The sequence below is a fragment of the Struthio camelus genome, chromosome 13 (assembly GCF_040807025.1).
Source record: "Struthio camelus isolate bStrCam1 chromosome 13, bStrCam1.hap1, whole genome shotgun sequence".
Taxonomy (NCBI): domain Eukaryota; kingdom Metazoa; phylum Chordata; class Aves; order Struthioniformes; family Struthionidae; genus Struthio; species Struthio camelus.
The window spans coordinates 18,196,115-19,318,960 of NC_090954.1; the positions used below are offsets into that span (position 1 = coordinate 18,196,115).

Below are 1,122,846 nucleotides of genomic sequence, written 5' to 3' on the forward strand. Positions count from 1 at the left end.
ATACCGTTAGTCACAAATATCAAGGTGGTTAAAGCAGCCTGTATCCCTCTTGCACCCTGCCATAGTCCTGAGCTACAATTAACAAGGTGCAGGTCACTTCTTCCCCCATTAAGAACAAGAGTATTCAACCAAGATTTTAGGATTAACCATGTAAGGCAGAAAAAAACCCCAGTACTACGTTAAAGAGCTGAGACGAACATAGTGTTATAATTCTGCTTTCTGAGCAAAGCAGCTATCACGTCCAAGGACTGCCTTTACAGAGGAACTAAATAAGCAGTTACATTTAGTTAAACTAGTCTGAAACAGCCACAGGAAAACTTGGGTGAGAATGGAAAGCTTATTGCACTGAAATTAGCAAATGTCATCTGGGCACGTGTCTCATCCCTTGTGCCGCTGATGAAGAAAATGTTTAGAGATCACTCGGTGAGAGGGTAACGGCTTCTCTCTCACAAGCCTGCCACAAAGCAGGACCCTGAGCCTCCAAAACGGGGCCGCCTGCACAAAGGCCGGCGCCGAGGGAGCACGGGTGGTTGTCTGTCCTGCTGCGGCCCTTCTCCGTCCTGCTGCGGCAGAGGCAATGCGTACCCAGCTTCAGCCAAGGCGGCTGTCAGTGCGTTACCGCACCGCAGAGCAGTGCTGAGGGAGGAAAACTCGTTTTTGTAAACTATGCAATTTCGAGGCCTTGAGCTACGATTGTGCAAGGCTGCAATACCACACTTCGAGCAAAGAAGCCATTTGCACGTGGCCAAATGCCAGTGTTTACTCCATCCGTGCACCCTGGGGAGCCCAAAGGCAAGGGCTCAGATAGCAGAACGAGGGTCAGCCAGAGAGTTTGGGGGTTTAATTCAAGAAGAAAAAACTTCTTGACAACAGTAGCATTTTGCCAACCCGTTTTTCAGAGGAAATCAAAAGCTTGATGGAACGGATCAGCGAGCAAGAACTTCCTTCAAATAGCTGGCAGCTCTATACGAGCAAATGCAGATACTGGTTTAACAGAAAGAAAAGTAAATAATTCAATTAACATCTCTAGAAGAAAATATATTTATACAATCATTGGGCTTTCTGTGTTATCAGAACTTGAGACTCTGATTTGGTAAGCTAAAAGCTACTTAACAAAGAACGGCTTTCTTAAAATAACCTACCAGCAAAAGGAAGCAACAGCCCATCACTCAAAAGGAACTATTTCATCCAAAGTGAGCAAGTGCTGGAAGAAAGATACCATCTGGATGAACATCAGCAGATTTCAACTAAAATCTTAAAGAAAGGATCCAAGGATTAGTCATCCTTTTTCACACACTGAATAGAAGAGCCCATGTACTTGGCTTCTAATGAAAAGCAGCTATTGTATGTAGGTATTCATTTGACTGTAGACGAATTGAGTGCTGGGTCATCCATAGACCCATGGAGTTAGAGCCCTAATTTAAACGAGAACCTCAAAGCCAGCACACAGTAGGGGACAAGACACGCTCATCTTCATTAAGGACAACGCAATTGAACTTGCGACTAGGCGACTGAAGTGTCAATTTAGAAGCTTCAGACTGGTTTAACTCGTCTAAAGAGACATCTACCACGCATACGTTGAGCAGTCCTGCCATACGTGTGCTGACCATACTCTAAGTCAAATGCACCACAAGACTAGACTCAGTATGCAAGCTATGGAAAGGAGAAAAAAAAAAAAAAATCACTCCTGATAAAATTGTACTTCCAGAAATCCTTACCTCAATTTCTCCTTCATTTTTCTAGACATACGCAGATGTCCAGAAGGAGCTCCACAGAGGAACTGTCATAGCATCAGCCTAAGTTCTGTTTCCAGGATTCAACACGGGTTCCCGGGGAAAGACAAGAGAAAGTAGCAGCATTTCCCTGCCTTAATTATTTGGTCCATTTCTCTGTACAAAGGCTAATGAATACTTAGAAGACTACAATACTAAGACTACCCCTTTTAATTTAACAGATCTTCTATGACTTCAGTGCATCAAGAAAAGAAAATAAATGCACTAAGAATCCCCACAGCAAGTGGGGATGAATGAACCAATTTCATGATATGTTACTGCGAAAGAAAGCATCAGTCTAAAGCCCTAGTTAAATCACATCTCTGGAGATGGTACAAAGATGGCATTTGAGATCAGCTGCAGTTATGTCAATAGGATCATGTTGCTTTAGGTGTTGTGCCTTTTTTTCTTTCTGTTTAACCTCCGGCTTTTGAGATGCAAAACCACTTCTTTCATTTTGCAATGCTCCAAGTCCAGAACTCAGGATTACAAGAAGGACCCTCAGCTTAATTGGCATCAGTCTGATTTCCCTGTTCTTTATTTTGGTAGCCTTCATTCTCTTAGATAATACTTGGCGTTTTGTCCAGCAGATAACAAGGCACTTTCGACAGCTAGGCACGCTGTTAGCCACCTAGGAGCTGGCTGGTGATCAAATTTTGGCATAGACTATGCTGAACACGATTCAGATGACCCTCAGAAAGAGAAGGAAATGAGCGTTCAAGGTTTTTGCTGATATTAATCAAAGCCGCATAGAAAATGTACGTTTATTCTACTGAGTATCTTCAAATAAACTAAGTTCCAGCCAGATTTCAGTCTTTTATAATAGAAAACAGTCCTGAGCACAACGAGAGCAAGTTAAGGACTCCTAATCTGCAAGTAAAAACACAGTCTAGCGGCTTTAATTAATTGCAGTAACCAACAGCAGGTATGGCTCTGACAGCTACTGTTCTTAAGGGGCTTATTTCAGGCTGTTTCATGGAACGGGGGTATTCAGTAGCTCTCTCCAGCAATTCGGACTTCCCTACACATGAGCTAGTGCCATTTTTATGAAAAATTAATCCTAAAGATACACTCACTCCTGTTATTTGACAGGGTTATTTAATAATTATTTGGATTCATACCTGTGTCCAGGAGTGAGCTTTCTGACAGGGATTTACTGGGGTATGTTACGGTCCAGCTATGTCTCGTCATGGAGGGAGCACGAAACAACAAGGCTCTGTGTTTGACAGCTGGCTGGCTGTGCAGCCAAGCCTGAAATGTTGTCTTCTAGCAGGTGGAGGCAATTGCAGCTACTACACTTCAGGTGCTCCTTCTAGCATGACAGAGGCCAGAGTCTCTTAAATTCAGATACTTTAATATACAGGAGGGAAGGACATTGCAAATCAAGCCACCATGTGGATAACAGTCCTATGCAACATTTCAGCTTCTGGGATATAGATGTTCTATCCTGTTTGGACAAAGGGAATTTTTCCAGACAGAATACCATTGTGTTTAATTTGCCTGAGCATCTTTACACTGCACCTTTTCTTTCCTTTTCTTTCTTTCTTTCTTTCTTTTTTCTTTTTTTCTTTTCTTTTCTTTTCTTTTTTTTTTGAGTCCAGAAGAGGCCAAATCTACCTAGGCTTCTTCGTTTGTCCATTTGGGGTTTAGCTTATTATGGTAGTCCAGGTTCACTGTTTCAGAGTGGAAACAGAAGACTAAAAGACTCCCAGACAAGACACACTCTTGCTTTGGCTGCTCAGAGGCTCCCATGGCAGCAGACGGTGCAGATTGCTCTAGTTTGTGCAAATGATCAGAAACAAGCAAAGGTGAACCAACAGCCTTGTGGCCAGCCGCTGCCAGAAGGCAGCTGTCTGACTTACAGATGAAATAAGAGTTACATGAAGCCTTTAAGAATGAAGCTCAGAGAGGAAAACTCATACCACTTCTGGACACCCTGACATCTGACCAAGAGTTTGTAATGGGCTGGAAGACTAAAAATCATGTGGTGTCTGATGAAGATGCACTCAAGATACTTCCAGTGCAGCGACCGGGGGACACAGGTAAGAGAAGCAGCCTGCATGTACCAGAAACCCTGTGAACTACAATCCTGATGTGGCTGCGGGGCAGGGCAGTACCACTCGGGCGTCCTCCTTGCGCTTTTATGGGAAACACCTGCAGCAGCCGTAGGTCTGGACTGCTGCACTCTCAAGGATTGCAGAAGCAGAGAAGCTGTTTTCGACGCGTGTTCGGCCTCAGGGGGAGAGAGCAGCGACACAGACGTTTCCCTCGGGGCAGGAGCTCAGAGCTGCGAGGTGAGCTCCTTCCCTCCAGCCACAAGTCCCAGGTTGGGGGCGGGGGAAGGCAGATGCACAAGCCATTTTCTACTCTTGGGGGCTGCAGTCCGCTCTCACATCTCTAGCTTTGACCTTCGCTTCCCTCCCTCTCCTGCAAGACCTTGGGTTTATAACTGCTGGACTTTGATTTGTGGCATCCACAAGGTTTTAAGAGAGAAATGAGCTTTATACCAACTGCAAAATTGAGTTCCTGGTCAGTTCCACTCCAGCCCCAGGAGCACTGAAGCTCTTGTCTTGGTACGCTCCCACCGCGTCGTGCACCTGCAAACATCCACAGCTCACGCTCACAGTCGAGGAAGCACGTAGGTTTTGCCGATGCACACGTGCTTCTCCATGCTCCTCACGCAGCTGGGATGGGTTATCCTCCCTCGACCGCTCAGCAGCTGACTCCCTAGGTGATGCTTGTAAGAGACCACGTTCATCAAGACTAATCTTCCCCGTCTACCAGCAATCAGAGAGATCTCTCAAAAATGAGAGAAGTAGGGGACAGGGCACAATATGCTCCATTTCTTCTCAGTACCCTCTAAAAGGCTCAGGACTACTTATCCTTCTCTTCGTTCTGCCATTTTCACGTAAAAGCAGCTAGAGATTAAACGCTTGAGTTTGGGGGAGAAAGTCATGAATTTTTACAACATCTCATTGATTAAGTCTGTTGGAAACAGGCTGTCAAGTTTGACTGGAACACGCTATAAATTATCTTTAGCAAACAGTGAATTGTGGAAAGTTAGCAGATTATCTGTTAATATATGCCATATGGTGTAACAAAATGGCCTATCCCTCTGTCAGGGCATATGGCTTCTTTGCATCTTGCTCCACTTGTAATTTCAGAAGGCAGGAGGGGTGCAAAAAGGAAAAAAAAAAAAAAAAAGAAAAACAGATACCAGATATCATGGTAGTGTTCTCAAATTAGCATAGTCTGTACCTATAACAATTCTGAAAATTTTAGAAGGGAGATCTTGGGAAAAAAACCATCAATAAAACAATGCTTTTTAAGTTCTAGTCTACTGATAAGCATAGCGTCAGCCTTTTCTTCCTTTAAGGTTTATAAAAGTCTTTTTAAGCATCTTGCTGCACAGTCTTTTCGGGAGGAGTGTTTTGAATCCTGGGGCTTGCTCCAGGCTCCACAAGACGTGCTGCTGCTTAGTGAGCTCACGTCTGCTACAGGTACTGTTATAATATGCAGTTTTGCAGCGGGAGATCCAAAACCAAGTCTCGTGATCGCCAAAGACATTTGCATTTACTTCTATTCATTGCAAAGGTCATCGCACCAGCTCTAGCAGTTGCACCAACAGTCTGGAAGAAGTTATACTAGTCTGAATTAAGTCTTCCTCTCCCAAGAAGAGGAAGGTTTCCCACCTACTGGAAAACAAAAAGCATTTCCTGTACTTGAACTATGGTAAGAAACAACTTCATTTTGATCTAAGTAAGTCCAATACAAAATAAGCTTGGCTATATTGCCTTGATTAAAAGAGAGGAACATGAAGACACTTGACCGCTGAAGGAGTCTGATGCCTCGCACCTGGGGGAGGATGTTGCTCATTCACACCCTCCAGGAACCATCCATTCCTCCTCCTCATCCCAAGCAGTAAACGCAACCCAGCTCCAGCAAGGCATGCTGCAGATAAAATCCACTGTTCCAGCTCCAAACCCAGGCTCTTACCAACAATCACTGGTTTCATCCCACAGGCATGCTATTCTCAAGGTATTTCTGTTGAAGGATTTATTCATTTGCACAGAGTATTGGAAGACGAAAAGCCAAATACAGCGAAAGTGCTGGGGATCATTTTGGCTCCTGCTGGCAAAAGCAGGGCTGTTGAACATCTTTCAGCATCTAGCCCTGACTCCTCAGAAGCCAGGCACATTATGTATTAGAATATTAATTTTTAAATTATTAAAATATCCAACTCAAACCAAGGCTAACAGACTTGAAGGACTCTTCCCACAGATCAGTACTTCCTTCAGGAAGACACTCCACACTTCAGAATTGCTCATTAAACCATGAGGTTACATTACCTCCACGTATCTGCACACAATGCGAGCCATTATAGCTGTGCAACAAGGACATGCCCACCGAAGGGCAAGGCAAGAACTTAAGATTCAGGTGAAGCTGCTGGTTATATGAATCAAACAATATTTAGAATTTTAATGAATATTAATACAATGGAAATGTGGTCTCCTTAAGGGTGAAGGGGTGGGAGGTTCAGGCAAATCGCAGGAGTTTCCAAAACACTACAAGAGCCTTAACATTTCTTCTGATCAAGAACAAACCCAGTGAAGTCCCACCCCATAACGTGCTGCAGAACACGCGTTTTTCAGAAAGTCCACCGGCAAAGATGAACATACATAAAATGTTACCAGAGTACATGAGAGAAGCAACCAAACACATTTTACAGGTCTCACTAAGAGACAAACCACATCAGATAGTTTTCAGAACTGCTAACCCAGATATTAAATATAGGTCAGAAGTATTTTATTTCACCCTTCTTCTGGCAGCTGGAGAACAAAGGTACAAACATCTGGCACATTTCAAAGGAGAGTTCATCAATTAACAGAATATCAGATAAGAGCTCTTAGGAATAGGTCCCCACACAGGTCTGAGGATTTTGCCTCTGGCCCTGGTACACAGTTTTATCACATTCATTCCTTCTATACGCACCTCTGCCACCAGACCGGTTCCGGGAATGACATTGATTACTATTTAGGAGCCCAAGCCCTCAAGTGGCCGCCAGCACTTGTGTATGAGGAGTCTTGTTTCCAGAGACCGTGTGTTCTGCGTAACATCAGAAATCCCTGCCATTCAAAGATACATTCAGAAGGACTTCACGCCTCAGTCTTACCCGCTTCAGGATTTTCTTTTCTCCCAAAGACAGAAGTGGACATAGGGAATCGGAATCACCTAGTCAGACTTGGCAAAAAGATGTGAGGCTAGATATAAAAAGGTATCCACAGTGGTCCCAGTTTACAGAACCTGGCAACAGCTTGCAAGTCTTACTTGTTATTTATGCAGAGAAAATTTCATTAATACCTTTGTGAAAAGCTGTAGCAATCAATCAGTGGAATTAGATGAGCTCACTGAAGCCAAGTTAATCCCTTGATGGATAGCTGGTCACTCATCAATTCTTATTTTTTAAAAAACATGTTATTTTGACACGCTCAAGTTACAGATTTTTTTTTAAACAGTAGCTGTCACATAGGGTTGGTTATTTAAGATCATACTTTACCATAATGGGCCTGCTGAACATATGAAAATTTTACACCAGGAGAATAGCAGACAGCCTTCCAGTAAGACTGAAAGCCTATGCCAGCAAAGGGATTTTTCATGCTATTTTAAGCATGTACAAGTTGTCTCAACCCTTAAATGATAAAAACATCAAGTAGTGAGAGTGCACTGAACTCTGTATTTTGCTGTTCAGCTAGCCTAGTGGGAACATGATAGTGCAAATATTTAAATATAAGCAGCAGATGGAGGCATTTCCTTCAGCTGTTACCACAGGGTATTAACTGGATGTTAGCTAGAACCACTGTATTTATATTAATACAAGACTGACGAGACGCTGCCCTAGAAGGAAAGGTATTAGCGACGGACGGGGTGTCTTTATGGTGAAGGAACACAGATCAGATCTAATAAGAGCAATGAGACTGAAGGTGACAACGGATGACCTAAAACCACCGACAGCATGTTTTTTTGGACACAAATTAGAAGCTCTAAAAAGATTTTATTAAGCTTAAAACCTTAAAGAAAAATTGTTCTAGCCGTTTCCCTTGAAGCACTTTTGCAGCCAACCACTGCACCCTAATGCTAATACTCTACAGAAGAAAGTGAGACTTAGCCAGACGTTACTGATTAACTCTCTGTTGCCCAAAGGCAGTGTAGGACAAGACCCCAAAATAGGAAATGTGTGCTTTACTGTAGTTTGCTCATTAGGCTGCAGATGCTATTCTTTAGTATTCCCACCCTGAGATGGGAATTCAGCCCTTCTTCGGGTAGGGTTAAACCCAGCCCTGCCCTAACCTGGCATCTAGTATTTAAGGGACTCCCCTTTAACATCACCCAGCCAAGGACAGGGCCAGCGAGGAGAGAAATGTGTATTGCCCAGCATTACCAAAGAGACCATCGTACGTCTGTAACGATTCCCTGCTTCTCTGTCAGCCTCTTCGCACGAATCGCATCAGGCTCACAAGCGCTTTTACTGACGCTGGGGGACAATATATCATTTGATGTGACCCTCAGAAACACAGACAGACCAAGCACGGGGGCAGAGGGCGTTTAGCTGCTACATTAACTGAAGTTTAGTCCCTTCATCTCAACCCTGGAGCTACTTAGCCCAGGCTGACACGCTCCTGGCCCTGCTGGTGAGCCGCCGCTGGGCGAGACCAGAAACCCGGCCAACGCTTCGGGCCTGAACAGAGCCGGTCCTGGCCGTGGCCTGCAGGGACTGAGGGGAAATCTCAGTCCTTTGGGCGCTGAAGGGCGAGGGACTTGGGCGCGTGCCTGATGACAGCCATGAAATAGCAGCCCGGATACCATCGCACCGGCCAGGTGACGTCACGTGGCAGCAGAAGGAGATGATGCCCCACTGCGCAGCGTTGCGCTGGCAGCGCGACAGACGCGTTTTACGATTAATTTCATAGTGCTCTGCAGTACGAGCGTCCACAACCAGTTACAAACGCTGTCTTAACCAGGGTGGAGCTTTTTCCATGCTCTTATGATGAATTTGGAGCATGCAACACCAAAAAATCTATGTCCCAGTCTTTCTGTCCCAGCAATGGGGTCTGCCTCCACTTCTACCAAAACTGGTCGGGGTCACTGAAAACAGGTGAATATTTTTAAAAGGGTGGAGGAAAGCTGAGTATTTTGGTTCTGATAGTCCTAGAAAAATTCCTAAAAACACCATTTTTGTGGAAAGTACCTGGTCTCGAGAAAGCGTTACCTCCACTGAACTGTTTTGACAGTGAAATAAGAGAGAGCTGAGCTGTACAAGTCACATCCCTCAAATATCCATTACCCTTGGTAACATCAGTAATCACAGTTACAAAACCAGCCATGCAAGAACAGACCCGACTTCCCAAAACAGCATCATGAAACAGGTTCCAGAGCCCTTTACTTACTCCACATGTGAGGAACAAAATTCAGAATTTTCAATTAATTATGAGTTTCGTGGATTTGTGTGAAGTTAACCTTAGTGAAAGCCGAGAGACTACATAGACCAGGTTGGCATAATGAGTCTCGACATAAAAAGAAACAAACAAACAAAAACACCAAGAAAAAAATGCCTGGATAGGCACTCTGGTAGACCAGCGCATTTCTGATCTGAAGAATAAAGCCTGCCATTCTTCTAAATTCAGTTGCTAGCAGGCTTTTGATTTAATTACAGGGAAAAAGTCCTATTCAACTCCGAAGTCACACAGATGTCTAGGAGAGCTTATCAGTAGCACCCATACACAATCCAGGATACAGCTGCTGAGAGAGTTTCGGCTCTTTCTGGTGTAGCAGCTACTCAGAGAAGCTGGGTTAAACCTACGTGGATCCAGGTTAGCATTGTTACAGTCACATTTTCAAAGGCTGCATGTAAAGACCAAATTGCACCCAAGCACAAACTAGCTTCTCAGCTGAAAAACAAGACAAACCAAAAAAACCCTAAATACAGTGGTTAAAAAAGAAATTGCTAGAGGTTAGGCAGCCCTCCAAGACTAGAGAGCTTGGGATGCCAGCCTGCGGTTCCCACGTTTGGACCGACTTCTCTTCTGCTGCAACACAAGGTGTGATGGATGTTTTCATGGTGACTAAAGTTAACACCGGGAAAATTTCCTTATAAGATTTCCCCAAATATGTCAAAGGCAAACAGAACCAAGCCCAGCTAGAGCCGGTAATTCTAACAACTGCATTCATTTATACATTTCTCACCATTTACGTTTCCTGTGGACAGAAGAGCCACTTTTTTGCATTAGGGCCATAATTTTAAAACCAGAAGGAAATTGCTACGGAGTTTTCTGCTTGTTTGCTGTTTCTCTTAAGGGCAGAAAGCAACAAGAACAAAGCCACAGTGTCATAGAGGAGAAACAACCAGCTGGGACGGTGTTCCCCACATCCTACTTCCCAGAGGCAGGTTGATGGGGTATGATCCTTTAAGAAGTTAATCGGTCCTATGGAAATCAAGGTGAGGGTGCTGATGGGTATAAGTCCCAACAACAGCCAGCCAGCTGGAGAAAGCAGAGATGCATTGCTCATCACGTCCCTGCTGCAGCTTGTGCTTATATTTGAGAGTGCCTTTATGGCAAGGGGCCTGATCTTTAGAGAGTCTGTCTCGTCGTCCCAAAGTCATCAACACCCATTGTCGCCAGCTGAAGAGAAGCCTTCTCACCACTTATCGTTCTTGAGAGAGTCTCCGTTTTGGAGATGTGCTGGAGGAGCAGGCTGGCGTTAGGCACGGCAACTGCTTGTTCTAACCAGTGTTCACGGAGGCGAGAAAGGACAGGGTTTTTCAGGAACTTCTCACCTCCTGGCTCATTCTCAACAAAACTCAGCAGGGATGAGAGCCAGAGACCTCCAGGCAGCCCTGCTGGAAAGCCCTGACGAAACACATTTTGGATACGGCAACGTTCGGTAAGATCAACCAGAAGAAAACTTAAGCTGCACAGGACAAGGAAACTCCCGATGCTGCCGGAGACGTCGGTGACAGCAGGGGCCTGCTGGGAATGGGCTGGGCAAGAGGGTGGCTGCGCGACAGCACAAGGGCCTCCACATAAGGACCTCTGGACTTATAAACACTTCTGGGTTATTTCCGGCAGCGTCTTCTTTCTATGCTTTTACCAAACAGGTGAGAGGAAACATTTCTGGCTCTGGCATTCACACAGTGAGAAGTAATGCCAGAAAGATATTCAACATGCAGTGGGATTTTACTTCACTGGCATCTCATAGTCCTCGATGCGTTCGCACCATCCCAAGCTGCCCTTGAAGGCCAAGACACTGCACGGGTTTTACCGTTGGCGTTCTCAGCCTGTTTCTCTTCAGAGGGTAGTGAGATAAGGCCCAGCGTAATGCTCAGGGCACGGTTTCAGCAGCCTGCCGGGTGCCCTAGCAATCACCGCGTGGGAACGGCACGCTGACTCAGCCGGGGAATTAACTGCCAGCAGCACCAGCTCGCTCCCTGCATTACTGCACGGCTCGCCTTGAAACGAGGGACAGAAACACGCAGCTGGAAGCTGGAGAAAGGAGACGTGGCTGTAGCGTAGGCCACGGCTTCAGCTGATGGTGAAACCACATCTTGAGACACCTTAACACTTCCCTAGTTTATGCTTGGCAGCCAGACTGCATGGCCAAGAGATACAATTTTTAAAGGGGGTGAAGTAGGACTAGAAATGGGAGAGGCTCTTTTCCCTTGGCAGGCTTTCAGAAGCATCTACAGGCAGAGGTACAAAACTAGGCTATATTTGGTGCTCACCTGACCCAAAGCAGCAATTCCTGCATTCCTAGGAATGAACAGCAGCACCCTGGGGCAGGGCTGGGGGCGCAGACACAGTTACAGCACGAGGGGTGTGTGGGAGAAGAGGAGTCTCCAAAGGCTGACATGGGAAAACGGGAGCAGATACAGCAGGGACTCCTCAGCTGTGCTATTGTGGGCCCCCAGCTCAGCCCTAGCTTGCTGGAGAGTTTATATTAAAATAAAAGACACACGCTTTTCTCCAAAGCGTCTCAACGCGCTTTGTGTGCGGAGATCTTCAAACGACACCTCAAAAGCAGTGAAATGAACATCACAGACAGGCCGTCATCTCACAAAAGGCTACAGAGCAGACAGTAGAAGACGGGCCTGTAAGTCACCTAGAGTCACAGCAGAAAATGCATACACATGCCATTTGTAAGGCTACAACCTGCACATTAGCTCGGGTAATAGTCTGGAGCAGTGATCGCCCACAGCGCTTGTGGGATGGGCGCCAGCGCGTGCAGCTGCGCCGCAGGGCGGCGGGGGCCGACCCTGCAACACAGACTCTTACGGATCCCTGTGTCCCGAAGGAGGAAGCTTACTTCCATACAAAAAGTTTTCGGCTTCCTTATGCACTGCCTTCACTTGAGTGGAGGTGACTTGATTAAACAGAAAATTAAAAAAAAAAAGGAGGGAAACCTTTTTTCAAAATAGGGATTGGAAAAATAACACTTAAAAATTGAATCGTTTTCCAGCAATTTGCCCAAAGATTGTTGCTAGCCAAGCAGCCGGGAAAGCACAGATTCCAAAGCTGAAGCACTGATATATATATATATATATTTTTTAAACAAGATGACCTGTTTCCCATGACTTGAAAGAATGAGGCCGTTACTGTGCCAAAAAATAGCTTTAGTTTCCATAGTCACAGAGTGACATATTTATAAGCTCATACCAGGCTAAAGAATTACAGCTCCAGAGAACCAGCACACCTCTAAAGACAGTAAACGAAGAGCCAAGAAGTTGTTAGAGCTTGAAAAAGATACTCCCTTCAAGTACAGTACTGCTGTTATAGGCGTGGGGTAGGACAGGGTAGGGCAGCAGTCTCGTATTTCTTCAGAACAACGAAATATGAACAAAGTCATGAATGATGCTATAAACCAGAATCATGTTTCAAATAAACATTTCAGGTGACAAGTGTTCTTTCAGCGTGGCCAGTTTCATACCTATTGAAAGAGCTATTAAGTCTGAGAGTTAAAGTGCTGGATTTTTTTCACTCCGGGAGCACTTTTAATCAGAATGAGCTGGAGCGAGAGGGGCAGAAGACTTTCCAGCTCTGTTTCCGTTTTAGTACGTTGTTGACATCCTCTGGTTCGGAAGAGTCTGCTCCGATTCCTACAATCTAGTAACTAAAGCTGCCAGAGAACAGCGATATATGAAGCAGACATTGCCAGGAGTGACTGAAAGCTCTTTCTGCCATCAAATCACATCCTAACACAACAAGTTTTCTGACATTAAGTGGCATGTCCTAAACACGCCCATGAACTTTGAAACACCACTTCACCATCAACATCATGTCTATTTGTAAAAGGTAATCTCTGCTCTCACGTTTCACCTTCTCAGAAATCAAGACTTGATCTTTCTTCTAGAAGAGCCCCATCAGTTTATAATTTGGTCTTGCAGCATTTGCTGAGAGCACCAACATTAATGTAAGCTGGCTCTTACTTACAAGTCCCACAGCAACTCCACAGGCCCGCAGGACACTAAATAAAAATAAAAATACGTTTCTCTAAGTCAAGTCTGGTTTCAGATCATATCGCCAAGCGCAGATTCATTAATGAGCATTTGCTGTTGCCAGCTTTAATTCATCTCCATGTGATGGTGACAGGAGTCGCACATCAGCTCAGCAGTGCAGGCACACCTGAGCCCAACCTGTGGTGACCCGCCAGCGCAGGAAGGTGCACACAAAAGAAACCCCAAACCAGGGCTTGTGCTGAAGTGCAGCAGGCTCCCGACAGCTCCGTCTAGGCTGCATAAACTATAGTTTAACAACATTTAGCAAATATGTTTGGAAGTAAGCTTAGAACTAAGGTGTCCCAAAGGCGACCACCTGGAATCACCTCTCAGTTTTGGAAGTTGCACTACATCTACCCTAGTGTTAAAAGAAAGAGTCGCAGAAGCCAACGTAACAGGCAACCATATGGAAAGATCAACAGAGGTTTGGATTTCCTTGCTCTGGAAGAGCAAGATCAAGCTCTCTGCAAATATGTATGAAAGACATGCACGTTTTCAGGGAGAAGCGCTAAGGCTGGGGTTATGGCTGTTATCGCTGTTGCAAGTATATTGCTTGGCAGTAAAAAAAAAAAAAAAAAAAAAAGGAAAGAAAAAACACTTGCCCATCAATAAACTCATATCTAAGGACTCTTTCTGTACAAGACATATAATAACTTTCAGAGAGCATTATTAAATACAGTTGCCAAGACGACTGAGACACACAAACCCTGCGTGATCCAGATACAAATTCATATGCAAATGGGACCCAGCACTGACCCAACCTTGGTTCTGAATTTCCATTCCAGAATCTTGTGGTTCTAACCTCACACACCAGGATAAGAACAAGCCTCCGCCTTCAAGCGTGCTGAACAAAAACGCTGCAGAACAGTCCGTGGAACTTAAATCAGGCAACGTATGCTAAAACACACTGAGCTCGCGACCGGGCATTCCCGTTTCTATGGCCGTGTCTGGAAGGCCCTGCAAGGCACCAGGGCTATACCTTCTTTTAAACTAGCAAACTAGCACCGCAAGTTTTGCGTAAAGCATTGTCCAGGTTTCATGACAGAGGTGATCACTATTTTACTAAGGCTATATTTCTAGGACCCAGTTCTAAACTAACTTTATTGCTGGGACTGCAAAAACAGCTTCTGCAGATTTTCTGTCAGAAGCTAATATATCAGGAAATAGGCATGCTCTACAAGAAAGAGAGACTACGCAGATTTCGTAATGGTTAACTCATTTTCTACAATAGCTAAGCTGCTCAAGTGGGATGACTTTCTCTAGAAGCATGTATTGGAACTATTCTAAGATATATATGTTTACTGAGCTAGTTAAAAAACACAGTTTTATGTGAAAGTTTGCTTTCAAAAATGTAGTTTGGTCAAAATTTGAATGCCTCTGCTTATTAGCATATAAATTGGAGATGATGCTCTGTGAGGAAATTCAGACTTGAAATAAGGTGCAAAATTTTGATGATTAGGGCAATTTAGGTCTCATTTAAATTTTCAAGGGCTATAATAAATCACTGGATTTTGAATATTAAGATTGGATTCCTTTTGAAAAAGCATTATAGGCAGCTAAATTAGAAATTAATTTAGGGAAATCTTATTGCTGCTCTTATGCAGAGGTTCACGTTATATCACCACAACAGCTTCTGCTAGCTGCACCACCAAGCACTCCTCGAAAGCTCCCCGCAGCTTCAGCACAGCGCATGTTCCACTAGATAAAAATCATTAACGCATCAAGATTGTTAAATGCCTGTGACATCTTTATCACACCATAAAAATCTTTTTCACCACTGAGGGCATGATTCACTTATACACAGATTAACATTTCTGTATCCTTTGGCAACAGGAGCTAATCCATCAAGGACAAGGACGATTATGGGCAAACAGAGGGCTTCTCTTTTTCTCAAATATCCAACTCTCTCTCACCTAGTCTTTCCATTACTTCACAGTAACAAACACAATATACGTCTTACCTCTTTCTCACGTACTGGATCCATTGTTTGACAGAAATAGGTGGACAAATAAAAATGAATGATGGCTATTCATTACTTCCATATACCTTATTTAACATAAAGCACCCTGCAGAGGATGCAATACTCAGAGACTGAGTACCTTCAAAGAGACTGAAAGTTTTCTTTCTCTCAGGCCCCTCCACTGCTCTTCCTGCTGGTGGCTGGTCTGACCGCAGTGATCCACAGCTGGCAGCAGAGAGGCTACTCAAAACGCCAGCGCAGCATGTATTTTCCCTGCCTCTTCATCTCGCAGGTGCACAAGCTCTGTTCAGACCAACTCAAACAAGAGCTTAACTGGTGTGCGCTGTTTCACTCTGTTAAAGAATTCCACTACAAACCTACCTGTGTTAGGTCCAAGCTCTGTATCCTACAAGATAAACTTTACACACATACACATCGATATAGGATATACGCTTTAAATCATATGTAAGCTCAGCTCTGATCAGCTCAGCTCTTTGGTACTCTGTTAGTACCAAAACAGTTCTGAAATTGCTTTTACACATGTGATATCCAGTCCTGATGCTGCATAACGTCCACTTATACGGAAGTAGCGTATCATGGAGTCGGAATTAAGATCTGTCCCTACCAGTGAAAGTTTGAAAAAATTTGTTAGAGAAGATTTAGAAACTTACTAGCAAACTTTTTTTTTCCCCTCCCCTATCCAAACTGCTGCCAGGTCTGGAGAACTGGAAACCTATGTTTCCACCAGGAAATATAGACTAAGAATATGGGGAAAATCCAGTGGAAGAGATTTCATTTCCAGGTTTCACAAGAGTTAAGTTAAAGGAAAAAAATGATACAAGAAACGGTGAATATTGTTTGTGGGCAAGAAGGAACTGGCATCCATCCTCCAAAGTCTGATAGGTCTTATTCAGCTATAGCTAGGGGAAATCACTGTACTTAAATCAGCCATTACTTTTGCTTCCAGACTGACTTTTGTATTGTTAGTTGACACAGAAGAAATGGAAACACGGTCAAAGAGCAAGCATAGCTAGTGAATGCTGTCTCCAAACAGCCTGAAATTAACGCTGCAGCCTTTTCCCAAGCTGGAACATGATGTGGAGCGTTTCGCAACCGTATCCATGTGCTAAGAGAGCCTCCCGCACGCTACAGCATTTGCCTAAAACCCCTCTCTCCGCCTGGCAGCAGAAGTGTTTGAATTGGCAACCCTCCTGGCTGCTTGTGCCAGTTCCCAGCAGGCAGGAGGAGAGCAGCCCGAAGTGGAGAACCTGGAAGTGTCACATACCTTTTATTAGGTCTCCAGATGTACAGTCCTCACATCAAAGAGTACCAATATTTGTGAAGGATACTTCTAACCGGTATAATACAGTTCTGCCTAGAACTTGTTTTTAAAACTGACCATAGCAGAATTTAGGTCTTGTGTGGTTTGAAGGCATTCGCGCTTCGTTGTTCTCCATGTCATCAGCTTTCACATGGTATCAGAATCCATGAAACCCTAATCCTCAAAGGACTTGAGAACTGCCTGACTTAAGCGTTTTCCTGCCTCTTGGGGTTCTCAGTCTGAGCTGACAAACAAATATCCTTAAGATGTCAGGGAGAGCTGGAGTGTTAACTTAGATATAAGTTAATTTAGAAAAGCTGAAATAGCTAGAGCCTCCAGCTATCGGCTTTACACCTCATGCAAACGACTGCTAAGGAGGCTGGACGGTTTTTGATTCCAATTACAAGCAATAGGACTCACTGTTGAAATTTCCCTTTCCCTGTAGATCACAATCTGATGCTTAGCCTCAGCAGCACAGGCTCTCTGGCCAAAAGGCTCTGCCTGTAAGGCACTTGCACCGATACTTTTGCGAGCAGGAATTTTGGAAAGGAGGAAAGAAGGAAAAACATAGGCATCCATGACTAGGTTTGTGCTGCCGAGGAACAGTTAGTTATGTCTGAAGTCCTTGTGCTCCCTTCAAAACAGCAATTCAGTATTCTCCATACCCAGCATGCAACTGCTCCAATTGTGACCCAAAGTCTTTCTTAGCGAGTCAACATCATCAGTAACGGCTTTTCCTCTTAAGAGTAAATTACTGATGTAAACAGTTGTACACACATGATCCTGGGAAATCTTCTCGCCTAATACCAACAAACAACAATTTGTCCACAGATAGTAACAAACAGTAAAAAGCTTGCAATATGAAAAGGGATTGTCAGAGATAACTGCATCATTCGCATATCCAAAACACACATCCAGAGTATAAAAGGCTATCCCTCTTCCATATATCTAATACAGCCCCTTCAGAAAAAGGAGAAAAACACTGTTGTTACTCACAGATGGCAGGCTGATCGCCAGGCTAATAAATAGCCATAAAACTGTAGATCTTGGAGAGGATTTAAATCAGATGCTCCCAACGTAGAGTGTTCCTTAAGTGAAACGTAACTCCACGAACATTAAATCTCTCTCTTACATCTCTAATGCCACTGATTTTGGGATCAACTGTTTGCATTTGCTGTCTGAGGCTCCTTTCCTTTCGTTTCCTTGCTAACAGCATCTGCTCCCTGGCTGCCTCCAGCCTCGCGTTCTTCTGCTGCCACCAATCTGATAACCAACTCCTAGCTGAAGCTCAGCGCATCTGCCTGGACACCGCTCACCCTGACACACCTGTTTCCTTCAAATGAACCACCCTGGTTTGTTTGTCAAATCCTGTGATCCCTAGTGACAAAAGACATGGAAAAAGCTGAAGCCCCCAGTACCTGCTTTGCCTCAGTTTTCGCAGGTAAGGTCGGTCTCCTGTCGGGCCTTCTGGGTTCCTCAGCATACAAGCAGAATCTGCAGAAGGGAGGCCTTACCCGCTGAAGAGGAAAGTAATTAGCATTGAAGCCAACCGGATGTGGACCGGCGCTGACTGACAAGCCAGTGGGACCAGGCAGGCTTTATGTGGCCAGTTGTCATTATGAGGTCACTGTGACCACGGGTGGTTCCTGATGACTTAAGAAAAGCCCATGGCACTGCCTTCAAAAAGGCAGAGCTGGGAAGCCACAGGCTGGGCAGCCTCACCCAAGTCCCTAGGATGGGGGTGGAGAAAGTCCTCCTGGAAGACACATCCAGGCATATGAAGGACGCGGTTGCAATGAGGAATAGCATGGCTTTACCAAGGGCAAATTGTGCCTGACCAAGTCGATAGTTTTCTTTAAAGACTGGCTCTGCAGATAAAGGGAGATCATCAGACATTGCTTATCTTGACTTCAGCAAGGCCTTTGACATGATCTCTCATGGTTTTGTCATAATAAAAATGATGAAATATGAACCAGATAACTGTGCAATCGGGCAGATGGAAAACTGGCTTAACTACCAGCCTCGGGGTTGCGAATAGCAGTAACAAGAAACCAGTTGCCTTTTGTACTAGTGGAGCTCCTTGGGGGTGAATACTAGGGCCAATACTGTTCAATATCTTTACGAACAAGCTGGATGACTATGAGTTTGAAGGTGACACCAAACTGGGCGAAGAGGTTGATATGCTGGAGAGTAAGGCTGCTATTCAGAGGTACCTCAACAGGCTGGATACACAGGCTGATAGAAACCTCACGAAATTCAAAGGGAAATGCAAAATCCTGCCTGCACCTTGGATGGGGTAACCTCATGCAACAGTTCAGGCTGGGTGCCAACTGGCTACAAAGCAGCCTCACAAAAGAGAGCCTCGGAGTCCTGGTGGACAAGATTCACATGAGTCAGCAGCGTGTCCTTGTGGCACAGACAGCCAACAGTATAGTGGACTGTGTGACCAGAAGCGTGGTTGAAAGACTTCAGGGAGGAGATTCATCCTCTGTATTCAGCACTTGTGCATACTGTCTGGTTTTGAGCTTCCCAGCAGAGTTAAGAGAGAGAGCAGGGCCACCAAGACGGTCGGGATGCCGGAACACGTGACAGAGGAGAAGCTGAGAGCTCGTCTCATTTGGTTTCAGGAAGAGAAGGTTAAGGGAGCATCTAACTGCTGTCTACAGCTAACAGGAGGGTACACAGAGAATGGAGTCAGGCTCTTTCAGACACAAGAGACAACCAACACAAATGACAGAAACCAAAGTTCCAATTAGATATCAGGAAAAGTTCCATTTTAACAGGTGAGATCTATGCAGGCAGTAATGAATGTCTCATCACACACACAGAGTAGCGTGCAGTTAAAAACCAATAGGACCGCAAACATAGGAAAAAATTTTGCAAAATCACCACCCCATCAGGCCTATTTAAAGCAGAACGGACTGATGCTATAGTCGCACGCCTCAACTCTGAGGTGTTTGCTACATCACTTCATCATGGTGAAGTGATGGCAGGTTGAAAATCCAGATGTCCCACTTGCATAGCCCCAGGTTTGTCAAAGTACTGCAGTGCAAAGTCTAAAGATTAAAGTATCTAGATATCTAAAGTCCTTTGACAATCACATTAAGCACTTATTTCAGTACCTAAACAGGTACCTAAACACCTTAGCTTTTCCTTTTTCTTATTTCTAGAAGCATGCACAGCTGAGTGAAACAATGACAAAACTATTCAAAATTTAATGTGCAAATGCAGCTCCTCTTAAGTGCTTACTTCACCTTTATATCATATGGGCTGCAGGTCATTTACCTTTTAGTACTTGCAGAGTCTAGAGTTTGACTACGAATCTTCACCTTAATACTTTCTCTTCAGTTTATGGAATTTATTTCAGCATCTACTTGGGGGGGGGAGGGGCGGACAACAACCCATGAACAAACCTGTTGGTCACTTTGGATCATCTTCCATTTGGGTCTCATCATGCAAGAATTGGCTAGAACACTTCCTCTAGTCATAGCTCAATGTGTAAGCTGTTTTAGGTGAGAAAAATAATTATGCAAGTCTTTATAACTATGTAAAGGAAAACAACACAGAACGCTCATCAGCTACCCCTGCTCTTCATCTGCAATAAATCACTGCCAAAAGCTTCTCTCTCTCAATCAATACTGCTCAGCCAGAATCTAAAGGGTTGAGAGCATAAAACGTTCATCAGCCACAAAGGTGGCTGTCTCAAGGCGTGTTAAAATCTTGCTGAGCAATATTACATCAAAGTTGCGAGCAGTTGTGGAAGAAACAACATGTATACTCACATCATTTCACTTCCTGTGTCCAGCTTCAAGCGCCCAAATTAGGCGTCTGGGCCAGCCACAGAACTCCCGCAGCCTCCTGAAGGCAATTTGTCCTGAGGCTCTGTAAGGCTACAAAAGAAGCTAGGATTTCTAAACTATCTCACCTACATACTTACAGATGGCATAAATACTCCCTCTCCCCCACAACCTAGTCCATGCAGCACTAGTTGTTTGGTAGACCTAAAGATTTATCTTCGCATTTATTACACTATATTTAGTATACAGAACAGATGGAATACGTTTCCATTTTATAAAGAAACCAGGGCACCTCCTCAGTTACTGTTTTCACACAAACAGTTTAAAAGCAAGATGACAAAACGGCAGAAAGCAGTCTGGCGTGCAACCCAGTCTCACATCATTTTGCTTCTTGGGACACCTTCATTTCCTTCTGTACCATGGCATTCAATGAATGAAATGTCTGGATAATGGCAGCAGCTGTGGCATGCAGCCCCCCCCCCCCCCACTACCGCTTATCATAAGCCTGCCTCACATCTTCGTAAACAAATACACTTTCCGTAAAACCGACATCTTTCTGCACAGAATTCAACAGAAACTGTGGTCTGTCTGCTCCCTCTGCTGGCTTCGTGATGGAAACTGGAGAACAGGCTGACAAACATACCAAGAGAAGTGTTTTTTATCTGTCTATGGATAAGTTAAAATTAAATACTGCTCACACCACCTCTGTGTCCTGTGTTCACACACAGGCTGAACCACTAAGGAATTAAGGACCCCAAGCAAAATAGCTTCCGCAAAAGACTACAGCACATATAAAGAAATAGATATTTCTGCATTAAAAAATAACGGCCATCCAAACTAATCAACATCTCTATAACTTGTAAAGGAACTCATACTTTCTTTCTCCCTAAGTAAAAAGACACGAGGGGTGCAGAGTTCCTGTTTGCCACAATTGTCAGAACAACTTCAAGAGAAAATAAACTGGAGTTTATGAATACACAATATATTTCACTGAACAGGAAAATGTCCTTCTGAGTAAACTGTGTGCACGAATCGGTATTTGTTCCCAAGTTAATTTGGAAGGCAAAAGCCAAAAGCTTACATGGCAATCACCGCAATCACATTTGTGGAATGTTTTCTACTTCAAAGGTATGAAGTTATTCATGACGTACATTTTTAAAAATAGGAGCTGAATCTAAGAACGGTAAAGTACATAGTTTGATTAAATTAAAGGAGGGGAAGAGAAGAGCAAAAAACCATACCAGTCGTGTTTCTGTACCGTCAAATATTATGCAATAACATCCAGTATGAATTATCATAGCAATTCATGGTGCTAAGGGGGGGGGGGGGGGAAACAAACAAACAAAAAAAAACCAAAAAACCCCACAATAATTCACAAACACAAACAAACAATGAACAATCTCAAATTATTTATTAGGAAAAGTAAGACAAAAGTACTGTTTCAACATTCATACAGAACAAACAGTAACAAAACCAGGAAAATAAACTGTAAAAGTAGGCCCAGCACAGAGGAGTTGGCTTATGACACAGTAAATCAAATCCAAACTTCATTCATGCAAACAAGCAGTGAAGAATTATTATCTACAGTTTTGATGAGATGAATTACAGTGTTGGCCACATTTCGACCACAGTGTAATTACTCAGTGAAATATGAAAGGGACCCAATCTGTACATTCAATAATGGGAATCTATAAAAGAAAAAAATAATTTAAACAATTTACAAGAGCTGTATTACAGATGGCATAAAGGTTTCATTTACAAGAGCTGTATTAACAGGTGACACAAAGGTATCAATCAGTAATTTATGAATAAAAATTTGTAGCATATATTTTTACATCGCATCTTCAGTGTCAGAACAGTAAACAAGAAAGTGGAGACATAACATGAGTGCAATGTAATAGAATAAGGCAAGTTAACCAAATGGCTCTTAGGAGAACTTCCATCCTACATGGGCTTGCAGTTCATAAATTTGCCTGTCCGTCTGCTAAGTAACTAAAACACTCTGAAGACAGGAATTGGTCATTAGAAGGCCTGCACATGACAAGATAATAATACATGGAAATTTAAAATACTTGCTTGTTAAAAATGCCAAAAACTTACGAGTGTAAAAAAAAAAAAAAAAAAAGCACAGATTTTCAAAAGCTCTCCATTTCCTCTAACATCAATGCACTAATTTTCATGTTCTAGATGCTGTAATTTAATATTTCTCAAAATACTAATTCACTACAGTCTTATAATTAAATTATCTTTCATAATGCACAATCTGAAACAAGTATCTCCTCCTGAAGGTTGTATTTACAGTGTTCTTAAATTGATGCTAGAAGAATTGTGAAATGCTAGCAACTGATACCTAGCAAAGATTAGCAAATCGTATACCATATTCCTGTTTGTTTTAAAGACAAGACATGTCACTTAATTTTAAATAGGGCTTTTTTTTTGCATTTCTCAAAAACTTCCCCAAATGCTTACCGTAATGGCTGAATTTCTTGAAGTTTTAGCAAAGAGCTTACGCTGATCATCTTCTATTTAATACTATCTGTTTAAACAGCTACAATGACAAGACAAGCCTATGGGTAACACTGAACTCTGGCAATGGCGAGCGATCCGTATCATAACGCACAACTGGAATGTTACAGGCCTTACAGAAAGCAGCACAAAAGCCAAACCTGTCAGCAACTTGCCGTGTTAACAACCACAGTCCACATAGTCTTAAAAACAAAGAAATAAACACAAAAACACCCCCCAGCCCCCCCCCCAACTTGAAATAAGGCCAAAAAATTTGCAAATGATAAATTTTAAGTCTGTCAAAAGGACCAGGCCACAAATAGTTTATTTACAGTTTCTATTTAGAAGCTTTATTTCCAACAAATAGATTTAGCACCAGCAGGAATATGCCAAGTAGCATTACCGTGTTCCCCAGTCAGAAGGCCTCGAGGCCAAATCTTGCTCATTAGTTTAAAATAATCCTCTTTTAAGAGAGTTGTCTACTTGAGTTACTAAAGTGAGCAGGATTTGGCACTCAGTTATCCTAACCTAGACTGCTCATATTCCATTAGCACATTAATAGTTATGAATATATTACAGCATCTTTTGAGATGTTTCCAGAAAGTGTGGTTTTAAGAATGTTTAATACACTTAATATGTGTGAAAAAGTAAACAAAATGTAAAAAATAGGCTTGTTTGCACGCTTTTTTTTTTTTTTTTTTAACTTAAGGAATTAGTACTACTTTATCACAGAAAACAGAACACTGGCAATGTTCTTTGAAATAAATTAGTAAAACTCAAAGCACGTAAGTGAGGAATTATCCCTCTATATGGTGTGATAAGGCTTTTTTTTTTTTTTTAATCTCCCACATCTGTTGCATATCAAACAAAATCCTGGTTATGTCTGAGGAATTAAAGTAATTCACTCATTTTATCTGCAATGATCTTTCTATGCCTTAAACAGAAATGGGAAAACTAATAAAACCAAAACATTACCTGTATGTGTCAAGGAAGTTTTGTAGCTCTGCACTGTAATCTACAGGTCTCGGTCAAATACGTTATGACCTGACCCACAACATTTCTGTTCTCTTCCTAACCTAAGCAAAGCTCTTCTAAACACTGCATGGCTTTTAAACCCATGCAATCCAAAAAGCGATCTGGAAACCCCTGTTATTAGGAAAACACTGACAAGGGAAGAGCTAACTTCATTACACGTGCATGAACAGAACTGCGTTGATCTTGAATTCCGTTCTGAACTTAACTAACCTGTTTCCTCAGGATTACAGCCATCCAGTTTCCAGAGCGCGAATAACGAAGGTGATGTTTAAAAAACAGTTTGAATGTAAATTTAAGCATTAATATAAGTTATGCACTGAATTCATAAGACACTGCCTCGTCTTTAAGGAGCACAGATTTGCTCTAAAGAAAAAAAACCCCTTGAATTAGTTACAAATGTTAAAATACCACTGTTATTCTGAAACATTTAAGAATGAGACGTTACTGTAGATTATTTCCTGAAGACCTACACTGGATAGAGACAAAGAGCTAGTATTACAGTCCTTAAAGGCAATAAAACCACCTTGCGAGTACGCTACCAACAACACATATGCAAACAAAAATCTCACAGTACTACTGAAGGAATATTTAATGATTAGAAGCCAAAACTGAACTTTTGTTTTTAATATATGAGTAAACAGGCGGAGAGTAAACAGGACTGCGTTACTTTTATTCTTTTCACATCGTAACTCTCAAATTACAAAGGAGGTAATCTCTGAGGTGTCGGTAGAATCACATAGGTGCATGCTGGCAAAACACACTACCGAAAGAAGGTAAAGTTCTTCAAAAGGTAGGCTCAAGATCTGAACACCCTGTGAAAGCCTGGATCAAACTTTCAGTAAGACAAAAATAAATATCAGTGTTACTTCTCTTTGAATTGTTAAATTTAATGAGGCTTTAATAAAAGGAATGGAAAAAAACTTTATACTTGAGCCTCTGCCAGCTTCAGTAAAAAAGACTGAAGATGTACGTTCATTCCAGCTTGCTAAATATTCAAAATGTATTGTAGAAAAAGCTCCCTTCTTGTTCAAACTGCAGTTAGCTTAGGTAAAACTAGAAAGGTGGAAGTGGTTAAATTTAATAGCCATGCCAACTTGGGACAGAGCTTGATATAAAATTAATTTCTTTGTTCAGAAATAATATGTATTTTTCTGACTAAAAACCTAGTATGATTCTTAGGCAGATACTGATACAATAAAATTGTGCGTAGTGCTTAAAAAGCTCAAGCTGGAGGGACGAGAGGAAGAAACGCAAATATAAGGGCTATGGGGATGGGAAGCAAGAAACCTGATGCTGTTTTCCTGGATTCTCTTAATACACTGGATTGAAGGGATCACTTGCATGACCAATAAAACTGCCGTTTCTCTGGTAAGTAATATGAGCCAGGAAGCCTCATGGAACAAGACCCAGGACCAGCAAAATTGGCATTATATGAAAAATTAAAAGGCACTCACATGGCTGATTGAGCTGAAAGCAATTACACATTCAAAATGAGCTTTATGTTTTACTTTAGAAGAAGAAATATCACACAACTTTTCCTTAAGGAAGTGGTCCCACTTGAGAAGACATCAGTAGCCCTGAGAAAACCCAAATTTCCTCCACTATAGTACACGACACTGAATCGGTTCACTCTCAACTCACTTCAACCAGTTAGCTTTGAGGAAAGGAAATGGCAAGTGTGAAAAAATCAGGGAAAAGTCAGTCTACCTCAGTGAGTCAATATAAAAGACAAGCTTTTTCAACCTATTTAGAGGAGAATTTGGATTAAAAGACTTGAAAGCTAACCTTACAAGTATTTGTGATGCTTAGCATTTCTACTCATGGTAGAGTCATGCTTTGGAGATTCTAGTAACTGAATCTAGTTCTAGTAGCTGAGAGGGAATAATGAGACAAAACCCGAAGATGTAGCTTGAATACAGCACCCTCGGACTTTTCAGCAGGGCTTGAAAACTTCTCTGGTGGCTCTTGTAATAAGTAACGGTTGTGCTGATAAAAACTTACAGAAAAGCAGCCAATTCTTACAAAACGCAGGGGAAGAAAAAGAGGTAGGACATACTTTTTAATTCTCACAGTAGTTTCAATACAGTACGACTATTTAAGAATTACTTCAGAAATTTATTCCATAACTCTGTACAGTTTACCTTAAAAATGTCGTATCTTAGGTCACATCAGTTTCAAAGGGTTTAAATTAGCCATGATCATTAGGTAACCATCTCCTACATGTGCTTCTGGTTAAACGCACAAGTTGTTCCCAACAACCGCTTCAAGAACAGCTCTGTGCTTCAGTAACACAAACATGAGAAGTGAAGTAGCAATAAATATCGACTAAAGGAACTGCTTCTAATCAAGTGATGGTACACGTATCAAAGTATTTTACTTTGCAAAAAAACCATGCAGTCAATACGCAAAGTCTTCAGGAGGCTGTCAAAACATTCAGAAAATTAAATGTTCATGAACTTTTACAACCAAGCTTGCTTTCTATAGTGATCATAACTTGAAGAAACAGTAACAGCATTTATAAAGACATTCTATAGTAGCCATATTCATCTATTTTCTGAAGTTCTCTGATTAGCATTAGATCAGCTGAACTGTGGGTGTAATTCTTTTTTTTCTTTTTAATTTTATGTCTAGACTGAAACACTATCAAAGCAAGAAGAATGGAAATGTAATGCGAGTACCAGAAAAACTAACAACAGGCCAAACCGTATTTGAGATTGGCACTGCGCTTCATGAAGCGATTACAGTAAGCTAGTGCGCTCTTGAAGGACTACAAGTTTTTTTCTTTTTTAAATGACATTAATATGGAGCTTTGAATTTAAAGAAAAGACAAATGGCTGACAATAGCACACAGAACTTTCTTACACACGAGGCGAAGAGGTGATGTGGCTGTAAATACAACGTAGCCATGCTGTGGAATACTCCAGCAATCAGTTTAAGAAACACGTTAAAACCCAACACGGATGTGTTCTTGTCCGGTTGCTCCTCATGCACTTAAGAGGAAACATTTAACATTAAAATCATATAATAAAAGTAGGTATTTCTCCAGTCCACAAAGAATTATATAGTTAATGACTGTATAGAGATCTTAAAGTAGTAAGAGCATAGGTCCTGGCTTCAAGACTAGACTTATTACAATAATCACAATTGTAAATTTTAAAAGCATACAGGAAAAAAAAAAAAAAAAAAAAACAGTTCCAGGGTATGAATTTTACCCCAAGGCCACAGTTTTGACGAACAGTTCCATAATGCAAGGGCACTAAAGATTGGTCCTTTTGGTGCTGCAATACAAACTCTGATGCTGTCCTCAACCTTCAAAAATAAGCTTCCAAACACGAGCTAAAGCTCTTTCATTCTCAATCTCACATTAGATACTGATCAACCCATAAAACAGAAGAGAAATCACATTTTCAAATTAGTAGGATGAGGGAGTTTTTTAAACCTCCACTGAAATAACGAGTCAAACTATCAGAATTACAAGCTCTCATTTTTAGTCTATTTTATGAGGATATCTTCAACTCTCACAGGCTTTGTGGTGCCTTTCCAAGTAATGATGTCAGAATTTCACTCATAAAAGAGACCAAAACCAGAAGAAAGCCAAGAAATTTTGGAAGCCATACCCATTCCAGAGAACTCCTTGTGCTTTGATTCCTTACCCTAATCCAAACAAAGACAGAAGGGATCTTCTAAAAATACAAGTTGTATCTTCAAAAAAGCGAGGAGGGTAATTGCCTATCTTCACAAAACCATCAAAACATCAACTACTTACTCCTTTGCTTTGGCTGATCTTTTTCCTTTTATTTTTCCCCCACTGAAAAGCAAAGCATTAGTATTTTTTTCCATCAAAATAGAATGATTATTAAAACATCAAATGCTGTTAACACCTTGCTATTCTTACTGTGAAAAACAATTGCATGCAGTTTCCCCATCTTGTTGACAGTACTTTACTGCAGTTTTTCAAGTTGTTTATTCTGTAAGTACACAAGGGAAATTCTGCTCTTAATACAGTATAACTAATGAAAATAATTGGTCATTCATCAATTATATTCAGAACAGATGGGCTTAAAGCCTTAGGAGTAAGCTCACAACATATAAGTGCTGGACACTTAAGTGACTGGCCTTCCTTCTTCTGGAAGCTTGTTTTCAGAGGATGTATTGCATATTAAAAGTTCAGTACTGGCTACATGTACCAAAGAACATAAATGAGATCCCTAATATTTCACTTTTCAATGCCCAACAGAGTAAAAACTCCTTCCTTTCAATGGCAATATTCAGTAGCTTATCACTTCTTAAATTTAAAAAACTACAGCAAATTTGCTGTTTTCATCTCCCCTCCCCAGATTTAGTTTCCATTGCCATAAACAAGTGCCATCCAGGTGGAAAATAGTTCAGTGTAGTGACATCTGGTATCTCAACTGAAATTTGGCAACCCAAGAAGAGCACCAACAGCTCCAAAGTATCCCTGTTCAAAACAAACAAATAAATATTTCAGCTTCAACTAGGATATTAAATTCAGCATTTATCACACACTTCAATGACAACAAAGCATCCAGAGGGTCAACAACAGATATAAAGAACATACACTTTTAAAGCATCATCTTTCATATTCACTTTTTTAAGCTTTACAAAACAAACCTTTTATCCTTATTAGCTAGCTTAACTCTAGGAGATTTCCCCCCCAAGCCTGCACACACACTTTAGTCTTTCCAAGACACATATCAGTGACTGCTAAGCACATAAGTCTTTCCCCCTCCCTTAGACAAGCTGCATATTTTGATTGCCAAAGGATATTCAACGAGCGTAGCAAATCTATCCATTCTGAGGTGCAAGTCTAAGATTTCTTAAACAAACTGCACCTTATGTTTTTTAAGAAAGCCTCTCCAGGCTTCAGTGCCATTTTCTGAACTGCTCGCTTAGGCTGCATAGCGAGATTCATGTTCTTCTGCTGGATTACTTTTCCCTGTGCGGAAGCAATATTTTCTCCCACCCCACAATTATGTAACATAGAATTGTTTCACAGCACTCTTTGGGATCTACACTCAACCAAATGCAAGAATTTAAAACGCATCCAAGAAAAATCTGAAGGGGTAGAACTAATAAGGAACCATGGCGCTATTACTAGCGCCAAGACAGAGTAGTGTCAGTGTCAGTATAGGCAATAAAGGAAAAAACGTCGTTAGAATTGACTAAAGGGAAGGAGACCTAATACTGTAGTAACTGCAGACTGACAGTTTGAGGACATCAAATATTTCCAATCCCTTGCCAAGAAGCTACAAGTCTCCTAGCTGTTTGGCCAGTCATTAATACCGATTGCGTTTTAACCAGAACAGGCCATCTCTCAGCACTACATACTAATCCAGTTTGCACAAGCTGTCCAAGAGTATAAAGTTACTTTACAAAAAGCGTAAGATATATCTGTGGAAGTATGAAAGCAGTCTTGGTCAAAGGCAGTGTCGACTTTCAGGATGTTGCTCGAGCTCTACTGAGAACGATATACATATTTCAAAGGCTCATGCTGTCGGCCCCACTCTAATCTTTTGAAATGCAATACTTACCATTGTTTCTACCTACAGACAAGGAGAAATAGGTTAATCGTAGTACAAAGCTTAACATTTCTCGTCCCTTTGCAAAAAGGTATGGCATGAACAGATACTCCAAACTGACTAAAATCCTTTCCTGTCTGAGAGAGCTGTTCCCAGAGAGCCGATACAGCATGAGAAACTTGTCTTATTTTCAACTTCACTGAGTACTCAGTATCTCCAGCTATCGCACTTGAGAGACATTCACTATGTGCATTTTTAATTAACGGTAAAACAATACATAAACATAAACGAACCATAGCATACCTCATGTTCTAGGAACAAGGCCTTCAGTTGGCCTTTTGACCAGTAATCCAGTGCATATGCAAGAAGCTTCATTGACAAAGTATTCACACGTAAAAAATTGCCAACAAAGACAACTCTGTTTATTTTCTAAAAGGAACAAAAACATAGCAAAGGAATTAAGTCTTCTCACTATTTAACATAGCTGTGAAAAATTAAGTTATGAAAAAAGACTGTCGAGAAAAAAAAAAAAAAAAATCACCCAAGTAGAACATGGTTCCAATATTTAAACATAGCATACCTGTGAAGAGGAACAGTCCCCTCAAATTAAAGCTTTTATTATACAGACAAGTAGCATTTGTTTTTCAAATTAACTGAGTGAGCATTTGCAGTAACTAAGCCAAAGCTTAGCTAAAAGTAAAATTAAAGTCACAGTACTTATATATGGTAGAGAAGACTCAATGCCTTCATAGCCCTGTACAATGCTGCTTGATCCATATGCAACAAGGCAGCACTGTAAAGAAGCCGAAGACAGTAAGACATAACAGACGTCCATCTCATCTTCAGATCTCAATATACCTAAGTATAAAACTAGACTAAGACTTAAGTACGTACTAAGAGCTAGCTATGAATTTCATTAAGTTTAAATGATTTTCATTTTTTCATTTATTTTCCCCATTCACAGAAATCAAACTGACATTAAATGGAAGCATCATTAAACACTGACTTAATGGTATGAGATCAAGAATCAAAGAAAATTTATCTGTGTTAGGGCTTAACGTGGCACTTAACTAAGCACTTACAAATGATAAATGAATAGTCCTATCCAAGTTGTTAGTAAGACCAGTATGAGAACTTGACACGCAATCAAAGGACTTTTGCATGTATTTGCTTTTCACTACCTTGATTAGTTCAAAGTTAAGACAAAATATACACACTGTTAAGGCACCCACACATAATTCTGCTCCATACTGGGAAGTGGAAAAAGTGAAACCCATTTTGCCTTTATACATCAGTTCAAGATATTAGTTTGTCTATCTGTATTAACTGTATCTTATGATTTGTAGCTCTGTGATACAGCTGCAGTGCATCAAGAAAAACCTTGCCTAGACCTGATTTGTATGTTCCTGCATACAATCTGGGATTGTATGATTTGGGATCTATATTAATATACCCCAGCCCTTATATGCAAATTGTATACATTTGACTTTGCAATAATGACAACATTCCTACAACACACTTGACTCTTACATTGCTGGTATGTACAGCTTCACTCTCGTTTTAAAACTTTTTGCTTCCAAGCCTTGCCATACAGGGGAAAAAAAAAAAAAAAAAAAAAAAAAGCACTCGCTACCACAAAAATGAACCTTCTACTCCAAGAAAGGCATATGAAAGAAAAACTGAGGGAGAACTTGCAATGGTATTAAAAACAGAATAATGAGTCCAGCTCTTCGGCAAAAAAAAGGGTTAGAGCAACTAACAAGGTTGCTGAGATTTCTAAGAGTATCACTGCCATAGACATCTCTAGTAGAGAGCTCTTAATACAGTAGCCTTTAGCTTAGAAAGCTGTTACTAAATCTCACTTCATCCAAAGTTTGCTGATGATTAGCGGTGCTCAGGCACCACAGATATATTCTACGCTAATTTAAGTGTACTGAATTTATACCGTTATTCCAAAGGTTCTTGGCTGTCATACTAATTATATTGAAATTGGATGCATATTGGTCTGGTTTAGCAAAGCTTTGAGAAATAGAAGATGGCAGAAAATTTTCTCTGCACCTCCCAGTAAGAACACAGGTGTCAAACCAAGTTGGTTTTAATATTTTTTTTAACTCCTGAAACTTCAACATTGATCTGGAAGCAAGGCTTTAGCCGTAGAATACATTCAGCTAGAAGAGACTGGTCTAACTTCAAAGTTCAGGTTGCTCAGGGCCCTGTTCAAGCACGTTTTGAAGGTCTACAAGGACACAGCCTCCACAATCTCTCTGAGACCACGTTTGGAGCTTAACCACTTCTCATTTTAAGCACCCTTCTTCCTTATACCTAGTCAGAATTCCCTGTGCTGCAAGCTATGTTCGTTGCCTCCTGTTCTTCGGCTGTGCATCGCTGACTTATGAGTCTGGCTCCGTCCTTCCTGTAATCCCGAACAGGTTGTTGAAGAAAACCGCCACAGCCTGGGCTTAACCCAGACCCCTCAGTGTCTGCTTGTCAGGGACTCCACGCCCCTTTCTTGGTAGCGCTCTGCTTCAATATACTTGCTCCACCTTGTCAATCCTTCTCCCTTGTGGGGTGGTGGCGAGAAGTAGGGGGATTTACAAAGCATCACCTCCCCTGACCTGCTCTTGTTAATAGACCTCAGAATGAGGTCAGCCTTCACTGCTGCAAGGGTGCACGGCTGACTCACGTTCAGTTCAACTTGTTGTCTGCCAGCAGCCTCCTCTTTTCTGCAAAGCTACTCCCTAGCCGCTCTGTACCCCCCCCACCTTGTACTTGTGCTTTGATGATGTTACCCTGGATGATCCATTAGCTATTCTGGGCACCGTTTCCATTCAGGGAAGCCTCCCACAGGATCCCGTTTCCTAAATCCCTGAAAAAACTGACTCCTGTTCTACTTGAGTCCAAATAGACTCTTCGCTCTGATATCTGCCTTCACTTTCCTCAGCATCTTAAACTCTATGATAATCTCAAGGCTGCCACTGACACCCCTGATCAGTTCTTCCTCACTCCTAAACAACAGGTCCAGCACAGCATTTCCCCTAGTCAGCCTGCCAAGCACTTGTGTTAAAAAGTTGTCCCCGACACACTCCAGAAGTTTGGATTGCTTGTGTCCTGCCATGCTACCCTTCCAGGAGAGGCTAGAGTAATTCCTCATGAGAGCTAAGGCCTGCAACCATGATGCTTCTTCCAGCATCAGAGGATTTTGTCTTTGTTCCTCAAAGAGTGTTCATAGCTTAAAGAAGCCAAAGCCCTACTGGTGACACCAGCCACGTGGCCAGGTGCTGATTCACGGGATGCATTTACTCCTCTCCCAGCCTTCTCCCTAGATGTCAAGGTTGAGGCGAACATCATCTGGGTGCCCAACCCCTTTAACTTATCTCTCAGAATCCTGCAGTCACCCTTGATCCTTTAAGATGTAAAAGCTTTTTACTTGCCACTAAATTTCAGTTCTCAAGTCAAATAAGCCCTCTCAAGAGACACTCAAAATATTCAGAGCCAGTTCCTAGTTCTATTAATACCACATGAGTTTGTTTCATTTGAGAAGGTACTAAAAGGTTTGAAATGATATATCATTTTAGTAGTCCTTTAACCTAAAACCACAAAATAGGCTTATGGATTGTTTGATTCCTCTCCAGAAGCGTTTACCTCATTTACTGCACACATCCGGGCAATAGACCCAATGTTATTGGTGATGGTGACCAATATGGCTCTTGCCAGGTCTTCTTTACTCACAGACTCTCTCTTCTCTTTGTAGATCATATTCCCAAAACTAGAACAGCAAAAATTTCCGTTAAATACAAAGTGAATCAGGGGGATCAGAGGATTTTGTAGGAATTTGAAGTAATTTCAGAGTGTAACTTTTATGCTAGAGTAGAACCTAAGTCTCATGCTTATTCTTAAGCAACTCCCTTTTCAAGTCCCTATTAAATACAGCAATTTGACTCCCAACAAATTCTTTTCATTTATATTGCTGATTTTCATGAAGAAGCTCCTAAAAAAAAAAAATTGCATTATTTTTAGGCAAGATTATGTTGTAAGCCTAGACACTGCAAATGAAGTCAATGCCTAAGTCTAATGGTGGATTCTAAAACTCCTCATGCTTGCTTCCTCATTAAAACATCTATCCAACCACCTGAAAGTAGCAGAAGCAAAACAGAGATGAGTTGAACGGTTCTGTCCCATCATAAAACCTTTAAAAACAGAAAATACACAGCTGGCAAACTGCTAGGTCATTGACCAGTAACCTGAGACTCAGGTTGTACAAATCCAGACTTCTGGAGTAGAAAGACATTTTCATTACTATCCACAGTATGCCACTTCCTACAAATAAAAAGTTCAAGACAAGACTCCATAGCTCTGCATGATATTTTACCGCTAAGGACTACATGCCATACCCAAGTCAGTTCAAAGACCCAGAATCCTGAGTATTCCAAAACTCAAATAGCCATAAAAGTTTCTAAGGATCTTAAAAAGTAAACGATAACAGAAGTAACTATCCACAGAGTGAGTTAAGACGAATCAACTAAAAGTATAAAATTGTACACATTAAAATTTCTCTGCAGGTAATCTGTTTCTGAAGAAGATTGGACTCAGCTGGCTGGAAAGGGAGAAGAATCAAGTCACTGTGAATTAAAACCTCTTTACTACCAAGTAAGAGCAAAGGTTTGAAGAACTCTGTTAAGTGTACGTTAGTTTCACTCTGACAGTTTATTCTTCTTGTATTTCTTAAAGGTAGAAAAGCCATAACATCACCAGAAATCTTCCCCACGGGAAATAAAAACAGCAGCTATTACAAAAATCCTCTGTAATGGTAGTCAAGTATATTAATTCCCATGGTGCAAACTGTTTATGTTCAAGAGCCTTCACAAATGAGTAGTTAAAATATTATGCCAGATGCCTGTATTGACCTCCGAACATCAAAAAAGCAGTCATTCCAGAAACGAAGAGATGCTACTAAAAGAAGAACTAAAATGCCTTCTTCCTCTTTCACGTCACTCGCAGCTGGAGAAGAGCCCTACTGAAAGATTCTAGGAAGTCAACAAGTAATTGCCATTACTTTTCGTCCTACGCTTTGCCCTTGTCACTCCTGCGATCAGCTCATGTTCTTTCTGACTCACGTAAAAGAAGAATCCTCAGCTGTATATGACTTATCACATGAAATTTTTTCAACATCTAGCTTGCCGTCACATGCTACCATGTGGCTTTAAATCTTCAGGAAACTTAAGTATAGGTATTTCTAGGGCAAAAACATCACTTGACTACAACAGAACTTTGCAAAAAGAAGTCTTCTCTATATTAACATCTTAAGTCTTGCTTTTGAAACTTTAGCATCTTAGTTGTATTGGGGAGGGGAAAAAACAAGAGAGAGAGTGAGAGCGCGCACGTGCATGAGAGAACAACAAAAGGGCTCTTGCTTACCTGGATGCTACTGCCCATCCTGGCAAGCCAAATCTTTCATAGTCTCCTCCGTAAATATCTCGAACCAGCTTGTCAGCATGTGTGCTGTCTCCTCTAGATGCCATTTCCAGAGCTTCTTCAAAACTTTCACAGCCCGTCAACAAACTGCATAAACCAAGAAAGGTCCCTCCACCTAGACTAATAAGAACAAAAGAAATTTTGCTTTTAAATAGTATTTCCTCATGTTAGAGATTCTCACGCTACAACCAAAACAAATAAACCCCTCCAACTTAGCTACCCAGTTGTCTACTTTATTGCTCATTAAACAGCTGTTAATCAAGTTAACATTTATATAAGCGATTTGCACAAAGTTAACTTCTTGCAAAAGTAACAAATAGGTATAAGCTATCAAATTGTCAGCTGGAAGATGTAATCAGACTTAAAATGCCCTGAAATACCCACATCTTACCACTCTCTCTGATCCTTGATTATTTTCTTTAAAATACATGTGGACATACTTAATTCATGCAGGGGAAAAGAAACATAGGTATACCGGACATGTTATCAAAACTTACGACAAACCGCAAAAAACTCTCATTACAAAGTCCTTCTAGCACGCACCAACTGACAAAGAAAATACTAACTAAACCTCCTCAGTAACAGAGCTATGGAGATGGGCTTCAACTACGCACCTGTAAACTAAAGACGAAATAGTTTTCTGTACTGCAAGGAAAAGGGAGGGGATAGATGGGGGGACTCAGGATGAGGAAACACTTTGAAAACAGAAGGCTCATTCTTCCATACAGTAACAGCATCAACTTAGGTTTTTAAGTTATTACCTTGTTCCAGTTACTCTTTTATAGTTGTCTTTGGAATGGACTGATAAAATACTGACTCCTGAACCAATGTTAACTACCAGCAGTGGATACGGGTCATCCAGGTTAAAAGGCATCTTCTGGCATCTCTCAGGTTCCGAGGCGTTTTCAAAGTAATAGCACTCTGCCTGGCCATTGAAGCTGACAGAGTCAATATACAATAAGCCTTTGACAAGGCAGTCAAGCTCATCCAGTTTGTGCAGCTGGAGGTTTCCAATCTGTGTTTAAAAAAAAAAAAAAGTCAGCATACCCTAACATTACTTACACAAGCTACAAATTACTGAGTATATATGTACTGCCTAACTTTAGGCAGCTATCTCAGATGACTAATTCATAAACTTCAATCCAACTATAGAGCCAACAAAGCATTCAGAGGTAAATTCTGAGTGTCTAAATTAGCAAACTTCTTTGACTACTGATGTGAATCTTAGGTTCCTAGCAAGCAACAGATAGGCAGTACACACATCCGTTTCAGTAAGTTCAGCAAAGAAAACTTCTGAGATACTCGGACATGAATTAGCATCATTTTTCATCAATCTAAATCAAAAATGATTAGCAAATACTCTAAGCCTCATCTAACGTTAGGATGGTCAGACTGACACATCTGCACACCATTTCAATGTTTCACCACCGCTCCCATCTTAAAAATCCGTCATTTCTAAGATGTTAGAAATGAAAAACCTAAATAGCATCCTACTAGCTTTTACGGAACCCTTATTAGCACTCCAAGATCATAAGAATACCAGAAGTTATAAATTCTGTGTGTCTTTCGGTTTTGCATATGACTTTTAGGCTGTCATTCTCTCATAAAACAGCAAGACAATTTGAAAGTTTCTATGGATTCCAAGAGGGCCATAATTTCACCCTACACTTAATCCAGTTTAACTACGGACTTCCACAAAAAGAGTGATCACACTCCATCGTCACTCTTCTCCCTCACCTGCAGTAGGGTGTCCTAACAGTTAACACGGGGAGTCCAACCAATCAGCTGATCCGTAAACGCCGGAACATGACTCTGAACCAGATCAGTTCACCTTCAGAAAGCAGCCTGTTGTTAGGTCACGAAGCTGCATAATGAGGCTGGGTTGCACACTACTGAACCTGATGCCAATACCAGCTCACAACACTGCCAGTCTTCTCTTTCCCCAGCGTATTGTGGCTCTTTGTGCCATAGCACAACAGCTTGCGAAGCTTCACAGTTAAGTAGATCAGGGAACTTGTGAGTCACAGAATAGCTGGGGTTGGAAGGGACCTCTGGAGATAATCTGGCCCAACCACCGTAAAATATTTTTGTGGGGTTTTAGAAACTTAAGTAGCTCTGCTGTACAAATTGTGACCCTTCCCACAAACAGTCGTGCTGGGCCAACACAGGACTGGCACGAGAATGGAAATACAAGCAGATTTTGAAACAACGCATTTGGTATCATCAAAAGTCTTCTTGCCTTTAGAACCTCAAGAGGACTGTGGCCATTTTCAAACAAAGACATGGGCATACCATATACTGTGACACATTCCCAGCTAGTAATAACACTGCAGTAATAACGTCAGATAGAAACTCTACCTGAACAAATGATCAATTTTAATCATCAAGAGGAGTCGAAACACCTCAGAAAAATCCCAAAACCTCTTTGCTGTTGAAAAGACTGCCTTATAGATATTCACTCAGTCACAAATCTATAAACAACATACTGGGCTAATTTCATCAGAATAATCAGGCCCACACCTCTATATAAAATATCCTTCATAAAAGCAAGGCTGGAGAAAACTATCAAAGATTGCATAGGAAAGAAAATCCAAAGTGAAGTAAGCACCACAGCAGTTTAAGTACACTTCCCATCAGAGAAAAACACAGATGAGAAAATGGTTATCTTCCAGAAAGGTGTCCTGCATTTCACTGCATTAACAGAAGTTTTACTTAGCTGTCAGCCTCAGATCAACATCTCAGCAGTCCCCTCCCAGCCCTTCTTCACGTCTATTATGACAACAGCAGGAAGCGTATTTCTAGATTAACATACTTAGTAGACTAAAAACCAAGTGAATAGTTAATAATCTCCAAGCATTCCACAGTTCCTCAAAACACTGGTTGTAGCAATGCTTTTTAGCGCAACTTCAATATGAGGAAAGATAGGCTACCTACTGTGCGAAAGTCTTCTTCAAACTTATAAGCGCCACCTCCGGTGGCGCAAAGCACCGTATGTAGTGTTGAAAAGTTTTTATTTCTTCCCATTTGGATAAAAGTGGGCAAATCATGAGTTGGAAATCGAATAAAGTGCAAGTTTCCTCTTCGACCAAAAATCGTTAAGTCTTTCAGTTCAAGGTGGACATCTCGAATGCCAGTGGATCCATAGGCTACATTAGAAGTCAGATATTTGCGGATACTCTTCAAGCTTTCAACTTCTTCCTGCTCCTCCTCTGCAGTGATATCAATAGGTTCAAAATATGCAAGTTTCACCAAAGTTCCCCCAATGTCCATGCCAAACCATGGAAAAGCTGTGGAGATACAATCATCGATCCATTAGCTTTGTAAAAAAAAAAAAAAAAAAAAAGCCAAAGCAATACATTCAATTTAAGACTAAACCAACACTATGCTTTTCAACAAGGAAGATATTAAGAAAAATCCCTGTACAGAAAACTAGCCAAAAAAAAGTTTGAAGCAGACAGGAACAAAAATGTAGTCCTCATTTCCATTAAATGACCTTATATACCTAGCTGGTGAAAGGTAAAATGGAACAATGAGCAACTCTCCTTTTTATATACACAATGCTGTGTGACATGAGCTCAGAACATCCAACTCAACACTCCAAAAACAGTACTCAATTTAATCACACTTTTTTTAAAAGGATAAAGTTTTAAAATAACCTTCATTCCTAAAACTGAATTTTAGGCATGTTTTAGCACAAAAACTGCAATGCACATTTGTGAGAAAACAGATTATTCCTTATAGGTGACAGCAGTGACAGGACAGCTATTCATCCTCCAATAGTTATTTTCTCCTGACCACATAACACATTAAACATGTATTTGGGAAGGAAACACTAATTTCTTTGCAAGTTTTTTAAAAATGGACACAGTTAAGATGATCAATTTCTGAAAGTGAACTGCTCATATAACCCTTCGAATTACAAAGGGCTAGCGACAAATATTAAGTACGTGAAAGACAGAAAATTAACAACAAAATATCTAGGTACTACTTTCCTTTTTCTTATCTTGGATAAGAAGGAAGAATTTCTGTACCATAAAAAACCAATAACACCAAAATACCAGTATTTTGACTTTATTTTCTGTTTCCTGCCATGACTGCAAAAAGATTCTCTTAACAGGGATTCTATCATTTATGCTATCTTGAACTGTCATTTGACTATGCCTGTATCAATAAACCTTTGTAACTGTGAGGTGAAAGAGCATCTCAGCAACTCTACAGCAAACAAAATACCTTTATCTTAGTGTTTCCTCCCACGTGACAGCTCCCAGAAACAGTTTCAGAAACTTAATTTGTAACTTTAAGAACAATCCTGAACATCCAGCTAGGAATACTGTATTTTCTTTTCCTAATCGACACAATCTAGTGTTTTCAAAAAAATTCTGTAGAGTTCTTGTATTTCTTCAGATGCAATTAATATATTATAGAAGCACGAAACTCATGAACAAAAACAACAAAAAAGTGAGCATGTTCATCAAGAACAAGATTTAGTTTAACTCATGTTGGATTTACATTACCAGTAGGGATTTATCATTGGGAAGAAAGGCCTACCAAAATATTTTAACATATGTAGTCAAGGCTGGCTGCAAGCCATATCATTTATAACATGAGTGCAAAAGTTAAAAGAAAAAAAACTTAAAAGTTGCCTCAACTTTCAGGAATGGATATTCAGAGAATATTGCCAGACACGAACAAAACCCGACCAAGTCAGTAACTTCACTGATTTCATAAAACAGATGTATTTAAAAACAAGAATGATTTGAGTAAGATTTAACTCCAAGGGGGAATAAAGATATTCTAAACCCAGCAAAAATGAGAAGACGAGAGATAAAGGCACATTTCAGGAGTTCTTTATTTGATCCTTTAACAGATGGGTTTTAATTCTGTTTTTAAGCCTCAGTACTACCTGAGGGAATTTTAGTACTAAGCTATTTCTGCAGCGTTAACATGTCAGAAGAGATAGCAAGGACAGCTGTTGCCATGGTGTGAACCTAAGAACATGAGTGCTACTAAAATTTAGATTAATAATATTCTAGATTAAACAAAACAAAAAGGGACTTATTTAGTAAAAATGTAAATGACTTCATAATTGAGGCCCTCCTTCCTCCATGAACCATTCAGCTCAGTTACAAGACAACAGCTGAGATTAAGCATATAACTAAGCAGAATGTAAAAAAGGTATTCCCTTAAAAACTTGATGCTTGACTTGTTTGCACTGAGACTCTGGACATAAAAAAAATTGTTTTCTCGTTCGATCACAATTAATTGATGATTTATTAAGCAATTTCACTAAGTTTCAGTTGTAAATAACGTCACAAGGTCACAAACGCAGATGGGACGTTTTATTCACCCAGCAGACCAGAAAGGGGTTTGCAGGAGTCAATCTAATTCATTCAGTATTTATCTAGGACTCGGTTAGCTAAGTATTACCTAAAGTACTCAGGATCGTTCCCAGTCAGTGGGCCTACTGGATAACTAAAACATAGTCTTCCACAATACGAAGAAAGAAGGGAAAGTACATGCTACAAGTCTAGGGAACATGTGGTCCAACTCATGTATGTTTACAAGAAGATCCACAGCATCCCACCTGAAATGAGCCAAAGGCTTTCCCAAATATATCATTAGTCTGAGTTCTAAAGATCTTACGGCTTGTGAATCTTGCGCACCAAATAAAAAAAGATCAGGGAGAATACTTAACGATCAGGAAGTTTATTCCATAAATAGAACGATCCCATTTTTCAGCATAAAATATGTTCCTATGCCATTCAAAATCAGTTTTCTGGGTTAACTGGGTGGTCTTAACAACAATTTAATAATTTTGAGACTGAAGAAAAGGGTCAGTTTTCACTTCTGCTACAAAACCAAAGCAGCTGTACATTCTTCTATTAAAAATTTGTCAAGATTTGCTTCGTTCAAGTTCTGTTTGCCAGGTGAGGAGGCAGTTCTGACAGGCAACGAAGCCCAGGGGCCATTACCTTAGTATTCACAGCATTCATACCAGCAACCTGGATGCAGACATTGCAGCTCACATTCTTGCATACGTAAGCCATAGTCATTGGATTTAAATATAGGCCTGTCCAGGAAAATTAATGCGCTTTCTCTTTCCAGCCTTAAAAGGGGCTATATGTATATATATTTTACATATGTATTTTTTTTATATATATATATATATATATATATATATATATATTATATATATAAGAGTATACAATGAGCTGAACACCATCTGCAATTTTGGGACTGTGAGGTTGTATGATTATCCATATTTGAGCTACCTTTTTTCAAATATTAGAAATCCATTGATCCTACAGAGAGTTAGAACATAGCTGTGTGTATGTATGGACACAATTTGGAACCTCGGGACCTCTCCCTCCCTCCCCCCGCCCGTCCGCCAAACCTTTTCCTGTAGCCTTCAAATCAGTAAAGTTTGCTTTGGGTAAAGTACAGCTGAGAATCTTTCCTATATGGATGTGGGGGATGGAGAAAAAGAAACCCATGTAAATATACCAGTTCCTCTTCCAAATACTGAAAAATGTGGTTTCATTTGCAGGGTTAAAATCAGGCCACAGAGAGACTCAGTATGAAGGACTAGCCAGAAAACTACAGACATCACGCTCAAGTTTCCTACAGCACTTCCGCTCCACAAAACCGTCAAGCTAGTTGTGGCAATGACTACAGAAGATGACACATCTACTTTTATATCATCCCACACAAGGAATCTGTGTATTACTTTACACTACATACATTGACCACTCTGCCTAAGATGCTGTTGCTACTATTTGGGACATGTTCAAAGCACAACATCTTTCACTCTTACATATGGATAGCTGCAGCACAATTGCTGGTACAGTCTCATCAATTCCATGAAACACTCTATTCTGAGATAGATAGTTTTGTCTTTGAAAGCTGCCTCTGAACCAAAATAGCACAGAGCACATCTTGGGCTGAGGATACATAAATGATTTTATAAAAAGTATTTTCATATTAATATCTGTAGGTCATGCTTTCTTCTGAGCGAAAGATCTAGAAGCAGAATGACAGCAGCGCAATCTTAGGAAACAAACAGCAACAACAACAAAATAGACATTAGGTTGATCCTCACTGCTGTGCTAGTTAAAGAAATGTGTCTGTCTCAAGCTTACAGCTCTGCAGATACCAGGTTTTTAGGACTCCCGTAACTGTATCCATCATTCTGCAGCTTCAATTCTTAAGGAGTACCAATGCACCTACAGTAAAACTGGGCTTTTTCTGCAGCTCTATGGGTATTTGATCACGGAAAGAGTTTTCTCAGCTCTTCCTCTTCAGAATTGTTCTACTTTCTTGGAAGACTCTAAAAAAGTGAGGTAGAGCTCAGAAATTTTCCTTGTGGAGAATTAAATCATTATTCACAGAATAAATCCATTGCCTTGTCTTTTCAAAGTTTTTATCTTTGTGGAGGTCAATTGCATTTTGAATACTGAACAGAAAAGTAGAAGCTGAACTTTTTACTGAACAAGCTTAACTGCATAAAACTGCTTCAGAAAAATGTTTTCTATTTCTAGGAAGTCAAACCAAGCTCTATTTAAGGGACGTACATATTTTTAACCATCGGAGAAAGACAAAATATCCACAGCAGAACACAAACTTGGACAGGCAAAAAACATACTGCTTAGTGTGCTACTTCACACCAAATTAAACCGTCTTCAACAGGACAGCAAAAGGAGCATCACAATACCCAGCCTTCTCAATTCCAAATCCAGATTTTATTTCACTCCCCGGCTCTGCCAGGAACCACTGTGGGGCCTATATTGCAACAGCAACCAGGAACCTTTGCTATAAAGCAACTACTTGTTCTGTATGTGTTATAAAGCTGGCTTTCAGAGGCAAGCTGCTCATAATTAAGAAACTAAGAGTATTTCCTAGAACTGCCTCCTGCAATTTAGAGAAGCACATCCCATGCAGGAAGAGTGCTATCACAAATACGCTGTGTTCAAGTAACAATGTAACAGTTCTACTGAATAAGAAAATCCAATTTGATGGGGTTTTATTATTATTATTATTTAGAGCTATGCAGATAATCCTCATTCTGTTGTGTTTGCACTTCTCAAGTTTTTGGTGTATAAGTTTTTTGGTGTATATATTTTTTGGCAGCAATCCTAAGATTACTTATGTCTTATCATACCAGGTCTTCAAATGCTAACAGAAAATAATTATGATAAAAATCTTTCTCAGCCCGCTATAAGCATGAAGTCTGATACATTTTCCTTTCTTATGCATTCTGCTTCATCAGAGCAGAGGGCCTTCCAAGTTCTCTTCTCAAATCATGTAGTAGTATTTTGATTTCACATGCCCACTTTGGATCCAAAGCTGTATTTTCACAACTGTAGGAAGCGTACACTCGAACACTTAACTATTTCCCCCTTCTTTGGTCAAGAATAAGATTTTTCCAGTTTAACATTATATTTGTATTTAGCCAATTAGATTTTAAAGACGAGAAACAAATTCTTGTCCCTGATAAGTTCTTTCCTATGAATGTAACAATGCAGATTTGCAACATAACTACCTCTAAAATGCTTTCTTCTCCTCACTGGAGCATAAGAGTCTGTTCCAGTCCTATATTAAATTAACAAGGAATTAGCCTTTGAAGAGGAGAACTACTTCCTAACTTACTGGGAAGGAATTGTCTACTGTGAGAAACTTTTACAGCTCTCTGTAAGCGATAGCACAAAACAGGCTACCAGATTTTATGCCAGCTTTGTAAGGTGGCTTGTATTTTCCACACAAACCACGCATGGATCAAAACCTTTGGCTCATTTCTTGTGGCTCAGACAACGCCTAGGGACAATGTTGGGTTGTTTTATTTTAAAAACTGACAGCAACTGATAGTGCCAATGACACAAACTTCCACAGCTTATATTAGTACGCTTGGTTTTTCTGTGTTTCTACTGGCCCAGAAATGAGAATGGCAAAACCTGATAAAAGACAGAATCTCCATTTTACCTTCCCTAAATAACTCTAATGCCTTATGTGGAGTGATGTTCCAAACTTTTTTCCCCAGGGAGGAGGTAAGACTGTTGGACCACTTCAAAAACAACTGTGAATTTCAGAACAAATGCCAAATATTAAGTATACTGCAAGTCACAATTCCATACTGGCTGAAAATGTAAGAAAGGAAGATTTTCATGTAACTGCAAGAAAACTTGTTTTTGCCAGCACTGTAACAGTTTTTTTGTGAAAGCAAGCAATATGATCAGTTTTTATGCATAAAATATATCTTCTAATCTTGCTCAGTATGGCCTTTGGTAACAAAACTTTGAATCTGCTCTTAGCCATTAACTGTCAAGAAAAAATAAGTTCACTATGCAGAACTCGTTATACTGTACTATTGCGCAGTTTGTGTTAAACAATAGGCACTTAAACTAAATGTATTTTGCCATTTTTCTATTAAAATTTTCCTCTATATACATGTACATATTCTTATGCCTTTGGTATTTGCCCAAAATATAATCTGCATACAACCGAATAAAATTAATGGGAAACTGTAATACCTAAGTCAGAAGTCTGAAGAGACCAGCATGTCTAATGGGACAAGTTAGGAGAAAGCATACCTAGGATCTTTGACCTGCTAAATCAAGACAGTTCAACATTAAGGCTAGAAAGCAAGCTTCCTTTGTTGTACCAATGTCACGCAGATGTGTAAACATGAGCATTTAGAGAACAAAGTACGTACCAAAGTACGTACCTTGTACGTACGTTAAGCGTTCTCAGCCCTTAAGATACCCGAGTGTTTCTCCGCTTAGCCACTTTTGTGACAAGTTTTTGCTTTAAATATCCCAAGTCCCTCACATACTAGATTTGGGCTGGGTAAAAGTCAACATTCCTTACAGAAGATTCAACCTTCCTCTCCAACCGAATGCTGAAAACTCAGTATCTCATTTCAGATTTTAAGACGAACATACACAAAGAGCAACTCAATGGCAAGAAAAGCAGTCACCTCAAATTTGCATATAATTTCTCTACAAAACATCGCTTCAAAAATTAATCCAGTTCAACAAAGTACTTTAACCCTGTAAAACAAATGACAGACTCAGTACTTGGCTAGTTGTAGTCTTTTTACATAACATATTACGCTGTGGTAGTAGATCATATTGAATATGTAATCATCAAACCACAAACAAGGATGTGCATAACAGAGTAAAAATGCAATTGTTATTCTAGGATCACATGTCAAGAGTTTGTGTACAAAACAAAGGTAATTACTCCACTCTCCTAGGCTATGGGGCAGTTTCAACTAGATTACCACTGCCAGATTACTGCTTCCTACATTGGAAAGACGCTTTAAAAAAAAAAAAAAAAGGCTCCAGGAGAGAAAACAAAATTAAGAGATCTAGCATCACCAAGAAGATTTGTCAAAGCATCTCATTTTGTTTTCTGAGAAACAGATGTTTCTCAAACTACATGTCGTATTTCTTTTCCTTCTCTTCACTTTCACTCTGCAATACATTTGGAAACACTCCCCATGTGTAAGCCCATAATGGCCTGGCATTTCACACCCAACATCCCTGTCTAGTCTGGCAGAGCTTGCCCGGTCCAAGAAGCAAAGAAGCACTCAGCTACGGCCTTTCACTTGGAGATGGTGTTTGTCTCCAGTTACCAGAAGCTCCCCAGCAGCATAATTGAAACTGCTGGACTAGGAAGTAAATGACTGGGTAGGGGGGAATGGGTAACCAAATAAAAGTTTTAGACTGATCAAATCTTGGACACATTCCCTAGTGGGAAGGCAAATAGCAATTAAACCCCCCCCCCCCAAGTCATTTATTGACAATTTAAAATCTGAGTATCCAGTAATGACAGCATTTCTTGGTACAGGAAGTAATATCTGCAGTAAAACATATCTGACATGCACTGTTACATTCTTCTACAAAGATTTCCCATTCCTCTCATTTACTCTACTGGAAAACTTCTCCATCAAATTCTGCAAACTCAACATGCTTTTCGGTGAAGGCGTCTCTAACACGCTATAGAAAAGCCACATTTATAGGTGGGACTGCAGGTGGTCATCTGCAATTACTGCAACTGTTCTTCATTAGGTTTATCCCATCTACAAACAGATACCACGTAAAGCTAGACAAGACAAAATACTGCTACCTTTATCTTCTCCCTCCTTGTTTAACTGTTAATTTTATTGACATTTCAGCAGAAATCTCTTGGGAGAGAAGTATTTTTATTATAGTGAGATATGCTATGCAGACACATAATCTTAGACTTATAGATAAACACAGTATAAACTGTGCCTGACAGTATTATTATTAGAATTACATTTTTAAACTGCAGCAGAATTCGAGCCTGTAACATCAGATTACGGCTAATATCAGCTTTCAAAGATTTAATAAAAAATAACAACATGTTACAACTAAGCAGTAAGATCTATGAATAGAAAAATCTATTTAAAGAAATCCTCCAGCAACTTAAATGGATTTTTCCTCAATTCCACTACACAAATTCTCCATGGAATCACCATGCACATGATGACTATGTGTGTCTGTAGAACCAGATTAGATAAGATTTTAATCTCTCTTTTCTATTAACACAGCGTTTTGCAAATTTCTACTGTGTACCTTTTTATACCTTAGTAAGTCTGTATTCCCTTTAAGGGAGACATAGGCATTTGTTCTTAAATTTTATTTTTATGAACTATTCATAAACACGCTGTAAATAAGTAACATGTACTATGCACTAAACATCAGAAGTCTTGGCATTTCCTTCAGTTTATTACATTTTAGAGCCAAGGTCAAGAACCCAACCTCACCTGAGGAGCACAGTGTTCTGGGCCTTTCCTTCTCTCTCACTCCCATCTTCCCTTAAGATGTATCTCATGGGATAGCAGCTCTGCAAGATGCTTTGCTCTCATATGTATCACCTTCACCCCAAATAACCTCTGGAAGTTCCTTCCACAAGAACCAGCCATTCTTTCTCATCTGGATTTCCCCAGAAGAGTTAACGTACAAACGTTCGTTGGAAGGGACCTCAGGAGGTCTTCTAGTCCATCTTCTCATTCAAATGATTAGGGCTATTAACAAACACGAGATGAGGTGAACCACAGCTTTGCCTAGCCAAGTCATGAAAACCTCCAAAGTTTTCCAAGAAACCTTCAAAGATGGAGATTCCACAGCCTCTATCGTTTCCAATATTATACTAACTTCTTACTAAAAGTTTTTCCTAATGTCCAATCCGAACCGCTGCTATCCTCCTTCAGAAATGCCTGTCACTTCCCATCATGTGCAAAGGAAATTTAAAAGTTTCTTTACTAGACTCTTCCAGGAGTCTCAATACCGGAAGCCATGTTTCACAAATTCAGCTACACTTCTCACAAACTGTTTTTATTACTACAAAAGTAGGAACAGCACTAGCCAGCTGAAGATTTTTAAATGGAGGATCACGCAAACATGCCTAGGCATTGTATCCGCATCAGATACTTACATTCAGCAAGCACCGCCATTTTACTGTCCCCACTTTTACTACAACCACAGCATCTAGTCATTGCAACCATGTTTTCTTTCATAAGGCTAAATGTTGCTTTAGCCTATCTATACTTGTATCTGTAATCTTCTCAATTCTACTTTGTAGGCACTTATCAACAGATAAACAACCTCAGTTTAAGCAACAGTCAACCATTCCCCCTGCCCCACCCCATATCAAATTTGGCTCCAGCAGAGATGATTAAATACTCACATCCTCCAAGAAACATATACTGACTCAACAATGGTACCGAAAAACGTCCAGAAGTGTCTTATACTGTCTGGTTATTAATTACTTGACTAAAAGTGCTTTTCTGAGCCTGGCTCAGCTTTTAGGTACTGTCAAATCCATGGCAGTATTTGGGCACCAAACGTCACGTGTATCGTGTAATTTTCAATCTTAAGTCCTTTTGTGGATCTGCTCTTTTTCAAACATCCAGCTTTTCTCCCACTTTAGTCAGTTTGACTAACTACTTTGCTTCTAATCAGAGGCAAAGGTTTGCAAAATGAGTCTAAAGTTCACTAGGAAACTAAGTGCAGTTACCTTTTAAAAAAGCCACCAGCTTAAACAGCTTTAAAATATGTAATGTTAACAAGACAAGATGAAACAAACTCAGTTTGACATTGTATTCTCTCCTTCCATTGGTTAGAAGCTGTGAAGATATAAATTTTCAATCTCCTTCTTATGCATCATGTAAAACCAACATAAAAGTTCAGGTTCAAGAACTGGAAGCCTGCAACTACAAATGTTGTATATTTAAACAGCTAAATCCCATGTTTAAATAACAATGCCAGATGTCACCAACAAGTTTTAAGTCTACCACTACAGAAAAGAAGTCAGGGAGGCCCAGCTGCGATGCTCCTGAAATGAACGGTATTCTGTTAGAAGCAACCACACTCTCACTATTTGAAATTACCAAACCACTGTAAAGTTTTATGGCCAATTATTGCTTCAGAGTCATGATATCACTCCTTAAATATCATAGCGGGGGGGGGGGGGGGGAAGTTGTCTGAGCTGTATTTCTCCTAAACACAATCAGAGACAACTCAGAAATTTCAACACACTGGCATTAGTAACAGGTGACAGCTAATTGGATGGATATTTAGGGCTTCCCTTGACAGACCAAAAAGAATATTAAATATTTTCACAGTCTCACTCAATTCCATATTTACAGATATGTCCAGATCCATGCTAGCACTTCCTGTATTACATATCTGTTCAGTGATTTGTTTTTGTTGGGCTGCTCAAGCAACATCTTGGAATATATACTTCCTATATAAGTTTTCAGTTACATACTTTCCATTACATAGGAATGAAAATAACAGCAGGTCTAGGTCTTCAGGACTAGCTTTTTTCTTTTTTTAATCCTTTCAGGAACTCACTCTGAAAATAGTCTTTAAAGTATGATAAAAAGAAAAAAACTACTTTAAGTCAGCAGAGTGATACCTACGTCCCTTTCAGCTAAGGCACGCCTTCCGTGCAACTTTGACGGATCTACCTCTTCTGCATATACCTGTGACTTGTACAGCTGACCAGTTGTTAACCAGGGAAAAGAATCCTCACCTATATGCTACTTTATCAAAATCAAATTCCCTCTTCCCACAAAAAGGGTAGCCTTAGACTGGTAGCCTTAGACATTTTGTTTGCATTCACCTGAGCCCGAACCCTGTTTCTGCCCTTCAAAAGAAATGGGATATTTCAAAATAATAAACAGTAAGCGATATTATTAAGATTACTGCTACTAAAGGAAAGCATTGATCATACTTCAGGATAACTTCAGGATAACTGTAGCCAGGTTTTAAGACTATATTGCTCTCGCTAAAAATCAGAAGTCTATAAGCCCTTAAAAAGCAAAATTTTAGCACTTGCAGGCACATGACGTGCAGCGTTGAGTAACACTGATGAAACGCCCACTTCAAAAACATGACGGTACGCTCTCAAAAACCTCCTCGGGTCACTTTCTATTCAAAAAGCAGGAGTCCTTCTACTGCTGACACCCGACTTCAGCCGCCAGACCCGTAGCACCACCCAAACGAAACCTTACTGAAAAGGGACAGAGAGGAGGGGGGCAGGCAGCTCCCAAGCTCGTCAGCCACGACCACCTGAAAGACGAGCTCCAGCTCCCCGAAACCCCCTCCCCATCGCGTTCACCGACGCAGCTCCCTGCTGGCCGGGGCAGGAGAGGCCAGGCGCGGGCACCGCGGCTCCCAGGCTTACATGGCTTCTTGGCATCCTTGATCTTCATGGCGCAGCAGCGGCGGCCGGGCTGTGCGGCGGCGGGCGGGAGCGGCGGCGGTGACGGCGGCGGGCGGGCCGCCCTGCCCTCGCCTGACGGGGCGGGCGCGCCGGCGGCGGCGGCTCAGCGCTGCCGCTCCGTCTCCTGACCGGGGCCGGCGGCCAGTGGGCGTCGGGCTGGTCAGAGCGGCGCCGACGAGCTACGCCAGGGAGGCGGGCAGCGCGGGCGGCTCCCGCCCGAGCGGAGACATCGGAAAGGAAAACGCGGTGGCGGCTGGGGGGGAGAAGGGGGGGGGAGCAGAAAGCAACGGCGGCGGCCGTCACTGGCTCTCTAGGCGGGGCACGGCATCAGTTCCGGGCCGCCGCCACCGCCGGCGAAGCCCGTCCCTGGGCGCGGAGCGGGGCAGGGCGGCGCCCGGCCTGCGCAGCCCCGCGGCGCGGGGGCGCCGGCCCGGCGCAGCCCGGCTCCGGCGCGTCAGGGGCTGCCCGCCGCCGCGGCCCCTCGAGGCGGGAGGGCGGCCGCCGGACGAGGCCCCCGCCGAGGCGGACGCTGCGGCAGCGGCGGCCCGGCGCGCAAGATGGCGGCCGGCACCGGGAGCCGCCGCGGCGCCACACAATAGGGCGGAGGCAGCGCAGCGGCTCCCTGCCCCGCGCGCCGCCCGCTCCGCCCGCCCGCCCGCTCCGCCGCTGCCGCAGCGCTGCCCTCCGCCCCGTCACGGGGCCGCGCAAGGCGCGCCGGGAGCCGCAGTCCGCCCGGCCCGAGCCGCCGTGCTCTGCCTACACCTCCCAGCGGCCCGCGCGCCGCTACCACCGCCTACCGCTCCCGGCGTGCAACGCGAGCGCGGGCTCCCGCCTTCCTTCCCCCCCCCCCCAACACCACCCCCGACCCAGAGCGGCCCCAGTCACCCCACGGGCCGGCGGCCAATCAGGAGGCGCGACCTCCCCGCGCGAGGGCTCGCGGGGGCGGGGCTGCCCGCCGCCAGGGGGCGGGGCGAGACGGGCCGCGCCCCTCGCGCCACCCGGCGGCCTCGCGCGGCGCTGTGTGGAGAGGGGGCGGGCGCGCTGCGCGCCCCTCACGGTCCGCGGTGGAGTCTCGCCCGGGGGGGGGGGGGAGCTCGCTCCCCCCGCGCCAGCCGCCTTCCCTGCGGGGAAGAGCGGGACCGCCTGCCGCATGTGTCAGACGACCGGCCACCCCTCACCCGCCCGCCCCGGGCCGTTTCTGAACGGGGCTGTTCCGAGATCTCACAATGACGTCGTTACCGAAGCAGCCTTTTAAACCGCTTCTGAGCGGTAACTACTGCTGCGACTGCCCTCACAGCAGCGCGTCAGTGGATGAAGTCAAGAGAGCTTCAACGTTACTTTCCACTGAAGGTCCAAATTGTGTGTGCTACAAAATAGCGTGGAGGAAGCAGCTTGGAAAAATTGCCCCTTTTATTTGCTGGTGACTGGATTCCAGTAAGGACATGAGCAACTCCTGGCCTTCAGGAAGCGTTCCCTCAGTTAGTGCAAGGATAGGCTGACGTTTAATGCCCCGTGCCGAGAGGCTCCCCAGAGCCTCTGCTCGTGCTGGGACGCTGGCGGGGAGCGAGCCGTGGCGGGGCGCGCCAGGGCGCTCACCTCACTCACAACCTCACGCACGTTTTGCAACGCGAAGCCACAATGGAGCAGAGACCCATCTTTCTTTTTTTTTCCTCCTTTGTGATGAAATGCCAGTTACTTTGATCTAGAATGGGTCTAAAAGTTTTGGTCCAGAAGAAGGATTCGGGCATCAACGGCATCTTCTTTCTTGGAATTTGAAGTTTGTCGACGTCTTTGGAGTTTTGATCCTGCAGAAGTCTTGGCTGAAGTCACCCTTCCCGCGCTGAGGAAGACTCAGTCTCCAAGTTCCTGGACAAGTTGCTTTACTCTCTAAACTATTGTACCGAAACAGGAGCCACCACCTCTGCTATCCCCTCCCCAAACATACTCTAACACCTCCCGCACAAAACCAAACAACCTTTGCTTAGTCTTGGTTACAAGCACCTAACTTCAGGAAAGGCTTGGGGTGTTCGATCCCAGCAGAGGACAGTGGTCACGTACAACCCCAGGAAGGACAAAGGTTTCAGATATAGGCTTGTCCTTGGTCCCTGCACATTAGGCATAGGCAGATCTCACCTTTGCTTGTGCCCTACAAGGGAGCCCAAATGCCTCACTAAGCGGTCTGCAATCTGTGTTGAACACCCGGTGCTTCAGTGGGTCTCATTCTAAAACCTGGCATAAAAGGCTCTTTATGTATTTTTCCATCCTTTTTACATATCTTTCTTTCATCCCGAATTGTGCAGAAAAGAAAATAATTGTACAGAAAAGAAAGCTGCCATGTGGATACCATCTCTCCTATTTATCATGTTTCCTTTCTGAAATGTCTGTATTTGGAGAACTTACCCTGAAGTCTTAACATTTACTTCTTGCCCTTTAAAGGAAGTTAACAGTCTATTAACAAAGCGGTGTGATTTGTTCTCTCTTCCTGTAAGTCACATGTAATTGTGGGAATTCCCACAAGTTTTTCTTAAAGAGAGGAAATTTTGGTGTGGTTTTTTTTTGCGGTTTTTTCACTGTAATGTAACTTGCTAAAAACATAAAATGACATTGAAATTTTAAACACAAGCATTTACATATTAGGAAATACAAGAATTTAGCTGCTACCTGGAAATTAAATTGTGCCTTTTCATAAATATACAGGTGTGGTTATTAGATACAGTCTTTAATTTCCTGCCTGTCTCCAGAATATGCAGTGTGGAACGTTTTATGTAAAATGATCTATCATCAGAATATAAGGAAAAACAAATCAAGCTGGAATCCCACCTATCTCCAATCTATTCTGAACTAGAGGTTTAGCTCAAACTAGGAGTTTTAACATTGAAGTCTTGTGACAGGCTAAGAACATTCATTAATTTGCAGATCGAGTTGATTATAGGGTATAAGCACATTTAGATGGGGGGTATTTGTACTTCAGCCACCAGGCTGCTTTGGTTATCCCATTAGTAGAAATACAGGCATATGAAGGTGAATTTATGATCAGCCAGAAGTACAAGAAATGTAGTTCAAAACATGGCTGTGACTCTATGCGGGTGGCTCTGAATGGACACCTGTTTCAGAAACCCGACCTCAGAGGTGGATTATAAAGTGCAGTTTCAAGTACTGATCTAGGAATAATAACAAGATCACGACTTTCCTGTCATAGTTCATCCTGACTAAATTCAGCTCAAACACTCTGCTGTCCCACTGAACTAACCTTACTGGCTCGGACAATGGCACATGTTCATATTTAGTAGTCTCGTCTGCTTCAGAAGTTAAATTATGTATGTTCTGGCAAACCTTGCACTGAGTCTTTTAAAATGCTTTTAATTCCCTTCTTATGTAGTTAAACTGTCTGTGTGTAATATAGGTGTAGTGGAGCGAGCCAACAATGATAGCCGTTTCCATGTGCCTATTGTTACAACTATGCTAAAATAGCGTAAAGTGGCCCTGTGGGATGAAACCACATGAGTGGATTCTATATGAAAGCTATACCTGAAGGCAAGAACATATATATTTTTTACATGCATTATTTTCACAGATGTTTTAAGGACAGACCAAAATTATTGTATTGCTGCATCAGAATCTCATTTAGTTACTAGTATGACCAGCTTGCTACATCTGGATGTTAGTGCCTCAGAACCATGTTTTGGTATTTGTCTCAATGTAGTTAAATAAATAAGCAAAAATTCTACAATTCAATGAGTGCTTCACCTGCAAGAAAGGAGAGCAGTTTAAGAGATAAAGATATGCTGGGGAATAATTAAGAGGGTGTAAGCTTATAGTAAGTCCTTGCTGTTCATACTCTTACCACATGTGAAAATGAAAATAGGACAAGCAGCTACTGTGCTACAAAGTCCCAGTGTAGATTATCTTGCGGTATTTTGTTCCCGTAGGCCGGCCTTGCCAAGTATCTGAGGCAGGGCTGAGTAATTTGCCTGTCATTAACACTTCTCAGTGGAGGAACCTGGTCTCAGTTGCTTAGCATGTCACAAAATTTCAGTTGCTTGATTGAAAGTTTCATGTTTGTTGTTTGCCCTCTGATAGTTCCTCTTCAATCTATTTTTTTTAAGCTTCATATCAAACTATTTCCAAGGATGAGGCTAGGGGAAAATAACCCTGCCCTGGAGCAGGGACTTGAAATGTTGCCAGGGTGGTAAAACTTATACCTAAGCTCTGCTTCTTCTCTCTTTGCAGAATTTCATCCACTCAGCTAGCACAGGACCGGCTGGAGCTGGGTCTCAGCACTGGAGACAAGGTGAAGGGGAAGGATGGAGGTGCCAGGTTTGACGCGGGAGGGGGAGCCAGATGTGGCCTGTCCTCCACCAGTGAGGCATGGCAGGAGGACAGAGGTGGAGTGGCTTGGTAAAAGGCTGCCCCTAAGTGATAGGGTAGCTGAAAGTCTAGGGGCCATTGAAAATGTAAAGACTGACTCCCCATGGGTTTTGAGCTATTCCCCTGAACACAAAGCTGTTGGGAGATCCTCTGAGACACGTTTAACCTTTCTCCCATCCTGTCATCTCTGAAGTAGGAGTTGTACTATTCCCCCCAGGTAAGACCTAACATTTGTAAAAGGTTATTCTTTCAGAAAAGGACTGATCCTTGTGCCATGGGGACAACAGTCATAGTAGGAAGAGGCAGCATGTCAGCCACAGACTACCTTGTGGCTCACTTAACTCTGCAAGCGCAAAAGCCCTGGGAAAGGAAAAGGTCGAGAGATCATGTAGGAACAAGATGCAAAGCTATGCAAGTCTGGAAGCAAATTCTGTTCCTCTTGCCTACGGGAATATACAACGTCCCTGTGTGTAATGGTATAGTGTATAAGCATCCTTACACTATTAAGTATTGTTTGTTTAGTACGTGTGCTCACAACTGTGTGCCTCAGGAGTTTGTGCCTGCCCAAAAGGCTTTCCGAGGGCTGAAGGTGCCTCAGTGAACCCCTGGGCTTTCCTGCAGAAGCCAAGCGTAGGCTGCCAGTATGTATCACGGTTGGATAATAAACACTAAAAGCACGCAGTGATTACACCTCAACGTGTGTGAGCAAATAACAAAAGAATTAGAGTAGAAATAGCAGAACTGGCTGTTTTCCTATGAAGTACTAGCACATAAGGAATGGTGACACCGTCATCATCGTGACACTGCCCTGAGGCCATGGTGCTACTTAGGCACCAGCTGCCCAGCAGGTCTGTGCAGACATCCTTCATCCTGCTACAGCGCTGCTGGTGCCAAAGGAGCACCAGGAGACAGTGCTGGCCACCCTTGGGGCTCCTCCACCCTCCCAGGGCTCCTCCCCACACGAGGGCTTGGCAGGTTCGTCCTCGCACCGCTGGGCACCTCAGGTGAAGAGCGATCTGGTGAGTACAGCACCTCTACGACACGTTCTTGTTCAAGGGACTGGCAGAGGCTTCTTGCTTCACGAGACCGATATGAACAACACTAGGAAGTTCACAGCAGAAGACCAAAAAACTGGAGAAATTATTATTTAAAACACCCCAGAAAAATGCATCTATCACATATAAAGATGTTAAGACGTCTAATGAAGACTTAAAAGAGCATAGCGTTATTTGTCGAAGGAAAACGTTCGCAAGAGAGAGAAGTCCATCCTGTACTGTCAGCTAAAAGCTTTCTCTAAAACTACCTACATTATCATCTTATCGTACCATTTCAAAACACGGCCTCTCCGCAAGCCTGCGCCCCCAAGACTTTGCTCGCTCCTCGCTGCGCAGGGGTTAACGCTGGCTCTGGTGCAGCGGTGGCGGCGCCCTCGGTGCCGGGAGGCCTCTCGCCCTGCGAAGCGAACCGCTCACGGATGGGATATTGTTTGAAGGCAATAACTGCCGTTTAGGGTCAGCCTAAGCCTGAAGGGAACCGCTGTACGCGATGCAGCGTTTTTAATTCTTGTCCCACCCGTTCCCGACGGGCGCGCGGCTGCCGCCCCGAGCGCTTCGCCCTGCTTCCTCCGCTGGCGGGGCCCCGGAGCGATCCCTCAGCGACGCCCCAGGCTCGCCAAAACCCAGGCGGTCCCCGCCGGCGCGGCCTGCTTGCCCGCTAAAGAGCGGGTCGCGGGCCCCGCAGGCGACCAAGGCAGACCCGCGTGGCGACCGCCTGCCCGGCCCCCCCGCCAGCGAGGGCTGCCACACGCAGACAGGATGGAGCGTTTCTGCAAGGCACCAAGGTGATCTCCGGCGGCCCGGCAAGCGGGAGGAGAAACGAGCGTGTTTTATCCCGAGTCCAGAGGGCTCGCCCCTCCGCTGAGGAGCCTCCTCGCCCGCCGCGAAGCCGTAAGCGAGACCAGACAACTGTCGTGCCAACCAGTGGCTTTGGCCCATACCTGGAAACGTTTGAAGAGCTCCTGCTAGCGTTTTTATTGGGCTCAGCTGGGTTTGCTTTAGGTGGAACTATGACCGTTTGCTACAATTACCTAATTAACCTTCCTAGTCCAGGCTTAATGATGCTCAATAAGCTCAAGTATTTTTTTTATGGGCTGAATGCTGTCACCAGTCTTGCACATAACGGCAGAGCAAACCCTAACAGCTGTAGTTTGAGGCATACTTGGCAATCTGTGTGAGCGTTATGTAGGGACACAGGCAAAGGAAGGCCGAGCACTGGTGGCGGTTTAGTTTGTTTTTGCTGTTTTCATTCGGTGCTGAGGGTGGAACATCGTGAGCAGACGTGGTCTGTTACCGCTGGGTCACTAACAGTAACCAGCCAGAGCAGCAGCTGCGAATCTGACCTAACCCCTGTGTCAGGACATCACGAGATCCCTGCTGGCTGGATGACTCCTGCTTTCCCACTTAGTATCCTTTTCAGGCCCCGAATTCCCAATATTCCTTCATTTAGGCTACCGTTCAGTTAATGAGGGTATTTTTGCTGCAGGCCTTTTTCAAACAGCTACAAAGAGAGCGTTTACTTGAAGGAAATGCCCACGCTCAAAAACTATGTGGCTTAATTCATGTGTGCCTATAAGGCTGCTAAAAAATGAAGCTGGGATGCCATCAAATTCTGTTATCACTGTTAATACTGTTTTTTGAGTTTAACTACAGCTGTTCTCTGACTGGAGTTGTCCGAGAGGAACGTGTGTTGCCTCTATCACTTCCTGCGTGCCACCTGGCTGCTGTAAAACTCACGTAGTCTGAACGGTCACAGTCAACACCGCAAATACACGTAGCGAGAAATAATCTGCATCACAACACAGGGTATCTTACAATCTTCCATAACCCAACGATTTATTTAAACTTACATCACAACGAGAATCTATTAATAAAATACATCAGTTCACACCAGTCTGCATTGCCTTTTTTTTTTTTTGAGGGTTAGCATCTTTCTTCACTTTATATTAAAACTTTATAGAGGTAAGAACTACTGTATTGTACTGGCAGTAGTTGAAATCTGTTGTAAGTTTAGGTAGGTTACAGAGGAACTTTCAGAGCTAATTAACACTCAGTTGACCTCACATTTTTGGCACATCTGAATGCTTTTTTTTTTTCTTCTTAACATAAAATAATTCTATAGCAAGTCATAGAATTGTTGACATAAAGCATCACTAGCCAAGGGCAAGTGCTGCCTAAAAGCATACAAAAATTGCATCATTTGGTTACAGAATAGATACTCTCTTTTCTTTGTCCCAAGGCTTAGCATTGAAATAAATGCCTTGACAGAAAAGGGCCAGGAACAGGGCCAGCCTTGCTGAGCTGTTGCTGGTCACTTTGCTGCAAGGCTTCGGTTAAATAAATCCCAGAGTGACGTGTTAACAAGATGTTGATGGCTTTTTCCCTTGCCAGTCAAAGTCATTCCTTTTAAAGCACCCTCAAGCAGGTCTGGTGAGGCCAAGAGTGAACGTTACCTCCTTTCTCGGATGTGCTGCTGCTCAAGGGACAAAGCGAACGCAGTTTTGGTTACCGTTCGAGAAGGGCAGTTCAGTGGCTGCAAACTGTGCGGTGCAGCACACGGAGGGCTTGGCAGCTGCTGCTCGGTCTGGAGGTCGTCTACCTGGCGTAACGGCAGCCGCCTCTTTGGAAATTAAAATGTATTAAGCAGAAATATAACATTAATGGTAGTGTTGCGCCAGGCTCATCTTTACACAAGCATTTGCAGTTACTTGCACATATTTTTAAAATCTGTAGGTTGTGGGCTTGGGTGATTTTTGTTGTACATTATAAACTCCAGCTGCTTTAAGCATCTAACATTATATTCAAAATGAAAAGAAGATCATTGTACTTTACAACTAGGGTTATTTTTTTCCCCTGGCTCTTGAACTGTACTGTTTCAATCAGATTTTGGCACATCAGCTCGGGATTGTTCTTTGTTTCACTGACTGCAGGCTCTACATACCGGTATTTATTTTGAAAGACGGCTATTGTATTGATTATGTCCCTTCTGCTCAACTTGCTCTGGAAGTAACAAAAACACATGAATGAACTGCTGTGGTTAAGCAAAGATTTAAAGAGCAGAAGAACGCTATGCACGTTAGGGCTTTTTGGTTGTACGACGGCTACACAGTCACTATCTTTAACGGGAAATAAACATTTGTACTTTTCATGGCAGGATTTCATTTGTGCCCCTTTCCAAAGCCTCAGACAGACACAAGCACTAGTTACTTGATTCAGCTTTCCTACTCATCCTTGCTGCTAAAGCCCCTGATGTAAAATTTTTATGGTGAGACCAGTGACCATTCCCAAAAGGGGCTTAGGTCTTCTGGAAATAAGCTGTGACTTTACCCCTCTTACAGAAGAAGACACTGAAGAAAGGACCATAATATTTGCTGTACTTGTAAAAGAAAGAAATTACACTGATAACTGCACTGATTTGAACAGCTACTAATAGGGACACGCTTGAAGGTTACAGTAGGAGAAACCTCAAGGTACTCTGCACCTGCCAAAAACCCTCCAAAAATCAAACTCACTCCCAAAGAGTCAGTTTTTGCCTCACGTTCACAGTGAGAATTTATCCCTGCATTGACTTCTGCTTCGTGTTCAGCATTCGCTCCATACACACTGCTGAAGTTAACGGGAGTACTTTGGGAGAAACAAGTGCAGGACGTGCAATAGGACGGAAAAGCTTTGGCTGCATTGGTCAATCCGCACCAAATGTGAGAACAGAACTGGACGTAGCTGTAAAGTCTCTCCCCATGCAAAGAGGAGAGGTGCTGCTGCGATGGACGAGTAGCGGATGAAGAACATCAGTCACCTGGATATAGTGCAACTTCTGCTCATTTAAAAGGCTGTGGAAAAGCAGCCATCTGCTCGGTACAAGAGTCTTGACGAACAGGCAGCTACAGACCAGATTACATCTTGGCTGAAGTGACAGAGTTAAACGCGTTACGCAGTAGGTAAATCTGGCACCTGTAATGTTTTCATGCTCTCTGTGACCTTTGCCAGCTAAAGTGTCAAGGCGTCAAGGCGACAAGCAGTGCATTCCTTATATTTCATATACAAAAAAGGGCTCAAGGCTGGGAGCAAGAAGGCACAAACCTGGGAAATAACATAGGTGAGGAGTTAACACAAAATTAGTATGTCATTTATTAGGCATTACTTAGCACTATTTCACATTTTGCCCCCAATTTCCCCAAAGCAACATATATTCCCCACTTCCTTTCCCTTTGGCCCCCTCTTTTGGATAAAGCTGCCTGTGCTCTATAGATACAGTTGCTGAAGAATATATTGTGAACACAGATAAATACAAACATACACAGCAAAAATGTATTATAGTATTACAATATTCAAATAATGAAGTTAGCCTTAAGCTATGGCAGTGCCTACGTGCTATGGGGAACCGATTCAAGAATATCAAGCTGAGCCACTGTACAGGAACAAAACAGCATCAGCAGTGGTAGGCAGGGCTAGGGACCGAGAGGGAGGCTTTTTCAGGTGCCTGAATAAGCGAGATGGCTGTCAGTTATGGGGATCCACTTTCTTAGGAGACCTACCCAGAAACTCGGAGATTTCTTCAGCCTGGATCAATTCTGCGGCAGGTCCTTGGAACACCTTTACACTTGTCCATTGTGCATACATATAAAGTCACCCCCACGTTTTTCCTGTTAGGCTATGTTTTCTTTATATATTTTTTTTAATTTTAGCTTTTTTTTTTCTTACAACTGTTAAAAAAGTTTCATGGTAAAAATAACTCACTATATGATACATATACCCAAAGTGGTGCGATACTTTATATAATAAAAGATGAAAATAGTCACTTTCCATAATAAAAATAAGTTCTATTTTTTGTTTATTTTACAATATACTTAATAATTCTTTTCTTCTTCTTCACTCTGAAAGTAAATAGGTCCCGTTTGGATAGCGCTTCTGAGTCGATTAAAGTGGCAAAGACTGGAGAATGGCTTATAAGCATTTTGAGCAGCCGCACTCCACATGTCTCTCCAGCTCTTCCATGAAGGTGGAGCCATCGGCACACTGGAAGATGTATTTCCGCCTTTTGCTGCGCAGAGGGACGCAGCAGTGCCCGTGGCTGCAGCTGCCGCGGCACTCCATGCGGGGCACCTTGGAGGCGCTGACGCACGACGTGTAGCCCTGCTGCTTACGGATGACTTCTCGAATGATCTCGCCTTGGCAGAGATTCTCTGGTAAGGTAACAGAGAGGTAAAGGAAAGATGTGACAACAGTTCTGCCAGCTATTCCCCTCAAATCAGGAAACAGCCTTGTGCATCTAACAGTGTTCAAGGCAAACAGATGGCATGAGCGAGACCTTAATCTTTTACTGCTTTGCACCTGCCATCAAAACAGAGCTTGTGTTACACAAATGTGTAATATCCGGCCCACGGCAGAGGCCAAGCAGGCCTGCTGGCTTTGATCAGCAGTTCTGGAAGTGCTTTAATGAATGCTGAGTGTTGGATCCTGCAACACTCCTGCAAAAGATGAATTAGTTTTACAGTGTCGGCTTCTCAGGATCAAAGGTCAGTCTGCTGCGCACAACATGAGCAATCTGGGATACCTGGAAATGCCTATGGTGTTGTGCAGTCAGCTTTGCAGCAGCCAAATATGTTTCAGACAGGCTGTACATGTCTATAATTTGGAAAGTCTGTGGTTCATCCACAGAAAAGGCATAACCTAAGTAAAAATAATACAAGCCAGCTCCTTTCTGGACAAATAAGGGCAAAAGCGATGAAGTCAGAACTCGCTGAATTTGCAGTGAGGCTCCTCAGGTCAGGGCAGAGGAGGTGGGCCCAGTCCACAGATGGACTTGCCCCCACGGGAGAGCCCAGGGTGCTCTAGGATGTGCCAGGAAACCTGCCCAGCTGTGTCAGAGGGAGTAAGCAGGGAATCCTTGCTGCCACTTCAGATGAGCAGTGCCTCCTGCCTTCCAGCTCCTACTCTTCTCATGTGCAAAACCCCTTGGTATGCAGGGGTAAAAGCCAGCACTGCCAATTAGCAGGTCATTGTTTGCTGAGGGTAAACCTCACAACAGCCTCCCCTATAAACATCTCACCAAAATCCTGGGAGCAGCACACCCTGAGGTTTCAGGGGGAGAACAAAACCATTTACTACAAATGTCCCCCTTTCCATATGTTTGTGGACTGTAGCTAGCTAGGTCTTGCGCGGCTTGCTTCTCCTCCCTGCGTTGCTCTGCAGAGGAGAATTAGCCTTATTTTTCTACTGTTTGCCAGTAAGAGTTACATGGGAGAGAGTATATATGGAAGAGAGTACGGGAGAGAGGTGAAAACAAAGATATGAGACACAAATGCAGCAGACGAGCATCCTGGGCCCTGGGGCCAAGCGTACCTCTGTCACAATGTTCTCCGCTATAGTTAGGATCGCATTCGCAGTAGGGTTCCCCGTGCTCGGAAAGTTTACACTGCCCGTGGTTGCATTTCAAAATCCTGCAGGGGTTTGAGGAATTGTTCTTCTTGTCACAGTACATGCCCGTGTAGCCCTCCATGCACTTACAGGTGTAAGCAACATTGGCCGCCATGCACTTACCATGCAGACACCTGGAGAAAGAGAAGCATTTAGAGCTGGCCTGTGTTAGATGTGAACCTTCCTTTTCCCAGGGTTGTTTGCTTTTGGCATTTCTGCCCATTTAATTCCAGGACAGTAATCCAAGAAACAGCTGTTCAGTGTCAAACACACTGAAGAAGCTGTAAGTCTGCAATGAATACTGGATAATGCTCAGAGAATACATTCAGAATTTGCGATCGCAAACAACCTCTTGGGAAAGCACGAGGCTCCTCTATGAGCACGGACCAACGCTTGGCATCCACACAAGACAGCTCAGGTTTACAGCATCAGCACACGGAACGAAATGCCAACAATCAAGCTGCATGCCAAGGCCTCCTTAGCAAAATTACTCTACAAATAATATCAGGTGATGAAAAAAAGTGTGATAAATTACAGTCCTTGTGGAAAAGCTATGCACAGAATTATTCACACTCAGTTCTAGCTGGAAGGTTTCCTGGCTCATGTGGTTTGCACTGAGCTTTGGTATTTCTGAGGAGTATCAGAGGAGAGGTGTTGATCCCTAGCAGGCTCTGTGACACCATCCCCAGACTTGGAAGGGGCTGAGAAGAGGAAAGAGGACAACACTGGCCAGCCAAGAGAAAATTGCTTCGTCTCTATAAACCTTTTCTATATGAGGGCTCACCTGACATAAACCTGTATCCTTCTTTCTTTCTTTTCTATTTAATTCTTAGTACTTCAAGACTGTTTCCTGCTTATGTTGAACCCGTGTACATTTCATTTCTAATCTATGCAACTAAAAAGCATAAATCACAAAAGCAATAGCAGTCAGGTCAAGACATGCAAAATAGTATAATTAAGGGATTCACAGTCTTTAAAGCCGTATTTTCTACTCCACTAACGGAAGGTGTGCTTGGATAGTAGCCCTCGTTATTGAATCAACTGCCTGTTCACTACATTTGCATTTCTTCATTCAGGTAAATCTGTGAGTGTGGGAGCAGATGCCTGTCTGCATGGTACCACACTCCCTTGGACACAAAGGGCTTGTCTGTAAGGCGACAACTCCAAAAGGCTAAGGTGCTTTAATGGAAGGTGGGACATTAAAGGAGTAATAAAAACAGACAGAGCTACTTTCCTTAGAATGGGGGTACATTCAGTGTTGTGTAACTCTCCTTGGATTATGGGGAAACAATTCCTCATCTTTTAAACCTCTTGAACTCCCTCACTTTTCTCTTTGTCCAGCCATGACAGCTGGATGTTGAGGTTGGAAATTCAAGGAAAGATTTGGACCTTTGAGTATTTCTTTACTTGAGCCTTCCTCACTTTGGTCCGTAATCTGTCAGGTGCTTATCAACACCTTCCAGAGTGCAGTGCCTTGCAGAATTAGACCCAGAAGAAAGTTTAAAATGGTGTCTTTGCCAGCTTAAACTTCTGCCCTGACTAAGCAGCCATAATAGCGATTGCTCAGCAGCTCAACTCTAGCTGTCAAAAGCATACACTTGTGAAAAGCCCCTTTTCCACAGATACCGCAACCAAATTAGCTTCTAAACTGACGCTACTTCCATCTGCTTATGAAATAGCACTGGACTATACAGACTGCTGATCTGTGTTGGACTGTTACCTTCTGTACCTGCCATAAGTAAGCTCTTCATCCAGTGTGTCTGACGGAGAGGTGGTTATTGAGTCTTTGAACTGTGAACAGTTTTCCGTCATCCCCACTTTGCATGCAACTCCATGCTATCCCTTAGACATACTCTAAAGGGGTGTTTCAGTGTGTAATAGTTAAGTCAGCTATTCTGTCCTCCTCCAGGACAAAGAGCTCATTTGGAGCAGGAGATCTGTCAAACAGCATCAAAACAAGAAGTGGAAATTGAGAGTTGCCAAGGATGCTGACTCACAACTGTCAATAATTTTATGTGGGAACCTAGCTCCTCCAGAAACAGGCAGATACGGTTTTGGAAGACAAAACGTGGAATACACATTAGCTGTGAAGCTTCTCCCCTCCCATCAACACTCATTTCAGCTTACTTGTGGTTAAGACATGGGTCTCCAATTTCCTGGTCACAAAGGGGGCCTGTCCAGCCTGGGTGACATTCACAAATCACACTTGTTTTCTCTAGGGACCGGCAAATGCCATGCTTGCAGATGTTACAGGATTTGCAACCAGGAAAGACTCCTAGTGACTGCTGTGGTAAATCCTTGAAATCCTGCAGCTCGTTATTGATGCGGACATCATGAATACATCCATGAAAACCATTTGGCGTCTTATCTGCACCCTGGCGCAGTGAAGATAATCCAGTAGAGGTTGGGATCCCTTCAGATAAAAACGAAAAGGGAAGGCTTACTCACAGGTACAGCGATAGTATATAAACTATAATTACTAACATTTCTTTTGCCATGGCCCCCGCCTTGTAATCTTTAAATAATTAATTTTCATGAGACCTTTGTAAGGTAGCTCAGTGTTACTCTCCTCATTCTGGAGATGGAAAGGTGGAAAAATAAAAACACTTCTCCACGCTTACGTAAGAAGTATGTGACAGAAAAAGCAAGCAAGGAAATAAACAAACAAAAAAGCCCAGTTTTCCTGGGCTAACAGCAATGTGCTCTTGCCCTTACATAATGCCCCTTCTGTCTTTCGTTTACTAGTAATTACCCTTCTGAAAGGTTTAAGAATGTCTTTACTTGCCAGCAAGCAGCTACCACCTCTGGGACCCAGCAAGGTAGTTAGCATTACTCAATCACACAGTTAAGGCAGGGAGCGACAAGACTGATCCCATCGAAACTAGCACAGGGGGATCTTGAGGCAGAGACCAGCACCTCCGGAGGCAGGCTGAGACTCTGGGGCTGGACCCTCCGCCTGGCTCAAGGGCTTCGGAAGGCTCCGCAGGCCCAGAAGGCCAACAGATTTGTTTGGGAGTGGTGTTACGCTCTCCCTATTGACACTCCTTTGAGCTGTATAGCTCCATTAGCACAGTCAAGTGCTTCCGTGTTCAACTGTGTAAGGCCTCTGAATTTTGCTTTCCATTAGTAACTCCATTTTCAAAGTCAGTTTTAAAACCAAAATTTACGGGACTATGATTTAGGGGGAGGGTCGTTAGACCAGGGCACGTAGTTGGAGAGACGGACAAGATTCTGGGCACATGAAGCCTCAGGTGAGTCTTAGATGGGGTGAACAAAGGTTAATGAAGGTTAGGAAAAATTGCTCTGGGGATAATGTTATTAATTATTGTAATTAAGCAGTCTGAAGGGGAAGGGCAGCTGGCATCCATGGGAATGCTAGATGTAGAGATGTGGCACCTGCAGCAGGTTTAGCAAGAATTAAAAAAAAAACTGTAGTGGGCAATAAAAAGTCTCCACTGAGCCCACAGCTATCGGTATCCAATACAGCTCTTCAGCTCAGGTCTCCGATTTGTCCTATGAAGGCATTTTGGTAGATTTCTTTTGAGAACTAGTATTGCTCCACGATACTCATCCATTACTAAAACATTTCCCACTGGATTACTTCCCAAGTTTCCTGTATATAAATGGTCATGGTGCTGGTATCTTTTATCTTGAACCAGAGGGAGAAGTTGTCATACCCTCAACACCAGATTATTTTCAATGCAAAATGCTTTTTAAATAATCTGTGACATTCTTAAGAGGAGCCAATTATAAAAGTTCAACTCTGTCCAAAGCAAATTAGCCAGTTTTCTGGTTTACAAGGGCAATAGGGTTCTTTTGGCAAAGGGTTATTAAAAGCAATTTTTTACAAAAGGCTTGACCAGCACCAAGTGAAGTTGATAAGTGTTTCTACTATTGGCTTCAACAGTCTGGGGCTAGAAAAAGCCCAAAGACTTTCTTATTATAGATCTGCTGACTTTTGTATTTAGAATAGGCTGAGTAGAAAAACAAGAGCTCCATGTCACAGAAAACATGCAACATTCAGTCCAGACCGGAACTAGGGGATTGGGGGGTTCTGGGAAAAATCAGTCAATCATGCACAGCACAGACTTCAGCCTGTCTCTCTCATACCCGGACACCTCATCAGGGGGATACTCGTTATTCTGGGCATCTGCTCCCCACCCCACTTGGCCCCTCCTTTCCTAGAAATTCAGTCCTCACGCTGCCGTGCCAAGGAGGTGCTAGGGGAATAGGAAGCAGAGAGCAGAACAGCGGAGCGGTTTCTCTGCTCAAGGAAGCAACCTCTGGCAGAAGGGAAAGGCCAGCTGCTTGGCTGGCAATATCTTGAGCTGACACAGAAAGCTTCTGTCGAGCTTTCATTTCCCCCTCACCCAGAAGCCTTTCCATAGGATGGAAGATGATTTGCTTCTGCAAGGACGAGTTAAAATCTCAACCAAAGTCAAGAGCAACTGGCTGTACCTCCAATGTAGAGGGGTGTGTTGAGGCTGACAGAAGATTGTTTCTGGAGTTTTCCTAGACTCTTGGGAGTCCCCTTGTCCACCACCAGGTTCAGAGTTTGATTCAGCATCACCAGCTCCACGCTATGAAACTGCCCATCATTTACTGTTTCCACACTAAAAATAAAAGGGAAGAAAGAGAGAATTAGAAGATGACAGTAACCATGATCTGCCTGCTTCCGTGACATCTCGTCTCCTACTATTACACTCTGAAAGCAGCACCTCACATGCCACACTCCTTTATGAACACTGTTTTCTCAACGTTTCTCCAAGAGAGTCTCCAAGGTACAAATTCAAACACTGCTGACTCCTATGCAGGCGTTACCTGGCAAAATTACTTCATGAAAGATCTCCTGTTCTCTGCCCTCAGTCGCAGCCTCCTGTCCTTCTGTCACACTGCTTGGTGCCCATGCTGCAGGTCACATCACTGACATGATTTCTTTTTGGATGTCTAGTTTAAACGCTAACCATTTCACAGACGCAGCTTGGGACTGCAGTGTGGGGCAAGAGAAAGCAGGGTCTTCTGAAACCAGCTTTTCCTCAGAATCAAAGTATCTCGTAACCAACCACATGCTGGGGCACCCGGACAGGCAGACTGGCTGAGCTATGTAAAGCCAAAGGAGGAATTCAGAACTCATTGGCTCGGAAATGATGGGGAACAGCTAATCATCTCAGCAGACAATATTAAAGGCACCATGCATTTATTGCTCAGGTATTTTGAATAGTGCTTTTCAAATGCATTAGGCCGGCAGTCACTCGGGTGACTCAACAGCTGTTTGCCAGTCTGTACCATGTACAGTCTGCACCTTCAGTTCAATCACCCAGAAATTAAGTGGTGCACTGGCAAAATTCAGTTTGGATCAGTCTATCAAATTTTATTTTCAGGGCAGCTTCAGCTCTCAAGCCTTTATGCTGCATGCTGAAATTCTCTAAAACAACGTGGTATCTTCGTTGTACCTAAAGCAGGAAGAGACTGAAGACAGAGGCAAGGGATATACATGGGATTACCTGCTCGAGCAAAGAGAGTTTCAAATTAAGCTTGTAGTTATAGAAGTGATAGGACTTTCCCATTGCTGTAAACGTAATGAAATGTTACAGCCTCTATTCTACACACATGCAAACACTAACACATAATGAGACTAACACATAATGAGCCGTCGTGGTTACAGCAGAAATTAAACTGTGGGCTATGTAAACTGCCCACATGCACAGTGTTGCCAACACAGTATAAGCTTGGCTTGCATGCACCCTTTTCCAAATTCCTCCCAGCGGGCTTGCGAGCTGTGTGGTGGTCCTGTTACGTAAGGATACAGACAAAAACCACCAATTGTGGGATTTAGACATTGTGAGACACTGCTTAGCTGAAAATCTGGCTTTGGGATTTGCTGCACAAGTGGTAAATACCAATGAGATACATTAAAATATAAAATGTTAGTTTCACAAATGGGTTTTTGCTCATTCACGTGGTCCACACACTCAGCACCATTTCTCAGTAAGTTAGGAGATCACAGGTCAGATTCATTCCAGGTATTTTGGAAATTTGCAGTGCAGATGTCTACATCTGAGCTGTTTGCCTAGATTTTCTTTACTACCAGTGGAGAGAAACAGGCATACTTTAGGAGTGGCTCACCTCTAAAGATGAACCTCCTCTTACATGTATCTGGGTCTCAGTGTAGATGACATGCCACCCATCCTTAATGTCTAGTCTTGCCTCACTGATACATAAGGGAGTTGTGCCACTGAAATAGGGCCCCAACTTTAGACATAAGTTAGACAAGGAGGAAAGTACCAGAATTTAGTGGATCCTGGCATAACTTTAGTTTTTACACAGTGTATTTACAGTGGGTCTGACATAACCAATTAAACATGAGCAATGTCAGACAGCAAGTCATCACTACAGCGATTTCTGAGGACCAACACAGTTAAGAAGAGATCACTGCTGTTTCGGTATATGGCAACCTGAAGAACTGGGCTAATGTCCCACTACAGTGCTACTGTCCCTGCAGGTTTTTGGGATGAATGACAAACACATGCCACTAAAAGCTTACAAAATTCTTAATGGATTATAAGATGACAGCAGTATGCGAGCACCTGTACTGAGTGAGTTTACATAAAAATAAGGTAAGTTAGTTCTGCCCCAGAACAATTCCCCGGAAAGTTTTGCCGACTGAGCTGCTTGCCCTTGACCTGCCAGGACATCAGTTTTTGCTGCCTGTTCTTAGGATGGCAAGAGAGCCTGGTCTCAAGAGCCCAGAGCTGATGGTCCTACTTGAAGTGTTTTTTAGGGGGGGCGGGGGAAAGGCTGAACGCTGTACAAAAACTCCAGAACCAGTTGGTACAGCAGACAGCCTGGCTCAAAATACAGTTGTATCGGTGCCACTGAAAGGGCAGTGAATTGCAGCACAAGGGCAGGAATAAGTGGCTAAGAGCTTACACTAGTCTTATTGCCAAAGATGGTCTAGCGTGTAGCTCTCAGAAAAGCAAACCTATCACCGCTGTACGTGAATTTTCTGTAGTAGGGCCCACATCTCTGCCAGAGAAATTTTAGGATTCCCAACTCAAGGCTGCAAACAGCTGGTCGAAACTTTCTGTTTCAATATTCTTGAATTCTGCTAAGTATCTGCCACATTATGGGAAACAGCTGTGTTACAGCAATGGGCAGACTGGATCATCATGTACTCCCTGCCTATCTAACTGTGGTGTTGTAACGCTTAATTCATATGTATCAAGCACTCAGATTTTCAGCTGAAAGGTGCTAGATAAATGGAAATGCATATTTGTTTTTGTTAGTCTATGCAGAAGTGCCAATGAAAGGAAGAAGAACAGCCAAAACCCATCGGCTCTGACAGCTGTGCATTGAGGAGCTGGGAGGAATAGCTGTACGACAAGGAGCCCTTCCCACTAGTGGGATCAGTATCTGAAGCTAACGCACAAAACTACATCCTTATCTGAAGGAGGCCAAGCTATGACCATTTGTCAGAGGACAACATTATCGCATTTGGCAGTGCTAGCTCTTCCTTGGGCCAGGATTTCACAGGCATTAATCACCTACTCCTCCACACCATGTGCTTTTTCCAGATTATGCAGAAGAGCCTTGACTAACAGGCAAACAAAAGTCTGTGTGTCCTGGCAATGCAACCAGCCACCCCACGCAGTGCTCACACTTTTTGGCATACCCAGAGCTAGTGTTTTCACTGGAAAAGGAGGAAGGTGTGCCCATCCATAGGTACCGGCGGGTGAATATTATTCAGTTGTGACTCTTACACTTTTTAACTCAAAAGAGAAATAAAATACTGTATGCCTATAGACTGAGAAACAGAAGGTAGCTTCAGCCATCATCCAACACTGCAGTTTTCTAAAGCAGATAAAGGCAAAACAGGCAAAGCACTCATTTGCTTTTAGAGAAGACACTAACATATGATGGAAGAGCTGAATGTGGACAGCCAGGATGGCAGAAAATCCCTAGCCAGTATTAAATCATTTATTGTTGTTGCTGACAGAAAGACTTTAAGAAGTCTTTGGACTTTGAGAGAGACTGAGACTGGGGGAGAAGCCAGGGGTGAGGGAAACGCTACACGAACTCTCCTCGGAGCCTCTTATGTAGCTGGGCCCTTAGGAGACTCAGCAATCGTCTGAGACAGTTGGAGACAGTGGCTTGGCCAGAGATGAAGGGAGGAAAGCCACAGACGCTGAACAGTGCATCACCACGCAGCTCGGAGCACAAACTTGCTGCGCTCGGCTTTTTTTCAAGGGGCCTCTTCCTGACCCAGCTCTCTGCAAGGGTTTTATTAAAATGTTAATTGAATTCTTATTGGGGATCAGGTGGTCTTACAGAGCTCATCCTCCTGCCGCAGCCTGCGGTATGTAAATACCTGCCCCAGAGTCAGGGATTTACTGTGTTTCATCGGCAGCCTCGCTTGACCGCGCTACCGTGTGCGATGCCGGGGGCACAGGTGTGGGAGCTTTTAAGCCTGCTCTATGGACACTGGCAATGATGTGGTGAACGTGAGCTGTAGGATTAAGACAGGAACAGCAACGTGTAAACACTTTATGGCTCTGCAAAACCCCAAGGCAAGGAGTCCAAAATTGGTGCTGCGGTAGCCGCAGTGCATAACCAAATCAGCATCTGACCACGAGAGGGAGATGGAGTATCACAGAAAGGACCAAAGCGCTTTGGAAAATCAGCAAGGCTTTTGCATTCCTCCCCTTTGTGCCCCGAACCTGGGCTTTTTACAGCTTCATTCACAAATGAATATTGCACTCTGGTACTCACTCAGGAGAGAGGCAGGAGAACTTTAACAAGCTGATGCTGCAGGTTTATTTTGGCTCGCTGCTTAGATTTACTGAAGCAGATCTTGTACCGTCACACACCTGCCAGCTGACTTGATCTTACTCAACTCCTTCCTTTCTGCACAGGTTTTCATGCTTCATGATTAAATCAAAATAATATGTCTGAGCAAAGCAAGGGAGAGGGGAAAGGAACTGAAGGAAGAAGCCAAATGGCTGCTGGATTTGCGCCAACTTCTTTTTCAGAGGCACTGACAAAACCAAGTTCTGGTTTTTGAGATGTTCCAATCTATTAAAAAAAGAGAGTCATGAGTTTTTAGCCAACTTACAACTGCACTATTGTGGGCCACTACCATTGAATATTATATAGTTTCCAATATAGTCTTGTTAAATAAAGGAGGGAAATATGTTTAAGTGTAAACATTTGAAGCGTAAGCAAGGATTTCCAGGAATTTAATTTAATAATGCAGTTTGCTGAACAATAAACAGTAAAAGGAGCCAAAAGACCAGTTTTATGTAAAATGGAAATATTCTTCGGGAACGGGAACTGCTTCACCTACTGCAATAAACAGTTTGCTGAGGGCCCATCTCATCACACACATTTCATAGACTGTTCTCACAGTTTCTACAGGACCATCACTTGAGGCTTGTAACAAACTTGACACTGAGAAACCATTTCAGTTACCATCCAAGTGAAATCACTGCTGGTGCCTTAGAAATAGATACCTTGAGCAACAGGAAGTAATGGATGGCCAAATCCTGATGGTCAGCAGGAGGATCAGCTGTACCAGCGGTGCATGCCTGCTCTGCATTGCAGGACTGAGCAACTCCGGGAGGCTCTCACTTAGGGAACGTGCTGCTCCACGACCAGCAGCATTGCTCACCTCTCTTTCCTCCATCACCCTCATCTTCTCATAGCCCAGGTCACATATCTCACACAATCCATTATTTTCCATTCCTTAAAGTTATCCTAGCCTCTCATTATCCTAGACAGCTGAGAGCTGGCCATCTGATCAAATTTGGCAAAAACATGCAGGAAAATACTAAAATGCTGACTAGATCAGATTGTTACTCTTGCCAAAAATACCACAGAAGCAGCAGCAGTACACTCAGGAATGAGTTTTACTTTTGTAAATCTTCAAGCCATGCAGCATCCCTTCACGTTGCACTAAAGCCTACACAACAGAAATAACACAAAGAAAATAGTAGCACCTATTAATCGTCAGAACTGAACCTCAAATAAGAAATTACGGGAAGGTATCGCCTTCATCTGCTCATTGATCCAGGTAGCTTAACTTGTAAGTTAATTGAAATCATAGCTTTAGCAGTAACGGGCTCAGGCTATAGGTTATGACGTCTCCTTCTGATCTGTGGGTTGCCTATTATTGTCTTTGAGGATTCCCTCATTTCCTCTTTTTCTCAGGGCACCTCATGACCTACTTTAATTCTCTGTGAACTGTGGACTTTTATTGCCCAGAATTCTAGGTATGTCTTCAGGTCTAGATAAACACTGTGCAGGTTCCCGTCCCTAGTCAGTAGAGGAAGCTAAGCACGTCCAAAAGCTTCTGAAAATAGATTCAGATGGTCTAAATACCATGCTGAGAATCACTGAGAAAAAGGCTACAGGAGAAAAGAGATGCAAGGACCTGGGTGAAATCTCAGCCATCTGGATATTGCTCTTAGTTTCTGCAAGCTGGGTGAGATTCCTGCAAACAATTTACAAATTAGACAACCTGCCTGAGGAACACAGCTAAGCGTATATGTGGAGAAAGCACAACTCCCAAACCTCATGAGAACACCAGTGGGACCAGCCCCTTACGTCCCTCTGCGCTGACCTGGGAAGCTTGGAGCTGCTCTCACAGGGAGCGGAGCCCGGCAGAGAAGGGTCTATGAAAGAGCCATTAAAACATCATATTGCAGGGAGGTGGCCTCCTCCATCAGAGCAATTCCAGAGAGATGGGCAAAAGGATCCCTTGTGCTGGGCCCTCCACAGGTACACGCAATGGACACCGTTTCTGCCAGGGGCTCAGACTCCACAGCACAAAGGGAGGAAGGGAAGGGATGAGTATTAAACATTAAAAACACAGTTCACTCACTTTTGGTCTATTTCTCTTTTCCCTCCTATATTTTCTTTCCCTTTCACTTCAGCCCTGAACACACACTGCTGTTATAAACACCGATTCCCCTTGCTCTAATACCCACCAGAGATTTAGAGCTGAGCCACTGCAAATACGGCAGTGAACAGAAATGCACTAAAGGATTAAACCATTTCGTTTGAACTTGTAAAACTTGGGCTTTGGGGTGGTTGTTTGTCACTGATGTGTAACATACCTTTAGTATAGACAGCAGGGAACAGCAGGGCAGAGAAGTCAAAAGCAAAAATAGCTTTAAGTATCGCAGCACACCTTGTCACTGAGGAAATGTATATCCATCAATTATGCAAATGAGGACATCAATTCATTAACTATGATCTCCAGATTTTCCTGACCTCTGTCTTAATGGAGACATGCCTCATTTGAAGCGCACAACAAAGCAAACATGAAGATGGGAAGTGAGTGAGGAGTGAAGGCCACGGAGAACACTGAAGTTAAGCCATGTTTGAAAAAACTCAGAGTACAAGGGAATAACCAGAGATCCGGTCCAAAACCTAATCAGCTTACGTCTCACGAGAAAGGCAGGTGTGGGAGAAGAGGTACCAAAATCAAGAAAGGCACAGTTACAGCTGCAAAGAAATGCGTTAAGGTGTTAGTGATCTGGGAGTGGTGAAAGTCCTTCTGCGCTGGGCTGACTTCAGGAACCAGTGGCGGCAATGGCTTTTCATCTCTCCAAGTCAGAGTCACCTCACCATCCTTAGTTACAGTTATAATCCATCCCCAGGCTAAAACAGATTTAAACTTCTCCATGGCAACAAAGGCAAAATCATAATTGGAGCAGTGTTTGTGCTGTTTCTACAATAACCCATCACTTCAAGCACTATCATCTTCAGAAGCCAAATAAAAAACACATGTTGAGAAAAAGCATGAAAAAACTAAGGAAGTAAGGGGTGAAAAAGATACATTAAAGCACTCGAGTTCACTTTCAAAGTCAAAAGTAAGTCGGAACTTACTCTCTTTTGTTATGATCAAACCTGTTTTACATGACTCCAATGTTCAGTGCTCTCAGCCTGCGAGACCTGACGTTAAGATTTTGGTTCCTTGATACTTCCATTCTCATTTGCTTGGTTTTATTCCTTTTCTTGTACTTATTACTTGGTAGACCACCCATCTTTCTCTTCTCGGTGTTTACAGCCCCTAAACACTGGCAGCTGATTACCGTATCTCCCTTAATGATCATTTGGCCAGGCTATGCATATCTAATTTCCACTCATAATTCAATTCCTGCAGCACCCCTGCCAACAGTGAAAGCTATTGTATTACAGACCTTCTAAGGGAAAAACAAGGACCTTTTTTATACCACCGCTACATGCAATTCACACAATCCTGACCCCTTTCCCCAGATTATTCCTAAAAGGGTCAGATTCATGGCGAGGGTAAACAGTCCTTGTTTGCAGTAAATTCTCATAGCTTCCCCGGCATGGGCAGAAGGTCTGAGAACCCCCTCCAGCCACACAAAGCCTCCTGCACTATCAAGATGTCTCTGCAGAGCTGAATGCTTCCTTCTGCTAACTGAAAATTTGTTAAAAGCAAGTGCAATGGCAGTAAATATAGCTTGAACGAATTTTTCAAGTCAGGGGCCTCTACTGCACAGCAGATCACAATGCTGCTGCCTTCCCGTCTCGCTCCCCAAGAACAAGCTGGCACATCCCAGCAGTCAGTGGCGCAACGAGCAATCGCTTCTTCATGTCTTTTCTGTAACATGCATCATATAAAACACATAACAAACCAAATAAATACAGAATGTGAAAATGAGCATATATAGTCTCCGCAATGCTATTAGGACTCATTAAATCAGTTATGCTGGAAAAAAAAAAATTGGACTGCAAACATCACAGAGAAGGAGAGAACGCCTCTCACAGCAGCAGCCAGTCCCAGCACTGAAATGCCACATGCTCGGCGGCGGCGGAGAGGCTTCCCTGCCCACGGACACTGCCGCGGGGCACACACCAGGGCCTGCTGCGGGACAGCCTGACCTGCTCCGCCAGGACTCAGAACAAAACATGGCGCTTGGGTTTACTTTCGAGTGCTATTATCAAACACCATTGAAAACAACTATGCCATTCAGCTGGATATCAAATCTCAGGTTGTTTCTGCTGAGCAGGTTTATCAGGTGTCTTCACAGGGTCATTTTACCAGAGGGAATACTCTGCACAAGCTGTCCTCTTTTCATCTCGTGAAAATGCCAAGGTATTGGCTATTTGGTCGCAGTGACCAGGGCCATTACAGAATATAATTAAAAACGCTTCCAAACTGAATGACAGACAGAGAATGAAGTTTCCTAGTTGAAATGGGAGGCTAACCCCTAAGAAAGAAAACTGTGTCTACATAGAAAACTGATACATGGTCAGGAAATGAAATTGTTTCCACCTCATCTGTGGCAACATACCTACAGTTGTATGACTAGAAAAAAATAAGTAAAGTTTAGATAAAAACAAACAAAGTCTCTTACTATGTGGAAGGCATGAGAACAGCAGTTTTCTCACCCACCTTTTCCAGAGGCATTGGGGCATCCTGGCAGATGCAGAACAGTGGGTCTCATTTTCACACGGGGAAGGAGCACTGAAATAACTGTGCGCAGAATCAGCAGCACCTCCGTGACAATCACGAATGCCAGTTCTGCATGCGTTTTTTCTAATAGAGACTGTTAGCTACTGAGTCCAGAACTTGGGGGTTTGCATAAATGCTATATACATCTATCACACGTGGTACACATCTGTATTTTGTGTTAGTCATCATGCTTACAAGAAATTTATAAGCAGAAGAAATAAACATGTTACATTAGCTTGCTACATTTTTTTTTTTTTTTTGGTAAGAGAAAAAACCCTCATGATTCAAGACATAAGCCAGGCATTGGTGGATAGGAAGTTTATAAAGTTAGTTTGGCTATGATTAGGTTTATCCCACCACCATCTATTATGGGGATTCTTCAATCCTCCTCTGAAGCCATAGGTATTGCCTAACTTTGGCACTGCGCTACTGGACTAGTGACCTATGGCGTATTAAGAAAACACCTTTCAAAATACTTTTACACAGTTCTCTCCCGGTTACTCACTGGACACAGAGCTCAGCACAAGGCCATGTTTCCAACATGCAGAAACAAAACCGGCTCCTCAGAAGCTGGTCTAACACCAGCAATCGTTTACAAAGCTCCTGAGCTGCCAGGACCAGTGCCGTAGTCCGACTGATGCTCTCACTGCAGGAGAGAGCGAGGCCGTGTTATGGAGAGACCAGTCGCTACAACAAGTTATCTGCTGGGGCGGAAGAAATGGTTCTCATTTCACAGCTACTTTTGGTTTGGCTAGGCAGTTTTAAGGCTCAAACTGAACTGGCTAAAACTCAACCCAACTGCCTACTTTTATAAACGGGAAATGCTTCCTTTATAACGGGGGTAGGCAGGGTGTCTGCATTTTCAGCAGCAATTTTATTTTGATGATACTACTTTTAGTTATAGTCAAATATCACTGTAGAGAACAACTTTTGGCTTCAGCATTCAATTTTGCAACAAACCCAGGACTAGTTCTGACATGAAAACCAACAAGTACCTCCAAGGTGCAGGGCTGCTCCTGGAGCACAGCATGCTTTCCAGAACAAACATCTTCCTTTTTTATGCTCTTGAAAATACTTTAAAATGGTTAGCCCTCTCCTACAGCTAAGTAAAATATGATAGCTAGGAAGGATTTGCTTTCCCTCTTCAGGCCTGATCCCCAGAAATGTCCATTACAGTCATGAGGGCAAGGCACTGCATGGGATCAGTATGCCATAGAAGTAGACTCTAGTAACTAGAGTCTCAGCTCGGACTGTTTCAACACATTGATTCCTTTGCGTTTTCCCCCCCCAACACTTTTTGCTTATTTATGAACTAACTCTATCTCCTCACCTCTTGTTTCTTCTTTGGATTAATACTGTCATCTTGCTGACTTAACCTTAACGTTTTTACTATTATTCTGTGCTGAAAACACAAACAGCAATGTTCGGATGTTGTCTTAAAAACAGTGATCAAGGTGTTAGCGATGGCATAGATGGCTCCATTCCTAATCAAAAGGATACAAATACCATCTCTGTTTTGACGTCAAGTGGCTGTAATATGAGTTAATTCAAATAATTAGTTAAAAAGGCATGAAAGCCTATGTGGGAGGGGAGCATCTACTGTGTTTATTGCCTTCACAAACTGTGGCTGAAGTTCTCCAAACTTCACTCGAGTGCTGAGGGGAAGACACAAATAAGCTTGCCTCCCTCACGTTTCTTCTGGCAAATTAGAAGCCTACGTACCCTGGCAGCACTTGCATTACTGGTGTTCAGTCTGCAGCTTGGCGTCTGTTGACTTCTGAGTGTAACTTTGGGGTGACAGCCAGAAGGCTTGGGCTGAACATGCCCTGAACCTCAGAGACCTTCGTTTCTTTTTCTGCCACTACCACAGGTCAAGTGGCATTAGGCCAGCTATTCCTCAGTTCCCGTATCTGCTAAATAGACATGCTAACCTGGACTCGCTTTGTGAAAGGCTTGCATATTTCTGACGAAACACCCAACACATAGGTATAAGGTCAACGGTAGTACAACAAATGAGGTAGGAATAAAGCTGTAGGTCAGGAGCACAGCGATTCTGGATCCATACTGAAGAGATTTACAAAGAGAAATTAATTCAGCTTAACAAAATTTTGCCTGCTAAGGCCTACGGCAGCCTGAAGGACAAAACTTTACCCTTGTCTAAGCTGCAGCTCATCAGAAGAACGTTTCTGAATTTTGTGAAAGCAAATATTTGATTCGTAACATAATGATAAAAATCAGATGATGTTAAGGTTTTGGCCTTACATTTTCACTGTTCTACTACACAAAAATGCAAGGAAAACTAGGGAAATAAATACTATGTTTGTAGTTCGACAAGAACTCAAACACTTGTCTTTTTTGTTCCGTTCAAACACACTAGAGCCCTTTATAAAAGCAAGAAATAATTCATCTGTCCTTTGCCTTGGCTCATGCAAGATGTATAAGTACATTCAAATTTTACAACGTTTACTGTGCAGGTCAGAGATTAACGCCGGATGCTTTCATTATATTTGATGCAAATTCCCTAAGGAGTACCTGAAAAAAAAACGAGAGCGTAGTAGAGAGAATAAAATGAATTGCAAATATGCAGAACTGTTAAGGGCTCACTGATGTCTCATAGAAATCTCTGAAAAACAGTCTATTTAGAGACCATCCAGGAGTATCAAATAGGAATCCCACCAGGGACGGGCACAGCACAAGCTGCAGGCTATGAAGGTACTATGAAGAAAAGGACAAGTCACGCAGCGAGCTCTGCAGAGAGACTTCTGGCAAATACTGGGTTTGATGAGCCCTAATACTGATTCTAAGAGTAGGCAACGCTTTCCCTCCTCCAGCACATTCCTCCCTAAAACCCAGTGTATTAATGATGTAAGCTCCTAGGCTCCTTCACAGGTAAGCATCTGCAACTACCGAGAGACGATTACAGAAAAATCCCATCTTCCTGATCTTCAGTAGATGCAGAAGTTTTTCCTTCACCCAAGTAGCTCTTACACCTGAATACCAGAAGGGTGGAGGTGAAGTCTTAGATATGTGAATGTAGGGGCCAAAGTCCTTGAATATTACCCAGTTCAGTTCTCTGATTGCCTAAGCAGGTATCTGTTGCGAGACAACTGCGTAGCGGTAGCCACGCTGGCTGGTCCAGCACTGCTCCACTGCCCAGAGGAGAGGGGAGGACAACCTTGCCTCCTGGAGACCCCTAGCACCTTCCCCAAACACCTTCAGTGGGCACAGAGACCTGGATTTAATGTGTCATGCCACAGTCATCAAAGATGAGGCAGAAACGGTGTGAATTTGAACTCCCTGGACTTGAGGCCTTCCTTGTGCCTTATCCACAAGAACATCCATTTGGTCTCTGTAAGAATTAGCCAGACCACTAGAACTGCACAATGCAATCTGCAACAAACGTTTTTAATGAGGTAGCATTTTTGAAAATGGATTACAGAAGAACTCTTTTATAAAGAACTATAATATAGTTCGGTGCGTAGCCTTCTGCCGAAAGACAAACACAATTAATTCTTGTATTTTTCTGACTGCCTCCTGTTTCACAACTGTCAGGAAGCATGCATGGGAACATAGGATTTACATCAATAACATCTGCATCATGCTTTTTACCAGATATGACAGTTTGTGTGCAGCATGGCAATCTGGGTACTCAGGAGGGAATTACATCATCAGTTTAAATGTCAAATTTCTCTTTTCCATTTCTGTTAATGAAGGATTGATCTAGCATTCAAATCAGTATCACTGTATAGTGGCATAAAACCTATCATAAAAAAGAAATTACAAGCAAGGCCTTATCTCTGGTTGAAGAACAAGATGTAGGAAAGGAGACTGGAAAATACAAAGCTCTCCCTATAGAAGACAGCTAAACAGCTATCTGTTTCAATGACTGACAGCCCAAACTAGAAAGTTGAATGCTTTTTGCTAATTCAAAGTAAAAGCAGTGATTCAAATAAAAGCAGTAATTCAAATAAAAGCAGTGCCTTCATCATCACGTCGTACCTTAAATTAAGGTAGGATATCTACCTGAGAGATTTACTTTATTCCAACAACCCATTGTTGGCTCAGTACTAAGTACTGTCGTGGTATGGAAGAGTAACTCTCACCAGTGCAGAAATCAGGAGGTCAATAAAGCACACACAAACAGAATTCTCTTCTCCTTTATACATCTACAGAGTAGCTACATAGAATAAAAGAAACAATGAACAGGAATACTACCTTACAAAACAGGTCTTCTGTAAGATGTTCGCTATAAAGTTCAGAAAGCCTTTATTGCACATCTTACAAGTGAAGAGTTCCCATGACAGATCGGTAAGGTTTTCTTTTAAAAAGAAAATGGTTTCAACCAAACCATTATGTGTGCATTAACTTGTTATTTCCCTCTCATTCGCTGAAAAAGGACAATATATTTTACGGCATGGCTTCCACTGGACATTTGCTAACTTTTATCTGACTAGAATGCAAAAAAATTCCAACTTCAATTTTAACCTTTCTATCCAAGCCATACTACAGGAATGGATACACGTCAAGCAAATCTGAACCTACAGCAAATTAAGCTTGGGCTTTTCCGGACTAACTTTGCACTGTAGCTGTACTTAAACAAATCTGCTCAAAGAAGCAAACGACATACAGGAACAGGTAGGTCTGCTCCCACAGCCAGAGACAATATGCGCTCACAGAGTAGATAAAATAAACTGCTCTTTCCTGGCTATTATGCCATATCCCTGTCCTCAGACAATCCCCTAGAATAATTTTTCAAAGTGAGGCCATCTGCAGAATACATTACAGCAGGTAAAGTTCAGAGTAGACACACAATTTGTCTGGCACGTACATCAACCCTGGCAATATAACTACGAGATGGGGAAGAATTTTGCAATGTGACCCACTGCGTATTTCATCCTCCTGGCACCCTCAGCTGAATACTACCGAAAACTGCCAGCAAGTACACCTTACTTGATGCTAGCTTCCAAACCTGCCTGATGACAGGCATTATCCCTAAACGTACTACGTATATTAGCCAGGTAGTTTGCTAATTTTATTGCTCTTAAGTATCATTAATAAATCTCATCATGGAAATGCCTGTGACTCCCCATATCCCATCATGGGGGTCCCAGAAATAGACAGTAAAACGTCCCAGTTAGTTACAGTACAGGAACCAGGTCAATGATAGATTTCCTGGTACAGGTCCCAGCAGGCAATATTTTAAGACCTCCTCCTCTTTTGGCAGACACTTCTGAAGAAAAGCAAGAGCCAAAGCACCGCTCATCCCTTTGGAGGAGCAGACCCCTTTGGAGGTCCGCAGCTCCGGATATTGCCAGTGATAATGACTCTAACAGTCTTTCAGCAGAGCTACTCAAACAATTCACTTTTGCTGAGGATGAGAGTTAAATGAGGCATCTAAATGAGGGAATAAGGAGTAGGCAAGTGGTTTTACCAATAGTGAGACTGAGCTCTGAATGTTGCGTGTTCTCCTAGTATCCTTATTTCCAATGCAAAATGAAAAATTGTAGAAGCTGCAGAAGAGAGTCCTTAAAATGCTTAAGGTTTGCATGAAATGCTTCATTCTGACTCAGCTGTTCACTTCAACAAAACGTGAGGTAGGAGGCAATACAAGTACAGGTAAACTCATGGGAGCCAGCACCAGGTATAACACAACTTTCAGTTCCCTGGAGAAAGCCTCTCAAATATCCATAAGGTATTAGGAAAACTCAAATTAGAGATTTTGGCCAATGCCTGAACAATGGGATTGACTGACCATTGTCCAAGCTACTGAAGGAAATGGGAGATTTTCCATCACTTGGGTGTTTCCCTGTCAAAACTGGGCGCCTAGCTGGAAGTCAGGCGTCAGCCAAGCACAGCTTGTGCCCTAGCTAAAAGTCAAACAGGATATACAGGGAAGTCAAACTGGATCCACTCACACCTTCTAGCCTTAAATCCTATGATTGTAAGGAGAGAAGCAGGTTTCCTCCCCCTTCCTCAGCCCTTAAGGAAAACAAGTCTTTTAATCTATTTAGAGGCCCTTTCTGACATTCTTTAGCTGCAGTTTTTCTCAATCAACCTAATCTTTTCCCATCAAGCTCCATGCTAATCCCATTTTGCTCCACTCCTTAAACTAATAAAAGATTAGAGTGACATTTCAGAAAGGGCATCGTATTAAGCAGCTACTTTCCCATCTCCACAGATGACACAGTACAAAATGTAGTGAACAGGCCATTAGTCTTATGGTAATGAGGTGTCAGTCTGCATGGAGGCCTCTTCCTTGATCAATATGAAGGGCAGAGGAATAATGAGGACACTGATGCTCACCAGCTCTGGCACCTTTGCCAGAAGGCAGCAGATCCAGAGCGCGTTGCGATGGCGGAAATGCCAGCACGTCAGCACGCCGCTCTGCCCTGACGACGGAGAGCGAGCATCCACCCCGATCTGCTGCCCACCCATGATGAGCCTTTCCCTATGTTCTAATTAGGGGCATAAAACTGTTTGACACCTTCAGCTTTGCTCTAACATGAAATCCAATAGGATTACCGGCCACACACAGAGAAATGTTTCACACCTATCCTACTGGTGAAAACCACTAACAAACCACTTTCGTCATTCCTACAGCGGACAAGTCATTGCTCTTCCTGGCAATATCCCCGCTTTGGCATATCCTGCTTTTATACAGTAAGAATAAAAATTAATGTTCTCATTTTCTTACAAATATCACATTGCTGAGAAAACCTTCCAAAAAAAAGTACAAGGCGCATCCTGGTTGGTGATATTTAGTGGCATCCTTATACTTGCTCTAATAGGCTGCTCTCCTGAGAAAGGCATCTCTTCTGCACAGGCGATGCCATGGAGCTGCACTGAACCCCCAAAACCCCCATGTGGACACAAGAAACCAGCTGGAACATCAGGGCTTAAAAATTATCAGAAGGCAGCTAAGCTGGGCGGAGAGAATGGTGAAAGGAACAAAGGAAGACACGAGCAGTACGCCCTTCCTTTCTAAGGAAGCCCTTTTGCATACGGGTTTTGCTTTTACATTTGTTTTTTTTTGGGGGGGGGGGGGGGGGGGGGACTAACGAATAGAAACTGTGTTGTTTGGTATCCCAAAAGGTCAAGCTGCTGGGGGTCAGATTGCCCTACAATTTACTGCCGTAATTTGTGCTTTGCAATAGCTTGTGTCCTTATTTCTGATACAGGTGAAAGTTCTACACGTCTTCACCCGTAGAGGAATTCATCCCTTCTCCTACTTTGATACAGTCTAATCCTGCACTTGTGCAGCCACTGTTGCATCTTGGTGCAGTAAGTCAATCCTAAACATCAACATCAGAGAAACTGATTCCTTGGGATTATTTCAAGGACAACATTTACCAAAATGTCTCTACAATATTTGAGAAATCACAACATTTTTCTGCAATCAGGTATCCCTGGTGCTAAGAGTAAATTACAATTTTTAACTATCCAGCCCCTAGCTTAGGCTTTATTCTGATTTTCTCAACTAATTGCATAGATAAAAGAGATGCAGTAAGTAAAACAAAAGGTTCTTCTCCAGCACACATTTCTGGAAATCCCTACCTCTCCATTTTTTGGGGGAATCAACGCTATCTTGATATAGCTTAGGCCTTTACCTGTATACTGTGGTAGGTGGAGAATTGAGCGTGTCGTAGATGAGCCTCACATGTCCTTGGTACAACTCCAAAGCCAAAGGATCATTGTCTCCTTTGTACAATAAGATGCCGTTGTCCTTGTCTGTTGCCACCTGTGACAAATTAATAGCCAAGTAAGCTTGAGTAAGAGCGATTAAAATAGACACAACAAACATATTAAAATAATATAGAAACCATATATGCAATTTACATATGATTTAATTAATCATATATATGACTAACAAAGACAAGAAGAAACATGAGATCCAAAAAGCCCTTGGTGACCTTGGGTGGGCCCATGCACCAACGGTTCGGCCTCCTGCGGCAGGAGGGCTCCCTTGCTTCAAAGGGGAACCTGGTCCCTGATCCCTGTCCCTAGACCGTGGCTGTATTTTTGGCAACATATGAATTCATTTCTGAGTTATTACCCCAGCTTGAACTGGTGTACGGCAGTACTCCTCTGGGAGTAGGGGGAGTTTATCACAGTTACAAGCACACGCCTTTCAGAAGGCACTCATCTGTTCACAAACTTTCTACAAACACAAAGAAGGAAAGAAGGACCTGTCCCCACATCTAGTATGAGCTATTCACTCAGCTTGAGTTATGAGCAAGTCACGCTGAGGTCAAACGGGAAATTTAGAGAGCCACAACAGACTCCAGTAGCCTTCGTCCCTATGGCTTTAAGGCACATCAGGAAAAGAAAATCCTGAAGACTGAATCAAAATCCAAAGACTTCCCTTCTACTATCCCTGTCTACACTATCTCTACAGTACAGAAGGAAAAAAAGAGACATAATGGGGATTCTGGATACAACCTGCCTCCATTATTTCCACAGTTTATGTTTCTTGAGGCTATTTGGTTATTTGTTTAGAATGGCAGTTAAATGCCAAAACTAAACAGCAAATTTCTTTTTTGCACTGACATGTTACTTAAATACTATGCTTTTGCCCTTAAAAGATTAGTTCGATTTTCTTTAACACTTTCAATAAGTTTTCTTCTATCTGGTTTTAATAATCAGTGTTGCATTCTAATTTTCCCTGGCAATTAATTACTGGATGCAAAAATAATATTCAGCCTGCGAAACAAGAAGGGAGAACATCATCTGCATGTACTTGCTGTAACAACCAGTTTTATTCCTCAAGCTAAGGCTGATGTAATGCATGTTTTGCAGCCTTTCCTTAAGAAGGCAACGCCCAAATTTCAGCTTTGAGGTTGAGAAACGGCGCCGTGGAACCTTCGGGAATGCACACGTTTTAGAACATTTTAGAATCCTTTGTAGGATATCGAATAAAAGGGAATTTGGAAAAATAACTACAAGTGTCAAATATACATGAATGAGCTTCATTTTTCATATAGACCTTATATTCAAGTTGTTAAAGAAAAGATAAAACATTAAGTATGTAGTTTGCTCATTAGAATAAATTTTGCAGGAGCCACCCAAATAAGCTTTTAAAAATCTACTCCTTTATAGAAATTTGGTTCCTTTTCCCCTGTCTTGACATTGGTGTTTTATTTACAGTCAAGCTCCAAGAAGTAAGCCCAGAATATGATTTCCAACTGTGGAATACAGTCTCTTCGAATTGAGAAAATAAATACAATAAAATAAATACACAGGGATGATCTTCTCACAACTTTTGAAATGTTATGCTCCCTTTGCAGGGTGAGTCCAGCATGGAAATAATCCAGATTAACACACAGTGGCCTAAGACACAGATGCTTTCTGTCTTGTGTGTTCCACCCATCTCTTTATTAGAAAAAAAAATAAAAAGCTAAAGAATATTCCTTCATTTACTTCGGGCTACATCAACTTAACGCCTATTAAATTACAAGTACAAATAACTTCCAAATCGTTTAAACATGATACTGGATCGAGTATCCAAAATACCTTTGATCCAAAAAACACAAACACCACAGTAGAAACATGGTAACTATGATATCTAATTTCCATTGCCTTTTGAACCTTAGACCCCAAACCAAATTTAAGCGCAACAATAGCCCTGCAACAAAATCTGAGGCCTTTCATCTTGTGAACATGCACAGTAAACGAGTAAGCAAAATAATGTCTGGAAAGGCCATTTAGAGCAGGCTCTTTTAATAAGTCTCTTAATATTGAGCACTAATTTCTGTAGGATGAAAGATCGTGCTACGCTGTAAATCAGCAAGAAGGCAAGGAAGTTTGCTGATATCATCTCCAGTTATGTTGCCAGTCTTGGGAATAAAAGAGTGGTGAGATTATGGAGGCAGGATATGCGTCCAAATGGGTGAGGCGATGTCTGTGTTGCTCCTTAACAACAATTTCAGAGCAGCCGGCTGGCTCACAAGTTGGCTCTGACTCTGTCGGCACCTTGGCCAACAAATCCTCTGCCTTCAGGAGGAAAACAATTAAAAATATTACTTAGAAGAACACTGGGCTAGCAACCGATGCCCTGCCTGGCCTACCTGGAGGGAGATGTTTGCCTGAGGGCGAATTTTGGCCGATGGCAGCTCCACGTAGGAATCCTTCCCCACAAAGTTGACCGTGATGAGCTTCTCGCACTTCTGCCCGGCGAAGCCCGCCAGGCACCGGCAGACGGGCTCGTGGTGCACCACGATGCACTGCGCGCCGTTCTGGCACTCGTAGTTGTCACACGGACTCGTCTGCAGCAGAACCATCGGCGGAGGGTTTTCGCAGAACAGTCCGCTTTAGAAGGCCAAGGAAAGAGAGAGCAGCCTCAGTTATCGCCATCTTTTTGAGAAAGCAAACATCTGCAGGTGCTGATGTTACAATACTGCTGTTGTATAGTGACTCTGAGATTCAAGCAGCACGTGTCAGATTGTATACATAAAAGCTACACAGCACCCTGCTGTACAGAGATCCCCAAGCTAGGTCTGAATGAGCCAATTCAAACACCGAAAGCCGTGAGTGCTATGCTCTGCACTGGTTATTTAGCTCTGCAAGGTACATTAGTCTGGCTAAAAGAGCGTTTGAATGCGTAAAATTGCTTCGATCCTACACTGTGTCGTGCAGACATCCCAGCAAAAACTGGGAGCCACTTCAGCCCCAAGCTGAGGTTTCACTGCCTGCTCTCCCTGCCTTCCAGCATCGCCAGCCAAAAATCGCAGTTTGAGGCTTTGTTACCTAAGCCTGCCTCTGCTGTTCTAGCAGGGGCAAGCAAGGGGAATAGCTTCTGGTTTTCGTGTTTCTTGCAGTCTCCTCGCTTGCTTCACGGTATATCAGAGAACGCAGAATCAACCGATGGGCAACCGCTAGAAACGATCCCGGTCAACGCACTGATACCATGCTGCCTGCTGGGCAACTTCCCTGTGCTCGTTTCTAACAGCAGCGGGCTCAGCGACTTTATTTTAGCTGAGTTTCTGGCTGGTTGTGTCATAGGTCAGAAAAACGCCAAGGAAAGTAAGATCTCCTGGAGCGAGAGGTAGCTGCAAACCAAGCGCCAGGTCTGAGTACTAGGGAAGGCAAATCACGTTCAGATCTGGAGGAGAGCTCTGCGGTTCACTCTTCGCTGTATGAGGGGCTCAACAAAACCCAGGTGGCTGAGCTCGCACGCTCTGAGGCTGGGGCACATCTCCTAGCAGGAGCTGCGGTTCCCTCCCGAGCCCGGGATGCCTGCACGCTCGGCAGGTTATCTGCTCTCTGCAGCAGCCTCGAGTGACTCTGCCGAAATAGCAGAGGCAGCCCGGGAGGAGCAGGGGAAAGGGAGAAAGCGCACAAAGCTGCAGGCATCTTTCACAGCGATGTCGCGCGCCCAACTCACCTGCAGAAAACAAACGGAAAATCAGGGAGCTGCAAAGGTGCCAGACCCAACGCCCGACCCGGAGGGCTGCCCAGCCCTGCGGCATACCCCCGTTTCCGATTACAGCAGCTGCCCAAACCCGACAAATCCTTTATGCATTGAAAAGAGCATAAACTCTTTGCATCAAGGGCTGCGACTGGCTGGAAGGAGGCAGATAGGGAAACGATGAAAAATCTGCAGCTGGCGAGCAGGGAGCGCAGGCACGGCGGTGCCGCGGGGCGCGCGCGGGCAGAGCTGCGGGACGGCGGGCGCGGGCCCGCTCGCGCACGGCCCCTCGCGCACGCTCGGGGTCCACCTCTGCGGAAACCTCTTTGAGGCACGCCAAAAAGATGGAGACGCACAAAAAAATACGGATGGGCTGAACCCTGAACGCACCCAAACCTCGCCTCTCAGCCCGGTTCGGGATGAACTGCCTTCTAACGCTTTTCTAATCGCGTTCCCCCAAACCACCTTGTTGCGCCGCCTGAGCCGGGCAGGGGTTCACAGCCCGGCCCCGCACGCCTCCGCCACGCCGCTGTGGGCAGCGGGACCCCCGAGTCGCCGCCGGTGGGCACGGCGACAGGCTGCTCACGGTTACAGCAACAGCTGGGGGATAAAACAACCGGTCCCCGTCAGCAGGCGGGAAACATCCTCCACCAGAAGAGCACAATCTTCCAGAGGGACCAGCCAATCGCATCATTTAAACAGACGTATCTCGAAAGCGCAATCTGGCAGGCAGGGCTGCTGGCAAGCGGTGAACGCCGCTGCCTCGCTCCAAGGACTGTTCGGGGGAGGCGCGGGGGGTCGGCGCCGCGTTCAGCACCCTGCCGGCAGCAGCGGGACCGGGACGGTGCGGGGCAGCCGGTTCGGGGGGTGACTGCGTATGGGACGTGCTTCTCTCCGCTCAGTCCGATGCGTTGCCCGAGGTGAGTTTGTCCTCGCTGATTTGTGAACGCACCTAAACCACAGACCAGTTACAGCCTAGGTGACTGCCCCGTCCCGAGCGGGAGCGTTTGCTCCGGCGGGCTGGCGCGAGTCCTGCCAGGGCCCCACACTGGCAGGACAGGACAGCCCCATGGGTCACAGCACCACTCAGCAAGAGACAGGTGGGAATCCTCTTTGTAAGAAAACAAGGGAATATCAAAAAACAGCAACCGTTTCACCAGCAGTTAGATGCGCAGGAAGCAATTCTTGCCAGCGAAAGGTAGCTCCTGCCGTAGCTCAGAGCCCCAGATGGCGAGCCTTGGCCGACTCTTGGCACGGGAGCCAGACGTGGCCGGAGCGGAGGAGAGCTGGGGGGCTCACCAACGCCGGGCCCACAGCTGCTAGCCAGCACTAACGTGGACTTCCCAACTCGGGTGGTTCCCTGCCCAAAGACCGCTTTTGTTCAGCGCCCGATCTCTGTCTCCAGCGCCGCGCGGGGGGCCGGCGAACACGCCAGGTGAGCCAGCAGTGGGAAAAACCTGGGGTCAACCCCGCGAACGGCTGCCACCCCTGGCCGCATGTCAGGTGTCATTTGTCTTCTGGAGATAACTAGCAGAAAAGGACCACTGCTAACCCAGCCCAATAGTTCTGCCCCATCTAATGCCAACCATCCGGTTTGGTCTGTGAGGGACAGCTAGAAAGCAGAAGAAAAGTCTGCATGCATAATCTAATTTCATGGGGGTTAAAAATCATAATAATAATCATAAAAAAAACATGCACTCTGCAGCAGCCTCTACTAACAGAAAGCAAATGTTGCAAGAAGCCGGCGCGTCTGTGCTTGGTGCTGCTCTAACGATTCCTCGAGCTCTCAGGACACCTCCTCTGCAGCCTCTCCTCGCCATGAAACCCTTGCAATCGTGGCTTCACAAGGTGCTGCTGTTAGCAACTGGCATCTAAAAGTTACATTAACAACAAGTGTCTGTCAAGGCCTTAAAAAAAAACCCCAAACACTAATACTATTTCTTTGCATAGCTTGGCCACGTCCACAGGACTGGATTCTGCATGGCACAATCTCATTTATTTAAATAATCACTGTTGAGTTGCTTGCAAACTATCCCAAATTATCACAAACTATCCCAGTGGAGAAGTCTGAAACATCCACGCAACGGAGGAATAATGCTTTATATCAAGATCAGCAGTTTTAGAATGTGCATCCCCATTAGAGCAACATTTATCACGACAACGCTACTGTGAGGCAGATTGCAAAAGGGAAGGTTTGGTAAATTAGGTTTTATTCAATGGGGTTCACAAATTCTAGGAAATATGTTCACCTACAGCGGGTAAACAGATTTTATTTTGGGTAGAAAACACACAGAAAGCATTTCAGGAAAAAAGCGTATCAGGTGACTGCAAAAAGGCGCTGAGTGATCAGCTAAAATGCTGCAAGGGGCACAACTACAAAAGAGCCGCTAGGAGCAAATGCCAAAAAGGAAAAACAGGTGTGTGCTATCACTTTTGGGGGGCTGCAATCCCCCATTGCATTTGCCTGTGGGGCCCTTCGTTGCTAAGAATTAACAGAGACGGCCATTTGTTCAACCACGCTTCACGCGTGTAAAGACCTAAGTTTTAACCTCTTTATTACCGCGTGATTCCAAGCAGCCTTGATATACTGCATAGTGAAAACCATAAAGCTGTTAGAAAACTATGCATTTATTACAACACCACAAACTCCAGATAACTGGGAGGTCACTCTGCAAACTCACTGTTGGGCAAAGATTCCTGATATTTAGCCAAAAAGCTGTATTGATCTTAGTCTTAAGTCTCCTTGTTATCTTTGTTAGATCATGCTTTGTGTTCTCTCCTTATCAACGCTTGCATCCTTCAAATACTTGCAAAGTTACCGCTTTGCCTCACAGCACAGTGCCTGGGGCAGACTTCGTGAATAATTGAGTCTACAGGCCTGTATATCACAAGCCTGAACTCTGTCAATCACCACAGTTGCAACTGCAATCTTAAGAGGAAAAAATATCAGAAACCTCTTGAGAGCAGTAGGCCTTTAAATTACAAAAGGCTGAAGTCATGAAAAGAATAATTAGGAGATCATAACTTGTTAGAAGAATTTTAATCTGGAAATCAAACAAGACCAGATCCTGCTCTGCATGGAGAGCCACGAGTCTTCAGCTTCCTCTCAGCCTTGGCAGAAGGGGCCTGCTAGTGCCCACTGTGATTTTTCTTTCCTGCAAGACACTTGCTCATGTGGCTCTTGAGCTGGGAGTTAAGGCCGGGTGGCATGGACCGCGAGATTACATTGCTCTCCCAAATCTACCTTGGGCTATAAAGTGCTGTCTAAGCTAGTAGTAGGACTTTGGAGCTTTGTGGAGAAAGATGTTTCTTCTTCTCGGAGGACTTCGAGTGCAATGAAAACCCCTTGTCTGAGAAGGGGAGCAAGGCTGGCTGCTCCAGGTCCTGATCTTAAAGTCTCTGGTTGGAGAACAGCCGCCTGGAGCATGGCACTAACTGCCCCAGGAGCTGCCCAGGACACAGGAGGGAACCAGACCAATCTCCCATCTAACCCTGGCAATCCAGCTCATCTGTATCACAGTTTGAAAAATCTCTGCCAAACACTAGGATCCTGACTTACTGCAAAAACCTCACATTTTTCACTGCCCAGTATTGACATTCCTTAAAACACAGAGCACCTGCAGGAGAGGTCTCATAGTCCCTACCTGTGGACAACAGGCTTGAGTTACCCGTGACTCTTGATATGGCTTTGCAGCCCCAGCTCCCAACTCTTTACCAATTAGATGACACCAAACATTTACAGTTCCTCTGTGGGATAGACACTTCCCATCCTTTCCATACACCAATTTCAGGGATGCCTAAGGCCATCAAAAGGATTGAAGCAGAGAATGAAACATGGTGAGTGGGGTACAAATTTGAAATTCAGAGGATATCTGATATCCTGTAAATAACAAGTCTGATTCTGTGAAACCACAGGCTGACATCGTGTTATGTATCAATGCCTATTCAGGGAAGTCTGTCTGCTTTGCAATAAAAATGTGTGTTGGGAGTTAAAAAAAAAAAAAAAGGGGGGGGTAAGGATGAAAGCAAGAAGAATGAAAACAGTTGCAGATACAAGGCAGAGAAAAGGATTTATAGGAGTTCATGCAATTTCTGCTTTGTCAAGACTGATCTTTTCAGGTACTCCTCTTTGTCTCATGTGTGTATTTCAAATACAGAAAAGACTGGCTGGAGGGAAGCCAGTATCCAGCCTCAGGCACTGATTAGTGAATCCATTTGGAGAAGCACGCTTATCTTTGACAGACAGTGAGATTTCCAGGAGTCAGATCTATTGGCAGCTGTCAGAAGCAGAGACTGGATATTTACAGGCTAAATTGTGTCGAGCCCGTCCACCAACGGGCACAGAGATACGGGCACAAAACATTCACGGTCCTATTCTCTTGCAGCCAGGTCTCAGGGTACATATATGCAATTTTACTATCTTTCACTCGCTCTCACACACACAGGGCTTATCTCCGTGTAATTTATGTGTGTGCATTACCTAGAGTTTCAGCCGGAAAGGCTAGGGCAGGCAAACAGGCAAACTAACATGGCACTGCACAGATGACAAATTGCTGTTTTTCTTAAATCATCAACCCTGGGCTTTCTGTTCACCCCTTAGGACCTACGTCAGCTCCAGGACTCGCAGCACGGAGCCGTCCGTTCCCACAGCAATGTCGGATCAGCAGCACACCTAGAGGCCAGTTAGCTCTGAGGATGAAGGAGGTTCGAGAAAGCGCCCCGACGCTCCGCGCAGGAAGGAGGCAGGCGGCGCGAGCGAGGCGGGCGGCGCACGTACCTGAAGCCCTGAGGACAGACGCAGGTGTAGCCGTCGACCGCGTCCACGCAGACAGCACCGTGCCGACACTTATGGCCTGCACAGTCGTCGTCATCGACCTCGCAGTGTTTGCCGCTGTAGCCTGGCAAGCACTCGCATCTGGAATACAAGCGGATCGCTGTTAACGGATCGGTGCAACATTCGCAATAGCACCGCACGCAGGCGGCCGAGCACCCCACCGGATTTGAGAGGCAAAGGTGCTCCCAGTTACTCCTGGAACCGCCAAGCGCATTTCTCGCCATCAGAAATGCTCCCGTCCCTCCCATCAGGCTCCTGCAATCTGCTTAAATTTGAGCCTAGCAAAGCTAGGCTAGTTTTTCCCAGCCGGCTCTGCAGAGAAGGGCACTGGGTGATCAGACAGTTTTCTCCCTGTGATGCTGAAGACAACAGCGTCTTCCCTAACCTTACAGCAGCACTGCGGACTCAAAAGGCAATATGCTTTTTAGTGGCAGTTGCTCCGATGTCTCAGACCACAAGAAAGCGAAAAGGACTCTGCCTGTGCCTCTGCGCCGCTGGGTGTTTGAGGTCCACGGCGGGCAGCCATAGGGAATGCAGCAAGCTTCCACCTCCCAAACGGAAATAACGTGCAAGCAAACCACAGAACTCAGCAAATTTACAGAAAAAGATCGTCAGTTTTGAGCCCACCACCTGTTTGTCATTCACTTGCAAGGCACAGTAAACATCGCTGCAATTACTGAGCACTGTCTCCAAACTCGACCTTTTCCCACGAGAAGATCCAGGCAAGGCAGGCACCTGCAGCTGCGGGACAACGCCACGCTGAGCAGCAATGCAACGGGACACCCCCAAGCCTCCAAACGGTGGCTTTTTTTTTTTTTTTTTTAATAAAGTTATTAGGTCTGCTGTATGAAGATTGCACCAGCATTTCTATAACAAGCCTTGCAAAGTTTACAACCTGACCACAGAGAATATGTCCCAACGTCTCTGGCTAGGACCAGATCTTTTGGGATTGCTGAACAGCCTCTTTCTGAGTCTGTAGTTTAGACAAATGTTTAGTCACGAACACATTTTAGTCCATAAAATACATTTCACTCCTCCCAGCTGGATTTTACTGCACATCTGGAAAACAGAAAGTGCATCACTTAAACCAAAACAAGGGGAGAGCTACGATTATTTCCCCAATATATGAGAGAGGGGCCTGTGCCCTGGCTCAAGCTCCCTGCGTGGAACCAGCATGCTTGCACCGAGAGCTGGGAGAGGAGAGACATCACCCGCCGAGCCAAGGGAGGTGGCATCAGGGGAGAAAACCGCTGCTCCGCAGCTGGATTGCCTCTGCCCTCCTCCTCCCCCTCCTCCCCAGCCGGGGCCTGGCAGGGCTGGGGCACCACGAGGCAACTCGTGGAAAGCCTCTTTGGAGGAACTGGGTTACTGGAGAGAAGTGGAGGGAGAAAAGAGTGACTTCCCAGTCTGCACTTCAAAGCATGGCTCATAATGACCAGCTAAAAAAGAAGGAAACGCAGCAAAATCTATTAACTTGCAGGGTGTAGGATGGATGAAGCTATGCAGAAGCATATCCTCCCCCTGGAAGAGGCCCCACCAAGACCCTCCACAGCCACAGGACGGCTGATGTTCCAGCCCTGCATGTTTGAATTGCATTTTCACATCGTGGTGGCTCAGGGAAGTGTGATTAACATAATGGACACAACAAAACAGAGCAAAAAGCAGAAAGCGTGCCTTCCCCAAACCGTAAGGAGTGGGCAGCGTTTTTCGGCAAGATTTCCATCACACCTGCGAGCAAATACTGTCAATCAAAAGACTTTGTGGGGGGAATTGGCAGCATTTAATCCTGTTGCTTTTTATTGATCCCCACAGTCCTAATATAAAGTGATGTAATAATGAACGATGTGCAGCTCCTTATTCAGTGCTGCCATGCATCACTTTTATGATGTGTATTGGCTATCTCAGTAATGACAGAACCACCACTTTTCTCTGCAGGGCTGCATTAAATCAGCGTTTTAAGCTGTCAGGTAATAATTCCAAAGCTTTAGAATAATAAAGTATATTTATACCATGCTCCAACATCACTACAGTGAATGGAAAAACACGCTTCTTTCCTGAAGATATTTTTTTAGAAGTCATTTCATTGTGTTAAACGATTTTTTTTTTTTTTTTTTTTTTGGTCTGGCACAGAGAAAGCTACCTTTCGTTTAGAATAACAGCGCAGTAAAGATCTGGAGGTTGGAAGTGAGGAAAGCCACCTGCAATTTTAGCTTAGAAAGTAAAGAGCTCTGCACAGCCAAACACACACTGAAGCAGTTCAGTTTGCTTCCAAGCTTGGCTTTCCCTTTGCAATCATGGAATTCCTTTTCGGCCAGTCATTTCTGAGTTTATAGCGTGTCACATCTCGGCTGAAGCTACCAGAAATGCCTGCCTGGAGCATCGCAGGTGAGAAGCGCAGCCACGTGACTGCCGTGCCCAGCCTGCTTCCAGAAACCCAACATCTCGTTCCCCCGTACAAGACGCAGTTTGGCTCCATCTGTTGCCCACGTACTGCCACCAAGTGACTGTGGATCAGTACAAGTATCAAGCGGTAAGGAAGTAGGCAAACATGCTTTCATATTCAAGTCTTGCTAAAACAGTAGTCGATCAGATTAGCTGGGGTGGCTCATGTCCCCATGACCCATCTAACTTCAGCACGTTTGGGACGCTGCTTTCTGCTACAGCCTGGTAGCGACGGCAGCATTCCCACTAGCAGAGAGAGCCTAAAACATGTCCTTTGGTATTCAAAATGTTGCCCTGTACATAGGGATTTGCATCTGCATGCACTCAATATCTACTTCATTAAAGCTAAGATTCATGGCTTCTATGCCAAGACCAAAATGGATTTTCCCTCCCAATACTGATATATATTTCGGCTTTTTTTTTTTTTTCCCCCCCTCATTTCTTCATAATCTTTTTCCTCCCTCTGCAGATCTGGCACCTGACCGCAGCTGAAGGCAGGACAGAGGTTGACTGGTGCCCCTGCTGCTGTTACAGTCTTCACTGGTGTGTCCCGCTCGCGTGCACAGGGAACAAACCTGGCAAAGGGATGGTCAGCCAAAGCTTGGGAACAAGCCCCTGTCAAGTCATTCCTGACATTAATATCCCCCCAGCTCGGTAAGCAGAGCTGAGGACTGACGCAAGAGCCTAACTCATCCTGCACATGGCGTTACACTGCACCGTGCTAAACATAGGGCACATCATAGGCCAGAGGATCAAACTACTCAAGGGACTGATGACAGCACAAGACCAGAGCTTCTCATTCTTGAACAAGACCCAAGAGCCACCATGCAGCACTGCAAAAGCTGCTGAGTGGTTTCAGCTCATTTCTGAATTGTTGGGTGCAACCAACGTATGCAACACGGGGACAAATCTACTTTCAAGGGGAGGAAGGCTCCTTCACCCCACCAGTCTGGCCTGCTAGAAAGCAAAACAGCAGAGAACAAGTACAGAAATTTTGGATTTTTGTGTAGCAGTCTATGAATAATGGGAAGAATAACTCAGCAAACAGTGGTAGAAAATACTAGAGTTATACATAGAGAGAAAATATTTAGCTTCCCCCAAAGGTTAAGGGCCCCACTGTGAAGAGCACTGTTCAACACCACCTTGCTAGCGAGTACGCAAGCGTCTTATCTACTCAAAGTACTCAGGCGGCAGGTCTGAAAACACTTCCAGTAAGGGTAAAACTACTCAGGACCACGGCAGTCTCCATCTCTTCATTTATCTAGTGGCAACAGGCAATCCAAGTTACAAGCCTTTTCCTTGTAACCTGCTGTAACTACTGGATTAGCTGAATGATGGATTAGCTAAGAATGAAGGCTGGAAAGAACATCAGGGACTGTCCATGGAGCAGTGCACACCTCCTTTTCCACTGCCTGTGTATCACTCAGGAGCTGTCTTAATGATTTAACAGCTTTGTCTTCCTCAAGAGTTGGAAATACATCTGTCTGGAGTTTTTTCACCCGAAAGTAAAGCATGAGTTGTACAGACCGTCTAGCATAGATTCAGCCACCCTCTAGGTAGGCAGCATCACTAAAACCTTGTCTTGCTTCCTTTTAACTGCCACGAAATGTATTGTGTGTTTGTTTATACTGTTCTGACACGCTAGTTGCTTCACAGGACACAGTCTGACTCAAACTGCAAGTTACCAGAAGACCAAAGAGAGCATCTGTCTCTCACCAGCTACATGCTAGGTGCGCTGGGGAGGCTGTCATGTGCCAAAATCCCATGGAGGGAACCTGTGAGCCACTGGGAGAGCATGGTGGTTGCAAAATCACCTAAATTGCTGAAGCAATGAACGCCTAAATTGCTGAAGCAATGATGCACCTCCCAAAACACCCCTCACCCAAGGATCTCCAGATGTTTTATTACCATTTTAAACATGACATTCCCTTTGCCACTGTGAAACAATGTCATCCCCAATATGCCAATACAAATACAGGAGACAAAGCACAAAATCTAACAGTAGCCTAGCAAGACTCGCTTCTCTACAAACACAGGAGAAAGAAGGCTCCTGAGTCAGAGCATTTGGGTTTAGCTGTTCTCTTCTGCTGCCTGGGTGAGGGACCGTGGGGAGATGAGCCTGGCCGTGGCTAAGGCCAGGCTGTGAGACTGCACCCTCTGAAGTCAAGCCATCCAGGAAGATAAGAGCTGAAGTAGGAATACAACAGAAAACTCCTGACCCCTAGCATTACGCTCTGCCCACAAAAGTTCTTTTCCTCGTTCTCAGTAATTAGACTGGGGACTGGATTTTAAAGAGTGAGCCAGCACTGCAGGAAAACTGAGATACAGCTGTTGTATCTCCTTGCACTTAGGCTGCTTGAACTGACGGATGCCCAGAGGAATACATAAGGAAATTGCCCTCTGTGTTTGACGTAGGATAAGGTATTTTGCAGTCGCCGTTCCAGAAGTGCTCCTTCTGTCATGCTCTATTCCGGAATAATTACGCTGCTCTGGGGTACATCCATTACTTTCAAGTAAACCACGGAAAGCTGGAGAAGTACATATGGTTGCATTAATACGTAACATGGTCTGAAGTACAGTCATGCGTTATTTTCATTAATTTTGATGGTTTTTACTCATTACCCCAGACTCACTGCCAGTTCAACCCTAGCCAAGCCAATGGATGGATCTGCCCAGTGTGTGAAGACCTATAAGCACACACGCTTACCTGAATCCTTTGTCGAGGGGGAGACATTTGGACTCGTGTTGGCACGGATTTAGCTCAGGAACACAATGGTTGATCACCTCATCACATAGTTCACCTGAGGCCAAAGAAAAGCAAAAGGCTGTAACACAATGTTGGCTTGAATGCTATCAATCAACAATACCTATTTTTAATGAAGATTCACCCCCCAGAGCTATAACCACTCTACTATTTATATTATATGAATTTGAAAGGCTTGGCTGCAAAGTACTTAAATATATATATATATCTATCTATACTGCACTTGGCTATGGATAGCCTCCACAGACTATAGATTGAACAGACGTATCCAGACCCAACAGCTCCTATACGAAAGCAAGAAAGTGACACAAAATTGAAGCTACTCATTAGACCGTAACATTTTCACACCAAAAACATGTTTTATTCATAGCCAATAGTCTGCCATTGAAGTGGACTGGACATAATTCTGGAAAAAAACCCAACCCACAAACCCTCCCTCAAAACCTCTGCAACTCTCTCAATAATAGGAACCAGCTTTAGGACTGCACGTAATTATAAAACATTCACTATTTATAAGAAAAGTACTAGCTCTACTGTGCTCACAGGAGATGATGTCTTTTCAGAAAAAAAGAAATCAAATGTAAGCTCAGCTCAGATGTTTCAAGGTATTGTGTGCAACATGCCATGCACTTCCCTGGATTTGTTTAAGTTTTAATAATTGATAGCTCTAAAATGTTCAAAACCAGATAGTTTATTTAAACACCACCCTTCTCTGAGTCCTAAACTATTAGGTCACACTTCAGTACCCCAAGATTTGAGATCCAGCCAAAGACAGTTCAGCGATCTTTGTCATCTCCAAAAAAAACCAACAGAACACTATCCCAAAGCTCCCAAAACCATGCAGGAAAAGCAAAGGTCAAGTATTCTCAAAGTGGAAAGCCTCATAAGCTACAGTCCCAAAGTCCCCTTTGCAGCAGTATCAGCAGAGCACATCTACAGGTTTTCGAGGTTATGCATGTTGGTGGTGTGCGCCACACAGGATATACGTTACCATGTGAACAGCAAACCGCTGCCTGTAACAGTCAAACAGGAAAAACAGCGTGGGAGGCACTGGTGGGCCCACAACTTTTTAGCAGTGTTTGCTTGAAGCTGCAGCTCCACCTGACTAGGGAGAATCTCCGTGTTCAGAAAGAATTATATTCTAACGCTAGTGGCTACAGCAAAATACCTGAAAATACAACCCGACTGAACCACAAAGATCAAAATGCAGAAGGCAAATGCAAATCAGAACTGTCTGTGATCAGGCTTGTGATTTGGCAGGGAAAACGGAGAGCGCAATCAGGAGGCTGACTCCGGTGGTGACAGCTATGGGCTAAGCTGTTAACACCCCCTCGCTCTCTCCCTCAGGTTATTCCTCCCACAGCTCCTGCCTCACTGCAGTACAACCTACATAGCTCTTCATTTGACTCTTCACATTAGATTGGTAAAATAGCATTGTTTTGCAAGAATTTCTCGAAAAGGTTTTCTTCCAAACATGGAACATCTAATATATACCTGCTTTTGAGAGTCAAGCATAAATGGTCAAGCATAACTGAGAAAGGGAATTAAGAATACAAGACCTGGAGGCATGCCAGAGGGTACTACCAGCGTAAACGCTATATTCATGTACCATACCATCGTGACTTTTAATGGGTTGACTGTGGCAATACTGGTGAAGCCTGGCATGACAATCTACTGTGGACAGTTTCTTGTTTGTAAGAACAGCTGTAAGACAAACATTCCCATCTGGAGCCAGGTAATCCCATGAAACCACTGCTGTTAAAAACTACCCAGTATTTTTACAGCCTTGGAGAAATCTTGGACAAACGTAATGAACGTAGCCAGCTCAGGGAGGGGAGACATGCCAACAAAATAGATGGCTGCACATCCACGGGAACCAGAGAAACAGATCATCTGCTGGCCGTGGGGTTGGCTCGTGCACTTTGTTCATCAAAAGCAAGCAGGGACATTCAGGTCATATCAATATGAACACAGCTGTCACTGGGGACAGCCATTAACACATTTTTGAGGTGGCAGAACTGGAAATAGGTCTGCTTACTTAACCAATCCCCAAATCCACAGACCACCAGCCAGCCCAATACTAACAAGCAAAGTGACTACCCCTCGGTCCCCGTGCAGACATTACCACCAGCAGATCAGAACTCATCTCAAGCCCTGGCCAGTTGTCTGTCTTCTTCATACTCCACTTGCCAGTACAAAATAGCATACAAATCATATGTGAAAATATATATGACAAAAATGTAACTGGCTGGTGACATTAAAAGAACAAGATAATCTAAAGCTGGAAACATTTTCCTAAGATATCATTTAATAATTGAGTACAGCATGGATAGATGCCTCCAATTGTTTTGCAAAAAAAGGTCCAATACAGCCTTGTCAGGCTTCTTTTTATCTTTTTATTTTGAAGAAAAGGAAACAGGCTTTAAGAAAAAAATAAGAATAGTTTCTTAAACTCGCAAAGGAAATCATAATTCTTCTTAGAATATTCTTCTCATCAGTCTTGACAAGTGCTTAAGGATCCAGTGAAAAATCTCCCAAAATGTATACGCTTGTCAAATATTATGACTCACTGTGTCATACTGAAGGCTCCACTATCAAAATTTAGGAGAATTCCAGGCTTGGTACCAAACACAGCATCCAAAAATTTATCATTTTTCATGCAAAACTTGGAATGTTTAAGGATCCTTCCTGTTATTTTTCCTCATCTATCACTCGTTACAGAGCTCACTTGGGAACATCTTGCAACTTGAGCAGCCTCATCTCAGGGAAGAAAATTCTTCTTGATAAATTATTTCAGGCTCCACCAATGTTCACTGGATGTTGCAGAAAGCATGCCAGGGAAATAAAACACTTTCTGAAAAGCAAAACCCGAGGCCCTAGCTACACAAAGACTTTTTTGTATTTTATTCAGTCAGAAAACATTTCGGCCAAAAAATCTGCCCTCAGACCTGAGGGTGCTATATTCATCGCCCACTTTAACGTGAGTATCAGAGGAAAAATCTGATTCTCTCTCCTTTTCAGAGTGACACAAGGCTGCTTCTCTGTGCAGCAATTAAAGGTCTCTTCCAAGTTTCTCACTGGATAGCTATGTGAATCTGAACATGAACTCTACATTAATCTCAAGCCAACTTCTAGCAGCATTAATGCTCTTTGTGGAAGGTATTTGATCATGCCAAAACAACAGAAAATTTCAGTGTAATGCTCCCCATAACCTAGAAAACCATCCAACCTCCCCTTTTTCCTCTCCTATATATTCTCAGATCAGAGCTCCAATTTGGGTACACAAGGGTCTCTAAAATGCTTACATATAAGACAGGAAAACAGAATTAATATTTCTTCTCCAATAGGTTAAGCAAAACTTTTATCCTAAGTCATGGGTTTTGTTTCATGGAGGCACACCCACACTCATGAAAGCCTGGGGGAGTGGACAGCATCCACAACGCACCCCGTGAGGAAGAGGTTAGGGCTATGTCAGATGTACAAAAGGAAAGCCACTTATGCCATCAGATTTTACTTTTGATGGTAGCTGGAGGTATTAACTCAAGAAGGTTTGCAGTCCACAGAGCTGAGGCATGGTAAGAAGAGAGTATCTTTTTAAAGACGGGCACAACCTCAGCTGTGTGGGCACTGCATTTTGGGCTCCTTAAGGCCAGCAGTAACGTGCTGGTAAGTAGTGCCCGCTTAAGAAAAGCGGGCGTTAAATGGATGAAGAAAGCAACCTGCTCTGCTGCCACAAAAGTGTGACTTTCAGATTAGAAGCAAATTGTACTGACAGGGTACTAACAGGTGGACTGCTCATCACTGCTGTCTCATGCGTTTAAAAAAAAAAAAAAGAAACCCAGAAAAAAAAAAAAAAACAGGAAAGGGGACCTCTGTTCTCAAACCAATAGGAAAGGTATTCTGCCCCTTTGGAACTACGTCCCTTGTCCCCTTCACCAGCAATACTCATTTTTTCCAAAAAGCCACAACACAGTATTTATTATCTCCTGCAACATTTCCCTGCTCTTATTTCTTCAGCAAAATCCTGAATTTCATGGGGCTTTTCACATTGACTTTCCGCAGGGCTCGTTGCTTATGAGGAGCTGCCAAGAAACATGCTTAAGCTTTTCTGTAGCCTTCCACACAGCCAAAATGAAGCCAAAACAACAATAGAGCAATAAAGATGACTTTTGCACACAGTTCAATAATTTTTTCCCCATTCTATGTTGTCAAAAGAGCTATTTATTTCATGCCACATTAGACTTTTAAAACTAGGATCCAAGTTACACTATTTCTCCTTAATCAGTAAAAGAAGAGCTTGGAGGTACTGATATATTTTATTTATTTATCTGTAAGTAAAACCACGGTTCTGAATAGATCATAGAGCCCACCAATTTGCAACCAATGAGTTCTACGTTTTGGTTTCCTAAGCCACTTAGGCTATCCTTTGTTCTCTCATTCGTGGTATTCATGAAATAACTAATAAGGCAACATGGAAAATATTCTCACCCTCACATGAGGGGTGCTTTTGTAGGGCCTGGAAGACTAAGAGCAAAAATGCTGTCAAGAGTTTCACAATATTACTTGAGAAAAGGATGGAGACAGCTTGGCCTTCATCCACGGAGCAAACTTTTACAGGCTGCACAGGGAGAAGACAGATATTTGAGTGGTTAAATAGTATGTTGCAATTTTCCTAACTTTGCCAGGTAAGTCAGAATGGAACTTGTCCCTTTACTGGTAATAAAAAAATATTGTGCTGTTATTCTTCTAAGAGATTACTCAGTTGATAGCTAATATCTTGCATCCAAAGAAATGTTTTTTGCTCTTTACTTTCCCCTTCTCTCTTCTCAGTTATTAAAAAAAAGTGTGCTCCTGCTATTTCCAGTTGGCACTGACAGAACTTAAAAATGGTTGGGTGGACCAGACATAGGCTGTCCCTCCAATACACTAGTAGGGGTGTTGCCAAGAAAATAATTCAGTTAGGAATTTTGTTGATGTTCAATGAAAAAGATTTGAGGCTCATCTTAGGAAAAAAAATAGGTTTTTTCACTTCCAAACTACTTAAGTTTGCAATGGCGAAAAGAGAAAAGTCTCTTTCAGAATCCTTTAGTAGCAAATCTGCCTCAGCTGCCATGTTAGATACCAAGAAATCCTGCTAAACCCAAAAGCAATGTTTTTTGAAAACTACCTGGAAGGCACTGCAGCAGAATTCTGGTTCTGGATTATTAATGAAGTCTGCTCCTGCTTGACAAACAGTGCCCACGAGACTTAGCAGGCAGAGAAGTAAGAATTATTTTATGCTGTTTATTCCATGTTAACGCTTTAAAAACTCATATCTGAGTTTTCAAGCATCAGCTTTTGGCCTATGTTTTAAATAGGAGCTTTAAGTTAAAGTGCACACTGAAATTCCCAAGTGACTTGTTTTTCAGCACTAGGGAGCAAATACCTACTTCTAATCTTAAGGTTAAACAAAGAGATAACTGATTAAGTAGCAAGATCTAGATAGAGAAACAGATCATGTTAGGTAACTTGTCACTTCAGCTTTGTTTAGTTTCACTTGCACGTTGTTTTACAGTTTTTCACCCTCTTAAGTTTTCCTGTTTGTGGCTGGCAGGTCTAATCAGACTATCCTTAGGTTAGCCATTATTAAACTTACCAACTTGAGCAAAGATCAGTGTATTTAACTTTTTACAGCTGCCACCCAACAACAATGAAAGAAACCAGAGTTCTGCAAAAAGTTGTTACTGATACATACAAGTATACATATGTATGCGCATATATAAAGCAATAAATACAATCCAACAGCACAGAGCCCATTATTTCCCCACACAGGAAAGCAGAGAAAGTCAACTCTAAAGTGATGTGTCTAAAGCAATACACCATTTGACACACAAGTCAATACTTTGCCTACCACAGGCATTAAAACTCTCTAAGGACAAAATATCTCCTCATTTTACAGGCAAAAAAAAAAAAAAACCAACTAAAATGGACAATTTCTAACGCTCTTACAGGGTGGTCACCTGCCATCTAGCATTTTCCCTCAGAACCACATGCCTGGAATAGACAGGGATCAATTCAGTTATATACATCCAGGCATCTAGTGACATCTGAAATACCGTAGGGTTTCTGGGATGTCCTTTCAGGGCTGGTAGACATGGGACAGGACACTCTGTAGACCCATGCCCTTCTGAAATGGCCACTGGAGATCAAGCAGCACACTCCGGAGCATCTCAAATGGCATTAGACGCATAGGTTTAGGCAACTGACTTGAGCCTTTTGGGTCCAGGTTTTGCAAACGCATACGCAGAGCATACCAGGTCACAGTGAAACAGTTCGATGCCCTGATGTCAAAATGTTTTTTTTAAGACAGCCTGCCTTCTAAAGGTGACTTCCACTGTGGTCCTACAACTGGTGAGAGGGTGATCAAACGTTCAGCCCCATGGTGCTAGGAAACCAAGTGTAACAGGAACTTTGCATCCTTGCCATCATGATTTTCAGTGAACACCTAAAACATTCGACCAACCTCTGCTCTAACTAATAAGCTTAAGTTTCCGAGACATTCAAGTCACACTTCTTTGTTTGAAGTATCTAACCTAACTTCTGGTAGGCTTAACAAAAGGTAACAAACTATAGATGCTCCTTCAGAATACACGCTTTTACATATAAAGGTCTTTGAAGAATACTTTATATGCTTTATATACTTCATACTATTTCCTGCTGGCAATTCTAATATGTCCATCACTGAGTTACCCGAGTGCTGACTATGCTAACTGTCCATAGGTGCTCATCCCAGGATTGGTAATTATGCAGTATGCACTGCCCACAAGTAAGCAACTTGCTATATAATTAACGGCATTGTGGTCAACTTCTAATCTCCTGATGAATTTCTTCACAGACTGGATTTCATCAACCATGAATGATGTTTGCAGATGATATTTTCATCCATTCTTTAAGACAGTGGCAGCTGAGTACACGGGAGTACAGAACGATACTTGAGATTACATTTTCTTACGGATACACTGCGGTCGTGATGAACAAGGAGAAATATCTGGTTCCTAAAACATGACACATTAAATCTTACAAATGGGAATTTGACCAGAAGAAATCCTGGGCTGTCTGACGCTGCAAAGCTCCAGTGTGACACAACCCCTGTGCCGTGGCCTGCTGAGGAGCCCGGTCAGGCTGTAGCACTGCCAGGTGTTGTGCCATTTCCTTCAATCCCAGAGTGAGATAAGAGACTCCCACCCGACAGCAACAACCTGCGGTCCTCTCTTAATAAAACAGGATGGGATATGGGCTTAGGCTCTTGAACTAAGCTAAGCATTTCTAAGCAATTCCAACTCTTCTCATCCACTGGCTACACAAGTGGCAAACATAGGTGCCTCTTTCTTTTTTACACAGAAAGCAGACACACTTCACATTTGCCAAGTAACTAAAACTGAGAAACTTCCATGTAAGGCAGAACTCCTTTAGGTAGGAGGAGGAATATACACCAACCTTTGACCATAATTTGCTCTGTTTATCTCATGGAAATTATGGCTAAAATTCCAAATTTTTCAAAGGGTCTTACAGTTAAGTACTTGTTTAATGCCTTCTGTGTTTATTAGGCAGTCCAAACCCCTGTGGGACCACAAGGCTGAACCACACTATCTAAAAACTTCCTGCTTGTACGTTCAACACGTAGTTTAAAACACACAAGGCGGGGGGGAAAACCCCAAATCTTCAATGCAATGATTCACTTAAGCTTAATCCAGCTGCCACTGGTGTCCTTCCCAGGGGTTGTTTTGAATCAGCCTCCCAGTGGTTAGCTATGGGAAACAGGCTCGGGCGCTCCACAAACGCGTGTCAACCACAAGGCACCACACAACTTCTTCCTTCCACAGCCGTTTTGCTTGACTAAGTGCCTGGCTTTGGCCTCGCAACGTTACCACAATCAGATATGCCAGAAAAAGGGCCCATAATCACTAACAGTGAATAGCGTTCTGTCTAAAAGTAGCGTAACTGCAAAAATCTCAGATGCTATCTACCGCAGGACACCGCAAGGTCCCCTAAGGTAAAATACATCTTAGCCTTGTCTTTCAAGCACATAAAACCAGAAATAGTTTCTAGCTTTGTTTTTGAGAGCTTTTTTTCAGTGATATAAACTGCTTGCAGCTTTTTCCCAGAGAAAGAGACTATTTTAAAACTTTTAGGTTTTTCTTCCCCCCTCCTCCACGGGATGTCATGCATTTTAGAAAAGATCTATTTCCAGTATTACAAGCCACTTCAATTTTTTGTTAGGCTTCAGAACAAAGAGGTGTGGCTATTTGTGGAGGCTTGTCACAATCCTTAGCAAAAACTGAATTATTTCCCGATTTTTTTTTTTTTTTTTGGTGTAAAAGCTACCTATTTCTGCCTCTGGAGATAGGAGGAAGGAAAAGTCATAGCAAACATATAAACAAAACTAAATAAACTAGTAAGTAAAGCATAAAAACCACTCAAAGTGTATGATACATGTTTGGTAGAGACCCTTGGGTCCTTTTTGTATGCTTGGATACCTCTTTTAAGGAGAGTGCAAGGGCTAGGGAGGCTGAGGAGAGGATCTCTTCAGAGGTGCAAAATTCTGCCTTTGAATCTAGAATTATGAGCAAATTTGTTATGGTCCTCAAGAAGGTCTATGACAGAAGTCAATTGAAAAACGAATGGAAAGGAAAAATAGTATGGATTTTGTCCTAGATTTCTTAAAAACAAAGAGAGGGGGCGGGGGAGTGCTAAACAAATAACTAAATAGCTGGAGACAGGCTGTGTTAAAGCCACGGCATCAGAAACGGACACATTACAAAAATGAGGCTAAGAAATCAGTAGAATGATGAAAATGGACAAAAATCAGAAAAACGGATCCCTCAAAGAAAGAATGAACAAAGATATCGTGACTGATCTGATTCACAGCTTCCTCTTTTCCTGTTCCTAGCCACGTTTTGCTTTCAGGAGGAGTGAAGACCACAAAACTGGAAGGAGGAGCTGTAATCCATCAAGGGACCCAACAGGTTGTAAGCCAGTCCAGGGACTGCCGTAGCTGCAGAGCTGGCTGAACTTTGGATAGATGATTATCCTGGAAGAAGTACAATCTTTTAATTTAGCTCCAGGATTAAACTACACCACCAGGGAAAGGAAAAACGAGACACCAGCTGACAAGTAAAGGACTTCGGCATAAGGATTGTTTCAATTATTTAAATACAGGCAAGTAAAACTGAAAATGTTGACTTTAGGAATGGTGAGGAAACCTGGTGGTACATTAAGGGCTTGGCTAAGGAGAATCAAGCCTCCTATTTCTGCCACTGAATCTTTTTTATGGCAATCAACTAATTGCCTGCCCTCCCTCTATCTCAGTTTTGTTCTTTTTAACTAATGTTTATCTACTTCATAGAATCCATATGTATTTGCACATTGTTTTAAAACTACTAGATGGAAAGGCACTAGGAAGGAGGTTTTTGTGTGAATGTTTTTTTTTCTTTAATGAAAGTGAAATGGGACTGGAGTGTGGGAAATTCCTTCCCTCAGCAGTCACTTACCAAACTGGCCATTTTTCATCTGCAACCTAGTTTGAGTGGGGAAAAACTGTCAAAGAATTTTAAAGGAAAACACTGCAAAAAGTTATTAATTGAAGAAAGACTTCTGGCCTCCATTATTCCTACCAATGAACGCAAAATTTATACATAATCATTTGGGATATTTTTTCCTTAAAAGGGTATAGCAAGTCAAACTAGAAAGACAGAAAATAAAGCAGGAAAATATTAAGATACGGAAAAAAAACAGACCCTGGATACTGCAACTCTGTCAATAGTCAGCATTTCCAAGACACGCGCTTTTGATTTGTGTTTTACTGAGGAACTAAGATTTACTATCATGACTTAACCATTAGTCAACCAAACTTAGTGGGATCCTAATATTTCTTGCAAAACACCACATATACATGCTCATCCATTCTTCCTTCTTCTACTTAGACTATTATGTATATCACAAAATACATTTAATGCATACAGTTTTTACTGTAATACTGTTATGGTTTTACCAAGTACTAGGGCACCAAAGATCAGAGGACTGATGAGGGCTTCAGAGTACCTCCTATGGAGAGCTACCTGGCTCCCTCTACCACCAAGAAAGAAAAGAGCTTGTGATAGCTGAGCTGCTCATCTATAATAAACAACCTGAAAGCCACTGAAAACACCACAGAAAAGACTTGTGAATGTCTAGTGCAATCTCCAGTGTAACCCAGACCATTCCTGAATCATCAAATTGTGTTTTAACTAGAGTATCTACTGAGAAATTCAATTTGGATCTAGGACTGACAATTCTTGGCTGATAAAAATGTATGGTCTGGATTTGTTCAGCCTCAAAGTCCAGCCACTGAAATATTTTATGAAATTTCTATTCTCCACATAAGTGTTTGTAAAGTGTGAAAAACTCTCTCTCTCTCTCTCTACTTTTTTTTTTGTTGTGCCAAACAAGTTTTTTCTTGAGATCTTCACGGCCTGTTCTCAACCTCCCCAAAGATTTTTGCACTTCATCTGTAATCCTCTTTCTCATCTCTCAGCTTGTTCCTTGAATTCTGAACAACAGACTTAAATATAATATTTGGTCATAACACAAAGACAGATTTACCTGCCTGTTCCTGTCCTACTGGGTATACCCTGACGGATATCACTGCCCCTTTTGGCAAAGTATCAAATCAAGAGTTCACTGTCTCCCAAAGTACTTCCCAGAACAACTACTTCCCTGGCAAACATCCTGTCGGCCATTCTTTGTTCATATAAATATAGATACAACCCTTAGGCTTGGCTATTCTGCAACATGCAGTTTGCTGCCTCAACGGTTAGCATGCCCGGCACTTGTGAGGCAGGCGAGTATCTCAAAGCATAGTCCTGAGCATGGGCATAAGTGTTGCTGACTCTTCCAGGCATCTGCTTTCTCTTCGAAAGGCCAGCATTCGCTGTTCTTAGCACATACAACCACAGTGTTCAAGTTATCTGCACCTACTTCTTTTCAAATATACTGCCATAGTATATTCAGTATATTCAGCTATTGCTTCAGGACAAAACGGTTTAATTGGAATAAATGCAGAAATCCTCTGATGTCACAGGAGATTTCAGTCAAACTCTGTGGCCTCCCTTCTCTGGTCACACTTACAAATCCTCTTACAGTGCTTCTTCATGACTTTCCCATGTGCTTCCATGGCTTTACCTTCGGTGCTCTTCAGGCAGCCTCGGATGATGTCTAATTTCTTGGGTTCGGATTCAGCTCTTAGAGGACCTCCAAAACTGTGGCTCAGAGTCTGCTTGGCTGGCAGCTCACTCTTGTTTGGCTGATGGCTTCAGTTCTTCCAGTCATTTTAGGCTGTTCCCTGCATTTCTGCTCTGAGAGGCCCAGGTGTAACACCTAATGCTCTCTGTGGGGTACTTCAGCCTAGCCACCGCACCACGGGGAATCCTTCCAGGTGACTGACAGGGTTGGATGAACTATTGCCATCCAAAACAGAGGTGAAGTAGGTAAAGGCAATTCTTTTATCACAGTTCACTAAACTCTTCTTATTTTTTTTAGCAACACGAACTACTGTAACTCTTCACTTTTCTAAGTTAAGCCAGCTCCATTTTTGTAGCCTGTCTTCACATATGATCCGTATTATATTTTTCCAGAAGTAATTCCTGCTCTTCTTCAAAAATTCAGTCTATTTCAACTGCAGTCAAAGCTGTTGCCTGTACTCTGATAGCAATTGCTTGCTGTGTAGTATATACAATTGTGTGCATCCTACATGCAAGACCAGAATCTAGTAAGTGGCATTTAAACACCAAGTACTTGAAAAACTCCTGCTAATAAGCATAGAAACAGCACTGATAATATTCAGGTAAAAAAAATTAAGCTGGAAGATAACTAAAAGTATTTCAAAACTGCTTCAAAAACGTCATGTGAGATCTCTGGCCTCTATCCAGACTCCCATTTGAGAAGAAATCCCAGTCTAGCTCTTTCCTACTTTTTTTCTCTGCAAAAGCCCAAACAACCTGCAACAAGCCTCTGAAAAGCAAGGAGTATTTGCACACATGCTGGACTCAGTTCTTTAACTACGCATCCATTTTTTTGGCCATACAATATCTTTTCCCCTGTAAATGTAAACGCTCTGCCTCCGTGCATAAAGTTCTGTTTGAAACCACCCAAGAATAGCTCACACGAGTAGTGTGCAAGTAAGCACAATGGGCTCAACATGCTATAAGCAAAACTCTTTAGTCTGTAAGCTGAAGTTTTTCGGTTTTTGGCAGAAAGATCATTTCAGAACTCTAATAAATGTACATTCAAGTCATAAGGCTTTTCTCAGCTAAAGATTTACATGGGCCTCCTTCATATCGGCCACAAAAGTATTTTAAGAGTTTGGAAACTCTAGAAGCTTTCCCCCTGCCTTACTCAGCCACTCAAACTTGATCCTCATTAAATCCCTTGACATGTAATATATTCCAGCATACAAGAAGCCCTTCATTACTTCTCCATGCTTAGAAGGTAATAAACCCATTTCAAAGCATGGAAGTAGGAACTATTGCAGGTGTTTCCTTACTACTCCACGCCGTGCCAGGAAGCTCACCCTAACAGTCTGAACGAGCGAACCATACATGCCAGTAGTGACTTGAGAAGCATCATTTTTAGATTTCCATTAGGAGAGTTTCTCCCCTTGCAGAAGTTTTAGGAAGGAATTTAACTGGAGTGCAGGATAGGTGGCAGAGATGGTCATTTCATGTCTAACTCAGTTACCAACTTGTGTCATGGTGGACTGCACATCTGCAGAGCCACACACGTGCTCTTAAGACTACAACTGAGCCTACAGTGTCTTATTCACCTTGGCTCCTCCAGCTGCAAAATGGAGATAACTAATTTAAATGGCACGCTGTCAGGGTCAGTTCATTCAATATAAGCAGAGCACTGGGATCTCAGGTGGCAGCCATGCCTCCAAAGCTATTATCCTTCCATAATTTAAATAGGAATCATTTTTATTTTCCAAGATTCAGAACAGATGTATACAGTATACGAATAAACAGTTCATTCTCAGCTCTGTACTGGGAATATTTCTATGATACATTTAGAGAAAGACGAGTGTAGAAGTACAAATTCGTCTAACCAACACCCTGTTTGTTGTGGACTACCTGTTCTAAAGGGCACTCCTGAGCCTAAGACATTGCTGTAGAAGAAACTTTGCCAAGATGCTCCTTCTTTTCTTGACTCAGAAAAATGGCCAGGTTTGTGAGCATGTATGTATCGCAATATCAGTAGAACTATCATCTTTCCAGTAATTCATTAGTATGACATGCATGTTGCTTTAAAATGTGGCTAGATTCTTGGTAACTTATACACATATGGACAGAGCAAACTTGTCTTTGGGCCCTTCCCTTCAGGTGCTGGAGAAACTCTCCTGGGGTTCCTTTTATTCTCAGGATGTGGCCCTTTCTTACCTGTGTAATTAGGAGGGCAGAGACAGACATAGTTGTTGATCCCGTCCACGCACGTAGAGTTATTCTCACAGTCATTATCTTCACAGTCATCCGGGTTTATTTCACACCTCTCCCCCTCGTACCCAAGGAGGCAAGAACAGCTTTGGAGAAAGAAAAAAAAAAAAAAAATTAGCACAGTTCTGAAAGGGGTAGGAGGCTTTTAACTGAAATTAAAACATATAAAGTGAGTTGCTGGAGCCAAAATAACTGCTGTTGTGAAGCACGGAGCAGTTTAACTCCATGTGTTTGGTGAAGGATACAGTCTGACAGTTCATGAAGTCATGTAATTATTTATGTGAGATATACAACATCAGCAGGAGAAAGCCTCCGTCGTGTATCCCATTGCTTTCTTTGCAACGGGATAACGCTGGCCCTCAATTGCAGTAAGTAACTCTAGGGCAGAAGAGTAAACATTCATCACAATATTCAAATCCTTGGCTTCTCTGCTAACGATTTTGTGAGGATGTGGATACTTGCCTGTTGAGGACTGCACAATCGTAGGGCAACTTGGCAGTGTTTAGATTGTTAAGGAACAACAGCTTGAATTGAGTATGCAGACACGAATATTTTCTTCTTATTACCACTTTGTCACTTGTCCAAACAAGAAACGTTTGGGAATGATTGCTTTTATGACTGTAGTAAGATTTCAGTACTTCCACAGCTTCTGCAACATCCATGCGCAGAAGAGCTGAGGATGCCTAGATACTTTAACTAAAACTAAATGCAAACCAACAACAGCAGGGCTATTGATGGTTCTCTGAGGATGTGCACATGCCTGAGGAATACCTCCACTAAATACTTTGTCTCACAAATCATGACGCATGCTCCCTTCAGGGAGCCTAAGAAACTAAGGGATTGAAAAATGGCTTTAATTTTTTTCAATCTCACTTTCCTCTTTAGATCTAGAAGTTACGGTTGCTAAGAGAACCTTTATATTTTAAACTAACTGAAAGTGATGGAGAGGTAACGGCCACAGTTTCCTAAGAGAAAGCCTAAACATGTGTATTAAGTGCTCCAGTCATTTCAGTGGCTTCTGAGAAGCCAGCGATGATACTGGAAGCGTCAGTATCGCTGTTCACCAGTCACAGAAAGCACGTGTGTGGACGGGAAGGCTTGTCTGGAGTCCCAGTCCAAACTACACATTCACTCATCTGTTCATTTCCTTTCCCATGCTAGTTCTGGTGGCAGAAAAGGAGCTGAACAAATGTAAAACACTACTGATTGATGAGGATGAAAACCAGAAAGCAACAGAGCTGTCCGCCTAATTGCCAGCCGCTGCTTCCTGCAACCAGAATAGTTTCCAATGCAGAGATAGCTGGAGGGAACTTTTTTCAGCTGAGACAGAGAGAGTGGACGCAGGATGATTATCACGTAGATGTCACGGGGGTGAGGTGGAGAGCACCCGAGAGAAATAGGAAATCTGCAAAACCTGTGAAAGACCCCACAACTCTTTTGGGCTGGTTGCTCTCAGCATGACATTTGCTTCCCTTTCCCCTGTGGGCCACAAACGAGCAGAGCACAGGCCTCCGAAGCAGGAGGTTGTATACAGCTCGGCATCCACCTCCAGTACGCCCCGAGACTGGCCCCCAAGGAGCGAACAAATTCTTCATGACACGAGCAACCTCAGAAACTAAGGGAATAACAAAGAAGAAGGAAAAGGGCTAGGGAGCATGTTTTAGCTCAACAGAACAGGAAGAATTTCTAGGGGGGACCAGGGCAGGCACGTAAGGTCACATGCCAACAGGGACTTTCAATTCTGCAGTGACCATTCACAGGTCATGAGAGTTAGAAACTTTTCACCATGAATAACCAAAACCAAACTGCCCAGATCAGTCCAATTGAGGATACAATAAATCAATAAGAAATATTTTCTTTGCCTGTCTCTATCTCATTATTGCCAATAAAATATGTCCTCCTGCTGACCCTGCAATGATCCAGCAGCTCTCAGGAGGCAGATAAGAAAGAAGAGCTGGCACAGCATCTTTTGTGGCAACAAAAGCACAGGGGAGGGGGTAAAGGCATCTAATTAAATAAAGTGGCACATTCATCATGTCACCCTTTGAATTACAAAACCCCATTTTCAGAGGTTTATAACTCAGCCATAAAAATATGCTCCAGGCTGCAACTTGGCATCCAAGGTCTCAGTTTGGGAGCACAGATTTTTCTCTCCATTTAAAGAAAAGCAACAAGAGTGGCTTTGAGCTGGTTATTTTTGTGTGTATCTAACATGACTTTCTTGCCACAAAAGGACTGGAAAAGCTTGGGTGCTCACAATAAAGCTCAACAACTTTATTAAATACTATCACTGGAATGGTTCAAGTCAGTAGAGTTACCAATAGTAACAGTACATATGGGATTGTTAGCATACAATTGCTCAGTATTAAGACACATTTCATCCTGAAAGAAATGTCAGCATAATTAATGACATTTGGCTACTGGTCCCTATGTATCATAAGGAGTCTTTACATTATTACTTACATATCATTCTTTATTTTGATTTGTGTTCAAATGTGCCAAATATGAGGGCTGAAATTAAATGATAAAACATGCAGTTCGGGCCCTGGATTGAACCACATGTTGAAAGAACTGCAGTTTGGGACTGTTTGCATGTATTTTCCCAGAAAAAGCTCAGAAGAAAAATGAAGTTTGCAGAGTGACTGGAAGGTCATCAAACTCAGGTTCCAGCTGACCAAGAGAGAAAATTAGTTCCAGAGACAACGATGAAAAGCCTGTACTGACTAAATAGAGAGGCAGTGTGAGACAGCACTTCAAGGGGACCTTGGAAACAATGGATCTATGCAGGAAAGAAGCATTTTCTCAGCTACTGTAATCTAAACCGCATAGAAGTCCAAATTCCCTGTTCCTCCAGTTTGGGGATTTTGTGCAAGTGTTGCAATTTTCTAAAAATACAGAACTAAATAAAATCCCAATCATCATTATCGTCGTGAAGGCATAATGAAACACAGAACTTAATGACTATTTCTGGAGTAACCTTTTGGAGCTGAAGCGCACTAACAACATTCTAAGTTTACCATATTCAAAACTGGTTTTAGTTTCGTCTTTGGATATTAAAACAGGCACACATACATTAAATTATGTTTTTAAAAAAACCCAACTTTTAAATAGACATGATAAATTCTTTCAAGAATGTTACGTTTTTTTGGTAAAGGAACTGTCTACACCTACATGCCAACTGAGTGGCCTGCAAGTGCACCACTTCTCCTTGAACTAGGCAGAATTAACACCAGGGAGTTAATCGGTTCCAGGTTTTTACATTTATGAGGAAACCTGAAGTTTGTGGAAAGCCCTGAACAAAGGGCTCTAGACCAACGGAGTTCTTTTTGTATAGAGAAAAGTGAAAATAATGCAGAGCCTGGGTTTCCCAACAGCGTGCGCTACCAAAGACTGGCAGGTCTGCCGGTGACTCACTCTGAAGCAGAGCTGTCAGCTCTGCCTCCTTCACAAAGTCTCACCTAGGACATGCTAAATGACCAGGACACATCTGAGTGACCATCTTGTTTCATCAGCCTCGATCATCTCTGCCTTTTTTTGGCAGCCTTTTGTCATAGCAGACAAGATTAGATTAGAATGGGCAATATAAATGGGTGGTGGGAGGGGGGGAGAACTTCACGTTCCTAATCCGCTGAGCCACCCGATGCCACGGAACTATCGCTTAACATGGGAGACGTCCCTACTTCAAACAAGAGAGCGCGAAAGGGATTCAGAATAAACAAAATGCAAGAACGAAACGTGCCGAGAAGGATGGAAGCGCTCGAGGTGAACCCCTGCCCCGCGGCCGCCCCCAAGCCCTGCTGCGCCCGCGAACCCGGGGAGCTCCAGGCCTATCACGGGGCCCGGGCACGGCGGGGAGCACCACCTTGGGCTCTCCGTCACGGCGGGGAGCACCACCTTGGGCTCTCCGTCACGGCGGGGAGCACCACCTTGGGCTCTCCGTCACAGCCATGAATTTCCTGTCTTTGCCTGGGGAACATCACCACCTTAGCATTACTTAAAAGGTATTTTTCTTTTCGAAGGCTACAGAAATTTGAGAGTTAAAGTGCTTGGCATTTCACAGGGAGAAAGCTTTGGCTTAAGTTTCCTTTTTACAAGAGTAAAGATTTGACAAGTTTGGCAGCAGAGTTTGTGTATGAATATTTCCCTAGGGAAGAGAATATACAGAAGATATAATTTCTTTTACAGGCCACACAACAGAAAAACCCAAGGAGGCCTCTCATGAAAATGTTTTTGACATTCACTTCCTTGCAGCATATAATCTAAGGCAACGTTTTCCCATCTTGATGCACACAATTTATATGCACGTTAACTGTGACTGCTGCCATCCACTGGAGAGGAGATTTCCCTCAAAACAAAAACAATCTCAAAATGTTTCTTTATCTTCCTTCACAGCCTATTCCATCCCCAGTCCACATTTTCTATGTGTAAAGATATGCTAAAGCCACCTGCTGCTGTAGCATATGTTCTCCAGAGCAGCTGGGGCGAAGGACACCTTAGTGGGCTGACTATACTAGAAGAAAGGGGAGCAAGACGACTAGAGCACTGCACAGGATGAGCATTCAATTTTATGAAGCAAGATTTTGATGAGATATAGTTTTATGCTGCATCTTTTATTAGACCAACTGAAACTATGTAAATAACTATAAAAGCAGAAATCTTTCCTAAAAAGCCTCAAATGTTATTAAGCAACAAAACCACCAGTGAAGTTCTGTGAAGGATTTCAAAAACTAGGTTCATTCTGAACTGAAGCAAAGACCCTGAAAACGTAAATGTTTTCAAAAGAAAAATGCAGAAGTAGCTTTCATTTCAAGTCATTTAAAGCTTTTTTTTTTTTTTAAATATATATCACAGAACAAAACAAAAACACTGAAACAAAACCCTGATCCAAAGTACAAACTGAAGGTTGTCATTCCGGTATTATGGGCATAATCAAGTGTTTTAATAGCACATTTTTTAATATCAATAGATTTTGCAAGTGAGCACTGAGTGACAGAAAATACATATTCTACTATGGTAAGTTCAGTCAGTGCTTCTGCTGTTGACCAAGAAAAGGCCTATGTAATTCAACACAATATAGGCTAAAGCAGATAACATACTTTATATTGCAATTTGGCTTTGGCACAAGCCGGCCAGAGCAATCCAAACGGTATGACATGAGGGTGACCAAAGGGAACCCAACCTGAAAACCACTTCAGGCAAATATTTTTCTTGACCAAAAATGCTCTGTTGGGCCTGTCGAGACCCAAGTCAAGAAGAAGAATTTCTGATCACTGGTACATAGTAGCGCTGTGCCTAAAATCATGTACTAAAATCGAGCGGGCTGCCATCAAATACCACGAACACCTGCACTTGCTATGGCCTGCGGAGTGTCCTCCTTCCCTCCAACTGCAACGCACCAGCACGACCGATGCATCTGCGTCTTGGAGACCGACTGGGGCAGCTAAAAACAAGCCGCCACGCTTTTCTGGCAATACAACAAGTGTTCAAACTTTGGCAGGGGAGCAGGACAGGGGGCTCATCTCCTGCTGCACCTGAAGCCCTATCAAACACCCAAGCTTTCCCTTGGCACTTTCTAATTTAAAGAAATTCTATTTTCTGCCACAAATGGATGTGGGTTTGCTGACGTGGCTAGCAAACAGTTAACCTCAGCTGGAACGGTCTTAGTCACAGCTGAAACCAAACTGGAATTCAACTGAAAAAATGTACTGGTTTGCCTCCTGCTTACACCATTTATAAACCTTGCAATTCTGTGTCGCTCTCCAGCTGTCACTGATATGAAGCTATATATAGGAGGAGACAAAGCAGGCAGCATGAGTAATGTATAAATGCTTTCAGAAGTGAGGATTTCATAGATGCAGTTGAAACAACAGCAGGGAGTAATTTTGCACGTATTTTGTGCAAGAAATAGCACAAATACTGAGGTCCAAGTACATGCAAATTTCAGTAACTATTCTCAAAAAAAAAAAAAAAAGAAAACTTAGCAACTCTAATGATGTTATGTGGTCAAAGCTTCAGTCTTGTATTTTCTTACCTGAAAAGTAGTGCTTTCAGTGACACAAATTTCTCCAGTTACCTCATGAAAATTTCTGGACTTCTCTTGGAGTTGCCCCCTCTATGTTGCATCTTTCTTATACAGGAAAAGTGAAGACCATAATGTCCAGCTGTAAAGGTTATTCTCTTGCAGGCATTATGCCCAATATGTGGCAGTCTCTCCGTTTTTTTAATGATTTCTTTAAAGCCTGTTTGTCTACAAGATTCTTCAGTATGAAAACATTTTGCATCTGGTTGTCAAGCAACAGATGCTCTTTTACAAATACAAAAAAGAGTATATGTGATTTTGAGATGCCCCAAGGAAAATTAGCACACAGATAACACAAAGCAGATCAGGGAGACAGCTCAAAATAGCTCTGAGAGTACATCCCATTATGAGAAAATAAGGATGCCTGTTTCAGAGGAAACAGTATGTCACCAAAGAAACCAGATTAATGTTTTTTCTGGCAAATAGAATTGTCACATGCAGCAGCTTTTATAAAGTAGCCATTAGATTGCATTAATGCAAAGTAGAAACACACTTATTTTATCATCTTGTTTTAAATGAACTTTGTGTTACTACCTGAATCCATCTTTATTTGCCTCGGTGAGGTGGCAGGTCCCTCCATTCTGACATGGATTTTGAATGCAAGAATTAATGGGCACACTGCAGTCTCGACCCTATTTGGGAAAGTCAAAAGAAACAAGATTAGTAAGACTCCTGTCATCTGAATTAACATCTCTTGCTCGCTCAGCCCTGTGTGTGGCATCATTTACAGGAGGGTTGTGGTCTTCAGAGCCTTTACACCTCCCTTATGTTCTTCACTGACCAGTAGATACGTTCACTGTGGAATAAAGACGTAAAAGCCCGACAGTACTCAAGGGACTTGTGCAATCACAAAAAAGTTCGAGAGATCTCTTTACTCTTCCTATCAGGACCTAAAGGTCCTGTTAGCATGACCACCTGCCAGCTCATCTACTGGAAAGCTGATACACGACTGCAATTACAGATGAGAATATCTCAGGCGATATGTTAATTCAGTCAGGGTTGCTGGGATTTTTGGCTTCAATTTAAAAATGATTATTCATGTTATACTTCAGAAAAATAACAATGATATATCTATTTGTAATAATCTCTAAACAAAGAAGGTAGATGCCAGCCCATGACATCATTTCATAACAGCTGTAACTTTTGTGTGTTACTATTGAACAGTATTATGGTACCATACAGAGTCCCTAGAGCCCGAAGGTACTGGAACAGTCCCTGTTACCCTGCCACTGCCAGAGAGTTTTCCTTGCTTATGGCAGTCATGAGAAGGCATTCGTATCTCCACCAGGTTTGTACTGGCTCCCAGCCTTTGCAGATGTTAGATACCTGGTGTGATGCACTGGAGTGTGGGACGCTCAAATAAAAAAAATAAGTACAGAAATGTTTAAGATTGCCATGCTGTAGAAATGGAGTGTCTTTGTACTTCAGCCATATAGTCCACATGAGAGCATTATCTGTTAGCTGATCTTCTATCTAGCTGTTCTCACTTCAGATACAATATTACACTGGAATTAAGAATGGACTTCCAGAATCCTAATATCGTACTTGGAAGGTACCTGACAATGACCACCTTATCTCAAGGTGGATATAGTGGAGTTAGGAAAGGCACAGAGAAGGACAACCAAAACTTGCAAGGAGATGGAGAAACTACTTAGGAAGAAAATATTACAAACCCTGGGACTCTCTAGTTTGGAGAAAAGAAAGCTAATGGTGGGGAGGTATGATTGAGGTTTACAAAATCATGGAGTTGTCAAAAGCAGGACTGGTACTTACCAAATCCCTCAGTACCAGAACTAGGGGACACTCCTTGACATTATTAGGAGATTGGCTTAATATGGATAAAAGAAAGTACTTTTTCCAAGTGGGTAATGAGCTTCTGGGATTTGTTGCCACAAGAGATTATGAAATCAGATAGTATAAAGGCAATTGGACTAATTCATGGACAACAGGTCCAAACCAGAGATGAAAGGGAGTAGGCAAATATCAGCATCCCTGGTTGGATGACGGTGGGTGCTAGGAGAACCAGAGAGGACTGGCTGCCAGACTAGTGTACCCTCCCAAAACGCTGAGGTTTGCTGGTGCCACCATTAGAGACAGCGCTGAGGTAAAGGCACTATAGATGTGACCCGGGATGGCATTTCTCATGTTCTTATGTCAAAGCCATCTGAAAGGCTTATTTGGCTCCCAATGAGGAGCCATCTTTGTTTTAAAAGAACTTGGCTGCCCTCTGAACCGAGACTACACAGTTGTGTCCATTATAAGGGAACAGATCTCTCACGACGACCACACCACAGTAGGTGTGAGCAGTTTGGCTATGGCCGCATACCTGCTTGGAAAAATCTGCTGACCTGTCTCAGATAAGAACAAATCGGTTAGTCACATCTTTCTAACTCCTGGGCATCGTCCCCTATCTCTCTCTGTTACATCCTGCATTGATCAGAAAAAATTTATATGCTCAGCTCTTGCTAAAAGAGCTCTTTGCAGGTGGACATTTCCAACTACATGCCCAGCCTGAAGGTGGCAAGCCAGCAGGACAGGGACCGTGTTTCGTGTTCCTGTGCCTAGCTCAAGCGCCATTCATGCTTTGTGAACTATATAAATAATCACCTTAATTCGTCTCAAGAGCGCTCATCTTGAAATTGGTGCAGCCTCATTAAGCCTAATTAGGCATTAAAAAAAACAAAAAAAAACAGCTTGTGATTGTGAGCTGTTCTAGAGAGTTCGTTTCAACTAGTCTGTCCACCCATGGTGCTAGGCCCTCCCCTGCAGACGCCAGCGGGTTCAGTCCCCCAAATACTAACAAAATCTACTCCAGTACTGTGTCAGGTAGCCCCCGCTGCCATCGTCCCGGGAGGAGAGCAGAGACACAGTACCTATGCGTTGGTCCAACATCCCAGAGAGCGCAGGCGGCACGCTGCGGCTCTGCCCGAGACCTGGCATAGACAGTTTCTGCTTCATCCCTACTGCGTTTGCCAAACAGCCTGCCCTTCTCCATTTGAAATCCTGAGCCCCCAAATGTCTCAGGGAAGAGCTGGGAAGTGCAGAGGGAAGCTCATGCGGTTTTTATTTTGGCACCATGTGGTCCGCAGCCCTTCCCGGATGCGAGCCACGCAGTGTTAGCACTAATCTGCTGCCGCCCCTCCACAACGTTGCCTGTGCTTTGTCCATCTGTGTCACAAATCCTGTGTGCTTACCATGTTATCCTAGGGAAGCTGGAAGACGCCAATTTTTATATTTCTCAGATCGCAAATCCTGTATCCCTGAGAAATTGACTATTTTATAGATAAGTCACCAACATCAATCACTTCTTCTGTTTCGTACAAACTCTACAACCTCGTATCATTCAAACATTAAACCCTTCGTCACTAAGCACAGCAAGAAGCAAAGCAGAAACCGGAGTATGTTTTTTCTGAAGGTTTTTATCAGAGTGGAACAGCATGTAAAACAGTCCCATCACCTCCACTGTAATTATTCAGATTATCTTGAATGTTCTTGTAAAATGTTAATAAAGGGTAAAACGAGAGCAAGGCATTTTCAGTCCTGCCCATGGGCACATGAAATTCCTCACGACTTAGCCTCAGTTCTCATTCCTTTCCTGAACGTGCCTGAATTATTGGCTTCTCAAGGCCTCAGGCACCATGGAAACTGAACTGAATAGTACACGCTGCTGAATCAGACTGTTAATTATAACACTAAGTTGCTACGTGGCTTCAGGAAAATTAAAGCCGCTCTGACTCAGTTTACTCATTGTAATAGATGGGAAAACACCGCCTAACCCTTCTCGGAGTCGATTTTATCAGCAGCACACCGAGATCCCACAGAACAAGTGCTGTTTCTGGATCAGCAGAGACTATGAAAAACAAAGAGTGCTGAAAGAAGAGAAGCTGCTGAAGACACTGGTACTAATAAATCTCCAGCAAAGTAGGCTACTTTATTTCTGTACAGGACTGCCACTACACAGAAGAGCCTAACGACATTCTCGAAACATCTTTCAAATGAATAATGCAATTCTCTACTCTCAATATACAGTAAGGCTGTTCTTACTGGGAAAATAGAGTTACTTTAACTGTCAAGTACCAGTAAAATTAATTTCTAGGAGCTGGGAAAAACTCTTTGCTTTACATTCCCTGGAAATAACTACTCTTATGAAGGAGAACACCGTATATTTGCTTCAAGACTAAAGAGCCTTTCAGCAAAGTCAGAATCAGGAAAAGAGGCGCAGACTTTGTTCCAAGGACAGGCAAGCAGACGTGACCGTCTCAGCGATTCACAGAAAGAGGACGAAGGTGCCTCTGTGTGCAATATATTATTTTTAGAGGTTCTTAAAGCTGTAATAAATTCTTGTCTAGTCTGATAGGAAAGCATCAGATCCAAAACACTTTCATATAATTTCTCTCATTTTCTGTAGGAGAGGAAAGGATTAGGTGTTGAGACATAAAATTTCTGCAACTCATCAGAACACATGTATGTTCAGCCTCCAGCTGCCTTTTTAAATCTGAAGTACCTCAGCTGGTTCAGATTTTAGCTGAGCTGCTCAAATTTACTGTTTCAGTGAATGAGAACAAAGTCTAGGCCACCATGCTTAGAAAGTGTCAGTCCTTCGTTTCAGACTCAACACTAATTAACCATACTGTGCGTTAGTGTATATGCAAGCTGTTACTCACTGCTGCAGTGCCAAACGCTGGCCTCCGCGTGTATCCAGTACTGGAAAACATTACATCATGATTAGTAAAAAGCCCAAGAACAAATAGCAAAAACTAATAAGGACTTCAGGAGGAAGAGCAAAGGGTAATACGATTACAACACACACATTCACTTTGATACTACTTTGACCACTGAGATGATTTTTAATTAAATTTCATAAACAACAATTTGTCTGCGGACCCTGAAAGCTTCATCCAGGATCTCATGACAGAGGTTAACCTCCGTCCATCTGAACGTGATCCTGCACCTCCCTCTGAAAGCAGCAGCACAGATTACAACCTGCGGCACGTAGCTCTGCCACCGGCAGAGAACAGAAAGCCCGTGCTACAGAAAACCATCATCGCTGGCTGCAGCAGAAACATGATCTACCTAGCAATGAAGATACCTGCAGGCCAGCAGCAGCCTACCAGGCTTCAAGGGTGTGGGAACAGGGAGACCTCTTTCCAGCTAACTAGAGCCTTGTTCAATGACCAAAATGTTTTAAAGCACGCTGGAAAGTGAACTATAGAGGAAAAAACACCAAAGTTTATTCAAGTTGTTAACAATATACAACACGTTCATAATTGATTTTATTTAAATGGTATATGTAGAGAACAGATGGTGGCCATGTATTTAGTGAAAATACTAGACCAAGACAAATATAGTTGATAGAGACTTTAAATAAAGATCTAGGAATTTTTCATAAACTATTTAATTATCATGTTCTAAACACACCTGAAGCTTTTGTGGAAATCAGTGGACAAAATTACTAGCTGCAAAGATACCGTATTGCAAACCTAGTCCTTCATGTTCCTAGTAGTGAAAGTAATACATACATGCACAACTCTTAGTCTCACAAAAATCAGTATGCTTGTCCTATGGGCGTCCTGGACAGTGCATAATAAAAATAATCATTACTGTATGTACAGGAAAAGACTAAGTAAATCTTCTACTCCATGACAACCTTGAGGGAAAATTCACAAATGGATAAACCGCAAGGTACACTGTGTGCTACAAGTGTGCGCGTTCAGGAATGCTATGCAAATGTAAAATATCTGTCAGCTTTAATAATTTAGCCTTCTCATGCAGTGAAAATAAAAAAAAAAAAAGGACACTCATAGTCACTATCTATGTATAACTTTGCTCTGTTTCCACAGAGCTTGGGAAGACCCCACTTTTACTGTACACAGTTTTCTGAACTGTTGGGCTGCACGCCGATTGCTTGAGATGCATTCAGACCTGCAAAGGTCTAATAGCAGAGCGAGGGGCAAAATTCGGTGTGTAAACAAAACATGATTCCTGGTGCTCCAGGAAAAAATTCGAATGAGATGGGATGAGAGAAAAGGAGAAGAGAGGGGGAAAAGCATCCAGAAATAATAGAAGACAGGGACACTCCACACTGACAAGAGAATTCAGTTTAAGCTCTTGCATGGATTTTTGACTTGAGTTTTGCTTCTGTGAGGCTTAGTAAAGTGAGAACTACGATCAAAGGTTTTCCTGAAGTTATGGCATTCAGCTGTCGAAAAAAGGATTAACTGATTGCTAGTCTTTACCTAGTGGCAGCTTCAACAGCACCTTCTTCCTTCATTTGAAACCTTTACCTCCATCACAAATGCTCAAAATTGGACAGTAAATTCAAATATTCTCAGGGCAGGAAGGGAAAGAGATGTCTCACACAAACAAAGTTTGACCACATAAACCTCAATTTCACAAGAAAACTAAGCTAGAAAATTAGAATGAAGTATTCAGCAATTTCCCTATAACAAATACATTTACAAGCCATAAATACAAAGGAGAAACAAGAAGAATTTTCCATAGTTAACCAAGGAACCATGATGGCCTGAGTTCAGCTACGTAGCGAATACACTCAATTACAAGTTTGGTAGGAAAAATTCTCTCATTAAGTTTACTCATAATTTCATATTTCAGAGCTTTTTATTATAAAGAAAGATAAAAGATTTGCTATATCGAGATTGTTAAAAGGAAAAGTTTTAAATACACTGCAAATCTTAAAGCAATTTATAAAAGCGAACATGCCAGCTTGTTATCCTAATTACAACAAGGACTTTGATGGATAACTGAGGAAGCGATCACTGCAAACATAGTTACCCATCCGCATGAAGGGAAGAGATCAACTCCTGGAGATGTTCTGCACTCATGTTTGCAAAGCTGACTTTAAAATATAAAATCTATCTGAATTATTCTGCTGCAAGGGCTAAGAAATACAGCACGGAGAACTACTCTACTCTCATTTTACCAGCAGAACCATTTGAGACAGATCTCCTAACCGATCACGCTGATACTAAGACCTATGCAGTCAGCTCATACAGTGCATACAGTAGTCTGAGAACATTTTGTATAACTGAAGTCACTCGGCTCTACATTTCTTCCTCCACAGACCCAGGTGATACTATTTCCTTGTTTATGCTGTTTTTGGCCATGGAGGTAATGGCTAAGCCTCAATCTGGAAAAGATGCAGATGACGCTCATTGGCAAGGTCAAACAACTACCAGAGTTGGCAGGGTATATGCTAGATCCATCTGCTTAGGCATATATACAAATTATTTGGCAAGGCAAGGATAATATCCCAGCAATTTTGGATCAGATCGCTTTTATATTGCCAGGTGGAAGTAGACAGATTTCGATCATCTGTTGTTTGGAAAAGGCTGTGACTCCTCCTCCTGAAAGCAGACCTTGCTACGGGCACCCATGCCTTGGCTGCCTCTTGGTTAGGGTACTCACAGTGGTTATGAATTAACTACTTCTCTTTAGTCATCTGTCTCAGCGGGGTAATAAAATTGCACTGCCTGAGGATTTCTGTTTATGAACCAATTAATTTCACATGAAAAAACAATTCATTCTAGTCCATTTCTAGTTTTGAAAAAAGCTTTAAAAGTAATTTGCATTTGCCTGGACCACTCTGTTTTCTTCTTGTAGTTCAGTATTTTTGCTTATACAGCCATATTTACACTGACACAACAACAAAACAGAAGATCTGCCCACTACTGCTCACAAGCGCTCTGAGAAATGCTACTTGCTAAATAACACAGAAAGTAGATTATGAAAAGAAGATTTATTGATGTTTTTGTTGCCACCCCCATTTGACTCATTTAACTCTCTCTGAAAACTTTCATGGCATTAGTGTCTGAAATAAAAATACAGATATATCCCACCATCTTCACCACTGTATAGTTATCCTCCATGCCAGTCTAGCTTCATCTGGCACCTGATTAAACAATACTTGGGCATGGCAGCAGCACTTCTTAGTGACTTCCTTGTCCTTGTTAATAAATCACAATTGTCAATTTATAGTAAATTAGGCGAACTTTGCTCTCTTAAGCCTCATTTTATTTAAATCAGAAAGATTTATGATCCTCCAGGGTATAATACACCTTCCATTACCTCAGTAGCTAGTAATCAAGAATACGTCTGTCAAAGTGCAAGGATTCATCATATTATTTTTTAAAAACTCTGGTTCTACTCCTATCAGTACGAGATAGAATTCTCAGTGGACTTCTGAAGTTTACGTTGCAATTAAATTTATTACCATGTAAATCCTTATTGTCCTTCTAAAACTCTCCTTACATAAGCACTTTGGGCTTCAATAGTCTTTTGGGCTTTTAATCAGGGACAAAAGATATATCATTAATGGAGTTGATTCAGATACTGAGTAACTGAAAAGAAATCCAGAGGTGTAAAACCGGATGATGTGGCTGCTGTAGAGCTTCTGAAGTTACTGGATCAACTAGTAGATGCAGACCACTGTTAGCAGGCTGGGAGATGGACAAGAAAATTGAGTGAGCGAGCTGTGGACACCAAAATAGTTTATTTTGCCCAGGGTTGCCCCGTACATAAAATCCAACCAAGAAGTACATGATGTAGAAAAAGACATTAAATAGTTTATATTTGGTCTCACATTCAGCTAATATTCATGAATGAGAACAACATCTTCAGGACCCTCAAAACACTAAAGGATTTATTTCATTTTAGATACATGCTTCCATGACACAGAAAAACCTTCCTTCTCAGCCTATCAAAAGCTAGGGGCTCTTTTCTAACGTTAACATGGTAGAGATAGTTGTGAAGCCTGGACACCACTTGCACAGAAACCATATTTCCTATTAATAAGAAACAGCAAATGCAAGAAAACATAGTTGTTGTATTTTCAATTTATTACTCAAAGCAATTAACCTATGCCTAACACTTAAGTAACTAAATGTCGAGCCCTCATGAGAGAGAAGGGACACAGCACACACAGGAATCCAGTGACACCTAAAACAAGGGAGGCCTTATGTGATCAGAAAACCTCTCCAAAGCAATCATTAGATTTCTGAAACGGAGCTAGAGCTGCCAGAGACACACAGCCTGAGCCTGACGTGGACAGAGACTGTCCAAACGCCCAAGGGACACACGTGACGTAGGTACAACCTTACCCACAGAGCCCATGCCCTTACCTCTACCCAGGAGCCTACTCATTCCCAAGCTGGTCTGGCATTATGTAATTCCTGTTAGCAGGAGAGAGTTTTACCCTCACGTTATGAAGAAAGCTTTCTTTTCAGCTTAGCCTGCTTACAGCAGTTTCACCAATTTCATCATCCCCAAAAGACAGGGGAAGGAACAGCCGCAACACAGACCTCTGCTCATGTTCTCAGACAACAAAAGAAACCCAAAGGCCACATCCTCAAGGCCAGTCCGTGCCAAGGAAGCCTCAAGGATAACAGATGACAGACGATCACAAGAAAATTAACAATAAGGATTTTCAGCTGTGACCAACTACTGATTCGATTATGAAGAGCTGGTGGGATGTGGAAAATTAAGAGCTAGTTAAAGAGAACTTGATTAAGCAGACAAACAGCAACCAGCAATCACCTGAAAGACAGGCACACCACTGAGGAAGAACAACTACTAGTGTACTGGAACCAAGCAGACATAGGAACTACAGCCTGAAATTCAGATGGAAAGTCAATAAAAACTTTCCCTTTACCCTGGGAAAAGAAAGATGGGGAGCCCTGTCTCTTAAGGCATTTAGAACTAGACCAGAACAACAGTAGTAAAAACATAGAGGAGAAATAATCCACAGTGACCATCCCTGACTACCTGGGCCATGAGCCCTCCCATGGCTACGGCGTACTATTCACCTCAACTTCGCTGCTCCGCTCCGTCTCCTGATGCAGCACTGAACAATCAGAGCAAATGTCTCAAGCTGCTCAGCATCTGTTTCCTTGCTGCCCTAACGCAAATGGAAATACTTCTTTAGATTTGGCTTTCTTGTTAAGAGCCCTCATTAGGGCATGCCACAATACATTACTATGCTTTTTACAGGGCTTGCAGTGGGCGTATGCACGCCTCACCACCTTCAGCCAGCCACCGGGGCGGTAATCCCTCCTTAAGCCTTTCATTTTTATGCTCTTCTGGATGTAAATTTCCATTTCCTTTAAACCTACTGAAATAGAAAGGTCGAAAAGAAACACACACAAGGCTGACTGATGCACAATAAGTTTTAGGGACTATGCATACCCAGGAACATGCTACGCTATCTGCTGGTTTTTCTGCTCTAGGTGCATTATGCACATTACAAGCACCTAATGCTCACATTGGTCTTTGCCATAAAAATCCATACGTAACTGCAGGTCTTCTTGTTTTACACGGCCACCCATTATGTCTCATCCTTAAGAGCTTTTTGCGTTATTTAAATGAGAGTGGAAAAATGCTTCTTTCAACATTCATTAGTAAGTATTTTAAGTATGATCAAAACAAATAAAAAAATAAACCAGCCAAGACCACATAAACACATGTCCTAAGAGAAATTATCGCAACGAGCATTTAAGGCAGAGTCACCACACACGAGCAGTATTTTGCTATGCTGATTTCTTCATCCTGAAACTTGGCATTGAACTTGCATTCCACTGTCTGTCCTCCCTACCCTGATGCTGGAAAAAGAAAGAGGCCCAAACAGAGCAATATGGGAAGACAGAGATGTTTGAACCCTCATCTCACGTGGAGCAGGGCAGCCTGGATTTAAGAGCTCCTTCCAGTTTCTCCTCCTGCTGGAACTCCAGCTTGGGGATTTATTTGTGCACCACACGATGCATAAGGGGACTATGTGCATGCCTTATTAGATCCAAAGAAACAAAAGCAAGGAGTTGTATTTCCAAACAGTACTAGCCGAAAAAGCTAGAGCTGACGTACTCTCACACAGCTGGCATGCATCAGGAGCCAAACCCAACTCCCAGCTAAATTCATACAACCCCACCCAAACCAGCATAGCTAAATGAGAAGCTGGCTCATTGGAAAAAACGTGCACTATCCAGGCTTTGAGCTGTAAGAGCTGTCCAGAATATGTGTAGATGAGCAAAGACCATGACATTTTCCTTTTAAAATCCATTCTTTGTTGATTATTCCTAAGACAGCCATTATTCTAGGTCTCTGAGACATGATTCATGCAACACTGCAGAGCTACACCTACACTGCAAAGTGCAAATGCAATAAACTTGCTTTGTCCATGCCCCAAGCAAATGTATAGCACTCAGTCTATGCTAGTGGTGCAGGGCCTGTCCTAATACAACCTGCTCACCACCCCTGTGCTGAGCTGTCACAGCCTCTGCTTGGCTTGCATCTATCCGTGCAAGTGCTGGCACATCAACATGTGATATAGATGAATCCCATATAACCCAGAGACGCTTTTCCTCTGCGATTCTAAATTTCTAACCCTGGCTTCAGCAATGAAGCCCTGGGGGCAAGGGAGGGGATGAGCAAGAGCCAAATTCCTAGCAAAAGTTTGGAGCCAGCTTCCTCATTGAATCTTGTTGCAGCTTCGCTATAATGCCTTCCACCACAAGAGTCTGGCTGCAGAGGATATTGTCTCCCCATTGCCCGAGAGCTTTCCCCAGGATTTTTCCAATTGTATTTGTCATCCTGGAAGAAAATTCTGGTACATTTGCTTGAGATACTGCAGTGCTGCTACGCAGGACACTGGCTGAACTCAGCAGCAAAGGGAACAGAGATGGATAAAATTTACAGAGCAGCTCTTCCACAGACATACACCAGCATCTGTTGCCTAAAATGCAGGCTATGTGCTATACTAAATTTACCTATCTTCACTTTCCATTTCAGACAGCTGTTGGTAACAGCAGAAGCCAGAGGGGACATACATCTCCAAATCCCAACAGCTCAGGCTCCCGTTTATCCGAGTGACCAAGGAGGCTGTGGCAATGGCTGGGCAGTTAGTGCATTTCATATTCCAGCTTGGCAAAGCTCTTTCATATTCCATACTAGATAAAACACAGATGTATTTTCAACTCTCTTTCCCCAGTTCTACATATAGCTCTATTTGGAAGAAAGAAAATTATTCTCCTTCATTTGTTTCTCCCTCAGTTTTAAGAAAAAAAGTATGAAGGACACAAAAATCACCAACATGCCAAAAAGGAATTTTCAGATAAATTTCAGAATATAGCAAAGGCAAAACATATTGGGGGGGGGGAGGGTTGGTTTCCTCTTGCCTTAATTTTTTTACTATAGCTCTTCAGGTAAATCCTTTCTCAGTGACTTGTTGATTGCAAGCTTGATTATTCTGTTGAATTCTAACACCCACAGGCTTGATTGTACAGCATCAATGAGACTACGTGAAAGCCACACGCTCTGCAGCATGAACGAATTGGGACAGTACCATCATCTGTTTAACAAATAGCTGCCAGGCGCACGCACACACACATGCCCTCCAGGTGGCTAGCATCACTTAAAGCAGAAGGAAGCTCCATTTCTACACTTGTAATCATACTTTATAATCTAAACCACACATATTATTTAAATAATCTTTCAAAGAGTACTGTGGGGAAGGGAAAAAAATGTAGACGGATAATTCCACCTGTGTCTGTGTTTAATATGAAAGCATAGGTTTCATAATGTTACGAGATGTTTCGTGCTAAGGCCTGTGGCACCCTGGGGCTCTTGGGGGCAGCTTGGCGGGTCCCAGAGCCGACATCTCACACCAGCTTCCGCCCGCCCAAAGAAGAGCCCCCAAAGCACCGTTTCCAACATGCCTCATCTCCTGCAACTTTAAGAAACATTCCTCCACCAGCTTGAGGAAAGAGCAGCAGCAGCAAAGACAGCTATCAGCACTTAGCTTCCCCCCCCGCTCCCTAAGCGAGCAATCCATATTTCTGTCTCCACTACATACGACTGTGTAGCCCACCAGCCCCTCAGCTCGGACAGTCCGTGAGTTACCTCATTTTTAAGCTCACTCAAATCAGCATTATACATTGCTAAAAGCCCCATAATCTACGCATTTGATAGGAAAAAACATTTTGGGGACCATGAAAAATATGTCTTAGTACAGACTGGGCCACCTTCAGCGCGACAGGGAACAAGATGACGCTCGGCTTTTGCGAGCATGGCATCTAGAGCAGCTGGGAGAAATGCCTGTGCCATCAGGCACCAGTTTGCCAACTGGTCATGCAAGCAGCTCTCTTTTTCTGAAGGCTAGCAGGGGCACTGAAGCCCCACATAACCGTGTACCCCTCTTCAGGGAACGCTGTAAAGCCTTCAGCTCATTTGAATGAGCTTAGGTTGGAAAAAAGGGTGGTTTTTTCACTTTATAGATACGCTCCTCCACACAGGATTTTTTTTTCAAGATCTACATCAAACAAGGAAAAACAAATGCTGAGAGGGCAGATTTAGGGCAATTTATCAAGGTCTGGGAAATAGCTTCCAGATGGATAGAGTTGTTTGGTGCTGGCTGGTGAGAAGGAAGCAAGGTATTGTTATTGAATTAGCATGAACCTCTGGTGGAGGACGGCTTGCTCGAGATAGAGCGCTCCTTTCATATGGTTTGCATTTGGACCTGTCAAATTTCATTTTTACTCAAAAACCTGTGGTACAGGCACAGGGTTCTTTTTTGCTTATTAAATTTCCCCCAATTCTCCCCGTACTGTTAGGCAGTCAGTGCTTTTAAACTCCCTGCTTTGCTTTAAGTGCCCTGCTTGGGTTTGTTTGCTCTTTGCCGTGGCTGGACGACAGCTCGGTGCTTACAAGCATACAAGCGGTTTTGGATCAGACCGAGTTCACGCACCGATCGTCACCTGAGAACGTGTGCAAGAGAGGAGAAAAGCTAGATGCTCTGTGAGATGTTTAAACGGAGTCACTTCAAGGGTTTATCAAAAACATTTCTAAGTAAAACTGATGCACACTGAGGTCTAACGCACATTAGAAAGCATATTTGCTAATATAACTAGAGGATTATTCTCGATTACTATTAATAAATCCTCCCTTTGTAAACTTCTGCCGGTATAAATGCATCTGTAGGAGTGCATTTGCTAATACAGGAATACTGGAAAAAAGAAAAAAAAATAAGGGGAAACCCCCCCCCAATATATTTCTACTCTGAATAACCTCAGCATGTGCTCCATGACGCGTGCCTTTCAGAGTAAGACATACACAAAGAGCTATATATTTTCCTGCTAGTTTTGAAAGCTTTTACTTTGAAGTTATCCTAACAGTTACCCGGTCCCATCCGAAGAATTCAGCCTGGTTTACGTTATGCATCAAATTAAAATGGCTGCTCTTTGTTCGGCTAACCTGAGAAGACAAACAGCCATAGTTTTTGATTGACAAGATCCTAGCAAGGTTGCAGGTTGATATGCCAATGAGAAGAAGAAATTTTTAAAATAGGTGGAAATCACCACAGGTTTTTCCAAACATTTAAGGGAATTGCTACTATTCTTGGGTAATGGGCATGGGGGCCCTGAGGTGAAACAGAAGAAATGAGCTCTACATCTTTCATCTGCCAGTGTTTCAGGGATCCACCACAACTGCTCCGTCATCATCTGGGATGTATCCCAGGCAGAGAAGGGAAATGGTGGTACCATCACCTCCAATTAATTCCTAAATCCCACCTGGAATGTAAGACATGGTACTTGTGCTCACTTCCCATATGCATGTTTTTCCCTGTCCTTCTTTTTTTTCTTCTATAGTTCTTATTACTCTGTTTTTAACGAGCATGTGCTTTAACTGACCAAGACTCTGAAATAAATGTCCAGTGAGGCAAGTAAAATCCCAGTCTACAAGATGCAACCCCCTTTCTCTGGCCTTGCCATCCAAGCCTCGACCTGCAAACAGGTCATATGCATCATTTATTACTTCTCCCTCAGCTACCGACTACTGAACTAGGCTTCCAATAATACCAACTCCGAAACAAAATCTCAGTAGCCTTAAGCTCTCGTGGAAGTTATACATACAGCAGCACTAAAGAAATTGTATTACCCAGTGACAAGATTTTCCAGCCTGCTGCCTAGGAATGGACATTACCTGTTCACAACACTAGACATCTACAGAATTTCAGATGACTCTACAGACGTTAGCGCTCAGATGTCAGAGACAGCTGAATCTGTGGTACTGTGTCTGATCAATTATCATCTTTCCACTAATCAGTCTGTGCAAACGGATGTAAGCTAGCAGGCATCAGAACACGCTGCCGCCTTGGATTAAATTGGTCTTAAATTCTAGTCTGAACTGCCTTCCCTTTGGCCTGGCAGCCTATGAAACAGTTATTTTCATGTTCGTAAAAAAAAAAAAAAAGAAATGAAAAGGAAGAAAAAAATCACCCTGCCATTTCATAAGGATGTTTACATTACAGAACCACAGAACGGCTAAGGGTGGGAGGCACCTCTGGAGATCATCTCGTCCAACCCCCTGCTCAAAGCTAGAGAAGGTTGCTCAGGATGCATCTGTATAGTCATGGCTCAGAAAGAAAGAAATAACTTTCCTGTTACACAGGATAAAAATTTGTAGCTGAGTGCAGTTGAAAGGTCACGCACAATCTGCTCGAGTAAGAGATCTGTTGAGCTCAGTTGCCTGTAAAATTGACTTCTCGTGGTACAAAAATCAAGAAAACAGAAGGCATGGGGAATACTTTATTGCTTTTCATGTAGTTCAGCTGTAGTCTTACCTTGAAGCCAAAAGGGCAAGTGCACTGATAAAACTCCACTGGATCATTGTTGCACGTCCCATTGTTCTTACACGGGTTGGAGAGGCAAGGGTTACACTTGGACACAACACTGATGTCTACCGGCTCTGGAAAGGCAAAACATGGTATATTAATACAGAACCGGATTAGAACATTAATACTTGCTGGTACTTACCCATACAATTTTCTAGCGCAGTATTCACCCTACGCTGGCACAAACACATATGCTGCTGGTGGAACTTGATACAACAGCACTGGATTCCCAGGGATTAAAGAGATTTTAAGTAGTTAAATCAAGTGCTGGCCAACGCTCAATGATGCTTATATTCTCATCTGAACGTACAAACATCAGCTCTGAAAAAACATCCTGGAAATCTCCAGAGAATGGGCTTATATATATGGTTTTCAGCAATTTTTCCTTCTGCCAGTGCAGGAAATTCTGCAATAGCAACCCCTAGGGAACAATAATATAACATTTCTATGGCTGGTAACAAGAATGAAAGTGCAGATGCAACAGCAGAAATGAAAAACATGCGTAAGAAAGATTTAGTTAGAGGTTTATGGAAATGTATAGGTGCAAAGTGTTCTACCATCCCTAATTTGAACTGATTTTAAAACTTATTTCCCTTCAGTTCTGCCCAGAAGAAAGACAATGAACATTCACGTATTTGGGGAAGATGCAATAAAGATAAATATGCAAATATGTTAATTTGTGCAGGTAAATGTGTACATCCATATTTAAATCATTTAATAAACCACATTTTTGAACACACCTCTTCCAAAGACGAAGTGATGTTTGTGGGCCATTGGGAAACTGAACACAGACCAGAACAATACCAAGTGTATTTGGAGTACCAAAAAAGATCACTGTTATATTGCCGTGATGTTACAGAAAGCTAACTCAGACAGCTATATTTACAATTCAAAAAACATTGATTCTGAAGTGGCGAAGTTTCAAATATTAATGACCAAATGGCTTTTACCAGTCAAAAATCAAACCAAACACCTTACGAGGATTTAAATTGCATTTTAGGCAGTAAAGCCCTTAAAACAATTTTATTTCACTTTTAAGAAAATACATTTTAAAATATCTTGAAACTGGCCCTGCACTGATTAAACGTGGGCCCAGACTTTCCAACACTGAATGCTAATGATAAGCAGAAGGAGATTGTGAACCACCCTGGAAGTGAAGACGAGAAGCTTCTAGTGGACGTGAGAGAGAAGGTGGCACTGCAGAGGGTTACCAAACCCAGGGATGGCAAGATCCCTTGGAGTCAAGGATTTGCTTTTGGCGGTCCCATATGAACCATAAACCTTCATCATTAACTTTGAACATTTACACTGCACCAGTCGGGTGAGACTATCACAGAAATGAATACTGAGGAGTCTCTGCTGAAAAGAGCCTATGATCTAAAGGCCACATCCTGACCCCATGCTGAAGGCGGTGTCCTTAACAGTGCCACCACATACACCATGAAAAACAGGAAATAACAAGGAAAAATATACAAAAAGTAACAAAACTAAAAAACGGAAGGCTGCCATCCTCTGTCTTTGGGTTTTATCTCTAACTAAACGTCATGCATGTTTTAACATGTTAGGACAGCAAGAGGAAATAACACTCGAATTTCTGGCACCAGCGGGGGGTGGAGAGCAACACACCGGAGCTGCTTTTCTCTTGGTTCTCCCAGGATATAGATAGGTATGTTCTGCTGCTTGAGGAGCTCAAGAGACACAGACACGAGTGCAGCTCTTCTGCTGGATTTAGAGGTCACTATACCAGAATATGTTCTGTTATTTATTTATTTAATTATACACACACGTACCTTTTCCATTTATTCCTATGGCATAGATCACAGCTAATCAACGTGGGAGCTAATAAGAGCAGTGTTAGTTCCTAGCACTTAAGTAGTTCATTACTTTGCCCTTGGGGATTTGATTTATAAATCCATATAGCAAAATGCCCTCAGCCTAGCACATTCCTTTCCACTACTGCATAACTAGGAGGGCAATTTAATAAAAAGCAGAGCTGACTTTGCATGACTTGCACATTACATACTTCTATTTTCTTGGCTCTGCTGAAACTTAACCTTCTGCTCAGTCACAAGCCAAAAACATAATTTTAGCAAAAGAAGCTGAAGTCTTTTTTATTTTTTTTATTGTACAAGTTACCGGAGGTCACAGAGGATATTTGTGTGCTCCCTCTAGACAAGCTGGCAAGGTGCTGTTTGCAGCAGGGCATGGATGGCATGCAGCTCACTTCTGCACCGCGGACCCAGGCTTTTAGCAGGGTTTTCCAGCCCCTGCTGAGCTCTGTGCCAGCAGCACTTGGGCTACGATTAAATCTCCACAGGCTGAAGCACACACGTACCCTTAGCATCACCTTGCAGAGCACCACGCTGCTGCTGGCAGAGGGACGCCACCGCCGCAGCTGGGTGAGGAGGAGCCAGTGCCGCCCCTGCGCGGCACGAGGGCATCGTCGACCGTTCTGACAGTTTTGAGAGTGATGTTTCAGAATAATTAAATATAAGATGATCTGGACTAAAAATATATTTGAAAAGCCAGAAAATTCAGCTCGACCCTGGGAACTTGGGTTTTAAACCCATCTCAACACCATCTTCTGTTTGTTTAGCAGTGTAATCCCTGCCTCTACGAAATCATCCTGCCAAGCAGCATTTTACATGCGCATACCTGTATATTGTTATTGTAAAAGGAGTATTTTGGCGTAGGTAGAGGTCCAAAACCAACGTATTTGACCAAATAAATTAAAATGATGTCCTATACGCTAGCTTGCCATTACATAATACGGTGCCACCGACAGGAATAGTGACTCTTCTGAGGTTTGCTCTTTTCCCTTACAGCGGTGCAGTAAACTCCACTTTATAGCGGGAAAACTTGCAAATCTGACTCGAATGCAACCCGATGGCTCGGGAAACGAAAAGTTAAATCCATCTCCTCCCAAATCCCCTCGAAAACCAAGCAGCTGGCCGCGATACGAAGATCAGGCGTGGCGCGCCAGGGAAGCGAAGGCGCCGCGCAGCGCGGCTTCGCGCCCGTGCCTACCTTTGCACTGGAAGTGGTGAGTCGGCGTGGTGAGCAGCAGCCTGTCGGCCATGGGCTCCGGCCCGCTGCAGCGCGCGATCCCCGGCTCCTTGTAGCCCGCCTTCACCCACTCGGAGAGCCAGCGCAGGCTGCAGTCGCAGTGCAAAGGGTTGGTGCCCAGAGCCCTGCGGGGAGCAAACATTTAACAGCGGTTACTTCGCCTTGCGAGCAAAGGTAACGTCCCTCATCTTGTCGAGGCACGTTTTACCCTGCGCTCTCACAGGAATGCCTTGCTTCCAGACGTGGCAGAGAAACCCACTGAATGGTCAAGAAGCGCCTCAGAACGACTTCCTCCAGCGTTCCCCTTCCTTTCCCTTCTTCCCAACATCACCTGGGGACGCCGTATAAATATCTAACAGCAATCACGGTTTCCAGCAATTACGCTTGAGCAGGATCAAGAGCCTATCATGTTTTCATCACACGTATTGGACTGGTTCTTTAACTGCCCTTCGTGAGCATATTCCAACAGGGCATGTTGTGTAGGTTGGATCTGGTGACTCATGTTAAGGTCCCCTCGCTGGATGAATCATGCGCACAGAGGAGACCTCTGCTTTCAAGACTGAAACCTGGTGTCTGCTAAGTCTGTTTATTGGCTTTGAAAACACATTTGCCGGTTAACCCATCCCTTGAGTGAGGCCATATGGCTGCAATAGATGCATTTAAATAGCGTAATTATAATTCACATATCTTTGTCATTATTCACAGAGCTCTATCCAACAAGAAAACACTCGCCTATCTGCCTTAAATTTAGCTGCTGTCTTGACTCATTTAGACTCATTTTTCTGATAGGGAAAGTGTCTTTTGAGGCAATTAGTCACTTATGAAGTCCACACTTGAGAAAAGGCAGTTTACAAACAATTTTTGAAAGTGTGAAGAAATGCATGGTGGAAGTCTGCGCTTATTTTTCTGGAATTACGTAACCGTAAGGCTTCAGTTGTGCAACACTTGAATTGCAATGGGGAGAAAATTAACTAAATAGTTAAAAGATAAGAACAGGGACGAGACATTACAGAAAAACTAATCCAAATTGGGTTTTAGACTTCACTATCACTGCATATGTTAAAAACTATTTTTAGGATGGTATTTAAAACCCAAGCTTCTTTCAAGGAAAAATATCAGACAGGATATTAAGATAGAAAACTCACTAAATTTGTTGATACATTTCTATTGGAGTGACTAATGAAACCACTGTGCCCTCAACAGATTCATAATGAGAGTTCATAGGTTCATACCCTGTTCAGGGCTCATTCATCAAAATTAAATGTGTACTGCAGCACAGTATTAAAAAATATCCATCCATTCCTCCTGTAAATCCATTGCTTACAACGGAAAAAAAACCCCTACTGGGTTGACCTTGTGACCGTGTAACTGTGATCGACCGGCTCACTTGTCCCAGAGCAACCAAAATACAACAGCAAAAGCTGGACCCAGAAACTACCTTTAACATGGAGCAACTGCAATGTATAAGATGGGAGGGGGAGGACAAGGGAAGACGAGCTACCCGTGTTAGTTACTCTTTACAAAGTACACTGGAAATAAAGCTGCTCTGCAGAGGCTAGAAACGACTGGCAATAACGCTGTACAACTGCAGAAATTATCACATGTATCTTTATCCTCTTTCTGCTTTTAGGAACCACAGTGAATTCTTGTATTTCCATTCACATGTTCTGTCACACTCTCTATTTCTTTGTCCTTTATAGCAAAATATCTTCTGGAGGTAAAAAAAAAAAAAAAAAAAATCTCATGCTGTAACGAAATACCAGCACCAGCATTTCCAAAATGCGGTGCAGATATTTCCCTTCAGCCTTCAGACACTTTTCAATTTTTTTTTGGAGGCAACCTTTGGAGCAAGGTTAATTAAAACAACTCTACCCAACTCGATACCACGGAGATGTAAAGAGCTGGGGTGGGGGGGACAGCTTATTTTTATAGGCAACTAAACATAAGGTTGAGTATAGAAGAGATGATTCAACAGGATCAGGAATCTGAGCTATCTATTGAAAATACGCCTGAGCGAAATCCCTGCTGCACAGAGCATGCATTTCCCCGGGGGTCCCGGATAAGTCCCGGGCGCGCAGCGGGGTCGGTGTGCTAGGGCAGAGGCACAGGCAACGGCAGGGGGCTGAGGAGCTGCACGGACCACGGCGGGGACAGACCCCGGCGAGCTGGCGGGAGCGCTTCGTCGGCGCCCGCGCTGCATCCGCCCCAAACAACGTAGGGTGCTTTTCAAGTACTAATATATCTGATCCTTCAGCAGGGCTCACGTGTTTTTTGTCATTGACCGGGACTAAACAGGTTAGTAAAGACGGGGCCCAAACAGACAACTATGTTCCAAGTCAATAAAGCACTAAACAGTAAACAGAAAGGGTATGTGTCTATCACTTACAAGCCTTCATCTGTCTTCAGTGAAATATAGCTGTAAAACAGTTTGTTATAACAGTGAAATTAAGACAACATGATGTTTACAATGTAAAGGAAATTTGGAGAGCATTTTCTCCTGGGCTTTAAACAGCTCTGGAAAAAGTGATTAACGTATTTAGAGCTCAAGTTTTGTCCTTCCACTTACAAACCATTTTACAGCTATTTCAAAGACTCTGACTAAAAACAATAGTTTTGTCTATGCTGGAAAAATATTTCTTTGCAATTCGAACGGTTCATCTGACCGTTCATCTGAGCAGGCCGCTCACCCCGGTCAGCCCCCAGGCCCTCGGCATTCCCCAGCCACCGTCTCTGTCCTACCCTTCGCCACAGAGGTGGTAAACTCAACACACAGTTATGTTCCCTGCTATGTGTCTGATGAGTCACAACTTTTTGTATCATTTTCAAAATTACTCCAAGCCCATGCTTTCTCCCAGAAGATCCCTATCTCAGGAAGAGCTCAAAAGGAATTTATTTTCAATTATGTATGACTTCGTTTCAATAACCACAGCCTCCTCTGGCATGTAAAGAGCTTAGACACTAGCAAGATCATTGCGGTTGCTAAAAGTTTCAGCTGATCACATTGCATCCTCTTTAAAGAAACTGGAGAGCACAGTTGCGCTGTAAAATTCAATTGTTCAACTGTGCAAATTACACCCCAGACAGGTCTTATTTATTTTATGGATCCTATTTATTACTGTTCATTTGAGCTTTGTGTATTTTACATTTCTGGCAGCACATACATCTAAATAGATAGACTGCAGTGATTGTGTTGGGCCAAAGGGGTTTTTATCACTCCCTAAGGTGAACAGTTTACCCAGGAAAATCATGTCTGCACTTCATTTAAAGTAAACCCCGAGGAAAATCCAAACAAATGGGGCATGATATGTTTATCTCTGGGGCTCTAAAAATACCCTCAGAAGCCAGTTTCCCAATATGGAAGCGTCACTGCACTTCCCAGTGCAGGCACAGGGCTTCAATTCAGTCCGACTTTCACTCCAAAACAACATGCAAAATGAATTTACTGTACTAGGAGCACGACAAAGAAAGAAATTTTGTGCGAAACGTTTTGTCTGGCTTAGATATCAAGGTGCAAGCTTGCAACTGTGAGATGGTTATTTCTCATTTTAAAATTCACATAGGCAGAAGCTGAAATTTCCTCAGCTGGTCATATGATTTCTGTCCCTACCAATCTGAGCTATCTTTGTGTTTCATCGCCAAGGGCAAACTGAAGCAGAGAGGCGTTACAGACATCACAAGGACACTTACTAAAACATAACTGATCCTGAATGGCAGAAATATTCCATGAAATTCGTTGAATTTTATTATGTTCTAACCAGAAATGAAATGGAAATGTTGTAATCAAGAACTAGGGTCCGACACGCGGAAGTCAAGATAACAGCGTAAAGCGTTCCAGTTCTGGTATATAAGGGTGTGTTTAAGGCTGCAAAGAAAGAAACAGAGACATAAAACCTGTGTTAAATGTCCACGGGCACACACCTCTATTTGTGCACGTTCAGAAGTGCGCGCTACATCCACACAAACTCATGTGCGTGAGGGCAGCCTCGGAGCAGAAAATAATTTCTGCATCTGTCAGTCCCTATTGTCTTGTGAAACCAGTCACTTCACAAACTGAAGTTTGTGTTGTAACAGTTGCTATTCATCTTTACATGTCTTTCATCCACCCAACTGCATTTAAAAATACCCTGTTCCTCCATCAACAGAATAGTCATTTTGTGAAATACTTGCAACTTTTAAATTTTGTAAATTATGGAATGAAGTATTAATGCTTTGAAATGACCAATTTCCATATGATTAAATATGAATATGTCTGAGGCAGTGATTCATCTGCAAGTTCATATACCCACAACATTTCAGTACGCAAAACATATGACACTTATTAAGCACAGAATTCACATTTGCTGAATATTTGCTCTTTGTGGGAGGTTTCCTGTCTCCCTCTCGGACCATAACATGCCCTGCATTTCATGTAGACAAGGCTGAAAGAAAGCCTTGAACACAAAGTCCACAGAAAAGGAAACTGTCACATTTGCTCATTTGGTTTTCCTTAAGAAAACATTTTGGTAACTCATAACAACAGGTTCTAGTATTTATTTTACTTCCTTTGAACAGATGCTGTCTGAATAAGAAGGGCATAATATAGAAAGAGAGCAGGAGAAACGGGACAACTGCACAGTTTTAAATTTGTAGCAATTGGCGCTGTTTCAGAAATCTAAAACTGGCAATCAGGAGATGAATCCAGGATGAAGGACTTACAGGTGGGAGAGGGACACCAGGTCACCGAAGGAGCCTTCGGGCAGGGTGGCGATGGCATTCCCGTGCAGCGTCCTGAGCGGGGAGAAGCAGCACGTTACCGACATGCGGACCGACAGATGGACGGACGGATGGACGGCACTGCCCGTGCCTCCATGCTCTTCTACTTCTACATGCCGACGTTTAAAACGATGATAACACCTGAACTGCTGGCAACTAACGTTTTAAATTTAAAAGGTGACATACTATTTACGCTACTAAAAGCACATCGATGCCAGGCAGCCCCTCCCATGCAGACCTGTGTGCTTTGACATTAGCTAGAAACAAAAAGAAAACAGAAAAGGGAAAATAGGAAATGCGACAGTTAAATCAAATACTGAATTCAGAGAGGTCCTAGGAGAGAGCAGGGGTTCATGAGGGCAAACACTTCTAGGTACTCAGTTGGCTAAATATGGTTATAGAGCAGTGGCGTGAATTCAGGAGATGCAGATCTCTTCTCATAGAGCACAGGGCAACAAAATACTTGATTTCTTCGAAAAAAAAAATATATTCCTTTCCACATGTGATATCACTAACCTACTACACGGTACTCAGATGAGGAATTGAACTAAACGTCCATTTTTTTTAGTTAACTGTTCCCAAGCGCTGCGTTCTAGCCTGTTGTCTCACAACATTCGGTTACGACAGTCGCAAAGGGGATGCTCTTTTAGGAAACAACGATCTCGGTAAAGACTGCAATGTGACCACAAGTCTGGCCGAGCAATCAAGGGCCAGGGTTTGGCAAGGGCAAGCACCTACAACAAGCCCTGGAGGATGCCAGTCCCTGCAGACCCAAACACGACTCGGCTGTCAGAGCAAGCGGGGAGCTCACTGTGCCAACGCAGCAACGCTCGCAACAGCGGGGTCTTTCAAGAGATTTATTGGGAAACTAAAAGTAGTCATTCTGTGATGAAAAAAAAAAAACAGTTAGGTCATTTCAGGGCAACAGCCAACAACGAAAGAATATTGCAAAAGCTGGTTCCCGAGTTGTGTCAGAAGAGTGTTTGCCGTAGCTTTGCCGTCACAGGCAGTACCGCGTTTGGGTGAGCACTGTATTTCTGACCATTGTATCTCGTTGTATAAATGTGAGCTCCTGAACTGCGGTATAGATCCATTAATTTTCAGGAAAACCAAGAATATTTAATGTCAGTAGAATATTTTGTAGTTCATTTTATCAGTTTTTCATGAATATAATATGGACAATTGTCTAATGATCTGAAAGAATACTTCTATTTCTGGACTTTCTTTCTTAATTAAATCAGATCGAAATGTCAGAAGTTACAACATTTTCACACAATAAAAATAATCTTTAAAATAATCAATTCAGGCCAGCCAGGGAGTTATAACATCTATAATTGCTTTGTGTCTATTTCAGTTTTTCCAAACTCTATCTACATTTAGCTGCTCAAAAGACCAGTTTTGAATAAGAAAAGCACAGTTTTTCACTGCAATAATTTTGGTGGAAAAATCTACTGATAGCAACTTTTGCTCATTAAAAAAGATTCTGAAGACATTATGTTGATACAGCTCCCTGGACACTTCAGCTACCATTACAGGTAAGCCATGCTAAGATTAAAAGCTTAATTGTGTAAACCCTGATATATTATCAGGCTCAAACATAAACATGTCGACTCTGCCCTCTCCTCAATTGGGCTTCTGCTCACAGTGAGTTAAAATATGCAAGCGTGAGACACAGAGGGCAGAACCAGAGATGCATGCAATTACATCATCCAGTCATAGTTATTCTGATTTCAAATGTACATCTACTTTATTTACTGTAGAGGGACAAAAAACGCAGAAAACGGAAGGAACCTGGAAGATACAGAAGCAGGTATGAGAAGAATCTGTTACCTTCCAAGGCAAGCACAGCCAAAGGTAATGAGATCTCTATGTTCATTTTATTAAAAAAAATTGAAAATGTGGAAACTGTTTTGCTGATGTTTCTCTATTAAATTCTCCTGAGAATATGGATAATAAATAACTGACAATAACAGATTGCACACTGTCACTTGGAAGCCCATTTTTCCCCTGGAGAACTGATTTTTAATAACAACGTGGATGACATGTGGCGAAAGCTGTAGCTGATACGAGAGTTTTGTGGGCCATAATGAATGAAACCAATCTGGAGGCTTCCAAATGCATCGAGCAGAGACGGAGATCCCCGCTCAGGCTTCGTTTCACTTGTGCGGCTCTGCACAAGACAGGGAGGCCTTCTCCCTTGAAGGAGGAAGTTCTTTTCAAATTCGATTAGCAGATCATTTAAGAAAGCCCAAAAATAACAGTTGATACTTAAAATACTGCCTTTCGCTTCTGTCCATACACGGCCTGCAAGAGCAGAAGCGAAAAGAAAATTTTAACTGTGGAAAGAGTGAGATAGGGTTTCTCTACACTGTAACTCAGGGTAGAGATTCCCAAACTAGCTTTAATCAAGCGAGCATGCTTATCAGCAACAGGCCAGAAGAGAGCTCCACGTGGAACTCTCCAGAGTAAAGAAAGAGAGTAAATTCATCTGCAGCTGAATTTCAGGACTTATGTAACAGCTCTGATGTGACCATCCTAATGGGCTGGAAATCAAGAGTCCCAAGCTAAACTTAAATCAACACGTTCAAATCACTTATCTTTCTTGGTTTTAATAACAAAAATCGGGGCTTCAAAACTGTCCTATAAATTAGGAGGTTGAAACCTAGGTACCTATTTTACCGCTCAAACCACAGTGGAAGAGCTTGGCTGAACAGTATGTCTTATTGCTCTAAGGTGCTGGAAAGAAGATGCCTTTCAGAGGAGATTGTGAGCAAACTGTTCAACCCAGGTAGCTGCAGAAAGCAGCTACATGAGAAAGAAAGCCTGGAGAAAAGGATCTCCACAGACAGATACCACAGGTGGTCATCTGCGAGCATGCTCACATCTTTGTCACCGTACGGTGAAATTTCCTTCATTACTTAAAGAGCCTGCCTGGAGACGAGCATCTCAGCATCAGTGGTGCAAAGCCCCTGGCGTGACTAACTCGTTGTTCTAGTGTGGGGACTTCTAACTTGCTTCTATTCAGATTGCATTCTTCTTTTACGTACGCACCTACTTTGCCTGTAGATATCTTAGTAAATTGAAAATATTCTAAAAATGCACAACTTTACAGTGAAGATGCTCTTGCTGAAGCATCCAACGGAAAGTAAGACTCTAAAACATGATCTGTTTTTACAGACAAATATCCTTCCACATGGTGTACCCAAATACTGTTCAGGCAGAAGAGACAAACAGACTATACGCAGTCTCTTGGCGGCCTGTTTTCTGGATAGTTCTCGTCTCTGAACCATCAGAGGAAAGTCATTCATCCTGCAAGGATATAATTGCTTTTTTCCAAAGTTTAGCGTTCACCTGCTCTAGTCATTACCGGACATATTGCACCTAAGTACAAGTACATTGAAGCTAATTGTGTGAAAATATTTATGGCTACTGAATCAAGCGAAAGCCATCTGCTCATTAAAACCCTCCCTGCCATCAACAGCATTCTAATAAGCCGCAACGCGTTGACATGGCAGAGGTGGTACTTACAGCACGCGGAGAGACCTGAGCCCGTGGAACGCGTGGACCGGAATGCATCGAAGCCTGTTGTAACTCAGGATCCTACCACAACGAGACATGAAAGTCACAACGCTGTATTTTCTTTGAGTATTTCATTACTAACTCCACTGCGAAGCAGCATGAAAACCCATCAGCTTTTATCAGTAACAAGGTATATATCCATTGTTTAACACCTAAGATTGTAAACTGAAAAGCAACTAGGCTGATGTCAAAACTTGGGACTACTCACAGTGTTGACAGCTGAGTCATGTTGCTGAAGGTGTAATTGGCCAGTACGCTTATGCTGTTGTTGCTCAAATCACTGAAGAAATACACAGAGAAAATGTCAGTTACATGAGTGACGCGAGAAATAAATCATTTTTAAAAAGTAAATCACACCTGCAGAGCAAACTGCTTGAAGCAACTGAAATCAAGTGACATACTATTTTATAACCAACTTTGAACAAACACTAAAAGCAAAGCACATCAGAGTATTTTCTCAAAAAAAGCTTAAGACTTCTCAGGAAGGCATATTTCTAGCACACGGCACTCAAAAAAATCAGTGAATATGAGCAAAAGTTTCAGAGGAAGAGGATAAATTAATAGATGATACAATCATGGGTAAATATTTGCTGGAGCAGGGTCCTCTCTGCATTTTATTACAAGGATACCGTTTCCATAAACCTCGCATTCACAGCTACTGGTACAAAGCTGTGTAAAAAACGGTCTCTTTGCTATAAATTCACTGAACAAAACATGGGGAAAGCATTTGCTTTGGCTCAGCTAGAAGCAAAGGATACTTCATCTTTCAATTCAAAATAGTAATTTAAGCGCAAACAGAGCGCTTTGTTTTGTTGCTGTTTTTCCATGCAAAATAAAATCAGAGATGTTTCCAAATAAAATGCTGTTTTAAAATAGAGGATCCAGTCTGTTTTTTGCCTGAGGTTGTTCTGCCCACCGATTCCAACACCCAGCTGAAAACTCATGATAAATAGTTCAGCCAATAAATTTCACCGCTGTGTATTTTCGGGAGTAATTTACTGAACGGAGACTAGCTGTTTCTCTATCCGTGTGACTGCTCATAGAAGAAACAGCTATGCAAATTTTCATCATCTTAATATTATAAATACTGCTTCAATTAGAAGAAATTAATGCTGTCTCCTCTGTTAACGACCTTTACTCTAATAAAGCTGCAGAGGGAAGCGGTGGCAGCCCGCGTGACTAGCGGGTGCCCTTGCAGAGGCCAGGAGCTCCTGCAGGGGAGCCTCTCCGCTGCTCCTAATCCCTCGGGGTTGGGCTCCCCATGGGCAGCGCAGAGGAGCCGGCCTCCTGGTGCCGCTGAAATCACATGTGGGAAACGCTCTCCTCCCACTCCCAGGACGGGGCATCTTTATTTTCCACCTACGACATAGGGCATGAGGAGTCATCCTGATGCTAAAACCATGCGTTTCTTACATCAGAGTCAGGTGTCTGAACGCCGACAGCCCCTTAGGTACAGCAGTCAGATGGTTTCCTTCCAGGTATCTGCAAAAAGTCACATCTGAAAATTAGCCAGACAGGTTAACAAGAACTTCTGTCAGCTCAATATGCACCATGAATGAAGAAAAGAAAAACTGAAGTCAGTCACTAAGGAAATTGTCTTTGATACATTGCTTTGAAACTATAACAGTCTCCCCTTTATGAATGAATTATCCCACACGCAAAGCATGACAGCAGCTTACTGATGTTTTTGTTCAGGACTTAGCAGTGAAGAAAGGCTCTCTGACCTACAGCAAATATAAACCACCATTTGATTCTTCTGAGACAACACCTGAAGAAGCAATGGGAAGAAAAATGCTATGGTTTATGCCCTTGACTAAGAACAGGTTTAACTGAAGCTTTTACAAGGAGTCCAAGTGCTAACTAACCCCATCAGCAAAGCTGCTGCCGTACGAGTGCCAGGCCCTCGGCGGCTCCAGGCCTGGGACAGGAGCAGGGCCGTCAGGGCTTCATCTCGCAAGAAGTCGCATTTACTCCAAATCTCGCACTTACTCCAAATGTCAACGTGAACATCCGCTATGCTGATCCCACATCCGTTACAGCAGTTCCTAGCGAGGCACATCAGCCCTCCCTACCTTTCCTCTGCAACTTGTGCTGGTGAAGGAAGGAAACTTCCAAGACACAAACTGAAGGTCCAAGCTCTCTTGGATACACACATCTCCCACAAGCCCTAAGCATATTTAATAAAACAGCTAGTGTTTCCACGGTAAAATAGTTTGAAGCACCATTAAACAATAAGGAATCCCTAAACAGCAATATTGACTAATATAAATAAGAAATAGTGCCTATAACTATGTTAAAATATAATTTTGTAAATTTAAATTAACTCTGCAAATATTTCATCCGTGTGTTTATTAGAGCAAAATGTTATTATTTTTAATAATATGTTATTTGTTGACAAGTTTGGGGAGACTGGAAAGTCCTGTCCCTTCCCCATATTACAGGCTCTTGCTTTCACCTCCTTCACACCTCCATTTAGGATCCTTCGAGGGAAGGACGAAGGATCCCCCATACACCCCCAGCTGCCAAGTGAAGTGGAAGAGCAGCTTCCTACTCATAAAGACAGTTCAGCTGGGAAATAAAACTTCCCACTTTGCGCTAAAACTTCCCAGGGCGCGACTATGAAAGGTAGATCCTTTGCAGGAGTAACGGATCATGTTGAGACAACTTTTGTGTTTATAAGAAAACTGCAATTGAACACAAATGCAATTTTGAACTGTCATCACGCCAATGAAGATGTCCTTATCTACTAAGATGCCTTCTGCCCCAAATAGCCTGCAAAGCAGCTCTCAGACTACGCTGCTGCGACCGCTCGGCCCGGCGAAGGCTGCTGCGCAGGGCACGCGCTCCAACGCGTTCATCGGAGAGACGCGCTGAGCATCTTCTGTCGACTCACGACACGTTCACAGGACGGCTGATGCCTTTTAGGATTATTGTACGCCCTCCTTCTTCTGGAATACGGTACCTATGTTTTGCAGGCCTGTTCCACTGAAAACGTGCAAACATTCAGCGGCAAAGGGAAGAGCCCTGAGCAGATCAAAACCTTTTCACCAGCTTGCCCAAAAGACAACACAGGCACGCAAGACTCAACAGCTGACATGCAGTAGCATCAGGGCATTGGTCTTTTCCTGTTTATTACAAAACAACACAGGCAGAGCTGGAGTCATTTTCCTTGACCTTGGTTTGGGGGGGATTTGCCATAGCGACGTGGCTCCAAAGGATGGGGAGCGCCGCGGTGCCAGGCCGCTCGTCTGGGTGAGCCTCCGGGGACCTGCCCAAGGCCGTTTCTAACAGCGAACCAAACCCAATGCACCCAGACAGAACCGCGTGCCAGGAAAGGACTGGGGAGAAAAGAGGAAAAGGCATCTCCCTTCCTTACAAGACACTTTGGGGGAGTTTTGCGAAGGCAGACGTGGATCGCTGCAATCACTGCGGTGTCTCAAACGCTTATCGGCCATGGCCTGCGAATACGGCCCACAAAGCCCAACACACTTAATGGGCTGCCTCTGCTACTGAAGATACAATCCAATAATCACGTTAGAAGGTGTATCCCACCCAGAGTTCCCTTTTCTTTGGCGAGAGACCTCCTTACTCTGCACTGACTACAGCAAACAGCAATTATAACAGGTCAGCACTGTGCTGTACGCTCCCTCTCTGTATAAACTGTTACAACACAGGTTTTTGTGTAAACTAAATCCAAGAAAGTTTTCCCACAAACTGTATTTTTATTTTTACTTTATTTAAAAATAAAAACTATAAACACTACCAGGATTACTTACATGATATGTTTTTAAGTGCCACATTTTATTTCACTTTCCCCTCTTCTATTTCAACATAATGCCCTCTCATCATTTTGTGCTGCTTCAGCTCTTTCCTGCTGAACTACTCCAAGAAGAATTTCCCATAAGATACTAGGATGCTGGAGTCTAACAACAATAACATGGAAAATCTTCCCTCTGAAATGAGTAAAGAGGAAAGCTGCCTTTCCTCCCACCCCCAGCCTCCTGGGTACCCATCCGGCACGAGCAGGATCCTGCCAAGGCAGAGCTACATTAGAGCAGACGGTGGAGCTGACCCTGCTTCGGCTAGCATCAGGGTCGACAAGAGGGACTACAGGTTTTTTTCAATTTTTATCCAAAGGCAAAATCCTTCCTCAATGAAAACCTGTTGAGCAGATTAATCTCTCCATACACAGAAATCACGCATCAAGTGATGGTGTTATACAGTTAACAGTTAACCCTTGCAAGGCAGCGGTGGCCTCTCTGCTGACACAGGTTACCACAAGCTAGATTTACATGGATTTACACCTCATTTACACCCACGTTTACACCGCACGTGGATATTCAAATCCAGTAAATATAAAGTAACTTGCTCCCTTTTGACTAAATTTGGTATAAATCGTTTTGAACATGGAGTGACTTGATGTAGTGCAAATTCACACTCCAAATTTTCAGGTGGAGGATCCCCCAAATAAAATCTCATTTATTACTACTTGAACAGAGCAACTCAGGTCTCATTTCCACGGCAATGGTCCGTGATGGATGCAGCAAATTCCTGGGAGTCTGCTCCTTCCTTTCATCCCAGAAAGCCTGCAAAACCTAAACTCACGCGTGTGAGTAGGGTAATGTTCCAGCAATTACTTCAAATGTAAGGAAATGAAAAGCAGGTCATGTATTATACATCTGGAAGCTAGCCGTGATTTTCAGTTCAGAAAGGAGCCTCAGCTCCGGCAACGTGTTGAAATCTGCAGAAATAAATTTTCAGGGAATTTTCTTGTTGATCCCAATAGGAAACAGACTGCAATTTAAACAAACTGCTGTCGGCTAGCCAAGGGCTTTTTTTCCTTCTCTGCTCTCAGGTGCAATCAAAAGTTGCAAGTTTTACTCTAATGCTTCACTATTCAGAGCAACACGGACCTGCAGGCCCCCGCAGTGAAACTCCCACAGAAGTCCTGTTTGAGCAGCGTTAGCAATTATCCTGAAAACAATTTGATGGTTGTAGTAATGTGCTTGCAGAAAGTGACAATATTATACCAGCACTATATTTTCTGAACAAAACACAATTTTACACTGAAAAATTGCTGATTATGCACTTTTCATGGATGCTTAAGAACAATTCACTGCTGTTTAAGCCGCTACCACATTACACAAAGAACGGCAATGTTTTCTAAGAAAAGGCATTCATTTTTAAAGTGTATTTAACTGCAATTAATACGAAATAACCAGAGGCTCTGGCTGGGGGCTGCAGGACGGCAAAGGGGACGCAGCACAGATGCCACAGCAGTGGCTCCGCAGTGGCATGGCCTGAAGAAGCGCGGGGGGGGGGGGGGGTTAGCAAAGGGCTGCAAGCGGGACCCAGCAAAGGGTCCAGCAACGGGGAAGGGGCAGAGCCCAGTTACAAAACTGTGTGTGTGCATGCGTGTGTATATGTATATGTATGTATATACACGCATGCACACACACACAAAATACAGTGATCTAACTATGGCAAAAGCTATGGAGAAAACCCCCAAGAACAATGCAGAGGAAAGATTTTATTTTTAATTTTTCCTAACACTTCGCCAAAGAAAGATGATGTACACGGCATCTGGTCTGCGAAGAAACTGTGGTATGAATGAGAAAACACATTTCTAATTTTAATATCTCGAGTCAAGTTATTAATACACAGACAGTCAGAGTCAAGAGTGGGTGTCAGCCACCTTAGTATAGACAGGCTGACTACTATCCAAAACAACCTCCTTTGCTTCCTCCAAGTCTCTAGACTGTAGTTTAATATATCAGATTGGAAACTGTTCTTTACCCTATGAATGCTGCTGGGAATCCTGAGTGTCAACAAGGGCTCGTAACCATCACATAACTACCAGAGCAACAATAAAAAAAAGATAAATATGTGTTCATGTTCTCATAAAATGCCACCACCCACCTACGAGGAAAGGCATAAACCCCGAGGGAGCCTCGGCGGCAGCGGCCCCAGCACATCCCAGCGCCTTCTGCTGGCACCACCATCACGCTGGATGTGCAGAATGACACCTCGAAAGTGACAGCTGCCTTTCTCCCAGCTTGTTGATTTTTATACCAAAGCCGCTGGGAGCTGAGGCGATATCACCAGCAAAGAGGTGCCAAAGCACCATGTAAAAATTTGATTCCCTTGGAAGCTTTTCTTGTACTGAGGCGTCTATTTAGCCATAAAGTCAAGCTCACAGCAGCCATCAGTGTTAAGAGAAGAAACTGAAGGGAGAAATCAGTTTTCAGACATTAACTGAAATGGCAGAAAGCCCGTCCTTTAATTTCTTTAAATATTTCGTACAGAATGTTTAAGGAAAAAAAAGACGATACTTGCCAATTTTACGCAGCTCTAAAATCAAGTTATGCTCAAAACATTTCAATGCAGATATCCAGTACCCAGGAATTTTGAGGCAAGTTTAATTTCCTAATAAATGCCGTCTAGAAGAGAGTTGGATTGTGAAAGATAAAACATACCAGCAAAACAGGCATTTTAAGAGCTAATTTAGTTACAGTTTCTTGAGAAGATACAAAATTTGAGTATGGATCTATATACAAATCTGGATCTTGAACTTTCTTAAGTTTTGGCAAGTTTGGACTCGGGATTTTGCTGTGCTTGCATCTCAGACGACGACCTACAGCAGCGACACACGGAAACCTGACTGTGTTTGGGAGAGAAGCGAAGGCCCCGAAGTTAACATTCACCTTTAGTCTCTGCTAGCGCTGAAGTCAGCTTTCCGACAGGCCCTCAAACTTCACCAGCCACTCAAAACTCTACTTGATACCATTGACCTATTTCCCTTTTCCAAACTGTCAGATTTGAGGTGCAGATTTAACTCCTCTGTTTTAGCTGTAACTCAAATATCCCTCTACAGATGGATTCATTCCCCCAAACGGACGAGTTTTCCTGGTACAGTGAACTAACCAGGCTGTAAAGCCTTTTACGACACAGGACCGCCCAAGCCTAAGCTTTGAGCTAATTTGTTTCTCTCCTGTATTATCAAAGGCAAAGTCGCTGCAGCCTGTGTTCAGGGTTCACATGCAAAGCAGGGCTGATTTCCAGACGAGCAAAGGCATTTGCATCCTGAAGCAGATGATTTTTGTCGGGCTTCTCACTTCACCATTATCCCTTTGATCAACAGCAATGCAGGAACATGGAAAAATCGCACTAGACTGTTGAGGCAGTCTACACGCACCGTAGCTAACTTCACTGCAGCAATTTGTGTGGGCCAGGCACGAGGCACTATTTTTGCCACAAGGCACTAGAGCCTTGGACGCGGGAGGGGAGGGTCGCGCTTGGAGGTAAATGACCCCACGTAGATGAGGCAGCGAGCGCTCTGGAAGGCAGAAGCGATCGTCAAAATGATCTCAGCAACGGGAGGAGGCAGCAACAGGCAGCAACCGGGGTGGGGAAAGAAGAGCTGAACGGCAGCGGGACGGGATCCCTCTGCTGATCGGCAGCTCAGCCACTTGAAAACCAACCAGGTCTACCAACAGGTCGCGGAAGAGCTCAGAGGCGAAATGAACAAAACGGGAGCAAAAAACACCCCAGGGGAGGGGACAACGCACAGGTCAGGTGGGATACCCACGAGTGGAGACTGCCACTGGGAGAGAGAAGGTTTGTGAGGAGCAAAAGAGAAATGACAAAAGTAAATGAAAATATTTGCATATATTAATGCAAATGGAAAGCAAAATAATCACTAAAAATGACATATGGACACACGTTTTTCTAATAACTCCATCGCTGCTATCCTATAGCTCAGCGTCAGGACGTTTGGAGGCTAGAGGCAACATGATTAGCATATCTTTATTCTAAAATACACTACGCTCATTATGTTACAACTTATACACACACTGTCAACATAACTGCCTCCAACTTTTTCCCTAGTGAAAATCATTATTTGCTGTAGGTCCATAAAAACAGCTGGATGTTGCCAGATAAGACTTTATTAGAAATAAACCACAGTTTTGTGAAAAAAAAGAAAACGCTAGCACTCACACACTGAAGAAAGATGTTAAAATAAAAAGAGCATGGGAAACGTAGTCAAACAGATTTACAGAAAGAAGGAAAGTCTAGGACACTAAGCAGGAGTGAGGCTAAGCTGCTAACTAGCTTGTTGCAAGAGTATTTTACTTCTGTACATCTGGACTAGAAAACTGATTATGTTCAAAGAAGTGAGGCTTCTTGTCAGACCAACTAAAAAGTGGGAAAAAAACACAGGCAGAACGCAAATGCAGAGCAAAGGAATGTGCAAGAAACAACATAGTATTTCCCTCTTCCCAGGAAGCCGAAAGAAGGCTCGTCCATGGCACCAGGGTTTTGTGGAAGGATTGCTGCAAAATAGAAATTTCTTACATTATTATCCCTCTAAAAAGCCAGGATACTTAGTCATCTTTTCAACATTATTCTATACGGAAGCCTTCCCTGCCACGTAACGCCTCCTCCTGAAGGTTGTGCACACCAGACACGTTATGCTGCCTGTCATTCCCAGCTCTGAACATGAAGGAGATCATGGATTTCCAGTGTTTGTCTAAAAACACATGCAGAATAGAAACTCAGGAAGAAAGTTGGAAGGCATGAGCCTAAGCCTCCAGTCCACCATGCAATAAAACATTGCTGGTGACCTTTTTGCTGGACTTGGTTACAGTGAAACTCTACCCAATGGAGGGTAGCATTTTCCCTACATGCCTGCGCAAGAGGTGTGTTCGTTTTAGCACACTGCTGTTTAATACTTGTTGGCATGAAAGAATTCCCATTTTAAGGCTATTTCAAGATCTCTGAAAGACTTTAAAAGAACTTCTGAGAAGGCTATATTCAGCCTTCACAGATTGCTCTCTCTAGACACATGACAGTGCTTTTCCTTAAACTATGCTGTATTTTTGCAGAACTGTAGCTAATGTGCCTGGTAAATGAGCACTTCAATAACGGTAATTTATAAATGCCAGACTGCAGCATTCACAAAAATCCCACCAAACTGCTGCCCTGCATGGCCACTCCAGCCTCGCGCAGGGAGGGAGCCACGGTGATGAGGACAGAAGGATCTTTATACCCATGGCCCCTTTTCACCCCTCGGTGAAACCTCTGTCCTCTGATGCAACTGGGGACCTAGATGATAAGAGTCTTGTAGATTATGGGCAACATCTTCAACACAATCTGGAAGCAGAGGGAAGGCAGGTAAGACTGATTTTCTCTTTTTTATTTCAGTCTTGTCACAGTTTTCACAAACACATGAAAATTGTTGCTCTGGTACCTGAAGCTCATCTTCTGGAACAGATACAAATAAGGAGCTCAGTTTATGCTAGCGGAAAGACAGAAGACTGAGATCAGGACTGAATTTGAAGACAGCTGAGATAGATTCAAGGTTGCATTTCCAGAACATGAAAAACTTGGAGCCAGTCAGTCCATGGCTGACTGTGTTCAGCTGACACATTTCTGGATTCGAAGCAGAAAGCCCAACAAGAGGCTCGCACAGCCAAGTGGCTTCTACTGAAGGAGAGAGTCATGTAAATTCCTATGAACTCAAACTGCTCACTTCCAGTCTGCGGCCCCATTTGCCAAGAAAAAGCTTAAGAAATATAGCAGTTTTCAAGAGTGTGAGATTAACTGCACTCCTTTTGTGAAAGTTACGTCGTCAGGGTATCAGATAGCATCAGTAAACTGAACATGCGAAATTTAAACATAAATTGCTCCTTAGCGTGGCAAAATTAAAGTAACATCTGTGCTATTTTACTGTTGGCAAACCATATTCAAAAGCAACAATGAGACCTGAACAAGACCATGGCAGAAACAACCTCGTAGCGTCTTTATCATTCATGGTAATACAAAGGTAATACAGGCTGGAACTTGGCTTTTAATTCGAACCACTATTAACCATGCCCTAATTAACAGTGTTCCCAATGATGTATTCATTTATGCAAAATATCCACGTGAATCTGAGTTCCCACACATGCTTCAGTCCACTCCTCACTAAACAGCAAAGCCTTGCCTTTGACTGCAGCATGGGTAACAGCAGCGCAAAGCCCCTTCCGCTGTCAAGGGAGTGAAAGGAGGTGTATTTCTTTCGTCGAGTACCTCATGACTATTTAGAGTAACGCAGAAGCAGACTTTCATTCATCAGGAAATTCACTGAACACACCAACTCAACCAAGTAATACAAAAACGTCCATCAGATTGTAACAGCTTTCGGTAACAACTTTCCTGGGATAGGTTTGAACAAGGACATAAAGGGAAAAGCTCTGTATTTCTGTTGTCAACTGTTTAAGCCAAGCAGCTCCCTCACTGCATTTTCTTTCCATGGAAAGAATCAAAACCCAGTATAAATTCCCTCGCAAGCAACAGCAGAAAAGAAGACTAGGAAGATGATTCTCAACTCAAACAAGTTTACTTTACAATTTAATCTAATTATCTGTTATTTTAGCCATCTCATGAGGTTTGGAGAAAAGAATCCACTGTCTGTTTCCACCATTGGCTTTCTTTTTTTTCTCTTTTTTTCTGCTCCTCAGAGGATAATTAACTCACACATGTGTAAGTCAGGACTGTATTTTCATCACCCTTTCAAACCAGCCGCTGTGAACTCGGGCTGCTCAGCCCCACTAAAGGATCATTCAGTACTAATGTATGCATTTGTTGCCCATACGCAAACTTAATGGGTGCAAGGACTCTCTTGCCATTGCAGAGCAACGCATTCAATCAAAGGGAGGAAGAAGTATAAAGATCACAACAGGCAAGACACAGGGAGGGCACCCAGGCACCAGTCGCTGGAATTTTGCAAAACCTCCAGGGCCCTGCGAACCCTCCCTGCCATGTCACTTTATGAACTTTGCAGGAAAGAAGCTACGTAAAATCTCACTTACAGCTCGGTCACATCTTTGGGGATTCCTTTGGGCAAGACGCGCAGACCTTTGTTGCTGCAGCGCACCACCGAATCCACGCAGGTACACTGCGGGGGACAGGGTGGAGAAACCGAGCAGCTGCTCTCGTCGTTACCTGCAGAGGAGAGCACCTGAGGTTAGGGAAGGAAATCAGCTTTACAGCCCAGAGTGAGGCACTTCAGAGGTAATTGCTTACAAGGACCAAGCAGGGATATCCCCGAATCTATAGCAACCATTAGAGTATTTTAAATTAGCTCCCAATACTTCACATCTGCCTGATGATGCAGGTTCTTCAGGTAACAAGCAGCGTGTTGTACTTGGAGCACAAAAATTGGATAGCGATATTTTCAGAGAAATAATTTTATCCAAGTGGCATCTACTTCTGTATAATTTTACCAATGACAGTAAATCAGTTAGGTAAATCCCAAATCTCCACTCACCCTCCGGATGCACTAACTGAAATGGAGAACTTTACAGAATATTCCCCTTAAACCGACCTAGACAGACGACATTCACCATCTACTCTGCGCTACAAAGATTTTGTTTTAAATAAAGCTTTCGGCTGTTAATACTGTATTTTTAATGTCAGCCTGGCACTTCGCTTATCATTTGAATTGAAAAACTTCATTGTTTTTGAGGAGGATAACTAGGCAAACAACAAATTTCAAACTGCTGTTGATCCATCTGTGCACAGAGAAAAATATCAACAGTCTCCAAAAACGGATTCGCAGTTCCATGAACAGCAGATTAAATCCTGTAACCGAAGAACAATAGAGTTTGTGTGGAAGAAACCAAGTCCTTGAAGTTCAGAGCACTAAAGCATGGATTTTCCCCTAAAACAACAGGCTTTGCAACACATAAGGCAAATGTAGCATCAAGCTGCACGTGAAAGGAAAGCCTTAATGGTGCCTCCTCCGGGCGACGGTGCAAGGAAGCATGGCAATGCCTGTGGGTTCGGGCAGCCCCAGCAGCGAGGCACAGCATTGCCTCCAGGAGCACGCCACCACCCGTCCTCCATGGGCCCTCATTTTTTTTCAAACTGATGCAAGGACTAATTGAGACCGATCTGCTTCTTCCTCCTCTCTGCTGGATATACCCAAGAGCATTGGGATTAACAAAAAAGACTGGAACTCCTGCTACGAGAAAACAAAATCACCCATAAATGCACGGCTAGGGAACCATTTGTATTCAGAGTGATGAAGAAGCACAGGCAGCCTACAGAAGAACAGAGATGATTTTTTCCTTCTTCTGCCCAGCTGAACTTTACTACTGGAAACAAAATTCAAAGCCTTTCACAGACCTGCTGAAGAGGCAGGTTTCTCTAGCATATTTGATCTCCCCCTGTATTCTGTGTTGTACATCCTGCCACCAGCTACCTTTCATTCATTACGGCTGTCTGAGTGACTGTACAACACAGAAAGCTACTAAGTGTGGAATGTTATTTTGTTGACCAGGATCTTTTTTTTTTCATACTAAAAGCCAGTCATTTTTCAATGACTAAATGTGGGTCCCAAGAGCCCTGAGCCCGAGCCCCTGGGCCTGCTGCCAAGCTGCAGGCCTAGGACAGGATTTCTCTTCTGCGCTAAGTAGGAAGTTCTCACCGCTCTTACAGTCTCTTCAGAGGGACCACAACCTGCTGCAGCTCCAGCATATCGAGGCTTAACAGGCAACCGCAGCCTATGAGTCAGAGCAGCAGTGGATTCATCAGTTTTTCTTGTTACGATGATCTTCAAATTCAGCTTGATCACAAGAGAGAGGCACGGGTTTTGCACGGGTTTTGCCTGGAGAACGCAAGCCCTATCAAATGTTGCATCACTCATTCCTCAGGGTTTTCCGTCCTCCTTCCTAACGGATGAAATTTCTTTTGTTTGTTTGCTTTGTTGTTGCTGTTGTTTTTACTTCTATGGACATTGTAAAGAACTAAGCATTGCGTGTAGTATCTATTTTTTTTTTATTTCCCTATTTTTATCCCTGCTGTTGGTGAAATTGAGCAATTCCCAAAATCTAAAAGACTTTCCAAGCAAGAACCATTTCCGCTGGCTTCAAAGAATTTTAACTAGTGCTATGAATAAGAAAGTGGGAGGAAGGGCCAGGATTATACTAGGACTGTACAAAGCAGAGCATCTGTCTACCAGCATATATATAGGGCTAGGGACAGACTGGCAAAGTTGAAGGAAAAAAATTATTCTTATATTTAGGTGGAGATGGCAGAAATGCAGAAGCTGGAAATCACGAATGAAAATGAATTTCTGATAGGGAATGATGATCTTCAGCTCTGGATGGCTGTCTCCTTCGCCACTAAACTGAAATGTTCACTATGCAGCATTAATTGACAGGCAGAAAGGCCCTCACAGAGATGCCAACATTATCATAAATGCCAAATGTAATTGGATTTTCTTACCATCACAGGTGAAGTCCTGGGCATCCACATCTTGGATTGGAATATCCTTTAAGAAGAAAGGTTTCAAGCAGCGTGGATTTCCGCTGACAATTCTCTTCTTCCTCAGCCATTTTCCCAGCCAAGCCAAGTGGCAGTTACAGTTAAAGGAGTTAGCCAGCAAATTGCTGAAATGGAACAAGACATAATTGCATTGAACATGAACATACAGAAATATTTAAATAACTATGGAAAGACTCTGGGTTCCAAGCCCGGCCTCCTTCCTGCCATCTGTTTCAGTGAGATCCTGCTCTGTTCTACAGATTAGGCATTTTCTACACAGATTTTATATTGAGACTGGGGTTGTAATTATAATATACACACACACACACACACACATATATACACATACACGCATATGTATAAACCAAAGTACTTACTGCTCAAATTCCTTAATTAGACATAGCTATATCAGCACCAGGACTGTGTTTATGGTATATTTCCACTCAAGCTACAGTTCATACTCAAGTCTGAACTCACCTCACGCATACACCCAAATATGCATGACCTTAAGCGTGATTGCCTCAGGTAATGCCGTGGATAAAATTTAGTCCCGCTCTACCTGCGCACAGCCCGGCACATCCGGTTATATAAGTAAACCCACGCGTGGCCTCTGCCCAATGTCAGGGCCATATGAACCAGTGGTGGGTGGGAAGTTGCTCGATGCTTGAATTTGGGTTGTGTACAGAAATAGTAAGGATAGCACACTGTATGTGTATACAAATATACCTTCATATATATATATATATATATATATATATATATGTATATATTCTTTTGAAGCATGAGGCAGCACTTGAGCACTATGTAGGCTTCAGCCACTTCTCATCCCGCTTTCTAAGGTCAGTATATCCGCAGTGAAAAGCATACGACCTCCTGCCTGCCCTGTGAATATTGTGAAGCCTGCGTCAAATCTTGCTACAGCTCCGGAAATACCTTGCAAATGCAGCTGCAGCCTAGCTGCGGCACCGTGGGGTGCAGGACCCAAAGCAGCCATTCGCTAGCTTCCCTACGAGGGATGGATTCCTGGCCTAGCTTAGGCTAGCAGTTCTTAGAAAAGGAAAACCCTATTCAGCCTAGCATCAAACAGTGAAAACACAGAGGTTATAGCAATTTCTCAGTGGAACACCTGTAACACAGATAAAGTCACTACACAGAAAGTACTACTCATTTGTATTTCTTAATAGCTTATTATCCTTGGAATGAAGGGAGTGTAAGGTGACGTTTCTTGTAAGCAATCATCCTCCTAAGCTCACTAGAATTAGAGCTGACAGTCTTTGGGGAAAAAAAATGTGAATGGAGTCCTGCACCAAAGTGCCTACATATAATTGGTGTCTAAGATTTTCTTATGACTGAACTTCAGATGAAGGAAAGAGGCCGATGTTCCTGGTGAAAAGGAGACTGACTACCTTGTATATAAAGCCAGGAACAATCAATAGCCTCAGTCTTGGGTTGCCTCGTGGAAGAAAAACGAGCTGTCAGAGCCCTGCGTGTGGAAAATGAGGTATCCAAAGTAACGTTCATGGAATTCTCACATCATATGTGAATATGTCTGCGGGTTGTTTTTTTCTCTGGGAGAGAAAAAGGGATGATAATTAAATTCCTCTATAGTGCAGCATATCTTAAAGATGAAAACGTTTAAGGTCCTAAAAAAGCAGGTTCTGCTCACACGCACCTCAAGTGCAGGTGTTGTAGCTGAAGACCTTAGAAGTCTTCAATTGCAAGATACTTTTACAAACCTAAACCTGTACTCAAAAATCATGTTAGACTTTCAGCCAAGCAATTCCTTCAGAACGCAACTGCGCTGAAGACAAAAACATCTGGTGCAGCTGAGATGTGGCAGCAAGAAAACAAACCCAAACCAATTCCTAAATTCCACAGGTTCTAGGGCCAGCATCGCATACCCGCAATACGACTTACAGCTGCTCTCTGCATTGCAAAAAAGCACACCTCAATCACTGCAATAGCCTGGGGCTTCGGGTGTGTAATTACATGTGGGTCTAGCACAAACTATTGAACGTTACGTAGCTGCAAAATGCGGAGGGAGAAAACTCAGCATAATGTTTAATAATAGAAATAACTCAACCTGGTCATGTTGACTGGGATTGAATAGCAAGGCTAATTCACTGTGCAAAGGTCAGAAAATGGACAGGTTACAGAGGGGCTTTCACAGAACGTGCAGACAAGCTCTGAAAGCATCACTCCAAGTCTGGTTATATTCCTTCTGAATTGTTTTCCATTTCCTTTAATCCATAATGGGACCACATGCAGGATGCCTTGTATTTTCCATACTGACATACTTTGGCATGAATAGAGGGTTTAAATGAAGTGCTTAAACCTCCAAAGCTAAGTGAACCAACACTTCAAAGACCATTTGTTCCACTGACGGAAGAGAGTGAGATCTTATTCACAGAACAACTTCCATGACACAAACCCTTAGAACGAAATAAGCCACAACTGGACACAAACAGCAGGTGTATATAATCAGGTTTCTGAATAACCCACAGCTCCGAATGTAACATTTTGTGCATCCAGAGCATCTTATCAGGACATATCAAAAACCTTCAGAAACATTCATGTGTTCAAACTACAAAATGCTCCCATCAAAACAGAAATTACACCCATTCTACATAGGTTACTTTGACTTAATGCATTACTGCACATTAGCTGAGCACCAGCAACTATCCACAAACCCTCATTTATTTCTTGCCAAACACAGGCTAACATACAGCCTAAAATTTCCTAAATTCTTGCACTAGAACTTGGATTATGCTTCGCATGCAAAGTAAAGAAATACATTTCTACACACAAAATGAATAAGCAGAGAAACAAATCTATTGCTTTGAAATGAAAATAACTCTGGGAACAAAGGACAAATTTATCTTGCCACACACTACACGTACCCTCTTGTCACTTCAGCGCCACCTAAATTCTCTTTGTCCAGCTGCTTTGAGCAGCAATTTTTTGCTTTAATATAGTATGAAGCCAACACATCTGCCCACATACATGCTCTTTCCATGGCAGATTTTGATGGAACTCTTGGAAAAAAACATAGAGTCAAGGATGTCAAATGTGTCACACTGGGCAAGAGCTTCCCTAATTCACATGACAAGCAACTGAAAGTTTGGAGAGGCCAATGAGTTGCAAAAGCTTTATCTTTGAACGTAGCTATTCAAATAAAGTTCTCAAATCACAAACAGTAATGCTGGATAGTCAAAGTGCCATAAAAATTAGTAATTAGTAATCAGACTTCCTACACCTAAAATAATGATTTAACCCCCTTACAAAGAAACAGAGCAATCGAGCTTTTAGCAAAGATGTCTTAGTAACACTAAATTCATAAGTATTTCATCAAGGACATAGCAATATTTTAAAAATCAAGGATAAACAGAACTCTTGAGGAAAGAAATACACATATCCAACTACAAGTATCTCCTAAAATTTGCAAAGAAGCCATAGGATATTAAATATTTAAATGAATTCTGCTGACCTGTTAGACAAACATCCTGAAACGCATCTGGATATTGTAGAAATTAGGCTGGAAATATATCCTGGAATTTAAGTTAAGTTTATACTAGAATAGTTACATGTTTAATTCATGGAAAACCAGTTCTGCTTGCAAACATGCCCACCTTGCTGTGTAAGGACTGAAAGACATGACTGAACAATGTGCGTGCTGAAGTGCAAGTATACTCAAAACCAGTATGCCAAATATCTAATTTAACTAGTAACAAATAAAAAAAAAAAGCTATTTTTTGTAATACTTTACAAAATAGATGTTCTGCCCCTACTGAACTCTATTATTTAGCAGTGGATGTTGTCTGCCTGGACTTCAGCAAGGCTTTGGACACTGTCTCCCATCACATCCTCATAGGCAAGCTCAGGAAGTGCTGGCTGGGTGAGCGGACGGTGAGGTGGATTGAGAGCTGGCTGAATGGCAGGGCTCCGAGGGTTGCGGTCAGTGGCACAGAGTCTAGTTGGAGGCCTGTAGCTAGCGGTGTCCCCCAGGGGTCAGTACTGGGTCCGGTCTTGTTTAACTTATTCATCAGTGACTTGGATGAAGGGACAGAGTGCCCCCTCTGCAAGTCTGCTGATGATGCAAAGCTGGGAGGAGTGGCTGATACCCCAGAGGGCTGTGCTGCCATTCAGAGGGACCTCAACAGGCTGGAGAGATGGGCTGAGAGGAACCTCCTGAGGTTCAACTAAGGCAAGTGCAGGGTCCTGCACCGGGGGAAGAATAAGCCCAGGCACCAGGACACGCTGGGGGCTGACCTGCTGGAGAGAAGGACCTGGGAGTCCTGGGGGACAACAAGTTGACCATGAGCCAGCAACGTGCCCTGGCGGCCAAGAAGGCCAACGGTATCCTGGGGTGCGTTAGCTAGAGTGTTGCTAGGAGGTTGAGGGAGGTGATCCTCCCCCTCTACTCAGCCCTGGTGTGGCTGCATCTGGAGTACCGGGTCCAGTTCTGGGCTCCCCAGGACAAGAGAGACACGGAGCTCCTGGAGAGAGTCCAGCAAAGGGCTACTAAGACGATGGAGGGACTGGAGCATCTCTCGGACGAGGAGAGGCTGAGGGAGCGGGGCCTGTTCAGCCTGGGGAAGAGGAGGCTCAGGGGGAATCCGATCAATGTGGAGAAGTCTCTGAAGGGAGGGTGTGAAGAGGATGAGGCCAGTCTCTTCTCCGTGGTGCCCAGCAACAGGACGAGAGGCAACAGGCAGAAACTGCACCACAGGCAGTTCTGTCTGAACACGAGGAAAAACTTCTTTCCTGTGAGGGTGACAGAGCACTGGAGCAGGTTGCCCAGAGAGGTTGTGGAGTCTCCTTCCCCGGAGATACTCAAAAGCTGTCTGCACATGGTCCTGGGCAACGTGCTCTAGGTGACCCTGCTGGAGGAGGTGGGTTGGACAGGATGATCTCTAAAGGTCTCTTCCAACCTCAACCATTCTGTGATTCTGTGATTATAGTCTTGGCACTATTTTCAGAGCTGTCCATGCTTTGATAATACCAAGGAGGATGACTCTCAAAGAGCAATAATAAAAGGAGTAATATTTTCTAAAATTCTAAAAATATGCCAAGATAAAAATTGAAATAAATGTTAAACTTTGTATGAATATGTGGCTGATATTAATAGATGCAAAAATGAGTTATTACAAAAAACTGATGAACTCACAAAGTGTGGGTTGAACATGAAAAATGTACTATACCCTTTCAGTAGTGTCGTTGTTTCATATTACCACCTGCAATGGAGTGCTGTTAGGAAAATAATACTTCTGCATTTTGCATTTATATCTGAAATATCATTTTGGCCTTGAACCATGGTCTAAATAAGTCAATAGCACTCCTTTTCGTGACTTTATCGGATGCTGGATCAAACACAGTGAAAAAGTGTCAAAGGAGAAGTTTTCTCATCAGGGCACAGCTGGGAACCTGCCATGACCAACACGATTATAATAGTCAGTGCCAGAGCAATGCAGCCTAATTATCAGCAGCTTTAACTGCTACTGCTAGAAACTGTGATTTCCTTTATCTGCAGCTGAAGGGTATACAAGGAAGAAAATTGGCTGTCTTCTAACAAAACATAACAGACATTTCAGTGCAAACAGGGTAAGGACTTTAATGCAGAGAGTCACAGCAGCGGAGGGATCCATGGAAGGAAACACAGAGCCCACGGTGCAAGAAGCAGGCAGGCAGGCCCGCAGGCACGGCTTGCAACACAGGGAGGACGAGCTCTCGGCCAGTACCGCTTGATTTGACTTGTGACTTGAAAATGGTCAATAAAAATAATCTGCTTGTGTTTGTCTCTGTCCATAAGCTTCAAGGGCCTTTTGGGGCTAGGAAAAAGAAATGGAAGGACCCAGAATGGAAGTCTGGGTTCTTTATGCGGCACTGAGCTAATGCCAGAATAAGAACTGATTTGCTGCTGAAAAGTTATTAACAACAAAACAAAAGCAACAAAAGGAGCAACAACACAGCTGAGACTCGGCACTTCCATCTTCCTCAAAGCCTTTAAAAACGGACACCGCAAGTAAAACATGATGGACTCTACTTTCAAAACCAGAAATGCGATAGCACCAGAAGTTTGTTTAGATTGGACAATTAGGATGTGTTTTCAGGGCAGTGTGAATAGAATGAAGCCGACAGCTTCCATTAACAGCTCCATCAGGCTTCCCTTTCACAGCTGGAAACAAAGACCAGACTTTCTCTCCATATTTATCAGTCTCTACTTTATTAAAATAGACACACTATGGAAAATGAAAAATATTTTCAAAAAGCAAGGGAAATACTTCAGAGATATGTTGAGAAATAGAAGACAATTAGCAGAAAAGCTTAGGCTGGTATCTTCAAATTGATGTTCACTATGACTGGACTGCCTTGTTGTCTTTTTTTTTTTTTTAAATGGCTAGCAAACGTTATAGATTTCTTCTGATATTTAAATAATTTAAATGAAATCCAGGAAAGTTTTTCTGCCAAAACTAGACTCTAACTGAAACTAAGGCAGCTTCAGAGAGCTAAAATGCATGATTAGCTATGCATTTGTGAACCTGCAGAGGTTGTTTTATGTGAACTACTGCGCTTTGCACTGGGCTACGACAGAGTAAGCAGTCATCTTGCCTGAGGCTGGCAACGTCCGAGCTTTTTCAGTCGTTCCGTTCAAATGTTTTTCTGAATCACACCTTGAATCCTTCAAAACTGCAGTTTCAGTAGGATGGGTTCTTTCTTTCTCTGAGATGAATTTAGGTTTTCCACATATGAATAATTAAATATTTTGATTTTGAAACTCAAACACTGTTTTCTCAAAAGGAGAGCATGGAATAATGGTATCACGACACATTTGAACCACAGAAAGATAACTTACATCGTAGACAAAGAGACTAGTGTGCTGAAGGCTCCAGGGGTGATGGTGCTGATGTGGTTGTCATACAGAGAAAGCAGCCTCACTGAGCTCAGGCCTGCAAAGGTGTCGTTGTTTATACAGCTGAGAGAGTTGCTCCTTAGCATCCTGCAAGGATTAAAACAAGCAATTAAAAATTTTCAGGAGGGGATATAATTTCAAGAGAGGAGGTGCTGACTGCTGCTTCTAGGGCATCAACAGATGCTAGGCAAGCACTGGATTCTGTACTGACTGCTGAAGTACAACATGGCTAAAGGAAGACTAGACTCATGTAAACGTTGAATGAATTCACGAAATCATCAATTTAAAACCCATTTGTTCCACACAACATTAGAGGCCGATGGGAATTCTAGATGTGAAATTCGTATGTAAGCAAAATTACAACTAATGACAAACTTGTAGTAAACACTCAAGTGCTTTAACTTAGTAGGCATCTGAGAGCAACCTAAGTATTTCAGAGACCGTTTGATAGCGATTGCCAGAAATGTGTGACCATAACAATACTAATTGCATTACTTCTCTTCCTATCATGTATGTTTTTTGTAAACCACACTGCAATTGTAAGGAAGAAAACAGCATCCCTAGTAAAAGTCAAGGAATAGCTTAGGAAACATTTCCAAACCAAAAGCAAGCTCTGAAATCTCATTAAAATAATTAATTGACAAGAGAGAAAGCAGGAACCATCCTCTAAAACGCTCTTTGCTCAGTGCTTGTACCAGATGGATCAGCGCCGTGTTTTGGAAGATACATCTCTCCGAGTTGTTATGGTAACAATGAACTCGACGATAAAGCCTAAATAGTCTGTAAGACTACAGTATCTTGTTTCTCTTCACAGCAAAAAAGGCTCACGAGTCATTTGTTACACTTTCAGGCCAATCAACGTCTGGAGCTGTGAACATCACTACACAGTTGTGACATCCTACTTAAGCGAAATATTATTCAGTAATTAAAGCCTATCGCCAGAAGTCCACAAACTATCTAAAGCTCTTGCTGCTGTTGCAGTGAACTGATCCTCTAAACTGAGGAGGGTTAATTCCTTGGTATCAAACTCAGGCAGTGAACAATGAATTCAGACTCCTCTAGAAGTCTGGAGGAAACTCACTTTGTAATCACAGACACTTGTTGTTAAAGACCTGGATATAATGCTTTTTATACGTTAATGTTCTCTAAAACAGTTATCATGGCCACCACTGTCTCAGTAGTTCTGGTGTCATAACAGTGGTGGTGGCACCAGGTCAAAAAAGAATTGCAGGGCACAGACATAAACCTTACGCACAGGCACTAAGCTGGTGGAAAGCCAGGTCTAGACCACAAGCTCTAAAGGGCACAAGGTAGTAAATAAGGGAGGTAAGGCCCTTACCGGCTTTGGTCACTTTTGGAAATTCACAGACAGAAGCGGTAGGAAACGTTTTCTCAATTCCACGCGTAAAGTATTAGCCAGGAGCTCTGCAAGATGGGAAGACTGGATGCCAATCCATCTTTCACAGTGATTTATTACACCTCAGGAAACATCCAGTCTTTTAAAAATTGGACCGTGATACTGTCAATGTGACCTCTTTGTAAAAGGCCAGAATTTTTATGCTCAAAGGTGATTAATGGATAGAAATGCATGTCCCTCAAGCCGAAACCTTTGGATTTATACTGCAGTACACCATGCGCCGCGTGCCCTTCCTGAAGGAAAACTTATACTTTCGAATCCTCATTTCATGCTGCGTATATTTAGACTGCTTTATCAGCTAGGGGGAAATGTAGGTCAGGTCAGCAGGATAGCTTGAATGTTAAGTATCTTTTTACTAAAAAATGCTGAATTTTGTTTAGGAGCACTGCCACAGGCTGCTTTATGGCATGAAAATTAATTTAGTATCTACGGACAGTGTTTTAAATTCCCTTGTACAATGCATACATTAAATCAAAGAACAGATGGCTGTAACCACAGAAAAATAATGTGAAAGGAACAGCAAAAGAAAAGTTCTCTATTTTTCATTACAGGCCAAAGTCTTCCAAGCGAAGGTTGGATTTCATTTTGTACTCGAGTAAGGACTGAAAGAATTGTGCTATGATACTTTGCAACATAAGAAGCATTTGCTGCTAATGAATAAACGGAAGGTTTTAAATTGTCTTTGGCATCCTCGAGCCTATTTACTGAGAGCAGCCACCTAATCAAGTGCTTGCTTTCTACAGCAGCAAGACTGTGCAAGAGCAAATATTTTTCAGGCACAGACCATGCAGATCATCTGGCACGCGTCTTTGCTTCACCTGAAGCCCAGTCCCTGATTGCTCCTCAGGATGGGGCAGAGAGGGCTGGAATAAATGCCACCTTGAAATCCTGCCTGGCCTTATATTTCCATGCATTCGGGATACTTTGTGCCAAAGTAATTTTTTAAAAGGAAAAGAAGTTAGTGTTTTGTTCTTATCTGTTTATGTATGAGTGTTAGTTTTCAAAAGCAAATTACAAATTGGGCTAAGCGCAAACGAAATACCTAACTGATTTCTTACGCTTTTGTGCTCTGCGTCTCCTACGTGCTCTCTCCAACCCTAACCACAGTAATACTGCACGTAAGCATAATTTTATGGTACTCTCTATGGGCAAGGAGTGTGCTGTGGCTAGTCCAAAACCAGGCATGTGCTAACTGGCTGCTACATCTGTGCAGCCTGAGTGGCCTTTTGCCAGCAGGGACTGACTTGGTTTGGGTAAGCCCACCTTAAAGTGGCTTAGCTCTACCTGCCTTTTGGTGGCAGCAATACCTTGAGTCTTTCTTCTCTTCTAATTGCCAATTTCATATTGCTTGCAGGATCTCAAAAATCTTCTAGGCTCCTATCCTCCTCCAAGGTTTGGTTTAAGCAGGCCAATAATTTTAATTTGGGGAGGAAAGGGGAGTGTAGGGTTGGACTACTTAGACCGGCATACATCTTCCTACATGCCTGTTCTTCTATAGGAAATAATAAAATAATAAAAGCATTAAATGATTAAAACGATCTAAATTTGGCACATCAAGTTCACCATCAAGTTGCACCTGCAACTCTTGGAAATCTGTTTTTTCACAGAAATAGCAGGTAAATCTCAAACCTGCCCAGCACTATAAATATATGGATAGTGACACAAGACTCTGCCTTGGGGTCTAATAACAGAGATTTTAGCAGGCACTGCTGACCTTGAGCACTCCAGCTCAAGTTAGAGAGGACCAGAGAAAGGCAAGTCTTTGCACTTACAACGTCTTCAGCCCTGTGAGGCCTCTAAACATTCGTCCATGCACTGATTCCAGTTGATTCTCTGTCAAAATCAGTTCCTGCACTCCTGAAGCCCCATCAAATGTGCCTTCTCGGATCTCCTTGATCTTATTGTTGCTCAGATTTCTGGAAGGAGAAACCAGACATAACAAGAAAAGGATTACTGCCTTACTCCAAACACGCATCATCGCAATGGAAGGAGACAGTAAGGAAGGATACCTGCCTTTAAGGGATCATCTAGAGAGATGAGCGCTCAGCAAGGACAGCACACAGAGGCTCAAACGTAAACCTACTCAACTTCCAAACAGTTCCCCTTCACGCATCATCAGAAGCACACTTACACCACATATATCTGGAATATTCAGATTAGTGGAATTGCAGCCTCGTATACCTGGTCTCACCCTGGCTTACAAGAGCCTCAGGGCTCCCAGAACTGGAGTTTTATAACACCTGATCCACAGCCAGGAAGCTATAGACCCTGCCAGCAACTGGGTGCTCGTTTTGCAGCAAAAAATTACTTAATGGTCGCTACCATTGAAATATGGACCAGACACTGATATATGGACTGTGTTTATTTAGTGTACAAGGACCTTTACTGTTTTAAAACTCAGCACTGGAGTAACATACAAAGCTGTGTGGCATAGACCTGATGCAAATTATAACATGTGCACTCACAAACTCCCAGACACTTAGATTTAACCCCATCACTCAAAATGAAGTGAGTATCACTTAATTCTCAACCACATCTACAGCAACATACAGCCTCATTTTCCAAATATTTACTCTGCATACCTAGTCTCAAGATGTTTGCTTATAGATCAGCATCGGAGAATGGTGAAAAACCCAGTGAAGAGAAAACTTCTGAATGACAAAATGCGTAAAAATAAATGACTTTTAATTATTTAAAAAGTATACAGAAGGCCTAAAGTGCTTTAAAACCTTGGGTCTCAGCCCTTCAAGCATTTACCATGATGCCCTGCCTAGATTATAATGAATAATCCTATTTGCTTAGGCTTATGACAGGAAACACTATTTTTGTTTTATTATCTACATTAAAAAAGAGAAAGCAAAAGATATTCTCCTGCTCCAAAGACAACACCAAATTCCAACACTATTACTCATGCTGAATGGCACCTTATTCCAGAAATGATCCCACTACACATGCAGCATGAGCGATGGTTTCAAAATCCAACTCCAGGTGATATAAACCAAACGACAAAGAATCAGATTAGCGCCTGGGCTACTCTGCTTAGAAGAGCAGGCAATTTTGTTGGCATAGAAGTTGACAGAAGACATGGCAACAGGACAACCTGGCCTCAGACACACATGCTGTGGGCCTTGCTCTTTGCATAAGTCATCACTTAATAAAAAAAAACAAAGGTATGGAGGTATGTTTCATGTGGGAAACCTGAGTAGGCTGGTTTATGTCTGCTGAGCAACTGTCAGATACTGGCCATACGGCATGTGACCCATCACCTCTTGTGCATTCTGTGATCAGAAGGATGCCAGCAATCGGCCAAAAATGAAAGAAAAGCGTATATAAATACTTACACGCAGGTTTTGCCTTCCAGAAGTTTTGTGCTTTGTGCTAACACTCACGCGTAGAGTCTATGTTCAGTGTCAAAGCAAGCCTAGCAAGGATATTCTGACACATGTATTTAATTTTCTGGCTCAATTATTGTCTACTGGAAATGTTTATAGCTTAGCATCTCTTTTAAATCTTCACAAAAATAATTACTCCCAATGATTCCTTTCCTGGTAAAGATCATCCTGTGATGCATCTTTGAACAAAAATAAATGAATAAATAAGCAAACGTTTGTGATAGGAAGGAAAAATGAGTTACTACAATACACAAAGTCTTTGATCTTCAATTCACAGCTTGTAAACTGACCTATGCTTGCCGTTCAGAACTTTTGTTAGTTTTAACTATCTATCTGAAGGATATTTAGACACATATATTAAGAAATGGGTGCAATCTTAACGGACGATTAGAAATTCAAGATGGAAAAAGTGTCTAGTGGGGAGGAAGGCTGGCCACAAACTGCAGAGGAATTGACTCCTTTATATAGTCCAAACTCTCTGAATTTTCACTGAGGCCCAAGAACTTCTGTAGATAGGCAACTTCTTTCATTTCACTCAGTAACGCCTGATCATTTCAACAACATAACATTATCCAAAAATATGCTAATAGTTTCACAAGAACCCAATTACATATATTTTTTCCGTGAAAAAGATCTGAAAATCTGGTTTTAAATGTTATGGTGAAAACAAAATTGTAAGACAGAGAAAAGACAAGCTTCACAATAATAAATAAGCAAAGGAGACACTGCTCTGCAATCCCGGTAGGCTCATCAACAAAGCAGACGTTCTGCCAACCTGGATTTCTTTATTTGTCTTATAGAATCAAAGATTCCCTTATCAGAATACAACAAAAAATTGGTAGATGACAGCAGTTATTCACTCCAAAAATCTATCCTCCCTAAGCTCTGATCTACTAGAAAAGTAGACGTGAGAAATTATATACTTTCTGTCTAGTGTTGGAAAAGATCAGCTAGGGCTCTCTGAGTTGCAGAGCAAGCAAAAATTTCACTGGTTTTATTTTTCAAGGTTTTTATCAGCAGTAGAGTATTTTTGCCAGTAAATCTAAAGTGATATTTCATATATGACCATGGCACTTGACAAAGAAAATAATGTTCTTCTATCAGAAGAAATTTCTGACAGACTTCACAGCAAAATCCCACTATATAAAAGCCCCTTCCCCTAGCAATGCTAAGCTTCTGTCAGGAATTGCACTGGAGATAAAGGAAGACAGCGGAAAAGAAAATGAGCCTTGAGCATGTCTCAAGATACCTGAGTCCTCTGGCAGGACCCAAATGGGAACCTGCAGTCAACCTGGTCCCTGAAGAAGGCTTTTGTTTCCTTAAAGACTCCCTGATTTATCCTTGTGATAAAGATTAATCCTATTTCCAGACTAATATTTTGGGCAAGAGGTCAAAAGTAATCATCTGGAAAGCCTGGCTTTACTTTATGTGGGGCTCTCAATGGGAAATGAACAGATCTAGGAAGCTATCAAGGTGACACTGTTCGCAGAGCTCACTTTTCAGTCGGATTTATTTACTTTATGGCTAAAATTTATAATAATATTATTTCTGTTGATTTTATAACTTCCAACACAGCTATGCAAGACCGAGCTGGATTCTATTCAGACTTAATAAAAGCATTCGTCCTGTAGTAACTGCTGGGTCAATTTCTCTTGCTATGCATCGCTGCGTTATGGACACACCCTTCACACGACCACCAAAGCGCAGTCCAAAACTAAAGACTTGGTCTCAGCTTACGTTTTGTAGCTTTTGCATTTTAACAGCATGTTCTGAGTGGGGTTTTCCCTAGGGTATGTCACTGTTGGTGGTTTGTTGGGAGTTTTTAATTATATTTTTAGGAAGAAAAACCCAACACAATCGCAACCTTCTGGAGGAAAAGTGTTTGCTGAGAAGGTTTCACAGCTTCTACCAACAATCTGGCTGCCTTGGAAGGTACAGCCCTTCCCAAAACTTTACTGACAAATCCCCCCCCCCCCCCCCCAAAATGAAGTCTGTTGCTGTATAATATAACAAGTGAAAGATGACTGCAACCTCAATTGCTACGGCAGAATTTATGCACAGGGTTTGAAAGAATAGGAGGTAATAGCTACTTCCAAGGACAGAAACTATTTCCAATTCCTCAAGAAACCTGAGATTCTGTTTTTTTTTAAATGACTTCTAGTCTGCAAACTTTACCATGACTCAATTTCATTTTGCATGTAAAATGTGTTAAATCCTAGGCTGACACATCATACAATAAGATTCAGCCTAGGAGGAATATTTTCAAACTAATTAAATCCTAAAGGCAATTGCGCATTAGAGCTTGGGGTTGACAGTACTAGCTACTGTGAGGACGGTTCCATTACAAGACTCTATTTTATGTTCATTTTGTAACACTAAGATTTAACAGAATGGACTGTCAGATGTCCTTTTCAGGTTTTCAGGTAGAAATTTTTTTTTGCTTTTGTTTTTTTCTAACAAAAGTTCCTCCTTTTCACCTACTTCAGGAAATAAGCCTACCCAAAATATTATTTTCCTCACATCCAGTCATCTTTCCTCATAGCTAGTCACCTTTCCTTGAAAAGCCCCAAGCACTCCAATATATTGTGATTTCAACATTTTGAATTGGTGACCCTCATGCTGGTGTTTTACTCCAAGGATACATCTTCCCTGTGAAAATCTGTTAAGAGTTGGCTGACTAATAATTCTTTAACAAATAGCACAACAGAGATTTAAGAATCCCACCACAATTCAAGCAGATTGTAAGACATATTTTACAGAAAACTTGCATTTTTGCAGCCAACTCTCCAAAGATTTTTTCCTTAGGGATTCTTCTAGTTCAAGGCAGTGCAGGACACAGAGCGACCAACTACGCAAAGGTTGGGGCTGGGAACACTTCTCTACCCAAATATCCACTCTGGTAATCCACAGCAGTATACAGAAGTAACCTGCTTGGCCAGGTGGAGTGGGGACCCCAGAAAGACTGGCAGAGGCTACCGAAAACAGCTCCAGGTAGTGAGCTGGGGAGACCGAGCCTGGCGTAGCCAGAGCGTGAAGATGAGATGGGTTCCCCATTGTCACAAAAGGCTGAGGGTGGCGGGACGGGACACCGGCCTCACGTGGACACCCAGCATGGGGAGAAGAGAGGTGGCACTGAATCAGGGGACCAGGAATTTAGCAAAGGATTGGGACAAGAGTCCAGCTGACAATTATTCTGTGAGTATACAGCTCAAGACTACTCGAACACACATGCACTGGAGAATCATGCGTCATGTCAATGCCATGACACTGAGCACTTCCCTTTGGAATTTTACTAAAAAACTGGAGAAACTGCGCCATGCAACTATGAACATCCGGACATGGGCAACTGCCAGTGCTTGAGGGACAGAAGAACAAACATTGGCATAAATCTGGAACATGACCAAAATGCAGATCCTCCTTAGGGTCCAGTATTATGGACCAAATTAGAGTATGTGTGTATATTATGAACCAAAGCTACATTTCAACATAGTATAAGCTGAGGGGGCACCAAGATGAAACACCAGTCATGAGGAGCAAATGGCTAACGACTCTCTCTGGAATTATTTTGGAGCTTTACTAGCTACAGTGGAAGTGAGGTACTCTTAAAAAAAAAAACTTTCTTTGCAAATTTCCTTGGCACGTATCAGCCTTAAATTGAGGTGAAGGACAATCGTTCACATACCCATCCTTTCAACTCAGGCTGACCATAAAAAGGCAATTAAATTGGCTACCTCGACACTTTTCTTTCCAGAAAAAATGGAACTGCAGAGATTAAGGAAAAAAGTGTTGCACCTGTAACTCCTGTCAAAGGTGCTTTTTGCCAATGGCCTGCCAGGGCAAAGCTCTGAGCTCTTTCCTGCAGTCTAGGAAGAAACACAACTTCTGGACAGGTTCTTACACCTGCTGTTTTCCTTGAATCGACAAGGAATACGGTAAGACTATGTCTATACTGCCCGTCAAATGACAGTAGAAATTTGTGTCCCCTATGCACCTGGAAAAACGGGGGCTTGATCAATGTTTTTCCTCCTAAATTTAAAACAGCAGCAGTAAACAGCAAGGCTTAATGAAGAGCACCTCTCCCCCACTCCTGCCACCCGCACGGAGCTGCTGCACTGGCACTGTGAGCAGCTGCAGCTTCTTCCACCGTTATTTCGCTATACAGACACCAAACCCCTGTCTTGCAGGATGAAGAGAGGACTATTAATCAGCAGGAGGATACTCAGTGCATGCCAAATAACAACACACAGAGAAAGAGGGCGTTTGTTTGTTTCTTTGTTTTTCCTGGTAACCCAGCCCCTTCACAAATGGAACTAGGAAAATCAGAAAAAAGAAGTCTGATCCCAGCTTGTCAAGAATCAAGTCACTGAGTAAGGTTATGGTCGAAAGGTTACTGCCTTCTACACAGCAGCATCCTTTTGACAAAATTCCATTATTCAAATTGAGACAGTTCTTTATAACATCAGGGAGAAGCCCAGAAATGAGCTCAACTACTAAGGGGAGCTAAAGAGCTTCCTGCTTGGAGGCTGCCACTAAAAATTCATATGAGACAACACTTTTTTATGAAGCGTAGGGCACGGTTACTTCTCTTTGTCAGAAATCAGCCATATGAACTGCACCTGTACTCCTGGGTTCTCATCTCCTGCCAAGAATAGAGTGGAAAAATTTTTTTGTTTCACAGGAAACCAACTCTTAAAAATCTCATCATAACGGTTTCCTGCTGCATTTATGCATAACCATACAGCCTTGTCAAGGCGCCCCACACCTGAGTGACTGATGGAAACAGGAAGGAGAGCACCACAACCAGCTTACTGCCTACATCAAACGAAAGAAATGAATCCAACTATTACAGCTCACTGTTTTTCAAAACCTAAATCCTAAGGTCTGATGAGGACAAATGCTTTCCCCTTTGTGTATTCTTTTATAAACCATGAGTTTTTCATTGCCATTTACATTAGGCACCTATATATTCTGGACAAGAGGGTACTACAACGTCAACAACTCTTTCCAAGTGCACTGTAACAACAACTTATGGATCATTCATAAGATTCTAGGCTGATGTAGATGATTAATTCCTGGATCTGATGACCCATACTTGCACAAACACACCTTCCCACTTCCAACCTGCAGCACAGCTGCTGAAACTCCTGCAGAAATAAAACTGACATAAGAATCACACCATAGCTGTCTCTCAAGCCCCTGAGAAGCACAGCTTCAAACGCTTAGGAAGCTCCAGATGGCCAACACCATGTGAAGTGAACGCAGGACAGAAAGCCTAAATTACCCTGAATCTAGCAGAGGCAATAAAATGTTATTAAAAGGAAATAGTAGATAGGACATTATATGTCATATGACATAGCGTCATGGGGTTAACATTTTAAAAACCCGTTTAGAAAACCGATCAGGAGATGTCTAATCTATTATCCTCTTTCCAGAACACAACTCTTATTAAATATACACAGAAACATTGATCTCTGAAGTAGTTGCTTTACTCTCCCCTCTAAAACAATAACAATCTAAAGAAGCTACCATCATCTATTTCTGGTATCATTTTCACTTTGAATATTTGGCACAATCACCCTATTTGGAGTTCAACGTCAAATACAATGGTGGCCTCGATAGTTGCACAAGGTAACACATTCATAAGACAGAAACAGAATACTAAACTTGGTGGCCACCTCTAATAATAAGCATTAATCCAAATGGATGCCTGGACTGAATTCCCTTCAGTCTCCATGAGTCAGAGACTTTAGGAAACACAGCCTAAGGAATATCGGGGAACTCAGCCTGGTCATATTCCTTGGTCACTGTGGTGTAACTGGGCCTGTCCAACAGGAACTCATTCGGTTCCCTTAAACTCACGCTAAAAAGGTGAGTTCTGCAACTGTGGTACTAAACTATGAAAGCTTCATTCCTTCCTCCTTCCACACAGTACAGGGCAGCATGTACTCTATCAAATATACAGCTAACAAGCAAGTGACTCGAACTTACATTTTTCTGAGGTTGGGCAATTTCTTGAAGAGTCCAATAGCTTCCAAAACAGAAATATCATTGTCATTCAAACGTCTGGTAGGAAGAAACAAAGACATTTAATGCTTCACAGATCTCTCTAGATATCTCCTTGTGCCATACAAGACTGCCACACAGAGAATTATGACCTTTGTTAAACAAGATAGTGTCATCTGTTCCAGACTCCTAGAGTTGAACTTTGAAGGAAAGGGAACATATAAGACTATCTACAGTAAAAGCTCAGAATTGCTTTAAGAGCGTAATGCCAAAGGACAGTGCCAGAATGCCGCCTGCTTTCAATGTGCAGGACAAGGCATGATGAGAAATCCCACCCACACAAAGCCAGAGGACGTGTACTGGCGGGAGGTCTGTTTTGTGTAAACGGAGAGGATCTGATTTCAGGTCCTTTCCCATCTAAGGCTACTATTCTTCAAAAATACTGCAAAGATCACTGCCTTGGCAGGTTTGGGATGCAAAATGCTGTCTCTGATTACATATGGCTCAATTTTTCTGTGTAGATGCTTTGTTGTATTTCTGGAGGTCTCTCTCGTTTTTCTGTCTAAACTTCAGATCAACATTTTTGTGGCAGTTTTAAGAGAGTATCTTAATTATATAAAGAGAACAGAAACACAAAAAGAAAATTGTGAATCTCTTCAGATTGCAATCTCTCAGAATCTTAAGTTACTAAGTAATAAACTTGTTTTCTCATACTGTATTTAAAAGCATATTATGTTCATAATTCCTAAGAATCTCTAAAAGCAGATAAATTTCATAAGATCAATTGTAGCTTAACAACATACTAGTCACAGTGAGAGTCACTTCACCCAGGTAGCAGGCACTGCTGACATGGAATGAGTTCCTCATTATGAATTTTGGTCAAAAGAGTTAATCCATTTCTTAAATAAAAATGACCAGATGAAAGGCAAAGGACTCAAAGGTAGAAGGGAGAGGCACCATATAAATAACTCCAGCTTGGGCCACATGACAGGTCAACACTTCAAGAAGACGTACACAGGCAGCTGATGCACAGGGCCATGGCTCCTTTCTTAACATCTGACATGATGGTTAAGGAAATAAGAGACAAGCTGTGGCACTTCTTTGAATGAAAGTCAACTTCCCCTACTCCTTTTAGGGACTAGGGTGGAAGGTGCCTTGAAAGGGTTTGCATCTATAGCCTTTAAAAACCAGGAAAAATACATAAGAGTTCTTAGAAAACCACGATGCCCTACTGACCCCTTCTTGGTGAGCCAGCACTTACAGATCAGTAGTATATTCGGGAAGGTGACTGGGTAATCGGGTTAGCTTCTGGTTAGAGCAGTCTACAATAGTTCCCTCGCAGCGACACTTCTCAGGACAGACAAGGTCCATGAAGCACTTCCCGGTGAATTTGCTTCTGTAATCCTCCGACCCTGCAATAAAAGGAAAATATATTCCAGCAAAGAGCTCCCGATAACTGCAGCAATCAGAGATTTTGGAGAAATCTATTCTTAGCACTGTCTCCTGTCATCTCCCAGCTCCTGCACACATTTTTAATACTTGCCAAAGCTTTTCGTTCAGCTCTCTTTCAAATGACTCCCAAGACTAGTGTCTGTTTTTTCACTCTTCCCTTGGGAGATTAATTCCCTGTCTAAGAAGCCTACCTGTTTACCTGTTAAGGCATCTTTTTTAAAGCACATATAATTAGCTGTTGCGGTCTGATTCAAGGAGCTCCATCAAAGTCACTTTTTCCCATTTGGCACTTACTCCAGCAACAAGGAAAAGGGGTCTCATGAAAGTAAGAGCTACCTTGGAGCATTCAAATGACAAAGGAGTTTTAAAGAAAGCATTTCAAAAATAATTTTTTAACACTTCAGTTCTTAGAGTTATTTTTGAGAGCAATCTTCTATGAGAGAACCTTGTCACTTTTCCAACAGTTAGATACCTTTATTAACTATGTTAAGCAAACAGCAGAGGAAAGTAATAGCAGTTTAAATCATTTTCATTTTAATTAAGGAATGGGTAGACCATACTTAGTGAGAAGCACTCCCTAATGTACCATTATACTGTGATTGCCAGACCTTTTTGACTAGGTTCTTGACCCATTCTAATGAAATGCATTTCCAATTAGGCTCAGCGAACTAATCTGTCCTTTTCAGGTTTGTTTTTTCTCTTTTAATAATAGGAGGTTGGAAACCTGAGCTCTGTGCTTCAAGGAACCAGGAGTATTAATAAATGTGTATGTAATCAAAGCGTTGCCAAGACAGACCCAGCCATGCAATACCTGCCTGCTCACTTCGTATTTCATAATGGGATCACCAGAGTCGTCTCTGGAAACACGTGCAATGCCCGGTGAGCAGAACTACCAACGGGTATTTTTAACTTTTCCAGAGTCTTGAAAGTCGATTGCAATTGCAAAAGGTATTTGTCAAAGTCAAAAATACTCAGTTGAAAGTGCGAATTCAAACAGGCCAGGCTTCCTCAGGAACGATCTGAGCAAGTGCAGTTTTAAAAGAACCTGAGAACATCAATAAAAACTTAAACCGGAGCTGCAATTTCTTTTGAGAGAGTTGATGACATTCTTAGCCTGCTTCCCCTTTCCAGACTGATAAATACACCGCTGCTTGTTTTATGACCACATACTGTTTTCTGTAAGAAAAAAGAAATCACCTAAAGCCACTATTATTTGAATTTATGTTACGTATTACCTCCACAGGGTGAGGCAGTGAGAGCGAGCAACTCTGCAGACAATCTAGCATTTTGATTCCAAAGATACACTTGGCTTTAGTTTTGTAATCCCAAACTAGACTATGGGAAACAGATTACGCACAGCTTTGTACATTACCGCTTCTGTGGTGCTAAATACTTCACAGGTTATCATGCTTCTTGTAAATTAAACATCTAAAATGGGATCTGGCTATTGTTTTTCAGCTTGATGGCAGCGGACACAGACCGCAAGAATACTTGAAACTCGAATCAAAAGCCTTTGCGCTTCAAGACATTTTCATTAATTTGAGATCACTTAAAATGTTAGGACCACTGGGCATTTGAAAGTTTTTTAAAAGTACACATTAAGCATTTCCCCACACCCCCAATGTTTAATTTCCATCTTTTCAAAAGAGTCCTCTGACTCTCAGTCCTAAAAACTCCAGCCTTTGCAGTCAGGCTAAAATGTCAAGAGATGAACATATTATGGCTTGATTACAAGAATATACAGCTATTCTTTCTTAGGTCTATGAAAAACCAGCTTTGGTTGATTGTGATTCCTGGAAACAGTGCTAAAGCATACGATGAACAGCTATCAGGACCGGAATTTATTAAAACTACTATAATTACACTACACCTTGAAAAACTCATTAAAATTTCTCAGTGATCAGAAAGGGACGTGGAAATCCTGAAATTAACCCTTAAACAAGTGCTTCTACTTCTCATTGTCAAAACGTTCCTTGAAGGAATAATCACAAATGTCATGAAGTTACACAGGGCAAAATTTTATCAAGTATAATTTTCAGCCTACTTCTGGATACAAGGTTCGTCTTCCTACGGAAAAAGGATGGGAGAGTAGGTGAAAAGATCTGTGAAGGAGAAAATGGGATGTATAAAATTAGAGGGTGAAAATGGGCCTTTGGTTTTCTCTCAAGCTTTCTGGCAAAGCAAATACAGAATATTTACTGCAGGTGACTGAGCAGCCTGACTCTCGGAGCGTGGGCCACACTTCTGTCCCCACCGCACCAGACACGGGGAGCCGACGTCGCTGGGTGCCAGGCCCCTGCCACTGTGCTTCCGACAGCTCTGCTTAGCTGGGACGGAAGCAGCAAGCGACGCCTTCCTACTGTTCTTCCTTTCTTTCACCATCTCTTTTCTTTTTTAAGAATGGGTCTAAATAAGAATTACCCAGGGAAGCACAGAGTAAAACGTAATAAACTGCAGGTATATGCTCATCAAGTAGTCAGCCATCCATCAGACTGTGAGAAGGCAGGAATCATCTGCCAAAGACTAGATAAAATTTAGTATTTGACCTGAGCCTTGGACCTGAGATTGCTTGGACAGGTGGCTGCTCTGTTAAGTTATTCCCACCTGGGATACTAATGTGAAATCCAGCCATCCGCTTGCAGAACTAGTTAAGCGCATATATCCATTTCTCCGCTCCAGGCTTTATCAGCGGCCTACGGCGGGACTCTGAGTGGTGACGACAGGATCCAGGAAGCACAATTAAACATCACATGCCTGTATTACTTCTTGTGCTCTGGAAAATCAGCTGTGGAAAGCCATGGGGAAGAGACGCAGAAGAGGCACAAAAGAAGCACTTGACTTCATTTGACTATTCCAGACGAACCACTTGGCCATTTCATTACACCTGAAAGCGTGTGCACCCGATAGCTGAGAACTCCCGGAAGCTTGGTTGAATGTAAAACATTCAACCTGGGCATTTCTAATAATTCCCCAAATTAAAAAGAATTAAGCTTGCTGTAAAACGAGTAGCCAAGGCAACAGTTAAGGCCTGTGTTTAACTGACAGCAACTGTGTTTATCTGAATTACTAGTTACAGCGATAACGTTTTCACTTCACAGCCTATACAACAACGCCATCAGGTACCAGGGCATTTTAATACCTCAATATTATAAAGCAAACACACATGCCATACTGCAGAACAGGACATGGAGATAAAGAAATATCACATTTCCACACACTGAAAAATCTTAGGTGCCTTTCTAATACCCATACAGAGAAATTAAGTAGCTGAGACAAATACTTTTTTCCCCGTTTTTCTTTTTAAGCATTGCTTAGCAAACCTGGTTTCGGTTTTTAACACTCAGTAATTCCCAAAGGACTCAAAAGGACTCCTGGATGATCTGTGCTACAGGAGAAAAAAACCTCAGGCTATCTTGTCAGGGGCCTGAACACTGACTTGATGTATTCTTTCTAGAAAACTTGGATCCAGTGGTCTCGCCAGATTTGGCACACAAAATAAGATGACAGAGAAAACACTTGGTCACAAGTCTAATTAGCCAAAAAAAAATAGGAATCCAGACGCTTGCTTCTTCAACCACCAGATCAAAATTCTCATAGGTTTTCAGGTAAAAAACAGGTACATTCTTTGCCACATCTTCACATCAGCAGTATTAATTCTAATCAGTAGCTAGAGAGAAAAGTTAACAATTGCAGATGTCCTTCTGATGGCTCCACAACAGATAGGTAGCAACGCTGCATGAAGAGGCAGTATTTCCCTGTAAGAAAACTTCTGCATGAGGCTCTCAAAAGTGCTTTATAAATTCGGTGTAGTTATCTCTACTTCACACAGGGGGAAAGGGAGGCACTGTCCAATCCAGAAAGGACAACGCTGGGCTTTGTGTTAGGCAACTCCTGGATGATGTTGTGTTCATATAGGGCCACGTTACCCAGGTCGGTTCAAGAGGTACGAGACGACACCCTGTAGACCTTCCTGAAGTTCTTTTGTAGTATGCTTCTTCGCAATAAAAGGGCAGCACGTTAAAACTGCTTAGCTCAGTCCCCAGGTCATGTTCAGCAGCAAGCACCTCCTTACGCCAAACAGCATCCGAAGGGTACCCCGAGCAGAAGGGCTCGCACGACGGCTCAAAACAGAGAGACTCAGGTTACTTGAGTTACACAGAAGTGATTTTTCCACTCTGTAGGTATAGCTGGCGCTAACTTTAAAGCTGAGTTGAATTGATCAACTCAGCTGATGTCTAACTTGCTCATTCTAATAGCAATTAAACAGACTGACTATTTGGAAGTGGTTATTCTGCATGCAAGCCCCTTGGAAAGTCTCTTCCAAACACCACTATTCCCTGGGCTTCCCCTGCTGTCCCACAGGTGCCTGCGGGTCCCGTTAAGCAATACACATCACCTTTTCCTCTCTTCCTGTGAGAAAAGGGGAATCGCTCACCTTTTGATGCTTGTGAAAACAGCAGAAGTATCCCAGCATGCCATGCGGCAGGGAGTATAGTATGCAGCCTTCCATGGTGCTTGACAGAACCATGTTCCATTTGTATTGTTCTACCACATGGTTAGATCAAGCACAAAGGAAAACCCCACAAACAGCCAGAGTCAGAGTTAGGCAGCGCCAGAGAGAGAAGAGCGTTGAGAGGAAGCAGCATGGAGAAGCACAAGCTGAAGGTTTCACTGAGAGCTGCTCTCCACTCCACCCATGCAAAGAGGTGCTGGACACAGGAGGTCATCCTGTGTGCTACGGCCGCAGGAACACTGTAGCACAACTGGGGTTAGTGTACAGGAACAGAGCCCGGGTGACTGCTGAGACAGAGCTACTGTGACTACCAAAGGCCTGCGAAAAGCTCCCTCCACGAAGCATGTGCAACTTCCACCACATATGAAACACTTGACTGATGCTCCTCTTGACTAGCTACTTACTCTCTCCTGATGTCTCCTTTCAGTATAAATGCCATTTCGGTCTTCCCCATTCATTTAAAAGCCAGTCCTACAAATACCACAGCTCGTACTATTAATAGTGGAGTTTGAGCTGATGGCCAAGTTTCGGCCAATAAACGCTTCCCCAAAAGCCCAAGCAGCCTTTCACACTGGTGATCTATAATTACCATCATTTTTCTTTTTCTTTTTTCTTAATTGCACTTTAAAGCACCCACTGTAGAAAACACACGCTACTAAAGACATACTTCAGGCAAACAAGAATATTTTGTCATTGCTCTTTCTCGGTGCAATATCTGCTGGGTTTTGCACAGTACTTGCTGATGGAAGCATTCTCTCTCTCCTACAACCCAGATTACTTCACAAAGTTTTACTTCTTGTAATTTATTCCTACATCTTCGGCATACAAAATAGGGCATTCAGTTTCGGCTTGACTGCTCCCACTGAAATAAAACTCCCATTGATTTTAATATCTGCACAGCTAGGCCAGCGGGAGAGCGCTCTTGAAAGTCACATCTCCAACGTACTTGCAGGCGAGGTGAACGAGGGAGGAAGCTGACTGTCCTGCGAACCGATGTGAACATTTTGCTGGACTTCACTGAAGGTCAGTGCTTGTGCCTTAAAAAGACTCCACTTTCCTTAGTAAAGCGTTTGCATTGCCCAAAGAACAAAGTCAGCATCAGGCAGATTTTTCATTGCCCGTACAGAGAACAAGGGGAGCACCTGAACAGAGATGACATGTAACAGAGCAAGGGGCTCTGCTTTACCACCCTGTTATGAGTCAGTATCATTATGCAGAAAGTTAATGTGCAAAGTACTTAGGAAAGCCAGTAACCATGTACAGGGGTAACTTAGTTACTTCAAACTGCAGGTTGCATGCTTACAGCACCAAAATAAGACAATTTGAGTTACTTTCAATCTTCATATTCTCTAAGGAAGAAACTACAGCCTCATTTTAGGGGAGCTTAACATAATAAACCTTTTCCCTCACAAGCTGCCAAACGAGTCAGAGTCCTCACCGATACAAAAATTAGATTATTAATTTTCTTTCATGACTGATTCAAAGTATGCATGAATCTAGAATCCATACCTCACTTATTATACATATAACTAGCATTCCTGCCAATAGCTTAGTAACGCATCAGTTGTGGCCTTGGTTCTTGGAATATATTCCTCCACGGTACTCTGTTAAGCAATGAGATAGTTCATATCTTCCAAAGGTTTTTATAACATGCAGTGATTTTCAGTATTAAGTAGACTCTCTGTAATAAGCTCAGTAATTTCAGTGTCAATGAACTCTTTCAGTCTTACTAGAAACAAGTTTGGTCATAGCCCTGCAAACATCTTCCTGCGAAACCTCTGGAGATTATTTTGCACAAGTCTCTTTTCCTCTGCTGCACTAATTAAACACTGCTCTCAGTAACTGCCTAAGCTAATCATCAACCACAATGAACAAGAGGTACCAGTGCATAAAGAAAAGTCTGCCAAAACCCTAATTTATACTCCCGGAATACATGAGAGGTGAGATACTCCAAAGGCACATTTTGGCCTTTCTGCTTGTTGCAGACTACTGCAAAAACCATGAAGGAACATAGCTTCTTTTTTTTTCTTCGGCAGAGCAGAAAAAATAGGGAAGCAAAATATTCTGCTCTATGTAAGTTAATTACACTTCAAAAAAAATCATAAGCCTTTGGTTGTATATAAAGACCATTCTACATAAATATTTGCAAACAAATGCTGAAAAAGGAACATCGATATCCACAGGTATTTGCCAGCTCTGATTAAAAAAAAATCACTTTTAGATATATTCTACACCACACAAAATTGCATGATTTGGTGCTAATGTTGAATCAGTTCTGGTAATTGGAGATCTGTTTGTTTATCTGTCCTTGAATCTGTCATTGGCTAAGAATTTTTATATGGGCCCCTATGTTCCACTGTCCCATCAGACTGTAACACCTCAGGAGACTGCTTCAGTCTCAGATGAAAATTTATTGTCCAATTGCAACTCAAACATTCTTGCACTGGCTTTAGCTGACCAGCTCTCTTCATGCCAATGTCTCACCCATTATTTTCTTTATCCTATTCAAGTGACCTCTACACTCATCGTAAAGTGCTAAATTTGCATCTCTGGTGAGTGTTGCTCAGCTTAAGCTCAACACATGCAATGGCAATGCGATTTCATCCTTTCCCCTCCCAACTCAAACCCACTAGAAGGGACCACTTCAGAGAAAGAGGAGAGAGCTAACTTCATCCCACCTTATTTTTTGAGGTGCCCGAGTTAGGGGCATTTCTAGTGCTCAGCTTTCTTCCATAACTAACAAAGACACCTCCAGAGGACAACTCAGATCTCAAATGAGGAATCTATACTGCTCTTTACGCTGCCCTTTAGGGAACCTGGGACAACTACTTTGTCTAGATGCCGCAGTGACATGGATGCATCTGTGACTCAACATGCATGCTCCCTCTCTTCATTGCCCCTTTACCCGAACCGTGACTAAGGATGTTGGCCGGTAACAAAGCCGTTCAGCTGTTTAGTTTTTTGAGGACTACCTCAACTTTCAGACAAGATAAAAAACAGCCTTAAAATAAACTTTAATTTTCTTATTAGGAACTCTACTCTCTGCCAAACAGACCCACATAGCCTACATTAGGCTTATGCTTCCTTGAGTAAAATGGTTTCCATTCTGCTTTCATGCTCCCTACAGCAGCGCAGGAAACCTTCACGGTATGTTCATCACAAGCTAGTGAAGGGTTAGAACGACTGGTACAAGTAATCACATGAAGATCTGAGCAGCTATCAAAGATTGCCAAGAAACAAAGGCCTATAATCGGTACACAGGACAGCCAAATTACTTTTTCAACTGGAACATTTCTACAGTACAAGGGAATTTAGCTCTATTACTGTCAGTCCTACCAGTCATGTCGCATTAATGACTTTAACTTCAGAAAAAACTTCATGTAAATCAAAGCTCAAATATGCTCAGTTGCAGTGCACAGTGAAGACTTCAATTTCAAAACTATGAATTCAATCAAGGAGGTAATCTGCAAGCAACTTATTGCTGTTAAACAACCTCTCTCTCAACTACAATTATCTTTGTGCACAACAAAGGTATATCCTCAGTTTTGCTATATCCAAATAGCCTCTAAAGGAACTTCTGAGACTTTTCTCTTTCAGGAAATAAAAAAAGGCAGGACATACATGATTTAAATGGTTTAAAACACACTCCCGCACGCGCACACACACACACAGATCCCCATGCTGTTAATTTTCTGGTTGTCCACGTCACAGACAAGTGTTTTGCATTCCTTTCCCTTGCCCTGCTCAAGCAGAAGTCCTGGGGAGCAAACGTGGTGGCGCTTGGCCTGAGGCAGGATTTCCTGCACAAGTGACCCGGCCTCGAGCTCCCTGTGCTGTCCCTGCCGGCGGCAGCGGGCGAAGCCGGGGGGAGCTGGCCGGGCTCGGGGCCCCTCGCGGCCGGGCGCTGCGTGAGGCAGCCAGGGCAGGCTGAGCCGCAGGTCCCTGAGCTCTGCTACTGCCGCGCTGTAGCTAGGCAGACTGGAGCAGGGGGACAGCGTGTCATCAGACAGAAGATGCTACGGACAGCGATGTGAACGCCCAGGCTGGGAATGATGCCTTTGCTTACTAAAAAGGGGAGGAATTTGCAAAGCTGTCATCGGAGTGATTTGCAAATTATGGGAACAACTGTGATTTTTGTCAATCGGATAAATCATTTGTTCAAGAGAGGGATTAAATTCACTTCCTTTCATTTGTGCCTCTCATGGCTTTTAAACACCGGTCAAGGAGTAACAATACATTGCACCTGTCATTTTGAGAGCTCAGAGAACTTTTATTTAATTTTTGCCTGCCACTGACTGCAGGGAAGGGAATAACCTAGGGAGACCAGGCTGCAGGAAACATGTGAACTGCCTTAGTCCCTTTGCTATCACTGGAAACGCTCTGTCCATTGCAACTCTATAGTTCTAAGGCTGAAACAACATAAAAAAGAGAGGAGGAAATTTCAAGAGATCACAAGCAATAGGAACTCTGTTCCAAACTAGACAGTAACTGAGGAAGGGTGAACATGTATGAACGTAGAGACTGGAGAAGACCAATGAGAAATTAGTAGGAAAACTGCAATTTGTAAGAAGTTCTACCAATGCCTTTGGAAATTATGACTGAACATATAACAGCTGCATACTCTGCTGCACTGCTGTCTAAAAACAGGGGACAACACAAGAGCAATGACACTAGCCCCAAGCATGCAAGTTCTTCTGGATCTATTATATCCACATGTGTTACAGAGGCTGGCTTTGATTTGGGTTAACAAGAGGCAGTGTCCAAAAAGGACAGAATTGTGTAGGCAGATGGTTCATTGTTCTCTTGCTATTATTTGAGGTGCTTTGGGCTGTACAGCACTCTCTGGGACCACAGTAGCTAATTAAAATCAGTCAGATCAAATGTATGCCCCAATGCAAGAGGAAGCAGTAAGACAGGTTTACTTCTTAGGGCTTCAGATAGGAACCTAATCCTTATTTCTAAGAGCTAGAAGAGAAAAAGCTTTGGTGATGCAATACTCACAGATTTACATACACTTTGATCACTGTCAGAAACGGTCTGTGGACATACGGCAGGTGGATCTTTCATTGCTTTTCAAATACACAATATACTGAAAAATGCAAACATATCGCAGGGGGGAAAAAGGAATCCTGAATACAAGGACAGCTCTCTGTAAAAGCTATTTCATACAGTGCCGCACAGCAATCAAGGATCCTGCCAACTCTCAAAGTGACAATAAGCTACCACAGAGACAACACAATCTGCTCCTCGAGCCCTCTCCCTTCCTCCGAAAGCCCAGTGCTGCTTTAGAAAACAAAACTGCTGTGTAGTGGACTTAATCAAATGCTGCAGGGCAGAAGACTTTTGTTGTTCTTTTCCCCCTGTTCGTACTAAGAACGGGAGCCTCCAGTGACTTAACAGTGGCAAGTCCTGTTGGATCCTTGGTCACAGAGGGCAGATGCAGCCAAAAAAAAACCCATCATTAGGATGTTATTGTTGCTACCGAAAATGACAGTATTTCCATTCTGTAAACAGAAGAGAGAATTAGTCATAGCCCATTCCTCTGATTTCTCGTTCAAGAAAAGTCTTTTCTAGTCTCAGATTCGACAACCGGGGGGAAGGTTAAGCAAGGGGGGGCTTTATTATTTTGGTTCATCACATTAAATGGAAGGCACAAACTCGCAAGAAATTAGTATCCATTGCAATCTGAAGCTTAAACATAGCAGATAATATATTCAACTGCTTTGCCTCTCATAGCCCCAGGCAAAAACATGCCGCTTTCCCTGCTGTTCCTTCGTTTCACGGTAAAATGCTTCCGGTTCTCCTCTTAAAAGGAATTATGTGCATTATCTACCTATATCTACCATTATCTACCACTCATAACCCTTGCAGATGTTGCTTCATCACTCTCAGTAAAAGCTTGAGTCTCTGGGTTCAAAGAGGAAACAGGATCCAAGAGCAGTGCCTTGATGAATTTGAAAAAGAAGGAATGTTCTTGCTAAGGACTATCCCAAAGGATGGTGGGGAGTTCGGGATAAAAATCAAAAGAAACAATATGAAAAAAACAAGTTTTCTAGATGTTTGTTACAATGCTGCATAGTTTTGTCCTCCCAGTTTTATTTAATTAACTGAATACAGTTTTCCTTAGCCCGTCTGCATGTCTGAATGCATACTCTTGTCACTATGTTCTTGGTGTCCCTCTAACATATCAAATAGCCTGATAAAATTTCAAACATCTCCACTTTCCTTCCCCATTCCTGCTTACTGCTCCTCTCTCTTATCCTTCTACTAAAAGTGCTTACCTTTGTCTCTTAACCTACTCAATGATCACACTTTTTCTCATGCCAGGTCCTTTCTGAGAGCCTCCTTTATGATATTTTGCAGCATCCAATTGAACAAGGAAAACATATACATTACTTTAGGACAACCTAAGACAGGATTTTATGACTACAGAATTCTTCCTCTCCCTGACGTTGAAGTGTTAGGGTCACCTAAATGAAACAAGTCATGGGTGTGATCTTGCCACTGGCTGCGCGCCTCTTCTCCCACACATCTCAGATTTGCTTTGTATCCTCATCACTTCTCAGATGGCCAAAAATAAGTTCAGCATAAAACTCCTCATATTCGTTCTTTAACAAACCCCCCACCGTAGCGGGTTTTTCCCCACAAAACAAACTTTCTGACCTTTAAAATGTACTACATGTATTAAATAAACTACACGAAAATATCAGGATCCTGAAATGCAAACCCTCTGAGCAGAGGTGTACCTTTACAAAAGGATTTTCAATGAAATTATTTTATCATGCACTGAACAAAAGATATAGATAAGGAGAATCCCAAAGTCAGCAAAGACACTGTCAAGTGACTGAGCACTGTCACCACCATGCGATCACGTAGGCTTATCCCTGGCTAATGCAAAGCACCACCCAGGAGTCTCACTCCGAATGAGGAGGATTCGTACCTCATGGACTTCTCTGCACAGACATCTGCCGTGTTAAACCCTGGGATGAAACATATTCCTCAACATGAAAACTTGGAAAATTCCTCCTAAATGCCAAGTTTGAAACAGCCACGATTCAAAGGGACGACTTGAGCAGACAGAACAGGTGTCAAGGATGTCCGGTCTCTGCATTGATTTACAAACTAAGATTCTTCCAAGCCGTCAGAAGTTGCCCATTGCATGTGAGCAGACAATGAGTTGAGTTTGGTGTGTCTCACCACCATCTGGAAATTTTACAGGCAAGGATAGCTTCTCTGCTGAGCTTTTTGAATAGAATTAGTTTTCAGCCAGCTGAAATCTTTGTTCTGTAGCTGTACAATCCCCGCCCTCCGCCTTCATAAGTCAGGTTTATGCCTTTTCCATGGGGTTTTGATATACTCTTAGAACTAGAGAGCAAAGAAGAAACAGCCTAATGCCTTAAGGAAAGGACCCTCAAGATAAGAACTCACACCAAATATTATTCTCCACATCACCAGGTACAGTGCTCTGCACTGCTGCTCTTTTAGCTATGACCTTTCATAAAAGATATCCGGTGGTGTTTGCCTTATCCAAGAGGCTCTACCAGTAGCCTGTTCAAGACATACATATACACACATAACGCACCAATTTTTCTAACCTATTAATACATGCAGAAGAAATAACAATGGGCAAATAAACAGATTTATATCGATCTGTTTCTGCAGTGTACTTTCTTTTCTAAATTATATTTATGCATTTTCATTTCAAGTTTATTTAAATATGAATATCACTGACTAATTATCTTGTTACTATAATGGGCACAATCCAAAAACCTAGCTAAAAGTATGCCATAATTTCAATTTTGCTTAGAAATTCTGTGGCTTGAGTCACAAATGATTGAAGAGTTTAACAAGCATGCCCAAGACAACCTGACTGCAAATGAAGTTATCTTTATTTTATTTTCCTCACAAAGAGATGGTTTAGCTCAGCACATTGCTTGCAGAGACGCACAAAGCACAATGGCTTGTTTTGGGCTGCTGCCATTCAGTTTTGTGCTGCATCTCCATCTAGCGTCCTCCATCTTTTACCACCGGGAACACAAGTAATCATGGTATTTTTTTTCCTTTCAGAGGGAAAGGACAAAATCACAGTAATTTTTACAGAAAACACTGCAAGGTTCTCCATCAATAGCAGTCATTTTTCTTCTCAATACACGCTAATAGATTTTCTCACTGAAACCTGCTTGTCTTCTCAGCATACCTGAAAGGCAGTAATCTGAAGTACAACCAATAGAAAAAACACATGAAGAAGCAGTCTGCTCAGTTGTGCTGTATAAGAAAATAAATGTCCTTTTATTGACAGCTAGACCATAAATAAAGGGTTAGGGTTGAGAAAGAGGTGTTTATGCTACTTTGCACATTATTTTCAAGAAATGGTTCCATCTAGCTCACACCACAAACTCTTCTGACCAAACTATAATACACGTTCTGATTCAAAACTGAAGAGGAAAATCTCACTAACTTCAACAGCAGTTTCACTTGAATTTAATACACTTTAGTCACGGAGAGCAAAAATCTACCAAAGTAGAGGAATCTCCTTCATCCCCCCAGCCCCAGCTTGACCCATGTCCTAGCTCAGAAGTGCCCCTGCCAGCTGTATAGAAGTCCAGCCCAGACTGTCCTCAGCTTTTCAGGTCCGAGAACTTGCTGGAGCTCAGCTCTCATTCAGGTCGATGAGAGCTGTGCCAGAATCCAAATTGCATGAAGATCCACCCAGCTTCCACCCCTCCAAAATATGACATTTGCCACATGGATTCATACACATCTTCACTGTTTTCCTCAGACATTTTACCAGCTAGCAACTCTTTTAAAATTAAATGTCACAACATTTTCTCTTTCCTTTGTTTTTATTTTTTTAAGAGACAACACAGAAGAAAGACAGCTATAGACTGCCTCTTTTTTTTTTTTTTTTAATCCATAAGGTAATTGGTTTTTCTGGGGAACTAACTCAATTTTCCAAATTTAATTTTAAAAGATGCTCCATAATATCCATTATAGCAAACACTGTCCTGCAGATTCGATTAGCAAGGCTCTCTGGACCTGCTTATTTCTGAATTGAAAGTGCAGTACAGCCTGGATAAATGAATTACCTGAGCAGCGGAACTTCTTGCTCTTGATCTGGCTGATGCGTTTGTTGGCAAGGCGACGCGGACTGCTGCATCGAGCGCCGCTGGTTTCTATCGGATTATCCTGCAGGTAATCAGCCAGCCACTTCAAATGGCAGTCGCACACAAATGGATTCTGAGCTAAATGTCTGCGAGAAGGATGGGATGTTTAATCAGAAGTGACCTGTGACACTGTACTCCATCACTGTTTTTCACAAACGCAAACCTGAAGAGTCGAGTAATTGAATAAGTGTCCAAAAAGCCAGGCCTGGCGGAAACCACGCGGAGCTGCGCATGAATGGGAGAATTCTGCGAGCTATCACATTTCGTAGCTCATTAAGCCTGCTGCAAGTCCTTTCACGGAGGAAACAAAAAATTAATATAGCAAAGGCTGCTTTAAAGGACGCAGACCTCCTGTCTACAAAGACTGGTGTTTTCTCCTGAGAGCCTGAAATGATGCATTGTGAGAGAAATGCACCTGACCTGAGAGATCATTTTGTATCCTGGTTTAAAAGACGTTTTATTGGCAAGCTCAGTTTCCTAGGGACCAAACTGTGGATAAGTAAAGTGCCTTGGATCAGTGGGCAAAGTCAGAAATGATCCAGAGGTCTTCCCTCAAGAGTGAAATTTATGTTTGCATATACTCATCATGCCTATGCCTAGCAGAATTCCCCATAAACGTATTTCCTCCTGGACCAGAAATTTTTACTTTTCAAAGTAAACTACTCGTGCAAAGTAGAGCTTGATTCTATCCATCCCCCAGCATTTGCAGGACATATACCCACACAGTTGGAAAAACAGATTGTAGCAAAGTTTTTAACTGGATGTTTAGACTTTGTTGATAAAGTCCTCTAGAGTGTTTTTGAGAAAAACAACATTTCCCTGCTGTTGTTATGATTATTTCTGCTTGACAAAGTTGAGAACTGCAGCAGGAATCTGTCAGATCTCTCTCAGAAGCTGATTTTGATCTCAGCTAAGTGAATTTGCACCCATCCCTTTAGCTTCAGGGCCCTCCATGGGCCCTCCATTAACTGGGAAAAGTGGGAAAAGACAGAAGTTTCAATTTGATTTTGGACAGAGGGGTAAAGTTATATCCTCACAAGAGCTCTGCTCTGTTACTATTCATGCATTTTTCTCACCTGTATAAATCTCCTCTCCCATTTGCAGTTATATTTAAGAACTGTCACTTAACTGAATACGTATAAAACACAACAGGGCAAGGGCTGTCAGTCAAGGAGAGGGAAGCGAAAGCACGTATAGCAGAAAGCGCCGGAAGAAGCTAAAGAAGATCACTGCTGTAGCAGAGTAAAGCCGTTCCTGGAGGAAAAGGTCCACAGAACAAACAAAACACGCAGCATATGACGCAGGAGAGGGATTGGTTTTGTTGCTCTAGGAACAGGTAGAAAATGGCAATCACTTTGAGTATCAGAAATGGGAGAATGAATCAAAACATTTCAGCAGAAAGTGTCTCGGTGTGAAGCAACAAGTCTGAAGTCCTTTTTAAGTAATGGTCACCACTGCTGCCAATAAAATCCCATGGAAAACAAGAAGAAATTTTTATACCTTAAAGGGTGCTACCTGTCGCCTAACTTGACAAATCTTTTTATACCTTAAAGGGTGTTGCCTGTCGCCTAACTTGGCAAATCTTATGCACCTCTGTAAATGAATCTTCTCCCTTGCCTGTATATATATATATATATATAACTATGCACAGACATATATTGCTTGAAGAAGCTAAAGACTACTGTTACAGGAAAGCATAGATATGTGACAGAGGGAGGATACCTGCACACACACTTACAAAACAGAAGTGATTATTCCATTTCCTTAATGCTTTGCAGCAATAGATACTGGCCAGACACCTATGGAAAATTAAGGTTGTGCTTGGGGCATCCTCAGGGGGTAGCAGGTAGCATGTTGCTAGAAATCATCCCTACTAGTTCCTTTTTCAAAGATTAAACATTTTTTAAATTCATGTAGGCAGTGCATTTCCACTATTAAAATAAATATGTGTAGAGAGATATAAATATATTTGCATACTACATAAACAAATGCAAGAACATTCATATATAAATGCATACACACAAATACATATAAATACATGCACAAAACATCAGATGAAGGGATTGTTTCTTGTTTTGTTTGTATCAGGCTGCCAACTACAGCTTTGAACAACTACTATTATCTTATTATCTTCTCACAGCTTTAGGAGGAGACCTTGCTCTGTGAAGTATCACGTCATTTCTATACTTTTGCTTCCAATTTTGTTTCTGATCCCTCTTTTCCTACTCCTAATGCCTCCAATTCAAAGACTCTCAGAAAACGTTTAGTGGATTTTCGTAATGCATCAAATAATACAATGCATCATTTCCCCTAAGTGGAACGTCAGCCGAAATGTAGTTTCAGAAGTCATGAACTGTACAGCAGGACTCGGCCTAAGAGAGGAGGGATACTGACTCATCACCTCATTAAAAACTATTAGGCAATGTTTTAAACAGAGTCTGCTGTTCATATACTGCATAGAGTCAAATTCATGCATTATCTTCCTAACAAACAGTATGAATGAATTATTAGGGGAGTTTAATACACTTATGACATCTATATTTCTAAGGACAGAATGTAGCAATGTGCAGCTGTGATGAATTTATGCAATCCTTCTCTTTTCCTTGCTCCTTTCATTTCTGCCAGAAAAGGAGGGGCTACTGCCTTGCGATCCCTTCCAAATTGTCTTAATGTCAAGATGCTAAGCCTGTGCAAGGACAGGCAACATCTTCAGGGAAAAAGGGAGAGCTGTCATTTGTGATATGCCTGCATACTCACAGAGTCTGGATCGACCGGAGAGGTGCAAAGAGCCCCTTGCTGATGGTCTGCAGTTTGTTGTCATAAAGAGATAGCAGTTTGAGATTATGCAGACCTTGGAACGTGTTTACCCTCAGGCAGTTGATCTTATTGGCATTGAGAAGCCTGAAATCAGAGGAAAGGTTTATAATTCATTAATCTTGCAATAATCAAATATAGCCAGACGGAACTTTGGGGTTAAATCAAAAAAAATTAACCCAGTCAACCAAAGCTACCCCATTCATTTGCCTGCTACATTAAAAAAATGAGAATACCACAGTCAACATTGGTACTTTCATAGCCAGAATATACAGACATGTAACAGTGCTATCTTAGCTTAAAACATATAAAAGGAATTTTTTATGTACAACCTCCCAGATTTCTTCAAAATTCCAAACAGATTTTTAGAGAAGCCTTCAGATAATATGTTCTGCCCATTAAAGTCGAATATACATAGGAACGGTAAATACTCCCCGTCTCGCTACTCCGTACACACACACATGCACAAAGTCCATAATGAGAAGAACCTTCTTTCAACTTTCTCTATCAGCAGTTGTCTTAAGTCTAAATGAAACATCTGAAGTGTGACATCCTGCGCTACGCATGCAGGGTTAGTTCTACCAGGGAAGGACAGAAAATGTGGTTCTCTTGAGAGAACAGAAGAGAGGAGCATAGGATCTGGACTAAAACTTACTGAAAGGCAAGGTGGCAAGCAGTGGAACAAGCTGCCCGGAGAGGTTATGCAGTCTCCAGCCTTGGAGGTTTTTCAAGATAAGAGTGGGTAAAGCTCTCAGCAACCTGGTCAGACCTCATTGCTGGCCCTACTTTGAGCAAGAGCTCTCCAGGCACCCTGGCTAGCGAGCACCTGAGGTCCCTTCCAACCTCCCTTACCCAGCAATCCTACGAACCCACTTCATCCCAGTTATGCCAGAATCCTATGTAGCCATGGAAGAGCAGCACACAAAGGCATTTTAGCATCCTTTTTTTTTTTTTTATTTTGCACATCTACACAGTGACCAGTCAGTAAAATTTAATCAGCTGAGTCATAAAATCTTGGATAGTACTAGTGCAAGTTCTCTTATGTCATCCAGCCAGAGTCCTATCAACTGTGCCAAGTATATATAGTTCCAACAGCAACCTGGATCTCTCTCCGACACAATCAGGCAGGAGCACACAGAAATTTTCATTGTCATCTACATATGTGCTATTTACCACTCAGAAGGAAAATAGGTAGGAGATGACCTACAATGAGAGAAAGGGCTTAATATTGCAACAGTGTGGCTTGTCAGGTCCTCTGTGAGGTACCACACTAATAAAAAATCACCAGGGAAATGTTCTCACAGTTAGAAAGCAAAAGAGATCGTCCACTCCTCAGCAAGCCAATGTAAGATCTTAAACAGATCCCTAATAGCACAGGGAGCTTCCATTTTCAACAGCCTGCACACATAGCCCTACAGACAACAGGGAAACCTATCACGCAAGAAATGAGTGCTTGTTTGCTGCAGATGTTGCTGTTCTTTTGCTCCAAAAAAACCCCTTGAGGCAGTGCTTTCTCTGCATACTGTCCCACCATTCCTTTCCTGGAAACCTTTGCATCATTGTACGCTCATTACAGCTCTGCGTTCCACTTTCGTTTTGGAAGAGCCCCGTTACTGCGCTAAAAGGCTACAGTAATTGTGATATGCAAGAAACGGATGCATTGCTGGAGAGAGTTCTTTTCTCAAGGACACTGGGAATGCAGCTCTTTGGAATGAAACGGTGTCAGAACTGAACTCACCTGTGCAGCCACCAGAAATGTCATTATTAATTCACCTGAATTTTTTGATATATCATGGAAAAAGCAATTTGATGCCTTATTAAGAGAAGGTCCCATAGACGGCAGTGACAGACAAATGAGGTTATATTTCTTCATGAACTAATAGCTAAATAGCATAATAGCATAAACAGCACTAGTATGACCCCTCCGTAATTTACATTTTTGTGAATGGTAATTATGTGGCACCTAATCCATACTTTTGCTGACTCCACCAGAAGTTACAGGGTTATTTTCACAGTAAGATCTATGAACAGTTCCTCCAATGCATTAGACAGCTGAGATTTTGCTCCAACAGCAAACATCAGTGTCATCTTTTAGTACTTGCTTCTTATAGCCACTCATATGTCCAAGCCAAAGCAATATCCGTTCTCTCTCAGTTCTCATGCATTATGCATTTCTCTTTCAAGCCTGGGTCTTATCTTTCTATAAAGCACAGGTCGACCAGTCATTAGAAGGCAGCATCAACTACCGAGTTTTGAACAATATCCCCAGACATGCACTTAATGTTGCAAATCTTTCGGTTTCTACTCCTCGTCCTTGTGTACTAGTCCCACATTGTTTTTAAGTTATGCTTACTAAATTGCATGGGTTGCTTCATGATGGAGATTTGGTAACTGGCTAAGTTATCCAGGAAGGAAACTGAAATCAAAAAAGTGCTTTGATTTATTTTCCTAGGTGGTACTTTTGCTATAATTAAAATATTTATTAATGTTGCAAGCAGTACTTGTAAGAAAGCATAAAGCCAAAATGAAAATAATCTTCAGTAGTAAGAGAATCTATAACTGAACGACTGTCACCTTCATGCATGCAGACAACGGGCATGTCTTTTTGTGATGTTTAAAAAGCGTACACATAGCAAAGCCGTGCTGTGCAGATGCTGCTCAGCCCAGTGCAAAGAGCGGGCCTGAGGCCCGACCACCACTGACGGCAGTGAGTAAGTGCTCAGCCCAAAGCTGAGACCTGGGACTGCAGCGAACACTCAGGATTTGAATTCCTTCTCTGATCTGTTTCTACAAAATGCGAATAAACCCAACCCTGGGAACCAGAATTTGCAATAGCGCGAATTTTCCTAGCATAAATTTTATATGACTATTTCTAATCTATTTCTGTTCACGGCGATATCATCACCGACACTCCTCTAAGAGTTAAACTACAAAAACGAGAAGACAAACCCTATATACAGCCCCAGAGACACAGGCACCCTCTCTGCTTAAGCATAAGTAAATCGTAACAGGCAAGTGCTTGTGCAGGCGGTTTAGAAGCAGGAGTTCAGGTACTACACAGCTTTTCTGAGGTGATAACACCTATCCTGTACATCATCTACGTAACACCTGTGCAGTACCTAAATTTAAAGAGGATAGATGGCAAGTGAGCTCAAAAGTAATACAGATATGACCATACCGGGTGGGGACCATGAGATATTTTAATATCCTATTTCTGATCAGAATCAGTGAGACCAAAAAAAAAAAAAATTAAAATGAAAAGCTGTGTGAAAGCAGAATAAAACTACCCTCTAAGAAATCTTCCTACTCACCGCAAGTTAGAGGATGACCTTTGGCCAGAAGCATGAATGTCTATATCCCCTTCAAAACTCGGTTATTTTAGAATATCCGCTCTGGATATTGCATCCTATGTAAATTCTAGTTCTTTGTTAACCCTTCCTAACTGTTACAGACCCCTAATGGCAGATAATTAATTAGGTATATAAGGCTAGCCTCGCATACACTTAAAAGTGATGCTATGAAAATTGATCCAAACTAACACAAAGGCAGACGAAAAAAACCCAGATATGTTATAGTAATCTGAAATGCCGATCTCGCTTAAACACTGAGCTATGCTGTAAAACAGCCTAAAGGTTCATTCTCATTAGACTCACGCTGAAAGAAGGGACAACATTAAGTATTCAGTCTTATTTTAGTAAGTCCTACGTGGTGTTTCTTTTGCACCAATTTATGGTGAATGCTATTTCCACTAATTTTCCCTTCTTGTTATCAGCTTGATTGAGTGAGATTTATACACGGCTTCCAGATGTGGCGCAGCATTCAAAAGGCGGATGAAAATTCAAGCAGAAATAAAACCGCACGCTCCCCAGAGGGATGATGGATTATTAACTCAAGTCTCCATTTTCATCCCTCTGGATATGTTAAAACCATGGAGGAATCTCTTGCGAGTCAAAGACCACCACAGAGTACAGGAAAGCGGCTAAAGACGTTGCGGTTTACACGCCGTTGCGAGCAACGCGCAGAGCGGAGCCGTATTACGATTCCATGATCCCATTTCCCGAAAGAGCGAATTTGTCCACACACATTGAAATAACAACGTGCTTCAGCTAAGCCCTTTGAAAGAGTGTGTACTGAATTGGCACAGTAATCGTATCAGATGCTCGTAAGCACCATCTGCATAATTAAGATGGTCCCATAATTGAATTATATGCCCAAGCACAGTTTCAAGTGATTAACATTTAAATAATATTTTGAACTCCAAAAAGAAAATGATCAAAAAAATTGTTTTTTTAAGAGCAAATGGGGATGTTGATATGGCTTTTACCCTTAGCAGCGTTTGTATTTTCAGCTCAGTGAAGTCAAGCAATCAAACCACCTGCAAACAGCTACGTAACTCGGGGACTGAAACAGCAGCCTAGCAACCTTAGCGCACTCCAGAGACCGCAGGTTGATTTCTGTTGCTGTAGGACGGACCAGAAATCACCGTAGGTACGTTAACAAGCCGAAGGGAAGTGTCAGGGAGGAAAGCTGCCTAGAGACACTGGAAAACTCCTCTGTCCTTTTCACCAGCTCTGTCTCATGACGATGACGACAACACAAGGAGAATTAAAATGTCCAACAGCCCCTGAACCGACTGGCATATCCCACATCCCAGACTTCCCTGGGCAGAACGAAAACTGGCTAGAAGAAGTCAGACATAAAATACGTATGAGACGAGCCAGGAAGAGGGGAACTGAAATTATTTGCATGGGTAAGAGCAAAATTCAAATGGAATATACGTGACGTGACTTCTTTTGACTACCAATAGTCAAAGTCTTCACCTACATTCAAAGTCTTTATATGGGAGCAGAGAAAGGACTGTGTTGGCAGAAAACATTCCTTAGGATTTATGATACGTGTTATGAAAACTCAGCAAATTCCACATTTTTTTCAGCATCATCTCATGCAATTTGTAAGGAATCCAGAATCACCTTTTGACAACTGATTAATAGGACAGGAGCCGAAAAGCATCTCATCACATGCCACCTCCTGCAAAGGGCCACTTGGCAGCAGCGACGAGCCACGTCCAACGGCATAGCAGTGCGTGGCCCTGCTTGCTTATTGGCAAAACAACTATACTAGGGTCCAGGAACATCTCGCAATGCTCTGGAGGGAAGGGGAGCGATCTGACTGCCCCTCACTGTGTCAAGATATTTAGGCATCTCCTAAAATTTACATTTTCTAATGTGATGACTGACCACTGAAGAGTCTGTCAGCACGCCAGTAGATGACACCCAGTACGAACTCATCATCATGCTCGCTTGAACCAGCTTCAAGCGTTTTGCCGTGTTCAGGAAACTGGATGATGACGACGGCGATGACGAATTTAGTCAAACTAAATTAAAAAAGAAAACTCATGAGCTGAATGATGAGTCAAAAAGGAAGCACCAAGCACAGTCTGACAGTCCCATTTTGCAGAGATTTTAAAGGCCGCATCTCATTTTATCATCCAAAAAATTGCAACTCCAGTTGAACAACATCCACAAAATGCTCCTGTGATACCTGTGTTGCTACCTGGTGAGTTAGAAGCATGTGTTGTCATAGCATCTGGATTGCTCTTATTCAAATGTCGACGTTGTCCAACTTACGACTGCAGATAAGGTCACAGGTGGCTTTAGATAACCACATCATAATTTGGATACACAGGGGAATAAAAGCCTTTTTTTTTCCAATTTCCTGCACTATCAGACCCTGTTTCTTGTGCAATAACAACCAGGAGAGTTACTGCCAGGTGAGCCCAGTTTAGCACACTGGCGTCAGAAGAGCTAATGAACTACAGGCTGACGTACAAACTAGCGGTTGTTTTGGGAAGCAGCATGCAGACGGATTACAGGAGCGACACAGAAAAGGCAGACGCTGTTGCAGTCTTTCATTAGAGCTTGACTGTAATCGTATTTCTGCGTCTGGCAGATGCTGCTCCCTCACTTTAAGAGCAGTTATTGAGTTTAGGAATATTATCACAATAGCAGCCTAAATGCAGAAATCTGAAGGAAAAAAAGCTTGACGCGAACAGCTTGAAAATAATTCTAAAGCTATGAAACAGGTCTGTGCGTTCTGTCCTGCAACAGAGGGACCAGGGTCGCATGGTATCTCTGCTGCAGCCAGCAGTATTTTGAGTAATCATGGGAAAAGCTCCCAAATGTCATTTTGCTAAGAATTTAGAAACACAGGCTCACACAGGTTGGAAGGGACATCCTGGAGGTCATCTGGTCTGAACCCTGCTCAAAGCAGGAACATTTAGAGATATTTAATTCAGATATTTGCATATATATCTTATAGGCTCATAGGATAATTCAGGCTGGAAGGGAATTCAAGAGGTCCCTAGTCCTGCTGGACTGCCCAAAACAGGGTGAGCTCTGAGGTCAGACTAAGTTACTCAGGGCTTTACTGAGTCTAGCCTTGCAACCTTCAAGGATAGAGACTGCACAATCTGTCTGGGCAACCTGTTCCACCGCTTGACTGCTGTCATTCTGAAAAAGTTTCTGCTTACATCCAGTTGCAACCTCTCTTATTTTATGCCCATTGTCTCTTGTCCATGACAAAAATGAAAAATTCTATGGAACAAGATTTTATATATCACTTAAAGCTCAGAAGATCACTTTTGGGAGAGACTATTGTATTGTGGAGGGCTTGGAAATGGAAAACTGACACTTCTGTGTTCTGGTATTTATATGCCATTTTGTATCACTGTTTAATGCTAATATGTATATAATAGCGTTACGTATATAATACAAAAATACTGGAATTGATGTACGTTCTTTGGAGTCATTTTGTATGTCTTCCTTTTTTTAAATATTTTGTATGGCTTTGTGCTTCACTGGGTTTGCTTTGAGCTTTTAACAAGCTCTAAAAGTACACAATGAATATTTGGCAGGTACTATTTGAAGCCCTTAAGTAACGGAATTTGGCTTAGATTTACAAACGAGCGCAAGCACTTTAGACTTGACAAATCTGCCGCGGAACTATTTTCCAAACAACCTCCCTGGAAGAGATATGGAAGACCAAATATCTCGCTATGAACCAAAGCAGATTTAGTATAAAAAGGAGGTAAAAAGGAGAATTACTCAAAGCAAAATTTGACCAGTTGAGTTTTGGGAAGACTGATAATAGCACTGGTTTGCGAAGGCACACACACAGCTTGGCACTTCACACAATTCTATTTCAAATAAAGGTCAGTTGGAGTCGGACGGATTAGATCTAGTTCCAGTTCTAACCAAGGTTAGAAACTAATTGGCTCTGGAAGTTTAATTTTTCATCACTTTCGAAGTTATCTGTCAATATGTCATTATCTGGGCACAATTATGATTATTGGTCTTTTTCTCACTACAACGCACATGCTGACTTTTCCCTCATGATCAAAGGCTTTATATACCTAAGGAAAAGGAGAAAGCTGCAAGCTTTGGCTTAATTTTAAGAGGGAGAGGAATATAACATATCTCTGCTTGCAAATTACATGTACCCCAGGAGTATACCTACTTCTAGCAGCATCAAAACAGAGTCCACTCTATGGATTCCTCCTTGCTCTCAAAGCTTGCCCAGTTTACCATGGTGATCTCAATCACAAGACATAAGATCAGCAAGCCCAAGTACTTGTATGATTAGTAACTATGCTAAATAAATTTCCTCAAGGAAAAGGATTTATTTAAAACTGATACTTGCCAGACATTTGAAAAATGAGGTTATATCCCCCTATATTATTGTGCTGTATAATCTCTTTAAACATTAGAGATTTTATGATATCTTTGGGTTCCAGGAAACATAGCATTATAAAGCATACAATGTTTAACTGTAATAAAAAAAGCTCTCAGAATGTTTGCTTTAATATGGTGGCACAGAGGAAAGCGTATTACTTAGATATGAAAAATACTGGTGAACAAATGTGGTGGCCATTATCCACTGTTCACTGGCTTGAGCCCCTTGAATCTCTGTTTCACTGCAGGCTGGCTCTGCACATCAGCTCCCTTGGGAGTGAGCAGATCAACCACCAGGTTTATCTGTCACAGGGCGGCCGAAAAAGAAAGAGCTGAGCCAAGTTAAAACCTGCCCCCCAAAACGTCCACCTTAAACTGAAACACTTTCCATTCTTCGAATATTCAGATGCAAGCCGGATAAATAAGGAGAATTAAGCAACCGCTATTCGGCAGCTTGGAGGGATTGTTGTGGCAATGAAATGAAAGCTATAGTTTTCTGGAAAAAAAATCAGACTCCAGTTACCCCTTTCTGGAAAACAGAATAGCCCCCTATCATCCAAATCAGCTAAAATTCTCAGTAGATGCTAGATCCAGCCTGCTGAAAAGAAGAATGTGTGACTGCCCCATGCACAGGAGATGGCAAGGCTTCCTAGCATCCTCTCTCCTGAAAACTTCAGACCAGACAAGAAGGATGACGTGGTACAAGAAAAGCCTTTGTTGCACACAATAGATGTGCAGGTGGACTTGGGCAATGACCTTTGCTGCTGCGCTGGTTATAATTGCAGATTTAGGAAGAAGAAAGAAGATTTGTGAAACCACCAAATTAACCGAAATCCAATCATGTGGTTATTTGTGGGGAACCATATGCATTACGTGGGGAATGTTAGCTATTTAAGAGAGCTAATTATAATGAAGACTTCAGAAACTACATTTTAAATTCACCCCAATTGGGTTAAAATAATAAAAGGAAAAGGTTACTGTCTACGTCTGGTTACTTTCCTGCCTAATACATTTTTGACGTCCCCACCTCGGTGTTATCTGACAGCAATATGGCTTTCTGACACTGGCCAGGTGCTCTAAAACTTGTTCTGATTCTTCCTTTCCCAAACACCAGAGACAAACGGGACAGTTTAAGATGCTGTCATGCCTGAGCTAAATATTACTTCATTTTACCCAGCTACAGTGTTTCTGATGTTAGTGGTACTGTCTGCAGACGTAAGGCACTAACACAGAACAATTCTGCCTGAGCAAAGGTGGAATAATCGGGGCCTGTGTTATGACAAGATACTTAAACAGAAGGATGACTTCTGAGAAACGGGGGTGAGTCTTATCTAAAGCAGTAAATAATATTATCTGCTCTGCAATTCCCTAGTAATGTTTTTCTTCCTAAATAGAATCTTAGCAATTTTATTCAGGACCCACAACCACTCCTGTCTTTCTGACAGTCTGTACTGCTTTATCATAATACCAATATATTTTCAAAAATGCTTCAGCTCAAGTTTAGGAAATTACACTGGCTACCAGGATACTTTAATCAGAGCCTTCTTATCAGTGTGTCTCCAGACTAATAAGAAGAAATCCAATCTAGAGCCCACTGAACACTAAATTAGATCTAATCACAGGGCACTTTTCCAACTGTTCAACAGCAGGTCTAAAACCAACGAATGCCATTTGTTTTTTAGGTATCTATTAAAATACTACAAGCGATCCCATAATAGCTGCTTCAGAGCCACGATCAGAAAAGTGTGCAGACATTTGTTTGCATTTAAAGCATGATCACTCAGCGTTACCCTTGCCAAGAGCTTCCAAATACTTTCAAAAAGTCATTGACGCCTCCGGAGAAACCATGTCCCGGGAACTTCATAATGTGGCCACCTTTTAGTCTGAATGGTTTAAGTACAATACCTTCTAACTGTTCTCCACCATACAGATTTTGTCCCTTTAACAAAAGATGTCACTTTAGCTAATTCACACCGAAAAATTACTGCACCTGGGCTTAAATATGCAACTCATGGAGAACCTGCACTACATACACAGAAGGACTATAGTATAAAGGGGTGGAAACCTTTTTAACGCCTTATTCGAAAAAACCTCTAGGCACACATGTTTATAGGATGCTGCGTTAGCCATGTGTTAAGTGATCATTATTTTTCTACCGGGAAAGATCCCACACCTGTGAAGTGTCCTGGGTTAGCTAGAGTGACCGTGTATCACTTCGAACTTGTAACTGTAAAATATTTTGGGGGAAAAAAAAAAAGAGCTAAGATTTCTTTCATACAGTTTCTTTCTCAGAAGTCAAAGCCATGAGTTGAATTGTTGCTCTCTGTTTGGTTGCAGCTTCTTCGCTGAACTGAATGCAGCACGAGAGACTGCCAGTGACTAACGTACCACCTGTACCAACACGTACCAATTCCCAGCTTCTAAAAACTTTCAGTCTCATTATTCTCATGCATGGTAAACCAACTCCCCCCTAAAACTACTGCCTTCTCTTAGTGCACAGGCTGGGCTACAAAGCCACTGGAGTAGTAGCAAACTTGTGGGTATAGGACAGGAGAGAGGAAAGGAGCTGCCAGAAAAAGCATGTGCAAAAGGCCAAGGCAAAATAATTGGCTGTCTGCAGGAGGGGATGAACAGCTTGCCACTGTCTCAGCTCAAGGCTTGTCACAGCCAAACCATATGTGCTCTTGCTTGTCTTTCTCTAGAGAAGGGCAGCCCATGTTTGCAATTAAGATCTTATGGCTAAACTGCACAACTGAATAGTTCTCTGGCTTAACACGTAGAGTAACATCAACTATTTCATAATAATTTTAGTTCTTTGGCTCTGATCATAGAGTTATAATCTAAACCTACGTTTAATTTGTGCAGTGTATAAGGGTAGCAAGCTGCAGCAAAGACAGCAACCACAGAGCGGTTCATCACACACTGAATGGTAATCATGAACTTCTGGATTTTCAATTCTGCTTGTGTTAAGACGGTCAGAAAGACTTAAAATAACATGTCTAAAGGCTATATTTTTATTATATATTTTATATCATTTATTGCTTTGGGAGTTTTTTTGGTGTGCGATATAAGCCAATACAGATTAATTTCATATATTGTCTTCTCTTTCCAAGTGGATCACCAAACAGAACGTTAGGAATACAGATTAAACTCCCTTCACTTCTGCTCCCTCTACTGACTGGCTAAAATACTAGCTAATTTCCTTGTCATAAAAGGAGTTACTGCTTTCCAGTTTGATTATGGAGACAAAGAGTGAATGAAATTTGAAATTTCATATTTGGTTTAAGACACTTTTATACTACTTTAATAAATACTTAAGAGTACCTGAGTATATATCTTATCCCAGCTCTCAACTGTGTGTTAAGTCAATGTGATATAAAATACCTGAATGCACAAATATATTCTGAAATCATTTCTATTCCAACTAAGTCACATTTGGCACAATAAAAATTAGAACTAAGCGTGGCTGCTGACAGGAAGATCTTTAATATTGCCATTTTGCTTCCATGTGCAGGTACTTGCAACAGAGTAGCTCTGAAGGACTTAGATATTCAACCACACATGCTAAACCTGTAAAAACAATCAAATGGCGTCCGCACCCTTATATCAGCCAAATGTGACCAAATTTCCTTTCCTGGACTTCACTGAGTCTCCCGTTTCCTCCTTAAACTTCAGTCCTCTGTGTCTATTATCCGTCACAAGCATTGGGCTATAAAACCATTGGCACCTTCTTTTTTTCAGCCCTTGCCCCCCTGTTGCCTGACATAAAAGACCACGGACTAGCTTGCCCCAGAGAGTTTTCAGTGGAAGGGTGATTATATTAAAACCAGAAGCTAAAAAATCTGTAAATCTAGCTAGTCTGCAAAATAAAGAAGAAGAAGGGATCATACTCACAGCAGCTGTAGAGACACAAGATCATCAAAAAGGCCCTGGGGAATCTCTGTGATCTTGTTTCCATAGAGCACTCTGAAAGATACGGGAAGACAAAATAAATCTTAAGTAACAGACCAGTTTAGTGTCCTCCCACCTCTCTGCATTATCATCTTTATTGATCTTGTGCACCATGCCCAGGATCTGTGGGCATTTCATTTAACTACTGATCTCATTTTCTTTTCAGAGAGCACATGGTATTAAATGAGTCGTTATGATTCAGGCTTCGTCTGGTGTTGGAAAGCATTTTTAATGTAGAAACTGGACAACATCCAAAAACTGTATCTAAAATATTTTTCATTCTGTTGAGGGTTTTTTCCCCCCTCTTTAGAAATGTTTTAACCATTAAAAGGCACATTGCCTGATGCAAAAACCTAGAATTCTGCCCAGTGGTACTGAATTTAAAAGCTAGGGAGCACAAGCTCATCGTAGATAAAATTTCATATAACTGAACCTCTGAGGACATAATAATTGGCATGAAATGAGACACAGGCATCACTGGATAAAATATTACGGCTTCACCAGCTGCTATTACAGCTTGAACTAGCTAATACAAAGAAATTTAGCCTTAGACTGGAATTAGCCATATATTTCAGAAACTCAAAAATAATTTAGGTATAGTTCAGTTATAAAAATAAGTAAAGATTTAATAACACATACAGATAAGAGTCACTTTAGAAGCTTCCCTTTACTCAAGCACAAATCCCTACAGATAGCCATGATTCACTTTTAATATTAAAAGTATCTCCTTTTTTAAGGAGGCACATATATAGTATCATCAGAAACAGAACTAAAGGGAAAAACAGACAAAACTGCTGTTGTAGTAAGATTTGTTACCTAGGGACGAGAACCGAATCACACATGACAGCAATACTGCAATTCCAGTCATGGCTAAAGCATTTACTCATGACGCTTCTGTAAGCTGTTAAAACCTGTCAAAACCAGCAAGCCACCTCGGAGCTCACACGCGTCCTGGTAAAAGCGAAGGAGATTCGGCTCCTCTGAAAACAGAATCTACCCTAAGCATTTCAGTGGGCTTTGAACTAGGAAAAACAATATTTATGTGATTTCTGTGCTCTGCATAGTACGTGGTGAAAGGTTATAGACCAACTCACGCGAAAGCTGTGCTGCTCGTGTTAACGAACTAGTTCCTTCCCTAACTTTCTAATGTGGAATAAGATGCTAGCAATGAGTAAAAAGGCCACGTGAGGTCTGGGTGCTGGCTGAAATCCTAACTTACCCTATCCTTCAACGTTTAAAATGTTACGTCAAGTTGAACATACTGAAAAACAAACACTTAGTGTAACGGACCATTTACAATACCCTCTGGCCTTCCCAGAGTACGACCACTTTGGTTTCCTCTTCAGCAGTCGTAGGAAGTACCCCAGCTCTGCGGGAGAGTTCCCAGATCAGCTAGTCTCGGAGCCTAAATAAAATGATTCTAAATAAAGTAAGACCACTGGGATATGAACGCCTAAACTTGAAATTTCATTTTTTCATGTTTTTTTGTAGTACAGCAGAAACGGAACTGCTACCCAAGAAAGGATCATTTAGCATTACATTTTCTCTAGAGAAGTGTAACAAAATTTCTATTTCAGTATCTACTGCTGAGTTAGGAGGTTGGCTTTTAATGTGTTGTTACAAAGAGTGGCTTTTGTGAGTAATGAATGACAGTACCACTAATTTTTCCTAAAGTTTCCTCATTTAAGCTAAAGAAGATACATACCGGTGTGTCTACTTTACTCAGAGCCAGTACGCCAAGTGAATTTCATCTGAGATGCACAAATTTTTATACTTTATCCAAACCTAGGCAGAAACGATGGCTGGACTTTGAAAGGTCCAGAGGTTCCATTTAGATAACAGGTTCAAAACCAGAGATAATACTCAAGTCACTGGGATTTCACTGGGCTTTAAAACAGCATTCACATGGCCAACTTGCAGACTACTTCCCGCACACAAAGTAGCTGATGTGTAAGCCTGTAATGAGGAAGTAAGAGCAAAGCTATTGCAAATAAAATATTCATAAACTGGTAAAATATGAAGTTAATGCCTACAAGGTCCAGAATATTTCCTTTTCAGTTTCCACTTTTTCGGAACAGCGTCTCTTTAGCAAGCGCATCCCCTGCGTAAGAAGTCTGGATGATAAGCTTTGTGAGGACAGACGAGCATCCGCCTCGGTTTTGTGAAGAACCAGGATAATCAATGCTGATCAGTACCATCGTATTTAAGAAAGATTGCAGAAGCTAAGCCTTATAAATGCTTGAGGAAAGAATTAAAAAAATTCCCCACTCCAGACTAGGAGTTATTCTGGCTCTCTACAGCTGTAATCACTTATCTAAAAGGAAATCGTAGCAAAATCTCAGCCTTCACACCGTTAGTTATGGTAGTAACCATAATGCAAATATGGTACTACCAAATGCAAATACCAAACTATGACTGTGGTTAGAGTAATTATTCATCATTTACTTATTTAAGAGCAGGAAGGCCATAATGCAGTGTTCCACTGAATTTGAAACCTTGGATGTTTTTATACACCCTATCATTTTAAACAAAATAAAACTCTCTAAAATAGCTGCTAACACATAACAGCCTCAATTTTTAGAAGCCGTGAAAAGAAAATAAGCATTTCCAAACCTAATTGGGCTTATGTGCATGTGGCACATTAACATTCAAACAAATTAACAGCTAAACAAAAGTCAGTATGAGAGCTCAGGCACTTGTCTCTAATTCATATTCATGTTCAGCACCAGACAGAGCCAAATTAGCTACCGCCACCGTCTGCCTGCCGTGCCAGCGCTGAAGTCAAATGGCCCTACCGAAAGAAGCAAAGAGACACATATGCCACTGCCTCTTACTCCTTCAGTTCCTTATTTCCATTTATTTTAATAGAAAGCATGGGAACTTTTACTCTCCTCCAAGCTATTAATATGTCTATTTAAGACAGGAAAATGTACTCATACTAACAAATCTGAATATTGGTCAGGTTCCTGATCCGAGATGCTTTTGTACTGAATTTACCCCCTGTAGCACTCCTAATAGTACTGCGCTAAGAGTTAGCCTGCAGAAAAGCCTAGGCAGGACAGCTACACTCTGTCGTCGCAGCCAAACTTCCCTCCCTGTCGCATCGCTCTGTCCATCTCACAGGCACGCGCTGCAACGCTTCTGCAATAGCAGCTTTGGTAAACAAACAAGCAACGAGCCCAAATGGAAAAATAACTTCACAAGGCGTTATAATAGGTAACTCAGCCAATCGGCTCGAGAACTTTGCTTAACTCTCCAGTGTGTTTACCAACAGAGATAAATTTTAGGAGATTTTTCAGTGATATTAAGAGTTGTGAAAATGCACATTCACTTGCTTCCCTCACGTACGTTGGTTACGTTTTGCAGGACACGCAGGTGTCCGAGCTGCTCTGCAAGCCTGGCACAAGCACACAAGCCTCCTCCTATTCTCTGACATCTGCAATTCAGATCCCAAATGTTTTTCAATAAAAAACACCCTAACAGGCCAATATGTCTCCTGTTTTCTTACTACTCCTTTCCCTCTCCTCTCGCCACACATCATGGGAGTCTCCTTTACAAAGACAGAAACCAGTCTGGATGGAGAAAACACTCAGGAAGATGTGCAAACGCACCCGGCCTTCGAGACTTGCCAGCACATAAATAACATCCCCCTCTTTCCCACAAGGCAGGTTTCTAATACCAGAATGACTAGCGTGAAGGATCATTTGCTGTTATTTTTAAGTAAAGCAAACCTCTCAAATTTTTTGCAGGTGGCTTTCTAACACCAGCAAGTTGTAACGGCGTATGCGCAGCTCAGCCATCCGAGGGCTATATTCCCAGCCGCCTGGAGAGCCATCAGCATGCCAGTGCACAGCTAAACGCTTTCCGCAGGGCTGCAAACCACAAGCTGCAGCCCTCCAGAGCGCCTAGCAAATCGGTTCACAACTCGCAGCAGCGTTCAGGCTGCCATCGACCTTCCGAACATCGGGAAGGACACCGCCGAGAAAGCTCAGACCCGGCTGCGCTGCAAACGTTGCGGCAGGCGCCCGGAAGAAGCACTCTGTTCAGCTGAAAAGGAAGAGTGCTTGCTGCAAGACAGAAAATCCAGTTATACTCAGCTTTTTTAATAGAAAATACTCTAAAAATCAGACAATTTTTTCCCAGCTCAACTGCCTGCTTTCAAGTAAGAGAACTGGAAAAGGAATGGATTGTAAACCTTTCTTTTGACCCCCGTTATATTAAAAAGGGTACTTCTGTGTATAAGGTAAGTTACGAAGCGTGAGTTCCTATGCGGAAGCAGGAGTGCCCAGTCCTGCGTAGTTTTGCCCAAGAAGGACACAAGTACCTTTTCCTGCCCCTAACTGCCTACTCGGACAGAGCTCGGGGGAGTTTACGGCCTTTGAGGGCTCCCCCCGAGGCAGCTCTGGCTGCAGCTGGCCAAAGGGGGACAGCGAGAGGAGAGTGGGATTTGGCAGGCAGCTGTGACAGCAGATGCACTTTTCTTCGGAAAATTAAACTACATCATCTACTGCATTTAAAATAAGCAAACATGCCGTTCCATATAGTTGTTATGTATCTGCACATAATGTTAAATAAACACAAAGAAGTCATAAGGAGGCTTTATGCTAATTCAGCCTGATGCTGACCTCCTACTTTTATATTCCAAAATAAAATGTATCCAAGACACAATAAAATATGAAATGTGCACTTAAACGATGAATTACAAGTTACAATTAAACTTCAGGTTCTGCAGGTATACAAGATTAATTCAACTGATGTTCTAAGTAGTTAAAAATAATGATTAATCAGTGGAAATAGTTACTAATAAAAATGTGACTGCACAGACTCATCTAAAAGCTTGGGAAATATCAGGCAATGAAAGTGCTGGAAGCACTGCTGCACATGTAACAGCAATAAATTTGTTATCTTCTAGAGAATGTATTCAAGCCTGTAGCAATCTTCCAGCACTAAGGTCTTGGCACACAAAAGTCCTACTGAACCTTTAGAGTCTCTAGACATTACCAACCTCTTGAACAATTCTAAGCTTAGGGACTTCACAAAGACTGTACAAACACATGGCCTTCCACGTGCCCTGAAGTTTACCATACCTTCTTCTGTGCCCTGAAGTTTACCATACCTTCTTCTAAGGGTCTGAAACAATAATTGCTGAGTTCTCTTTATTCTCCAGTTCTTCTGCATGCAAAGGCAGCTGCAACTTAGCTGCTTGGTTAAGTCAGACCCCAGAATATAGAATTTTTTTCCCCTGGAAGTTGACTCAGAACTTTTTGGGGCAGAAAAGCCTAACACTGAGTCCCTCACTCCAGACCATATGTTTTCCAGCTAACCGTTCCTTTATTTTGGCTTGGCTGAAACATTCTTACTGAAGTGTCAAATTCTGACTTTATGCAATGGCTTTTTCAGTCCTCAAAATGCTTTTAACTTTCCTTCAGACTGTGAAAACAATTCTTGTTAGGAAGAATTATATTTCCCAAGCTGAATACAATGGCACAGGCTCAATAAGAATTTAAGTTTTCTAAAGAGGAGGAATGGATTGGGGTAAAAATAGCAATAAATTTCTAATATCTGAAAGAAACTTAGACATGCAATTTTGTTTTCCCTACACTATTTCATATTTCTTCCTAGCAAGTTAGGCTAAATAAATCACAGTAAAACTATCCAAAGCAATTTGTTACTTTAAAATAAGTTTGGCAGTTATTGCAGTAGACAGTATTTTATTGCAGATTTCAAATCACCAGGAATGACACCACATACATCACGAGCCAGGAGATGATGGGCTAAACGGCAACGCCGTGTCAGCATCTAAGCTGTCCGTTGTCTCTGTGCCCAAGCTGATCTAAGCTTTTAAATCGTTCACAAGCTTAATTCAGCATAGGAAGGAAAGTGAAGGAATTCTCCCTCTGCAGCGATTTGAACTTTATTCATTCACAGTTTAACAGACTAAAGGTGTCAACTATTTTGTCCTATCTCATAAAATGTCCCCAGAGAGTCTGGATAAGACCTTCTGAGCATACACATGTGAGAAGGTCACCGACCCCAAGAATAGCTGTTACCTTTGATAGTGTTAACAATAACCAAACACTAATCTCACGCAATCCCCTCACTGATAGTCAAGATTAATTTTCAGTTGATTAAACAAAAAATTAATCTACTTCAGAAAGCGCATATAGCAATTGTGAAACACGCAACTGTTCATAACTCAGCGCCCACGTTCTGCACTGTATGCTACCAAGTGCTCCAATGCAAGGCAAAGTTCAGTCCTGACTATTTAACTTGCAAATACAATATACTACTAGTAACAGAGCGGGGACCAAGCAGTTCTCAAAATTTTGCTTAAAGTTTACATAATAAATCCTGCAATCAACCAGTTCTGCCATGCTTCTTGCCACAAGCATACTATTTGCTCTCACGTTTGTACAAGGAGGAATATTAGCCGGCAAGACTTCCAACACGAATGCTGTGGCTACGTTACCGCAGCTCACTGACATCTGTGCTGCTTACTGTTTTTCAGATCCAAACCTTTCTAAGTACTTGCTTCTCATGCGTACATCCTCGTATCATCTTTCCGAGACAGGGAAATATGTCCTCATTTTATAGAGGGGGCTTTGGCACAGAGAGGTAGTTATTTGTCCGACAGCTATCACGGAAAGCATGCAACACAACTTTTTCCTCCCAAACCCACATTGGCATCTTTGAAACTAAACAGCCCTATTTCTCGTGCCTTGACATGTCCTTCCTCCAGCCCTTGGCGGCGGCTTCATGGCAAGTTCTCCACAGCTCCAGATTCCAGTAGAGGCTGGATCCTCTTACGTGGTCAGTTTTGTCCAGAAACAGCTTTGAAGCTGGCTTCATACTAAAAATACACTATGGATCTAAGCCTCACTGCCAAAATATTGAAAAGGAACGTCGGACACTGTAACAGAATTAAATCCGCAGAACACAGAGAGCCAGGACTCATCAGCGACTCCCAGGCGCAACCGTCATGTGGCAGGACAGAGGTGAGAAGGAAAAGCTAGAAAAAATCTGGGATGAAGAACAAATGTTCTTAAAGACGACAGCCCCTCTTCCTTAACTGTTGCCACAACCAGAAAACAAAACAAAACAAAACAAAACAAAACAAGCTCCCCCAACAGTGAATCAGAACTTCTGGTCAAATGTTTTTCATCATACCTAGTTTTGTTTACCTACTTTTTTCTTTTAGGAAGAAAAAAGGAATAGAAATTCCTTAATCCACACAGTCTTTATACACATTGGGAACAAAAAAATCACTGAGAAACGGCTAATTCTTTTTTCCTATGTGTGTTGGGAATGGGGAGATCCTGGGTCCTAACAAGAACAACCTTGCCTTTCTTTTACTAAGTGCAGAGAAAATCCAAGGCAGAAATGGCTTATTTAAAGTGTTAAGATTTTGTGACCTGTTTCACTCCCCTAGGTAAGAGATTTTTTGAGAAAAATGTATAGATTTAAAATAAAAACTTATGACCTGTTAGCACATGGATCACTTAACACTTTTAAAAGATTTAAGTTTTATACATTTTGTGGGATCTGCTGCTGTAATAAACATTACCCTGGGTTTTGAAAACTGTAATACACCATATTTTCCTTCATCTCTACGTACGTACAATAGGCAGAGTATTCTGACAAGCAGTTTTGCCTGGAAACACTAACTTAAGTTAACTTCAAAAGAAAGTAGAGTAGTAACCTACTATATATATAGGCCTCCATTAGCCAGCTAGGCTAACAATATTGGCTGTCTTCCAGATAAGCACTCTCACTCGCTTGGGACCCATAGGGAGCACTGCAGTTGCATGCAAGCAGGGGAGTCAAGGGAGGAGCCGAAAATGGGAATACGGCAGGAAAAGGAAAGCAAGGAATTTAAGCAGTGCTTCATTTTTAATGGAAACAAAGTTGCTTACTTTCATTTGTGCATTAATATTTCCCCCGCCCTTACCTTTGTTTTAAACTCAGCTAGCTGAAAAACCCAGCTGCTCTGTGCACAGATTAAACCTCACCAGTGTCTCATTAAAATGTACGCCGCCAATCGCATTGACTTACGCATAAGGAGAATAAAAGTTGCTCTCAGCTGAGCTGAGGCGTTGTATGCAAAGCAGGGCATTGCTCCGTAAAGATATTTAGGGCTACAAACTGAAACAAAGACAAAAGGGACTGGCAGGGAGGAACCTGCCCAAGGTCTGGGTGAACACAAGGCCATGAAGGATCAGGGAAGCAGCTCTTGCCCATCAGTTGGAGGGGAAAACCTCCTAAGACCTACCTGCAGCGAACAGCAAGAGTAAAATCTTTCAAAAGAAATTAAAAGCCCACGGCGAGCGCAATGGACAGCTGAACATACAGGAGGAGGCTGACGTTTTCCAGGTTGGGGTCGATCCTGTGCTAGAAACCAGTCTGCCAAAGAGAGGAGGAACAGACTGCGCATTGCAATGGCTTCGTCCAGCTGTGGCAGGAAGGAAACTGAGGCAGAGACTCAGACTGAACAAAACAGGCTGTTCAGAGGCAGCTCCCTTCCTTCAGTCCTCTCCTTGCCATATCTCACCTCTCTGCCCTCTCTCTTCCCCCTCATCACCTTCCAGCATTTCTTCGGCACTATTTTACCTACCTGAATTTAAACCAGTCTGGTCTCATTTAGTTAGAAGAAGTTTTGGAGGACTGAACAGAAAATGCAGTCATTTCACTTGCTCCTGCGTGCAAGTTCAAGCGCTAGAAATTTTCTGCCCAGTTTATATCCTAATTTCCTCTCCGTCCACCCCAATGTGTTCTGCTCCACTCCTGAGGCCCCCTGGGGGTATCTGTATTATTTGCAGCTAAACCTGAAAAACTTTGAGTTGGGAGGTCAATCCCAGCGGAAGCGCCTTGCCTCTCCAGCTTGCTCCTGGCCACCACCAGAAAGCTGTAGCGTTGCTGCATCAGCAGCAGTTTCACAATATGCCAAAACTGCAGCGTTCAGTAAATATCATTCTCTTATTGAATTGTTTCCAGACAGCGTTGAGGGATTTGACCGTTTTACACAGTAGGCTGAATAACACTGCTCTAGCTATTCAACAAAGGCTAGCAACACTTAATATATATTTTCTGGAGTACTACCAGCTGGATTCAGGGCACAGTGAAAGGCCCATCTTTCTGCATGCTGCCTCAGAAGTTTACTGCAGCATATAAGTTAAGCACTGAACAGCCTTCTAATATTAGCACTAGGCAACAAGTTATTAATATTACCTAGTATTCACAGAATAAAATGATGGCAGCTTTTAAAAATAAACTGTGCTTATATAAAACAAACTGTCTTCAACGAGTATTAATAAAAGTAAATGTTTTAAAACTGTATTTAAAATTAACGCAGGTAAAAATAATTCCAGTTGAGTTTAACCTCTTTTCCCAACCTAGAGCTCTTTCCAACAGTCTTGTTTCTAGTTCATTTTCCACATGCAGCTTCTGACCTTGTATTGCTCTCTTTTACCCATTATAAGCTTCACTGTTTTAATAGGGCTGTGAGTGGCTAGGCTGAAATGTAGCTGCATTTAAATTCAGCTTGGTGTTACAAACAGCTTCTAGAAGGAAAAAGTAATGGTTGTCAAGAGATCCTACCTTCCTCTTAGCTTACTTGTATAAAGTAGTATTTAATCCACTTACTAGCTTAATAAAGTAGTAATTACAGCTAAGAAATATAAACTTTCTCATTAGAGTTCTTCCCTAAGTAGCCTGCCAAAAAAAAAAAAAAAGTGCAACCTCAGTCCTGCACAATACAGAAAAAAATTTTGGTATGGGCGTATCTATCCCCAGCCCCGCTCTGATTAACTCCACCAACCAGTGCCTGAGCTATGAGGTGGTTTTTAGGTAGTATGAGCTGTTGGGGGCACAGACTAGCCTGCAGGTGCACGTGTACAACAGACACAGGGAACAAACTAATGCACAGGCTTTGAAGAAGCGAACGAGTAACCAACCTTCAGGGTGTTCATCTATAAAAGAACTTATTAGAGCTGTGTAAACTGTTCCTCCTTTTAGCCTTCATGACCAATTTTTCATGTACAAAAGATTAGATGCTTCACGCAAGCTGGCACTTGCACACAGAAACATAAGTTCTCCCAGACAGCATATTATCATTTTTCTTTTTCTTACATGCAAGCTCTCCCCAAACACCCATTCAGTTCTATATTCTACTTACAACGAAATGAGAGATTTCAAGCCTTTGAACGCATCAGGTGCAATGTCAGTTATTTGATTCTTGCTGATGTCTCTGGAAAAAGAATTAGGAGGAATTAAAAGAATATTCACAAACAGGAAATTGATGAAAATGCTGTATTTCATCTTAAAGTAATTATTTGTACTGCTGTAGGTTTTGGAAGAAGATGCTTTGTTATACAAAAGTAGAAATAAAAGATCATACTATCTCAGAGGAATTACAAACTGCATAAGGACACAGACAAACAAGCAAATTCCAGGAATAATCCAAAGGCATCAGTTAGTACGACAAGCGGTAGCCTCAACACATCAGAAGGCCACTGTTGATAAGGTCTTTCATTTTATGGCCGCTGAAACAAAGAAGAGTTTTATGAAAAGCTTTGAAGAACAACAGTGAGGTAGCCCACTGAATAAAACCCGTTGATAAAACCATCTTCAGAACTATCGATAATGAAGGGGGCTTTGTGACTGTGATGGGGGCCTCAAGCATGAGGGGCAGCCAATGACAAAGCACAAAGGTCACCTGAATATTTAAAAGCAGGCATGGAAGGATAATGTTACAGAACAGTATAGGAGTTCAGGTGTTGATAACAAATTAAACGATAGATAAGGTGAGGAGAGGTTCTGAGGTAGCTGGAAAGCACTGACAGGACACGCATTAAGGAATATGATGGGACTGAAAGAGAGGTGGCATGGCACACGGACCAGAGGAATGGCTTTTGAGGCAGCAGGACCGTGTTCGTCCAAGTTAGAGAAGAGACCTGGTGGTAAATGAGATGCAGTACGATCAAGGATTTTATCTTTCGAAACACCAGAAACATATGCTATAGTTAAATCAAACAAAATTCCCAACAAAACTCTACACAATTCCTTAAGGATTACTCTCAGCTTATATGAACCAATATTAATAATTCTTAGGATGATGTTTTGAGGTATGTTGGATAAAATTTTAATCAAGTCCTCTGTTTTCAAATCTAGCAACATAGAGCAGGATTTTCTTTGGTTCTCTTATAAGGCTCTTGAAAGCTGCTCTGGAACCTACTCAAGTCTTCTATTGCAGCGTCCTGCCTACAAGGACATGATTCAATGAAGGTTTGTGGTTTTTCAGCTCAACTCATAGCAGCTGCATTTGGGACAGTGAAAATACAAATATTTATTTTTATATCTTTAGTGAAACCTGTTAGTATTTGCTACCTTTGTCTAGTAATTCATATGTAAGCAGAAGTCTGGCATAAAGATTTTACTATCGATTTATTGAACAACAATTTAGAACCTATTACAGTGTCATGAAATCATGAGTTTGCTGAACAATGACAAGCATCTGAAAAGAGGCATTTAGTTTTGGAAGCAAACATTTCAGCACTATTTTACGGATTTGCCTCATTTCAACGTTTGCATCCTTTCTCTCCCCACGTCAGGATGCTAATGAGCGTATAACTAATGGTGCCTGAACTTGCATAAATGTCGTGCTGGCTGATGACACTCACCCTCTCCATGCAGCTGCACTACAATCAGCATTATAAGATAATTAGACCCATTATTTCCTTTCCATTAGAGCCTAAGCTCCATTGCTGTTGGATAAGGAGGCTCCATCTCCTTCTGACTTGACTGAGGCAAAAAGATTCAATTATGCCCTTGTACTTTTGTTCTCTTCCTACGGTCTGCTGCCCTCCGGTTCGATCACCCTATTCTGTGCTTGATTTGCATCAAGCCACATAGACACGTGTTTCTCTAACCTGCATGACTAAGCGGACTTCGGTCACACAAGGCTCCCGCTCCCTTCCATGGTTTAAGGCCCCACTAAGAATCACTCAGTGGAACTGCAGCTCTTTAGCCAGAAACGTAATAAACTTATCAGGATTCCACCCAGGCAGGGAACGCATGAGCCACCTCATGCTCCCGCCAGCGCGCTAGACATCTTCCTCTTTCGGAAGGCTGTTCAACACACCTTGGAGGGTGGCTGTGCTCAGTTACCGGTTAGGGACGTAAATTGTTGCTGACTTTGCAGGAGGGAAGAAAGGATACCCTCTGAGTCACTGGATCACATATGACTGTGCGGCAAACACACTGGCTGAAATATCTTTACTGTAAAAGGTTTTGAAACAAAACACATTTATTTTTAGATGCAGCCAAATGCAAAACTATTAATAACACTGGATGAATATTCTCCGTGTTGACTAGCACTATTAGAAACAGATTACTTGATTATCTCTAACATTTAAAAAGGACTATTCTCATCTGACAAGAGTACTCAGTAAAAACCCATGTCATACTAATGATTTAGTTTTTAGGGGCTGCTTAACAAAAGCAGCAGCACCACCGAGCTACTCAGAAGACTGTGAAATCTCAGTGTGTTTTCTGCTAAGATATGGTAAAATCAGTTCGACAGTATCAAGCACCAGAGCTAGAGAGCTACAACCACATCTTTCAAAGTGGCTCTGTGTACCTGGCTCTTAGTCTTGTGCTACAAACCTGCCTGCCAAAAGCCTCAGAAAAGCACAGATAAAATGGCCGGGAATGCCATACATTTTGCAACTGCTAAGCTAGGAGGTACAGAACTACAGCACAAGCTTAACTGGTGATATGTAAACGAATTCAAAATGGCCTGTCTGGGCAGGGTTACTTCATGCAATGATGACAACAGCTTCCAAGCCTTGGCTGACCAACCATCTTTCCCTTGAAGGAGATGGGATGCATCTCCTTCAAGCCCCCCAAACCTCTTCTAGAGCCCCTGGGTGATCTAGCAGAGCTGGAAGCTGTCACTGTCACAGTCCTTCAAAAACCTGGGGAACCACTGTCTCAGACTATACAATTCAACTGCATATTTGAATCCTACAGGTATCAAATCCTCCTTCTGAGACAGATACGTCTAGCTTGGTGTAATTCACCGTGCGAGACGACACGGGTAATGATGATGAAGTCCAGGACACACAAAAGATTTCAAATCCTTTGCCAAGAAACAATCACATACGTAACTCTTGCACCCTGGAAGCTACTGAAGAGCCATTCTAAATAAAAAAACCCAGCGGCATGCAAACTTAACACTGGAATTAATATTAATATATCTTCTGCTAATATTTCAGCCTACTCACATCAAGTCATATAAGGATCATCCGAACTAGTGGCTCTACCTTAAACACTAATCTCAGCTATCCAGTCATTTAAAAACAGGAGATTGCAGCATCTTGGTGGAAAAACTCAGTAAACAATCAAAAAACTGATGGTGCCATAAGCGAACAGTCTATTATCCTAACATTCTTGCATATGTATTCACCAGAAGTAGCAGAATACAATAATATGATTCACAATGTTATGCTAATATTATCCCTTGAGTTCTATCAAAACAATAACAATAATAACAATAACAGAATTCTTCATTTGTACCCTGGGTAGGGCATCAATTAATGAAATCAATAATCTTCATGCTATTGCACCACTGGTTGAAATCACAGTGAGTGAAATTAAGAAAAGCTGAAGGCTTCAATGATATCAAACATGTCTTGCTATTACCGATCTGGGAAAGAACGTATAAATCTCAAGAGGTAACTTTTTGATCAAGTATATTCTTGTGTCAATATCCCTGGACATCTCGCGCTCTGAAAAGGTGATGTCAATAATCTCTTCCAATAATGGAACAAATGCCGTCAGTTAAACTTTGTGTAAGAGTAACATCTGATTCAGGGCCACACGGTTCAGCAACAATAAAGCCTCGACAAGGAGACAGGTCAAAAATCAGGCAGGAAAATACCATATTTGTTATGGGACCTTCTGCAGCATAACTATCTATCCCGAGTTCTTCCACAAAACACTGCCACATTAATTAAGCTTCGATGCAGATCAGCTGGCATAATAACTTATTATTTAACTGTGAATTCAGATCTCCATGATGCTGCCAATAGTATTCCAGAAACCTGTTAACACAACTAACTCACTAATGGAATTCTGCAGTAAATTTTTAACATCAGTCATTTCACGTAAGTGTCACACTGGGCTGAGCAGCCAGTCAAGTTAAAGATCTTTTTTTGGTCAAGTCCCATAAAACTAGAGTTCACCAATCATGAAGACTGAAAGGACAGTAAAACATTGCCAAAATCTAAAATTAGTTACACCTCGGAAAGAATTGAAGTAGTGACTTTAATAATGAAAGAGTCCAAAGTTAGGTCACTGAAAAGGGATCTGTCATTACTCACTGAAATTACTGTCTTGCTATCTAATATAGTACGTCTTTAAAAATACATACAGCTATATTGAAAGTGAGACAGAAGAACAGAGACTCTACGAGATTGATGATTTGACCTGTTAAATATTAAGATCCATATTTACAGCTCTTCAGCTCTAGGAACTGGATGACTTTGGACTGGCAAACACAGTAATTTTACTCCTAAAGCCAATGGTACAGCTCAGCTTATTTCAGTTTCCAAAAGCATTAGCTCTCTCATGATCCCAAGGCTCCTGTGAAACGAGCTGACAGTTTCTTAATTCCAGTATTGTTCACATCAGAAAATAACTCTTCAGGCACCTTTATGAACAGCGTTAGCAATGAGCTACAAAGACTGAATTACTTCTCTCATTTCCGCAAGTTACTGGTCCAAAAGTACACATTTACATTTTGATAGGACAGTGAAGCAGGAGTAACTCATTTTACCATTATCTGTACGACAGTACTATTGTCACAACATCTCTCATATATCACTTAAAAATAAAAAACAGAAAGGAGGAAGATCAGAGGTTCTTCCTCTGGTCTGGTTCTTCTTCACCTAGGTTAACCTGGGTTATCTGCATGAGACCACAGGTGATTTTTTTTTTTTTTAATCCAGAGAAGCAATACAAGAAGTAGTAAGACAAGAATTGTCTAGGCATCTACTAGTTATTAAAACATGGAGGAAATGAGCTCCAGCAGCTTTCTCTGTTTTCCTGTAAACAATCAAACCACTTCAATGTCAGGACACTGAACGCACTACGAAAATCCAAACAACTCTGCAAGAACATGTATTCTTGCTGTTAACCGGTGCCAACCAAACTGAAGTGGTGCAAACAGACACCAGGATGAATAGGGGGGGGGGGAAGGGGGAACAGAACCTAAAATCTTTTCGGGGGAACTGGATTCAAAGCTTAGATGGAGTAACAACTAATTAGTTCACATTGTCTATAACAGTAAGTGCATCTGAGCATTATTAAGGGTTTCATGCACTGTTAAACCTCTTGGACCAAATTCCAGCGTGGCTTAAGCTTTGAAGAGATTATTTGTGCATTTCCCACTGATTTCAACATAGAAATGGCCAATATGTTTGTAAAACAAAGATAATGAACTTGAGGGTAAAAGATTCAAGACTGCTTGCATGTTGGTCTTGTTTTTAAAACTTACATTCTCTTAAGTTTCTTGTACTGGGTGAAAGCTCCAGGGGGGATGATTTTGATGAGGTTTTGTTCCAAACGTCTAAAAACAAACAAAGCAATAGACATGTTAACTACACAGTTGTAAGACAGCAATAACATCAAACACTCTAACAAATTTTTATACAAATATAAAACTATTTTATAGAGTTTATAGGTGAAATAGATTTTTCTTTTGAAAGCTGCTAACCTGAGAAGATAGCGAGAAAGTAATTTAATAATATGAGAAAAGAATAATTTAATAAATGAGAAAAGAAATTAATCTCATTGACTACATGAAATCTATATGGAAAAAAGCCATAAGCTGTAGAATTTGCATCTTTAAAGCTCATGGAATTAATAAAAAAAAAAATCTGAAGTATACTGTATTACTACTTAGTCAAAGCTAAGGTAGAAAATATAGGTAACTTCCCTGACTAGCTGTTGTAAACAGAAGGTAACGATCAACACTGAAGGCTGTGCTATGTTGTGGCAGCTTAATAAGCAGATTAATAATACTCCCAGAGTGACTCAGGAGTAATCATCTGTGGGCACATGCCAAAGTTGCCTCCCTACATGCACAACTGGCACTAACAAAGCTGTCGTGAAACAAAGTGGAATCCATTGCAACATGAGGTCAGATTTTTAATGCCCTTCAGGGGGAAAAAAATCTACATCAGAATAAAGGGTCAAAGACTGTATCTTCCAATTTTAACCAACAAGTAGTGAAGGGGTTCTAAAATATGATCCAGGCTGAACCAAAATGCTTTTGCTTTCACTGCTGAGAGCTGTTTTGAAAGAACTATCCTTTATAAACTAGCACAGGCGCATGTATCAGTAACATAAAACATAAATAGCTTTAAGATACAGAATACAGTAAACATTAAAATCCATTTATATTCCTTCACATAAGTATTTTCAAGTCTTTGTCAGCAAGTTCCTAAAAAACCCTGCTGAAAGGACTGTCTTCTCCTCACATGAACCCTAAATACTCCTCTCTATTAGAGGTGCAAAAGTGGACCCTCACGCAACAAATTCACGTGACCACGGCAGCCAGCATGCTACAGTCACGGCTAGAACTGAAAGCAAGACTGCATTTTACCTAGCTCTTACTTACTATTCAATGCTCGCGTATTTTTTTTTTTCCAAATTTTTCATAAAAAGAAGCAGTTCTAATTGCAAAATCCTCTGGTTAAAAATGGCACAGGGTTGACATATAAAAACATCAGAACACTGGAGTGACAGAACGAATCACCCGCGTCATTTAGAGCCGCTGCAACAGGGCGGAGGGGAGAAAGAACACTTTAAAACTGTGAACGGAGTTAAAATGAGAGGCTCTGAGGAGTCGGTCTTGTTTTTTAAATGATTTAGGAAGAACGGAGGGAAAATGCGTAAGGTCCATCAGCCCTCTATGGCACCGCATATCCTTCTGTTGATCTGCGCCTTCGGTAGGCAAAGGAAAAATCCCCGTGAAAGTAAGATATCCTGCCAGGTCAGTTACAGTCCAAGACGCTATTTAAACCATGAATATTCTGATGCTTGCACAGTCAATGCGTACAGTCTCTTGCTTCATTTCTCTAGCAGTCTATTTTAAAGGTTGTGATCAGAGTTAATTCTGTTCCTTGTTCTGCGATTTGAATTAGCGGCTGAAATTTCCCTTCCGCTTGGTCTGAATATAACGTGCCTCATTTCTGGCAAGCCCCCAGTGAAGCGCAAATTGCCGTAAGCTTCAGCGCACCAGTATTGTTGCGGGTTCGTCACCAGAATAAGCAATACACGTGCTCTTCCCAGAAGGGCTTTTTGTGAGCTTGCCAGGTTGCTGTTTCGCTCCTCCCAAGCTTTTCTGCGCGGACACTTCCACGGACAAAGGGCTTGCCTTACGGACACGACCTGGGGCGTCACACGCGGCGCCCAGCGATCCCTACAGGGCAGCTCAAATAAAGCCGCAGGGTGCAAACTTGGCCCCATTTCATAATTGCTCAAAATTGCACGGAAATTTCAGGCACGCGGCATTCGCAAACGCGTAGCAGCAGCAAGGGGCAGCGTCCTGCGCCAGGCTGCTCTCGGAGGGTCGGCTCTCAGGTACCTTCCGACGCCGGCCGCGGCCTGCTAAATAACGTGCAGCATTAAATAAACAGGTACTTCTTAAAAAGTCCAAAGTACTAACCTGACTACAGTTTTGCTACCCGTAAACGCATGTTATGGTTTGGCATGGGTAGGCTGAAAATCACACCGCAGCTACGCAATTAAGACAGTGAATACAAATTATTGAGATTAGCATTTTTTGCTGTTACCCAGTGCGACCTCATAAATGACACGCTAAAGCCAGCACAGCATTGGAAACCTCTCGGAAACACTGGGTTTTGCCAGAACAGGTGTCGGCATTTTCAAGGTGACGAAGGCTTAATTATAAACCAGTGTTATTCAGGATATAATGGGAAACGCTGCCGCTTTCAAATAAAGGGAAAATTTTTGTCCTAGTCTTGCCTTTTTTTTCTGCAGAAAGTGAAAGGCTAATCTGTATTTCAAAAAGAATTACGTTTATCTAGTTCATCCAGAACACGACCTCTGGAAAACTGCATTTTTCATGTTCTACCCTGCATGCTGGGAAGTGCTGTCAAACACTATAAACCAACTGCAAAGAAACATCGGCGAGCTGAATTTTTGTGTATCACAGGAATATACAGAAACTTAATTTTACAAAGCATTTAAGAACTTTGTACAAAATACAGTCCCCAAAGAGTAAATTTCCATTGAACTACTGTCCTCCACATCTTACATTTCTTATAACTCAATAAAATTCTCCTCGACCGTCCTCTGGTATTTCATAAGATCTGTTTAAAAGAGTCAACACGTCGAATTCAGAAGACTGATGAAACACATTGCCTGTGTTCAAGGCTCTCCGGGGCTCTTGCTCCTGCTTCCAGCCGCCCCGCCGCGTCCCTCGCTGCCGGCTGGGTCACTCGGACCCGTTCAAGCACCTCTCCCCTCCTCTGCTGGGGCACGTCTCCTGCCTCCGGGAGCCTCCTTGCAGAGGCTTCAACAACAGCATCAAAGGACAGGCACATTTTCCTTTCTCCTCTCTAACGTATCATCAGAGATCGGAAAGTCAGAGGGCCTGCTGGATTCGGATACGTTTTTCTCGCAAGAGCGCGACGATCTGCAGGATAAAGCCCTTCTCCTTCCCACTCTTTTCCAAATGGCTTTACAGCAACGAGAGCAAAGAATAAACACAGCAGAGAGAAAAACAAGGGAAAATGATCCAGTTAAATATGACAAACGATCGCAGAGCAAAGAAGGAGCACTCAAATTCCCATGCTAATCCATCTCAGGGGTCACCGAGGTGCAAATCTTGTCATCACCTCCCCGGCTGGCGCCTGTGCTGCTCACACCCCGGATGGCAAAACACAAAGGACGACACCTCCGCCCAACGCAGCTTTCCGAGAGCCAGGTCGCCCTCTTAGGAGGGGCGAAGCCATTTGTCTCGAAGAGCGATGCCCCGCGCAGAGCGAGGGAGACAGCCGTATTAATTTGGGCCTTAACTATCTCTCCTTCATCGAGGGAGAGAAAGAATTTGTTACTCGGGTCTCTAATGGAGCAGCTTGCTAGCAATTTTCCCCTTCCGAGCACCATCTCGGCTGCTAATGCGCAACGCTTTGTCAAGCTTACCTACCCGTAACATGGACAAATCGCTAGCTCGGGGAGAAAGAGAGCGGGAGCGAAGCATCAGCGCTGATAACTCTCGGCCGTCGCACGCAGCGAGCCCCCAAACGAGACGGCGAGCCCCGCTGCCGGCGGCGCGGAGCGGCCGCGCCGAAGCTCTCCCCCCATCGCCGCCTCGGCTGGCGGCAGCGCGCGGGGGCACCGGCAGCAGCCCGACCCACGGCTGGCGGCACCCGCGCAGCCCGCCCCAGGGATGCCGCCAAGGGCACCAGCCTCTCTTTTGCCCGGGGCGGTATCTCTGCCCCGTGCGCAGGGGTTTGCAGGGAGCAAGGCAAGGCCGGTTTGGGGGGATTAATCGGCGCGTCAGTGCCATGCGGCGACAAGGCCCTGGGTTGGGAAGGTTTATAATAGGAAGGAGAAAACTTGCAGAGCACCAAACAATCAGGAGAAGGACCCGTTCTGCCTGCCATGGAGCCAGGACAGGGTTATAGCAGCGACTTGGACCACTCTCTTACATTCATCTTAGGTTTTGCTTTTGGACTCTGATGAAGAAAGGTCCACAGGCATGTTTTCAGCCTTTAAAAGAAACGTTATCACACTTAAAATCTATTCTCCTTTCTACAACGATGGGCTAGAAGCGAACGCTCTGCTGCCTCTCCACCCGAAAGGCGAGCTTCGCTGCTGCTACGCGCAGGAGGCCCAGCCAGCTGCCCCGGAGGGCCTGCCCAGGGCCTGTCCTCCCGCTGAGGCCCTCCAGGGCCACCTGTTTGGCAGTGAAAAACGCAGAAGTCGTGCGGTCGCTGCCCGTGAGGCCCAGCCCGCAGGTCCCCGTCCGCACCAAGGTTCACAAAGCGCGAGGCCGAAAAACCCCAGTCCTGACACCTCTCAGCGCGCTTATGGGTCTGCGCTACCAAGGAACGGCCTTGCTGCGCCCCTCTCTCACCCCGCAGCTCTCTGCCAGCTAGATGACGGAGTGCTTTGGGATGCAAAGAGATTAAGCATTTTAAATACCTCACTGCTTACTGTTGCCGTTTTAATGAACAGCCAGTTAAAGCTTTCAAGGCTCCACAATTGCTATAAAAAACCCTAAATCCATGTGGCTCTCCAAGGCTTTTATACTGCTACCTTTATCACAGTGTCTGAATGACTTCCAAATAAAATTAGTAATATGTATTATTAATCACTCCCATTGAGTCTGCCTCTCCACCTTTGGACCTGGCGGGCTGAGAGCCCGTAAGCTGTCTGCCTAAACTCATACGAACTGCATTTCCCTTCATATTCCAAAGCCTGGTGTTCGTTTCCAGGACCTAGCTGTCTACCTCCCGCTCTAGTTTTAAAAAGCAAAGATTGCCTCTTAACTATTTACTTCACTAAGGGCAGGCAAAATCCCACTCAGGGGATCATTCACCAAGAACGAAGTAACTTCTCAAAACCGCCCGACCTAGGAACCTACGTAGATGGTTACCGCTCATCACAAGATGCTCCCTGACACCATGGTGCTCATTTAAGAGAAGCAATAGCGGTGCTGGGTTTTCTGGTGTAGCGGAGTTAATTCGGTTTAGGCTGATACGAGTCACTAGTGTAGAAGTCCCTCAGGTGTCTGCGGGAAAATGCCGAATCTGTCACGTCAGGCACAGTGTGAATACACCAGCTCTGTTGTGGTATGGTAATTTTGTGTCAAGTGCTGTAAGGACAAACAGGAAGACAGCAGAGAAATCTGTAGTCTGATGTTTTATGAAACAGTTGACGTAACACTGATGTCTCTCTACACAAAGAGCCAGTAACATACTGCCACATCCAAACAATGGCTTTTCCTCAAGGTTATCCCCTCTCTGTAGCACCACAATGGGCCACTTTCCCTAGGCTCGACCCTTTGTCCTTCTCATCACCCGTCATCGCTACTTTCTCCTGCCTCTCTAATTCAGTTATTTTTCCCATTTTGCCATGGAGCGAGGACAGCGGGCGCGCCGAAAGCATGCTACCCAGATGCACGAGCTCCCTCTCAGAGCAGGCAGACGCCCTCCCTGGCTCTTGGCCACCTGAAGGCTGTGCCCAGGGGCAGCCTCAGGGGCTGCAGGTGCGCACACCTACTTGAGGAGCCACCATCAGCAGATATAACCAGCCAAAGGTTAGACAGAAAAAGTTTTGGAGTAAAATATCAAATAATGTCCTCCTCCCGCTACTTCCCCCCATCTGATGTACTGAATCGCCTCTGTATACCACGAGGAGCTGAACCCAGATTAGACAGAGATGATTTCCCATCTCAGCAGACTTCGTGGGCTTACATGGGTCTGGGATCAGGGTCTGCAGGAAGAATTCCATCTCTACGGGAGATCTGCATAGGGAGATGTGGCTGCAAGTGCAAATCTGGGAAAGCAAGTGTCACTAGACTGGAGAGATTTGGCCATTTCCAACTCCCTACTGCTGAAATGCAGCATCATTGCACACTTCATTTGACCAGCGCGCACGCGTTCAGGTGCGTTTGCGTTTCCGAGATGTTTTGGCATAGGAAAGACAGCATAAACATGGGTCACGCTCCCAGATTCCTGTGACCCACAGGGATTTTGGGGCAGAGGTTCCTAGAGAGCCACCCGTGGAGGCTGAGCCTCTCGACCTGCTGCTTCCCAACAGCACAGCGTTCGCGCTAGCCCCCGGAGGCCTGCACACCCTCCTGGCTCTGCTGAGGACTTGCTCGTGCTGTTTTGTGACTTGTTTACAATATCACTCCATCTGCAGCTCAAAGGCTGTCCCTGAGAGACACGTGGTTTCTCCAGCACCTACTGGCAAGCAAGAGTTGGTCTATGGTTACATTTCACAAGTGTAAACAAGCAGTAATGGCTTTTAACATAACAGACTCATATTGTACAAGTGGCTTTGCTAAGACTGAGATTTTGTCTGTTAGGCCTCAGAAAGAGCAGCTCCTTAACGAGTCTCACAGCTGTCTGTTTCTCATTACTTTAGCAGGTTGATCCTGCCTATCTTCTATCTTCCAATTCCTTCAAAAATTTCCCGCCCAGGGCACGTCCCAAACAGCACAATCACCAGCTCGGCGGGTTGAGGATTTCTGCAAGTTGGGTTATATTATTTTGGTGAAGTTGTAACAGAAAATTATATTTTTAGACTTTAAGCGTAAACTGAAACAGTTACCTGACGAAAGAAAAAAGCCATCATTTAACGGATCATCTAATTTCTTGTCAATAGTCCCATACATTCTGTAACACCTATTTTTAGTATGCATTTACAAACGCTGACACAGAAAAGGTGAAAGACAAGAAATAAGTAGGAAAATTAAAGAGCTTTCTGGCGGTTGAAGTGCTGTCACCTGTAATATCAGGTCAACAAAACAGATTCTGCCACTGAATAGAAACATCCCTCAAATCCTTTGTCCTTCACCTCTTTCTTTAACAAAATAAACAGAAAAAAACATGTGTAAACTAATAGACCATTAGTATTTTCATGCAGTAACAAATCTGGTTAGTATATTTTATTTCAAAGTCATGATCTTATGCTCCATATTTTATTTTCTCTGATTTCTTCTACACTATCTTAATCAACTTCCAAGACATAGATGCTCATTATATGATAAAATCTCCTAACTTTGCTTAGCAAAACAGAAGGTTTTGAGTGACGTTTTTACTAGATAAAAAAGCTACATGGCTTGTTGTGGACCTGAATCTCCTAGTCTGTGTTAGGTGATACTCGGTTAACCGATCTGATTACTTGCTATTACTCTGTTATTGTCCTTGCTGGCCATACAATTTATTTTTATTAACAGGGCTAAATTTATGTTCCTTCTGGGCTGAAATGATGTCTCTGGGAAAAAAAAACCAAACCAAAACAAAAAACCAACATGAAACCTGTAAGATTGCTAACTCCTACACTCCCTGCCTGAGTAAAATTCATCTGCGCAGAATTTGTAGAAATGTCACAATTATAAAGAGGAAAGGATAAGCTAAGAAATTGATAGAGCTAAAAGAATAAAAATAATTATCAGTGTATAAAATCTAGATCTATCAAAACCAAAACACCTTCTTATATCTAGTGATGACACTAGTTACATTTAATTTTACAAATAAAAGTGAATACATAAGAAATTAATCCTGCCTTAATCTAACCACACTAACTCCTTGCAGTGATTACTTGTTTGCAATATTGTGAAACAGACTATCGTATTTTTCTTAACCCCTCTCAGTACACAAAACATCTTTATTCTTGACATTTGCAATGGCTTTATATTTTCTCTACTGACTCTCAATCTAAAATATTTCCTCTATTACTTTTGTGTTTTGCTCTCATTGAATAGAAGGTCTTATGCGTAATTTTGGCCTGACAATAGAAACCGCTTTTGGATACTGAGTGCAAGGAGCCAACGCTACAGCTTGCCTTGTGAGATCCAGAAAACAGTAGTCAAATTTGACATGTGACACTGTCCAGAGCCAATTTACAGCAGCGAATGAAAATCGTATTATATGATTCAACTACAGGAGCCAAACCGATTCCCTAGCCAGAGAACTTGCCACCAGAGGCAATTATGGAACTTCTATTAGAGTGTTCAAAAATACCGTGTTGGCTTAAGCAACAGTATTTACTGAAAGCCTGGGAAAATTATTATAATTTTCTTTTAGGAAGAGGAACAATATAAAAAAGCAGAATTGTCTTTCCTCTGTCCCCAAAGTTTAGAGGCTCTTCACGCTTATATTCTTAAAAAAAAGAAAAAAACTCACTTGCCTTTCTAAGCTGAGACCTTCAGGGCCAAATATAAATGCATACGAAATAGTTATGGTGCAGTTAATTTATAATTCATACAATAAATTTTTTAATTAGAATAAATAGAGGTGCTCAATCTTTTTATAATAGCTTTCTAGCTTTATTTTAATAGATAGAAAATTGATTTTGAATATGCCAGTTATTTATTTTTAAAGATGGCTCTAAGAATATTTTGCATTTCTGTAACACCTTCCTCACCATCACAAAAGATTCATCAAGATTCCTAACTTAAGTCACAGCTCTCCTATAATACACACTCATACACATAGTGAAGAGCAGAGAGAGTAATCTCTCTTCTTCCCAAGAGCATCCGGGAAGCAACAAGAGCAACAATCTCTCCCATCTCTCTGTGGCTCCATCTGCCATCCCTCAACTCTGCCCAGCTCTACTCAGCACAGCACTCAACGATGGCAATTCTCTAAAAATTAAATTTGTCAAAAAATCATTAAAGATAGGACAAGCAGAAAATTACATGTCAAAGTGGTTCTCTAACAGAAAAGTGAGTTTGTTTCCATTTTAACACAACCATAAGAAAACCAACAGTTAAGTGCATTAGATTTTTCCTTTATGCCCAGCGAACGCTAGCATTTTTCCTAAGAGTAGAATGCACCCAAATCAAGAGTTTTCCAGACTTACAAAAATAGTAGTCGTCAATTAAGCTATCAATAGTGAAGATGATAAATTAAACCAAGATAGAGCAAGTGATTCCAAACTGACCTTGCGCCAAACCTAGGTCCTGCAAGACGGGCAGCCCTCCTATTTCACTCTTTTCTGTGCTCAGTAGCCAGACTGGACTGCGGTTATTATCTGAGCAGATACGAGCGCCAAAGCGGGACTGTCCCTTGAGGGGCTGGCAGCCTCTTTGCTCGGTCTGGAACAATTACATCAGCTTTTAAACCAAAGGTCCTCATTTCTGATTTAGATGTAAATGCCGATTGGCATTTTCTAGTTTTTTAACTGTCTGGATTTGAATCTTTAAACATTTTAATATCATCCTTTACCTATTAATGTAGTGGGTCAAAAAACCAAAAGCTGAAATAACCAATTCCATCACGGGGCATCACAAGGAAACTCATACGTAACAAAGGTGCATCACCCAGATCTTCCTAAATGGAAGAAATAACCAACATTAAAATGGTTAACCTCTACGTAGACTGCCACTAGCGGGCAGGGACAAGGACACGCAGCCTGTTGTCGGGTTTCAGAAGCCCACGGTGGTGGGAGAGGAAGGCACGGGTGGACAGGCATGGTTTCTGGTGGGAAGAGACGCCCGCGCTCCCCCTGGCTGCCCAGGTCCGTCTCCCCATCCGTCCACCGCGCGCCGGGGCCCCTCGCAAGCGCCGTGCCCCGGCTCTAGACAGCCCTGCCGCCGGTCGTCAGCTCCAGGCGCTCCTCCCCACCGCAGGCTCCCTCCGCTGCCCCACCACCCCTTCCAGAACGAACACGCTGGCGGTCAGGGCTCTGTCCGTCTAGCCTGGCGCCCTCGCCCGCAACAGCCGCCGTGTGGGAAGCGCCCTGGTTCTGCCGGGCTGAGCCCGCGCTCGGTCTGACGGGGACGGGCTGCGATCGAGTCTGACCAGAAGCCTGGCTTTCACCCTTTCTAAGTACGCACAAGCTTCTCCTTTTATGATAGATGCTGTTTTAATATACTGAAACGACTATATCGTTCACTTATCAGCAAACCCTCAAGTTGTATTTCTGTTGCTATTTCTTTTTTGGTAAGTGCCTCCAGCTGCTTAACACCTGCTTTCCTATGACTCTATGCAGACACAACTTTTCCAGGCTTATTCTCACGTGTTTCTCTATAACATATGCTAGCCATTTTTCCTCTGAAAAACACTACAGAAGAACCACTTTGTAAGTCGAGATTAAGCAGTCCATATTCCTCAGCTCCAATATTTTGTAAGCCATTCTTCCTGAGTTGATAGGGCTGCTGCTGTCAGCTCCCCACCGAGCTAGCGGCTTTATAAAATAAAATGAATTACATTTCATACATTCCAGCTACCTGTTTTATGAAAAGGGAAGGCTGTGATACAGCTTTCTAGCTTTTTGGAATTCCTTTATTTAATAATAAGCCCGCTTGCAATGAGGGCCTTCGGGATAATGCGTTTTGGGGAAGAGGTGTAACAGATTATCGTAACAGACCTCCAAGTCACATATGGCAGAGGTCAGCAGCAAGTGAAAATTAGCATCATGTGATGGTTGTTTTGTGGCCTGCGGCGAGTGAGTTGCCTGTTTTGTGATAGGTTTTTATCAACAAAAACAAATTGAGGACTTGTTGGCAGCTTCACCAGAAAAGGTTCTGCCTGCCCATCTTAATGGAGGAAGGAAGGAAGAAGGCAGAACACTAAGATTTTCAATTAATACTGAAACACACGGTAAAATATAGGTCGCCTTTGATAACCATGCTAGAGTAAGAGCTGCACGTTTCATTTTTGTGGGACAGACTGTCAGTCAAGGGGTCCTACCCGATACAGTCTGGCGTACTGAGAAACACCGAGTTACAAGGAAACGCAAGAACTGAGACGCCATCAATGACTGCAACTAATCACCAAGCAAAGGAGCTTGGAAACGCCTCAGGTGCCAACAGGGAGCTGAGGAAAGTGCCGTATTTTAATACTAGCACATAAATATTACGAATGGGCTAGAGCCCATAGGGAGAAATGTATGTGGAGTGGGTATTTACAATGCCAGCTCAAAAGGGCTGACTGAAAAATACACCATCTCAAATAATAACCATCGGACTTTTTGTGCTGCCGTCCATCTAACAGCAATCCAGCACTGCCGTTTGCCAGTACTCCATATTCCTTAAAGGAGGTTAGCTCTCCAGAGGAAGATGAGGCTCAGACCGTAAGATCAGAGAGCCCAGGGAGAGGCGTTCGGGCAGCCCCCCGCCGCGGCCAGCGCTTAGACGCCAGGCCAGCCACGGGGGCTGCATCCCAGGGGAGAGAGCAGCAGCGTTGCTCTGCCAGGCAGGTTGCAGCATATACTGAGAATTTATTTGGCCCCATAGCTATCATGTTACAGGCCAGAGACTATTTTTCTGCCTATCATATCAAATCAAAAGACACTCATTATTCCATGTGTAGCTGGCACCAGGCCTGTGGATGGATTTTATATTGAATAAGCCCAGCGCAGCCTCAGACAAACCGAATTTCTGAGGGCAGGTATGACAGAGTTCTGCATAAAGCAGAATCGCTGTCTTGGGCAAAGGAACCGATGTAGGGATTTTTCCAGGAAAACACTGTGGCAGCTTCTTCTGTCTTTCCAGACACAGGTTTTTTTTCTGTGAAAATATTCTCTCCTCAAACTAGATGTGAGAACGTGTAATACTCTGCCCTTGGATTAAGGTTAATTGATTGCTTTTTTTCACTCCTACTTGTACAAAATGAAAACACCGTTCTACCAATAGGAAAAACTATGTGAGCAATGTCACTGGCTAAGACTCATTCTGATAGGACTACTTACATTTCTTAATATGTATTCCATAAAAATGAAATCTTTACAGGATTTATTCCAATAGAAAGTGAGCAATAAATGTTTTTATGAGGGTTAGCTCATGTTACAGTCTGAACATACTAGTCACAGATATTCTTTCTGCAGAACTATTCCCACCTGACACTCTTGGGAACTGCAAAGGATATGTGCAGGGTTAGAGTGATTTAAGAGCTTTATCTATGGTCAAAGACCAAAATAAGTACTGCCCAAAATGCAAGAAGTCTGACGCATCTGAATTGCTAAACCGTGTGCTAAGAGCTTTATTTGGCGATCTATGAAGCTATGAGGTTGATTACCTCCAGATTAAGAAAGTCTCCCAAAATGTTGCGTGTCTCTTGACTAGCAACCTCACCATCTCAATTTAAAGGCTTTCCAAGTCTTCCTTCACTTTCTGCTCTCCTAAGGAGCTCTTCTAATCTGCTTTTACTGCAAGTTACAGAGGTTAGGTTTGTGGGCTGCAGCAACCAAAAAAGAGACAGCTCTTGATATTGGATGCTATTGTGGCCACACAAAAGACAAATATTTTGACTTGCTTTCTCACACTGCCACCGGACACACCAACATCAGCACTCCTGCGGATACTGCTCTCCCTGTGACTTTCAGAGTCCTTGCATGGAGCCACAAAGATCTCCTGGTTTCTGCTAGCATTTTCAGCACTACCAAACAAAATTTTACAACTCCTCTCCTAGCCTCGCCTGAATTTGTGAGCGAGTCTGAACCAATCTCATCCTCTCTCTCTTATTACTGAACCATTCCAGCTGCTTCTGAAAAAGATATTTGTACCCTAATTGACAGTACTGAGAACACTAAATGTTTAATAGTCTTAGTATGCCAAACGCAATTTATACTTTCAGGATAATTTACACCCACCTTCAGGAGTAGAAACAGAAATATCACATGTACACTTTGCATGTAACAGAATATACTGGAAATCAACACAACCAATACCTTCTGAACCTTTTCCCCAAGGCAGACAAGTGAATGAACACTCAGAACAGCTTGTGTACAAGTTTATATTTCCTGCAAATATTTTCACATGCTCTAGATACCTTCCCAACAATGTTAATTTTAATATATTTATGCTTTGCATTAACTCTTTTTTTTCATTTTTTAATATCTCTTTTTTATCTAGGTGCAAAACCAAGCATAATAAACCACTTCTGGCTGTTATGATGAGATAGCAATCAAAACAGTTTTGAGGTGAATCTTAAATTGTAAGCGACTTGGAGGAATAGTGGTATAGAGCAGATCACCAGCAAACAGTATGGCACAGAACCTTAATTGGCCATAACCCTCACAGTCTTGGCAGTCAAATATTAAATCACAGTGGGCCAGGCTACATATGAGCAATTCAGCTACATTTTATCCCAGTGAATTTTGTGATATAGCAGTATTTCTACAGCAACCAGAAGGTGCACGAGTGCAGCGACTACACAAATAGTTGAATCCATTCTATTAAGATTGTAAAAGCTCATAGGAAGTGGGTGACCTCTGCATCACAAACACCTGAGCAGAAAAAGAATTGCTCTGCATTCCCTATGGACTAACCAAAAGCAATTTGGTTTCATGTAACATTATTTCATGACCGTGGTAGTATTAAGTCATAAAAAATAGATGATTACAATTGCTAAAGCTACAAAAGACAAGCAAGTCTGTAAAACCAGCATCTGATCTCACAACACAAAAAAAAAGTAAGTAAAATGTTTAAGAATTGGGAATAACGAATTGTGGAAGGCAGAAAATAGAAGTAAAATCAGCAAGGACAATTCATTCTGATGTCAGACTTCACTTCATTGCACGTGCATCCTGCCTAGCTCACAAGGAATCCTCCCATTTCTTGGAGAATTCATCAACTCAAAATGAAACATTCCCATTTGATAAAGACACACACACAAAGGTGCTATATATTTTCTTTTCCTGTGTTTAAGACCCTAATCGCAGATTTGTTAGATGAAAATACGATCTGAACTTCATATGCCAAAAAATTCATCATGTTTGGAGGTAGGGCAACGTCACACCATAACTTAATTTACATTAAAGGACTAAAAACGGAGTGATGCAGCAAAGAACGCTGAATCACATTGGCACTTACATTTCCCAAATGTCCTCTGGTAGGTTAGCTGGAATTTCTACTAAGCCCCGTCCTCGACAGTCCACTACGTTGTTGCTGCAGGTGCAGGCAGATGGGCAAGTGATGGAACTGGCACTGCACGATGGAGCTTCAGACTGGGAACCTGAGATGTAACAAAAACATTACACGTTAGTTCTGAAAAATGATCGCCTGGGACTTTACCAATAAAATACATCAGCCCCTGAGTTTTCCAGTTCCTTTACTATTTTAAGTAATAATTTATTTGGATTCAGTGAATATAATGTGCTATAAATCAACTGCAGAGAAAATGTACGGGACATTACGGTGTTCTTATTCTTCCATCACTTCCACTCTATCGTAACTTCCTTCTCTCATGGACACTTCTTTGGTCCATCAGCTGTGATCAGCCATATCAGTTCATTTGAAGCCAGATTTAGAAAATAAGCCTAAGGATCAAGGAATATTCCCCAAAGTTGCCTTTGCCTATGCGTTTCTATTACGCTAACACCCGTTAAGTATTTTTACGTACTGAGAGAAGACGGTCATCAGTAATAACTTATGGTTTTGATATGAGATAACCTGTTATGGTATAAAGACTGGAAATAAAAGCTAGCTTTTTACAAGATCAGACAATTCAGTTAATCGAATCACAAAAAAGAATTTATAAAGAATGTGATTTCAACCCTTCAAGTCATTTATCAATCTAATAATCCCACTGAAAGACAAGAAGCTACTTACAGGGCAAGGGTTTAGCATGAGGATGTTGCTCTATATACATTCTAATCAGCCCATTAGATACAAGTTCAATTTACTGTCATTAACTTTTTTTTAAAGCTGCAGCACTTACTTCAATTTTACTTCAATTTTACCAGTCTTTCGTAAAAGATTTTGGTCTACATGCACACACACATAAAATATTTTTGCCACATCGATTAAGGCTATCAAAATGAAGCAGTTATTGACCTCTTTACGGTGAGTCACATTTTCAAAGTACATTTAACACAAGCAGCTTCAAGTCCCTTTTTGAATTATGACCAGATACAGAGGGCTGAACGTTTGTACTGCAAAGAAGAGACAAAATACTAATAGAAACAGGAAAAACTGCTTCTTTTTGAGATTATAGCAGATTACAATCAGAAAATATATTCCGGTCCTTTGGTTGGAAAAATTAAAACACTTATTAAAACACTCTATATTTTGGCAGATCAGACCTCAGAACTCCAATTCAGGCATCTAGAAATGAGGTTTTCAGAGGTTTTAACACAGTATGCATATGCGAGCGTGGGTGTAATATAGTACAAGTTGTAGCTACTTGTATTTAAAGATGTAAGCTAAATGAGTTAAAAACGTACATGTACAAGAAGCAAGGCAAGCAGCTCTCTTGGGTCTGTCTTCTGGATAGAGAAGTGCAGGGCAGACACACCATCGTTGTGAATTAATAAGAGTCCCTTCAAAATGAATGGAGCTCTGCCAAACATCACCAACAGCTCTGCCAGCTCTGCCTTTCACTGAGTCTAAGATTTCTGTAAGATTTTAACTGTGTAAGTGTCCAAACGTACTTTCCATTGCCCTCAAATGGGCACAGGCCTCTCTTACCTTACATAAGAACAAAAGCTTTGTTCTCACAATACAATTACACAGGGTTTTGCTTTCTCTTTTCCTCTGACCACATGGGGTATGATATCCAAAACTGTACCAAGAATGAGGTTAAGTAAAAATCAGTGATTGCGAGTCTTTAGGGACAGGGAGAAATGCCTAGGATGTGCAGGAGCACCTTGGAGCAGCACTCGGTCTCCAGAAGGTACCAAGGATGCCTGCAGCAAGGTCAGATCTTCCACATAGGCTTTACTGTACAAGTCTGACGTGCTTTCTGAAGAGATTCTAGTAATATACTACCTTTTCATTAGGCTATAAGACCCAAAAAACCTGTCATGCATTGCAAGTTAAGTTTTAAGAGTCTGTAGCTGCTGGTACTGCATCTAAATCAACATCTGTAGAAGATTCAGTGGAGCAGAGCTCATCGCCCCATGTTTGGTGAGATGCAGTATTGCGGAGTGACCAAAACTAACGGTACTGTTTGAAAGGAGGTTGCGTCATCCACTCTGAAAAGCTGGAGAAAGGACAGATACAGCAACTTTGCGTGCGCAGAAAGCAAGCAGCAGCAATAACAAGGCGCTCATTAACACCGCACTACAGCTAGGTATCATGAAAAGTCCTAGCACGTTTTCAAGTGGAGAGACTGAAAGCTGTGTCAGAACTTTACTCATGCCGGCCAAGGAGACCTTCAGGTCCTCTCTGAACAAAGATCGAATAGATAGTTGACTGAAGCCAACAGGAACCCTTTCATCTACCTGGAATTTGGACCGAAAGACCTTTACCTGTGCATTTCCACTAGGAAAGTGGAGCTTGTACATGAACAGAACACTACTGATTTAAGGCTGGATAACGACTAAAAAAATCATCATTTAGATAACCACAGAGGTTCACGGAGACAAAACAGAGAAAGCAACCATTACATCTTTATTTTTAATGCACACGCAACAGAAATGGGATAAAAAACATCAAAGTTAGGTAATGATATGGAATCTAAGCTTAAAGTGAAGGAAAAAAAGCAAAGCAAAAAGCAAAGCAAAGAGGTTGTCTGTGTGTGGACTCTGTTTTCCATATATAATCAATGACTATATTTCTCATTTCAGTTAAAATACCCTGGAAACAGGAGTATTTCTGTAAACCTAATTTCTCATTATAAGCTTGAACTCTCTGAGTGGCCCAAAATATTAGGTAGTCCTGTCACTGTAGAATTATATACTGTGCTAGGAGTAAAAATACTTTTGGTTCCGTACTGAATGCAGCCCTTTATATTTGGTTAAATTATTTCCTTTTGATAGGCAAAATCAGATCTAGATTGTACATCTCTGCAAACTTTAGTTATATAAAATGACTTTATGCACAAATGGATGATCACTGTTATCAAATGGTTTTGCTTATGTTTTTCTTTTGCAAGAGACAAAATACTATATTACACATGAACACTCCACAGCCACTCAGTCCATATGTCATCAGCTTTTATATGAACAATCATCTGCTGAGCTAAAGATTACTTTAATCATGCTGTAAAAACAGAATTTGAAAACTGATTTACATTAAATTGCAATTAAATGAGGATGCATGCTTAGCTCCATGGCAAACCTGTAGAATTAAACCATCAAAAAAACCAAACAGAGTTTAATCAGATATTTGTATAGCTGTGGAGAGATGCTAAAGAAAGGACTGGTCAACAAAACAAGTCCAAGGAGACTATGGAAATTGAAGTTCTGGAAATTAAAATGTGGATATGATTTTCATATGTATACACAGGGTAAGAACAAAGAGAGACCAAGGGTCCAAAGGCAATACAGCCTCAAATTAAGGATACTTTAAATCTAAAAATTAATTTTCCTTTTGCTGGCAATACTTGCTGAAATGAAAAGACCCAAGAAAGGCATAAATATTTTAGTGTTCCTTTTTGTGTCCTTTACAAGCGTAGTAAAGTCCTTGTTATACGAACGCTACGAAAAGAAATGGCCGCAGAGAAGCCAGCGGCATGCACAGTATTTCTCTTCTGAAGTTCTCCTTACTATCTGTCATCTTGTCATTTCAGATTTTTTCTGTTACACAGCAGCACTAGTTCACCACGTTAATTATAGGTTTGTCTAACAGATGAAAATGATCAACCCAGTTATATATTTTATTATTAAAACCAACACTAAAAAAGTGGAAGGCAGGATAGGAGTCAAAATTAACAAAAAATGTTACAGTTTTTGTGCCTCATGTGGAAGGTAGGATAGGAATCAAAATTAACAAAAAATATTACAGTTTTCGTGCCTCTAATGTAACGGAATGATAGCCTCAATGATTACAGTATTTAATATCTGGCATGCCATCAGCCTGTACCACTTAATTTAACACTCTCAGACTGGTTAGAGAGAGAAAGGAGAGACTTAGGACCTAGCAGTTTACAGAGAAATTAAGTACTCTTTTCAAATAAGCATCTCATTGGCCTCTAGCCTTTCAAGAGCAGCAAACAGACTGAAATTATGATTAGAATAGAATGGTTATGGAGTTTAAAGGTCACAGGCATTTAAAATAAATTTTGCAGTGACTAAATAAACCAAATAATCTCATTTGCACTGGCGCCCAATTATGGCACACTAAGCAGTGTGCTTTATTATCTCCTCACCTATCCAAATGCCCTTACAGCAACTCTTCTCCACCAGCAAAACGCTAGTTATTTGTCAAAGTATTGATCGATTTTAATATCAATCTGACAGGATGTATTTACTAGTTAAAAATCTGTGGTGACTTTAAATCATTTTAAGTATGGCAGACAAGAAATTATTGATCAATAAACAAAACAGTACAAGCATTGCAGATCTGTGGATATGTTATGACCTTCTGCAGTTTAATAAAATGACCCACTGGAACTTTTTTACAAAGCAGGGACAGTCAGTCACTGGCATCTGAAATCAATTACTATTACATGAGCTCTAATACGGCTTTTACTAGAATCCCAGTAACATGACCTCAAGAAGATACCTAAAACAGATGTACCGCTCCTGACTAAGTGTGTGCATTCCCAGTATTAAAATACATTTGTGTGTGTGTATAGTACGGTGGAGAGATACGGGCAAACCAATCACAACTAACTATCCACAAATTTAACATTCCTTGTTGATGGCAAATATGCCACTGAGGGAGAAAAATTTGTACAAATGCGTTTGTTCCACAGGAACGTACAGCAAATGGTTTATGCAAATATTGCCATCTCTGGTCGTTCAACTGCTTTTCACCGCGCACAGCATTAAGTATTTATGACTAGTGGTTTGGACACCTGATTGATGATGAAAATACTTACCATCAAGTTCACGGTATGCCAAAATATACTTGTCACGAATATTCATTACTTGATTCAAGTTCACTATTTTGCTGAACGTTCCCAAACAGTAAATTTATTTGTTAAAAATTCATGGCACGTGAGCACGACTGTGCTGTAGGCACAGTTGACACAAATTGGTTTACAAACAAATACTTAAGAATAAATAGGAAATAACCAACAGCAGCAAAAGGAAAGGTCTGGCATAATGAAAAAAGTCTACATTGTTCAACAAAAATATACTTCATGTATTTCAAAACATACCAGTAAAGTAACACCTAATGAAAATCAGACATTACTTCACATTGTCTTACCCGAAAAACAATATTTTTTGTAACTATTTCATTAGTAACAATAGCCCAAAAATTGCATGGAGTTTTTCTAAATGAAATGAAAGACGGTAAAACAAAGGAACAGGCTAACCAGTAACAGCTGAGGTTTGGTAGGTAGGTTTGTTCTATTCAAGGATTAATAAAAACTGCAACGAAGTTGGGATTCACTTTCCTCAGACACCCTGAAGTATGAAGTGTGACACATCGAAGTTCCAGCCGTTGGTCTTTTGTAAGAGCACTTTGGTAAATTCAAGGTGTTTATGGTAAACGGAACTTAGAGAATAAAAGTCTTACGGACCTTCTGGCTTACATGCTTACGTTTGCTTGCAAACACAAGGAATGAATTCAATGAGCCAGGCAACCTCCTTCAGTTTGAAAGCAAAGATATAACATCACTAAATTTCATTATCAATAAAACAGAAATTCACATGTATCTGACACTGACTGTATGTAGCTCTGTATTTGCCACCTATTCCTTTATGGACTTTGGCACTTTCTTCATAAGTAGTTCTATGGCTTCTTTTTATTTAAGTATCCATACATGTGCTGCCAACTAGATACACACCTCAAACAGATACAGATAAAAATGAAGAAGTCCATAGATTTGATTCAAAAGTTTGGCCACATACTCAAATCCAACCCCGATCCTTCATATTTAACAGTACTACTCTCCCTGAACTATAGCTCAGAACAGGGCTGCGGTACCAATCTGCGGCACCATACAGTGCCATGAGGCTTTTTCTGTCGTGTATCAAAACGTTATGATCGTACTAGTAATAAAACAAATCACTATTTTTGTCTGCTAACATAAAAGCTAATCATATGATTATTCTTACAGCATCAGTTCAAAAGCCAAATGGCTGAATAATTATACCCCAATCTGCCATCATTAAACAAGCATTAAAGAACTACAGAGGGAAAGCGAATTCCACGCTACTTCAGGGAAAGAGAATTCCATCACAAGCGTAATTAGACTGAAAAGGTACGACATAATTTCCTAACAGTAAAACTAAATTTACTGTAATTTAAAGGCATTTTTCAGCTTTGGTCTTCAAAGAAATATTAAATGTCTGAATAAATATGTATGTATCCCTCAGATTTCTAGAATGGTCCTCAAAATAAAAAAAAAACTCTGTAAGTGTCATCTTACACGAGAAACGATCCAAGCGTATTCCTAGGTCATGAAACGACATAGTTGCAAATGCCACAGGAAATTTAAATTGGTAGTAAGAAACTCGAATTTTCACAGGTGTAAACAGGAACCTTCTTCCATTTAAGAAAATGGAAATAGAAAGTAAACTCGGGTAAACAGCAGTGAGTATTTCTGTGACCCTCTTACAGGATTTCATTTCAGGACCAGCTAACAAATGTGTGGTATTGAAATGTCTCCTTAGACTAGATCTCAATTTTAGTTTGGGGAAGCAAATTATAGCAGGAGGCAAAAATTCTTCAGAGTTCCACAAAAGCTTTCTAAGAACATATTCAAAACACAATTTTCTCAAAAGGCTTTAAAAGTCACATAACCCTGAAATCCTGCCCAGGCTCCACTGTAAGAGCACTCACTGGATCTTCTGCTGGTCTCAGAAAGTACGAAGCAACTTAAGAGTGACAAAAAGATATTCTTTGTCTAATATGACCCACAGGTCACTCGCTTGGGAAGAGGTCAAAGACCCACCAAATAGCCAAGCTCACTTCAGAAAACAGTGAAGTAGCTGTACATGGAGGATGTCAGCATGGCAGAAGACGACTGTTCAACATACACACAGAAAAAGGCTTCCCCTTCCCGCTCGGCTTATCCAGCTTCCGGTGACCATTAAAACAAAGGGCCATTAGCAGCCCTTCTCTGCGTGAACGGGGACGGGCCGGCATGCCAGAGACCGCTCCGTTCCCTCAGGGGTAATTGCTCAGCAATAGCAAAATCTGCAGCATTAGCAAAAATTCCTTCCCCTTTAGTTTGCAGGGAGCACCAATTTTCCGCGCTGGCAGTACCTCCGTGTCCCATGCTGAAAGGAGCAGACCTGCTGCTAGTTACACAGATATACTATCGCACAGAGTCTTTTAAACAGGAGCAGATGTGGGGGAGCTGCCCTCCCCGCACACTTTTCCTTTGGCATCTTTTGAACATTCTCATTAAGATAACAAGCTGGAGGAGCGTTATTTTATTAGTTACTCATTGTTGGTTTTCTCCTCAACGATATGCTACAAAGTTATTAAGAGAAAAATGGAGCAAGACAATCTACTGAGTTTTGTGGTCTGAGGCAGAGAGTAACAGCTATGTTTTAAGACTCTTTGACCTACCTTAAACAAATAAATCTGCTTCCTCATTAGCGCTACCAGTCTGCATTAAGCAGCAAGAAGCTAACATTTTTTCCTCTTAATTATACCTCAGCTGCAGTTTCACCTTATGAATCAGAAACTCTAGCTCTGAAATTGAGATTTGGATCAATCCAGTATTTTCTTAAAATCAGCATCAGTTTATTTAGCCAGAAATCACTAGACATTTGGTTCTGATCATGATTTCTCTCTGGCATCAGTTTCAGACTGATGTAACTCATAATGACCTTTAACCAATTTCCTCCACTATTATGCAACTTAATTTTCTTCAGGTTCTTGTAGCATCCCCTGAAGGGGAACTAAGGATCAGGAACCAGGAAAAAAGTCCAATTTCTAATGAAAAAGAGAATGATCTATGTAACTAAGTTCCTTCTCTGCAATTCTTGTTGCATTATTAAACTTCCTTAGAAAAACAGCTAAAAATTATGTATCTTAAAAGTACATCTTGCTAAATTTCCTACTTGCAATATATACGGAATTAATCAGCTCCAAATTAATTTCAAGATTTTACAAACTGATGAGAATTTGTGGCTTCTTAGGTGAGAAAAGCATATATTCATTAACTGCTGGAAATACACATCCCTGGTCTGTTCTAAGAAATCTCATCCAATCCTCATAGTCCATTTCAAATGACGCCCACTGTAAAACTTCTCAAGGCACTGGCAAGAACTGTCACAAGCCTGTCTCGGGCTGGACCTTCAGGGTCAGCACCAAGCTTCAGCGCACTGCCTGAGTCCTGGCAGCAACAGTATGGTAGAAAAATCAGTTTCATTCCCATATCCACTGAAATCCACCAAAGGCCTCTATCTGCCCACCTACTAGAAGGTCTCTTGCGCAAGCAGCCGCTGAGAAATGACGACATTCGAGCGAGCTGTTCTGACAGCATCTAGCTGAGGACAGCAGTGGTTGGAACATGCCACTCATCTCCAGTATGAGATACGACGCTCTGGAATCAGCCTGCTTTATTCTTAGACATTCAGTTCAGATGCATATTTATTTTTACTGAAAAGAGGAAGGCCCTGGCCTGCTGACTGTGCAACCTCATAAACCCACTGCCTCCATCCGCAAATGCAGGTGACAAGGCTTCGTGACTTGACATAACGGATCAGCATGTACACCAACCTCAGCTCCAACGAGTAAAGAGCAGGTAGAAGAAAAATCCAAGAGCCACAGTAAAACTTACATAAGAGAAGAAAATGAAATAGAATGACTATCCTGAGGGGAGAAAGACAGAAGGAAAGACAGGGAGGGACAGACAGAAAGAGGAGAGAAAGAGAAAACCCAATTCAGCAGTGAAACATCTGAACATGGCAAGGAAGCTGGTTTTGATCCGGGCAAAGACTGGAGGGCTCTAGCTGCTACCAAGCACCAGTCAGCAGCACCTCCAGATGCTTCTCTGCAAGCTCAAGGAATATAAAAATAAACAGTTCCCAGGCACCACAGCGAAGGCAGTATTTCAGCTGACACTACATCTCTGCTTTGTGTACTGTTCCTCTTGTGACTGCACTGGGGCAGTGAATGGCGAGGTTATGGTGGAGAGAGAAAGGAGTTTACTTGGAGCTTATCCACTGGGGCACGCACCCTACAGCTGTCACACACTACCCCTTCTCCAGCAGACTGTCCTAAATGAGAAGTGTATCGTGAAGCACTTCCCTGAGTTCAGCTGTGCAGAGGAAGGAGCATGCCTGGAGGTTTCTTGGGGAACAGATGGCTTTAAGGCAGAGCTCCAAGAAGGCTGCTCCGTCAGGGGTGGCTCTAGAGGAGAGACCCTCCTGCCAGGAGGAGGCAGCTTGCTTCAAAAGCCAGCCAGAAGGCTTGGGGTAGTGACGGGAGGGCTACCAGGACCTCAGCACAGCCCAGCGGTGAGGGGCCACCTGTCTCCAGTCCTCTGCCATCCCCACTAATGACTTTTCCCTGCCCACTCAGCAAAACAAAGCCGATCAAACATATTTGCAAACCTTTCTCCAGGCAACTGCACACTATTTAATACCTTTACCCTCAGCCTTGAGCCGGATGCTCAAGGGCATGGACCAGTAAAATCTAGAGTCGCTTTTCCACTGCTTACAATTTGCCTAGAAGTACCATTTGCATTAGCACTTTTATCACTTATGTGCACATGTTGATCAATATTTTTGAAAGACTGAACTCTCAATTGACACAGGTATTTCAGCACATAACTCTGATTTCAGCAACAGGATCTCGAGGGCTTTTGCACCTAATGCTTATACACAGTTACTCTACAGGACCAGTGGTGTGGTGCCCCAGAAGGAATTAAGCAACCTGGGCTCCAGTTATAGCATGCATCTGTCAGTGTTTTACCTCTTCCAATTTATGTTATACCTCAGTAGATAGATAGGATTTAAAATTTACTCCATAAGTAACATTTGTTGTAAAATTTTAAAAAATGCATTTTTGCATACCGCTCAAAACAACCAGAAATCATTTTTTTTCCAAGTATCCTTTTCTTCTTCTCCCAAATTATCCTCTGCATTTCATTCTCCTCTTCCTGGTTGAAGCTTGCAACAGCACAAGCTTTGAATGGCAATGCTCTGATGAAATTCCTTTTACTGTGCAGGAAAAGCTGAGTTTTCTTCTCCCGTGATAATATTCCCACTGCCATAAAAACAGAAGTGCTTGAAACTCTAAGCCTGTACTGAAACAGAGTAGCTCAGTACGTTGTATTTCAGCACTCCATAACTATGATGCAAAGGTGGCTTTCACTGCCGGCTGGAGGCTAGTTTCAGTGGTTCATTTAATCTTAAATGGTGTAAAATTCTTTTGCAGAGGGACAAGTTCAGTTCACTGCTCACGTCCTGTCCTAGTCTGACTTCATAGTCAAACACGACTAAATTATGCTGTAAAATCAGAAATAAAAATTGCAGTAAGGACCTGGGAAGGTTTATCTCCTCTTTAAAGTACCTACCTATGTAGGCCTTTGTGAAACTACCAGGTACGAAGTGGGCTTCTCTGCTAAATCTTCCCCTAAAATGAGCTCTTCAAATGCACTTCTTTTTCAGTATATTTATTTAATTTTCCAAATGTGAGATAAGGGATACAGTTGATGGATTGTCTCTCACTGGAAGTTTCTTTCCATTAATTTTTATTAATTTATTTTTTTAATAAAAAGCAGCGCAACCTTGACAGTTCTCGGAGAGGGGAGGGAAAAAAAATTTTAAGAAGACCATGTCTGTCTTTATGTTCTTGGTCTGAAAGCACTGTTTAACAACCTTTTCTCTTTTGGAAATCGTGATCTATACAGATAACTCCATCTGGATCAGTACTGTCCACTTGACATTTCTCATTTGACAGTTCATATTTCCCCTCCCGATTTAAACAATCCTTTTTTCTTTCATTTCATTCTATCATAAATCCCAATAGCTGAGCCCCATCTGAAACTTTTCATTTCATAAGAAAGAAATACTGCAGTTTCATCTTTGGTAAAATGAGATTTTGCTAATAGCTTAATTCATGTTTCCATTTATTTTTATCCTTCTCTCCCCAAGATTGTTATATCCTTAAACTTCTCTTTTGGTTCAGATTTTAATGTAATTTTTCAGACATTCTGGGCATCCTCAAATCTCCCAAACTGCATGTACGTTGCAGGTGCTCTTGAAAATCATGCCACAAAAATCACTGCTGCAGGACTTTTGTTTTCTACGTGCCTACTACACTTCTCGCGCTCCTCCGGGACTGGGAGTTAATTTATCATCCATGGTACAGTTAAGCTTGAGATCAAACCCTCATCCTTTAGGTACAGCCACTTCTCCATTGTTTATGGTCACATTGTCTATGGTCTGAAAGCACAGAAAAAAGGCATTCTTAAACACGTCTAGCACCAACACTCCTAGAGAACTGCCAACAGCTAACCCCGGTACCAAGGAGACAGCTCCAGAGAGTGGACACAGGGAAGGCAACAGACAAGTGAACAAAAACAAGCACACAGGAGATTAACAAATTCTTGAGAATCCTGTTACTTAGTTCTTGTATTTACTCCCTTTTGAAAGAGTTATGTGTTTACAAAAAATACCTAAAAAACAGCTAGGTCAAATCAGTTATTTTGGTAGGTGCTATACTGTAACATCAGGTATGGTGCATTACAGTACAACAAAACTCTCCCACAAACTAAATTTGTGCTTCTTTGACTCAGACTCTAAGATGACTCCAGGGACTTTCAGGCTTATTATGTGATATGCTAAGTGACTTCTATCTATTTATTTATTTTTCATTTGGCTAATCTGCTGTGAAATAATCTAAAATACTTATTGAACAAACTAAAAGGGATCTACAGACCCGGACGCAGTATTGGTGCTATTACGGCTGCTGGGTGCTCACCTGGTAGACCTGCATGCTCAGGTCCTGTCTGATCCAGGTCTGTGTTCCCAACTGCCGCCTTCTGTGAGAGAAGTGACCAGAACCGTACCTCTTTCTTCCCTCTTTCATGCTACTTCCATGCACTAGGCTCATTTTTTAAGCTCAAAGTCCTTGGCTAGCCTAACTGCGGACACCATCCAGAGTTATGGATGACATACAAAGGGTGGCTGTAACGTTTCTGTGTACCGGTCCATCCGCCTAACTTCTTACAGGCCTAGAGCCATGAAACAACACAGTATCCAAAGACTTGCAAGCTATCAAGATTAGGACTCATGCCATCTTCATAACAAGCTCCCTTCCCTTTTTACTTTTTTTCTCCCTCTTTTGCCTTTTACTTCTCTTTTTGCCCTGTAACTGTACGCAATATTCAATATATACAACCGCAAAAACTTGTGCCTGGTATCTTCCCTTCTTTTTTACAATATATTGCCATGCCTTTGCTCTCCAAATCTCTTCCTTTCAGCCAAATTCAGAGATTTCTTCTTCCAATTATAATTTCTTTTTTCTTTTTCAAAAGACAATGCATTTCTATCACAAAAGAGCCAAGTGCTGTTCAAGCGACTTGATGAACAGGCCCAATGTACAGCTACATGGTTCGTGGGTTGGCTTGGTGTCATCAGCATCTTTCACAAATGAGGAAAGTTAGAGAGGAATGAAATGCCGTGGCTCGCTAAGGACCCTTAGATCCTATCCTAGGGATAGGATCTGTACCTCTGGGTCCATAATCCAGTCTTTTATCAACAGATTCAGATTAGCGTTTGCTTCTTCCTTTCCTTTGTACTTCAGTCAGCTGTAGAGCTCTTCCCTTGAGAAATACCAAATTAGCCCCACTTCACTGATTTCTTTATGTTGATACTCTTGCCAATACTACAGCAGAAAAAATCATGTCAGAACAGAATCACTGACCAAAATACAGCAATGCATATAAAGCTGGAAAAAAAATTAACAATTTGATATGCTATCGCACAGTTGAGCAACAACGCAACCAAAACCGCCCTGCAACAGAGCGGCATTCAAATACAACTAATACAATAGTCTTCCATTCACTGTTTGCATGTGCATTTCAATATAAAAGTGTCAGACAATAGGCAAATGAAGAATTGGTATCATTACCAGAGCAGATAAAGTCCTTTTTCTGAACCTCGGCCACAAGGAAACCCCGGAGGCTTACAGGTGCCAGGCAGAAGGTGAACTGGCCGATGGTGCGCCTCTGCCGCAGCCAGTCGGAGAGCCAGGCCAGGTGGCAGTCGCAGTGCAGGAAATTGGAGTGAAGCCGCCTGCAACACACACAACCGCCCTGAAGTTACAAGTGGTGCTTCGACATAAGACATAAACCAGAGCAAACACACACAAGCCTGCCTGCCTCTTTTCTACAGCCTAAGTAGGATCACTGCAGGTTACCGGTTCCAGCTGAGTCCGGTGGTGACTGTCTGTGTTGCCATATCATATGCAAACAAACACACATTTGTAAATTAATGATTTAGAATGTCTTCGAAGGACAAAATTAAGTGAGTGTGAGATTATAACCTTTTAAGAAATACAATCACTTTTAATCGAACATAATCTGTAGTCTTGATCACCAGGATACAGATCCGTCATGAGTTGACCATTCTGGAGAAAAGAACAAGCAGAATTTAAAATGCCTAGAAGTATCATTTTGCACTACCTTTTGGGCTGTTCAGGTTTTGGGGCTGGCATGCTTGAGAAGGAGACCATTTAAATGGGCTGACAACCTTAACAGCTTGCCTACTAGAATATATTTCTGATAATCATATTAATGAATACAGTGAGAAACAAGACCTTTCACAGCAGTTGGAAAGCATGATACCGCAGTTCCCTGGGAACACGAAAAGCATTTTAGTGACTTAGTGCATTTCCAGTTTACCTTTAAAGAAAAAAATCTTTTAAAAAATAATGCAATTGTCTAGCTCAGCAGTCATTCGCGAGAGCAGAGACAAGAGGAGACCTACCATTAAACAAATAAGTATGGGGGCCATGCTTTAACATAAATAAAGCTGTTTCAAGTCAAGGAAAGCAGATCAATAAAAACTAATTCCTGTCACTTCCAATCAAGTCTAAAAGATCAATAAAACTTAACAACAGAAAAGATGGTTAAATAAAAAACGCTAGCACGGAAGAGCTGCTTTTTTAAAAGAACTCCTCTAGTGTTTCAAATCTTACTAGCGCCTTTTTTTTTTTTTCCTGAGGAGTCACGCTGAAGTCAAATATGTTCTTTATTTTTCCTTCTCTCTTCTTCTTCGATGAGCAAATTGTTTTGAGAGCCACGAAGGAAAAGCTATATAACCTCAGAGCTATCACAGTGCTGGCAGCTGCAGCGTAAGCCGCCCCAAACGCCCTGCGACAGGGGCTCCGCAGGGTCCGGGAGGGGGGACCCAGGAAAAACCGCTATCCACGCGGCCCCGGACCTCGACGCGCTGGGAACGAGGGCTTGTCCCTGCTTGGGGAACATTCACTCAAGGCGTCCTCTATAAAAGCTTCTAAAAAACATGAGCAGCTTTTTGAGAAGGTGGAAAACTGATTATCATTTTTAAAGAATACTGTATCGCCATCAAACTGTAATGAACATCAGTCCTGATCCACTTGGACTGAATCTGAATCAAGAACTAAGACGTTAAATATTATATCTTAGCCAACCATTATGCCTCACACTGCTCTCCCTTCCCATGTGAAGTTTCTTATTAATGCACGAGAAACAGGTTATCAAGTCAAATAAAGCTTGGGGAACTAGAGAAAATATTAGAATATTTCCACCAAAAAAATATATATATATTTATACAAATATTTTACGTAGAAAAATAAAGGCAAATCAGTTTTACGTTTGCTCAGACACATATTAGCTGCTAGGGCATTATTCCCTGTTTCAAAAAACCCTTGGCTAAACCCAAACAGGATTATCCTAAAATCTGAAGAGAAGACATTCAAAAAGTATTGAATATGTTCCTACCTATGTAATGTTGCTTTATGAATAATTAATAATTACCATTAATAAAATATTAATTGTGAGAAGTGATGGGATGACTTGGGGATAGAGGAAGAATTTTAACAAAGAAGGAGCAGCACAAAAAAATAAGAAATACTATTTGCTTCCTGTGTTTACCTTATATTAATTGCTATTTTGATGACTTTTATGCCTCTGATGAAACAGATGGAGGGAAGCAGAAAACTAAACCGTTGGACTATATTTCCGCTGGCCTGTCTAAGTTTTTTAACCTCTATATTGAACTGCTTCGAAGGGTACTGCATGTTATTTGGCAGTCTTTGGAGACTGAAACATCCCACTCGATACTGATGAAACCTCCTTTAGAAAACATAAGGTGAATGAATACAAATGCCAGTTTTTTAAAGGTGCCCTTTTAGCCACAGACCCTAAATTAAATTTCCAGCAAATCCTTTTAGAGTGGGTCAGCATTCATGTTCTATAAAATGTGGCTCTCAGAATTCAATATAAAAGCTTCCCTTTATAAATCCTATTTATGACTTCCTTCCCCCTTTTTTTTTTTTTTTCCCTTAATTACAGCAGAGGGGGATTAGTCAGTGCAAGTCTCCAGGGAGCTATATACAAAGCCATCTCCGAAATTAAACTAAAAGGAAAACGGCAGAAGGCATCGAGCCCTGGTACCAGACAAGACCGATCCGAAACAGGCAGGCAAATTTTCCGGCCGGCTGCGGTAGAGGGAGGCGAGGCCAAGCTGCAGGAGCCGTAACCCTACCCCTATCGCCTTGATCCCTTCTCGTCCAAAAGACAAACGCGCGCTTTCCATTTAATTACTTACACTAACATCTGTTAATGTCATCCTTTCAGGAAGGAAGTCAATGTAAATCAGAGGTTATCTCACACTGATTGACACGAGCAAGAGCCATTTTTCTTCAGTTCAGTTAACTTCCCTAGAAGAATTTTACAAATACATACGTAGCCTCCCTGACACGCTTTTTTTTTTTTTTTTTTGAGTAGCCTGAAAATTTTTCAGCCTGGCTACTACTGCCCTTTCTTTGCTGTTAGGACTAAACACATCTTGGTTTGTTTTACATTTTGGAGTAAAACCAAAGAAGCTTTCTTTAAACATAACTTTTCCTGAAGCTATATATTCCCTAAAGGAATTTAAAGGAATATTTTATTTAAAGAAAATGTTTTGGGTGGGCTATCGCTAAATTCCACAAATGTATACAGTCTAATTTCAATGTCTTTGTATTTTGCTCTACTAAAGCTGGTCAGAACTTTTCCAATAGAATAATATCCAGCTGTAGAAACAAAAAAGGGTTTGAGGTAAGAGAAGATTTTATGGAAAATGCGTCAGAATTAGTGAGGTTTTGTTTTGGAAAGGAAGTGAAAAGAAACTTTCTTTTTTTTCTTTCAAAACAATTTCTTCTTTCAGAAATTATTTTGAATTTGAAAAAAGAAAAAATAGGATTTAAACATAATGTATTGGAAACTTAAATAATTTGATCCATCCAAGTGTTTTTTTGCAACTCTGGCAATATTCTAGTTTGGAACAAATTCTGACATTACAGAATTTCCCACAGGAGAAAAGTGCCAGTTTCATAAAAATCAAAAGCTTGGTAAAACTGGATCTTACCTATAACCTGGGTAACGCTGGGATGAATCAGTGCAGGGCCTGGGGGTGCCGGGAGCCCTTGCGGCCCCTGCCCACGCCAGGGCCTCCCCTGCCCCGGGGCCCCGGCCCAGCCGCCCTGGGCAGCCCCACCACCCTGGCCCTCAGCCTCAGGCTTGTTGAGTCGTCATCTTCCACCAAACAGTTTAAACTGGGAAGAGACTGAAACAAAACTGCTACAAAAAGCCAAATATTCAAAGAGTTAGCTCACACCGTTGTTGTTATTTTCAAAGACGTTACTTACAGAGTCCTGATCTTCGGCATGTGATTGAAACTGGTAACAGGAATGCGGGTGATGTTGTTATTGTTGAGAGTACTGTTAGGATGGGAAAAAAAGAGAAGAGAATAACAGACTGATCAATTATTTACATGTCTTCGCCAACACTATTTACAGAAACAAGCTGCTTCAGCTCTTGGTAATAAATCTGCCTGGCTGCAAACAATAAGGCATGCTGACAAACACCTCCAAAACAATTTGTGACACGTCAAGAAAGATATTTTTAGGGCAAAATAGCCAATAACTGCATACAAATGGAAGAAGATTACCACTTCCCATGTCCTGCTCCGAGTAGCGAGAAGTATGGGAGATGAGTTTTTATCTGCTAAGGGAACGGGTTCAGGCTTCATTGGCTAACCTACCACTTTGTCTGAAAAACCGCTGCAACTTGACCGGAGGAACATCAAACTTATCCAGCACAACTTCAAAGCCTTGGACTTAACCTGTTCACTCGTCCACAAAAAGGGAGCTGTTGCCTCTCACAGGCTTGTTAACACAGCCGGCTTACAAGGACGGACAGCTCAGATTGCCCTCTGGAAAACGCACGGATGGATGGGACCTGTTTGCCTGGTTTCCTGATGAAAAAATATATGGCTAGTGGAACGGCCCATAATAAAACATTTCGTGCCCCAGGCGGGGAAGGATTGCAACTGCTCTAGCAAAGCAGAGCTGAAAGAGAAAACGATCTGAGCTGCTGGTCGGGACCCCCTTACCGCTTCTTTTGGTAAATGAACCGACTAGATCATCATCAACCGCGTGCACCGCTCTCATGTACGTAGCTCCTAATTATACCCCTGACTCTCTAGCAAATTAGAAGCTGTGAAGTTTGTCCAGACGGCACGGGAAACGCGAAGTGCTCCAACCGGGCCACTGCCACGCTCGGGGGCTCCAGCACTGCAAAGGCAGCGGCCCGGCTTGTCACGGGAACTGGTCCGGCGAGGCACCACCACCTACAGCAGCAGCAGGTTAAAGCTACGTTAGATGATACCGTAGTAAGATCGCCTTACTGGCAGCTAGGAAGACGCCTACGCGGCACTGCGCGGGGCAGGCACGCTCAGGGCAGGCGCGTGCAAGCCAGCTCTCGCGCAGGAAGCAGCATACTTGCCCGCGAGCCTAGCTGGGATTTCAGCCTAGCGCTCTACCAGATACACGCAAAATCAATCTGGAGCCAGCTTGGAGCTGACAGACCCATGTCAGCAAGCTGGGCTTTGCACCACCGCAGCAAATTACCCTCGCCTTCGGCAAGCAGCACGCCAGGTGAGCTCTGTCGGCGGCGGCAGGGTCTGCCAGCCGAGCCGGGATCTGCGGGAGCTGTCTGCTGCCAGACCCGGGGCGGCCACAAGTCGCACCAGGTCCCGCACCAGACATCTGATGAGGGTTGGAGGCCTTAGTGCATCACGGCCCGTGATGTGCAGCATCGATTCCAGACCCTTTGGAAAACTTGATCATGTCAAAAACAAGACAAGAAACACACAGCTAAGTTTTGGGAATCTAGAGATATATGAAACTAAGGACTAATGTATTTGATTTCACAATGTGAAAAGCCTCAAATACCGTATATGGCAAATTTACTACTGTCAACTTCTGAAGGAAACCTGAGGGGAAGCTCTTACAGGTACTGGCCACCTCATTTCGCAGTCCGTGCCCCAAAACCTCTACACGCCACTGCCACCGACTTACTGCCTGCAGCTTCAGCGCTGGAAAGGTCGTCTAGGATGGGAACCCAGTGAGTATCAGTGTACCTCTCCGGGGCCGCAAAGCTCTGTCTTTGAAGCTCTGTTAATGTCATAAGGACAACACGAATGCCCCTCTGTGCCAGCTTACAGGGTGTAAAATGAACTGCTCTTTCATACAGTTATTACTGCTTGATTACCTAATTTAGCCAACGAGGCAGGAGCGAAAGTCTTTTGTGGACAGCCAACCAAATCCAAGCACATGCAACAGAACTGCAAAAAGTGAACAAAACCTCTTATAAGGGTGCATACATGTACGCACCAACACAGACCCACACACCTCAATGTGTGTATTGATTTGCTATCTGTGGTTGTGTGTGCATGTTTACAAGTTCAAGCAGGACTCAAACTGAATTTCTAATTGCACCTGCTCTTCTTCTGTAAACATAAAAATACAATTCCTTCTCTGCCTCCGTTGCCTATTCCATAAAAATGAACCGTGCAGCTGGTCATAAGTTTTTAAGTACACATTGATAAATAACAGTCCCATGTAAAGTCAGCTCACAAAAATTAAATCACATCCATAACTGATGGCTGAATAGGTCACGTAGGGCACTACAGCATTCAAAAGAAGCCATAAGAATTCAAGGGAGACTTTCTATTGATTTCCAAAGGACAGGGATTGGATTCAGACAGAATAGAAAGTGACAGCAAGCGCTGGTAACTGCGGGCACAGGACGTATCCCTCTCTCCCAGTGCAATTCTTCATCCGGATGCTGAAAGGTCAGCGTTCACCGTCTCATTTGGCAATTCAAATATATTTTTAGGTTTTGGAAAATATTTCTGTTTAATAGACAAAGCATTATTCCAGTCACACCCAGTACTGCTACTCACAAAATACCAGATGAGAAGGGCCCGGGTTTGCCCCCAATAAACAAAGGTTTCCCGTAATTCATCAACAAATATACAGCCTCCCCCGCAAAGAATCCCAACTCAGTGCTGAATTAACATACTCCTTAAACACAAATTTCAGGGATTAACTCCAGCAGATAGCTACTGCACAGATGACTTACTAATATATTATTTCATTGGTATTTAAATGTTAACCATAATGAAAGCAATAAAGCATCTATGATAACAGCAATTATTTCAGGACAAAGAAGGCCAAACGCTGCAAGGGGCGCTAATTGACAGTGAACTGTCTGCATTACAGCAGCGTTGTAGCTAAAGGAATTTAACCCTGTTGTGCCGACTCTGCCGAGCACGCAGCTCTGGCGCAGTGAGAGCCTTTGGCATTTGCACGGGGATGGTCCAGCTGGACAGAGCAGGGCTCTAGAGGCATTTTGCAAAGCTTGCTTTCATGCACATGCAGCCTTCCCAGCAAGGATTTTTAAGAGCGTGAGTCCTGACAGGGAGAAACACACATTGCACTAGCATATTTAACATGCGATGGAAAAAAATAAATTCTGCTCCAGTTGTCTGTTAGCTGCTTCAAGGTCCCATTCTCACTTCTCTCCAACTAAGACTCAGGTCCATAGAAAAAGATGCGCAAACATCTGGAAGCTATGAGAAACAGATGACTTCCAGAATCTCTGCACTCCTCCAACATCACATGGGGAAACTTGTATTCTGGCAGGTTGTCCCCAGCCTTACACCTCCCACCTCCTCCAGAGCCCAGTATACCCATGTCCCTTGAAAATGCACCGTCCTCTCATTTAGAAGTCCTCTCCCTGTAAACTATTCGCATCTGAGATGCTGAATCAGCAAACTGAGCTTACAGACAATATTATTTATGCCAGTAAACCTCCCACCTTGGGATGTGATCTTTGTCAGATCTTGCAAGCTAAGCAGAAACACACTGCAGCCGTGCTAGAGATGATGCATAGCATGGGCCTAGCAAGCATACAGGTGGCACATCTGCCCCTGGTGTGGACTGTCACACTCCCTCTGACTTCAATTTACAACCCCAGAAGAACTGCTGGACTAACTCCCTTCTCTGCCAGGAGCCCAAACTGGTTAGAGGCACACATAGAGCTGCTTCCTTCCATGTGAGGAATAAAACTGATTTATTAATGACTACCCTTTTTTGTTTTTCTGTAAAAGAAAGAATATTAGCTCTGCAATCCTGCCACAATTTGCAGACGGTTACCTGCCTCCTTCCTCAAACTTCTAGTGCAAACGTGATTGCCTGCAGTTGCATTTACATCCTCTTCTGACATGCTCCAAATTCTTGTACATCACTGCAGTTCACTGACAAAGAGTTGCTAATTCTGCACTATGTGTACTTACATTAAAATCATTAGTCTGCAGAAATAATTGACCTTTTTTTAGTAATATTTGCACATTATTTTATACTCCTTTCTCCATCCTCCTGAATAGGAATAGGGGTGTTCAGGGCTAAATGAGAATCAGACAATTTCTACTCCTAGTGCTAGAAGAAATCACAGAAATTTTGCAGAAGAGACTTCGAACAAAAAGGGAAAGGATTTGAGTTTTGAATCTCACTAATAATAGAAGCATCGTATTTGAAAACCTTATGAAATCTAAGCCTACCTTCATACTCCTTGGACTAACTCAGAGAAGAGACGTCCCAGACTCTCAGCTCAATTGTCAAATCCTCTCAATTCTTTAACTTACAGAGTACACAGAGATTTTGTTTCTCTCACTTAAAAATAAACCAATGACATAATTAAGAGCATATAATGAATGCCAGAATGACTGGTGGCTTATTCATCTGGAATAATACTACTTTCATTGCAATACATCTACCCTCTCCAATCCAGGTAAGTACTAGATATGAACCAACAGGATCTGCCAGTGACATCAGGAAAAGTTAAATAACAGAATGATCTAAAATGTTGCTTTTTTAAGTTCTTCAATAAGTACAACATAAAACAGTAACAGTCAATGTCTTCCGGTCAAGTTTCAAGTGGGAAAATATATAGGAGGCTCTATTCTACTGTTACACACACAACTGATTGTTTGATGACAGTAATTAAATAATATCTGATACATCCCAGGTTAAAAAAAAATTAAAGTATCCTATGTTATCATTGGTAAAAGGAAAAAAATACTACACAAATATCTGTATTTCTAAATACGAGACATTTTCATAATGTGCATATAATCCTAGCTGTGTATCAATACAACACCCACAGTGATACTCTTGTTTTCTTACAATCTGAACGGATTAAAAGGAAAGGGGAAACAGAAAATACGCGCTGCCAGGCCAGAGCTGAAGACAGAGGCTGCTTGTCTTTCACATTCCTCTTCTGCAGCTGATTAGCACAAACAGCTAATCAAATTGAGAAATTATATGGTAGATTAAATTTTTGATTAACACTTTTCCCCAAGCCTCAATAAGCATCCACCGCAGTTACCAGAGGTCTGCGGCGTTGGCCTTTCAGCTTTTTGATGCACGCCAGGCTGCTTTTGTGTCACATCTGGCCGACGAGGGGACGTCGCAACATTTGCAAAATTCTCAGCTGCAAGAGGCGTTCAGGCCCGCAGACGCTCATACCCCTCGGAGCAAGAAATTCTGAATGCGCTCACACAAACATGAACGTACACAGAAACATGTTTAACACTGTGATATATACTGTCAAGTAGCGATGGGTAAATGGAGCAAGAGATCTGAAAAGGAGCCAGTTCACTTAGTGTATTTTTTCTTTTTGAACGTCTTCTGCCTTTAGGCACTAGAGATTCTTTACCGGCTCTGTAAAGCATGAGATGTGATAGCATGAACCCTGCAAACCACGCTCCTCGTTTGGTGTGACAGCATGAACCCTGCAAACCACGCTCCTCGTTTGGTGTGACAGCATGAACCCTGCAAACCACGCTCCTCGTTTGGCAGTGCCTACTTCCACGTGTGCAGGGGCTGCACTCTCCGTGACACAGGCTGCTTGTGGCTCCCTCCCAGCTCAAAGCTCTCTCGCCACGTTGCAGAAAGAACAAGGTGCTGAGTTATCCCGCTGTACGATAAACCTTGTCGGAAAGCGAGACTTTGAAATGTGGGAGTCGGGCCTGGAGCCGAAAAGCAGCCCGGCGAGGCTGGCGGGGAGCAGCGCATCAGCCGCTGCAGCGCTGGTAGCGCTAACAAGTCTAACATTTCCTTCTGTCTCCTTCAATTACCCCTCGGCTTCATCACCGTACGCTTGCCGGCTGTGCATGTAATCTGTGTGTTGTGTGTCCATAACACCATGTAATTGGGCCTAATGCAAGATGATTATCTATGTGCATGCAATGGAGAGCTACAAATGGGGTATCTGCGGGCCTGTAGCGTTCCCAGGAGCGAATTACTGTCAGCCTCCCCCATTACCGCTTCTCCCACAACTGCCAGGGTTTGCAGGCTTCCTATCCCCGGTGCAACTACACATTCAATAAATGAGACCAGAATGTTTATTAAGACTTAACCAAGGCAGCTCCAAGCATAATTAAAGCTCTCGCGTAAACAGTTTTCCTGAGAGCGTTATTTGCGTTCAGCGGTGGGTGAACTGATGCCGGAAGGACGGAGCAGCTCAGCCCAGCTCCCTGGCGGGGCCGGGAAGGGAACGCAACAGTCCAGCCCTGGCAGGGAAAGGAAAACAACCTCTCCGAGACGCCGAAACTTGGAGGAGCTTTTGGTAACTAAAAAAGAGTGAAAGGATCTTTTCATGGGGTACCTGTGCGCTGACACCGTCCAACCAACGCAAGGCTAGTTGGATGTCCCCATCGGTACTGACGTACATAAACAAGAGGATCTCAGGGTCTGTCTGAAACACTGGAGACCAAACATGTCTTTAGGTAACCGTCTTAACAGCAAAATACAGCGCTAACTGCGACTGACCCTGAGGTCTACACGTTAGCACTTGCGTACTGCTTGCTCTTAAACCTAACTGTCTCTAACCACATAAAGGCCCGTTGCAAAGGGAAAGGGAAAAGTCCGTTCCCCACACTCACAAGGGCTCAGCCAGGCAGTAATTCCTTAAATTTCAGAAAGGGAAATTTTACTTAGATATAGGGGAAATGTTTCTTACAATAAGAACAGGAAAATACAGCAAACAGCTGTTCACGGAGAGAGTGCAGCCATCAGTAACGGACACCTTTAATAACAGACCAAAGAAATCCCCGGCAGGAGAGACGCAGAACGAGATGGTCTCGCCTTGGGTGGGACAAGAGACAACTCCCAACCACTGCTAGCCCTTAGGCACCGCCTGATGTTGCTAGTGGCAGGGGCCCTTTAGCAATTCCCAAGCCAGAATCTAAATCTATTTTTAGTAGTTAAAACCAAGACTTGGCACTTGAATTTTATCCACTGCCACAATTAATATTTGTAATTTTAAGATGGTGGGGTGAAAGGAGCTATATTTCCATTAGTTGCAAAGTGCTATTTTTCACGCAGGTCGAAAGGAATTTGTATTACATGAAATATTTACGACTTCTCGAGGCCTTTGATGAAAAAGTAAGATGGCCTTGGCACTCGATCCCTCAGCACTGAGCAGCAGCCCTCCCCCTCGACTCTCAAGGCACCCAGAATAGCTCTTGTGAGGCAAGATCCAACACGCCACTGGCTCTCTTCTGATTTTGGGTCGGTTCGGACTGCCTCTTGTGCTCAGTCCCTTCATCTCCCCCCAGACTGCATAAATTAAAGCCCACAACCGCCACGTGGGCATATAATGAAAGCAACTGATGCTGCACTGATTAATCCATCACTCCCGACTGTTAGGAAACATAATGATCTCACACGGGGCCTTACTCACTGTCATGCAGCAGTTGAGCTCTGAGCTGACACCTCAAATTAGCAGCAAAAGCAACAGCAGCTGGGTTTTTGTCTCAATATTTGCACCCGACTCCAAAGTGAGTTGGCGCTACACAAGTGCTATTTTTAAACACAATGTTAGCCCAGACAAATCATGTTCTAAATAGTCTCCAGGTGTCACGTCAAATCAACAGAAATAAATGCAAATAACCGGTTGCCAATTTGTGGTTCCTATTCTACTGCTAAGACTTTCGCTGATGTGCTCACAAATGTTCTCATCGCAGCAACGCGAGAACCGCGGGCATCGTTACCTTGGGAAGCTGACGTTAGAAATGCAACTAGTCAAAGGGACACAGCGACAAGAAAATGTTCTTCTGAGAAATGTATGAAAACATAAAATAAATCAGGTTACTATGGAATTATGGACAAAACTGGCAGCAATGTTTCCTAACGCAATTGCCTGATTCTTCCCCTTCTATGGCTGATTTTAATTTGTGTATAATTTTCAGATTTTAACTGCTTAAGCTTATTATAAAGGCACAGATGACTGTGCCAGTTTGATTTTTTTTTAATTGAAGAAGTGAGATTAGTTTCAAAAATAGGAAGCTTTGGGGAAACTGTGTTGTTGTGAAAACAAATTCTGGTAATCTCCACTTTGAAAAAAAATACCTGTTGCATCCCAAAGCACTAAGCTTCCTTCTGTCACGGCTCAGCCTTTTGTCACCCTGTAAGAATCAGTCCGCTTTGCCTACGGTGATAGCCTCGGGGTGTACAGTCCTGCAACTACCGCGTTAAGCCCCCCCGGAGCGTGGCCCTGCCTTGGTCGGCGTGTGGGGACCGGCCAGGTGAGGGGCTGAGGCCAGGAGCCCAGGAGGGAGCCCAGGGCTGGAGCTGAGCAATTGGCCAGGTGAGGAGACTGGGACACGGAACCAGTGTAAAGGGGCAAAAGTCGCCACAAAAAACCCATACAGGACCGTACAATCAGAGACTGCATATAGGACACACAAGGGAGCAAAATTAAGGTTTCTGGGAACTGACGTCTAGTGGCTGATGGTGAAGCCTCTCTAGTGTTTTCTCAACCTCGGCATTTATGTGCTGTATGCACGCACATTTATCGCTGTGCCTGAATTGACTTACTTTTGCCAGCACACGAAGAAATAAAATAAGCTAAAACACGATAAACTAAGGTAAAATAGAATGAGATAAGATAAGGTACAATAAGATAAGAAAAAAGTTATACAGAGAAGGGTATGCAGTCAATTTAGGGTGGACTTTGCTAGGTGCAAAGTCAAAAAATAGAATTTATGTGGTCTTACATGAAATGTCTCCCCACTTCCCTTTAAGGAGGTCTCCTCCTTCTGTATATAGAAAGACATATCTATTTTCCCACACTAGCGCATCATCTCTATTAGTTGCCCCTAATACATGTTCCAGTTGCAACTCCCCATTCTTTCTCATGCCCATGCCCAGTGAGGACTGAAAAAGCTTTTTACAGAAATTTCACTCAGGTTTTCAACCTTTCACATGACATTCTAATGCTAGGCAAAAAATCTCAAATTCAAAATTCAGCCCAAACTAAAGAGAAATTTTAGTTTTTTTAAAAAGCATCAGTGCAAAGATAAATAAACACAGACTAAAATTATTTTGCTATTTTATTTTTAAATTAAGGATTGTCCAATGAATTGTTTTTCTAAACTCAAAAATGACAGCAGAAACACTGTCTTTACTTATTTTTGAATTAGGGATTTTTCTCAAATCTTTGCCCAAAAGCTACACATTTTTCAGTACGGTGTATTGGGAAAGGCAGCATTGCGGCTCTAAGCCCCATGTACATCCACAATGTTCTGTAAGTATTTGGACTCAGAGAAGAAAAAGCATTTCTGCAAAACTGAGCACATGTTTTATAACATCAGTGTGGTTTTGATGCTTCTCTTATTGTACCCAGCTACCAGGTTTGATATTATTTGCCTAGGACAACTGGGAACAAGTCCAACTATTGCAACGCCCAAACCACTGACCACTGAATTCAGTGCAAATCCTGTTGCTGATTCCAGCAGGCAGGGAACCTAGTCCTCACAGATTTTACAGAACAGAATTGTATTCAATTTCAACTCAATTTGAATATCTAAAATTTGTACATTCCTATAAAAATCCCTGCCTTGATGAGTTAATATAACTAAAATAATAAAGAGAAATATATTGCTTTACTTAATATAATTGTTAAACAGATATGCTATTTTTTTAGGTTATACAGAGATCATCGTTACTGAATATTGAGCTCTCTGTCTTAACCACTGCATGCCTGTCAGATATTGTAGTTTATGGATTCCATGCTACTCCTCTCAAAATTAATGGAAACTAGACTGGGTTCTCTATAGATGAAGAGGTCTGAAATCCTACCAGAGCATATTTATCAAAAAGATGAAAAAGTATCAACAAGACAGAGTCAGATCATACAAACCTTAATTTTGATGCATCAGCACTTCAGCAAAATAAAACGGATTCCCCGCTTCCTGCCTGAACGGTTCTTTCTGTTCAGTCCTTCCTGATGCAAAGACAGTCCTACAAACATAATCCAGTTCAAACTAACGCAGTCCACTCAATAATCTGAAAGGAGCAAGCAGCTTCTGCCATTTCTACAGCAAAAGGCTGAAGGCAATGAATGATGGATATCTCCATCACCAAGGTAGAAGGTTTTAGTCTGGAATCGCTGCACGCTGTAGTCTCTTTACAGGGTTCCACCAAGGGGACTTCTAAGGAAATTGATTACATTTGGATCAGAGAGCAAAAACAGCATTTCTCAAAACTATGTTTTAATTTACCCCATCCTGAGGACATTGCGATTTTAGTGCCATAATCTAATGGAAAAAGCATCTGTTTTGATAGACTTCCCTGCCATAATGAACATATCCTTTCCACGCTTTTTCAGTATAACATACCCAGTAACAGAAAAGCTAGTTCGAGCGGCAGACAGAGACTGGTTGTCTTTTCAGACATAGAGAAAGTGACAAAAGTGGACTTCTGCATCCACTGAAAAGGGTTACGTTACAGTATTAAATCTCACGGGGACTCGCGCCATGCCAACCTTTGGCCGCTCCATCAACTGCCGCAGTGCGGCACTGCCTGACGCGGCTGCGGCTCCCTGCACGCTCCACGTTGACCGCTAGGATCAAAGGAGGGACGAGTTGGTAAATCCCATGTATGCAGCACCCGGTGGCTCCAGAAGCAAAAATACAACAATGAACAGAAAGCGGCTGTCAGGTCGCCCCTTCCTAAGACGGTATCTACCATGCAGCCAGAGGGATATGCAGGCCCGTAAGCGTATCTCGCCGGGCTGGCTTTGGTACTGGCAGCGGTTTAGCCGCAGCGTTCAGGTGTCAGCGCAGAAGGCTTTACAAAAGCATCTCATGCAGCAAGTGCTTGGCATCCACGAAGAGCGTGCTGCCAGAACTCGCCTATTTCTACTGCCCTCCCGATGGTCAACCCACTGGGTCCTGCAGGCAAAATAACCCACCTCGCTCCCACTGCCAGGGCAGCCCCCGCCTGGGCTCTGCTGCCCCTTTGCTCCCGACACCATCAGCTTTCCCACCGCCAACGGGCAGCCCGAACAGGTCCCAGATAGCTCCCAGCAACGCGACGATGGACACGGTGCGGCAAGGAACCGCAAAGGAAATTCTCAACTTCTCCGAGCGGTCAGAGGGAGGGAAAGAAGCAAATCTTTTAAAGAAGGAATGCCCCCAGTGCTACCAAAAAACCCTCCCCAAAAGGCAAGAGAGGCAGACAGAGGCGTATTTGCGGAATAATTTCAGGTTATAACAATAGGTGATGCCCTCACGTTCAAACATACATGCTAGAAATAAAACTTAAAACACAGGCTAATATAAGTCCACGTGAATGAAATAGGAAATGTGTTACATTCACATTCTGCAAATTTAGACTGGCATGATTGAGCAGTCGCTCAGGAGAAGTTACCTTTATCCATGAAAGGGATGTGGCTGAAAGAGCAAAGCCAACACCTAGCTCCTAGACATGGGCGATTACATGTTTCTCGGTAAGCTGGAAAGGGAACTGCTTTCAGTCAGCACATAAACATTGCATTTTTCTTTCAGTAATGCATTAGACAGTGCTTGTGTGCATCATACAAGAAAAAGGTTAAGTATGTTTAAAATCACTTATCTTTTCAATTTTTAAATTTCTCCCAAATGCCACCTGCCCATGAGAAGCAGCAATACTTGTTTCTATGCATGCATGTATATGCAATACAGATAAGAAACCATAACAGTTTGAATATCAAATACTCACAGTGTTTCACTTGCCTTCAGTCCACAGAGTGAAAAAGTGCAAAATAAAAAAAAAAAAAAACAGATACAGAAAAGAATTTGAAGCCATCATGATCTGTTCAGGAATATTCTACGTGCACAAGAAGTAGCTAAATAAAAGGAGTCACTTGTTCTCCATATATACCTGTTTCCCTGTAACATCTGCACACGTACAAAATAAAATACAGCTGCCATTGTGGATGGTCTGTCCTGTTTCAGCCTAAAGAGGTCTGAGCTGAAGCGCCTCGCCCGATTTCTAAAGCCCTGGCCATGGAAGGCAAGAGAGGGTGTCTCGCAGACGAAGTGGACCCAACCCTTTTAAGACACCGCTGAAATTGCGCGAGGAGCCAGTCAGAAGCGTGGGGGCGCGCAGAGCGGAGGAGCCCCCCTCGCCAGAGCCCGCCCAGCCCGCGGTCTTCGAGAGGCGTCGCAGAGGTGCTGCATTGCGGCAGTTTATCGATTACCGTACTCAAGCCCAAAGCCGAAGCCCATGAACACAACCTGCCTTCCCAGCCTCCCCACGCTGCCACCAGGGAAGTACTTTTGGTGACTGCCGCTACCTAAGATTCTCATGGGACGCGATGCACCAGCAGCTCTGAATTACCTGCTGGGTGCGCAAACACCTTGCTCGGCAGACGCTACATCCTGTCACCAAAGCCACCTCAACTGTCTTCCACAACGTTCTGCTCCGTTTTACCCTTGAACACATCCCACTCTCAACCACGGTCTGGCAATTGCAAACCACAGGTATCTCACGCCAGTTAGCACTCTGAAAACCAGAGGGATGGGTGCATGTCTTAAAAATTACTGGCACTAGTAGTCTTTTTTCCCTACAGGGGCTTTGTTTGGCCATCTCATCTGATGCTCTTTCAACCGACCAAATCATTTTCTGAGATATCTTCACAATACTCAAGAGCAACATGGTATATACCACAATAAAAGTTTCTGGACGATCTTATGCTGTTTTAAAATTCATCATTTCTAGGGATCTGCAGACGTCCTGAGCATGGACATCCATCATTCATAAATACTGACCCAAGGCATACAGACTATTGCCTCCAAAACAGAACTCGGGAAACGAAATTCAGCCAGGATCCACCTAGTTAATAAGAAATCGCTTCATTTATGACAACAAAATTGACATAGGAATTGTGATTATTGGATTTCAGATGACTTTAAAGTTGTCTCATGCTTCCATCCTTAACACAGCTCTTTTGTTTTCTTAAGCACAGAACTGGAAAAGTAAAGTCTAATTTACATTAATCGTATGTCTTTTTAAAGTTTGCAAAAATTATTCTTCCTGTATTTAACCATAAAATACAGGTTTAATTAAATCTTATGTTCTTTCCATCGTATGTTATGCACGATACATACTTATATACACTTATATTATATGCCTACCCCTGTGAGCAGCAGAAATTAAAAACACACTATTTGATTTTAGATCAGGAGAAGCTTCTATATACGCAATTTCTCAGGTGCAAATGAAATCATCTATTTGATTTGCAGGCATAGTAGCTACGTACTACTGTTCTGATTTCCAATTTACTGCAGATACAATATTATTGTCCAAGCTAAACATTTTGGAAAAGGCTAATACCAAATAACGTATAGCACCTGTTCCCAGCAACGGCTGTTTAAGAATAATTTTTGACATGATGCTTGAAGTGGCAGACCAACAATTCTGGTGCACTGAGTTCCCTCTATACTGAAATTTTACTTTCTATTGCCAGAGGAACCAGGCTTTCAGGTCCTCTCTTGTACGACGATTGGGTCCGACTCTGTCTGCGCTACTCTACCAGCAGAGTGGAGCAGATGCACCCCAGAGCAAGCAGGAGTTCCCACATTTGTCACCACCCTGTGACTCCGAATGGTCTCAGGGGATAACTGAGGACGTCCCGCTGTATTTGATGCCGATATCGCGGAGTCCTAAGGCACGCGGGCATGCAGCCCCCTCCCTGGCCAAAGAGGCTTTGTAAATGCAGTGGGATAACACTCTGCAGCCGCAGCACGGTCATCCAGCTGCTCGGGCAAGTCACACAAACACCGAATTGCAGATTACAGCACAAAATGGCTAATTGTATGCACCGTACTTCTTATCTCCCCTCCCACTGTCATCACCTCAACCTCAGCCGCAAGGAGCGTTGCTCCCATCACAGGTACCAGCTCAGCTTTTGGTTAAGGTGCACAGCTGCATTTCCACATTCAATCTACAGTAGTGTGTCTGCAGGATTAGGATGCTCACGTTCATTTGACTTTCAACGGTTATATGCTTGTCCTACATCTTCTGTATTACTGACAAAAAACCTGTGTTAGTCAAAGGGGAGGGAGGGCAAGTCGCAAGATGAACAGAGCACACAAATGAAACAATCAAAACCCTGGGAGAGGTTTGCCAAAATCCCTGTGTCTCTTAGAGTTTTGACGCTGGAGTCTCTCAGAGCACTGAGTGCAGCACCAGTAAAGGGCTTATGCTATGCAAGCCATAAAACTAGGCTTCCTTAAAAAGCACATTGGTTAGTGATTCATGAAACTAATAACTCTAAACGGGCGCTGCTCTTATCTTGGTAAGGTCTGCAGCCTGGAGGGCTCCAGGCTACTCCTAAAGGGGAAAACCTACAACCCTGATGGGAGTAGGAAAGAAGAATTGAGCACAGTATTCAAATACTACATATGCTCTGGGGAGCAGGGGGGGATAATCCATCCTTTCTAAATAATATAATATAATTAGGCATCCATACTGGGGATGGACAGAAGTGTTCATCAATTTGCTGCGACATGCCTGGAATACTGCAGGATTAGCAAAGTTGCTGATCAATGAACTTATGCAAATATGCTCTCCCCATAAAAAAGAGTTACATTACATCTCTAACAGGCATCAGTGATTTTCACAGAGGCCCTCTCTTGCCCGCTCCTATTTTATCTCAGCTGGGCTTTGATATAAAGCCTGTCACCGTGGTGCCATCTGGAGAGTGTTCCTCTCACTCTGCTGTGCTTCAGCCTCATATTGTGTAATATGCTATAGAACAGAGGTTATCTCAGATTTCATTTCCATATCTTGAGCAATGATGCTACATCTCCCACTGACATGTATCAGCAAATAACACCACTCCCTTTCAAGCAACCATGTTCACATCCCATTTTCCCTCCATCTATTCTCCACGCTAATTATGCATCTCATTTCATCAGGGCCCGTGGGGTGCAGCAGCTTTCTAAAAGTTCTCCAGACAAAGGCAATTCTGCAGCCCATCTTATCTCCAATTGATTTATAAAATGGAAAACTTTCCCTATAATAGCAGCCAGGTTCTTCAGCAGCATCTCTCTTTCACTTAAAGACAAACTGGGAAAGAGGAGCAGGGCTTCTGCTTGGGCATGGGCAGGGCGTAAAGTGCTGGACCTTCCCATAATGCCTGCGGGTGCTCCAGAGAGGGGGAAATTATCACTTGCCCACTGATACCTCTGTGCTCTGGGAGCCCCATATCTTGGTTGCCAAGCCTTTATTCTTATAATAATTCGTATCTTTATTCTTCCTCTGGCATGTGTTGACTTTCTGTGACAAAAGCTCTACACAGAAAACTGAGGATACTCTTAGAAAAGCCAAACTCTTTGTTTTGTGTTTCAGGAATTTCACCTAAGAGAAAGAAACTTCAATTACTCATACCCTGCCCCTAGTTATTTGCTCTAGTTTTGTTTTTATATTATATATTATGCACATGCAGACTGATGAAATAATTAAGGGTTTTTAATTAATTTAGTTCATTTTCATTTATTTGAGCTAACGTACGCCTTTAGGTGCAAAAAAATCAACATCCATCATTCCACTTTTACTGTATACAAGTATGAATAAGTAAAACAGCTATGCACAGCATTTTTAATAAAAATCTAATTTGCATTATTGTATTTAGGTATCTTGGTGTTGGGTAGAAATGCAACTTACAGAGTTCAAATTTAATCCTGATTGCCTCAACCAATCATAATTTCCAGTAAAATAGAGAAGGAAATCACATTCCTGTGGCATTTTCAAGCTTTCATTAAGCAATGACATCTCATATATTTAGAATTATGTCATGACTTTAGCTCCCTGCCTCTCCAGGTTAGGAAAGCAAATAAAAATCTTTCCACCTAGTTAAGACATGCCCAGAATAGCATTCTGCAAATAAGTAAAACTGACGATATAACTAAGTATTCAGCATACAGAAGACAATCAAAGAAAAAATTAAATCTTGGCTGCAACACAAAATACTGATTCACATGCATAAAATTTCTTAGAAGTTTGCTAAGACAAAATATACTGTGCATTATAAGCATATTCATTCATGACATCTCTATCAAAAATTGCCTAGGTGACTGAAATTTTACGAAACGCAATCCTTTATAAGAGAAATGTATGGGAGTGAAAAATGAAAGCATAAATAACCCTATTCCACTTGTAAAATACTTACGGTCCATGCATGTTTTACACAATGTACAAAAGAACTATGAGACGCAAACTGGAACTGGCCTAGCAGGTTGCACCACGCTCTTCACCACGCAATGCCGGTTGAACGCAAGTTGCAAAGAAAATAGTGCAACACACTTGTAGCGGCGTGCTTCGGGGGCTTACCGTGGAGGCAGTGCAAAGCGCAAGGCACAAACGTTTGGTCAGAAAGGGATATATTCAATTACTGGTATAACAATTTTAATTTCTAATACTGCCATTACTGTTTTTCATGTTAAGATTTCAGGCATGGCAGTATGGTGTGCTTTCATTTACGTTTACATTTTACAACCTAAAAACCACTAAGGGTTTGAGTATTACTTGGCTTTTGGTTATTTTAAGTTCAGATATTTCGGGTTGATTTGGAATTGAACTTACAGCTCAGATTTGATGTGGATATTTGGGTCACTGTGCCGGTACTTCTTCGGCGTTAAATGGGAGCCTATTGTCACGTTTTTCCACACTAAAGGGGCCGGAGTTGCATGGTGGACTTCCATGCGCGGTTTGCTGCTGCAGACTCCTAACAACACACTCAGCCTTCATTCATTCATCTCGAAAAGCAGTGAACTCAGGAAAGAGGATTTTTAGGCTCTGTCCAGGATTTGAAAGCTTTGAAGCTTGGGACAGGAGAGACACTACATGAATGCAAGCCAAGATCTCCATTAACTAAGACGATTAACAACAAACTTGCATCTAAGCCGTTCGCTTAGACTAGCTCTGTACATTAAGAATTCATTTGCTGTTTTCTTTTTCTAATACAATACTAACAACAGTCCTTTTAGGATAAGCTCTTGCTAGGATAAACAGTTTTGGGGCGGTAAGTTTTTTCCGCAGAAAATCTGCAATGAACAAAAAGTGTTCAAGCGCCAACCCTTCTAGCTGAAGGGTGAGGAGAAACAGCTTTTACAAGACCAAACGAGGAAGACGCTCCAGAAAAGCTGCCAACAATGGCTCATAATGCTTCCTCGCCTGTCCACACGGCACCGCTGCCATGTTACCACGCTGTTTTCAAGCTGCTTCAGTGAGACAAAACAATAATAAGTAAATTAAAAGGGGTTGCTGCTAAATTGAGTTCTGTGTCTTACTGCAAAATGGATCCTAAAAATACTACTATTGTTCAGCACTTCCACACTAATGGCAATAGCATGACCGTCAGCGCGATATTAATAGTTTATCCAGTTCGCCTGGACACGTTGAGTCACTTTGGAATTAACTCCTTTTGCTCGAGTATCCTACGAGATCGATGGTGAAATTCTGAGCTCCGACAGAGTGTTAGCTCCTCTGCATCTCCATTCTGGACGTCTGACTGTCAAGCTACCGGCTAATACGTTTCTACTCTACAAAGGAGCAGAATGTCTTATCGCCACACCCCACTAGGAACACCGGACAATTATTTTGAAGAATTTTTGTTTTTTAATAATCTTAATTTACTTACAGCTACGCTAATAAATATTTTTCAGTAATACTGTTATTGTCAGATATTGCCACAGGACATAAATAACAATTAAGTGAAGCAGAGCAGAAAACCTTTTCCTACCAAAAATGACACTTCGGTCACTGGAAATTTCACATCAATTTTCCTTGAGTTTTCTGCACATTTCTATTTTGACAGGTCGTAATTTATTTAAAATTTTCTGTCAACTTCCACAAATCATGCCACTTCTACATTTTATTACTGTTTAAGTGGTTGCACACACCTTCTTTCTGTGTTCTGAAATGCAAGAACAAGCCTAACGAAATATGTTTTATTTTCTTACAGAAAGGGGAAAAGAAAGTATGCCAATGAAAAAATCCCTACCTTATCAACAGATAAAAATAAAACCTATGCAGGAAGCTGTACAGAAAATTTGATGCAAAATGCAAAAAAAAAAAAAAAAAAAAAAAAAACCAAACCTGCCTCAGTCCAAAACTACAAACAAATGAGGTTTGGGTAAGTATGTCTGTTCTGCATGTCATTTGTCAGACAGTGGGCAAAGATGATCAAGAGAAGGCACCAAAGCACTTTATTCTCAACATTTTCACAGGTCTGTTTATCCAAATCCTGCAGTCACTGGTAGTGCTGGGCACCTGCATTATGGTCTACACAGGGCAGAGCACAGGACCAGAGCCATCTTTCGGGACATCTGAAACACTGAAATTCATAAACGGAGAAGTGATCCAAAGACCGTGTCTGTACTGGGCATCACAGTCAGTCCCTGGCTCCGATCCAAGCTTCAGCTGGAGTTAGCAACTCGTTGCACTGCCCCCAGGGATTATGATGGTAGCACAAACCCATGTTAAAATACGTTTAGAGTACTGTAATTTGTTACAAATTTCAGTCTTGTTTTCATTTCTGGCTCTGCACTGTGTGTTGGTGTAGGAACTTATTCATATAACACTGAAAAAAGAAAATGAAAGTACAAGTGTGTATTTGACAACCAGAAATAAATAATAGGGACCGTGAAGTGCTCTTTAATTCTAAGGATAACTGCGTAACATCCTTCTGCTCCCACACCTACCAAAGCACCAAGCTCCTTCCTTACACTAATGGTTTCTGAGTTCAAGCTGAAAGAAAAATGCAATCCAGAGACAAGTGCTTTAAAAAAAAGTGTTGTTATTTCATTTTCTGGCTAACACTAAGCATTTTGTCTCTGCCCCAAGTAATCTACAGAATTTAGGATGTAAAGACACGGGTGTGGAGAGAAGCGATGCCGAAACGTAAATGTTTGGTATAAGAAGAGTCACAAGATTTCAGTGAGTCAGATAAAAAATACACTTTTTTGTACTCTTGCAAATTTCAAATAGATAACTTAGTTTTTGCTAGAACTATTATCTATTTGCTACATTTTACGTTATAAGTTAAAATATATTTGCATAAAATACACATAGCAAGCTGAGCTCTGAGATGTTATCTTGATGTCCTTTGGTTTCTCTTGTTAATACTCTTGATGGTTCAAAATGCTTTAGTTTTTTAACGATAACGACTGTTGTACAACTGAAGATATTACATCCTCTCGGGCATTAAGCAAACTTATTTTGCTTGAGAGAATTAAATGCTCAAACTTTCTTTGAAGAAAACCTTAGAAACAATTTCAAGTTAGGTTGGAAGTACACAGCTCAAATTTTGTGACCACAAAGAAAAATACCTTTAGAAACAGATAGTATCAGTCTATTTTCCCTTCTCTTCCAATTAAGAATTAAGATTGATTTTTCCTCTAGCAGCATGTCTGTGCTGCAAATTAAAAATGCATAAAAGAACTGATTATGATGTATTTTATCCTTTTCTTCTCCCACCCACAAATAACTGCTCTAGAACTAAGCAATTATAAGCGGAGAGGTAAGTAATTCAACATTTACTACGTTCGAGGGAGCAGAAACGCATTCCTAGCAATTTTCTCAGCGCCTAGAGATTCCAATATACTACAAGAAAGGTTCCCTTTATTTTCCAGCCTATCTTAGCGAAAGGTATAGCACAGTCTAGTGTCAGTGGAGGACTGATTCACTCTCTGCAGGTATGGGAAAACAGTCTGGCAAAAAAAAAAGGCCAACTTTATAGGAGGCCATGATGTTTTTGTTTCCTTCCTTTTCTTTCCATGCTGCTCTCAGTCTGACAGACAAGTAAAACTTCATAGTGGCAACTCACTACTTTTTCTAAAAAAGGCTGTTAATATAGAATTCAGAAAATACCCTTGATAAAATCAGTTCCTAGAGAAGAAACTCTTCAGATACCTCCTGTTAGCTCAACACGAGCAACGCACAACATCTGACCAACGTCCTAGCGCGAGGCAGAGAGAGACCAAAGGTGCACGAGACGATCGCATTCAGCAAACGAGCACAAAAAACCCTCAGAGGTCATTCAGAAAGCGGACCTTGCTCCTGCAGAAATTGATGGCAAAACCCCTTTTCGCCCAAGCTGGAGACGGCCCTGGGGGAAGCGGTCCCGCAGCAGCAGACGCGTGGTTGGGAAGGTCAGGTGAGCAGCATCGTTGCTCAGCCCAAGGGATGGGATGGGACAGGACGGGGCGAGCCCGGCGAGCCTCCCGGCGCCCGCGTCCCTCCGGCAGGGGCCTGCTTCGCCCACCTAGCGCTCGCTATTGCGTACCGCTTAACTTAACGGTGAGCTTCCCAGCAGCCCAAACGCGCCTGCTCTGCTGCCTTCAGCTGAATAGCACGTCACTACCAGACCAGTACTAACTTCACTTCAGTAGCTCAGGGGTTGAATTTAGGGGTGCTTTTTTTCCTCTCCATTTCCTTTCTTTGGCTTAGAAATGCGTGCTTTTGGAAGGATTAACGCTTTCAGGGTCGCAGAATAAACTTTCAGGTAACGGAGAAGCCTTTATCAGTTTGCACAGTCGAACCATATCCTAGCAAAGGTCTCTCTATGTGAATAAGTAACTGTCAGGAACAAGCAAATTATCTGCTTGGATACAGAGTCCTGTGCAATATCATCTTCTACATTACCATAAATCTGCTGTGCTTTTTGCCTGTTAAGAGTCAGGTTTTGCTGTCAAATCCTGTCCTTTTTCGGTCTGGGCTGCAGCTCTGCGAAGTTCGTGGTGCACGAAGCGCACGCCGTGGTGTCACTTAGCCCCCAGCGCAGGATCCTCCCCAAAACCAATGGCTGCACCGAGCGGGGCTGCCAAGCCCCCGTCTCTCCTCCCTCCGGCACACCAAACACCCTCCGCGCAGCTCTGCGCTGCGGTCCATCCGCAGACTCCTCGCGCTACGCTCGCCTACGAGGCTGGCGCCGGCGAGCCCGGAGCAGGTTGCCGGCCCCCCGCGCCCCCACGGCGGCCGACCTCCGCGGCACCGCGCCGGCCGCCTATTGTGGTTTAATGAGCCGAAACCCCGGCCGGGGGAGAAGGGCGCGACCGCGCGGTGCCGGCGACGCGGCCGGCCGGGGGGCGAGCAGCAGGCGCAGCAAGCCCCCGGGTTGCGCCCCCGGGACCCCCCCCGCCACCGCCACCGCCTCGGGGACCGGCCGGGTCCACTCACAGGATCTCCAGGTCGCGCAGGGCTCGGAAGGCGCCGTCCTCGATGCAGCTGATCTGGTTGTTGTCCAGTTGCCTGCAGGAAGGAAGGGAGAGGATGAGGGCTGGCCACCGCTGCCGGTCGCCGCCGCCGCCGCCGGGGTGTCCCCCACCCCCTGGCCCGTCCCCGTCTCCGGCCCCGGCCCCGGCCCCGGCGGAGCTCAGCCCGCCGCCGCTGTCTGCTGCCTGACGGAGCCGCGCCGCCCCGCGCACTGAAGCCTGTCAGGTCTCAGTAAATATTAATTGCGCCTTTTTTTTTTTTTTTAAAGGCAGAAGGGAGTAATTTCATTACATTAGGGCATCCAATCCATTATGAGCTTTTACCGTCATGTCACTGAAACAATTTCATTAAGCGAAAGGCCTGTAAATCAGGGGAGGTCACCGGGCCGCCCTCCGCGACCTCCCAGAATGCCTTTTTTCCCTTTTACTGGAAGTTGGAGTCCTCTGTCCTGACGGTACTAAATCTCCGGGCTTTATCTGCCCAAGAGCTGCGAGAGTGCGCCGGGAATACACCAATTCCAAATTAGACTCGACTAATCTAATTTTATAGTCTTTTTATTATTCTAAGCACCACATGTCTGTGGCGGTTCGATGCGGCTCCGCTTTGTCAGTGGCCCCATCTGGTAGCCCGCTCCCTCCGGAGAGGCTTCTGGCTAAGGCGGGCTCTCCCCAGCCGCGAGGGGGGAGCGCGCCAGCGGCGGCGAGCACGACGCGCGCGCGCACCAAAAAGGCTGCTTCGCCTTAAAATGGGTAATTTAATATCTGGAACGGGGAGGTCTCCCGTTTGTTGGCCTGCACATGTACAATTTGAACGCGTTTTACAACGTGAGTGGATGGAGCGGCGCGGCCGCATCTGTCCCTTTTGCCTAGAAAATTAAAGTTAAGAGCTGCAATTCAAAATTCAGGGATCGCATTTTCTGACACGCGATCCTTTAAATTTTACGCTTGAAGAAATAAAGCTATGTACCTACTTGCATATAATACAATGTCAAAAAAAAAAAAGATAGTTGCATCCTCCCGACTTATTAACCCCCCGCTTTGCATAGCGTACAGCGTAGATTTGCTGAGGCAGGACACATTTATACTGTGTGTGTAAAATGCCACCAATAAAGACACAAAGATTTCATTGGGAGCTTCTGGTTGCTGGTTTGGGGAATTTTCCGGCTGCACATAAAACAACATTTAAAATATACACGTGGATAGCAAATATATTACACCTGTGCAACAGGAAGTTTTGCCAACTTCTTTCCAATTATCCATTGTACATTATCTTCGCTCTAAGCAGACATTTGTCGCAACGACTTTCTCATGCCATAGTAATAAAGTATAGAGTAAGTACTATATTACAATTACTAAATAAAAATGAAGTATCTTTTGGTTAGAAAGCACATGGCAATACACAGGTTTTAAAGCAACAGCTGCAAACATGATCTTCATGTGCCCCTACGTGGATACGGTTTCATGTACTAACACTGAGCATCTTGAATACGTATATATTTGAAGATTATAGGAAACTTATCCCTGGTAACGCAGTCCAGTCTCTGTGGACGTCAGGCTTTTCATGATTTCAGCGCATGAGAAATCACAGAGACTGCAAGACCTACTAAAAACCTTAGCAAGCATAAAGCCAGCTAAGTTTTCTCATAGCTCTCATAACTTAGGAGAACATGCTGAATTTGGCAAAACTTCCAGCAACGTCTCTTAAACTGACAGGTACCGGGATGTAAAACCACCCAAAAGGGATTCTTCTGTAGCCTGAGAGTTCACGTATGCTTGGCATACACGCGTACGTAAGCATACACATACCCACTTACGTTCTCCCTGCCTCTTCCACCACCCCACAAAGCCGTTAAAGTCTCCGTATTTTTGGCTGCTGGGAGGATGAAGTGGCTGCCGAGTGGCTTCTTCTGGGATCTCTCTTTCATTGTGTGGGTTTTTAAAAATGTGTTGCTCAGATAGAAAGGACCGTGGATTTCAGGAGGAATAAACTTAAAATGGGGTTAAATATAACACAGGTTGCACAACTAAGTACTTTACACTTCAGCTGGCTTTATTAAATATAAAGCTGGCACATGACGAAGAAAAAACAGCAGCAACTTGAGAACCATCGCTTTCTTTTCTTCTGAAGTGAAGTACTACATGTTGCCTATTTTTGAGTTACTTTGTAATATTGATTTTTCTGCCAAACTTCCTAAAATAAGCCAAGCGCGCTAATCACTAAGCCTTCTTAGCCACGAACGCTTATTCATGAAGGCATGTGGCATATTGCTTTTTAAAAGAATATTATTCTCACAGGTTGTTTTTTGTTGAGAAAGTGTAACGACTAAATCTCAATCACATTTCTGTAGGTGCAGCCATGCTAACCCTAACGACCACGTTCAGTTCACGCGATTAACCCGCAGGACCACCGTAAGGGAAACCACCAGACACCCAGAAGACGTGTGCTTAGCAGGATGGTCACTAAATGGAGAAAAAATCACTAGGGATGTCCCTTTATACTCAATATACCCGGATTGTGTGTGCCCCATAAACTACATCCGTACAGTCTCTGGGAGGCATCCCCACGTTTAATGCTTCATGACGGGAGTCAGAGCTGGTAGCTCCTGACACCTACCACCCCCAAACATTAGGTCTGCGTTTAAGGCACGAGAACTCCTCCTCAAAAACCAGGGCAATTATTAGTTGTCCTAAAAGTAAGTATGTCTGACTGCATTTAAGAGCCTTCACCTCCCCATTTGCTTCTCAATACGTAAAAAACAGAAATGCTGTTTATTTGCATTTGTATAGCACCCTTGTGAGTGATTAAGCCGAGACTGGAGATCTGAGAGCTCAAGGGCTAAAGGACTGCCTTCCTTCCGAAACAACGTGTCATTTTAAACTCTGGAGAAAACCTGAGCTGTGGCCGTACAGAAAGTCCAAGGCAGGTGTCAGCACACACTTTTATACCCATGCAGAGAAAACAAGAAGCCCATGACATGGGCTAGCAGCCAGACAACATATGCCAAACGGGTATGCTGTTCAACGCGCACAGGAGACGGGCCCAGCTTCAGCTGAAACGAACACCTTATCGGAGTAAAACTAATCATACACGGTGAAAGTGAAAACAGAGAATTCTACTTTAAAAAGACTTATAAAACCAGTATCCAGGAACAGCTGGCACATGTATTTCCTCCAGGCGCTCACTACGCAACTCTTGTTTCCTCTGATCATCACAATGTGATCGGAGCTTCAACGCTCAACGCCACTGGCACACGTACCAGCTACTCCAGGCTCAAAGGTCATCTCAGTCAGTCAGCAGTAGCACTTATTCCGATTTAGATAGCGCTTCTGTTCATCAGTGTTCAGATCCCTCCTAGAACACCTTTTCCTCCTCATTACTACAAACAGGATGTTATGCATCAAATGGCAAAAAAAGTCAGAAGAGACAAGCTCAGATTTTAGACGCACTTCTGCAATGGACAAAGTCACGTCTTACGCCTCCGTTCACTCCTGCCTTTCGAAGGAATGCAACTCCAATCTCAGACTTTATCTAAACCTTCCAAGTGATTCAATTGCCTCTAAAGAAAATAAGTGCTCTCATGCTGAAAAAGCGAGCCACTGCACTCAAAAGACACTATGCCACGAATGAAACTCCAAAAGCTGAACTGCGTGAAGCAGTGACGTATTACAAAAGCTCCAAGCCAAGGTGTGAACGAGGAAACAGTACCACACTTTACCCTGAGCTTCCAGGTTCCTGCTAGATGAGATGCATATCTAACACGGGTGAAAGCACGCTTTGCGGCTTAAAAGCTAAACGCTGAGACACAAAGCGCAGGACTTTGGCTCCGTGACGTTGTCAGAAGTGTCGCTGGCTGGGATGCACGCCCGGGAAAGCCAGCAGCACGCGGGTGATTGCATTACCTCCTCCGACCTCGCCGCGGAGGCTCCCGGCGCTGAGTCCTGTGACAGGCAATTAGCAGCCAGGCAATACCGCGAGCTACAAAGAGCAACGCAAGACGCCCTCAGAGAACGCAGCAGAAAGCACTAGCTCGCGAGGAGAAAAAAAAAAAAGCAGATATTTGGGGTTTAGGTGAAGCGTGAAACAGACACCTGCTTGTAAAACAGTGATAGGAGGTGCGAAATTATTTGGGGAAGAAGGCACCCTTCATACAGTAGATATGATGCCATGTGTTGTTACAACCTTGGCTAGGTAATCTCAGTTTTATTAACAAGCAGTAAAATTAATTATGTGACCAAATTATATGCAACTGATTATCATTTTCTATCTCTAAAATTGACATTCTAAAGCAAGAAATTGAGACACATCACCATTCTATAAAATGAGAAATTATTCTGCATCCTAATAGCTTCATATCACAAGCTATGCTACGGTTATTTAACCAAGACGCCGCATTAACTGCTCAGCACACAATTCCCCTGACGGTGTATCACACTGCCTTATCCATTTGGATTTATACGCTATCTGTCACACTTGAGAGTTACATTTAAACAAAATTTGGAAAGAATAGGATTTTACACTGTTGATATTCTTTTGCCATTTAAAATAATCATTAAATAACAGTGGTCGAGAATCTTTGCTTACAACAACAAAGAACAGTTATTTAGTTTCTGAATGCATTCATGAGACAAAAATCCCCAGCAACAAAGTTAATGTAATTTTTATCATGATACTGGATTTAACGTTAAAAAAAAGCTGTCCTAGAATATTAAATAATTGAGTTCATTCAGGGTAAAAATTTCTCAAAATGAAATTATGTAATTTTTCCTGGCATTAAATGATAGCTAATGTTTCAAAATCTACTCTTACACTACTAGCCGTCTTTCTTCAAATAACACCATCTACTCTGATGCCACATATAATAATTTTCACTATTTTTTCTGCCATACTCATACACGTGAAGAAGAGGGCCTTTGCGTATCAAACATTGCACCATAATGAACTAAATGATCAGTGTTTTGCACTTTTTTTGTTTTACTGAGGGATTTATTTTTCATTTACAAACATTACTGAGACCACTGCAGAGCTCAAGTGTTAATCTGGTTTTTAATTATACTGTAACAGTAGTTTAATTAATATTTCCTCTTTACACATTATGTCCAGAATCTACTTAAATATTTAAATACCAGCCTGTATTAACATATATATAATAAACACTTTTCAATCATCTTTAATTCTTATATTTTAGAATTCTAGCACAAAGAGAAGTATTTTTAGGAAAACAGTTGCACGTTCAAGAAACGTCTACTGTTTTAAAAATAAAAACACAAAATTATATGAGAGCCACGTTATTTCCTATCTAATGAAAGACTATATCGCATATTTAACCGAAAGCATCTATATTAAAGGTATTGTCTTACTAAAATATTTTAAATAAAGGATTTTTCAACAGCTATTTTCACAGGGAGGTAAATCCACTGTATCTTATTCTTCAGAGAACTGTTGCTAGATAAAAATGGATTTTGTTAATCAAGTGTCTCAGCTTGCGCAACCTTTTCCCCCAATTCTAAAAGAAACTGCAGGCTATACGCATTTGCTTTCCTGTAAAGTTTACTGCCTATATACTGGGGCTTTTCAGTATTCCACAGGAATTAGAAAGACTCTCTGGAAAGACACACATCTATCGTCCAGCTTCAAAGCCAGTCTTTACAAAACTGTTCGGATGTTAGTAATTCAAAGAAATTGACCCCAAACATCTATGTAAAACTTCTCACATACAAAAACCAAAGGCCCTATCCTTAAATCAAATTGGTCAGAAAGCACCATAAATGGCAAAAGATGACACTTTAAGCTAAACTAAAGTCAATGAAATTGAAATAACATAAAAGTATTTCAATGCTGTTTTTAATACATTTTTCACTTTTATTTTTTAAGTTTACTGAAGCATTACTAAAACTCATTCTTCAGGGACTTGCTTGCATTAGAAAAGTTATAGAATTGATACATTAAATTAACATTGAAATAATTCTCCAGTGGAGTACGCTGGTGGTGTAAAGCACAGATGCCTGAGCTGCTGTGATCGAGCTGAAATCTCCCGCTGGGGTTTTTTCAAGGGTTCCAAAATTCCATTTTTTTAAAATGATGTGGTTTTGCCAAAAGCTAGGGATGAAGCATTATTTATTGGTAAATAAGGAGGGAGCGGGGACTGACTGGGAGGGGAAGAGCTGCTTATAAATAATTACTCTCCAAACAACAAACTATTCGAAAGTATTAAACATTTGCCCTAACTTTTTTTTTTTATTATTACTTTAACTCACAATTCAAAACGCTGCTGTCAAGAATAGACATCGCATCAGGTTCAGGCAAATGAACATGCAGAGCCCTCCTGCCCCTTCCGACACGAATAAACACACGCGCAAGCAACATCTCCTTTCAACATCAGGGGCTTGAGGACACGTCTTTTTTTTTTTTTAAACTCTCTCTGGTAGCTGATGTCACCAACAGCGCATACCAAGCACATAAATGGCTGTCGCCATAGCGATTGGGGCAGGTTTTGCAGTTTCCCTAGTTACTCTTGACTGATAACCATCTGTTGTTCCTCGCTGCCATAGCCCCAAAGGGGAAAAGGGGAAGGAATAAGGCAGATGAAATAGGTGTCAGAGAATATGAAAGTTACTTAGGATGCTGTTTTTTACGTTTTGGGAAGGTTTGCACTAACTTAGATATTTACTGTTTTATTTATTTTTTTAAATTGAATGCCATGTACAAAGAAAAGTTCTGATCCCCAATAAGGTCAACAGGAAAGTCATTGCCAGTCGCACACTTCATTCATAGGAAATCAACTCTAGATTAGGGATGATACTATGAAACTGTGGAAAATCTGAAACTAAGGTACTTGTAGAGAAAAGAATATAGAGAAATTTAATTAATATAATTTTTAATGTGAGAACCTGGGGACAGAGGAGGTGCAGGAGGCTGGAACCACCCGGACGTTGAGGATTGGAGGAGGATCACGCCAGAGCTGCTGCCTCCCGCCCCGACCTGCACACCTCTGTGGCCATCACTTACGGTCCAAACACGAAGAAGTCCATCCCCTCCCTTCAGCACGTCTGCGTGGTGCTATGAAACATAAAGGTCTAGCGTGCACGTAGGGACCAGGCGCTCCCCGCAAGCACCGCTCCTGCAGGAGGGCATCGCGAGCGTCGCTCCACCGCCAGCGCCGCCAGCCCGGCTGCCCCACGCACGCGTCCAAATGTGTATGAATCACACAACCGCTGTTCACATATTCCCCACGTACCAACACGGTATTACTTACATGGAACTAACAGCACATAAGTCACGCTCGTTTTGAAGAAAAAACAAATAAGCCTCCGCAGGCTAGCTATTAAGGCAGATCAATATAGCAGCACGCAGCTAGGGTTGGGGTTTTTTCCCGTGGTAATGATCCTATGCATATGTTCCATACAGTATCACACTCATTAGAGCACCAAAACTTCAAAAAATGAAGGACACAGACCGCGTCATCCCTTAATACTAAAACGTGTATACACTGACAGTCGTCGAAGGCACGCTAAACTTGCTCTGTGCTATCTGCATTTCTGAAACGTGCCTTCAGCAGGCCAGAGGGCTGCAAGAAATTCAAGCGAGTCGAACGAAGAGAGGGGGGGATGCTGCCCCGCGGTCCGGGAGAGGAGCTGTCGGAGAGGCGCGCCGGGTTACCAGCTGCCCGGGGAGCTCGGGCCGCCACCAGGAGCTGCCCGCAGGCTGCCCGCCGGCCCGGCTCATCGCCGCCAGAGCTCAGCAAACAGGCTGGGCGTGCGCAGCCACCGGGGATGGGGCTGGATGCCAACATACGCTGCCAGGATAAAGCAAAGTCATTTCACAGGGCTGCTTAGCAAAAAACCTGTTAATTCTGTGTCTCGTTGATTACGCTTTTTTATTTTAAAACATTTACCAAATGCAGGTCTGAGAGGAAAACTCGGGCTCTCATGCCCTAGCCTTTAAGAGGCTTAGATTTTTTTTCAGCAAATACGAAAATTACATGATGAGATAGAGGCTGTTGCAGAGCCAGCAAATGTGGCAGACCTTAGCAATTAAGAGAAGGTGAACTCGCTCCAGGGCCAGACACCCAGCAGCACCTCTTTTAACCAGTTAAGAGCATGACAGAGCAAAAAGAAATTTTGACATTTAGTCTGCAGACATCTATCCCCTTTAATATTACATACTACCTTATATTAATTCTATCGCCTGCAGTCAATCAGGGACTTGAGATATGTTTTCTAACTCCTAAAACAAAAATTAAGAGGGAAAAAAATACCAACTAAGGTAAATGTGAATCAAGTCACAGCAGCGAGTCAGCCTTGGTTACAAGGTTGTTCAAGCCCCTACTCCAGGGTGAGGCTGGGAGTGGGAGAGTCTGCTTCTGGCTTTCTTGATTTCGGGTTGTGGTTTTGTTTTTTCACCCCTTTTTTCTGCCTCAGTAGAAGACTGTTCTCTCTTACACCGATTCAGCAACAGCAGCTGTACCTTAGAGGCATAAGGTTAAAGTATTCTACATTTATCTGTTGTAGGCCACTGAACAATCAGAGAATGACAAATATGGGTTTTCGACGACATCAAGACAAGGAGCCATTTAGTTCAGCTACAGCTTTCTCTTCTTCATTGCCTACCTGTTTGGGCATTACCTAAGTCAAAGGTTTTGTTTTTAACATGTAAATGCTCGGAAACGGCTGGGGTCCACATGCCACAACTTCTGGCTCCTCACTCCGACTACATGCTACCCTACTTTCCCAGTGCAAGTGTATGCGACTTCTCACGCCTACTGAAATAAAGAATCAGACCCAAGTCACAATCCATAACTATACTCCTAAGGCTGCTGTCTGCCCATTGATACAAAAAGCTCAGGCAATAGATACCATAAAAACATTTGAGAACTGCTTTCCAGGGGTTGCTTCATCGTACACGCAGTGTCCTGCTCGTCTGGTTGTTTTAAACGTCTTCATATTTGTAATTTCTTAGCATTGCATCTCATTTTGGACACCATAACCGCGGCTGACTCTTAATCAACACTAGATAAGCATACGGGCAAGTTTAGGCGAGACGGTGCTAAGGGTAGCAGAGAGATGTTTGCATTCATCCTGAAGCATCCAAGCATTTCATGGCATTTGCATCAAACTTCGTTCTCACAACTCAAGGCAATGAACTTTAGTCCCTCATCCAAATTCCCACTGGAATTACTTCTTATGGTCACAGCTCTGACTCTGTTCTTCATTGCCCAAAATCTGCTTGTTCTCTTGTGCAATTTCAAAGAAATAACTTAACATACATGTGCTCTGGATCTTTGTATTAACCACTTAGGCTATAAAATCTCTGATTAAAGAGTGAGCTCTTGCTAGGTACACTTATATATTTATTTATATTTGCACTATGCTCACAAAAACAGTACTGTGCCCTTCCCTGGGCACTCTGTATGCTGTACAGGAGAAAGCAACTAACTCTCCTGGTATCCTGAGAAGACTAGTAAAGGATGTAAATAAAAAACATGCTACTTTGTTATTAAGTTAGGGCATAGTCTGCAAAAAAACCTTTCAACTGGAGGCTGTTCTGGACCATCCGAGTTGAACGTAGTCAGCCATTAACTGCTGAACTTTTGCCAAACAGCCTTCTCCAGCCTATTGATTCACTGAAGATGTGGGAGTGATCTTGTCCTGTCTTTCATATGGCGAGCTCAGAGGAGGAGCAAACTTCATTTCTCTCTGTGTTCACAGCCTCACAGAAGACTCCTGATCAGGGCAATCTAAACCCTGATGATTTCTCGTTTTTAGTCTTGCTGAGGGATACAAAGTCCACTCCCTGAAATGAAATGTTTGTTGGGAGGCTCCGTATGAACTGAAGACCCATCCATTTTCCCCCAGCAATTATCCAGCTTCAAGTTAATCATCCATGCCACATTTTATAAAGAAGGTGTCACACAAGTAATGCCTTTGTGACTTGTGTCCTCTCCTGTCATCCACTCCTCTCCACAAGTCTATACTAAATCGCAAACACCTGCTAAATTCACCTGCATTGTTAATAAAAGGCCTTTACCTGCACAAAACCAATCAAAGCCCAAAACGTTTCAGAGTATCTAAAGAACGTAAGGGGCTAAGAAAAAACAACTAAAAGAATTAAACATAAAAATGAGATAAAAGAAAACCTAGAAAAGATGATGGGGAAGGAATGAAAGAAAACAAATAAATGATCTAATGATCTGATCTGTCAAATGGGAATCAAAAATGATGTTGCTGTTGGTCATCTTTGGACCTAGTTAGGATAACAATTTTGAAAAGCTTTGAAGTGCTACGGAGATACATAGTAAATTGTACCACAGTTGACAAAAAGCAATTTTGTTTGATTGCTTTCAAGCCAGCCAAATTCATGTCATCTGTGAAATGTTTATCTCCAGGGCAAGGACAGCAATCTATCCTGTAGATTTATGTTTACAAGCATTTTGGAACAAATGTTCCTATTTGAACAACCATATGAACCATAAGCATCCAATATCCTTGGATCACTACATTCAGTTTTTGTTAGCAGATCTTTAACTGTCTGAGCAATAATCTTCTACCAAATCAATGTGGCACTACTATATATCCTGAAGGAACTGGGCAGAAAACATATGCGACAGCTCTTCCACATATTCACCAGGGACGGCTTCTTTCCACCTACATGAAACGGGAGGACTACTGCACTTAATTCACAGAAGCAAATGGTCTTCATCTATTTTTGGCATTTATATGATCGCTGTAGAATTCGAGTCCCTCACTCTTTAATAGATTTATACATCCGCCCTGCAGATGTACAGCTGTCAGCAACACACTGAGGTTTTATAAAACGTCAGGAACTGAATGCACCCCTTCCAGCTCCACTTACCTACATCATGTCTAAATTAAAATATGCTTCCCTAGCCTCAGGACACTTAAAGTACTAACCTAAAGCACAGATCATGGGAGAGCGTGTATCAAAAGTGCTGAAGATCACTCACTGCAATGGATAACTGCAATGGATAACTGGTGATGATGCTACCAGTGACGCACAGTACCTTTATAAAGACAAAAGGTAAAACAGGTACAATAGTGTTAAGGTTTTACTGAATTGCAGTATCTCTACTTAAAAGCGAAGACATTATCAAAAAGTCCTGTTGGTGCCTGATATCATCACGTAAGCCTAGTTCGTGTGTAGAACTTAAAAGCAGCCTAAGAGGTACTGAAGCATTTCTTCCAGCTTTCCTTCTGGATCACTATTAGCTTAGTGAGATTAACTGTTGGACAGGGAATAGCCTGACCCTGGATCTGACGCTTCACAGTTTAGAAACCCCAGTGTCAAGGGACAACTGTAACCTCCAAGACAACACGCACTGCCAAAACAGGACGATAGGTCTGCTCCAAAGAGCTTTGTTCCAGCTCACAGAAGATTCTAGTAAAATAACTTTAAAATCTATGTTCATCTATGGAATGCAAGACTTTTAATTAGCAGAAATTTGAAAGAATTTTTCCACTCACTACTGGTAAAAACAGCTTCATGAAATAACTGTATACCTATTTAGAAAAGAAAAAATACATATAGGTGGTTTATTACTAGAAATATGGCTAACGATTAACTAACTTTACACCTTACTACAACAGTGTTGCAGATGCTGGTTTGTTTATAAAATGTCCTATTACAGACTTCAATATTTTTCTGCGCAAATTGCTTTTTATTTTTTAAGAAAAATAATTCATTTTTAAAAGTAACAGCCTCATCCTTCAGGTCATCTTAGACATTGTAATTTCTTAAATATAAAGAGCTACATGTCTAAATTGATCATTCAATTGATATTTACTTATTAGCCATTCAGTAAGGATTCTCCAAGACTTAAAAAATTGGAGCCATTAGCAAAAAAGCAGCTTAAAAAGTTAGCTTAATCAATAAGACTTTGAAACTTTCCTGCTTGCTGGTAATTTTGTTTTAATCTTTCCTGTCATCAATCCATAAATATATTCACAGCAGAGACAGGCAGTTCCCTTGCCAGGACTGGCATAACAAAAAGGAAGTCTTGCACAAGAGAATTCCCATTCCTTAGGAAGCTTGGGTAGCAATTTTGGATCAAAATAGCATACCAGTTACCTTAACTGACCCTTTTGACAAACTCTCTGATGTCTAATTCATAACGACATGTGAAAGCACCTTAATAAAACAGGCCGAGAAGAGCCCTGTCCCAAAGTTTTCTTTCCTGCATTCAAAGCAACTAATCTTTTGTACGTACATAAAGAGGACACCTGCACAACCTTGCCGGGACACTATATTTCTCCCATCCTTCTCAGTCACGCTACTGAGACGGCCTGCTCACCTAACTCAGTGACAAGGACTTGCTGCTTAACCTCTCCACGCCCGAGCAGTAACTCTGAATTCAGCTTTGCAGCAGCTCCACAGGGGCAAGAGCCACACCTCTGAAAAGCAACACGTGTTCAAGGCAGAGCTTAAAAAATAAATTAGAACAGAACAGAACAGAACAGAACAGAAGAGCAAAAAACCCAAACCCAAGAACTAAACCCCAAAACATGCCCGTAACTGCTAGCCCACTGTTAATTCACTCAATCATTCCAGGACAATCACTTGACCTCCTTGCAGCAGTCATCTTCCTCGTAGGTTTTAAAAGCAGGGCCTAATCAATAGAAGATGTGACACATGAGCTGAGCTTAAGTGTATAAATTACACAGAAAATAAATGGAGGTGCAAGGGTGAAACTCATGGATGGGGCTACCAAGGGGTCATGAAAGAAGGTAGACGAGAGAAGAATCCAAACTCATGTCTGAAGCTAACTTTCACACAGAAAGATCCATTTCCCACTGCACGGCACGACAAGAATTTTTCAACTTGTTTTAAAAAGAGAAATGTTTTGCTGCACTGAGAGTTAGTCTGGTTATGGGGAGTTGTATGTCCAACACCCGGAAGTGTGGCAAGAAGCTTACAGGAATCTTGATGCAAACCATTTGCATTAAGAAATCTTGTGTACCATGTCTCACTTTTACATAAGCCTATCATTTTATCAGCTTAAACAAGTTAAATTATGACTTTTTCTTTTTCTTTCTTTTTTGAAAAAATAATTATATATTCCAGTATTACCATATCATGACTGCCTTGCAGTTAGCTTTGACTGACAGGATATTGAGGCAGAATTATATAGTGAAATATTCTTGATCGTTCTTGAAAGCTTCATGTTCTTGCAAAAGAACAATCAAGAAATCCTCACTTTCTCTAGTAAAATGAGAGAAAGGAAAAAGAATTGTAAGTGAGAAAACAGCACGCTGCACAAACTGCGTATGCATTATCATAACAGCGTTACTGCACTCTCGTTCAATGACTTGGAAAAATAACTTCAAAAAGAGCTTTAAAAAAATTAGAAAAGACTGAAGCAGAGGTTACTTCCACATGAAGACAGAATTATCTCATTTGTTTCTTTGACGTTTATGGGTCTACCAAAGGGTAAACAAAAGCAAAATTAGATCCCATGGGCTTTTGGTTAAAAAAAAAAAAGGAAAATGATATTCTGTAACAGAAATCAGCTGTACAAATGAGCTCATCATGGAACAGCCCTTTCTAAGGCTGCTACCTTGCACTCTCCCTGTGTCACCTGGTCTAAAATAACAGGATTTCTATCCTTGTCTCCCTCAAAGCTATTTTACCAAACCTGCTCTCAGATTTACACCCAGATAATCTACTTTCCACTGCTTCTATTCATCTCATAACTGATATTTGAGTGCCAGAGCGCCCTTGGTGCTTCACTTAAAGTTAGATCTGTATTTGGAAGGAAACATTAAAGACGCAAGCCCAAACGTTATTCCTCAAAACCCAACAAGACTCTCCACGCGATCCTCTTAATACCCACGCGTGACTTTCACGACCTGGGTTTCTTCTGTGGAGCTCTGCAAACGATGCCGCAAATTAGCTGCTTAAAAGGACGGGATAATATTCCTTGCTGCATAAGCATTGTGCGCATGTGTTTGTATAAACACAATTTATGATTAAAGGACTAAAACGCAACTGTGCCGTGGCAGTTCTGTTTTTTCCCCCTTAAAAAACCCTTTTCCTTTGGAGGCGTAATGATTTTGTACGGAATCGAACTGCAGGCGGCTGTGCTTTCCCGCGGCCGCGCTGCCTCGTGGCGCCAGCCCAGCGCAAGAGCGCGGCCAGAGCGCAGGCGGCGGGGCTCGAGGACGACCGAAATCGGTCCCTTCCTGCGCTGCCTCGGGCAAGAAACGGTCACGGGTTTGGGGTGAACGCCCAGCCCTGCTCGCCTGCGCCCGCCGCGGTGGGGTCGGGACGCCGGCAGGGCCGTCCAGTCCCCTGCCAGTCCCCGAAATTAACTGCCAATGACCGCCTTCTTGAGAAAACACAAATCCGCCTGCTTCCCTGGTTTGCGTCCAGCGTTTTCATCGCTTTTAGGCGATCAGATCGAGCACGATAATCACTGCGTTACCCCCAAAAGTTAATTTAGAGCCGAGGAAGCTCTGTTCACCCTAAAAGGTGCCAGAAACGCAGGAGCAGAGCGGCCCGCCCCCAAAATGAAATACCGCAACGTAATGCCGGTGCAACGGTGAGGCAGACAGACCGCCGAGCGGCGGGAGCCCGCAGGCAGCTCGTCTCTCGAGGGCTCCTTCGGAGCAGCACCTGGTTCGGGCCAGACCTGCTCCGGCCGCGCAGCACAGCCCCTCGCCGCCGCCCGGCCTCGCGCCACGAGACCCTTTTTCTCTCCAGGTAGAAGACACGGGTTGCTCTAAAGAGCCGAGGTGGAAACGCAGGAAAAACACGCACGGTTTTAACTTTGTCCAGCCGGAAGGGTCAAGGAGGAGAAGGCAAACTTGGCTGCGCTGGCGGGTCGGCGCTGAGCTGCTGCCGGTGGGCGGCCCGGGCCGGCGGGGGCGCGCGCCCCCGGCCCTCCACCCCCGGCGCAGCTCCCGCCGGGCGCCGCTCAACGCAGCGAGGCAAATCGCAACAGCAACAGGCCAGGAACGGTGCGGCTATCATAAAAACGACGTAAATTCTGAGTTTGCCGTGGCTATGAAGCTTTTTAGAATTATAATTAAAACCAGCGCTATTTTTTGTTGCCGGGGGAGGGGGGGGGGAATAAAAGCCGCTTTGACAACCAGGGACGAACGGCACAGGAAATTTTCAACAAAGGCATTCAAAATTCAGGAACGACCCAAAGGAGAAATTATCTAAAGACAAACTGCAGGCATAGGTTAGCCTAAAAAAAGGTACAAAACAAAGAAAATGCGATTTTCACGCTATTTCCACCGATGTCACGTTCCATTTTCATCAGGTCTGACATCAAGAGGCCGGTAAGCGCTGCACACAGGCTGTGTCGAAACCACGCTATTTGCTGGGGCTGGTTTCCCTCACAGGGGCTTTCGCCAGGCTGCGAAAACAGGAAAGGGCCAAACCTGCTGCCCCCGCGACTTCGACACCAAAGCAGGGCCGCCGCACAGGCGCCACCGCAACGGGCAACCCCGCTTCAGCGGGGTAGAGGAAGAGCGGGCCCCGAAAGCCCGGAGCAGAGCCCCGCGAGATAAGGAAGCGGATTAAGCCATCCCTGCAAATATCGGCACCACGCTGACTGCAGCGCGTTTCGGACACCAGACGCCGCGGGAGCTCAGAGAGGCGCTAAACTGCCGCTGCACCTCCCGCGCGCGCGGCTCCGAGCCGCCCCTGGGCGGCGGGAGAGCCCCGGGGGCCGCGCGAGGCTCCCCCCTTGCGACTTGGGCACAGGGAGCTCGGGGCCCCGTGCAAACGTTGACGCCAAGCGAGCTATATCCAAGCTAACCCACCAGACTCCCCAAACTGATTTTTCACCGATTTTTTTTTTTTTTGGGGGGGGGGGGGGGGGGGGGGCGCTGCTGAGCGGTGCAGGCCGTTCCCGCGCCGGGCTGCTTTCCGACGGGGGTCCCTGTCGCTCTTCAAGACCGCCACTCGACCAAGGAAAGCGCACCCTTTACAAGATGCGTGATGCACGTTTCAGGAGAAAAGGAAGGAAAAAAAAGGCATTTATGCTTGTCTTAAGCTTACAGGAAACACTAAAAAATTCATGGTTTGACTGAAAATGTGATATTGAAAACCGTACGTATAGCACTGGGTATACTGAATAAGAATCAAAACTAGGGATAGCCTCACTGTGGAGGTATTCAGCTCTGATTTTTACCAAAATGTTAAATATTTTAAAAATATTAAACGCCACCAACACATATAACCTAAACTAGTACATGCTGTTTGCTTATGTACTTTGGGTAGACCCTCTTAAGAGACATTTCAGCTCTTGTCCGACGTTTTACGCAGGGGAAGGGAACCGAGACTGCACCTTTGTTTTCTGGGGACGATGGTTTGGCTTTTAAGGAGCTGCTGGCGTCAAGCCCAGCACCGCGGGCGCCCTCAGACCAGAAACACTGCCTGCCCCGCGACCGGGCAGCAGGACCGAGGCGACAGCCGCCCTGGCGAGCGCAGCTTTTTCGTTAAAAAAAAAGAAAAACTCAGCGGCGCGTTTTCCATGCAAACGCAATGCCAGACCCCCCCGAACTTCATTCCTCAGAAGGCACACTGCAACAAAGCTACTCGTTGCGTTGTGGGAAGAGACGTAGGCGAAAGCGCCAGGAGTGTCGCGACACCTGACTGCGCGACGGTCGGGGCCGCGGGGCAGAGCGCGCGGCTGTCCGGACGGGAGGAGAGTCGCCTCCTCTCGCCAGGAGCGCTCTCGCCCTCCGTCACCCCGCGGGGCGCGGGACAGGGCAAGGTTTCAGCCTCTGAACTCCCCACAGGTTTGCTCTTGGCTGCTGGTTTCTACGGGACAGGGCTAGCAGTAGGGCGCCTTCAGCCTCAGGCACGAAAACGCCCTTCCTCCAGGTCTTCCTGCGCTTTCCTCCGAGTTTCACTGCCGGGTAGGACAGGAGAGGGCGTTTCGAAACATCGGGGCAGGTAGGGGCTGCAGCTCAGCGAGTCACAGCGGAGCAGACCAGAAGAAGAGAGGGGACAGCAGACGGCTGCTCTACGCCCCACCGCCCCGGGCGGAGACGCGAGAGGCAGCGCGGCAGGCAGCCCCTGCGAGGCTGCCTGCGGCTCCCAAGAGGCACGGCAGGCAAACCCGCTTCCCTAGCCCCGCTGGATCACAAAACGCCCGCTGCCGAGGCGCAGGCTCTCTCCCCCCTTGCCTGCTTCTGCCCGCCTGACCGTCAGCGCGCGCGCCCTGCCATCACTCATCTCTTCTTAATGAGGCAACTGCGAAACGCACGCTTTCTGCATTTATTGAAAGGGGTAGAACAGATGGCAAGAGCTCCGACCGATGCATTCATAAAATTAACTTACGCGGCAGGTGATGTTTCCCCACAGAAGGCGGTGCAGGTTGGTAACGCGTTATTTCAGCGTTATCGCCGCGCCGCATTACAACGCAATTTGTGGGGAAGCGAAGGCGACGGCCGCGGGGACGCCGCGCGCCTTCGTCACGGCCGCGCTCGCACCCAACGCCGAGCACGGGAGCAGGCAAGCAACGCCCTGCTGCAACGCCCTGAGCGCAGGTGCGACTTGGGCAAAGAGGAGGAGGGAAACTATTTACCACATGTTAAGCTTTCGGTGAGATGATCTTTTCAGCCCCTGCAGGGTGCAAGGGGCTTGTCTCTATTTGGACAAGCGCTGACTAGGCTTCCACGCCGCTGAACCCTTGTGCCACCTCCACAACCACTCTGAACTGTCAGCTGACATCAAAGCAGCCTGAGAGCTGCTCCATAATACAAATTTATCCTTTTTTAAATTCTCACACATTGATACTTAAAATAAACCGTGCCTTTTAAGCACGTCTTCAAATACAGACACATATCGTTCAGCCTGTTGAAAGATACGTAAGCAAATACACTAGCCAACACGCAAAAATCAATTCCCTCTCAGCTCTTTCATTACTCTTACTTGAGTCCAATCACCGACTACAGCAGACTTATCCCAGATTTTACACCAAACAAGTGGAAAATCAAGTCAATCTGCTGTCTCTCTCCTTTTGTTCTATCTTATTGAGAACTGCAATAATAAATCCGAAGACTATATACAAACGTCATGAAATTAAGGCCAGGAATTTCAAAGCGATCAAGGTAATGGTTTCCCTTGAGAACCCAGACAAAAGTAGTTAAGTTTTCTACTGCAACATTTCATTAAGATAGACTGCATACTTATGTTCAGCAAATAACTCACAATCGCTCGCTTTCTTTCCGCTAGTGAAATGGCTGCTCACAAATCAATCATTATTTCCTTGGGTTTATTCATTATTTTAATTAATTTGTCAAGTATGCTGAATTATTTTTATTCTGTCACTGACTGGCGAATATGACAAATACAATCTGCAGCGGTGGGTTACGACGGGTAGAAAAATGACATAGGAACATTTTTGTATTTTGTTGAGGTGAACGCAAAATACCTCTCCAAGCGAAGAGCAAATTCAGCTTTTTCCAAAACCTGAATGTGCAATCGGGATGTTTAATTTTTGTAAAAATCACACAGATCCGTGCTAATAGTAGACACACACAGGAAAAAGCAAGAGTATCTTCCAAGAAAAGCTGTGTAACAAATAAGAAACTGAAACCAATAGTCACAAAAGTATTTTACAGTACTTGCAAAGCTCCAATTTTTTTACATTGCATAGGTAACAAAACTGTTAGGAAAATACATAGACTCACAGAAGAGGTAAATGTTACACATGTGCTGACATCTTTCTACATTTTTCTTTTTAATTCTAAATGCTTAATTTCTTCCTCCAAAGGAACCTTTAGGGCTATAAAGCAGGAGATTACCCACAATTTCCCAAGTGGCCCCTGGATGAAGTAAAGCAGCTTGCAGGTCTGGTAATATGAAGTATTATCTTGTATGCAGCTGTGAAATATTTAGACACCAGTGCAACGAGCCCATATTATCATGACAGATGAACCCGTTAACTTGTGTTTTTCTGCATCCCAAGGCTGCAAAACTCTGCCGCCTGGGAAAAACGCCTAAACGGAGAAACGCCAAAAGCCGAATGCGCTCTGCCAGGAGACGGCAGGACGGCCCAGGGCAGCAGCGCGCTCGCAAGAGCGCCTCTTTGCCAGCGGGGACCGACCCCTGCCACGCACCGAGCCCCCCTCGCGCCAGCCGCCGAGAGCCAGGCCGCTGCGGCGCCGCTCGGCTCAGCCGGGCCCGCTCGGCTCCGCCGTCCTTCGGAGAGCGCGGCGGGAGCAACAGCTTGGGCGCGCGCCGCCAACAAGCGCGGGCAGCCCCCCGGCCGACCGGCGGCTGCTGGCACGCGGGCTGTCTTTACGTGAGTAAACCTCTGCGTGCTCCTGTCCTGGGAGGAGGAACTGAATCTCCGGAGTTAGGCTGGAAAGACCTAATTCAACAGAAATTGCAGGAGCGCCGCCCCAAAGACGCAGTCGGCGAGATGCCGAGGTGCGACACAAGCAGGGCGACCGCGCCGAGCTCCCCGCAGCGGCGCCATATACTTTTATGACGGAGGACCACGCCTGACCGTGCTGAGTTAGCCCAAAGCTCTACAAGACCCAAATCCATAGTCTTTAATTCTTGAAATAACTTACTCGGGGCCAGATTCCTGCAAGAAACATTTCCTGTGCTCTGAGTAATAAGTAACAGAAATTGAATACAGGTGTGCGCTGTACGCTGGCCCCCGCTTGCCCTTGCCTGCTCGACTCTTCATGAAAGGACCAGGGACGCACCTACTCTACAATACGATCAAAGTGTCACTTTGCTCCAAACGCCCACATAACTGCACTATCTGCAATTGCTAGTTCATGCTCACTACTCTTTCTAAAGGCAATGTAATTATTTCTATTTTTTAATTATAAACTTACTAATTTATTCTTTCTGTATGCAGATTCTTCCTTTGCGTTTTATGGTCAAACAGCAGAAAACACTACCTATGAAAATAATTCCTATAAATAAATTTCCCACACTTGGGAGTTTTAAAACCTCAGTTCTCCAGCCTCTGCTTTGGCTTTGTCTCATCCAAAAACGTTCCCCTCCCTGACATTTTAAAGCTCTTATTTAGCGTAACCCTGACATACCTCATTTGCCTGGGCCCACTGCTCCGCTAAGAGGGTGAGAAAAGGTGACAAGCTTTTACCATATAAAAAGAAGGGTCTGGTGGGAAAGAAAAAAACCAAAACCCACTACTTTCTGCAATACTTTCTTTTCTTTCCAATCCTCTTAACATTTATTTTTTTCAGTGTCTACAGTGATGTTGGTACCAAGCCAGTTCTGCAGTTCTGGTGCTAGAGGGACGCGGCTGAAGACTCCCTCTCATGCCTCAGTGCAGGCAGCAGCCCCTCTTATCTTAAAATCAGAAACCCCTTTTTTTCACACCAGTATGTCCCGTAGCTGCTATATACCTGGCCATAGCCTGCCAATCCGCTTACTGCTACTGCCATGCTGAGACAGGGTAGTTTTTGCCGGGTTTGCAAATAGCACCCACTCTAGCGTATATTATGCCCTGTACAGCGCAGCCCTGACGTTGCATATTTCAATGCCTGTATCCGAATGGCGTTCATGCCCCAGCTCAGCCTAACGCATTACTTTCCTGCAGGTTTTCCTGAGGGACACTTTCCAAGCTGCTGTTAGAGACAGTGTTAGTCAGGAGGCTTTAACGCAAGCTAGCAACTGCTGCGTCCCTATTATAGCGTCTACTGAGGTACTATTTTTTTCCATGACTTTTGGACACTTTATTTAGAAACCAAAAAAATTTAAGGCCATGTTAAATGTCAAGCCATAAAAGCAGAGACAACTCAATGCCAGCCTTCCCCTACATGACAAACTGGAAAGAGTTGGCCAGCGTGGGTGAATATCTAATCGTGTTTCTTATGCCTAAATGTCTCCGAGATCGCTCAAAAATTTGCTTCAAAAGGTGGAAGAACCCCAAGGCAGTACAATAAATCTGCAAAGTGATAACCATAGAAACGGCCAACCCTGCTGCTATCGTGTTAGCACATGGATGTCAGAGAGTCACCGGGAGATTAGCGGTGCAGGTGTTCAGGCAGCTGAATGGCACCGAAAGGCAAAGATTCATTCACTTCATCGAGGTGCTCCAACACTTGTGCTTGTTGGCATGGCCATTTCTCTGACACAGAAGGGGGCATTTTGGCTGCCAAACTGAGACGGTGAATGGGAATTGGCACGCTTAAGCTTCCTGCTTAAGGCTTGAAATATTAACTTTGCTCAACTTGCATCACACCCTAACAGTTATCACTGCAGAAATTTTAACAATTTCCCAGCAGCAAGTTGGCTCAGGATTTACTCACACTTTTCTCAGCAACTCCCAGGCCACTAGCCTGGGTCTGGAAGCAACAGTCACCCTCAGTAACGAACCGCAGTCATCCTCGCTAACGAACCACACTGGACGCACAATTCAAACACTAGCTATCAAGAGCAAGTGACTACAGACCGGAGTGAAAAGTCTGCTTCTCCAGCTTTCAGAGTCTTTTGCTACTTATCCAATCAACTGCAGTGACAGCTCCGATCAGCACATCTATTCACTGGCCCACCAAGCTGTGTGCTCTGGCCAAGCAGGAGGCGGGACGAGATGACCTCCTGAGCCCGCTTCCAACTGGAATTACCTTCTGATCTGGTGATAACATCACTATTCCTGAAAGATTGATATTCTGCAAAAAAAACACCATCTATTCTTCCTCTAGATTATAGAATGTAAGTAAAGTTCACATTAACACGACAACAGTGCCACATTTTTTGTCTAGATCGCCAAACTCCTTCCCACATCAACTCCATATTTTCCAGTGTTTTCCTTCTTTTTTTTCCTGTGTCTTAAAAACTAGACCTATTCACACAGGTCCCCTGATATTCTTCCACCTAAGAGGAACATTAAAGTCATGGCTTAAATGAGTTTGTCTTCCCCAAGATGTGCTTTCTCAGGCTGAACTTCAAGAAATAAGCTTTCATGCTGAAAAGCTAAAGTTACTGTTAAATACACAAGAGAGAAGTAGCAAACCATTGAATAATCACCAACTTAGTACGCTGAAGGACTCCAGAAATAGCTGTGTATGTTATGGGACATGTGAAAGTCGTCAGGTTCTCCCTACCCCGACCGAAATTTCACAAGGAAGCTTGTGCTGGACACGGAGACAGCAGGGAGAGTGCCCAGAGTGAGAAAAGCAAAAAGCAGCTCATAGGCGCCTTTGTGCCTCTGCTTACCAGTTTGGGGAGGGAAAGCCCTGCTTTCGTCTTCTGTAGTGCTGTCTCCATTGACATGATGTTCCCTGCAATATAGCACTACGAGAGAAAGCACAAGGATTGTGCTTTGCCTTTGGATGCAAACGCGGTCATGCTCTGACTCACTTCGACTGCCCTTTACAGTTTCCACGCTGCCTATAGAAAAATTTAGTCTGTACACTTAAGAGGTTTTCCACCAGGCAAACAAATAAAACAGAGCATAGGTATGCAAGAGTGTTCATCGAAAAGGGTTTTTTTGAGATCTCCTTCTGTTGATTTTTCTACTAAAGAAACTAAAAAAGTCCACACCATTAACCCAATGCCTACAGTATTTAACACAGTGGGGTCTCAGATACTAGCTGGGCTAGCTGTGCGGTAACACAGTGCTAATGCTAATGGCTTTAAATGGCTCAGTATATGCTTTTTCACAGTTTAAAAACAAATAAAAAGAACATCTTGCTTCCCTCTCTGAGAAGAGCTGAGAGTTTTCTCAGGGAACCCGGACTCTCTGCCAACTTGCTGCATGTCGCTTCCTTCTTTATGCGCTTTGTGTTGACCCTACTGATGTCAATGGTGTGTTTGTGTGCATCGGCACACAAGTGCACTTCTGGTACACAAGCAGCTTCTAACAGCTCCAGGAATACAGAACAGCAAGTCTGTATTTACACGTATTTGAAATTGTATGAGAAAAAGGCAATGTCTAAGCTAAATTCATTAGTGCCATCAGCAAAACCCCACTTTTTTCTTAACAATGACTTTTTAAAATTACTGAAATTTTCAAGAGAGACTGTCAAAGCAGGCACAGTTAATTTCTCATGCTTGCTAGGTTCACACATCTCATCTTTTGAAATTTGTGCTCAACTAGTGTGTCCGTGTGCCATGTTTTGACATACTTACTTCCCACCCAAGCTAGCGGGACAGAAAATCTCAGCTAAGCGAAGTCATTCAATTTCACACAAAAACTCTACCAGATCTTTTCTTAGGCATGTATTGCTTCAAGGTATGGACTATGATGACTAGCTTTTGCAGGGTAAGACCTCAGGGAGAGGTAAATTCTCTCTACATAAGTCTTTGCTCAAAAATTCCTAGGTGTGCTGGACAGTAGAGATCAACTGGATGAAGTGGACCAAAGTAACGTGTGAGGCCCTTGACAATGACCTGCTTCACACAGCAGGGTCTACAGTTCCCCTTGGTGCTGCGCAGAGGTGGACACATGGTAGCTAGATAACTAGTCACAGCCAGGTGTAACCTAGGGAGAACTTTCTTCACAAATATTAATGAAGTTGTCACTTACAAGTTCTTCACATCGATGATTCCTCGAAAGGCCTTCCTAGGGATTCCTTTTATCTGGTTTTCACTTAGGTCTCTGAATAAGGAAAGAGAGAAAAAAAAATGTATTACTAAAGAGGACATATTTCTCAAATCTCCAGGAGATAATGGAAAGGAACAGGCTTGGCAAAGTAGATGTTTCCAGATTTATTGCACCACATGACGATCTCAATATCCTTTATCCCCTCAAGAAGACCGCAGCAGGAGCCGGACGGGCTCTCCACCCAAAACCACCAGAATTTGCAATACAAATGCTAGAACTTCCAAAAAACATCACTCAAACGCAGTCACGACACTAGCACGTGATTGCCATGATTCACTGTCAGTGTATCTGCGGCTAAACCCTATGCGTTGGAACTGCAGCTCTGTACTGTACGGGCAAAGTTTTCTCACCAATCTCCTGTTAATTTACCATCTGTACAAATTTAAACTGTAAAAACACTGGGCTGCCTATATTCAGGTTGTAGCAACTTATCTGAAATAAACATGCAAGAAAAATATGACAATCATTCCCAATTATTTCGCAAAATTAGGACAAGTATGTTTATTCAATGCATAAAAATCCACTGCATTGTGCATCAGCGGGAACTACAGCATTTTAAACCTTGGTTAAAAAAAAAGGCAATTCAAGATGTCTTTATTGTACTTAAAAGTGCAACAAAATGTTTTCAGGGAATTCATTATACCTGGGCTACAAGTGCACATAAAGCCACGAGCAGTCCAGGTTACACTTTTTCTGTTACATAACCCTACAATCAGTTGCTTTTTACTTTGTTGCACTATAAATATTGACATTTTAAATTTTGCAACCACTATCAGCTAAAAGGGGGTGGGGATGGGGGAGGAAGGGACGGAAACAGAAACAAAATCAGGAAGTTGTGCTGTTCTCCCGCTAAGGAAAAGCGGCGCTTTCGAGGCTTTCCCGTGGGTGCCCTGCCAGTGTGGGAAAAGAGGGAGCAATCCCAGTCTAACCCAGGGTGCAAAGCCAGGGGGGCAGACAAGTGCAAGAAGAGGAAAGAAAAGCCAACGACAGGGAGAGAAAAATGGAAGAAATAAGCAATTGGAGGGAACGGAGGGCACAGTGTCGGACGAGGAAAGGGACAAAGGAAGGCGACAGCGAGGGCCAGGGCATTACCGAGCGCATCGTTCTGCACGATTGGGGCACTTGGTTACCCAAGCCCAAGGCTTTGCCCCATCTGCCAGCAGAAAGCCTGGCTTTCTAATGAAGATTAAGACTAAAAGGCACTCATCTGTCCCGGCCATCAGATCCTCTCTGTGCTGCAGCGAGCCTCCTTTCTCGTCTCCACCAAATTGGCTTTATGGCAAGAGAGGCCAGGAATCACAGCCTGTCACAAAAGCCACATTGACATTTCAGGTCACGCCCTGTCACACGGGGCTTTCTGCTCTTTCCCATCAGGCAGATAGAAAAAAAAGGGGACTATGTCCTTGTCAGGAGCCTAATTCAATTTCTACCAGTCATGCAGTCTACGCCAAACTCTCCAAGTGGCCGCAATTGTTCATTCAGGCCATCGCAAACAAAAATGTGCTGCTGGGTACAAGTCTCTTTTTCAAGCTAGATTAAAATTCTTCGCGACCTTCACAATTTGTTTAACACTGGTCTGCACCGTGACCCTTCCTTCACCTCCCCTTTCTTTTGCCAGTAACAAAATATTAGTCCTTTAAAGACAGACCTTCAACCCAGACAAACGATCAGGCAGCCCGAATGGAGAAAAGCAGAAAGGAAAGTGCTTTGCTGAGCCGCGAGAAGGAAGTCTCACGCCGCAGAGCGATTTCAGGACGAGGAGGAGAAACTTTGGCACGACAGCGAGGAATAGCAGAGCTCCAGCCAGTGGCAAAAGTGCAACAAAATGGCTTAGGAAGGCAAAAATTAGTAAAGTCTGAAAGCAAGAGATACGCTGACGGGAACAAAAAGGGCTTGAACAAAGTCAGACTGCGAGCTCAAATAAAATACACATCAAACCCTCAAGTTATATTTGTCCAATGTTTTATCACGTACTGCTTCAAACCATCTTTAAAAATCAGTTCAGGTTTCACGTATCTTTTTCTGGCGTTATAATAGTCTAAAAGGGCTAATTTACATCGTTGCTGTCTGCTTTGTCTTTGCGCTTGCATCTCCCCGCAGTCAGCCAAAACCAGGAGACCGCAGGAAATCCACCCATTTTCTACAACAATCTGCTTGTAAATTGTATTAAGCTTATTTTCCATTTAGGCACTCTCCTCTCGCTAACAACACTGCCTCTGTAAATCTCCAGGATCACGTTCTGATTTCATAAGGATCTCTAGTGGCCTGAACAACTGACAGCCAGCGTGATATCGGCGATGCCGCTGGGAGGAACGCTCAAACCTGCCTGCTTCGTTTTCGGTAACGACCTTTTCTCAATTGTAGGCATGCCTTTTTGATGCGGCTAGTAACAGCCTTCATCTCTGCTTCACAACGATGTGCCAAACTTTTGGTAAGCATCTTTCTTTAGCAAGCAAACCCCAGCCGGGCTCACCCTGTGCACTCACAAAATCCCTCCGGGGGAGCAGGAGGCTCTAGCTAGCCATTTGTCCCCATGGTTCATCCTCAAGTTTCAGCTTTTCACTCCTTACTTCTGTGTGTTTCACAGTAGACATAACGGGAAGCTCTCATTAACAGCATGTAAAATAAACATTATTTATAAATAGTAACTGCAGAAGAGCAGATAAACTAATGGGACACAAAAAAAACCCAAAGCAAAACAAAACAAAAATCTATTAAAAAGAAAGACAGAAAAGGATTGTAGTATTTAAGGAAAATAAACAATGAATCTGAAACTAAACCAATTATGATTCCTACCCCTTACACAATGGTTTCAAGTCACCTATTTCTGAGACCGAAACAGCGGATGAGTCTGGCTCCCTGATGCACGATGGATCCTTAGGAGGAAATACCTGAAAAACTCCAGCTTTGGAGAAACACAGGCTTCCAAAACTCCTTGCCCTGGGAGACAATGTTAACAGCCCACAGAAAGCGTTCATGCTAAGGCCAAACTGAAAGATGTGCCTTAGGTGACCAGGAGCCTCCTGTTTCATGGTTTACGCACAGAGGTCCCTCCTGTAGCACGGGCAGCAAGCCCCACATCTGGTGCTGCTTATGTGGGTAGCTGGGCCAAAAAGAAATAAAGGGGGGACAAAAAAGCTATTTAGATAATATAGGTCATTGTCCTTAGCTAAAAACTTGTCTGAGCACGCACAGTCTGCCAGAAAGTGAGACCCAGATGATCAGGCTATTTGGGAGAGGAAAACTGCTATTTGGGAGACGAAACCTGGGTTTTTCAAAAAGCCAGAGATCCCACCTTGGATATTGACATTTTCCTGCAGCTACAACAGAAATATCCTAGTTTACATCACGATAACTACAGACTTGTTGAGCTAAATGAACCTTTTCAGTTTTAATGCTGCTTCTTGATATTTTTAATAATTTCAGACAAGTTTTGTCCAGTTCAACCCTCTGCACAACTTTCAAGAAGCGCAAAGGGCAGGGAGATGCTGGACCCCAGGCGCTGGCTCAATGAACGACGATCTCTGACCTAAGTGTGCTCCCGCCCTTTCACGCAGGCGTCCCGTCTGGCGAAAACATGCTCAAAAGGGCCTAGGCAGGCCACCGGGGGCGAAATGGAGCCACAGAGACACTAAAGAGCCTTGGCTGAAGTTTGCATAAAATGAGAGAACACAGGAGCCAACAATATCCAGCAGCCAGGGCTCCCAGGTCCTCGCTGCACAGGAGACCACACATTACTCTAACCTGGACTCAAACAAGACTTGGCACAAGTCAATAATTTTTTAGGTTTTAATTTGACTAAAATGCTTTAGACATAGATGAACTCTCTCTGCAAGCATACCATTGCTCTGCTCATCTTCAAATGTGAATTGCTGAGCCTTACTGGTAAAAGGATTGGAAAGGAAAAACAAACAAACAAAAAAATCTGCTGACGTTTTCTAAGTGGCTCTGTAGCCTTTGCTACAATGCTGGGTTTTAGCTTCCTGCTTTGACACTGCTTATTGCATCCTAAGTGAAACTTCAACCCCTCTAACACAGCAGTAAAATGCATTAAGACTCTTTGTTTTTAATTTGCCAGTGACAGATCATAAATCAGTTCGTTGGAACATGGACCCTACGAACGTTCACAAAATAAGAGCCTGCACTTCAGCTATAGATCTAAATCATTAAAACAGTTACATTAATACAAGTTGCAGTAACACTGAAAAGAAGAAATATTATATGAAAATCAAAAATGATAGCATTCTGCTCTAGGTTGTCTCCCTTTTCAAAAACGGAACAAAACGAACCTATGCATGTTTACCAGTTATTTTCCAGATCTTTCTGGATTACAGACCATAAAATGTAAAAGGTTATTTTTTAAGCAAAGAACTGTCCAAAAGAAGGTTGACTGAGAAACCTTTACTCTGATGATCATCATTCAGTGCTATCCAGTAAAGAACTGGACTTGCCTTTAATATCAAAAAAGTTTAATGAGAAGACTTAAAGAACTACTCATCAAGAGCAAATGGTTCAGAGCCTAACATGCATCTTTCCTGATACATCACTGTCTGCTGATCCCATAATAAACCAGTAAACACTCACAGAGTTAACCATTAACACAAGGAACAAAAGTCCAGCTAAAATGAAGGGTAAGTGTGGATTAACTACCGTGATCCCTTCAAGTATTCTCTCCCTTATCCACAATTCAATTGCTTCTTCGGAATAAGAGAGCTGACACACAGCTCTCTTGTACGGGCTGATGTGATAACATAAGCTAAACGTGGCCTGATTCAAGCGCACATGGCTTCAGAGAGCAAAATAACTAATTCTTTCCTTTTTCCACAATCTCTTCCTGACACAGTAATATTAGAAACTTCATGTCACTTAATTTTATTTTGTAAAGCAAATGATGGAAAGGTATGGATGCTGATTTTCAGATAGTGTGTCGGCTCGCCACCAATGCTAAGAAATAAATACTTCACGCTCTCCAGTTAAAATATATGCAGTTGAGAAAAACGAGAATTATGCAGTATTGCTAGTTTGTTTACTTTCTTTTACGAATGAGGGTTTTTGAGTTAATAAACATTTCAGTCATACGTGTTTATCAAGTAAAAAAAAATAAAAAGCTCTTGAGTTTTGTGCACTATTAAAGGTTAGTGACTCTTCTTCAACCCAGTGCTTCCTTGCAAAGAGTCCAAAGACAGGCTGAATTACTTTGGAAAAGGTCACATACTTAACAGAGCCTGGTCACTGCAATTTGTCTCATTAGAGGTAGTTTTAATTTGTAAAGTATGTTATATATAAACTTAATCCTACAATGTTTTACTGAATTAAATACCACAATTATGGAGTTAAAGAGTAACAGATGGGGAAAAATCAGAGAGTATAATTCAAAGAGAATAGATATCTTTTCAAGTAACACATAATAACAGATGAGGAAGTCAGTGGAGTGGGCAATGATACAAGCTAGCTCTTTCAGACAGCCTCACGGTAAATGCTTGAAATGCAAGAAATGGATGCGACCTAGTCGTGTGGCAAACGTCTCTAGAGGGGTAAGTGCCGGTAAACATAGGCTCAAGGATGCAGATGTTGAAATCAGACCAAAACGGATTCTGTAAATATATTCAACCACACTTTTTAAAATGGCTTAGTATCCCATTAAGCTGGTATTTCATTTAGAGCAAAGATTTTTCCTGCTCCCCTAAAATTTTGTGACAACTTTTTAACAGTTAAAAATAATGTTTAGCACATCCAACAGTTAAATATTATTTTCCTCTATGGAGTTACTGTGCTACTATTCACATGGCTTTTCAGGACCTTTGCAGTATGAGGAGTTTCCCTGTTCTGTAGTTATGGGCTAACAAATGAGTTAGCTAGCTGTTCAGAGTAATTCAAGAACTTCCAACCTTGTAAATACACAAGATATACTTGGATATTTATCATCTTCCAGCTGGGAAAAGCATTGACCAAATCAACATGCCATAACAGTAATAAGAACAAGCTGTGGCAAGCCTGACGCTCGCATCAGCACCTCGATACCCACGAGGGGCTTTATGCATTCAGTGGAGCAATGAGTTTTCTATTACCAGAATTTCAGTGGAAAAGATGGTATTTGCCTGTCATAAAGCAGCAGTTATAACTCTGTCTACAAGGCAAACACGTACAAGCCTTGTTGCTGATGGGCTACAAGGCAAGGACTTAACCAACAATACTGTACAGCATTACTCTGAAGAAATTTACTGTTACTGCTGATTTTTTGAAAGGAAAAAAATATCTTTCTGCCACTATTGGAATGAAAGCTACTGCCAGCATCTCAGATCGGCAGAACAAGAGCAGGTCCTGCAGACGTTTTGCCCCCTGAGCAGCACAAGGTGATTGTTATTTTTGCTAAATATAATATAGCTGGCTATCAATTCCTACCGCAGGAAACTGTTGAGAAACCTCTTTAGGTTTGTGTTGTTTAAGAGAGGGGATTTTGCTCTAAAATTCCAGTCCAACCAGTCCGCAGTGCTTTCACACAGTCACGCACCATTGTGCAAGCAGGCCTGCTGAGCTTCGGGGAGAGAAAACACCTCCGTTTCTTGGTCGACGGTATTTTATTGGGAGGTGATAGATGGCGGCTCTATACTTGAACATCCGCTCAGAGCTGCACGCAGTATAATTAACCCCAGTCACATTCGACGCACCCTCCTTGTGACGAGCTGGCCACCGAATGCAGGCTGAGCTCAAAGCTTGGGGAGGGGGGTCAAGCAAGGGGAAGACAATCCCAGCAGTAGATACTTATTTTAGCATCATCTTCCCCCTACTCCAAGGCCAAATTAGAAACCATCTGTTTATAAAAACTCGTGGCTAGCTCAAATCTGCATGGACTTCGACAGGTTCACGACTTCGACAGGTTCACGACTCCTGCGCTGATGTGGTTAAGGGAATCACTAGGCACGCTGCAAAATCCTTCTGGACTTTACAAGAACAGAGATTATGCATTTGTGTTCACTTTGTAAGACGTTTTTGAAGTTTTTTATTCACTTCTAACATAGAAAGCACTTGGTTTCACTAAACTAGACACGAAGCTGCACCATTTGGCTGTTAATGCACCCAACACAAAAACAGAAAAGAAATTAAATCCATCAAAATATGCCCCACAAGGTTAGTAAATATTTTTATATTATTTTAATGAACTGTAGAAATAATCTACGTATCATCTCTCTGTTAAGGGCAACATTTGTCTTTATGACTTTTATAAGTCTTCTTCCTTCCTCCCATCACTTCCAAAATACCGAGCAAAAGCTGATCAGACAGTATGCAGGAGATTCTCGTTTTAAAATCACCCATCATGACATCGCTCAAAGTTTTGTTTCAGAAAATAGCTTCTGTTTAGGCTTCTGGAACATACACCCAGATGTAATATGTTACTCCAACGGCTCTGTGTTCAACACCGGATATGTCCAGGAGCAGGAATGGGCAACTCATTGACAGCGGACCCAGAGGAGCACTTGAAGAGGAGCAGCATTCCTCTAGAGATATGATAAAACTTCTGACTAAAAAATGACTATAACACCTTTTTATTAGTTGTATTTAATGTAGATCTTTAGTGCTAAGAGGTATCAGGATGACTAATCCTTCCTTTTTATAGAGGGGAAAAGGAGACCCAGAGATATTACGGGACTAGACCAAGGTAACTGAGTAAAGAGCAGGAAGAGACAGAAATAAGACCTGAAAGTCACATACATCAGGTACTCCAGCTTATGCAACTTGCATCCCAAGTTTTACGGCACACCGCAAGAGTAGCCCACCAGCAGAGAAACAGCACGCACAATTGTGACAATGTATTTAAGAGAGTCATTTTGATAGATAAATCTCTTTTTCTAGGGAATTTTCCAGCACTATATACATTTGCAGCTAGATCACTGACAAACCAAAATGAGCCCAATGCGATGCTGCTGTTATACAACACCAAATTCCACAAATGCATTTCTATTCTGCTGTCCTACGTCCAAGTGAGATTACAACACAGAGCCATGAAAACGATTTAGAAGGAACAACACACACCTCAAGGAGTTAGGAGCAAACTATTGACGTCAGTGGAAAGAAATGGGTCTCCCAGAGATTCTCTTTTTTTTTTTCAAATATCCAACTGCTGTTAAAACAGTGTGAATTCAAAAGATCTCTCACTGCTTTTTAATGTTAAGTCATTTTGAAATTAGATCTTCAGAAATACGGAGGCTTCCCTCTTTTTAAGATAATTTAATAAACAACCTTTATAGCGTAGAGCTGTTGTCTGTTTTACGCTGTCGTCTGTCGAGCTGCAGAAAAGAAAGCCTATGCGTTTGCAAACTCCGCATGAAAATCAGCATGCAATGTTACCCTCTTCTGATCGCCACAGACCAAAAAATCAAACCCTGCTTAAGTACAATATGATCACTGAGCAAAAAGGTATTTTTAGATTATTGGTCATGTCTTTTTTAAAATATGGTGAGTTTTGGTGAGTTTTAGTTAGTTTTAGGTGATAAAGATGAGAAATAAAGTATGAAACATATGAACTATTAAACTACACCATCACTGAATAACTGATCAACACTTGAAGCAAGGCTAGCCCTTTAATGACCTTTCTTGACCTAATTCTGCCTTTTGTTAATGATGAATATTTTTATAGTGAGGATATTTTTGAAATTTCCTGATGTCTTCTGAAAAATACCTCCTTGATCAGTTATATTCCGATGCATGTAAATGTCACACAGTAGAATAAAAATCATGGTTGCAATATTATTTATTGAACTGAGGATATACTCCTGTGCTGTAGAATAATTTCACAGGAGTAGGTAGCAATTGAATGTGTAAAGACCTTGGCTCTATTTTTTTTTATGATCTCCTCCAGAAAGAGGCCAATTATTTTATTTGTTTGCACAATCACCATAGGCATTTCTGCAGCTATATAAAAGTAATAAAAGTTATACTGAATCCATGGATAGCCAAGAAAAAATTACAGTGAAATTCCATTCATTCTGGTGAGGTAGAAATGAATTGCAAATTGTTTGAATGTACTGCAGTAAGAAAAACAACCTTCTGGTTATAGCTAAGCCCTAGTTATCAGGAGGCTATTATTCTGTGGTAGAAAGCGTACCGCTATAAAAAAGGGGCACTACAGTCCAATGCTATTACTCTAGATGTAATAGAGTTCTTAAAAAATAAATGATAATACTAGACCAGTAATATCTGTTGCAGAGATACTCAGCAGTCTCTGCTCCATTATCAGCTACTGAAGTCCTCCACAAAACAGTTTTATGCATCTTGCCTCTTTTTCTTTCACAATATTTTAGCTTCTATTTTTCCTCCATGACTCCTCCGTTATATCTTTCCCACTATGAATCAGTTAGTTGCCAAAAGCCTCTGTGAAATGCTGCAGATGTAAGAAGATACACTTCAGATTGGTTTCGTAGTCTTAATTCATTTTTCCATGCGGCTATGATATGTAGATTTATTAGACCAAAATGCATTACCACAAAGTGGTTAAATCTATCAGGGATACTCATGTAAGATGCAACTGTTTAAGTAAGACTTTCTCTTTTTTTATGGTTGACTACATGCACCCACAAGGTATTCAGTTATCTCAGAGCAGATCTGCCCTGACCTTTATAGCTGAATGAAACCTACAGACCTTCTTCCACTACTTTAGCCGTGAGATATGAGAAAAAATTAACTGAGGCTTAACCAAATGACTCCTTTTTCTGAAGGTCTACCTAGGTAGGCAAATCACCTTTAACAACTCCACCCTGTGCACAGAAAGTTTAACATTTGATACTGCTAGGCTTTAAAAAAAGACATCTAAACAGAAGAAAGAAGTTTAAACACACTAAATACAGATATACTAGTAAAATCAACACGCTAGCCAACATGAGATAGATCTGAACCCAAATCACCCTTCAGCAAAGGTACACACTTAAAATGATGAATTCCTCTAAAAAGAGAATCTGGAATATAAACTTCCTTGTAATCACATCAGCCTGCTGAGTGTTATTATTCCAATTCTTTGATAAACCTCCTAGCAAGGAGCTAAAACTGTAAGTGTAAGCTAAAATCAAGACAATTTGCAAAAATTAAGTCTTCCTAGAGCTAATTTCATTGCCACTTAGGAACAAACCCAGGCCACATAACATAACCATTATAAGCCGGGTAAGTTATGTGAATCCAAGCAAACGCTCCATTCGAAAAGCCTCAAGACTCCACTTTGAAAATAGATTTTTTACCCCCTACCCCCAATCATCTAAAATACTCATGAAGAGAAGAATGGGTAGGCATGTGCAAATTATTTTATTATTTAATTTCAAGCGTTCCTCCTGAAGAAGACAAGGAAACAGGGGCATGACTGATTCATCAAACGTCTTCCTTCAGCGATCCGCAAGAGCATTTATCCGCACAGAGCCACTTTCAAAAATGAACTCAGCTTTCCTCTGAGTCACTGTCAAGCACATTACTAAATTTCAGATTGACAATGTCAGCTCAGAAAATTACATCAAATGTAAAACGGAAAAAAAAAAAAAAGCTGATAGCTGAGGGGGGAGAGGGAGGAGGGCCTCCTGCACAACGGACCCCAAAGGAGGCAACCAAGCACCTACACATCCCCGTTTCATCGCTGAAGCACTCTCAAAGCACAGAATATCGAATTCCAGAGTGACCTGATTTCATCGTTGCCAGAAAGGTCGATGACTTTGTCTAAAGTCTACTAGGGCCATGCAAGTCTGCAGAAGAAAGTATGCCTGACCATGACGACGCTTGGCTTTCAACTATCCCAGACTTTAAGTCTCTTCAGTTCACAATACAGCCGTTAAAAGCCCACTTTAGAAAGCTTTCAAAAAAACGAATAGCTAAGCTCGAAAAAACGAATAGCTAAGCGGTGTCATGTACATATAGCAGTGAGCACAAAATGATTCACAGGAAAGCCTCTGACGGTAAAAATGGTTTGCTGTACTTCCAAAATACAGCTTGGTCCTTGGAAAAAGTTACTCTGAGCAAATGCTCACATGGAAAACTTACCTCTCCTGAGCAGTGGAAGCCTTACAGCTCACACTTACAGCTTTAGATTATGATTTACGTTCAAAGCCGTACTAAAAAACAAGAAATACCAGCGATATGGTGGCTCATGGCATTAGTTTTATTTCTAGCAGTGATATGACTCAGCTTCTGACCAGGAAAAAAAAAAAGGCCACCCATTATTTTTGCTTTTAATAAAATCAATGCACTGCCAAAGTGACAAAAAAATCATTGATTTCACAAGAAACACAGAAACTAAACAGCACAGCCACTGAACATGGAGGCACGTTATCTTGCAAGCTATGTTCGTTCTCTGCTGTGCTTTCACGTGCATTTCAAAGCCTTCACAATTTCTCCTTAAATCTTGTATTTGCCGCTATAAAATTGAAAGCCTTTTCATATGACACAAAATACTTCAATTTTATCAAAAGACAACTTCTATTATTGCAATTTCGTTACAGCGCTTGGAAAGTTTACATTCCGATATTTGTTATTCACATCATTACTTCCAGATGTGCAGACAGAAAACCAACAATCAAGAGACAGAAACTACAAGTCAGTCAAAAGATACAATTTCTGCACCACAGTTCAACAGAAAAATCTGTTGTTCGGGCCCAGGATGCCGTCCAGGGTGGACTCTGTTTTCATCCTAGCTCAGCTGCAATTGCTCATCCTTTCTTCGAATGCTGTGTTTCTCCCTAAATACTCGAGAACTATATCTAACCCAGAAAGCAGCTTTCTAACAAAGCCTATCCCACTCGGCTAAATTTATATGATTATGATATAGATTATATATAACTACAAAACATATGGTTCCAATGTTGTTCCTAGCTTGCACTCTTTATCCAGTCTTTCTGAATCACGTAGCATGAGAAGGACAGGAGAGAAGAAAGGTGAAACAACAGAACGGCGGCGTTGGGATGCGTCACCGACGCTTTACCAAAACCAGTAATACTGTAGAAGTACAGCATTACACCCGTTGAACACTTTGACCTTTCACGTGTAACATACATGCTGGGATTAGTAAAGTTACTTAAGAGCCAGAAACGTTTCTTTGGGCATGAAGTACAAGTGGAAGCACTAAACACACCAAACACGTGTCTTATTCAGAAGGTCCTGCGCTAGTAGCAAAACAGCAACAGATCCAAAGGCTTCCAGTAAACGCTGATATTAGTGACCGGGCACTCTAAGAGGAAAAAAACACTGTAAGAAAGAGGAGACGGTTCCTTCAGCTTCTGCCCCGCGCCTGGGAAGCGGAAATAGTTCAGCGAGGTGAAAACCACGCGGCACGAGCGTCGGTGCCGTTCCCCCGCGATACCCCAGAACCGCTCTCCCCGAGCGGCTCGGCAGGTTGCGCGTCCACGCGCTCCTTCCCCCTGGGGGGACGCGAGGCCGCGGTGGCGGCACCTTCAGAGAGGAGGCCCCAGAGCGGCCGCGCTGCCACCCTCCCCTCAGAGGCCGCCCCCGAGGCAGAGCCAGCACCTTCAGCGTCCCCACTTGCTCAGCAACCAGCTCCTTTCCGCTCCAGCTCGGCCACGTTTTTACAAAGGAGAAGGCCCGCAGGGCGCCCTGGGGACGCGGGGCGGCAGTGGCGGCGGGCACCAGGCCCCGAAACACGGCTGGCGTGCCCCGGGCACAGCGCTTTACCCAAGCCGCGCTGCCCCCGCTACATCCACGGCACAACGTTCACCCGGCCCAGGTTCAAACCCGATCGAAGAACCTATGGAGACTGCACTAAGATTTTTTGCGCCTCTCTCCTTTGGCTGTCAAATTTCGGCATCCTTTTAAAGCAGCAGCAATATTTACAAGCGTATTTTTAACTTTATTGTCCTAAACTGCAGCCTTAAAGCGCAGACAGACGGAAGGACGCAGTGGGCCTCAGCGCGCCGTAACGGCAGCAGAGGGAACGGGCTTCCTTCCAGGGCTACCTGCGCCTTACAGGAAAGGCATCGATGCCGCAAGGACGGGGAGCTCTTCCTTTCCGCCTGAGACTCACTCACGTAGAAAGAGGTGCCGCCGGGGGCTGCGCTGCCGCCCCCGCCGCCCGGCCGCAGCACCGCCACCTTTCCGGCTGCTACACGCGGCCCACCACAACCCCGCGGGCCCGCGAGCGGCCACCTGGCTTTAAAGGTCATTTCAGCTTTTAAATTTCTGCAGGGTATCTTCTTCCAAAACCAAACTGGGGGCTTACGCCCCTTCGCTAGCGCCGACGAACCTTTCCTGGGCGAGCTCCCTAGCGACGCGGCCGCCCCGGCAGGGCCTGGCACAGGGCGGGCAGCGGGGAAACACCGGCTTTACCGTCTCCTGTCCCCACCCAAACGAAAGGATTTTCCACGCGTTTGTAGGAAGGAAGACGGTAGTCACAGAAGCCAAAAAGGCCCAAGGGTTTGTTTTGTTTTTTTTTTGGGGGGGGGTATTTTCTCTAACTCGGGAAGCGAATCGCATGGCAGCGGGGGTGCTCCGGAGCTTTCCGCCTCGGGCGTTCCTGTGCCTCCGCGACGTACGCGCCGCGAGCGTCTTCCCTAAGACGACATAAAATTTCCGAGCACATAGTTAATGTTCAAATGGCAGAATATATTGATTCTCTGCCCATCCCCGAGTATCTTAAGTTTACCCAGAAGACTGTTTTATTTAATTAACTTGGTGCTTTATTAATATAAATATTCCACTATTGATCATAAGAGAAGCTGACGCATGTTTGAGTCAGGCATACATCAGATCCATTTAATGGAGCTCCACTTAGAAGAGTAGTTGGCTCTAAATCAAGGTAAATGGTAGCAAGTGCTCCTCTGGGATGACAGGCTTAGCTGAATCTATAACATTTTTACGGAGCTAGTTTTTTTAAAAGCAGCAAGCGTATGGAAATTAGATATGAAAATGGTCTCTCCTTGCACGTATCAATTAAGCATGTCAATACCTTAATTAAATTGCTCAACTTAATGAGATTTATACCAATGAATATGTTTTATAGTTATAATAGCTTTTTTGGCTACCGTTCAAGATGTCAAATAAATTGTGAAAAGAGGATTAAAAAAAGTAGTAATTGACATTCTGAACTGAAGCCAGTATTTTTTTCTCTCATTTTTTTCCCCCTTCATTCATGTGATTTTGGAGAACATATAAATAAAGTAATGAACCCTGTAATAGCTTTGCTTTTAAAAACGTCTTTCTTTTCCAGTTCTAATCCTTCTTATCAAATTCTCTGTCTCAGTAGTACACTATTTGAATTAAGAAGCACTTCAGCCTAAATGATTATAGGCCTTTTTCCCCTTTGAGGTTCACTATTACTCCCCTCTGTCAAGTACAAAGAAAGTAGAACTTTTCTACCCAGAAATGCAGTTACTGTGAAGACTTCTGTATCACAATCTGGTAGCATAATGCCTCGAGGGCCGTGTATCCTGCTTCACCAGCAATGCGGACACATACTGTCATCCTGGACTTGCCTCCTGTTTGTATCCCTTGTCTCTGACCCCGACCAGACATAACTTCCCAAATTCTAGACCGTACCTGAAGAAACGATGCAGAAGTTTCAGAAAGTATTTTTTGGAGAAAAACCTTTTTCAGTCCTTCAGTGCTTTACAGTGCTCTAACTTGCAACTGAAAGCATCAATAATATGTATACATATATATTTAAAAACATTTAAAAATATATCCAAAAAAGAAAATACCACACAGTTTGCAAGCTGCCTCCCCAGGTCTCGTTGGCCTCACTCGCTTCCCAGCAAAAGCCAAATCTAAGTACCACTGATTAGAAATAACTGCTGGATTAGAAACTCTAAAATAATGAATTGCAATTTAGCAGGTTTCCACTTAAAAGATAGGCCATGGGAGACAAAAGGTTTATGTTCAGAAGTGCAAAAATTTACAGCATAGCTTTAGAACAAAGACATAATCAAAGCAAATATATTTCGGCCAATTGTAATCTAGGGTTAAAAAACAGTCTTAGATGCTACGCTTCCTGGTACAATTCCTGGGTCGGTCCTAAATATGCCTTTGTGACCTTGATAAAGTCGTTGCTCATCTCTGTGACTCAGTTCTCTGGGAGATGACAGGGGACACACGACTTCGTAGGTGAGACTTAACCCACTCGCTTCTGTAAAAACGCATATCTACTCTCAAGTGAAAAGTGTTACAAAAATGCCTTGCCTGGAATTGCCAGCGCCCTGCCGCAGGACCGCAGGTGACCTGAAAACACAAAGTGCCATTTCCTTTGCTAAAAACAGACTAAGGAAGAAGTCTTATTCATGCAAACAAGATTTTTCATTCCACCATTACCTAGCAATAAAAAAAATTCCAAAGCTAACAAAAAGCATACCAGGGGAACTACATGCAAGAAAAAACAAGTAAAATAATAGCATTTATTATGTCTTCATTTTTTCTATGAGCTGAATGATTCATTGAGTTTTATAAGAAAAATAATGTTCAACTCAAACCTTTGCATAATTTGCATTCCAGGTTTCTATACATTACTCTCTAGCTGAGAGACTTTGCCCGCAAATACTTCAAGAAGGTATTTATTTTAAAATCATCCTATCGCCTGTGCTGGACTTTGTAAAAACCCTTACTAAACTATCATTAAAAGTCACGTGTGACCTGCTAACGTTCATTTAGAACTAAGTGGTGTAGCGGCAAGACGTTTTTTATGTCAATCAGCAATTTACAATTTACTTAAGGGTGTCTTTCCCAGACTTCTCCACTCTAACGTTAGCAACACTATTTTAACTGATGCACTTTGAGCAATAGTAAGAGACATGCATTACAAGGGCTTTGACTTTATTTTTTATCCTCATGCAATGTTTCTTTGTAACGCCAATCTAATTTTTCTCCTTTGTCAAACCATTAAATCAATTTCTGTAGCTGAATTTCATGGCAGCATCTTCCGTGACAGTGAAGGATAAACTCCTTGATATCAATCAGTTTATTATGGTAAAAAAATCTAAAAATTGATGGCTGAAACGTCAGGAAAGAGGAGAAGGAATAGTTGTGTAAGCCTCATCTTACTTCTCTCCACTATTCTTACAAATATTAAAGATTTAAACTGCTTTTCAGTTGATTAACACAAGTAGAATTTGCTGTCTTAATAGCAATGTTTCTAGCACACTGAAGTACTGTTATTTAAATAAAATGGAAAATAAACTTATTTGGTTAGGATATCCACTCTTCTTTTTTATACAGTTGAACTACAACTAGCCATTTTCTGTTGAAATTGTATTATTCCAGTTAGAGTATTCAATTACATTCGGAACATTACAGCTAGTCACTGAAGCTTTTTTATCCCTTTGTTGGTATAGTCGACAGGTAAGGCTAAAGAAATACATATATTAATTCACAGCACTTTTCTAAAGTTATCTCTAAGAAATTATATTTCTGTAAAAAATAATCCATTACAGCTGGCTGATGGCCTAAAGAAGACGTTATAATACAAAGAAGTCGGAGCTTTTTCATTTGCTTTATCTGCTTGTGACCTCTCTACAAGCAGAACCTTTTCATTACAGTGTGTGCGTGAACGGGTCCATATCTGCAATCATTACAGCTAAGCGGAAACCAGTACGTTAGAGACCAGTATATTGGAACTGTGGTGCTACACTGTTATTTAGTTTTTAGGGGAATCTGTTTTCTCTACAAATGAAGAGCAACCTTGTAATATTCTACTTGCCTCGTCAAATTAAACGTTTGACAGATAAGTAAAACGTCATTAGGTTTGTCAATACCAGCAACGGTTTATGTGCTATCTGTTGCTGGAGGCTATGGGCTAGGGAACGAAAAAAATGACAAGACGCCTTCACGTACCATTTGTGCATACTGTTACTCATGTTTTACAAAGAAAAAAAATTCATTCTTTTATGTAATGACTGATTTTAAGCCAAACATGCCCTTTTAAATACTGCTTCCAACACTCATACCATGATGGACACATGCATTTCTCAATATTCAAAAGTGTATTTCTTCTTTATCTGCAGTGATGATATTAAATTAGTTTGGTATTGCATGGTCTATTCTGGAACCGTGTCTCCCTCTTACTTGAGTTTTTATTTGTGTCTCTATTTCGTTCTCATGGTCATTTGCGAAACTGCAGAGACAAGGGTAAAATTTTCAACTTAACTTAAGATAGTTAGAGTTTTACTATTGGCTCCATTTCAGGCTACACTTCATTTCACGTGAAAAAGTCTGATGGACGTGACATCCCTATACATATCTGTGAGAAGTCAACGCTATCTATATGATTATTGGGATCAATTTTAATTCTTAGCTTTCCTAGGGAGTGTCTAAATCAGGAAATAAAAAACCAAAATATAACAAATTGGATAGATTATGTGTAACTTTTAAACAGGCGTTTACTTCCCACATTTTGCATCCGCTAAAAACGTAAAGGAGCACTGGTTTCAGCTTTATCAACGCTATGCAGCAAAGCTGAAAAACCCTGATAATTACTATAATGTTCCATAGTTGCAGAATTACGGAGGGGAGGGGATGAGGGGAACACTTGATTGGTTTTGATAGAGTGAATTTAATTTTTCGTCGTGGCATTTGCTCTAAACCTACTCTACATGTTATAAAATATGTCATTTCTTCTTGGATAAGGATGCACAAAGAGGTACATGTTTTCAAAGCAAAGCAAAACATCTAACGAAAAGACCTTATGCAGAACCAAGCCATCAGTCATCCTTAATAGGAAAGTCATATTAGACTATTTAAATGTTTGACTGAATCTATTTACTCATTTGAGAGAAAGATTGTTTTTACCTCAGTGCTAATGAGACCCAGGGTTTGAGTAGCTCACTCCAAATCACAGAAACTACAGAATCAAAGCTAGAACGCTTTAATGAGCAGATTTGCTCGTTACTATAGCAGTTGCTTAGGATTTTTTTTTTTAATAAAAGGAGAGATTATAATTTTTTTTTAGACAATTCAAATAGCAGACATGACTGCAACATGAAACTCAACTACTTTAATGTCATAATATTTTATGCAAGTATCTCAAAGGCAGTATTCTCTGCAAATGACAAACTGCAGGAAACCTGGTTTAGCCATAGCACTAAAATATACCAGTGTTTTTTTTCCTCATCAAGATCCGTTCTGCACACACCCCCAAACTCACTTAAAAACAGCAGGAAAATTGAAGCAAAAGCCAACTCTCGTGCCACTCAACAAATTTCACTGCTGTAAACTCGAAATTAAGACTTCAAAAAGGAACGTTCCAAGTTTATAGACATCAATGTAAATTTACTTTAAAAACTAAACATCCAACACATTCCAAAGAAAATAACTGTTCTTCAAATAACATAAAACCACTGCTTTAATCAGTTATTACTTCAGAAGATCAAGAGGTATATTTCAATTAAATGTCAAATTATTATTAAAAACATATTTGCCAAGGGTGAATAATCAGAGAATATGTATCTTGTGAATCTATTCATATTTAAAATAATAAAAGATGTTTCTTCAAAGCTAAGTGCCCTATTACACAGAATACATAAGGTTTTAGTAACATATGGGATGTTAACATATAATAGTTCTTTATGCTTTCACTTAACTAGACTTTTGTAGGCTAAAACAGAAAACACATTTATTAGAAATATTGTGAAAAACTAAGAAAATATCTTTTGTATCTATCAGTAATACTAAGCTCATTATTTTTAATCAAATCAGCTAATATTAAATAAGCCAAGGATGCATACAGTCAATGTGCATCAGATAAGGCACAGACATAATGCTTACTAAAGCAAGAAGGAAGATGATGATTACACAACAAGCTCCACCTTTCTGAGTGGGTCTGGTCTCAGCTAAGTATATTTCAAAAGAGTTTCTCAATATATGAAATGGGGATAACTCTTGCCTATCTGCTCCAAAGTGAACAGCAATACTTAAATAGTAGTCCATTGCACATCTAAAACTTGGAGAGCACTAATACAGCTCAATCAGGAATAAAAAGTTATAAAATTCAACCCCACTGTAAGAATGGAAATGGGCATCATTATCTTTCTAGTTCTCTCCTCACTGAATTCAAGGTGCACAGGACCTGTGCTCATTTTGATCCCATGCTCAGTCGGACAGGAGAGTCGCTTGTACAGATCTGAAAAACTAGTCTGTAATTCGGGTGCTAAGGTAGGCTGGGAGCTAAAGGGATAGTTGCTCCCTTATTTTCCACTTCAAATGGCATTTTAGCATTTGAACCAGGCTCAGAAGTGCATGCTCAATACTACTCAGTTTACATTACAGCAGTATGCACCAAAGTACCTCTAAAATTCAATGTCACTTTTTTCGATGTGCAGAAAAAAACGCTACAAAATATCAGACAGATACATTTTGTCGTTATCTAGGTCCTTCCTTCATGAATTCCTGGTTACCAGCAGAAAACCTTCTGTTAGATAACTTCAGCAGGCCTCCTAAACTAAAAAAAGTTTCAACTCCTTAAAAGGGAGGAAATACGAATAGGAAATCAAATTAAGAAACCCTGTTTGTAGCAGCTTGGCCTGCCACCCATCCCACTTCAGGAAGGAGGAGCTGGCATTTGGTTTCCTTCCTGTCTCCTCACACTTTCCTTCACAGTGCTTGAACCTGGACCAAGTACTCCAGAGCAAACTGAACGTTTTTCTACTGGCATTGCTGTCTCCTGCAGCCTGGTCATGACACTAAAATCCTCCATATGCTCCAGGCCAAGTTTAAGATCCTTAAGATCCTTTTCTTCCTTCAAGGTCCCCAGCCATCAGACAACTCTGGCTTTGGTAACCACAGTGTTTCCTTCATGCAAATCCATGGCATGTCGGCGGTCTGCATTAGCTAGCAGCCGACCACACCAGCAACTCCATAAAGCTTCCAAAAGAAGAGCAAACAAGCCCCAAGCCTCAGGCAAAGACCTTCTGGTGGTAGCTAGTGGGGAACAGAGGAAGGGTTAAGTTTACTATTTCAGTGCCAGCTTTTTCTTCCCCCTTTCTGTTCTGAGAGGGGAAAATATGAGCGTGTAGGGGGTTCGGTAGTGCTTTTTCAGCTTGATATAGCGACAAAGGTTGTCAAGCCTCATTTCCAAAAACAAATCTTCTTTTCTCAAGGAAATGGATGATTTTCAGGTGACTTCATGTTTAAAAGTATGACTTAGCCAAAATAACTTACAAAATCTCTGTCCTTTCATCAGCATTGCTAGGGCTGAATGAAATGTCAGTTGTCAACAATTTTTATTTGCTACCAATTCTACCAAGAAAGCTATGTACTTTCTAAAGCCTGGACTCCTACTGTCTTTATGATTTTAATTTCCTGGAAATGCCATCTGTTTGGGTCTCCTAGTGATTTATCAAAAAATTATGATTTGATTCTAAATGACTACTGCATAGGAAGGATGGGAAAGAGAGAAAGAACAAACAATGCTTTTAGTTACATTTATTAAGATACGCATTTATCTAGTATTTTAGGCTAAAAAATTGTTGCTGAAGGTACCAAGGGGAGACAGGAAAGGCAAACAAGGAATAAAACTCAATTTAATATTAAACACTTAACTAACTGTGTTCTCCATAATTTATGCATGGTTTATGTTTTCATACTTAAATTAGTCCAATATACCCTTGCAAGGAAGATTATAGTGAAGCTTTTCCTAGTGAATACTCTTTAAAGTACATGTAGATATACATACAGCCACACTTTCAATCAACTGAAATGAAATACATGGAAGTTCTTGTTCCAGGCTACCTTAACTAGAACTGTACCACCATAAGAGAAAACAAAAATAGCAAACATACATCCTACGCACTCAAAACCTGACTTCCATATTAATAATAAATTAATGGAAATAATGATGAAAATCAAGACACTTTTTAAAACTCTCAGTCTGGAGCAAATTATGCCTTTTATGAGGTGGAGAGCATCTTCCAAACTGCTTGATCTTTCTTGGCTAGTGGATTGCCTGAGCTGTTGTTCGTTGATTGGTGTACTGAATCGCCAGGCAAACCATTTAAGCTCAGCTCTGCTAAACTCTGAGCCTCACAGGCCAGCCACATTTCAGCCCACCTCACGGTCCGTTCCCTAGCACATACCCCACCCATTTGTCTATGAGGATGTTGGGGGAGACAGCATCAAAAGCCTTACTAAAGTTAAGATAAACAACATCCACTGCTCCACCCTCACCAACCAACCCCGGCATCTTATCACACAAGCTTGGTCAAGCACAAGTTCCCCTTCATCAATCCATGCGGGCTACTCCTAGTCGCCTTCCTGACCTTCACATCTTTCACAGAATGAAAGAATGGTTGAGGTTGGAAGGGACCTCTGGAGATTGTCTAGTCCAACCTCCCTGCTCAAGCAGGGTCACCTAGAGTATATTGCCCAGGATCGCGTCCAGGTGGGTTTTGAATATCTCCAGCGAAGGAGACTCCACTACCTCTCTGGGCAACCTGTGCCAGTGCTCTGTCACCCTCACAGTGAAGAAGTTTTTCCTCAGGTTTAGATGGAACTTCCTGTGGTTCAGTTTCTGCCCATTGCCTCTTGTCCTGTTGCTGGGCACCCCGGAGAAGAGTTTGGCCCCCATCCTCTCGACACCCTCCCTTCAGATACTTGTGCACATTGATCAGATTCCCCTTCAGTCTTCTCTTCTCCAGGCTGAACAGGCCCAGCTCCCTCAGCCTTTCTTCATAGGAGAGATGCTCCAGTCCCTTCATCGTCTTTGTAGCCCTCCGCTGGACTCTCTCCAGTAGTGCCATGTCTCTCTTGTACTGGGGAGCCCAGAACTGGACCCGGTACTCCAGGTGAGGCCTCCCCAGGGCTGAGTAGAGGGGCAGGATCACCTTCCTCGACCTCCTAGCAACACTCTGCCTAAGGCATCCCAGGAGAGCATTGGCCTTCTTGGCCACAAGGGCTCATGCTGGCTCATGCTTAACTTGTCCACCAGGACTCCCAGGTCCTTCTCGGCAGAGCTGCTTTCCAGCAGGTCAACCCTCAGCCTGTACTGGTGCCTGGGGTTATTCCTCCCCAGGTGCAGGACCCTGCACTTGCCTTTATTCATGAGGAACTTCATGAGGTTCCTCTTCGCCCAACTCTCCAGCCTGTCCAAGTCCCTCTGAATGGCAGCATAGCAGTGGGCCCACATTCTCCCTAGTCTTCCTTTTGCTACTGATGTATTTGAAGAACCCCTTCTTGTTGTCCTTGACATCCCTCGCCAGATTTAATTCCAAATGGGCCTTAGCCTTCCTTGTTGCATCCTGCATGCTCTGACAACATCCCTATATTCCTTTGCAAACGGCTTCCAGGATTATTAGCTCCATCGCTTTCCCAGACGATTGAGCAGTGCCCGACTGGCCTCTCGGTTCCCAGGTCCTACCTCTTGCCCTCCTTGAAAGATGACCACGGCATTTGCTTTCTTCCGGTCCTCCAGAACCTCCCCCAATAGCCATGGCCTTCAAAGGTGATCAAGACAGACCTCCCAGTGACATCGCAGCACTCCTCGGGGCATCCCATCAGGTCCCATGGACTTGTGTCTGTCCAGTTTCCTTTTCACATGTTCCCTGACCTGATCCTCTGCCACTGAGGGTAAGCCTTCCTCGCTCCAGACTTTCCCATTGGTTTCAGGGACTTGGGATTGCTGAAGGCCAGTCTCACCAGTAAAGACTGAAGTGAAGAAGCACTGAATACCTCAGCCTTTCCTACGTCCTTTGTAACCAGATCCTTTGCCCCGTTCAGCACATAGTCCATATTTTCTCTAGCCTTCCTTTTACTGCTGATGTACTTGAAGATGATGTACTTGTACTTGTTGCTCTTTACATCCCTTATCAGATTCAATCTCCAGGTGGGCCCTGGCTCTCCTAACCCCATCTCTTCATGCCCAGACAGCATCTGTATATTGCTCCTGGGTCACCTGTCCCTGCTTCCATCTCTTTTATGCTTACCTTTTGAGTTTGAGTTTTCTCAGGAGCTACTTGTTCATCCATGCAGGCCTCCTGCCACCTTTGCTTGACTACCTGTTCACTGGGATGTGAGCTCATTCTTGAGCTTCAAAGAGGTAATCTTTGAGTCAACATGCTGTGCTTATGGCTATACTAAACATCTCCCAGAGCCAGTCAGAAAACTCAATTAACCGGAATTTAAAATAGCTTTTATTCTAATCACTCAAAAATATTTCTTGGTCACGATAGTAATCGGCTAAACTCTTTATGTGCTGTAGGCAAGTAGGGTTTCGCTTCTCGTCTACAGCGCATTTAAAATTTTTGGCTTTGTTTTTGCTAAGGAGAAGAGGGGGAATAGAAGGAGGAGGAAAGGAGGGAAGGGGAGAAAGAAGTGGAATAATTATACACTGTAAATCAAAAATATTTCCAAAGCAGTCTCATTTTTGTTAGTATCACTGCTCCCATCATCTTACTGGAACTAGGAAGGCTGTGGCAGAGCCCTGGCACAGCCCAACACAGCATGAAGGAGGGGAGGTGTCCTCATCTGTGCGTATGCATCATTTACTGTATGCTGTGCACAAAGCATCGCATACTGCCCTTCATTATTGCTAATGCAATCTCAAGGTCAATGACCAGGCATAAACGTCCCTTCTAAATAAAATGTATTGAAGAAACCCTGCCCAACCTCTTCTATATAGGTTTCTGGGGAGACCAGGAGTGTCAAAAACCCAGCTGACCTTTCGAGACAAAAACGTTTTCAGCTGCAGGGATTTAGATATTAATCTGTTTCAATTACGTATACCCACTGAGATTATACATTTCCTGCAGACAACTCATAGTTTGTGACATGGTTTTATCAATATTCATTTTCTCTCCCCCACACTCACAGTATTTCTGCCATGGGGTGGTCTCCTACCATGCATACATGTATGAAGCCTCCCACAGGAGTGCTGGTACCGCAGCAGTGATGTAACACTCTCTATGGCATTTTACTATTAATAAATGGATCCTTCTATGTTTAATTTGCATATTGTTCCTGCCTCACGTGGAACAGCTGTAAGACATTAAAAATAACCCGACAACCCCCGTCAGACAGGATGAATAATATGTATTCATCTGTCCTATGAATGCATAGGAGAGGAGACGACAGAAGCTAACAAAGAAAGAAACAGATTTTTTTTCCCTAACTCTTCTTCTCAGAAAGCTGCCATGCTGGATAGCCTCAGCACCCCTGCCGTGAGCGACGCAGCAACGCGTTTCTGCTCGCAGCAGCACGGGGACTCACTCCAAGGTCCTAGCAAGCACTGGTTTTGATGACATTCAAAACGAACTGCTGTCCTAAACGCTTTGCAACTTCTTGTTCTTGTAGAGAGGAACTGACTTTCTGGAAGAGGAAGAAGAGGGAAGAACTGAACAAAACCACAGGTCGAAAGGACAGAACTATATGTCTGTTTTCTCCACTTCCCCAAAAGCAATTTTTAGTGCTATGAAAAGAAACTTTGGTACGTAATAGAAAGTGATATCAATAGCTACCAGAAGCAATTAACCTAGATGATCTCCCCTGCAAAAAGTAGCAGCTTTTAATAACAAGTTGGCTTTAAATGTTGGAGAAGGGAAGAGAAGGAGCGGAAAAGCACTACACAACGATTCCTCTCACAGAGCACATGAAGCCACTACCGCTGATGGCCAGTTCAACAACAAGTAGTCAAGGGATATCTCAGCAGCCACGGGAAGACAAGACCAGAAAGAAGGCAGGATAACAAAAGGAAAACAGGGGAGGTCCTGGGATTAGGTAGAAAAAAAAAAGAAATTTACTTCTACTTTCTGCATTTCTGCTTGGATGGTCAGCCCATCTGTAGGCCATTCATATGCTGATATATTACTTGACATATTTATTGCGCATCCACAGATTTCAAAGAGGGCACAGGTTTACACATTTAGTATTTTCTATGCTCTGACCATGGGATACTCCTGGCCCTGTTCTTTTTATCCAGTTTAAGGCCAAACAGCCATCTGCAAGTAGAGATTACACAACACAGGGTGTGATACTTCCTTGACATAATGAGACTAGCTGGCAATATAGGAAAGAAAGCTATACATGCACCCTGAATTAAAACTAATCTAGTTTTATTCCTGAATGCTCATCTATCAAATTCCTGCCCTTCTAAGGAGAGCTGTAACCAATCCAAATAACCTTTCTTCTAGACATTACCTTTACTACTTGTACTTGTTTAGCCCAAGGTCAGTTACTTTGGAGAGAATAATTAAAGTCCAGCTCCAGAATATAGAGTAATTGGGAATTAGAAGCTCTAGCACTTTTGTGGTACTGGACCGTTGATCATTACATCTGAAGCCAGTCACTGCTGCATGAATATATTATATCTGTCTACACTATATTCACAAAGTCTGACCAGTTTGGGCGATGCTGAGAACATCAGCTATTGCATAAGGACTTCTAACTTCCCTTCAATGTTAGGTATAGCACAGGGATTTACCCCTTCCCTCCCTCTGATCTTGTGGATCAGAATTATTCTTTTTTTTTTTTTAATGAGAGAAACTTCTTTTGACAATATAATCTACGTCATGTGCTGGAAGATGTAAAAATACTGTTTTTAAAAAGTGTCTTGAAAGTGTTGTTAAACATTTCATACATTTGGATGGGGATAGATTAACAACAGAATACAGAAATACTTCTTTTCAGCTGCCTAACTAATTTTTAGAGAGTAAGTAATACAGTCATGCTGTATATGTACCAGTCTGTTTATATCAAAAGGGTTAATTTTATAGGGGTTTGTTCAAGCATATTGTTTTCTTCAAATGAGCTACATGAGCCAGATGCCAAGCTGATACAATAAACAGCCATGCCAAATCTAATGAATTAAGAAAAAGAGAAGCACATGCAGAAATTTTCACATGAAATCAGGTAATGACAGGAAAGAAAAATTAAGATATATTAAAATACCAAAAATAGTCCAACATTTAAGTTGTAGAGTGATCTTAAACATGAAGAAATCTGATATATTGCTGCCTTTATCGTAACTATGCATTTTAGTTTAATAAGTCAAAAATACTTTATTTTCCTGTGGAAGCACTGGGACTTTAAATAAATCCATAAAAATTCACAAAAATCCGCCAGTAAATATTCCAGACAATGGAAGAATCAGAACGTATGAGAAGATAAATTAAAATTGTATCATACCATTTCTCAGAACAAAATTTTGCATTTATCTACATTGCCGCATGGTTAATGCTTGCACCAAACAGGCCTACAGAGGCTTCTTGATTACAGTCGTGAAAAAAAGCAGGAAGAAGGATGCCTGGGTTCATTACAGATGCTAATGCAGTTTAATGACCAATTTTTTTTTTTTTTTAAACACAGTAAAAGTGATGTAGGAGCCCAACCGCGTTGCTAAAAGAAGCTAAACGAACCGCAAAATGAGCAAAGTGTTGTGATGTGCATTATTAACCTGGTGCAAGAGAAGCTTGTATCAAGGAAAGTATTAAGGGTTCAGAAAGACTTGCCAGTTTTTCAGTTTGTGCTGCCTGAAATAATTTGCATTTTTTTAATCCCTCTTCTTAGCAGATCAGTTAGAAGTGGATAAGCACTTGAAGAAAAATAGCCAGTAAAACAGTACAGACTGTATATACTGCAAGGGTCAATATAAAATTACCAGATATTGAATGCACAGTAGTGTTTCCCTTTACAAATAGGGAGGCGGCTCTGCTGAACGTACACTGACATTATTTGGCCAGTCTACTAGCTTGGGTGGGTCCCAAAGGGGTTTTCTCGAGCTAGCAGGCCTGCTGCTGCTGGCACAACACTGAACGGGATCGTCGCTATCCCTGCCTTAGCTAACCGATGCTTAGAAGGAAACTCCCAGCAGCAGGATAAATGAGACCAGCAACAGCACCTCCTCCTGCTTTACAAGATGGAAGCAGAATTTAAGCTGTCCAAAAATCACCAGAAGTCAGTATTACGAGCCCTCCATTGTACGTTACTACATTACTAGATGGTGGCAGCATAACTAAAATTCAGGTCAGGATTGGAGCAGCTCTGGAACACTAGCTCCCACATCCTCCCTCTCTACCTGGAACACATACACATAGGCAAATGATGATGTTAACTACTAACTTACTCATAGATTATGCATATAAATTACATATATTTCAAACCCTATAATAAAACATAAACCATGTTTGATTAATTAATTTCAGAAGCTCTAAAATATATCTATATCACATTCAAAATAAACCTGGAACAGCTACATTTCATAAAGGAGCAACCATTATTTCTAAAAATTAATAGCCCATTACTAACTTTGTGGGTCTAAACCTAAAGATGCTATGAAAGTTCAATTTATTGCTATCATCAGGATAAATTAAAAATAATCATACATTATTATAAGATTTCCAAGTAGAAATTACTAGATAGGTTCAGTAAAAGATCAGCTCTGTTATACTGGAGCCAACATGTTCTAGTTTTCACGTTGCACGTTCCAGACATGTTTTTCTGGATTTCTTTTGAATTTTATAACAACAAGCAGCTAGACTAACATGGGTTGAAAGGATATTTGGAGCTGTGGTGGAACACAACGTCTAACACTTCAGCTCCTGTGCTCTACAACTGCACCCAAACCCCCAAAAGCTTCTGAAACGTAGATGTATTTTGCAACTTGTTAACTTAGAAATCAGCTAAACTGTACTCGCCAGAATAACGCTTCTCCTCCTCAGAGCGGCTGATCTCAGCACTGCCCTTTGAAGTTAACCAGCGGTGATGCGATGCTGCAGTTTGCAGAAGTAATCTCTTTCTTCTGCATTTAAGAGAACTTAGAGACATTTCATGGACAACATACAGCTCACACCTCAGTTTCAACCACTTTGTGTCTTTTGTAAGAATTGTTTTAAAAGCTAATAATAAGGTCTGTATGGAGTTCCTCTATGAAAGATTACATAACTTTACAGCATAAATGGCTCTGTCCTACTTAATGGCACAGTACAGAAGATTCATTTGAAAAATCCAGTGGAATAACTCGTCAGCCTTAACAAATCCGTATCACAAACATCAACCAACAACCTTACCATGAAATGTTATCTGGTTTCCTCCGATGGAGGTAGCCAAACTATTAATACACGGTGCAGAAGTCTCTGCATTGAAATACCTTGTTAATCGGCAGTACCACGATACCAAGAAGGGATTTTATCATTTGTGGTTTTGGAATTAGATGAAAGAGAATAAAACGTAAATTGCAGTACACAAACAAAAGGAAGTGTTATCTTCCCAAGCAGCAGATGATGCTTACATCCAATACAATAATAAAGGGTACCTGGGTAGCAAGCAGGCAAATTCTTAGTAAATAAAACAAATGAATCTTGACACAAAGTCCCTTCAGTGTACTCTCTCACATCTCTCTTCAGCTCTTTCCACTGAAACTCCTTCTACGTCGATCTTTAACACTACCTTGTACTGAAACTACTGCTCCCAGCTCTGCCTTCCAGACAATTCTTAGGAACTGGATCTTTGCTCACTTGCCTCTTTGCTACTATGAAAGAAAACAGAAAATATTTTTAAAAGGTAATTCTAGAAAGATTAAGGTTTAAGCCTAATTGGAACTATATGGTTTAGTGTTCGAGAACTCCACCTGGAGATATCAGGAGGGAAGACATAGACTCATCTTTTAAGACCAAAGATGTGAGAGCAAGAACAAGAAAAAAGGGGGAAAGGTCCCAAAAAGGATACTCAGTCTTCCTCTGGAAGAGACTGTACAAGTATTATAGAGAAATGACATCACAGAGAAGCTTACTGAAGTGGAAACCGCTACCTTGCAGAGCCCGTGGTCTTCGCCCACCCCACTCTCCCTCACCCCGCCACCCTCTGCTCACAGCGAACGCAGAACAGAGCTGCATGCAGAGGAGATAGATGGGACAAAATGACCCCCAGTTCAAATCCTATAAAATATCTCTAGCTACATTTTTACAAGCTCTTCCCAGAGATGTGTTTAATTAAAATAAAAGGGTGATATATGCCACTGCGCAAAGCTATTCTGATAACCACAGCAGCTAAGAAATAAAGACATAAAAGTTCCCCTTAAGAGAGTTATTTCAGAAAGACACACAGATTACTGCATCTGTGTCTTGTGGCCAATTTATCATTTGCCTACTAATTTTTCCAGTGCTTCAGGCCTGCTTCAGGAAGAGTTTACAGAAAAGAAAGATAGGACTTTTTTTTTCCCCCCCTAAACTCAACTTCACTGGGAGACAGAAAAAGATATTATTCATGACATCTTTTTGTTCTGAGGAATATTTAAAAAGAAGAATCAGTATTTGAGCCTGCTGGACTTCAGCTGATGTTCCACCTGCTTTTGGTTAGCAAACAGACATTTCCTATTTGCTTTGTGTGAGTTTGTCAGGACAGGTTTGATGTGAATAAGGTCTTATCTTCTAAAGAAGGTCTGTCAGGAGGCAGTACCTGTCCCACCAGGTGTACCCCTATCCGCTCCTTACCCAGCCAAAGGCTGTGACAAATACACAACAAATGGGTAAAAAAGCAGCCCCTCAACCTCCTGGCGGTGAGAGCAAAGTATGTCACTGCCTGGCTCCTCAACATCGCAAGAGAGGCCTTTTTTTAATCTTCTTTTTTATGGAGGAGGCAAGGGAAGATGGATTCTATTATTTATGTAAATCTTTACAAATGTTATTTTTGTAGGCAGAAAATAAGTTGAAAACCACATCTTTTCCATCTACATCTCCTAACTGCACTTCTTCAGGACAGAAAGCAAGCACCTCTGGCTGGTGGGACGGAAACGGAGCAGAGCCACAGTCCGTGTAAACCAGCAGCTTTCCCTCCAGCTGGGCATGCAGGCCATGCCGTTCCTGTCCGCCTTCCTTCCCTGAAATGTATTTTCAATTCCTGACTTGGTCTGTCCTCGTCACACTTTGCATTCAGCAGGGAGTGGAGTTTATTCTTTGCTGCTCCCCGTGCCGTGTGGTGATGCAAGCCTCCTCATCTTCTGCCTGCCTTCAGGAAATCACACTGCACGTAACAGTCCCTTCACAAACAGCGCAAGAAGGACTGCTTTCCGCGGCTGTTATGGATTGCCAGCTATTAGACACAACAACCCAAACAGGGTGGCCCCTGACCTGCACAACTCTGGCCACACGGCCACCTTGCAGGGCTGTCACCACCCCCTGGCAGTAACTAATGGGCTCAAATCACAGCTGGAGTGCACAGGTTTAAACAGCCTCTTTTTCACAACATAATGCCCCACACAAACTGCAGGGCCGCGTTTTTTTAGAGCAATGCCTTTTTATACTATGAAAGATCATCGCTAAGGCACGGGGCTGAATAACTCCCACCGACTCTTAATAATTAATACAGAGGTATTAATTACTGGCATACACAAAGCAGCACTACTGACAACCTCAGAACCTCTTCATTTTAACAGATTGCAAGACGTAAGCAATAAGAATATTCTGTCGTTTTCCAGTATCTCCAACTTGATTTAGGGCAATTCAGACCTTCAGTTTTTGCCAGGTAAGCACGTGTTGTTCTGCAGTGATTCCTGACACAGTTAAGACACGGAGACAGTTTTGGTTTTCAATCCGCAGCCACGCTGCTCACTGTCGCTTTCCCATCAGAGGTGACTGCCCCTGCCTGAACACCACCAGCATGGTTCCTGTACGCTCTCCCAGACTTGTGTCCACTAAAACAAGACAAGTTAGCAACGACCGTTATTTATATGGGTTAAGATAATGTCACTGAATCAGGCAATCAACCAGTTCCACCAACAGCTTAGCGAGCAGATCTCAAGGTACAGGAATGGCAATCTGGAAAGAGATTGGGGAGGGACACCAGCCAAGGCAAAATTGCTACCAAAAGAGGATTTATATTTTTAAGGGAAGCTTAGGCAACCAGTGATAGTTATACAGCTGATGGCCATCAGGCTAAGGACAGCTCTTGAGATGCCAAGCCATGCAGGCTCACTCTTACCCAGGGCCACAAAACAGAACGACCATTTAGAGGAGGACTCCTTAGAAAGACGAGTCTTTAGGGCAGGAGATATGGCTAACAGCACGTTACTACTGCCTTAAGCCAGAACATGACTTCAAGGCATTTTGCTATCTTGAATATAGCACTAAAATGTGGAGAAACTGACCGCTTTAAAGGAAACATTAAAAAATTACAAAGTATCCTCAGAGTCTTCGCAGGGAGCTGGACTGATACAGAATCACACAAGGGGAGAGGTGGGAAGGCACCGCTGGAAATCATCTAGGTTAGCCTCCCTTCTCAAAGTCATGTCAGCTAGAACAAGTCACATCAGGACCTGCCCAGTCAGGTTTCAAAGATCTGATTTTTCCCATGTTCCAGTTTGTACCCATTACCTCCTGTCCTGTCACTGGGCACCACTGAAAAGAATCCGGCTCCCTCTTCTTTACTTCCTGCCATCAGGTCTTTATACACATGGATATGATCTCCCTGAGTCTTCTCTGCTTGAGGCTGAATAGTCCCAGCTCTATCAGCCTCTCCTGAACCAATCCAAGTCCTCTTTGCAGCACTTCACTGGACTCGCTCCAGTATGTTCATATCTGTCTTGTCCTGGGGAGCCCGTGAAAGGACACTGCACTTCACATGTGGCCTCATCACCAGGGATGAGCAGAGGAGCACCTCCCTCAACCTGCTGGCAATACTCTCTTCCAGGATACTGCTAGCCTTCTTTGTCGCAGGGCCACATTGCTGGCCCATGGTCAACTTCCTGCTCGCCAGGTCCTTTTCTGCAATGCTGCTTTCTAACAGGTGAGTCCCCAGCTTGCACTGGCGCATAAGGATATTCCTCCCCAGGTGCAGGACTTGACATTTCCCTTGTCAAACTTAATGAGATTTCCTGTTTCACCATCCCTCCAGTCTGTCAAGGTCCCTCTGAAGGGCAGCACAACCAGCTGGGGTATATCAGCCACTCCTCCCAGTTTGTAACATCAGCAAACCTGCTAAGGGTGCACTCAGCCCTGTCCATCCAGGTCATTAACAGAGAGCGCTGCACCTAGCATCGACAGACCCCTGGGAAACACCACTAGTGACTGGCTGCCAACTGCGTTTCGTGCTGCTGATCACTACCCTCTGAGCCTCACAGGCCAGCCACATTTCAGCCCACCTCACGGTCCGTTCCCTAGCACATACCCCACCCATTTGTCTATGAGGATGTTGGGGGAGACAGCATCAAAAGCCTTACTAAAGTTAAGATAAACAACATCCGCTGCTCCACCCTCACCAACCAACCCCGGCATCTCATCACACAAGCTTGGTCAAGCACAAGTTCCCCTTCATCAATCCATGCGGGCTACTCCCAGTCGCCTTCCTGGCCTTCGCATCTTTGCAAACGGCTTCCAGGATTATTAGCTCCATCGCTTTCCCAGACGATTGAGCAGAGCCCGACTGGCCTCTCGGTTCCCAGGTCCTACCTCTTGCCCTCCTTGAAAGATGACCACGGCATTTGCTTTCTTCCGGTCCTCCGGAACCTCCCCCAATAGCCATGGCCTTCAAAGGTGATCAAGACAGACCTCCCAGTGACATCGCAGCACTCCTCGGGGCATCCCATCAGGTCCCATGGACTTGTGTCTGTCCAGTTTCCTTTTCACATGTTCCCTGACCTGATCCTCTGCCACTGAGGGTAAGCCTTCCTCGCTCCAGACTTTCCCATTGGTTTCAGGGACTTGGGATTGCTGAAGGCCAGTCTCACCAGTAAAGACTGAGGTGAAGAAGCACTCAATACTGTGCCCTTCAGTGAATTTCAAAACAGAACTCTCAGAAATAAAATCTCAAAATCAAAACACAACTGGTTGTCTTTTAAGGTTATTAAAACTTTCTAATATAAAATATTTGCAAAGCCAGATTTGGTAGGTTTGAAATCACATGCAATTCTATTTCTGTTCCAGCCCCCTTCGATCCCTCTCCCTTTCCGGAAATCCTTGCAAGAGTTTTGAAAGACACATCATTTTTATTAAGTCTGTATTTCACTCTTTGGCAAGTCTTGCTATGCAACTGAAAATTAATAATCAATCCTTCTAGGATAGCAACTTTATCTATGCATGTCATCTTTTTTTAGCTTGCCAAATGTATATTCCTCCATTCTCCTGCTACTGGGTTGTCACTTCACTTTCCTATGGTAGGATCTTTGAACTCAGGGCACAGTTTCGTAGGACAAAAGGGTATAGGCCAACCCTGTGACCTAATGCTGAACGCATGTATTCTCTAAAAAGGAACGTTCCAGTTTCCTTCAAGAAACTAAGGGCCAGATATCTGCACATATGAATGTCCAGGTAGGCCTCCGATCCCTATAGATGAAGAAAGCAACAGATGGCTGATGCACAAAAATTTATCAGATATATTCCATCAGGGACCCTCCTATTCTTTGGAATTCCATACTCCTAAAAGCCGGACAAACTTCGCACACAAGTTTGCAGTCTGTATGGCCTCAGCAAACATATGTTCTCAAAATCATGGTATGCACAATGCAGCTTATTACAGTAGTATAGCAGGTGTATAGCACTGCACACTACTAACCTTGCTCACGTTTGTATAGAAATGAGCATGTGCTGTAATCAGAAATACTGACGCATACTCCAGGCAACATGTCAGATTTTTCGTTTTAGCTTGATTTTGTCTTAGCAATTTGAAAATGTTCTCTTTCTCCACTTTTCGTGGAGGTAAGTCTCAACTTTAATCCCCAACTCTGCCAGTGCCTCTACCCAAATGGCCTTTGGAAAGTCACCTACCTCCTTCAAAATTATCAATAAAGCTTACATTATAACAATATACAGCATAAATATATATGCATACATCCATAAATGACTAGATTAAATCAATTAACTCAAAACAGGAATATCTTTAAAGGTGTCAAGTATTCTTAAGGAAATATATGCTTCTAATGCAGGCTCTTTAATACTGCTAGTCTTGAAGCTTATTGATATAAATTGCATGTAATTAGTATGATTGAAGTCTATATTACAAGAAAGACGTTATACGGAGGAACTCACTAACTTTCTTTAGCACTCTTAAGTCATAACCTTTACTTTTGCATTAGATTTCCAGGTCTGATAACACAACATGACTAGTTATGTACAGCCCTCATTTTGCAGGAATAAACAAGAGTCTGCCCATAGAGACAGTTTTTAAGTAGTTTTATACCAGCTCCTTGTTGCTGCATGGCAGAGCACATTTATTGGACAGGATGCAAAGACTATACCAGCAGAGTAAAACTAGTACTTAAGCATCACCTTCCATTCAACAGTATCTCACAGTAGCCAAGAATAAAAAGGATAAAATTTTAAGCGCTAATATGTACTCAACAATGTGCATACATATTATTAGAAATCAGGACACAACAAGATTTTTACTAGGGAAAGGAAGGCTGTCTCCCACATTTAGACAGACAGGGATCATTAGCCGGAAAAGAAATCAAAAGAAACTTTTGTCGTTACAATTATTTTCTTTGCTCCCATGGACATGAGAGTTTCAGGTAGAACATTTCACATGTAGGAATCAGTTTTCCATTCCTTGATACCTAGATGTGACAGAATTTCAAAAACTTTAGAGCTTATTTACAATCAACCCAGGCATTTTATTGTTGAACTCATCATCTGAATGCAAAGATGTGAATCGTGAAGCCTCATTACAAATTGCACTTGGTCACCACCTTTCCTGTCTTCACCTATTCAATTTACCCTCCGTGCCTTCCTTTTGAAACAGGAGTAAGCCCTCTTTGAAGACCAAGTTTTCCACTCTTACCTTCTATAAAACGGCTTAGAAAACAGGCCACTAGCATCAGACAGTCTCTTCTATTTGAGTGGGATCAAATCCCACCTTCCTCCATCAAAAGAGAGCCATAAACATCACACTAGCGGCTCTGCTGGGGCGGGCAGTCCCCTCTGTCCTCCCTCGTGAAGTTGTGCCATTGAACAGAAAGAAAAATTAACGGGTCCAGGAAGAGCGAATCGGAAGGAAGCAGGACTAGAGTACAGCAGTTGAACGAGTTGCCCGGAGAAAGGAAAACCTGGCCTGCCAATCCTTGCTGTGAAGCTATTTATACGCTTTACGCAGTGACACCTATGCACAAGCGAGTTCTTGGAGCGGAGGGCTGAACCCAGCAGCTCCCTGCGCCCTGGCTTTAGCCCTCATCTCCCACCACCAGCGCAATGATTTCATACAACTGACTTTCAAGATGAATTACTTCTAAATCATGCCTGTGTGAAGTCAGAGTAAACCACTTAATTAGATTAACTGATCTAATAAGCAGGGAGCCGCACAAAGACCTTAAAGCTCCAGTTTTCCTCCTCCAGGGAAATCCTTCAAACATGTACCCAAAGGGACTTTTTACCACAATGACAAATAACCTCTCCAGAAGATGTGCCCTAATCACCTCAGTAATGTCCCCTCCTTCAGCATCAATATTCAGGGTGAAAGAGTAAAAACCCCAGCCAGCTACATGCATTAAAACAGCAGATATATTTCACTGTAGGTGATGTATACACTCCAGCCCTTTAAATTAAAACAAAAGACGAGATCTCCTTCCCCTCCTTTGCCGGCTCCCTCCCGCTTTAGAGAACGGCATAGGGCATGCTGCTTTCTCCTTAAGGAGCACACCAGATTTCCTGTCTTAAACACACTCTATAATTAACAACTAGCAAATAACGAGTACCCAGGATATACAAGTCTATTAGAGCGCTGGCAGTGCTAAAGACTCATGCTGTTTCACTGTGGGCTCCACTTGAAGAGGTGATTTATGGAGGACATTTTTTCATTAAGTAATAGCAAATGGTTTCCACCCTCACAGTACCCAGCAATCTTCTGAGGGAAAAAAAAAAAAAAAACCAACAGTGATATTGAGTCCTTTTCCGGAGAAGAACATTTCAAGGACTATGGCTAGAACATAAACTGACAATCACTTACTCAAGGTCAGAAAAAAATAAAGACAAAAACAACTAGAGGTTAACCATGAGGTACCTGGCTGCATAAAAATTGTCAGTTAGAGAAATAATACAGTTTGCTTTCAAAACTCGCCAGGGCTGTAAATACACCCTTCTAGAGATAAAAAGAGGGCCAGATTGTCACCAGGTGTCTCAAATTATCACTGCTTTTGCTACTTCTTCTATATTCATCATTACCTCTAAACAGCTACACTCTTATCGCCCCTGTCTCCCTTAATCGTGCTACATGCTCCTACCTTGAATGAATACAGAAAGCTCCACTCTAAAACGACAAAGCTCTGAGCAGTGTCTGTGCGCGCCCGCTAACACCACAATAATACCGGTACCTAATCACTTCAATTACCAACTTCCTTCTCCCTTAGGAGTAACCATCCAGAAGAACAAAAATATAATTACATTGGCCCTCCTATTATTGCATCTGCTTGCTCTGCAATTCTCCAGTGCTATTTACCAGTCTCCGCCTGCTAATGGGGAATTCTCCAGTGTACGGACCTGCGAGAACCAAAACATCACAACTGTAATACCTCGTCTTCCCAAGCAACTCATTGAAGGAATTCAAATATTGTAATAGGATTAAAATAAACTTTATGACCTGCATGGGAAATAGTCTTCACATTTCATGGATGCAGAAGCTGAATCACTGGTGACAGCACAGCAAGCCACCAGTAGAGCTAGTAAAAGTACATTGGAGTCTTGCATCCCAAAACCCCAACACTGGTTTTCTCAAATTATTCCCCTCACCTTTAATAAAAATAATTGCCTACATTCAGAGACGTCACTTCAGGAGGCCAGATTAACTACACACAGCTACTAACACACCTTTATTTTCTGAGGTGCCAACAACAGATCTTGCTGTGGCCTATTCCCACAAGAAAGAGATGCCAGGCCAGGAAAAAAAAAAAAAAACACACCACCCTCCATATACTGAATTCATTTAATAACACTTTGTAATGTTATATAGAGATTCTTACAAATCAGTACAGTATTGTGACAAAGTATGGCACAGGAGAGAAAACTTGAAGACTATATAGTCCCAGCGTAATCCAAGGAGCGTGCTGCAAAGTAGCTTATTTCAGATACAGCCCAGAGTCCTGAAGGAACGTCCATCCCTACGCTTCCACTGTCCCGAGGAAAAGGGGGAATGAAAACAGCCTGCAAGCAATGTCAACACATGGAAATACATTTACATCGTTGTTCTCAGACCAAGGAAAAGTATTTCTGTAGCACTGGCTGGAAATATAGGCAAAGACACACAACATTCATCCCATCCCATCCCATCCCGCTGCTCCTGGAAGCACAGTCAACTGGAAAGCACTATTGTGCTATCTGTATTATATGCATACAACTTTATCTCAACAAACATAACAGTTTACTATATGCTTACTTTTCCATTTAAGATGAGTTTGCAATTCTCTGAACACAAGAGGAAAGCAAGTACTGAGCCAACAGTTTGTTCAGTCATCATCACTTTACTGCTTCTCTTAACTTCTTTCCTTCATTATCTCATAAAAGGGAAGAGATTTTGCAAAAACTACAGCTTCGCTCAGGAGGAAACACCCCACTCTGCAACAAAGGCTGTTTTCTCAGAGCTTCTAAAAAGCATGAAAACTTGCTTACAAGAGAAGTGGGACTCTGCTTCCCAAGCCTGGAGAAGAGGGTGAAGTCAGAGGCGTTCAACATCCGTGCTCGCTTCAGGAGATGACCAGCACCTAGACAGTTGTTATAAATCTAATGTGACAAGATATGCTTTCGATAACAGATCTGTGAAAACACTCCCAAAACTTGTTAGTAAGAATCACCATTACCTAATGCTTTTCTCTCCTAAAAACACAAAATCTGCTCTGCATGCTCTAAAGAAAGGAAGGATCGTTTCTGTGGTTTTCTTCCACCCATTTTTCTAGTTAGGCCAACTTTAAAGGAACCAAATTTGCCAAAATCCATTATTTTCCATCTGCCTCCCTCATTTGTCTCCTACAGGAGCCAGAAGATGGGCCAGCTACCATTTTTCCTCAGCTGAAAGCCCAGGCCCTCTAACATCACTTACACTATGTGCTATGACACGCCATGCACTTCCCACAAGCAACATCGAGAAGCCCCATATGATCACACTATAGCAATTTTAACACTAGCATTAACGTACACATACAGTTTATATACAAAAATCTTTCAAAAATAACATTTTACTTCCTGACCACTTCTCCTTAACTCTTCACTTATTAACTCAAAGTTTCATTTTACCCCACTGCACGTTCCTGTCATCGCCTCTCCACTCATGACATGTTCTAGACATTAAATTGGTCACAACCTGTAAAGTTTTCAGTGCATGGTAAGTGATAATTTTAGCTAACAAGCAAAGAACCAACACCCCACCTGCCCTAATCTCTGCACTCCTAACATCACAAAAGGCTCCATATTGAGGTATTTGACAGTTTGCTAGATAGAAGAAGGTTGTATTTCTAAAACATATATAAACTGTCCTTTAAAGCAATCAACTTGTAGAAGCTGGTTTTTTCAAGTTTAATACATTAATATCCCACCCTTCACAGAAATTTCTGTTATCTAAAGCAGTCTGTGCTGCTCAGAAAACCACATGAAAACTAGTAAAATAGTAATTACTATCACTACACACGCTTATTTCAGGGGAATCTATGCGGTACACTTCATATTCCTTAACCTGAACAACCAGAGATACTGGCAAGAGCTCAGAGTCTGCATTTCTTGCCTAACTCAGAACTGAATCCTATTAATCTTAATTGTTTTCAGTCGATGATGTTTAACTCCAAAGCATGGACTGGAATGAACGTTCACATATCCCGAAACAGCTCAACTGTACTGCTGTCCGTATACAGGAGGAGAGATTTGGAGAATTCACTTCTGGCAAAGGCCCAAGAAGCCTGGGTCTTATCTTATCAGAGGTGCCTTCAGTACTCATTTTACTTAGATAACCAGGGAAATCCCTGTTTACAAATACATTGCCCTTCAGTATAAAGACTTTCATCTATACTCTTACTGGAGTATAAACAGTATTATTGTTATTAACTGTAAATAGTAAAATTTTAGCAATGTTGCAAAGGGACATAAAATACCATTTTGCCACGGCCACATAATCCTTCAGCGCTCAGTGCCTTCCACTCAGCTTGATTCTGCCTTATGTTAAAGAGGAAAAGAGCAAAACCATCCATCGTCACAGGCCTAGTTCAGCATCTGTATGATTTTACGTGTTTCTGTGCGACACAAGGGCATGCAAGCTGCATCTGTTACCACTGATGCTGATACAATGAAGTTCTTTCTCTCGGTATTACTCCTGGGACAAAGAAAACTAAAAGTCTCATTGGGATGTATCTCTAGGGAGTGTTACTTGGGGAGAAATCACTCAACTCTAGGTGCTCTCTCTCCCTCTGTTTGCATATTCACAGAGGATGGAGCAGTCTCTCCAGTTTCCTCGGAAGCAGGAGAAGGGCTTGGAAACGTCCTCAGGCAAAGCGGGGAGCTGCCGTGATGTTCCCACTCTCCGCACTCGTGTCCCAGCCACCGGCCTGGTGGGTACAAAGCAGGTCTAGTATGAACTTTGGCACCAAAATGAAGTTAAATTCACAAGTGGTTTCCAATGCCTGAATAAAGCTGGTGACTAAAAAGCTCCTATAGTGGTATACTGGCATTTGCTGACAGCACTACATACAAGAGACAGTTGGATCCCATCCAAGGAAGCCACATATCATTGATCGGGTATCAGCTCTGTAAGTGGAACATCACTCAGCTTACGAGGATGTTTCTCCACAGACCTGCTACTCCATGACACTAAAAAAACCTCCCAAAAGCTTCTTTCCTACAGTGGTACCATAATGAAAAATACCACATAGTATGATTGACATTAGTTTAACAGAAAATTGAGAATTTTATATCGAACTACAAAAGAATATAAGCGTATTGTTTAGCAACTACATGAATGACTAAGTATTCCAGTCTGTTGCAAGAATATCCCTCATGTCATCTATGTAGTCTTTACGTAATACCTATATCACCCATACAAATAATTTGCACAGTGCTACCAAAACACGGACTCTGGTCAAGCTGAAGACACATTAAGTTTAGTACTGCCCAGTATCTCAGGTTTTTTTAGCTAGCTAGATATAGAATCCATGAGATGAAAAAACGTCAGTACACTTTGGAACGGGATAAGATTTGTCAATATGGGGATCGTGCTTCGGAGTGGCACGGGGCTAACTACTTCGCTTTCACGCAAAGGAAAAGACAGACATGACATTAAGTGCCGGGGAAGCATTGTAAAGAAATCTGTAAATTCTGTAGGGAAGTCAAGCAACAATACCATGAACCATGACCATCAGTCTCTTTTTTTCAGTATTCAATTTGAATACTATTGACCTGAGAAAGATTAGCATGAGCAAGGAGTTTGGACAATGCATTAAATGAAAGTTGTCCGAACGGCACTGACTGCCCTAGATGTCTAATGCAAACACTTTGTGTATGTGCCATAAGAAATAAGGGGACTGGTCACAAGAAAAGGCTGAAGATAGGATGCATTCACCATTATAAACCCAATGAGCTTACAGAAATGACAAAAAGGGTTATATTATTGTAACGGAACTAATCTGGTAATCACCAAGGGCCAAACTACTGAACCCTCTATACCACCTTGCCAGCATGCTTAACAACAGATCAGAAATTAATTGCGATGGTGTTAGGCATCTAGCTGGAACGGACTGGTAAACTCAGAAACGTTTGAATCGACCCTGAACAAGAGACAGCAAAACAAAAGGTGTTATTACACATGGACCAAAGTATTTGCTTCTGGATGAAAAAAAGCGTATTATTACAGTGGAAAAACCCAAATAGCTAATAATAAAATAATTTTCTTTATCCTATTAAAAATAACTGTATCTTGCTCATAAATTACCAGCGGTCTAGTCATTTAATAGTGTGACTCTGCCAATTTGTCACACACAACAGCATTTTTTTGTTTCATTTTCTCTCTACCTCCTTTAAGAAAGGATACAAAAAGTAACAAATAGTTTGATTATATCATTCTCCAAAAATTATCTACAGCTTAAGAATTAAAACCATACTACTAAATCTGTGCTGGATGAGGGAACATCGTTCTAAGCTCAACACTATGTGCAATATAATGTGCATGCAGGCTTATGCTCTGAGTGCAACTCTTATGGCTTGAAAGACACTGAAAGTAATTATGAGGAATACAAAATAACTCCTTTATAATAGGTTCTCGTAAACTTCAGAGCAAACATAACATTGAATAAAAGCAAAAGAAAGAAACAAGAACGCAGGCTGCTGTCCTTTAAAACAGGACACAAAAGGAGACATGCCACTTGCAGCACGTCATTCCAATGTGGATATTAATATGCTCTTTGAGAAAAAATATAAAGAATTACAAACAGCTTCAAACGCATAGATTTTTCTTACTTTGTACTAAAAGAGAAAACTTCTTCATGTGTAAAAAGCATTTCTGCAGGTCTTAAATAATAAGGCCTGGACACAGTGTCTTTGGGGAAAAAAGTGCACATCAATCATGTTGCAAGACTACACTGACTGAGCCTTAATACTTGAGTAGTCTGGAAAGTGCTATAAGCACCCTGCCTGATGCAGTCTGTTGCTGCTCTGAATTGAAAATCACACACAAAGGGAAAAAGGTCATACCTATGAATTTGGTGGTATTAATCACACCGCAGATGAAATCACTGACGCTCAGTCAGACTGCACACTAGCCTACAGAGCTTTAATTTCATCTTTTAATTCTGACTATAATTTCTAAGAAGTGAATACAGTCCTTTACATCGTTTTATGACTTATCCAGTATTAGTTCACGCGAGAAAGGCTGGAACTCGACGGTGTGAATCAGAAGATCCAGTACTCAAACACCAAACTAAAGCAGTCCTCGAACGCCGCTGCTGAGCTCTAGCACAAATTAACTTTCAGAACAGAGTTTGCTAGAAAATCTAATGACCTACAAAACATTAACATCATAAATGGGTCAGTAACAGTATAAACATCCAGCTCAGGAGCAACTGAAAATACTGCACAAAGTAATCGCAGCATGCTCATTCAAGCCTTCTTCATAAAAATATTTTGTCATCAGATCAAAGCTGCTGAGGCTGAGAAGACAGAGCACAGGAATCTCAGAGATCTGGCCTTACTATTCATTTTTTCTTTTAAACGTTGCCTCGGATAAACAATGCACCATCTGCACCTGAGTTTAGTTCTCTAACCATCTTCTTAACAATCACGTGTTTATCACCAATTTTGTACATTACGCATATATACCATAAATACAGAGTAATCACACTTCAAGAAACACAAAAGTTTCTTTTGTGCTACCAAAAATTAATGCTGTAGTAGCAGGGCAGTAAAATAGATCATTATAATTCTTAATAAAAACAAAAATGATTCAGTTTTGAGACTAAAATTGCCCTTTGTAAACACGCAAAAGCTGAGGCTAGGTGTAGAAGTACCTGGAGTTCTTGAACCTCCAAAATACTGTTTTCCTTGGTGCTACTCCTACATTTACCTATGCCGATGCTAACCCTTCTCAATTTCACTGAAAAATTATGCTTCAGTTTTTCTCCCCTGAAATAAAAGACTTGTAGAACTGAATTACATTGTCTGAAAACAGAGATTTAATAGAACCATCAAAAGGACCACAGCTGCACTATTGGATACTGCCCTAATTAATATTACATAATACATACAGCACATGTGATCAATTTAGAGGCCCCATGCGGTTCTTAAGTGAATGAATGCAATTTGTAAGCTCTGATCTGTCACTTCCACTTACAGCAGAAGTGTCTACATTTCATATTACATACTAATGCAGGCTGTAAGCCTGCATCACAGCTCACATTACTCATATAATGACCGAGTTCCACAGACATAATTAGTAAATGGGGAAGACAGCACCCGTAAAATCACGAGACGATGGCAGAGAAAAGGCAGCGAGAAAAGGAGGGGAAAAAAAGTGAAAAAAGGTCAAGTGGAGCCTGCTTTGAAAGTCCACAGTTATTGGCCATTAGCTGGTACTGTGAGGAGGAATTTGTCAAAAATCTGCTTTACTTCAGGGCTATCTTGCATAAAGTGGAAAAACGGAACAAGTTTAAACTGCATGCTTTAAAGGAAAATCAGGTGCAGAAAGCGGGAGAGCCTCAGCTAAAAGCCTTTTGCACGTCCTGTTTCCTAAGCCTGTTCTGCTACGGCGGTTAGAAGGAAAGTTTCAGTCCCTTGGCAGTTCACCTGTTAAAAAAAAAAAAAAAAAAGTAAAGGGGAAAAAAAAAGAAATATCTATAAATTCAGTGCCGATTTGCTCTGGTCAGGAAACGAACTCGCCTAACTAAAACACAGAGCAAGAGCCGCAGCTTTCACAGTGAACCCTGTAAATACCCAAAGTCCACCCACCGCGCTGTAGCCCCTGGTACAGGAACTACAAGATGCGCTTACGAGAGCCTGAAGCCCGCCTCGGCGGCAGAAACCGGGAAGCCAAAACGTAGCAGAGCTGAGAACTTCCCAACAGGATAATCTTCCCATTAAAAAAAAAACACAGATACAACAAGAATGACTTCATTTTGGCAAACTTTTTACTTAAGCAACAAAGAAAGCGTTGAAGCACTTCCAAAACCTGTTAAAATCCGCCCCCCTCCATTTTACAGAATGAAAGAAGAGTTGAAAATGTCTAAATTTTGTACAAAGCAAAGCTTCCAAGCCATATTTTATAAGCCAATCAAATCTAAATAACACCACCAAGAGAAACAGGTTCGTTTTTTTGTTTTTGTTTTTGTTTTAAAGAAAGCCAGTCGGAGCACAGGTCTAAGAGCAAAGCTGCTGGCTGGCAGCTCTGGCTGCGATACGTGTACCAAAGTCTTGTGCGCAGCAATTAACCTTTCTTTTACGTAGCATAATACTTATGTTATAAGACGGTGAAAGACGTAACTAATACAATTTAAAATCATCCAGTAATTCCTGCACGCTGGTAAATTTTATCCAAAACTGAAATAAATCAGATTTAACATTTTAGAGAAAATAATCTCAAATATGAATAAAGATCCTATAATTACACTCACTAAGTATGGCTCCAGATAACTATTACGCCGGCATTCATTGAGAAATAGGCCTGCTTAAAATGAAAAAAAAAAAAAAAAGTAAAATTACAAAAAAGGGAGGCGGGGGGAAGAAAAGCGCTGTAGGAAGGAGCGGGGCAAGCAGAGGGGGTGACGTTAGTGCTCCATTATGTCCTCATTTAACTTCATGGCAACGTTTCCATTGACTTCAGTGAGAGTAGGATTTGGCAGGAAAGGGAAGCAGAATTAAATAGGTTTAAAACACTTTTTTAGTATTTAATACACTGTTTTCCTTTCTCAGCTTTGTCAAGCCTGTTTCCTCTTGGCTTTTTTCGCTTTTGGTTGGAGCTGCCTTTGCTGCAACAGAGCAAGCGACTGCTCGCAGCGAACCCGCGCCGAGACCACCGGCCCACCAGAGCAGAGCCGTCAGCGGAGAAGCGTCGGGTTTAGCGACAGCGCAGTGTAAAACCAGAAGCGGACACCCGCGCAGCCCGACCGGCTAATGACGGCCATCGCTCGTGACACGTATGCCGAGCCGAGTCGGACAGCAAGAACAGAGGAAAAATGGGGGGGGGGGAACCCATGAGTGAAAAACTATGTTTTGTCGAACTACACAGAACGAACTAATTCTGTATCAGTAGTATTTTTTAACAACATCTTTCAGAGAAGAGGCATATCATCACACCGTCTACTACACGCAAAACGGGTGTGAACACTGCAAACGCCGAACGATTCAGGATAACTTACTGCCCTACAGACGGGCCTCAGCCATCGCAGCCACGCAGACGCAGCACGCATCCACCGTAACGAGAAAACTAGCAGCGAAACACTTCCCTTTATCTCCGCCCTGACTTGTTTATTAGAAAAACCCGTCTCAAGGATGCGCGAGGTTTCCATACCAGCATCACGGTCTCGAGGACTTTGCGTCCCCCCCGTAACGAGCTGCCGGGAGGCGGTGGGGCGCCCCGCGCCCCGCCAGGCCGCCCGCCAGGGCTGACGTCGCTACGCTCGGCCGCGTTGTAGAGCTAATCTTTTTACAACGCACTTAATCCATTTAACGGCGAAGAATGGCTAAACGTCAGAGTAATTGGATAACAGGCCGAGACTGGGTCATTCTTGGCCCATGGGAGCAGGCGGGGGTTGAAGCCGGGGTGGGCCGTGGCCCGGCACAGCGGCGGTGGCAGCAGCGGTGGCGCGGGTGGCCACCCCGCTGCAGACCCGAGGGCTCCTCCGCCCCCAGCGCTGGCGAGAGCCCGACCTGCCTCCCCCGCGGGGGACGGGGGCAGCCGACCGCGCCACTTCGCAAGCGCTGCAAACCTCTCTTGGCGAGGACGAGACCCACGTTTGGGTTTTGTTAAAGGCAAGCCAAGCGGTGGCCTTCTCAGTGCTGAGATACGAAAAAATATCCCAACAGACCTGCCCACCGCTGCCCCTCACCGTGACCCGTCCCGCCGCAGCTCCCCCAAGGCCTCTGGGTCTCCCTGCGACCAACTCCCTTCCTCCTCACTTCATCCTCGGTTACGGCCCTTCGAAACACAGGGGGAAACTGCCGAGGTGGGAGAAGTCATTCAGTCGCTTTGGGTCTTCTCCGTTTCAAAGGTAAGTGCTCTAGCCTGCGCTCTAACGAAACTCGGCTCTAGTCCTTTCGAGGAGTTCAACTTAAGAAAACAAGGACGGTTTGGACAGATCCACCTACATGGGGTCCCACCACGGATTCAAATACTCTTTTTTTTTTTTTTTTAAAGTTTGGCTAAAAATTCAGTCCTGGCTAGATGGACAGTGGGAATATTCAGGAACGGAAAATAACGCACTTATTGAGAAGACCAGTGCTGCTTCAAACGCAGAATAAGTTACACTGCAATATTTATGTGGATATCATCTTAATAGTAACTAAAATATTTATGAAAAAAATGCTTTGTCTAAGATCTCTAAAAATGCACATATACACAAATACACAGGTATACGAGAGATAATGGAGCCGCATGAACGTTGTTGCATCTTCATTCCTGTGGACCAACAGTGACATCTGGGGGAAAGGCAGCAGGACTATAGGGCAGTCTGCTCCTTCAAGCCCTCGGAAAGAGCCGAGCAAATAATCTGTAACCAGCTACTATCCTACGCGCTTGGTCTTTGACTGCTTGATGAATTCTCTCTAACATGTATTCATTTTAGAAAAGTACCTAGCTCTTAATTTAAGGTCTAGCTATCCATTTATTGCCAATGGATCGGAGCATGTTGTGCCCATCTGTGGAGTCATATTGACGTGCCAGGAGGTCATACAGCATACTTTCACAACCAAAATTTTAAAAGGATGTGAATTTATATTCCTATTTATATTCACATTTACCTATTATATTAATATGTATATTTCATTTACATTACTATTGGCGTATGCATATTCTGAATGTTGCTTATTGCAGGTGTAAGATCCTGTTCACAAAAACAAGTATATGGGGCTTAAAAGGAAATATCAAGTCCAAGAGGTATTATAAGATCACTTTGGACCAAAATAATAAGATCGTACAAGAAAGAACGAGATTTAAAAAGCAGGTTTCTGGATTTAAAACACCCCTTCGAAACCTTTAAAGCGTGTGTTAAAATCGAACTGATGCTTCCGTGGCCTCAAATGCATTTGGCATAAAAGAGAGGAGGGGTCGCCTCGTCACGGGGCTTACTGCACCCCGTGGGCTGCCCCAGTGAAAACATCTAATTCTCTGAAAATAAACTCTCGCTCCTGTACAACTCTTTTCCTGAACCTGTACACCAAGGATCGGTGAGGTTCCTGCCATCACACACATTGTCGTCTCAAACATTTATCTTAGGTTGCTACAAACCTGACTAATAAAAGCCATAATGACTTGCTCAGTAGTAAGTTAACCCGACCACAGTAGTTTACTTCTCTCTAATGTGATTTGCCGTCAGTAGTTCATAGCTATGTTTTCTCTGGGTTTTGCATGAAGTTAAAAGTTTTCTCTATTTTCAAGTGAATACCAAAAGGCTCGCAGGAGCCATTACCTCTTTCACTTCAAAAACTGTTCTGGAGAATGCGTTTTCATACAAGCACTTGAGAAAAGTGGCTCATCACAATCCTGTAACAACTTTTTCCCCAAATCCCCCCCTATATCCTCTCCCTCATATGACTGCTCGGCTATTCCCTCTCTGCAGAAATACACTGTTCTACAACTCCTGACTACCAGCTTTTTCTGGACCAACTCATGAGATCCACACATCAGGCCATATTTCCGGTGCTGCCCAGCTGCGTTAAGCGGCATGACCTTAGCATCAGGTACCAGCAGGCACCACAGTGGAGCACCCAGCCGCGAGCAACGGCACCCAGCCGCCGCGCAGAGCCACAGGTGCTCCTGGCACACAAGACTCGGGAACAGGGTAAGTCATGGTGTAGGGCTGAGACGCAAGCGAGAGAAGCGCAAGGAGGATGGCATCGCGTGAACCAGCCTTATATACAGCAGGAAGGATCTGACTGGTTGAGATGCTTACTGCTGTAGTAGGAACACGCAAAAGCCTTTGTTCCTTCTGCCTTCCACGCACCAGCTATCTACAGGAAGCTTAGTATTTCTACCTTAAAGAAAATAAATAAGAACCCCAATACCAAAACACCCACCACCCTCAAGATAATCTCCCACTTGCTTTAGGACTGCTTCTTTTACGTACTTTAGGTTAGGAAGTAGAAACCAACACAGGTGGTTGAAAAGCTTTTCAGCCATCATTGGTGAGTTCATTGTGCATGAAGTAGTAATAGTAAGGAACCTCAACTCGCTCATAAGAAAATCAACTGGTTTTGAAGAACGACTCAAAACTGTGGATCACTTAACATGTTTCGTGCAATCAGTGCAGAGTTAAAATAAAGAAACCAAGGATGAAGGTATTAATTTATCTGTATGAGTCACAAAGTTTACATTTCATCTCACCTTAGGAGAAGAGTACAGTTAAGAAATGGTGACTGAATGATTACTCACAACAACAAATCAAATTGCCGCAGGCAAAAGCAAGACCTAACGTACACACGCACCCCGTTAAGCATGCATAATTTTGCTGCTTTCTTTGCATCTCTTCTGGACAGCAACACTTCTCAAGTATAGGAAGAATGAAATCCTGCTGCAGTCACGCTAACAGCATACAGCCATCTCAGCTGTTATAGACAAAAGCAAAGCTGCATCCTTCTTGATGGAAACAGTATTTTGCCTTTATATTAGGATATTTCTCATTTCAATGGAAATAAAAGATGCAGTCAAGGGATCACAAGAAGAGAAGGCAGGACGTATTTACACCACGAGAAGACGTAGAAGAACAAGTATGAATGAAACGTTGAAACAGAACTAGAGTAGTATCTACTAGATAACAATCTCAGGAGCTTTCAGTATAGAAAAACACTGAACAGCCCTGTGCAATAATCAGGACTGTAAATTCCAAGCACTATTGCAGTGCATTGACTCCCTCTAAGTCCACGGTATTGTTTACTACAGTAAAACTACACTATAGTTTTACTACTTACTATAGTTGTTTTACTATAGTATTATATATAGTTGTATAGTTTTACAAAGTAGACTAAGGAAACTTGTTTTCTATGGTTGTGGCTTATTACAAAACAGTATTTCCCTTTAATTATAAACACAAGAGCCTATAAACAGAAAGAAGTGTGGAGCAAACTTAGTGAATCAGCCCCCCCCAAACCATAACAGGGAGTCCTCTTTTCCACAAGTACATGCAAAATTTACAACTCTTACTATAGCCAGATAACTTACTAGTAATTCACCCTCAGGATGTATTAGGACTACACTAATTCACTAGGTTGGTGTGCTGTAGCTATCAGGGAGTCCTGAAAAGCTATTGGTCAGAAAATAATTACCTCTGACAATGTTCATAATTAACAATAAACAATCCAAACATTATTGCAACATTAAAGCCAGGAAGCGGTATGGGATCAATAGAAAACAAAGCTTAATAATCAATTATTGAATCACTGAATTCATAGCTAGTGATTTCAACTTTCTGTAGGCATGGATCCCTCCACAGATGCAGGAATGCACTAATTCAATGGCCTTTTAAAAAACTACGTAATAGAGCTGATTAAATGCTTGCAAGGTACAGCTGCATATAAAAAGGAAAAAAAAGTAAAAGGACTCCCTATTCCTTCAGCTGATGAGAGAATAAGGTCTGCCCTTCAATTCTCATTCTGTTGTTAACAGATTGTACCGTGTACCGTAAGGACAGAGCACTGCCTATTTTGAACAGATGACAAGCCATTTAAAACACTGGGCAGGTAGACCATGGGAGCCACAGACGCACAGCAGCAAGATTCATAAGCAGAACTGTGACCTCTTGGGTGGCCCACACACCAGCATTGCTGGACACCACAGATCCAGAAGCTGTTATACCGCGGAGAGGGAGAAAGAGAGACAGCGTGTGCTTTTGTAAGGGTGCGCAGGACGGCAGGTCCAGTTTTAAGCTTTAGGTTTTCTTTATTTGAATGGGAGGACTTTTCAAACGCTTCCATGCACTTAGAAATTTAATTGGTTGTGAAACACGCTGGAGAGTTCAAAAGTGCTCTTTGTTATAAATAAAATCATGTATTGTGAAAGCTGTTGGCAGTATTATATTTTATTTTTATACAGAAAGTTGGAAACGGTCTCTGAAAAATTTTAGAGAAGATGGATCACTATTCTAAAAGGATGAAATGGACAGGCGGAAAAATAAATATATGTAGAGGCCGTGGCCTGATATAGCTTAAGTTAAAAAGGGAGACCTCATTTTTCTTTCCATTCTGAGCATTACAGCTGTAACAGCTTTATTACTACAGCTTTATATATGTTTACATTTTTTTACTGATTGTTGGCATTACAGCCACATCTGGTATCATTTTTCTTAACTTGCCTTATTACCATTTGTAACTTGTTTCCCCCCACTCCCTGAGCCTCTCAAGGATCAATCTTGCCTTGCTCATGCTGCCCTGTCCTGCCCTTCCACCCTCTTCTCCTGTGTTTTACTTTGTAGACCTTCTTTTAAGAGGTAATGACAACCCGAGGAAACCTTTTTCACTCCTTTTTTTATAGGGAAGAGTGCAAAATACAAAGGTCGACTTGACAGTTTGGCTATGCTAGATCCACTCCTAATCTTAATTCCAACTCCCACTCTGATCAACTAAGCCAAACAATATATTTAATTCTATCATGCTGGTAGTACCAGGCCCAGATAACTCTTTTGCTGGCAGTGTTTTCCTTAACTGACCCTATGGCCAACATCCCAGCTTCTGCAGCCTAAAATAAATTTCAGGCTGCAGTGCACAAATTCATTACCTGGGCGAGATCCCCCCCCATCGTCACTGCAGCGCTGAGTTATGGGGAAGCTGCCTCCTTCTGAAACACAGTTGACATCGAAGAAAGACTCCTTTTCTTCTTCCATGCTCCTAGTTTCAAGTAATTAACCATCTGTGACACTTGCACATTTTCACACTAATTGAGAATACACAAAGTAAATTTTTATCTTAGGTAAAGTTTAAAAACCTGATCCTCCTATTGATGAAAAACAAGTGTTCTGGATGCTTTTAAGCGCCTGAGGAGTCACATTTGTCATTATAATAGAATATAGCTTCTCTACTAGCTAAAGAACAGTTAAAAGTGTCTCAGTTAATCAGAAAATATTCAGAAATTAGAAATTATTTGTTTCACACCAGCATTTATAGAGAAAAATGAATCAAATGAAAATTATGTAACTAGAATTAATCTCGATATCTTAATATGCCAAAGAAATCATCAGGCATAGACCATGGGGAACGTTTCTATCAAGAATGCAACCAATCTAAATTTGGAAAACTTTCATCTCCTACTGTCCTTCTACGCACCTAATATTTATTCATTCTTTTAAGGAAAACGGTGTCTATTTAGAGACACTACACAGAAGAAAACTGCTATGCGCTCTAGCAAAACTAAAGAAACTAGGACACTTCCTTCTAAGGATGGTTGTTGTACGGTTTAAATAGAGCTAACAATTTGGGGTGTTCTTGAGACTGCTGGAGAAGGTCGGGTTTGGTGGTACTAAAGCTGTAATTACAGCATCAGCACATGAAATCACCAATCCTTTTACAAAACTCCTATCACAATATTACAAAACTCGTATCACAATAGCAGTGTAGAGCCTCAGTTAAGGGGAAGGTCTCCTCTGTACTATACAGCACAGATATTAAGTAAAAAGACTCTGATCCAAAGACATTCTCATATAAAGATATACCTTGTAAAGATAAGGTAAAAGTTACTGAGTCCATAGAATTTTTCAAGGGCTTGAGCTCAATGTCATCCTCCCACGTGAGCTGCCCACGACAGAAAATTTACTGAGTGGAGAACAGGGCCATGAGTTAAGAAAAAAAATTTAACATTCGAAAGTTTAATAGCTTTGTTAATTGATTTTGCTCAGATCTATCACAGGGCTTAAAGGTCAAAACAATATGAATATTTCCAGGGGCAATGAAGAACGTATATGCACTTCCTTTCCTTACAAAGATTTGCTAAAAATGTGTATGTTTGAAGAAGTTTTGAAAGATGGAGCATCAAGATGACTCCATCTGGGGAAGCTACAGCATCTCCTTGAGTCCACCATGCTGTCAATGTCTGTATTTTGCTTTTTTCTCCAAAGGGTGGGAATTCCAATGCAGGAAATTACGAATGGAGAGATCTTTTCAGCACCGATTTCTTGAAGTTTAATGTTGCTTGGAGTACACTGCCAGAAGTTCTCGCTCTGACATTCTGTTTGCTCCTACCACTTAGAGGCATTCATGGTCTTTGAAAAGACACGAGTCAGAAGAGGCAGGTGTTTATTATTTAATTTTGACATGCAGGTTTTAAGGAAGAAAAAATTATGAGAATGCCATTGTCTCTGGTCGTACGTACGGTTTTCTAAAGCCGTATATGTGCTGTCAAAACAACATATTTCAGAGAATAGTTTTTTTTTTCTTTTTATGTAACATAACTATGCTTATTTGGTGAGAACTAATTCAGCTCCAAACACTTTTTTTTTTGTTTTCCCTAGGCAAATTAACATGGCTATCAACATGGCTTCATAAGCCAAAATGGCTCTTTTATTATGGCTCTTTGTTACCTCTAAAGAAATATCCATTTTGATACAATAAAAAAAGACAGTAAAGGTAACAGCTGTCACTTCACTTTCCATCATCAAGGTAAAGAGAAAATAAATAGATAAAAATATGTCTTAAGAACATGAAAACTATCCACCTATTAAAAAAAAAGTTTTGAAATGAAATAGGCCTTTCAGCTTTCCTTTCTGGATTAACAGCTCTTTGTAGGCTCTGAAAACATCTTCGGCTCCCTGTTTTTTGGCTTGCGCCACCTACCTGCCACCCTAGCAGCACTGCAACGGGTGCAGGTCAGGCAACAGTTTTGCACTGCTTTGGAGTCACTTGAACTGTGACCGCAGCTGTGCTCCTTTTCAATTGAGACATTTCACCAGGAAATTAAACATACAAAAAGTTTTTTTTAGAAATTCTGACTTTAACTAAGAGTGATATACAAATACATGCTTACATATAAGAATGGAGAACTAATGGCAGCATTGGAAGAAATTGCTTATTTCAAATTAAGGTAAAAAATATTACTTAAAATAGATTATTATAATAATTACATTCTCTGAAATGGCACTCCTTATTTCATAATTAGGTAACTGCAAGAATACTACATAGAAACCATATTCAGAGAAATAGCTATTAACTTATATTGGCTATCTATAAGATACTTCTCACCTCAGTGTTTATATACCAGACTTTATTTGTCTAACAAGCACATAGACCCACCCGCTTAAAACTGCTATAGGAATATATATATTTTTAACTTTTTAAAAAGATAGAAAGAATCATATATTTAGTCATCCACATTTGCAGGTATAATACAAGTATTTGCAGGTATAAATTACATCAAATAAAACTCAAATATTCAAAAAAGGAGGCTAAACGTTATTTCAAGTACTGTACCTCCAGATACTCAGAATGCCTTTCCTAAAATACATAAGGTGTTAGGGTCCTCCTTGATGGAGGAGCAACGCATTTAAAAAAAAAAAAGTTTATTAATAGAGTGATACTCAATTTCTGCTACAAGCCTCTTTTTGCGTGTTATTGAAACACGCATCTAAGCACTATTTGGCATTTAAACCTTCACAATGCTCATAAAGATGAAGCACCATGAACTGCACACGTTCCAGTTTGGGGTGGAAACGTTTGTTGTGTAATTGTTAGGTTTTCAATGCAGCTAAAAAGTTGCATTTTCCTTCCAAAGGATGACCAGACAATCTGCTCACCCTGAACGTGCCCAGGTAGCTTGATAGCAGAAGGTTTACTCATCAAGCTTTGCCCGCATGCTGAGCTGGTAAGATATGAGCAATCCTCAGGCCTAGAGCAACTTAGACAAGTTAACACCTTTGTTAACAAGTTCACCTTACTTTTGGTAAGGAGTCCAGGCCTCACAGTGAATAAATTTCTATGCTAATGCTAGCACACAACATCACAACTGATACCGGGTCAGGCTCTGACAAGTCCAAACACTGAGCAACTACCATTCAAACACATACAGCTCATCATGAGGACTTTTTTCCACTTCTCCTTTCTCTCCTCTACTTATGCACCTGTGACCCAGAGAGCTATCTGTTCTCAACAGAGTAAGGTCAATTTTTTTTTTTAAATAGCACATAAAACACTACTGCAGGAAACTCAACGTGTGCTGGTTTTCAACTCTGTTGATACAGGTAGCAAAGACCAAGAGGGACATTATGCGGTATGGAAGCTGGAACTGGATGCTAAGACCACAACATACATTTGCAAGAAATACATTCTACTTTTCAGAGTTGAACTTCACGGCCTTCCCCTGACAGAGGGGAAAGAGTATTAATATTTTAAAAATCATTACAATCCACTGTGCTTTTGCAGGGCATTGAACTATATGACCTCTGGAGGTCTCTTCCAACCTAACTATTCTATAACTCTAATGAAGGTTGTCAGACATTTTTCTTTATACCTTTCCAAATTTCAATCCACAAAATTGATCTAAATTCTAACCTAAAATAAACAAAGTTTAATTGTTGTGACAGTTTAAGGATCAAGGTAAGACAAGGTTTCTAGACAGACAAAATATCATTCATTAAACCAATCAGTACAGTCAGAAAAAGAAGACACATTTGCCAGACCTGAACAAGGGTCTGTATTCTCAACAAATTACCTAATTCTTCCAGCTCTACCAGTTAACGTAAAAGAAACTCAACCTTCAAACTTAGGTGTGCCTTAACAAAAAATGCAAGGGAATTGACTTCCAAGATCATAACTGCAGAAGCTGAGCAGCTTTGCAGAGGAGCTCTGGGTCAGTACGATCACAGAGCACCAAAGACCAGAGGCCTCAAACTCGCAGCGACTGAGCCACTACCTCTGTTCCCGGGAGTCAGCACGCTCTCCTGAACCATCTTGCATTCAAATATTGAAAGCGTAACTCAGTTTTGTTTGAAACATCAACACATCTCAGCTTAAAATGACATGGCTTCATAAGGTAAAAATTAAGAAACAAATCAAGTGAAACGTCCCAAGCAGTTGAGGAAATAAGACAACAGGCACCTTATTCTTTCAGTGTTTTTATTTTTTAAGCACACTACATTCAGAAGAAGAAAGAACAAACCCTGATGTATACACACAGAACTGTAGTGAGAACGGAAATCAGTGAAAGCGAGGAAAAGACAAATGCAAAGGAGGACAGTTGGGACAGCTCTGTGGGCTGTTTCACCTCCCCACCTTGGCACAGTCATCACAAGAGATGATGCGATGGGGGAACCACAGTTTTACAGTTGAATGCAATCAACTGAAAACCTCTCGTAAAAACGTGCACAGTTGTGACCTCCTAAAACTTCTTTCCCTGTTGTTTTTTAATAGATGCATGGTGCTATTTTCATTTTAAACTTTTAATGAAAATAAGAAGTAAGAATTCCCCAAAACCACAAAGATTTTCTAAAAAAGTGTCCAGTTATCATGAAATCTAGGAAGCCATTGTGGCTTGTACTAACTGTGCCAGCCTTATAAAAGGCAACAGGTGTTGTAAATAAAAAAAAGAGCAACCCTTGGCCACAGTTCCACATGCCTGAATTATTTATTCTTATTTTCTGAATTAGTGTCTGGAGTTGGACAGAGAAAGGACTGAGACAGGAGACAATGTGGCTGGCTAGTGGCAATGACAGCTGTTATCCATATGCTAAGAAAAGGACTTTAATTCTAGGACCTGGGACCAAAACTAAGGTTTTCTGTGAGGACCTAAGGAGGAGGGATAGGCAGGATTAGCGGTTCCTTGAATATGAAGTTTCACACGGATCCCATGGCAAAAGGAGGCCAAGCTGCTAAATGAGTCGCCACAAAACGCAATACTCTGTACATTATCAGGGATAGAAAGGTTCTTCTCCGGGGCAGCGGGAACCTTTCTTATTACTTTCCTATTATGAATTAAATGTTTAAATATCTTTATATGTGTGCATCCAGCAAGGGAACATGACTATCGTATTGACACAGTCCCCACTAGCCGCGCCATCGAACGGCCATCCAAAGTCTGGCCAGCACACTGAGCAGAAACACTCCCCAACAGTGATACCATCAAGTTTTGCACAACGCGAACCACATGGCAGCAACTCCTTCCATCCTCTACCTGTACGTATGAAGCTTCACTCAACTCTGATCATTTCAGTGGCAAAAACCATACAAAGTCCGGCCCTAAAATTAAGGAAATAACAAACTCGAGGCACCTGAATTTCACCTCCTAATCTTCTAATGGGATGTGCATTTTTTAAAAACCCAGGTGTATTCTCAAGCTATAGGCAGCGTTACTTGGAAATTCAGCACAGCATTCTGAGCCGATGCAAAAAACGCAAGGAGCGACCTTGAGCTGTGACTACCAACCGTGCCTCCAAAGTGACGAAAATAAAGGAAACTCCTTTCTCCCGTATAAACATACAGGTTCACTGAAACACTGAAAAATCTGGAAGGGGGATTCTGGACAGGCAAGACAGCAGATGTAACTGCTAGCGCAGCTGCCACGAAGCGCTCAGTCGCGCTGAGGGAGGATGCCTCTTGCTCGTGAGCTGCGTTGCGCGCCCCAAGGAGCCGTTCGTCGCGCCTTCCGCTGCTCGCGGCTGCTGCGGCTCGTACGCCCGCATGCCCGTCTCGGCCAGGGTTCACGCGACAGCAGGGAGCCATAGGAGAGGTGGATGGAGACGTGTGTGTTCGACATGGCAGAACATGAACCCCTAACACCGCGTGGGCCGTACCGAGGCTCTGTTACAGCAGGTTTGAGAAAAACTCATTCTAAGTACTGCCATCCGCACCTGTGAGATGTGGTGGCGAGGCACACGAAAAAACCTGTTTGCTGGCAGAATTCATTCTTACGTGTAAAAACAACCTCCCCTACAAAAGCAACAGCCCCAGCCTGCTGAGAGAAGTCATACGTGTCTAGTATGACAAAATTTTAAGAGGCGCCTTTTGCCTCTGAATTTTACAAAGTGTCTGGTAGTTCAAATATAATTGCTGTGCTATTTTTCGAACGGGATGTCTGATATTTCTACAGGCATCTTATCCAAGTTCAGAAGTAAGCTCTCAAGACAACTTTTTATTTAGAGAAAGTAAATGGGGACTCCACTCACTCACTAACATGTAGATTTTTCCCACTGATTTTCATCAAGAAATTTCAACTTTCTTCAAAGGGAAGTTACTTATCATTATTCCCACTCTATATATAAAAGGAACAGGAACACAGACACATGAAGCGCCTCATGCAGAGGAAACAGAGAAAAGAACTAGACTAAGAATAAAACCCAAGTTGTCAAAGGACTAGTCCAGCGTGCTGCCACCAGCAACATATCAACATCTTACAAATGAGAATAAAGAAATAAGCACCAAAGAAAAAAAAGATGCAAACCTAAACTTTCCCCACTGATATTTCAACCGTGCCTTTAACGCATAAAAAACCCTGGCAGTATTACCTGAAATTTAATTGCAATTTGTTAGATTGTCATATAACCTATCACACTATCACTGCGAAAGAAAAGCTCCCTTTATCATTAAAAGCTTGTAAACCAAATGACAGTCAAACCCAGAAAATCACACAGGCCATGTACCTCAGACCTCACTTTAATTTAAAAAAACGTGTCACCCAATTTAGGCCGACCATATGTCACCTTCTGTACAACGTCGAGGCACGCTGAGAACAGAGGCACCGCTTCCAGACCACCGAGCGTGCTACCCCAGTACCGCCACGCTCTTATGCCATGGAATAACGCTCTCTGCTTCAGTCACTACTATATTCTGGAATACCAAAGTTATTGTCAATGGGAGAAAAACAGTGCAAGAGGGGACTAAAGGAGAACTAACTGCCACAGTGAGCTAACCCGCAGCGCCAGCAGATTGCAACGACAAACTGGTATCTGCGACAAAGTAAAAACAAATAGGTGAGCACAAGAAAACCTTCAAAACATTTTCAGATCACAAAGAAACTATCTAGATAGGTATCAAACCTGCACTTTTTACATAGGATGATGTGTGTATATGGAGTCACTTTGCCGCACTCTTCTTCCTCCCTTGTTACTAAGGAATAAGTGAGAAAAAAATACGCATCTTTCCTTGAGGCTCTTCAACAGCTCTCCTCTCCTTTGCCTTCTTCTTTCCTTCGTTGATCTATATATCGTTAGCCATAAGAAAGAAATTTCTGTGAGACAGAGGCTCACCCTCGTACCTGGACGCACGCTATCGGAACACCTTCTTCTCAGCTGTGCCGCGCTGGTGGACGCTGCAGTTCTGTTATCACCAGGATTACAGCAGGGCCTTTGTCCCAACCAGGAGGTTCCTTACTAGCAAATCAAAACGATTTGTAAATAACAAATGGTGGAGACTTCATCACCTGCAGATATAGTGATTTACGACGTGCTTTCGTACACAGCTTTCACTTAGGAAACACTTGGCACGTGGTTTTAAACAACCTGATGTTTTTCAAGGACTCTGTTGAACCTTTGTTTTGGTTGGTCATTTCTGACAAAAAGTCATACTTGATTAAAATTTCAGGGTTTTCTATTTCTGGCAGTCAAAGAAAATTGACTAACATGTACTCCAGTCATCAAAAATCTTTAACAACAAGACAAAAATACTGACTCACATGAGGAGAGAAAATTCCTATTCTTCAACTGAGTTTCATAAGATGACGTGGTTTTGAGACACCTTCTTTTTTTGTGTGAAGAAAGACCAGAACATTCTTCAACGACCAAAGATATAATGAAGATAAATAGCCCACATGAAATTCCTCCTTTCAACAGACAGTTTCACAGAAAAAAAATGGAAGTCCAACTTCTGAAGACAATTTGGATGCAAACACAAAATTGCAAGCATAATTAACTCCAGTGCATAAGGCATGCATTAGTGCTTCAGCCTTAACAGCAGCTAATGACCCTGGAGCCTCTTCCTGAACCGATTGGTCTCTGCTCCTAATGGACAGACAGAGGCATCAGATCTGCTCGATTTCTCTGAAAAATCTCTTTATGATAGATGGTAGAGTCGTGTTTAACCATTAATCAAGAGAGCATTTGAGGAGCCTCTTTTCTATATGCTGTTTATCAAAATTGCCGAGTCATGTTAACATATTAATAACAGCCTAGGAGTGCTCTAGGAAGCTCAGGCCTGTAGTATTAGTGCTCCTTTTTTGCTGTTTAGAGGCAAAAAGACCCCAAGAATCCCGAGGCAAGAGAGTTTTCTGACTTGATTAACGATTTTAACTTTTCTGGTGAATGACAACAAAAGAAAAAACCTGAAAAATATTTAAAATAAAAGTAATTTATCAGGGCTGATAGGTTTTTTCTTTTCCCGTATGTGATGCTTAAGCCAGAGGCCCACAGGCTGGGACTTGAAACTCCAAAGGATAAGCTCCTTAAAAATTAGGAGTATAGTTGACTGAAATAAAAAATAAGTAAGTGGTCACTGAACATGTTCACAAGGGAAATATATGTTGTGAAATAAAAATAAGGCTTCTACTACTTCACAAACTCTTCTCACACTAATCCTGAAGCGTAAATCTTAAAGAAACTAGGAAACGGACACACTGGACGATGCAGTATACAAATGACGTCTACAAGGTCTTTTGCTCTTACCAACTTCAGTGTGATCAGGGTTCTTCGGAAAAATCTCACCCTTAAATATAATGATACTCGTTTATACTGTTGATCCAGCACAGATAAGATTTAAGTGAGGAATTCAGATGATATGAAATAGGGGAATACAATCAAAGATAAAAATAACTGGATATTGATATTAGATCCCTATGTTGACTGAAGGCTCAGAGACAGTATTGTGCAATTTCTGAATGCACGTTAACCAAATAAACGTCCAAATATCTGATGGCTGACACAAGCCCTTCTCGGGTGTGATCCAGTCCTCATAATACAAGCATTTTAGGCACAAAGATGAATCTGGATATGTAGTGGTCGGCATCGAACTAACGCGAACAGGACCAAATATGTCTTTCTCCACACATCTTCAGGGGAACACACCAGGGAGAGAGCAACATACGTTGTCTCGATTAAAAACTATTTTACACGTAGACAGGGCTTCATAATCACGAGCTTCTGATCCATAAAACAAGAGGAAGATTCGAGAGGATTTGAAAGGCTAGCTGTCATGCCACCGTCCCTCACAGGATCTTCCTGGCAGCTCTGGGGAAGTTTATATAAATCTGAGGGTCTACAGAAAAATAACTGGAATTCACTGTCAACATATTTGATCTAAAATGTTTCAGTCAATTCTAACTGTGAGATGTTTCTTTCCATAATGTTGAATACAATGGAATTAAAATAATGCTTAATTTCCTTAATTAATTATCTAGATTTCACTTTGGGTTTACTTAGCATGAGTAAGTCATATAATTTACAGTCAGCATAACAACTTCCCTTGGCAAATTAAAAATTTTATTTCAGGATGCATATTCACACCTTGACGTTTGCATTATCTGTTCAAAGTATGTTTGATAAAAATACCTTTCCATTTCATTCGATTTAGTATGAAGGTATTTCTTTAAGGATTCAAGTTATGCATTTATATGAAAGTTTGGATTTTCTATTAAATTCAGTACTTGAAATACTGTAAGTACTGCTTAGCCTACAGTTTCCATTCTGTAATTTCTAATATTAAATTAATATTTGTTTAACAAAATGTCTGAAATGTGTAAGAATTCTCAAGGCTATAGTTCAAGACAGCAGTCTAAAGGAAGGGTAGAACTGCAGTATAGTAGTTGGTAAATTACTTAACTAACACCAAATTTAATCTCCTGTCTAGCCTACTGCTCTCATGACAGCCATCAGTGGATGTGATATAAGGAAAATTAAGTCATTTCAACTGTATGTTTTTTAGCATTAACTTTTAAATTAAATCAAGATTAAAAACCAGATATTTTTGTTGCCCTCTTAAATATGCTGACTTGAACAGAGACTTGCGTGTTCCAAAATTACACTAACAATTTTTGAAATACTGCGATGCGGTTATATATCTGCATGCTTTAGTTTTAGCTACCAGATTTCTCCAAAATTGTCTCCGTAACTAGGCTATAGGATGAAAATAGTTTATGTATTATGTATCCATAAACACTTAGCTGGATTTAGCACAGTAATAGTTTAAAAATATAATTTGATGGGAACCATTTGCATGGAGTTATGAGACTAAATCAGAGATTGATTATAACTAACACTAGCAAAAGTTAAACAGGATATAAACGCTCTTAACATGGTTCAATATATCAGAAACTGATTGCTGATGGCAACAAAATAAATTGCTTAGTAATCAGAACGGTGTTAGGAAAAGCAGCACATTCACAGAATGTTTTGCGGATAGTCTGTCTATAAGAGAAGGATTAAAAAAAGGCTTGATACACAAAGGGCAAGCTTGCAATGCAAAAATAAGATTCAAACAGTGGTGCAACTCTTCTAGACGGTTAGACCTAAAAACACGTCACAATCATATTTTTAATAGGAAAACAGCTCTGGAGAGAACAAACCGTATACACTACTTGCTTTTTTAACGCAGCAGCCATATACTGGATAGACCTAAAAAGAAGTGGGATCAAGGGGATGCAAAAGTTCTTGTCATTATCAGTCCAATTTACGGCTTTCAGTAAAGGAGGATTATCAGAACATGTAAACACGACCAAATATTTTGCTACTCAAAATATGGCTTTGTTCAGACTGAACCACCACCTAGGCACCCACAGGAGGGCATCCTGACCCCCTCAGGAGAACTTCTCCTCAGAGACAGACGAAAGCAGCCGCATCAGACTCGTTGGCAGGAAAGCTTAACCTCAGCCATCTAAATATAACCGAAGAGAAAAAAGAGCTTGCAATCACCAACTCCAAGTATTTTGACTGGAATTTTCCAAAGGGGCAAGGGTATTGACTCCCTAAGATTTCAGCTGCTTTCAAAAATTATCACGGAAGTTTAACAGGTGAAAAAATTCAAGCACAGAAGCCACAGACAGCAGGAACATAAGAACAGTCTGGGGTGCATTGAGTCAGATAAAGCTTTAGTCAGGCGAAATGCCGGTCTCTGACAGTGGCCCTCAGCAGATATTTAGAGATGAGTGTCAGGGCAAGGCAAGCATGCGGTGATCCTTACCCAGCCAATACACGCTTGCCACTAAGAAACAACTATATTAAATTAAATTGCCCAGGAACTTCAACACTTAACCTGATTTGATTTCAGAATAAAAAATAGACTTTGAGGAAACAAAATAGATTTTTTGGAAAGCATTCTGAAGAGAAAGCGCTCACAAAGGCACCTGGACTCCTTGTTCAGCTCTTGTCCTCATTCTTAGTACGTTCCCTACAATCCTAAACACAAACAGTGAAAGATCAGTACGTATGAAGCACAGCTAAAATTTTTCTGTAAAGCATATGAAAGACATTAAGGATTGTGGTTATTTTTCATTTTAGGGTGGATTTTGATCATCACTCTACATCATCTTCAATTTACTCAGAACTAACCTATGTCAGTGAAATAACACTGCTATGCCAATGAAAATGGCTAGAACCATAGTGTCAAAACATTTAGGGCAATTTGCAACAGCTGAACTCTGCCAAAAAGTGCATCTTTTGTCTTGGATAATTAATTCTGTTTACCACCCAGCCATAATGAAGTACCATATTTTCACCCGGTGTGGAACATTTCCCTCTCCCTTTTTGCATTGGTACAAATCATAAATTTATTTCCAAAAGGATCCAGATGTAAACCTTCAACATTTCTGTAGGCAAAATAAACTAGGACGTATGTGCTCCTTGGCAAATATAACATGCAGAAGGTGCCTGGAGATATGCTATCCTGATTATGAGATATTATTGTGAGGTTTTATTATCCTTCTAAACAATAAAACAAGAAAAGAAACCAACATAAAAGCAAGCAGTTCCGCACCAGATGTACGAGTTTAATGCTATCCATCCCAGACTGGCAATTGGAACATGTGCTGCAAATATGAGACTTTTCTAAGTCTCCCCAGGTGAGCCGTTGATCTTATCTTGCAATTTCTGCTTCTTTTCAAACAGCGCACAGCACAGGCGAGCAGCTGAACGATCTTAAGAACATTAAAACTAAGGGGAAAAAAAGGGAGGGGGTTCTCCAATGCCATCTTCCTCAAGTACATAGTGCATTCAGAAGAGAAATTCTCACTGCAGTATCAACTCAGAACGCTAGAAAGGGACCAGAGAGAGCTTGGAAGTGTCCTTTCCCCCTCCTCCCCCCTCCCTTTTAAGTGACCTTGCAGCTAGCATATAACCTTCCCTCTGTTTTTAAACCCTGGGATTTAAAAATCCGTTTTGGTCCATGGAGAAAAAGGGTTGTCAAAGACAAAATAAAAAAGACAACTCAAAAAATTTTAGCCCAATTCTTCTTCTGAAGAATGGTTACATTCTGGATACATTTCTAGTAAGCATCTAATCCTAAAATTAAGGCTCTGAGATTTCTGAAGGAGAGAAACACAGGAACATAACAACTTTCTTACTGTATTTATGGCGTCTTTAACAAAGTGATACATAAAAGAAAATGAAAAAAGAGTATTTCCTGGAAAAGATTTTCAGATGTTTACTGCACCTTTCCTTTATTAGATTCTCTTGTACAAAGTCTACCTTGAAGGAGGAAGACTACCTGTAAACAAGTTATTTGGAGTCCCAGGTTATTATTTTCTTTGAGGTGGACATGACAGAGACAGTTAAATGAGCGTAACATATATGTGAGCAAGGAAATCAGCTTGCACTTGTGATGAATAAGTTATATAGGGGTTTGTCCTCCTCAGCTTACGGCGTTAAAGGTTTGAGTGCTAAAAGGAGCATTTAGCTCACTTCAGAGAGATTTGAAATATACTGCTACTAAGCTCTACGCTTTCCAAATGCTTCTCATTTACAGTATAGCTATTAAGTATTTATTATAGTAGAAAGCATGTAGTTTAAGTTGCACTAACCTAGTGCCTTTCAGCCTAATCAAAAAAGTGGAGCAATAGCTTGCTTAGCGTTTTTGCATGAACCTACAATGTTATTGCCAAGAAAAGAAGCAAAGGGGCCTCCACCACTTGACAAGGCTTATATACAAAATACATTTGCTTGATTTTCTGACAATTTGCTGGTTGACAGCTTGCTAAATGAGGAAGAGCAACACTACAATAAGAGTTGACAGATGCTGTTTCCACTAACTTTCAAATGCCTCAACCTTTCCAAAAACACATGTAGAATCGGGTTTTCTTTCCTGTTTTCTTTAGATTCCAAATGGCAACGCTCTGATAGCACTGGCCTAACAGCTTATACGGGATATTTTCATATTATTCAAATACACATGAACCCCAAATGAGAGAAAAAAACCATTCAGCAAAACTATCTGTATTTTACTTACAAAAAGCACAACTGAAGAGGTGACACCTGTGGCAAGTGTCTAGGATTCAAATTATGGATGCCCTGATACTCAAAGAGAACATGTTTTTTTACAAAGATCATCTTTGCTGGCAAATGAACAAGGACACGTGTCAAGAAAAAAGTAAAAACACCCTGGAAATATGCCCAAACCAAATTGCTATTGTCTTTCCCCGTTGAAAAGCACAAACATGAACATTTTCTCATCCACTAGTAGATAAGTGGTAAAGAGAAAATAAACAAATAGGGAAAATTACACAACTAAAAAATGTCGTCCTTCTTTCTCTCTTCTCATATTGATAACATGAGCGCATGGATCGCTGTGCGGCATTTCCTTCCCAGGCTACCCCAAATACTTTCTTCTGGGGAAATCTTAATCATGGCTTGAAGGTTTTTTAAAAAAATAAAAAAAGTTTATAGGTAAAACAGTTTCTATGGGAAGGCAGGAAATAGTTTTTAATTTGATCTCTGGTGTTCAGAAGTAGTGTGCAGAGTACAGCAGACAACAGCTCAGCGCCTACCTAGAGCAATAGTTCCTTAAAAAAACGTCTGCAGGACTCAATGCTCCATAGCTGCTCCGCAGAGCCCTTTCCAAGGGTAACATCTAGCCCTGATCTGCCCCACGCGGCTCTGCGGATGTTTCCTGAGAAGCCCTGGAGGATAACGTGGCCCATCAGTTACTTTCATCATTGCACCGGGCAAGACTTCAATGGCCAGACTGCTGTAGGCAGGCAGATATTATTTGTTAAGCATTATTTATATAATGTGCGTGTTTGTGGGTGTGTGGGTGTTACGTATTTATATTGTACGTGGTTTGCAATTTTAGTCATTGACTTCAAACTGTCCAAAGAAGTCACGGGAGGATAAATAAAATTATTGCAGGATAGATCTAGAAGGTCGACCGACAGCACGTACTGAAGTGCTTCTGTTCATCTAACGGTCAGGGTTACGCAGAGAAAGATTTGGCAGCCTTTAGTTTGCCGTGAAACTCAAGGGACGATGCCACAGCAAAAGGAGGTTGCTGTGCAAAGACGCCCTCCAAACCGAGCGCTCGGGCCGCCCTGCAGTTCGCTCAAGCAGCCTTGAGAAACACGACGCTCAGCAGAGCGTCCATGACGCCCTACTGAACAGCATGTCCTTCAACGACAGCAAGGAAGAGCAGGGGAGCTGACAACGTACACTTCCCGCTTCTGAACACAGAAGTTATTTAAAAACTCCTAGTTAACTTGGGGATTTTTAAATTTGCGAAGCTTTAACCTGAACATCATCTGGGAGGGGGGAAAAAAAAAAAAGGTAGAGCAGATAATGAAGCTAACTTGGAGAAGGCTGATTTAGGACACAAAACAAATTTTCACATTTACAGTGAGTGACAGCTGGATGAATGACACAAATTTTGTATCTCTCTTCATTTCCTCCTATCCATCACGCTGTTTTTCTCCATCTCTTTTTCTACTTATCTTCAGCTTTAGAAAAGACATACAGGACAGCTTAAATTATTTATTTCCTGTTCAGTTCCTTCTAATGCCAGTTTCAGTTTACTGACCTGCACAACTCACTCATTTACATTACCTACAACATTATGTATTGTTGACAAAGTTTGGTCTCTTAAAATATTTCCATGACAACAAATCAAAATAATACACTCACATCTGTCTGGCATATAAAATGATTTCTTCCTTTTTTTATATCATCCCCAGAAAAAGTGAGTTAAATACGGATTGTCCCATTGCTATAGGTAGCCAGGTGAGCAACTGATCTTGCTCTCCCTAATCTTGCTCTCCCTGAAACGAGCTGCAAATCTCTCAAACCCCGTATTCCTGCCTTCCTAAGTATTATTAATCAAAGCTTTCTGCCACATTGACATATACTAGTAAAAATACTGTAAAGTCAGGTCTCTGAGGGTATGAAACGCTCTGAACTTTCATCAGTTCCCGAAGAAAAGCAAGATGCATTTCATGTGAAGACTAAATAAAAGACTTTGTCAGAGTCACAACAAATATTAAAAAAAAAAAAAAACGCACTGAACCACTGCCAGGAAAAACTGCAAACTCTTTGCCCTCTCTCACCTCACTCAAATGTCTTGTACCTCCAGGGAAGGGAATCCCAGCCAACAGTAATGCTATGTTTTCTGCAAAGTCATCACTGAATTTAATGCGTAGGACTGAAACGGAGTATAAAAAATAGGAGAATAGCATTTGTAAAGCTACAAAAAGCTTGAGAAATTATGTTGCGTGATACATTCTGGAGTGAACATTAATGCTAACTCTTCTGGCTTGAAAAATACCATTGATATCTGTAGCATAACCATCTACTCTTCCTTTCCTTTTCTCTATTAAAAAGCTCCAACGTTTTGTTCCGCCAAAACAATCATGCATGTCAGTTAAGAGCTTGTATGGATTTACTTTAGGAGCAGCAAGAAGGAACTGGGGCCGTGTTGCCACACCGTAGGAGGGAAGGAAGACCTGCGCCACTGCAGGGCTGGCACCTGCCCATGAAACATGCAACTGCTTCACCCACTGCACAATTTTTTTCTGTCACACCAGTCGTTTTCATCAGTCGTTTTTCTGCTTCTTTCAGTGATCCATGTCAATAAATCTAACTTTGTTTGCACTCCATCTGGAAAAGCAAGCCAGAAGGTGGTGTGATTTTTAGAAAAGTTTTCGCCATTAATTTTCTAATATATTTTCTCATGCAGCAGCACTGACAGTAAGAAATTAATCTCTCGTTCACCTTCCAAACAATCATTATCTCCTGTTGGTCCTTTTTGACCTTTCCCCATCAAAAAAAAAAAAAAAAGAAAGAAAGAACAGAACAGAAAAATCCATTCTGTTTTCCTTAGCTTTACAATTTTATATCGTTATATCATAACTGAATAATCCTATACCCTCAGAAGGAACAAAGCAGGTCGGTTGAGTTTTCAAATGCCACAAATATAGAGCAAGGAGTCCCACAGCCTTTGGAAAGGAGATATTAGAGCAGATTATTCACCCAAAATACTCTTTTTAACAGTATACTGTAAGTTTGAAATGATTTCCCTTTACTGTCCAAAAGCCTGGACAGAAAGCATGGTAAAAGAAAGGTAAAGTATACAGAAAGTAGAAAAACTGATCAACTTTAATCTCTGCTAAAGAGCAAAGATGTAAAGCGAGTCGTAAAATTAGTAACGAACACATGACTCCGGACTATCTTTTAAGCAGGCAGACAGGCTGTGTCCATAGGATATGGTGCCCTCTGCTGATCACAGCGTTTCTCAGGCTAACAGCAACAACAGCGGTGTCCGCTCCATTAATTATTACTCCAGTTCTTTTACATATACAGGAAACGCACTGTTGTCTTTAAAAAATAAAATAAAATAAAATAAAAAGTTTTACCGCTCCAGACGCACGCACTCGGCATCGCTCTGCAGCAGCAGAGCTCGGGGCACCCTGCTGCTTTTATGGTGAGAAAGCAAGACACGTGGAGAGAGCAGGCATCCGGCGCGCCCAGCAAGTCATCACCGGCCACCCTTGCTTGCACGTGAGCAAAAAAGCAGATTAAAGCAGCTGAGCTCCAGCCGCTGGGACAGAGCTGCCCCTGCCCGGGGCAGCCGTGGCCTCCTGCAGCTTCTCGGAGACCGAGGGACCCCGACACCCTGCACTGCTGCTTCCTTCTGGGAGCAAAACCCTGGGGCTCCTTCCCCGGTGTTACACCTCAGATCAATTTAGCACTTGAAGTCTCATTCAAGTGCAGCACTCCAGACGGCTGAGGAAAAGTGATCAAACGCAGGGCTCTCAGTTTTCATCCACTACCAAAATCTGGACAGACCCATTACTCACAGCTGCTGCTGGCACCCGTAGTGTGAATCAGAAAGATAACAAATCCCAAAAGCCATGAAACAACATATTTTTATACTCTTTCTCCACTCTATAGATAATTCTGCTTCCTGAGACTATAAAAAAAAAGAAAACCCAAAATGTAAATCACTATATTCACAGATCTTCAGCTCTCGTGATCTGTCGGGACCAGACTTTTTCATTTTCAGCTATACATAGCTCCACTGCCCTAGGTTATGAAGGTTCCTGGCAGAGCTGATGGCAAGTTCTCCAATAAAATGTACTTTGCTATGCCCAGGCTATCACACTGAAAAAACATCTCCCAAATATAGTGCGTAAGTAATGATTTTGATGCTGATATTGTTACAAGTTGAAAGCATTTCATTAAGGATGTCAAATATTAAGAATTTGAACCACACGTAATTTGCCTGGAGCCTAAAGACGTGGTATGGCGCCACCATCAAAAACGGGAACGTTTCCCTTAAAATTAGGTTCTCAGTACAAAGAATCACAGTTATAATTCTATATTATTTGTCTTTAGATATTTCCTAATTTGGCCTAACATCTGTTCTTCACACAAACATTCACAGTAAGAATTTTATTCCAAGAATATTTGGATAAAATGAACACCACTTCTTTTCTTTTTTCTTTTGCTTTTTTTTTTTGCTTTTTTCTTTTCCTTATTGTCAAATTAAGGCTTCTGCAACATCTCCACTGCATTTATGCAACGTATTCCACGTGTATCTTCTGTCATATCAATCATAAAAACAAAGAAATTGCCATACGCTGGCTTGACCACTTGTAGCATTAAAAATAGGATTCCACAACATTTTTGCTCTGCTTCTGTAACCAGAACACTTACATAGGCAAGAATATTTTATAACTATTTTCTACATCACAATAAATAAGCAATTTTGCTATTTAAAGCCTCACTCCGAATGAATCACAATGTTTTCCTACCTCCACTGTCTGAAAAGCTTGCCAGTATATGGAATTTCACTGAGAACGCCTTGGCTTGCTAGGCAAAGGAAAAAAAACCCATGCTCCTTGCAAATAAATGTGTGAGATTCACTTAAAATAATGTGTATGCAAAATGCTACACAGATTCATCTCTTATTACTTTAGGTGCTGCCAGTGAAGCGAGTAGCCTTGCTCCGCAAGACAAAACAACAGGTCTCAGGCGGGTGCCGGCTCCTCGGCACGTGCTTGCCACCCTGGGCTCGCCGGGCCTTCTCCTGCTCCCCGCTGGCCACTCAAGGCTTCTTCTCCCCGAAACAATAAGTTTTTTCATTTCCACCCCTTTAGCCCTGCACAGTTACACCAGCCTCCAAACCCACCTATTCGCAACTCCTCAACCCTGTCTCGTCACAGAAGTAGCATATTTTGAAAGGCGACTGAAATAAGGGACTTGGATGTTCTTGAGGAAAGACGGCTCTGCTTCCCCCCAGCTCTCCTCCCAGCTCCATCACCACCCCGCCAGCCCTCCCGCGCTGTTTTGAGCCCGAGACGAACACAAAGCCGCCGCTGCATATGATGGCTCGCTTGGCAACCCTCTCCCCACACGGATGCAGCTGAGGGCGGCCCGCGACCTCCTCGGTGGTCGGGGAGGGGACGGCAGAGGTGACCACAACGCTTTCCTGGCCCTTGCAGGGACAGCACCGCCCTTCCTGGCTCACGGTTCTGCTCTGACGAAGACAGTCTCTTTGGAAGGAAATACTAGTGCGGGATGGCGCAAAGCCCCTTCTTCGTCATTACCTTTTGGGTTTAGACTCAACTTTTACCATCCCACAGGGTTTTTCAGAGCGCTCCACAAAGCAAGAGGGGCGCTGGCGAGGCTGGCCAGGACCCGGCTCACCCGTACAGGTGGACGCGGCGTTACTGCAGCTGGTGGCAAGAGGCCCTTGGGCGTGAGAGGCTTCTTCCGCTCTAAAGCTTTTTGAAATTTCCTGCTTTTGTTTCAAAATCCCTCTAGTCTACTGTTAATATAAGGATTAACTCTAGATTTTTAAAGCCGTTCAGACCACTTGGTGAATCCCACCCTGAGCAGAATGATGTTATCAACCTTTTTAATAGTTTTAAGGCGAAGCTTCAGGAACAGCCCATTGCCAAGTTGGACTCTGACAAACACGTTGACCAAAGCAAAGTACAGCACACTGGCTGTAGGAGCTGCAGAGGACAGAGGAGATGCTCCGTTTGCCGTTTTATTTAACATAGCTACCCAGCAAAGTGGTCTCCAGAGCAGGAGGCCTTTTCCACATATGCCCAATGGGATAACCTCCTCAGTGGGATTTACCAAATTCACCCTAAAACACGTTATTCACACAACAGGGACAAGTAACGGCATGCCAGAAACACAATTTTTACTATAGATACTATATATTTTGAGGCTATTTAAATATAGATATCGCTACTTCTGCAAAGGTAATATGCAGTTATTTCCTGTTTTGAACCTGCCAGTGCACTCTGCAGTTCTGCAAGAAACGTGCATAACCTTTAGGGTCACTGCAAGTCAACGCTGGGGCCGTACTGATTCACTGCCTGTGAACTAGCCTTGCAAAAGTTTCTTAGAGAAAAGGGGAAAAGAAAAGCATTAATTCCTCATTGAGAAATATACATCTTTATGAGTGTTCTTAATGTCAAAGGAATAAAATGTTTCTTCTTTATGGATAAAAAATAATGCTTCCGCATATAATGTATGCATGTAAACCTACACACACACACACACACACATGCATATAGCATTTGCCAATAACATCTACAGATTCTCTGTTTTTGCCAATAAGTTGGCCTAGCAATATTTCTAATACTACTTAGTATTAGTATACAGAACTTTATATATTTCAAAACAAGCTGTAACTATTTTGCTATAACTCCTTAACAACAAGATGCATGCAACAGCTCAAAGCTCATGTTGGAGTCAGATCTAGCTAGAGCAGTCCATTTATCAAATCATCCCAACACAATTTACACCTCTGGCTCATTTGTTTTTTGCATGCAGAATGCCACCCCCTTCTTCTCCAACAATGCAGAAGCTCGTAACCTCAGCACGCCTGTTTTCACATCGACACATTGAGAAGAAGCTAAATACAGATTGTGCTGGACAATGTCTACACTTAGTGTGTGAGTCCGTGCCCATACACTTCCATTTCGTACATCACACATTTCTGAGAAAGTTGGGTCCAATGTCCTATCAACTCAAACGTCTTATATTTTCACCACCCAGTTTGTTAAAGAAAGGTTCTGGGATAAATGAAAGGTAAAATTTCTGGAAAAACAGACTCATGTCTGTAAAACATTAACCAACGTTTTCCTAACTCTTCCATCAGCCATAGCTCCTAATAAATCCACTGTGACCATAAAAACTATATGGAGAAGTTTGAACTCCAGAGATGGACACATTGCAATCTTCCCTATAATGCATGGCTATCGCATCCTCAAAACTTGCTGAAAAGTACTACTTTTGGTCAGAATTTATATTTTATAGACTTGAAGCTGAACCATGCTAGGAAACTTGATAAAAAGTTTTTCAGTCATATTATGAATATAATCAAGGTGGTGGCCATAATCAGCAGAATTTATCCACTCCTGTAGTGGGGGAGGTATAAAAAAAAAAAAAAACACGCACATATTTTCCACGTTAAGGCAACTTAAAGTATCTTTGTCATACTAGTACTTCAAATACACAGTTGAAGACTAAAATATTACTCAGCTGGTTAGCTCTCACAGAGGACATACATTCACTGGTCACTATCTTCACCGTTAAAATAATCTAACATCTACAGAGACTAATTTAAGTTATATGCTCCCTGTGTTTATTTCCCCTTTCTTCTAATTTCTTTGCATCAAGAAAATGTTTATTCACTAGCAGCCGAGCACTGTCGGCCACAATCTCATCATTTTCCTTCCCCTACTTAAGTTATTATCTACAGTCTGCAATACAGTTTCCTGTATTGGTATAAAGATGAAATAATGTTTTCACAAAAGTAATTTAAGTCAAGTCCATGTAGAGGTCCCATACAGGACTTTGAAGAAAAATCCAATAAAGGAATCTCAGATCAATTTGGATGGCTAAGAGCAATTTTCTCTTTATACTTTCAAAATTTTAAACTTATCGTTCAAGTAAAATTAGATTTATGATCACCACTTGCAGTTACCTTCTGCCATCTCAGCTCACAAGAGAGGTCTTCAGCTTGGGATGAGAAACTCAAGAAAACAAGATGACTAGAAAAAACCTGTTGCATACGACACTTCTTGCTCAAAAGCAATGGTCCCTGTTCATCTCTTGACTAAAATCACAGAATATCTATTTGGTAATTTAAATAAGAAATTACACTATAAATACTATGATTTGATTTCAGTTATGTTTTCCAGTGTTCAAGATGTGACAGGCACTATAAATGTTCCATTTTAAGAATCTGAATTTTAAATAGATGTGTTGCAAACACACGTGAACTGACATATAACAAACTAACCAAGCATTTAATACAGTTTCAGATTGCGCTGAAGAAAACGAAAGACCCTCAAAAGGTGACCAGCTTCTCTCTAAAACCCAGTGAATGATTACCTTCCTATTTCAAACTTTGTTGAATACAGACATTTCTACAGAAAAGACTATCGCTCTTTTTTTTTCATTCCATGAAAGTGAACACGCAGCAGCTGCCCATTCAAACCTGTTAATTTGACATGACAGAAAAAAAAATTTCCATAATTTTGGCACCCAAGTTACTTTTACCCTGGGACCCCTCTACCCTGCCAGACTATTACAGAAGGGACTCTGGGAAAACTCTTCCCGTTAGGTAGCTTTGCCTCTCACAGGACACAACGCAAAGGTAATCAGAAGCTCTCAGGCTACCTCATCTACAGATATTATTTTACAGTGTGTGGATCGTAACTACCATTAGAAAAATCCTTTCCAAATGGCACTAGTTAAATGAATAACAATCTTCCCCAGACTTTCAGATTTATTTAAAACTCTGGACTAGGAGATCAAAACGTTAAAACCTCTTCAGCTGTAACACACTCCAAATACAACAAATATAAACTTTGGAAGGAAATGTTTGTAAAGATATTCAAAATAGTTTACCATTCCAGGACTTTCGGTTTAGCCCATGACCTCTTTTAATCCTCGCCAGCCTGAAGAATGATTTATTGCTATTTAAACAGTTTCATTAACTTAAAAACTTAGAAGACAATAGTCCAAAAACATCCAAAAATATTTGCAGCAAAGTGGCATCTAGCATTAGGAAGACATCCTTCTACCCTGCTTTTTCTATTTCCTAGGAAAAGGAAAACCATAAAACATAAACCGCTTCGGTCTTCCCTCCTGCTGTAGGATCACTCAAAGAAACCCTCTGTATGCTAAAATTACGTCCCAGCTTATGAAAATGCACTGCAAACTAAATTTCTTGAGCCTTTCATAGTATTCGTAGGGTGCGTGCTGAGGCACTCGCCATTGTGTTTCTTCTCAAACCAAACGCATGCTTCAATGTGTCACCTAACTTAATTATACGAGACCAAATGGGAGCAGAATAAAATCTGCCTGAATGTTTTTAAGCGTTTAAGCAATTCCGCTCAACTTTTTTGCCTTAAAAGAATTTAAAAAAGAAAAAAGGGAGGAAAAAAACCCTTTTCTATCAGAAATAGATCTTAATTTTGTCTGGATAGTAAGAATTTATAGTGTTGGTGAAAGGCACTGGAGACAGTCCTGGAGACTGAAGTCATTTATTTATTCACAGAATAAGCATAAGCCATACAAGCACAAAGCCCAGCTAAAGGCACCTCGGTCCTGACCTGAGGAGGCTGCTCTGAGCGGCGAAACAGGGCATCTCAGTTGCCGCTTCCATTCCACCTGTGACTTTTGTGCGTGTGTGTGTGCACGTGTGGTGTCAAAAATAAGTTTACCATCCTGCAACAGCTCAAAAAACCCTTCCGAAATGTGATTTGAAGATTTGCCTACTTTGAATGAACTATCATACCTCCATGAGGTCACTAATGCGGCCCTAGGTCTTCATTACTAGGCAAACAAATGATAACTTGGGAACCTTCAAAAAAGAAGAAGAAAAAAAAGAATATGAATCCACATACACATACACACATAGAGCAATCCCAGTAATAATAGCTACATTCATGAGGATAGCAGTTAATATTTAGATTTATGGAGTGTGATGTACTAATGCGTATAATGAAGCAGACAATTTAATGACTCTGAGTGCTAAAAAGGAGGGAAAAATAAATCCACGGCAGTCACAAGATTGACTTTCAAGATTAATGGGGATAAGCCAAACATTCCAGATGCTCTAATCCAGTATTCCTGTCTCTATGCTGCAGAAAATCACCTTTCCCAATAAAAAATACTGTCTTCCTTTTAACCTGTGCTTTTGTTCCCATCACTACTTACAAACAGTCAATCTTCATCTATCTTCTTTGTTGTTCTGCTTACACAATGGAAATGAAGGAGCAAACACACTTTGCATATAAAACACATTAATAAACATCTCTCCGAAGACAAAATACTACATGGGAGAGGCATCCATAATATGTAATTTATCACGCTTAAACAAAACAGTGTGTTTTTATAATTGCCATTTAAATTATAAGAAAACACTACACTAGAATTAGTTCCAAAACTGCCATTGTCACCATTTTTCTTCTGCTGCAAAAAATAGCAACACCGCAGCTAAGTATATGCTCTAACTACAGAACAAAATTTACTGTTCTAATTACCAGGCCTGTTACAACTAATGGGAAAAAACCAGAAGAGTTATTGGGTTTTGTTTTGAGGAGGAAAGCAGCTCAATAACAAGGTAACAGTAAGATGTAGAAGAGAGATTTTGGAACCAGAGGAATCTCTGACCCGCAGTTACTATGGAAATGAGTGGTTGTAACAAAATATTCACATTTTAATCTCGTTCCCTAGAGGACTGACGTCCCAAAATTAATTCTACTTTCAAATTCATGATTTTGCTCATCGGCTAATTTACTAATCCAGTATCAATCACAAAAAATTCACCTCGCCACTGAAGAGCGAGGCTTGTTCAAGCATGCCCAGTGCTGAACGGCCAGTATCAAGTAGCATGGTTGCACTTCACTTATTTGAAAACCCTTCACTAGCTTCTGGACTCCAACCTACAAGCGTGCCAAATTTTCAGCTCCATGTGTTCACAGAAAAAGGTCTCTCCTCTATGTTAATACTAGCAATTTTCCCTCATGTTAGTTTTGTACTGCATTAGTTACACCTAGGCTTTCTAAAGCACCTTTTACCGTATAAACTGTGAAAGAAAAACGTTGTGCAATCACACTAGAAGTTACCCAAGCTACCTCACCCAGCATTATCTCCAAAGCAAACCTAAGCGTCCAGAAAATGAACTCAAGGTAGGACACAGCAACCTGGAAGATAAAGAGAAATTAACCACTGAAACTGTTACTAGCTTCAAGCGATGCCGACTCAGATTTGAGCTTCAGGGAGGTGTGAAAATAATTTCTTAATCGCTATCGAAACCATACCTTCATTTTCGACAGGTATCCAAGAATTTGATTACGTGGCTCCTTACAAGTACTGCATTTCTGCCTGTCATTCATTCTCTAAAACTCACTGAGACAAATTTGAAATCCATCCCTCTGTGATGCTTGGTCCTTCTGCAATACCAAAAACAATGTAAAAAGTCTGAAGCTAAAAAGAAGTTATTTGAAATGCAGTGGCATGATCTGCCACTCCATTCCTTGAGAGTAACAACTTCTCACACTGCTGTTCAGCAACACAGAGTGCTTTACAATCGCAGCATGTTTGGGGGCTCCCACGATTCGAGGTGGGCTTCTTCCAACAAACTGCGGAGGACAGTATGGCTTGGGAAAGCCCAGGTTTCAGGGCAGCCGTTATAATCAGTGCCACATGAGAAGCAGCTGTTTGGAGGGAAGAGGACAACTTCGGGGATTTTAGACCTAATTATGCATGTGGTTACCACATTTCAAAACCCACTCAGCTTCCCACATAGCAATCATTCCCTGCTTCGTAAAGTCCAAAGCCAGCTTTAGGTCTCCAGCCTCCTCCTGCCCCAGTGAGATGGAGCCAGTGACTTTGCAGAGCTCACAAACGTGCAAGGAGCAGGCACCGCTCCGGTTTCCCCCTCTCCCTTTCAACAGAGATGCTAAGACATAAACAGGGGAGCTCTGAAATGAGGTCTACAATAAATACGTTGCAAGTACATTATTGTCCCTAATTAAATAAAAACCCAATTACATTTTCAAAAACTTTAAAATGCAAAATCCTGAATTGTATTTTTAGAATAGTCATAACAGGCAGTTTAATAACAGTTAGCTTCCAAACAAGATAAAGAAATCCACCTTTATTAAGTTATACGGAAGGGGGTCAGAGATTAAAAATCCTCTGCCTCTCATTATTAGACTTGAGATGACAGATTCATTCCAGAGCACAGAAGGAAATATATTATCCCAAAACAGGATATGAAGTTCAGTCTCAGTAGATTAGTCTCTGTTAAGTAAATTTATTGTCTAATCTTTTAACTCTCTCCCCAAACTCCTGCCTGAGATGCTCTTCCTATGGGTATTGAATCCCCTTACCTTCCCTCCACTAGCGTACCCCCGAAAGCCCCCAGCAGCTCTGCCCTCTGCTCTGAATCCCACAAGGACTTTGACGGTGCATGAACTGAATACAAACACATGAAGTGACGGGAGCAGAAGGGAAAGGACTACAACTGCAATCAGCCAACTAATAAAACCATGATGTGCTCTGAACTGTTAGGCCGAAGAGAAAAAGAGGACAAATATTTTGCTTTCTTTAAACAGCAGCAAAAAGCCCGGTACTGAGCTCTTCTTTTGTGCGTTTGTCCCTAGTAACCACTCTGTAATTTAGGTACCAAAATTGAAGAAAACATTCAAAAGGCTGTTTTAGTACAATAGTAATTTCTGGGAAGAATTAAATGTACTATGCAAAACTAGATGGTACATCAAAAAAGAGCAATTCTATCCCCTTTTTGTTTACCGAGGCAGAAGCAATCTTCCATACAATGATACATTGCTAACACACTGTTTAGTCTAACTGTAGACTCCACGAAATTATTTGCAAAGACGGGGATTCCCAAAACGTGCCATTAGAAAAAGGGAGTCCTTTCCTCATCCTCTCTCTCCCATTTCTTTACTGGTGTTACTGTATGAAATAAAGAACATTTGTCCAAAGCAAATTATAATTAAAAGAACTAAGGGCGGTGCAGCTAAAAAATATTGCTACGTGGACTCCAAGATGGTTCTACAGCCAACGCGAAAAAATATTCCATGAATATCACAAAACATGCAACAGCACTTAGAATCACTGACTGATTCAATTTGCATGTAAGATTGCTTGCGTTTTCTTCCTTTCTCATTATGCTATAAAAATACTCCGTTCAGTTACTTAATTGCAGCGGGCCCTTCCCACGTTTCCCTTAAGCAGGGCTGTGATGTACCATCTTTACGTGCTGAAAAATTGCAAAGAACTTGCTTTCACCAACAGAGTGTGCTGTCTATTCGTTATTAAGAGGAGGGTAATATCACTGAAAGGGACAAAATTTTTGTTGTTTTAGCTGGAAATCTTCTGTTGCAGTCGCTCCATTTCTGCAATAAGATGTTTAAATAGCTATCTCCACTTAAAATAGCTGATTTTCCCAACATCTGCTACAGAAACCATTCTTGGCTGCATCTTACAATGCTGATGTTGTACAGCCCTGAACTGCACGACTGTTTCTCTGCAAACCTTCTTCTTATTTACTTTGGGGCTTTTCTGTTTCTTTTTAGACTTGAGTTGGAGAAGGCACGGGAATAACAAAGAGCATATTTGGTGAGTCTTCACGTTAGCAACGGTTAAGAAAACCATTCATATCAATAAAAGTATGCCTTGCTTCAACTATTTTCTCCTCAAATTGAATAATCCTAAAATTGTTACTTGCCCAGCTTGTCTCCTAGCATTTAAGTTAACTGCTTTCACAATACACAATACTTTTCATTGCTGAAACGTATTTCTGAAAAACCTCTGTGGAATAAGGTTGGTTAAAAAAAATTCTTCATAGGAATCCTGCTGCATTTTCTGAATAGCTTTAGTTCCCTTTTTTGTTTTTGCTTTAATCTGTAAGCTTTTCGTGTTTGTGCTGGTCCTTAATAGATGGAACATTATCTCAACGGCAGACATAGAAAGTGTTACTCGTACATTCATTTTCAACAAACTCTTGAGATCATTCTCCAGAAAATAAAAAAAGAAAAAAGAAAAACAGTAACATGCAGTTCTGTACTTCTGTCATGGCATCTGAATGAAAGTAAGAATTTATACACATGTACACGCACACACACGTATATAAATAGCAAAGCCTAAAGGTCTACAGCCAGAAGCCTGCATAACCCATTAGACATATATTCGACTTTCCTTCCTTCGGAAATGCGCTCCTCAAATAGCTATTTATAAGTAACCAAAAATTCATTTGTTTCTTTTTATGGATATAAGACACCTAGCAGGCCGTTTACCTCTGTTTTGTGTACTCAGGCATCACTTTGAAAATAGACTCTAAGTCATCTGGCGAAAGAGTACACGGGCCTACAAAGTAAATCGATCTACCAGACCTCTGTGAATTGCTCCCAATGCAATATTCACAAGATACTTACATGTGCACAGAAATATTTATGGGCATGTACAAAAAAAACCACGCGCACACAGAGCTAGCGGCAGTCCTGCAGAGGTGATCAGTGGGGCAACGTTGTCAGGATCCTCTTAGCGCATCTCCTCCTATAAGCCTCGCGCTCAGCACAACAAACCACATCTGCGCGCATCCAGGGAAATGCCTGGGCAGTCAGAGCGCTGGGAGAACTGCACATATCCAACGCTAGTATACATAAGGTGGCACTAATGCCAATCAAAATCAAGTTGCCCAGTACATTGCTGGGACTTTTGGGGGAAGCATATTACGGTTATCTCTATTCAGAGCTATCTGTCAACGACACGGAGTTCCCACTGATCTAGAAAAAGGCAGAAACGCTTCCTTTGGTCAGTTACAAGAGGAATAGTTTAAGAAGCAGCTACAAAATCATATTCTTCTGTAGGTAAGCACAAAGTAAAACACTACATAATGTAGGAGTTTACGTTGAAAAAAAATAAACAACCTTTTAAAAAAAGTTTTAAATGAGAAACTTAGTAAGGCAACTTAGACATCAACAAACCTCTTCTACACTCGTGCTGCAGCACGGCAGCAGCCCTCTCAGCCTCTGCGCCGGGAATGCAAGTCCACCCGGCCTAGTTTCAAGCCCATTTGAAGATCAGATATTTTCAGGTCAGAATAGAAGAGATTTTAAATCTATGTTGAAAAAGATAGAGAAGAAGAGGAAAGAGAAAAAATCTTCAGTGCTGAACAGACTGTGAAACATGAGCTCTTCTCCGCTCTAACATGACGTGCTGTTCACACCTCAACTGAAAAGGGTCACTCGAGTCCGAGGCCGCAGGGCAGGACAAGCGAGGGCAGCCACCCTCGTGCCATCCAAAATGCATTCGCATTTGCATTAGTAAGGAGCAACGAAATTCATTTTTCCTTGCAAGTTTTATGACTACCCGGCTAAACCATATACTTAGCGCGAGAACTTTCATACTGCGAGGGGAAGAAGAAAGGAGAACAAGTGCCAACGCTAATTAAGTCCAAATTCATGATACAAGCCAAAACCCCCCGAAACTGAATGACAGTAATAACTGCTTTTTAATGCCTTTGATTTACACGAGTCTCTTCACTAACACCTTTTCAGATGCATACGCTGAAGCAGAAAAGATAATTTTAGTTGTGGAACAAAACTAGCTAGTAAGACTTCAACGTGTGTCTCACTCCCTTCCCCCCCCCCCCCCCCCCCACCCAAAAGCTACATTACTCTCTTTCATATCTGATTTTGGACATCCTTGAGTCTGGTCACATTTTAGTGCTATGAAGTGGTTTGTTGACTAAAAATCTGGGCCTCCATTTCTAGACATAATATCATATTCACAGACTTTAGACCAGGAGGGACTTTGTTGATGAAGTCTGATCCCCCTGTATAACACAGACTGTATAGATTCATCTACTATAGATTTATGTGGGCCATTACTATTATAATTTAGCTAGAGTCTTTAAAAAGGCTTTATATTCTATATTAGACACTAAAGAATATCATTCACACACACAAAATAAATGATGCATGATCACTGCTATTTTTAATGCTATACTAAGCTGCACCCTGAAATGAGCATTGCACCAAGGTTCAGAGACAGCCAGAAATAAACTACAGCTAAAGTAAGGAAAGGTTTAGTCTGCACAGCTCAAAAGGACTCACTGATCGCGACTGGCTGCTTTCAGAGTTTATATTGATATCAACACTATTACACTACCATTTAACCTAGCTGCCTGAAATATAGCCAAGATCTTGATGGCTTGTGAACATTAATAAAACTCAGGCAGGGTTTTCTGTGGAACTGCCCCATCACCCGGAGCAAAAAACTCCAACCAACCAAACCATTACTGCTACCCCAATGAAATTATACTTTTTAATCACTCCTTCTGCCCTTTTCATCATACAAAATTTGATTTTACTGTTTCCTCTTGATCATTACTTAATGTACCAGGTTGCAACTTACTCAATAACAAAAATACTTTAAAGGTGAGTGCCAACAGAGAAGAAGTATTTAAACTGTCTCATTAATGTGCAGAAATCTGACCTGAAATTGACATATTCACACACCTATTTTCCATTTAATCCCCCTGGAAATGACAAGTGTAGTAACAAGTACAAACTAGAATTTAATCAGAACTTTAACATATGCATTAACTTATTGTTTCCCAACACTTACACAATCTATACTCTTCTGAATTTCAGGTGACTGATGTTCTAAATTATATATAATGTACTGCTCTGAAAAAAAATCACAGTGTAAAGTACAAAGTTTTCATGTTATATGTAAGTGTTCAAATACACCATTCAAATAGAACCTCAGCAGAAGAACTCCTTCTAATTGTGTAACTGTGCATTTGATATACTCTTTCAACCAGTCATAACAGATACTATTCAGGTATTTGAATACTTTCTTTAAACAGAATTTCACAAAACAGATGTAAACAACTTGTGGAAAATATACTCCAAAAAAAAGGAGCAGTTATGATGCTACTAGGTTTAGATTAAAAAAAAATATAGCGCTCTAATGTCATAGCCAAACTTACTGAGAAGACACTGATTTCTGTAAATTAGTGGGTAATAAACCTAGATTCACTGTCCATTTCTGTTTGTCTTGCAGTGAAAATGTGCCATTTCAGAACAAAAGAAACAAAATGAGTGAAGGAAAATGTGCAAGGAAATCTCTTCATATAATAAAAACAAAGTGACTAAAGTGGATGACTCAGTTAATTGCATGACTTTCTACTAAGAGTATTCAGTACAGCAGAAATAGAAACACTAAATCACAAGGGATACCTGGGAAAATTATTTTAGATGGGTAATAAAGTGATTCCAGAACAAGTGTCTAGGTCCTCAAAGCATTATCCTGTGCATAATGCAGCAAAACTGCATGCAACAATGGTAGAAATAAGGTAGCTACTTCCTCCAGGTCGTCAGCCAAGATCACAAAATCACAGGATAACTCAGGTCAGAGGAGACCCCTGAAGGGCCCCCTCCTTCAACCTGCTGCCCAAAACAGGGTCAGCTCTGAGGACAGACCTCTTTGCTCAGGGCCTTCTCCAGTCTGGTGTTAAAAACTTCTAAGGATGGAGATTGCACAACCTTTATGGGCAACCTGTTCAATGTTCAACTGTCCTCATGGAGAAGTTGCTCCTTATATCCAGATATCAAGATACAGGGCTGCAACGTACTGAGTAACAGAAGGACTCTGAAGGTGAGCCTACTTTTGTAGCAAAATTCAGAATCTGACTCTGAAGTCAAGACTTCACATCTTACTGTACCCATGCTATGTTACTTGCAGAGAGTTATCGTTACCTATCTTTTGTAGATAACATTAAGAAAGAAAAGTTGCCCTTATGAGTCTTTAGGTGCCAGATCTGGGATAGAGAAGAGTTGGTGTAGGAACAGCAGCTGCGTTAGCTCTAATTTGGATCCATGTGACCTCTTCATGTGGCATGATGGAGGGCTGCTACAGGATGTGCAAAAACCCAATCTGTTACATCTGTCCATCCACAAGAAACAAGAAACCTGAACATGAAAAAATGAACAAGAAGCATCCATCATTTACTTGGGAGACTTGGATGGCACTAGGAACAGCAGAGTTCCCTGATGTATGTACTATATCCTTTTCAGTGACTCACACAAAGAAACACAACTCTGCACTAGCGCTGAGGGGAAGGAAGGGGAAGGAACAGCCTGGGAAATTCAGGGGCATGTGATTATTGCCCTAATACTACAAATATTAAACAGCATTCCAGTTTCCTTTCCAATTCGTTTGAGATACTAAAAACTCTGAGATTTATGAAAGCAGCTTTTTTTTCTTGATATCTACCAAAGACTGGAAACATTCACCCTTTCAGAATGAATAAATAAAATACTAAAAGCATAGTAAGCTATCAGGATGTCTTGTGCTGTATAACCATCCGTTACCATAAATTCACAACCCTCCTAGCTGTTGTGTTTTTCTGTGTGTACTGCAACATAAAGTAATGAAACTGTGAATGTTATCACTAATTTGGTACAAATATACTTGCTAATCCTAAAGAAATCTATTGGACTGATAACTTGAGGCCATGCTTTATATGCCCCTCCATCCATTTTATTGCTCTTCCAAGAAAAGTCAATTGATCATTCACCTTTGACTTAGCATTATGCATTAGAAGCTAGGAGAACTCTTATCTTCACCCCAACTCCATCAATCACAGCCTAAAAGTTCAGGTCCGACTTGAGTTAAAACACTGAAGCAGCCAGTTCCTATGCTCAGTCCTTTCGAGTCAGCACCAGCATCCATCTGCTCATCATATTGCCCGGCCCCATGATCTTGGCAAAGGGAGCACCCTCGTTCTTCACGCTAGAAGAGTCTTGCTCCCCAAGGACAACACTTCGGTCCTTCCCAGCACCACCATTTGTCAAGCTCTGAAGCAGCTATTTCATGCCTCAAGCCTAAAAATGAGTAATGTTCCTTAACAATGGAAATTTCTGGTCAGAGAGTAAAAACATGCATCTACAGAGAAACTTCCATCACGAATACATGAAGGAATTATGTTTGCTAACTGATCAACAAGAATTATTTATTAACTGCATTGAACCAAAAAAACATTTTTTGGTCTCCATGCAGAGAGTTATCGGTGTCTAATTTCCTTCAATATTTATTTAGTGAGGTTATTGCCATCACTGAAAGCTAAAATGATACATTTCTGTTGGTTTTACCTCCTTGTTCTAGCACATGGTGGTCTATGACACAACGTGGGCAACACACCATCTGATCAGCGAGGACTACAAATGGTGGAGACCACCTGTTAATTAGTAACATTTATCACTTGACAGCTCTGGATCTCTCTCTACTGGAGCCCCTCTGGAACGAGCAAGCTTGCTCCTGAAACACGCAATGTTTTGCACGGCAAACACAGATGGTGCCTTTTCTACTAGAATTTGAATCTGATGAAGATTACTTGTTTCTGCTTATTCTGTGTTTCAAACACTTGTGCTGGCTAACTCACTGTTGGGACCTGAAGATAGCTAACTCAGACACTCGTACAGCGGCTGTAGGAAACGTATACATTTCAAAGAACGATTTGAACACAAGAGTTTTGCTCCAAAAATTCTTGGAACAGTAGTAGTGAGGCATTTAACTTCACACTGCAAGCAGCTATGCAGAAGAGCACGGCACTTGCTGCTAACCTGTAGAACGGCCAAGGGACTGCTTGCAAGTCCAACAGAAAAGTTAACTCTTGGTAATTACATAAGCAGGTATACTGCATAAGCATGGCTTGGCCTTTGATATCTATCATTTATGATGTCAACAATGTCAACATCTAGCTAGTCTCACATTTCTCAGCTTTTCAGTTGAGCCAGTAACACGAAAGAACATTAAATTTATCAAACAACTGGGACAATCCCAAAGGAAAATGATAATTCAGAGCCACAAGCTAACCTCAGAGACCCATTTTTGTTTGTTTACATGAAACACATCTAAGATCCTTCTCACGATACTCTGCCACAAACAAAGAACTTTTCCTGATTGCATTACGTTCCCAACAGAATCTGGAGCTTTTATAGCCTGCAGTAATTACAATACTCTGTAATAATAATAGTATTCCCCCCCAGCTCTTCAAAAGAATAAGAAAATAGCATCCAAGTTTGGACCATACTTGTGCACAGCACCTGATATAAAACATGCTCAGCTCTGCATATGGTTCCACAAGTGTTTTTAAAAGATCAAAACCCCTGGTTTTTTGTACAGCAGATCTATTCCCTGATACTTGCTAGCACATGGCAGCACAAACAGCCGAGCCAGTGCAACACAGAGCAAAATGCTTCACAAGCAGAAATGCCACTGAATGTGAAATGGCAGTCTAAATGCCTTTCATGGTTGATAAAATCCATTTTTTACATTCAGAACCCACATCTCTTTTTTCCTTTAGGGGAAAAAATGTATTTAAACATGTATTTTTGAAAGGTACTGTTCTGGCAAACAACAACTTTACAGACCCCGTCTTCGGAAATCCAAAGCATTGATGTTACATCTTTAACATGAAGTGAAATAGATATAAAAATGCAAGAAAATAAGCAAAACTGCTTGTGAAAAGAACTCCACTTCTCTGTATGAGTAGACTGGAAGACTAAATAGAGAGATTTTCCAAAAGAAGGCATAGAAATCTACAACAGTGGCAGAAAAACAAAGATGTAATGGTTATCCTGTGTGTTTCAGATTTTGCAGGGATTCTGAAATCCAGAAACTAAAGAACTGTGGGATCCAACTTTTAGTTAACTCAGTAGCCTGATAGTGACTTAGAACACAAACTTTAAAGCAGAAAGTCTGGCAGTGATTTTCAATAGCCAAGTGTGCTACAACTAGCACTCAATTTAATTGCCATTGAAAAATCCTTGGAAAAACGACACGGACCTGGAATGAAGCATTAGGATAGTAAAGCAGTTTTACTGAATATTGCTTCCCAGTACAAACGTACAATTTCCCTCTTTTTGAGGAAGATCAAGGTTTCTCATCAATACAGCATATTCATCTTACCAAATACTGATTTTAATCCTTTGCAAAGCAAGACCTTCCCTTTGGTAAAGGTGTAATTTAGTTAGTTAGTTAGCTCTCAAGAAAACAAGCATTTCAAACATCTTGCAGTGCTTCCCAACTCAAATGCTGCAGATAGTCACATCAACAGCGGCCAACCAACACCAGTTAAAATTTCCCCAACGTGGTTTCTTGAAAGCGTAACCTAGGAGGGGAAGAGATTTTGTCATTAAGGAGAAGGAGGATTGCTCAAACAGTTATTGAACAAACTATTGTTTTGCTTTACTAAGCTAAATAACTACTTTACGCACGTTTTAATGAATCCAGTTGGATTGCTAGTGATACCCTCCTGTTTGGTACTACCTATTTAACAGTTTCTTCGTTCACATCAGCAGAGCAGACCACAGATAACTCGTAACACTTTGTCCACAAATATGAAAGATTATATTCAAAAACTTGCATTGAAATTGTTTGATAATTACCGTTTCACTAGTCACCGAAGTCCCTAGGTTAGTGCCTTCAGTAACTGCTAACTGCACGGAGCGAGACACACGCTTGCTGCCGATCCGGCTGCGCTGCTGCAGAGCTGCCCTCCAGCAACGCTCTCCGCTGCTCCTTGCCTTTGGCGCGGGCATGGCACTGCAAGCCTCCTACCAAAGACCTGCCCTCCTACTGTGTTTGTATAGCCTTCCTCCTCCCAAGCCAAAGTTAAATGAAGTTGAATGCAGCAGCTACAGGACCAGCCATAGTCACAGCTTTAAAGGATTAGACGATGCCATTGTTTTCATGTCAGACGTGTTTTTATAACACAGATCGTGTCTGTTCTTGTCGTTCCAGTTTCATCACACGCCGGCTTTTCAGCAGTCGCCCGAACCTTTCCCACACCACAGTTTTAAAGGCTCATAAACATTATCTTTATTTTATTGAGAGGTTCAAGAATTTTAAAACAGATGTTAAGTCACTGCTGCCAAGAGCCTCCACACAGCGTGATTCAATAGGATGTGGGTGCCGCACTGCTCGCGAGGCAAGTCAGTCTGAACCACTGAGATCCACCCTCTGAACAACTATTTGGCTCCAGGAAAACAAAAGCAAAATAGAGACACGGAGGAACTCTCCTGTCTCTCTGGGACTGTGAGTGGTCAGATGACCTGATTACAGACACTTGTCATAAAAACCCTTCCACGGACAGCATCTGTGGGCGTTAGTGGGATGAAGAAACACCACTGGATTTTTGCCTCTGCTTCTTACAGAAGCAGCATAAGGCAAATGGCTTCCACCAAGCACCTCCCAGTGGAAAGAGAGGACGGAAATTACATCATGCACTGCATGTAGCTAGAGGTAGTCACATTTTTTGGTCACATCACTAGCAGTCTCACTGGGGCTTAAATTACTAGCAAGTACCTAATAGCCATGAACCCAGCTACAGCAAACGAGCCTCCCATGAGCTGCCGGCCGTCCTGTGCTTCCTCCTGCCCCCTTTCTGGCACTTGCTGCGAGCTCTTTGCCTTTGCTGCCCCATCTCCAGGAACGCTGAGGGCTGCCTCTTCTCACCACGCAGGGCTAAGGCAACGTTTTTCCCACAATGCGAAGTCAATTCATGCAGCATCAGCATTTCTTTTACCAACCTGTGCCTCAGGTTAGCAGAGGGAGCAGAGCGTCTTGCAGGGGGTTTCCAGGACGAAGGCTGCTGTGCTGACGCACAGGGAGGGCTCTGGCCACGAAGATGCTCCAAAACATCTCACTTGGAGTGCAGTGGCAGGGAGGGCAACAGAAGGATGGGAATTATTGAGTGACTTACAGTATAAAGTGCCCTACTGAAGAGGCCTTCATTTGCTTGGATTAATTCCCAAATAGGTTTTTTTTTTTTTTTTTTTAATAAGGCTCCCACGTACTGGGGCAAGACCCCGCACCAGACAGGTACAAGCTGAGAACCTAAGGGGAGATGACAGCCCTGTTCCTCCAGGATACTTAAAGGTATTAAATTCACAGTTCATCTTTTTTAATCACTTATCTCTAGGTAATGTCACATTTCACGGGTTTCCTCTTACCACTACCATCTGCATTGCACAGAAGCAGTTGTGACCACAACCAAAGAAAAGCAAGGGAAATGGAATTATTTTGTCATTTCCATTATTTGTCTAACAGATAGCACTGAGACATGAAATCTTGTAAAGTATTCCACATATTTATCTCCTAAATACTTTGAAGGGCACTCAGCACAGGCAGTCAAGTCCTGTGTGGTTTGAAAACAGAGCTACAACTTGGCAATGTTATTTGACATAGCTACAGATAAAGCGCGGCAGTTCGCAGGAGCGGTTTCCCGGGTGTTTAGGTTGGCACTGATATGCCAACATGAGCCTTCCTGTTTGCCAGGAGAGGGCAGACATTTCCGCAGCCTCTTCCTTTGAAACACAGCTCTGCGGGAAATGACATGACCCGTGCAACCATACGGACATCTGAACACACTGTGCTGACAATGAGGACACACTAAAAAATGTCCCTCAATGACAAACAGAAATTCGGTTGCAAAACAAGATTTGCGTTCGTCAATACACGCCTGTAACTTAGAAAGGAAATACTGCCTAAAAACACACTGTAAACAATACAGCCTGAACAGTAATATGCATTGTAGTACCTGCTGGGAAAGAGCCTACAGAGCTTAGAGTAGGCTTTTGAAGGGGTCTCTCGAGCTCAAGTCCCCCTGGTTCCAGTCACAGCTGGGCCACGGTGACACCTTCCTATGGGCTCAGGTGCCACACTCTGTTCAAGAAAGACTGACACAAGTTACAGGAAAGATGAATGTGCAACAGAAGTCGTGTATGTTAACTGGGATGACAGTTACTCACCAGTGTAGTGCAGACACTCATTTCTGTGCAGCAACCAGGTATTAAGGCAGAACTTAAAAGGAAAAGGGTTTTAATTATGCCCGATGAGAGGAAGCGCTGGGCTTCTGCTTGCACGTGCATGTTCCCATCCAGACTATACAGAGAGAGACCTTCCTCCTCTTCCCTACAGAGAGGACAATGCAGAAACCAGAACTCATGATATGGTACCAAGTCCTTACGGCTTGAAAGCTACAGTCAGTGGTAGATATGGCACTACTGCCCTCTCCTGGAAGCAGTTCAACTCTGTCTCGCTTCTATGACAGTCTTGAACGACAAGTTTTTCTACTCAGATTGGTTAAGATGTGAATTTTCCAAGCCCAAGTGTATGAATGGGACATCAGACAATCAAATGACTAATATTAAACAGTATGACAACCATGCAGTTAGGTATAGGTTACTGGAATTGGTAATTTGTATTTCAGAAAAAAAAAAAAAAAAGGGTAGTACTACAAGGTCGATACAAATATTATCCAAAAACAACCAAAGTAACTGACCCTTGGACCATTTAATCTAAATTGAAACACTTAAACTGAAAAACTTATATACATACCAAATCATTAAAGCAGATGACCTGCTCTATGGAGTACCCTCCAGGTACCATACGACACTAAAAAGCAATGTTCGTTTCTTATTTAAAACCAAAGCAAACACTAATATAAAATCCCAATATAACAAACACAGTGTGCAAGCTGGGATGTGCCTGGGGCACAATTTCCTAATTTTCCTGAAAATACGCATTTTGCTCTTTGGATTAATGCCATCTCTTTTTTGTTGGCTCTGCCCCCTCAGGGCCACGCACTATTCAACTGAATAACTGTGAGGTTCTCACTCGCAGGCAACTGGGAAGGAGCTTAATGAATCACAACATTTTGTTCATATTTTGCTTGGAGGAAGCATTTTCCACATTTTCTCCCTCTTAGTGAAGTTCACAGAAATTCCACCCAAACCCCATATAACTGCTTTATTGAGACCAAGAGTTCAATGTCAGATCCTAGGGTTTCCCTTACTAACCGAAAAAAAAAAAATAAAGAGAGAGAGAGAGAGAGAGAGAGAGAGAGAGAGAAAGGGGGCAGGGAAAAGAAACGCTTGTAGGGAGAGAATTAACTAATGAGCTTGCTGAGGCTTACTTATATTTCCCCAGGGACCTATGAAGACGAAGGCTCTGAATGGTGCACACGTATATATACAATCGTAGCTCACATGCTGTGGAATGCTCTTTCAACTATAAAAAAATTCTTCTGAAATTCCTTCTCAGCGCTATAGGATCCACGGGAACTCCAATTCCCAGTGCTGCTCAGTGTCAAGTCAAGAGAAAGGTACGTAGGAGAAAACAGAAAAGATTTGTGTTACTGAAAATTTGACTTCAGCCAGCCTAATCACAGGGTAAATTACACAGACCTTGCCAATAGCTTTCAGCATCTCACGTAAAGATCAGAAAAATAGAAATCAATGCATGGATGCTATCTGTCGGTGCTTTGATTCATACGTTACTCTTTCTCGGTTCAAAGAACTGTAAGGGGTGGGGGGAGAAGATCATTCTTGGTTGCCCTAAGCTGCATTTTGAAATAAGGATGGGTGTTAATAAGGACAGCATGAACCAAAATTACAGTTTAGCTTCTAAACCGAGAACCGTACTCCCGTAAAGAACTTTACGGAACAAGACAGAAAAAATTCAAAGATAAGATAGAGGCTTCCTTCTTTTGACTCTAGAGAGTTACAAGAAACAGGTAGATGTAGCACAAAATCGCTGAAGAACCATACTAACTGCTCAGATGGGATGGTAAGGATGCAGAGATACATTCAGTTTCATATTTAGATACATATTGAGTCAAGGCAAAATTCACTTACTTTATTCTTTTCAAACTTTTGAATCAGAAGTTCAGTATTGTGGGATTCCAAGGAGAGGAAATTAGCTTGAAGGCATGTTCATTTGTAATATAAAAGGCCTTTCATTAATCCCTAATTAAATATTTCTCCATGTTTAAATCAGCTAAACATTCAAAGAAGAAAGAATGAAAACATAATTGCCAAGGAATTGCCATATGCAGTTCAGAAAAACTAATATCTAATTCTACCTTTCCTTCTTTTTCCCCCTCTTTATTACTCTGACCTTTCCCTCTTTATTACTCATCATGCAGTGATGAACAATTTGCTGTCATTTTCAGAGACATTAAAAATAACACAAGAAAATACTGACAATTTAAAAAAAAAAAACTCCGTTCTCCCTAAATTTATTAACATACTTTCAGGGGAAAAAAAGTGAGAAAAAAATCGCAAACTAAAGAAGAGGTAAGGGCTGCTATAAATAATATGCGAAAAGAATAAATACAAAGCTCTAGACAGGTAAAGAAGCTACCAGAGAAGAAGAGTAAAGAAGCCAACAGAGCGAGAGGAGTTTCCAGGAAATCTTTGTTACTAGCAATTTTTTTTCAAGCCTAACTTTTCTGGACATATTTCTAATAAAAGCATGGTAAGGGGAGATTAAATTCCATTCCGTAGAGCAGAAGATTAAAATACCAACCCTCTTTCACATTTTTCGTCTTGCTTTTACATTGGCAGATCAAGCAAACCACATTATAACATGTTTTTCAGGCTTGTTGTTTATTGGGTAACTGCAGTGTTGTTAAAGAAATGCATTTTATGTTTAAAGAACTGTTTAGCACATTAGTGGGGTTAAGGAAAGAAATTCTGCAACCAATTTGTTGCAATAAAGTTCACATGTATAAAACAGTTTCATATATAAAATAATGAAATGTATAGCCATCTTCAGCATGAGTCTTGTCTCTCAGCTTCCTTTCTTTCCTGTGCTGTTTGTTTTTCTCTTACAAAAACCTAGATCTTGTAGTTAAGATTCGTGATATTGATTTTATTAATCAGCAATCTGTGAATCTGAACTTCTAAGCAGGAAAAATAAAGGAAAAGCAGACGCACGGGCAGCATGTTTCTGTGCGTACCGAAGTACAACACCTCTTTCCTATGAGTGCGCGCCTCCTGGCTGATCGCTTTTGGTATGTCAGGAAGCCAGCCGTCAGGTGGACTGTTTTCAGCAGTTGGGGCCTTTAGAAAGAACATCCCCTGGGGGGGCTTTAAGAACACCAAGCTCTCGAGACAGCCTTGTATCTTGGTTAATTTTGAAGTCATTGCCTTCTGTCTTCCTATCCTTTTTCAGGCTGTTTTGTGTGCGAGTGTCTATCCCTCCGGCAGATACAGTCAGAACCAACCACTGTCCTCCAGCATCCATGAGAATGGGGTAGCATTAACTTGGTTTTCACAGAAAACCATATTAGTGAAGGTAGGTCAGAATCCCTACACTTCATTACACTAATATTTTCATGAATAGGCAGGGGAAACATCAACTTAATTAAATAACGTGCCAATGAAACAATATCCCACGCAGTACACAGTGCTTTCCTTGCTGGTTGCTGGATCTGAGCTCTGCCCAGTGCGCACAGCCCACCGTCACCCACAGAGGCCCGGCATGGGCAGCAGACAGCTCTTCTCTACGCTTCCCCTATTTCACTGAAGTTACTGCATTCCTCATGTTTAACAACTCTACTAATCTTAACACCCACAGACCCTGTAAGTAACCTGCGGGTGAACTCCATAACCGTTACAACTCGTCAAACGCTGTCCAAAGAGGAAAGCTGCAGCTGGACTGCTAAGCAGACAAGGAAGAAAGTTCTTTCCCTACCAAATCTTAGTGAAACTGAAAAATACACGTTTGGGGAAATCATCATCCTCCGTCATTCACGTCCCTCTCCTTCCTCACATCACTTTTCTGTTATTTTCCTTGCAGAAGTCTAACGCGCCTTACGCAGTGCATCACTCTCAGTCTGCCGTCTCATCACCTAGAGCTCCAAACACGAGACCAAAACGGAAGCAGATTAACCTCCCCCAACCCTCCTGCGCTCTGAGGCATCACTGAAGATCACTATTAAAGGAAACACTTACTAGCAGTTGCAGTGTTGAATAATGCTGATTGACAAGCAGTGACAGCACTTTTCAAAGTTTGGCTTATGTGGACAGGACAAAGCAGAATGAGATAGGAGAAACATAGCAGCAATCACTATTTAGAAACGAATTACCAAGTAATTCATCTTAAATATTATTTTCCGTGTTAGGGAAAGGAGAAAAGTTTAATGTTGAGATTGCAGATTATAACATTACATTCCTAAAGTAACCCTGTATGCATGTGTCCTATCATTTAACTTTAGTGCAAATAAACATGCACCATCTCTTATTTAAACTTTAATCTTGCCAAAGCTCCTTAAAGTGAAAGCAGTGTTAAAGTGGATCAAGACATATATATGGTTTTTTTCCTGGACATTTTTTAAACATATCTTACATTGCTGTGCCAGTGGTAGGAACAGCAAGCACAGAAATAGAAGCTTTTAAGTAGATACAGGAAGAAATCAGACATGTTGCAAAGTATGAACACACAAACAGTATTGGAAGACTTTCCTTACCTCCATGGAAACTAGATAAATGTCATGTCAGGAGGCACTGCAAAGCCTACATCTAAAGGATATGATTAGCAGCAGCTTCACTGAGCAACTAGTCAGGAAAACCACAAGCAGAAAAGTGACACTTCACTTAACCCTGAACAGTGTGTGGTACCTGGTTCAAAACGTTAGCATCAAAGAGCTGCTCTGCAACACTGACCGCAACATATTTGAATCTCATATCCATGCTGGAACAGCTAGAATGTAGCTTAGCAGATTTTTGGTTTAACGTCAAACCCAGAAACTGCAGGAAAATAGAAAGCTTCTTAAAAAGAAGCTAAAAGCAGCAGTCAAAAGACTAAAGACCCTTGTGGGCAGCATGGAAACAACTTAAAAGACATCGCTTGGAAGGTTCAGAGAAAATATCGCTTATCAAAAAGAACTTTAGGAGGGCCAAAGGAAAGTCATCACAGCTAGAACATACGGTAAAGGACATTATAGAAAAAACAAGAAAGCATCTTCAAAAAGCTTTGAAAAGTCCAAAAAGTCCAAATAACATAGGAAGGATGGTGAACTCTGGTAAGTTAGGTATGAAAACACAGTTAGGTGGGATCAAAAAAAAAAAAAAAAGTCTAAGCAATAACTTGCAAAAGGCCTTAAAACTAGTAATAAACTGATTTTTCAAAAACAAGAACCCTGCCACAAAGCCTAGAGGACCACAGGATAGTCAGGAATACAGGTAACATTCAGAAACAAAATAAATCCAGAACAAAAAACAGAAAAAAAAAACCCTTTCTTTGCACCCATGCTCTGGTGCACGGAAGCTGTCATTCCAGACATACTCTAAGTTTGGTAAATGCCTCAGGTCTTTCTAAAACTGAAGTATCATTAGACTACAAAAGAAATCAACCGAGTTGAATGGCAAGATATTGTTAGGATGAGAGGTTATTTACCCTAGAGCTAAAGGGCTTCTAGGATTAAACAGACAAATGTTCAAAAGTGATACCTCTTGTTTAAAACTGTCTTGGTAGGAGGTGGCTACCTGGCTGCCAATGGTTCTAGCGCAACTCAGGGAACTGAATTCAGAAGCCTGATGCCTATATGCAGCCAATTGGTAGAATCTCTAACAAAGAGCAGAATTACAGTCCTTGACATACTGATGAAGAGTCAACTGGCCTTTGTAAAGGGAAGTCATGCATCACAAATTAACTGGAGTTCTTTGAAGAAATCAGTAGGTGGGACAAGGAAGATCTGGCCAATACAGTCTACTAGGACTTCCCAAGGGAACAACAATATCCCTCTGAAAGTTTTTTTTTAAAAAGCTAACCTGCCATAACCCTCAATAGATAAATAATGAGTTAAAAGAAAGGAGACAAGCGCATAGAAAGGCCACTGAGAGGAGCCTTGCAGAGATTTGTGCTGGGGTCCGTACTTTTGAACGTATCCATAAATGGTCTAGAAAGAGAGTGAATGCTGACGTGACAAAATTTTGTTGACAATACTTAGCAATGAGTGGGCCAGCTGGGAAGACTGTGTAGAACGAGCTCATAATAGTGAGCGTACCACTGACAAAGGGCAGTTAAGGTAATGTTACACATTGGGAAAAACAGACCCTAAATTCATATGTCCAGCAATGTGCCCTAAGCTTATCATTGCTGCTCAAAACCCAGACCCATGAAAACTTGAGCTCAATAGCACTTAAAACAAAAAGCAAAACCAACAAAAAGTTGCATGTTATCAGAAGAGTAGAACAAAACACAAACAAGTCATTACATTACAATGTGGTTTAAATACAAGGTGTGCTCTCCTTCTTCAATGCAACCTTCAGTATTGATGCACTCACATCTGAAGGAACATAAGAAACATCTTCCACATCAAGATAGAAAAGCAACGAGGGGGCAGGGGGGGGAATAAAATAAAGATCTATACATTCATGTGTGACATGGAGACTGATAGGGTGCAACTGTTCCAGAAGTAGGTGCCATCAAATGAACTAAGAAGGCAGCAAGTGCAGAAACAAACAGGAGGAGGCAGTTCTTCAAACACATGGCTAAGCTGTGACACCTTCTTGCTGAAAGATGTATGGATACCAAAAGTTAACATGAACTCACAGAGAAACTGGACAAACTAATGGAAGTAACTGTTACTATCATTAATATATGAAACTAATGGAATTATTATTAAATATAAAGACATATGTCTCAGGAATTTTGGGATATAAAGGGCCAGAGACTGGTTAGCGCATAGTACAGACTATAAGCACTATATTCTTGCCCTCATCTTATGCTCATCTCCAGACACCTATCACGACCATAGTCAGAAAATATATGCTTTTACATAAGAGTTGTTAAGTTAGAGTGGCTGCTGCTGTTTCACCTACTTGACTGGGCAACCTTCAAAAAGGATAAAACGTCTTAACCCATCTGAGGCCTTGTCTACGGGCTCTAAAACACATTTAGCGCTGCAGGCCTATTCAGCGACGAAGTACTAACAAAGACTGCCCTGTATTCGTTACTTCATCAAAGTCAGATGGAACTATCACTTCAACACTCCTGTGATCCTGTTGCATTACAAACGAAGTAAGAGCAAAAAATGTCTGGAGAAAGTCAATCTTTATCCCAAGCCAAGTCATTTAGTGGAAATTCAAAATCTATCGTTAGACAAGGCACCCTTTGCCTCCTCCTTAGCTCTTAAGAAAACCTAACTAAAAGCTGAAAGGTGATTCACATAAAAACCTGACCAGAAATGAAGTCTCACTTGCTCAGGATTCTAGGCATTAACAACATTATATCCTTACTGGTATTTTAGGTCTGGAATTTATGCACGTTTCACTAATGGTAGAGAACTCGGCGCAGAGAAGTTACAAGAGAGACTTGTGCGTGCAATCCCTCTGAACTTCTCTGACGAGCGGGAGGAGGGGGTCCACTGAAAGAGATACAAAGAGAGGACAGTTTTCAAGTCAGAGAGAGGAGTAATATTCCATAGGGGAGACATCGTCAACTGCAGCGAACAGAAAATGGTAGGACTGGCAAAGAATCTTACGCTTGTTTGGTAACCACTTCCCATTATTTTTTAATGCCATCTGCGTCCCTCGGTTACTTCCGAAATCCCATCCAGAGAGACAGAGATGAAGTTGAAACACTTTGGAGAAGAAGAAACCAAAAATTGTGGTGATGGCAGGCTGAGTCAAGTAAAGCAGACTTTAAGCTCAAGTGAAAGAGACTGTACTTGAGATACTTAAAACAACTGACACTTCAGATGAGAATTAACAGAAAAATATTTATTGCATTTTACATTTGACTTTGGGGGAAAAAAAATATAAATATGAGCTAAATGTATGTTCAACACATTTGGCCATACTAAAAAGAGAGGAGAGAAATAACTTTCTTATATAGAGAAGTTGACCTCGGTCAACCCAATCCAGGTGGCTAGATTTTGACTGACACTACACCTTGACTGACATCTTCCTGACGGCTTTGTAACCCAGCATTTCAAAATTATTCTACTTCCAAAACTATGTTACTAATCCTTGAGTTACACTGTCCAAAATTAATTGAAAAGGGAAGTGAAAATACAGCAAGATCTTCCCATCATGAATGACTTTTGGAAGTATTTCTTTTCCCTTACAAACTAGCCTGGCGTTTTGCTACTGCCATGCACGCAAGGGAAGTGGCCGCATTTCTCTATTAACATTCTTTTACCTAGTGCTTCAGATGCAAATCCATCTGTACCTCATATCAAAAAGCAAAAGGAGGAAAAATGACTAGTGAGGTACACAGGAAAACAGAGAACTACTAAATGATTTGGACCGTATGATACATGAGAACTGAGTCTCTCAGTTTTCTTTGCTCCTTTCTTTTGCAATTTAATTTCCTAAATTGTCTCAGATGCAGTAAAGGAAATGCTGGAAACCTTATCCACCTTTTAGACAACGGAGATGGAAAAATAATAATAACATGTATATTTTTTTCTACAGGAATTATTAAGCGCCCAAACCATAATCCAATATTTTCTACAGATCGCTTTGAAACCATTTCGTCCTTCCACAGCAAAGGTGTAAATTTGGTTCCACTTACAAAGATCTAGGAAATTTTGAGCAAGAACACTGGTTTCGTTTACATTCAGTGGGACTTGTAATGTCATTGTGCCACTAATTTAAACCTTAACATATGATTGACTAGAAAAAAAGTAAGCAACTAAAAAGCTAACTACTTTTTTTTTCTGGTCTCATGCTCTGCTGCTGAGAAAATAGCTCAGTCTGGCGTTAGGCCTGTGGCCTGTGAACGCTGTGTCAAATAAATCAAAGGACCTATAAAGATACTGGAGTCGAGCAGTACCACCAGGGGACTTCTTAAGGCCTCTTGCCAGATATAACAAGAGTAAATATGAAAAGTTTAATATTCTAGGAATGAGCTAGTGTCAAGTTTGCAACGAGCAAATACACAGTACCTCATCAGCCTCGTACGGACTAGGGAGCCTGCGCTCTCCCTGGAAAGCCACTTTATAGCAGTTATCACATCTTGCTCTCTCAGAGAGACTTCTCGCTCATAAAAAGCCTTAGCAGCCTGTAACTACGCCTTGCTCTAACAAAACTGTGGTAAAGTATCAACATATTACAGGGCTTACTTATTTTTGCACTGCTAGTGAAATTCCATTTCCTTATCTTTTTCTCTCCTTCATCCTGTAACTATCTCACTGCTCTGAGCGCAGCCTTGGCACTGAGACTGTCACCAACACGAGGCAGGACGGAGAACCGGGAGGTTGCACTAGGACACTAGGAGACCTCCCCAAGGTCCAACCTGGCTTGACCCTCCTTTAAGACTTTTTCTTTTTTTTTTTTTTTTTTTTGGGGGGGGGGGGGTTCCCCACACCGGTCCAGATTAATCACAGGTACTATTGTGAATTATTGCCACTGCTCATGAACAAGACAAACAGGTATCGAAGAAATAGGTTTAGCAGGCTTCACATGAAATTTTCTTCATTTTTAAGCTTTTGCCCCAAATGAAGTTCAAAATAGGAGTTTGGCAACTAACAAAGAAGAAGAATATTGTAAACAACAAACACAATAAAGCTTCAGAGTAAAACTTGGTTTGGAAAAACATGCCACTAATCAGTACTGCTTACCAACTGATGCAGTATGGAAAGAGCAAAAACAGACCCGAGGCAGTGAGACACCAACGTAAAGCCAAATGATAACATACAATCATGCAATTACTGTGCTTTTGACCAGCTGTAAAATAATCTTCCCTCCTTGTTCATAGCCCATTCTTATAATCTACAGCCTGCACGACTTCTTTTTAGTTAAACTGAATTACAGTCTCATTCGAATGTTCAAGTCCTAAATAAAGACCTTAGAGCAAGCAGAAGCTATAGAATGATTTTCTTCACCATACATGAAAGAACAGGAAAGATTTTCTTAACAGTTAAGCCATTTACTATTCAGCCACCAGTGACGCGCGGTATCAGTCCACGACCTAGTATCCAGGTACTGCTGTTACAGTTTTCAATTAAAAAACAGTGTTAATGAACACACAATAGTACAGGAATAATAGTTCCCAGGCTAAGGCAAACTCAGGCCATATCTGAATTCACATTAAAAGGACGAGGCAGAAATGACAGCTCAGTAATAAATGATATACGCATTTTTACAGTGACTGAATATATCTTTAATGTATACTTTGATCATGCTTAAGAAGTCTCGTAGAAGACAACCCAAGGGAACGGGGGAGTGGAGGTGGGATTCAATGACCTTTAGCTGGGAATGAACTACCCAAACCTCAGCCCACTGTCTTGGACAAGGCTTCTTATATACCACAGCTGAAGTTAGGGTTGACAAGCAAAGAGTGATTACCATGAAAGCTCCTGCCCAGCACATCTCAGCTCTAATTTTGGTTTATAGTAGTATTTCACTGAGCCCAACCCTGCAGGAAAATATGTTTTACTTAGTAATTGACATGGCTGAAAAAAAAAAAGCTCCAAACTTTTATTCTTTCAAACGCTACTTCAAAGTCTGTGAAGCTCAAAACTTGTTTTGTACCCAGCTGTATCAGTCTCCTTGTATTTTTAGACTATCACATTTAATTTAACACTTAATTAGAATTGCAATAATCATTACAGTTCATACATTAAAAAAATCTCATTTTTCTAGTGGGAATACAAAATATTGTATATAACTATGGAAAAAAAGATATAATATATTATGCAGTCAGTGATGCAGAAACCCAAATATTAACGCAAGAGCAACAGGGATCAATCTCTTTCCATACAACTTTTAAGCATTCTCATCTCAGGAAGCGTACTAATCATAACACATATAATACTGTACAACTACAAAAGTGAGGTTACAAAGGACATACATGGAGTAGCATTAAATTTTGGTCTAAAGTATGTTGAATTATCTACCATAAACTCTGTAACCATCAATTGGATTTACCACATATGTCAAGCATATGTTTAAGCCAAAACAAATCCTATCATAACTATATAAAAACATGGGAGTAAACCAGTCCAACTTTACATAAAACTGAAAATTCAAAAGACTTGCGATGCTTTATAAAGGAGCATCTATGTTTTATAATAAGTCAACTAAAAGTAGAGCAATTCGCCCCATCCCAACTTTCAAGTGGTGAATCCTTGACAGGACAGGACAGGATCTTGCCGAAAGCTATGCCGAAGCCTGAAAAAATTAGTTTGTTAACTGTCGTTAGAAAAAAGACTCCCTGTAGCCTTCTTTGCTTGAGTTTAGGGACTTTGAAAATCAACCTGTTTTCTCAATCTGAACCTGAGAGTCGAAATATTGTGTGCACTGGTGTTTGCAGGTGCTCTGCACCGATACAGGTATGCATGCCACAACAGCCTACTACCATATATAAGAGGAGTAGCAGCTATCAGTCCAGAACCTAAAGCAAAATCATACGTTCCTATACTGACATTCTGACGTCATTACACTGAGTTACACACTATAAGATCACGAGGCCACATAGTGCCCAGTTTTGTCTGTGCTGTTACTAGCTGCCAAATTTTGTTTTTGCTGTGTAAAAAGGAACTAATCCAGTGCTGTGTTATTTCAGTAAGAACACCCCCAAATTATGGCAAAGATGGCTGGCAAACCACTTCTATTAAGTTTTTATGATAAAAGTTAGAAAGCAAAGTAGCAGTCATTTGGCATGCTATAAAAGTTGCTAATTTTTCTTCTTATAGGAAGCATTAGAAATATTTGGTTTCCATACCATTCCCACTGCAAACCAACTATTTTCTTTCACAGTGCCAGACCCAACAACATTCCTTGCAGCCTTTGAGGATTAAGTCACTTTTACTCCTTATCCCACAAAGGAAAAATAAAATCAAAATTAGCACAGCGAGTCAAGCAATCAATATCTTTTGATAAAGCTTTATGAATGAAAGATAGAAGAAATAAAGTGCAAAAGCAGTTTCAATAACATATTAAAATTATGCTTAAAAGTTCTGATAATTCTGTGTTCTTGTTTGGCAAACATCTCTCCTAGATACTCCTCCAATCCTTTCTTCAAACTGATGTGAAGTCCTGCTCCAGGGATCTCCTTTGCAAAGTCCCACAAATGCTTTCCCCAGTATTGTTTATCAAAGATGATAACAATCTCCTAAAGTGGCTTAATAATACCAAACCCAGGTCTGAAAATTTGTTAGACCCTTCAGAAGAAGTCTTAGTATTGATTTAGAAAGTGCAATATTTTATTCCCCACATTATCTGGTGCCAACCTTGGCATGGGTATGCATTCCAGGTCTGTGAGTTTCTCACATCCATTAGAGCTACAAAACTTAGTTTTTTCTTCTAAACAAAAGCTTAATTTGAGTAATGATTTGATCTAAACTTGTTTCAAGCGCGGATCAACACATGATGCTAACATGCGATTCTTCATTCCTAAATGTTCATCAATAACGGCTACCGGAGCACAAGCCATGCTTATCAGCTTAGCACTTACAGCTTACCATTAAAAGGCTGGAGTCAGGACGCATAAAAGGGAAAAACACTTGGGAGGACATCAACTGTAAGGGACCTCATATTGCTAGTAATACTTGAATTGAAGCATTTCATAAAAATCTCTGTCTCTTATTATAAAATCCATACTCCAGAAACAAAATTGAACTATTATTTCATATTAAACATCAGTTGCCAGACAAAGACACAAAGAACAAGCCACACAGGAGATGGGAAGACTGACATGTAGTTATGAAAAAGCAATAAATTTAGTAGCTGGGAAGTTGGACGATGCCTCTGCTTCAGTTAAGCATTAGTATAATACAGTTATGAAGCAACGCGTAGTCATCGGCCTGAGGCCGTTACCGTTAGGGATCTGGACGGCAGTCACTGCTCGCCCGTGTTTATCGGTCCGGGTTACTGAACAGTTTGGGTGGGCTGACTTTAAAAGGAAGTAAAAAACAGATTCTTGGGTTGTGTTTGTCTTTTATTTGAAGAAAAAAAGAGAGGTTGTTGTTTTTTGCCACGAGGGGAGCGAGTGACCTCCTCAGGAAACGGGAAGGGAAAATCCCTGGACCAAAGTGGGAGCAGGTGCACGGGGAACAACTCAAACCGTTTCCTGACCTTTGCCTGTTGCGGCTGAGCAGTAACACATTTTCACAACGATGGAACAAATGTCTAAAACCTGGGAATACTGTTCAGTTACAACCAAAGCATGCGCTGCCAGAGTTGATTTTGGTTAAATGCACGGTCCTAATACTGCGTTAAGCCAGCCTCACAGAGGCCCAGCTTTAACGCGAGACAAGCATCTAGAGGAAAGGGAAGGAGTAATGTGTTTTTGCTCATAAATCACAGAACCAAACTTTTGGAAATTGCCACTGCTTTAACACAGACTACCAGCTCAACAGACTTGTTGCCATACGCTGAGCGAATCACTGATCTCCTCCATAGGGCAAGAGGACTACTGGAAGCAGGAAAGGAAGGAAAAAGGAAATGTACTTTTAAATCCATTCTGTCTTTCTGCAAATTGATATTCAATACTTCTTTTTCCCCTCCATAAAACTGTGGTTTTAGGTTTAACAATGCCAGTCTCCAGCTAGGAGAACTAAACAGAAGCGTATCTTTCTCACAACAATTTTATCATCCACGAAATTACCAGAAGAAGCAAAAATCAGTTTGCAAATAATCACCGAAACGACTAAGAAAACACTGTAAAAAGCAGTAAGATTCACAAAGGTCCTTGCATAGCATTTCTAGGATGATCCAAAGCTAACTTTCCAACATCTATAAGCTTCGCATAACGGACGAAAGGCCTGTAAAACTGCCTTCTGCCGATGTGCGCAGCAAGGCGAGCAGAAATCTGCAAATCCCACGCTCTTAGGGCAGAGACGACTGTGGGCTACTGCGGTGTCCTGATTTATAGGTTCTCCTGAAAGCACTGCACTTCTGCACTTACACCTGAGCTGAAGAAGGGGAACAGCAGAAGGCTCACAGTAGGCAGAAAGAAATTATTCAGAAAATACAGCCGAACATAAAACACATGGGATGATATTTAGATGCTTAAAAATTAGATCTGTATTAAAAAGAGAGCAAGCCAGCTGATGAGTCCTGTTTGAGGGTCTGCTTTAGATAATTCGGCTGTCTTAAAAGAGTTGAAAAAGCTGACGTAATAGGTACACAGACAAATCCCTACCGGCTCACAGTTAATCTCAACACTACCTTTCTTGGGCAGACCTCGATCCTGGGGCTAGATAGCCAAAAAACCTGTTGCTGGCACCAACTGTGCTCTGCCTCCTCTCAGCCACTGAGCACCAAAGCAGTCCCATAAATCAGAAGCTGTCCATTAACTCCGAGGGAATATTCTGGCATTTAAGTATTTTAATGTCATCACAGCTAAGATGCTGCTTGCCATTACTTACAATTTCAGACATCCCTTCCCGAATTCCTTTGAGGCAGTATACATGCTCTCTCTTCTAACCACTTTACAGTGCACCCCCGCATTGAAGTTCTGAAAGGTTAATTTATTTCCCAGAACCTCTGCAGAAGGCAGTATCTTTCCCCTCAAAAGAAATGCTTTGAGATGCCTTAAAAATCATATAAAAATGCACTGCTAGCTGAGTAACTAGCACTCACTGTTTTCATGCTCTATGTAGTCATTGAAGGCATCCAAATTCATCTGACTATGGCAAAGTCTAAGGCCTAGCTGCTACCTGGAAAACTACTCCCTCGAAGGCACAGGTGCCAATGGTCAAAACAAAGGGCTCCACTCTGAACATTTAGTAAATATTCAACTACCAAAAAAAAGTAAAAGACTTCATTCACTGTATTTCTAGATGCTGATGTGACAAACAAGAGTAAATGTATCTTGCAGATTTAACTATCAAACATTGAATTGGTCAGAAAACAAACTGAAATTTAAGTGATAAATTTATGAATGGAATTACAGATACTATAATGATTTTCCATCAAATAAAGCAGTGACTGTTAAGGAAAGAACGTACATGGATTTCTATCATCATCTCCATTTCCACTCAGCATTCCCTTCTCTCAATCGCCCCAATGTATTTTTAGATACTGAAAAACTCTGAATTGACTTTTAATCCAAAGAATACCTATCTTGACAGCTGGATCGAGATCAGTACAGTTCACCTCCTCCCATAACTGGAGGGAAAAACAAATATTCATCACTTATAAAGTGAACACTCCTTTATTATTAAATATTTATTACTGGCACTCTTAGAGGTTTGCAAGTTGAATCAAAGTGAAAGGCATTTTTACTACTGACTAGATTATGAAATATTTTTATTAACATACTCAATACTTGCCATTAGATATTAGTGTTGAAATACAGCATGGCTCCCACATTGTATTTTCATTTTTGTTGAATTTCATTTTTACAATATCTTTTAATTGCCTTTTTTTTTTTTTTTTTTTTTGCTAGTAGCTACTTGTCTCCTCATATATATAAATTATGTGATCCCTCCCAAATGCTGGCACTGTCACGCGCACCTCACCCCTTGCCCGCAGCTGATCACAGCACGACTCCGGCTGGAAGAATCCCGGGAGGCCTCCAGTGCAGCCTCCTCCTCCAGTCCTCCAAGGTTGGGGATTGTTTGCTGTCTCTGCACTAACTGTTCCAGGGCTCATTTATCCTCCCAGTGACATTTTCTTTCCTCATAGTCAGTTGAAATCTCCCCTGTTTCAATTCATGACCACTCCATCTCCTTTTCCTTCCGTGCCTCCAGGTGAAGACCCTGGCTGTGTCCTCTCACTAACCTCCTCTTGGTCCTGGCAGGCTGCTGTTCTGACCCCCCCCCCCCCCCCCAAAGCTGTCTGAATAAGTCCAGTTACCTCAGCCTCTTCTCACAGAAGTGCTCCAGGCCGCTGATCAGTCTGGTGGCTCTCCACTGAACTAGCTCCAGTTTATTAACATCTTGGAAGCCCATGTGACTGCTCCAGGAGCGCCCCTACCAGTCCCCTGAATAAGCTGGTCTGCTCTCCTGAAGTCCAGGTCTGTACTCTGCAACATGCCTTCCTTGCACCCCTCAGCACCTTGAACGCCCTTGCTTCATGGTCACTGAAGTCAAGGATGCTGCGGATTATCACCCCCTGACCGATTCTTGCCTGTCTGGGAGCAGCAGATGCAGGAAAGCCTCACCCCTCGTTGGCCCATCCAGCATCTGCGTTAAGACCCTCCAGAAACCTCCCGGTTTGTTTGCCTCCCACTGGGTTGCCTTTCCAGCAGGTGTCAGGGAGATTAGTCCCTCCTAAGAGCCAGGGTCTGTGATCTGGAGACTTCTGCAAGTGGCTTGGACAAGATTTTGTCCCCTCCCTCACCCTGAGTGGGTGGTGGTTGCTGACCAACTCCCACCACAGTGTCACCCTCACTGGCTTCTCCTCTGATGCAGATCAGCACGCTCCTGAGGAGCCTGCCCCCCTTTCCGTAGGGGAGAGCTCTGTCCACGTGAGCAGTTCCTTCACATAAAGGGCAACCTCCCCTCCTCTTCTTCCCTGCCTGTCTTTGTTGAAGACCCTGCATCCATCCATCACCAAACATACGAAAGACTACATGAGCTATCCCGCCACGTCTTAGTTATTCCAGTGATGTGCTAGTTCTGCCTCTGCAGGCAGACTTCCTTTTGAAGTAGAAACCAGAACCAATCCTAATCCTCACGTAGGCCAGAAGTAACTGAATTATTGCCCCATTTCAATATCTTGCTGCTAATACAGGCTGCACGTGTGAGCTTGAAACAGGTACATTTATAAATTATTTAGGAAATTGGTATCTGGGGATGTTACACACAGCTCAATGTTCCACTATAATAAGGCCATACTGTGCAAGTTTGGTGAGCAAATCAGAAATATAAATAACCTCCAAGTCATACGATCGCTAGAATACTGCTTACGGTTTTTGGAGAAGCATAACTTATCGGACTTGCTGGGATTTTGTTCATCATCTTTTTCTGCACCATGGACGCCCGCTAAGAGACAATAAGCTCACTTGGCTGGCCAGCCCCGGAGCCAAGCTAAACTGGTGACTGATTTATGAAGGAGCAAGCTGTGCAGAGTGAGACTCTCCCCTTGTGAATTTACTCCTAAGCCATGGAAAAACATAATGATAAGGAATACATATTAATAGAAAACTAAACTGACGGTTCAATTATGGCTTTTACTGTGGCACGCTACCATAGTACACCATATATCAAAATTTCAGCAAGAGAATCAAAGACATGGCAAGTTGTATTTATACATCCTAATTATGCAATTAAGAATCTTGCTACAGCTGTTTTAGCAATCATTGCAGACATTTGCTTTATGCACACCAAGGGATCACACAGAGAAATCTGTAATCCTGTAGGAAGCAAAAACACCTTTCCTCTCTTTAATGAAAATGGCTATCTGCGTTAAGGCCATTTCATGTGGTCTGTGCAGGAGACGGCTGTTGTAAAAACAACACGACAGCTTCACGTCTCATTGCAGCTAGCTGCCCACCTGAGATTAGAGGGAAATGACTGTTGCTGTAGATATATCTCCAGTCGCCAGTACTTTAGTTTCCAGTCGAAACAAACATGAAAATACAGGAGGACACAACCTTTTGTTTTTAAACGTTGCTTGGAGCTAGTTAGGGCAACAAATGGAAGGATATATTTGAATTAGGTAAGTAAAAAGGCCAAATGTAACTATGCTATTTATGAAACCCAGCTGCTGACCTCATCTACTCCACAGGCAAACAACTACTTCTTGCACAAATTACAATAAAGTTGGACACAGCAAAGAAATTATACTTGAGCTAGAATGCATCACACAAACATAACCTACAGTAAAAGGGACGTAATGATCAAACCAATCTGACATTAGCAAAGGTCATCGGGCAATAATGTAGCAGCAGAACGAAAAAAAGCTGCAGCTAGAGGCCAAGGTAGCAACAGGTAACTTTTAACAGTACAGCTATTACTAAAGAAATACTCAGGCTTCATTAAGAGTCTCATTAAATTTTACAACAGCTACACAAAGAGGAAGGAAAGAATAGCTGAAAATAGTTTTCTGCAGTTTATTTTTAAATCAAAAATATCTAGAGACTAAACTGAACCTAGCAATGGCTCTTGATTTAGTTTTGCTTTAAAAATGGATTAACTTGGTACAAAAGGTCAGGAGCAATATAATCCTTAAAGATGTATTTTCCCAAAGCTTTGCAAATTGTAGGGGGTATAGTCTATGCATTTATGTGCATAGAGTACTCAAACCTGCATGTGCTAAACCGATGGAGCTCATATAAATTTTATTTTATACAAATTGCTAGACTGCACAAAGACATTAAGATATTTCTGTTAAGAGAAATGACAAAGATATGACCATGAAATGATCTAAAGAAGCAATTATACACTCTTTAATTGACTCTAAATGTTTGGCATCCTAAATATGCACATTTACATGAATAACATTAAAAACAGAAAAAAAAGAAGGATGGTGAACCAGAATGTCTGTTTTTACATAAAGATATTCACTAACAGGTATCAATATATGCTTTGTAGAGGGAGCATAACCAGTAAGATATAATTACACCAAACAATAGATTACTTGAGAATGATAAAATAGACTGCTTCAATGGAGGAACACTGCTGAATTATTAAAATACTAATGCTACTACTAATAATAAAAAAATAAAGCTAAAATAAATGAGTTAAGTGCGTCAACAAGCAACATAAAAATTCCACGCCTAGATATAAATGTAACCCATGGATCAGCTATGGGAAACAAAAGGTGTTAGGGGAGGGGGGGGAAGGAAAAGCAACAATGCAAAAATTGTTCTAACATAAATCAGTTAAATTTTGTGATGGGAAATGGTTCAGAAGTCAATCTTTAGATACCATAAATTAAAAAACAGATTTTTCAAGTGGCATAAGGATTGTTTAAAGACACTATATACAATCCTCAGAGAAAAGAAACACTGCTCTTCAACTAAGAATATCATTAACAGAAAAAGGCCTTGGGAATTAAGTAGCAGATTAAATGGAGCTAGAGGGAAAAACATTCCCTGCTAAAAGTAAAAAACAAACAAAAAATAGAAAAGCGAATAAGGTCTGCCAAAATAAAAACAAAAACATTATAAGGCAGGTAAACAAACACTTTGAGGAACAACTTGCTAAAGGTATGAAAACAACCACTAATACATCTATTTTCAGACTTCAAAAGCAAGAAAATTGCCAATGAGATTTAAAGGGCAAAAAAAGGATAAAGATGCCACAGAAGTGCTCCTGAGACTTGAGAGCCTAGCAGAAAAGATCAGCTACAATAGCTGCACTGGAGCTCAGGGAAGCTCCCACTCCGGAGCCCTTCCTCATGCGAGGTGAGCGCTGGAGGGGCCGCTGGAAAGGGCAGAGGCGGGAGAAGAGCCTTTCCAACAACTGCTAAAAGTCACAAATAGGTCACCTGCAGCAGGAGTCATTCAGAGAAAAATTCTGAGGGAAAGTGATAAATATCACTTCCCATTTTTTTTCCAAACTACCTCTGGATAAACTTCAAACATTTTACTCTTCCAGCTGCTCCTCTTCATTTCTTTATAAGCAGGATAAAATTTGTGAATTTACATCTATGCAGCAAAACCGAGACTTTAGTACAAAAGAAACGGAAGGTGACAAATGTGTAGGCAATGTTCAAAAGTGGTTTAGAGGAGAAAAGAAGGTGGACTCCTGAAAAGCTGAGAAAGCAGATCTGACTTCCATCCCATTCGGATTGGTAGAAACTGTGCTAATAAACAGGATTAACAGACTCAGACACAGACCTGCCAGAACAGAGAGCTGCCAGCACGGCTTTTGTGGAGTTAAGCCTTGCTTCAGACTACCAGAATTTGAAGGAGCCAACAAGCGTACTGATTGGGGTGACCGTGTTGTTACAGCATATTTTAATTTCCCAAAAGCTTTTTGGGAGCTCCCTCAAAGACACTTACAAAGACTAAGCAGCCACCGCACAGAAGAAAAAGGTCTCTGCGTGGATTAATACTATTAAAAAAGTGGGACGCAGGCGATGGGAACAAGGGGAGCGGATTCAGAGGGAAAGGGGACTAGCCGCAGCGCTGCACAGGCGCTGCCCTACGCGCTCACTGAGCGATACGGAAAAGAGTACGAGGCGACCCAGTTCGCAGACGATCCCAATTTTTTCCATGTTGTGAAAACAAAAGCGAAGGGTGACAAGGAATCTCACCTTACGAAGTGACTAACGATAAAGCGCAAGATGCATTTATCAGAGTTGAGAAACGCAAAGGAACCCACAGCCCCCAACCAGATAATGACCAGAGAGCTCAGAAACAGGGAATGCTCTCCGCACGCCGACAGCCTAACCAGGTGGGGACTTGCAGCTTGGAAAAAGCTAAAGAATGGAATATATGGTATAAAGAATTTATTGAAATTGTATAAAACGTTAATGTCAAGCAGAAAACAAGGGAATTATTTTTCATTGCTTCTCACATTTCAAGAATTAGAATATGTCAAATGATATTAGCATGAGGCATGTAACAACAGGCACTTCTTGCCAGAAAACCTCGTGGGGGGGGAAAAAAAACCAAAACAAAACCCCAAAAACTTGTTCTCAAAACCAGGAAGGGAAACATTTATAAAAAAAAGCATAGGAATAAGAATAAAAAAACAACTTGCGGTACTCTCTGCACACGGGAAATCCTCTCAGCATCGTATTTGTGGAAGCCAGGACAGGAACCAGGTAAACGTATATACACTTGCCCCGTTATGCTCTAAACGGGGAGCTTTGGGCTTGCTGGGCATTATGGGCATTACGATCTCTGGTCTGACCAGTTGGCAAGTCTCAGTTTTATTTGCTCGGTAAGGCCTTAGCTTAACTTAGCCACACAAATCATCACTGACAGTGACGTTTTTAACAAGAACAATTCAGCAAAACAAAGTAATGTTCAAATCACTTTGCTGATTACTGCATATTTTGAAACATAGTTACAGTTAATACTTCAACACCAACACTTGAAAAAGACTAAGTTTAGGAAAGCGTGGAAATCCTTTATGCTTTGAAACACCTATCCTTGAGGTTCCCTAATACTTGAACATCCCATTACGGGTAACTATGTTAACATCTTTCTCTGTCTATATTTTGTATGTAACGCAAGGCAAGGACAAACATTTCTTTACTATTTTGCTTATTTGCAAAACATCTACGCACTGGATTTACAGGCAAAATAACTACATATCCAAGGGAACCTCATGTTTTGTTTTTTCATGATGGGTCGGGCTATCCTTAACGTGCTAGGAGTAAGATTTCAATTCAAGGTTGAACTGTTAATCAAAGGAGACTCACTTTCCAGTTGAAGGTCACGTGGGACAGAGGTAACATCTTAGCAGTGCACATCAATTTCGTAATATGGGAAAAAATGAGAATAACTGATTTTTCCATCAGATTTTACTATGGCACCTTCCTGATCTCTTGGATCCGAGGTGCGAAGCTTTCCGTCATCACTGCAACTTAAAACTTGTAAATTATGCACCAAGATTCCAAGCGGCTAATGCTAAAAAGAGGGACCAAGACGATATTCAGACTGCAAAAGGCTTGCCACACCACAAGTGAAAAAGAAGGCAGATCAAATGTGTGCAAGAAGATAGGTGAGAAAATTTTAAGGAAGCAACAGAACAATGTAGGTCCATGTGACAGCAAGCGTTTTTTAGCACACTGACAGACAGCCACTGACACATTTTCATCAAGAAGCCCAAAAGAAAGAATTTTAAAGGACACATGGAGGAGGAAAACCAAAGGGGCTCGCAGATGTTCATAGGGAACTCCTTCCCGGTAAGAGGGCAGGATGGAAAAAATTCAAGGTGTTTAAAATATCCAAAAGTGGAGGAGAAGGTGGTTTGTATCACAAGCTAATTGGATGCGGGATTGCTCCCTCAATTTTGAGAAAGAGTTCCAAAACTAAAGACAAATACCTTTTGCATCGCCCTCTTCCCACTATTCCCCTTCCCTGTCATAGCAAGCAAAGACTGTCACACACGAAGCAACGGACCTTTGAGAACGACCTTTGCAGCAGCGTCCTGTATTGCCATCAGGAAACAAGGCCGTACTCTGCAACCCAGAAAAACGAATGCTGCAGTAATAAAGACATGAGACTATCAGTCCAAATCAGTATTCAGCTACGTGACCTAAAGAAAAGGCTGAAACCTAGAGAATATAATATAGAGAAGTAAGCAGACTTAAAGCTATTGCAGGCATCACACACAAGTTTTGCTTGGTCTTTTTGTTTGGCTTGGTAACATAGACAGTCTATAAATCCTGAACGTGTCTTACTGGCACTGCATGCTCTTTTAAGAAGTGGGTCAGTGGCCTCCAAAACAACATTTTTTTCTATTTTTAGATATTCAGCTTTTTAATCTGTACCTGAAGGATATTCTCACATACAGAATCAAAGCTTAACAGAGCTCATTATACTTTCTACAGTGTGCAAAACCTGTGGATAGAGGTCTCTTCGGTTTCATAATTAAAACTGAAAGACGAACCCTTCTTTGGAGAGTCTCAACTCCCAGCTCCAGTTTCAAACCATTTACCTTGATGTTTATTAAAATCTCAACATGTCCAAGGTATTGAATTACTCAACACTTCAGCAGCTGCTTGACCTCCCTCATTTAATCTCCTCCCTAGGTGAACACCCAAATTGAACTAAATGTTTACTAAATAAGTGACTCAGGGCAAACATCTACGCCAGTTCAGAGCCTCCTGCTAGGAAGGTAGTTTTTGGTGAGCAGCAACTAAGGAAGGCGATTTTCACTACACTGACAGGCAGTTTTGATGTAAGAAATAAACAACAATGTGCCAAATTCAAGGCAGAATAAGGTTTAATTATAAGCAGGAGTGAAAATACTTCAAGAAGCTTAGCAGTTCCTCTTGGACTGTATTTAACTACTACATTCCTACGCGTTATTTTTTTGAATTTATGTTAGTAATTTTCCATACAGAATTCTGCATAATTTCAATACCAAACTTTCCAGGAAGTATCATCACCTTCACTTAGCCTGCTCTTATTAAAATGTCCCTGTCTAGGACCTAGCATTTTTACATGGTTATTCATCCAATTAAGTCTTGAGGTCTCTACTGCAGTTTTTCTGCTCTTCTGCTAACCTTTAAATTGAAGAAATACCAGTTCCCTGAGCTCGTAATTCTTGAGTTCACCAGGCGATTTGCCTCGTTTCATCTAAATTCACGCTTTTCAATAGAAAACTTCAGAGACAATGTCAGCTATACTTCCTTTCCACAGGCTGAATCAACTCATAGTGCTGAAAGCAACCTAGAAAAGTTACTTACCGTGACAGTGTTGTTATAACATGTTTGCTACTTAGCAAAAGGGAAGCCAAGAGAGCTTCCTTTTGTTTTAATTCATGTTGCTATTTGGTAAGATCACCGGTTACGGCCTTCAGGAACGGCCCGTGTCTTTGGTCATCCTTTGTGGTTCTGCACTATATATCAGGGGATATGAAGTCTCCTACGCAGCTACGTGCTTCTGGCAAAGCTTATCTCAAAAGGCAAGAGAGCTCTCTGTTCAGGCCCATCTGTATCTCACACGATACCAAGGGCACATTTTTTGGGCATTCTTCCCCTACTATTTTACACACATTGTAATTCTTATCTCCTTACTCTCTACTTTATCAATTAAAGTATGGTACTCCTCTCACTTGCGTTGTCTTTCCAGATGGACAGTTGTCTAAACCGCAAATGCCTTACAATAACCCCTATCCATTCCTGAATTACCACTACAATGGACCATCAACTACAACAATAATAGACAAAGATGGAGCTGGTATTACAGAAGTGGATCAAAATCCCAGGCCACAGGCATCTGCAATAGCAGCTAACAATGTGCTTGCTATTTGCTGACATGTAATAGTGCCTTTATTCTCTTTGTAGGCCAGCAGCTATTCTCATATAATAGCCATGGTCCTACATAACCATTCTTCATTTTATACCCTGGGACCAAATCAAATAACTCTTATTTCCTTTGGTTTGTGAGCATCTCATGCTCACGAGTTGTTTGCTAGTTACCTGTTGCATCCCTGGTTCCTTCCCCAAATGAAATTACAAGCTAGCTTGCACTCATCAATAGGGTTTTTTTGTAACATTGAAATATGACTCACAGCAAAAACATGGAACGAAAAATACTATAAGGGCGTAATAGAAATTAAAGTACACGCACAGGAACTAAATTCAGTTCTGTCGGAAATGGATCACAAACATGAGTTAACACCTCCCAACTAACTGTTAAGCATCCATTTGGTACATAGTTTCCCAAAACTCTGAAAGAAATTTCCTAACTCCGTTCAGAGACCTGCTGTGTTCTTCTTAGGTGTTCATGCCGCAGCACCTTTGCCGTTGATTGAATTTCAATTAACAAAGCAATGCCATTTACCCGACATTTAACTTTCCCAGAAAGTCATATGCCACATGAATTCTTAAACATTAGAAATATAACAAAATCAAGCTAACAAAAAGTCCAGTAAATGTGGGCAAGAGGAAGCTTGAAATTATTACACAGAAGTGCAGACGCTAAAGTGTTTATTCTAGAAGAGGAAGAAGGAAAGACGCTGCCAAAAGTAGTAAACAAAATAAGACTCAGTTCACATAATTGGGGTTCGTTTTTGGACCATCGGCTACATCCGAGCCTTTTTTCAGCCAGACCTCAGCTCAAGCCTTGCTCTAGTACCAAAATTCTCCAAACTCAATAAAACGATTTCTCTACCTCAAAAGAAAAAAAAAAAAAGCAGAAAAAGAGATCTCTGGAGAGAAATACTTATCTATCAATTTTCTAGCTGTACTATCCATTGAAACATTTTTCCTTCCCTACCAAGCCAGCCGCAGGAGCTGGGTGGACTGCCAAGCGCAGGCACCCAGCAAAACCCAGCCTACTTCCAGGGTTTCTTACGCTGCGGAGAGGCTGCCCCGGGGTGCTCGCCTGCAAGCCGGAGCCCGTTTCCCGTTTTCGTGGTCCTCGCCCGTCCTACGACCTCTTTACGTGCACAAACCCTCACCCTTTCTCCCTCTCTCGCCCCTTCTCTGGATCTGGACAACAAATATTTAAAAATGAGGCAAAGCCGCTCGAGCATATGAAAGAAGCCAGGAGCGTTGAAAGTGGAGCTGAACAAACATCTGTATTATGCAAATAAAAACTTCGCTCCCTGAACTATATATCGATAAGCCTGTCAAAATGGTGCAAGAAATAATAAAACAGACCGAATTTCAGATGCTTCCACTCAGACAGAGAGCAGTAATTTAACGCCCAGGGAACAGGCAGATTCATAAACTGAGGGACTGGCTCCCCATGTATCCCACCAGCAGTTTCTCTCTACACAACTGAGCCCAGCTCATCCAGGACGCCAGCGGCACACGGCACCCTGCCCGAGCCTGCAGCAGCGCCAACGCCGAGGGCGACACGGCGCGGCGGCCGAGGGGGCCCGACCCCGGGCAGGCCTCCCGCCCGGCCGCGGCCACCGCGGGGGCCCGACCCTGCCGAGCCCAGCGCCCACGCCGGGAGAGCAAGCGGGGCACGGGCCCCGAGCCCGCCCGGAGGCGAGCCCACGGCCCCCCGCAGCCGGCAGCCGGCGGCCGCCAGCGCGCGCCGCGCCGCGCCGCTCACCCCCAGCGCCACCGCAGCCCTCTGCAAAACACATCACCCATCAAAGTGGAAACACTCCCGCACTCGGAGCAGAGACTAACTAAGCGTATGCTAAATTATCCCACAATGCTTAAAACAGAGCAACAGACGAGGGAGGCTTTCAGCTTGCTAAACCCTCTGCTTTTTTCATCATAAATTATGCTCTGGGACACAGACTGTTATAAATTGCCATTACCAATGGCTGTTTTTCAAGCTGTAACTTTGAAATCTAGGAGGGAACGGGCAGGAAGAAATCTCACACGCTTAGCTGAAGCGCGCATCCCAGATAATCCCACAAAACATCGCAGAGCTGCAGGAAAACTCTTCTAGCAGTTCTCCAAAGTAGGTACGTTTAAGAATAACAAGGCCAAGAACAAAGTGGGAGCCAAAGAAAAACTAAACAACGCAATTTAAAGACTTCCTTTAAAGAGGAGCAGCAGCCACAGCAGTGAAAGCAAACTGCGAGCTAGCAGACAAACGCAAGGCAGGCGGCTTCGGGGCACGCACGCCAAGCCGGGTGAGCGGCGCTGAACGAGCCCCGGATTGCCCAAGTGACGCTCTTCGTTTGTTTAACACCGGAAAACGCTACTTCTTCATCAAACGTGCATGCAAACGTTTCACGGCTCAGGAACAGAGCGCAGCATCACACCACATAACCAAAACTCGCACTGCAAACATATCATCTGCTACTTGCGCCTGCCCCAAATAACACACTGTGGGCTACATTCCCCAAACCGAACGAATAGCAGGAAAGCTTTACAAAGAAAACAGAGCTTTTAAGACTGGGGCTACTAGGGATATTTAACAGCACTTACATCTGGCCTTACTTCAGTTTTCTTTTCGGCTTCATTTCACCGTAAGAGTACATGTGTAATCCTTTCCACCAGTTCTCCCTCTTCATGCACAAAAAAGAAAAGGGGGGGGAAAAAAAAAAGGACTAATCCAGTAGGGACTGCAACTTTTGTTTAAGTCAGAAGAAGCTGCTATATAAAGAAGCATGAGCTGAAGCTAGAAACCCGCATGGCAATCAGACAAGGGGAGTTAATTGTTATGGGCTGAAGAACAGCATTTGTCACTGGGAAAAGGAGACATAATACAGACATAACATGTGCCTTTAATCACCCTAATGACTTGGTGCCACGGACTGCCTCTGTACTTTTGTTATTCTTAGAGACTAGAAACACGCTGGGGACAAAACTTTTGTCTTTCTGTGCGGGTGGAAAGCACCTATGGCGCAGCAAATACTCTATGTCGAGGGCACACCGGAATAGCGACGCTGCTCTGTCCGGGCCGACCAGAGGCGTACCTGATGAACATCATCTCTCTTATGCTGGCTGCACACAGATGCCTTGGGGAGAGACAAAAGCAGAGCAAAGGAAGGTACAACAAGCTCTAAGGTTCGAGGATCCCTATGGAAACTAGCGCTAAGATGGCCGAGGTCAGAGAGCCACAAAGTCAACAACGTTATTTTGACTCAACAGAACGTGACATGGCACCAAAGTGTTAGTAATCATGAAATAATCACAGAGTAAATTACTCTAACAAATTGCCAGGTAAACATGCAAAGCTATCAACGCGTGAAATCTACACTCTCACTGTAAACGCAATGTTAGAAATTACTGGGGTTTAATTATATTTATTCTGTAAATTTAATAAATTTCTACTGGAGCAAAAACCCACCTCTGCAAACATGTCAGTTGGCTGAAATTCATTAACGCTGCTGAGTAGAATAATCATAACAAATTCAACACCTTACTCAAACCTAAGCAAAAAAAAATTCTTGGAGGCAAACAGCACTATCTTGAACTGCGGTACAGCCAGGAAGAGTTAAAAATCATACGCCTCAGCGTTAGACCACCCACGTTGTACAACACCCTATTTTGGAGAAGTCCTTGTATAAAACCCCATGAATACTAACATGAAGAATAAGGCAATTATATCCTTAGGAATTCATTTTGACAGCAGCAGATCAGGACTAACTTTCCCAGGTTTGGACCAAGGCTGGGCCACTCATGGAGCCCGTTCCTAGCAAGGACCAGAGGGGAGCACGTTTAGGTTAACGTTACTCCCTTTGTACCGTGTGCGCTCCTTTACAAAGCTATCTCCCCACTCCAAGAAGCTCCCATCACCCAGAACGCACGGTGGCCCTCGTGGTGGCCATGCTGCTGTCCGTGGCAGCTCTCCGGCATGCTGCCGGGTGACAGGGCTGCGTGTGCCCAGCGCGTGCACTGGAATGACTCGCTCATGAACATGATGCTTTTCATTTCCGTAGCAGCCCTCGAGTTTCGAGCTTGTACAATGCAGCAGGAGTTCAATGGTATTTCATATCCGTGTCTGGACACATCATTATTCCTGTGCCAGATTATAAATTCATTTTCCAATCAACATGGCAAGAACATGACTGCAGTTTATAGGCAAGCACTTTATAGGAAAACTTATATTCCAAAAACCAGTGAAAACAGGATGGTTAAAATACAGCACCCAAATATTTAGGCTGCTGCAGAAGTTCAAACACACAAGGTACATTAAACGCAGAACTGAGAGGCAGTTGTAAATTCCTAGAGGCGTATCTAGGTACATCAAAGCCAAACTGCTTGCTATTTACTCATGTTCGCTCCTGTGGCTCCATAGCGTTGGCTTCATTAGACACCTTGAAGTTCTGTGCTCTTTTAACTAGCATTGCTTCATCAAGAGTAGGACTAGCGCTCAACTAGACTGTACGCACCGAGAAACATTACGGCCATTTTATTACAAGTCTCACAGTATTTGATGACTTAAAACTTTGGTTTCAGAAGTCATGTATTCGCATGAAATTGTTGGCTTTCATTTTAAGAGAGATTCAAGGGGTTCTGGCATAGTAAAGCTGAAAACTGAACTGAATGTATCATGAAAAAATAGAACGAGAAAAAATACAAACGTGTTTTACTTTCAGTGTTTGAAGTGCCAATTTTATGTCATTTCAATGAAAAGGGAATTTCTTATTTTAAAAAAGACCGTTCAGACACGAAGTGCTAGGAAATTCTGCAGCTGTTTTTCCTATCATTCCCTGCCTTGAGATTCAGAATTCAGTTCCTGGCTTATTTTGCCTTTAAAGAGCTTTGAAATCCAACAGCGCTTCAATCAGGAGCTCTCCCTGCTTAAGCCTTACTTATATTGCAACCATACCTACTACAAAAGCAGCTGCTACGATGGTTGGTAACGAAGCTGTAAACACCGAACACCAAGCTGTATGTGCTTTCACAAAGTTTCAAAAAGTCGTGTCTGGGGCTGGTATTGCTCTGAGAGAGGAAAATACTGCAACACAGGGCTGGGAAAAGGAAAACTTTCTCAACAAATGGAATATCCAAAAAACTACTCAGCTTAGCAAAACACTTAATGAAGAAAGTATTTCATTCCGAGAGAAACCTAATGGTAGCTTCAAGTATCACTGACTTTGTACTAAGGCTGTGCAGGGATTGCCCCTGCACTTAAGTTATGCTCAAGTTAGCAGCGCCAGCCTCCTCCGAAGCGGCAGAGCTGCCTCGGCCGCCTCCGTGCCTCCCTCCGCTTCCACGGTCCGTCATGCCTGCGGGAACCGATTGCAGGCTGACGCGCACTCGCACCGCGCGCACTGCAAGCACCGTTGCTCCTGACTGGCGCGTCCTCGTAACGCGCTGAACAGGGGCAAAACCCAATTTCTGTCCTAAGCGGGTTGCAGCACGGTGATGTGGCTGAAACGGGAACCGAAACAGGCACCGCTTTCGCAGAAGTATTCACACTACGAGAGCATCATTCTGTTTTGAAAAGGCCTGCCTAAATCAAAAACTTTCTCAAATACTCTTTTTAATACTAACGTTATTAAGAAAAACTAAAAAATAAAACCCCCAAAACCCAAAAAAACCTAAATATTCAGCATTTAATTATTTAACGCAGAACACAATCCACGGGAGTAGACAATCTTCCATCATTGCCAATAGCAAACTTAAGATTTAAGAGTATGTTTTAAAAGGAGTGGTATTTCTAAGAGATGATGTCTACTGATTTCCAATAGTTAAACAGGTGTTTTTAAGTCCAAAAGGGTTTTATAGGAAAAAAGCTTTAAAAGCCTAGCTTATGACCTTACATGGAAATTACTAAATGAAAAACCTTTTCATAACATCCATCCTTCTACAATTCAGAAAGGCTGAGAAAGTTGTGTGGCACAAGCAACGCCCAGGAGCCATCTGCAAAAATGGAGACCGGACCTTGGAAACTCCTAGGTCCAAATTGTTGGGTTTGGGTTTTTTTTCTCTTGTTAACTACCAGCCTTTTAAATTCCCATTTACCAATTCAACTAGCAAGAGGAAAAGGTCCTTGGGCAGAAGCCAGCGGCGGCAGTCGTGCCCCACACCGACGGGTTACTAGCGCTCGAACTGGGGGACGTACCTCAGACTAGGGCACGACCTTTTTTCCTCCCACTATCACCGAGACTTTTCAGTACAGAGGAGCAAAAATGAAACACAGACATTTTTTACTATGCACTTAAGTCCTCCCGGTCTTTCCAAGTTAAGTGGAGTTTAATATTTTCCGGAGACTGCCAAGTAACTCCTGTCAGAAAAACCACATGCGCTTCGACATAACAAGCAGTCTCTGCTCAGGATCTTTTTCTCTGCGAGAGAATCGCACGCCTCGCCCCGGGCAGGGTGGTCCGTCGCCCTCACGCTGAAGGCTTTTTGGCAAGGCAGACACCATGGATGAATGCTTGGTGCGCAGATTAAAAATAAAAATTAAAATTAAAAAAAAATCAGCAGCACTTCCAGCACTTCATAGCCCAAAACTAGAAACATGTTAAAGCGCCTCCCGAAAACCCCTTCTCTCATCTGGTCCATCCGAAAAGCCCTGCTGCCCCCGAGCACCTCAGAAACAAAACACGCCGCTACTAAGCCTGGCTGCGTAACCTGGGGAGAACGCTCCGGCCCAGCCACTATTACTGATATTTATGACTGCAAAGAGAACACAGAGAGCCTGAAGAAATCCAACCGTGGGATATACCGCCAACCGTCACATCCGGACACGGCTGTCTCCCAGCAGGAGAGGCCGCCCCACCTCCTTCTGCCTCCCGCTTGCCTGCCAATACAGCGCGCTCGCGCAGCTCTCCAGCGGCCCCCGTCCCTGCCCCGCGCCAACGGGCAAGGCGGCAGCAGCCTTGCCGGTCGGCACGGAGGTCCTCTCGAGGCCAACGCGTTGGTGAACCGGCCTCCTCCCCGCGCTGCTTCTGCTGACGGGGAAAGGGGACCTAAGCCCCCGTTGCTGTTGCTCGCCCCCGTGAACCCGCAGGGCCGCACAGCCCTACGACTGCCCCTTCGACGAGGGCACCATGTGAATAAACCACCGTCACTTCGCGACAGCCGTTCTCGTCTGACAGCACTCCCCAACTGCTGGATGCCTGGGTCTGCATGGAGGTGTTCGTATTAGACTCAGTTTCAGAGGTCTACTTTGCCTTCGGAAATAAACTGAAATTAGATGCTACATTGCTACTGTTATTAAAACAAATTACTGCTCGCCTGGTTAGCTCATCAGCGATTTCCGTACACAACAAACGTTCGTCAAAGGAAACGGCAGCGCGTTGACTTACGGCCTCCTCCGCTTAGCTCAGCGGGGTGAAGAAACACTTCCTAGGGCCGGGCAGTGCTGCAGCCCCCGGAAACCTGCCCAGAGGGACGTGGGCCCCGGGGCCGGGGCGTCCGAGCTGCCCCACGGCCCGGGAGCTTCCAGGTTACCAGACGCTTTATGAAGGTACTTTCTGATCAGCCTGGACCAACAGCACGTTTCAATACGACATTGCGCGCAGTACCTCAAAAACGTAGCAAAGGGTGACTTTGCACAGTATCCTGCAATTTCTGAGGCCGCGTACGGCTACCCGGTGCCGGACTCGGGCCTCCTCGGAGACGATTAATTCCAGGTGACCTCCACGAAGTCGCAGGCTGCGGGAAGCAGAGGTGGAACAGGGACAGGAAGTCGAGGCAACCGCCTCCTTCTAAGGGGAGGAACGCAACCAGGGAAATACCAACCTGAAAATAGGATGTTCGGGCATACACAACAGAAAACACAGCAACTTGACTTCTAAGGGCAAAAGACTGCCACTGCCACCGTTTAATGTAAGATTGCGGAGACTGATTCAAAGCGCACAAGAAGAGTCGTACTATTTTCTTTCTAGTAGAAAACAGTTTTAGGGGTCTGCAAGCACAATATTTTTATGTGCCTGCTCATGCACAGGAAAGCCACTTGGACGTACAGCTATATCGCAACAACCAGGATCATCTCTAAGCATCGGTCTATACGACATTGCGCCTTCTTAACACTGGTAACAATTTTTTTATTTTTTATTTTTAATCAGCCACATGCTACAGAAGGAAAAGATAAACAGGTGGAATAAACATAATTCACCCTAGATTTCCCAGGACTTGTGTGCGCCCTCTGACTGGCAGGGGATTTTCTATTTAGTTTTCTTTGTTCCTCCTTATTCCGTGATGCTTCCATAGGAGCGCTGCTGGTACAAGGTCTCTGTTCACTGGTGCTTGTACAAGTAGATGGAAGATACTTCACACATTCTTATTAATCCCATTCTTCTTCCAGTTAAGAAATGAAAGCTCCTAGCACATTCTATGTTATTTCAGATAAATAACCCAGAACTACTTCTTAAAATAACCTCCAATATTAGAACAGCTAATTTTTTTTTTTTTGGAGCCTTCTGTTCCTTACGAATCAAATAAAGTTATGCCTTCCATCCTAACAAACATTCCAGAAAAATTATTCAATTCTTATATAAAGACATACATATGTATGCACACACACAAAGATACTCATATATACTATTACATATACACATAAATATATTCTTATACAATTATAATAGGAGTGGGAGGCAGAAAGGCATCAAAAACACCCTCACAGGAAATCACAGTCTATATCTCATAGCTCATTTAAAAAGTTACGAATAATATGCGTTTCATGGAAATCTCCACAATTTGTAAAATTACAAGGAACACTGGAACTCCTCAAGTGCTCCAGGCAATAGGCAAGAAAATACTCCACAGTACTTCAGTAGATAAATACGATTTCACAGTAAGACATCTTTTTTAAATATAGTATTCCATATATGTTTACTACTGGGTCTGTGCATACCACAATACTAAAAAGTGGTCATAAAAGAAATACATAAAAGCGCAGCATCAAAGTATCTGTCTCTGTTATATTTTTATCAGTAATTGTAAGAGGAGTATTTCTGTGCTGCACAGACATTTTAATCAGTACAAAAACAGCACTGTTATTCAGCTGGATTCTCAGGTATTTCATATTTAATTTTTTTAAATTATTTTTTTTTTGACAGGAAGCCACCGATCTGGCCAAATGCATTTAAAATAAGCAAAGAAATCCAAATCCCAAACCAGGTGTTTTTTCGGCTCCTCTTGACTGCTGTAAATACAAGCAGCTTGCAGCTGGTTTTGTGGTGACCGTATGTTGGACCTTCTCTTCTCGGTGCTTCCAGATTCTCCAACTGGCTCTGAGAAACATTTCAACTGCTTCTTTTTAAGCTCCTGTTAACATTAAACTTTTGCCACGCTGTTGCAGCGAGGAGGCTGTTTGGAGACTAGCCCTCCTATTTCAGTCCTCTGTTCTTGTATTTCTGAGTGTGAGCGCTGTAACACGCGTGCCCACACCAACCTCCTCCGCAAAAACAGGGCCCACTCCACAGACTCACTTCTTCTGTCTCTCCAATTTTCACAGGCGTTGAAACAAATCAGTTCACTATATTCTACAACGCTATCAATGCATTGTAATTTACTCCAAGTGTATTAACACAAAGGGAGGCTTATTAAAGTCCACCCAAAACATAGCAAGACAGCGGAAGAGATTTTGCACCCACTTAATCCTCAACATACTTTGCAGCATCTAATTTTAGAAAAGAAGAAAGATACAACCTTTCTTTTCCTTGTGTAGGAATATTGGTTTTCAAATCTATTCCCTCTTTTTCATGCTTCTACAAAAATCGCTTCATGCTCATTTTCATCAGGTCATTATTAAAAACAGGACAATTCTAAATGTATGGGAGAGAAAAAATAATAAAATGATTCTACAGAGAGGTTGAGTTATTAATCCGTGTAAAGTTCCCCCGTAGATGCTAACAATATTGTGCTCACAGAGAACTATGTGAGCTCACCAGAGAAAGAGACAATAAAAATATTCTGAAATAATCTAAAATTTGTTATGAGCGTGCTCTGCTGAATCCTAGAAACAATAATCTGTGAAGATGGCAGAGGTGAAGATCAAGAAAATCAGAAGCAAGGACTTCTTTTTAAGTATGTTCATGAAATAACAACAGCTTCCACCCAAAATCCCAGGCTTGGGACATAAGTAGGGATAAAATGAAGTTGTTTCAAGTTGGCCTCTGGCTACATTCCTCTTCTGCCCAGTACCGCTGAGAACCCACAGCACTCATTTGTGTCAACAGGCACTAGCAGTTCTTACAGCAGGATTAGGCGCTTTCACTTCTGCTCTCTTTACTATGCAAATACCAAATGCAAGGTGTTACAGATCGGGTATCTGCTACACCTTAAGAAATTACACACTGATCTAGGTGGAGACACAGCAGAGCTCTGATGTTCAGTGTGTTTGGGCCTAAAAGAAAAAAAGAAAAAAAAAGGAAAAAAAAGCACCTCAGTCTCCCTTTTATGTAGAATTTTGGCTTTGCCCCCCCCGGCAAATTCTGACAGTTCTGATCGTAACAGCAGGTAAAGAATCCCCCAAATGCCCACAACATAAGGACTGACTGAAAACGCTTTGGGGGGGTGGGGATTTGGCATCACATCCCAGCCCAAAATGCAGCTGCCTCCTCCCAGAGTCTGATGCTCTAAGTGCCAGTCTGGACTCTGGACTCCAAACTATTTTAAAACCATGTTATCCCAGGCCTCTCAGAGACCTTGTCTAGATCACCACTAACAAATTTCTAGGGATAACAGAGATCAAAGCGCTTTATAACATCTGCTTATGCTCTTTTTGTGCTCTGATAATTTAAAGATGACAGTCTCTCTCAAAACCTCCGCTTAGTGTGCGGTTCAATACAATGAATATGAAGTCCACAAAAATAAAAAAACTGCAAAAAATAAAAAATCTTGGCTGAAGAAACTGTAAAAGTAAAAAGCAAAAAATCAGAAATTAAAAAAAAAGCCAGCCCTTGGCTGGAGATCCAAGGGAAGCGATGGGTTTTAAACATGCAAGGGAAAACAAATCTCTCTTTATTATGGAAAGTACAACTTGAGAGTTGACTAAAGAGTGTGAAATCAAATGTCAGTCAAGCAAAAGAGAATGCAGTGGAATGACTTCATTCCTTCTCATTTCATAAAGAAAATGTAAATATAGAGCATTTAATTTCTCAATAGGGCAATGTTCTTTTTATTGAAATGTTAAGCAGGGATTAAAGATACAATAGGTTATAACTCAATCCTCAGATATGTTTGGCTTTCTTGAAGCATCATGGGATATTTTGGCATGAGTGGGTTTTTCTGGTTACCTCCTTAAAATCAGGTTCCTTTAATTATACACAGCTTTTGTCATTCAAACCAAATTCACTTTATTACTATCTTTTTAATGCTACTTGAAGAACAGTTGAATAATACGCAGGAACAGCTAAAATCTCAGCTTTGCATTGCTAAACGGCATGTTCTCACAAAAGAGCTGAGCTTCGGCCGCCAGAGGCCACACATTTGAAGTCCTAATATTAAGATAGACATCTTGGTCTTATGAGTCTTTTACAGGCTTACTTGCCTTTCTCCGAGAAAACATTCTCATGGAAGCCAAGTTATACCCTGCGCAACATCAAATATAACTCGAGCCTTTTCCCAAAAAAACGGTGCACGTGAGCAGGAGGCGATGCCTGCGTTGAGCATTTACTGCTTGAGCTGATCCAGACGAGCGGCGCGCCAAACTATTTGTGTGCCTACAGCCCAGAGTAAATGTATCAACAAACTAAGAGAAAACAGTTGCAGGGAGTTTGCTGCTACCACAGAACATCAAACAGACCTACTACTGCAAGCTGCAAACAGAGAGCTGCCCAAGCAGCTTCATTTTTCCTGTCGAAACACTCACGTAAAACAGACTCACCAGTATCTCCTCAGCACGCTGAGGCCAGGCGGAGGCTGGAGCAGGAATCTGAGCAGGACACTCCATTAACTTCTTACACGAACAGCAAAAGGCCTGTTGCAAGTCAGAGAGCAAAGCCCCAACCTAAGGCTCCCGACCCTGGGAGTCGGCACGTTATCACAGAGCAGAGGGCTCTGCTTAAGCCCAAGCCGTGTTACAATCTTTTTTCAAAGTCTTTGAGCTGTGACAGGTATGCATGCCACAGATGGACACTCAGCGGGCGGCTTTATCTGAGTCCGCACCAGCGGAGGAAGGCGTTCCTGAGCCTCCTGTCAGCCCCGGAGGATGCAGCTGACCAGGGACTTGCCTTCCCGGGCACAATGCCGTGGGATAGGAAACACGGTTTTGCAGACCAAATACCTTTTTCTGTCAAAGGACCTTCCAGGTCTCTGTCAAAGACTGCGATACTGGAGGGAGAAAGAGAGTGAGGGCCTGAGCGTACAGGTGTGCTTTTATTTTACAGCCTCCTCAATAACCCCTTAACGTGGCTCCTGCAAAAACACTACCCGTAGGGAAGTTCTCCAGCTCGGAAACCATAAGTCATACTCTAACTTCACGGTTTCAATGAGAGACAGATTAGAGATACGCTGGCGATCTTGAGTACATTAAAGCCAAGCATTTTTTCCTCAAGTAAGCCAGTATTTGTGTCCTCGCTGGGCACACGGCAGAGCTCGTGGGCAGAACGGCACCTGCGGTATGGACAGCATCCTAACAAAAGCTCCTTCAGTCAGGGGAGCAAGACAAGTTCAGGATCCTTTAACGCCATCCAACAACTGCCAGCACCTCGAGGGTGCAGAGGAAGGTGCTCCTCCAGGGCAACGGCCTGGCTGGGCAGGCGGGTGCAGGGCCCTGCGCTGGCCACGCTCGCACCGAACCCCCCGCTACCCCCCACGCTCCACCCACCAGGTTTACGGAGGTGCAGAAAAACCACAGTAGGACGTTGCTAACTCGAGCGGGGACAGCACAGGCACAGGGAAGTCGGAGAGGTTCTCTGGGAAAGCTAAAATCTTTCTCTGACGCACCTCATGCCACGATGTACAACATGCTGCGTGCAAAGAGGGACAGTCCCATCATGCGGCTCAACACGGACAACCACCGTGTTCTTATACAAGAAAAAATTAAACACACAGGAAGTCTTCTCAGATACAAAGTACTCAAAGCCAAGCCGTCACAATTTTGAAGTTCTATCTTGCCTAATGATGCATCTGTCCTCTCCTCATAGGCACTTGCTTTCACTAGAAAGTCCTTCTTTTCTCTCAGGATGCAGAAAGGGAAAATTAAGAATACTCCGAAACTTATATAACACCGCAGAGAGAAGGTTTACTAAGACAAAACACAAATCATGGCACCCAGCAGTGGGAATGATTATAGTGTTTTATATTAGCACATTGTTTATTTTCAGCCAAAGGCCACTCAAAATCCTGAGGGTAGTTCCAGGTTGGTTTTATTTTTTTCTGTAACATCTTCCTTCCTTTTTTTTTTTTTTTTAAAAGCCAGTAACTGAAAATACCTCACAACAAACTGTGTTATGGTTACATCATTCTGAACATACAACTTGGTGATCACAGGCAGTCAGGTAGTTCTCATAATTTAATTAACTTTAGTATTTCACTCTACAGAGTGAGAGACAGGAGATGACAAAAGGACACAGGAGTAGTTAATCTGAGCAAAGCTTAGGTAAGGAACCAGAAAAGCCATTCATTTCAAAATTTTAAATGAGTGTAGAAAAGGGAAAGTCAAAGCAAACAAGAAGTAGATCACAGTAGTTCCTGGATCACATTTCTATCAGGCACAGATAGCAAAGAGAAGCTGTAGTGGGGTCAGACCAAAGTCCATCTGCTCCAGTGACCTGTGTCCTCCAGGGGCCAGTAGCACTTGCTTAGGAAATACTGTAAGAAGCAGGAAAAACAAGGAATGTTCTTTTCTCTTTGCTCTTCCAGAGGTCTCCTACTAAAAGTTATGTCGAAACTACTGTGATTAACAGCCCTCATGAAGAGGGCAGAACAACAAAGCTAGCAGTTAGAAAGTACTGAATAGACAAAGACCTAGAAATAGCTGAATTACATCACCCATCAAAGACATGCAACTAAATATCCAAACAGAAGAGGAAGATCAACTCAGGTGGCCACGCTTCAGGTGCTGAAAATCCAAAGTAATCCTCTGAACTACAAGCAATGTCCTAACGTGCTGTTCTAAGGACAATATTAAAGATAATCTTCAGATTTACTAGCCACGGTTTGTGAAATATCAGAACTTACAGGCAAAGTTGACAATGACACAGATAAAGGATAATGCCCATTATTTTGAATAAGATTTTTGGTTGCTTTTCTTGTTGCAAAATAAGCTAAAAGCTTCAGCAAAAGTGATTTTTCAATTTCCAATAAGGTTGTTATGGAGAAACGTTCTGCTCATAAAAAGCATTCTTCCACAACTCTGGATGCGAACCAGTTGTATCTGTGTGGGTAAAAGGCCTGGACATCTCCAGGAGCAGTAGTATCACAGAAAGACAGACCACATACTCCATCAGTCTTAGTGATGGCACACATTCAGGTCTCATCCCTCCAACCCCATAAGTCCATCTAACGCCTCACATTTAGAAACCAGAGCCTAAAATTTGACAGCATTCTTACCTTCATGCCATCTTTTCTCTTTGCCTTGAAACTCAGCAAATGCAAAAAAAAAATCTGAGTCTCCATAAGATCTCAGTACATGCAGGCTCATGCATCTGTTCAGCGTTTGCCACCAGAATGCTGTGATGGTTCTGTCTCGGGCAGCTTTTGGTCAAAAGCTACTAAAATGCATACGACTTCTCCCATGACAGATGCTTGGCTACTGGGATTCTTCCTTTCTGCTCTTCTTTCCAGTGTCTGGGACAGTTGTGGCAGTGTCACCCGGACAGACAGCGCTTGCAGACAGGCAGCAACCTTCACCTGCTCTTGCTCCACTGACTGCCATGCAGCTATGACAGATTACCTCTCACTGTAGTTTGCAGTCATACCAAATGCAACATAAACATAAAGGAAAAAAAATGCCCCGTATCAAAGAGCTTGTAAATCTTTTCCAGAAATATTCAAACCTGCCTTTATGTATGTGACAGAGTTTCTTAACTAGGCCGCTCATTTTAATTCATTTTCACATAACTAACACTAACCAGAAATTATGTAAAGCTTGTCTCTTCTGAACGCATGTAACATCAAAAAATGTGTCAGGTAGCTCAACAACAATCTGTTAGGAAGAGTAAAATCTATATACAGTTTAATATCGCTCAAACTTGGATGCATATTAGCAGCCCGTTTTAGCTATACCTGTAGCATAAGATCTATAATGTAGTCAGAAAGTATTTACCGTTTCATATTTACACACCCAGAATTTTATCTATTATCTGAAATAACGCTCAGGGAACATTTGCTTTTATACACAGTATATTCCATTGCATATTTAGCAATCATTTCAAAATGCACGCAAGCTGCTACAGTATTCCTTATTTTATAGTTGAATGTAGAGAGATGAGTAAAATCTAACACTTTCAGAAGTGCACACTGACTTGAGTTGGACTATTTTCACAGGACATCACCAAATGAATCTTGGATTTGATTTACAGAGATACCCCTTACACACAGCACCCATCAAAAATGAGCAAAACATAAGCCTGGTTAGGCCCACACTGTTTATATTAATTTCCAGTTTGCATCACAAAAATAGATGATGTGTAATCACGGCTTGTCAGCTTGGCTTAACAAAATGAACATTTCTTTTAGTTTGTATATACCTCCAACATTTCTGTATATTGGTTTAATAAAACAGTAGTTAATATAAATAAGAATGTTAGCCTTCTATCCCAAAATAACACGCCCAAGTTTCAGGAACACTTAATTTTAGAACATATGTGGATGATGAATGACATAAACATTTCCAAGTTTCAAAATAAATTAAACGGGAAAATAATAATTTGCCACAAAGCTGTTGGATCTTTCTGGCATAGCCACAGTCTGTGTTTTTGTAGGTGTACATCTCCTCTCCATGCAAAACCGCCTTTCCCTTGACACCGTCACTTTCCCGCACGCTTTTGGAGACAGGAGACAAACGGTTGGTATAGAGCATGATTGTGATTCAGCTGGCAACGCGTTCTTCATCTGTACTCCAGCTGGTAGAACATCTCAATCCTGCCCGTCTCTCCTACGGGAAAGTCTTACTAAGGTACTGAGCTTTGCATTAAGATGTTGGATTAAAAAATCTCTAAAGACCTTCCAAAACTTCTGATCCCAATGAATTATCCCTTACTGAAGGTAGAGAAAGCTCTTTAATCAAGAAAGCATTACGGCTCTGCCCAATCGCAGGAATTTCCTTTAGAGAAAAATGCTTTAAAAAGGAATAGAGTTTTTTCCTCTTTGTTAGGTTTTGACATTGAATTCATAGCTGAGAGAACTGTGTCTCTGAACTTCATGAAATAGTAAAATGCATTTTTATTAAGATAAAAGCAAACAGCCATGTTTTAACTAATTTCTACTAAAATCCTCTGCCACAGGCACTACAGCTGTGTCCCCTCATGTAATACTCGCTACTAACATAGCAAAGCACAAAGCAGCTCTGTTTCTTTTCATACCAGTATTTGCCCTATCACACCACAAACAGAAGGACAACTACCTTTACAGACAATTAGTAGAACTCTTCTCCCCCATGCAGTCATAACAGGGTGGCAGTAAGAAATACTAAAAACAGGGTGGACCTATTTCAATTGCAAGCAGCACAGGGAAACAAGGCCAAGTTAAAGCTCTCAACCAGAAATTAACTCATCCCAGATCCCTCAACTGCAAGCTTTTACACAGTCTCTCACACAAGCATATCCCACAACCAAAATATCAACCATCAGCATAACCATCTACATTGATGATAAAGGGTACTCAAGTGCCAAGCGCCTCTACTATCTGTATGTGTTAAGAAAAACTTGAAGTCATTTCTGAGAAATTTCTGAAACATCCACACGTTCCCAGCTTTTAGCAAATGATTTACTTCTAGCAGTTATGCTTGTCACATCTTCTTGGCCAGCTCAGCATCACATTCATCATTCAGAACCACAGAACAGTTGAGGTTAGAAGGGACCTCTGGAGATCACCTGCTCCAACCCTTCTGCTCCAAGCAGGGTCAACTACAGCAGGTTGCTCAGGACTGTGTCCAGTTGAGTCTTGAACATCTCTAGGGATGGAGATTCCACAATCTCTCCAGGCAACATGTTCTACTGTCTAACCACTCTCAGAGAAAAAAAGGTCCTTCTTATGTTTAAGTAGGATTTCCTTTATTTCAATTTGTGCCCAATGCCTCTTGTCCTTTCTACAAAGCTGCTTTCCAGCCAGTCAGCCCCCGCCTGTGTTTGGTGCATGGAGTACTCCTTTGCAGGTGCAAGGGTCTGCATTTCCCTTTGTTGAAGCTCATATTCATGAGCACACTGGCCCATTTCTCCAGCCTGTCCAGTTTTCTCTGAATGGCAGCGCAACCATATGGCCTATCAATCACTCCTCCCAATTTTGTATCTCCAGATTTTTTTATCCTCTGCATCTGGAGGCTAAAGCATATATTTATCGCACATCATACAACCACTCAACGTAAGTGTAATCACTAGAATAAGAATCTGATAAGTCTGGGATTTTTATGTTTTACATTTTCCAGTTGCCTGCAGAGGGAATATCCATTATAGACGCAGAAGAACTACACCTAGCAACACCCAGTTATTCAACTAACAGACTTTTGCTTGGGGGAGAGAGAGGTTAGTGGTAAACTAGATAACATTTATTTTATGACTAGCTACAGAAGTTTATCATTTGAAAAACATAAAGGCTGTCAGACACATATTCCTTTTCCCCAATTAAGCTCTACAAACTACCCATCCTTAAAAACAAAACAAATTTAAAATTTCACCCATGCTATCTCAATTTTCCCTCCCCATGCTCTTTCTCTATCCCGAGTATCTGTTAAAGCTATCAAATATTCCCTTCCCTGATGCTTCCTATTCTTCACAAACTCCTGCTGTCTCTAGTCTCCATTTCTCTTACATTTGCACCAATGCATTGCTATATATCTTTCTTTTAAAGCAATCAATTTCCACATGGCTGTACTGCAAAAAAAAAAAAAAAAAAGTCACCTTTTCACATTGTGATAAAGCATCTACAATACACAAGCCGGAGCTTTCCCCTTTGCACAAGTATGTGTCCAAAATTGCAGTAAAGCAATAGCCCAGCCTAATTTCAGTGATGGAGATTGGAGCAGCCCAAATTCTACTGCATAACACAGAATCCTTATTTAATAAGCCACAGAAAAGTTTCTTATTTGGACAATTCTTAACAGAGACAACAAGATCATCAAATCACAAATTTCCACTTCTCCAGTATAACATGCAGCGGATGTAAACTACTATGCTAGAAGGCGGTCGACTTTTCAAACCACTATCGCCTACAATGTTTGTTCTGTTTTTTTTCCCCATGCTGTCTTGCATGGTTGCGTAAAATCCTTCTGTGAAACTGAATCTAACACCCCTTCCCCGTTAGTTAGGAAAAAGGAAAAATGTGGAAAGATTGCATTATGTTAAAGCAGAATGTTCCACTTGTGCAAGAATCCTTGGAGAATTTCCAACCTTACTGAAACTTCCTCTTTGGGGGAAGAAAAAACCAAAAAACAAAAAAAGGTCAGAAAAGGCCTGAATTACCTTTCTGATTATGGAAAGGCTTTATATAATTCACCCCACACATAAAAAAAAAAAAAAATCACAGACGCTAACAGAGGTTTCACAGGAGCCCGAAGCACTGCGAGTTCCTGAAAAATGAATTTAATCGTCAAAGTTGAGACTAGGAAAAAACGTTTTACATAACAAAAAAGTTCTCATTTGCATTTTTAAAACCACCGCTTAAAAGATGAACTTATTTCAAAGGCTTGTCTCCCTGCACGAAAAGTTATCAAAGACATGTGCGAAAAGGAGTCTGTCTATCAGGCTTGGTGCCCATCTGCTAATAATTGCAACTGTTTTACAATTGAAACGCTTACTGTCATTTCAAGTATTTTTGTTTTTATTTTTATCTAAATGTTGACATAAAACTGCTGCACAAAGCCTGATGGAGAAAATGAAACGACAGCATGCATAACAGCAATAAAAGATCTGCCTACGTAATGTGTTCCTCTTCCACAGGCTTCCTATTTCTTTAAACTTCTGATATCCCCCATTAGATTCCATTCCGTCCCCACCTCCGTGAGACAAAAACTATAACCTGAAACACACGCAAAGCAAGCTGCGCATAGCAACATCTTTAACCAAAATACACCTTTTAATGGTTTCAGAAGACTGACACTGGACACGAAGTCAAGTCTGAAAGCCAAGAATCACTTCTCGCCTTGTTCACAATTTCTCATCCATTGGATGGAAGGAGTTTATGCTAAATATATCATGAATAATCATGATGAGCGTATATATCTCATGAGTAATCATGATGCTCATATTAAATGAGAATAACTCAGGAGTAATCCTGACTCCTAAGCTGCTTCTCAGAACGCATATAACAAACCAAGGGACGAGAAGGCACAACAGCCTTGCATCTCAGTACCACGCTTCTGTTTCTTCCATTTCTCATATTCAACCGGTAAGAAAAGAGGTCCAAAGTTGTTTGTTTTCCTCCCCAAATATATGATGAAACACCTCTATCCAAAAATAAAAATAAATAAATAAACAAACAAACAAACCTTGTCTAAAATAGCAAATGTCTGTATTTGAAGATATGGTTATATAGTTACACAGTTTGCATCCATGTGCAGAAGAGTCCCAACTCCCTCACACACGTTCCAGTCACTTGCTGGCATACCTGAAGCCACGTGTGAACACAGATACGCCCTCTTACTCCATACACCGGACTTTTAGGAGCCTTTTCAAATCTTCCAGACCTATGATGCTGGAGACTGCAAAGCATTTAAGCAGTAAAAGGTATCAAAAATATGAGGATATTTTACAATATTCTGTAATCCTCAATCTCATCTACAATTTCTCCTCTTTCTGTTCATCATTTGGAATGGTAAACGTCTCCCTTATGATAAAAAGCAAGAGGAAGCGATAACCTGCCCACAGTTAACTGGATAGGCCTTGCATGCTGAATATAGTAGCCCTAACCAGGCACGCTATCTAGACAACAGTAACCTCAGACACAGCCAAATTTAAACAATGATCCCCATATGGAGCAAGAAGGAAAGGAACCACAAAGGAAAAAGAAATGGTATTTGATCATTTATTTTAATGACAAAACTGTCCTAAGAGTAACTCGGACATTTTGCCTATGGATTCCACTTCATGTTATCTACATGACCAAAAAACGCTGCTTAGTTTTATAAGACTATGCTGCCCCACAATATTTACCACGTTTCCTAGATCCCCTTAAAAGAACTTAAAAGATCATCTCTCAACATGATCTACATCTCTGCTCAGTTTTGTCTTTTTAAAAATCACTTCTAGCTACTAAGATATGTGATAATACACTACCTAGCTCCCTTAATATACTGCTCTCTGAATTTGCCTCTGCTTAGAAGATGTAATTCTGAGAGTTTAATGTTTGTGAAATACTCTGATATAAATCTTTATGATGAGGTTTCCGATCTATAAATAACGCAAGGCTTCCTGTTTCACGAAGTGCACTCCCAATAACTACGGGAAACCAGATGAAATTTGAACCCATTCATCAAAACACAGAAAATACCCCTTCTTTCAGAGAGATCACTCTTGCAGTATCTAAGTCAGCAGACAGAATGACATTCTCCACTGTTATTTCATTTATTTTACCCAGTAACAAGCCAAAAACAAGGTGAAACCAAAAATCAGTCCAAAAAAAAAAAAAAAGAGAAAAAAAGTGTTCTCCTTCCATTTAGGAAACACTGGAATCTCTGCGATAGGCTAGCAAGTATTTGCCACGACAATTCCTGATGGTTGTGTTGCTTGAACAGGGAGTGACTACAAAGCTGGAGTTTCCAAGACAATATAATGCATTAGCACCAAGCAATAATCCCTCTTTAAAAACAGAACGGACATACTCAAAACGGCAACTGTACTTTGATAAATTTAGGTATACTAGTTTGGAGATGTGCGCACAAACCTGTTGATTTTACTGTGTCAATGTTCTTACCGTTAAACTGCAAGTGAAACGCTAGGCACGCAATGTAACGACAGAAAGCTGCAAAGTTTTCACAGAACATGGTTTCAATTGCAACATCGGCCCTTGAATAAGTTTGCAGAGATCAAGCTGGACGTGACAACAGTGTTAATATTCATTATCTACGAGAAAACTACTTTAGAAATAAGTAATGTCATACTAAACAACATTCTCTGAATTTTCCCAGCCCGTTTCTTCCGATGCTCTGGCAGCTACCCTACGAATGGGAGAGCAAAGCATTCTAGCTCCAGGAAAGCCTGCCTTTATTCTAGTGTGCGTTATCAAAATGTATTAGATATAACTACCGTGGTCATGCTCCAAAAGTAACAAGCAAAGGAAAAATTAAAGGCTAACCCTCCATCATCAGTTTGGTACTACTCTGGAATTACTGCTTCGATAAACTACCACAGACCGTGCGCTTTATTCTGCTATATTGTGAAATACCAGGCACAAGCCAAAGGATAAAATAAGCAGCTAGTTTATAAGCGATTTCCAATTAAACATACCGAGCGGGTTGCATGCTTCAAGATTCACAGCCTCACCTCTTGCTGGCTAAGGGTCACAGCAGGAGGGGAAGTGCCAGGGAGGCTTCCCGCAGGACTGGGTGCGAACGCCCCGGCACGCAGGGCGAGCGTAGGACTCTTCGTCCCCCAGCACAGCGTTTAATTCATGAAGGCTGAGGCAACAACCACTAAAGGTCAGGCATAAATCTGATTGCAAGATAAATGAGGTCTTTTCCAATTTCACTTCAGTTTTTACACTGGGAATAACAAAACTTAAAATTTATGCGAGGCTGTATTTAGTCCAAGTAAACAATTCACCTTGGAATTACCACGTCTTGAAACACAAGTGCTTACGCCGTACCGTCTGTTTTGCAGCCAGAACTTTTCACGTGGAAGTTTGTGATAAATGGCTTTGTACGTAATAAATCTTTGGCAATCTGTAACAACTTTGTAAGGAACGGGGAGACCAAACAGAAGAACCAGCTAGCAAGCCTCAGTTCAGGGATAAATCATGTAACGTGGTCCTCGGCATACTTACACAATAGTTTATTGTATACACGTTATACATACTCAGTTTGGTCAAGAAGGGAAAACAAGCCCACGTAAAATTGAGATTATCGTTGCTGTTGTGGATGTCATGATATGATGGGAAGACAAAAACGTAGCAGGCAGAGCAAACTAAAACGCATAAAACCACACGGATTTAACTAAGCTGCTACTACATTCTGGATTTGTTTCTCACACAATGCCACTTGGCTCAAGATTTATGAAGGTGATTAAGTAAGGTAAAAGAAAATCACTTGAAACTAGCATTTGCATTGACAGATCAGAACCTGCACTAGTGACCTTCATTCCTACACGCCGAGCTATGCAGTTAGAAAAACAAACGAGGCAGATTTGTAGTGTATACAGAGAGCTGAGTTTCCTAAGTGTTTAACCGGGAAAATATTAAAAGCCAGCAATTTTTACCTCCAGAGGGGAGTATCAGTCTTATCTGGGGGCTCAGCAGCGTTTTCTCTTTATTTGCTGCTTATCGCGATTACAAGCTCTCAGAAAGGAACTGGACGAATTGCAGTCATTTAGTGTAAAACCCAAACCTACAAAGCCAGGTGGCAGCTTACATCCCAAGAGCTACAAATTGCAAAATTGGCATGGGAAATCAAGATTGTTATCAATTCGCTATTATTGCAGCTTTCCCATTCCTTCTCTATCTTAACTGCTTAAGCCAACCTGGAGAGACGTTTTGGCCCATGTTTGCTAATTTTCACTGCCAAAGCTAGGGCCAAACTACTAAGCTACATACCCGTGGCGGTTGTTTCAGATAATCTAAACACGTGCAACCTTACTGCTACAAGCTTGTAACTATTTTGTGTAGTGGGTGTTCAGTCATCTCAGCTACAGTCACCAATTTCAGCTTATGAATGTAAACATTTTGCCCATCATACGTAGTACAGCTCAGCAACGTCGTGCTTAGGCAGCCCTTTTATGTTTCTGCCGCTTCAAAAGCAACGCTCTAAGAAATGCGAGTGTCACACTGAAGGCACAAGCACAAAAATGGATGCCACTGTCGAGGACACAACCTCCCCCCGTTTCACTGGGGTTATTTTTTAGCTGAAAATTCCATTTGCTGAAATTTGACCAAGTCTGACGACCTCTTCCAGCAAGCTACAAAGGCGGCAGAAGGAAAAGGTTGAAGCAAACCTTTTCCAAAAGCCTATCAACTTTACTTGGCCAGGACAGTTTTCAGAAAGCTACTTCAGCTTCCAAGGCACTAGGCTTAGCCTTGCTGTACAGACCGGGGCAGGTCCGGGCAGCGTCTGCGTTAGGCTCTCGAAACGCTCGGCCGAGCCGGCCGAGCTCAAAGGAGGAAACGAACTCTCACCAGGGCACCCTGCAGCTGCGTTCCCCGCAGCGGGGGACGCCAGGCAAGGGGGCGTCGGGGCGAGCGGGCAGGGCAGGGCGCTAGGCCCATCCGTTCTTCAAACCAGCGCTCCGTTAACAGCTTACGGGGGCCTGGGACAAACCTGCCCTGCAATGGCATGCAAAGCACCCCTCCCGTCCCAATTTAACGGGATAATCTGGCAATGCTCTAGCCTGCAATCTAGCAAAGAAAACAATCGGCCATCACAAACTAAACCGCCGTTAAACGGTCTTAGAGCACAGCCGTACGTGATTTTAATTACGCCTGGCTACAATTTCATTGTACACCTGAGGCTGAAATTCAGGGCACAGCTTCAAAACCGGTCACGTCACAAGCTAAAAGAGGAACAAAGACCCAAAGATTTCCTGCTTGGTTAGATGAGAAGCCGCCCGGGACGCCCCTTGGGACGGGCAGGTCTGAGGCACCTCTCGGCCCCTCAGGCCTGCAGCGCGCCACCGCTCCTCGGGCCGGGGCCGGACACCACCGGCAGCTGCCAGGCCCGGGCTCGGGGCGCCTCGCGCCCAGGCTGAGGGAGGCGGACGCGGCGCTGCGGGCCGCAGGGATCCCCCCACAGACTCCGGCAGGGCAAGGCCGGAGCGCCGCGGCCCCGGCTCCTCACCCGGGCACGGCGCAGCCGGCGGCAGCCCCTGCCGCGTCGCCTCACACACGGCGGCGAGAAATCTCTTCCACTTTAACAGCAACGTAAGTACTTCGAGATCGTTACTTTTCTAAGAATACGACATACCACTGAACTCGAGCTTCGTAAGACAGCAGATTTCCCCCCCCACACTTTTAAACAACGCGAGACAACACAAAAGGGAGTAAATTAACCTTCGGCCATAGGCTTATGCATCTTTCCTCCACTCCTTTAGGTGGTGGAATGAAAGCCAGATGTTTTATTGCAATGTCTTCATACTCTGAACTACAGCAAATATCTCCATGACAGCACCACAGTATTTTATTTATTATCACAAAGGGGTCAAAACATGTTTAACAGATTTATATGAAATCTGTAGCCATCTACAAACTGTGATTTTTTTTGCCATTTAAGTTACCCTAAATTGAACGCGCAGATTAAGATCACTGGTTTTTCCTCCTCAGACCTGCACAAAGACTTTGTGAAATCTGCTTAAGCACTTCAAGGTGGGAGGTTTTCTGCTAGCTTCTTTTATTCATTAGGAAGTCTAACAAAAGGGAAAGCAAATAAAAGCATCCTATTCATTACTGTCAAAATCAATTGGTCATCCCCTGTGCAAATAAACATATTTCACAGAGCCCAAAGGTGTTAAAAGAGCCCTTAAATGAAAAGAAAGTGGTGGTTTACTCTTCAAAAATCACAGCTTTGCCTTCTGATTTTCTGCCAAGTGCTGGTGCCAAAATAGCAACCATTGCCATCAACGAGCTTTGTCCCGCGTAACGGAGCATGGCGTCAGTCCATCCGCGATGAGCGGACCTGGAGGTCCCAGAGAAGGAGAGACGTTCGCTTCGCTAACGCAGAGAAAGTAGCTTTCTCCAGCTAGCGGGCTCAAAGCCCTTTGCACGCTGCAGCGCAGCCTGGTCTGCGACTGATGGCAAGGAAAGCTGACGGATATCGCCGCGCACTCCCCGAGAGCGCTGTCTAAAAGCAAAACATCCCTGTTCCCTGGGGTCGCGCACCAATAAAAGCATCTCCTGTTCCTTTAAGACTATTATTCTAAAACGTAAGCTAAGAGGCAAGTCTTGTATATATGAAGTAGACATTTCAACTAAGTTTTGGACTATTTAACGTTCTTGATGTTTTTCTTGGGAAGTCGTCGTTCTTCACCGCTTTAAGCAAAGCGGCAGATCTGGTGTTGTGCTTTTATGATGTCTTACCATTTGCTCGCTTTTAGGTGTTTCTATATTTTCTGAAAACGGTTCAACTCTCAATAACAATGTCAATCTGAAGCGTAGCAGAGCTCACGTGGTCCCAGAAGCCCTGAGAAGTTGCACTGCGAGATCCTCACAAAGGGTTTCCCACACTGGTAGCATGCAGTCTCTGCCCTGATGTCAAATTTCTGAGCTCCTTTCCTTAGCTCTGGCTAGGATAACTCACCTCATGATCTAGTGAAAGTCCACACCCTCTCTGCCTTTCAGTTTCTTTGTAAATGAAAATACTAAAATTACCACACCCCGTTGAGTACTTTTCCAGCTTCTTATGATCTTCAGAAGAGATATTGTACTTCATATATATCTTTTTTCAAAAAAGTCTGTCTACACAACAGTAGCATCTGAATTTTATCCAGACATAGCAGCACTGCATTTCTTTGGGCATTCAACTTAATGTTATTCATACTCCCACATCAACTACCTCAACAACACATGAAATCATCACTTCCAAGAGAAGACTGGGATGCCAAACCAGGCTATGATAACACCGAACAGATTTCATCACCTCACTACAACCTTAAACCTGCAGCAAACAAAGCAGATAGCTAGATGCTTCTTACTATTACTGTTCATTATTAGAGTAGCCGGTGTGCTTTTTCCCTGTATTAACTGAAGTATAAATGAAGTTGCATTGGCTCCAGCATATAATCAGCTTTCAGACAAATCCATATGGGAGCGTCTCAGTATTGGAGCTACTTATTCTATCCTTTCAGCTTAATAGCTCTGTTCTCATCACCTAATAGAAGTGATCTGGTAGTAGAGTAGCTGCACTGACACTGTTAGCACTCCTTTGGGTGAAAAGAGCAGGAAACTTACCCTTTCCTCCTGTAAAAAAGCTAATTTATTTTCCCATATTTGGCTCAACTAACCTAAAGTCTTCAGGCCTCTCACTCTAACAGTGCCACACACAAAGCACTGCTCTAGATCCTATGCACTTTCTCTATGGCGGGCGTAGGCAATGCAATACACGGGAATACTTTGGGAAACGCGCTCGCTGGCCAGTTGGCTCTCGAGCCAATTTCGTATGAATTGCAAGTGAAGATTACCTGCATGATGCTGGGGTTCATCTCCAAAGATTTCTTACGCTAGCAACAGTTTGAACAATATACTAACACACAAAAACAGTATTAAAAATGCTTTTTTCCAATAATTTTACCTCTATAGTTCCAAACAATATCAATTTAACTAGAAATACAGAAGAAATGAGGGAAACAGTTTTGAGACAGCACAGCAGTTCAGATGAGCTGAATGGGATATGCTATGCCAACTTTAATAGTTAGCTTCAGAAATAAATTATATTTTCAATTTCAGCAAACATATGAAGCAATAGACTACTCATAACAAATCAAGACTAAGGCAATGTTCTGGCATTTTAGTCTTCAGCTTGGAATAATTTATTAAAAGTATATGTGGATAAAAGAACAAAACATAACAGTTATCTCTTATAAGCATAGAAGACTTTTGTATTAATTTTGTACTTTAATAATCGAAAAAGCTATTGCAATTAATTTCTAGAAAAGGTATTTGCACTTAATGGGTATTTTCAGCTTCTAAAAAGTAGAAAGAATTTTTGTTTCACCATCATAAATGGTTCTAATCAAAACTTATATCTTGGTTTCACAGCAATTTTTTTTTTTTTTTTTTTTTAAGTCAGCTGTATTGTACCTAGCATGTTATAACTAAAACTCAGAACTATTTCTACTAAAAGAAGCTGGTTTCCATTAACTGGAAAAGATTAATATGTAGTGCATCACTATTACAGTAAGTGCAGATGTGAATATTTTTTGCACACTACAAACAGGTTAGTCCCAGCAAAGTACAGTTGAACTATAATCAAAGACCTCTTGGTGTCATACTGAGACTGCTCAGCTCAGTAGTAAGGATCTGACCACCTGGGGAGATGTGAAGAGTCTTTGGGGTAAGCAGAACCATCCTTCCTTCAGACTGGAAGAGGGGGAATTAGCTGTCATTGGTGCCTGCAAACACGTAAATTACCTTGGGAACTGTTAAATGCCTCTAATTGATGGATGAAACTTGTTTCTCCCAAGGCAAGGGCTATTCGCACCTCTGCCCTGCAGTTGCTTTGATGTTTCCTTCTGGAGAAACTGAGCTGTTACCGACACAAGGAATCACACAAAAAGTAGGTAAACTAAGAAAATTCTCGCTTTCAAGAAAAGGCCTGAAAAGCTCTGGATTAAATGAGTCCACATAATATGAGCAGTCATATTATGATGTAAAGTATGTCAAACATTTGATTAGTGCTGGCAAAGTTATTCTAAGCCATTTCACATAGGCAAAAGCCTGTAAACATGAACAGGGGCAGAATCTCTTCCCAAGAGTTTATCTAAGCCTGCCATTATCTGGAATGACATTCACAGGGCTAGTCCTAGCATCACGGGAGCACACTGCGAAACCCATTAGTCAAAACACTTGCTGCTAAACACTATAATCAGGTATTGCTTCCTCAGGGGTTCCACCTAACAGAGGACTGCATCGAACTCAAGCTGAGCAACTTGAAAATCAAAAAGTTACCTTTTTATCAAAATAATGCAAACAAGACTGAGGTCTAAATCGGAAATGAGCAACAGCCTTCTGACTGAGGCAGCTCACCTGAGGGCTTGCTCAAGAGCTCTGGTTTGTTCTTGATTTATTTCCTTGAGACACAAACCGTATTTACATTAAAGACACACAGTACTCCATATAACAAAGCCCTGTTCCCTGAGTGGAGTCTCTTCATATTATCTAAGTAGAAATAGTATCAGTACATCCAAATATGATTTTTGTAGTTCTTCAGAAAATACATGAAACTAACTCCAGTATGGAGAGCTGCAAACTACAGAACCACCTGAGGTTCAAGCGCGTACCACTACATTCTTGCAGATTGCACTGTATTAGCATTATAAAGAGCAAATGCCCCTAACCCCTGTTTCTAAAACTTCTTTTGTCTCAGCATTAAGAAAGGATTTTAGAAATATATCGAGAAAATTAATCAACAGCTAAGTAGTGTCAGGATTTCAGGGCTTGTCTACTGCCTTTTCATTAAATCTCATCCTTGTTTCTTCTTTTGGGATTACAAAGCTTCCCTCAATTATTTTTGCTTAATCCCACATTAACTAAAGTTAAACAGAAAAGGCAGCACTAACTGACGCTCCAGAACACATCAGTCTCAGCTGTGCCACACAAGCATCCGTCTTCCTGCGTTGCCTTCTCTCCTGCCAACACTGCAAGCCTAATTTTACAGCAGGACAACTGCAGTGGAGAGCAGCCTCAAAAGAAAGAATAGAGAGAGAAATTCCTCAGTGCGGTAGGCAATATCAGCATTAAACAAAACGCAATCTTTAGGGAAGGGTGACACCCCTCTGGAAGTATCAGTTAAACACGTTCCTTGAACAGGCAGCGCACCAAGCAGGAGGTGGCGAGGGACAGCGCTCCTCGGAAAAGGCGCGTGGGCACTGCCGCCAGGATGGATGGGAGAGAGACCGGAAAGCGCAGAACAAGTGCCTCGAGCCTCTTGAGTAGAATAAATCCGCAAATCTAGATATCAGCATTTGGTCTTCCAACCCCAAACTCGGGAAAGAACAAATCTCAGTAAAGAACAGGAAAATTAAGCAAATTTGCCTGCAGGCGTAATATCAGATAGCAGTCGAGCGCCCTTCTTCACCTGCAAGCTCTCCTCGCCTGGCTTCTTCACACCTGCGAGGCAGCAGGGCTTTGGCAGGCTCTGCTCACGCAACGACACTGGGGCAAAACAAGAACGCAGAGGAGCGGTGGTCACGCACCAAATTCAGCGGTTTTCCAACAGGCACAGCGAGGGCTGGGGGAAGGAAGAAAGCAAGAGGCCAACTGCTGGAAACGCCAAGTAGAGAACAGGGAGGCAAAGAAGAAGGTTCATGGGGCAAATCTGATTTCTACATGCTGTTGCACTGAAGAATCCTAGCCTAGGCTCCGTTTTTTCTCCTGTGGACGAATAGATCAGATAAATGCTTGCCCTGCACACAATGAGATCTAGTTGTGTTATCTCTAAATAGTCCCCGAGTCCATTCAACCTGAAATAACATACATTAGGGTTGCAATCCCTTTCACAGGCACATTTGCTCTGTCAAAGGTGGACTGATGGCAAAAACTGTAACCTTGAGCACCCTGGGACTACTGCTGAAATGTGTTTAACTCCCATATCGGGATTAGGAGCCCTGAGAGCCAATACACGAACATCTTGCAGAGGCTGCTTAGCCAAAACCACAATAACTACCCTTTGGGCCTAAAGAAGGAACTAAAAGAGAAAAATGAGGATGTTATCAGATTACTGATATACTCATCATCCAGTCAGAGCCAGACGTCTTCTCTTTACTCATATGCAAAGGCCTGAAAGGAGGTTAAGAAAACAAAAGCTTTCAGCATGGCTTAAAAGTAATCACAGAATTCTTGCATGCACATCACATTATTTTATTAGCTACAGCTCAACCACAGTGTTAACTATTCATGTCTCTACCTGGTTATTCACGGCACCGTGCAAAGAACTATTAGCTTTTACTCACTGCTAACATTCATTTTTGTACTCAGCTCCTGCCAGCTTAACAGTGATGAGTTCAAAGGCAAGCTAAAGCAGGCTGTTAGACAACACTGACAATCCGTACACCACTGGGACAAAGGAAAGTGTCCACACTGAAGATATCAGTCATTAAAGTAGGTCAAAAAAGCTATTTTATTTCTTTGAATCGGACTATGTCTCTTACAGTGTTGACATGACTCCAAAGAGACTGGAATGCATATCCCCTGCTCCGAGCGCCATCAGATTTGAGCCCACTAAATAAGAGATAGCGCCCAAATTAACAAAAGTCTCAAATAGCTAAACTCTTGCAAGAATGGCACCACTGAACAAGTGAGAGACTACTGACAACAGATCTTGCTACAAATCAGTGCTTTGGAGTCTTAAAGTTACTTTCACAAATGAATCATTTTGAATCAATTGAAGTTTTGTTTTGTTTTTTTTTTTAAAATCTGTCTACAACCCATTTTTATTCACTTACTTCATATGTTTATTATTCTATAAAGGCAAAACTCTACTTATGTTCAGAATATATCTGTTTAAGAGCAACAAGCACTTTATTCTGGAAATATACCCAGTATCACCTGCAAAGATTAGGAGACAATGAAAGTTGGAACAGCTCAGCCTTAGCACCACCTGAAGTTCCTCAAATGCTTTTCTTGCTCTGACAAACAGTTTACTTCGGAAAAAAAAATGTTTCTTTGCGCTTTAAATTCCTTGAGCATTGACAACTTCAGGAGGACTCTTCATTTTTGCTGCATTTGATGCCCAACCCTAATAATTTCATGTCACCTTGGACTTTTCATGTTACAGCATATTCCACTTGCAGCCAAACTGGATCCATATGGCACGTAAGAACCAGTGAGAGTACTCTACGGAAAGTTGTGCGTTTGTTATGCCTTGCATTGTAAATCTGAACCCCTGTCAGTGTTTAAACCTGTGAAATGCAGAGGGAATTTAACTAATGATTCAGTTATGGGAGCAGGTGGTTGTTCAACTTGCCGAACGTTCGTCCTGCTGTTAACAGCTTGCACATTTATACTACAGTACAAGAAAAAGTAAAGCATGAGAAGGAATATAAAGGAATATAAGGTGTTAACAACTTCCACAAAATATTTTTAAGGGTACTTTTCCTACCTTTCCCACCAACATAAATTCTGACAACAAAAAACAATATTAATCCATGCATTCATTCATCGTTAGCATCTGCTTTTTATTCACGCATTAATACAAGCCGAAATTTCGTTATTAAATATTTTCTTATTAGTGATTGAATTAATATATCTACCCCTTTATGTAGTGCCAATTCATTAGTGTCCTGGAGCTGATTAAGTTTATTCACATATTTCAAAAGGAGACCGATTTCTATTTAAACAAACAGGGTCGAGCACTTTCCTTCCCAGAGACGTCCCTGCACATCTGCAGCTCCTTAAGCAGTCGCTTGTGCACCAGGAGGAGGGCAGCCTGCAGCTCTCAGCTAACACCCCAAACCAAGTGTATTCCACAATGATGAACCAAACTCGTGGTACTCAAGTGCACACCTGTAACTGGAGACCATGTAATTGGAAAAAGCCCACGATACCAACGGCAGAACGACTGTCCATATTCTGTCATCATTTCTTCTACCCCTTTTTGAAATAAGCTCTACGCTTACAAGTACAGCCACAAAGTCTCCACAGTTGCAAAGTCTTTGCAAACATCACGTAGGATATAAATTTGTCAGCCTCACAGATAACACACATCAAGACACAGGGTTTACTAACACAATGTTAACACAGGGGGGTTGCTACTACGGCCTTGATCCAAATCTGACAGACAAATTAGCACAAACAGTGGAAAAAAAATCTGAGAACAGCATTCCTTATCAATGCTCAACTCTTATTCCCGAGACACAGAGACACATTTTGCTGCCGCCAAAGCCTTTGAGCAGCAGCTGACAGATGTGTGTCATTGGCCAAGGGAATTACCTGGCTCCCTCTGAATTCATCTGCCGTTCTGCGAGTTAGGGATGAAGCTGAAATATAAATTCAGAATGATGGGAAAGATGCAGTCACTTTGGAAATAACTTGCAGCAGTTACTCATCCTGTCCTTTTTTTTGGCCTGCCGCAATTACAGCCCTGCGAGCAGAAACAATTGTGTGAGCTCTCCATAATCTGTTCTACTGCAAAGTCAACGGGGTTTCTTCAGGTCCTATTTCTTGGCTGACTTTCTGCCAAAGCACAGCAGGGAGTACTCGCAAAAAGTCCTGCTTCTGCCGAGCTTGCCAGGGAAAGCTGAAATTACCGTATCCTTCAATCACAGTGACTAGATTTCAAAAAAAAAAAAAAAAAAAAAAAAGCAACGCTTCCTTACTGATGCTGCGTATCAGAAGAGCAAGAACTGCTTTTGGCACGCAGTCCTCTCCTTCCTTTCATCACAAGATTTGCTATGAGGAATCTCCCAGAGAAAGCAATAGGGTGGACACAGCACACCGGTTCAGAACCTGCAGAAACTGCACGGAGTTTTTACAGTGAGTTTATTCATTCATTTCCTTGCAAATTTTTCATTTGCAGCAGCTGCATATAAGACAATTTGTCACCTACAGTTCATTTTTATATTATTGTACAATACAGAATATCCAATTACTTCATTCTTTAAGAATTTTCTTACCTAGCTAAATGAAAGTTAAACTAACTTAATTATTGCAGTTGTCCAACAAGCGGGAGCGTAAATCACGATCAATAGTTTGTTTGTTTTTTTTTTAAACAACTTTGAAACCACGGAGCTACATGAAAGGCAGTTTATACGAACAGCAGCTTCTGTAGCTGCACGACGAAAGTGAAATGGCTGACAAAATCATATCGCTTCTATATTTTCAAATCATCTGTTTTAACAGTGTCACGGTCAAACACGTACATTCGCGATTTCTCGTTGTATCAGCTTCCCTGATGGACAATCAGAGGTCATTTCCTAACTAAAGGAAACCACATGCATGTTTTACCACTTCCTGCCTTTTGGAAAAGCCTAAACCTACCTACGACTCCGAGTTTATGAACTAACTTCACTATTTCCTCTGGAAGATGACAGGAATCCACTAATGATGTTAATGACTACAAAGCTTTAAAAATTGAGATTGAGACAATTACCTCTTTCAGTCTCTAAACAGGTAATCAGTTGTGACCAACTTTTCTCAATTTGCTAACAATCAGCAAGTTTAAACTAAACATTTAAAAGCATAAGGACTTCATTTAAAAGTTTAAGTAGAATCAGTATAAAACTTAAATGGCACCATCTGTTCTTAGCAGACCACATTCTTCAAGTCTTCTAAGTAGAACGGGGCCACATAGCTCCTCCAAAAACAGAAAATTGCTTGCTAAAATTAAGAACTCTTGAAATTCAACTCCAGAAATATTCTAGGTCACCTTCTTAATTATTATGTACCAATAAAAGGCAACATATTCATTCATTTAGTGCCTATTCCATATACCACTGAATGCCACAGCAAAAATCCCACTGGATTAAAGTGAGAGAAAAAGAACTATAAATAATGATGTACAGTAAACAGAAATCATGGTTTAATTTCAACTTGTTCTGTAAAAATCAGAAAATAAGTACAAGTATTTAAAACCTAGAGAAAGTTTTCATAACCTAGTTGGGATTCTTTAATAAGCTACAATGAAAGGAAAAACATTCAAACAAAATATTACCCTAAAAAGATCCACCATTAGCTCAATAAGTTAAACACAATGTATTTCAGTTTCACAATTATCTCCATTTCCAAAATGCTGAAGAGCTTTCAAGATAACGTTATCCTCCACGTTGATGCCACAAGGGGTAAAGTCATTAACATAGCCTTTCACAAACAGAAACACGCTACAACCTTAACCACGAAAGATGCATCCACTAAAAATGAAAGTCAAAGTTGCTTTGTACTACAACTGGAATCCACAAACACGTGGCACACTCTGTACAAAGTTATGATTAGGTACAGTGGGTGTTTTGAAAAATAATCCCGTATAAACCACAGTGAAAAACTACAAGCACATGTCCTACCTGAAGTAGTCAAGAACTCCCCATGCTGCTCTGTTACGGTGAAAATTCACATGCACACACTACAAACCATCCTGCTCCTACTCAGTAAGGCAGTACTTAAATGAATTAAAAATATTAAGTTCTAATACCAACTGTATCCTTGTTACTTGTCACACTCTTCAGACTTTAACCCTTTCACTACCCAGCACACTTTCTGTGGAATACTTGAATTTCTTTTCCCTCTAGTATGCCTTGTCTTAGTCATCAGTTTTGCTGGAACATGATTCAGAAAAAAACAAACAAACAAACAAAAATCTTTGCTGGAAGTTTGTTGGTAGGATCGACTACCAGAGACCCTGGAACCACTCACCCCTTGCCTGAAATCATCACACCCAACAGCTGAACTCAAGTTAAAATCTGGAGCTACCAAAAGCAAGCAATGTATTTCTCAAAAATACAGATACCTGTCGTGTTCTTTCTATGTTTTTATCAGTTTCTGAACAACAGAAAACAAAGTAAATTACAATTGAGAAGGCAGGGTGGAAAGGGGTGAAGTTTGCAACGCGCCCATTTGAGCACCTAAAAATTCCCGGGCAGCTTGGGCGGACAGCAGGCTACGGTCACAGTCTAATTCCAGCGACTCAAAAGGCAAGTAACTTAACACACCTTTGCTTTCACTCTGTCTTCTGTAAAATTTGTACAGAAATGTAAACGGTTTTCAGTACGGTGTTAGGATATACACTACATCCCAATTATGGCAACTGTTATTTCTGCATACGTTAAAAAAAGATCTGAAGACATATTTGCAATCTACAAGTGGTTTGCTGTAGACATGTGAACCTACCTTATGCTACTCTAAGACAGCATTGCATGCACATGTATAAAGCTACTCAGAGGCACAAAGTCTTAAACGATGGCATGAAAAGTTGTACTATAAACGAGTATTTAATATTACAGTTTTAATGTTAAGTCACCCAAATGACAGTTTGCAGTGATTTGGGTTTTTGCAAGCAAGGCCTTCTGAGTTTTCACCTTATACGCATGCTGGAAAAGGTCACATACTGAAATTATGCAGAATATAAAACAGACTTGGGAGAGTATTTTCAATTACTGTCATAGAGAACTATGCAGTTAAAAAAAACATATGTCAACACCAGCACTCAATACCCTCTTGATAATATTATCTTTAGGTACATCAGAGAAGCTTGAATAGGGAGAGATTTATTAACATCAAGTAATCAGTGCTAAATTTCCATCCAACTAGAACTTGAAACTACAGAAAACTCACAAGTAAACAAGCCTCAGAAAAGCTGCAGACTACACCTCTCTACCACCGCTGTATTCAAGAAGTGACCAATTCAAACCTTCAGGTGGTGCATCTGAACACGTGCACACGTACACAGAACAGCAGCAGAAGGACAGAAGCTTCACTAACAACTCTTCCAAGATCATAATTACATCCTTTTTCCCGTTCTGCAGCTTACCTATGAAGAATTAGTTTCCTCCACATATCAGCAAACACCTTCTTGCAACCTCAACCTTCTGTCTTCCAATGGACAGCAGACGATTTCTTGCTCACTTACCATGTTTCTTGCGCAAGTATGATAATGTTGTTATCAAACTCCTAGTAACAATCACATCAGGAAAAAACATCAAGAGCTCCACTTTTGAAACCTCCCTTTCTCAAACACTGTTCATTTATCTGTGGTCCATTATAGGAAAACAAAGTCATTTTGTTGCTTCCTTGGTTTGCCATTCTCTAACGTATGGCTTCAGGAGATGAGAAACTAACATTTCACTTTACAAAGTCTTTTTGCTTTTTTTATTTTCATCTGAATGCATCAAATGCTACAGAAAAGTATTATATTCTCTTTCAGAAGTGGACAAGGACAAGAACGAACTCCATAACTCATTACATCATTTTCAGTGGTAGCACATATAACAGAAGTTACACTCTTTACAGATGACTTATTGATTCTCAATTATGTTTTATAGAGAGGAAGACATTTAAGTTACTATAGTCTTTTTCCATATGAAGCGATAAAGGAGAGACAAGAGAGAGGCCTTGTCTGGAAACCGCTAACATGAGACTCCAAATGTGCTGAAATACCCGAATGCAATTATTTAGCTATGTTCATGATTAGCTGCTTTTAAATCACAGTAACGAGCTAATGGAGTAGTACTCATGCAGGGGAAGTCAAAGGAAATCCATTATAAAGCTCATTAAAAGACAGTCTTTAAGAAAAATCATGGTGTCTTTCTCTCTGTTCGGTCATACAAAGTAGTGAACTGGACACTTGGAAAAGCTCTGCCAGCAAGGCTGGAAAGCACTGCTCCCCCGTGCCCGTAAAACTGCACTAAGTCTTGTTTTAAGGGAACCTTCTGTTTCAACGAGAGACAGGAAAAGGCTTTGTTTTACCCTGACTGTGAATGGAATAAAAATGGGAGAGGTGCTATTAAGAATAGGTAATAGCACACACTTTGCACACCTGCTTCCTTGCTGAATATCCACGCAGCAGATGGACAGTGAAGAAAACAAACGCTGAGCAGCTGAGAGGTCAGAAGTAAGCCTGGCCTTCGCCCATTTATCAGCACTACTCTTCCTTGAGCGCCAGTGGCCCATTCGTGCCACTTCAACAGCCAAAAAGACAACTTCAAGGAAGAAAATAACATACAGTTGTTCACAGTATTAATTTTACTGAAGGCTACAATGAATTATTTGAGTAACGACTTGTAATTGACCCGACAGACCAAAGGCTTATGGAAGGAAGAGTCAACAAGAAGAGCAGAAGCAAGTATCTGAGCAAGGTTGCTTTGCTATTTTGGGTGGACCTCTGCTTCCCTCAGGTTTTAATGAATCATTGTCTTTTCAGTTCACTTCCAATTCTCAGCTCCTCTAATCTCTATACAAGACTTGAATTCTACAAATGCTGGGAACAGAAATGGTACTGTTGACTGAAGAATTTATTACTCAGTACAGTCAACAGTATGCTGGAAAGAGAAGAAATGCGGTCTCTTTTCTATACTTTCCCAAGCACATCTTAATTTTTAGTGAGGAAATATTCATCATTTTCTAAAACGTTCCCTCCCCTTTAGTGGCAACATGGCCAAGCAGTAGACGAATCAACCTGTGCTATGCATATAAAAACACACACTTACTGAGACAAGATTTATTTAAATATTTTATTATAACTATAGTCACAGCTAGAGTGAAAAGTAAGTTCAGTATAGCATCACTAATGCAAAAAATTCAATTTCAGGGCACAACACACATTATACATGCCCTTTCTTTTAAGCGAATTCAATAGACACATCTTTTTAGACCTATCAAAGTTCTAACATTTAACTGGGAATGTTAATATTATGCCATTTTGCTGCACCTATAAGCAACAATCAAGCAACCGTGTCAGATGACCCGAGCAACTACAAAGTTTAAAGACAGATTAAAGGCCCGCAAAGCCCTGCTCCCAGCCCTCTGCATTGCAACAGGGAAACCGGCAGCTTTGCAGGCACTTGCCGTGTTTCACGCTCACTATTTGTTGCCAGCAGTTTTTATTACACCAACGGCAGAGGTTCCTAACAAAATTTGTGTAAACAAAGGAGAGGCTCTGCAATGAGTTATTCAAGTGAAAAATAGCAAATAATGACAGAACAGCATCAGTAATGGAAAGATTTGCCTGTACCACACAGCTAAGGCTGAATTCACTAAATTTGCCTCCCCCTGTATATTTTAAGGCTCGTGACCCCTAACACCTAAGACCTCTTGCACTGTTCCCAGCAGGTGTGGTAAGGCTGTTGCCAGGCACTTCCCAGGATAAAACCCTGCTTTCAGAAGGTTACAACTTCATTAAAATTTAAACGTTCGGTTCACGGTCCTGAGGCTAATGTTTACTGGATTTCAGACCAAAACCATTCAGACGTTTCTCAGAACCGACACAGTACAGGCAATTATGATGACGGTGGTAATGTGCAACTTTGACTCTTTTGAATTTAGTTATACAAAACGTAGATCATCCCAAATCACCAAAGGAGGCATCTTTCCTCTTATCTGGAAACACCACAGTGACCTAATTTAAAAAAAAGGGATCGCCAGCCACGTGTACCTATAGTTGTATAGTTTAAAGAATAAACCAAATGAGTTTACCTCCCTGAACCCTGTTTAGGGGCAGGGACAGGGGGAAGTGCATTCCTGCTATGGAAAGACCACGTTCACAGTCACGAAGGTAGAAACATTAGAAGACTTTCACCACTTACGTTAAAGTAAATATTCAAAAGCCTTTTACATATAACTAGAGACACGCTGTATTTTCCAAAGGCCTTTGCTAGTAGATCCCTTACACAGAGACCTTTCCTTAGAGCTTACAATTGGTCTAACGCCACTACATCCCCCACTGGGTTATCTATATACAGTAGTTTTCAATCCGCACACAGCTCAGCTAGTGCTCATGAAAAATATATTGAGATGTTATAGATTCTAAGGACAAATACGACAAACAACATTGGATATTTTTTTCCAAATAAATAACGTAGTCATTTTGTACTTTACTTTTCTACCCCAAAGGCATTAACTCAACATTACAGCTCAACGGAAAAAAAAATAGTTATTTTAAAGATGATATTTCTGAATTAATACAGCTGAGTATGCTGAACAAATAACGACGCACAACCTCTCCATATAACAGCAGCTATCAGTTATACAGTGGGTGGCAACGCTAACTGTCTTGTGTCTAACAACACGCAAACGGAAAGAGAAAAAAAACATTAAAGCAAAAGGCAGTAAAAGGCAACGTCTTAGATTAAGCACATCTGGCAAAGTTTTGTTTCGAAAAAAGAACACACACAACTGCGAAAGTTTTTTCCACAACAGACTCGGCCACCAGCAGCACCGGTACTAGGTCCGGAACCGGGTTTCCCATCAGTCACACCCCTAAAGGACTTGTTACTTTCTCCTGAACATCAGGCAGAAAAACTGATTTGAAAAGATGAATTTTTGGGCACACGCTTGTTCTCTGCAGGGTCCAAATCCCTGTAACAGACTCTGACAGCAAAAGTTGCCAATTCATTAATATTTTATTTTAACTAATACTTGCAAACACTTCTACCTCCCTCAGACTTTGAAATGTACAGCTTAAAAATATATTGCATTTTAATTCAAATCATGCTAAATAGTTTGCTCATCATGAAAATCATGCAACTCAGTGAGACTTTAGATGGTCATTTTACACATTAAAGGGGGAACGCATTTTTATACTGCTATTGACCCCTTAAATCAATATTCTGAATATAAGTCTATTGGAATCTATGTCTATTTGACATTTCTAGCAGCAGGAACAACTTGAGTGATTGAAAAATAAATTATGGGACAAAAACAGAAGTAAGATGATGCTGAAACGAATACATCACTTAAGCACGTGTAATGGCAGGAACAGATATCAAAATTTGTCTTAGCTGAGATGCATTTCCCTTTCTCTTTCCAGCATGGTTTCACTGCATATAGGACTATGTTGGTTCAAAAGACTGATAATGCCATTGCAATCTTTTAACTCCTCTCATATAATTACGAGTCTAGAACTGAAATGCAATTATTCCTAGAATTTCTTAGCACTCATAGGCACCAAAAGAAAATGTGGCAGGACGCCACCCACTTTGGCTTCCAGCTCTATTGAAAAATTCATTAGAGGACAGGGAAATGCAAAACTGCTGTGTTTTTAATTAATGGCACTACAAAATAAGTCATATATCTGAAGTCAAGTTTCCTGTGGATAATGAAGTCTCATGTCCCTAAATTACTGGAAAATATTACTATTTGCAAGAAACCCTTTGCAATTAGAAAACCCCCAAAGACTGTAGAATCAGAAGTTACACTTCTAAAACGTTACTATCACCTCTGACTTTAAATTCACGTGACCGATAGTCACTTACAATAGCCTCTCCTCGATTCATCAGCTACTCTCATGCACAGCAAAGCTTTTCTTGTTCTGAACAACCCGCACCTCAGTCCTGCGAACTGCCTTGATGCTTTCAGTAGTCCGCATCCTCCGCAGTCTTGAGCTTCACCGTCATTCAGTCTGGCATTCTCTGCAGTCAAGTTACTACCAGCAGTAAAGCAAACGAAGCTATCAGTACGAGCGCTCCACAACAAGCTTTGCGAACAGGCAGGAACTACCCATGCATGACTGTTATTTTTCCTAATGCAAAGTCATTCCAGAGCCTCTAAGCTGTTTCAGAGATCTAATCACTGAAACAACTGACTGCACTTTTATTTCAGAAGGGGGCTATTTAGAAAAAAATGGTCTATCTGTCTATCAATCGGGTGTTCCAAATGAATTTTTTCAAGAACACTTTCAAAAGTAATTATATATGCCTTTTAGCATAATTTGGAAATACTTCCTTATGCTCAACCTCATAAAACTCTTTTCATGTTACTAAACCTGAATAGCTGCTCTGTTCTGAAACCACAGAGCTACAGTTCACTACAAAGCACCTCTGCGCCTGAGCTCTACAAACTCAATAATATTCCAATCTTTGTATTTTGTCGAGTGGAATAATCAGTACATTTATTTTGGACCTACTTAGATGATATAGTATGTCAAAAAGGACAATGCTTTGGTGTGCTTAATCACAAAGTGAGCAGCTATCACTGACCTGTGATAACAATCTTTTCAATTTCAGCCTAATGAATAACATGGGTGGAGAGTTCTTAGGTAGTACATTACCACCCCCAGTGAACAGTAATGAAAAATTATTTCTTGCCATTTTCAAATAGTAAGTGCCCAGCAGAGGATATTATTTATTTATTTGCAACATGGCACTTCCCCAGAGGGAGAACTGGGCCTGGCCAGCAGAAACCATGACTGTTGGAGTATCTTGCCTTGGCTGCCATATTCTGGTTCAGCAAGGGGGAAACCTGGAGTACAACAACTATAGGTTAAAAGAATCCTGAGAGAACTACCTAAATCTTTTCCAACAATCCTCCCTAAAGCATGGAGTAGGCTCAAAGTCCTCCTGAAGAAAATGACACTCAGATGGCCCCATAAGTAGAGGGGATACTATTTTTGAGTCCAAAATTTTCATGTTCATGTTTTACCCAGCAGATCCAAGTTCTAATTGGAAGAAAGAACCCTGCCTAACATGGGCATGATTTATCAATAGATAGTATTACTCCGTTCTCCCCATCAGAAATGCTGCCATACTTTGAGCACTGTCTCGACACTGGCTGATTCTGTCCATCCCTAACCACACTGCAACATTTGGAAAGATAAGGCAAAGCCTTGTTCATGTGGTGAAGGAGGGAGAATACTGACAGCAGGAAAGTGCCTTAGTCTCAAAATTAAATGGAACTCTAGAAATAACCTTCCAGGGCTTATTATTGGCTATGGCAGGGAATCAGTGTGACCTTTTGCAACATTTCAGGCCACACATTCAGACCACCTGAGCAGCTGCTGCTTACATGACCATCAACAGCAGAGGGGCACAGAGTACATCTGAAATTAGGGCCTCGATTTCTTCATTCAAGTGAAGGACATACATTCATCTCAAATATTTTTTGCCTTTAAATCAGTCTTGGAAACATCACTGCAATAAACGATAAATTTATCACCACATCTACAGGTAATTATAATTGCTTGGAGGTTTCAACAATGTTCTTAAAACAAAAAACAACAAAACGTCTCTACCAAGCACATTCCTGAGTTACCAAGAAGTAACTATGCATTAGAACAAAAGGGGAAAAAAAAGTTTTCCATACATTTAACAATAAGCCTGGATGATATTGCTGTGCTTCGGTTCAGGAGGAGCCCTATGTCACAGTGAAACACGACGGTGTATGTGTACACCTAAATAACTGAGTCAGTATTTTACATCACCCTTGCTAATCTATTACTGTTCACGCCAGAAAGTCTTCAGATTTGCACACCAACACAGTGACTGCTTTCAGGGTCTTGCACAGCACTGCAGCTGCCAGGATTTTGGCGGTGCCACACCCCAGCCCCCATACAAGAGCGCGCAGGGATACCTGCGCAGGGCACTGGAAAACCACGCCGAGTTTTACAGGCTGCGGGAGCTGGTTATGCCTCGGCTGCACGTTGTAAAGTCTTTCACTGTTACGGAAATTCCTAATGCTGTGTGGCCTCGAGAACTAACGTGATCCTCTTTCAAAGGCTTCTTCTCACAATTTCCAGCCCGCCTTTCCCAGCTTTCTCAGTCCACCTCTGCAGAGCTGCAACGAAGCCCAGACTCGAGAGTGATGTGGGGGGCGAGAGAGGAGGCGGTCTCCCCAGATAATGCATCCCATACTTCGCCTGGGTAATGGCACTCTAGTTTGGGTTTGATTCCCTTTCCCCTCATTTCAAATACCAATTCTTAGCTAAGTTCTCGCAGAAAACTTGCAACGTTTCATTGCCAATTCCCTTGACTCCCATTTCTTCTCAGCACCAAAGGGAAAAACCCTGAACTGACTGGTTTTAGTCACAGCTTTAATGTTTCGTGGATTCCTTCAGCTATGTAACACAAACCTAATATTTATAAATAGCTCGGGAGGGGTTTCTCAGGCAGAAAAAACCTGTGTGAAATTCAGCTTGCTTTCTTCCCTCCCACCACCATTTTATTCTTGTTCTCTGCGTTAAAAAGGCCATCTGTCATTAAAAAGCTCTGTTGGTTAGTTAATATCGTCATGCTCCTGCTTGTGCACCAGGGGTGAGTCGAGAGAACAAAAGAACAAATACCGAGAACTGACGAGATGCATTAGACATATCCTCAGAAAGAGGCACTAGCTTTATATGTCTTACAAATGCTGGGTCTGTTTTCAAGCTATTAAACAGCTGAAATTTTAAAAGCTGAGAAGATGCTTCATTATGTCGCTATTTTCTGACTCACAAATCCTTTTCCTTCCCAGATATATGCCTACATCCAGCTGAAGGGTGGTATAATATTTTTTTCTGAGGATTTAATAAGACTCTCTTAAAATTTCTTCCTGCGTGATATAAATAAAAGCTATTTTAGATGCTTGGTGATTCACTTTTTTGGTGTTCTGGTCCTCAGCAACCAACAGTATCTGTGTCATCCATTCATATATGAAAGAAGAAAGCTATATTACACTAACAAGCTGTCTGTGAAAGAAGAAAGCTATATTACACTAACAAGCTGTCTCTGAAAAACTGCAGAAGGAATTTGTACACTGAGTCTACTCCCTAAAGAGCTCCAAAGCTCCATCTGAGTGCCCGCTACCATTTCAAAGGAATAAAATCATATTTTAACAACTCCAAAAAATTCAAGCACCCAAGACCCCATTGCTGTGTCTCCTCGTGACATTCGTTCTCATTTGGCAACAAGTATTACTCAGAAAGAAGCAAAAATAAACAAAGACGACAAGTACGATGGCATGAGAATGCCACCAGGAATGCAGAGACCCAGCAGAGCCTCATTCCCTCATTCCAGCCAGGGAGAAATCTGCCCCTATATAAAGCTCAAACTTGCAGCGTCAGGACCACTGTGGGAAAACAAGAATTGAGACTTCACCAGGCAGTGCCAAATGCAGTAAATTAAAATAAAAGCATGTGTTCTTTCAAGATTTGATAAACTTGGGAATTAAAAGCATGTATCAACATTTTCAGAAATCAGATATCATGAAAATGCCCTTTTAACTAACTCTACCCTAATTTTCCTTACTTCATCTAGCTCAGAATATACGTCCAGTTAGAAAAAACAAGAAAGGTGCTCTTAGTACATGCTCTATATATTGGTATTGTTTTAACAGTGTAATGCTTACTTCTCAGGTATCATTCAAATACAGCAAATTTTTCATTTTAAAGGAGTAAAATCTATATATACTACTGAGTCCATCCAGTACAATGAATAGTGGCACCACTGTTATTATATTAAATGAGTTTCTTATAGAGATCTTTGAAAATATTAATTTAAGTCTGCTGATTTTTTCCTAATGACATTTTTTCAAATATTATGGATAATACCTCTGCAGCATTTATAATGACCTCTATATTGAGACAGTAAATTTAAGTCTCTTCACATTAATTACTGTTTGCCAGTATTTTTTTCCCCTCCCAGTCAGAAAGAGGGCTTAAAGAGATTAAAAACCTTACAGCATTTGGAGGTGATATTTCGCCTCTAAGTTAAAAAGCAAGAAAGGGAAACAAAAAAATCCAAGAACTAGAAGGAAAAAAAAAACACTGACGTGTCCTGCGGGATTCTTTCATTCTGCCCCATCTATTAGACACCTACTGCTGCCAGATAGCAAGCAGAGAGGTATTTTCAGCTGCACCAAGACTTTAAAGGAAGCAGACTGAAGGTACAGTATGTCAGGTAAGCACTACTGAAATCACTTTTTGAGCACAAGACATTTCATGTGTTACGATCTTGAGCCCGTTAGTCTTGTCACTCTGATCTGATTGATGTTGCCTCTCTGCTTACTGCTAATACTGGAAATTAAAAGGGATAACGCTAAGGACTTTTGCATCAACCACCCACTTACTCGCTCATTTTCTGGAATGAAAAATCCGAAGCTCAGCGCTGACTTGCTAGTTGCCAGGAGGTAAGAGCAGGCACAGGTTTCATACTCAAACCACAAAATTTCAGGCCACATTCAGACAACTAAGGGTTAGCCAGCTGTTGGTCCAAACAAGAAAGTAATCTTCTAGTTCTGAATTTTACCTTCTGCCCTTGAGTCCTCCCCTGGGATAAAGTTTTTTCTTGATTCATGAAAAAATTACTAGGAGGTAGAAGAGAAAGGATACAAGAGTTGTGATAGAACTGAGTTAAAACAAAGAGATTATTCTTATCTATAAGCAGTAAATCTGAGCCAAAAGACTATTCTTAATAACAGTTTCTCGTGTACCCTCAAAGTTCTCTACACAGATAGCAGGAAGCGTGTGTTAATCTATAAAGATATTTCTTCTTACAACATATTCCTAAGGGACATAAAAGTTCTTCTGAAAGGTCTATTTATTATTCAGGGAATGGGCTTCTTGACACCGAGTAATAATGAACTTCAGTGTTACCTCAGACTTCACTATAGCGAACAAGAATTCCCCATTCGGGTCCAGAAAAAAGTTGATGGTACATCTGCACTTCTTCTGAGCAGATGGATGTTCAATCCTGATATCTGCCACTCAGTTAGTACAAAATAAGTGTATGTGTTTATATAGCTATATAGGTATCACACACACACATCTATACAGGGTATGGTTTACCTTACTGTCTCTTCAAACAGAGAATTGTTTCTGCACAATTGCTCTGCTAACATGACCGTCTAAGAGAAATATGTTGGAGGCGTTTTGGGTGGCAGACCAGTTACTTTGAAGATCATGATGTTACCTGCTAAGCGACACTCAGGCAAACTTTTCACACGTAATGCTATAGCTTTATTATTAAATTCACAGTTAGTGGAACCCCTACCCTTTCACACTCTTATCGTCAGATACAATTGGGAGGAAATCAGAATAAAAATAGTGGAATCTAGTGTTATTTTTGATACTGTGACAATTTTAGAGGTATTAATCCTGCTGATGCAATATAAACAAATTTCATTTTTGCAATCATTACTTAAACATACAATCAAGATCTCAAGATCTCTTTACCGGCCTTGGGAAAGGCTATTCCATATTGCAGTACAACGTGCCCCATCCAATCTCAGAAAAATCCTTAAGAAACGCGGTGACACCCTCATCACAGAGGCGACCAAAACGCGCGCTTACACACGGTGCTTGCCCACCGGGCAGCGATGCCTACGCGGAAGTCAACACCCTCTTCAACGGTCGAGCCGCCACGTGGAGCGGCCTCTGACGCCCAGCGCCTCACAGGAAACGGTCCTTGCGAGCTCCCCCTCTTCGGGGCAGCAGCCTCTCAAATCTGTTCGTTGGGTCAACGTTTCGTTAGCCGTCGCCGCGCAGCGGGCAGGACGCAACACACTCACGACCGCGCCGAGCGGGGCCAGGCCGGGGCCGAGACCAGCGCCGGCGCCTCCACGGCCTGAAATCCCGCCGTGCAAACTAGGATTCCCACGCGCACCAGGAAAAGAACATTTTAAGCGTCTACAACTTGACTAAGAGCTCAACACTAACCGCCCGGCGCTCCGGCTCCGGCCTCTGCTGCCCCGACAGCTTTGCAAAGCAGTCAGGGAGTCGGGGTCCTGCTTTTCTCAGCGGCAGATCTTCAGTCCGGAAATAATAAAGTGACAGCGTAATTTCATGTCAGTAGGAGAAATTATGAGCTTAAAATACTTTCATTTGACTGGCAAAAAATTACACAGCTTAATTTTGTGGTAGATGAAATACTCCAGTACCTTAAATCTATTCTAGTGAGCAAAAATAGGCAAAACTTTTGGGAAAAAAAAATTAAGTACAGTCCTAAAAGGTATTTCAAAGTTAGTGCAAAGTTTTTATGAAATTCGGTGCTACAGATCTGAAATAAATGTTCCCAAATCCATAGAGAAATTAATCTAAAATATGCCAGCAGCAATTTTAAATTTATTAAGGCTTTCTAAGACTTTAGAATAGATGTACTGTACGCGACTGCAGGAGAGTGAAAGAAGAAAAAAACCTCCAATCTCTACTTCTGTACACTTTCCTCAGAGACATGTCACCACTGCTTTGATGCTATCACTTCATAGTAGAAAAATAATAATAACAAAGGAAAAGGGTACGCCCCATATCTTATCAGCGGCTATTTTTATGGTTCTGACAGATCCTGGACAAACACAACGGCAGCTCCACCAAGCCCGTATTTGCGTAGCGGCGAAAACAAACGTTGAGATCAGGATCCGCAGAAGTCTGCTGTGAGCTCCGTCAGCCCAAAACTTCAGGGATACCAACAGCCTCTCTGCAGGCAGGTGCCCTTCTCCTACACTCGTTGCCCGGCTTCTGCCAAAACCAGTAACAGACAACCGACCTCGTTCTGGGACCAGTTAGTTAAGGCGCGAGTTTCATTCGGCACCGAATCCCATTACTCAAAGCGCAGCGCTGGCTGCTGAGCTGTCCTAGTCAGAAGTAGGACGACTGAATTAGGTAGCTCTTAAAGCCGTTTCTATGTTGTCAAGCGCAGCTTACACGGCACTTAGGTACATCGCAGCGCAGGATACCCAGCTGGTTTTTCAGAGGCCGGCTTGCAGTCTAACCCCAAGTCATTAAATCCGGGTGCTGATGAACGCAATTCCTCGGACAAATAGGGAATCAAAACTTTAGAGCAGGGAAGCAAACTCTGTGCCCAGAGCGGGTGTCCGTGCGCTTGCCTCCGCCTCCAGGGAGGGACCCGGCCAGCCTCCCCCAAACCGGGGCCAGCTTTTGGGCTGCCCTGCCCGAGGGCAGCGAGAGAGCCAGCACGATGCCCCCATGCCCCGTTTGCTCGCTAATGGAAAAACACAAAAAAAACCCTGAAGCCAAACAAGTCATAGGGAGTTAGGCTTTTTATCTATCTGCGTATCTCAAACACAATCTCATCATCAAGCTTTGTATTTTAAAATACTAGGTTAATTTTTCCTTTTACCTTAATCCTTATCTAACGGTCAGGGTGATCTCAAGGGAACACATCAAAAAACAGAAAAAGAAAAATTAACCTTCTCATGGCTCTGATAACAGCGTTGATCATGAGACACCTAAGCTATAATTATTCAACAGCCACTGAACTGGCCTTAGAGACTAATGTCAGGGAGAGACTCGCATAGCTTCAATAGTGCTTAACAACCTGTTCATATTTTAACAAATTTGACTTCTGATTAGTTAGCAGTTTACATTAAACAAGAACGCATAAGAAATACAAACATACACATCTTTGGAGAAAAACTCAAAGTTTAGATAATTATTTGCACGTTTGCATTTTTGTCAATAGGATGCTATACAGTCCACGCTTTCTAGGTTACACCTTGGAATTAACCAGGGAAAAGACACCTAATACACCTTCTGCAGCACCAAAGTGCAGAAGCTAGGACGAAGGCAAACTCAGTATCTTTAGATACAGCAACCTGAGCGCCACTAACTTGTTGCAACAGATTGCCTTTCCCTGTATCGTTTAATTGTCCTTTATACATAGGCACGACTGCTTACTGCTGGCCATCTCTGTAGCTGGGCTCTGCTGCGCAGCCCCACACCTTTAATCTCTCACCTCCTTTCAAAGCTTTACTTTTCAGCTTCATTATGTTCAAGGAGAAAACGCCCACCAAGCACACAGGTTCAAAATATAAATAACAGCCAGAGTCAGCCACGTTAAATGACAACAGACCCATTGTATGACATGGGGTAAAGCAGAGCCTTTTATCCTTCAGAACTGGAAAACAAACATGGAAATTCTTTTCTTATTAAAAAAAAAAAAAAAGCATTACCTATTAGGCAGCACAGGTACCACAGTTTAACATCATGAAAAGAGAAGACTTCAGAAGAAAATATTAATTTATTGGTCTTTTGCTATCTCCTCCTTTTTGCCTGCGCAGGGAGGAAAGGGGGGGATTTTGCAGCCCGCGCGGCTGCCAAGCACGCGAGGCCACGGCTCTGGGCTCCCGGGGAAGCACAGGGCGCAGAGGCCACGGCGCCAGCCTCGCACGTGCGGGCAAACGCCGCAGACAAATCAGAAAGCCACTTGCCACCTCCATGGGGCTGTGGATTTTCTAAATTCAGAGCATACTTTGTCATCAATACGCACTGAACCTAGCACTTTAGAAAACACCCTGCTACTGCCCAGAGAAAGCAGAAAAAGAGATTGGAAGATATTATAAGGTAAAGTTTATGATTTCCCTTTATCGCCACTAAGTTTACACATGGCGATTTCTATATACATTTACTTATTTTTAAGCAACATACCGTAATGATTAACTGGTTTACCAAAGAACCATCACTCGAGATAGGGCTAACTGTCATTGCCATTTCTGATGGAGAGAAGTATCTTCACCTTGTTTATTTAATCCAGCTATCAAATAATCCTGCGATAATACTACTTCTTAAAACCTACAGAGCTGAAGCACAGCTCTGTTCCTCCTTGTAACAGCTTAAGAATCCATGCAATTGCAAAAAGAATATATGCGCTACACAGCACTTTAAATAATGAAGTGAAGTTTAAGAAGCTGAAGTTCTCTAGGACACATCCATCATCTAGATTAGTAATTGCATAAAAGTATCAACCTGTTGACACAACAGGAAGAGTCAAGGTTATAAAAAGGGAATAACATTCATGGAGATGGCTACCTGCACAGTGCAAACATGTCAAATAGCCAGCCTAAAAACCCAGAGATTTCATTCCTTACCGATATCTTGCCATTTTCTACCAAAAGTAGCAACAATTTTTCTTGGTTTGGTTTTGTTCCAACATCAAACTACAGGCTTCTGACAGCAGGGCGTTCTTAATCCTGCCTTAGGCATCCTACAGAAAGCAAAGGCCATCACAAGCCACACACAGGTTTTCAGTTTGTCACTGAATGAAGAATACGTTGCCAAAGAAATGCTGATTTTCACGAAGAACACTCCCTAATTTTGAACCAAATAAATCTTCTCAGAGTCCACAGCTGTGTAAAATAAAAATACATAACTAAATCAGAAAGATGAATAAAATCCCTAGAAATGTTCTGCCTCTCTCTCTATCCCACCTCTCCAAAAACAGAGGAGGAAGATTGCTGCCATGAACTTAATGGTTCCATACCATTTTGGATCCCTTTTTTTTTTTTTTTGGGGGGGGGGGGGAGGGGTAGGGACTTGCACACAAGCCCATCCCATTTCTAACAATACTTCCTTCCAAACCTATGGAGCAATCTGGGTGGGGGAGAGTGGCTGTTGTGGTCGTCTTCAATGGGAAACGGGGCAGACTTTCCGTTATGAGCCACCTCCGCAGCCGTCGCACTGGACACAACCAGCGCGCCGGGATTCTGCTCTCATAGCCTAGGGTCTGGTCTGAAATTACAAAATGACAGACCTTCATGATGGCCTGCATACCCTGTTGCTCCAAGATCCTCCCCCAAAAATAACACCAGCCCTACTATCTAACACTGTATTGTGCTTAACTCACCTTCTATACATGCTGCTTTTAATTGGCATCATTCACTTTGAGGCCTTTAACATCCAGTTTGTTATCCAACACAGCTCTATACAGAAGACTTTTGTGATTTAGTGCAACAGACATTGAGGAAAACTATATCATGAATAAGAGCTTTTTCTAAATATTTTAGCTTCCTAAAGGAAATTAACATATTTATTTATTTATTTATTTCCCCTGTGAGGGCGGTCAAACACTGGAGCAGGTTGCCCAGAGAGGTTGTGGAGTCTCCATCCTGGGAGGTACTGAAAACATGACTAGACGTGGTCCTGGTGGACAACATGCTGTAGTTGACCCTGCTTTGAGCAGGGAGGTTGGAGCAGACTATCTCCAGAGGTGCCTTCCCACTGCAACCCTTCTGTGAACTGCTGCATTTCCTCATATGCTAAATTTCTTCCCAGCCTCTCATGCAACAATATATTTTCCCCCAAAATACTGAGAGACATGGGGAGAAATGCATTTCTTTAGCCTTTGAATACAATTAACTCTATTACTACTGTATAATTTACTTATTTGTTGAGGAAAATTCTTGATTTTGCTGTTTAAAAACATTCCTTCTGGGCCTTTGCTTTAAATTGCCTGAAGACAGATGTTGGCAAACCAACAACTCTATTATTAAAGTCTGATCTCTCTTTTCTCAATAAAAATCTAACGATAAGCTGTGGGAAAGTTCTTAGAGAAGGAATGACAGTTCAGATCAAACTCCGACTTATTATTTCAGTAAAAGTCTTTACATTGTTCATGAATTAAAAGAATATTTGCTGACCTAAATTAATTTCAGGAGTTTGGCCCTTCAACTTGACTCCAAAACCTAAGAGCCATGAAACTGTTCCTTCACTCCAAGAGGATTTGGGTTCAAACTTTAAGATTTTTATTACAAGCGAGAAACTGAGTGTAGCAAACTCTGTAACTGAATACTCAGCCCAGTGATAAATTTCCTCTTTACTACTTTGGGAGGCAAAAAAAAGGAGTGCTGAATGCTAAGTGAACCACCTCAGCTCTACGGTCAAGTGAAGCAAAAGAGCATACGTGGAAAATGAACACACACCCTAGCAGTCTGTCAAGAGGAATTTAGAGTACCTCAGTACGGGCAACTCTTAAAAGACTTTGCATTAAGAGCATGGACTGTGTCCATTTTTAGCTCCTTTATTGCTGAGAACACACTGGTATACAGTTACCAACATGTTGGATTAAAATTGCTTTGTAAGCTTAGACTGACAGACTAGTCGGTTTTTCAATAACAGTCAGTTTGCAGTAAAGTTTAAAAAAGAGCAGGAGACAACTCCCACCTTCCAAGAAGCCTTTTTGCCCGTAATAGCTGCCTTACAACTCGTAGGCAGGCTCAACACCTTCAGAATACGAGGAGCGCACCGCATTTGAACGTATTTCACATTAGAAGCATCCAAACACAACGGTACAGTTTGGGGTGTTGCACAGAACGTTTCCACCTCGCTGGTGCGTTGCTTCTCTAAAGGCAACGCCACTACAGCCCAGATCCGATCCACAAATCTTGCCTACTCTGACAGTCTCGGTTAAGCACATTTTACATTTTATATGTCTCTTAAGTTAGAAAATTAAATTTTTTTCCTCCCTTTCCCAAAACGTCCCCCAAAGCAAAACTGTTGGCTATATCAAATATACCTCTTACTCCAACTGAAGTACGGCAGATAAAGTTTAGCAGGTAATTATCACAGCGTAAGTTATACAGCTCTACACAAAATGAAGATGAGTCTTTTGTTGATATTCTGCTGCCCAGGATGGAGTAATTTATAACAGTGATAATACTACTAGGAAAACTAAATGTGTAGGGACAATAAACTGCTTAAAATTAATATTATGAAACTAGAAGTAACTTCAATAGGAAGCAAACTACCTGTCCATTCTGAAACGTATTTTCAATATAATCATCGTTTATGAGCAATAACAGAATCTAAAAATACAGAAATAAGCTGCACAATCATTCACATTCTCACTTCACATCAAGCAAGTTTCTTTTTTTTTTAATATATTATGAATCTATATTCACAGTCAGAACTACGCATCCCTCCTCTCTTTGCAATGCTATGTTATTATTTATTCTTATTTATTATTTTTATTCTTATTTATTTTCATATTTTATTAAATAAATATATAGAAGTCTTTTTTTTCCTTTAACCCTAAAACTTACTTTAAACATCACTGGGTTAAACGTTAGCGATTCAGGAAAAACATTCCTGTGTTGCGCTAGTAGCGAGAAAGATGTTGGGAATCCTTCACTGAGATATTTCTCACTTCCTACTCTGTACTTTTTGTTTGCTCACCAAGAAGAAATTTTTGGGAGGAAATCCGAGTCCTACCACATCCGGGGATGCATATGTATCTGATGTTGTTTAGAAGAATATAGTATTCATCTTCTGCCAGAGCTAAGATCTCATGTTGTATTTTAGTGAAATGCCAAATTGCATTATAAAAAAAGGCTGGAGCATACAGCAAAAGTTTATTCCTCCAAATTATACCCCTGATATGCCAGAAATAGTCTTTGCTTCTAACTACCCTTGCTTGGTGACGGAACAACGAAGGGAACAAACAATCGATGCTTGTAGCTTTTTTTTCTACGTGCGGTTTCTGATCACCAGCAGCTTGGTTCCTTGCCTAACCACCTGGAAAGGAGACTAAAAACAAATGAACGTCTCCCAGATGGACAGAGATGCAAAGCTCTGATTAAGCCGCTGACATGACAACTGGCAACCACTGCTCCTGGCACTCTTTAAAAGAGCAGTAAGGGCCATTTTCCAGCCAAACTCTCCCCATTTAGTGGTTCAGGGAACCTTATCTACTCTAGGATATCAGGGATGAAATGAGTGGAGAGGTTATTGCACTAGATTAGGAGCATCTTAAGGCTCCAAGAGGTCTGAGGGCATACGCCACCGCATAACTCAGCACCTGTGCAGCACGCAGGACGCGCTGCTCACATGGCAGAAGAGCACTGCTGCCCAGGGAAGGGGCTGAGGAGCCTCTAACGGCACTTCAGGGGCGCGCGACAAGCACCCTCGGCATTCGCTCAGGGGTAGGGCTGTCAGATACCGAGAGCACCATTTAAGAAAATCACATCTGTTGCTTTTCTAAAAGCGGCTGCAGAACTTACTCTCTCTTATTTTCGCAACTCAAGATCTACTATTCCTACATTTTCCAGGCTACTAAAGCCAAGATAACTAATATCCAACAACATAGCCAAGGTAGTAGAGTAAAACCCTTCAAGATGTTCTCCAGGATTCATTAGAGGTGTTTCACACCAGCACTACACTATCTCTCATCATTGTGAACGGTGCTCAGGAGTGTTTACTTTCTTGGTTTCTCAGTCAAGAGTCCAAGAAAATGGTGACATTACCAGAACTCACAGTTAGAAGCAAAACAACTATGCACAGATCACAGCTCCAAGTAATATCCTTTGTGTTTTTATGTTATCGAGCACTGAAATAACCTCTTAAAAGAAACATCCATCTCCTTCCTTCTGATTAAAAAAAAAAAATCCCTTTAGAAAACGCCTGGGTTGCACAATGATTATACAAACTCAAGCATCATTTTATTGAAAGCAGACAAATGAAACACTCAGAATCCTTACGCGTAAGGAAACTAGCAAACAGATTTCAGTTTTTGACATATGCTGTGTGAGCGACTTACTTACCAGCTAACGCTGAACCGAGCAGTACCCAGCATAAGCAAGCGAGAGCGAGCGAGCGAGCGCGTGTGTGTGTGTGTGCATATATATTTTTCTACATGGTATTTTACATCTTTCAATCAGAACTTTTAAAAAACAAGAGTAGCCCAGAACTACCCAATGACCTAGTCCACAAGACATCTGGCTAAGTCTTGAAAAGAGAAAATATCTCAAGTGCCAGGGAAAATATCAAAGGCAGAAGAAGCAGGAGCAAGTGAAAAGCCTGCAAGAGGCATTAGCTGAGCTAGAGTTTCTTTTCTTCCTGGAGCAGAGGAAAATCCTGTTCACTCTAATGCTAGCTATCTTTTCCTAAAAAAGTTTTTTTCATTACTTTAATACATCACAGATTTTCAGAGTGCTATACTCGGGGCACTAAACTGCAGCGCTTTTGCTGCATTCAGGCAAAAACGATTTTATGCAAGTCAAACACCTACATTACTTACTAAAAAGCACCAGGCCGTTGTCTTTGCCTGCTTTTTGGAAGGACATCTCCACTCAGGGAAGAATTAGGAACTAGCCAGTCACTCCTGGGTTTGAGGTTTGCAGTTTTTTTTTTTTTTTTTTTTTTTTTTACTCCATAGTCCTGAAATTACATGAAGAGCCAACTTCCACAACCTTCGCAAGCCTGAACGGCTAGGGTAAGAGCATTCAATACATTTTAAGCATGGTCTCCACGTATTCATACGGTCAGATTTCTAATTACCAGATTGGTAAAAAGAGTCGTCCTGTACTTTTATAGCTGATATGACACAGATAGATTTGATCAGATAACTGGAAGAAAAGCCGTGGAAATGAAAGAATATTGTTTGAGGTAGCACTTCTCTGTGCCAGTAAACTGACAAAAAGAGCGTAACACAAGTCTCCCCACGGCAGCCAGTTATTGTAGTCGCTATTTGCTGAAGCACTTATTCGTAGCAACAATCCGAGCTGGCAGACCTCAACATTTGGAAACCAACTGATTTGATCTATTCTAAATTGCCGCCTCTTGAACACTCATTTGCAAAGTCCCTTTTTTGCAAAGCTGTAATACAAACACACCTTCTGAGCGCCTCTTTTGCCAAGGAATGGCACATTTAGACACATCACAGTTTCTGGTAAGTACAGCGCTTGTATTTGAGCTCACGTGCACACAGGATTAAAGAAATCCCTTGCAGAAGAATTTCTGAAAAATTACATCCTCCCCAGAGATGGGAGCTCTGTGATTACAGCAGAGTAATTAATACCTGACCTAACACTTTGCACCAACTCGTTCATAGACGAGACCAGGCTCATTACCCTTTCACGAAGGGGGGAAAGAGACAACAGAAAGGAGAGAAACACAGAATTTTAGGTGAAACACTTCTACTCAGCTCCTGCTGGCTGAAAAGACAGGCCTAATTCACGTATTTTGTTAGAACATTGTTATGGTTAAGACTTTCTGGAATGCGTCTATTCATTAGCCTGAACTTGAGATTTCTCAGATGCTCTATGGATTGCTTTTAACACACCTGCATAATTATGATTTGACAGAGCCTAATTCTTGGAGGACTTAAGTGCCCAGTTCATATAGCATTGGGATATGCCTGATATTCAGCATTAGGCAATAAAGATAAAACTCAGCTTCAGACACTAATCTCATTTCACAGAAACCACTTCTTTTATATCGTGTGCTGCTGTCACTTCACAAAAAAATGATGCAGGTGTGGATGCAATGTCCTGTCTCCTTCCCAAACACAAAAATCCTCCAGAGCACAGAGCTAGAAGAGGAATATTTAATGAGATGTTCCTACCTGAACTTGAAGAAAAAGGGAGAAATTTACTCTGTAAAATTAGCCTATGCCATCTCACAAAACTTTTATTTCTCCTGCTAACATATATTCTTTTCCAGAAAAATCATTCACGCAGCTAAACTTTTCATCAATATATTTTTTTATTTACATTGCATGTGTTAATTCTCATGGAACCAACCTAAAGGACTTACGAAACAATTCAGCAAGAAGGTACACCAAAAGGGCAGTTCATATGCAGATGTCTAAACTGGGAAGACACAAGTTGCATTTAGAAAGTGAAAAGACCTTAAAATATCTTCTTCAGGGTCAGCCCTGAGCAGGGCAAGTCAAGAGCCCTAATTCACAGCAGGATGCAGACACTAAAATACCACAGCATAACAAACTTAAATTAAATAATGGTCTTGAAATAAACCAAACGTTTACTTTGTAGCTTCTTCGAAATTAGATTTATATTTGGCATCTACAAAGTATTTGGAAACTCTGTATGCTTGCAAGGGTAAAGCTAGAGCAGGTATTTGGAACTCCATCCAATGCTGCACAGCTGAACTCTGGGTGACATTTCGAGTTTTCATAAAACTTGGTCATTATGAAATAAAACATGCTTATTTTTAAATAGGTAATATGCATTACAGAATTCACAGACACGTGTGAAATATGCACAGATTGCACTTGGTTAAGGCCAAGAGATGCACTAGGGAACCTTCTGCCAACTTTTGTTTACCAAGAATGCTGCTTGTTTTACTGCCTTGGCAATGACATTGGCTGAATACGATTTTGGCATTCAGGACCAAATTTGACAGCCATTAAATTGCAAAACAAATCAATTAACAGAAGTCATACTGGATGAGATTTATCCCAGAGACACTTTTGCCAACATTCGATTTCAGTTAGCAGTACGTCAGTTGATCCAGTTTAGAAACAAATTTCATACCATTTGCATACATTTTCTTCTTAAAAACAGATCTGTCTTTTAAACATTTAAGTTGAAAAGATGCCCTCAACAAGTAGGGGGTTTTAACGGCCCTGTTCTCCACTGAATTCTGACTGGTAAAATTTTCTACTAACTCTCATCAGTGACATAGCCTATTTTCCTATTGATTTATAGCTTCTGATTAGGCTGGTTGTGGAAAGCACTGCAAAACAGCGTTACATCTGAAGTTTGTTTTATTTTGGGCTAGACTGGTACTCATTTTCACATATAGAGATTCTTTTAAATAGAACGTAAAATGAAGGCTGTCAGAAGTATAATTTTATATACTATCAGGTTCTATTACATGCTTTGATTACAGATCTGGAGGCCTTAGACCACAGTCTTGCCTGCTCAACTCAGACTGCCTATTTTGTTGCTTTTTAAATGGTTATTATTCCAACCACTGACATTAAAACAAGACTGCCTCCGAGTTTGGTGTAGTATTTTTGGAAACTTCTTCAGATTCAAATCACACACACACACAAAATGCATTGGTCCTTTTTGATAAGTATTCTTTGCAAAATGTAATAGTACAACCTGGGTAATGTTTTATTGCCCTTTTTTGCAAATTTTAGATGTTTTAGTGAAATCGTTTTATCGTAGCTTTAGATGAAGAAAAGTTTTCATGAACAAGAAAAATCTTAAGAGAATTTTACAACTATGAGAAGTCACATGAACATGCCATTAACATAGCAAGCTACGTACATCAGGCATCAAATAACACAACGTATATGCCAAAGCAGAATAAATTAATATCTGTACACAAATGACTTGTGCTCACCCAGCTCAGCACGTTTAATTGGCTTTAACATTCAGATTGATCAATGATGCCTACTCTGCTACCTACCAGACCAAACTACTTTTCCCAATATTAATCATAAAGCCAAAGGAGAAGCGCATACACATAAAACAAAAACCAAAAACCCCCCAAACCCCACTCCGACTGTATAATCCTCACGGGGCCTGCAGGCCCCAGAATGCAGGATAACTGCATTCCTTCCATACCACTCCAGTGCTTGCAGAAAGCAGGCCTGGAATCGGCTTCTGAAACTCATTTAACAGACCTGTTTTCCCCTAAGTTTAGAGAACAGACTAGAATTCTACAAAACTGGCACATGTGAAAAACAAGGGATACTTCCAATTAATCAATCACTGCCAAAAAGGTTTGGATGTAGTTCCTATTTTTAATATCTTTTCAACTTGTGTAGATGTTAAACTATGACAGCTTCACGTGCAAAATACTGAAGCAGTCTCCTTCTAGAAGTTGTTTGCTGTTAGAAGGTTCATAGCGGTTCAGCTGGAAAAGCAAACGTGCACCAAATAAAACGCAGCTCTCAAAGAGAGGAATCTCAGGTCTGGAACGTTGCACTTTACCCAAATCCACATGAAGTGTGCTATTGTCAGCTGCAGAGGAAAAGCATAGTGGCTAACCATATTATTCAGGGAAAAATGTATTGTTTTGTGGCAGAAGGAAATTCCATTTAGCAGAGAATTTCAATATTTTGAAACGAATCTTTGTTTAAATACAGGTGAAACCTGCATATTTTGAGATGTTCAAAAACACTGCTAAAGGAACACTTTAAAATGCTAATACAATGAAACAATCCTTCAAAAGCAACTCTCCATTTAAAAGCAAACAACCTCCAAACACCACATAGCTGATAACGATATCAAAACACTGGCATGTGATGGTAGTACAATGTCCACCAGTATGACTTTCTGATGGAAGAAAATGTTGGGTGAAGTTAATCCCATTTCATTAGGCTTCTCATGAAATATCTCATATCTGACAAAAGAGGTCTATTACAATTATTGTCCATCCATTTATAGTGACCTTTAGAGACAAGAATAATCAGGCATCGCCTTGAATATTAATTTTAGATCAACAATATTATGGGTTTGAGGGTAAACACTTCTCAGAAGATTCCTGTGCTGTCATTCCTTAAACCAATTTTTTCAATTGGCAAGAACTGCTGAAAGTGGTTATTCTGAGAAACTGCTATTCTTATGTATTTGTTTTTTGCTGCCCATGAAAGCATACCTGAAGTCAGTCCAATTAGCAGCCTTTGCAAAGCCTCACTTGCACTCGTTCAGATGTTTTAGCCTTGGAGGAGCAGGCTTGCCAGAGCATTTCTGTGCTTACCCAGGTCTGGAGCCCCCTCCAAAACTTTTTACACTTTCTGGTCATTTTCAGCCACATTTATGAGATGTCTCAAAGGTAACATAAGTTCCTGAAGGTTTCATTTTAATAGGCCAGTTGTAAGGACTACACCCACAGTACAAGCCGTAGAGGCTCACAGCTCTGCAAGCCTCAGGTAACTCGCAGGGAAGTGAAACTTTCTGACGGCCCAAGCAGAAGTCTCAGGTGCAGCTCTCGGCTGCTGAGGCTAGAGTTTTTCAAGAACAAGTGATCAGAAGCATCAGCAAGGGCTTTCAGGTGGTTTCACCTGCACATTTCCTTTTAGTTAGCTCCAAAAAGGAAAGCAAAACACTTCTCAATTGGAAAGCAAGATGTTAATATAGGATGAATTACCTTATCTCACTTTCTGATAGAGAAAATTCAATACGATTCGCAAAGAGAAGGGAAATGAACACACCTGTATCAGTCCAGCTCCCACTGTTTCCTTGCTTACAGACCACAGGTTCGGCCTGATGATTTTCAGGGTGGACACAATCTCCTCTGGTTCCCAGCAGCTTTTCCTTCCGCTGCCCCAGGTGCCTGCCTGAGTGCTCCCGGCCTGCTCAGTAGGTCCCCAGCTTGCGCTGCAGTCTGCCCGCCCTGGGCTGCGACGCACAGACCCTCTCCTGCCGCCGCCGGGAGCGCCCCACGCTCAGCTCCTTCACCCCTGGAAAACTCTCTCACACCACGGAAAGGGTTCCCCTAACCAAGTCGCTCTCCTCTTAAAGGAATCAAACAAACTCAGGACAAAAATCAGTCAAAGAGATGGTGACCATCGTAAGGCAAATTCTTCTACACCTTCTTGTTCTTCTGTTCTTCTATTGCAGCCCTTGGAGCGTGGTCTAACGCCATGTACTTCTACCAGCACAGCTGTTGGGGCAACTGCTGTAAACTAGACTAACTGTAGACTTCACTGATTTTTTTTTTTTTTTTTTTTTTTTTAAAGAGCATTAAAGTCAGTTGCACTGGCGCGGTAGAGGTGGTGGCTCATGCTCAGGAATACTTAGGCCCTACTGTAACACACCTTATGTGGTGAAACCATGGCCTAAAAGCGCACAGTCCAGCACATACTGCTGCCTTTTCTTGCCTACACACCACAGTCACCGCCGCCTCAACTGCACCAGTACAACTATTTGTGGGACTCGGCTCTAAATCAGGTAATTGGAATGATAAGAAAAATCAGCCTTCCAGTACCAAAAAAGACTACCCATAATCTGTATCACTGAGAGAGACAACCCAGCAGAAATGAGAAAACAACAGGAAGGTCGATAATTAGTGCAAACAGCTCGCTCTCTCAACCCAGCACCTGAAGAAGCTGCACCCTTCAGCACAAGTCCGTCAGTCACCAAATCCATCCGCTCTTTGTCCTGCTGGCTCACCAAACGATTTGCTTCAAATCCAAAAACTATAACCTCTGACCATCCCTTGTACGATGAGAGCATTTCTCTCTCCGCAAGGATTTCCCACACCAATAAGGCAGAGCAATGTTGTGAAGGTAGTTTTATATTACAGGACGTAAAACTTCTTGGAGGAAAACATTTTATTACGTAACCATGTGAACCACACGTCCTTGCACAGAGAGGTAAGCCTGGACAGATATTCCTTGAAATGTAAAAATTTTTGACTGTAGACTCCTTTTCAGTACAGAGATTGTGAGGCCACTGAAAACAAGCAAGGGGAAACAATATTCACCACTTCTCCAGCAAAGCACACCCAGCTACAAGCACGCACCTAGAACTAGAAGAGACCTCCTGGGCTCCACAGCCAAACTTTTATGATGTCAAGCCTCTGCCCCTGCCCCCAGCCCCCACCCAAAAAAACAAACAAAAAATCTCACATACAGCCAAAATCAGAGTTAATATTTTTCACTTAAGGGCACATAAAAAGGCAAAATCAAGAACTGTATATAGACCTGAGGCCAACTTTCTGTTTTTAATTATAAAGCCTTTTATCCTTACATATTCATCAGTAAACACTGCTTGTTTTCTACAAAACATCCACTTACCTAACATGACAAATATTTAAATTCATTTTTGAACTTAGGCCTCTACGTCAGTGCCGCATTTATCCTGAACAGGAACTTAACCATCAGTTGCCTTGAGTACTCGCTTTCGGAAAAACGTCAGCCACATCTTGCCTAGCTGGACCTGACCTTACTGAAGGAATCAGCCCTCCCACTGCCTCATCATTAATGACATTTGAAATGGCACCTATCACCACAGTGTCTACAAGTATCTTAAATAGATCACTAGCACATCCAAAGGAAGGTGTAATATCTTCGCAAAAGCAGATGGTGCAATACGTCTGGCCAGTTGGCTAAAAGCCCAGGTTTTCATACCTTAAAATCAATTGAAAGCTTGAGTAAAATGAGTCCAGTAGCTTTCTGAATACGTCCAGATTTGCACTTCAGCATACTTTCTGCATGAGCAACCTTTCTTCACAGTCTGGAACAGCACTTAACAAGATAAATGGAGAAAGCATGTCGCCATGTAATGAAAGTAAAATCATAATCTAGCATACAATTCAATGATTGGTCCTTAACACAGCCAGCCCCACCCAAAAGAATAAGGTGTACAGCCCTCAAATGATCTAACGTACCCAGAAATTTTCAGTTAAATACATGGCAGAGAACACTTATCAAAGGCATTTCCCTGAAGCATGCTACTTGTCCTCCTGCAACCTGCATTTTTGGATTTGTCTGTTTTCCACCGCATTCACACTCGGAAGCCTCCAAGAAGCATCCAGAGCAAGCAGAGACCACAGGAGAACACCCCCACGACCTTAAACGTTATAACAGACTTTAATGTTCACCACTGAAGGCGCGAGCCAACAGCAGTGCTCCTTAGGCTAAATCAATGTACTAATATATCTAGTGGGAAGAGCCTCTCAAAAGCATAAAAGTACTTAAGATTGAAATTAGTTAATTTATTATCTTTCTCAACAACTGTTCAAGTGCCTTGAACAACTCCTTCCTTTAGTAAGGCCTCACTGTTGGACGGCTATCTAAAGTTAATCATTTCAGTATATGCATCTAATTTTCAAGCAAAAATGGGAGTTTTGGTGCGTATCTGTACAAAGAGATAATATCAAAAACGCCTGCCTCTTGGTACCATTGATTTCTCAGACCAAATATATCAACCAAGGATTCAATGTTAATTCTTCCATTTGACTGCAAACAGAAACAGTAAAATTAATCTTCTCATGTACTAAAAGATTGCTACAAAACTTTACATTGACAGAGATTTGTTTGTAGCACCCGGAGACAATGATTCAATATACAACAGCCCTACAGGGAAGCACGATACAATTAAACATTCAACATTATAATTAGCTGTCAACACTTGCTCATCTGCTTTCACACAATAGCTATAATCAAATTTCATGCTCCAAGGCTCCAGCTGGTCATCCGGAAGAGAGGTGATATCTTTTTCCTCCTCTTGAAACCCAATTAGATCAAACATCTTTTTTCTTTCTTCTTAACTATTAGAGGTCAGCCACAACCAGTGACAGGATACTGGACGATGCAGACCAGCGCTTTGGGATCACGTGTGATGCGTGATAGGGGTTCCTCCTCAGATGACCTGAGTGTAAGTTACTTGCATAGAGGGAGGGCGCTTTGGTTCTAAAGAATTTTTTTTCTACCTGTAAAATAAGAAGTGGCCTATTTTTATTCCATCCCTTTCTATAACCAAAGACACCACGTTAAGGGCCATATAGGCATTTTTCATGCAAGTCTCTGTAAGACCCTGCAAATTGTGACACAGCGGTGTCTGCTTGTGGCATGCAACTTATTTTCCTGACTGATAAAATACTTAGCTGAAGCAGTTTAGGGTTTAGTTAAGTGGTATCTGGGTGAAATGTAATGGCACGGCAGACAAACTGAAGTAAAGGTGGTCAAACAGTACCCTCAGAGTCTTAGGTACCATAAAAACTACAAAACATTTGGACGCTAAATGGTGTCTCTTGAGGGATGATCATTCTCATAGAAGGAAGATTAGATTTATTCCCTTCCATTTCGTATCTCATACTTAGCATCACTAGAGCTTCAGAAAGTCAGCCTGAAAGGTGTATTTTCTTCTTTACATGCTGCTACCTTCACAAAGATCCTCTCAAAAACAAATATTTTAGTCTATTCCTATATTTTGATACTGTTCCCTTCAGTTGTCAAATACTTTAAGCCCTTTCAGGCTTAAACCCTGAAGCTTTTAAACAGCATAATCTCAGTCATCCAGAGTAAAAACTACTTGAGCGCAAAGCATCGTTTGTTTTTGTAGCTAACATTTCTTTCTAACGTCACTGTAACTCACGTTTTCTCATTTAACGCCCTGTTCTTATTAAGCTAGTGAAACCTAAGAAACTATAAAAATGTTTAAGAACAAAAATATACATTCTATTTAATAAAAATACTCTGGGAACTGGATATTTGAGAGATACCAAATTGAATTAGTTGACAGTCTTAGTGCCCTGAAGAAAAAGTAGTAGACTTTTTGAAACAGTGGCATGAGGGCACAGGAGGGCCCATCAGTTTATTTATCCTCTGAACCAACTTGAGCTATATTCACATAATTTATGTCATTTACAAACCTAAATAATCAAGCAGAAAAATAAAGACTATTTAGACCACAAAAATTATTTTCTTAAAAAAAAAAAAAAACCCACACACATACACAACGTATTGATGACGGTCAATACACTGAAAATAGCTAAACTAATTCCAAAAAGAAAAATATTGGAAGGAGGTATTTCTTCAGTTCCAGCCAAACCTCTAACGTTTGTGTGACTTCACGTTTCTCTGTTCACGCATTTGTTGCGATTTCTCTCACCACTAAACTTTAAATCCTGGACAACGTGTGTTCTAAGAAACAGCTACGGGAGACGAAGATGTGACATTGTACCTCAGTTTTCAGCAAATCTACAGAAGGTGAACATAAGGCAAGCAAGCCGTAAGCAAGCAAGGCACCAAATAGGACAAGTGGAGTGCTTCGCATCTGTCTCATTTTTTAAAAGTCGCTCAGTTTTATATAGACTTAGCTGACACACCATTCTTGCCTCCTTTGGCTTCTGAACTTTTTCCCCAACCTCTAGTAGCTACGAATGTCCTTAATTATTTACCTAGGCATCCTTCACTTTTTCTGATCTTCTATCTCAACTTCTCTCCAGATTTCAGTACAAAAACCCTTGCTCCTTTAATCCCTGCCTCTGCCCTCCTCTCACCTGCCACTCCGAAATCTGAGAGCACAATTTGATTTTATGCCTAGTACTAAATAATATCAGGCATTTTTGAATTTAAGCACCAAGTCAGATTCCATTGCTAAAACTACAGACTCTTGATATTATAATAGTACACATGAGATACTTCCTTAAAATCCTTTGACTGAAGGACACCAAAAAACTGACTTTTTTTCTTTAGTCAAACAAAGCACCCCCGGAATTCTAACAACTGTTGGAAATATGCTGAGACTTCTATCAGCTGGAATAAATCTGAAGAACCTGGATTTGTTTTTAAAATAGGAAGAAATCACTGCCAAAGCAGCATCTATAATGTTTTCACAAATTTTATCAAATCCCTTGAAAATTTTGATCACCACAGAACAGATGCAACATTGCAAATTTCAGAAATTCACTTTCTTTTCAAATAAGTTGCTGGAAAGGTTCAAAATAAGGCTTTCTGGCAGAACCCTACTTCAATACTAACTTCAGAGCAGGGATAATGTATGTGCAAAAGGAATATGCTACACTACGGTAAGCACAGAAACCTGCTGCACGATGGAACAAACTCACTGCTCTGCCGTGACTCAGTATCTCTTTTGACTATCCTTCCATCTTTGTGAGAATAGCATCTTTCATTGACTTTTGCGATGTTAATTGAAGTTTCTAGTATAAGAAGGTTATCATCCCTCCAGGTCAAGATTCACCTCAGATTTCAGAACTGCCTCGTTACTTTCTCCTTGGAAATAAAGACAGTATAACCATCTCACCTCTAAAATACAGTTTATCCTCTGCTAGTCCCATCTCAAGGCGAGGCCCTGAATTGCCACCCTGTCAAGGTGCTGGTTTGCACAAGCCCTGCCCGTTCTGCACCTCTTTGCTGGAAATGAACTCACTCCTGCACAGCCTTGTATGCTTTGTACCTTGAACTGAAGAGCTCTACATGCAGGCCACCAAAATTCACTCTAACCCATCTCTAGCACAAAAAAGCCTCCTGTTTGGAGCCACCAAAAGCAGCAAAAATCTCTTAATAAAAGGCAGATTGCACAATGTAAAAAGGGCAGCACAGAAGCAAAATTCGACCACAGTTAGAGCACAATTGACTTGAATTTCGTAGGTTTTGGTTTTGTTGTTGTTTATTCTTTTGTTTTAATAAACCGCAGAAAGTTTTAATCCCTCAAGGAGGAAACAGTTTGTTAAACTTGCGCTACTTCCCTGCTGGTCAGATTTCTCACATTACCTACCAGCCCCTGAAATCAAAAAAGATTGTTCCTGTTTGGACATACAACGGGCATACTGAAAAAAATCACATACTGGAAAAAAATAATCTGAAGACACTAGCACATGACCTAGCAACATGATCACAAAAGACACTAAGCCTCAACTTAAATGTGCTGATTGGTTATTATGAAATGGATTAAGGAGCTAGAGCCTAGCACTAAGAGAGATTGTCTGACTATACACACGCGGCAGCTTTGTTTTATTCCAAATAAAATATGCATTTTAAAGGCACTTGCATGCAATATTTGTAATCAGATATGACCACAACTAGTTAGTAGTGGTCACTCCTTATGCAGTGAGTGCAGCCCCAGTGGTACAGTAAGGACAGTGCTCAGGACAAGTTAACATGCTGCGCATAAAACGAGCAGCTCAAGCTCATACCTGCCTGCAAAACATCACCTAAATCTGCCCTAACTTTGTCCTCGGTCTTAGTACAGCCTTGCCCCGTGGCAGTTCTGCAGCCACAGGCAACTGGCCCTTGTAACTTTGAAAAGAAATAGGGCTGGAAGTGAAGTGTCAGGCCTCCAAGCCCCTTGCTCATCTCCAAGTTCCTCAATAGCTAAATGCACATCTTGTCACAACTTTAATCCACCTCTTCAGGAACATGCAGCACCAACTTCACTGTTCAGCTCTTCCCACAGTTTAACAAGACATGACTGCATCAGAGCTAGTTAGTCTACTGCTGCCCGAGCACTCTGCAGAGCCCTTCCCTCTCAGCACATCACGCGACCCGTAACGCGCTACCTTCAAGTTTCCCTTCAGCAAACTGGTTCTCTTGCTACAGCTGCCTTTCTCAATGTGTTTAATACATAACAGATTACTCCAATATCACTGCCTCTTGACAACCCACTCGCTTACACACGTGCTAGTACCTCGCAGACCTCTCGGTGCTTTGCGTTGCAAGTTTTGCGTTGCACAATAAATTAGCGTCAAATGAACTTCAATCAACAAAGCCTAAGAAGACTTAACAGTCTTTTACACCTCTCTCAAGACAATGGGGAAGCACAGGAAAGAGCAGCTCAACGGAAAGGTCACTGTGCATCACATTCAATGCTGTAATCAATGCTTGTTACAGATTAATCATCATGCCCATAATTACTTTGCTCTGCTTTTGCTGTCGCACTGCATTTCAGGTTCCTCTCTAATTTGCTATGGCACAATGATAGCAGACTTTCAGCATTAATGCGTTCCAGGTTTCTCACTCTGGGGAGAGCAATATTCCTTCCAAAACGTAAAAGACGAAAAGGCTCAGAAAAACACCCAACTAATTGATATGCTCCAAAGAGTAGTATTTTGACATAACAGAGTACAATCTTTTAAAACTATGTTTGGCCAAAGTATTCAGTAACACAATATAGAGTTTTTTTATTTGCTTTTTTTAACTGGCAGTAGAATAGGTTAGACCATGGACTACTTCATTTTCCTCAAAGTTCAGTTAGACAAAGAGAATAAGCTGTTAGGTCTACAGCAGCATTACAAAACCTGTTTTTTCACCTCAAAACAACTACAGTTAAAATGATTTTGAATAGAAGGGCCTGCGTGTCAAAGGCTTCTCTCTGCAAATTAGAGCTGACTAAAATGCTTCAGTTCTTATCCAAATGGCAGGTACTGATCTCATTTCTCTGCAACAAACTGCTAACTCCCTCCCTATAAGCAGCAGCTATAACAACGTTGTGCACAGCTCTCCTTTGGGGCATAATCGCGTAACTAATGATGTGCTGATATCTACATTGACTGACGTGACCAAATAAAGCTCATGACGTTGTGACAACTTTATTACTTCATTTATCAGCTACCAGGTTGGTTGATCAGAGAACTCATACCAGCAGCTCTCAGTCCTTTATGTGTTTTTCACTCTGAAATGACCATCACTTGCCAAAAAAAAAAAAAAATCTGTTTCATCTCCTTAGAGCCTCAAAGGGCACAAGAGCCGCATCCTGGAGCAGGACTGTCTTCTTGGGAACATCAGTTTCAGGCTTCCTTTTGGCACTAATGCAAAACAGTCATAGCAAAGAAGAAAAAGATCTTCAAGGTCTTTAAATGGTAGAGTAACACGATCAGTGCAAGTCAGGCACTTGTTTTGCTTACCCAATTTGTATGATGCTTAAAGTGTAGGCTTCATATGTTAGCTTATATGTGGCCATCAAGGAAGGGAGAGTTACACCGGAGAAAACAAGTTGCACATACCATGCCAAACCTGAGGAAACAGCAGTAAACCACTGGAAACACCAGTACATAGGCCATCAATGACTTTGACTTGACCAGCACAAAGGTAGAGAACATCAGCAGTTATTTAAGCATCAACAGCTAACAAAAAGTACTAAATTTATCCACTAACTAGCTGTACCATAATGCAACAACACATATGCTTTTTCATTTGATTACACATGGGAGTAGCTTAGTGATTCCAAGAGAGACTGACAGCTCCAGAAAGCCTATAAAGTCACCCAGAACAACTAAGGCAAGACAGCTAACGCCTGAAAGCAGGAAAAACTTACTCTTCCTGACAAGATTATGCTCATTTCATACAATGCCTCTAGGCAGAAGCAGAGGACATCCTCACGTGCCACACAGATCTCCAGATACGCTTTACAGCCTTATTACTTCTGAAATAATTCATACAAAATTTAATATTGCAAAGGAAAATGAAATATAATAAAGATAAGGGGTTTAATTTTCTGAGGTTTTTCAGCCCAGAGATTACCCTAGCTTAAAATTTTATGTAACACACATTGTTTTAAACGTCTAAACTTGTCTTCTAAGGAGCTGGTATTTTAATACACTGTAGTTCACTATTCTTTGCGTGCTGCAAGACTTTCTGGCTTTAAAAATACTCTACTGACCTTTCAGGACACGGTACTGAACAGTAATTCCTGTCCAGTTCCTCCACTGCCTCCAAGTGCCCTTCAGTAGGGCCCAGGGCCTAGCTTTCCATCCCGGTCTTGGGTATACTGTCTGTCACGAAACCTTAAAAGCAGGTCAAGAACCAGCCACACACAGCCACTTTCTGGGAAAATTTATCAGGATTTCCTTCTATTTTAACCTTTAAAAAGGAAAAATTCATAATTAAAACAATGTTTTGCACATGCATATTTATACAGTTGCGTTCTGGCTTAAATTTCACTGCAGGGTTATCTGTGAGTATTCATCCCTTCACCGCCTCCTGCAGGTGCAAATCTGGTAGATAGCGCCTATTTGCATGCAAACCTAAGGCAAGGGCAGGGTCTGACAGGCAGCCCGGGAGCTACCAGTGTCAAGTCCTAAGCACTGTGCCCTGCAGCTCTTATTTGCAGCCGGCTAACCGCGATACACCTTCAGGCGATGCAACGCGCTGCCGTATCGCCTGGCTTTGGATGCCCAAGTCAGAGAAAGTTCTACAGCTGCAGCGATCCTGCCTTAGCTAACTGCCTCCTGCCATCAGACCAGTCCATATTTTAAATGGAGATTTCAGCTGACATATTTACCAACCTGAAACTACTATTTAGAATAGAAAATTAATTAGTATTCCTTTGGGGGAAGGCGGTGTTTGCATTTTTGTTTAATCATCTGCTTATAGATTCAGATACAGCATAATAGCTGCTAGAGAACAGCAGCGTTGGCAAGAGGACGGTTTCCATGGAGAACAAAAAAGGTCATATCATAATTTATTGAAAAGAATTCAAGTCGGCGTCAGTCAAGACTGACACAAACACTTTTTGAAATAATAATAAAAACGGGCATCCCTGCCAATTGTTTGCATTGCTTATCTTCTGCAACTTGAAAGCAAGTCTCCGGTAAAAGTTGTCATGAAAATACATTTTTATGGCAAATGACAAGTTGGCAGAAAGATAACGCAGGTGAAAAAATAGCTAAGAGAAACAGAGATACCTGTCATGCAATCATGGGGTGAGGGATGCACCACAGAATTTAATTTCTGTAATTAAATGTCAGATTACCAAAAGTAAGAATATAATTAGTACAGCATAATTGCGTGCCATTCAGATAGAAATGGAGCCTTGTGTACTCACCAAACAATTTGTACTAAAACAACACAAGCTGTTCAAACAAATTGACATTTTTAATTCCTACTTATAACAGACCTTTACTATCAGTTTCTGTGATATAATGTTTATTAAGGATACCAAATCTTTCAAAATACTTTGGGAAGGATCAATCTAGAAAACGCCTGAGTAGTTTACCATAAAATAATCAAGTCAAGCTCATTCTACATTGTGTTTCCATTTATTAGGATATGATAGATCACTTCAAGAGAAGTATCACTGCATATATATATATATAGAGAGAGAGAGAGAGAGAGAGAGAGAGAGAGAGAGAGAGAGAGAGAAAAGGTAAATCAAATTCTGAAATTAATAAATACCTTACTTAACTGGGCTACCCTAGAACCTTGTGTGCTGCTGTACACAGGGGTGGAGAGGAAGAGGAAGTCATCTGATATAATTCAGAATATAAGGGAAGTCTGCCAGACTCGATACTGTTCCAAACAAACCCCTTCTTGTAGCATTAAAATATCTTCTCCTCTTTTCCAAGCCACTTTTTAAAACCCAAGGACTAAACTTTCTTAAGATGAAAGTCCAAAGCGCTGCAGACTAATACCTGTATATCTAATTATTAGGAAGTACTCTATAAGCACCCTCAGGCTCACAGGTGGTGCAATAAGTACACATGTTCTTGAAGTCGGTCAGGATCTGAAATCCTTACTCAAGGAAAATCCTCAGGCCTTTGCCAGCAAGAACTTGTAAAAATAATTTAAAAATAAATTTAAAAAAAAAAATAAAAGATCAAATTAGTTTTTACTTGGCTCTAACTTGGTTCTTAAAGCAATTCTGCATCAGAGTACATTCCAAAATTTACACTGATCCTAGCTTACAAAAAAAATCCTACTCTCTTTCATCGTGGTCAAAGCAAGTAATCCTGCGTTTTGTGCATTTATCTCTAATTCAGAATGTGAATCGTGTTACTGCCTAGCCTTAATCTCATTTAAGGAAAGATTAACCTTTCTTGACTTTTCACCATAGAATCAACTCTTGAGAATTACAATGTGAACAAGTACACGTGACACTCAGTGCATCCTGCGTTGCTAAAGCAACAGTCCAATTATTTGCACATCTGTATCATACCGTATGGACTATTTAGAATTTCAAGAGAAAATGTCTGTATCTTGTGATTTTTCTAATTAGAAAATATCAAAGGATCTGTCAGAACAGCATACAAGGTAGAAATGCTTTATAATTGCTGATCATTAGGGAATTACTTGAACTTTACAGTAAGAAGAGATGCATAAATACTCTTGTAGCAGAGTAACTAAGAAAGTAGGAACTGATTAAAATATTAATTTAAAATACATCTATAGAAAATGAGCAATGCTGACAGTGGACGTGCTTTATGGGAGTCAGTCCCATACTGTCCTCTCCCAGAATGAGATTCCCAGAAGTGTCATTTGAAAATTTGGCTTCCTTTCTGTTTAACGCTTGGGCGCCATTTCCAATTTCATATATTTTGAATGACCTACCAAAGTTCTTGACCTTCTCCCTTCAAGATTGAGGGTTTTCGGGGGGGAGGGGAGGGGTTGGCTTTGTTTTTTAATTTTTGATAGTTCGAAGCTGGTTATATGAGCATTTTAATAAAAGGGAAGGAATTCTTCCAAAACTCAAGTAACAGCACATACACAGATGTCATCACCCTAAATTTAAAGGAAACTCATAATTATCAAAGGGGAGCATTACAGAGAGCCCAACGGTCAGGACTGGAAATTGTATACCACTACCGACACAGCTTGCTCAGATGACTTTCTGTTACGCAAAGGAAGTGGTAGACCACGTGTTGTGAAAACGCGTGAAAGTCAGCACCGTCTCCTCAATCTCCGCTTCTGCTATAAACCACTTACAACAGCATTACAAAACTGTTCATTTTACTGCACATAATTTGCAGTGTATGCAAGAGCTTTGCAAAAATAATTGGTTAAAAAAAAAGAAAAGACCTCTTCTGCAGAGCTGCACATAATGCAGACTGAAGAGATTAAGATACATATCCACACACTTAAAAGTAGCTTTGTGATGACCAGTGAAAAACGCCTAAACGCACACATGCAAGGTAAGGTACCCATTTGTGTTTGAGACGCTTTCTCTGCCAAATACTTTCTTAAGCTAATATTGATATTTTAACCACAGCTCAAATTCTGTGACTGAAGTAAACACGCCTTTCCAGTAGATTGCTTTTCCTGGACATTCGCCACTCCAGACATTATCCTTTGTTAATGACACTGCTTACGAACACACATTATGGGTGGGGGATTTGGGGAGGGGGCTTTTTATTTTTGTTTTTTTGTTTGTTTTTTTTTCAAACATAGAGCATGGAAAACATTAATTTATTAGTGTCCTTGAATTCAGACTTCATTTCTGCAGAGCTACCAAGAAGCTGATCTTGTCTGATAATTCTTTGGCACGGCACGGCGAGTGAAACTGCTTGATATCATTAACTTTACAACGAGGGGTGAAACGACACTCGTTTCTTGCATTTTATGACAGCCAAGACCACGCACGGCCTCTGCGGCATCTTCTGCTGCAGGCAGGCCCTGTCATTCTGTCCAGCCTCTTTCTTCCCAGCCTCAGCAATCCCCTTAAAACCTGATTACAAACAATATTAAAGACCCAATTGTCTGGTTTTGAACACATGGCTCTTAATCCGTTTTCCATTAACAAGGGGATGTCAGCTTTACTTGCTCTATGCAAGCTGTGCTGCTACCGTAAGCATTGTATTTCCAATAGTTCAGGCTTTAAGAAAACTTGTAAATACAATTAAGACTCATCTGAGGTGACATCTTAACAATAAACCAGCAAAGAAATTCAAAGGGATCATGGCTACAAGCAAGTCCTTGCGAAGCCCTTGTAAGCGTGACAGCTGTTGGCAGGACCTTGCAGGACCATTTTTCTCCAGTAGCTGTTACTTAACGTTTCATTAGCATTAGAAAGGCTGGAAGTTGCTCACAACTTTTCCTTGGGAAAACAGTGCATTCTCTTCTCTCCCCCCTATTTTTAGGCTTCATTAGTATTTACAAGTTAAGGAGTCTGCTGCTACTTCTGATTCTTAACATGTGTTTCAAATGTTCTCTTTTACTCTTTTTTTTTTTTTTTAAATATATGAAGTGGTTGACAAAGACACCTCAGGAGCGGTTCCTACGCACATCTGGCAGCTAGGCGAGAGCAGGGGCTAAGCTGCGGAGGGGGGACGGGCTCTGCTTCCAGCCCGGCCACGCACCCCTGCATTCGTTTTAACTCCTCGCTGTTCACCTTTGCTATTTGCACAGTACCTTCCTATGAGCATCTGTAATACTGGGCGAGAAAGCTGAGCCGTTGCAAACTGCAATAACACAAAGCTGAGGAAAGCCCAAGTGAGGTCCCAGAGCTGTCAGCATGTTAAAAGAGCACAAGGTTGTAGGGCAGGTGTATCCTGAACCAGCTGATATCCTCAGGGCCCGATGGAGCTATCTTAGCTTTCCCCACCCCAGCACATGGATAAGGCAGGCAAAAGGTACATCACATTCCTGTGTTTATTGGCTTAATGTTGCCAGCTGCTCTTCCCCTTTCCCTCTCCTCCACTGAGGAAGCTCTTTGCAGAAGTTTCAGGGGGTCATGAACCCTTTCGAAAAAATGCCTTTTTTGTCCCCCGAGGCTGTACTTGAACAGGTTTGCACAACTGCAGGTAGAGTTCAATTAAAACACTGAAGGGAATTGCCAGTTGGAAAAATCCATGTGCAGAAGTTTCACAATGTCGGGAAGACTTGTTTGCAAAGAGAAGTCGCAAACACTGAATTCATCCCCCTCCCCACTTTTTTTCAGCCCCATCAAGATTCAGAGCCTTCACTGTTATCTGTATGACTTCAAAAAAGGAGGAGGGTAAAGAAAGATGAAACTTTGCAATGAATATCATCACATGTAAGAACAGAGATTAATTATGAGCTATGAAAAAATACATTTAAAAACTTGTATTGGATATTTAAGACAAACTAATCTACAGATTTTTAGTGTTTGGAAATGGCAGCATCTGTAAGTATAGTAGGTTAGATTTAAAAAATCATGAGGAGGACATAAGCAGCACAGGTTCTGGATGAAAGACGGTCATGCAGAGATTATTTTCCATTGCGGTTATTTTTTAATATGTATTTCTCATCGGCATCTATTATTGACTGCTATAAAAACAGCATCGGATAAGACTAGTTACTCTGTAAGCCACTTTTTCTGTTCCTCCTATTCCACTGTTTCTAAGAGTTAAGAACAACCTTTTGCAAATTACCAACTTCCATCTCAAAAAGGATGGAAATTAACCTAATTTAAGTCACCCCTATGTCATATTTTCTCCCTTACCTTGCACCCTTCTACTTTCACTCATCCAGTAACCTACAGTGAACTGCAAAAAAAATTAAAGTTACTTCTAATACTTCTGTTCATTCAACGAGAAATTTAGTTTCAAAGATACTAAACAACAGCATTACATTCACAGTACCTGGACCAAAGAAAAGGCAGTTACTGAAACTATTCATGAACTGGCGCTGAACGTCTCTGACCTCAGCAAACAGCCAAGCAACAGGTTATCACACAGAAATGACTTGAATCCAAGAGCTGCCCTGGATGGCAGAGCCAGAACTTCCACCAGGCAGAAGAGCGTCCTCAGGCACTCAGCTGCCCTAGGAAAGCGCTGCCTCTGCGTATCCCAACTGCCTAAACCCTAGGCTGTACTGAAGGCCTATCTATACCTCCTTTCCTGAGAGGACCATTAGGCACCGAGACCTAAGACACTTTATTAGACTAAGTCATGACCGACGTTCTGTAAAGAACGCAAGAGCTGATGTGTTTGCAAAGAAAAGGAACTAGAACCAAGCTCTTCTACTCACAAAAGAAGTTCAAATAACGATCCTCTAAAGCACCTTAACAAATGAACAAACAAAAAAAGATTGTTTTCACAGATAGCAGAACCATTTGTTAATAACATAAGAAATACCAGAGTGAAAAATACTCTTCATTGGAATGAAAAATTTAATTAAAAAGAAGGGCTGAATTCAGACAACAGCCTCATTTCGAGTCTTACCTATTTCCTTTAAATGCACCAGTTGGCCTCCTGTTCAGAGCCAGACTTTCATTACCTCATTTTCCAGGAGACTCTTAACTATAACCTAAATGCACGTTCCTCTCCGAATTACTTGCACTTGTTGAATTTCACTACATGCTAGGAGGATTTTCATTACGGCTGAACTGACACCCTCCAATCTTTTTGAATATCTTATGATCTTATATATGAAATTCTCCAATACAATTGTATTTACAGGAACAAAGACAGGTAGTTTTACATAAACATTGATAAATATTTAAAAATGGAAAGATGAGTTATCTGCTCCTCACAACACACAGCTGATTTTACAATTCAGATCTGTCAAATGCTACAGATAATGTTTGAAATGCCTGCAACAAATTCAACAAGATTCAGACTCAATAAATTCAAAAAATATACCCATTTCCTGATAAGAGTAAATAAAGTTTGCTGAACGAGTCACACACTATAAATTATTCCTCCTGCATTAGTGCTTTATCCTCCGACAAGGACATTTCACACATCAATGTTGCAGGTGTCCTATAACCTAATAACCAACATAAGTTCAATAAAATCAAGTAAATGAAAGTGGTCGGCTTTCATTTCAACTTGCGTGAGGTTATACACATAGAGGCCCCAATCTTCTTAATGGAGCTTGCCTCCACAGCTAAGGACATCGACAGCTAAACCTCTGGCCAGGAGTTAATGTGATGACAAACTGAAAAGTGAATTCCTCTTACCAAAAAAAAAAAAAAAAAAAAGAATAAATGCAGAATCAGCAGGAAAAAAATCCAGGAACTAGTTGCTTATTGTAGCAAGTTATATAATGGACACCGTTGTCCCAAACACAAGCGATACTGCAAAATTCACCAATAAAACTGTGCTTACCTAAATTTTGTCTTTAAAACACAAGTTTGGAGGATTCAAAAAAAGCCCCACAACTAAAGCAGTCCATGCTGTCCTTTCCACCATCTCCATGTACGAAGGCTGCCTTTTCTAGGGATTTCTTCTCAAACCTCGAATGTCAAAAGTCGTGTCCAACAACTCTCCCAGTCGACGTGGAGGAGACGGAGAGCAGTGCTGTTGTGCTGCTGTACTTCTGCTAACTGTCTAAGGACCTGTGCAAGGTCCTCACTGCTTTGATGTACCCTGAACTATACCAAGCAAGCAGCAGGAACAGTCTTCCATGGCACCAAAAAAAAAAAGTTTAACTATTTAAGTAACAGCATCTCCTGCGGAAAAGCAAAACAGCTGCTTACCTGCAGATGTTAAGCATGACTAAAACAATAGTACCTTATATTTAGCACACTAGGTATTATCTCAAAAACTCTTTTCAGCTACTTTCCTGTTCACCTGTAAGACTGTTTAGGATTCAGACCTATTCCGTCTGCTGTTCAGCTATTCTCTGTTATTTCTCCTACTCAAAGTAGGGTTTCTGATGTCTGTACTCTGTTAACATCTACATGCAGCGCATTTCTGATTGCGGCTTTACATATAGGTGCCCTGTGAAACAGAAACGACGCCCTGTAGTCACCACCTGTGACGAGGCCATCAAAAGTAACACCACTTTCACCCACTTCACCTGCTCCTTTTTTTTTTCTTTTTTTTTTTTTCCAAAGCAACTCTGGTAAAATTAAAACACAAAGGTGATGCTCAGCTTCCCACATGCCCACTTCACACTGCAAGACTTTGTTTTCCCTTCCCCTCGCAGATGCAAAGGGGAGGAACAAACACGTCCTGCCCTTCAGCAGAGCCTGCAGCAGGCAAAAACAAACAGCATGAGCAACACGTTTGCTTTCCAAATAAATAAATCTACTCTTTTTTTATTAGGGAAAGATTTTAATGAAGTCACATGGTTGCGGAAGTAGCAGCTTTTATACGAGAAAGGAAACGATACAGCACTAAGCGCTTTTAAGAACTTGCCTAGATAAAATACACTGTTAGTTTTATTTCGCTCTCCAAAATATCTAAAAATTAAGCCTTTACACACAGAATAATTAGGTTTAATCAGACACTTCTGTCCTAAGGTTATAATTGTCACTGATTTGCTCTCAGAGGCTAAATGAATTGCCCTGTAACAAGGCAGCTTTGCAAACAGAATTATGGATCTATAGAAAAAAGGAAGGCTGTTTTAACACCGACAGGGAAGAAGTTTTTAAAACAGGTTTTATATTTAATAACATATTTTTTCTTAACAAGAAAATGGAAACTGTATGGAGTCTTTCTTCTTGTTAAATTCTACCGAGAGTTAACGAGGACAAACGCAACAGACGGCTTCCTGCCTAAAGAAGTACACAAAACCCTGCTGGGGTTGCTTGGCTAAATTTTGAAAAGCCCAGAAGCAAACCATGCCTCGGTTTCCCACGGCACGCGCGCAGAGCACTGTCGCGACCCAGCGCCACGTCGCTCAGCAAGGGTCACGAACCGTTCCCCGCTTCAGCTGCCACGGCACGCCGCTACGCTGCCCTCATCCCTGCGCTTGGCTGGTTTCGAGCAGCGGTCGTTCTTCCACGCGACCGTTCGCCTTTGTTCGACGTTTAACAGGGTGCATAGCGTATCCTCGCTACTCAGCCGACACACGCAGAGGAAAGCTTTTCACTCCCTTTCGGCACCTACAGAAATATTTTTTAGTTTTATACAGCTTTACACTTTTATCGGGACGCTTATTATCAGAATTTCAGGGCAAAATAATTTGTTAGCTATTTATGAAGGGCATACAGGCTAAAATACAGAGAAGAGTAGGGGTCCAATATCTGACACAGACAGAAATCCCTCTTGCCTGCCCCTCCGGCGCTTGTGCAAACCACAGGGAAGACGGAGAGCTGGGCTTTACAGTCTCTCTCTTTAAGATGAGGAAAACAACAATAACAGGAAAAAAGCGTACAGCTGGGCTTTTCTATTCGAGGACTGGCTGAAGCCTTTCCATCACGGCTTCACCACTGAGCTCACTCCACACTGAGCGAAAGCTGCTACGCACTCCTCCCCGCAAAGTGACCAAGCGCAAGCCTGAACATTTAATCACATTCCCGTTTTATGTTTATTTACTCTTCTACTTCTCTCCAAAAGCTAATTTCTGAGCAAGCTAATGGCTAATTTAATCAAGGCCATCTATATCTCTAAGTGCGGTTATTACCAGTGTTATGTTGCCATCAGACAGAGCTACATTACAAAAAAAAAAAAAAAAAGAACAACAAATTCAGACAAATCAAGCAAACAGATTCTGCTTCTTTAAATCTACAAGCACGTCAAAAATCTGGTTTACGTATTTATAAGCCGCAGAGCTTATGTATTAACCGTAAGTTGTTAAAGCCGGGGTAGTTCCAAGCCATTAACCAACACTGTAACATTTCGCATGTCTTCATTTCTGTTTTACAGTTTAAAAGAAAATGCTACAACTGCTTTAACTTCCCAAAGTAACAGAGGTTAGCGCTTCAGTCTCGACCTCGTAAAACGAAGCGATGCCCATTTCATTTTGGTTTTCACTGAGCTCAAACTTGATCCACTGACAACAATTTTCTCTGCTGCAGCAGTTTGGCGTCAGCAAACCTCGCCCCCGTAGACGGACACATCACACGGCTCCTTCTCCTCACACCGGCAGGCTGACCGCGCTTCGCGGAGCGGTTACGGAGACCGGGCCCCTGGCTCGCCGTCTTCCTTGGCTAGCGAGGAGGCCTCAACAGGGAAGAACAACCGTCCAAAGCAGCGCGGCACGGGCAGACCGACGCGTTTCATTCAAACGCGGTCACGCCATCTCAAAAGCTGGAGGTGAGCACCTCGACCGAGCTCGGCCGCCGTCCGCAGAGCCGGCGCGGGCGACGCCGGCCCGGGACCACCGCTCGCCGCCTGCGTCCGCGCTCCCTGAAACGGAGAGCGGGGGGCCTGCGCAGCGCCCCCAGACGCACACGCGCCTGCCCCAACACGAAAGCTATTTCTAAGCCAGGCACGCTTTCTTTTCGTTGTTAAACCTGGCTTATTTTGCGCTTGTATGTATTCCTATTGCAAATAAAGTTCTTCATAAAGACACTGCGAGGAGTTTGGACTTAAGGCTGATCAACATAAGAGTTAGTAGGCTACGACAACAGAATCAGTCCTAAAATGAATTGGGAAGCTACTCTGTTTCCCAACACTTAGTCAACAATCTTACTGAAAATGTATTTCAAACCTTTCCTATAAAAAACAGGATCACTTAATGGAATTAAATAGTATTCTACTCACTTCTTCGCAAATTATCAGTACAGTTAACTAAATCTTACTTCTGCTTGTCCGAATAAAATAGTGAAATTCATAGAAGGACCTTTCAGCATTAGGTCTAGGCTCTGCTTTACCTCAAAGGAAAATTCAATTTTACTCCTCCAGAGGAAATTTGTACGCGGATCAGGAGAGCGCGTTTCACTACCTGTAGCCCAGCTGCCAACTCAGGAAAATATTCATGCTGCAAATTTAATATGTTCAGATTATATCTTATTGCTGTAAAACAGTAGACCATTTTCTCCAAATTCAGCATTCACACTTCCCATTCCTGCGAAAGTTTTTAGTCACAAGAGAGAAAATTTACTCAGAATTACATGGGACTGCTCAGAGCCAGCTCTGTGCTCAATTCGCATCTTGATCTTGTCTATCATCAAAGCCATTGCCAGAACTGTTATGAACAGCTTAGAGTAAATCTTCATTTGTTTTGTGACTTAATAGCAGAACTTCACAGGAACATCACTTTAGCTAAGTGCCATTTACTCTCCAAACTGCACATCTACGCAACAGCTCACATTTTGTGTTGATAAACCCACTAAAAACCAGTACGCTTACCCTCAGTTTATGATATAGAAGCGCAAGCAAACGCACTTAGATACAAAAGCCGCTGGGTCACCAGTCCGCACTGGCTCTCCCTCGGGTGCTGCCTATTCCTGGGACAGCCGCCCCGATTTGTCAACCACAACTACCCAGCTGAGGAAACAGCAGAGAAAACACACACAGGAAATCAAATAATATTTCCCTAACGAACAAGGTGCCACGCAACAAATAGCAACAAATCCACTGCAGAAAAATCAAGGGAAAGGCAGAAAAGGAGTAAACGTATGAAAAATACAACTAGCACATCCTTTTGACAGAAACATACCCAATCCCCTTATTAAGCACCTGCTTTGCCCGGCATTTTAGAAGTACATCTGGGTGCAAACCCAGAATTCTTTCACCATTACTTGAATTTCTTTCTCCACGCTCAATTCAGCTTTCTTGTTCCACTAATCTGACTTCAGCCTCTCTCTCCTTTTTGGTTGCTTCCTTTCCATCTTTTTAATATTGTTGTCCTTTTCTTTTGTTTTTTTTTTTTTTTGGGGGGGGGGGAAATCTCTTTCTTTTCATTCTATATCGTTTACGCTTAAGAGTACCTCCTTGAAACCACACAAGCAAAACAGTTCCCATGACTTGCAGCAACTGCCACTGAAAAGTACTTGTCTTTATTGGGTTCAAGGTGGAAGTAGGTCACAAACTGCAACAATAAACTGTACAAGTTTCCTGAAGAGCTGATTAGACATTCTGCGTGTTTGGACTGAATATGCCATAAAACCGCAGGGCTTCCACGCCGAGTCTCTGACGGACATTGACCCTGAGCCTGCGGAGAAGACAGATCAGAAGTCCTGCATGGTGCAACTCCAATTACAAAATGGTACCTACAGCACAGTAAGGCTCTGTGTTAAAACTAAGGGAAATCTGCTTCTGTTTAAAGCAGCACACTGCATCGCTCTCCAGTCGGTCTTGTTCTGAGCCCAGCGTGCAGTTTTATTAAAGGTGCAATTTATAGCCTATCTGCCTCTGCAAACTGCAGTCACTCGCTCCCATTCGCTCTTTTTTTAAACTTTTCATCGCTTTCAAGCTGCGTATTTTCACATCAAATACTTCCTCAAGCACACCTCTCCCTCCAGCAACCGAACTTCAGCGACCTCACTGCTTTGAGGGCACCTTAGTCTGACAATCTAGCCCTTTAGGAAGCTAATCAATAGTAAAAAAAAACATGTATACTTTGCTCTGACCTGAACACCAACAACAGGAAACTTGGTCCTCAGGATTTAATACAGTTCTTTACAGATACATTTCTGGACTCTTATCTTCCATGTTTCCAATATGTTAACTGCAAGAGCACAGACCACGGCAGATCACAAAGCTCAACTCCAGAGTTTTACACTGTGCTCCCTTTTTGACAGAGGTAACAAGTCACCGTCTTCATGGATGTGCTTTATGACTTGTTTTGTGCTGTTCCCAAAACGTGTCTACATACATCCTCTCATTCCTCCTTAATACCGTAAAGGATCCCATATAAAAAATATTTTATATATGGAAATCTTCAAAGACAGGGGATTTCTTACCACGTGCTTTCCACAACTTTCAGCAGTCAGTCGTAGATACCCTTTTCTCACCCGGGTTGGTGACAGGGCACACGCCAGTTTTTCCAGGTACAGAATTACATTGACAGGCTGTCTCACAGCGCTCACTCAATTCCAAAGGACTTAACTTCTTCCTATGCGAGACCAACTTATTTCACTCGCAGCAGTACATGAAAACAATGTAATTCAAAGTCTACTTCAAAGGAATTCTGCACGCCGATCATGAGGGTACTGTTAAACTACGAATCTCTTTACACATCTTGCTATTTTTATGCTTTGATCTTGTTTTAAGACAACAGAAATCTTGGAGCTATTAATGTATGTTGCCAAGTGACTCTGTTACTTCCCCATCTTTTGACAGCTGTCCTACAAACTCCTACCTGTTCTTCCCTGTACTTCACCACTAAAAATTTGCCAGAAGCAGCATTTTACCTTGTCACTGATTATTCTGGAACATATTCAACAACACAGCACAGCACCACCTTAGTAATCTTGCTCTGACTCCTTACTATGTGGCTATGGTTTCTTGTGATGTCCTTTTCAACCATCTTAACCAAGATGTTAAGATTTTTCTCAAATACCTTCCAAATCCTGCTGCATATCTCTCTATGCAAAGAGCCCATAACAGAGGAAACTGATGACAACAGAGGCGACTTGCATATTATGCTTATCAAGTTCATTCATTCTTTAAGAATGAGACATGCCCAAAATCCAAATAAGGGAGAGTTTCCCCCAAACCATAGATTGAGATCTCACCACAGGTCAACAGCTTTATTGCTCTGCGGATGCTAGCTATTGGGAAGTATTTATTAGTCAAAAAAGTCTCACATATGGATCTCTACCCCTAACAAAACTGCCTTGGCATTCTTCATTTCTACTAAGGCTACATACTGCTGCTATTACCACTAACCTTACAAAAACGTTAAACAAAAATCAGCACAGACTCGGTCTGAATACCTCTTATACACTACGTATGCTTTCACAGGCTTGGGTTTTTGGGGCAATACAGAATCACACAGAATCACAGAATCGTTTAGGTTGGAAGGGACCTCTGGAGATCATCTAGTCCAACCTCCCTGCTCAAGCAGGGTCACCTAGAGCATATTGCCCAGGATCACATCCAGACGGGTTTTGAATATCTCCAGCGAAGGAGACTCCACCACCTCTCTGGGCAACCTGTTCCAATGCTCTGTCACCCTCACAGTGAAGAAGTTCTTTCTCAGGTTCAGATGGAACTTCCTGTGGTTCAGTTTCTGCCGTTGCCTCTTGTCCTGTTGCTGGGCACCACGGAGAAGAGGCTGGCCTCATCCTCTCGACACTCCCCCTTCAGATACTTGTACACGTTGATGAGATCCCCTCACAATCTTCTCTTCTCCAGGCTGAACAGGCCCAGCTCTCACAGCCTTTCTTCATAGGAGAGATGCTCCAGTCCCCTCATCGTCTTGGTAGCCCTCCGCTGGACTCTCTCCAGGAGTGCCATGTCTCTCTTGTCCTGGGGAGCCCAGAACTGGACACAGTACTCCAGGGGAGGCCTCCCCAGGGCTGAGGAGAGGGGCAGGATCACCTCCCTCGACCTGCTGGCAACACTCTGCCTAATGCAAATGTGCCTAATACAAATGCATCAGTACCATCACTGTGTACCCTTTTAAACTGCATCCTCAAGCAACATACCTCTTGTCTGTGCAAGCTCTCAACTGTTCATCAAATAGTCCCTTCTTTAAAACTGGGGCTGTGGCAAGCAAAATTCTGCGATTCCACAGAAGATACTAAACTCAGGGCAAAGCCGGGTCATGGCTTGTCTCAGATCCTGCTACCTCCCATTGCCCTGTAACAGCAAAGGCGGGAAGACAGCTCCAGGCAGGAGGAAATTCCAAGATCCAGACAACGTTCTGGTTACAAGTCTGTGAAATGCTACTAATTTACAGTATTATTCTGGAAACATTTAGCACCGAGTGCTCTGGGACTGCTAAAGGAATAAACTGGATAGATTTTAATTCACAGAGCCAGTTTAATACAACAAGAGGTAATTACAGACACGTAAAATGCAGGGACTCACTTTTAGAATAAGTTTCCTGTAACATTCATATGAGTAAAGACTGTGGAGTGGTAGGAGTGAAACATTAGTTATTGAAATATGAAAGTTGAAATGTGTAAGGAAATGAAAAGTGGAAAAGATCAACTGGAAATATCATTAGTACAGTAAAGGTAGGGAGCAAGAAATAAATAAAAAGTCCAGCCGTCAGCAAATAAATCGCAGGAATACATAAGGCCTAACCCCCCAGCTCTTTGGAGACAGTTTGAGGAGCATTGCTTTCGGTTGCAGTTCTGGCCTATCAGTCCTCACAGTTTCAACTGCCCCTGCCTTGGCTCTGCTGGCAGAAACGCCCATGCATTTCTTTGGGAAACAAGACTGGACGACTTAAGAGTTAACCCAAGTAAAAGGACACTTTTCTTTTCAGCCCAATCTATTCCTCCGTGTGGTTACCACGAGGAGGAGGCAGGTTCCCCCACCAGATCGTGGCACTGGGATGCTCAGTGCCACAACGGCTAGAAGTAAGCTGCCACATAACACGGCAGGCTCTAGCAGGAGGGCAGCATGAGCACGAGCGTTTAGACAGTCTTCTGCTAACTAAGAACGCAACACCAGCAAGTCTGGACTTCTGGCATTGCATTTGGGCCTGCTTAATAGAAAGCACCCACGCATCTCTCTGTTTTTCAGGGATGTGATCCAGAAACAGCTGAACTCCTTGGGTTCTCAGGTGAAACAAGCGAGTATAATTAATCTGGTCTACAGCCTGTTCCCCAACTAATTCAGAAATATTAGAGAAACGGGGTGAGGGGTAAATGAATGGTTTTGACTGTGGCAAGACTTGGTCTCAGCCATCTCCTTTCTTAGGACCCAGTGACACATCCTTAGTCTGCTTAGGCCTCTGCAAAAGAGCAGTTCCAAGACGCCCCAGACTGCGGTTTGGGAAGCAACCACATATGTGCAAAATAAAATGCATCTCTGTTTACGGAAGTGATGTGCATGAATAAAGAGGTCTGATTCAGAAACCTGCAGCGTCCCAGAACCAGGAAACTTCTACCTGAGTGCGCTCCCAAATCACAGCCCTAGCACGGCTGGCTAACGCAGCCAGGTATTTACAACAGCTAGCTTCACGCAAGCAAAATGCAATGTGCTTTAGTGCACTGATGGTACGTTCTCTTTTTTATTATTATTTCGCCTTTATCCTGCAGCCGTTAGCAGTATCCTTGCAGAATATACTCGTGATATTTGTCAGAAAAACATTCTTAAAGTACTTCTCCCTGTTATCTCAATAAGCCAAACAATTTCTTTTTTCCACTTTAGGATTAAGGAAAAACAATTTAAAAGAATTTTGGGATCACTTCTACAGAACAGCTCCCCTTCCTAAAGGTGAATTTATAAGACAGGAATCAGTGCTGATTCATGAGAGAATTCTTCTGATCACAAGAAAAAGCACAGAAGGGATTAACTTTTCAGATTTTCTCAGTGTTTTAAGCATTTAAACATACTTACTTCAGTTGTTCTTTGCCCTCATGCATTGTTTGGGATGTGCATGATAGCAGCGCTAAAACAACAGCATGCTTGACCCAAAAAAGGCAACCTTTCTGCCTGCCTCTCTCTCTCAAAAAAAAAAAGAAGAAAAAGAAAAAAAACCCCACACAGACAAAGTATGGCAACGATTTGATAGCCCAGCAGTGTTTTGCCCTCCTGAACCCTGGCAATGACCCAGAGGATTTGCACTCTGCTGCTAATCAGGAGTCTGGCTGTGGCCATTTCCCATGACATAGCTGAAATTCCCCCAAACTTGCCCTCTCAACTCCACTCGCCAAGCCATGCTGAAACTATTTGCTACATCCTTATGCTGTCAATCACCGCGCGCCCATCCCCTAGAGCCTTTGCTGCACCGGCGCAGCCTCCTATGACCCACAACGGCAGGGCTGCAAACCTTTCTACACTTACTATTGACCCAAAATCAGAAGCAAAAACTCCCCTCAGGCAAGCAGTTTCTTCTGGGGACCTGCTTTTCAAACAGAAGTAGCAGGTGCTCTTTCCCGACACGTTCATTTTAAAAGGAAACGAAACATTTCCATTTGGAATCTAAATATAAAAAATACACTATCTGTACGTATACTTAGGTGATAGCTTTAAATTTCTGTCTAACTAATAAACCAAAGGCTTGTTTCCATTCCAGATGCTGGCTGTAATTGCAGGTTCCCTCAACTTATCCCACATGCTCTCAATGACGTATAGAAATACCTCCAATTTATTTTATTCTCTTCCATTAAGATCAGGAAGCATGGAAAAGAGACAATCCAATCTCTGCTCCATTCACAGCATTCTTATGTTCATAAGAAGCGCACAGGATTAGTAGATTTGAAGAAAGACAGAATAAAACCTAAAGCTGCTTGGATCATGCTGCAGGTTTCACCATTCTACGATCATAGCGTTTAAGCAAGAAATTCCCTGACTTCTCAAAGCAAGGTACAGCTAAACCTCCGTTTCCTGTCTGTATACCGAGAGAGTACTGAGGCACTGGAATGACATAAAATTAAGATTTGCAACAGATGATAATCCATCGGTACCTCAGAAACAACCACGATCACAACTCGGTCGTTTTAAAATGTATTTTCCCAAAATTTTAGGCAATTCAAGCAGCATCTGATTTTCCTCATGCTGCCATTAAGAGTCAGAAAAAGCAGTTTTCAAATATATGAAAGCTTTCATTCAAAGACTACAAGTATCCCAATAGTTAGGTTTTTATATAAGAAACCAATTCATCCTAAGTCAAACGGTTAACAGTTACTGTAATGTTTTTATGAACTCTACAATAGCGTATGCACTTGTAGTATGTCTTGGCTATTGTGCTACACCATTTTCACTAGGTATTACATTTTCTTGAAAAACAGTCTAAATGTCTATATTAAGAAATGCTTCTTAAGAGCAACCATGCGTCAGCACAGCAAGCAACCTCGGTGATGGAAAGAAGTGACTACTAAAAGAGACAACAGAATATATGCATATGTGAAACCATCACAGAAGGCTATCTAAAAATTCCCCAAGTCTTACCATCAGTATTAGCCAACACTGATCTGTACATAGCTATTCAATTAAAAACATTCCCTCCAATTCTGCAGAACACTAACCGTTTACCTAGTGCTTTTACTTCAACAATTAACAATTCAAATCACAACACGGTGACTGCCTCCCCATGTTCCAAAACTCTCCCAGCCCCTCTTTGTACCTGGTAATTCATGTTTGCCAACAAGCGTTGACTGAAAATCTCTCCAAGTGACTGAGCTGTCAGCGCTAATTTCTGAAGAAACAGATTTTCTGGGTAAGATTTTTGCTTCCCCAAGCTATGACATAAATACAGTCGGAAGGGTCAAACAGAACAATTGGTAGATTTACAGTAGACGGACTGTGCAGGCTCCTAAATCAAATTCAGGGCAATGAGATGTAATTTAATATGCAATTATAGCTGCACCTCTACACAATGGTAGCATTGAAGTCCCAGGCGCTCTCCTGAGTCTTCCTAACTTCAGTACATTCAGAAGAGGGACTCCAGGCTGTGCAACGCAACACAACGTAAGACACTGTTCTCTTTGGTTATATTTAGACTTTCAGTTTATTAACAATAACTCTTAAATACCTGAAAAAAAATGAAACTAAAAATTGAGGAGTACTTATTAGAAACTTAGTAAGCGCTAAGTTTGGGCTACTCTGTGCTAAAAATATATGCTTGTATAGTTGTTTTTTTTTTAAAAAACGAAAATAGTAATATCATTCAGTACTATTAACACAGTTTTTCTCATGTGCACCTGTGCATGCTTCCATCACCTGCTCGAATAACTTTTTTTTTTTTTTTTTTAAATCTCTTACTAAAAATTTCAAAAGGACAACGCGTGTCCTCTTAAACCTGCACATTGATACCATTCATTGCTGTTTTTGCTTTCAGGTAGTTCCGAAATAACACGTGCTTTTAAATTCATTTACAGCATGACCCACAAACGTGCTGCTGTGCTAAACCAGTAGGCATCATCCCTGAGCAGTAACAACGCAAGATCGCAGGGCAGAAAGCCTCCTAGGCAGAGATCCCAAAGGTCCCTGGCCTGCCTCCTACCGGCTGTTCCTTAGTTCGAAGACGCTGGCACTGTACTACGGGAATAAAACCTCTGTCCAAAGAGCCTCCTGTGCCTGCCTCTGCCAGACCCCGACTGCAGCGACCGCCTCCTGGACACGCTGCACTTAGAGGAGGACAAAAGACGAGGGAGACTAGTATTTTCATTTATGTCCAGGCACAATAAGTGGAATAAAAGCTACCAATTATTTCACACTTGCAAAAACCATGCAACAAGGAACCTCAAATCCTCCAAGCAGTCTCTAAGCATATTTGTCGATAAGTGTTAACAGTGCACAATCGTAGAGAAGCCAAAAATACATCTCCCAACCCTTTATTCAAATACTGAACTGTGTGGGGGATAATTCAAAGGAAGGAAAGACATTTTACCTGTCATGCAGTTTCTGCCTTTTCCCTTACACATTATAAAACCTGTGACCCTATGAAACATATTGACCCAACACCACAAGCAAATCGCCCTACTCATTAGCATATTAAGTGACATATAAATGCAGTATTTTCAGTAAGCAACATAGCTATATGCTAAAAATGGGTATGCATGGAGTCACAAAGAGTTACTTCATAAAATAGACTTGCAAAACTACTGGAAACCCCTCCAAAGTTAAGAATAATTTAAGATAATAATAATGTGGAATAATTTAAAATAAACTTAACATCAACTAGAATTTCTGAAATAACCAAAATTTTACTGACTTTCAGCAGTTAGTCACTCCTACACTGATATGCTAAAAGAGCGGCTTCTCTAAGAACCCGTCATACTTTTAATAGGAACATTAAACTCTGTTAAAGGGCGATGTAAGGAGAAAGCAAAGTTATTGTAAATAGAGCTAAAACAATTCAAGCCTCATCTGTTTTGTTGTTGTTTTTGGGTGATTTTTTTTTAGCCAGGACAATTCACATATATGCCCTAAAGAAAGCAGAGAAGCTTCTGAGTAAAGTAACTGTCAGCCAACCTAACCATTAGCCACTCTTCTTTGTGGGGAGGAGAGACAAAAGGGCTTTTTTAACTATTATTGTCATTATTATTATGATGCGATGGCCAGCTCTAACCCATGAACATGTAAAGATTTGGGAGCCTTTAAATAATATTAAATGGTTTTACTCAAACTAACTTTGTATTTTATTACAAAAATATATTTTAAAAAGATAGTCTCCAGTATTTTATTTTTTCTTCCAAAATAAACCTTCCTAGAGGTCAAGTATTTATCCCATCATATAATTAACAACTAATTCACATACTTCCTATCACTGACATAGCAGTCTAAGCAGTATAACTAATTTCTGTGGCTGACTCAGGGAAAACTATGAGCCAATTAGTTAATCTGCATGTCAGAGCAAATATTACGGTTTGGGAATTTTTCTGATGATTTTGTAGACACATGGCTCCCATATGCACTCTCTATGAAATTTACTCGAAAAAAATACTTCTTCAAAAAACTCTTTTGACGTATACCTCTAAGTCAAAAGTATTTCATTCAATAACAGCGTGGAAAAAAAAAATCCCTCATCACCGGAAACACTCAGGAGAACTACTTAAACTGTACAATCATCATAAACACAGTATATTAATCAGCAATGATGCATATCAAACAACAAGTCCATATATCATCCTTGAAGGCCTTTTGTTTATCAAGACAGAAGTCTTTTTATCTTTTGTTTGGTTATTTATTTTCCTTGGTCACCCTTTCAAGTGTCTTTATTTGTAGCAGAATCTACCTTAATTCCAGATGCTAATCCTGACTAAACAAAAATTACACGGATTATTTTTTCTCTCACTTACACAATGGTAGAATTGATACCCTCCAAGACGAGGAACCTGCTGTGGTAAAACAAATCACATACGCCTCCCCTAAATCTGTCATCTAAACCGAACGTAAACACAACAAAACGTAATACAACAGAAATCAGAAAGGAGGCAGGAAGAAGAAAACGAGAGCATTTCTCAAGAGCGCACACCAAACCTCAGGTGGAGCTGAAAAGTTGCCAGCTCTTGTTTCCACCTCTTATTTATCAGACATCATTGACTAGTGACTTAAGTTGGATCGTACCGGCGAGACTAACAGGAAGTCATATTCCCTTCACTATCGGATGGATTGACAGTCATGCAAGAAATGGTGCTGGAGTTTTGGAGCTGGAGCTTTACCACAAACAGGCACGTGGGAAATAACATGCCTATCTCCAAAACACCAAAGGAATACTACTCCTTTTTTTTTTTCTCCCCCCGATAAGCCCACACGATATTAAAGATCACAGTCTACAATATTGGCTTCCATAGGGTCATCCCATCTCTTTCACTTCAGTGTCCCATTTTTACATGTTGATTGGGCTCGTCTGAATCCACTTATTTTCTTTACTCAACAAATCCACTTGTGACATAGGCATAATTGTGTACTGGCTTAAAACATTTCTGAATATCAACATAACGCAGTCAATGCTAAGATATCATCTCCTTTTATCAGCTTATTAAAACAGCCAGCAATTTGATACACTAAATCAAAAATAAATCAGTAAATAGATTGCTGACATTGTAATACCATTGCCTTATAGGCTATTTGCAAATAAATCTGAATATTAAAACAAGTACATCAGACTGAGATCAGAAAGAGAGCAATCACGTTTCAATAGCTGCAACCCGAAATTAAGCTAATTCTATTTAAGCTCAAAAGCTACGTTCTTAGGTACTGTGAGGTAGAAACCAATTTGCCCTTCTTTCAAATATTATCATTAGAAATACACATGAAAATGTGACAGCAGAATCAAAAATCTTTGCAGATTCAGTATAGCGTGTTCTGAAAAAAAAATAAGAGACTGCTGTATTTTCAGTAACGGAAATCCAGTTTTGAAAAAAAACCATACATTATCAATACAGCCTTGAAATACCCATCACGTGACCAAGAAAACTAAAATGACTGGTAGCTGACTTGTGGCTGCCATCTCCACAACAGGACCCTCAAGAGAAGGCTACAGACTGTAGGAACAGTACTGGCCCTAGCACATAACCCCAAACATCTTTCTGAAGATCTCGTGACTCTTCCTCCTACACAAGAGGAAAACATGCGTTCTCCAGAAAAAAAGGCTGGAAATATCTGCCCCCACAGGAACACTTTAAACCTCCAGACTAAGTCCACACTGCAAAGACTCTCAAGGAAGGAGAGCTGGGAGGAAGTGACATGAACTCCTCTAGAAAAGAAGTCTGGAACTATAATGCAGACTAACTGGGAAGCATTTATGCGCATGCTTTATATAATAACAGTCTACTATGCAAGTCATCCCGTTCTTACAAGGTCTTTTTAAGCAGAGCAGAAGTGGGTCACATATTCAGGAAAGCGCTAGAGCAAGTAACTTTCTCCCACAATTTGAACAAGTCTGACAGGACAAAACGTAAAAAGACTGAACACCAAGGCACATCAATTTCTGAAAAGGACACCCAAGCTCACATTGCATGCAGAGCTGAACAGCACAATTTAGAGTAGGAGAGGGCTAAATATGCCTTCCTTCAGCAGCAGCTCCTCAGTTCTGGCTCCTGCTGAGCTCCAAATTTTGTGGGAGTTGCAAACCCTCATCTCACACTCACACAAGATACTGGTGATGAGCACAATCTTGCACCTCCCAGGCACAGTATCTTCCAGCACCCACAGAGATCCTCTCCACCACATTTAATCTTTAATTTAGGTAAGTAAAAAAAAAACAAAACAAAGCAAAAAAGTATCCCATCCTCAGCAGCTGCCAAACCTTGAGTAGCTAAAAACCTCCAAGCTACAAAATCAAATACTGTAAATAATATATCTAACCACAGAGTAATTTAGGTTGAAGGGGACCTCTGGAGGTCACCTGGTCCAACTTTGCACTCAAAGGGGTGCCTGCTCCAAAGTTACATGACATTGCTATTTCATTCTTTCTTAAATGACAGCAAGCAAACCAGAAGTGTCTTTCCACAGGAGAAAAGACAAAAGAGCTTGAAAACACAATACTAAGCATGAAACCCTAAAAATGAAACATATCCGTGGAAAGTGCTTCCCTTCCCCCCAGTGACTACTGATTCAGACAAGCCACTACTCTATCTATCCCTACAACTAATCCCTACATAATCTGTATGGATGAAGCCAGCTGTGCTCTGTAGAAGTTACCCTGGAAAGTAAATCAATTATCTAACTGTCGCATAATTTAAAAAGTGCAATTTAACGTTACACAGAAATACTGTCACTGGCTACTCACCTCGGCAGATATTTGCCATGGAGACAGCGATCCCCCCAGCATCCCTAGCATTCCTCTAGCATCTTAACACTCCCTGGGAACTGAAAGAGCTTGTTTCAGTAGGAATACTTAAAATTTTCATAGAGAAATGGAATGTGCTTCCACAAAGTTTTTACAATGTTTTATCCTTTAAGGTCCTCATACTTAGGGAAGAGATTCAGGGCTGAAAGCCTGAAGAAAAGCTTGCTTTGACAATCTTCCTTCCAAGTTGGCATTTAAACACTGGGGTACACGAGCAAATACCATAAACATTTCTGCTAACTGAACTCTTTCTCATTTTCAAGACAAGGCAGAGTCATGCCTTAGGTCCTCACTTTTCCATACACCTTGGCATGCTTACTGCATCTTAAAGGAAGACAGAGAACCTTTTCCCCTTTTCGTTATTTTCGAAGAGAGAACTATCTAAAGTGAATGCGAGATATCAGAAACAGATTTGCAGCATGCAAGTCCCATCTTTTACAAGTATACAGTTTATACTTTGTGTAAACTTGCATTTATTTATAATTTTCATAGTTCAGCTACAACAAAGGTTTAAAAAATCCAGCTTGTAATATTTTTTGCAATGTTTGACATCAGACATGCTGCCTGTTATAAGCCACTGCTATCCATAAACAAAACAATCTAGGGAATCGGAAAAATAAATACCATTAGTGATCCAACCCGCCTAAAGTATGCAACTACTGATATATGTAAATTACGCTTTATCAAAATAATTTATGAACATTGCCTTGAAATTCAAAATTAAACAGTATTCCTGAGCAACGGTAGTCTAATTCTATGCTCATTACAAGAGGACCGGTACAAATGGAAAGGTAGTGCCATGCACATACACCTCCCGCTAACGTAGCTAATTTAAAATAGAGAACCACAGAGATTCCCTGGGCAATAATTCCTTCAGCGGAGTCAGTAGCTCAGTAAACCGCCACAGATAGATTCACGTTGCATAGCAGTCAACCTTATCACTCTGCAAAAACCTGGGACTGGTACTTCAAGTGTAGTTTTTTGCAATAACAGAACTACCACATATAGCAGAAGAAATATCAGGCCTCTAGAATAAAAGAAGGCACGTTGTATCAGTGAAGTACCTCTGTACTACCTATTGGCCAACAAGTAACCAAATCAAAAAGGACAAAGATCAGATGTTTAGGCAGGACTGGGGGTGGTGAGGGTCAGAACGGATCCAACAGAGACTTCTCCACATGCAATTGTGTGGTAGAACACAAGATTATTCTCTCAACAAAAGAAACTAATTTCTACACAGACACAGAGAAATCCGATTTTATAGTCACTCCTTTGTCAACATGTTCCCCCTCACTGTTCGTTAAGCTGCATCACTGTATCTTGTATAAGTCACTCAGACATTAAACTTAATACCTATGAGTACAGGAGTATAGGAATAGGAATAAAGTAGGTCCATATCAGCTGTTTCCTGAGGAAAGACGTTCATGGACTTGTCCCTATTAACAGCCCATCAAGGAGTTTTGTAGAGCAAGGCAAAACGCAAGTACTTCAGTCTAAATACACGCTGCTCAGCTTCTGAACAGTATTTGCATTTTTAATGTAGAAAAAAGAAAACCTCAAACTTCAACAGTGGAGATGATTGCTTATTTGAATAATCTCACTAAATTCAAAAGCATTATGTACAAATAAAAATATTAAAAATCAGCTCTTGGACTTTTTATAACATAAAGTGTCATAAGTATCTGTTTTCAGCACGTTATCACCGAGTTAAGAAATTAAAGTAGCTCAAAGGCACACCTTGTATGACACCCTGCTCTTAGTCATAAGACCACAAAGATAATAAACCTCCCTTGCCTATCTATTTTTGTGGACCCATAATGTTCAATGACTTGCACAAGTTGCTTCAATTTTGTTTCATAAAGAGTTGCTACTCTGACAAGTTGTGCAATGCAGACTGCTCTTGGAACGTGAAGCTGAGCCTGGCTCTAGAGCAAACACCTCCTGGTTCAGCTCCATACCAACCCTTCTGGAAGGTGGTACATACACACACGCCCCCCCTCACGCTACAGTCCCCCTCCTGGGTCACTTAGGGTTGTACTTCAAAAGCAACCATAGTGCATTTAGAAGCAATAACAGTACTCACTTGGGTGACTTTTAAGCATGTGAAGTATTTTAAATAGGCCTGCCCTATTTCCCCAGTGAAACAGAAAAGTGCCATCAGTCCTAGCTCACGCACATGACAGCTTTCAAGAAAAAGATCACATGATAATTAAGACAAGTCAGTGTATGGTCTTGCATCATTTTACCCTCAATAACCTTTACACCCTGGGCACTCTGAACAGACAACCAATCTCTGCAGGTAAAGCTGAGCGTGGCTACCGTGAAACGGCAAACAGTACAACTGGATGCCTGAAAACTGGTGATAGAAAATGGCCTTTCATTTTTCAAGTCGCTGATCAAAATCCAGACATTCAGTGCAGCCCTTAAAATGTGAGGCTCCTTGGTAACTCTACAACAACCACCATTTCATCTATTTTTAGTATGCATTTGTGGAGGAAAAGGAAATCTCATCATTTGCAAGATACTTCTGACCTGTACTCAACAAGATGAATTTAAACTAATCTTTTACCTCAGGATGACAGCCTCGTTTGAAATGCAGTGTAAATATTTGCCTCATCAGTATTTTGTTTTTCCCCTTAGGCAGATGAGATGGCTGTGCTTCAGGTCACCACTTTAATCCATTCCACAATCAATTAGCTTTACATTCACTTTGCCTAAAAAAAAGGCCTCAAAATGTGAAAATAATGCTAAATTCCTATTCTAATCTCCTACTAACCAGTAAAGTTATATTTACTCTGCACTTTCTCCTAGTTGCAGTGATGAAAATTTGCAAGTGAATTTGCAACTGCTCACGCTACCTGTGGGCCAGGAACCTGGAGCACTTCCCAACCATTTACTAACTGATCATTTGGCAAAACCCTTTCAGCTGCTTTCAAAATAGAGCCAATGGGGAAAGTGCAAAAAATAGTCACTTATGAATTAAACGACTACGAGCAAGTTTAAATCAAGTAAAAGAAATATCTACATACCTATAAATTCTGGGCACCCGTACCACGCGCAGCATACCTGCTGACATTTGCAGTCTAGCTCAGCAGCCATTAAGATGTTAATACAGCAGAAGCAGTAAGTCTGACTCACAGGTAAACTTAGAGCCGTGCAGAGCCATCACACTAATACGATTACTCACCTTCTGGACGACAAACGGCCGACAGACCATCGGGTCAGAATACCTACAGAAATATCATACTTGCAGATACAACCCAACTCTTCTCTGCCTGCACCAAACTCTACACAGCTACACAAGGCTCTGCAAGGGTTTAATAAAAGTTGTTTGTGACTTGAGCAGATGTACCCGCTCGGTGCGGGCCCCAGCCTCGTGTTCCCAGCCAGGCAGCCAGAGCAGTCCCAACCCGAGAACTCTGCAGGGAGCCACAGCACTAGAGCTGGTGCTAACAGAAGCAAAAGATCCAAGTCCTGAAGACAAATGTAAGAAAATGGTAAGCCAATGTGCCCACCCACGATTATTGTATTTTGAGAACTCCGTAATAGCTTTTAGTCATGTGAAAGCTATCATAGCAAGAAGCTGAGTCACTGTGTTTTTCCCCCCAAGTTTAACTTGTCACTAAAAACAGAAGTTGAAGACTGTTAGAAAGGATGCATTTCTGAGTTGTCAGAGGGTACATGACCACCCTCAGAAACCATGTCCCCGTCCATCTAGGTGATGACTAACCACAGAGTCCTGATCAAATTGTCTTTGCTGTAGCTCACATAAGAGCAGAAAAATAGTCTGGTCCACCAATAGCTCTTTAAAAGAGCTTGTCAGTGTGACACCTATATATCATTTCCAAGTGAAATTACTGCAAGACAGTGCACTTGACACTGCTTATAAAAGGGCCCTGAGGCTGTAGTACTCGTTATCTGAGCAGAATACAAAATTCATAAGTATCATATTTTACAATTCACATGGGATGTTCACCCAGATCAATTCAATGCAGTTCTGGTCTCTACAAGTCTCAGAAGCGATGGAACTTGCTTGCCGCACTGATCACATTTTGCCTTCCACAATTTGACATAGAAATCACGCTCTGAAAAAGATATACTAATCTTACAGTAGAATAGTATACTTTATAAGAGAAAGAGGGAAACAAACACTGGAGAGAAAAGAGCTGAATTACCAAGAAATCCAGACTGATTTTGCAGTATTTCAGAAACCGCTCCAACAAACCTATTTCCATGATTGCCGGGTTCTTTCCACCCACGATGTGGAAACCCTTGTGGATCTCTTTCTCAGAAAAGGAATCTATGCATCCATGAGGATCAGGTATTTCACATTAAAATGTGCACACAAGTGCCCAAGTAGTTTATCTACCTTAAAAAATACATACATTCAATAGTCATATTTTGTGACTTTTGATACTTCTCACAAGAACACATCTACACAGCCAGAGTTATTTTCATCAGCGATTTCATAAAGACAAAGTTCACTTCCCTCCATCCCCGTTGGGAAAAAGACACTTCTTAATATTCAGTTTTACAACCTGCTTCCCTCGAGGCATTTAATCCCACTTTTCTACACAGTTCCAGAAATAAATCATCAGTTCTCAGTGCCAGGGGTTGTTGATACCAGGAACCATATGCTTTCACCATGGTTGCCCCTTCTCTGAAGGCAGCAAATGATCCACCAGACATATGGATGATTCATAGCCTTACAAAGACAATAGGTCTGCAAATATTTTTTAAACAAGTGTTCTCCAGAAACAAGGAATGCATAAATATCAATAGCGTGCGAAAGATTAGGAAAGAAGATTTTGGATTAACATGGCTGCCAATTTGCGCAACATAATTCTGATTGGAATTATGTTGGTATCCATAGGCAGTTAGCAGGGGCTTCATCATACCCCTCCTACTCAGTTTATTCATTGGTTTGCTTTATGACAGAAAGGCAAGTTCACGGTGCTGTAATGTATTAAAGGATCACAGGAAGAGTAAGAAGTCTCTAAGCTCCAATAATTTACACTAAAGACGAATTGCCTTCCCAAAAACGGATTCAATAGATTTTAGGAGAAGCTTGTGAATTTAATTAATTGAGAATTTAAACAGTTAAGCTTGGGGAATTAATCTTGGAAACTGATGTCTAAATGGATGAGATGACTAAATATTGGATCTTATGAATATTCATTTTTCGATATGAAAAATAAAGACTTTCTTTTAAAGAAGTATCAGAAACTATTGACAACAGCCCTGCTGATATAAAGCTACAGGGCTGGACTTTGGAAGTTCACAGGGCTGTTCTTGGTTTTAGTAAAATAAACTAAGCATTTTGCAATTTAGGATTGTGTTGAGCACTACAACAGTATAATTTAATACGATATCGCCAAGATGAGTGATTTGAAACTAGAATATGTTGCTGAGGCTGCTTATAAAACCAATCCTATATTTAGAAAAATGAACACCCAGCTACATGCCTAAGCAACATGCCAAATAAGTTAGTGGCAAATTATTCTCACAAACTGGGAGTTTCCCGATTTCTTGGACTGAATTCCAATCAAAAGAGTACATTTCCTTTCTAAAAAGGAAGGAAAACATACTATTCTTTTTAACAAATAACAAAGGTGAAAGGCAACTAGGTAAAACAACTTATTTCCAAAGGAGACTTGTTTAACTTCATCTGCATCTGTAGTGTTTCTTCTGGAAACGTATAAGCCTTTGCCACAAACTGCCTTAAATAGCAATGTAATAGGATGGCCTGATCAGTAGAGAAGTTGGCCATAGGTGCTTCTTAGAAGACAGACAGTCCTAAAACACACAGTTTTCTGAAGAGCACCCTTTCTTCTCCAAACAACCCTACTTCCCCAAGACATCTGCACAGTATAACTTTATATATAACTAATTTCAAACTTGGGAAAAAGTAGCATTGAGGATGGAACCTCAAATATTTACTTTTTGACATGTCCTCATTTTTTCCTACTCTCACAATAATTAAAAAGCCTTATTCGTATCTTTAAAAAGGGAAGTAGCCTTCTGTACTTGTTTAAGCAGAAAAAATCCTTAGCCTCTGCAAATACAACTGGGGTGTATATTTTTAAAAAAGGTAAAATATATTATTTACAACCAGAGACAAAAAAAGACATAAAATGACTTCAGCTTGACAAATGGTATAAGTGTCATCCAGCTATCAGCAGTATAAGCTTCTGACCTAATGCACCTCTTTCTCATGCCAGAAGTGCACCCTAGAGACCAGCAAACACTTACTGTAATTATTTACTACCTTCTAAAAAGACCTGCTGTGATCTATACACAGTAAAACGACAATTATTGGATATGGACAAAACCACAGAAACACACTCTTACAGCCCATATTATTTTGTCATAGCAACACCATAACTCAAACTCCTCTAACAGTTGAACCGCCAGGGTCCTGCTTTAATGTGAAATGACAATGGAGCACTCAGGCAGCAATCTGCGAGATCTTTCCTTCCTTCTTGTATGAGAACAAACACAAAAATAAAGAGGACACTAAGAAAATTTATGAACTGATCTCTTTTTCTAAAAACAGCTTCTGATGACATTCGATAGATAAAAGCCTCAGAGTTAAGTCAGAAGTCAGGATTTCATACTTAGAGCTTGCAAAGGACCAAGCTAGAAAGGAGAGGTTAAGGATGCCAGTTCTAGCAACTCTTTCAGAAGCAAATTTTTGGCAAACCGCCCACGTATGAAACGTCCTCCTAGCTATAACAAACATCCAAGCTATACAAGCGTCCAAAGACAACAAGACACCGGTAAAATCTAGTCTCCACATTACCCTGGTCAAACCAGGAGACACCAGCTTACCTGGGCCAACTTCTCACTCCAGGCATACTGTGCAACCGAATGCCACAAATTTGCACAGTGAATCTAGCAGTTAAGTATATCTTGATATTTATGTGCAAGAATGTAATCTTCATAAATAAGGCAGTAACTAAACAGTTCCAACTACATCTGCAAGGAGTTAATGAAATTACTTATGCAAAATTAAATATAAAGCCTGCACATCAAACATTAAGATCATCAGAAAACAGGAAAAAAAAAAAAAAACCAAGAAAAGAGATGGTAAATATTAACATATAAAAAATAAAAGTCAGCAAGATAAACAATTAAACAGCTTGCACAGATTTTCTGTGACTCAGTTTCAGGAGAAAACAGAGCAATTAAGGTACCAAAACCAGCAACAACACTAAGACTTTTCCAGAAAATTCTTCAGAAGTATTTGCTATTTTTTGTGCGTTTTCTTGTTTTTAATCTGCTTTAAAAAAAAAAAAAAAGCAGTCAGAAAGATACTCAGTTTTTGCTGGTGCTCTTCAAGGTATCAAACTCACATTTACTTATTTGCCTCTTTCACATTGACATCCATAGCACATTAGATATTACTATTGCGTATGCTGCATAGTAAACTAGAAAACTAAGATGATATAACACATTTCACCTCTGTGGTTATGAACAGGAGATGAGATTCATATCAGACAAAAGCAACAAAATGGCAGGTCCACACGTTACTTATTTTAGGAAGAAAACATTGAAAAGTAACTGAAATAAAACCCAGAAAAAAACCCACAATTTAAGTTTCATTACAAATAACAGCGGATCAGCGTAAGTTAACAAAGTTCTACATATCCTCTTCACCCATCTACAAGCAGTGTTTCTGCATGGAGACAAATGCTGGGAAATTCCTGACCCCCATTAACCCAAAGGAACAGCATAATGTAGCAGGTTGAGCACAAGATTCCCATCTCATTTTAGCAGTCTGCTAAATACCCTTTTTTTTTTCTCATTTGATTCCCTTTTTCCTCCCCTGCAATCTTCAAACATTCAAGCAATACATTTCCCTTTCCGATTTGTTCTGCTGAAATACTACCTAATTAATGAGTGGGTAGTACTTTAAAAAAGCAAAATGTAATTACTGATAGTCACTGACTTCACCCTGGAAAACATCTATTTACAGCCAGAGCTAGATACATCAATAGGAAACTACATCACTTGCTATCAAAGATTTTTTTTTCCCCATGACTGAAGTTGCAAGACTTGAGGTTAATAAATCCAAGAAAAGCACCCAAGTTTTGGTCAGCATGTATTTACTCATACTGTAAGATGTTTTTTCTCGGCCGAAAATTGTCTTCTCCGCTATAGGTGAATTATTAGGCATAGCACATTGTACACACATATGCAACAAAAGAGTTTCTGCAGTTAGAGCAAAACATTCCTCAATTTTAAGGAGACTCGTGGAATCAGTACCATACGTGGCAAGTACTTGCCTGCCTTTTCACTCATCCATCATAATCACCTTGCGGAAGATTCTGCTATACCAAGGACAGTGGTGTCTCTAATTCTGCTTCACAAACTTCACTGTGCTACAAATAACCTACACTGTGTTAACAACAAGTGATATATTATACAAGGCCTATTCCTCATACTGAAAGGCTGTCAGATGCCAAATTCCATTTTGTTATAATAAATAAGTGGTCTCTCATGTCTGCTTTCTCTTGATCTTGCTTCTTTAGTCACCAGTAACTGCAAAGGATAAAAATCTTGAGATTTAAGGGTATTATTCATGCATAGCCATGATCCAGTTTTGCCTCAGAGCTGAGAGTGCCAGGACTCTGCTCTCACATGGTAATGTTCAACCTCAGTCCAAAGTCTAGATTCCGATATTACACTGTAAGGTAAACTACTAAATTTTACAGCCCAATCTGATACTTTCAGTATCAGTATCTTTCAGTTTTCAGAGCCTGGTTTGTTTTGTCAAGTGACAACTGAAAGGTTGTCCATTAAAAGTAACTGAGCCCAGCAAACGTTCTGTAACTATAAATCCAGTTGAGTAATAGGTATTAATTCTCACTGCACGTCTTGATTGTAGAGCACTTTAAAGATTTTTTTTTTCATCCAAACTAAGGAGCTTTGCTTCATCTTGCCTACTTACCAGCTGGCTTTTGTTATGGAAGTTATGACAACTACGCATATATATTCTTACAGAACAAGCATATTCTTACAAGTTGGGTTCTGTTGTTTTGTTTTTCTTTTTAAGATACTTCAGTATCTCATGGACTTTTGGCATACCTGGCCTTTAGGGAACAAACTGATGCAGAATGATCATACTGTAATTCAGTTGGTGCATACTAAGGAAACTCAAGATACTTGCATACAGCAACAAAAAGTTATGTTTATAAACTACCAAAGTTTCAGGTTTAATTTTGAATACTAAAAAACAGTTACCTTGGGATCAAAACGTGTTTTTACAGCTGTTAGACAGCTTACATGTTTTGGTTCGCTGTACTTTTTCCATGCATTTAATCTTTTGTATTAAGATTAATAATACTTTTCTCTCTATTCCTACTCATTAGTAAATAGTATCTGAAGCTATCCAACAACTACCCTCCTCGCTTCCATTTCGAGATTTATTAAATGTGTCTTTTGCTTGATGCAGCTCTCTCTGAACCTCAAAAGTATCTGAAGTTCAAGTTTTTTGAAACTTAATTATCTCACAAAAAACATTTAAGATTATTAAAATCTAGGAAATTAAGACAACAGAGCAATGGCAAACATTTTCACTGGAGAATCCCGTCAAGGGTTTATTCACCAGCCAACATAACCTTAAAACTTTTATCTTAACTAAAGCAAACCAAATCCACGAATCCCAAAGCCATTCTTTCTCAAAGGAAGGGCTCAAAATCTCATGAGAAACTCATTTTGTGGGACATTTCACATTCCATCCAAGGTTGATTCCCCTATATAGTCCTGCTTCTAATATCAACCAGACGTGACAAAGAAGTCGAAGCAGAACTGTAGAAGATGAGGATATTCTGCAGTTCTGCAGTTTGAGAGGGGTTGCAGAAAAAAGCAAAGGTACCTAAAGTTAACTAATAAATTTGGAAAGCTTCTCAGATTGTAACTACTTCAGCACTCAAATTTGATTAGCTATGAGAAAGATGGTACGTCAGTGTAAATGCAAAGTTCCCGAACCTCATCTGCCATGGTGACAAACAAGGAAACTATCAGGGACCACTGGCCACCTGTGCCAAACTATGCAAACAGTATAGATACAGAAGAAGAGAAGAACGCAGCCATGCCAAACGTCTTTTCTAGCTTTCAAGCACATCACTGATGTGGAAAAAACTAACGATCTACATTTCAATTTCCAGCAGCAGCAAGACTGAGGAGACTCTGCTGATGTTAGGCCAAAAAAGTTTGTTGCTGTAGTATATACTCACCAGCTCTCAGCTGCTGAATAAACTCAGCCCAGGTGGGGAAGTTCCAGCTGACAAAATAGTGAGAAAGTCTTTAAATTTGTCTTGCAACCTTTAACTACTCCTGAAACATTAACAGGTCTCCCTTGAAATACTCCAGCAGGCAAAATTCATGCGTGTTTTAGCAGGTGAGTCACTCCATCGTGACCAAATGCTGCTAATGCTAATAAATAAGCTCAACTCCCACACTGTTATCAAGACAACATCACCTTTGTGCTCAGTATAATATTTTAAAATATTGAGCCAGGACCTTTCTTAATACAGTTGTGAACTAGTAGAGTTCACTGTATGCCTGATAAAGAGAGCAACTACAAGAATCACTGCTGATTTCATGAGTATTTGTTCTGCATGTAAGACTACAAGCTCTTTGTTTTTACCCAATACACCAATGTCTTCCATACTGGGCTTACTGCATAGTAGTATCTAGCTCTTAAAATACAGCACCAGTTGAGCTGTAACAAGCCCAACTACTAAAACATCCAATTTTGGACTTCGTAGGCCGTCAGGATTACAACCATTAGAAAAAGAATAAATCAACTCATAGCTTGGTAGCCTAGACATAATAGTTGGAAAATATGGCAGCAAACATAATATGCACATGCTATGGATGAAAAAGTAAGAGTAAAGATCGGTATTATCTATGCCTTTTTCTTCTATCTCAGTTTTTCTTCACTCATAAATTGCACCAGATCTATGTCACTCATGTATCAGTGACCCTTACCAATCTTTGCTTCACTTCTTTTATTCCCTTTCATCACTTTCCCAACTACACTTTCTTCCTGAAAGGCTACGTTGGACCAGCTACTAGAGAGGAATGCGAGCACCATGCCTCTCCATTGAAGTATTTTATCCAAAAAGTCACTTGTGAAAAAAAGTAGACTCGCACCGTTGGATTTGTTTGAAAAGCGTTTGTTGTATTTGTATGACAAATACTGTATTCATATGTGTATAAGTGAGTATAAAATGTGTATCAATACATTTGTATTTATATGACAAGTCGTAACAATCAGAAAAAGCACTTCTGAATTCTACTAGTAGCAGGACCAGAAGAGTAATGCAAAAATAGGACCAGAAGAGTAATTGAAACATAGATAGAATAAAAACATACATTTTAAAAGGCTGCTGTCAAGTATATACTTTTTTTTTTTTATACATATGTCCCAGGAGGTAGAGAATTTCTCATTCTTCTCTCTTTCTTAAAAAACGCACAGCCAAACTGCATTTGGAACCATAATAGCTCATTTAGCAAAGATATATTTTACTTAAAATATGTTTAATAAAACTTGTATCTTTAACAAAAAAGGCAAATTTCTACTGACAAACAGTGCTTACGTGATCTATCAAGCACTATTTAACGGTAAACAAGATTTGGAAAAAAACATCAGTGAATAAAGACAAATGTTTCGACAGCATCTGTTGGGAGGCAGCACAGAGTACAACATTCCTATTAATCATTCTATTTCACGTAATTTTATTACGATCTTTAAATTCTAAAAGCAAAATTATTGCCCTTGCTTTTAAGGACTATAATGTATCATGATTATATAATCTACCAAAAAAAAAAAAAAAAACTCTGGTATTGAAAAACCTCAATTACTTACACTAAGCTTCCTTGTGCAAGGTTCCGCCAGACAGATGAAGACAAATTATCAACATAAACAACCTTCCTTGGAAACCACAAATAACCAGAAATTTCCTTTCAACCTAATGCTAATCATGTACAATGCTATCACTTACAGAGGAAGTTGGAGCATGTTAAATAGGAAGTCATATTCATAGAAACATGTAAGCTCTCTCTCTTTTTTTTTTTTTTTTTTAATCTTAACAGTACCACCATTTCCTAAGGAAAACTACATGAGCCAAGCTTTCCATGAAATAAATACAAATGGCATCTTCTGGAGATCAGATAATGGTACTTGCAAGTAAGTACCAGCTCATATTTTATATTCAAGTGAAATTTCAAGATATAAAACTTCAGAAACACACACAACAAACCTTAACAAATACACCCAAATCACTCAGTCCTGGGAAGTCCACTGAGTGAATATTTGCCCATGCATTTAAGAGCTATGACAAAGCTGAATTAGTCAAAAACAGATAAGACAAAGGTTTTAAAGTGGATTTTGAGGCTAAGACAATTATATTTTCTGATCTGAATCTCCAAAACCACGTGGTTGAAAAAAGTTCACTTATTTGCACAGTAAGTCTTTCAAGAGAAAGTTCTGACAACAAAAACAGAGTTCATGAAACAACTCCTCCAAAGCTGTATCAGTACCACCCACCATACAACCCTGTTCCACTTGTTTGTTTTTAAAACTTTGACAAAGAGCCTATTTTTAAAGAGTCAATTGATTCTAAAATTAATCTTCATCATCACAATGTGTTTTGCATTTCCACACGAAGAAAAAATTCACTGCACTGCCCAAACGGTCTGTTTGATTGCATAGGGAGGTATTAAAACAATTATAAGAATTCCATACAAGTGTAGCAACTTTTCAGCCACCCTGTAGTAACTTTACAATTTTGCTAGCCAAATCATAAATCTTACTAACCATCCTTCCATAAATAAACTCAAGCATTAAAAAAAAATGTTTTACCATATAGCATGTGTCTCAAAAAGGGCAGACTGGATCATGAGTTAAACCTTGACAGGTTCCAGAAAGCTGTTTCAAATAGCTTTTAACTACTGCTTTAAAAAGCAGATGATTCTCTTCTCGATCTTAACTGTGCAGCCACCTGCTCATCTTTATTTCTATATACTTTGGTTTTTTTTAAATCACGTGGTCATTGTACAAATAAAAACAAACAACCCTCCCTGATCCTCACGTGATCCTGAGATAGTGTTTTTTTTAAAACCATGCGTGCATGTGCAATCTCTCTTTCTGGACATCTGGACTTTGTGTAGTGGATATAAAAAGTTGCCACTTTTTCATCATTTATCTAACTCTTCATAGAGAGTTAAAAATGTTTCACTTTGAAATCAACAATGCATGAGAACCAAATAAAAAATCTGCAATTTCTTTTCCCTCTGATATTTATTTGCTATTGAATTACTCCTATAAAAGCAAAGACAACACATCATCACTAGGAATCCTTACCAGCAGCTCTGTTTTAATCTCCAAAATTAAACATCTTATCACAGTCAAAACGTGTAAAATCTGTATAATGCAATAAGGAACAAACAATATAAATGTAAGTCAGATTATACTTACAATCTGGTTAACTTCTGTGTGTTCTGAAAAAGCAGCTCTGGAAGAACTTGCAATTTATTCCTGTTCAGACGCCTAAACAAAAACAGAAGTAGAATAAGAAAAACATTAGATTATCTTCCAACTTAAGAAGCTTATTCTATTATGTGTAAACACATATAGCTCATATTAATACACGGTATTAAAACCAACGCTATGAACTCAGCATAGAACGCACTGCGTACGCTACTCACGCCCAGGCCAAGGAGACCATGCCATCTGTAGACCACCTGCCTACATTCTTGAGCTAGAAAGTCAAGTGACAGTCACTAGAAAGTTTAAACGTTTTAATATGGATTAGTATGATTTTTTTTTCTTTTGGCACTCTGGAAGCCTACTAACAGTGACTCATATGGCCCCCATGTTGAGTTTTCACTGCTATGAGGAAGAGGTTTCTGGATTTTATCTGTCTTTCTAAACACGCAGGCACAGTAAGATAACTACCCTGATCAATCTAGGTTATTTCCAGTTTACCTATTGTATCTACAGTATACCTAAACAAGAAATTTAAAAAAAAGTTCTTAAACATCACCTTCGGAACTGATGAACACTGCTGTAGAAAATATGAAAAATACAGATAGCCAGCAATATGGTGATTTGAACTAGCATCTTTTCTTTAAGATACTTCCAGGAACGTCTTAGAGAGAAACTTAATGTTTATACATTAGTACATTTGACTTACCTTGAAAAGTTTTATGAACACAGCTTATCATTTGCAAGAAGTCTGCCATGTTACAAGTGACACCAGTCTACTTAGCTACAAAAAGCAGAAGCTTTCTGCCCTTGGTAAAATGTGTAAGATAAAACTGGTTTTAGATTTTTGCAAGGTTATTTATAAGAAACCGTCTTTTTCCTACAACCCTCTTTCTGACAACAAAATCAGTTGCTTGCTTTCACAGCCCTAATGAATGGCATTTACATATTGAAGCGGACCTAAACTAAAGATATACAGCTTATATATAACAATATATTTATGCCTTCCTCCTTCCCCATCTACCTTAACTGTTTATTAACTTCGGTAACAAATCTATTTTTGCTGGAGTTGTGATCTCAAAAGCCACCTGCATTTTTAGAAACTTACTGACGCTTAGCACCAAATAGCTGGTTTCCAGTTTTCTCACACGTTGAGAAACTTCGCTATGAGAATTTTGAATTCACTTTGAATTGAAAGGCCTTCCTCAGAGATCAAACTAAGGCTGTAGGGATGGAAACGGAGAGTTTTCATATGGCTACCACAGGAACATGCCTTGCAAGAGAAAGAGGTGATGGCTGAGAGGGGAATCATACTTGCTTCTCCTTCTCACGTGTAGAGTAGGTGAGAAGGTGCATTGAGAAGTTGGCTTACATAGCTTAGGCATTATGGGGGCCACGTGCTAACTGAAGCCAATACAAAAATTGGTTAATTTCTCAGTGCTTTTACAGACTACCTAGCTGTATTTCCTAAACAGAGGAACAAAAGAGCAAATGAAAGGCTGAACTCTAAGAAAGGTCCATCATAAGATGGGAGATACTAAGCACTAGTTTGCCCCTTGGAAAGTACAGGGGAAGTTCTAAAGCATATTTCTCTATCCATAAAAAATTTCATGCCTTTATATTTAATTAAACTGATCTTCATTTTTTTAGGTTAGTATTGATAGCAGAGTAATGTGCAACTTAATCCAAATCAAATTGTTATTTTCAATTAACCATGTTTATATTACAGAAAAGTGGATCTACTCATCAGGATGAAATACACTGGAAAAAAAAAAGTGATAATACAGGCCTTGGAATGTAAACGTCCCCCCAAAAAACCGCTCCGTCAATGGACTTCAAATTTAATTTGATCAACAACTGCAAGAACTACAGTAGCTTTCATCGCACTCAGTTCCATTCTCATTCATCAAGACTATCACTGGTTCTTAATTATGTATGGTAATTATGTTTCACCTATACATCTATTCAGAATGAAAAAGACTGAAGTGAAAGTTAATTCATCTATTCCACATAGCTATCTTCTTGTGTCTGATCCTGTCTCTGATCCTAACTCCAGCTCATGTTGTAGATGCAATCATCCACTGTCAATCCGAAGCCATCAGACTAACTTCTCTCAAAGCAGCGATCAAGGAATACGTTTGAAGAATATTCGTAGCTTTATTCACAAGGATACAAAAGCTGAGTTTACGCTTACTGTTTTTAGCTACAGAAACCAAGCGAAATCAGATTAAGTTTCTAAAACAGAAGGTTCAACACAGCCAGCATTTTAAAAAAAACATCGCCAAGGTCTCCTGAAAAGTATAGGTATACAATAGATACCATTCTCAAAGTTATAAAGTATATAAACTGAGGAGTTAAACGTTTACCATCGGGACGACACAAATAACTTTTCAGACAAAAAACAAACAGACAACAAAAGCTATTTTTTCCCCCAGCTTATTATCCAAAAAATCTGGAAAATCAAATATATAAAATAATTTCCTGTAATCTGTATGGGCCAACACTGCCCCACCTACAATGGGTGAAGAAACAAAGACGGAAAACAAAGCAAGAGAGAGCTGTCCGAGGATACGTCCGAGGCTGGGCGTACATGGGCAAATTGCCACAGCCACTTGGGAGACGGTTGCAGGACTGAACAGTTTACGGAGAGGCTCACACTTTTCCCATACACATAAGTCATCTTCTGTTATACCTATACGCTGTTGTCAGGGTAGTGTTTGTTCTTAACTTCTCCAGGAAGGCTCCCAGAACCACAGTGGTTTATGTCTGGCTGTGGAAAGGTATTTACTGAAACGCAAAATGGATGGTTCTGAATAACAGATGAAGAACAAACTATATTTCGTGAACAAGGAAAGACTCATCAATTTGAGAAGTTACTTACAAAATTTTAACACCATCTTTGTTCATTTAGTTCCCCAAGCACCAAATTCTCAGTTGCCCTTTTAAATTGCCCTCTTCCTCAGCATTTTAGGATTTCATGCTGACGTTACCTTAATACTGATTTTCCTTCAAACATCATATGAAGTAAAGTTCACACAAGGACACTTCCTAACGGCTCACAATATAACTCACTTTTCACTAGCAATAAACCTTTCATAATGGTCTAAATTTATTAAAAACATGTTTTTATATATACATATATATTAAAACATATAAAAATATAAAAAACACAGTATTGTTATAAAATTACATTTTACTCTTTTCACACTGCAGCACTAAGCAAGCTGAATCTACCTACAGAGACCAATCACCTAATTACATTCTTCCTTTTCCTTAACTCCTGTATAGCTTGATTTTCAAAACAACCTACAAGTACATGCCAGTGCTCATGTACGTATGTACGGTACATGACACTACCCTCACAATATTATGAGTGCACAGGATTGCTGTCACAAACACAGCTTGCAGCTAGTAATCCAAAGCTAGGTAAGCAATTCATAATTAAACAATCTGAGCTAACAACAAATATTAAAAAAAAAAAAACCACATATACACACAGCTACGGATGTATTGGCTCAAGCTTTGGAACCTCTCCAAACATCATTTTCATCACCTTCCGTGACTTGTTTCAAGTTGTAATTCCTACAGAATCTCGTTTTTCTGGTGGTCTGAGTCTCAGTGGAACTCAGGGAACGAGCAGGGCACTGGTTCTCCTGAACACCACCTACCGCCTTCAAGTAGCTCGTACTGCAGTACTTTATAAAAAGACTAGATTACCTTATGTAAATTCAGACATACTCAATATGGGACATATTTAACATATTGATATTTATTAAGTGCCAAAACACCACCAATAGCCAACTCTACGAAAAACGCCAATTACACTTCTCAAATTACTTTCTGAGAGAAACATCATTAAGAAATTTCTTGATACAGAAGTATCAAAGTAAAAGACAGACTGTTTTTAAATCCTATACAGGAGACATAAAAGCATATAAAATTATTTAACGAAAAGAACAGCCATTGGTCAGCACCGTTTCCTTCAGCGTGACAGAGAAATGCGCCAAATGTGCAGTGTAACGAATAGCTCCTGACACCCCATCTGTACGTGCACTCCACTTTATCCTCCTGTGTCAGTAAGCTCTATGGCAAATAAAGAAACGTGAAGTGCAGAGTGGAACAAATATTAGAAATGCTAGCGCAGGGCAGGACGCGCCTTCTCCCTGCGACGGCCTGTCACATCTTCAGCTTTCAGAGCTGTGCTGCCAGCAGCTGCCACAGAAGCTGCTCGTGAGGAAGCCTAGCCTGAAAACCCTGGGAGAACAACTCCGAAAGGAAGGGTCAGTCGTCTCCATTTGGGATCCAGGCAGCCAGAGCTCCACATCAAGCAATCTAGCATTCACTTCCTAAGCCATTTCCTTTAGCAAACAATACAAAGCTTCACAGCTGCGCTAATATGTTACTTGAGGCTTAAGAAAGGGTAAGAACCATCTGATAAGAACTGGAAGCTGCTTTTCTATTTATTTCAGTCTTCTCACAGTTCTGAGTTTGTTTTACCGAAAACTGCACTGCTATCTCAAACAACGCTGAATATTTCACTGCCATGCTACTGCCTAAAGCTTGATCATGTCAGCTGATTAATTCTTGCTGAGTTTTATACCAGCTTAAGACATAGTGGTACTTCTTACCCTATGAAGTGATTGCAGCAGAAAGTAACACAAAACAAAGGTATCCAAAGAGGTCAGTGCTCAGCGCAGAGGGCCACGTTAACCTTCCAAACCCCCGGCAGGCTTTCTTCAGTGACACTGCAGGCACCCAAATATATCATACACACAGCTTCTGCAACACGCCCTCTAGCTCCACGCTAGCCTAACCAAGTCACCACCGTGCTCGTCATTAATGCGCTGTTGGGAGACCTTATCTGGCTTGTATACTAGGACCACACGGTGAGAAAACACTGAAAAATGACGAGTCATTAGTAAAATTGCTGATTTTACTTTCCAAGAACTAGCCCAGGTATTATGGAAGTGTAACATCAACTTTTATACAGAATGTCTTAATTCAAATACAACTCTTCTAATTAGAACAGCATTTCTAATATGATAAAATACCTTGGAAAAGGTGAAGCCATTTACTACTACAGGAAAAAAATAAAAACGGCCTGCTAAATTGAAAATGAGCCAAATTCCTGTAAAAAGATTCTGTTGAAACTGTTCTTGTGACCTCACTGTATAAACAAATACAGATATTTCTGGTTTTAAATTTGTGATTTATTTAAAATAGAAATAACATGAAGATATGATATCTGGAAATTGATTTAAAAGCCAAACCATTTTTGCAACTGCAGGTAACTCTACATAAGGAGCGAATACTACATCAGTTGTGTGACTCTGAAGAGAGTACTAGAATTTTTAAAACTATAACTTTTCCAAAAGCATTATTAGTGAACTTTTGAGGGTCACACCAGCTCCTTTGCAGTGTTCAAACCACCTGCGACTCGTAGCACGCTACAGGAAAGTCTTTGATCCGTCCTCTTCCACAATGTTAGAAACATGTCCACCAGGCAAGGAGCACACACGCATGCACCTTCACACAGCACCAACCCAACAATTTTGGGGGAGGGAGGAAGGAATCCAGGGTGCAGTGCCAGACAGAGTCTGGTCCAGCTCATTTGACCTGGCGTTGCTTGATGAAAATGCACCTGTTCAGCCTTTGAACTATTTGGAACTAGATGTTTTACATCTAATAAGACCTGCAAAATATTCCGGAATGAGGAGCGCTGGGAGAATGATGGATAGTCATCAAATGCCACAGAATAGCTTAGCTCCAGCACTAGATCAGAAGTGACTCTGTGGTTGCGCACAGCATGGAGCCCTGACTAATAAAATCTCCTAGAAACTGAAGAACAGCCCAGAGGCTCTCCAGGAGTCATATCAGCTCTGGCAACACCTGCATTGAATCAAGCCTAGTGAGTCTGATCAGACACCTGCTGATTGTACAGCCAGCAATCGCTGTGCAACGCATTTCCCTCCATCATCTAGGTTACTTTAACCATCATTATGCATGGAAAATATAGCTTTACACACTCCGTTTTATTAGTCTGCTCCTCAAGTCCCCAAAAGTGACCCATAAAAGCCAACCAATTACCAACTTTGCACAATAGTTCTCGACACGTCAGGAAAGGGCCTCCAGGAGCCCACACATCATTTCCACGGCATCCACGTACGACCACAACGGTAGCACAGCAGCCTCTCAGCAGGCGCAAACGTATACTCACGTGTGCTCCTGCTGGAAAGCGCTTGGGGAGTTGTAAACAGTAAAGGCAGGTAACCTGTATTTCTGTACAAAGGAATTCCCTATAGAATTGAACTACTGTTTCTTCTGAAGTGATTATAAGGCATCAGAATAATTTCTGTAATTAAGACTGGTTAGTAAACTGTGAAATTCAGTTTTAGGTACAAGCTAACATAAGCATATAAATATTCAGTTCTCTAATCACTTTACACAGGAATACAGAGTTTAAACTTCAGACATTTGTGTATGCAGTACTGCATTTTGCAGGAGCAGCTACTTACATAAAATACATAACATTTTATATATATGCATAACATCTTTGCACAGCACAATAGTTCTCAATTATAACTTTGTATGGTGAAACTTCCTCCTCTTCGTAGGTCCGTCCATGAGTTTTTAATAAAAGAAGAATGACACCTTCCTTCAAGACTGCAGAGAGCAAGGCGTATCAGTATTACCTCGTAACCTATATATATATATATATATACCTGAGGTTACCTGAGGACTATTTTTCTGGATGACTGCAAGAAATTATTTTCGAGGCAGATATAAAGCAGAACAGGCATGAAACAAAACAATTAGACCGGCAGGGTGTACCTCCAAGGAAATTACTAAATATACCTTTAAAAGAAGAAATTCATGAGCTATATACTGAGAAAGACTTACCTGCTGTAACAGCCTGGTTAACATGACCATTTTCCTGAAAGAGAGTACTAAACTATTTACAATAGAAAAAAGTTGTAAGTAGCTCCTAAGTATAAAAGACATAGAAAGCAGAAAACAAAGTCAAGAGACAGTTTTGCCTCTTCTTCCCCAAAGAGAGCCAGAGTTTTGCACTGCATTGTCGGGAACTGTCACAGCTGAGCTCACTTAAGATCTTCAAAGGTGCTGGGCTGCAAGCTGTGCTCAGGCATGCATAAGCAACTATTTTTAACTCTTTCTTGCCATTACTGTGTATCTTTTGCCAACGGAACTATAAGAGCAGCTACTATCACAGGAACGGAGTTCCTGATAGGACTACTTGAATTTGTTAGGTAGCTAGCATTTAGATCTTCCAAAAACTATTCTGTAAGTATCAGCTACAGCTGGAACTATTCTGATATGCGGATTCAAATGGATGGAGGGGAAAAAAAGCACAGGAAGAACTGAGAAGGTCACAGGTGCAACTGCCTGTGGGCCATCACCCACTACACTGAAAGCACCCGGACATTTAAGTCAAACAATGAGAACAAACACAAAGAAAAAACAGTATCTTTGTTCCTTTTTCCCCACCTTTTCTCCCAGAACAGACTTAATTTCAGATAACTTATCCACTTATTGAAATAAAGCTTCTTGTGCTTTGAAGCTGCTATCACAAAGCTGAAGTTTATTACCAAAGGAAAACCTAACCTCTAAAGTCAAAATAAAATTGCATGGTGCTGGCAAGTGAAAAAAAAATAAAAACAAGTATTTTGTCTTGCCTGCACAGTAACTCACGTCTGTTGAGACATGAACTTCATTGATCCCTTGTAAAATTTTTAATTATCACATCACAGTACAGTGCTGAGACTAAATTTAAAGCTAGCATAGATGGCTGCCTTGTAGAGTAGTAATAAGGGAACCCACAAGTAAGAAACAACTATTAAACAAGTACACAAGATCTGTTCTTGAATGATACTACCAAATAGTTTCTGCTTATAAATAACCATCAGATATAACACCCGTGTCGGGAAAATGAAAATACAACTGTATTGTATTTCTTGCTTTAGCTTTGAAAGAGGACCTGCCTGAAAATCAGAAAGCTCTTTAGAAAGAAACTACATGGAGCATTCAAAACACTAAAATATTTGTAGGAAGCACGGAATTTATTTCAAGACACCACAAGATCCTTATATGGATAAATAGTTGGTGAAAAGGAAAGAAAAGGAATAAGGAGGTCACCACTGAAGTCAAAAAGGACTTCTGAGAGGGTTCAAGCTGTTCAACTTTACTCATTGATGACCTGAAAAATACAGGCAGAGGGGGGCAATGAGTGACACAAGTTGTTTATGATACTAAGTGAAGGCTAATGCTCACAAACTACAGAAGGAGCTAATGGTACTGAGTGCCTGAATGGCAAAATGACATATATAACTCATCACAAATAAAACATAATTGACATGCAAGGAAACTCAGTTTTAACTTCATGCATGCACCAGCAAGTCTCTGAGCTGATGATTACTTTTCAGGAAGCAGACCCATGAAAGCATCCACTTGATGTGGTGTTGCAATCCAAAAAGCAAAAGTGTTAAGAATTACTAGAGGAGAAAGAGATAACATCATTGTTTCTCGGTATAAAGCCATGGTGCACCAACACCTTCAGTACTGTGCAAAGGTTTTGACTTTCCACCTCAAAAAGGATCCCATAAGGTTCTGAAAGAGATAATGATGATGACCAGCGTTACAGAACAGCTTCTGTATTACAATGACTCAATAGTCTGAGACACCCCACAAGGAAACCTGCTGAGGAAAATCTATGACAAAGGTCTGTATAATCATGAAGGAAGGGAAGGCGGTAAGAAACAGTTGTTCTCACTTCTTCTAACAGAAGAAAAATTTGGAAGTATCAAATGCTGTAGGTGGTAGGTTCAAAAACAAAAGCAGTTAATTTTTCACAAAGTATGCAGTTAAATTACGGAACTTCTGATTGTAAATCATTAGTTGCTAGAAGTTCATATCGGTGTAGAAGTGACTGGACAAATTAGTAACAGAAAAATCCATTGAGTCATACTAACAACAAAGACCCAATTTATAATTCAAGTGATCTCTATGCCACAAGTCACTTGACATTTGAAGTGTTTGCCGTAGAAATATCATTCCAACTGGAGATATGATAATGGCTTACTTAGACTTTGGGTCTGAGGAATTGTGGACATTATCTTTTAGCATTTGGTACATTATTTCCACCCCCCCCTTTTTTTTTTTGTTCTGTTTCATCAAAAAGGGATTTGAACTCAGTAATAAAAATTCTATTTATACTACCGTGACAAACATTACAAACACAGATTAAGCCTGACAAGATGCACTTTTAAGTCTCTGAATTTAAAGCACCTTCTGCAAATTCTCTCTAGACTGTGAAGTTTCTGTTTCACAAATTCAGTTTGTTCCCAGTGTGAGACTTAACAAACTATCTGAATATCAAGGACCAAAGTAAAAGAATCCTAGTAACTTTTACAAACAAGAGATATGTATACTTGCATGTGTGAACATATGCGTGAACATATGCATATGTATGCATATACACATATCCATATATGTCTATGTACGTACATTACTTGCTTTTTGTTTCAATTTGTTTCACCCAAAGCCCTTGTGTCCCAACTGTGACAGCCTCACATGCCTCCAGTAACTTCCTTTGCTCCACCTAGATATATTGGATGTCAATTCTGTTCTCATAGAATGCAACTATTTAAATGACTATACTTCACAGCTTTACCATGTTATAAACTGTTTTTTCTCCTGCTTTATGACTCAGGTAGCCTAAGAGGAATATCTTGTTTAATTTGTGACTTCTTAAAAGTCACTAGAAATATACACGCAACATTAACCTCCAGTGTATTATCAGCTTCTTAGAAAGGCCATCTATTGCATCTTCAAAACCACTGTTTCAACAAAGACCACACACTCCCTCTCCCCTCCCAAAAATATTTTGCTCATATACATACAAGTGCCAGTTAATCCCCTTCCTCCCTCAGCCTACTGCCCATTTGGGGGTTCCTATGTCCTGAGGGCAAGAGAATGGAGAGAAACAATGGCAATGTCAATCACAGACTATCAAGGGCCCTTAAAAAAACAATGGGGAAGTTAATAACTGTGAAATTCCTACCTTCCTGGCTCCAACCAGGCTAATAATATTTCTTCCTCTGTCTGAAGCTGGGATGGGAGGGAAACTTAACTATTAAGATTCCTTGAACTGTTAAAAAACAGAGAGAATAGGAAACAGCAGCTGGAGCGTGGTAGAAGAGAATGCTTTAAGGTTATTCTACCAGCCTACAGGTAGAACTGGGATTGACGAAGTTTATCAGGACCATCCTATGAAATAAAGGCATAAGTGAAAATAACATGCAGGTCTTTTCCTGTACTATCCTCCTATTTTACTCCTTTTCTCAGCTTCTGGTTGACTTCTGAATGAATAAAGAACCTCAGTTTTGATGGGACAATTTTCAAGCAGTTTTTAACTTAGAGGTCATGTTCCCCTGGAGGGGAAACTTTCTTTAGGGTACTGATTTCCGCTAGATCCCTCATGGTTACACATTTGGAAACATATTTGGGTCACATCCAGATCGGCTCCTGTTGTCTCAGAGTTCCGTCTCCAAGAAAAGTAAACGGGAGCTAAACCTGATCTAAATCAAAGGCACGTGCTAGAGACGGAAAGGAACAAGACACGTTTGGAAGCGCAACAGGCCACAGTAGTCATTTTACATATACTATTCGCTTTCTTTCTGATGGTAAAACATGCCTTTTAGTATTCTATGAATATTCACTTGAACAAATATATTTTGTCAATAACTACATAAAAAGATAAAACCTGCAATGTTACACACACAAGGAATGCAACTCTTACATACCATAAAAAAGAAAAATACATAGAACTTGCAAGTAGTAGTCTCCATCTATATTGAAACTGTGTCATCTTCACAGATGACATGTACAGGCACTGGAGAGGGAATATTCTTCATACTGTTTTTCATTTGCAGGGGATGAACTATGAATCATATACTATCCTCAAGAAGGGTGGATCCCACGAACTACAGGCTGGTCAGCCTCACCTCAATCCCTGAGAAGGTAAGGGAGCAAATCCTCTTGGAAACCACCTCCAAGCACTTGAAGGACAAGAAGGTCATTAAAATTAGTCAGCATGTATTTACCAAGGTAAAGTTATGCCTGAACAACCTGACAGATTTTTACAAAGAAATGACTGGTTTGGGGAACAAGGGGATGCTGTTTATCTTGACTTTAGCAAGGCTTTTGACACTGTCTCCCATAACATCCTCATAGATGAATCAACGAACCGTGGGCTAGATAAGTGGAGAGTGAAGTGGACTGAAACTTGGCTGAACTGCCAGGCTGAAAGTATTGCATTCAGCAGCATAAGGTCCATCTGGAGGCCAGTAACTACTGGTGTATCCCAGGAGTCGATAATGGGTCCAACACTGTTTATCATGCTCTTTACTGACCTGGAGGATGGGGCAGAGTGCAGCCTCAGCAAGCTTGCAGATTATACAAAACTGGGAGGAGTGGTTGCTACATCAGATAGCTGCGCTGCCATTCAGAGGGACCTCAAGAGGCTGAAGAAACGGGCCAATAATAATCTCATGAAGTTCAACAAAGGGAAAGGCAAAAGCCAAGTCCTCCACCGGGGGAGGAATAACCCCATGCAAACACAGGCTGGGGGCTGACCAGTTGGAAAGCAGCTTTACACAAATGGTGCTGGGGGACCTGGGGGACAGCAAGTCGGCCATGAGCCAGCAATGTGCCCTTGTGGCAAAGAAGGCCAAAAGCATCCTGGGTTGCGCTAGGAAGACCATCACCAGCAGGGTGAGGTGATCTTTCCCCTCTGCTTAGCACTGATGAGGCCACAACTGGAGTGTGGTGTCCAGTTGTGAGCAGAGTACAAGACAGACATGGACATACTGGAGCACTTACAGTGAAGGGCCATGAAAATGATTACGGGACTGGAGCATCTGATGTACAAGATGCTGAGAGAGAGTTGGAATTGTTAAGCCTCAAGCAGAGACAGGTCAGGGAGATCTTATCAATGTGTATAAATACACATTTATAGGTGAGAATAAAGAAGACAGAGCCAGACTCTTCTTGGTGCCCAGTGACAAGACAAGAGGCAATAGGCACAAACTGAAATACAAGAAGTTCCACTTAAACATAAGATCGACCTTTTTTTCTATGAGGACGGCTGAACACTGGAACAGGTTGCCCAGAGTGGTTTTGTGGAGCTCCCATTCTCGAACAAAGTTCTAAGCAACCTGCTGCAAGTAGACAAAGTTCTAAGCAACCTGCTGCAACTGACCCTTCTCTGAGCAGAAAAGTAGGTCTAGATGACCTCCAGAGATCCCTTTTCAGCTATTCTATGATTCTATCATTGTACCCTACAAATATCAGATTTAATGCCATTACAATCCTTCTTTATTTTTTCTGCTTCACTTCTTTCTCTCTGCGTATATTTCTATATAAACTGCAACATAGCACAAGTGGGTTTAAGTTTTAAAAAAAAAAAGCAAACAAAAACCAAAAAAAAGTGACTTCTCTCATTCACTCACAAAGTGTGCAAATATATGCTTATTGTGGGTCTGACCAAGCAACAACATCAAAAGACAATACCAAATGCAATTTTATCTGGTATTTTGAGAAGGAGCACTTTCTGCTTCGTGCTTTGCACCCTCACCTGCAAAACAGTTTTACTCTAAGTAAAACCCAGACACCCTTTTCTACAAAGGCACAGTGAGGGGACAGCTACTAACTACATCAGAAGTTTCCTCTGTGCTCTCTCCGTTGCCCCAAGAAGCACTCACCTCCCTCCTCCAAAGCACGTAAGCAATATAAAAGCCTAACGTAAGAGATGCAAGTGTTATTCAAACTTAGGAAATTGTGCCATTTTCCAAGGCAACTTCATTCGTCATTAAAGCTTCTGACTTGGCGTGAAGATTTTGAACATCACATCACCAAAACATGCCTCATGCAAATTGCAAATATTTAAGGCAGGCAAGAGCAGAAATCCTTATGAATCCTGAATTTACATGGTTATGGTGTGGGAAGGGGGGGGGGGGGGAAAAGGCACCTGGCTTCCAGCAGTTAGAAGATTTCACAACTGTCAGTTTAATTACTGCCTGTTTGGATATAGGAATGACCTAGCTTTACCCCTAGGAATATGTGAGATGTCCGCTGGCCTCTGAATTACATCTCTGTTTTGATACTGACCGTCCACAGCTTTACAACTAAATCAAAGAACTGCACACTTGCCATGAAATTTGTAGTGTTCTGCTCCCTTCTACACGAGTTCAACATCTTTCAAACCTGATTTAGCATCAATATTTGTATTGCTACTGATTGTGCAAACCATTGTGCTCCAACAGAAAAATGAAAATTACAGTGCTTTTAAAAATTTAAAACAAGGGTAATTTGGAGGGAGCAAACCTAGTACTCCAGCCACTAACAGCTGGAAATTATCCAGGTAACTTTGGGGTTCACTCCCCAATTCAGTCATTTATTTTATTTCACACTAGAAACATCTGGGTCTCGTTTTTGGCAATAAACAAGCTAGCTTTTTCTCCTTTGTTATTAAGGGCTCTATGACATTGTCCTTGGAGAACAGCCTCAGGGAACATGATGTAGTTTAAGCAGTTTCTAAGAGTTACTTTAAGAGAAGAGCGGTTACATCACAAGCTTGAGTGTAACCAAGAAGCAGTAAAAATGAAATAACACATTACAGGAGACTCGGACAGAAAGACAGGAGTTATTAAACTCTAAGGAATTACTAAGTTTTTTCTTTTAAGCAGTACTGGCTTAGGAAACAGTAAAGCAGGAGCATGCTCATAATTTCTTTTAATGTTTTCATTAGAAAAATACTATTATTATCTAGAAATCTGTTACGATCATTAATGTAGCTTCTTCCTTTACTCCGTATGGCGTTTTTTTGGTAAGGGAAAATAGTCAAAATACAGCACTGGCCAAAAAAAAAGTCAACTTTTTCCATTACGTTCTGTCAGCAGCTCTTTACATTACTACAATAAGAAATAAACCTGATGATATATCATGGAATTTTAGTAAGGTTGCTACAAGGAAGCCCAGTGTGACCATAATACAGGATTATGGTGTGGAATAAATGAACTTCTCTATTTACATGACACGTTAGTACAGAAGCTTTTGCAAAAACTCAGAGAGATACCACTGCATGTCTCTGAGGAATTGTTTTTTGAGGGAAAACTGTTTACATCAATTACAACTTTGAGATCCTTCATTACATACATAGCAGACTGGGTGGTCTCGGTTCACACTTTCAAAGCTGTCAGAAGTAATAATCTTTATTAGTTACTTTTCATTAGACTAAAAAAAAAAATTATTATCCACACTCCACCAGAAGCAGATTACATTTCTCTTTCTGCAAAGCAGCAGCATATAAACTGGAAGATCTGTAATACTTTAGTTTTCAGCATAGGCATTCCATAAGAATCCCTCCTAATTTTTCAGGACGTTTAAATGTGGAAAATCTGTAAGGATAAAGCTAGTCTCTAAACATTACGCACAGATTTCTTCTAGCTAGGAACAAACTAGTAACACAGGCAAAAAATTATGGGGAATAAGTTTAAATTCCAACATTTTCTTAAAGCCAACATGAAGAAAAAGAAAAAAAAAAAGCAAAAAAGGTCTAATACTATTCATATCATATGCATTAAAGACTTTGAGGTCAACTCTTTACATCATACAGAAGGGGATGGAAGCGTTAATACCAGTCTGAACTGAAAATGGGAATGGAGAATCTTATGTATCAGAGAACTAATAAATAACAGTGTCAACACCAAAGAAATCTGTAAACCCAGAAGTAGCAGGAAAAATCTGATAGACAATCTCTTAACTCAATGGCAGGTATTTATAAAACCAGTTACATTCATTCAGAATGGTGGTTTATATCTGCCTTTCCTAATCATTAACATTCAACAATGCACAGTATCTATCAACTACTGTTCAAATCTGTGCTAATTATCCAAAAAAGCTTGAGCAATGAACCCTCAAACTTAGAGGGACGCTCTCTCTGGGGAAGCCGTCCAATTTCTGCCATGTTTTTAGTAGCTCAAATGGCCATGTTCTTATTTTGAATCTAAAAAGATTTAGGAGTTCCCACAAAAACATCAAATCTTCCTATCTTCCAACCTCTAGTATACAGAATGAAAAATGCAGATTATTCTGATTATTCTTTCATGGCCTATGTGAAAATAATTAGACCTAGTCCACTTACTAAGGAACGTATGTTAATATCCCTAAGGATCCATCGCTTTTGACACCTCAAAGATTAAGAGTACAATAGGCATGGTCAAACTTTTCTTACATCAGAGACTGATCTCCTCCAGTCAGTGCTGAAACTCTATGAAGAAAGTAAATTATAAATTTTAGTTTGCAGTTCTCCAAGCCATGTTGCTCCTGATGAGTGTTAACTTGGTATTAATCAGACTAACCATTTCCAGATGTCAGAAATAGCTGTGAAAAAATAGCAAGAAAGCTTGCATGTAGATTGTTGCAACTTTTTGCAGAAGAACAGAATACTGTTCCTATTTGATCTGTTTTAATAACTCAACGCCAGTCCGGCTCACCAGGCCTCTCCATATATAGTAAAGAATGCTTCTGTGGCAATGTGTTATTCCTTCCTCCCTGAGGCTATACGCCAAACAGAGCTATTGAAATAGGGAGAGCAGCGGCATCATCTCCATCCTGAAATCAAACTGGATGCTTAACAAAGGATACATCTTCCAAAGCCAGCTGAATGAAGATGGAGAAATAATTAATTCAGCGGAATAAAGAGCATACTGCGCATGCAACTTAAATTTGAGAATGAAAAAGCAGCTCTTGTGACTGATTTATCACAAAGCTATTGGAATTACCTATCACAACTTATTCATTAGACATTTTCTCATGAGCAAGCCACAAGAGGTAACCGGCCACAAAAATCTGTTGTCATTAAAGATGATACCATCTAAAAATTGAGAAAACAGTTTCTGATCATTCCCTCCACTTCCCTGGAAGGGAGCAGCACATTATCAAACGTATGGGTCAGTTTTTCTGAAGTTCACTGTACCTAGCAGTTCCTGTTTGTCTCCCATATTCCTAGTATACTGTGTCACATCTGTCCCTTTACCCCACCAAATGATCAAAGATCTAAAAATAAAAAGGCAATAGGTAAATAGGTAATTTAAGTAATAGGTAAATTTAGATAATAGGTAATTTAGGTAACAGGTAAAGAGATAATATCCAGAACATTCATATGAACCCTAGTTCCCTCACTTCTCCTTGTGATCCTCACACTTTAGCGACTTGAGACAAAGAAAAAGGTCTGGAGAACAGATCGTCTCTAAGCAACTGAGAACATAGTACTAACACAAAAATTAACTATAAGCCAACACAAATTATTTTGTTCTATTCCATATGGAAGGCTGCAGCTTCAGGTGAGCTCCAGTTCAATGGGCAAGAATGAAATGGAGATGTACCAGAGGGAAAATAAGATCAAAACTGTGCTGATCTGACCCCTAAGAAAGAGGCTTCAAGAACTACACATTCATATTTTTCCAAGAAAGAATTAGAAGATGTTAAGTACTTTGACTTCATCATTAATGTCTCATTCATGGAGAACAGGATTATTTGAGGATTTCTGTGCTCCACAGTATGAAATGCAAACAATGACATTTATGGAATTTTTAAGATGGCAATCAGGATAATCATTCTAACGTCAGGAAGCTCAGACAGGCAAAACCCTTACGATAAAGTTACTTCAGCTAAACAAAGTTCATCCAAATTAATCCAATCCAGTAACGTAGGAGCTCTTACCCAACAGTAACGCAGATCTTTAAGTAGTTCCTACAATGCCTGAAGAAATAACTACTGAATCCTTAAATGTTTGGCTTAAGCAAACACTCCCATAAATCTTTACCAAGTATTAAAAAAAACTGCTAAAAATCAAACAAACGAGCCACAGAAAGAACGATGTCCAAAACCTCTCACGTTATGTTAAATGTTAATCAGCTATTCCAACTGAATTATGGTTAGACTGTATTGGAAATGTCATTATTCCATTTACTTTGTAATCAGCACTTTTAGAAGCTTAAGAATTGCGTGGCTACAGAACCTCTTGTCTACTTAAATGAGATCCAAATTTGTTTTTCCATGAGTTCTTATGGGTCAGTGACCTACTAGGAAAATGTTTTTGATGAAACCAGGCTAGTTTATTATGATATTGTTAAAATAAACCTCTTTGTTATGCAGCCCTGGTCAGACATACTAACGCAAACCAAAACCAATTCACTGAAGCATGCGTCCTGCTTTCTTGCTAGCTGCCCTTTGCCTCTCTTGCACTTTTCCTGTGTTTGGATTCCTCCTGTGCAGACCTGTTGACAGAGCTGCTAATGGTTTCCTTCAGAGAAGAGGTGCCAATTTTTTTTTGTGTTTACAAAAGAAGGAAAAGGTTCACTCTTGCATTAGCAATAATAATAAAAAACACAAAAAACCCACCCACTTGGCTGTCCAGTGGTGGCTGAGCAATAGGTAACTATATAATTATGTGCTTCAGACAGGCATACTAAACCATGAAATTTTAGGATATTAGTGCACTCCAGGAGTCCACAGTACATAAACACAGTTATTGGGCACAACCATTTTCCCAAATGAGTACCCCTAACAAGAAAATAAAACCACTGAGGGGTAACTTTACACATCTTCGAAGAACCATTATAAGCGGTTATCTCATTTCAGTGAAATCCACTCTATTCGCTGAATACGAAAGGGTAAGAAATTGAAAGCTACTGTATCACTTTAGAGTTGAATTCAACAACAGTCCTATAAAAATAAACACTCAAACAAATATAGTTCTTGTTCATTTGACTTACTGAAACGTTATTTCACAAGGGATTGGGCAAGGGCATGAGGAACAGCACAAAGATTAATCTTTGAATTAGTTTGTCACTGTTACAGGCTTAAGGGATTCTCCGTTAAATAAAAATGCTCAAGTATAAACAGTTTTTTCAGGCAAGGTCTACGCATCTGTGTGTTAAGCGGCAGGTAGTGTAGAAGACCCTCACCAACTAGCAGTCAATCAAGGCATACATTTGTTCTTTTTTACTTATTCTTTCCATTTTATTTCAAAGTATTTTGCACAAGATTTAGCTCACACAAGGCACTTATTAATAGTAGAAGGCAGATGATGAAATTTCAACCTTTTAAGTATGTTTATACCATTCATGCGAGCTACAAGTCCAAGAAAGATGTCATTTTTGATGCCCAAGGAAGTCAGCGTTACTAAACCTATGTTGATAGATACAGAACAAGCTTACCAAGCTGACAGCGGACTTCTTGCCTAAGTGAATCTGCACCTACTTTTTCAGTCCTGGAATAGCAAGCACAGTGGACAGAGGATTTCACGGCAAACTGGCAGTTTGCCATATTTAACAGGGTAGTAGAAAAGGACAAAGTAATTTTTACCTCTCTCTCACATGGCCAGAAGAAATATAAACGATTTTGAGCATGTAAGCTGTATGTGTGTCAAAAAAACATTTATCTGTGTATCAAGAGAGTTGTGTGTATTTCAATACTTGAAATATTATTTAATTCAATAAAACCTAAAATAATTTAGATGCTTAGAATAAGGAAAAATAAATCATTTAAATAAAGCATTAAGATCCAAATGCCGGGTGCCTCCTACCCCGTGGTAACTCTGAGATCAGAGTACATTACATGGCTAAGAAATATTGTGGCTGTTCACGTAGGCAATGCAACAGAATAACAAAGTATAGCTCAAAAAAAAAAATTCTGACCTTTCCCTGAGGCTGCTTAAACTACTTAAATATTTCAAAACAGAGATGCAGCTAGTGTTAAGACACTAAGCAGGTGACCAACGTTTTGCATAAACAAAACACAACATGGGGTGCCTCTCAGAATTACTATGACTGGCTCCTAAAAGTTACTTCCTACTTACTAGGGGGTTTTTTCCACCAGTCTTCCTACACCAGAGATCCATATTCTGTACTTACCTTCAAACCATCATGTCCCGGGGAAAAAAAAAAAAAAGCCCGTAAGCCTGTATTGGCATGACAGGATGAATACTAACCAATCCTCGGATACTGACAGATGGTTGTTACAAAGTGCTTACGTAGCGTGCTCACTGGCTTGTTCCATTATGTTATATAATATCAAGTATTATGTTATATAATACCAAGTTCTAACCTTTTACCTCATACATTCTTAAGGCTTTGGTAGCTTGCCCCCAAAACATTTTATATTTTGCCTTTCTGAAAAGTAGTTTGAATCCTTTAGTTTCAAAGACCTAGTTACACTAAACATTAAATTAACAAAACTCAAAAGGAGAGTAGTGTTTGAATATACATATATATGAAAAAATTATCTTTATTGGGTAGTACTAGCCTACTGTAGTCAAAATAATGCAACAGTTCTCTTAAAAACTGTTAAAACTTAAGCAATAGAATACATAGTATTATTCACTATATAAACTGGGGATCTGTATGAAACAGGCCATAGTTGAGTATTTTCTTCCGTAACTGTTTCAAGAGGCTTGACTCTATATGGAAATGTATGTACTGGAGATCTTACAACATTCCTTTCCAACAAGAATAACTTTTTGGATTAATAGTTTCAAATTCCCCAGCCCCCACCATAATTTTATATTGACTGTATACTTGAATTGTGGGAACAGCAAAGAGAGAGAATTCAAATAAATAAATAAATCTTTCCTGACCATATCTGGTTATGCCATTTACAGAAAATGACTAACGTTTCTCTAAATTACTGGCACTTAAGGAGTGTAAGAAAAATACACTGCAGTGAAATCTTCTGGAATAGCCAGTGTGGAGTATTGACAGATAAGTGAAGTATGCGAGCCATATCTTGGGAACATTTATTTTGGCTGTTTGAGCCAAGAGTAGCACATAAAGCTAAATCAAAAGCAATATAAAATTAATGAGCTTCTCCTTCCTCCCAGCAGTTAATAAAGGTGTGCCATCTGCTTGAGCTGAGATATGACTCAGTAAGATATGGTACTTACCTGTCCCCTCAGTGATTTACTGAGGTGTACTGACCACACTTAAGCCACCAACATCTACCAATATCTAAGTTCTTGCTGTTGCTTTTCGTCCTGTGTGATTCTGAGTGTAAGCTGAGGTAAGAATTGCACAGCTAAGTAATTCACCTTTTGCATGTTGTGTAGCTATTTTCATCATATCTCATAGACAAAATTCATATTTATCATTTTATCCTCTGTTAGCATGTTTCCCACGGAAGTTACTGATTTGCCTGATTTTTTTGTTAAACAATTCTGATAGGAAACAGAGATTGCTTCCTGGTGACCTGAGAGCAATCCTTTCTGGTCGGATACCCAATGGAAGGTTCTTATTGAGGTGGGGTGGCTGGAGGGTTATCGTATTCCTCTGCTCTAGACATGAAAAGCAGTGGGACCCTCCGAAGTGCCTCAGCCTCTCTCCGAGAAAAGGATGGCACATTCCTAACATCGCTGCCACTTCAATAAGAAGCAGTGTGAGATTCGGAAAAGATGATAAGCAGCTTAACTTCTTGCCACATATGAAAAAAAAAAAATCAGAAAACACGCAGTATTGGAAACGCCAGCTCAGCTTGCCTGAGTCAGACAAAGTCCATCTAGCTCAGGATCCCATTTCCAACTGTGGCAATATACAGATGCGTACAGAAGCATAAATACATGGCAAGCACATATGATAACCCTCCTAACACCTTCATCAGCTTCCACCATTTTTCAGCTAGACTTCTGAACTGGATGAGGGCTTTACATATTCAGTGGTCCCCAATGATATCTCTTTCATGAACATACCCAAACTTCCAATGACGCCTTGTGAACCTATTTTTTTTGTTAGCTTTGACACTTTAGGATGTTTCTTCCATAGGGCATCAGTTTATATTTATCTACCTTGAACTGCATCTACTATTTTATTGTCCAGTTACTCATACTCATAAGGTCCTTCTACAATTCCTCAGAGTGGACACTTGGATAAAAACTGCACATGAAACAAATAGGTTTTTGGAAGGCTGTGTAAGGGTGAGAGAGACATAGGCCTGAGTCTCGGCCACTCTGCAAACAAAGGCAATCTTTACCACAACAGTTATTTACAGATAACTAACAGTGAATGAGTAGACTCATTCTCGTATGACTTGCTCTTTAAAAAGGAAGGGACAAGACTAAGGTCTTGCTTACAGTTTGGCCAGCCAAATGAGTCAAGCCAGCTCCAAAAAGTTCTGCCTGACTGGAAATAATACCTAGAGCTTGGAGCACTGATGAACGAGATTCACCAGTAATGGGAAAGATTCCCTGGAGAGTTGTAAGACTGTATTTGGAGAAGCAACCACAAGCTCCAAGAGTAAGTCATAATTATCCCAGGTTTAGTGCTAAAGTGTTATCCAGCCCGTGAGGACACGGAGATAACACTCTTTCCTTTTGGAAGAAAGGAAAGATATTGGTGGAAACCAGCTTTGATTTAGCTACACACACAAGACAGCAGAATAGCTCTCTGGTAAGATGTTGGTTGTGGAGGGAATGGCAAATCACTCTCTTTCATTACAATATATGACAAGATGGCACAGGGTAGGAGACTGCAGCATGCAGACTAGCACCGCACAAGTTGGCATGGTGCAATAAACATGGTGGAATAACAGGAAAGCAGAGGTAATGAAGGAGTCCAGACAAAACAGTCGTGATCCAAGCCCAGAAAGGAAACCCCGAAAGGCAACTCTTGTGCAGACACCTACTGAACTGCATGATGCCACAGGAAAATGCAACACTATCATTGCGATGGACTTCACACAGCTTCAACACAGGAACATTTAGGGAGTCTATTTTTCCTTCAGCCAAACATTAGAAGCCAAGAGTTTTTGCTTGCCCTCTGCCAAACAGGAGAAACCAGCACATAAATAAGCTTCTTGTGATGGCACCTTGGGACAGCACTTCTCAGAGATGAAGAGAAAAGGTAGAGGCAGGGAGTATGATTTCCCATAATCTGCAATAAGAGCAAGGGCAAACCCTCCAGAGTGCAAATCACACGGGGAAGATTTAGTCTCCCTCTGGCCTTCTGGTTCTCAGTTGGAGGCAGGATTAAGTCGTGGGACAGGGTTTTTATATTACAGATTGATGAAGGAACCCATGAACTTAGCAAGCAAGTATTTGTGGACACTGTTGGCAGTGTTTTATCAAGGTCAGAAAATTATGCAGATGGAGTACTTACAACAATACAGTCCTCTCTTAAGCAGTAAAGACGATACATTATGACCACCTGCAGTGGAAGACTTGCACCCAGAAACAACACAATTCTTGAACAAAGCAGTAAGGCTGTACTCATGCAAGTTAAACCAAGTAGTCCAAATAAATGAATAATTTTTCAGTGTATTTTTCAAGAGAGATTATCTGAAAGGAATACCTTGGGGCAAACTCCAAACACCGGGCAGTAAACAGGAATGGCAGCGACTCAAAAAAGAATAGGAAGACTCTAACTCAGTAAAAAGAAGAAAAAAAAAAAAAAGAATATAGCATAACTAAAGCACACAGAGACAGGAGCGCTATGCAGTCAAGAGGCTGAGCGCTCAGGAGAAGGAGCAGGTGCGCTCTATACTCCATAACCATGCCAGAGTCACCCAGGAATGAGTCCGAGAATGCCCCTTCAGACACTTGTAGGCAAAAATACTCTACCTAATCACGTTGGACTCATCGCAATGTACATGGTTGTACAGACACTCATTTAAAAAGACAATAATAGACTACTCTTGATAACGCAAGGTAAAACAGAATGCCTTTTCAAATGGCAATTATAGGGGTTTTTTGTTTGTTTTTGTTTTTAAATTAGCCTCAGTCTTTATAAAATATTAGTCAGAAGATTAACAAACACCAGTCATTACTTGGCCTTGAGGTCATCAGCCAATGCAGACAAGGAACATATTCCTAGCTCACAGATGACAGCAGCACAAAACCATACGTTCTAGTTTTCCTTTAAATTTAGAGAACAAAAGAACATTTGAAGATGTCACAACCTGAATTTTTTTTTTCCCCTCCCAAATGCAATAACATAATAGCTTCAAGTTGCCTCAGTTGACTCCAGCTTACCAGTCATCCCCTCCTTTGGGGGTAAGGCCAGGGCACAGAGCTGTCCTGGCACAAGGGCACAGGCAGAAGGGTATTGTCTCTCACTCCTAAGGCACTACACGCTCCTGGGGAGTTTGGTAGCAAATCTGGTATTGGTACTATATCAACTTACGTGTAGTAATTCAAAAAGGAACAGGGAAGCATGCAAATAATAAAACTGATTAAATATCAGAGCACAGTTTTAAATCCATTGTAGCGTTCCTTCATTCTCCAGCATTTCCAGATCAAGCATTTTATGATCACTGATTCCAAATTAGGTATATTATCCATAACATTATAGGGAAATGGAAACAAAGCAATAAAGCTCCTTCCTGAAAGGTCACATTGAAAGTGTCTTACATTTTACAAATCCATATGGCTTCATAAATGAAGCGTAGTATATGCAGTTCCAGAAACATATCTAAACTGCACACACTGCAAACCTTGTATAAACATCATAGATCTGCCCACGCTGCCAAAGATTTGCAATAAGCTTTTGTTTACAACAGCAAAGAACTGTCCAGTGCATTTATTATTTTGCCGACTACTCTGAAGCACTTAGCAATCTTTCCACTCAGCATGTTAATTATGGAAGATGCTTTTTGTATTACATGATTAATTTAAAGCCTGTTCAATCTCAATATAAGAAATCCAGATTGTGAAGCATCTCAAAAACAATTTACTCTTCCTCTTAGCACCTTTGGTCACTAATAGCAATTTCACAGTACATTATGTCAAATAAATATACTTTAATACCCTAATCAAGCATTTAGGGATCAGCTTACAAAGATTTAATACACAGTAACATCTTTGAAGTTAAAGGTCAAAAACAATTTCCATTTTGACCTCTGTCTTAGTATACACAAAACCGAACACATACGCATACATGCTAGAGTTAAAATTTGGCTTTTAGCTTCTTTGCCTCAAGAGATAATTATTCTTCCCAGCTTTGAAAAGATTTGATTTGGCCATGATTATACATCCCTCCCCTCTTAAAAAATAAAACACATTTTTAGTGTTTTCAGATGTTGAGTTCTTTTATGCTAGCTAAAGAGACTAATTTGAGTAGAAAGAAGCAGCCATCAGCCAAAGTCCAGTCTTTTGAAGATAATACAGCTATGTGACAATTTCTAGCGTTTGGCTGTGGAAAAGCCAGGATCACTTGGTGTCTTATATCCTGCCTCAAGTTATCACATAAACTTGTGACATCTGGCTCTGGAAGAAATTTCAGTTCATCCTTTAGGCACATCAGTATGCCTCTTTCTTGCTCCTCTTTGCATATGAAATCTCATAATCATTTTTATCTTAAAATCATATGTAGCATTAACAGCAAAGCATACAGCTAAAATGCCAAAATTCAAAATACTTTTTTCTAGGTCAGTATAGGACTGTGTTTGTATGGCATGTGCACCTCAAATCACAGAACACAAGACCAGGAAAGAGGATCAAAGTCAGGACTTCTGCTATTGAATATCAGGAATAAACTGGAGTAGGGGACTACAGAAACACAGTTACACCACTTTTGAAACATTCCATATATCAACAGGCATAGGCGTTGCTCTGAAATTGTTACATTGCTATTGGCAAGGAGGGCACACTTCTATCCAAATTTACAGCTGACACTTTCAAATTTAAGCAAAATACATAGCATAGCTCCTTAAACACTTACTGAATATATGCATGCATCTGCCCTGCAAAGCCTTTCAGCGACATCAGTTAGTCATACGTTTTGGAAAGCAGCACTTTGGAGCCCAAGGAAAGCTGACTGCAAGAGAGGCAGCGAACAAGACGAGAAGGAGACACACTACTGTAGGTGCAGCACCTCAGACACGCGAGTGATGTTGGCACGTAGGCGCTCCGAGCTTAGAGTCTCCCGGCTTCAGTGCGACGCTGCACGATAGCATTGTTGGCTGGTTGCAGGCTCAAAAAACCGGGCAAATGGAAGGCAGTAGGCCATACGCACTGGTTAAATCTATTGATGTTGTACATTAATTGCTTGGCTTTTTATGGTCATCTACCTCATAGCACATCTTTATGTTTTGAAGTACAACTATCAAAACTTCTTGGACTAAAACCACTAGAAATATTTCCAGCTTTCTATTGGACTGAGCACCACTGGATATTCCCATTAAATGGGATGGTGTGAGAGCTGCCAATACTGAACAACTTTGAGCCTTGGGCTGCAACAACTTAGGCAAAAAAACTTCTGAATTTTGCTTAAATGCAATGGTTAAAATCCTGTTCATTTGGAAAGCTCAGTAAAAATATGCCAAAATAAAAAGTTCACTTCTCAACTTTCTATTGCCAGCCCTTTATTGAACCTTGCGTTAAGTGGTTCCTTCAACTGGTTATTTCCACGCTTCATCAAGCTAATACACAATTTTGACAGTAACCTGCCCCATATTTAAACATCGCCTTTAGAGGCTCCATTGGTATTGTAACCATTAGCCTCCCACCAAACCAAAACCAAAACGATAAAACTTCAGAAATTTTCAATGTTGTAAACAGAAAAATCCAAGTAACTGGAGAGCCATCACTACGGTATTTTTGGCACCAATGCTTAGCAACTACATAGACATTTTATTTAAAAATCTACTTGCACTGTTACAGAGGAGGATACCAAAGGCAAAGTATTTCACGCAAAAGATTTTGCTCATTTACTTAGTTAATAATGATGGCTTTGCTTTGTTATCCAGACAAACAAAACTATATTAAGCTAAAACAACATTATGGTCCATGCCCTTTGAATAATTTCCAGAGTAAGGAAAAAAAAAAATATATATATATATATATAACACACATACAACATTTCCACTGTTATTTTGAATAAAAGACCTTGATATATGGTATTTTGCCAGTAACAGAAACTACTCCCATTTTTAAAATTCTGACCCAATGCAGCTGCTTTGTTTAAATAAATAAATAAATAAATAGAATTAATGATTACTTTTGCATCCACTTCGATAGATCAAAAGCCAATGTTATTCCAAAGTTAGAGCAATATAAGCAAAATTTTATTTGTTACTTGAAAGAAATTAAATGGAAAAAAGCCAGACATTTTTTTTTAATTCAGCCATCATATTTTCTTCATTAACATTTTGCAATGTTTGACAATCCTTAATAAAATAGCTTCAATATTACCTAAAACGTTGCAATTTAGCCTTTATAAGTTATGCCAAACTTTTCACGGTTCAGTCCTCAAAGCCTACTGACTCATAGCAAAAAATGGGATTTATAGTTACATCCTAAAAATGATTTAAGTTAAAATAGCAAGAAGCTGCAACTTTCCAGGCCCCTCTTTCATACTACATTCACTTAGGAAATATTTTAATGACAGGCAATTCTAAAAGAGAAGCAGAGATGCAGTATGTTTAACGGGCCAAGTTAAGAGTTCGCACGGGGTGGGGAGTGATACTTTCTAACATCACATACTTGAGCAGACACTATTAATGGTATCGTATTTCCTAACTTTTGGTTTCATAAGACACATTAGCTTTGTTCCCTAACAGGGCAGTCTCTACAGAAAAACAACACATTAAGAAAATGCTTGGAGTATTTATCATTTCCAGTTACTAAAAGCTAGCCCTTCCGGAATTTTTTTCAAAATTCGTTTCTTAGCTTAACTGAATCTATCCTTATGTAAAACAGAATAGGAGAGAAAAAAAAATCCTTATGTATAATGAGCTTAAAACTACAAACTGTTATTTAGGGTACTACCCCTCAAAGATAAGCTATAACCTGAACCAACTGCTTTCTGAAGCATCAGGCTATGCTTCTGTTTCTCAGAAATTAAGCTGGCTATTCTTTTTTTTACTGCCCAAGAAGTGTGAAACAAACAACTAAATTGCCATGGCAGAAGTCTTAACCTGAAAGGGTTTCGAATAAAAAAGAGGTATCAAGTACAGAGGAAAAAAAAAAAAAAAGCTATAATCAGAATTTAAAACTCAGCCCCCCTTTTTGCCATAAAGGGAGTTGTGCAAACTAAGACAAAAACCGTGAGTAAACTCAGTAAAGAGAGCATCGAACCAGTTAAATGCAAATCAAATCTTCAGAGATCTGAAACACTTCTGGTCCAAGATGTGCTCAGTTCTCCAGACTTTTCTTGAGCAATCGTTAGTGGGAACTTTGGTGCTCTTGCAGCACCTTTGATATAAGAAAATGTCAAATCTAGCAACAAAAGTCTTGCAGATCACTATAACAATTTGTTAGAAAAACAATTTTCATATTACTTTCTAGTTACCTATCTATAAGAAAAGATAATCCCCAAAGGTATTTTAGCATTAAGAAAGTTCTGTTTTACTCCCATCATAAGCAGACAAAATGAACAAAGCTTACTGACAGTGAGAGCTGCTCTTCCCACTTTATGACGGGTAAACAATACACTCAACTAAAAGCAATAACTGGATTTAGCATTACTTTCATACTTTTTGATACTAAACTTCATCTTCCATACTGCTACAGGGTAAGCAGTTTTGCAGAAGTCAAGTTTTGTATTAAGTCCTTAATAGTCACCTTTTTACCTTTTTTTTTTCATTGCTAACAAAAGCAGGAGAAATCTACAGATTTGCTTTCTACAAAGTCTAATACGATACCCTGGAGTCCACTGATAGCAGTGGCATTAGGCAAGTGTAAATCAAATTGAGCTAACTAGAAAATAAAATCCAAAGGCCACTTTAAAAATGCTCTGGGTCTCAAACAGAGGATAAAACCACAACTTTTATTAGTATTTATCAGGGGTTTTTTGGTTTTTTTTGTTTTTTAAATCAAAGCCTCTTCACCTACACCCTAGTCATAAAAGTCACCCAGCAACACCAGAATCTTAACAGCATTTGTATTTTCTTGGCAAGGAATTGTACATTTCAAGTATGAACTATTAATGTTAGTACATACTAAAGTCAACTGTGCTTAAAAATAATTTAATTTATGGCAGGTACCCAGTGCTGTCTTTTTTATTAAAGGAAGCTCATTTTATATTTATGAAATATTATGAATAATCATTGAAATCAAGGCAGAAAAACCCTAGATTTTTTAATAGGCATATAAATTGAGATACTTACAGCCGTTCAAGTTGCTTTAGATCCTGAAATGCTCCACGTTCTATTACACTAATCTGATTTTCCTCCAAGTGTCTGCAATTCCAGAAAAAAAGAGTTAATTTTAACACAACAGAATAAAATTTTTCCCACTTCTCTTCACCTACGCTATAACATGCTTTCCATATAAAAATCTCTAATTATAACTGTTCCTGGTGTTTCTAAAAGAAATCTGGACAGAACAGTACTGCTTTTCGTGGTCACCAACAGGAAACTGAGCTCTCTACTAGAATTTCTTCCTTGATACAAACCGCCTCCTGACTGCCAAGACTTGGTAAACGCTTGGTAAACCATGGCCATTACACTTACAACGGTGTTGGTTTAGAGGGTGGCTGTTACATCCTTAGTACTCTAATGCAATTAAGGAGGGGTGACCGACTCCAACAGTCAACAGCAGGAAATCAATGTGCAATATTTTTTTGTTCAGCTTTGTGTTCTGCAAAAGATTTCAGGCTTGCCCCAGAGTAAATCTTTCATCAATAATCCAAAACTGTTCCATCTCCTCAGAAATGCAGCCTGCCAACGATGCGTGACAACCGTACACAGTCCCTGCTGCAGAACAGTATGAAAATCTCAAGGAAAACCCCGGGTTCCAGTGTGCCTGACCCTGCTTTTCTTCACCCTCTGAGGCTGAGACAAGGATCAAGTTACAGACAAAGCAGACGGACTGCTCTGATTTGCACTGTGCAGGAAATGACTCCTAATTCACACAGCTGAAATGCCCTATGCATGAAAGGGGAAACCAAGGAACAGAGATACCAATAGCTCCATGAAAGAGAACTGCCTTCTCTCTCTGTGCTGCCTTCAAGCACATACCCAATTTCTGCTTGTACTCCTAACAGCTGCACCTTTCTGCGTCCAACCCTATGAGCGTTCTCAGGAGGGTCATTCAATTCACTAGGTGGAAGTTGTCAAGAGAGGCAACAAGAGGGTATCCACAACTAACTCAGGCTATGTAAGGGGAGGGGGGGGAAAGAAGAGAGAGCAAGAGCGACATACACGTGAACTGCAGAAGCATGTTCCTAAGAGGAAGAGGAGAAAAAAAGCTGCATGAAGAAGGAATAAAAAGATGAATAGGAATAAAAGGAAGAGATGTGCCAGGAAGGGTCTGCACGCATGCTGTCAGTCGGAGATTTGAGGCTTTCACACTGCTCCACCAACTGCGGTCTCATTCAGCTGGTCTCCTGCTGCTGCTGCCTTTCTAGGAACTCTGGGACAGGCTTCCGGTTCGGGCTGCTCATTACACCATCTCATACGCAGCAAAGGCGGGCAGGGGAGAAAAACAGGGAGTCAGCAATGCAGAGGAGCCAGAATTATGAAGAGACCGTAGAGAAAGCTAAGACAAACGAAGAAATACCTGAAGGACTTCTAGCAACCCAAAAGTTCAGCTGCACAGAGTAAAGGAGAAAAAACCTGGGCTCTTAAAACTTCTGCGTTAGATCTATACTAGTGTTTACAGTTGACCTTAAAGTTTGACCTGTAAGTGTCATTTTTCTCTCTATGAGGTGCTCTGCACCAGAGCTGTTGACATTTTTCTCCTTAATTTTTAAGTGGAGCTCTACCACTCACGAGATTAAGTTCCTCCTACAGAAAACAATCATGCAGAAAGAGCAGGAACTGTGGAAAGGCAAGTAACCATCAAGCAGAAGAGATTAACCTTGAAATCCAGCACAGCTTCCAGAGTAAGACTGCAAAATTTAGCGGTTAGATAACTGTTTGACCTTCACTATAGGTACAGACAGAACATCATTCCAAACCAACTAATCCACAGTTTTGAGCTCAGATCTTTGCTTCAGATTCAAACTGTAATTGAAAAGAAGTGTTTCATAGACGTACCCGATCTTTAACCAGTGATTAAAAAAAAAACTGCCAATCTTTAAATTCTTCCAATGGTCAATTATGCTCACAGTTTAAAATTTACATTTTATCAATGACTTGCTCAACTGGAACTTCTCCCCTTTGGCCTTTTTCCTTTCATACGTCCGCTTGAAAAGAGAAGTATCTATCACCACGTTTTTGCTCCTCACACCCTGATAGTAAACCAATTAGGTCACTTACCAACTAACTTCATCATCAATGACTCTAAATAGCTTAGACAAAAATGTTGCATCGTAGAATGGTAAAAGCCCCGTTCCAAGCACACACCGACTGATTCCAGTCAAACTTAATTTGCTCTCTAGGGCGTACTTCAGTTGGAGATGGAGCATTCCCCACCCTGAAGCTCTGAGCGTTGCTTTACTGTCGAGCAGTGCAAGACCAATAAAAAGAAAAATTCTTGTAGGAAAACGTATGCTGGTGCTCTTCTCGTCAATCACACTGACCAAGACAGCACATTGAAATAGCTTCTTCCCATAGCTTCCCTTCTCTTTAATAATACTTTTGAACATTAATTACTTCACTCATTTTAAACACTTATGTCCTGCAGGCAATAATATCTATTGATTTACACTGGAGTTATGTACATCCAAATACCGATAATCTGAAATGAGGTTGTTACACTTTTATGATCTAGTTTGCACATAGACAAATACGGAATTCTGTTCTGTCTAATAATCTTTTATATAGTATCCACACAAAGATAATTTAACATTGCAGCAAAGTTCCTTATTCTTCATATATTAGAAGATAAAAAAAAATATAAAATACATATTTTCTAACAACTGTATTCCAGTTTTAGTCTATATGACTTCTACATGGCAAATACCATATGCTATTCATAATGAAGGGTGAACAAACATGTCATATAAACCTGTAAGGAACACAGGAAAAAAGTCAAATAAAGTAAAACGGTAGTTGCAGATTTTGCTTCTTAAAGTCTTAAGAATTATTCAATATAAATCACTGCAGTGGCATCCAGCAACATCTGATACTACCATCAATAGTTACACACACACCAAAAAAAAAAAAAAAATCAGTGAAACCAAAACAACTACTGGCATGAATGATCGCATAATAGCTGTAAACACTATTTTAATTCAGACTTCCAAAATGGTATTGACAGTTGGGTAGGAGCCAAGGAAATCTAAATGATGCCACTGCTAGAGATGAGAGAAATAACCCAGGAAAGAAAGTCTTTCAGTGGATTTTAACTGTTTCCCTAGCTTATGATAACTTGTTCCAAAAGTGTTAAGGTAGTAGCAGAAAAGATTTTCTTTTTCAGTGACGGCGTGCCGGTCATTCGTTAATTGAATTATCACTAAATTAATGTAACATTCATTCCAGCAGTTGTAGTTTTTAGGACTTATTTTAAAATATGTACTGAAAGGAAAACATTAGCTGCAGAAGGCAATCATAAGAAACACAAAGGGGGAGCTGGAGAGGTTGTGTGTTTCTTCACTTTTGATGTAGCTACTCGTTTCAGAAAAGAGGTCAACCAAGTGGTGAAACCAACCTGCCTCTATCAGTGCCGGCCCCAACTGAAGATGAGGTTTTAACTCCAAGATTTAGCGAAACAATTCTAATGAGCCAGATGCCAGGCGCAGAATGTGGTCACTACTATGTAAATGGCATTTGATAAACAGGAACTAGGTATGAAATGTTTAAAAAGAGGGGGGTTTTTGTTTGTTTTTTGTTTTTTTTTTTTTAAACCTTACCCTTTACTTGGCTACTGTAAAAAATAAAATACTTTCATATTTCAGAAAAAATTTCAGTAAAAAGAAATCTTAGGCAGTGGTTTTAAATATATGTTTTCCCATACACAGACATACACACATGATCTCCCTGATCATAGTTAGCAATGTTTCTCATCAATACTTGCAAACTTGCATTACTACAGCAACGCACAGTGCTCAAGCCCAAGCTCAGCGAAGGCTGAAATCAATAGTAACCTCAGTTGAACGCTCAAGAAAGAGAGGCCTTAAAGCTCACCCTCAAATAATTCACTATATCAAAAACTATTTTGTTTGTCTTAGCTAGCTATTCTTCTCATATATAGATACACATTCATATCTATATATTTGAGTTACATCTAGAATTAATAAAATGAATTTCATTTCCAGGAAGCAAACATCAGATCCCCACAGTATTTTTGCCTGAAAGGTCAATATTTATGTTTCTGCTTCTATGTTGATTTGAAAAGGAACTAAATTATTAGATGTAATTCAGAAAACCTGTTTGAAAAATTGCATGAGAAAAATTAATTCCCACTAAACAGAAAGCGCCTCTAACTTTTCCTGGAAGGACTGAAACAACCTCTTCATTTTGCTCCTTTCTTTGTACTACCAGAACTGAATATAAAATGTAATTACTTGATACTCACATTTATTGAAGCTCAAATTAAATGCTGAGGTATTTCTCAATGAAAACCAAAGATACCTTAACAACATATCTACTTAAATAACCCCAGTTATGACTCTCCCATTTCATTCAAGACTGGGAACAAATATGCCATAGTCATTCAACTAAGACAGGAGTAATAACAAGCTAATTTCAAAAAATGACATCTATTTCTTGTTCTTTTAACTCAAGATTGTTTTCCCCCAAAAATGTCTATACGTAATTAAAATATATACCTACTAAGTGGTCTTAATTTTCATGACTAACTTGATAGTTCCATCTGAGATTCATAGAAGCAAAAGTATGAAATCAAAAAATGGCAAGTTTCCTTTATTAATCTGATATTAGAATAAAATTTTGTGGAGTTATGTTGGTCCTTCAGCATCAAAAGGAGAATTCAGTATGGCTGAGCTCCTGGCTGCAACTTCTAGATCAAGAGACAGCATCGACTATAGTGTTTTTTTGGGGTTTTTTTTGTTTTTTTTTTGGTTTTTTTTTTTTAAGTATGTCTTATTAGCCCCAAAAGTAAACCACAGTTTTCTTTTCATACAAGTTCTATAGCTTTCAAATATCCTTAAATCAAATTATGTTTAAAATTCTGCAAAGTGCTGTTAATGGGACTGCACATTAAAGTGGCCCAAATCGGAAAGACCTATTTGCTACTGTTTCAATATAATTGATTAAAGCCTAAATGATTCTGAATTGGATCAAAACTTTTAACAGTCTTTACTAAAAGCCAAACAAGAAAAACAATTAAACAGCTCTGAAACTACATTTAGACTTTTTTTAATATGAAACTAAAATTTACTGTTTCATGTTGTCAACCGTACCGTTTTCTACCTTAAAAAGATACTAGAAACTGGATTATACACAAATCACTAGCGTCTGATCTCTAGAATTAGAGACATTCTTAGTAGTAGCAGCCTAAAGTAGTCTTTCAAAGAAAGACAAATTTTATTTTATACTCACAAGACACGGAGATTCTTCAGTCCTGCAAAGTCCATCTTCGTGATTCTTGTAATGTTATTTTTTTCTAGATCACTGGAGAGATAGAGAAAAAAAAAAAAAAGAAAGAGAAAAACAACATAGATCATTCAGGCAACATAACCAAAATTCAGTTAGGAGAAAATAACTCCATCACTGGAGCATTATCAACAGCTCAAACTGAACAAATCAATTCCTTAAGTGAAGTTTCAAAAAGCAGTCCTGAGGAACATCGCCTCTTCCCATTACTGTATTGCTCACATACAGGAAGTTTCTTCCGTTCTTGTTTCTGTCATTAGTGCTCATTATATGCTTCTTTCTTTCTCAAGACCACAATTTCCTAAAAGCTAAACATCTCAAGACCCCGATGGTGTAACAGAGCTGAACTGCAGCACTCTGCCTCAAAACAAAGATCAAGCTTTAGGGGTACTCTAACTCCAAGTGAGCAGCCAGAGAACTGCTTATGTCCATGAGCAGAACTCTAATCCTACCCAAATGAGAGGAAAATTTGCAAAACTAAAGAACAGCTTATAGCGTTTTTCAAACAGCCTCTTGATCTGAATTTTTTGGAAATCCTAGTTTTCAGAAGATATCGTTAATCATACAGACCTGTTTCCCATGTATGTTCACCCTTTGCCAATTCCTATCTTCTCTCTTTACTTAAGCTCCCAATTTTCCAACCCCTCTGCTATTCACCAACACATCTCTCTTGTGTGGTCCTACACTAAGCATTACCTCCTGCACTGTTTCAGTCTGTGCTAATTCATGTTCTAGATTCCAGCTTAATGAGTAACTGAAATCTTTTCCGTGGCAGGGAAAAGCCACTGCAATCAGACCCTGGGCTGGCCAATTTTCTGCAGCTTTTCCTTGGAGTGAGCACACCAAACACACAGAAGAACTGAATATCTAGTTTGTACCTTGATAGAACAGACATAAGAACAAAATACTCTTTAGTTAGAGTCAAATTTTATTTAAGATAAAATTAAAGGGATGTATAAATTGATACTCCATCCAAGACTGGTCATCTCCTTAAGGACAGTACACTAGCACTTAGTGCCTCTAGAGATGGAACAAACTCAGAAGAGCCCCCCACACACACCTTGTTTCCCTACGCAAGGGCTCTCTTTGCCATTTCAGAGGTCTGCTTATATCTCCCTCACTTGTTCTTCAAAAGAGCATACCAACATCTGCTGGTGCTATGGGTCCTGTGCTGCCCTCTGGACTTGCTTTTGCAGGGCCGCACCAGAAGTTCTCCCAGTTGAACAAGTTCTATTGTTTTTTTCCTGCAGAAATATATCCACGTCCTCCATCCAGATTACTCTACCTGACCAGCACTAACCAACAGGGAAAAGGCAAACAGCCTTTCTCTCTGACCTGCAGCCATGCCTATTTTAACATATTAAAGAGTATGCAGCAAACTTTCATATAACAATAAAAACAGATATACTCTCCATTATATAACTGCAAATTTGTTCAAAGTGTCAGAGGGTTTCCTAGTGGCAAGCAGCCTTTCATTCTAAAATAAATTTTCTAATATTGAGGTCAACTTTTTTTCCTTTCCAGTTACATTTTATAGTCACTGAAAGCTGCTAAAAGTCTGAGTAATAGTTCTCATGCTTAAAAAAAAATGCATTCAGTTATTGTTCTAAAGATCATGAAATTGAAAACAACCGATTTTGACAAGTTTTGTTGTCTACAGTCATTCGCTGAAAAAGACTGAACATGAAAAACTAATCATGAGGCTAGAAGTTTATTTCATAAAACAGAATATGAGATCACAAATTCACAGTAGAAAGTAGAGGCTTTACTTATTAATTTCAGTTTTAGCGCAGTCTCAACATGAGTGTGCACTGAGATACACCTCTTCTGTATTAAGAAGGTTCAATTTCTCTCCCGTTTCCAGTAAAATTCAACAAGACAATAAGCAAAATTACAGGATTATTTTTATGTACGTTTAACAACCACCTGAAACCTGCGCAAATGTTAATCCTGAAATAATTTCTGAAAAATAGACGGGTGTTAAGTACTGCTTCAAGTTGAGTATTTCTGTAGATAAGAAAAAGGGAATTCAAGGAAACAGCAGGACTAAGGAATTCCAGACATACCTTAACTATTATGCTTGTATGTTGACAAACACTGCATAGAAGCTACCCCAGACGTCATTTAAGTTGCCAACTAGTAATTTTACAAACAGCATATGAAAGCCTTTGAAGTGTTGAGAATGTTTTAATCACTTACAATCATTCTTATAGCGTGCTACAAGGGGGAAAAAAAGTGCTAGCTGGCACAATTTCCAGTAATTTTCTACCGTACATGTATTTCTGAACAAGGCAATCCGCATGACTGTTACTCAAACCAATCTGTTTTGACTTCACCTTAGACCCTATCAGTAGGTTAGATCTACTTCTTCTAGGAAGAACTGTGTGAATGTTCAAGTATGAATTATTGAGAATAAAGTGAAAATAATTTTAAAGTAAGATAATTTTTTTCTGCCACCATGAAGTTATATTCCTCTAAAGCATTAAATGAAAAGCAATTGTCATGGTAACAAACTTCATTTTTCTAGATTGAATCACATTGTCCAAAAAAAGGCAGCTATATATTTTGAAGTTTAAGCTTGTTAAAAGGTACATTTCCTTTATCCAGAGGAGAAACAGAACTGATTTCTTACTACACCTATTAATTTCCCCAAATGCTTCTAACTACGAGAATAAAAACATTTTCTAATATGGACATTATCCTCCATTTATCAAAAAAACGAATTATTTAGATGAGTGGAGATAATTGTACTGACCCATCTGGGAAAATAACTGTTCACACTCCTAAACACACATAATTGTTTTCTCACGCGGTCCCTGTCTATGTTTCAGATGCAGAACAATATGGAATTAGCTTCTTTTAATGTCATATTAACATGCTGGTGTATGCGTAGAAATCTCTTCATGGAACTGGACAGCTAAAAAACAAACAAAAAAACCCCTAAATCCAAGACAATACTAGGCCACTTTATAACTGAGGGTAGTTTGGCCCCTAAAAACAGAAGTCTGCAAAGATGATGGTTCAGCTCACAGTTGATACAGACAAAAACCTAAGTATATATGTCTGCAATATTTGTGCCAAGGACAAACCAGCTACAGTTTGAGATCTTCACCTTTTGCCATTGCAACTTAAATTTGCCATAGGCAACAGGAAGAACAGACTAAGGATCAATCATTTAAAAAAATCCAAACAAACGAAAAACTAAAACTCATTAAAATTTAGGCCAGTAATTCTAAATAGTCTACACTGCCCATATTCAGAAGTTATTTTTTACTGAATTCTGCCATTAAAAGTTGCAGTCACATGGACACGGATGCATGCGTAACACTTTCTTCTTTCCAGTAATCTTTTTCAAACACTTGCCATAATCAATCCCAGTGTGAAACTTTCTAGCGTGTATAAGCAAGACATTAACAAGATTGAAGGTAATTAAGCAGTTTGTGAGATACGCTAGAACGCAGAACAAGCGTTTGTTTTATAACAATAAAATTCGGCTCTGATGGTTATTTATAAATGTCAAAACACTACTAATAAAGATTCCAAGTGATAAAATGGTTTCAAAACAAATAGAATAAACTTCTAAGAGTCAGTTTAAGTGTCTTAATGCAGGATATGCCTAAATGGTGGAAGAAATAGATTTTCCTGACAGGAAACCATGTTCCTTATCACAGACAGGAACTAAAGATAATAGTAAAGAGACGGGGAGAAAAAAAATCCTACGTTTCAGCTATAAGGACAAGTAGAAGAAATACAGGATCCTAACCTGACCTGGGTCAAATATATTTTTTAAAGGTCCATTAAAGAAAGAAAGAAAGAAAGAAGACAACTACAGGGCACTGCCCTTGTATGTATCTGCTCTTCTCATCCACTTGCATTTATGCATCTCTTGACTGAACCTTGCTTTTCTTGAAGAATACCTTTGACTCTCTGTCTACCTTTTTCAGCCTTTCCAGGTTAATTTCTCTCCTCACTCTCAGTTCAGTTCTTCTGTTCTTTTATCCTGGAGCATCATCAACCAGCCATTGGTGTACCAGGGTGACCTGATTGCAAGAAGCACTGGAAAAAATTAAGTCTGGAGGAAGCAATGCTTAAATAGCTTTCGTTTTACTTCCATGTTGTTTTCCATCTGCTTTCCATGCCAAAAAGAAGTTTTGCTCTGGCTGTGTCTCAGAAAAGGACTACCAAAACACAGCATCCATGTGGCCAGAATTCTCCTGCCCAGCTCTGATTCAGCCTGGCTTCCCAGAGCAACATGGTCCTAGCGGCCCAGCTGTGGGGCCATGTTCATGAGCCTTGGTTCTCAGCACAGTTTTACTCAGCTGAAGCAGGTGTATATAGAACTGCACTCCTGTCATACATACAAAACAATTCCTTTCTTTCCCCCTTTTTTCCCCTCCTCAAGTCTGTAAGCGAGACCAGCCTCAACACATCAGCTCTGGAGAACACTGCTGCTATTCTGCATGCCCCAACCTAGTGAGATATGCAGCACCCCATTCCGGCAAACACTTTCTATAACACTTCTTGATCAGTACACATCTCGAGATTGCTTTTCCTCTACTCCTTTAAGATCGATACAACCTATATTTGTACACAGCCCTTAAATTCAACCACTCCAGCAAGTCCTTCTGAAGATTAACATTTCCTTTTCTGAGAGTAAAAATTATTTGGACAATGCTCTAACTATAACAGAACTGTTCTTCAGGAAGTTCAGCTTTCCTTACACTATTTAGTATTTTATTGATAACTGCCTGCTCTGCTTCAAAAAGCAGCAATTCCCTTCAGAATATTTACCTCTTCCAGCAAACCTCTCCCTCAAGGTTTGTCTTCCAGTTGAAGAAAAACAGATTAAAACCTTGATGAACCATGTAACACTTCCTCCTCCTGTTTGCAGTAGGTCTAACACTACCACTAAAAAGCTGTTTGCCACAGGTTGATCCATTAGCCAATTAAATTCTGTGACTGTGAGTTACTGAACTGTTACAGACATTAATGGTTTACAGCTGGTGTTTGTGGGCAGCATAAGATTTTATGTTTCCTTTATAAAAAGCTTGGCAGCTGATTATGGGCTCACTAGTGGGTTTCAAATACAAAAACCCAAACCTTCACATCTAGTCTTAATTGACTTTCAAATACATCACTGTTCAGGAGAGCTGCTGGAAGCAAACATAGAAATGGCTTTGAAAATAAATTATTTGGGTCAAAGACATGGATAAATTTATATTGTAAGCCTAAAGGTGAAATTAATTTATATCCAATTTCAACAAATACCCATGTACAGAAATGTCCATTCTAAGATAAAAATCACACTGTGCAGAATTCCTGTGTTTTCCATAATATGGGGGGCAAGTGGACCTTAGATCTTATTCAACACATCTATCTCAGATAGAGATAGATATGTACATGAGCCCAGTTACTACTCTTTGTCATTTCACATTCAGATAACACTGTCCCAAAGAACATGAAGAAAATCTCATCGAGGAAACTAGCTCTCTTCTTCTGGTCTGTCAGCAGCTCAGTTGATACCGCTCACACACTAAGAGGAAAAAAACTGAAGCTGTGATCTACACCAGTTTAAGTAATGCTGTTGATATTATGTCTCTCCTGTCACTTTATTTCTCATTTTAGCATACAACATGTTAAAAGACAATGCAGGCACAGTGACAGCTTTAAGAAAACATAGACACTGAAGCAATTATTTCAGTGGGAATGGAAACATGAATTAGACGGGAATGGTACAAGACATCATGAAAGTGGGTTCAGACTGAACTGTTAAAGTGAGCTTTACTCATAAACACTTCCTGCTATGCTCTAATAACGATTTAACTCAATACACATTTTGTAGATGCTGAAGACCAAGTCACACAGTGTACACATTTACTACAAACACGGATCTTCGGAGCAACTGGAGCAAATCCTGCTTCATAGCAAGAATTCCTCTGAATTGCTTCATCTTTCATTCTACTCCAAAGACAATCTAGTGAACTTAAACCAGATACTTAAATGTTTTAAAACGTCTCCAGCACTCTCTGCAGCATATCATTATGCAGCTTCAAACAGCATTAGAAGTGCATAGATTTCCTCTGCTACATTAAACAAATTTCAGTTGACAATTACTCTGCTGAGCCACCCAACTCTTCCAAAACATCTGGATACTGTTCATCCGAAGCTTCACCCTCATCTTTGGAATTTATAAAATTTATGACTTGAAGAGTAAACCTATTTGTCATAGTTTTATTATACCATGTGCTAAAATCACAGGGCTTGATACTCTGTCTTCTAGACTTATATACTTTGGCAAACAAATATACCCATCTTAGACGTCCCTTAGCCTATAATTCTTTAATATACAAGATCAGAATAGAGTTTGACAATCCATCAACAACACAATAAATATTACAAGTTTTATAAAAGAATCAATAACCAAAGGTAATCACACGCTGAATCCTTATTTCAATCTTAAATGGAAATTGATATTTCAATACTTATATACAAACCTAAATCCTTATAAAAAACTGCAATCCTTATATACACAAGGACGCCAAAATTCAAAGTGACACTACTGGATTGTAGCAATTTCCTATTCCTCAGATGCCAGTTCGCTACCTGCTGACTAACACATACGTTTTTGCCTCCAAGGTAATTCAGAACTTGTTCCCTCATCGTGGTTCTAGGTCTTGGACGTACTTAGGTCAATCCTTGTACTAATGCCTCAGCTCTCCCAAGATTCCAGCATTATATTTAATGTAACTCCCCACTTTGCAGCTAGTTCTGGTTGCCTAGTTATGTCTTTCTGGGTATACAGCATTGGGGGCGGGGGGGGGGGGGGGGGGGGGAGAAAGAGATCCCTTGGCCAAAGTCAAAAGCCTTAGTACAGATGGTTAGGACTCAGTTCAACCCCGTACCATGTCCTTTTTTAATGTCTGTGAGGTGTGGGCACAGTAGAAGGTCAGAGGCACATAAAACCCTCTTGGCTCGGTGGTCTTACTCCAAGTAGCGTCTTTGCTTTAAGATAGGCTTCTATTAAATGCACCTTCTGTTTTAAGCAGCATTTTTTTCTGACTTGGGAAACCACCAGATTCTAGGCCCAACCCTGTTAGCTTTTGGTCAGGAAAGAAGTTGCTTCAGTTATTTCATTTGGTTACAGCTATTTACTGTCAATAGGTTTACTACAGCAAAGCTTTCCCTCCTTTCAGGGAACTCTGGAAATCCCAGATTAGTCAATGCGGTAGTGTTCTTAACAATGAAACTGCAAATAATCTCTGACTTTCAATAGTTTCAGTACAGTGGCTGATTTTGCAGCTCAGCGATTAACACCAGAAGTCCTAGAGGGGCACTATTTAGGAAAATATTTATTAATCTATGTCTCTTTAACCTAGCGAGTCATTACATGAAATGAATAAACATTCAAAGTGAGAGTAATCTGGTATCTTAAGATAATTTACAGAATCACAGAACGGTTGAAGTTGGAAGGGACCTCTGGAGATCATCTAGTCCAACCTCCCTGCTCAAGCAGGGTCCTCTAGAGCACATTGCCCAGGACTATATTCAGATGGGTTTTGAATATCTCCAGGGAAGGAGACTCCACCACCTCCCTGGGCAACCTGTTCCAATACTCTGTCACCCTCACTGTAAAAAAGTTTTTCCTCATGTTCAGACAGAACTTCCTGTGGTTCAGTTTCTGCCCGTTGCCTCTCATCCTATCACTGGGCACCACTGAGAAGAGTCTGACCCCATCTTCTTGATGCCCTCCCTTCAGAGACTTCTCCACATTGATCAGATTCCCCCTGAGCCTTCTTTTCTGCAGGCTGAACAGGCCCAGCTCCCTCAGCCTCTCCTCATCCGAGAGATGCTCCAGTCCCTTCATCGTCTTAGTAGCCCTTCGCTGGACTTGTTTCAGGAGCTCCGTTTCTCCCTTGTCCCGCAGAGCCCAGACCGGGACCCAGTACTCCAGGTGAGGCCTCACCAGGGCTGGGTAGAGGGGCAGGATCACCTCCCTCGACCTGCTGGCGACACTCTGCCTAATGCAGCCCAGGATACCGTTGGCCTTCTTGGCCACCAAGGCACGTTGCTGGCTCATGGTCAACTTGTTATCCACCAGGACTCCCAGGTCCTTCTCCGCAGAGCTGCTCTCCAGCAGGTCAGCCCCCAGCCTGTCCTGGTGCCTGGGCTTATTCCTCCCCCGGTGCAGGACCCTGCTCTTGCCTTGGTTGAACCTCAGGAGGTTCCTCTCAGCCCACCTCTCCAGCCTGTCCAGGTCCCTCTGAATACAGCCTTCTAGGGTATCAGCCACTCCTCCCAGCTTTGCATCATCAGCAGACTTGCAGAGGGGGCACTCTGTCCCTTCATCCAAGCCACTGATGAATAAGTTAAACAAGACTAGACCCAGTATTGACCCCTGGGGGACAAGCTCCCCTTGTTGGAGCTACAGGCCTCCAACAAGACTCTGTGCCACTGACCGCAACCCTCTGAGCCCTGCCATTCAGCCAGCTCTCAATCCACCTCACCGTCCACTCATCCAGCCCGCACTTCCTGAGCTTGCCTAGGAGGATGTGATGGGAGACAGTGTCAAAAGCCTTGCTGAAGTCCAGGCAGACAACATCCACTGCTCTCCCCTCCTCTACCCAGCCAGTCATTCCGTCAGAGAAGGCTATCCGATTGGTCAAGCATGATTTCCCTTTGGTGAATCCATGCTGACTACTCCTGATCACCTTCTTGTCCTCCAGATGCTTAGTGATGACCTTCAGGAGGAGCTGTTCCATCACCTTTCCCGGGATGGAGGGGAGGCTGACAGGCCTGTAGTTTCCTGGCTCCTCCTTCTTGCCCTTTTGGAAGGCTGGGGGACGTCTGCTTTCTTCCAGTCCTCAGGCACCTCTCCTGTTCTCCACGTCCTTTCAAAAAGGATTGAGTGTGGCCTAGTAATGACATCCACCAGCTCCCTCAGCACTTGTGTTTGCATCCCATCAGGACCCATGGACTTGTGGGTGTCAGGTTTGCCTAAATGATCTCTAACCTGATCCTCCTTGACCAAGGGAAAGTCTTCCTTTCTCCAGGCTTTCTCCCCGGTCTCCGGGATTCCTGAGGGCTGGTCTGAGCAGAGAAGGCTGAAGCAAAGAAGGCATTCAGTATCTCTTCCTTCTCTGTATCCTTTGTCAGCAGCGCCCCTACCCCATTCAGCAGCAGGCCCACATTTTCCCTAGTCTTCCTTTTACTAATGATGTATTTGAAGAAGCCCTTCTTGTTGTCCTTTACATCCCTTGCCAGATTTAATTCCAAATGGGCCTTGGCCTTCACATCCCTGCATACTCTGACAACGTTCCTGTGTTCCTCCCAACAGTTGCAACCGCATTCAAATTTTCAGATATTTTTCCATTTATGTTAATAGGCAAATAATTCAATAAAAGTAGTACAGACACTGTATACTGTGTTTTACAAGAATCAACTGCCACACACTTCAAAAAAACAGCTATCTTACCCAAGTTATACACCATTATGATTCTTTTCTATCCAACTGTTTCTCATGCAGGTAAGGATTTATATTAATAGAACATGAAGCCCAAAGTTTAGTTTCTGTTTCTATATTAATTTTCTGTGGCTACCGCATACCAGCTCCGATTCATACATGTTTGCGTCATCTTTGTGTTAAACATGAAACAGCGTAAAATCTGCTTCTCTAAAAAGAGTCTCAATTAAAGCAACGCCCAGTGTAATCTACACAGAAGATTCACTTCTATTCATTTCACTTTTTGGATTTTTTTCCCCCCAAGAAGGGCTGCATAAAGTTTGTATCTCGCACAGAACAATGCACTTAAATTAATAAAACCATCTCTTGATCCCTATGAACCAAATAGTTCTGGAGCCAATATGAATGTAGAGCTCGCATTAAAATAAATGTCAACCAGGGTACAATTCAAGGAACATCAGAAAGTTCCTAAGAAACAGAAGAAAACTTATAGTTTTCCTATAAATTTAGCAGTGACATTTTTGAGAATATAGCAAGCACTCCTCTCTGTGATGTTTTTCTTATGCATTTGTAACAGCATTAGAAGTATTTTTTTTAAATGATAGATCAGCTTGGCAGTAACCCACATTCAAAATGTAGGAGACAAAGTTCAAGTGATAATGATTGAACCAGGATTCCTGAATCTAAAGAGTTACTGATATTTTGCATTAGCCCAATTCCTCCAAATAACTCAAGCAGCACACATTCTTGGGAAACAAGGCTTGTATTGTTTTGTCAGTACACTGCTAAAGGACTTTGTCGATCCAAACCACCTGCTAGAATGACAGCTGAGTCATCCTTTTAAACTTTTCCTGTTTGGTTTGTTTTCCCAACCCCCAGTCACTTTCGCAAGGTAACCACGAACATAAACATACAACACCTGAACTGCAGGAAACCTTGTGTTTTCATGGGTAAGTTAACCATTCACTTGGCAATCTACTGCATTCTAGAAGTGTAACCATGAGGAGCACTTCTTCATTTTTAAAAATGCTCCCTGCAGAGTTGCAGGCAAAAGTTCTTCAGTAAAGCCCATCTCTGTCTCTTTCTCGGAGTACTTTGGTGCTTAGTTAAGTAACATGCCAATGCTGTACCTGCTGAGAGGAGAAAAATCCTCTCCCTTATGCATGGATGTATCCATTTCTGTATGCGGACTTTTGGCCATCTTTCTTGTTCTTTACACACCCTGGACCTATTTTATTTTAAGAATTTTCCAGAATATCTGCTATGGAGTTAATTTCGCTTTAATGGGTATAGACTGCCACTAGCCTCTTAACCTTACATGACTGTAATTCCCTATAGAAAGCACTTGGCACTTCTCTTGTGCCTCCAGTCCAAGAACTTCAAAGTCATCATGATCAACTATTCAGTTATAACATTACTCTGAAGCCCTCTGGCAGAACAATCTGCATATCTCCAAATTTAACATATTTTCATCTCAACTTAAGCAACGCAGGAACTAAAGACTTGGGACTGGATTTTATGAAATGCACAAATTCCTTTAATTTCCAAATCACTTGGGTAAGTATGAACATCCCTTGTAAGGACAAAGACAGGAAAAAATTGCAAAATCATATCCAGCTAAAGTAATCTCTTTTTTTTTTTTTTTAAAGTAGGTGATATATTCCGCCTCTAATTTTTGACGTATTTTTCTTCTTAAACCAAAACAGTCAAATGATTGATTTTCAAAGGCCCATGAAAAAGAGTCTTCCTAGAAGTCAATAAACAAATACTAATACACTCAAAAAATGTCACGTGACAATTAATTGTAAAAACTTTCTACTTTTCCAAACTAATTTTAGACTTTTAATATGACTGATGTACTTTTTTTTCCAGTTTCCTTAAGGAATATCCTGCATAGTGGAAACAGGTAGAGACAGCTAGCTGTTTAGCCAGCTGTTTCCACAGTGTAACAACAAAAAAAAGCGTAGGAGTTATCAGTCTTACTGCACTGATAACTACTCTTTTGCCTCCACACTGTTCACACTCAACCACACGAAGGACAACGAGGTGACTGGAAAGAGCCTGCCTCAGCTTAACACAGCTGTACCAAATCCTGCCTGACCAACCTGATTGTTTCTGTGATGAAATGACAAGATGACATGTCCATGGACAAGAAGAAAGCAGCAAATGTGTTTACCTTGACTTCAGCAAGGCCTTTGACCCATAGTATCTTTATATCCAAACTGGTGATATATGGAATACATAAAAGATAAGCTGGATGGAAAACTGGCTGGACCACTGGGTTTAGAGGGTAGCGATCAGCAGCTGATTACTAGCAGTGTCCCTCATGGATAGAGACGAGGGCCAAAATTTTTTGTCTTCATTAATGACCTCGAATACAGGACAGAGTGCTCCTGCAGTAAGTTCACAGATGATACCAAATGAGAAGGAGCAGTCAATACACTGCAAGGCAGGGCTGCAATTCAGCAGGACCTAGGAAGGGTGTAGCCATCAGGGTGAAAGAATTGACTAATCTCTTACAGTCAGGATTTCTGAAAGCTCACCCGTAACACTGCACCCAGTACTGGACTCCGCTGAGAGCACTACGTACACTGAACTTGGAGAGAGTTAGGGGAAGATCTTACTGCAGTCTACAACTACCTAGCAGGTAGCAGAATAGGAGAATACAGAATAGGAGAATGGAGAAAAGATAGAGGCATACTCTTCTTGAAGGCTCACTGTGATAGGCTAAAAGGTAATCAACATTGATTTGAAACACAGGAAATTCGTATTCGAGTAAGGACTTTTCTGTTTTTTTGGTAAACCATAAGGGTAGTCAGATTCCACAGAGAGACTGTGGAATCTCCATTGCTGGAGACATCCAATGCTCAGCTGAACAAGGCTGTGAGCAACCTGATCTAACTGGACTTCCTTTGAACAGAGGATTGGACTAGAAGGAACCTCCAGAGGTCCCCTCCAGCTTGAGTCGATCTATGATTCTGTGGTGACATCCAACAACAATGAATTTGTGAACTACATCCTAACTTCATTGCAGCGGCTCCACCAGCAAAGCCTCTCCAGTGCAACAGCTGACAGTGCCAAATGCAGTCCACATACTTTTTCTCCATCCCCTTAACCAAGCGTCAGAAACAATCACAGTTGCCACGAGCCAAGTAGATCCCAGGAATGAAGTGGCTCAAATAAATAGTTATGCTAGAAAAGAGGAACAAGATAGAAAGAAAGAATCAGTGCCTCCAAAACCACCTTGTGGTGCAAACTCCTATTAAATTCTGCAAGAATAGGTCCCAATCCCCCCTCTCCTCTGCAGTAAGATGGAGTGGCAGAACATTACTAGAGAAAAAATAACCCCTATGAGAATCCACCAGTTCCTGGAAGGATTCAGAAGAGCTCTGCATAGTTTTAGTAACACGAGAAAAGTACTGCAGAGTGCATTAACATAGTAACATTGGGATCCAGTAATTTTGATATTGTTTGTTATCCATGTTAAATCAGAATAACAGTAAATTTATGATCCAACATCTAATAATATTTCTTGCTCTTGCTGAGTAGCCCCATATGTATGATACTGGATAGTTTCAGCCTCAAGAATAATTTAAATTAAATAGCCATAGGACACCTGAAGCGTACAAGTTCTCTGCTGCAGTCTATTATACTTTTCTAACACACCTACACAATATACCTTTTACTTCAAGAAAATTAGATGGTTCCTCCTGATTACAAACGGCTTTCAGGAATGACTCAGTGTTTTCTTGCCGTTTGAACAACGAGAAAACTGATCTCAGAGGTTAAATGCCCTAATTCTGTGAATAAGCTGTCCATCCTCAAGTCCATTACAATAGTGCTTGGTCAATAACCCACATAAAGTGCCCAAATGATCTGAAACTGCTTGCAGATAACACATCTGCCCTTATTTTTATAGTAAGAAGAAAAATGACTTGGAAAATTATAGATGCTAAAAAACAGACAAGAAAAAATTACCTTTTGCAATGGCTATATTCTCCATTGAGCAGATTGCAATCAACAGTCAAGCTTGAGACCTTCTGCTTGAGTCGAGCAGAAAGCAGCACGATGAACTGAAAGATGAAGCAATTTAAATACCCCATTTCTTCCACGGAAATGCCTGTTTATCCCAGCCTGCGGGAATTCCTGACCAAATATGATAGTTTGCAAGTTTTACTATACAGAGAGCAAATGTTACGCTGGCAGAACAATGCTCTAAGTATATACAGTACCTGTTATACTCCCATGCCCTTAACCTTTGTCCACAGGGTTTTATAATTATTCTTCATTTGTTCTGAATCTCCCCTGGTAGTGTCATCTGTGCCCTTGTGGATGAGAAAGAGAACCTGCAAGAAGAACCAGGTCAAAAGGGGCCCATCCTCAAATGCCTATGCATAAATACACAGCCTGGGAAACAAGCAGAAAGACTTAAAGTTTTGGCTACAGATGAGAACTAAGACATCACTGGAATAACTAAGACGTGGCGGGATAGCTCATGTAGTCTTTCGTATGTTTGGTGATGGATGGATGCAGGGTCTTCAACAAAGACAGGCAGGGAAGAAGAGGAGGGGAGGTTGCCCTTTATGTGAAGGAACTGCTCACGTGGACAGAGCTCTCCCCTACGGAAAGGGGGGCAGGCTCCTCAGGAGCGTGCTGATCTGCATCAGAGGAGAAGCCAGTGAGGGTGACACTGTGGTGGGAGTTGGTCAGCAACCACCACCCACTCAGGGTGAGGGAGGGGACAAAATCTTGTCCAAGCCACTTGCAGAAGTCTCCAGATCACAGACCCTGGCTCTTAGGAGGGACTAATCTCCCTGACACCTGCTGGAAAGGCAACCCAGGGGGAGGCAAACAAACCGGGAGGTTTCTGGAGGGTCTTAACGCAGATGCTGGATGGGCCAACGAGGGGTGAGGCTTTCCTGCATCTGCTGCTCCCAGACAGGCAAGAATCGGTCAGGGGGTGATAATCCGCAGCATCCTTGACTTCAGTGACCATGAAGCAAGGGCGTTCAAGGTGCTGAGGGGTGCAAGGAAGGCATGTTGCAGAGTACAGACCTGGACTTCAGGAGAGCAGACCAGCTTATTCAGGGGACTGGTAGGGGGGAATCTTGTGGGAAGCAGCCTTGAAGAGAAAATTTGCTCAGGAGAACTGATAGGTCTTTAAGGACAACCTTAGCATGAGAACACTCCGCGTAGATACTGAAGAAAATGAGCAGGTGTATCAGAAGACCACTGTGGCTAAACAGGCAACTCATGATTGAACTTGAGTGCAAAAGGGGCACGAGCAGAAGCAAGGCTATGCTACACAGGAACACAGAAACGTTGCTCAGGTATGCAAGGATAGTATTCTGAAAGTCAAAACTGAGCTAGAGTTCAAACTGGCTAGGGACATCAAGGACAAGAAAAGCTTCTAGCACTACATTAGCCGGAAAAGAATAAATTAGGAAAAGGTGATGACTTAAGTGAGACTGAGATACTCAATGCGTTCTTTGTGTCGATGTTCACCGACAAGGTCTCCTAAGCCTTTATGCCTAAAGGCAAGGTTCAAGGAGGAGAGGAATGACCAATAGCAGAAGAGGATCATGTCAGGCATCTCTTAAGAAATCCTTACCCATATAAGCCTGTGAAAACAGACAGCATGCATCTGAAGGTGCAGAGAGACCTGGCTGATGTCACTCCAAGGCTGCTCTTTATCATCTTTGATAAAGGTAAATCTTCCATTTACCTTCAAAAAGGGCAAGAAGAATGATATGGTGAAGTACAGGCTGGTCGGTATCAGCCTCTCCTCAGTCCCTGGAAAAGTCACAAAGCAAGTCCTGTTGGAAGCAATTTCTGGGCACATGAAAGAAGATGACTAAAAGCAGTCAACACAGGTCTACTAAGGGTAAAACATACTTTACCAACCAGACTACCTTCTATGCTGAAACGACTAGATCTGTTGTTGAAGGGAGAGCAGCGGATATTATCTACCTTGACTACATGTAGAATACCATGTCCAGTTTTGGGCCCTCAGTACAAGAAAAATTATGATAAATTTGATAAACTTTAATGATCCTCTACTGGATTTAGTTTAAGAATCAGGGGTCTGAATTCACGCCCTGTGAAAAGAGGTTGAGGAAGCTTGCCTTGTTCAGCCTGAAGGGCAAGCTTTGAGGAGAATGAATAGCAGTCTTCCAGTATCTAACAAGACGTTACTAAGACGATAGAGTAAGACTCTTTATCGAGTCACGCAGCAAGAGAAGGAAAAACAATGGTCGTTAAGTTGAAACAGGGGAGTTTCCAATTGTATAAAAAGCTTACTATGAGGATAGTTAAGACCTAGAACAGCTTGCACAGAGATACTGTGGAGTCTCCATCCTTGCTATTTTTCAAGGCCCAGCTGGACAAACCCCTGAGCAACCAGGTCTGAACTTGATGTTGACCCTGCTTTAAGCCGAAGGTTGGACCAGATGACCTCTTAGGTCCCGCACAACCTGATAATTTTATGATTCTACTTTTTCTACATATGAAAGGATGAAACCTTGGAGTAGCTTTTTTCAGGGTAGGGGGGAGGAAGAAAGCTTTAGATCTGAGTCACAAAGAAAATTATAGGAAATACTTTAAAAAACAGTTGCTACAGAAATGTGATTTAATATGCAGAAGCCAGGATATGCACATTTTTTAGGAAAGAGTATAGTACTGTGTTGTTTCAGGTCAATCATTTTCATTCCTCCAAAAAGCTCCATAATCAAGGTGCATATACAAATACAATACTTCATTTTTAGCTTCTTGCTGTTTATTTTCAATTCCTGAATTCTTCTTTTAACTAACCATACCTATTTAAGTCCTACAACCCTCTCTCCTTTTCCATATCCAAGGCATACCAGCTGGTTATATGGGCATGTAGGTGTGGCTACCACATCAGTTCAGTAGTTTTCAAACAAAGACCAAGCATACATATAGGTAGAAAGCAGACAACTTCAAACATTCTTTGGGTCATAATTTCACTCAGCCATCAAATGCATAATCTTCACTGGGATATCAATAGACATGTTCTCACACTTCACAGTGCCCTTTAATTTTGGGCTTTAAAGGTAGTTCTCCCAGTAATGCAAGTTACTCATTCATTATTATCTCAAATAGGAATGCCTTGTTGGCCAATGTAAAACACAACGTTCTGTGATGCCTGAAATTAGGAAAAAGGTTCTAAGTATAAGCACCATTTAGAGCTAAGGTCATTACTACAGTTTATAGCAATCATTTATCCTTCCGCAAAATTTTAAGAAAAATTTCCACAGTAGACTTAATTCTCATTTAACTGAGCACTGTATGAACTGAATGCAATAAAGAAAAAAAAATGAGGACTGATAAAAATTACTGTTCTTCATGAGAGTTCTCCTTGACTTCTAGCCGCTATTTTTTTTTAAATCTCTAGATAATCAAGCATTACTTGTTCACATTACAAAAAAATGCATGTAAACTTCAGCAACATTCTCTAAGCATGTGGAGCATTTGACGTTTCAAGTTACCAAAACAACTCATCCTTGTAAAACCATTTTGCACTAAGCATCTTATACACCCAAGAACAATGTAAGGACATCCTTGGAAAACGTTTCTTCTAAAAAGTAGAGTTAATGTTATTTAGGAATAATTCATTTTTAACTTCTAATAATTCTCATGAGCAATTAACTCAAGGAGTTCCCACACAAGAAAAAAAATTACAACATAAGAACTTTTGATTAGTCCTTATCTTTTGATGCCTTTTCATGTTATCCATTGAAACTCACTACTCTGATGGATTGTCGGTTTTTGTTTCAGACACTTTTGCATTCTTATCAGAGTAGATGTATGTTCTCCTCACTTAAAAAACACCGTCTTTGCCTTGAGGCCTTATTTCTCAACATACACTTCCATTTCTAGAAAATGAACGTTTTTTCTTCGCTCAAGAACTTATTTGTTTCGCCACTATATTCCTATCTCCAGCTTACCTCCCTACTACATTTATTTGGACATTTCAAAAATGCACAATCAGTTCCCTGTACTACTTGATTACAATGAGTTCTCTTATTGCTTCCCAGTTAAATTCCTGAAGTGCTACCTCTAACCAGCTCAACATCGTCATGAGGAAGAGACGACTAGCCCCCTCTCATCACTCTGCTGCAACTTCAGAGTAGGTTATAATTACAGCTATAAGTTCCCACCTCAGTAAATGATGTTGTAACCACTAGTCAACAATGTAACCACTACCACCTCCACCACCTCTTCAAAGAAGAAAGGTGAGAAGAGCAAAGCGAAGCAGTTTCCTCCAAGTTTTTCAGAAATCAGCATTTCAAAAGTCTACTTAACATAAAGCCTCCCCAACCAAAACAAAACTGCTATACAGATGAAAGATAAATTTAGGAAAAGTCCCTAAATTAAAGTTTCATTAAAATTAAGGCAAAGCATGCATCATGACTGACAGGGAGACATACCAGATTATTTGAACTGCTTTCAGGATGCAGTTTTTTCCTTTCTACAATTTCTGTAAGTTTGAACAACATGACTTTCTTTAATTAAAGATTAGCACCTCCATATCTGTCACTAAGGAGAGCAAATACACATCTATGCAAGTGTTGTTTTTTTTTTTTTAAATGGTCTTTACGTTATGCCAGCTTTGTGCTGCAGACACTGTATACTAGTTACATTCTAAAGGATAGCCAAGACTGGGCAATCAAATCTTTGGCAGACAAGTATTCCGTGTTCTTTGCTATTTATTTATCACCAGGAAACAAAAATCAGTAATATTCAAGTAATCAGTAATATTAAAGTCTCTAGATTATCATATATAAACTGCTGGGTAACAGTTATGAGTTTCTTCGATCATCCAACCTTGACAAGATAGTATGTTCCAAGGAACGTGATTACAGAATTCCAGGGAAATTTCTTTCATATTAGAGTGACCTTTTGGAACTCTCTACAGAAAAACTGAAATTAGGAATTAGAAATTTTTCTACTTTGGGGCAAGCTGTTTGAGGAAAGACCTTTCAAAGTCAAGTTTTCATATTAGGCCGTTAATACCTACTTGTCATATATGAAATCGTATCTACTACTAATGCTAAACACCATTTTTGCCAGTCAGGCAGCTGAGTACTTCCTCAAGCTTAAAAGTCGCTAAAATATCCAAAGAAGTACTAATCATTCAACAGTGCCTACCCAGCAAAAGATTTCAGTGAAAACCCTAATACAGTAGGTCAGTTTGACTGAACTGATTTGGAACATTCAGTTCTTCTATGATCTGAGAAAGCATATACGGCTCAGAGCTGTCTGTACCTTTTATAATTACCAGTTTTATTCATTAGTATCTTTAGAACAGCCTGTGTTAGTAATACCGTGCATTCTACTAATACACTTGTTTTGTACAAATTAACTAACACATTTCTTAACAGCTGCAGGAAAAAAGGAAAAAAACAAATGAAAGAACAGAGACCAAGAAGTAGCTCCCTAACTAGCTATTAGTATGCACAAGAATGCACCTACGCCTTTGCTTTCCGCATATTATTTACTTAATAGTTAAGAGGCTGTCTTTTGAAATATTTCATGAGAATGTTCATTCACAAGAAATAGCATATTCCTCCACCACCCCAGAACCCGGCTATTGGGAAAAAACAGTGTGGAGTCAGACATTAAAACCACATTTTGGAGTACTGTGATTTTGCAGATCAAAACCTCAAACTCACTAACATGACAGTTCTCATTTACTGCCATTTCTGTCCTCATGCATAGGAGTATCCTTACGGTAGCTCAAGACTTCTTCACGCTAAGCATTGTACCAACGAATAAGCTTCAAAGGGCTCTGAGCAAAGACCAAAAGAGCAGATGAACAGAGACAAGCAGATGATCATGCTGATCAGTATAGCAGGCACTGACCTCAACAGTGGCCTAACTTGCATCATTTATTTTTATATGACATCATGAAAATTTTATAAAACAAGTTTTTGTTTTTGTTTTTTAATGAGGCCAGTTTCTCCCAAGCAAAACCACCAAAACAAAAGAAAAAAAAAATCCATTCAGAAACTGAGTCAATCAACAGGCCCAGCCCTACTGCCCGCTCCACCCAAGCACGTTCACAGGCTGTTAAAATGGGTTATTAACCTCCAAAGCGCTAACCTCCAAAGCGGTTTATCCCACCTCTCACACATAGTTCTGGCTGAAATAGAAAATGTGATCTTCCTCTGACTATGGAGGCAGAAACAGCTGCAAAGGCATACAGAGAAACAATTCTGAAAAATTACAGACAACTGATCCATCTTGCTTTTTGAGTGACTGCCTGTATGTCCAGCCACACCACAGGTGACTACAGTCACCTCCACAAAGCACTACACATAAGACAGTTAAGGTCTCTCCAATTAAACCCCTAAAAAGACTGCTAAAGGCCTAGTATCTCACACCAGCTTGAGCAGAGCTCCATACAACAGCCAGTGAGATTCTTCAGCTCTAAGAATGCTACTCCAAATATCTGGTTCTCCTACGTGCAATAGGTTTTTGAGGGTTTTCCTTAGTAGTCGGACACTATTTCCGTTAGGCTGCTATCCAGCATGCAGTTCTCTGCAAGCAGGTAGGCAAGTCCTAGTGGCCTTGCTGTAGGAGACACAAAGGCTTCTCCCCAAAAGTCCAGTCGATACAAGTTCAGGATGGCTTCTGCAACAGTACTGCAAGTTTTAAGGAAAGGATTGGTAAAAGCAATTCTGCGAGCAAGATAAACTCTGAAATCAATTTAGAAGTAAGTTATGGAGCGTTACTTTATCTTAATTAAATCAATGGGAAATGAACGTAGGAAATGAACAAAGGACCATCTTTAAAACACTGGATCTTCTTCACCATTTTAGCTGAACTGATGGCTATTGAAAATGCTCCCTTCACAAGTGACAAGAAAGGAAAGAATATAGCCACTGGTTAAAACGATTTCCCCCATGAGGGACAAAATATAAATTAAGGTCCTAGGAAAAAAATAAACAGATAGAAAGGTAGAAGTCTGATGATCCAGAAATCCATCAATCCATCAAAATAGGATTAAAAATATATTGCAGCCACCAAACATACGGCATAAAACTGAAATACAAGACAAATTTATTCTGACAGAGGCAACTGACAGATCAGATTCAGTTGGAGAGGGTAAACTCCAAAGTATCTGGCAGAGAAGGAAGAATCAGCCTCCGAAGCCCTATCTCTTTTCACTGTTTTCTAGAGATAACATAACCTTTAGAACTTGTCCAAAATTTACCCTGTGAGTATAAGATCACAGACTTGGGCCCTTTACATAAATAAGCAGATCTGTTATTTATTTAGTACCATTAGAAAAGAATTTCTGTTGTTTACAAGGCCATTTCTCAATGGGGAAGAACAAGTTCTTTCCATTCCTGAGAGCCATTTAACATCTTAAATGAGGAATCTGACTGGACAGCATTGAAAGGAGATCTGAAAATAGCGAGAGCATTATGGGTTTCCGGAGAAAAGGCTTTAAACATCCTGAAAACAGAACTGCTTCAGCCACGTTACAGCCACCATATTACTAGATCCCAGCCTTTTCTTACCCCGAGAACTACTCGGGGAAAAAGGCCAAACTGGTACAGCCACACAAAACCCATTAACGAACCTAAAAGGGGTTGGAATGACAACAGCAGCACCTGGGCCAAATACCATGTAATAACATAATAATGCAGTTCAATCATCAAGAATGAACAGAAACTCCTTATCACCCAAGGAGCACAAAGGAGCCAGGGATGAGAGGCCCACTGCGTCTGTCTCACGGACTGCACAAAAGAGGACGGGGCACAGAATTTACCATGATACAAATGTTACTGTGATAACATTTTCTAGATAACACTGCTCATCTATGCATCCTCATAATAAGAACGTACGGAAAGACAATTACCTGAAGAAATCCTTGCCACTTATCGCTTCTAGTCATCCTCTGCGCCATCGTCAAACATGATCCGCTAGCACTGAAGCGGCGTACTTGGTTATACTCGTACTTTTGCTCCAGCCATAAAAGACCAGCCACTGTTGAACAACATTTCAATATCGAGCTAGAGAAATACTCCATCTGATCCAGTATCTGCCTGTAGTCACGGATAACAAACAGGCGAAAGAAATGAGGGGTACTAGGTTACTTATGAAGAGCATTCCACAATCTCTTCCAAAGGTTAACACAACATTTCAGATAATTCGGTAGTTATAGTGTTAGAAGGCACAGTGAAGCATATCTCAAAACTGAAGTCAAGCAGCAGAGCTGCACTTTATATAACTCATTTAGGTGTCTCAGGCTAACTTAAAATAGAAGAATGACCCTGGTAATCACAGAAAGTTTGCTACCATGTACCATCTCTTAGGGCTGGAGGCACTTTTGAAAAGAGGGTGCAGAAGGTGCAGTTTACATTGCTCGTTCTGAACTGTAAAGATTTAGTTATGTATTGTAGGTTTGGATTTAGAGAAAGAGGCAAGTTGAAAAAAGACAAAGCAAATCAGGATTTACTAGGCGTGGGGGCAATTTACTTTTTAATTAGATATATGTTAAAAAACATAAATTATTTCATTGCCTTGAAACATTGCTGGAATGCTCACTGCAGTCTTAAGATGAAGGTGGGGGGAAAAAAAGGCAATTCAAATTCAGTCTTCAGAAAATTTATCTGGACATTAGACCAACCTTAGCAGGTAGAAGATGTGGAAAACGCAAACAGCAACACAGTTTTGATTAAGAAAGGATCTTGACAAATTTCAGCTTTGAACTCAAAGCAAAACAATTCTCCATTCAATTCTGGTGAAACAGGTATAAGCCAACATATCTGCGATACTTAAGCAACAGCTTCCATTCTCCACCTTTGTTCAGGCATGATTAAGTCTACTGATCAAGAAAAACGGATCCCACCAGACCAACAAGTGGCAAAAAGCTCTTCATTTTAAAAGATCAGCTGCAGCAACAGGCAACCACGGGAAATCAGGCGCTGTGAGTAACAGGAACTGCGTCAAGAGTTCTACAACAATTAAGCTTCAAGTCCTTTGAGCTCTGGGAGGGAACGCATCCTGATTTAAGTCTCCTGAAGAGTCTCCCAAGCAAGAGAGCTTAATTTTTAATGTTCTATGGCAGAAACTTACTCACTGAATATCCTTATTTGAACCAAGTTTTTTTTTTTCCCTATCATCTTTGTGCCTCACCAAACATCTCTTGAGATTCACATGGGGAAAACCATTTTTTTTCTGCTCTGCAGAAGCTGAGGAATGGGTTAGATACCGCTAATACGCAGACAGCAAACGTTCGTGTCCATGTAGGGCTGGTTATTTTGTTTTAGCTACAACTAGAAACGCCTGAACTAAAAAATATGAAATGGGCATGGCAGTGACATTCCAAAAGATTACTGACAGTGCGCACTGTCAAGGTCAAATGACTTGATAGCAACCAACTTACAAGTGAGACACAGTGCACAAGGCAAGGATTTTCATACAGATAATTGTAAGAATAAACTGTAAGAATAAAAGTGTATTAGGATTTATTTTTGGTATCATTATCCATCCGTACAGGCCCTGAAAAAAATCCAGAAAAGCTAGGCCTACTCTGATACACACTTACACTTCTCTGTACGTGCACATACAAATTCCAGGGAAGGAGAAAAAAAAAAAAAACAAAAAACAATACTTATCATCTATATTTTAGGACCACCAAAAACACAACCACTGTTCTTTGGAAGGGCAACATTTCTTTCATTTGCTGCTTTTGCATGAATCAATACTCAGCTGGAAAAGTAAGGGCACAAAAAAGTGAATGGCCTCACAGCAGTTCATTTAAAAAAAAAAACTGAAGTAATCTGGTCCCCTCGATCTCAGAATCTTAACCAAATCTGAACAAATAGCTACAGACAATAAGGCAGTGCCTAGTGCTAGTTTGTGTAGCTATCAGAATTTAAAAAGGCTAATTTCATCCTCCTTTCTGTTCCCAACACTTCGAAATGAGGTAACAATATTGCAAGACTGCTCCAATACACAAATCCATGTCTGCATTCAGTCAAGCGCGAGCAGTCACTATGAAAGGGAAGTTACCCAAATGAGCCTAAGCAACTCAGTAAAGTTTTTCCAGGATCAGTACCTTTGATGGCAAATTCTCCTAAGCCAAAGCCATGTATGCCTACTCCTTGACACATGACCTGGGGGGGGGGGGGGGAAGGGAGTGGGGGGAGGACCACGCAGGCTTTGGAGACTATTACTACACAAAGAATCGAGTGGTAATCCCTAGTGGGACGAATTCGTACAGAACAGAGTGTCAATGTGAGAGTCAATACGACTATATTTGCGTGTGCTTAACAATGGGTTCTGTAGTAACATGGAAGCACTCAAGACAAGAGCTTGGATTTAATTTGGAGACAAAACTGAGGAAGTTGAAAACTTCTTATAAGCCAGTGCAACTTCAGCAGCTATGTTCACCTAGGCCAAAAACACCATAATAATATATTTGTATAACAGAAACTCCAGACCACACGGAAATGCCAGAGTAAGCAGATGACTAAGCTTCTAAATTGCACCTAAATGTGGACACACTCAATTTAGCTACTCCGACAGAGCACAGAACTGATTAGTCTTTCAAGTTTTATCAATTTAGAAAGATAAAGAATCCCTCAAAGTTAAAAAAAAAAAAAAAAATTTAACACAGATGAGCTACCAATTAAACCAGATTCTAGGCTACTAAGTGTATATTCATCAAGAACTCAAACACACAGCTTAATTCTCCAAATAAACTTTTATATACATATAATGCTACTAATCGGAAGAGCACTAGACATAAACGGGTGAAAAAACACAAAGCCTTATGTTTCATATTCAAATAGAAAGCAGATATTGCCCAGAACACCTCTGACTAGTTTCTCCGTATCACTTTTTCCTCTTGGAATAGGAGGGTGCAACAACCACCAAGCAAGTGCCTTTAATCTGCTCACTGTACTTACATATTATCTCAGATAAAATTAGGTCACCGTAAGTGCTACAAAAAGCCAAAGTCATATTTTATATATATAGAAAGCATTTCTGCTGAAGAAAATGACATAAGCACAGAACTCCATATGAGAACTAAAGCACTACTAAGCAAACTCTCATGACACGAATCTACTGCACAATTAAAGGAAGCAGTGCTAAGAAACTTTTCCAAAAGGTTTAAAAGATGCCGAATGTTTGTGGATATGTTTACGTACTCCCAACTTCTAAACCCTAATTTGTCTCCATCATTCACTCACAAGGCTAATAACTTAGTTGCAAAGCTCGAAGTTAAAAAAAAAAAAAAAAAAAAAAAAAAGGTCATTGAGCTCACCACTAGAAGTCAACTATTACGTTATTAGTTTTCTCCACAACACAACAGGCCCATAAACCTTTTAACTTTTTTTTTTTTTTTGGTAGGATTTTAAGTTACTTAGCAAACGTGGTATCGACCAGTACATACCAAAGACAAAGCTGCAAGGTCAGCTGTATTACTCTGTTCGCAGATATGTTCCTTTGTGGAGCTTCACAACTTACACATTTATGTATGCAAGTCTTAGACCTAATTTCATGTCTCTCCTTTCCTGTGCGAGATGTAGGATGTTTTGGGGGTTCCTCCTCTAGAAGGAATTTCCAGCTACCCTTGGGAAACGGCAAATACTTGTTTCACCACTCAATTTCTCTACATTGTGTCATTTCTCTCTACAGTAGTGAACAGTTGCATCTCTTTTTAGCTCTGCATGAGACCTACGACAGTAAAAACTTCAATCTATGCTACGCAGTTAGAAGACTATCATAGAATGTAATACAAGGTAAACTGCAACACAGACCTAATGCTGCTATATTCAGAAAGCTACTATTAAAGATGAAACTAAAAAAAAAGTTTAGGCCAGTTTTATGGTAATATTGTTTCTGCGAACACTATTTGATCTGCAGAGTCCTCTCAAAAAGGTATTACTCTGCACAAAAAGTGCATCTTCAAAGCAACGGAACTATTAAAAAGCGTGCTTTCAATTTATCATGAAGAAACAAGAATCAAAGCTCTAGTGACATACGTTTCTTGCAATACCAGAAGACTCTCGCTAGTTCATTTAATGGAACTTCTCAACAAGACTCCCCACTCCCCCCAACGGAGTTGTCTCACTTTTTCTTCAGGTTATATATTCAACTGAGTTTTCCTTGGGTTGCATTTTAACACCATTTAAATAACGTTTAGCTTGGCTCCTTCAGCCCAAACATTCTATAGCATTTGCACAAACAAAACTTTACAAGCTTAGTGGCAAACCATTTTAAGTGGTCCTGTTAGATCTTCTATTAACTAAAGCAAAGAAAAAGTTTCCAATCTAGACTGGTATGAGGAACTTTTAGCTCAAAGGGACACAGAAAGCAGTGCAGACCAGCAATGCAGCACAGCACAACAGTCTAAAAAGCTGCTTGGTGTGTGGCCATCAAGAAATTTCTTTTAAAAAGAAATTCAACATATAAATGCTCTTCTGAGATTAAAAATATTTCTGTCATGGTAGATGTAATCAATTTGTTTTTAATTATAAGTTAGACAAACTAGCTGAAGACTACAGATCAACAGAGTGTTATGTCATACACGATTACAGGTTGCCATGCACCACAGAGAACAGAGATACTCGGGTATATCCGGTGGCTGACTTGACATTTCGTTTACGAGCAGAATTTTGATTCACGGGAGTTAAGGTCTTTTTTTCTTCACTGCCTACATCAGAAAATCTGAGTTAGTGCATTTAGTGCTAATCTACAAATATAAACTTTAAAACACAGTTTTACTGAAAAGGATTGATCAGTGAAAGAGTTTCATGAGAGTCTAGAAGAATAAAAAGTGAAGACAGTATTTAAAAGAACAGAACAGCATGTTCCTGGGTGATCTTTATACGCTATTGCCATAAGGTTGCAGCCACTGAGAGATATGAATTAAATGTTATGGTTTGGAACCGAATGCTCCAGTAACACCCTATTTCAAAAAAATCCGCTAGATGTTGTCTATATCCGTGGTTTGTCTGTGAGGTAAAACGTTCCAATAGAACACTGTGAAATAGCTGCTGCTGCTCTTCACGCAGCCATTAGTCCAGAATTTAAGAGATCTGTGAACTACAGCAAAAATTATGAGGGCCAAGAACACGACAACGATTACATGCCTTTCACCTTTTGTTCTTTCTGACACTTGGCCTTCTAAGGCCAAGCAGCTCACCCCTGCAGCTTAGCTTCTTCGACAGGACAAGCAAAGTCAACGTCTCTATTAAGTACGTTCTCGCAAGCGAATCCTAGTTCACTGAATAAACTCAGCCTCTCTAAACCCTAAGCAAGAACAAGTTACCATATTGCTTTTCAAATTCTTCTGAGATGGCCAACTAACCTTGTATGCACCAGTTTAACCTCAAATTTAAAAGCTTAAGTCTAGCCCTCGAATCTTAAACGCTGATGAGACACAAAAAATATTTGTGTTATCACAGAGTTATGCTTACTCTCAGCAGCTTGGTATACTACCAGGTTGATCTGCCTCATCTCCAAACCGCAAGGTTACTTACTACTCATCAATTCCTGGAAGCGCACACCAGAGTTTTGTGCACAGGGAGTAGAGCTTTCTCCAGCACTGACGTCTGAAAACTATTGTTCACACAAGTGAGTCTAAAAGGAAGGCTGATACATGGAACTCACAAAACAGTAAAGACAGCACTATAGTCCGGTTAAAACCCAATCAAACAACTATACTGCTATCATTTAAGAGCTCTCTGTGCTATAAAAATGCATCCGTGAATGTTTCATAAACGCTATTACGTTTCATCCTAGGACAGAAGTTAGCCTTTAAAAGAAGTTTTCACAGATGTCAGCCTTTTGCTTAGTAACCTCATCTAGGTTTTTTCAGTTAGAAGAAAATTGCTGGAGGGTCTGAAATGTCCCCGACTCTACGTGCTGGAAGGAAATAAAACAGAGAGGCCACATAAATCTAAACTGGTTATTATAATACTTGTTATCATATAAGTTTTAAAAAGTTTTAAGAGCCATCAGCTAATCCACATAAGGCGTAACAAACTGCCCCTCTCTTAGGTCATCAGGGGAACCCAGCGGAGAGCTGCACTGAAGCCCTTTAACGTTCCCTCCCGGGCGTCTCTGCATCTAGCACGGGGCACGCTGTGAAATATGCCATATGCTGTGCATTAAGCAACGTCAGAGATACAGTCCTCTGCACCAAGCGAGTGCCAGAACTGTACCGGAGATCTGAGGTTTGCTTTTAGCTTAACATGTTTTTAAGGAGTCAACTAGAAAAACCTATAAGAAGTTATGATACAGAAGATTTACTCTGAACACGCTCACGGCATTCTCCTGTGCTGGGGTCTGAAGCACATCACACCGCTGTGATGAACCCTGAGGCAAACTAAAAATTAAATAACCACCTTCTTCATAACAGATGCAGCTACTTAGGCAGTTTAAGACAGAAACTAGACGCTGCTTTAAAACGACTTCTTATCCATTTGATTTAATTTATGGTGGTAGTCGATTTTTCCATGGTGATGAAGTCACCATGCTGGGAAAGCAGGCAAGGAGAAACTGCTACTAGCTACCAGGTGAAAACATCCAGGTTTTTAATTACATACTTAATTGGTGTTTGCATTGACAGGAATTATCGCTGGGAACACTCCAGGCAGAGTTCTCACCTCCATCACAAGCACGTCACTGCAAAACCCGATCAACAAGAGCCCGACCGACTGGTTATTAAAACAAAAAACCGTGAAGCTCCAAAACTGATTGTTTTCAAACCAAGAGCAGCAGCCGGCTAGCTGTAACTTCTCAAAAGCTCCTCCCCTTCCCTCCTGAAAACATTAATCCCCGTTTGATTACTTAAGCCGCTGTTACTATGTACTCCACGCTGACAGGCAGGTGTAGAGAAACTCATCCCAGGTGCTTCTACAAATACTCGAGGTGCCCTTACGCTCATTACTTACAGTCTCTCTGCATTCCTGGGAATATCCCTCGGTACGGTTTTCAGTCCCAGTCCGTGACAGTCCACGTTGGAAGCAACGCATGTACATTTGTGGGGGCATCCTCCAACAGGCATCCAACTCAGGGAGCTCCAGAAGCTCCACATCATCCCAAGGCACAGAAACGCGCTTCTTCCACCAGACAACATGGTTTCCTGATCACTTCGGTGGGTATAAAAGTGTGCGCAAGCAGCCGGCCCTTAAAGATGAAATGCCTCTAAGAAGAAAGGGAAGAGAAAACAAGAGGCTCTTAGTACAGCCTAAGGGACCCCAGCACTGCCATCACCGCCGGGGCGCCAGCAAGCCTTCAAAGGAGCCCCAACGGGTTACGTTAGGTGGAAGAAGGTGGGGAACTGCCTCTCGGGCTCAGGCTTCTTCCTGTTATCTGCAAACGGTACCAGCAGGCAGAGAGTTTAACAGAGCCGGAGGCGTCCTCAGATGAAAGAGAAACGGGGAGCGAAGGCAGGCACCCTCCAAGCATCCATCAGCAGCGGCGGCAATCTCCAAAGCAGCCTCCCCCGCTCCGCATCGCCCAACCTGGGCCGGGCAGGTAAGCGGCGGCGGCGGCTGGCGAGTCAAAGCGGTCCCGCCGCGAGCTCCTCAGGCGATGCTGCTGCCGCTGCTGCTGCTGCCGCCGCTGCTGCCGCCGCTGCCGCCGGCGGGGCGGGGGGGCGGGCGGAGGGGGCGCTGGCGGCCGCTGCTGCGCTCGCCGCCGCCCGCTCCCCGCTCACTGTGCATGGCAGCCGGGCGAGCGCCCGCCGCGCCGCGCCGCCCGCCCGCCCCCCCGGGCCGCCCCGCCCCCCCCGCCCGGCCGCCGCCGCGCCCATTGGCCGCCGCGCCCCTGACGTCACCGCAGCGCTGAACTTTCGGAGCCGAGGGAGGACGAAAGTTTGGGGCCGCCCGGCCCCCCCCCCCACACCCCCCCGGCCGCCCCCCCTCCCACACCCCCCCGGCCGCCCCCCCTCCCACACCCCCCCGGCCGCCTCCCCCCCCACACCCTGCCCCCGGCCGCGGCGGCTCCCGTTGCGGCGACGGGCGCGCTCCCGCCCCCGTGCCGCGGCACGGCCGCCAAACCGCCCGCGCTCCGGCCTTTCGGGAGACGGGCTCAAGTTTCCCCGCCGTCGGGAATTCACCTCCTTCTGTGGCCCGCTGCCGCGCCCCGAGTACCCCCTGGCGGCGGCAGGGGGACCCTCACCGCCCGCCGGGGCGGCGGCGGCGGCGGCGGCTGCGCCGGGTCCCCCGCTTGGCCGGAGCCGCAGCGCACTGCCCGCCGAGCGGGGGGGACGGCTCCCTTCCCGCCTGGCGGCGTTTGAGGCTCAGAACCTTTTACCCGGCGTGGAAAAAGCGCGAAAATATAATGCAGGGCACCGAAAACTCGGGGAAAGAAAACCCGAATACCCATTTAGAGATCATTTCTACAGTCAGGAACCTTGAGAGGGACACAAGTAGGCATTTTCTTAAAAGCTAAGCTTTAAGACCAATCTAAGAGAAAGGGTTCCCCCTGTAGTAAGCCATGCAAATACAGCGACTTTCTGATCCAAAATACAGCTGCTGCATCTACGTGTCATGAAAAACCTACCTGTTTCAAAGTGCCCAGTTCCTTATTGCACACGCTTTAAAACAGCTCCACGGGCACATATATGCGCAACATATCTGGGGCTGGAGACAATCTGCTCTGCATCTACGTCACGAACTCGTGGTCCCTGTCTGGATTCCAGGCTCCGTACCTGCCCGTAGGGAAAAGCAAGGAGCTTGCCCAGCACTACCAGCTCTGAGGACAAAACCTCTACACTTAACATCAACAAAGATCTGACAACTCTAAGTTACACTGAGATTCAAGTTCTGAGATTGTGCTCAAAATGCATGTTCAGCTTTTTTCTGTGAACATAAAAACTAGATATTGTACATGAAAGATTTTGAAGGAAAAAATACTCTAAGATGTTCACCACAAGATAGGCACAATAGCATACCAGCGTTCAGTAGCACGTTTTAAATGCTTGTTCATTTCTGGCAGTGTTTGCTGCTACTGATGTTTGCAGTTATCTGAGGCCTGCCTGGCTACCTTGACAGTCACTTCCCTACCCCCTCCCCCCCATTGAGACGTCCACCCTTATGGCCAGAAAAGCAGCTACTTGTCTGGTACGCTCCCTTAAAAGCGAAAAGACTTTTACACTACGGAGCATTTCCCTGTGAAATTTGCCAAAGAGCACATTCAAGACAAGTTAATCTTTACCTCCTCTTCGGTCTTTTCCTGAAAGAGCAAATCAAACAAAGAAGTGGTTTTCTCGTTTTATGGTTAATTTTTTACATTAGAATTCTTATTTTCATATTGAATCCATTTTGATCAAGCCTTAAGATTGAACTACTTACATGACTAGACTCAAAGCTCAGTTAAGTAGTCCTTATATAGCAGTATCCAATGCAAGAAAGCTTAGTGACTAATGACATGGGTTTTGCAAATGTGCGGCGGGACTCAGCTGTCACACCTTCAAGTGGCTGCTTTATGCTGCTTCAGTAGAGAACAGATTACAAAATACCATTTTCTAAAGCCAGCTGAGGTTGCTCCCCACCACAAAGTAGTACTTGAGAAGCTTTCTCCCATCTCTCCCAAATCTACTGGAGCCAAAGGTTAGGCAAGAACGACATGTGTGTATTTGTATCCGGACTGCCCAGACGAAACCCTCCACTCCCGGAGCAGAGGAAGATCACGTTAACCCCCAGCATTAATGGACTGAGTGAGGGGCAAAGCCCCCAAAACCCCTTCTCCCGTGTTAAGAGTACCAAAGCAGCAACAAGCAGTGTAGGAACTCAAACTGTACTGCTCTCCTCCACTCTCTGGAGAGGGCAAAGCGTAGCCCCAGGCATGTCACTGACACTCATCGCTATCTATTTTGAGGCAAGCACCCTCAGTCGAGTGTTAGTCTACAAGAGATCAGCTCTTGAACACGGAACAGCTGGTTCAGGCCAGACGAGGCAGAAATTACGCTGCTTGGGAAGACAAAGTGCTCTGAAAGCTCTGGAAGTCGCCTCCGCACACTCTGAAGGTATACATCCGCAGTTCATCAAGGGGTGAAAATGCTTTTGTTGGAGCCTAACTTTCATTGGCAGCTAGGCAACAGAAAGTAGCATTTTTCTTTCCAGTTTACCAGCGAGCTTCTTTCCAGCTAGAAAGATGCATGCATCCCTCACCTCAGGACTGAGCTGCACGATTTACTGGGTACTAAGTATATATGACTACAGGTCCTGACTGCCTGATCCTATTTTTATTTTTCAAGTTACTAATGTTCAGCTCTGATGGACTTCAAATTCTGTTTTAAGAAAAGTTGCCGAAACCTCCCTAAAACCTTTTCACGCTATCGGCCACGATAGGCAGCATATTCCACTCTTCACTGTTATCCCTCACAACAAAATCTCCCTGAAAAAGCCAAGTGAGCCAGATGAACTGGCAGAAAGACAGCTGAACCAGAAGTCAAGTTTATCCTCAAAATACACTTTATATAAAAACCAAGAGGCATGTTTTCCTACATTCCACTTAAAATAGCTCTTAAAGGAGACACTCACATATTCTCAAGATGTGCCACAGTGAAGCAGAGTGTTAACTCTACTGTTTTCCCTTCACACATCTACCATGGCTCCCGGCAATTGCTAGAAGCCAGCAAAGCAAACTAGTCAGTACTCAGAGTACGTAGTTAGCAGAGGTCAGTGCAATACGTGTTACACAGGGCTGCACAAAACTATACAAATACCCTGAATCTATAAAATGTTTCTTATTGGGCAGTGTTTGGTATTTATATTAAGTTAAACGTGTTTAAGTGATTTTTACAAAGCTATCTAAGCCTGGACAGTTTTTATCCATACTGTCTCCGGAAGCATGGATAAAGTATTAGGAGCTACCAAAATGTGCAGATGTGAAAAACGCCTCACAAACAAGATTACTATCAAAGGCATGATGTCTACCCAGTGTGGATATTTAAACTTTGCCTGCAGCTTCTGCAAGAGATAATTTATATACATATATATGTATAAATACACACACACACGTATTCCTTTCTCTTAGAAAAGTTCACTGTATTTAGAGCACCTTTACATCAATATGCAAATAGACTATTTAATACATAACTATCATTCAATCTATTTGTTCTCAAGTAAGACAAAAGTAGTTTTGGTATTTTGTTCTAATACGGAAGATCACATTTATTGAACAGATGTATAGAGTATATTTACATTCAAGCACTGCTGTCACCTAGGCAGTTCTGTAGCTGCCTTCCATCTTGCAGCTGCCATCTATAGCCTCACTGACTCCACCACTGCCTCCCCCTTGCAATCACGCCCTTCGTATCACTTACTGTCCAGAGGGAGATGAGCTCTGGGAGCAGCACAAAGGTAGTGTGGACAAAAAGAGAAGAAAAAGATAGAGAATGATTTGTCTAGACAATTTTGAACTTCCAAAGCCTTCTTCACAGGCTGCGGAAGCACCAGCAGTCTTTTAGAGTCAATTTCAAGACATGTTACATGGCGTATTATGCATAAAGTCACCATATTTCTTTTTAGGGTCTTCCTGGCCAAATATGCATGTGCATACACTGTGCAGCAAGCGTGACACGTCTGTGAAACATGGGACTCACTGCACTAGTGATGTACATATGGCTTGCACATGTGCAGTAAATCTGATGGCTCTCAAATGCTCATACTTCTTGCATGCACAATAGCCAGTTGTCTAGAGGCCTGACAGGAACTGTAGCAGGGCCTGGTCACCTGGCTGAAGTCCTGAAATCTGGAAGTTTATGGGCAGGAAAATAAGAAACCCAAACATGTGGTACTCCCGTTCAAGCTGCAAAAGACCATCAACAGAACCTCATGCTGCAGGACCACCTGCACAATGGAAGGAAGTCACTACCACCACCAGCACTAACTACGAGGGCGGAGAGACTAATTTTGATCACTTCAAAGGAATCAAGCCTTGCATCCTACCATTTTAGGTAACCACGCTCCCTGAACGGCTCTAAGAGGAATTCTTAAGCGCATCCGCCACAGCTCTTCGTGCTTTGTCGCCTTATCAAGCCAATGTGTGCGTTATAAATGTGCTAAGTCCAAACTCCACTTAATTTTAAAGTCACTGATGCAATCATTTGAGAAGCAATGACATATACCAAGTTATATAAAGTATCTCAGTGCATTACCCAAAAAGGACATAAAGCTGCCACTTGAGAACCTTGTCAATGGTAAGGAATCTGAGTTTGATTTTTACTAGAAACTAGAAATAGAACGTAGGTTTAAGGTGGCAGATGTCAATATTGCCACACTTCATTTCAGAGCACATAACATCTAGACACTTAGTTATGCTGCCCATAACCACCGCACGAACTACAAGACACCTATTTTAAAGGCAAGAATAGGACCTCAGCGCTTGCATCTTTTACACCCCGCTGTCACCAGCAGTTAAACCCTAAGTTGTGTCACAACGCCCTCTTGTGGTTGTTGAGCTTCACGAGGGTCCTACACAGTCACTCCTTCGCTTACATTGAAAAGGTCTGACTCAAAGATCTGAAGATGAAAGGGCCTGTCTACTGCACATGGCTCATTTGAAGAGCTGTTTAAGTACTGTTTGAGCCTATGAGATTTTAAGACACATATGCAGATGATGTCAAAACTATGGTCACAGTAAATAATATCTAGAGGAACATGGCACAGTGGCTTACTTTTACAATTATGTTCAAGTATGGTTTGTGCCATCACATCACAAACTTATTGTCCTCCATATTTGGCTAATTTAGCTGAGATACCAAAAGTGGTACAAGCAATCAAGAACGAGCTACTACACCGGTAAGTCACGCCAAGGTTTCTCAGTGAAGACTGGGGAATGCTAACCATCATATTTTCAGGAAGTTTTCTTACAGTAAATCTGTTTTCTATAAAACAGAATTTCAAACTTGTACCATTCTGTAGTATTTCCTGTGTTGCCATTTATAATATTTGCCTATCATGTTAAAATACAGCTTCTCATCTGCTGTCAAAGATTCATTCCGTAACTTCCTGCTACCCAAATGTCTACTATGCTGAAAAAGAATAGCTTCTGGCTGTGGCCAGATTCACTTTAGAGAGATCTTTCTCCTTCCATTTCATAGTAGAATAAGGAGAATTACAGTATTTTTGCTAGACTAAATATTGATCACTGGGAAGACTTGGCAATATGCACCCCTGGGGGGGGGGGGATTAGATTCCATCATGAAATTATATTTTATAGCATTTACAACTTATGCAAGGAAATGAGTACGTCTTGTCATTAAAATGCTGCTAATAAAGAAGAAATCAGTGGCTTAAATGTCTACTACAACTATGGGTCATGCCATTTATTAATTGCCATACTTAATTTACATTTGAATTAGTCCCAGATACGTAATCACTGAAGAGATAAATAGATTCAGTGGATGCCAAATCAGACTGTGTTCCTCACTCTGTCTGAGGCCCAAGGGGCTGAATGGCACAAATTTCATGAAGATGCAAGGTCTTTTAACTCCCATTTCAGGGGGAAAAATAAGCATCAATTAAACATTGAGCATTGGTCTCTTTCCCTTCTTTCCTTTTTTATAATTTCATGTTAATTATTTCTACTAACTAAGAAAGTGTTTTTTCTGTTTTTCTCAAACGTGTTAGGCTGAGCAAGCTGTCTTTAATTGTGCCCTTGTGCTTAAACACTATGCTTATTGAAACGAATATTTGACACTTAGAAAACAGTCAAACTACAAAATGAAATTAAATGTCAGATCCAAAGGCACAAAATACTACTTGGTATGAAATATTACATAGACTAGGAAGTCCAGCAACCGAAGCAAGCCTGATAGTCCCCTCAAACTGTACAAAAACCTCAAGGTCAGCAGTCTGTACACCTTTACACACACATCTTTTCCCATTTTGATATGTGGGAACAAGAAAGATCACTCCATGCATGAAAGCTTATGTCATTTTATGCCACTTGGCACACCCTGATTCACCACACAGTATGCAAAAAGAGCAATAACTGAGCAAAGAGTTTAAATGGGATTTCTTCCATATAGTGTGGGGCTCCCATTAATAACAGTTACCGAGAAGACTGTGAGTTAACGCTTAATAAATCACCTCTTCGCTCTCTTTGCTTATTTGGAGATGGGATTGCAATTGCCCTTGGAATTTGAAATTAGTTTATTTTCTCAGTTTAATTCTAATAACGGCTGGTATGGAATTTACCTTCTCCTCATCTGGTTCCTAATATGCCGCTGCCCAGTTAGTTGACGTCAAACTGGGATGCAGTAGAAAGCTAACTGACTAACACCCGGAAGGATAATGCCCCTTTCCACTGCTGAAAACATTTGTAATGTTTTAAAGAACTTTAAATCATTGCTTATGAAGAAACCAGGAAAAAGTAGTTTCACTAAAAGCTTTGCAAATTAAATTAGATTCTGTTGTATTAGATTTGACACAGAAGAAATAACTGTGAAAGCCTTCCATATCACATTTCCTTACCTACTGCGCCATATATTCCAACAGCTGTATAGTACTAACAATCGAGTTACCTTGTCTTATATAGTTTCCAATCTACATATAGCTTACTATAGCTTTTTCTACTTCACACTTAGTAATTAAGTAAATACTAGAGAAAAGGAGAAAAATGCAAAACAAGGCCTATTATTATGTTTTGCGTGTATAAAACCACCTTATAGGTGAGCATTTTGTTCTTAATTAACAAGGTCTGTAATCAATATGAACGTGGCTTGCACACATTGGGCACTGTTTGATACTTTTCACTCCATTTCAAGGGAATATAGGCTTTTGTGAGAAGGCATGGAACTAATGGGAAAATCTAAAACATTTAAGTACTTGTGGGATATATGAAGGACTAAGAAACTTTTATTTTTCCTTAATATTGCACCAAAATAAATAAATAAATCACATTTCATAACACATTTGCTCTGAAAACATCCATTTATAAAAATGAGAGAAGAATGTAGCTTTAAGCACCCAAAACTTAGGAAATTCATGCAAATTAAGCATGATGTTTACAGTATTTACTGAAAACTGTAACATTAGATCAAAATATTTGGGAGTAGGAAAATGTCAATATGAAAAAAGATTCCCCCTGTGGAATTTGGATAGGAAAATACAAATGTCAGATTTTCAGTAACATGAAGGTTTTTGTTTGGGTCTATTTAAACATCTTAGTCTCTTAATACTACCACCTTAAATGTCAATTTTGGACTGTGACACAATAACATCCTTCCCAATTTCACCTCTGAAAAATAAGAAATTGGTACGTTTGTGAGAAACTTTCCCACGTGTACTGTTCTGATTTTAATGAACCACTTTCTCAAAAGAAGTTACATCTCTTTCTTGGTCAGCTGTAGTAAGAACAATAATCACTAGTCTTTTAAAAGAAGTCTTTTAAAAACATTAAAAGTCTCTTAAACTCTTAAAAGTCTTTTAAAACTTTTTAAAAAGTTCTACTGAGGCAGATACATTTCTCCTCCTCACAGTGCAGTGCCCTTTCAGGCTTCAGGGTATTGCTTTCCATACAAGACATGGCAAATTACAGCAATGAATACCAGGAAAGATTGGAGAGTCAAAACACAATCCATGATCTTTGTGGGTGTACGAAACCATGCACAATATTTCCTTAGCTTTATATTGTTTTGTTTCGTATCATTATTGTATTGTTTTGTATCATTAAGGAATTATGAGAGATTTTGTATTACAGGAAATGTAGTGCATTGGAGGAAATTTAGCTCAAAAAAAAAAAATGGATCAGTTAAAGGGATACAACCACAGCTTTATTTAACTTCTACTATTAAGCCTACAAACACCACTAATACTCAGCATACCAATTTCTGGTATAAGCATGCTTTCTCTCTTTCTGCCTCAACATCACAGAAAACTAACAGCCTTTACACATAAGCAACAACACACAGTAGTTTCAGTAGTGGAAAGGGGTTTAAAGGGTGAGACTTAACAAGAGATTATCGGATGCATTGACTGAATGTGGTTTATTTTAACTTCATTTGCACTGTTTATAACAACACAAACTTGCCACATCAGAACGAAATTGATAATAATCTCTTATATTTAAAATCTACTTGCACATAGATCCTAAAGAGGTATTCCTGTTGAATAACAGTTTTCCCATGCGGAAAGAATTCATTTTGATTATTTCTACTTTCTCACCAAGAAAGAGTATTTGGGAAGGAGAGAGAGAAGGTGCCTGGAAAGACAAAGAAATCCAAACACAGACTCCTAGCTCAGCCACAGGAGTATATTAAATGCAAAAGAGTTTTTAGAGGAATAGGTTCAGAGTTAAATGCTTCTCCTAAAAAACAGCTAACGACTCCATACTTTAAGACAAAGTTATCTTTTGGATAGAGACCACCATCTTCTTAGCCTAAAAGAAACGTTTACAGTCTCCAAGTTCTGAATACTTCCTGCGCTTAGAACCCAAACCAGAAGGATGTGGCATTATAGACCTACTATTCTAAGTGAGGCCCTTTTCTATTGGAAAAATATTTATCTCCTTACACTCTCTTTGGGGAGGAAGCTAATCTGAGAGTCTTTGCAGTGTTGGAGAAAATAAAGCATTCACAGTCGCTGCTCATTAATCAAACGAGCAGTGCTGTTTCTCCAGATTCCTATATATGATATTGCCACAATGCAAAACATTCCATTACCTGGACTGTGAATGGGTTATGTAGCTCAGCGCGTCAGCACAGAGCTGTCTTGTGTTGAGGCATAAGTAGGTTCCTAGACTTTTTCTTTAGAAAATGCAATAGAAATACAGTATCATTTAGCATATACTGGCCTCAGAGGTCCACGTCTTCATCTACACACAATATTGTGGAACCTCACCCCTGCTGCTGAAAAGCTTTCAGTAACATTTCTGAAGTTTAAGAACATGTTCAACTTAAAGCTTAGGCAGCTAAATCCCCTTTATGGCAACATACTAACTTAAAATATTCTCTTGAATATAGAAAGGAAATATCTAGTGCTTACAGCAGGAACCAGAAAACCTGGATTTTTCTTCTATATTTCTTATGGGCTCTGACCTTGGCAAGTCAGCCTTTTGGCCTCCATTTACTAGTTCATAAAGTTTTATAATACATACAAGGTTATATAGCAGTCTGAGCTTTACAAAGCGTGTTTCAAGTATTATTTTCAGTCTAAGTTAAAGCCCACATTAAATACCAAGAAGTAGATTTATTTTGTAATTATGTAATATTTTTACTAATGTGAACTTTTTGTGGTCTTTGACATGACAAAATGTGTTCTTCCTTTTGGACATCTTTAGTGGGTAATCGTATTTGAAAGCATAGAACTAATAATGCCTGATACTTGTTGAGAAAATGATTTTGAATTTTCCCTATAAATGTTTACATACTGGCTGTATATTGATCTGGACGGCTGTAGAACAGACCAGTATTTTTAATAGTACTTTTTCAGCATCTACTCTGCACACTGTAAAAAATGAAAAGAAAGCCAAAGAATGAGAAATCTGGAAGTCTTCTACACAAAGCTTTTGGATTATCATGACAAAACTGGAAACACTGGGGCAATGAGCTCACCAAGCAGACTTGACAGAGGGCAAAAGGATTTGTCTAATTTTCTAGTCTCAGCAGTGTACACTACAGGGTTGCAGAGGCTGTCGGGCAGCTCCTTTCAAGTGAGCATTTGGAAAACAAGCTGCAACACTTCACAACTGCTCACTAATTTATTATAGAGTACCTCACAATGAAGTTCTCAAACTTCAGCTTGCTATATTGGAAAGAAAGTAATCTTTATCCAATATTGTTTCTAAATGAAGAGCCAAGTCGTGTTATTTTAATGAAGTAAAAGAGTGACAATTGTTATTTTGTCACCTGCTTGTGTTGTCAGACGCAAAGAACAATCTACTTAGACTTTCGGAATTTTAAAAAAGTTAACACACTTAAGTAAAAATGAAAGTTAAACGTGAACATTCCTCTGTTTAAAAATTATTTGTGGGACAAAACGCACTATTTGCCAGTCTTCCTCTTGGCGGTAATTGTCTTTTCTCCAGAGAAGCTACCGAAATGGTCTAGAAACACTGTTTTAAAAGCGTGACTAATCTTCCCTTGATCAACATGCAAACAAACGGAAACAAAAGAACAAAGTTAGAAAATACAGATTCTGTTTCTGGTGGTGACTCTTACATTTCACCCTGGCACTGCGTGAAAAACAGCATGGTACCCCATCGTGTCACTTGGTCACAGATTGTGCAAAATTGTAGCAGCAGGCAACTGCTGAAAACATGGTTTGAGTGTATTCTTGGGTCATAAGTTCCCAGTTACGTTCTACAGAAGAAGTTCGGGGGAACAACTAGAAGAGTACAGAATATGACAATGGGAAGATTATGACAGAGGATTGTCAAGCAGCCAGGGTAGGAAGCCATCCTGGTTGAGGTTTAGCGCAAAGCTGACACTTCAAGAAATGACATAATCATTGGTTCACCGTCTGAGTGAACCAACAGTCCACGTCAAACTAATCCATTAATCCAGGAGTGTCACAATCAACCCCCAAATCCTACAACGCTTTAGATGCAAGTGGAGGTAGAAAACCTTCCAATCTACCATATGCTATGACGCTACCCTTGAGAAAACTTGCAGAGAATTGCAAAAGATAGGGTGCATCTGTTGTGCATCTAGTAGTCGTTATCTCAAACATCAATTTTAATTCATGCACATATTGGCTTCGTTCTCTGTCACCGTGGAAGAAATAACAGCTAAATCCTGAAAGTATGCAGCTTTGTCCCTGTATTTCATAACCTAATTCCTTCTTCTATCATTTTCTCTTCAAGATGTGTTGAATCATTTTCTGATGCTTAAAAATTCACTTTCAACAATCTGCTTCACAAATAGAATACAAATTACCCCCAAAGTCTCATGCAATTAAGTTTTCAATTCTTTACATTATTATTACACTCTTTCACTAAATACCTAAATAGCAAGTTGACCTACTGTGACTCTAAAAACTGGCTTCATATTTAAGGTGACTTCTAGGCTTAAGGTTTTAGGCCTGAGAATAAATGCCCACTATATACCATTTTAAAAAGTCTAATATTGCTGTATGATGTAGATTACTCCTTCATTAGGAACAGTCTAATAAGTTGTGTCTCCTTTCTTGAAAAGGCTTTTTACTGGACTTTGTGCCCTCTTTACTGGCTATGACATATAATCATGTGCCTTTAAGCACCAGGAAAAGCCAAACTCATGCCACAGATGCTGAATGGAAAATATATTTGTTTTTTTGCCAGAAGAACATCCTCACAATTAAGGGCTAAAATAGGAAATGATGTTAGGAAAGGTCATGCTTCAATTTCCATGCATGTTTAAAATAAAGACTGAGAGAGAAAAATGTGAAAGAAACATAAGTTCAGCCATACAGTCCACTAGGTAACAAATAATATGTGCCGGGTACTTCAAATTTAATATACTTGCACACAACAGAAGGACACAAAATGAATGACCCAAAAAGAACAAACCTAAATTATATAGAGCCAGATCTGCTAATACTACCACTGCAAATAATGCAGTTTCTACAGACACAAGATACTTTCTCAATGCCATTCTACCAATCCCACAGTTTTATTATTGAACAAACTTTCTCTCATTACTTGTATATGGTAAATATTACAGTCATTTTAAATAACAGCTACGTCATAGTTTTTATGCAGTTTATTTGGAATTAACTTCAGATTTATTTCTTTCTGTTTATCCAATTAATTTCCATCTATTTTCTTGGTTCATTACAAGCTTCTTTAGTCCTTTGAAAACTAGAAAGGAAACTTGGACTGAGGGCAACCTTGAAATTGTGGAATCATTTAAGCATTAAACTTTTTATTCAGGGGGGACCAAAAACATACTTATCCACTAATCTTGTGCTGGTCAATGAAGTATTTCATTTTAAGTTTCTATAACGATCGTAACTGCTGATTGTCTGGCAATGGCTTTACTTCCGTATAATCACTATCAAATGTCAGACAATATTCACAACTTCATTTGCACTGTTAGTCTGGTTTTAACTGTTCTTCCTTCTTATTTTCTGTCAGCCAATGGGAATTCTTGGTTACACACTGCAGGATTTACTGCACGTGCCTCCCCTACTATTCTCTACAACTGATGTGTTTTAAGGAGCATAGTTTGCCACCGATAAGCAGTCATACAAGGAAAATACTCTTAAACAATTGGGACACTATCCAGGATTCGGGGGGTTTGTGCTGTAACAGCCTTGCCTGTATTCTGCACCAGATGGTAAGTAGAAAAGACCAGCTGGTCTCCTTTTCCTTGATATTTAACTATCTTAAGTAGGTTGAGCAGGAGACTATAGTCAAGAACTCAATAAGTGGCTAAACAGGCATTAACCAACTGAAGATAGGAGGGAACAATAGCAAGCTAGTGTCTCATTTCAGTAGAAAATCAAAAGTGTATGACCACAGAAAGGAAGGATTAAGTTATCCTGTCACTACACTGTAGGATCAACAGAGAAGGAGGAAAGTGGTTGCTGTAAGAAGCCTGGATTCTTACTCTCTCTCATCGGTCTGGGCTTATGGTTAAGGTTTCTCCACTATTTAGTTGTGATGCAACTGCTTTTCTCGCAACAAAAATATGAGAAATTATTTCAGGAATTAGGACAGAAGTTGTCTTTCCCAAATATGCATGCTTGACTGCCCAGGCCATCAAGTGCAATTTTCCGTCATTTCACCCAGCTAGCGTGAAGTTTTCTAACAAGCTAATTATTGGAGTGGCATTTTAGAAGCCACAACAGCCAAGCGACAGATTTAGCCAGTAGCCGGAAAAGGTTTTTTAAGCTTCAATTGGAAGACTAAACTCTTTGCTTCTCAATTCCACACAAACATGACAGATTTTTAAACATAAAGTGTCAAGTCAAAAATAATCTATTCAGTATACTCAGGCAGAATAAATATGTAGGGGCAAAGGCTAAACTGAGAAACAGAAGCAATTTTCTTGAAATGGCGCGGCCCGCTAGGGTATTTACCTTGACTATAGTTATGATTGACATTACTCAATATTTACACATTCAGTTTATTCTTTAGAACATAAATCATTCCTGCCCAAGTCTAAAAGGCCAAGGACCCTGGCCTTTACTCTTCAACGTTATGTTATCCAGGCTTAGTTTACTAAAACTGAACATTATCTTCACTTACCTTGAGCATGTTATTTCCTCAGTTTTGATCTAACAACTTCATTCCTAAAATATGTGCAAACTACATACTAATTTCAAAATTATGCTTTAGGCTAGACACATTCAAATTCCTATACAATCTGGTTGGTATTACAGCAATGGCTTTCCATTAAGTATGCTTTTAGTCACAAGCAAAAAGCTGTGATCTGTAAAGATCACAAGCCTTACTGCAGGGCCTAGCATCCACCATCACATTTTAATACCACCACATTTCTGCGGCAACAAAGTTGTCATGCCCACATAAAAACAATAGGAAATTTTCCCTTTGTAGGCATGCATATTTCTGAGACAGCGCTCAAACAAGTGACACAGTAAGGTTTTCCTTACTCTATGTTTACCTTTATCCTGGCTGATGTTGTGAGATGCTTTCTGTGTTGCCCTTTCTGAAGGGCATTCCCAGCACTGCTAGTGAATCTCTGCATGGTGAAGGACCAACTACCTGGTCACTGTATCTCACAGTACTGGAAGAGAAATTCACTTTTTTTTTTTTTCTTTTTCTTTCCCCCTTAAGTACATGTAGCTATTTCAAGCAGAACTCTCACTCCTGTTACCTGCTTTATCATCAGCCCCGGTGATGAGGGGCTCACTTGCAGGTTCCCTTAGCTGACATTTTGTAGGGGCTGACTAAAAAAAACTGGTCTTTAACTCTGGGCTGCTGTGAATGCATTGTTTCATCCTATATAACATTTGCAATTTGGTTTGATTTTATGAAAAAGCAAAATGATCCAAGACTGGACTCTTAACTCTTTAGGTCAACCAGCTTCATAAACTGTGCCAGAATCTTGTGTTGGCAGGTCCCCTTCATGTTATGATGTTAAAAACAAACAAAACAAAAAAAAGCTTCTGAAAAATCAAATGAAAGGCCCAGCGTGATGACCATTCTGAAGAGATGTATGATTAATAACTCTGTTCCACTTCACGCTTTTCCTTAGAAGATATCAGATCTCTCAAAGGGAGCAAAGTATTGCTGTCTCAAAGTTACATATGAAAAAACAGGTAGAAGGAAGGGAAAGTTCACAGCAGTCCTCTCATGTCCGTTCCAAACCTCTATATATGAACTACAGCCATTGTCTTTGATTACCTATTTGTTGCATCTTCACCAAGCTATCCGTTCTGACTAGGAAGTGAGCAGCATTGCTGCCCCAAAGCCATTTTTGCATATGTGAAAACAAGCTTTCCCTAAGCTATTCAATGCAGTACAGTTTTTGCTTTCTTCCTCATCTGACCTCCAGACCAGGCTTTCAATGTCACAACAACTGACTCACTTTCACGTCTTGCCAACTGCAATCTAGATGGAGAAGTCATTGAAAATAATGTCTCACAATAGAACAACAGGCCACAAGGAATTTTCAACATCCATAAGGGCTGCAGCTCTGAAACCCATTTGTACAGCTTTCCTTAAAGCTTTGTGACTGTTGACTTGAGATGCTGATAACCTCCAAGAGATAAGCAGGACTGAATTCAATGCAATTAAAGAAAAATTTGAACTTTCAGCTCTGAAGGAAATTTCAGTGCCTTTTTTTATGCTGCTGCAAAAATAAAACGTAACTCATTACTATCTGACTATACGGGTCATCTCTCAACATAAATGAAAATATGAAATAAACTGTAGGTTTTTCCGTAATGTAAAGGCTGATCAACAGATTTAGAAACAAATCAATGCCATGACAATGACATTTTACTGTGTTATATCTGGTCAAAAGAAGTAAAGATATATTATATTTTTTAATTATATTTTTGTCAAGATCTTCAGAAATAGTTGCTTCATAGTTGACTTTGGCAGTATATGCAGACTCGCTCATCTGTTAAATCTCATTCATCCAAATTTAGCATTGTAATGGAGTAGCTGTTTGCCAGTGCAGAATCTTTCTGCTAGCAATGCAAAACAGAAGAAAAGTTATTGAAAATGAAGCTGCAGCAACTGGAAGACTGTTAGACAGGTTTTACATAGTACAGATGCTTTTTTTCTTTTTCTTTTTTTGCTAGAGGAAGCAATACTTCATTTTTGTTTGTTTTCATGGTAGAGTTCTGTTCTCTTTCATGTACATCCTTTTACAAGTAGTAAGCTAAACAAATGTTTAAACCTGAAACATTGCTCCATGTGTAAAATAATAGAAAATACTATGGGCAAGTGGCAAACAATGAAGATGTACGTTGGTAAGAATACTTAGTTTCATCAAAAACAAACAAAAAGTGGGATTAAAACACTACTAAGTTTTCAATTTTCACATATGGGCGCAATCACCAAATTTTTGGAAGTCTTAAGGCACATCATAAGCAGCAAAATATTCCCATAAGGAAAAATCAAATTATTGCTCACATGTTTGAATTAGAATCTTTTACAAGAAAGCACAGCAACAAAGGAAAAAATCTTTTATGCAGATACTGAGAAGAATCATGATTCCTCATGTGAGGGCAACAGCAAAAAAACTGCATGCATACACACAGTAACGTGATAGAACAGAGAGGAACATAAGCCCACAGAAAACATTACGACAAGCATCAGATACAAAGTAGTCAAAAAATCTAGGGAAACCACAGTCCCGCAAAGACAAAGGCAAAACAATGGAAGCGAGCCACAGCAATACAGGTCTTTTCCACCAAGAAAGAGTTAAAACGTTTTTTCCACTTTTACATGCTTGCACTGTGAAGCGTTTTATAGCAAAGTCTAAGTACCTGCTTACAATATGTTTGTTTCCAGCTATTGCCTGAAAAGCCCTACCATCATTTGCTGAATTTATTTCAGTGGGAGAAATGAATACTGCTACAACTTTTTCTTCTAGGCTAATAAACAAGCACAAGGACTTGGCAAATTTGTTCAGAAAGTGAGAACTAGCTAATGCATATCTTACAAGTAGTGCTCAAAGCATATAAAACACTTTGTATGCAAAAGTTAGCTGCCAGATTACCAAGAAACATAACAGAAGGCTGATTCGTAGAAGACTAAGTAGTAATGAAATTGAGAGCGTAAGTAGCCAGTCACCGAGGCGCAAAATTCATATAGTCCACAGCTCTCTCTCTGATTATCTTTCCTGAGACCTCCTTGCACTGGGACAGGACTACGGGAATTGTTCCAGTGCCCCGTAGTCCTAGGCTGTTCCGTCATAACCCAGGCAGCCTGATCCATGTTGGCCCTGCTTTCGGTAGGAGACTGGATGAGACGATATCCAGGGATCCCTTCTGAACCATATTACTCTACAATACTATAACAGGCCCTGTTAGCCTTTGCAGAAAAGCCAGGCAGATCAATGAAAATGGAACAGTATACACAGAATGCACAGAAGTATTAAAGAGAAATCATCTAGGCAGCAAGCATGAAAAATACCATGACTAAGCTCAGGACGTACTACACAGATTTACATTAGTTTCCTTTTTCCTATTATGACCATCATCTCCCAAGGAAAGAACTGGATGAAATCCCCCCTCCTCCCTCAAATCTGGGCAACTGCACAACGAATAAATTTCTACTAATGTTTAGAAACGTTTTTCAACCCTCTTAGTAATGTCTGTTTAGCCATATCTAAAAAAGCTTTGTAGAAAGAGTTCTGCAATCCTCTACTTTCTTCAGTCCTCAACTTCTGAGATCACTTCTTCAAATTAATATATATTAGAATCCTTGGTTTTAATTTATCCCTAATGGTTCTGGTATTGCTATCGAGAAAAGATCTGTTCTTTTAGATGGAAGTTGTTAAGCCTTAAGATCTCATCTAAAATTCAGCAAGCACCACTAGCAATATTAAAACTACTCGAAGGACTCACAAAGAATGTTTTCAGACAGTAACACAGCTATGAAAAGTAGTCTAAGGAGAATTTAAACCTGATCAACTATGTTAAGGTGTACACCTTACTACATGTACATACAAACATTTTACTTGCCCATTTACTAAATACTCAGGCTTTTTCATAGGCCATCTGACCTATTCCAAGGAATTACTGCCAAAATCTCTCTGAAGTGTCCTGGATCTGTTAAATACAAGCCTTTGAGGTGTAATTTCTCACCACTTGACATTTTTCAGCTCTTTGGGACCTATTCTGATTAACTTCTTAAAAATGATTAATATTAAGACCTTTGACATCTACAAGATTGCCTTTATCCACTACAAGATACAAGAAATAGTTAGAAAAATTTAATACCACTGAAGTCTTATTTTACTTTACTAAAGTTTCTTAATTTTGCACTGATTACCTGTTTGGCTGCCAAATTAAATTTAATGCTACAAATTGCTACTCAAAGTATACGTAGCAAAAGCATTCCTTGGACATCATGTTAGAAGCTAATTGTATCTAAAGTACTTGCCTGACGAGTATGTTTTTGAACTCTGAGAATTCTAAGCTCAGGCTAATGAATTCCTCCTCACCTGCATCACTCATTTTTTACATGCAACAGGAACAAGCTTCAACCATTATTCATCTTAAAGTGCTTTCTAGAAAGCACTGATCAAAACCAGTTGTGATGCCTACTGAATTGTAGATAAAGCTATCAGCCCATTTAATACATTAAACAAATGCAAGTCTACACATTTATTTAAACGCTTCCTCAAGATTAATTTCTGAAGATTCCAGAGAGGGAGGGGAAAAAAAGAATTGATACAAATCTGCACCACTTACTGCTACACTAGTTTTTAGAATATTTACTGTTGTATTTATTCATTCCACAAACTAAAGATCTTGGATTCTTGGTAAAGAAGCATCACCTATGAGAACAGAAATCGGTATCTTACATATCTCTTTTTATGCTTTCAACAAAATTATCTCTGCCTAGTATGATGAGGAAGAAGCAAGACTACCAATCAGTTTATAAATTTTCAAGTGATAAATTTGCACTCGCTGCCCTAATCATGACAATTTAATCCATTTCATTATGTTCAATACTGATTATTCATGGGCAACGATCACCATGAAAACACAAATGGAAAAAGGTTAGGGTTTTTTCTTCAAACTACAAGACCCAAAATATTCCAGAAAAAAATACACTAAAAGCACATGGTAGCTGGTTTCTCAAGGCCTGTGAAAAGCAATGATAAGATACTAACAACTGTAAATATCAACCACACTTCTCCACAGGTATTTAGTAGTCTATCAGAAGTTATCAACAGTGTTCACTGAACTTAAATAAATAAAAGACTCCAAAGTCCCTTTCAGATATTAACAGCTGTTCACACTGTAACAGAGGTCCCTTCCAGCTCAAGCTTGTTTTCTTTTTAGCGCTTTGATTAGTACAAAATCCAGGAATGAATGCAGCATTTGTCATGTCGCCAACAGAATATTTCTCTTCTCTGCCTACACTTGTTAATTCTTCAGTTTTACTGGCACCAGCCTTTTTGAGACTCAGTTCACTGTGCATGACTCTCCATCCTCAATTTAGAAATTACAAGGGTAGTCAACACCCACTAAAGCACTGTTATAAAATTGCAGTTAATAGGACGCATTATGCATCTCCGAGAGTCCCAGCGTGCATGCAGGCACATGCCCCTCTCAGAGCCTGGAGTCATAATACCGTTGTGGCTCCACCACATCTGCACAAACACGAACATAGTTCAAACTCAGACCGTTTAGGCTTTCTGTATCATGAATTCAGATTCTGTAAATCCATTCTTGGAACAGGAAAATTCTAGAAGTCAGCTAAAACAGCTCAACATGCTAAGATATATAGAGAACCTTCCAGACACAAGTTCCTAGCACTAGTAAAGATGGTGGTTTGTGCCACTATCTGCATCCCATCTATAAAGTTTTAACTCAGAGTCTGAAGAACATCACACATTCATGAGCACCAGCTGTTTGACTGATGTCTTCTTACATCATTGTAGCTTCCTCTTAAAGAGCAACACATGCTACAGCAACCCAGGGCTCTTTTATACTGCCTTGCATGCTTTCGTGTTCAGGACATAACTGGTATAGTAAAACACTCCAGTCTGAACAATTTTGCTGTGAAAATGCTGTTTACATCATAACGATTTCTCTTAATAAACAGTTGTGCAACAGTCTAAAGCAAATGACATTTCACTTCTTATCTGGGTGGCACACAAATAAGGCTAGCGACTTATAAAACAGTTAAAGATGCCTCAAAGTGGAAAAGGGGAATTACAGCACTTGCAATGATACATTCCAGAAGCATACAGCAGGAGCTTTGCACATCGGTGTTCTGTGGCAAGTACATGCAAAATAAAGTATCAGAACGTTTCATTAACATTGGAAGAAAAAGTACCACGCAAGGAAGGACCTTCCGAGCGATACGGTTCTTATAGCTGAATAACAAAACATCAGGTACTGAAGGGCTCAACTTTAGCTTAAATCTTGGCCAGAATAAATTTAATTGAGCATGTTAAAGGCCATGTCATTTTTAATGACAGCTCCACCAAAAACAAACCATTGTAATGATATTCCAACCCCCCCCCCCCCCAAAAAAAAAAAAAAAAGAAACCACATTTGCACTGGCTGAACATTGCTGTGAGGTAACTGCTCTTGCGGGGAAAAAACTGTTATGATATAGTATTTTCTTTCAAAATACTTCATTCAAAATAGATTACATATATGCTATAAATTCATATTCACCCATCCTTCAGCCCAGGCTCTGCTGTCTTCAGATTTATTTCCGTATCCTTATATGACAAATTGTACCAGGAGAAGCAGTTGGCTATTCAGCAGATGCTCATTTAATGAGGTTAAACTTGGCAGAGTAGGCATTGGAAATTTCAAGGTAAGAAAAGCACTATATCTTACGATTATTAGTAGTCCATTTACACACCTGTCAAATTAAGACATTTCTGTCACAAGCTATTAATATCTGAATACATTATGCTAATGTTCAGAATATATGCAATAAACCTCCTGGGAGACATACAGATAGGGCCCTAATTTCTTCATTTAAAACTGGCCTTGCCATCATGAATTTAATTGAAAATAAAGACAATAATATTATAAATGTTGAAATCCAAGACAGACGTGGTTAGCTAGCTAGCATGAAGGGATATCAAGCAGGAACTTGTCCACTTGCACTTAACAAGGTATGATTGATACACCTGAAAAGAGCTGTCATAACAGATTACCATCTGTCATGATTTCCAGCTGCTGTCAGGTGGTATGTCGAGCAACCGAGGTTCCTGAAGAACATCCTTATGAGTCAGATCCCAAAGTGGAATGATAACAGATGTACTAGAAATTACTCATCAGCTTACCCTTCAATAACTAGAGGGAAAAGGAGGGAAAGATTTTCTAGGCACACAGCACTACACTTGTTTTCTAGTCATGTGTTTTGCGTCACGTCAGTTTAGAAGAATAGTGGGTTTACATGCAACACTGTGTGAGAATGGTAAAGCTAAGCCAGGACTACATTTCTCAGTGAAAAATCCCATGCCATAATTTTTGAGGAGCTCTTGCCCCATAATCCTCAACATTGTTCATTAAAACCACTTCTCAGCTGCACACGCTCTGAAAGCACAGAGTTACCAGTGAAGTGACAAGTTCTCCTACAGCTCTTAAGCTTAATTCAGCTCTATTCCCTTTGACCTTACCGTCAAAATTTGGTAGCATAATGCAAAAGCAGGTCATTTCAGAAGAATTATTTCACATGAGCAAAACAATTATATTTTTCTTTTTAATATGTTAGCTTCACCTGCGTGCTCTTCATGGGTTGGCACCAGTAAATAAACCACTTGAAATTACATTCAAAGGAGAGCAACTGCTTGTCTTTGAAGTTTCACTGCTGTTCTGTAATCGTGATGAGAGCAGGCTTCCCGATCAGTCATTAGGACATTGACCTAAACTTAAGAATTGGACTGTGTCTTCCCCCTCCCCACACACTTCATCTTTGTTCACTTACTAGGTAGCCAATCAAGACATAGCATTTGAGAAAACCTTCGGAGGGTTTTAATAGTTTACTCTCAAGCAGGGTCAATGAAGTGCAAGTTGAAGCATAAAAGGAGTTTAAGCAATCGATGCCACACAGCTAAGTGTTCTGCTAGGAGCTGCATGCTAGACCACCAAAAATCTTTTTGCCACAAAGCCGCCAGTAACATGTAAAAAGCCCTAAGAATTCACTGGCCCTGAAGAAAAAAAAAAAACTGTCTGATTTCATCTAGTGGGGGGAAAAAAATCCACACACACACAAAAGGTTTTTTCCTACCTAGTTCTTGTAGTTGAGTTCATTTAGTCAAAGTGACCTTTACAAAATCCTGTGATTCTCTGTTATTCTATTGTTTGACCAAAACTGTGACGAGTTTTGTGCAAGCAGGAGAAGGAAGACTTGCAGCTGTAATCAGCTTGGGAAGAGAGGGTCTTTTAGTTCAACAAGCTATATGCATGTGTACTTTTTCTGTAAAAGCACTTTTTATTTCTCAAAACATTTTATGGTAACCTGTCATCTTCCTAAGAGGCAACTGATGATACTAATTAGCGCCACTAAGGCAGCCAGTCTTAGGGGAAAAGTTTTGCTTTTGATTCCTAGATCAAAGCTACTCATCACAGCTGAAAGAGTCCTGCTTTTGTCTCAGCTCTGCTAGTATACAGGACCCTCACACGCCGGCTTTGGTCACCAGAAACAGGATTTGCTAATTCACTGTTATATACCAGGGTGGGGCCAACAGATGCTGCCAAAAATTGGTTGTCATTATTGTACTTCATGGGCTTCCTGACTTGTCACTTCTCCCCCCCTCCCCACCCGTTTCTCCAGTTTCAGATGTTATTTTTTCTTGCAGTCAAAAATGGATGTTCGGCATAATCAAAACAAGACTTGTAATTCTAACGAGATTTAACTACATACATGAAATCTAAAACAATTGTTACTGACAACTCACAGACACATCAGAATGACAAGACTGGGAAGCATTCCAGGAACATCCCCATAAAGTAGACAGAAAATATACATCGACAGGAAGAACAGAGTACACACATTTGCTATAGAGAGGACAAACTTGTCAGAATATTTTGACTTTCCTTTTGAAGCCAGTCATTAAGCTGCTAAGGTATCAGACTTCACCCCCTAAAAAAGCTAATTCAAAACTAGTCATCATGAAGTATGTTTAAATAGGAAGTGTGTTTGCATTGTCTTCAGTTTTGTTATTAAAAAGAGCTACGGGTGGGAAATATCTCTTATCTTGCGTATGTCTTGGGCTTGAATTATTTCCATGCATCACAGTAAGTTAAAAAGTTTTTGAAATTCTATGCAACAGGCATGTAATATATGCATGTTAGTATGCAACAGTTTTTGCATTACTGAATGCCTGATCACTTGTTAATGAGACCGCTGGAAAACAGTCTTAGTTTACGTGCGGCTAGGTGTTCATTAAAAATATTTGTTCTTCCAGCACTAAAAAATAGACCCAGTATGCGTATTATATCTAGGGCCAAATTCTGACATACCTCATGGAATGTAAATATTCAGTAGTTTCACTGGTGTCATCCTTGTGGAGTGAGATATTTTGTTTATGGAAGTGAACCCACAGGAAATATAAAGTACATCTTCAAGAGTCCTTCATTATATTTTCACTATTTTAATATTAAAATATAAAATATTTTAATATAGTATTATTTTAATAATTTAATAACTGTAATAATTGAATATAATATTAACTAACACAGCATTAAATAACAATATAATTAAATAACACAATGTTAAATAAATTAATATTAAATCAATTGTTTAGTAATTTAATAATATTAAATACTAACATTTTCAAGGTTTTAGTACAGTGGAATTTCAGCTTCAAATTAAAACCAGTTGGATTAGTTTAGACTGGAAAATGTTTATAAAGTCAGTACTGTCATGTCACATTACACAACATGTATCAGCACTAATAAATCTCTGGTATTTTAAGGTATAAATAGATTCTAATCAATGACTAGGGAAAGTAGCTAATTCTTTTTAATGTCTGGTAGTACACTGAATGATAGGAAACAATAGGAAAAGCGATGACTGATGGGGTATTCCCGTCAGTAAGGTTTATGCAATAGTTGGGGTAAGACAAGTCATCCCAAAAATCTGTAAAGGAAAGTGACAGCAAGAGCTGTTTATTTCTCTAAGCCTGTGAATACTCAGTCAGCTCCTACTAGTAACGTTATCAATGAGTGCGTATGCCCTGGTCTGTGAGGAAGATCTCGGTGAGGAGGTGTACCTCTAATGAATGCAAGGAGTGCCAGAAGCCCCAGAAATGCTGGGCCTAAACTTCCTTTGGCTCCACACTGGAGATGCTGGAACGACAGTGGGGGAAGATAAGGGGTGAGCAACGGTCTGAGACACCAGTGAGAGGAAAAAGCAGGTGCAGCAAGATTCCCTCTGAAGAAGTGTGAAGCCACTGGTCTTTCTGAAAAACTTTAGGTCACATTACAAAAAGTTATCTGGAAAATGATAACAATCTTTTAAGAAGTTTAACGTAACATATCTTTTTTTCCTCCCAGAAGTAGGGCAAAAAGCTTCCACTGTGCTTCATGTCTGATGAGCAACTCAACTTCGCTGGCCAGCAGACATTTAAGCCTATCATGCAAAAGGCAACTAAGATCTTGCCATTTCAGCAGTACAAGGTCTTACAGCCATGTCTGTGTTTAGTTGAAATGGTTTCTATCTTTTGTAATGAAGGACAAATCTTATTTCAGCTACGTACCTAAACCATATAAATAAGATACACTATCAGACAGCAATTTCACAGATATGTCAGAGACTGAATTAAGTGAATTGGATTTTTGAGATATATTTTCAAAATTGTACACTTCATTACACAGGCATAACAGTATTTGTGCTTGTGCATGGCTGGTCAGATGCAGATGCCTATGCTTATACAGTATGAACTCCTCAATATAAAAAGTATTTGTCCCCAAGTCACTTAAAATTAGAGGTGTTGATAAGCTCAACACTCTGCGAATATATTGTTTGTGCCTGTACCTAATTCAGATGCCTGACAATCTGCAGGCTAATGAATAAGTCGTCCCACTTTGCTTTCCTGGAAGTCTCTATTTAACAACAAGAAATGAAACTAGACCCCTGTTAGGTGGGACACAAGCTTGCTGCTACCAAACCACATCCAGACAACCTGCTGCATGTGAAGTGGATCTTAACGCAAACTGGAACAACTGCTTCACAGGTATCTCTCCACTTGTCACTTGGCTCAAAAAATTCTCTCTTCAGACTAAGCCTGTGAACCTCCCTGAGGGACAGACTCCTCTTGCTTTACATTATGTCTGATAGATCTGCAGATAGGATCACCGACTGGCTGATCTCCTAAACCATGATTAGCTCATACGATGGCTCCCGAATTAGAAGCAATGGCCCTATGGGTGCTGCACTTACTTCTTGGACTAGCTTTTCACATCTATTAATAGCAGTTACATGGAGAAACAATCATTACCCGCTACACCCTTTTTTTCCTACTACAGTTGAAAAATAACTATATCTGAGTTTGCTAAAAGGCAGTGCAAATAAAAATTAAATTAAATTCCCTAATCTCATTCCTCTTTGACCCTACTAAGACAGAGACCAAGAGGTACCTGTCAGATTACTGTTTTGGTTTGCCCCTACATTGCCTTCAACAGCCATACTTTGATGGTGATGGCTGCATCTCAATCCCACATCCATTCACAGCCTATAGAGAAACTTAATGCACCTTCTTTGACCATGCATACCCAAACAATTTTCACAAGGCAGGCCAATGCTTTAGCTCATCAGCCATGATATAGGTGTTAACTGCATTCATGGCCTTAACCGCTTTTCTTTTCGTGTCATATCAGCTTCACTGTGCTTATGATAGAGTATAAGTTCTCTCATTTCTACAGTGGGATAAGGGATTGCACTTTTTTTTTTAAAATCAGATTAACTGATTTTAGTTCAATTTAAGTTTATTATTAGGAATGAATGCACAAGGTCATAGCAATTCAGAAGAGATTCATTTCCTTAGATGAGGTATTTATAACTGCTTCTGACTCATCTTCTATCCACTTAGCATTAATTGATGAGTTTGTTCATTTGCAAAACATTTCAGTCAACAATGCAAAACAACAGAACATGAAATTTTCATGAGACAACTGAGCATCTCTCGGACCTCTGCTTTCACAGCATGTTATTCACAGCTTTTCCTCTTTTAATGTTTCAGCATCTACATTTTAATTCCATTATAAGCAGGAAATAACTAAGATATATTGCATTCTTGTCATCAGCGATAAGTGGAATTAGTGAGGTTTTTATATCATTACATTCCACTCATTACTGATGAGCATGCTGCCACTATCAGCAAGACTTGCTTTAAAGCAAAAACAACAGACACTCCCCCACCCCAAATACTTTTCTTTCAAATCCACTTTCCAAGTCCTTTCCAAGGCACTCCTGAAAAAGCCAGCCGACGTTCACAAACTCTCGCTAGCTATTTCAAGACAAATGTTTACTTCCTTTATAGGGTGCTGAAATAGAGTACATCAGAGATAGTTTAAGACCAGAACCAAAAGCAATTTCCTAAGGAAATAAAAAAGTAACTTGATTGGAACAATCCAGACCCAATTTCGAGATACTAAGTTATCAGATAAAAAGAGAAGGTCTAGAACTGAGTTTTGATTTTTTTTTCCTCTGTTAGCATCCCAGATGTCACTCAATAGAAAAGCAAGTTTTCCTATTAAATAATTGTTTGAGAATTTGACTGCTATATTACAGCTAATTGATACCCAGCGATGATTCAGAAGTCAATACAGGATCCTCGTCTAGCATTATGTTGTAAACAATCAAGTTATTTCTCACACTAATAGATACAGACTTTTGAGAGTATTTTTAAATAATCATCAGGTAATAAAGTTGACCATCCAATGTTGTTAAGATGTGTACTGCCCTATCTTTTACTATAATTAAGAGTGTAATTGAGAACGTTATAAAAATACTTTATGAAGCACATTTCACTTGATGCAGTAGATTTTGCATTTACATAGTACCACATTTCCCACTAACAGCTTTTATACAAAGACTGACACAGTCAGTGTTCTATAATAACGTAGCTGCAATAGTGAACCTTGATCTTCCAACATCAAGCTCAGTTTTCCTACCTCTTGAACGACTGATAAATCTTAATAAGACTGAATTTTAATATCTAGGCTTTCTTTTATAGCCACAAAAAAAAAAAAATCTTTCCAGACCGCTTACATATTTAAGAGTTAAGCAAAGCTAGAGGTTTTAGGACAGAGAAGTAGAAACCATCATTAATGCCATTTATCTCAAGACATTCTCAAATAGTGTGGGAATGGGCTCAAGAGATTACTGAGATCTCGTCTTCAGTAAAGGAAGTCAGATGCTTCAGATGCTGTCCTTTTCCTCACTCCTTTGAGTGAAGCAGGACCTCCAACTGTTTCCTGGACAAGTGTTCTCCTTTTGAGGAAACAGAGGCAGTTACTCCCCTGAAACGATTGATTTAGTTTTGCTGTCTTGACGAATTTTTTTCTGAACTGTTCAGATGTTCACGATTTTCACAAGAGCATGAAATTCTTAAAAACAGGGATCCTTAAGAGTCTTCTCTTACTCAGCTCTGAGCTGGCAAGCTTCTACTCCAAACCAGCTTTAGGAAACCTATGTTCAACAGGGATGGAAGAAATATAGTGTTTTGTAGTACAAGACATCAAGGAAAAAAATACAGGTATTTTTAAGTATAAGACATTAAGGAAGAAACGGTTTCTACGAAGGTATACTCAGCTGAAATACAGTGTCTTAGAACTGACCTACACGTAAACTCCAGTGCATGCTCCCAACTTTGGGATATGTTTCCAGTACCAAAAAAACACAGTGAGCATATGTCTAAGAGGAGCTGCCAAATAGATTGTAATGTGATTTTATATATAGTCCTGGATAACAACTTTTAAAAGTCAAAACAAACAAAAAACATCCCCAAAATGTTAAAACTTTAAACTATTTACATTCACTCTTTCTTCTGTGGCTCTTTGACAGCATAAGGCTAACAGTTTCTCCAGAACCTTGATCTTTTGCCAATTTGGTTTCCTTCTCCCCTGATACATGCCAGCTTGCTGCAATGACGTCCTCGGACTTCCAAGGCCTCCCCTTTCCTTAACTTAGCTCCCTTTCCTTTTTAGTTTAAGGCTCGCTTTGGGATCCTCTTTGCTTATATTCTTGCTCTATATCAAAACTACTTAGCCACCTTTTCTTTAGTTATCCTATTCTGTCATGCATTTCAAGTTTATAATTGTGTTCCCCCAATTTATCATGATTTTCATTCCTGAAAGTTACCTTGTTTTGATATAGAGGGCATCATTCACTGGATGCAGAAATATCATCATATAGATTAACAGGTTCACTTCGAAATGTCAAAATAAATTAAATAAAGGGATCTGAAAATACTCATTTTTCCTTTTATTTGTATTTCCATATTATCACTTTTACTAAAATAATTCCAGTAAAATAGAGTAAGACATTGTTGAGTTACCTTTCCCTTTATTGGCTGTCTTTTGTGATTTACGAGTTGTGTTAATTAATAGAACTGAATAAAATAAGATGAACAGATTTGGGGGGGTTCTTTGTTTATTTGTTTTGATAAGTAACGGAAGGTTTGCCCAAAGAGCCGTCTCTTACAGTCTCTGCTCACGACAATAAAGATTATATTAACATTTTTTGCTCAGCTCGTCTTAACTCATCCTGTTTTGGTTGACCCAATAATCAAGTTCTCTTCTGCTCAACAGAGGCTCATTGAAACCCTGAGAACTCAGACCTGACAGGACTGTGTTTATGTTGACCTTTGGAGACAGGGTTTTAGATACTAGAGAATGTTAGAGTAAAAACCAACTATGGAGACAGTGTAAGGTTCCAATCATACCAGAATTATTTATTTAGTCAACTGTCCTGTCAACTCAACTTGTCAGTAAATGACTTCCTATTATTATGTTTACCAAGAGAAACAACCCACTTTTTAGGCATTTTGTCCACAAAGAATTACAGATGTACTTCACAAAAACATGGACTAGAGTTACCAATTGTGTTACTAACTACTGAAATCAGACCCTAACAGACAATTGTTTTAATGACTGGTCACTGATTCACAGTAAGGGTTGATAGCATTTCAGATGCAAACCTGAATAGAGACCGGCGAGAAAAAAAGCAGTTATTCTAAATGGCAAGTCTTGACCAACTTAACAGAGGAAGTAATATGTATTTTTTCAAAAGGCACCTTAGTAAGATCACAAGTATAAGTGCGATATTCCATTCTTGGAACTTAACTACAAAGAAGATAATATTAGTAAATTGATCTAAATCATAAAATAGCACCAAAAAATGAATTAGAGGAATAGCAAGTTATCTCCTAATCAGCTGTGAAAGAGCTGGCAGAATAAATACGTAAAGCCTAGCTTACACGTGAGGGTTTAGGCTAATCAGTAACCAAAAATTCATTTCCAAACAGTTCATCTGTGGCCTCAGGACATGAACTAAAATAGGCTGACAATTTTGAAAATCAAATTAACCCAATAGCTTGAAGTGAAATTTGCTAAAGTCTTTCCTCATCACATGAACAGCTGTACAAATCACAACAAAGCAAACATGCATATTTTCATAAAACTACAAATTTTACCAGTAAGCAAAGGTTTCTGGGAATCAAGCATGTTAAACTCAAAAGCATATATCTTCCCTCCCACTGTCACATTTTCTGGTGATAATTTACCTTTCACAGATTGTAGAAAATGACTCTCATATCCATTAATACACTACTGGGGAATGTCTGCTCCAAATCCTTTAGGAAGACTGAGTAGACTATGACCTTCACAAATATAAAACTCCCTAGACTGTAAAATAAATTAACTTCCTTTCAATTCTTTCTCCATTCTGAGCAAGATTTTTAGAGATAAAGAAACTGTACAGAGACAGGGGAGCATCTATTGATGTTCAGCCTTGGCATCAGACTGTAGACTACTGAAACATAAAACATATAAAACATCCCTGATATTAGGCTTAACTTGGAGACTAATACAAATTCTTCTCCCAGGTTCAAGATTTTGACCCTTTACAATTAAACCCACAGCGCCTAGAACTCACCTAGCTTCATCTAGGTTAATTAGCACTGTATTTATTTATAATTCTTAGAACGCAGGATAGTTCCAATATTATTCAATGTCGGCATTATTTTTATTTCCATACAACTAGCTATGTGACAAAACATACTGCTCCACAAGCACGTAGACGGCAAAATATGGGATAGAATACAAGAAAGCTGAACAATAGGACTAAAATTCAAAATAAATCAAATGTTCTGTTAAAAAAAAATAGTGACTATTCAGAAATTATGGACAGTGAATCACTGTAACTACTTGAATAGTTACTTATCACCGGGGAACAGTATTTAGGCATATAATAAATACTTTAGGAATGGTTCAGAAATAGAAAAGCTAGCAAAGGAATAGAGTAGCTTCTTCCAGCTTTGTAATACAATGGAACATCTTTTATTAGTAACATATCCATATCCTTAGCTAAGTCTTAGCTAAGATTCATTATTCTTCAGCACTCTTGTTTTTATTTGTCTCATTTTACACAATGTAGAACAGTGATAAATAAACAAACAATGGTAAATTGTGTTTCTGAAAGGTACTATAATGAATTAAAGTTACCCACATTCAAAGGTCAATACTTCAAAAGTTGTATTTATTAAAATCTAACTGCAAGAAAGGCTTGCTATTGTCTGGTATTTCTGATTTCATAAGGAACCTCTTTTAGAAAAACTTTTCAGCAATGCATATTCCAGTAGCCTGTCCTGACGCAAAGCTGTTTATTGCCCTCACGACCCCTGCATCAGTAGTATGCTGTGCTACCTTATGGCTAAAAAACCCTTCATATTGTGTCCAGGAGACATACTTGTTTTATCTTTAAAAAATTTACATCATGTTATGAAATACATAACTCACTGTGTTGTTCTGCATATTTTTAGAGATCCTACTCTGAATCTTCCTCAGTTGGCACAGGAGCAACTTCACGCCCATGAAAGATAGTAGGATGTCATGGGATTGCATGTTCCTGTATGTGACCAAGTCAGTGAACTTACACAGTGGCACACTGGATTGTGAAAGCAGAACATAAATGGATCGTTCTAGTTCAGTGGGAAGATGGAGACTATATAGAGAAGTTACTTCCTAGTCCTTAGAGGAGCATCTTCAGGACAATTGCTCTCTTAGAACCAGGCCTGCAGAGATGGCAAACAGTTGGGAAGCCTTCTCAGGGGAAAACAACGCTTGATAAGAGTGACAAGGGTAACAAACTGAAAGCGGCTCCATAGAAAGGACTGTAACAAGGTCTACTAAAACTTCCACAGGAAAACTAGTTTGACACTTGGTAAAGCAGATGTGCTTAAGTAACTATAAAAGATATACCTTTTCTGAACTGTAGCAGTCCAAAACCACCTCTTTTGAAACCACCTTTCTATTGAACCTCCATTAGATCTCCAGTCTCAGTATTTGTATATATATCACACAGCAATTCTCTAGTCACAATATGCATCCAGGTTTATAAAGCTAACTCCAAAGAGTTAGGCTTTCATGCCTAATAGCTATGGTCAGCTTATGACTAGTAGCTTTAGTGAATAAAAATAATATAATATAAAGGCATCTTAGCTGGATAACTCATTGTACGTGGTTGGCAAACGGTAGCTGAAAAGCCAGTAGGAAAAAATATCTTTCCTGAACTAGCTTGCAGAGAAGCTTTGACTAAAATTGTTCTTATGAAGATGCAGTATGTGCTTTCTTGCTGCCTTGAAGAATGCATAGCTGAACAGATAGATCATGGTAATGAAAGATAGGGAAAAGAGTAAGACTGCAAGGTCATGGGAAACAGATATAGGAAAGAGGAACATCAGAAGCAAACTAGTACTTTAAGCATGATAAATTAAGGAGTTGAAATTCATTTCTGTCATCTTTGTTAATTACTGGGAATGTATCAGATAAGAAGAGTTTGTTGTGAAATACAATTTACTGTATTTTTTGACATTAAGTTAATGCTAAATACGTAGCTATTACATTGGTATTGCTGAGACCTTCAACTAAAAAAAAGAAAAAAGGTACTACATAAGGGCAGGCTCATTTAACTTAATCACTGAAGATTTTTTTATTAGATCGCTATGTCACTAAAGGCAATTTGAAAATTCAAAATCACAAACCTTAAAGGTTTCATACTAGTGTTAATATGAATTTACTATGAATAAATTCTTAACAATTATTTTAACCTACTTAACCTATCTACTGAAACTACTGATTTGCTCTCTTGCTGATTCCTTTGTATTTAATATGAATGTGGCAATAAACATTCAATAATTTTCTTCTCTGTCTGCCTCTGTATCTAACATCCAAAGTATACTATCAAAGAAAAGAAAATGAGAAAAATTGGCCATCATTTGAAGCGGCCATGCACTTTTTTGCATTTGAATTTTAAGTTAAAAACAAACAAACAAGCAAACAAAAAAAACCCCTACCTTAAACTTGCAGAGATAAAAGATGGAAGTAGACCTCCCACGTGGTACTGTGTACATTTATGCACAGCTGAACAAGTAGAATTGAAGCCGAATAAAATGAAGTCCAAAACCACAGCTGCCCCATGTAGGTTTTACCTACAGAATCCATGCGTTATACAAACTAGTTTTAAATTTTCCTGGCACACTTTCAAAGCAATTTTTCATCTATGACAGATAACAAAACGTTAGATATGTAGTTCACTCCTCCTGGAGTCTTACTGAACATCGAAATTATGGTAGATGAAAAAAACATCTGTTGCCCCTTAAACAGAGCCTGGTTTTGCCATCAGAAATGGTTGGTTTCAGTTATTCTTTAGCAATGTTTTACCTTTAGGTTGTAACTTTCATTCCACAAAGTTTCTTAGTGTACCACTGACATCAATGATAATTGCAATAAAGCCTTTTTTGAGATGGAAGGTAGAAAAAAAATCCAAAAATAAAAGAATCCCACACTCTAAGTGAAAAATGGAAGTTTGGCTCACCATTTGTTCAAAGTCTCAAGGCTCAGAATTTCACAGAACATTGCCATAAAGCTTTGGCAGTGCCCCAAGGCAAGATTTCCTTTTCTGCACCTTTCGCCTCACAACATAACGCTCCATGAGTCCAATAAGAGAATGAGACCCTTCCATAACGAATACAAAGATTTTTGCTTTGCTTTTTTTTTTTTTAAACATAAATACTTTTTATTTATTACTACATTGACAGTGAAATTGCTAGCTACCTATGCACATTGCCCACCTAGTCACAAAGAAAGCAGTTCAGTAATCATTTGAAATTCCATTTGCACTACACTTTATGATCCATTCTACTATGCTAATAACTAATTGGAGGTAATTTTAATTTTCCAAATGGGTTTCATCTGTCAGATTTTGAGTATCATATATACATCTTTGTGGGAATGACACACAGACCCAATACATAGATATCTCTATATTTATATAGAGAGAGATATCTATTTTTTTTGTGGGGGTGTGTGTGTGCATGTGCGCAGTTAAGGAGACTTTTCTTGATACTAACACTACCGTAAACTGGAGATATTATTAGGAGATAGCCTTATAGAGGTTTCAGCTAATCATCGACAGGACGTATTTGTTGTGAATATAGGGCCCATGAAGAAAAGGTTAACCTATCTTTTATGAAGTATTCTTTACAAGATCTTTTTTTGTTTAATAAAAATGATAAAAACGTTTGCAAACGAAAAAGTTGAATTGATAATCGTGCTTTATTTAATTGTTAGAGGGCCAAATAAGAATGCAGTCAAATTAAGAGGAGAATATCATAACTCCTGCAAAATTTCTGCCAGTAAGCATAAAGCTGTTATGCCATGGCAGGTCAAGATACAAAACTTCATTGTGCACATGCACAAAGCTCTTTTTTTTAGTACATACCACAGCTATTCTGATATAGCAGAATGAAACAGTCAATACTAGTCTGAGAAAGAACCAAAATTTGTTCCATAATAATGAGAAAAGTTAGAAAATGATACATATCGGATAAGACCGACAGAGGAAAAATTGTCACTCTCTGAATCCATTTCAGTTTAAGAGCTTATAAAGCTTAAATATTTAATATGAATAGACAATCCCTTTAAAAAAGTCCGTTTTAATAAATGCATCTATTTTCTAAGATTGAAATTAATAAAAAATACCTTTCAAACTAGTGACCATTTCTCATGTGCCAGATATTACAAAGAAATCAAGAAAGTCTGCTTGCGCGTCACCATAAAAATGCACATATACCGGTTAAAATTGGGTGTCATTTCATGAAATGCCTTAATTACATACAGGTGGAAATTCTGAGCTTCCAAATCACCGGACAACATGAGTACCTATGTAATCCAGGCAATGTGTTTAAATGCTCTCCTATATACTCCATCTGAGAGTGAGTACCCTGCTGTATTTAGACATTCGATCTCTGCTCAAGTTGCTTCAAAAAAACGCATCTGAAGTTATCTTAAGATAGCCACCACCAACTATGCAGCTGTAAGATACATTATTTTTTGGCCCAGTGCTGTTCAGGCAGCTGTTAAGTCAGTCTAAAAAAGTTCTGCAAATAACACCGATTTTTTTTCCCTTTTGCCAAATGTAAACTTCATTTGCAATTTCTAGTCAATGAGAATTTCCTTGCCGTAATGTTTTCACCCTGCTAAGTAAGCCCACCACTTTATGGCTTTTCAGCTGTGTAGGTCTACGCTAAATAACATTTAAATCAAATGCTGACTTATCTGTTTGGCAATGTCAGCCCTAACTTGGTGCTATTTAAGTTGTCCACAGTTCAGGGGCTTCCATTCATTGCAGGTAAGTGTCATTCAGGAATTCTTGCTTTCTCCGTACCTTAAAAGAAACTAATTCTAAGCTTGAACCAGTTTGATCTCAGAAGAACTTAACAATTTCATTTAAGGATAATTTAAGAGACAGAGATGAAGATCAGTTAAAAATTATTTTTTGCCAGGGTAACATAAACAGATTAAATGATTTGTCACTTTCTACTTTAACAAAACCAATGATCTAAAGTAATGCTGCTAATATCAGTGTCCGCTGGAGTAATAAACTGACTTTTCAGCACATTACTCATGTATGTACAAATACTTAAAAAAGCCTGTAATTCTCACTGGTTGCTGTTTTGTTCCATCCATTAAGTCACCAAATCTTCCATACCATGGAAAAACAAAGTTGGATGTCATTCACATACAGCTATTTTAGCAAAATAAATTTGATTCCTCCATAGCCAGCATGTCTGCTCTTGTACAAGACAGTCACACCATGCTGCGGCTGAGCTGTCAGACCCCATGCCTGTACAATTTTCTTGAATGCTGCTAAACATTCTTCTACATAGGAAATTCTACATTCACAAAGTTAATTAGGAACCAAGCTCCCTTTGGACGCCTAAGTACCTTTGCTGACCTGTTAAACTAGCCCCAGATCCTCCAACGTATATAAGAAATTTAACTCTCAATAGAGCAAAATATTTCAGTGCGCATCTAGTCTTCTGCTGAGTTCTGCGCCAACTAAAAGCCATGCAACCACAGTTAACGCAACACTGAGCCCTGCTAACACGCCCCAACTCTCAGCAGAATTGACTTGGACTGAGCTTTGTTCTAACCACAACTACATGGCTTCCCTTCAGCACACTAGAGAAATCATATGAGTCTGCTCAGAGAGCAAGACGACTGAGATATATTCACATGCATTTTAGACCAATTTCTGTGTTCTGGCTTGTCCTATGGAAGTGCCTCTATCCATTTACTACATAACGCATGCCTCCCATCTTCTGAATTGTGCTTAAGTAGCCATGCTTAAAAGGAGATATTGTGAATGACCCAAACATAAGGTAGCCTCTACCAGCTAGAGGCCATGAAATATGGATGTATTTAAGAATACAAAGTCATCCAGTTAATTTGCCAAATAATCTCTTCATTTTGTTAACTGTTCAGCAACCTCTGATTTAGGGCCTGAAACCCAAACCTACAAAATCACAAAGTAAAACTGTTAAAAGTACACGGTCAACTTTTAATACTGCAAATATCGCCAACAAATATCTTACTTGAAGTTTAGCAGGGTTTGCACTGAGCGCAACTATACCACACCAGAATCCAGGAAGGGAAAAGGTAGGAGATAAGATATCTTGTTTGTTAGTTGAATGGGAAAGCAGCAGATTCTATGGCAACAGAATGCATATTTTTGACTTTCCAGTTGCAGCAGCTGGTCTCTCCCTAGTCTACCAAAAAGAACTGGAGATCTCTGTAACAGAGGAGAAAACAGAGGCTGTGTAGTGAGAAGCATCTTAGACGGTAATTAGGGTGCAGTTTGGTTCCCACTACTACCCCCAGAGAAAGAGCCAAAGACATTTCTGTGACTTACCATCTTCTTTTGCCCTCCTCCCCCTTTTTTTTTTTTTTTTAAAGTAACAACCTATTTTTGATGCAACTGATGCTATTTCTGTTAGATTGTTGCCATTGCTATTTCTGTTAGATTGTTGCCATTACCGGTAGTGCTTCCCAGATTTAGGGAAACTTAATGAAGTTAAGAGTTTGGTACAAAATTACTATTAAAAGAAAGCCTAGGTGAACTTGCTGTCATCACTGAAACTGGGAAATGCCCTAGATAGCACAGATCAAGCATTTCAAGAAACACTTCATTGCGTCTGAGAGGGACAATATTTTTAGCATTCATCACTATCCACGCACTGCTGGTAGGTAAGGAAAAGCACTCTGTTTTCCTTCCAGAACACTAATTGTCAGAGCATTATCGGTCTCTCCTGGAAACGCATCCTTTCTGTAGGTGAAGACTTAAGGAGAAACACTAAACATTTTTGAAAAACTATTTAATTAGATAACACGGATGCTAACATTTATTAAATATGCTATCGGTGGCTTTGTTTACCTTAGGTCAGGCCCAGATGCTCTTGTTAGGGTAAAACATCCATTTAAGTTAATGGCAGCTTTGAGCAGCAACTATAAAATTATAGCTGAAATAAAGCATGAGAGATTTGCACTCTGTAATCACCAAGCTACAACTCTCACTCCCACATTACCACTCTTTGCAGTCTTCAGTGTAAAGAACATGCATGTCTGTCAGGAGAGTGGCCCTGAAGTAATGAGGGTCAATAAATGCAGATGGTTTAGCTGTTTCTTTAATTTTGTCAGGCCTAAAAGACAACAGAAGCTATTCCTGTTGTGAATATATCAATTATTCTTCCAATGTAAAAAGGGTCTATAATTTAATACCACAAGAACTTTAAAGGGAGCATGTAGTTTTGTTGTGATTGTGTGGAAATAAAGTATTGTTTCTATTACGATGGGATCAGCCTCTGTGTTTAACAAAGGACTGCCTGTAGCTGTTAGGCAGCATGACTTTGACTGACCACTCTTTCTTCTCCCCTTTCCAGTAAATAGCCGTGGGAGGTACGCCACGCTCACTGGCACCATAACAGTGGCTTATTCTAAGCCTATAGCAAGCCACTAAAGAGCTACACACAGAAAACAAAAAACAAAAACAAAAAACACGGCCAACTTAACTGTACTTCGGCTATACTCTATTTTTGCCTCTGACTTCATGACATCTACAAAAGCATCATATTTATTCCAGGTATCTCCCCTCATCATCTTAATGAGAGTAGCATTCAGACTTTTAGTTTCATTCTGTTGCAGAACGGCATAATAGCTCAAACAAATAATATTTTAAGTTAAAATGTATAAGCAGTTATATCATAAGCTGAACAAATGACTCCAACTTACTCAGTTATCTGAAGGTAAAAAAAAAAAAAAGCAAATAACTATTTTCTATGACAAAAAAAGAAGACGTGCAGAAGAACGCGAGGACAAGCAGAGTGTCTTTCATTGTTTCTTGCAGGAAGATCTCCAAGTACTTTTAAGGAAATTCTGTTCATGCTGTTTCTGAAATAGTATCCCAATATCAAACATCTCTTAGCAATATACACTTAATTCACCAAAGGTACTTTCTGATTCTTAACTACTAAGAAATTTGGCTGCAGGGAAGCAACTAGCACTGCTATTGCTTATCTCTAGCTCCTGCTCTTATTAAGAGCCTCTTTCAACAGTGTTGTGCTTGGATAGTTATTAGCACTAAATGGTCATCCTGAAACGAATAGTGGTACTTCATGTTTGTGCTTGCTGGAGATTACCGAAGGCAGTGAACTGCGTAGCATCATTAATCCTAACCCATTTATTCAAATCCTCCTCTCCTAGGTTCTCTTCTCCTTACTTTGATACGACAAGATTTTCTTAAGAGCTGGACAAACATTCTTCCTCCCTGCCCCAGAAAACGTGGTTCAGTCATTTCATTGCATAGTTACTCTGCTTGACATGATTTATTTTATGACACATTGTTTCTGCCATCTATACGGCACTTTCTAAGGCTACTAAAAGCAGTAGCGATCCTCCACACACTCAGTATTTTCCCCCTAGAAGTCTTAGCACTTATAAGACCATTAACATACGGAAAATTCTGAAAACTCAAATCATTCTTAAAGTTGCTCATTTTGAAATACAAGAATAACCAGAGTAAAACTAACTGATATTTCTTCTCATGTGACCTCAATGAAGCATATTTTCCTTTAAAAAGTAAAATATTATCACATTAACATTGCATCAGCCACATGCTCTTAGCTGACCCTACTAGTCCTCCATAATATTTCATGGCCATGTCAACATCTGCCTTTTCTAATAAGTGCAGCTGCTCATTTATTTGTACAGCTCAGCTCTAACCCTATTGCACCTACAAGTTACAAATTAGAGAATTCAAATAAATCCTTTTTGAATTTGCTAAGATAATTATGAATTTGGGCAGCTAACCAGAGTTTTTCCAGAATCGTATAAGCTCTTTTTCCAAAGGGAAGGCTGCATCATCATTTTAAAATACCAACGCAACTCAGTACTTAGGCGGAGTTCTTCTGGCCTCTAAGTATCTGAGGCTTGTGTGCAGAGATTTGAAACAGTAGTATTCTTAAATACATCCACAACCTTCTATGCTTAAGGATAAGAATAGCTTTTGCTTATTAAAATTTCAAATATGGATTTAAAAGTAAAATCTGATATGAATTTTGTTGACTATAAACAAGATTTTTTAGTTACTAATGGCAAATGCAGAATTGTACAACAAGTAGCTGTACTAATGGATTTAGCTTTCTGCTGAAATTCTCCTAAACTTAGCTCATGCTGCTAAATCTATTCTGATGCTCAGTAAAGGCCATTCCTTCCAGGTAAACACAGCACCGGACTAGCTAGTCTGCATACCAACCACAGCGCCAAAACAACAGGGTAGATGGCACAGGATAACCACCAATATATTATTTATGGCTAAAAAATACACTGTATTGCATTTCTCTCATCTTAAGCTCCATTAATCAGTTCTTTGATCTGGCTTTTGTTTTTATCAAGGACTTGTTGGAAACCTTCACACATACACACACACACACCCTTCCCTGCCCTGGGGAAAATTTTCACTGCTCAGATGTCAACCTACCTCAACAGGCAGATACTTCAGTTGTGCCAGTAAGCAGTAGCAGAATTTAGTTGAAAGTTTCCCAGAAGTATGGGGTACTGCAACTTCTGGTACTCTCTCAGGAAGGGGAGAGGAGGGGGAACTTTTTTTTCTGGATTTGACTGGAGCAGAAAGGAATCAACTCCCTCAGTCAGGCCTCTACTTCTGTCTAAGCTTGAGTCCCAAGCTACAAATGATTAAAACCTCATGTTTGTGTCCAAAAACCTCAGGAAACAAAGGCTAGAGAAGAACAAGAACACTAGAGGGGGAGCTTGACATCTTTCCTCTTTGCAGGCAAAACAGTAAATCATACAAATTGGTGACAAGCTCTTAGCTAATGCCTCCCAGAATAAACCGGTTCCCAGCTTTGCCACTGTTTCTCTTCTTACATTGCATACAGTTATATGTGCAAAAATTATGAAAACTAGCTTGAACCACAGGTGCCTAAAGGATGGCACTGATGGTCTGTTTCCCAGATTAAACGGATTTCTGGGTACAGAATACTTTTCTCCCACTTTGCTTTATCTGTGGAAAGTCACAGGTTAGACTAAGCCACTACTGAACTGCTCCAGAAAAAAAATACACATAGAGTAACACAAAGGTTTTGGAGGGAGAGTACACACAGCCAAAACACATGCCTGACTGCAGGTAAGGCCCTTGCTGAACATACAGAACAAACATACCAAAGTAAGAAAAAACAGTGTTTCATAAGTAACAGATAGAAATGTAAACCACAAGCTAGTTCCATTGTTGACGTTATTTGCTTAATACTTACATAGGAAATTATTTCATTCTACTGCACAGTCCATTTTTAATTCTGTTTGCATTCTGGGTTCTGGGTGAGTCCTCCAGTTTCTAGCACCATACTACATTTGAGGGTGGACAATATAGAATTTGAACAGTTGCTTCCTAATCCATATCTGAAGTCAAACTTAACGCAAACTACAACACAACTGAAAACCAAAAGAAATCGATCTTTGCAAAGCTATCCACAGATTTTTAAAACTTGGAGTGAGCAACTGTAGCAGATAGAGCTACTACTCATATTTCACCACTAGATGGCCGTATTTAAGTATAAACCAAACCATTATTTACGAAGGTGTATAAAGCAGCAAATACCTACATGTTTGCTGAAACTCCTTTTCTCTACACACAAGAGAACTTGACACTGATGCCCAGAGAGATGCAACAGGAGCACCACTCAGCAGAGGCAGCAGAACAGATGTCCACTTTCACCTGCAGAAGTAGTTGGAACCCCAGGAACGAATAGCCTCATGCAGCACCTTGAACAGAGCTTAACCATAGCATACGGCACCAAAAAGCATCTGTTCTCAGCTCTGCTAGTGTCTGAACGGTGGGCTTCCTCTTTCAGATGTGGGCTATGCATGCAAGTTGTCAATTTTGGTGATGTAGACTGAATACACCAAGACCTCAACAAACTTGGGCTGGATCAGCTTGCATCCTGATTAATTACAATGCTCTGATCCACCAAAGCTAGAATTTATGACTATTTTTGACCTTCAGGTTGTCTTAAAGTAATTTCTTAACCTACCTGCCATTCTCTGATGCATTTCAGTCACAGTTTATGTGCCTCAGCATTTACTGCTAATATCGTGTCCTGAAGAGTAAATGAAAGACAAAATTTTAACATCAAGAACCTTAGAGCCCTTACCTTATTTTACAATAATAGCAATATCAAATTTATGACCTACCAGATGAGGATAAACAAGTATGATTAAGAGCTCCAACACAGACAAAACCGAGGTTATTAACAAAAATAAAATTTGGAGATTTCTACCTAAGTAATTGCAAGGGTGGGGGAAAAACCTAAGGATTCCTTTCATTGCAGGAAACACCGAGGACAAAAGTCTTGCTTTGGAACAGGCTCTCAGGCTACCAAAAAACAGTAAGCATTCTGACAGCTGGTTTCTTGATGCACATTTAAGATTCAGGTGACTGTATTTCTGTTCAACCGTACCAAACACCTCTCCTCAATCACTAAGCCTGAATCTTTTTTTTAAGCTTTTACTTTCATGTTTGTCTATTAAAGTGATTTTACCCATTTATCATGAAATCGTAAGACGCTCAGTCCCTATGATACTTCCCAAATCTTTAAAAGCAGATATTAGGTTAACCCTGCAAAACCCAGAGCCATAAAATGAATATTGCAGAGGCAGCAGAGTTGATCCCTCACAGGCTAGTTGGAGAGCTAGTACCAAACACCTACAAGCAGGTGTTAGAGTGAAAAAGACGCTGCACAACAGATGACTAGGTTATCTTCGCATGCAGGGGAAAAAGAAAAACAAACAAAAACAAATAACAAAAAATAGAACACAGGGAGAACATGAGTGACTTGCACCTCTAAGTGAGTTTATAAATTCATTCATAATTGAAATTATGCAGATTAACACAATTGCAGAGAAGTATAATCCCTGTAATAAAATCTAGCATAAATTGGTCTACAACTACACAGTATGTTTTTGTTGTTGTTGTTTTTTTAAAGTCTATTAGTTTAGCCTTGACAGTTGAAAATTGTTCACCTTAAGTTGTATGATTAAATTCATTCTGGTCTGGATTACATTTGAAGCAGTTTTAACTTTCTTAAAATTTCTAATGTTTTCATTTTGAGTATTTCAAAAAATTGTTTATTTTCAGAAAAATAAGTAAAAAAGAATTTTTTAATGAGTGTTTTGATGTCATGTTCCTTAATAGTTAAGAAATTTACGAACTGAGCTGTTCAGAGGTAATCCATTCACTATTGACAGAAAGTTCAAGATAAAACACAGGCTAATCTTCTAAGAAACAGAAATAATAAGGAGCTTCAACAAAACTGTCAAATTACAGTTGGGATCTTATAAAAACCTCTGGGCATGGCAGCATGGAATAATGCCAATAAAGAAAATAACCTTTGCACTACCTTATAGTGATCTTTTGCAGATGCTTTCCACCACAAAAGAAATGTGAAAATTGTTCTGCTGTTGTTTTAGCACTGCATAGAAACATTTAACCTTACCTCATTTTTCTTTGAAATACAAAAAGCTACAAGGAAGCAGCAAATGATTGATTTTGCTTTTTTGATGGACTTGCAAGGAGAGGCAGGATAAGGATAGTCTATGAAAACCTAAAATAAGTAAGATTAAACACAGAATGAAGGTAACAAAGACGTGGCAGAGAGCTACAAAGCTTGAGAAGCTTAGTGGGCAGAAATTAGCATGAGTTTTTACGATATATTGACTTGATTTATATTACTTAAAGCACTTCCTCATTTTCTTCATATGCTCTAAGATAGGGCAAACATGGATTTAAATATGGAAAAAAAATGGTAAAGGACAGGAAAATATCTATACTGAGTACTCCAACATGTCAGCTGAGTTTCTGCAAAGATGCAGTTCTTCCACCACTTAGAAGGACCCACTGAAAACACAAAACTCAGTAAAGACTAGAATCTTCCCAACTTTCCTAAGTAACTCTGGGAGCCTTGACGTTTCAACAACACCTGCATCTCATCGGTGTTCAAGGCAGGCGAGAGAGAGCAGCTCTGGTTGCATATAATGTACTGTGCTTCAAAGACACTTCCTAAGAAACATCCAAAGAGAAAAGTTCAGCTTTCAATAAATACAGCCAAATTCTATGCTCTTTGTTCAAGTCACTGCTGGCACACGTGTTTGTTTTAGAATCTGCTCAAGTTAATTTCTCAGCTCTTGCTAGGGAGTCTACCTACCGCTCACACAGTGTTTTTCTTCCTGATATTTTTGTTATTTTATTAACTGCTATGTATTTAACTGGCAGACTACAAGAAAACAAACAGACACAAAGATGAAGCCCAGCCAGCGTTTGCAACACTGATCAGTTTGCCGAGGGCGATGACAGAGGAGAGGACTGCAAGTAGAAGGGCACAGTCAGAGCTCAGGGCTGGACTCCAGGGACATTGCTGGAGCAGCCAGCAGCAAATGTCCCTTGGAGGGACATTTGATTAGATTCGTCTACTAAACGCATAAGCCCGCAACACCCTGCAGTCATCTTTGCAGATGGAGTTCCTAAATACTTCCTTGAGAATGGACCAATGTGCTTGTGTTTTGGTCACGCTCTGAGAAAAAAAAAAATATCAAAAAAAAAATCTGGGGTAACACCAAAGTTAATTTGCCCACAGAACACACATTAATGTTATACATTTACCCCAACTGCCTAAAACTCAGCTGTTGATGAAAATTAAGAGTTTCTCATTCTTTTCATTATGAAAAGCAAAGGCTTAACAGTTCATAAATTTTCTTGCTAGTTACAGAAATGAAGAACTTCCTGCAGTCGCATTTTTTTCAGGCCTCAGTCTTATTCACATTAACTACATTTAAAATGCTTCCAGTTAAAAAACAATCTTCACAGAAACAACATGACTGTATTTGTTTTAAGCATGAAGACCTATTTTGCAACAGCTAAACAGAAAATTCCCGTGTCAAATAAATATTTTGTGGAAGTCGAAAAGCACAAGGGCATACACAGCCAGGGCCTAGACCGGAAAGAAGAAAGGGGAAGGAACATCTCCTAGCATACATGACCACCATGCAGCTTACGAAAGAGCTAGATTCCACCATTCCCTGTCCTTCCTAAAAAGGAGTTTCAGTTATAAGAACACAACGTAAGAAGTCAATAAAGCTCAACTTTATTTGCAGTTAATTCAGAAGTTAAAGGCGTTATAATTCTGTAGGTCAGTTAATTTTTAAACAGTGCAAAAAGTGTCATTGCATTGTAAAGCAAAGATAGATAATGGAACACCTGGGACATGAAGACAACCTTTAGGAGCCTATTCTAATTCTGACTGCATCTAATTTTGTGTACACTGTAAGACACACGCAAAGCTTGTTTTTTTCTGAGAGCAAATCAGTCAACTCCAGTTTCTCCAACCGCTGCATTCAGCTACCCTGAAGAACCTGAAGACTGACAACTAAATGCACAGTATTCAGAGCACTGTAGCTGACTGGATCTATCCTCTGATCCAGGTCTCCATTCGTGGAGTTAACTTCGATTTATTTCACGGAGGGTATTCCAAGATTTACCAAAGACATTTCAAGCTTCTGGGAATAAGGCTTCAAAATTGAACTTTTCAGTGTTAGACTTTTATAAATGAACTGTCTATATAGCTATGAATTAACTGTATCAAGCGCAATGACCCACTAATTTTATGAAGCATATCGTCCCCCAGACTTGGTAATGAGTTTTGGACTCCTTTACTAGGGGGAAAAAAAATCCCTGAAAATAAGCATTACCAGGAGGACATTAAAATTAGTAGGAGTTGTCAGCTCCTGTGTATTTTTCTGCCCATCTGATTTCACTCTACTAACCTTCTATATTCAAACATCAGCAGTAAAAAGTCACTCCAAACAGACATCACTTTCAGCTTCTCAGAATTCAGTTGGTTCTTTTCTTCCTGCTCTAGTTTCTAATGAAAATGTGTTCAGATTTATGGAAGTAATCCATAACTGGAAGTAGTGGATTAACTTTTATGTTATTTCAGAAACTAATAGTTTCAACTCCATAATCCTACTACTCTTCATGTGAGGAAGGACATCTATTTCAGACCAGAATGAATACTTCAAAATTGATGAAAGAATAAATAGGTTGCTATCATCTGTGCCCTTACTTTATAGATTTATACCCTAAGAATATCAGTATCTTCAGTTGGCAGGGTTAATAGCTAGATATTAAAAGAATAAAGAAATAGCAGAAGTAAACAAAACCAAAGAACCCCGGCTACAAGAGTAATGTAATAGTACATAAAGTTTCTGCAGTACAAACACAAAAAGCAGAGACTGGGAGCATAGTCCATGGTTAATTTTTCTCATTATAAGAGGAAGCTTGCAGAAATGTCCAATGGGAGTGAATTTTCCCTACTGCTAATTTTTAGACGCATGAGACTTAACATAAATTGGATGCTACCTTCCTTACCAGGACTTAAATCTTTGAAACATGTACTGATTTTTAAGGACTTCCCTCTAGTTTTAGCCATTCCACAGTTACATTTTTTCTAAAGCTAAATGGTTTTTGTACAAGCAATTTATTCGTTGATGTGTTCTATTGATAAAACTACCAACAAGTAAACATTAGAAGAAACAAGTTGATAGAACATTAGAAGAAATAAGATGGACTGATCCAAGGGCAAAAAGTTACAATATTGAACCTTTTCTTCAAACTCAATTATAATAATTAAATATTACTACATTTTTTTCTAAAATAAAAAAAGGAACCTTTAGATTACCAGTTCTTAAAGGCTTTGAACTGTTTTAGAATCAGTGATCAAAAGAATCTTCAGATAGAATTTGTGCTCGCTTCACTGTAAGTTCAACCAGCCTGCAGGCAGGTATGATCCTACGCATTCAAAGAGGATCTAGAAAAGTTTTTATATCAGACTGTTCTCCCTCTAACCAGCCACCAACTATGTCAGAGTAGCATGGCCCTGTTCCTAGCATCTACGCCATGTGACTTCCAGCTAATTCTCAACAAGTTTTGCAAATAGATTTCAACAGCAGCCACAGGGCCCTTTTTGACTGTCACTACTGCCATAACTTGGGTGCCTTCAAAGCATTAGCTAACCTTTTTGTAGTATATTTGATTTTAACTATTACTCCTCTGTTGAGCATAATCATGTCTTAACAATAAGCTGATCTTTCAGTCACTGCAGCTTCTGTAAGTTCAAAAGAGATTTAGCTGACATCCATTGATTCACCTGACTGAAAGTTCACGTCATCAAGCCAGTACTGGAGAGTGAGTCATGTCTACCAAATACTTGTATCAAATATGTTATTTGTGAAAGTTGTTAACAATGGTTACCAAAAACTGGTAACAATCTGCTGTGTATGTGGATATAAAAGTTACATTTCTGTAAGTTCATTTGTTCATAATTACACTGAGAAATTACGATGGTTAATACCAGTAGAATGGCTAGCTGCTTTACTGCTACTTGGTGCATGTTTCCTGTAGCTGTTTTAAGTTTACTTTTAGCTATAGTACAGTAAGTTATTATTCATTCCATTGTATTTAACTTCAGTACATGTAACAGTGAAGTGACTGTGCTCCGAATCACCACCATCACAAAATTCTGTTCTACTCAAATCCTCCTAGCACATTTGGTTTAAATACAGGTTTATTAGGAATTTACTACTAGGATACTATGTTATTACCAGAGAAATTTAGCCAAGAATAAGTTTAATGTGCTAATTCATTAAAAATAAAATAAAAAAAAATCATGTGCCACCGAATCACTGAAACCAATGAGGTTACTATTCTTGAGTTTTGTCTCCACTTAAAGAGATGCTACAACGTTCTTTCTTGAAGACATTTATACTCCTGCAGAAACACCAAACGCTAGAAACTCGACATTTCTCCAACTTCAAACATTTTCTGATCTTTCCCCCACATTTACTGTTGTTGAAGAGTTTTACTGTGATATAAAAATACTGCTTTCTCTATCCCTCCTGAGCATCAAAGCTCTGAATGACTACCCTAAAGAGAATTTTACCATTTTATTTGCTTTCTTACAGTTCACTAGAACCTGAAAACAAAACAAGCATTCTACATACTTTAAATAAGTATTCTTGGACTAGTACATGAGAGCATCTTGGGGTTTTGAGGGAGCAGAGGATGATCCAGTTTTACAACACACAAACTCCAATTCAGTTGTGAGGTATACATTTTCAAATCTGTTTTGTTTGTGCACACTTTTAATCCAGCTTGACTTTTCAGATGAAACAATATTTCCCCCTCAAAATGCATGAGCATACAGTGCTCAGAAAATATATCTCTGATGAGGTAATGTATTTCCATTCCAATATTTTGAAATATTTCACTACCTCTGAAGCTGTATCAAAAGTCAATAAAAATTACTACTACTTCCATAACCTAAAAAATTCCATTTTTTTTACCATGAAAAGTGTCAAGCACTGATAATACAACTGCACAATATCATGACCCGTGCCCTAGTAAACACAGAAATAATTTCTGCATTACCTTGTAGTTCACTCTTTTTCATCAGCTCAAATTCCTATCTGCAGCTTGTATTTAAAAAAAAAAAAAAAAGATGTTTGAGGAAACAAGTCTCTATCGGTGCTTGCACAGAGGTTCAATAAATGCATGTGTGAAGCCAGCCAAATTAATCTTGGTAACTGCATAACTAGGGGTACAACACAAACGGATGGAAAAATTTTTGCTCTGTCAGTATCTGGTATAGCAATTGTAATGATTATTTAAGAATACAGTACGGTCCAAACCCTAACTTCTTGTTTATCCAAAACAAGGTAAACAGTGAAAATGAAAGAAGAGCTGTTTGTGTTTTTATTTTCTTGCTGAGAGATGAAACACTGAAGCAAGTGGCTGTTTCTAATACTTCTGCAAATGAGTTCTCTACTTTAGTATTCTGGTAATGCAGTAATCAATGGTTCTGCAGAGCAGATAACTTTTGGTATATGCAAAGCTAAGCTAGGTGATTTGGAGGGCATAAGTCCTCATAAGAAACAATTGCAACTAATTCTTTAAAAATCCACATAACTTGTGCAGTTCTCTGACTCTGCATCAATGCTGGTATACTTCCCCTCTTACATTAATAACGGTAGAATAGCTATGAGATTCAAAGTATAATTCATATAATAGCCACATATTTTACCTACTATAACGAGTAGAGATCTCATATTATGAAGCCCAGTGTGTCTAGCTCATATTTTGACATTGGCACAAGCTGAGTGGCAAAAAAATGAGCAAAGGGCATTAGAATAGGTGTTACTTTATTACCTCTGTGAGGATAAATGACTTTCACTGCTCCTTTCTTACATATTATGTACGTTATTAGGTATGTTTTATCCCTCTTCTACAACTGCAAAGTGCATTTTAACACCAAGACATGCACACACTTGCTGTGTATCTAAGCAGATGCTTAATAGAGGTTAAAAAGTCTTTTAAAAAGTTAAAAAAAAAAAAATCACATGGTAAGATGAGTCAATTCTCAGTTAAAAAGCAACTACTGGAGCCAATATGAAGATCTCAGCTATCCAAGTACTATCTGTCCGTGACATCATCTTCCCTATATTTTATTATGCTTGATCCTTGTGGGAAAACAAACACTTCAGCCTTCAAAACAGTAATTCTTGAGCACTTTAAATCAGCCTATCAAACCTAAGGGAAGAACTTAATGGCTATTTCTTTAAGCAGTTGTAGCAGGCTGGCATACCTCATTTTAGTAGAACAAGAGTACTATAGTGGACCATATTTAAACCATGGAGAAGGTATGACTGCTCTCACACAATTTATTTTACTCCAGCTCAAACTGTTTTAGAAAACTACCACACAGAAAATCATTGCCTTTGCAGGTATAGAAACATAGTGAAGTATGAGATACTTTTAATATAGTAGGTTTCAAAATAAAACCAAAACCAAGGAAGATCTCTATCCAGCTTGCAAGCAAGTTTGTGACTGAAGTGACTCAAACAAATTCTTCCATTTCTGAAGCATCCTATCTCCTCCCAACACCACGGGTTTCTTCAGAAACTGGAAATTCCTGGGAACTGCGTAAGTCTACTTCTCAGAAGAAGCCACCACCCAGTTTGCTGGAGACTTCAGTTGTTATGGGAATATCCATTCAACCATAACAGGCTAATCTGCCTGGTCAACTGTTGACAGTTTTTTAGGTCAAGACTGACTTTAATTGTGGCAAAAGCCCCACCATAACCATGAGGTTTACATTTGGTCCAACAAAATGAAGACAGATGCTCTCACAAGTGTTCTTTCTTTCTCTCACTCTCTTCACTGGATTCATCCTTAGACTGTTATTCTAATAGATTTTCATCATTACAGTCAGACTGCAACCATCTTCCTGGAAAGCACAAGCCAGCTTGTTTCATCTGGCACCAAAACTGACTAACCCTGCTCCTAGTCGATTACAGTCAGTTATAGGAGTGGTAAATCAAATAAATCTCTCTGTTAGGTTTTCATGAGTTTCCAGAGATTTAAGTTAATTAAATTACTGATTATCAGAATGAACAAAACTCCTAAGGCTAAGATTTTATGAGTCATCACAGTTTCATCCCAGTGAGCCAAGAACTGTGGGGTCTACACATTGTTCCAACTAGGAAGATAATGGAGTCTAGTACCTTTGATGCCATCCTTTTTCTTTATAATTATAGCACACTATTGTATTTCCCTCAACACAGCAGAAATCAAAAAGGGCAGTCCTTGTTCATAGTTCCAAACCACTTCTAATAAGAGCTTGAACCAGAAAAATCTTTCACTTCTTTTGGCGGAGAGGAGTGGTGATAGGGCAGGAGTGGAAGGTCATACTCAGAACTGTTGCTCACGGGCGTTCATGGGTTGCTGGATACATCCTTGAGGCCCTTTTCCACAGCAGTTCTTCCTGCTGATCTCGCGTATCTTGTGTTGATTCAGCACCTCCTAGACTGCAGTTCCCTGGGGGCTCCATTCTTGGAGCTTCACTCTCCTAACTGAAGCACCTGAATTAATTTTTCTTTAGGGAAAGAGACATACTGCAGAAGCTTTTGGGTGTTTTATATATGACTGTGCATAAAACCCTGGAGTATTACAGTGCCCCCTTGTGCAGGGAAATGGCAATATTCAGTTAAGAATTTGTGGGTACTTGCACAGGACATTTTACATGGATGAAGTTCATGCTGTTGTAATTCCTAGCATGTTGTACAGACTGTACATAAAGCAAGACAGTCAAGACAGTAATTTCACCAGTACTACCCAGGTAAGAGAGCACCTAAGCCAATAGTCTCTTTCAAAGAGAAGCAGCCCAGAAAGCCCTGAATCTAAACTAACCAAACAGTCCATTTCATTTCCTAGACATGTACTTACTCTGGAAGCGATACAGGTGAGAACACCTTAAATATTCCTCTCATTTGCACAAGTGAGTGGTGGCTTCAGTGGGGATCTTAGAAACAGATGTGTAGGACAACAGGCAAATACCATCTTTTCTACTTTCTTTCCCCAAAAACACTTCTGGTCACAGGGAAGAAACAGTATCAGTTCCATCAACTCCTCAAGCTAGGCTGAGGTGAGGAAATCCTTACTAGACAACTGCATTCAGTTAGTTAAAAAATTGACCAGCCTCCCTCCCCCCGCCCCAAAGAAAAACACCCAAAGAACCCCCCTCACAGTCACATATGACACCAATCTGCAAAAGAAGAGACACTCTCATAGAAGATGGTCATGTGTCACTCACATACTTACCATGACTACCTGGCAGTCCAAGGAGGCTAATATGCTGCAGCCACACTTATTGGAATACAGATTTAAGAAATTTTCGAAGTATTTGAGACCTATAAATTAACTGTCCACACTGATTTAGTTCACTCAAGTTAAAAAGAAAAACTAAGTCAATCACGTTATATCATTGTACAATCAACGCAGAGAAACAAGCTAGGCTTCTGAGGCACTTTTTTGCTCTTTAGAAAATTCACAATTGATGCTTCCTCTTCTAAAATTCAAATATGTGGTATTATTATTTGATGTTCAAAATCTAAAAAGTTAATGTTACTTGAAATGCACATTATATAGGACACAACATAATAAATTTCAGGATACTCATTTAGCAAACTAAGTTTGAATTACTGTATCTCATAGGCATCAAGTGGTAGCATCATATCTTTCTGTAGAGAAAGCCGATTACCACCCAGGTGTTTAGCTTCCTTTGGAATTTGCTTAGCAACGTTCTCTCAATTGCTTTCATTGGCAATAACACAGAAGATGAAGAGCTCTGCTCCTCACTGGATGAAGGAGGACAATAAAGAAAAAAAAACAGAGGAGTTCAAGTGCTGAGCATGCCCAGCAGAATACTGTTTCCTCATTGCATGGCCAAGCCTACTGAGAGTCAAGATTGACTAGAGAATAGCACAGTACTGTTTAAAAAAAATCCAGGAGTTGCCAATTTGTTTCTAATTGCATTACACCCACATCATAAAAGGTAGTATTAACACTAAAATGCTTCATTAGGTAAAAGAGTAATTTCAACACCCAAATATCCAGAGACATTTTTCTGAACAGGTTTCTTTTCATTAACCTTCATTCTGTAGTTTCAGAGCTCACGCTTAAGTTTTAACCCAAAGCACAAAGGCCCACAAGTTTTCCACAAGAGATCTGATTCTCAGTCTTTTAATCCCCACAGCTAAAGCAAAACCACTGAACAGACCAAAATTCAAGTGATCAGAATCAGTACAGTCAACTGAAGGAAGATTAAGTAGATTTATTTAAAGAAAACTTAACCAGCTCCCAGTACAGCAAATCAATCACCGAAAGATCAGCATGATCCAACACAATACAGAATTTAGCCTCTGCATCTTGCAAGCGTTTCCTTAGGCAGATTTGCTAACACTAATCAGAGATCAAGCTCAGGTTCTTAAAAGGGTTTACTTCCTAACATTGTACAAAAAGAGAGAGAGCTCAAAGAAGACACTATGGGAGAACTGTATATACTACAGTATAACTTTAACCACATGATTGATTTAATGATAGTTTTTCTTTCTAGTTTTTGAAAGAAAGATAATCCAATATACAAGGAAACAAAACATACTGATCCTATAGATTGTTTTCTGCCTCATAGTTGTTCATGTACCCATGTACTTAAATTATAGGTCATTTGTGTGTTTTTCCACATACAGAGTGAATGAATTAGCACTTCAAGGACTAGAATTTATATTCAGGTACCATAATTTCATCTGATCCAAAAAAGCTCTATAAGCAAGGAATCTCCATCTGGAAAAGTAAAGTTAGTGAACCAAAAAAAGCTTTTCAGCACTGCTGCATAGTGGTCTAATAAGCCACAAAATACAACATCTTAAATTTGCTTTTTAACCTAAGAAGTGCAGACTCATATTAAAAATTTACCTGGTCAGCTGCCCTGATACATGATACAGTATAATCTGAGATGGCTGATGGAGAGAAGAGAGGTTTTCTGTTATAGCCTGTGCTAGTACAACACTCTGTAGCTTAGAAAAGACTTCTCCTTATGCATGAAAACTGTCAGGCATAGAATAGACAAGTCCATTCAGACCACAATTCAATGTGGCTCATTGCAGAATAATTCATTCAGCCAGTGATCAGCTCCCTGCCAACTACCTGCTCCAAAATTCCCACAGGCAAATAAAGTGTTCTGGTGGCCTGATCTTATCTGAGATATCCTCCTTCCTGGAAGCTATTTCTCATGATATGACCCTTCCCACTACATATATAAGCAGAGATCTCAGCAAGCCAAATACCAGGTCACAAAGCTGGATTTGCAAGCACGCTTTATGATGAGAACCAGCCGAAATGTAAAACCTCCAAGTATTGACAAAGCAAGAGGTATTTTGTGGCTGCTCAGGACAGGAAGACTGTCATCACTGGCCTGAATTCAGTCCCAGCAGGGATCTAAAGTGAAATGGAATCCCCGAAGCTGCCACTGCAATGTGACGAATTCTCATGAATATTAAGGCCTTCTAAAAAGCAAACTGAAAAGGGAAACGGTCACCTCATTATTTCAGTTTCATATCTTCTGTTTCATTTTAAGGGTTCACTTTTGTTTTGCTCCGTAACCATACAGGCTGTTCTTAAGTGACTAGTAAAGGCTTTCAAGTGCTGGTGAACTTTATATTTGTTTAAGTTTGCAGTCTTAATGTTTGTTTTATAGAAACTATTTGTAAACTTACAACGCTGCAACGTCCAACATCTATTTGTATTTGTTTCTCCAGTGTCTTTCTCCCTCACTGTGTTTATTTCTGTGGTGACACATCAAGGGAGAGCTTACTTCTAGCATACACTGTTGCCAAAACAAATGGTTACGTGTACAAGTTCCTTTCATCAGAACTTCAACGTATTAACAGCTCACTATATTGCGTATAACTGCATATCAGGGTTATAAAAACTAACGGGAGGGGTGGAATTGGACACACATGTTGAGGCAAGAAAGATTAAAGGAAACCGTTTCTCTGAATTGCAAAGTCCTCTTAGCAATACAGTTCAAATACTAAACCCTAAATTTTGCTTTGTCCTTAGACGAGTTCAACCCTTAATTACATCATATTTACAAATAATTTGGGATCAACCCTCCTCTCCTGGAAATAATCATCAAGAACTTTAAAGCTTCAAGGCACTATTTTTCGGGGGGGGGGGGGGGGAAAGGAGTGGAGAGGGGACCTGGGTGGTTAAAAATTAAACTTAGTAGAACTAAAGCAATTAGCTTCGTCTCTAGCTTGCCTATTAACTGAGAAATAAAAAAATAGGGCAGATTCAGCTAATGTACTTTTTGTATTTTAGATACCATTAATCTAAGTCAAATCTTTTCACAGAGAGCTCATCCAGCTAAATGTTGTGCACGTTAACTTCTGTGATTATTTTCCAGATACAGATTTGGAGCTGCTAACAGGAACAAACAACAAAATGAGCTTAATGCTTCACAGTTGCAATTGAGACCTAATATAGTGCATTAAATGCTCTGGATCATCCAGTGTAATTGGTATTTGGCAAAGACATTTTTGATAAAGAATAACTGTCAAAGAGTTTATTGTAGGTCCCAATCTGAGATAGCCTGTGCTTTGTTTTTAATCCTATTTGCTCTCAGTAAGCTCTGCAGAGTAAAGATGATGGGCTTTATACCAGCTGGATTATTTCAGAAGACATATTTTTTGAATAAGTAGAATGTTAAGTCAAACAAGCTGACTCTCATTATGAAACCGGTGCTGTTGTACAAGGTTACCATACACTCAGCAGGTAGGAACTGGTGCCATTAAACATACTTGCCCTTCTGTTCTATTATTCCAAAGGCAGCATATAAGAAAAACTATCCACTACATTTACATTCTCTTTTTTCCTTTCTCTTTTTTAAATGCACCTCCGGTTAAGGGATGCAAATCTTGTCATAGATTTTGCTGATGAGGAATCACTTTCCATAACCATGAAGCAGGGTGCACTTAGGTCTTCAGTTTACTACTGTAATAGTGGCCAAGTTTTAACTAATTATTTCTTTATTCTTAATTGCCAGTTACTTTCAAAATAATGTAGTATTGCTCATCACTTCACAGACCTTTGGACAATGGTCGTACTTAATATTTGGCGGGGGGAAAAAAAATCACTGTTTCAAGCATTAGTTACCTGATTGGTATGCAAGTACAACTTAAAAAAAAAAAAAAAAAAGTTATGTTTAACTAGTGGAACTCAAAGCAAGGAATTTGAAATCTAGCTGTTTGGGAAACTTTTAGTGAAAATTTTAAGTCTATAATAAAACACAATATAATTCTTGTACAGTGCAAGTAAAACTCAAGTAACAAAATTCAGTCACCTTTATATTTAGCAGGGAAGGTTAAAACTCTAGTGGCGGCAAAGGAGCCTCATAGGTGGTATATTCTGTGCTCAGAACTATGTTCCTCATTTGGAACATTGTTTTCCATAAGTTCAAAAACCTCAAAGCTCTAAGACATTATTGTACATCTTTCATATCAATTTTAGCTCGTAACTACTTATTCACATTATTTTAACAGGAGCATGAGAAGTTAAACTCTAGACTTCATTGCTCATCTCTTCTAAAAGATTCGAAAATATTATTTTCAGATCAGTAGCTCAGTACTGCCATTTGCAGTCTGGCTTTGTAGGCACACTTTGTCAGTCAAAAGAAAATAGTAACTGTGATTTAACAATTCAAATTATTTATTAAGAAAATATTTTGCCTTAAAAAAAAACAAAAACAAAGGAGAGCAAATTCCACATTTCTTTTACTCTCTGGTTGGAACTATCTTTTATTTGGCATAGAAACCCTGTAAATGGATCAATAAATAGATGTCTTCTTTTCCAAACATGTGGAACTTCAGTGTTGAAGGAGAAGTGACTAGTGTAGCTCTGAATGTCAAAAAATACATCTAAATTTAAACTAGGTTTAGCAAAACCACAAGACAGGGACACCAAATGTGCCAGGCTTCGCATACCACCTTTCACAGGCAACATTTTTCACCTGAACACTAAAACGACCCTACTGCCATCCTCCCAAATTTCGGTGTTTATTATTCACTGTGAACTACCAATAGCTCTAAAGAAGTAAGGAGGTTGTACATGACAAGTTCACCTTGCGGCATTAGTAGTCTGTACATTATTGACACTATTCACAATATTGATACTTCTTAGATGATACCACCAGTACTATCCTTTCAGGAGGAGAGATTTTGGAGAGAAGCCACTTCACACCATTCACGGCAGCATTTGCATTTCACAGTTGTATAGCAAATAAACGTAGTGTGTCTTTCACTGTGACATGGGTATATTTCCTGGAAATGTTAAGTATGACAACAGTAGAGGATCGGAGAAGCAAGGGAATGTGTTGACAGCAAAGCTGAGATATGGACTGCTCAAAGACAACTCAAAGCTTGCTTTCCTTTTGAATAGAGATAAGGTTATCGTTTATCACTTACAGATGAATTTGTGGTGATATGATTGTGGTAGAAGTGAGCTCTGTCATATTTTCCCCCCACACTTGTAATTAGTACTTGTTAGTTAAAACTTGACCAGTGTAGAAGCTGTTTCCAGATAGATGCTATTGCCAGTCCTAAATGAACAAAGAAGTCCCATTTCAATGAGCTCTTTGAAGCAGTCAGAAACATACTAATTTGAATGAGAGTTCACGCTTTCTACCTCTTCAGACAAATTTTTGCTCTAATCATTCAAATGTGTACAGTAACATTTGCTTACTGCAAGATTCCAGTCAGCTAAGGTGTCAACAGCTTACAAGAATTATCAGCAAAACAAACCATCATTTTGCTAAGGTTCTGTTTCAAAGTGGCCTGTGGATGCTGTTTGCCTTAGCATTTTAAATGATCATGGCCAAGTCTGAAAACTTGCTAGAGTAGTGGCATCTGCTATGAACTAACCCACTAAGTTAACTGTTTGAAAAGTTGAACTAGCCCACTACTTAAACATAGGAAGCTATTCTCCAAATGGTATTGCTTGTATTCCCCCTGCCCTTCTTTAAACCTGAACTAGTGACTACTAATTAACCAAGTTCAATTGAGCTTCTTTATGTATTGATTAGACGTCTATCAGTCTGATTGATTCATCAGTATTTTTACAGCAGTTTCAGCTTTTGACATTACTGATGAAAAGAGTAAATGTTTCCAAAGATTTCTCGGAGACTTTGCAGTTTTCGCCTTAATGACTTCCGAATGGTGCTCACACCAGTATGCCAAGATACGAGGAAAATTCAATTTATCAAGGTCTTCAAGGCGTAAGGCAAAAGGCTATAAGCACTGCTCCCCACCACCCGGGACAGAACCTTCTCCTTTAAATGAGAAACCTATTCCTTTATAAGGCAAAGAATGAAGATGATACATCAGTCTACGCTTAACAAAACGTCAGAGTAAGTAATTTAACTTAGAAATATGATCACGTAGAAATATCACTTAGTTTTAGATCAAACTAACCCTACAAACTGTAACAAAACAAATTAATTTGAATCATTTGGCTGATACAGAAGACTCAGCACAAACAGCCACTACACACTCCTCCTCAGTGCCAAGAGCGCAGTGTAGACTTGCCCCAGGAAGAAGAGCCCAGTCCATCTAATACGAGCCAAGTTTTGCCATGACTCAGTCGGCAGTATTTAAGCCTCAAAACTCCTTTTATATGCAATTCTAATGAAGGAGAAGTTGGCAGAACTAGAGAAAAACCTTTGAAATGTCAGAGCAAGCTTAGAACCTCCACTTTGCTGAGAAACTGATCCACACGGGTGAAGGAAGGACATGTAAAACAACCCCTGCAAGGAGCTACAACGAGCCACAACACTGAGTTTAAATGGAATTTGGTCCTTTTTCTTCACCCAGAGTCATTCTCCCGAGACTGTAGATGACCATAATATCATATAGCTAAGCTTTGTGAACTCACCCATCCTGTTTATGGCCCCAACAGTCTTACAGGAAGACGGTTGAAGATTTGCCTGGTTAAAAATCTTCTTGAAATTTAAGCCAAAATTTATCTATTTTGCTAGTTTATATCCCTATGTTATAGGGTTCACACATTTCTTTCCTCATTCCCCTCAAGTACTTACAAACAGTGGCCTTCACCCTAACTGCTCAGGCTTCAGTTTACTCTACTTAAAACCCAATAATGAGCTTTTGTGGCAATGAGTTACCTTGCCTGCATGACACATCCGGGGGACGACAAGGGGAAAATAGGGCACGGAGCCGAATAAGAGATTTTGAATGGTTTGCTTAATTAATGCCTTGCTTCCAATTCTAGCACTTTTATCCTTTTTAAGGCAAAAGGTTAGCTCCCCCCCAACACACCAGTTTTCTCATCAGATCTGTACAAGAAAATAACTTTAATATACTTTGCCCCCTCCTCCCCCTTATTATTATTCTTTTTTAAAGAAGTATGGCTGGTTCTCTCATGAGTCCTACCGTTAGGACAAAATTTTCCTTTCAAAATTTTCCTTTCAATTTGCAAGAAACTTTAGAAAAGTATAACCAGCATTGGTCATAATGGTGTCACATATGATATAACACCAACAATAATTCATATTCAGTAAACAATAAACAGCAGAAATTCAAGGATTTCTACATGAGGCTTAGCGTTCATAAATAATAACAGTGGAAGAAATTATGAACTGTAATTACCCATGTAGCTACAATGCTATTTTAGAAGAACTTTCACGACTCCAATGCATTCTATCCCTTTCCTTCATTTCTGAATCTTCTGCTATTTCTTATAACGCATTCTTACAATATGTTCAGATTACTGTCTCTTAACAACGTGACAAAACTGTAGCTGAATATCTTAACTTTAAGCCTCCCTAATTTCAATCTTTGTCAGCTTCTTTCTTAGAGTTCATTTAACCACCATGCAATTGAACTGCACCTGTTTTAAAAGCTCTATGCAGAAGCACATAGTCCTAACCTCTTCAAGGCTGATAGGTTAGAAACTAGCTAGATTTCAAACTTATGTACAGATATGAAACGAGAGAAAAAAAAAGGTTATTGTTCCTGCAGAGGGTTTAATATTTGCAAAAGAACAGTAGATATCTGATGTATAGCCTGAAACACGGAAACTGGGGAAAAAGTAGTCTTAGAGAGATTAAGTTACCCTTAAACTTTGCTGAATAATCTGTCCTTAAAATTCTGGTCACACTAGTAAAACTCTCCAGATTGAAAACAAAAGAGGACAGCTATAGTACACAGAAGTATTTCCTCATCCAATTGCCTGTTTGTAACTTGCCATTTGTAACTACTTTTTGCATGCACACATCATCCCCTTCTGATAAAGGCAAGATGCAAAACAAAATGCTTGCTTTAAATAAACACGACCAGAAGATACTTGACTACTATTTTTCCCCCCCCCCTCAAGTAACTGAATTGAGATTTGGGTATGTCCAGTTTGAAATAACAGAAATTTAAGAACTGTTAATAAATTTGTAGTACAGCTGTAGAGTGAAGGAGCTCTTATGTTATCATTCAGCTACAATTCTTGCTACCCTTTTGCATGTCCTTATTATTTATATTCTCATTTTTTCCCCTCCCTGTAGTCACTAGGCTATTGTTCCAGGTTCTACATTGCTCCTTACAATCCATTTCCTATCACTGTCCTGCCCATAAGCATGGCAGTAATGTTCCGCATGGACAAGGCTTCAGTCTCACAAAACAAAATAACTGGTACCTGCCAACTCTGATGGAAGCATCATTCCACAGACATACAAAGGCAAATGGCTTTGGACCCCCCACTAACAGTAAAGGAAAACTGAATCAGGAAAACTTGGGAGCTGGCAGACATAACTGCATTTTTCATAAGGTAGATAAGATCTTGACAAAATTCATAAGCGTTGGAAACACTTCTGTATTATGTGTTTGAGACCTCAGTTTTGCTTGCTATGATTAAAGAGTCTGCAAAAGAAAAAAAGATTCTTATCTTGCCCGATTTTGATTAAGCAGGATAAAGCTTCAAAAGCACAAGTATTGCCCGCTATTAGGACCTGCCTTAAAACAGAAGTTCAGATGCACATGAGACCCTGTGTCTCCAGATTGGCTTTTCCCTACTACAAGAGAATTGTTCCAATCCCAGGGCAGTTGATCCCATTAAAACACAATCAGGAAGCAAGAATAATCTCTGAAAACAAGAAAACTACAGCTTGCCAGAAACACTAAAGATCTCCTTTCAACAACTACGGGTGGTCTAACATGTTGACTTTGGAAAATTGGCAAATAAAACTTGTATCTAACAGCAGCAAAAACTCTGATTTGTTAACTAGTATGCCATTTTCGCAGAATTTCACTGAAGAAATTCTTGAACGAAGAGAGAGAACGCCCAGATGTGAAAATTAATATAGAAGCACAGAATAAAAGGCAAGTACAGGGGTATTTGCTGAGGCAGCAATAAAAATTACCTAAGCAGTATGAATTCAACATTAGTTTTCCTTTTAAATAGAGCTAGCCACTTAGCATCCCGTAAGAACATGCCAGATGAACAGTTATGAGTGAGTTGCTTATAACGTTGCCGTCACATTTTTCTGCCCTAATCCCTTCTCCATGACTGCAAACGAGCCAACTGCAGAAACAGCTGACATGAACATTTTTATTTCAGTTCAGGATGTGGTAAATGGCTTGATCAGTTATTACACCTTAATTTTGTAATGCTGGCTTTTCAATAGCTGAGCACCATACTACTGAATGTTGCTTTCAGATTGCAGAAGAGGTAATTTTTGCCAGGGGATAGTGTTATGACTTCATAGCTGGAAGATACGCTTTCATTGTTTAAGTTACTGGCAGGCTTTCATAAAATGGAGCTAAGCTTTCAACAGAATTTTCCATTCACGTAGATAGCCATATCTTTATCCATTTTCATCTTAAAAATGTTCAGCTCTTACAGCTTGGATAACTTGAAGAAAAAATCCACTCCATTAAGGGCTCAAAGAATTGAAAGCCCCTAGATGAAAAGACTACAGCCCCTTAAGATCTATACCAGATCTATAACAGATTCAGTAAAGAATATTAGAAATGTAGTGAAATGTCAAGAATAGACAGTTAATCCTACTGTGAAAAAGTCAGGACCATTGCATCCTTAAAAGATGCTTAATGATTCTAGAATGAAGATTCACATAAACCAGTAACACGGCACATGAAGAATTAAGCAGAAATAACAGCTTAAAGCACCATTGTGCACTAGCTAATTACCCTTCGCAGCAGTACTAGGGCCTGCCCAGGTAAGGATCTTCTGACTCAGCTGTATTTCCCCTAGTCCAGGAAATTAAACTAGTCCTGAACCAACACAGAGACTGTTACAGAAGACAGCGCCAATGGAACAACTTTGGGAGATTTAGAAAGAGCTCCATGCCAGCTGCTATAAAGGATCAAGGATGTTTATGGAGCCCTTAAAAATTACGTTTTAATCCAGCAATAAAGAACACAAAATCACCACTTGAAAAGATTATTCTAGCACCAACAAGTTGTGTTTTAATTCAAGTTACTGCCAGAATGAAATAAGACCCCAACACCAGTAATTTTGCCAACATAATTGTACGTGCTGAGGCTTTTGCTAGCATAAAGATAGAAGAAATTTATACCCCTGCTACTCCTCTACTAGGAAGAAATTTTCTACTGCAATGACTATTAAGAAATGAATAGGAATTCTCATCCACTGAGAAGTCTTTTGGTAGATACAAGAACATATATTTATATTAGTACATACATCTGTTTAAGAATTTGAATGTTTTTAATGAAGTGCTAAGAACTTTATTTTAACTCAGTGGCACATTATCAAGATTGCTCAGAGAAAAATTTTAGGCCAGTCTTTAGTTCTAACGATTAGCTAGGCATGAGGTTAAGCAAGCTTTGATACCACTTCTACACTTCTGGTTAGGCTAGCAGACTGAGATGGTCTTTAGCAAAAACATACCCAGAACAGCAATTCTTCTGATAATGATACACAATCAATTTATTGCACCTAAGGTGAGCTCTGGTAACTGAGTGCACATATATCAGTGTTTTAGTCTGGATTAGATATGTGCTTTTGAAGCAAGCAATCCAACCTTTCCTAATTACTGTGGTTTGGTTCATATCATGGAGACTGTCAGAACACAAACTAGATTCCTTCCAAATAAAATGGAATCAGGAGATGTACTCCAGGAGTGCATCCAGTGATTTCCAGCTGAAAATGGACGTTCAGTCCACAGGATCAGACTAGAGCTACTCAAGAGGAAAAGGGGGGGAGAGACCAACCAAACTAAAAAACGCTAAAAGCTGACATCAAGCCCTCAGCATTAGCTGTTTCACTGTATGGACCTCCTGCTATTTCTACATTAATGGCTAATATAGATTTATCCCATGTGCATACTCGCATTCTGCAGCAGCTATAAAATAATCTAGTTTAGCTTAACCCTTTAATGAAATTGGAAGTCTCTGCATTTGCCACAGCAAAAGGCAGACATGCAGATACATAGCAGGAATTTGACTTCTCTCAGCTTAGTCACAGACCATGTATCTCATGAACATGAATACGCTGAAGAGCTTCGGTTCTGGAATAATCAAGTTTTTATCAAATTTCTATAAAATACCTAAACTCTTGCTTTCTCCATTTCCCTGCCACCCCTTTAAAATATTTCCATACACAAAGAAACACAGTGAGTAAAGTCTAACCATCAGGAATAACGCAGCAGAACCTGTCACACCAAAATAACCAAAATTTCAGCAACTGTTGTTGGAAGCAAACTTAACTGAAAGCAGTGCAATAAAGCAAAGTCAGTACTGTGGAAGAATATTTCTAAAAAATGTTGTCGTTTTAATTTTAATTCTTAAGCTGTGGAGAATTTAAACATACCTTGATATCATATAATCTCAGCTGAAACATTCAGCCACATTTCAAACAAGTCATCCTCCTTCTCTAGTCATATATATATATGTAAGACAAAGAGAAGTAAGGTTATATGTGAAAAATTTTCACTTTGTTTCCATCACTTGACAGTCTTGCACCCAGCAAAATCAAGAGTCAGTTTATGCGAAAGCATCTTTCAAAAGTTCAACCTAGTACTGATTTCCTTATCAAAATAACAAATCAATCTTTCCACAGTTACAATACACTAGCATTTGCACAGCAATGAAAAGGTAGCAAACGCTAGCTCGCAAAGAAAGATGGCTGACCCAGAAATTATTGTGGCAGGAAGTGGTGAGTGACTAAGGTAGTCTTAACAAATTTTAGACAACTTCTTCTACAGCTACTGGAACATGAAAAGAATCCTCATCAATATGGAAGGCCTGCAGCAGAAAAACTACTAACCACAATGTTAGCTATACTACTAATCAAAAAACTATACCGTCTAAATGCTTATAAATTAATATAGATTAAGTAATGTGACCATGAAAAGCAGAAATTCAAGTAGCTACCGTTAGCCTCAAGCTTAACTTGAGCATTTGACAATGAAATTAACACAAGAAGAAAATCAGACACAAGCTAATTTAAAATGCGCATATATAGTTAGCCTGCTAGCCTTCTTGCTTGCTGTTTTTTTTTAAATTATTTAAGTTACGAGGGTGACAAACTTTTATTCTATTCATCATGTAAAGTATATAGGTCAAAAGACTATGGCCAGGTATAGTCAAGTATGGATGAGACATGAAGATTTTAAAGCCAGCAGCACATATGGGAACATGCATCTGACCATTTTTGACTCAACTAGAATGATCGTGTTCTTACTCACTGCAGTCTCAGCTGAGGTCAGCTCACTGTAAAAGTCAAAGACTCTCCTGCAGAATGCCAGCAGGATGCCTTTCACTTCAGCTACTACATCCTAATGTGGCACAAGGACGGTATATCGTTTGAACTAGCATCAGCATAATTTTCAGCTTTCACCATTAACACCTGAACAGTCTCGTTTTACTAAGAAGTACTTGACGCTGGATACCATTTGATTATGGTGAGAAAGAGAATCAGCTACAAACTGAATCATGACCTTAGGCATCAGGTAATAATTCTTAAATACGAAGAGCTAATGACCAACTCTACTTCAGTTTTTAATCAGGGACAAGTTTGTGACCTCCAGAAGCAAAGGTCTAACGTAACTCAGCACAAATACATGAAGGAGAATTACTGTGATACCCAACTTCAAAGTCCATAAACTAACTGGCCTATTGAAATAGCACCGGTAGAATGGGAAGATGTAAAAGAAACAGATCCCAGGATCTAAGTTCTTAAGCACAAAAAGCATTGCTTCTCCATACTGATCACCTGCACACCTTGCAAAATGAGCATTTCTTGCCTCTCAGCCTCTGCTAGTGTTGAGCACTCTTACATACTGTGCTTAGTTTGGCAAACGGAAGTCAGGAATATCTCAAATTATGAAAAGCAGTTGAGCACTTGTTAGGCTGCGTATCACGGACCAGCTCACAAACCTTGTATCAATGCTCCCATCCAGTGCTTCTTAACTATAATCTGTTTCAGTAAGAACATGCCATTAGAAATGGAAATCTGTATAGCGGAGAAAACAGTTATTTGACTCTTGAAGAAAGAAGGAACAAGGTTTCCTGCAAGATTCCTTGGCAATTAGCACTTCAACTCCTTTTAAATGAAATAAGACATACCCCTTTGCAAGCAGCAACTTCATTTTGCGGTGGGTCTCTTAAATCTACACTTGATACTGAATCTTTGCTGAAGCTGAGATTGCAGTCCAGGTCTTCTACAAACCAGAGACATAGTAGTTAAGAAATCACAGGAGCCTTCTGGCCTCATAAGAATTCTGAGGTAGTTTATATATTTAGGAAATAATTAGGATTTAGGAATAACTTCTTCAGTATTCCTAATATTCAAATCTATTCTTATACTGAAACCACTCCCTAAATCTGATTTATGTTTATGAATAGCCTCAAGTCTAATAAAGCTCCTTCTCCTACCCCTCCCCTGCTCCCCCTAACCCCTTTGTTTTAAACCACTTTCATCAAGACCAAAACATCGCTTTTTTCCTGGGTCTTTCAGAAACAGTGTTGTAAAAGTTAAATTCAGAATAAGCAACATTAAACCTACTACCCTAATAGTCATTTGACCGGGAAGGCCTCATTGTCCAAGCCTCCTATGAATGCCTCTGTTTAACTGACCAGCTAGATGGCATAGCCTCTATTTTGGTTGTATCCAAACACTGGAAAAAAGCCCAGCAAAAGATGAAGCTGATTCAACAGGGAGGAAATTAAAAAAAAAAAAAAAAAGAAATAGAAGCAAAAATGCTACAAACTTCTAGCCATTCTCATGTAGGTTCTTTCAAGTGAACGAAAATTTAGTGCTTAATGACTTATGTTAGCTTGTTTAAGAGTGTGAGAGTTTCACCCCTCTTAAATTTTGTTAGTTGTATACAACAAGTATAAAATTAAGGTGAATACTGACCTAGATTGTCAGATTTTAAGCAACATCTTCACATAACATTCAACTTATTTTTCTTTCCCCTGGAAGAGCTGAAATCAAGTAGAAAAATTACGCACTCAGCATTTCCCAAAGCTGTTAAGTGCTGACTGAGTGGCCCTACTGGTACTTTACAGTTTTGACTACACACCAGAGAATAGCTGCTGAAGGATTCATTCAGGAAGCAGGAAACTCAGAAAGGTCAGAGTTAGCTAGAACGGAAAGAAAAAAAAAACAACAAAAAACTTGAGCATCTTAATCCCAAATGGCACTGATCCCATAGGTAATTTTTTAGGCACTGTTAAGGTGCATTTGTACAACTCTATAGCGCAATTCACTTTGTCAAAGATTTCCTAACCAAGATTCTGAGTTATCTCAGTCAAGAGCCATTCAGTAGTCTCTTCAATGAAAAGTGACAACTTACCTATCAAAAGTTTACACAGACTAGTGCCATTAAGGTCATCTTCCCTACTTTGAGAAGAAAATAGACTACTGGAGGCTTCTTCAAGATCAATCATTTGTTACCACTTTGAAGAAGGTACTATGGTTTGAGTCTACTGAGCACTTCCCACACCAATGCAGACCCTGCATCAGCTCTACCAAATGTGGATTCTCTCCCCATTTTTTCACGGGCAGAACCCGCAATAACGACTTTCAGGCTTTTCTCTATGCCATGTTTTCACCTAGAAACTTCAAAATCATGCTGTAGTATGCGCTGAAGTTGAAAAATCTAGGCAATACTGTAACCCAACTATGAAGTAACTCCTTGGAAATGACAGAAAAATTCAATCATATTAGTAAAAACTCTCTACTAAAGCATCAGATAAGACTGGTTTTGCTTGATAGGTGAAGAAATGAAATACTTCATATGGCCACGTGATTTGAGTCAACTAAAAAAAAAACAAGAAAACCCTGGAAAAACCAAAAATGGTGTCCTGTTAGAAGAAAAAAAAATTAGGAAAACATGTAATTTGGCTTTCTTTTTTGGATAAATTTAATGAAACTGCTGTGTTATATTGCCTGCAGAAGAACAAAACAGGTAAGCAAAGCAGTCCCAAATTAACAGGTCAGTAGCAAGAACATTTACAAATTTCAGTTTAGAGATTTAAAGTAACAGCCAACAACTTGGTTGAGAGCTTAAGCAAAAGTCACGTATACATCAAACTATAGTGCAGCTATAATAAAACAATAGAAAAACTTTTTGCAGAATCACAATTGACTAACTCAGTAAACCCAGAACACTTAACAAACAAATTATTTGCTGTTTTATATGTAAATATTGTATCGAATGTGTTCTTGAGTTGAAAGCTCAGTACTGAGCTGGGGAAGTGAAATACAACTGCCAACTGCCAATAACTTAAAGGTTTCTCTGCAGCTTTTCAATTATGCTGTTTTTACTATGCTACTATGGAAGGAGTTATGATTTATAGAAACTGATACTGGAAACCAAACCAAATTTAACAGTATTTAGATTCTGTTCAAAGAAGACCGTACAGTGCGAAGGTGTGCACATAATCTGCATTCTCTCAATCACATTTACAGCCAAGAATGAAAAACAGATTTTACCCTAGAAACAGAAGCAGTTCTGACCTAAGAAAAACTGACTGAAGATTTTAAAGTCTATAAATGGCCTCATCTGCAAAAGGAGTTTCAACCAGAAGTTTCTAACCACCCCAAAAGACATAATTTTACCATTTCTTTGAAGGGATCTGAATCATGAAAAGTCAGGGAACAGCTGAAAAGATGCAACCTCAGAGGCTGGGCAGAATACAGCCAGTTGAATCTGAGGTCCTCTAACACTGCTGATGGATTAATCTAGTAAACCCCAAAGCATACCATGCACATTAGAACTCCCTGTACTCAGAGATATTTACATACACACTTCAAGGATGAGCATAAAGAAGGCAGGAGTCTTCTCCCTTAAACAAGAAAGCAGCAAGTGCTAAACAACTGATTTAACCAGCCTCTTCTTTTCTACCGCTCATATAGAAATACTTCATAGATTCACTCAACAAAAAAACACTATTGCTGCTATGGCAAGACATGGATGGTGGAAACACATCCGTACAATTTAACATAAGAACCCATATCTAACTTTTTAGAGCTTGTGAATCCAATGCAGCTTCTAAGGGAAAGAAGAAAACTTCAGGGAAAGAGGATGATATTTTTCCAGTACGTGCACCCTTCTTCCGCATGGCTGTGTACTGTACTCACAGACTGAATGCTACTTATTTTGTAACAATAATACCTCAGTATTAAAGAAGCTATAAGCAAAAGCAGGCCACACTGGATACTTATTTCTTAATACAGAAAGGGAGAACTTCCTGGACACAGTCTATTCATGACAAAAGTTTACACGCTATCGTAATTGACACAAGTTTAGACACTTGATAATCTAAAACCGCTGCCTTGCTTCCTCTGCTTGTTAATGCCAAAACCCAGTCAGGCAGTGAATTAAGGGGCCGTACATGTTTTGAATGCCAAGACACATAAACACCCTATCCGTACACAGAAGAAGAAATAGTGCAGACCGACCCCCGCACTAGTAGTTCCTTGGAAAAAGTAAAAGTTTGTTTTAAGTGTGCTTTAAGAAAGATGAAGTGTGGGGTAGGGTGTTTTTTGGAGGGGGTGTGTATTTGCACTTCATTATTGCTGAAAGAACATTAATGCGCTTCACAAAGATAAAACCATATTTCTTTAGGTGCTATTTGTCTTGAGCTTCAGATCCACTAGCAAAAGGACACAGCACTGGCATGAGAAACCCTTAACATACAGCATGTATACGATGACACGTCGTAACGGACCAACAATTACAATACATTGATTTCTAGATAGCTGGTTAGAAAACTAAATACATACTTCACTATAGCACACCTATTTACATACCAGTTAAGCATTCTGTTGAGAAGCATTAGTTGCAATACACTCAAATACACTTGACAAACTCAGTTGTGGGGGAAATATACTTCTCAGCTGCAAAAAGTCTAAAGACAATCTCTTCCAAACAGAAGAAGCAGGAGTAAGTCAACCTTGAACACCATTTGGCAAAACAGACTACATTGAGACGGAAGTAATTTAGAGACTGAAGTAATTTATTCCACAGAATAACAGAAAATTCCGAACGATGGAAATGTTAGACAACTTTAGAAAACCTAAGACTGAATATGATTTTTGTTTGTTTTGGTTTTTAAATAGGTGATTAAGTCTAACCTTTTTTTTTCAAGGTTTAACCTTTAACAAGTATTATTGAAGTTAGTCTTTCTTCATGTTATCCAGTCAAACTTCTCCAGGCAATGAAGAAGTGCAAGCATCTAAAAAGTCTGCTTTCAAAATCTTCAAGATATTTTCCATGCAGCTACTAGTTTGAACGAGCAGGCTTGTTTCAATGCAATCCTCATCCCTCAAGACCTTTAAGACTGGAGCAAAGCAAAGTGCCACTCTTGACTCAGTAAGACCCGAGCAATTAAGATTATGCTGTTTTGTTGAAAGTAGTCTTCCCCCACCCCCAAAGGAAGTGAAATAAATACTTTTGAACATAAACAACTTAAATTAATTCCTTGTTCCTTTTTTAATAGGCCAAGGTTTGTTATGGTAGCTCTGATACGTGGTGAATATACTTTTTCTTTTCTTGAAGCCTTGCCATGCTCCAAAACTTCTATTCTCTGCACGCTAAAGAGCTCTTTGAGAACATCAGTTGCAAATTGAGATACAGGACTACAGGAACAGCTAAGCATTCACACCCATTCAACCTTATGTGACAACTAGCTTCTCCCTAACATTGCATGTTGTTATCAATGACATATCCAAACTCCTAACCATGAGTATTAGTGCCAAAAAAGCAGATTTTTATGGCTAGCACTGCTGCATCTATGTACCTCCAAATAAAATGGACGTTCTCAATCAGCGCATTAAAGAAAGGAAACCCCAAGTGTAAGTTAATGCTCAGAGTAGCAACATACCCTATTGGCAGCTGTCAAAAGTAATCCAACATTTCTTTTACAAAAGTGTCTTGATCCCCGGTCACAGGGTCCATTGACAGTCCTAGACATGGCAAGCAATGAACAAGGGACAGGGTCCCTCCACTAAGCCCATTCTGGAGCAAAAGGAGACGAGGCTACAATGCATGCCCAAGAGGTCCACTCAGGAGACAAGCCACCTGTGGCAGGAGGTGCTGCTACAGACAGGGCTGGAGACAGGAATTCCTGCAACATAGCTAAGGCAGGGAGGAGCAGTCAAGGCCTGAGCTGAAATAGGGTTCCTGGGCCCAAGGGCAGAGGGTGTGGGTAGAACGTCAGGTGAGGCCGGTTAGGGCCATTAAGGCCTACCAGTGCTCTGGTGGCAGTTCTTGATGAACTAAGTTTAACTATTTACTGAAATACAGAGCTTTGGTTAAAAGAATCAGGCCATAGAAGAGGTTCACTCTTCTACCCATAATAGCCAGAGTTCTGGAAGCACATGTGGGATTTACAGTTTACTAATGCTTTACAGTATGCTAATTCTATTATTATCACATTAATATTACTCCAGCACAAACTTTCAGTCTGGACTTGACAACAAGAAGGTTCAGTTTCAAATTTCACAGGCTGCTAACAAACACCAGCTGAAGCTCCCACCTAGAACTCTGGGAAAATTAAAATACATGATTCTGGGTGAACTGGTTTTCCCTGCTTATAAATGATGAATTCATTGGTTTACTAAGTAGTACACTCTCAAAAAGGAAAAGACCAGGGGAAAACCAAGCATGGTAAAGCAATCAGTTTTCCTCTGTTTGTAATCCTCAGATTTCTTTGTACAGTGGTCTGCATGGACAGCTGCTCAAGTCCCACCTTCTGTAAAAACATTTCTCTCAGCATGTGATCCTCAAGACCCAGAGCTATATCACCCACTCTCTTGGGTAGCATGGCCTCATCATTTGCCAACAGCTTCGGTCCTACAGGTATTTTTGTTTTTAATCAAAAATACATATAGCATTTAGATTTACAAAGTGCATCTTCCTCAAAAAGAGCTTCTAGGTTTTGCTCCTTTTCTCCACAGGCTAGCATCTCTCCTTGCTAAGGCTGCAAACTGTTACCTCAAACTCAGGTGACCACTTACTGCAGGCATACCTGGTCTTTACCTTTATAAGATTTCCTCTACTTCCTCAGCTTCAAGCATGACAGGACATACGCTAGTTAACTATGCTGTGGGCCTGCTCTATTCCTTCTACTAGATGTCCATATCCCTTCCCCACCTGTCCCCTAGATCTCCCTGGAAGAGGCTGCTTTTCTCTTCCAGGCACTGGCCATCAGGCTCCTGTTGACTAGTGTTTGCCAGCTCCTGAAACAAAATCTGATTACGCTTTGTATATTTTCAGTTTACTTTTGCTGCCTAGAGTGGATTTTTGTGAACTGCAAAAAGTCACCCAATTGGACATGAGTGTACACAAGTGTGGCTGAGTGGAGTTATACAAACACAACTGGAGCTGAATTCACAGTTAATGTCTAGCAGTATAATTTCGCCTTTTATGCAGGCCTGTCTTTGCTTCCCACTACAAGACATGCATTAAGCAACCCCCATACATACAGACGTATTTAACACAAGTTTATGATTTCCTTTTACTTTGCTTGCTTAACCCATTACATCAAGGAACATGGCACACCATCAGTATCTACAACATGGATTCAATATAGACATAGCCAGTTTTGTAGCTTCAAGCACCATCACCCCTAGAGAACACAGCAAATACCTTGAAATCTAAAACCAGACATAGTTAACCAAGGCATAAAAACTTACAATAGGTTTCAAGCCTGATAATTTCCATAAACACATGCTGCAGCAATGACGTCACTACTACAGCTGTCAAAAATACAAATATAAATGTATCCTTCAGAAGTGACGAGAAAACAATATAAAAACAAGATAATGTTTGTATCAAAAGAAAAAAAAACTCACACATTTACAAGAACATAAATTGTTTTTCATCTGGGATCTAAATCTTTGGTTTCTAACTCCTTTACGTGCAGCTGCTTTGTTTAGGCAAACTCATGGGGCATCTCATAAATTACTCCAGCTTGATCTTTCAGAAGACTGTTTTGTTTTCTGAAAATAACATTGCTCCTGACAGACTCATATTCAAGAGCATTGTGAAGAGTGCATGTTGTATAGATCTGGCCCGCCATTCAGCTATTTCTGAAGATAGGATATCAGAAACTTTACAAAAATGCGCACTCCTTGCTTTGAGATCTCACTGCAGAAGACAAAATAAAAAAGTTATATCGCAGTAATATCTTTCTATAGTGAAAATAAAACAGTATAGATTGCAATTAACATTTAAGCACAGACAATGGAACTCCATAGTTTATGGTCCAAATGGTCCACAAGAGAGCTATTAAAGTAAAGGAAAAAGAATCATTAAATTTCTTTTTGAGACTATTCCCAGACTGAGAGGCTGGGAGGTTTTTAACAAAGTCTAAAAAAATTTCATTATGTATTGGTCAATACCATAAATGGAAAACTGCTTTATATGTTCCTATTGAGGTTAATTTTACTACAACCTTTCCTCTCCAGCTTTATTCACGGCTGTTACTATTACTTTAGTAAAAACAGCCACTTGAAATGTTGCCTTTTTCACTGCAAGATACTCCTAGGCAAATAAATGAGATGGAAAAAAATGTCTGATTTAAAGAAGCCTTTCCTGTCTATCACAGAAAATACAAACATTGTGTGAACTTCTACATGTATCTGATTAAGTGCATAATACTTAATTGTACCCATTGCAACCCTTGTATCCATTTGGGAGTGGGTACAAGTGGTTAGATTTGAGAATCGAATGTTTATACAATTATTTGCATTTACTGCTAAATAATTTGGGTGGCCAATATGGTGAGCAAATATAACCAAAATTGGTGAACTCTTTAACATTAAAACCTTAAAAATTATTTCTTTCAGGAAATAATGTGTAAAAAATTTTCCAAAATTACTAGGCAAAAACTATAGCAGAACTATTTAAAAAACTTTATTTGTTTTCCAGGATGTTTTCCATCTAGAAAAATAGCTCATATATATTGTTTCAGGAGAATATCACTACAGGTTTATTTCTACTTCAAGTGTGTGTGTGTGTGTATATATATGTATGTATGTATGTATGTATGTATGTATGTATGTATGTATATGTAAGGCGAACTCTTAATCCAAAAACCTTTTTCATTTTGAAAACAGAATAAGCAGAAGTAGGTTGCATTTCATAAACTCTTACATTGAAAATAACCGCAGAGCAGAAAGTTAATTATTTCATTGCTATTTTCACACCTAGTAAAATTTTGAAAATGGGAATGAAACCATGGAACTCTAATACTTGGTTACATTTTCGGTTTCCCTGTAGAAATTCCACTACAAACTTTTTATTTAAAAATTGTCTACAAAACTAACAGGAAAAAGCCCTGATAACTAGGGACTTCAGGTACTTCAAATTACACAGGGATGCTTACTGGGATGCAAAGAAAGGCCTGGTCACCTCAGTCCTTTTGCTCAAAGAAGCATGAAAAAGCAGTGACGATGTACTGGTTTAATTTATATGCCAGCAAATGGGATACTCACTCTGGATGTCTAAGAGGCAATTAAAAATATCCCACTGCCAACTGTGATTGACCGTTTCAAGAAAAGTCACCTAACATTACGCTATGTAGTTTTCTGGTCTACAGAAATTGTTCCACTTTAACATTCTAGCTTATGTTCCCCTGTTTTTCCCCCCTTACCTCTGGTATTTTATCATATTAAGTGGCAAGGAGTGTTACCACCACCTTTTTGCTGTAACAGTGGAATGTTACATCCATCTCGTCAATGCCTGTGTAAGTATACATCATGTAAATCCTGCTATGGTTACACAAAGTAGATGACAGTAAATTGCTAAGTACTGTCAAGACTGCAAAGGCTCCATCCTTGTACACCAGCAGACATTCAGTCAGCTAGAAAGTTTTACTGCTGGAGATCTTGGCAAATAGAAAATTTAGGCAATTTGACAGACTTGGGGAAACAAAGTGGCACTAGTCATTCTTGTGGCTTACAGTAGTCTCCTGCTTCACTAAGGAAACTTTGGGGAAATTTTTCACAAATTTGAACTTTCTTAGACTCTATTACACAAGTTTATCTAAAGACAGGATAATTTTCCTCCCAAAGTTGACACTTAAACTCATCTATCTTTAACAGAACTCTCAGTACCTACAAATTTATGGTAAAAATGGGTTTAAAATATCCCCTTAAAAATCAAGCCTTCTTTGACAAAGTAGTGGAACTGTTAAGTTGATCAGCAAATAGTGCAATTACATACCCTTTAAAATTAATTCAACTACCTCAGGACTAAATTTTAGCTTGTTAACTCCCGTAAGACCAAAACTAAATGCTCTTCCACCTAAGGATATATCCCAAGACCTGCTGCGGCTATGCTCCACTGGCTAGAATCAAGTATTCATCCCCCAACAAAAAATGGGAAAATGGGCATTCAGAAAAATTCTTCAACATATAAACTAGACAAGGTAACTTTTAAAATAGTTACAAGCACAACTTTTTCCTCTGCAGAAATTAGCTGAATTGTTTGAGCGATTCGCTGACTGAATTCAGCAGACAGCTCTTGTCCCAATTGAAAGAGTACTCTCATCTTTTACTGAAGCAGAGAAAAGGAAATATTTGAGGTAAGCTATCCAAAATCACATTGACAATGCATTTTCACCAAAACTGAAGTGAATCTTTCATTTCATCTTCTAGAAGAAGAAATCAAAGGGTCTCCAGCGCAAATATGAAGTGGAGAGGCCTAATTTCTCACTGGTGCCTCTTTTACCTACTAGAATAAAGAATAAAGCAAGGTAACAGCTTCACATTTCACTGGAACCAAGTTACAATTCATATTCTCTAGGAAAAATCTATGAATCAATGAAATTGCCTCATTTACAACTATTTGACAATAGCTATGAGGCAGATTACTAAAGGCAACATTTTCCAGATGAAACAGTCCTCTAATTAGGCATAAAGAGTGCTTTTTTGTTCCTTTTTCAGAAAAGACTGCTGTGAGGCAAGACAATAGAAATGGCACCATCTGCTAATAATCTAATTAGAGAATTTCAAAGCAACAGCTAAAAAAGCTAGCTGTTAGTGATTTATTTTTCTAAACATATTTTTCAATTACACCACATGGAGGTCCACATTCTTTCTAATTACATTCCACTTGGAAACTACAACAATTCATGGGATCAAGGAGAAGTCATATGGTGGGGTAATGCAAAACACGAGCTTTTCCCAGTTATAATTTTGACTCAGATTGTGACAGAACTCTTCTATGGCTCTACCACTTTCTGCTCACAAATTCCCTTGTGATCTCTGATAGTCAAACATGTCTCATACATCACTTCTAAAAGAATATTCTCAGGAAGGAGCCAGGATATGCCTTCTCTTCCCGTTTGGTTTATTGTTAAAATTATTATCAGATGCACAAAGATGACGCCAACTTGCCTACTGTGACTGAATGTTCTGAGGTGTAGTGTTTAGGAAACAATTGCTGCTTATCATTCCATTAATATTACTTGAATAGAGGGAGGAACTTAGCTAAGATTGTTTAGGCAGGTTAGGCATTTCTCAGTGACAAATAACTCACTGCCTCTTGGCCTCTTGCTGAAGACAGACAAATTCAAGATAGCCAGAAAGTCACACATACGGTTGAAGATGTCTTCAGACAATACTGACAGGTTTGGGAAAACAGTTTTATCCTACTTAGAGGAGAGGCAAAAATGAAGTGACTTGCTCAAGGCCTCACAACAAGTATATGGCTGAAAAAAGTACAAGATTAAATGTGTATCCTGATATGTTAAGGCACGTTTCCTCTAATACCATGGTAACAGTCTATTATATGAATAGATAAGGCCATAGCTTACATGGAACATAAAACTGCAGGGTTCAAAAGTGCCCCAGGATTAGAAACAATCCATGCTGATGAGAACTTTGCTAAATCTAGTTCTGTTGTAGTTCTCATTCTACCTTCAAATAGCCTTGTATACCTTTTCATGTCTGTCCCACAACATGCTGAAGGAACTCCATCACAGACCTATGCAGATACATATCAGCTTCAGTAGGAAATACAGCTGAAAATTTAATGTGAGCATTTTTAATTTGTTTCCTGAAACTGAATGATCAATTTCCACCCTTCAGTGAATACACTGTACTTCACTGCTAAAGAGTATAGGAAAAGGACATACTGATGGGAGTGAAAAGGGTTCATTGCCAAAGTTTGATTTTTTTTCCTATCATTTAATTAGTTATTTTAACAACCGATTCTTTCAAGAATACACATGAGTTACATACATATATTCATATATATCTATATGAATACGGATATGCATTCCTGGTAAACAATAATATTTTCACTACCGCAAGCTTCATCTACAGGTAAAGAAGAGATAAGGGTGATGAAGCACAGAAAACACATAGCAGTCAGAGGGTCACTATTAACGATCTAGGTGAGCTAACTTTTGCACAGCCAATTCTTTTTGTTCACCTTGCATTCTTAGTCACCTAGTGGCGTATTTTTTACAATAAATACATGTATGTTATTGAGTAAAGAATACACAGTTATTTTTTAATAATCAAAAAGCACTGTTACCCAAATAGAGGGTGCAGTTTCTCAGAGGCATGTCCAATGCAGGAGCAGGCTGAGGGAGAATATAGTTTGCCATTTATTCAAGGTTTCAGGATTCATCCAACCATCAATTGGCTGTAAACAAGCACAATTCACACTGGAGTCAGTTGCACCTTACATATTTGATTGCATTCTCTATCCTTTGGAATAAAATTAAAAAAATAATAAGAAGAATAAAATAAACACAGCATACCTTATATAGAAGACGTACAGAAAATTACTGTGTAATTGTGAATTTACCCATAGTCCTCAAATTAAAATGAATTCTTCAAATGAACACTAGAGTTGCAGATCTGTTGAGAACTGCTTTGATGAAGGCTTCCCTCCTGAAGAGGATTTCTGAAAATACCCATTTGAGTGAATGAAGAATACAAACAGAAACTTAGTTGGAAGCATAGAGAATCTGTCAGAGGGAATTATAGCTAATGACTGTGATAATAACCTAAAACACCCTTAGTAAAGGGCAATAAGCCTTACAGCTGTCCCATCCCATGTGCAGGTCAGCTTACACTGCAGATGCTGGTAACCAGGATTCCTCACCACAGAAAGTTTTCTGTTGGCAGAATTTCACTATGATGCTACATAAAGTGTGAAATAATTATAGCTGGCTTTCGGTTACGCTGGATCCGAAGGAACAACTCATCCAAGTAGAATGTGATGCAGCATCCTGTTTTAATCAAGGAGAATGTCTTCCAAGCTGTAGAGGTTTTGATCTAAAGGTGATGTTATGGAAAAAAAGATCTGTTAAAAGAAGTATTTGTCTGGAAAAACTTCAATAGCTACATGTTCTCCTGTGGCTATCAGCTGCCAAGCTGTAAATCACACTTCCACCATAAGTGGGGTAGGCTCGATTCTTTAACTTTTCCTCTCACTTCTCTACCAGATAAATGAATATTCATCCCTCTAGATAAACTATACAGTCTCAAAACAAAAGCTCAAAACTTTAATAAGTGTCTCAGCTAATGAGCTTAACATGGCTTTATTAGGCCTTCTAAAGACGCAAGCTGCTACTTAACTGACATCCTACAATACATTGAATGTCTTGATGGTGGCATTATGTAGTCCTGGAAAGAACAAGAATAAAAGGAAGGAACTTCAGTGGGGACACTTCTGTCTTGTACTAACAAGGACAAGAGAAGAATTTAGCCCAGTGGAACCAGAGCACAGATGTTACAAAACATTTCCAACATCTCCCTTCTGTCTTTTTTAACCCTTTATAACAACTAAAAAAAGAAAAGAGAAAACTAATCAGTAGAGCTTTCTCCCCTAACCAATTATATCAAGCCTGAAGATACTTAGTACATTTTTAAAATAATTATTATAGCTGTAATATTAGCATAAGAAGCCTCATTCTCATATTTGAGAAGCCTCAATCTCATATTAGAGAAGCCTCTAATGCTCATATGAGCATTAGAAGCCTCATTCTTCTCTGCATTAAGTCACAAAATTAAGGACACTTAGTGAAGAGAGACAAGCTAACCTTTTTATACTTTTTTGTTTTCACTGCATTTGGAAAGCAAAACTGTAGCACATGCAGACACAACAGCTTTGAACCTCTTTTTTTTAAAAAAAAGGAATAGGTGATACCTTGACTCTCCTTAATGAGCATTACATCGTTTCAGACATAGTGCTAACTGTTCATTTCCTGGGTCTAAAGTTTTTTCTGAGTTTTAAGAGTTTAGTATGATGTATTTTCATGCATAATTGAACTGCAAAGTGCCTGCTGAGCCCAGCACTGTCAAAGGGTCAGAACAGTCACCCTACCGATACCGAGCTGCTGCTCGTACTCGTGCTGTAAAAGAAGCCACTTAGAGCCAAAGGAAAGCACTCCATAAATACTTCATTTAACTTGCCAAACCATTTAAGTGCAATGAGTTCACAAAAATGTCCTCTTTTCCCTGAGCATTATAAACATAGTGCCAATAGTACACTGTACAGCGGCTGCTCAGGAACAGTCAAAGGTGCACATGAGGCAGCGCTGCACAAGAATTACCCATCCCAAATCAATGAGGACAATAGAAAAACTTGACAGCAATGGCTGCCCTCACTCTAAGAACAGACTCATTTGTGTTGCTCTGTAGAGAAAGTCTTCAGGCTTTTTGAGACTTACAAAGCTAAAATGAAATCTTCTGGGGTTTACTACTCCTCCAGCACTACCCGCTATGCAAAAACTATGAACAATATTACTTTCTTCTCCACCTGCCTCTAGCACTCCTGAACTGAAGTAGAGCGCAGTTTTGCTGGTAACTTAAAAACAAAGAAAATTTAGAATTTAACCATGGGGGCTTTGTTTTTGTTTTTTAACTTAAGGTGCCTTACTCATGCCTAGCAATAGCTCACAGCCGTACCACATCAAATCAAAGGCTATCGAATCCCATAGCTTGTCTCTAACAGTAGCCAACAGCGGATGACTAGAATGTTTCGAATGAGCGCTCATGTAATTATACTACCATATATTTTTCAAAACTAGCTTTAAACTGGTTCATTTAAGGTCAGAGCAACACAAAGCTCAGGGCAGGCTCATCTGCTGGGTAACAGCAGGCAAGCTAAGGTGTAAATATCTCCTCGGTTCCACCAGCACCTCGTCCGACAATTTACCTTCACTGTATAACAAATCACAAAGTATTCTGGAATTACATCCAAATATTCCTGTGTTGCTAAGTAACAAGTACAGTTATTAGGTCAAAATTACAGGCAACCTTATTTACTTAACGAGCAAACTGACCCTATACTACTTTCTGTTTCTCTCCTATTCAGATACCCTGGGCCAGAGGTTAACACACAACTTTTTGCTCCTCCCACTTGCTGAAGAATAACAAGGCTTGCCTAGATAGCATCTAAGCTTCCAAGAAAGTATAAAGACATGAAGTGAAATGACTTGAATGGTTCTTTCTTGCACTTCTTGATGCCTCCGTGAACTTGTTCCAAGTAGAAAACAGCACCAAAATTATGAGAAAACCTAGATTTCTGTATGCCTTCACCTAGATTCCTGTATTCCTTCACTCATGAAAAGAAAGGGTGTTTTTTTCTTTTTTCAGTCTGCTATGAATACATAAATGAAGTGTTAATCTGTGCCCTGTGTGAAGGGTTAATGTCAGGCATAAATTTCAAATTGATTAAAAAAAAATCAGTTTGAGTACTTTTGCATGTACCTGTCACTGTATGATACATGTCATTCCCAGTATCCTTAGGATGGATTCTTTGGTTTGATTCTTTCCCAGGAGCAAAGTATAGCCAACGTTTCTAATTGGTCCCAAGATAGATTTGTTGAAAGTTACTAACTTCAGATAGCTTGTCTATACGCCATGACAAGCATTTATTTACAATCTGCTCACTTAGCCTTCACTACCTGCCAGAGCAAACTTGTAACAGTCTCCGCTTCTAATACTACATTCCAGTGCATGAAACAGCTAAAGAGGAAAAATACGAGCTGGGGAAGGCAGAGAGATCTACTACGAAATTAACTGTACAAACAAGAAGTGGTTTACAGACTGGCCAGATACATAAGATCAATCTTGCATTACTTATGACCGCAGAAATTCTCTGCAAGCCTAATGTCCTCCTACTCGGATCTCTCCTTAATATATCATTGAGAAAGTCCAATCCTGTATCAGCATAAGAAAACTACTACTTCTGTTTTTAGTTCCCCTAACCTGATCACAAAGGTTAAGGCAGAACATGAACCCGGAATGAACAAACTTGATCACTGCATTTGGACATACTTAGAACTCAGAACTGAACAGCTATTCAAGAATGCAGCTCAAACATAATGAGCTGCAGATGAAAGCTGCATGAATGAGAAAGCTGTGACACTCAAGCAAAATCTCCTTACAGAATGCAAAACCTCAAAGTACCCTAAACTAATTACTATTAGACATACACTAGAAATACTGAATGTTAAAAGCAATTTTTCATTTCAAGCAGTACAGATAGATGATCTTTTTGCAGTAGACTTACCGTCAGTCTTATGCCATCTGTTTTCAGTACTTCATAGTTTCTGTACTGAGTTAAGATCATCAAAGAAGACTTCATATACAGACTGGAGTTTTAAAATCACCTCACCCAATGTGATCCATCACCAGTTACCTATTTAGTTGGCTTTCTATTAAAAGAAAAGAAAAACCACAAATCCCTTTCAAGCAATGTATCTTTAATAACATCACTTCTACCTACGCTATAGCAAATAAACCACCTATCACCCTAATGCAGCACTGGGACTTTCAGTTACTATCTGTTAAAGTTTTGATATATTCTTTCACACAGAAATAAGAATTTGGCAGTCAACTGCCCTAACTTCAACAGTTAAACAGCATGACCCCAATATATAAACACTACAAGAGGTATATCTCACTTTATCTGCTGGCAATTAACATTGAAAGAATGTCGGGGATAACTGATAGTGAGCTGTTACATATAAAAGTGGAAGTGTATTACTTAAGCATTCAGCAATATGTTCAAAAGAATTATACTGTAAATCATACCAGTAGTCCTTTTTTTCTAGTGGCTGTCAGACAACTCTATTATATTACAATGGCCAAGACAAAAGACAATCATCCAAGGTTGTTTTAAAAGACTAATCACAACAACCCATAAAACAGCTACTATTCTTATCTTTCTATACTCAGTGGACACAAAGGCTCCTCCAAAGACCGATACAGAGAAATAGTACAATTTATAAACTGTTAATTCATAGTATATAAGTTGGGAACTTTCTCTAAATCAGTCTCTGGACTGATTTCTGCCTTTCTGCCCACTGTGTCTAGATGGAACCTAGAAAGACTATCACATTACTCAGTATTTGGGCAAGGAAGCTTCTTTGGACAAAGTCAGTTCAGTCAACTACATTCTGCACCCACTCTACCAAGGTGAAATAATTCAGCATTAGAAACATTTGGAATTTTTAGTAGTGAAGCATTTTATTCCTGTTTATCTCTGAAAAAAAAAAATTGAACTAAAAACATCAAATAGCATCATCCTCATGGGCTGGTTCCCTAATTCTGCAGTTGTCCCAAGTCCCATTTCTTCCAAATGCTGATCACACGACCTTGTAAGACGGGATTGAGAGTATTTTCCTTACACGGGCACTAACGATGTAATGAGATAAGCTAGTTCAAACTCTGTTTTTCATTTTTTGTAATCAACGCAAGGGAGGGGAATTAACATCAGTCCTTCGTAACTCATGTGTTTGAAATCATGTGGGTTTAATGTTTGCGAGGCAGAACATTATCTGCAAACGAGTCGAATGCGCTGTGATAAGAAAGGCAGAAGAGAGGCAAGGCAGGAAAGATTTTAAACTACTCGTCAAATTTTTCTCCCGTTCAATGGCAGGACAGCTCAGCTGAACACGGAGAACACGCGGGAAGCGCTGGTAGCTGCGGTCCGTGCAGGCAGCACGGCGGGGAAACGGCTCCCCCTTGTGTCCAGGGCGTGCTACCTGCCCGCAGTCCGGAGGGCAAAACGGCATCTGCGAACTCCGCGGTTTGAGGAAGAGCTATGCTTTCATTCAAAAAACCTCCTCAGAGCTAAGAAAGTTAGATAGCCGTTTAAAACCTATTTCATTTACCAAAAAAAAAAAAAAGATTAAAAAAGCTTAGTTTGTGTTGCATTCGTGATTTAAAGCGTGCAGGCCGAAAAATGAACTCACATGTCAAGCTGAAGCATTCATTCAGCCAAATTTGACTGTGCTGGGGAAGATATCCCTTAATACAACGCATTGTGCAGTAACACCATAACACAGTGTCACTGCTACAAATTTAATTTTTATATGCCCCTTAAATGCTTTTTCTAGTATCTTCCCTCTGAGATCTGTTGCATTTGAAAGACCTATGCAAAACATTATTCAAGTTAGCCTTGCCGTGCATGCTCGTGAATTGCACTCACATTTGTTCATGTCAAAGGTACACAGTTGGTCTTCATTTTAACAGTTTTAACCATATTATGCATTCATCTTCTACAGACCACAATACAAAAAAACAATCACCCAAAATCTTAGGATTTAATCAAGTCACAAATTTGCTGTGAGCTACTCAAGTAAGTTTTGATAATAATGTCACAATTTAGTGGTCAAAATCCGTGTGTTGCTATCCATACCTACAGTCCAATTTTACATTTGACCTTAGAAATGAAACTGTATCATGATACCAAAGCATTATAATCACTAAAAAAAAAAAAAAAAAAAAGCTCTCCAAACTATCAACAATCAATTATTAGGAAAAGAATTTCCATGGTAGTTAGAAGTGAGCAAAGTAATTAAGATACAGTGACAAATTCATTCTACACTGAACTGAAAATGCTGAACTTTCAAAATGATTTCTTGCTGTATCTTTCAGGAAAATAAGAAAGCACATTCCCACACAACAGTTGTTTTAATCACAAAGCATGACAACTCCACATACTGCTCAGCTTTGCAGAGGTTCTCCTTAGGCTTACTTTAGGGAGGAGCAACACGGGCAATTGCACCAGACCACAGAAAAGGGTGATTCATATTAGGCCAATCTTACTAGCAGCACATGACACCCACAGGGCGGGCAAACAGTTCAGATGTGGCCTCTGCCAAGGGCACACTGAAGTCCACTGTCCCTTCTCCTGCACACCCATTCCTCACTACTGCACACAGCACTAGGAGGTCATAGTGAAGTGTTAAGATCAGGAAGTACCTTGATGAAATGACACTAAAGATCTTGTTTGACAAACAGCTATTGTTTCTGTTTTATGGCATGTAATTCAAAGGGAGAGACATCTTTCTGAACAATTTAATTTCCGTTTTCTTCAGATCAGTTGCTAAGAAAAAGTAATAGTAGGGTGTTAGGATATTTTAATGCAATACAGGTATTCAGTATGTGATATGCAAAAATATGATCGCATATCATAGAATATATGATATTCACTTCAGGCCTCGACTTATACTTTCCGTAAGTATAAATATGAGAAGAGAACACCACACCATACGTGAAATGCTGTCAAAGTTACACCTCAACTGGAGATGAAGAATTAAAAAAAAAAAAAAGGCAGAGCAGCTGCTGAACACTTTAAATGGTTTCTTTTTCTACTTATAAAATCGCCTTGTTTAAGAATTTAATGCTGTTTGAGGAATAAGTAGTTTCTAAATGAGCTATTTGTGAACGTTTGATCAAAATGTCATCAAATTCCACAGGAGATTTAACCTTAGTTCCTAGAATAATACCACTTTATGTAGAATAGATGTTCTGTTACAGACTGAAGACTGTTGAGCTGTTGATTCAGATGTTAAACTACTTCCATGTTCACTGGGAAACATAGGCATTCCACTTCCCATTGCAGAATGCAGGCTGCAACAGTCATTGTCTGAGAAACCATCACCTGACCGGAGTAAACTCATTAACTAGATTGCGATATAAATCCTGTCTTTCTCTGGGAATCTGGAATCTACTTGAAAATCTGAAGTCTAAGTTCCCACCTTTAGTGCTTACTTTCCACCAACTATCATCTTGAAATGTGGACTGGACATGGAGTGCCAGTGCTAACTGAGCTCTGATCCCTAGTACTTTGGCACTGTATTGCACAGTTTGTATAAAACTTTCCTATCATGTAGGACTCCAGCAAAATTTCAAAAAGATAGTTTTAATATGTTAAAGCTAATGGCAAACACTTTAGCTCTCCGCTTGAAAAGCAGATATCAGCGTAAGTAAATGGCTCTAGGCATGTAGCTACTCTTCCTTTCATAACTGTAGCTATCCATTGATGTTTTTGTTACACAGCATCCTTGAGGAAACACCTAGAAATAACAAGCTATTAAAAATATTAATAAGAGTTAAGTTTGCCAATGCAGGCTTTATACACAATATAAATACAGTATTTTCCAGCTTGGTATTAAAGCCATCCCAGTTATCCCAATGCATATGCCAAATGTATATAAAAATTATATTAAAATAATGTAGATCTTCTTGATTATTTCAAATAGATTTTTCTTGAGAGAGACATATTAAAATAATAGAAGTTTCTGTAGTTAAAAAAAAACCGTTGCAGCAAATTATGAACTGTCATTTAAGTTCTCTCCCTCATTCTCAACTACAAACTGATTGCTAAAAATCAAAACGCGTTTTACTGACGATAGCTATCTTAACAACGTTTGAAATCCCCCTCCTCAGCAGTTCTACCCCCAAGAAAGACTGAAAGATGCTTCTAATAAAGCTAAATTCTATCTAATACTAATGGCTGCTTTCTGCATTGTACTCTTCAATTTGTTGCACTCACCTATAATTCCAGAAACAAGATGACTGAAAGCAAAGATGAAGGAGGAGACAGCTCTTAGAGCTAACGAGAATTCTAAGCTCTAGATTAGTTGCATATAATGGGCTAAAACTCATACAACAACAAATTAACTAGTAGCCAAGATACGTCAGGTTCTGAATGACTGTACCGAAGGCTGGGATCTTCGGGACTTCTGAGGAGAGGCAGGTGCTCAACATTTAACTATTTCAAACACTTAGCTTGTTTGAAGACGCCCGCTGAAAAGATTAAATGCAATGTGTTCCAATTCATTTCAATTCATATTCTGTTGGAAGGAGTGTTAATTATGCAAACTTTTGCCAGTTTTCTGCCCAAAAATGAAACATATTTGATTCTGTTCCCCCAAAGGAAAAGCAGGAATAAAACAACTTTATTCCTACAAAGGTGCATAAAGATTCAGCATCAGCTCTCTCAAATAAAATAATATCTGTGGTAAACAACCAACTCAGTAGATGAGTCTTCCTATTCCTCCCACCACATTTAAAGTTTGCCTGAGGAAAAGCCTTAATTGGGGCTTGTATTCTCAAACTAAGAAGTGACTGCCAAAAACAGTTCTTGCTGGAAATTAAAAAATTAAAAAAATTTCAAAAGCAACTAATGTAAATAATCTAAGATCAGAGACTCTGTTAAATTTAAGGTAACGCTTAAGTAATACTCGAAAGTTAAATAATTTGCTTTTTTCTTCTACCTGGTAGTGCATTGTGCTTGTGTGATATGGCAGGGAAGGCGTGCATACAGTACATCCAAGACAAACTTTGACAAAGTTATGCAGTAAAAGTTAAACAGTTATACAGACAGTATGTTCTACGGACCATCCTATTCCCTTAGTACATAAAATAACGCAACAGTCAGCAGACCAATTGCTTAAACCTATAGCAGATGAGTAATTCCAAAGGCATAAACATTCCAGAATTCTACCCCACTCTAAACATAGTAGGTTTTTTTTCAGAAGGCTCCTAATCCACTGAATTAAAGCTAAAAAACTTCAGTTATATCATATATAAAGTATAATGTGCCTAGGTGTTCCTTTAGTGCAGCTTCACCTTTTGTGCTGAGAGGTTTATGAATTTAAGTTCAAGCCTCAAGGTACTTTTCATTAATTGTCCAGCTAATCAACAGCACCAGAGAACTTTGGAACCCTAAGAGTGCTCTGAATTGATAATAAGTAGAGGATAGCTTTAGGACCATAATATAACGATAAGGTTAAATTCAGAAAGATCAAATCAGGCTGGTCCATTTTGTAGAAGAGAGAGATCAAGCTGAGTGAGTAAATTAATGGTAAGCGGGGAAGGGAGCAGGGAGAGGTAGTTTGAAGTCAAATGCAAAAGTAGCTGACACTATAGATAAAGCCCCTGGACTGAATTTTCCTGTTAGACATGTAAGTATGAAGAACTTTTAAAATGTTTCTGTTCTTCCAGGCCTGAAATTTCTTGCAGTCACTGAGTGTCAACATGATGCAAATAGTAAAATAGGGAACCAGAGCACAGCTTAGGATAGGAAATGTATGGGGTTTTAAAGGAGCTTTTGCACTCAAACACAGACTTTAAAATCTCCTAAGCCAAACGAGAAAATCGCTAATGGCATAGAACTAGATAAAAGAGATGGCGACACTCATAGGTCACACTGTCTTGCCAGTGAACTGCTTAAGTAAATGAATGCAATCTACCACAAAGAAGGACTGCTTCTGAATGGTTATGTTAATATTTTAATGTTAAAATCTGAAAAGTGTGCAAAACAATCAAGCTCAGTAGAAGCATTAGGTAACAGTTACAGTGCCAGCCCTAACTACTAGGAACAAGCTTCCCCCAGAAGTGAAAACTGTAATAGCATTCAAGATACATATTTTGACAAGATTCTTTAATCACAATAGCTGTTTGTGGCAAGGCTTCAAAACAGAGTAGTCTTTAATTTTAAATGTTCCCCATGAAGTGAAAAAAATAGCATCAATTTATTATCAGGTGTAAAACAAAGTTTAGCAGTAACCACAATTCCCAAAGTACAGTTGTTGGCAAAAAACTCTTGCCAACTGATCAAAAATCTAGTAGCTAATTGTACATGCATGTTGCAACCAGGTCTTTTCTAAATGCACTTTTGGAAGCATACAAGATGACAATATAACCACGATCTCATTTAAAAGTAATCACTAATTTCTTATATAATAAAAGCTTTGGGGAACTCTTCTCCAGATTCTAGACTAAAAGCAGTTTCAGTATAACTTTTAGATACTTCTGGACTTCTATTTGGCTTCAGAGAAAAATATTTTCGAATTGAGTAAACCTCTAAAAAATAGCTAGAACTTAAATTCACAAGTGATGATTACTAAAGACCCAGCTTGAGGTCTGTAAATGTTAACGTTTTACATGTTTTACTTGTATAATTACTTTAAAGGCAAGGCTATCAAAATGAAAGAAGAAAACAGTAATACTTGACATCATTGAACAGACCTCATGACAATGGAAGTGCCTAGGAAATTCAAGGCACATAAGTGCCTTACCTCACTTGCACGTAAGCTTTGTTATGAAATACTATTTATATGGCAATGAAAAAGAGGAGTAATTGTTTTACATAAGATATACCGCCCTCCCCTTCTTTAGCAATCTCTTGCTATTCCAAAGATAGATTAGATCAAATTAAATACTACAATAATAAATAATAATATATAATATTATATACACTAAACAATAACAAATTAATTAATTAATGTCCAGTTACCCACCTAAACTGTGAACAGTATATGCATAAATATCTGCTTCAAGGCTGAGCAACAGGTTTCCACTTGATTTAAGGTTTTAGGACAGACAGAACTGTGAGGATCAAGAGATCTATGGATAGAGCATAAACAAGGGTCAAATACTGATAATGTGCAAAGACTTCGTAGGATGGGTGAATCGATTACCAACAGAGGTTTAAATTTTGCTGAGACTGGAGGGGCCGATAGCATGCTGAAAGCAACGGTAGCAAAAATTATCAGAAATGGGAAATATTGATTAATTCAATCAGTAAGATACCAAAAGGGTCTATTATTCAAACAAACTCTTGTGGAATAGAACGGGAAAGAGAAATTTTTATAAAATTAAGACTGGGTTATAAACATCCCAATAGATCCTCTGCTGTGTGGTTCTCTTGCAAGCATTACTATATTGGGCTGATGAGAGCAGCTAATATTACACTATTTTATAGCATGCAAACTGTTAGCTTAGCATAGCATACTAAAGTAATTTTGCTTTTTATCCAGGTGGATGGCAACTCAAAGTCCTGTATAAACATGAAGAAGCTGATGAATTTCATTCCAAAGTGGTCAAAACATAAAATTTGACACCCTGGAGGAAACAGCGCTCAAAGAAAAGCGAGGTCAGCCAGCTCAATAGCATAGTGCAAGCATGAGTAATTTAGTGAAGGCAATAAATAACTGTGCCTTTATGGCAATTAAACTGTCATATACTTGAACAGTCTCACTAAGGCTGACTGTACTTCCAGAAAAATTTAAAGTAAAAATCTATCAGCTTCCATGAGATGAGGTACAGGCCCTGACACAACACAGTATTATGTTTTAAAGGAGAAGACTGCAGATCCTGTTGTCCTAGATGTTGGAGGAGAGCCAATGCAGTGTTCTTCAGTTCCTGTTCTGACAATATTTGCGGCAGTCACTTCCACCTCTGCAGAATCTAGCTCTACTGTAATAATAAACTGCTAGATGGAGCAAGCACAATATTTTAACCAGTCTCTGTCCAATGCGTTTCACATTGGTAAGCACCCTTTACTGGATGTCTAATAACCACCTAATTCCGGAACAGAAGGAAAATCTCACTGGATAATGTGCTATACTGATCAGCTAAAACAAAGTTTTAAGTTTAGACTCATAGTGTCAGTCTAGATTACACTAAAACTAACCTAAATATACCCTATTTGATTGACTGCAAGGGAAATTAGTTTTAATGTAAGTAGCTTACCTAGAGAAGTATCTGCTCATGAATAAGTAGTAAGATGCTTTTCAAATATTCTACAAGGACATGACTACAATTCCTGTTTGTTACTCTGGAGATTCATGTCTTCACGAGTAAGAGTGAAGGGCTTATCCTTCCAGAACCCTGAAACCTGCAGTTTTATACAGCTTAACAAATTTAACTCACAGTCTGATCTATGGAGAAATTTACTCACCTCGGAGGTTCAGCTTTGCCTTTAACACAGCCCTCCACATCTGTTTATCCTTCCAGAATGAGCATGGATATTTGGAATGGCAAAAACTTGATTCTAAATGAATCTCTTCAAATGATTAGACCTGGTTTGATTTCACATAAAAAGTTTTAACTTCACAGCCTGAAGTGATTTTCTGCTATGCCACACTGAATAAATAATTAAATATCACAATTCAGAAAAAAACAGCATAGCACTCAGGCAAATTATTATTCCATACAACTTGGATTTACAGATAATAAAGATCCCATATGGAAGAGCTTTGACCTTCAGGCTGAAGCCTGAATTCATTCAAAACATGATTAGAACACAAAATCAAAGGAAATTTTTCCACTAAGTTTATGCAGTACGTAAACATTAAATGTGAAATACTAATACTTGCGTTGTATTCTTCTCATTTCCCTTAAGCCATTTAATTAAGTCTAAATGATACAGCAGTGAAGATATAGTTTAAAAAGTCATGAATCAGAAAGACTGTTATTGTGGAAATCAGCTTTTTAATCAGAATGAGAGAGTCATTACAGTTACACAGAACATGACATTGTATTATGACCACCCCCTTTAGGCTGGATTAGTTTTAAGGTTAGATCAGTTCTGTAAGGACCTGCACAAATATTTTTACTAATATTGTTGAAGAAGCGAGCAGCGAAGGACTGGGAAAAGGCAATGACCAAGTCCTTCAGCTGCAGCACAGATTTATGCTGACTTAAATTGTTCACAGAACCACAACACTAGCATCTGTACCTCCCCCACCTTAGCTATTGAACTTCCTGACTACAAGCACAGCTGGCAGACCAGTAAGAAAACCAAGTTTCTACAAGTTCCATGAAAATAAGCAGCCAGCTTAAAGAGAATATACCTTCTGTGGCTGGGGAAAATTGGCAGTGTTAGCTCAAGAGCCATACAAGATCATGTCCCAAACACAGAAAAGACGACATTTGTACGCCACCATCAAATAAATACACAGGAAACCAAACTTCATGAATTTCAAGGCTCATGCAAATAAGAGGACTTTGTAACTGTGGCTGTCAGCACTTAAAAGCACCCCAAAATCAGTGCAAATAAACCCTGATGGACAGGTGAAACCTCTTGGCTGCCGGCCACAAAAATACGAACACAATCTTTGAACTACGTTTGTTAAATGTTTCTTCTGTATTCAATATAAAGACCTAAATTCAAAATGCAGGTTAAAAGCTAGTTAGCTGATGAAGCTAAGGAACGTTTAAAGAAAATACATGATTAAAGGAGCTACAGGAAAAGTATAACTAAAAGTTACAGACTTTCTATATAGACTGTCTATGCAGAGTTTTCTTAGAAAGCAGCCCCTTGAAATTATGCATATAACTCAGAGGAGCACAAAAGCACATAAGACAGAATATAGCACTTCCCTCCCTTCAACAGTATCCCCACAAGTAACAGGATAGAATGAAATTAACTCTAAAGGCAAAACACAGACCTGTCATAAAAAGTTTAAATATTCCCTAACATATGAGGAACATTAAGATATTAATAAAACTGTAAATAAACAGTATGAATACAAACCCCATGATGAACTGAATATATGCAATAATATATCCATGATGTAACACAGATAAGCTTTCAGCAGACATTGAAATGCAAGGGTATTCATAGTCTAACTTTAAATTACTCATATAAGAAATGGTGAGCGGTAAGCTACCTGTTCAGGAGTCTGGCTTTCTGAAGGAATTTGTCCCACTGTTTCCTATACAGACTCTGATTTCCTCACCAGGTTCCCTATATTAGGCACTTCATGTCAGACAGTACGAAAAGTTCTTCAGTATTTCATCAACTGAAATATTTTGTCTCTAACTACTGTTCGCTACGTTGCTTCTTCCACGATCCCTTTGCATGTAAAGCCATGCCATACTCACCTACTTTAATACTCATTTTACTATAGTAACAAAAAAATTGAGCTTTGCACTCATAGAAATCCAGTGAAATCCAGTGGTACATTACTTGCTCAGTGATGGGTTTTAAAATAGAAATTTTCAGAAATATTTAGTAAGTCACTCATTTAAACATTATCATTCAACCAAAGTCCGGTCCTAGCTGCTCAGCCAAATCAGCGTCCACTTAATGTAAAACAGGTCCTGAAACATTACAAAGATGTTCTGTGTACCACCAAAAAAACAGGCTTATCATTATCTCAGTATTGCTATTCTTTGATACAATCAGTGTGAAAAGAATCTTTTAATACTTAAAATACATAGCATTTGACATCAAACTCCTAAGCCAGAAGTTAGCTATGTTTTCATTGCTATGACTAAGAAGAAATGGTTATTTAAGGAACATGCATAAAAATATCTGCTAATTTATATTTTCAGTTTTGTATGTCTGTGTGTATACACACTCATACATACACACTCATACATACAAATATATGAGTTGTTTACCCAGTCCTCTAGTGGCTAAAGAAAAAGACCACAAAATCAAAAGCTTTTCACTCCTCTGCTTAATTATGCTCAAAAATGCAAACTCTGTACTTTATCTCAACCATCTGAAAAAGGCTGTAATAGTTACCTCTGTCACAGCGCTGTTAATGTGTTTGGAAAGTTTACTGAGGTCACTGAAAAGTTTAACAAGCAGCTTCACAATATAGAAATACATATTTTTTAGGGATCTGATAACTTCTTAAGATGAAAATACCACAAAATCAACAAAAAGTCAGAGAAATGATGTGAAATCAACCTATTTGGTGGTACCATTTACTCAACTATACACAAAGTACATAATCATGACAATGAACAGAGAGGAGAACCTAGGTGAGTCATGCAAATTTTAACTTAGATTAGTTGTTTTCTATTGCATCAGTTTATGTTTTAGCCTCTCTTTCACCTTACTCTTCATTAGTGAGACTCTTTCAAGTAGAACTACTGTTTTCCCCCACATTGAATTAATCAGCAGAAAATAGCACCTCTGATAGTTTATCTTAAATAGCTACGTCTTAAGACATACTCTAACGATCCAGATTCAGCTCATCAAAAACAGGCACTGTTATACAATGTAACCATTTTCCTGCTTTCTTAATTCTGAGCTACTAGAAGTACCTCAGCAAGTTCCCTAGAAGCAAGGGGAAAGAGTGTTTATGAAAACTGTTTTACTGCTGAGAACTGCTAGTATTTCTACTTTTTACTGAAGGAAACATTTACTTGTCATTGCCACTGAGATATTTCAAGACAATTTGTCTAAATTCACTTAGGTATTTTCTAGTAAATACGGCCTCAGTAAAGACTTCGGCAAAAAACAAATGTAACCTGATATTTTAGCATGGCTTTATATTTGCTATAGAAATACGTTTTTTTTTTTCTGAAAAGGCACATTTCAGCCTTAAAAAAAATCAAGATGAATCCACCTAAGTCCAAATAAGATATCTGGACTAAGTATGGCTAAAGTAAGATTTCATAAAGGTTGATACACAGCTTATACTATATGACATAGTAAGTCTACAGTCAAAAAGCTTTGTGTACCACATGCGCTAATCTTCCAGGCTACTTGGTAACATAATTTGTCCATGAAAAAAGATTTATCAAATTATTAAAGACTCTATAATCATAAACATAAAGGAGCAAATGTGGTCAGAGGCCATATTCACTGAGGCATTTTGTAAAATCCTGCACTTAAAACTTACAAGCTTAACAGTCTTGTATTTTAAGATATAGCAGAAATATTTAACACAAAAATCAAATCCATTGTGCGGAACCTTATCAATGCAAAAATGGATGATTTAGAATAAAAATTAGGTTCTGATTCTGACCTAAGTGGATCTGTCATTAAAGCTGTCAATTAGTATAATTATGTGGCAAATAAAAGCTGAGACTAAAAGTGTCAGACTATTATACCAAGCTAGGGAAATATACTCAGGTGATTAGACCCTTCTATTGAATCTTTCCAAATTGTTCCGTTTTGGTCAATATTATTCACTCCCTGGTTTTTTTTTGTTTCCTACTTTGTTTTCAAAAGTAAATAAAACATTTTACAAGGACGAAACCAACTCCACTGGAAATTAACACATATCTATGTGTATACATATATATATATATAATATGTATATACATACACAAACCTTTTCCAGATGTTTTCGAAAACATCTTATAGTTCCTTACTGCCAAGGTTTCAATAGGTCGAGTCATTTTCAGCCTTCCCTTCCACGAACGAAGCTATTCAGTAGCTGTGGTTCATGATACCTTTCTAACCTGTTAGGCAAGCAGGTGACTGAAAAGAGAAATGAAAAATGGTTAGTGCCCAAAGCACCAAAAACCTCCCCAAAGCAAAAACCTCTCAACCTGTAATTCTGGTTATGAGCAGGCAGATATCAGATACTGTTAACTTGGTCAATCTTTCAAACATCATTTCTTATCTGATTCATGTGGTCCCATTTCAGATTATACATCTCTATACCAGGCATTGAACTACTTGATCCCCATCCCCAACAATATCATTTAAGTTTTCTTAAGAATAAGAAAGAATCCATTTCTCAGTGGAGAAAAAACTTCTTCACTGTGAGGGTGACAGAGCATTGGAACAGGTTGCCCAGAGAGGTGGTGGAGTCTCCTTCGCTGGAGATATTCAAAACCCGTCTGGATGTGATCCTGGGCAATATGCTCTAGGTGACCCTGCTTGAGCAGGGAGGTTGGACTAGATGATCTCCAGAGGTCCCTTCCAACCTAAACGATTCTGTGATTCTGTGATTAGTTTTACCTCAAAAACTGTGCAACTGTTTGACTTTTCAAAAAGTGGTTTGGGGTGGGGGAGTGGCATTAGAAGTATCACCAGTATTTACCTGGACAAAGTCAAAAACTGGTTAAAAGCAGTTTCAGAAATAGAAAGTCTAGTATTCAGACAAAATTAAACAAGTGCACATCATTTCATTACTCTTTCTTGTTACAGCCTAGGATAAGTATGCTCACCTAAACCTCACTTTAAAAGATCCAGCGATGCTTACAGCGATGATGCAAACTCAGTATTCTACTGCTTAAACTCTGTCAGTTGTAGAGCAATCAATCAATGAAAACATGCCTTCTTATGTTTCATGTATTCCTATGTTATATCACTACAAACCACCAGTTTATAGTACTAGTTTTATGCATAAAGAAGGATGATATTCATAGTTTAACTTAGGTCCCTTGGGAACAATCTTATCTTGAACATTTCATAAAGTTATCTTTAAATAATAGCAGATCTCAAAAGTGAGAAAGGCTCCTGAAGCTGTGAAAAGTTTATGCACTGAAATACCACTTTTATGACTTATCATGCTTTATTTTTCATTTTATTCCTGTCTTCTTTTTTTTGCCATGTTTGACAAAACTATATAAGCTCTAATTACAGCAAATTAACGTTTTCAAAACTACTTGGGAGATCATAAAATGACAAAGTATAGGATAACAAGGAATCCAATGTGACTGTATCACCCAAAACTTTTAAAGTAATGGTGAAAGGATAACTAAGATGAGAAAAAAATCTTATCAAGCAACCGATGTAAGATGAAAACTGTGGTTCAACATGTTTCATTTTGTTTCAAAAAAACACCACATCTTGGTAGTAGCAAAGGTTAAAAGCCACAGGAATACAGTTTCCTTTGCCTTTCTGATTTATTTGCACAGTCCTCCCAGTTCTTAAGGAAAATGACAATATTTTACAATAGGCCTGAAATGGGTTCAGATGAAAGCTAACTTAGTTTTGATGCTGAAATAGCAATTTGTACTCCATTTCATTACAAAAGCACAGTTACTATGTTAAAATTCCAGTGCAAAATGTAGACAATGATCTTTATAGGATTAAAGTTTATCCAAATTCAAAATAACTGTCCTGTCCAACTGCTCTACTGAAAAATATATAACCATGTAATTTAATTTGAATCTTATACCTTTTATCAAAATGAAGCTATATTACTGCATGAAAGAACATAGGCTTATTAAGATCGAATATTCGTTATCAACTTCTCATAATACTCGATCTTTGATTATCACAAAGACAGCTTCTGCAGTGGCAGTAAGTGGAGTTCTGTCCTACTTGTACATGGACTGCAAGCCGTACAAGGAAATAGTAGATAAGCAAGGTAGTGGTGGTGATTGATGACAGCTGGCTGTCAATCCAAAAGCATATGTATTCCTCATGACACTATTTCTCATGAATTTTGAAGGAATGAGAATCTGGCTTGCAAAAGCAATGTGGATGGCAGAACACTGAGGCATATTAACTAGTACGACAGCACGAATATTAAAAAGGAAACAATGACATTAGTAAAGTACTCACACTAAAAATGGATATGTCCAGAAAAACATGAGTTACAGGAAGTAACTTAGATGACACTTCACAGAATAGTAAACTATCCTTTTGGTTAGATGGCAGTTACGTAACTGGCAGCATTAATGATGACGCCTGTATATTTCTATATCACAAAAAGTCACTTTTGATTTGCATTTGGTTCTGTTACCAAACCGCTTTTCTGTCAGAGAGAGTAACAGTATTTAACTACTGAATTAATTAAACATCAGTGTAATAGATCAAATCAAAACTAATGTCAACTGATTAATTCATTGTTTCATGCATAATGCCTGGAAAAAAGCAGCTGAGAATAGAAATCAGCATTAAATTGCAGGTTGCTAATAACGGGTTTCTGAAGTGAACTGGATTTAAAATCCAACTGGCTTGTCTAGGTACCACTTACAGAAGAAAGTTAGCATTCATTTGAGTTACTATATACTCCAGCTTTTTTTAAATGATGTTTTGACAAACAGCTTGATAATCTTGTCATGAGACTGACTGATCTCTTAAGCCACAAAAAAATCCCAAAGTTGATATCGCACATTTATCCTGGTTGTCTTTGGCAATTATGTAATTCAAAATTTTGCAATTGTGAATTTAATCATGGATATTGGGAAGACTTGGGAGCCATATCAAATTTGACCTGATTCTTCAAAATAGGATGAAAGTCAGGAGAAAGGAAAGGGCATTGTCTAGGAGATGCTGTTCTGGCTGTAACATAAATTTCCACTACAGAGCTTGGCTCTGAATTTATCCACTGAACTTTGTATGTTTTTACACTTGGACCACTAACTATTACACAAATTCAAGTATTTCATTGTGAGGCTCTTGGCCTATCCAAGTGAATAAAAGAAAATGTAACAAATATAAATAAAAGTAATGGTACGTGTTAACTTTTCTGGTGAAGTGCCTGAAAATTTGCTTTTGAAAAAGACTGTCACATCTACTTGATAGATTTGCCAAGTAATCATTTCAAGTCCTGTAGGACAGCGTGGGATAAATGTTGCATGGCACTGCGTAGACGTAGTATATTGCTAAAGCAAGAATAAAAGTGGGTCCTGTTTCTACTGCTCTTCTTAGGCATTTTGAATTTAATATTATTAAAAGATGGTACAACTGGTTGCTTAAGAGCAGAATTGTTAGGTGCTAGCAGAAGGCACAAAACTTACATCCATGAGGTTAGAGCAGTTTTTATAGAATACAGTTCTTCACTTCTAGGATACTGTTAGAATCGGTGAGCAACTTGTGTTAAATTGATAATAGTTTCTTCTTTTGACCATATCTACAGTGGTACTACAACTGGAAAGATCTCTGTAATGCCAAATACATGTTATCTAGATGATACAGAATAGCTTTGAATAAGCAAATAAATGACCATGAAACAGCATGTAAACCATATAACTGGTAGATGGAAACAGCAGATCAGTCCACTGCTAAACCCAGGTGCCTACTTTTATATGGCAGAACATTATTTCTGGCCTTCTGCTTTGCTTCAGCTACTCAGGTCCTTCAATGAAATAGTCAAATGACCCAGCTGAACTATTACCTCCTTCCTTCCCAATGCTTTTCAAGCCCCAAGTGGGAACCAGTTAGAAGGTGGCTAGCAAACCATGTCCTTCTTGATTGATGTGTACAAAAAGCTAACAGAATTTAAGCAGAACAGACTGCACCTAGTAGGAAAGTAGTACAACAAAACTAGAAATAGAAAATGTAAGTGCGCAGAATGAGGCATATATTTGCAAATTTTATTTTAAACAGAATTAGAAGGAAAGGGGAAACTACTAAAGGAACAAAAGAATAACAGACCCAGTACTCCAGAAAGACTCAAACCATTGGTAACTACTACCAGAATGCACAAAAAGAAACTGAATACCTTTTTTTCCCCCATTTTGTTAAAACTGGTTCAGCATCTTACACAGGAAGCAGATTGGAAATCTGATCTCCCTTTGCCTTTTATTACTTAATCTCCCAGATAATCCTACTACAGGTTCTAATCCTACTGTTCTTCAAGTGTATTTTTTTCAAAAGTACTTTTTGCAACTCATGTTTATATCCTTAAAAAAAAGTAGGTATTTCTAAAAACTTAGCGTTCACTTCAACACTCTTCATGATTTTGTTTTCCCTTTTTTTCACCATTATGGAGCTTGTTCATATTCTTTATTTTGATCTGTAGGATTATATCCACTTGAACATTTAAACCTGTTATCATATATCACAGTTATACTTGGACTGGGTCTCTAGGCCCCATTTGTATTGACAGGGTTAACTCAGCACATGTGACTAACCCCTATGTTCCTTCTTCTGTCACAGTGGCCACTTCAGTTTTCTGTGAAAAGTGTATAACGTGAGTAAATATAGCCCAATTTGGGAATTTTGAAAGCAGCAAGAAGTGAATGATAACCACGATTAAGATTAAAAGATGGGAACGATGATGTTCTAAATTTAAGAGTCTAATATTACTCCATACTGAACCATCGTGTTTTCCTATCTCATGGGTTGCTCTCAAACTGTACCAAGTCCCATTTAAAGATCTGTAGGCGACCACACTTGAGGAAGCAGACTCTTCTGGGGAAATGCCATTCTTGGTAAATGGATCAGAGGCCTATTTCATGTGCTGCTGTATTGTCAGGCCTGTAAAACTCTGTATATGCCCTGTGACAGTGTTCCAGCAATTGAGTAACCCAGCACAGCTGTAACCCAGCACGGTGTTAATCCTGCATCACTGCTGTGCATACACTTTCTGCAGACAAGTCATGTTAAACATGAAGACACTAGTCTTACTCCTCAATTGAAGGAAATGGACTTGTTGAACTGGAAAGCTGGTAGTAAGTACATACCAAGGGAGAGATTTATTCCTTGAATATTATTGCTCTGCAGCAATACTGTAATTACCTACTGTTAATACTGCATTGTCACTGTATGTAAACACATGGAATAAATAATCTCCATGGAAATATTAATAAAATGGCTCTAGAACAAAATGTTGCACAGAAGTGCTGGCAAACTATTTAGCATTCACAGTTCATTAAAAGACCTGTTGTATCGCACGGCGATTACAGCCTAAGTGGAATTTGGGTGCTTATCCTACTAGAGTAAAATAACTGCTGATTGCATTACTAAAACTCCATGCCAAATTTTCTGGTCCATTTCAGTTAGTGAATAGTAGAAGACAAGAACCTACTTTTTAAGCTTTAACCTCGGAAATTCAAATCGCAATTTCTTTAAGTCATAAAACTTTTGACTTCTCTATATATTTGTTACTGTTCAATAATCAGAGATTTTAGCTACGAATGCTGGCTTTTGTAGATTATTAAGCAGCTGCAGGAGCAACAGAAAATGCTGTGTTAAAATCAGATACCAGAACTAAGCATTTAATACTGCATACACAAGAAATTTTTGAAGTTGGAGCGTGCAGATGAGCATGCCACTGCTTAATTTGTGCTTCTATATTAGTGACATAGCATTATGTAGAGCTAATAAGCAGTGGAAACTGCATACATTTCTATAAACTGTATGACAAATAGTACTATCATGTGCTCTTATTAAAGGTATCATTTCCTTGCTATAGTCAGTTTCTATGACACAGCTTAATTTAATTTCCTTCGCTTCTTATTTTGCTACTGTGGTTAAGGAGCTGGCAAAGGTTATGGATCCCAGGTTTATGATTTAGGGAGTAAGGTAAGGATGGACTATGAAGGATGCTTGGCAAACATGCTGCTTGTCAGCAGTTAAAGTGGAGGGAGTAAGTCATATGACAAACAGCAAAACTATGCTGGCTTTCAAATCCCTAGCTGGCAAAAGAAATTCATACTGGTTTACAAAGGGGATAAGTAGCATTAGATTAATAAGAAAAACTCAAAACACCTCTTTGTTAAGCAAGGATGACTGAAATAGTGGGATCATGTGATTTGGATGAGGTCAGTCGCTAACAGTTTAGTGAGGATTAAAAACAGTGTGCTACTTGCTCTCCATCTGTTGCTGTAATCATTGAGCTACTTGAGTTCTTTACAAGGCAGGGATTAGTGCTCTTGGGATTCACAGTAATAAACTAAAACATATAGACTTATGAATTCTATTTATTTGAAGGAGAAAGTGCCTCATCTCAAAAAATAGAACAGTTTAATGATATGCCAATTTAAAAATGTTGACGGGATTAAGTCTGGGCTTCTACGAGGTTGCGGTAACAAATAGAGAAACATGGCTTCAAACTGTGCAAAACTAAGTGCTCTTAAATACTGCAGGGCAAACCTAATGCCATAGCAAGTTTTCATTATATCAAACCCTGGATTTGTTGTGCCAAAATGACTTAAGCAGCTAGTAATCAGCTGCTTCGCAATAGGCTGCTGCTAGTCATTTGCTCGCTTCCTACAGCACTATAGTCAGCAAAATACTTGTCAGTACACTGTCAAAATTCACTGAGCAATTACCAGGTAAAGTCTAAGACAGACTTTTTAAAATATAATTTGCCTTTATGTACATAAAGGCAAACAAGCCTCCTCTTCAGAATAAACCCATCTACTTTCTGTAATCACTCCATTACTTTTGAAACGTTTTTGAAACGAAAGAAACGTTTGTCTGCTAGCATAGATAAGGCTTAAAAGATATGCACTTACATTTTATACAAGGTCAGAAGTGAGAAGTGCATAGATTTAATTACATTTAGCTACCTAAAATGTCAATAAATAAAAGCATACAAACTACATGCTTAGGAAACATTTATGAATTAGAGTAAGAAACGGGCTTCTAGAACCTCCATAGGAAAACATAAGCACTACTGAGGTCATATGCTGGAGAAAAGTTTCTATGAGCCAATATGTAGTTACACAGGCAAGCCACAGTGATGAAACAAAATCTAACCTGACATGAAACAGCAGAACTGAGAGTTTTTTCCTAGCTGAGAATGGGACAAAAGCATTTGACTCCATAAAGCCAAAATATACTACCACTGACAGACTTAATGACCATGTCATTGTATGTTCTTCTAAAAGGACCTAAAGTAAAATCTAGCTTCCTATAAACTGAAAAAAAGAACTCTGCTGTATAGGCAAACTGTAAATATTGGTTTTATTTAAGTATTAAATGTTTAGTTTGTCACATCAGTGAATTATTTTGTAGAATTCTGACAAGATGGTCACTCCACTTGGCAAATCTAAATTACAAATAACTTAGTAGCAACTGATGCATGTGTTTATCTATTCACAATTTAGTAGAAGTGAACTGTAAAACACTATCCTAGCTACTGCCAATTCAGTAAGGAAAAGGGAACAAGCTCTGACAATAACAGCAGCCTCTAAATAATGAATCAGTTGATTTGTAACTAAGCACCTAAGTCTGTTCTAAAGGCATAAATGACAATTCTAAGGAAAGGAATGTATAATGAAGTTTTCTTATGTATTTCTGGTCTTAAACATCAGCTGCTATCCATGACGGTGGATTATTTTTTTCCTAAAATAAATGAAGAGGGAAAAAGGCAGCTGCTGTTTTAACAGTTCTGTGATTTAGTATGCCACAGTGGATAACTGATCTGGTACAGTAATCATGTTAATACTTAGCTTTTACAAGGTGCTTTATATTTTCCAAGCTGTACCCACACTAACTGTAAGGAGAATTATATGGATTTGTTAATTAAGTCACTGTTATCCTTGTTTTAAAGCAAGGGAGGGGTGAGCTGGGGGTATTTGGAGTGGCTAGTCACATAGTGAATGCAGCTGAATCAGGATTAGAAACGGATTCTCTTGTTTCCTGCCCCTGTTTCAATCAACTTGTCATTCTTGCCTGTCTAGACCATTCTATATTTATTTTTTAAACCTATTTCTATTGAGAAAAGCTAGACCCACACATTTTGATAAAATAGTAGAATTATATATACTAATATGTGGTTCCAGCTATTTTGCTGGCATTCTCTGTAGAACTTGATACCATGTCCTTATTTTCCAAGCACCTTTTATCTTAAGACTTATCTATTTTTGTCCTGGTTGCTCCAAATAGGATTGTTACCTCTGCATTCCCTTATATCCTGTTGCTTGAATTCAACCTTGCAACACTGGAGGCATGTTTCTTTAAAGTCAGAGTTTGCTTTAAAATATTTCTACCTGTCTGACTTTTTGGGAGACACAGAAAGTTAACTATTTAAATGTTACTTTCATCCAATTTCTAGTAGCAGGGTGTACGTGACAGTACTGGCAACTCCTTTAACTCAAATTTGAATGCCATCAGCAATCACATGTAGAAGTGCAAGATCGTAGTCACTGGAAGATGTTCAGCAATAACCTGAACATGAATGCCCCAGGAAAAGCATACAAAGCAAGTAGGGCAGACCATCTACAATCAGGTGTAGAAAATGAAGATGAGTGGAAACTAGAGCAACCTAGGGAGAAAGAACAGGTTAGAAGTGTAGTTGACAGCTATGCTACAAATGCTACAATTTGGTGCATAACTCTCAGAAATTTGAAGGGCTAGCTATGGGCACGGCTGTGTTTCCTCTAAAGAAAGGCTTGGTTGAACGTGATGGTTGCGCTGCTTCCCCAAGGCTAGGCATCCTCGGCAGTCCCCACTGAAGGACGGTATTTCCTTAATGAGGAAAACGGTCTGCGGGACAGAGGTGGCACTTAGGGCATTCTAGTGTCAGACCAGTAATTCCTCTGTAAAACACTTCATGGGAGACGCAGTTTACCCTTGAACTTGGCAGGTCTCCTAGATGGCACCAAGCACTTGGTTGACTTCTAATCTGACCACTTACTCTGCACTCCTTCCTTGAGCGAGGTGGGACCACCTGCAGCTCCAGAGCTTGGGGCTCCATCACACCTCCAGGCTGCCACACACCTGCTGCGTACAGCCGGGGAACCGCAGCAGCGCTTCTGACTTTGGGGACTTCCCCTCCTTTTCAGAGCGCGCCCCACGGCGCCCGCACAAACACCCTGCTGCCCTGGCGTCGCCCTAGCACCTAGGCCAGAAGGTTTCCTCCACGGGTGGCCACGCTGGGCCTGTAAGCAAGCTCAACGGAGCGGCTGTGTGCTGTAACGAGCCGGGCGGGGGCACGGCACGACCGCCGCCAGAGAAGGCGCTTCCGCGCCGCACCGCCTCAGCCGCGCCGCACCGCCTCAGCCGCGCCGCACCGCCTCAGCCCGCGGCCGCTACCCCTCCCCCCGCCCCGCAGCACGCGCGGTTCCGGGCGGCGCGCAGGCGGCGCCGCGCACGCGCGCTCGGCGGCGTCCCGGGGTGGTGGGGGGGAGGGGCAGGAGGATGGCGGCCGGTCTCGCGAGGCTTGGGCGGCGCCGCCGGGGCGGTTTTGAACGGCGGCGGCGGGGCCGGCGCGGGGTGTTGGCGGCCGCGCGGCCGTTGGGCTGAGGTAGCGCTGCGCGGCGGCGGCGGTCGTCGGGGCAGGGGAGGCGCGGCGCGAGCCGGTTTTCCTTCACGCGGAGCTTTTTGCTCTTTCCTTACTGCCCCTTGTCCGGGGAAGCGGGCTCCGGCGGCCGCTTTCCTGGCTCGGGAGCGGCAGCGCTGCGTGGGCCGGGCCGGGCCCTCTGCGTGGTGGGGCCGCGGAGCCCCTCTTGCCCTGCGTCCTTCCGTCCGTCCTGTCAGGCCCGTGTCTTGGGGGGCTGGGCCGGGGGCCTCGCGGTTTTCGTCAGGTCCCTCCCCTCGGCGGGCTCGCCCCGCTTGTTTGCTGGCTAGGCGAAGCCCTGGCAGAGCCGGTTGTCGGCTGGCGAGGTACTTGGTAGAGACTGAAAGCTCAGATTGGGGTCCGATTTCTTTTGAATGCTCGCCCACCCAAGACTATGTTCTGGGGAAGCTGAGAAGCCCCCCAAGTTATCTCAGTTGTTGAGTATCTCAGTTCGGCAGGTGAAGAAGTGGACTTGTTTAAGTAACTGAAATGAATTACAAGGGGAGTACCTGCCCTGGGGAGAGAAATTATGTCGCTATTCATGGTAGCGGTCGGAAAAACTGCGTAAGTACTTCTGAAGCGATTGGTGATGCAGTTGTCTTCAGGACAAGGACAGGTGTTACACACGGTCCCTGGGATTAGTAGTGTAACTAGAAGAGTCTGGGAGGGGAGAGGAAGGCTTGCATGCCAGGAGAGTGCCTTTTCATCCTCTCCCCTGTTATTTTTATCAAGGAGTACTTAAACGGTTGAGTAATCAAAGTCTAGAGCCTTCAGTACAGGATCTGTCATAAAATGTTTGGGGATATCTAGCCAGAAGTGAGTAATGTGTAATTCTTAATAGATATAAGGAGACTGGTTTTTGTCATCCCCCCCAGTACCCCAGGGTTGGAAACAGTTCCCTGTGCTGGCAGTTGTGAATTGACTAGAGGGAGCATGGAATGCAAACTTAGAAAAAGTAGTTTTGGTCTTTGCTATGGATACTGAAACATGACTTTTTCCCGGAGACAGAAAAGCTAGAACTCTGTTTAAGCAGCAGAGTATGAAAACTGATTAATTCTGTTTTGAATCTTGGGATTATTAGCTAGTTAATTTATCTTAAAACAGAATTCTTGAATAATTTACTTCTTGCGTGGTAGGAAATTGCAAGCAGTGACTTCCCTGTGTAATCTTATGGGCTGGTGAACACAGCTTATTGGAGCTCTCTGATTACACTTATCCGAAACAGATGATAACAGAGTTGAGGATCTTCTGTGCTCCTACAGTGTCTGAAAAGCCATATTTATTTTTTTTCCAAATACTTGGCAAGACATGTGAAGTAGGTGCCTCCTTGCATAGTATGTATACTTTCTTATAGTAGGAAATCTATTTATCTTTTTCCTCCATACTTTGGCTATAAAATTAAAACCAAAACCTAAAATCTTTTAGATAGTAACCAGTAAATGATTTATTAAGATACAAAGATCTTGTATGCAAAGGTGGAGGGAGAATGCAAAAGAGATTGAAGGAGAAGGAGAGAGAAAGGTGAAATTCCCAAACTACCTTTAAAAATGAAATATGTGCTGGAAGTAGATGACCCTGGGTGTAGCCAGTTTCCCTGCTCTACAAGTAAACCGCAGAGCATCTATCCCTTGCCAGTGTTGCCTAATCTGGCTGTTTCTCAACTGTCTGACAGCTACCTCAAATGAGATTTGAATAAGATTTGCATTTCTATGGGGTTTTAACTAGTGATCTGCATTTTCATGGGACAGCCACGGGCATCAAGCTGTTTCAGAAAAGGACTGTTATGAAGAAATTTGCTGTAACTGCAGTTTATACTCATCCAAGCTAGACAACTGTTGCTTTTTTTAGAAAAATAGAAGAATAAACTCAAGAAAGAATTAAAAGGACTTCCGAAGGTGAGTTAAAAATATCATTCAGAGTTAATTTTGTAAGCTAGGAGCAATCAAATTACTGTATCTGAAATCTTAATGTGTTACTGTTTTATCAGAAAATAAACAGTTTTTAAAATTCTCTTTCTGAAATGAATACGGATTAATTAATCTCCTTTGTCTACACAAATTCACACCACAAGCTCTTGCTTTCTTATGGTTGTAACATTACAAATCTTATCCCTCAAGCATTGCACTATTAAATTCTATACAGTGTTTAGTGTAGGTGTCCTTGTGCTAGTATATATTGTTGACACTACTTAGATGTTATAGGTATGCCAAATTACTGACTTTCAAAAAAAATTTTTTTGGTAAATGTGCGAAGCTAGTGTTTCAAACAGCAGTAGATGAATATGAATAATTGAAGTTTCAGAGCCTGGCCAGATAAAGTCTGCATAAGTTAAACAACAACAACAAAGGCTTGAAAATTTGAAAAATAGAATACGACAATTTCTGTCTTTTCACTGTGAAAGGAAGTAGCATGATTTTTGGCATGATGTCCTCTTGTATGACAAAATGATAAATTTTTGTTTAAACAGGAAGTTGTGAAACTCCAGTAGAAATACCTTTATTGCATTAAAAGTTAGCAAACAAAATGTTAAAGTTAATACTTTAACACATACATTTCAGTATGGTGATGACTCATTAATACTGTGAAATTTGGTGCAGATTAAGACAAGCATCTTTTTAACATTTGCAAGGATAATATATGTGCCGGTAAGAAATGGTAGTGATTAAATTGCGTAGGTAAAAACAAAAAACAGTGAGTAAGATCTTCAGTGAAGAATGAACTTGATTGTGAGGACTAAGTGATTAAAAAAATTATGAACCTTGGCTTTGAAAAATCAACTGCAAAAATTTTTTTGTAATCGTATATTGTTGTTACTGTATAATTTCTGAGAGAAAATTCTTAGCTTATGTTGTGCAGAGCCTGAGTCACTTGGCAATTTCTGTCTTAATAGGATTTATCTTCAGTGTGCAGGTTTACTAGGTGTTAGGTTTGGGAGTTGGCCGTCATGCAAAACCATGTTGTTAATCTTACTCCTTTTAGGTTTATGTGGTTATTATTTGGGTTTTTTTCCCTATTTTGCTTTTTTGGGTTTATTTTGATCTCCTCCTGCAAAAGCAACCTTTATTCATGTCTTATGTTATGATACAGAGATAGAAGTGGATGAGTTTTCTGAAACACATGGCAAAGAGAAGGTATGGCAAACAGATATGTTAGCTGAAGTGATCTAACTTTGAAGTTGAAAACAGTGATGAAAGACACAAGTATTATGCGTGCTTTAAAAAAGTGGGGGGAGGGGCAGAGATAAAGGAGATGGCCCATTTTTTTATTAAAAAAAAAAGTAATTTTAATATTAAATCTATTCTTAATTCATTTCTTCCACCTCCTCTATATGTTTGTATGTCCCACATAATGTTATTAGGAGTAAAGTATTCTGCTAATACAGCTGCCTATATGAATCTTATTAAGTGTTACTTATGTACACAATTAAAGCTCTAGTTAGTCCAGGTTTATTCTATTCTTGTTTTGTGTATTATGGTGGAAGATTAATTGAGAACTGACCAATTTGTAGTCTATCCAACTATGTTTGAGAGTTTGGGATAACTCTATGCTCTGTGCTACTTATGATAACACTAAAAACCATATGCCTTATCACTTGCCTAATGGTGTTTTTAGGAGGTTGTTTCCTAGCTTATTGCCTTCTCTTTCATTATATATGGTAAGATGGCTAGATATTAGATAAACTCTGTGTTTCTAATGAACAAGTTCTGTATGCGGTGAAACTGGGCAAGGTATACCAGAATTGTATTTCTGTCATGTTCCTTGTAGTTTTCTGTTTTGTTTTTGATGCTTTTGAATTGTGTAACACAGCAGCCTCTCGAAAAAAGACTGGGAGTTTGAACAAATAAATCGTTGTGAAGCTAAGGGGCCCCACTTGAATTGTTCTAGCTTAGAGCTACTTTGGTTTTGATACGGACTTATTCTGCAGAGTATTTTGTATGTGCATCACCTTTGTTTTTGCTGTATGTAAGATATCTCATCATCTTATTATTCTAAATAGCTTTAACTAGGAGCTTCTTCAATTACCTCTAAAAGTCATCACTAGTACTGTTCAATGGAAAGTAGTGAAGGTTTTGGTTTCCCATGGGCTTAACTTCTCAGCCTAGGACTACGTTTTGTCCCTTCAATTGCATTTGAAGTTGATTAAAAACAAGCCTTCTGCCTAGTGCCTAGTCCAGTGTGTGTATGTGTATCCTTTTTTTTTTTTTTCCCCCCCTCCCTCCCCTCCTTCTCCACTGGGCTGTCCTTAAAGGAGATCAGGCAGAAAGTTTGAATTGTCATATCACTGATGATACAAAATGGGTTGGAATAGAGATTAGCTTGTTATTTGTAGCTGGGGTGGGAGTAATGGCATGAAATGTTCAAAATGCATTTTTCCGAAGTTTGTTATGAGCTTATGATGGCTTATGATTTTCTGTAAGCAGTTTGACTTTGGCATTGTAGGATGTAGCTGCATTTGTACCTAGCAGCTATTCCTTGAGCAATCATCCAAGAGTTGTATTTCTTCCAGGAACATCCTGCTGAGCTGTTTCGCTGCGTACTGTCACTTAAGATACAATGAGGAGTAAGACATTAACTAAGTTTAGAGAGAAATAGCTAGTGTTTCTCTATTCATAAGACTAGTTGTTTGTAAGCTATTTATTTTTCATCTCATACTGATACAAAAATATACTGTTGTGTCCTGATTAACAAATAAAATCCAAATTTTCTTTCAGATTAACTGCTGTAATTTATTGCAGTACGTTTTTGTTAACCAACTTGTGTGTGCAGTCTGGAGGCAATAAAAGCAAGAGAAATGGAGACGGAGACCATTTTAAGTCTTCGACAACAACTCAAGGAAGCAGAGAATGAACGGAGAAAGGCAGCACAGTATGGCTTGCATTTATTGGAATCTCAAAGTGAAGTTCAAAATCAGTTGGATCAAACACGTCGTGAACTGACGGACAAAACTGAGGTGCTTTTTTTATACTCTTGGAATAAGAAGAGAGTCAATTATATTTTGATTTTAATTTAACTATTTTCTGAAAAACCTAAATGTTTTATTCATTTTAATAAACCTATTTCGTTTAGCTATTTGTAGGGAGGACTTCTTATCTATCCTCTAAGACACTGGGCACAATTCTTAGACCCAAGTTTACAGCTAACTTTACACCAAGTTGAAGGACTGGAATATGGGTGTTGTGCTCAGTGCTAGGTAGAGTTAATTGCATCTAATATGAAATGGATATTAATTGCTAAAGTAAATTTGTTTTAGAGCATGCATCTTGTGCATGTTTAACAGTTGTTTTTTCTTACCTTCTCCCTACAAACTTTGTATCACTTAAAGCTGGAACAATAACACTACAACCAAGGTTGTAAAATTGATTTCTTCAGTAGTAAACTTGGTTTCACGTTTTCTAAATACCAAGGAATTCTGGATTTATTAGTACGTTTCTTTACAGCTCAGAAGACTATTACAAGGTAGAGATTTTACTTAATCTTTTAATATTCTTAGTAATTGTGTAAGACATTTTCAGTCTTGGGAATCTCTTCCAATTTTCATAAACGCTTAATACTGGTTTTCAGTCTGCCTGTGCTTCGGATCTACTATTTCTTTTAGTATGGAGTGCTTCTGGCTGTGGATTGTGATCCCTTCCTGTGTGATAGAACTAATGTTTGTTTGTTTTTTGTGTGATCACCTGGAAGAGAGTTATATCACCTTGCTGTTCTGAATGAACACTAATAACGGATGTTTATCAGTTAGTGGGCAGAGGTGGCTGTGAAGCACAAATGATAAGGAAGGCAGGGCAGGATCATCTTTTTCACCAGATACCTTGAGATGGTAGTTGCTGTGTTGTGAAACTGCACCCTTGGTTACATTCCAACATTATAGACTGGAATGAAGTTAATGAACTAAATTTGCGTGAACCTTGTCAGTGAATAACTTGGATTTGGGGGAGCTGGTGGGGAGGAATTGCTTCTTTTCATACACTAAAACTACATGTTGTGTGAGAATAATGATTACCCAACAGATTCTTTTGAATCTGGTATCTGTAATTCTTCTCTTTGGAATCTGAGAGCCAAAACAATTATCATGGAAACAAATGTCAGTTTTAAAAGTAAACACAAGAGTCTTTTTAAAAAAAAAAACAAAAAAAAAAACCAAAAAAACTCTAGCTAAACATTTCATGCTAGATTTCTCCTTTTTGGGGCCTGGCCAGCATTGCACATTGCACTCCCAAACCTTTTCTGTGTACTCTCTCAATCTTTGAGAGGAAATTCTTATCCTGTATTTTTAAATGTTAAGCCTGGCTTAGCACCTAGGCTGCAGAGGTGAATTTCATAGCTGATAGCTTTTAGTTTTGACATGCTTCCTTTTCTTTCTGGTTTGTGTTTTAAGAGTCCAAAAAAAAAAAAAAAAAAAAAAAAGCTCCTGCTTCTCTGGCCAGATTTGGTTTCAGTATTTACATTGACCTCTGCTTTGAAGAGGGGTTTTGGGGGGGTGGGGGTGCAGGCAGGGGTGGTGTTGTGTCCTGTCCATCCCCCCGTTCCCTGTCAAACTGCCAGGGGAGTGGTAGAGTAAAAAGAAGTTGCTCTTCATAGCTAACAAATATATCTGATCAGATATAGAGAGAAGTTGGTTTTAAAAAGTTGTTTTCAATCTGGATAACTTAATGAGGTTTATCACAAAACGGTAGACATTATAGAGTCTTTACCAGACAGAGAATCCAGCTGCTCAACAGTAGGAGGCTTGATACACTAACAATTTTTGAGACCATTCTGTTGCATCCGTGGTAGAAACATGACACCTAAGCTCTAGTTGAAATTTTTTGTTCTAATTGCAAAAAAGATGCCCCCACGCTTTGAGTGAGAAGTACACAGTTTGCATGAAAGAGACTGTTATGCAACCAAAAAAACCATAAAAATTTAAAGCAGATTGTTATATTTTGAAACATGGGTACAAAATTCCAATTCCTAAGTGGGACTCGAGCACTTTAGCAGTGGAGTTGCAGGCCTTAAGCAATTATTGTCTCGGTTCTAAGCCTATAGCGAGTAAATTGTTCCTCAAGCGTTTATGAATATTATGTTTAGACTTTGTTACTTTTCCAGAAATTTGAACAAGAGAAATACTCTCTGCAGAGAGAAATTGAGCTCAAGAACAGAATGTTGGAAAGCTTGAGTTTTGAATGTGATGCTCTTAAGCAACAGCAAAACATGCAACTGGATAAACAGAAAGAACAGCTTGCCAGAGTTCATGGACAAGAAATCAGTGACCTTAAAAACAAGGTTTGGAACTTAATATACTGCTAAAATGTTGCTGATAGCATTCTAAATAATAGGTATTGAACTCATAATTACACACTTATTACCCAAACAAATCTAATCAATAGTTCTGTTGTGTAGCCATACGTTATTTTGCCATATAAGTTGAGTAGTTTGATTCAGAACGGAGCTCATAATGTTTTTTAAACTACTATTACGAAAGAAAAATAAAGTTTTCATGATAGCTTTTGTTAAACCTGGAACTACAGGGAGAAGGTCAAGAATGTATAATGCAAGTATTGTTGGGGATTGACAAGGTTAGTGTGTTAGTTCTGCGTCTTGCTCACAATAGACGTATACTTTGGTGACAATATCTTTTTGAACAGGCTTAAATTCTTGGCCTTAGGATAAGAGCTTGTTTGGTTGTTTTTTTAACAAGCATCTGCATAGTTGCATTGTGAATTAGAATGATTTTTTTCAAGCTTATTCTTAAAAGCTTACTGTTAAGTTGTATTTCTAAGACACTTCTGTGATCAGACCATGAATCAAACGTATTATGCTTTTGAAGAACTTACTATAAAATGGTATCACTGGGTTGTCAATTGTCTTTAAGTTGGAGAACCTGAAAGCAGAACTAGATGAAACTCGACTGACAGAGAAACAACTGAGACATAAAGTGGATCATCAGAAGGAAATAATTGCTGCCAAATCAGAGGAGTTGCATATGATGTCTGAACGTGTACATGAGACCATGTCTTCAGAAATGCTCAATCTTCAGATGGAACTCACTGAACTAGAAAGTGTGAAGGTGTGTGAGTAGTACTTAGTTATTAGGAATGTAGGCTGCTGGAAGATAAAACTAAGCCTTTTGCACGTTTGATTTTTTTGGGTGCTGTGTATATATTGCTACCTTAAAATTGGCTTAACAGTAAGACAATAGCCACAGGACAAACAACAATAGCTGTAATAACCAAACCTTAATATAACCTCTTTTCCAAAATAGTGTTTTGTATTGAAACTAACAGAATTGTTTGGCTTATTTGGACCTGCTTTTCTTAAAATTGTATTTTGTAAGCTTATTATTTTGTACTTGATTTTTGTGATTAGGCCAGTGTTGAAGAGAAGCTGAATGAATTGCAGTACAATAAAGAACAATTGGAACTTGTAAATAGCAACTTACGTAATCAGCTGGAGCGTCTACAGGGAGAAAAAGAAGAGAGGGAAAAAGAAGTCGTTTCTTACTGTAATGCATTAGAGGTATTCTGTTTATCTTATACAACAGTACTGGATAATCTCTGAATTCCATGAGTGGTTAGTGCTAGCTTCTCCTTGAAATAAGGAAAGGAATTTTGGGGAGGGAGGGAGGGAGAAAGAGAAGGTAGAAGTGGTGTGGAGGTTATTTTGGTTTATCTCATTTTGTTAGATTGGTATTACCTGTTGCTAAATACCTTCTCTATTGGTATTATCTTGTGGCAGGCTACCCATGGAGATGTTTTTCATAGCATTATTGGACCTCTTAATAGGAACTTTTCACAGGTCACTGATAGAATTCTCATTTTCTTTCAAGTTCCTACTGAATGCCTTTTCAAAGTTTGTGCCAGGGAGTGCTGAATCTGTGACTGACTAACACAGCAAGGATAATTGCCTCAGTACTACTAATTCAACTGATAAATATCCAAGTTTTCCTTTGAAGGACTTAGTTCTGCTTTTTCCTTGAACAGCAAGCAAAGTATTAAACCCTGTAGAAACTTACCTTTTTCTGCCTAGAAATATATGCACAATTAAATACTTTAGTACAAGATAAAATCTGTGATAAAGGTAATAGTTTTACCTCTTTTTTCATTTCCTATCTGACTTAATTTTTATATGCAGTACATCTGATTCTTGATTGACTAATATCTCTCTGGCTTGAATCTAGAAAGCTCGTGAGGCTAATCAAGAGCTGCAGGTTCAGCTGGATCACGCACTGCAGCAATCTTTGGACCCTACAAGTAAAGGCAACTCTCTCTTTGCTGAGGTACGATTATGCCACATACACCTGAGAATGTACAGGGGAGAGAAGAAGAAATACTTAATCGTAAATTGTATTTATTATGTTGCATTGAAAATATTAGAATATTTGTGTCTGATCTGTCAGGCTTGAGTCTCCATTCCTCAAGTATTACTTTGATGTTGAACTGTATCTGGGAACTGACCCATCAAACACTTTTAAACCCACTCCGAAGCTGGGGAGATGGTAACCTTAGTGGAATTACTTATTTACTGGGTTTCAGGATGGAAGACAAAGGGGCTATGAGGGTTCATGACAGTTCTGTCTATAGGTCTTAGCTCTAAAAAATTTTGTTCACCTGGTGATCCTTCTTTATATGCCTAAGTTAACACATGAAATATTAAAAGATGATCATAACTGCTGGTTTAAAGAACTTGCTGAAAATGACTGGCTATCTGAGCCTTTGAGAGGGCTTTTGAACTCTTACTAGATTAAGAGTTAAGCTGGTATGAAGTGGGTAGAAAGTTGTCTTATTTTCTGACTACACCCAGGGAATCGGTTGAATTGGTATGTAGTTCATACTAATTTTTTTCCAAATAATTTGTTCTGATGCCCGTGGACAAAACTGTGCTACAGTACTACTGCAGCAGATTAAATGTTACTTTATTATCGTAGCCAAAGAACAACAAGGAAAAACTCTTTTGTACTTTATTGATTTGGCTTCAGCTGCTATAGCAATGTCTGCTTACTTTGGTCTTGGAAATAATGACAATAGCAAATATTTTCAAGTACTCCTGTTCGAAAAATGGTACTTTCAAAACCAACGCTGATTGTTGGATAGCGTTCTTGTGGTAAAACTCAGCATCCAAGTGACAAGTGTTATCATTTTTGTAGTAGTAATTGTTAACAATGTTCTGTAGGTGGAGGACCGTAGGGCAGAAATGGAACGACAGCTGATCAGTGTGAAAATAAAATATCAGTCACTACAAAAACAGCATGCATTCACTAGAGAACAATTACAAAGAATGAAGGTATGATCATTATTGTAATACTCTAGGATTTCCTTGGGATCTGATAAGGCGACAACGCTTTGGAACGCAAGCTAGAGAATTTGATTCTCTTTAAACCAGGCATGAAATATGATGCAGCAGTCTGTATCGGGGGGAATGTGAGAAAAGACAAGGGAGATGGCATGACGCAATTTGAATTTAATAGTACATAAGCATTTTTCTACTGTTACTAGCACTACTGGTTTATCCTGGAACTCTGAGTTATGCTGAAAGTGTTGTCTGCTAACATTGTTGGTAGCAGTTGTTAAATGGGGAAAAAAGTAAAACAGTTCCTGTCAGTCAAACTGTAGCATTCAATTTGTCTTAACAGTTGCTTTTTCTCTCCCTCTCTAATTTTGGTAATAGATAAATTATTTATCTGCGTATTAATTGAGGTTATCAGTAGTGAATGTCTTTTGAGGGGAAAAGAGAAAGTTCTCATTCTTTCCTCTGATCATGCTGTTTTGTTCTGCGCCCCTCGGCCCCCCCGCTGGATTACTTGCCTCTTCTGTCTGTCCCTCTTGGTCTTGCTTCTCCAGATACTTAGTGCAAGAGTAAAAGCCAATTTTTGTCTTAAACTATTCCATTGAGACAATACTTTAGGATAGCAGCTCATTGGTTAATGAGAGCTGTTGACTAGTAAAACCTAACATCAACTGTTGAGAAATCTAGATAGCAAAGCTGTTTTACAAGGTATTGTGAAGGGGATGCCGCAAAACATTTACCTGTTTTCATGTTGGTCTTATAATTTCCCAATACAAGGGTGGATCCTGTAGCTTTAAGCAAATATTTGGGCATGAAGCTTGTCTGAGAACAGCGCTTAGCCCTCGTAGTGACAATAATGAGTAGCATTGACGACAGACCTAAGCTTCCATCTTAAATCCCTGTTAGGATTCTCTCTGTTTTGCTTTGTATTGTGAGTCGATGTGTATATTCAATGTACAGTTAATTAGTCTCTGCTCATTCAGCAGATGAGTCCAATAGTGTAGTTAGTTACGTTGTTAAAGCATTCCATTGCCAAAAATGTATGAATGCAGTATTTACTGATAGTTTCTGCACAGAAAGTCAAGAGCACTCCTGTAAAAGTCTTATGGTTGCTGGAGTATTTTCTCCAGCTCGTTTTATCTCTTCTAGTTTCTTAATTTTTTTGGGTTTTTTTGTTTTTATCTCTGTGGAGATGAACTGCAATTTGCATTTCTGATAGTTAGCAAGTGGGCTCTTCTGTTTAGTGAAAGCTATGGGCAAAGGTTAGGTGTCTTCCTGCTTGGAAAATGAGAGGTTAGTGTTAGTCAGCTGGTGAGAATTAAACCTTCACCTGCCCCCTACATCCTGCAGAGGTTAGTAAAGGAAATGATGCATCAGAATTATGAACGTTCTTTATCTGATAAAAGAGATTTTTATAGGGTAAATGCTCTTCTCTAGCTTTCTCTGTTAATCTGTAATCTAAACTGTATTTCAGTTAATCCTTTCCCTGGGACGACTTTTAAGTGTCTTACAGTGTTACCTTATCAATATTGACTAGACTGGTAAAAATGCTACAGTATCACTAACAGCCTGTTAAATGCTACAGTATCACTAACAGCCTGTTAAATGTTGCTATTAGTATATTTTGTATTGTTTCTCCAATTTTTTGAATATCTAATGTATCACTTGTAACTCGAATGTGTTAAGAGGTGTATGTTATAATATTGTTATGTTAACAATACCAGAAAAATCTGCTTGAAATGCAAGGTTCTACTTCGGTAAATTTTTCCTTTTGTAATGGCAGAGGATTTTTTTTTGCTTGAAATAATGCCTTTGTTGAAGGCATAGAACTAGCTGAAATTCTTTGATTACTACAGAAAGCAAATTTTTAAAAGGGCTGTAAATAAGTTATCTCGGAACGAGATCCTCAAAAAATGGTTGGTAAACTAGGGTATTCTTTGTTTTTGTTTTCATAAATACTAAGAAATTCTTGATGGTATATGCATATTAGCCCTGATAAACAAGTCTGGACTGTAGTTTGATTCTGATTATCTTGGTGTTTAAGGCTTGAATGTGAAGTGTTTGGTGTGTCTTTGACAGCATGTTAAGGTTACTTAATCACTAAAGAGAAAGATATGCCACCTTCAGGATCAGTGGATATTCCATAAGTTTTTGGCTACCCTAAAGATATTTAGTTATGATAACTTTTAGTTTTTGTTATGATAATTGAGAAGGCGGGTGTTTAATTTTGAGTAGTGAGTTAAGCATCCCATGCTCTTTTACATTTGAGATTAGAAAAATAATAACTAATAGGTGAAGCTCGAGGTTTGTAGTTCAGAAACGTTTCTAGGTAGGAAGATGAGTTATTCTCCATTGCTTAACCCAGTGTTTGTTTTGAGGTTTTGTTTTTCTTTTTTTCAGTTGCAAATGGCTACACTACTACAAATGAAAGGTTCTCAGGCAGAATTTGAGCAGCTGGAACGCTTACAGTCAATGTTAGAACAAAAGAATGGTGAGATTGAAGATCTTCTCATGAAAGTGAGACAACTAGAAAAATTCAAGGTTTGTGGTCTGTAAGCAAGTAGAAAAGTCCTATAATGAAAGTCTAGACTATGGAGGGAAGATGAACTATGAAAGATCTAAAGGCCATATTCAACTCTGAAAAGTGATTCAAAGGTTACTCATAGCTTTATTTGACTACTAATTTTATATCTGGACAATATATACTTCTGAAGTGCAGAGAAGCAAAAAAATCTTTTAAAAATCTCCTTTTTCTCTCTGTCGCCTTTTTTCTTTCTCCCCCTTCCATGTTTTGGAAAAACAGTTTTATCTGTGTTTCTATGTCACACCTCCATATTTTACATAGCTATGTCTAGTGTTTCAGTTCAACTATTTGGTTTAAGTTTACTGAGCAAAGATATCTGATCTTAATTTAGAAAGAAATGAAAAATATGTATTTGCTACTTTTTCACTTTACTGTGTGTCTTTAGGCTTTATAAGTGATTTCTAGTGTCTCGGCTATATTAGAACTCTTGTATGCTTCTTTCCTTTCCGTGAAGGCATTTTGATTTTGCAGTTGAAGCACTATCTTTTTACCAGACAGAATTGCTTTATCATTTTTGTGAGGCACTTCTTTCAGCTCTGTTCAACCCCCTTTTGCAGCTTGGCAGCACCTTGAAATAGTTTAGAAAGTGAGAAATACAAATGAGAACACTTACATGCGCTACTGTAATGTTGCTGATGGTTGTATGTATATAGATGTAAGCCTTGCTTACAATCTGGCATACTCACTGACTGGCTTGCTGTTTTCTTATTGCAGCTTTAGAATGTGAACTTGAGTTTATTAGCTTATGGCATCGGGATTATGCTCTGCAGGGTGGTGTACTCTATTCTTTGTTTAGCCAGTGGCATAAAGCTAGGTTTGACCCATTTTAATAAGCAATCAAGACAGCTTGATCAAGCAATCAAGACGACTTGACTGCTTGGTTGCTTCACCAGTTTTGTCATCTGTAAGCTTGACTAGCATTTTTTTTTGTCTCAAGGCCATAAATAAACAGTGTCAGGACAGGGAATGATCAATTCAAATAGCCGTCAAAAGTATCTGTGTTCAGTGAATGAAGTAAGGCTCTGGTACCTATGGGACAGCTTTAAATCTGAGTAGTGCTTGTTCCAAATATGTACTGATTTGGTGACCAGGATGTCACATACGGAACTGATATATTTTATAAGAAGTTCATTACATCTATGTGTTTTTACTATGAATCAAATTTATCAAGTTGATCAAGTTTTCTTAGACTAGAAGATTTCAGCAATAAAAGGCCATTCATTGACATAAGTGGTGTTCTTGACAGAAGCCCAAGTTGCATCATGTATCGTATTTGCTTTTACCTTGTGACTGAAGTCAAACTTACAAGTTTGTTCTATTGACCCTTGCAGGTAGCTTTTTTGGCAGTAGCACTCTTAAGTATGTTTCATTATTCTTTATGGAATATTATTAAATTTATTCCAGGACTATTGGAAACTTAAAACGCTGACAAACAGTAATTTTTTTGCCCAGGTCATAAGGAGTGCCTATGTTCGCATTAAAACTTCAACCTAGATGGAGCAGTAGTAACTGCTTTTTCCTCCTGAAGTGAAAATCTTTGCAGTTAGTGTAAGATTATCTGTCTAAATCTATCCCAAGCAACAAACTCTAATTCTGTGGGGTTTTTTAACTTTTTTTTTTTTAATTATAGGCGTACTTGTACTTTTGTTAACTCAACCAGTAGGAAAACTTGTCCGCAATTTGTAGCAGGGAAAGAAAGGAAGGGAGAAATAGCTATGCATCTGAAGTTATGCAGCCTCTTCCTTTTGACTAGTTAAGACATAACCACTTGAAAGGTCTGAAATGGAATTTATGCTGCAGGCCAGAAGGTCTGAAGCCTTATTTCTTTTTACCTAGGTTCTGGCCCCTCCTGATGCACGTGCATTTCTCATACAGCATCAACTAGCATTTTTCTCCAGCTGCTTTTTATCTTTTGTTTACCACAACAGCACACGAGTATAAGAGCGTAACTGGCCTGAACTAAAGAAGCACTTCAGTTCGTTGTTGAGCACTTAAAGCAGAATACCTCTAAGAATCAGCTAGTGTAACTGAAGCTCAAACATACTGCTTCCTCCCCCTTACCCCCCCCCCCACCAATATGGCTCGCCTAAATATTGGGGAGGACAATGCTTAATTCAGGCTTACTTGCTGTTGTACAGACAAGTATCTAGGCCCTCATTCAGTTCAAAATAATCTTAATGAAATTGTAATGTGAAATTGGTCTGGCTTTTGGAAGAAAACTCTTAAGAAATCTGCAGTTGTCTATCATCCAGTCAAACAAATTTCACTGGATAACAGCAATGTGTGCTGCTACAGAAGGTTCCAGGATCCAAACATTAGTCTTTCTCCCTCGGACTCCTGCACTGCAAACAAATGCTAACCTACAGAGAATTAGCTGTCTTGTGAGCTAATGGAAAGAGAAGAGAATAACATTGCAGAGAAATCTTTAAACTGACAGTGATGTTTCATGTGAAGTTTGTAGCTGTAGGAGTTGTCACTTCTGTGTCTTTGAATAGTTCTTTCTGAAATTAGCTACCTTTTGAGATTTCAGCTGCTGAAGTCCAGAAATAGAGGCTGAAGCAAATCCCCCGTAATTATGCTAAGTATTCTGCATTCTAAAGTAGAAAAAGAAAAAAAAAGCAAGTCATCAACTCCAGAAGGTTTTTAAATAGAATTATAGAAGAATATCTTTTAGTGAATAAGAGAGAACTGTCAATTTCAGGGCTCTTTGACAGTAACCAACTAGTAAGTACTCGGAGCAACTTAGCTCTCCTGTATCTTTAAATGCTTCCAAAGAAGGCTTCTCTACAGAAATGGATGAAAATTTCACCTAAGGACTAAGCTAATATCCTTCAGAAATTTCGCTAGTTGTTGACAACTTAATACTACTTATTCCATCAGATCTTATATGAGAACACAGAAGAATCCAGAGCTAGTACTAGTTCAAGAGGAGGAGAATCTGAAGATGGTTACTATGCGGACTTGCTTCAAATGAAACTTGACAACTCAAAGTAAGTGCTTAGGGGTCTGGGGCCTATAAGCTGGTTGTAGTTAGAGTATCTTCTAGCTATTTTTTTTTCTCTTTCTTCTGTTAATGTTTATCTGTATGTAGTGCGTTGCATGAATATGCTCATTGTCTAGTGCTGTTGAATTAGCCTATGTTCATGACAGGAGCTCAGACGTGTGTTGATTGCCATTCTATTGTTGCAACAGAGGGTTGCTAAACTAACCTCTGTTATTGTTTCTTTTTAGAAATAACTTGTTAATACAGTGTTAGATATGAATGAGATAGTTGACAGTTGTCAATTTAAAAATTTTTTTTGTTGTTTTAATGTATAAGGGATCTTTATAACTTTTTTTAAAATTTATAGGCTGTAAATATTTCTCTTCTCTGAAAAGAGCCTAAAATCTAGTAACACCTGAAAAATCTAGTAACACCTGAAATTTTTCATGAGGCTGTTTAGGTGAGATGTATTTTTTAGGGTAGTGAACTCCATATCTATTAATTCCATACCAGTTAGTGGCCTCAGGACTGTTTTTAAACCCTCAGATGAGATGGCATCCCCTCCTAGGAGGAAGTACTGATCTGCTGTGGGAATTCCTGATTTGTTGTTGCTATTGTTATGAGAACTGGCATGATCTGAGCATCTTCGGAGCAGTGAGGAATGATGATTCTGTGTTTATGGTGTGGAGATGAATGGCCTCTGAAACGGAGAAGGGCATACATGATTATGTTAGCACTCTGTGTATTTGTGATGGTCGTTTATAGTACCACCTTTGTTTAAAGCTTGTGCTGTCATTAATAGGAGTAGTTATGTAACTTACACACAGGTTAAACTTAATGGTGTAAATTTGTAAGGTTGAGGAAAGTTCTCAAACGATTTATATGTGTGTATTTCCGGGTACAGCTTTGTTTTTAGCAAGTGTTAGGTCTCTAGTAACTTGCTGCTTCTGTCAGGTTCAAGTGGTAACTTTCACTATACTAGAAGACTGCTTCCAGCTATTGTTACTTTCTCTACTAGTGTATAAATATGTGAATTCCATATGAAGTAGTTGAATGTTGAGTTGACTTTGTACCTGCTGCCTGAAAACAATTGTCTGACTAGTGCATACGTGATTTTTCCCCCTTACACCCCTCCCCAGTAAGGAAACGGAAACCTTGAGAAACGAACTATCCTTGCAGAGGATGAAAGCTTTGTATGAGAGCCAAAGGGTTCTGGAAGTTGAAAGGAAACTCTTCACAAATGAGAGGCATTTGCAAGCTTGTCAGAGTGAGAATATGAACTTGCGAGTTATGCTGGATGAGCTAAAAATGAAGTATGAACCTGAAGGTAAATATTTCTTCTCTTTATGGAAGAAAGAATATATCTGCTCTTCTCAACCTCCCTGTTGAATGTCATTCATATCATGAAGACATTTGGTTAGTTCCAGGTATGAACTAATGTTTAAGTGGCTAGCTTTTGTATAATAATCCAAAAACTGATGAACTGAAGAAATAAAAACTTACATTACTCAAGGACCTTACTTCAATGTGTACGCTAACAGTAATTAGACTAAAGAGTAAAAAATGGCGTTCTGAGGCTTTAGAAAAAATAGATAGGTGTAGTGAAGTGGATGGGAACAACTCTTCAGGAGGTACTTTTTGTAATGGTAACAGTATCCACATCAATGAGAAATACTGACTTTTCTGTATATGGACTGGTGATGTGAGCTTTGTAATAAATACTAAAGGAAAAACTGACTAGGCTACCTTAATGTGAACTAAATTTTGACAACAGTGACCCACCTGAAAAACAGCTGACACCTGTGTATCTGTACACACAAAGGAGTTGTGGGGGAAGATGAATGGAGAAATAGATGAGTGCATTGGTTTTGGTACTTGTCCAAACCCAAAGGATTTACTAAAGGCTTCTTTTAAAATTTTAATGGTTGGAAGCTCATCTCAGCAGCCTCTAAAGTGGAAATAAAATAACTGAGAGTATATTCATGTTGTTCAGAACATGTACTTAAAAGTCTTGGTAAAACTTAAGGTAAAGGTGATGGGGAGGAGGAGTCCTTTTTCTTTTTGTTCTTTTTGTTTTTTTCCTTCTTTTTTCTGCCAACTTCTGTTGGTGTGCTTAGCTGCTGATAATGGACTGAAAATTGAAGAATGGGCATTCTTTAAGGGATATGCATTGGATATTAAGAACTGTTCCAAGATCTTTGGCAGTGTGAAATCTGTTCTTTATCAGCTTTAGTAGCTCATATGAACATGTTGGTGAACAACAGAATAACTCTAGTTTCGTTTGTGTACAAACAGTATATTCCTTTTTTTTTAATTTATTTTCTTCTCTCCTTAGAGTTTCTTAAAGTTACTAAAGCTAAAAAGAAGAGGGAGAAGATTCCAGTGGACCCTACCTGTGAATACGTGGACAGCAAAAATACTTTAGCAAAAGAAACCGCTCTCGCTCAATTGTCAAGTAAGGAAGAAACAAAGATGAGTTCCAAGAACTTAGAGCAAAGTGACGCCTCTCCAAAAAAACATGTCCTTGAAGCACCACCAATAAATATAGCTCTTCAAGCGATGCACAAAGTAGTGGGAACTGAGAAAGAAAGAAAGAGAGTTAAAATCAGAGATGAGCATCATGACACCTGTACTTCACATGACAGAAATGGAAATAATTCTTTGACTTCGGCTGCCCCCAGGTCAGTGTCAGCTTCTGTGTATGTTCAAGGCAATCAGCAAAGACCTGCATCTCTTTTCTTTCGCTGCATGAACTATGCTATCCAACTCTTTATCTATTTCCTAAGTGTTGCATGCAGTGTAATTCCTCAGCTCCATCTGCCTACATTCAGCCTCTCAAAACCTTTTAGAAAGACTAAAATGATGGCTAATGAAAAGGACTCTTAAAGCTGTGTAATAGAATCTTTGAAATAATAATGTTGACATAATCGCTTTAAAATGTTTAAGGTATGCAGATAGCGTGATAGTTCACTCAGTTTGTTCTTGCTTCAAAAACAGGACTGTTTCCTTGGTCCATTCAAAGCTGCCGCACAACTGGGTTGCATATCCAAGTAACATGAATAGGTATCATGCTTCAGTTTCATACCTAATTCTAGCTCCTGCCAGCTTTCAAAGTTTAGCCTCAAGCCTAAAAAAAACTTAAATTTAAATAGTTCTTAATCTAAATTGAGTTAACAGAACTTGCATTTTATAAAATAACATTGAATTATGCTGTTAATTCATCTATGTTGACAGACAATTGACTTTCGTAATCTGGACGCATCATAATTTCTGAAGCTTAATTCTTAAATCAAGATCAAACTTTTCCCCTGGACTGAAAACTTAAGTCATTTTTTTGATAGATGGTAAAGTAACTTAGCATAGTAATTAGTTCTAACTTTTTTGGCTCGGTAAGAGGAATGATGCTTTTTTCCTGCTGGTGCTTTTGTCTTCTGTTCATATGCCTAATCTAAGTAATCTACGTTTTATTGGGTTTTTGAAAAAATCTGGGCTAGTGTTAGGTGGTTTGAGCTTGCAGCCTGCTACTGTCTGCCGCTAAAAACAAGAACACCTTCTCTTCCTTCCCATCCTTCCTCCTAGCTTTCTTTAGTGTCTAAGTTGTGATTCTGCATGCATCTGGTATCTGAGCACGTAATTATTTTAAACCATCCTTCAGGGAGGTAAGAATAGTTTGTTTGGCAAAAGTACAATGATGTTTTTAAACTTTTTCTAGTTTCACGAACCCTCCCCCGTTTGCATCATTCTTTGACTCTTCTGCTTTAGCTGTAACACTATGTTGATTTGAGGGTGGGGGAGGAGAGACTAGAATAGTTTAGGAAGCTGTAGTGCCTTAAAACCTAAACAGTCCTGGTTGAGAAAGCTGTATTCCTGTTTGCCTCACAATGAGGTTTCCATTCTTCCCCTTCAATGAGTATTTTGGCTGGTTGCTTACAGGGAGGGTTACTTAAGGTGTTCACAGCGTCAGCAGCTTTATATTCAACAGATTGCATGAAGTATCCAGTGAGGCTGCTGCAGTGTTCCAAAACAAGTAAATTAACAGTTCCTTTAGATGTTAAATCTGTAAGGTTTTTATGAAAACTGTTTTCTAGACATAACTGGTTATGAGATGAACTGAAGAAGCTTCATTAATAGAATCACTGACTAGTGATAGTATCATTCAGTGACATTCTTAAAAATAGTAGTGTAACTAGAGTTGAAACTTAAATGCTTTGATTAAAAAAAGAAATGTAAATTTCGATATTTGACATTCCAGAGGGCATGTTTGTCCCACAGCAGGCTATGACTTGGATTGAAACATAGAAGCAAAGAAAGCTCAAAGATCCCTTAAAGTGGTATGGTAAGATACAGTAGTTTCTGGCTGGGAAAGAATATGGTTATTTGAACAATTTTTCAGGTCTTGTCAATAATGAATACCTTTCAGGCCTGTTGATTGAATCTGGAATGGCAGCCAACTTCAAAGATGGTAAAATATCTATACACACGGAAACCTGTACGGTATATCCAAAATTAAGGGCACTCAGAAGTAATTGGATTGATACTTTGACTTTTGGATCAATTGTTTAAGGTTTGTTGGATGCTATTAACAGACTTAGTGCAACTGAACAGTACCATCTTCTGAAACGGTCTGGAAAGGGTGTTGTGGAAATAGCAATTTAAATAGCTATATCAAAGCACGCAGAGGCTATTATTGAGGAGGAAAGAGCAGGGAGGTCAAAAATGGGTGGTGAAAGTTGACAGGAGAGGTTGGATAGCATGATGATAGCGTTGAGTTCTGATATTCTGTACGCATGACGAGACGGATAGCACATAACCTGAGCGTGAAAAATGTAACTTCAGTTTGTCGTATTTCCTCTGGAGAGGAGTGTACAACGTCTGCCAAGAGGGAGTTGTTGGAAGCAGTTTGTGAACTGAAGAAGCAAACTATCAGAGAGGAGGCGATGACAGGAAGTTATTTCATGAAGCTGATGATTGGAAGCAGAGAATAAGATGCAAAAAGAAGACGAAGTAATAGCTCAGAGGGGAGTTCTAATCCTCCACATATATTCCTTTAGGGCATTTGAAATGGCAGTAAGAGCCTATAAAAGGCAAAACCAGCTAGTAGGTTCTGTTTGTATTTCTGATGGCATCAAGGAACTACTAAATCCCCAGTTGGTGATCTTTTCAAGTTAATGATGAGAACTTCCTTAACTCTAACCTGTTATGATTTCTTATCAGATAGGAAGTCACAATGAAATCTGAATATTTGAAAAGTTGGATTCTTAAAGGCTAAAAGAACCTGTGGACTGTTCTCTTTTTGGGTGTGGATAAACCCTACATAGTAATATAGCTAAATGCAAAGGCACAAAAGATACAGGCCAGTTGAGCAGGATTGTGGACTTTAAAATGGAAGGTTCTGAGGAGAATAAACCACTGGCATTTGCATGGTGGATAATTGTGAGTGATCTATTTTGTGCTCAACTACAGTGTGAGGCTACAGCTGAAAAGGCGAATGTGGTCATTGGGTGTTATTTTTGGCACTTGAGTGGTTTACTTGTGCAATAATTTCTCTAGTTCTGTTATTGCTAGTCCATGAAAGGTGGCAGTGAACAGAAGAGCTGTAAGTAACTGAATAAATTATAAACTTCATTCCTACCAAACGGTGCAGAAAGCTTTGTTTTTCTGGATTAGGATATGATGGAAAAATGGTAAGAGGTGGTCAGTATGTACTTCTATGGATGATAAATTTCTTTGCTTGATGAAGAGTCTTGCTTAATATAATTTAACAAAGGAAAGCTAAATAACTTCTGACTAACAATTAGTGGATGTACATCTATGTGCAGTGAGTACGTGTATATTTACAAATGCTTAAAGTAAAAGAAGTTTGGAATATGTTATCAGGTTATGGTAGATTTGTAATCATTGAAAATACAGTTGAGACTATTTAAATATTTAATTTTTTAAACTTCCTGCTGGTGTAATATAAGCAATACAAAGGTTATAGAATAGTGATATCTTCTGTTAGGCCAATTGGTCTATGAAAAGATATGCTTCTGCATTGAAATGCTGTTCTTTGCTTCTGAAACTGAAAGAGTAAGTTTCAGCTCTCCCTGCCCAGCTTAGTTTGCATTTATGTTTGAAGTTGTTTTCTTCAGTTTGATCTAAAGAAGCAATCACGTGCCCAAAGTTTATCTGCTCTGTTAGATTGGCTAGTGAAGTCAGATAACATATACATCATCTACCTTTTTTGGACTTCTTTCAAACAAGAACTCTTTTACAGAATGCCTGTGGCCATTTGACTGAGCAGGAAATCTAGATAACTAATACTGTTTGGTGTCTTAGGCATGGCTTTTGTTTTCAGGAAGTAAAGCCCCATCTTGATGAGACTAGTCAATCTTTCTGAATGAGTAGAAAGAACTGCTGTTATGCCTTCTTTATCAAGACCACAAAGTTGAAACTTGGTAGAATCATATCATAGTTCCACAAACATTTGAGTGGAAATGTTTGTTTAAATAGCCTCTGTTGTTGATTCTGGCCCATCAATTTCCCTCTGAGTGCTTTATGGACTGTGCCAATGCTGTAGGGGACATTACGTGAACTGGCTTTGTTTGGAGACTTACCAGGGTTTCAAAACTACCTGTGGCTTTTTTTAAACCTGGATTAGTGCCTTGCCTCTGTGCAGCCATGCAACAAAACAGAGTTGTTTTGGTAACAGTAATGAGGTACACTTAGAGGACAAGAGGGGAAAACGAGCAGAAAACAGGGGTATTGGCTTCTGAGGGGAAACAGGGCTGTCAAGAGAAGTTTATGAAGTGACTTCATGATTTTTTTTTTCTTGGTCAACAGTAGATTCACTTTGAAATTAAGACTACCTCTTCAGGGATAGCTGTCCTTCATGCGGTGGGTTTTTGAGAACATGTGCACCTTAACTTGCAACAAACTTTGAATTTATCAGCCCTTATTCACTTGGCTTGTGATTTTTATTTATTTATTTTTAATGAATCCAAAGTTGTTACGTTTGCAGTTAGTTTCTTATGGTATAAAATAGTCTCAAAAATTCTGAAGCTTCCTTATGGAAAAAAGGGTTGCCAAAGTTGAGTGAAAGAACCAAACTGTACAATAAAATTGAAAAATACAGAAATGTTTTCATGCAATCTGTCAAGAATTTCTAGGTTAAATTCCAAAATGAAAAATTCAAATGATGTTGAATGAGTGGTCAGCAAGGCAGTCCATATTAGAGCTGTAGGGCAGCATAAGCTGAGTAATGTTACTTTTTAATAATATTGCTTACTGAGGAACAAATGGCAGTTTAGCATCTTACAAGTAAACTGGGATTAGGATAGTAACGTTCAGCTAGTTTATACTCTGATGCAAGTTTCAAAGAACTTACTTGCTCTATATTTTTCAGACAAAACTTATTTAAATACAGCGTTTCTTGGGTCAGAACCTTTATTTATTTATTTTTAGAGAAATATCAAGAGTGCTCAGTTGGTTTGTGGAGGCTGTAGGTATTCTCTACTGTGACAGACTGTCACTAGAGTGCTCAAAAGATGTGATAATGTGAAATGTTACTAACGGAAGGCTGTTAGGAAAAAAGAGGAAAGTGGCTGACTTTCAACTCTAAGACTTTATTTCATAACAAAATGTTTAGCTGTTCTCTTTGATAGAGCCTGTTAACTGAACTTGCTGTAATTCATCCCGTTTATTATATGTAGCAACCTGTGGACGTTATCTATTACACATTAGTGAAACATGTATTTTTTCAAAAATTTGATTCAGCATGGTAATGAAAGTATGGTTCAACCACTTGCAGGCAGCAGAACAGCCAGCGTTGGAACCATTTGCAGACCAACTCTAAGATGCTAAGAATGAAAAGTCTGGAGCTTGGCATGCATTGCTGGCATTCATTTGCTTCAACTGTAGACAGAAGCCTTATCTTTGCTACCTTAAAGCTCAGAGGTTGTTTGCGTCTTCAGGGATTTCTGAATATCCCAGTATATGTTACCTTAAACTAAGGTTTTTGTAAGTGGAAGCAAACCATGCCAGTGTATTGTTGATCCAGATAACAGATGTAACCAACCTAAAAAGGTGGGGAAGGGAAGCTGATGAATATGAAATAGCTCATTCATTGCATTTTCACAAGTCTGTCTCCTAACTTTTTAAGTATTTATTAACATAGTTCTATTCTGAGGAAATTACATTACTGGATGTTGACTTGTATACACATTTTGCTGTGCATCAGTAGTCAATAAGATAAATTTTTTCTTTCCTGTTGAAATAATAACAACTAATTCTAATAGCTGTTGCCTTTCATTTTATAAAAGTGTGGTGTTTTTGACATGAGTTTGTTTTCTAGAGGTAGCACACTTCTCATTAACACAGCATTGACTGCATTAACACCTATGACTGCAAAATGGCAGTATTTTGAATAAACCAGTTATGCTGTTTTGGAACTTGTTTAAACGTAATTAGATTTCATTTGGCCTTTTGATTTGTGTTTGAGGTTTTGCTTTTTCTGTTTTTTGACTTTGTAGGGACTTCTTGCTGGAAATATTAACCCCTAACCTAATGTTTAGGGGGAGGAGGGGGTGTGCTTGTTTAAGGTAGAAGAAAGGCAGGACAAAGGAAAAGAACTTAATATGGAAACGGATGCTTAAGCACAAGCTCTCTTTTCCTAGTTATAGCTGTAATGGAAGTTGTAGATTAAAAACTTATGAGAAGATTAGTCAGAACGTCCTTTTTTCCCTTCTTCCCTAAATTGGTGGTTGTTCTTGTCATCATGTAATTGTTTGACTACTTAGAAGCTGCAGCACACCTAAAATGGGGTGACAGCTGACCAGAAAGCAAAAGAGAAAATTGTTAGCCATCAAAATGGCAGGGGTTTAGGAACAGAAGAGATACTTGGGTAAGCATGTCTTAATGGGGCGATGGACTTCTCACAAAGTGAGAGTAGAGCAAACATTGCTCACCTAGGGAGAAATGCACAGTTCTTCAATCTACTGAGACAGTGCTTGCAGGAAAAAAGTATGTAGAGAAAAGGTATGCTGCATACTTAAAATGGATAAGAAGGCTTTATTTGGTATATTTGTGTCTAAAGATAGACTTGGGAGTGAGAATTGGGAGGGTGGGAAGCATCTGTAGCAAGGTTTCCTAAAACTTGTCATTGTTACAGCTCCTTTCACAGTACTCATCTTCTGCCATATGTCCAGAATATTACAGTTAATTTAATCTAACAATTTCAACAGCTGTTCTTGTTTGAAAAAGCACTATTGAAAGCAGCTGTGATTGTTGTAGGTTTATTTATAATCAGTAGAGATTCTTGAGACCACTAGAAGCCCACACAGTTATTAGGGAATTGCTTTAAAAGATAAGTGACAGTTAGCATATAACTTGCATTGTTATGTAAAGAGATGTTTAAGAACTTCATTTGCCATAATCTGTTTTGCTGTGGAAACTATCATGTGTAACAGTTAATTGGTTGTGACTGATTTGGTTGAGTAGATATCACTAGTTAGCAAATTGTTTTAATGAGTCATGCTCATTAAATAATTCTTAAATAATTTGTACATCTAGTTGAGCTCAGATGTCTAAATCTCGTTTTTAAGTTACCTCTTCAACAGCAATATAGTAGTTAACGTTGTATTCTTGTTTACATTCATAATCATTAAAACATGACACTGGAAAAATGATGGAACTTAGAGCCTGAAGAAGTGGGAAGAAACTTACTATGTTTTTAGATGTTCAGAAATTAAGATAAGGGTGGTAGTAACACAGGACCTGGTTAGAAATAGCATATTGCTTTGTTTGGTCCCCCTTCCACCCCTCGCCATTGTTAATACAAAATGTTCAACTTTATCTCTTTTGTATTGTGTTGCTGGGACCTCTTTTCACTTAAGAGTTGTGCTTTCATGTGACTTCCTCTTTTACATCCATGGCATCGTAGGTGTTTTTTCTTTTTAAAGGCTAATAACAACCAGTTATCACTGCAGCAGATAAGCCTTTAAACAAAAATACTTTAAAAGTGGTGAAATGTAGGGGAGAGTGATAAAAATAAATGCTTTACTTTGGTCTCATTTTATTCTTAAAAGATACTTGCTTCATCTTCATGTATGGCTGAACCCTGTATTCTAGTTGGCTTGTTGATTTTGCTTAAAGCTTTGTTTTAGCACTGGTTTTTATTAACTAAATATATATTTAGAATGGTTGCTTTGCCTGTAGGTTAACAGCTGAATCCAGATCTGAAACTACAGAAAATGAAGAGAAGAAGGAAAATGTAATCACAACTGAGAAGAAAGCACAAAAGAAAAAATATACTACATTATATGTATCTTCTAAGCCAACTCCTGAAACACAGTGTGCTCAGCAATAAAGCTTGTATTTCTAGAAGGAACCTTAGTAATTTGGAGTTTTGCTTCAGCAAGAATTACTGAGTAAACTTGTGTTGCACAAATATACACAGGTTCCTAACTTAAATGTCTGTCTGCCTTGTTTTGTGAGGAGTATGACCGCACTTCCAGTGTCTTAACTTCTGAGAGGTCACCTATTAAATTCCCTGGCAATATGACCTGCAGTGTTGCCTTGTCTTCCATTTTGGATAAAACTCTGAATACTTGTTAGGCATTATTTCTGTGATGCATAGTACTATTCTGAATGATAAGAACTTGCTGTGGAAGTTTTCGTATGTAATAAAATGGGTCCACTCTGAGCAATGCTGATGCAGAACTAAGTCATATGTAATTGCTCCTGAATTTCTTCCAGTTCCTAACTTCCTACCTTTTTCCCCTAATGTGTAATTGTTCAACTCTCAGACTGACTTGATTGTGAAGGTATGTGTGAATTTTTAAGTGCATTTTGTGGGATAGTACTTTTTTTTGAAACTCTAAGTCCTTGTATTTATCCTAGTAATTAAAATAAAGCTTTCTTTTTATTTCTTTCTAAAATGACAGTCAATATTGCATTTGATACAAAGCATCATTTTTCTAAAGGTGTCAATTTTTTTGAGTGACAGGTGTTTTATGGAAAGGATTTTGTGTAAGTACTGCTCAATAAAAGCTAAATTGTTTGTAATGCACATGTGTGTCTTATTCTTGGGAGCTTTCTGTAATTTTCTGATAATATTTACTTAGAATAATTCTGAAGAGTATTCAAGCTAGTTCTACTGACTTTCAGTGTTTCTGTGTGAACTCAAGGTTTTTTCGTTTGTTTTGTTTGTTTTTATACTGTATTTAGTTTATACTAAATACAGTTACAGTTTATTTATACTGTATTTAGTTTAGCACCCTCTAGTGAATGGCTTAGCCATTTTCCAAACAAAAAATACAGCAGTCAAGGTGACAGAAATTCTTCAGGATTTTTCCTTTTAAATTCATTATGAAAAAGATCTCTCGAGAAAAATCTTATTCCTGACCCAGATATTTTAGATTTAATGACTTGCCCCGCTGTACGTTAACTACCATCTGTAATTCTGAACCTGAGACTCGTAATCTGCTTTCTGTACCTAAACAGATGCAACTTCAAGCTTATTCTAGAAGCGGCTAGTTAGGACCAGGACATAGTGGGGAATAATAAAAGTAAACATGCTATATAAGGAAGTTCTTACTATATTCAAGCTTTGGTCAAATCATTGTTTCATTTGGTAGTTTCTGCTATGGCAGTGATGCTGACTGAAATTTCCTCCCTTTTAATAAGAACTCTTCTAGACTATGTGAAAATGTATCTTGTATAATGTCTTGGGTTAGACCATCTTTGGTCAAAATATGATCGATTTATTTATTTACAGTTTTTTTTAAGCATGATGATCTCTTGCTTTATAGGTACCTGTAAATTTTGTAGGTAACTTTTGGACAAACTGCTAAATGAAAGTGCCTTTATGGGTTTTGTTGAATGGACTTGTCTAAAGACAACTGCAGGTATGGATAGACTTGGAAATATTTATTTGAATTTGACGCGGTTCTTGAGCAGAGTTGATGCCTAATTTTTGTTAACTATGACTCTGCAAGTTGGTAGCTTTCGGTCACATCAGTCGCAAGTTGTTTTGGACATGAAGATTATATTCCTCTCCACAACAAATAATTAGCTATGATAGTCTTAGTACAAACAGAAATGACTGCAGATGTGGTAAAATAAACTTAATGAGGAGATCTGGCTTGTCATTTTCCAATACAGAGTTAACCTGATATGATCAGTGCATTTCTCCATGGTTAAATTTATGCACCGCCCTAGTGGCTGTTACTGTTGAACAAAATAATCATACAATCAGTGTATCATACAATTAGAGTCTATGCTCGGAAGTAGACTTTGACAACTTAAGAGATGTAATATTTATCCAAATCCTTCAGTCTCTTATTAGCTAAGTCTAAATAAACTTAATTCTTGTTAAGTTTTTGTTCATATATTCCATGCTATTATAGGAAGTTAACATATAGCTCTAAAACACTTCTTCTACATGACATTCGCCTCGTGTGTCCTGCATTGAAGAAATCATACTTTTCATGGAACAAAATGTTAGCAAAACTCTTGGTTCTGCAACTGGCAAAAAAGATTTCATTTACTGTCACTGTACACTGAAACGCACATAGCATGGAATAATAACTACATAACTTTTAATTGGGATAACTTAGTTGATACTGAATGCACATGCCTTTAAACAGACATAATGAACTGTTATGTAGATTGTCAACTAAGACAGTTAACTGTATGTTGAGCTGTTTTGCATGTGAAATTTCTAAATGAGTTTTTAAACTGAAATAACGATGATAGCCTTAGTTAATGCTACAGATAAAATAACTGCATCATTTCAACAAATTAATAAAACTGCTTAAGGTTATCTAGTTAACCCCACAAAACTAACACTTTTTGACCTGTAATGTTTTGGGGTTTTTTGAGCATGCAGTTTGTCATCATAGATAATATATGCATGCTTACACATCTTTTGCAGAGTTACAGCTAGCAAGTGGGGGAAGGTGTCTGGAGTTGAAGCTTTTGTTGCTGTGACGTTTTTAAGGTATTGTCCTTTATAAAATGTATGGAAACGCTTTTCCATTTTCTTTTTTACTTGTGCGTTGTCACATCAGTTGCTTTACTGCAACTATGCTCAGATCTTGGAATATAGAAGACTTTACAGGAAGTCAAATGCAACTGCTACTTATTTCTGTTTAATTTTTTTCTATATAACAGAAAGAAGCATAGCAAAAAATACCGAAGTAGTACGGAATCAGCATTTTGCAAGATCTTGTTTTCTAGAATTGATAGCAGTATTAAAGGAAGTAAGAATTCTCTCCCTTCCTTCCTCTATCTGGGTCCCAGCTATCCCCCAAGTAAGCTCTACCTGTGTGTTCCCTAGGTAGAAGGATTTTTATCTTTTGGGGAAGTAAGAAATTTTCTACTTGCCTGTGGAAGACACTCTTCTGCCTGGAAAAAGAAGACTTAAGGAGAAGACAACACATGAGGTACATGAGGGCAAAGAATGATTTATCTGGCCACTAGTTTCTTTATTAGTGATGAAATATGACATAGTAATTACACAAAAGAAGGCAAATATTTAGAACAAAAGTCTTCCCTGACAAAGGGCTTACTTATCTTCTGCTTTAATTCTCTAGACCGTTGTTGGGGTATGTCCTCAGCTGTAGTAACACAGGATTTTAGGGCTACCTTGCCTGCTTAATTCTTTGGAGGGATTTGGATGTTTTTCTCAAATCCCTGATGAAGCAGGGTTTTAATCTTGTTTCTGTTGCTCAATCTGTTTGTTAAAAATTCTAGCTAGGACTCTTTCAGAGAAGGTCAGATGAGGAGAGTGTCTTAGTCAACTTCCATTCCTAATGGAAAAATGGCAGTAGGTGCCAGTAGATGATGAGATGTGAGAAAGCTTTATTGTGAAAACATGGGAGAAGGAAGCAGAGCAGATGCATGTAAGGATGAGAATTGGGTGTGGGGGGAAGGGATCCAGATGGGAAGCAGCAAGGACTTAAGAGGCTTGAGTCAGAGGGCTCAGGATCAGGGCGTTTTTGGTCAGTTGGGATGGTAAGAGTGGACAAGAGCTCTGATCAGCTGAGGGCAGAACTGCAAGCTGTGCAGTGATATTTGGATGCCTTGTAGTCTTGCAGGATCAGATCTCTAAGACAGAAGAGACTCAGCAGATCACAAGAGTACTTTTAATTGGATCCTAGTTTGGAGGTGACACTTTTTTATCACTTCTTTTCAAAATATAGTAATCTTTTAATCAATTTTACTAGTTTCAATGAGTCTCACTTTGCTAACAGGAAGCTGCCTGGTCTGTAAATGATGGTTACTTAAAAAAAAAATTATTAGACCTACTTGATCAGCCTTGCTTTAAAGTGAAAGGAACAATTTTTGTCAAGGCCTTTGTATTATAGGGGAGCATACCAAGGAAGAGCAGTGCAGAAGAAATTAAATGCAAGTCTTGGTCTTCAGGCCAAACAGGGTGTGTGGGAAGGGGTGAATTGCTGCAGCAGGGATTCAGAGGAGTATGAAAAAGTCATCACTGATTAGGAAGTTGTCCATCAAAATGCATGGTAAACGAAAACATAAATTGATTCGGTCCCCAAATCCATATTTGGGAGATAAATAGTGTAAATTAGATATTCAGTGGAAAAGAAGGATTTAGGACTCCATAGATGAAGCTGATTGTTGATGGAGATAATCTGAGTTGCTCAGAATCTAGCACACTTAAGATTTGTATTTTTTCCTTATTTAAATGCTATTTTATGAGGGAAAAATAACCCAGGGAAGCACTAGCTAAATCCTTTTCCTAAATATCTCTGTGTGCTTGAGAGTGTGGCACTTTGTTTCTTCGAGAAATAAGTGTTAGATTTACAACAAGGTAAAGTTAAGACAGTCTGTGCTTCTCACGACTGTAGGATAAAACCACAAAGTGACATGTCACGTGTTACCAACGAATATCCTGACTGATATAGCAAAGGACTCTGTTAGACAGTTTTGATAAACAATGATTGTTAGTTTGCAATGTAATACCCAGAGGACAGGATTGTTGTACGAATTTGTTATGGGGAAGAGGGGGATGAAACAAAGCAACAGTAACTCTTGTCAAGCGTTTTCTGCTTTTTATTTCCAAACTAGACATACAGACATGAGTGAAGGTGACTTCATTTGTCTTCGATTTAGTATGCTGCCCTTAATCCAAACTAGGAATGCCTTGGCTAGATCTTTGCACACCGAAAATTTCAGTGCATACTTTCACACAGTAACCTGTGTGAAAGTGAAGGCTGTAAATGTGTAATGAATCAGGTTTTGAAGTTTTGTCTTGACAATGGTTCTTTTAAAAGTGCTGTTTTGTTTAGAAAATAAGGGGAAAATCCCCTAATTAATCCTCCTAATTTAAAATGAGAGAGTAGCATTTCAAACCACACCCATTCCTTTTTGTGGCTCTGTCTTCATTTCATTTGTCATACAAGGGGAAGTATGTTATGAAAAACAAATCTCCATTGCAGGACAGGTTAAAATAAAGCAGTGCTTCAGATGGTAGTGTCTTGTAGAGTCAGATCGTTAAAATCTGTTTTTTATGTAGTTCAAGAAATGAAGACCCCTTCTACGTTTTGAAACTGAAGTAACCATTCCATGTTGAACTTCAGTAACTGGAGCTGGGCTTTGCACACAGTAGCCTTCCAACTTAGATCACAGTTAGGGGTGGTGCAATGGCGGGGGGGGGGGGGTAGGTGTTGGCTCCCTTTTGCCTGTTCATATGTTACTGCCTGTATCATGTAACCGAAACACCCAGTCTGGGTTTCCCCTCCCCCACAGAAGGCATGATACTTGGTACAAGTATCTTGAGAAAAGAGGAAGGAAGCTCAGTGTTCTCGGCAGCAAATCTCACAGAGCCTTAGCAGCTGCCTCGGCCATCTCAGTCTCCTCCTAGTCATCACTGGCAGTAGCTGGGAAACAGATCTTGCTTCCAGCTCCTTTGTTTGCTGCCCATCTTGAAGTCTGTGCCCTATAAATCTTGGTTTCTTGGTGGTGGGCATCCTTTGGAGCCTCACGAACTCACGTATGATGGCGAGATGGCACAAGACAGACAAGAAGAGCGGCGTGGGTATGTAACTTTGTAAACTGCCATTTGAGTTTTGTCCTTGTAACTTAGAAGTTACAGGATGTGGGCAGGTTTTTTCTCTAGTGTCATGAGTTAACACCCTCCAGTTTACCATATGAGGCTTAATTGAAATGAATGATTTCATGTAAAGCTCTAATCTTTCAAAGAAAATTATAAGGAACTAATAAGTGTCAGCTTGGTCAGATGTTAAGCCTCCTTCCCCATGCATACCTCCTAAATCTTGAAATTTTTATGGAATATTACATTTCTTTTCTCATACTATTTCAGCAACAGATTGAATATTCAAAGTAGCATATCGTATGATGAGTAGCAGCTAGAAATTATAGTGAACAAGTGTTGCAGGGGAATCCTACATTGCTTCTGAGAGATGATGAGTACTGTCACTTGAGCTGGCATTACAGCAAAACTGTATATGAGTTAAATTAAGATCCTTGTACTTTATGGAAGGAATATCTTCCAGCGCTTTTTGTAAAATAAATGTTAATTTGCATAATAGACTGAATTGTAGCTTTAAAAAAGAAGTGGGGGGGACAGCCTTTGAGCAAATTAGGAGTTGGAGCTGAAATGCTTGAAAAATGTCCTGCTGCAGTTAGCTGCAGTTTGTCAGGACAGTGGTAGATGTTGGGCAGGTTTTCTGTTTTGTTCATTTTGTTGGGCAGGTTTTCTGTTTTGTTCATTTGCTTTTTACTTGTACATAGTTATTAATTGGAGATTCCCAAATTCTTCTAAAAGACACTTTTTATTTTAAAAAGTGGTCATAATATTTTGTGATAATTATTAAAAACAGCAACAGCTTCCCCTCACCTGGTTTCATGAAGTAAAAAGAATCATTAGGGAATTAATAAAAGGAAAAGAATGTCTTCCTGTTTCACCTTCCATGTGCAGAAGTGGTAGAATTGTGAAATGGAAGTATCCTGTTCTGGTGGCAGTTTATATTACAAAATGAAGGATCTAAAGATGTTTTTTGTTTCAGTTTTACAAATAGAAAGCAGAAACAAATTACTTTATTTAATTTTGCACTTGTTTTCCTGAAAGCTATTGATTTGGAGAATATAACAGGATTTGCGTTGGATGCTGTCTCTGCATCCATATGGCAGTTATCGATGCTAGCTCACATGCAGGTGAAATTACTAGTCAGTTACAGTTACTAATATGAAACAAGCTTCACCTTTGCAGACTTTTTTTATAGGGAACATTGTGGGTCAGGGTGTATTTTATTTAACTACAAAGAAGTTCTTCTGTTCTTGCACTGTACTTTTTAACATTATGGGGGACCTTTATATAATCTAACTTAATGTTAAGAGTGATATAAGCTAGCAAATTTTGCACCTGTCCCTGCGGTGGATCTACTGGTTGTAATGAATCTCTGAAAAGGCACCCAGTTTTGATCAGTCTCCAACCATTTGCTCAACAGCCAGGCTGCTGTGCTTTGTTCACAGTGAAGTTTTGACAATTTTTAACTTATAGTCAATATAATCACCAAGTACTTAAAAAAGCTAGTAAGATCTGGGAGTATTTATATTTTTGAAAGCTGCAGCAACCAACACATAGGAAAAACAATCTTGTGAAATACAGTACTTTATAAACTAATGATAATTGAGTCCAGTGAAGTTTTGTTTTCATGAAGATTAGCAAAGATGCATCTTGACTGAACAATTCAGTCTGCTATTTTACTCAAAATGTGCTATTTGGGGTATGTATTTTTTCACATAGCAATAGAGTGGCTTTTCAGAACTTGTCTACCTCTGATCTAAGTGTATATATAAAAATTAAAATGGTAAGCCTTTAACTACAATTGCATATCCTTTTTATTTTAATGTATAAAAGGGAATCAAATTATAGAAAATAACATTAAATGGTAGTATTCAAAGGAACATTTTAAGTTTAACCTGCCACAGAGATAGTACAAACTCGGGAATTTTTAAAAGCTCAAAAAGAGTAGATTTTTATTTTATGTGGCAGGGGAACCGTGAACTTGCTTTCTCCATCTGATGTGGTCAGCCCTAACAACTATGGCGCTCTCATTTTAGAGTGGATATGTACTGTGTGTACCTCACAGGGTGATGATAGATGTACGATCACTATGTATAGGTATCATTTTCTGAAATGTGGTCTGCCCAGAATATTCCTTCTCTTTCTCCCTCTGCTACCCATCTGCCTGGTAAGACTGTTTCCTCAAATATGCTTATTTGGGTTTAACGACAGAACCTGGAACACTTAAATGTTCTGTTAGCATAAGAAGTCAGTGATTCTTGCAACTGCTCATATGCTAAAGACATATTTGTGTTACTTGCGTTAGACCCCTCACTCTGGAATCTGTTACGTGATGTGGATGAGGAGTCTTAGGACTCAGGAAATTTGTAGGTGCCGATATAGGGAAATGCAGCTTGTGGAGTAGGGGTCAGAACTGGTGAAAGAGTAATTTACTGTCCTATAAGCATTTAGGACATTAATGACGGTTGTCTAACGAACAGCAAAGATGATGGTAAAGTAAAACTTTGTAAGGTTCTTTTTTTATATTTACAAGTTACCTCAAATTCACTTCCTGCTGCAAGTTAAGAACAAAGTTGGTTAGCATTTGAATTACTGTTGAGATTAGTTTGAAGAAGCAAACGGTTGCAGTTTGACTGTGAGAAATCAGCAGTGTGTATGGATAATGAAAATTAAATGCACAAACTAGGAAATGGTGCAATTGATTATCTGTATCTTTAAGGAACTCTGCTAGTGTTGAAAAGCAGATAACAGATTTGTCAGTTTGATGAATTTCCTTTAAATAAGGAAAGGAAGTGATATATCCAGTTTGTGAAGCAGTGGATGGACTTCTGTTTTACGCTATGATCATTATCAAAGACTGTACCTTTTTGTGTATCTTTGTGCATAAAAAAGTAAACCTGGTTAGGCAGAAAGGAATTTGCTCAAGAACGGAGAATATACAGCCTTGATGTGCAGGACATACAATAGATGAAGTGAGATTTGACTTACTGGTTCTAGGAATATTTCATCAAGCTTTATGGCCCTAATTTATTTCCTAAGTTATCATTTGTAGCTGGGAGATATTAGATCTCAAAGAGCCCATGACAGTGCATTTCAAAACAGGAAAATAACAGTAGCTGTTCAAGATTGAAGTCACATGTTCACCTTTAATATACCGCACTCTCTGCTGCAGTTACCTTAGCCGTAAATGATCATTGCGCTACTCTACTAATTGTTTCAGATTTAACTGCCCTTTGAAGAAGGGTGGGCATGATTGTGCTTTCCAATAAGGAGTCCAAAAGCAAATCATATGATTTTTAAGTTCTAGAGTAGGTTATTGGGAAGAAGTGTGACTGCACACCCAGTGGAATCTCATTTATCCTGTGCTTGCTGCCATACTGTTATAGGGTACAAGCACATATGTAATCTTGATATAAAAGAGAAACTATGCAAGCTGTGTGATCTTCTTTGTGTTTCTCTGCTCACCCCATGTAAATTCATTTCCTGGGTTATAAAAGTTCTTTCAGGTAAATGTTGTATTAAGAGATTTTTTTGTACTTGTATGTCAAAATCTATAATCATATCAATGTCTGAAGATTGTTCTGTTACAAAGTAGAATACAGAAAAGAAGAAGAGTAGTCAAATGGACTTTCCAATAATAATAAAATACAAGTTACGTGACTACTCATGCGTGTAATCTTTTTTTGTAGGTCTTTTTTTCAGTTGAGAGCTCTTTCTGCTGTTGTACAGTTTTAAGTTCATATACAACTGCAAGTCCAGGAAAGGTCAGCAAGCTGAAAGAGAAGTTGCACCTTGTATACAGGAATTCTTTCTTTGCCAAGCTAACTATCGGCTCACAGTCTGTTTCATTTTCCATTATTTATCTTTGGAGCTAAGTGTATTTGCTCTTTCATTACATAATTTGGTAAGAATAGTTGAAGAATCTTTCACCCAGAATAGATAAAAGAAGTAGTTAGTGGGGAGTTGCACTGAGGTTTTAGTTACAGGTTTTTTTGGGAAAGTGTTCAGAGTGATTCCTAGAAATGAAATAAGCTTATGCTTTTAGAATTTGGAGGAACAATGGTATAATTTCTTTAACTTTCCCTATAGCGAACTCATAAATAGAATACGAGGTAATGATAACTACAGTCACAAATTAAGTGTTTTGTGTTGCATTTGTGAAAAAGTTACGAGTTGGAAAAATATCATGTCGGCACACTAAACTCAAGTGTCAGTTTTATTCCTATGCTGCTGAATTGGAAAATGTCTTGTTCTGGGTTTGAAGCATCAGTCCGGGGCAGAGGAGGATGGGCTGACTTTTAAAACTGTAGGAAAGCATTACGCTCAGTGTGAACTCAGAGGGTCGTGACTAGCTTGTCTGCTTTCATCCGTTGACCACCCTTGAAAATTATTTTACATTTGTATAAAACTTGAATAGATTGAAATTTAAAGGAGGCATATGTTAGTCAGAGTAGGTTACCTATTCCCTTAAATGTGACCCCTGAACCATACCGCCCTCTTTCAGTGTTTGAGAAACAACAGCAGTCAAGTGAAATATAGTTCATGGCACAATGGGAAAATGAAGCAAGATGGAAGACAAATCTAGGAAGGGAGTTCCTTTATCCATGATCTTTTGGAATAAAACAGAAATTCTGTTCTTGAGAAAGAGACCGCTACTGAAAATGACCACGCTACTATTTTCTATGTAAAGGTAAAGAGTCGGAAACTATATCTTTCTGTAATCTGGCATACTGGAAATTACAGTTTCTTATATTTCATGCTGGTTTTGTAACATTTAAGAAGAAAAATAAGTAGCCTGTCAGCTAAACCTTCATTTGGCTGCAAGGTTAAGCATAGGAAGAAATCTGTATTCAGCTCAGCTTGGTATCTGAAAACCAAAAAGTTACTCTTTGCTGAGCCTGATTTGCAATAGTTCATAAGTCAAATTAGCCTCTAACCTACCTTGAGCCTTGCACATGGACGGGGTCTGTGAAATCCTAGTAAGAGCTCAATTTATGGCATGTTCATTATAGCAGATTTGCCCTGTTAAAAGGACATGGTTAACGCAGAATAGTGGAACACAGATTTTGTGGCTTCTCCCCACCCCCAGAAGTCAAGAAATCCCATTAGGGCTGCACAGTATTTTCACACAAGGTTGCCAGTGTGTGTTGGGCAGCCTTGCACTGGTTCTCGTGAAAAGGAAATGGTAGATGGATACAAGGACTTGATCGGTCAGGAGAGAAGGTACTACTGTTATTATTCAAAAAGCAGAATTGCAATGAAAAGCTTGCTTTAAAACCCAAAACGAGCAAGGTGCTTGCTGAGGTTATTCATTAGAAGTTGTTTGCACACTCAATGAGGTATTATACAGGAATCATTCCAGATAATTCTCTTGTTGTGGTAAAATGAGATTAAGAGCTGGTTCAGCAAAGCTGTCCCTCAGAAGAAAAACTTGAAAATTCTGTTTAAGTGGAAGGAAGGGTGGCAAGTAGCCAGGGAGACCAACAGGAAAGAAGGCTGTTGGTAAAAGATGTGTCTCAAAACTAAAACAATTTGGTGACTGCATTTGCTGTGAACAGTCAGATAAATGACTTGACAAGAAGACAAATAGGCGGGAAAGATAGGTAGGGAGATTAGGGCAATAAATGGCTTCTGTATTAGAGGTCTGTGAGATTTTCCTTGCTCGTCATTCCCATCTTGCATGAGCTTACAGTCTGATCATGCTAATACCAAGAAGCTAGGGCTTTTGTTAAAATAAGTGATCACTGAGGAAACTTAGCTTTTGAAGGACGGGATTCTGTTGCCTAAGATTCCTGTGGGGTTCCCACAGGGTTTTGTGTGTGACCTTCTCCAGTGAGGCACAAATTAAGATTTCTGATTTGTTCTCTTCCACACTGAGGACATGTAATCTAAATTAAATAGAATGCTAAATGCTTTCCTGTCTTAATCTGCAGTTAGTCTAGGACCTGTTTGACCTAGTATTTTTTAAGTTTGCTTTGTGAAGCAATATTGTGGTTGTGTTGGCTTTCAGTTGTTGATCTCCTGAAGCAGATAAAACAAACACCTGGATTTTAAGGGTTTTCTGGTATTGCATTGGCATATGCGTTGTTTTTCTTTCTCTCCTTGCCCCCTTCTTTCCCCTGCCCCCCCGCTATAAAATTTAAGACTGGTTTTGGAGGACTCTAGAAAGCTGGCTTTTTTTTTTTAATCCCTGTTTTACTGAGGTGGGGGAATATTTGGCAAGTGTATTTCTTAATTAACGAACTTTATCATCCATATTTTGGGACAGTGTTTTAAGGGCATGAGGTCCTGGGCATTCTTTGCGCCTTTATGAGCACATGCAGTTAATTCTACAGCATCTGTATACAGACATGTTCATGATATAGAAACCTCAGCATATTATGGGTAAAATGCATGCTGGCTGCTGGGGACGGGATATGCTGTCCAAATCTCTCCTGTTAATCTTATTGCCATTGTATCAGTGGCTCCTGAGATCAGTAATTGCTGTTGGGATGTAGAAAGAGGGTGGGGTCTTAAGCAGCCTACCTTCTGCTTCTTGAGGATAAAATCTCCTTTTGTATTTACAGCTGTGATAGAGGACAAGGAGTGGACTGTGAAGAGGGACTTAGGAGTATATAAATTTGAAGGAGCCTTTCTACTGACGGGAGAGCTTATTTTTAAAAAGCCTTGTTGTCATTATCGTACCAAATAACCTTTACGTTCATACAGGTTTTTCACATACTATTTTTGAATAGCAAAATAAAACATGCAAGTGTGTGTGCACATGCATATAGATGCCCCCCTCCCCCCCAAAATCTCTAAGGAGGGGAGAGGTATGGCACCCCCATTGTGGCTGATGAAGTCTGATGTGATCCTCACAATGGAAGAGGGTCACAGTTTGTGAGGGAAGTGGTATCGGTTGGAGCTGATAAAAGATACTATAGTCAAATTTTCATTCACAGTTAATAGTTCAAAAATTAACTGATACGGTAGTTAAGCTGTATGGTACTGTAGGCAATGCATCTGGAGGTAGCTGATCGTATTAGGTTGCTGAGTTGTTTATAGAGGTTTTTTTGCAACTATATATAGGAGATAATTTCTTAACGTAAAATGTCTGGATATGTCTATTGTTTAAAATTTTATAAAGGATTTTGTTAAACTCATCCTACCAAATGATCCAAATTCTACAATGAAATCTGTTTCATCAGAAAGTTTCCACTTACTCATTTAGAAAAGTTTTAGTTGATAAAGCCACTTCCTTTGACAGTTAGTGAGCTTTTCAATATAACAATTAGTGTGAAGAAGTTATTGCCCGAAGGCAAAAACCATTATGCAGTGTGAATATATGACTCGGTAGTTTGCATCTGTGTTTTGACATAAATGCAACAGTAAGTAGACAAAGTATATGCCAGTCAACACTACTCTTAACTTCTGCAGATATTTTAGGAAAATAATAACAGCCCATCTCCACTCTCCGACTGATGGTTTCAAGTGGCAAATTGCTGTAAATGTTTTGTTATCTTAATTGTGACGATTGTTTGTCATCTTCATTTAAAAATCAGTTTCAAGACTTAATGAAATGAACTCAGTCAGAGCACGATTACATATCTACTACTGAAATTCGGTTTCTTATTGAGCCAAGTCAATTCTCTGAGGATCATTCAGAAAGTGTCTTCAATATTCTCTTGAATAAATGTCTTAATCTGGAAAGCAAAGCATCACTTCAAGGTTGTTCTTCTTAATATCTGGAGATTCAAGCCCTGTTCTACCCAAGAAGGAGGAAGGAGTAGGGGAAAGGCATCTTCTTGTGAAGCAAAATAACATTTTTGGTCACATAAGACTTTTTATTAAATAAACAGAAATAATAACAGAAATAACAGAAATTCCTTCTAATTTCTGTTCCAGAAATGTAATGAAATCATGGCAAAAGAAATAAGTAAAACCGCTTATGAAACATTTAAGGAAGTGAAGAGGATGAACTGATTTATGTATACTCCTACCTTAGGCTGTTTCTTGAAGGGCATTTTCACTTGATTTTAAACCAAATTTAAGTAAAATGTGTCATTAGTATATCTTCTGACACAGTAGAAATCAAAATCTTGCCTCAGAAGCCTGGAGGGGGGGAGCAAAATGCAAGAAATGCAGAAATATGTTTTCTAGATCAGCTTTCTAGATCAGTCTTCCTTACTTCAAAATATTGGAAGTTTGAGTGCTCTGTATGTATATATGCGTGTGGATGGACAGGAAGATGGTAGTGAGAAAAGAAAGACAACCCTGCCAACTAATCTCTCTACTGCCCAGTAGAGGTCCTGGTAGTTAGTTAGGGTATGCTTCCTCTTTGTGCAGTTTAACGTTGGTATTGGGCTTGCATGTTTTGATTCATTTCCTTTGGTGATGCTTCAATAACCACTTCTATTCTGCAATATTGTAAAAGTCTATAGCGAAAGCCATTTAAAAAAAAAGAACACACAAACAAATGCTTGCCTTAGCAGCCCACATCCTGGAGCCCTAGAATGTAAAAACTAATAAAAAAGTTTTTTTTTTTTTTGAATTCTCTCTGAAACTTAGCTCTGTGGGGGTTGGGTGTGTTGTGTGTGGGGTTTTTTTTGGGGGGGGGGGGGGGGCGGGGCATCGGTTTTACGGATAAGCTCCTGCTTAGAGTTTTAAAATCTGCTGCTTTGGGGTCCTTTTCACAGTGGTTAAATACACAAAATGAAGAAACTTTTACTGTTCCTATATGAAACATGATTTCATGTTAAGATGAAACATCCTAACACAGGAAAGAATTCAGTAAATTCAGTTTTCATGTGTTTCTGTGCCCCTTCTCCCCAGTGTCTTGACATAAATTTATGTAAACTGTGCACTTTAAGTCTTAGACCAGTAGACTAATAAGTCTCCAGTACAACGCACGAGTGTGTATTGAAGACCTACACCTAAATAGGTGCTCTGAAACCTGTGCAAAACAGTTGCTATAAATCTTTTGTTCTCCAGCATATGCCATTTTTTCCCCCCAGTGCTGGCTGTTTTTTGACGCTTTCGCATTTGCACAAGGAAAGAGATTAGGTAATTATATCTGAAGAAGCTTGTTGATAGAATTATGATTCCATTTGCTTATTCGTTCTAGACTATTTATACTAGTACCAGAGTCTTAAGCATATGTGTTTTTTCAATAAAATTGTAGTGTATGACAGTTATTGAAAACCGATTTTTTTTTGTCCTTTAATTTTTCAGCTATATACAATTTCAAAAGTGCAGGAGTACCACAGCTACCTCTCCAGATTGGTGATGTGGTACATATCTTGGAGTCCTGTGAAGGTAAGTCAGTTGCCTTCAGGCTATAGATTTCTCTGGTTACATAATTTAATCCTGTTGCTTCATAGTAGTTGCCCAGTTCACGTAAATAGTTGTCTGATGGTGTTATTCGTATTGGTGGTGGTGTTCTATTTTGAGGAAGAACGTACTCATTTTTGGAAAGCAAAAATCAGAAGTGTTCAAGTACATGTGGTTTCCTTGGGAAACAATTATTAAATGAGGAAGTCATCAAGGTGAATGAAGAGTTTAAGCTCATACCAGTTTATATTATGCCTGATGGAAGATCTAATGGAATATACATGTGTCTCTAAATCAAATATTTGTTGACAGGAAATATTCAGTACCCTAATCATCTAACAGCACAATATGGAAACCCAGTATTTTTAAAGGAGTCTGTAAATCAGCATGATAGAAGTATTTCTGAAAACCATCTAACTTAGTGGACATGCTAAACAGCGGTAGTCCTAGTTAAGTTAGGCATGACTAATACTCGGTAGGCTGATCCACACATATGGAGTAGCTACATGGAGATAGCTGACCAGTTGGCAGGACTATAAAATAAATACAAGCAGAAAAGGGGAAAAGAGAATATAAAAAGAAAACTTAGTAGATTTTGTGAAGCTGAAATCATTGTCTATGTTATAGTGGTAGTGTAGTCCTCATTACTGTTTTGATCTGTAGCTGTGCAATCTTATTGAATTCTCTCCAAGCTATCCAGAGCTACTGAAAATTTTTATTTGTATAAAGCAATGAGAGTGCAATTATTAACACTAACTCAATAGTTGAGTGTCTTTTCAAAAGTCATTGTAATAGTAATTTTTTTACAACCTTTTAGTGATGCTTAGAAATTTTTTTAATCTCTTATCCAAAAAGAAACGTATCAAGCTTTGCAAAATGATTTAGAAAGTATCTTCTCCTTCATCCTACTCCTAATCTCTGTCAGGCGTATCTTAGTAACTACACATATGTTAAAGAAAAAGTGCTGCTGCTGCTTTCTGCAGTTGTAGAGACAGTTCAGTGTTGCAAGACACCCTTAATATGTTGTAGTCATAAAGTTGCAAAGAATCTGGGAAGCTGCCTGAACCCAACACATTTCAGCGTGTAGAGCTGTAGGTTGTTCTGGTCAGAAGCAATGAGAACCTGGATTTTTAAGAAAAGAACATCTGAGAAACAGTATCCCCCACGTTTTGGAGCACAGAAACAATTTTTTTCTATTTGTAAAGGAAATCCAGCAGCTTTAAACATAATTGTCAAATGGGTGCCAGTCACTAGACTCCTAGTGAACAGATGCATCTCTCAAAGCCATAAGTGAAGAAATGTGTTCCCTCCTAAAATATGAGAGGTTTAGATAATTCTTTAAGCCTCCATTTCTAAACATTTAGTTAAGGGAAAAATACACTGGCAAAATAGAAAGCTCCTTTTATACCTATATTATCTTAGTTTCGGGTTTCTGACTCATGTCCTGTGTTTGTACTCAAGTTGTCAGCCCAGGCGGACAAGTCGAGTGGTAATATTATCGTTTTTTTTTTTTTTTTAATTCTAGAAATTTGTTCTAAATCCTCTGCCCTTAACATGCTATGTCACAGCTTGCTTTATGAAACGTATTTGTCAGTGAAGAAGTGGAATCTTTCATGTTATACAAATGACAAAGTTCCTCTTGTATCAGTATCTAAAAAGAAATATGTTGCCAGTTGCAGCTGATGAGTAAACAAGACTAACAATTACTTTGTGTGCACATTTTATAGGCCAATTATGCTCATTATGCACGTACAAAATGTGCACATAGAACATGTGTATAGTCACAGCAAATGGGATGAAATAGAACAGATTTTCCAGTTTGTAAATTGGAGATTACATGCAAATAATTCAATTTTAGAAATTAGTTGGAACTTTACTTGTTGAGAAGATACTGACAAAAATTGCTAGTGCTGAAAAAATTGACAAAATCTTTCCTGAGACTTTCCTTAAGATCAGTGATATCCCTGAGATTTTAAATAACGCCTTTCCTGTAGCATTACTTGATTTCAGTGCTTTGGTTGCCTCACTGAAATACCTTTGCGTTAGAGATGTGAGAGAGGAAAAAAAATGGTAGGGAAGAAGTAATATCTGTTCAGGAAAATATAGTCGGAAAGTGTAAGCTTTTAGTCATAAAACCCCTTCTTTGAGGCTGAAATGGAACTTGATACAGAGGTGAATACTGCTGCTCTGCAGGTGCAATCAGAAGAGCTTCATGGGCTTTCCAGTACCATGAGTGATCATATATATATATATATATATATAATATATATAATATTTATATATTTATATATATATAAAAAGTGTGTGTGTGTATATATATATAAAAATCATATTATCTGTTCTTACACTTGAAAGCAGATCATACAATCATCCTTGTCAATGTATAAGCCATGCTAAGTATGTTTCCTGCCACTCACTTTGCTTTCACTTGTGTATTTTTCAAGTAACTACTGAATTTTTAAACATCCTATGACAGATGTTCTTATATAAAACACGAAACATGACTTTATTATGTGCTGGTTTATGTATGTGTTCTGTTATTCTGAGTGTGCTCTTTCTTCCCTACTTTTAGGTTGGTACAAGGGTTATCTAGTAAGACATAAAGGATCAGAGGTAAGATGATGGTATTCATTCCTATGAGACTCTGTGTTTAAGGAATCAACATGGAAGTGAGGCTTTTTTTTTCCAGTACGTCTTATCAGATGGTCCTGTACAGATCACTAGAGTCAGCCAACTCCATCCCCTTTCCTTTCAAGATAAATAGAATGATCAGCATTTGTTCTGAACAAGGTCGGTTAATATTAGAAGTCAGGATTGGGAGAAGCAAATTAAATAAAATAATAATTACTGTGCCTTCCAGCTAGCAGGCTAATGAAGATGGCACCTGAAGTAACTTCCTGAGGTAAATTTAATGCAAAATGTGTATGCTTCTGCATTTTTTTTTTTTTTCCCTAAGTGTTCCTAGGACTACATTCCATATAAACATCTCCCATGAGGCTCAATCCTGTAAATACATCTTTAAGCTACAAACATCAGAGTAATCAAAAAAGTCAATATTCTTACACTAAAAGATGGAAAACCACAAGCGAATAGTTTTTAACCTGGGTGGGATGACCCCAGAATTAGGTAATGAAAGAATTTCTTAATAGTTTTCTATGTACCTTTCTGGAAAGAAAAACTTTTTGGAACTTGTTATTAGTATCAGACTTGTTTGAAGCAGCAATGCCAAGGGCATCTGAAGCTAGAGCCTCATGGCTATATTACAGTGAAAACATTTGGAGGAAGTTGCTTCTCTTAAACCATGGTAAAAGCATGTAAAACCTTCACAGCTACTTAAAAAGGAGTATCTGGGGAGCAGAAGGACAGTTCTTTGCACAAAATATATCATCAGAAAAAATCAGAACAATGTTAAGCCATCTATTCTCCCTTTTTTCGTATTTTGTGTTCAACAGCTTGTAGGTATTAGCAATAACCTCCATGAACTTAGAGCAGCCAATTTGTATTATGTGACTGTAGATGACAGCAAAATATTTTAGCTTCCTTTATTGAAGTATTAAGTAATTGAGTTGTTATTTTGCTTAACTGCTCTATGATAGCATATCCTAAAAGAAGAGATGAGTAATTGTTTATGGTGATAACTATGCATAATCTTTTTATCCAGATTTCTATCTATTGTATTGTTTTATGAGCTTTAATAATACTGTATAGCTCCTTATTTCTTGCTTCCACTTCTAGATTGTCACAGATGAGGTGGAGGCCTGTCTAGTGATAAAGTAGTTTACCATGGCTTCTTGATGTAGTATAGCATTTCAGAGGAAGATATGCAAAGTGGTTACTATGAGCTTGTTGATCTGCAGTAATTGGGTATGAATGTGAGAAAAGAATTGCTAACCATTCTCTTATCATTTCCATAAATACAACTGTGTGTTAAATGCTGCCTTTGACATTTCTTTTGGCTCAAGCTGCTATTGCTGTTTTTTTAGCCCTGATTAAAACTTAGTCTAAAATGAAAAAGTGAAACCCTGTAAATAAACCAGAACTAACCACTTTCTTTTAACTTTATTTTAAGATTGCTAAAAGGCTTCCTCAAGATCAACATGAACAACTTCCCTTAAGAACTATTTTATTGATTTGATATAGTGAAATTTTACTGACCTACTGTCAACAGTGTTGTCTTTTATTTTGCCTCCTCGTGGACTCTCTTGAATTTACATTTTAATGAAAAACTGTGGAAATGATATGACCGCGTTTCCTCAAAGGCACAGCCCTAGACGAAAGGGTGTTTAAAAGAAAAGGGCTATAACTTGTAATCTAACTAAGAAAAAGGCATAAAGTTCCACATATGAATGTCAGTTGCTTAACAGAGATGAATCAAAGCAAGTCCTAGCTCCATTACCAAGCCTAGCTTTCCTAGCTAACATGAGTTGTCATGGATGGATTGACAGTCAAACAATCCTTTAGAATAAATTAAAATGCTTCAATTGTTGTAGTGCTAGAGCCCCCCACATCAGATAATTTTGTCTGGTCACCTTTTTTCTACACAGGTCAGTTGTAAATAAATTCTGAAAATGGGATGAAATCTGATGCCTCCTTTTTACATCTTGCTGGGCATCTTACTGCACAGTCTAGAGTAGCACAAAACGAGCTCATGCTTTCAACTGTAGTGGTGCCACACCTGCCTAAGGGTGCTGAAGAGTTTGTGGTTATACTAAGTCTCTCCTTTCTTTGCGCTTTGCAAATGAAAGGGTTTTCTTCTCTCCTTAAAGCAATCTTGAGTCTTATGCACAGCGTTCTTGACCTATATGCTTCAAGTCTGAATGAGTAGGTCTGATGTGTGTGTCATCCTATATGTCAGTGGGAATGCTAATCTATGCTGTGCCACTATTCCTGACTCATTTCCTCCATCTATCAATATTTCTTTCATTAGTCAAGCTTATCCTACATTAGTTTCTCTCCTTTGGCTTGATAATCAATTTAATTTTTAAATTAGGTTGCATTTTTTTTCCTAGAATGAGAAATTTATGGGATATAGTACCCAGTATCTGGGTCTTCCTGTAGGAGAAAGAGAAGCCGATGCACAGAGAAAATGTTCCTTTACTGTATTTATGTTCTTTGTACTGTTTTTCAGGGGAGAGTACTTTTGGGGGGGGGGGGGGGGGGGAGAGGGTCCTTTAGAAGGAAATACAATGCAGTGCGTTCTGTGCTTCCAGAAGAAGTTATACAGTTGCTAATATTCTTCTGTCAAACAGAAATACATCTATCTGGCTAGAACACCGCTAGAAAACTATACTTGGAGTGGTTAATGTGAAGATTGGAGGTTATGTTCATGGTAATAGTTTTAGGAAAAATAACTGATTAAAAGTAGATTTTGGAAAGCTTTCATTTATTTAACCTAACTGTTCTTAGAGATTTATAAGTGAGTGGATTCTCTTTTGTTTCTTTTTTTTTCCTTCCCCAACAGGGAATATTTCCTAAATCTTTTATCCACGTCAAGGAAGTTACTGTTGAAAATAAAAGGTATTGAATTTAACTGTTTTAATAAGGATCTTGTCTGCTAAAGAATGAATTTTAAGGCATTTATATGCCTTAAACACAGTAACTACAATATAAAACCATGAAATGGAAATATTCTTTTATACAGTATTAAATTTTCTTCTTTCTTAGACATACAGAAAACATAATACCTGCTGAAATTCCTTTAGTACAAGAAGTTACCACTACACTCTGGGAATGGGGCAGCATCTGGAAACAGCTCTATGTGGTATGAAGCTTTTGTACACCGTGTGGCCTGTTCGTTAGTGCCATTTATGTATTTTGAGACCTTGTTCAAATTAGCATTTTTTCCTAGATGCAAGGCCGGATTTGACAGAATTTAAGAAATTATTTCTACATCACCACTTAGATCAATGCAATTTTCTTTAGTGACTTTTAATTTAAAGGATTTCACTTATTATTGAGAAGCAGTGTAACTTCATGCCTTTAGATTCAATGTTTAGTATCCTGTGCCTGATAAATTTTTCATAGTTCTCTGTAGAGTTGGTAATTTTCAAGATGGAAATATAAACATAAGACGTTTGACTAAGATTCAATGTACGTTTGGATGCTAGAACAAAAGTTGTTCAAGGATTACTGGTAGTATATAGGTCTTAGTGACCATTGACCATTTTCAGAAGTCAGTCTCTTTTCACTTGCAATAGCTTAATTTGATATTCCTTAAAAAAAACAAAAAATCTGTTTTTCCATCTGAGAGAAATCCTTTTTTTCCCCACCAGCTCTTTGTTATGCAAAACCAATATGTAAAATGTGCACTGAATGCAGAGGAATTAGTCAAAATGGCCTCCCTGCTGAGCATCTGCCTTCCCAGTAAATAAGTTATATGTAATGATGGTACTTTTTTCCATGTGATTGCAATGGTCCCTTAGTAGTGTTTCTATCACAAAAAGGTATTGTATTGTCTAGGAGGAAAAAAACAAAAATAGAACTGTGGGAAGTGATTCATGAATATTTAAAATGACCCTCCTTTTTTTTTTTTTTTTTTTTTGAATAGGGATACAAAATACTTCTGCAGGCCTCAGCTATACTTTATACAGAGACAAAACCTTTCTTAAAATATTCTGCCTACGCTACCAGTGGATTTTGAGTTCTCTGTAGTCCCCATAAGTATAGATGGACCTGGGTGGCCAGCAGGACCTAGAATATTGTCAGCAAGTGTTATGGGGAAAAAGGCAAGGTAGAAGACACTCGCAGACATATAACTCAAATTTTAAGGAAAGAAGGCTAATCTGTGTGTCTCCATATCATAAAGTTTTTTTTCAAGTTATAACCTATATTAATCTCTATTGATTCTAGTGACTTGTTTAACTTGAGCCTAACCACCAGAAATTCATCACGTATTGATTGGAAAACAAGGAGATGCTGAATTCTCCGGTACCCTTAGTAGTCTATTCTAGTAGATAACCTGTTGCAACAAATTGCACTGTGATTTGACTGTGTATCTTGCTGCAGATATTGGATTTTACTTTTTCTCTTTTGGGGCAAAGAGGCCTTGAATACTGTGTAGTTTTCCTCATTGATGTATTTATATTCTGAAACTGGTCACTTCTCAGTCTTCCTCTTGTTACAGTCAACAAATAAAACATTTTATATTTCAGTGGATGACTCTGGAATTGCTCTAGTGATTTCTATGCATTCCTTCCCAATTGCCTCTTAAATGTATTAATGCGCTGCAGTGGAATGTTCTTATTTCCAGCATGCTCTCATCAGTACTTTATGCAGAAGTAAATTGCTTCCATAATAGTTCCTTCTGATGAGGCTTCAGTTAATGAATTTTAGTCCACAAAAAAAGCACAATTAAATACACAAAAAATTAATGTCATTCCCTACGTACCCATGGATTGATTGCATTTTATGTAATTTCTTTCCTGTAATGTGGGGGGTTTTGTCCTTAAACTTTGCATAATGAGAGGAGAAAGGGAGCTAGGCTCAGTAATCTTAAATTGCATGGGAGGATTCTTGGAGGAATGGACAGAAGTAAAGGCACAAAACAGGACTTGAATTGGTGAGGAACTCTGCTTAATTCTTGACCCTGGGAGCTGAACGTTTAGCGGTAAATATGGCATATCCTTTAATTGTCAAGGCCAGTGTTTCACTTCAAATTTCTACAAAGCTTGAAACCTATTTTATCTTGAACCTATTATTTATCTTAGGCAAATAAGAAAGAGCGGTTCCAGCAGGTACAGTCTATGATGTATGACTTAATGGAATGGAGGTCACAACTCCTATCTGGGACTCTGCCAAAAGATGAGCTCAAAGAACTGAAACAGAAAGTCACTTCCAAAATTGACTATGGTAACAAGTAAGTGGGCTACATTGCTTCTGGAAAACATGATTTATTTTAAAGCATCCAGCGAGAACAGAGATGATAAATCTTTCCTGCTTGCAGTTTTGTAGCCCATGGATGTGGGATGTAGATGTATTAAACTGTTCTTTTCAAAATTCTCCCTGTTATTCCTGTGGTAGCAAAAGTTTCCATGTTGAGATTTCTTATCCCCAACAACTTTTTCGAACTATTTTACTTACAGAAATTTAATTACAGAAATATAAATTTGTCAAGTATTCTAGGTCAGGTGACTGTCCTTTATATAAAGTCAATGTACTTAGCGCCGGTGCCTTTCACCCGTCCTTCTCAAACAGTGCCTACCTCCAAGTAGTATCGTATTACCACAGGAACAGTGGTGTTGAGAGACCTAAGTGGTGGATGAATAGCAGAATTCTGAAGTGTACCAAGCTTATCTTGACAGCAAAATCCCCAAATCTGCTAGGGAATTTCCAGGCAGAACTCTGGTTCTGGTAATGGAAGTGAAACTACTGTAGATAGGATAGTAGATGGACAAATGCCTTGTCTGTCTTTTGCTGATGAAATGTCATTGCAGCACAAGGCATTTTTTAGCAAAAATGGGGTTGTGTGGGATTATGAATGGTGCTCCACCATCCGGTAGAGGGGAGAGAGCATGTGCGTGCTTGGTAAACCAGTTTTCGTGATACTGGTTTTAGAAGGCAATCTATCCATGAATTGTCTTGAGCTATTGCAAATGACTGTGGTTGTTGTGGCTTGAAGGTCTATATATGGCTGAAAGTCTCAAGCTGCCTGCGGCTAGACATACACGATGACCGTGAGATGTTAGGAAGCTTTGCTTGTTCACTGTGATTTGGACCCACAGAGTTCTGATAAGTTCTGTTCTTGCAGAACATGCTATGGGAATACGCCTACCCTGATACACTGTGTAGAGCTGAATAATAATTCCAAGACAAATTGTACTTAGAAATGTTTCAACCAAAGAAGCTTTTAGTTCTGTTCCAGAGAGCAGCTAGGGGAGCTGTTCAAGAGAAAATTAGTTTGTTTCTTTGCCCTTAGATTTCCCTTTTCACTCTTTTTTTCCAAATTATGAGGGCAAAAAACTCCCACCTTCGGTCAGAGCAGGGATGGGGGGGATGTTTAAATTGACTTGGGATTGCATAGGGTAGGAGTGCGAGCTAGATAGTGTTTATAAGAGGTTGAAAGTGCAGGAGGGGGAAGGCTTAATAATATGACAGGGTTATAATAAATGACAGGACACTGTAGACTTGTTGAGGAGGAATAAAGGGCAATGAGAATAGAGGTTAAGTGGATCGTTGTGATAGATAATTGAGGTTGAACACTGTCGGGGAAGGTGATGGATTACCTAAAGGTGTTCTGTGATGAAGAGGGCGACAGTATGATGTAGACGGATTCAAACAAGAGTAGCAGTGTTGTAAGGGCTGACCGAACATTTAGAAACTGTAAAAGATACAGTCTAGTATGGAATGGAGAAGTCTCAGGAGGATGGCGGAATGAGATCCTGGATAGGCAAGAAAGGAGATTTCTCAGCTGAGGTGAAACCACAGCCCTGTGGGCAAGAATACATAGGCCCTAGGGTGAGAAGGTTCAAGAGTTTTGAATATGGGGCAAAAAGTAAGAGCTGAAGGAAAAGGCATGACTTTCATGAGAAGAGAACAAAGTGTGGTAGTTAAAGCCAAGTAACAGCACCAGCAGTGTAAGAGAGCAACATAGAAGCAAAAGGTACATAGAGCAACCTATGCATCTTACAAAGGTTTATACATTTAAAAAACAAGAGAGATGAAGATTCCTTGAAGTCAAATATGAATTTGAACACAGTAAATGTATTTTATGTGCTAAGTGCTTTAGTGACAAAGTTAAAAATGCCGAAATTAAAATATTAGACAAGAGCTTGAAAATAGCAGGTTTTGATTAAAATTTCTTTAATGAAATAGCATTGCATGCATTTAAGCTGACTTTATAGCTTTAACAGCTGAAGCACTCAATGTGCATTACATCTGTGAATATGATCCAACTAGATTTTTATAGAAGAGAATAACCCTGCCTTATTGATCTTTTTATTTTCACAGGATACTTGAGCTAGACCTAATAGTTAGAGATGAAGATGGGAATATCTTGGATCCAGATAAAACCAGTGTCATCAGCCTATTTCATGCACATGAAGAAGCAACTAATAAAATCACTGAGCGAATTAAGGAGGAAATGGTAGGAATGATGGGCCAAGCTTAACACGTTGCTGAAACCAAAACAAACAAACAAAAGTAGAAGGCTTGAAGGATGGAACCTTCTACCATGAAAGTCAGTGGAAACTTTTGCCTCTGGCTTAAACTAGAGTAGTTTCACATTCCTGTTACAAATATGGAGAAGACTTTGAGCTGTTAACTCCTAACTTGTATAACTAAAGGTTTTATGAAAAAGTATTTGAGCAATTTGTCTTCAAGAACTTGTGCCTCAGACTGAGTTAGATGGTTGCATTTTTGTGTGTGCTAATTCAGGGAGGAAAAATGGAGGATGTGCATGACCCCCACTGGATTCATTCTGTGGGCTAGGCTAAAAGCCTGTCTCTAAATCTTCTAAATCCATTCTTGGATTTCTAAATAGAAGTAGGTCTTAAGCAGTAGACTGCTTAATAGGCTGATTCACATGGTGGTTATATACTTCGAGTTCAGACTGCAAGCCATGACTAACCAAAGCTCCTTTTTAAAGGATCCTTTGACAACATTGGTTGTTTACTGTATGTTGCAGCTTGTTAGTTAGCCTGACAGAACTGAAGAATTTAAGTTTACTACAGATGGAAGCTAGTGAACTTAGAATAACCCTCTGGACACCAACAGTTATCATGCCTAAGCAAAGCTGGATGAGTGCAAAAGTTTCATGTTTTAAAATGCAAAGCAGGTGATTATACTTCCTTGACCTTTTCAATATTAAATTTGTTCAGGGACATGATGGCTTGGGTTCTTTTGTTCATTCATGAGAAAGTAAACAGTGCTAAAGGAAATAAAACATTTGACAGAAAAAGTTGTACCACCATGACATTTTAATAATGCCCATCAGAAGTCTCTGGAAAACACCATATGAGTTTTCTTATCAGAATAATCATCACTGAGTAACTTTTGCTTCCCAGATAACAAAATGTAATTAGCTGACAATGTAAGTATGGAAAGTTGAAACTTGGTACTCTGTAGTAGAATCCGTTGGTTTGTTTTTAAAAGTAAAGCAAAGCAGTGGATAAAAGGAGCTTTAGGCCTGAAACCTTTAAGTGATTCTTTCTAGGTGGTTAAAATGAGATGTGGGTACAATTTAGGTACTTATTTTTGAGGCAGTGTTCCCGGTCAGCTCTCTCCAGAGGCATATGCCTCCTTTACATTGTTAGTCCCCTCTTCAGGAAGCTGTACTTTTTCTTGCTAATGTTTCTGGAAATACCCCAGTCTTGAGAGCTGAGCACTGAGTTTTGCCTGAAGCATACTCAATCAAACCCTGTTAGGATGCATACAATCGGTCTTCTGCTACATAGTCCTATGTTCAGAAATAATCTCTTGCACACTTGTTGAAGTGCCTCTGTAGTGACAGCTTTGTATTTTTCTTCTGCTGCTTAAAAGAAAGAAGTGGCAATAATGGTTCACTCTGGCCTAGGATGTGGAAGTCAAGTTACAATCCCTTCTCTTTAGGCGCAGTCCTTTATTGAAATTTTAATGAAGGACTTAAGGATGTTTCCATTGAAAGCATCCTGCTTTCCTTGAGAGGTAAGGTCGTGAATGCATTCATACACAGGAGGGGAACTTAACCTGGCTCTTATCTCCTGAGTGAAAGCAAATGGTAGATTTTTTTAAAAGGAAGACTTCTGCAGGTTAGGGAAGGGAAATAGCCTAACTATTGTATTTTTTGGAAATATTTGTAAAATAAAAAGAAATAGGTGATTCCCGTTCCATTTCTAAAAGGAGATGCGGAAATACCTACTTAGAAAGGATAATAAGGATAAAAGGATAATAAGCTTTGAATTCCAGACGGGAAGTTCTTACTGATAATACTGAACAAGTCCCCTAAACCGCACAAAACAGTGGATTTAAGGCACTTCTATCATCAGGTTTTTCATTATTTGTGTGTTTAGGTAGCTCACCACTCTGGGTACAGCATTCCAAAGAACACACTCTAAGCTGTTGACCTTCTTATGTACAGTGAAGGCTCTGGGATGCAGTGCAGAGGAAGGTGGGATCATCCATACCTGTGTTACCTCTGCACTTTCTAACTAGTTCTTGCTTCATGCTAGAAAAGGATGTTGAAACACTAGTGAACACTGGGGTTGGGGGAGAGGGATGCACAGAAACTTATTTCCTAGTCATGTTTGCATTATTCAGTAATATCTCTCTGGGCAACATACAGGGCAATGGTTATTTGCTGGGAAAAAGTATTTTTGGTCAAAATTCTGTTATCTGGTTCTTTAACTGCACAGAATGTGGCAATTTTCAAGATTAACCACTATATATTAAAAAAAAAAAAAGAAATAGTTTTTAGCGTCCTACCAGGGATCTAGCTAATAATTCTCTTCCTTCTGAGTAGTCAAAGGATCAACCAGATTATGCATCGTACTCCCGAATGTCTTCATCCCCCACCCACAGCCTGTATGTCTTTGTGCGGAATTTTGTTTGCCGAATTGGGGAGGATGCAGAACTCTTTATGTCGCTGTATGATCCACAGAAACTAACAATTATAAGGTAAGTTTACTTTTTTTATTGCAAAAAAGAATAGCACAAGGAGCTGGCCAAAATGGAGCATAATAGTTGTCAAAATACTAGCAACACAGAGAATGCATAAATAAAAGGAAGAAAACCGAAGGGGAAAATGGGCATGGACAGATTTAGACTTGGACTGCTAAAGGATTCTAGGACATGTGATCCCAAACTTTTTGACAGATAATTCCTGGAGTGTGAATGTTTCCAAGTCTGGAGAATGCCAAGACCACTTCAAAGTTCAGAAACTGTTAGAGTATCATGGAGGGTTTTTTATTTTAAATAAAGAAAATTTCTTTGCTGTTCCATCTAGAGCTTGTACAGATTTAGTGCATTATGTTTCTTTCTCATGAGATGTAGCAACTGGGACATAACGTATTGAATTTTATGACTGTCAGTCTAGCCAGAGGCACTCAATCATACTGGGTAGAATCTGACACAATTGCTAAAACAGGTTTAAAAAGGGGAGAAGGATGAGGGAAAATTTAAATCCCATTGTTTGGTTGTTATTTTTGCTGGTAATCTGAAGACATCCTTGAGGTTGTCTCCATAAATAGATGGAAATTCGTCTCTTGTAGAGACGTCTGTCTGATTGCCAAAGCAGAAATTTTTACAAGGAGCAATAGGGAGTTAAAGTATTTGACCATCAATATCTAAAACTAGAACTAGATGTTCTGCTTCTCTACTTAGGATCATTATGGAAGAAACTAGATTGGTAGAAAAGCGCATAGACATGCATAGGTATATGCATATCTATTTATTTATATAAAAGCATACAGGAGAGTCAGAATACAAAAATGGAATGCAACAAAATAAATGCTCTATAGCATCTAGATGATATATAAAGGGGAACTGATTAGGAACACACGGATTCAACTTCATATTCATCATCACTTACAGAGTCAGTTTTTTAAACACAACTAATAAAGCTTGTAAATTTTTAACTGATGCCATTCAGTGAGAACTCCTGCTTTCAGAATAAAATGGTAAATATACCTATGCTGGCTTAAATCCAGCATTTAGTGCGTCTTTTTTACTTTTTTTAGCAAGAGGGTAATTCCATTAGGTTTGTGCCCCCTGCCCTGATTGCAGTATTCTCCTTCCTATCAGGAAGTAGAGTATTAGAAGAGTAATGTCTAGAGTAAGTTATAGAATTAGAATAAGTTCTGAAGTTGCATAACTTAGATTAGAACGAACCTCTGGAATTTAACTAGTCCAACTCGTCTCTCGGAGCAGGACCAGCTTAGATCAGATTATTCAGTCAAGTTCTGATTATCAAGGATGGAGCTTCAATAGCCTGTGCGCTTTGCGATTACTCTAGTTTCTGTGAGTATGGCCCTTAGCTGTACGAGGAGAAAATAATATTCAATTGTGACTATCTAATGGCACTTCCAGGCGCGTATATGAAGTCTTGATTTGTTTTGCCAGGCATTCTGTAAAAAATGAAAACAGCCTTCATTTTTGAAATCTGGCAAAACCAGGCGCCTAACAGAAGAAACCCAAATATTGATCAGGAGAAGGAACCAAGAATGACTCAAAATATCACTGAATTCACTAACATACTTCTTGATGGGGAATGTTGTGTGGTCTGGAATAAAATGCTCAGGCAGCGAGGAGGGAGGGACAAGATGGGAGGGACTTCTGTTTTCAAAGATAGAGTGAAATGTTGTTGTCCTATTGATTAGATGACATGAATGTTAATGTTGCCTCCAGAAAAAGGTATCATTCTGTATGTTCTGTGTAAGTTATCTTTTGTAACTTATTACTTGTGTTGTATAGCTTTTTTCTTTTAGTCTGGTTTTACTTGCAAACAGTCAGCACAGAATATTGCCTGTTACTCAACTTACATTATATACTGTGATTTTTTTTTTTTTTATGTACCCTAAAAAAGGGATTTTTAAAACACATGGTAATAAGTTATTTATCTTCAAAACAGTGAGAACTACTTGGTGAGATGGGGGAGCAGAGGCTTTCCGAAGGAAATCGACATGCTCAACAATCTGAAAGTAGTCTTCACAGTGAGTACATGCTTTATCAAGTTCTTCTTACTTTTTATTTGCAAATCTCATTCTCTCTTCTATGATTGCTATCAGAATCCATAAAGTTAGAGCAAGACATGGAAGGAAGCAGAAGTCATCATAGGAGCAGGGCAAGATCAGCAGAGTCATTGAGTACTTCATGGCAGTGATAATGAATACTTCAATATATTTTCCTCACATCAATTTGCAACATTTCCCTAATGCCTGCCTCATCAATTTCCTGATGATTTGATACTTTTTATCTGCTGTAGCTCTTGATTGGTGCCTTCTTCCATTTATTTTTCCTTATATTTTCTTCTGATGTTAAAGTGTCAGGTTTCTTTATGTTATGTTAAAACAGTTTTCGTCCCTGCTGTAGGCTCAGTTTCTTTTTCTATTACTTACTGAAGCTCAATTTATTATTAGAGGTTCTGTTTAGATTTTTACAACTTAAAATTATTCCCCAAACAATACTTTAGCTTTCCTTTTTGTTTGTGTCTTAGGATCTTGGAAATAAAGACCTTAGCAGAGACAAAGTTTATTTAGTTTGTCAAATAGTCCGAGTTGGAAGGATGGATCTCAAAGATAGCAACTCAAAAAAATGCACACAAGGACTGAGACGGCCTTTTGGAGTAGCAGGTAACCAATGCCTCTTATGCTGTCCTTGAAGCAGGAGTTCAGTGATGCTTGCCAGTCTTGGATGGTAGAATGTCTACCGAGACATGCCAGAATATGAAACAGCTGTATCATCCATCTTCCATATCTGACTTTTGGAGTCCACGAAGACACTATCTACACTAACATTTTAGTTCAACTCAGAACTGGACTTTAGAAATGAATTTCCCAATACTGCACACTTATCACTACACAGTGCAAACCAAAGCACAGTACCAGAGTATGATAACAGAATTTGTGCATGGCTGCTGGGGATGTAGGGGCAGCCAGGGTCCCTGGAGTGGTGCCCTTCCTTGGCCAGCACCTAACAGCTGACTTGGAACTGATGCAGACCAGGGAGATCTGACTGTTTAATTAAAACAAGGCATCACGGAGGCCTGCGGCAGGTGTTGATGCAATGTGCTTTCTGCTCAGTGCTCTGCCCAACCGACCTGTCTTGAAACATGGACCAAGGAATCTAGCACGTACGTGAGTCATCAGCTTCTTGAAAGCTGATGGTGCAATATCTTTTGGAATACAATCATTGGTTTTATTTCACCCAAGTGTGCCAGTAGTGCACTCATACCTTTAGTCACAGAATCAGACCAGAGCTAGTATGAAGTAATTTTTGTCTCCTTACCCAGCCATGTCTGTACTGTGGACATTGCACTAAATGTTCTGTTCCATGAATCTGTCCCTATTGGGCTACACTGCTTGCTAATGGAGACATAAGCAAAGTACAAGGGTTGTGGTTGTCATATAGAATGTTACTACTATTAATTTGGAGAACAAAGAGCCAAGTTATCTAACTTTTTTTTTTTTTTTTTAAATGGAGGTGCTCTAAACCATATTGCCAATTCAGCTGAAAACTATTTTGAGTAGGAGAAAGACAGCAACTGTGTTTGGACAGAAAGAAATTATGACAATCTGAAAACTATTTTTCTTCAAATTTCACAAAATTAAGGATAACTGAATGTAAGAAGGGCTGTGCAGCATCAATTCCTTTCATGTTAATGGAAATCCTCAAAGGATTTCTGTGTCTGTTTTTCACGTACAATACATCTTGCTCCAAATATAGCAGTAGCTTCCATGTAACTTAAAGTGGTAACCTTCAGCCAAAATGTTTGCGTTCTTTAAATCTGGGAGATTCAGGTTGCCGTAATAAGATCAAGGAACAATTTTTTGCAGCTTCTTTTTAAGGTAAGAACAGCAGCAGCAAAGTAGTACAGTGTTTTTTCCCTCCCATAATTATCTGAAGTAGGCCATAATACTGTTAAGACTGATTCTAATTAGAAATGCTATAAAATAGAATTTTGATGCTTGGCCATTTTCAAATGAACTTTAAGAAGAATTTTGGTTGTACTTGTAAACGTTTGGAAGAAGGCTGCAGAACAGTGACCTTCTGTTACATGTTAAAAAGTGACATTAACAACGTGAATGTTTAAAGCAAGCCCTTGTGAGGTATTTAAACATGAGCTACCAGAACCATGTTTCCTAGTAGCAAAAGAACCCACATGTCCTGTAAAGAAGTAACGCTTACCGAATTGTTCCAAAGTTTATATTTTATCTTTACCTAAGAAATCACTTTGCCCCGGATGACTCCACAAGTCACATTTTCATTATTATTTGTGTTTTATTGAGCCGCATGCCTGTGTTCTTTAAGTGTGAGGGTTTCTTTGTTTTGTTTTTGGGTTTTTTGTTTAAAGCCAAAGGGGGGCTTATAGTTTAAAGCACAAGAGGGACCAAGAGAAAGGATTCCCACCCACCAGAAATTTCCGAGTTTGGGTGTGTGCTTATCTTCCCTCCCTCCCACCCCCCCCCACCCCACCCACCCCACCCAACTGTATGTCAGCAATTGGCATTCCAGCCTGAACATAATTTATTTTTATGATAAAGATTATCCATATATTGTAGAGGAAATACTTTGCACTGATTACAATAATTGATGAAAAATGCCATTAGAGTGCACAGTACCACTGTATCTAGCAAACTCTTGAAATTCTGTATATACCTTGAGGCACGAGAATGTTTAATATTCTGCATAATACATCAGTAAGAGATTTTTTTCAATACCATTATATGTTTTGATGATTTTTTCTTTTACTTTTCTAGTTATGGATATTACAGATATCATAAAAGGAAAAGCTGAAAGTGATGAAGAAAAGCAGCATTTCATTCCCTTTCACCCGTAAGATGATCATAAATATCTTACTTTTATACTTGCACAAAAATATTTCTCCCTGAAGAAAAATATCTGTGGGTGCAATGATCTGTGAAACTTTTCATGAAGAAAAATCTCCCTTCCTTTTAATATTTTTACAGTGTAGTAGTGCTAATTACTTAAGTATCACTTTAAAGTGCGTTTAAGACTTGACAAGGTTTCCATAGCATGTCAAATAAAATGAATGTCTTCCTTCAGCCATCTGGTGCCATGTCCTATTTAACAAAAACTAAGCAAGAAACATCTGTGCATCCTAAACAATGAGCTTCCCAAGTATGGGTAACCAGAAATTCATACATGCTTGATTTTTGTTACGAATTTGAGAAAAATCTGAGTAAAATTGTATTTGAGTTAAAAGTAGTTGAATTGCCACACATTAACCATTTTCAAAAGCAATGCCAGATCTGCTGTCTCAAAATGAGATGCTCATAAATCAAATGGATAAGTACCAGTATCTGCTGGAAACATCTTTTAAATGGCATTTTATTTAACACTACTTTTATGTTCTATAGAGGAAAAAATTTGAGAAAAAATCAGTTTGTCATTGGGTGCATGTCGCTTGTTTACCATTTGATCTGACTTGTTTGCTAGGTGAGAATTTGTTCCTAAGTTGAGAAGAACTCCAAGTTCATTTGTTTGGCTACTCATTAGGAAACTGAATTAGACAGGCATGTGGCTGAATGTATTCAGGTTGTGCATTCCTATAAAATGATAGCCTTTGGTAATAGGGTCAGTCTCATGGAGTGGCCTCCTCAGTTGTCACTTCCGTCTTTTTTCCCTTCAGTTTGCCTGCAAGCGTAATGTGAATGGTCTCTCACTTCAACATTTGTGTCCTTGTTTCTGCAACTCACAGGGGCAATAGATCATGAAATTAAAGAACATCTCCTAACTATTTAGGTAGGCACAAGGTGTGTCTAGGTTAGTATTTTAATTCAAGTCTGGAGTTTGTCTTCTAAGGTAACCTGATTATCCTGAGTTACAGTGCTTTGGTGCAACACAGAGCAGTCTTAAAGAATATGAACTGGATTTGTTTTGAATCCAATCCAAGAATGCATCTGGGGTGCTCCAGCTGCTAAAGGGTGACCAGAACCACTTTGAAGTAAAACTCCCCAAACACTTGTAGTGTGGATATCACTCCTGAGCACCAGTGGTTTCATGCTACGTAATTGTCCTAGGGCACCTCACTTCCTGCTGATGTAGGCAATATTTTGCTGAATTTTGATTCTCCAATTAGTGTGTGTGGTGTTTTGGGTTTTTTTTTTTTTTTTTTTGCTTTTTTAAGAATTTTTATGCTACTGCTTGGATGGGGCCTATGATTCTCAGATGTTTTCAAAGCTTCTTCCACTAGATTTTGACAAGAATAGAAAGGGTGTCTGGGGTTTTTATTTTTAATGTTTCTTTCTCCACAAGTCTTTATCTCCACCTGCCTAACCTCTATGGAGCCTAAATCATTGAACTGTGGTAAAATGGTTTTTCTTTGTAACTTAAAGTATATAGCTCTGTTTAATTTCCTGCTGAGTAAGCACAACTACCTAAAATCATTAGCGACGTTGAAGTAGCGAAGTTCAGCCATTGTAGAGTTGTATTATAAATGCCACATCTAAAGGCATTCTCAGTTGTTTAATGCATTTAATATGCATAATAATCCCTGAAATAGAAGGAACTCTGGCAATGCTGTCTAACTGCAAGTAAAAATTACATTTGAAGATGACTTTTAAGTGCCTCGTGATGGAATTTATTATAAAATCAAGTACTGTAAAGAGAACTGAAGCTGAGTCATGTGTGTTCTGAATGGTGTTTGATATATTCAGCACTTAATTTCTAGCAGATATTGTTTTTCTTTCTCCTGTAGGGTAGTGGCAGAGAGTGACTTTTTACACAGTCTCCTAAGCAAAGTCACAGCATCAAAAGGAGACAGTGGTGGACAAGGTAAAGTAGACTATTTCTGTAAAGTAACAAGGTGTTTTAGTGGAACTTCATTTCATATTGTTTCTATTTTATATTTTAGCCATAGCATCACCGTGGAGGTAGGTGAACTGTGAAGCTGAAAGTGATGAATCATGAGACTGGCAGAATGTGGGAGGCTATTTAAATTAGTAGCTATAGTTTTAGATTATATAGCCTTTATTCCTAGGTAAAGGAAGTGAATTCTTATCACAGTTTTGGTGGAGGGGAAAGAGAGATGATAATCATCTGGAGAGAGGATTTTTCTTTAACATAAACGTTTTTCCTTGTAATAGGTCTTTGGGTAACTGTGAAAATGCTTGTTGGGGATGTGATTCAAACTAGGAAGGACTATCCACACCTTGTAGATAGAACCACAGTTGTTGCTAGAAAGCTGGGATTTCCTGAAATAATCATGCCAGGTAGGACGTGCTTTTTTTTTTTTTTTTTTTTTTTTTTTGCTGCAATAGAACTAAATGTTTGTCATTCTCTGGATTAATGAACATCAACTACAAGCTTAAATAGTGATTTCTGTAATGGGTAAGTCAGAGGTTGTTTAGAATTCACTGTTTTTGATAAGTCGTGTTCCAATATTAGAGATATACATAGGAGAGTGAAATCCTTGGAAAGTATGAAACAATACTTAAACAGGAAAAAAAAAATCAAAACTGTGAGGGATAATCCATGTTCTCTGCACACAGCTTTCTTGCCTGTTGAGTGAATTATATTGGATTCTTACGTGAATCTTAAATTAACCTTATTTTTATTGTAAATTATTACTTTCATTTAATAATAATAAACAACATATGAGTTTACAATCTCTTGATTTTTGGATTTACGATAAAATATTTGCCAATTAAAGCTACTTATGGTCTGCAGTCCTCCTTTAAAAGTATCAGGATTTGAATTAAAGGGGTTTATTCTTTAATGTCGTCTTAATTTTTTACAAGTGAAAATTAAACCATGACGTTCCCGCTGGAAAAGAGCTCTGTATTTGGGTAAAACACAGCAATGGCATCTTGACATCACCTCACCAGCAGGTGTCAGTGCAGGACGAGGTTTGGTTGAAGTCACTTTCTGGAAACCCATTTGGTTGCTTTCACTTCACCCTAGTTTCCTTCGCCCTTTTTTGCTTAGAATAGCAGAGCTGAAAATTTAGGTTCAGATGGAAAATATGACTGTTTAATTTTAATCTGTTTCATTGTAGAAAAACAGGTGCTCATGTGAAGTTCAGCTGACCCTATCCTCTCACAGTGTTTTCACTGATTTTTAACCTTTTCGTTTCTCTTGTAGGAGACATAAGAAATGACATTTATATTACGTTGTTGTCTGGAGATTTTGATAAATACAATAAAACAACTCAGAGGAACGTAGAAGTGATAATGTGCGTTTGTGATGAAGAAGGAAAAATGATACCAGTAAGTTCTATTTTACTTTTTCCTGTATGATGGACATGTAAATCTAAGATATATTTTGAAAGAAACCTTAAAGTTGTCATACATTTTCATGCAATACTACTGGACAAAATAGTTGTGTTTTTTATTATGTTTAAAGTGATGTATCTATTAAAGTCCTATAAACTACAACTGATGGAATGGAGAAATAACAGTGAATGACCTATTTTAGCTTTGACTAATGAGCAAGCAGATGAAATGCTGCTTCTGACAATTGCTTCAGTTTTACTCTGGGTATTTTCTTGGGGAAATTCCTGGAGGAAACCTAGTAATACATTAAAATGTTTGAAGTATAATCTCCTTTACATAACCAACTGCTGACTTGGGCCAGGAAGGCAGAATTTTTGTCCCATGAATGAAAGTGCATGGTAGATTGCTAAGTCAGAGGCAAAATAAGAATGTGGACACTGCACATATGCAACATAAATATTTACAGTGTTTTTGTGCTTGTCTTTTTCTGTTGTGAGGAACTTTTGTCTCTTCCTTAAGGCTTTTTAACACCTGCCCAGTGCTCGGGGGGATTTCTGGCCTTTCCTTCTTGAGCTGTTTTCTGAAGCTGTTCTGTGATCATGAGGGTGAAATCGTAATGACATTCTTGCGATAAAATAAACATGGAGAAAACTCATTGTGGTTCATGACTTGCTGTAATGACTATGTTTTTGAAATTAAATGTTTGACGTAAAATGTAAGTTTAAAGTTTGAATGAAGAAAATCCTAAATCCACAGTGTCCTGGGTCCATGCAACAAAATGAAGCCCTGACGGTGGAAACATTATCTGTGGTTAGCTGTTTTCGTAGCCATATGACTTGCACGTACAGGAGAGAAGGCTATTGTGAAACAGACTTCAGTTGCAGACTGTATTATGTTGTCACAGATAATGTACTTAAAATGTATTTGCGAAAGCACTCTTTAATGAAATGAACCTATCATAATGCAATAAAAATACCACTACTTTTAAACTTTCCATTCCAGTTTTACGTAGGTCTAGTTCTGCAAATGCATCCATTCTCCAAATACTAGGAGAAAACAGATTTGTCCCTTTGTCTATGATGTGACCGAAATACACGTTCAATTCATGTGTGCTTTCTGTAGTAATATACCTTCAGGCATGTTTAAGCAACAATTTTGACAACATTTAAATGCTGTTGAATGCTCATAACAAAAGTGGTTTTCCCCATTAACTCACAGAAAATTAATGAATACTAATAGATTTTTCAGACCCACAAATTTATACCAAGTTCAATGCTTCTAATTATTGGTTCATAGATGATGCAATAACGTCACAGAACCCATTGAAACTTACTTCTGGTGCATACAGCTCAAAAAGCTTCCTTTGGGTGGATGGACATACCCTTCAGGGCTCAGAGTTTATGAATCTTCCTCGGGTGTCACGTGTTTCGTGCCACCTGTGTTAGCCAGAGAGGTTTCCTGCTCTTGGAAGCAGACTTCTTCCAAGTTTCACTGGACTTTTACTAGGAAACAGCTACGCCTCGGCAGTCCTCGGTATAGCCAATATAAGGTTAGCTTCATCTGTGCCTTCTGTCGAGGACTTAGTGTCTTTGCTTGTGTCATGTGTTGGAGTCCCAGGCAGTTTCTGGTCGGAGGCCTGGTGAGGTGCTGCTGTTCTTGCTGCCTTGAGCAGCGTTAGCAAGCAATTGTTCTGCGCGTACAGTCCTCAGCCACCACCGGCAAAGGAGGACAGAAGTTGCTCGAGTCTCTTCACAGCCTGATTGAACAAACTGAACTCCTATGTTACAAGAAAATTTGGCAAACTTGATCAATACTGAAGGTGGCTGTGTAGTGTAGTTCAGAAACTTGTTACAACATAGCAAGTTATGGTGTGGATTGGGACCAGATGAGAAACACAGGGCTAAAATTGTTGGGGAAATAGGTTAAATCAATGGGAAATTAAAATATGAAGGAAAAAATGTTTAAAATCTTTGGTAAGAAGATGTAGCGTGGGCTATTGTGAGAAAGGAGATCTAGAAATGAAAAAAAAAAAAAAAAAAGCTAGGCTGCCCTCTGAATGTCAAAAAAAATGGGGGCATTCATTACACGATGTTTTCATTGGGAAATCACCTTGGTAGTGTGCAGCCACATAACTGTTAGATTCTGCTGGAGCGGGGTAATTTTAAATAAACAGAGAATGCTGCAAAAGAATGAACTGTATCCTGATTACTTTGCACATTTCTCCCATTAATTTGGACCACGGCTCGGTCACTGCAGTGCCATAGTTACCTCGAGAACAGAGAGCGAGCCTTCCATCACCCGTTGCCCTCCCAGGCCGAACGCCTGTAACATACCCATTATTGTCAAAAACAATTACGGAGAGCGGCCCCGCCGCCCGCTTGCCTCGTGGCGCTCGCCGGAGGCGGAGTGGGGCGGGCAGGCAGGTGCGGCCGGGGCGGCGAGGCGAGGCCACGGCCGGGGCGGGCTCGCGCTCGGCGCCCTAACGGCTTCGGTGGCAGGTGGCACGCGGCGCAGCGGCGCGCTGAGGTAAAGCTGCTGCCCGCCGCCCTGGGCCGGCTCCTGGGTGGGAGGCTTTTGGTTTTCTCCATTATTGTGTTTAGCTCAAGCGACAGAAACTTACAGAAACTAAGGAGGCACTAAGCGCTACTTGTTTTTCTGCTTTTTGGAAGAATGCTGTTTGTTTGGGAGCAGGGGACAAACCCGTGAGTGAATATAGATCGGTCCTCTACTACCAGGTCAAACAGCCACGTTGGATGGAAACGTTAAAGGTATGGCACTGATCGTTTTCACTTGCCTTTTTCTGCTTGTTTGTTGATGTCTCACTTCACTTTAAAAAAAAAAAAAAAGTTGCACAGTATCAGCTTAAGGAGGTGGAAGTCTTGGTCCTGACTACAACTAGAAGCATGGTGCCTTAGTCATACATCAGTTATTAGGGATATGTGATTACTAAAGCTGAAATTTTGGCCTAGGAAGTGATGTTAAGATTTTTTTGTGTAGCAAAACAAATGAGATCATCTTAGATAACCTTATGCCTGAACATGCCTCATCAAAAACGAAGAATGGCGTTTGTTCTATTGCTGTAAAATAGTGCTGATAGGAGCTTCAACTGCGTGAGAAAAATCTAAAAAATATGCTTTTAGAAGAGAGACAAATAATTGCATAATGTATCTTTAATGTCAGTTTGGAAAATGCCCAGGAGCTACCAAAAGGTGTTCTTATAAAGCATGTCCCATTTTTGCTAGCAAGCATGACTCTTCGAAGAACGTTAAAGACGACGATACCGCAGTAAGCCTGCAATTGCACCGCCGTGTGGTGTGTTACTGAGATTGGGCAGGAGAGGACAATGAAGGGTCATTTGCAGCAGAAACTTGTGTGTTGTTTTAAAATACCTGACCAGCCCAGCGTTTTGTGTAACATACGCATGTACTTTTTTTTTTACGCAATTAGAGGATTCTTTTTCCTGTATATCTGTAATAGCAAGTATGTTACTTTAAGAAAAGCAGCCATGATTCCTTGAGATTCTGTTGAAGGCTTTGAAACTGAATTAATTTGGTCCTGAAAATATACTTAATTTATATTGCTAAAATTTTCTTACCAATCTTATAAGCAGATTAAAAAAAAGTCAGGTTATCTATTGTGAAATGTGGAAGGCTCATAATGTTGAGGTATGGCATAATACTGTATGGTTAACAGGGTAAAGAATAAGACTGCAGTATGTTTATCTTCTAGTAAACAAGCACATGTCTGCCTTAACTTACTGGGTTCAGTGCTTCATTTCTTTGGTGGTGCAAGACTTTGAGCAAAGCTTAACAGATAATTCCATATCTGCCTCCTCTTCTGTTACTGTGATTAGGCTCGATAGTTTTACATGGTCTACAGAAGGTATTATGGGGCTGGCAGAAATGGCAAATACTTATTCTAAAATAGAAGCTTAAAATAGAATGATTGAAGTCACCTGTTTCTTTACATACCTCTATTTATTGCTTTCTGATTTTACAAAAGGTAGCAGTCCCAATAGAAGACATGCAGAGGATACATCTGCGCTTCATGTTCAGACACAGGTCATCTCAGGAGTGTAAGTAGGGAATTTTTACTTTAGTGAATTTTCATTGATTGAGTCAACTAAAAGTACTATTTCATTTTACAGCTAAAGATAAAGGAGAAAAGAATTTTGCAATGGCCTACATAAGGCTAATGAAAGAAGATGGAACAACTCTTCAGGATGGCATCCATGATTTGTTAGTCCTAAAGGTATTGATCGGATCAACCTTTTTGATCAACTTTTCCTTTTCCCCCCATGAGACGCCTTTTCTAACACTGATGTTTGACTGTGTTTACTTTTCCTTGGTTAGTTACACTTTATTTCATCAAAGACAAATATTAAATCTCTCATCTGAACAAAAAAAGGCTTGATGTGATTTCTTTCGTGAACAGTAAACACTGCCCCACATTTTAATCACGGATAGATGTATCAAAGAACAATGAGGGATAATTGCTCTTCCTCCTGACTTTAACATAGTTAAAATGCTTTTGGCCTTTCCTAGAATTGAGGAAGTCACGGCAAAACTCACTATATGGCTGTAGACCATCGTTCAGGTGACAGGGAAGAAAAGTGAATAATCAAGGAATGAGATCTTAAGGAATTTGTTGTTTGAGACTGCTTTTATTGTGTCGTTACATTTAAAAAAAAAAAAAAGTAAAACACTCAGAAGTTTCAGGAAATTGATTATGAAGAGGAAGAATATTGTTCTTGGCTAGCCTTGCTTGGACAGAGGTAGTGTTTTTCACTTTGTGAATTGACCAGGGAGCAGGTGTTCTTGTTTTCTTGCAGATTACTCACTAGTAAGAACTTTGAAATCACTGCTAATATACTAGAACAATTACTTATTTTAGCTATTTCTTTATGTTCTTAGTAAACTGATTTGTGTAACATTAATAGCAAGTAGAGTGCATACAAGTAAATTAAATTGTTCAGATAGTCCAACAGAGATTAATGGCAATGTATGGTTATTTTTCTGCACTTCATTGATAAATATTTAGACTAGGAGGGCACATAATGATCATGTTGTATGACTGGGTAATGTTTGTTACAAAAATCCATCAAATACATTCCTGCGTAAACCCTGTAGGTTTTGATTAAGAGTATATATGAAAGAAACGCTAAAATGGGTTGATCCACTTTATCTTTGTTAGAAATAGACATTCTGACATATGTTTGCCTCTTCTAGAATTAAATACAGCAATTGCAAGCTGTAAATGTTCTTAAACAGTTATGCCTCTGGCCCCTCAAAATAAGTCATTTAAAAATTGTAAGGTTTAAAAGGTATACGTTATTTTCACTGCCTTCTGGCATTGGCTCTTTGTGAATCTTTTGGATGAAATTTTCAGATCTCTTTCCCATTTCTATTTAACTTGTCTCAGAACAGGAAGTCAAGATTCTCTTCTAATTCAAGAAATTCTAAGTGGTTGCAAGTTGGTAACAATGTCTGTTTTACTGTATTTTGCCTTTTGCCTATATAGATCTCTTTATAAGTCAGTTTTTGGATCTTTCTTCTTGTTTGATGGGAGGTAGAAACCGGACCTGTATGGTCATGGAAGCACATACAAACCAAATCATCAGAAAATCATTCTATATTCTTTTCTGTAACTCCTTGTTCAGATGTAATTGTAGTCTTAAGATGATGTTATGCTTGACTGAATCAGATCTGTCATGTTGTGGTAGCTGTAAGTGACAGAGCTCATCAACTCATTGGGAACGTTTTGTAGACTAGTTTTGTTAAAAACGTATACAAAGTTAGGAATGCTGTTTTAATTTTTATTTGTCTAGAAGCTCTTGCTGTCCCCAGCATCAGTCAGAAGTTCATATGTACCGAAACTCTACTGTGAGTTGTAGCATGCAACTTGATGAAATCAGGAACAAAAAAAGTTTGTTTTATTTAGTACTTCTCATCCTGTTGAAAAGCATACATTCCGTGATCTCTTTGTCCACGGCTTGCAGAGACACTTCTTTGGTACAGCATATTCTTTAAAGTACAATCTCATTATGTTCTGAAATTTTTACTGAAGGTTCAGGTGTCGAGTTAAAATGGACATACTGAAACAGAGCCGCTATTCTTTTCCTATTTGGTCTCTTTTTCTGTTCTTCAATTGTGTGCAGACATCATGCCTGTTATCACATGCATCCTGTTTACATTCTTCAGGGTGATGCTCATTACTCTTGTGTGTATGTTGGCTTCTTACATTTTAATGAGTTGTCTGTTCTTGCCTTTATTCTGCCACTGATGTCACCCATTGTAATTCCTCACTGCATCTTAAAACACAGACCTTTACATTTCCAGTATTTTATTTTTCCTGCGTGCCCATTGCAGCCTGTCTTGCTGACAAGCATTGATTCTTGGTTTAGCTGCATTAGCAATACTGGGACTTTCATGTTACTTATCATTAAATGTATACATTTAAGTCTATGGAAACATAATTTCTGGCTCACTTTTGTAGTGTGTCTTTTATAGTACTTTTATATCCAGTGTTGTAAAAAATCTAATAAAAGGTATGTTGTTTTTCAGGGTGACAGTAAAAAAATGGAGGATGCCAGTGCTTATTTGACATTACCTTCTACACGTCAACACGTAGAAAATAAAGGAGCAAGCATAGGCAGGAACTCAAGTATTGTAGGGGGACTCTCAGTAAGCTCGCGAGATGCGTTTTATATTTCATCTCTTGTTTGTTCTACAAAGTTAACTCAAAATGGTATGTATTTCCTAACCAGGTTGAAGTTTTAGAAGAATACTTTTGCACAAGTGGTAAATCACATATTTAAAACTTTAATATCTGTCTCTCTGTTTTTTATTAGTGGGCTTGCTAGGTCTCTTGAAGTGGCGTATGAAGCCAGAGCTGCTACAGGAGAACCTGGAAAAACTAAAGATTGTGGATGGAGAGGAAGTTGTGAAGGTAGATCTTGTTTTGCTGTTGGGACTTTGCAGAGAGGGAGCAACAGTGCGATACTGTGTTCTTCATGCATTTTCCAGCTTTTTGCTTTTCCTCTGACATACAAAAATGCTTTTTTCACCGTATGTTAATGTGTGTCTGTGTGTATCCTGTATTTATTTGCAAACAGGCAGACAAACATAAAATAATGATGGTAAAGACAGACGAGTATATGGGCTTGGTACAGATCATGAAGTTAATGGAGCAAGAACACCACTGTTGCTCTAGAACTTTCTCCTTTTTCCTTTTCTTGGCTGAAAGTGGCTGGCTGTACTTTAGGAATAGGCTTTCCATTCTGTTTGTTTCTTCAGGATTCAGTTGTTTTGTGTTGTCAGGTAGATTGAACTGCCTATGGCAGTGCTTTGCTGCGTTATGCTATGAAGTATGCTAAATAAATAATTTGGAAGATGCTTTCCTGTGTAAGACTTTCTTCTCCTATTTAAGGTAGATTCTCTATTTTGATGCAAAAAGAAAAGGAAACAATAATCTTCAAAACAATCGAAGTTATGAGCTGATAGGTTTGAAGGAGTGTTTTGCTGTTGAGTGTGAAATGAGGGACTGATAAGTAAGTGGTACCTGCTGTTAGATTTAATCAAACTTAATAAAAGTGTGTTCTTGATTATCTGTTTTTAGTTACCACTAAAATCTTAGTTAACTTAATATCTTGACCTTAAATCTTAGATCTTCTGTTCACTTTGTGCTATAGTTTAGTACTCTATAGTGTATTAGACATCTGCCATCTGTCAACACTTGATTTATTTTAGGAAATTTTCCCTAAAGGGTTAAGATTGTGTTCCGTATATTAAGGCATCTGACTTGCAATATTGTAGTCTTTGGCCAAAGTAACAACATGCGTTGGCCGGTTCTAATGGTTGTTGCTCATGCTCATCTTTTTAATTACCTAATTACTTCCCTTGCCTTTTTTCCAAGACTCCTCTGATTTCTATTTTTATTTGTAATCAGTGACCTATTTTAGTGCTTACTAAGGAAAAATATGCATAAGGAGGTATTTATAGAGGGCTAGATGATACTCTTCACTTGAAATATGGCATGGTTTTTACAGACAAGATTTGATGAGAAAGGCATCCTTTACACTTCCTTGGCCACTATACCAGTACAAGATACTGCTGTTCAGCAGATGTAAAATTACATAGACGCTGATCTGTGGTGGTGCACAATGAACTGAAAACTGCGTAACAGTGCTTCAGCACGGTCCCGGAAATCTGTCTCGCTACTGAGGAAGCTGATATATCTTAAGTATGATGTACCATGTCTGTGATTCCTCGTACTCTAGTTTTTTATTTCGGTGTCAATAGAATGTCATATTTTTCCATATCAAAATGGAAGACAAAGCAAGTGTTCACCTCACTGAAGCTCCAAGAAATGACTGTTGTTCAGAAAATCCTTTCATAATTTGTTTTTTAGATCATTTACTAAGTTTGACTTAAGGTAGTGATGGTAGTTTTGCTCTTCAGGAGCCTTTAGTGCTGTTGGTTTTCCATCCTTCTCCTGAAAACATGGATGCTTTTTAGAGTCGTACAAGAAGTATTCATGGTTCTATGGTAATGCGTATCCTAGCTGTTGGGATTATCTACCTTGTGGGATAAGTCCTAAGAATAGCACATAACTTGGTATCATAAGACAATAAAGCCCAACTTCAATTCTTAAAACGTACTGCATCTTGAAGTTACTCTCCTCTCTGGCTTCTCTGGCTTTAGGGTTTTTTTTCCCCCTTTCCTCCCCTTTCTTTACAAGTGCAGAATATAGAAAGTGAGTCAAGATTTGGGTTGTACTTTTTAGTGTACCATCTGTATCTTTTCAATACAATTGCCGTGTTGGAGAAGAGTGTCCATGTGCTGATGACAGAAAGCTTTGAGAGCAAGAAAGATTAAAACTAATAGTTCTGGGGATTACCAGTAGAAACCAGAAACGTTGGAGTTGCATTGCCATTGTCACTGGGCTTCATGTTGCAATTAAAGCATGACTGTGATTGTACAGGCTGTTAACACATTGGAAGCGAAGAAAACGATTGCTATAAATCACTTGATGTACCAAGATCTTTATTTTTTTTTTTTTTAACTTTGCTGCAGTATATTATCCAGCAGTCTTTTCTTGTCCAGAAAGTAATACTGTGAGATATAAGAGATCTGATGCATCCGTTCATTATTTGTCATCTTAAGACTTCTTAGAATATTACCTTGTGATATTGAGCAACCCTTTCAGAATGGCATGTTTTTGGCTTCTTTCTGTCAGACTGTGTTCTGACAATCTAAATCTACCAAACATTGTCCTGCTCTTGTAGCATGCTGCGTAGTATGTTTCTGAGCATTTAAACAGTATGCCATAAGCTGTCTTATGGGAATTCATGGCTGCTCTTCTTTGTTGGAGAGGATACATACTAGAATCCTGATGAAAGGAGGAAACAAAAAATAGAAAGGAGCAGAATTCCCTGCAACTTGTGTACAAGTTTCACTTCAGTAACAAGAAGCATGTTGAAAGCAATGTTAAAAACCATAAAAATAAAATGAAGCTTTAGGTAGTGGGATTTATATAAATTTTGAAGATGCGCAGAACTTGAGTAGACCAGTATTTTTCCACAGGTTGTATTTCTGTTGAAGAATAGTAACAGTATGAGTGAAGCCCATTTCATAGTAGTTCTGACTATTGTTTTCAAAATGTATTTGGTTCTTTCTACAGATTATAAAAATGTATTCAAAAAATACATATGTAATTTTCTTTAGATCATCTTCAATGTCTCTCTGCACTCATATTCCAAATTGCTTTAACCTCACTTGCCAATCCCACCACCCCAAAAAAGCATTTTGTCTGACTTGTTAATGACAGTTTGCAAAAGACATGATCTAAGTTCTCTGTTGGGGAGGGAGCAAGAAAGCAAGCCTCTGGACAGGATTCTCCGTGGTGTTAGCCTTTTACCAGTTTTCTACCAGTTTCTCCTAAACGTCTCTGGTGTTGGCTACTGTCGGACAGGCTGTTGAGGTTAGACAGATGTCTGGTCAAATCTGTCCTTTATCATTAGTAATTAATTTTTTTGAGGATTCTTGCTACTTCCTATTGTTTTCTGTTGTCAGAAACCTTGTACAGTGAATGCAGAATTCAATCCCAAGAGTATTAGCTGGAGACATTGTTGCTTTGGCCAGATGCTCAGCTGTATATCATAGGTAAAATATAATTCTGAGCTTGTCATGCACAGGCAATTTTATTTAAAAAAAAAAAAAAAAAGATAAGATATAGGGCAACAATAGTAAAATGTTGTCCCCAGTGTTGGTTAAGGGCATATTTGCTCCACTGTTTGCTGCTTTTGTCCATATGGTATAACATAATTCCTCCCCTGTTCTTTAGAGTTCTTCATATTAAATAAATATAGATTTTTTTTAAAAAAAGTTCAAAATGTATAGCCAATGGAATGCTATGTTAATATAATGTGTATAACATGTATAAAAACTTATTAATGTTCTGGAAAACAGCAGACCTCAGCCTTCACGTTAAGAGTCTATTATATTTATGTTACTCTTTAAATATAAGCAGTAGATGCATGCCTCTCTTGAGAGGGAGGAGGAAGGATAACCTACAAAAAGGAATTTTGAACCAAACAACAATTTGGTTGCCTAGTCAATGGAAACTTTCCTTTGATTCAAAGTAGGTTTTGCATCAGACCGCAGAAGTATGAAGTGTGCTCTTAAGGGTGAAAATAGCAACTACTAATCTGTATCATTAAGGAACCAGGAATTCTGTTTTAGATACAGTTATCTGTAATAGTACATAATATTTTTAGCTTAATTCCATAAGCTTTGAGCTAAGCATGTATTGCTCATTGCTTATGTGTCTGAGGATTTAGATTTTTCAATTAAAGAAACTAGAACCTAAATCTGTTGATGTCTATTCTGAATTTAGGTGATGTTTCAGTAAAGACTTCTAAAATTCCAGCTTGAGGTGGGGGGAGGAAATTTTGCAATCTGGAACCTGAATTGTGTGGCTTTCAAGGAGAATTAATTGCTAATTTGTCGTTTCATGTTATTGTTGGTATTGTGTAGTTTCTCCAAGACACGCTGGATGCCCTGTTTAACATCATGATGGAACATTCCCATAGTAATGAGTATGACATCCTTGTCTTTGATGCCCTGGTAAGAATTAGCACTGAAAAGTTTAAGATGTCTGAGTAAAGAAAAGAATGCAGATGAGCCATCAAATTGATTATATCAGAGAATTAGTATTACAATCTCTATATAATAGATGGAATATTACTATTTGACTGTAAAGCAAGTTTCTTTAAAAACTCTTAAGTATTGGATTATCATAAATATGTGAGGAGACTAATATTTTTGACCTCATGATAAATGCTAATTATGTCCATCTTTGTTTAGATATATATAATAGGACTCATTGCAGACCGCAAGTTTCAGCATTTCAACACTGTTTTGGAAGCATATATTCAACAGCATTTTAGTGCAACTTTGGCATACAAGTAAGTTTCGTGTGTGTGTTGGGTTTGTTTTTTTTTTTTTTTAAAAAACCTCACCATCTCATTAAAAGAGAAAGTAAATAGTGTTTTGGGTTTTCTGATGTAATTAATGATGGCTGTTGTTTCGGTGCTGTTGCCTGTTCATCTGGAAACAGACCTACCTTGAGAAAAAAGTATGATTTTAAGTATTGAAAAAAATAGCAATTGATTTGGAATTGATTGATTGTCTTTGACAATCATTTTTTTGTTTTCTGGATTTCACTGTTTCTGAGCTCTCCACCTGTCAAATTTATCAGAAGATACTTTGGTGTAAGGCCTCTTCCTTTACATTCCTGATCTTAAATGCTCTAATTCAAGAATATCCTTAGCACTTTTGTATAGGCTTCCACATATTCTTTTACAGCAACCAAACTAACTCACTGGAAAAATCTGTTTGCGAACTGTCAAATTTTTTTATATGCCACTAGAAAGGTTTCACTATTCAGTATTGTGAACTGCAGTCTTCAGGTTTGTTTTGTGGTCATGTCAGTTAGCAAGCAGAATCTGGGGAAGGTTTTATTTTTTGGAGTTTTGAGATGTGCCTAAAGGGAAAGGCATGGCTATATACAAGAGAACAAAAGTTGTACAAATGTGGTATACAATAAGGTTAATCCTGAATTCCTCCTTTGTTCTAAACAAGATTTTTGCAGATGATGGAAAGATAAAATTACTTTGAATTTTGAAGAAAAATAGTAATTATTGCTCATCTGGGGAAAGTGCTAACAGGATAGATATTTTTCATCTATCCACCAGTTTTAATGGGGTGGCAGAGTTTTGTTTTGTTTTTGTTTTTTGTTGTTTTTTTTTTTAAAAAAAAACTGCTTTGGGGTTTGAAAAGCAGATGATAGACCTTCGTTGAAGCTACAGAGTAGTTGAGGATATTTTGTAGTGTCCCATGCTAAATATGCAGTAGTTCTTATTCAACAGGGAATATCTCCCAGATCTTGTATTAGAATGTAAGTTTGCTGGAGTTGAAAAGGATTGTGCAATCAATCCTCTGTCACATTCCATGAGGGTCAAAGTCAGCATTATCGAGTTCAGAAAGTTTAAGCACAAACTAGATGTTATTCAATCCTTCTACACATTATTAGCACATGTAATTTATGATATTGTGAAAGGATGTAAGGTTAGAGTACAGAAACCTCTCTAGACAATCTGATATGCTTAAAATATTTCTAAGACTTACCTGGCTGGCAGTTTCAAGTTGTTTGATCAAAATTATCGGAGGCAAAATGATGTTCATGGTTAAAACTCAAGACTCTGGGAATATATTGGATTTCAAGAACTGCTTTTTTTATAAAATAACTGTACATGGCCTTATTCACAGTTAGGAAGGAGATACTGAGTCTCAGACTTGTAATGGCCACTTTTCCTTTTTAAATAAAAAGGTAGCATTTTCTGCTTTTGAAACACTTCTCTGTTCCCTAGATTTGTGGAAAAGGTCAATCAAGCGCAGAGCACTGCTTTTATCTCTGTGATATTCTGTCAGGTGTGGGGCTGAAGTTTCCCGAAGCTGGAAAGTGTAAGAGCTTCTTTGAGCTTCATGCGTTTGTTTCTCAAACAAGGATGTGATGGTTTTTATGGTAGTGCTTGATATAGGTATTATCGGCAGAGGAATAGACATCCTCATACCAGATTTACTTCTCCGATCCGTTGTGCCCAGTAGGTGTGTCCAAGTCAAACAACACAAAATTTTGTAGAGTTCGCACTGTGGGAGATTTGAAAGGACAGCAAAAGCTTAGGATGTGAGGCATAATAATTTATAGCATATGGAGATATTCTGCCAACTTAGCTCTAGATTGACTTAGGCCATTGCATCGTAGAGGGGAAGTAGGCTTTTTCTCATGCTGGCAATGATACATTGCTAATTATCCTTGCTGTCAGTGTAATGTGAAGAGCCTGTCCTTAAACCTGTGTGCTGAGCCGCCTTATCAGGTGCCATTGACAAGGCTAATTGAATCTGTCATTCAGCTGAGCAAGGATAGTCTGTTGAAATTTCATCATTCCTAATAGGTGTTTTGACTCCATTAGGTGATGCAGTATTTTGGCCAAACTGTGAGGTCTTTATTCAGTTTCTGTTTAGTCATCCGTTTGTACCTAGCTTTTATAGACTTCAGAGGGGACTTAACATTGAGAGGGTTGAGAAACCCTGAGAGGACCGACACTGACTAAGAATTAGTGGATGATTTTTTTCCAGCTTATTACAGAGGATGTATCCATCAGTTCACACATCTGTATATTTTCTGTGCAGTAGTCATCAGTGTTTGGAACTATTATTTGTGTGTGTGTATGTCCCCAGTGTCATACTTATCGCTTAGTAATGTTTCATCAGTCCCGTCGATGAACTGTTAAACTTCATCAACAAGTAAATGCTAGTTTTGTTTTTTAATCTAGGGCATGATAAATTCCCATTCTGGTGGTGATGTAAGAAAAAACCCCAGCTCTTGGTGACTATACTAAGATAAAGATTTCATCATTTAAGATGGAAACTGTAACTATATAAATGAAGGGACCTGTAAGCCCTTAGGTTTAGAGCTTATTTTAGTCAAAAGTAACTTCAGTTTTTCCTTTTTCAGAAGAGTTCTTGTATTTTATTATCGTGAGCAGGTTAGGTATTAGCTTAGCAAAAGCTGTCTTGGGATACAAAGCAGGAATGTATGTAAATAATGTACATACCTTAGATACTGTAGTCTACCAGAAGGTTGTACCATTTGCATTCAGTTAATTTAGAGCATGTAGTGGTGCTTATTCACTGGATTGCTGCCTCATGTACTCGAGGTGGTAGCCAAAATAACATTTTGTATTATCTTGTGCATATGTATTGTAAACTCTTGTAAGAGCAATGTTGTCTGTTTGAGGCCTCTAAATAAGCAACTGAAAGAGCTTCCAGGAGTGCGTGAATTACGTTGCTATTTTGAGATACCAGCTTGCTTTCTCGCTTGTACAGTTAAGAATTTTCGTGTTATTAATTTAATAATTAATAATTATTATTAATAGTTAATAATTATAATATTCGTGTTATACTGATAGAATTTGTGTAACATAAACACAAAAATAAATGCAGTATGTTTTTCTCTTCAGCTTGACTAAGCTAATCACTTATTTAGTGGGGCCAAACTAGTTATAGAAGTTTGAAATATCATTTGAAAATTTTATTTTTACTTCAGGAAATTAATGACTGTTCTGAAGACTTACTTGGATACCTCTAGCCGAGGGGAGCAATGCGAACCGATTCTAAGAACTCTGAAAGCTCTGGAATATGTTTTCAAGTTCATTGTTAGGTCAAGGACATTATTTTCACAGTAAGTACTCGCTTGATTAGCAGTGCGACGTCACAGATAGTAGTAGACCTGTGGAACAGAGAAATCTGAATCCAGAACAGAACTCTATATTTCATTTTTACAAATAAAACATGAAAACTTACTTGTATCTGATGTATCTGGCCTAAAATATGGATGTTACTGAGATAAGTTTTTTGGGAGGGAATCAACAAAAATCTACTTTCTGATTCAGAGTATAAGTTACAGAAATCTATTTAGTGGTAGTGACCAAGTTCAAAAGGTGATTGTTGCTTGCATCAGATGGCTTGGCCCAAGATGGATGAATGGCCTATCGTTGTGACGGATGGCTTGAAGCTGGATGCTTGTCCTTGAGATCATTGTATTCATTAGTTCAGGCTGTGCATGGCCCAGTACTATTTTCAATGATCATTGTCCAACTGAATTTAGAGTTTCAGACCTCCGGTTAAGGAATTTATTTATAGGGAAGACTAAAAGGTCTAGTTACCTGTAGCTCAGCCAAACAGATGGGACACATTGTTTAAAAATGGTATTCAGGTACAGGAAAAAGATAGGAGGAAAATGAAGGAAATTAAATCTGGAGGGAGAAAATATACATCACAGAAACTGTGAAACCCCTTTCCTCTTCTAGCCCTAGTAAACCTTTACCACATCCCACAGATCCCATCCACATCTTCTTTTTCCTCTCTTCTTTTTTTGCCGTTTCTCCATTTATCCTCAGCTGCTTTCCCCCATAGTACTTGTATTTCTTTTGTACCTCTCCTACCTGGAGTTCAGATACGCAGTGGCAGTGGTTGGCTGTTACATCTGTGTTTAATGGCCAAAAGAATAGAAATGTGTTGTGCTTTATCTGCCTTTTGGTCAGTAGGTGCTCTAGTAGGACTTTTTTTCTGCTATTCTGATGCCTTTTTTCCACAAAATGGAATGCATGGCAGGCTTTAGAGTTTTGTAAAATTAAATACAGTATTTGATAAATTATGAAATGTTGGTTGAAATAGGGGTAGACTCAGAAGTTATTGGCTGCTGATAGATAGTCCCTTAGCAGACATACTCTTGTTTCTAAGAACTTAAAATTGGATACAGACAAACGGTGAGAAACTGTAGACTCAAGGAGATGATCCTCATGAGAGCAGAATACAGTTGGTAGTTCAAATATGCCTGCAGCTTTTACCCTTACGTTTTTTTTAATAATGGCCATGGTGAAAGAGAATTATAGAAGAGTTTTGTTGGGGAAGCGTTTTGTAGATAGGTTGTGGCAAACTTATTGCCAGGATGAAGGGCAGAAGGCACGATTTGTTGCTTGGAAAACTTTGGTCTCTGTTTTATCCTTAGTACTTATCTGGCAGCAGAAAGCAGGTATACTGGTCTGTGATAAATCAAGTTTTTGCAATATGTTGTGTATTGAAGTGACTAGCTGTAGCCAAAAAAAAAAAAACACCCACCAAAGAGTGAACATTGCTGTCTATTGTTTGCATCCCCATCTCCTGCTGTTGTGATGTAATGTAATTTTTCACAGTTAATTTCCTAGTAGCAAATTGATCCAAAAACTCTGAAAATATGGTTTAATTTTTTTTTTAATCACAGGAGAAAAGTTAGGATTTAGGATTAAAAAAGTTATCTTCCAAGGCTTGAGATTAGCCTTTTTAGTGAGAACTGTTATGTGTTGATGTTAGAGCTGAGACAGATTTCTAGATCATTCTCTTATTAATTTGATGTACTTCTGGAGAAACTAAGATGCCTTGATGACAGGTAAGAGGTGGTACAAGGTGAAAATTGTGTGGGAAAGAGATGAATAATGACTTGTAATGTTAGACGTGGCGTAGGAGACCTTTTTGCATCTCTGTCAGGCAGACACATGCAAAATAACCAAGTTCTGCTTTCATGTGCAGTCATGCAGTGCTGTCAAAGCTATGGAGTTGTAATGAAAGCAAAAACGTTCTTGCTCCGGTCAGCTGAAAGAACATTTTGTCTTGCAGCTTTTTGTTCAGTGACTGCATTTTGTATAAAGGTCATATATAGCAGCCAAAGGTTTGCATAATCCAAACTCTGAAGACCTGAAGTTTTTGCTTACCTTCTTTCATTGGCCCAAGGTTGTTTTTTGGTTGTGAAATTCATGTAAACTGTTATAATCAAGCTATTTCCCAAGCAAGTAATTAGTTTTCTTTTTAAATCTGCTTTCAGAACAAGTTATTTTAATTGAAATTTAACACAGAAAACATCTAAATGGAAGCTAGATGATGAAGCAGGAAATAGAATTAGCATTCTACATAGCTTAAATCAGACGTGTTGTTTATTTAAAGGGCATGTTTAATACATGTGGTGTGGTCCTTCTGCCAGAATTAGTCAGGAAAGCTCCAAATTTCCACTTACTTAAAAATAATTTTTAAGAAACTTCATTTACTTTTGCAGCAATGTTGATAGTTAATAAAACCCGTGTCAATGGGTTACCTAAGTAACTTCAATAGACACTTGTACTGATACACAGTTGCATTGTTACGGCTTCCCTGTACCTTATTACTATTGAAAAATAGCTGTAGTAAATGGCCCACATATCTTACAGACTCCAGTATATGAAAAAAACTTTTCATTTAACTAAAAACAACCTTCTAAAACACTGCTTGATAAATAATAAGATAACTTTTATGTGTAAACATTGTTATTTTAAAGCTTATTTATTTCAGTTTTTCATATCTTTCATATCCAAGTTTTTCTGGTATGCATTTTTTAAAAGCTAAAATGCTTTAGTAGGGTAATTCCTCAAGCAGTGAGCATTGTGTATGTGTGTGTATATGTCTATATAATTTTTTTCTTCCTGTTAATGTTCTGGATTTTGGGGTCCCTTTCCACTGACTGACTTATACCTCATTGACAAGCATTAACCCAAACAGTGCAGAAGCCATTGGCCTCGAAAGGATATCTCTTTGTTTTCTTTCCCTCGGAGTTTCTTGCCAGTCACTGTATGCTTAGCAGCTTTGATTTGCCTTGCTGTAGACAAAAGCTCTTCATTTGTCTTTAGCTCTGTTAGGGACTTAAGTTTCAAGTTGAAAAGAAAAGCACATGCCACTGCAATACATCACTTCAGAAAGAGGTGTGTGTGTTTTCTTTTTTTTTTCCTATTATGACAGATAAGGTGATGTGTCTGAGGTGCAGTATTTAGTTCACAGTGTCCTACACGTGTTTCAGGCTTCTATTTTTGCCTTGTTTTTTTTTCTTAACTCATTTTTCTTTTTTTGATTTTTGACAGCAGTTTCAGATAACTAACATGATACTAATAATATTTTTTATTGTTTACGTAAGCAATAGCTAGTATTAATGATATTGAAGAGCTAGTCTGAAGGATTCAAGCTTTAAGCCAAGGAATGAAAAATAATGAATGAACTAATTTAAATTTACATGAAATGTAGCAATTTTTCGAGTGTATAGGAACATGAAGGAATCAGTTGAGAAAACGTGCATAGGCTGAAAAGGTGAATTGTGAGCAGAAAGATCCCTGATCTTTTCATGGTTCTTTTTAAGCATCAAGCAGAGGCTCGCTTGTTTTTAAAAAGCAAACCGGTTAATGGGGAAAGTGAAAAATAGCTATTTGAAATAGTGATGAAGGCTCTCTACTCAATAGAATGAGTAACATATATCCCTTGGGTGAGGTACCTAGGTGCGTAATATTGGATCAACTTTTGATATATTCTAAATGAATATTGGATTTGGTACACTCAGAACTATGATACTTTTGGATTCTAAAACTATAACACAGTGCATCTCTCAACAGATTATATGAAGGCAAAGAACAAACAGAATTTGAGGAATCTATGAGGAGACTCTTTGAATCTATCAACAACCTGATGAAAAGCCAGCATAAAACAGCCATTTTGCTGCAGGTTGGTGTGCTTGGAAACATTATTTTTCTTGTTTTGTTTTTTTTGAAATTGAGGGGAAGACACTCTGAGATGATTTATCCTTTGCTGCTCTTTTACATTTGTCCTTTATTGGAAGACCAAGTAAGTTAGAATTTTTCAAGGAATCTAAGGAACTGAAGGCTCTGGTGGGATTTGAGTATTCTAAATCTTGAGTTTGTCCAGCTAATGCTAAACAGGAATTCTACCATTTTAGTCAGAAAAATAAGCTTTATAATATCAGCCTTTTGGAGGTATGTTACTTAAACAACTGAAAAGACTGGCTAGGATCAAGGTTTTCCATTTTTGCCAAGGTTAGCTATTCTCGTATTTTGGAATCTGATGCTGCTCTAAGAAAAAGAGAAAAGAAGGGCTGTTAAGACCATTAATAGCAGATAATTGGTATGTCCTTCTGTTTCCAAATAGAAAATTACCAAGGCTGCATGTGCACTTAAAGTAGGAGGCAGAGGATTTTATTGGACGACCATAATGTTAATGCTTTATGTAGTCTTTACTGTGAATTCTCTGTATGATTGGGTTTTTCCTCTTGTTCGGTTGTCATTCTTCTTGCTTTAAGATCACTAGAAATGGTAGCCATGAAAAACTTTCTGTCATACCCGAGTAAATGTTCAGGTGACTGATCTTCCTGAGATTTGTGTTCTTGGACACTTTGCAAGGAATGATACACACAACTGCAAAGGAGCTAAAAACATAAATACTATTTTAATGGCAAAATACTATGACTGCAGTAATATTCTAAATGCATTTGAAAATAATTCAGGTATCCTCTGTGGCTCTTTGACAGTTCTGTAGAGGGTTTGCTGGAAATAGTTCATATATTTGAAAAACATTGCATCAGAAGCAGGGAAGCTTTATAGTATCAGCCTTTTGGAGGTATGTTACTTAAAAAACTGAGAAGACTGGCTAGGATCAAGGTTTTCCATTTATAAATGGATAAAACGTAGTCTTTACTGTGAAGTAACACTGAAAGAGTTTGTATAATGCTTGTTTTTGTGTTACTTGCAATGTATTAATGTGTTAATTATCTACCAAATAGATTTTGGAGACTTTTATGCTCTGCAAGAGAGATATATCATATCATATCATTAGCTGCATAATTGCCTGCCTGTCTTAATCTCAAAATGGTCAGGTGGGATTATCTGTTTGTGTTTCCACTAATGAGTAGAATAGTTTCTTCAGCTGCTTTGAGAGTGTTGAGAGGTAATCATAGAAACAATTTTGCTTGCTTAAGCAAAGCATTGCTGAGGTATGTTAAATGGGTTTGAAAGCTGCAACATTGACTCTGAGCCAGCTGTTTTGTGAGTTTAAAATTGGTCATATTTTAACACTGATGGCATGATGGCTGCATGTGCTGATGGATATGTAGATTTGGTTTCTTATGATTTCCGTATTTCATGCTAGTTCTTAGTATTACACCTGTTCTGAAAAAATACTCTCTAATTTTGCTGGAACTGTGGAGGAATAGCAGAATCTTGAAAGTATAACTAAACATCTTATCTCAGAAGGATTAAAAAACAACAGAAGTCTGTGTTAATTGTAATGTATGTATTTCAAATGCTCAGCTCATGCATTTGCAATGCTTATTCATAAAATTTTTGTGTCTAGACTAATCCTTGTGTGATAGTTGGAAAGATTTTCCTGTTGTGTGAAACCAAGATGCAGAACCTCAGGAAATTAGCAAATTCTAATACTTGGTTAGATGTTGTCTGACTGAGATTCCGTGACTTATTGACTGCACACAGTTTATCTGTTAAAATATATATGGTTCCGATGTGTATTTGTACATCAGTTGAGAATTCTCTGTGCAGTGGCCTAAACTTAGGTATAAATTCTGTTTTGGTCTCGTTTGAGTGTTGCTTACCCTTTTTCAGTCGGGAAAGGGGTGAAAGTAGTTCAAGAAATGGCAATTGACGTATTTTAAAAGGATAGCAGGTATATATAGTATGATTTCTTTGCCTGTTCATTCTATTGTGTAGAAGTCCAAAACAGTGTGGCTTTGCATGAAATGCAGCAACAAGTTGAGGTAGCAGTCCTTTAGAATATCTGCATTGTTATCTGGTTCTTGTTTTATCATCTAGTTACAGCTCTTAGTAGAGCTTCCGCTGTTGGGAGAATCAGAATTGTTGGGAGAGAAGTGTTTAGCTTAATGGTTAAAATTATGAGTTGTATGGAGTCTTACTGAAATGGCAGGAGAATTTCTTGTGGCACAGGTGTTGATTAGTGAGATATATGTTTAGCCCAGTCATGTTAAAATTGACTTTTGCTTTTTCTTCATAGTAACCGTGAAACCACTTTCCTCCAGTGATTTCTGGAATCTAGTATGAGAGAGAGAATCTGCTTTTATAGTACTATTTTGAAAGCTCATCACCCTGAAACCTGAAGTATTTTTGTTTAAAAGAAACTCTAGACCTATGTCTAGGTGTAAATGTTAAAGAACTTACCTAGGGCTTTCTGTAATAACTTCTTGAATTATTACTCTAGACTTAACTAAACCATTTACCTTATTGCAATTTAAATTACCTTATACTGAACTTAAGAGACTTAAATAATTAAGAATTGTGTACTATTATTTTCCCCTTCACAGTGGTTTGAGACTTCCTATGATTTGTAGCAGTAGTTCATAAGTATTTGTTTGCAGTTAGTTAATTCAGTCTGTTCAGTTTGAAGTTAATTCAGTCTATTCCGTTTAAATATCCATGGACTTCAGGGTCTAGTGGAAAAATGCTTCTATTTTGGCTGCCATTATGAACTTGGGCTTTTGCCCAAGACTTTTACACAATAACAGTACGTTGATACTATGGGGAGATTTTGAGATAGGCACAGATGCATATGGCAAAAGGACGTTTTAATTTTCACTTGAAATAAGGATGGAGAAGATACCTTATCTGTTCTAGAGAAGTGACTATCCTTAGATGTTGTTCCTCTTGACAGTCAGTGGTTACGCTGCATCCAAATGCAGATTTGAACTTCACGTATCATTTCCATGAAAAGAGCCTACTGTGCATGACATTTATTGAAACGGAAAGGTGAGAGTGAAGAAATAAGACTGCCGTCCTGCTCTGGATCTGTATTGATGTGGCCAAGTTCTCCTTTTCGATAGCGAGTGGCACAAGTTAATGTCTTCAGGGATGTTTGCTTTAAATGTTGGTGATAATTTTGAGCTTGAAGATTACCTGATTGAGGGTTTTTGTCTGTGTGAGAATAGTAACGTGTGTTTTTTTTTCTTAGTCTTGTCATCTGTAAGAGTCCTCTTATTCCATTAGGCTGTCCAGATGTAGTTAAGAAATGGATGGGAGAAGATTTATCTTCAGACAGTTCAGCTGCACAAGGTTGGCTACGGAGATGACACTGTTTGCTGTTCTCCAGAAAGTGTAGCTTGTGGGATGGATAGTTGGCAGTTATCAGTTCTGCCTTCTGCAAGGCACGTTTCTGGGATAGAACTGATGCAAAGGATGTCCAAGAGCTCCTGGTTTGATCAGCGCTTTACACTTTTGCATGATAAAGGCGTTCTTGCTCTGTGCCAGTTTTGGAAGCCCTTCCATTGATCTACAAAGAGAATATGAACCACTTCATACTATTCCATTTAAGCTCCTCTGCATATTCTTAGCATTGGAGCCTTTCTGTGACAAGTACTCTATGGTGAAGTTTACGTTAAAGTGTAAACTTTGAATCTGAGGGGAAAAAGTCTGAATTCATCATAGTTTGGTAGGTGCACATATGTTTCAGTGGTATGCTCTGTATTATGTTTGTATGCTGTGTGCAGAGAGAAACCTTCAATATTAACACAGTCTATCAATTCAGGTCGCTGCCTTGAAGTACATACCATCAGTTCTTCATGATGTCGAAACTGTCTTTGATGCCAAGCTACTAAGGTAAGCTGCTTGTGAATCTTTAGGAGACGTATCAGATGGTGTTTCCAGTGCAATGCGGATTCTCACCTGGAATAAATTATTGATCAACTTAAGTTAACAGAGCTGTGCCAGTTTGTACTATTGAAGACAATGGTGGAATTCAGAGCATGTGTTTTTAACAGAGAGTTCTCCTCTTACTTATATAACGATAGTATTGAGGCCCAATTCTTATACCTTAACTCAGTGATTGGAATTAGCAAGTGGAGCAATGTATCATTTTTTTCCCCTTGAGTAAGCACTACTCAAGGAAAACAAATCTGTTTTTAATGATTTTGAAATAAGTACCTTAGTTTACTTGTCAGATGAGGATAAGCTTATTGGTCCCCTACATACAAAAATATTTGTATTGCATGGAAAAACGTGGAAAGCAATAAGCATCTGCAAATATGGCCAAAATCTATTTCATCCTCTTCTTGTTTCTCTTTGAAGGTATCTTTCAAACCTGCTGTTAATCTCTTGTCAGTGCTTGTGATATAGGAAATAAATCTAAATCTTAAAAAGAAATAAGTATTTAGAAATATATATTCTTTTGCTCTTTCTATCTTTCTTATTAACATGTGACAAATTAATCTGCATTGTATTTGTGATGTTTTTCCTGTATGTGCAGTCAACTACTATACGAATTTTACACTTGCATTCCACCAGTGAAACTACAGAAGCAGAAAGTGCAGTCCATGAAGGAAATCGTACGCAGCAACCTTTTTAAAAAACAAGGTAAATATAAAGTATCTTCAGAATTTAAATTAAATAGGTATGAAAACGTTGGCTCACTTTGATGTAATTCATATTTGAGATTGAGTAGAACTAAGGTTGAGAGAGAGTGAATTTTAGGAGTCCTACTTCTGAAGAATGACCGCTTTCTGCAGGATTACTAGTGTGCAAAAGCAAGGTTGCTAGGCTAGAATCAAGAATAGCTGGGTCTTAGAGGAGCAGTTTTATGTGTCCTTCCTATGATACAATATTTCAATAGATCGATCTATATGTGTCCTTTCAATCCATTTGTAAGCTGTACAGTGAAATAGGAACGTAAAGTGAAACCTTGTGAAGGCAGCTTATGTTATGTTTCGTGCCTGGGCAGAAGGAGAAAATTCTGATAGCATAGCTGTAGTATATCTCAGCTGCAGTGCAGCCTCCCCGCCCTGTAGGGGAATCAAGATTTTTCACAACTTTTATTAGAGCTTAGTGTCTTTTTCCACTGTCAGAAGAGAACTAAGTGACGGTGCTGAAATGTTTTTAGGGACTTTGTCTTTTCTTTTCCTTTGTACTACTATAGAAATGGAATTTTTGCTGAAGAGTCTCCTAGCAGAGAAGGCCACTCTTAACAGTGTACTGTCTACCCTCTTGTGGAGTGTGGATGGCTTGCTTCTCTCAGCCTCATGCTGATGTTTAGAAGACCTCAGGAACTTGAAAAGGCATGTGACCTAGTCACATGGACAGCCATTCATGGAGGATGTCAGCTTCTGACAGTTTATAGATCAGTGATCCTGGGAACCTGAATTACAATGGTGGTGGCATCTAGTATTGTGAAATGGAGAGAGGGAGACAGAGAATTGCTTTTTCCATTTCATTCCCTTGTGTTGCCAGAAGAGTGGTGCGCTCCTAACAAGTTAGGACAGACGGAAATTCAACTCTGTAGTACAACTTAGGTGTTGCATGCTGTTGAGACCAAAATGTATGTTGTAAGCTAAAACAGTAATTAGGATCTGCTCTGTTTCCAGTGTACTGTGTGTTTCAGGAACGAAACCAAAAAATAATTTAATTTTATTGTTTAGATGGCATTAGGTTATATTTAAACTTATATTTATGTCAATGTCACAGTCATTGGTTGTGCGTTTTTTTTTGTTTGTTTGTTTTTATTTGAAAAACTCAGAAGCTGTATCAGTAGAGTTTAGGTAGCCAGAGCCTTGGGTATCAGCAGAATCAACCCACTGATCCAAGCCGTTAAGAGCAGGTGAAACTGGTTAATTTTCAAATAGATATAATTTTGTATTCACAAATTTTTCAGACAGTTTACTGTGTTTAGAAGTACAGTCTGCTGTATCATTGTGTTAGGAATTACAGTTCCCACTGCTGGTAAGGTCAGAAATGCCTGTCTTAAGTTTTATCTCTGCTTCTTGTGGTGAATGGTATTTAGACCAGAATAAAAGATATTCTCTTATAAATTTGAAAGACCTTTCGATTAAAAATAATGCATTCTTCTGAACTTTTGGACTTAGGAGAATTCCATCAGTTACCTTGACTGAAATTAACACTAAGAAATTACCCAATGCAAGCTATAATCCCTAGCTTTTTGTGCAGCAGTAATGATTTTCTGTGCAGACTCTAGATGCATAAGATGCCAGCCCAAACTGTCAGGCAGTGAAAGCTGTAGTTCATCTCCAGTAAATGCACTGCATTATCATCTGCAAGAACAGTCAGAGATTTAAAGCAGCTGTGTAAATCTAGTTCTAATAGTACTGAGGTTATTAGTTGTTCTAATCAGCCTTTTGCTAACTTTTATGCTTTTACTGTGATACATTAGTCTCCAGTCGAATACTTCCCTTGCTGGAAATGAAAGGCAACTTTTCATCATTCTGTCTCAGAATCTTCCAAGTCAGGGAATCAGAGCTGGCACTGCTGTAGTTCAACAATAGCTTAATATTTTTTTGCTTTAAAGAGCTTGTCTTACTGAAATGCATTTGTGCTGGTTTGTGTCTTTATCAGGATGGCAGCTTGTATAATAAGAAATAAAGCCCTAATAAAGATCCAGAAGCAAAATAAGTGAGCATACAATAACCTGCATGTCCCTCAGTTGTATAAACTTGCATCTTACTCATTTTGGTGTACATCACACATTCAGCTCCTTCCTTCCATATCTCTCCATCTGTGCTCCAGAAGATAAAAGAGTTCATTATTTTTTTTGTTACATTATTTAGGACTGTTAAAGGAACAGGGCTCTGTGCTGAGTGTTAATAAGTTGCTTGATAGCAGGACCTAGCAGTTTTAGTGAAAGGAGTGAGACAGTGTAGCTCCTCATGATATTAATGCACCACCAGCATAATGGTTGCGTGGCATTTTTCTTCTTAGTTGAGAAAAGGGAAGATGCTTGGCGTTTGCTGCACCATGTCTCTGACCATTCCTTTACTGTTGACGGCACTGTAACCTTACTTTGTCCCATAATATTTTACATAATTGATGAGGATTTAGCCCTACTGCTGGTATCAATGCAGTTATGGAGGTTTTTTTTTTCTTCTGCTTCCCTGTTGCATGAAAATTATTATGCTGAAGTTTGTTGTTATTACCACTTCTGAAATATATTGCTTCAAAATTCTGGTAACCTTGAGCTCACAAGCTCCCCTTGGAGTGCTGGGCTCGGAGTGGCCCTGCTAGGTTGCTACAAGGATACAGAAGTGTCTCAGGCAGCACTCAGGCTGGAACTTTTATGCTTGAGGATGCTGAACTAAGAATATTTTGTAGTGTCATAAAGGAGAAGAGTTTTGTTTATGGCTTTTGTAGCTGTATCTTTCTAAGTAAATTTTGGGATCATTCAAAATTGTTCTCATGTAAAAGAGATGCAAAAACAGTGAAGATTACAGAATTTTGTATGCAAAGGCTTGAAATATTCAATGACACCATGAGGACTAACTGCAACAATGTAACACTTAAGAGGTCCCTATTAGTATGGCTGTGTATGAACTGCCAGATAACTGAAGATGAATTGAAGAGTGTTAAACCGGAAGTTGACTTAAGTAGTAGGAATGGTGATTTTATGACATTATAGTGAAGCTGTGTGAAGTGAGTTACTCGATTATGCTGTACCCAAGTGTCAGTGTTCACTTTCTAACCCAGTGGTGCCATCTTGGCTGCTACTTTCATGCTGGGGAACTCATAGGTGTCCAAGGAAGTTAGACGTTTACAACTTTTCCTACAGTGTCCGAATTCAAGATCTGCTGTATACTTATATAGAAAGATGCAGTAAGATTGTTTTGAGTTGGTGTGCACTGTCGCTTCTAGGTAGACTCTTCTTTTTTGAAAATTTGGGACTTTGTATTTTGATTTGATTATTTAGGTCAACAACCTTATTGATGCATGCGAACCACTAGTCTTGCACTTGATTAGAAATAACGTGGCTTCAGTTAACTAGTGAAAACTGAAATTTACCAGTAAGAGTAGGATTCACATCAAATAATACTAAATGTTGAAGTTTCATGTCTGCATTTGAATTAGGGATATTAGCTTCCCTTTAAAGTGCTTGGAAAAACAGATGAGCATGTCTAAAGAGATTGCTCGTTGCACCTTACTGTCCTTACTGTCCTCTCTAAATATACCTGCTTCAACAAATTGCTATGGGATGATAAGTTATTCTTTGTATGTTATTTTGTGATACCTGTTCAGTTGTGATGTGAGAAAATTCATTTTCTCACATCATTGAAATCTATCTTGAATGCTTTTACCATGAGGTAAAATCAGATATACAGGCGTGGGAGATTATGAAGCATGGTCATTTGTTCCTGCGGTAGGTTTTTTTTTTTTTTATGTACTTGTTAAAGCACTGGGGCTTGGAGCCCAATCCAGTACTTAAAACTGATAGTTTTCAAAGAAAGCTATTCACTGAATGCTTCACAAGTGTGTAAGTTATGAATTTGAAGATTGTATATGGATGTAAACCAAAAACTTGTATTGGACAAATTCATGCTTTTGTGATGGAACATTTTGGACAATCATAAGCATGTATATAATACTAATCAGATGTATTGGTGAAGTGGTCTTGAATGTGACAATCTCAACATACACATATAGCACATGAGAAATGGAAGTATTTTCTTGGCAAATATAGCAATAAAACAGTATTTCAAGTTTTCTAGGTATGTAATCTCATGTTAACTGCCTCTTAGAATGAAAGTTCTAGCAGGGTTAGCCTGCTGAGACAGTCTCCTGCCATTGGGCAGTCATGTAATGCAGGCACCTTCAGTTTTCTCTAGGCATGTAGCTGCCATCGAAAAGATTTTTTTTTTTTTCCTGGTACAGTCCCAATACTTAATGCTTTCCAAGGATTTGATTGCTTGCTGTCAACCAGAGTTTCACCTGGCTGTAACTAGTTAATGATTTTTTTTCAAAAGGATAAGGAAGTTCCTTCCTTGTTTTCAGATAATAGACTTGATGCTAGCAAGTAGCCTTGAGTCTGGGATCTCCTGGGGATATGGCACTTTTTGCTTGAATTGGATTGGTAAAACTGGAATTATATAGCAAACAGACTGTAGAAGCAGTGCCCAGGTATGTGAGAAAATGCTGTGCTCAGGCTATGCTCACCTAGTGCAGAGAGAGTGTTAGGGGTGGGAGGAAGAAGAAGGTATAGAGAGATGAGAAGAGAACTGGAGAGGGAAGTAGAATTTTGGTTAAACTATTGGCCTAGGTTATTGCAGTACCTGATGACAAACATCTGCTTTATGCCATTTGTGGTTCTCTTCCTAGGTATCAGCCTTTGGTTATTAGAGCATCCTTGGCCATTTTTACTGTTATTTACTCAGTTTATATTATGCTTTTATCAGCCTGTGTGCTGCTCGTTTGTCCTCTCTCCAAGTTTGCAATTTGTCTAAAGATGCTTTTCTTATTTCTTATTGTGAAGTGGTATTCCACTGCAAAAGGACATACAGCTTTCAACAGATTGTATTGAAGGATAATATTTTCCTTAGCTCACTATTGAAGAATATGCTTTTGTGTGGGAAGTCACAATTGTCCACTTAAGCGTGAAATGTTTGTTACGCAACTTTTCAGTACTGTCCTTCCCATTGACATCACTTAAGCTAGGAATGCATTGTACTACTACTTGATCTTGGAAATTTGGAGGCTGAAAAGATGTTTTTGGTGGATGAGCTCTCACCTGGCTCTAGGGAATCCAGCCATTCTGCAGGTTTTTAAGAATTTGGTATGCTATGGGAGTCATTTGGTCTAGGTCACCATTTCATAATAAATGAAAGCTCTGTTTGTGTTTATTCTGTCTTGGGCTATCCCTGTAGAATTGTTAGTAGCTTGAGTAGCGAACCCTTTGCTGGTAAGGAGAGGGAAGAGAGACTCAGGTCTCTTTTTTCTTCCTGTTTTATTTAAGCCAAAATAAATTTCTCATGTACCTACTTATTGTGCCTACTTTGGATATATTTATTTGATGACTATGTGAATAATCTTATTCTAAGCACAGCTTTAGAATTTACTATGAAAACTGTAGAAAATGTTACTTGACAGCTGTCCACAATATGAAATCATCACATAAGCCTTTTAAAGCAACTTCATTTTCAGCTATTGCAGATGATAATGAAGCAGCAGCAATGTCTTGTTGTGAAAGAATATATGTATGTATATTTATATTGGTTGGGGAATTAGAGATCACTGGGATGGGAGTGTTTAGAAGACTAAGTGGTTAGTTTTAAACTTCAAAACACAACTTTACTGGACTGACATTCATTAGCAAAGTAATTCAGGCAAAAGGTTAGTTCTTGCACATGTTCAACCATTATCGTTACATATTCAAACAGTTAGTCTCCTTAACAGTGTTATCTTAAAGTAGCTGTGAATATGTAATACCAAAGAGTGATATTTGCTGGCCCTGAGGGTCCTTGATGCTCTTAGATGTTGAGAGCCCTTTTGACAAGGAAGCTAGAACTGAAGTGCATGACTTCCTCCCCCAACTGCTTCCCCACCCCACCCCACCCCACCCCACCCCAATGGGGAGATCCCCGGTGTGGGATCTCCCCTCTTCCCCCCCTCCTTCACTTAGGGATCTTGTTCTTTTATAAGACAATTGTCTTTTGTTTCTAGACAGTTTCCAACCTCTGATCTCTGCTCCTGGACTATGTGGTACAGGAGGCTTGCTGGGGGAGGTGGGAGTTTACTTTCTAAGGCCATGGCATATAATTTATTCTGATGCTTGTTTGATTTTGTTGTTGTTGTTTTGTTTTTTCTCCTTTGCTGCTAGTGCCTTTCCTGAACCAAAAGCAGTCTTTTTCTAGTTCTCAAGGTAATCCTTCTTTAGTGATCTTCAATGGACAGTCAGTAAGTTATTTGTTGTTCTGAAACCTTGGTTTTCAACCTGCACACGTTTTTTGAGACCTTTGCTGTTACCTCCTGCTGAAATTCTTCATCATAATAAGAGACACCTGGTACCAAGTGCTGGTTCACACAGCAAGTTCTCAGAATAAGTTGTTAACAAGTCTAAAGGGACAGATCTTGGGTAAAGCACAGGTAAGCGTAAGGCATGGTTAGTTTGAGGCCTGTTATTAGCAATGGCAGTACTGGTTTTACTGGGTACAGAAATGCTTACACTTTTATGTGTACTAGGATGCTTATATTTGGATGCAAAACAAGCTAATGTTAAAGTCTGCTAGTATGGTTCTGGTTTTAGGGGTTTAACAACCCTTTCTTTAGCTACAGTCTGTTAATGCAAAATATTCTGTAAAGGTCTTAACTGTTTGCAAATAAATAGTAAGAGTAGATTGCTGTTTCATTGTAAATATAGCTTGTCTGAGGTTTTGAAATAAAGCTGGTATACCATTAAAAAAAGTCTGCTATAGAACATGCCATGACTTAGAAGGGATATCAATTTTCTGTTTGAAATTTTAGGATATTAATTTTTCTGAAAAGATTTCTAATTCCGAGGAGTTTGTTTAAAAACAGTAAATAGTGCTTTTGTATGCTGGTGACCAGCTAATCAATACATTTTTAATTGTTCCCGGAGGACTAGATAGAGGTTCATTTATTCCTATATTTGTGAATTTAAAAATAGATAATGCTTAAAACCTCTTGATGCGGAATCTTTGCTAATTTGAAACATTTGACAAAAAAAGCAATTAAGACTGTGAATGCAGCTAAAGTCAATCTTCTTTTTCCTCTTATTTCTTGATATACAATGATTTTTCAATCACTTATGGGAAGCTTTCTGAGAATTCCCTACTTTGCAGAAAGAAATAATTTTCACTTTTTTTTTTAAGCATTATTATCAAGACAAAGTTAGCTTTTAAAATTCTCCTCTTTCCTGCACACATCTGCAGAATAAGCATGGACTGTAAATGTACATCTCTGCACATTGTCCCAGATATTAAGCAATAAAGGGAGTTATTGAAAAAACAAACCCCAAAGCAGACACCACCTTGTGCCCCTCCCCGCCCCCCCAAGCTCCCTACAGAGTCACGTGGTATCTGGAAAGCAGTGGTATCCGCTGTTCCCATATGGGCTGTCTGACCAATATGCTGCTCCTCTGCTTTTCTACAGATACCATAATTTTTTTCACCTTTCTGTTCTGCCATTAGAAATCTTCACTTTCTTATTTGGTTGAAGACCCATGACACAAGATTCCAAGTATAAAAGCCATGAGACTTTTTCACTATTTCAGTTACTAACTCTTTTTATAAACCAGTACAATACCATGCATTTTATAAACTTCATAATCATTGTATTCGGAAAGCTTTTCACTGCAGTTTTTCTACTGGAAACCACCTTTGGGACATCAGGATTTGTAAGTCGGTCATTCTCTTGCTCGTTTTTTTTCTTCTCCCTGAACATAGATATTGTGTGAGAAGTCAAGGATGTGTTTACCAATATGGAAGTTCAAGTTCTATTTCATCAAATCTGGACGAAAAGCAGAATGTATATTTGAGAAAAGGAAAATTGAGAAAAGTTAATTACTTTTTCTCAATAATGTTGACTTCTAAATATGAAAAATTGAATTTTTGCAAATATCCTTTTTTATTTAAAAAGTACCTATACATTTCCTTAGTTCTTCACCTCTAGTAGCAATTCCTTGAAATGTTACTTTGTATGCACTGACATTGTGAGCAGTTCTGTGTTTCCTAACTTTGGCAGATATAACTTAGTCAAAAGTATTACTAGTTGTGTGTCTTCACTGAAATAAAATAACTAACTCTTTAATAACTAACACTTGAAACAGCTGATTTTTTTGGTAAAGGACTCCATGTTCTAGAAAGTGTTACTAAAAAGAAATTTTGACCTAGCCAATGTTAAGCCATATGAACAGAAAGTCAGGTATTTTTCTCAGAAGTGCTATCCAGTGATTCAACAGGTGGGTCAGCACTAATAATAAATAGAGATAAATAAAAGATATAAAAAGAACCGTCCTCAATAATAGTCTTAAGCTATAGCCATAAGATGAGGAATGAAGTTGCAGCCCGAGTGGCAGATTTTCTGCCTTAGATTTAAAAAAAAAAAAAAAAAAAAAAGTCAGAAAGCAATTTATTTGTAGCAGTCTGACTTCAAAGAGTGGTTTTCTTTTTGTGTAGTCATGGATGATTGGTTATTAATCTGCCTTGTAATTTGCTTTTCAATAAATTACTAAGGGTTATTGAAACATTAAAATAGTCATTTTTACATAGAATTAATAAAATATGTATGAATATCATGCAGTTTTAAAATTACAGCGTTTTTTAACTATAACTAAGTCATGTTAACAGATTTTAAAAATATATATATTCATGTAAAATCATAAAAAGTCTTTGATGTCTGAACGGGTTGTTGTGATCCAAGCTTGCTCTAGCAGTTGACTCTGAAAGTGTGTGCAGTTGATAAGCATAGAAGCAAGCTAATATCTGTAAATATTGAGGTAGGTCTTGCACACGTAGTTACCATAAAGTGAGTTTACTCGTGTATTTAGATTACTAAATAATATCTAGAAATTACTGTTTTTAAGGGAGCCTGGGGATAATTTTTACTTACTAGTTTAAAGTAAAAGGTGATTTTCTGAAGAAGCCATTCCCCAAAACATAGAGAAGTCAAGTGGATGTGCTTTCTGTAAAACAAATTTCTATTAGTTGATCTCAGCCATTTCAGATTCAAAACAGTCCTGAAAAAAATGCGTACAATCAGATTTCATATAATGCCATAACTGTTTAAAATGATGCCTGTCAAAATACAAAAATGTCTAATTTATGTCTAGACTGAAATACTGAAATTTGTTAACTTCAGATCCTCAAATCTGTATCTCATTATCTCTTATTAGTAAATAATAATGAGTGAAACTCATTATCTCTTATTAGTAAATAGGAATTGCATAAGAAAAGCACCATAAGGAAATAGAACGTGCAAATCAAGATGAATTTTTAGTATACTATTTAAAATCAAGTTTGGGGGGGGGGGGGGAAATCCAACCCAAAAGAGTATGAAAATTAGTACTGAAAAAACATGGTAGAAAATAGAAGATGACAAACCTTACAGTATCACCTTAATGGCTATTGTTAATACAGTATAAACATGTACTTATGTTTATTTAGCTCAAACTTTTTAAACACATGAAATACCACATTAGATGTGTTACTTAATAAAACAGAAATGAATAATTTATCAAAAACCTGATTACGCAATGCTTCCTCCCTTTTCCATTGTTTTTACCTCATTACCTCCTACTGTTCTCTTGCTCTCCTTCCTTTTCCAGTCCACCCACCAAGAACAATTTGAAGTATAGTCTGCATATCAGGAAAATTCTTGCTTGTTAATTCCTGTTCCTTCGCACACTAGGCAGTGCACACACTGCTCAGCCTTAGCTTGGACCATGTATTACCATATTCTTTTAAAAATAAAGCTAAAATGTAAACAGCATATGTCATTATCCTGCTAATTAGAGGGTAATCTTTTTAATGTTTTATACTTCAGTATTTTAATGAAGTGATAAAATAAAGCTACTTCTCGCCATTCCTGTAAAGAGTTAAAAGTTTACACATGTAGGGACCTGACAGTTTCTCTGTTCTGTGATACGTTTTTATCTTGTGCGTACCTTTTCCTCCATCCTCAGTGCAACCCTATGGGGGCCTAGTGTAAGCTTCCTTTTCATCAGATCTGTCACTAAAGTTGTTGTCATCCTTCTGGCACTTACACTAGCTAGCAAACAGTGTTACTGTTTCCCAGTCACAAACGTGGTGGTGTCTAGGTGTCTTGGGTATGGCATTTATTCATAGTTTCCCTTTTAGGTAATGATTGTAGCTTCCCTTGCGCCCGCCATATCCTAGCACTGCTAATGGCAGAAAAATGGTCTTCAAATAAATGCAAGGAGTTCTTACATCTAACTGGTATTTTACAGTTATTTCCTTTTAATTTTTGCTTTCATATTACTTGGAGTTATCCAACAAATTGTAATTAATATGGGAAAAATCCGTAACATGTTCATTTGCAGGCAGTGAAAATTGTGAAAACACTGATACAAGTACAAGTTTTTGTACTGTGCAGTGCAGAATAAGTGGGAAACAAGTGCTTTGCCTTGTGTGTTGTCATGATTTAAGAAAAGAAAGAAAACCCCAAAAGCCAGCTTTTAGTGCTGTACATTAAAGAATTTTAGAATCAATTGCATTTAGAAAGCCAACTGTGTTTTATAGGGTATAGTCAATGCCTGATTTATTACTCCAAGCAATGAGTTGGAAAGTTTTTTATGAGAATGAAAGCGTATGTAGTGTAGCACAAAACAGGATGCAACATGATAATTAGAATAAGATAGTCAACAGTATCATTAACTGAAGTTCACGCTCATCTAGAGCAGGTAACAGGTTTCTGCCACAAATATGAAATACATTTAACTACATTTCTCATTACAAAGGAGACTATTAATTTGTGTGCATTTCAGATTATCCATTTTTACTCCAGGCTCTAGTGTTTAGTCTCTTTCCATCTGGTTCATTAGAGGTCCGGTTCAGTTCATTTATTTCCATTCCCAAAGGTATTGTCTATATTCTTTATAGTTTAATTAGATTTTGTATGTTGGTATTTCTCTTCCTTCACCAATTGAAGTTCATAGCATTTTCTAAGGAAGTAGCATTGGGCAAATACAACTGAAAATGTGTGTTTAAAAAAAAAAAAAAAACAAAAAAAACCCCATCCACTGTTGGTGTTCTTAAATAAATTACATGTGAACCTGAAGTTGGAAGGTGATAAGCTCTGAGGTTAAACTGAGTTTTCTGGTATCTAGTTCCACACATTCAAAAGGTTTCACTGTAGATGTCTTAGAATGGAGTGGTGTTATCAACTAGGATGCACAGTTAGTGCTACAGTAACCGATCCTCAAAAGCCCCACAGTGCTACAGCAATTGTACAAGCTTTTAGATTTCACTAACAGATTTTTGGTGAGGCATTGATTTCTTCTCCCCACTCTATATTACTGCTAAGAGAAGCATGGTGGTTCGGGTGTTTCAGTGGTTGAATATATCTGCCCGAAGGAAAATTGATGCTTTCAACTCCTTGTGGACTTTCACTGTAAAGGAACATTCTTGCATGATGTATGAGCACATGGACAGATATTTATGCAGATTATGTCTTCAAATTTTCTTTTTTGATCATAAAAAATTATTTATCTTTGATTTCATTTTTGATGTTTTCTTTCTAGACTTCTTGAAACAATTCATATTTTAAAAATATTAAAGGGGGAAAATGGATCTTGCCCTGTATAAGCACCCCTAACTGGATTTCAGAGTCTCACCTATGATCTAAGGAATGGGTATCCTGTCAAATATCTTTCCCTTTGTATAGTTGGATGTAATGGCGGCTTCTTTCACTTCAAATTCTCTGTTTGACCTGCCAAGATTTCCAAGGAGAGTTTTGTTAGAATTGTTTGATTTCTGTGTAAAGCTATTTTTGATACATCATTGCTTTTTAGAAAACCTATGACAGAATTCCTTAGGTGTTTCTTCTTTCTTGAGAGATCACCGGATTTGGGCGTACTTTTTAATTTACACGTGATTTTTGTTGGAATCAGTATTTCTGAGCTTACAGTGTTTGGAACATTGATTTTTATTTTAAGTTGTCCATGGAATATTCACTGACAGAATTATGTTGAAATTTATAAATCAATTGGCCTTGGGAGGGTTCTTTACGGGTATGAAATGAATATGAAAAGCTTAAAAATTAAAGCATTTATTAAATGCTTTGGAGTGGTTATGTAAAGTGTGTATTCACATTGTCACTTTTGCCTTAGTGCTCTCTAGAAGTCCAGTCCTGGTTAGGAGTTTGATTGTGGTGTAGCAGAACACAGTGAGACAAGCTGCTCCAAAGAATATAAACTCTAAGTAGGTCACACAGATGGTCACTGGCAGGGGTGGGAATAGAGCTTCAGTCTCTCGGCTCTAAATCCAGGGCCTCTGCTCAGTGTGGCTGTAGACATAGCTACTACATGCTCAGCATATGCAAACCACTTGCTGATTTCTGGAAGAACATATGCAAAAGGCATATGTTAACACTAGGGGTTAATTTGCCAGAAGAAATGGTGAGACGGTGAGACTGTAGTTTGTTTGCTTGGTTTTTTTTTTTTTTTTTTTTTTTAAATCGGAGAACTCATTCTACTATACTATTGTTAAACTAGGTAAGTGCTTGTGTATATCCATAATTACACTGATCTCCTAATATTGGTGTATACATGTGCAAGTTATATGTATGATAGCAGCTCAAGACAAAGGAAACTTCCACAAGTTCCTGAGTTTTCATATCAATAGAATATACTGATTCTTTCACTTCTCTGTTTGAAACTCCCTGAAATTTCTTGTGTTGATGATCTAGGAGAGCAAAGATTTAAGTCAGATCTGAGATTCAGCCCTTAATAAGCAATACACATGTAAATATTTGCTTAATTTTTGAGATGCAGCTGAGGAAAATTGTCAATTGACTGGTCCCACACTATGAATGTTATATGTGTTGTTAAGTATGGCATCTTTTAAATCAGATTATGATCTTAAATACTGTAGTTTGTATCGTATACCACATTCCTCTGCCTGTAGTTTTAATTGGCAGCCAGAACCATAAATTATGCATATATACAGTACATAGTATAATAACGATTTAGATCCTTGTTTAATCCTTGAAAAATGTGGAAATATGCTTCAGTAGCTACTAGTCAGCATGTTTTTAATACAGATAGGTAGATCTGACAGTTGTATGAAAGATAAATTACATCACTACTAATAAAAAAATTGCAAATTAATGGAGATTAACATGGTAAATCGCATTTAGTAGTAATGGCAGAGGCATTAATTCCTTTGTCACCATGTATAAAAAATATCGATTGGCACATTTGTCAGAACCAGATACATGTTTGTTAGAATTGCACCTAGGCAGTAGATTTCTTTGTATAGCATGAAGGATTCTTACACTTATTACAAGCAAACAGAATGTACCATAAATAACAAATTTATTTCGATAGCAAATTGTTTCTTTCCAGTATATATGTATTCCTCTAGTATGAATGAAAATATTTTTGAGTTGTAAAGCTCAAGCAGAGGAGGGTACAAACTGTCTGTCCCTCTGATTTTTCAGAAATGGAAATATTTGCATGTACTTCTAACAACAAACTAACGACACAGTGTTAGAGTGCCTGGCAAGTTTGAGGAGAAGGCAAAGGTTTGTGTCATATGGCCTGAACTGAATGCAAGGGGGTTTTGTAACACTGCATTTTCATACAGTAGAGCCCTAGCAATGTAAGATTGTCCTATGAGGTACTTTACTAAGCTTTCCTATCTGAAAAAACAGGAACATGACGATTTACACGTTTGTATCTTTTCAATCTTTCTTTCTCAAGATTTGAATTTGTTACGTGGGGCATGATATATCAGGAAATGTAGGTTTGTCTTGTAGAAACTGCATAATGTTGAAGTTGCACAAGGAATTTATATACCCTTTGGTCTTTTTTTCTTTCAAGCATCCAGGCTGTAAGCACATGTTGTAATTTCAGAAAAGTGTAAGGCAGGGTCAACTAGTTGAAATAATCTGAATAAAAGCGACAGAGAACCATTAGAATCATGTCTGTGTTCCTTCTTCTATGTAACACAATTAAAATTTTGGAAATATATTGTTTTTGCCTTCAAAACTTTTAAGATAGTTTGGTTGAAATACGGTAAAAGGAATACTAGTAATTTCTGATTAAGCTTCTTGCCATTTAATTATTATTACCAAAATTGAGTTATAGATAGTAAAGTTTTAACTATTATTAAAATCTTAGATTGTGCTGGTAGTGATATGAGTTCCTTCAGCCTAACTTATATTTTTCATTTTCTGTGATTGCTTTCTTGCTTTGTGTTCAACACAATTTCCCAATAGTTTAAAATACTTTAATGCAAGAGTTTGTTAATGCATTTAACTCTCCCATTCTTAACTACTGGGAAACCGAAAATTGCCACTGTTCATGAAGTTGCTAACAATTGGCTCTAGATTGAAATACAAATAAAATCTTTTGGGCGGATTCATTCTTGAATTTTGTGTTTAGCTTTTAAAGAAGATCATCTAAGGAACATACTTTTTTGAGTGTTGTTTTTATTCCTTCTTCCCTTGATAGTACGTGTTAGTGTTTTTAGGAGTATGTTATCTTTAAAGCATTCCTTCTCAAATCCTCTAGTCGCTTTGTCAGTTTTATTCCTTGAAGAGTTTGATATAGATAGGGATGGTGTGTTGCATGTCTTACGGTATTTATCTGCACAGAGTTGTGATGATGCGTGTAAATGTAAGCTGTTAGTTTCTCCTGTTTATGGAGGAGTATGTGCCACTAGTTTCTTCTGTTAGTCTTGATCTGTTGTTGCAGTTTTTTGGTTATAGTAAAAAAAAAAAAAAAAAAAAAAAAACCCTCCTTTCTGTATGGGGAAAATTTATATCAAATTAGCACGTGATTAAGATGCTAATGAAATATTTTTAATGGTGAATTAATTCTAAGTTCATAGGCAGAAACCCATCTGTTTACAGCTACTTTAAGTAGAAAACAGAGAACAAATATGTCACAGAAGTTCATATAAAACTATTACTTAATTTAGAAAAATCCTGTATATATATTAAAAGAAGTAGAGGAAATATGTTAGTTGGAAATCATCAGTATTCTATTTTCTATGTCCAAATACAAGGCAAACTTTTAAATCTGCCAGGATACACATGCTGATTAGCATTTGCAGGCTGACAAAGTATCAAGTTTGCAAACCATATGGCATCTTAAGAGGTGGGGAAACAGACTGAAAGGTCAGAGAGTTGGTTTTTTTACAGGAACGGTGTAGTGTTAGATGTTGCTGTGGCTGCCTTTGAATATATGGTATTACTCTGTTCCAGTGAGAAGAGGATAAACTTGAAGATACCCCTTTTAGCTGGGAAGTAGAGGCGTTCTTTAGTGTTTTAAGTGTGATAGTAGTGGTGTGCTGTGCCTGTTAACACTATTCTGTGTGTAACGTCACTTGCTGATAGTTGCTTTGAATGGTCAGCCTCAGTGTTGTGTGCCATCTTTGTGGAATTAGCTGTTTTTGTTCTTCTTGCGTTGGAACTAAATTCCAGGAGAGAAGAATGTGTGGCTTGCAGTGCCGCCAAAGAGTCTGTTGGTGACCTATGGTACTTTCCCTTCCTGTGGCTCTTACTTAAACTAAAAGTTGAATGTAGATGTACCGAATGAAATACACATACACTTTTTCCTCACTTCTGTCGTGTTCAGAACAAAGAGTTAGCAGTGAATAATGTGGAGGAAGACTTTTAATATACCTGCAGTTGTGAACGGATGTCTTCCTTTGTGAAGAAACATGGAGCTTTAATTGTGCACTGACTGCCATCAGAAGTCTCTCCTTGTTGAAAGGATGCTGTTCACTGGTTTTATTTTTAAAGCTTTGCTCTAAATCTGTATTCAGATGACACCTATGTCCTTATTAAATTGGCATACCATTTTTTAAGCAGGCATGAGGCCATCCTGACAGATGGATATGACTATAGGCATGCCAGGGAATCAAGAGTAGCGTTCCCTAAGGGAGACGAAAGTGGTGTTAAATCTTTATTATCAATTTGGCTGCACATATGGAACACTCAGGAATGAAGTTGCTTTTTCTTGGATTTTGAAGTGAGGAAATAGTGTATCTGTGTGCTGGAAATCTTTGTTATTATGTTGCGCATCAAGCAAAAAAGCAGTTGGTGCTCAAGCTTGGATTCTCCCCCCTTCTCCCTGCCCCAAACCACCCCCGTTTGTGTCAGACTTTCTTTAGGGAGGGGAGTTTTGCTTAATGAATCCAAGTCAGCAGATAGCACAACAGAAACTTTTAGTAGGGTTCTTTTCTTCATTGCTGTAACCTTTTCTATAATTTTCCTAGTTATTACTCCCTTTTTCTAGCCAGCAAGTTGTTGATGCTCAGATGAGCACTTTCCTCGTTTCACGTACTTGAAATATATTTTTTGTGTCCTGCTACTTTAATAGTATAAGCAATAATTAGCCCTTGAATAAAATGTCCTTTGTCTTGAGATAAAAGGAGGATTTCATGTGTTGTATAACTTTCTTGTGATATAGCTTTAATGTAAATATCTTTTTTCTTAAAACGAGAGGGCATGATGACAGTTTTTATTTATCCACCTGTAGGCTCAGGCTGAGATTAGGGCTTGCTTACTGCAAATAATAGCCTTTTTCAATCATTTGAAGGCATTTATTTGTCAGAACATCATGGAGTTGCATTCTCATATGAGATGTCTTTAGCTGCTGGGTACTTCAAAGAACCTAACTCTTTTTCTTACTCCAAGACTATCGATTTCGTTTGTGAATAGTGCTCTAACATTGCATTATCTTCATTGTAGGAAAGAACTCTTTCTTTCCTACACAGAAAATGCGGGAAGGCTTCTCTATTGCCTTAAATAACAAGCTTTTATTTAACAGCCAGTCACCAATTGCAGCTGTATAGCCTTAATCTCAACCCAAATAATTAACGCTATAAATACAATGTACTTACAAAAATATATTGCACAGTTTCCCTGTTATTTACAATTGCAGAGTTAACAAAAGGAGGGGGGTAGGTAATAAAACTAAGGCTATTTAAATAATAGCCTTTGAATTTCCTTTTGGTTTGGCACTTCAACGTTGTTCACATCTGAAAATTCACTGTAAATAATTGATCGGCTGCATATGTTAAGTCCTTTTAATAGAATCCACACATATCAGATGTGGACTATTTTAATTTACAATGGGAAGCATAGCTGTAAGTCATGAAGCTTGTAGAGAAATTAGCTTTTAAAACTGGGGGAAGTCAATTGTACATTCAATCTCAGCTATCCTCTAATTAAAATACAAAATTTTCCCATACATAAGAATCTCTGCTTTCTTCATGTTTATGAAATTTGGAAGGGCTTCATGCAGAAGAAGCTAAACTATATTAAAAATTTCTTTCTTTTACCTTTTTTGTGTGTACCTTTTTAAATGGCCTCTGAAACTCTGACTTGAAGGACTTTTAAACTGCTTCAAACAATGAACATTAACTTAATTTCTCTGTAGGGTCTTTAAGTTATAGATCATAATTTTCTCCGTATTGGTCAAATGGGTAAAGAATTATCTATATAGATCTCACTGGCATGAGAAGTGAAATGTAATTTATTTGATATTAATATACACGATATAATACCTACCTTGCAAGTACTGACTTTTTCCTGTTTAAGTACAAATTTAAAATGTACTTCAGTTAGAATATTTCCCTGAGGTAACGTCTTTACTCAGTTTGGTGTCTTACTTTACTTTAGAAATAAAGGTCTATAAGTACAGATGTTTATTATGATTTATTATCGAGTTGCTTCGTCTAACTTGAAAAGCTATCCAAAGAGAATTTCTTGTTTTTTCCAGATGTCCAGCATCTTGAGAGGAGACCTTATTGGTTTAAAAATTGAGCTGTATATTATTTTGGGGAAATGGGGGCAACAAATAAATATGTTTATCCTAGTAGGTGTGAAACTGGAACGTGCAATATAACGTTCCATCCTGTGAAAGGTGACTGAGGTGCCACATAACTTAACATGACTTTGAACTTTGCAGTTATGAGGATGCCTGTTAAAGTGATTATGTAGAAGTTCCTAGTGATTTTTTTTTAAAGTGGAAACGGTGTTTTAATAAATAATATGATGCACTGTTTTTAAGAATGATGTAAGAAAACAGCTGCCAGTTAAATGTCTTACATACTGTTCGTTTGGAATGTCTGTATTCCTACAAGTGTGATTGCAGATCAGTTAAAGGTTAGATATTTGTGTCTAAACGTACCAATTTTTCATGTTATATTAATTGTAGTTGTTGTGCCTGTTGCAGAACGTTAGATTAATAGTTATGTATCTTTATAGCAAATGGAGTTTGTATACAGCAGGTTTAGAGCAGAGAATATTTGTGATCCAAAATATTGCAGTGTGTAGATGTAACTGCACACAAGTATGACAGTGATATGTATGCAATATACAAGTCTATTTTATTACCTATCATTTGGGTTTGCATGTTGGCTCCATAGTGCTGTGAGAAAGATGGATTCTTTTCTAGCTTAACTATTACTCCTTATTATTATTACTCCTTATTATTCCTTCAGCATATCTAGTATGCAATTAGAGAACCTGAAAAGGAATGCAAAGATGAGGTAGAATCAGGAAAAGGAGACATAGAAATCTTTATACCCCTTACTGCTTGCTGCATGGGTATTTTAATGCAGGATAAATGTACGTGAGGCAGTTTTTCCTGCCTCTCTTCAGGTGTTGCATAAGTGCTATGAGATTGTATCAACAAGAAATAAGTTTCGCTCACGTGTCTTTGGAATTAAGATTTTAGTTTGGGGTATTGCTGTCCTCAGTTCTGGTATAACAAGCCTTGCTATTTGAGTCCAATGTGGATGAAAAAAATGAGAAACATCAAGAAATATTGAGACAACTGTATCTGTGTGCATGTGTAGGTTGTATGTAGAGCTATATCTTCATTCATAATGTTCTGAAGGTCTCCATTTCCCTAAAACTCAAGATGCAGAAGTCTCCTGTAAATTTCTTGCTGTGTGCCGGGCACTTGGTTGTTGCTGGCAGTCAGCTACTGTATCTTCTCTTTCTGAGGATTAGCAATTGGTTATTTGTACTGCTCCCAGCTACCACTAGGCTATCATTACTTAAGAATCATAACAGTACAGGATCATAGGATAATTCTGGTTGCAATGGACCTAAGGAAATCTCTAGTCTGCTCAAAAGCAAAGATAGCTCTCAGATCAGGCTAGGATGCTCAGGGTTATAGCCGGTCTTGTCTTGAAAACCTCCAAGGATGCACACTGCATAACCTTTCTGGGCACTGCTTTACTGTTCTCATGAGGAAAAGGTTTTTTCTTGCATCCAGTCTGTGAACCTCTCTTGCTTCAGATATAAGTCTGTATTTGTCTACTGGTGAATGCCCGTTTCCATTTTTTTTGGCTGGTTCAGTGAATTCTATTAGGTGCATGTCATCTTTCATTAACAAACTGAGCATCCATTACTGTCCCATTTTAATATATTTTGCAACTTCATCATTGGGTTTTTAGCATGCACCTCACTGAGGTGACGTGCAGCTTCTATCTCCATACGAAGAAGTTAGTCTGGCGTGTAATGCTTTCGGCCCAGCCTCTCGCAGTGGGGATGAAATAATCACTGCTGCTTTTTTTTTTTTTTTTTTTTTTTTTTTTAAGAGAAGTGGACGTTTACGCTAGTGGGTTTTGCAGATGCTTATACTAAAAGGCTTATGCTCTTTTTCCATAACCACCATGAAATGGAACTTGCTTAATGACAATAATTATGTCCAAAGAGAAAACATACCCTAAATATTTTTGATGTGGTTGGAACCTTACGAAATGGATCCTTAACTGGTCGTACTTTGATCTGTTTCCCCTCTCAATACCCTAGACTGTTGAAGGAGAGTTTCCACAGCTTGGAGTGAAAACAGGATTAAAGCTTCTTTTCTAGCTTTTCAAAAATGAACAATTATATTAAGTTGTTATATAATAATCTAAATTGCAGTTTGTACTTACTTGTTGACTGAATGTAAACCTGAATGTAAACCTTTCCTTTATCTAAAAAAATTTGGCAACAGATTTCAACAAGGTTTAAAGGTATCACATATAATTGTTAACCTTGCTAATGATGCTCTATTGTTTTAGTTATTTGCCAAGAAGCTAATGGCTCTGTATTTGTTGCATTTATCATTACCTGCTTTACAGGTGGTTCATATGAGCTTATCAAAAGGCTAGTTTTCAAAATGCATCTCAGTTTCAGGAAACTGTAGAATGTTTGGTACCTGTAGCTGATAACTATGAATCTATCAATATTGATGACTTTTGGACAAGAGCTTTTCTTTGTCTGCATGGCCATAAATCTACTCTTAAATGCTTTAGAAATGCTACTATGCTCTGCTAGGATGCTACGCTAGGTGCTTTATTAATGCACCTCTTGGATTACTGCATGAAAGGTGTCTTGTCTGTGGCTAGTATTAAGTGCAGGAAGAGAAAGCTTGTCTCTGTGCAGAACTGGCCGTATACATAAATTGTAAGCTGTGTGAAATTCCTTTTTTTGCTTCTCTTTGAAAGGGCCAAAGAGCCTGTGGTGTTGATATGTGTTCCATAACTGCTATTTTACTAGGAAGTTTGTGATTTAGTCACTGCGTAAGACTTCTTTGGTAGCTTGCAAGCAGGTTATAGAAAAAGAGATCAGTAGCCTTAGGTTAACATGGCATTACTAAGAGTAGAGGCGCTTTGAGGCAAAAAATGGTTCTGCGCCTTAAACCTGCTTACAAGCCATAAGGCTTGTAGGTCTTGGAGCTGTTAATTGAAAGTGAGTAAAAATTTGTTAGAAGTATTACACTTTAACATATTCCTAGAAATAATTGACTTTTGTGCTGATAGTCTGTTGCTTCATTTGCCAGATTCAGATTTGTATAGTCTCCTTCTCAATCTCCTATCTTTTTTGCTTCTTTCCTTTCCTATCCCTCAGTATTAGCACCTTTATTTTGGGGATTCTGAGCCTGTGGCTTTATTTTGAATAAAATTGGATACAGTTTTGCTGTGGCTTACACTCTGCTTGTATATTGGTGAGTTGGGATGTTATATGTGTGTGTCCATGTGTTCTAACCTGTCCTTTAAAAAAAAAAAAAAGTTTTATTTTTGTTAGCTGAAATTGAGAAGAATTCCATTTTTTTTTCATTATGGTTTTGTAAACTGGTATATGTTGTTTATAGAAAATAGTTTCCAATGGGCGATGCAAATATTTTTCCAAAAAGCTAACGCTTACAGCAGAGGAAAATTTTGAAGCAGTTCCTTTTGAAAGGAATTTTAAGCAATAAGAAATCACTCAGGTGAAATGGGTAAGAACTTCAGCTCCCTGTCTGTTGTTAGAATGTTTCTGTAGTTGAAGATGCTTCTACAAATTCCTTTATTCTGAAGTGGAACCTTGTTTTTCTGACTACTTCTCAGATTATTTTTATAAATATAACAAGTCTTTGTTGAAGCACTTACTTAGTGTTGTTAGCACTGTTGCACTGTAGTCTGTTTCGTTATGTTGCATTGTATGAGTAAGTTGCTACTTAAATTACTCAGTGGCATGTATCATTTAAATAAAATATTCTGCATCTTTTATTCCTAGTTAATCAGTATCTTCATAGAATTTACTTCAAATTTGGGTGTCTTGTTCTCACAACATTTCCATAAGCACTTTGATCACAACATGTCAATGTATATGTGAGACTGAAATACAACTTGCTATTTGTATCAGTTTCCTCAAATTTAAATAAGGACAGATGTATGCCTAGCTCTTGCTCTTTGAGAATGAGCGTCAAAAGTCTTTCATTCGAGTTCTTTCTTTGTCTTTGTATTCTAGATGTTCTTAGTAGATATGTTTCAAAATGATATGCATAGAACACTTGCATTGTTATTTGTGTCTTATTTTTCTGAAAAGAATAACAAAGTATTGTGTTTTTCTTGCATTAAAATCCTGTCCCTCCTTAAGCATAGCATATTTCCAGGTGCTTCGTGTGTCAAGTCCCTAAGTGTTTGGGACATATTAGACAGTCTTCAGAATTTAGCTGAAACATTTTAGTTTGGTCAGGGATTGTTTTATATATATGAAAAATACAGTTGATGTACAAAAATACTACACAAATTTAAGAGAATCACTGAGGCGTGATTGAGAAATTGAGAATTTCACAGTGGAAAAGTCTGTAGCTGTTCAAGCGTATTGTGTTTCGCTGTTTGGAGGAGAATTTATTTCCAAATAGTATTTGATTTATCTTTTGTTCTTAAAATCTTTGTTTTACTTTCAGAATGCAGGGACATTCTGCTTCCTGTGATTACTAAAGAGCTGAAGGAATTACTGGAACAAAAAGATGATCAGCAGCTCCAGGTCCCAGAGAAGAAGTACTGTGTTGAATTACTTAATAGCATCCTGGAGGTTCTGAGCTGTCAAGACCCTGTGAGTACTGATGATCATGTAGATGGCCCAAGTTTGTAGTAAGCCTGAGCTGATTAAGTTGTAAATTATTGATACTGATGAAACTCATTTAAATTTTTAATACAAGTCCGTGGCAAATTGAACTTTTCTCCTATTTTTCCTAAGCTTAAATCCAATAGCAGTTAGGAGTTAAAAGTGGAATGCTGAAATCTATGGTATCTTTTTTTTATTTCTCAATTTAATGTTCCTTAAATAGTCAGTTACTCTAAATTACCACAGTAGTATTAAAGGCAGTGAGGCTGCACTGATTGCTTCTAGCAGAAGTTCTGATGCTTTTAGTTATGACTGCTAAAGATCAACAGAATAAATACTATTTTTGTAAGTATTTGCAATAATTTTCAAGTTTAATGTTGTTTTCATTTATAAAAACCTTCCTAGTTCCCTGAAAGAAATATTTTCCAACGTAGAATATTGAAAATTATGCTTTTTTCAGCCATGTGAGAGTGAAACAGATTACTCTCTCATTTAATATAACTCATTTTGAGATTATCATTTCTTTATTGAGCTCTTATAATTTGGAATACGGTAGAAATTGCTGTGACTTTTTTCATTTGAGTGACTTTTTAGTGTTTTGCTTTTTAATGACTAGTAGGTTATTCAGTGAAGTTTCAGTATCATTTGAAGAACTTTTTCTGAAAAGAGCTCAGAGCTAGTTACAGTAGGAAAACTATAATTCCTCCCATACATAGTTGCTCATTTATCTTGAGCTATATTTTCTGAATACATCTCTCCGAACTACACAGGCTTTAGATGAAGACAAGTTCTCATTTTAGTCTCTGTTTTTTCATTATGGCACATTGGGTCATTTTTTGGTAATGAAGTCATTACCAAGCGTTGTTTGGTTTCGTGTTTGAGGGTTTGAAACTGAAAAGGCTTGTCTGTTTGCACAGGGCAATTTTGGGGGTTTTATGAGCCGTTTTCCTTATTGTTTTAGACTTCAGTACTTCAGGAGGGAGGGATATGAGGTGATAGTCAGGAGTTATTGCAAAGTTTGAATTTCAAATTCAATTCAGAAGAGAAATGGCGAAAGTATGATAGATTGGGCAAGGAGTGAATTTAAGCATATGGGGTTGTAAAGTAAAGCAATTACATTCTGCTTTAAAAGGTGAAAACACAGCTGAAAAGCAGGATAGGTTAGTACCTTCTGCATTTAAGTTTATTTTCAAACTAACAGTTGCTGTTTGTAGTGAAAGTGATTGATGCGATGTGGAAATATTGTTAGCTCCTACTAAGAGGTACAGGTGTGAGTGTGGGTTTGTAGCTCATGTTTTTATAAGTGACCAATAATTGCTCTCTCTATGGCAGTATGAAGAAGTTAAACTGTTGTTGCTTGGTGTACATGAATAAGTGCATTTTATTTTAAATACAGTGAAGCATTTCCACATATCAAGGAAGAACTGATTTCTTGTTGTGAGGGGGAAAAAAAATTAGTAACCACCTTTTAGAAAAGCTCTTAGCAGTGCCACAGTAACCAAATAGTTTTAAACTAAAATGTTCCCAAGGGAAATCTAAAATTGCTAATGATTTTTTCTTTTTTCCATCCTTGAGAAATATACATATTAACTTGTTTTCAGAACCATCCAAAACCAGCAGTAACAAACATAAAATAAATGAAATCTTTCATTTGTTGAAACAAATACTGGCTTCTGTTCATTCACCTTTGTACTTCACAGGAAATGGTTCAGTTCTGATATAGGTCATCTCCCATCCCTCAGGCTTTATGGATTTTGCTAATATTAAGGGATAAAAGTCTGACTACACTTTAAGATATTTTTTCCAAGATGGAAACTTACAAGCATTTTCAAAAATGAACAGAAGTACTACATTTATTATCAAGAAGTAGTAACAGAAGTATTACATTTATTATCAAGAATTCTACTTTGTAAAAGATTTTGTGCCAACAGTCACACTCAAAATAAAATATGTCCAAGACGTGTTGAAAAGGGTTATTTTTCTTTAGAAATAGACATTTGAGGAATAAATAAAATGGAATGCCAAAAAAGAGAGATTTTTAGAATAAAAAGACCATTTCTTCTTTACTAAAGAAACTTTAGAAATTCTGCATTGAGTTTCTGCATCAATCTGGATATCCCCATTTCTGCTCTTGGAAATCGGATAACTTAGAAGGAACAAAATAGTCTTCAGACTCATAACAAGAAATCTGTTCTTCCTTAATATGTGGCAAATGCTCAGCTGTATTTAAAATAAAATGCACTTTCATTATTAGGGAGAATGTTGTCTTTAATAATAAATACATTTTTGTCCCCTTTAAACCCATCAATAATGTGATACATATGTTTAAACATGGTTGGAGACCAGAGGTTTTATGTGTGTTGGTACTGTTCACAGGTTTGGACTTCAGTCCTTCTTCAAATCTTTTAAATTTTAAAGTAAAGTTAAAATGATGCAATTATTTGTGTAAAATGGTGTTGTATAAAAAACATAAAATCGATCTGTCCAGAAACCCCTACTGGAGGAGGTAATTACCAGAGAGATTTCAGGTACAGTAGAACGTTAGTATTCTGGTACAATAAATCTTTACTAAAGCTAAACAAAAAGTAAAGGTGTCTAACTTTACATAGAAGCCTCATTTGCATAACTGAAAAGATTGAAAATCTGAATAGAAAAAGAAAATCCATTAAGTCCTCAACTTTGATATAATCAATTGAATTTAGAAAGTGAACATTATTGTTTTGGGTTCTGTGCCCAAGAGGGCTTCTCACTTGGGTTCTTGAGAAGCAGCCAGACAAGTTTTTTTCGTGATGATAAACGATGGCTTTTTAGGCAATGTATAACCAGCTGTGTCCTGATAGAATTTAAACCTGGATTTAAAATAAGTACAGTGGCATTTCTTCAGTAACTTCTTTTAAGGAAAGTAACCTGTCTAACTGGAAATACTCTATGAGGTATTTGGCTGGCATTTATCTGCAGTGTTTACAACAATAATTTTTAATATAAGGAGAAAAGGCCCTCGGAGTAGGTTTAACTCCAGTAGTAGTATCAGCATGTGATAGCCCTTTGGAGGCATCCTATTCCTGATTATAGGAAACATTGTAGAATAATTGGGACATCAGCAAAAGAACCAGATGCTTCTGTTGAGGAAAATACATTCCCTGTCATGCCCTGTGGCAATATAATTGCTGATCAAAGACAGCATGGGTGTTAGAATGTGTTTAGGTAAATGTCACTAAATACACAGTGTTTTTTGTAACTTTACAAGAGAAAAAGTGCAACTATCACTAGCAGTTTACCTTCTTTGGCAGAGAATACCTAGGTCACGAGGTCATTTTTTCTCTAGCTATGCTAAATACCAGTCCTGCTTTGGTACAGAAAATCCACTTTTGAGATAAGTTATCTGAAGGAGGAAAAAAAGACCAAAGGAAGGGAGCATCTTCAATACAGTAGTGTCTATGGCACCAGACAGTAATTTGTCTTCCTTAGCAAGACAGTCCAGAAGACTTCTCCCTTGAGTGCATTGTGGATGTTTGCTCTCTAGCTAATGTGGAAAAATCTTGTTCTAGGGATATGCAGTTTTAACTTCCATGAAAGCCTTCCTAACCCTCATACTACCAAATGAGAGAGACTCACTATATGGGCTCACTATGTATTTTTCTTCTACTGCTGTGTTAGCTGGTAGCTTAGTAAAATGACATATTTTATAACAGGTAACTGGCCGAAGGTCCTCTGACCTAGTATGCGTTCTTTCAACCATAGATGAATGCTGTTGTTTGAAACAAAATGGTTATTTTTGACTTTTACCCCAATGAGCAACGGTAACAAATGGTCTACTTCAAGACAAAACCTCAGAATTGTGTAATAACTATAGTACTCTGGGATAAGTGGTGGCTAACTGCTTTTGGGCAGAAGAGCATATTTAAAAAAAATCCATTACTGTACCGTCAAAATTCAAGAAGAATATATAAGAAGGGTTTAGAACAAAACAAAAAAGCTATGCAGACCTCCACATAAGTAAAACAACATTCATCAAGAGCACACTCTGTAGATATATTAAAATCTTGCCAGAGTATAGATTATCAAAAGTTAATTATCCCAGAAAGTTATGTTTGACAATATAATAATCCGAGTAATTATGCAAACCATTTAGGTTCAAAGAATAAATAGGATGCTTTTTGCAGAAACACAAAATCCTACTGAAAACTGGAAGCGTCTGTAGCAGGCAGGTGGATTTCACTGTGAGGCTAACAATTCTTTGTCTGTATCGGCAATACTGTGGTTTCCTCCATTTGTCACTAAGTGTAAGCTGCGTTTACTAAGTAGTATAATGGTACCGAATAATGGTAATACTTAAATGGAGCAGAATATTTTTCAGTAGTTTTCACTAGTGTTTCCTGTGGAAGAGTAGGATTTGAAAATATGTTACATTTTAGGTTGTGGAGGCAGTGGATTCCCCTCCCCTTCTCTCCCCTAGTTGGTTCATCTCTTTGCACATCCTTTGTCACCTCTTCCTCACTCTGCCATGTCTGTCCACCCCTTTCCCTTGTCCAGGCTTCTTCCTAAATGACCTTTCCCTGTGTATTTTTTGTCTGTTACGCTCTGTCACTTGTTCTCAGTTTCAAACAGGGTGCAGTAACTGCAATATAGTAACGTAAAAGAATAGTGAAGAATCTGTGCTCCAGTCAAATGTGTCTGTATAGCCTGGGGAAGAGTAATAGATATGATAAGAGTAGCTTGTGTCTCCTGTGAGTCCAATAAAGCTTATTCTGTTTTACTAAGGATGTGTTTCAAATAATGTTTTACTTTTCAGTCATAAAAACCAGTTCAAAAAGTGAAAAAAGGGAAAAGCTTGTGAGCATAGAGTGCTAGAAGCTGCCACTATTCAGCAGTCCAGCTGCTAGGCTGGATTTTCCTTTTTCTGCTGTGAGGTCAGCGCAGCTGATATATTTGGGGGGAGGATTCAGATATACTGCTTCTCTGGACAGCAAGTTAGCGCAGAGCTGGGTGTCACTGTTGTAGGTGCTTGCTTTGAGATGATACTGGCTCCTAGCACCCTGCTGTGCACTCTTCAAAAGCTGGGGACATATGATGATTCCTAGTTTGGTGTATGTAATAGATAAGTATAGGAAATTAGTGTAACGCAGTTCAGCGTGAGATCTTACGAAAGGGGAAAGTAATTTTATTTTACAAAATCTCTAAATAAGTTGATTTTATCCATGCTAGCATCGGGGTACTATGAAGCCGAAAAAATATGTCTGCAGGGGGTCTGACTAAGATCTTCTATGTGCGACACAGAGGACAAAGGATTCTGGTTGTTGAGTCTTCACCATGCCCCCTTGGTTCTTTTTGATTGGTGATTATGAAGTGATTTTTAGATGTACCTTTTACATTATTTATGAGTAGGTGGAGTTTGGTTGCTGCCTTCTCTAGTTTCTGAAGTCTTTATGTGGTCACCCCTATTTTAAGTAATTTATTCTTGGTATTCTTGCTGTCTAGTCATTTGAATGAAATCATACATTCTGTGCTCTGCTGACACATATCATTTATTTAACCCTTATTTCTGCTCTTAATTCTGGTGTGCTCTCCCACATGTATGTTTTTTTTGCATTTGTATCAATCTTAGTATCTGTTAGAAATCTCTCCAGGAAAAATTTCTAGGTGAGAGATTAAGATTATGAAGTTGGCTATCTTGAAAGCAGTAAACTTTGTAAAATTTATGAGAGTGACGGTTCATTCAGTGGTACAATATAAATATGCAATTAATTGATTTATCTTAGATTTAAAATGAACTGAAGACTAGCTGTGTTGCAGGAAATTGGCATTATGAGAATACATATTGGGTTTTTATTACTCTGCCGTCAGTTAATATTAGACTAGTGTTTCTGAAAAAATTAGTAAAATTAAGATTAGGATTTTGTTTTCTTAATCTTTTCCTTCACACGATAATGTAGGGTTGATTGGAATGAAGAAATGAATTTTTTTGCAAGTTTTCACAAAGTTGTTTGGTGGAATGATATTTTGTACTTCTTTAAAATTAGCCTTTTAAATTAAACTTTGATAAAACTACAGGCAAATTCATTAGATGTTTGCTGTGATTTGAGATATGTTTCAGAAGCACTGTCTGGAATGCTATCAATAATCCTTATTTTGAAAACTTAGTGAATACTTTAACAGGTAAACCATGCAGAAGACTTGAGTGAAAAGTGTTTAATTGGAACTTTGCATAAGTTTAAAGAATTTGCTTTATGATCTTTGCCAAGACAAAAAGTGGTTATGTTTTACTGTACAAAAGTACAATTTTATCATAAAAGTTTTTCAGATGATTAAAAAAAAACAGTAGAGACAGGAAATCTGTTTTGGTAATCATTCAAGTTGATTTTGGGGAAGAGAAGTACTGTAGGTTTTTATTTTAAATTTCATATAGATATTTTTAGTGCATTTAAAATACAAAAGCCAACTCACTGAACGGATTTTGTGTTGTTTGATTGATATAAGCCTGAAAGCTGACAGTGTGCGTATGGGGAAGGGAAGGAGGTGGAAGCTTGGCTTTGTAAAAGTACTCTAACGTTTGTCTTCTGTGCAGCGACTGTCAAGTGTAGTCTTTATAAATCTGGGAGTGTGTCAGAAGTTTAAAATCAATACATATATATATACACACACTCACAAACACAGATGTACTGCGATGATGAATACAGTGGTCATTTGTATAGTAAGTTTTGAAAGGCTTTGACAGGCAAGAAGACCATTTAAGCTGGAATGTGTCAAAATAAAAGGACATGAATTGCAAATAGTAAATGTAAATAAATTGGTAGGTAGGGCGGAGGTCCCTATTGTGACATTTGCTAAGGAATGCTGGCCTGATCCAGGTTAATCAAAGCAGGAGAAAGAGAAGGAGGCAATGTTGGACATCTTGGAAAGGAGGAGTGAGAAGCAAATTCTTGTGGGTTGATGTTGGAGCTCAGCCACCTGAATATTAAGACATCTCCATGGCTTCTGTGTGTATGGTGTTCATTCAAGAATCCATGTGATGTTAAGGGGGTAGCTTGTTTGGTGTATACAAGTTTCTTTTTTTTTTTTTTTTTTACTTTTCTATTAGATTTTTTTTTTTTTTTTTAGACCTCTAACTGAGAGCCAAGCCTCTTTCTTTGCTGGAATGCATTGCTTGCTAGTTTCCTAAGTTTGTCTACTGATTGGAGTAAACTCAATGAAATTGGTAAACATAAGATGATACTGCTCTACCTAATATTAAAAAAAGAAAGAAGAAAAAAAAAAAGCAAATGTCTTTATGCATGCGGCATGCCAGCTGTGTATATCATTTGATATGGCTTAGTGAATATTTGTCACTAAACAGTCAAAACTTGGTATTGACAGGTGATGGGTCTCTGGTTCAGTCTTTGCTGGCCAGATAGACCAGTGCTGCTTTGGCAATGAGTCCAAAGACCTGACCAACTTCAGTGCTGTATCCTCAGAGCCACAAAGTGAAATAAAGATGCTTTTCTCTTTTAATGATTAAATACTTTGCAACTAAGAATACTTTGCAAACTAAGAATGTTACTGAGTTCCAGACTATCTTGAGGACCGCTGACAGATGTGGAAATCCATGATACAATTCTGCTCAATTATCTGTTACCAGGGTGTTGATATTAAGTTATAGCCTATTCAATTAATGGTAAAACACATGAGCAACTTGAGTGAGGAGTAGGAAGTGGCTCATTGAAACACAAAACAGTTATGGAATAGGTGGGATTAAATAGATGGGACTAAATATGCCACTTGAAATGAGCATTCCACTGAAATTGCTGAAATTAACAAGGAGTGTGAGCAAACAGGATTAGTATCATTCTTTCAGGAGGGTAATGACTTTAAACAGCTGGAACTGTCTGCATGGAAGTAATTGGTTTCCTCCTTGTTTTACAAGAGATATGGATTTAATATGAAAACTATTTTTTCTAATTTACAGGCATCAACTTATCACCATATTCAAGAAGTAATGGTACAGTTATTACGCATAGTGAACAGAACTGTTATTTCGATGAGACGAGATGACCCCTTAATTGTGAGTAATAATTTTAATGCTTTGAAAGTCATTTCACAATTATCTGTAAAAGCAAAAATACAGTATTTGCTGAGTGTTTGTGGTCTTAGATAAGCTACCTGTTTAGATTTAAAATGAAAAGTCTGAACCTTTATTCTCTCTTCATTCATCTATGCCACCATACTGTCTTTCAAATCATAATTGAACACTGCTAGTGAGATTTGTGCTTTTAAAAAAGCTAAAATTAGTCACTCTTTGGAGGAAAAAAACCCACTGAAAATAGTGTTTCTACTAATCTAAAGTGGATCGCTGGGTAAAATTTAAAAAACTATTCTGAGTAGCTTATATAAATAATTAAATTTTGGGGAGCTTTGTTTCTTCTGATTTTTCCAAATGCTTTACTTTTCAGAGAGTTAGAGCTGTTATGGAACAGCTGCTCTTTCCAGTCTTTCTTCTGTAGAAGGAATGTCAACACTTACTATTCACACAGGGAAATTGTCTTGAGGTCGTCTTGCTCAGGTTACTTACCTGGGGTTCTTAACAGAGAGTCCATGGTTTGAGACTTATCTTCAAGGACAGATTCTGCAACTTACCCAGATTTAAGTACATATCTCATAAGCACTTCTCTTGACTTAGGCTATTTGTAACAAGGAAAGCCAGCTGCTGACTCCTCAGGCAGCAGGATATAAGGAACTTACCCTTCAGATTGTGCACTTAACAGATTATGTACATTAATTTTTAGTCGTACTGATGCTTACATTATTCTGCAAAGTCGTGAGCAGCATTTACTTGATTGTTTCAGCCACAAAGGGTCCATGATATGTCTTCTAAAATGTAATTTGTTTCCTTGTTCATTTCTGTTGGAAAACCAAGAGAAAGGTTTTTGAACGTTGTCAGTCTGCAGTACGGGCCTGTGTGATATGGTGTTTTAGGATCCTTATAATTAAGTTCTGCAGAAGCGATATTTGTCAATAGTTGCTTGACATAAGATTTTTGAAACACTCTGATGGTGGATCTGCAAGTTTCAGAAATCACGTCATTATGTATTTATAAAAATTCAGGTCTCTTGTTCTTTTGTTTCTGTGCAACCCTTTAATGTGTGTGTATGGTCATAACGGGAAGAGGTTTTGAATGAAGAGCCAAAGCAGCTTTCAGTTCTCTACAGCGTTTGAAAATGTTTCTGTACTTGGAAACAAAGCATCGTATGAGTTTTATGCATGATGTAATCAATCCACTAATTAATTATGTCCAGGTGCCATAAATAACAAATGAAGAAGCAAAATGAAACTGTAGTAATCATTCAAAAAAGGATCCTTATCATCAGGAAACAAGGGCTGGTTACAGTCAATTGCAATGGTTTGGGAAATCAACTTTTTCCTCATCTACTGTAATTTTTTGTTGTTCTTACTTAAAAAGAACAAATCTAGTGCTAATTTGAGAATCCAGATGTCTGAATGCTAATAAGGCTCATCAGCACCTGTGCATCTGTGTATATTGGACACTTCAGACAAGTATCGAAGCAGAATCCCAGTAGAGTTTTCTGGAATTGACGTAAGATCTCTCAACAGAACGGTCCTTTACACATGAAGCAATTGTTTGTAGTGAAGAGAATTGTCTTTTGCGTTCAGAAAGAATTTTCAAAATAAGCTAGTTTTGTGCTCGGTGTACTACCCTCGATTCAGTTGGTTAATTTGCAGGTTTGCTTTAGAAACCCTTGAAGGGGCCAAACTTCTTGAAAGCCTGGAAACTTATGTTTTTAAAAGTCAATCAGATCAAAATTGTGGCTCTCCGCAGAACGTTTGGGTAGGCTAAGGTCACTGAAAGCGTGATCGTTTGGAACTGTGTAAGGATAGAGGAGGAATGTTTGGAGTAGCTGCAGTTGAGCAATTGGTTTTAGTGTTGACTTGAGGCTGATGTTATGTGCATAAGAGACACATGTCAGTTTGGACTTCATCTCCCATTTGCTTTTGGGAAAAGAAGAAGTTACTCTTCAGACTCTTTAGTCTGTTTCTGTTTTTGAATATTGAAAGTATTTTCATTATCTTCTGCTGTGTAGTTTTCCGTAAGTTGAAAATAGAGCGCCTATTATGTGGAGAAAATGCCAATACTATTGTTTTAATATTAAAAACAGAGCGGTTGCAATTTACATGACCTGTACACCTTGAAAGTTTAAATCACTTGCACCTGATGGAGTACTGCCTTTTATTTGTTTGAGGTTTTTTTGCTTTTTGGCAGGGAGGAGCAGGTAAATTTTCCTGTTCAAGTGTCCCTTTCATCATCATCTAGGTTGTTGGCAGAGAAGGAGTTTAAAGGCATTTAGGCTTCCAACTGCCTTTATTTTTTGCAGCAATGTCAGTTGGACCCTGCCTTGTGCTCAGCAGGGTAACAGTGTGCTATGAAGCTTGTTTATGTAATTACTAGCAAGGGTCAGGCTAAGATGGGCATGATTTCTGTTCAGGAAAAGGTGATGGTGATGAAAACATAATTTGACACTCTGTAGCTACTGCAGAGAAGACTTACTTAAATGCCACAGAGGACTTCATTTCGATCTTTTGGCAGTTGAAGTCTTTAACAGCTGCTTGGTAACTTCTGTTTTAAAACAAACAAACAAAATTTGAATGCCTCTGTAGTTGAAGAAGTGCTTCTGAGCTTCTCATAAGGATATGTTTATTGTGTGAGACTGGCTTTTCTTGTTGTGTCTGAGTCTCTACATGAAATTTAGACTTCAGGGTATAATGATGCATTGAAATCCTAGTTCAGGAAATATGCGAGTAAAATACGTACTTGTTTTCCATATTAGCTTGATTATATGAACAAAAATATAATCATAAATTCACCGTGTGTGTTTTAAAGCTCTCCTTTGGTAGACCAAACTAGGTTTTTTTTGCATTAGCAGTTTAGCATGGTAAAAAGGGTTGTAGTTATGCTACATACAACAATTTTCCAGCAATATTTGTATAAAATATTGTAAAAATAAAGATTTTGCACAAAAGAAACTAGAGGGTTTTTTTTTATTGGTTTTCACCCATAGGCAAGTATAAAAGTAAGGATTCTGGACATAAACAATTACTGGCATTTTAAGGGAATTCCCAGTGCCTTAAAAAATAGGAAGGTGTGGAAAGCCTATGCTCTGTTAACCAATTTGGCCAGGGTGTACTTTGTCTCCAAAATACTTTACTATGCAACATTAATTTGTAATGAGAATTAAAAATGTATAGACTTTAGATGGCTTCTTGCAAAAACAAAATGTTTTGGGGAGATAGTGACCAACCACTTTGCAGAGCTGACGTAGTTGGTAAATGTTATAGTAAAACATTTGCATGAACTAGCGAAATCTTACAATATTTTTGTTCAGTATTCCAATCCAAATTGATTCCAATCCAATCACTATAGAATATGATTCCATAAGAGAACTATTACCCATTCTTTTTCCTTTTCCAAAGAATAGTCTTTCGCTCCTTGGTAATGTTATTGAGCCCTGAAACCTAAGCAAAATATCTCATTTTATTGTAAAAGATAACATCCCATTTAAAGAACCTAGAAATTTGCAAAACATTCGTTTGATTAATACATTTCCTTAGGAAATTGTTTTGTATTTAGGCTAGTATATTATCAAGCATTATGGCTTTTTCAAAGAGCTGTAGTTTATGAAACTATGAAAAACCCTACATCAACTGCTGTTACATGATAGAGAGAAATCAGTATTTTATTCATACATTTTGAATTTTTAAAGAAAGTTAGATTGACTCTTTCCATAAAAACAGTAATTTCAAATGCACTAATTTTTAAATATGCCATGTGCTGTACAATATTTTACAAATATCAAATTGCAGTTCTCATCTAAATATATATTTTTAGAGAAGACTATTATGTTGTATATACAAGTGCTGTCAAGAAAATGTGTGTTTTTTTATTTTTTTAACTGTGGGAGCTGTTGTGGGGCATTATACCATAATTTTCTAAAGTAGAGGAATTTTTTTTAGCCAGTACTATTATTTTCTAATAATAAATCTATTTTCTTGCTTTTCTAATCCTGACATCATACGCATGCATTGTTTATCTCATACCATTAATTTTTCTATTTCCTATTTGGATTACTAGTTATTAAAATTATTAACAATAATTTAAAAATGATTTTAAAAAACACAAAAAACACCCTCACACATCACGTTTTCATGTTGTTTAGGTTCTCCAATTATGCTCTGTTACCAAGGTATATATTTTTCTGTATTTTAATTTGTTACCAGGATATAGCTATCTGTATGCTAAATCTGAATTCAAACAAAGCAATTATAAACAATGTGATTCTCTCTTTCTCTGTGGTCAATACATATTATGGCTGACACTTTCCCACTGTAATTTTAAATGTAACAGATACCCTTCTGGGCCAATGGACGTTGGGATTAAAATTTTACCCAGAAAGTCAGCTGTGTGGTGTACTGTGGAGAAGATCGCCTATAGTAACTTGAGGCTTTCAGTATGTGTGGATTTTGTGTAAAACTATGGTGCATATTCTTCTGCACAAATAACTTTAATAACTGCTTTTTTTAGATGCTCCTGTCGGTATTGCTTATTATTCTACCTATACTGCAGAATAGTCATCTTAAAGTTATTTTAATAGAATAGAAACACATACCACTAGATCCTTCAGTATATCAGTTATAAATACTAATGCAGAATAGGCAGGAATGCTGTAGGCATGCTAACATAAGCAGTTCATGTGTTTCAGTGTGATATAATGACACGGTCGGATGTAATGATTTAATTCTGACCTCTGATATGTGTAAAAGTTGTTATTGAAGAGCTTTTCTGGCTCACTGAAGGTATACTTTTTTGCTTTTTTCTTCTGAAAAGCCTCTAGAGTAATGAGAATTTTGTGCCTGTGATTTCCATATTGAATGTACTTACATGCAAGTGTTTTTTAAAACTCAGTCCTTCAGGATATTGATAAGTTAAGCCATGTTACATAGCATATTCTCTTTTAAATGAAGATCAGTTTTCTAGCACTGTTAGTTCTCCTTGATATCTGTGCAAAATTACAGCTTTTAATGTGTTTCTAAATATCTAATTAACCCTAAAAATTGGGGGAATGAAGAAGTGTACGAACGGTGAACAATTTTTAAATTCATGTTGCAGAGTTAATACTACATGACTTAAAAATTGAGGCTCTAAGAATTAATCTGGTACCATCTGAATCTAAGAATACACTGGTACCATCTGAACTCATTAACCAGAGTAACTTTTAAGAATAGGTCTGCAGTGTGTTCCACTAAACCTTTTTTGACCTTTACGTTGTGCCTTTTAAACTTGCTTTGCAAAATATATTTTTTTCCCCTTATGAATGCTGATCATTTTGTCATGAATGAAATAATAACAACTTTGAGCCTTTATTAGGTTACATTGGAATACTTAGTACTGGCTGGTGCCTTAGCTAGTATTCGAAGGTTAAAAAAGAGAAAAGAAAAAAAAAAAAGAAAAGCTATGCTGACACCTAATAAACTTATTCTAGCATATATAATTTGTTTTGGAATCATACAGGTAAGTTCATTAACAGCTAATTTTTAGGACTAATTTTGTATCATGTGGGCCTCTATGGGGGTATTTCCTCTGTTAAGGCGCTAAAAAACATGCTTTGGGATGTTTTGGTATAGTGATACAGGTTTTAAATGCATAGTGATACAGAGTGGGAAATTGGGAAAGTGGTTTAACAGGATAGGAGGCAGCAGGTTGAGGGAAGTGGTTCTGGCTTAGGGGAGAGGTCTTACTAAATATCTATTGGGAGGATATAGGGAAGACAGAGCCAGACTCTTCTTGAAGGTCCATTGGGATAGGACAAGATGCAATGGACACAAGTTAGAACATCGGAAATTAGGTTAGATGTTAGGAAAAACCTTTTCATTGTGAAAGTGGTCCAATTTTGAAACAGGCTTCCCAGAGGAGTTGCAGAGTCTTTGGATATACTCGGACTTCAACTGGACAAGGCCTTCCGCAGTCTTACCTAGTTGGATCTGCTTTGAGAAGGGGGTTGGGTTCGACTTATTTAAATATTCTCTTGTTTTATGATTCTAAGATTCTTTCTACAGAAGTCTATTAAATGAATGAAATTTCTAAATGATTGCTTTTTAAATGGAAGCAATAAAAGAGATGAGTAACATTTAATCTGAAATTCTTTTTTTGGTTAAATATTGGATGACAGTCACAAAAATATTTCACTGGGGATATGAAATTTTTTTTGAGCAGCATCTATCACCCTGAACTTGTTGTTGGCTATGTGGTTTGCTTAGTGATCAATGAATATTCTTTTTTTTTTTCAGTCCATGTTACTTAAAAGTAGAAAATAAAGACTGAAAGACGTTCTTAGCTTTGTCTACGCTTGCTTTTTAAAGTAGAGATTTAATTGCTGTTATTTTTGAAAGGTTGAAAAAAAGTTGTCTTTACAAAGCGTATGAAAGTGTCCTTGGAGAAAAAGGAGAAAAAAATTACAGTTCTTTGTTGAAAATAGTCTCTTCATGTGTATTTATTCAGTGAGGGGATTTGTTAAGTAAATTCAACTCTTCTGATTTTTCAGATACTCTATTAAACTTATCTTAGCCTTCTATTTATGATTTCATAATAGCACAGTTTTCAGGTGTATGTGCTCAAACCTCTTCATATGTATTCTAGAGTCTTTCAAAATGTAAAAACTCTGTGTTTCTATATATAATCCATAAGGCAGTCAAATCCACCAGAAGCATTTTTTTTTCATCTTTTTTGTTTTCCTTCTTAATTCCTTTTTCTCGGGAATTGGAGGATCAGATGGTAGGTTTTGAGGAGAAGCTGTAGCTGGACTTTGTTCCGCATGATCCAGCCTTTTCAAAATCTGATGAAATCTTCCTTCTTGTTGTCTGAAGTCATATTCTACACTATGGAAAAAACGAAGAGATTAAGCTAGTAAGTGATAAATTCCTTCTTTAAAAACATGTGGAAAAGATGCAAACTTTGTTAGAACAGAACAGTATTCAATATCAGAGCCTGGTTAAAATGGAAGATAATATAGGTTGCTGCCTTGAAAAGTAGTTCATCTATTAACCTTTTCTGAGGGAATCCTCTTGATCTATGTGAGGTAACAACTCCAGCGTTGGGTCCGAACACAATGGGACAAGAATTAAGGGGAAAAAAAATAAACGGGGTCTTTCATGTTAGATAACATTTTCCTTCATTTGCATAGCAGTTCATATGTACTTATATTTCATCCATTTTTTTTCTTTTTGCATAAACTCATGAAAATCAGGGTTGTGTATGTGCCCGCTGCCTATATATGTGGCAGTTTCCCAGAAGAGTTTAAAATAAAGAAAAAATAACGTATACAGTTCATTTTCGTTACGCTCTGCAGTTTATTTTTAGCCCACATGTTGCATGAGAAATGGAGGTGGCTACTGCTGATTATTTTTGTGACTTTGAATTGTGACTTATGGTTTAAACAGGTTTTTCCTAATGGTTTCTTTTTTTTAATGGCGAGTATGCTCTTGCTTTTGTGAGTGGGCATAATTTTGTTTCAAATTACTCTGTTGCATTATGCTGCTTTACAGTTGAGGAAGTTGTTAAGTTTAACCTGTGTGAGCTTGACCATAAGTAGTTTAACCAGAAAATAAAATTCCTCAAAGTTTGCACTTTTTGTTGAGATAAGCAGTTCTGTGGAATCACAGTTTCTTCTTCCTCCCGTTCCTAGTTGATTGCTAGTTGATGCAGTATCTTCAACATGCAGCCGAGCTTGGAAATGAATGAACAAGATGCAACGTTTGTACTAAAATTATACAGTTAGTTCAAACTTCTTACTGTTATAGTGGTAGTTGGATTTATGTTTTCCTTAGTCTTTCTCGCATGCTTGCTGGCCACCATCAGCCATTTTTCCTGTTCCTTAAATTTGGTCTGAGCCTGTTATTGGGGACCTACATAGGTAAAGGGATATGACAAAGGAGTCTGTTTTTTCTCTTTTAACGGGGCTAATGCCTTTTTATAGTTATTTTTAAGGAACTCTATTATCTGGCAGTTTGAATTATCTGCGAAAAGAGTATTTGCTATGAGAAAGTATCAACAATTAGCTTTTACCTTCACCCAAGATACTGGTGACCGCAAATCTAAAGAGAATAAGAAACAGCTGTCAAAGTATAAGTAGTCATGGATGAGATGAAAAATGATTAAATTTTTTTCATGTGCTATGGAAAAAGCCTAATGACAAATGATTTATACTTTGGCATTTAAGTCATGTAGAAAGTTGACTGGTTAACTTCATGCTGATTTTTTTTTTTAAAATTTAAGCTGGCAGGGGATTTAGAGATCATGGGAAATAGCTATGGTAGCTTACAGTCTATGAAGTGTTACTTTTTAATGTAAATAAAAGTGGCAGTTACTTTTTGTGATTTAATACCTTGTCATTGTAATACAAAGCAGTGTTCCAACCAGTTGCATTGAAAAAGAAATTTTCATTAATATGAAAATCATTCTTGATGGTAAAAAGTAGAGTACAGCATTGTATACTGGTGTACAGAATAGGAAGAAATCTTGAAATAGTTCAAACTGCTGTGTTTGTGACACTGAAAATCAGCTGGTAATTGACAACTTCATAGAAGTACTGCTCTTTAGTGTTATGTCTGTACTGAGTAACCAGTATTAATCTTTATTCCAACCACCTTTTCTGGGCAGGAGAATGGGAGTTGACAGCTGAATTTGCAGGGGGATGGGAGAGAGGGAAGGAGCTGTTTGTTTTTTTCCATAATGCAAGCTCTTTGGAAGGAAATGTGGCATCATCATCAGGTGTATTTGTATAAGAGATGTCACGTTCAGGCTCTGTTCCTGGTTTGGGCCCTGAGAAAGAAATCTGTAAAAATTAGTAAATGTGCATGTTTCTATTAACACTATATTAATTATGCGTTTTTTGTGTGTGTGTATTTATAGATACATAAAAATGCATGAACATTGTGTTGAATAATATGTTAAAATTAACTAGAAGCTTATTTCCCTTATAATTAATATGATTGAAGTTTTTCACTGAAGTAAAATGACTCATTTGGCAAAAAGAAACAATTATTCTAAAGCATAGAAGAGCTGGAGAGAGGTGTCTGGTCAGGGAGTAATATATAATAAATTAAAGGAGAAAGAGGAGGAGAGTGACGTAAAAGGCAAATTTGATCAGTGTCTCTCTGTTTTATCAGCTTAGTGTTAAAATTGCAACTTAACGCTCTTTAGAAGTTGCAGTGCAGGAGCACTGGAGAATGAAATGTTCTGTTTCTAACATGCATACAGCAAGGATAACATCTGCTCATGTTCCGTTTTGCTTCCCTTTTTCCACATTTCTAATTTAATGTTGGAGAGATCATGTCCAGAGGCAAGACATCAGTTCAGTCTCCATTTAGTACTTGTCCTTTGTATTCCAAGATAACTGTTTGCTTTTGGTTGCTACTTCCATTTATTTATTGTAATACGAACTTTTGTCTGATAGGATCTAGACTGAAAGTCCCAAGTCATTTCACATAACACTGCTTGAATAGTTGTTAATAAAGCTAAACTTTTATAGCCATTATATATCTGATCTGAATTTTCTGTGACTGTAAGAATGAAAGGCTCTTTACTGCTTTGCCTGTCAATTTAATCAACACCTGGATTGACATGAGATTAGTATACTGATGGATTCAGGGACTGCTTAAAATGTACATAATAAAAGATGATTCACTGACAGTAATACAAGATACTGCTGTATTTGGATCACTGATGACTCTAGGTTCTTTAAGAGCGGGGAAAGGGAGGACAAGATGAAACACCTGATTCTATAATTAATGACAGCAGTGAAGCTATGTTAGTAGAAAAAATGCACTACCTTTTAGAAAAACTGATGAACACAATTACTTTTTTAAGCGTGTTGTCTAATGAGTCTATAATGAACTTCAAATGTTGGTACTCTGAATGCTTTTTTGTGACCATCTCTTGTACTTACATATCTATAAGAATGAATATTAACAAATAAGAATGATGTTACTATTTTTTTTTTCTTGCTGTCTTCTGCTTCGTCTGTTGCAATTAGAAATTGTTCAGAGCAGGAGTTGTTTTATTGTATGTACTCTACTAATCATTGCAGTGCCTCCAGGCACCGTTGTAATTAAAAGCAACCAAGAAAATCAAAAGAGACATCATTGTTTTGCTGTTTCATCTGTTATTTACTTCTGACTGTTGCTTGGAATTTCTTTCCTGGATTGGAACTACGTAAACTGAAGAGGTAGACTAAGCCTCACAGTTTACTCCTCTGAAGAGAGAAGGCATCCTGTGATAAAAGATAGTTTGTATAGATAATCTAGGGAGTGGCCTTTTTTGCTGTAAGGTCCAATAAAAATACACAACTTTTATGGACTCATGCGTCTCAGAGGTTGTTTGTTGTGAGGGATGACAACATGACCAAATAAAGGAAATCTGTATTGTCTGAATCTTTTTTTTTTTTTTTTTTAAATACAGACTTACTCTTTGATCTTGGATAAGTCATGTAACTTCTGGAGTATCCAGTGCACTGTAGGGAAGACTAACAAGATTGTCTCATAGATGAGTTGTGGTGTTTAATTTGTGATGTGCAAAGTACTTTGAGAAGACTAAATACTATGTTTATTATTAGGAGTTAAGGACATCAGCACTCAGATGAGTTGTACGTTGAACAACAGGTTGCAACACTGTGTCCAACCCTGACTTTACCTAATGAGCATATCAAACTCTTTAATTAAAAAGTTTGGCTCATCTAGAAAATATGGTTTGAGGAGCACTTTGGGGGGTATATTTTATTGCTTATAGTCATAAAAAAAACTGAAAGGAAACATGCTTAAAGTTTGCGAAGCCGAAGGTCTGTCATATTCTTTGAAGTAAAGAAAATCTTTTCAAGCTAAAAGAAAAAGTCATTTGTCCTTCTTTTGTACATTAATCTAAAGAATCATTCTGCACTGCCAGCAATGCAATGCTGCAAGCGTATTTGTAATCCGGGTCATGAATAAAGAGCTGATTTTATGTGGAGAACTTGTTCACATATCTAAAACTTTTGGAAATTTCTTTAAAGTTACAAAAGATGCCTGAGAACGTTTCCAAATAAGTTCTGCCATTACGCGCTGTAATTTCTAACTTCTCCGCTCGATTTTCACAGCGTCTGATGGGCAAGTTCATTATTTTCCATGAAGCACTTCAACAGTCAAAGGAAGAGAACGCACAGGAATGTAACGTTTCCTTTGGCCATAAATAAATGTGACAGAACTTGGAAAAGAAGTGCCTTTGTGTTTATTCTTTAAAAGGACATGCTAGTAATTTTGCTTTTTAATGTATATTGTGTATATGTATTATGAACAGTAGTGCAGATCTTCCCGTCTGTACATTGTTTTTGTGAGTTGTCTTGAGTCATGAAACTGTTTTGGAGCATGGCAAAGAGGTTAATAGATGGAAGCATTTTTTTCTTAAACTTTAAAACGTTACAACACATGAGAAATGCAGCATGTATAGGAGTATTTTTTTTTTTTTATTGTGAGAGAGAAAGAAAGACAGAAAAATGGGTATGTGATTTCAAGAAGCCAGCGTTCTCATTAGCTCATCGGCGGTAAAGTCCTTTAAGTAAAGTTCCCTTCCCCAAAAATATTGTAATTTTCCACTAAATTTGGTTTGAAACATATTCCTGACTCTTCAAATGAAACCAAAGATATCATATGTAAATTTTGACTGTGCACCCCCTTTTTTTTTTTTTTTTTTGGTCATACTCTAAAGCCTGCAGTGTATGGCATTACTGGAAAGAAGATAAAATGCTGAATTCTGAGCTGCAATTCTGTTTATGCTGCCTTTGTGCAATGTGTTTCTTAATATTCTGAAGTTAGAAGTTAGTATGTCATATACTGGAGAGACCTGAGGAGGTTTGCTGGCATGTTTGTTGTATGCTGGTGCTATTAGTTGCAGTTAAAATGGAAGTCAGATGGATATGTAGGGAGTTTTGCAAATCAGCCACCTGTTCCAAATATCATGTCTTATTCTCTATGTTTTTCTTTATCTTTTCTGGTAATTTGTCCTGTATAGAACTCTGTTTACATGAATGAATCCTAAGTGTGAAGTTGTTTCCATTTTACAGATAGGAATGCAAAAATGTAGTCAGCTTAATATCATGCAGCTATCAGAAGCTGGGCAAACACTTGAGCTTTGAGTCACAGCCTTAGGCTTAAGACAGGCCACGTTGCATCTCTGTATGTGTAAAACTGATTGTCCTTCTGGAGCGTTGGTTGTAGGTGTAAAAGTAGGAGCGGAAAGTTAACGTGAAGATTAACCCAAAAAATTGAGAGATTCAAAAACTGTGTAAACGTTTCCCCCTCTGAGAAATAAAGTACCCTTGCTCTCAAAGTAGTTCTCAATCTTGGTTTTGCAAATATAAGAGAATATTTTGGCTGGTTAAGTAATATCATCTCTGTCCTTCAGTTTCTCCTCTTTTCAAAATCTGTAAGCTATTAGATTTTGCAAAACTAGGCCATCAAGAGAGGAAAAAAGAAAACCAAGAAATTTAAGCTGTAGACGTGATAGGATGCGTGAGATGAGGACATTTTTCAGGATATCTTTTGGATTGAACCTTTGGTGTTTTTTCCAGACACATCACTTACTAAATATGATTAATGTGTGTTGAGCCCTATGTGGGGGTAAGGACATATATTTTTAGAGATGTTTAAGATAAAGTGTGTGGAAAATATCCTACTCTGAATCTGTTTGTTATAGGAAAGAAGACTGATCAGTTTACTAAAGAAGATTTTCAGTTCTCTTTTTCATTCCATGTTTAATTTTGAGTTTGAATGCAGTGAATTTTGAGCCAGAAGGTGATTCAACTGCTGAAGTTTGGTCTTGCTTTGTTTGTCCCTGAGGACACAGAGATATGATAAGGAAATTACAACATTTTAAATTTAATTTGGATTAAAGTGAGGCATTATTTGTTCAGGTAATTTCTTCATTAACATACAAAATCAGAAAGGTTACAATTAATCAAAAGAATGACTGAAGGAGGGGCAGAGAGAGTGAATTTACAGGCTCAGTGAAAGAAAAATGTAATACAGTCTGCCAGCTTTGTTACTTTCTGTTTTGCTTTCTTCAGTTGCAAAAAAAAAAACAAGAAAAAAAATAGAAACACAAACTTGCATGCTAATGTTGGGAAGAACAAGTAAGCATTTGTTGTTACCTTTTGAAGAAGAAAAAGCCAGAGATTAGTTTTTTTATCTTTATGTGTTCAGAGGCAAGTTGTATTTGATAACAAATAATGTATGTGATACTTTGCTTTCAGAAGAAAGATGATGTTCACTGAAGAAGAAACAAGCTTCATGTTCTACTTTATGTCCTAGTGTTAGAAGAACCTGCTGGAGTAATGGGCATGTTAGCAGTATTATTTTGCTTACCTGCCTTGGCTTAGCTGTTTGCTGAAGCTTGTTGTAATATATTCTAGGGCACATGATTCTTGCATGCAAAATCATTTTTTCACATTTTATAGCCACGTTGTTATACGTGAATATGTAACCATGCTGTCAGACACTTCTGACACTGTGAATTTTTGTGCTGTTGTGGTATGAAGTTCACCATAACTGTCATGTGACTGATGGCTTCAGGAAGCCCAGGGAAGTTCTTTTTTTTCCCCCCCCGTTAGCTTATGAGACCTATTTATAACTGTGTCATAGAGTTCTAACTGTAATTTGGGATGTGAAAGGAATGATCAGCTCCATTGCTTTTCTGTAATGTAATTTTAATATTTCTTGGTTTATAAAAATAATTGTTTTTTCCTATTCAAAAGTAATGTACTTTTGAGTAATCATGAGAAAAAATATGAATAAAACCTCAGCTTTATTTAAAATTTTTGAGAGAGGATAATAAACAATTATACCTAAGCGTGTCCTGGAAAATGCTGTTAATTATATCCTGGATGTGAGAAGGATGTTTAGGGATGACCTGGTTTTGTGAATCACAGGAGGACTAAAAATTGTCAATATCTTTTTCTGTTTTATGGAGAATACATATGTTTGGTTCTAAGTAAGTAAAAATGACAATGACTCACTGACTGTACCAAAAAAATCTGCAATTCTTACTATGGGAAAGTGAGAAAAACCAATGAACACTCAAAACAAAAAAAGCCTGCTTTCTGGGCAGGTGGGACATAACAAAATTTTTAACTTACTGGGTGGTTAGTCATAGAGCAAAAACTAAGTTCAGCAGTTATACAAAGATCAAGCATATTCACAGTAGTATGATGCAGAGCATAAACAGAAATTACAAGCGGAGTTGAAGGATACGAGGAAAGAAATGGGGATTACTGTGGGTTAAAGGATTTTAATACTACATCAAGCACTGCAGTATAAAATACTCTCTCTCGTGAAAAAGCAGTAGTAGGTTAGGCTTCCTATTCTAGAAAACTAGCCTCCAAATACTTGTGTGAAGAGTGTAGTAAATTTTATGGACTCTAAATGAAGATACGTTTCCTGCCTCATGGTTGAGGCAGCAGTAGCTGGATAGGGGTTTAAAAACTGATGCAAACCCTAGTAAATCCCCTGCTGAGTGGACAGGCTAAATGTGCTGTATAACTGAGACCGTATAATTGCTAGCATCTGGGTAATAACTGGCAAGCTGAAGAACTTTACAGTGTGTCTGTATAGATGTGAAGTCTGGTACATGCGCAGCTTGAAGAGCTCACTACTACAAAGTTAGTTGATTCATAAGCGTTTAACATAAACTGCAGTTTATCTCTCAAAATAATAACATATATATTCGCTGAAGTGAGAAGCATGGATTTTTTTTTAGTTGTGTTTTGCATGTGAACGTGAACTGTAGCTATAACTTCCTGGAGTTTGGAGAGATGATTCTGTTTCCAAGATCTGAGTTTATTACAGAAATATCAGATTTAAAAATGTAACATGCAAAGGGAATTTAATCATCAGAAACCACTTAAAGGTTTTCAAAGCATGCTAGAAAGAAGAATGCAGTGAAAGTTTCTACTTGGAATTTTCAGAAGGGCAGCACCTCTTTCAGATAACACCAACGTTAACTGCTCATGTGTTTATGTAGAAATAACATAACTTAGATTTTTCATTTGGTTATTTTTTAAAAAACTTAATTTATAGTAACAGACCTTTTTATAGTCTTACCCAAAACACTGTACATTCGTGAGGGTTATACAGACAATACCAAGTAGTGCCAAGGAGTGAGGTACCTGTAAATGATGCATGCAGTGTTCTGACAGGTGCTGCAGTTGTTGAGGTCTTGACCAGTGTGGTAGAAGTTGCGCCTGTAATAGACAATAGTTCATGTAATTTATGTTTATAGATTTATTAATATCATGATCTTTGTGCCTTCTGCTTTTGAAGATTCTAGTTTTTGGCTTTTGCATGAGTACTTGTTACAAAAACACTTAGTCACAATTCTCCTCATAAACACACTTGAAAGCATTCGAATAGCTAAGCTAATGTTCTGGTGTTTTAGAAATGTTTTTACTGTTCTATTATGAATTTGTGCAGATGGATTTCTCTTGACAGGCCATTGCCAAGTTCAGCACTAGAAAACTGTATGGCTTTTGAGATAGAGAAAAATGAATGGGAAGAACTGTCTGAGAGAGGACAGTTGGGGCTGAATAAAATGGAAAAAATGTTAAATTGGAGGAAAAACTTAGGCTGACACAGTGGAAATAAACAGAAGTATCTTTCTGCTAACAAAAGGGTGAAGGTTACCGGATAATGTTTCCGGATTAGAAAGGTAAACTGTAAAGAGCAAATGCACATTAACTTGATTAATTTGATTTTATTTTGTTAATATGTGAAAATTCATATTTGGAGTGTGAATTGGAAAAAGGGGATAGTTTCAGTCCCCAGATAAAATGCTTCAAAAATGAAAGAATTCTTCATAAGAAAATCAGAGTAGATGTGTTTTTCTTCAGAAATCATAGGAAAATACCAGAGTATACGATGGCAGCTTTAGTTAATTTAATCCTAGTACGTCTCTGCATGGCCTTGCAAACCTTTTCAGTCCACATGGGGATGTGTACACGGACTTGGATTTGAGTCACATGAGCAAGCCAGTGTCATATTCTGTGCTTTTCATTTGTGCCAGTGAACCTGCCCAGCACAACATCTCTTTGTGATGCTTGCGAACCTTGTGGAAACGTGGAAGATTGTGTCAGATTTATGCATTAGTTGTCGTCAGAAAATGCTGTTGATAAACATTATCTGATACTAAAATGAAAGATGCAGTTTTATACACGCACCAGTTACCCATAGATGATTAATTCTAGATGCCTAGGTTAGTTGTGCTTAGTGTAAAAGTAAACGTGTGATAGCAGACTTCCCGTTTTTTAAAGATAAAACAAGGTGTTCTTTGTTCCCACTGATGCTTTGAGGGGATTTGTTTGCCATTTTTTTCGAAGATAAAGGTTTTTTGAGGGAAACAGTAGATTATCATAAAGCAGAACTTGGAAATTTATGGACGCGTATACTGTAAGTTGGAACCACTGCTAATGGTTTGGAAAGCATTATTAGGATATTTTAAAATATATTTTGAGCATAGAAGTGCTTTAAATTCTAATTTAAATTCTATTTTAATTTTGTCACACAATGATGTGAATTCTTCAGTATTTAGACATAAGCTGCATTTATAGTGTTGTGATTATTTATAGTGCATAAATAAGTTACATAAATAATTCTTGCAGCCCTGGGCTAGTAGACGCTATGAGAATATACTAAGAATAAATACGGATCGTACACTCTTAGGACAGTACAGGGAGCAGTCATTCTAAAATCTCTAGCTGATGTTCTTTAAGTTCTTGCTAACAGTTATCACATGCTTTATATTCATACTTTAATCCCTTTTAAGCCCCCAACTCCTCCACCCCCTGGGAAATCTTAACAGCACATTGAACCTCTTGAAGTTGACTCACCACTGTGCCTTTTCCTATTCTTAAAGCATTCCCCTTAAGCAGCTGTGTTCTTTGTGGTGTCGTGAAAGGCAGCCAGCAATGGGAGGAGGGGCGCAAAAAAAAGCCTGTAGGTGCATTACTTTGTCCACTACTACTTTTGCTTGCTTATGAAGACATGAATAATTTATTCAACAGAAGCATGTTTTTGCTGATGCAGACACCATTTCAGCCATAAGACTGCTTTGTCATTAAGTGCATATGTGACCTTGATAGTAAAAGACAATTTACCTGCCATTGATTTCTGTTACATTTCATTAGTATATTAAACTGTTGGGTTTTGTTGTTGTCACTGCACAGAGATTTTTAGCTAGATGGAGGCTGCCAACTCTCATGAGTTGGTGACATTGTATTTGACACCATAAATCCAAATAAAAAGAGTTATTAAACAGTGTCTCGCACTGGGTTCAGTAAAGGCAGCGTTAATTAAAGCCAGGCTATAAAGAGACTTGCTTCTCTGCAGAGGCTCAAATATCAGAAACAGTGGATGAGATACAGTTTTGCAACTCATCTTTAAATATTTCATGGAAAGATTTTTCAATAGCAAAGGTTAAAAGAATGCTAACATCTACCTCAGAGTTCTGATAAACTACCGAGTAAACTAATTTCTAATATTAAAATGCACCATACCCTTCACTGAGGGCTCTGGCTTTTTCCAGGTCTTGAATTACATTCAAAAGGACTTTAATCTTCTCCTGGTTTGACTGCAAGGATTCCTCTACAGACTGCAGCCTGCCTTGTAGGGAACATAGTTCGCCATGTGCCAAATGAATTTGATTCATTTCTCTAATCTCTTTGTTGGTTTGTGGTTTTATTTCATTCCTTGGCAGATAAGACTTTATGTGAAATCCTTCTATGCAGTTGTTACAGTCTGAAACATCTAGCTGGGTAGAATTTTTCTTGATCTCAGTGTGACATGAAGGAATGGATTTTGATGCGTTACTGCTGGTCAATGACATTATGGCATGATCATCATTTGTTAGTGTCATGCAGCTGGAATCTGTTTCATGCTCTCTGGGCTGCTGATAGTCTCTGAGGAAACAAGGAGATAAACTGTGATTTGACGGAGCTGATAAAGGAATAGTTTCCTTACTGCTTGCATCTTTATTGGGTACAGGTAACTCAGAATCTGCTTCACAGGAATCAGAATGTGGATTGCATTCACTGCAGTAACTGGAATTGCTTAAGCAAGGGTGTGATTTTTCGGAATTAGATGACAGCGTGCTGTTTTCGTTGGACTGATTTACGCCAGTAGAAGAATGCAGTGAATTACTTAAATCCGTGGTCATGTCTAGTGCATCCATGGGAGCATTACTGTCCGGTGGAGAACTCAGATGTATGTATTCAGGCACCTGTGTAGAAGCAGTTGTCTTTTCTGGCACTGAGAAATCATCAGAGTCCAAGTGGATAGGTCCATTGCATTGTGATTTTGTTGCTGGTTTTTGATGTAACTGACTGTCCACCTCACTTTTGCTAAATCCATCTTCCAAATGATTAGTTATTCTTAGGTAAGAGATGTCTGAAAGCAGTATGTCTCGTTCAGAAAGATTGCCATTTACTTGGATGGAATTTGCAGGCTCGGTTGTCATTTCTGTTAATGATTTGCTTACTGTCAACTTTTTCTTTTTAAAAACTGGGAAGCGTTTCCTGAGGCTTGGAGATGTTTGTATGGCAATATTCTGAAGACCTTTTTGAGCCCTCGGGAAAGATGGAGATTGGTTTGGCAAAAAATTTTGATGCCCAGATATTTTTGTGTTTCCGGTCAGGAATGCTGTATCTTGGGCAGGATGGGTATCCGTTTCAGTGACACCCATTATCTTTGTGTTCATACCATCGTCCTTGAATCTCACTTGCTGAGATTTGCTTCTGCGGTGGTGCGGCTGCCTCATAAAATCAACTGAATCCAAACTGTTCTTTTTCAGTAGTACTGGGCGCATTTTCATGTGTTGCTGAGCCATTGAAGCACAGTTTAAAGTTTGCAAGTAACGTGTTTCATTAGGTCATTTGAACAGCATCTTGCCATTATTCCTTAGATACAAAGGAATGCCTTAAATACTAATAAAAAAGGAAAGCCTTTCATTCTTGTTACTATGTATAGTTCTAGCTGGCATGCTCTCTTTAGGAATGCTCTTCCAAATTTTGAGTGTGATAAAATGATACTTGTGAGTACAAATAATCATTGATCAAACTAAGCACACCAAGGGTAAAGAAATGAAATAAAAGATTTAAGAAAAGTTTCCTTGTAGCTAGGGAATGCAAAAGTATTTTTTTATGGTCTGAAGCGAACATGATCTCTGTATTACAAAATTGTAATAGGCTGATAGGTTTACAGATAACTGATTTAAAGACAAGTCTGAGTCTGTGACTTTCCTAATGCCTGTTATTTGACAGTCAGCTCTCCGTTAGTGATGCAGGTTTTTATCATAGGCCAGTCACATACTAATTACTTGCACATTGCGTAAACAACAGGCATGATAACTTTTGGGGGCACTTTCATTCCTGATGCATAGTTTTACTGATGGTACATATCCATTAATACCAAAATGAAATACTTTCTTTAGAGATGCTTTTTCTTCTTCAGCCATCTTTTTATTTTAGCAGCCACTTCTGACGAGGGAAGAATACAGCATGCAGCAGGATTCAGTGAAGGAAGTTATTCATGTGCAGTTGTTACTTTAGTTTAGGCAAATATAATGCCAGCTGTGTCTGAGGACTGTTTCATTTTGGCAAGTTCTGTAAGTACTTTGGCATCAGAGCAATCCAGACCAAATAATCAGAAAATGCAGAATAGGAGGTAATCTTTCCTGAAAGTAAGAAGACAACAGTTGTAAATTAATAAATTGCCAAATACTGTTGGTTTTTTTCTGTAGATTTTTTAATTTGTTGTGATCTGTGCTCCAAAGTAATGGTATAGGCAGGCTTGAACCTGAAAAGTTAAACATGGGCCTGAAGTCTTAAATCTAGTTTTAGATTTGAAAATGACTGCTTAGTCTATTTACAATTGGTTGAAATACACAAAAACTGAAAAATATAAATGTGAGTTCTTGATTTTGGGGCAAATGGAAATGGATTTTCAGGTTCAAACGTGACTCAGGTTTCTGTTTTTTCTTTTTTTCTTTTTTTTAAGTGTTTCCCACTGTATGTGTTCAAATTTGAGCACAACTCTTACACAAAGGAGAATAAATTTTCTTGGTAATTTAAAATAAGATTAATGCATATATGGAACCTTTTGTGGGCTCCTGAAATGTCTTTTCTATGCAATATGAAATATTTGGTCAAAACTGAAGCTGACTGCTCAAGTGTGTGAGGTGTTCTGCTCAATTAACATGCAAGAGTCTGGCCTATAAAGCTGTAGTTTGTTCCTTCTGGTCCAGAGCTCATCATAAAATAGCAAATATTAAACGCTTCAACCATTAAAATTTACATTTCTGAAAAATAATTAGGACACCAATACAGTTATAACCACAATGTATTACATCTAAATTTGAGTTAGGAAGAATTAGAGGAAAGTTTTATTATGGAGAGAACTACTATCAAAATTTTACTCTACAAACATATTAGTCTTTTTTGACTGTAATATAACGATTACTCTTTTTTCTACCCAGAACGGTAAAGCTTGTACCAGTTTGTCACAGCTGCCGTTTTAATTATGAGAATTAGTTTGGCACAAAAACGTTACTTTCATAGATCAAGGTGTAATGAGCAATAACCACTTTTCAAGTTCTCTGTATTTATATTATTAATATATGTATTTATATTATTAATATTATTAATGAAACTTGAAGTGCAAGTAGTTTGTCGCTCCATATGCAGGTTATGGATGCATTCCCTGTGCTGAGTACCATGATGGGTCTTCCGTAAGTTTGTGCTCGTATGTAATGTGGATGATTCACAGAATCACAGACTCGTTTAGGTTGGAAGGGACCTCTGGAGATCATCTAGTCCAACCCCCATGCTCAAGCAGGGTCCTCTAAAGCATATTGCCCAGGATCACATCCAGATGGCTTTTGAATATCTCCGGGGAAGGAGACTCCACTACCTCTCTGGGCAACCTGTTCCAATGCTCTGTCACCCTCACAGTGAAGAAGTTTTTTCTCAGGTTCAGATGGAACTTCCTGTGGTTCAGTTTGTGCCCGTTGCCTCTTGTCCTGTTGCTGGGCACCCTGGAGAAGAGACTGGCCTCATCCTCTTGACACCCCCCCCCCCCTTCAGATACTTGTACGCGTTGATGAGATCGCCTCTCAGTCTTCTCTTCTCCAGACCGAACAGGCCCAGCTCTCGCAGCCTTTTTTCAGAGGAGAGATGCTCCAGTCCCCTCATCGTCTTTGTAGCCCTCCGCTGGACTCTCTCCAGCAGGGCCATGTCTCTCTTGTCCTGGGGAGCCCAGAACTGGACCCAGTACTCCAGGTGAGGCCTCCCCAGGGCTGAGGAGAGGGGCAGGATCACCTCCCTCGACCTGCTGGCAACACTCTGCCTAATGCACCCCAGGAGACCATTGGCCTTCTTGGCCACAAGGGCACACTGCTGGCTCATGTTTAACTTGTTGTCCACCAGCACTCCCAGGTCCTTCTCTGCAGAGCTGCTCTCCAGCAGGTCAACCCCCAGCCTGTCCTGGTGCATGGGATTATTCCTGCCTAGGTGCAGGACCCTGCACTTGCCTTTGTTGAACTTCATGAGGTTCCTCTCCGCCCAGCTCTCCAGCCTGTCCAGGTCCCTCTGAATGGCAGCACAGTCTTCTGGTGTGTCAGCCACTCCCCCCAGTTTAGGATCATCAGCAAACTTGCTGAGGGTGCCCTCTGTCCCTTCCTCCAGGTCACTGATGAATATGTTGAACAAGACTGGACCCAGGACTGACCCCTGGGGGACACCACTAGCAACAGGCCTCCAACTTGACTCTGCGCCATTCACCACAACCCTCTGAGCTTGGCCATCTAGCCACTTCTCAATCGACCTCACTGTCCACTCGTCTAGCCCACACTTCCTGAGTTTGTCTCCCATCACATCCTTGTAGGTAGTGTCCAAAGCCTTGCTGAAGTCCAGGGAGACAACATCCACTGCTCTGCCCTCCTCTACTGGGTAGTCATTCCGTCATAGAAGGCTATCAGATTGGTCAAGCACGAATTTCCCTTTGGTGAATCCATGCTGACTCCTCCTGATCACCTTCTTGTCCTCCACATGCTTAGTGATGACCTCCAGGAGGAGCTGTTCCATCACCTTTCCAGGGATGGAGGTGAGTTTCCTGGCTCCTCCTCCTTGCCCTTTTTGAAGACTGGCGTGACATTGGCTTTCTTCCAGTCCTCAGGCACCTCTCCTGATCTCCAGGACCTTTCAAAGATGATGGAGAGTGGCCTAGCGATAACATCCACCAGCTCCCTCAGCACTCGTGGGTGCATCCTGTCGGGGCCCCTGGATTTATGGATGTCGAGTTTGGCCAAAAGATCTCTAACCTGATCCTCCTCCACCAAGGGAGAGTCTTCCTTTCTCCAGCCTTCCTCTCTTGTCCCCAGGGTCTGGAATTCCTGAGGACTGGCCTTAGCAGTGAAGACTGAAGCAAAGGCAGCATTCAATAACTCTGCCTTCTCTATATCCTTTGTTACCAGGGCACCCGCCCCATTCAGCAGCGGGCCCACGTTTTCCCTAGTCTTCCTTTTGCTATTGATGTGTTTGAAGAACCCCTTCTTGTTGTCCTTGACATCCCTTGCCAGATTTAATTCCAAATGGGCCTTAGCCTTCCTTGTCGCATCCCTGCACGCTCTGACAACGTCCCTGTATTCCTCCCAAGTGGCCTGTCCCCTTTTCCACATTCTGTGTACTTCCTTCTTCTGTTGGAGTTTTGCCAGGAGTTCCTTGCTCATCCATGCAGGTCTCCTGCCCGCTTTACTGGATTTCTTACTCAGAGGGATGCACTGCTCTTGAGCCTGGAGGAGGTGACGCTTGAATATTAACCAGCTTTCTTGGACCCCTCTTCCTTCTAGGGCCCTACCCCATGAGATTCCCCTAAGTAGGTCCCTGAAGAGGCCAAAGTTAGCTCTCCTGAAGTCCAATGTTGCAATCCTACTCATTGCCCTGCTCCCTCCTCGTAGGATCCTGAACTCCACCATCTCATGGTCACTGCAGCCAAGGCTGCCCCCGACCTTCACCTCTCCAACTAGACCTTCTTTGTTCGTTAGTACAAGGTCTAGCATTGCACCTCTCCTCGTCGGCGTCTCCACCACCTGAGTCAAGAAATTATCATCAATCCTCTGCAGGAACCTCTTTGACTGTTTGTGCCTAGCTGTGCTGTCTTGCCAACAGATGTCAGGGTGGTTGAAGTCTCCCATGAGAACCAGGGCCTGTGATCGTGAGGCTACTTCCAGCTGTCGGTAGAAGGCCTCATCGATGACTTCCTCCTGGTCAGGTGGCCTGTAGTAAACCCCCACAATAGTGTCACCCATATTAGCCTGCCCTTTAAGCCTTACCCATAGGCTCTCAACTTGCTCTTCATCCACCCCGAGGCAGAGCTCCATACATTCTAGTTGCTCCCTCACATAAAGGGCAACTCCACCACCTCGCCTTCCTGGCCTGTCTTTCCTAAAAAGCACATAGCCATCCATGACAGCATCCCAGTCATGTGAACTATCCCACCATGTCTCTGTCACTGCAATGAGATCACGACCCTGCGACTGCACACAGATCTCTAACTCTTCCTGCTTATTCCCCATGCTGCGTGCATTGGTATACAGGCGTTTCAGAGAGCCAGTCAAGCATGCAAGCTTCTCAGGAGAGGTGCAAGAGGATCCTCCATAGCCATGTCCCATGCTGTCTCCCCTGGCTGTATGCACCCGCTGGAGGCATCCTGACTTGGAGGCATTCCTTTAAGTTAGCCAGCTGTGCTGAAAAGGAGTGTTTAATGGTATGTTCTGCTTATTGAAGGGCTGCACAGTATTGTTGCTTCTTTCCTGGAATATCAGCCTACGTGCTAAAGGTAGCTGTCTGACTGTGTTGGCCAGTGACACAACACAGGCATGGCAGAGTTCGGTAACAATGCATTGTTAATGAACATGCAATGTATTAAAGCTCAATAAGAAAATATAAAGGCAGTGGGAATGAAAACTATGTCTTGAACTTCATCCATGTGAGTAGACAGCTTCACGTATGACTAGCGATCGTATATGCGAAGAGCAATATTGTTGTTTCAATGTTTTCATATTAAAGTTACTTTGATAGAATATTTTGGCTTCTTTTCTGCTACAAATTTAGACTCATAATGTCTTCTTGGGTTAGAAAATATGTGCGAGTGTGTGCTATATTTGGTTTTGTTCGTGTTGTGCACTTTTGGCTTGATATATCTTTGATATGCCTTTTTGCTAGGATTTTTCACATTCTAGATTTCCATGATGTTAAGGATAGTTTTGATGTTTCCCACGCAATCTGTATAATAGACTTCCATTTAAATATGAATTTTCTATCCTAATCATTCCAGAGTAGATTGGCCCAAAATTCAGCATGTGCAGCAAATAGTGCTGGACTGGTAGCAGATCTTAAGTCTTAAACTTCAAAACTCACTCATGAGATGTACTTGGAGGAAAATATCATTCCTGTATATTGTAATAAAACATGCTAAATCTGAAAGCAGCTGCTATTATAGAATAGAATAGGGACAAGAGGAGAAATTAATGCGAAGTGTGGGAAATATTTTATAGAAGTTCAAATAATCCTGCATGGTTTGCTTTTATTACAGTGATTCTTAAGACTGGGACTAAATTCTCAGCATGGTGTTAATTCAAGTTGGTGTTCCAATAGTGGCTTTGTTAGCCTTATTGTTTTTGTTATCTTAGTATACCTTTTATTTAAGCTTTGGACAGATTTCACTGTATTTAATTTACAAAAATTGGTGAGATGAGCATAGTGGAGATGATCTTGGCATAGGATATAGCAGACTTACGTAGCCTCATGTTACATTCAGGCAGTGTAATATAATTTGTGCAATGTAATAACGTGATATTATTCTATCATCAAGTTTTAGGAGAAAATGAAAATGTTGGATGATTTCCAATAATTTTGGGAACATTTCTATCTGGAGAAAGACATTTTGCATAAGATGACAGGAAACAAAGATGTACATTAATATCAGATATTACTTTTGTGATATGCTAGTATCACGTGACTCAAATCATTGTACTGTTTATTCTCTGAAAACAAGTATACATAATAAACAAGTTGAGTAGTTTCTACAAACAGAAATAAAACTTCAGTGCCAAGCTCTGAATTTTCTCATTGTCCGCTAAGTACTGGCGGCTTTTTACAGTTTTACTTGGGAATTTATCCAAATATTGCAATGGCGTTCCCTACTCCCCATCACAGCTGCTGTGCTGCAGGCAGATGGATTACCTTAATGCTATGCTTACTCAATTAAATTCAAATAGGAACTTTACAAATCTAATAGTTCATGTTTTATAGACAGGTAGAACGCCTTTAAGGTTTTTAGAGGAGGTTGCTGCTCTGGCTACAGGAGACACTTGAGCTAGGTTCTTGCATTCTTAATCTATAAATTACTAGTTTACGCTGATCCAGTGCGATTTTGCTGCATTTGCATGTATTAATCTGGAATGCATCTGATTTTCTATAACGAGAGTTTTAATGCTGTTATTTCTATTAAATCAAGTTGGGAAAAATATAGCTATAGATAGGAATTCTCAACATATGTTAAAAGCCCAAACTAGTGAATTTTAATGAGTTTTAACAAGATTCCTGTGTCTAGAGTTACAAATTAATGTAACATTACGAGTTACAATGTTTTAGATAACATCATGCCAAGGTAAGGGTGTCATCCTGCTTGCTTTCCTGACACAAAAACTTAGGGGCTTTGTTTTGCGTGGTATTTCACATTGACTGAAGTATGAAAAATTCTAATGATCCATTTCAGAGAAACGCCTTTATGGAGTTAATTTACGTCACTCAGCAAAACCCGTATGTCAGGTTTAAATGTGTGTGTTGTAACAGTAGTAGCAGCTCTGGTAGGGGAAATTTACTGGGGTTGAATGTCTGCCAGGGTTTCATGACCTTGCTTCAGGCTATCCCGGCTCTTTCTCCTCCTCCCTGCCTGCCTACCTTCCCTGGGCTGCTGTTCATTAATCCTCAGGAAATGCCTTGTGCATCGGTTGTTTTGCATAATTAACACAGTAGATCTGTTCCAATCTCTTCATTCACTGGTTGCTGAAGCAAATGGCCTGTCAGGCGCTTGACAGTTAATGTTTATTGCTAGACACTGCCACTAACATGGAGCGTGTTTCATGCTTCTCTTTTCAATGATTTGAGCATATAATCCTGATTTATTTTCCTTTCTTTTTGGGGGTGGGAGCATGCTTCGCCACAAGAAGAGTTTGCAACTTGTGTTCTAAAGATTTAGCTTATTGGGGATAACTTCCAAATATTGCAGCTCACGTTATCTTCACAAAAATGTTTGCAAGTATTAGTTCCACCTATCTTCCTCTGTGACAGAAACAACACTTCACTGTAACTGAGGAATACGCCATTATGATCTCCTTATTGGCATATTAGCTGTGTTTATGTTACTTTAATAGAGCTATTCAAGCAGTAGAAGAAAACAGAATGGAAATGAATAGCAGGATAATTTATCTGAAGATGAAGAAAAAGTAGTGGGATGAAGTAAGTATTGGGAGCAGTAGGGTCTTTGTTAATAGTGGATGGCCAAAAGAATGGCTGTACTTGGATTCTGCTTAAAATGAGGCTTAATCTCTTTATTGGTATTATATCTTATAAGAGAATGCTTACAGAAAAAATAATTAGTTGACTGAAGGAGGAGTGAGAGCCCTTTGTCATCTCTGAAGAAATTAGGCCCAAGTCCTCTATACTCATCTGTTTCATTAGAGGAGCAGTATCTATCTGTCCACATTTCTTTTATGCTTGGATTATAATGTTAAAGGAAATTGTGATTTTTAATGTCTGTATATGCATTGCATGCACACTTCATAATAATGATAGTTAATCTCCGGTGTAGTTTTGTTCCAGCTCCAGTGTAACTGTATTCCTGAGTGAAAGAAGTGAATTGTGTGGAAAAGACAAAAGTGCAATGCTTGCCCCTTCAAACAGCGGGGAAACTAATTCTCTAAGCGCATAATTGTATTTTTGCATATTTAGAAGTGCAGTCATGGTTTAGTTAGCCAATCAGGCAGAAGGAAATTGTCCACAAGAGAGAGAATTTTTTTTGGATAATTATTCTTCCTTCTTCTCTGCCCTCCCTTTCTGATTTCTTGAAGAGCCAAACTCGCAAGATTTTTTTGTTTGTATTTTGATTTTAATGACTGAAGCTGTAGAGGAGTGTGGTTGAGAAGGATGAGTGGAGACTATGGGGAACTACATGAAGTGAAAGAGCAGGTAGCGAAGGGCAGTGGGGACTTTGGAAGGGTACTAACCTGAGAGTTTGGTTCTTCTGGGGTTTTCTGACTGAGGTGCAGCTATAGTTTGAGGAAAAAGTTAAAGCGTTTGACCTGTTTTCATGCTCATTCAGTTTCCATTTGACTCCCTGATTTCCCATTTTACTAGTCTGCTTAAGATAAAAATAAAATCATTTTTCCTAATAGTGACTGTAGCAAAGTATTTTGCTCTCCTTTTATGCACAGTATTTCTTGGAAAGTAAGGTTAGACAGGCCTTTAATAAAATTGCTAGGCACAAAACATTTTTGGAGGGCTTTTGGCATGAAGATGATTGGTATAATTGACCCCTTTGTCCTTTTGCACATCTCAGCACTTTAAACTTCCTGATTCATTCTGGATTTTTGCCACTTCTAAATGACCTATCTACAGAGAATGAAATAGCAGATGAATTCAAGTGTTATAGAAATAATGATAGCTGGCAGAGCTATAATAACTACAAGATAATATATTCAGACTGAGTAGTTTTATGGCATGTATGGTTTGTATTTTATCCTGCATAATACAGATTTTCTATGATATGGAACTGTATTGACGCTTTTATTTTGAAGATTGATATTGGTTTATTTACTTTATTGTTTGTATTTTATAATAAGCTATTTCCTAAATGGGAGAGTCATTCCCAGCTTTTAATAAATTTGTATGTGGCTTTACCACCTCACTACATTTTCTCCTCATGTTTCAAATATTGCATATCTTTCCTGTATTCACAGAGTATTGGCTGGGCAAGGGGCTACATGTGTTGGGTCCAGTTCGGAACTATGTGCTTGTTAATGGCTGGCTGTTAGGCTAAACGGTGCAGGGGATGAATTCCTTATGCAGGTTTCCCACGTCTTTGAGATTTCTGAAATAAACAAAGAGGTCAGATGTGATGAGGGAGAATGCAGATGAGTAATTTTTTTTAGTCTTAACAAGGCTTATACAAAAATTCTTAATGTAATAGTGCTGTTTTTCATCACCGGAAATTTTGAAAAAAAATAGTCTATCACTGTCTCAGAGTTCTCAGAGATATCTTCTCACCTCCCTACCCCTCCTTAAAAAAGAAAATCAGTATCTGAAATGGAACTTTATTGGTTAGCAAGTATGAGTACATGGTCTAAGTTCATTGGTTTGGGTGTCAGTTAGCTTCATGTTCAGTTTCTACCCATCGTGAACTTTGAAAGTAGGTATTGGCCAAGTTGTATAATTCAGCCAGGTCTGAAATGTTTATCTATAAAACCGATGTTGTTCTTTTTTCCAAAAAATCATGAGAGGTGTTGAGGATAAGCTAGGTAATGCTTCTGAAGTCCCTACAGAATAAAGCAAAATGCACACAAATAACCAGATAGAATGAGGAGCTAGAGATTGTTTTAAAACACTTTGAGTTGGACAATGCTAACAATTCTCCCGTGTCCCCCTTTCCTGCCCTTTTGTCATAATACCTCTCAAGCTGAACTGTATTGGGTCCCCCCTGCCACCCCACTTAAGAGTAAGCATAAGCAGTAGTTTGAAGTTGACTTTGTTCTGCCTTTAGACCTACGTCATATTTAGACACTTTCTTTTTTTAGTGCAGGATAAGTTCTAAAGCATGCATATTGGCAAAAATGAAAACGTAACATGAATTGCTATGTTTTTCTTTTGAGATGTAAAGCTTTTGCACTTTGTCTGAAAAATACTGTATCCAAAATAAAAGTAATTTTTAAAATCTAAAAGTGTGAAGCCCTTTAATAATGGTTATATAATGCTCTCAGAATTCTTAATCTAAATATAAAAACATAGAGAAGTAATTGTCCAATTCTTTCTTTGTCCGGTGTTGTCTTGCAGGTAACATACAAAGTGACAGTCTCAGTATGTCATTCTAGATGTATTTTAATGAACAACTTGAACTTTTATAATGTAAGAAACCCCAGTGGAATTCACACTTCTACTTTCTGCAAAGATTTAAGTTCTGGAAGGCCAGAAAGGAGTTTATTACAGTTTGATGGGCTGCAGAATGAATATTAATAGTTTCACCTTTAATTTAAGGTAGCCTTTGTGTTTTAGCAGGCTATTCTATCGTAGCTTTGAGTGATTAGGGGATTTTCAGATTCTAGACAAGAAGAATGAGGTAATTTTGCGTTATATAGGAGTCTTGCAGTGTTCTTTGCAAATCACATTCTAAAAAAACTCCAAACTGTCAAGTAATTTGAAAATAGGCTAGGATGATCAGTTATCTATGAATGTACTTTCTCCAGTTGTGAGTGATCTAGTATTCCGTAGCCACAAAGAACTATTATTTCATGTATTTCAGCACCTGGTTCAATCACTCTGAAGTATCACATCTGATGCTTTTGATGTCTTCATGTTTGCAACGCAATTTGTGTTTTGCAGTCAGAGACGTCAAATTAGATTCATTGTTGAAAGCCTGTGAATTTGATAATGTCTGCGCCTGGTTATTCATCCTCATTATTCGTTAATGAACCATGCTAAGTTTTCATATTTTCTCACTTAATTTCTATTTTGATATATTTCCTTTTTTTAACCTGCATTTTGCATCAGATACTAACTTATATTAATTCTTTCAATAATATATGGAGCCTTTTCAGCATACAGAGATTTTCAGGAAAGTAAAAGATTCATCTATGTTTTAATGCTGCAATTAGGAACTGTGATGTGCAAACACAGTACCTGAAAAGCATAATATTATGCCATCCTGTAGGGCATTACTGTGGAGTTGTGGATCCTTCATGTCCTGAAAGATGCCTAGAATTTTCATGGAATGACTGCCTTGATTGAAGGAATTCATTATTTTTTGTGGTGTATTTTCACTGATTTTTTTCATTCTTGAATATATTACAGATATCACAGTTTTTCCATACTATTTTTCCTAGAAAGCCACATCTATAAAAACACAGTAAGCAGAAATATTATTTTGTGCTGTCACACATATCTATCTTGCTTGGCTAAGTGAAATCCCATTCTTTTAAATGAACTGAAATGTTTTCAAACTTCTTTGCATAAATCATAATGTGGGTAGCTTTTTAAAGATGCATTAAATAAGGCTGATACCTCACTGAAAACTTTCTACCCCTTGAATATTTTCAATTTCAATACAGTCAGCATGATCCATTTTCTTTAGTGAATTAATTAGTGATACATTTTTTAAATGAAGACTTCAAATGAAGTTTAAATGAAGCATGTTATGATAAGGTTAATGTTTTCATCAGGTTTAGAAGAAAAGATGTAAAGTTTTCATTTTCAAAGGAAAAAGATCAAATTCCTTCTAATTAGATTTTCCTTCACATAATTTCCTGCATTGTTTCAGATTTGCGAGGTATTCTCTAACTTTATCATAGGTTTATTGTGTGTTGGAGTTGGCTTTTATATTTGTTAGGTCTTGAAGTTAGAACATCAACTAAATTACTCTTGTCGTCTGAACCATACCAAGTATACTCACCTGTTTATGCAGCAGCTGTGGCATGGTTCTGCTTCCACTCATTTCATCGATGTCCTGACACCTTCCCAGCTTCCCCTCTCTGAATAGATTAGGGATCATTTTCTGAGCACAGAGAGGGTATGTTGCTGCTTTTGATTTCAAAGCAAATCTGCCTTTTTTTTTTTTAATTGCATATTAAAAATGTGTTGCATATTTGATTTGTTTTAGGATGCTTGCTTCTTGATTCATTTAGTTTACTGGTACGATCAAATTTCATAAGGAGCTATGTGCAAACATGAGCTGACTCCCATCTGCTAGCTGTACTTATTACTTACTTGTGTTATGCAATAGACGTGTGAAGAAAAAATTAGGATTGGCCTGGGGAAGAGAAAATACTTACAAATACTTTATTTTACCTATCCTTTAATGGCTTTAAAAAGCCTTTTCAGTATGTCCCAACTCCTAAAGCCCTCAGGTTTTTGCTTGCGGATTCATTGTGTGACATTGTCCATAGATTTTGAAAAGTCTTTATATAGTTTTAATTGATAATGAAGGACACTTGAGTCTAGGAGATTCTTACTTATGGCACATCATAGCTTTCTTATGTTTGTTATACCCAGAATTTCTTCATGTTTAATAGCAATCATGGTGATTTCAAAAGTTTTGTGTTTATATTGCTTCACTTAGGCTGGATTATCTGTGACCTATTGATGTAATTGAGACTAATCTTTCACTCCCACTAAAAGGAGGATGGAGTATACAGAAAAAGGAGACACTGGTGTGCAGTAAACTCAGATCTTCCTTTCTTCTATCCACAGAAATTTATTTGTAAAATCACAAGCCACTTGTTTTTCAGTCACAAGGCTGATTTTTTGAGCTTTTATCAGTTTTTAGAATTGGCTACAAATTGGAACAAATTAAAAACTGCAGCATATTTCTTGCTCCTTACAGAAGTTACTATGCCTAGCCTGTCTGTAGTGCTGGGAGGACGGTGGAAGGGGAATAGTTATAGAGGAATCAATTATAGAGGAAATAGATCTTGGTTGTCACAGAGAAGGAGAGGCTGGATACACCTGAACAAATTTTGCATTCCTACTTGCTTTGTTAGCTACACGATGGGCGTGCTTTTGCAGCTCTGCAGCCGGGTGAGTTGAAATGAAGACAGTACGTGCATTTAGTAAAGAAATTTCAGTACTAGTATGATGTCAAGAGAGTTTTTTGAATGTATGGCTGTGATATATTTTAGTTTTGCAAAAACTGAGTTTTTTTTTTTTTTTTTAATAAAAGCTTTAAGTGACTATTTATATATTTCCCGTAGGAAGGGGTAAGGCTCAGACTCTGCAAGTACAAGCTAACTGTAAAACTGTTTCTTTGTGAGACTCCAGAGCCTTTAAGCCATAACAAGGGAGCCTTTCGGAAAGATTTTTCTTCATTTCTTTGGATCCCCTAAGAGTCCTTTCTTAGCATCATTCCCACACAGCAATTATTTCATTTTTGTTTTCCTACATGTTGTTGCAAAGTGAAGGAGAATCAAAAAAGAAAGAACATTAGATGAAAAAGCTCGACAGGTGCTAGTTAGAAGTGATGACCGTGAAATCACTGATGCACATTCACTGTTTTTCCTGATAAGTAATACTTTTTTCAAGACTAGATTTTGGTGGCATGGAAGTATTATGCAGCTGAGTATGCGTCTGTACAGCTCTACAGATTGTTATCCGCTATCATGGACTACAAGAAGGTTTTGATAAGGTAGAACTATCTCATATTAGGAATCAGCTAGTGGAAATTCTTCCTTAATTTTTTCTTCTGCTCAATACTCTGATTTGCAATAGTATTAGGTAAAGCTTGTAATTAAAGATTTTTCAGAATTTTGTATGAGAAACTGAAGTGATTGATATTGAACCATTATATCCAGGAGATCGCAGTAATAAAAATCTGGGTTTTCCATTGTGACTCACTGTTTGAAGATGCAAGGTTTATATGCTTCAGCAGGCTTAACTGGAAAAAGTGGATCAGCCTTCCTTCATATACCCACTTAGTGAGCTCAGACTTATTAAAAAAAACAAACAAAAAAAAAACCAAAACCAGACTTTCAATTAAGTTTAACACTAGATCTTCGTTTTTTATACTGTAAAACCCAATTGCAGTATTGATTTGTGGTTTACTTGCAGGTCAGAAATAGACTGATTCAGACTCCAGTTTTTACTGGAGTTATGCTTGAATTAACATAACTTTTAAATAGTGAATTAATGTGTCTATTAGTTGCTAATTCTTATCTTCATTGTTAGGTATTCGAACATGCACTATTCTTAGCATTATGAAATAATTATGTTAAATAGGCTATGTGGAAAAAGAATAAGATAAATTTTTAAAATCTCATTTTGTATAGAATTTTTCTTCTTTGCTGATACCTTTTAATGGAAAATTGCCCAAAGCACAGTTAATTAAATCATTGCCCACAATTCCAGAATTAAATGCAATTATATTACTTATACCTAAAATGCAGACTTTAAAACGAACCATGATTATACTTTTCAGTAATCAATTTTTTTTTTTTAAAGAAAGTTATGTTTTCCAGTTTTGTGTCAAATGAAGAGTTTATGTTGAAATAATAGCATATGAAGGAACTTAATTTTTTTCAGAACTAGCTGGAGTGAAGTTGGTACTACTTTCTGTTCTGAATTGTGTTGAAGCTGAACATATTCGATGGGAAGGATGCTTGGTAACATTATATACATCACCAGGGAAGATTTTATATGCAGGTCTTACTAATATACTCTTGATACAATATTGAGAAGATGGACAGTACTGCAGTAAAGGTGGTGTTTATTATAGTTTTAGGACATTGAAAAAGCAGATGTTTAATATTCAGTGAAGAGCTGTAGTAGTAATGGGGGACATAAGTGCTGGGTTTTTTTCTGGTACTTTCCCCTACTAGTTCCACGATAGTGCAGTTCCTAGGTTGTAGGCAGCAGAAATTAGATTAATGTTGTGGCTGTCCTGTAACAGTTTAATTCCATTGTGAAAGCACTCGCATGAACTGTTGCACTGCATATAAAAAATGAAGTTGTGAACTATGATCATCATCCCATGTAGTTGTTGGGTATCTTGGGTGCAAATCACTGAATTTCTCTTCAGATACATGCTATTAGCCACTTGTCTATACAGCATGCTGTTGAGGTGCAGTATTACAATTCTTTTATAAATCTCTACTACAAAACTTGCTGGGATGGTACTATTATGCAGTTTCTGTCAGATTTGAAAACATTTTTGATGGTTGATGGAAGAGATTGTGATAAAGTACAGACAAAAACATACCTCCATTTGCTGTCATCTGAAGTAGCAGTAATATTCTCTAGGACAGACACACAGCTTTGCAACTGAGCTGTATTTAATAGTTATTACAGTTAATACTAACAGCTAAGTCTAATAGCATTTTATATTTCAACTGCTTTAATTTTTCTCCCTTTCCTGTAAATTTATCAGCATTATCATATTACTGAGTGATACTTTTGCAACTGAGAAATTTTGGTCTGCTCTGTTCATTATTTTATCTGATTTTATGATAGACTTCAGTGGTGTGTTTATGTGGTCTAAGGATCTTCTGTCTTTCTGTTGTTTAAACAAACTGTCTGGCTTGATTCTTTAATTCGATGATTTGTTTGCAAAAATCAGAAGGCTGTCTACAGACACTTTTAAGTCATGTGGACCATTTTACTCCATGATTTAATGCCATTTGATGTTACAAACAAGCCTACTACTGATCCAGATCAACTTATTTATTGTTGAATATTAATAGTGTGAAACAGTATAGAATAAAGAGATCTTAATACAAATCTTTTCCATTAATTCTTTTGGGAGATTTATTTTTCCTTGAAGTCCTAGGATGTTTAGCTGTCAACCTAATTTCTTTTATGTCATTCTTAGGTGGCTTTTGTTTTGCATAACTCTTTCAAGTTTATCTCTTTAGTGTTCCTTTATATACCTTTCAAGCCCTTCCTCTCAGTTGTCCATTAAGCAAACTATATTTAGTATAACAATATTTTTAATCTTGCTTTTTTAATTTATACTTTCAGTGCAACATTGATTTTCATTGCTCCTGTTTTTCAGAGCTCCTTTTGTACTGATGTCCAGAAATGATGTCATTATGTCAAGTCTCTTTTCATCTGAACAGTGTAAAAAAATTATTTGTATCTGGTAATCAACAAACTAAAGGTTGGCCCCAAAATTTTTATTAGCGTCTGCAAAGGACTGATTTGAAAATGCCATAGGTGTCTGATTTCTTTTCTCTTTCTGGATGTTCTTCATTATTTTATTCATGATGATGTTACTGAAGGACAGCTGTTGCTATGATGAGCCTTGCTTTGTTTGTTGGTTGGAACTGTTGCAGCTAACTGCTGTAGTACTTGCGCTGCTTAAAATGTTACTGTAAGAACAGGTTAGTGCAGAAGTCCTTCAGCTAATTCCCTTTTAGTTTGTGTTTTAATTGGCTATTTGCATTTATACTGCCAGATAGGCTCATGAGTGCCAATCCACATTCTGACACAATCTTAGTCCTTCTATTCCATCCCTGGCACCTGGGCAAGGAGGGAGCTGTGATGAATTCACACTGTTCTGGATGATTCGAGGGACCAGCCTAGCAGTGCAGATGCAACCACTGATTCGTATTGACGCTTAAGTTCTTTCTCTCTGGTCAGAAGAACAGAGCTTTTTTTCACTAGTCCCTCTGTTTTCCAATATCAATACAAACTCGAGCTTTTAAACAACCTGAAGTATGAAAAGGAGTGTCAGGCAAAGTCAGAGAGAACTTTTTTGGCCTCCTTTGTGTTGTTCGGTGGGACTGCTTCACTTTTTCAAGATCGTGCATAAAAACCCAGTACCTCAGCCTTTTCAGAAAAACACCACCGTCCCCTGCAACTTGCAAAGTCCAGCCAAGTGCAACTTGGTCTTCCTTGATGTAGACTCACCATAGTTTACGCATAGCTTTAAGTTCTATATTTCTGTGATGTCTCATTCACAATATATTAGTTAATCTAATCTTTAAAAAGGTAGGCATATTTTTTCCATTAGAGCTCCCAGCTTAATTCCAAAATGGCAATATTCTGAAATGACAGGGTTGTAATATTCAGATTTATATCATAAATTCTTGACAGTTTAGTCTGTTAGACCTTCTAAACTGTATTGTTTTTCCCTACCTTTTAACTTACAGGATAAGCAGTACTTCCTAAAAAATTATTTTGACATATATTGATCAGAGATACCAGCTATATACATTAATGTTAACGTGAAATACCCTAGACTAATTTTTTCCCCATCACCATTTTTCTTCAACTTGCAAGTGTCCAAAACTTGTCCAGAATTTCAGAGACTGAAATGAAGACATCGTCTTTGCCCTTATGAATGTTAACATTTAAAGGCAGCAAATGATGATCATAGGCATTTGCTGCTATTGGAAAATAGAGAGGGCAAGGGCAAACTTTCATATGGTTGGTATGTGGCTTGGTATGCAAATCTTGATGATTTCACTGAATTTACTTCTAGTATCTTGTTGGCACTGAAACAAGACTGTTTTATTTTTTGAAAAGAGCCTTTAAGAGTGGGGGGAAGATGTTTTAGCAAACAAGTTTTAGATTGTGTTGCATAAGGGCATGGACAAAGATGTAAATGAAGTTGTGAAGTAAGGAAGGTTCTGTGTAGCCTTAGGTCCCTACTATATTGAAAAGGAGACTTGTGAAAGAAATATTTTGAGATGTGAGCCATGGATGGATGAAAGGTGCTAAACCTATAAAACAAGAACAACAGCTCCCAAAAGTGCAAAGGTCAGCTTAATGCGACACACAGGAGAAATCTGAGAGATGTAATCTCCTATGTAAAAAGAAAGATGAAGTCAGCTGCTGAGAAACCTTTTAAATGGCCCCTATAAGTAGAGGGCCAATCATCAATCACAAACAAGGAATCTTAGTGCTTTGCACCATACACTAGTAAGGCAAAGCTGTTTATGAAAGTGAATGTGTTTATTACAGCAGGAGATGCAATAATCTGGATAGCATTGCATGCCGAATGGGTGGTACCTGGAATTTTCTCCAGTGCATGGTATGCTCTCATTAAGTAATCTTGTTGGCCAGTACACAGAATATCCTATTCCGATTATGAGCATGCCTACAGAAGAGTTTTGTCTGTGTTTCTGTTCCTGCACATGCTCAAATGGTCTTTGCTGCAGTAGTCTTAGTAATGCTGTGAATGAGCCTTGCTCAAGGACCTAAGAAAAAGGACCTAAGAAGAAGACGTGAACTTCTTTTTCACAAATCTTACTAACAGATTTTTGTGGGCCAGAGTAAGATGGGGTCAAGATGAATGGACAGGAGGAGGTAATGCAGTTCAGTAATATGGGATAGAGCGTAGGCGTCTTACTTCAAAAAGGGAAGATTTCAGTGACAGAAGAGATGATAGGGTTTTGTCTCCACATAATATTGCAGCAGGATTTGAAAATTACTTCAAGTTGATAGGTCAAGGTGAAAAAGATGCTGATACTTACTGCAATGAAAAAATGGACTTAGCAGAACAAATTTTAAGAATGAAAATTGTGTGGTTTGGCTGTACTTTGTCTGAGATGAGTAACAGACCATTCTACATGAAGTGTTGAAGAGGCACTGAAATATAAAATCACAATGATCTTATTTTATTTCTGCAGATAATTTTTAGAACTATGCTATTTGAAATGCCCTTATTCTACCGTAATAAAAAATAAAACTTCATTGGAAAGATGATATGTTTCATTGGCTGTTTCCGAACAGAAGGCTTCATGGAGTATAAGAAAGCTTCTATCTCAAGATTCCTTTTGGATCATATATTAAGAATTATTAATACAGGGTTTACTGTCAGGAGATGAGATACAGCACATGCTTTTTTGATAATAAGTGAATAAATTCTGTGTTCTATATATGTAGCATACAAGTGGGTTTTTGCAGTGTTAGTTTAAGATAAGTGTACTTAAAACTGAGAAGTTTCTCCTGAAGAAGAAATGGTTGGGTACCTACAGGGACATGGAAGTTATCCGATGTGACAGGATGGTGTGTTGGAAAGCACCCAAATAACTGTTTCATAGCATAAAATGTCAACACTCTATCTTATTCAGATCTGATATTCTACTATTTTAAATAATGTTTGTTGAAAAAACAGTAGGAAGCACTTGGTAATGTTTGTTTAAATATGCGCGCCGTATATGTTAGATGTTAAATTACTGTAAGTTTCACTTATATTTTATAATATGTTAACATGTGTATGGAGTTCTATACAGGTGTGTATATGTGCCTGTGTGTGTATGAGAGAGACTATGGTGCTATGGAGGTCTTAGTTGTTTGATTGATTGCAAACATACAATCAATACAACAATCCCATGAGACTTACTGTTTTCTTATCAAACTTTCTCCTCAGATTCCATACATAGTTACAGCAGGTAGTTACACCATGGTTACAACAATTAGGGCTGGTTATAACAACAAGACTTAATATTTTTTCCTGATTATTATAACATAATACACTTGGACTGGTCTTACAGTGACTTGAGTGCCCTCTGTTTCCCTCCACCCTTCCTCTTTGGGTCTCTGTTGAGAAGACTGTTAAAGGAAGCGTGTAGCACGTACTCAATGCATGTTTCTTGGCACCTTTGCTGTGCCATTATGAGTCCTGCCATCCGCTGCTTAACTGACACTCTTAAGCTCAGATCTTCTTCCTTCAGCTGTCGTGGAGTTTGTTGATTTGTCCAGTGGAGTATCAGTTTATAATTCAAGACACCAACACCCTGCAATATCGTATGTTTATGACATGAATTTTGGGTCTTGTTTATGCAAAACCTTTTTTTCAGGTGAGGAAAAAGAGATGAAAAGTGTGTTTTTAACTCTTAATTCCCTTAGATATCAGGAATATTAACCTTCCTTCATAGTATCCCTACTGAATTTCTCCCTTTACTGTATTTGTCACTACTGTTTATTTCTTCAGTGTGTGCGAGTACATAAGAGGGACTTTTGCTTATATCACAAAGCTTCTGGATGTAATGGGAGACAGTGTGAGAAGGAATCATGCCTGGTTCTTGCTGAAATATGTTTTCCCATTGCTTCTGGGTTTCCTACTGAAATATTGAAAACTGTATGGCAAGATTGTGCCAGTTCTCATCGTAGTAACAGGGCTGGAATTTAAAATCTGCACCTTGAGGTTTTTTTGCCTTTTCCTTCAGGCCAGTGCATGACACAAAATATGCATGTGGCAGTATATGTTGTCCCCATGAGATGTATTTTGTGTACAGTTCTGAATATACCCAGATGAATCTTTTTCCAGCTCTTGACTCTGAAAACCATTTTCAGTGTGAGGGAGTTGAATTATGGCAGTTTAGAGACTGGATTACATGAAAATGGCTGACAGTAACCTCTGGAGAGACTGAAATTATGCTTATTGGCTTTGGCAGGATATACGCAGAGAATGACATTTCCCTTAAGCTCCCTGTTTTTGGTGAGGGAAAGCATCTGCAGGTGGAGAAGGAATCTAGGCTAAGGTATAATGAGCTCGGACTCCTCTGAGGAAAATCTGGTATCAATTGCGATCATGGCTGCTTTTCAATATCAGAGAAATGTTTTTCAAGTTTTATCATTCTGTAGTCTAGTCTGCTAAGGCAGTCTGATGAGTTGGCATGTCTTTTCCTTAATTTTTTGCAAAACACAGCAGAAATAATTGTCGGTAAGGTTGGCAGCTGGGATTGTTGTATAGATTGTTTCATGCTATCCCCAGGCTACCAGAATTATCTGATCTTGAGAGAGACTAGAGAGAAGAGTAGAGCAATAGAGAGAGCACTGCTTATTATCATTTCCTATATAAGTCGTCTTAACCTCAAGATGCACCAACCTGATGATGCTGAAGAGTTCAGTGAAATGTATTTTGGGAGATTACAGGCAAATACATGGGAAATACGTGACAGCAAACTCTTTTGGCCCTCTCTTTGCTTCTTAGCAGCTGTTTAGCTTTACATTTGCAGATGTGTTTTGGTTTTTTGGTTAGTATGGTGCAGATTCTAAAGTACGTTTCATTGTTTTTAGTGCATGCTTTATGGAAACTCAAATTTAGGCTTATGCGATCCGTTAAAAAACATAACGCTTAGTATCCTGTCCAACCATTTAACGCCGCAAAAGCTTGGTGGTGTTAATAAATAACGGGGAAGTGCTGAGACAAGTTATTTGGCTTTGCTTGTTTCTAGTCTATGCCATACTCCCCTCTCAACGCTTGAGAAGGGGTCACAGATTTAATTTCTTCTATGAGCATTTTGAAGACAGTTTTTCCTCAGTCATGTTTTCAGCCTGGTACGCTGATTTATTTGTAATTCTCTGATGTTATTCTGTCATTTCACAGCCCTTTTCTCTCCTGTATATTTTAATGCTTTATGGTTTAATGTTGTTTGTGAGGTATCTGGATTATTATGCTGAGCAAGTACCTTTAAAAATAAATTGTGGCATCATTATGCCTGGCTACCTTTTCTAAAACCAGAGAGAACTTACCTTTTAAAAGTGTTGTTATTTGCTAGGAGAAGGTTTGAAAAAACATTTCAGGAAATTATTGGCAGCCTAGAAAGTACTGTAGCCTTATGAGTTCTCTCGCTAAGCTCTCCGCTGCTTCCAAAATCAGGAGCCCTAGGCACTGAATAGAAGTTTCTCTGCAGCGCATTCTTTGGCCATGGGTATTGATCCTACGTGTATAGCATTATTGCAATGTATTTGAGGCTAAAAATTGTTTCTTAAAGAAGCAGAAAGGCAAATCAGAGTCAAATCTGGTCCCACCAGCGTAAGACAAACAAGTGGATGATTTGTTTTTCATACTTTATTCAAATATTATTCTTTTTTTCCTTCTTTGATAACTATTGCTGACTCAGGATAGGTTATGAGAGTTTGATATCACCTCAGTACTAACAACTCTAGAAGTGTTCAAAAATGACTACTGTGCCCCTTGGTATTTATGAAGAAAATATACTCGTCCTTATCCAAAACTTGTTTAGTTGTGAGCGCACTGATTCCAAAAGGTCTAAATTACATAGAGACTGAACTCTCAGCTGGCTCGCAAATGTCCTTAATGACTTGAGTGCTGAGGTTGACATATGTTAAAAACCTGGAAGGAAGAATTTACAGTTTTTCTATCTACAGTGTACCTCTGTGAATTAATTGCTTTGGTATATTCATCTGCTAATCTTGATAGTTTTTGCTGTTTCTTAATATCAGTTTTAAGGCATTTATATATATAAAGAAAATGGGACTCTGCAGTTTCAAGAGGCTGTTACCAGATGTCAGAGCGTTCAAAAGGATAAGGGCCAGGGCTTAGTAACCATGGGTCTTTTGGCACAGTACATACTATGTGTATAAAAACTGAGTATGGAGCAAATTTTGTGCAATTTCATAAATTTAGGAGGATGAAGTGCAGTAAGACCATGAAGAGTCTTGAGTGCAAGTAACAAGATAATAAAATCAGTATGATATTTAAGAGGAAGTCAGTATAATGTCAGAGAAAAATGAGATATTTTAGTATGTGTTTGAAAGAAGAAGAAGAAGAAGAAAAAAAAAAAAGAATAACAAAACCCAGTATGCCTAGTCTGTTCTGGAATGCCTCCAAAACAGAGAGCTACAGCAGTCAGGTAAAAATCGCAAAAACATAGACAAGCCTCGCTCTTGAGAAAGGCAATGCTTGACCTTGTGTTTCTGAGGTGATAGAATACGAAGGATGATAGGTGATCGTTTACAGATCTACTGATGTGGTCATTAAAGGAAAGATTATAATCAGTGAACAAGTGAACACACCAAGGGCTCTGAACCTTGCTGAGGAAATTGCAACATGTCATTTCTCTGGGCAGGTAGCTTGTAACTGCTTTTATAACTTCTATGAACTCATATTTTATTTTTAATTGGCAAACATATTAGTAGATGATAATAGGAAGTTAATCATTGATAACCATCTACACAATGAATCTCCATTGTCCTGAGCTATGTGGCACTTGTTTGTCAATGAGTGTTGAATTTTTTTCAGTCTGTTTACTCAAGCTGGCGTTTTGAAGCCATCCTGGAGTTATTTATGGAAGTTGGAATAAGCATTCTCAAAAATTGCTTGGAAATAAGTATCCTCAACAACTCTTATAGTTTGAAATTAGATTTCCACAAATGAAGACAGTAAACTTCAAAGGATACAGGAAGATAATATACATGCAATAGGCTTTACAAATTATCAGAAATCCTGTCTCTCTCATATTTTTAGTCCTTTAAAATCCTTATAAGGTAACGTGCAGGTTGTTTAATGATATAAGCTCATATTATCTGAAAATAACTGTCCCTGTGGTTTTTGGTACTCAAGAATACACAGTGAGCCATGTGATAGGTATTTTGCATGATTGTTGCATTTCTAATGATGTTGAGAAGAGAACTGCAGTATATACTGAAGTGGCTCCATAATATCTATTATAGCCTGCCCTGCTTTGAGGCCTCGGGAATGAAGAACAACTTTCTTCTAGTTCATATGCATTACCCTAGGATGTCCTCCTGTGGCTGGTTATTGTCATGTCAGTGATTTTCTGGAAGTTGTTTCCTTTCTTCATTACATAATACCAGCAATATGTTGCCTTCGTGACTCTGAAGCAAGGTTATTTCCTCAAAATTGCATTGGTTTGTCTTCTAAATTATAATTTTATTATTAAAGGACTCCTTGAAAATAGCTGCAGGTAACCTGGGTAAGCAGCATCCTGGTTCTGTGAAAATTTGGAATGTATTCTTGCAGTATTGACAAGGCAGATAAAACGTGTAATGTGGACCATGTTTTTTGTAGTGCTTCAGACATAAATCAGCATGCAGTTTTTGAGATGTTTTTCAGATAAAGTGCGAAAAGAAACCAGATGCTACTTTGCCATGAAGTTGGGCAGGGCAGGCAACCTAGAATCTGTTAGACAGGCTTGGAATACCTACTTACGTTCTCCTTTTGCTTGTTCTTTATGTGTTATTAATTTTAAAGGAAACCTTCCTAAAAATAGGCTGTGATAGAACTCACAAAGATGTTACTATGGCTAATCTGTCAATATTGCTATTTTATTCTCCCAACTTTAAACCCGGAAAAAACCTTGCAAGGCAGGAACGGCCAAATGGCAGCCCAGAGGCATATGTATATCCTTGCATACGAGGAATGAAATAGTTCAGTGGGAATTACATGTTCACACACCCTCCCATGTTCTTGTTTAATTTCATGTCATGATAGAGATGTTTGTGTCCCTCGAATTATTCATTTCGTGGCTAGCTTCCAGAAGACCGCAAGGTTTAGATAGTTGTGTCTGGTGCAATAATTAAGATTGCTCTTAGCTGTTATTAGATTGTGAAGACTTCTTTTCATACATTTTGCAAATGTCCATTATACTGAATAGGCTTGTACATTATGTTGTTTCCTCATACATTATGAGTCTTTATTTTGATTGACAGTCTAATTTAGCCTGTCCTGGAAAGCTGACGTGCAAGCTTGCAAGCACAGAGACTCTTCCTTACTCAGTGTAGTGAAATCCTAAGTAATACTGTGTTGAATAGAATACCAGTTTTCCTTCTGTTTCCTCCAAAATCTTGATGGCTTTTATATTGGTTTCCTGCTTTCGTAGTATGTTACTCAGTTCCTCCAGTGCATGTGACTTGAGCTGTACAGGCTGCAAAGTCCAAACTAATGCCCTGGAACTCTCTAAATGCAGCAATTGCATTTCGATTTTTATGATAATCTGGAAGGATCTACTAATCTCCAGCTTGTTTATTAGGTGTGAATATCTGTGTGTATATGTCTTTCTCCTCTTCAGTTGGAAACATCTTTTTCTTGTTGTATTTTTACAACTTATTATTCATAACTAATTGCCAATAATTTTGTTTAAAAAATTTAAAAACTAATGAGAAATAAACCATCACTTTTAGATAAAACTTCCATAATCTATGCCCAGAATAATTATGCTGGCCCAATTAGCTGTGTATGTTGATGGTAATTCCTTGTTTTCTGGCTAATGATACCTTTAAAGCTTCTAACTGCCAGAGATTATAACTTACTTTTACAGTTCTCTGCACTCAGATATTTAAGTAGCCTCTTGGTTTGCAGAAGTTTTCTTTTTCAGCAGTTCAAAATATTCAGGGAATATATGTGTTGATTTTAAATTCCATTGCAGTCAACAGGGCACATTAATTCCAGTCATTTAATGCTTTTCATCTCTTTTTTTTTTTTTTCCGTAAGCGTTACTGAAGAAAGATAAAAGAAGATAGAAAATTATCCTTTGTTCTATTATTTTCATTGCAAACAAAGGAAGTCATAAAATAGTCTGACGTTTTTCATTCCTCATTTCCATTGAAAATCAGGACAGGAAATGCTCAGAAAGTCATGCAAAAATTATTTTTGTGGTTCAGATGAATTGTTAGCAATTCAATGTGTCAAGTCATCATCTTGCTATGAAACAAAAGAACATAGAAATTATTGAGCTGTACTGGGTCTGTCATATATCCATCTTGCAACGGCACGTACAGGTATTTCAGAGAAAGTTTCATGAGTTTCTGGAAGAAAATGCTTACCAAATTTTAAGAGAAGGTGATTTAGAACTTGAAGGAGGAGATTTTATGCCCTTACCCTCTTTTTCTTAAAATAAACAACCAAAAAACCTACCTCATGAATTTTCAGTAGTTGTTTTTTATTTATCTGTTTGCCAGGATGTACCATCCAGCCTTTTAGGCTCTTCAGTTAAAAATTCTGCTGTATCTTATCTCCTCTGAATATGTTTGACTTCTGCAGTATCTCTTTTTTTTAAGTACAACACTGCACACAGTCTTCTAGGTAAAGGTAAAGAATTTATATTTTGACATGTTTTATTTTCCTTTTTCTTTCTTGTCCCTCTGAATGATGAAAAGGTTGGTATTAAGAACATAAAGCTATTATATTGGGGAATTGATTGATTATTCATGGTGACTGGAATTGATTATTTGTGTTTTTGGTTTAACTTTTGTCTGCATAGTGTATAAAAAGAGAACAGTCCATCTAGCGTGCATATTAGTTATTCTTTCTTCCAGAACAAGTTTACTGATTTCCAGATGGAGGAACTGCTTGAATTTGAGACCCATGTCATAGGACATGTTTCACTAATTATCTAGTGGGCTTTAAGGTCTGTAATCCCTAGGGAAGAAGAGTTTCTATTTAGCCATGTTTCTCTCCCACCAAATTTTATCCCAAATCTCTCCCTGAGCACTGGAGTATATTTACTCCTTACTCAGATGCTCTTGCATGTTTGTGTTACTGTGGTCGGCTCTCTCTGTCTGCCTGTAGTGGATATAGGGCTGGGGAAAGAGACTTATTTTGAAACCCAGGACTTTGTCAGTATTATCTGTAGGTTCTTTGTGCTCTTAAATATAGTTTATTTTCTGTTTCTGCCTACGTCTTTATTACCGTTGACAGTGTCCATCATGAACCTCGGTTATTGTTATAAAAGAGTAGAAGTAGCCTGAAACAAAGTGACTTCATTCGTTGCATATCAGTAACAGAATTATCTGACTACCGAAGTGGAAAACAACGACTTAGTTATTCAAGGCTAATGTTAAAAATCTGCTTGATATTTTGATTTTTGTGAAAGTACTGTATTAATTGGATGATGGAAGCTAATTTGATTTTAAGTCGGTCTCCCTAGCCATTCTGCTGAAAAAAGCAGTTATTCTAGCATCTTCATCATCAGAGTGCATACAATTACATACTGCCTTATGGTAAAGAAGTCATCTTAGAGTTTAATCTTTGTTCTTATTCCCCTGCACGTATAGGTAACTTCCATTAACTTGAAGTTACTTCTATCATGATTACCGGACAAATTCTTTATGCATACAACGTGACAACAAACAGAAACGTTTAAAATTTGCTTTTAGTCCTTGCTCCATGTTCTAAATAACGTTCATGGTAAGAATATCTTATGAAACAGTGGGGTTAGAAAGCAACTTGGACAATTTTGAGAAGTGGAAAAACAAAGTATGTTCTGCCAGATGTTGAATAAGGAATATTGAAATATAATCTAATAATTTATTTCAAGAGTTAGTATTTTTATTATTTTTTTCCCCAGTATAATGCAGTTGGTTTTATTCGTTTAAAAATCCCCTTCCTTCCTAAAAATAGAATTAAAAAAAAAAATTATTATTAAATTGACAGTTGGGGCTTTCTTACAACAGCCTTGTATCATTTGTACACTGCTTGAGAAGTTAAGCAGAAGTGTTGGTGTTGGCATACAATTATGAGGAGGAAGTAAGCTATTGTTAATCTGTGCAGGACAAGACACAAATCTGCCGCTGTTCTAACGCAGTAAGTCAATGCTGAGGCGAAAAGAAAACACTGTCTTTGCAACAAAAAATGTTTAATCAAATCCAAACTGTTATTTTCGGTTTTTTTCTATAAGTAGAAAGTTATTCTTCCTGTTTAAAAGAAAGTAATGATCATAAAGAACACGGAAAGGTAGTTAAGACCAATATTTTTCTGTAACTGTCTTTCAGCTTCATTGAGTATGAACTATACACTTGCTTCTCGTATTGTTAACAGTCTTACTCTGCATGTATAGCACTATAAGAATACATGACTTCATAAACCCAGTTCTTTTCTCTGATTCTTTTTTTTTTTTTTTTTTTTTTGACCTAATGTTGTATTTGACAATCTCAGTCAGAGGTCAGGGCATTGTAGCAAAAAAGAGATTAAATAAGTGTCGGTTTTAACTTAAATGACTACAGTAGGTATCATTTTAAGAATATAAATGGCCCTGGTGTAGTAAATGCTTTCTTGCAGTATGTTCTCTAGCTATAAGAAGCTATATGGAAAAGACATTATAGCATCTTGCGCTCTCTTCATTTTTTAATAAAAAAGACATTATTGAATAACGTTGTGGCAGTAAGCTCTGCAGGGTCTAATTTCTAGCAAGTTCTGTTTTAAAGTATAAAATATTAGCAATATCCTTTTAAAATAAAAAATGAGTAGACAACTTATTTTTTTCTTCTTGTCATAGCTTGCGTTTCTTCAAAACTGGTAGTGTTGCAAATGGGAAATTTGATTCCAGTCCCCTTTTGAAGTTCAGTATGAGATTCACCGCTAGCTTTCCAAACTCATTTCCTATTATTTTCAGGTATCAGTGATAATTCTGAGAGGGCCTGCTGCCCAGCTTTGCTTGAATTGAAGCCACACGGTAGATCAGAAGATAAAGGCACTGGGAAGCTTTAAGTGTAACATTCAGCTCAATGGGTGTACGCTAGCTTAAATGAGAAGAGATTATTTATAAAGCATTCTGTAATGGTGTTCTCAAGAGATTAGTTCTCTTATAATACATTGCAAATTCTTTTGAATATATGATAGTGTAGCATCTGTCAAATGCGTGCTCTGTCCTTCACAAATTATAGAGTTGATTGTATAGCATATGCATTAATAAATTAAAATGACAAAATTTACCTGCTTCATGAACAGTTCCCTTTGTATCTTCTCAAGAGTAGTATAATGAACATGAGTCTATATAGCATGAATTGCTAAGTTTTTAGGAACAGTTTCAGAAGTATAGTTCTCAAACTGCAATTAAATCTAATAGTATTAATATATAAATATAATTAATGATCTCTTTTTGGTCTGTTATGTTAGATATATACTGATGCTCCTATACATTGTTATTAATTGCTGTAATAAGAAAAAGAGAAGAGCCTTTTAAGTCTGTTTTAGGAGATACATACGCAAAATACTAGTGGCATAACAAATTATATTTTTCTTTTGTGCCATTACTGGCTACTCTGGCTCGTTGATCAAGACTGTTTATGTATAAATGTGCTTCTGATTTTGTTTTCTGCTAGGAATACAGTTCCCTCAGCTCTGCCAGGAAGTATCACCTAACAAGTATCTACAGTCATCATTTTACTGTTGACTTGGTTCATGAGGTGTTAGTGCCTTACTTTGTCAATAAGACAGTCTTCCCAGGTAAAATCACAGCTCAGAGATCAGGAGATATCAAACTCTTCCACAAATAGCCCTGAATATTTTGATACTGAAGCATCACAGAGAAAGGAGCGCTTCTCTGGTGTCTAAGCCTCCTCTGAAGGAGTTCATATGTCTGGAAGAAGTAGTACCACAAAATGGTTCTTGATATGCATATGTTTACTAACATGCTGGAAAAAGTTTGAAAATCAGTTTGTGTTTGGGAACATCTGTTTTAACATGGCACTTCTATACCTACACTCACCACTTATTCTTAGGAGGGTTTATGTATTTTGTGTGCGTTTGTGTGTGTGTGAGATGAATTTCAGAATGAGGATATCATTTGTTGTTGGGAGGATTTACTTCCAAGGTAGCAGAAGCATCTGCTTTGAGTATGCTTGTTTACATTACAGAAAATATGCATTGCTGTAGGAAGTAAGGCCAGAACGCTGCAGTTGAAACAAATAACTTATTCTTAATAAACTCTAGTCATGGTTTAATGTAATATTTGTCTTGAGGAAAATGTGGATTCTTGTTCAGATGCTTTACTGAGTTTTCATTATCAACCTGTAGGTGCGAAACACAGTAAATATGCTGAATAGTCTTTTCCTTCTGTGTTTCTATAGGAAAGTGTTTTTTGTATGTATGGTTGCATGTTTACCATTCACTGTACCAATCTGGTGATTATCCATCTCCTCTACTAATAACTGTTACAGGCTTCAGAGAGATTCCTCTTTTCCTCATTAAAAAAAGAAAAACCAAGAGCTAAAATATTCCCTAATTCATTTTTTTAAACTTTATACTCCTGTTTTCATCCTTGACACAGCTTTCTAACCAGTACATAATAGATTAAGCTCTCACTGGGCTGGTGGAGAGCCAGTTATTACAAGCATATTTTTTATTCTGCTAAAGCCCAGATATGGTGTGATAGATATAATGTTAAAAAAAAAAAAGGGTTATGAGCACACGCATAAATTATTGGTGCGGAAAATGCTATTTTGGTAATTTTGTTTGCATTTTCTCAGTTTCGAGATTCTTCGTTTCTGTGATGTTATAACTTTGAAACTAAAATAACTGGCACATCTTATGAAGAGGCACACCTTAAGAGATGCACCTGAGAATGGTGCTATTTTGGCAGCAGTTTGCCAAGCAGCCAGCAGTAGGTCATTCTGTAGTTTTTAAAGTTGTATCCTTCTATATTTATAAATATGTTCACATTTGTTTTTTTTCCTTTCACTGACTATGCCCTATAGTTTCTACTACCCAAGTAATGACGCGATTCAATAGAAAAAGCTCTTTATCTTATAAAGATTCTGGTTTTTGCTAGTTTTCTTTTTTAGCCGGTTATTCTGCTAACCAGACCCCAAGATTACTGCAACCTTTAAAATGGACCCAATTATTCTAGAAAAAGTAAAACCCAATATAAACCACTAATGGATATATTTTAAGTATTTTTCATATTTCAAATACAAAATAAGCGTGTAGTTGATAGTTACTCCTTAGATTTTACTGTAAAATCAGCACATAATTTCCTTGTGCTTTGTCCTTACTTTCACCTGTGGCAGATGGTAGCAACTGTGCAGAACCACATGGAGAAGTTCATATAGCACCTGTCCACAGTCCATTTGGCTTTAAAACCAGTGTATGAGTTTTATATCCAGAATTAAATGAAATGTGTTAGTGCATGCCTCAGGTATACTAACTAAGGTTTGTAAGTCAGTACCTCTGCCTTTATCAATAGAAAAGTCTCCAGTGTTGGTAAACTGTGGAGTTGCAAGGCAACGTCATGGTTGTTACCTCTGCATCTTCATTTCTTGCAACTGTTGTGTTACCTTAATCTTGAGGAACCTTGTTCAAGGTTTTTGGTGTGTGGTGTTTTTTTTTTTTAATTTTTCTAAGGTTTCTTTTGCGCCCCTTCATATATTCGCTGCGTAGATCTTAAAACAAAAACAAAAAACCCCCACTTTTTTAATAAACATTGATGTTATTTCCCGAAGAGGAAACTGACTAATTAACTTTTTTCTTCAGATGGGTTGAGTGTGGAAGATTGCTTTAAGAAAGGCATTAACAGCTCTCCCAGCTTTAGCCAACATGTATTTGCTGCAGGGTATCCAGGGTATGTCTCTTTTCTTTTTTTATTTTATTTTATTTTATTTTATTTATTTTTATTATCCTTCACCTCCTCCACAGGCTGGAATAAACCATAGTTAAAGATTTCAACTCACAGGAACAGTAGCCAAAACAGTTTTAAAACATGGAAATAAAGATTTCTAAAGACTATTTCTTCTTCTTCTTCTTCAAAATACACACAACCTTAAAAATTCCTATCCAAAAAAAGCAAGCTATAAACAAGACAGTGCTGTATTATCTTCTTCTACTTCCAACCTGATTTTGTTGTCTTTTTTAAAAAAAAAAAAAAAAAGGAAATAAATAACCAGAGTACTATGATAATCGTCTTAATGTAGAAGAAGATTGTAAGTGACAGTATAATTTACTACTAATTTAATAGTGCTTTACCATGAGTGGAGGTTTGACTTACTGGGAAAAAGTACCAGGCTCCTTACATAAAACAGTTTACGTGGTCATTGCGTCTACTGAAAAGGGACCAAGTTTTTTAATAAATATAATTTCTCAGTAACTTGATCTTTTGGTTTACTTAGCTTTGTCTAAGTTAATGACATAAAAGTACTAGATATTAAAATTGTAGACTCTGAACTAACAAAAGAGTTGTCCAACTTTTGTTCCTGCCACCTTAGACAGATGAATCCAAAATTACCACACAATAACAGAGACTTGTAAAGTGTTGCTGGTTTTAATTCCAATGTAAGAGGTGGCTGCATGTTGATATTTGCAAATGTTCCAGTATTTGATTGTACCTACTCTGACAAAACCAGTTTTTATTCAGCAAGAGTGTATGGTAATAAACCGACTTCAGAAATTTTGCTATGAAAGTCTTCAGGTTTTGGTGAGATTTTCATGGCCTTCTGATGAAAAACTTCTGTGCTCTGAAAGCTCAAGAGTAGCTGTGCTGTTGCTTAAATAAAAAGTAATGTTAAAAAAGCTTATGCAATCTGTAATAAACTATATTAGTGGATTCCTTGGAGATCACTATTAGTTAATGCAGTAAATATGCAGTTGGTAGATTTGTCAGTGTAATGGATATGAGTTGCTGGGAAAACAACTGTTGGAGGGGCCTACTTTTCTCTGTAAGATTAATTGTAAAGTACGTTTCCGAAGCTATATGACTTTCATCAATTTTGACTGGAAGTTTTATGGTAGAGCTTTGTTTTGACAATTCAGAAGTATATTGTATTAGTCTCATCTGTGCTCATGCAGTCTGGTTTTTAATTTAATTTTCCTGTTCTTGTCTTCAGTAAGTACAACTGAAAAAGAACAAAATCAATTAAAGGGTGACGAAGTTCTGGGTATACTGGAGGTGGTTCTGTTTAGTTTTAAAGAAGTAAATCAGCAGCTAAGATATTTGTCTTCACAGCATATATAAATTTAAAAGATACAACTTACACAGAAATAAAAGATGCTGCCTCACTTTGTGTAATGACGTTTCTCTCCTCTGTTTTATCTATGCAAGAATAACTGCTTGGCTGAATTCATTCCTCCTAGATTCAGTGGATGATCTCCCTTGCAGCTGCTGTGTCTTGCTTTGTAGTCCTATATAGTTTATCTCCCCTTAGTTTTGTCTGCTGTTAAATGTTATCCCTCAGGGCAGCAGACTAGCTCCAGCTCATCCCTGCCATTGCATCACATCCTTCAGGTTCCCGGATCAGTTTGGAAAACTTTTACCTGCAAGAGACTGGCTGAATTTTACTACAGTAAATAGCTTAGTTCTGACTGAAATAAATTAGGGATAATATTTTTAATCTTATCTTTGAATGCTTGTATATTTTGTGTGTGTTTTGTTGTTTCTGTGGAATGTTAACCTGTATCTTCTTTAACCTGGGAATGATTGCGGTGGGATAGTTAAAAGGGCAAGCCAGATCTTGTCAACTTGACTGACTCTCTGGTTTAGTGACAACAGGGAAATAGAAGAGCACTTAGAGTAGAAAACTAGTGAAATGAGCAGCCTGACTGCACAGGGAAATTTGGGATTCTTAGTGGACATCTTGTGCATGGGAGTAGGAATTTTTTTCTTCACTATGAGACCAGCCTGGAAACTAAGCTAGTAATTGTACTGGAGTTATTAGTGGATTACAGAGGATGAGGGAAGACATGCAGCGTGAAGTTGCCTAGATCCCTGAAGGTAAGGGTGGAAGATTCCATCTGATAGAGAAGTGCTGAGGTTGGGAGTGTGGGCAGTAGCAATTAGGGAGGTGAGACAGCTGATTTTTTCTGGTGGTGGTGATTGTCGTTACTGTTGTTTTTTTAACAGCTTTGTGCTCTGGAGAAAGTAGGGTTCAGTTTTCGAGCAATGATTGTTCATTACAAATTGTTGCTTTCTTACTCCACAGTAAATGTGACGTATGATATGTTCATATGCATACCTTGCAGGTGATCACAATGTTAATATTCTGGGAAATGCAGTGAATTGCATAACCATGTCTGAGCACAGACTTAGGCCTGGGCTGTCAATCAATTACAATTGAGCCTTCATCCTAGCCAGAGACTGTGGAAATTCTGTGGTGGATTTGTGGTATGAAACTAAGCAAGCAAAAATCACCAGCAACAGTATCGGCACGAAAGACTGTAGAGAAAGAAAATCTTCCCTGTGGGGTATTGCTGGGAAACCAACACAAAGTAAAAGATTAGATGGCAAAAGCTATATTATAAAAGCATCATGCCACTTGTATGTCATATTGTAAGCCTTTGTCTTACTGCTTTTAACCAACTAGAAGAAAATGACCTGAAGCCCTATGTCTGAAAAGGCCTAGAATGAAATACTTTTAAAATTGTCTTGATTGTCTAGCTTGTAACATATCTTTAAATCTTACAGAGCAGCTGCTGTTACTATTTCACTCAGTTACTAAATTGTCTATATTTTTCCATCTGTTTATCTACCATTTATATAGTATTATATCCTTTTGGCTAAAACATATGTATGTAAAGAAAAGAACAAGCTAAAACAGCCCTGCATGATTTCAGTCGGAAACCAAAAGCTGTCATTAAGATGTTCCAATAGGAACATCTGAACTTCTGTTCAGTCATCTATAAAAGATAGGATGACAGGTCCAATGAACTATAACAAATATAAATGGAAAATTGAAAACTTAAACCTACTGGAAGAGTGGATGAATCTAAGATGATATAAAATAATTATTAGTAAGATACAGACATTGGTAAACTACCACTCTGCAAGGATTAGGTGATATTTCCCATTTCCGATGTACTCTGTGCGTCTGATGAATACTCTAGATGGTTGCATAGGAGTCTAGTTGTAAAGAGATCAAAAATATAAACATTAGAATAAACACAGCACAATTTAGGAGAGCACATGCGTTGGCAGAGACTTCTATTTCTAGAGAAGAAGCAGAGCATGTCATTCAAACTGCATGAGCAGTTCATCACTTCAAATTCTGCTTCTTTTTTCTTTTCCAAGCGCTGTTTTCGGTGTTTGCCTAGCATGGTAAGGACGTTTGTGCTATCCTCTGCATGTGCCAGAGTTCTCAGGGCTTAGGGCTTAGTGTGGTTTCCTGAGGAACTGTGAGTTTTACTGTTTATGTCAGTAAACTTTGAACCATTGTGGTCCTTCATGGCGTCTGTGAGCACCTTCCATACTTTGCATTGATAATAATTACCATGTTGCTGTTGCGCCTCGTGATGCTGAGCAGATGAGATGATTCAGTAGTTCTGTGAAGAGTGTATATTGGGAGATCTTCTGAGTTACGTGTATGTGCTACAACATAAATAGTCATTTTTGACATTAGATTGAAACAGTTTGTGTGCTGGGTTTTCTATAATTACACTAACAGTATCATATTTATTTGTTACTTTTCCTCCAGAAAGACTTTTGAATTCTTTTTTTTGTTCAAAAAAAGAACTGTTTGGCCTGCAGAAATTATTTGTCACCCCTTTTTATATGCGCCATATTTTATAATTACTATCACCAACATAAATTGAGTTTTAAAACTTCTGGGTTAACCTGAAAGGGAGTTCAGAATTAGATCTGATATATGTAGCATGGTTGCTTAATAAACTATGAAAAAGTTGGATCTTTTGGATGAGATTCTTTGACCAAAGCAGAAAACTACATTAATTAGTTGTAAGCTGTCATTAGTGAAAAGGGTTGAGGATTGTCAAGATGGTGCTATGTGAGGGAGGCCTCTTAACTTGCATTAATTGTGAGCTTAAGTAAAATGAGTATTTAAAACTTAAATTTTCTGTTAAAAAGGGGATATAAATATAACTACCATGTCTTTGACCTTCAGAAGGCTTTGAATTATTCATGTTTGCATTTTGTTTTACTGCTTTTGATGATATACATGTCATTACTCTATCTGTAGCCCTGGGTGTGTGGTCCTATGTTGGTAAAGGTCTCTATTAAGGAGGATAAATGTTACTTAATTGGCTACATGAAATAAATACCCTCCTTTTTTATTCCAGAAATACACCTGCACGAAAGCTGTCCACAGTACAGTCATTCAAACACTTTCACTAAATCAGTATCGAAGTGCAGCTTCATTCTACGTTATTTCTGATGCTATTCCTTTCTCCAGTGCATTTTCTTTATTTATTCCTGTGGTGCTGGTGTACATTATTTGAAGTTACTACGGCAACCTGTCACCATCTGCTATAATAAAGTATGCTGGGATTTAGTTGCTAGGTGCTGAAGTTTGTCATCTTACTCATATGACTCTAATATTTTTAAGATGATTCTTTTACTGTAAGAGTTGCATCCACGGCTAGTATGCTCTTTAATAATAATAGGGCAGATAATTTTCTGCTTGCCCTTTCCACCTTGACCTCAGAACGCCCCATTTGTTTTTCTGAATGCACCTGTGATTCCTCCTGATGTGCTTGTATATACACAACCGAAATAGTCTCGTTTTTTAGCAAAGTTAACACTAAAGCCAGCCAGCATTATAGGTCAGTGAAATATGATATTAACCATGGGGTTTTTTTTAGTGGATAGGGAGTTTGGTTCCTGAGAGAAGAGATTTCTTCCTTTATGTCTCATTATCCTATTTATTCTGTATTCCTGCTAGTGATAAAAGGGCAGTGTTTATACCATCTATTTTCTTATTTCTTCACCTATTTTTTGGAGGTTGTCAGCCAGTTGGTGACTTCTAAAATTAGAATTCAGCACTGTTTCTGTTCAGGAAGTCTTTTAAATTTAAATGAAAACAAATATTTAGAAACTTAAAAATAGGTACACGTTATTGCTTCTCCTCAAAATAGAGCAGTGTATTCCAAACAGAGATTTTTCTGTTAATGTTTCTGTTAATATTCCTTTATCAGTCAAGTGTTTATTTGGATAATGTCTTTTCTTTTTTCTTTTTCTTTTTTCTTTTTTTTTAAACACATTTGACCTACTTCCAATCAAGCATCTCTGCTGTGATACATTAGATAAATCCTAACAAGCCTAAGCACAGCTGAAATGACTTGTCAGGGTTTTACCTGCTGCAGCCTTTTTTTAATGTTCAATCCTTACATAAAGTGCTTGATTTTTAAAAACAAAAAAAAGTTTAGAATCATAAGCAGTGAACTATTGTGTTTGTAGGTGGTGCTTGATTCTGAATTTCTTCTGTCCATCTAGTGCAGTCAAAGTCTAACAGATGGTTCTTGTGCCGAACTTGCTTTATTTTCAAGCAGTTGATATTCTTTGCACATTCTAGCAGGAGGTACTTAAATAGCATAGGAGACTTTAAATGAAAACCTGCTGATTTGCAGATTTCTCACTGGTCTCTCTAGTCCTTACGGTTAAGTTCTAGCAGTGAGAATGGTGGTGCTGAGAGTGCCTGAGTACTTGGGTAACTTAAAAAGGAGTTAATTTCTAATAGCTGAGATTGCTGACAAGAAAATGACGAAAGATCAAACAGTATTGGTGTATTTTCCTGCTTTACAGTTACATGGAAATGGTGGAGGAAGTTTTTGTAGTAAACTAGCTTTACTGTCACAGTCTTTTTTTTATTTATCAGTTGCACTGATGTGAATATGACAGGTTTGGTGTGAGGCACTGGCTAACAAAATGTAATCTCTATTTGTGGATCTGTCTTCAGTGATTAAAACCTATCATATGTTAATTTTAAAATGACCATACACAGTTACTAAGAATAGACATTCATGCTGTATCATAATCAGAGATGTAGCTAGATACGTTTTAGGAGTTGGTTTCAACAAATAAATTAACATTCTTAAAGTCTTTATGCCTGTAAGCAATGCAATACATCTATCCTAGGCTTGTGAAGAAATCCTACTTGTTTCGAGAAGTGATTATTTAAAATAAGCGTAAGGAGACATTCTGCAGCATCTGTTTAAACTACTAAAAATGCAAACTGTCTTTTTTTCCTGTACAATATCCTGTAACTTCTGTCAGTAATTTTTTTTCAAAATTAAAATCAGGGCCTCAGAACAAAAAACATCATGATTTCACTACTGAATCCTTTGCAGTTCATTATTGCTAACAGCTATGGATTAAACATCACAAACAAGACTTGTCTGAGCCATACCTGTAAAAGTAAACTCTTATAGCAGGAAAATCAGCATTTCCTTTTAGAACAGCATCAGTACCCGAGAACACACGATATCTTACCTGAAAGCTTTGGGTTTACCTGCAGAAAATATATCTTCTTAGTCTTACGAAGTAGGCAAGCCTCTCACTAGCACTAATGTTACTCCAAAAGAAGGTATAATAAGTCCTTTATAGCGTAATTGTCACTGTTTGTATGCAAGAAGTGTACTGGATCTGTTCACGTAGGGAAAAAAAAAAAAGGGCACTACATACTGAACAGCAGCTACCGTATGTAAGTAAAAGACCTCTAGTGGCCATAACCTGAAGTTAAAGAAAGCTTGCTTTCTCTAAGAGATAGACAAAATGGTTGGGTAAAACAAACTGCAATTGATACTTGAGTAACGTGTGTCCTTGTTGCTTTTGTGATGTAACAGAAGCGTAAAGTGAATCCGTGTGAAAGGGAGCATCTGATCTCTGAAGTCCAGGACAAGATGAAATTCACTTCTGGTTAGAGGGACTGGGGAGTCACTTGAATCAATTCTCAACCAATAAAGTAAAAAGTTCCAAGTAAATCTGGAAAAATATTTTGTATGCTGGTGTCCTTCATATTCGCTTACTTTAAGAAAATCAAAGCATTTAAAGCAAGTTCACTTAAGGGTAATTAAAACTTATAAAATAAATATCAAAGTAAAATGCCTCAGTAGGAGGATTCTTTCTTGTATTTTTGAGGGAAAATTCCAACCATTAAGCTTACTGTTCTAGTCTGAGAGATAAGAAATGTCTTTGTCACACTGAGTAAATTGCAGTGAAAACCTAGGATTATCAACTACTTTATATCTTGCAACACTTCTGCTTTAGGAATTAAAAAAAAAAATAGAATTCTTCCTTTTGAGGAAGTTTGAGAAAATACAAAAAACCACCTCCTTCCTGGAGTAGCTTTTGTATTGTCCTTTTTGAGTTCTTACTACATTTCTTCCATCAGGGCTGGCAAAAATGTGCCATTTATATATATATAGGGGTGTGTGTGTGTAAACATAAAAGGATTTATTAGATGCTTAGCATAAAAGGATTTATTAGATGCTTAGAATAGTTCACCGTTGGAAAGAATGCAGTCTCATGTCTAAAGTAATGTAGACGTGCGTTAACTTTCTGTTGATATCTTTCTGATTTTCTTTTAGAGTCATTTTGTGGCATGCATGACAGCGATCTTAAACCAGATGAACAACCAACATTACTCGGTATATATTGAAACTTTTCAGACAAGTTCAGAGCTAGTGGTGAGTACAAAAATAATCATGGAGTTGATAAATACATAATTCTATTTCTAAGTTTTTTATTAGCTGTGAAAAATGAGCAACGTTGTTTTGGGTTGTCTTGCCTGATTCTTTCTAGCATGAAGTCTGTTTCTGTATGTTTTCTGTCTCTGGGTCTTTGTATTGCCTCCCTCTTCTGGTAGTGTGCTTGGATAATACTGCGGTCAGAAATTTGGAAAGACATAAATGTCACTTTTGTTGATTCCAGTACTGAAGTGGATAATTTAATAATCGGGAATAAGTAGTAAGACCTTTGTGTTATATTGTTTTGAAAAAAACTCAACCAATCAACCCTTCCTTCCTCATTTTGCACAGGTCATCCACTTCCACTTTTCATTTTCAATACTGAGTCTACTTCTGACCAGGATAATGTTGTATGCTGAATGCAGTGAATCCCTTTTTCTCACGGTGCATCTTTTTATGGCAGTTATTCCTACAGTAAATGAATGATACCTAAGGAACGTCCTCATTTATACCGGGGTCACTCTCTTCTAGACAGTTTTAGTAGACTTTTTTCTGTCCCTCTGTTTATATTCCTGGCACAACTCTGAATTAAGTCTGGGTATTGGCAAAGGCTGTAATTACACTATCTAAAGTTTCTCCATGGAGGTAGTGTTTTCAGTTGGCAGTATTCGTCCCTTTCACGTGCTTTGGTATAGTCAGAATTGTCCCATAACTGAAATGCTAACAGATCAAATCTTGGATAGCTTTTGCAGTTCTTCAGGTGCTTTAGGTTACTTGGTAACATAAGAGTAATTTAATGTACTTCAGCTTCCAAGCAGTTTGGGTATTGGTCCTAGATTATATCTAGCAATTTGAATGAAAACTATCAATTTCAGTAATCCTTAATCTACTTGAGCAATCCCGCACAGCAAATTGTAAAGAGAAGACATCAATATATTTAATGCTTTTAGCTTTTTTTAAAGACATTGATTTGTTGTCTTTTTGTTTTTGTAAGTACTGTAAGTATACATCTGTGAAGATGATAAATATTTGTTTTCCAATAAAGCTGTTGAAACTTATTGTTCATTGGGTTTCCTTTAAGTAATTTGACAAGGAAGAAAGAGTACAGAGCTGCTCTCTGTGGAAGCAGAGGAAGGAAGGAAGGAAGGAAGGAAGGAAGAGTGCAGAGAGCTGCTTGTGAGGTTTCGGTAATAGATGGTGACATTTCAGCTTGCTAGCCTCACAGAGTTTTGTGGCCTTGTCCAGAAATTCAAGGGTAAAACTGTATATTTGCAATAGATATGAAATAGACTGGCTGTTTTGTTTGAAGGTTTTTGTCTGTCTACAATTTTTAATTTAGAATACTAAATTTAGATTAAATGGACTAACTAAAAATGTTTTTTGAATCTCTTCATTCCCTGTGTATTGAGAGACTGTTCTGCTAAATAATAATTAATTCAGCAGGTTTACTCCAAATTACTGCAACTTTTTCTTTCCATTCATTTATGAATTGACTTTTCTTAGCAGGTCAATGTAATAATGACTTTTAGTTTTCATTTTGAATCTGTGACTGCTGTCTTACAAGAGTCTTGGGGTTACTAATATCAATGGGAATTCTTACACTGGTTTCACAGAGAACAGAATGAAGCCCTACCTCTTTGTTGCTTAATCACAGGAGGAGCACCTGAAGTCTTTGTTTTACACAGTCACGTATCATTGTATTTTCTTGTTTTAGGACTTCTTGATGGAAACATTCATAATGTTTAAAGATCTCATTGGAAAGAATGTTTACCCTTCCGACTGGATGGCAATGAGCATGGTGCAGAACAGGTAAAACCGGGCTGGAGGATCACTGTTCTTGTTCTATGTGCTAGTGAAAAATATACATATTATTGCATGTCTTAATGAGTAGAGTTTTACCATTTCACCTAAGATCAGTATAGCATGTCAGTGAATGACAAGAAGGCTTTACATCATCTGAAACAATTTACTGACAGTCCACTAGATAACAGCTGCCTATGCTGTGAGTCTATTTATAATAGAAAGGAAAACATGCATTTAACATAATAAAGTGAACATAGATCGTTGGTCTCCATGCTGAGTCAGCAGAGGCCAAACTGTAAAAACTCTGTTTAAATCTTAAATGTACAATTTCTGCATAGGATTAGAATGTCCTCAGTAATACATCAGCATATATAATTCATTGTCTTCATGGCTGTATGGGGAGATTTACGGTGTCTGCGTAAGCAGGAGAAGTTGAAACGTAGCTGTGAGCACATGACCGCCTTACCTTGTGGTTTTTTGTATTTGCTGGGTTTCCTCCACTTCATACTACTTGTTGGAAATCCTGGCTCTGAATCTTGCTGAAAGGAATCTGGATGTGGGGAGAAATTTCTCTTTGACATATTTCTTAACTGGGTGTTACCTTCAGGGTTGAATTCTTCTTGCTTCCAGAGTTTCTTGTTCTTTACAAGGATGCTGTTTCTTCTGACATTTTAACTTGCGTGCCTTGTCACAAGTATGTGTGCAATCATACAGGATCATGTGTGTGTTTTTTGATTTTTTTTTTTTTTTTTTGTTCGCAGAGAGCATATAGAAATACTTTGCACTTCTCTAATCTACATTCTAGACTGAATTATGAAGTGAATTTGCTTCTTGTGTTTTTTCAGGAAGATTTCTATTTGGAAGAGTCAACAGAGACTACTTAATAAAGTTGACAATCTCCCAGGAGTGGTTGGTCTTGAGGAAAACACTACTTTAAGACAAATTGCAGTGTTATAATGTCAGATTTTACTGTTTTGATGTTAGATACGTTTTGACCAAAGATTTGAATGGGATGATTTTACCTGGAAATGTTTTTTGCTTTATTCTGTTTTTTTGTGTGTGTGTTCCATGATTCAAAAATAGTTTTAATGTTTTAGCGGGTAATCTGTGCTGATGGCAGTGAGGTCTCAGGTGCCTAAACCTCTCTCTGTCTCCCTCCCTTTCTCTCTCTCTCTCTCTCTCTCTCTCTCTCTCTCCCACGCACACGCACACGCACACACATGCACACAGATGTTCATGAGGATGGATGGCTAGTCCCTCTTCTGAGGTGGGGAGGTGTACATGTGCTAGTTGGTATGTTCATTGAAAAGAACTTTCCAGGTAGGATTCTATAAATGGTAGTTTCATCCCACTTCTTCCCCCGTCTGAGCCAGTTTTTGTCTATAAAGATGAAATCTAATTCAGTGCACGTTCCTATGCTGCTGCTACTTGCAATTATTCTTTATGTACCAGTGATTATTCTGAAAAAGCATCAGCTCAGTATTAAAGTAATTCAACAGTCTTTTATTGTATGTGAACATCACACTTTTCACATATATAACAGTGTGGTGTATCTGGGAAACCCTGCTGTCTGCATTACTCACAGGTATAGGATTTTAAATTCTGTAGGAAAAAAAAAGTCAATCCTCACCAAAGCCTTTGCGAGTAGGGGTTCACCAAATAGTATCTATATTGCCTCAGTTATTGATACTGGACGTTCTCTTGTGGTACCATATGTTTGTTGAAAATGCCTCCTAATGACTGAACTTTGTGGAATAATTTGGTGCAGGCAGGCTTTGTTGCTATAAACCTTATCCTTCATTGGAGAAATCAAATGAAAATATTTAAAGAAAAAAGCCAGCATTTAAAAAAATAATTAAAGTTATTTTACGATGCTGCTATAAACACATTGATTATTTAAATTGACTTGACATTGTTTATACTTTTTTATTATGTTGCTGTTCCTAAGATTAATTAAGGAAACTAAGTTGTCATTCTTTCTTTTATGCCTTAATTTTAGGCTGTAGTATCAACAACTGGGAGGAGGATGTTCTCTTATAGGTCATTATAGAACGCATTTCTTTTTTTGGTAAGGAGGGGAGGTTTAAGAAATAAATTGAAGGCTAAATTAGATTTTTGGATGTGTCTTATTAACATGCTTTTCGCCAAACTGCAGAAGTAGCAAAGGAAAAATCGGAGGGCGACAGGCCAAGATCTCTTAAAATAATAATGAGAGGAGAAAATAACTGTTGAGCACAGCTCAGGTTTTGTTTTCTTAATTTCAGCTGTTCTGAATGGTAGGCTACACATCAGCCTTTTTAAGCCCTCAAGGAGACATTTTACCTAAAGAGTCTAAAAACATAAGTAGCAGACTGTAAGGCATGTCTATGCTATAACGTAGCCAATGGCAGAATGTAGTTGGCACTTCTTCCCTACAGGCGTTCAACAAAGCCTGACAGCCTCCCCCGGACGATCATGTCTATTTTGTACCCAGCAGGGAAAGTGGGCATCGGATGGATTTTGCTGTAGGATATACGGCAGTACAGAAATGTGACATCAGAGTGCAATAAAAGGCAGAAGAAAAGGAAGAGAATAGACTAGTACTACAGGTTTGATTCTGTTTTGTAGGTAAAACGTACCCCTAATTGATCTTGTATGTAAATACAGAGACAGTCAACGCAGGTATGATATCAGGGATGTTTCTCTTAAATGTTAGACATCTAGTATAGATAAAGGGAAAAGAATGAGAGAATGACTTCTTAGATGGTTATGGAGAATTTTAATAAGCAAACTTTTTTAACGGGAGCCATCAAATATCTGAGAAGTGAGAAGCCTCTGCCCAAAGGAAGGAAGAATGGACACGCTCAAGTGCAGGTTAAACTGTGGTAGGAGAGTCGAAAGAATGGGAGTAGAAACTTAAATTGACTGAACTAAATTAGTCAAGCTTTGTCTGAATCAAGGTAGGTTACTTTAACTTGGATTCATATAAATCACTATTTCTTATTAGGCAAACCTGAATGGACATTTTAATTTTGCCTTGATTTTGCAATTTTGTTCTGTTTCTTTCTTTAAAAAAAAAAAAACAGACAAACTTCATGAACATACTGGGCATAACTGCTTTCAGTACTGTTTTAACTGATTATAATCAAAGTGGCTGCAGTCTCTGAGGGTTTGTTTTTGTTTTGTCTTGTTTTTTACCTATTTAGGAGGAAAACGGGCAATATCAATCCCTCTGGCCCAGAACCTGTCTCTTCTGTATTTGCCTAATACTATCGTACTGTAAACTTTTGCTCTACAGCTGTGTAATTCATAAGCAGTGACAAAATAAAAACAATATACTGCTGTCTCTCAAAGCATATTCTTATTCCTGAAGCCATTCAGAATTTGAAGGAGGCAGAGGCTGTATGTACTATTCTCCCTGGACTGGGAGAGTTCTATTTGCAACTGAGAATCTAAAAGAGGAACAGATTACTTACTTTTTGTCTTCCTTTAACATCAGGGTGGGAAGAATGTTCTTTCTCATGGCATGCTAGATGGTGCAGAACACTTTGGGAAACAGTAAAATTCTCACTGAAGTCATTAGGATACAATATCTGAACATTTTGTGATCCTCCATGGTAGATTTAATTATCTCCTGTTCTGATGAAGGTTGCTTACTGCACAGTTCTTACTAGCTGTTACTGCTTGTATATGCACTTTATTCCACTAGTGGTACTCATAGACTGTTGGCTATTAGCTTATTAAAAGCAGTAATTCCTAGGTACATGCCATTTGTGAGGAAATTTGCTTTGCTTTAATACCATATAATCTGCTTATCTCTCCGCTATTCAGAATTTTAATTTAGAGGCACATAATTCCTCCCAGGAAATTCCCATACCTCATTGTCAGCATGAACTGCATCACTGAGTGAAAGAAATGGTTAGTGGTGTTGCAGCCAAAGGGAAGGATTCACATCCCTTCCTTCTGTTCTTCTCGACTTTGAAATGATAATTGCTAAGATAGCTTGGAAGTAGCTGATTTTATGATAAATAGTACTTGGGATCAGTGTTGGTTGCAGTCCAGTCCAGAGTGGTTTAGTACGTGCTTATATTGTTTGTGTGTCCATCTGAATGGCTTTTTGAACCTTGTTGGCATTATACTTGGGTATTTAAAGACTAAGAGGAAGTAGGGTGTGTGGTGTGTGGTGTTTTTTTTTTTTTTTTTTACTAGTACATTTCAAGGTCGAACCCTATTTGCTGGAAAAACTTAAAAGAGATAACACTGTAGGGTATTTTCTAACACCAACAGTTAGACGTTTTATAAAATGTGTTGCCCTTACCTGTACATCTGCATGTTTTCAGACATCTGTCTGAGTCAACAGTTCCCTAGCCCTTTTTAAGTCTAACTGGATAGCTTTGCACTGCGGCTATTTGGTTAAACACCTGGAAGTGTTTGGATTTTCTTTCATTATGTGCACTAAAAGTAGCTACTTATTTGCTGATAAACTGCTTTGTAACACCCTTAAGACCTGGTTCTCATGTAGCTCACATGTTGCAGCAGTATTAGTAATTCAGCCAAATCTCATTATGGCCTGAAATCAGCGCCACCTGTATCCCCCAAAGTGCTCTCTGTTTGTCAGGCTGCCAGAAACTCTTGGTTCGGTTGGTATCGCTAGGTCCTGGCCAACCAGCAAAATGAGCCAGAACGAGTTCCTGTTTGTCATCTGTGACAGGGAAATACATTAAGAAAGAGAGGGTAGGGATTTCAAACCCGGTTGTTCACATACCATCTCTGAATGGCTGTGTTAAACGTGACTTCTGAAGAGCAGCTGTTCCACGCTGTACACATGCGTGTTTTTGAGCATCTCTACTATTGAATAGAAAAAGTCTTCTCTTCAGAGTAAGTAGCGCTTATAGTGTTGTCCTGTGAATCACAACAAAATAATACGTTATAAGGAGGTGGCATTTATAAAGTTGCAGGCCCAAACTTTACGTAACAAGCACACGTTACAGATTCAGTGGCTGTTAGACTGGGTTTTGTTTTGTTTTTTTTTTTAACTTTGGTGAGAGGAAAAACCTGAACAGCTGGTCACAATTTAAACATACAATTCAAGGCTGGTGTTTATAGTAGTTTGAGAGGGAAGGGTTATTGGACACTGTTGGCGGTAAGCAGGGAAATGAGCCTTTTTAAAGCAAGAGTTTAATTTAAGTATTACTGGGAGAAGTGTTACAAGCTATTAATTGCTGCTACCAACTTAGCGCATTTCATTTAAAAAATAATAATTCAAGTATTAGCACTTCTCAGTTTTCCATTTATCTGTTGGTAGAACTGAAAACTTGTTGTCTTCTCGTATTTTAGAAGTATCTGATTCTGTTTTCTACCAAAAATTACTTGGCTCATTATTTGTTTGACTTAAAGAATGCAAAGGTACATTTTATTTATTTATTCCTAAGAGAAATAATATGTATAATTTGGGTTAATTTTATTCTTATTTTTTCAACAATATGTTAGGAATTAAGATTCATTTACATAACTAAAAATGGATGATGATGTTGCAGAAGAAAATTTTACACTGAGTGAATAAGACAGAATTTAGGAGGCCAGTCTATCATATACAATTACTTTTTTCTTTTCTTTGATCTCATTTTCCTCCAGAAACTTCATACTGGCCTAAACAGAGTTGACAGAATTCACTTGTATTTTAAGTGCTTGAGTTTTTAAGGAGTCAGAAGGTATTTATACATGGGCTTATGGCCTATTGCAGAACTTTTTAAATGTAATATCTCCAAAAGTATTTTAAGCAACAAGTATAAATGTCTAATTAGAATACTCCTGCATGCATGCATGCACAAAAAGTTAAGTTAAATATTTTAACAAATTGAGACACTTGACACTGTTCAGTCATCACTTTAATGACGTATACTAATAAGGTGTGTACATGGATGGTTTGTTTTTGCCGTGAGACTAAAAATGTTCCTGCTGAAATGCCATTTTCTCTATTAATATCAAAGCTCTTTCAGAGTCAGGGAAAGTATTTTTTCTTAATTGTTCTTCTTGGTGGGATATTTGGTACAGTGTCGCAAGATGCTCAGATTTGTATCTTTTCATTAAATCTAGATAATTCTGTTTCTCTTACCTTTCCCAGTTTCCACAAAAGTCAGCACATGGAGTAGGGCAGATGAAATAAGGTTTATCCTGGGAAAGTGGGATAGAGCCAATAAAGAAGAAAGGTAGTTGTTTCAATGTGATTTGTAAATTCACTTCCATGGAGAGTTGTATGTCCAGCTGTGGCTCATATGGCTGAGTCATTGACTGCTTTGCTGGCAGCAGTAGCCATAGCACAGAGCACCTCTTCTGTCTGTAAGTGTTTAAGATGTAACCTGATGTAGCCCTACTTTTCAATCACCTGCCTATTTCTAGCATGAAATGCTACAGCATGCTTACTCTGCGTAAACTTTCCATATTGCTCGTTATGACCCATTTTATGGGAATATCTGCTTAGCAAGAATCTAAACACTTAATTCTGTAGTGACTGCAGCAGATCATCTATTCAGCAAGAGAGGCTATTGCATATCATGGTCACGGTGCACGCTAGATGCCTGTTAAGTTTTGACTGCAGTCATTTTGTCTTTTATCTAAAATGCAGAGAGGAAATACAGTGTGAAATATCCGTTTCCCTCTTCCACTACTGAGTATCCCATCTTTCTTTGTGTTGACTGCTAAGATGCACCAGCTTTTAGGGTATGAGCTCTCCAGGACTAAAAGTAAAGTCTTCAGTGGAGAAGACAACCCAACTCTGAATAGAAAGCTTGTTAGTTTGGTGTGTTCAGAAACTCAGCAAAGATAGTCTGTCATTTTTCCAGATACACTTTGACTTGCATCTAAAAATCTCTAAGAACAGGATCTTTGGAACTGACCTGTTATCATAAAATCCTTCTAGTATTTTTTTTCAGCTGTTTTAATTTCAGTATTTGGGGGTTAAAACAAGAATAGTATTTTCCAGCCTTTAAAACATAAATGCAAATGAAAATTATGAGAAAATTGAAGCATTTATCTGTTTATAAACTCTATTCTAAGTACATCATTACAGAAGAGACTAAAACATCATAGACTCAGTATCCATAATTTCCATGAAGTGTTGTAAATGTTGTCGAGCAATCATTTAATGCTCCCCTTTCTGATATAGTGATTTCAACTGGCACTTTATAACTCAAAAATTTTCGGGGAAATCAGACATATCAAATTTTCTCAAAATTAGCATAGTTATGAACAGTTATTTTTAAACAGCAGCATCACAGTAAAGCCTGTTAATGTCTTATGCATTTGAGGATTATCTTTTTTTTAAGGCATAATTGGCGGATTGACTGAAACAACTTCTGTGTTCATACAGTTTGGGCAATATAGTAGTAAGCTCAGGTGAGCAGCAATCAGACAATGTAGTGATACGTATTTGTCTATATCTGTAATTGTATTCTTAGATTCAGAAGAAGCTGCACTTTTCTGAAGGTAAACAAATTATACATTCCAGGAAGATATTTGCTTTCTAAATATTCTCAATAAGAATATCTGAAAAACAAGAACTGTGTATACTGTCATGATACACTGCAGATATAAGGGAGTGATTTTGTGTACAGAAAGGTTATGTAACAGAAGATAACGTTATTTATTAAAAAAAGACACTTTTTGTGTAAGAACAGACAATGTATTATGTTTGACCTCATTTGTGAGATACAGTGCTAGCCATCAGTTGACCACAGCATTATCCATTAGTTTAATATAATTCTGCAATTTTAATTCTTTGATGTTTGAAGTGATAACGTTATTTCTATAAATGGAACAACAGGTCCTAGAAATGTTGTTCTCACTGAAAGTTTGTTTACAAAAGTATCACCTCTACGCCAACTTGAGATAAAAAATGAAGACAATGATATGTACAAGTATTACAGTGAGAGTGAATTTGAGTCAATGGGTAAAAGATAGAAATTAGTGTAAGAATGGGGAAGTTTACTTTACAGCTTCAATTCAGACCACTTCCAAAAGTGAAGACTGTAAGACCAAGATTTTATTAGTGTATGGCAACTTGATGCAACTGTGTTAAGTGATAACATTCATTTATACTGACTGGGTTCTGGCTCTGTCTCTTATACCCAGATTGATCTAGTACCAAAGACACTACGGGATTTTTTTTTTTTTTAATTTAGACTATTTCAACTCTGCAAACAGTTAGCTGGAATGCACAGAAGAGGAGAGTAGACCCAAGTGAGAGAATACTCGCAGCATAAAGGAAATTACTAAAAATACCTTTCAAATTAAATTACTCTCCTGATGCTTTACGTTTTGCACGCTAAAATAGTAAATGAGTGTTTTACTATCTCCTGTCACCACTGATTGTTTGGCTGGTCTCTCTTCCGTGTATTTTAGGTCTTTCAGGTTCAGTTTACAGATGCTGATCACTGTTTCAGTCATTGACACTGATCAGCATTTGGGGTTTATGTCTGACCCACCTTGCTAAGTCTCCTCTAAATTTCACATGTCGTCATGTAGCTTTCCACAAGAGTGCCCAAGAAGGAAGTAGAAACATGAGGAAGGCTAACAAGAATCAGTTGACCTTAGTAGCTGGTTTTCTTTTGTTGTTGCTTCATGTTAGGAATATCTATCAGGTGCTTTTTGCAAACCATTACATGAGCATGCGTCTAGCAAGTCAACATAAAATATGTAAGAGTGTTGTTTCAGCTATGCTTTTCCCTAATCCGATTTTCATAAAATTGGCATACTGGCACAACCATAAGTATTAAAGCCCAGAAGATGTCTTCAAAATAATGTTCAATGTGTCTCTTAAGCTTTGAGACGAAGAACCCACTTCATGCTCCTTGTCTGCTCGAGTAGAGGGTTCACTGATGAAAGTGCACATCGAGCAGCCTTTTAGGTTTGAAAGAAACCAATCAGACTGAAGTTAGTGTTAACTCCTTCTCTCTTTAATTTGTGAGCCAAATTCTCTAGAGGAAGTGTGATTAGAGTTTGGGGGAAGAAGTTCTGAGTTTTCAACCTTTCCAAGCCTTCATTGATTTTCAGACTTTATATTAAAAGGACAAATTTTACAAGTTCTTTATAGTTTCTTGTGCTGTTTTGAAAGCCCTTACCACAGGAAATAAGGTTCTTCTAAAGCTTGTCTCTTCTTTCTGTGTCTGATTGTCCAGTAGAAGTCTGTACCTGATTAGTGCTTTGTAGCTGTCATTAGAAGCCACAGCAAACATGAATTTGACTCGCTGCTCAAAACTACTGAAGTGAACTCAGCCTTTACTCTAGCATCTGGGTTACTGTTCTAGCCCTGTTTAGGATACATAGCTAAGATCATGACTTTCATTCATGTAAGAATTCTATTCATTGGACTTTAATATAAAGATTTTCTACTAATTGTGCAGATCAAAATTTGTAGCAAATTTCTATCAATATAATAAAAGAGAAATTTAGGAAGTAGTAGGAAATTTAGCAAGGTAAAGGAGAAAGCAGCAGCTGAACCATGGTTATGCTGTTGCTTTTATAAGCCAAAAGCTTGCCTTTTTGTACCCAAATTAAGTCCAGAGAGTTTAGCTTTGATGAAGGTCTTGCATAAATCTCTATGCTGAAGAGACTGGTGTGAACTGTAAGTTAGAAGCAGCAATCCCCAGACACTTGTGAAATACGGTCAAAGTTATTGTGGGTAAAGGAATTACAACAATTTTAGATTAAAGTTATTGAAACTGATGTGGTACTAATTCTCAAGTAACTGTAGAGAAGCTCTCCTAATTAAACACCTGAAAGAACATAGGTATAGTCTATGTAGTGATTAAAGGCGATGGAAATCTTACAAGAGGAGAAGGTTAACACGAAAAAACGTTTGATGACGTTATCTTTATGAGAAATCAAGCTGGTGGCCTTTGATCAGTCTAACCTTGCAAAACAGAACTGAGGAAACTCTGCCCAAGTTCTGAGAAAAGCTCAAGTGATCTGTTATAGATGCAGGGAAAAATTGAGTTAAGCTACACTGTAACAAGATAATTGTTTTTAGTATTTTTTGTAAATAACTTCTTCTGAATTCAGATAGTACACATTGCATTTTTCTGAGCTGTTCTGGGGTGCATTCTGACCATCCCTTTTCCATCTGTATCTTCTCTGTTAATTAAAATAGTACTTGTAATGAGTGATTATTTCTCTAATCAAATGAGTTTAACTCTCTCCTCTTGAATCAATATTTAGTTCACTGATAGGAATATGCTTTCAGTAATAAATTTATGCTTAGTTCTGTTGTCATCATGGATCTCAAAGCATTTTATAAGCATCTTTTTTGCTTTCCACTTGGGCCTAGTTAATTAATACCCTCTATTTATTAAAAGGGATACTGAGGCATACAGAAATGAAGTGAATTGCTATAGGTAGGACAGCATGGCATTGACGGGAGCCAGAAATAGAGTTCAAACCTCTCGTCTGAATGGCTTCCAATGACAGAAATAGATGCACCCTCTAGGCAAAATAAAAATGCATGAAAATATTGTATGTTTCCTGCAAACGTGTCATTCCAGTATGTCAGATAAAAATATCTGTGAGAATTAAAGGGGCATTCACAGAAGATAACTTACATAGGATTGTATTGTATAGGAAACATACTGTAAATATGTTTACTATTATTCATAATTTTAATTGCAAATTAAGTACCTCACTAAGTTTTTTTCTGATGTATCTTTTGGGCTTTTCACCTACGGATAACATTAAACCACAAACTCTTCTTAGAAGATTTAAAATATAACACGTACAATACTATGTCATTACTATGAAATAGTTTTGCACTAACACTTTTCTTATGTTTGCTTGTTTGTATAGTATCGTGCACCCTATTTCTATGCTTAAAGACAAAAAGGTAGCTAAAGGTTTTGTTTTTTTTAAACATGAGACAGATTATCATCACCATACCAGATTCTGCTCGGACAGAACATTTAGGTGACAAGTTGCATCATAGGTGCTGGAGTAGAGCTTTAAAACCCCAACTGATGGGAAGTAGAAGAGGTTTCAGAAACTGAGGACACCTACTTCTCCCTCAACAAAAAAACAAAAACAAAAACAAAAAAACTTCTTGAGATAAGGGAAAAGTTGTTTGACTCCCTGAGCAGCTGGAGCTGAAGAACATGATTATGTTAGCAAGAAATAAGCTTTGTAATTCAAAAGAGAAACTAGAGGGAAACAGTTCCACAGAAAAGAGTCAGAATGCTGAAAAAGTCTTCACCCGAAACTCCTCCTTGAAAGAGTAGTGGGGACACAGACAGACCAAGTAATGTGTAGGTGTCTGTGATTCTGCCTAGCTGTATGGGTTTTTTTTGTGCTGTCTAAAGCAGACAATTCTTTCTGCAATTTCTTTTTTGCAAAATCTTAATCTGCCTCTGTCAAGTGTCAGTTATTTTTGCAGAGATGAATATGCCTATGAGAGTGAAGCTTTAGGGAACAGTATGTTTACTTTTGCGGTGGGGAGTCTAGAGCAGCTTACTGAGGAATCTGGTTTCCATAATAATTTTGTCAGAGAATAAGAGGCCAAAAAGAGAGTACAATAGCCTATTCAGACCAACGTAAGCTAAAATCACATTGCATATACAGGGCAGTTTTGTGAGTACATAGAGGTTGTTTGGGAGAGTGAAACTGAATAGACTGAAAGAAGAGCGTTGAGCAAAATTTAATGTCTTGAATTGGGGTGATTTGACAACACTCAAAACTTTGCAGATCAGCTCCTTAATTGTAAGTCTCATAAGAACATCTAAGCTAAGATCTAAAAGATTAGATCGGACTTTGCCCTAGGTCTTTGGCAACAACCTTATCTGAATGCACTGGGGTGATGTGGTAGAGAGGCACATCACCCTTGAAAATGGGTTACCTTCCAGTGCCGCTGTTGCTGTAGTAGTTCTAACTGTAGTGTTCTTCTATCGCATTAAAAATTGGTGGAGTTGGTGGGATGCAGCTCCACGTACAAATTACTGCATCTTTTTGATCATATCAACATTAAGGAAAGGTGTTTGGGGGATAGGAAAAAAATTATTTCTTCTGCTTTCCGTAGATGATCTTTTTGCTCATGGGACACCATAGTTGTAGTAAAGGATTTTCATCTAGCCAGTCAAGTTGTAGTCCTAATGTAATAATGCACTTAATGTACTTTTCTGGATTATTGCTTAGTGGTTAAATAAGATTCCTTGTCATGAGCTTGTTATAAGCTGACCTTTTGCTTTACCCTCCCTCATTAAGAATCCGAGTTTAGCCCTTTCTTTTTTTTTCTTTTTTTGATGATGAGACCTAGATCCATTTCAACCAGTATTCTATTTCTAATAATAGCTCAGAAGAGATGCCTAGGGAACAGTATAAGAACAGAGCCGGGGATGTAGTAGCACTGGCCTACTGTCTTCCCCCAGCCTACAGTGACTTGATGACCTTAAATAGTCCTCCTTTGATTTTTGTCTTTGATTTGTCTAATCACTCTTAAGCCAGTATGAACTTCAAGCATTCAGAGCATCCTGTGGAAATGAGTTGCACAGGTGAACAAGACTGGCATAAAAGCCATGTCTTTTTGTTTATTTTTAATGCACACTTCAGATTTTGTTCAGTATTCTCCAGTTCTTGTTGTTTGAGAAGCAGAAGACAGTAGGTCTCTGTCATCTTCATGGTACTTTTGATTTTATAGATTCTGCCATATACCACCTTGGTAGCATTGTTTTCCCTGATTGGAGAAACCTAGTCTCATACACAATCCATTAAATGTATTTGATCTTTTTTTATCACCTTTGCTTGCTTGCTTGCTTACTTGTCTTTTTTTTCTGTTTGTATTTGGTTTATTCTTCTGAGAATAAAGACCAGAACAGCACATAGTGTCCAATACAGGGATGGAATATGGCTTTAGCAGTAGCATATGGATGTTCTGTGTTTTCTTAATCTTTCTCTCATAATTATAATTATTGAACTCTTGCTTTTTCAGGTGCTATTAAACACTAAGCTGGTGCTTTTATGGACCTATCTCTTATAAATATTTGATCTTTTTCCTGATTGGTAATAGCTGGTTGAAAGTCACTGTGTTTGCATAGTTAGGATTGTTTTCCCTCACCATCTTCACCTCTTTCAGGTTGTGTGTATGTGCCTCCACAGTGTCTGCAACAGAAATGTTTCAACTTAACTCTTAAACTTTATCTGTAAGGTAGCAGGAAATGGATAACTTATTTTCCAAACTGTAGATTGATTGAAACTAAATTACTGTTGATTGAAACTGAATTACTGAAATAAACTTCATAAATAGTTAGAGATACAGTTGATATGTTTTACAAATGCATGGTGTTGGAAAGTTAGATGAAGCAATTTGCTTCTAAATGTGATATAATCTTACTGCTTTAATAACATGAATAGATGCTTATTTTCAAGCTATAAGCATCATGTTTACAGTCTTTCTCTTGGAAAAAATAACGGTGCATTAACTCAGCTTTGAATGTTTTTTTGTTTATAATGAACCTGAGGAGGAAGATGAGCACAGGTATGAGAAAACTGAAAAGCTGCACACAGTATCTTTTAATTGGGAAAATATACTGGCAGCTCCTACCTAATAACATAAGTACAGAAGCTCTTCTGGCTTTCAAATTCGCAACGTTGTTGTAAACAAGCCTTATTTGTCATATAGAAGGTAAAATTGTGTTTGAAAGATTTATTACCTGTGTGTCTTGTCTGAATATCGTCCAAATTTTTCCATGAAAAATTGAAAAATCTTTTGAAAATCCTATGCTTAATATTTTAGTGATGTATAATGTATTATATGTAGCATGCTATTGCACGGAACGTCTTTATGATTGGGTAAACTTTTGCATTTTGCAGTGTTTGAGTATTTAAATGAGTTTCCATCAATACCGCATATGATTGGAACAGATTCCCAAGGATTACATGCATCAAGTTGTATCATTGCTTTTCTTTTTTAGGGTTTTTTTGAGAGCCATCAACAAATTTGCGGAGACAATGAACCAGAAATTTCTGGAGAATATGAATTTTGAAGTTCAAGTAAGTATTCAGGCTTTTGCTGAGTACAGTTAGCATATGATTACTGATCTGAGTGTTGCAGGGTCAGGTCATCTTTGATATGAGGTGAAACACTCAATTTGTACACTTGTTTGTTCTTTCAGAAGTCATTTGAAATTGGGGTTTTGTTGTTTTACTTACTATCATTCTTTATAGCTTTACTTTTCATTCATGCATTTTACCATATGTTTGGCTTACTTCAGATAAAAATAAGAAAAAGTGTTCACATTAAACAGTTATTTAAAATTTAAGTACAAATTTACAGTCGCAGTATGTCTCCACATGCTGCCTGGTTATGGTTTGTGCTGTAGATAGAAAACACGCTAGCAATGTGTAGCATGAAGAATAGCTCCATTTCACTCTTTGCATTATTGTAGTTGAAAGTCAATCCCTCGTAAGTTTAGAAATACTCTCTGATTATAATCTAACCTATTCAATAGCTAATAACCTGTTGATGCTAAATATGAAATTCAGAGACAGCTTCAGGCCAGTGCTGCCTTGGTTTCTTGGGTGGTACATTGTAAGGTTAATCTTGCGTTCTACAGGAGTAATCTTCCGTCCGTGTTGCGTGTTTGTACTCTCTGGCATGTGAACGTTTGTTTAGGCTTACTGTGCTAAGAACTGTTTGGGTGTCGATCTCTTGGTTGTCAGCATCAGGACCTCAATCGCAAATAGCAACAGAGCAGTACACAGCAAGAGTTTCAAAGTTAATAATGAGAACAGATAAAACATTCACTTTATACTTGGGTACAATAGCCTGCAGGAATGGAATGTATTGCTTGTCCCTTTGTCCGTGGTTAAGTCTCATTACTTCTTTTTTATCTTTAAAAAGTGTGACTTTCCACATTTAGATATATGTCAGGTTAATTCAGATTTTGAACCCTAGGAAAACATGTTTCTTCTGATAAACTAGAAGTTTCTTCTTGTTAGTACGTATTGCTGCTGAAAACTCTGAAATCTTTGACCTATAATATTTGTGATATGATCTCCTCGCAGGCATGCCAATTAATCTATCATATCTGTATCATTTGATTATTGCTTACTTTCCTTCTAAAAGCAAATAAAATATATTTGGCAGACTTCAAAAAGGGGGAGGCTACCAAAAATACACAGACTACCGTACAGATTGAGTATCTATCAGCATTTTACTAAATTGTGCACTGCCTCTTTCAAATGTTAAAGCAGCAGTGTAAATGCAGTACTTTTATTTTCAGGTTAGTTTACTGTAGCATTTCTGTATGTTCCAGAATGTTATTAAACATAACCAGGATGTGTACTTCAAGGGACTGTACTAACGCTTGTTCTTTTACTAATGAATTGTCAAATATCTGGAGGCTTTAAGTAAGCTAAGCAACTCAATTGTAAATGTATAATGGCATCTAAAGAATTGTGGTACCTTGTAGTTTTCACAAGAGACTTAGAAATACATATCATGTGGATACTTCAGGGGGTAAGAAACAGATGTTTGGCTACTGATGGAAGTTTAACATCATTAAGATACATTTAAAATGTCAAACCACTTTGGAATCTGTGCATATAGCTGTATTTCTGTATTTGTATGTATTTGTACAGAAAAATTACGAAGTTGAATAACAATATTTGCTTTGTTGTTTTGAACTGGGAGAAAATCTGGAAGTATCATAACTTTCAATTGTATTCTTAAGAGCTACAAACTGACAAGAACATGACCTTCGATCTGTTCATTTATGTGAAGTTGCTCCTCAGGAGCAGAGGCAGCCTATCCTGTCTTCCTACCCTACGTGCGTTTTGATCAGGTCTCACCTCCGCCACAGGAGGAGGCTGAGCGTAAGCTCAAAGAAGGGAGCCACAATACACACCGGTAGGTCTCATGGCTGTAATCACTAGGCCAGATATTGATTAGGGTGAATCAAGGATATGCTTCCTAAAACCCGGACTGAAGCGGTCCCATGCTATGGAGTGCAGGTTAACCTCAACTGTTTATGTTGGGCTTTTTCCCAGAAGACAGAAAAGATTCTGAACGTTAAATGTGTTTACCGTGTTGCTGAACCTGACAGATGTTGTAATCTGCTTTTTGAGATGTGTTTTATAAATAATGTCCAGCTGTTCCACTTGGTATGAATAAGTAATAAGGTTTGTGCATTTACGTTTATGTATCTTTTGAAAGATGCAGCGTGTCTGTGTTACATAAGTGACTACTACAGATTTTAAAACTTAAGTAAATTATTGCATGTGGAGTTTCTGTGAAACAAATGGATTCTCATTTGAAAAAAAAAAATCCCAAACAAAAGACTGTTTATTCAAGGGTCGGTGATTTAGTATGCAGCAGCCTTCAGGCAAAGTCGTCTCTTGTTAGGGGTATGTGTACTGGTGATTTACTGTTTCAAAGAGAAAGGGATGAGTAAAGTCCAAATCATATTTATTACTGAGCATGTGCAGTAAGTACAGTGTCTCATTTATATATAAGAAATGGAAAGCTAAAAGAGATGCAACTATTTTAATATCCCTAATAAAAGGTAATTTTAACTACAGAAATAGAATATCTTGAGATGGAGAAAACAGATGCATACCTTCTCCGTCTATAAAGAATAGAAACTCTACGGAAGTAAAGACGCAGTAATGAATTGTCAAGCTGGCTATCTCAGATTGTACTTGCATTTAGAATTTTCTCTTTTTTTTTTTGTTCTGCAGTTAAAGACATGTATCTACAGTTAGGATCCCTTATCCACAATGTCTGGAAAGGACAGGGAGACTACTTGACTTACATTTCAGCTGATAGCAATTTTGCAATCTGTTAGCACTGGACATAATGCAGAATATGAGATAGTGCATTGGCAGTGGTCAGTCAGGAAGTGTCAGTATGTTGTTTGGGTTGAGAGTAATTATAACTGGTTCTTAATGAGATAATTAGAAGGAAAAACTAGCCTAGTGTCTAGTTACATACCAGCAGTTTTGCATACAGAGTTATCAGAAAATAGGCCAGAATTATAGATTACATGCAGCAGGTGTTCTTCAGTGGCATAATACAACACAGTCTAGAACAGTAAGAAGGAGTAACTAAAAAGGCATATGTGCCAGAATATTTACCAGAATGTTATTGTGCTTATAATAAAAATCATTAGATGCAGAGCTTATACCCTTACAGGGGTTGCGGGGTAGGAGTGAATTTTCATTGTGATTGACCAAAGACAGAACATGAAGCAAGTGTGACTGAGGTCTGACAATAATCATAGAATCTTAACCTTGTAGATGCATACAGTAGAAATGAGGAAAAATTGTATGATCACACATCAATGTGGATACATATGCATATATGTGTATATACATCAATGTGCATTGCTCAGTACTGCAGTTCAACTGGAAGATTAAGTTTTAATATGCAGAAATCCGGATTTTCAATAGGATTCACAGAAGCATATAAAAACCTTCATTATTTATATATTGACATCATGCCTGCGTATTTCAAATATTGCACGTTGCCCAGGATTGTGTCCAGATGGCTTTTGAATATCTCCAGGGAAGGAGACTCCACCACCTCCCTGGGCAGTCTGTTCCAGAGCTCTGTCACCCTCACTGTAAAAAAGTTTTTCCTCATGTTCAGACAGAACTTCCTGTGTTGCAGTTTGTGCCTGTTGCCTCTCGTCCTATCACTGGGCACCACTGAGAAGAGTCTGACCCCATCTTCTTGATGCCCTCCCTTCGGAGACTTCTCCACATTGATCAGATTCCCCCTGAGCCTTCTTTTCTGCAGGCTGAACAGGCCCAGCTCCCTCAGCCTCTCCTCGTCTGAGAGATGCTCCAGTCCCTTCATCGTCTTAGTAGCCCTTTCCTGGACTTGCTCCAGTAGTGCCACGTCTCTCTTGTACTGGGGAGCCCAGAACTAGATCCGGTACTCCAGATGAAGCCTCACCAGGGCTGGGTAGAGGGGAAGGATCACCTCCCTCAACCTGCTGGCAAGCAGTCTTCCATATGCACCCCAGGAGACCGTTGGCCTTCTTGGCCACAAGGCCACATTGCTGGCTCATGCTTAACTTGTTGTCCACCAGGACTCCCAGGTCCTTCTCCGCAGAGCTGCTCTCCAGCAGGTCAGCCCCCAGCCTGTCCTGGTGCCTGGGCTTATTCCTCCCCCGGTGCAGGACCCTGCACTTGCCTTAGTTGAACCTCAGGAGGTTCCTCTCCGCCCATCTCTCCAGCCTGTCCAGGTCCCTCTGAATACAGCCTTCTAGGGTATCAGCCACTCCTCCCAGCTTTGCATCATCAGCAGACTTGCAGAGGGGGCACTCTGTCCCTTCATCCAAGCCACTGATGAATAAGTTAAACAAGACTAGACCCAGTACTGACCCCTGGGGGACACTGCTAGCTACAGGCCTCCAACAAGACTCTGTGCCACTGACCGCAACCCTCTGAGCCCTGCCATTCAGCCAGCTCTCAATCCACCTCACCGTCCGCTCACCCAGCCCGCACTTCCTGAGCTTGCCTAGGAGGATGTGATGGGAGACAGTGTCCAAAGCCTTGCTGAAGTCCAAGCAGACGACATTCACTGCTCTCTCCTCATCTGTCTAGCCAGTTGTCCCATCATAGAAGGCTATCAGGTTGGTTAAACATGATTTCCCCTTGGTGAATCCGTGCTGACTACTCCTGACCACCTTCTTGTCCTCCACATGCTTAGAGATGACCTCCAGAATGAGCTGTTCCATCACCTTTCCAGGGATGGAGGTGAGGATTCTAAAGAGTTGATTCAACAGACAGATGTTAGACGTTGTTTAGCTGATCTTGCCTTAGGGCATGGAGCTGGATTAGGTGACTTCTCAGGTTTCCTTCCAGAAATGTATTCTGTGTTCACAGTGAGAAAAAGGTCATTGAAGATTAAATCATGCCATTGAAGGCTTTCAACTATGAAAAGTATAGCTGTTGAAGAAACTTTATTCAGAATTGGTTTATTAACATAGTATAAGGAGATACGTTGAAGGTATATAAGGAAAATACCAAAAATGATGCAGGAAGGCAGGTCTAAGGTTAGACTTTTTTTCTTGTCATCTTACATTTGTTCTCAGTATTACACTTTTTTGATATGCAGTCATATGACAAACTGTTTTAAACACTTGAAAAAGTATTTTTAAATCTTTAAAATATATGGCCAGATTTTGTAGACATCCTTCAAATATGGAAAAAAACCATGATACTGAAGAAACAGTGTATAACTTTTTTTAAGACAGAATTGCAAATCATCTGTGAGATCAGACATAGAAAAACAGCTACTAGATTTTTTTTTAAGGTGTCTATTTCCTTTGCAAAAAACAGATACAAGCAGACCAAATCTTAGAGGATGAAAGATCTGCTGAAGTCTTTTTATGTGAGTACAAGCAAGTTATTTGACTGTGCAGACCTACCTTTTCTTTTGCGTATCTGTTAAGCATGCTGCCACAAGGAAGAATAACATGTAGATCAGGCATGCTTTCATCAGGGATTGCTTGTAATTTAGGCGGAATCATGAATTAAATTAGGTCTAGCCTCTTTTTTTCCCCTTAGGTAATTGTTTTAAAATGAATCACAGTTAGAGGATTCTGTGGTCAATGTAAACATTCATTTTAGTCTATGTATTAACTGTTGGGTAATGTATATTATTCAGTTCAAAGCCACTGATTGTGAGCTTATTTGGAATTATACTGCAAAGGAAATAGGTTTGTTACATAAAACTAATAAACGAATATAAAGCCAGATTGGAAATTACATAATGCTATCTTGAATACAGAATTTTCTGTTCATTTCTCAAAACCCGTCTTTTGCCAGTACTATTACGTGTGTTATGTCTGGCTTTTTGCAGCATGAAATCATATAGCCCAATGAGCAGCAGCAGATGATGATGCTGAGAGGCAGGCCATAGTGGCAGTTGCAAGATTGATAAAAAAACAACATTGTTTCCGTTTTCATCTATTCCGTTGCTGTATTGCCCATTGCTTTCAGTGATTGAACGCTCTCTTCAATAGAATGTTCATTGTAGTCTGAGTTTTTGCTTCTTTCTTTTCTACATACATTTTAGAAAGTAACTTTTTAATTATGTTGTTTTATCTCCAAGCTGAATATCAAGGGCAAATAAATTTAACACAGTTGTCTTGCAAATAAATTTCTTCTCTGGTAATGTATATTCACAGATTTTTGGATCGCACCTCTCTTGTTCACGTCCTTTTGTTGTGGGTCATGTACGCAACTATAAATTCTTCGTGTTCAAGATCACGTATAACTTACTGCTTACTTAGCTATCCTTTCTCTTATCTCTCTATTTGTGTATTTGGACTACTTTCTTTCATATTAGGAGGAAAAAGTTCTAGCAGTAGTAAACCTTGACTGAAAGACAGTTCTTGTCTAGAGTGTGTCGCCAAGATACTGTGGTGTAAATGCAAGCAGATGGAGGGAAGTGAAATATTGACTAAGACCCCAGGATTAGTTTGTTTCCTAAAGATAAATACCATGTAAGCTGTCATTTTCGTGCAGCTCAGAGGGGTTATAGTTGAAAAACACCAGCTTGTTTGTAGGAATCCTCTTCATAGAATGCCAAACTATCTTGTCAGCCACCTAATATCCCCATTACTTACCAGATATTGGTGATCACCTGTTAAGCTAATGTTATTTAATTGTAAAGAGGATTTATCTCTCTGTTTTTTCAGAGTGGGGAGGGAGTAGAAAGTCATTCTTTTTCATTCTGACTGTCAGCTTCCGCTAGCAAATTAAAAATCCTTTTGTAAATACAGCCGTTGCAGGTGATTTCAGATGTGTTCAACATGTTATTTTAAAGGTGATTCCAACGTTACCATTTTTGTTGTTTGATATTAAATGACAGTTTTTCAAGGAGGTGACAATGTAGAATATGGAGTTAAGAAAACCTGTCCAAATCACTGTTCTGCAGTTAAGCTTTTGCAGGATAGCAAAACAGACATGCCACTGTGCCCTTTCCACAAAAGTGTGTGAATTTTGGAGTCAGGATAAATACTGATGAGTTGGGAGGGGTTCTTCAGAAGTCAACTAACAAAAACAAACAAACAAACAAAAAAAGCAGATTGTATTTTGATAAAACTGCCCTGAAAGTCAGTCTGGTTTCTTGGGTTGGATAATAACCAAAGCTTTATGCTTTGTTCTGTACTTATGCAACATACATATTCATGGTAAGCTCAAAAAGCATATGTTTGAGATGCATATTTCATTTAAAATAAATGAGACAATTCTGGGACTATTCAGTATGCTTCTTGTTTAATTTCCAAATTTTGACAGATTTTACCTTTCATAGTAATTGTAACAATCTTATTCCATCAAAATATGCTAATTGTGTTTGATTGAAGACTTCTGTGTTTCCAGACTAAAGATTATAGCGATACCTTAAGGATATTCTCCAGGATGCTCAAGTACGTGGTTAATCAGGGGATGTTGTGGCTTTCCACAAGCAGTCCAAATACCTTTACCAAAGAAAAGTATGTTATTTCTCAGCTGGTTTCTATTTTGTACTAAGGAGCATCCAGCTAGTTGATTTGTCAGTTATTTGTGATTCACAAAATTTTTTAAGAAAGTAAATATTTGACAGTACTTTAATTTCGAAGTAGAAAATCACCTGACCATGTGGCTGAAGAGACGACAGTATTAAATAAAAAAGTCAATTTACATATGAATTAATACTTTGGTTATTGTTGTATAGAAATATAATAATTAAATGACTTTTCTAGTTACCAGACACGTCTTAACTGTCATCAATTTCTGTATTTTTCTGAATGCAAAACAAGGAAAGAATAGGTTGTTTGGTTTGATTTAGCTTAGTCTTGTAGAAATTTCTTTTTCAACTTGCAAGTCGTGGGTTTTTTCCTCTTGATTTTATTTAGTGTAGGAAAAACGTGAGTTGGTCTTTCAGCAACATTAAAATAGCAATATTTAATGCTTATGCTTCATCTTACATTCTTAGTTACGTTTGCCTGTGTGCACATGTACTTTAATAGAACTGGAGCTATGTAGACCTTCTATAAGAACTTTTTTTCTCTTAGTAGCAAGGTAGGTGTTACCTTGGAGTAGAAGAACAGAGCATTCCCATGCTCTGGTCTGACATCGCTATCAACTCATGGCTCCATCAGCTTTGATTTTAGGAGGAGTCTAGTTCTGTGTAGTAAGTATTTCCATTCAGTGTCAAAACACAACAGCACTGCAATGCAGTCAGCATCCATTGGCACCCTTACCTCCGCTTAGTTCCTTGAAATGACTTTCTTGTGCAGCATTCCTTTAGTTATGTTCCTGATTGGAAATGACAGCTTCTGACATATTAGGGGCAGGGAAAGCTGAACCAGTAGAGTCCATTTTGCTGTTGTATTCCTGGGCATAGCTATCACAAAGTTTCTATTTAGCAAAATACAGTGCTATTGATTCCTGGTCCCTCCTTCCCTTTACTGTCATTAGCAGTGTTTTTACAGGACTGTAGAAAGGATTATACCTATAAATCTGTACTGTTATAGCAATTACAATTTCATATTCATCATCTATAGTTCTGCCACAGAATTTTATTACAAAAGACATAGACCCATTCCATTATAACGTCAGCGTCTCATTTAAAAAATATATGCTTATTTTTTGTCCTTTTTCCCATGTTTCTTGCATGTACTGGGCACTGTTGTAAGTAAGTTAACATTAACGAAACCTGTGTTTTAGCATCGCTATCACCATTGCACAACTTCAGTTAGAAACCTCAAAATCAAAAGCTTCACTGCATTACAAATATACTGGGAAAATACGTGTTATAGTATACAAATGTATATATGGTAGTCATGGACATTACAAAAAACCCTAAGAAATGGTTGATGCAGAAGTTAATATGTAGTGATTACTTCATTCTAGCAACCATTAGAAAATTTAGGTAGCTGTATTAGTTATGCTAGCTATGTTAGAAATCTTATATTTTGTTTATTTTTTTTTATATATCATATTGTACTTTTGAAAATTTCTCAAGCTTAGGAGTTTAACTTTCTCTTTGACCCTTCTACCAACATGTTGCTGGGTTTTCCTGTAGCGACCTATGGTAAGCAGTTGATCTTTTGATGGTCCTCTGCAAATTTTTTGGACGTTAGGCTCATTGTTCAGGATGAAAGGAAATACACGGAATATAAATTCTGGAATATTTGGCATACATGAAGCTTATTTTTACTGGACTTGGGAGTTCCTTATTTCAGGGATTTGGAATGTTTTGTAACACAGATGTAGATGTATGTATTTTCAACAACACGCAAGTCCCTCTAATACTGAATAAGGAGGAAAGCAGTGGTGTATATAGATAGATTGTGTGGTTACAGTACATTATGTAACAAATTATTTTCACTATATTTTATATTAATCACCAGTTGAATAATTATTTTCAGTAATACTACCTACTAAACTATTAAAAGAAGGCTATAAAATTTTCATAGACAAGTTATTTTAGGGGATTCTTATAAAGGCCGCTTTAACCTAAACAATTTATGCAATTGCTTCTCATTGCATGCCTTTCAGCCTTTTCCTATAATATTTTCAAGCATTTGGAGTAGAAGGGTTTTTTGCAACTATTTTACTTGAATGCCTACTTTAAAGTTTTAACGTTTATCAGTTGGTGAGTTATTTTGAGTTTTAGCGTACACCATGCTTTACTTATAGCTCTGTTTTTCTAGTGCAATATTTTAAAAGAGAATGCAAAATAAATTTCATACAAGGCCAAACAAATCAGTATACTAATTTTTTTAACTTTTCTTTGAGCAGCATATCCGTTTGATCAAAATACAAAATCTGTAGTGATATATCTTGACAGAAGCATCTGAGAAAAAGTGATGATTGAATTTCAGTATTTGTGATCAATCCAGAAACACATTTTTAGGCTATTTATTTACAAGACAAGTTGGTCTAGTATTCACTAGTTTGAACTTGTTTGTACTCGAAAGGCTAGCTAAAGATAGTCAAAACAGATATTTATTGTGAAATATTTCATTTTAATTGATGGAAAAATGTATTTCAGTATGTGAAAGAGGTAAAATAACTGGGATAAAATTTATCACATGCTAAAAACGTTCCATATGTCCTGGGGAGTCAATTGAACATTTCTTGTAAACATAATTCACAATTTTGAAAGGTTATTTCTAGCTAACCTAACTCAGCAACTATGTCTACATGCATTTTGCTATTATGCACACATGGAGAATTAAAAGTGCTATTTTTCTACAACATGACGTAATGAACCCAGTATTTGTTTGAAATATATTATGTCTGCTGATCTCAAAGGGCTGAGCTTGCCTTTTCCCCAGTATTCCCCAATAAAGTTTAAACAAAATTGCTATCTAATCTTTTAGATATTGGTGAAATGTTAGAGTACTTTTAGTGTTATAATTTTTGTCAGTAACTCAAAAACTTTAATCTAAATGCCCTTTTTACTAAGCTAAGTCATTTGCACCCTCTATTTGAACACACCGACCTATTTGCCATTGTTTTTAATGCTTCTTTCACTTAAGCCTTCCAAAGAACGTCTCTTTCATGTTTTTTACGCTTAATCAAGAAGAATCCAACAAAGACATCCATAGAGAAAGTGATAGGTAAAAAGTAGGCATTAGAAATGATGTAAAAGAGCCACTGGTTTTGCAGGTTTGTACGAGGAGGGAAAGAACATAATGTTCTGCTGTAATCTTTACTTTTGGTAGCTATACTGATAATATCATCCAGATCTCCTCTTCCTTATGAGCTGATGCAGAGTTTCTTATTATGTATTATTTATAAACTTTCCAATATGTCAACTGCCACATTTTTAGTGGGAAGGCACCGTGTGTGTTCTGATAAAAATGGAATCCAAAATCTTCCTCCTTTATGTAAATTTAGCTCTTATATACACAGGGGTGCTGTCAGATCTAAAGGAGCTTAAAAGACTTATAGAAACACAGCATGCAAATTTTGCAGCTGAATTCAATTCATTAACATGGTTCTGAGTATGTGTGGTTGTCATGCTCAGCCAATACAGTCTCCTTGTTTTGAAGTGCAGCTGAACAGCTGATAGCTAATTGTAGGAAGTGGTCACTTCTCAGCTCTAGCCGCTTCTCTGAGCGCTCTGTCCCCAGCCAGCAGCTCAGCACTGGAGTTCATGTCAACAAGGAGCAAATGGCAAGTACCCAGTCTCAGGACGTGAGCTCAGATCCTCTCCTGTAGCTGTGCTACTTCACTTCAGCCCCACCACGTGCTAGGCAGTTTGATGCGCAAATGCAAAACATATTGGAATGTTAGTGCGGACTTAAGAGAAAACAAAGCTGACCTCAACAGCATGTTATTTGCATGTTTTATCTGTTTCTACCTGCATGTGCCCCCCCCCCTTTTTTTTTTTTTTTTTTAAACAGTTGAGACTGCTGTGCCTCACAGGGTTGTGAGCCTAGTTCTGGCGCTTAAAAGCTTGCAAGTCCTTGACTGGAGTGTAGTATTGAAATGCAAAGTATCCTGTTTCTTCAGCCATCATAGACTGCTCTGTGGAAAAAAGGAAATGTATTTTATAAATAAGGATATTGAGAGAGGATATTTATGGTGTGCCTCTGACAGAAGTAGCATTAAACTTGGAATTATTACATGAATAAATAGACTATTAACCATAGTTATAAGGCTTCATTTTTCTCCTCCTAAGCAGGATTGATCTGAGAAGTTTTCCGTTTTACTGGTATAAATGACCTATGCAAAGTGTATTTCCTCTATATTGGCAAATACAGCTTCTCAGATCAAAAACTCTAAATTGGTCAAATTGATGTTTTGTAACTTTTGATGAGAGGAAAAACAGGCCCTCTGGAGCACCAGTAGCTTTTATTGTGTGGGAAAAATGCCCTGAGCTAGTATGTACACTACTTTAAAATGTAAAAAATTAGATATGAGCATAATTTTAATGTTTTTATTAGAAAAAAAGATGTTGCCTTAGTAGCACTAATATTCAAATGTAGTTTCTAATAAAGTTGTGAATGGTTTGGATGAATTCAGACCATCTCTGAAAGGTGTAAAACATAGCAGAGTAATAAAAGTCTCTAGTGCAATGGTGCTTGAGTCAATGGATCTGCACCAGGGATAACTGCGCTCTCTGGACTATAAATACTTAAGGACAGAAACAGCCCTCCTAAGGGCTTCTGAGTAAGCAAAGTCTGTTAAGAAGAGCTTTATTAAAGCCTTGTCCTTCTAACAGAAGGAATAAATTAAATGCAGGAGCTTTTTGACATTAAAGACGATGTCTGAGAATTTCATTTAGTGTAGGAAATGGCTGTATTCTTTGTGTGTGTGTGTTTTGGGTGTTGGTATCTGTTCTTCATGGTTATTTCTGCACAAGAGAGTTTTCCACGTTTTAGTGGAGAGAGGTCACTTATGCTGAAGTGTCGACAAGCTGAAGTGACAGGAGAGGTTACATTTTTGCAGCATTTAGTGCACATTCCCCAACCTATGACTGGGAATTCACCATGCAGAATTAATAGCTCTGTAATTTGTTTTGTTTTCATACTTTAAATTACTATCAAATACATTTACTCTTGCTTTTCTGCTGTCTTGATAATACTGTAATGCATATTTTTAGGTACAGATAAGTTTTTAAAAGAAACGTCTAAAACAATTACTGACTGTTTAGAAGCTTTTGAAAATAGTATTTTCTTCAGCTGTTCTTGAATAATCATCCATGGACCAAATGTGAAAACATGTGTCTCCATGAATGTGCAGTTTCTGTTTTCCTTCAGATCTCTAGCATGTAAGCGAGAAAAATTTAATTTTGATTTTCTGGAGAACAAGTAATCTGTTTTCAGAAACAAAGCATTATGCACTGTAAATGTAAGAGTGATTCTCTCAGTTCAAGTACATGACTCGGTACTAGTTATTCGAGACTCTATTTTGTCCTTTTTTAATGTAGAGAGCTCTTACTGAAATAAATTAGGGTTTCACTCAAATCTGTTGTTAAGTTAGAACCCAAAGAGAAGATGGTCTATGCCTTTTGAAGAGGCTCTCGAATACAGTGTAATTACGTTGGATGCCTTTAGCTCCACACTGTTAAGATTCACTGGCGTGTGCTGTATTTCACTAGTCCTGCTATGGTTTATTAATGTTGTTAGCTATTGAATCTCATATGAATCTTTTTTAGCAATATTTATTCAGATGCTGTGTTATTCAGAGCAAGTGCATACCAGTGGTTATTAAAATTCATCTCTCTTGCTTTTCTGCTAATTGCAAAATACTAATGATGTATATCTTTGCATAATATAAGAATCTCATATTGCTTGCATCATTTGGCTTCATAAATTATTCACCATTATACATGGTTTAATATTACTCCTGCTTTGCTCTAAAACATTATAACTTCCTTATATTCAATTTACAGCTGTGGAACAACTATTTTCATTTGGCCGTGGCTTTTATTACCCAAGATTCACTACAACTAGAAAATTTTTCCCATGCAAAATACAGCAAGATCCAGAACAAGTAAGCGAAAACGTATACTTTAGCTTATATAATTTAATTTTGCAGTAAAATGAGGGTACCGATAATGATAAGGAAACCCTTTTTTTTCTTTCCTTCTTTATAGATACGGAGATATGAGACGTTTAATTGGCTTTTCTATCCGTGACATGTGGTACAAACTTGGTGAGTAAATACATGAACTTAGTTGCCACTGAATCCATAGCATATATCTTGTTTCACTGAAAAAAATCTGATGTAACCTGCTTTTTAAAATATTTGACCCTAAGATGAGCTCTTGCTAAGCGCTTGCTAAGCTCGCAAGTGACATGAAACATTGTATGACTGCTGCCTATTTTTTTATTTCAAAGGGAACTTGCAAAGTTCTCTCACATTTCAGACAAAGATGGTTGAACTCAGAAGATTTCAGAAACATCCTTTTGCTGCAATTGAGAACCAGATAAATCTTCCCTAAGAAGGTTTCTGTTCAGTCTGTTTCTACAATCCAGAAATTGGTAGACTCAGAGTTGGATTCTCTTTGGATTTAAATTCCAAAATGAGATTATTAATGTTTTTACAGTTTGTGTGCAGCTATGTTTTTCAGCTGCTTCTTTAAGAGTTTGGAATAGATGCAACAATAATGTATTGTCTTATGAAAAAATACACAATTTTTTTTGAAATATGAGATGCAGATAATTGTGATGATACCTATGATTATACTTTAAAATACAAGCTGAATGTCAAATTTCAGACAACTCATTATGACAAGACTAGATTTCATCAGAGTATTAACAGCGAAAAGACATAAGCTTTTACAAAAGTTTTGTCTGCTCTTCCGGTCTCTTTACCACAAGCCAATTCTGGTCTGGATCTTATGTGACAATTCAATGGAGTGCTAAGCATAAGCAAATAACCTTTCTTTTTTCTGAGTTGGTCACTGTGCCAACTGAACTAAAGTGCAGTCATTTCTTCCAGAGAAACTCACGTAATCTGAGAAATCAGAGAATCACGGAATCAGAAGCTGTGTATCAGAAGTTGATCTTGTAAGAACAATGTGAAATGTTCTCAGTGTATGCAGTAGAAAAGCATTTTTTCAGTAATGGAAATATTTTTAGCGCTATTAAAATTTTAGCCAGAATATACACACAGTATCCAGAATTTTGATGTACTTGAATTAAACTGAAATTGTTTTGTCACTAACAAATCAGTTCAGTGCTTATGTAAATAGTCAACAAAAAGCTGGCTGAGCGGATATGATATTTTGTTTATTAACATAAAAAAAGGAGTAACATTTTTAAATAGGTTTTACCAGCAGAAGGTTGTAATCAGAAGCTCATTAGGTATTATGAAAAGTAAAAGAAAGATCTGAAATTTTAAAGCATTTTGACAATTTTGTCTAGGTTATTACTGAAGACCAAAGCATTATTTCTTTTCTAATGTCACAAATGCATTATTACTTTATTTAAATAAATTTGGTCTATGTATCCACTGGAAAAATAGGAGCCTGCAGATTGAAAAATATTTCAAACTTAAACATGCCATAATTCTCATTTAATAATAAGTGCCCTTTCCACTTATTTTCTGTAATTTTCAAGCTCCTACTATATCTTTAACAAAAAGGAATCTGCATTCTGAAAAGCAATACACTGTTTCAGGTATAAACCACATATGGAGGATATATATTTACAGCAAGATTCAAACAGGCAAATACATGTCAAAGGATCTCATACTGTGACCTCCACTTACAGTGCATTTCAGTTTATAAATTACCTGACTCTCTGAGGCAAATTATCTTCATTTGTCCATTGCAATAATTGCAGTATTTCAGGAGGTTTTGCCCTTGATCCCTGAAATGGGAATAACAGTTGCTGATGACAGGATAGACTTTCAAAAGAGCCTTTTTTAAAGAAAGTTGTGTGCTAAGGATTTTTTTGGTTTAAGGCAAGTGTGAGATTAGCCTCTTGGTCAAGCAGTAGATATTGCTATTGTTTAGCTGGAGATTTCTCTTTTTTACTACTGTTACACAAGGCTTGCTTAGGAGAAAAAAAGATTTGAGAACCTCTGTAGAAGGTTCAGAAAGTTTTGACTTTTCTGAGGTAGGTCACTGGATTTGATAGAGTAATGATCTGATCCACGTGGCAAATACTCCTCCCCCCTCCCCCCCCCCAAAAAAAAAAGAAGCAAGCACCATTTGAAGAACACATCAAACCCAGCTGAGGTATTTTTCTTTGTTTCTGTACTACATTTATTATAGCAATTCTTCATGTTCATCTTACACCATGACTGCAGATTTGGAGGTTCTTTGGCACATGGCATTATTGCTGTGCTGCAAGAGAATTTTGGGTGGTTTTAGGAGTTGAGCTGTGCAGATAGTACTTCTATTATTGGTTGCAATGTTTGATGTTATTCAGGAATGAAAACAGGTAGTTTTTTACCCCTTTAGCCTAAAAAGGGGAACATACCATATGGTTCTTTCCTATGGATACAGTTTGAGGGGTTCTTAGTGTTTTGATTACTTTCCACTTGCAGGCATTTGTAAGGAAATGTCAAAAGCTGAAAAACTGGAAGATTCCCTGAAAATGTCAATTCAGGCAGCTGGCATTCGTGCTTATTTCTGGTACTGAATTCTAGCATCTTGGAATTAGACAATATTGAGTAATGCACTTTCTGCTTTTGAGAACAAATAGAGAGAAGTGACTAACTGTGGCTGTTAATGTAGATGGTCATAACATTGTTTCAAATGGCTGCATATCCCAAGTCATTTCCTAACAAAATTGTATTTTCTGTTCTCTCCTTTGAAATACCCAATTTGCCATTCTGTTTTAGGACAGAATAAAATTTGCTTTATTCCGGGGATGGTTGGGCCCATCTTGGAAATGACTCTTATTCCAGAAGTTGAACTACGAAAAGCTACAATCCCAATCTTCTTTGACATGATGCTATGTGAATATCAAAGGACAGGAGAATTCAAAAAGGTAATAAAAAAGTTTTGTAGAAACTGTTTAATAGTAGCATTGTGAAAATATAATCAAAAAAATCATACTTTATGTGAAAACTCATTAAGATGTCATGTAATGAGTTTATTTTTGGTAAATATATGTAGCGTGAGGTTTTCTGCTTACAAAAACTGAAATGAGCTGTTCAAGTGAGTGTCGGCTCTCCAAGGTGATCTAATTGGACTTAACTAAAATGTTCTTCATAACGACAGCAGTAAAGCACTGGAATAGGGGCCCAGAGAGGTTGCAGAATCTTGCTCCTTAGAGATGCTCAGCATATGACTGGACAAGGTCCTGAGCAACCAGATGCGACATTGAAGTCCATCCTGGGTTAGATAAGGGTTGGGATTAAACGACCTCCCAAGTCATTTCTGATCTAATTTTTTGTATGATTCCCCTTTGTGATACAGATCTTGAGACGCTATAACTTCAAATTTTTAAAACAGCATATCTGACATAAGTTGCAGTTTGAAACCAATTGCATATTATTAGATTTTTTTAGAAAACTTTAGCTTTTCTCCATATTAATTTTGTGAAAAATAGCCCCTGTGGAAAATTGACAGTCCAAAATTTTTTTTACTGAAATTTTGAAGAGGAAAAGGTTTTTAAATCACAAATTTTAAATTACATATTTTCACATTAAAATATTTTGTGTTCTAGTTATTATATTTATCCCTCCTTTCATTTAAAAAGGCATAAAGTAAAAAGCATAGCGAGGGAGGGGTTTTTTTTGTTTGTTTTTTACAATTTACTAACTGGAAAGAATTTGAGAATAAAATCTGTAAATCAGTAATATTGCAACTTTAGTTGGGAAAATGAATATTTTACTTTAAAAAGGTATATTGGAAAATAGACTTTGGTGTCACTATTGGTTAAGCCTTATTTTCCAGCTGGAAATCTTTTCTCTCTCTCTCTCTCTCGCTCTCAAAAAAAAAAAAAAAAAAAAAAAAAGCTGACGGTTGTACTCTAAGTCTGAAACTCCTGAATGGTAAATGAGCATAGTTCATGGTATAGGGCACTTGGTAATACGATCTAGATCTCCAGACGGCTGTTACTGTGGGGGGGGGGGGGGCATTCAGCATCTGTCCTTTTCTGTTTAACTCTGCCATTCTCTGCAGGCTCTTTGGGGCGTATACTTACCTTGTTTTGTGTTTATACAGTGCCTTTCACAGTAGATTTTAACTTGGAGATGTAAGCACTGTGTTTACCCGAATAAATAATTCAGAACAATCTGTGTAGCAGTAAATGACAAACGAAAAAGTCATATTTTTAGAGATTCTTAGGAAAGTATATGTAAATATTACTTTATCGCTCTTTTATACTCAGCTATGTTTAATGCTTTAAGTCATATGGGGAATTTTTGGGTCAACTAAGTGCAGAGCAGACGGGCAGATGAAATTTCCATTTTGCTCTGTATTTTAGCACAAGGCTTTTGGTTTAAGGCCAAGATTAAAAACTACTTTGCTTCTGTGCATCTGTTCCCTCCATGTCCTAATAGCCCTATATTTACCTTCTTAAAAGTGTTTTCCTGCTCTTGGTTTATACTTCATCTCTTGGGAGAGACACACAGATCTGTACAGACCAAAAGCCTGGAAACTCATCAAACTAACTGATTAACAAGGGCACCAGCTTAAGAGCCTAGAAGATGCTAGACGCTTAGGTGACCCTTAAATCACTTCTTATGCTTATATAAATAAGCTTCAGGTGATATTTTTTAACTGCTGAAGAATGGGAGCATGGAATTTATTGCAGCTTAAGAATAATAGTTAATGGTTTTTATCAGTTTGCGCTAGTTTAGTAATTTAGCAGGCGTATGTTAATGGCTTCTAATCGTTCTACTTCAGAAATTAAAATCACTTACTGATCAAGAATTGTGTTTCCTCTCTCCATTCATATGGATGCAGTAATTAAGATAAATTTCTCAAAATTACTTTTGTAAGTTTGGCAATTCTGGTAATTTTTTTTTTTTAACTTTTAAAGGAAAGGTGCATTGAGTTTTATTACTTAAAATTGTTACTATTTCATTTAGAAAAGGGAAAGAATATGAATGCAAAATGATTTGATACACAGCTGTAAACTCTAGGTTTTACCAGTGGACAGTTTTGAAATAGAAGTTGGCATTTTATATTATGATATTTTATTAAAGCTTTAGTATAAAATTTTGAGAATGATAGTTTCATTTCAAGACTGCCTTAGGCACTCAGGAGTCTAGATCTCATTGATATTCAACTAAAACATAATTATATTGATTTTTTTTTAATTGCCTTCTAATAAGAAGGGGGGAGAGAGGAAAAAGAGCACATACAGAGACATCTGAATCACATACAGAGCCTGTACTGGCAGTGAAGCCAGAGCTCTCGTCTGGTACTTGACACATCAGTTAATAAGCTTTCCCCAAAAGGCTGGTTTCGTTGGCTTGGTGGGGTAGAGTACTGAGATGTCTGCCTGGCAGTGCCCTGCTCTGGGTGGACATGTGTATTGGGTTGGTGCTAGCTCAGGAGTCTGTGTCCTGCTCTGTTATATGCAGTATATGTGCTTTTATTCACCTGACTCCTTTTAAAAAGTGTACATCAAGTGAGGTAAGTATATAAAGGTTATTTAATTTTTTCAAACAGGAAAATTACCTAGCTATTTCTAGGAAATTATAACTAATCCTGGAGAAAACCAAATTCTACCTGGGGTTATCCAAAGAATGACATACTATTTACGTACATACTTCATATAGTGGAATATATACAAATATGTACATAGGTCTATGATATATGCATTTTCTTTGTGATCCTTCATTTTACTTTATGCATGAAACTTTCATTTGCCCAGAAGAAGTTTTATAGAAACTTATAATTGTAAGTCTGTCTAAAGAAGTAGGGAGGAAGGCATTATTATCTACAAATTTTAACCATTAAAGCTCTGTCTGTCATTAGCTCAGAGAGCTAGAAACCTCAGAAAGGCAGTTTATTCCACTTCTGTTAGGTGTCTGTGGTTATTCCAGCACATATATCTACTTCTCCTTCAGGTATAACGGGAAGCAAGTTGCCTATCTTTCAGGCGCATGATGTTAAAAGAATCCCGTTCTTCAAATACTGATAAGCCATCTTTCCCTGAAAGATCAGGCTGTATATTTTATCAAGACTTCCCAATGCAGGGCATATCATCAAGCAAACTAGCAGTTTTTGCTGTAACTGCTAATGTGAGGTGAAAAGCTAGAAAAAAGTTTACTTTAAAAAAAAATCTTTAAAAAGCAAAAACAGATTAGCTCTTTGCAGAGTAAATGAAAATATTATTGAAATAAACATAGATTAAAGATTTAACTTTAGCTTAGAGAAGATTAATTCACCTGTATTCATATTTCTGTCCCAATAAAACTTCCTGTTCATATTTGGAGTATTGAGTTTAATATCTCTCATTGGTTCCCTCCACTGCTGAAGCCATCTGTGGAAATATTCTACAATTACTTTCCTTCCTGGCAGCTGTTGAAAAGAGCAGATAGTACTGACCGATGGTGTGTCCTTGGGCTTGCCCGGCTCTTGATGGGACTTAGAGGGGAGATGTTTACTCTTTGTGAAGCTGTTGGAACAATGTGTCTTTCTGAGCTAAGAGCTGTGAAAGGTCACTAAATGAGTGAATGCAAGTGTTCTCAGCAGGCTCCTTGCTGAAAATACCTATTTCGTACTCTCGTATTTCGTTCTCTTGGAATTTTATTATACTGAAGGATTTTAGAGGCATGTGAAATCACCTCATTAGCAAAAACAAAGTTTAGTTCAGTTTATATAACTTGGTGCTTCAGACAAATTCATGTGGAAAAAACGTGATTGGTACTAAACTATATTCAAAAGTGTGGACACTTTTGTGGTCTATTAATTAGATAAGCAGCCAGTTTCAAAAGCCAAATTCATGCCAAATACAGTCAGACACACTCTATTGAAGTTAGTAGAGGAATTATCCTTACTAGGGCTGAATTTTAGCACAAAGACATTAAAACTTTCTTTTGATTCCTGACAGCTCTTTTATTTATTTTGGTTCAAGCAACGAGCGTTTTTTGCAGCTTGTTGAGAACCTGCAGGAAAGATGCTTAGAAAGAGTTTTTTGTTCAGATCTAGCATCTGTGAAATTATTGCCTCTCTCATTAAGTAATCAATTCCCTACCTGCTGAGTAAGTACTAGGAAGGATTTAAGAGGTAGATGCACAGCATTCACAGGTTTCTGTCTACAAAATGATTAGACTGGATGTTTTTGTTTAATATCGCCTTATCCTGAAACCACTGCATACCTATCTTAGACACACTAAAAAAAGATGAATTCTGAGCCCTTTAAGCTTCTTTTTAGCCTGGTCCAGAAAGAGTAATTTTCTTCCTGTGCTGTTTCTCAGTACCGCCGCTACATTTCAATGAAAGCTCTTTATTTTCTAGTATTGGTATAGTATGTACTGTTCCATTGGCAGTCTGTAATTTGGTTTCTAATTGCAGAGCAAGAGCTAATACTAGAGCAGCAAAACTGACAAGTAACACAGAGGGCAAAGAATTGTTCTGAATCGCAGTGCGTTTGTATAGTACTTCTAACAAACCAAAAATGTTTGTGGGCTCTCAGAAAAAAATAACGTTCCCTCTTGCTTGGCACTCTTTGAGAGAAGTAACAACACGCTGTTTCAGTCTTCTTCCCAAGAGCAATTTGCAGCATCAAGGTGGCCCAGCAGACCTGGGGCTGGCCGCACTGCATCTGGCTGTTGCTTTGATGGTTACTAGTTGAGTGGTCGTGCTCTAGAACAGTTTTCCTGTGTCAGTATGGGAGTGTGCTCGTTGCTGCGGGAGAAGGAAAGCTGAGGAATTCTGCAGTGAATAGATTTGCTCTGGAAGCGAGCACATAATATTTTTGACCTAAAACTCTGGATTTGGTTAGAATATGCATTTTCTTGTTCTGCCCCCAGGGACATGTCTAACGCTTGAAGCTTCAAACAAGCTCACTGCTTCTCTCAAATGTCTTCTAATCTGAACTCTTCTGCATGCTTCTCCTGCTCTTGTCTTTCCAGTGCTGCATCTTTAGAAGAAATTGCCCACCTGAACTTGTGCACTTACTCCCAGGGCATGAAGAAGCTTTCATTTTTAGTGTGGCTCTAATTGACTCATAGGACAACAGGACAGATAACACAAATGAGCAGTTTTTCTGCTGCCTCACCACATACTATTTAAAAGAATATGAAACATACAGAAATAATTAGAAACAAAAAAATCAGTATATACTTGCTACATCTGAATAATTTATTCTTATGCTGTTCAAAGACTTTAGTAGAAATGGGGAGGAGGGATTCGGAAGTATTGAGACTGCATAAAGAGGACAAGCACAGCTGTGTTAGAAAATATTTCAAATGTGTTGGCATTACAAAATTCTCATTTTCTGATGGTGCAGATTCTTTACAAATTGGTATCCTGCCTGATAGCTGGACTAGAACAAAGAACAACTGTAGCTTCACTAAAACGTGGACGTTCATGTGTCCTGCTTCCATTCAGAGGCCATACCCAAACAGAAGGGAAGCTTAGTGAAAAGGGGTGTGCAGGCTTTCAGCAGTACTAAAAGTCTTGGAAACAAAGTCCTGTTAAGTTAGTTGCTGTGCAACAGAGGGTGAAAGACTGCATCCAGTTGAAAAATTGGTAGGAAAAGTAAACTGAAGAACGATAGTGGGGATGTAGTAATGCTAGGAAACTCTCGTAGGCGTTTTCTGAGACTTTAGAAAGCTTTATAAATTTTAGAATTTTAATCTAAGAGGCCAAAAAGTTATGTGAAAGAATGAAGATTCAAAGGAAATTATCAGAGAACAGGCTTAGGAACAATGAAGGTATTCAGGAAAGGCTGAGCACAGAACAATGTTAGACTGGCTGAGGTTCAGAGAGGATATAAAGTATTCCCTTTTTAGCTAGCATTCTCCAGTTAGAGAATGGTTGATTTTAAAAAAAAAAAAAAAAAAAAAAAAAGCCTCTGCCTTTAAGGGGTTTTCCTTTAGGTACTATACTTCTATTTGTGCTGTTTCCAACCTGCAGGTGCAGAAAGATACCTGTTTCTTCGCAACATTATTTTTCCCTAAGCTTCAAATATTTGCTAATAGACTAGCTGCCTTCTTAGAGTTTTTTAAACATCTTAAAACCTGCAGCATTTCAATATTAAGATTTCTTTCTGCTAAGCTTATTGAATTAAATTATTTTCCTGCCGTGCAATATTTTTATATCACATTAATTTTAATTAGTTTTCTGTTTTCCAAGATTAATATCTTTAGGAAGCTGATTTTAAAACCAGCTCTTTGGAACACTTTTTTTCTGAATTGTTTCAGATCATGTCTGGAGAGCAATAATAGGCACTACGCAGTAATTTCATCGAAAATGCCTTTGTGTACACTGGACAATATTATTGGGAGTATATTTTCCTTAAAATCCTTTCCTAGTAGATTTCCAACTGACTTAAGATACTTTATGTATATTCTTAACTTTTCCCCTAGTATTTTTCATTTTCCATTGTAAAAAGCGCTCACCCTCTGTGTATCCGTTGTTGCTAAGAAATATCAACTTTTCAGTGACGCTTTTTGAACATACAAATCTTAATGTTTTAAGCCGCTTGGAGAGAGAGAAAAGAAACCATATGCGTGCGTTATAATTTCCACGTTTTTCGTTTCCTGAACTTGAATGAAGTCTGCATAATATATGGTAAAGACCTTGCGAACTAATTACTAGTTCTCATTTGAACATGGTAAATTGACTTAACCCTTTCAAAATGACGAAGCAGTTTCCTGGGTATAACGTATTGCAAAAGTTTTGAAATGATAAATTACAATTGCATATTCATATTGCAGCAACACAATAACGTTTTTAAGAGGCTTCATATAACTAAGGTTTGATCTTGCAGAGTGCTGGGTTAAAATACAATCTAACACGTACTTTCATTTCTTTAAGAATTAAGGGTATATTACTGACCTTGAACTTCACCACAGATTTTGACTGGAGTTTATGGAGCTTTAAAGATGTCAAGTTATTGGCGTTGACGATTTAGGTAGACATTAGTCATTACAGTTTTGCAGACTTGCATAATTTTCCAGGGTTTTTTTTTTTTTAACCCATGTGGAAAACTTGGAAAATGGCTGTTTTATTAATGTTGGAGATATCATTCCCTCGCTTAATTATGTAAAGCTACCTGGTGAATATATATACCTGGTGAATATATATACCTGGTGAAGTTAGAGGGACGACTGCCCACACTGGGGTGGAATGCTTCTCTGAAGGCTGAGTTTGGGATGAAAGTAAAACCAAAAGCCCTTGGAGTTTCAAGAGCTGGCTGATTAGGGATGTTTTCCAAGCGGTGAGTCACTGGAGAAATTTTAACAGGTTTTCTCTCTTTTTATGCAAACAAGCTCTATAGATTCCTTTTCAGTTAGAAAGCAGAAAAAGGGGCTATCTGGCCTTTACAAGTAGAGGAATAAGGATGCTGATACTCCAAATGAAACAGTGTTGTAACACTTATGTCATAACTTCTGGATCACTTGTTTGCTACTTTTGACAGTTAATATGTCACTGCTTCCTAGTTAAGGTATAGCTAGACCTAACAAACAGCAATAAAATAAGGCATTGCATGCTGTAGGATTGTTCATTTATATTTCATCTGGGTGGAATTGATTCCGTTTCAATCTGAAGTCCTCTATGAAAACACATAGCACAGACACTGTAAACCCGTGTCCTCCGGTTATTTTATCAGTTTGTACTAAGGAACAGTCATCTAGAGATGGTCAGTCTGGAGCGTGTTATTCAACTGGAATATATTTAAGCATTTAGGCCTTGGGGATGTGTGATGTAGCTATGCCAAGATATTCTTATGATGTCATTTTGAACTTTATTTAAACTCTAGCTATCTGCTCAATGTTTTGATTTTTTTTGTTCTTTCTTAGTTTGAAAATGAAATCATTTTGAATTTGGACCATGAGGTGGAAGGAGGACGTGGGGATGAACACTATATGCAGTTGTTTGAGTCAATGTAAGTAATGCGTTAGAATAAATGTCTTCAGGATCTGTTTTTATCTCGTTATTCTGCTAGAGATTATTCTCTGAACTTGCGTAAGGTGACAGTCCTGGGATGAGAATGTTGTAACATGCTACAATCTCATGAAAATATTTCTAAGAATTCTTAAACTGAAATGGATAAAATAGACTTCAAAAACTTTTTCAAATACTCTTTTTTAGAAAAAGGATCAGTGTGCAATATAAAACTATTCATTGAATCTGTTACGCTGGCAAGGACAGATTAAGTTTTAAGAGCGTCTCATTTGCTTCCTAGCATGTAATGACTGTGTAAACTGAAAGCACTCATTTTTCAGTTTTGAATGTTTGCTATTTGGCTGCGAATCTTAAGATCTCTAGGAGGTGATACAGAGATGTTCAGACTAGCTCTTGGTATGGCAGAGAGCAGGCCTGGAAGTAGAGGGCTGTCTCTTATCGCGCTGCTCCAGAGCCTAAACCTTGATGATTGCCTAACCTGTCACTACAGTTCATCATCTCTAATATTGGAGATTCAGCAAACACAGTAGACATTTATTACAGTGCTTAACTTTCCTTGCTGCTAGCAAGTTTTTTCCAGACATCTATACTAAATCTTCCTTGCCTCAGTTTAAGCCAAATATTTCTTGTTCTATCCGTAGAAGGCATAAGGAATTATTTATTCCCTTTCTCTTTGCAGCAGCTGTTAACAAATTTAAATATTGTTATCGAGTTTCCTTCAGTCTTCTCTTTGGGATAAACAACCCCAATATTTTTTTTTCTTTCATATGCCACGTTTTCTAGACACTGATCATTTCAGCTTAGTCTACATCTATCTTGAAAAAAGTTATCTTAAAGCTTGAGTGAGTATTCAAACTGAAACCTTATCAACGTTAAGAGAAGAGTAAGGATTCCTTCACATCTCATGGGATTCAGGTTCAAAGATTATTTCCTTTTTTTGAGCTGTGTAACAGTACTTGTGTTCAGTTTTCAGCATACTCTTGTATTTTACTAGAGAACTGGTACCTATCCAGTTAAACTCCACCTTTCATTTATGTACTTGATTAATCTCATCAAATACCCTACATAGTATTTGACCTTCCTGCTTTGTAAAGTACCTTTCTTTCTCTTAGACCTGATCTTTTTTTACCCCCTTAATGCTTTCCCACATTCTGGGAGACTTCAGGATGCTTCTAGGCCTCTACATTTCCAAAAAATGTGGTAATGTGATTTCATATCATTTGCAGATTTTCTGTTCCACCCTTAACGTTGTTTAATGATGCAGGTAAATGGACAGTTGCAGCAGAGGCTGGCGACGCGTCTTACCTTGTTCTCTCTCTCTTTCTTTCTCTCTCTTTTTTTTTTTTTTTTTTTTAAAATCTTCCTACTGTCACAGCTTCCAAAGCAGAGATTTCAGCCCTCTACCTGCAAATCCCCATCCCAATTGGATGGAGACCCAGTTAATCTGCAGTCCAGCTTTATTCCTTTGCTCTTATTCTCATCAACTTATTTCCAGTAACTACCTGCATTCCTGCATAGTTCCCCTTGTGACCTGCATGCAGATACTTAGCAGTAGTCAATAGCTGTCTTGTGTTTTGGTGCTCACCTCTGTGACCAACACTCACCCACATAAGTTGATTGCTGGGAACTTCCTCGCACCTGCTACACCAAACAGGGTGAGCAGAGGTTTAAGCACTCCCTTGCAGTTGTCTGTAGTCCTGTATGTTAGTGTGCACCACAGCGGGGTTACAGCGGCCTGTGCTACTGAATGCTCTCCTAGGCAATACCAGGGAAGCCCAGTGCGAGATGAGAATCCTAAGGTGAAACTGTCTTTTAAACAAAGAAAGAAAATAATATTTAATGAGATGCTAGTAATCATTTCATACATTTAAACATCTCAGCCTGGAAAACAAAGCTATGAGCAACGTGAAGCTTCTGCTCCTAAATCACTTCAGCACTATCTGGAAATAGCATCTGCTGATATTTTGCTGATGTAGCCGGGAAAATGCTGATAATGTTTAAAACTCACTTTACCATCTTTTTATCAAAAGAGGACTAACTGCGTTTTCTGAGTCCACAGAAAGATTGTCATTTGGTTTTGCTTATTTCTTAAAGGCGAACTGATGTGGTAAAGTCTTTTCAGAACATGTCTTTTTTGTGATTTTAAAATTTTAGTTTAGCTTATAACTTTCTACTGAAATGTAACTTACAAAGAGAAGGAAATAATTGTTGCGTTTTATGTTGCCTGGTAACAGAGGAAAGAAAGGTCTAACCTGTATTGCAGTAGCATGAGGCTCCAGAGACTTGAGTTCATATTCATGTTGCACCACGGATTCAGTTTGACTTTGTTTTAAAAACAGGCGTGTATTCTCTTGAATTTGCAGTTATTTTCAGACAAGAAGAATAAATATTTCATTTTTTTGCCTAGATTTATTTCCCATCTATTTTTTTGGATGTCTAAATTACCAACCCACAAAGCAAATTTCCAGCGTGTTCCGTAGTTGTTTTAGCGTTGTGATACAGTACCTTGCCTCCAGGTCCAAACAGAGTGCCCACTGATGGGACACTAATTCTGGAAGCACTGTAAAATCATTTTGTTTTCTGTGTTTGCAGTCTTAGGGAGTGTGCATGTCAGTATCCTGATATTTTTAACTTGGTTGAAAGTTTTGTCAACCTGGTTAAAGGCCTCTTGGAGAAGCTGCTGGATTACCGAACAGTGATGAATGACGAAAGCAAGGACAATCGCATGAGCTGCACTGTGAACTTACTGGTACGTTCTCTGTTGTAATCCCTGGGTGAGAACGGGGAAGGCCTTCAGAATCTCTTTACGAAAGATGAGAGCACGTCTTCCTGCGGGAGTGATTTGCAGTGCTCAATAGTGATTTAAACCCTGAGTCAAGAGATTTTTACCTGTTTTTTTGTACTTTTCAGCACTTCCCTTGTTGTCTTGCGAAGTAGAGGTATTTAAGTTAGCTCAGGTACTGCAAACAGGTAAATAGTGTCTAATCTGCTCTTCCAAGCAAGGAGCTAACCCATGTGAAGGTAGTGTGCTGATCTCATTACATTACATGCATAGTAGAGGAATACCCACTGACTCTTAAATTTCACTCTGATAAGTCTAGGGGAAAAATGAAAATATTTTTGCAGTTTACTAATTCCTTCCCTCCTGCCTCCTTTCTTTCTCACATACACATACGTGCACACACACACTTTTCAATAAAACTTGAGAAATATATTTTTTAATATATTTATATTGCATTTCTCCGAGCTTAGTTTCAACCTGTACCAACTGTGAAACACATTGTGTAGATCAGTCTTTCTCCTGCATATTCCTTCCCATCAGGTGCCCAGGCAGTTTCCATGCCTTCCCAGCAATGTCAGATATGCAGGAAATGTATGCATAAAGCTGAAAGCAACAGCTTTGGGTCGTCCACTCAGTTCTTTGGTTTTGCCTGTGATGTTTGTTATCCACTTGGATTCTGTGGTTAAATAATGAAGTCCACTACTCAGATACCTTTACGTTTTGGTAGACCGAACGGCACAGTTGCCTTTTGCCGGAGTAAAGTAATCCACTTGCTGTGTTAGCAACTCACCCGTTCTGCGATCTAAATCGGGGAAAACGCTTGCAAGATTCACTTGCAGTAAGGTGAGGCGGAGATGTGAGTCTAATACATTTATAGGCCACCCCATCTTTTTCTATTACTCTTCTGTAATGAGGATATTATATGGTTTACTGACTTCCTCACCAGGAAATTCCTCTCAGCAGAAAAGGAACTTTAGTCAACTGCAAAGATAGGAAAGAGAACATGATGAGGACGTGTCGCATTCGTACTGTGTTCCTCAGTTATCACTGCACAATGTGGCATAAATTTTTGCAACTCTTAAGAATGCAGCTCTTATGTTTTGCACAGCATTAGCAACTCATACACGTGCAAAAGTGTTATGGTGACGAAAATGGGTTTTATTCGTGAGTTGGACGCCCTTAAAGATATTGCATGACAACGTTAGATGTATCAACTTCAGTCAATGCCAACCTCTTTTGTAGCCAGCAACTATAGCCAGAGCATGTAGTATCTTGTGTTAATACCCTCGGATAAGTGTATTTTCCTCCTTTCCAAAAGAAAAACTGTGACAAATGATTTCTTTAGCGAATTAAGATGTTTACTATGCAAGTATAAAAACACTTACTTAATAACTAATTAAAATATTAATTGAAAAAGCAAATAGTACCAGGTCTAAACTTGAGAAGGTTTGTAAATAATGTATACCTTAAAATGATATGCATAATTTCAGCTTTAAATTTTTAATTGAAAAATGTGTCCAAATACAGAATTATGGGTTTTTTAGTGACCTGGCTGGTTGAATACAACTGAAAAGAGAAGCAAAATCTCAGCATAAATATTTTTATCTTGTAAGTGTTTTAATAAGAGAGGTTAGAAAATAACATTTAAATAATGTTTCTGTCCCTAGAATTTCTACAAAGACATTAACCGCGAAGGGATGTATATCAGGTATGGCAGTTGCTCTATTGGTCTGTTTTGGAGAGGGCAATAATGCTTATGAATCTTTTTTTTTTTTTTTTTTTTTTAAACATGCTACTTGAATTTCTGTTACTCCATGGTAGTTTACCATCCACAGTGACTATGTTGTAGCCCTGGCTTCATTTATATTTTTAAACTGCTGTTTGCTAGACTTGAGGTTTGTTGGAGAGTATATCATGCATTTAGAGTGGCAGAGAAACCATTCATAGTTTTGTAGAATTGTGCAGTCTACAAAGTGTCTTTAAACATGCAACGCTACCTGGAATGTTGCATTACTACTAAAGCACTTTTCCTGAAGAGCTGTGGCTATACTGACAGATTTTTTTGATGTGACATGGCCTTATATTGTCTGCAAGGATTTTTCATATGAAAAAATCTTTCTGTCCAAGAGCTCGCTGTTCCCTGCTCTCCTGTCCTTGTACAAAATCAGCAGAAGTATCTGTGCCTCAGCCCCTGCAGTGCACAGGCCAGAGTCCTAGCTGAGAAGAGCGCTGAGAGCAGTTGGGAGCTAAGCCTGGAGCTCTGTGCTGAGTGGCCGGGTGCAGGTGATACTCCCTCTGCTGATGCTGCTGAGGGAGAATCGTTTCAGTAGGGTTAACAGCTGGGTGCGGTAACGTCTCGAACTGCTTCAGCAACATACACTGGAGTCCCTGTGTCAAAACCTCTGGTGCGTGCAAGAGGATATGCGCTGGGCCATCCCACCTTTGTCTCTGCACTGCTGGAAGAGAGGTGGCTTCAGTCATGCGATGAGCTATGGCTGCACTGGTGACAGTAATGCTGCCCGAGGAATCAGGGAGAACTCTGGCAATACATAACTTAGAGCAGCTCTTGTGCCCCTACCACCTTGCGAAGTTGTACAGAGGTCTCCTTTGTCTTTCTGGACCAGTATTTTCCTTTTTCCTTTACCTTGTGTTATCTGCTGTGTTTGCAAGTATTTACATTCAGTAGAAAATGCTACAGTGAGAAGCAGCTAATTTTAGGAACGAGCCACTGGAATCGGAGGTCTGACTTGCACCTTGAGTTGGAGAAGTTGTCCTTCCTCTTCCTCTTCAAGGTGGGGTTAACAGCAGTTGGTAGAAGGAACTTAGCTCTTTTCCCTCCACTTATGCAAGATGTTTCAGTACGGAAAGAGAACAGAAAAATCTGAACAAATGAACAATGCTTTAACCTCACTCACACAGTATCTCTGAAGACTCTGTGGGTAGTGACTGCATGACATCTTTGACGTTTCCATTAAAGAGAGTTTATCTAGATCATTTCTGACACTTAGCATTCTAGTCATGTCTATACCTAGACTAATTCTTGTTTTCTCCTCTATTAGATATTTGTATAAATTGCGAGATCTTCATTTAGATTGTGAGAATTATACAGAAGCTGCATATACCCTTCTGCTCCATACATGGCTCTTGAAGGTCAGATTTTCCTAAAACTGAATAGATAGATAAATTTTTACAATTTTTAATTTTATAAATAAAGTGGTTGTCTTTAATCTTTGATTTACTGCATATTAGTTATTTTTCTTAGGAGTATTCAAGTTTCTAGTTAAAAAAACAAACAAACAAACAAAAAAAACTGGTGGGTTATGATTAATTATAGGGAAGGTATGCTGTATTTTCAGTAAGTGATTCAAGGCCATTGGTAAAACTAAATATTGTAGCAAGAATAGTTTTACTTAATAGTGAGAATATAGTGTGCAACCTCTGAAGCCATTTAACTTGCTTGTGCTGAATTTGCTCTTTTCTTGCTATCCTAAATAAAACACTGACCAAAATTAAACACTAGTTTTCCAGCGATTACCAGGGAACATCTCACTTTTCATTTAACATTATAGGGATCATGCTGCCCAAGTATGCTTGCTTTTTTCATAGATGGTATTTACTCCATGACAACTAATATTTTTTGTCATGGTAACTGATGTTATTAATTGAAATGGTCAGTAAGATGCATTTCCGTTTCAAGGGAGAATTCAACATTAAATATTTTTGAACAAATTTTGAAATTTCTTGTGGAATTTATTTTTATGCAGAAGCATCAACATTGGCCTTTCACAGTGCTATTTTGATTAAACTTAATTTTGACTTATACAAAAGTAGGAAGGATGTATCTTGGACTAGGCAAAGATAATATTATGCACTTATATTTTTAATACAGAAATTCAAAATAATTATTCAAAATGACAGCACTGATATAAAATCTACCAGTTGTCTCCCATAAATTTTTATCAAAAGTGTCAGGGGGACATTATTTAAAAATATGGTATCTGGTTGTGGTTCTCACATGAAATACAGAGGCTTTTCAAGAGCTGCTGAAAGCTTTCACAATGCCTTTCCCGTTGTCTGTGGTGGGTAAAAAGCTGGGAAAAAAACACTCAGCGCAACCCAGGTTATTTTGCGGGGGGGTGGAAGTGTTTTGGACTCCAAAAAATGACTTTTTTAAATGTGTTTTTATCCTCAGTGGTCAGATGAACAGTGCGCACCCCAGGTCATGTCAACAGAGTTCCAGTGTTCGCAGACTCATCGACACTTGAAAGAGAATTTGTATGAGAAGATTATAGAATACTTTGATAAGGGAAAGGTAGGGTTGTAGGGTCATTCCCCGCCTTCCCCTCCAATCTCTTCTTACTGTGTTACTCTCTATAGCAGCATTTAATGAGTATTCTCTGCAGAAAGCATTTGTGTGATTATTGTGTAGGAAATCATCTTTGAAATGTGGGTCAAGTAAAAATTGTGTCATGAAGGCTTATTCACAGGGTACATCTGTTCTATATAAACATGTTCTTTCAATAAGCACATTTACAAAGGAAGAGACTAATGTGTATCCTGGACACATGCATCTCTGTCAGTTCAGGCTGTAATAAAGTAATAGCAAATGTTGAATGTACTTTCCTTTTTTAGAAAAGGAATATGGACTATACAGGTTGCATTCAGTTATTGTCTCCCCAGAAACACAGACAATTGAAAATGGACCTATACGTTTGTTTCAGAGGAGTCTGAGAATTGTATCTCAAACTTAAATGTAGTAGTTTGCTGATCCGTATCTGGTTTTATGTCAGCATTTTTTTTTGGAATCTGTTATTAAAGCTGTCTGTCACTACAGTGATAGTAGAGCTGAACTTTTTAGAACTAAAACAAAGTACTAGAAAGCGAGAAAACGATTTGCAGTGTTAGACAATAATTATGATCCAGTAAGGCCTTTAACTCATTATGTCTTGTTCAGCTGTAACTGGAGGTATGAAGGGTGAAGGCCATTCATTACTGCTTCTTACAAAACGAAGGCATAAAACCCCCACTCAGGCGGCCCCGTAGCTCAGAAGGTAGGAAGTTTATAGTACTTCAGCACAGACCTGTTACTGTGCAGCAAAATGTAGTGCTGTTTAAAACAATACAGGTTTTTTGTTGGTATCTGAAGTAGCTCACCTATAGTATAAGAATAATCAAATCATGATGATTTCTATTCTACCTGACATTCAGGCTCTGCTCAGATGCAGCAGAGGAGGTTTGCAGGCAGCTGAATGCCACTCTCTGACTCAGAACTACCTGGCCTACAGGTGTATAGCACGGTGTAAAAACAGTCACAGTGCATGTGACCAGCAGTGACCTTGTGTCAGTAGAAGATTAGGCCGTTTTGTCTCCTTTGTTCTGAACAGGGGAGAAGACTGGCAGAATTTGAGAAATTTCTTCAGGAGAGGAAGTTTCTTCTTGTTTTAAGACCACTTTTGTGCTGCATACAATAAGTACCTTCAGCAGATGAGAAAAAACTGTCCTAGTCTTTCCAAGGCAGTTCTGTAATTCTTTACAATGATTTTTCAGAGGTAGCTATTATATTATGTAGAAAGAAATAAGCTGCTACTTTGGGCAAGTGGTAATTTAAATCTAAGCCTTGCAATTTTGTAGCTGACTAGGAGAGTTCTCCTATGCAAGACTAGGTATGAGTATGTATGCTTCAGAATTTCTTGTAAAATGGAGTGTGTTTGTTTTCAAGGGAGGTAGCTGTCAGTGCCCTGATGCACTGTTCCTGTGCTTGGAGTATGTACTAAATAGTATGTACTGTTTACTGTTGTTGTTTATTGTTTATGAAAGATTAGGTGATCTTTTGGTAACGTTATTGTAAGTATGAAAAAGGTTTACTTGTTCCTTCCTATAATGAACAATAAAACACACTTATTCTGTACTTTAATCTGCTTTCCAGAAGTTTATGATTGCCTTGGGTCCTCCATTTTAAATGTACACTTAGTAAATGACTTCAATTTAAAGATAGCATAATCAATATAACTGTAGTTAAACAGTGATGCCTTAAAGACTTATTTGTTGGCACCGGATTTACTTTTTGAATATGTGGTTACGTTGCAGATGTGGGAAGAAGCCATATCTTTATGTAAGGAACTTGCAGAGCAATATGAAAAGGAAGTTTTTGACTATGAACTTTTAAGCCAAAATCTGGTAAGAATATATACATACCTTCAAAAGTATTTCAGTCACAGAAATGAATAGTTTTGAGCTGTCAAACGATTGATAGGTAGAGAGGCTTTGAGGCTGCTTATGAGCTTGTTGTCTGCAATTTTTTTTTTAAATTCATTTTGTGGAAGAAGTAGTTTTGACCTTTGCTGTTTTGTATCACAAGATTCCAGTAGTAAAATATAAATTAATAAAGAACTGATTATTAGAAGATGCATCATCATTTGATTACTACAATGTCTTGAAACTTCTATAGATCAGATAAACCTGTTCTCACTTTGTGTAATTTAAAGGTTATGAATAAAAGAGATGGAACAGGCTTTTAGGCCTTTGTACTGCTTTATGCGCTGCTTAGAAAAAAGGACCTGACTGCATTTTTCCCTGCAATTTTTCTTTAAATTTTAGAAACTCAAGTCTTGACAAGCCTGAAAAATTCTGCCCCCATCAGGGCCTGGGGAAGGAATACATCACAAGGAATTAGAACTAGATCCAAAGGCTGGAGGGACCAAATATTTTTAAGGCAGATTGTATAACAATTCTATTATTTGTTTTCTTTAAAAATGAAGTAATCCAAAAAAGAAAAAAAAATACCCTCCCTTTTTTTCCCCCCCCTCTTTCTTCACTTGCATAATCTTTACTGAATGGTTAGGGCTCACGCAACAGATATCCCTGAGTATCCACCAGGAAAACCTGGGAATAAAAACGTGATGTTCTTGAACTAGTTAGTGCATAAAGAAAGCTTCTGACTCTCCCAATCAGTGCTGGATTTATCAGAAATTGAAAAGTGAAGACAGTGTATTTGCCAATTCTGTTTAAGTTTCAGGGTTACACAACTTGTAAGTACAATGCAGGAAACAAATTAAAAATAATAAAGCTAAATGCCACTTAATTTTTTTATGCAATACATTGTTCTAAGACCTCTGCATGGCTTATCTGCTTAGTATGATGCTAGAGCAAAATCTTGAGCTTTGTCTGTTACACTGAAGTAGCAGATATAAATTCTTGCAAAGTATGTCTTCAGTGCTTGCAGATTTTTTTAATTTACCAGTGTGAAAAGGAAAAAAAGGTAAGCCTGGTTCTGTGGTCAAGTAATTGAACTGGAAGCCATAGACATTTATTTATGTCTTATATTTGCATACAAATGTAAACAGTATTTAACATATCCCAGCAGCGTGTCATGTCCATGTTAACTGGTTATTGCTGTAGCTTACCAACTTATAATTGAAAGCTGTTGTTAGCAATTGATAGTATAGTCTGATTCCCTTAGCACAATATATACTACTGCAGAAGTAAAAATAAATGAAAAAAAAGTAGTAATCGTGGTTGATTTCACTTTCAGATTCAACAAGCGAAGTTCTATGAAAACATCATGAAAATTCTAAGGCCTAAACCAGACTATTTTGCTGTTGGATATTATGGCCAAGGATTCCCCACATTTCTAAGGGTAAAGCTGTGTAGATTCTTTATTTTTTTAAATCTATTTAGGTATGCTTCTAAAAATACTAGTGCCCAATACTAATCAAATGAGTCTCTGGAGAAAACTAGCTTCAATTTACTTCTGCAGTGCTGCAGTATTGTAATCATAAGTTGAATTGTTACTTGTAAGAATATGCATGACACGTTTTCAGGTGAGTTTAAGTTGATTCTTTTTCTTGATGTTGATTATGTAAATTAGGAGACATGTCCAGCATTAAAGATAATACATGAGAGCAGCATGCAGCAGTATTTGGTTTGGACAGTTGCTATGGTATGTTTCTCTCAGATGTTTCCCCAAAAAGAGTATTAAAAACTGATAGAATGCTGCTAACTAAATGGAGTTCAAATTAAGTCTGCAAATCTGCTTCACTTAAGAGCTTGAAATTTTCGGTGGACCTCGTCATGAACTGACAAGAGCTTCCAGTTCTGTTGCCTCTCAGCTACAGTTGAAATACATTAAGAGCACAGAAGCAGTGCATTTTGGTTTGGTTAGACCAGTGCACTCTATAGACCGACACTGTGTCTTTAGCTGTGACAAATAGTAGGTAACTGCAGGAGGGAAGAATACAATACAGAGCTGGTGCCTAATGATACTTGTATGTAGGTATATATTCCCTACGTACCATGACAAAGACTTCCTAGGTTAGAGGTGATGCCTTTGTGTTTTCTAGCCCTTGATGGATTGTTCTACAATGAAGTTGTCCGGTTGTTTTCTGAACTGATGCCTTCCAGGACATGCTGTGGCCATTACTGCTCTGTTGGACGTGCGCTGCTGCTTTTTCTTTGTCACCTGATAATTTCTCTACACTAGTTCTTGTGTTATGAGAGAGATTAAACAATTGTGCCTTACTCACCTTGCCCATGCCATTGATGAAATTATTGTTCTCTGTTATACCCTTGGCTGAAAAGTTCCAGTTTGTTTAAGCATTGCTTCTACCAAAACCAGTTTTGATCATCCTGGCTCCCTTGCTGTACGTTTTCTAGTTCTTGAGGTGGTAGGACAAGAGTTGTACATATTTGAAATGTGGATGCACTGTGAAATGGTTCAATGTGATACTGATGTTTTCTTTATTTTCTTTTTTCTTAACAATTCCTAAAGTTCAATTTGCTTTTTTTTACCTCTAATATGCACTGAGCTGACATTTTCATACCAACTGTCTTTTATTACTTCAAGTTTTTCTTGAATGGTAACAGCTGGTTGATATATTAGGAGACTTACAGAAAGTTTAAATTGTTTCCGCAAACATCCATCTACTTTATTTGCTCCCTCTGTGGATTTTTTGCTTTTCTCCATTTTTAATATGAGGTAAGAAATTAATAACCCAAAGGGCCTTGATTTTTTGGAGAAAGCTGCCAAACTTAGGAACTAGGGCACAGCTGAATTTTACTTAAGATTAAAAAAAAAAATTACTTTCTTTTAGCAGGTTTTGCCTTGGCCACCTGATGACATCAAGGGCAAGCAGTTGCCACATTTTTCAATATTATTCTGTCAGCAAAGCATTAGTGTAGTGCTCTCGTCCAGAGACAGGTTATGGGTACAGTCCTTACATGCCAATTGTTACTTAGATAGGAAAGCTAAGTATTAGACGGTGTTTTCTGATTCACAAGATGCATTTATCTAACAAACAAACCAGCCAGCTCCCCACATACTGCCCATCAGAAGCTTGTTGTTGCTCCTACATCTGTTACTGCAGCAAATGTCTTCAGAGTGCAAGACTAACTTCAATATTTGACCTTTTCTTCTAGAGAAATGTTTTCTTACATACTGAGATGACTAGGGTAGATTTCCCCATACCTGAAAAGCAAGTTGCCTGGCAATGTTGGAAAAAATAGTGAAAAGATGTGTTAATATTACAGCAAAGGACGCCTGTACATTTTCTTTCTGATACTATTAAAGTAGCCTGTTAAATGAAGCAAACTGAACCACAAAATGAACATATTTGGGGACTGGCTATTGTAAATAAGGGCATTTCATAACACCAAGGGGAAGGTGCAGGTGGAAGAAACCTATATATTAGTATTATAAAGCTGTGAAAGTTGGACCCAGAAGGTGTTTGAAAGTAAATCTTTTTTCCTTTGGCAACAAGAAGAAAAGGAATTTAAGTAGTTTACCTACCTGGCCTCTCTGACTTTTTCTGCTCTAAAGGAGCATCCTCGGCAATGCCAATTTTGCCTTCACCGTGTCTTACAGTATTAAGCATAATCTCTGGAGAGTCAGTGATGCGTTCCAGCATGTGGTCAAAGTGGTTTCTTGCTTTATAAGCCATTAATATTTGTATTGCAGTAACGCTCATTCCAAAATTCAGAGAACCCATTGTGCATTTGTACTGATAAACATTCACCTATAACTTCTGCCCCAGCAGCATTCACCCCAAAAAGCTGGTATTTATTCCTTGCAGAACAAAGTATTCATCTATCGTGGGAAGGAATATGAGAGGAGAGAGGATTTTCAGGCGCAGCTGATGAGTCAGTTTCCCAACGTAGAGGAGATGAACACAACCTCAGCACCTGGAGAGGATGTGAAAAACTCTCCTGGTCAATGTATCCTTAAACATGGGAGATGACAGAATGAAGGCTGGTGGCGTGGTGCTGGGGAGGTGTTTCTAGTAAGACAGTCTAACAGTACTGTTGCAATGTCAATGAAATTCTTAATTAGCGTGTGGTATCGTGAACCATGAATGCCTGCTAAATTGTGTTTCAATGAACCTGACACTTTGTAGTTCTACATGTCATTAATACCCTTAAATCTCATAATGATGAAAGTCGAGAACCAGCTTTCTCTAATATCTGTTAGTTTCTGTAGAAGACTCTATAAGAGGGAAAGAGATGTCATACGCAGATGTGACTTAAGGTGATGCAGAAAGTGGTTCTACTGGTTTGGAAAAATATCTGGAGGCAAAGGACTGTTGTAAATGAGTGCAATATATTACACTAAAAACTAAATTAGTAGTTAGGGGACTTCACAGAAAAGTGTCTTTTCAACAGATGGAAAATCTTATGTGTGAATCCTGTTTTCATTGACAGGAACTGGATCCTCCATGTCTTATGTACTAAACAAAAATAAAGTATTTATAGTTTGCAGCTGCCTGTGCCACAGAACAGATTGTGGTTCCAGAATGACCCAGACGCCTTGCTTTCCCACGTTCCTCTCTCCCGGCCTGGACTGAATCTCAGTGGAATTGAAAAGTGAGGGCTTTTCTTTACCAAACCAGTTTAGCCACTTTAGTGGCTAAAATTCTGTGTTCCTCTATTCAAAGCGCCTGAGCAAGCAGTAGTGACAGCACTGCAAAATAGTTCAGGATTTCACAAATTTGGAAGACCGACAAAGGAAAGGTTAACTGGATAGGGAGAGGTAAACAAATCTGAGTTGTAGTTTGAACTCAGAATGGGTAAAAAATATACCAACTATGATAGCACAAATTGTCTATGCTAGCAATAGTAGTTTATGTAGATGAAGAAAAAATAAGGTAATTCTGATCCCGTATTGACGTTCTGTTTAATAAAATATGGCCTATGGCCGCCTTCTCCTAGATGAAGAATGAAAATAGATGTATAAATACTTATTTCTGCTTTTAATTGCAAAACAAATGTGCTGTTAGTCATTATTTATTCCATTTGTGCCTCAGTTGCCTTAGCTGTGAGATAAAGAGTTAGGGTTCCTCAAAGGTAAACTGCAAGGATATTTCATGGATATTTAATAAGCACTTAGGCTGTGTTGAAAGGATCCTGTGAATGCAAATAGTTTTTAAATACAATCAGTGCTTTGCTTCAGTTGATCAGTGGCATTTGAAAAAACTAAGCTTAAGTGATTTATTTTCTTTTATAGCATACTGTTTATATCATTCTGATATTTTTTTAATTCCTTTTTTCTGTGATCTTTCTGAACCAAAGGAAAAATATTTTATATTAGAACAGTATATGTGAATACTACAACTTTTTATACTGTGCTTTTCATAGTTCAAACTGCATACTGCCGTGCATGTAAACTCTCGCAGCTGTTACATATGCGTCTCTAAAAAGCTGCTTTATAACAGCTTCTCAAGGCATCATCTTTTGTTCTGCTGTCCCCCGATACTCATGCAAAGAAAAGCAATTAAAAAAGAAACTTTTATCGTTCTTTTCACTCTTATTTCTCTTGAAGGCTTTAAAAAAAAGATGTATATCAGTACATAGACACGATAGTTTTTGAAAGCTGTGCAGCCTGTTCCTACCTTTTGAGTTTCATTTTAGGAAACAATTGTAATACATATTCTTCAGTTGTACATTACAACTGTCCTCAAAAACTGGAAACAACAAAGCATGGACAGCTTGCTATAATTATTTTTAAGTAAATCTTTTACACATTTGACTAACATGAGCTCTGAGTCAATATGTACCCAGTCACAGGGCTATTTCATGTCAAATGATCTTGAAGCTTGCTTGCTTGCTTGCTTTCCCTTCTAAAAACATTTTCCTGTATTAAAAGCAGTTGGTGGCACAGCAGCAGTGCTTCAGAACAAGATAGCTTTAGATGTCTCTCTTCACCCCAAATGCACCAATACTGCTCGCTTTAATACTTGAATTGCCCTTCTGGTGTTTTTTGTTTTTACAACTAAGTAATATTTCAAATACAGGTTCCCCTCAAGCTGTTGTAGGAACCTTTAAAATAAATCTATTATTGACAAACAAAACTAATAAGCTGTAATCTGTGCATTGGTTTTTATGAAAATTGTGTATGAGATTACAATTTCTTAAACTGACAGACGCTCGTAATATCAGCGTCTAGTTGTGTGGAGCAATCATTTCCTAAAAGGGATGAAAGTTTATTCAAGTAGTAGTTCAGCTTGCACTTTGACTTACAGGCCCTGCATGTCTTTTATGGTTTGTTCCCAGAGGTGGTTGCTCCTGTTTCTTACACAATTCTAAGCTGGCTGGCTGTTTTATGCTTCATTCCAGTTCATATGTGATTTACTTTTCCTGTCTTCAAGTTCCAAGAACAGTGATGAACATTTGAATTGGCTATTTTTAAAGCAGGAGATTGTCTGTTACCTCACATTCCTAACTTCTTTTGAGTCTTCATATTAAATTCAAATCTTCCTTGAGCGTTGTTCTGGCTGGCACTGTTACTCAGACATCACCTGTCTTTCCTGGCAACAAAAGCATGCTTTATGTCACAAAAATTTTCCTAGGAAAATCCATCTCATAACCACCATTCCTCGCCTTTTAGAACGTGCAAAATTATCCTTGTTTAGGAATACTATTAATGGTTGATGCATGTCACGTTTTTCTTCATGTTCTGATTTAAACCATTACTGGCTGAGCAGGTATGGGATCACCGAAGTATCCACTGTTGATTTACTTTATTAATTATCATGGTAATACTGTAGCATTTCACATGCTCTCTTGAGTCTACTCCAGTAGAACCTGCTGGAGTAGCGATGGAAATACTGCTTTCTTTTTGCGCTTTTGGGACAGAAGCAGTGTTGTCTTGCCCAAAATAGTACATTAAGTTTGAGAGCCAGGCTTTCATGAGTTTGTCTTGCGTCTTAACTAATTTATTTTTTGCTGATCATATGCTTCAGTCCTTCCTTAAAGTGGAAGGACTATAGTTATATTTTGCTCAAGTCCAGTTGCAACTAATAGGAGATATACTGCTTATGCACTTAAGGAATGGCAACAGAATCTAACTTGAAGGCGTGAGATTGAAATACACTGAAATATGTAAGAATATGGTTTATTTACAAATACAGTATTCAGATTAAAAGTAACACTTGCTTAGAAAAAGAAAATCTCAGGTAGAAGGGCTGCTCAATTACAGATTGCAAAGATGAAATGCGAAACATCATGACATTATGCATGCCTCAAAGATGAACAGTCAAAGCATTAACATCAGATGTTGTTGATGTTCTTTTTGCAAGTTGGCTTTGCTTTAAAATTTAATGAATGATTCAGTGTGATAAATTAAACTGCAGATACTTAAGCTCAACAAGTAATAAAAACATTCAGGCAACTGATGCTACATTTTATATCATTTAAAATTAGTGTTAACCATGTTAACCAGTTAACATGGTTACTACTGACTACTGGCAAATTTTTCCTGCAGATTTTTCTCAGGATATGCCCTTCCTCCTCCCCCCCCTCCCCCCCCAACCCCCCCGCAAGCTACAGTATTTCACACTGGTAGTTCATATGCCCTTAACTTTCCGTCATGATTTCAGACATCCAGTGTTTTACAGTGCAGCCAGTCCTGGAGGAGCAACCTAGATTCAAAAATAAAGCCGTACCTGATCAAATTTTAAAGTAAGTGAATTTCTGTAATACATAATATAATGAAAGTCAATCTATAATCCTAAAATCAGAACCATTGTTTGGTGAACTCAGCCATTGTCCAATGAATCTTGGAGCTTGTGTTGTCTTTGTTTACTGACTTCTGCATTCCTTGGGCGTTGCCTATGACCACATTTTATCACTTAAACAATAGCATATGATTACAAAGGAAAGGGAAAAAATGCCATGCTTCAGGACTAACCTCTTAAGGTTTCAACGCACCTTCTAAGACAACTGGCAGATAGGAAGGGATTTAGAAGCGATTGGCAGCATGAGAGTGTTGGAGCCAAAGGCTCTTACTTATTTGACAGAGTCTTGTTGTGACTCAGCTTTCCAAGTGCAAAACGTTTGGTAGTGTCAATGGTTTCCATTGATACTGCAATCAGGATTTGGTAAAAATCGAAACACCAAACCAAACCCTTATCTTCAATAACATTTGTACTAGCACTGTCCAGAATGGCACTGAAGATGGACTGCTTCTTTTTAACCACCGGAGACTAGTGAATTTCTTAACTGTTCCACAGTTGGATTCAAAACAGATTTCACCTTTGTCTGCAGCCTTCTCAATAGAATCTTTACTGAAATTGCAATTGGTTCACAGTGGAAAGATAAGCATCACCGCCCTATACCCCAAAATAAATAAAACAGGTACAAGCTCAAGTCTTGTAGTATAAGATAAAAAATGAACTGTGGTCCCAATTTCAGCTGGAATTCATTTCAAAATCAGTAACTGACAAGATAGCTTATGAATCTGGTCTTGTTTGACGAGATTACAGTGTAGGGCCAGCCACATTTTGAACCCTTAATAAACTTATTTAAGTGTTCCACAGAGAGGACAATCTTTTGCCATATGGGTGATCTTTTAATTATTTGTTTCAGCTGCAGAATTTAGCTAGAATCCTAATTTCATGTGGTCTTACAGGAAAAATATTTTTTTATGAGAGTACTTTATTGATTCTGTAATTACTAGTTACATTATTTGATGGCAGTATATTCTACCAAAAAGTTTTGGTCCTTTCAGATGGAACAGTCTAAAGTGATTTGACTTGGTATGGCAGATTTTCTTTCCTTTCTTTTTTTTTTTTTTTTGGATAAACTTAGTAGCTTGGATCAAGAATTAGTTTGCTATGAACTCACAAATCAAAAGTAGTTAGTGCAACTGCTTAAGGTCTCTTCATTTATTTGTTTCCCTGGGCTTCCAGAATATGACTTGGTTTTAGTGTGAGATATTTTTGAACTATTTTCTTGCTCTCTGTAAAATTAGCTTTTACTTGATATTGCTTCAAATTGAATTATTCTTTAAAACAAAAACTTCATGCCAAAAAAAATATACTTACCCTGGGCAATAAAACACTTACAGAGTCAGAACTGTGAGATCTCTGTTCTTTCAAATTAGCCAGTGCGGAAAACTGAGTGTTTAGGAGTTGAGTGGAAATGTGTGTTTCACTATGATAATAGGATCCAGAAATTTCTGAATTGTATATTTTATTGTAATCTTTCTTAAATCTTTCAGTTTTTATAAGTCCAACAATGTGCAGCGATTCCACTATTCAAGACCAATCAGAAAAGGATCTGTTGACCCTGAAAATGAATTTGCTGTAAGTAAATGAATGACTGGGTAATACGCTTTGGTAGTGATTTAAATTATTAATATTGCTGTGACTGAATTCTGATCTAGATCCCTTCTTGGTCAGTCTCAGAATACTCATTACAGAAGCCTTAATTTTAGGTTCTGGTTCAAAAAATGAAATAAACGTGAGATTTCTCTATTTTGGCTTTACCTTACATACTTATTCAGTGGTATATCACTGTTTCAATTTTAGGTAAACATTATATAATAAATATGTTAAATACAATTGTATTAAGCAGTGAAGTTTTCCTGTACAGATTTTCATTGTTACCAATATGTCAGGTAAGTAAATAGCAAATGGTTTGCCGCTTGTAGTTTACACCACTTCCACTTTAAGCTGCCAGTTTGACAACAAGAGGTGTGTGTTGGCTGCTTTCGTTACTTCTGTGAAATCTTGACACACTACAGTACTGTTTATGTCACTTTCTCTCCCTTGCATAATGGTGGCAAGCGGTCTTGATTATTTAAATATTCTAGGAAATCTGCAATGCAATAGATTATTTTTCAGTGTCATGCATATAAATGTACTGAGTTTCTACATTGTAGTTATACAGTTATACAACAATGCATACCTTTTAATCTTTATGGCTAAAACTGTGCTCTTCAGAGTCCTGCGGGAAGAAGTTATTTATTTCAGAACTGTACAAACCATTTCATTTCTGTGTGTCCTGATCAGCACTGTCAGTGGCTTCGTATTGGGCTTCTTAACTGCAGTTAAATCAAATGTTTCAGATGCACACTCTACCATGACATTCCAGCTTTGCAGTTATCAAGATTTATAATGCACATTGGCTTCCTTTGCAAACTGGAGAGTTTTGAAACCACGTATACATTTATGTTGAAATTCTGTTACAAAAATTAAATGGTTAACGTCTTTGTTGCCTGTGATAAATAACATCTGCGCTAACTTCGGATAGGTGGAAATCAGGATAGTTAGAGTATGCTGCCTTTTCATTCATTACTACATTTCTCACTACTGGAAGTTTAGATCAGCTGATATCAGAAAGAAAAGGAGCAGTAGGGTAAACAAACTAGTTGAATTTTAAATTAGCAACAGGTAGTCTTGTTCAGGAGAGGAAAAAGAAAAAGAATGCCGGCATCCTGCAATAGTGCCGTTACTGCTGGTAATTGCAGAAATGCACTTTAAAAGTGGAAGGAGAAAGTATAATCTGGGTAGAGAATGTGATAGTGGGTCATTTACTCACAGACACTCAACCTGTAATGGCAAAGTTAGGAATAGATACTAAAAGATCCAAGAGTAATTTTCATTTTCTTCTGCTTTGTGTAGCCTTAGTGCCTAAAGATGACCTAATCTGAAATTGGGAATATATGATTTGTGTAAATTACTGTGCTGGCTTCATTTTGCAGTGTCTTTTTGTGTAAAAATAACTATGTATACCTTTTCCATCTAAATTTTTTAACTCTGACATCTCAGAAGGCAGAAGAGATGAAAATTTAAATGCTTAAATCACTTTTTCTCCCTTTCTTTTTTAATAGTCTATGTGGATTGAGAGAACGTCATTTGTTACAGCATACAAACTTCCAGGAATTTTACGATGGTTTGAGGTTGTCTCCATGTCGCAGGTGTGTATTAACATGCTAAGTACCTGTAAGACATATATCTGTATGAATCCTCCTGTATAAATAGTTGCAAATTTATTATGCAAGACAAGCTATTGTTATTTCTTTTTTTTTATACTTACAAAACTGCTATCATTTATGGTTTTTTGTTTGTTTTTACTACTGGAATGATTAAATATTGATCAATATGCCTTACCTCTGAACTGGAGCTTTAGGATCAGGTCCTATGAGAAATGAAAAAAAAAATCTGTGTTTGTTGAAGTCTAGGAGTTGAAAATTGTTCATATACATGAATTTTTATAGAACCAAAAAGACTTTCTTGTCTGTTTCTAAATCTTAAAACCTATAACAAAAGATTAGGTGTTTGATCTATTTTCTTTTTTGTTGTGTTTATTGTCATAAAAAAATCAACTTTCCTGTTGCACTGAAAACAGTAAGAAATACATCTTTTTACTGTATCTTTTCAGAAATGTGTTACTTCTGTGGGATGATAAAACACACCATTTGACAAATGTTATGCCATATTTAAGCTAATGAGTTGCACACACAGAAATGACTTTAACCTGACCCTACTGTGGTTATAAACCTGGTTTGAAAGATGCTAACCAAAGGCTTAATAAAAGACAGAGCTTCCTAAAACAATGTCTTTGGCAAGTCCTGGACTTGTGTAGAAGTGCATTGTCAATATGTTATTTGCCAAAGAGGTAGTAGGAATTCTTAATACAGATTTAATATTTCTGCAGTTGCATAGATTATGACCTATCTCACTTTCTACCATTTCTCAACAGTGATAAAAAGGTTGTCTTTCATTTATTTTAATTTTTGTGATGTTTGTTTTTAATAACAATCTTTGACATAATTATGCTCTCATTTATCTGGTAGTTAGGTAGGTAGGTAGTTCCTATAATGCTGACTTGATATAAATCTGATAAGGGGATTCCCTTGAGATAAAACAAAAATGATAGTTCTCAGGGGTTTCCTTGCCAGTGTCTTATGAAAGTTTACAGAGAATTCTTTTTTTTTTTTTTAAATCCTAAAGTGTGCCTATGCCAACAAAGACTTAAGACTTAATTTGAGACTTGCTTTGTTTTCTCAGTTCTTCTATTTACTCTTTGGAGTGGATGAAAGAAACCTCAAATAGCTATCTGAGTAGTCAGTTGCTTTCTTTACTGGTATGTTTTTAAAATTAAAAAGATAAGGAGAGATGCAAAGCAGAAGGAAGGAAACCGCTTTTTACTGAAATATTTTGAGGCTTAAACTGTGCAATTCTGCATTGGTTTCTGCAGCTCTCATGTTTTTCTCACTTTCTGTCCATTCTGATTCCTGGGAGTCTAATTATTCCAGTAAATACTGTGAGTAGTAGTTCTGGAAACCACACCAGTTTGCACAATATCAGCATATATTAAGATGCATTAAAAGAAAGGTGTATGCAGTATCTGCCATTAAATCTAAAGAGTGCATACAGCCGGAAGGAAGTTGTCTATCTTGTTACCCTTTTATAATTGAACCAGTGAAAATGCTGTTCGCCAAAGAAGGCAGCATAACTTCCAAGACAGGAGGCTCCTGTTTAAACTACCGTACTACAGCTCCTGCACAAGCCTCAATTAATAGGGGGGAGAGAGAGTCTCCTCCATAGAATTCATGGAAGATGTACTGAACGTCAGGTAAAAACTCAGAAGCTACCTTGAAAATCTGTGGGACTAACCTGTGTAACTTAAAACAAGCCTTTGCTACTACAAATAAAAAAAGCTGTTGTAATTTGCTGTTTATAGAGAACACGTGCATCACCGAGCTCTAGAATGAAAATGATGTCTGGCTTCATTTTCTTGTATTTCTGCACTAGCCAAAGTAATAGCGTAGTTTAATTTTATTTTGCCCTGCAACTCCTCTTTAGAGTTTGTCATAAAACTATTTTAGAAGAGATAATCTTGTTTGACTTATATTAACAAACCAACCATCATTTCGTTTTTCTCCTAATTCTGTTGTTTTCTCTGTACTGCATCCTCTGCTGTATTCAATGCAGTTTGTGTCAACTTCCACATGAAATGATATACTCTATGACACAGTCTTCCTTTTCTCCTCAGATCTTTCTTTGAAACTCCATGTTGGCTTCCTACCTTTGTTTCATGCTCGTGTGTTGTCTGGTCTTGAACTCCAGCGTTTTTTTAACAACAGAGGGTCTCTGAGTAATGCTCCCCTTGCCGGTTTAATTTTTCTATTTTTTTCTTTTGTTCTCTTTCTCTCATCATCGCACATTATCTCATCTTAGAGAGAAACTCCTTAGATCACAAAACACCTTTGTCTTTTTTTGTATAGTGTCTTATAGTGTTTTATATATGCCACACCAATTTCTTGAACTTTAAAAGCTTAAGTCAACCACTGAACAAATTAAGACTCAGGAACTTTATTTGCATGTTCTACAATATATCTGGCTCTTCAGAATAGAGGACAGCATACAGGTACTACCAAGGATGGATTAAGTTTCTTTTTGTCCTGACCTCAGTTGATATCACAACATCCCTCCTGCATTCAAAGCGGTATTTTCCAAGCAACAGGGAGTATAGAGGAGAGTTTGTTTCTATGGGCACAAAGATGCAGTTTGCATCACGTTCTGGACTGTGATGCTGGGGGTTTCAGACTTCGCCACAGTAATGCTTCCAGCGCTGTACGTGTATAGTTGCCAACAATTCTGACCTCTGTGTGCGTCTACTGTTGATCTGAGCTTCCTTCCAAGTGTTGTGATGTGCGTCCCAGCCTGCCTCAGCAGCCTCTGCTTGTGATATTTTCAAAGGAGCAGAAGAGTCTTTGCACAGTTACTGAACAGTGCATGGACGGATTCTTTACCAAAGCCTTAAATGCCTAATTGAACATTACTTTCTATTTCCCGTGTAGCGATAAGTAGTTAAAAGAGCAAGGATATCTACATTGTTTTTTTTGCATTAAAAGAAAAATCTGTCTCCTTATCTTTACAGCCCAGTAATGTTAACAGTTTCAGGAGGAGAACATGGTGCAGCATGATCTCTTACTCCTTCCTTGTCTGCCCTGCTCCCCTTCCCCCAGTTCACTGGCAGTGTATTTAGCAAGGATATTTTGTTGTCTCCTGGTGCTCCTTCTTCACCTTTCTTTTGCTGCTTTTGGTAAATTGAGCACTGTCACAGGGTCTATCTCTTTTTTTTTTTTTTTCCATGCAAATAGTCCTGCCCTGTTACCAAGCCTGAGAGGAAAATAGAGAACAGAACATGCTGCTGGCAGTAAACAAGTTTCAGAAAAGCTCAGTTCTTCTCATATTCTTTCTTATTTTTGGCAGAACTCAAATGACAGCTGCATGAGTGGAGACAAGATCTTGCTCTAAAAGACTGGATGGTTACAGTGGCTGCAGTAGAGACAAATGAATTATACTTTAATCTAGAAAGGGAGTATTAATGAGAGAAAGTATCAACAAATGTAAGAGTCAGCATCTCTGATGCAATGAGATCATTTATGACTATATTAGCTGTTCCATTCTTCACAGCTGTAAGCTAGCATTTCAACATTTCCTCTGCTAGACAAGAAGTTATCACAGAATAATTTTTTGATTGCATGAAGGAAGCTTTTGTCCGTTTCTTTGCTGGTCATCTCTTGTCGCTTTCGTTCCTCACCTGAAGTCATTATCTTCCATTTATAACATGTGAGTGAATTACCTCACCATCGATGGCCATGTCATACAATTATACAAGTAGATTATGAGAACAGGGATGAAATATTTAACAGCTGTACATGTATTCTTTAGAATCTCTAAATTCTGTTAATATTTAGGTGTCCTGAGGTAAAAGGTTTGAATACAAATTCAGAGGATTTATATATGAAGACCTGTTTTTTTGATTTTTGCTGTTGCCATTGTTTTGTTATCCACTCCTCAGAGCTTTGCTGTGAAGCGTCAGTTGCTCTTTTCCTATCTTTACGTACACCTACAAACCAGGAACAATGTTTGTTTTTACTTAAGTGCATTCAGAAGTCAAAACAAACAAGTAGATGTAGAATGTAAATCCTTTGTCTGCCTTAGGATGTTCAGCCTTTTTGAGTATGGACAAAGGGTGATTTTTAGAGCGTTCATTAGGTATGCCCCTGTAGATTATGGCAGCTACCACAGCTGTTATTTCCTGCCTCCTATCTGGATGTTATCAATCTGTCAATGAGGTAGTTAGCAACTGACTAAGTGAGTGTTACTGCCAACTAAATGTTTTTAGCTTAAATCACCTTCCATTAATCAGCTTAAGTATTCCAGCTTTGCAAAAGCCTAAAGTTATTGCAATTTTCACAAAAAGAATCTTGGCATCTAGTCCCAAACACAAAACCAACTTCAGTCCTCGGATTTTGGAATTCCAACGAAGATGGAATAGACATTGATAAAGAAAATCAGGCCTATGTTTTCCCTCTATTTATTGAAATACACTAATATTTATAGCTTGAAAAATGGCACAAGCAAGAGCAGATGGTTGTTTTCATCTGTCTTACAGATGTAAGAGCAAATAGTTGGTAGGTAATCCATGGACTGTTTCCTTGTATGATAGATTCCTGGAATAAACAGCTAAAAGCCAGGTTATAGAAACTGCAGAGAAAAATGAAATTTTACATATGAAAGACTTCTACTGCAAATAATTAATATTTTCTTTAAGTTGATGACCAAATGTCTAAATGTACAATTGCATATACTTACCTAGATAAATAAAAGTTTAGAAGATTTTAAATGAAGTAGGTTACATTTTTTTTCTCATTTTGTTTATAGACTACAATTAGTCCTTTAGAGAATGCTATTGAGACTATGTCCATGACAAATGAAAAAATTTTGATGATGATTAACCAGTACCAGAGTGATGAAAACCTTCCTATTAATCCACTTTCTATGCTTCTGAATGGAATTGTTGATCCAGCTGTTATGGGTGGCTTTGCTAAATATGAAAAGGTAAGGGCTTTAAAGACAATGTGAAGATCACATTCAGATGTATTATTTCATAATCCTCGTTAATGATGCTTCTTTGCCCAAAGTCGCAGTGGACAGTAGGCTGGAGATATGAAAGCCACAGCTCCACCATTTAAGAGGCCCTCCTGTCCAGGCCACATCTGACACACAGTCTTTGACAGCAGAAAGTAGCACAGATGCAGAACAGATATTGGGAGTGTACCTGAAGCTCAGTATTAATTGCCGTCATGAAGGTTTTCATAAATGCATGGGAGATGAGATATACCTTTTGTAATGGAATAGGCTGTTAGACATCAAAAGGTTTATATTGTTATCAGCTTTTCTCAGTAACTGCAGCCTCTCTGCACAGCAGTTTTTGTTGTTAAAAATGGGAATACAAATATAAACGTGTTCTACCAATACATTGGAAATGGAATGGCTTGAGGAACTGAACTGTAGAGAGTTCGTCTCCAAGGCTGCCTTGTTAAAAAATAAGGGGAAAGAATATTAAAACTCTTTTTTTTTAATCTTAATTATTGAAGTTTATAATGAAATTAAATGTTACCCCAACACTGTAGAGTTCTATTATTTCTGCCTGCCACTTCCTGATGAGAAGTATGTGCCATGCTCAGTAGACTCAGTGTGTCAGATGGACTGAAGAGATAGCAAGTATGTATGCAGTAAGCATATGACAGTATGGCAAGTATGTATGCAGTAAGTATGACGTGTTCTGGAGGAGTATGGCTTATGCCATGTTTGTACCAGAGGATTATTTGTTTAGACATTTGGCAGTCATGGACAAATAACTACATTCGTATTATGTATATGGAAGAAAAAAAAATCTTTGGGCAGAAAAAGGCAGTGTGGCAGCAATATCTGGCTCTGCTTATCTATGAAATAGTTCCTTTTCCTCCTTCTGTAGCATGCTGGTTAACATCAGGTTAGGGTACTTAAATAAAAGGACAATTAATATCAATCGTGCTTCTCCAAATATGTGTGTGCCTTATTATTTTCAGTGCAAATTTAAAAAATATAAGCAAAAATTGGCTTTCGTATTAAGGTGAAAGGTCAAAAGTGTGGGACAAACTGCATATCTTTTAACATAAAAAAAAAAAAAAAAGAACAGCTCAGTTCTTAATTGATAAAATAATGAATTATCACTAACAGCACCTGGTAGAGGGGCATGCAAATATCTCTTCATTTAATGAGCAGTATTATGGTCACTAGCTGGAGTCACTGGAGGAAGCACTACTTTCTTTTCATGTTGGGATGATGGACTCATTCCTTTTTTGTGTGTCTTAGGCTTTCTTTACAGAAGAATATATCAGAGACCATCCAGAGGATCAGGAAAAGCTGAATAGACTCAAAGATCTAATTGCTTGGCAGGTAACACCTCACTGGTAGTAGTTCTCTGAGGCTCTCTCAGGCTTTCCTTTTTTCTGTTCCTTTCTAGCAGGAGAACAAAATGTCATTTAGATGATTGTGTCTATTTTACTGCTACCTTATCCACTTCTTAAAAGTGGGGAGGGGAAAAGAGAAAGAAGATTCTTGTTCGAAACTCTCTGGCTAGCGCTGTGATGAATGCATAGTATTTTTTTTAAAGGGACTCAAAATGTACTCCTTTACACTGTTATAAACCTTTTGGTGCAAGAGTATTTATAGTTGTAGAAGGACTATTTATTATCCTATTTAAATATAGTTTTCCTTAAGCAGGACAAAAGACTTAAACCCCGTGGCAGTTTTAATATGCTTAACAGGAAGTGTGTATGCCATCACAAACCTGCTAAGAACATTAATAAAACACCACAGCAATAATTCCTTACACGCTGATGTGACGTGATTGATAAAACATTCTTGGGGATGTAGAGCAATCTTGTCCATCAATTTTTTGAATTTATGCCAAAACTGGAGAAATGGCTTAATTCTAAAAATTACATCTTTCTTCCTTAGGAGTATCATCATTCACAGAGCTATAAATCGTATTCTTTAAGAGTTAGTAGAAATGCTACCAGAATCAGGGAAATTACCCATATATCTCCTTATGGTCTGGGTAATGCAGAAGGCCAGAAAATACTTTCAGAGCATGTAATTTGGACTGGTTTATCAAAAGCTGCATATAGTGAGCTGCATTTATTGCTTAAAGTATGAGATTCCAAACTTAGACCTGTATTTGTGGGGAAAAAACTGAAAGTATGAGAAAAGTCGTAAGGACTTCGTGAATTGCTGGAAAAACAAGCATTTGCAAACATCTGAAAGAAAATGTCTTGGGAAATACCTCATTGCTAGAGGTTTATTACTGTTACTGCTATTATTGCTACTCGTTTTTTCAGAATACGTTTTATTCATTCTTTCTTTTTGGCACTAGAAACCTCAATGGAATGCTAGTTACTCAGGGGACTTAATTTTCATGCTCAGTGACCCTTCAGGATCGCTGGTACACATCCTTTGTGTGACAAATAACATGGAAGACATTAGTAAATATTTTTAAGTTTTATCTCTAGAGTAAAACAGAATATTCTGCCTGTACTAGCAACACTGAGGTTGTTTCTTCTTTTATTTTTAACGTACATATGGTAAGCTAGCCAACCTGCAGAACCCTTTTGTTCTCACTATGGAAGGCAGTAGTAGAAAACCTCTACTTTTGTTGGTCTGCAGGGGAAGACAGCTCTTTTCTTTGTCCTAAGCGTTTGTTAGAGAATGGAGACGAAAATGCAATCTCAGAAATTATCAATTTTATTTGTATTATCTAGCCCAAATAGAAATTATTGCCATCGCTATATGGCAAAATGAATGACTGTGCTAGAGGAGGCTTTCATATTCCCACGTAAGCAGTTTGTTGAGTCTGTCTCCGAAATGTAGATGATTTTATTAAAGAGGGAGAACAACCGATTGCTGTGTAAATGAATGGGCATTGTAATCGCTATACCAAGTTATAATATAATGATCTCTCTTTCAAGAGGGATGTTATGTAATAGTGTGAGTTGAGCTGCAGTTTTACTTTCAGAAATGTCTGTTTCTTGACATGTTCCCTGTATTATCTAACTCTACATCATTTATTTAATCTTAAGCCAGGCTTACGAGAGGGATATATTATCTCTTGTTTCATAGACGGGAAACAGCAAGACTAACCACTTATACCTCTCTGCCTTGAAATGATTCTTTCAATTAGTTTTAATGGAAATTTTTGGGTTTTTTTTGTTTTTTGAAGACTCTTGTTTCATTTTGATTTATCTCAATTTGGTGATTACTTTGAGTTACCAGCCTTTACAGCTTCCTCCTGTATTTTTGCCCAGCTCAAGACAGCACAGGCTCTGTCTTTAGTCACTTTCTGATCAGAAATATTCTAGGGATGCACTGGTATAAATTAAGAAATTTCTGTTTTATCTTGATCATAGTACCATGTGCCATTTGGAAGTAAAATGGTTAATTTGTGTATGTCCCTGCAAATCCCTCTAAAAAGGACAAGCAGATTGTCTGTAACAGATGTGCTTTAATACCATGTTTTATAAGGCATATTGAAAATGACCCACCATAAAATATGATCAGGTCAATGGCGACTGATGTATACAATATTCAGAGGGTCAGAATTACACGGTCAGAACACAAAAAAGAAAATATGGAGTTTAAATGGAATTTCCTCCCTCCTCTCACTCCCTCCTAAAAAAAAAAAAAAAAGTAAGAAAAGAAAAAAAGAAAAAGCTGGGAAATAACTAAAAGGCTATGTTAACGCTGTCCCAAAAAGTTACTTGCAGAAGGGTAGCTAAAAGTATATTGCATAAATCCCATAAATCACCATTTTTAAAGACTGAAGAGTAATAATGTTTGTTTGAAAGAGAAAAAGCTCAAAGTTTCTCTGTGTGGCCATGTATATTGTTACTTAAATAGCATGTAAAAGTGTGCTGTCCATCATATCTGAAGATAAGATTTGTTTTACTTTAGCTGAGTATTGTTCAACTAATAGAATAGCAAAGATGATAATAAAAATAATAAAAGCAAGGATACGAAAGGATTTGTAGGGAAAAGGGATCAGAAAAGTATTATTATCATATTTACTTCATTACAAGATTTTTTTTTTTTAATTTGGTAAGCAAAACCGTTCCTTCTGACAAAGAAGGATTTTTAAGAGATATGAGTGGAGGGAGTTATCTGATGAACTGATACAGACAAACCCTTTTCTAACCCTTTTTTATTAGGTGTTCTTTCAGGGAGTCTGTGTCTACACTTTTTTTCAGTTATTTAAAAAGATGGTCGTATGCCTTTTTTAAATCTAGTAGGAACTGTAAGGGGTCTTGCCCCCTTTGGTTATTTGTCACTAGCCTGAAGGATGAGCTGGAAAAAAGGAAAGCACAGGGGTAAAATAGAGCAAAGTGAGCCTGGTTAGTGCGCGCTACCTCTGTTTATGGCTTGAGTTGTTTATTTTTGTACTGAAGTATTATTTTGCTGGTTTTTTTCTTAGAGATATGGGGAGAATGGAGAAAAAGACAGCTGATCAAAGAGGGGAGAAAGGAAGAGTATTCAGTAATCAGGCAGTAGTATGTTAAATTGCTGCAGCAGCTGTCAAACTGATCACGTCCTTAAGGCCCCCCTGCATTTCAAAGAGAAATTAAAGAGTTTGAAACCACTTGCCTGGAATCCACTTGGGATATATTTTCATCTCTACCTTCTTTCCAGTAAAGCATGGCAGGCACCTTCATTAGCAGGTGGACTAGTACAGAGCTGTGTTTTAGAGAAGAGCAGGTAGTTTTTTTCAAACTCTCACATGGTGTTTTAATCTCATAAGGGATTAACATTCAGATAGATAGGAGTGACAAAACGGTTGCTTTGAGGTATCCACGTCTCCAAAATACTGAGTGAGCCCACTTTTCAAAAGCCCTCCCCAATTTGTAGTAAGATGCCTCTCTGCTACTAAAGGCTCCTGTGGAGTAGTAAGACCAGCTGACAAATCGATCCACCACAGTAATGGTTTCGCAGTTGACTTAGCAGTGACTCCAAATGGAGTTAGAGGGGTTGTCAGACCTAGTTTAATATTCTCACTTTGTTGTTGTTTTTTTTTGTCCTCTTCAAGATACCTTTCCTTGGGGCTGGAATTAAAATTCATGAAAAAAGAGTTTCTGATAATCTTCGCCCTTTTCATGACCGAATGGAGGAATGTTTCAAGCACTTAAAAGTTAAAGTGGAAAAACAGTACGGAGCCAGAGAATTGGTATCATTCACCTTTTACCTCCTTTCCCTGTTCTATACTTTCTTTTTATTTAATATTATTGTTCTCCTCTAAAAAAAAGCACATACAGAAGCACAACTTTTATTTGTGGGTTTTCTTGTGATCTGAAGGTAGAGACACCTGAGTTTTACTACCAGAGAGTTGATTAACTCTCTGACTCATCAAACGTTCTGGAAGGTTTGGCGTACTTTACCATCTCTATGAAAATTGCAATTCACTTCCATGTTAGAAGGAAGTAAAAACAAATTGTTATGTTTCTCCTCTTTGTAATTTTTCTTAGCAGTTTAGATGTTTGATCTGTGGTTGATGTCCACACCTCCCTGTACTAGCTGCTTCCAGCTGTGCTCTAAAGTCTATCATGTACATAATGCTATAAATATTAGCTGAAGCTAAACTGAAATATATGGAAATTGAAGAACAGCTGCTAAGCACAAACTCTTCTAGTCAGCTGGTGAGGGCTAGTGGGAGGGATGTTGTTGGGTTTTTTTTTTTTGGAATTACACAGTAGTTGCTTTGGAAATTATATGCTGCTGTTTTCAATGCTGATGATTTTATAAGAGGGTTTATTAGTTCTGTTAGAAGAAAAACTAGCACATTTCTAACTTTGATTTTGGATATTGTGCTGTGGTACACACATATATAATGCAAATTCTGGTTATTTATCTCAGTATATTTTTTTCATTTTCAGTTCTGCGCCACCATCCTTGCAATAAAGAGGCTGTAATCTACTGTTTACAGTCTTGCCTAATGCTGAATCCTTCAGCATTCATTTGGATCAATTCTTAGAAAAGAGCAACCTATTTAAAATTTTGCAAGAGCAGAGAATGTACTTTCTTTGCGAGTTCCTCTTTTCTCTCTATTTAAATCTCTACCCCCAGGCTCCACCATTTTCAACATTCTTTCAAATCAGAATTTTTCTGTCTAATTTAATCTCTGACATTTTTGATGGTGTGTTCACAATGGTCTGTTGTTCAGCTATAGAGATGTAGTATCTTTCCTACTCATTCTGAACGTTGTAAAATGTATGTTACATAGCAGTGGAATGAGTTCTTGCAAAATGCATTTTTATTCAAATATATGTGATGCCACAGAAAGAATCGTTGGCTCAATAAGTATCTCAGAAATTAATAAAGTTGCTGGATAGCAATTTTTTTTTTAATTATGTACAGGAGAGCCAGGTAGTTTGAAAAGTGGCACTACTTCCATTTTACCATATCTAATATTCTTTCTAGTGGCTGCCATGAGTTCTTTTCCTTTAAAAAAGAAAAAAAAACGTGCAGTCATTGTGTCTTATCAGAAGATTCTAGACATGCACAGGACAGAAATTCTTATGCCGAATACTTGCAAATAACCCTTGAAACTATGAATGTTTCCAAGTCTTCTGCTGGAGCTTAAAGTCCTAGTGAAAAATGACATAATGAGAAACCATGATTTTTGGGAACTCGGCATATGAAACGATGCCTAAATTTTTAATGTTTTCTGGATAATCAGAAGAAAATGTAAGTATGTTTTAATATAAAACGTTTCCAAAAATATCTGCTGAAGTAGGCTGGAAAAGCAGTTCATGGTATACACGCACTGGGAAATGCTCAAAAACTTGCCTCATTTCATGACACGATGATGAGCTAACTGAGGGGAGGCATACTCATCCCAGGAAGTCCTTGCACAGAGAAAGAGGAGGACACAGCTGTCTGCGCAGTGTAATTCTACATCCCAGAATTCACCCCCCTTAAAAAGAGAAGAGGCGCAGAATTGGCCAAGAGGTGTGATCCTTGCTCCTGTTTTAAAGCAAGAGGAACAGGAAAGCATCTGGAAATCTCCCTAAGTCAGGGCTGGTTCAGTTTACTTAACACCAGGTTGTAAAGCATAAATAACCATTAACATCAAGCTGAATATTTGCATTATGTTAGCCAGTCTTACCTATTAAAGGATATTTGGAGTGAAATTCCCTTTTTCTCCTTCCATTGCAGAAGTAGAGAGAGATGCAGAGAGAGATAGTGCAGTACATGTGGCCATGTGCAATACAGGTACATGGTGACCTAAATAGTCCTGATTTTCTTAGAGTCCTGTTCTTACTGGCGGACTATTAGGGAAAGATGAATTTCATCCATCCACCTGCAAACATATAAAGAAAAAAGGCAACATTAATGTAAACTGAGGTGGCAGAAGGTGCTGAGCTGAAGAAGAGAGCGTAACTACTGTTTTGGAGCAAGGACTAACTAACGCTATTTGACCAAGCCAAATACTTTAATGGCCTGCCCCATGTCTTTTTGAAACAGGATTTGTAAGCACTATTTCTTTTTATTTATTTTTCAGAGGAGGAAAAAAAAAAGTTAATTGTGGTTTATTTAGCCATAAATCTGCTCGCTGTATCATTCAGCTTGAGAGGTCTTAGAGAGAGAGTATATCCAGACATAAGAAACAAAATCACAGTAATTAATAGTGATGAGTAACAACTTTCATGCCATATGTTCAAACATCTGTGCTATCTCAAAACCTACTGAGAAGAGATTAAATGAGTTGCATAGAAAACTTGGTTCATGGAACTTGCTTCTCTTTTCCATTTCGTAGCCAGATTTTGATGACAAGAGAGTAGGACGGCCGAGATCAATGCTAAGATCCTATCGTCAGTTGTCAGTTATTTCACTGGCTTCCATGAATTCAGACTGCAGTACTCCAAACAAAATTGCTTCGGAAAGGTCAGTTATGAATATAATACAACTATGACTATAATACAGTTTTTTCATTCTGTCCTGTTTGATGAAAACAAACTAAAAGATTAAAAAAATTTATATTTTCAAGGACCAAGACAACTAACAGTCTCTTCAGACAATGCCAAAATTCTCTTTTTAAGTAAAGCTAATCTTTCCTCCAGGCTTAAAAGTACAATAGTTTATGCTAGATAGGCAAAATAGACTTAGGAAATCTCACTGAGAAAAGAAAACAGAGGTATTCAGATTTCAGGAAACAAATGTTTTATTATTGAAATACTATTTCAAAAATAAAAAGTTTTGTTTTTTGCAAGTTAGTCTATGAGTGAATGCAGCTTTAAAATTAATTAGCATCTTTTTGCTTCTTAAAATTGGAGAGGAAAAGGAAAGCCTTTACAAACTTACAAAAGAGGAGTTGGAAATTTTTAGTAAAGCCGGTTTTTATTACTAACATGCTTTGCCTAATTTGCTTTCTTAAATGCAGCTCCCAGATGCATAAAGTCATTTAAGTTTGAGAGAACAGTTATGGACATACTGATTAGCTTTTTCATCCACAGACTGTTTTGACCACTTTATACATTATCTTTTGGGCACACAGAACTTCTTTTCAAACAAAGCATGTATAAAATTAATCTTACTGAGTAGTATTTGATTGTGTTTTCCTTTTAACATCTTATCTCTTTTTCAGTAGTTGTCTTTTTAAAAAAAAAAAAAAAAAGTCCAAAGGTGTGTGAACCCAACTTGGAAGTCTGTCTCCTTAAGATAGCTCTTTAGTGCTTCTATGTTTCACTGCCAGCTCAAAGTTTAACACTACTACATTGAATTTGAAATGCTGCCAAGGTTTGAGTCAGTTGTCTAACAAAGACTGATAGTGTATGAGATGTCCCAGTCTATTATTCCTAGTCTTTGGTTTCCACTCAAGAAGGGCATAGCACACAAACATGTTTCCCATCATACCTGCCAGCCTCCTGTCTCTGATACAGTAGGGCAGCTCATATGGAACTAGATAACCACATTTAATCAGCTGAATCATGCACCCAATGTTAAATTATCATGATACTAATTTATTTCTAGGAAGCACAGGTCAAGAAAATCACAATAGTACTTGTTTTATCTTTATAAATCAATTAGTTGTAAAATAAGTTGAACGCTGTTTTCAACAGGTTGATTGTATCAGCAGAGATGGAATAAGTCCAGCACCAAATTCATGTGCTGTTTTCTGAAATGAAAAATAGCCCAATATTTAAACCATACAAATCAGAGGAAAGGAGGAGGGGGGTTTTGTTTTATCACTGAGCATGTGCCTTGTTGTCCAATACAGTGAAATAAATAAACTTAATGAGGATGCACTTAAAACCTGAGAAGAAATAGTAATACCCCTGTTTCAGTGTCCAACAACCAAAAATACATATTCTGCTTTCAGCCCCACTACCACTCCCCATAAAATTCCCATCAGATCTCTGACCCTTTTTGCTTTAGGTGTCCTTGAGCTAATGCACAAATCTTTTTAAAAAAAAAAAAAAAAATTAGTTTTGCACTTCAGATTAATATTGTGCATTCCTTGTAACATTTCAGGACATTATAATATCTCCTAAAGGCATCTTTTTAGTATCTGCAGTTGCTAGCTGAAGCACCTCATATACTTTTTGCAAGTTCAGTTTGCAAGGCTGCATAGAAAGCCTAAGGAAAGGATGACCTGCATTTATATTTCTCAGGGAAATGACATCAGCATACCAGTGACTTTTAAAATATCATTTAGCAATTATTATCGTTTTTCTTTTGTCCCTGCAGCTTTGAACTAGAAGCAGCGCTATCAAAGCCACCAAAATCAGAGTCAGAGGAGAATGCTCTGCAAATTAACCCTCACCCTGAAGTAAAAATGAGAAGGTCCAAAAAAAGAACAAAAAGAAGCAGCGTGGTATTTGCTGACGAGAAAACGGCACCTGATATTTCAGTCTCCAACATGAAAAGTGTATGTTACTGACTTACAGTGTACAGTGGTATTTCTTGATCCCTAAAACATGAGGATGTTACTCCCTTTCTTAGAAAAAGGAAAACATATCACATGGAAATCTAGTGTAGTGGAAAACTTGTTACTCTATCATAAAAGGCAATATGCAGGATACAGAGGTGATCCGTCCTTGCCATGAATGGAAATCTACAAGATATTGAGGAGGAAACAAATTAGCCGAAAAAAACAAAATGTCTCTACTTATGATGACAAGGAATCTAGCCCTGAAGTTGCATAATTCTGAATCTCACTTGGCTAAAAATGCAGTATTACATCGGGAGGGGTCAGCTAGCTTTCCTGTGGATAAGCAGTTAATTGACTGCACTGACATTTTGTTGCATCTCCTTACAGTCAGGGCTGTTTCGAAAGTGAGCTCTCTTCATTCCCTACTTTGTTAAGGGACATGCAGCTGAAAATTGCAAGATTGAAAACCGTGTTCCTTAAATGGTGCCAGACTGGTGTTCCGAAGCACTGGCATCTCTTGTTCCGTAGATCATCAGATTGACTTACATAACTTACACAGTGCATTTTTTATAGTTTAATCCTTAGAAGCCAATTTTTTTAGTATAAAAAGAGAAATCATTTTAAAAAATTCTGAAAGGTTTCCTCTTGATAGACAACCTTATCTAAATGTATATGTCAAGCAATAACAGATTGCTGAATTAGATGGAGAGAGCTTAGTCATTTGATTTAAAAAAAAAAAAAAAAAAAAGGAGGAATCCTCCAAGGGAAAGTGAATTTGATGGAAAGTGAGCATTCTTTTAGGAGACCAGGAGCCTAGCTCCTAACTCCTCTAACTGATCCAAGTCACTCCAGACATGGTTTTAGACCTTTACATGAGAACTTGAAACTGGCAAGCAGTTCAGTTTAAATTCAAATGACTGACGAAGTATTCTCTCTTTTGTTGGAATGTAAGTTCAATGATTGCTAATGCAATCGAGGGAAGGTGCGTGGCAGAAAGAAACTCCAATGGGTATGTTGGCCTCTACTTTAAGTTCAGAGAAACACTTGATTCATTGCTGAATGTGAACAGTCCTTCCTCTTGAACCTTAACAAAGGCAAGTTGCTAGACCTCCCTGATGAATGATCCCTTGAAATGCCAGAAGAGTTATGCCTGCATGTTTGGGAGATATATACAGCTAATATTTATCTCCAGGAGGGAAAGAAACACTCTTTATTGTTTGGAAAACCAGTTTGATTACCAGAAGCTTTTTCATTCATGATTTAGTTTGTGGTTAATGCAGAACCCAGTATTGGCAAGGTACTGTTTCCTGATGGTTCAGTTGCTTGGCCTGAGCCTCAGTAAATGTTTTTATCCCTCTACAAAGCATCTCTGTTTCACAGCTCCTGGGAAGGACACAAAGCTAGGACTTTGGACAAAATCATGTTAAACTACTTGAGCGCAAAACTATGACAGTAAATAACTGTCTTTGACAGGACTACATAAAGCTTAAAATAAAACAGAGCTTCTTCTAGCTTCCAAGCTCAAATTTGCTGCTATTGCCTCCTACTGAATTTGCATAAATAAGTATGAAGGTTTCCTAGAAGAAACAATGAAAGAGCAGTTTAAAATAGCTTCAGCTGATAAAATAACATGTATATTTTGGGTTTTGTGTGTGGCTAGCATCACTTGCATTTGGATCAGAAACAGGTACTGTTTGCATTATAGTCTTGTTAGATGCGGCACTGCTCAGTATACACTGTAAATTTCAGCAAGGAATATAGGCAGGCAAAATCAAATTACTTTGTTTATCTGTTATCTTAATGGATGAGGCTATCTAGCGAGAGGTGAATTTAAATTTTTACATCTTGCCCTTCATTGAAATGTTACTTGTAAAATACAGTCCTCAGAAGGCTGCAGTTTGTACTCCTGTTGTCAGATCTTTATAAAGAAACTGGAAGAAAAGACTGACCTGTGACTACAAACCCTGAAGTACAGTGGTTTTTTTCCCTCTTCAACAGAGATAATTAGTGCCTCAGGTATGAAAAACTGAATCATTTGTAAAATGTGTCTCTCATGGATCGCACTGTAGGTGCAAGTTCCCCATTAGTTTAATGCATATTCTTTGTTTTTAATAGCTTATTGCCTTTAGCTGCGGGCATGACCTCAACCTGGGCTAGTTCTTCCGGCTCATAAAACCAGGGAGTGAAAACTCCTTAACAGATCCTTAATGATGCAAGTTGCCCAATTTTTATTTCTTCACAACGACTGATGGGGTTTCAGAAGATGACCAGGTTTTCAGAAATCTCAGCCTGTTTGCATTTTACCTTAGCGAGAAATTCAGCAGAATGGTGTGACTGTTGGCTGCTTGGGTATCAAGGACAAAATTTGATTTCTGCAGTCCAGGAAATTTTTAGTAGGGCGCAAAAAGCCTCTGAACTAGTCTATTCACCTTTCTGAACGTTTTCTGGAAGGCACACTTCAGCAGGAAGAATTGCATGTATTGAGTAGATCCACAACTTCTATATTAGCTCAACAGGATATGCTGTTCAGATTGTAGGCATTAGTATCAAAGGACAAGCCATCTCTTCACAAATATTAGATGTATGTAATATAACATATTTAGATTTTTAACTATATGTATGCTTATGTGATACAAACTGTCTAGGGTAGCCTGCTCATTGTATACTGAGATTTTTAACTTGTTTGCTGCCACATAGCAGTGTGCCACTTTCCTAAAGAAAGCAGGGAGTACTAAAAATGTAAAGCTGTAACACAGAATAAAATACTAATCTTTGCTGAACACTTTGCCCTGAACTTAACTCCCTAGTCAGAGCAGTGCTGTAAGCAGTGTTGGAGATGAAACGTCTTGCGTCTGTTCCGCTGAGGGAAGCTGTTTGTCAGTCGCATACAGTAAAGTGTACACGCTTTCAAAAATGAAGGAAAAGTTACTTACTCGCTAGTAGCTAAGGGACTTTTGGACAGTAAGCTGGATCTTGCAGCCTGCCATCTGTCCCTACTCTTTGAGCATTGGACTGTGGGGAAACTTATGGAGGATTATTTCTTGCTTCGTGTCCTCATACCAGACACATGTAAAGCACAGGCGTTCTCTGAGAAGCTCTTACTTGCAAAACAAAGCAAACCCTTTGCCTTTTGATTACATTAGATACACATACACCTACTGTGGGAATCTTGCCACATACTGAGTCACAGAGTTGTTCTGCTTGAGAAAAGTAGTGACAAGCCTTGTAGTGGCCAAGCTGGCAATGTTAATGCAACAGGGAGAAAGGTTTTCAAAACTTTGTTTTCCTTTCCGTGCCACAGTCAGAGCTGGCTGATGATGTTTCACCCAGGATGGTAGTAATACCATCCTACAGTTCCAGATTAGTCTCTCCTCTAGCAAGCTTTTTTAGGGTAACGGTTTTTCTGCATGGAATGAGAAATACTTATCTAACTATAAATCATCTCTAAAGGTTTTACGTTCTTTTAGTTAGTATATGATATTATGTGTGGGCCCAATTCTACTGCTCGAGTTACTTGTATTGTTTGCTCAACAAATAATCACATAAAGCACTAGGGCTAGGCATGATCATTTACCTATTAATGATTTCCTTCTATGTGTTTCACAAAGTATTATTTTGCTTAGATAGTAATTAATTGTATCTCAGTTCATCATTAATGGCATTACTATTTTTTATTAAACAGTTGTCAAGGAAATACGAGTTCATGAGTGACACCAACCTCTCAGAGCATGTAGCAGCACCTCAGAAAACATCTGTCCTCAAGCAAATGGGCTCTGTCAGTCGTTCCATGCCAACTATCCCAGGTAAGTTGCTCTTGGTAGGATGGTGAGAGTTCTGCACTGCTTGGCTACTGAGAAAACATAGCAATAAAGGTTTTGCTCCAAACAAAAGCAGGTAGCTGTCTCTGCGCGTCCCTGTGCGTCTGAGACAGAAGTTACAGTTTCAGTGTGGTGCTGTGCATGTTGAGGCTGGACTGCTATTATTGCACGAAAAGATTGTGCTGCCTGGTGCTAACATACCAGTTCTAAAAGTATTACTTCTGGGGCCCTGCATTTTGCTTCCTTATTAGGGTGTAGGCATGCCCTTGGCCTTGACAGAGCCAGGGTTCATTCATCTTCCCTGTTCTTTAGGGCCTCACTTGCAGAAACAAGGCTTCTACAGGCTGCACTCACCAATCGATGTCAGAGGGTTTGAAACAGGAATAAATGGTTGCTCTGTGCCTTGCGTTGGCAGTTGAATGTCCTAAAAGGTTGCCCAGTAGAAGGTATTTCGACTTTTGGTATTGACATTAGAGAGGAATCCCATAAGTCCTCCTCATGGTAACAGGAAGGGGAAACAAGACAACATAACTGCCCCACTGGAGAGACCGACAGTTGTGAGGCAGAGAAGAAAAAGTGTAACTGAGGGTGAACTTCATTTCCAGGCCAGGATATACAGAGAAAATGGGATCTATTTCATTATTCTATTCTATTTCATTATTTCATTATTCTATTTCATTATTCTATTTCATTATTCTTCCTCCTTCTAGAGCACATCCCACTTCTTAGCCCGCACTTCCTCTATCCCTGTCACTGTCCCTATGTATCCAAATGCCTGTAACAGGCATTTAAGCACAAGAAAACAGTAATTTCCTACCCAGACCATCGTGGCCGACTTCTTTTTCATTTATGTAACTATTTATCTATTTTTTCTCCTTTGGTAAGATTGGTTCATATTTTTCACCATTCAGTTTGAATGTAATGAAGTTCAGTGCTATCATAGGGAAGTTTTTCCTTATGTTTGTATTCTGAGGATATGATTAGGTTGCAAACTCTCATTTCTCTTGTAGTTGCAGTAGTTCATTAATTTGAATTCTGCTTTCCCTTACTCTTTCTCTGACCATCCTTTTTCAGTTTTGTTTTGTGCAACCAATCTGTTTCTATTCTAAGGATTAACCCTATCAGTCAGCCCTGCGGCACCTGATGAAACAATCGCGTCACATAGGCTCAGTCAGCCAGTATTTCCTTCCACCTTGGACGGTGACAAGAAAAACTTCAAAAAAAAGAAAGTGAACCAGTTATTTAAAACAATGGTAAGTTCTGTGTGTTTATCTGTATGGGAAAAAGAAGGTAATACCTCTTTAAATTTAAATTCTAGGCTATGAGGTAAAATTACATTATTTTAAAATACCGCAAGCCTCGTAAGTCAAACTCCTTTTTTTCTTCTTCTCCTCTCATCAGTAGAGGACTGGAAACTCCATAGCGAAGCAAAAAGTTGTCTCTTGCTTTGCTTTTTGCATTAAGGATGTACATCTTAGTATGTTTAATGTAGAAAGTCTCAGATGTGTAGTTTTGTATCCATACCACAAGAGGTCTCATTTGACTGACGGATGTTCTCTAATGTGATTTACATAATACTTATTAGCAAAAGAGGAAAGCAATTATTGGTTGTTTGATTTAATTATATTGGGCAGTTAGCACTAGCATCACAGTAAAGTGAGCATAGCATATATATCACAAGGCATGCACAGTGCAAGTTGATTTCTGGTGTCAGATGTGCTCATTTCCAAGTAGAAATTGGCTTATACTGGAGTCACTAATGCTGCTTAGAACAGTTTTTCTTCCTTTAATATAGTAAGCCTTTCAATGAATTCTGTGGAAATTTAAAAAAATTTAAGATATTGAATTAAACATAGTGTTTGAAGAAAAAAAAAATTGTGCCTAGTAGTGGGAGAGTTGCATTCAATGCAGATAGCTACTGGTAGCTACTGAGATGTATAGTACATAAGTATTTTGTGACATATGTAATGTTTTACATGTCGTGACATATGTAATGTTTTACATGTCAAGTTTATCTTGCTATTGCAAAGATTGGATTTTTCCTTTTTGGCGGGGGGGGGGGAATAGGTTTAATTTTCATTCATTTTTTTCTGCAGTCTTTTAAAAATATAGCTACCCTTAGGGAGACTACAATAGCATTTAGGAAATTCTACATTTAGATGTTTTCATACTTTTTTTTCTAGTAGGAACAAGAATAAGCTATTAATTTGAAGTCTGCAGGGTTTCACTTGTAGTGAATTTATCACATGCTTATTCTTTTAAGACCCAGAAGTGACAGCTTTTCAACATGATATCATCACATTTTAACTTAGGACGTTTTGTCCTTCTTACTTTATATGCTATTTTACAAGTCTGGAAAAGGACTGAATAAAACTTAAAACCCTTTTCTATGGTGATTCCACAGCATCAGTAGAATCATGTGAACAGATTTAAATACAGGTTTATGATTTTGTAGTATAGAGAAATATAGTCTCTATTTCTATTTCAATATTTTTCTCTAGTCATAGATTAAGGACACAAGCCGGTAAATTAATATACATATTGCTGAATCCAATACAATAGTCATTTTAATATATGGCACTCCGTTCTCTTTTTTTGCAGCGCATTTCCAAAGTTCTGGAAGATGGAAAGCATTCTGGGGAGCACCATTTAAAATCTTCTACAGATCTGTGAATTCATTCACTTACAAGACCACTTTGCAACCAAAAATAATAATATATACATGTAAATATATATATATATATATCTCCTTTTTTAGATGACTAGAGAAAAGCACTGATACTGTAGATGGCTAACAGAGAATACAAACAACTGTATTCGTGGGCTCTGATAACAATTACTTATGATATAGATACATGTATACAAACTGGAGAAATTACTACAGGTTGTGCTAACCAGGATATGGCACAAAAGTTTATTGAGCGTCTTTATTACACAAGTCAAAGGACATTGTGTGTTCCCTGATGATAAAACTCATTCCAGCAAAGAAAGATGTTAAAGGGCCGTCTGCAGTGCTTGCCATATAATGCAAGTCTTATCCTGTTCTTTTCAGACAGCACAGAAGTTACCATTTTGTGTAGCTTGTATAGATACACCCAAGTTAGCTTTAAACTACTGTTGGCAGTGTAGTCAAGGTAACAGGCGGCTCAGCACAAAACAGCCACTGAGAATTTAATCTATGGCTCTAGTTGTGTTTACAGTGCTCATGTCTTGCTGCTGCCTCCGCCGCACTGCTCTATATCATCAAATCTTTTTAAGAGTGATGTCTGTGACACTGACACCATTTTTCTGAGATCTTTTCAGAACAGCAACGGCTGTATTGAAACCATGTGCAGAAGTTTATTGACACATGTATAAGCTGATATCACATCCAGCAGTGTGAGACAAAGAAAGCTGCGTTTTCTGCTGTTCATCAATAAAATGTTTAAAAAGTTTCTTTTATTTGCCTCGAACCTTTCTCACTGGCATCTCTAGGTGTCATAATATATATTAATAGTATCTTACTGACAGCATACATAATTCCACAAGTCCAAGTGTAGTGCTTTCCAAATATAATTGATTTTCTGTCTCTCTGACACTCATGAGGTAGAGCTGGAAGATAATGCCTTATCAGCATGAGACTAGACAGTGATGCGGTTCAGCAACTCTCATTTTCTAACAACTTGCCCGTTCTTTCTAAAGGAAAGGATGTTGCCCAAAATCAAGGGTTTCTCAATGTGAATAATTCATTTGCCTCTGTCATCCCTGTATGTTTCAGACGTCTACATAGTTGTATATTCATTAAATAAAATGTGACCATGTATAAGGTTGCAGATGGGAGACTGGCCTTACTGCCATTTTTATGGATGTGGAGAAGAGGTTAAAATCAGTCCTTGCTAGAATCAATGGAAAGGCAACTTCAGTTTGATCCAAACCTAACTATTTATCTAAACACTTTTACATTCAGCATGAGTAATTTATTTAATGAATTTAGCCTCTCTTTGCAAGTTGTCAGTGTGAAGCTGTTTTCTGTTGAAACAATTAGTTGTTTTGTGTGAAAAGTCTGAAATATTTGCTTTAGGAGCTAATAGTGCACCAAGAAATCCTTTTCACTAAAATAGCCATAGACCTCAAAACCAAAGGGGTCCAGTTTTAACTAAAACAGATTTGTTGGCATGGATATTGACAGAATTTTTTCGCTTCATTTGTTTTTCACAGCAACTTAATACTGTTTCTGAGGAAGCACAGAGGAAGAACAAGGCTTTTCCGAAAAAAAACAAACTCAGTTTAATAGAGTAGGTATCTGTCAGTGGAAGAAAGTGAATGACTGAGGGGTGCATGTTTTACATCTTGCTAGCCTGGGGAAAGTAGGGGAGGGTGCCCAGGTTGTCCTTCAATATTATTTGCAGATGCATTGAAGAAATACTTTTATGACAAAATAAAAGGAATTTTAAAATAAAGAGTTTGGTTTTACTAGGAATGAGTAAGGAAAGGATGATTTGGCTACCATTTAGTCTACGTAAAGACACCTGTTAAATGTTGCCTTTTGCCTATTGTATCTTGTAGCTGTGCTTTCCTCCGAGAATGGAATATGAGAGTTTTAGGTCAAGCAGTTATAAAAATTATAATTACTGTGATTCAAAAGAAAAATGTGCAAAGAACAGAAGGGAAAGAAGAGTGCAGAAATAAATAGCAGGAAGGCAGGAGTACAACGTCCAAAGGAAGTTTGGTGTCGAGTGTGTAACCAGCGATGCAAATGCAGGCTTATGTTTTGCTTAGGATTTAGTATAATTTTTGGTGAAGGATGTAGGGTCACACGAAACTGACCAAATACAAGCAAAATCCTGTTGTATGTCCAGTATCACAGATTGGAACTCTTCTTGCCAGCCCAATTTTGGATCTGTTTCAAGCCTGAAAAAGTGTAGTTCAGCATCTGAGTAAACGTATTTCAGCTCTGAGTAAAAAAGAAAAATTAACTAAGAAAAAATTACTGCTAAGCACGGGGTGTACATGAAATTGGAATTGTAAGGATGTGTGTTTGGACAACAGCTTTAGCCATTCACAAGTTTCCAGAAACTGCAGATACTGACATCAGTCTAAGTAAGCAACATGGCATGAACAATGGGATGCCCTAGGATAATAAAGCCTAAGTGTGGCCATCTGGCAACATCTGTTTGAAAATGTAAATCACACAGCACTGATTGTTGCCATTTCTGTCACAAACTAAACAGGCCTTCAGTTCATCTATGCAGAGGAGGATCTACTTGGGCTGCACAGAACCTAAGCATCTGACATTCTTTGAAGTGAAGCCCAGAGGGCGTAGAAATTCACTGCAGCATAGGGTCAGGCTTAGGTTGCTGTCCCAGAGAATTAATGAAGCAGATGTAGCTTCACGTGTAGTTTGTATAGCCTCTTCTCTTCCCCAGCACCAGGCAAGGTCAAAAAAGCGTTTCTGGAGGTAAGGATGCTTTCATGTGCTTTCTGTATTGGAGCTATTTCACTTCTCTCAGACATGTCAAATTGAACAGTAACAGTCTGGTTTTCTGGATTGCACGGCACTGACATAATGATAGGGTAGTGGGAATCTGCAGAAGAAATCTATGTAGAGCACGGGGTTGGTAAGATTCCGTGCATGGGCATGTGAAATCACACGCTGATCTGTAGAAAGCTGTTACGGTTGCAACAACATAATGTTCAAGCTGTATGTCATGTATGTTCATTTGGCTAGATGTCTGAATTTTAGACAGAAGCATCCAAGCTATCTCTATCACAAAGTGCAGCACCATGTCAATGAATAATGGACTAGCTCCAGAGAAGCTGCTGTGTCAATGTAGTGTGAGGCCTGGTCATGGATGGCAAAGAGCCATAGTCGACCTGCCCTTCTTTGCTCTATGTAACGATACTGTCCAAGTCCTCATTATGAACTCGTGAGTTAGTTATTCGTGTTTTTGGGGAATTTGATGTTTTTAAAATGTCAGTAAAAATCAGCTGAGGTTGACCTGTAGGAAGGTGTGCAGAGCATCAATTAATAAGGGTCAAGTTTCTGACATGGAGAACGGAGTGGGAAAAAATGTTTTGTTAAAGGTTTTACAGACCCCAGAATGCATTGTGTTCTTGACCTGAGAATTAATGTAATACACCTGTGTATTTGGTGTTAGGTACTGCTTCACAGGGAACTTTTCATCTGTAATACATGCAGTCTGTAATCTGTTTTCTATTAGACAGTAGAAATTTGGGATAAGTAAGGGGTGCCATATTGGTTATTCAATATGCAGTACACAAATATATCAGGCATCACTGGATCTGTGTTTTCCATTCTCATTGTTGATAGTGTTTGGCCTGGCTTTTGGCTTTTTCTCCCGTTCTCCTCTGATTCGTTTAATCAAAGCTGTGATCTTTTCTTAAAGACTGATCTGATCTTCCTTTCTTTAAAGACTCATTAAGGCAGGATTACCATTCTTTGTACAGGGACACCACATTTTGCATGAGTAGGAGCGAGGATTGGGTTTCTTCAAGTAAAAATGTACAGAATTTCAAAGTGTAATTATTTTCTCCTTTTCTAGCCTGTTCATACTTATTACAAGGTGATAGTAAACAACTTAGGGCGGTATAACACTGTGTGAGTAGCTTTCCCTGGATGTATCTGTAATGCATCATATGAACTGTATCCTGAGTAGAAGACTCTGAGAGTTTGAAATGTGTCCAACTTCATCGTGTTTATCACTAAGGAATCAGGCTGCATCCTGTGAAGAACAGAAGTCATTAGAACCAACATGGTGGAATATTCTGCTTTCCGTACAGGATTTGAAATGCAAGGGCTGTTTCCTCCTACAGTTACTCATGCAAGGAGACTTTTACAGAATAACACTGGAAAATTCTCCTCAATCTGGAGAGCATCAACTAGTCTGAGTGGTGATCAGGAGTTTTTAGCACCAACTGCTATATTCGACTTTCGTGTTTTCAGGCATCAGCCATTTCACTGTAAAATTGACTAAAGAGCTGTTTCTAAGCTAAGTTGGCAAAAAACAATAAACCTGTGCCTAGCTCCTGTTCACAGCTTTCTGAAGGGAAATGGATAGACAGGGGATAGATAGACCGGTTAATGGGAATGGATAGACAGGTTAATGCTTTTGGGTTGTGTTACTAAAATTACTGAAATTTGAACAAAAAAATAGATTCAGAGTTTGAGTTGCTCTCTTTATCCCACCTGACAGTCGAGTGACAAATGCTGCAAATATATTGCTGCTTGCTTCATTGGTACTGGCAGTGACAGAGTAGACTCAGAGTTGAAGGTGAATGCAAGGAATCCTGCAAGAAAACAGTTTCGGAATGATGACAGAAAACTACTGGTGAAGTGGAGAGGATGTGGAGGATTTGACTTTATCAGTTTGAATATGACATCTCTTCGCAATTCAACAACTGTAAATCACACAGTAGAATCTGTACCCAGAGTCAGTATGAGATTTTTACACTGATTGCACTAATGAGCATAAATTCCTGCTTTGGACTAGGATAAATGTGTAAGTATTTGCCTGTCCTTACAACTATGCAGATTCTGACTCAAAGCTGCTAGCTTGCATCACAGTCTTGCGGCAGCTGCATCATGTCTCGCTGCTTATCAAGGGTTTTTTATTTCAATGCAAGTCAGAGCAATGGAAGTACCTTTGAAATAATGGTGATATAATTTAAATCGCTAAAAAGCCAGTCAAGCTCCCGCATGAGGTTTTTTTCACCCTGATCATGGAGTGAGAGCCCTTTTAAATGAGAAAAGCTGTTGAACATGTTTTTAAAATGGCAAGGTAGGGGAGAAGAAGGCAAGTTCATTTGTCAGTAAATCTGGCAAATATGGAAGCTTGCAGCCATCTCCAATCCTGGATGCTTTAAAGTAATCACTAGTGTTCAGCTGCACATTTTTTTCCCCTTCCAGAACTGAGCTCCTACTTGTTCTTGAGTATTCAAGGTCTTTTTGAGAGAGAACATTGAGCAACATTTCTGGGGCTGCCCACAGTTCGAAGAACTTCAGCATTGGCAACGTTTACTGCTCTTGGGTGACTAGAGTGGTTGTTCTTTATTGACTCAGTCTGTAATTTTGTATTCTGATTTGCCGTCATGATACAGTCTGTGCTAAAGATTAACACTGTAAAGGAATAATTCTTCTGCAAACAAACCTGAGCTAAGCCACAGATTTCATAAACTTTAAAATGCTGGATAACTCTAACTATAGTTTTAAAGTGAGTAGGACAGTTTGAGCTGATTAGTTTTTGGACAGAATTATCCCATTTCAATGTGTTCTTTTGTCTTCCAGGATAGGAGAAAGCCCCACTGTGCTGTAAGTGACATTTCCTACACCTGACCCCAGAATTAGATGGCCGCTGTGAGACTGTTTCTGCTTTAACAAATAGGGTTTCTGTGTTACATAAGCATTTGTATGCGCTACAGCCCCAAGTGCACCATTATGCACATCACTGGTATTCAACCCGCATGTACTAACAGGTTATTAGGATAACCATGAACAGTCTATCTTATTCACAAATAACTCTTTATAGGCCTGCTGGTTGGCTTGAATGAATCATTTCAGCTGATGGTAGGTGGCTGTTGGTGTTGTTACAGTGGGTTTAAGTGGCGACTATGATGGAAAAGGCACAGGGAAAGGAATGGCGATAAGAAAACAGTCATTTAAGGTATCTGTGCCCTGAGTTGGCAGGCCTGCGGCCAAAGAGGAAACTATTTACATTAAGTAGTAGAAATGTTGAACTGTTTCTGTAACTATATTAAGGCTAAAAACTGCCATGTTTGCTCATATGTGTTTATTGATGAGAAACCCCGGATAGAGATGATAAGCAGCTCTTTTAGCCAGGGAGGCTGCATTTTATCTTGCAGTTAGGCATGATACTGATTCTGCAAATGTTTAGGAACATGAAGTCTTTCTGTATATGAATTCAGTTGCTTTGATGCACCCAGCAATGCTTCAGTAGTGCTCTGGCACTCAGTAGCAGTAATGCCCACTCAGGGTGGAGCTAAAGCCAGAATTTGTGGAGTCTTTCTTAAAAACTGCATTTCGGGCTACTTTTGCAAGTAAATAGTTCTATTACAGATCAGCAAAGGAAAGCAAAACAAACAAACCTAAAAGATGTTGGAAGTCTCTAAAAGTTCCAGAATTTTTGTACAGAATTTCAAAAGCAGTTGAACTGCTAATATGAAAAGGTGAGAAAGGCTTACATATACCATTGGTTAGTTTTACAGATTCCAAATCTAGAGCCGTGTAACGTTGCTCGGCTGAGAGTGGTCACGGGGTAAAATACATAAACTGACAAGGTATCTCTAGGGCAGATGCCGATTCAATACACTTTCAAAAATTGTCGCTAGGGGGAGATAAGTGGTTGCAATACTATGTCCGAATAAAACAACAGAAACTAAAGATCTGTCTACACGGACATTAGGAAAACTGAAATGGAGCAACTGGAAGTGCAAAGATAATTAATACTTTAAGCCATCCCATTCAGAAGTTAGATGATCTTAGTCTCCTGCAGTTAAATCCTGGTTAAATTAACCTCAAGTTTATCTATGACTGGGTGTGTTCACAGAGTAGTTTACTGCACTTGTACCAATTCACTTATCAGTTTTAGTTGCTAATTAATTTTCCCCATGTGTTTGTGTTGCGCAAGTACCAAAGGGTGTAGAGGACTGTGAACAAAACTTTAAAAAAATTGAATTTATGTTTTCTGAAAAATTCTTTCTTTTAAAATATCTTTTCAATAATATATTCGTTTAAATTGTGGAGGGGGCAGAACTGAGTTATCTGTACAAGTGAATATGTTGATGCTGAAATCTGATGGTAACAGAAGTATTAGCCATGTTACTATTTTTTTCTTTGTATAAATCATATTATGCATCTCACTGAAATGCACAGCAGTTCAAACTTACTTTGAAGGGTTTTGGAAAGGTGTACAGATTAATTTTCTTGGTAAACACAGTCAATGTTCATACAACACCGCATTTAATTTTAGCATGGTTTATCTCTAATATAAACAAACATAGAGTAGCAGGCATACAAGAATAAGCAGATAATCTGAAACAAGCAAGCACCTCAGCTGTTCGGAAGTTGGTAGCAGCAGTGAGTGTTATTGATTGAAGTGTCTATATTTGCACTACTGTCCTCTGATTAAGAGACAATTCAGATTATAACAGTGAGAGGAATTCCTTGAAGGAACCTCTCCATGTCTGGTTTAGACTTGAGGTATTCCTCCCTCAGAAGGGTGAGCACGGCTCTACTTTGCAGCAGAGCCCCAGGGAGCCACAGGCAGCCAAATGGAGACTCCAGATTTCCTGCTGCCTACTCCCTGTCATGGGTCAGGAGACTCCTAATCCCGTCTACCATACTGTATGTTGGGAAGATGGTGGCAAGGCCTTTGTTGAAGCAGGAGCGATGACTACTCTTATCATAGTTCTTATGATCAGAAAGCAGCTACTAACACTCAGCTACTAGCACTCATGGGGTTTTACAGTCTTCTAAAACCCCAGCTATAAAGGCCTTTTAAAATGCATAGTGGATTTGGTCTGGAAGTTCTAAAAAAGTCTAAGGGCATTCTAGCATGGCAGTATTAATGGCACTGGTCCAAAGGATATTGCTTTTTCCATTAATTTAATGTTCAGCCTGCATTTCTGGAAATAAAGATGTTAGTTCCCTTGTTTTGTAATAAGGTATTCTACATTTCCTAAGCTTTTGTAATGACCGTGAGATGGCATTGCTTTGTCTGCTGCACCTTGTTTCTCCTGATGATTGGGTTTATTTTGTGCATGCACTGGGCAGAATACTAGTGGAATAAGGGAAGAAGACTTTTTACAAGTGTTTCACTAGACGACTGAGAATACAGAGATTTTTATGTGAAAATGTCTTATGGAGGGATACTGAACTGTTTCTGAATGCATTGTGTGAATTGTTGGAATCAAGCTGAGTGGCTTGCTATACTGAACTGTAGATGAACCCTTCTTCTTTTAACATCCAATTTTTCCCTCCTCTTTGTGAACATATAAATAGCCTATATGATCTTTTCTTCAACAAAATGTTAATCCATGATCATACACCAGGATTGGGTTTATATACAATGTTGCTAGTACAGCCTAAGGCTTCATATTCATTAAAAATACATTTGTGTACTATAGGATTATCTGGCAATACATATCATGATCTGGAACAAACGTGAGCAATCAATTTAGTTTCTGGCTAATTAGCTAAAGTACATGACACAGAGTGCTGCTTTATGTGTTTAGAGTGGCTATATATGGGACAAGATTTGCCAGGATGAGGTTACTATTTCAATATTTTGAACCTCTTTGAGCAGTCAGGGTGGGTTTGCACTACTTTGCTTCGCAGCATGCAGCTGGAGTGTTTTTGATCTAAGTTCTTGTCACACTGTGGAACAGAATTATGACCTGAAGGTGCTTCTGATACTAGAAGGTGCCATGCTTTCTTTTGCTTTATTGTTTCACAAGATCCAGTTAGTAAACTAGAGTTGGAAGTATCTTCCCCTAAATATTTCAGAACCTTACAGAAAGTTCCCCATAGTACACTCAACCTTGTTGACCCCACACTTTAGCTTTCTACTGTGTGCCCCTGGCTTCCATACATGCTTCTCCCAAGTGGCTGCATTTGAGAAATGCTGAATGTATAGAATCATGAGCAAAAGTGCACAAATCCAAGTTTTTAATGAAATTATGTGGAACTTTTCATAACCCAAGATTTCAGAAAATTATGTAAATTGTAACACAGCAGCCCGTATGAAGAAATATTATTGTTGGCTGGAGCAGAGGGGTACATAGGAGACTTAAAGACATATGGAGAACTGTTCTGCAGGAGGCTTGGCCTTAACCTGGCAGAATTTGGAGCTTCGCTTTATAAATCCACAGGAGCAAATCTTCATTTAACACAACAGCTGATGACAGTCTTTGGTTTGACAACAATCTTTGGTTACCAGACTTCCAGCTCATAGAGGTGTGTACACTCAGGGCTGTAGAGTACTGTCTTTTAGTAACAAGTATTAAAGCATGGTGTATCTCACCTACAAAGACCTCACCAAACCCAAAACATTGTGTTCTTTGGAACTAATGCTCACTGAACTATGACTTCATTATCAAGCTCCCCTTTTTTTCAGACTTTTCAGCCCTAAACATGATCTGTGTGCATAGCTTTGCCAATAAATCACCTGTTACCAGCTTTTCTCTATGGAAGCCTCACTATTTTTCCTTTTCCTTTCCCCACTTCTGGGATTGCTACTTTCTCCTGCCATCCTTGCCAAAAACAGCAGTCGCAGTCGTGAGACAGTAATCCTGGCTGGACTCAGCTCCACTTCAGACCAGCCCTGCTCAGAGCAATCACAGCTTGAGCAAAGTTTATTCTTTCTTTGCTGCGCTTTGCCTGCATAAGCAGCATCTGTACCTGAAGTGCTATGCTGGAAAAAGTACCGCACTGATTCTCAGACAGTAAGGTGTGCCCACAGTACTGACAAACTACCATTTTTACCGGTGGTGTTTATACGCCTATCTGAGTAGATCAGGCACAGTCAGTTGGAAGAAAAATGCTAATTGGATTGTGTCTATATTAGAAGCTGTGCCAGCGCACACATGCCAGGGAGGGATCAGACCTTTGCACTCTTTCAGAGCTAAATAGGTAGAAGCCTACAGTTGCCTTGGTGTTTCATTGCTCTAAGAGCAGTACTTGCCCTTCTTCACCCCAGTGCTCTCTTTGCTAGTTCTGTTGCTTGTTCTGTGTGCTACTTTGCTAAAATGTCACATCAAGGTAGGTCTGCGAGTGACCTGATCGTTCTCAGGCAGTGGCAGGCCACAGTTAGGGGCTGACCTTGATGAAATGTACTGCGCCAAAACTTTATAAGCCTTACAACCTTCTTCAGTCTGACTGTAGAAGTGATTTTTTTTTTTCTTTGTAAAGCCTGGCGTATTTTTAAAGCATGTATTTACCCAGCACCCATTTCAGGGTATTTTAACTGTAAACGAGCGAGCAGAGCACTTCAGGAAGTATGTATTTAGATGCCACTCATCAAAGTTCCTGTTGCAGTGAGCTGAATTTCTACTTCTTGGAATAAACAAACTTTGAGCAGTAATAAATTTTAAAGTTTTTTTCTTGGGTGGTTTTTTCAGCAATAATGTAATTTGTTCAGAGGATCAAAAATCTGTCATATTTTCTTTTCATACAGTATTCTAGGTCTTAGTTCATTTTAAAACTGACTCCATTTTTTTACTCATCTGACCATTTCCTAAACAGTTTGTTCCGTTGATTCTTTTATAACTTTATTAGCAATATTTTTAACATTAATATTTGCCAGACTACAAACGCACCTTAAAAATATATCTATATGCTATATTTTTTTCTTGCACTGCAAATGATTTTATGTGAAGTGAAAGCAAATATTTATTAAATAACAGCTTCAGAGAGACGTTTCTGAGCTGCTAAACTGGCTAGCTTTGTCATTCAGTACTCTGTATTTCCGCTGTAATTCTAGTGACATTTTTTGGTATTTGTTAAAGCAACAACAGTACAAACATTATGTTAGTGAATCACACTAACAGTTGGGGAGTGGGTAAATCTTGGTGGTGATGCTGCAGCACAGAAGATTAAGTGACCTGATTAATGTGTGACAAACCAAAAATCAAGTCTTTGGGACAGCCAGGAATTCAAAACTGCAGGTCAACATTTATGCTTCCACAGAAATCATGGGAGTAGTGCCATCTTTAACACCACCACCAGGACTTAATTTAACTGTATAGATTACTAAAGCTAAGTCTAGTTCCAAATGTATGTAGGTACCTTGCATGTAAAAAAGAATATGCAAATGACACTGCTTTTCTCTGAAGGGAACTGTAACTATGCGTTTAATTACTGTTCAGTCTCTTACACAGTTGCAGTCTAAGAGCCATCCCCGTTCTGACACATGCGTTAGAGAGATTGCAGCTTTGCTTTTTCCTCCTTTGTAAGTACAGGGTGCCAGTCAAGGCAACGATAACTATTTTTCCAAGTCACGAAAGGGCTAGAGGTCTTTGCTTGTTGCTTATTATTAAGGAATCAACTTTTGTTTATATAGCTAGAAATGAAGTTCTTGGAAATCAGGTGAAACGAGCTATGCTGAAAAGTGTCTCTCTTCTGCTTGGAAATTCTGCTAAGAGGTTTTATGACCTCTCTGCACCAATTCTGCAGCAAAGAGGAAGCAGCAAATAATGATTTCCCATCTTGGTTTACCTATTTACAGCTCTAATGAAAGGCTTGATAATTAAGCTTGAAAATTTTTTCTCACAAGATTAATCCTCACTTTAGTGAGTAATTCGATTTAAATCAGTAAGATTACTCACGTGAGTAACCAGTTGCAGAATTTGGCTGCAGGACTATGATTGCCTAGGGGGAAGTACAAGCAAGTCTGCAATTAAAATTACAGAAGGAAAAGGAGATCTGACCTTTTAGAAAAAGTATATAAATGCCTACTGTTTCACTGAAGAATGACAAAGGCTTTTGCATTCTGAGGTGTTACTACAGCAGTGCATAACTCCTTTTCTTTAAAAAGAAAGGTAGAAAAGGTAGAAAAAGAAGGATCTCTGGGCTTTTAACTTCAAGGCACCTTAGGCTTTCTTTATGTGCATCACATTAGTGGAAAATTCCTTCATTCATTTATAAAGATAAACAGTTGTAACTTTCATGTTTGGTTGATGTGACATCTATGACTTGCTGGGGCTGCCAGCATTCCAAAAAGGATATCGTCCTCATCTGCAGCCACTCAGGGCCATGGGGTGGAGCCTGCAGCATAAGCCGAAACATTTACAGGTGCATAAGTACGTGGGGAAGGGCACAGGTGATGCACCTGTCTCAGGAAAGGAGGACTAGCACAGGTGTGTCATAACTCAGTCAGCTGCCTGTTTTAGAGCATGAGCTCCTTTGATCCACAAACGCACTCTCCACCACGCTGCAGCCCACAGTTTCCAAACATTGGTCAAGAACCTCCGGAGATGAATATCTACTATGAGAACTTTTTCCATCCACAGAACATCCCAAGCCCCCAACGACCTACCACCTTCGAGACGACGGACTACAATGCTACTCCCAATCCTTACCTCTGGCTAAACGGACCTTCCATTACCCCACCACCATACCTCCCAGGATCCAATGCTAGTCCCTTCATTCCTCAGTCTTATGGGATGCAAAGGCAGCTTTTGCCCAACGTGCATGGCTTGGGAGGAACTGACCTTGGCTGGCTTCCTCTCCCATCCCAGGAAGAGCTGATGAAGTTGGTCAGACCACCCTACTCCTACTCTGCGCTTATTGCCATGGCTATCCATGGCGCACCGGAAAAGAGGCTGACTCTCAGTCAGATCTACCAGTATGTGGCTGACAACTTTCCGTTCTATAACAAAAGCAAAGCTGGCTGGCAGAACTCCATACGGCACAACTTGTCTCTCAACGATTGTTTCAAGAAGGTGCCCCGAGACGAAGATGATCCAGGTATAGCTTTCCTCCTCCTTTTAAACTTGATTAATTTTAAAATGCCTAAAACGCTGTAAAGAGATACACTAGGCCAGATTCAGGGCAAATGCACAGTACCTCCTCTATTTTCATAATGCTGTGCTGGAAGGCACTCATGCATACTTGAGATCTGAATCAATGTTGCTAATAAATCTCTGCAGGGAAGGGGGTTCTTTACTGCCCTAGGTCTTTCTGAGAACTGATCAATGTGCTGAGCACAAAGCAAGCACAGGAGCAGCCTAACTGAGCGAGACCCATTCAAAACCCATTTGGTGTAATGCATATGACTTATGTCTAACTTAACTGAGAATTAATGGAAAGGGGATGAGACAAATTCAGATATATCTGTGAAACTCAGCAGCTTTAGGGAGTCAACAACAATTCTCGTGAACAGTATGCTTTTGTTTTGTCTGTTTCAAATAGTGTTTTGCTTGGAATCACAGCTCTTCTGTTTCCAACCGCTGGTCCAATTTGCTGTCAGATTATTCCTTTATTTATTGTCTTCTATCAATAGCTCTTGAGAACCACTGAGAACATTTACGAACAGTTCAATTACTCTGCCACAGAGGACCAAAAATCTGGTTCTGTCTTATTAGCCTCTCCTACCCTACTGAATCAGGAGGAGCAGCCCAGAATATGGTTTGATCACTCTGTGCTGTAAATTCAGAGGACCAGATATAGGCTGAAAACTTCTACTAAAAAAAAAAAAAAAAAGCCCACCAAATTCACTGTGGGTCCACTTGAAGTTTTGGCTGTGTGCTGTGCTGGAACTATGAGATTCAGCCCAACACTTTACATGCTTCTCTGAATTCAACAGGCTTTCGTGAAATTAAAACATATGTAATCTTTTGCTCTTGCAATTGTTATGCTTCTTTGAAGAAGTGAGAAAAACGTATTGAAAAGTCCTAGAAAAATGCTCTTTGCTGTTTATGTGCATATCTTTACACTAAAAATGTGTTTTGTCTCGTTTGACAGGAAAAGGTAATTACTGGACTCTGGACCCAAACTGTGAGAAGATGTTTGACAATGGAAACTTTCGCAGGAAGAGGAAAAGGAAGTCTGATATGGGGACCAGTGCTGCTCCTCTTGCATCTGAGAAATCTGAGGATAGTGCCCTGACTGGCAGCCCCAAAGCTGTAGAGCATCAGGATATCTTGGAAAACTCATCACCCGGGACTGACAGTTCCCCTGAGAAACGATCTCCACCTCCGTCTTCCAGTAGTCCCTGCCTCAGTAACTTCCTCTCCAGTATGACTGCATATGTTAATGGCTCTAATGCAGTGAGCCGATCAGTGCCTTTGGGACTCAACACTGAACCCATTGACAAAATAGGACAGAATATGGTAGGGTTTAATTCTTATTCCCCACTCTCTAATATCCCCAGTCATGGTGTGGGAGAGTGGTCCAATTCCATGCCTTCCAGCCATCTCGGCTATAGCAACTCAGTGCTCAATCAGTTTAACACCCATTTTTACAGCAGTATCAGCACAAATAACACCTTATATCCTAGGGAGGGGACAGAGGTTTAAATAAAGGAGGATTGTAAGACAGTGAAGTTATGGGTATTTAAAAGAGGAAATGTTCTGTGGGCAGATGATTAGTGTTAGCCTGTTGTCTCTGGGACCTACATTGCATTCTGCCTTCTGACAGCCCCACAGTTGTTACTGATTAAACTTAAACAAATCACAAGCACTCCACATTTGGTAGCTCCACATAAAATTTTGGGGATCATAACAGTAGTGAAGAGTTCTCCTGGAAGACAGTGTACGTTCTGCTCCCAACCATGCTCTCCTGTGGATGTTCTTGAAGAGTTAATGTTTGCCTTTAAGCCTAAAACTTTCTGGCACGGTACTAATATTGCTATGATGCTTTTAAAGTGCTAATATATATGTGGTTATACCTCTAAATATCCCTTCTTGCTGACATAGGCTGTCTATGCTAGACATGTTTGACAAGTTTTTATTTAGACAAAGCTATTCCAAGACATTGAAATTTGCAATACTCCACCAGTATCTATAATAAAGTAGTGAATAACAATCAACACTTGAAGGGCAAATGCTGTCCTTGTGTGCAGCAGCATTAGAGAAAACCATCAGCTAAATTCTGATCTCCTTTCAACCCCAAGGGGAATACAATCGCGAAGCAGGCTGGCATCATCAAGGACATAACATTCATTTTGAAACTGAGGGGAAACAAAACAAAGCATAATGGAACTGCCCTTCTGCTGGTGCAATCCAATCTTACTGTTTTCAATTCTAAATACAGGGTCAAATTTTGTTTGCTTTACACACACAAATCAATTCATCTAGGGAAAACAGGTTCTGCCCTGAATATATATATGTATTTTATAAACATTCAAAAATACATGTGTTCTCTGGGAAGAAAACACAATTGTTCTAGCTTAAATTTCTAGATAAATTATTTGTACTGAATAACAAATTTGAACGTTGAACAGAGGGAAGAAAGGGGAGCTACACACTTTATCTGAGTTTCAATTCCAAAGACTGCATTTTTCAAAGCATCGATTGCAGATACTGGAAAAAATCTCTGTACTGTATTTTTTTTTCTTTTTGGTAAAAGCCTGTGCAATTGTCTTGTCCTTGTGTAAATTCTAGGAATAATGCTTATTTTTCCTGCACTATGCTGTAGCCACAAACAAAATTCCAAAACAGATATAACTTTTTTTTTTTTCAAACCAAGACTTAAATCAAGTTCCACATTCATGTAAGAATAATTTCTCACACTGGATAGCCTGCAGCGTACATAGAAAGCAAGTTTAACTGTTCACAGCTGTGCACCAACCAGACTTCTAGAACGATGGAAAACATTAATGTACTGTAATAGCTACCACTTTGTCTTGATTTTTTTTTTAAACTCTACATGTATACAGTTTTGTTACGGGCTGCCCCAGAAGCATTTTTAATAAAGCATTTGTATAGAAAAGTGTGTGTGTGTGTGTGTGTGTGTAATATACTTTTCATGCCTTTAAAAGTCATCTTAATAGTTTATCGTGTGCAGTTTACCTGAGAAAAAGTAATATATTATTCACATAATGTCAGAATGTGAAACAGCTTATGTCTAGGCAACAAAATTTGCATGCCTGAGGAACATAATTTATATAATTGGCTGCTATTATGCAAAATACTGTCACTAAGTCGATATTGTCCCTATATATTCCCTGCTGGAGCTAAGTGCTGCCGACGATTTAAAATTCCAGAAACCACTCTTATTTTTTCACAAGCTAATTGGCCAAAAGATGACTGCAATCTTTTCTACATTCTTTTGTGTTTAGAGTTTTTCTCTATGGAACCAGCCTTGACTGTTTTAGTTTTGTACCCACTATGGTAAGTTTTGGCTTAGAAGTTGAAACCTAAGTAGTTGCTCAATAAAAAATAAAATGACCTTCTGCTGGTGTCCTTCTGCCACAACTATAAGTTCCTCTGAAGTCAGGCACGTGGTAAGGCCTGAGCTGTAACCCCTGCCCTCAGTATTTTACAGCCCTTCCAAGAATTCCAGCTCGGTAAGTGGGCCATAGCATGGCCTGCAACTCAGCAGCTGGTAGCATTTCCTACAGAGAGAATTGCTCATGTGACAAGTGAGAAATGCATTGAGTCAGTACTCTTAAGTCTTGGATTCAGCAGAGATTTAAAAAAATTACCCAGAAATATAGTTTCTGTGGAGTGTATGGTTCACCAAAATTGATTTGTTTAGGGTTGGCATGGAAAACGTTCCACTGTGGACCTACACAGCAAACGTGGAGGAAAAAATATGCAATTTATAGCAAGGAGATTGATGTTGCTAAACAACAGCAGGCAGTAGAAAGCAACTCTTTTGCCATTCAGCATTTTGTTTGACCCTCCCAGCCCCCGCTCCCAAATAGTAAAAGGAAATTGGTAAGTATATAAAAAGACAAGAGGTTGTGCCTCAGTGCTTCCCACACTGCTGTCAATGAAGTACCATGCTTGGCCAACAGGTAATGAATAAGTGCTACCAACATGCTAGTTTTTCACAGGCTGAAGCATATTATCTAATGGGTTCCCAGACCACGTGGATTAATTAGCTTTTCTGTGACTCTCCCACTGGCTTGACACATCAGCTCAAGTGATGAACCTGGTATGCAAGGAGGAGTGGAAAGGTGTTTGTATGGAAAACTTGAACCACTGCTCCTCAAGACAGACCTACTTTGTAACATGCACACACACACATATATATGTATATGTATGTATAAAAAAATAAGGAACACTTGTCTCTCTCAATATATATTTTTGTATTTTCCAGAAAGAACGGGCTTTGATAACCAGCCATTTTGATATGTTCCTGGAGCTACTGCACATCAGTCTAGCTTGGAAATACAACTGCATGGAAATGTAACTACACTGTTTATAGAAGTAGCTGCGCTCCTCTGCTGAAGGTAATGCTGCTACTCACATATTTTACCGATATGGCAAATACACAGTTTTCAGAGAGAAAGGCATCTGGGTTTGGGGGGGGGGGGGGGGAGGGGAGGGAGCTTGTTTGTTTCTACCTATCCTATTAAACAAACACTTAAACCACTACTTCTAACTACAGTATACTTAAAGAACTTCTGGTCTTTACAGACCTATAGGCTGCTTTAGCAACATATTTACTGAAAAGAGAATTTGGGCTTCAAAAACTCTAGGTAGTTTTATCTGTGCAGATTCTTCATTGGTTATTCCTTTCTTAGAGTATGATTCAGCTGTCTTCACATCCTACTGTGCACAGCGTGTTCCGTGACTCAGCAATTATTTGTTCTTGTTTTAGATGTTAAAGTCAGGTCTTAAAGGCTACTCTCATCCCAGCCCAAACACAGTCAGCCCTAAAGAGGTCACAATCGGTTAGTACTTGTTCTCCCTTTGTCATAATAAAACTTCTGCAAAAATTAGAAGCCTTCAGTGGCATACTGTGTGCTTTGAATAAAGAGAAACAGTTCCTACATATGGTTGAGGTGTACCAAAGACCAGCTCCTGAACCCCTGCGGCAGCTTCACCTCCACAGACATCATTAGAAACACCTGCCCTGGGTTCTTATCCTGCACTGTCCTTGTTCTGCAAGCAGGGAATCAGCAACTCAATCAGCTTTCAATCTGTTCATTTTAGGTCTGAGACGCAAACCATGTTAAAAATGTGGGGCTCTACAGCACAGATCTTGGCAGCCAGAGATTCTTATGTGCCACAGCCTCAGAGTTGTTCACTTAGTCATGGGATCAACTGCAGATCCTGGAGCTCTGCATAACAAGATGCTTTCATAGCTGAGAACATGGAGCTGAATTTCAGGCTCCTTTGCTCCACAGCAGTCCAGGCAGAGCCCTGTCTGCCACTCAGGAAACTTTGTTAAACGTCTAATGCTGCAAACAGAATGTTTTGGGATCAACAAATCTATTTACCAAAAAAACCTGGCCCATTCGATCTAAGCAAAATGAAAACACTATGAGGCAAGACAAATGTGAGCCTCGCTCATGTGCCAAATTCAAACTAGTTCACTGATCAGATGTCAGGCTGCTTAGGAGAAGAGGCTCCTAAGCACAGAGGCGTAACATTAGATGCTAGGTTTGCACTAACAATGAAGATATAATAGAGAGCTGTTAGCAGTCAGGTCAGCCAAATCTCTTGTTGCACTCAACACGCAGGAAATGTCATTAACCTGAGTGGCAATTTACACTGTGGTTCTTATTTGTTTTAAGGGCTAAGCCTCTGGTGGAGCTTTTAACTGGATTAGATAAAATAGTCAAGGATCATTCTATACTGATATTTACTCTATTAATGATAATAGTTTGCATAGATTATGAATGCAGTGTTTAATATTGACTTTGAAGCTGCCACTCATCACGCCCTCCTGTAGGTAGTTACTGCCTTTCCCTTTACCTACAATTCTACTTGCACAAATGCTCACGTAGTCTATTCCTTACTTTGATTCAGTGAAAACGAACCAGGCTGGGCAAAACATGCTACTAAAAATTTCTAATGTTAATCTACATAGTTTGTACTGAACCAAGTTTGGGGTAGTTACAGTGAGAGAAGCTAATGCACAGATGTACTTTGTCACTGATTGCAAGGCTGGGGGACAGAACCTTTGCCTGTTGGTCAGTGGCACATGACAACAAGTTCACCCTGTCTTGTGAAACCGTTCTGTAACAGGGCTATTATTATGGCTGGTTAAAGGGGACCTAGTCACCACTGGAAGATGATGTAAATGCCAGAAAGAGGAAAACTTTGGTATGGCTATTAGTTGCTTTCTATAAGCAACAGGAGACTTCTAAATCTGTTCAGCATACTAGTGAATGTGCTGAATCCACTGCTCTTGCAATGCTTGGTAAATAGTTAGAAAGGTCAATGTCTGGTTACTGTTTACCTAGTTTCCAAATGCAGTATGGCTGCCTTAGTTTACTGATCATGTATTAAAAATATTAGAAAAAGAAACTGCAGGGCACTGTGCAAAATATGATAATGCCTTGCAAATATCTTGGGTTTCATTCATACGTGTTGTATAGGGTAAGGATTCAAGACTAATATTCTTACAAAATGGAAGAAAAGCAAAGCTAGACCAGCTTAGAAAACCTCTGGTTTCCCCACAAGGTTGTAAGGTCTACATTTAACTCTAGGACTCTGGAATATCTGGCCTTCTGATATTGCTAAACTGGGTGAGAGCTTAAGTGCTACTCCTTGTTCTAAGATGATACTGAGACGTTTGGTGCAGCTATCTATCTGTAAAGGAAAACCAAATTCCAGTTCTGCCAGTATTTACTTCTCTAGAAAATAACAGTAGGGTCTTTGCCAGATATATTCTGAATTATAATGCACTAGCCTTGCTCTCATAACAGGATACATTATGAAATTCCTCACTGTTTCACAGTTTAGTCAATAGTCTCTTTGTGGCTTCACGGGACAAACATTCCCAGATTAGGAAAATAATGAACAACTTCTGAGTAGCATTGCCAATTAGTGACACTGCCAGCATATGGCACTTCGCAGCTCTCCTTACACCTCTTTCTGATGGAACCTGGAGGCAGATGACCCAGACCTATGTGATTTTTTGCCTAACTCCCCAGGCCTCAAGATGATTAAGTACAAGTAAAAGCATGCTTCTGGTAACCTTTACCTTTCCCTGCTCTAAAGTTCTGACAACTGTGAGAATCTGTATTGCTGTAGTCCTGGAGGTACTGCTAAGTACATTCCATTGTTACCTGTCACATGCTAGAAGCTTGTAGGGCTGTGCATACCTGCACAGAAAGACACTGAAGTTTTTCTTGTCTGTGTTGTGGTTCCAGCTATAAGGTAGCAGGAACCTTCATCTACCCATAGACCCCTTCCTGAGTGGACCTGCATTATACATTGCCTGCTGATATCCTCTGTAAATTAATTTTCAAAATAGTTCTCCAAAATCAATTTTTTAATTTCCTGAAATGACAGAACTGCAATCCCAACTGTGCTTTACCCTACACCTTGTTTTTTCTTTTTCTTTTTCTTTTGTTAACATCATAAAGCATTCCTTGCCTAATCTCTTTGCAGCAACTAAAATTTTAGTCCTGTGCAGACTTCCAGCATATGGTGTCCATTGCTCTTTATGAAGAAAGGCAGCCCTTTGAGTTATACCAGCTCTGTAAGTAGCTAATCCTAATTTCTAACAAATCTTCATGCTGTTCATTTCCTATTTAAGCTGGTTGGTAAATAATGGTTAATTGTTCCCCTGACAAAGGCTCCTGAAAGAATCTTCTCCCATGGAGCAGTCTTGCAAAATGCCAAGTACCCCAATTCCCTTCTATTTTAATTGAAACTGGAGAGCTCAGCTGCTTGCCAGCTTGAGCCAATCAGTCGATTGATGTGCCTTGCCCTGCACAGGACACCAGCATGTGTGCATCTGAACCTCTATCAATGCACTTTGGTTTCAGAAGGCCTCTGCAGTACGCAGCAGTTTAATGGGTTGGGGGTCTAAGGCAGGGATTAACTGCTGGATTGTATTTCCTGATTTTTCTTTTACAAGAGCATTTGTACATTCCACTCTAAAATTTTTCCTACTTAACTGAAATTTTTCTCCCCTCGGAGATATAAACACTGTCTTTAGTCAGAAATGACCTTCAGATGAGCAACCTGTTCCTGTTGCCAGCTAAGTCCTTACCCAAATCTCCCATTAAAATTGGTACATCGAAAGCAAAAATGTAATTTTGTATTTGTACTGACAGAAACTAAATGAATGGAGAGCTGAAGAATCTTAACAGGTCTCTAAAGCACTGTGGAGTGTGCGTGCATGCAGTGCAGCATACTCATAATCCTGTTTTACGTTAATAAGATTTGATTTTCAACATTTTCTGCTCCTCCTCTTTTTTCTGCCTTTGCTCCAGCGACTTTACACCCACTGGCTTTTGGGTTTACAATTTTATGTCTCCAATTGATGTTAGGCATCAGATAGTCTTACCATGCTTGCAAATCAGGTAGGCCATCTAACTGCTTTAATTTAAATTACCAGCACAAAAATCAAGCCAGATTTGATCTGGTTTTGTATCCTTTTTTTAACATAACAAAACACAATTTTTAACCAATTGTCATCACTGGCACACTAATCAGCATAGCTGAATAACATAAGCCTGAGTCAATTTTTAAGTTCAACACATGAGTAAACATTAGCATAGCAGGAAACAAAAATATTGCTATGGAGATGCTAAATTACATCAGAATCTTTTTGGCTCATGCAGCAATTCTTATATTTTTCCAAAATGCCTGGTAGCTGCCTTCCTTCTGTCCCTCTACATGTTCTCATTCTGTATTAACTTTTAGTCCAGGTTTAGCAAAGGCAGGCTGACAGCTGCTAACCTGCTCCTCTTAATTCAAAGCAACAAAGCAATCGTTGGCATGTAGGCTACTAAGCAGTGCATAGGAAATAAGTACTTTTTACTCCCAGAGTTATAACTTTACTGCTAGAACAGGTGTGCACATGTTACTTGCAACTCCATGGAATCACATCTCTTTGACAGCTATGGAAAAGAAGGTATTATAGGTATTATTAGTCTCTGAGTTACAAAGATCAGTGTGAAGAGATGGTGATGTAATCCTAAACTACTAGAACACCATATAATCAAGCTTCTAATCATTTTGGTCTCAGTTACAAATCTTTGATTCACATACTGGAGTTATCTATGCTGTCCTTGCAATATCTGAACTTAGCTAATTGCTTTCTAGCTCCCCAGAGGTGTCACCAAATTTTAGTTGATGAGCTATTCTTATTAATATCATGTCCTTAAAATGTAACACGGCGTTGCTTTCATCTGTTAAATGGCTATTTATACCAGATGCAACTGCAGTTCAGTGGCAGATGAAGAAATGACTGTGAATGATTTAGATACTTATTATGGACATGTACGATTGTTATAGTGGACTGAACCAGAACAGACCTATAGTTACTAGGGCAGTGCATTCACACAGCAGCCGAGGCCAAAAGCCACAGAGGAAGGGACAGGAGACAACCTGTGCAGAATCATCCACATCAGCTTGTACAATGAGAGAACCAGGCATTTTCCTCACAGGAAAATAAGTAGCTTATACAGCGTAAGCTGGGTGCATTTTAATGGTTATCAAAAAGAATAGTAGAGTCTGACCATTCTCCTTCCTGCTGCAGTTTCTTAATGCTGGATGTAGTCTTTCATTCCTGCTGAAAGTTTCAGTGGCAACCTGAAGGGAGCCATCTAACCCTAGGATGACAGAAGCTTTCTGCATCTGATGTCTTTTTTACCATTCTTTCACTATGCAATATACAACTCATGACAAAAACTGTTAGCCAGGTTCTTCAAATATGCTTCAAATATGCATGCTTTGGTTTGGTAACTACCCCAAAGTTATACTAACTTACATACTAACAAAGACATACTTAAACCTTAACAGTCATACTACTGCTATCTCTCCAGCTGTCTCTCAGTTACTAGTTCTCCACAATAATTAGTTTCCTCTGCTTCCGTTCCTCTGGCAGCTTCCAGAAGAGAAATAAGGTAAGTAGGCACCATGCAGGTGTTATGATCAAGCTTTGCATGTGTAGTTCCAAGAGGTGAACAGAGCTAGCACTGGGATGCTGATAGTTTCCACGTGGAGCTGTTAGAATCTCTGATGTAACTGCATGTCATGTCAGGAGAGTTTTTCGCCATGTTTGATATTGTGTCTAAATAAGCCATGATACCAGCATGTCCAGCTGGACTAGTGATACACTTTTACTCCAGCGATACCACCAGCTGCAGAAGCAATCTGCTCAGCATTGTAATGCCAAAAAGTTTTCATGGCAACATTGTGTGGATAGTAGCTAATTACATGCTGCCCAGTAAAAAGCTGATGTATACTTTCAGGCAGCGACGTTGAAAGGAATGGAAAATGTGTGTGTCATCAGAGAAAACTTTTTATACGTTCTGCATATGGGTTCATCTGGGACTCAAATTTTCCTTCTTGTCAAGATGTCCCACAAAGCCACGGAGGTTATCTTGACTTCAGAACAATGAGTGCTACAAAGCTGTTGAGTTTATTTCTCTTTGTTGCCTCTGGAGAGATGTGGATTTGCTGTGGTACCGTATCAGTAGCACAGACCTCTGGGATACTACTGATGTAGTGCCTCACAGCTCAGTGGCTAATTTTTATGCTGTTTGAACAATGTGCTCTGACATGAACAGCTTATTGTTTGTTAGTTCATGCCAAGAGCTTTGTGTATGCAAACTTGCATGCAAATCAGGCTTAATTTATTATGTTTCCCTCCAATGAGAGTGGAAGGAGAAAGAAAACCATTTAGTGCCAGCTATATGTTTTCCTATGAACAAGGGCAGCTATTAAATGATTTATGGGAAGAACGCTAAGAATGCAGTAAGTTCAAAGAAGGTGGAGCATTATCTTTTTTATCTGCTCACTACACTACAAGTGGGCAGATCTCAGATGATAGGCTTTCAAATCTGTATTCTTTACTCTTACACTCTTAAAAAAATTAAAAAAAAAAATCCAGCAGTTCTTGCATGGAGGGGAGGAAGGAGAAAGAATGCAGGATTTGATGGTCACTCACTCTTTCTCCCCTGCCTGTTGCTTTGTAGGCTGCTGCAGGGCACAGTGTAGCTTCAGCTGCAAATAAGCCTTCCCTACCCTAGGCCTGCCACAACTGGGAATAGCCCTACTTAGCTTAGGTCTAAGGAATTCTCTCAGACCTGATAATATTAGCACTGGAAACAAGTCTTCCTTGGCCAAATTGTGGATGCTTTGGAATGCTCAAACCTCTTTAACCTCTGAACTTGCATGATGATTTCCCTTCCACAGTGAAATGGGTATCATTTCCACAAAGGCGGGTTGGGGTTTTTTGTTGTTGTTTTTTTTTCAGATGGTGTTACATAGTTTATTAGAAAAATCATATCTTAGCTATAAAATTCTACAGGATATCTTAACAATAATATTCATAAGCTGCCCTTACCACAGATCTCACTTTGTGTTAAATTGAGCAGACCTACCTTAACTGCCAATAAAGTCAGCGTTATTTTTCACTTAACTTTATTGGGTTCATTCCTATTCAGTTCTGTCAGGTTGACAATATGCTTACAAAAATCCACACTAAATGAGAAACATGCCTTTCCAGCATGGACTTGTAAAAGATGCTGAAACACCAGTCCTATCCAGATGCAAATAATGAAAGCTACCAACTCCTGGGATGCTACATGATCCCTTACAATTTTCCACCACTTACTTAATCTCTCTCCCTCCCTATAACAGGAAAACTGTAGAGCAAAATTTATCTGACAGTTTCCTTGTTGCCTACAGAAAATTTACCGAGTCTGCTACAGGTTTCATCTTGTGTGTTCTAAAATCCTAGGATCTGTGATAGGACTAGCACGCTACCTTAATTGTTTCTCTGAATCGCACTTTGCACTGCAAGCTATCTCCATTCATAGCTCCCTCGCAGAGCATGTACTGAGCCACAGCTCTCAAAGACGTGTAGACTGAGGCTATTTTAACTTATACCTCATCTCACATACGACTGCATTAATAAACATGTGACTAACCTTCTCTTATTTGATCTGATAATTAAATTGTACTAAACTTAGGAAACCTTAACAGTTTTCCTGGACCACAAGACTGTTTCCTGTTCTGCTTCCAAGTGACACATACGGGCTAACTCTGGCTAGTTACAGAGCAAAATATTCCTCAAATCTGGCTTTATCTAATCCTGTCTCTAGGCACCTTGAGTAGATATATGATAAGATAAGCATTCAGACCACGCATTGCTTTCCTAGTATACTGGCTGTATCCTTCTGTATTTTTATATCACTCTGATACAAAATGGATGCAGCTAAACAGCATGACGATCTGTAATCTTCTCCTACAAGCTAGGAGAGGAAAACACGGGTCACCTGCAGGTTTTCTTGCACTATGTAATTTCTATTTGTCATGTAGAATGTTATTGAAAGCAAATATTATAACTGTATGCACTTTTGGATGCTAGTATTTATGCAAATAAATATGCAAAGTGGCATGGCCTTTTAGCTCCTGGCAGTTTAATAAGGCAGCCCTTAAAGGCTGGAAGCCCTCAGACTGCTATCAATCAGGAATTTTTTTTCCTCTATCAAAGTGTATTTAACATTCCTAACCCTGTGCAAAAGGGGAAAAAATAAGGTCATAGCTGTGGAAAAACCTGTTGATGATAACTGAGAATATGAAAATGAAGCAGTCAAGCAGGCTGTGGATAACACAGGCCATGTCTACTTAAACAAAAGCAAAGCCAGAAATATAAACATGAAAATTCTGGAACAAGAGCGAAAGCGAAGCCACCAGTTGTGGTCAGATTAATCCTTTAATATTGCTGTTATTTCCTTGCTACCATGTGGGACAGCTGATGGCTGGAGCAGCCTATTATCCCAAATAATAACTGCTCAGGTGGAAATAACACCAACAAATATGACAGAGGTGGGTCTGACCTATACTGTGGGATCTGAATTCAGAGCACCAATGAGCAAGCAAAAAAATCTATAAGTTGTGAATTTTCCAAATTTGTTTTACATGGGACACTGTTTCAGACATGAGTGACAGCAGAAGTATCAACTACTTCCAATATAGTTTACCAAAACTGATGTGAAGGTTAATGTTATAGTGGTTTCTATATGGCTTTTAGAGTTCCTCAGTATGGGGAGGTCATTATTCTTATCTGTGTGATGAACAGTAAAGAAGTCCATTATATTACTACATTGTACAATTTATTTATTCAGATTATTCATCTGCTAATTAGTTTGCATTTGCAGTTTATACTTGGCATGGCTATTTTTCACCTAAAATTTACAGAAAGTTGTAAAATCAGATTTCAGTGGACAGCTGTACTTACCAAATACACTGTTCCGTGTACTGCGTGCACAGATTTCTGCACATACGTACAGGCTGGATTTGAACCATATCGGTTAAAGCAGTTAAGCAAGTGCTTATCTTTAAGTACTCCTGAAAATTACTCAGGTGCTTAAAAAGGACATGTATCTATTTCAGCACTTTGTCGCACCAAGCTGTTTATACAAGCTGTGGAGCTTAGGCAGTTACTATACTAATGACGGCACTCATACCCTTATGACAAAATAACGTTATTTAGGAAGCCTGCTTAAATGTCTTCTTTTGATTCTTTGACTGATAATTTAGTTCCATATTGGCAAGAAAGGAACTCGTTGGCAATAATGACAGTACAGTGTAGAGTGCTAGCTGAAGAATACCATGTGCAGTCATAATACAGAGTCTTCAGTGATGTCAGTAATTTTAAGCCACACTACACTGCCTCCAGGTTGTGCTAGCTGACCTTAGAGTACTGATCCTTGTTAGAAAAAACAGAACAAAAAGCAGAGGCGGCATGTATTTTTAACGTGGCTCCATTTAGTGCTTGGCACACCACCTCAATGAGTTGGATGGTTTAATGGCAGGAGCACTACTGTGTGGAGTGAGGACTTAATAGCCCGGGGTTGTGAAAGGAGTCAGGAACTCCTTCAAACACTGCCACCAAGGCTTCTGTCCCAAAGTTTTGTCCATGATCTCAGATAAATCCACACCCTTTATGATCTAGAAGTACAAAGCCACATTCCTTTACCCTCCTAGGAAGAGTGTTGAAAAGACTTAGTACAATCATAGGGCACATGATGGTGGGTGCAGAGTGCATGTTTTGTGGGTAAAGCTTGGCCTTTGTCTCTCTGTGCTGTATGCTGCTTCACAATCCTGTGTGCAGGATCATGTGAAACTCTTGTCACCTGCAGTCTTTCCACATGCCTTTATGAAGTAAGCATTCAAGCAGGTCACAGTGGTACATGGCCACAGTGCAAGGCACCCCTCGCAACCCCTCAATGGCTTTGGAAAGCCAGCATATGGACTAAAGCTCTGCGAGTTGTTGATACAATACAGCTAGCAGGAACTGGGATGACAGCTAATAACACACCAGGTTTCAGTAAATCTTGCTTATGCAAAACTGTTGCTCTCAGCTTTTACTCTGTTCTGTCTGTACAGATTTCATTATGGAGCTAGTATGCTAAATCATAATTGTTTTATATCATACATAGAATACTGCAAAGCAAAATTTTCTGTAGTTAGCTAAACTACTCTGTGGTACACTTTAATCATAGATTCTGGGAAAGAATGTGTGAAAATGTGAAGTTTTTTTTAAATTCTCAGATGCTTTAAAAATAGATGTGTATTGAGGAGGTGGGATGTGTTATCTTTTCAACGTGGTCTACCTTGCTCATTATTTATTCCCAAAGCTGAAGAACAAGAGAGTGTGGTTTACGTTAATTCAAGGTTTGTATATATCAGAACCGCTTATAGACTAGATTCACTCTGTCCTCTGGGTCTTTTACAACCTCTAGCCATGTACTGTAGATGCACACTTGGGCTGAAAAGATGTTGGCATTTGAGATATTTTTACGAGAATGGGCTAATTATATTGATAAATCAGAGAAAATTAGCAGTGTACGAATTACAAAATCAAAATGAAATATATGGGTAATTAAATACAAATAATGGAATAGGCCAGTTTTAAGGTTTACTTATCAAATTGCATCAAAGTTGGTGAAAAGGGACAGAAGTGACTCCTGGAAGCAGGCTTTTGCCAACTGCTGGTTATGATCTCCCACAGTAGCTAAAGCTACGTTACAAATCTAAGCTAGACTTACAAACTAGAGTGAGTGAGGCTGCCTGTACTCCACACAGTGAAAAACACTGACGTGTTCTTCTGTGGCCTCGAGTTTCTGCTGAGTCCTACGGCCTGATAACTGGAAGTATTTCAGTAACTGATACTTGTTGCAGACGAGATCTACCCAGAGTATGTCTACTCCTGTTGCAGCAATGCTGTGGATTGCAGTTCAAACGTCACTCAGACAAGTCTTCGGCTGGCGATCCACCGTAGTAACTACAGCATCTAACTGAAGTCACTCTCTTCAGTCACTCACATAGTTCATTTGCATGTAATCAGTCAGGCAATTTACTTCCACAGTTTAAAGAAAAAAGTAATGGTTCTTTAATTTACTCCCTAAAAAGAAGATATGCCTGAAAACCAAACAGGCACCCAATTTTTGGACTATTTTTTCCAAATTTCCTCTCACGTAAGGTATAGGAGTCATGTGTCTGACACTGTAGAAAGTGACCTACTTGTTCCCTCCACCGGGAACAAGTTCCACCTTTTAGAGTCCATTTCATTTTGAAACACAAAAACAAGCTACAGTTCAACCATCATTATTTCCATCTGGCCTGTATAAACTGAGCTCATAAACATTTCCTACCACTTCCAGCCGGAGTCATTCCTTTTCTTTGGCTTTATAATTCCCCTTCCAGCTAGAAGGTGGAGTTTCTTTTGGAACCCACTGTCATTCTGTGCTTTCTTGTTAGGACAGGGTAGGCAGGAGGTGTCATTACAACCATTCACTATGCTTACACACTGCCTAAACATAAGCCTACCTTAATAAATTCAGTGAGCTTTCCTGGTTCATGCAGGTAGTTAGTGGCTAGGCAGAACAAATGTTCCTGTTAAATCTCTCATTAGATGTTTAAAACATCAAGTTGCCTATTCTGACCACAACAGAAGAAAGAGATCCTTTATGGATCCTACCCCTCTTCCCAAATGTAAAAGCACACAGAGTTAATCTGAGGTGAAGACTGAATCAGCCTTCGCATTACTGTAACAAAACAAAGTCTCTTTAATAAAGCCCACCAGTCAGGTGTTTTGATCAGATACACAAGCTTTTCATGAATACCATACAAAATTGTTTGTTTGTCCTTCTCTAGAGCTACCTGCCTAGGCTGGTACTTGAAAGAGGAATGATGAGGAAGATGAGCCCAACTGAGGTAAACGCATCTACAGAAGTCCCTTTGCCTGGTAAAACTACAAGGAGAACAACTAATCTCTCACAGCAATTATGTAAGTACTTAGATCCATTTTACAAACTCAGTGCTTTATTTTCTTTTGTCTGCTTTATACTTACTTTGAACACTGCTAATGAGTGACAGAAAACACTTCTGTACGTATTAAATACAGTCTGATATTTTCCCATGCATGTCCAGTGTATGCTTTTCCTTCTAAAGGAAGCAAAGTGCTATATAAAATTTTCTTCAGTAGCCTTCCCTGTGAAATATGTATTGCCTGCAAATTATGCATTTATTTCCATTTTGCTGATTTGAAAATTGAGGTTTGGAAAGAATGGAAATATCTGAGGTGGGACACTAAGCTGGCACTGCCTGCATGGATAAAGTTGTTTGAAATTTAATTTGAGAATTATCAGGGTCTTCTTAAGGTATGGAAGTCTTTCTAAAGGCCCAGACTGGGCTTCTCTTGTGTGTTCAGTAGAGTAGCTTGGGAAATTACAGGGAAAACCATCAATTTTTTCTCCTGCTTTCTCTTTAAAAACACGCAAGGTCATCAACGGCAGAAGCTGAAGGTTTTCCAGTAGGGAAGGTTGCATCAGCCTGATCTGTAGGAGGCATTGCATTTCGTATTAGTGTTCAACTAGATACAGTAAGGCTTAAAGAGGAGTAAGATTTTGTTCTGAATTAGAAACAGAATAGGTCTGGGTCAGACTCACTTTCTGCTTGCAGTACAAAATAGTGGGCTACATGGATACTTTTGGGTTAATGAGGCATCACTGGGAGTAGTAGATTGTCACAAGATTGATCTGCTAAAACTAAAACGCTGTTGCTGCTTCAGTCATGATTTGACTCAACCTTTATGTTGAGCAGAAATGAGACTGAAAGAAATCTACAGCTGAGATGTCTATATTTGACATGTAATGCAAAGAATCATTCTGAACAGTAAGTAAGTGTTCCTTTCTGCAAAGATGTGTTGTGATTTGACAGACACTTCTCTGAAAGATTGTCTCATTTTCAAGAGTTACCACAAAAAACAATCCACTAATACTACGGATTATGCTAAATACTGGGTATATGGGCATTTATACAATCGCATTCTTCTGAAAAATTCAAACTAATACCAGTAACTAATTCACTTAAGCCTTTTAAGGCTGTTATAAGCCCTGTATGTAAATATTTTGCAGACCAATGCACTGAAAATAAGACAAATTCTCAATGACTTTTCCAGTCAGCAAAGCTGTGTTAAAGATCTTGAACAGATTTCAAAATTTCTATGTCCACTTCTGATTGTGGGATCACATTATCCCAAAAGCCATTCCCTTCCCCAAGACCTGTCTATTTCCCCCTTTAAGAGACTTTTATATCCCTTCCCATTTAGTCTGTACAGCAGCGTTGTTAATGTGACAGCTGACAGTCACAGACAGGACAAGGAGGACGTAGCATACTGACAGTTTTAGTTTACTGGGTTATTATGTGCTCTGTTAAAAGGTGTAATACAATGCAGTTCCCTATATTGCAATCAGAGGTAATACTAGAAGCATCGTCTTCCTGCTTTGCCCTGGACTTCTTGTTGTATCATCTATGTGATTATATTTTACAGCAGGTAATTAGTCCTTGGTGCAGTCCCCGAAGGAAGAATAATCCCTCTTTACCTTCCTTGCAGAAAGGAGTCTTCACACATTTCCAGTGAACAGACCTACTTAAACTGAATGGTGATGGCTCTTTGAAGAATTATAACATCAGACCTCTAGTTATAAAATATGTATATATATTTTAACTTCACTATACAGACTTTTAAAGTCAGCAGGAGCTGTCTTCTCTTTAACCCCCTGCATCTGTCGTTATTCAGTTAAAAAACACTTTTATAATGGACCAGAATTTAAGCATCGCTGAGCATTCTGCAGTTATTTCTGGTTAGTGGTGGTAAACAGGTACACCCTATGCCTGTCATAGTATTCAAAATACTCCACTCTTCCCTTTCAAGAAGTGCAGAACTTTGGAAGAAATACAGTCCTTAAATCAACATGTTTCACATAATGGTTGTAAGATTAAAGCAGAAAAGATATGGAGTAGCTGAGCCCTGTTAGGACATTCCTTAGGTGTTGATGATGCAAATTTATAAAGAGGCGTTCCATTAGCTGAGTTGGTGATATAAACACTAACTGCATTTGTATTTTTCCAGTGCCTATGGTACTTCTGGTGTTAACTCTGTTACAGTGCATTTTTTAACATTTATGTAATAGACAGTCTCTTAAATAATGGCAAGTGAAGACACTGTGTATTCTAATAAAATAACCTTTCATACAACAAACATAAGCAGCAAATGAAACCTAAGAAACTAAGCGCAGAAAGATGTGATCATGCATATTAATGATCCTAGAATGCTAAAAAATTACCGTGAAGCATGCAAAAGTAAACATTACCCTTTTAGTTATGCAATATTTCCATCATGAAAATCTCCTTATAAATATGTAAAGCTGTTTTCTTAAAGAATTTACTTCTGTTTAGATTGTTTTTCAGTTTAATATTGATTGAACAACCTAAAACCATTATGAAAAGTTAATATTTGTTATGCTCGCATTTACTTTTCATTTCCTGTCATGAAATGGATTCTTCAGAAGACATATTTGAATCGAAATTATTGCAGGTCTTAAAGCTTCTGACCTTCTGTTCATAATGGTACATGAACAAGCACTTTGTCATATCCCATCCCTATATGTAACGTTAATTAAAAAGTAACGTGTATGCAAAAAAGGGTTTGTTAGTGTCCAGAAATATAAATGCAAGAGTAAACACTTGCAGACCACTGCTACTGTAATACTGCTGTTGAAAGGTTAGCTTTTGGAGCTAAGCTGGAAACAAAATTTGAAAGCCACCCAAGAAAGGCAGAAAACACAACAGTGCAGCAATGATTAAGATTCTTGTTCAATTTTAGGTGTAAATCAAATGCAAATACTATCATCAGCCGGACTTTCCTATTTACCTACATATGTTCTTTCTATCCTATAAGAAGCCTACAAAGATATTCAGCTTCAAGTTTGCATTGGTACTTTAGGAGCAACTAAATCATTATATTTTAAAACAGACATGCTTTTCTGTGAGTAAATAGTTAATTTTTTTCTCCAAGACTTTCAGGTATCCTTTGTCTGCTTCTAATGTACAATTTATTTCATTTTATGGGAACTTAAGAAATTATATAAATGGTAGACTATAATAATGCTATAAATAATACGACACGATTACTTATTTTGGATATTCTGTTTCAAGGCTGATGTGAAAGTACTGAAATTACCTTGTAAAATCCTGTTTCACATACCAGGAAAGTCCAGAGAAATACCACTCCAGGGCATTATTACAAGGTAGTTTGAGACAATGCCGGAGAGTGACCATGCAGCAAGAGCAGTTCACTGTGGCAATGAATTCTGCATCTGCAGAAGGAAACACAGTGGGGAAACGTAGTAATAGAAACCTGTAACAATGTAAAGACAAAAGTATCTATAATTAGTAGCCATTTAGATAGAGAAATTTTCAGGAAAAAGATACAACCCAATAATGTACAGAATAGAGAGAAAGAGAAATAGTTGTTCTCATAATACTGTGTTATATATAGCCAGGAAAATGTCATGTTCATTATACAGTATGGAAAGAAGTAGATTATTTTAATACTCTATGTTTGCATCTTGCTGAAAAATGACCTACAAAAGTTACAAATAAAAAAAAAATGTCTTTGCAATTATGTTAGGAAAAACGCACACAATACAAATGCTATTGAAAAGCAAACTAAAGAGTTTGATCTTGATTCCATGCATGTGCAAGTCACAGGTGACTGCAATATCTACCTAAAACTGGAAAATGCAAGATGAAAATCAGGCCCAAAATACAATTCCTGGGGGAAAAAAACTCCATATATCTATGTTTATAATATTTAGCAATAAAATTTACAGCCCTGTTATCTGCTAGCTATGCAAAAACAAACACTTGTACAGGTGGAGTGTGCCGCCTGTTTATATGTAAACACATGGCCTAATCCTGCCTTAGGGCACTTTAATGTTATAGCACACAAAGCTCCAGTGAGATAGCCTTGGTTTTAGAGAAACCAGCCAGCACAGGAGAAAGTTAATTTGTCTAAACCACCTGGAGGCAATGGAAGGTGAAGTTCCAGTCAAAGCTGAAGTTCACTTACCTAAACAGACTTGGCATAGATCAGAGCTAAGTGAACAAGCAAAGCAGAAATCTGAGCTTGCCCAAATCACCCATGTGAGAATTCTGTTTGAGCAGAGCTGCACAATGGCTGCATGGCCCACTGTCACACAGCCTCAATGCAGAACGACAACACATGCTCCATATGCCCTCCTCTGGGGTCCCACTACTGTCAGTGACGCCTCTGCACCACTTCCCAATAGTGACGAGAGGGTAAGCCTGAAGAGGCTTACCACTGTAATCTAGAAGTTACCTTCTCTCTGGAACCTCACAGAGAATACAGAGAGATGAGGTTTGGAGAAGGTTCAAATTTTCTCCTCTTTTTTCTGAGTAATTGTTTCAGAGCAATTTACACTACACATAGCATTCTCAAACTGTATTTTTAAAGATCACAGGTAAGGCTTCCAGTTTCTTCTTCCAGTCACAGCCAGTGCGTTTGATAAGGCAATTTAAATTAAACGTTTATGGATTGTCAGGCTGTTTTTGTTGGTATGCTCATCTAGTAAAGAAGACACTGAGTTAAATGATTGTTTCAATTCTTAAAGCCAGTCTTGCAAAACTTGACAAATTCTCAGCAGTTTGTCTTCACTGGAAAGAAAGTACTACGAATTTTCAGATTTGTGATGGTCAGGTGTCAGCTTTGCTACGCAGCAAGCTGTAAGGAAACGACTACCTGTCCCTAGGAGGGACTGGAGGAGCTGTGGAAAGGCAATAGAGAACAATGAACTTGCATCCTTCCTGCATAGTGCACTGGTTTCCTGCACAAATGAAAGTGGCTTAGGGCCTTACCCTACATGCAGGAGAGGCAGCAAGCAAGCCTCATAAAGCTTATATGAGAAGTTTCTGCGAGGGCTGTAGCCAGCATCTGATAAAAAGCCCAATTTTTTTGTGAAAATTGCCCCTTTGATGTAAGTTATCAGACAGACCAAGGTAACATAGGCCTTAATCAACATGAAAAGTCTGTATATGAAGCATCTCAGGTTGTCTTCACTGCTATAAAAAAGGGAGTCACCTGAGACACTATGTATCCAAGATATGTGATGCCCATGCAGCAAGGTACATTAGTTTGCTACAAGGCAAGAGACATGGTTAAGCCTAAGAAGAAGACTGACAACAGTGATTTTATTCTGTGGTAAAACTTAAGTGCTTTGTCATCTCTTTAACTTGGGATGGTTGACAAGTATTAGCTACAGCAATAAAAAGGACACACCATCTTTAGCTGTGAAAGCTTTTTTTCCCCACTACCACCAGAAGGGAACTCTACCCAAAACCAGGACTGAGGAGGAGAAACAGGACACTAACTGAGTTTACTGAAGTAAACAAGTTTGCTGGACTCTCTGACAAAGGCAGTACCTTTACTTAAGGTTAGGTCACGATGTCAGCTGTATAGAGTAAAATTAAGTCTTAAGTGAAAAGACAAATGCTATTTTTTTATTTGAGTTTTGTTTGTAGGACAGATTTTTTTGCTATTGTTCAGCACATAGGTTTTTATAGTGGATTTACTGTGTATCTGTAGTGCTGACTTCTTCAAGACAAATCAGAGCTGACCCAAAACATGTTCAAGTTTCCAAAGCATTGATGACCCTCCTCTAATTTGTTTTCAGCTCAGCCAATCTTTCTTTAGAACTCACTTTCCTCCACCACCATTTACAACATGCATAAGGGAAAAACTCTGGAAGTTGATATGGATTTACTGCAAAATGGAAATGACACAGTTGTCAACAACTGCTAAACTGAGAACAGTTGTTCTTTCTAATGTGCTATGAGATTTAGGTAGGATAGAAACAGGTCTGCCTGTTTGCAAATGTTTGAGTTCTGTATGGGCATGAGGAAGGAAAACATTCATTTGGAAAAAAAAAAAAAAGGCATTTCAGGAAATGTACAGTCTGACTTTGAACTGTTTAACACCTAAACAACAGATGGTGAGGCTGCTGCAGATCAGGCATAACAAGGAAAATGACTTCCTCCTGATCCTTCACACTGTCATGCTTTAAATTCAAATGATTTTCTATTTTTATTTTAAATGAACTGGAACTGGACATACACAATTCCATAGGCCCTCATGGGATATACCCACAAAAGCTGAGGGAACTGGCCGATGTCATTGTGAGGCCACTCTTGATAATCTTCGAAAGGTCATGGTGATCAGGAGAGGTTCCTGCAGACTGGAATAAAGCAAATGTCACTTGTGTTTTCAAAAAGGGTAGCAACAAGGACTCTGGGAACGACAGGCTGATAAGTCTCATCTTGATCCCTGGGAGGGGGATGGAGCACATAATACTGGAAGCTATTTCCAAACATATGAAGGAAAAGAAGGCAATTCAGAGTAGTCAGCATGGATGTAGAAACAGGAAATCATGCTTGAACAATTTGACAGCCTTCTAAATGAGATGACTGGCTTGGTGGGTTAGAGAAGAGCCACACATGCAGGTTATCTTGACTTTAGCAAGGTTTTCAACATTGTCTGTGAGGATGTTATGGGAGACAAACAGATGAAGTATGGGCTGGGTAAATGGACAGTGAGGTGGACTGAAAACTGGCCGCTACCCCACTAGTACCCCACTCAAGGGGTTGTGATCAGCAGCATGAAGTTTGCAAATGATAAAACTGGGAGGAGCAGTTGCTTTGAATCCCTAATGGCCAACGCAGCCTGGCATTTGAGACATGAATATTCTCAAAGTGATGTTTCTTTTTTAGATCCACAACATACATGTCCTTAAAAAGTAAGATAACATAATATAGCCAAACTCCTTTGTTAAATGTGTTTACAAACATGTCATGGAGCCACTGTGCCTAAAGAAGTAAAATGACAGTATTCTGCAGAAACAAAACAACCCATGATGCATAAATGCCAGCAGCAAGTAGTCTTAAGGAAGTGTGTTTTATTTAATATTAAAAAAAAAAAAATCCAACAACAAAGACGCAGTAAATTGGTTTACTTCAGTGAGAGTTATGTATTCACCATGTAGAAGTCCTCATAGTACGTCTCAAGTGCCCGTGCTGGATTAAGACTGTAACTAGAGCTTGAGGAAAAGGAGTTCTTCTCCCTTCCTCTCCTGCTTTTCTCTGGCCATTGAGAAGTCACGTCATGTCCATTTGTTGAGCCTATCTTAACAGTATAGATTCTCATACAGAATGTGTGAAATCTGTGAGAGCGCTGTATTAACTGATGCCAATGTACCATAGGGTTTGCAGCAGCATGCATGGTTTTGGAAGTAAATCGCATGTATACTTTGATCACATAACCCCCTCGCTACTCTCACTAGCTTCATGAGTCTGTTTCTCACTTTGGGATTCAAATTCCATGAGCTAACATTTGCACTGGTCTCTCCATGGGCTAGGCAATGACTCCATTTTAACTAATATCACAGTTTAGCCGCTATTATTATCAGAGAATAGCCATATTGTAAGTTACAAAAAACCTGGCATGATGCTATTGTTGTTCCTTGGTCTGAACAGAGATCCCATTCCTGGGGTCATGATTTAATGAATTAACAGTATCTTCAGTACTATTTCAGTTACTTATTAGGAGAGGAAGTCCCTTTTCTTGGCACACACACACACACACACAAAGCATTTGTGTCCTTAAAAATGCCAGCTTTTTTTTTCAACCAGGCCTCTGTTTCAAAAAGGAACTGCTTGCAGCCTTGCTGCTTCACAGTTTTTCCATATTCCCTCCTCTAACACCATTATTGTTGCAGGCTTGACCCTGTGTTGCTACTGCTTGGGTAACAGCTTGTTATTTTAACAGTCTTGCTATCCTTAATTGCTCTATTTAGCCCAATCAGAAAGCGACTAACCTCTCTTAGCTATTACTGCCCTCATCTCCAACACAAGCTTGGTGGCAGCCACTGATAGCCAGAACAACAAAGTATTGATCATGAAGTGAATAAACACTCTGACTTTTATTCATGAAAGCAAATAGCTATACAAGTTTAAGGTGTTGGAGCCCCTCAGTTGCCTGCCCCTTCCCTCTTTCAGAAGACAAAGGCTCTGACTCTGATGGGTGGTAACTACAGGCAGAATGGCAAAGAGCTTAGCTGGGCCTTGAACTGCCACAGCAAGACTGCAGAACTCATCTGACGGTGCTTGAAGACTATAAAACCCAACATGGGACAAGAATAGTATAGGTATTAGTTTCAGAGTGGAGATTCTTCTTCCCTTGCTGTATTTATTTCACATATTTGTGAAATATGCTACAGTAGATACCACTTTTATGTATATCATCTGACAGTGCTGCTCTGAGCCAAAGACTTTGCTACAAAAAGATATATTTCTCTGTGATGGATCCAGTGAAAATAGCATACAGGTTACGCAAAATTTATGGGGAAATGAGATCCCCATTAGCTAGTTATATCAGTGTGAAAACTTCCTGTGCCCGCCTGGACTTTATATTGAGAAAGTAATAAACACTATAGAAAGAAAAAAAAAAAAAATCTGTTTTCAACATTCAAGACAGAACCTCAAGTTTCTGTGGGGTCACATCAGGCCATGGTATAAACTTTCTGCGGCTCAAAAGAAAGCTCTAGTGTTGATTCAGAAAGTCAGGTGAACCAAGATACCTCCAGAAGAGCAGAAAACCTTCAGAACTAAAGCAATCGTGATCATACTCAAGATCCACATGCAGATACAGCCCTCTTTGGATGGACCTCCTGCTCCCTCTCCCCCATGTTCACTTAAAGAAGGCTTAGTAATTATTCTTCTTTGACCCATAGTTTGTATTGTGGATTTACAGCTCTGGATCTCAAGATAGAACTAGAAACAAATGCAATGATCTTCTTAATTGCTCCGCAGGCCTGTGGAGACTTTTATTTCTTGCCCCTAGTAGGAGAATCATTAGCACTGGGTTCAGACTTGTTAGATAGGAATAAAAAAAGAAAGACCTGTAATAGTACAAGCCAGAGGTGCTGGGATGGACATTTAGGATCAACTCTGGTTTCCTCTGAAAAAATCAGGAATTTCAGATTCCTGATTCCAATAATACTCTGCTTCTCTTTCCCAGAAATTTAACTCAGGAGACAGTTTTCTCTAAGCAAAAAACAAAAACCCCAGCCTTTAAAAATGCTAACATAAGTACATGACTTGGGAAATTCAGCAGCTTGTCAGCACCTATCTCAAAATTACTGTTTCTAGAGGTTAGTTGTAAGCCTAAGATTGAATAAATTTAATATATAGAAGTGATGAGGACTGTACCAGGAGCAGATATTCTGTCCCAAGTCAAAGAAAATTCAGCTGTCCTTTTTCTTTAAGCACATGCAAATTGCACCTCATCATATTTACTGCTGCTTTGACACAAGTTTATCCCCAGTCTGTCACTGAAGAATTCGCTGTAAGTCTTGCCATGATTGTCTTGCTCCTTCACATCAATTTTGGGGTAGGAAACAGCTGCTGTTTATATACCTCCTTGCAAACGTGAGTCTTTCTCCAGGAAAGCTTTAATTACTTTTTTAATGTAGTTGAGTGTGCCTGTATTTCCTGGGTCCATGAGTTATTTTGCTTACTGTCAACTACAACTTATGTACAAGATGAGGCAAGAGTAATACCGTAACTGCAACAGGATCTACCATAGAGGAACCACTATGTAAGTGACTGAAAAGTAAGTTGCTCTAACTGCAGAAGGGTTAAACTGTTTTTAACACATAAAACACTGTAATCTTAGTATGTTATAAGGGGAGTTTTTCTTGTTGCATTGATGCTTTGACTTTGTGTTTGCCAGGAACTGAATTGTAATGCACTGGATCACTGAATAAATAGGTTCACGTATAAAACTGATGATTAAAAACCATGTTTGTCAGCTGTTTAACACACCATAGACACTCAGCTGTTTAAGACACAGTGGACACAACATATTTTAGGAATCAAAAAAACCCCATGCGTTTTCTACTGCTTGATGCATAGTATGTAAAAACTGGAAGGAAGACAGTGGCTTGTGGCAAACTGAACTCTCACACCCCCACGAATCACAGAGTTGCTTCTTCAATATTTGGTTCATGCCAGAAAAGCAGGCCAGTAGAGCACTGCCCCTTCAAATGAAATAGGGGGTAACAAATAAATGCATGGCAACTGTTTAAGTCCCTATATGATTGCTAAAACAGTTTGTTAAACTGTGCCTTCATTCATTACTTCTACCTTCCACTACAGGAAACGCTTCGCTAGGTCATACCTAAAACCAGTACGTTATCAGAGAGGGAAAGCAGGTGATTTTCAACATAATAAAAATGCTGGGGCCAAACAAAACAGCTAGAACATCAACTTGTGGAGATTCTTCTGAGAAAGACACGCTGGAGTAACGAGCAAGAATGGTTTTGAAGTGTACCTGAAGGATTGGCAACAACTCAAGCACTGGAGAACCACAATTTCCTTTAACCTTTCTCATCCCCACAGGGAAGGTTCCTGCATATTTAGAAATCAAAACTCACCCAGATCGATTCACATAGGAACTACTAGACTGGCTAAAGGTGCTCTTGTACAGTTCTTATTACATAGGTACAACCCAGGATGTCAGTTGTGACACGCTTCCTTTCTAGACAGAGAAATACACCCAAAGCTGGGTGACAGTCTCTATTTTAATACTGTTTTCAGTGAAAAATGCTCTTTGCCAAAAATAAGTATTAAAATATTTAATAGATTTTTTTCACAATTACACAAGCGTTGTCCTTTCTTAGGCTTTTAAGACAGAAGTCACTGATATCCACTTTACCTGACATAGTAATTCAAAGTATCAAAACAAAACATCTCACAAGTGTTTCAATTCAAAGCATAGCATTCTGCCCTAAAGGGAATCCAGACCAACATCCTTTACCTTTCTTCAGTTCCCAGCAAACCAGGGACTATTTTATGAATGTAGCTCTGATATCTACTCCCAAGAAACTGCAGTTCAGCCCCCCTACACACATTTGAGAGTACTGCACTAACCTAATTGCTGCTGACAGCAGCAGGAGCTGCACTCCTGTTTTCCACCCCTAGCTGGCTGTGTTTTTTCTGATGCCATGCCAAGTTTTAAAAGTAAGTGGCAGCAATACGCATCCTGGGGTGGGGAGGAAGGGAGACCATCACTTCTGGCAGCAGTTGGCCATCATCTCAGCTTAACTGTGTTGTCAAACCATACCATGACAGTATTAAATATAGCAACCTCTTAATTAACTTCTGAAAGCATGTGCCTGGCAGGAGGAACTTCAGGCAAAGAATCTTTTGTTTTTCAGTATACATTAGACTGTGCAGCGCTGGAAAGAGCACACAAAATTTCTTATTTTTGAAGACAGAGGGAAAAGAGAAATGTTTCAGAAGTCAGCCAGCTGAACTGAATTCCAAGAAAAATCCTTTGACCATGCTAGCAAACAGGTGTCTTTCAGGTGCCAAGAAACTAACAAGTGATAGCAACCGCCAACCTGAATTTGTCCTGAAAAACTCATACCCAGTCAGTCTAACGTGCTTCTTTTGACAAGGCAGCACGTACAGCTTACAGAAGTAGCAGTAACTGTCCTATAGCTGGACTGCAGCAAGGCTTTGAGGACAACAAATATTGTGGAAGACAGGCTTCCTTTGCAGACTGTTCTGCGAAGAACAGTGGTTAAGAGATCCCAGATCCTCAAAATATGACCTACAAGGAAAAATGAAAGGTTATTTAATCTAGGGAAGAGAAGTCTTCAAGAAGACCTCAAATACTAACAACTGCTGCAAGGAGGAAATAATCACCTGTGGGCAGGACAACAAAGGAACAGACAGCTTGCAGCAAGGGAGACCTATGTGAAAAATAACAGTATTAACAGCAAAGATAAAAAAGACCTAGAATGGAATTCTAGGAAGGTTGTAGTATCTGTCACTCTGGTTTCCAAGAAAAATTATACCAAGAGCTGTTAGCAGTGATACAGGTACCGTCAATCCTTTCCTCAGGTCTGGTGGTTTACTGTGGTTTGAAGGTACCTCCGAGATCAGACTCCAGCCTGATCCCTGTCCCTTCCGAGCACCAAAAGGGGGCATATAAATTCAGTGGGAGTTTGTACAGACAACCCCTAAAACGGCACCCACGACACAGCAGTCCCAGCCTCGCGCCTGTGTCCTCACCAGAGCAGCCGCCAGCTTCAGCCCACTCCTCCTCTCCGCGCCGGGCTGCTACCTCCACTCAACAAGCCCACCACGGCCCGCGAGCCCCCTCCCCCCCTCCAACGGCCGGCCCGCGCCCCCTCCCGCCCGCCCCCAACGGCCGTCTCGCGCGCCCCCTCCCGCCCTAACGGCCGGCCCGCGCGCCCACCCTCCCCCGCCCCCATCGGCCGGCCCGCGCGCCCCCTCCCGCCCTAACGGCCGGCCCGCGCGCCCACCCTCCCCCGCCCCCATCGGCCGGCCCGCGCGCCAGCGGCTCCCGTCCCCTCGGCCTCCCCACAGCCACCCGCCCCGGCCGCTCACCGGCTCCTCTCAGGCCGCCAAGGCACTGCCCCTGCACACTTTACTATCCCAGGACCCTCCCGCAGCCAACTGCCCACTGGTGCCATTTTGGGAAGCCGGCCATAACTCTGAGCGCGGCGGCACATCTTGAGGTACAGCACCAAGCCTGGCCTTCACCACGGTCTTATATGAGCCTTGTAAGGTCCCTGAAACCTCCACCTTTAAAAGTACACCTTTCTCAAGGAACGTGTCAAACTAGTGTAGTTATTTAACATAGCAGTTCCTGTCTGGAGGGGAAAAAGAAAAAGATATTTGTGCTGCAGGCTGGGTGATGAGTGGCACAACACTGGGTAGATTGTTTTGAATATCCCTAAGCAGCATCTTCCCTCTGCAGCTGCACCTTCATTACAGTTATTTCCTTGCAGGTGGAGGGAAGCTTCTGCCAGGCACCAACCTCCCCCCTTTCACAAAACCTCTCTGTGGGGAACTGACTGCTCCCATCTTCCCAAGGACAATGAGAGACTGGAGAGGTAAGACATCTTGAATCTCACCAAGTCTAGTTATCGCAGCACCTGCATCTCATGTTTTATGCTATAGACTCATATTGTTTTAGCTTTATGTTGCTCATACAAAATTATGAATGAAACATCTGAAATAGTGCCTGTTCACTTTCATAGAGCAAGGGTGAGCAAAACCTGGGCTCTACTCTTCAGGGTTTTTAGGTGGATTTGAGTAGTGCTTTGCAGGTGCAGCTACTGTTGGTGAACTCTTTCTAAACAAAAGTGTAGTGACTCTGTATCTCTTATTTTCAAAGCTCTCAGTATGAATTTAGATTGAATGTCTTGTGGCATTAGCTTTGTTGCAGAGACAGCTCCAAAAGCTGAGGAACCAGAAATAATTGAACCTTCGTTACATAGGAGTTTCATTGCTCTCAGTTTGCAGAATCCTAACATTTTGAAATCATGGGGCTGGAAATCTGACTGCCCCTAAGGCTTTTGAAACACTGTAGGTATTAGTAAGGTATGTTTGCAGCCCTGGCAGAAGGAACAATTATTCATGTTTTACTACAGTGTCACCTACAACATTGTGGAAGTTGGGGCTTGTCCAAAATCTGCACATTCAGTAGTGGTGAGGATAAGATTGGAAAAGAAAGTCATATATTTCATAATTTGAGGAAAAGAAGATGTTAAATCATGGTTCCATCTCTTGTGCAGTTTGTTTGTTTCAACATTAATTGCTAACATACAAATAGTGAGAGAGTCATTATATCAGCTACGTGATTAGATATTACTTTGCCTAATAGAAAGGCGTAGTTTAGTATGGTGTACTGGACATTTTTCATTTTAATACAAGAAACTGTATAGACATGTTTGGAAACATCAGGTTACCACAGCGTAAAAAGATTTGTCAGATAGGAGAGATCATGTCAGTGCCTGCATAAAGGCAGTGCTGCAAACCTTTTTTCACTGTGACCATGAGTGGCAAGTACCAATATGTTACTCATTGTAGGTCAAACCAAGCTGAGATATGGTATCTAAAATGAATAAAGTATTTCGGTCTACTTATTTGTTGCCAAGGCCAGTATTTGAGACTCTGGAAGGATGACTGTCTGGATGAGAAAAAGCCTTCTAATTCCATTGAGCTTTTGTAAAACTTTGTGTTGCCATTTTTGTTCCAAACCTCCAAACCTGGAAATCTGTTCTATTTCCTTTCAGAACCGCTTAAATGAGACCATTTCAAGTGGTTTGAAAATGAGATGCAGTTCCAGAGCTCCAGGCTTAGTTAATTCATAAAGTCTTTTCCTTCTCTAAAGTTTTAAAGGTGAATGAGCTTGGAGAAACCTTAAAAAACAGAACTTCTGTGGCAATCCACAGAATTGAAGAATTCAAATGTGGTTATATTCATCAATTTATTTTTTCATTAACAGACCTCCTTCTATTGAGGTAGGTATAAAGTTTGTGTCTTGCTCCAAAAAGTAGTGACGTATGTATCAAAACTATACTGTAGGATACATTTGTTTCTTGTAAATAGGGATCAGTGGACCTTGGTAGTTCATCTACTTTGGGTAGGAATATGAGGGAAACTCACAGAATGTGCATGCATATTGGAAGTGACATGAAAATGTCTTATACGTGTCAAGTTGTACCTACTTCCTCCCTCAACCTCCTTGAGTTAAGAGACCAGGAAATGATGTGAAGCCGCCATAATTCTGAGCGCAAGCAGAACATGCTATGCGTGAGGGTTCACAGCTGCTATGATGTAGGTTTTTTCAATTATAGGGCTAGCTATGGCTGATCGGGGTGGCAAGCTCCCTTCATTTAGGGGTAAAGGCAAGAGTCATTAAATAATGTTTCAAAGAACTATTACGAAAATAGTATGGCATGCTGTCCAAAAGTTTAGAGCTACCTGGCAAAATCTGATCTAAGCAATGCATGTGATCTTGAGGGATTTCCTTTTATCTGACTGTTTGATTACATCTGTCTGTGGTTCAAGAGACAGTTGAGGGTGAGAAAGGAGCTTCTGAGCAGGTCATGCTGGACTTTGGAGCTGTTTGTTTCCCCTTTATTCAGGGAGATGGGATTTTTGTGACACATATAATAAGTTTTTACTCCTAAAGTTAGTAATGTGGCAAGGCTTAGATGCTTGAAGCAAAGAGAAAGAAGTCTAGAACTACTTACCGGTGTGGATGCAGTACCCACATTTCATTTCACGGGGAGGATGCCACAGCACTTTTGTTATCACTAGCCAGAAGACTTCTAAGGCTTCCTTCCAATCCTGGGGCTTTGATCACTCTTCAGTTCAGAATCTCAGTATGTGACAACTGAGAAAACAAATGTAAGTGGCAGTTTCTATCTATCCGCCCATTTTTTATAGAAAATATGTAAATTTCAAGAGGTAAAGTGGGGGTAATTCTTGCTGTTCCTTCCCCTTTTTTTCAACCATTAGCACTTTCCTTGCCCCAGGTGAAGGTAAGTTTAGACAATTTGTCCCCCCTCTTTACTCCTTTCTTCGCTCCTCATTTTTTGTCCCTCATGATAAAGACAGTGGTAGAGCCACTACTCTGAAAGTAGCCCAGCAAGCAGAAAAAAAACTCTTAAGACCAAGAAGTGGAAAGCTGGGGATTATAAGTTATGGAAGAATAATAATAAAGGAGCCTCCAGTCTCATGCTTTTGGTGGAGTAATTTTTGGACAAAGAAGAATGCAAAGGCAAAAGAAAGACTGAAACATTCGCTGGAAATAAGATTTAATATTGTGGCTTTAAAAGACATTTCTCTGTGTAAGACTTGAGATTTGCTATGAAATTCTCTCAGAACAAGTATTTAGTTTTAATTAGCAGGGTGGTATCTCGGTAATGGCATTCTTGGAATTCTTCAGTGGCTGTGAAATGCCGAGGCCTTATTAAAGAGGGACATTGAGAAAAAGTACCCACAGAAGATGAATACGCTTTTCCAGTTTCCCAAATTGAGTGTCCAAGCATACATGTTCATGGTTTTCAACTTTAAAATATATTGTTAATTGAAAGAACACAATGAATGTTTATGGAAATGCAGTGGTGCATTCAGGGGTGTAGCCCATCTTCTCAGTTTCTGCATGTGCTGCAGCCAGTGTTATAACGTCTGAGCTTTTTTACATCTGTGCAACTCCCTGAACAAACTCTCCAGCTTACCTGAGAGTGTTTTTACTGGATTATCTTGGCTAGAACTGCTTCATGCTTTTGAGAGTTTACCAAATAAATAACTAGAAGATACTTCTAAACCAGCATTAAAATTGCTGTGCAAGGAGGGAAAACACTTTGGGTTTTCAAATAATTTAGTTACCTGGCGCTATTTGTATGCAGACATGGCCCCAGTTTTCTTTCGGAGAAGGGAAGATGTTCCATGTGAAAGAGAGACATGATAATACAGAGTGTAAATACCTTACATGGTCTTCATTCATGAAATGCATGTATAATCAGCTACACTGGTTCAGACTAATGGTCCATCTAGCTCAATATCCTGCCTCTAACAGTGGCCATAAATGGCCTAGGGAAGAGTAGAAAGTTGGCTGTCTCTTTACAGATCCTAAAGGAGAGCAGATTTAATATGCAAATTATTAAAAACCCACTGATAGCCCTCCATAACGCTGAAGCAACCACCGGCTTAGCTGACTGCCGATTCCTGGTAATGCAAATATTGATATAATTCAAAACCACTGTCTCCTGGAATTAACAGATTAATTTGATTAAATGGGTAAGAAAGCATTTCATATAACCCCTAACAGTAACACATTTAGTATTTGCATATGGTTTGAATGAAGGTTGTCAGACATGCAAACTAGACGTTGAGAAATAATGTTTCTCATCAGATAGAGATCTTGAAATATAAAAGGTAATAAATATAAACTAGGTCTTTGCTGACACCAAGACTTCATTTATGCATTCCTCTGTTGAGCTTTTTTCCACCAAGCTTTCATAATCCCATCGGGAAACCTTTTTAGAGAGTTCATACAGAACTTCTATTATCACATTGCCTTAGTCCTCAGAAATAGAAACAAACTTGTATCACTCATGAGATCTACTCCTTATGTTATGTATACACTCAAAATACACACTGTAAACTGAATACATAGCTCTATAACAAATGTTAAGTGGTCACAGATGGCACTGCAATCTTAAAAGGGGTCATGTCTACTTTTTATTTTTATTTTAATAGATAAACAGTATATGTGAAGGCTTCTAACTTCAAGAGGGTTAGAAAGAATTTAGTCTCACTGAATTCCAGTGAGAGATAGCAGCCTAAATACTTAAAAAAATATCCATTCCACACAGTTACATTTTTCCCCTCCAGTGCTTGTCACAATTGCTTGTCACAATTCTTTCTTTATTATTTCTGATGTGTAGGGGTTGGAGTCCTGTCCTAGAAAAAGACTTCTAAAAATTAATTTTGATACTTGAAAAACATGATTTTTTTTAGAGAAAGTAGTATTTTCATAGTGTTAACAGACAAATAGAACAGAAAGAAAACCAGAAGCTAGTGTGCCTAAAAGCTCGCTCATGTCTCCCCTGCTGCATAGATAGGTCTAATAAGCAATCTGCCGTCCTACTGCCAGCCTCGCCTCCACTATTGCCTGAAATGTTTGCAATTAAAAAAGCGCTGGTGTCACAAACTTATTACAACTCAACAGTAGAGAGGTAAGCTGTGAGTTAGTTATCATCCATATATGAGTTAGCATCCATTAACAAGAGGTACAAAGCCAGTTATTTCAACAGAAAGACTATATATTTATTACTTTTAATTATTTTTAATTAATTATTATTATTATTTTATATGCCTAAATTAGGTCAATCCTGCACTGTAGCCAGACTCTTTGTATTGTGAGCTGGCTAAGGATGTAACTAATTTGCCTAGTTTGAATTTTTGAAACATCAAAGCATTTAAAACCCATAGCAATTTGTGAAAACTATGTACCTTAGAGATCTCAAGAGTAAACAGAATACCTTTAATATCCAATTCTTGGTCTTTAACTGGAAAAAAAAAATATATATATATATAAACATTCTGAAATAGTCTAAGTTCTTGTGGATGAAATTTGAAACAGATGCATATGTACCTTCTTCAGAATAAAGAAATATGGAGTTCTGAATGGAATAAATTAATGCATTCACTGCTAGTTTAAAAACACGCCCATCTAAAAGCTTAATCTGTTCTTTGATGCCAGACTTCATTCTAATGAGACTTTGGCATGCATTAGCACATATTCTCAGAGTACTTCTCAAGAGAAGGGGCTCTTTTATATCACTTCTTGGTATAACTACTATATAAGAATAAAAGAAGAGCGCTTGCTTTTTTTTTTTCTACAAACTGTTAGGACTAAATTTACAAATGTTGGAGAATGACAGTTCTTGTAAAACATTAGCTCAGCAAAGCAAAAGAGCAATTACTTGAATGACATAGGCCTTTTTCAGTGCAGCATAAAATACTCTCCAACTTTTACACGAATAAAGCATATTTCAGAACCTGAAGCAAACCCAGCACGTTCAGACTTTCAGCAGGTTGCTCCCAGAAGTGTACTGGGAAAGGTCCTTTTGTTGACACACTGACTTTTCACTAACCTCTTCACAGCCTCCTTTGTTTCTCTGGGGTATTTTGTTTTATTTTTGTACACAGCTTCTGGCTTAGCAAATCTGCTTCCTGAAAGTCTCTAATTAGCCCAGTAAGCCTATTTTGCTGTCCTTTCCATCTCTCAGGGAGTGAGTGCATTTCAAAAGGCTGTTAACCCCCTGTTTGCAGGGTCTCATATATGATCTCTGGCTTCATACATCATAGCAGTGCAATCTGTTTTCAGGAACCTAAGCTTTAGAAATACTGTGCTTTTATTTGAAAAATTCCATAGAAACAGTAACTTTTGGTACAATTTGAGATAGTAATGATAATATCTAGGGAATGCTGAAAAAGTGCAGATTGTTATAGTGTCTTTCATATGCAGAAAAGTATATATTCTCCAGTAAAAGTACTGCAATCTCAGAGGGGATTCTGTATGGAGGAAGGATTGCATTTCATTCCGCAGGATCCCCCGTGTTCTGAAATAGTACTTCTTGAACACATGGCCACGACTAGCACATAAGTCAGCAACTAACTCAAATTTCTTTGTAATTTCTCTAATTCAAGGATGGAAGGACTTGACATTTTGAGGAAAAAGTCTGGCATAGGCATGTATTTAGACTGAGTAAAAACAATGTAGGGAACTCCTCTGGCATTTGGCTCACTAAATAGAGTTCTAGGATGGATAACTCTGCAGCACTGCTTTTCTCCTGAAAATGCCACATACACAGTCCTAGTCAGAAATTATTTCAATTAACGAGCTTTGCTGAGAACTTTCCAATGTCATGCCTGTAAACATATTTATAAACACCTGTGAAGAATGACCCTTAGCTTAATAGGGTTAACTTTTTTCTTTATAACCTTGCCATTTATCTTTAAACACGATTCAGCCTCAGAGATTTTACAGACCTCTTCTTTTTATGAGAAAGGCATAAAAAAAATCTACCAAGTTGCCTGACAGCAGCACCTGCTTGGACAATCAAGATGGGTGTGGTAAAGCAGCCAGAGAGAAAGCATACCCTGCATAAATCCTAATATAAAACACATAGAATGATCTCCCTTTGATTTTAGGGTATTTCTTATTTTATTAGATTCTGTCTAATGCTGCAGAAGCCAGACTGAATCCAAATTTATGTAGCAGCTGGGTTGTGTTCCTAGGCATCCCCATCCTCCATGAGTCCAGTCTGTTCTGGACACTTGGCTTATCTTGTCATCTGATTTTCTTGTAAATTCTGAGAGCAAAAGTTACTGATCAACAAGAATAAAGAGCAATTAAAAGTTGAGAAAGTAACTTTCATCCTAAAATGCAATGGCTTGCGATTGTCCACCTGGCCAGTAGCATTTAAACTACTTTTCCCTTCACCAAGATTCAAAACCATAATTAAGCTGTGGAAAATGCTCCTTGCATGTAGTTTTTGTTTTTGGACTGTTGCCTTAATAGCGCTTTGGGATTCAACACAATATGTCGTGTGAAGATCTTAAACTTTTTTTTTTCCTAGACTGTTAATACAGTCTTATAGTATCTGAGTTTTGCACTGAAACAGAAGGCTTGATGATTACATCCCAAACGCACGAGAATCATAGAACTTTTCATAAGGATGTCACAGGTTGCAGGACTGGTTGTTGTAATTCATTTAACATCTCCCTCAGACATTGCAGCAGAGGTCAAAACTTAAATCGCAGCTGCGCATTCTGTCCAAAGGGATCATTTCTCCAGTCACTTTCATAGCGCTTGTCTGTGAAAACAAGACCTAGATATTCATGGTGAAGCTATTTGTTTGAACTACTTGTAATGAGTATTCAGCATTCCAGAAAAGAAGCTGACTCTATATATTTTGCAAGCAATGTCTAGGTAATCTTATAGTCAAGTGAGACCTGGTTTTCCAGCAGTACGTTCTGTATGTTTTTTTTTTTTTTTGAAGGAGGACAAACTGTAGAATTCCCTTTTATTAGGGGAGCAATTATGCTCCTTGTGGAAGAACAACCTTTATTAATAAGAGTTTGATTATTGTATTGTCCAAGTCAGTGTTTAAAACCCTTAAGGGTATTGCTTTTTATTACTGCTATATATTAATTTTCATAACTTTTTATGATACCTCAAGGGCTTGGTCCTCCAGCCCCTGCTCAGTGGAGCAATCTCACTGAAAAGAGAGCTCTCCCTGCCTTCAGTGGGATCTCGAAAGCGAGTAAGACAGGTCCTGTGATTCACAGTAGTATGTTGGGAAAAATTGCCTCTTGAAAGATGTATGATTTTCCGCAACTGCTTTATAAAAAAGAAGAGATAAACAAATCGATATTTTATTAATATATTTATTTTGATTTTGTGTATCATGTTGATGTCGTGTGAGAATGCTCAGAATGCTAGGCGCACATTACCAATACTAACATCATTTTATTTATGTCGCTGTGCATCATATTAAAATAAAGTAGTTGACTGCTGACTCCAAGCAAGTCAAAGATTGTTGGAGGGAAGAGGGCTTATGTGAATTACGGGAGTTTGGTTTCTTGTTTTAGAGGTGATACTAATTGTTTTATAACTGCCTACGTGACAGTGCCGTTTGAGTTATGCAGCTTGTGAGCCGTGACACCTGAAAGGCAGTGCCACTGATGCAAAAAAACACAATTGATATAAGTAGTAAATACAGTCTTGTATAGGGTATTTATGGTAGTATTAAAAATTATGAATAAACTGCATTTTGCTTTTCTCAGAGAGGAAAACATCTGTACTTTTTCCTTGTACGGGTAGTAAGGCTGTATTAGGTCTTTGTCAATGACACCAAAGACAGCTTTGCCAGACTATAAGCTACATGGATTCTTCAGCTTTTTTACGTGTGTGTCACAGTTCCTGACATTTTGCTAAGGGGTAGTGACTCAAGGAGCAGTCCATCAAAAAAACCTTGGCATCCAGAAGGAACAGTGTGTGTTTGCGATCTCAGCTTTGAGTAGGGTTTGCTGCTGATTACGTCGTCCCTTTGGCAAATTCCAGAAGGTGTAGTATGACTCTGGAGTGCTGGAGCAGGAGAATACAAATAGGCATCACCAGGTGCAGAGGATCATCTCTTTTTCTGTCTAATTAATGAAGTTTTTGCTAAGCTTACTGTAGGAAGGAAAGAGCTGTAGGGAAAGAAAACTTTCTTTAATCAGAGCCCAGTAATTAAGCCAAAATTTTCTTATTTGCCTATCTGATCTTCAGCTTTGCAGAAGTAAGAAAGTCTAGGCGATCAGGACACATTTGGGAAGCCAGAAGGGGTCCAGGGGCTTGAGCATCAGCAGAAAAATCCAAAAATTTCAATTCTATTGCCTGACTTAGTGATTTTTTTTTTTTTACTGCAAATAACTTCATGTCTTTGTTTGCTCACAGCAATCTGTTCAGAGCTAAGCATGCTTTTCACTGTCTGTTTGCAGAGTGCTGTAACAGGACCCTGCTATTTTTCAAGGACAGCAAGTTCTGCTACAAGATATACAACATAAATGAATAAACACAGAATCAGGCCCAGCCTTTGGGCACCAAAGTGTGAAGTCAGATTGTTTGGTTTCCTACATGCACATTCTTTGGAATTAGGTTTCAGGATGAATGAATCTATTCATCTCTCACAGCTTTTTAGACCTTATTTACCTATGGAACTTTCCAGTATCCTCTGAGACTTGCAGGATGTTGTGGATTAATGAAATATTTTTTTGTAAATACTTGAGCATGCAGCATATGTTTTTTAGTGTATGTTAAATATTGCTATGGTTAAGCTGAAAAGAGGAACAGGCACGCGGCACCATATTGTTATTTGCTGTGAAGTGATTTAACAAATGTTTGAACAGCTGTTGCTGAGTAGACCCTGTTGATATAAGTGGTGTAATCATGAGAGTTGGTGTTTTGGTTGTTTACAGTAGAAAAGATAAATAATTTCCTGTAAGTGTAAAGGAAGCTATATAAATTTATAAAGAGTTAATATAATTTATGATTAAGTCTGCCAAATGCAGCTTTGCTTTCGCGGTGAGTTTTATTAAAGTTGTATATTTTTTGATGCTCCAGAAAAGATCGCAGGGTTTTGGCTGACCCAACGATCAAGGCAGGAAAATCACCTCGGAGAACAGTCGGGACAGTTGCTGATCTTAATACTTAGTCCTTTATTTGGGATTGCTTACCTAAATTCTTTTACTTCTGGAAATGGATTATCTCTGAACCATAATTCTAGGTGGACCAACAAAGTACCTGTCAAAATAATTGATAATTCATAGCAGAAAACCAAAGCTTTTGCAGCTAGCATCATCTGCCATGGAAAGGTAGTGCTGTTTTGCACTAACGTTAGCTTGCCAATGTGTTCTTAGTAGTAACATGGTAGGGGAAAGAAATATAGTGTATGTGCAGTATATGTGCACACACACACACACACACACACACATATATATATATATATATATATATGTACAGTGATGAATGGTATGAAATGAATATCTAGCATTCCTGGCATACCTCAGACTCCTCAAACAGCAAAAGAAAATGAGGAAAAAGGATTTTAATTTTTTTAATCCTAAAAATGGAAACCAGATATTGGATACCAAGCACCACACTTGAAGTTCCTGCTTCTTGTCTGACTTTGATAAGAACGGATTTACAGGGAGAGATACGACAGTGGGCAGGCACTGTGACAGCAGGTAGTCAGTGACAGTGGCGTCTGAATTTTTAGTTGGCACCAAATAAGGCCATGAATTTTAGCACTGTGATGAAGTTTTTTGAAAGTCTGAATGCTAGTTTTGGTGTCTGAGTTGATCCTTTCTGAGTGTCTTTCTGCCAGGACTCAGGTTTGCCAGAGAAGATTCGAAAGGTTGTAGTGATGGCAGGCATGGTAAGTTGCCTGAAAGTCTTGGAGGTTAGTAGGGAGAGTGGTAATACAGTATGTTCTTTTGCACTACGATTCTCAGCAGGAAAGGCAACTGTGGAAAGTCTTAGGAAATGAATTGCTTTCTTAGGGGCTTCATAGAAGGAAGAGTTGAGGTGTGAGGTGTACTAGTGTTTATGCTGTACTTTTTTGGATCATAAAGGAATTTAAAATCTGCAGTGAAACATACGTTTTTGTTTGCAGTGCACTGCACTGTGTTGTCTTGGCCTCTGACCAGTTCTTCAGACTTTTTATGAAGAACAAAACATGTAGTGAAACATAAAAAGGACATTATTATATTACGGAAAATGACATAGTGAGGTGTGCTTATTGCCAAACAGATCTCAAAAGAAAGCAATCCTTTCCAGCGGAGTAAAAAGTTACCAAGACGCCTTTATGGCAAGGAATTCAGTGTAACTGTAAAACATATAATAAAGTTTATATTGCTGCTACAATAACTGAGACATGATATTTAAATAAAATAGCACCACATTTATGAGTGCACACTGTGATATGAGTTATTGTCCAAAAGGAAGGGTTTAACTGGATTTTATTTCTTCTGAAGGGTAAAAACTGCCAGCGTGTTTACTAATAGCTGCCAGGGTATTCCAGGTAGCTGGTTGCTTGAAGATGAGGCAGTGGCTGTGGGTGTAGAGGCTTTGTGCTGCAGTTCCACTAGTGCTACGCCCTGGGTCTTCATAGTTATTCTGGCTTTGGGGCCCTGTGTACTTTGTGCTTATCTGGGGGGAAAAAGGCTGGAAAGAGACATAGCCAAGGAATCTCCATGCAACACTTAAGGCATAATGGCAAGCCCATGATGGATGTCAAGGTGGGCTTGAATATAGTGAGTGAGGAAGCTTGTGCTGCAAATCTCTTATTGGTATCCCACTTGTATAGATGTGCTCTTTTGTCTCTCTTTTCTGCAGTGTTAAGTAAATTCCAAGTTGGAAACATAGTGAGATTTGTTCTAATGGCTTTCACCATTGGCGTTTTTAATCTGTGTTAAGGACCTCTGTAATTTTCCTTCAGTGTTCCTAGTACAACCTGTTCTACTTCACCTTTTGTCTCGATGACTGCCTTTAAGATTGTAATTTGTTTTAATTAACACTTGGTCTCTCTAATGAGCCACTGAAACTGGTCACCTAGACAACCAGTGGGGGAATCACTAATATTAAGGTAAGTGATGATGCACATGTCTCGATGAACTTCAGTGGTAGTTGTTTCAATGATTCTTTCACTGGTAGATAAAAGCTGGCCTGCAGATAACGGATCTCTCTTCAGGAAGAGATGAGAAGTAAAAGACTGAAAAAAAAGCAGTTGTCTTAATCATGCTAATTGAGGCCTTAAATAATAGGAGACTTACACTTTATGTATTATTTCAGTTAACTTTGGATATTAAGTAAAATTTGGGACATCTCAGTGGTAGGGATTCAATCCAGCCTTTCATGTAAGAAATGGTAAAAAGCTTTCTGCGGGGGAAAAAAAGGCACTGTGAAAAAACAAATATTAGGGGAAATGGGCTTTTACATCTACCTCTCACAAATTTACGTTCTTTTACCAGGGAAAGAAGGATCACAGCTGCAGACAAAGCAGGCAAGCCCATCTATTTAGAGCAACTGAGGACCTGGTAAAACCAGTGGAAACTCTGTATCTCCTGCTGATTCTACCTTCTGAGTTAGCTATCTTAGATGCTATCCTATGAAGTGTTCTTGTGAGTCTCAGGCTTATTGTACTGAACCTCCCTGGCAGGATTAGGACAAGCTCAAGGCTATTCCTGTTAAAATCAAACAAGTGAACAGACCTTTCCTTACAGTGAAATGTCAAGTCTTTATGGATTCAAAATGAAGAAAGTCATAATCCTGTGTGACTCTCTATACCTAGATGTGCCTAAATACCTTGGAAATTGTTGGTATTTCTGCTCCATAAATAGTAACAATATTTGCTCAGCTAGTTTTTTATGCTTTTCAAAGCTTTATTTTCAAACTAAGCAAAAGAATATTCAAAAGGTTATGTTACTTTCCTGCACAAAATGAATGTTTAACTGTGATCTATACTCATGGGATACCTGAATAATTAAACATAACAGATTCCATCCAGATATCTTGATTTTCCGCAGTGAAAACACAGCCTTGTGCTGTAATTACAGAATAGGTTTACAGGTAGTTGATAATGCCCTAGAGAAGTGTAGCCATAATCTCCTACAAACAAAAGCAGTTATTTCTGTATGTAATGACTAGTTCCTTCGAGTGAGAACTAAACTGTGGTTTAAGTTCTGCTACTTACTGCAAACCTCGTTTATTTCATGGGCAAACACCCACTTCTTTATTTTGTTTCTTTTTTACCTAGGCAAAACAATTGTCTCCCAAGCATCAACCTCATATAAGGTACTTTCTGCATGTGGCATTAAAAGATGATAATTGTTAGTATATTATTGTTCAAATCACTGTAGGTAGGTCGCTGAGGTCCTCAGCTCTTAGGAGTACAAAAGTCAGGACCTATAAAGAATTTTGTGGCCAAAGAAAGGTAGAATCCAGTCACCAGTGTCCGTCCCATTTCTGACCTAAGTTTCTTTTTGGATGCCTTGATTGACCAGTATGTTATATCTGAGCCTGAATATGAAAATGGGTTTCTTGCTATGGGAACGCCAAAAAGAAACAAAAGAAAGTTGACCTGCGTTTGTCACTCACCTCTACGCTAAGGACCAGACCACGTTTGGGATTCATGCTGTACAGGAATATACCTCGCTCAGAGTGTCTCAATTGCTTTCAAAAGCATTATTCCTGGAGGTAGCAAGTGTAAGCGAAAGGGCAACATATACTGACCCGAGGGAGAAGAGTGCATTCTAGGTGTCTGAAGAACAATATGAAATAAAAATAAACATGAGTTTAAAAACAGTTTGCTTTTCCAGCCTTGCTAGATGCACCAAGCAATTCAGTCAGGATTTTTAAAATGCAGGGCAAACCAGAGAGCTGAGTTATTTTAACAACAGTTGTCCAGAAATTAAAAAAAAAAAAAAAAAAAGAGGAAGAAGAAGTTATATCAGAACAGTATGCCATTATTCTCTGAAATGCTTACAATAACCTTTTTCAAGAAGGACAATTAAGTCACTGAATTTATGGCTGAATTAAGCAGGTACTTTATTCTAGAGATCTTAGTATTTGATGGTACGTTAGCTAGAAACATCAGATAATGAAAAAAAAAAGAGGAAATGTGTGAATCTCAGCATTTTTTACCTTCAGGTGTGAAAGACTGTATAACTTTTCTGAGGCTTAATAATAACCAGTAAAAAATATGAATTTGAAATTGCTAGAAAAGAACCCTGATTCATACATCTTTTAATCTCTGTCTACCTATTTAGATAGCCCGCTGTACCACTACAGTTGATTATCTCAGATCATTAATTGATTTTATCGTTGCAACACTCCTGTAAAGTAAGGAAATGTTATCTCCATTTTGCACATGATGAACTAAGAAAGTATGTGAGTAAAATGTCTCAAGTCACAAAATCTAGGGATGACCCAACAATCAGTTCAAGTACTCTTGAGTCCATGTTCCATTACGAGAACATGTCTGGCAGGACATGTCCTATACTTGAATTATTTTTGGCACCTAAACTTCCATTTATGGTTGGTCGTCTCTCCAGTGGAAAGGCATCTTGAGGCCTGCACTTGCACTTGCAGTGGCTTTCCCTTCCCTGGAAATACGTTTCATATTGCCCTTATTTGGAGAAAAAATCATTTGGGCCGGCTGTTTCCCTAGCAGAGACGAGATATATTACGGGCTGCAATTTGTGCATTTACTCCAGCTGCCTTTGAACTAGCTAGTTCCAACAGTCTTGGCAACGTAGTCACAGTACAGTGGACTACCAAACAGCTGGAGACCGCTGTCGAATACACCACTAGCAGTACTTGTGTTAACCTGGATTCAACTAGATGAGCTGCAGTTGCTGTAGCATATATGCACCCACAAATCTTGTATAGTGAGGGAGCTGAAACTGCAAATAATGCTACTGCTTAGATGCCTCATCAGCTGTGCAGGAAAGCAGTAGGGAAGGTCTGTGCAGTGACTGAGCAGCTGCACAGCTGTGATGGTAGCAGAGAATGTCATTAATTTAATTCTCTACCCTTCAGCTGCCATACAAAGAGCAATACTGCTTTACATCACTTTGTACCAACTGTTGCCTGATTCTCTGGCACGTTCTTCCCCCAGCAAACATTGCAGTTCCCTTCAAAGGGCTTCTCCAGCACAGCCAGCTGCTATCTATCTCGGTCGCTAATCTATGCTGGAAGGCAGGGCCATTTTCCAGGCAATGTTTACTGAAAACACAGGAGCGTGCCTGGCTCCCTTAGCCATACCTCCTCCTTCCTTCCCACTCCCTGGCAGACAGCATGGCTGTAGAGGTCAGGCTGCAGGACTCTCCTCCTGCCTTTGAGAGAGCGTGTAGTGAAAGCAGCAGCTGCCCTTAAGTCCATTAGCCCTGACAGGTTCATAGTTACTCCTTCTGAGGTTCAGAGAGTTCATTGTGCTTACAGCGATTCAGAGTGGTTGGTAGTAAAGCAAACAGTAGCATGATTGAAATCCTCAGTGGAGATAAAGCTGACGCGCTTAAAAAAAAAAAGGTTTGGGACAGAAGAGCGTAGATGAAGTCTTTGGCTGAGATCACTGATTTGAAACTGGCATTGGAAAAGAAAAAAGGAGCAGGAAGGAAATAATGAAAGGATCCGATGCAAATAGCAAGGGGTAGTTATGAGGTTGTTGTCACTAACACAGGGAACTGGAGAGTTGAAAGGGAGAAACTGAATCTTGCTGTAGTGCTCTGCACTAGGAAATGATCAAACCTTTATTGAAAAATTACATTTGAAATGTCAGCTTTCTTGTATTTGCTGCTGTAGATTAATCATGGCTAAAGCCCACGTATTCTGTGATCAATTACACCTACGTGTTTCTGTAGGGATGCACTAAGATTTGGGAAGTAGAAACCATCTAGGTGATGCCCTCATCAGTATTTTTATAATTCCTGATAACTGGTATTGTGACAAGATAGTTAGGGACTTTGCTTGACTAAAATATTTCTGGATTTCTTCGCAGCTTGTTTGGAACTAATCCACTCCCTCCTACTTCTTAACTTGACAGATGACCTGTCTTATTCTAGGGGCAGGAAGAGCTATATTCCTTATTTTTAACTTACCACATGATCAGACCATCTGTGCCTGTGCAAGATAACTGACCTGTACGTGTGCAACTGCTCTGACATATCCCAAATGGCACCCATCATCAGCATATGTCACACTGTCTGTACTTGGTCACTTGTTTTTCCTGGGACTTGAAGGGAACAGAAATGAAGTGAGCTGTGGGCTGAATTCATTTTTTCTGGTGACAGCTCCCTTTCTTGCTTGGTGTTGTTGCTAACGCTCCCAAAGTGTTCAAAAACAGTACTGTAGTGGGTCACATTCAGCCTGTGAAATGTAGGGTGGACATTAGTATTCTGAAAGATTTTAGGGGCCTACCCTGCACCTGTTAAAGCCACTGGGCATCCTTGCATGTCAGTGGGAGCAAGACACGACTCCAAACTCATATCTTCTGTTCTGCGTATGCTTTTTCCTCTGTCCAGAAATTTCAATCATCTCCATTGTGATTACAGATTGTGACAACTGCTTGACTTTTTGGTCAAATAAGGCAAACATACCTTCTGTTCTCTCTAATTATATACTTATTCAGTAGTCAACACAACTTTAGAGTTTCCAAACTCTTTCTTGATTCTTTAAATGTCTGATAGAGGTTAGGAGCCATGATCTCCGATAGACTCCCTAGAAGGTCTTTCAGCATTAAGATTTTTTGGCAACTCTTTCCTTTCTGTTTGAGGCTTCCTTAGAGAGATGAAATGGAATTATTTCACCTAAAGAACAAAATATCTAAAGTTTATTTCACTCCTATTACTAAAATGATTAGATCTTGAACAGGATGTTGAGCAAAAGCTCATTTAACATTCTTATCGAATTTGATAACCCCTGCTCCTCCTGCTGGTCTCTTCTCTATTTTCTTTCTCTAGTTTACAGCATAATGGATTGATACAGAGTCAGAGCTACACTCTTAGTCTGAAGAAGCCTGTGGTATGATAAACAAAGCAAGCTACAAACTGCCCCACGTCTCTGAAAATCAGTTGACTGATTATATGGTCCAGTTATGAACTTGGTGTTTTAATGATTTGGCTCAGTTGGGTATTTGACCTTACTACCCATGGAAGACTTGGAAATGAAAATATATATGTTCTATTGTTTGTATCCAGTTCAGTACTTCTGAAATAAAAAAGCCATTTATGATTTGGCTTTCTACTGCATTCAAATTCTGGGTAATGTTATTTCTCTCCCTCAAAAAAAAAAAAAAAACCCAAAAGCATAATACTTGGATTTAGTATGCTTTACCAAGAAATGTATTTAATCTTTAGAAAAGTCTCTATTCAGAACTGGAAATCTCAGTTTCCTTTTCAGGAAAACAGCTTATCTTCCCCTTAACCATCAGTATTTCTCATTCCGTGGAGCAAGAATCATCAGGTTTGCCCTTGCCATAGCATGATGAAATTACAACAAAATACTAAGTGAAAATAAAAACAATTTGTGATATAGGATGGAAGTTTTATGAGGCATTGGAAATGTTAAATATTTTGTCAGTGTTTGCCCTTTAGAGATCACTGCATGTTCTGAAACTTTTCTGAAACACTAAGGTCTGTGGAGCACGGTAAAGTCCCTCTAAGTTGTGTTCACCCCCAGTACCCTCACCCCTGGCTGCTTGCTCACTACAGATCTGGTGAAGATGCAATAGCAAGGTGTGCCTGGAGCTGAGAGCCTGAAGATGTCAGGCCATGCTTTGCTCTGTGACCCTTGGGAATTGTATTAGGCCCTGCTTCTGTCCCCATGCACTTAGTAGCAACTTCCCCTAACTAATGGGGCAAAAGCTGGATTTTTTTTCTTCGCTGAGATCAGTTTTGCTCTTAAAGGAAAGAAGTATTACGCACCTGAGTTGGGTTCCTGAACCAAAGTTGCATGATGTAGTGACATTGCGTGTGCAACATTTTGCAGTGCAGGAAGGTGAGGAACAATTAAAGATTTTCATTTCAGTTTCCTTATCTGAAAAGCGCATTAGATTGAGGGTTTTCAGATCCTTCTTGTATGTGTATAGTATTCTGTAGTTTGTATTTTCCCCTCAGATGTGCATTATTTCAGTTTCAAACTTTCAGATAAACCCCAAGGAGAGAGTGCAGTTATTTCAGAGGGATGAAAAATATGGATGAATTGGGTTTATACCTTGACTGTCCGAAAAGGTACTTTAAAAAAAATCAAATTGTGAAAAATATCAACAATTGACTCCCTGCTCTGGTATTCAGAGGTAACAGATAAAGGATAAGCCTTTGGCAACCAGCAACCTATTTCAGCAGCTTCTAAAGGGTATCACAGACGAGTCTGCAAAGACATTTCATAATTAAACTGATAAAGATCATGTAGTAGTGAGCTGATCTGCAAACAATCAAACGTAGACTAAAAAACCTATTGTGTATGTCACTATGCATGTATATTCATCTGGATTTGTGAGCAAGTGGCAGGACAACATTTCAAGGATTTTGTAGTAAAGTAAGAGGAGTTTATTGCTCATTAAATTTTTTCCGACTATTCTTTTAGTTTGGCTATGTTTTACATTTTAAGTGTGTGAAAATAAATGAGGTCTTGGCAAAAATATTTCTCTGACTCACCAATACAACTAGCATTTCCAGCTTTAAGGAAGGGCTAAGACTTTATAAAGGTAGGGATTCCAAAGACAGTGTACCACACAAATCAGAAAAATGGCAGTGAACTTAAAATATTGCACATGACTTCCCTTTTGACTGTCGATGTCTTGTTCAGGAATCCCCGTCATATTACTGACTTCTGATGAACTGTTCAGTGGTTATTTGAAGTTCAACAAACAAGTATTTTCTCTAATTCTAGAAACAATCATCAGTAGTATGTGACTGTTTAGGATGGTGATGGGAAATAGTTTCTCCTTTCAGACAGTAGTTCTGGTCTACCAAGCCTCACACCTAATTCTCCGTAACGCTTTTAAATTACTGGCCATTCTGTCCTCTTAGAAACATAGTGACTTTTCATATTTGTGTTAATAGTACCATGGATGTGAATCTACTTCCTAAATTGTGTGGATGTGGATGTTACTAACAATGCTCCCTCCTCGGTAGGGCAGAACAGATTTCTACAGGAGAGAAAAGTCAGATCATAAGGAAACAGGACAAAACAGAGCAATAAATGAATGGTTTGCTAAGAAACTCTGATTTTTAATGTCTCAGAGTAGTACATTTTACTTAATTTTCTTCCTGGCAGTCCTTTGCAGAGTCCTACCAACCATGTCATTTGTTCTGTGGCTGACAGTGAAACTTGTGTTATCATCACCAAGAAGAACCAAGAATTGGGCTATTTTCAGTTGAGTATTTGTGGTGTAGCATAAAATCCCCAGAATAAGTGAGATGCTGTTTGTTGGGCAGAATAGGGTAAATCTGGCAATGCCAGATTAAGCTTTATATGGAAGAGATGCTGCATGTGATGATACTATGATTTGTGGAAAGAGGAACCCTGGTATGGAAGGACCATCTTGGACATCGTGCCTCTGTTGTGAGCTCAAAAGCAGGGATGGCTTCTGGTAAATCTAGAGTGATTAATTCTGCAGCTTAAGGGAGGGAAATCTTTCCCCTGCTCTTCCATCATCTTGCATGAGTCCTCTCTGTTTCTGTCTCTTCACCACTGGCATCAAATTCAACTGCTAGATCATCTTTCAGAAAAGATTTGTGGAACCAATAATAGCTAAGTGCCCTTGTTGAAGTCAGACCTGAGATATTAAATATGTTTGTTGGAATTTTCCTGGAAGAATGCAAATCTATAGTAAATGTGGCACTGAAAGCAGAAGTATTGTTCTCTAATACATTTCTGCACAGGTCAGCAGATAAAGTTGATACGTTATGGAAGGCCAGCAGCAGAAGCAGTGTGTTTCAGAGACATTTGATTCATTGTTCCAGGAGCGTAAACCAAGGGGATTTCATGCTGAATAGAGACTAAAACGTTTCTGCTCTCATTTCCAGACTCTCAATAATCATTAAGTACAGTAGAAGGATTGTAAGGGGATTTGCTCTCTGACCCAGTATTCGCCAATAACAGATACTGCTAACAGTGGGAATAGTCTTTATGTGCAGTGGGCAAGGGAAAGAGTTGTATGCTTTTTATTAAGAGCAGATTTTGTAATGTAAGATTTTTACCTTTTTGACCTGAGTGCAAGTTTAGAGCTGGTTACTAACAATTGTGCCAACCTCACTCAAAGATACAGTACTGTATCTAAGAAGCTGTGAGGCATGCAGTTATACTTCAGTTCTCCAAAACTAGCTAAGAATTTGTTGAAATCAGAAAGGATAAGGACTTTGTAAATTTTTATTGGCTTTTGTGTCTTGCTGTTGTCAGAGCATCACATTTTTGTTGGATATCCTTAGATGCGTCTTTGTCCTTCGGGTTCATGAGAATTTGCTGTGGCTTCAAACCAAAGATTCTTTCTGAATCTGTTTTGGTTGTCATTCTATTTCTTCACAACCTTTGACAAGTCATGATTCTCTATTATATACCATCTCTCATCATGAAGGGGCTTCTAGTGATAGGAATCTCTCCATCCAACTAATCCTCAGAACATGTAATGGTTTCCTTCTATGTTCTGTATTACGTGGGGGTGAGATGAGGAGGGAGGCAGATAGTAATTAAACCAGTTGATGGTGCTGGGTCTTCCTAAAGAAGTCTTCCATAGTATCCTGTATGTGCTTTAAAGACGTCATATTTACTTTTATTCTAAAGTTTTTCAATCTGAAACTTTTTGTTTTCTTTCTGTAGCATCTAGTACAGTGGCATCACGTTCCACAAGTACAACTCCCAGATTCTACAGCACAGAAAATTAACAATAGCAACCTCAAAAATAATAATTCTTATGTTTTCAGGAGCAGAGCGCCCAGGGAGCCATCCCAGGACAATGGTTTATTACTCAGTCTGAGAGAAGCGTACCCTCCACTGAATTTTGGTAATAGAATGGAATAGATGAAATTTGGGTAGGCATATCTGAAAATTTTAGCTACAAGAGAAAATCAGCATTTTTTTGGAACGCAATAGTTTTGTAATACTGTAGAAATGGATGTGGCAAAATGGGCTAATTGGAAGGTGGACATACTGCACAGTGTGCGCATAGCGGTACCTAAATGCTGAGTTATGTTTATGATATACCCTTTTCCTTTAAGAATTTTATAGTAAGACAAGTCACATGTCCCTTAGAAAAGCCTTATTTGACCTTTAATAAGAGAACCTTTAATAATCTACTACAATAAAACCGGCCCGCAGAGGCAAAATATATTCAGTTGCAGGATCTGCGGTACCACTTCAATGAAATTTCACTGTGCGGCCTCTTTTCATTACCTACTTTATACCTATATCTCCTTGAACAGAATGTTCTGTTAATGTTGCCGACACAGGCTTATTCGGGAAAACTGTATCCAACGTTAATAGGAGATTAATTTCATTTAAAATTTAAAAAGCAAGAAGTCTCAAGGTGAGTTTTACAAAGACTGACTTGCCATTAAGCCCTGGGAAGATGACTCTGTCTGCTTTATTTGATGGGAAATTAGAAATGTAGGGTTTCTTCTGAGATGTAGCACAGTCCATTTGACTTCCTGAGTTTGAAGGAAACGCATACTGCAAGCGAAAATGCAGGGAATGACTGGAACAGAATCAATGACTTAGCTAATCACTCTCACCAGCATTCCTCTTTTATATTAGAGCAAAACAATGCAAGAGCTTGAATTGTAATAAATTGCTGCTTAATAAAGCCAGAAGTAAGTTCTGCCTTTTCAACTAATTCCCATTCAGCTTCCCTAGCTGTAAAACCCTTATTTAAGAAAGTTTCGCAGCTGTACTGTTCTCTGAGGCATGAAAAATGTTGATTAGGGTCTCTATACTGGAATCAGTGAAGCTTAAAACATTGATATACTGGGACACAGGGAGGGGACAAACTAGATTTCTACTCCACAAAGTGTCCTGCTGACCAATCCACAGAGGGATGTTTGTTTTGGTCTCTGAAAGGCAGCTTGCCAGACCTCCTGCCTATATGATAAGCATCATGTTATCTATGCCTATCTGCAAAGTAAAGAGCAGCAAGCAAAAAGCTGTGGCCACAGAAGAAAAGGGCAGGATAGTTTAAGCGACTTTCTTTGAGACTGGACTTCTGGCATTCCTGCTTTTGACAAAGAAGAATGTGTCTGTTTTGGGCAAAAGATCTCCTTTAAGCTTTTTAGACTTCAGGTATTGGGTTTGAGGCTGCCTATTATAATTGCCATAGTGACTCTAAGGAAAGCTGTGCCTCACACTGTTATCTAAGTGACCGCTTGAAATATACTTGAATGTAACTTCAGTGAAACTGTTATTGCAATTGATTGATGCAAGATGATTATGTTGATGAGTGACGTTCTACTCTGAACCGCTCAGGCAAAAATCCTAGTAAATTAATTATCCTCCATAGGAGTAGTCTAGTCTTTCACCTGCGTAACTTAGAACACAGTTTAGACTAAGTCCTCTTTTCTCTAGCTGTTACAAAAATTACTGTTGAGCTCAGTGAATAGACAAGTTTCCCATATAAAACATTGATCATTTTACCATAGTATTAATATTAGCATTGTGGGACTGTTTCCACAGTCAGTCAGAAATATTTCCCACTAGGCTTTGAATCTTTTAATTTTTATCTGCAGCTTTCTAAGCAACAAGGCAGGTTTCTTGGATTCAGCACCTTTGTTGCCTGCACCGGATTCTGTATCAACTGCACAATATAACTGTATGAAATGAGTGGGAATAATATAAGCAGGGCTATACCTGTTTTTACCAGGTTAACACTAAATGCTGCTGGCAGTGGATGTCTGGCCTGCCTGACTTTATGCTCTTCTCCATGCAGTTCATGAGCCCTGCTCCAAATCTGCTCGATCGTGTTATACCCTCCTGCTTCCATCATGGATGCTGGAGTTGGAGAACTTTATCCTCTGACTGTGTAAACCTTCCCACTCAGAGAGGCGATGTTTCTGCAGCTGTCCTGGGTGCTAGTGATTCAAAATACTTTACCAAGAAGCTGCAAGGAAGTAGTTCAGGTGTGTTAGGTTTCTGATGAGGTCCGTCTTCAGCAGCTCTCTTGAGATTTAAGCTTTCCTGGAGGTAAAGCCTCTTCCATTGTCTGCATGAAGGAGCGTGAGGCTGAGGAATATCTGATGGAGGCTCTTAGAATTATTCTCTCCATTTGATTTTTTTCTCTTAGATGTTTCTGCAAATAAATTATAACCTGGCCCCATTATATCGTTGTACCTGCCTCAGTTTAATGCGTTTGTGTCTAGAATGAATAATAAGTAAAACATGACAACTTTTCTGAATAGATTAACCTTTTTTCATCCTGAAGTCTTAAAAAATTGCCAGTTGTGTCAGCTGCTGGAGTTTCTCATCCAGAATGTTAACTATTACTTTCATAGGCAGATAGGACCCCAAAGGCATTGGCAGTGAGCAGGGGATAGACAAAGGAAGCAATGGCATCCACAGCTTGTGTGTTGGAAACATTTGTTATTTGCATACAGATTGTTAGTATGAGTAGAATTTATTCCTGGATTTGTTTTTATTTACTTTAATTAGTATTCATTCCCTTCTACTTTTGTGCCCCTCTTTGAAGTACAGATTCCATTGAATACTGTGAAAATTTTTATCGTCCTTGATTATAAAATATTTAGATTTCTAAAACTGAAGTATCGAGAGTAACCTAGAAGAGATTTCATGTGCAATGTAAGCCTAGAACCCCTTTCTGTAACCCCCAGTCATCAGATGCTATTGCAAAATATCTTAGTAAGGAAAGAAAGGATAGCAGGTGGAACAAGGCCACCTGAGCAAAACACTGATTGGGAGATAGCAGTTATAGAATCAAGAATCACGTAAAAACATTTTTTATGATTAATGACTGGTTAATAAGTAACTGACAAAGAACAGTTCACACCTCTGCATTGTGGTTATTTAGATGTAATTGGCTTTAGTGAAATCGTAAGTTTATTGTCTTTTATTTGTATAACCTTGTCTGATTTACTAAAAATCACTTGGGTGTTTTTACAAGTTTGTTTCTTATTTTATTAAAGCAGAGAGGCTGACTCATTCTTCTTAATCCATTTGTACACAGACACAGTCTCTGATGTGCATGCCAGCATCCATATTCAGGGAAAGGTTCAAAAAGAATGAGATTACTTCATGTTTCTGTGAGCATAAATGGCAGCAAGTTCAGTCCTTTGGTGTCATGCTACGCTTAACAAACTTTCCTGGTGTATGTTCTACTTACAAATTGGCTGATGTTTCAATGTATTATATTGCGATTATGTTGTAAAAGTTTGGAGGCACTGTTCATTTTCAATACCATTCAAAAGTTTGCTGTGTGTTGCTGCCGATGCTTAATAATGTCAAAGCATGACGTGAAAATACAGATGTCTTCCTCTGGACTATCAGCCTGCTGTGTGAATGTGCATTTTGATCCAACCATATATTCTGAAACGTTCTTTGTCAGCTTTTATGGACGAGATCTGTGGGGGAAAAGCAAATGCTTGTAATAGTTATTTAGGTTGACATTCATCCCAGCAATTTCTTCACTCTTATTTTATTGTTTTGCTGCTGACATCTCATTTCATTCAGTAATTTGCTATTTTGACATGCACAAATATAGCAGATCATCTTACTTGTAAGAACCATCAATACTTGGAGAACATGATAACCTAGTAGTTCTGCAGTGGCAACTCATAAAGCATATAGTCACTTCTTCACATACTTACTGATCAACCTACCCTATATTTTGACTCCAAACAAATTCCACCAAGGACAGAATTGTCCTGCTTTATCTGCATCAAAGTAAAAGTTAAAAAGGAAGGAAAAAATAAAGTTATCATGAAAAGATGAAGTATGTCAGTTAGCATAATTTGTAAGCACGCTGCAGTAATTAAAGACACAGTGCTTAAAAGCATAATGCAGAACAGATTTAAAACAATTAGGTTGGATTTGTTTCTTGATCTGAGTTTAAATCCTGCTTCAAAGTTTGGCTGAAGACTTCTATATTAAAAAGAAATTATTGTCATCTTCAGTGTTTTACACCTCACCAGCTGTGCTTTGGGAATTTCCCTCCTCTTTCTCTGTGGCATGAGGTATAAGACATTGGAGTTATTACATAGCAATTAGGAGACTGTAAAACCAATTCCATGTGACCAGATTCTGCAACCAGAAAACTGTTGATTCAACCGTCCATAAAATAATTTCTTCTCATCTTGTTCTTTTAAGATTTTAGTGGAATATCAGCCTCAGGGCAGTTTTTCTGCTGTTTGCAAGAGAATCCCAGAGATCATATCAAAATCACAGTTCTTTCAGTCAGGTCTGCCTAAGCCATCTACCAGTCAGTACAACTGCAGCTTGCTCAGCAACGTATGTCTGGAGCATTTGCAGATAATTCCCAAGGCGATGGTTGCACTGGCAAATACCACAGTTCTCTTTTGAGTGTCAGTGAATTTGACATTCTGGATAGGCAATTTTAATTCTGAGCTAATAAAAGTTTTTAGGTGTTGCCAGAGGATGCTACCAACGTTAGTTTCTCCAAGACTTTGAAGCCCTTTTCTGAAACAACAAAAAATTGGTTTAGCTGCCTGAACACTGCATTTTGTAAGACAGCCTTCATAAAATTGTCATTAGCTTCAATAGTCTTTGGATCAGCCCCATGGACTTTCTCACTGTCACGAAGAGAATCTTTCAATTACTTAACTATGTGATTAAGTTTTCATGTTTTGAAACCTACAGAGTTTATGGTGATGAATTCATTATCAATGTCTTTAACAGACTGCTTTGTTATCAGACTAGGCTGTAGCTGGATAAAACTCTTAAGTTAAAGACTGTCAGTTTGAAAACAGTCTAATTGTTGCATTATTGTGAGCATGACTTTTCCTTCCAAAATGAAGGGGATATGCCCAAAGATGGATTATAGTGGTGATATTTGTGCTATTAAATTTAGGGGCTCTTGTTACCTGTTGTTAATTTATATTTTCAAGCATTGATGGGAAATAATTACTTTAGATGACCTGAACATTTGTGCAAAAGGATATAAATTGAGATTTAGAAATACCAGAACAGAAAGCTAAAATTCTAAGATGTTTTGGAGGGTTTATGAATAATTTCACTCTTTCTTTTCCCTGACCTCTCTTCCTTCTTCTTTTCCAAAAATGTTAGAGGACTGAAGATACTTACAAGAACCCTGAACGCTCTGCTGTAAAAGATTAGACTTGTTTTTTATTTTGTGATTTTTTTTTTTGTTAGTATGTTTTATAAACAAATGAATATAGATCCATGGGTTTTCATTGAATTCAGAAGAGAAACCAAGCTTAAATTATCTATCAATAAATAGTAATGTTAAATATACTTGATAATAGACAAGTAGGACTGGAAATGCAAGACACTTATAGAGTGGTATGTGTTATGAAGTAATTGACATGCTCTTTGGATAGAATTACCTTTATTTTTCTGGTAGACTGAAAAGGTTCTGAAGAAATTCTTGGTACGTTGTATAGTCACTGATGCACGAATATATATTTTTCTAGTTAGGGATGTGCCCAGAAAATGTAAAGGGAAACCCGAAAGCTAAAGCGTAGCTTTCACTGAAAAACAGTAGCTGTAAAAAGCAGCTGTATGACACTTCTGTTTCTTCTGTGTCAACAATTTATATCCATTTAGGTGAGAAAAACAAGTTGTTTCTCCAAAACAGGATACTCAAAGGAGCAGAGTATGGAGCGCATGGAGGTGAGCTGGACTTAGTGTTTGCCTATTCATCATATAGTTTTCAGCTGCATTCTGAATTTCATAATCCTTGCAGTTATCTAGAAAACAGAAATAAAAAATTAAAACTCAAATCTCCTATGGAGCTGTAGCAGTAGTAGAGCTCTCTTTGTGAGAATCAGCAAAATACTGAAGCCAGGACCTTGAATACTGGAAAAAAAAGGAAAGGATATATCTATAGGATATATCTATATAGATAGATAAATGTCATGATTTTGTATTCCTTGCTTAAAGCACTTAGATGATGATTGATTTCCAGTGTTCAGACTTCTCTAAGGTATGTCAAATTGTGTACTCAAGCTCTTTAAGAGTACAAAATAATCAAGTATTTTAAGTCTTACCACCTGAGGTACACTAATACTAGGTGGTAGCAGCAACAGTAGACTTGCTTACTTTAGAAAAGCAAATAGAGGATACAGCAGACATAGTGATACAGTGGTATTAGGGTTTTTGACTTTTTTGTTAGGCTAAAATCTAATTCATTGACCCTTTTCCACAAGCTTATTTAAACTGTTTAGGTTAGGCAAGTTTCTTATCTGTTTGCAAAGGAGTGCACTTCCAAAACAGTGACTGTAGGCAGCTTTTTGGTACTGTGATCCTAGATGTTACTCAAAAATACAGTTTAGTGGCTTGTAAGCACTTACTTGAGTTATAGAATCAATATAATTCTGTTCACTTGTAGTATATATTGTCCTTCTCTGCCTCTGTGACAAGAAAAGTGTATTTATGTAATTTAAGGAAGGTAAGACAAATTGTCAAAGAATTACCTTTAATCTCAGAGAGGACAGTGAAGTCTCAAGAACGTTAGCTTTCTCAGAAGGTGAATGTTTTCATCAGTAAAGAATTGGGCAAAGAACCGCAGAATTTGTGTCATTCCATATGAAAGAATTTCTTTAGCACTGACAACAATAAAGCTGAAACAGTTTGGTTTCAGTGGGAAATGTGGCAAAATTAGTTTGAAAATTGTTAAAAAAAATTGCTTTCTAATCATGCATATCAATTTTCCTGTGGTAGAAATCATAAGAACTAAAAAGAAAGAGAATCAGTATTCTAGCATCTGGTGTATTTTGTTTGCAGTCATACAGATCTTAAATCATTCATGTAAAGAAAAAAAGAAATAATACCAGTATTCTAGGATATGCAGTTGTCACTGTCTTTAATTTCATAAATACTATTCCCAATAAACATACACCCTTCGAGTGAACCTGCAGGACAAAGGAAAGCTAAAAGGTAACTTGAAGAATGATGAGCATAAAGACTGCACACAATTCATGTTAACACCAGTCCAAACTGGACTAATCTAGGTCTTACTAGAAAACACCTATTTCAGGCTGGAGAATCGAGTGTCTACTGGAGAGATTTGAACTTAACTGCCAAGCAGGCACAATTAATAAGACCTACATTTTCTGTATATCAGGAAATCTGTTGCCAAGACGTCTAAAATGAGAAATTGAAATACGTGCTCACTGAAAGTGCCATGAGAACTGAAGAGCACCTGCTAGTACTGTTCCTTTTAGATGACGTCTCACCATTGTTTGTCAGCCCAGACCATTCCGTGCTACTGTACTCGTGTGGTGAAAGAGAAAGGATGTGTGAATAAAAGTGGATATAGCTTAGAAACTTGTTCCCAAATAGACCAGAGTAAAATTAATTAACCTTGTCCATTTATAAGTTGCATCAAATTTATTATAGAAACTAAAGAAGACGTGCATTGAAATGAGATTTCTCCCAGGGCTGATTTGATAAAGGAATTCAGAAGCTAGGCTCAGAGGAATAAAAGTAATACTTAATTCAGTACAGTGGAGTATTCTGTATTATAGTGAGATCCATGGTAATTTGTTCTTTTTAGGCAGTACGTGCAGACCTGCGCCACAGACTGCTTGTCATCTCCTTAGTTATACTCAACTCTTGGAATATTTTTTCCATGATTCTGCAGCAGAAATGACTTGGTCATCGGCCAGGTACATGCTTCTGCGTAACCTGGAGTACACAATTTAATAATAGAGTCACAAGGAGGATTAAATTTATCTTTGGTATCTGCACTGAGCTTAATAGATCTACCGCTAGGATTTTTTTTTTTTCCATTGCAGTAGATAGAGAAACCATGTATGTTTAGCAGGTTATTTAGTCAGTAAAATATTTTTAAAAATAGCTTAGTCTGTATGGATCCTTTGGTCTTGGATCACAGCTGCATGAACTGCACTTTCTCTAATTTACTCTCCTTCAAAGCTTCCTCAGAAATATGGTCAAAGCTTTAGGTTTGTGAATGTGACAATATAAAGGTCGCCATTATCATCTGCAGTAGTGCAGCTTTGCTGAAGAGAATAGCATCATGTTTGCTAAGAGTAGTGTAAAACCTGCTACCCCCCCCTAAACAGTGCCATCCTACCTTCTGGAGAGGTCCCCATGGGTAGTGTGCAGTAACTTGCTACATGGCGCAGCTTAGCACAAGTTCAATGAATCTAAACATTGGGATCTCTTAGGTACACTACTGAGCTATTTATATCAGAGCAAAACTTGCAGGGAAGCTTGCTCTCGAGAGAGAAGGTCCACCAGAGAGTCGTTAATAACAGGACCCATAAACTAGAAGTGGGGAGAAGAAGAGGCCTGCTAAACAATGCATCAGGTCTTTGGTAGGTTGTCATTTACACGCCCCTCCTGTTACAAGATGAGCAAATGAATGTGCTTGCTGGTGGCCACACATATATGAGGAGTATATATGGGACATGCACCAGGAGTTACCTAATGCCTTATAGCACAGCTATAGGTAAACAGCACATACTGTTTACCTGGATGCTATAATACAACTATAAATTATGACAATAATCAGTACTGTTAAGCTGTTGTTGTTACTGTCCCATGAGAACTAGCAACTGGATCAAGATTGCACTCTCATTTCTCAAAAGCATCTAAGCAGCTGTCACGTGCTTTTGGCCCTTATTACCACAAGTTGAATTTTGAATCAGAAACCAAATGGATGGTTTCACGTCTGTCTTGAATTCACACCAGTCTTACAGTAGAAATATACCGTTCCAAACAGTGCTTTAGGGAATTTTACATCACATACAGGGTTAACAGGAAAGCAGCAGGCCCTATTTAAGTCTGGTACAGGAGTTGCCAGAGCAGCAGAAATGTTTTCTTTCAGTGATTAATGTGCTCAATAAAACTGTAGCATCTGCTGCCAGTTTTCATTAACAAATAAATGAAAAACAAACCCGCGTGGTAGGCAGTGTGTCTGGGGATAGCTTAAACAGGACTGAGCTGCTTTAGATTTCAGCTATTTTCTTTAGGAGGACAGTGTGGAGCACTCTGTTGTTTATAGGATAAACACAAGGGATTGAAGTGATCTGTGTAGCACACAGGAGTGGTTGCCAACCCATAACATTGTGCAGAATGCAAAAATTCCATAGCTTGCTCCTTTGGGAGTTGTAGGCTACAATCTTCCTGCATATTGGTTTCAGTGTAAATAACAGTTAAATCATCAGAACAGACAAGCTGCCAGTAAAACTTTGAACAAAGTATTAGTTTATTTTCTTTCCTTCATAAGACAGGTTTGACATTCTCAAAGCTCAGTCCATTTATTGGTTCAGGGGACATGTATTTCATACCACATTACTACCAGTAATGCCAAAATGTAAGGCTGAAAATGCTTTTCACAAAACGTCTGCTTTTTTAGCTTCCTCACAATAAAGCAGACTCTCCGAAATATCATAGACCACTTCAGTTTTAGCCTTGTTTTCTATGGAAACAGGGTTTATTTGATCATGGTGTTTGTCTCTCCCACCTTTTCTCCTTCCTTGTAACTTGTGAACCATATTGGTCAGGTGCACCCTCTTTGACAGAAGAAGAAAGGAAGGTGGGTTTATGTACAACAGTGTCTCTACCTAGGGAAAGGTTGCAGTGTCCACACATAAACATCAGAGAATCCGCGTAGCAGAGAACCTGTGTATGCCATCCTCAGGGAAGTTTTGGTCAACAATTGCATCTTTCTGGATACTAAAGTCACTCCAAGAACTTGTCCTCTTTCTCAGTTCTAGTACTGCTAGAGCTGCTTTTCTTCTTTGAAGGTTGAGAACAATCATACAAGGAGGTATCAGGCTAGACCCAGCTTGGTATTTGTGACAAGAACGCCATTGAATCGTTCTAGGATACCTTACCAATAGCATTTCCAGACTGTTTGGGGCTCCTTAGTGTAGAAATTATGTTCTTTTAAAGAAATATGCAAAGCATATTTCTGGTAATAATATGGCTGTCCTTCAGACACATGGAAGCCTAACAGTCTCCACAATCATCTATGTATTTGTAAAATACAACTTACTAGTTCACAGTGGAAATATATCACAGAATGGCAAAAACATTGCGGTACTTTAGGAGATAATAGAGTAGTCCCTTGCAGGATATACGCTGAGGAACATGGATGGTTTTGGGAACCTGAGATATTTGTTTTAATACCTGATGAGTACACCGGGCTTAATGGCAGCACAGAGAAAGCAGCTGCACCTTTGACTGTACCTGTGAGCTATGCTGAAGCCAAGGAACCCTTCCCTATAAATGCTAGATAGGAGACCAATGAATTTATCTGTATTGCTGTTCCCATAAAATCAGTCTCTCCCAATTAACTGAATCTCCAGACAGAAGAGAATAAGCTAATTTTGAACAATCACAAAGGCTAAGCTAACACACATCAAAAAAAGTATACATGCCAAGTATATGACGATGGATTTAAAGTTCTCCTGCATATAACCTTGGTGCTTAGTGCAAACTGGGTACTCAGGTAACTCATCTGGTCACACCACCAGACAATTTCATATTACTGAGAGCAAAACCTAGCGCTCAGTCATGATGTGCTGTAACTGTCATCAACCTGCAAATGTGATTATTTGCTATCAAACAGACATCTCTCTGTACTTTAATTGCATCACACATTTGGATCTTATATTCTTGCCATGGTGATTGTGTTCCCTGTCTAGCATGAGTCAGTAGACTCTGCAGGTATGTACAGAGTGTGCTATGCAGAATGATGCATTCAGCAGGTGTGGCAAAGGACAGGGCAGTTCAGCTAAAAGGAAATTGAAATATATTTTCAAAGAGAATGTACAAATACCGTAGTGTTTGATTTCCAGGGTGGTGATTAATTGCAAACTGTAAGATAAGAACATATAGGACAATGAGAGCAATAGCCTTTTGTTATATCATGTCGTAGATTCATCTCTGGTTTAAGCTGGCTTTTGGTGGCATAAACCAGAATGCAGGCACTCCGGCAGTGTAAAGACTGAAGTGAAAGTCTGAATTCCTTCTCTCTGATGAGTTCTTGGTGCTGGCAAGCTGAACATGGAGAACGCTGGGCTCAGCAGCCTGTGCTGCCTGAAATTTTCTGGCACTTTGCAAGGCTATCCCATATGTTACTCCCTCCTATCAGTGATAATGGTGGAAATTGAAAAATGGCCTGCTTCTATCAAAGTGTAGATCATACACAGGCTAAAGTTGATCCTACTCATTTACTTTTATATCCAGGTGCATTCTGAACTCAGGTTCCACAGAGAGATTGCATTTAAACTCAGAATGGCAATTTAAACTCAGCTGGCAATGTGATCTGCAGGCTCAGCAGGTACAGTATATCATCATAGTTTGTCCAGCTTAACCTGAACTAGCTTAAAGAGCAAAAGAGATTTGGAGTTTTTACATCTTTCCCTGTATTTATAAAATCACTATGCTTTGGTACAACTTGCAGTCCCAGCTAGAAGCGGTAAAAGTGCCTGTGTTCCAGGTCATAAACTGGAGTGAGATGGCAATGCTGTGTGGTGAGCTTGCACAATACCCCCACACAGCTTATATCTGACTCAAAGCATTGCTATTAATTCCTCACTTTCATGAACACAAAATTCACAACCCATTCCTTTTCTACTCTCTGCTCTAATAAGAACACCTTCTGTTACATGCCACAACAAGAAATCTCTCTCTGGACAGTACAAAATTCCTGGAGAGGTTAATGCCGTTAAGCAAGATCATCTCTGAAATGAGGCTTATGCATTCCCCCATTACCCAGTGCCTCACACCACTGGAAAACCAAATAGGTTCCTGGTCTGAACGTTCCTGCTGTTATCTAACTCTCACTGTACTTTATGTCAATTATTAACATCAACTTTGATAGAAATCTTAACACATGTTAACAAATAGAACTCCTACATCATTTCTGTTACTCTGTATTATTTTGCTCTGTAATCTTTGTTTCAGAGCCTACCTTTCCACATCTTGCTTTCCAGCATGCTCTCGCAGCTGGAGTGTTTTGGACTGATAAATTGCTCTCAGCCTTTTGAGAGCAGGGAGCAGGAGTTGTTAACGATGTTGTTCATCATATGTGATCCTTCTACCTATGAGTTAATTTTACCCCAAAATATCATAAAGACTTTGACAAAAACCAGGAAATGGCTTAGATGAGCTCTCAGATCAGAGCATGTTTAGATACATTAAGGAAGTTGTTGAAGAGCTACCTTAAGTGTGAAAAGCTTTTCTTAGCTTGAGTGGCTCACTTAATGTTTTTACCTGAAATTTCAGACCCAGTGACACTCATTTGCTTTTTTTCAATGTAGTAAATAATGTAGTGTAAATCCTACTAACTGCTAACAAAGCAGTTTCGTAAAGCTTGGGGCAGGGATGTACATTCCAGGCACTTGGAGTAAAGCGTGAATAGAAGGGGCTTGCTCTGCGTACAGTGCAGGTTTGAGACAGTACATGCTGACAAGAAAGTACTTAGGACTCTCCAGCTGGAAAGGCTGAATGTGTATCCAGTCCCCAGGGAACACTAATCTTAATAGAGAATTTGTGTTGTGGATGGAGAAAAATGTGACTGGAGACATGTCTTTCTGCTATTTCTGTTTAGAGGATGCAGTTTTAAGCTTTGCCATCTGGCAAGTGTCAAAGCAGATTTCAATCTTTAACCTTATCCAGAGTCAGGTGTTGGAGAAGAGATTCAGGGAGCCATAACCAGCCTCTTGATAGCCTCCCCATCCCTGCCATCTTTGTCCAACAGAAAATGGATACACCCTGCTTCTGTCACAAGAGGAGCTTAGGGAGTGACAGAAGTGCAAAATTGATCCCATGGTATGCAGGCTTCTTCACAAGATAAATGATGACAGTATCCAGTAAAGGGTAATTCCATTCTCATGCTTTTTTCCCACTGTAATATAATGGCACGTGTGCAGAAGGTATCATATCTCTCTCTTACTTTGTGTAATTGGCTAGGTACTTGGGCAGGTGAAATATAGAGATCAGCTAGAAAAAAGGATAGCGGAAATTTCTGTCACAGCTGAAGCTTTCATAGCATCATGTAGCCATAGTGGAAGAGCTGAATACCTAGCATTCCAGGTGTGCTATGACAATTTATTTGAGAGAGGCATAGCCTTTTACTTCTTCTCTTTTCCTTTCTCAGCTAGAGAAAAGCTGTCAAGACTAATCCTCAGAGGTGAGTGCACTCAGCTTTCTCTGCAAGAAAATAGGTTAACTGAACCTATCTGCTGTACTCCATAGCATGCATGAGATAAATGTTTCTGCTACCACTTTTCTGAACCCTTTTTTAAATTCAGTGGTTTGTGGAGCTTCTCTGCAGTTTAGTATGGTTGGAATTGATATTCAGCTGAGCTCGTGGTCCAGGGACTGAAAGAGACTCACCGTTGCTGCAGGATGCTGTTCAATGCCAGATACACTTGATTGCGTGGTGTTTCACAGTGTGCTATTTCACGTTCACATGAAATAGGCCGAAGGAAAATTGATTGGTAGATCTGAGCATAGGGCCAATGAGTGTGGTAGCTCTCCACCTTCCCCTGGAATACTGCTTATCTCCACCCAAGTCACAAACACAAAGTTGTCTGTACCTTAATAGGATTCCAGTTAGTAGGTCACTAAGTACATCTCATCCAGAGATGCATGTATCACCACCACAGCGGTGCCACGGTGGCCTTGAGGACATGTTTAACACTCACCTAGAAGAAAGTCCTGCAAACACATGTTCTGCAGTGTTTTAATTCTCTCTGAATGTCCCCTATCAGTAGTGACTAAGCCCAGCTGTACCTAATTTGCTGTAGGATCAAAATGCACAGTGCTAAGCACAAATAATTTTGGAAGAATTGATATGGTCCAGACTGATATCAAATATGAGATACTGATTTCATGAGAAATGTTACTCATCCATTTGAACTCTCTTTTTGTGACAGGAGTGGTTCTTTGTGCTTTAGGTCAAATGTTTTCTTGGACACAAAAGCAAAACTAACAGAATATATAACCTGGAAGCAAATCAAGAGAATATGCTGTTTATTTATTATAATTTCTATTAAATGTTATTCATTTGTACTTACAGCAGCACCTAATGGTGCAGCAAAATGGCACTTAACGTGTAAATTAAGATATTCTAAAATATATATATATACATACATACGCCAGTGTAGGAAATCAAAGGCACCTGCACAGAATTTACATAGTTTAGTCAGACCAAAAAACAGTATTCGGCTCCTTGCATGAAGCTAGAGATATTTCTTTTTTCCATTAGTGTGATTGTGGGCATCGTTATTTTGTGTGCATAAGGATATTTAAAATTAATGACAACCTCATCTGTATTACACGTGTTTTGGAAGACCTTCATGAATGCAAGCATAATGAAGGTTTTCATCTGGCTTCTTTGGCATCGTATGGTTTCAAGCAATTATTCAGCCAGGTACTATACAAATATGCGTATGGCTCGTGTGCAGAGCTCATTATGAAGATAAATGAAAAGAGCAAATAAAAAGTCTGATCAAACAGAGCCTGTTCTAGAACTGTAGGCTCCTTCTTATTGTCTTGCTGTTCCTTAGCAAAGTAAACTTAGAATATCATCCATCTGTTATTTTGCTTGTTGTCTTGTCCTCTAAGATGATTGAATAAAAGGCAAATGGCAGAACCCAAATCCATGAAGTTTTCCTTTTGCTTGAAGGGAAACATTTTCTCTCAGTTCAAACAGCTCAGAAAAAAAAAAAAACCTAGTTTTCCATTCACTTCCAACTTCACCATTTCTTTTATTCCCTTTGGGAAAGCATTGGCCAGACCTTACTCCTCTATAACTGGGCAGAAATCTGGCAGATTTAAACTGAGTAACTAATGGAGTAGATGAAAGCTAAGTGTATTTGCAAGACAAATTGCTGAAGTCTTTTGGATGATAACAGAGCACTACTTCCTCCTGTGCCACAAGTCTGCCATGGTTTTCAACATCTCTTCATCCACTGAATTAGTTGATTAGTTTATATGGTGCACTGGGACAGGAGTGCACTTCATAAACTATAGGGAGTTCGATAAATACAGAATGGCTTTTCCAGTTAGTATTTATCATCCTATTTGCTCAATGAAGGAAGCAGGCAATCTGTACATTTAAACCTCCTCCTTCCTTTTCCTCTGTCCTTCATACTGGGGAATGCCATGAAATTTTTGCCCAATTTCTCAAATACATCATCTTGCTAGGTTTTTTTATAGGTCCAAACAACATCTCTGTAGTCTGTGACTGACCTGTTTGAAGTGCTCAGTACTCATGATTCCTGTTGGGATCAATGGGAGATAAATGCGTGATTTTTTTTTTGTCAGGTGTGTAGAGTGCAATGTTCAGTAGCAGTACCTGCAGAGGGAAGAGTCTTATAATGCACCTGAGACAATTCAGTTGCAGTCTCCTACTGAAGAGAAGGGCTCTGCCCTGCTTCTGAGTGCTCCAGATCCTTCCCTCACATTGGCACCAGTTCTTGTCTAACCTCATGAATGGCCAGAAAGTTAAAACTTTATAAAACTCACCTATTCAATTATTTTTTGCCAGTTTAGCTCCCCAGACTGATTCACTGTAGTGCCAAGTGAGCGCCAATGCAAGATACAAAGGAGAAGCAGAACCATGGGATGGGGAGCCCACAGTTGGATCAACTCAGCCATATCTTAAAAATGCATTGCAGCGTGACTCTTCCTTTAAAAAAAAAAGGATTTAGGAAGAGATAATGCCTTCCCAATGCATTTAATTTTTGCAGAGCAGGAGCCTTTTAGTATGTGTCATATAGCTTCTTTCTACATTTCTCCTGAGGATGCCTGAAAGATCTAATTGCCAGAGACTTAAGAATGCGTTTTGGCCAAATTACTCATGTTTTTTTAGACTCATGTTACGACTATATTATCAGCACAGGAATTTAGATTTTTAAGTGCTGAAATTTCCATTTTTTGCAGGGCCCAGCAACTTTATATACCTAACAGATCAGAGATTAGCCGGTATGGTCAGCTTTTGCACACAACTGCGTGTGAAAAAGGTCCTTTGGTTTGAAAATAACGTCAGTGTTAGAAATTAGTCTTTATTTTGCAATGTATTAAGATTATAGTTGAAGAAGTTGAGAAGCAGTGGTCATAAAAGTGCTGTTAGGGAAATTTCTTCTCTATAATAAGAATTTATCATACTGCAATTTATCATACTGAATTCAGGAATAATTCAAGAAGGAAATCTCCTGGATTTGAGAGAGGTTTTATTTTAGAAAACGGTGACATTCAATTTTAAAAGAAAATATAATACGTGAACTACTATGAGTTATGCAGTGATATACCAGTAGTATATAATGAAATTGTGAATACACAGTAACAGTAATTTGAAAATTAAAATCCATTAACTAAGTGTTAAAAGAATCTTCTGTAATTCTGATCTAAACACGTTCTGAAAGTCAAATTCTATGAAAAGTGTATTTCAAAGGTTTTTTTCCTAGCTTGATTTAAAATTCAAGAAGAGCGTTTAATAGGCACAATATTAGATGGAATGGAAGTATCACCCTTTAATGAGGCCTAACAGTTGGGAGGTAGAACTTGGTGTGGCAAAGCTATTACTTGATGACACAAAAAAGAAGAAAGTGTTGCAGCAGCTTCCATGAAAGCACAGTGTTTTTAAGAAGTACAATCCACAGCAGAATCAGAGACAGTGGTAAGTCCACCTTGCGTGAAGTAAAGATGCTTAAAGTAAACTATAAGCTGATGCCACAGCTACAGAATGGTATAGAAATCTAACATCTATCTTATGCCTTAATGTCATCTTTTTTAGCTCAATATTCCCTTTCTATCATTAAAGGCTATTCTACATAAAGGCACAAAGGAAAAGGAGAGATCCAGCAGTCAGAAAAAAAAAACCAGAAAACAGCAAAGACGGCTACAGTGAGAACCAGCTTTTCACCAAACATCAGCCTTATCGGAATTTGATTCAGATCACTCAGAGCAGGCCATTCTTGGTAAGTGGATTCCAGAGCTTCCGCCAGGTTAGCTGTTTAAAATGTGTCTCTGTCAATATTATGGCTAGAGTTTTGTTTTGCAGCTATCAAAAGTAATATTTTCTTATTTATGCAAGCTATTTTGTCATGTCTTCTTTACGATATCAGATGCTATTACTCAGCTGCTTCTGTCAATCAGTGTCTATCAAAAGCAGACTTTAAATGGCTGTATTTAGAGCAGGATCTAAACAAATGTGTTTAGGGTAGTTTTACTTTATTTACTCTGTTTTTAACATGTTTTCTACTCGTAAGGCGAAATACAGTGTCTACCTGGCAGCAAGTAACATGTTTCCAATAAATTTTGTTCAAGTAAATTTATTTAATCAAAGCTCTTAGTTGACGTTGAACACATCACTGTGAGAATTATATAAGGCTAACTTCATGAGCTGAAAAAGGTGACGCTAAGGCACATGATATATGTTAGATTCCTGTACCGTTTTGTTACTGTGGCATCAGCTATATAGTTGCATGGGTGAATATTATCACCAGCTTAGAAATGGAGTACTTGAGATAGTCTTTGATTGTCTTGAATATCACTGCACAGTGATGGTAGAATTAGAGGTTGCACCTTAGTCTCCTTTCCCGCTAACTGCCTAGATTATTCCTCATCCATTTCCTCAGAATAAATGCTAACGTTGCCGTCCCTAAACCTTCAGCTCTATAATAAAGACACCTGTGGTGCTCTGTTGTATCTCCAGTAGACCTGAAGAAGTATTAGGACCAGTGATCTGGGGATGCTTCACTTGGAACACAGTTATTATCTATCAGCTGTGCTCAAGAAAGGAGATTCAAATGGGACCACATAGAGAGAAGCGCTATGATGATCAAGGAATTGGAGTAATTGTCTTAGGATAAAAGATTTATAAACTTATCTAATTAGGTGAAACAGAGGCTGTTGGGATTTGAGTGCTGTCTACAAATATGTAAGGGAGAAATAAATGCTGAGGCTAACAGATAATGTTGGCACAAGAGCCAAAAGGTATAAATCGGCTATGAATAAATTTGGGGTGGAAGTTAATAGAATGTTCCTAGCCATTAGAGCAAAGAAATTCTGGAATAGTCTTCCGAAGAGAAATAGTGAGAGGGAAAACAGTAATCTATTTTTAATATGGAGCATAATACTTCTACAAAAGGATGATATGATACAGTGGCCATAAAAGGCAACTGCACTTAATCACTCATGAGATCACTTTGGAGACCTGTGTTGCTATAATCCTAAATTTCTATGTATAATTTGAAAGCACAAACAAAATTTTTACCACTTGCAGGAAAGAATTTCATTATCACAGAATCAGGCTATTCCTTGCCCTTGAAACAGTACTATGAAAAATTTCAAACAGGTTGCTCTTAGTAGGTACTGCTTACCAAAGCAAGGACTGGCAGGGAAGGCTATGCTGATCTAATTGCTACAGCATATGAGATATGTATCTACAAACTGCAACCCTGCATCATCTGCTGCTGCAAGTCAAGTAGGGCTACATAGACAGCAGCAAAACAGGTGAGCTAATAATACTGCTCCTTTTTTGTGCCTTTTTTTTAAAATTAATGTTTACAACAACCCTAATGTTGTGCTGTCACTACAGCCTGCTGTTACGGTTTGGCATTATTACTTCTATGTAAGGTGTTCTTGAAATACCATGCTGCCCTCTTGAGGTTGCATAACACATGGTTTGGGTTTTGGGTTTTTTAATTAGTTACTGGAAAGAAAAAGACATTTTAATGGAAGTCTGTTTCTTATGTAAATAGGCAGGTTAGGCGTGAGAGTTTTAATATAAGTGTGTTTTGGAAGCCCCAAAGGAGCTGGATATGCAAATCCTTGCAAAAATCAGACTCTAAATTGATCGCCTTTAACTCCTCAAGCGATCTAGAGGATCCTGTGGAAACGTGTCATTGGCTGGCAGTAGAGTTTGGTAGGGTTGTTTGGTTACAAACATTGTGATATTTTGATTTGAACACAGATTGTTTCTGCAGAGATGAGAGGAGACATGTTTCTAATACTTTGGGTTGGCCACCAGTCCTGTAAGAGTTTGGTTCTGCTACTGTCAATACTGGTTAAGGCACACAGTGACAGATGTGTTCCCTGCTGCAGAGATCTTACTGCCTGATAGTTTCTTCCAATTGTGATGTCTCATTTGAAATGATTTTTTAAGAGAACTATATGTGTCTAAGTTGGCCAAATGAAGTTTTAAGTGGTTAGAACAAGTGTTGTAAAGCGTGTGCACAGAGAAGCATGAGCATAAGCACAGAGAAGAGAGACAGTGTGACAGAAATTGCTTTTGATACCACTGGGAATACTGAGGTCATGTTAAAAAGGGGAAAGTTACCACAGACACCCTGTGTAATAGTCCCTTTTACATAAATTGCTTAACGTGAGACTAGGTGGACCATAGTGGGAATGCTGTGTGGTGAAGTAGGTTGTTTAATTGCTCATTTTCCATGTATTGCTCTGGGAATCAGTTTATAGGGTGGTGGTTCATCAGAGACAAGTAGAATGGAACATAACAGGCAGGAACCACAGTGGTGTGTTCCTACACCACTATAAGGCTTGGATTTGGCAGGATATGAGGAGACTTTTTAGCCATCTGTTTTCTCTCCTTCTGCTCCAGAGCGCCTGTGCCATTCCAGGGGGTTCCTAGAGAAGAAGAATCGTAGCAGCTGGAGGCAGATGTAAAATAGGCTAGGAGTGATTTCTAGTGGTAGAAAGTTTGGCAGAACTCTCTTTCCGCCATGACTAGAGCAAAGGTTTCCTTTTGTCCATCTAGTTTTAGAATACTTGCTGCCTGTCCCTAGAGGTTCATTTCAAACCTCAGCTGTGTTAATATGAGCGGGATTCAGAGCCAGTGCAATGTTTGGTGAAGCCTGTTTCAGTCTGGCTGCTGTGTTTGGCAGACAACACTTTGTTGGCAACAAGGGTGGGAATGACTGGCGGTTGTAATAGTAATGCCAGAATGAATGCTAGCCTTGGCACTATGAACTCCTGTACTCCATCTCCCATCTGCTTGCCTTCACCAGAAACTGGTAATTGTACTTCACACTGAACAAATATCCATGGAATGACTGATGTTATGTACCTCAAAACCATCCCCACTATAGGAACAAGTAGTGTTACTAAGTGTAGGAGAAGTACTTACTGTTAATATCATATGAAACTGCTTTGGCTATTCGACACAGCAAAGCCAATGCCCTTCTCTGGTATCTTCTAAAATCCCTGAAAAAGATGCACTGATCCATGCATCCAAAATTTCCAGTGTATAAGACCCAGAGTACTGTACTTCCTGCTGAATAGTCTCAAGTATTGTAGTCTCTCTGTAATGATTGGCATATATAAAGAGTAAACGCCAAAAAAAAATAGGAAAAAGCTGAATAAAAAGTTATCTAAAAGTGTTTTTAGCTGACTGTGAAACAGACTTTCTTTTTCACAACTTACTTGGTTGAAAGCCAAACATTTACATTCGCTCTCAGATGATCAAATGGATATTGCCAGGTTAGGATATACCTGATAAGGCCAGCAACCATGCAAAGAAACTTCAAGAATTTGAGAGAGTTTTATTTCAGATATAGAATAATGCACTTAGAAGTAATTACTTGCAGAATTACTGTTGCAAAAACCATAAATTTCTTCTTGAAAATGAATCCTATTTAATGACACTGTTATTTTTCACAAATGAATCTTTTTATGTGGGATGAGGTTAGCTGAGAACAATCTCTGCCCTTCTCTTAATGCAGAGTAGATAACGTCTCCTTCCTCAAGGCAACATTACTCTTCAGCCTGATATAACGTGCTTCTTCACTCATATTGTCCATAACTTCTTACAGAGACCTACAAATCCAAAATACTGATATATGTCCACATGCCCTAGGATGTCAGTGCACCATTGTAGTGAAACAAGTACTGAATAGAGGAAACTTATGTTCAGCTGCCTCCCACCTCCCTCCTGACATTGCTCTCATCTGTTCCCTTTTCCTTTTGAAAGGTATGTTTACTGGAGAGAGGAAGAATAAATAAAAAGGAGAGGATGCTAAAGGGGGGGTTCGTGCCTTTTTCTTGATACCACTGATAGCACTCTGACAGGGGAGCAGATGATGAGTCATGTGGGGTAGGGATAAAAGGCTCCCCCCTCAACCTGTAGCTGGTTACACTTGTATTGTGTAATTTATAACAGGGCAGTCTACCCTTCTCAATCATGTCTGGGCTACATCTGCCTCATTGAAAACCAGAAAGTTTCTTAGGGTAGGGCTTGACTTTCTGGCCTGTTCCTGCAAGATCTGGTATAAGGCCGAGGCCATACAACTAATGGTCAACTGAACACATCTTGCTATACACTGTTAAAAATATGCTCAACACAACACCTTTAAACATTGAACTTATCTCCTGCTGTTTGATAAGTAAAAGGCAAAAAGCAAAATGGCACACACAAACCAAGAAACAAACCCTCAGAGAATCCTGATGGGCATCCAAACCTGAGAGCATATGACAGCACTGAGATGCTATCGCTCTCTGCTGAAGGGAAATCAATGTTTTGGAGCGATTGCCTAGTTTTTCGTAGTCAGAAAGCAGTTGTATAGCCTAGCTATGGCAGAGCATAGAGCATACCACTAAAGCTATTCTACTGGGTGGTATTTGGTGCTGATCAGCATAATGGAATGGGTATGCAGGATAAAACTGGTTCTTTTGATATCTTGATGGGGGTGACCTGCTGGAAAAGTGAGTCACAGTCTACCTTTACTGGCATGGCTTTTGTTTTCTGCAGCTCCCAAAGGGCAGCCATAACTCATCTGATGTTTTAATAAATGTAGTAAGCAGTGAAGCATTCCAGGCTGTTTTCCTTATGGGCCCATTTATGCACACATTTGTTGGTTGAAGAGTTTTGACCTGGAACCTCACACTGAACCCTAGCCATTTGCTAAGGGACCCCATAAAATATATCTTTGTATGCCTTACTTCGAAACAAGACTGTGAAGAGTTATAAAGCATGGTGTCATACAGCTTTCATCTAGCTACAGATGCAAATAGCTGTAGGAGACAATTCAAATACATGGTGATGAGTGGTGCTGAATCACTGGAGCAATGCGTACCTGCCCAGGTACACGCCTATGAGGATACCAACCTGGAGCAAATACATCTGAGCCCGCAAAGTGGAACTGCAGTCAATGAGGGCATGTGGAAGAAGCCCCAAAGTGTTAGACAGGGGTGCAGGAGAACTGCGTCAAGTAATAAAATGCCTCACTGTAGTCCTGCAGTTACAGGTACACAATTTGTTTACCTCTAAGATTCAAGCAGAGAATTATAACAGACCCTGTCTGATCCTACTCCACCGCAGCCAATCATGTCATGTTCAAGCTCCATCTTAAAACTAGCAAGGTTTTTACCCCTGCTGTGTGTACTAGAGTGTTCAGTTCTTCATTTGAATTTCAGATACCTTCTGCTTTCCAGCCTAAATGCATGATGTTATTATGCTCATTCATTCCTAAGCCAACTTTCTCCTTTACGTTACATAGCTTTCCTTCCACCCTGCTGTATCTATAGGTTTGTTTCTGTCCCTTTCAACCTTTGCTGGCTAGGTTAAACAAGCAAAGGTCTTCTGGCTCATCTGACAGTTTCCCCTAGTGTTCTTTCTCTGTTCATTGTCTCTGTCTTGACCATGGATGACTGGAACTATCCACAGCTATATACTTTCCTATTTTTCATGACAAGTCCTTACCTGAAATTCAGTTTAGTAAGAGGTGCGTAACATCACACAAATTAGACTCTCTGGCACACTGTTAGGTTCTCTTTCCAGCCTGGAGACTTCTTTAATGAACGTTAGATGAGGAAAAGTTCAAAAGGGACCATGAACCATCAAGGTTTGTCCAAACTTATTGGCCTCTAGGGCTAGTGAATTATCAAAAAAGAATCTTATATTTTTGATAGAATAATATCTATCAGTTGAGACAAAAATCTTCTGTAGAAAACTGCCACTTCTAACAAAAACAGGTTTTTGGAAAGGGAGAGAAGACAGAAAGAGGAGAGGGTATGAGCAGAACTGGTAAGAGCCTGGTGATGAGAGTCCATGCCTGACTGAGAATGTTTGAATCAAAAATACAAAATCAGATTCCCTTGGTTTCTTTTTTTTTCTTCCCTTTTCGTTTCACTCTAAGCTGTTATAGATACAAATGTCAGAAATGTTAAAATTTTCCTGAAGGGCAGGTTTTTTTCTTACAGCCACATTTCCTCCTTGGTCCAGGCTGCTGGAAAACACATTAGACATTTGGTGGACTCTCTTTGCCTGTTCAGGACTCGACTATGCCCAAAACACATCCAGAGTAGCTGATACCACTCCTTTTATGCCAATATGGTATCTACAAGGAAGCAACCACAGGAACACAAATGGCACAAATATATCTAGCATCTGGGGTAAATAGGGCAGATCTTGCCAGCTACAATACTCTCCTTTTTGTAATGCATGTTATGTGTATCATTTTCAAAAGAACAGGTTGTGACACATTCACAGTTCTGAGACAAATTTCAAGAATACTCTTCCAAACATGGCTAGAATGCATATTCTTTCTAGGAGCAAGATTTCTGGGAGAACTCTCAGAAACAGAATTGGGGACATGATGAGAAGTGGTAGGAAATAGGCATTTTTAAAAATATTCACCCTATATTCTGTATCTCAATTGAAGTCTAATTCTTTGGAAATTTGCTCCTTTAAGATAATATATATGCAGCCAGATCAATATGTAGCCTTATAGGCGAAGTGTACTCTTGGTGGTATTTTGCATATAATCTCCTAATTCTAGAGCAGTGCTTTTCAACTAGTCTGCAAACTGCAAGACATTCCAAGTGCAAACTTGCTTAGACATCTCATATGCAAAAACTGTTGTAGAGCTGTTGTTGAGAGTCATGCACTTGTCATACCTGCCTTGGACTCCAGAAATTCATGGATGTAACTGTCCTAGAGGTCCTGATCTTCCTTTCATTAATGTCAAATTAACATTAAACAGGGATATTGCTTGTGCCTGCTGAGTCTTAATTTCTGCTATTGTCCTGGTGAAAGAAATCTGAATTATGAAATGTAAACAGATGCACATGTTTTTAAGTAGAAGCTGTAAAATATCTATATATTTGTGTGCCATATTTGGTCCATCTCATTCTGCCAAACGCTATTTGTGTCTTATTTCCCTGAAACAATGTGTTACAGCTTTAGCTGTTATCAGGAAAGCTCGAGCTTTTGTATGCAGTAGAAATATGCATCAGTAAACAAAGCAGCAGCTGTGAATTCAGCATGTATAAACTGTGCTGGCTTATAGATCAGTCTTCCTTTTAAACTGAAATTATAAATAACATGTAGCTTAATGACTAGGTCCAGTTCATTTTGCCTGAAGCCAACTGACCTTGAACTCCCAACACTGTCTGATATCAAGCTACACAAGGCTGGTCCGGATCTGGACTCAGCTGTGAAGAAACAGGAAGTGACCTTGATGATTCTATAAGGACAGTTACTGATGGTACTGGAGGACACATGATCATTCAGTAAGGACATTGTTTCTCCTGAATTAGTATGGGAGGCAAAGATCCTGGCTAAAGTGCAATTTCATCAAAAACTTATATACTTCTCTTCCTCTAAATTATAGGTAGAATCTCTCTTTTTGTCACTGTGTTTTTATATCCAAACTTGAGAAATTTATCAGAATATAAAATAAATGAAACTTAAAGCACTATTGCATTATTAACTAGTTATAAGTTGTTTCTTTCTCAGAATTTGAGGAATGTAAACAAAAAATTGGGGAGCTCCCAGAACATATTTTGGAGACATCTTATATGGAAATCCTGTAAGAGAAAAATTTTAGTTTTCAGTACAACAGGTTCCTGTAAAAGTACGGTGTGCATCTGAAATGAAAATGTTAATGTGACTTGAACAGATTTAGGTGTGATTATCTGGGCTTGTAACATGATTTGTAGGTCTTATTGATGGCATATTTCTACATAGGCACTGTAAGCTTGAAAGCAGTCAGTACTACAAGCTTTTATGGCTTTAAGATAGCGTATTTTACTGTAATTGCTACAGGAATCTTTAGAATAATGTAATTAATAATATTGTTATACAATTTGTCATCCTAGGTTCTGTTTCTTGGCAGGGGGACGTTTTGTTCTAGTTGATTTCATTCTGCTAGTATACATTGTTTGCTTCTGAAGTGGCACAACTCTACCCTTTTCAGGTATCCAAATTAGGAGTTTAGTTCTATCAGTTTATTCATAGAGGAGGAACTCCTACTTTTGAGATGGCTGAGACAAAAATGATAAGAGATCATATGTATGACAATAGAAGGTATTTGTACATTCTCCTTAATCTGCCATGGGCATCTTCCCAGTGAAGCAATGAAAGAAGTTCCTGGGAACCTTAACTCCACGCCTTAAGCATAAGCAAAAGCTATGGAGAACCCAAAACCATCTACGCAGTCCAAAAACTTTCTGTCTTGGAAAGAAGTTTCTCTGTGGAGATAATGAGAGAAGTGGCTGAGAAGGTCTTGTATGGAGAACTTGCCATATGGCTTCTTATTCATTCTTGCCACACTGATGCATGAGAGGAGTAGTTGTGAATTTCCATATAATATTGGGGACATATATAATCCATAATATATAATGCTGAGAAAGTTCATAATATATAATACTAAGAAATTTGAGGTGTAGCTTTATTCTGAAAATGAGCGCAAATGGTTCTTCCTTGTTAATCAAATCTTCATGCTGTGCATATTCAGTTATAGCTTTACTCTTTAGATGAAGAAAAAAGATCATAGAAACGTTTACTCCTAACATTAGTCCCATTGACCCAATTCAGCTGTGAATTAGTGAGCTAGATTCCTTTTCCATTCCATCAGCTGCTTTTCTTACAAGGTTCTGGATGGTGACAAGTAAGTAGAGACCCTTTCATTTGCACAGAGATGATGTAGAAGTAACTTCAGCCTGCAAATCTCTCCTGTTACGAGTCAGCCCCTGCTCAGGTCTCCAGGAGGTCAGGTAGTGGTCCTTAACTAAACAAGTATAGACGGCTGTCTAATCACAATTTTAAGTAAGCATTTGCAGTCATACAGATGATATGATCAGCCATGCCACTTGGCATATTCAGTATTTGGGCAACATAACACTGTTTAAATTAAGATCAGATTATCACTTAAAAGCTTTCTGCAGTATAAAGTTGTTCAAACTTCATTATAGGTAAGAATTAAAATTTTAAATTTAGGAAAATGTTGTCACAGCATGAAGGATTTCTCTTTAAGCATGTTTTAAGTGTTAGATTATGATGAAACATTAGCTGTATGTGACCTTCTGAAGGCCATGGTAAGAAAAGACTTCTAGGTTGTTTTGGTAACAAGCATATCACCTACAATGGCGAAACAGGACAGACGGAACTTATAAACATTACATCAGATCTGTTGCTAGAGATAACATGTTTGCTAAACTTCTCAAAATGAGCTGATACCACAAGTCATCTCCTTGTGACCAGCAGCAGGACTATTTCCTGCTAAAACTGGATAGTGGAGTGGTATACTATTGCTCGCCCAAAATATTGATCTTATGAAGTGCTGCTGTCTTTATTTTGTGTAAATAAGAACAATTGTTCTCTCCTTGAAGGACAAAAAGGTTGCTAGCGGATGCAAATAATGGAAAATACCTGTATGCTAAAGACATTTGAAATTAATCGTTAATTAATTCGTTAATGTCTGTTTTGTGAAAATTAAAAATATTTCTTAGATCGTCAGGCTAATTTTAAGTGGACTGTAAAGCCAGACTGTTATGAGTCTGTCTGGACTAATAATGAGTCTCTGCAGGAACTAACACAATTCAGCAAGTAAAACAGCAAGCATGTTGCAAAAGCTGTTCCGGTTGCTGAATGGAAAAACATGGATATTTGCTATAAAGAGAAGTGCCCCCCTATTCTATGCCATTAACAGAGATAGAAGCACACAGCTAAAGTGCTCTTATTATTTGCTTTAATTTTATTTTAATAGACTTGCATGACAACCTTTTACACAAAAGCAATGGAGCTTCTCAAGCACAGATTCACTGAGGGGATCCCTCATGACAAGGTGTATTGCTGCAGAGCCTCAGTTTTACAAAGCCTCTGCGTTTGTTAGCAGAGAGAAACTCACAGAAAAACAGCACTTGCTTTGAGAATAATTATAAGCGGACAACTAATACACGTCACACTTACCAGATCTTGCCATTTTATGGTTTATATTTATACTGCATCCCACAGACTATGCTGAGATACTTGAGCCAGCTTTGGATAAACTTACTTGGGCCCTGGAAACCTACTGAGAGAGTAGGGACTAATTTACCTTGCTTAGAAGCTAGATAAATTGGCCTACTTTATTTTCTGTGCTCTATGGCTAGATTATATCCGCTGCCTCAGCTAACTTCTTTAGAACTACCTCAAAGACCTCTACGTTACCACAAGTGGCTCTTTAAATATGCCCTTGACTCAGTTTTGTTTGTCTTCCCTTCCATTTCAGAATTCAAAGCAACAGTGCAATTGCCTTGCCGCAAATCCACAGGGTAAAAAGGCATTGGTACTGAGGCACAAAGAAATTAAATTGCTGTGCATTGTTATATAAAAAATCATTACTGGACATGCAAAAAAGGACATTCTTCTTTTCATAAATTTCTTCCAGAGGACTTTCTGTCCACAAATGAGTAAAAATGATTACAAAGACAGTTATATGTGTTACTTCCAAAGGCACCAGTGTTCAGTTTCCACATTGTGCTCATGGTGAACGCATTCAATTAGACTCTTGCTTACAGCTACAAATGATAACTTGAATTTGTCAATTCTTATAAATATCTGCTTTCTTTATTTATGGAGTAGCTTTGTGTTCAGAAGAGACATAATATTTGCATTCCAAAGCCTATCATATCCTATAATGCATTTTTCTGCTGCCAAATTTGCATTTAATTCAGGTTTTGAAATATACTCAACCTGATTTTTCCAGGGAATGTATTTGATGAAGATGGATATACACAATACTGCACATAATAAAAATATGAGAGATAGAGTGCTAAATGGCAAAGCCAACAGTAGAAGACAGACTAGCAATTTTGTGTGGCTCCATTTTGGTAAGCCAACATGTTGGAAGGGTCTGATTTAAAGAAAACATCACTGGATTTTCCCACAGTGATGAAAAGATCTGTTATCAAAGCTTACTAATCAGGATAAGTCTGAAAATGAGCATACTCTTTAAATTTACAGAGCTGGTAAAATTGCCTATTTAAAATGAAAACAAAAATCTTACAATCTCAGAAATTTTGTAGGTTTTTTTTGTATTTCCTCCACTAAGATAAAACAAACTGTCCTCAAACTTATGTTAAGTATTTTCAGGAAACACCTCACACGTTAACACAACTCTCATAAACTCTAGAAACTACTTTCTCTACTGCTTAGAAACATGAGAGATTTTTACTCATTGGATGTTATAAATAAACTACATAAAGTAGGAAGAAGAAGAATAAATCTTTAAAGATTATCTAGAAATTGATTTTGCCATTGGGTGAAAAATGTGAATGAAGAAGAAGAAATGAATAAGCTTATAAAGTATTCTTAAGCAAAAGGATGTCTTTTTAAGAACAAATTAGATAACTTGAGGATACTAATCGTACAGGAGCAGATTTAGACCTGTATTTCTGTAAATAATCATTGACTTCTCATTTCTGGATACATGGCTCAAGATTGAAGCAAATTACCAGCTACCTTATGCATCAATAACATGTAAAAGTAAATAAACCAACTTCACTACACACATGTCTACATTTATTACCCAGAGTGCAAAATGTTCATCACCCTCCATATCAGAAGAGGCAGCTAAAAGTAAATGTTTACTAATTATTTCTGATTCTAACCCCCCCGATGCCACTGCTATCTTGCATGCCACAGTGGGCTTGCTAAAACCCAGAATTACAAGTAGTAACAAAATCATTTTCTTGCCCCTCCCCTCCCATCCCTCCCATGACTATCTAGAGGATTCAAAGCACTGATTTTACTGAAGCACATTAAGATTACTTTGCATTAGGAATATTCACCCTTGAAAATTATTTGTATTAAAGAATTCAACCGAAAAAATCGCTTAAAAATAACCTTCCTGACTTGTACTCCAAATACATGTCCACAGTTCTCGTTGAAATAACTTTTCCATCAATTCAGCCAATAATCCATAAGTGAAACAACATATGGTCACCTGGGTCATTGCATGATGCTATCCCAAGAAACAGGGCTTTCTCAAAGTGAGCTTAGTGGATCCCTGCTCTGGGATTTATAAAATGCAATAAAAATTGACAAAAAACACAAATGCAAATATATTTTAAAATATAATATTAGCATTGTCAACATGAAAGACTTTATTTACTGCCCAGAAAAGAAAATATTCAGAATAGTGTCATTTGTTTCGGGGAGTGCACAAAAAAGTTTCAACAACTAACACACAGTGTTTCTTTGCAAAATAGCCCTTTGCATGATGGCTGAAGCTGAAATGGGTTTTGCCCACTGGTATCTACGTTCTTGTAAAGGAAGGTCATAAGCCTCTATTGTTACTACTCCTTTTGGATTACCTATCTTTGTCTTTACACAAGTCAAACAATAAATAAAGGTAGTTTGTTAATATAGACTAGAGGTTAAACTGTTATTGATTGTCACAGTTTATGGAGCCTAATGTGCCTTAAGCACATTAACAGCACGCCCTTACACTGGTTGGTGACAGTATTTCTGCAACCTGCTCTAAATCAGAACCTGCCTCAGAAGTAGATCTGTATGGGTTACTATGATCTTGACACCATCAAAGTACTCCCTGACTGTGTACGGAATGGAAGCTTCTTGTTAGAATGAACAGAAGCTCCTGATTTGAACATCTTGAATTTTGAGGAGGTTAAAAATCCAGACTAAGCTTCCTGTGATGCTAAAAGTGGTGAGGAGGGAAAAAAAGGGAAGGCTTCATAAAATTGTAGTTCTCTTTTATATAGAACAGCAACTATTTTCAGCTTCCTCACCCAGTCTGTCTTTCAGGCCCAGCCCTGACCAAATTCTGACCATTTTAAAAGCTTTAAAAGCCACTTCCTTCTGTGGCCCTTCCAGACTGCCTGACTGCCACTTCACCTCTGACCACACCACAGTATTACAGACAGAAGTAATACTCTTTGGAGAAGAAATGATATCCATCCAAGACATGGCCTTCTGTCCTAGCCTACTTTGCTCATCCAAGAACGTGAAGAAAATGCTCAGAGGAAGCAGCAAGGAAGTCTCACAGGCAGCTGGGCAAGTACTGGTAGCATGGCCCTACGTAAAAGCAAAAGGAAGTAGGGAAGAGAGTGCTCTAGAGCAAAGTATTAGGTTGGCTGGGAGCAGTGAACAAAGAAGCTATCTAACATTGCTTCTGCATTATGTCTTTGCAAAGGAGTGTATGCCTCCATCTTGCACTTGTTTTCCAGAACAAAACAGTCTGCATGGCCCTGGCTGGCTGCTCAGACTAAAAGAGGTAACAGGACCATCATTTCCCTTATTGCACCTTCCTCGTTTCAAAAGCAAAAATTGTTAGAAAGATTAAAATATCTGAAATATTTGAATTAGCAAGTTCAGGGTTCATTTCTCTATTGCTGCTTGGGTAAGTAGCTCTTCTGTCTGCTGACTTCAGCTACTGGAGAAGCACTCTTGATTAGTTTATTGGCAGCCCACTGGTTCAGTTTTTTTCTCATTTTTAGACTTCCCAAAGCAGGATCTGCTGAATACTTCCTCATTTTATTTCTGCTCAACAGACAATGGATTTGTTATTTCCTTGCATATCACACTTATACTTTAAATTGAATTCTGTCTCCAGAATGTTTCTTCTGTTCTGTTCCCCCAAAATTTCTTTACAGTAGATTCTTTTATTTTCCTCTATTCCCCTCCAAAGTATCCAAGTATTTGTGAATAAACTCCATCTCAATTTTTCAATACTGTATCTTATGCCAGTCAAACTGCAACTCTCATATCTGCCAAGATGGTGGTGGAGGACTGGAAGAAGAAGAAATGCTTTAGTGAAAATAATTACTCTCATCTAAAAATGATAAAAGGGGCAACTCTGTTTTTCTGAGGTATATGAGCTTCTACGTTTCATGTTAAATGGAGAAATTGTACAGTAAAGTATTCTGTTTAGTGTAAAATGGGAGGTAGAAGACGTTTAGTGAAATGGTGCCCCTTGCTGGGAGTGTTAGGTCACTGCTCCTTGTTATACTGGTTTTGAAAGTTCACATGGAGAAATTTCAATTCAGTTTCCCTTTTTAACGAGCAAATTATTGGTACCCAGAAGAAAGCAGGGCCTTGCTCATAGTATTGCATTATTTTTAGTACAGGCTATAGAAATAGGTGGATAAGATTGGGAATGAAAGGAAACAATGTTTTCATTGCTATTTTGACATCCTCCATTCACAAGCATATGTGTCAGATTTGTGAAAGTGCAGCTTACTTAGAAAACAGATTTTCAGATGGCAGTATGGGGTTCTGTGGTGACTGTGCTTCAGGAATCTAAACTGCCTATCTCACTAGCTCCCAGATGAGAGGACTGTCTTCTGCCTGCCAACTTGACATTCAAGAGTCAGAGTGAGTTCTTGCCAGCTTGCACATCACAAACAATAAGGACACTACAGCCTAAATGGTTTCTTAAAATAATGAATCCTATTGGTGATGTCCAAGCTGAGATAGAATCCAGCTTACTTGCTGGTTTTGCAGGGAACAAAAAAATAGGAAAAATCTACTTTAATCAGCAAAGAGAGCTGGCATAATTCTAAGTTTAAGCAAGGAGCAATTTGTTGGATGCTCTCTAAACAGTTCACTTTTCACATGGTAGCCATGCTTTAAAAGAGTTTTCACTTTGGATTAGGTGTCTTGGTTATATCAATGTAAAGAGGCTTAAAAAGCATAATTAATTTACTTCTCATGCTTTCAGAAATGACAATACCTACCTCTCATTTCTTCTGTTTTTTTTTTCCTGAAGATACAGATGGAGAAACCACTATTATGAGCATGCTTTTAAAAATACAAAATTTTGGAATAAATGGATAGCCTTTCTTACATCAGAAAATAATCCCTGGAAACAGTTAAATCCAAAAACCAAATTAAATCCTTTTTTTCCCTGTGTGAGGGTCGTAATGAACTACACTGCCATACTTCTGTTTCTGGCACAAAAATCTCACTGCTTGCATAGCTATCCATGTTGTAATATTAGAGTAAATAGTTTCAACTGCAGTGAAATTAATGTCTGAACATTTCAATACAAAGTGCTTGAATTTACTGCTCATATCATTAAGGCTTAGATAAATAAATAGAAACAGTAGAATTGCTAATTGTTAATAAATCATATGTGCTGGCACATGTATTCCTGAGTTATGTGCGTTATATTTTATACACAGTGACATGAAAGCTCTATATTTTTATTTCCAACCCAGCCAGATAGTTTGAAATATGACCTTAAGATCCACTCGTTCTGCAGTCAATATTGTATTAATCTCATGGTTAAATAAGGATTTTTATCCTCAAATAAATTTTATTATTCATTTTTTTCTAATACTGTTTTACATTTCTTTGGCCACAAATAGAGTTGAATTTTGCCAGAATGTTAGAGCTACTCTACTTACTTGGATTGATTCCTTCGGAAAACAGTTAAATAATTTATTACTAGTCATATTAACATGTAACTAGTCATATTGTTCACATGATGACCTGTTGTCACTGTTCCAAATTTCTAGCCCTCTGAAAGCTTTACAGAGTTTTGTCTGAAGTGAATATATGCCACTTTTCCCACTGCTATTTCCTGTAGTCACCACGTTTCTTATGGCAGCCTTGCTAGGCTCATAAGCTCTGCAGAGACCAGGAGGTAATGCATTGCTGACTCGTGCTCTCACTCACAGTCATGCTTCATCTTAGACAGACATTGGTAGGTGGAAGTTTAAATTTCTCCTGCATCAGCTGTAATTTTTCATTTGCTCATTTTCAGGTTGCAGCCTAGTAAAATCAAATTTAGGGAGTTTTTAAACCAAGATTTGCATTTATGTATTCCAAGAGCTCTGGAGCTGACCTATGCAGAATTTTAACGATGCTTCATTGCTGCCAGTTCTGCGCCTCAGCAGCAAGAAGGGTGGGATTTAATCAGATAGGAATGGCTGGGCAGAGTGGTACAACCTGCCACGTTTTCCAGCAGTGGACGTTGTCATTCTGACTAGCCACAGTAGGCTCTACATCTGAAGCATTAAAAAGACCTAACAGATCTATACTTTATAGCAGCAGCAGTTGCCAACAAATCCTTGGAGATGTGATCAAAATGTCAATGAACAGCAATGTGAAAGTTGCTTTTTGCAGCTCTTCCAAAAAGTGACCAGGGCCATACTTCTTATGTAGTAATGTTCACCTACTGATGGACCTGTCTGTCAGAGAAACTCTTAAGGAGAATGCAATAAATCAAATTTATATGAATCATCTTTGTGAAGTAAATTGATCTCTCCTTTTTTTGTTTTTTTTTTTTTTTGAATGACCATATACTTTAATTTGTGAATGTTTTTATGACACTTCTAGTCTTTTTTTCTATGGCTACAATTATCAGTAACAAGTGCATAGTAGTTAGGAGACAGATTTCTTGATAGTAGAATCTACAAGTAGGTCGTAAAAGCCATTTATATTGAGTATCAGAAAACTAACGAATTTTTGCTTCACCAAAGATTGATTTACAAGAAAGGCACAAAGTAAGGCGCTACATTCCAGCAGCATGTAAAATGGGGAGGAGGGCAATAAAGGGAGTTAAACTGGCAAGTGCAACCAGGGGTGTAGAACAGAACAGGCAAACTTCTGGAAGAGAGGCTAGTATTTGTTATAGGTACACATTGCACATTGCTCCGAGGAGGTGAGATATGATGGTTGAAAATAGATCTTCATGGGCTTTTACACTTCTAAGTTCCTCTCTTTACTGTTTTTATATACTTTTTTAAACATATACCTGAAAGTTCTTGTTAGAGAACAACCTATAAAAAGCAGCCATTGAAGGAAGCGACATGGCTTGGAAACAGAAAAAGTTAAAATGATTCTTATAAACTAGGTAATATAAAATGCTTGGGCAGTAAAATATTATCATTTTCTCCATAAAATGCTCTCAAGTCTTTCAGCTTAGTCCCTTTGTTTCCTTCAAGTAATAAAGTGGAGCTGGGAGAGCGTCTTGCTAGTGAAAAGAGATAGGAAAGTGATGAGCATGAGGCAGTGACATTGAAGAGTCAGCTAGTGTCAACTAAAGTTTAGTGATCCGTTGTTGATATCAGCTGTGCCTATGTAGCTAACACCACAACTTTTAATCACATGACATGGCATAAAAATGGATATTTCTATTACTGAGGGATATGTACCAGACTAATGTCATTACCTGAGCAGAGCCCTTTTATGCCATGGTATTACACTTCTAATGTCTCTTTTCTTTTTGGAGACACACCCAGTCCTTTAGGCCTTGGAGGCCAACCTTTCTACTGTTTTCACATCTACATTACACAGAGCTGAAAAGAAAAGATCTTGCACTCCTGTCTGAATACCATTGGTCCTGGTCTGAGTCCAGGCCTCCACTTTGAGCTAGCAAATAATTTTTGTAGTTTTTCAAGTCAGGAGATTTTGTGGCTTCTTAGACTATTTCCTGATGTAGCCACTGCCATTTTGAACTTTACCTCACCTGTGCAAGAACAAGGTAGGTTCGTTAAAAGTACAGCTGGGCATGGGTCCTTCTGAAAAGCCCTGACTATAGCATGGCAAAAGATGATGTTAATTGCCTCCCTGCTGTATGATGTTGCAGTAATTGTTTTAACACAATATTGGGCTAGTGGTTTGGCTGCTGGTGTGCGTTACTATACGCTTCAGTAGCGAGCATGCTGTTGGTTAACAAGGCATGGAGTGTTAGGTAAGGACCATGAAGTGTTGGATTAAGTCCTTACATCTGCTACTGCTTGTGAAAAGGGTATTTGAATGAATGAACTCTGTGTGTGCTCAACTCTGTGTGCTCTCTTTCCCCTCTTCCTCTCTTTATTGCCCTGAGACATAGAAACGGACAAAAGTTACCAGAGTCAGATGTCGTATTAAGTCCTGTTCAATCACAATCTGTAGTCATTGTGTAATTTCATTTAGAAAACAAACAAAAGACCCTGGAGTTTGTAGTCTTGTTTCCTGTAGAAAGGAAAGCGGCTGGGCAAGAAATCAATGTCTTATCACGTGACTTGACTAGTCAAGACAAAACCCCAAAAATATTCATGTCACAGTAATGAAAATATTTTCTTCTGATACTTTATGAAGTTGAGGAGGCAAGTTTAAGAAGGCCAAATGATATGCCTTTGAAAGTCAGATTCACAGGTGTTGATTCAATTTTATGAATGGTTTTTATTTAGGACTGTATTTTTCAATGGAAAAAGGAGAGGTTTTTATCAAAAAATTCTTGATCAGCAATCCTGATTACCTGAAAATAGTGGAGGCTAATTCTTTTACAGCATTGTAGCTTACTATAAATATTTTCAATCTACTGTGATGTTTTAAAAACAAACCTGTTATCAGTATAGGGTTTTTAGTTTCATGTACTGCTAAACGTATGTCACATATATACATAGCCTGCCTACTAGTGACTGGAGGTGGGGAGAAGGAAACACAGGGGTCTTCAAAAGTGTATTTCAGGGAAGCTTTGCAGATGTGAAATGGAGTACATAACAGAACACCCTCTTCAGTGGATTGCTTGGGAAACCTAAACCAAGACTTGATGCAAAACTGGTAAAATGTATAAAACGGAAAGACAGGGTGCTGGAAAATCTAATCAGAGGCAAAGTAACCTCTGCAGTTCTGTAACAATAACTCGCAGATTAGGTGCAAATAGGAACAAGGAGCCTGACCAGCAGTGAACAACTTATTTTTGTAATTGCTCAGGTATTTTATAATCTCCAGTGCAAAAGTGTAAGTTTACAAGAAAATATCTTAGTGTGATACTGATTCAAATGAAAATTACAGGAGGGACAATCTGAACAAAACAATGAGATAAATTTGCTCAGAAAAAAATAAATATTTACCCAGGTAAAGAAGTCTTGAATTTCGTAGATTGCTCTCTCTTTAGGGTTAATTCTTGAAATTGTCAGCCACAAAACATACAACATCATTATGCAAAAATGAGACAGTAATGTCAGAATATTCTTACCATTTCTGTTTTACTTACTTTCAGTATATCTCACTCACTTAGCTTTAGGAGGAAATGAGAAGAGATTTGCATATCTCAGAGGTGTCAAAAGAGGTAGTAAGCAATATTAGGCATAAAGAAATAAACCTGCTTTGTTTTCATTGCTTCTATAGGCTGAGCAGCATAATGTGAGCGGACAAGGAAATTGGTGCAATACCTTTGAAGTAATGTGTTATGTGTGAATGCTCTATGAACTCTCAAAACTTAAATTAACTACAAATTAACTTCCTCAAGTGTTTGAGGAAGAAAGGAACAAAAATAATTTATTGTTAAATGGGCTTGTAAAGCTCCATTTTTGACTGGTTATTTTTATTTTTTGGTGCATACAGAGCCAAATAAAATTTATAAATATGTTGTTTCCGGATGAACTGTTCTGTGCTGCAAGGATCTTTCTGCATCTTCACTGAGAGCCCAGAAGAAAAGGGTATAGCTTCAGACATGTAATTTTAATCTTTGCAAACATGTCAGAGTGTAAAGATTTGCAAATGGGGATATGCAACTCCAGTGGCACACATAATATTTTTCAGTGTGCTCTCTGCAAGGCTGAATGCCTGTTAGTATACAAACATGTAGCTGAGAGACGCTGTTGCCACTATTGATGGTTGTAATTAAGTAAGCTCAGTTTTGGAAGCAAGTCTTAATAGGATGTAGTTTAAATAGGGCAAACAGATTGTCTTTTGTTTAAATGTACCATGCCTTTAGAAGGTATATCTGAGGGTTCAGGAAACCCATTTATCTCCTGCTGAGGGGTAACTAGAAGCATATGAAGCTTCTGTCTTGTCTGGAATAGGACTGTTTGATTGCATGCATTTAGATCATGTGCAATGCTGCAGAGGATGTAGACGTTCTGGATTTTAGCTTGTCTGTGATGATGGTAGGAGGTACAGTGTGTAGATATTAATTGACTCTGGGTTTGATGAAACATGAGAAAAAGCTTTTCATAATATTTTGTGGGTCTACTGGAGTCATGACACAACTAATATAGTTACAGAAAGTGAAGAGGCTGGTGGTATGCCTAACCTGCTAGTCTTGTCCACAACTTGTACTGGAGGACAACTGGAATCTGTTTCTTACACTCCTGGAAAAATACACAACTCCTGTACCATGTGCTGGGAAGGGATGAGGTGCAGGCTCTCTAAAGATGCCTGGATTCGTAGGACAGGTGTATCATCTACTGTTAGTAACTCTTGGCAGCCTTATTCCTTTGGGGTTTACTGTGCTTACACGTTTGTTGTTCATTTTAGCGTGTTGGAAATTTCACTCACATCTTGCTCTGCCCTTTTATCTGCGTTTGTAGCGGTGGATTTTTTTTTTTCATCCTCTGTGTTCACTTTGAATAGGGTGTTTTCTTGTTTAAATGCTTTGCAGCTGTTAGTGCTGACTTCCTTTATTTAGAGCTAAAGGCAACTCCTGCATTACTTTTGAGAACTGGAAGCACCTAACATTTCCTTGCACTGTGATGCCATCAGAATGTGCATCTGTAGCATTCATCAGTCTGGTAACCAAATTACATGGATCCTTTTTATAATTTATCTAACTTCCAAAATTCTGAAGTAATGAGCATAATAATAAAGGATTGTGAGACATTTCTGTAGTTAAATGTCAGTGCTAATATATCAGAACACACAGAAACGGATATTACATATAACTGTAGACATTGTACTGCATTTAAATGTGCCTGATTTGTCACAAAATAATTTCTGTGTGGTTCCAAAGAAATCCAGTAATGTCATAAGAGATTTCATCCATTTTGTTTTTACAAGAGGAACTCTCACACTGGTTCCCAGAAAGGCCTTCCAAATTCCCATTTGTATCTTTTTTCATTGGGTGTTTTGTTCTTATATAGTTTGAAACATTTTAAGTTATTTTGATAAAGAAAAAATGAAAGCAATGGTGCTTAATCTGAATAGGACAAATCCTGAAAAGAGGCATAATTTTAGTGTTCTTTTTTACTGAATTCATTAGCTATAAACTAAATGTGATGAAGAAATAGGGAGAAAGAAGGGCTTATTTCCTGTATCAGCATTAGTTTTTGGAAACATGATCAATAATATTGCTAAAAGGTACTGTAATTGTTTCCTTTACCTTTTAGCTTAGGTAGGAACCTCAAGAGAAGCCTTAACTTTGACATGTGAAAGCATTTGTTAAATACTGTGTATCTATTGGTGCTCATCAGTGGAGTCCGGAGTACTAGGAAGGTGATGTTATCTTCACTTAATTGGTCTGTGAGCCAGCCAGATTTCTGAGATGTTAATGAGTCCATTCATCCTTCTTTGCAGGGAGTTGAAGCTTGATTAGACTTATATTTTAAAGGTCTCTTTTGTGTCTCATTTCAATTGTTTTTCATATTGAAAGCCTTGTAAAACTAAACAATAATACTGACGTACTTCATTGCTCATGATGCATCCAGCAGAGAAAGCTAAGTTCGTCATCTTTGCTCCCATTTAGACCTGCCAAGTCTTGTACATTATGTGTGAGATTCACTCAGTTGGTCCCCATCTCACATTCTCTTACTGTGGCACCTGCAGCTCAGTAACACGTATTATGAAGCAGCACAATCTCTCTCTTGCTCAATGATCCCAGATGCCAAATACAGGAGAGATATGAAAGCTGAGGCTGTGTTTCATTTCCATGTCCTCTCCTTTGTTAAGTGATCTGACATGCCGATAAAATCCCCTATAGCACGTGATTCAGCTCACAGAGCTTCACATATCGGGTCAGAACAACGTTGAGTGTTCTACCTGCTGCTTTTGTACGGTATATCGTATTTCTGTCTCCATCACACACACATCCAATTCCTCTCCCTCTCTCTCTCCCTCTCTCATTGAAAATATACTTTAACATAAATATTGACTGTTTTTTTTTCTGTTAATAAGTACTATTTTTGTGCTCTGTTTTGCATATATATTTTCAAACTAACATTCACATTTGTCCTATACCTGTCACAACCCTTTTAACACAATGTGACCATTGTTATACCATGAAGAATCCAAGACAGGACATGCGAAGGTAGGAAGGATGAGCTCTCAGCCTTTGATGCTAAGTAACAAAAATTGTCACAATTAATAAATGTAGCTATTTATTGCAGATCAGTCTTGTGTGTATTTGGAAGACTGTGTTAAACTCCAGATGAAGAACCTGATTTGAAACATCCTGTCTTTTGATTGGAGAATCTGGACAAATATGCTAGTATTTAAATTGAATTATTTGTTTATGAAGATAATGCTTTTTCTTCCACGTCTTCATGTATAGTATGAGCCAGGGAGCTCATTCAAGTAGCCACATGGTGAACATGTACCTGACCGAGGTTCCAGCAAATGAATTTAGAGCTTTATAAAGTCTTTCAGGATAGATTTCTATGCAGACACAGAAATTGGGACAGAATATGTTTTCCACAAGATAAAGACAAAGCCCAGAGTCAAAAATGAGCAAATTATAGCCTAGTAGAGTCAGTGGTCTTCACTGCCACTTCTAATTTCTGAACTTGATGCTATCTCTTGGGTTCAGTATAGAAAACAACCTGGGCCTGGGCGGTAGATTCTTTGCACTGAAAATACAGAGAAGAACACAGCAAAGCACATTTACTTGTGAGATGAGAGCTGGAAGAGTTGTTCACCAAAAGCTACCTTCAGTAAAGTGAGGTTCACCTCCCTCAGCCGCCACTGTAGCCATCAGAGAGGAGAAAACTTCCTATTAGGGAAGAAGCCTGAATTAGCTGCTCTGGATGGCAGTTTGGGGGATGTTCACTCTGATGGTATAGAGAAAACCTAGAGTAGCTTTTGTGAGTATCTTCCTCCAGCTGCATGCCTCCCCTCTGGGATTACAGTGTCACTGAGTAAGAAGCTAACAGAATTAACAGCCACTGCTGTTAAGGCAGTGGCATTAATTAATCTGATGTCTATCACATATTTGTCATTTTCACGTTTGGAATAAGCCACTGGCCTTCTCAGCCAAACATATTGCTGTTCAATTTACTTTTGCTTAATGCGTTTTAATTTTTGGAAGAAGGGCCTCTAGTGGTTTCTTTTTTGTGGCTCTGTTGTTCAACCATCCTAATTTTCAGAGATTGTAATACTTAGTGCATTCTGTGGGATTTGTGACACACTTATTAATACAGCATGAACATAATTGCAAAAATTAAGTTTGCAGTGTTTTTTTTTTTTCTTCAATTCCACATACCCAAATTATGAGAAGCCCTTTTTTCTGGGAAATGCTTCAGGAATTGCGTCAGGATCTTTTGTTGTACTTCCTGCTGGCCATTTCATAAGTTAATGGAAAAGAAGTCTTCTGATAAAGCAGCAGAAGCAATCAAACCTATAATTTCAAAATAATACTTGCATTTCCTATACAGATTATTCTGCTTTTGTTGTTTTAAATTCTCATTTCTGTACTTTTAATAGGGAATTTCATGTACTAATGGATGCACATTAGCAAATGAGAAATAGTAGAAGGAATTACAATAGAAACAGCAAATAGAATCTGCAGTATCTACTTTGTGTCTCTAACTGTTAAAGTTTATAGCATTAAATGAATTTAACTGAATGAGGCGGCATTTGTAGCATACCAAATGATAACCCTGATTTACTGATATTAGTATACTCCCTTACTTCTCCCTGCAGTACTTCAGTCACGCTGTTACTGTTATGAAAATCTAGGAAGATAAGAGAGTGCTGTGGTAAGATATCTTTAATAACTGAGTTATTAAGCAGTGCAGTCCACCCTCCTGAAGTCCAGGGGATTGAAGGGGCTCAGCATTTTCCAAAAGGGAATCTGGGATCATTGACTTGAAGGATCTGGAGAAGAATTCACACATTCCGAGGTTATAAACTTATTTCCTCTGCAGATGAGGAAAATGTTACTGAGTGGCGTTCTGATGTGTGAAAGGATTATAGAGCATATGATAGGAGTGCGTATGAGAACTAGAAGCAGTTCAGAGTTATAGCTCTATAGCTCTAGACAGATGGATGCTAATGAGCAAAGTGGTGGTCTTATTATGGATGGGAGGAATATATGGTAGCCCTGTTCAGAAAATCGCTTTTACTGTGAAGTCCAAAAAGCATGGTGAATATTTAAATGCTTCTTCAGAATATTTGCCTTCCACAAAACTCCTGAATGTATCTGAATTTCACTTTTAAAAGCCCTGCATGACTAGTTGTGCCTCCAGATTCCATTGGCTGAGACTGTCCATGCCAAGCAGAACGTCTGCTTTCATGAGTCCAGCTACTAGTTACAGTCTGTCATGGAAAAGGGATATGACAAGGTTTTTACCTAGCAACTTACTACTGCAGCCGTCATCTTTATTTCTGTCCTTCCCTGAATAGGAATTCAGAGAAACTGCCAACTTGTGTAAGTTTCATTCTGATTTCACAGTCAGAGCCCCAAATATGATTGACAGATTTACACCTTCAGTTTATATGTGGAAAATTACCAGGTGTTTGTAGAAATAATTGCAAAATTGGCAGGAGAGCTTTATGAGGCCCCTCCCTGTGTCTGTCCTATCTACACACTTCACAAGCTGATACAGCCCTTAGCTTCACAGATCTGCCTCTTTGACTTAAGTTGGTGAAGTCTGAGCTGTTAGCTCTCACGTTCTCTCTTTCCATCATATATTGACCGTGAAGAAAGCAAAGCTTTTGACACTGTCTCCCATCACATCCTTGTAAGTAAACTCAGGAAGTGTGGGCTAGATGAGTGGACGGTGAGGTGGATTGAGAACTGGCTAGATGGCCGAGCTCAGAGGGTTGTGGTGAATGGTGCAGAGTCAAGTTGGAGGCCTGTGGCTAGTGGTGTCCCCCAGGGGTCAGTCCTGGGTCCAGTCTTGTTCAGTATATTCATCAATGACCTGGAGGAAGGGACAGAGGGCACCCTCAGCAAGTTTGCTGATGATCCTAAACTGGGGGGAGTGGCTGACACACCAGAAGACTGTGCTGTCATTCCGAGGGACGTGGACAGGCTGGAGAGCTGGGCGGAGAGGAACCTCATGAAGTTCAACAAAGGCAAGTGCAGGGTCCTGCACCTAGGCAGGAATAATCCCAGGCACCAGGACAGGCTGGGGGTTGACCTGCTGGAGAGCAGCTCTGCAGAGAAGGACCTGGGAGTGCTGGTGGACAAGTTAAGCATGAGCCAGCAATGTGCCCTTGTGGCCAAAAAGGCCAATGGTCTCCTGGGGTGCATTAGGCAGAGTGTTGCCAGCAGGTCGAGGGAGGTGATCCTGCCCCTCTCCTCAGCCCTGGGGAGGCCTCACCTGGAGTACTGTGTCCAATTCTGGGCTCCCCAGTCCAAGAGAGACATGGCCCTGCTGGAGAGAGTCCAGCGGAGGGCTACAAAGACGATGAGGGGACTGGAGCATCTCTCCTCTGAAAAAAGGCTGCGAGAGCTGGGCCTGTTCGGTCTGGAGAAGAGAAGACTGAGAGGCGATCTCATCAACGCGTACAAGTATCTGAAGGGGGGGGTGTCAAGAGGATGAGGCCAGTCTCTTCTCCAGAGTGCCCAGCAACAGGACGAGAGGCAACGGGCACAAACTGAAACACAGGAAGCTGCATCTGAATATGAGGAGAAACTTCTTCACTGTGAAGGTGACAGAGCACTGGAACAGGTTGCCCAGAGAGGTAGTGGAGTCTCCTTCCCCGGAGATATTCAAAAGCCGTCTGGATGTGATCCTGGGCAATATGCTCTAGAGATCCCTGCCTGAGCAGGGAGGTTGGACTAGATGATCTCCAGAGGTCCCTTCCAACCTAAACCATTCTGTGATTCTGTGATACTTGTGAATCTCCAAACGTTCCAATAAGTATAACATTTATGGTTAATTGCCCAAATTATGTCATTAAGCCTAATTAATGTTTGCCATTCATCTCTTTAAAAGTTGATCAAATAATCACATTATTTTCCTAAACAAATTGAACAGCACCAGTGATATATATGAAAGAACTGCAGAAAATAGGCTTTATTTTAAAACTCCACATCAAAATTATTCCCACTATCAAGTGGTTTCTAAAGAAGATTACATTTGTATTTGCAACATACATGCATTTGTCTGCAATCATGGAATAGTCATATACTTAGTGTGCCATTTACTTAAATATTAAATTTAAAAATCACTTAAACGTGTAGCTTAAAACCTTACCAGGTAAAAGAACTACACAAACACCAAATGGGGACCTTCTGGGGTCCCCACACAAAGCGTAAGCTTATGCTGTTTATGGTTTAAAAATATTTTTCACAAAAAGTAACAAAAGGCAGCACATTGGAAATTTAATGTTTCTAATTTAAACTGTCCATGCAAACATATAAAAGACAAGGAAATTACATTTGTGATTTTCAAACCTGATATGTGGTGAACTTAAAAAACACAGTACTGACCAGAAAAATATTTACTGGTCAAGCAATAGAATGAAACAGAGTTCTATATAGTCATTTCTGTCTTCCACTCAGAGGTCACAGTTTATTTTGTTGGTGGTTTGCCCAGTGTCGTGAAGATAATAAAATAGATGATGGAGAAGGCTTCTTCATGTGTCACCCTGTAAAATCTATTGCTGTTTGGGGTTACCTTAAAAGAAATTTACTGTCTAAACTGGAAGGTAATGATTGGTGCCTCTAAGTCTGATAATAATATGCGTACAGAAATCAACGATCTTCAAGTTTGCAGGCAAGCAAATACTAAATTAAATGCAGGATTCTTCATGATCTAAACAGTTTCTTTTTAAAAATATGTGGACATTTAATATAATCGGCTTCTTAGAGCAGCATAGGCTTAATTATATTGCTGCAGTGAAATGCAGCATTTTCATTCTTTAAGTGGGACACTTCAGAGCTTTTAATGTCATCTTAGTCAAATATTATTAAAATAGTCTCAGCAAAGTGTACTACGCATTATATAATTTGCTGAAGTTTTTCTTGCTGAAAACTCTTGAAGCAAAGGAATTTCACGACCCAATATAATCTATCACAAAAGTATTTTTTAACTCGGAGTTTATTCCTCCTGGTTCATGACAATGTGTTAAAGCAAATCGGTTCCCTTTTCACTCCTTTCTGCCTGTCACTCTGCCTTATCTGATTGAATTGTAAACTTTTCAAGACAAAGTCTAGCTTTTACTTTACTGTTTTATACCATGATCTGGTTAACCTATTTTTCCCTCTGGCATTTACCAGTTTTCATCTATGCAAAGCCCACGTGTACTCTAAAGCTTATGAGAAAGTCATATCATTTGATTACAAATAACTGTAATATGCTCAGGCTGTGTGATTTTTTTTAATGTGTTAGTTTGGTTTCTATTTGACTCTCCTCGCAATCTGGATTAACTTTTTTTATAAGCAGGCAATGGCTTTTTTGCCATCCTATTAAAGCTTTTTGTGTGAAAGTTTAATAACATGCTTTGAACCTTCAAAGTCTCCTATTAGATCCATTAGGATTTTTTTTTTTTAGCCAAAACTAAGGCTTTCAAAGTTCTAATTAACAGCAAATAGCTATGCTTTTAGGACATATTTTATTTCTTTACTTCTCATCTCCAGTGCATTACAGTATTTGTAAATATGATTTTCTTAAAAGAGAGAAATTATTAAAGTTTATTAAGTCTGCTCACTAAAATAGTGATCACCTTTGAAGTGAATAGATTTCTGCTGTTCCCCATTAGAACAATCTTTTAAAATTATGCCTGTAACCATGAGATAACAACATGAGATCTTATTCTCTCTTGCTTTTTTACTTCATTTATGATTGTACAGGAAAATCAATTTTACATGTCCCTAATTTCAAAATCTTCTCTTATTAAGTGGTTATGTATTTAATTCTTTTATTTTTGCCTGGTATGATATTCAAATTAATTTTCCTGCGAAGGTGAGAAAGCAGTTCTGTAAAGTGATCTGCACTATTTTAGCTGCCTACAGTGCTTCCTGATTCATGTCATAATCCTAAATTTGTGACCTAAAGTAGATTTCTAGTCCTCCTGATCTTTCTTTTCCCCCTTAGAGAATGGCTAGTAGTAATTCTGTCTTTATCTGAGATTCACCAGTGTGGCACAACCGCCTCCCCTTCCATAACTTAATATATTTGCAGAAAGATTCTAGGGAGACAGTTATTTCATGGGCTAAAGTCTCATACACAGCCAGATCAGCCCATGTTTAAAGAGAGTTACAATCAGTTTCAGCTGCATATGTCTTTGCCCATAAACCTGCAGGTTTATTTAAAGCAAAACTTAAAACTGTGGCTTATAAACCAATAGACTGATATTAAATTGTTAGCAGCATTTGTGCAAACATTGTCACATGGACATTTAATTCAATAATTTATTAATTTCAAATTTTCATTTTGAAATACTACCTTTTAAAGAAATCCAGAAAATGTTTCAGTTAAGCTCCAAGTGAATTTGATGGCAGATGTTAAATAGTCTCGCTCTTTCTTTTTTCTTCTTAAAAGAAAATGCCTTGTACTATCAGTTTCCTATAGTATTGGTCATCTGGCTGGCTAGTGTCTCAAGTTATTTAAGATTATTTTTAGAAAGGCACTCTACTTGGTTCATCTAATTAGGCCAGGCAACTCAGTTTTTTCTTTCATGTTTTGAACCCCCATTTTCTGGTGGTTACAGTATTCTGTTTTTCTTTCTATAGTGAGTACAGTAGAATTCAAGTACGATGTGACAAGGTATTTGTGTTATGTGATATGAAAAAAGAAAACCTCTTACCAAATTCAGAAAGTAAACTTAAACTCTTTGAATACATGTCAGTCTGGAACTGTCTCCCCCCTGTCTGCAAAAATGCCCCTTTACCCAAAAACTCAGTTTACTTGAGGTCAGCTATATATTTCTCCTTCCCTACTACCATACTAGGGTCCTACACTTACGTGTTTTTCCTAGCAGTCTCTACAGTAAAGCGGGTACCCATTTATTCATTATAGCCTTTTCTGCTAACCCCATTCCTGGCAGCCATTTATGCATTCTCCTTCACAGGCTATTGAAGAAATATTTTCTGCCTCTACTAACATAAATGTTTTCAGGAACTTGTTAGGCTACTATGGTAATTTTTTGTACATGTATTTGTATATGTATTTTATATCTATTTGTATATATATTTCCATATATAGTAGATATGTAAAAATATCTTACTGTATATTTTCTTTGCATAAACCTACACTGCAGTACCCTGTGAGCAAAATTACCAGCTTCTACAAGCCACAGAGGACGTTTTCCTGAGAAGCGCAGCTAACTTGCTTGCGCTGGCTTCTGTGTGAGGCCTTATGAACTGAAAGAACGTAGTACAGGAATTAGTGTATGTATAAAGTGTTTCCTGCTTCACGTTTCTCATCTTCAGAAAGCCCCCTCTGTCAAAGCAGTACGTGGTATTTTCTCTTTGAAAAACAGCTAAATTATTCCCTAACAGAAACTGCTATACAGAATTGCATTTTAACTTCACCTTGCAGTCACAAAACAGTACATTTAGAACACTTTATTTTAAAGAAAATGCTTTGTGAGAGCCAACCCCTGAAAGAGAGAGAGAATGGAAGAGTGAATACACAGCGGACGGCTGACTTCTGTGACAGGGTCTTCTGCTCTACATCCAAGTAACGCCCCTCCCTCTAATGTACTAGTCACCTTCGCTCAGCGGTGTCACACAGGAAGGCTGAATAAAGGCAAACACTGAGCAGCAGGAAAAGTGGTTGCAGTAAATGAAATAGCAGCGCTGACAGCCATTCATTTATTTGGTGTCCCTGGCTTTAACTACTACAGAGCACAACACAGTCTGCCCTTTGCAGACTGAGGAAGGAAAGAGCAGTTCCCCGCTCCAGTCCGTTTCTGAGCAGGTTTTAGTTGATTTCAAAACGAAGTCAGATATATGCATCTAAGGGCAGTGATCATCTGCTGTAGGTAAACTCAGTAAATTAGTATAGGAAGGTGCCTTTCCGGTTTTGTTGAAATTAGGTTCGTTGTTTGATCTTGAGTCACCGTAAATTACACTTAGTGCCTCTGAATTTGTGTAGATGACAAAAATCCCTGTTTATAAACTAGTTGCTGCAACATACAACAGCATTCGCTGCTCCACAGGCAAGGCCACAAAGGACGAGAGGCAGTCATCACTGACCGCTCTCTCACTGCCCCCTCAGTCCTTTCTTCCTCGTTTCTTTTTCAGCTCTTGTGCTATTTGTGGCTACTCTTTACCTCCTGCTCCTAAAATCACAACTCCTACAGGGCTCTTGCAGCCCACCAGAGTTTTATGTGCGGGGGCAGGGACACGTCGTGGGGCTTTCCTTGCTGCGGAAAGCAGAAAGGGGCGAAGCGCCGGCGGCCGCCCACGTGGGGAGGAGTGCACTGCCGGCGCCTATGTGGGGAGTGCAGCCGCTGCCTGCCCGGGCCGGGGGGCCCTTGGCAGGGCACCCAGGAGCTGGCACCTCACGGGGCCCCGGCAGGGCCCAGCGTGCCCGGCCGCGCGCTGGCAGGAAGCCGCGGCACTGCCAGGCGCTGGTGACGGCAGGCTCCTCTCCGTTGCTGGAAAGCGCTGTGCTGCTGCCGGCCCAGAGCTGCGGCCTCCACCGCCTGCAGGGCTCCCGGGCTGGCCAGCCTAAGGCTTCCTCAGGGACAGGCCAGCTTGCTTCACAGCAGCGGGGCGTCTGGTGCGTGGCGAGGTTTGCCGTTAGCTACGTCGGACGCGTTGCTCAGCGTGGGGAGCCCTCTGCCAGCCCTGCAAAGGGCCGTGCGCTCGCGGCAGGCCGCTTCGATGGGGGCGGATGGAGGTGCACCCGCTTCTGGCTGCCCTTTGAGCTGAGGCAGGGGCCTTTGCTTTCGTTGCATCCCCTCTGAACACACGCAGTATCAGGATGAAATATACTCTTTTTTTTTTTTTTTTCCCCCTCTCTCTCTCAGTGTTGAAGTAACTTTCCACTGATGTCATAAGCTTAAACTTGTCTGAGGGTTTTCTAATGTGTACAGAGAAAAGAGAGGAGAGAGCAGGAGAAGAAAAATAAGAGTCCAGGGATCTGCTTTTTAATTTCAGCTCTGTTACTGACTAGCAGACACTTGACATCTTTTTTTTGTGTGTGCTTTAGATTCTTCTGCCATAAATTGATGATAATAAATGATTATGCAATTCCTTTTTAGATTCTGATAAAACTTTAAGTCAAAGACAGTTAGTATTGGAGAATTTTGTCTGAGGAATTCTTCATAGCTACGATAAACACAGCCATTCGCTATTACTGGCCCCGTGTTCAACTCCTAAAAATTTTTTGAAACATTGTCCTTAAAAGGAAAGAAGGAAAAGAAAGAAATTGTATTCAAGATTTAAACAAAAAATAAGACTTCTTCACAAAAGTAATACATCTGTTCTAATGCCCCCATCTTCAGATAACACTAATGAAAATAAAATGTAATCTCTGTTTTTAGTCAAATGTTATTATATATCTGAGGCTGTTATACTCCACTGTGGAAATTATTTGGTTTTTGTGCTTTTAGGATCTTTGACCATGGCTGATGACCTTAATGACAAGGCAGTATCTGAAGGAAAGAGAGACTTGGACAAAAACTCTACATTAAATGCATGTTCAATTTTATTGTTATACTCTATAATGCATGCAGGTGGTCTACATAATGAGCATCATTTACGAATAGCTTATGAAATTACTCAGATTTTTTCCAGATAACTTTTTTAGAATTTCTGGATGATAAATAGAGGGCTGGTAACTTGTCAGTAAAAAGACAATATATAACATTTTATTAATGTTTTCTTAAAATTCTTAAAAAGTGGAGCTATTTGAAGAATATAGTGTAAATTTAAAAATTGCTAATGGTCTTCATTTTCAGCAGATTTTTTTTTCCCTTTAATTAAATGTTAAGGGGGAAAAAATATGGTCTCCAGTAGTGACATTAATTTGTTTTATGCATGTTAACTTTACAATAGCTCCATCTTGTGGCTGACTAACCAAGACCTGAAGATTAACTCACTATATGTTTTCTAGGAAAAAACAGGGTGGAAAACAAAAATGAAAAAAAAATGCTGGTGAGGAGAGAAAATTTTAGATATGATTCATTTTATTACAGTTCTTAGTTTAAAAAAAGGAAAAAATTCATGTGGAATAGAAAGCAAGACTGAAACCTAGGTGTTTAGTATTTGCCATATCTAAATGGATAATTTGAAAAGGGAAGGGAGGAAGTTTTAGCTAAAATAATATTTTAGGTAATCAAAGAAAAATTTTCATAAAGATGCTGATCTGTGTTACTGAGTTTTAAGAATCACATGTACAGTATCAGTTATATTTTGGTTATATTTTATACAGATGTTGAAAACTGATGATCCTGATCAGCAGTTTAACCTTGAAGCTGCGATTAGAAGTGTTGATAAAATGTCCAGTGAGCTGAAGAAACTGAACGGTAATTCTGAAGTCATCACACAGTTAAACTGAAAGATGTTAAGGCGTTGTTTAGAAGAATGTGCAGTTGTGAATGGCTCATGTCTTTGTCACAGAGCTTTTTTTTTAATGTAATGAAACAATAAATTTGCTCTTTCATTTTGAAAAATGAATGAAACAACATTTACATAAATATGAAATCATGTTAGCTAAATATGGAGAAAACCTGTTAGATAATCAAAGTAATTCCTTTGCAGGGACATAATAGTCTCCTAATAGAAATATTACTAATACCCTAATGCAAAACTTTATTTAACTGCCTTGGAGTAAATTGGAGTAAAGCCAAGCCAAAATGATCCTTTTGGTTTATGAAAGAGTTGAGGGATAAACACATGAAAGTGCTACATTAAATTGCCTTTCACTTAGTATCTGCCATTCAATAAATGCCATGACAATAGTTTGCCCTTTATCTTACAGTGGAAAGCCAACTACTGCTCTGTGACCTTATTTTGAATTTCAGCCATCCCTTGAAGGCCAAAGATTTGAGAGAAGCTGACGAAAAAAACCTTGGAGTTTGAAGAATTAAGTAATTTATTCATTTTCATGCATTACCTTCCATTAATAGTCCTCCACTTTGAACTGTTAAAGGATAGTATGGTTTTCCTCGCTTAGAATATTGTTGTTTTAAACTGGAAATGTAGAACAAAAAATAAATTATCTTACTGATTTTAAGATCTTTTTAACCCAAATTCCCCAAATTAGACCTATTAGGCTGAGAAGAGTAACATCATCAACCGAAAAGAACAGGAATTTGGGCATGAATTTTTTTCACGTGTAGTTTTCTCCTTTCAAGGACGTATCGGAACACTAACAGAAGATTTTAAATTATTTCAGGACATTGCTTTCGCCTATCTCACTTCTGCTAGGAGAAATGGGATAAGAAAGGATCAATAAAAGAGAAACTGGATCTTGTGATTTGATCGTCCTTCTGCACTCTAAAAATTTTACTGTGGAAGGATGCTAAATAGCAAGTAACTTCTGGAAAACCAAAAAGCACTTTGATTCTAGTTTCTGTAGTGAACTTCTAATGCACCTAGCTCAAAAAAAAAAGTGAAAGTTGATGGTTTAAACACTCTCCTACTGGCCCAAATTTGGTAGCCAACATTTTTATATATTTTATTACAGTTAATATTCAAACACACTGTACTTGTGGAATTGTTTGAATGTTGAGATATATTTTTCTTCAGACAAAATATATTTTTCTGAATAATCAAATCCATATTTACTCTACTGAAAAAAAATACGTGGTGTTATAATCTGTTATGCTGGTTTGTACTTTGTTGCTCTTTCATAACAAGATGATTTAAAACAAGTAAGAGCCAATTTGTTAAAAGGCATTTCTAGGTTGTCAGAATTTTCAAGATGATGTTATAGAATAGTATTACAAACCAGCAGCTCACATAATCAGTGGTAATATGAGGTGTTTGTTCTTAAATTTTAGCATTTTGGGATAAACATAGTACATAACTCCTGACTCTTCCTTCTCAAGATTAATAGCAAATTTAAAAATATACATATAGTGCTAGAAATCGATCTTGTCAGTTGAAGATTTTTGTTCAACATTATTTTTCATCTTTCGTGGTTGGGGGCGCATAGCTACAGGAAAATGAAGTTCTTTAGCTCTGAATCCAGTTTCTAGCAAAATATATTGGAAGTGAAGATAACATTTACAAAATAAAAATATTTACAGTTGTAGAATTGTTTATGAAATCTGATGATCTTATCTGAGAAGCTATACAAATTGCACTGAAGATATTATCCTGCCTTGAATTGTGGTTCAGATATTTCAAGTGATACACAAAATAACTTTAAGGAAAAGAAGTGTGACAAAGTCCAAGGTATGTCTCAAGCTAAGGTCTTTATCAGAAAACAAAAGTCAGTAGAAAACCTAGGAAAACAATTGGATAAGTCCCACTTACAGAGGACTGGGAAAAACTCTTGATGTACTGATTCTTCGGTAGTGTTTTGGTGCAGCTTATATTTTAGAACTGAGAATGTTACTGTTTTTCTTGAAAAAATACAGTAAGAACAGAAAGCAATTTTGTAAGAGGAACTCAGCTTATCCTGGTGGTATGTGCTTGCTTACTAAGAGATTTGGCTGTGGTCTGCCAATTAAGAATCACGTGATGATGATCTGGGTGATGTGTCTCTTGTGAAACAGTGATTACTTAATTTAGAGAGGAAGAGACAGCTAAAGGAAAGCCTATGGTAAGGAAGAAAAGCTTTTTTCTGAATGACGATGAAGGATCCTAGGAGATACATACTTCCATTTTGAGGGATAGGACCATGCCATCAGTGACTCGCAAACGGTATGGCAGATAGGAGATGGTACCTCTGTATAGTCTGTTTTTCCAAAAAAAGAGTGAGCAGAGACTGTTTAATAGATGAATAACACAGACACAGTTCTTGACAGCCAGCTAAATATCCAGGGTTTTTGTATCACTGAAAAGTAGGTGTTTTTAGGGCCAAGTCAGAGACCTAGTCTTTTGATAGAATTGCCCATGGCCACATTTATTGAAAAGCAGAGTGTGAAAAATAAAGCTTTTGGTGCCTTTGTCTGCTGCTCAACTTTGACAAGATTTGGGTCTATTGTGTATCACTTTACATAATGTAATTGCTACTGCAGTTGTGATCTGAAAAAGAGCTAACAAATTTTCTTCCTAAGAAAGAAAAGACCTGTATTGATAGGTATGTCATGGGTCCTCTATTTTAGCATGGAAATCGTTTCAATAACTTATATGTATGTTGGAAGGCAGTCTTCCTCACGTAAGGAGTTCTCATGCAGTGTATGATTAGCAGACAGTAATAAATACGTTGTAGGAAGATCAGATTTGCTGCATTTAAAGCACGTTTTAAAAATAAGAGCATTGTTCTTTTTTTCTTAAGATTAAAAGGATTTTTAATTGTTTCTTCGTGACTTGAGGTCACTGAAGAAGGAAATATCCTGAGGCTTACAGACTTTAGTAGACTTTGTTCCTGTACGTGACCTTCATTAGGCTCTCATTTAAATATGTCCTGCAGCATATTTTAACATGCACTGGTTTCTTGAACCTCTGTCTTTTCCATCAATTAGAAGAAGGGGTGTTCTTTGGAAGTAATCAATGATATCTGCTACAGAAGAAAAATCCTGTGGGATGGAAAAATGAGAAGGTAATGGGAAGATGTCAGAATCATTATTAATCAGCAGCCGAAACAGTTTTTTTCCAAACTCTAATTTTAATTTTGCACTCTTGTAAGGTCCTGTACATAGCATTAGGCCAGCCTTTTTCATTCCCGCCGCAATATGCAGCTCCATCACTGTTAATCTAGTATGTGCAGGAGATGTTGAACCTACTGTGGATGTGCTATGTAATTAATATATGCAGACTTGGCCTGTTTAGTATGTAATGTTGTTCTGCTTGACATAATGACTGTACTTGAAAGTTCAAAAGGTGACTCAGAAGTTCAGAAAATTCTGACTCAGTCAGAACTATACTACTTGTGATGACTGTGGTGTCAGTCTGTCTGTCTGACACCAATAAATCCAATGTAGTATTAGTGCAAGTGAGTAAGCCTGCAATCTGGAATAAAAGCAGTAGAGCTGGCAGATATGGATTTGCTCTCAGCTGTGAATTTTCCTTATCTGGTATCTTAGTGGTAAATGAACATTCTCTAACTACTTATATTGATTTCTAATAGCTGTATGCTAAGGTTGTCCCTTCTTTTCCTGAGTATAAATAGCTGAATCTGATTTTTCTCTCAACAATACCATAGTGTATTCGCATCAGGAATAGCACTAAGACAATAAGTAGAATTCTGCTGGAGTAAAACAGCTGCCAGGTCAAGCAGCCTGACATTTTGAGAACGAGACAGGAGATACCTTAAGAAGAAAGGAAGTATTATGAAAAAACATGTAGTACCTCTTTTCCTTTTAAGCCGGTTCCTAACAAATATATGTCATTTTGCTCCTGGTAACGAATCTGAATGTTGTATACTTTATCTCTGTATAAAACCATCAGTACGTATGGATGAGTAGCAGTTTTCCTTGAGCTGTCTCTCACCAAGAAAGTTCCATCCTGAAAGATGAAAAAATGGAAGATGACAAATGAAAGACGCTTGTGGCACGAGTGCCGCAGCACAGGAATCTTAAGTAGACCACTCATGCTTTTCAGTATCTTTTCTTTCATAAATTTGCTTTTTAATTTCTCCCTACTAAAAAGAACTATATTATTAATGAGAAAAATTTATAGGTCATTTTTGAAATGCTGTCTCCTTCAGTCTGCTACTTAAAACATTCCATGTCCAATACAAATGCAGATTTGGGGGAAGGAAGGAAGGGTGTTGTATGAGGGAGAGATCTCATTAAAGGAGAGGGTGAAATCTTGATATCAGAGGCCAAAACTAGCTTTACTTTTACCGTAAGGGAATTTCATTCCTATTCATTCAAGATTCCAGTGTGATTGATCTATTTACAGACAGCCCTAGCCTTTGGTAGAAGCAGTGATGATCTCTATCCACAAGCATTACAGACTGTTTTCCTTCCTTTCAGGTCTGTTTTTCAAGTCTTCCATTAGGTCACCCTTTCTTAAAGGCAGCTGAGGTGGACTCATAGGCTCTACTGCAGTACAAGTGGTTGAGATGCTGTACATGTGAACTTCAGCTCATTGCGTGCGCTGTGAAGAGTCACAGATTAACCATGAGTGGGACAAAGAGATACTGGTATTCTCACAGCAATGGGTTACTTCATTTCACTTCATTTCACTTCAATAGTTTCTTCATTTTGCTGGTAAATATGTCCTAGAAAAGGGTATGATTGATCTCATCTAATTCAAGCTGTCCAAAACTTGGATTTTAAGTCCGAGCTTTTTGACACAGATTCCTCCCTGGTGCAAAGAAATAAGTCACCCCCCTCAAGGTAGGTGAGATGAAACTGTTCTCTGGAGGTGCATATTTTGTTCTCTTGGACTATAGAAAACAGTAGCCTTCATGGTTGGTTTAGACTGGATGCCTAACTTTTAGGTGGATAAAGGTATGCTAGCTGAAACCTCCACTTTACATATCTATAGTGGGGCTAAAACCTTAGTATGTTATGTACCTTCAGCCTTCCTGGATGACTGTACGGACATCTGACTAGGCCATGTCAGAGATACTGAACATCTCCAACAATTTAGAGTACCTTGTTTATTTTTCGAAGAGCGGCTTCTGCTTCCGGCCGGCTAATATCCGCAATGTACCATTCATCATTTAGTGAGTCCTGTGTTTTTTGCGGAAGAGGATAAAGGAGAAAGTCAGCTGTCAAAAAATTAGCTTGGGATGTTAGCAACATGCACCTAAGTAGAGGGAAATTTGAATGTGAAGGTTTATGTGCAGACTTTCTGAAGGTTTGAGCTTCAAGGATCATATGAGTGCATATTAGTGTATGCTAGGTGGCATACACTAAGAGATTTTAAAGTGATTTGATAACTTCAGTGAGTCTGAAAAGTCTGACTGTAGTACATCTGACTATAACACATCTGCAAGAAAGCTAGGAAGACTGACATTTCCAATTATCTTCAGTAGAAGTTAAATTTCAAGTGAAATTTTCCTTTTTGTCTGCCTGGGATACTGACACCCTTTGCCGTTGTTTCTCCCTCTCTCTCCCCCCACCCTTGCCTTTTTTTTTTTTTTTTTAATCTATCACTGAGACAATAATGCAGACTTCCTATGTACACACCAGCCTCAGGCAGCCATACATGCCATCACTAGGAGTGGTTTGCTCTAAACTTGCCTTGTTTAAAGAAATGTGAAATTGGACTGCACTTAAGGAGTCTGAATCTTTTACTCAACAAGTTTTTTGTGGAAGGAGAACTGAATTTTTAATATCTGAAGACAAGTGTGCAAAATAAGTAATCCAGCAAGCAAACACTTCTTGTACTTAGTTCTACTGGGTTTTTGGGTTTTTTCTTGGTAAAGACCAAAATAAGGCACTGAAGTTTGACGTAGAAAAGGAAACTAAAAGCAAATACCAACATCCTGACAATGGCTACTAACTAGAAACACACCTCTGAAAAAGTTCTCTCTCAAAATCAGAATATTTGCTGTGCGTAGGATTTATGGTTAATACTTGTGATATCTTTGTACCTCGTCCTTCTCTGTGGTTGGTGGGTGAACAGTCTGTCTGCTAGGAATTGGCAATGGAGGCCGTAGATCTGCTGTGCCTCTTGAAGGAGATCTGTGGTTGTTGCCTTTAAAAATATAAAATAAAAATAGGAAAATATCGAAAGCAGGAAATAATTTCATCTGTGGATCAGATACTAGTATACAACATAGAATCTTGATTCTGAGAGACATGAACAATTTATGGCAGTCTGATACTGAGAAAGTTTGAATTTACTTGCAAGTTAAGTCTAGGCTAATGTGTGATAATTAGGTTTCTTACATAAATTCATCCTTGGTGCACAGGGACTTTAACGGAACTGCTGTGGTTCGGGGTACCTTAAAATCTTATGAATTTGAAATAGAGGTTATATCTTTTCAGTTTCTGTACCACAATTATTCTGCAGAGAGCATCTCCAGTTACTCTAAAAATAGTTAAAAGTAACATTGTCTCTTTGCATTCCTTGCCTTCTTAGCGAGTAGAAACTAAAAACCGTCACTGTAGGACACTGGCAGCTGTGACCAAATGCAAAACTTCTCTTTGCAAAGCAAAAAGATTTCTAAGCTTGCTTTCTTTTTAACGTATTATTAAAAGATATATATGCAACTAAGATACTGAATTTCACATGGGAAATGTTCTCCCCTTTGTTGAGAGTATTAGTATACTGTAGGGATTTGCAAGTAGTGTTACTCAGCTGTCAGTAGTCACAGCTAAATTGAAAAAGGCACTTAAATGAGGTTTTGGCCATAGTTTAGCTAAGCAATAAGCCCAGAAAAACATTAAATTCAGGCTAAGCAAATTAAGCAAGATGCCTTTCAAGATCTCTTGATAGTTTTCTGTTCACAGTCCAACCAGAAGCATCCATAGAAGAAGAGGTTGTATTAACTGCACTGAAATTGCCTTTCAACTTTCAGTTATGGTTTATATGTAAAAGGGATACAAACCTAGTTGGAAGCGTGGTGGTAGTGAGCCACTTGAAGACAGGCTGCTAGCACTGTTTAAAAAAAAAAAAAAGAAAAAGAAAAAGTGGCAGTCAGTATACATAATACAGTGTTGCTATACAAGGCGTTTATAGTCTGAATAACTGATCTGGACTTTGTGTCTGTTCTGTAGAGTGTTAGATCTTTTTCAGGCCAATGATTTTTGAGATTTACATGGTAAGTAGATCCAATATTAAGTATTCTTCAAGCTCAGTATCTGGGAATAAGGTAGAGGGAATCAGTAATGGGTCACCAGTAACTCTGTCGGGATTAATAGAGGAAACTACTTAAGCTTGTTGCCTTCCCACAGGGATTGGCTGCATTATTCTCCTAAAGCAGGAAGCACAAGGAGCAGCTTGCCAGATGGAGTTCCACTTAGAGTTCCAATTACATATTCACTTTCCATGTGCCTTCTTTAACACTGGTAATGAAAATGCAGCTTCTAACCATAAATGTTCAATTATGAGCTGGCAGTGGCACAGAGCTCATGCCTACAGCATCATAACGCTTCCATGTGCCTGTATATGGTTTACTTTCCCTGTGGTGCTTCATTTTTCTCCTTTTTGTTAGAAAATCTACATTCCTTTCTCTTTTTATGGCCTGATCTCAGAGCCCAAACCCAGAGCTTCCCAAACTGAAGAGTCCCAATCTTCGATTCTTTTATCTTTTTTTTCTTTTGAGAATGTCTTCACCTAATTGAGAACAAATGGCCCGTACTCTTTTCCATATTTCTCCTCTGCTTAAATGATCGGTACAGAAAGCTCTTGTATCAGTATGTTGATTATACTTGCAGAACGTGGGCACCCTGTCATGCCTTGTGATTCGTGGGAGCGAATAAGCCAAATGTGCGCTTCAAATGCTAGAGCAAAATGTGCAGTGATGTTTGAGTGTAATTAGAAGTGCGCCTCATAGGGATAGTTACGTATTTGCATATGACCTTGCTATTGCTACTGCAGTGTTATTGCTACTTGGCTGTCATCACTTCCAGAGGATGTTGGTAAATGGGAGGGGTTCATCAAAGAACAATTTAAAAATGCAGAGATTAAAAAATGTACCTTATACGTAGACTCAGGGAGCCCACTCTAACTCATCAAAGACTAAGGTGTGTTACACACTACATCAGGAATCAAAATTTATTTAAGAGCTCTTCAGTTTAGCAAACGAAGACATAGCAATCTAATACTTGGAAGTTGAAGCTAAAAAAATTCATATGTGAAACCAAGTTCACAATTTAAAATAGGAATCATTAACCATTAGGATAATTTACTAAAACCGTGGTAAAATTCATTCAGATGGTCAACTGTAGACGACAAAGGCATGTGTTTTTGTAAGTTCTGAGGGAATCGTCAGTCACAGCTGTAGCACTTAATCCTCTACAGTGTGCAGACTTTTAAGTCGGAATCTCTTTGATATACATGCTGCATAAATTTGTAGGAAAAGATGGTCCCTTCCCAAAAGAACTTGCCATTCTAATGGACCCTGCAGACAAAAGATGGGAGAAGGTGATGTCTTAAAAATGGAAGTATTCTACCATTTAGACCCTAAAATACTTCCTTGTCATAAAACTGAGAGGTGCATTTTTCGGGGTTGCCTAACTTACATTATCTGGTTCTCTGAATACAGAGCTTCAGTTATACTAAGGATTCTCCTTGATAGTGGGAACGACACAAATCAGCATGAAGTGTAGTGGGGGAAAGGATCTAGCTTTAAAAGTAATCGACTTCCTAAAGTAGAAACCCTCTGTTCCCCTGAGCACCCTGTAACCTCATATATACTATTATTTGCTAAATAACAAGTTAATTCAGAGTCAGAGTTAGATTCAAAATGAATGACACATTAATGGCTGAAACAAACCTTTCTGCTCCAGGCATACTGTTGAATCCTGGCTTAGGTGGAGGCTTGACAGATCTTGAAGGGAATGTATTGGAGCTGTACGGGGGCAAAGATAGCTGTGGCACTGGTCTTTGGGGTGCAGCTGTGGAGAGGAAGAGAAGACGACTTAAAACTTATGAAACGTTCTTAAATGAGGTAGAATGAAGAAATGCTATCATACTATCGTGGTTTAATTAGATAGATGTAATTGAGTAAACTGTTATTTAAAAACTCCTGGATATGTTATTTATGGAATGTAACCTCATAGGATCAGCTGAGAACTTTAAGTATAAAATTAAAAATAAACGAAAACAGGTTTGAGCAACCTTTACATTTTGTAAATTCTGTTCTGAATAAGCTACAACTCAGATACCTAACAGCAGTAAAGCCTGTTGTGGCTTTCTTTTTTGTGTTCTCTCTTTTACGGTGCTTGCAAATAGTGAATTTGAGGTTACCTTCTTGAATTTCATTCCTTTTTGAGTTTTCTCCCATATCATCATAAACAACAGCCTATAAGTAAAATATATTTTCTTTTAGCAGTGACTTCAGACCTGAACTACTGGTAAGAGTGGAAGAGGTTAACTGCACTCTGCACAGTTTAAGTAGTCCTATTTTTTGTGGAGTCTTAGAGACAGTAATAAATTGCAGAGACGTGGCTCAAATGCTCAGCTCTTGTTATGAAGTCACATTAGGAGCTTTATTTTTGGAACCAGGGTCGTGAAGTAATTCATAAATGCTATTATTACATGAAACAAATTCTGCCTCTCTTCCTTAGTGTGAATACCGTTACACAGAAGACTAGTACAAGCAGGGCTTGACTGAATGTTTTGTTGAAAACTGGGCGGACACCAGGTTTATATGCCTAGCTATTTGATGTTGTGTACAGAATACAAGTTTGCACAGTATAATGCATTTCAAAACAAGAAATCTTGCTGTGTTGTAACTGGCTGACTGGAAGACACTATTAGCTATTGATTTCTTCTGTTTTGTGGCTTTGTTATATATATCTGCGGAAGGAATGTTGTAGGCTTTCTACAGCCTGGCAAAGTATCACCTGACTTTTTAAAATGGCTCTAAAGAAAGAATACTGCATCTATGTCTTTTTTTTTTTTTTTTTTTTAAGTATTTAGACAAACAAAGATTTTAAGTTTTGAAAGTCACTGCAGAAAACACTTACTCTCTTCTTCTTCCTGGGGAGGCAAGAAAAAACAAACATTAGCAACTTACTGTAGCACAGTTTTTAGTTTTGTAAAAGACAAGTATTCCTAAAACCTAAAAATCAGTGAATTTTGAGTGTGCAAGACTCAAAATTTTAGACTTTCATCTAAAATGCCGCAGTTTCTATCTTCATGAAACATCAAATAATTTTTCAAGTTCTTGTGATGAGGTGCAGCCATTATTTACAAATTAGTGGTGAGGTAGATGTCTACTACTGGGATTTGACCCAAAGTATTTAGAAACTCTCAGCAGATGTAAACTTCCCACATTCCTTAAGTTAAGTGTATGTTCTCAGAGTTATCTAAAAATGAATTTATTAGGTCAGCTTCAACTAAAAAAAGAAAACCTGCTGTAAGCAAAATCACCTCTCCTATGTCATAAAAACGTTGGCCTTATTCTCCCTACTATCTAAAATAAAGTAACTGGGGAATAAATTGAGCTTGATCTAGAGGAACTGATTAAAAAGAAATAATGTGCTATGAAAAATCTGTCTGTATTCATTATAACTGATAAAAGAAACTAGTTTACCTCTTCTACAACTGTTAGTTTATGCAAATACTTGATTTTATGGTAGTGCCTATTCATATACATACTTGCTTTCAAAAATATACTTACCTCCGTTTTTTTTTGTGGTGGCCAACCCTGCCTAAAATGAAACAGAGAAAACAGTACATGAATTGTAGATGGAATGTTATTCATTCACTTGGTCTTCATTAGGCAATATTTTCAATGAAGATGTGAGTTTGTGGTAGGTTTTACAGTCCTATAGGAATGCAGAAACAATTCTTTTTCTCCTCATAAAAATGTCAAAGATTATGATTTTTTGGCCATAATCTAACACTGCATACCAGCCTTCAGCCCATCTTGATCCTGTGAACAAGTAAAATGTCTGATGACTTTCTCATAAGACTGGAGCTTAAAAAAAGTGTCGATACTGATAAAACATTAGACCTCAAGTCTTAAACTAGTTTATGGTACTTAGCAACCGTGCTGGAGCACGTGATGAGCCTTCTAGCATTTTTTTCTGATAAATTATCTTGGCTGATTAGAAGATCTCAATTACTTTCTTATATTTTGTTTTAAAATCAGTCAAACTGTTCAGCCCACAAGTTATCTAGTTATGCTAGAGAATGCTGTTTGCTGTTAACACTGAGTTTTGCCGGCTAGTAAAAATCAATATTAAAGCTTTCTCTCTCTAACATCCTACAAAAAATGGCAATAGGATTCATGAAAGAATATTCTCTAGAGCAAGAACTTGATCTCGTCAAAAAACTGTGGATTGTATATCTCTTTCTGTAACTTGGAAATGAGCCATGCCCTACCTAATGCTTGTATAGATATGGCTGGAGAGAGAGCTTTTTCCGCGTTTCCTTTTTTTTTTTTTTTTTTAAATAAACTTACAGCCATCCCGTGAATATTGCTGAAGCAAAACTTTGATTTCTGCAGACACTACTATCATGCAGTGGGGTTAAATTATACTATTCGATGCTGCTCATCCATACTTTTGTTGACTTTAATTTAGATTTTCATTAAATTTCACTTAAATGAACTCTAATTTAAGCACTTACTTTACAGGATGTGGCTTCCTTAAGGGAGATGGATTGCCTCTTTCATATCTATCACTTGGTGGGACAGGAGGTTTTGGCATCATTGCTAGCTGTTCCCCCAGGGATCTAAAGCAAGAGTAAGATGATGAAATAAAGGTAAAAGGCAGCTTAATAGGAAATAACTGGATAATATTGCTATTGAGAGTGTCTTTTCAGGAGGCAAAATTCTTACCTTAGCTGTGGAGTCAGAGGCTGTAAAGTAATAAGGAAAAGTCAAGAGAATGCATACATGTATCAAAATAGATTTCAAAAAAAAAAAACCAACAAGTATCTAGAAGCACCAAACAAGGAAGTTCATACCTTTTCAGGAAGGCCTGGCTTCCTTCCTAAAAATAGTAAAGGCATATAATTAGAAAAAAAATAAAGCTTAAGATAATTAGTTAAACTTTCCATAAAACAGACAAGTTTTAAATACCATTAAAAGTGAAATTTTCGGTTTGAAGCATTCAGTCTCCTGAGATGTAAGCCAGAAAAACAGATTTTGGCTTTACAAAGAGTGAAAAAATTGCCATTTCTCATAGCAAAGCATCAGAAAAATTAATCAAAGAGTTTTTAAAGTGGCATATTTTACAATCATATTTTCCACCCTTCAACTTCGAATTACTGGATACACTTATGCCATTATGCACTACATAAAAGAGTTTAGATATTTCAAAAAATCATAGGATAATCTATTGAGATTCATTGTAAAATGTGGTTTTCTGGTCTGAAACAAATATCATTTTTGTTTCTGTTTTTTTTCGGTTCTCAGCATTCTTTTAAGTGTGGATACCGAATTATATATATTAGTCTAAACAGTCTTCCATGAACTCTGTAGGCAAAAATAATTATTTCCTCTTTTAACCTACTACGTATTCCTTTGTTCATTCACTTAAATATTATATTAAACCTTTTCATACAGGGATCTCATAATCTCTTTCTCTTCAACTAATTCTGAGTCATTTTCAGGGTTACTGCTTTCCAGATAGAATTTCCCTCATTCTGCAAGCATTGCTCACATTGCCTTTCCTGAATAATCACCTTGTTTGTGATTGGATTATAGCACATTTGGGTAGCCTTGTTCTTTTGCGTGGATGATATTCACACTGATAATTTTGAGCAATAAACAGCTATGGGTATTACCATAAGCAAATGCTGACCTGATACTGGGCTTTCTCTTTCAAACGGTGGAGCAGGACGATCCAGTGGGGGTTTCGTGCTTCTGTCTATAGAAGGAGCTGGGGCTAAATACAAAAATTATGTAAAAATAACGTACTGGTACGGGTCAATAAAGCTTTGTATAACCCTGAACTGGTGTTACTTGTTAGAATAACAACTGTGGGGTGTGTGAATAAATAGCAGAAGAAGGTGGAACTGAAGAGATGTAGGCAAAAGTGAAACGCTGTGTAGCCCATAGAAAGAACTTTACGAAAACGAAAACAGCTGTACTTACGTTTCGAAGACTTGATATTTCTCTCTCTATTCAAGTCATTGTTGCTTGATGGAGGAGGAAAGAGTGGCAGCTAAAACAAATATTTCACATGTGGTTAAAGTGTGCCTTCACCTTTTTATTTTAGTTTTATTAAAAGTGCCACACCACAGCTGTCAATCTTGGTCTGGTAAAGCACAAAGAATAGGTCTCTGCACAAAGCAGAAAGACCTACACATACATGCTTTTTTTGTCAGATGCAGAATTAGCTCTGTCCTTTAGTCTTGCAGGTAATACTCTAGTGGGATGCTTGCTCTGGGAAGGACATGGATGGGTATTTGAAAGTAAAGAAAGAGGAGCTTCAACAATGCTGTTGTGTCTTTGCCCCTTCAGTGCAGCAGATGTTAGTTTTGAAATACGATGCTGAAATTACTGGATGTAAATTTGAACTTGAGAAATATGCATTAATCCTTATTAATTAAGGCTGCTGACAGAGGGAGAAAGGGCTATTCTTTCTTATTGGGAGATCTGGGGTCAAACAGAAGAAAGTGTGGTTAGCTGCTGCAAAAATGGTGGATGTTTGCACCTAAGCCTAGATTTCTTCAGACAAATGCCTTCCTATGTTCTTTCTTGTTCCAAGTAACAGAGCAGCAATACAGGTTAGCTGTCCTGAGAACTCATGGCACTTAAAAGAGGCCTGTGTGTTTTACATAAAAGAACCAATTATATGGGTCAGACTGAAGGGCCTGCTCTTGCACCTGAAAATTATCTTTACTTGTGTACATGGGTAGGTATCATGATGTCCATCTGTGCTGGCATACAGTAACTCTTTAGTGCCCAAAAAACAGTACAAATAGCTTTCAGCTTTAAAGTTTTAACCATATAAAAAAGGAAAAAATTCACATGTCATTTGGGGCTTTGAAAGGCTAAGCTTTCCCCCCCCCCCAACTATTTCACTAAAGAAACACAAAGAGATCTATTAAAAATCTATAATTTAAATCAGAGAGGCATTCTTAAGTTGGTGCAGATTTTCAGGGTAAGAAAGAACAAAGTGATATGGAAATAATTCAATATATTTGCCCCATGAAATTTAATATACTTGTTTGATGAAAAAAGACCACAGTGTAACAGGAGTCATCCATTTTGACAGCTGAAACAGTTTCTCCTTCCTCTACATACACAATCTGAATAAAAATGATATTGCACTTGGACTTCCTAGGAGCTACTAGCAAAGGAAATTGATGAAATATTTAGAAAGAAACATACAGAAGCACCTCGTCCCCCAGGTGGGGCTGGTACAGGGGAAGGGCCAGGTCGCTGGGGTGGTATTGGAGGCTGATTTGATGATCTAGCTGTTGAAGGTCTGTCTAAAGAAAACAAAATTCACAAACTAAACAAATATTCAAACAGTTTGGTTATTTTATTCTCATTAGGTCTCTATGAAGAAGAGGCCTTGTAGTAAGCTGCATACTTAAGTTAATATATCATCAGAACATTATTTTAGTACATAATGGACAATTGCATTATGATCGGTATTTTCTTTGGAGTTAAAGGCTTATATGTCCCTTTGGTGGTGAGATGTCTTTGACTCCACAGCTGCAGACTACTGAAGAATCAGACAAAAAAAATGACAAGCAGAGAAAGCTGATTTTCACTTCATTCAGTCTAAGGGACAACTACTAAAGCTAATACAGTACACACACATGTGTTTTACTTGGTGCAGATTCCAAATGAAATAACCAAATAATGCACACATCACAGGAAAACAAACTTTGAAACCAACAGAGGTTGTCTGAAGTAGAAAATTTAACTTTTTAAAAGTCACAAGGCCACCAATATGAAGTGTCACTAAATCTCGTTTATGAACTGGACTGTTAACTTTGAGGTGAAACCTTCTTTGTTTTGTTATCAGCCACTTAAAATATCTAGTCTGTGTCCACAACCCGTTTTTATTCATCCTTTGTAATTTATTAATAGTAGTTACTTTTTAATAATTACCTATATAATCTGTATTGTTTGCAAGTGACTTGGCAGGGAATATGACGTTGTGGTGTGCTTCATCATTATTGGATGGAGGTGGCTCATAGCCATCACTGTCATGGTCTGCTTCCTCAGGTTCTTCTGTTGGTGATTCATAGTCAGCCTCATCTTCCTTTTCCGGATCATCATCAGGACTTTCATAGTCATCATCTTCATCCTGGGCAGTGCACGTAAAAGATGAATACAGTAACAGGATACTAAACACTTCAGTGCAATTTCCTTGTGGCTTTTTATTGTAGTATTTTTCACTCTGGAGGATATCAAGTTTTTAAAACCATTTTGAATAGAAAAAATTATCTGTTGAAATGCGGTGGGTAAATGAGGCAGCATTTTATTAATGCATACAGTACTCAACAGCTTAAGAGAGGACATGAGTATCATTTTATAACAGTAACTGCAGTGGAAGCTCAAGTTAAAGTGGTAGCTTATTGAAATATTTCATTTCTGTTAGATTCACGTCATTCTCATCTCATTCATTTTGAGGTATCCACCAGAGAATGCACAGTGCCTTGGTTTTAGATATCATATGAGTTAAGGCACCAGCAAACAATTCAGTGCTTCCTAGAAATATACTGGAGCAGTAACTCATAGCTGTTGATCCACACTCCAACTTAATAGAACGCACACTTCAGCACAGAGCTCCATTTCTTGAAAGCACTTCAGACACAACTAGGTCTTTGATAGGGGTCTTGGTGCCCTCAGCTAACCAGAATCAAAACAACTTCGTACAGTTTGGAAGACTTAGTAAAATCACAGTGAAAATATGATAGTGGTTGTTACCCATATCTTCTGTGCAGTATACCATGACTCATAAAGGAATATTAAATTTGTCACTGGTATCTTGGCTGAAAGTTCCAGAAGAACTCTGTATTGGCCTAGCTCAGATGTTTTACAGGTCGCTGGTTGTGATGCTAGTGTTCCTGAAGCACATGGTAAACATGGTAAAGCTCCTGCAAACTTAGCAGTAAGTGCTTTCTAAAAATCCCTCCCAATACATTCTTGCAAAAAGAAACCATTGGCAATGGTTGGTGAGAGAGATCTTCACAAACCAGGACTGTGTAACAGTCAGCTTACTCATGTAGCTAGCTGAATTGTGCGTGCTTGATCTAATGACATTTACTGATGTGTTTTCTGTGCAGAAAGGCAAAAAGTATTTTGTCTAGTCAGCTTCAAGGAATTGTATTCTTTAACATGGAAAATTTGTAATAAAGTGGCAAGATTTGCCACTGAATAGCATAGCAACCTTTCCTTTACTAACCACTTCTACGAGCTTAAAATAGAAATATGAAGTACAGCTCTAGTTCTAGGGAGCGCTGGTCATAGGCTGTGAGGCAGCACTCGAGGCAGTGGTACAGGACTGCCGTTGTGAAACTCAGTCTTGCATTACTGGTGGTGAGGCCCTTTTCTTAGTGAAGAAACTGGCATGCAATGGCCCCAGCCAGTCATGCTCCTTCTTCTCCTTTTCCAGAGCCTAACACTCCTGTAATTGCCCGCTCCTTCCCTCCTGATCAGAGTAGATAATGCAAGACATGACAGAGCTTGAAGAAGAGGTAGTCTTTTTAGCTAGTAGGCTTTTTAAATCCTGATACTTACAAATGAAGACCAGTCATCTTCTTCTTCTTGACTGTATCCTGCATGAGGAAACCACCACAGGCTTCTTAGCATGTACAACCTTACTATATCAAAAAGCAACATGACAGGACACAACAAATCCTAACTCACTGCTGAACCACTATGCTATGTCACGGCAGCAAGGTATGTCTTTTGAACAAAGGCAAGCATTCATGCGTAGCTCAAGAAAGATGTTTGAAAGATATGAGGAAGAACATTGTGTTTTAAAAATAAGAGCATAGTAATTTTTTATAACATGATATATGTGCTTTCACTTTAAGTTTGTCCTACTGTTCCAGTTTTCAATATCATTTGAAGTAGAATGCTTTGAGAACGAGGTCAGACTTCTTACCTCTTTGTTTAATACGATTATAGCTTTCAAATGAGAAAGTGGATTTTTTGTTTTAATTTCAGTAGGCCTGGGGAAGAGTGGTAACTTGCAGAAGTTTAAGTGCTCATGGCCCATTAAGAAAATAATTTAAATAAAAAATAAATACAAGGCAGACATCTGGAAACTTGCCTCTAATGTTGGGGGCTGCTAGGAGTAGGGGAAACAGAAATATACATAAGCACTGATACTATGTATCAGGTTAAACAAAGGCAGTAAGGGAATGTTCACTGCTCTTGCCTTGCCTTACCATCTTTTCTCTTTTAAAAAAAGGTTTTCTTCTCTGCCTTTAAACTACCTTTTATTCTTTTTGCCACTTTTTTGTGTTCTCTTCGTTACCTGCTTCCCTCACCATTTACTCTGCCCTACTTCTCTTCTTCTAGGCTTCTCTCTTTCTTCCTGATCCTTCCTTTCTCTTTTTCTGCCTTGCATACCGTTCTTTACCTACCTTTTAACCTTCTTTTCTCACACATAATGCAGTCATTCTTATGATAGTGAGTGATTCCATATGAAATGTGTGCCTGTAATTCAGTTACTCATAGTAGACAAGGGGCAGTTGGGATTAAATGCCAGGCAGACCAAGTATCAGAGGACTTCTCACTCTCAAATAATTACTGATAAAACTGTTGCACCTGAAGTTTTAAGACAAAAACTTTTATTGAACTCAAGACCTGACTAGTTGTTTTTGTTTGATTTGATAATAAAGCAAACCTGGCACACACTGATCTCTCTCTATATCCACTGTAACCGGAGTGGGCTAGGGTGTTGTTTCCCAGGCTCCTAAAGGTTTGTGACAGGCCTCAGAGGTTGGAAATGTCTGGATCTGGAAGCTGGATCCTATATCCAATATAAATACTAATTTAGCTCATTTATCTGCAGTTAATCTTGAAGTTCTGAAAAGGCTTATTACCCAGGCAGAGTTGCTCCGGATACACTGTTCCAGACCTTAGTTGAAGATAAGTGAGAAAACCTAAGCTTATAAGAATTGTTGATATCAGTCATGGCAATGACACTGAATGTAAACATTGCAAGGATTAACTTAATATCTTAATATTTTTAAACAGTATTAGTAGTTAGAAACAACCTGCCAGTACACACTTACCTGGATTTTCAGGAAACTTTTGTGTTTGGGCCCTGCAACAAAAGATACAAATTAATTCATTCCAACTTTAATAACTTAAATGTTGATGTGTACTAAAGTCTGTTGCATGGATAGCTTTAACAATAAAATGAAATGTACAGAGATGAACTTAACTCTGCCCAAAATGCTAAAAACACGCTACCTGATATTTCAGATACAGGATACTAATGCAGCGTAAACTATCTTGAAAACATTTCAAGTCAATGAAATAGAATGCTTGGGAACAAGGGGACTCAGTAAATAAGCTTACCAGTGGCCCCAGACCTGAAGACAGACACTTTATTTACTATTTCCTTTGGAACTGGTGAAGAGTCAAGTCCATAAATGTTCGCGAGTTTGACAGATATTTTTATTGTTTTCACTTCTAGTTTTGAACTATCTTGTTAATGCAAAGGTGTAAAAAGATGTTATCAGAGGGTATAAAATCATGTTATAGCTTAGATCTTCATACTGTATGAATACAAATGGTTCTTTTTCTCAAGATTCCACCCAGAAGAATCAATGTTATTGCACTTTTCAATATTTTTCTATTGCAAGAATATTACTTTCAAAGATACGCACAAGTTAAGTATTACAAAGAGTAGCATCGTAATATATAGGTCTGTAAAATGCACTAGTGATGATTCATTGATGTAATAATTTGCACCAGGCTTTATAATATTCCTAAAGATCAATTTACTCAAGATGAAAGTTGTTTTACATTTATGTGTTACTTGTTTCTAGACATGGCAGAAGTATACAGTGTGTTCATGGACTCAGGCTTTACTCTTCTTAGCTAAAAAGAGTAACAACACAGAATTTTATTTTATATACTTTCCAAGTGGTCCATTTGATGCAGGTATTGTTGATCAAAAGGAAGAGAGTCAAGAAAACATACATGTGAAAACATGGAAAAAGAAAGCTGAATTTTTTCACCTACCATTTTGGAAAGAACGATATCCTTCCTTCATTTCTGTTAATTTCCTGGCTTAGTTTACTTATAATCCTGTTTAAAAGAAACACAAAAACAGTTTTTAAAAAAATGAAAAATACAGTCTCCTTGAAACTTGTCAGTCACTTTCTCACCTGCTTCCCTCCCCTTTTCTCTCAATTTTTGCTAAACGAAATCTGGTGATTCAGAATTATTATTTACTATGTGGCAAGGCTGGTTCATTTCTCTAGTTATTGTAAAGTTGCAGTATAACATATTTAATTGAAAACTAGACCTTTTAAACATAGCTTAAAAACCCACATAATTGGATCAAGTTTAAAAATCAACACTAAAAGCAGGAAATCTTAAAAGCTTTGGGTACGGGAGACGTCATGCACTAGAACAGTGCTTTAAATAGTGCTGATTACATTTGTGCTATTTTGCATGGAAAAACCAATGTTTCAGGAAGCATCTTTTTCCAAGCCTATAGTTGCAGAAGCAGGGATTAAAAGCACCCTTTTTCTACTGCCTTTTCTATTTAATCTACTTCTCTTTATAACCAAGATATACTTAATCTGGAATGCCTCTAGTAAAGAAGGTGAAAGATTTAGTTTCATGTTATATCCCGTTTGCAGGGAAAGGCAACATATGAAGACTATAGCTTTGTCTAGAAAGATTTTTCCAAGTTGATGTGTTTGTCATCACTCATGCATAGCTTGTGCACAGCATTGAGGCGAATGGCAATCAGTGAAATACAGTCTTGAGTGAAATTTCAGCCAGGAGCATGCACTCAAATACTGTACTTTGCTTATGCTGCTATTAATGCTGGCATCCACAGAGCCTGAGAGTGAGGGATTTTATACTCTCTGACTTCTGAGAAATCTAAGCGTATAGGACACAGGCATTATTGAGGTAAGCAGAATTAAGTCTGCTGAGAGCAACAGAACTTTGCTCTGCTAGTAATGAAGTTGGCCTCTACAATTATTTTGTTTCAAAGACAGTTTTTGTTTCAAAGAAATCTTATGATGAGTCATGATCCAACTCTTAATTCTCATTATTTTTTTGTGAGGAAAGTCCCACTAAGAAAGTCCCATAACATCTAAAGCAAGTTAGTTACACATATCTTGTTAAAAATACCCTATTTTACGTCTAGCTTATATTATTTAGGACTACCAGACATTGTAATTGTGAATATAAAAATGTTATCAAAACCAATCAGGAATTGAAGATGTCTGTTTACATCATATTCTAAATTCTGTAAAATTTTAACTTTCTTGTTTGTTTGTGCAAAATATATTCCATCGATCTTAGATCCAGCCAATCAACTTTATAGCAGTACTGTAAAATCTTTCATTATGACCAGGCAATTGACAGGTGGTTGGCAATTCATTTTGTTTTTCTTCCAGTTTCATATCCTCTGCTGCTGCTCAGCAACAATGATCCCCTAAGTGTTTCCAAATGACCCCATTTGTGAATCTCTTTCATGTCTAACTGGACTCACTCCGTGGGCTGGGACATGAGTAAAGCAAGCTTTCAAGGCCTAAAATATTTTTTAAAACCTCCAGCAACAAACTGTGGGGGTTTTTTTATATCCTGTACCATTCTAACCATCTTGCTTTTTTCTTGAATATGCCTTCGCTTGCTCTTGTTACTTTCCTAGTACTTAGTTTAGTGTAATTCAGATTAAAGATAAATTTACGGCAGACGGGTGCTCTGTTTGATTCTGGAAAGTGTTATGGAGGCAGATCACGCTACCAACAAATGTGAGATGACAAGCAATTTCAAATCAGTATGATGATGCTGTCTGAAAATTATTGAGGTGGATAGTTTGAGGGTAAGCACAAGTACTCAAGTATCCAGGTATGAAAATAGAAAGGCAGAGGAAGAACTTAATATTTTTAGTTTTCCTTTTTAAGTCGGCACTTTGGAGTCTTCTGATTTTGAGCAAATGTTGTCGTACTTTCCCCTTTTGGAATAAGAACAGGAGCAAATGTTAATAATTAAAGAAGGATTACAGTTGTTTAAATCTGACATCCCTACCCAAGCAAATAAATACAAAGCAAGAAAAATGCCATGTTATAGGCATAGGGCTGGTCTTGAGCTTCTCTCCCATACAATTCATCCACACTCATGTGCACAAGAAATTTCCTTCTGCTGTAGCTGATAAGGAAGTTGCTGTGTTCATTTTTCTTCTGTGGTTCCCTGAATAACACAAATTCCATGCTGAAACACCAGGAAATATTTAGAGGTGAAGCATGTGCTATGTAGACCTGTGCTTTGAGTGAGAAGTAGATTAAGGAACTTGTATGAGGCTAATTCTCTATTATATTAATAGAGAGGGAGAGGAAGGATCTTTCATAATGTCCTGCTGCCAAAAAATTAATCACTTGCTGCTTCAGATAACGGTGTCTAATCTTCACTTCAAGGTTATTTAAAATGATTCAAGCCAGAGAATATATTAGAAAAAAAGAAAGTGAAGTTTAGTGTGGTGGCTCTTTACAGGCAGTATCAATACAGAAGATTTGTGCACTTAGCAGCTGCATCTGAGCTCAGTGAGGAAGGAAGTACCAAAACCACACTGCCTTCTGAGTTGTGGGAGTGGATGATAGGACAGGATAAGGCTATGCAACAGCACTTGCAGAAAATGTTACTCACAGACTTCTCTTTCTCTTTCTGCCTCCTCCACCAGACGCTTAGCTTAAAACTGTCAGGAAGTTGAAAAGAAAAAAAACAACCCAAAACAGTACTCCAGAATGGGCTTTTGTTTGCTTAAAGGCAAACAGGGTTCTACATGTATTGGAACAAAGGAGTTAAGATGGGTGAGAGAGATGCAAGACAAAGTCCTCTAGGACCAGGAAATCACATCTCTTGAACGCTATCAAGAGCATGGTTTGAGATTAATCCTCCGTTGTTTTGGTCTTTGAGAAAAGTCTGTTGGGCAGATGCAACACTATTTTAGATTCAAAACTGACTGAATTTCAGTTAAGTTGCAAAGCTAACATCCTTCTCTAGCATCCCACCCTAGAGAGCATGCGTGCATGCAAATTCACCTACGCCCAAGGCATACAATTTTAAAAGAGAGGTCATTATAGATTCCTTAATTTTTAGGTTCACTGCTTGACTCTCCTGAAAGCAGCATGACTCTCAGACAGTGCTGTGTTTGCAGGCTCTGAACGTGCCCCATTCAGAACTCACTGAATTCTGAATTCACTGTGTCTCAACTGGCAGGTGCAATTATATACATTAGCACAAGTGAGGCTCTTTTATTACTCTTTTTATTACTGAGAATTTCCACAAGTGCTACAGGATTTTCTGTAAGCTTTCTGACCAAAGTTGAAATTTTCAAATCTCAGATTTGGCATCAGCCTACCATTGAAGATAGCAAAAGGGGTCAAGTGTCTGTACCTTGACTTACTGAACTAAACAGAAAGAGTGGCAAAGTTCAGTGTTTAGATCATGGTTCAGATATCAACCAACCACCAAAGTTAGTTGTGAGTGAGATCTTTTTTTTTTGCTTATTTATTAATTCTGACTGCATTAAGTACGGCATGTTTTGTTGAAAGCACTCTAAAATATTTCGCAGGACTCCTGTTTGTTATCTTCAAGTATGAATGTTTATAACGCTCTATAAGTACCAGAAGTGGTAACGAGCAATAAGAAAACAACTACATGTGTCCCTTAGGCTATATCTTGGCCTTTTGTTTCACTAGATTTATTAACAAATGTTGATTGCATCATTGTGATTTGATACCAGTTCTATTTTGCACTTAGGACAGATACTCAATGTCTGCTCTGTGTAAAATATATCCCCTTTCCATTCTGCCAATATACCATTTACTCTTTAAGGATGCTGTGTGTTGTTTGTGAAGTTTCGGGTACGTATTAATTGAAGGCTATTAAAATTGACTTAAATGGATCTTTTATAAAATGTGACAGGTAGAAGAGTAATATGAATGAGCCCAGCAAAAAATACAACGCTACAGTTTTTGACATCTTTTCATGTTACAAAAATGCCAAGTGTTAAGCATAGTGTATGTTTGAAGAAAACAGGTGCACCTGAGCTAAGCTATTAATAGTAACAGGTTTAACTAACTGCTAGGCCAACTTCTACGCTATCTCTTATTTAGGATGACGACTACATTTATGGGAATCCAACCTCTAACGCTAATGTTCATGCAACAATTATTTATTTTAATTTCACAGTGGAAAAGAGGAAAAAAAAAAAGATGTGATAGGTATTTTTTACCAATAGATTACTTGGCCGAAATGTGGCTGCTCCTGAAAGGTTTGCAGCAGTGTGGTAAGTCTGGGGATAATGGATGAACATCTCTTGGATTGCCACTAAATCTGTGGGGAACTGAGGTAGGGAAAATTTTTCATGGTCTGGAACTTGGGGACTAGGTTCTACCACGTCTGATTACATGTAATTACATGTAATATCAGGTCTTCAAATGTAGCTCATCATAGTGCCATAGTAGACCTACATCTACCAGAACAGATATACATATTTCTTTTCATAGAATGGCCAGTATTCTTAGATCCTTAAGATATATTCTTACTGTTCCTAGAAGTTAATTTTTAGCAAGTGATTTAAAGCTGACATTCTGTATCTTCAAATCATAGAAATATTATGTGATGGCATTTTCTTCTGACTGTTTAGTTAGGATTAGGAAATTGCATACAGAATATTTGTTATGATGGACTTCATGATGATGATATAGTTTCACACAAAGATCTACAAAATCGTAATTAGCTAGTGATTGTCCTCAAAAAATATTACCGAGTCTGAAAAATTGGTCATTGCTATAAATAAATAGTTACCTATAGAAAAGTTACTATACAACTGCCTTATATCATCTGCTTTGGAAGGGACACGTAGAAAGCCATGGGCTTTTCTTAAAATCAATTCACACTGATTTGGTAATCTCAGATACCTAAATGCTTTTAATCAATTTGTGATGCTATCTGGTGTGATTTTGGAGGAAATTACTTCAGGCGTAGTCAAGGCTGCCTAGATGCTGTAACTGGCTGTTTCTTACCTGAATGTGTGGTTTCTGATTTGTTTATATGAAACCTTAACCCTGAACTTCAGGTTACCATAGTGGTTCATTAAATTAAAAAAAAAACAAAAAACAAAAAAAACTCCCACCCCTAAACTTTCATCACTCTTATAGCCATTCACCTGTGTTACCAATATTATCATATACACTATCACTATTGATTCTGTATTTATTTACATGAAGCTGTTCATATGTTTATGCAATTACAATATCAAACTGAATATATGAGATTTCATTATGGCTCCAGTTCATCAAATCACTTGAAGCAGATGCCTGAAGTTCAGCATGTGTGCAAGTGCTGCCTTCTGAGCTGAAGCCTTAAGACAGTCAAAGAGTCTCTTCGCTCCCACTCCCCCCTTCTACCCAGAGCAGTTCAACTCGCAAAGACCGAGTGGCTTTTTCCACCTCCTCTCTCCTCCAAAGGAAAAGGCGAAAGTTAGGTAGTGAGCAGAGCTGAACTCTGCCTTGCCCTTCTGGGGCCTGGGGCCTGAGCTAGATCTTTGAATCCAGTGTATACGTAAGTCGGAATGAAAAAAAGGGTTGCGTGTTTAATCAAAATACGGCATTAAGCAAAGGGAATTTTCTAAACTTCTGCCTAAGTCTGCTTTAATAGCAATGCGTGTAAAGGGTCTCAGGGCTCCAAAGAGTGACATCACTATCATGGTAGATATTCTGAATGAGTGTATAAACTTTATATTTATCAGAAGAAGACAGAAACAGTATAATAGTGTCAAATTTTGGTTGTTTTTTTTTTTTTAAAGGCCTAGATACTGTGAGGAAAGGATGGCATGTGGGTTTCCAGTCATCTAATGCTCTGTTTGGCGCAACTTTTGATATAGCTCAGACGTGAAGACAACTTTTATCTTTGACCCTCTCAACTACGCTGATGAAATCAGTCTTCATTCAGTCTTCATTTTCTGTCCTCATCAAGCTACAATGCCTCACTGGACATACGGCATAGATTTCCTTACCCATGCCAGTAGAGATCACCTTGTGTGTGAGTCTTGAGCATCACTGGCAGAGTCTAGCAGGTCTACAAGAAAATCAAGTGGTGACCACCCACAAGCACAGGAATCATTACTGTAGAGCTTATGTTATGATCCCTTAAGAAATCCGTGTGTGGCCTGTGCAGGTGCAGGGAATCCTGTGCAAACTTACCTTAATCCTTTTCTCTGTGCAACATTAGCCAGACTAAAACTTGCAGGGCTGGCCTGATGCCACAGTCATTTGTATATGGGGCAGGCCCCAGCTCTGCTGTAGCCTCACTTCTGCTAATGGAGAAATTTTGTAATTCCTTGAATGTGATATTGGAAATGACAGATGAGCAATTTCTAATCTATCAACATGCAGTATAGTAACACATATTAACCACCATGGTGCAATTCTGCTTCTTATATAAACAACACAGTTTATTGGCAAAGTTTTCAGTAGAGAGCTACACCCTTTTAACAGAGAGTTCTAAAGATTTGATAAAGTATTTTAATTTTCAAAATAGTATTTTAATGCTTTTCTCATTTTTAAAAATAAGCTACAGGGTGATTCATGAAGGTGTGCAACTATGACATGGCTGGAGGAGGTTAACCTTCAAAATCCCAATTCTGTTAATAATAAAATAAAGTTGTGTTTCTTATTAGTTTCAGTAAGTGACCCCTCATACTTTTTAATGACAACTGTGATCCACTTAGACACTGCAGAGTTCCCGTGAAAGTTGCAGAACCATCCCCAAGCAATGGCACAGTTATATTCCAAACTTGATAAGCAGATTTCCTCAAATATATTTATTTAGTAAAGCCAGGAAGCCGGTATGGATATAGGCTGTGGTTATCAAACTTTGTACAGTTGCAAGTGCTGAGTTCTGTTCTCACCGCATAAGGGTCATCATAACCCTGCTAGAGTTATTGAGTAACAATATGGCTTGTATATATATGTGCTTTTTATTCATTCCATTGAACAATGCTATCACTGTGAAACTTATTATTAACCGAGGCATTTTTACAGAATATGCTCGGATTTCAGCACTGTGATTAGGCAGACCAGGTTCTGTAATTACAATATACTAATATATATTTCTGCCTGTGGAAAAACTCCTGCTAGGGGAGGTTTGCATTGTGATGTAAAAGTTTAAGGCATGGTTGTGTTCTAATAGAAACCAGCAGCAAGCACTTTCCATTTTGGTGAGAGCAAGGAGGTTCCAAAGTAATGAAATCACTATTAGAAAGAGCAGTAGCCCCATAGTCTATTTTTCAAATGGCAACTAGTTCTGTTCCCTATTAAAGCTCTAAATTCTTCTATTAAACAGTGGAATGTAGGGAGGATTCCACATCACGCTGTCCTTTGTTCATACATATTCACAACGTACTAGGGCATTACTTCCCTGTCAGTAAGTGCGGAGAAAGCTGAGAACAAGTGCACTAGAGGTACATGTGGCTGGTGTAAGTAGTATGGATATATAACTCAAGGAACTTGGTCCTACCCCTCCTGTAGGTTGACTACTATTGCTCCCTTTGTTGATCTTGCTGATGTGAAATTGTGACATTAAAGTTGTGGAATATTCAAAATATTTCCATGTAGCCCTTAAGTATATGGCTATTTGGACTATGAACACAAAACTGTATTCCTAATTAATGTTATTTTATAATTACTCCATTATTTGTTCTAGTCTACTAGGTGAGGTATAAGTAGGTAAGAAGGACCAGCTGAAGGAGCTTAATTTCTATAGACAAAGTAATGAAATAAGAACGAAGGCTATACAGTGAATTTAAAACCTATTAGTTCTACAACTTTTGTTCAGATTTATTAATTTTACTCGTTTATTGAGTTCTCCAAGTAGTGCGCTGAGCTTCACTGTTCTTTTCAAGTCCCTGATTTAGGACCTTAGTGAGAAGCCCGAAAGATCATACTAGGCAAGGCTGTTCACTTTCTACCAGAGTGTTACAAGGTAAGTGGACCATGAAAATGTAATTTTCAAACAATTTTTTGAGATGTCAATGCATTAGAAGAGGATTTAGGAGCAACTCCACATTGTTTAATCTGACTTTTAGCTATTCACCTATGACATTAATATCTCTTGTCTGTGCGTGTTTTTAAGACATTCCACTGACCACTTTTATTTATGAACTTTAAAGGAAGTCACTAAAGGTCCTCAAAATTAAAAGTTAAAACAGGAAGAACACAAGTCAGTTTTACCAAAAGACTGTGAAAGACAAATCATCAGAGAATTATAGACAAGGTATTTAGTAGTATGGTAATGTCAGTTTGTCACAGACAACTTGGTTTAACTCTGGTCCCTCACCATCTCAATAACCACAATTAAATGTTGCTATTAACTGATAGTAGGTTCAGAAATGTCAACAATAACATCTGGGCCCTCTGCTATCACATCACGCACCACCAATCCCCGTTATCATGACATTTATTCTGTGAAAATACTGATATGATCTTAAGAAACACATCATGTCCGAGGCTTTCGAGTTCAAGTTCCTGCAGATCTGATCCAAAAAGAGGCATCTTCCTCCCTCTAATCTAGCCACCAGCTTAACCTTGAGCACATGAACACGATAGACCACACAGGTGTTTTAGAATTTTTCAGTGTCCTTAGCCTCACCAACACATCTAAAACAAGTTCTGATGCTTCAGAAAAAGACAGGCAGACTGTGTCTCCCTATCAAGATCACGATATGTAGAGAGGGAAGGAGCCTAGAATTGGGAGATGAGCAACAAAGGAACAGCAATGTTGAAACAACTTGAGTTCCTGTCCCATTGTTTAGAAGGCCATGAAGAGCTCCATGTAGCTCATGGTTAGAAACCTTCTAACTTGCAGCTCACATATATACTACAAGACTCACAGCAAAATAAACTCCATCTTTCACCATGAAACATTAGTAGAAGCTAATTTCTCTGTTACTCTATTAACATAATGGGAATGTTTTTCTTCATGAATAGCTTGCTATGAAATTACGAAAACTATTCAGGTTAGTTCAAAACTTTTTCAAGGCCTAACCCACAGGTGCCAAGGAAGCTATTTAACATGGAATCAGAAGTTCCAGTCTGATTTATTTTTAATGCCTAACTGAAAGGGAAAAGCATGAGATGAAGAGTGCTTGAACTCTTTAACCCTTGTATACGTAGCTGACATTTTTTTCCTTTGAGTGAAAGTCAACAGTTAAACAGTGATATAATACTCTGATATAATACTCCTCAAACAGGTTAGCCTTGGTGTGGCTGCTGTCAGTCAAATAATTTGAGTAGGAATGAGGTAATACCAGTTCATCCCCAGACAATTTTTTTGTATTGCATCATTGTGCTTGAGCAGCAATGACAGCACTCTTTTGTTTCTATTTAAGAACATCCTCCTTTTTCTTCTAGTAAAGTACAATGAGCATGTCTCTAACTAATCAGTTCAAATCATTTGTCTGATGTTTACTATTGGTTTTTACTGCAGACCAGTTAAGATAATTTTTAATGTTACATTGGTTTGGATTTACTTACGGTACTCTGAGCTTGGGAAATTTCTGAATATCATTTTCAGACATATTCTGAAAAGGAAACAGATGGTATGTATTACAAAATTGTCCATGGAATAACCTGTGACTTACAAAAGTTTGCATATTCAAAAACATGGCATGAATTTTCATCTGATAGGAATGTAAAGTACGTAGAAAAGTAACGCAATAGAGCAGCCTGCCTGTTCCATGGCCCGCTTGGTAAAAAAAGCTTGAATAAGAGGCGTGAACCCATTTTATTAAAAAGGCCTGTATAAATTTTCTCTCAGATTTACTGGAAGTTGGTTTTCACTTTATGCTGCCGTCAGTTGTATTCAGATAGCTAGGATGTTAATAAACATTATGGGTATTTGTTTACACAAATTTCTTCAACAAAGTAGTTAATCATGTTTCTAACTTGAAAGAAGTATTCTGTAGCTAGGATGATTTAAGGATATATGGTAAGAATGATCGGTGAGGAGAAGTGGTATCTTAGACTCTCCCTTATCACGGGAGAGCACGGTAAATTGATGTGTTTACAGGCATATGAACTGTTCTTCCAGGATTAGTTTGAAATTAATGGGACTCTGTGAAAAGTTAAAGTCAAGCCATTTGCCTTCCTGAATTGGGTTCTAATCCAGTTCTTTATTGGTGTCGTATTGTCACAACAACCTACAGGCGTGGTTAAAATCCACCCCTGCTCAGAGTCTGCCTCTCAAAAGAACTGGAAATAAAACCCTCCCCTGCGATGGCCACCTCCCTAGAGATTGTCAGAGACACTTAAGCTAAAGTGGGCAAATAGACAGTAAAACAAAAAATCCTCAAACTATTTTTAATTGAAGAATCTTCTATTTTTTTCTCCCCTTTTCTTTCTCATGCTTTCTGGATATTGGTTTTCATTGTACACTGCCATCACCCTTATTTATCTATCATATAGAAAAACGTATCTTTTATAGATTTATTATTAAAGGTGTCTTGACATATTATAACTCACCTGAGTAGACAATGTCACACCATTAATAGAGAGCTACCTCCTGATGAGATCCTGTCCAAACGATTATGGAAGCGAGCTCAACAGAACATGCGTGGTCTCTTGTAATCGTGATTAATGACTACAGCACTCTTCCTGGCAATTTTGGAATTATCCTTGTCTCAGTAAGCGCTAAAAGAATATTTCAAATGCTTTTTATAAACCTTTGTAATTTTAAAAGTAATGTGTGAGGGAATTGTTGTTTGTAAAGAACTGTTCCTGGTAGGGAAGGCAGACTCGTACAGTAGATACTCATTTTAGGCTATTTTGTTTCACGCCCTTTAAGTATTGCTAAAAATCTAGGATTTAAGTGACTTCAGAAACTCCAGGCTAAATATCGTTATATTTCTTCACGTCTGTGTGAAGAAATCACGCAAAATTGTGCATGATCACAAAGTTTGTGTGAAATTGTCAGCTTTTAAATAGCGGCATGATTTGCTGGAGCAGAAGAGAGTTTGTGATAAGAACCCTCTCTCTAACATCACAGCATACGTCATATGACGTGTTCTAGTGGAGATTTTACACAATTTGAATTGTTAACTGCTGTGACAACACTCTTAGCACAACCCCAAGAGTGCCACTGCTCTGATGCAGCTGGAGGATTCCCTGGACTTAAGAGAGTAGCTTTGGCAGCCTGACAAAGCTTAAACGAAGACAAATGATCAAGGCAAAAGCTGGTGTGCTTTTTACTTTTAAAAAAATGTTTCTAGAAATGGAGGCTTTGTTCCCCTTTCTGCCATGAAATAGCAATTACATTGCAGATTGGTCCTGACTTGAGCCGAGATGTGCTGAGCGTTGAGAGCTTTACCGCTGCTCCAGCAAAAACAGTCGGCCTCTCTCCTGTTCTGTGCTGTTGTGTGGCTCCAAGCTTAGATCAGATCAGTGCACTGTGGAAATGCTGAGGAAGTGTTTGCTTTAGTTAATCACAAGCTTCGCAAACCCTCTTTGGAACATGGAGGACAGTCGGATTCTTTTCGTCTTTCTCACTGCCAGCAGTAAGAAGTTTCTAATTACACATTGGTTCACAATGCTATCAATGATTTTCAGGACAGAACAAATCCAAGCTGTGTTTTCAGATGCTATTTTTCCTCTGGGAGTACTCACAGGAGGAAAACACTGTAAAAAAGTACTCCCTTTATGGAAATGTCCTGCAGTATTTACTGAGAATCTTTATTTTTTCTAAAGACTTTTTAAACTTCTCTCTAGAATTCTATTCTGGTGATAAACCTGACAAATGTTATGGGTTTATGGGTTGTGTGTTATATACGGGTGGTCTCATAAAAAGGCCACGTTGCTCTATTAAATCTTAGAGAATGTTATTAGATTAAGTTATGTGGAATCTCTCTGATTTTATCCCAGCTATGTTTCAACTGGACTTTCATTGCGGTAGGCAGTAGAAACAGAAATGTGACTTTGAAGCTGGGAAGCTATTCTGTTGAAGAAGACGGTACTATTTTTGCAGTTAGGTTCACTGTGTCGATCTAACAGTGGATATAAAACTTGCAAACACTCAAATCTTAACCGTTCAAGTCCAAATGTAATTTGGCAGTTTCCAGTCGCTTAAAGATGGCAAAAGATGTTTCTCAGAAATGTCAATCGTATAGAGAAACAATTATTTTTTCAAGATTGCATTGCACTCTGAAATATTGCATTTAAATTCTCCTATTGCTCTATGGCATGAGTGAACCTTTTTTGTGTTATACAATTGTCAAGTAATTCGAAAGCTTAAAAACAACTGTCTCAGCAGACTTGAGCAGCTACCTACTTAACAGAAAAGCATCCTTTGAATCTGCTAGGATGTTTCTGAAGAAATGCTGCACTCTAAGCTAAGTATTTATAGAAACACCCTGGAAACAATAGAGAAATTCAAAATCACTTAGGAATTGCACAGCTATTGCTATTGTCATTTGCACCTCACACGCTTCCAGGCTTTCATAATGTTTCCAGAGCCAGAAGTCCCACTCCAGCCGCAGATTCTCAGTGCTTGAGTTAAGGAGAATCTCTTAGTGGTTAGTGCAATAAATCCTGTGACATACTGAATCATTCTGACTCCACCGACTGGGGAGGGTGGTAATCCTGTGCCTACTAGAGATGGTGAAAAAGTTTAATGCTACATTTCTAAGAAATGTCAAAAAACTTGATACATTAGGACAAGTGAATAAAAGATAAGAGGGCTGTAAAAGAAATGTGCATCAATTTATCTGCTGTGACTAATTGGACAGCTGATCAAAATGTGGACTTTTTGGAATAATAAATTTGGAAAAAAAATAGAAATAAAAAAATGAAATAATGATAAAAACCTTTACACATCTTTATGGATGTATACCTAAGACCTGAAAACAGCAGCTGTATAAATGGAAATTGTCAGCTTTTCTAAAGTTAAGCCAGGTCACTGGTACAGCATGGACCATGCATATTAGCTTCCCTATAGCAATGTTGATTTAAATTCAATGGGAACTTGCTTACTATTTTTGATGCAGTTACAGTTTATTGCTTGTGTGTTGCTGCAGAAGAACTTATTTTAACTCTAGAGGCATGTCATAGTGACTTCGGCAGAAGGCCGCTTGTTCTGGCCTTGTCCGCCTCTTCTTTGGTAGGAGAACAGAATTGATAAATGTGAGGTTTTTCTAGTTAATATTTGAAAACAAGCATTTCCTATAAAGAAAGAGATTATTAATTCAAGGCAATATTATGGCTTTATAGCTTCCCTGTCCATTTAAAAGATACTAAAATACATACATATTGAACAACATTCTTGGGTTCCCAGCATTCCATATTCTATCTATATCCAGATATTTAGACCTTATTAACTATCTAGAAGCGAAATGCTGATCCAAAGTAAGGGTCAGAACAATGACCTGATTTAAAGAATTTTACAACTCTACTTACCAAAAACCTTTGTCCGTTTATACTGTGCTTTCTTACGACTTTCTCACAATCCTTGTACTTTAGCTGCCAAAGAAAGGAAGATGATTATTGCACACTTAAGAATGGACTAAGGCACTCATCCACATGGCTAACTTTGAGTAGGTGCTTCAAATTAGCCTCGTGTATGCGAGAGCCTACTGTGTCTTGTCTGTCGTGGGGATCACATTAGTGAACAATATACTTTTTAATCTTCCTTGGGATAAACTCATAAAAACAGATAGATCTACAGTTCATGACCCCCACTTAGATGCTATAACCTCATGTTTTTCCATACCCTGCTGGACTGTCTAAATGGTTCATTTTGGTCCGTAAACATGGATTGTTAAGACAAAGATCCTTCAGTGTATTTTCACATATTTAGGAACAAGAAAGTTCCTGGTTCTATTCGGATAAAATTTAAATGTAAATTGAGGGACTCACAGAAATAAAATAAAATAGCCACGTTTGGAAGTACATGACTTTTAACTATTTCCAGTGGGTGCGTTAAGTTTTAGATTTGAACTGAAATAACATCATGTAAGAAAACAGCTTATCTTTTAGATCTCTAAGGGATTAAATACATTAAATATAATGGCTAGAAGGCATTTCTTCTGTTTCAAGTAGGTAAGTCCATGGCAGAAGGAACCCAAAGAGTAGGCAAAGTGACTTCTGGGAGAACTTTTTATTCTCAAAATAAAAGAATGTCTACAGCCTCGTCTGGGGCTTTAGCTAGTCAAAAGTTATACAGCTAACAGATCTTGTACTGCTGGGAGTCTTAAAGGGAACATTATGTCCTTTCTTCTTCTTTTTTTTTTTTATTCTAGTCAATTTTAAGGAGTACAATTAAATCTTGTAACTAGTTGTTGTTTGAGACCAGATCCTAGAAACATTTGAACAGCTGAGAGTTTATGGGAGCCACCTTCAGTTACTCATATACAGAAACAGACCTAACTCTGCTAAACATTTTCAAATGCATATTAAAACTTGTGCTGACTGAAGATTTAAACCTATAAATAATAACTCTTTCATATAGTGAATACCATCACAGTATCGCCAGCACAATCCTGACAGCAGCAACGAGCAACTGCTAACCAGAATTGACAAAGGTCTTAACTTCCACTGCCCTGTGACATGACCACATGATCGCTTTGTTAGGTGATGGTGGACTTGAATGTGACTGATTGATTGAAAATCATCCCTCCTTTGAAAATCATCCCTCAATTATCTCAGTGCAGCAGGAAAAGATTTGCTCATCCCTCTTGGAACTGAAGTCCTGAACATGGGGCTGCAGGATACTTCCAAGGCAAAATACATCAGTCAGATGAAAATAAAACATTGTTAAGGTATAGTACTGGACCCTTTAATCTATGTGTGAGGGAAATGGTATGGGTTAATTTGGGGAGAAGGATCTGGTCACTTAGCCCGGACTTGTCTAACTTAGGTTGACATCATTGTCTGACAGATTTCCTATAAGACTTTGAGTAGCTTTTCTTGGCCCTGATTCTCCTGTCCAAAAGAGGAATGCTAACATTACCTCTATCCTGGAGGGTGTCTGTGCATCAATAAAGGGGAGGTACTCAAAAACCCGTGTACCAATTATGATAGAACTTAGAGTTGATCCTTGTATTGCTGCTAAGAAAATCATTAGCAGCTCTTTCAGGAAGCCATTTCTTTTGTTAGTCTCTTGGAAATGGTGATCCAAACCACCATGCACCAATGCTGTAATGTCTTCCTTATTCATCTGCAATTGGTTGTTGGTAATAAGCTCATCTGCTCTATCTCTGCTTCTTTGTTCCACTGTACTGTGCTGCTAACCACTGTGCCTGGAATTAAAGGTTTGCAGATAGCTGGCAGTTTCACTTCTCTGGAGATTTTGCAAATACTGATTTTTTTGTTTGATCTGTTTGTTGCCTAGTTTTGCATTCTAGTTTCAAACTTGCCCCAACTCCCCAAAGAAAACTACGAAAACTGTTGAAACCATGAATTTTGCATGATTTCAGTGGCAAACCCTGAAGTGACCCTGTTTTTTTTTTCCCCCCAAGACTAGTCTGATAGCTCACTTGAAAATGAACACATGTATGCTCACATTGCTTGAAAATGTTCCCAAATCTTTTGATTGATCTGAATGTTAAATTCCAAGCTGACAGTTTTGGATTTGAGGAGGAACATATTCTGCAGCAAGGGAGATAGACAAGGCACTCTCTCTTATGTGAATTGAAAAACGATGAATTTGCAGAGAACATATAGAAATGAAATTTCAGTAAAATTGAGTCAGTTACACATTCCTGAGCAATTACAATGGTGTCAGCATTGCTATGTAGAAGATTAACACTGAATTGCCATATTACCTTTGAAAGTATTTCTTAACTGTGGAAAATCCTCCACCTTGTAAAATGAAATTTAGAACTGTTCACCAGTGAAAGGTATGTTAAAAGAAGCAGAAGTCCTTAGCTGACCACACAAGGTAATTTCAGAAAAAGTAACAGTGAGGGGAGAAAAGGGGTGGCTAGTAACCTTGATGAAAAGCTCTCTCATAAACAGGGGAGAAGTGAGGAAATGACCCATGAGTTTCATCCAGGAAGTTTTCAAGTAGGAAACTAGAACCACAAGGCAAAAGGTTTTCACACTGACCCTAAAAAACCCGCAGGAGTTCTTGTATCCACATCTGCTGAGTTCCTGGCTGAGTTCATATGGATGCCTTGATTAGCAAAGACATTCAGAATCTCATTTGTGAACATCGAGCAATTTGAAAAATCTCACTTCTGAAAATCATTGAAGAAGACCTAGAAAGCTTGTAATCTTTACACATTAATGTATTTTACAGCCTTCATCTATGTTTTATCAACAATTGTTATAGTAGTGTGTGCATTTGCTCTGCAAAGCCATCAGTTTCTCTTACAGTTAATTTAAAATACACTTTCAAGATTCATTTATAGGTTTTACTACCAAGTTTAGCTCAGTTTCTTAATTGGTGGTGGTTTTTGGTTTTATTTTTGCAACAAACTTTTTCTGTTAAAAAAAATCTATCTTTAGCATAAACATTTCGCAGTAGTTTGCTCCTCTGTCATACAAAGACAAAACACAGTTAAACTCACCGTCTTAAAATATTCTGCTAAGTCATCCGGGTTCCAGGTAACCACGTCTGAACGATAGGGAATGTTTCTCAAATCCATTGTAAGTAAGTTTTCTCTTTCAGGCAGCTAGAGAATGTTCATGCCAGTAGTGTCAATGAAATTGCCATGTATTCCCTGTGTGTGATCACCTCCAGCACGTATAAATAAATGCCCAGCTCCTTCTCTTTAGCAGACTTTTTATTTCAGAATCACGTTGTTAGCACATCCAAGAGAGCTACTGCTTCCTCTAATACAAAATGGTCTCTTCTCAGAAAAGTTGTCAGCTAGTCAGCCTTACCACTTCCTTTGTCTGTATATATAAATAAGTAAACAAGGAAGCACAGCAACCTGTTGAAAATGCTCTGCTTGCTGCATATAAGTAAGCTCCTATGGACTCTATTTGCTTGTAATTACATCAGAGCACGTCTTGGCATATTTCTATACTATATCCAGTATAAAAATACTGGTACTGCACTGATCTCTGCTGCACTGATCTCTGCTTCTGTGCCAGTCTTGCCCAGGCAGTCTCTGAAAACACAGAAAAGTTTACTTAAGAGAAACTTCTTCACCCTATCTCCCTGCCTGGAGTGTCACATTGGCTTTCTATATTATAATCTAATACAATTCATGCGATAGGTTTCTCAAACTCATATGCAAATTCTAATTAGCAGGCTCTCCATTATGTCTGTGGATTTGATCAAATCATATGTGCATAGCAGTATGCTACTTTATATTACATACAGAAAATAAAAGGTTCTTGTTGACGTTGAACATAAGAAGGTATGAATGATTTAGGAGTGTGAATACAGTCATCATTTGTTCAGTCTTTCAAATTTAGGGTGATGACTATCTCTCAGTGAAATTAAAAGACAAACGTATAAAAAATGACTATATTGCCATTCTTTCTCCCTCTAGCTCCATTTCTTAGCTGCCTCTAATGAGCATTGTTATATGTCTGAAAAAGAATCCACAGAACCATAATATTACCGCAGGTACCTGACAAACAGCATCTGTCATGTATAGCCAATTCCTGCACCATCCATTCAGTGAGACCCTTTGGTGAGAGTACATCGAGTAATTCAAAAGTCACCTGTTTTTTTAAAAAGACCTGGCGTGTTCATTCTCACTTTTCTTGATATGGAGCTTCCTCCCCAGGTTGTACTGGTGTGCATGCTTGGGGTCACGGTCCGCATCTGCTCCAGTGGAGAGGACAGAAGGTGGTATTTTGTGAACTTTCTATATTAGAAAGAATAGATCATAGTTCTGAAGCACTGGAAAGGAAAGTTTCTCTTCTTTCTAATGAAATGCCTCACTCTTGCTCTTTCTAGTCATTGAAGACCTTCTGACATTGGGCCGCAAATTCACAAGTTTATTGCATACAGCTCTAGTTGAGATAGCAGTCTCTGTAGTATTATGCATGAGAATTTTCCTTTTGAAATGTATAGTCTTCATTTGATTTAATGTAGCTTGCTTTTTTAGAGAAACATTTTGGGAAATGATGGCAGCAAGGTATTTAAAATTCTCTAAAACTAAACTGCTGTAACAGCTGTTCTAAACACAGCATAGAACTTAGCAAATACATGGTAGAGCTAAGTTTTATTGGTTCTTATTTGCACTGGCCTGTATAAACCATCGGAAGCATATACTGACAGTATCGCAGAAACATCATCACCTCTTCATTTTAAATCTAGGTCTAAGGAGGAAATAAGACTAAATGAACATGTGACAAAGGAACCCCAAAGGAAAAGTTGTTTTGATGGTGTATCAGCAGCAGCAGTAAAGAGGAGGTTACATGACATCTATCTCTAACTCCCCACCGGGCACCATGAGGTCTTTCAACAAAGAAACGGTTTCTTCCAGTACAGACACGTGAAGAAGACCATGCTGTAATTTCTGACTGTTCGTGCAATTACAGTTTTTCAGTACATTCCACGTGGCTCTGGAATCAAATTTCTATCCCAAGGTAAATCTAATGTAACAACTCCAATTTCAATGGTATTATTCTTTACTTACAGTAATATAAAAATTATTAGCTAAATTAAAGTTTAGTCTGACATTGTTATATGTTCAAAGAGAAAGTCGGTCACCTTTAAAGTCTATCTACTATTTTAGAGAGCCACTAACACAGAAAGTCTTAACACATTGAAGTCATCATTATTATTTGCTTGGATCCCATGATGGATGATCTTTTGTTTTATGTTGTGAGTCACTGTAAATATTTTGTAGGTACATGCTTATTGCATGCGTTTTACAAAATCCCAGCTCACACTGACTTGAGCTTTCTCTTTGTCTAGAACCATTTTTTTTGTAATTTGATAAAGGCATAGGATGTGGTGGCCGTGTCAGGGTTGCTGAGAAAACATAACTTTGAGTTTTCTGCATTTGAATTTTTAGCTATACTGCTACATTAGTGTAACAATTTTGAATTGCATCGCTAACCTATGTATGTATTTTAGTGCGGAAAATGTTACTCAGCTCACAGATAACCACACGTGAGTCACATCCTCCAATCCCAACTGAACTGCATAGAGTTGTTGTTATGAAAAATGCTTTAAATGTCTTTCTTTGTGGCCCAGAAATGTAATTTGGCAAATCTATATTCAACAAAGGGAGATCTTGGTCCTGGAAAAAAGAAAAGGACATAATTGCCTTTCTCTTTCAGTTTTTCCCATGTTCACTTTTCTGGCATTTCCCCACTTGTTTATTGCTTCTCTCTCTCTCTTCAGAGCCACAGTTATTGCATCTAGAATCAGCACTTTCTCGCAGTGCCCCTGTTGCTGCAGCGTCTTCTGCTCATAGAGAGGGAACTCCCAACACTGTAATGGCTGCCAAGAGGGGAAATTGAAAAAGTTGAATGTCCAAGTTTAGGAAAGCCCATGTCTAATCTCTAGTCAGATTTGGGTAGGAGGGTAAAGAAGGATGTTAGGGAAGCAATAACATCCAATTTTTATGGAGGAAGACGGAATGACTGCAGGGTGGTTGGGTGAACCACAACCAACATACAAGGCCACAGAGAGCTCTTGTAGAAGAAAGCCAAGTTTGACAAGCTACATACAGGAATTCGATTGTTAACTGAAAACATTTCAGAGGTGGCAATCCTCACTTTCTGCTTAGATCCTGCTATTGTGTTTTTCATGAGAGGGAATGATCACATGCTTTTAGATCTTAGTAGTCCCATCTTATGTTGCAAGTGAGGACGGAAGTGAAGACAGAATGAGTTTGCAGGACAATACACATCTCTTCTGTAATAGAATTTGTTATAGACATCAGATGGCAATCTTCCATGAAATGGATTTAGATTCAGATTTCCAAATTTCTCCTAGATTTCCAAATTCTGAGGAGAACGTTCATGTTACAACTGTTACCAGTTTCATACCTATTTCACTGTGACCTTTTTTTCCCTTTTGAAAGAATTAGGTCTTTTAAAGTCAATACCTGCAGTGACACAACCTTGGCATAAAGAAATATGCCTCTTCTAATAACAGCTGCCAGCGGAACAGTTTTTTCAGATGTAGCAATGGTCTGCTAAGCAGTATTTGAAATCTGAGAGCCTAGCCCTTTCAGGTAAAGTAGGAGGGAAATTCACGTTGCCCACATTCTGCTGTGTTCAGAGGGCCTCAGTACTTTCCATGTCCTCTCATCTCTTCTGTCCCCTAGCACCCTGCTCAAAGTGGAATCAAGGGCTTACTTAGAACAGCTTTCAGAGTGGTTTATTTTTCTGCAAAAAATAAACAGTTGCCAGGTCAATTTTTCTAGAGCCAAGCAAAAAAAGTTCAAATTTCATATGAATGTGGTCTTCATGTTCATCTCCAGCCCAAAGCAAAGTGGATTTCGATGACATGTTTTTCTGTAGTCCTGGCCAGTATTGTTTTTCAAAGTCTCAGGCAATAATTTTTTTCTTTTCATCTTGGGACTATTTATTATTGCCAACCTACGTTTTCTTTTATCATTGCATCCTCTCATTCCGAGTTGTATACATGCCTATACAACATGGTAAGAATGTTTTCATTTTTATGCCATTTAAATATCTTCCTAGTAATGTTGTATATTCCTTACTGTCTTTAATAATCACTAAGCCACACTTGCCACTCCTTAAATGTCCTTATCCATTATTCCCTTCAATCTTGCAGTCAAATGTTAACCTTCATTTTGCAATGTCTGTGCAGTAATAGAAGATGCAGAACCAAGTTTTTCAAAAGTTAACAAAAACCTCTTTGGCTGGATTCTAATTACAAACCTGCCTCACCACCTAGCGGCTAGCCCGCAGAGAACACCAGTGAGTAGGGACCACTATTTTAAAGCAGAGGCATGGCACACTGATTAGCTGACACTGTACCAGTTTGGTACTTGGGTTAAAAACTAGGTTATGGTTATGCCACCTTCCTAAGAATAGCAGTTGAGGTAGATGCTTACCAGCCTACCTGCATCTGAAATAAAAGGTTTGACTGAATCTATATCTGAGATACAGGCTTCAAATACTATTTCATAGAAAAATTCTGCATACTGTTTCTGAGCTCCAGCCTCAGCAATAATTTTTCTGCATGGAAAAAAATGTACATAATTGAAGAAATATAGCTTTCACTGTGAGTGAATTGTACTAGTATGAGTAGGTGGGAAAATGGAGTTTAGGCAGTTATGAAATGCCTGAAATCCTAGAATATAGCCACTAGAGTGCAGCTGAACTCTATTCAGAAATCAGAAAGGCACAAATACGAACTAAGTTGCTGTAAAAAGGCAAATAGTTTGAGATACTTTAGCGGTAGTATAGTTTCCTTAGGTAAATATTTCGTCCCACTCTTTTAGGGTCATATGTGGCATAATGTGTCTCATTTATCCAAACAAACTGGAAAACCGCAGAGGAGAACTAGAAGGGACTATGTCTACCGAGGAAAGGCTGGAAAATGTTTTGCTTAGCCCGGAAAAGGGAAGTTGGGAAAGGGAGAAAGAAAAAGGAGACAGACTTGTTTGGGAGATAGTGATCAGTTGTACTCGTGCCCTTTGGATATGAAAAGCTCTGCTAGCAAGGAAGGCAGCTGCAAGCTTGAAATGTAGGTATTACAAACTGAGGAGTTCGCCTGCCCAATAGTTGGACTGCTCAGTGCAGTTTGACAGTTCAATTCTTAAACTGCCAAACAGTGTCAGCTATGCTGGGACTCAAAAGGAAACTAAAAGTGGGCTGAAAGGATAACTGGAAAGGATGTTTCATTTTGGATATGATATTTCATTTTAGTACAGTGTCTTTCAGGTACAGCTCTCTACCTGTGAACACAGAAGTGTTCTACGTGAATATGCAAATTGGATGGAGACGCTGGATTTGTTTAAGATGAATATGGAGAAAGTTTAAAATATACCACTGAGCCTGGGGTACCTGCTCTGACCCTTACCACCTCTGCTATTAAGGAGCGCAGATTTCCTCCCACCACTTTTCTAATGCCACCTGCCTTCTAACACCTGCCATAACCAGGGGAAAACTCTTCATTTTAAATTTTCACATTTTACGAAAGAATTGCTGAAGAGGAACACTTCTGAGTTTCAACATGAAAGGTCTTAGTGAACTCAAGACAGATAAAGACCTTCCTGAATTTCTTGAATGCTCCAGACGACTGCTGCCAAGCAGGCTCAGGAGTGTTGCTAAAGTATGCCTTCAGGAATGCTAGCTTTGCCTACTATTGACTGTTTGGGTTTACTGGATTGCTTTTTTGTGTGTGGTTTCCCCTTTTGCCTGAACGAAGTCTGCTGTTTCAAACCCTTCCGGAGTCAGTGTTTGCGAGTGGGCTAATACTGCCCATTGCACAGTGCTGAAGGTGGTTGCTGGAGAGGGGGAGGAAACCTACAGTGCTTAAGGTTGTTTAACTCCTTTACTGTGAAACAGCACCTGGTAACAAGTTATATGTGGTTTTTGAATCCTGTGGTGTATCCAAAGTTGCACACAGCTGCTGCCTGGGAGCTGCCTGAGCGAGGAGCTGAGTGCAGGCTGACGCCTCTCCTGCCGGGGAGGGCCAGCCTCAGCACTGCCAGGTGAGCCCTCGCAAGCCATCCCAGTACTCGCAATATCACAGATAATGCCCTGTTTCATTGATAACAGTGATCTTAAGGAGGAGGAGAAGCTTTCACTACCATTGGGTAAAATACAAACAAGACATAATTGGTTTTGATTTTGTTTTTGTTGTTGTTGGGACTGTGCCTTTGAAAGGAGCTTACAGGAGTGCCAAGGCAAGAGAAGACATTTGTACAAACCATGCCAGGGTTTTGCTTACATTCCTCTGGGACTGGAAGTAGTTTGTCTGGGAGCTGTTAATGCCTAGATGGCGCTGAAACCCAAGGTGTTCCTGTTCGGTTCTTCTATAGGAGGGTTTCAGTATGCATTTTTTGATGCCTCTTTATTTTTAAAAATTGCAAAGAACTGTTCACTTCCAGCACGGATGACTGAATAGTAAAACGAATGTGATTTTGTTTGATCAGACCTTTTCTTAAACCGTAGTATTTCAATTTTATCCAAATATTCTGACAGTTAAATATATGATGATTATTTCGGCTCAACCTATTTTAGTATTTTTATCAAATGAACTGTTGGCACCAATAAACAGCTTGTTGGGTCTAGCATTCAGATTATAAGTGAGCTCTTTTTATTTAGACAGGCAATTGTTTTCTTAACCTAAACAAAGCCAAACTTTATGGAATGGAGCTTGCGCTGCCTTCAGCCTAAGTAAGTACCAGTTAAGAACATTAAATTTTGACCAATGTACAAATCACAATAAAGGCTTGACAAGCAATTGCTGTTAAATTTAAAGTCTAAATCTAAAGTGAATGCTCCAACTATAGAGCATCCTGTCCCTATGCAAACTCAGGCCTGGATTATGATCCTATATATTTTAAATTTTCTAAATATTTAAACAGCTCCCTTAGCAATAAGAAAGCAATTAATGATTTTGCAATGCTGAGGAAAAAAAATCAACAGTTGGTACACTGGTACGTGTTCATTGCAGACTGTTATTGGAAACTTTTTTGTGACTCCTAAAAGGTTCCTGAGAGTCAATTTCGTGCCAGATTAGCAAATGTGGTGCTTGTGAGTGAGATCATTTTGATAAAAATGATGATTTTTCAGCATCTTTGCGACAATTGCAACCCCATAGCAGCTACAAATCTTGGCATCATCCCTACAGTGTTCCTAGCAGACAGAGCAAGAAGCTGGGACTGGGAAGAAATGCTCGCCATTCTTGTAATTCCTGCACACATTTTTTCCTGCAGGAAAAGAAGACCTGTGAATGCTGGAACATTTTGTTCTCTGTAGATATCCTGAGGGCTTCAGAACCAGCAGCTTAGATGCATCTAGACCAGCATGGTCTGGGTCTGGAGGCACAGATGTCTGGGAGAAACAGAGCTGCTGCTAACCAACATAGTCTTGCGTGTAGTTTTGGTTTTAGTGTTAGTTTTGTTTTCAACATGTATATTCCTCTCGGTGACTGTCTCAGAGTTCCCGAAGAGCTGAATTCATGAACCTCCTCCTCCCATGCTTTTCAGCTTTCCAGTGTTGCCTTATGTTCAAAATAAGGTAAGTTCATAAGAAGAGAGATTTCTTCTCATGTACAAGCATTTTGTATTTACTTTGGACTCTACGCGTGTATAGTAGTGTGGCTGGACTTAGAATCTGCTCCTTTTACTCCTCTGACTCATTATGAAAGAGGGGCAGCACAGATCAAAAATAATTATTCAGGTGGGGCCGTCCAGTCAGGTCTCTCACCCCAGGTATCTTCTAGGTTAAAGAAAGAGCAGTGCAAGTGGGATTTCACCTGCAGCTGGCCAGTGGAATTCATGATACACCCTGGCGCTTAGGACAGGTCTGTCTCTTGCCCAGAGTAGTGTAGGGAAGTGATTTGGCCTTTCTTTACTGAAACATTGACTGGAGAGATGTAAACCTCAAAACTACAGAAGGAGGACTCACGACTGCTGCTGAACTTTCACACACAGTCTAAGACAGTATTAGCAGGCGCTGCTGCTGCAAGCGGTAGTCCTTCCTCAGCCTCTGATTTCTCTATCTGTGCTGCCTCCTGACTGGGCTAGCATAAGCATTTTCATGACCTCTTGAGCAAATCGGATCAGAGACTTGGCCATGTTAGCAAATCTGACAAAAAATAGTGATGAAATAGTTTCAGACTGTAATCTCTTACCTACTGTAGCTTTGCTGTATGGCTGTGCAAATGGTTGTGCCTGCACAGGGTAGGAGATGTAGCATAGCAGGAAAAATGGCTGGTGCTGTTTCTTCTGGAAGCAATGCCAGTTCAGACTGTACATCAAACTACAACATAAGTAAGGCGGATCATCCAGAAAAAAATGGGAACTCTTCATTTTAACTGTGTTGTTACTCTCATTTCACCATCTTGTTCTGGCTAGTGGGGCACTCACTATTTCTTGTTTAGTATTTAAACTTACAGAATTTAAATCCTGTTTTCCTGAGCAAGCTGAGCGTTCATTTGGGTGTTTCTTATTATTTGACTGTTATCTTCTGTTTAGCCTAGCAGATTGCAGAATTTAGACATTAGTTTCAAGCAGTTTTATCATAAAGGACTTATAATATGACACTGAAAGAAAGCTGAAGGCAGACACTGAATTGTTTGAACAGTCTGCTGCTTAACGCAGCACAATAAGAGTTGCAAGTTTCATCCGAGTATCTATTTTTAACTGTTCTACAAAACTCCCACTTGTTTCTCATCCCATTCCACTTTTACTCCTAAGTTATCTGGATTCAGTAAAGAAGATTCTGCATTTAGCTCCTGGATGGTTGTTTGAACTGGCTATATGATACCAAGCCTGTGGAGAAATAGAACGGGTCTTTGTTATACTTCTATGTCTTTTACAGGTTTCTTTGTTATAGAAAGGCACAGTTTGTCACTGATTGTAGATTTTGTGAACAGATTTTCTTTCCTCATTGTCAATGTATAGCTTTCTTACAATACTGTAGAGTTTTCTGTGAAAATTGAATTCTTACATATTTGGAGAGTTTGGGTATGTAACCAGTACCCCTGTCGTCTGGGTCTGATTGGCTCCTAAGTGCTTTAGTTTCTAACTACAGGCTAACTTTTCTAGAAGCTGCACGCTCTGTAAGAACTCTACTTTCAGATGTCATGTAGACTGTAATGGGTTGTTCAGTACCACAGTTTCACTTTTTCTCAAAATCTTCACATCATACTAGTGCCTTCTGCAATGCAGAGCTTTGCAGAGCAGTGAATGAAGCTCTTCCGAAAGGCCCTACCTCGTTCTAAATTTTAAATCCCTGCAAAAGAGCTGTCTCAGGTTTCCTGTAGTTGGGGGGAGACTTGCAGATTGACAAGACCAAAACTTGGATGTGATTTGGGAACAGTTCAGCTGGCCCCTAGGCTGTATGAGTCCATTTTGTAGGAATTTATCTTTCTGAACTTTGATCTCCTGCGTGATTTTCAGAAATAATTGATCTTACGCTTGCACTTTGAGTCCTATATTAAACAAATATTAGTGTCCATATACTATCCTACTATGCACTTCTGCTTGCCACATTGGATTGTGATGAAGCTCTGGTCATTCTGAAAGTCTGACATCCAGATGTTATCTCTAGCCTATGTGCTTTGGCTTGCAGGAGTTTGGACGTGAAAAGCTGCTTTGCAGGCAGTGGTCCCAGCTCTTATCTCCCTGGTTATGTTAAAAAGGTTTGACTGGCTTCTGCTGTTATCCCTGTACTATTGCATTTGGACCATCAGCCTAACACAGAAGCTAAAGAGAAGGCAAACAAGCCCCACATCTGAGAAGAAAATTGTAGCCTTAGGTACAGGGAACTGTAGGTATCAAACAGTATTCATAAGCTAATAGACTGTCCAGCTCATTATGTCGCTCACAAATTGGCCTTGTTCCTGTTGACATGTGTCTGGATGAGGAAGCACTGAGTGTATACAAAGAGTCTGCAAGTGCCTGCTCTGCCAGCAGCATTCTCTCTTGCATGTCACTACCAAAAGTTTGGTGCTACTTACTTTTATACCTAATTCATACCTGAAGGAAAATTGTCCTTGGAGGAAACAAGAACGTTGTCCAGATCCTGTGTCCCTGTGCAACAGGGCCTGAGGGCACTAATAGGCCTTAATGGCCCTGACAAGCCTCACCTGGGTGCCCAGCCCAGCCCAGCCTGTGGTCTAAAGGCTCCTCTTCAGCTCAGTCCTGTGGCCCTGTCTCTGTTTCTGTCTCCTTTTGCTCCAGACTGGGTTCCTTGGAGAGACCCTGGCCCTGGTTGTCACTTGATGTGTCCAGGACTGTTGATGGACCCTGTGACCAGCTGTGGCTCTGACACCACACTCAGGCCCCCTGGGGCTGCCTTGGCAGTGAGACATGGCCTACTCTGGGCTCACCCTGGCACCCTGCTCCAAAGGACAGGGCCCTCCTCCCAGCTGCTGTTTGGGTTTACAAGCGGAGCTTTTCTTACAGCAGACTGCCAGCGGTGCGCAAGTTTCTCACTGGCCTCAATGTCACACTTGGACTCTGCTAAAACATTTGTCACTGAGGACTTGAAGGAGTACAGAGAGGTCCCCTCAGATAAGGTACTTCTTGCTTTCAAGTAAAGTTTTTGTTTTCGAGCCGAAGTGTCTGCTTTCCCTTCTTCGTTGCACCAGTCATAGGCTTGATGCAACGTTTAAGAGGGGATGACAAATGTCTGGATTGCTTTAATTATATTCATTTAAAGACAAGGGCTGCTCAGTGCTCTTATTTATGTGACTGTGTTACTTTAGGATGGTCTGGAAAATGAATGACTCTTCCCACTGTTGGTACTTTCAGGAGGGTGAAGTTGAGGATGAGTTCATTGATGTTATTATGAGGTGCAAGTGGGACTGTTAGGCACTTTCTCTCTTCCCCAGAAATTGCTGAGACTTAATGGGACTGAGGAGCTGAACTAGTTCTCCTGTAGATAAGATGGGATATAGGTGAGATGCTGTATCGATCTGATCTTTGCTGTATCGATCTGATCTTTGCTGTACAAGAAGTTGCCTCTGTATACTTGCTTATATGGCAGAGAATGTATTTGTGTCCTACACAGCTGGGTACACGCACCTGCATGCTTGCAGTGCATCTCCAACTTAGAAGCTATAGAGCATGCAGTTTTAGCATGCAGCCAAGCCTGGGCTATTGATTTGTGCTCAGAGATGGGACTCTGTATCCTCAGTGCCATGATTAAGCAGCTGTAACTGCTTTCTGAGTGTAGTTTTCACTCATCTGGCTGGTGTGGCAATGGGAGGAATTGTTTCTATTGAATTTCTGATGTGTTGTCCAGTCTGATTAATCCAGACTGCTTGAATGTTTGTCCAAAAAGCAGAATCTGTTCTTTTGTAAGAGACTTCAAATTTCTCATGCAGTTGCTGTTCTTAAGTCAGACTGGGTATGGTAAAGACACCCACCTACTGTGGCCTGGCAGTAGGAACACGTGCACATGCGGCCTCAGAGCCAGCTGTTCCTCCTTTCTGGACCATAGTGAGGCTTATTTAACTCACGTATCTGACTTATCTGCAGACTGCTCAGAAAGCAGCAGCGTGGTCGTGAGTTTCAGCTATAATGACCGGAGACATCCTTTATCCATAAGATCCTAAGATAATTCAGGTTGGAAAGGACCTGAGGAGGTCTCTAGTCCAGCTCACAACAGGGTCAGGTGTGAGGTCAGACCAGGTTGCTCAGGACACTTTTCAGGTGAGTCTTGAAAACACTGATGACACTTAATTATGCATGTGTGGACTGGAGGTGATTTTGGGGGGAAGGTTTTCATGGAGGAATCTTCTGTTCTTGTATTTTTTCGTTTTGAGTAGCAGCCCTTTTATGTTGACTTTTGGGCTGGAATTGTTTCAAGAGTTACTGAATTTTCTTAGATTCAGCTTCTTGTTCATTTAGACAAGCTTGTTTTTGCTCAAACTAGTGAGCAAAAGATAAATAATGATTCTTGCAAAATGAGACAGTAGTATCTCTAGTGGAAATGGTAAAATTAAAAACCTTTTAACTCATGAATAAAACTTCAGATGAAAGGTGAAAGGCTTACCTCATTTATACCTCTGCCCCACAGTAAATGTTCTGTAAATATAATTTGGAGCAGGTGTGAGGCCCTTTTTTGCTTTCTCCTTAAGAAACATAGAGAAATTATCTCTTTCCATTTTTGTATTTCCACAGCAACAAACTTGCCTTTGTACTTTAAGTATTAAAGCATGGATGCTGTCTCCCAGAGTCTGTCCAGAGCCTGACTGGTTGATTGGTTTTGTTGTTGTTATTTTTGTTTGTTTGTTCTGTGTGTTTGGGGATTTGGGGTGGGGGGTGGGGAGGAATGACTTGCTGTGCCTCCGTTGAACCAAGACAGAATCGCTACTGATCAGCATGAAGTTTTGCAAAGGGATTTACAATGTGATAAGTCTCCTGGAGATGGATCTGGATAGGAATCTTAAAATTACTTGATCCTTTCTTCAGATGCCATTTCTAAAATAAAATTGTTCTTATTTGTGTGGAGATGTATATAGGTATATATAGGAGCAAAGAGGGAATATTTTTCTATCTGTAGCTGCAGTTCAGGCTTTGAGCCATCTAGCTACGTGGTCATGCTCTTAGGGTCGTGTCGGATGCTGATTTTGTTAGCACTAAACTGAGTTGTAATCTTGGGTAGTCAGTGTATATGGCACGTAGCCCATGTACACAATTTGCTAAGCTATGCGCTTGTGTGGTTCAGTCAGCTACACAGCTGCCAGTTCCAGATTGCTTTTGGATAATACTGAGAATCTCTAATAGGCAGCGTAGTTCTGGAATATACTTCAGCCGTCCTTGTTAATGGATGGATGGTTTAACAAGAGAATCCATTTGTGCAAAATGAGCTCAGGTTCCCATTTGTGCATGACAATCAGAACTGTATCAACACAACATCTATCTTTATAAAACTGCACATATAATCATATTTGCTTTCCAGGAGAGCATATATTAATTATATATTAATAAAAATCAGTCCTCTCTGGGTATGTCAGGGTTCAGGCCTCAGCTTCTTAAATCTCAACATTTGTTGAGACGTTTTTTGGTAAGAGCAGAAGTTCATTTGAAAAATAAAAAAAAAAAAAAAGGAAATTGTGTAATAAAAGCAATAGAGTGCTTCTCTTAACCAAATTAAGCTTTATCGTCTTGTCTGTATAGAGAAGAAACTGGTGCATGCGCAGCAGAAGTGATACGGAGGTGTTAGTGCAGAAATCAGGTATGAGTTGAGGATAGCTTTTGAGATGATAAAGGGAGCAAGGACGCCCTGTTTCCTTGCACAGTGTTTGTAGGATTATGAGGAAACCTTCCCATGAGCAGCTCTGACCAGAGGAACTGAAACTGTTACGGGGTGGAGTTAGAGGCAGGCAGCTGGGGCCAGGATCGGTTACGGAGGTACATGGACATCTGCACATGGCCAGTGATTCACTGGTATTTACTGCTTTTGAAGACAGGCTTAGTCAGGGGAGGAAGGGGGGAACCCCAGCCCCTGACTGTTATGGAAAGGGAGCCCTTAAGGCTCTCATTGCCTTGCCATAAGCTCTACTGTGGAATAAGATGATTCAGCCCAAAGCAATGCACAAAGCTGAAGCTTGGGCGAGTTCCAGGCAAATGCAATTTGTTGAAAATGTGCCTCAAAAAAGATATGGGAAATACTTTCTTCAGAAAACATAAGCAACTGTATGATCCATCTTCTTAGGAGTAATATAAATTACTGAAAAGGGTAGTCAGAGAGTAACAGGTTGCAGGGATAAGAATACTGAAACGTTTCTGAGGCAAACAGCTACGGAATCACGGGCAGTAAGAAAAATGAAAACATTAATAACTGCTGTCATTCTAGGTTCAAATCAGTTCAAATCTTCAGTTTTACACAATCTTTATAACTGAGTATAACTTTATACTTTTCTTTGCTTTAGGCACTATATGTTAGCCTTGAGTCTCTTGCTCATGGATCATCCCCAGGCGAGACAGAGGACCAAAGGAGAGACAGAGGATTCGGTGCCAGCTGGATTGCATGGAAAGGCCCAGGCTGAGGCTTGCTATACGCTTTTGGCAGAGCCAAAGTATCCTTGATTCTCTATTAATAAAAGTACTGAATAGGATTTAAGAATACTTTCGTTCCAGCAGTTAATATTACATCCTGAACTCCTTCTGTCAAACTGATATGCTGAAGGATTGCTATAGGAAAGTGTTGTAAGGAGCTGGGCAGGAAAAGAATTAAGGTGGAGGTTTGGCAGCAGCATCCACTTCCCCCATGGGTTTGAGTATTTATGGTTTCAAAGGATGAATGAAGGGAAGAAAAAAAAATCACCTGAGTTAACACAGTGGTGAGAATCAGTCCCAGGTGGGAATGTGCAAAGAGAGGGTTGGGCATAAAGTAGAAAAAGTTGCGTTATTTACAGTTCTGCTGTAGCGCTTGCTGGAAGAGGTACAAGATAATTTTATTGTATTTTAAATGGGTACAGGCTTTGGGTGACTGCCTTGCTTACAGTGAGGTGATACCTTCAATTTTCTCGGAAAGGAAGCCCAACAGGCAGCTGTTAATTCAGTAATTTAACCTATGGGAGCAATTTTACTGTGACTATAATAAGTTTCAAGGTAAAATATTTTTATTTATGAAAAAGTAGTAAGCAAGATAAAATTGGGTAGGGCTGGGAAAGAATTCAAATTATGCTTTAGGCACATTACTTCCTGAGGCGGAGTTAGTTATATTCATATCTTGATTCACAATATTTCCATTTCTCAGTTTTTATTATTGCAGAATTATTCATGAATTTAAATTGGGTCTGAACACTGATCTTTGACAGAACATTTCTAGCTTTCCTCTCCCAACCATGCATATCACCATTTTACAAAGCAAGCTGTAGGGAATGAGGCATGTGTAGTATAATATATTTAGTAATTTAATTATTTAGTTCTAAGGAGATTTTCTGAAAAGCAGCAAGCCACATTCTCTGATGGTCCTTGTAACAGAGAAAGCTAATTTGCGAAATAAACTGCTGGTCAGATCAGGTGATGGGGAGTTTTGCATGGGGAATGTAAGTGTCTACATAACTGATGTTTTTCATTACATTTCTTTTCCCCTCCAAGCTCTGCATGTAAAAAGGACACACTTCTAAAGCAAAGCAGGAAAGAAAACTGTATTTTTTTCCAGTTACCCCTTAATGATGATAATTTAAACAGCTCCTTTACAATTTCTTCTTACAATACTGCTTTGATGCCGCAACTGAGATGCAGGCCTTAGTATAGTAGCTTCTTCTTAAAAGCACAGTTCTTGCCTCAGATAACGTATGGGAAGATTGTTGCAGAGGTATAGAAGCCTCTCAGGATCCCAAGATCCACAAAGACCACTGCCTAATATTTAGGCATTTCAGCCTGTTTAGACATGGTAAATTTTCACCAAAGTACCTTGTAGGTATATGCAGACTGCTGTTCTTGAGCTGCCTGGAGCATCATAGACTTGCATTCCTCAAGGAGCTGCCTAATGCAAAGTGGGGTACGCAAAGCACACAATGATATACACCTCTATAGATCTTGTTATTTAAAAAAAAATGGGAAGAGGTAAGGTGAAAATAGAAAGACTTTACAAATAGAGATTGACAGCTGCTCCAGAATAATTGGATTAGCTTTCCAGGAATGACTGAACCCGTCAACATAAGCATCATATTCCCATCTGAGTGCAAGATCTGTTCCCTTGACCTTTTCCTTGGCTAGTGCAAAAGCGCGTGTGTGCGTGAGCTGGGAGGTGCTTGGATATTAGAGGGATGAGCATGTATAGAGTATCACCATGGTCACACAGAAATTGTAAAGCAGAGCAGGAATTTTAATCCATGTGCTCTGAGTTCCAGTCCTGTGCATTAACTGCAAAGCATCTTTCCCTTAGGGAGTAAGCACTGCAGTCAAAGAAATGATGCTTGGCAGAAATAGATGCCTTAGCATAGCTTTCTGCCCCAATTAATGTATACTGCTCCATAACAGAGCTAATCAGCTTTGTTGCAGCATCACACTGCATCTGCCATACTGCTCCAGTATCCAAGCTATGCGTAGCAAAAGCTGACAGTTGCATGGGGTTAGCAAGAAACTTTCTCTGCTGGTAAGTTCTTCCTTATGGCAATTCTGACTCTTTTGAAGCATCTACTGCTGTTCACAGTAAAATAGGGTCCGTCCTGCGTTCCTGAAGTACTAACGATATCGCAGAAGGTGCTACACTTCCAGCAGCAGATCCTAGGAAGCAATACAGCTCCAAAAGCTTTGCTGGAAGCCTTGTTTGAATCATGCCTGAGAGCTCAGACGTGTGTTTGGGCGCTCCGTGGAAGTGGCTGTTGGGAGGGTGCTCACTGCATTCAAAGGAGAGGGGCTGACCCCAAGGCACTGTATCTAACTTGATAAGAAAACTTTAAACAGATGTAAAGGAATCCTGAAAAAAGCAGATGTTTTAAGACTCAGTAAGAATAGCAGTACTGTGTAGTGTTGTGAAAGCCTGTTATTACAAACCAAGCTCAAGAGAATACAAAAATAAGCAAAAGAGCATCAAGTTCTCTGGTGAACTAATGGAACAAACCTTACAGGAGCTTCTCATCTGTCTTGCTCGCGTCAGCTATTTGTCCTAGTCCTGATATGCTAAAGAGCACGCTTCACTTATGCATAACGTACAGTGCAGTTGATGCCAGCTGAGAAAATGATAACTTTCAAAACAGTTGGCTCCTTTTCTGGTGTGAGCATGCTCACAGGGCAGAGACTATAGCAGCTTCAGCTCTGCCAGTCCACTAATACCCGAAGACATTTTAAAGTTGCTGCTCGGGTGCACGTCTAATTCTGATCTTGTGCAAGGACTTGATACATCTCAGCACTTGGAGAGTCAGAATTACAAGAATAAATCTGAAGATCATATGCAAATAGGGGAGGGAGTGACTAGAATTTGGAATAGTGGCATTTCATGCTCCTGTGTGTGTCTCGCTTCATCTGCGCTGCTTTGCTGTTTTCTCAGCCTTCCCTCATACTCATCTCTCCTTGATTAAATGGATCCTTCAAATCAGGTAATATATCTATTATATTTTATCCAACAGTAAGATAAGTGAGGTTACTTCCTCCTCCTTTTTTTTTTTTAATGTCTTCCCAAATGTAATGGGTCATTAATCATCACATGACATAAGTCTGAACAATTTCACTATCTTTGCATCAGCCAAGAATTTGTCCTGCAGAATAGAGGGGTATGTAGTGGTTCAGTGCCCCCCTCATAGGTGAGAACGGGTAGACCTCTTAGCTATTAGACTGCCCTGAATTTGACCCCACCTGGGTAGACTTGTTCTCCGGCAGATTCCCGCCATACGGATGGACGGTGATTGGAAGGGAGATACCATGTGATAATAACAGGTGCCAGCTGTCAATCATCAGAATGTTCCGGAACTCGTTGTTAAGTCACCAAAAAGGGTCAGAAACCGACCAGTCAGGAACCACTACAAAACATATTTGACCGTGCCCATGATTTGATTTGGATATAAAAGAGCAGCAATTTTACCACTACCTCGGAGTGGAGGTGGAAGAAGAGAAGAGGCAGCAGAGTCTTTGCTGGGCGAAGAGCTGAAATCACTCTTAACAGAGCCCAGGCGAAGAGCACCGGACCCGAAGCAGCTGGACTGCAGAAGGAGAAGGACAACAGACTCGCTCTGCTCCAGGACTCGCCTCCTTGGTTCGGGATGCCAGATCGAGAACATCGAGGATCCTGCCACTGCCGCCTTGGCAAGTGGCCCTCCGCTCACTAGCAGCACGTGAGTTAATTGGTGCACCGCCGAGAGTTATTATAGGATCGGATCCTGTAGCTCTTGTGAATCCAATGGTCTCTGGCCGCGGGGTGAATCCAATGGTCTCTGGCCGCGGGAGAGCGCGCTTGACAAATTCTATGGTCCTTGACTGCCCAAGAGCACATCTGCTGGGTGTGGCTTGACAGGGGTTACTCTCTTCTTTTTCCATTTAAACCATTTATTTGGTGTTTGCTTACCTGAAGTGTTGGGATTTTGTCTTCTGTACTATCCTTTTGCCTGATTTTTCTGTAATTGCCAGACTTTGTGTCTACAGGAAGCTTCATGTAAATACTTGTACGTAGTTCAATATCACGAGTGTTATTAAGCTGTTACTAGGGGTTATTGCTAATATTCTTCTTATTTGCATTATTGTAAATTCATCCATCAAAGTAAGACCCTTTACACTACCATCCTCAAACTTGTTTAACTGTTATGGTTCAGTAAGTCATCCAGTATGCCTTTTAACTGGTGTGGCCGTTCTGCTTACTCGGACTGTGACAAGGTGTTATTTAGTTATTAAGTCAGGTGTTTCCTGCGCTATGGTTGCATCTAATCCATATTAGTCAAAACCATTTTTCAGTTAGTTATCCTCCGTAACAAAAGATCTGAGGGGAAGGAAAGATGCTGCGGGGCATCCTTTTACCCCTATGGTGCCTGCCAACAGACTTCACGAGAGCTAAGGTAACAACCATCTGGCTATTTTGGTTTGTGCGAAGATACTAGCACTCCCAGAGCAACTAGTAGAGGGGGAGAGCATGAAGGTAGCTTAGAGCTGGCCTCACATACCCATGGTTCTCTTTGGCCTGAGGGAGCACCATCCTCTTCCTCAGCTCCAAGTCAAGTCCTATTCTTCTATTCTAATCCTGCACCTCTGTTACGACCTATGAAGGAGAGTTCGTTTTGAGAGGATGTGAATTCAGTGCCTATCCTCTGGGCCTTTGTTAGGCTGAATGCAATAAGACAGGCCTAACTCGGAGGTATTTTGAACCTGTTTATAAGTAGCTTCCAATGTGCTGTGTTTGAAATGAGTTGCAAATGACACATAATTCACCTAAATTTAACTTCACCTTTCACAAAAGAACAATTCTGAAAAGGAAAATATGGTAAGAAATTGAATTAGGTTTCCCATTGCTGAAAGCTTATAAACAGCAGCCTGATGCAGTAAGCCTGATAATGAGGATGGAGTGCAGTGTTAGTGAGGCCTTGACATTAAAGGGGGAAAAACAGATGATTTTATGAGGCCGCTGGTGTTGTGAACAAATGATCTGTATTCAAAAGAAAGCATAGAGCAAACATTAAACTTTAATGGAATAATCTCAGGGGGAGGTTATTTTCATGCAGCTGAACATTTTTCTTATTAGCATAACACATGGTCACTCTTGCAACGTGCATAATAATGTTGTTCATCACCCAGTTGTTCTGTGTAAAGGTTAAGTCTTCTTGGAAGTGTAGTCAAATAAAGTAGTTCATTATGCACTTTGGAATGCAAGTCTCCCTGTGAAGATGGCATACTTGAGTTCTGTGTACTACTACTACAGTGCTACTGGAAACTGCACATGTTTTGAATATTCAAAAGATAAAGGGTAGTGCTAATGTTTTGCATTAACTGCCTTTGGAGAGCAGACTTCCTTATGCAAGATCTGTAAGGAGTCATCTCGCTCTGTCCCCTGTGAGATGAGAGAGGGTCTTAGTTTGCATGTGGGAGAGTTGAAAGATTGTGTGATTTGGTCCCAACGTTTCAAAGCTAGGTATGTCGAATGAGGCACCTGATTCCTTAATTAAGAATTCTTACGTTCCGAAGCGCAGTTGCCGGATTCTTAAATATACCCGGAGGTGGGGACTCTTCCACATCGGTTCAGAGGACAGCAACTGTCACGCTGGCTGATGAGGAGCAGCACACCTCCTGCCTGTGCTCTTTGCATGTAGAGCTCCTGCCTAGCTCCGCTCTTCCCTCGCTTTCTGCTGTACTAGCAACCACCATTTTTATATAACTATTAAAACTAAACCCAGTTCCATATATGCAAATGTACATAGGGACAGATACAGTATAGACACCAGCAGTGAGTTTAACCTTGACTTCCTGCTTGCTTTCTTTGCGCAAACACTTGTGTTTCTTTAGAAAAGAGAAATACTTCAAAGTGGTGTTTTCAGGTTTATAATAAGATTTTCATACTTTTTCTCACCTCCATATCTGTCATTCCAGCTTGCTGTATGCATCTGCCAAGAAAGTTTACAGATTTATTACAGCGGGGGGCTGGGCTCTCTGGTGATAAGAGCAATCGTAGTTTCTGGGGTTGGTTTCTGATCTTGGACAAAATCAGATAGATGTCTTAAGCCTTGGATTGGTTATCTTTGAAAGCAGTCTACCAATGTCCACATCTTAGGAGGACTGAATTTCCAGGACTGCTCTTGTTAGGTCCCAAGTTCCTCAGTTCCTGCTGACTTACCTCGTTTTGAAACGCGGAGTCCCTCAAAGAAGCAGCATTGAACCTTGCTGGGTCTAGCTGATAATTAACAGAAAGGCATATACAAAACATGCCATTAGTATTTTATTATTTTGGGAATGCTAACATATAAATATGTATTTGTTGCAAATATAGACTGTGACTAATTCATTCATGAATTTCTTGAGTTATGATTGGTCATGTTGTATCAAGAATTCAATATTTGCATTTAGAAAAGCACCCACTGTGATTTGCAAATGTGACTCAGCAGGATCTGTGCTCCTAACTTACGTGGATGCTTTCCTAAGTCCGATGCAGGAAGTCTCTTTCCCATCTTCCTCTCTTACTAGTGCAAATCAAGGTTAAACTCTTTCGGTGCATAGCGTGTTTCTTGAAATGGTGAAAACCTTGTGGCTGATTCTTTAAAATTTTATTCTGAACCTCTCAATAGTCATTTTTTTTCTGCTCTAAAGTTCACAGTGTATAGATTTTTATAACCTAGCCTTTGCGGTGGGGATGAAAAACCTAGGAGTATACTTAAAATGAACTTACATTTTTAAAAACTCATTTATGTAGCTTGCTAATTGGACTAAAACCTTATGGGTAACCCTGAGCTGCTGCACTGTGGACTCGTGACTTGTAGCTGAAAATCTGTCTTGGGATGTGTGATCCACGTTAAGCGTGCAAGTGCAGGATGCTTGATGTCTGGATTAGCCAAGCGTTTCATTTTGTGTAAAACTTTAGATTTGAAGCACTGAAAAATGCTGAGTCATACTGTTTATATTTTTTTTTCACAGCTCTTATGGTATCTCTCATGTTTATTGGTATGTTATCAGCTGAAACCATTAAAGCTATGGATTGTTTTATGACAGGTCCTTTTAACAGAGACATTTAGAACTGTGAAAAACAACTATGAGCAATTGGTAAAGATTTCTGAAATGTGAACCCTGTAGTTAGTCACTCATGGAGAAGTTGTATACGTTTGTACTCGCTGTCTTTAGCTACTCATGTCTATTGTAACGAGCGAAAACTTTCTCTAGTTTAAAATTGGGTTACCTCCAGTAATAAATATTAGACTCTGTGTATTGTCAACACTTAAACTGGTTCTTAAAAAACAAAAAGAGAGAGAAAGGTGACTGAATGGCCAAGGCCTATTAATTGGTTTACTTTTGCTCGGTTATTTCAGTTGAGGATTTTGCATGTTCTTGTTTATCGTGTCATTCAGAACTCGGCCAGATCACGATTGAGGGCACAATTTTAAAAGTGAGAGTTTTTTTAAAAAGCCTTGGTGACTAAGGATGAGATGACTGGCAATGCTTAGATTTTTGATTTGTATTTGGAAACAATGCCAAACTTCTTGTGAACTGTGAAGCAAAGTCCATATTTTCTTATAAACTCCAGCTAGCATAACAGAAGAACCTAAACATATACCAGCACTAAAAATATCATCAAAAATTGCCTACTGTGTCAAGTACACAGCCCAGAGGCGGAGGGGGGAGTGAACATAGGTCAATCAATCTTGTCTTTTTAAGGTGTATATTTTTCTGTCAATTTTTAAATGCCGGGAATATTATCCTGACTGGAATAGTTGAAGTATCACTGCTTATGTTTTTCCGATGAAGATGGGCAAAGCATTTATCCAGTCCTGTTCTGTTTATCTTGCTCAGAGTGAGACGGACTGCATGATTTTACTGGTCTTTTTTCTAGTTTTTATGACTTATATGGTGATCCTCCAGGATACTAATTTATGTCTTATGTCAGTTATAGAAGCAATTACAATATCTCTTACCTGTGTAGCCCATGTGAGACTTGAGTGGCTCACAGTTCCCTTTCATTTATATGTGTATTGACCTTTTTCGTAGGAAAGGTTAAATTTCCTCTCTAGGTTTGCACTATATTGTAGTATGTAGATCAGCTCGAACAATACCGAGAGGTTACTGCCTAGAGACCTGTTAGATTAAGGCAGTTACCTGACTGTAAATATGTAAAAACACATCTGTAAAGGAGAAAAGGCCATTTGATTCATCAATGGGTTCATGGTTGAAGTTGCCAGGCATACAAAAGAATTGGCCTCCCATCGAGGCATTGCAAGTTACTACACATAGATACTCAGGCACGATAATGTATTTTGCAGTCATTGTACCGTGTTTGCAGAATTACTGTGGTTAACAAAGGTATCTCATTCCCAAATGTTATTTATAATGATACCACACTGAAAGCAGACCTACTGTAGGGGTCCTCTAAAGGAAGACTACAGTGAGACAAATACTCCATTTTTCTAACAGCAGTGAAAGAGATTTTTATTTTTCCCGCTTTTAGAAGCCCGCGTTTTTCAGACTTAAGATTTATGCATCAGATTTTAAATGGCTCGTACAGGAGTATGCCCACAGTGATCTAAACAGAAAAATTATTCATGCGTAAGATGCCTGTTGTCACCCAGACAAAATAATGAACTGAAGAATTTGCAAGTGAAATTACAAAATCAAATGAATTTGTATAAAAAATAATGAGCCTTTCCTTGTCAAGTTTACTGATCTGTGATTATAATCTCAGCAAGGCAGTAACAAGTTAAACTCAGCAGGTATGTTTTACCTAATGGAAATTACCCGTTTACACCTCTGGAAAGAGGAGGGAAGGGAAGAATTTACCTTCTTTCGATGCTCTAAGGAAAGCAGAATAATATAAAGCTAGTAATGCTTCAGGGTTACTTGACAGTCTCACTGCCAGAAGTCACTTACTGTAGTCTAGTGTAGGTCCCCCCCCTCCCCCCAAGTATTATGACTGTCTTTGCAGTCGGATTAGCATCTACCCCCGACTTAATCTCATTTAAACTTTTTACAACAATGTAAAGCCTCTTCTGATTTAGAACACTGAATTCATTTAAAAAGAGGGAGCAAATAAGCTGCATATTGCTGTTCCTGTATCATCAGTCTTTCACTTGGTCTTTCTGCCCTTCCGCTAGATACCTTCTGGACGCACCTTGTTGTTAGCAGCTTCTGGAAGCTATATATGGGGGATGATTTAGTTTGTAATGAGTCCAGTAAAAGGTTCCCATTATTCTGAATGGGAATTAGACTGAAAATGATGGGATTGTTCTTGCTTTAATTTCCTTACCATTAGTCTCTTGCAGTAGTTAAATATTCAGTGTATTGTGACTTTTGTTGGTGACTTTCCGAACTCATTTATTCCAAACATTCTTGTCAACACATGTTCCGTTTAGTTTTAGTTATCTTGAAGTTGAAAATGCTGATTGTGATATCAATCTCTCATGCAGTGTAAGTGTTTCTGATGCTGGATGCTACCTTTCTGATACTGCTGCTACCTTTGTCCCAGTTCTGTGGAAAATCAATGGAAAGGCTTTGGAACATTTAATTCAGAATTGCACTGAGCCTATATACATTTCTTATAGAGCAATGAAAATTCCTTGTATTGTTTATATTCTAAAGTTATGTAATCCTTCTGCTTTCTCAAATATTACTAATAAAAAAAACTTAATACATTTCAGCACTTGGAAATGGTGGGGAAGTTTGTCCAAATTGTGACATTTATTGAGGCTATGCTTTTAGTTGAACAAGGAAAGGTCAAGAAAATGTGCCACTATTTGTATTTAATAAAAATACGGATGAAATGTAACATGAGTTCTTTTCCAGGAATTATCTAGCATTATCTAAATGTATGCTCTCCAGTTAAACATCCGTTTTCCTTTGCATGAAATGATCCCAGTCACCACAGATGAATATTTTAATTGCTTCTAATTAGAGGTATGATCCAGTTCTGAAGTCACCTGTAAAACTCCAGTTAATATTAAAGGGTTCTGAAACAAATATATAGAATCCAGCCATCTAGCTGTTTTACAGTTATCTCTGGCCTGTAGTACTATGGTAACAAGGATAATCATGTACCACTTACCGTGAAGTTACTAAATCCCTTTCTCCCTGACTCCGTGAATGCAGGTCAACAACATTTGAATGGGATGTGTAGTGGTAATGTTTGTCTGTTCATTGTACAGCAGTGTATAGTTTCTCCTTAATCAACGCAGAGGTTAAATGTTCTCAGGCCAGGACTGTTGAGTAAGGAAGGAAACAGGAGACGGAGTAGACAAACGGACACTGGATCATAGGGCAAAATCCGTTTGTTCGTCAAACAGTTCCTACTAGAGTAAGAACAAGAATCCCAGTGCGGAGGGACAGCCGAAAGGAGCGTAGAGACAGCAAGTGTGGGACCCAAATGTCCGTTCATCTCCCATGGGTCTTACGCCCGCAGTGCAGCAAGGTAGGCATAAGCTTAGACAGCAAGGGATAAAAGTTGTGAAGAAAAACGGAAAGCCACAGGAAGGCCTTGCTGAGGCAAAATCTTTCAAAGCACTCCTAGAGTTTAGAAGGGAGCCTATGGATTGAGAGCCCAGAGACAGTATTATTTGACCTGATGCCTGGTTTCTTTAGGAGAGAAACAGAGACAAGAAGAGATTTGTCTCCATAGTCGCAACTGCCGAATGGGGACTGATCTCTTGTGAGATGACTTGTGCACACTATCCTTGTTCAGCTGTGCAATTAAGGATATGTTTAAAATTAGCAGTTTTAAGGGGGGAACACATCAGTGTCTTTCACGTTAATATGCGCACTGCAGTAAACTACTGAGGATCCCACTAGGTGAGTTTAGGATGGAATAATCATGTTAAGTGTTGAATCCAGATGAGGGACTGGCTTTGTGTCACCTATCTTTAGCCATGTATTTTACCTAAACTTCAAGGTGACCTGTAGCAAATGGAGAGAGGAGCACCACCATCTTTTTCCTTCTTCTGTACTCGGTAGTCCTTGCTCAAATACAGTCATCCTAACATAGCTGGGTTCATTCGCCCTCTAGAAATGTGCCATTCTCCTCAAGGGGGCTGAGGTGACCAGCTTAGCCTGGAGGAGTGAGGTTAACTGACACAAATATGTACTGAGAGATGTTATTACTCATCTTACAAAGAAGCAGCTTTAGTAAATCTTTTTTATTTTTCAGTTAAAATTTTTTTATGTTGCAGTTTCACTGACTTCTGCATCAGAATTCTCTATGAGAGATGCGGTGGTATGTCAGTATGTTTTTACTGTTTTCTGTTTTGTTGCCAGCACTTGAAGTGGTATTTTGAGCTTATTTCGTTTCAGTACACTTGTTTGTTATCGACTCGGTTGTAGTCTTTCCTGCACAAGCTTGGAGGCTGCCCTAACGACCTAAGCCAGGAGAGAGTGAGCCTGTTTAGCAGTCCATGATGAGGTGAAAACGTTCTTTGACCCCTTTTGCCCCAAGCTGAACAGAACTGGATATAGAGTTTATGGATTCCAATGATCTGCATGTGTATTACTGTCCTGGATTGCCTCAAAATGTATTTATCTTCCACTCATAAATTTGCTACATGCTTAAAGATACATGAGTTATGCTATGATCTAACCAACTGCTGCCCCTGCAGTGATGTCTGACCCTTAACATAATACATGTGGATTGGTGTTTTCTCATGGATGTTTGGGGGTAACGGGTGCATCAGGAGCTGTAGATCTCTGAGTAATAGGTAAATCTGGAAAGGGTTGTTCGGTTTGTGAGCTGTGGGGTCAGTCCCTGCAGCCCGTTCTATCTCTGTCTAGTACAATTAGGTAATTAGTACTCGGGAAGGAAGTGCTGGCTGGTGCACAGACAACACAGTAAAGCTCTGCAGATCGCATGTGTAGGCAACTGCTGGGGATGAAGAGTGAGCACAGACTGCAATACCACTGCATCCCCCTGGATGCTTGGCTCTTGCTGCTTGCACTCTGGTTGGCTTCTTGCACTTCTCAGCTGTATGGATAATCTTGAGGTCTGAATTAAGTTTGGCAGACGGTTATTTAGGCAAGGCAGTAGAGTTTAGGTTTTGCCTAATCCGTTACCTTCTTGTTACTGCTGAAAAAGTGCTCAGTGTAGCTGGTATTGAGTCCTGGGTTCCTATGGGAGACCATCAGACACTTAAGCTATAATTTTAACAGTTTGGGGTTTTTTTTCCTTCCCTTGATCTCCTTAGAAGCTTTTGAGCTCCCATTTTCTATTGTAATTTTCTTTACCATATATAAATTTAGACAAGGAGTCTTCTCAAGCTTATAACGTAGTATTCTGTAGTTCTGAGCAAGTTGCTTTTATTTTCCCTCTGGTTGACTTTTATCTATGGATTAGATGTAAGGTGGCTGAGTTAATGCCTACAGAGCACTTGTACTGATTATTTGGCTGAATTACATTACTAGCATTGTTAGTCCTGCATTCCTACAAAGTTAGAAAGTGAGCTTCCTGGAAGCACCCAATTACAGTGCTGATTCAAGCTGTGGGTAGAAACTGTGTCCTAGTTAGGAAGAGGAGTTGGCTGCAGAGTTAGTTCCCTGACGCTGTCTTGTTTATTTTCATGGGATGTTTAATTCCCTGTATGCTGCAGGACTCGAACAGGCAACAGATGATGTCCTTGTGCTTGTTCCCACCCTCCCTTTCCAGCTGGCGTTTTGCTTGGAAGTGTTCTCCTTTGGCTCCTTTTAGGGGCCAGGGGATATATCAGATATGTTGCTGTCTTCTCTTTGAATTTCTCTTGCTTTTTCTGAGAAGTTGCATTTAAACTTCCAAATACAATAGCTTAGTGTTCCTTGTATGCCTTTGCCTACAGTAGGTGTGTTTTCCTATGTCCGCCTGCTGTTTCTGCTGTGCCATTATATGAAGATCCATAATTCCTTCTCATAGATAATTCATCCAAAATACAAGGCAGCAGTTACGCTCCTAGTTCCAGGCACCTTCCTTGTTTTTAATCATTCCACTAATAGTGCTGCAAATGAAACTGCATTGAGAATGTAAGTTACATCTCACCAAGTTTTTGAGATTGCAAAATTTGCTGTTCCCGTTTGAAAAGCTAATGTTAAATACTGGGGGGGAAAAAAACAAACCCAGGTTTGCCCTTTTTGATTTTCTATTTAGACTAGATTTTGATGGAATTGTATCAATTTCAAAAACTTTTTGAAAGAATCTACCTAAAGGACTACTAGATCTTTAATGTAAAATTGTTCCATCTCAGTTGCCCTGACCATATCTAGTTCTAGGTTCCTTGTACAAGGCTCTGAGACCCTTCAGAGAGTCTTTAGTTTTTGCTCTTCAGCAAAACAGTCCCACCATCATTAGCTTTCTTGCTTGATATTGCATCCAGTTCTGGGAAATGAAATTGTTCTTTAATCATCTTTTTTCAGTGGAATAAATATTAGAAAATTGGATAATAGCTAAATGTAGGAAGTGCTGAGTAGTGGTGCATGCTATGATTAGTGGAATTTGAGAGTATGCAGCTGAGTACAGGATAACATCTGGTCTTTACAATAGCTGTTAGATTTTAATTTTAAATATTTTTGATGACTCTACAGATCGAGGTGAGCCATATTTATAATGAAATATCAGAGCATCTTTTTGTCTCTGCAGATCGATTCCTTCTAGATAACCCACTGGGATTTATCATGCCAGTGCTTTGTAGTCACAAAATCTTTCAGACACCTCCAGTAGCATGCTCCTTCAAGTGTGTGCAGTGGTTTCTTGATAAGAAGTGTACTCTGCATCTTGAAACAGCCTCCCCCCTCAGATCTGTCAAATGATTGAGCCATGGTGTCTAAGAGCAAAGTGGGAGATACAACAAGAGAAATAATTGTCATTTTATACATCTTCAGATAACTGCTAAAAAGCCTTTGTAGCTTTTATCCCCCTCTTCTGTGATGCACTCTATGTAAGACATTTTGAAAACAATGGTAGATTCTAAATTCATACACAGGTTAAACAAATCCTGCGGGGTTTGGACAGGCTTGACAAATTTCTTCTACACCACCTGCGTAAGCACATATAGCTAATAACAAAGTGAGTGATAGCCTGAAGTTTACAACACTCACAATGCAGTTAGTTATACCTTTATCTATGTAGAAAATACCCTTGTGTACTGCGAGTTGTTTAAAAGCTGTTGAATGTAGTCGAGTGTCACCAAAGTAAGGTGCAGCTTGGCACTGCTTCTCAAAGGGCGGAAAGTTCTTCAGTCAGAGCATTACAGGCTGCCGCAGAGTTCAAGAGGAAAGACAGCCATTATCTCCCCTGCTGAAGCTGAGAACACAATTAATTCCTTCAGTCTGGTGGCTGAATTCACTTAAAACACCTCTTCAGAAAATGCAGTCAGGAAGTCAGCAGTGAACAGAATCAAGAGCCTCATCCACTTGAATTTTCAGATAAAATGCTGCCACCCTGGCCTGCTGCATAAGAGTTATCTTGAAGAAAAGCACCTTGCCGTATGATGGAAACGCAAAGTTTATCCGCTTTTCTCCACGGTTCCTGTAACGCAGTTCTCTTATTTGTGTGAGAGAACACGCATTATAGCATTCCAAACAAGGACATATATTTTCTGTTTGTAGGGTTAGTGCAATAAGCAGGTGTAGGATGAAATTCACTTGTGAGCAGAGTGCCTACACAGGACCTCTGGGTAAGGACATGAGAACTAGTGTTCTGCTGTAGATGCTTGCAGAAGGGCGGCAGGACGGACTGCAAATGCCAGCCATATTAAGATGCATGGGAACAAAGAATGCTATTAACCCCAGCTCTGAAGGAAGCCCTACTAATTTAGGGTGAAACATTGAATCCTTTTGCAGGTTGTAACTTCTCTGCCTACTTCAGTATAAAACCAACTTGACCTGAATCCTTTCTTTTTATCCATTCCTTGACGTGCCTAGAATGAAAATCTGAATCCAAAATTTACAATATGTGATGGTGGGCGTGACTCTGAGACGAATCAGTCCCTAAGAAGTCACCACAGAAGAGCTGATCCATTGTAATGAACAGTTTCTGTTTATAGTGGAATAACTAATCAAGAACTATTCCCTTAGACAACTCTGTTTATTAATACACCTTAGCTTTTCAGTTTTTTTCCTTAAAATCAATCTCTAAAGCATTCGGTATTAGCCAGGACTATATCCACAAATGCACTGAATTGCTATTGACTTAAATGTATAGGATTTGAAAAGTGAAAAGGAGAGGCCTCCTGCAGAACGAATTTGAGACCGTATCACAAAGATGGAGAACCTGGCAATGATACAGCCTTGGAAAACTTGATTTTGATAAGGTCACTCACAGGAGAACATACTTTCCTTGGCTTTGCTGTGAGCAGAATGCGAGGGGCTCATAATCTGAACTTCAGATAAAATCAATTGCTATTTTGAAAGAAATAGCATAGTCTTCACTAATGACCGCCAAGTCTGCATAATAGTGCAAGTAAACCATTATTTCATGTTTTCTCATAGTGGGGTTACGAAGTTCCCCTCTTAGGTCCTTGTTTTAGTATTTACTCTTCAGTACAGAGATTAACTCTTCAGTACAGCTCACTGAACGTATTGCTGTTTCACTGGGACTGAGTGCTTGTGAGAACTCTGCTATAAAAGTATTTCAGCTACAGATGCGCTGAAATCCAAGACAGAAGAAAGAAGAATAATTAGTAGAACAGCATACTGCATGCTCAAGCATGGAGGTCACCCATTCTCAGTGATTTTAAGTTATGAAAAAATGCAAAGTATTTCTGAAAGTATGTGTCAAATGCAATTAATAGTTCTGAGGTATAGCATTCATCCAGAATGACTGCAAAGTGCTTCCCTAGCTGGTGTACCTGCCACACAGAAGACAACATGTCAAAATTGTAACTTAGTAAGAAGGAAAAGGTCCTACATGATTTCCTGTGAAGCTGGAGAAGTTGCTTTTGCTGAAGAAGCTGCCTTTCCTTTCCTGCTGAAGAGAACTGAGGTAGGATTCAAACACCATAGAAGCATCGCAAATACAACTGGATTAGTTTGTAGCGTGACTCTTGTTTTTAAGAGAAACAGTGATAGTAGGAATTGTCTTTGACTGATTTATGTTAGTATAAATATTTCCTTTACCATACTGGGAGAGGTATCTTGGGGTACAGTGCTGCTTAACTGACAAATTAGACCTGCGTTACTCAGACTAGACTACTGTAATTGTGCTGTAATAGAGAAAGCAGGAAAACTGCAGTTAAACTCTTAAGCACTCTTAAGTCGCTTGGAAATTTGCCGTCGATTCTCATGGAAACAGATTTTTACTTTTTTTTTCTTCACTTTATATGAGTCTTACCATTGCAAGCCAGGGAACTGCAGTCAGTTCTGCCCGTCAGGCTCTCATCAATTTCAGGGTGTGGAGGCAGAAACTGCAAAACTTTTGAAATAAAGAATGGCCTGGTTTTGCTGTGTATCTATACAGAAAGCGGTATGGTGCTTGTAGCTCCTGCTGCTTTACAAATAATATACTATTTTGAGATTAAAGATGCGTTCCCTGACTTTTAGAGTACTTTATAGCAGTTTTGGGGAAGAGAACATATTTATTTATGAAATAAAAGAAAAATTTTCGAAGGGTAACTTGCCAGAGGCAGGTTCTGCTCAGTCACTGTGGTTTGTTTTTTTTTTTTATTTGATTTTGCTTAAAAAACAATAAGAAGCAACAAAAGCCATTGGCAAACCAGCATGGCTTGAGGCCAGTCTGTTTTACACAGCGCAAACACACGTGTAAACAAATTAAAATACTATAGTCTCAGTTTAAACTGCTGTCAGGAAGAGCAACTCCTAAAGGATAGGGTAAATGAAGCACTTAAGCACTTAGCAGCTGAATACACAGACTTAGTTAAACACACAGATGTGCGTGAGCGCACACACACAGAGAGTCATTCCTTTCTGGAACAGAAATTATTCATATTCCATGTCGAATTAAAAATTTTTGTTCTGTAGAGCTGATTTTTAGTGAATTCTATTCTAAGACCTTCAAAGTGCTCAGAGTTGGCACATGCAGCTTGGGACTGGGACTAGGCCTAGTCCTGTGTGCTTTATCGTGCTAAAGCCGATTCTGAGCAGTAGCTACCAAATGCTAGATTCCACTTTAATAATGGCATGATTATGAATTGCCTTGTAAAAGCCATGACACTTAGTAAATACGAGTGTTCAAATATTTGTTAGCTAGTATGGTGAAAGGGAAATGTATGCCATAGCTGTGAAGGTCCTACAAAGCTTACAAGGTTTGGTAAGAATCAATATTCAGCTCAGCATCCCTTAATATAATTGAATGTTCATCCTTTTCCTATGAAAATTGCCCTCCTGGTGAGGCTCAAGGTAGCTGCGTGAATGGAAGTGACTGAAATAATAGTAGGTGCATGCGTATGGGCTTTCCATCTGTGGACTTCCAATTTACTTTCAAATTTGGCAAAACTTCTGCCGGGACTTTGTAGAGAGGTACAGCGATTCAGAGGTGTCCCGGCTCTACCTTTTAGGGGCTGGTTTGTTTTAGTCAAAGCCCTGTCGTCCCTTGTAGTTCAATAGTGATAGCGAGTTTCTCAAAACCATGTCTGTCCTCCTTGTTCTCTGTCCCCAGTTCACACAGGCAACCTGGTTCTCTATTGCTCTTCATATTATGTTTTTAGATTAAACTAACACAAGAAATGTGACATCATGGTGACCCTGATTGAATGGTACTTTATATCACTTACAGAATGGTCATCAGGTACAGGGCAAGAGCTCATGTTTGACATATATTAATCAAACTCCTTTAACTCTTTTTCAGTCCTATGAGAATGCACTACTGGATTATGCCAGCCAAAGTCCTGGTTTAATATTGCAAAGTTGAAGCAATTCCACTGAAAAACTTCTTCCGTAAAAGTTAAACAAGAACTGGACTTTTTTAATTAAAAGACTCATTTGTTTGCCAAAAAAGTACATTTTAAGGACAACAAAAAAGTCATTAATTCCATTTCAGGAAGCATTCTGGATTAAAAAAAAAAATAAATGTCTTATTTAGACATTTTATAATTTAAAATTTTATTCTAATTTTAAAATTCTGCATTGAACAAAACTCTTTTCAAATGAAAGGAAAAATGTTGTTAGAGAAGTAGATGTGGGGTTTTACTGTCAATCCAAAAGGTCAGTGAATCCTACAGTTCTTGCTATCAGCAATTGGTTTTACCCTGCAGATTTTGACTTGCAAGTCTATCTTTGCTGGTTCAGCTCCTGAAGTTCCTACCTCCGAAACATTTTCCTGCTTGGCAGCAACTTTCAGATTTCAGCCCAACCTGCATATTTTAACTGACCTGAAAGTTTGATTATTGAATTAGGAAGATCATGAATACAAACGCCTACAGATCCAGGCTAATTTTGTTTTGTGGCAAAAGTATTGATGTTTCCATGCATTTTACCCATCTTTTAACAAAAGGAAGGCAGACCTCTGGCTGACTGAACACAGTTCAGAGTAAAGTTGCTGTATAATTTAGACTGAACTTATTATCCAAGTATGTTCCTGACAGTAGGATGCCACAGGCTGAGTAATCATTAAGACCAAGGAAAATCTTTTGATTTATCATTGTATAGTCACTCCCATAAATAATGTTATGGGGCTTTTGACTGGCTACTTAGAAGAATAAGGCAAATCTTGGAGTGGTGGAGGGTTTTTGTAGGTTTTTTTTTTAGCTTTGAATTTTGAAACTTTCCCAAAATGATTCATGAGCTTCACCCCGATGCTGAATTTTGAAAAGCACTATTGCTTTTATTTTGATGATGGATCTGATGGCTCCGTAAACCACCAAACTTTCCTCCTTAATCCTGTTAGATGTAAGAGCAAGAGGTAGTCAAAACTAAGTTGCAGTTACCTCTACGTCGTTGGTTGTTTGGGAATGCATCTATGCTATTCTGTAGCAGTGCCAATACTGAAATAAACAGTGGCGTAAGGGCTAGCTGTGTACACAGTCTTAGTAGACAAGAAGCTGGAAGAGAAAATACTCTTAGATGCTCTTTGTTGACATTATTAGAATGCCACATTGGGGAAAAGAGGTGATTTTGTTAGCCTTGGAGTTGGTCAGAAAGCTGTTTTCCAAGTAGAATCAGAAAGCATTGAAAGGCACAACAGGGGATTTGCAAAGGCTAATGAAAATCAAGGGAGAACAACTTTGTAAAAAATCATAAAAATAGCAAGATAGTATTACAAATGTAATCCTCACTAATGTGAGGATACTAGAAGAACTGGGCCTACTGGAACTTGCCCTCTCATTTTATAATACCCGCCCACAAAAATAAAATAATCCTTTCTTTCTTCAAACTGTCCTGTTTACCAAACTGTCCTTTTTACCTTGGATGGTTTCCTGAGCTCTTTTCACACTGTTAAGTGAAGTTCTCCCCAGCTCCAGTGGCTGTTCTTCTAGCCTACGTTGGAGCTGATTGCACAGCTGCAGGAGGGGCAGGTTTTCTATCAGTCTTCTCCTGCTGCTAGACAGTCTATGTCATTTTATTGCCTCCTTGACAAATCTCAACAGCTTTAATGGATTTTAAAAATAGAAGTGACAAAAATAGGATGAAAACAAAAACATATCACCCATTGCTTTTCCTGTATAGCACGTTGTCACTGACTTTCATTTAGAGCAGCTAGCAGCAAAGATCACGGAAGCAATTCACCCAGCAGTTTATGAGTCGGAGCCCATTTCTGTAACATGTACAGTTTACAAACGGGTATTTAGGTTTTCTGTTACTGAGCTACAAAGTGCTGGACTCATTGTAGGAACAAAGTTCTTGCAGAAAGTCAGAAGGAATGATGATGGGCAGTCTTTCGGTTGCAAAACTTCATTGTTAATGACTGTAACACTCAGGTAAGCATGTAGAATGAGTAGGGCCAGTTAGGTCAATTGTCATTTCATCTCCTTTTATCTGCCAAAACTACTATCAGGGCACACAAATCAGGGCATGCTTTACCCGAGGAGCGTTTGTGGGAGAGAAAGCTTTTAAGTTCCTGTGTTCCCCTGCCAGAAGTGATGCAGAGCAACGGTTGAAATTATTCTGCCCTTTGTGTGTTGTTGTTTGTCTTGATCTTTGTCGTGTAGGTCCTCTGTAATTCCCATTCTACTATGACAAGATGGGAAGGTTTGTAAGGGGGGGAAAAAAAAAGTCTGTAGTGACTGAAGGAGAAGGGAAGGGTGTTCTGAAGTGGATGAAAAGATAAAATATACCCCAAATGAGCAAGAAGCCGTAGTCTCTGATTTTGTTTTTGGCTAAACTGAAATTAGAGTTTACTTTATGAATTGAAGGAATCTGGCGTTTCAGGGCTGGAGCTGCCTGGTAAACAGCTGCCTTTATAGCCTTGTTCTAGCATGGACCACTTGGATGGCACCTGTATGGTGAGAAACGGTACTGTAGGACAATGGAGCTGATGGGATAAGAGATTGCGGAAACAGCATATAATACCTGTAAACACATTCTGAAAGACTGAACTTGTCTAAATGGGAAAATAATGCTAAAGAAACAAAACGGAATATTTGTGTCACTTTTAATTGTTCAGGTAGGTTGCAGTGCTTATTAATAGAACACTAAGATGTGACAGGCTGTGTTTTATTGCTCCAGTAATAGCTGATTTGGGTGTGTTAAGAAGTAGCCTTGGACCATCACTTCCTCTTAGCTGATAATTAACTAGAAGAATCATTACAGCTTAGATTAAATTTACCAGCCTAAGAAAACCTTTCAAATAAGATAGATGTGGGGCTGGAAAAGACATTATTGCTTATGAGATAAGGTGGCTTTCTGTATAAGATAGTGGACTGGGAACTGGGAGACCTGATCGCTGTAGCTGCCCCAGGTACGAATTCTGTATGTCAGTTTGAGCTTCGTTACTCTCCCTCCTTCCAATCATTTGTTTACCTTACCTATTTACACCTTGGTCTTGCCTCATATTGCAAGTATTATAGAAACAGTCCCATTCAGGCTGTCAGCAAATAAGTATGTCTTTACCATGTGAAGAACGGAGATTGATTAAAGTGTATCTGCCATAAGTTAGTAGATGCAAATAATCTTCAGTAATGTTTTGCTTGCTTCCCGGGTATCTTTTGGGGATCTGATAAAGGCCTGAAGATATTAGATTATATAGGTAGTTCTCCCTGTTTCTCCAGATTCTTACAAGCTTATGTAGAGTTTAAATAAAATAATAAAGAAATCTCTGAGACACAATGGGATTTGCACACATTACTATTATTTCTGGGCCTCAAGTTCTTTTGTTCGTCTGGCAAAATTCTCCTGGCTGATGGAACTCAGAACAATGCTGATGAGCCAGTGCGACCCACTCTGCTTATACTTCAGACGGATTTCATGTGATTAGCTTTGAGACAGAATGAAACGGCAACAAAAATTCCACACAAGGAACAGCAATTTTCAGCGCTCCGACAGCTTTTCCCCGGAATGCTGCTCTGATTTGGAAGGTTCTTAAGCCAAAACGCTGTCTCCTCCTGCTTCCTGAAGTATACTAATCTAGCAAGTCTGCTTTGGATGGGTGTGCAAAGTTGGGCATGCATTCATATTATGCTGAATTCATCGATCAGATGATGGGCGCAGGCTGGTGCACAAAGGAGCACTCTCTAAATGACCACGTGAGGGCCCTGCACAGCTCCCGTGTGCAGGGAGGTTGGGGGGATGGCTGCGTTTATGTAGACGATAGGATGTCTCTGGTATTGATAACGAGTGCAGTGCTGAAAAGTTCGTAATACTGTTGCTGAGCACACTCAGAGAAAGCTAGACAAACAAGTACCTACCCATGTGCTAGAGCGCCTGAAAGTGTGCGTGGAAAAAGGAAAGTAGCAGAAAACAAAGGTGAAGAAAACCATGCTCACTCAGTGGTCCAGCCCGCAAATGACCTTACTAGGCTGTTTGGAAAGGGACATTGGCTTTTAAAAGTCACTGCATCTACTGACTGACTACTCATTTTCCAGAAAGTCATTCTCAACAGAAGACCAGAGCATGGGGCTGTGATGCATTTTGTGTCCATCCCCACTGCAGGAGACTGAGCGTGTCAGGTGGCCTCCTGGGACCACTGCTCTCTACCTGGCAGCTAGGGAACTGGTACTTAGTTTTTTAATGTTTTCAAAGCATCTGAGATCCAGTGAAAGGAGTTGATGGGATGTTATTTGGAACGACAATTAAAAAAAGAGAGTAATGAGGCTTTGTCATGAATAGGAATGAGAGGTGAGCAAAAGGCACCTGATACGTGGGGACTCATGAGCAAAGGGCATTAATGGTTAGAATAGTGTCTTTTGTGCCATATGGGCAGCAAAAATGAGCTGCAGTGGGTAGCAAACTGCCTTACTGTTTAAATAGCGGGAATGAAATCCTGGGTTTGTTCAAGACAACAGATAGTTTGCCGTGCAGTTACTGGAGCCAGGATTTCGTCCCTTGATGCCCTGTCTTCCTAAAGCGCTGTCGGTAACGTTGAGAAGGACATGTATTTCAAAAGGATCATGGGTAAAGCTGATTGAATAACATTTATTTATGAACCTACCTTTTCATTAATGAATGTTTTGAGAATGAAGCTCAACTCCCAAATGCTGAGTATTTATAAACATTTGAGGAATAGTCTGGGTGAACAGATTTCCCCTGAGGGTAATTTAGAGACTGTTCGCTTTGATTATGCTGTAGTCATATACGTATGGTTAATCTTCTGATTCACAGGACATTATGTCTACTCTATGTTTAGCTGATTGATGAATTTTAAATGAGATTATAATACATATATAATTTATGTTTTTATTAGTGGCACTTTCAAAACTCATGGCATTTTTAAAAATAAAGGTGGTCTAAAAATTCACAAATGATATCATCAAACCATTCTACTTGGTATTGTATTGTACTACTCTCTAGCATAACAAAATGGTCCCAGAATTCTGCTTCAGAAGGCAGCTATGACAGATTTCTTCAAATGGTAGAGTCATGTATTAATTTGAAGCTTTCCAAAATCCATTTATAGCTTTCCATCTGTTAGAGATTTGTCATTTAGTCATTATCAGAATCAGACTGTTAACCGACATGTGTGAGCATGTGTATAAATTTATTTGCTAAAAATGTAGTTGCCAGGGGTATAAACTTATTCACAAAATCAGACTGATATTGATACACATTCCAGTTTTCAAATGAAGAAAATATTTCCTTAAGAGTTCAAATACTTCCTATTTTTAAAAGCTGAAATGACGCATCTCACTTTTTCACTATGAAACTACTATTTTCTAAAGTTGCCAAAATAAGTTGGGGATGCTCTTTTAAATGAAAACAATGAAGAAACCTAAACAGTTGTTGAATACTTGTTTGTTTGGATTGGTTGTTTTGGGTTGTTGCAACAGCCTTTCCTGTTTTGCTTTGTCCTTTTTGTTTAATTCAGCCAGCTGATTGAAAAAATCTTTTATTTTACATAGCTATTACCTGCATTTAACTGAAGTATGATATATTCAAAAATGTAGGTGAGTTTCATTCACTTTAACTAACTGTGATTTAGTCAGGAAAGAGCTTACTATTTGTTCATAAGTTTCAGTGCCTATTTTATGCGTAAGGAAAAAAAAAAATTAATGAAGGCAAAAGGAGATTAGTCAGGAGGTATGACCTGTGCTTCCCAGTCTTGCTTTATCTCATTTGTGTAAGTCTTATTGCCTTCACTAGAATTTATTTTTCTGAACTAGAACAAGTTATTATAGTTCATTAAAGTGAAGAAGTGGATAATCTCTCTTGCTGCTTTTTGAGGAGTTCGGTCTCTGCTGCATATATTCAGGCACTGACACCTCAAGAAGGGCGAGCATGCAAAAAGAAGTACGAGATTATTGAATATCAGAGCGAAGAAGATTGGCTGGAGGTGCTTTGCTTCATCATAAGGCCTGTACTAAGCTAAAGACAGCTTGTCATAAAGCAGCCACATGCCAAGTCATTAAACCTTACTTTATTGAGGAAAATAGGTTCTTGGGATGCCAAAAATAAGCATGAGGTAGGTACATGTTGTTAGACCTATTTCATAACAAGATACAAGAAATGGAAAGAATATATTCAATCAATTCTGTCTGAGATAATTACTGCAATGTAAAGGAATAAAATACTTCGTGTAGTCAAGGTGTATATACCAGGTTGTCTGCACTGATGAATGCATCACTGAACTAATTCAATAAAGCTGAGTGAAAATCCTGTATATAAGGAATAGTGGTTAAAAAAAGGAAGTGTATTTCTAATTTTCTCTGAAATGAAAATGTTGAGGAAATTTCATTTTGCAAGCCCTGTGACATAGTGCCTCTGAAAGAAACTAAGGTCTCCTTACTGCCACAGTTGCCTTGCTAGCTGAAGTTTTTATCAGTTTTACTTCATTTTCTGACCTGTTGTACTGCTGAGGTACTGCAGCACACCTAACGTATTAGCCATTGCCTTCTTCCTTCATCACTCAGGCACACTCAAGTTATATCATGCATGTTGTGTTTATACTGTTATAAATATAAATGTGTGCATGTTTCCCTGTTGTTGGAGCTGAGAGGCGTAAGAGTTGCCTTTGGTTCAAGATAAATACTTTCAGCCTAACATCTGGAGACCCCTTTGACAAATTATTGCCACCAAAGTGAAGGGATGCATGGTTTGATTTCTTTGCCTACTTTGGTGCTCTGTAGTCACCTCTGCCAACACTGACTTATCCACAGAGCTCACACAATCTTGCATCTCTGGCCTTTTGACTAGCCCAGTTTTACTGGATGTCAGACGCCTTTGTGGGAAGGCTGCCTTCACCTCCCGCTAGCCCGTATGCAAGGGCAAGATCATTACCACCCTTTCTGCAGTTACAGCTTTACAAGCTGACCACAACTGCTGTGTTCAGGATATCTTCCCTGAACAAAGCTTTGCAATTTTCTCTCTGAGGAGCTCTGTATTTACTGAGTAGTATCTCTGTCCTTAGTTATGGTTAAGAGAAACATGATTTAGTTTGAATGACAGAACAAAGAAAGAATATTCCTATTGTGCCTAACCCCTCTCCATGTCACAACTATCCCTGAGAATACAGGGCTAAAGTGAAAGTTAAGTGGGACCTCACTAAAATGTTGACATCACCTCACTGCTCGCAGCCTGGCAGCTGCTGTGCGTTTCCCGTGCAAACCACTGAGTTCCCAACTACTGTGCAAAATTCACTTCCCCATGCAACATTCCTCTGGAGCCTGTGTGTGGCTCTGCTTGTCCTGCTTTTAATCTCCTACTGATAAACATGTATGTGATTAGGGCAGACATAACAAGAGGTAAGAAATGCACTAGAGGATTGCCTGGAGTCTCACAGCCAAGAGCTGTGAAGCTGGGAGTAGCGTTTGGCTAGATTTATGTTTTCCCTCTTTTCAACAGAAGCTCTGTGTAATTTTCCGTGGTGTGGCGCAGCAGCCTTTCGTCTTGGAGTGTGATTGTATTTAAATCTATGCAAGAGTCTGAAAAAGCATCCAGGCTCATCCTAATCTGAATTATGGCACTGCCAGTATGCTTTAGCAAGGTTGGCGAGTTTAGCTCAAGAAAAGTCCAGGACTGGAATATGAAGAGCGCTCGAAGCTTGAACTTTGGCCAGTTTCTCTGTAGGAAGCTTGCACGGCAAGCCCTGTGCTCTGCGTGGAAAGAGGGATCTAGGCCCCAGGCTCCTCCGTAAGGATGGGCTCTGCTGCACAAAGCTCCAGGGCAGTCAGTGGGGCTTTCCACAAGCAGAGGTGACCACCTGTGACTTCCAGGCTCAGGATGTCAGGCTACTCTTAAAAGATCAGAATTTTTACTTTAATTTACATGCACTCTGTGTGTATATGTATGTGTTTCAGACTAAAGGTTTTGTACCCAGCCCTTGCTTCTCTTAGTTTCTCATCTGTGCTTTAAAAAGCCCATTTTAGTGTGCATGCTTTTTCATAAGAAACCCTTCTTCCCCTGGACTCCTGTATAAATAAACAATTAGAGTCATGTTTGACAGACGGGATATTAGACAAAGAGATGACCCAATTGGAGTGGACAGTTTGTAGAAAATACTGATGTGTAGCAAGCTATATGCTCTCCTCTGCTGAGGAACGCTGCCTCTTAGTCTAGAGATAACTACTGTGCCATTAAAAAAAGTTGTGTAATGACAAGGAAGTCTCCATGCACTGTTCCAGTGGCTCTGATTGATTGATAATACTAACTGGAATTACAGAGTGCGTGAAAATGCAGTACGACCGTTATCTTCCTTGGTAGCAATGCAGGAGAGCAGTGGTGAAGATAATATCAGGGCTGGGATGCTGCTCGAGTGCTGGAGTGGTACAAAGGAGATCTCAATTCTGATCTTCTCGCTGCCACTTTCTGTTCTTGGTAATCATAGGGAAGTGAGTTCATCTGGTCATATGACAGTTTACCAAGTTCTAAAAAGGGGGATATTAATACAAACTTCCTTTGGAAAAGCATCTGGAGAAATGCTAAATATATTATTATTAATGGTATTATTATTGCAAATAATAGTAATGACAGGGGACGTGATATGCTCAGAGCTCTATCCACACAGGCTATATGTATTCGAGTAAGCTGGCTGTCAATTCTTCATTTCAAGTAGGTCAATTTTCAAAGCTACCCTTTGAAGCAATACTCCCTGTCTTAGTCATGGGGCAATAAAACTGTTAAGTGATGTTGCATTAATTACCTCTAGATTGGAAGTAACCTAGGACACAGCTAGTAGGAACAATTGCCCGTACTCATTAGACTTACTTCCAAACAGATCATCAGAATCGTATTTATGGCCTATCCTGAGACACTTGTGTCTTTGGGAGTGCAGTGAACATGATACAGTATGTCTGTGTCAACACTTTGGGACCCAAGAGCACACCCCAGCTCCTCTCCAGCTCCATATCGGGTGAGACTTGGTGCATACCAGCTGCTCCCATGCCTCTTTTCTCTGGGAAGAAGAGCTGGCCGCCCAGGCGGGGAAAGAATCTGTGGCTCCAGCTCCAGCCACGTCTCCAGTTCTGGCAGTCAGGACATCAGGGCCTGCCGGGGGGGGGTCAAGGCTCAAGCTGAATATGCTGAGATTGAAAACACCATTCCCATTGCAGGAGAAAAGATCCTGCTCTTTCTCTCTGGATTCATGGAACAGTTTGTCATATCAAGATGGAAAAATTTAAGAAAAAAAATTATGGGAAGGAATTGGAGAGGAGGAAATTTCTGCAGTGATGCCCTCTCCTAAGCCACAGGGAATGGGAATGAGTAGGATTTGCTTCCAGGTGTGTGTGTGTTGGGGGGGGGGGGGGAACGACTTTATGGCTTCCATGCAAAAGTCTTTTGGCAGCCAGATATAAGAATGGACCAGACCAAATGCCTAAGCAGTTGATGACTGTCTCTCATAGTGGCAAGTAGCAGTAAATTAGGGAAAGAATATAAAAAAAAGTGAGAGTGTATCTTCTGTCAGTGCATCCTTCAAGATCCCAGGATCCATGATGTATCCCAGCTGTCATCCCCTTTGCCCTTCAGCCTCCACAGCATCGCTACAGTATCTATCTGGGATGAACCTGGTAGGACAAATGCTGTACCCTTACATCCCTGACAGCAGGTTGCCATAGAACTGCTCTTGACGAACCTACTGCACCCACAGAAGAAAAAAAGGGGGGAAATTTCCTTTATGCGGGAGAAGGCAGTAAGAAAGCAGGGCATCCAAGTTCACAGTCTGTTTATTCATACCTATCCTGGAGATTATGCTCAAGCATTTGCTGTGTGGTTTCAAGTTAAGGGATTAAATTTTCTCCTGATGCAAATAGGACTGAACTGCCTTTGATGTCAGTGGGAACCGCAGTAGCTGAACCCCTGCTTGAACTTAGCCCAGATGAGTCTTATATACTCAGAGAATGCTTTCACCTCTCACCCACCCACGCTGCGATCCTCAATGGCAAATTAGGAAAGAACAATTTCCTACAATGTACTTGCTTTTATATCCCTCTGGGATGACAATTATCATGTTATATAGTCCTCTCAGATTTTATAAGCAGAAAATAAAACTAAGCATGGGTGTGAGTAAAACAGTTACATTCCTGAGTACTGTGTAACTACCGTATTCCCTTATTAAGCATGCTGAAAATGAATGTAAAAGAAATTAGAGGATTTATTCTGTGTATTGTTTTGGAGTTTGTTACATCAAAGCCTTCAGGGAAAAATACTTTCCCCTACATTGCAACCTTCCCTTTGAATAACCCTACCTTTGTATGCCTTTCCAACTTTGACTGACCTGCTTGGACTTCTGATCAAATAAAGAAATTGCAGTATCTATTTATACTGAACGGCCCTTATTGACTTTGCCATCAGGGATAAAACACCTTTTTTTTTCCTCAGAGAAGTTCTCAGCCAGTCACTGAAGATCATCTGCCTGCAACTAGAATAAGGTGCCTTTGTGCTCTCCCACAGATAACCCCAGTGAGGATGCAAGGCTCTCCATGACCAGTCTCTTATGCATCATCTCATTCACTCATTCAGGATGTTGACTTTTGCCTCAAAACAACAGTTATAGCCAGTCTTCATTTTCCAACACGCTGAACTTCAAGTAAACAGCTTTGTGCTTTCTCTTATACTGGTCCTTGCAGTCAAGAAGCATCTGCAAAACACCATTAATCCTCCTGCCTTCAAACCTTCTTCTCCCGTTATGGGTACAGGGCACTGTGGTTAGCCTGTGCCAGCACTAGCCGTGGTCATGCTGTGCAGCTTGCCTTATAGTTTTCCCGTGCTTCCCCCAGTCTGCTTGACCGTATCCAGTGTTTTCTCTTGTTTCACTCTTAGCTTTCTTGGATAAGAACCATCCTTTCTGTTCTAATTTTGTACTGCACCTAGCACCAGCGGAGTCCTGGGCTTCAGGAATCACTGTACTACGAGTACTAAGTCATTTCCTCAGTAGTAAAGAATATGGAACGGCCAGAGCAATTCTGTGCTGCTGAACTCTCATTCACATGTACTGTCTATGAATGTTTCCCGCATATCTTTATATCTGAGTATTTTTTAAGCTCATCAGCTTTGGTACTACATGCAGAGGGTCTTTTTTTCGGCTGCTGAAACTTGTGCTGGAGGCCTGGCTAACCCCCATTTCCCAGAGCGCTGGGAGCATGAAGCTCCAGCACCCTGCTGAAGCAGGTGCAGCTTTTATGCAGTCCTGTGGCTAAGGTGATGCACTGCTATGGGTTACAATTTGTTTCTTTTTCCCTGTGGACTATGGGCCAAAAGAGGCCAGCAGATCTTTTGAGATGAAATCTGGTTCTCCGGGGCAAATTGGGGAGTCAGAGAGGCTGAAAGTGTTTTCTAGGGTATGACACAGTCGTCTTCTTCCCCCCACTGCCTGAGACCTCTCTGCCTCCATAACCTTCCCATCGCACTTGCTGTGTCTGTTGTCCTCTGACTTGTGACGTTTGGGTTGCGAAAGGGTAAGTTACCACCTTGTAACTGAGTCCTTTGCTTTCCAGCTGTGACAGTTTCTCAACTAAACCACTTTCTGACCAGGATGAGGGTTTTTCAGCCAAATTTTGAAACCAGCTGGGATGTGCAGCAATGTATTTCCATTTGTTTGTTAAAACAAAATAAAAATTTCTGGCAATTTTCAGGCAATTTCTGGCATTAGGTAGCTTGATAATCTTTCCTCTAGGCAACCTAGGTGTAGCCAGGAATATCTGCCCCCTTCTTCCTCAGTTAAATGTGATCACGATACATATAAATGCAATTAAGCGTGTTGCAAATCCTTGATATACACTAAATTAACAACCAACTGATTCTTTGATTTCCACATTGACATTTTACTGCCTTATTACATTTTTTTTTTCCTTTTGAAGCATCACGTTTCCAGCTCTGGATTGTCTCTCTGGGGATAAAGGACAGCCTTGGAGATGGCTTCACGATGGAGTTACTTAGGCCTATATGTCTACAAGTCTGCCACTCATTTTGGGTGGTCACGCAAGGCTTTCGAGCCAAGAATGGTCTAGGCAAGCGGCCCGGTGGAGCGTAAGCAAGGAAAGAGCAAAGACTTTCTGGAAACTTCTGGAGAAACGTGGCCGAGAGGCTGCAGGGCAGGACAGCCCCGGAGGGGCAGCCGCGGGGGGGGCGGTCGGGCGGACCGGCCGGCCGTCTTGGCAAGCAGGAACTGCTCTCTGCTGGTCACTTCCTCTGAGGTTTATTTTGAGGTTTTCAGTCGGGGAATCTGTTCATTTGGGGAAAAAAATGAAAAACCTAAAGCCGAGCTTGAGGTTTTTTAGCTCCAGATGCAGCCCAGGGAAATTCGGCGCGTGGTAAAACATCCCCGCCTCTTCAGGGCCGGCTCCACGGCGATGGACTTGAACTCGG

At 39.7% G+C, this 1,122,846-nt stretch overlaps 7 protein-coding genes and 3 long non-coding RNA genes across 34 annotated transcripts; 6 read left to right on the plus strand and 4 right to left on the minus strand.

The window, feature by feature from the left end:
• Positions 1-21,790: 21,790 nt before the first annotated feature.
• Positions 21,791-49,787, minus strand: PANK3 (pantothenate kinase 3). Its single transcript, XM_009690260.2, has 7 exons — positions 49,663-49,787; positions 37,885-38,237; positions 35,712-35,965; positions 34,894-35,070; positions 33,121-33,244; positions 29,782-29,907; positions 21,791-28,397 (listed from the first exon to the last, which is right to left on the minus strand). Exons 1-7 carry the CDS (start codon positions 49,688-49,690, stop codon positions 28,347-28,349), a joined length of 1,113 nt encoding a protein of 370 aa, XP_009688555.1. The 5' UTR covers positions 49,691-49,787; the 3' UTR covers positions 21,791-28,346.
• A 7,148-nt stretch (positions 49,788-56,935) lies between these two features.
• Positions 56,936-674,625, minus strand: SLIT3 (slit guidance ligand 3). Of its 4 annotated transcripts, none has more exons than XM_068960054.1 (38): positions 674,227-674,625; positions 665,287-665,435; positions 572,980-573,232; positions 544,522-544,593; positions 539,242-539,313; positions 511,060-511,131; positions 294,919-294,990; positions 271,398-271,469; positions 250,188-250,259; positions 246,426-246,589; positions 233,364-233,505; positions 219,336-219,407; positions 213,954-214,025; positions 203,726-203,797; positions 192,045-192,188; positions 189,210-189,373; positions 175,420-175,570; positions 174,144-174,218; positions 166,536-166,679; positions 163,290-163,433; positions 156,398-156,561; positions 153,979-154,111; positions 144,539-144,607; positions 143,334-143,405; positions 143,075-143,146; positions 139,490-139,561; positions 134,756-134,919; positions 131,678-131,802; positions 116,587-116,684; positions 109,920-110,059; positions 96,415-96,508; positions 91,209-91,346; positions 85,092-85,332; positions 82,635-82,765; positions 66,000-66,154; positions 63,669-63,954; positions 61,467-61,675; positions 56,936-60,307 (listed from the first exon to the last, which is right to left on the minus strand). In XM_068960054.1, the coding sequence occupies exons 3-38, from the start codon at positions 573,162-573,164 to the stop codon at positions 60,069-60,071; spliced, it is 4,563 nt and encodes a 1,520-aa protein (XP_068816155.1). In that variant the 5' UTR covers positions 573,165-573,232; positions 665,287-665,435; positions 674,227-674,625; the 3' UTR covers positions 56,936-60,068. The 4 variants fall into 4 exon arrangements, 3 of the variants coding, with proteins under 3 accessions (XP_068816155.1, XP_068816154.1, XP_068816156.1); XM_068960053.1 differs by lacking the exons at positions 665,287-665,435; positions 674,227-674,625 and adding exons at positions 573,414-573,582; positions 573,681-573,749; XR_011144002.1 differs by lacking the exons at positions 665,287-665,435; positions 674,227-674,625 and having other exon boundaries at positions 56,936-59,204; positions 59,660-60,307; positions 572,980-573,745.
• Positions 674,626-674,707: 82 nt separating this feature from the next.
• On the plus strand, positions 674,708-701,136 carry SPDL1 (spindle apparatus coiled-coil protein 1). 14 transcript variants are annotated; one of them, XM_068960068.1, is made up of 14 exons: positions 674,708-674,835; positions 676,617-676,763; positions 677,956-677,999; positions 679,581-679,819; positions 681,955-682,131; positions 682,721-682,915; positions 683,215-683,364; positions 684,026-684,124; positions 685,018-685,128; positions 687,532-687,672; positions 690,596-690,705; positions 691,838-692,025; positions 693,034-693,379; positions 700,893-701,136. In XM_068960068.1, the coding sequence occupies exons 4-14, from the start codon at positions 679,661-679,663 to the stop codon at positions 701,041-701,043; spliced, it is 1,827 nt and encodes a 608-aa protein (XP_068816169.1). In that variant the 5' UTR covers positions 674,708-674,835; positions 676,617-676,763; positions 677,956-677,999; positions 679,581-679,660; the 3' UTR covers positions 701,044-701,136. The 14 variants fall into 14 exon arrangements, with proteins under 14 accessions (XP_068816169.1, XP_068816163.1, XP_068816165.1 ...); XM_068960062.1 differs by lacking the exon at positions 677,956-677,999 and having other exon boundaries at positions 698,488-701,136; XM_068960064.1 differs by lacking the exon at positions 677,956-677,999.
• A 5,352-nt stretch (positions 701,137-706,488) lies between these two features.
• DOCK2 (dedicator of cytokinesis 2) lies at positions 706,489-930,763 on the plus strand. Of its 2 annotated transcripts, XM_068959212.1 has the most exons (52): positions 706,489-706,740; positions 715,963-716,046; positions 718,634-718,674; positions 721,523-721,578; positions 721,726-721,822; positions 723,768-723,916; positions 726,007-726,142; positions 728,495-728,649; positions 730,601-730,682; positions 731,186-731,321; positions 733,449-733,524; positions 735,410-735,486; positions 735,798-735,923; positions 736,795-736,919; positions 739,595-739,693; positions 740,928-741,000; positions 741,073-741,176; positions 743,489-743,672; positions 743,776-743,873; positions 747,962-748,051; positions 748,292-748,392; positions 751,596-751,730; positions 755,494-755,602; positions 759,440-759,510; positions 760,157-760,263; positions 782,564-782,712; positions 790,667-790,762; positions 848,332-848,430; positions 850,145-850,239; positions 864,159-864,237; positions 877,598-877,698; positions 877,802-877,860; positions 880,501-880,649; positions 888,592-888,677; positions 891,290-891,446; positions 893,147-893,187; positions 894,539-894,629; positions 895,672-895,791; positions 897,567-897,656; positions 899,011-899,115; positions 901,547-901,688; positions 905,345-905,426; positions 906,967-907,051; positions 908,581-908,667; positions 913,430-913,606; positions 914,906-914,989; positions 918,669-918,806; positions 921,396-921,523; positions 923,327-923,507; positions 927,193-927,313; positions 928,439-928,581; positions 929,930-930,763. In XM_068959212.1, the coding sequence occupies exons 1-52, from the start codon at positions 706,698-706,700 to the stop codon at positions 929,999-930,001; spliced, it is 5,511 nt and encodes a 1,836-aa protein (XP_068815313.1). In that variant the 5' UTR covers positions 706,489-706,697; the 3' UTR covers positions 930,002-930,763. The 2 variants fall into 2 exon arrangements, with proteins under 2 accessions (XP_068815313.1, XP_068815315.1); XM_068959214.1 differs by lacking the exons at positions 706,489-706,740; positions 715,963-716,046; positions 718,634-718,674 and adding an exon at positions 718,757-718,963.
• INSYN2B (inhibitory synaptic factor family member 2B) lies at positions 796,622-847,430 on the minus strand. Of its 4 annotated transcripts, none has more exons than XM_009690247.2 (4): positions 847,235-847,430; positions 808,338-810,511; positions 805,956-806,030; positions 796,622-797,643 (listed from the first exon to the last, which is right to left on the minus strand). In XM_009690247.2, exons 2-4 carry the CDS (start codon positions 809,663-809,665, stop codon positions 797,457-797,459), a joined length of 1,590 nt encoding a protein of 529 aa, XP_009688542.2. In that variant the 5' UTR covers positions 809,666-810,511; positions 847,235-847,430; the 3' UTR covers positions 796,622-797,456. The 4 variants fall into 4 exon arrangements, with proteins under 4 accessions (XP_009688542.2, XP_068815316.1, XP_009688546.2 ...); XM_068959215.1 differs by having other exon boundaries at positions 797,546-797,638; XM_009690251.2 differs by lacking the exon at positions 796,622-797,643 and adding an exon at positions 801,989-804,114.
• On the plus strand, positions 929,991-945,729 carry FOXI1 (forkhead box I1). The gene is made up of 3 exons (XM_009690245.2): positions 929,991-930,052; positions 931,526-942,809; positions 943,806-945,729. Exons 2-3 carry the CDS (start codon positions 942,236-942,238, stop codon positions 944,357-944,359), a joined length of 1,128 nt encoding a protein of 375 aa, XP_009688540.1. The 5' UTR covers positions 929,991-930,052; positions 931,526-942,235; the 3' UTR covers positions 944,360-945,729.
• Positions 945,730-946,763: 1,034 nt separating this feature from the next.
• On the plus strand, positions 946,764-961,034 carry LOC138069071 (uncharacterized). Its single transcript, XR_011143857.1, has 5 exons — positions 946,764-946,803; positions 947,109-947,241; positions 950,357-950,447; positions 959,090-959,222; positions 960,831-961,034. It is a non-coding gene; the product is annotated as an uncharacterized lncRNA (long non-coding RNA).
• Positions 961,035-1,041,683: 80,649 nt separating this feature from the next.
• Positions 1,041,684-1,078,738, minus strand: LCP2 (lymphocyte cytosolic protein 2). Of its 2 annotated transcripts, XM_068959401.1 has the most exons (21): positions 1,078,423-1,078,738; positions 1,075,310-1,075,372; positions 1,071,398-1,071,444; positions 1,061,859-1,061,924; positions 1,060,901-1,060,932; positions 1,059,393-1,059,430; positions 1,057,758-1,057,956; positions 1,057,026-1,057,126; positions 1,055,784-1,055,853; positions 1,055,491-1,055,574; positions 1,054,652-1,054,677; positions 1,054,524-1,054,543; positions 1,054,313-1,054,417; positions 1,053,360-1,053,390; positions 1,052,704-1,052,716; positions 1,051,509-1,051,629; positions 1,049,619-1,049,668; positions 1,048,659-1,048,762; positions 1,047,715-1,047,792; positions 1,046,459-1,046,614; positions 1,041,684-1,045,686 (listed from the first exon to the last, which is right to left on the minus strand). In XM_068959401.1, the coding sequence occupies exons 1-21, from the start codon at positions 1,078,498-1,078,500 to the stop codon at positions 1,045,564-1,045,566; spliced, it is 1,605 nt and encodes a 534-aa protein (XP_068815502.1). In that variant the 5' UTR covers positions 1,078,501-1,078,738; the 3' UTR covers positions 1,041,684-1,045,563. The 2 variants fall into 2 exon arrangements, with proteins under 2 accessions (XP_068815502.1, XP_068815503.1); XM_068959402.1 differs by lacking the exon at positions 1,052,704-1,052,716 and having other exon boundaries at positions 1,053,356-1,053,390.
• Positions 1,076,480-1,085,134, plus strand: LOC138069088 (uncharacterized). Of its 2 annotated transcripts, none has more exons than XR_011143881.1 (3): positions 1,076,480-1,076,670; positions 1,080,132-1,080,403; positions 1,083,676-1,085,134. It is a non-coding gene; the product is annotated as an uncharacterized lncRNA (long non-coding RNA). The 2 variants fall into 2 exon arrangements; XR_011143882.1 differs by having other exon boundaries at positions 1,083,686-1,085,134.
• A 560-nt stretch (positions 1,085,135-1,085,694) lies between these two features.
• On the plus strand, positions 1,085,695-1,102,075 carry LOC138069087 (uncharacterized). 3 transcript variants are annotated; one of them, XR_011143880.1, is made up of 4 exons: positions 1,089,737-1,090,137; positions 1,092,363-1,092,509; positions 1,094,435-1,094,539; positions 1,095,434-1,102,075. It is a non-coding gene; the product is annotated as an uncharacterized lncRNA (long non-coding RNA). The 3 variants fall into 3 exon arrangements; XR_011143879.1 differs by lacking the exon at positions 1,089,737-1,090,137 and adding an exon at positions 1,085,695-1,085,992 and having other exon boundaries at positions 1,094,435-1,102,075; XR_011143878.1 differs by having other exon boundaries at positions 1,094,435-1,102,075.
• Positions 1,102,076-1,122,846: the final 20,771 nt, after the last annotated feature.

Coding starts and splice junctions, on each gene's coding strand:
- PANK3 (XM_009690260.2), bottom strand. CDS start 49,690: ATGAAGATCAAGGATGCCAAGAAGCCAT. Junction 35,966..37,884: donor TTGAAGAAGACTTTCGCACA/GTAGGTAGCCTA, acceptor TTTTAAACACAG/ATTGGAAACCTCCAGCTGCA. Junction 33,245..34,893: donor GGATGGGCAGTAGCATCCAG/GTAAGCAAGAGC, acceptor TTGCTGTTCTAG/TTTTGGGAATATGATCTACA.
- SLIT3 (XM_068960054.1), bottom strand. CDS start 573,164: ATGTTGTCTGGTGGAAGAAGCGCGTTTCTGTGCCTTGGGATGATGTGG. Junction 511,132..539,241: donor CTAAAGCAACTTGAACGGCT/GTAAGTATCTCA, acceptor GTTTTTGTTTAG/GCGTCTGAACAGGAATAAAT. Junction 166,680..174,143: donor TTGCCCAACCTCAGAAAAAT/GTAAGTTCGAGT, acceptor TTCTCCTTCCAG/AAATCTGAGCAACAATAAGA.
- SPDL1 (XM_068960060.1), top strand. CDS start 679,661: ATGGAGACGGAGACCATTTTAAGTCTTCGACAACAACTCAAGGAAGCA. Junction 685,129..687,531: donor AACAATTACAAAGAATGAAG/GTATGATCATTA, acceptor TCTTTTTTTCAG/TTGCAAATGGCTACACTACT. Junction 690,706..691,837: donor ATGAAACTTGACAACTCAAA/GTAAGTGCTTAG, acceptor ACCCCTCCCCAG/TAAGGAAACGGAAACCTTGA.
- DOCK2 (XM_068959212.1), top strand. CDS start 706,698: ATGATGGCGAGATGGCACAAGACAGACAAGAAGAGCGGCGTGG. Junction 755,603..759,439: donor AAACAGCCATTTTGCTGCAG/GTTGGTGTGCTT, acceptor CTATCAATTCAG/GTCGCTGCCTTGAAGTACAT. Junction 897,657..899,010: donor AACTTTTAAGCCAAAATCTG/GTAAGAATATAT, acceptor TTTCACTTTCAG/ATTCAACAAGCGAAGTTCTA.
- INSYN2B (XM_009690247.2), bottom strand. CDS start 809,665: ATGGCTCAGCAACACATGAAAATGCGCCCAGTACTACTGAAAAAGAAC. Junction 806,031..808,337: donor GCCAGAGCCCTCAGTGAAGG/GTATGGTGCATT, acceptor TGTCTATTACAG/GCGCAACTTCTACCACACTG. Junction 797,644..805,955: donor ACTGCATGCATCATTTACAG/GTACCTCACTCC, acceptor TTTTTTCCATAG/TGTAGAATATGACTTCAGAC.
- FOXI1 (XM_009690245.2), top strand. CDS start 942,236: ATGAGCTCCTTTGATCCACAAACGCACTCTCCACCACGCTGCAGCCCA. Junction 942,810..943,805: donor CCGAGACGAAGATGATCCAG/GTATAGCTTTCC, acceptor CTCGTTTGACAG/GAAAAGGTAATTACTGGACT.
- LCP2 (XM_068959401.1), bottom strand. CDS start 1,078,500: ATGGATTTGAGAAACATTCCCTATCGTTCAGACGTGGTTACCTGGAAC. Junction 1,057,127..1,057,757: donor AAACAATACAGATTATATAG/GTAATTATTAAA, acceptor TGTTTTCTTTAG/ACAGACCTTCAACAGCTAGA. Junction 1,048,763..1,049,618: donor ACCACCACGCTTCCAACTAG/GTTTGTATCCCT, acceptor ATATTTTTAAAG/GCAACAACCACAGATCTCCT.